General features: G+C 42.8%; 3 protein-coding genes, 1 non-coding gene and 1 pseudogene across 5 annotated transcripts; 2 read left to right on the top strand and 3 right to left on the bottom strand.

Annotated features, from left to right (window-relative positions):
* Positions 1-3,365: 3,365 nt before the first annotated feature.
* On the bottom strand, positions 3,366-47,859 carry LOC124716891 (uncharacterized protein C19orf47 homolog). Of its 2 annotated transcripts, none has more exons than XM_047243444.1 (10): positions 47,652-47,859; positions 47,085-47,281; positions 46,900-47,005; positions 36,923-37,035; positions 35,725-35,893; positions 32,881-33,035; positions 27,812-27,998; positions 18,058-18,213; positions 13,017-13,111; positions 3,366-4,528 (listed from the first exon to the last, which is right to left on the bottom strand). In XM_047243444.1, the coding sequence occupies exons 1-10, from the start codon at positions 47,668-47,670 to the stop codon at positions 4,367-4,369; spliced, it is 1,359 nt and encodes a 452-aa protein (XP_047099400.1). In that variant the 5' UTR covers positions 47,671-47,859; the 3' UTR covers positions 3,366-4,366. The 2 variants fall into 2 exon arrangements, with proteins under 2 accessions (XP_047099400.1, XP_047099399.1); XM_047243443.1 differs by having other exon boundaries at positions 32,881-33,041; positions 47,652-47,856.
* Positions 47,860-47,903: 44 nt separating this feature from the next.
* LOC124716890 (alpha-actinin, sarcomeric) lies at positions 47,904-546,119 on the top strand. The gene is made up of 17 exons (XM_047243442.1): positions 47,904-48,133; positions 468,284-468,518; positions 479,098-479,272; positions 483,289-483,449; positions 485,207-485,292; positions 490,195-490,287; positions 496,513-496,743; positions 498,179-498,255; positions 501,008-501,229; positions 501,499-501,670; positions 507,523-507,759; positions 513,221-513,305; positions 529,128-529,231; positions 531,314-531,565; positions 536,419-536,544; positions 541,697-541,855; positions 543,583-546,119. Exons 1-17 carry the CDS (start codon positions 48,017-48,019, stop codon positions 543,739-543,741), a joined length of 2,691 nt encoding a protein of 896 aa, XP_047099398.1. The 5' UTR covers positions 47,904-48,016; the 3' UTR covers positions 543,742-546,119.
* Positions 285,759-285,879, bottom strand: LOC124717637 (annotated as a pseudogene).
* Positions 546,120-828,810: 282,691 nt separating the features above from the next.
* Positions 828,811-828,885, bottom strand: Trnas-cga. The gene has a single exon. It is a non-coding gene; the product is annotated as a tRNA-Ser (tRNA).
* A 94,461-nt stretch (positions 828,886-923,346) lies between these two features.
* On the top strand, positions 923,347-947,559 carry LOC124717342 (cuticle protein 16.5-like). Its single transcript, XM_047244172.1, has 3 exons — positions 923,347-923,498; positions 944,389-944,565; positions 946,887-947,559. Exons 1-3 carry the CDS (start codon positions 923,487-923,489, stop codon positions 947,373-947,375), a joined length of 678 nt encoding a protein of 225 aa, XP_047100128.1. The 5' UTR covers positions 923,347-923,486; the 3' UTR covers positions 947,376-947,559.
* The last annotated feature ends 27,616 nt before the right edge of the window (positions 947,560-975,175 follow it).

The raw sequence follows: 975,175 nt of genomic DNA, 5'->3' as shown, positions 1-975,175 counted from the left end.
TAGCTGCTGTTATAGAACTTTTTGTATGTTCCTGACTTTGTCTTGTTGATTTATTTATTGTATGTTCATTTAATGATTGTGAGTATTTTATTACTTAATAATACAGGAAACTAATTATTAATATACTTATTGTTTTCTTTCATAATAATTTAAAACATTTTATTGGAAATCTTAGGGATTGTGAGAGTAGGGGCATTTCTGTTGGTGGCTTTCTGGTAGTTTTTGCACTTGAAACTGGTGGGGAGCTCACTTTAACTGTTGGCAACACTGCTTCTGGGTGCATCACTTTCTTTGTCAGGCAGTACTTTGATATTTACAAGAACCATGAGGGAACAAAATCTATGAAAAACCTTGAGAGAAGTGTTTGGATTATGAAAGATATAGGACAGGTGTGCTGTCTTTCTCCTCTACTGTTCCAACTGTAAACAGATTAAGTAATGAGGGAAATAAAGATTCAGAATAGGAAGAAGTGAGGAAAGTTTACAGGGTCTGCTGTATGGAATCAACAGTCTACTGAGCAAAGACTATGGACTAACAGAAAATCAACAAAAGGTTAAAGTAATGAAAAACACAGAAATGAAATAAGTGACAAACATTAAAAATTCAGGACCACGTGGTAAGTGAAGGGAAGGAACTTTGCTACGAAGAAAAATAATGCTTGGCAGATGAACCAAGGAGAACACAACAACGCACATTGGAATACACAAGGAGAGCACTCGTCACAAGAAATCTACTAGTATCAAACTTGTGCCCCAAAATGAAGAAGAAACTTCAGAGAATGTATGCCTGGCAGTTAGCACTGTATGACAAGTAAATCATGGATTGTGGGAAAACTGGAAAAGAAGGGAATCAAAATATTTGAGAAGTGGTGTTACAAAAAGATGCTGAAAATTAAATGACTAAAAAAAAAGGTTTTCCACAGAATTGGCAAGAAAGGAGAACGTGGAGACGTGTAACTAGAAGGGACCACCAGAGGCCATAGAGGGGGGAAAAAACTGTATGGTAAGACAAAGATTGGATACACAAGGTGTCCCAGAACTGCTGTGACAAACTTCGAGGGGTTGTAGAGGGTGTCTCAAGGAAAAAATCGAGTAGGAACCGACGTTTGGAAATGTCGTCCAATAACACTGCACAACATCTAAGTTGTAGGTGCTGGTACTTGCCACTAGGCCGTCCCTTCAGCAGGAAAAGTGACTTCATAAGCTGACGGACCATAGGCGGAATGTCTCGCAATGTTGTTTGTTATTCAGTGATCACAACTGATTGTCATGATCAGCAGTGAAGGTGATGGAGTTAGCTGTTGTGAAGAAAGGTCTCATTTCCCATGAATGTGGTGCTCTGCTCCTGGAACCCTCTAAAATCCCAATTTTTTGGGTATACAGGAGAGAGATAAACTGCAAATGGAAATCTATGTCCAAAACCGCCATTCACTGAGGCAACAGAGCGTCACATTCACAGGAAACAAGGCCTGTCTACACAGAAATTAGCATGAAAAACTTTCATAGCACTACAGGAGGCCATAGAGACCAGAGAGGATAAGAATCCCTTCTCTAGTAGCAACCATGGCAATAAGCCACGACCACTGAAAAAACAACATTGCAAGATGTTCCATCAGTGCACCAAGTCATGTTTCCTGCCGAAGAGGTGACCTAGTTGCAGGTGGCGGCGCTTACAACTTCGACACTCAGCAGCGCCTTTTAATACCAGCATTTTATACACAGAAAAAGCACAAAACAACGAGGGATGCTCATTTTTTTTCTTATACGGTAATTAGATTTTGGAGCACCTCTGTTCGCAAACTCCCTGGCAGCAATATTTACACCCCCAGGTGGATCAAGCTTTTCTTTTCTCTGGGGTGGAATAATGTGGTAATTGTTATGTTGGCAATGTACACTCTTTCATGGACATACTGGAGCTCTGCTTATTTTTGTACAGCACGACATACCACCCAGTGTTGTACGAGTCATAGAACAGCCAGCACAGCTACAGCCAACTATCAGCACCCCCTAATGCAAAGAACAATATAATCACAATCCATTTACCTCATTCTGATAACACTGCCCCAAGAATTAGTTCATGCACTTTGCTCATGAGTTCTCATAATCCCAGCCTTCTCCATCTTGTGGAATTTGATACCACATAGATTCCATCTTTTTTAAAATCATGTTTATCTATACTTACTAAACAGTGGTTTATTGGCCACAAGTCATGCCAGCGTTACACTATATTTCTGCAAAAGAAACACTCATAGCTGTAATAATATATTAGTTTGTAAATAAAGAAGTCCAGGTGGAACAGGGGAAGTAAAACCCATCATTTATCCCAAGAGAAAGAAAACATCCGAAACATTTTCCTAGTGTGGCAGGCACCTTAGGTGTACCACCTTCTCAGAGCTTGGAAAGCACACTGAACACCTGTAAGAATGACCAGGAAGCAACCTCACACTGTTTTTACGATTATGTTTTCTTAATAATGTTCACCTTGGAAACCTAATACTTAATTTTTCTACACTTTTAATGAAACCAAACAAGAATTTCTTTTGTAAGGTCAGCATAGAAGCTTTAATCCAGCATATTCTGACCTAAAAAGCATACAATTTTGTGCATAGTATCAAGTTGCATACCATTTTCTGCATGATTTGTGTTACTTTGTGTTATTAGATTGTTACACTTTTACCAATGAAATATTGGCACTGCACTGAAGTATAAAGATATTTAATAGTATACTGAATAACAATGCAAGAAAAACTAATGTTTGATGCACTCCCAATACACAACATCTCAAGTCCATTTATGCAATTTTGATAAAAATTAAATTTGTAAGCAAATACTTTTAACTCGGTCCATCATACAAGAGCACATATGACATTTGGAACAAAAACATTGAGAATAAAAGAAAACTGTAATTCAAGGACTAAATTATTATTATTAACAATTCCAATGAAATTCTCACCCACTTCAAATAAAAATTACAAACATCTGAAACAGTTTACAAATCTGTATAACATAATTACCTTTGTGAAAAACAAGCAGATGCTCTGGTTCTGAGAAAACACATAATAAATACAAAAAAAGGTAGCAGGTAAACACTAAAAAGATGGAACAATGAACATAATAAGTAACTGAATTCATTATAAATAGAAACAGAAATATGATATGAATATATAATAGCTGACAAATTACATACACATTTTAATTCCTTTACATTCAAGGAAAGAAAACTAAGATGTACTTGTGAAATTATAACAAAGCCTTTACCTGCAATAAACCACCCCCTAAGTTACCAAAAATTTGTAAGCAATTTCAGTATTATAGCATTATAAAAGACAGACATTTTACTTGTGAAACAAGGTACAATAGTTTCTGGAGTATCATCACTGACTACAAATCAGATCTAATTTCACATCATTAGGCAAAAAAATTTTCAGGATTCTATTTTCAATTGTGTCCCAGAAAACTAGGACAGACAAAGGCAATATTCTGCACACAAGCAATTCAGACTAAAGTATACACAAATGAAACACAAATGGCAATATTCTGCACACAAGCAATTCAGACTAAAGTATATACAAATGAAATACAAATACATGATTAGGATTTGCTAATGAAACATACAATTCAAATTATGTTACAGATATTGTAGCATGTTAGTTTGGTAAGTAGAGCAGTTTAGAGCTATCCTTAACATGGTTTGAAATACAACAAGAGAATTTCAGATGCTTTAGGGGATTAATTTTCTTAACTTAGACTGCTTTAATTTTCTGAAGGAAAAGGAGAAGCAAACCATATTAAACATGTCTCATTTTTTCTACTTATGAGTAGATGATGCCACACAATCTTAAATTCAATACATACATTTGTCAAACTGTTATGCACTTAAAAGCAGCAAAGAAGAAGAAGAAGAAGAAGAAGAAGAAGAAGAAGAAGAAAAATTAAACAGATGGTGGCCCACAAAAATTTCAACTGCACATCTTACCACCACATAAAAGTAAATTTTGTTGGCATTCTTTTTGATTTCCTGTTAACATGCCATTATACTTGCAAAAGGGTACTGAAATGAATAGGACATTGTATCCTTTATCAATAATCATGCATACATTAACAGATCTTTAGAAAAATAGTTACTGTAATAATAGTAATACAGAGCTCAACAAGTATACTTTTATCTGACAGAGTGGGCTGTATCTCCGATTTTTCACTCCACACATCCTGGAATCAGCCTGTTATTGTTCACTTCCATAAAATGCCCCACACTCCATGTGACAAGAGCCTTCATTCTTTTTAATTATACAACATTACAATCATTCTATTATTATCGACAGATTCATTTGCATACAAGGAATATTACAGTCTCGATAAGAGAGGAACTAGCGCCTAAAACTGGGCCTCCCTGCCAGTCTTGATGAAAATCTGCCGCCCCTCCACTGGCTGCCACCTCGAGAGACAAAACTCCTGCCAAAAGAATTTCTTATTCCAGGTACAATCTTCATGACTGGTGTCCCACTTTCACTACTTGGGCCAGTAATACGCTGCAAAATAAAAAGTTCGAATTCATTTGCTGTTTGACTATGATGATGATGATGACGACGATTACTACCACTACTAGCACTAGCACCAGCACCAGCACCAACAACTGACAGATTGAACAACATGTTGTACTTAAAGGAACAAAACTGGCAAATGTAAACATAATGTAGGGAGTACCCCAAGAGAGTGCTGTAAGGTTGCTATTACAGTAGAACATCGCTTTTACGTTCCCAGAATTAATGCTTTCCCGCTGTTTTCAATATTTTGTTATCGTTAGTGTCGAATTTCTTATGTTCGCAATATCAATTTGTAAGAACTCTGCATTAACATATGAATAAATTTTACTGTATTTTACATTTTAGGGAACACTGTTGGTGAGAAAAAACTGATGTAAATTGACATAAAATGATGCTGGGGGGTGTTGGCCTTCAAGTAATGTTTACAAACATTACAAGTTTTTGATGTCAGGGCACTCAACTCCGCAGATCTGAAATGGTAAAAGTTGGAACGATTCGTGCTTTGTCTCCAGCCTCTGCAAAACTTCACTACTTCAGTCCAATGAAGAATCTGGTTACACCAATCAACCACCAAGGTGGGAGTAACCAGATTCGTTCGAATAAAGATATCACGACCAATCACAGCAGTTTCCAAACTGTCTGTACTGTGCATGTGCAGATTCATGATCATTGAGATCGCCGTGTCATGTTTGTATTACTCGAATGCATATTTCATGCTTCATTGTTTGGCCACTTGCTGCTCTAGTTGTAATCTTTGCATTGCTAATATGATTCTGGTTTAAATATTGAAACACTGCACAGGTTATGCATTTTCCCATGTTAAGCATGATGTGTTTCAAGAATACAATCTGACCGTCAAATACAAATATTTACGTAACACACAATGCGAGTGATACTTTTCCGCATGTTTGGCTTTTTGCTGGAGGAAGCACAGTACCTTACAAGCTCAAAAAGACAACTACAGCACAGTGAATAAGATGCAGATTGACACACACACACACACACACACACACACACACACACACACACACACACACACACACACACCCCGCAGAAAATACTTACGTAAATATTTATGCCTGACAATAATGATAATAAAGTCTCAAAATGTGTCGTGCTAAGCATGAAAAAATATGTAACTGTGGAATATTTCATTATTTAAACAAAAAATGGCACAGCTGCAGGCCTGCCAAAAACGTTGACTACGATAAATGAATGAAATCAAATGTTTCTAGTTCGGAGATAGTTACCAGTTTCAGTTACGTCAACAGCTAAACACAGTACACGATTCAGATAACCTTTTGTGTGTATTATGTACAAACACTCAGGTGACGAAAGTCAGAGGAAACCCCCTAATACTGTGTTGGACCTCCTTTTGCCCGGTGTAGTGCAGCAACTCAACTTGGTATGGACTCAAAAACTCACTGGAAGTCCCCTGCGGAAATACTGAGCCACGCTGCATCTACAGCTGTCCACAACTGCAAGTTGCCAGAGCAGGATTTTATACATGAACTGACCACTTGATTATGCCCCATAAACGTTCGATGGGAATCACGTCAGGTAATCTGGGTGGCAAAATCATTCATTCAAACTGACCAGATGTTCTCCAAACCAATCATGTGGCCCGGTGACATGGCACATTCTTGTTTGGGAATATGAAGTCCATGAATAGCTGAATATGGTCTCGAGGCAGCTAAACATAACCATTTCCAACAATTGGTTCAGTTGGACCAGAGGACCCGGTCCATTCCACGAAAATACAGCCCACACCATGACAGAATGACCACTAACATGCACAGTATCTTGTCTTGTTGACAACTTGGGTCCATGGCTTTGTGGGGTCTGCACCACACTCAAACCATACCATCATCTCTTATCAACTGAAATTGGGACTCATCTGACCAGGCCATGGTTTCCCAGTGTTCTAGGGTCCAACCAATATGGTCAAGAGCCCAGGAGACGCACAAAAGGTGATGTCGTGCTGTTAGCAAAGGCGTTCGTGTCAGTCATTTGCTGCCATAACCTGTTAATGCCATATTTCGACGCAATGTCCCAAAGGGTGTTGCTTGTTTGTTAGCACTGACAACTCTACACAAAAGCCACTGCTCTAGGTCATTAAGTGAAGGCCGTCAGCCACCGCGTTGTTTGTGGTGAGAGCTAACTCATGAAATGTATTATTCTCAGCACACTTTTGACACTGGTTTTGAGAATACTGGATTCTCTAATGATTTTCGAAATGGACTGTTCCATACGTTTAAATCCAACTATCATTACACATTCAAAGTCTTAATTCCCATTCTGCAGTCATAATCATGTCGGAAATCTTTTCACATAAATCCCCCGAGTACAAATGACAGCTCTGCCAATGCACTACCCTTTTATACATTGTGTATGCAATACAACCATAATCTGTATATCTGCATTGTGCTCCCCCATGGCTTTTGGCAACTCAGTATGTGTCTTGTATAAATTATGAAAATGCAAGGGGGTGGGGGGAGCCTACACTTAACTTTTACTGTTTAAAAAGTCAATTCCCACATTTCAAAATTTCCTGCTTTTTACACCACTTTTTAAAGTGCCTTGAAAAGTGTAAAAGTAGGGTTTCACTGTATTTAAAGTTTATATTAATGACCCAGTGGATAATACTGAAGGCTGTGCAAGGCTATTCCCAAACAATGTTGTTGTCTACAGGAAGGTTGGAAAATAAACAGACTGCAGCAAAATGCAGGAAAACGTACAGGGGATTGACAAATGGGGCAGGGGTGGTCACTGACACTGAACATAAGGAAATTTAACATATTGCACAGAAATAGGGGACGATCTCCACTACTGTTAAACTGCACTATTGGCAACAGATCACTGCAAACAGTAACCACAGTAAAATACCTAGGAGTAACCATCCGGAAAGACCTAAAGCAGAATGAGCAGATGCCAGATTGAGATTCACTGGGAGAATCTTATGGAAATGTAATTCATCCACCAAAGAAGTGGCTTACAAGACAGTCGTTCGATTGATTACTAAATACCATTCATCACTGAGAGTTCAAAGTGTGTGTGTGTGTGTGTGTGTGTGTGTGTGTGTGTGTGTGTGTGTGTGTGTGTGATTACAAAATTAACAATTTTTAGATGTTTTCCCTTTACTGGTACTGTGACACCTTGCTTCTTGCCAAATTTCATGACTATGTCAACGGGAAGTACCCAAGAGGTTTTGATGAATGAGTTTGCAAGTATCGAAATATGTGACACACACACAGACAGACAGAGAGAGAGAGAGAGAGAGAGAGAGAGAGAGAGAGAGAGAATATTTTTTCGTGTTATATAGTGACAAATTAATAGCTCTCAGATTATTTCCTTTTCTTGTACTGTGAAACCTTGGGATTCTTGATCCATGGGAAAGTGAGTTTTCAAGTAGTAAAATATGTGTATGTGACATAAAGGGCCAGATCTTTTGACTGCATTGATTTAGAAGCTTAAAATTTTTACACTGCCGAGATATAAATATTAACTTCATATCTCTACCCACTCCTGAAAAAAAGAAAAAGTTCTTAACAGACAAACAGATAGACAGATAACAAAGCGATCCTATAAGGGTTCCATTTTTACAGACTGAGGCGCGTAACACTAAAAAGCGGGGTGTCTTGACATGGTATCTGTACCTCAGTCTGAGAGCATTACAGAGATGATCAATGTACTCCAGTGCCAGATGTTAAAGAGAGGCATTGTGCATCACAGAGGGGGAAAGAATGGGACATCAAATTACTTCCTGCCACATATGTCTCGTGAAATTTATTGTGACAAGAAAATGACAGTAATAAAAGGTCATACAGTGTTTTATCCACAATCATTCTTCCCAGATATCGGTAGTTAATAGACCACGGAGGGGGACACAGCTAACAGTGCCAGAAGTACTCTCTGCCACACATCTTAAGGTGGCTTGCGGAGTATATATGTAATTGTACCAGTAGTTGTAAAACATACATGTACCAATTACTTGGCAAAGCGAACTGAAGATCTGGCCAGAGTGAGAGACTGGCATGTTCAATGTCTGAAAGACGGGGAGGAGACACAATAACAGCCTATGTCCAGTTCTTAAAAGAGGGTCAGCGCCACATGCTATACACCCTGCCTCACACAGCACTTTTTACAACACTCCACGCAGACTATCACTGTGACATTTATTCATGGCATTATGTGTGAGAAAGAATCACTGTCCAAATTAACCATGATGTTTTTACAAAAACTCAACATGAAACACCTTTTTTTTTTTTAAATTATATCATCTCCTTCATGTACAATTACTCATTTATGATGGCTCTTTCTATTAGAAATTCCATAGACAGAACAATTTTCCTCGGAGTTCCTTTGTTAGCTACAGAGTCCAGATCTGTGCAATAAATGGCTGATGGTTCTTTTTATGGTTGATAAAACTGCAGAAATTGCTGCCTAATATCACATCTATCCATATTGACAATGGGATATTTATTATGCGCACTCTTCTTCTTCCAAGCAGATACTTCTATCCCACTCACCCGAGCACCACATCCCTCCTTCCATAATTTACACACCATTGGTTTACTCAAATTTTATACTAAGATGGTATCTGTTCTTTCAGACATTTATAATGGGCGGGGGCACTACGAATGTAGTGCGGCACAATACGTTAAGAATGTGGGTTCTGCGGGAGGCATGCCGGAGATAAATCCCCGCAGTCGCACTATGCTCTGTGTCCTCGGTGGCTCAGATGGACAGAGCGTCTGCCACGTAAGCAGGAGATGTCCCGGTCGGGGCATACATTTTCATCTGTCCCCGTTGATATATGTCAATGCCTGTAAGCAGCTAAGGGTTTTCATTTCATTGTAATTTTACTCAAATTTAATATTGTGCTTGCAAGTATCACCACCTTCTTTGTCAGCCCTGTCGCTCCTTCTTCTCACAAATAAATTTAATTGTCTTAATAGCAAGTTGTTGTAGCTACCAGTAGACTTTTCCAAAATCACTTTTCTTGCTGGCACTGCAATGTAACAACACATACTATTTCGAACTGAGATGTGGGTGTAATGGTCACTTGACCAAGTTAGTTCCCCTGTGGCCAGCTTACAGTTCACTAGACTGAGTAATCCCTCATGGCTCGAACCCTAAGTTTCAGTTTGCTAGTACATTTTCCCTGCTATTTGAACTTCCATAGGAGTTATCAAGCAAATCATGTTAGAAATTATAAATGCAAACAGCTGTCTGATGATGAACCTGTCAGTTTGATATTCGTAGGAGGGGATTTTTTTTAATAAAATAAATGGCATTATTAAATCATTAACAATTATTATTTTTTTCTTTACTTACTGTTATTTAAGACTTAACCTGTATAGCACACTCGCTTAGCCATGTGCATTAGCAGCCCACTTCTGGAATTCAGGGAGGCACACCAGACACGGGATCAAATCTGCCTGGCAGATTAACGGTGAGGACCAGTATGCCGGCCAGCCGGGGTGTGGTTTTTGGATGGTTTCCCACATATAAGTGAATACGAGCTGGTGCTCAGATACCACCTGACTTACACTATTCGCAAATAATTTATCTGAAATGTTCTCACAGTTTCACGCCGGATAATATTAGATGCAGACACATGTGGTTCACAAATTTCATCCAATGGAAAGGGGGGGGGCCTCAAGGAAAGGGTAGTCACAGGAGGGGCATACAGCCACCCTCTACCACAAACATTTCCAAATCTATATTAATGTACCAATCCTGTGAAGATACAAGATAAAAAAAGTGGTACAAATTAACCTGCACAAAATCAATTACACTAGTGCTATCACAAAGTTCACACACAGTTAGGGGACATTCTCTGAGCACACAGCTGGAGGAAAATGAACATGCACACACATTCACCTATGTGTAGTACTGTGCATAGCAAAGTCCAATTTGAAATACTTCAGCTACACTTAAAAATGAACAAAGGCAGAAAATAAGTTGACAACTGAATACCCAGTCAACAACCAATCATCAGATGTGGAGCAAATGCTCTGACTCTGGTAGTATGCGGAAGGAACCATTCCAGCACTTCCCTTAAAACATTTTGGAAAATCTGGATAGCCAGATGGGAATCCGAACTGCTGTCCTCACAAACACAGGTCCAGTGCCTTACCACAGAGCCACCTCACTCACTCAGCTGCATTTAGGAACATTTTCTACTAAAACTTAGTCTTATATTTTTTTTTGTTTAAAGATTACAAAAAAGCATTGATACTTTTGCTGAATTCGGTATGTGCTCATAGCTTACAAAAGATGTTATCATAAATGGGGTAAAGAATGCCTCCTGGCAACAGATCTGTCAGCAAAGTTACTATTTAACAGCATTTGACAATAATTTTAATGTGCACAACCACAATGTGCATTATGCATTATTCAGTAAAGTCTACATTTCTGCATGTTTGTTATGATGACACAGAAACAAAAAGAAACCACAATGTGCATTATGCATTATTCAGTGAAGTCTACATTTCTGCATGTTCATTACGATGGCACAGAAACAAAAGGTCTGTGAGTAATAAACTTCAAATTACTAGTTCTGTGAAGAATGGTGATACAAAAGCAAGTTTAGCACATGAATGCTGTGTGCCTAAAGGAATTACCAGGGGATGGATGAAAGAAGAGAATAATCTCAAACATTTTGTAAACACAATTGAAAGTGATGTGGGAACAAACAGAAAAAGGAAAAACTAGGAAAAGACAATATACTTGACAGTGATTTTTAATGAAGCCAAGTGAAGGTGTTCCCCTTCCAGGCCAATCATAAAAGATCACCCTGCAAAATTTCACTTTGATTTATATGGTGACAAAGACTTTACTGCTTCTGACAGAATGGTTTCGAGGTGGAAACGTTACCACATAATTAGCTGAACGAGCACAGAAGTAGTAGTACTGTCTTTCAACGGCGATTCTGCTTCGCAATTTCCTGGAATTCTGAACAATATAATCATAGATAAAAATTTAAACAATCATCAAGTGCACAATTTTAATGAAACAATATGTAGTACATACAGCATTGCATTATGTGCTGCTTCAAACTTTGCATGTGAAGTCTGTTATTCCACAGCTCACTCTTGAATCACTACAGTTATGGTATAATGAGTGGATAAAGCAAGTTCCCTGACAACGCTTCTGCTGTGTAGGTGATATTTGACTAAATGTGGAAAACAGACAACAGAGGATATCTGTCTATGATCTATGAAGGCCTGAAAACAAAGAGAACCTCGTATTTGTGCATGATACAGTATTAAACTAACAAATTTGTTGAAAAACTGAATCTGATAACACATAATAGACAGCACAAGATCTATTACAAGAAGACAAGAGTACACTGAAAACAGACACAATAAAGAAAACCAAGTGGAAGTGATAATTATGAAACTCAAGACTAGTCTGACATATCTTAGGAGACGGATAAATCAAACTGATTTAATAAAGATGCAAATAAAGGAAGATAGAACTTGTGAACCACTTGACACAGAATAGACACAATAAAATGGCAATATTTTACAAAGTAAAGTCGAAAGTACACTATAGGTAAGAGTCCTGGACTTTAAATAGGAAAGGAGAAACGGAGGAACTCTAGAAATAATCCTATAGAAGGTTAGTGACCAGCAAAAAGGAAAACAATGGTCATGGAGGAAGAGTAAAACCTAAGGTCTACATCAGCTCAAAAAAGAATGAGTTAAGAGCACATTAAAAAAGAAATTTTCAAATAACAAGAAATTTCCAACTATGATACGGAAAGCCATGGTGGAACGTAAATAATTTAAGAAATAAAGGTAACAACTCACCAAACATAGTGGCACTGAGCAGATGAGCTACAAAGCTACGATACACTGTGTTGCCGTACATGTTACAAATCAAACTAATGGAGATAACTCCAAAGGATTCGAGGAAAAACACAGTACAATGGCCAAGAATATCTAGTCAGGAAAAGGGGGAACAGCATCAGGGAAAGAATGAAGGGACTGTGGAAGGAGAAGGGACAAACAACCAAACCAAGAAAGAGAAAGGAAGATGCATGTCACATTATAGCTCCTGTTCCCTCGTGATGTGGAGAGCTGCAACTATTAAGAAAATCTATGTAGAAGTGCATCAGATATGAGCTGTATAGATGGCTGTGTACCACAGAGGTACACAATTTCTTGCTAACATCACTTGAAAATTGCAAAGATTGTTGTAGTTAATTGACTCTATGCTTATCAAATGTATCATTTGGGTACTAGCCTTAAAGTAAATCATGAAAAACTTCTATTAGGATGGTAAGATGGGAACTGGAACTCATGTGTACAGAATATTTCTTAAGACAAAATGGCACAGCAGCTAACCAGAGCAACATGCCACAACTTGCACAGCAGTGCAGCCCACAAAAATTAAACACAGACTCAAAAACTGTGAACAGAGTTGTAAGAAATAAAAACATGTTTTTGAAGTATGTTCTTACCGGTCTAAAGCCAGCCTGTTTTAATGGTTGTCTACTAGTTATCGTAACACCTAACCTCGTTTTCACGCTCCGAGTAGTAGCATTTTCTGGATTGCCTGAAACAGAAACATCAATACCAATACACATGTAAGACAACACTGTACACTGTTAAAACATTATCACTAACAGTATTCTGCAAAATGCAATCAGCAGTCCTTACACAGAAAACGGACTAATTGAATTGTAAACTACCGATGAGTCCAACATGAAAAATTGAAATCGCTGAACTGAACAAGGTTCTAGTCCCAATGGAATCCCTATCATGTTCCATACAGGATTTGCAATGGAGTTTTCATAATATACCATATACAACTCAAACAAAAATCTGTGCCCAGTAGTTGGAAGAAATCACAGGTCACACATACTTCCAAGGTGGGTAGCAGAAGCGATTCACAGACCATCGTCCAATATCACCGAGATCCATCTGTTGTAGACTCTTGAATATATTGTTATCTCATACACAATGCGCTGTTTCAAATAAAACAACCTTCTTCGTGTCAACCATCATGAATTCGTGAAATATTGGTCACGGACAGGGATTGGAAAAATATGCATTTGTGATAAGTCCAAATGTAGGTGCAATTCTGGCTCAAAATTGAAAAATGTGAAATTACCTAATAAAAGTTATTTTGATACAATTTGTATCCAGGAGAAACAAAGAAAAATCCAGTATGGAATAATGACAATACTATGAAAAGGATAGATTTCTACTCACCACATAGAGAGGATGTTGAGTTGCTGATAGGCACAACAAAAGAATGTCAAACACATAAGCTTCTGGCCAAAAAAGGCCTTCATTGGAATTAGACAAAAACACACACAGTCTGAGGCTGCTGTGGTCGCGTGTGGGAGAATTGGGATTGTGTGAACAGGTGTGCGTATGTTGTCCAATTCCAGTGAAGGCCTTTTTGGTCGAAAACTTTTGTGTCTGACAGTCTTTTGTTGTGCCTATCTGCAACTCAACATCTCCACTATATGGTGATAAGCAATCTATCCTTTTCATAATATTGCATCCAGATGAACTATTTTATCAGCAACAGTTACAGATAACTTTATTTTCTGTGTATAAATATCTACAAAGTAATCCATTTTTGGGTATTGGTATTTTGAAACATCTTGCGATGCCACATTAAGAAAGAGAATGTCCATATCACAGTGTTTGCAAAGGTGTGTGTCCACATGTGCACGAAAGCTTCAGTTTGCCAAAAAGTTATGCTGTGGTGCCGCGTCAACGAACAGATGGGAGAACTTATGGTCTCTACATATTATACAGGAAGTGTAGCAACACAGGACAACATGGAAGATACGGAATGTAGAACAAAGACATATGCAAACAAGACTGTCAACAAGGCAGCTGATGGGAATGACAGAATCAACAAAAATCGAAATACATTGACTGGTATTGCTGTCCAGTCACTATCAACATGAGCTAGCCGAAGATATAAAGTTTATTGTTTGTAACATGCCAACAAATGTTTCTAATGCCAACGAATAAGACGATTTCAATCTCAATTACACCAAAAATTTTGGCGACCATCAGTTTGTGGTGTTACTTCTGGTTTTTGTAGATATAGATGCCCTGAACACAATGCTGTCTGCTAACTAATGTTGGCGGTGACCAGGAAGTAATAAAAGTCAGTCAATGAATTTGATCATTAATTCAGATACTCTCACCAGCCACCATGCTGAAAGTCTTTCTCGAAAGCACGTAGTTCAGTTCAATTTGGTTTTACTTTGTAAACTGATTGTTATCTTGTGTTGTGAAGTATGAGTTACACGACTGTGAATGCACATGAAAATATGCGAGTCAGGGCTTATATGCCACAAATTCACAAACAATGTTCTCCAGATTTTGCAACTCTCAAATTGTGTGAGAAAAGGTAGAAAGGAAGATAACATTGAGAAACATCTTAAATCAGAGACCCTCTGTTCACTAGCAAGACAAATGCTGCTGCTTCTCAAAAGAAACAAATCATCAATTGTTGAAAGCTTAAATTAGTCCTAAAAAAAAGAAAACAATGTAAAGAAAAGTTGAGTAAAAAAACTGTTTAACTATTTGTAAAAGCAAATACTCCACTAGAGAAGCTCAAAAATCATGCCTTACGGGCATGGACTGCTGGATTCTCAAATGGAAATCTACCGTGTGGGAAGACTGTGTAAGAAATGTTTGTCAAATAAGCAAGTTGTTTTTGAGACTTCAGATTGGGGGTATGATAGAAATAGAAGAAAAAAGCAGTCCTTGGTTCTGATGCATTAACTCATAGGACAATATGTTAGTTTTGTGCGCAACAAGAATATCTCATTGGTTTCGGACCTTAAATAGTGAATTAAACTGCATACTCAAGTCTTCTCATTGCCGTACTCTGCAAGAGTAATGATCAAAGTGACAAGTATATGTCATGCACATCCTGTTCAAAAAAAATAAATTTAAAATACTATGAGACATAATATACCATTGTATACTGAATAAAAAGAACCTTGTAAAAACACAGACCTATTGGACTAACTTTGCTGCCCAAACTAACTTCTAGCTGAACTCACACTATTGCGTTTACTTTGTCACTTGTGTTTCATGATGTTTTTTCTATTGTTTCTAGAAACTGCTTCTGACCACAAGAAGCTCACAAGTGAGTCTGTAGCTGGAACAAAAATAAGTGTCCTGTGTGAAGAAACAGACAGAATGGGACCCAGTGTTTTTGTTGTCCTTCTTCAAGTGCCATATTTAGAATATTGCAAGTTATTCCCTGCTGTTGTAAAATTCCTTGAGTCGGCTAATGCAACAAACTGCTCTCAAATGACATTAGATAAACTAAATGATGCAGCACAGGTGTTTGTAACTGACAATGCGCCACACACTACAACAGGTTATGGAACTCTAAAAGGCCATTGTTGTGACCATCTAATCATCACGAGTATTGTTGGTTACACAAACTCAGTTTGGTTGGCAAAGGCTGGACAACAGCTATGTCTGATTTAAATGAATTTGCAGCAATGATAAAGTATAAACAGAAACACATTCAGTTTTTAAAATCAGAGTGGAAATTTAAAAGAAGATGAAATTTTTCTGATACTGTATTTAACCGAGTATAAGATGACCCTGAATGTAAGACAATCTCTTTTTTTTTAAGGCTCCTAGAGAAATACTTATTTTTAACATGTTCTGGCTAATCAAAATTACAAACTTTTATTGAAGTAAGGTATCTGCCTAAAAAAGGTAACATTACATCTATTCTAAACTAATGCCATTTACTGACTGTCTACATTTTAGTAACACAAATGAGAAACAAAATAAACAAAAAGAAATTGTTTACATGAATTTTTATCTTCACTGCCTTTTTTGTTTACTTAGCGTGTCGTCTGTGGTATCATTATTTTTAATCATCATCGTTACCATCCTAACAGGGCAGCTGTGAACCTCATATCTTCATTGTCACAAATACTTGGCTGTTTCTTCCGAATATGTTGTGATTTCTGAAGTTGTCATTGTGGTGGGACCTAAGAAAACAGCTGTTTTTTTTCCTTTTTCTTCTTTTTCTTTTCCCCAAACACATAGAGGGCTTCACATCTATACTGATGTGAAAATGTCACAATGCCTCTTGCTTCTAAACACATCGTCTGTGTGCTACTCTCTCATTGGCTGTGTAGAACCAGCAGCTAAGATACCCTCTGTCATTCCCATCATATCTCACAGCAAGCATTGACAACATTGCTGTACAAAACATGGAATTACGCTACAGGCCCAGTCTAGACTTTAGTCTATCATGCAAAAATTTATGCTACTGTTGAGTATCTGTCCAGTTTCAAAGTCAGTTCAATACTGAATATGTATGGATGCAGGACAACTGCAGTTTAAAAATGGTGCTCCCCTCCAAGCACTTATCATATTTCTCAGCCAAGCTGGTGTAACTGTTTCCCCTGCAACGTTGTGCAGTGCTGTGCTTAAGCAACAATGAAACATGGAAGGCAATTTCTTCTGGGGTGTAGGTCATGTGTAACAACAGCAACTGATACATAAATAACAGATCTCGATCATAATTAAGTCCAATTCTCAAACCTTTGCTTATCCCGCAATCTAGTCACACCTGTTGATACTATCTTCACGACGGGTCTTACCACTGTAATTTATTTTTGTGATAACAATTCCAGTCAGTTTAATGTGATTACTTCATTTGTTAGACATTTAATTCTGGATTAATTTTCTTTCTTGTTTTATCTGAATTAAAAGCTGGTAACATTTTCCCCCAGTGTTCCAACACATGACCTACCCACTTAGTAATTCATTACAGTTTCTCATACACAAATAAAATATTGACTTGGATTCAGAATCAAGTAGTGGTTTTTGAAAGACAAGATATTCGCGTCTGAATGTTACCTTTACTTCAACATAAATGCATGTATATGGTGCCCATACATGTTTCAGAACTTTTGATGCAAATCTGTTCAAATAGAATAAAAGTTTGTAAGCTGATAGTGTTATTTCTTCCCGTGTTTAACAAAATTGTCAATTTTTAAGCAGAGCATTAGACTGTTATACTGGCTAGTTCATAGTTTCTCACATATCCCTTGCACTAGTGCCGTGAGTCAAGTGTCACGCAACTGTTCAAGCGACGTCGACACTGCGTCAAGCACTTTGGCATATCAGGAAATCTCTAGCCTATTTGAATGCAAGTATTGTTTACCAAGGCCTGCCCTTTGGGACTGTTCAAAATAAATTTGCACAAAACCACAATAGTCAAAGCTTCATCAGTAATTGTAAGATGACTCCTATATTAATCTATTAAACAATGTAAAAGCATTGATCTCACTAGAAATAGTTTAATTTGCAAATCAAGACAACCCATATTTTTAGAATGAATTTGAGAAAATACCTCATCTTATAATCAGGTAAATATGATAAATTGTATTTTGGGTATATCAGAAAAGTGAGATCCTCCTTTAATCCTCTGAAGTTCACGTTCTGTGACACACAATGTGAGAGTATCTGTCAAGGATGTGTACTTACTCAGTATTCCCGCAGACATCTTTCCTGTTGTTGAAAGAATCTTTCTGACCACTGCAGGTTCAATAGGTGTGCTCCCTTTTTGACCATCTTCCTTCAGTCCCAATCGTTCTTTTGCAGTTCCTGTTTCCTCATCTGCTCGCATGGTCCCAGTCTTTTCTGCAGAAAATGAAATGTGCGTTAAATTGTATTTAATGACAATAGAACAGCACACAGGGTATATTTATTTATTTATTGCAAGCATTGCAGTGTGTCTATAATAGGTCACACAATAACATAAGAAAAAGATAGAGTGCTACTTACCATAAAGATGATACAATAAGCTGCAGAGGGGCACAACTAAAAGACACTTACACATTAGCTTTTGGCCACAGCCTTCGCCAGAAAAATAAACACACACACATTCATTCCCACAAACGTGAAAAGCTAACATGTAAGTGTCTTTTAGTTGTGCCTGTCTGCAGCTTAATGTATCATCTTTACAGTAAGTAGCAATCTATCTTTTCCTTACATTGTTGAAGTTCCAACCTGGAGTTTCCATTGTTTGACAGGTCAGACAACACATTCATTACACACAATTCTGTATGTAACGGTATACAATTTTTTCTTAACTTTAATAATGCAATATTAAGACAGAGCGTGATCAATCCTTAACACAACTGCCTGGCGAGGATTTCTTTTCCCCACTGGCAGCCAGCAGGTGGTGCTGCTGGCAAGGAATATATTTCCCCTTGGCAAGGAGCATATTTCCCCTCTGCTGTGAGGCCTTTGTATGTGTAGACATCTTGTGCAAGTATCACATGTTTTGTTTGTTAGGCAACGCAACACAGTGTATTGAGTGAAAGTGTTTCAGGTAAAATGGGGAAATACAAGTACTCAATTTGCTAAAAAGTATTCATGTATTATTCATACATACATACATACATACATACATACAGAATCAATGCATGCAGTAAGGAGATTATTTCAAGAAGAATTTCTTGATATTTACACTCCTAGTCAGAGTATGAATCATCAAATGGTAAATGAATTTTGTGAAACAAGAAGTGTTCTTGATAGGAAACATAAACAACCACTTACAGTACTTACAGAAGAAACTCTGGATAACATTATATATACTGTGGGAAGGTCTCCTTGAAACTCAATTCTATGTCGTTCTCAGCAAATGGGAATTTTGTCAGGCTCTGTTCAAACAGCTACAAAGTTACCAAAGCTACAGCCCTATAAAATAACTGCAGTGCAAGAACTTAAACTGGGTGATCTTGCAAAAAGATTGCAGTTTTGTGAATGGATTTTGAATAGGGTGCACGACTGAGTAATTGACCATAAGCCAACTTTCTTTTCATACGAATCATGATCCCACATAAGTGGTTATGTTAATTCAAAAATAACTATTATCGGGGTTCTGAAATGCCTAACGAGGAACTCCCTGAGTGATCAAACAACAAGAGTATGGTGCGCTATTAGTGGTGAGAGAATAATAGGCCCTGTTTCTTCCAGAAAAAAATTAACAGTGAGAAATGCGTGGGAAACATTTTGCAGCCTTTTTTTTTTGCCAATTAACTGAGAGAGAAAGTGCTTTCATGAACTTTCAGCAGGACTCTGCAGCAGCACATTCAATTAATTTCATTACAGGAAATCACTAACAACATATGACTCACTCTTTGCCCTGATTTAATACCACCTGCGGTTTTTATCTCTAAGGGGCGGGGGGATTAAAAGAGAAAGTTTACAAATCAAATCCACACACTTAGGTGAACTTAAAACAAAAATTTATCAAGAAGTTGCTTAAATTTCTCAGAGGGAACTGCAGAGTGTAATGAGCAATTTCCTAAGGTGTCAATAAATGCTTGAACAATGAAGGGGGCATAATAAAACACAATTAAACATTTAACATCACATCAGAATTAATATCAGAAAAGGACACATATAGAATTATATAACAGAAGCCACATGGTTCCAGCAAACATGGGTTGCCAAATGAGTCATTTGGGAGATACAAGTGACTACAATAAGTAGCACTCTCCCAGTTTGTCCAAATGGACTTCAAATTTAAGCTTTTCAATTAAGTGTCTATTTAACTGGTACCAAATTTTCAAAATGTCTCATGGCTGGGGAATGCGGTTAGGCACGGGCATACTAGGCCAACAAAGACCAATGAATGACAAGCAGCTGCTTTGTTGGCTGAGATTTGCTTAGTGTGTATGGGTGGCAAATTGGAGCCGACAAAGCAGTTGGCCTCAGCTGTCATTCGGACATCCAATGGTAACATCAAATCATTGGCGGTGGGCTGGCCTTGGGAACTTTTTGCTAGTGTGGAAGTCAGCTCAAATCTTTGACAGTTGAATAGCAATATGCTGTGCCTGTTGAATGGGTGTGTATCAATTGTCTAAAAATGCATTAAGCTGGCATATGAATCTTCGGTAGCTAAGTATTTCAGAGTGACCATAAATGTTTCTGCAGCAGGTGCAACTCTTCTAAAAGAGGTTTCATATTTGGAAATTTTTGGGGCCTATGCAATTCAGTAACATTTCAAAATCTATAGCTTCCATTCAGAAAGGATAATGAAATAGCCCATAATCCAATTAAGCTTTAAGGTCAGACATTAATTTTGTGCCACCCCGCTGCTCCATACTTTTTGAAAGACAGATCGTCCACCATCATAATTTCATCTTCTACCGGTCAGCCTCTCGCCCCAAGCCCTTCATTTGCCGAGGACGAGAGGCCAAATGCAAATGTGTTGGTGACCAACATTTGGCTAAATCCATTGGTTGTCATTTATTGGCCAAGTATGTATATGCCTGTAGATGTCTGACAGAGCACCAACATATTTTGCTGCTGTTGTGTAAGATGATATCTAAAGCAGTAAAGTGGTCCAAGATGGATAGGTTGAGTGGGCCTGTACTTTGGCCACCAAGATCACTCGACTTCAATCCTTTGGATTTTTTTGTCTGCGGTCATTTCAAAAGCAAAGTGTATAACACTCCCATTGATACAGTTGAAAAGCTGGAACAGCGAATTGCACAGTCTTCTTAGGATTTACACGATGAATCAGTGTGTTAAAGTCACTGTAGACACAAGTGTAGCACTGCACTCAAGTGCGAGGACATGTGTAATGTTTCCTTTAACAGGTACAAATGTACTACATATTTTAACATGTAACATGCTGAAATAGTATTACATTTCTTGTTAAGGTACACAATGGGTGAAATCTGTGCCAATTTGGTCAGGACTTAACTGAAATACTCATGTTTGTACTAACTTGGACAATATTTCACACTGAAGTCAGTGGCAGCTTGTAACCGAACATTTAGAATTACCCTGCGCATGGCTTGTTTGTTACTCATGTTTCCTGTGTAAGTGTTTGATTCTATTATCATATACTTCCAACTGTGTCAGTTTTTGCTGTTAATTATGGTACTACACTCTGTATAAGACTACAATCAAATTCATCTACAAAACCTTCAAATTTTATCATAAATGACAACTGCCATTAGGCACATAATGTAAGGATATCGATATGAAAGATTTAAATGTCAGGATATCGATATGAAAGATTTAAATGTCAGGATATCGATATGAAAGATTAACCAACACAAAATACCACTTCACTGATATCAGCTTTCAATTCAAACACACTTCACTTCATAAAATAAGTAAATAAAAATAAAACAAATGTTTCAAATCTCAAGTGAGGCAAACTTTGTATGTGAATAAGGTAAAACTTGATGTAATTTGGTACACATGAACTTTAGATAGCACAATTAGGCTCCATGGTGTAAGCAACATAGACAATTGTTTTTTAATAAAAAGTAAAAGACAGTCTTGATACCAAACACAAATTATTTAAAAGTGGTGACTGGTTTCAATTTGTTTTCGATCATCATCAAACCATACTCCAAAGGTGGCAGGCAGAGACAGTGACATGGAGAGTGAAACCTATGTGCAAGACATGAATGTCAACATCCAAGCATCACACACTGGATTCCTGATCAAAATCACCATCTTCACCTGCAACCTTTGGAATATGATCTGATCACGTCCTATGTTGTTGTTGTTGTGGTCTTCAGTCCTGAGACTGGTTTGACGCAGCTCTCCATGCTACTCTGTCCTGTGCAAGCTTCTTCATCTCCCAGTACCTACTGCAACCTACATCCTTCTGAATCTGCTTAGTGTATTCATCTCTTGGTCTCCCTCTACGATTTTTACCCTCCACACTGCCCTCCAATACTAAATTGGTGATCCCTTGATGCCTCAAAACATGTCGTACCAACCGATCCCTTCTTCTAGTCAAGTTGTGCCACAAACTTCTCTTCTCCCCAATCCTATTCAATACCTCCCCATTAGTTACGTGATCTACCCACCTTATCTTCAGCATTCTTCTGTAGCACCACATTTCAGAGGCTTCTATTCTCTTCTTGTCCAAACTAGTTATCGTCCATGTTTCAATTCCATACATGGCTACACTCCATACAAATACTTTCAGAAACGACTTCCTGACACTTAAATCTATATTCGATGTTAACAAATTTCTCTTCTTCAGAAACGATTTCCTTGCCATTGCCAGTCTACATTTTATATCCTCTCTACTTCGACCATCATCAGTTATTTTACTCCCTAAATAGCAAAACTCTTTTACTACTTTAAGTGTCTCATTTCCTAATCTAATTCCCTCAGCATCACCCGATTTAATTTGACTACATTCCATTATCCTCGTTTTGCTTTTGTTGATGTTCATCTTATATCCTCCTTTCAAGACAATGTCCATTCCGTTCAACTGCTCTTCCAAGTCTTTTGCTGTCTCTGACAGAATTACAATGTCATCAGCGAACCTCAAAGTTTTTATTTCTTCTCCATGAAATTTAATACCTACTCCGAATTTTTCTTTTGTTTCCTTTACTGCTTGCTCAATATACAGATTGAACAACATCGGGGAGAGGCTACAACCCTGTCTTACTCCCTTCCCAACCACTGCTTCCCTTTCACGCCCCTCGACTCTTATAACTGCCATCTGGTTTCTGTACAAATTGTAAATAGCCTTTCGCCCCCTGTATTTTACCCCTGCCACCTTCACAATTTGAAAGAGAGTATTCCAGTTAACATTGTCAAAAGCTTTCTCTAAGTCTACAAATGCTAGAAACGTAGGTTTGCCTTTCCTTAATCTTTCTTCTAAGATAAGTCGTAAGGTTAGTATTGCCTCACGTGTTCCAACATTTCTACGGAATCCAAACTGATCTTCCCCGAGGTCCGCTTCTACCAGTTTTTCCATTCGTCTTTAAAGAATTCGCGTTAGTATTTTGCAGGTGTGACTTATTAAACTGATAGTTCGGTAATTTTCACATCTGTCAACACCTGCTTTCTTTGGGATTGGGATTATTATATTCTTCTTGAAGTCTGAGGGTATTTCGCCTGTCTCATACATCTTGCTCACCAGATGGTAGAGTTTTGTCATGACTGGCTCTCCCAAGGCCACCAGTAGTTCTAATGGAATGTTGTCTACTCCCAGGGCCTTGTTTCGACTCAGGTCTTTCAGTGCTCTGTCAAACTCTTCACGCAGTATCATATCTCCCATTTCATCTTCATCTACATCCTCTTCCATTTCGATAATATTGTCCTCAAGTACATCGCCCTTGTATAAACCCTCTATATACTCCTTCCACCTTTCTGCCTTCCCTTCTTTGCTTAGAACTGGGTTGCCATCTGAGCTCTTGATATTCATACAAGTGGTTCTCTTCTCTCCAAAGGTCTCTCTAATTTTCCTGTAGGCAGTATCTATCTTACCCCTAGTGAGACAAGCCTCTACATCCTTACATTTGTCCTCTAGCCATCCCTGCTTAGCCATTTTGCACTTCCCGCCGATCTCATTTTTGAGACGTTTGTATTCCTTTTTGCCTGCTTCATTCACTGTATTTTTATATTTTCTCCTTTCATCAATTAAATTCAATATTTCTTCTGTTACCCAAGGATTTCTATTAGCCCTCGTCTTTTTACCTACTTGATCGTCTGCTGCCTTCACTACTTCATCCCTCAGAGCTACCCATTCTTTTTCTGCTGTATTTCTTTCCCCCATTCCTGTCAATTGTTCCCTTACGCTCTCCCTGAAACTCTCTACAACCTCTGGTTCTTTCAGTTTGTCCAGGTCCCATCTCATTAAATTCCCACCGTTCTTCAGTTTCAATCTGCAGTTCATAACCAATAGATTGTGGTCAGAATCCACATCTGCCCCTGGAAATGTCTTACAATTTAAAACCTGGTTCCTAAATCTCTGTTTTACCATTATATAATCTATCTGATACCTTTTAGTATCTCCAGGATTCTTCCAGGTATACAACCTTCTTTTATGATTCTTGAACCAAGTGTTAGCTATGATTAAGTTATGCTCTGTGCAAAATTCTACACATCCTATAAAAGATTGAAACTGGTCATCATTTTAAAAAAGTGTGTATATGCCTATTAAGATTGCCTCTTAATTTTTGTTAAATTCTGTCTGAAGAAAGCTGATATTTCCAATTATGAATACAGAAACAAATTTTTTCTTTATACTTTTATCTGTTGCTTAGGAATAGAACATTAATAGAAATCTATGCAGAAAGTAACTGGGTCATACTAGTGAGAGAATCTCAAATGCCATAATAACATTCTGCAATTATTCCACTTCCATTTCAAAACTTCACGTTTTACCTGACTCTCCTTGCCTCTTGCATGTGTATTCCTAATCTTTAATTGCCTGAAGAAATTGATGTACTAGTGGTGTACATCAGTCTCTATTTGAGGAAATAATTCAAAAGCCAAGATCGCTTAAATACTGTTTACTGGATAACTGGTTTCAACACACTAAAGGTGCCATCATCGGATCTGAATGTAGATCAACATTCAGATCCGATGATGTCACCTTTAGTGTGTTGAAACCAGTTATCCAGTAAACAGTATTTAAGCAATCTTGCCTTTTGAATTATTTCTACAACAGAGTGATCACCCCACTATATACTACGTGTTCACTGCAAAAAGGCTATTTGGTATCAGTTCAGTGGAGTTGCATATGGAAATGTATATGTAATGGAAGAACCAAAGAAGTAATGTTTGTTTGGTTGCAATTTTTTTTGCATCCACCACTGCCTTGTCACTATCTTCAATTAGCACCTAGAATAACTGGTAGATAAAAAGCTACAGAACAATATAACTAGAAAGGACCCATCAGGCTGTTTTTCAACACTGTGAGGAAAAGATAGACTGCAACTTACCATAAGTTGCAGACAGGCACAACTAAATGACATGTACACATTAACTTTTGGTCACAGCCTTCATCATAAAAGGAAACACACACACATCCATTCACACAAGTAAGCACACCTCATGCACTCGTGAACACCGTCTTCACAGTCTGGTCTTACCTGCTGGAGATGACAGTCGTGTTTGTGAAGTGTGCTTGCTTTTGTGAATGAACGTGTTAAGTGTCTTTCAGTTGCGTCTGTCAACAACTTTTTTTTACAGTCATTTTCACAGTAAGAAGGAATCTACCTTTTCCTTGCATTGTTGTACAGAAAGTAGCTTTTTTTCAAAATGTTCACTTTTATTACAGTTACACAACGTGCTTACTAAGAGACTTTTGAGGGTAAGGTCATGTAAATGTCCTTTATTGACATTCCAGATAAGAAAATACTTCTTGCCGCAGTTCCAAAATGCACGACAGTACATTTCCCCTGGAAACCTGATGAGTGCTGCTACAAAATAAGAGTTGCTTGTTCGGCTCCTTTTGTGACACATTTTTCTAGCTTTCCAAGTGAAACTTTTATTAAAATTCGCCTCATTTATGATAATTTGCACCATTTGATTCAGATCAACCACTCAAATGCTTCTTAACACACAATGTAATGGGTGCACAGATAATGTAATGAGTGCACATAAAACCAGGAGCTTTGCCGCCGGGACTGATGACCTCAGATGTTAAGTCCCATAGTGCTCACAGCCATTTGAACCATTTGAGATTTGCCATGGGTAAGTACTTGTAGACCACTTTAAAGCCCTGACATAAACTGCACACCATCAGCATACACACCAACACAGTGAACCCAGTTAATTTGAATTTCTGTTATGAAGCTGTCCATTATTTCAAACAAATGCCTCTCATAAATGCATTTATTTCCTTACATAAAAAAGATATCATTTTGTTACATTTTTCATCAACAAATTGATCATAGAAAATTAAACAAGCATCTCTACTGCTGTCAATGCACTCATCAAGTTGCAAACCAAAATCCCTGTCTCTAATTTTTTCTATAATTTATTCAGGAAGATCCCTTCCTAAATCTTGTATTCAATGACTAATTGAGCCAACAAACAAAGGGGCAGAAGCTGTTTTGTCATGGACTTTCCAAGCATACTGGCCACCACGTTGATAGCACACAGTAGAAATGGCTCTTACACAATCCTATGGGCTTTGCTACGTTTTAATATTAGGTAAGCTACATTGTAGGACATTAGAAATATTTTATTCGAGATTTTCACCTACTTAGAAAATTATGATTTTTGTTCTCTCATTTGACTCCATTTTCTAGAAAAGTATTCTCTTGGTCTGACCACATCATTCTTATGAACACTTTCTAAATGATGCTTTAATTTGCTAGCTAGCTTACATTCAACAGAAAGTACTTTCAAACACAAACAACAGTGCAGATACTCTACATTGTTCACACGAATGCACATGAAAGCAAAATGCAAGTTGCTATCGCAATACTTTCTAAACTCGCATTTCCTATTGTCATAAACACATTCCTTGTTGTCCTCAGAAACCATTCACTTTTCACATGCACTTGAAAAATTAAAAACCTTTCCCATAGATTTTCCCCTTTATCAACTTTATAACAAAGTAACACAATAATAAAAACTGGTTGCAAACACAACAGTCACTGTTTGTGCTATGTGTCATGCACGATTGTTCAGCTTCGGGGTTACTGACTGTTTACGCAGGCAGGTCTCAATCTAAAGTGGAGTTCCTGTGAAACCACACAGGTTGACACTAAAACTGAAATTTCCAACAACTGTCTTTTTTGCCACTAACTACAAAACTCATTCATGGTGCCCCTGGTGGTCATTCACGGTGCATCAGCACACTGCGACACACTGCGACACACAGGTTGACTACCACTGTCATAGACTATTGCTCATATAGTCAGTTGCCACAGGCCTATAGTCACTTGCAACTGCTAGCAACTTGTTAAATCGAGATTTACCACGGTCTTTGTAAGTTTACTGATCTGTATTAATGCAAATGTGAAGTTTATAACACAAAAGCCGATCACGATCAATGTGGGCAGTGCAAACAAACAAGTACAAAATGAATATCTATTTTGAAGGTGTTGTGTAAAAATATTGATAAATTACTTAAATTAGAGAGGAAAGATGCTACTCACAATATAGCGGAGAGGCTGAGTCACGATAGGCACAACAAAAAGGTTCACACAATTATAGCTTTCGGCCATTAAGGCCTTTGTCAGCAACAGACACACACACACACACACACACACAAATGCAACTTGCACACATGTCTGCAGTCTCAGACAACTGAAACAACACTGCCAAGATGATTTTTGTGGCACCACCCATCATGCAGGTCAGTCAACTTACAACAAGTAACAAACAGGAAAATTATATTGGAATAATACTTACATCAAACACTGTGGATACAATGTGAAAAATGATAAGCACAGAAAAATATAAAGGCAGCTGCTTATTTTCAAATACCACACATAACACTTACTTTGTTTTATTACAATAGTGCCTTTCCTTGACGGCGAATTCGAATTCTTTTTAAGTATGCCTGCATACTGCAGCTGCCCTGACACTGGCCCACTCGACCTCATATCACGCACGGGTGTTGCTGAATTTGCCACAGGTGATGCAGCTGCTTTCTTTCCTCCTAGACGGGAAAATACTGAATTTCCTACCTGGAAGCAAATTACAAATTTATGTCACAACAATGGCGTCCTATTATATATAAAAATGTTGTATATCTAAAAAGAAAGATGATGAAACTTACCAAACAAAAGCGCTGGCAGGTCGATAGACACACAAGCAAACACAAACATACACACAAAATTCTAGCTTTCGCAACCAATGGTTGCCTCGTCAGGAAAGAGGGAAGGAGAAGGAAAGACAAAAGGATATGGGTTTTAAGGGAGAGGGTAAGGAGTCATTCCAATCCCGGGAGCGGAAAGACTTACCTTAGGGGGAAAAAAGGACAGGTATACACTCGCACACACACACATATCCATCCACACAGAATTTTGTGTGTATGTTTGTGTTTGCTTGTGTGTCTATCGACCTGCCAGCGCTTTTGTTTGGTAAGTTTCATCATCTTTCTTTTTAGATATATTTTTCCCACGTGGAATGTTTCCCTCTATTATATTCATATCATTAATAAAAATGTTGTATGCGTTATAACCGAAACAAAATCAGGACAGAAAAAAAATCACTATTCCTTCATGAACATGTGGAACAGAACTGAATGTAACACAATGGCAATTGTGTTGTGGTCTTCAGTCTGAAGACTGGTTTGCTGCAGCTTCCCATATTGTCTGTCCCTATGCTAGCCTCTATGTCTCTACACAGCTACTGCAGTCTACATGCATGTGAACCTGGAAGCCTTAGTCTCCCTTTACAATGACCACCCCCATTCCCCTCCGTTACCAAACTGATGATTCTTGGATTCCTCACAATGTCATATTAACCAATCTCTTCTGTTGCATCCTCTGGCACACACCAGACAACAGTCCTTTGTGTGATGCTGTGTCAACCGTTGCATAATCAGCAGGCAAGGCTGACAGCAGCTGTCACCTCAGGAGGGTACTGTAGCCGCAGGATCTATATTGTCACACATTCCGTAGTTGCAAATCAACTTCCAGATGACATAATATTGTGCAGAAAGTGATTGAGCAAGCAGCCTGTCATCACAGCTGGAAGCACGTTTCTTGGTTAATAATAACAATAAACAAACACTACACAATGTCTTTATTTATTATAATGCGACAGTCTGTGGCAAAAGTAAACAGACGAGAACTCGGACTGCTGCAGGAAGAAGAGAAGTGTAGAGGAACGAGACCCTCCTCACTCTTGTTAGGCTGACACACTACACCTGCAATTCAACTTCTGCAAAAGTAGAACCGACATGCACTCTGTCCAAAAACTTCTGAAACTGATTTTATTCCAGGCACATAAGTAACATCACTGTAGTAACTACAATGCCAACTTAAATCAAGAACTGGAAATGAGAGATACGCCTTCAATCAGTCAGTTGCGAGCAGGCTGTACGAAGTGATGGATGTGTGGCTGTAGTGTGACAACATTGTTATGTCACAAATTTCAATAAAGAAATATCTACAAAACATTCTCCAGAATATTTTGAAGAGAGAAAAATGTGATCAAAGTTTGTCTTGCGCACCTTGACTCCCAAACAAAAACAATTGTGTGTGGACACCTGCCATGACTTGATTGAAATGCAAAGCGCAGACAATTCTTTCCAGGAAAAAAATTATCACGGGTTATAAGACTTGATGTTATTAATAAGCCTATGAACCTTGAGAGAGTCCACTTCTGGAAAACTCTTCTGATGCAGCAAAAGTTGATGATCTCCCAATGTATTCTCCTTAGTTAGTCATTACAGTAATTATTAGTAATCCTACTGAAGGAGTAACTCAACAACTTGTGGAGAAAACACTATTTAATCTACACTCTCTGTGCAATGATTCACTCTCACTGTTTTACAGACAAACTCTTAACATGAACAAACAAAGAAGCATTAATGCCATTGACATTCTTGTCCACTGGACGTCTGGGTAATGGGTACATCTGAGAGCAGCGTATGGCACAAATGTCTTTCTGCTGCACATGTGGGTGACATCAGGTGCAGTTCGACCAAACTCAGTGCAGCATGAAGCCCAAAAGGAATATCTCAGAGAAACAGACGACGACCACCACCACCACCACCACCACCACCACCACCACCACCACAACAACAACAACAACAACAACAACAACAATCTAAAGAAACTATGATCCCATATAGGGATAACTTTAACTCTCCAGAAGACGATATTACCTATCTTCTCACTAACATGAAATTTGCCGTGCTTGTTCATTTATATGCTACTACAATATGTCATTTTCCCACCAGTCCGCTACATCCATCAGAATCATTACTTATTACTTACAAAATCATGAAAAAGCTTGTAATTTCACAACCTACCACAAAACGATAAAGTGCAGAAAGTCACATAACGACAGTCAAGCCGATGCAATATGAACTGAAATGACTTGATCGTGTGGCACTGTTGGCCAGGAGGCCCCATCCGGGGAAGTTCAGCCACTGAGTGCAAGTCTTATTTCAGTCGACGCCACATTGGGTTACTTGCATGCTGGTGATGTGGATGAAATAATGACGAGGACAACACAACACCCAATCCAAGAGCGGAGAAAATCTCCAACCCAACCGGGAATCGAACCTGGGCGCTCTGCATGGGAGGCATGCACGTTCCCACTCAGCTAAGCAAGCGGACAATGTGATATGCGAGTTGAACAATTTCTGACAGGGCTTTTCTGACAGTTCACATGGTTGTATGAACATCTGTTGGCTGTACTCAGGTGGTGAGATATCATACACAACATCTGAAGTATTAAAACCATCATCTTAACTGTGATTCTTCAGTTTCTCCCGGTATTTGTTGCTTGAACAGTCCACGGGTATAGTGCTGGTTCATAGTGCTGACGAACTGAGCTCCTGAGGGCGGGCGGCCGATTTAAATACCATCCCCACACGGGTGGTAATGAAGACGTGGGCGTCAGAATCTGTCGTAGCGTCGATGTGCTTGCTATGTCCGCCCTGGTTGCCAGTTCGTACTTCTTGCTGAGAGTCTTCTTAATTACATTCAATGCTGGATCCCAAGCCTTGCTGAGATTGTAGCCGCAATCTCTGTTGATAAGATCTTCCTTGGTGCGAATTTCGATAGCCTCCCTTATAACACTGTCCCAATATTTAGAGGTCTGAACCAGGATCTTGGTACGCTCATAATCCATCTCGTGTTTCTTGGACAAACAGTGCTCTGCTACTGCCGACTTATTCGGATATTTCAGTCGAGTGTGCCTTTGATGTTCTCGGCAACGATCTTCGATGGTGTGTACTGTTTGACCGATATAAGTCTTCCCACACTCACAGGGAATTTGGTATATGCCGGCCTTCCTCAAACCAAGGTCATTTTTCACACTTCCCAGTAATGCCCGTGTCTTATTGGGCGAGCAAAAGACTGTTTTAACTCGGCGTTTCTTTAATATACGGCCGATTTTCCCCGACAGTGCGCCATTGTACGGAATAAAGGCAGTGGCTACTTCTTCTACTGTGACTTCATCCATCTCCACAGGTTGTGCTGTGGTGGTGGGACGGAGAGTGCGTCTAATCTGCCATTCCGAGTACCCGTTTTTTCAAAACACGGTTTTCAGGTGTTTCAATTCCTGGGGCAGATTCTCTGCATCTGAGATGCTGCGCCCTCTGTGTGCTAGTGTTTTTAGTACTCCATTCCTCTGAGAAGAGTGGTGGCAGCTGTCTGCATGTAGGTACAGGTCAGTGTGCGTTTTCTTCCTGTACACACCGTGGCTCAGGGTACCATCAGCTCTTCTCTTGGCCATGACATTCAGGAATGGTAATCTTTCTTCAGCTTCGGTCTCCATAGTGAATTTGATGTTTGGTTGCATGGAGTTTAGGTGTGTAAGGAAATCCACGAGCTTGTCCCTACCATGGGGCCAGATGACGAACGAGTCATCGACATAAAGGAAGAAACAAGTAGGTTTCCAATTGGATGACACCAAGGCTTCCTCCTCAAAGTACTCCATGTACAAATTCGCGACCACCGGTGACAGTGGGCTGCCCATTGCGACTCCATCCGTTTGCTCATAGTATTCTCCATTAAACAGAAAATACGTTGAGGTCAAGACATGCCTAAAGAGTTCGGTGGTCTTCTCGTCAAATTTCTGCCCAATAAGCTCAACTGACTCTCGTAGAGGCACCCTGGTGAATAGTGAAACCACATCGAAGCTCACTAGGGTGTCAGTGTCTTTCAGTCTGAAGTTGTCGAGACATTTCACGAAATCCACGGAATTACGGATATGGTGAGGGCATTTACCTACATAGGGGCTAAGTAATTCAGCCAGATATTTTGCCAGCAAGTAAGTAGGTGCCCTAATGTTGCTGACAACTGACAATGGCGACATGTCTGATCGCCGAAATATTGTGCCCGTTGGACTCTAGGAACCGGCAGATTACCCGTGGACTGTTCGAGCATCATCTTAACTGTTCTCTATTTTTTGTTAACTCAGTCTGAAACTTTTTGAGCTGACAGGGTACAGTCAAAAAGATTAATCCTAATCTCCTCACTCAAATCAAAATGAGGAAAGAAAACAAGAAGTACTGCAAAACATAACACAAAGCAGAGTACACTAGTTATTTGGTAAAGGCAACCACTTTCTGAGGTTGACAGTGCCACAAATGAGGTATACACAGCCGACCTCTGCAGGTATTTTACACAGTCATAGCTCAAAACACTTACTACCAACTGCCACCTTAAAGTGTCTATGCTATATTGAAACCTTTCAAATCACCTCAGGCATGTGATGCCACAGTCCTGCAACCCTGGATGAAATTACCACATTAAGACAATATATCAACAGGAGTTGCTGATCTGAAAAAGTACTGAATGGAGGCTCCAATTACAGGTGTAAAACTAAACGTACTTTGATAGGTAAGCAGGTATAAAATGCAATGTACATTTGCAAGTACTTCACCTTGTTCGGACTGGGAGTTACTCCTGTGACAGTAATGACTGTCGTTCCAGCACCGGCTGGTTCTTCCGGAGGAGTCCCTCCTCCTGTAGTGCTCGACACAACACATTCTCCCAGGCGGTCAAACACTGTTCCACGGTGCTTGTTTGATTGTCTCGCTGCAACTGAAAACATAGAGCTGTACGTTTTCACGCTAAAATATTTGTCCTCTATGATAACGGCAGCTTACCTGTAACCTGGCACATTAGTTTCACAACTCATATCTGGAAAGGTAAACGAACTTTGAATAAATGCTTAAGCTGCTGCAAAATCTACCTGCTCTACTGTACAATGTGTTGTCTAAATCTCCTCAAACCAGTGTGCTTTTTTAGGGCCTCAGTGCAACAGACGCAATTTGTGTAGCCTGCTTGCCGACAGTGAAAACAAGCACTCTAAAACAGAAAAGCATAGACTGGCCATCTTCTATTTTCTTCAGACATGCTAGATTTGAAGCTCAGTGCCCACTAGTTTCCTAAAGCAGTAAAACATACTTTTCAAAAACATTGGGGAAAAAAAACAATTGAAGGTTTCCTAACGCTGTTAGGTATCAAAAATTTACAGCCTTGGGTGGGTATTGTTCTAGTCTTGTAATCACAAGGTTGTCAATTCAGTTCTCAGCAGAGCTCCTGGAGATAATACAGTAAGCGAATGCCACAGTCATGCTGAGACAGGTATGGCAAGAATTCGTTTACCGTTTAAGCGTCTGCCAGGTCACTCATGGTTCGCATATTGAATGTTTGTAACAAACTTTCAGAGTTTCTCTCCAAAATGCAATATGTATGACATCTGTACAATGTTTAGTTCCTGTGCAATAAATAATTGAAAGTGTTTCTGGACATTATGTGCACCCTGTACAACATATTTTGCACACATGCATGCTCACGCTCTCTCTCTCTCTCTCTCTCTCTCTCTCTCTCACACACACACACACACACACACCTGTGTGTCCCTACACTATTCATCCTATTACAATAACACTTTGATGAGCTATGATCATGCCCACAAAAAGTTTCCGTGAGGCCCTTGAATATTATCTGACCTCAATCATCTCATTTTTCTCTCCGAAGTCATCTTAAAAGTGAAGGGTAAATCACTTCTGCTGATATGGTTCAAGAACTGGAGAACTGGATTTTGCAATCTTTTCAAAATTTACAAGATGAACCTGAGAGTCATTGAAAGAATTAGTAACTCAGTTCATAGATGTGTGCATAAAAAAATTGCACCCAAATGCGAGGATAAACACACGGAACATCACCTGAACAATTATGAATGGGACATGTTACATGCTAAAGAAATAGTACTTTTATTGTTAACGCAGGCTACAGGTGCAGTTTAAACCAAATTAGACCACATTTAATGGATTTTTATTCTATAATTGTGTACTTCCAACATGTAAGTTTTTGCTATTAATTATTATTCACCATTTATGGAGGGGCGTAATGCAAGATATTTTTTTCCACAGTCAATTTGAGTTGAAACAACGTTTAATTTGTTGTGTGACATTGTGGAATATTTCCGCTTCAGCCCTTATAGTTTCATAAAGTTCTGATACATGGTGGTGCAATACATAGACTTAAAAATGGTGTCTGTAACAGAGGTGCATTCCAAGCAGAGAGCTGTCATTGGGTTCCTTTCGGTGGAAAACCACAGCATCACAGATACTCTTAGGCACTTGAAGAATGTCTGCGGAGACCTGGCAGTGAATGAAAGCACGATGAGTCGTTAGGCATGGCATCTGTCGTCATTGGAGAGAGTAGCGCAAACCTGTCCACACTCCTGCATGCCAGCCAGCTGCACACAGCAGTGATTCCTGATGTTGGAATGTGTGGACACTCATCTGAGGTAAGCAAGAGATCACAATCAAACAACTGGCTGCTTGACTGGATGCCTCTTTTGGTAGTTTTATCATCCAGTTGGGGAATCCAAAGGTGTGTGCCCAAAGGGTTCTTTGCTGCCAAACAGGAGAGTGTAGAAAGCAATGAAGGTCCACCTGTGTGGAATTGCTTGTGTGTTACGAGGCTGACAGTGGCCATTTTTTGTCGATCATCATCACAGGTGATGACACAAGGGTTCATCACTTCAAACTGGAAATAAAAATGCAATTCCTGGAGCAGCCACACACTCAACCGGTAACATCATGGCAACAGTCTTCATTTGATGTCTCCCTCATGGTGCAACAATCAACTCTGAAATGTATTATGCTACTGAACTGAAGAAACAACTTCTGTGTGTTTGTCGCCACAAAAATTCAAATGAACTTCTACTTCTCCACAACAATGCACGGCCTCTTACAAGTCTGCACACCCAAGACGAGCTCACAAAACTTCACTGGACCAATGAAGCAAGTAGTCCACGGAAAGCAGTATGTGGATAATGGGGACATTACTGATGCAGCAAGACGTTCGCTCCGATGTTGACCAGTAGAGTGGTATCACGTGGGCATACCTCCCAGTAAGGTGGCGTAAGGTCGTCGCACTGAATGGAGATTACGTTGTAAAATACAGTTTTGTAGCCAAAAGGATGGAGAATCATATGGTGTACTGGAATTCGGAATAAAACCAACTTCCTATCATGAAAAAAAAGTGTTGTATTACTTATTGAACACTCATCATATCACATAATCCACTATTGACAATCTGTGTCAGATAATAGAAATCAAATGAGGCAATGTGTGAGAAAAAATTAAAAATAATGTACAGCAAATGACAATGGATAAATTGTGGTGAAACACGATTGTAAAATACAATTAAACATTATCTACATCGCAGCAAATCTAGAAACCCTTCAAAGGATGGATGGAAAACTCACCCATTGAAAGGATGGCACGGCTTCGAGGTGTCGTGCCTGCAGGCATGGTGATGCGGTAACCACCTTCATGCTCTGGTAGAACCATGCGTGCCTTCTTTGTGGGTGGTTGAACCGGTGTGATGACTTTTATTTCATCGTCCACCTCCATGCTGGTATCCTCTTCTTCATTCTTAGCAAAGGAAAGAAAAACTTAATTACAACCTCGATTAACAGAAAGGATTATAGGCACATGAGATCTACAAAACAAGCATCAATTAAAATATCCAAGAAATACTTGTGTAAATTATTTCTTATTATACACTACCATACGAAAAATGAGTGAAAGGCAACCACTCATCTGCAGCAGACTGATGTGTGATATCATCACAAAAAACACACACACACACACACACACACACACACACACACACATCAAAATGCACATTACAGCAGCCATAGTGGGAGTTTTGATATCTGTGTGGTTGTGTGTGTGAATGTGTGCACTTTCTGCTCAAAGGGTAACACATTTAGCTGTTGTATTTAGTGAAAGCTTCTGTGAGGTAGATGACACATAGTAGTACATACACAGTGAGGTTACATGCTTTGTAGCATTCCTACCAAAATGGCAATGTCACATTAATCTTCTTCTTCTACTCATACCCTACCTCAACCTTCCTTTAACAGCAGTTCAAAGCCTCTGTTTTCTTGGGTACAAGCATATAGCTTTAAAAATGTTATTAAATTTTTTAACAAATTTTGCTACAGGAACACACAACAAAAATACATAATGGCTAAAAACTGCCTGAATGCTACAAATACCAAGCTATTTTCTCACACTGAAACTTCAACTCAGCTAAAAAAAATCTGGTGTGACTCATTAACCCCTTACAACATCATACATAAATCAGTAATTAATGACATAATTAACTATTACTATGCACAGTTTAACCAGTTGTTCCATGGCCAGTAATACATAATGATACACGCAACTACAGGAAATAGTTAACTCAATTTTTTTATTAAAAGAGTGAGTGTGAGAGAGAAAGCAGGTGATGTAGAGATATATGATTAATTTCTGTGTAAAATAAATCTGTTGTATCTTTAATCATTTTTGTTTTCCCTGCCTCGGAGAATAGGGAGCAAGTTATTCAATACTGCAATCTAAAAGTGAATTCACATAGTTCTTCACCTCTTGACAGATAATAGTATCACTTCTTACCTGCCTGACCGCAATTTCAGACTGAACAGGTGCAATACGTTTTTTTGGGGCCACAGTCACCACTTCATTTTGAGCAGCCAGTGAGAGAGGCTGTTTTCCTGATTCTTTTGATGCTGTGAGAAAAGAAGGGAAAAAACAAAATTGAACTCAAATTCCATTGTTTGCAATCAATCAGAAAGAAAGGAACTTCAACCTAAGCCTCAAATTACACATAAATTTTTCAAAGTACAACATTACATTACCTATTTTGCCAACAACATCAACTGTCTAACAGTTTTCTTTGTACACACACTATGTTTTTACAACACACAGGAAGACAGATAGATCAATCAGAACACACTACAAATGGTACACATGAAGTTATAATTTTAACTTCTGGAGGGAAGTAGTAGTAGTCTTTTTTAAGTACACATCTGCAGGCCTGATACACATTGGAATCCCCATGATACAGTACCATCATACTGCGTAGAGTTGATTTCCTTGTTGGTCACTGAGGAAAACACATTGTAAGTGTCAGTCAATTCAACTCAATACTTGGTGTCAAGTTGACCACCATGTTAAAAGTACACATAAATGAAAATTTACACGAATTGTGGTTGATATTGGCCTCCATACTGGGTTATTTTGGAGTTTATTTGTATGTATTTATTTATTTTTTTAAATTTTTTAAAAAGAATTTTAGGATCAGAAAATGTGGATTTTAGTATATTTTGTCAAGTGTGTACGTTATACAGTTTCACATTCATGAGTTTAATAGAAAATACTTAAATAAGTCCCTGGCATAAAATTATGTCAACGTACACACACTGCCTTATCACAATCATTAATGAATTAATTAATATGATAACCCTGAAAATTATAGTAAATATTTTTTACATCTCTGCAAGTTCCTAGTTAATGTCAAACCACTGAAAACTTAGAGCAAATTTTAAAATTCTCCTTTTCTCCACAGAAACAGGAGCCCCTAGTTTTCTTTCTATCTGATCGCAGTCAGTAAAACGCATGTCCTCTGTCTCAGGATATCTGAACTGGAGTCCACCAAAATATCTAACAAAACGAACTTCAAATCCATCTCCATAAAGTATAGAAATCACAGCAAGACGATAACAGTTTTTGTGGCAGAATGAAATCACGCCATAGTTCTGTCTTGGCTTCTGTACTGGAACACTATTTCAACTTGTGACAAGTTTCAGTAACATGGAAAAAATACTGTTGTTGAAATATGCAGCTAAAAACCATGATTAAAAAATAAGATTATTTTGTATATCAGTACAGTTTAAAAGGGCTAAATTGATAAAAGTTAGACACACAATTTTTTTGCTATGTCTGCTGTTGGCAACAATTCCGTGCCACCTTGGGGGTCAACGGGAGATCTTCAGTGAGCTGAAATCCAACAGTGGTGACTGGTAGCTAGTTGTGTTGGCATAAGCAAGCGAATGTAGAATGCATACACAATAGTCGAATCTAACCCAGGCTGTGGCTAAGCCAAGTCTCCGCAACATCCTTTCTCCCAGGAGTGCTAGCTCTGCAAGTTTCACAGAAGAGCTTCTGTGAAGTTTGGAAGGTAGGAGACGAGGTACTGCCCGAATTGAGGCAGTGAGGATGGATCGTGAGTCGTGCTTGGGTAGCTCAGTTGGAAGAGCACTTGCCCGCGAAAGGCGAAGGTCCCAAGTTCGAGTCTCCGGCACACAGTTTCAAAGTCAAGCAATTTTTTGTTTATTTGGAAGTAAATGCTGCAGACCTATTACACACTGAAACCCTATACCACAGTGTGTCACTAGAGGAGCCACCACAAAATAGTGTAGCCTCCCACTGGAGGAGCAAAAACTAAATGGTGTACTGTAGCCTAACTCTGCTTTATGGACACTTTGAAGATCAGCCACTTAGAATAATGTTGGGCCTAGAAAACTGGCAATTTGTGCCACTATTTCAAGCGTTACTGGCACATATGTAGTTGGTGTGTGTTCAAGAGTAATTAAAGAAACAAGCTTCAAGATGTAGTTTTTGTATTTACTTTAGTTCTTTGATAGCTTGCAAACTTTAAAATGATTATGACAGAAAGTATAATTAACCTTAAAAAGTGTGAGATGGGTTATTGAGCAATTTCTGCCTCTAGAGGATCCAAAATTTCTTGCTCACTCAACAAATGTGACATATTTGTAACAGATTTACAGCAGACTGTGAAACCTAAAAAGAACATGCACGAAATAATGTCAGTGCAATCACAGTGGCTCAGCCATTAGTGACAGCAGCTGTTACATTCTGTAACGTTTCTTTCAAAATCATTCTAGAAATTGACAACAGAAGGCAGCACCTATCAAGGTTGGGAGACATCCAAACATTATTCTCATAAGAAATGATCCAGTTTTCAAGTGATGGATGGCTTGGGCACTGAGAAAATCATGATTCGAAAATACTTGAACACAGTCTCTTGAACACTTTGCTGTGGGCAGAGCACAACACAGGCTGCAACACTGCATTTGGAGCACCACACCCAAGTATATCTTGGGCCATGTGGTCTCATGACACGCAAGCCATCAACCGTTCGAAAACTGGGCTGGCTTAGTATGAGAACACTGTATGGACATCTTGCTACCTGTCCCTCAATTACTACTTGATCCTTGCCAGGAACTGCCTTCTGTTGTCAGTTTACAGAATTACACTGTTAGAAGCAAAAGCAAATGTAAGAGCTGCTGTTGTAACTCACTGAGCCATTGCGTGCTTGTTTTGTCGTATGATTTGTGTGTGTGCTAGTTAGGTTTCCATGTTTTCTGTAATTCTGCTACAAATGTGTTGTGTCTGTTGAATGAGTAAGAAACTTTGGAAACATTAGACAAACAACTGAATGATTCCTGAATTCAGGGAGACACATCCAAGTGCGAACTGTCTGAAGAAATTGGTGAATGACCCTTCCAGCAAGGCACAACACTGGCTCAATAAATTGTTCCTACTGCAACTATCAGCAACAGGCTTATAGGATGATCCTTTCACAGCAAAATTACTGCAACTGAGGTGAAGGAGCAGCTAACAAGGGTTTGCAAGATTTGTTCAAAGAAGATGAAACAATATACTGGCAAAGAAACCTGGAAAGAAATAAGCTGATATTGCCCTGATTACAAATACTGCCATTATGTTTCAGACTTTCCCACACAAAAGCCAATCTTATTTGCAATTGCTTGAGAACTCATCTCACTTTTTTTTTTTAAAGGACAGTTACACTTAATGTCTTCAACACACCTGCCAATCGTCAAAAACAAAAAAAATCTGGAGATCCAGATTTAAAAATCAGGAGGTACAAATGACTGAAATCCGCAGCTCATTTTCAGCACGATCCTGAAACGGATGCGAATCTTTTCCTTTCGGCACCATAAAGCTATACGACGGCTATAAAAACACAACTGAAAAAAATTACAACTACTCAGAATGCTGTTTCCGTTCCCCTTATCTGCAGCGTAGCCAAGTCAATTGGTATAGGTTGGAATGTTTTTTAGTTAATCACACACTGAACATTTTCTTGGTGCTTTTTTTGTTTCCAAGTGTTGTGAAATTTTGCTTTCGCCACCACGATACACAAATGTCACATCGGCAAAAGAGTGCAAAATGAAATACTCGACTTTTCCTACAGTCAATAATGCATGGAAACTGTTCCAAACATTGCTTTAAGAAAACAGAGCTATATATATTTTGTCATAATAAAAAAAAAAAAGCACTGAATCAAAACACTACGAATATCACGAATAGGATACACATGAAATAACGGCTTACACAAAGATACAGCCTTTCAGGTTTCAGATAACAAAATAACACAAATAATCATTCATTTATACTAATTATAAAACAATGATTAATAAGCAACTTCACTTAAGCACAATGACAACAGACAAACACAAGGCCAAACAGAGCACAATACTCAGCAATACGAGTAGGCCTATACATTCTACAAAATGTGTCGGAGAGAGGAAAAATAACAATCTTTATACACATTACACACACCTTGCTGATTTCTATAAACTTCTACAGGTATATCGATTAACAATGACTATGATCAAAGGATTTCAGACCATTGGTTAGGGAAAAAAACTGACAACAATTAGCTAAAATCAGTAGAGATAGTGGAATAATCAGGAAAGTGGAAAATCAGGAGCTTCACGCTTAAATCTGGAGAACTGGAAGTTGTGCATCATGATTGTATAATTTGTAGTCTATCACTGAACCAAAATGAAGATAAAGATTGAACTGTGGCATACGAATTTCAATGTCTACCTAAAATGCAGACATGTACGTCTAAACACGCAAAAAATAATTAAATACCTAGATTTTCTCAAGCTGATAATTAAAACTTTATGACTACAGCTCATAGAAGTTTCATGGAAAATGTGAAGTATTTTAGAAAACTAAAGAAAAGAAAACTATTTGAACATTATCTCCACATCAAGATCACTGGAGAGTGGTCAGCTGGAGTACAGGAGAAAAACAGAGCATCCATTTAGGAACGAATCCAGCATTCACATGAAGTTAGTTATGGAATCCATGGAAAAACTAAAGCAGGATGGTAGGATAACTCTTCCCAAACACATGCCTGTAGTATTATCAAATGAGCCTTTATCACTGAACATTCATCATGTAGATGCGAATAAACCAGACAGCAACACAGAAACAAAAGTAAACACCAAATGTCTGAAAACTGAAGTTTCCACAAAGCAACTGGTTCCATACAAACAATATTAAACATTACAATATCTGTGTACACAAAGGGAGAAGCCCTTTCTGAAATTCTTCAATGTGAGGATCTCCACAATGGAAAAGATATGAAGAAGAAACCATCAGAGTTTAGGCAACAGTTCAGCTGTAAGAAGGAAACTGTTGGAGCAACCATCCCAGCTCTCACACAGTTCGATGTATGCTAATCAAGGAATATCTAAATCTGAATGGCCACTGAGGGCCTCAGCTTCATGCCTGTTGGATTCAACTCCAATGTCAAACACCACACCACATCACTCAGTGGTAAAGATGGACAGAGTCCAAATTGAACAATGACAGGAAAAGAAGCATATACAAAAACAATGTTAGAGATCAGCTGGACTGAAACACTAGAAATTTAGCAAAGAATACGAATTTGTGATGTACCCACTTTCATAAATTAATTTTTATATAGATTGCTTATTGCAGATGTCAATCAAGTTTTTCTGGAGACGACGAGTGATGTCTATCATCAACAGAAAAAACTCTTAAGCTTCTGCAGCCATTGTCAGTAAAATCTGTGTGAGATGGCCACATCATTTCCCACACCTACAAACTCAATGTTTTAAGCCTTCTGCTAGAAGGTAGAGGACACAAAAACAGAGTCTGTTTTTGTATAAGCAGCAGGAAAGGGGGAAACGATGAAGTGTAATTGCGTACAAGATATTAATTTCAAAGTCTTGTCCGTTTGTTGTACCATCAAGTAGATAACATACAAAGTTTCTGATAGGCAAATACTCTTGACAGTAAAGTTATGGTTGGAACAAATGGAAACTGTATATGATATATTCCTCTAAAGGCAGCTTTTGTAACACTTCTCTATGTGAGTGATGGTCTGAGAGACAAACAACACTCAAGTCAGTGTCTACCAGCAGTTCATTCACTCAACCTCAAATTTCCCATGAAACAAGCTCACAGGGGCTTCTGATCTGCAATTCCCATTTACTGAAGTAATTGTCATTATTTAAAGAACCTCTCTTAAGAAAGGATGTCTTCTAACTGACTTAATTCTAAAAAGAGAAGCAGCTCTCCTACAGTTGCCCAGGAATTTGGGCATGAGTAAACTAAAATCCACGTAGAAAATTTACCACTTCAGCAACAATTATATCCTGACCTTACACTATCTTTAGCATAATGCAACCAAAGGAAGTCTCAACAGGTGCCATCACAGTGTGTTCAATTCATTGTCAGGAACCTCAACACTTTTTAGAGTTCCTTATTATCTTACTTTCCACAGCCTTCAGGATCTTGTTAATCTTAATAACCGAATAGCTGTCCAAACAAGCAACCACGTCAAGGGCTACCTCTTTAAGCCCACACAAAGAGTACTCCCATCCTTTTCCAAAACCCTCACACACCAGTAAGCCTTTTATTACCTGGTAGAGTCCTGAGTTTGGTATGAAAATGTTGGTGATGCTGTGCTCCCTGACTATGTACTTTTCAACTGAGAGCAAAACTTGTCCTGTAGTTCTAACTAACAGAATAATCTTCCTCTTATTAACTTTTCTACCATTTTTATGTTTACTAACAACAGTGAAGTCTGTCACACTGTTGCTACTTCTAAAATTGCAGAGAGCTCTTTGAGAAATGATTGAACCTACTATTAATATTAAAAATAAAAACAGTAAATTTTTTTCTCTTTCAAATGGTCTTCCTGTCAACTGTCAGTTATCACAACACTTCTCAGTAAGAGAACATTCTTCTCCAACTTCATGTGTTTTTTCATACACAGTTTTACATGATGCCTACTTATGTGTGCATATTGTGGTCAGCTGTGTGTTATGATTACTTGTGTCACAGATACACAGTTGGTCCTACAGTCTACAAGCATTACATGTGACAACTTGTCAACTAAAGTGACTTGCGTTTTAATGGCAGTGTGCAGATATTCTTTACATCACAGATAAGCTACATTAACACTGATATTACGCCCTATTCTCGTTTCCTCAGATCACTTGAACTTATTGCTAAGTAACTCGCAGTTTAGAATGGAGAGAAGCAACAGAGCAGAGTGTGTCGGACAGCTGCCACGGCACTGCTTTGCGGCCAGGTATAGTGGAGCCAGGGAGTGGTGTGGCAGCTGGCAGGTTCTTTTCACTTTAAGGACAGCAAATGTGCAAGCCAGCCAATCTTCAATATTTCTCAAACAATTTTAAAGAAACCATTATTTAAAATTATTTTTGCGCATCTCATAGCATCATTCATCAGCTTCTTGATGCACAGCTTATTACTTCCTTAATCATCATAGTTATCGCGATAGTCCAAAATTGGTTAAACTACTGCAGGCAAGTCGAATAGTTGGCAATGAATAATAGAGGTCGTTACGAATTCACGTTTGGTGCACATTAGGTCATATGTTATTATGTACCAAATGTAATTAACACATTTTACTATTCTTTAAACTTGGGATGATATCTTTAACTCACTCCATTCTGGAAAAAATTGATTATATATAGCACACTCCATTCCACTTATGAATCCAGATGATAAAACGAGAATGAAATATTTACAACTCTCTTGTATCTCAAACTGTTTGAGATATCAAAACAAAGTTTTTGCAAATGACAGCACACAAAGAAGAGAGTAGGTTGCCATATGGCTACTGTGCGTAACTTCCTTACCTAGTGTGATAAAATAACTAGAGATTTTTTCAATGGGAAAATGTAATTTTTTAAGCATCACTGTCAGGTGGTGAAACGAAAATTGTTACAGGTTTCTAGGAACCAGAAGTATTTGTCCAGATGTAGCTCTGACATTTACAATAGGACGCATAACCATAGTAAGAATTTTGGCGTCAAAGCCACACCATATGATAGTGCCTTCAGAAGATGAGTTCGAAATACTGTAAATGATTTATGTAACATACAGAACTTTTCAAATGCAGTGAAAACACATTTGTCTAAAATGCCCAGAAATTTCTGATACAATGTTTTATAGTTATAAACATTTTCATTCAATTGTACAACAAGCAGATGTAAATCCTATCAGGAAACAGATTATAGTCAATGTTGGGGGATATGGGAAGGAAAGCGAAAGTGGTAGATTTCATTGTGCTAGTGTATTTTGCCTGATGCAAGATGGCGAGCTTAATATACTGAAAGACTCTACTACCAAAGAGATGAGTTGTAAAGCCTCTTTTCACTGGAAATTAGGCACATCCAATGTTGAGTCATTTTATTAAATATTAAAATCAATGTAGTTTAGATCCAGAGAAAGAATACTTCAACAAACATTTTTCGATACCATGCTGCTATCAAGCATTCTGCTGATTCCACTTCCTCAACAGTAGAACAAAAAAAAAACACACAAGCACCAGCAACAGCACTGACTATGCTACATGCAGCATTGTTGGCATTGTCTGAATGCAGCCGGATTCACTTGAATGTTCTTGTCGGCACTCTCAAAAACAAATAAGTCAGCTTCACTCAGTGCCACTCTGCTGATATAATCATGTGCACTAAGCAGAAATGGTTTGTTTCGCCAGCAATGCTTTGCACACCTCACTGCTCTGGTTCCACCACGATGCTCCACTATTACCACAGCATAACACATTCAGTATTTTTTTTTTCTTTCCAAGTTGAGAGTTTTCCCTTGTGCAGTATTAATATTTTCAACTGGGATTAGTAAACAATGTGATAACATGCTGACAGATCGGTGACATATAATGTTGGAGTTATGAGCATCAAGAAATGACTATTGTATACGAAAATGCTAGCAAAACAAAAATTGCCAAAGTAACAGGACCTCGACCATGGAAAATTTACAATTAGCATGGTGTTATTAATGCCTCAAAGCCTAATAAAAACTTGAAAATATACTTTCACAGTGGAACACTACAGGTTTTCACAGGGATGCAGAGCTATGACATAAGAGGAGGAAAAAAAAAAAAAAAAAAAAGATGCATTCACACCTTTGGGCTGTGCAACAGATAAGTTGGTCACCACTGTCTTCATTTCTCTTTCCTTCTTTAATTGCTTCCTACTGGAAGACATTTGTGGGTTTTGACAGCTTGTTACAAAACTATCAACTCAGGCTGCACAACAGATCTATCTGTGTCTGCAAAACCGCCATCAAAAAAATAATAATTTGCAAAGCAGAACAGCAGTATTGTGATCTTCAATACACCTGATATCAATACTATACTTACAAGCACCTAATAAGCAGCACACAATCGAAGCCACCACCCATATTAACTGAATGACCTACTGTTAAAAAAAAATTATAACACTAAACCTGCACACACACACACACACACACACACACACACACACACACACAGAGAGCAAAAGATAATTACATATCATAAAGTGTCAAACCTAAAAGAACGTAGCAATAGCTCACATTGTTCACTAGACCCTTTTAATCATGCTAGTGAAGGTGGGCAAGACTGTAAGTAAATAATTATACTATGCAGCTTCAGTCAATATTATTACATCAAAAAGAGATTTCATCCAGCATATTCAAGCTGCTGAATATTAGTGTTTCAAAATTGTTTAATAAAGATCATGTTTATTACTAACTGCAGTTAGTTTCCATTATCTTACACTACGCCCAACACAATTTTCGATAAAATATCCACAGTTTCGATATATGATCCACGGCTGACACAGTCAAGTTCTGAGACATATTTCTATACATAACCTTTATTTCATCATCATTTACAGTATTTAATGTGTCAGATGTGTTTTAATTTTTGTAACTATCATAATTACAGTAATATCTTCATCATGAGAAACAAAGGAGAATGACACTAAAGCCCATGAGCTTTGGGATGGACAACACTCCAACAATGCGCACAATGGTGATTACTGAAACTTGTTCGAAGTTGACAGCAGTGTGAAAGTTCACTATATGAGACTTGGCCAACACTGACCAAATTTATGTGGTATTAAGCATATGATAGCAGGCATAGATAGCATATAACTGAGCCGGAATATTCCGACAGTACACTAATGGTTTAATGACAAACAGTGTCAACTTGTTTTTGCATATTCTAAAATTTGGAAGAAGTCTTGGCATCCTTTACAATGTATAGGTTCTCTCTTGGAATGAAAGTTAGCCTAAATGTTCACTGTACACACATAGTGAAACCTAGACCACACTCCCAATATGGATCAATGTCGTAAAATTCCGATTACGGTGCCGAAATTTATACACATAATAAATACACTGTATCACATACGCTGATAGTACTCTGTGGAGAACCGTCATTATATGTGAATGATTTACGAACTCACCGTTGTGTTTCCTTGCCTTTACTGATGTCTCTGTTCCATCTTTTTGGCCACGGGATGCAGTCTTTTGTGGTGATGATTGTGCAGCCAAAATTCTTTCACGTGCTCTCTATGAAGCAAACATACGTAGCATGTATACAAAATTACGCTGATTCATTTATAACAATTAATTTTGTTATTTACCTTACCTTGTCATGAACTGTTTTTGCATGTCTCAATATTGCAATGACATCTCCTATCAACGTAATGCCCATTTCCTTTAGTATTTCTCTGTTCAAATCCAACAGCATATTCCTCTGTATGCGATTATCATTGAACGTGATAGCATAATCTGCAGCTATTGCTGCAGGAATTCCTGCTTCCCGGAAGAACTTAACCCAACCTTCTATAGGAAGAAAACATTTCTCAGTTACAATTCACTAATTACAATCAATGAAAGACATTTAAAGTGGGAGTGGCACGACAAAAAATCGAAGGTTTGCTGGAATAAATGTTAGTTAATTTATAGTGAGAGCGTAGTTCCCATGAGTGATGTTAAAATTATACTTTTTAGTTCACAAATAAGTATATGTCAAAATATATTGATGTTCACTGCAGAATTGTTTACTAAACAAACAACTACAGGAATCGTAAATCAAGGGTTAGGGCGTATAATACAGTCACGCTCTCATCAACTGCATTGAGCTAATAACGTCTTGAGAATTGAAAACACTGTTTTTATTCGTGAATAAATATTTAATTTTCGTCGTACTCACCAGTACCCCTTTCAGCCATGTTGAAACTGAGATTACGATAGTCTGTGTTTTGTTTGTTGTCTACACAAGTCAATTCCGTTCAAAACAGTCATATAGTTCGCATATTAAGCTTCCTGTAGCCAAGCTTTTTCCGTTTTGCATTTCTTAACATTCATGAATAGGATCGAACATTTCACTTTTCAGGCACTGTATCTTCAACTGATGTTGTTGGTCATCGTTTCCGGTTCCCCCACTACTTATCCCCACTCACTCTCAACTCTAGCTGAGCGAGAGAAGAACTGCTAGGAGCCCTGTAGGAGGGTTTGAACGGTGACCGAGGACGCCCTGCCTCGATATTCTTGCCGTGGAAGGGACTTTCCGCAACGATGACCGAACACGCAGTGAATAATATAGACCAGTACGGGGATGGATACATGGAACAAGAAGAAGAATGGGAGCGAGAAGGACTTCTCGATCCAGCATGGGAAAAACAGCAGAAAAAGGTATGTAACTTCAGTCTATTTTTTTTCCCAGAGACCGCGCCTTTCCCAGCCGATAACATGAAGCACGTAGTGCGCCAACGATATTCAAAAATTTGTTTGGTGGTCGTTCCGTAATGCAAAAATGATGTTAATATGTAAAGGTGATCGCATTCAGATAATCGGCGAGAAAGTAATTTTAAATGCGTGCGATGTATCCAGAGCGCATAGAAACAGCAGTAAATTGATTTCTGCCAAAATTACTGTCTCAACGATACAAACATACCGGTAGGATTTTGTTGAGATAAGTTTTCGCACAAGATCTGAACTTCGCCGATCGGCTATTCGATGATAGATTTCTTTGAAAGATTTTCCTGTGACAATATATATGTAAATTAATATCAGGTCTTCGAAGGAGGCCGGTTTTGAATTTTAACTAAAGTCACTTCTCAAATCATGTTAAAAGGTTACTAGCACAAAGTGTCTGAAATTTGTTTTTGCGTGTATGCAAGCACGAATAATTTAGTCTTGAAATTGTTCATTACTGATAAATACTCGAACTGATGTCACATTAAATCGGAGAGCACTGGTTAGTCAACTGTACTGACTCGCCTGTTGCTTAAAGTCTGTCCCTTTTTTTTCTTTTCATTTTCAACGGATAAATAAATCATATATGCATGCATGAATGTGGTGGTATTGCTCGTTGCTCGATTGCATAGTGTGTAAAGCGACATCACACAGTGAGAAGACAACACATCCAATACGAACCAAGGACTTTTTCATCACACAAGCGTGTTTTCAACCATACGATTCTGGCAAATAGTTATTCATTCCTTTCTGTTTCAAGACTCGTTGAATTAGCTTACTTCCTTGGAAATAATTACCGATCGTTGTCAATGTTTACAATCACCACTCCCACGCAATCGTGGTTGATCACCTATAAATCTCTACATTCTGATCCACATTTAACGTTCCTCAAGGTCTTTTTGGTATTTCAGATGGTGTGTGTGTGTGTACATGCGTGAGAACTTCGCAACAAGTACTAGCCATATATTTTAATGCTGAATCGTGAAATTCGTATTTTGGGATGGAATTCGTGACAGGTTATCAATAAGGTCTATATACCTTTAATAAATGTTATCTTTAGTGATTTTTCCCGAAAATTTAATTAATTGGTAATGATTTTTAAGCCTGTTTCTACGCATTTTGTGCTGATATGTGGTACATCAAAATATTATACACAGCGAACTACTTTATAAGTAAGTATTATTTCTAATTAAAAACATATGATTCAGTTAATAATCTTAAGAATACCCGTGATTTGTGTAACGTTTAACACCCGAATTTGCGTAAAAGTACCACAAAAATTTAAATCTGCTCTGATGTGTCTTCAGGAAATTTGATAGGTTCTTTAAATACCAAGACAGCCTTCAGTTTATATTACTCCCAAAATTTTTTTGTTACTGGGAGGTTATCAAAGTCTATCACAGATTGATAAGTGAAGGGATGAGCATCTTCGTTAATAAAGTTGGAAACCAAATTCGAAGTTATGTCGGGTGAGGCTTGCCAGTTCAGGAAGAGGGGGTGTATATGATTTTGAGGTTGATATGAATATCAGTTTTTGGACATCAGTTTACCCTTCATGGAACGATCTGGTTTGGTTGACACAAGCCTGTAATGCTGTTTGGCACGTTCAACAGAGATCACTTTTAGGTTCACGATACTTTGTAATATTATTGTAGTGCAACTTTCTTCTTGGGAGTCACGTTTTTTTTTCGTCTCAGTTATCAGTCCTCTTCGTTGGTAGCTTTTTATTTATTTATTTATTTATTTAATTTTTTTCCGCAGTATACCAACGATAGTGTAGTACATGAGCTAAACATTTATTATTCACATAATGTCATCAAATATTTTGAAGTTTAATCCCAGCGTCAATTGCATCACTGTTTCTTTATTTCTTTATTGTGGCAATTTTGTCATTGTTATTAAATTACAACATTATGCAAGTATTTAATTTTATTATTTCCGTCATGCTAAATACCTTCTTGAAGCAAAGTACACTCAGTGTTCGTTCTGACGGGCACCAGCTATTCATATAGCGATATACGGAAGTTTGGGTTGTTTATTCTGCGTTCCTTTAAATCACTGCTCCATCTTTAATGTGTAGTACTTCAATTAATTTCATTGGGAATATACTGAGGAACTGAAAGCTACCATACTGCTGAAGGCAACGTCCTAGAGACAGATTCATTGTTTCCCCGATGAACAGTTTGCGTAATCTAATAGACGAAACGCAGAGGTTTTAGGTCGTTTTACCGTTATGTAATGACGGATCATTGGATCTCACTTAGATACTGTAAATTTTGAATGTATAGATTGCGTGGTATACTACAGAGTTAACGCCGAGCTGGAAAAAAAAAAAGTATGAAGATCATAGACCCGTCAATTTCGTTGCACGGCTATGATTGACGCTGTTCGAATGCGATGAAAGTAAATTCCATTCGTTTGAATTTCTACATTTGAAAATTAAGCATTGCGCATGCAGTATAGCAATGACATCTTCGTTCGAGGTGACTGTAAATAACGAAGAAAATGTGCTTACATTTTGGAAGAAACTAGTCACCGGGTCAGCAGGCCAAACGCCGCTGTTCGTAAGTAGGCGTGTCCTTTCCTTCTGCCATTATGAAGAATCGACCAGACCAACTGACGGTAGGGACAGCTGCAGTTTAACATGAGATCCGCACCACGAAAATCTCACATCACATAAATCTGATATCTGATCTACATCTGTGCGAAAATGATCTTGATGTATTCTGTAGTTAGAATTGAACGTAAAATAGCTTTTTGATCGTGCCTCTAACGGCAAATAGTGCACCGAATACCAAATTCAGCATTAAGTATATGAATATACGAGAGTCGGAACAGTAAGTTTATATGGTGTTGGTATGTCTCCCTATACTCCCTCCTCCATCCCCTGATCCACTAATAACGATCTACTACTTGACTTCGCGTTGAATACAGGAAATTATCGTAACTGAGGATCGTCAGAAAATACAGGGTGATTCAGCAGTCCGTATCACTGCCGTTTTATGCAACCCAAAATGTTACAGGTGGCCCTCATAACCCACGTGCGGGATTTTCAGATTCTTGCGCTCGCTACGCGCAAACAATTACTTCTCTAGAAAAAAATGAATAGAACCTCTTCGTAGGAAATTTAATGTAGTTAAATTTGTGCAGGAATACGTTGTCATTAGATTAGATTAATACTAGTTCCATGGATCATGAATACGATATTTCGTAATGTGGAACGAGTCGAATTTTCTAATACATGACATAATTAGGTTAATTTAACAACATACTTAAGTTAATATAACAACTTTATTTTTTGTTTTTTTGTTTTTCTTTATTTTTTATTTTTATTTTTTAAATATTTTTTCTTTTTTTTCTTAATTTATATCTAAAAATTCCTCTATGGAGTAGAAGGAGCTGTCATTCAGAAATTCTTTTAATTTCTTCTTAAATACTTGTTGGTTATCTGTCAGACTTTTGATACTATTTGGTAAGTGACCAAAGACTTTAGTGCCAGTATAATTCACCCCTTTCTGTGCCAAAGTTAGATTTAATCTTGAATAGTGAAGATCATCCTTTCTCCTAGTATTGTGGTTATGCACACTGCTATTACTTTTGAATTGGGTTTGGTTGTTAATAACAAATTTCATAAGAGTATATATACTGAGAAGCTACTGTGAATATCCCTAGATCCTTAAATAAATGTCTGCAGGATGATCTTGGGTGGACTCCAGCTATTATTCTGATTACACGCTTTTGTGCAATAAATACTTTATTCCTCAGTGATGAATTACCCCAAAATATGATGCCATATGAAAGCAATGAGTGAAAATAGGCGTAGTAAGCTAATTTACTAAGATGTTTATCACCAAAATTTGCAATGACCCTTATTGCATAAGTAGCTGAACTCAAATGTTTCAGCAGATCATCAATGTGTTTCTTCCAATTTAATCTCTCATCAATGGACACACCTAAAAATTTGGAATATTCTACCTTAGCTATATGCTTCTGATTAAGGTCTTTATTTATTAATGGCGTCATACTATTCCCTGTACGGAACTGTATGTACTGTGTCTTATCAAAATTCAGTGAGAGTCCGTTTACAAGGAACCACTTGGTAATTTTCTGAAAGACAGTATTGACAATTTCATCAGTTAATTCTTGTTTCTCAGGTGTGATTACTATACTTGTATCATCAGCAAAGAGAACTAACTTCGCCTCTTCATGAATATAGAATGGCAAGTCATTAATATATAATAACAACAACAAAGGACCCAAGACTGACCCTTGTGGAACCCCATTCTTGATAGTTCCCCAGTTTGAGGAATGTGCTGATCTTTGCATGTTACGAGAACTACTTATTTCAGCTTTCTGCACTCTTCCAGTTAGGTACGAATTAAACCATTTGTGCACTGTCCCACTCGTGCCACAATACTTGAGCTTTTCTAGCAGAATTTCATGATTTACACAATCAAAAGCCTTTGAGAGATCACAAAAAATCCCAATGGGTGGTGTTTGGTTATTAAGATCATTCAAAATTTGACTGGTGAAAGCATATATGGCATTTTCTGTTGAAAAACCTTTCTGGAAACCAAACTGACATTTTGTTAGTACTTCATTTTTACAGATATGTGAAGCTACTCTTGAATACATTACTTTCTCAAAAATTTTGGATAAAGCTGTTAGAAGGGAGATTGGACGGTAATTGTTGACATCAGATCTATCCCCCTTTTTATGCAAAGGTATAACAATAGCATATTTCAGTCTATCAGGGAAAATGCCCTGTTCCAGAGAGCTATTACACAGGTGGCCGAGAATCTCACTTGTCTGTTGAGAACAATCTTTTAGTATTTTGCTGGAAATGCCATCAATTCCATGTGAGTTTTTGCTTTTAAGCAAGTTTATTATTTTCCTAATTTCAGAGGGAGAAGTGGGTGAGATTTCAGTTGTATCAAATTGCATAGGTATGGCCTCTTCCATTAACAGCCTAGCATCTTCTAATGAACACCTGGATCCTACTATATCCACAACATTTAGAAAATGATTATTAAAAATATTTTCAACTTCTGACTTTTTGTTCGTAAAGTTTTCATTCAGTTTGATGGTAATACTGTCTTCCTCTGCTCTTGGTTGACCTGTTTCTCTTTTAATAATATTCCAAATTGTTTTAATTTTATTATCAGAGTTGCTGATGTCAGACATGATACACATACTCCTGGATTTTTTAATAACTTTTTTTAATATAACACAGTAGTTTTTATAATTTTTGATAGTTTCTGGGTCACTACTCTTTCTTGCTGTCAGATACATTTCCCTTTTCCGGTTACAAGATATTTTTATACCCTTAGTAAGCCATGGTTTGTTACAAGGTTTCTTACGAGTATATTAAACTATTTTCTTGGGGAAGCAGTTTTCAAATGCATTTACAAAAATGTCATGAAATAAATTATATTGGCATCAGGTTCACGGTACACCTCATCCCAGTCTAACTGCTGTAGGCTTTCCCTGAAATTTGCAATTGTTAAATCGTTGACTGAACATACTACTTTGGAGGACTGTTTAGTATTGCTGAATGGAGCTATGTCATATATTGTAACTAGCTGTGCACCATGATCAGAAAGACCATTCTCAACAGGCTGAGCATTTATCTGGTTAAACTTATCTTGGTCTATAAAGAAGTTATCTATCAGTGAGCTGCTATCCTTTACCATCCGAGTAGGAAAATCGCAGGGCACCCTATTCTAAAACTTTACACCGCCAGATTAGTCGAGCACTTATAAATCATAAAATTGATGTTTGTGTGAATTTTAATAACGTAAAATAATTGCATCGTTGTATTCGTCAGGCCTTCTGACAACGAAACTATTGTGCTTGTAAGGGTTAAGTTTGGATCGAATTGTCGACGTAACTAGTTTTGGCGTAAGGTTTACAAAATTCGTATTTCGTTCATTAACCTCACGGATACGTTTAAATTAATGATGTGAATGACGTACCCGACTATGCAGAGGGCTTAATTGCCCAATGAATAGACCAAAAACAATTTAAGGGAATAGTTCGTGCAGTTGGAAATTTTTGTACAGTGGTAGGAATTAGTGCCACAAACAATAATACCAGGCGCCACGAACAACATACCAGAAATCGTGACTGGTGAGCGATGAGTGTGGAGAGGAGCAGCGTTTGGAGGTCCCTTTTGTATGTCTTTCTTGAATAACTCGAACGCAGTGGCCTCCAACAAAAACGTATTTCAGTAAAAAATCTGAAGATACAAAATTTCCCACAAAAAGGCCCTGCTCAGTTTTCCTGCAGGACCAACAGTTTGTGCACAGCGAGTGGAAGAATATGAACATCTTGCGCATGGTTTATGAAAGCCATGTCCATATTGCGGGTTGCGTAAAACGTCTGCGCTAGGGCAGCTGACTCATCCTATATACATCGCAAGGCACTGTACATAGCGCGACGGAGGGTACAACGGTGCCAGAACAGTGATAGCTGAGTCTCTTATCGAATACAGATTCTCCAAATTTCCAAGAGCGTTCAGCGAGAATTGCGTCGCCTGTCTTATAAGGATTCCCAGTTTTAAGTTCTTCGAGCATTTTTATTACACTTTTGTACGGGCTATGCCTATCTGTTAGATCTTAGCAGCAATTATCTCAATTCTTTCTATGTCTGTTGCTTTGCTTACCTGATAAGGACTGGAACAGTATTCTAGAAGTGCTCCCACTAGCGTCTTCTACGCTCGCTCCTAGAATCCTTCTAACAAATCGAAGTCTTCCATTCTCCTCGTCTAAAACTGATTTTAAATATTTCCCCATTCCTGATCGCTTCGTAATATTAACCCTAAATGGACTTACTTAGGCCTGTACGATTCCACATGCTTAAGATGTCCACCACTAATCGTATAATGGGCTGCAATCAGGTTCCATCCCCTTTTTTATTAGTAGTAGCTTGAATATATCCATATTTTAAAAGAGCTGTCATTTAATACACCATTTGACAGTTTCGCACAACTCTTTCGTGTTCTGTTCTCAACAGTTTCGTCAGCGTAGTATCTTACTGCGATGCTGATCCTATGTGAGAAGTCATTAACGAATATTGAAAATATTAGCGGTTCTGATACGCTTCCTTGGAACGCACATATGGTTAGTATCGTTTCTGTATAACTTTTCGCCATCCATTATAGCGTACTGGGTTGTATTAGTCAAATATTCTTCGGACCGATCGCGTATTGGCGATAATAATCCGTACGATCGTGTTTAGCAGTTGGTTGGTTGGTTGGTTGGTTGGTTGGTTGGTTGCTTGTGGAAGGAGACCAGACAGCGTGGTCATCGGTCTCATCGGATTAGGGAAGGAAGTCGGCCGTGCCCTTTCAGAGGAACCATCCCGGCATTTGCCTGGAGTGATTTAGGGAAATCACGGAAAACCTAAATCAGGATGGCCGGACGCGGGATTGAACTGTCGTCCTCCCGAATGCGAGTCCAGTGTCTAACCACTGCGCCACCTCGCTCGCTGTTTAGCAGTCCTCAACGAGGTACAATGTCGAACGCTTTTCGGAAACCTAGCATCACGAACCCTCTTGTACACCTGGCTCTTATTGTTTGCAGGGTTTCGGGTATGGATAAAGGAAGCGATATTGCACACGAGCGGTTTTTCCTGAATCTTTGCTGATTGTTTGAGAAAAAACAATCGCTACGTGCAAATAGTTACTCCTCTAGAAAAAATGAATAGAACCTCTTCGTAGGAAATTTAATGTAGTTAAAACTCACAGTTTTAATCTGCCAGGAAGTTTCATATCAACGCACACACCGCTGCAGAGTAAAAAATTCATTGTGGAACATCCTTCCAGGCTGTGGCTAAGCCAGGTCTCCGCAATATAATTTCTTCCAGGAGTGCTAGTCCTGCAAGTTTCGTAGCAGAACTTACGTGGAGTTTGAAAAGCAAGAGATAAGGTACTGGCGGAAGTTAAGATGTGACGACAGTTCGGAGTCGTGCTTGGGTAGCGCAGTCAGTAGAGCAGATGTCCGCGAAAGGTGAAGGTCCCGAGTTCGAGTCTCTGTCCGGCAAACAGCTTTAATCGGCCAGTAAGTTTCACATCGGCGCGCACCCCGCTGCGTAGTGAAAAATTAATTTTGGGAACGTCCAAATGGTAGAGCTTGCAATACGCTCGAGGATCCTGTAACACACGGACATGAGCGATATTGGTACGACGTTCTGTGCACCTGATATTTTATCCTACTTGTAAACAGGATAAACTGTGCTTTGTTATTCCAGTGACATGGAACAATACGCAGGACGACGTACAGTATTTTTTGTTGGTGGTGTACTGGAAAATATCTCTTGAGATGGATAAATTCAAGGTAACTGACTTAAAAAGGAATATAGGTAAACCTCTGGAGCAGTCACAGCGGATAATGTTACGGATGAACGGATAATGTTACGAACATAAATTTAATGCAGCGAACATGTAGAATCGGTGGTAGCGAAGGTGAACATGGGATTAAGATTTTTTTGTGAAATAGAAGAAATAAGTTAAAACGTCGTGCTTGATGCAGAAGTTTCACTGCACGAACAGCGAAAACGTAGTAGCCAATATACTTCAATAACTATATGAAATATTGGAAATAGTTTTTTGTAGTTAGATAGGAAACTTGAAAGTGAAACCGTGTCCCTGCATAGCCGCTTAATAATATAGATTCCGTTGAGATACGTATTTAAAAAAAAAAATGGTTCAAATGGCTCTGAGCACTATGGGACTTAACATCTGAGGTCATCAGTCCCCTAGAACTTAGAACTACTTAAACCTAACTAACCTAAGGACATCACACACATCCATGCCCGAGGTAGGATTCGAACCTGCGACCGTAGCGGTCGCGCGGTTCCAGACTGAAGTGCCTAGAACCGCTCGGTCTCACGTATTTTAAATTGTCTTTTATTTAGAGATATAGTCGATTAGAGAGTTGGTTCAAAGCTCATATATCTTTGTTGCTGTATCAAATTCAGCTGTTACGGAAAAGGAACAGTTGTTAGTAGAACACTTAACTCATCTTTTCACTGATCGTCGCCACAGAACGTACTAGTCTTGCAATCGCTCCTGTTTTGTGATTGATTAATAAGAGGTGAGCTTTCGTTTATAATTACGTTGTTCATAGTTCGTCTTTAAGTAGTTTAGCATTTTAATTTATTAGTGTTGCAGTAGCTTTATTCGCATGTCGAAAATAGCGTACGTGATCGCAGCTACCTTATTCAAAATAAAATGGTGTTTGTTAAATTTGTAGGGACAGGGGCATTTATTTGCGGGACGGAAAAATGTATTGCAGAATTCAAAGACGCGTCACTAGGGTAGTAAACGGTCGGCGTTATTCGAATGAAGTTGTTAATTAATTGCCCAGAGATTTTAAATGGCCATCTTTGGTAAACAGGCCTACTGTTTCGTAAAATTTGAGAACCTTTATTACAGGCAGATGTGCAGTGATCCAAGAGCATATTTTAGGTTGGAATATTTCTGAATGAAATAAAGCTTGCCTTTATTGCTTTTCACTATGTTTTGCATGTTGCCGTTTTTCCTTTTTACTCTGATGTATGCTGAACTTTCTAGATCAGCCACTTCCTTCTAAAGCTTTTTTTTATAATGACTGCAGTGATTTTTATTCCATAGATATCAGTTTCTACTATCATCGATTTGTATGCTTCAGTCAAACTGGCCAACATTAGTGTTCCAAGCCAGTCATCATTGATATCAAATTTAATATTTCTAAATTTATGAGCAATTGCCTTGATTTTGTTCACATAATCCCTGACTCTTTCAAGCGACTTCAGTTTAGTGGTAATAATATCCGTCAATGGTGGCACTCGTTTGTTTAAGGGGAGGTTGACTATCTTTGGCCCGATAAAAAGCATGTTCTTTGAGAATTTTTTTCTGTGTTATAGATATCAATATCAAATTTGGTCAAAATGTTTATTGGTATTTCCTCTGCAAACTGGAATTTTTTCGACCGGAAATGTCGAAGAGCAAAGGCGGAAGTGCCGTCGGAAAGAAACAAAATTTCGATGTAGACCTCCACGTGCGGTATGTCACAGGTCAGCCAGCTCGTGTGAAATCAAAATTGAGTTGACGAAGTGTATAAGATTCTTTAGGAGTTGTACGTCGCTTAAGTTATTTGGACCATAGGAAACAAAATGGAGGCCATTTGAAAAAATAGGGTGTTTCATCGATTTTCGACTTCGTCGACCAAGTAAAAGTATTTACAGTTGATTGATCGGAATAAAAGTGGTACTACTCCTACACAATTTAGTTAGTTTCGTCGTAACCAAAGAATCATGCCAATCGGTTCAGTAGATTTGAAGTTACCATACCGCGCGATAAAAAGTCATTTATAGAAAAACGCGTTTGAAGTTTTGGCTACATATAAATGCAATATTATGCAACTTACGTTCGATCTGCTATTCTGGGTCCATGAACTAGCCCTTCCTCATAGAGGGCGTTCTGCTCGATCTGGGCCATCTTGCGCTGCTCCAGAGCCGCTCGTACGGCCGGTGACAAGCGGTTTTCGGCCGCTTGAATCCGGTGGTCGCCTGAATGCTTGGCGAGCTGCGTCGAATACAGTCCCTGAGTGACGTCCATCGTTGTGATGGTCTTCAGAATTGCTGAATACCCTTCGTTGAAACTGCTCTCTGCCAGGAAAGTCGCAATCTCCACGGTCTTCGCACCAGAGTGCAAATGCTTGGTGGCTACCTTCCAAACACACGCGTTCAAACTTTCATTTGAATTTTGTGTGTTTCCTCACAAGCGCTGGTACTATAACTGGTCCTGCGAAAGAAAAAAAACTGGTCCGTGAAAGAGGCCGATTTCAGGCAGGTGCATTTTTTTGTTCAACCGCGAATAACAAACATTTCCGTTCCGTATTCGGAAAAACCGTTTCAGGGGTGGATTCTAAAACACTTTTATGGATCCAAAAATGCAATTTAAAGAAAAATAGATTTTTTGAACCAAAAGATAGTAAACCTCCCTTTAACCACTGTCATAAAAGCTTGATCTAGTTTTTACCAGACCTTGTTAGTTTTTGGTACATCTTGTATGTACATGTAATTGATTGGACGTAATAATAAAATTAGCTTCGATTTTGCCTTGACTACTTTGGATTAGTATTGATACCGCACATACAGTCCCAGAGTTTTTCGTGTTCTAAATAGACTTGTAATTAGACCTTCCAACTCGCATAGATATAATGTTCGGTGAGTTTCTCGATGCAGTCTTGAATTCTATTGTAACTTGACAATTTTCTTGTGTGAAATACGGGAAAAAATACGAAGTAACATCCCACGTACTCGGTAGCTGAAGCCACTTAGTTCGCGGCAGTTCAAAAGGACATGCCGGATCTTTGGGCTTTTCACTGAGTTTTAACCACTTTGTTAAATTGGTAACTTCAAAATGCTTCGTGAGCTCTCCTATCATGAAGAGAATTTTATGCGGTTATTTTTAATAAAGGAAAAGCGTTATTTAATTCTTAAACGCAAAGACAGAAAAATGTTATACATAACATACAATGTGAACTCGAAGTCAGTGAATATTTATATACGAATAGCTCGTAATCTTACGAGATGGCGATGGCATGTAGTAATATCTAAAACGAATTGCCTACTGACGATGCCGTTGTGAACGCTAAAGAATAGTCGTTGGGCGGTCGCAGGGACATTCAGAACTACTCGGAAAAATTTCCACTTGGAGTTATGAATGGTAGCTGTCTTTAAAAACAAGATAATGCCTGTAACGAAGAAAACCCTATGTCAAGATAAATGGTGAACGTATTGCGCACGCCACGTTATTTAAGTCTTTAAAGCCATACTAAGAAGCTGTATGAAATGGAACGATTACATGAAATCGGGATTAGAGAATGTAAACGGAAGACTCGGATTTCTTTGAAGGATGCAGGAAAAATGCCCTATATCGGTCGGATAGCTCGAAGAATTCTCGAGAACTGTTCCAGCGTTAGTCCTTATCAATTAGGCATGACGACGGAAATCGAAGTCGGAGATTTTTTTCCACGTCTCTGGGATGGACAGCGTGAGGATGTTGCTGGCGCGATGTATCCGCTTTTCAGCCATGGAGGTTGGAATGTTTTTCTGTTTTGGCACAATTTATTTACTCATTCGGGTTCTCATATTCTTTTTGGGTTTCATTCAATTTCTAGTGGCATATATGACTTGGTTGAAGTTTCTATTATTTCTGTTTTCTTTTCGGTGGAAATAGTCGCCCTGGCATTTGCCTTACAGCTGCAGTAAAACCACCTGCGCTGCTACGGTGCTAAAATGTCGGCATAGCCCGTATGAAAGTGTAATAGAGATGCTCGGCGACCTTTAATGGGAAACTGGAGGAAATGTAAAGCTGCGAGGCAAAGTTTGAGAACCGGTATTCTACGTACGCTTTGCAGCAGTTCTAAAGTATCGATCACGTTCGTGTGTTCGTGGGAATTAGATGAATGAAATTAGATCGCATATGAAGACATATACAGACTAATTTTTCCTAACTTCATACAAGAATGAATAGGGCAAGGAATCGCCAACTTAATAGTATGATGTACCCTTTTTATTGTATTGCCTTTCGGGGCCTGCCTATGTAGCCCTCTCATAACGGGATGTCAGTTATGACGATACGAAGGTAAGGACAACGCAACACCCAGTCCCCGAGCGGAGAAAATATTCGATCCGACTGGCAATCGAACCAGGGCCTCTTCAGTTAGTAATTCGTCGCGCTAACCGCCCAGCTACCGAGGCGTATCGTAAGGATATATCTTCCTAGACATGTTGTGCGACATCTTGGAGGAGTATTTATGCAAATGCGGGAAAAGATTGAACTGGTTTTGGTAGGAGCGCAGCACTTGATATCTCGTACTCAGCGTCTTTCTGCGTGGAAGGTGCCCCTTCATGTACTGATGGATCCACATGGTTGTCCGGAGCATGAAAAATGTCGGTACATCGATTTTGTAAATGCACTTAGTTTGGTACAAAAGCAGATTTCTTTTTTCGGGAATGGTGTGTCTCGCGCTTTATCGGCAGTCACGTCGATTGAGTATCCAGGCGTAACGTTGCAAAGCGATATGATATGGAACCAGCACACAATGTCGTTTCGGTTTATTGCGAGTATTTTAGAAACATGTAGCTTATCTATATAAAAAAGACTTATATCACACTTATGCGATCCATTCGTGAGTACGGTTTGTGTTTTGAATCCACTCCATATAGGGTTAAATGAAGACACCGAGGCAATTCAGAGGCGAGCCGCTAGATTTGTTACGGATAGGCTCTATCAACATGCGAGTATTACGGAGACACTGCGTGAACTCGTGAGGGAATCCCAGGAGGTAAGAAGACGTTCTTTTCGTGAAATTGTAGAGGACCGGCATTTGCGACTGACGCAGAACGATGCTACTGCCACCAATAGGAAGGTGAATAAGTAGCGGTGCTACAAGATATCCTCCGACATGCACGGTTAGGTAGTTTGGGTCGTATGTATGTAGAAGTTCCTGCTTTTTGGCAACACACAAAGGGCGAATTGAACGGTGATCGCCATGTGACGTGCATCCACAGAGAACTGGATAATGCAAGATCTTCAGAATTTCAAACTGGAGGATGGAACAAAAGTGGTATTGTTGAATACAGTCATCAAAGCTAAAACACTTGTGTTTGGGAATTTTTAGGCACGTTTCACCGTGTCGGAGATAACATCACATGCTTAACCAAAGAAACTGTGCTTCTAGAGAAACAAATATTGGCGAGCTAGAAAGTATTTTTAATTTGCAAAAGATTGTTTTAAAATTTCCGTTTGTAAAATTTGTTTTCTCTTTTTAATACTTGAATTTGAAATTTGTAGAAAGAAAAGTAACTGGCTGTGTTCGGTTCGCTGTAACAAATGATTTTGTTTTGTTGTGGTATATTCCACAACCAGGTCTTGGACTATGAGATAAAAAAAATTAATAGTAATCTGCGAGTGATCCAATTAAGCACGTACAAACTAAGGATTCCAGTACTGCTGTAAGAGATACAGTGTGATCCCCACCTTGCGCTGTTTATTGTCATTCGTTGGGTTCACCAATCGCAACTAAAACTATCATTACGAACGTAAAAGAGAGCTCAGGCTATGCTATAGGCACCAGAACCAAGATTTCGGTGAAGGGATACTGTACCACTCATAACCTAATACTGCTTTGTATCGTTAACAATAAACTATAATTCTTACAGTCGTGTTATTCTGCTGCTGTGATGCCTTGTTGGGTCATACGCTCCCTACTGCGGCATAATGGTGGTGCGCGTGCCTGCGTGAGAGAGAGAGAGAGAGAGAGAGAGAGAGAGAGAGAGAGAGAGGTGGTATAGCTGATAAGTCAATGACCCGGTCAGCTAATTGGTGCCAGGCGTCCTAGCCACTTTGCTCCAGCCTAAGAGGATACCGCGAAGATGATGGGACACCTGTTTCATCGAGAAATTTAAGGAATATGTGATCTCATGGTTTCCGAGACACAGTTCTATGCCCATTTTATACTACGGTTTCACTTAGCGCCCCCTATAAAATGCCAGATAATTGTTTTCACAAAAAGAGTTAGTTCGATCTATAGGATTGTGGCCAAATACTAAATAATTCGGCGTCATATCAAATACGGCAATCGACATTCCAAGGTATTAACTGGAAAACAGTTATTGTACAGGTGCACGGTGAAGCCGAACGTCACCGACAAATTTTCGGAGCTCGTTCAAAGATATCGCTGAGTATTTACGTACAAGGGGCTTTGCCTTCGGTAGCTCGTTACAAATTGCATTTCGGGTAAGGTCCATAAGCTCCACAACTGCATTTGGTTTGGCTTGGCTTCTTACCCATATTTTTTATCCTCGTATCTATATTGCACACAATACAGCTACAAAACCGTGCAAATCTCAGCTGTATGTGTTCTGTGTCTTGTTTAAAATAAACTATAAGGGGCAGTCAGACGAAGATCAGACAGGTGGAAGAAATGGAAGTAAAAAATTGTTTCAAAAGTAATCATCATAGCTGTTGATGCATTTATCACCCTGTGAGACAAGACAGTTAGTGCCTTAATGGAAAAGTGTTCGTGGTTACCTACGGTGCCATGATTGTACCCAGGTGCGCATCTTTTCATCCGAAGCAAATCGACAGCCATGAATGTCTTTCTTTAAGGCTCCAAAAATATGGCAATCGCACGGGGAGAGATGGAAACTATATGGAGGATGTGTAACGGCTTCCCACCAAAACTTACGCAGTGAAATGAAATTAAATGATTGTATGGCATTGTTGGCCGGGAGGCCCCTTTCGGGGCAGTACGGCCGCCGTATTGAAAGTCCTTTTTAGGTGACGCCACATCGGCGACTTGCGAGTCAATGATGATAGACACACAACACCCAGCCCCTGCCGGGAATCGAGCCTGGGTCCCCTGCGTCGTATGCGGCAACGCTACCGCTACGCTACGGAGGCGGACAACTTATGCAGTGTACCCGAAAAAACCTTGGCCCGCCAACGTGTGTCTTTCAACTACTATCAGTTGGTAGTGTTAAGTGATTTCTCGAGAGAACAATACGTCATATCACAAAACTCATGTGAGTGCTGCTTTGGAACTGACAAAGGTACGCAGAACACGGTCGTAATGCTGGGAAACAGGTCTCATGGACGTACTGCAAACAGCGTTAAAGTGAAGTATATGCTGCGCCTGTTGTCATATTGAACTGTTCCCTGGACACAGTCGAACCAGAACTTTCCCTGTACCACCTGTGCGCATGTTTGGGCAGTCAGCGATCGAGGTTACAGTCTTGTGATTGGAAACTGGACACCAGTGGACGGTTAACTGCCGAGTGGACATTTCGATTCGTATGTGCAGTAGACCAGTTGGCAAGTTTTCCAATGTGAGGTTTCAAATAAGGGAGTCGTAACCATCATGTGTGCTTTGTTGACGTTGCCATATACACGCTGTAGTAATCTATCCTCCACGTAGTTGAAGGCTCCACTGTTCCATCCAGCCTCCCATTACCACAGTCAGGGTGTTGTTCCAGGGTCCTGTTATGGAGGGTGAGAGGGAGAGGAGTGCCATTGTTTCTTAGTGGCTACCCCAACTATCCCATGCCCTCCCACCCTTGTGGGGTATGACTGACCACTAGCGTCTTTTGGACTGGCCCCGTGATCAGCCTCCTAGCAGAGGCCAGGGTTCCACTATTGTGAGTTTAGCACCAACAACAGTCGATAGCTTATGCATTATGCATCCGCTGCTACACAGAGCACACGAACTAGTCTCCTCTTTCCGCATACAAAGATCCATCTCCTGCAACGATGGGCCAGATCTTGGGTTACGATTACCATCCACATCTGGCTCTTTTCTTCAGAACTCCAGCTTTATCCTCTACAACCTCGTCTCTGCGCCCGCTCACGTCCACCTCCGTGGTTCATCCCCCGTCCACAGCTCTTCTCTGGTTTTGGCTCTTGGAGAACAGGCTGGCATTCTTCCACAGACCTTCAGACACATTTAAAATGCCCTCAGCAGAATTCAAGCCGTCATAAAGTCGAAAATATTAATGTGAACTAATAAGTGTCTAGATACTTTCGATCAGATAGTGTACGCCCCAAAAGATTGAAGTTTATTTTGGTTTGTAAAGCACTCACCTGAAAAATTGAAGTTTACATGTGCAACTGATTGTAGGGGCTTAGAATATCGACTGTGTAAACATTTACAAGATATAAATTTGAAGTGTGCTCTCACCATAATCAGTATTTCACTAACCACTGCGGCCGTGAACATAGATGTGCAGATTATGCTCAAGCGGGCGAGTAAATGCGAGAAATGTTGTTTTTAACTGCCGTTTCCGCCTGTGTTCCGGAAAGTAGCATTTTCTGTTATTTTTGCGGTAGTGGGTGCTCTTTCCCTTTGTTTCGCCTCACTAGACTTCCTGAGGTTTGCCGATTCGACCCGTGGACTCAATAACGTGTCGGGTTTTTTTATTGTCATCAGATGTAGTGAGCAGCCTGTGGATGAGCATTTGCTTAGCTGGAATATTACTAGCCAGGCCGCAAGCCGATCCACGTGAGTAGGCCCTCGGTCAGGCAACGGGGAGGTAGCCGGTAATGTCTTAGAATCCTTGCCACTTTCATCTTACTTTGTTCTCCGAAAGTTGGCTGAGATATATGGAAACTGGCACACGTTAGAATATAAACGCGTAGAGCGAAATTTTTTTTGGTGACTAGGCGTCATGGTGCTTGCCCACAACCTTGGATCCGTGCTGCGTCCCTGTTTCCAGGGCCAGCCACTCATTTCCGAATCCAATAAAGGCCCCCCTCCCTGTCCGCCTGTACCCCTACCTATTCACCCTCCTTCCCATGCCCATCCTGGAAAAGGTCCATCCATATCAGTCGAGATGGCCCTGTGGCTAGAACAGTGGACTCACATTCGGAATGACTGTGGTTCAAATCCCCTGCTAGTCATCCAGATTTAGGTTTTCCGTGACTACCGCAAATCGCTTTGGGCAAATGGCGGGAAGGTTCCTTCTTCCACATGACGTCGTTGTCGACAAGACGTTAAACTCCAATCTTCTCTTCACCCTTTGGTCCATGCATATAACATCGTATTCCTCTGATTCCCGTCTTGCCAACCACTTCTACTTGTGAAAAAAAATAAACGGAAAACTACCCCATCCCCTCCCCTCCCCCCAATCCCCGATTCTTGAAAGAATCGTCGCAGCTGGTAGTCTAGTGGTTAGCGTTCCTGCCTCTGGATCACGGCACATCGGGTTAGATTTTCTCCGCCCGGGGACTGGGTGTTTGTTGTCGTCATTCGCGAAGGAGCGAGACTGGACTGTGTAAAAGATGGGGAATTTGTATGGGTGCTGATAACAACCTAGTTGAGCGCCCCACAAACCAAATGTCATCATCTTCAAAGAATCGAGCTCTGTTCTAAGAAAAGCTAGTTTTTCGCACAGGTCAATGTTTGTGATCTTTTGAACTGTGTGTCGTACAGTGACATAGTTGTGCAGGAATATTCACTGGTGTATCTGGATACTGTTTGTAAAATGAATAGCGAATGGAGTTTGCAGTGAAGGAATAAACTAAAGCATGATGTCTGATGCTTAAGTTTTACTGCATGAATAACGAATATGTAGTAAGCGATAAACTTTCCTTTTATTATTTTGCGGGGTTCGCCAACTGTATTTTTTTCTGTCAGTTAAAGGATACATATAACGCGGATAATGTGCGCGCCCTGATTTACGCTGCTTGGAAACATACGCAGTTTCTAGCTGTAATACTTGTTCAGCAGCCAAGATAGCATAAAATATTTCTTTATGTAAGACAACCGGTTTCAACAGACTTCGCTGTTATCGTCAGGTCTTAAAGATCTTTTTGTTGTTAAGTGTTCATATTACACTGAACCTGACGCCAAGATGTCAAGTAGATAAAAATCGGCACATTATAAAGCGATGACTAACCTTTATAATATGCCGATTTTTATCCATTGCAGAAGTTTCATAACAAAAAGATGTTTAAGACCTAAAGATGACAGCGAAGTCTGTTGAAATCGGTTGTCTTAAATGATGAAATATTTTATGCGATCTTGACTATTGAACGGTTTTTAGCGATTATAACAGATCGCACTTCAGTACTCTGAAAAGATAAGTCATATAATACTTGACTTATTGTGTTAAAATTTTAACGTAAAATTACGTCTGTTAACCCTTTCAGACCCGAAATTTTTCTGGAGGAAGAAAAAATTTTCTTGATAAGGTAGTGATCTTAGGTGATTTTTTAATGATTTTAGGAGCAAGATTTATACAAAAATATGTATCCTTTTCCAAAACGTACTTTGTTCACTTGACTTCACTTTAAGGACTAAAATAACTAATTATGAAATATTCTCTATTGTAATAAATAGTAAAATGATCATTCAATAACTTCCATGTAAAATAATAACAACAATATTCAATTACACACTGGAATATAGCGAACATGTATTCTGATGGTCACGAGTTGCTGCGCACTGCTACATTGACTTGCTGATATTTTTATAGTGATGCCCAACGGTTTGCAGCACTTGCGCGCGATGAAAAGGTTGAACATTTACAAATGTGTAGCTCAGGTTCGCCTAGGGAAGAAATACTTTTGCTGCAGGTAACAGACTGTAAAAGTTAATGTACACAATTGTAGCCAGAGGGTCTGAAAGGGTTAATGAATAGATTAAGACATATTTTAAAGACAGTCAATAATTATATGAAATACTGGAAATCAAGTTTTCGTTGCCTCTGTAAGTCGTCAGATTTTAGACCTGCAACTGGCATTGCGCACAGTCTTAGCCGTTTAGTAACATAGGTATACTAGGCTGAAGAGTAGCAGTCTGGTTGCTCCTAGATTGTGCCTCACCCGAGCAGAATTAAATGATCACTGAAGATGGGGGGAGGGGGGAAATACCGTTGGTCAAATTGACTGGGAAACTCAAAATTCTGCAACCGCAATGGTCTTCAACTCAGATTTTGTGCAGACTACTTGCTGTTTAGAGGTGGTGTTTACTTTGTAATTCCCCGCATTCTCGTAATGCTTCTCTGGTCAGGTATCCTCCATACCTTCAGGTTCCCACTCTACAGGCTACTGATGTGGATGCTGTTGGCGAAGAAATACGGATTTAGTGCTGCACTCCTCACCAAGCGGCAGTAAAAGGCCACAGTAAATGAGCAAACTTGTTCATCAAATTTGCCATTGTTTAGCCACGTATTTGTCAAACAAGCCCGTATACGTATCAACAAAGTTGTCGATTTAACATTACTTTTGATGCAGGCGCTTTTCGTGTATTCTGTATTTTGGCACTAGTGGGAATTTCTACAAACGCATATAAGTCATTTTTAACGTTAATCTGGCACTGTCTTTAAAGAAGAAGTAGTACTAAACCAGACGACGGCTAGGGAATGATTTAAAATGGGGGAAATATATACATGAATACCAGTTAAAGGACCTGTTACACTGAAAACCTTATGATTACATCAACTTTCTCCGAATGGACAGTGGATCTTTTAATAACTTGTCAAGAGTTACTTCACTCTCACATTGAAAAAGAAGACAAAAGTATGCAAAAATTTTATTCTCTTCCACTTCGTCCTCAAATGACAGTTCATTGAAAATACCATAACGTGGAAATATGAGCCACATCGTCCGCGGAAGAACCATAGAACTTATTTTCTCCTTTTTTTTCGTTGCATTCCGGATTGTATGTTATACGTAGAATACTGGTTTTCTTCTTCAATTCTTCCTGCATAATATATGACTGCCAAAAACGTGACGACGCGACAATTTTACAATTTTGGTAGTTGTCAGCGCTATTTTGTGTTTATTGTTGATCATAATTTTCGTAGTTGTGGAAACTCACCATACTGTGAGGTGAATTCCGCCCCTGGTAGCTGACTGGTCAGCGCGACAAATGTCAATCCCAAGGGCCCGGGCTCGATTCCCGGCTGGATCGGAGATTTTCTCCGCCCAAGGAGTGGGTGTTGTGTTGTCCTAATAAACATCATTTCATCCCCATCGACGTGCAAGTCGCCGAAGTGGCGTCAAATCGAAAGACTTGCACCCGGCGAACGGTCTACCCGACGGGAGGCCCTAGTCACACGACATTTATTTAGTGAGGTGAATTGTAATAAAACTATTTTTCACTAAACATATGCGGTGAAAAACCGACTCAAAGTCCGACATTTTGTCAAACTTTCCGTCAGTCAAAATTTCAAACAGAATCTATGCTTGACAAACACGTAAAGTATCACCGTACATAATCAAATGTTTGGCATACATAGTAATGTTTGACATTATTTGATCGTTTCGGGGGCTTGAAGTGTGGTGTGAGGTGTTCGAGAGTGCGCTTGTGGCGTAGTGCAAAACCCCTCGATTGTGGCTTTAGAGTTCGGGCTTCTGGCACTGTTGGTGCTCTCCGCGCGCCACTCGCAGAATAAGCTTCACGCGATGCTGCCCCTGGAGAGGTAACACATGAGGACGCAGGATGCCGGTGGCGTACCATTGTGCCGTCAGAGTCCCCTCTGTTGCTACCAACTATGACCTGAAGTCATATCCGATGGATCCCCACATCATGAAGCCAGGAGTAACATCTCTACAAAACACTGGAAGAATGCTATATCTACACAGCTCGCCGCTATACGTGTCAATGGACATCGGGGTGGTGCAGAAACACAATTGAGCGTTATCACAATGAGACGGCATTTATCAGCTGTCCATGCTTATCGGTCACGGCATCACCCCTAACACAGGCGTGTACATGTGCGAGATGAGAGAAGATGATTGGGTTCTGCTTATGAAGACAGTGTGCAGGAGGTGGAGCGGTAAGGACTTGAGTGGCCATCCAGGGCTGCTGTTAAACGACAGAACAAAAATCTAAGTAAAATATACACTAAAGCGCGAAAGAAACTGGTATAGGCATGCGTTTTCAAATACAGAGCTACGTAAACAGGCAGAATACGGCGCTGTGGTCGGGAACGCGTGTAAAAGACAAGTGTGTGACGCAGTTGTTAGACCGGTTACTGCTGCTACAATGGCAGGTTATCGAGATTTAAGTGAGTTTGAACGTGGTGGTACAGTCGGCACACGAGCGATAGGACCAGCATCTCCGCGGTTGCTATGAAGTGGAGATTTTCTCGTACGACCATTTCACGAGTGGACCGTCAATACCAAGGCCCGCGTAAAACGTCACATCTCCGGCCGGGAAAAGATCCTACAAGAATGGGACCAACGACTACTTCAATTTGACTCAAGTGCAACCCTTCCGCATACTGCTGCAGATTTCAGTGCTGGGCCATCAACAAGTGTCGGCGTGCAAATCATTCAAGGAAGTATCATCGATATGGGCTTTCGGAGCCGAAGGCCCACTCGTGTACCCTTGATGACTGCATGACACAAAGGTTTACGCTTCGTCTGCGCCCGTCAACACATTCGACTCTTGATAACTGGGAACATATTGCCTGGTCGGACGAGTCTCGTTTCAACTTGTCTCGAGTGGATGGACGTGTACGGGCATGGAGACAACCTCATGAATCCATGGATCCTGCATGTCAGCAGAGGCTGTTCAAGCTAGTGGAGGCTCAGTAATGGTGTGGGGCATGTGCAGTTGGAGTGATATGTGAGTCCTGATATGTCTAGATACGACTCTGACAGGCGACACGTACGTAAGCATCCTGTCTGGTCGCCTGCATCCATTCCTGTTTATTGTGGATTCCGACGTCTAGAATTTCTCCAGGCTGGCTCCAGGAACAGTTTTCTGAGTTTATAAACACTTCCTTTGCCCGCCAAATTCCCCAGACATGAGCATTATTGAGCATGTCTAGCAACATGCTGTTCAGAAGAGATCTCCACCCTCTCGTACTCTTACGGACTGATGGTCCTTACAGGATTCATGGTGTCATTTCCCTGCAGCACTACTTCAGGCGTTAGTCGAGTCCATGCAACGTCGTGTTCAGCACTTCTGCGTGCTTTCGGAGCCTCTACACGATATTAGGCAGATATATCACTTTCTTTGGCTCTTCAGCGTATTTCATTGTACGGTATACAAGGGGAGCGCCTAGGAAGGAAGTTACCAGATTTAGGTCAGTCCAATGGGACGAACAACTAAATAAGTGGGTAACGGAACGGGAGGGGGTTCATGTTACGTTGGTGGCCGGCCTTGGTGCGCAGAGCCAGACGTTTTGCCTCCGCAGCAAGACCTCTTTTTTCGTCGAGGTCTGTATCACAAGAGAGAGAGGCAACTGCATTCTGCACTGAGAAATCTTCCAGCGTCCACACTTGTGATCTGTACCCCTCGCATGCTATTGGCTAAAACCGATGGCGTGAATTCGTTAGCAATTTCAGCAGAGGGCTCAAGGCGCCTCTTGTCAGCTGCTTTAACTGGACAGAACTGGCTCTGTTCTGAAAGGCAGGCAACTTGTCATGTAGGCATAGCGGATGTTGCCCTTGGGCCTCTGAAAAAAAATTTAAACCAATTTCCTAAAAATATTCCTTGACTGGCTGCCAACCTGTACAGGCGTCTGTGTTGCGGTGTTAACGGCACGGGATGGTAATTACGTAGTTTAGCGGCAAATAATCTCCAACCGATGGTGTGGGATGACACAATGTTGCAGTGAGCCCATTTGCTTTTATCAAATGGCAAACGCGGATGTCAAGGGGGTTACAGTATGCTATAGTGCACAGTACACCTATCATCTATTATGGTGGCTAGCCGTTGTCGACCGGAACCTTGACGAAGGATATGCCTGCCCTCACATTTCCGTGCAGTCCAACGTTGGGGCACTGACCGATCCGAATGCCGAAAGAAATATACCCAACCAGGCCAGGTATATGTATATGTCATGTGACTAGGGCCTCCCGTCGGGTAGACAGTTCGCCGGATGCAAATCTTTCGATTTGACGCCACTTCGACGACTTGCGCGTCTATTGGGGATGAAATGATGATGATTAGGACATCACAACAGCCAGTCACTGAGCGGAGAAAATCTCCGACCCAGCTAGTATTCGAACCCGGGCCCTTAGGATTGACATTCTGTCGCGCTGGCCACTCAGCTACCGGCCCAGGCCAGGTAACAACACTAAATACAGACAGCACTAATGCATTCTAGTCGCCGGCCTTTCAGTCACAGAAAATTTGAACTTCATGAATCATTTACATATCCGCCGATGGAATGTTAGTGTACGAAGTTACATTCTCATCCGACCATATCCTCTGGGTGCTACACTTGTCAGGCCTGACACATTTCAGATCCATCAAAGTATTTTTCCTCTTTCTTTTGACTGGACATGATTCAATGCCTTGTAATAGTACGCTCCAGACAAGAAATTGACCAGTCGCTTTCTTTTTCGTATCCCAATTATTTTCGCTGTCTACTACCTCTTTTAAAATTTAAAGAGCTTTTTCACCCGTAGATATTCTACGTCTTTCCTCGAAACTGTTTCCATTTTTCGTCAGCAAACTTCCACAGCACGTAAAAGGTTTTATATGTTCTAAGGTCTTTCCAATCAGAGTCTTTGCATCGATCCCTAGATTCAGTTTCAAGCCTCTCTGCAGTGTCTCATGAAGTGAGGACATCTGACACCTTGGTGATCATCCCTTCGTATGAAGATGTTAAGTTCGGCGCCCCGCATTAGTGCTATTCGAAAGAAAGGAATAGGTCGTATGGCGGCAATGGGGTTCACCTTTTCATCATCCTACACAAAAATTACACTACTCCCTACACGCGTTCCTTACACTTACCAACACTCCACAAACACACATACGACATATCTCTGACATATTCACAAGGAGGAGGATAACTTTTCCCCAGCAGGTGCCGAACCCACACCGTAGGATATCCTAGCCAACAAAAAAATACGACATAGACGTTTTCTAATTCACTCCGTTCGCAATATCAAGTTTTCCATACATTTTTTTGATGTTCAATGAACGTCTGATCGATTTTAAGACTAAATAGTGTCACTGCCAGGTACCTATAGAAAACGTAGCCGACATGTAATCACCCTCACAAGGGAACCTCCCCATCGCACCCCCCTCAGATTTAGTTATAAGCTGGCACAGGGATAGGCCATGAAAAACTGAACACAGGTCAATCGAGAAAACGGGAAGAAGTTGTATGGAACTATGAAAAAATAAGCAAAATATACAAACTGAGTAGTCCGTGTGTAAGATAAGCCACATCAAGGTTCGTGTACACTGAGGAGCGCCGTGGTCCCGTTGTTACCGTGAGCAGCTACGGAACGGAAGGTCCCTGGTTCAATCGTCCCTCCAGTGAAAAGTTTTAATTTTTTATTTTCAGACAATTATCAAAGTTCATGCACTCAGACATGATCAACTTCGCTCTCCAAAATTCCAGGACATGTTCAGATTTGCTTGGACACATGCAGGATTTGACGGTCTACACACGGAAAAACTTGAAAACGTTAAAAACGTATGTTTTGACAGCACAGGGAAAACTGTGCGACTGTGAAACTGTTGCATTCATTTGTTGCCATTTATGTGACAAACTCTTATGTTTCCATCACTTTTTTGGGAGTGATTATCACATCCACAAGAAAACCTAAATCGGGCAAGGTAGAAGAATCTTTTTACCCATTCGCCAAGTGTGCAAGTTAGGTGGGTCGACAACCTATTCCTGTAATGTGACGCACATGCCGTCACCAGTGCCGTATAGAATATTTCAGACGTGTTTTCCTGTGGAGGAATCGGTTGACCTATGAATTTGCGATCAAATGTTTTCGGTTCCTATTGGAGAGGCACGTCCTTTCGTCTACTAATCGCACGGTTTTGCGGTGCGGTCGCAAAACACACACTAAACTTATTACAGTGAACAGAGACGTCAATGAATGAACGGTCAGATCGTAACTTTGCGAAAATAAAGTAAATAAAATTTTTATTCGAAGGAGGACTCGAACCAAGGACCTCTCGTTCCGCAGTTGATCACTCTAACCACGTGACCACGGCGCTCTTAAGCTTACATAGTCCTTGATGTTGCATATCTTACACTTGGACTACTCAGTTTGTATATTTTGCTAATTTTTTTCATAGTTCCACACAACGTCTTCCTGTTTTCTCGATTGATCTGTGTTCAGTTTTTCAAGGCCTATCCACTGTGTCAATTTATAACTAAATCTGAGGGGAGTGCGATGGGGAGGTTCCCTTGTCAGTATACTCATAATTTAAAACACAAATTGTAAGGAACGAGGAAGAACAGTACAGAGCAAAGCAAACAAGACGTACGTGTGCCATCAGCTCGCGATAGAGAATCCACCATTGTTAAATTCACGCTAATTAGGAAGTAAGCTTATGTATTTACTCTTTGTATGTCTTCAGATACCACATACGAAGTGCGCTAAAGAACTAATGGCCATTATTGTTGTTAATGTCATCATGTAGTATAGTTATTCATAATAATCTGTTCTTGTTTCAGGTGAGTGATGTCATTAACTACCACGGGTGTTATTGAAAGACACAGCGGTAAGTACAGAACAGAATTGCCTCTGTATTTCAGATCTTAAACCGATATGTATCATCACGTTAATTTCTCCATTAGAATAAATAAGCAAGTTACCTGATTCAGAAACTAAATCGAACAATGAAGAATATTGCATCGTGTTCACTTCATCTTTAGGTTAAATGTTCATTGGCTGATGCTGTGGGGGCTGCCTAGCTATCAGACGAGGAGGGGGGGGGGGGGTCGTTAGTACAGAAGTAGTAAGAACAGAATGGGTCTGTCAGCAGAGCTAATTGACTTCCAACGTGGAGCAGCCGTTGCATGTCACCTGAGTAACAGATCTGCCAGGAACATTTCAACAAATCTAAAGCTCCCTATGTCGACTGTTGATGTGATCAAGTAGAACGCGAAGGAACATCCACCAGCTAAATAATTGAAAGTGTTCCCTGTAGAAGTTAGATAGTGCGCTGCTTGTGCTAGTAAGAATCATAATGCAACGTGCCTTCGGACATGCATGCATCTGTATGGGAATTACATAATTGCGTACGAATACAGGTTGTGAGATATATGACGACATGTCACGACCTTACATACTTGCACGGCTAGCCAAAACGATTGAGGCGACTGTTGGCATAAAGCGGTAAAAAAAGTCCTGATCCGGCACAAATTTTCACTGGCATCATTCTCTTATCAAGTTGATGGCTGTTCGTATTCGCAACTGCGAACACATCTCATTTACTACAGAATTTAATCCTTGATGTCTTAATACATATCTTACGATCTTGTCTCTTCTTGTCATTGTTTTTCCACATGTCGCTTTCTTCGTCAGTTATGCAGTGAACCTTCTGATTTCTTAACAGTCCATGTAATTTTCGACAACCTTCTATAGCACCACGTCTCAAACGTTCGATTCCAGTTTCCCGCAGTCCGTGATTCGCTGCTGTACAGTACAATCTTATGTTCCAGGCATAAATTCTCGGTAGTTTCTTCCTTCATTTACATCTGATGTTTGATATTAATTGATTTTCCGAGGAATGCCCTCTTATGTCCACTTTGCCTATGCTACCCTGCACTTTGTCGTTCTTGCTTCGTTCGTCATGTGTCATTTTGCGTCCAAGCTAGTAGAATTCCTTAATTTCATCTACTACGTGGTCCCCACTTCCGATGGTAAATTCATTGCTAGTTTCGTTCTGTCACTTCTCATTACTTCTGTCTCTCAATCTATAGCGCATTGTTCATACCATTCAACATGTCGTGCAATTATTTTCATTTTCGCAGAGGATAGTAATGTCATCAGCGACTCGTATCATTGATGTCCTTTCACGCTGGATTTTAAAAGTAAGTGGTGTAAGTTCACGAACCTCTTGTCGACCACTGTTGACGAGTCCGGGTATTTTGACATTGCCCCCCCCCCCCCCTCTCTCTCTCTCTCTCTCTCTCTCTCTCTCTCTCTCTCTCTCTCTCTCTCTCTCTCTATATATATATATATATACTGTTAACAATATTAGCTTATTCCTAAGAATAAGCAGCTTTCACTCAGTTGATACTCGTCAGAAATCAAACTTGCATCTGAATCGGACGTAACTCTTGTGCAGAAAGGTGTGCAGTATCCTGCTGCATCCATTTTGAATAAGCTACCACATGAATTCAAAAATCTTACCAGTAATCCACGCGCTTTCAAATCGAAACTGAAGAGTTTCCTCGTTTGTCACTCCTTCTATTCTGTGGAGGAGTTCCTTGAAAAATTAAGCTGATTCTTGTTGTATTGTTGATTGCGTTTAGTTAAACTTATGGACTGACTTTTTTCGGGTTCATAAACATTTATTTTTATCTGTTATTACTTTTATGTTGTAGTTTCATGTACTGACACGTTCCATGACCTTGGAGATTTGCTCCTCAATTCGATCCTACGGAACTTGACGTGTAAATAAATAAGTGCTTTTATTTCTATCACTGCTTTTTCGGCGTACTGACTTGAACAGTAGGGGAGAAAGACTGCATCTGTCTTTATACTGTTTCTGACCTTGTCTTGGTTTTCCATTCTTATTGTTCCCTCTTGGTTCTTGTACATATTGTATATTATCCTTCTTTCCGTATAGCTTACTGTTATTTTTCTCAGACTTTCACCATTTTACAGCGTTGAACTGTTTCGGTCGACAAAATCCTATCCTATATCTTGCTTCCATTGTCAATCGCGGGTCCCGGGTTCGGTTCCCGGCGGGGTCAGGGATTTTCACCTACCTCGAGATGACTGGATGTTTTGTTGTCTTCATCATCATCATCATCATCATCATCATGAAAGTGGCGAGATTGGACTGAGCAAAGATTCGGAATTAGTACGGGCGCTGATAACCGCCCAGTTGGGCGCCCCACAAACCAATCATCATCATCATCATCATAATATCAATCCCATTAGAATTGCTCTCTGGTACCTTTCCTAAACCCAAACTGTTGTTGTTGTTGTTGTTGTTGTGGTCTTCAGTCCTGAGACTGGTTTGATGCAGCTCTCCATGCTACTCTATCCTGTGCAAGTTTCTTCATCTCCCAGTACCTACTGCAACGTACATCCTTCTGAATCTGCTTAGTGTATTCATCTCTTGGTCTCCCTCTACGATTTTTACCCTCCACGCTGCCCTCCAATGCTAAATTGGTGATCCCTTGATGCCTCAGAACATGTCCTACCAACCGGTCCCTTCTTCTAGTCAAGTTGTGCCACAAACTCCTCTTCTCCCCAATTCTATTCAATACCTCGTTATTAGTTATGTGATCTACCCATCTAATCTTCAGAATTCTTCTGTAGCACCACATTTCGAAAGCTTATGTTGTCTTCTTGTCTAAACTATTTATCGTCCATGTTTCACTTCCATACATGGCCACACTCGATGCAAATACTTTCAGAAACGACTTCCTGACACTTAAATCTTTACTCGATGTTAACAAATTTCTCTTCTTCAGAAACGCTTTCCTTGCCATTGCCAGTCTGCATTTTATATCCACTCTACTTCGACCATCATTAGTTATTTTGCTCCCCAAACTGATCGTCATGTAATTTTGTAGTGTTCGGATGAGTAACAGGGAGCTCTACGAAAATCTGAGAAGAGTGAAAGGAAGCGTTTGAAATAAGATGTCTGCGAAGAACTATGTCGACAAGTCAAGTAAAAGTGGACAGACAGGTGATGAACGAAGTGTGTGGTGGAGCTCTTGTCAGAAGCAGGGGAGACGTTAGTGGAATTGGGATAGGGAGTCCGTGAATAGGAAACTTGGCATCGGAGGGAGCAGTGTAGGGGGAATTTGGAGGGGTAGAGGCAGCATGCATCTCTTGTTACCTCACGTCCATCTCCTGTCCCTCATTGCGTAAACTGAGCGGAGAAATCGGTAAACAGTCTGTCCCAAACTAAAATTACGCAGCACAGAAGTCTTGCTCTTTTTATACCCATGTATCTTCTCACTTTACTTTTGTATCTTAATCTTTGGTCACTCACCCAGTTAATGTAATCATTCTATTTTGTTCAATATGATCTTCCCGTTTTGTTTCCATTGATTTTATTTCCTAATTCAGATCGTGATTAATTTTGTCATTCTTAATTATAATTTCTTGAACCTTCTATTTAAAAAAAAAAAGCACTCCGTCTTCAGGCCACGAGTTGCCTACCGGGACCATCCGACCGCCGTGTCATCCTCAGTGGAGGATGCGGATAGGAGGCGCGTGGGGTCAGCACACCGCTCTCCCGGTCGTTATGATGGTATTCTTGACCGAGGCTGCTGCTATTCGGTCGAGTAGGTCCTCAATTGGCATCACGAGGCTGAGTGCACCCCGAAAAATGGCAACAGCGCATGGCGGCTGGATGGTCACCCATCCAAGTTCCGGCCACGCCCAACAGCGCTTGACTTCGGTGATCTCACGGGAACCGGAGTATCCACTGCGGCAAGGCCGTTGCCCTTGAACCTTCTATTGGTCTGAGAAATCTCATCCTGCGTCCTGAGCTTTACTGTCATGTTGTTTTATGTGACGCATTACTCACTTCTGTACTGTAAAGAGGGAACAGACATTGTAGCCTGCTTTTTGGATAATTAGCTGTCTCTGGGGTCCCTGTCGTCTCTCGTTTTAAGAGTCTGAATTAATACAGATTGTCAAAGGATGGAAGAAATGCCCTTCGGAGGTCTACCGGCTGCTCTCGTTCCCTAGCAGATCTGATCTTCTGTCCCAGGCGTCGGATTTCGTTCCTTACAGCAGGTGTTTCGTAGTCTCGTAAAGAATTTATTAAGAGAATCAGTGTAGTGTGGCAGTGCATCTGTTTGGAAACTGACACGTAAATGAGAGGTAGCCCCGTCACCAAAATAAATAATGCAGCCGTTGGGCAAGCAATGGACTTGTTGTATGACAAGTTAAAAGAACAAAAGTTCACACGAACAATGTCTTTAGAATAAAGAGCAATCCCTAGAGAGAGCGCAGAAATGAGTTACCGTGAATCAATGTAGAAAGAAGGTACCCATGGGTCACGAATAGTATCGCAGTAGAGTTTACGACGCAACATGTCGATTTGCAGAGCCGATATCTCGCGGTGCAAATATGACAGCGCAGATGCAACTATCTACATCTACATCCATACTCCGCAAGCCACCTGACGGTGTGTACCTTGAGTACCTCTATCGGTTCTCCCTTCTATTCCACTTTCGTATTGTTCGTGGAAAGACAGATTGTCGGTATGCCTCTGTGTGGGCTCTAATCTCTCTGATTTTATCCTCATGGTCTCTTCGCGAGATATACGTAGGAGGGAGCAATATACTGCTGGACTCCTCGGTGAAAGTATGTTCTCGAAACTTTAACAAAAGCCCGTACCGAGCTACTGAGCGTCTCTCCTGCAGAGTCTTACACTGGAGTTTATCTATCATCTCCGTAACGCTTTCGCGATTGCTAAATGATCCTGTAACGAAGCGCGCTGCTCTCCGTTGGATCTTCTCTCTCTCTTCTATCAACCCCATCTGGTACGGATCCCACACTGCTGAGCAGTATTCAAACAGTGGGCGAACAAGCGTACTGTAACCTACTTCCTTTGTTTTCGGATTGCATTTCTTTAGGATTCTTCCAGTGAATCTGTCTGGCATCTGCTTTACCGACGATCAACTTTATATGATCATTCCATTTTAAATCATTCCTAATGCGTACTCCCAGATAATTTATGGAATTAACTGCTTCCAGTTGCTGACCTGCTATATTATAGCTAAACGTTAAGGGATCTTTCTTTCTATGTATTCGCAGCACATTACACTTGTCTACATTGAGATTCAGTTGCCATTCCCTGCACCATGCGTCAATTCGCTGCAGATCCGTCTGCGTTTCAGTACAATTTTCCATTGTTACAACCTCTCGATACACCACAGCATCATCCGCAAAAAGCCTCAGTGAACTTCCGATGTCATGCACGAGGTCATTTATGTATATTGTGAATAGCAACGGTCCTACGACACTTCCCTGCGGCACACCTGAAATCACTCTTACTTCGGAAGACTTCGTAGTTACAGGGTGCTTTGTAATTCTAAACATCACGAGCAGCTCGCAGATGGCTAGCACAAGGCTGCTACCAAGGTAATGGAAAAGAACACTCGCCATAATATGGCGAAACTGTTGCACTATGACCCTCGCGATGTCGACACGTTTAGAAACTGCAACGGAATGCGCTGGAGAGCTCTTTCCGAGCTATATACAGACTCTGTCGCTGAAGTACAGTGTAGTTCCGTGGTTTGCCAAAAGGTCCTTGTAGTTAACCTAACGGAAGGTGGGGATGTAACAGTTCTAGCGGACTGAAGCAGCAGAGTTCTTGCCTTAAAGTTGCGTGGCCCGAACAGGCACGGATTCCCAGAACGCGGGAGAACTGTGTATCTCCGCCAGCGCAAGGCTTCAACGATGATTCGAAATAACGGCTAGGAGACAAATCTAAATTTTGCCATCTTGGGCGTTTTCTATATTAAATATACGGGGAATTTCAAAATTATCCTGCCCTCTCCAACCGATGATCTCCTACTTAGACATCACCTCGGTAGTATCTGCGGACCTGGGAAAGTTAGTGTAAGTAGTATTACATGAGTAATTAAGCTTGACGGCTTGCTAATTAATTGAACTTCCGATCTGCAAAACACGGAATTATATTGGGCGTTCGATTCTTTTACCAGAATTGAATAATCAACTTCATCACTGTATCTTCCTTTATGCGGGGACTGGTCCGGGCAGACGCTGTGACTTTGCCACTTGCGTTGCGTACTCGTACTTGTGCTTACAAAATTTCAGTCGTGTGTCTTTCCGCATTTTGTTTTTCACACACACATTTATTGTTCCACATATATTTGGGGATTTTGCTAGTTTCTTCTCTGTATCTCTTCACATTCGTATGTAATGTCGCATCTTAGGTAGTTAAAATATTTTTCTTCTTCTAACATCTCACTATCAACATCAAATTTTGGACTTCTGGGGTCTTCTCCTTTAAAACCAAAGATTTATTTTCCTCCTGGTATGTTTAGGCATTCTTTACATTTTGTAAATCCTCTTTTTCCACCAGAAGTGTACGAACGTCTGCATATGAGACAGGCTAAAACAGTGCCTCTGAATCCTGCACCAATCTGGGCTTCAGAGTCAAGTACTACATCGCCCGGATAGCTGTTAAAAAGTGTGGGAGACATAAGTCACCCTTGTCTGATCGTTTTATTTTTCAATACAGGCTGTTTTAATTTACCATTTAAATCTAGGTTGATGGGGGTCTCTTTGTACAGGCCCAGACCATCTGTTAAATGTGATGAGTATTCCCTTTTTCTTTGATTATTCTCCGCAGATTTTTCTGTGTTAACGTTGTCAACAGCTTTTATGAAGTCTATGAATACTAAGTGGGTTTTGATCTCTGTTTTTCTCGGCGTGATTGCTTAATGCTTTGCTTCCGGCTGCTCTATTTTAAGCGTTATATTTCGACGACTGGCCAAGCTGTCTTCTTCAGGTGCTGCGTGTATTGCAGTATTGCACTCGCAGCCTGGACTCCAACCAGACTAACTAAAATGTTCCATGGCTTTGACTATCTCGGTCAGTATTTTCCCGGTAGTCATTCGTCACTATTGACGGTAAATTATTAGGAGTAGTAACTACAGTAAAATATCTGACAGTATCCATCCTAAAGAGAACGACCAAATAAAACCAATAGTAGAAAAAGCTGATGCTAGGCTGAGATTCATTGGCAGAATCTTAAGGAAATGTAATTCATTCGCGAAAGAAGTGGCTTGTTTTAACAATTCTTCGGTCTTGTGCACGCCTGGAACACCACGTTGGAATAATACGAGGGCGTGCTGAAAAGTAGTGTGTCCGAACCTTTCAAGCAACAGCGCTTAAAGCTTTATAAATAAAACAAATTTTATTATGATTATCTACATCTTTATTTCTCATGTGTACATAATTATTCTCAACACAGTCACTTCATTTCTCCCAGCGAGAGACCAATTTGTTGATACAGTCACTAATACGTGTGATATTGTTGACGGAGGCACAACTTCACCTCTACCTTGCACCGCTTTATTATTGTCAAAATGAAAACCTCGAAGATGTTATTTAAGTTTTGGAAACAAATGAAAATAGGATGGGGCCAACTCGGGACTATGTGGAGGCTGATACCTGACAGTGAACGCAAGGCGGCTGGTTGTCGCAGATGCCGCAGTGTGTGGTCTCGTATTGTCATGCTGAAGGAGTGTGTGCTCCGTGTGTGCACGAAGTCCGATTACAATACGCTGTTTATCACGCACCAACGTAATTGCATTACACACCACCGTATTACAAGAATTCGGAGCCCTGTAGCGGCAGAGGGTCGCAAATATGTAAGACATTAAGAATACAGATGTAGGATGTTAATAAAGTTCGTTTTATTTAAAAAGCTTTGAGTTTACAAACAAAAAATTCGAAAGTTTTATTTTTCAGAACGCCATCTTAAAATAGATGGATCCAAATAAGAGCAGCGCGTTTCGTCACAGGGTCGTTTAATCGGCGTTGGTGTGTTACGGAGATTATCAACAAACCCCTGTGGCAGACGTTACAAGAGAACCGTTGTGCATGACGGAGAGGTTTCGTGTTGAAATTCCGAGAGTGTACTGTCCGGCAGAGCCTGGAAACAATTATTGCTCCCACGAGCGTCTCGTGAAATGATCAGAACGACAAAATCAGATAAAATTACAGCTAATACGAAGGTTTACAAAAAGTCATTCTTCCCAAGCGCCATACGGAGCGAGGTGGCACAGTGGCTAGCACACTGGACTTGCACTCGGGATGACGACTGTTCAATCCCGCGTCCGGCCATCCTGATTCAGGTTTTCCGTGATTTCCCTAGATCGCTCCAGGAAAATGCCAGGATGATTCCTTTGAAAGGGCACGGCCGACTTCTTTCCCCGTCCTTCCCTAATCCGATGAGACCGATGACCTCGCTGTCTGGTCTCCTCCCCCAAAACAAGCTCCCCCCCCCCCTGCCCCAAGCGCCATTTGGAAATACGAACGCAGGAACAGGGAAGAAAGGATAGGAGTCTTGGGGAGTTTAGATGTATAGTGTGCGGGCATAATACACTGATGCGCCAATACATTATCACCACTGTCCACGGGGAGATCTGGTGACGGAATAAGATAAATACACTACGTGATCAAAAGTATAAGGACACCTGGCTGAAAATGACTTAGAAGTTCGTGGCGCCCTACATCAGTAACGCTGCAGTTCAGTGTGTTGGCCCACCCTTAGCTTTGATGATGACAGGTTCCACTCTCGCAGGCCATTCTTCAGAGTGCTGCGCTGAGGAGAGGTGTTATTGTTGGTCGGTGAGGCCTGGCACGAAGTCGGCGTTCCGAAACATAGCAAGGGTATTCTATAGGATTCAGGTCAGGACTCTGTGCAGGCCAGCCCATTACAGGGACGTTATTGTCGTGTAACCATTCCGCCACAGGCCGTGCGTTATGAACAGGTGCTCGATCGTGTTGAAAGAATCAATCGCAATCCTCGAATTGCTCTTCAACAGTGGGAAGCAAGAAGGTGCCTAAAACATCAATGTACGCCTGTGCTGTGATAGTGCCACGCAAAAGAACAACGGTTGCAAGCCCCCTCCATGAAAAACAGGACCACAGCATAACACTACCGCCTCCAAATTTTACTGTTGGCAACACACACACTGGCAGATGACGTTCTCCGGGCATTCTCATACCCACACCTTGCCATCGGATCGCCACATTGTGTACCGTGATTCGTCACTCCACGCGACGTTTTTCCACTGTTCAAGCGACCGATGTTTTCGCCCCTTACACCAAGTGAGGTGTCGTTTGGCATTTACCGTTGTGATGTGTGGCTTATGAGCAGCCGCCCGGCCATGAAATCAAAGTTTTCACACCTTCCACCTAACTGTCATAGCACTTTCAGTATATCCTGATACTATTTGGAATTCCTGTGTGATGGTCTGGATAGATGTCAGCCTATTACACATTACGACCCTCTTCAACTGTCGACCAACTTTTGTCAGTCAACAGACGAGGTCGGACTGTACGCTTTTGTGCTGTACATATTCAAAAATGGTTCAAATGGCTCTGAGTACTATGGCACTTAACATCTGAGGTCATCAGTCCCCTAGACTTAGAACTACTTAAACCTAACTAACCTAAGGACAACACACAGATCCATGCTCGAGGCAGGATTCGAAACCACGACCGTAGCAGCAGCCCGGTTCCAGACTGAAGAGCCTAGAACCGCTCGGTCACAGCGGCCGGCTGTACGTATCCCTTCACGTTTCCACTTCACTATCACATCGGAAACAGTGGACCTAGGGATGTTTAAAAGTGTGGGAATCTCGCTTACAGACGTATGACACAAGTGACACACAGTCAACTGACCACTTTCGATGTCTGCGAGTTCCGCAGAGCGCCCCATTCTGCTCTCTCACGATGTCTAATGACTACTGAGGTCGCTGATATGGAGTACCTGGCAGCACAATGCACCTGATACGAAAACCATATGTTTTTGGGAGGTGTCCGGATACTTTAGATCACATAGTGTATATAAGCGGAGTGGAAGATCATTCGAGCAACGATAAGGGTCACAGATGGGGAATTCTACTAACATAAGCGTCTCTGACAAAGGGTTTGGAAACGAGCATCTCGAAAACAGCGAAGCTGACTTCTGTGTGAGGGGCTAGGGAAAGTTGCTAAAGGACAGCCACTAATATGCGACAAGGTGTTGGATGTCCACGCCTCGTCATAGAACTTGGAGATCGGTGATTTTCCCTCTCAGTAAACCAGAATAAGACTGCGATCTAGATAGTGTCGGAAGTTCCATGCTGCTTTTCGCGGATGATGCTGTAGTATACAGAGAAGTTGCAGCATTAGAAAATTGCAGCGAAATGCAGGAAGATCTGCAGCGGATAGGCACTTGGTGCAGGGAGTGGCAACTGACCCTTAACATAGACAAATGTAATGTATTGCGAATACATAGAAAGAAGGATCCTTTATTGTATAATTATGTGATAGCGGAACAAACACTGGTAGCAGTTACTTCTGTAAAATATCTGGGAGTATGCGTACGGAATGATTTGAAGTGGAACGATCATATAAAATTAATTGTTGGTAAGGCAGGTGCCAGGTTGAGATTCATTGTGAGAGTCCTTAGAAAATGTAGTCCATCAACAAAAGTATTGCTCATCAGTGTGGGATCCGTACCAGGTCGTGTTGACAGAGGAGATAGAGAAGATCCAGAGTGCGGCGCGTTTCGTCACAGGGTTATTTGGTAAGCGTGATAGCGTTACGGAGATGTTTAGCAAACTCAAGTGGCAGACTCTGCAAGAGAGGCGCTCTGCATCGCGGTGTAGCTTGCTGTCCAGGTTTCGAGAGGGTGCGTTTCTGGATGAGGTATCGAAAATATTGCTTCCCCTTCTTATACCTCCGGAGGAGATCACGAAATTAAAATTAGAGAGATTCGAGCGCGCACGGAGGTTTTCCGGCAGTCGTTCTTCCCGCGAACCATACGCGACTGGAACAGGAAATGGAGTTAATGGCGGTGGCACGTAAAGTGCCCTCCGCCACACACCGTTGGGTGGCTTGCGGAGTATAAATGTAGATGTAGATCTGTGCCAAATCTCTCGACAGAGTACAGCTCCGGTGCAGGCACAAGTGTGTCAGAGAACGCCTTACAATGCAGGTGTTGAAAATCGTGCTTATTAGCAGACGTCATCTATGTGCCTCCCAAGATGATCCGACGACATCTTCATTTACGATTCTGGCGGGCGCGGGATCATCGAGAGTGGAGTGTAAATGTCGCACCTGGTCGGATGGATCAAGTTTCTTGTTACGCCAGGTTGATGGGAGGGTTTGGATTCGTCGTCATCCTGGTGAAGAGGATGGAAACGCGTACCGCGCCCTGGACTTAGGCTGGTGTTACAGTACTGCGGTGTGGTGGACATCCACCTGGGCTTCAATGGGATCTGTGGTAGTGATCGAAGGCAGCTGTGGGCTGTGTCAACATTATTGTCGACCTTATAAAGTCTCCTTTGAAAAAAAAATTAAATTTGTTTACTACTACTACTACTACTACTACTACTACTAGGCTAATTACTGTTTAGCTCAACAGGACCTTTATACTGAAATGTCTCCCACACCACCTTGTATTGTCATTCTATGTGTGTAACTGTATGTTCACTGTTGTGGGTAAATACATACAGCGTACACAGGGCGATGTGTGAAACTGATAGCGATTACACGCTTCTGCTGTTGTAGAAATCCGCTCCAGTGCTGCAGATACCGTGTTGAGCTGAAAGTGGTAACCAAAGTACGGAGAAATATTCTTCGGGGCTCTGTTGCATAGCAATCAGATTGCTTTCATTTCTGAGAAATGTCCAGGTACAATTGTGGATTTGAATGATCCATGAAGTGACTTCTTTTCCGAAGAAAGCGTCGAAGTATTTCACTAGAACTGAACGCTCCCGTCGGAACTGTTCTCAAGCTGGTATTTATTATTAAATCACAATAGGAGTACACGCTGGTTGTAGAATAACGCGTACCTTCTTGAAACGAGCAATACTTTATTGTTCTATTAACTGATTTCCTTCCATATACACATATATTTTACAATGTGAATCAAAATCTCGTAATGGCGTCGATTTTTACATCACAAGAATGGCTCTCTTCTTGTAAAATTACTCTTAACAAGAACAAAAGCTCTATATCCTAAGAATAATTATGTGAGCGCTGACCGCCATAGAGTAATAAACTATATATATATATATATATATATATATATATATATATATATATATATATATATAATCTCGCACTGTCACAGCAAGTTACGCTGTATGATACATCATAAAAACCTGCATCCCTTCATGCTTTGCTACGGTCGCAGGTTCGAATCCTGCCTCGGGCATGGATGTGTGTGATGTCCTTAGGTTAGTTAGGTTTGAGTAGTTCTAAGTTCTAGGGGACTGATGACCACATATGTTAAGTCCCATAGTGCTCAGAGCCATTTGAACCATCTGAACCTTCGTGCTTGATGTCTTTCTCGACTGTGTTTTCATCTTCCAGCAGGATAACTGCCTGGTTAACAAGGCCAGAAACGCATTACAGTGGTACGAGGAATATGATAGTAAAGCCACGTGGCCAAAGACACCTCATCTAATCCGACGATACACATCAGGGACAATGTCGGGCACCAGCTCTGGCCCACGAACCACCATCCCGGCTCTGAACTGTGTGACCCATGCATGAATATCTGGTGTCGCGTATCTCCCGAATCCGTGCCGCGCTAACGGCTTGAGTGCTGAGCTCCAAAGGTGGGCCACAATGCTGTTTAGCGGGAGGTCAAGATGTTTTGGCTCACGAGTGTATAACTGGTCACGTATCGGTTGCAGTACTAGACAAATGGGGGTGCGTTCCGTGTAGTATGGCGGGGGCGTCGTTTGTAGGGCGTGGCCTGCCGCGGTCTAACGTTACTGGCGTCCCGGCCGCCCCGCCGCCGGGCTGAACTTATTTGCTGCTCTCGAATTGCCGGTCGCCTTAGTCACTGGCTATTCGCGGCGTTCTAAATCCGACGCTCCCTCCTCCCGAGCCAGCCTTCGGATGCTGTTACCTCACAACCAGCACGTCTCCCTACCCCACACCCCCGTCGCTACGCCAACGCTCCGGAATTCCGCGCGAGATTGAAAATAATCTCGTATCCTTGTACACTGTGCGTTCTGAAAGCGGGGAAAGCCACGTTGTTTGGCACGTTCGTTCGCTGGTTCCTGTGAAAGTTCTCATATAACCTTAGCTACTTTTGTGTTAACAGACTAAATCTTTCGTTTCTCATGGCTTCCTTCCATTGGTGCCTTTTACGTACTCTCGTCGTTTATTGTTGACATTGTTACATTAAAAATAAATGTACAAGATTAGTTTTCACGTAAATAATTTGTAGCAATTATTATGTCAGTTAAACTAATAGAATTAATCAGAATGATGCAAAATTATTACAAAATAGACGAGAAGATTGGATTGTTTTAGAAAGACAGAATGACGAATGGAAAAACTGGTAGAAGCCGACCTCGGGGAAGATCAGTTTGGATTCCGTAGAAATGTTGGAACACGTGAGGCAATACTGACCTTACGACTTATCTTAGAAGAAAGATTAAGGAAAGGCAAACCTACGTTTTAGCATTTGTAGGCTTAGAGAAAGTTTTTGACAATGTTGACTGGAATATTCTCTTTCAAATTCTAAAGGTGGCAGGGGTAAAATACAGGGAGCGAAAGGCTATTTACAATTTGCACAGAAAGCAGATGGCAGTTATAACAGTCGAGGGCATGAAAGGGAAGCAGTGGTTTGGAAGGGAGTGAGACAGGGTTGTAGCCTGTCCCCGATGTTATTCAATCTGTATATTGAGCAAGCAGTGAAGGAAACAAAAGAAAAATTCGGAGTAGGTATTAAAATCCATGGAGAACAAATAAAAACTTTGTGGTTCGTCGATGACATTGTAATTCTGTCGGAGACAGCAAAGGACTTGCAAGAGCAGTTGAACGGAATGGACAGTGTCTTGAAAGGAGGATATAAGATGAACATCAACAAAGCAAAACGATGATAATGGAATGTAGTCGAATTAAGTCGGGTAATGCTGAGGGAATTAGATTAGGAAATGAGACACTTAAAGTAGTAAAGGAGTTTTGCTGTTTGGGGAGCAAAATAACTCATGATGGTCGAAGTAGAGAGGATATAAAATGTAGACTGGCAATGGCAAGAAAAACGTATCTGAAGAAGAGAAATTTGTTAACATCGAGTATAGATTTAAGTGTCAGGAAGTCGTTTCTGAAAGTATTTGTATGGTGTGTAGCCATGTATGGAAGTGAAACGTGCACGATAAATAGTTTAGAGAAGAAGGGAATAGAAGCTTTCGAAATGTGGTGCTACAGAAGAATGCTAAAGATTAGATGGGTGAATCACATAACTAATGAGGAGGTATTGAATAGAGTTTGGGAGAAGAGGAGTTTGTGGCACAATTTGACAAGAAGAAGAGACCGGTTGGTAGGACATGTTCTGAGGCATCAAGGGATCACCAATTTAGCATTGGAGGGCAGCGTGGAGGGTAAAAATCGTAGAGGTAGACCAAGAGATGAATACACTAAACAGATCCAGAAGGATGTACGTTGCAGTAGGTACTGGGAGATGAGGAGGCTTGCACAGGATAGAGTAGCATGGAGAGCTGCATCAAACCAGTCTCGGGACTGAAAACCACAACAGCAACAACAACAAGAAAGGAAATCCAAATTGATGCACCTGTGGCTGTAGATAGATTCAATTCCAAGACAGTTGACCGCTTAAAGTACTCAGTGAATCTTAAAGTAACAGCAATAGAATGGATATGGGAATAGATAACTGTCTAGCAGCAGCAGACAAAACACTTTTAAGTTTTATCGAAATCCGGGAGGAAAGATCAGTTAGTACTAACTTCAAAATCCTCTTGTATCAATCGACTGTTGTAACGGTAACATTATACTGACGCGAAGGATTTATATTTAGACAGACGGATGAAGAATTGTTTATATACAATCAATCGTCGTATTCCCGGCATCCATTAAACAGGATAGACCCCCTACTGTTGGAACGCTCATTGTAAGGTACAAAGCGGCTTAACAGTTAACATGGACGGGCGTGGCATCTTGATCGTTCTTCCCTAGTTCCACACGCAATTGCAGTGGAAAAGATAATGGCTAGTTGTGTTTTTGATTGTACCATTTACCATGCAGTGTGCTGTGGCTATTGGAGTATTTATGTAGACAAAGAAGTGTGCGGTGATTAATATGCCGAGTGCGAAATCTTCAGCGATTGTTCGTGGTCGGGACTCTACGTCTTACTCAATGATAGTACGCAATGATAGAATACGCAGACACGTGTCGATGTAACGACGTGAGCATAAACAATGACAGTGTCAGCACGCGAGCACTCGAAGATACTGCATTCTTATTCAGTAGAGGCGTCACGGGAAAATTAAGCAAAGAACTATAGAGGCTGTGACTGCGGAAGTCAGCCGATGCTGCCGATACCGCTTCTAGTTACACGTGGCATCTGAAACCTAGCAGCCGACTTCGTCTCTTCTACGGCTTCGAATTAATCCTGCTGCAGGAAGCACCTACGTATAGGATGGTGGTTACCTGGGACACTGTGCTGTTGTCATGGGCACTGGTGTTGTACTCTTCAAAAAAATCCACTGACAGGACGACTTTTGCTCGCTAAAGACGGAGTTAATGGTTAGTCGCCACAGCTTCTTTTATGATGGTGGCTTTGATGTAATTTTTATGGGTGTCAGTCAAGCCTTACGTCGCATTTACAAAGTGTCTACGAATCAAAATTATAATTTGCAAAATTTTAAATGACACTGAACACTAATTTTCATTACGATTCAACGGATCAGAATAGAATTCGGGAACCCTCGTGGATAACCTGTGATGGCGAGCAAATCATATTGATTGGACAGGGTTGGCGTGTGATGGGTCAAAATAAAAATTAAGCAGAACTAAAAGGTGTGCTACCGGGTATTCTGCCTAAGCATACCATAAATCAGTCACGCCGAGGAAACCTCAGAGACCACAGAGTCCGGTTGAGAGAGATACCGAAACATGGTGTCTAATTAACAGTCTGCTAATCTGAAGCCGGATTATGCCAAGGCAAAGTACTTTGAAAGTTATCGATATTTAGATGATTTTAGATGAAACAAGCAGCCTTTGTCTACCAATTCTGACCTCGTAAATAACTTCGTGTAATATTCGTGACGAAAAACTAGTCGGGACTGAATTCATAAGAGCTCGTAGTCATATCGATATGTTGTATATTGAAGAGCGCTTATGACTTCAGTTCTGTCCAGTTTTTCGTCACGAAAATAACACTATTTTTGCTTTTGTGTCTGAATTTTATGGAGATGTTGGCGTGTGTAATGGTGATTTATGACAATTATGACTTGTATCACAACTGATTACGATGTAAAAATACTCCAGAAGATGGTTTGTAAACGACTGAAACTGGTTGTGTAACTTAAATAAGGGCATACAATTACGTGAAATAGAAAAGAGCTGAAGGAAAATAGCCAGGAAAATTTGGAGACCAAAATATGACACTGGGAAATGGAAATTAACGAGTAATAAAGTAGTTCATTAAAGAACAGAACGAATATTAGACTTAATGAAGAAGAAAAGAGTTTATTCTGGCCACACCTAGAAAAGCTCGACGAGAAAATAGTAACAAAAAGAATGTTTAACCCTTTTGACGTAAGCCCAAAAACACGAATGACGCAGATCAAAGACGTTAAAACACACTTGGTCGAAATTAAAGTAATCGAGGAAGAGCTAGGAAAGAGAGAAAAGTTCATTCGATAACGGCATTGCATTCAAGAGCTGTAGTAGCCCTTGGGTGGCCTGAGCGAGGCATGTCGTCGACGACAGTTCCTATCCCTCTCTATATCTCCTCCATGCCCTAACAATATCGCTTTGATTCACTCCGAGACGCCTGGACCCTTCCCTTGTTGAGAGCCCTTCCTGGCCCAAAGTGACAACGCAGACGGACCGCGGTACTGACCATCTAGGCACGGTTGAACTATAGACAACACGACCCGTATACCTCCTTCCTGGTGGAATGACTGGAACTGATCGGCTGTCGAACCCCCTCCGTCTAATAGGCGCTGCTCTTCCGTGGTTGTTTACGTCTTTGGGCTGGTTTAGTGACGTCTCTGAACAGTCAAAGGGACTGTGCCTGTGATACAATATCCACAGTCAACGTCTGTCTTCAGGAGTTCTGGGAATTGGGGTGATGCAAAACTTTTTGTTGATGTGTGTAGTAGGCACATTACCCAGCCTACCACTAAGGTACGTCTTTCACCAGGGAAGGCAGGGTCACCAACATCTGAGGCTTATGGAAGCATAACTCAGCCCAAGATGCGGTCGCCAATAATCCCCACCCACACATTGAGGCTTAACCGGTGCGACGGTTCGCTGGGGATTATCCGTAGCCCACACACCGGTGTTCCGGGCATGATGGATGACGGAAAAACCCAGCTCCGTGGGGACCTGTGCGACAAAACAGTCGAGGTGGACTTTCCAAGTACGTAAGTAATTAAGTCTGCACGCGTTGTAAATGGCAGGGTAGTGCCAGTTGTAAGAAATGTTTCTCATGGTCGTCTGGTTTACCCCATGTTCACTTACGACCTGTCTGGCGCTGATACGGAGTCATATTCTACACTATTAAACACCTTTTACCTCACTTCAAGTGGGTATACCTCACTTGGAACGCATTTCCGGCCATACAGTGAGGTGACGAAAGTCATAGGACAGCGTTATACACATACACAGACGGCGGTAATATCGCGTGCTGAAGGCACAAAAGGGAGTGCATTGACGGGACTGTCATTTGTACACAGATGGTTTATGTGAAAAGGATTCCGGCGTGCTTACGGCCACACGACGGGAATTAAGACTTCGAATGCGGAATGGTAGCTCGAGCTAGTCGCACGGGACATTCCATTTCGGAAATCGTTAGGGATTAAGGGGGGTAGGACGTCAAACTGGCCGACTTGGAGCAGGAGAGGCACCACAGGACATTTGAATTTCCACTGTCTATACTTTTACAAATAAATTTATAAAACTTTAACAGCATGACCAGGAAGGATTAAGGATTCATACTCATAGCAGTGGAAGCTCAAAAACGTAACAAAACACATTTATTTTACATGTGAAATTTCATCATTTTTTCACTTATTACTGGATGCATTTGTTGCTATAGGTACACTTTTAAAGTTTTATGAGTTTATTTGTAAAAGTATAGACAGTAGAAATTAAAATGTCCCGTTTGGCGTCCTACCCCCCTTAAATATTCAGAGATCCGCAGAGTCAACAGTGTGTCGAGAATACCAAATTCCAGGCATTACCTCTCACCGCGGACGATGCAGTGCCATACGGCCTGCACTTAACTACCAGGAGCAGCGCCGGCCGCTGTGGCCGAGCGGTTGTAGGCACTTCAGTCGGGAACCGCGCAGCTGCTACGGTCGCAGGGTCGAATCCAGCCACGGGCATGGATGTGTGTGATGTCCTTAGGTTAGTTAGGTTTAAGTAGTTCTAAGTCTAGGGGACTGATGATCTCAGATGTTAAGTCCCATAGTGCTTACAGCCATTTGAACCATTTTGAACCAGGAGCAGCGGCGTTTGCTTAAAGTTGTCAGTGCGAACAGAGAAATAACACCGCGTGAAATAGTCACAGAAATCAATGTAGCACATATGACTAACGTACCCGTTAGGATAGAGCGGCGAAATTTGGCGTTGATGGGCTATGGCAGCAGACGACCGACGAGAGCGCTTTCGTTAGCAGTGCATAGAGCGCCTGTATAGGGAGTGTGTGGCCCGTGATTGGTTGATTAGCTTTGGCAGAAAAATGGCGCCAGACGTCTCTCGCGCTTCCTATGTTCGCCGTGCTTTTGAGATGAAGTTCAGAGGACTTTTGGAAACGATTAAAAGGTATTTGGAATTATTGAGAGACTTGTTATGCGTTGTGCATGCATGTTCGTGTAGAAACCAACCAAATAATCTTATCTATGCGAAGTAAGTCATTTTTGCTTTTTACTACATATAAAACAACTTGCAATATACATAGTTAAATATGAAAACAGACCTATAAATTGGCTGTGTGAAAATTATTATAACATATTATTCTTATAAACAAAGGCATTTAACGAATGATTTCGCCATATTGTCTTGTGCTTTTGATTCGGTGAGTGTGTACTCCACTACTGGCCATTCAAGAGTCCCGCCCGCAGTTTGGCAGAAAAATGGCCGCCGTATCGTCCGGTTGGCCACACTCTCCCTATACAGGCTCTCTAGCAGTGCATTGCCTGCAGCGTCTCTCGTGGGCTCGTGACCATATCTGTTGGATGCTTCACGTTTATTAAACCGTGGCCTGCTCAGATGAGTCCAGATTTCAGTCGTTATAAAGCTAATGGTAGGGTGCGAGTGTGGCACATACCTCACGAAGCCGTGGATCCAAGTTGCCAACAAGGCTGCGTGCAAGCTGGTGTGGGCTGTGCTTTCGCCCTCTAGTGCAACTGAACCGATCATTGACTGTAAATGGTTATGTTCGCCTGCTTGGACACTATATGCAGCCATTCACGGACTTCATGTTTCGAAACGACGGAATTTTTATGGATGACAGTGGCCATGTCACCGGGCCACAGCTACTCGCGATTGGTTTGGATAACATTCTGGACAATTCGAACTAATGTTTTGGCCACCAGGATCGCCCGATCTAAATCCAGCGAATATGATTGGATTGTTTGGGGGAGGAGACCAGACAGCGAGGTCATCGGTCTCATCGGATTAGGGAAGGACGGGGAAAGAAGCCGACCGTGCCCTTTCGAAGGAACCATCCCGGCATTTGCCTGGAGTGATTTAGGGAAATCACGGAGAAACTAAATCAGGATGGCCGGACGCGGGATTGAACCGTCGTCCTCCCGAATGCGAGTCCAGTGTGCTAGCCACTGCGAATCCAGCGAATATTTATGGGACATAACCGAGAGGTCAGTTGTGCGCAAAATCCTGTCCGACAACAGTTACGCAATTATGGTCGGCTAGAGAGGCAGCATACCTGTGTATTCCTGCAAGGGACTTCCAACGACTTGTTGAGCCCAGCGTACGTCGATTTTCTGCACTCTGTCGCGCAAAAAGAGTTCCGACACGATGTCAGGAGGTTATCCCAAGACTTTTGTCTACTCATTGTATGTCCATATGACCGTTTTTGCTCCTTATCCTCTGAGGGATAGAGTTCTGCAGTTCGTACCCTTTAGCAAAATTATCAGTACAGAGAGCTACAGCGCGGAGCTAGGCAGGCAGTTGGCTAGAAACAAGCGGGACGTCACGCACGGTAAGGCAGGCGCGGCCATTAGCCGTGGCTTTATCGGTTGTCTGTGCCCCACATTCCTGCCGCCGAGGCGTCTCCGACACACTTGACCGGAATGCGCCGGTGAGAGCACGGGCCGTCGATACCCCGCAGCGGTCGCGTGGTGCTCGCCACTGCGCATGCGCGCGGCAGCGTCTGTCTGGCGGCGCGGGTTCAATGGCAGGGGTCGACAACAGGCAGCCGGCTTAAACGTACAAACCCTGTAGCTCGTTATACACGACTAGGGTGACCAGATGCAATTGTTTAAAAAGGAGGACAAATAGCTTCAAATAGGAGGACAAAGGAAGAAAGAGGACACATCAAACGGGTCAACTGCAGACGAGGATGCCACCCGTTAGCTTTGGACAAGTTTCGTGACTGCTGGGAATTACCGATAAAACTAGTAGTTAATTGTTACTGGTGGTCAGGTGGTGATTCCCAGAGCAATTTATTTTAAATTAAAAACAAATGTTTTGTTATGTCAACAACACTGAATTGTTTACAAAGCGAAAAACGTAAGACCATTCACCTCCCTTCATTCGACGCACCGCTACCAACATCTACAATACAAGCAGCAGCTGACTACATGTAAACTGCACTTTAACCTTCCGAATACAAATAAATTGAATGACTATGAAACAATGAAATAAAACCATGACAGTTAACCTGTCGAGTTATTTCTTACCTTTATTGGCCACTGAGACGTACGTTCCAGCTCCACATATCTTACATTCCGCTTCAAATTCATTTCTCCCTTCTTGAAAGCCGGATATTTGCGGGAAAGGACATCAGAAAATGTACACTTTCGCGTAGGCATAGCCAAATATTTTACGCAACTCAAACTCGGTTAAAAATTACACTCACAAATCACACGTGCGCTACAGGAAGCCAAGCCAATACAAAGCGAAGATACGTAACGAAAATTTTAAATAATCGGTATTTGCATATGCTTATAGGTCTATCAATTATAACATCGACGATCCTGGTGCCACCTACTAACACCGCCTTCGTGCATGTTTATCACGAAGGCTGTGCCAACAGTTATAGTATAGAAAAGAGCAATAGAACGTGACGAATTGTAAATTTAACTGTATTACACACAACTTCGCGAAAAAGACGGACACTGTAAAAATCCGCCCGGACCCCGGACAAAGCGCTACAAAGGAGGACATGTCCGGATTAATCCGGACGTCTGGTCACCCTATACACGACCGACTTTCCGGTCAAGCTCAAGCACTCGTGGTTTGTGCACGAAACGTGTGTGCTAGTAAGTCACTCACCAGTCACGCAGGCTGTTAACGAAGCTCCGAGCATACGGAAAAGCTTATCAGATAGGTGAGTGGTTCGAAGACCGTTATAGAACCCAGTACGGTGTTCTGGAAGGCGAGTGCTCAGCAGATAGAAAGGTATCGTCAGGAGTGCCACAGGGCTCAAATGGTTCAAATGGCTCTGAGCCCTATGGGACTTAACTTCTGAGATCATCAGTCCCCTAGAACTTAGAACTACTTAAACCTAACTAACCTAAGGACATGACACATGTCCATGCCCGAGGCAGGATTCGAACCTGCGACCGTAGCGGTCGCGCGGTTCGAGTTCTGAAGCGCCTAGAACTGCTCGGCCACACCGGCCGGTAGTGCCATAGAGAAGTGTGATAGGTTGGCTCTTGTTCTCACAAACAAATAATGCCAATAAACATACTTTCCCTGATACGACGTATTAGAACTGACAGCCGAACCTCCAGACGTCGGACACTCAGATCGGTACCAAACGTATGTGTCGATAGAGTATCAACCAAAACACCGATTTAGTTTGTGCTGTGTGCTGTCGTCCAGTAGAACATGTGTAAATGGTAATTAAAAGTAATACCAGAACTACAGACTATAGGAAAAGTGTGTCATTGAGGAGGTATTTCCGAAGATGCGTGGCAGGTGAGACGAAGGAAAAGTGTGTCATTGAGTAGTAGTTCCGAAGATGCGTGGTAGGTGAGACGCCGGCACGGTAGCTCAGCGTGTTCGGTCAGATGGTGTTAGCTGCCCTCTGTAATAAAAAGAAACCGAGTTAATCGATCAACAACGAACTTAAATGGATGTCTTAGGACGACCGCCCCGAGCCGATGCAACGAACGAAAGCGAACAAAATGAGATTTAAAAAAAAAAAAAAGTTGGTAGAGGATCAGACTGTCGTATTAGAGATCCCGAGTTCGAAACGCAATTACGGCTATTTCTTTTTAACAGTTTACATGTGAAATTATTATATGAGAGAACATTTTTGTGTCATATGAAAGGACGTTTCGGAGATTGTAGCAATGTTCTTATGGCAGTCTGCTTTCACTTCGTTAGCTAAAAGTAGCAAATCTATAGTGTACATTTGTATAGATAGGGGTGGTGTTATCTGTACGAATGTACGCTATAGGTTTGCAATTTTCAACTAACGAAGCGAAAGCAGACCGCCTTAAGAAAATGTTCTCCCGTATAACAATTTCACGCGTAAACTGTTGAGAAAGAATCGCAATCATTGGGTTCGAAATCGGGACTTTCAATACGACTGTCTGATGCTCTACCAACTCAGTGTCGTATAGAATAAATCAGACACTGGTGACGGCATGTGCGTCACATGACAGGAATATGTTGTCGACCCACCTAACTTGTACACTTGACGAATGGGTAAAAAGATTCTTCTACCTTGCCCGATTTAGGTTTTCTTGTGGATGTGATGATCACTCCCAAAAATGAGATGAAAACATAATACTTTGTCACATAAACTGCAACAAATGAATGCAACCGTTTCACAGTCGCACAGTTTTCCCTGTACTCTGTCGAAACATATGTTTTTAACGTTTTCAAATTTTTCCGTTTAGGTGCAGCGTCCCCATACTACGGCGCAGTTACCTCGCATCGGATGAACGGTCAGATAATAACTGTCTGAAGATAAAAAATTAAACTTTTAACTCGAGGGAAAACTTGAACCAATGACATCTCGTTCCGCAGCTCCTCACGCTTACCGCGGGACCACGGTGCTCCTGAACTAACATTATCCTTGATGTTGCCTATCTTGCGCATCGACTACTCAGTTTGTATATTTTGCTTATTTTTTTCATCGTTCCACACAACTTCTTCCTGTTTTCTCGATTGATATGTGTTCAGTTTTTAAAGACCTATCCACTGTGCCAACTTATAACTAAATCTGAGGGGGGTGCGATTGAGGAGGTTCCCTTGTTAGATCCACCATCCAGAAGACCAAGATGGACAAGTTAAGGAATGAGAAGATGAGGAAAGAGGGTGGAATAAAGACATCCGAATTAGATCGAATTGGCGCATTTAGACTTCGATGGTACAGGCATGACCGGCCGAAGTGGCCGAGCGGTTCTAGGCGCTACAGTCTGGAACCGCGCGACCGCTACGGTCGCAGGTTCGAATCCTGCCTCAGGTATGGATGTGTGTGATGTCCTTAGGTTAGTTAGGTTTAAGTAGTTCCAGGGGATTGATGACCTCAGATGTTGAGTCCCATTGTGCCCAGAGCAATTTTGTACAGGCATGTGATGAGAATGGAGCCAACTAGAACAGCCAAAATAAATTTGGAAAGACAAGTGGATGGGAGAAGACGTCAAGGAAGACCTCGAACCCGATGGATGGACTTGATTATGGCTGATCCAATGACCAGAAGATGGGCAATGGATGTGTTCTCCGTGAACAGGTGTATTTGGACATGACGAAGTGGAAGAGGCTCATTACCGGCACTGTTAAATGATGATGGCGAAGTATAAAGCCCGCCAAATTAAAATATTCTCTTCATTTTTTGAGCACACGTCGCGTGCGTCCGCAGCTCGTGGTCTCGCGGTCGCGTTCTCGCTTCGCGAGCACGGGGTCCAGGGTTAGATTCCCGGCGGGGTTAGGGATTTTCCCCTGCCTCGAGATGACTGCGTGTTTGTGTTGATCATTTCATCATCATTCATTAATGTGGCGAGTTTGGACTGAGCAAAGGTTGGGAATTTGTACGGGCGCTGATAACCGCGCAGTTGAGCGCCTCAGAACCCAAACATCATCATCACCACGTCGCGTGCAGAAGTAGTACAAAGCACTGATATACCGGTAGGAAAAAGGTATGGACTGAAATGTCGAGATGAAAGTCTATACCAAGAAGTTTTTTCTGTGTCCTTAGCGACTCTGTACCTCAAACAACCGGCTAATCAATTCACAGGGTGTTGCTGCACGGGCAGGAATGACGGAGGATCGAGGATGAAGAAAGAAAACAAGCGTTGGCGGTCCGTTAAGACACGGCGTGATGGACGGCTACACTGACACGGAAGTCTCGGCCGCGGTTAATTGTGTAGACGCGGGCTGTGGTTGTTGCAACACGACTGGCTCGCGGCCAACCTGGTGGGCCTGCGATCAACGGCAGGTCGGACGTCGACATAGCTGGCTGTGTCATGTATCTCGCCAGCCAGCGATGAATCAACCGGACCATCACTTACAAGAGCGCCTTAAGCACTGGTAGCACTCTAGGTTTACTTGCTACTTAACATGATTTAAAGGTGGGTATCGGACGCAGGGTGTCCTCAAATTACACGATGACAGTTATTGAACTGTATGAGGAAAAAGTACATTTAGTTAATAACTACAGCGTGGACACACCTTATTCAACAATCATTCGGATTTAGGTAATGACATGTTCGACACACCTGCCGTCATTGGCGATGATGTGGCGCAGACGAATAGCGCAATTCTGCATGACCCGCAGAAGTGTCGGAACATCGATGCTATCGATGACGTCCTGAATGGCTGTTTTAGGCTCAGCAATGGCTTTCGGGTTATTGCTGCACGCATTGTCTTTAATATAGCCCTTCAAAAAGGAGTCGCAAGTATTCAGATCCGGAAAATATGGCGACCGTTCGAGGCCCATGCCAGTGGCCTCTGGGTACCCCAGAGCTAGAATGCGGTCCCCAGGACATCAAACACTCTCTCCTGCTTCGGTGGGGTCGATTTCCGTCTTGCATGAACCACATCTTGTCGAAATCAGGGTCACTTTGGATAATTAGGGTGAAATCATCTTCCAAAACCTTCACGTACAGTTCGCTAGTGACCGTGCCATCAAGGAGTACCACACGGATTATTCCGTGACTGGACATTGCACACACATTGACCCGTTGAGGGTGAAGAGGCTTCTCGATCGTGAAATGCGTCTTTTTGATCCCCTGTTTTGATCCCCTGTTTTGCTTATTGACGAACCCATCCAAATGAAAGTGGACTCTGTGTTCAGATCCGGAAAATATGACGCTAAACTAAGATATAGTTGCACATACTAATACCGGACACACCCCGCGGCCAACCGTCCAGTTTGAACTCCTAATGCAAACCGTTCAGAAGTTATGACGATTTCATTTCGTGAAGTTCAATAATTGTTACCCTGTATCTTTACAACTTGAGATTTTGATACCTTTAAAACCGTAGTAGATATTAACAAACATGTGATAAGATGAGTTAGAAGGTTTCGTTTGCTAATTTAACACATCAGTGTGTGCAACCTTAATGTATGGATAATGTCTAACCTAATTCCATTTCTCTCCACATAGGATTCAAGATTCCCCCGGTGCCATGTTCAGATGCATTGCGAATGTGTACCTTCAAGTCTTGTAGGTCTCCATCCTTGGTTCGGTACACCAGATCCGTCACAAAACCGCACACGAAGTAGTCTAGTGGTGTGAGTTAGTGGCAGCCATCAAATTGGGACTATTTCGTCCACTCCATCTATCCAGAAACTTTTCATCTAGAAAGTGACGGAAATTAGGGACCATTGGGGTGGTGCTCCAGCCTCCTGGCATATGTCATCAGGTTGCAGGTCTAGTTGTAGCACAGCAAACATTTCTAACATGTCCAGGTAAAAACAGCCTTTGTCGGATTCCTTGCAAATACCTGCCGTACCTTGTCCACGATGGCGTCTTGGAAAAGATGGGCAACCAGCCCCCTTTTACAGAAAACACTACCTGTTTTCTTGATTGACGTACGTTAAGCCCGAATAGTTGGCCTAGGCGGTGGGTGCCTTCCATACCGTGCTCGAAAGTTTCGTTGCACTTCGACATCGGATGTCGTCTGTATGAACCAAGCCACACACACTGAGCTTTCTCTTCTGGCGTCCACGTTTTATCAGGTCTTCAACTTAATGTTGCGTCGAAATAGCGTCCCATGAAAACTAATAAAAGACTGAATTATCACATGTTGAAAATCATTTGTTAATATCTAGTATAGTTTTAAAGCTATTAAAGGCGTAAGTTGTAAAGATAATTTGTGGACCCTGTATGTTGGTAAACAGCTAAAATCGTCACCCATCCCAGTTGCACGTTGTCTTTTTAATGACATCCAGGGGACAGGAATAAAATACAGGAAGCGAAAGGCTATTGATAATTTGTACAGAAACCAGATGACAGTCACAAGAGTCGAGGGGCACGAAAGGGAAACAGGGTTGATATGGGAGTGAGACTGGGTTGTAGCCTATCCCCAATGTTAATCAATCCGTGTATTGAGCAAGCAGTAAAGAAAACAAAAGAAAAATTTGGAGTAAGAATTAAAATCCAGGGAGAAGAAACAAAAACCCTAAGGTTTCCCGTTATCAGTGTTTATCAGTGTAATTCTGACAGAGACAGCAAAGGACTTGGAAGAGCAGTTGAACGGAATGGATAGCGTCTTGAAAGGAGGATATAAGATGAACATCAACAAAAGCAAAACGAGGATAATGGAATGTACTCGACTTAATTCGGGTGGTGCTGAGGGAATTAGATTAGAAAATGAGACGCTTAATGTAGTAAATGAGTTTTGCTATTTGTGGAGCAAAATAACTGATGATGGTCGAAGTAGAGAGGATATAAAATGTAGATAGCAATGGCAAGGAAAGCGTTTCTGAAGAAGAGAAATTTGTTAACATCGAGTATAGATTTAAGTGTCAGGAAGTCGTTTCTGAAAGTGTTTGTATGGAGCGCAGCCATGTACGGAAGTGAAACATGGACGATAAACAGTGTAGACAAGAAGAGAATAGAAGCTTTTGAAATGTGGTGCTACAGATAATGCTGAAGATTTGATGGGTAGATCAAGTAACTAATGATCAAGTACTGAATAGAATTGGGAGAAGAGGAATTACTGGCACTTTTAGTCACTTAGTCCGCAACTCGCGGTAGCGTTCTCGCTTCCCGAGCACGGGGTCTCGGGTTCGATTCCCGGCGTGGTCAGGGATTTTCAGCTTCGGTCGGAGGAAGGCAACAGCAAACGACCTCCATTACGACTTTGCCTAGTACGGCGGTCTCCCGCATCATTCCCCTACGCTCTGTCAAGAATCATGGGACTTAATTTCATTTCCATTTATAGTCCCTTGACTAGAAGAAGGGATCGGTTTGTAGGACACGTTCTGACGCATCAAAGAATCACCAATTTAGTATTGGAAGGAAGCATGGAGAGTAAAAATCGTAGGGAGGCGAAGAGATGAATACACTAAGCAGATTCAGAAGGATGTTGGTTGCAGTAGTTACTCGGAGATGAAGTGGCCTCCACAGGATAGAGTAGCATGGAGAGCTGCAGCAAACCAGTCTTTGGACTAAATACCGCAGCACACGCACATATACCGCTAAATTTATCTGCAAAATTATATCACTGTCCGAAAATTATATCACTGCCCGACACACTGTTCAGGAGATGTGACGAAACTGATGGCGCAGGATCGCATTGTTAGAACATGTTCGCTAGCCTCTCGGAAGGAATAAAACACTCTCAAGGACATCGGTAACTTGGCAGTGAAGCGAGGTCAGCGCGAGTGGGTTCGTTTCCGCCCGTTTTCACACTTTCTCTAGCAACGGCGCATTGTCCGTCTGTTTTGTAGCTCCACGTGCAGCAGAATACGGCGACTTGCCCTTCGGGGCATAAATCTGACCATTACCTTCCGCTGTCGTAACTGCCATGTGGCAGACTAGTAGCTCCTGGTGACACGCGGTTCCCAAGTCTGTTCGCTGAGGCGCGACTCGTTCATTCACCACAAACCGCAGGATGTCACTAAGAGCGCTGTAGGTTAGTGCTTCCTATGTCGACCCTAAACCTGTACCGAGGTGGGTGAGGGAGGATGAAACGCTGTGTAGATGCACGGACTGCTCCTATTAAACACCACCGAGGGGACCGCCAAGCTTTAAATCCACGTGATTTTTTTAATGTTAAAAAGAAATATTAACGTTTTCTCCAGGGTGACAGATCAGTCGCAACTGTCAAACCGTGTAATCGTGGCGCCATCTTTGTCGGCGGCTATATTACCGAATTACCGCCCCCTCAGAGCTGCGACATTTCATAGCGTGTAGTCGATCCCGAACTTGGGTGTCAGGACAGCTGCTGGCAGTTTCGTCGTATTTGCAACAGTTCAGTCAGCCATTGGCTCATAAATAGCTCAAAACTTTAATACCTTTTCCTTCCAAGTTCCTACTCCGCATTCTCGATTCACTTTTTTCCATCTTTGGCAGGGACGCTGTGGTCGTCCTCAAAACGCACATTATCACATTCCATGTGACATCGCGTCACCATTAAAACCCCAACCCCGGCTCTTTAAAGTATCTGACCCCGATTTAAGAGAAGTTAGTTTTTCACAGATCTCATTGATTATGTCGTTATAACCCCTGAGCTATGTATTGTAAAATGATATAATTCTGCAGGTACATTTAGTAGTATAAGTGGATATTGTCTGCAAAATTTTTTGCGAATAGGATTGTTAATAAAGAACTAAAGAGTTAAAACATGATGCTTGACGTATGAACAACGAAAACGTAGTAAGCGGTATACTTTCTTCCTTTCATTATGTTATAGGTGGTGTCAGTAAAAAAAGTTTCAAAAGATTTGAAATTGTGTTTGTTGGTTGTAGCTAAGTGCTGTCATTCTCAAATACAGGATCTATGTAGCGTGAGTAATTTGCATGCCGTGTGTTATGTTGCCTCAAGAAATGCACACAGTTTCTAACTGTAATACTTTCTTACTCCTATAACATATGATTATACGAGGGGCGTTTGAAAAGTCCGTGCAAAAATAAAAACTACCTGTGTGTTTGGGGTAAACCTTTTTTATTTTTCGACATAGTCTCCTTTTAGACTTATACACTTTCTCCAACGCTGTTCTAGCAAGTTCATCCCTTCCGAATTATAGGAATTGTCCAAGTCTGCAAAATAGCTATTAGTTACTGCAATCACCTCCTCGTTTGAATAAAATCTTTTCCCGCCAGCAATTTCTTCAAATTGGGGAACAAATAGTAGTCCGAGGGAGCCAAATCTGGAGAATAGGAGGATGTGAAACGAGTTGGAATCCTACTTCCAATAATTTTGCGACCACAACTGCTGAGGTGTGTGCTGGTGCATTGTCGTGATGGAAAAGGACTTTTTTTCGGTCCAATCGCCTGCGTTTTTCTTGCAGCTGGATTTTCAAACGGTCCAGTAACGATGAATAATATGCACCTGTAATAGTTTTACCCTTTTCCAGATAGTCGATGAGGATTATCCCATGCGAATCCCAAAAGACAGTCGCCATACTCTTTCCGGCCGAAGGAATGGTCTTCGCCTTTTTTGGTGTAGATTCTCCCTTGGTAACCCATTGTTTAGATTGTTGTTTGGTCCCAGGAGTATAGTACTGTATCCATGTGTCATCCACAGTGACGAAACGACGCTTAAAGTCCTGCGGATTCTTCCTGAACAGCTGCAAACCATCCTTGCAACACTTCACATGATTTCGTTTTTGGTCAAGAATGAGCAATCGTGCAACCCATCTTGCGGATAGCCTTGTCATATCCAAATGTTTATGCAAAATATTATGTACCCGTTCATTCGAGATGCCCACAGCGCTAGCAATCTCACACATCTTAACTCTTCTGTCGTCCATCACCATATCATGGATTTTATCAATGATTTCTGGAGTCGTAACCTCCACAGGGCATCCAGAAAGTTGAGCATCACTTGTGCCCATATGGCCAATCCGAAAATTGTGAAACCACTTCTAAACTGTTCTATTCGAAGGTGCAGAGTCACCGTAATGTTTATCGAGCTTCTCTTTAGTCTCCTGAGGCGTTTTGCCTTTCATAAAGTAACGTTTAATCACCACACGAAATTATTTTTCGTCCATTTTTTGACAATCACTCGACTTCCTTGATTCACACGAATGCCAAACACAAAGAAATAGGGCAATATGGCTGAAACGTGTTGTGTGCTCTTTCCAAAGATGCTACTAACTAAACATGACCTCGATACGCGCCAGTGGTGCCATCTCTCGGACTTTGCACTCGTAGCTCTTGATGAGTGAATTATGTGTGACTTGTACACGACATTAAGAAGAGGTAGGCCACACAGTTGTGCGGCAACTGTCGTCATAGGAATGCTGGACAGTAACAGAAATGATTAGCGAACAAGTTAACACAGCAAACATAAAATTTACTTAACTTGTATTTCTCCAAGCATACAAAGACTCATTACAAGTAATGCAGCAAGAAACAGTGTCTAGCTGTCGATGTCAACAAGCAACTGGCTCACTGTACTAACACCCAAACCTCCAGTTGTCAGACACTCAGTTCGGTACCAGACGTTGTGTGTAGCAGAGTATCAACCGAACATAGATTTAGTTCGTGCTGATTGCTGTCGTGCAGTGGAAGATGATTAAACGGTAATTGGACTACGGAGTGTGTAGGAACCGTATCTGTGAGCTGTGACTGGGAAGCTCTTTGGTAGGTGAGTTGGTAGAGCACAAACGGTGTCGTAGCGAAGAGGCTCCCAGTGCGAGTTGGGCTGCGGCATTAGACTGCGCTCGTGTTACAGAACTGCCGCAGCCGTGACTCGGCATGCGTGCTACATTGGGTCCGCCAGACCCCGCCATCGACGTCGGTCAGAAACTTACCATTGCGTTGACAAATGTGATCCCCCATGGGGTGGTATCGATACATGGTATGTTTTAACTCTTTGGAGCACGGTGGTATACATAGTATACCACCTTTTGAAAATTTTCTTGGCTCTTTGCACAGTGGTTTAACTGCACGACCACCACTCTAATATGCTCACCTAGTTCTCTACTTATCAGACAGATGGCACTCACTGCCTATAAGGAATCAGTTCCCGCCAAGAATTGCATAGATTACAACTGTGAAAGCTGCGTGCTGAGTTGTGCATGGTTTTTGCGTGTGAATAGTGGTTTATAACGAATTTCTTGTTGCGCCTGTGTTTTTTCCATATCTTGGACGTCACAGCTACGGTATGAACCCATGTATACATTCATATGCACAATCTTCCGTTATTTATATACAATTTATTTTGGTGGTATATTATTTGTACCACCGTGCATGTAGCAGTATTCTATTGCATTTCGTTTCCTAGTATAAAATTCGAAATCCTCCGCTACAAAGTTTAGTTTTTAATTGTGTTGTGACTTATTTTAGCTCTTTCTCCATTTTGTTTTGCTTACGTATTCTTTACTTGGATTCAGGCTGTTGTTTGAAAATGAAAATGTCAAGAAGAGGCTTACGAGATGAAGAAATCGAACGATTATTGTGTGAAATTCCATCAGACGAGGATTCCACTGTTGACACCACAGATGACGAATCTGATTATGAAGCAAGCATTGTTGCGGAGGCTATTGTGTCGTCTGAAGGCGAAGTTTCAGAGAGCGAGGAAGAAAGTGAGTCCACTCCGCCAAAACGCGCTGCTGACACAGCGCCAACTTGGGGACAACAATTCAATGCTACCTCAGGAATGCAGTTCGACAGTGAATCAGGACCAAGTGCTTTTATTAGGGACATTGATGATCCAGAACCTATCGATATATTCGAAAAAATATTTCCAAAAGAGCTAGTTCAGCTAATCGTTTTCCAAACAAATTTATATGCGACGCAATCTGGCAAGTCTTTCACTCCAACAACTGACAATGAAATACGAACTTTCCTGGGAATCAACATTTTGATGGGTATAAAGCGTATGCCAGCATACAGAGACTACTGGTCTAGTGCCCCAGAACTTCATGATCGTTATATTGCATCTCTGATGGCAGTAAATCGGTTTGGATGGTTACTGAGGAACATTCATCTGAATGATAACACATTGCATCCAGAAAAAGGACACCCAGGTTATGACAAACTGTACAAGCTGCGACCAGTGATCAAGATACTATCTGAATCTTTTTCCAAGTGTTACCAACCCAGCAAACACCTAGCAATTGATGAGTCAATGATCAAATTCAAAGGCCGCAACAGTATGAAACAATACATGAGAGATAAACCCATAAAGCGTGGTTACAAAGTGTGGATGCTGTGTGACAATACCTCTTACAACTTGAAATTTGATATTTACACCGGAAAAGTAGGTGACACAGTGCAAACAGGCCTTGGGGAGCATGTAGTGCTGAGTTTGTCCTCTGAACTCGTAAATAAAGGCCATTATCTTTATTTCGACAACTATTTCAATAGCTATAACTTGTTGGCTGGTTTACAGCAGAGAAACATATATGCCTGTGGGACAGTTCAACCAACAAGGAAACATTTACCCAAATTAAAAACAGACAAAGAATTAAGCAGAGGTGAATTTGACTGGAGGGTCAGCAACTGTGGCATCCTCTACTTGAAGTGGAAAGATAAGAGAGCTGTTCATCTCCTTTCAAATTTTCACAGTCCTGAAGTTACTACAGTGACTCGCCGTGAAAGAGATGGTTCACGCATAGAGCTACCTTGTCCTCAAGCAGTGATGGATTACAATGCACACATGAACAATGTCGACAAGTTCGACCAACTGAAAAAATCATATGAAATAAGCCGGAGAAGTAAAAAGTGGTGGCACCGAATATTCTTTCACCTGCTTGATGTCAGTATCGTCAACAGCTATATAATTTGGAAGGAACTAGGCGATAGAGAAAAAATGACTGCCAAAGTCTTCAGGATGAGTATCCTGCAAAGCTTAGTAACCCAGAAAACACCATTGAGGCCATCTAGACTTCATGAGAGTCAAGTCCACGTAAAGAAAAACAAGCCATATGTTTCCTCACGCCAGCGTCTCGACAATTCATCCCACCAGCCAGAGCGTACTACCGCCAGACGTTGTGCGAAATGCAGTACAAAAAAGAAGCAAGTGCGCACTTTCTGGATGTGCGCTGAATGCAAAGTGCCTTTGTGCCTTAGCAAAACAAAAAGGTGCTTTCAAGATTTTCACAAAAAGGAATAAGAAACATATTTTATTTGTAAGGTTTGTAATTTGATTTTGTATTGTAAATGACCAATTGCCAGAAATAAAATTATTTTACATTAATTATACTAATTATTACTGCTTAGAGTAGAATTTAAAGGTGAGTTACAAGCACAAACCAAGATATCTCAAAAACTTTAGGTACGGCCCTAAGTGGCATGGTGGTATATTATATATACCACCATCTAAAACCAAAATCAATACAATAAAAAATTTTAATTCATGTTTTCCTTTATTAGCAACCCCACCAGACATAGAAAATGCATGTTTTATTAAAAAATTAATTAAACATAAAATCTGTGCATCAAAGAGTTAATGGAAGCTGTGCCCGCCGGTGTGGCCGAGTTGTTCTAGGTGGTTCAGTCTGGAACCACGCGACCGATACGGTCGCAGGCTCGAATCCTGCCTCGGGCATGGATGTGTGTGTGATGTCCTTAGGTTAAAGTAGTTCTAAGTTCTAGGGGACTGATGACCTCAGATGTTAAGTCCCATAGTGCTCAGAGTCATTTGAACAATTTTTTTTTTAATGGAAGCTGTGAGATTAGTTAATCTGAAAGTGGGAATGGGTTGCAGTTTCAGCTGTTTAGTAATATAACCTGTAGAATATACATCATCCCTTGCTTCGCTACTCAGTATCGAATAATTAATAACTTCTCTGCGATGTGATGCCAGTCAGGCAGATTTTTCCGGCACACGTGGCACACACATTAAACTCACAGAAGGTCGGCTTCTGTCCTCTCACAGAGCTCGCAATGTTTACATCTTTATGCCGTGCCACCGCAATGGTTTCTGGGTGACAGTAAATGTGACAAGCTGCACTACCACCTTCAGTAATCAGTCTGTTTATTGCCGTCATTCTACCAAACAATGCGCAAAAGTACCACTATTAAAATGCGGTGCTGTATCCCATGGTGCGTTGGTTTATTGCAACATTCTGCGAAAGAATGCGCATTCTGCAGCAGCCATGCAAGGAAGGCTATTGCTGTACAAACAAGCGCTTTAGAACTAATTTTTTTATATCTAATCTCTCTCACTCACTCACACACACATTCTCTCTCTCTCTCTCTCTCTCTCTCTCTCTCTCTCTCACACACACACACACACACACACACACACACACACACACACACACACACACACACCCTCACCCTGCAGTCAAGTGCTCTTACAGGAAATCTACTATTACTGTATGTGTAGCAGCAGTGGCATAGCATTAAAATTTTAATTTATTACCTGCTCCGTAAATTTACTAAGTACATATCAGAGTCCCACATTATCTTTCTCTGCACGATTCCCATTTAACTTTAGTGAGCGTCTCTTTAGCAGTTTCGCACGGAGTAATCCGACCGGTTACGACCCTAGATCCCGCTCTCCCCCCCCCCCCCCCCCCCCCCCTCCACCACACACACACACACACACACACACACACACACACACACACACACACACACGTGCATATTCTTACGTACGAAGGAATGTGTGTCCATTCAACACTACATCCAATACTCTGCGGATATCTGGAAGAAACGCTAGAGCTTTACTCAAAAATGTGTAGCTCAAAAATCTACTAACGTCCTTCACATTATGCTTTTTAGAACTATTTCATCATCTTTAGATTACGATGTCTAATTTATACACAGCCGCGCTCAATATTTGATGTTGATGATTTGGCTAGAAGACACGTGGTTTGTTACATTTAATAATGGGATATTAAGATCCTGAAATTGGTAACTTTTAGAATTTAAGAAAATACTCAGTTGCTTGCGAAAAGATCGTTTATCATATTCCTACAATAAATTGCTGTGCCATTTACTCAATCATTGCATACGAACAGCATAGCACAAATGCTCGTCCGCTTCCCGCGCCCGAGTTCCCGGGTTCGATTCCCGGCGGGGTCAGGGATTTTCTCTGCCTCGTGATGACTGGGTGTTGTGTGATGTCCTTAGGTTAGTTAGGTTTGAGTAGTTCTAAGTTCTAGGGGACTGATGACCATAGATGTTAAGTCCCATAGTGCTCAGAGCCATTTTTGAACAAATGCTCGTTCTCAACAAATCAGAATCTTCACCACTGCATAACACAATCATCTTCTCTAAAGCTCTTTCTGTATCAGGAACCCTGCTTTGGAAAGATATTTCTCAAATTAAATTCCTTTGCGGCTTCCGAAGACAGCTAATGATCTATCCTTTGTCATAGTAGCCAACTCTTCCACACATTTATCTGCAGCTCAATCTAGCTACTCGCCACCTCTCCCGCCCCCTTGTCTAAAGTGTTACGTAATCAAACAGTCCGCTCTTAACTACCCGTTACTGCTACACTTATTTCAGTTTATGCTCTATCATTACTCCTTTCTTCTGGTGATATTGAACACGGATTCAAAAGTGCTCAGCTGGTTAATACGATTGTGGTTCTCAAACACGCCACTATTATTATTATTATTATTTTTATACACTTACACATGTTTGGTAGGCTGTTGCAGTGACTGTAAGTTTAAAATGTAAATCAAGAAACACAACGTAACCAGTCACTGAACTTGAAAGTTTTTTTTATTTACGACACGTTTCGGAGACTTTGTTCTTCCGTTCCGGCGTTTAACTCATTGTCAGATGGATTCATCCCGGGAAGCCAGCAATGTCGAAATACCTAGAATGTTTCTATGACTTATTGTGAAATACTTTCGGATGGAATAGTAAGAAGTACTACTTTGGAAATGATGTGACAGGTTTGTTGAGGGCGTTGTAATTGTGTGACACACGGCGATAAACTAGAGAAGTGGCTGAACAGAATTAGTGTCTTGGAAAGAGAGCGTAAGATGAACGTCAGTAAAACATGGGTATTGTAGCATTGTGGAATTAAATAAAATGATGCAGAAGGAGTCACGCTAGGTAATAAGATGGTGAAAATACTTGAAGAGTTTCGCTACTTTAGTAGCAAAGTAGCTGACGACTGCAGAAATAAAGAGAATAAAAAATTCACTGTCAGTAGCAAGAAAAGCTTTACTGAAACGACGAATACATTGACATCGACATAACTGTAAGAATTAGGAAGTGTTTCTTGAGTTGTTGTTCGGACTGTAACGTTATATTGAGTTTTGGGAATGAGATGCTGCAGAAGAATGCCGAAGATTAGACGAGTAGATTGGATGACCAGTGAAGGGGTAAGATTGCAATTGGCGAGAACTTGACTAAAAGAAAGGTTAGGTTGCTTGATATGGCCTGAAACCCCCAGGATTTGTCAGTTGGGTTATAGATGTAAGCGTAGGGGCTAAAAAAAAAATATTGAAAACAGATTAAAGTGTATGTGGGTTGCAGCACAGGCCAGCACAGGATAGAACAGCGTGAGGGGTTGCGTCAAACATGTCCTGGGACTGAAGGTACAACAACAAATGCAGTTATTGCTCGTCCGTCATTTTCGTTAGTTCTGTTGCATTTAATCAACCTTAGCTAGTTAATAGTTTCATGTATTTCTTCTTCGTATATCTTACGAGTACCACGTAGAAATGCATTAATGAAATAAAGACAATTGTTGTTAACGTCACCATTAAACATAATTTCTCATAATAATCTATCCTTTTTCAGGTAGGTGATCTCATTAAGTACTACACTTGGTACTGGAAGACGCAGCGGTAAGTACAGAACAGAAGTGCCTTAAAATTTGGGCCTGAAACAGATCTGTATCATCACGTTAATTCGAAAACGGAACTCGATCAGAGAAGAATATTTCGTAATGTTCACTGCGTCTTTAGGTCAAATGCTCATTTTTGCTGTGGTAGGCTATCTATACCAAAACTGCAATATAGTGAGCATGTCCAGACGGATGGAGTGTGGAGATACAAAGATACTTGAACGAGTTAGGCTAGTTAGGTGCTATGTCACGAACAAGTGTACATTATAATAACAACTACACCAACGTGTCGCTGAGTCAATGTCACCTGGTGTGGTACTCCATAAGGACGTACTTTGCTTACAAGGAGGCACGGGGAAGTGTAAGGATTTGCGAAAGTCGAAAAGTTGCGTTTATCTGTACTCGCTGTCGCAACTAGGCTAATACACAGCTCCAATTGACCACTAAAAGCGCGAACAGACAGATGATAACCTGGCATTCTGAACTCGTAAATATAAACATTGCTTCGTTGTGTATTGTATGCCGAGCAAATACAACTGTGCTAGAAAAGAGGCCATGTATTATTATTATTATTACTACGCCTTCGGCGTGAGTATACTGCGTAGCCATTAAGAATTACGCCATGTAGCCTTCAATAATAAAAACTTTTGAATAATTTTTAACACAGAAATAAACATGTTACTTGTAACTAAACAATATTTCTTCACCGTTAGCAAAAAGGAAAAGTTTAATTTCCAGACGCAGAAAGAATAACCAAATTTTTCTTTTCTTTTCAAAAATTGTGTTCAAACAGGTTTGTAGACGCAGCTCTTGGGGTTCTGAACAATTCTATAATTAACCACAAAGTGATTACTGCACGGACCTGTAATGCTTGTAGGGAAAAATTTCTCTATGACTAGATTTTTTTTTCCATTTATGTATTCAGCCATAGCCCATCTATATAGATACAGTTGTGTGACATGAGAGAAGCAGCACATTTGTCAGACTTCACTACAAAATATAGAAGCAATGTATTACATAAAACCAAATCGTATTAAGATAAATGAACAATTGTCAGATAACATGTCTAAAATGTGCCTTAATCTGCCTGTACCATTACAATAAAAATATAAATTTGTAATGTAAAGCCCTAAATAAGATAGTATTTGATAACGGACCTATTAACGGAACTAAGAGCTAATCAGTTATTTTTAAAACATCGTGTAGTGTAACTTATCACATGGTATTAATATGTGTACATTGCCCTCTTCCATGAAGTGGAAATCATAATATTCATATGACGTGCTTTTAGTCCGTTGATAGTAACAATTTAATTTTGTCGTAAAGGTCAGAGTTGCCTTATCCTGTCATTGCTTCTGAGCACAATGATTGTTGCTTCTTAAGTACTGGCGCAGTACACGTGCTCGACAATAATCGTTTACGTGAAACAGTTGAGAATTTATTAGGGATGTCACAGTTGGCACTGCATTCATATACTGGACTGTCTCAAACTGGAGAGCACAGATTTTAATATCTTTTACATAACTGCGTATCCTCCTTCAATAAGATCGCTCTTTCTCGGATTAGTAAGTCATCTCTGACTGGGAAGTGAAAATAAAGGTTACCGCATGAGGCTTTGTAACAATAGTTTTCCCCGCGAAAAATTCGGCCTGGAACATGAAAGGAGGAAACTGACAGTGGTACGCGAAGTTCCCTCCGCCACACACCATGACGTAGCTTGCCCAGTGTTTAAAAAGATGCATGAATATTGGGCCACAGAACATTTTTGCAACATCCGTAATTTATTAACTGTTTCGTCATTAAAGTGCGTACAATGTAATCCAGTCCAAAGAGTTGAGTTTCCTTTCTTTTATGAACTTCCTTAGGACCTGGTAAGTTTAGCAGTTTCTTGACAGCCTATTCATAGCCAAATTAATTCCGTGTAGAAGGAGCTATGCATTTTCTTGTTCAGTCGAGTGTGTAACCACAAACATATATGTATACTATTTTGTAAAAGTACGAAAACTAACAGTGCAAAGTTGTCGACTGATATACATATTTGCTTACGGCAAACATTCTGACATTTATAAAGTAGTAACCTCATGAAAAGTTACAGTTTTGCTAGTCTCATTAACAGCACAAGTTCTGAAGAACTATGAGTATATGGAAATGTGAAACACTATCTCGCATGCCTGAAGCGTGTAAGTAGCCTTCCTGAAGTGAGTTGTTGATTTTCGTAACATCATTCACCTGATAGCATCCTTAGGGAATCGAAGCAGTGATATGTACGGATTATATTTGTCTTTGCTGCTACAGCTGATTGCGCCACAATATGCTCCGAAATACGTCATCATATATACGCGTTTCCATACACACGGCGCACAATCGTTTTCAGTGTGTATATGCAGGCTAGCCGTGTGGTTCCCAATATTTGAGAGACCATTACCCCTCACCACCATCATCAACATTGGCACCTAACTAAACAGTGGAATAAAAAATAATTTCCTTTGAACACATTTTATTTTTGAAATGAAAAATAAATCATATTTAACTTTTGTTAGAAGTTTAATAAAAGACGGACTAATGAGTCAATGTCCGCAGCTCGTGGTCTGTTATTTCTAACATTTCGTTCTAGAGTGCTATCTACAACTCCTTCCGAGAAAAGAAAGCTATGTACCTATACCGAGAGTAGGCATTTGGTACAGAACGTGCATCTGTGCACCATTTCTCTCCCTCACAGCACTTGCTTCATCAACGCTCAAACACCCCGTTTGAAAGAAACCATGTTAAAATGTGTACTTACTGTTTATAAATCACGTGATTTCGGAGCTCCATATTTGAGAAATGGTAGACATTGGAAAACTTCAGGGTGTCAATGCTTTCTCTTGCCACTGCCAATAATAATAATAATAATAATAATAATAATAATACAGTTAAAAGGAAGTGACGCTTGATCAAGGTCTGCGTCAGTTTCCATTTTTAACCAGACCTAAGGTCTGAGAAAAATAGAAACAATAATAATAATAATCATTCATGAATTAGACATTCTTGCCTATTTCAGATAATACTGTGTAAGTTTTACTATAGGGTGTTAGCCATTACATAATTGAGAACAAAATTCAGATGTCAGCTGCACAATTGGGGAACTTCCTTGCATAGTCACGGTTCTGTTGTTGTTGTTGTGCCAATTAGGCCAGTTATTGTTGCGAAGCGAATAATGAAATAAATTTGTGGTCTATTGCGGGAACTACCTAAAATTCGAAGAAGACATTTTCGTGAGATACGTAAGCATATGTGATACACATGTTTCAATTTTACTGTCATATATGCGTGGAAGAAACTACATTGTACGTGTGAAGTGGATTAAGGACATGCTATAATCTCCACAACATTGTGTGACATGCTAATGCTAGTATCCGAAGAAATCCGTAATTATTAGTAACTTACGTAACTAATATTACAGTCTTACGAAGTAGTGATAATAGTAATAATCGTTCAAAAATGGTGACCGAAACACAATTCAACCCTTTGCTGTTATCGCTCGTAAAGTTTCATGTCACTCCTCGGGCAGTAATTACCCCCAGGTTGGAAACTATTGAGCTAGCCGCAAAGTAGAGGAGCTGTGGCCAAGTTGCAGAAATACTGTAAGTTGCGCGACTCACTTTCGTATACTCTGGTATAGACACAAGTAAAAACTGAAAATTCCCTGGCGCTGGGCAGAGTTTCGCCTTCTCACAAGGAAAACAGATCAAGCATGCAAACAGTAATAAGGTGTACTGGACTGTGAAAAAAAAATCAAAATAGAAACAAGGAAGGTCCAAGGAAAAGAAGTGCAATGTAGAGCAGCGGGAAAGCGAAGTGGCTAAGTGACGACTGTATTAGACTGCCAAGCGTGGGAGCCATGTTCAAACTTCCCTCGTCTTTTTTTTTATTCAAATTTGCAATAGCGAGGTGTAAGATAGAGAACTATAATGACAGTTACTTCTGCACAACTGCTCTATTAGCAGCCGAAAGGAAGTGGCTTTCGATTGGGAACCGCAAACGTTTGATGACAAGGCGACAAGTCAACCGAAGCCTACACCGGAAAACATATCTGGTGTGTCATACAAGGCATTAGAGAATGTGCGTGTGTCATATGATAGGAATCTCTTTATCGACGCACCCAATTTGCACGCCTGCTAAGTGAGTGAGATATGCCTCCTTGCCCGATATCGGTGTTCATATGAACGTGAATGTGATCACTCCCAAGGAAATGATGAAAACATAATAGTTTGTCACATAAGCTGCAACAAATGAACGCGACAGTTTCACAATCATGCAGTTTTACTGAGCTCTGTCAAAACATATGTTTTTAACGTTTTTGAAGCTGCATTCCATTTTAGAAGTCTCGATTCTAGAATTCGTTTTGTTGTAACATGGTTCACACCCGTTTATTTGTTTTTCATTTCTGTGAGACGTGTGTGTGATATCTCGCCTGCCCTCACTATTCATCACATTTACTTGCGACGGTAACGTATTCTTACCACATGATTCATATTCTGAACCAGTGAATAGCAACACAACTGCCAGAACTACAGAAAGAGAACAAACATTTCAGTCATCGGACGGACAGTTTATAATGTTGTGAAAAATAACAAATGGCACGAGGGAGTTTTGAACGTCCCTCGCACGCTTGGCTGTCCCAATACCATGGCCTCTTACCGACGACGCTGTTGGTGTTTCAGGGTGCTCTTTATTGCCCTTTTTGTTCTTGGTCCGTTGTGACGTACCTTTTGCATTTATTGCTTTTATGTTTTCATTCTCTTCAAAGGCAAAGAGAAACGGTGAAGCGGTAGCCCTAGAGCCTGCGCCTCCCGTCATGAATTTTTGATTTTGAAGTGTTAAAAAACGTATGATGTTTTTCCTGTTCCCTGGTAAGAGGAAGGACTCGCTCTGTGTTAATAAACGAAGGTAGACGCAGTTATTTTAGAGCGAAATCGGCGGTAGCCATTTTGGTTGTGAGAATAAGAAAAAGTCTGTATTTTTTTATATGTGTAGAAGAAACAATATAGGGTATTTCACCAGCGAAAAGAGGTATTATTCCTAGTAGTACTGTAATACATAAAAATCCAAGAAGCCCACCTGTGTACTTCAGACTTATTACGAAGATCCGATTACAAAAGGAATGATACACACGGTCAATATTTTGTAGGTGGATACGGCGATCAGACGTAGTATTATTAATTGGTAAGCATAAATCTACAAGAGAAAGACTACTTCGTTTATGTGGAACTGTTGTTGTTGTTGTTGTTGTGGTCTTCAGTCCTGAGACTGGTTTGATGCAGCTCTCCATGCTACTCTATCCTGTGCAAGCTTCTTCATCTCCCAGTACCTACTGCAACCTACATCCTTCTGAATCTGCTTAGTGTATTCATCTCTTGGTCTCCCTCTACGATTTTTACCCTCCACGCTGCCCTCCAATACTAAATTGGTGATCCCTTGATGCCTCAGAACATGTCCTACCAACCGATCCCTTCTTCTGGTCAAGTTGTGCCACAAACTTCTCTTCTCCCCAATCCTATTCAATACTTCCTCATTAGTTATGTGATCTACCCATCTAATCTTCAGCATTCTTCTGTAGCACCACATTTCGAAAGCTTCTATTCTCTTCTTGTCCAAACTAATTATCGTCCATGTTTCACTTCCATACATGGCTACACTCCATACGAATACTTTCAGAATTGACTTCCTGACACTTAAATCAACTAATATGAAAATATTCTTTACCCATTTACAGGCAAAGCTTAGCGTATTGTGCTTGTCCGACACGCCGAAAAATTAATCTCATTATTTCCATTATTATTATTATTATTATATAAAGTGGCGACCGTGACAGGACTGCTGGTTTTTTTTTTTTTTTTTTTTTTTTTTTTTTTTTTTTTTTTTTTTTTTTTTTTTACAGGTCACCTTATTCCTGTTTTCATGCTTGATCTATGCTCAGATTTTTGGGCTATCCACTGGTCGATCTTCCCACTCAATGTGAGGGAGGTCAGCATGGACTAGGCGCGCTGTGAGACGCCGGAAGGGCACTCGGTTGTGCGCGTGTTGCTGTCTTGCAGCTAATTGTCCCCGCCTTGTCTCGGCCTTGGCAGCTATCAGCACGACGCATTATCTGTGCTAGCGTCGCAGCACGTCACGAAGACGATGCTGCAGCAGTCTCTTCACCTAGAGCTTCACTACAATGCGTCTTTAGCTTTAGCAGCAATCGACCAACTGCTGCACGACGGTCTCTGCACACACCGTTCCGTTCCATTCAATTTTGTTTCATTATGCTTGTAACGTCACTAGTCCGTGTTTTATCGCAAAGCTGTACTGCCACTACGACTTACCTTAGAAGATACGTTGAAAAAGGCAAGGTGTTCACAGCATTGGTAAATGGCGTTGTCTGCAATATAAGCTTTGAAATTTTGAAGGTAGCGGGGGTACAATACAGGGAGCGAAAGATAATTTACAACTTCTGTAGGAATCAGACAGCAGTATATGATCGGAGGGCATGAAAGAACAGCAGTGGTTCAGAAGGGAGTAAGACAGGTTCGTAGCTCCTCTCCACCGAATGGATAAGCGCAGTAGTTAGCTCACTGGACTCGCATTCTGGAGGACGACGGTTCAAACCCGCGTCCAGCCATCCCGATTTAGGTTTTCCGTGATTTCCTAAATAATTTAAAGCAAATGACGGGATGCTTCCTTCATCTAATCAGAGCTTATGCTGCGTCTCTAACGACCTCGTTGTCGACGGGACGTTAAACACTGATCTCCTCCTCCCCCATTTAGTCAGTGTGTACATTGAACAAGCTGTAAAGAAAACTAACGATAGATTTAGAAAATAAATTAAGTTTCACAGAGAAGAAAAAAAAACTTGAAAGTTCTGCTGATGGCAATAAAATCGAGATATGCCGGACCGAGACTCGAACTCGGTCCGGCACACAGTTTTAATCTGCCAGGAAGTTTCATATCAGCGAACACTACGCTGCAGAGTGAAAATCTCATTCAGAAAGGATAATATTTTAAAAAGAAATTATAAGAAGAATATCAACAAAAATAAATCTAAGGTAATTGACTGGAGCGTAATTGAATTACACCAGGCGATGCTAAGGCTCTTAGATTATGAAACGAGGCTCTTAAAACTAATCTATTAGTTTTCTTATTTCGTCAGCAAGATAATGGACGATGATCGAACTAGAGAAGATATAAAATGCAGATTGCGTTTCTTGAAAGGAAAAATTTGTTAACATCAGATATAAATTTAAATGTTATCGAGTCTTTTCAAAAAAATATTTGTCTGTACTGTGCGTGTATGTAGGTGGGAACGTGGACGAAAAGTAGTTCAGTCACGGAGAGAATATAAGCTTCAGAAATGTGGTAGTAGAGAAGAGTACGAAGATTAGATGCGTACATTGAATAACTAATGTGGTGGTTCCCAATCAAACCGGGGAGAGAAGGAAATTTATGGCACAACTTCAATAAAAGAAGGGATTAGTTAAACCTTTCGTGCTTGAAACTCGTTTTAGGCGTATTTCAAAAATAAAATATTAAAAACTATCGTCTGTCATGATCAGTATCACAGTTTTCACCATCAAAGGAATTTTTAGTTAACCGATTTTGAAACTAAGTTTGGTGGAACACGTGCCCCTCGAACCGAACCAGGTCCATGTTTTCATCTGAACCTAAGACTTTCCTTGAGTATATTCGTCTCACTAACTGTAGGTGACTTAAAAAAGCAGCAGGAGTGTAGTAATCTTTTAAAACTGTGGTCTATGTGGAAACGCAGCTACCTGCTTTAGACATTATTCGAACGGACAGGATGATGATTCGACAAGATTTTCGTGAAACAGACGCATTGTGCCAATCAGCTGTAAATACAGCCGCCTACTTGTTCGCTCGCAGCTTCATATATATTCAGCGCATGGTCCGATTTGTCTCAAGTTCCGGAAATCTTCTCGCTACATGATAGCACTAGACAAATATCAGAGAGAATTCCCAAAACTGAAAACTGCTTATTACTTTCTTCAAGCTACGAAATCGTTGCACATCCTGAGGCATTAAGGAATCGTAAATTTGGCAAAGTAGGGGGAGGGTTAAAAATTGTAGAAATAGACCAAAGCATGACTAGAGGTAGCAAGTGCAAATGGATTTAGGTTGCAGTAATTCCCCATTTATATTGCGAAATGGTTGTCCCGGAACCTCGTTCCATTTGTAGGTGGCCTATCCATCGGTTTGCACGGTCAACAGAAATTTGATGTTCAGTATTTCACTGAACTACTGACAAAATTTAGAAATGCCAAATGCTGTAGTAATGGACTCTTTAAGAGGGATACTCTTTGGTTATAAGTGTATCACAATAGGAGAATTATTACAATTAGAAACTGTATGCTAGTCTTGGGGCAGCGTAAGTCACGTAGCGCAAATACCCGGCTTGATTCATCCATTCTAACAAACTTTATAGATAATGTCAAACCTTTACAAAACTTTTCGTCGTTGCCTCCCCCCTCCCCGCAAACACACAATGATGAAAGGAAAAAAGTTATTGCTGGCTACATTTTCGCTGTTCGTGCAGTAAAACTTGTGCATCAGACATGACGTTTTAATGAATTACTACTTTCGTACCGACTCTATTCGCAACACAGTTTGCTGACAGTATCCACAAACACCACTACATGTATCTGCCATATTATACTGATCTGCCAGGACGCTATGACCATGGGACCGATGACCTCGGCAGTTAGGTCCCAGAGGAACCCACCACCAAAATTTTGCCATGACCACCGACTTATCGATATAAACCCGTCCAGGCGATAGCAGCGTCACATGGCGAGGATTGACGGCGTCCGACTAGTCAGACGCGCACGGTGCCACGGTGCGTGCTGTCCGTGTGTAGAATGGGGAAGACACGTTATGTGTCTGAGTTTGACCTAGGGCAGAGTGTGATGGCCTAAAGGCTCGACACGAGCATTTCGGAAACTTCAAGACTTGTCAGGTGTTCGAGGAGTGTCTTCAACACGTGGCGAAACCAAGCTGAAACCACGTCCACATGTCGTGGGGTGGGGCGGCCACCCATCATTACAGATGTCTGAAGTCGTAGGATGGGCTGCGAACTGTGATGGAGCTAATACCAGACTTTTAACTCCGTGCAGAGTGAAATGATGTCTGAATATACAGTACGTCGGACACTCCTATTGATGCGTCTCTGCAGCCGATGATCCAAGCGTGTGCCAGTGTTAACACTACATCGGCAACTGCGACTGAAATGGGCACGTGACCATCGGTACTCGACGTTGGCTCGGTGGCAGAGCGTTGCATGGTATGAGTCCCGGTACCTTTTTCATTGTGCCGGATGGGAGGCCCGAATCCGTCGTCTTCCACGGGAAAAGCTCCTTGACAACTGTACTGCGGGACGAGGCAAACTGGCGGCGGCTCCATTGTGCTCTGGGGAACATTCACGTGAGCATCTATGGGTCCAGTGGAGCTCGTGCAAGGCGGTAGAGTGGTTGAGACCACGTACACCCCTTCATGACGATCACGTCCCCGACGGCAGTGATATTATTCAACAACGTAATACGCCACATCACAAGGCCATGAGTGTGATGAAGTGGCTCGTGGAGCACAGTGACGAGTTCCAGTTGATGTGTTAGACCCCAACTCGCCAAATCTGAACTCGATCGAGGGATGAGATCGAACGTGGCGTCAGAGCTCATGGGGCCCCTCCCCGGAATTTACGAGAATCAGGTGACTTGTGCAGATGTAGCGCCAGCTCTCTCCATCGACCTAGCAAGGCCCTATTCCTTCCATACCACGATGCCTCGCCGCTGTTATCCGTGCCAAAGGTGGGCATACCGACTATTAAAAACTTCTGCCTTAACGGCAAGTTATGTTACTTAAAATCCGTCTTGATTGCAATTTTTTTTTTTATTATTCATATGACCGGTTTCGGTTCATTCAGAACCATCTTCAGATCTGATATTTCAGTTACAGGAGTAACCCGTCCAAATCCAGCAACTTTCACATGCTACGTCACATGTGACGGCAAGTCTTGTCGTGGGGGAAGCCTCGGCAGAGGTGTCCACCGCATGAGAGTCTAGGGAAGTGATTCCAGTGGTGGTTTCTCGTTGCCTTCCACTGGCGCTGATGAAATAATAATGGGGACAACACAACACCCAGTCCCTGAGGGGAGAAAATCTCCGACCCAGCCGGGAATCGAACCCGGGCCCCTTGGCGTGTCAGACCGCCGCGCTGATCATTCACCTATCAGGGGGGAATACCGACTATTAGGTTGTGGTTATAATGTCCTGGCCGATCAGTGTATATCGTTGTAAACACACAGTCCAGGAGATATGACGTCATAAACATTAAAATGCTTGAAAAACTTGATTTTGCTTCAAATGGAGAGCAAATCGGACAGACTGTGTTCATCCTGTGTTTCATGAGAGCACTTAGCGACTTCCAGCAAACCTAAAGCATAATTTTCAATCCTCTTCCGAACTCTTACATGCTTAGTGCAAATATTTAACAAAAATGGTTCAAATGGCTCTGAGCACCATGGGACCTAACATCTGAGGTCATCAGTCCCCTAGAACTTAGAACTACTTAAACTTAACTAACATAAGGACATCACACACATCCATGCCTGAGGCAGGATTCGAACCTGCGACCGTAGTGGTTACGCGGTTCCAAACTGAAACGCCTAGAACCGCTCGTCCACAGGAGCCGGCAGATATTTAACAAATTAACTCATTTATTAAGTAATCAGACGGTTGATGGTTTTTTTTTTACGTGCTACTTCTATTCTTCAAAGAATTTGGGGAACACTGATAAGATACTAGCGTGGAGAGCAGCATTTGCGGTTTTGGCAACCGTGGCTGCATCAAACCAGTCTTCAGAGTGGAGACCACAACAACAACACTACCATATCCTTGAAGCTGCTCTCGCGCAGTGTCTGCACGTGATACTGTGTGGCGGATGGGGGGGGGGGGGGGGGGTGAGAAGGGGGAGGCGGTCATGACGCGTAGGAGCCGTGTGAGCCAGCCGGCGGCTCAGAGCGGTGCCAGCGATAAGCTGAGAGATAATAGCAGCTGCTGGCCGCTTTTCCCACCACTGCTTCCTGGTGCGTCACGCGTTGTCAGCAAAGGCGGAACATAGAACGCGTTCTGCAAATATTTCTTCGAGCTTCGAGCTACTGGTTTTCTTCTCGAAATAAATCCAGCCGAGCCTTCTAGTTTGCGCGTTGGCGAGTTGCGTAACACTCGTGCCACACTGCCGGCTGCGACATACATCGGACTCCGAGAAGCGTTTGGCATTTGACAGTAAACCCGAAACTTGACTAATCACCTCATTGTACAACAAATTCGTCATCACCGAGAACCATTAGGATGATGTAGCATTGATAATGGCCTCAGTTCGACGAGGTAGTATGTCCAGAAGTTTATTCAGGTATGCCATGTCTAGCTAATGACATTTATGATCAGATCCCGTAGATCTACCACAAAAAGCGAAGATGCCGTTTGCTGCGATTCATTGGCTGCTCCAAATATTCCCTGGCATTTTCTCTGGGATTAAGACTGATGATCTTTCGAACCAATCAACGTGTGATATGATATAGTGCTTTAGTGTTGTCCAAACCAGGAACCTATAGCAACGGCTCTTGTCAATCTGGAAGGAGGGAGTGTCCACAGCTTACTCATTCAACACAATTCGGGGGTTAACCGCCTCATACGCACCTCCAAATACTGTCAAGTTTCTGTGTTTGGTCCGTTGAAGAAGTGCAGCTTTATGTGCTGTCGGTTTTGAAACTGATTTTCATTGATAAGGCGTGACATTGGTCTTCAGTCTGTGGTTAGATTATTTTTACCGCCACTTTTCTTACGCCGTATTACATAGCAGCGAATGGTACACCATACTTTGTACACACCTGGTGTAGGCCGTGTTGATACTGGCTATAAAATAACGGGACTGATTCTATCACAGGGTGATTACGCATGCGCCAAAGATGAAAGACCTGTTGGTGTGGAGCATGAAACCATCTCAGTCGAATGTGGCATCTCTGAATTCTGTAGACAAATCAATGCGGCCGTGGCAGTAGTTTGTGTAAGAGCTGTTGTTTTGTTTTGCTGTAAAAGCCGTAAGTGTAATAATAGAGTAACAAATTGTCGTGAAGTTACACGTGGAACTTGGAAAAACTGCTACTGTAACTTACTTTTCACTAAAACGTGCCGTACTTCTCGACGTAGTCTTCTTTGTGGGATGTACGTTTGGTCCAGCGATCCTCCAGCTCTTTCGTCCCATCGGAAAAAAATGGGTTCTGTCAAAAGCGGCAATATACTCGTTGATTGTAACTATCACTTCTTCATTTGATGAAATTTTTCTTTCCAGCAAGACAAAGTTTCAAATTGGGGAACAGAAAGAAGTAGCTTGGGACTGAGTATGGCTAACAGAGTCGATGACAAACCAATTTAAAGCTGAATTCATGCAATTTCGCCATTGTTATCTATACTGTATGGGATGGTGGATTATCCTGGCGAAAGAGCACTTTTAAGCGTGCGAACCATGGTATTTTTTTTTTAGCCAACCCAAGTTTCAAACGATGCAACAATGAATAGGGTCCAGTTATTGTTCTGCCTTTTCTTCCAAGTAATATACGGGGATTATTCCTTGGGAAGCTCTGTTTGACTCGATGCCCAGGAGTATCGAGGCCGTTATTACGGACAGAGGTGGTTGTTCTGGATACTGATTTCTCAGAATCTGTCGGCAGATTTGTGACAGTTGATGGTACCTGGATGCATCACTACAGTCCTGTCAAAATAATGGATAAAGGCTAGTGAAAGGGCACCAAAGAAGGCAAAGCCCATTTTGTCAGGTGGTACAGTGATGGCCACTGGTTTTGTTTCCCAAGGATTAATCCCCATATATTACTTGGAAGAAAAGGCAGAACAATAACTGGACCTTATTTATTGTTGCATCGTTTGAAACTTGGGTTGGCTAAAAAAAAAAAAATACCACCAAACATTGTGTTGAAATGTGCCAGATGTGCTTTTGGTCGACTGAGCGATTGCGGCACTCACCTCACACACACTCCGCAGCTCGTGTGGTCTAGTGGCTAGCGTTGCTGCCTCTTTATCACGGGGTCGTGGGTTTGATTCCCAGCCACGTTGGGAATTTTCTCTTCCCGGGGAATGGGTGTTTGTGTTGCTCTCATCATTTCAACATCATCATTCGTGACAGCGGCTAAACTGGACTCTGTAAAAAAACTGGACTCTGTAAAAAAACTGGACTCTGTAAAAAAACTGGACTCTGTAAAAAAACTGGACTCTGTAAAAAAACTGGACTCTGTAAAAAAACTGGACTCTGTAAAAAAACTGGACTCTGTAAAAAAACTGGACTCTGTAAAAAAACTGGACTCTGTAAAAAAACTGGACTGTGAGCACTGATGGCTGCGCTGTTGAACGCCCCGCTAATCAAACATCACCTCACACACAGCTTCTTCTAGTCTATTGTATGTGCAGTATATTATATATTCACTCAGATGAGATGCCTAATTGTCAGCAATCTCTCGAATTTTTATACGGCGATCTTGAATTACCGTATCTATGGTTTTGTCAATGGTTTCCTTTGTGGTGACCTCAATTGAACACCCCAGAGCACACTCCATCTTTGGTGCATATCCTACCACGTTTAAATTCATTAATGCAAAAGTAAATGGTGCTCAGTCCGTGTGTACTTCATCCAATACTGTTCTGTTTTGTGCGGCAGTGCAACCGAAACCTAATGAAGATGTTTATTCAGACGGCTGTCAACAATGAATTGTGCACACTACATTGTTGAAATTCTGTATGTGATGCTTGGAATAATCAAGCTTATCGACCTCGAAGGCGCAGCAAAAATGTTCCACACTTACATGGACATTTACCAGACTTATCGAAGCACTGTCGTGGACAGAAATACGCAGTAAGATTCGACTACCACGTACAACATTGCTGCTTACTTCTCGGGCCGCTAGATATCGCTATTGTCGCTCATGTTATTCCTTTTCTCAGAAGGTACTCTACTGGCCATTAAAATTGCTGCACTATGAAGATGACGTGCTACAGGCGCTAAATTTAACCAACAAGAAGAAGATGCTCTGATATGCAAATGATTAGCTTTTCAGAGCATTCACACAAGGTTGGCGCCGGTGGCGACACCTACAACGTGCTGACATGAGGAAAGTTTCCAACCGATTTGTCATACACAAACAGCAGTTGACTGGCGTTGCCTGGTGAAATGTTGCTGTGATGCCTCGTGTAAGGAGGAGAAATGCATACCATCACGTTTCCGACTTTGATAGAGGTCGGATTGTAGCCTATCGCGATTGCGGTTTATCGTATCGCGACATTGCTGCTCGGGTTGGTCGAGATCCAATGCCTGTTAGCAGAATATGGAATCGGTCGGTTGAGAAGCGTAATACGGAATGCCGTGCTGCATCCCAACGGCATCGTATCACTAGCAGTCGAAATGACTGGCATCTTGTCCGCCTGGCTGTAACGGATCGTGCTGCCACGTCTCGATCCCTGAGTCAACAGATGGGGACGTTTGCAAGACGACAACCATCTGCACGAACAGTTCGACGACGTTTGCAGCAGCATGGACCATCAGCTCGGAGACCGTGGCTGCGATTACCCTTGACGCTGCATCACAGACAGGAGCGCCTGCGATGGTGTACTCAACGACGAACCTCGGTGACAGAGTTTCAAACGTCATTTTTTTGGATGAATCCAGGTTCTATTTAGAACACATTTATGGTCGCATCTGTGTTTGGCGACATCGCGGTAAACGCACATTGGAAGCGTGTATTCGTCATCGCCATACTGGCGTATCACCCGGCGTGATGGTATGGGGTGCATCGGTTACACGTCTCTGTCACCTCTTGTTCACATTGACGGCACTTTGAACAGTGGACGTTACATTTCAGATGTGTTAAGACACGTGGCTCTACCCTTCATTCGATCCCTGCGAAACCCTACATTTCAGCAGGATAATGCACGACCACATGTTGCGGGTCCTGTACGGGCCTTTCTGGATACAGAAAATGTTCGACTGCTGCCCTGGCCAGCACATTCTCCAGATGTCTCACCAATTGAAAAGGTCTGGTCAATGGTGGCCGAGCAACTGGCTCGTGACAATACGCCAGTCACTACTCTTGATGAACTGTGGTATAGTGTTGAAGCTACATGGGCAGCTGTACCTGTACGCGCCATCCAAGGTCTGTTTGGCTCAATGCCCAGGCGTATCGAGGCCGTTATTACGGCCAGAGGTGGTTGTTCTGGATACTGATTTCTCAGAATCTGTCGGCAGAAACAGTTGTAGCAGGGTGTGGTATATCTTAGACCTGTAATGTAAGGTTGCAGACTTGGAGGGTGGGCACGGCCTCCGGGTGCCTATTAGGCGGGCGGTGTCGGCGTTACAGCGGGGGCGGCCGAGTCCCGAAATAGGCGCGCGGTGTCGTCAGCGCAGCTCTGGCCGCTTCTATTTTCCGTCCGTCCCCCAGCCAGGAAGCGCCGGCGCGTCGCGGCCGACTATTTGGAAAGCCACCTGCCGGCTGCCAGTGCCAGGCTGGAGCAAGGCGACTGATACCGTTCTGCTCAATAGGCGAAACGTGTAAGCCAACGCGGCTTCTATTTCACCCGAGGACAGGCCACCAAGCGGCTGTTCAAATTGGGTTTGAAGAACCTATTGGTCGGTAGACATAATGGGTGGTTATAATTAAAGTGTAGATTAGTTCTAATTTTGGCCACCAGGTGCAAATCTGGCGCTGTGAATGCAAGAAAGACGTACAGATATGTTTCCGATAATGATGTAGGCTGGAGCAAAGAGTTTAAATTTGTACCAGTGCCAGGATTCGAACCCTCCTCTCTTTCTCTAGCTTATTAGGTGCGTTAACTGTTGCGGCACACTGGCGCTACACTTAAAGCTACACGGAATACCATAGTACCCCTCCGAGCAATTCCAATTGAGGCCCAGCCCATTGCTGTTCCCCATCTAAACTCGCTTCAGTATTGCCGAGGCTCTCCAATATTAGCAACGAGCGAAATGGGGTTAACCCTGCCTGTACCTCAAGCGAAGGTGGTATACTAATCATATACGGTTTCGAGGGGAGTAGCAATGGTCCGGGCCTGAATTTGAATTTGTATCGGTAGGGAAACATGGAGTTGCCACCCTGCCTGTGCATGGTTGGCGTAGTTACCAACCGTGCACAGGCAGAGTGACGACTCCAGCGAGCGACCAAATGGTGTAAATTGCCCTGAAAATAACCCCATCACGGGTTGAAACCGCTTGGCGACAAAAGAAATAACGTGATTGTGACTGTCATTTTGATTGATTGATTATAAGTAAACCAATTGCTGCTATCTCCACGCAACTATGTTGTCTAAAATGTTTTCTTTCCATATATGCTTACCACAGTAGCACGCCAGCAGCCGTCGCTTCGCAGTGGGGAGTAGTTCCGATGTTCCAGCTCGTCAGTGTGTATTGTATGAGAGCAGGAACAGAACGCTGTCTTCAGGTATTTTTTTTTTTTCCTTCCTTAAAGAGATGTACTGGTCTCAAGTGAGGAATAGTGGCTGTTTCCGTAGAAGCATCGGGCTGATCAAGAAACATAGTCACGGCGAAATGGTACGCGGAAGTACTGTTACCTCGAGGCGGTGGAAAAGATAAAAACTGTTGGTAAAGAGATCTGGCAAATGGTCCTGTGAGTCAGTTAAGCTCCAGAGTGCGCAAACCAAAGGCTTTTTCCAAACTGTATGGAGAAGTGAGAAAGAACACAACACACAAATTAGAGAGGGGCAAATATAAAGTCATGCAGTCCTCATTCAAGTGTACTACGCACTCATGATTTCAACCACACAAAACCCTAGCCCTTTACGTGCTGGAGAAATGCCCGTTTGATTAAGATATTTTTATCTTTTGAAGCAAGTTTTTCTCACTTCTGGAACGACCTTTCTTTTCTGCCTCCCTGTCTGTGATGTTCAGGATAGTGTGTGTGTGTATAAAATAAAATCGTCTGGAAATCTGATACAGTTTTGATTCTCCCGCGGATCCTCACTCCCCCCTCCCCCCCATCCACCCACACCCACACGCACGTGTTTCGCGTTCTGAACGCGCTAGACGCCACGCCAGTTGGCAGCTCTGCCAACGCAGTATAAACGTCGCGGTTATCTCCAGATATTTCTTTTGAGTGCGACGGTAGCGTCGCTTTTCCTCGTACACCGAAATGAGCGCGCTTAATAGCCTGTGTGCTGCCGGGCAAAACTTTGGGGAACCTATTAACGCTTCCACTTTAATGTGGCTGAGGAGTCCTTTGAGATACCAAACAGTCCCACAGCTTCTCTGAGAACTACCCGTAAAGCGCCGCTATAAAGTGAGACAGACAGAACCACACATCTGTGTCTGTTTTCAGAAACTCCATCTACATACGCTGATACATATGTAGTGTTTAAGCTAATGAACGTAACAATATATTGTTGAAATCTGCATGTAAGAGTCCCCAAATACAACTTTTTGACCTCAATTTTTCTGAATGTTGTGTCCACCCCCGTCAGCTGAGTGGTCAGCGTGTCTGATAGTCATACAGCGGGCCCGGGACGATGCCGGGTTGGGTCGGAGATTTTCTCCGCTGAGGAATTGGGTTTTGTGTTTGTCCTCATCATTTCTTTAACATCGACACGCAAGTCGCCCAACGTGGGGTCAACTGAAAAGACTTGCAACTCGGCGGACTAACTACCCCAGATGGGGACTACCGGCCATCAATGCCATACTATCATTTCATTTCTGAATGTTGTAGTTGCAGTTTTCCGTCCGAAGTGTGATTCGATGCAGCTCTACACCTTCTTTCAGCATCTCAATGGCGATCTCCCACGGGTTAACAAACCTGTGACCATTCGTGCTGTCCTCAGTATACGTTTAATATCGCTTATTAGACTTTCTTCAAAAATGGCTCCGAGCACTATGGGACCCAACTGCTGAGGTCATAAGTCCCCTAGAACTTAGAACTACTTAAAGCTAACTAAACTAAGGACAACACACACATCCATGCCCGAGGCAGGATTCGAACCTGCGACCGTATACTTTCTTGATTCAGGTCCTACACATTTGAGCAATGTCGTAAGATTGATCGCGTGAGGGATTTGAAAGTAATGTCCTTTGTAGATTGATTACATTTCTGTATTATTCTACCAATGAACTGCAGGCAGCTACCTGCTTTACCTACAACTGGTCCGTTTCGTATCACTCCTTAGTGATATACCCATCTACCTGTATTTATATGAAATGGCTAACTACAACTGTGACTAATTCATGTTGTAGTTATAAGACATAACACTTTTTCGTTTTGCGAAGAGAATAATTTTTGCATTTCTGTACATCTACAGCAAGCAAAAATCTTTGCACTACGTGGAAGTCTAATCAAAATCTTACTCAATATTTGTGCAACTTTTCTTGCAGTTCTTCATAGTAGACAGCTGTATTATCTGCGAAAAGTTTGAAGTTACTATTAATGTTGTCAGCTAGGTTGTTAATATACATGAAGAGCTTGGGGCCACACCTGAAGTTACGTACGCTTCTGTCAGTGACTCTTAAGCCAAGGTGAAATGCTTGGAGCCGGCCGAAGTGGCCGTGCGGTTAAAGGCGCTGCAGTCTGGAACCGCAGGACCGCTACGGTCGCAGGTTTGTATCCTGCCTCGGGCGTGGATGTTTGTGATGTCCTTAGGTTAGTTAGGTTTAACTACTTCTAAGTTCTAGGGGACTAATGACTTCAGCAGTTGAGTCCCATAGTGCTCAGAGCCATTAAAATGCTTGGAATTAGTACCGAGTCCAATGCTTTTCGGAAATTGATGGATGTTGCACCTACCGGACAGTTTTGATGTGTGGCTTTCAGGAAGTCAGATGAGAAAAGCTTGAGTCGGGTTTCATATGATCGCTGGTTCCGGAATGCATGCTTGTTGGCCTGAAGGAGGTCATTCTGTTATAAACACCGGACTATATTTGAGCTTAGAATGTGTTCATCAAATGGCTGTCAAGGAAATTGGACGGTAGTTTTGTGGATCACTTCTGCTGGCTTTCACAGGTGTAAAATGCGCTTTCTTCCAACCACGGTTGGGGTCCTTCTTTTCCCCAAGGAATCAGCGGTGTATTATGTTTAAAAGAGGGGCTGCCTCAGCGGCGAATACGGAATAGAATCTGATGGGGAATCCACCGAGCCCTGGAGCTTTGTTCAGTTTTAACGATTTCATTTCTTTTTCTATTATTCAGACGTTACCTCATTAATGGCGTGTGCATTACAAAGTTTTTGGTTTTTTGCTAAATTATATCTAGTGCAGCCCTTAACTCTCCCCAAGACACATCCCTGATGCATTTTTGTGTCACCTTTCTTTGTATGTATCCAAATTCTGCTTCCATAGACAGTAATGGGACCAGTTGAAAAATCCTCTTATTGGAGCACAAAAAACGCGAATATACTCCTGTTTAAAAGACTCTGCTACCTTTTTCAGCACGTTTAAAAATTTGCCCAATAACTTTGTCATGCAGACATATCCGTCTTCTTTTCAACATGCAACTCACGTGTCACTCCCACATGCTCCGTTGATTGTAAGTGGGTAGGACGACAGTTGAAACCGGCTTCCGGCCATCCTGATTTAGGTTTTCCGTAATTTCCCTAAATCGCTCAAGGCAAGTACCGGGGAGACGGGGGGTCTTCGAAAGAGCATGGCCGCTTTTCTTTCCTACCCTTCCCTAATTCGAGCTTGTGCTCCGTCTTTAATGACCCCGTTATTGGGGACTTTAAACCCAATCTCCTAATCCTAAGTCGCCCACACCCACTACACTGCTGTAAGCCGCTCATACCTATTCATTCCCAGTTGCCGTTTCTTATTCACTTTCATTCATTCATTCAGTCCAATCCATTGCATTACCCCTGTGTGTGTCTTTGTGATTATTTTCTCTCTCACAGCCACTCATGCACTTCCACTTTCTCCTTCTCTTTATTCCTCTCTCGCAGGCACTGTCTCCTTCATTCTTTTCTTAGTACTGTTTTGCCATAGTTAACTATGTGCCATTGGCTCTGTGTCCCTCTTTCTCTCACACTGGTATTGTCGCTCTCGCTCTTTCTATACCTCAACCACTGCCTACTATCTTCTAGTCTTTATTACTTACTCGTCTCTTTCCCACTGTCACAGTCTCCATCTCCCTCGGCATAAAAATGCGGGAATCTTTTCGCATGCCAAAATTTTTTTAAAGATGCTAAGGAAGGTAGAATGAGCTATCTGTAACCTATTTTTCAGTCTGTCTTTTAAGCTGGATCGTGTTCGTTCCGAAAGGAGCATTTTCGCGCTGGTTCCATTTCCCTTCTTTTCCCTGCCACAGCAGGGCACGTCAGTCACACAAAAATAACTGTATGGGCCAGTACAAGTTTGATAGGCTACTCATTTGAAACTGAAATAACGCAGAATGAATTTTACAACTCATACCGGATTTTACGTGCACAAAAATTTTACACGTGTTTCAGTACTACAGCATGAGATTCCCAGAATCGTTCTGATGATAACGGGAGACACTTTATAGCGTATTTCTCGTACTACGTCACTGTATAAACTACGTTTTCGCCCCCACCGGATTTTCCTTGTGATGTAGGGTAACTTTGATCCTCTGTATCTCGGAAACGATAAAGGTATCACGAAAATTTTCGGTGTTTTAGAGGGCAGGATATTAGAAATATATCGTAAAAATTTCAGCCATTAGCCATGCTTAGTCCTGGAATCCGCGGCTCGGTTTTGGTATGGAAAAATTGTAAAAAAACTCTTTTTGTTTCGGGTTTTCTAAGGAACTGTCCGTGAACTAATAGTGCCACCATAGGCGCCTTAAGGCTCACCGTAGACCACATCAAATGCAAAAAAGAACCGATTTGCTTAAGAGGGAGAAAGTGTGCAACATTCATCCTTCGACCCTGTGGTGTAGTATAGTGACACTAAGACGATCCTTCTGTTGTGTATACAAATAGGCCATCCAAAACACTCGATCCTACCCCTGTAAGACCAATAGAACGCAAGGCAAGACACTGGAAGAATCCAGTTTCTTTGCGCGGCGTTTTAGCTGTCTTCAAAGATTAATGAGATCTAATTTTTGTATCTCACAGAATCTATTATTCGAAGAAGACTATGCGAATATATCTCGCCTACAGGTAAAATAAATACGTGAGACACTTTACGGCGCGTGCGGAGTCCTATAGCCAATTTTCCCGTCACTCCTTACCCTAACAGAATTGTTGTTGTTGTCTTCAGTCCTGAGACTGGTTTGATGCAGCTCTCCATGCTAATCTATCCTGTGCAAGCTTCATCATCTCCCAGTACCTACTGCAACCTACATCCTTCTGAATCTGCTTAGTGTATTCATCTCTTTGTCTCTCTCTACGATTTTTACCCTCCACGCTGACCTCCAATACTGAATTGGTGATCCCTTGATGCCTCAGAACATGTCCTACCAACCGATCCCTTCTTCTAGTCAAGTTGTGCCACAAATTTATCATCTCCCCAATTCTATTCAATACCTCCTCATTAGTTATGTGATCTACCCATCTTATCTTCAGTATTCTTCTGTAGCAACACATTTCGAAACCTTCTATTCTCTTCTTGTCCAAACTATTTATCGTCCATGTTTCACTTCCGTACGTTGTTAGACTCCATACAAATACTTTCAGAAACGACTTCCTGACATTTAAATCTATATTCGATGTTAACAAATTTCTCTTCTTCAGAAACGATTTCCTTGCCGTTGCCAGTCTACATTTTATATCCTCTCTACTTCGACCATCATCAGTTATTTTACTCCCTAAATAGCAAAACTCCTTTACTACTTTAAGTGTCGCGTTTACTAATCTAATTGCCTCAGCATCACCCGACTTAATTCGACTACATTACATTTTCCTCTTGTTGATGTTCATCTTATATCCTCCTTTCAAGACACTATCCATTCCGTTCAACTGCTCTTCCAAGTCCTTTGCTGTTTCTACCAGAATTACAATGTCATCAGCGAACCTCAAAGTTTTTATTTCTTCTCCATGGATTTTGATACCTACTCCGAATTTTTCTTTTGTTTCCTTTACTGCTTGCTCAATATACAGATTGAATACCATCGGGGAGAGGCTACAACCCTGTCTCACTCCCTTCCCAACCACTGCTTCCCTTTCATGTCCCTCCACTATTATAACTGCCATCTGGTTTCTGTACAAATTGTAAATAGCTTTTCGCTCGCTGTATTTTACCCCATCCGCCTTCAGAATTTGAAAGAGAGTATTCCAGTCAACATTGTCAAAAGCCTTGTCTCTAAGTCTACAAATGCTAGGACCGTAGGTTTGCCTTTCCCTAATCTATTTTCTAAGATAAGTCGTACGGTCAGTATTGCCTCACGTGTTCCAATATTTCTACGGAATCCAAACCGATCTTCCCTGAGGTCGGCTTCTACCAGTTTTTCCATTCGTCTGTAAAGAATTCGCGTTAGAATTTTGCATCCGTGACTTATTAAACTGACTGTTCTGTAATTTTCACATCTGTCAGCACCTGCTTTGTTTGGGATTGGGATTATTATATTCTTCTTGAAGTCTGAGGGTATTTCGCCTGTCTCATACATCTTGCTCACCAGATGGTAGAGTATAAGAAAGGGAATAAATAACATTGGTACGATGTACCGTCCGCTATGAAGTGCGCAGTGGCTTTGGGTATGTATGTACCGTTGCCTATCCTGCAATTGAACTGCAGTCGTGCGCCTGCCACGAAAGAGGACGCAAGTATGTGTCTGCGGTCCTCCCCACGCGACGTTTCACGCAACAGTTCCGCTTGGCAACTGCTTCCAGAACACCCACTGGCCCTCGTCTACTGGAAATAACCCGCCAGCTTCCAGAATTAAATGATACTCGTTATATCGATATAACCAGAAGATTCGGTGTGGCCAGGTCTTGCGTAGGTTACGGTTTTCTTTTTTCCAGATTGACGGTACACTTAATAAGTGAAATGTCGGCGGACATTTGTAAATTGCTTTCAAGTGTGCATCGTATTTAGTTGCTCCTAAATACGTGCCTTGCCTACTCCTCAGTAAGTCGTGAATGCTAAACGTAGTTAGGTTACGACTGACGAGGAAGGTTACGACTAACAGGAAAACATCATCAGCTTGGCCTCATAGAAGTCAAAGAAAAAAAGGAAGAGGCAACACGAAGGGATTAGCCGAATGGGCTAGAAGTCGGTAGATGTGATGTACAGGAACAGATACAGTTGATTACAATTTCAGCAAAATTGGATGGTTTGTTCAAGAGAAACAGCTTTACAAATTGAACAAGTCAGTAACGGGTTGGTACATCTCTGGCCCTTATACAAGCAGTTATTCGGCTTGGCTTTGATTGACAGAGTGTCTTTTTATATGATGATGATTTTACATCTGGCATTTCGTGGGGAGTGAATATTTTCCACAATTTTTGGCCAATTTTGAGCTGATGTTCTGCAATGTATGTTTATGACATAAACTCGATCACTTGAAAATCGCCGGCCGAGGTGGCCGAGCGGTTCTAGGCGCTTCAGTCCGGAACCGCGCAACTGCTACGGTCGCAGGTTCGAATCCTGCTTCGGGCATGGATGTGTGTGATGTCTTTAGGTTAGTTAGGTGTAAGTAGTTCTACGTTATAGGGGACTTACGACCTCAGATGTCAAGTCCCATGTAAGTAGGCTGTTTAGGTTTTCTTATTGGTAACGCCACGTAGCGCTCTGTATGAAAATCACTGGCTGTGCTGTGTGCAGTCTGTGGCTGGGTGGCATTGTTGGAATTTGCTATTGTAGTGTTGGGCAGTTGGTTGTTAACAGCGCGTAGCGTTGCGCGGTGCCATTCTCTTGTAGGGATTATTGAAAGTCAGATTGCATTTGCGCTAAAAAATATTGTGTGTCAGTTTAAACACAGTCATGTATAATTTTTTTAAGGGGACGTTCACCCGTAGTGCTCAGAACCAATTGAACTTGAAAATGGCATAAAAGGCCGAAACCTGAATCGTAATTAAATAAAAAAAATAGTCAAATGGCGGTGTGTTCATTTAAAAATTATTGTTTGGCTGTTGCTCAGCAACATCAAAATCATCTTCATTATCTGTTTCATATTCATCAGTATCACTATGCATTAAATGTTCTGGCGTTCCTCAGACTGATGCAGAACTGGTAAGTGTGTCTGGCGAGGCAGTTAGTGTGGTCGGACTGCGAAGGTAGCCTATATTTTTGGGAGGGAGGAGGGTATCGGCAGCTGGATTCGCCTTTGAAACTAATATCGCTTCTGGAGGAATTTCGGAGGGATTCGTGTGGTATTGAGGTCAGTCGGAAGTGATGAAACGGAAGCAGCGGAACTCGAGCAAAGATATCAGTACGGGCGCCTGCGGCTAAAGTGCCGCAGCGGTAACAGAAAATTCAATCTTCATCTTTTGCCATGTTCGGCAGCTGTTTGCATTATGTTTGACTTAAAGAAACTGTTAGCGATGTCTTGTGCGTTTGTGAATTTCTGAATAGAGGCGACGCTATAATGTATATGGTTGACGAACAAAAATACTGTCCTCTAACTATCAGAGTTCACAAGATATCAAGTTTTCCGCCCTTCCCGATTGTGGTGAGGACAAAAGAGACGATTGATGGGAAAGAGATGTAGGACAGCAGAGGAGCAGACATAATTTCCAAAAATGATACAAACTCGCACAGTTCTTGTAACTGAGAATAAATTTTTGAAGCATGTTCTGCTACGTATGAAAATACGTAACTGGCGCAGGAACTTTATTATTAAAAGCATAATTCTTTCTCCCTGTTAGAAAATTTGTTGAGAAATCTAATCTCACTACGAAGCCACATCACGAAATCTGAATAGTTTATTAAACGTGTAAAGGAATGTGGGGTGCAGACTTTCACTTCGTTACAGAATCCTCGGCCATTTCTAGAAATAATTGCCTGCCTTTCTGCTCCACTACGGACGGCTCTGGCAGCTACAACTTAATGAAATGACTGACGTACCTGATTGTGACGCGCAAAAGGATATGGACCAAATGATTTTCAGCTGTCCATTGCGATACCAAATAAGAACCAACTTACTGCAGTGCTTAGTGGATAACAGATTCCCACGAGAATGAAGGCTGTGCTCACAATTCATGATGTGTCACAATATTATTATAAAAAAGCCCTTTGTAGCAGCTGAACGCTTTATAATTCAATTAATACGTGATCACCAAAGTGAATACAGTGTGTATAAAAAAAACTCATCCGATTTGGTGCGTCTATATTTCTGAAACTAATAAACATATACAATGAATTTTGTTTTTTGATGAACGGGAAACAATTTTTTTTTCCATACCTTTTAATTGGTACCCCATTGAGATGCTCAGCATATGTCAATGCGATATTCAAATTGTTCCCACACTACAGCGAGCTTGTTTTGTGTTACAGCTTCCACAGCTGCTGTTATGCGATGCCTCAGTTAAGTCATTGTTGTTGGTAACGGAAACACATAAACAGTCTTTAAAAAAAAAAACCTCAAGAAGTAATCACATACAATGAGCTGCGGCGACCATGGAGGCCAGTAATGTAAGGCTGGATAATTTGTCCAGCGCGACCGATCGACAGTTCAGTAATCCATTGATTTAAAAATTCCCACGCTTCCAGATGCCAGTGTGGCGGTTGGTAAATGAAGTCCTTCGAATCTGTGAGAACAAAGTTCTCAAGCATATCGTGATACGTGCTTCCTGTAACAGTGTTCTCGACAAAGAAAAGTGGACCATACTCATTTTCCCGTAAAACTGAGCAAAACACTTCAAGTTTTGGAGAGTCCCTCTCATGTTGTCCGACTTCATATGGTTATTCCGTACCCCATATGCTCGCATTATGAGGGTTCACCTTTCCATTTAAGTGGGAAGTTGCCTCGTCACTAAACGCTAAGCGTGGAAGAAAACTGTCATCCTCCACCTTGCCATAAACGAAACTACAGAACTCACCACGCTGTTGTTTGTCACCTTAACGAATAGCTTGCAGTAGCTGAATTTTGTATGACTTCATGTGTAAACGTGGACGCGACCAGACGTCAGACGGACATCGGGGGCATGTTGAGCTGTCGAGCTGCACGGCGAACGGATTTCTGCGGACTCCTTGTGAAACTATGGCGGATGCGTTCGACGTCTGTGACAGACACTCGGGGACGGCCTTTACACAAACGACCTGTTTCTCGGAATTGACCATGCCATCTTCTCATGCTGCATGCTGTAGGAGGATCCACACTATACTTGGTACGAAAGTCACGCTCAAAAGTTATTTCTGACCCGCACCGCCCAAAACGTAGATCACCAAAAGCTTTCCGTTATCCCGACACAATATTCACTAGAACTGAAGTGGACGCACACTGCTGCTACCTCGCGGGAATCATGTAAAACTCTGCTTGCTCTTTCCAACAGTATATTGTTCACGCACATGTCAGATAACATAATAGTCACGGTTTTCTTTAAATTGGAGGTTCTTTTTGATACACCCTGTATTCTATGGTCTAGGGCGTATATACGAGATATCCCTCATAAGAATTGTCAGGTTCATTTTCTCTTATATTATGTCAGATAATTGCAACTTCGTTTTTACAATGTGTAACTGGATTCAGCGTAAACAGATACTGCTTACCATGCCTTTCATGCAACGCCCAGTGCCAACGGAAAGTGTTAGTTTGTTTCCCGTTAGAAACAAAAAGCGGAATTTGGCGTGCTCATTCGACGGATAGGTTCTAAATTAGTCTATTGTGATGTTATTTTTGTCGATTCGTATTAACAGGAACAGTAAAACACGAAGAATAACCAATACTCCAGTAGCGACTGCCCTGGCCCGTGCTGACTGCTACCACCGTGCAACAGTGCTGCTCAGTCACTGGTGGAGTACTGGTTATTCTTCGTATTCTACTGTCTTTGTTAATATGTATTGACCAAAATAATGTCGCAATACATTAACCTGGGACCACTCTACCTAATGGACAAGTGAAACATACCGACACATTCCCTTGACACTGGGTGTTGCACGAAAAGGGGGGGGGGGGGGAGAGAGAGAGAGAGAGAGAGAGAGAGAGAGAGAGAGAGAGAGAGAGAGAGAGATGCAACTTCAGCTTGCGTGTCCGCCAGGTTCTTCAGGGAAAATAGTGCCATTTCCTTGCTGCGACTGTAGTTTCGATACCATCTTCCTCTCAAGGCCGTTGCGAACCTTCACGGCTTTTTAAGCTCAAACAGGACCTGTTGGTGGCTTTGAGACTACATTCAGTTTCACACGGCAGAGCTATTTTCGGAGACCCTGAAGAATGCCGCCATTTTACCCAGCATGTGTCCTTAAAGTGTGGATTCGGATGCAACACTCTTAAAGGGAAAATTCTGTTCCAGAGAAGTGTGAAACTGGAGGTTGAAAAAGATCATCTCTCGGAGTTGACCTCTTTTCTAATTTTATGGAGCGGGACAAAGCGAAACATGCAGTCATACAGTTATTCGGCTTGGCCACACAAATGACGTCTCAGTATGGGCTCGAAGGCTGTCTTTGTTCAATCTCAGGCTGTTATGTCAGCTCTGTGGACCAATTTGGACGTGGTTCTGGAAGCATCTCTGATCCAAGTAATTGAATGCTGGCTCTAGAGTACACCTTACGCAAACAGTTCAAGAATGTAGCTTCAGTTAAGCCATTGAATATTAGGAAATGGAAGGCACTAAAATTAATTCAATAAATCTATTAAAATGGTCGGATTTAAATATTTTGACCATTTGTATGCCATTGTTGGCTGCCTAGTCGAAAACAGTTTTCTTCAGATGTTGACGGCTTTCCTTGTGGAAATGTGAGAGTTGTTGCCTAGAGCATTTGTTATTGAGCGTAGGTGAGTTTAACGAATGCTTGTATAATGGTATATTATATTTGTGCTGGGTGATCAGGATGATGATCGATTATCGATGACTGGTCAGGATGATGGATGGTTGTCGACGCCGGTGATTAGCAACGCCGGTGACGATCGTCGTGGATTGGTGGTGGTGTGATCAATGATGTTTGATGATCGATTGCGAAGATCTATGATGCTTGTGATGGTCGGCGGTGATAGACGATGATGGTGATAATCGGCAGATCGACGATCGGTGGTGGAGGCGATCGGTGGTGGAGGCGGTTGATTAAGGCGATGGCGATGGTAATGAGAAAAAAGTGTGTGTGAAACCCTGTGCCGGCACGTAACCTACCCGTCTCTAATAGTACCAAGGGGCCACCGAGCTTAAAATCCCTATCCGACGGACGGATCACATCTGTGGTGTCACATGAGTTCACTGCGGAGACGTTCGTAATTTAATGCAGGCCGTCGGCGCAGAGATAGGCGATCAGGAACTTTACGTCACCGCCCCTCCATCCCAACCTGGTCCAATATTGGCTGTGGAAATTTCATCCACCACCGGGATTCGAACCGGCTTACCTCAGAGTCGAGCATCACCGCAGAGGCGTGTATTAGCGACGTCGGCCACGGCTATTATTGTTATATAAACAGAACTGTGTTTTGAGAACGTTTTTCTGATTTATTTCCTAATTCACAAGATGCATTTGTTTTTATCCTTACGGATGCATTTCCGTGTATGTCCATGAAATTACATCAAAGCTGGTGGGGCATTCTCTAAAGAGTTGACACCGTTGAATTCAGCTGAACGTCTTCGTGCGCGCAGTTGCGTTTTTAGAACCATATTCCCTGTGTCATTATTCTGCTGTAACAGCTGTTGTGTGTGGTCTAACAATGTGTGCGTCACGCCAAGATGAGACAATTGATTCCTGTAACTTAGCTGCTGTTTCACTGCGCAAAGAATGGCGCGTCGGCACGGGCCCCTTTCAGAAACGCGAACAATGGGTCAAGGCGACAAGGAGTCAGTGGGTTCTACACAAAACCTACGCTCAAGAGCAGGGAACAGGCCTTTCACCCGACTTACCGTGGGCGAGGCATCGCCTGTACTTTCCCTAGTGGGGCTTCTCTGTTGTCACCCAATGCTCGTTTTCATCTTTCTTCCCTACAGATTCTCGTGTTTATTTATTCGAATAAGCCTTCGTGTTGAATTTTCTCTGCTCCCAGACTTTCTTAATCCGTTGAAGGTGTCGTTCATTTTCTAACTGGGCCACTTCCCTTCCTTAAATCCTGCCTATTGTGTTGCTTCTCCAAAAAGTGGTTTATCAGTTACGCTGAAGAGCCAAAGAAACTGGTACACCTGCCTAATATCGTGTAGGGCTCCCGCGAGCACTCAAAAGTGCCGCAACACGACGTGGCATTGACTCGACGTATGGCTGTGGTAGTGCTGGAGCGAACTGACAACATGAATCCTGCAGGGCTGACCATAAATCCGTAAGAGTACGAGGGGATGGAGATCTCTTCTGAACAGTACGTTGCAAGGCATCCCAGATATGCTCAATAATGTCCATGTCTGTGGAGTTCGGTGGCCAGCGGAAATGATTAGTCAGAAGAATGTTCCTGGAGTTACTCTGTAGCAGTTTTGGACGTGTAGGATGTCGCATTGCCCTGCTGGAATTGCCCAAGTTCGTCGGAATGCACAATGGATATCAATGGACGAAGGTGGTCAGATAGGATCCTTACGTACGTGTCACCTTCAGATTCGTCTGGACGCGCCATGCGTCCCAACTGCACACGCCCTACACCATTACAGAGCCTCCACCAGCTTGAACAGTCCCCTGCTGACATGCAGGATCCATGAATTCATGCGGTTATCTCCATACCCATACACGTCCATCCGCTCGATACAATTTGAAACGAGACTTTTCCGACGAGGCAACACGTTTCCAGTCTTAAACAGCCCAATGTCGGTGTTGACGGGCCCAGGCGAGGCGTAAAGCTTTGTGTCGTGCAGTCGTCAAGGGTACACGAGTGGGCCTTCGGCTCCGAATGCCCATATCGATTATGTTTCTTTGATTGGTTCGCACATTGACACACGTTAATGACCCAGCATTGAAGCCTGAAGCAATTTGTAAAATGGTTGCATTTCTGCCACGTTTAACGATTCTATTCAGTCGTCGTTGGTCCCGTTCATGCAGGGTCTTTTTCCGCCTGCAGCGGTGTCGGACATCTGATGTCTTAACGGATTCCTGCCATTGTAGCAGCAGTAACCAATCTATCAACTGCGCCAAACACTTGTTTTATGTAGGCGTTGCCTCCTGCAGCACTATATTCTGCCTGTTTAGATATCTGTGTATTTGAACACGGATGTCTGTACCACTTACATGTACAGGATCACGATAGACTTTATGTACAAGGAAGTGTCAAAAGGAATGAACGATCCCAGATTGCATAGATTACATTCAAAATGTTTCGAATGGCTCTAAGCACTATGGGACATAACATCTGAGGTCATCAGTCCCCTAGAACTTAGAGCTACTTAAACCTAACTAATCTAAGGATATCACACACATCCAAGCCCGAGGCAGGATTCGAACCTGCCACCGTAGCAGCAGCGCGGTTCCGGAATGAAGCGCCTAGAACCGCTCGGTCACAGCGGCCGGCTAATTGCATTCACCGTAATCATACAGGCCTAGTGCCATCCGTTAAAGAGTAGGTTTTTATTGGGTACAGGACACGGGTCAATTTTTTTGCATAGACTGGTATTTCGGCAGCAGGCGCTGCGTTTCTAAGGCCGGAGGACGTGTCCTCTCTTAGAGAGTAAAGTTACCTTCAACAAAACAAGTCAGTGTTTGTTGAAAAAATCGACACTCAATTCCACAAAAAAATTATTTCCTTAGCGGTTTCAGGCATCTAGCCCCTTCTTCAGGAGACTGTACAGAGAAATACGCTACAAGTAATTACAAGCGAAATGAGAATATTAAAATTGAAGGGAGAGAAGTTTATAAATTTGAACATAAAAACGATGATTCATATTTACAATTATAGTATTGTTAGCGACCTTCAAAAAATTACCAGACATATGCAGCTTGTTACTGTGTTCCTTAAAAAAAAAAGAACAATATGTAATGCAATAATAAATTGCTGTAATACAGAAAGAGTGATTACATGTGAATCATAGTGGATATACAAAATATGGTGTAACGAAAGCAAGTGCAGACATCATAACAGAGCTGGAGCTAATCGGCTAATAACATGCGTACCTTGGAGTTGGTCACCGAGTGAGGATATAAGTGCGATAAAGTACTTGGACAACTATGGTTGCCATAAGGTGCAAACGAAAATGTAAGTACGCAAGACAGTGTTTATTAACTCGTATATAAATGGCATATAATGATAAAGTAAGTTAATAAAATCGACATGTGGCACTATGGATGAGAGCCGGCCGGTGTGGCCGAGCGGGTCTAGGCGCTTCAGTTTGGAACCGCGCGACCGCTACGGTCGCAGGTTCGAGTCCTGCCTCGGGCATGGATGTGTGTGCTGCCCTTAGGTTAGTTAGGTTTAAGTAGTTTTAAGTTCTAGGGGACTGATGACCTCCGATGTCAAGTCCAATAGTGCTCAGAGCCATGTGAACCATTTTTTATGGATGAGAAGTTCAGGAACTAATCCCCAAGACAGATGTAGTGAAGTCAGTAAAGTGCTAACAGGGAACCTTATCATTGGGATTTTATGTACTACCTCATATGCTGGTTATGCTAACTTAAATATTCGTATGTTTATGGCAACTATAGTTGCGTAAATTTTTGTTTTGTTATTTTATCGTACTTTTACCCCTACTCAGAGACCAACCCAAAGATATGCACATCATTAGCCGATTAGCTCCAGTTCCGGCATGATGTCTGCTCCAGTTCCGGCATGATGTCTGCTCTTTTTGTTTTCTTCTACCATATTGTGTACGTACACCATGATCGACATGTAAGCACGTAGGACATCTTATTGCATTAATGCATTTTGTTACTGCATTAAATACTGTTCTTGTATTTTTTGGACTACAGTGATACGCTCCATACACCTACTTATCTTCGACGCTCGCTAATAAAGCGATAATTCTAAGTATACTCCATCATTATTAAACTATCCTCCCGTAAATTTTAATATTCTTATCTAGCTTGTGCTTATTTGGCGTATATTTTTCATTACAGTTTTCTGAAGGAGGCCTCTAGGTACCCGACAACAGTGAAGAAATAAAGTTTTTGTGCGACTGGTTGCCGATGTTTTTCAACAAATTCTCCTAAAGTTGCTTAAGATGGGTTACGTGCTAAGCAAGTCGTTTGTCCCGATGCTCAACAGTTATTGGAGCCAGAGATGACAGCTGTGTATAATTAGTTACACCCGCAAATCGCTTGAAAACTTAATGTATTCTTCTTATTGTACTATATACACAGATACGTAAAGTTTCGCAGTTTTTTTGTCTGCCCTGGTGTTATATCTTCAATGAACAGCAGTGCGTATCACTTACGTGCACTTCTAGTATTTTGTAACTTTTTATACGAAAACGACTGTAACAAAACTCAGACATTTACTGTTATTGTTAGAGACAAGCAGGTGCCAGTTGTGACTTGAGCCACAGCCTGTTACCCATTTGTGGCCGCTGAAGGCTTGCCGAGAGCTCGGCAAATTAGTGGCGACTGGCGCTTATCTCATTCCCTCGCTCGCTTCCGCTACCCCTTGACACTTCACACCGCCCGAAAAATCCGAGAGGACCGGCCACTTAAATTAACGAGCTGTAATTAGGCCACGGAATAGAGAGGCCGAGTTAATTGCTCGGGCGCGATTTGTCTAAATTAGCGACTGTAGTGCTGTTCTTAGCTGTTAATTTCCTGCCTCAACTCCCCTACCACCACCTCTGTGCCGTAGTAAATGTACTCGCTTACCAGCCTCTAACTACTTTCTCCCCTCTGTTTACTAGTTCCTACATTTCTTATTATTTTCCTGTTCACTGTCTTTCTATTTTTCTGACCTGCAAATTTTTTAATTCTGTACCCACAACTTTTTCATTCCCTATGTATCACATTTTTCTTTTTGTACTCACGATAATTTCTTTCTTTCTTTCTATTGGCAGAACTTTTATCCTATTCCTACCACTTTTTTATTCCCACCACTTTTTTATTCCCACCACTTTTTTATTCCCACCACTTTTTTATTCCCACCACTTTTTTATTCCCACCACTTTTTTATTCCCACCACTTTTTTATCCCCACCACTTTTTTATCCCCACCACTTTTTTATCCCCACCACTTTTTTATCCCCACCACTTTTTTATCCCCACCACTTTTTTATCCCCACCACTTTTTTATCCCCACCACTTTTTTATCCCCACCACTTTTTTATCCCCACCACTTTTTTATCCCCACCACTTTTTTATCCCCACCACTTTTTTATCCCCACCACTTTTTTATCCCCACCACTTTTTTATCCCCACCACTTTTTTATCCCCACCACTTTTTTATCCCCACCACTTTTTTTATCCCCACCACTTTTTTTATCCCCACCACTTTTTTATCCCCACCACTTTTTTATCCCCACCACTTTTTTATCCCCACCACTTTTTTATCCCCACCACTTTTTTATCCCCACCACTTTTTTATCCCCACCACTTTTTTATCCCCACCACTTTTTTATCCCCACCACTTTTTTATCCCCACCACTTTTTTATCCCCACCACTTTTTTATCCCCACCACTTTTTTATCCCCACCACTTTTTTATCCCCACCACTTTTTTATCCCCACCACTTTTTTATCCCCACCACTTTTTTATCCCCACCACTTTTTTATCCCCACCACTTTTTTATCCCCACCACTTTTTTATCCCCACCACTTTTTTATCCCCACCACTTTTTTATCCCCACCACTTTTTTATCCCCACCACTTTTTTATCCCCACCACTTTTTTATCCCCACCACTTTTTTATCCCCACCACTTTTTTATCCCCACCACTTTTTTATCCCCACCACTTTTTTATCCCCACCACTTTTTTATCCCCACCACTTTTTTATCCCCACCACTTTTTTATCCCCACCACTTTTTTATCCCCACCACTTTTTTATCCCCACCACTTTTTATCCCCACCACTTTTTTATCCCCACCACTTTTTTATCCCCACCACTTTTTTATCCCCACCACTTTTTTATCCCCACCACTTTTTTATCCCCACCACTTTTTTATCCCCACCACTTTTTTATCCCCACCACTTTTTTTATCCCCACCACTTTTTTTATCCCCACCACTTTTTTTATCCCCACCACTTTTTTTATCCCCACCACTTTTTTTATCCCCACCACTTTTTTTATCCCCACCACTTTTTTTATCCCCACCACTTTTTTTATCCCCACCACTTTTTTTATTCCCACCACTTTTTTTATTCCCACCACTTTTTTTATTCCCACCACTTTTTTTATTCCCACCACTTTTTTATTCCCACCACTTTTTTTATTCCCACCACTCGCCGATTCCCATCCTCTTTTTCCTATACCCACAACTTTTTTCTCTACCCACCATTTTTATTCTTTAGGAACATTTCTTCCTATTGCCATCACTCTCTTCTATTGCCAGCACTTTGTCTGTTGCCACCATGTTTTTCCCCCTTTCTTTCACACACATTTCTTTCCACCCTCTTCATTTTTATTCTATTCTCTTTTTATCTCATTTTTTGTTGTTCTCTTCTTTCTATGCTACTTTTCATTCTCTCCTCCATTTCCCCCCTTCTAGTCTCTTTTTTCTCTTCTACAGTTTTCTCTTTTTCACCTTTTTTCCCCCTTTGCTGTTTTCTGTATCTACATCTTCATATGTATTCTGCAAACCATTGTACGGTGTTGGGTAGAGTGTACCTTGTACCATTACTGGCCATTTCTATTCCTGTTACACTCGCAAATATAGAGTGAGGGAAACATGAGTGAGTGTCTAAAATCCTCTGTACGACCCCTAATTTCTCCCATCTTATATGAATGGGCCATAACGCGAAATGTACGTTTGTGGCAGTGGGAATTCTCCTGCAGTCGGCCTCAGATGCCGGTTCTCTAAATTAGGGCAATAGTTCCTTGCGGGAAGAGCATCGTCTTCCCTCCAGGAATTCCCATTTGAGTTCACCAAGCATTTCCGTAAGACTTGGGTGCTGATCGAACCTACCAGTAACAAATCTAGCAGCACGCCTCTGAATTGCTCAAACGTCTTTCTTTATTGATGAGTTACACTTTTCCAAAATTCTGCTATAAAACAAAGTGGAGCACTCACCTTCCTTACTAGTAACCTGACGTTCTCATTCCATTTTGTATCGCTCTGAAACGTTATGCCCAGATATTTAATCAAAGTGACTGTGGCAAGCTGCGAACTACTAATGCTGTATTCGCACTTACAGGGCTGTTTTCCGTACCCATTTGCATTTTAACTTACATTTTTCTACCGTTAGAAGTAGCTGCCATGCATCAAACCAAATAGGAATTTTGTGTAAATAATCTTGTATTCCTACAGCCTCTCTACGACGACATCTTCCTATACACCATAACCTCATCAGCAAACAGCTGTAAATTGCTGCTCACCCTGTCCATCAGGTCCTTCATGTTTATTAAGAATAAAAGCGGCCCCACACACGTTCTTAGGTACTCCCGACCATTCAATTATGTCTGATGAATACTCGCTATTAGGGACCAAGTACCGGGTTTTATTACCTAAAATGTCTTTGAGCCGCTCACATATTAGGGAACCTAAACTGTGTGTTCCGATCTTTGCTACTTCCGGAGGAGGAGGGGGGGGGGTTTCAAATGGTTTCCGGAATTCTAGGAATATGAAATCTGCCTGTTGCCCTCCACCCATTGTTCGTAGAATATTATGTGAGGAATAGGCAAACTGAGTTTCGCACGAGCGATGTTTTCTAGACAGACAGAAGCTATTATGTCTCAAGGAAATTTCATATTCGAACTTACAATGTGTTCAAGTATTCAGAATGAAATTTTCACTCTGCAGCGGAGTGTGCGCTGATATGAAAGTTCCTGGCAGATTATAGCTGTGTGTCGGACAGAGACTCCAAATTGGGACCTTCGCCTGTCACAGGCAACTGAGCTACACAAGCACGACTCGGCCCGTTCTTACAGCCTTAGTTCCGCAGTACCTCGTCTCCTACCTTCCAAACGTCACAGAAGCACTGGTGGAACTACGGTTGTGAGGTAGAGTCGTAAGTCGTACTTGGGTTGTTTAAGTATTTTTTCTTTCTATTCTCTCTTTTTGTTTATTTTTACTTTTTCTTTACTCCATCTTTTTCTCTGAACTTCCCCTCCCCTCATTTCTCATTTTTTTCGTTCCTATGCACCCATTCTTTCTTTTTAATCTCATCCTGTTTATTCTTATTCATACTCTTTCTTGTTGGTGTATTCTCCTCCTCTCCCATTGTCCAAGAGAATTGGTGTAACTCTGAAGTACTGGGTCGCTTCGCGCTCTAGCGCAATATGGAAACTTAAGGGGCCTCTCACACATTTGATAATATTCTCAAACCATAAATGTATACCCCCTACGGCGGGCACGTATTTACGTATTGCCATACTAGAAGTACTGACGAGCAGTATTTTTGCTCCTCAAAATATTGTCAACAAATATTGAACGTGTGAGGTCAAGTACAATATTCTCCATTCAGATGTTAGCAGAGCTTCATGAATCAGCCGCACGACGTTAGTGTGCGCTATTTGTGTTTTCGATTCTCCTTTGTGCATTTCATACCTCAGATTCAATTTTTCAAGTAGGCTTTTAACACACAATAATTTTAATGTGAGAAATATCATTGTATGGTCAACGAAAGATTCTCTATGATACTGATCACTTTATTAATTTGAAAATCACTCACACAGACCGGTGAATTAGTTGGGAAACAGCTTCCACTTCGAAAAAAATGTCATCTCCAATGACTACTAATTGTAAGAGGTCTTGGAAATATGTGTCAGTTTCACCAAGTTACGAGAAACATCAAAAAATGATTTACATTAATTGCCTATCGACAAAGCATATATCCCTCCCGACAGATATGACAGCTTCACAGGATTACATAGAATTTTACTAATTGTGTTTGCTGATATTACGGAAATAAACTTAGAGCATTAGAATGAGCTGCCTGTCGCCGGAAGAATCACAGTTACTCCGAATCTTTAGTCGAGTGCGACTGCCTCTCTCATTAAAGTATTTTGTTTCCCTATGTTACCTCCTGCTCCTGTCGACATCAATAACTTGTGGTACGATGCAGGAGTCGTTGGAAAAATGAATCATGAAATCTTTCGGTTCCGTGGGCCTGATAGTAAATTAACGTCAGATCAGTCGCTCCTTTTCTTTTTTTTCACTATTCTCGGATTCATTTCCTGCTTTTAGTTGTTTTCTGATTGCTTGCAAGTTGTAGCTAATAGAGGGCTATTCAAAACGAAGGAACGGATTTCAAACATTTATTGCTTCCAAGCTACAGAAGATGTAAACTCAATTCCAATCTTCCTGGAAAGAGAAAAGGTCCAATTTTTTTGCGTTCAATGTGAGTACCATGTGATGCATGCAATGTGAGTACCATGTGATGCGTTCAATGTGAGTACCATGTGATGCGTTCAATGTGAGTACCATGTGATGCGTTCAATGTGAGTACCATGTGATGCGTTCAATGTGAGTATCATGTGATGCGTTCAATGTGAGTACCATGTGATACACGGCAAATATCAATACGGTGGCTCATTTCCTGCCGCAAACGAAGCAGCTGGCCTCGTTATCTAATTCACAGCTTCAGCAGAGCGATGTCACAGATTTTCGAGAGTGTCAGGCACAGGAGGGAAAAAACGCGGTCTTTTACGTAACCACACGGATAAAATTGACAAAGTGTGAAGTCTGGAGAGGCCACCGGCGATATAGTAATCTTCTGCTCCTCGTCTTCCAGTCCACCGTCCTGGAATTGTGTCATTCAGGTAACGTCGGACGTGCTTGGAGAAATGAGGTGAGGTACCATCTTGTATGAAAATGAAGTCATCTTCAAGTTGAGGAAATAACCAGTTTTGAAGCAGGTCTAGATTGGTCAGTCCTGTCAGTTTTCTCAATGAAGAAGGAAGCAGTTGTGTGGCCGTGATTCCTGAACTGTTCAAATTTCAAACTGTTGTCTGTCCAGCAACCTTGGACTTAATGTGTTAGCTTTTGTAATTTAGAATATATAAATATTTGTAATATGTTCCTTCTTTTTAAATAGCCCTGTATAATTGCAGCACTTGCTTTGTTTGAGTGTTCGAAAACTTAACCCTGTAGAACCGGATTGGCAACTGACAATTTTTGTAAAAATTATTGATGTCTGAGGTCGCCTCAATATACAGGGTGTTCCATTTATCTGATGACTGCCTATGCGGCGCAGTAGATGCGGGCAGCGAGCGTTCCGTTGCCCGGCGATCGAACACATTGTGAATTGCGTGCAAAGAAACATTGGTCGTGTGAACCCCTGGCTTATCCTGTTGGGGAAAAAATGCGAAGCTTCGTTCTCTTTCACTCAGTTCATTAAAAAACGGTCGCAAAATGTTTTGCAATTAAATTTCACATGTGGCTGTGTGATGAAAAAGGATTGGGCCTATTACGTATTCTGTCATCATTAATTACACACCACACTCCTGTTTTCTGATCATGAAGGGGTTCCTCATGAAGCACATTGGGTCTATCTGCGCTCCAGTATCGACTGTCTTTGGAATTAACATACTCGTGTAGATGGAACCAAACCCAGTCTGAAAACAGAATGAGGTAAGGATCAATTTCACCGTCATGCATTTGCTTTAAAAAACCCTATGCGCTGAATCACCAGACCAAAGTTCTTGTACTACTGAAACTTAATAAGGCCTTAGTCCAAGCAGCGTAGCACCTCTTTGTACAGGGGTGCGCGATATTTGTGTTTGGTGCGAAAGACGTGCAAGAGACTTTTAAGGGGAATTTTCCACGCGGTATGCAATGTCATCGAGACGAGCTTCTGTGAGCATTGTACGTCTTCGATCACGCTTCTTGTCCGGAACTCTTCCCGTTTCAAGAAATTTTTTCACTAATTTGTGAACTGCATGACGACTCGGAACTCGAACACCTGGAAACTTCTGTTCAATCAATCTCCGAACAGTACGAGCGGACTCTGTACGCACATACAAATCGTAAAAAAACATTCGTTGTGGAATTGAATAATTCGCTGTTGCCATTGTTATGTTCGCAAATTTCACTGTTACACTCGTAATGCCTGTTTCACTGCTCGAATAACACCGGCCGACAAGGCGCTTCTGTATGTAAGGCTTTCAGCCACAAAAAAAGGTATTGGGGGGGGGGGGGGGGGCGGGCATAGTGAGTTCCAGCGGGACCCATTCGACCGTCGGGCGCGGCGTTCGTGGCAGGCCTGCAATACCACGGGCAGGCGGTCATCAGATAAATGGATCACCCTGTATTTAAGGTTTGACAAATTAGGATTTTCAATAAGTATTGAACGTGTGCAGGCCCCTTTAGTTTTAAAGGTGAAATTGCGGACCGGCCCCCCTTGGCTGTTGCGCCGCGGTTAAGGGCAGCACGGCATGGGCGCATTGGAATGAAATGCAGACAGCTGGGCAGGCTAGCGGCTGTGGCGGCAGCAGACTGGGGTTGTGGCAGGCCCATTGGTTCTGCTCCGGCGACGCGTGCCCGCCATTGTGTGGCACGTAGCACGCTGCAGCTGGACAGCGCGCCATTCTCCCCTCAGCTTGCGTGCCTTACTGTACGGAGATCAAAGCTTTCCACCCCAAAACTGAGCTGCGTCCAATGCGTCCTTGCTTCTCTGGCATATTACGTCGAGGGCACAATTCCAGTGTGGATTTACCGGTTTAGTGACGACAAGCCACGAGCTCCAGAAAGAACTTTCCCTCTGCATTGTAGTCTGCCATGATAAATAAAGCTTTGAGGACGTGTCTTGAACCGTGCTTGGAGAGTTAGGTCGGTAGAGCACTTCCCCGCGAAAGGCAAAGGTCCCAGGTTCGAGAGCCGGTCCTGAACAGATTTCGTCTGTCTGGAAGTTTCGGATCAAGAGACGGCCCACGTCCTGACACCACAATCTCATCCGTCGTCATATTCGTCTATAAGGCCCCATTTGCTCAAGTTACCTTCAGCGGTGCTACGCGTGTTCTGATGCGGTCCAAAATCTTGCATTCTATGTTCTCGCCGCTGAGCACCGGTTGTAGTGGAGAGAAGTCTTTTCGATACTTGTTAAGTTCCTTGTTCAGTAATGTTTTTCCTAATATTTACTTCCTTGTATGCTTTCTGCTTACATATAGGAGTTTCTTCTGATTGTACATTTTTCAGGTATTCCAGCCTTTGACGTTTTTGGGCTAAATTCACATTGGTTTGCAACACGACACATTTCTCGACATTGCTGCAGCCCCGTGTGGTCAGACACAACACTAACTGGAGAATAGAAAAGGGAATGAAATTCCCAGGTGTAGTTGGAAATCAGATAAAAATGCTGTAAATAAGAATCATTTCAGCGTATCTTGTGCAATGAGCTGTTTCTGGATATGGGAAGCATGCCAAAATTGTAAGTAGGTTTCATTCCAGCCCACGGTCGGTGTCTTAAATCGATGAAACGAAACACTTTTAGTGAAATAAATACACATTTGTTAGCAGCTTTAGTTACTTGATTTTAATTCCTTTCAGAACTGTAAAGCAACTACGGACGTTGTCCATTCAAATGAATTTGATTGTTATAATTTTGTTCTAAATGTGCAGAGTTAACAGTTCCGATGAAAACTAAAATTGTGTGGAATTCGCACGCATGTTGGCAGAGACAGGTAAGAAACAAGGAAAGCGAATCGATACTTCAGCGTGTATCGATTACTTCGTCGTCTTTTTTTCTGGAGTGTATTCCCGCCGAACTCGGCACTCAAAAAAATCATGCGATACCCCATCAATTTGTGTGTCGCTAGTTGTGTTAATTGAGAGGGGAGGCTGCTGTTGGGGAGACAGTCCCCTGCTGTGTGCTCTCCCCACGGACAGATGTGCAGTTACTACTCTCTCTGAACCCTGCCTCAGCCGCCCATTATTTCATCAGCCTGGTGAGGACGAGGGGAACGCTTGAGTGTAACGGGCGACACTCGAGACCCTTCCTCACAAGAACTTTCTGACGAATGGATCTGTGTCACGAATCAAGTGAGGCGTCAGCACTCGGGGATCGCTAATTGGGAATAGGTGAAACAGAGACGTGCAAGGAAATAACGAGGAGAATGCAGAGTGATTATTCACTCTGCAGCGGAGCTCGCGCTGATTTGAAACTTCCTGGCAGATTAAAATGAGTGATGGATCGGACCTCGAACCGGAGACCATTTCCTTTGGCCGGCATTTGGTCTACCAACTGAGCTATCCGAGCATGACTCACGACACTCTCTCACTGCTCTACTTCCCCCCTCACCCCCCTCCCCCCCCCCTCCCCCCCACACTTTGGCTAAGCCATTTGTTTGCAGTACTCTTCCTGCCAGCGTTGCTAGTCCAGCAAGGTGTGAAGGACAATTTACGTAAAGTTTGAAAAGTAGGTGAAAGTTACTGGCGAAAGGAAACCCTGTGGATCGTGTCTGGATATGGCGCCGAAGGCAGCGGTTTCTGGTTTGAGTCCCGGTCCGGCACACAGTTTGCAAACCCACCTAAATATCGCCCCATAACATGCCTACCAATAATATACAAAATATTAACTTTAGTCATTACACAGAAATTAATGACACATACAACACAGAACAAAATTATAAATGAAGAACAAAAAGGCTGTTGCAAAGGAGCACGAGGATGTAAAGAGCAACTGATAATAGATGCAGAGGTGACATATCAAGCTAAAACTAAACAAAGGTCGCTACACTATGCATACATTGATTACCAGAAAGCTTTTGATAGTGTACCCCACTCATGGTTACTACAAATATTGGAAATATACAAAGTAGATCCTAAATTGATACAGTTCCTAAACATAGTAATGAAAAATTGGAAAACCACACTTAATATCCAAACAAATTCAAATAATATCACATCACAGCCAATACAGATTAAGCGTGGAATATACCAAGGAGACTCATTAAGTCCTTTCTGGTTCTGCCTTGCTCTGAACCCACTATCCAACATGCTAAATAATACAAATTATGAATACAATATTAATGGAACATAGCAACACAAAATCACACATTTGCTATACATGGATGATCTAAAACTACTGGCAGCAACAAATCAACAACTCAACCAATTACTAAAGATAACAGAAGTATTCAGTAATGATATAAATATGCTTTTGGAACAGGCAAATGTAAGAAAAATAGCATAATCAAGGGAAAACACTAAACAAGAAGATTACATATTGGATAACCACAGCTACTGCATAGAAGCGATGGAAAAAACAGATGCCGATAAATATCTAGGATACAGACAAAAAGACTAAAAGAAAAATATAACCAAAGACTAACTAAAATACTGAAAACAGAATTGATAGCAAGAAACAAGACAAAATCTATAAATACTTATGCTATACCAATATTGACCTACTCATTTGGAGTAGTGAAATGGAGTAATACAGACCTAGAAGCACTCAATAAACTTACACAATCACAATACCACAATATAGAATACATCACATACATTCAGCAACAGAAAGATTCACATTAAGCAGAAAGGAAGGAGGAAGGGGATATATCGACATAAAAAACCTACATTATGGACAGGTAGACAATTTAAGAAAATTCTTTCTAGAACGAGCAGAAACTAGCAAAATACACAAAGCAATCACTCATATAAATACATCGGCTACACCATTGCAATTTCATAACCACTACTACAACCCTTTAGATTACAAAACATCAACAGATACGAAGAAAGTAAATTGCAAAAAGAAAACACCACATGGCAATCACCCGTATCATCTAATACAGCCCCCACATCGATCAAGACGCATCAAACATATGGCTAAGAAAAGGCAATATATACAGTGAGACGGAAGGATTCATGATTGCAGTACAAGATCAAACAATAAACACCAGATATTACAGCAAGCATATTATTAAAGATCCCAATACTACAACAGATAAATGTAGACTTTGCAAACAACAATTAGAAACAGTAGATCACATCACAAGCGGATGTACAATACTAGCAAATACAGAATACACCAGAAGACATGACAATGTAGCCAAAATAATACATCAACAACTTGCCATACAACGTAAACTAATAAAACAACATGTTCCCACATACAAGTATGCACCACAAAATGTGCTGGAGAATGATGAATACAAATTATACTGGAACAGAACCATTATAACAGATAAAACACCACCACATAACAAGCCTGACATCATACTCACCAATAAAAAGAAGAAATTAACACAACTAATCGAAATATCCATACCCAATACAACAAATATACAGAGGAAAACAGGAGAAAAAATTGAAAAATACATCCAACTGGCTGAGGAAATCAAGCACATTTGGCATTATGATAAAGTTGGCATTAAACCAATTATACTGTCAACGACAGGAGTCATACCACACAATACCCACATCAATGCAATACAGCTACATCCAAACGTATATATACAACTGTAGAAATCTGTAGTTATTGATACATGTTCAGTTACCCGAAAGTTCCTAAATGCAATGTAACATATACTGTACAGTTAAAAGGAAGTCACGCTTGATCAAGGTCCGCGTCACTTTCCATTTTTAACCAGACATAACGTCTGAGAAAGAAAACAAATAATAATAATGATAATGATGTCAAAACCAGTTGTTTTATGGAAAACATTTGACTATTGTTATATTAGAACATTTTATATGTTTTATTGTTGTTATTAAAATCTGGGCATCACTGGCACCTTAAATGTGTGGGTGACAGGAAATAATTTGCCGGCCGCGGTGGTCTAGCGGTTCTAGGCGCTAAGTTCGGAACCGCGCGACTGCTACGCTCGCAGGTTCGAATCCTGCCTCGGGCATGGATGTGTGTGATGTCCTTAGATTAGTTAGGTTTAAGTAGTTCTAAGTTCTAGGGGACTGATGACCAGAGATGTTAAGTCCCGTAGTGCTCAGAGCCATTTTTAGAAATAATTTTAGGAAGGGGAGGGGGTTTGAAACACTCTCCCCAAGAGCTAATCCCTGGACCCGCGACTGCTGAACAAGAAAGAAGTAGCCGTAGGATTGTAGACAATGTGGTGGGACAAAGTGGACGCGCTGTATTGATCGCAGGTGTCCGAAGGCAGAGCTGGAGCGCGTGACTTGGGCGACACCTGTTGAGCTTTCGGAGCTTACGGCACGGTGCTTCTCAGACAACGTGAGTCCTCTAAATTCATCAGCCTCTTGTACACGACCGTCTTTCTCGTCTCAATCGGCTACTCGTGGTAAGTGGGTCAACTGAAGCGCCATTGGTGTATTATTTCTGCACCGTTTGTGTCTATACACCAGTGCCGAAATTGCGAATGTTGTCTCCTGTGCTGTTCGGTGATCGTATTTAGAGTGAAGGACGATTCACGCCGGACGTGAAAGGAGTGGCAGAGACCACACCGTGATAAGGAGGTGTGTTGACGTTAAACGGAAACTCGACGTGATGTCTCGTCACCTAGACCAGTACTGATAAAGACGGTGAGGAGATTACTCCTTACGAGAAGTCGAGATGTAAGAACACAAGTTACTAATGGCCAAATCAATGTAGTAACTGTTTTTGACGAAGATCTACATCTACACCTCCATCTACATTCACATTCATACGCCGCAAGCCACTTGCGGTGTGTGGCGGAGGGTACCCTGAGTACCTCTATCGGTTCTCCCTTCTATTCCAGTCTCGTATTGTTCGTGGAAAGGAGGATTGTCGGTATGCCTCTGTGTGGACTCTAATCTCTCTGATTTTATGCTCATGGTCTCTTCGCGAGATATGCGTAGGAGGGAGCAATATACTGGTTGACTCTTCGGTATGGTAAGTACTCCATACTGCTGAGAACTGGAAGCATAGGGAAAGTGGTCCATACCGAATTTTCATCCAAGAGTGGAGTGTACGCTGGAGTGAAACTTAATGGCAGATTAGAGCCGAGTGGCGGACAGGGACTCGAACCTGGGACCTTTGCCTTTCTCAGGCAAGTGCTGTACCGAGTTGGGCTTGAGATCCACCTCCTAATGTGGACGCCGGGTCGAATGTTCGTTTCTTCAGTAGAAGTTTGATGTGTGTGTTGAACCGGTATGTATTTCTTGTGTCTAAAAGTAGTGGAGTATTGAGCAGAATGCGAAACATCATTAAAGCAAATAGTTTTGTCGTGAATGATCCCTGATACATCTAGATAAGACTCTGACAGATGACACGTACGTTAGCAACATTTCTGATCAGCTGCATCCATTCATGTCCATTGTTGATTCCGACGGACGTGGGCAATTCCAGCAAGACAGTGCGACACCTCACACGTCCAGAGTTGCTACAGAGTGGCTACAGGAACACTCTTAAGAGTTTAAACACTTCCGCTGGCCGTCAAACTCCCCAGACCTGAACATTATTAGGGCGTATCTGGGATGCTCTGCAACATTCTGTTCAGAAAATATCCACCCCCTCGTACTCTTACTGATTTATGGCTAGCCCTGTAGGATTCATGGCGTCAGTTCCCTCCAGCACTACTTGAGACGTTAGTAAAGTCCATGCCACGTCGTGTTGCGGCACTTCTGCGTGCTTGCGGGTGCCCTATACGATATTAGAGAGGTGTACCAGTTTCGTTGGCTCTACATTGTATTAAGAGGGGTAGGACGTCAAACGGGCCGACTTGGAGCAGGAGAGGCATCACAGGACATTTTAATTTCCAATATCTGTACTATAAATTCATAAAACTTTGTCAGCATCACCAGGAAGGATTCAGGATTCACACTCATAGCAGTGGCAGTTCGAAAACATAACAAAATATTTTTTTTTTACGTGTGAAATTTCATCTTTTTTCACTCACTAATGGCAGCATTTGTTGCTGTAGGTACACTTTTCTTCATAAGTTAGAGAGATTCTTCGGTGAATTTTGCACAGCATACGTACCATACTTACAGGTGTATGAAACTCTAGAATTTATTTAATTTATGAAAAAACGAACGATCTGTTGTATGTTTAGAAAAAAACACAAATTTTGTAGTTAATTACCTCAATGTTTACCACAGTTTTTAATAGATTTGGAAAATGCTAGAGTTTCATGCACCTTTAAGTATGGTTTGTATGCTGTTCAAAATTCATCGAACCATCTCTCTTACTTATGAAGAAAAGTGTACCTATAGCAACAAATGCTGCCATTAGTAAGTGAAAAAAAATGATGAAATTTCACATGTAAAAAAAAATTACTTCGTTATGTTTTCGAACTTCCACTGCTATGAGTGTGGGTTTTGAATCCTTCCTGGTCATGCTGACCAAGTTTTATGAATTTATTTGTGAAAGTATAGACAGTGGAAATTAAAATGTCCTGTGGTGCCTCTCCTGCTCCATGTCGGCCCGTTTGATGTCCTAACCCTCTTAACCTACAGTCACTTATCTTCGACGCATTCCTGTACACCACAGCATCATCACGTTCATTGGCCTTTGTTGGGTTAGTGTGTACGCTTCTCAACAGGAGTCAGCGCGGCGTATAATTACGATATTTAGCTCCTCGCCCCACTTTCCTGCGCATGCGCAATGTGCTATGTGCTGTATAGCCCGGATGTTAGAACTCAGAGCATGTAGTTGATCCTTGACGTCACTGACCGACTCGCGACGTGGTTGGCGGCTGATTTACACGCAGGAGCGTGACGCGCACCCACAACGAGTAGTCGATTTAGACCAGAAAGTCGCTCTCGTAGAACGGGCTTTTTTTCGTCGTGCAGTCGCCCGTGGCCGCTCAGACTCGAGCGGGCGAAAGTTGGCAGTGACCTTCATTTCGCTTCCAGAACGGCTGGCGTGGCAGGGGCTGTGTCAGCGGCAGTGGAGAGGAGAAATCGCGTGGTGAGCATGCCGGAATGCGGCAGCGGTAGCCTGGCGTGGAGTAGCGGAGAAAACTGACGTAGCGTCTTATGCGCGTGACTCACCTGCAGGTACACCACCACGCGCATTCCGGGCCCACGCTGTGCGGCCGTCTACGGCTGTGTTGTGAGCGCCTCTCATCCCACCAGGCGCAGTTCAGATGCTCTATAACACTAGCTCCCAACCAGTTGTCCGCAAGGGTCAAAATATGATTCGCGAAAGATTTAAAATTTCAACTCAGAGGAGAAGTTGAGTTGTTTCTAGATGAGAAAAAGAATGAAAGGCTTACTAGAGCATCCATCGTTTTGATTTGCAGCTCCTTGTATTGACCGTGTTTGCAGTTAGAATTTTTTTGGATTTGAGGTCCGCCAGTTATGCAAAACACGGTTTTTCTCAGTACGCAAACATGTTTCGACACCGCTGTGCCGTCATCTGTGGGTTTTCGTTTTTATTTATTCTGCAATGTGAACATTTTTGTTACATGATTACAAAATTATTAGCATTTTTAGTTCAAACAACAGATCGTTTCTTATTGTAGATACCTTTACATTTGCTGAGCATGAATTTTCTGGACCACTTTTGTGTTAATTATTACAGATAGCTTGTCATCTGCAACCAAACGATGTTGATGAGAGAGGATTTTTTTTCCTGAGAGTTAACGTAGAGTGTAATTTAGTCTTCCGCGATGTTTTCGCGCCTATTTTCGTATTTACTTAAGTTTTCGTGTGGCAAGCACTTCCATTCTCCGCATCATGCTGAGATGTTCTGATGCATACGTAGCTATAACAAGTATTTTCCACAAACAACGTAGTAAAACGCTTTTCACTACACCAGAACACAGTGTAATTGTGATTTGTTGGGCGGCAAATTTGAATTTTATTTGCATTTTATCGTTGTGTGCCAAATTTGAATTTTATTTGCATTTTATCGTTTTGTGTGTGTGTGTGTGTGTGTGTGTGTGTGTGTGTGTGTGTGTGTGTGTGTGCTTCTTAGCTGTGTGTGTTATCGGAACATCTCAGAACTTTAAAAAGCAACAGCTCCCACAGCACAGCACAGTTGCTGACCGCCTTATAGCAAACAGCCACCACACAACCACCATAGAAACAGGCTTAAGAATACTAAAACCCAGCCACAGCCTATATAGCAAACTGACCATTGAAGAAAACTTCCATATATAGAAGGCAATAGCGGAAGGAAAACAGGTCTTAAACGAATGCACTACACTCTGCAAGGGCACACTATTTGACACATTAAAGGAACTTTACAAATAAAAACAGCAGACTTTGGCGCCGAACACTCTGGTGAACAATTGATCACTGACTGGGCAGGGACACACAACAACCACACTCACACTGTGTTCTGGTGTAGTGAAAAGCGTTTTACTATGTTATTTGTGGAAAATACTTGTTATAGCTACATATCCATGACATCTCAGCATGATGCGGAGAATGGAAGTGCTTCCCACACGAAAACGTAAGTAAATACGAAAATAGGCGCGAAAACATCGCGAAAGACTAAATTACACTCTAGGTTAACTCTCAGCAAAAAAAAAAAAAAATAAATAAATAAACCTCTCATCAACATCGTTTGGTTGCAGATGAAAAGCTACCTGTAATAATTAAAACAAAAGTGCTCATCAATTGTAAAGGTATTTACAATAAGAAACGATCTGTTGTTTGAACTAAAAATGCACATAATTTTATAATCATGTAACAAAAGTGTTCACATTGCAGAATAAATAAAAACGAAAACCCACTGATGATGGCACAGTGATGTCGAAACATGTTTGGGTACTGAGAAAAACCGTGTTTTGCATAACTGGCTGACCTCAAATCCAAAAACTTCTTACTGTTGCAATATTCTGATCTGACAGTTCAGACGTATCTGGCTTATCTTATAGATATTTTCATACACTTCAATAAGTTGGAGTTGCAAGGTTCCGGAAATAGACATTTTAAAGGGGTATAAAATATACCGGATGTTTATAATTAAACTTCCCTATTTAACAAGTTAGAGCACAAGAAAGTGCTTTACGAGTGTCAAACTTGGTATCATTAATGTCAAGGACATGGGGAAGAGGAGTAATGCAGTATCAATTCGATTGAAACACTTTCAATGCGCCGGCCGCTGTGGCCTAGCGGTTCTAGGCGCTTCAGTCCGGAAACGCGCTGCTGCTACGGTCGCAGGTTCGAATCCTGCCTCAGGCATGGATGTGTTTGGTGTCTTCAGGTCAGTTAGGTGTAAATAGCTCTGAGTCTAGGGAACTGATGACCTCATATGTTAAGTCCCATAGTGCTTAGAGCCGTTTGAACCATTTGAACTTTTAATGTGCTGCTACGGTACATCATACTGTTACATACCGGTACCATTACTGCTAGAAAAGAGGCTGAACATGGCGCCCATCATTGTCCAGAAGAGTCTTAAAGCGCATGATTGCATTCTGGACAGCAGAACGAAGCATGTCCGTAGGTATGCTGCCTACCTCTCTCGTTATGGTGCGCTTCAGATCAGCACATGTGTGTGAATCTTCCCCTGGTCAAACCTATCCTTCAGGTAGCACAGGGAGTGAGAGCAGGTTAGGTTATCGTGTCGCCGGTGCAGACACCTATAACGTGCTGACATGAGGAAAGTTTCTAACCGATTTCTCAAACACAAACAGCAGTTGACCGGCGTTGCCTGGTGAAACGTTGTTGTGATGCCTCGTGTAAGGAGGAGAAATGCGTACCATCACGTTTGCGACTTTGATAAAGGTCGGATTGTAGCCTATCGCGTTTGCGGTTTATCATATCGCAACATTGCTGCTCGCGTTGGTCGAGATCCAATGACTGCTAGCAAAATATGGAACCGGTGCGTTCAGGAGGGTAAAACGGAACGCCGTGCTGGATCCCAACGGCCTCGTATCACTAGCAGTCGGTATGACATGCATCTTATCCGCATGGCTGCAACGGATCGTGTAGCCACATCTCGATCCCTGAGTCAACAGATGGGGACGTTTGCAAGACAACAACCATCTGCACGAACAGTTCGACGACGTTTGCAGCAGTATGGACTATCAGCTCGGAGACCATGGCTGCGGTCACCCTTGACGCTGCATCAGAGACCTGCGATGGTGTGCTCAACGACAAACCTGGGTGCACCAATGGCAAAACGTCATTTTTTCGAATGAAACCAGGTTCTGTTTACAGCATCATGATGGTCGCATCCGTGTTTGGCGACATCGCGGTGAACGCACATTGGAAGCGTGTATTCGTCATCGCCATACGGGCGTATCACCCGGCGTGATGGTATGGAGTGCCATTGGTTACACGTTTCGGTCACCTCTTGTTCGCATTGGCGGCACTTCGAACAGTTAATACGTTTCAGATGTGTTACGACCCGTGGCTCTACCCTTCCTTCGTTCCCTGCGAAACCCTACATTTCAGCAGGATAATGCACGGCCGCATGTTGCAGGTCCTATACGGGCCTTTCTGGATACAGAAAATGTTCGACTGCTGCCCTGGCCAGCACATTCTCCAGATCTTTCACCAATTGAAAACGTCTGGTCAATGGTGGCCGAGCAACTGGCTCGTCACAATACGCCAGTCACTACTCTTGATGAACTGTGGTATCGTGTTGAAGCTGCATGGGCAGCATTACCTGTACACGCCATCCAAGCTCTGTTTAACTCAATGCCCAGGCGTATCAAGGCCTTTATTACCGCCAGAGGTGGTTGTTCTGGGTACTGATTTCTCAGGATCTATGCACCCAAATTGCGGGAAAATGTAATCACATGTCAGTTCTAGTATAATATATTTGTCCAATGAATACCCGTTTATCATCAACATTTCTTCTTGGTGTAGCAATTTTAATGGCCAGTTGTGTAATTCGATCGTTTCCAAATATGTTTCGGAGAACCAGGTGAACTGCTCGAGCGATGTGCGGTGGGGCCCCATCGTGCATGAAATCTGTTGAGTTCAACGCGTGTCTCTCCTGTAGAGCGGGTATGACATGCTGGCGAAACACATCGCAGTAACGCCAGCCTGTCACACTGTACGTCTTTGGTCCTTGAGCGTCAGCCTCTTCAAAAAAGAATGGGCCAAAGATGAACGTAGCTGTAAAGCCACACTCTACGGTGACACGTGACTGGAGGTGAAGATCCCCACACTCTCAGAGAAAAATGAGCTTTGTTTGTCCATCGGATGGCACAGAGCCACCCTCGTCAGCTTCAGTCCTCGCGAGGAAGCATAGGGCGAAGTCAACACGTCGTTGTGCGTCCTGTGTTGCAAGCTGCTGTACGATATGGATCTTGTACGGATACCATTTGAGAATGGCTCGAAGCACCTTCTGTAAAGTGGACCACGGAATTTCCAACTGTCGTAACACAGCACTCGCACTGCCTGACGATCGGGAATTGCGCGCTGCGTTGTCCGCCGTAGCAACAGCGATTTCATCAGCCACGTGTGGTTCAACCGGTCGTCGGCATCTTCCCGGAACGATGCCCTGTTCTTCACTTGATTCGAACTACTACATCGTGCCCTGCACAGCAGGGGGAGAAAGAGAACCCTCCGTAGTCCTTTCAGGCGCAGTGCAGCTGCAGTATTACTGTTGTTTTCATAATAGAGCATCACCAGTAATGCCTTGCTTGTTTTGTCTAAGCTCATGTTGACACGTCAACAAGTGTACTGCGACTGGTCACCTGTGTCAGACTATGAATCACGATGACTGATCACGGCACCTGGTGGCCATAGTTGGAACTTGTTGATAGCGCAGTGACACATGGAAATCATGCAGTCGATACTGTGGACATTAATGCTGCCAAGTTTGGTACGCGTATGGTAATTAGTTTCCGTGTTACAGCGTGTTAAGTAGGGAAAGTTTAATTATAACTACCCGGTATTTATCTTTGAAGGTGCTTAGTGCCTTCATTTACAGACTTCAGTTATGCATAGATAAAACTGGGGAATATAATTGTTCTGCGTTCGGGACATTAAAACCACTCGATGAGACGATTAGGACGAATATAGAAGGAAACATAAAGAGTCATAATGTTGGTTGACGCCGGCCCTGGTGGCCGAGCGGTTCTAGGCGCTACAGGCTGGAACCGCGTGACCGCTTCGGTCGCAGGTTCGAATCCTGTCTCTGGCATGGATATGAATGATGTCCTTGGGTTAGTTGGGTTTAAGTAGTTCTAAGTTCTAGGGGACTGATGACCTCAGAAGTTAAGTCCCATAGTGCTCAGGGCCATTGGAACCATTTGAGTATGCGCATGAATGGTTTGGTTTAGCGACGAAGCCCACTTTCATTTGGTTGGGTTCGTCAATAAGCAAAACTGGCGCATTTGTAGGATTGAGAATCCGCATTTCGCGATCGAAGTCTCTCAGCCCTCAGCGGGTGACTGTCTGGTGTGCAGTGTCTAGTCACGGAATAATCGATGCAATATTCCTTGATGGCAAGGTACCTACCGAACGGTACATGAAAGTTCTGGAAGATGATTTCATCTCCATTATAGTGACCCTGATTTCGATAATATGTGGTTCATGCAAGACGGAACTTGACCCCATCAAAGCAGGAGAGTGTTTGATGTCCTGGAGGGCACTTTGGGGACGGCATTCTGGCTCTGGGGTACCCAGAGGCCACTTCCATGCGTCCCGAGCGGCCGCTATATTCTCCGGATCTGAACACATGTGACTCCTTTTCGTGGGGTTATACTAAAGACAAGGTGTAACCCCAAAATTACAACTGAACTAAAGAAAGCCATTCAGGTCGTCATCTACAGCATCGATGTCAGATACTTTAGTGGGTCATGCAGAATTTCGCAATTCGTCATGTCGAACAAGTCATAACCTAAATCCGACTATCTGTAGTGACTTTTACAAGTTGAATAAAGTGTGTGCACGCCGTAGTTTGTAAATTATTCTTCAATAACTGTCACCCAGTATATGCTCGTACTATATTTACTAAACATTTTAACCCTCTAACGGTAATGTTGGGGTTGGATCCGACCCCAGCGAGTCTGTTTTGTTTATAACTCCCCAGTCCCTTTTCTGAGAGCGCTGTGGTTCCAGCTACCCTAGCAGCCAGTCGTCCCGAGAACGCCGAGGAGGCCACGTCAGTCTGGTGAGTGACCTGCAGCTACCCTCTCTATCCGAAACCTACATTACCCGCGCCCGGGTTGGATCACACCTATTAGTTTCTTTTGTGGGAAGGATTCAACCCCATATTGATGTTTATATTACATCTAAGTTTTGTTTTCTCTTCTAGTATCTTACTAAAATGGCGAATCAACTCCTGAGGAGTTTCTCCAACAGGAGGCTGAGTCAGAGGATGGCGACAATATCGATGCAGAAAACTGTTCAGAAACCACGTATTAAATTATGTGTACAAAGACATTTATTATTGAGAACTTTATATTTCGAAACTGCTGACACTATAATTATTTTCTACGAGTAGTAAGAGATGTTTCTCATTTATTTCCTATCTGTAGAATTTCTAAAGCACTCAAGTTTCTAGTTGATGACTGAATCTATTGATTTTTACTATGTTTTCAACAATTTTATAGAGAATATTTCTATTGAGGTATTTTTCTGTAATCGAATTCCTATTTTTTTTCCAAAGTACTTTATATTCTTACTTATTGACTATAAAATAAAAAAACTTGTTATAACAAATATTATGTGTTTAATTGATGATAAAACTTTTTCCCATTATTCATTTTTTATTTTACCCCGAAAAATCGATATTTGGAGGGTGGAGTCTGATCCAACCCCACCTTACCGTTTATGTCAGGAAACTTCACCTTACCGTTAGAGGGTTAATAATGAAATAGCTAATTCTGAAACGGAAGGAATTGTGTGGAGTAAAAATTTTAGAGTGAAACGGAACCCTAAGTACAGTGAGCAGGCTCAAATGGGTTTAGGTTTTAGTATTGAGGAAGACATGAACAGGTGTGAAAAAAATTATGCGCGTGGAGAGCCGCATCAAACTTGTCTTTTGACAGACTACAGCAACATGGATGGATGGTTAATATTTTCACACTTTTTTTACGATTAATTAAACGTAGCTAGAAAGTAATATTTTTCGTTACTTTTCAAATATACTATGTATGAAGTAAAGAACTAATGATGATGATGATAACGTCATCGTTTAACGTCCTGAAGTACAGTAATCTGTCTTTGTTTCAGGTGGGTGATGGCCTTAATTATCACGCGTATTACTGAAAGACACGCCGGTAAGTACCTTCAGAACTGATTCAATGTTTCAGACGTAAACGGTTCAATGACATCAGAATATCTTCTCCATTAGAATACACTTGTAATCCTGCGTCCCCCTCCCCTCCCCTCCCCTCCCCTCCCCTTCCCAGCCTCGAGTCTGTAAAGAATCAAACTTCCATATATAAAATGCCGTATTTCCCATACTGTGTGTCGTACAGTGGTATGCACTTGTAGAAATATTGAGCCATGCTCGCTCTACAGGGTGAAAAGTATTTAAACCGACAAAGTCTCGAGGTTGTAGGGGACATCTAAACAAATATTTTTCCCTAATGTCATTTTTTCCTAAGAGGAGTATTTAAACCGGTGGAGGCCGTATTACGATCTTCAGTTGTCAGTGGGCGTATTACACTCTTCAATTTTAGGCAACTGCTGTCCACCAGTGTAGTAGTGCATTCTCTGTTTACTAATGGAGCGACACACCTGGCGTGAGTACGCTGATATGGTTGGTGCGTCCTAGGTAGCGCACCACAATGGACGAGCTGCACAGCGGGTTTATCAACAATTCCCTAATCGCCGTATCCCGCATCATACGACCTTTGCTGCTGTGTACCAACGTCTGCGTGAGACCGGGTCATTTAGCAGATTACCTGGACAGGGACGCCGTCGCACAGTAAGAACGTTGCAATTTGAGGAAGCTGTCTTGCAGCATGTGGAGCGGGATCCTTCAATCAGCACTCGTGCAATTGCACGTAACATGGGGACGAATCAGACGAATGTAAGAACAGTCCTTAGAGAGAAATTGTTACGTCCATTTCACTTACAGCGTGTCCACAACGTAGAACCAGTTGATTATCCACCCAGAGCACTGTTTTCGCAGTGGTACCTGGCACAGTGTGAAATGCATCCTACGTTTCCATCCTCTGTGTTGTTTACCGATGAGCAACGTTCGGCGTGATGGAGTCTTCAACACGCACAATTCGCATGTTTGCAGTGAGGATAACCCACGTGCCACAGTTACTAGCGCTCATCAAGTGCGGTTTTTCGTTAATGTGTGGATCGGTGTTGTTGGGGACTGTTTAACTGGGCCGTATCTGCTACCTAGGCCATTAAATGGCAGGCACTATTGCAATTTTCTCGCCAGAGCATTGCCAGAACTGCTGGAAAACGTCCCGCTCCCTACAAGACAACACATGTGGTTTCAACATGACGGGGCGCCGGCACATTTCAGTCGTCGTATGCGTCGATTTCTGGACAGACGGTTCCCAGAAACGTGGATTGGCAGAGGTGGTCCTGTACCATGGCCTGCTAGATCCCCAGATATGTCCCCTCTGGACTTTTTTGTTGGTTTAATTAATTTGTCGCCATAGAAATCTTCCTCTACCGGTTTAAATACTCCTCATAGGAAAAAATGACATTAGGGAAAGGTATTTGTTTTGATGTCCCCTACAGCCTCCCAGAGTTTGTCGGTTTAAATACTTTTCACCCTGTATAGCCTTCCATAATTGCGAAAGTGTTGTTTGTGTCCGAACTGTCCTCTCAGTGTAAATCTGTGGTTACATTCAGTGGTGTATGTGTGTACTGTCGGCAGAGTTGGTTGCGAGTGGAAAATATTGGGAACAAGGAATAAATTAAAACGACATGCCAGATGCTGCAGTTTTACTGTGTGAAAAGCGAAAATGTAGTAAACGATAAACTTCTTTCATCACTTATGCGAGGGTTGTCACTGACAAAAAATTTCATAAATCTTTGAAATTATTTGTAAAGTTGGTTCGAAGTCGCTAAGTGATTTCAATCGGCAATGCACTATGAATACGGTTAGAGTATTTGCGCGTCGTTACTTACGCAGCCTCAATTCAAAGGCACAGTTTCTTACTGTATTCCTTACTATGCGAGATCTTAAACGTAAATTTATAAATTTTAATGTGTAGATTATGACTGCATTTTAAATACGCCGACGGAAAACAGTAGCAACACCAAGGAGTGTTCTACGACATAAACGAAAATTGGTAGGCATGTTTCTACATCTGAAAGATGATGTCTATTCGAATTTGGCAATAGTGGCTGAAGAGTGGCGCTAATAGCACCACTGAGGATGCAAATCGGAGTTGCTTTAAATACGCGCTGTAGCGATTGTGGGCGTTAGATTTGTCGTGGTCACTTGATGTTAGTAAAGAATACGTTTAAAGCGACAAAGACACCATTACCAAAACCTCTCTGAGTTTGGACGAGGTCATGTAATAGGACTACGAGGAGCTGGATGTGCCTTGTGCGATATCGCAGGAAGACTTGGCAGAAATGTAGCCACTGTACATGATTGCTGGCAGCGGTGGTGACGAGAATGTGCGGTCGGAAGAAGACAGGGCTTCGGACGGCCACGTAGCACTACCAAGAGGGAGGACCGTGTTTTCCTAAAACTTTCCTGACAACTTGGGGTACAGCACTGCCTTGGCCGGGCCCCGGACCTGCCTGCTCCGTGACCTTTGTTTCCCAAGGATGCTACTCCTTCTTTCGATTATCGTCGGGCATTTGCTGCTCTATGCGCAAAAATGAAGGATGCCACATTTATTTACACTGATGCCTCAAAAACGTCGTTTGCTGTTGGTAGTGCCTATATTGTTGGCGACACCCCTAATCTATTTCGGCTTCCCGACCAGTGTTCGGCTTTCACTGCGGAGCTTTACGCTGTTCTCCAGGCTGTCCAATACATCTGTCGCCTTCAGCGCATACAGTATGTTATCTGTTCAGATTCTCTCAGCTCTCTCCTCAGTCTCCAAGCTCTCTATCCTGTCCACCCTCTGGTCAACCGGATTCAGGACTGCCTCCACTTGCTCCACTTGGGGGGCGTCTCTGTGGCGTTCCTCTGGATCCCAGGACATGTTGGTATCTGTGGAAACGAGGCGGCCGATATAGCGGCCAAGGCTGCAGTCTCTCTTCTTCAGCCTGCTGTTCGCATGGTTCCCTTCGCCGATCTACAGAGTGTTTTATGTCGTCGTGTTGCTCTTTTATGGCACGCACGTTGGTCGACACTTCCCAATAATAAATTGCGGGACGTGAAAGCTCTTCCCTGTGCTTGGACCTCTTCCGCGCGAACTCGTCGTCGGGAGGAGGTAATTTTAACTAGACTCCGGATAGGGCAGTGTCTTTTTAGCCATCGACATCTTTTAAGTGGCGATCCTCCCCTGCTTTGTCCCCACTGCTCTCAACTGTGGACGGTGATACACCTTTTACTTGAGTGCCCCTACAGCTGTCGCCTGATATGTCTTCCATATTAGCAGATGACACGCGATCAGCCGATCGCGTCCTCGAGTTTATTAGTGTCAGTGAGATGACGTCGGTCATTTGAAGCTCTTTTTGGGGACAACCAACCCCCTTCTATAGTGGTTTTTTAAGCTTTCCTTCTGTTTTTAGTTCCCCACTTTTTCTGAAGTTTCGCTCCCATTGCTGCTGGTTTCCAGTTTTTTTTTTTTTTTTTCTCCTAAGTCACAGACCGGGCGCTAATGACCGTAGCAGTTTTGCGCCTTAAAACCATAACAGAAGAAACCATCGTGTTTGGCGTATGGCTGTGGCTCAAATGGTCCAAATGGCTCTAAGCACTATGGGACTTAACATCAGAGGTCATCAGTCCCCTAGACCTAGAATTACTTAAACCTAACTAGCCTAAGGACATCACACCCATCCATGCCCAAGGCAGGATTCGAACCTGCGACCGTAGTAGCTGCGCGGTTCCGGACTGAAGCCTCTAGAACCGCTTGGTCACAGCGGCCAGCATGGCTGTGGCGCATCGTACGTCTGCAGCAGCGGTTGACACCACAGTAACACAGCGAACTGTTACAAATCATTTGCTTCAAGGACAGCTCTGAGGCTGTTGCCCTGTAGCGTGCTTTCCACTGACCTCAAACTACCGCCATTTGCGACTATAGTGGTGTCAAGCAAGAGTTCATTGGAGGGCAGGGTGGACGTCTGTTGTGTTTTGTGATGAAAACTGGTTTTGCTTCGCTGCCAGTTACGGCTTTGTGTTGGTTCGGAGGAGGCCAGTTGAGACCCATATCCAACCTGTCTGTGTACTAGACACACTGGCCCTACACCTGGCAGTTACGGGTTTGCATTCAATTTTGTATGACAGCAGGAACATTCTCGTAGCTATCCCATGCACCCTGACTGCAATTTTGCACGTCAGTCTGGTGTTTCGATCTGTTGTGCTGCCATTCATGAATAGCTTTCCAGGGTGTGTTTTCCAACATGATAACGCTCGCCCACATAGCACTGTTGTACCCCAAAGTGCTCAAGAGTGGCGGCATGTTGCGTAGGCCTACTCGACCACCAGATATGTCTGAAGTCGAACAGATATGGGACATCATCGGACAACTCGAGCGTCAGGCGCAACCGGTATTAACCGTCCCTGCATTGCCCAACCAAGTGTAACAGGCATGCTACTCTACCACACAAACTGATCATCCAGCACCTGTACAACACAAAGCATGCTTGTGTTCAACCTTCTGGCCGTTAAACCGGTTATTAACACATTGCTGTCTCGTACAAATTTATCCGCGGCTCGTGGTCTTCGGTAGCGTCCTCGCTTCCCGCGCACGGGGTCACGGGTTCGTTTCCCAGCTGAGTCAGGGATTTTCTCTGTCTCGAGATGACTGGGTGTTGTGTGTCTTTCATCATCATTTCATCCTCATTCACTCGCAAGTCGCCGTAGTGGCGTGAAAGAACTTGTGGAGCGGCGGTCAAACCGCCCCGCGAGGGGTCTCCCGGCCACCAATGCCATACGCTCATCATTATTATTCGCTTGGCGCCGGCAGCGCTGATTCGGATTACTTGGCTTGTCGCTGGCCGCTTCTCACCTTTTCGTTGATGACAAGCTTCAAACACATTGACTTTTGGGCGCTTTAATTTTTCCGGAAAGCCTCTATTTTGCCGTATCTTTGCACAAACTCGAATTTTCTTTTCAAGTAACTTCTCTAAGTTCTACCCTGTTACAATAATTATCAATGTAGAGGTGATGCCCCTTTCCATATCAAGGTGTCAATAGTTCACTGTTTTTGCTAAAGGCTGTCCAACGCCGGAATATACCTTGAATGAGGAAATGTATCCCGTACGCGAATCAAACAGCATCCGAACATGCAAACTTTAAAATTTAACCGTCCTCGCCTCGGTATTGCTCCTTCATCAGTTGAGACGTTTGGACTTAGATTAAACGTTTCCTTAAACTTTTTGGAAAAATAATCAATTACAAATTGCACTTTGAAAAGCTAGTCAGCATTATCCAGTTTATTGTTGTCGTTTGAATAATGTAAAAATGATAATATTTTGTCTGAGTCGGTTGCAGGACATCGTTTTGCGAAATATCGGTGTGTCTATAAACTGATTCGTTGACCAATAATCATCGACCCTTCCTTTTTTTACATTTCCCGTAAGGATAGCAAGCCCAAACCATTTTCTAAGGTCGCGTCCCGCAAGTCGACAAATTTGGCATTTTTTAATCCAGTTTCCTTCTATTGCTGTTTTGATTGTAGTACTTGCTGGTTTCGTTGCTGATATATTCAAATAGATCGTTCACAATTCGTAATTCTACGATATCCTCGACGCTCTGGGTATCTTTGGGAAATACGTTTGGACCCGGACAGCCTTCAAATTTATTATTGGCCCTCGGTAAATCAGTCTGACCATAGTGCACTGTCTTCTTCGTCCGATTCATCCGAATCAGTTGGCAACCGTAGCGTTCGCCGAATTCTTTTTAGACGCATTTCAATATCTTTCGACGATTCTGCTTCACTCATATATATCGGCCAAGTCGTCTCGAACGTCAGACAAGACGTCCCGTGCATTCATCGTCTCTTTCGTCTGCCGTGATGAAAGGGCACATGTATTTATAAAAACAAAAAACTTGTTGACTTGTGTAACTTATTGTTACCTAAACGAAACACCAACAGAATGTAAAAGGTACTAAACTGCTGTCGCCGGCCACTGCGCGATACTATGCTCACGACACCAGTGTGGTGTCGCCGGACGGCAGTGTGTTAATGTATCACCATTTCACATTTGTGATGGCGTATCTCGCGCTTACAATAACTTGTGATATTGCAATGTTAATTATTTAAACTACCTCGACAAATATTTTCCCGAAATTTCATTACTCTGTGTTAATTATTTTTGGTGTTGCGATTGCTTCTCAGTCAGTGTATTTAAATTCGGTCAATAACTAAATGAAATATTGAAAAAAAGTTTCATTGCTTCTAGAAGCCATTAGATAGTTAACCTAAAATTGGGACTGGGCTCATGTTCGCCACTTAGTAATATAGATACGTATTTTACACGCTTCAGTGACTTTACCCGGACCATGAAGGACATTTCATTCTTTTCACTTTGTCTTTAAGTCTGAACTCCAGTGTCTCGTGTTGTGAAATATTTTTTAGCTATCAGGAGATGACGAGGAAGGGGGAAGAAATTACAGAGGAAGAGGAAGGCAGCCACGTCTGGATTTTCTCGTGCAGATAGGAGAAGATTTGCACAAGCAAAAGAGCAAAGTCCATTCGACCAGACACAATTATGAGATAAAATGAGACAGAGACGATGTTTGTCGGACTCCACTACAAAATGTGTGCCATAAAATCAAATTGTATCAAGATAAGAGAACCGTTAGCGATGTAACGAGTCTAAAAAAGATTTGTGATTGCACCATTACAATAAAAGGCACATTTTTTAAATATAAAGTGCAACGCGCTATTTACGCGATACTCTCCCGAAACTGGAAACTTATTTACGAAATAATTATTAAATCAAAATCTTTTCAATGGTACAAGTTTTTAAAATGGACTAAAAGTATAAAATAATTTCTCCTAGCTCCATAGAACGATTCCTAACAGCATACAGATATTCCTGAAAATTTTTGATTGCGTATTTGTAATAGCTATGAAAAGAATTGGAAGATTTAAAACGAGGAACGGGGGCGCATGCAGTAGATGATGATCCATTCATGCAGCAGTTGTGCACTGCTGTTCTCTTTAAAGTCTTACAAGTATTTTCATAGCTGTTAAAAATTAATAATAGCAAATTTCCAGGAATATTTGTATGAGACTAGGAGCAATTACTTTTTACGTTTTTAGCAAATTTAAAATCGTCTTATATAAAACGCTTTTTAATTAAAATATTTTCTGTTTATATACAAATAGCTCATCTGCTACCAGTCACGATTTTCTTTATTTTATTTTTCGCACGATGCGTTTCGGAAATTGATTCCCATTTTCAAGCGCGTTTTTGAGTATATGTCATGTCATTCCTATGTGATGTTGTCGATGTGAGATTCTGCTTCATTTTGTTGACTTTTAAGTTTCCTTATGGTCCATTTGTGCAGTCTCTCTCTCTCTCTCTCTCTCACACACACACACACACACACACACACACACACACACACACACACACACACACTAAACATCACACACTACTTGTTGTACACTTTCAAACATCGAAAACATTTTACATAAAGAAAACAGTGTGTACCCTCCCCCAATGATCCCATCGATTAATATCAACTATAATTCTCGCCACGTTTAGATCCATTACGTTTCGTTAGGGTCACACATCACCAGTAGGGCTTACGACGTGCTTTGCAAATAATTTCGTTGGGACCAATGGATGATGATACAGACAAAACTGGATTGTAATCTAGTAGATGCGAAGCATTTCACGTCCACGACATGCAAAAGGCGTATGTAAAAGCTGCCCAGTGAAAACGATTGTACTTACATACCTGTGTTTGCAGTACGTAACTGCATTTGTTTTGTAGAAGACTCATTCTAATCGCTGAATGACGATTATGGCGCCAGATACCGTACCACGCCTCGACGCAGAATCGAACCCTCGACCTCCTGCATGCTAATCCCAAAACACTATCCACTGCACCAACTGCACGGCTCTGCTGACATTCGTAGTTACCGTAAATGTGATCACAGTGTTGCCAAATTGCGAAACTTTAAAGTCCAATTACTGCTCGAAATATGCGCAAGACAAAATTTTGTGACAGACATTTTCGTACTGCCGTTATGTGAGGAATAGCGCTGCAAAGTTAGTGTGCAAATTTTCCTTCACCCTGTATACAGGCTGTAATAAAAAAGCCACCTTTACAAAATTGTTTGCTTAGAGGAGGTAAAAAGTGTTACGTAACAAAAACAGCACATGTGTACAGTTGTCCCGCTAGGGGTCTATGAAGATTTCGACGCTAGTAATGTTCCGGCTGCCAATGATAGACGTTGTTTTAGAGATTTTGCTGGAAATGTCAGTCGTTTGGATTAATGCACAATTGCCGTCTGCTTGCTAATGAAGCTTTCTATGTGCGAGACATGGATATACACTCCAGAAGAACTGTTTGCATGTTTAGCTGCAGCTGCAGCCATTGTTGGTGAAATATCAGGTGGTTTTGATCGTGTTAGACGATCACTAGCTCGCAGATGGCTGTCGTGCATTAACGTAAATGCACGACATTTTTAGTAACATGTCTAAAGTAGTATTAATCACACGGCAGTTTGAACACCGTCTGTGAGTATCGACAGCGGGGAAACTGTGCACATGCGACATTTTTATCACATTAAAAAAGTTTTTTTCCTCTCTTCTAAATAATACGAAATTTTGCGTACACAGTTCGTTTGCACACTATATGTTCTGATTGATTTCCAAACATGTTTATCAAGTAAGTCTGTGTCAATCAGTTGCATAATATCACATTTGAACTAAAAAAAAAAAAACCATTTGATATCTGTAGTGGGCCTCTGTAATTGCACCCACACAACACATTTCCGAATGGACATATTACCTGGCTCTTTGTTATGGGCGAATTATCTCTGATCACCCTCGTGAACTTGACATTATAAACACAAGTTTTATTCCCTGAGAAAACAGTCTGAAAGACCGAAACTGAGGTAAAATAAAAGCATTTCACCTGTCAGTTGTCGGTGTTATAAAAGATATTTTACAGCATTTCAGCACTGGAGCACCACCTAGTAAAAATACACTCCTGGAAATGGAAAAAAGAACACATTGACACCGGTGTGTGAGACCCACCATACTTGCTCCGGACGCTGCGAGAGGGCTGTACAAGCAATGATCACACGCACGGCACAGCGGACACACCAGGAACCGCGGTGTTGGCCGTCGAATGGCGCTAGCTGCGCAGCATTTGTGCACCGCAGCCGTCAGTGTCAGCCAGTTTGCCGTGGCATACGGAGCTCCATCGCAGTCTTTAACACTGGTAGCATGCCGCGACAGCGTGGACGTGAACCGTATGTGCAGTTGACGGACTTTGAGCGAGGGCGTATAGTGGGCATGCGGGAGGCCGGGTGGACGTACCGCCGAATTGCTCAACACGTGGGGCGTGAGGTCTCCACAGTACATCGATGTTGTCGCCAGTGGTCGGTGGAAGGTGCACGTGCCCGTCGACCTGGGACCGGACCGCAGCGACGCACGGATGCACGCCAAGACCGTAGGATCCTACGCAGTGCCGTAGGGTACCGCACCGCCACTTCCCAGCAAATTAGGGACACTGTTGCTCCTGGGGTATCGGCGAGGACCATTCTCAACCGTCTCCATGAAGCTGGGCTACGGTCCCGCACACCGTTAGGCCGTCTTCCGCTCACGCCCCAACATCGTGCAGCCCGCCTCCAGTGGTGTCGCGACAGGCGTGAATGGAGGGACGAATGGAGATGTGTCGTCTTCAGCGATGAGAGTCGCTTCTGCCTTGGTGCCAATGATGGTCTTATGCGTGTTTGGCGCCGTGCAGGTGAGCGCCACAATCAGGACTGCATACGACCGAGGCACACAGGGCCAACACCCGGCATCATGGTGTGGGGAGCGATCTCCTACACTGGCCGTACACCACTGGTGATCGTCGAGGGGACACTGAATAGTGCACGGTACATCCAAACCGTCATCGAACCCATCGTTCTGCCATTCCTAGACCGGCAAGGGAACTTGCTGTTCCAACAGGACAATGCACGTCCGCATGTATCCCGTGCCACCCAACGTGCTCTAGAAGGTGTAAGTCAACTACCCTGGCCAGCAAGATCTCCGGATCTGTCCCCCATTGAGCATGTTTGGGACTGGATGAAGCGTCGTCTCACGCGGTCTGCACGTCCAGCACGAACGCTGGTCCAACTGAGGCGCCAGGTGGAAACGGCATGGCAAGCCGTTCCACAGGACTACATCCAGCATCTCTACGATCGTCTCCATGGGAGAATAGCAGCCTGCATTGGTGCGAAAGGTGGATATACACTAGTGCCGACATTGTGCATGCTCTGTTGCCTGTGTCTATGTGCCTGTGGTTCTGTCAGTGTGATCATGTGATGTATCTGACCCCAGGAATGTGTCAATAAAGTTTCCCCTTCCTGGGACAATGAATTCACGGTGTTCTTATTTCAATTTCCAGGAGTGTATAAAGAACTAGCCCTGCCTACTCGAGGGACCTAATTGCAGTCGCCTCCTACCCATGGCGCTTTCCTTACGCGGATCGGTTTTTCCTGTTCCCTCACCTCGCTCTACTTCATTGTGTGTGCACTGCGGCTCAAGGCCAGTTTGCCGCGCTCTCTCATAAATGCATTGCATTCTCTCTCTCCGCTGCCAACCGTGTCTAACTTCGTATCCACCGCGGCCATGCAGCCAATCCAAATGACTGTGTACATTATTCTCAAAATTGTCTCGAACGGCGCGACGACATTTCTGATCCTTTGGACTCATCTGCAGCTATTCCCTTCTGCTTTGCCTGTCCCCGTTTCTCTGCGCGGGCAGCTTTGTTATGTGGATTTTGGCAGTGTTTGTGCCAGTTCGTGGCCGGATGCCCTTCCTGACATGACCACTTCCCCCTCCCCTCCCCACAATCTCCACATCCATCCCCGGGACGGAATTTGTGAACCTCATCTGTCTGCGTCCAGGGTAAATCTCATGTTCAAGCGTGAGAACGTTTTCTAACTGTTTGCGTAACTTGTAACATGTGCGGGAGATTGGTACTAGACTGCTATTCACCTAGCCGGATGTGGGGAAAACCACATAAAAATGACAACCGGGCACGACCGCACATCGGCCCTTGTCCTTAATCAGCCGGACGGTTTCGATGGGCCAGCTCGCCTACCCGAATCCCGGAAGCGGCTATCCGGGCGAGTATCAGTTTTCGTTATTATGATATTTCTGGGAAATAAATGATACGGCACGTATTTCCAACACTAAGTAAACTTCATGACTCTAAGAAAATAAAGTTAACTCAAAACAAGAAATCTTATCACAAAGAGAGCAGATCGGTGAATATTACAGTGAATGCAAATGTGTCCATCAGTATCGGGAATATGCATAAGCTTGAAATAAGAGTGTTCAGAAAGTGCCATACTTACGATGAAAGTACCTGTATCCTGAACGCTTTCCCTTCAGGGCTGAACAAATATGTAAGTGGAAACAGTCCTACCCTTAGAGTAAGTGAAAAAACTTCCAAATCCTTGATGCAACCGTGAGACTTGTTTTATTCGGTTTCTGTTTCGACTGAAAACACAGATTTAACTAAAAAACAACAGACTGCTCAGTTGGTTGCTCCACCACTGATTCGCTGCTTGTCTTAGCTCCAAATTCGATGAAACTTCCCCGCAGATTAAAACTGTGTGCCGGACCGAGACTCGAACTCGGGACCTTTGCCTTTCGCGGGCAAGTGCTCTACCATCTGAGCGACCCAAGGGCGACTCACGCCCCGTCCTCACAGTTTTAATTCCACCAGTACCTCGTCTCCTATCTTCCAAACTTCACAGAAGCTCTTCTGCGAACCTTGCAGAACCAGCACTCCTGGAAGAAAGGATATTGCGGAGACTTGGCTTAGCCAGAGCCTGGGGGATGTTTCCAGAACGAGATTTTCACTCTGCAGCGGAGTGTGCACTAGTATGAAACTTCTGGCAGATTAAAACTGTGTGCCACACCGAGACTCGCACTCGGATCTTTGCTTTTTGCGGCCAAGTGCTCTACCATCTGAGCTACACAAGCACGACTCACGACCCGTTTCATATCAGCGCACACTCCGCTGCAGAGTGAAAATCTAATTCTCCAAATTCGAGGTTTTTCCGGACACTTTCAATTGTATTGGAGTCAGTCATCCATTTCATAATGCTCCCACAGCATAATTTATAAGGACAGGGACTCGTCCTACGGTGTAGGCTCCCCACATGACGGGACATGGTAAATAATAATAAAAACCGCAACATACTGCTGCCATAGAAGTGTGTGGCGTGAGTAGACAGTCTGGGACCAACGTTTACGTGTTGAGGTGATTTAGTGGGTCAGCTGCCCACCTAACTTATCGCAGCCATTCCGGAAACAACACATGGAAGGGTGCGTACTGTGGTTATACAGACACACCTGGGTGCGCCGAACCAAGCCTAACAGTCTGCCCTGTGCAAACTGTGGGCGGCATAGCGGCCTAGGCGCCCGCGCCCTCAAACCGTGCAGTTAGATGGTTGGCGGACTCGGTTGCTTGTGCAACACGCCGAGTAATTATACACCGACTTCCGTCAAAAAATCACGAAGTTGTGCAGCAGAGTGTAAGTAAACACACCTGAGCAAAAACTAGTTGCCGCCGCAATACTTCATCCCAGAGTCGTTGTGGTATTAATGTCCCATGTAGACTCACAATTTATTACACTTCATCATACGGTGCAGAATGGCTTAAGCCGTCGGCACACGGACCGCGCTGTCGAACGCCAACGTTGAGCGTGCCGAGTTCAACGTGTTGCTGAACGCTCAGATTTAGTTATAAGTTGGCGCAGTGGATAGGCCTTGAAAAACTGAACACCGATCAATCGAGAAAACAGGAGGAAGTTGTGTGGAACTATGAAAAACATAAGCAAAATATACAAACTGAGTAGTCTATCTGCCGGATATGCAACAACAAGGATAAGGTGATCTCACGAGCGCCGTGGTCCCGTGGTTAGCGTGAGCAGCTGCGGAACGAGAGGTCCTTGGTTCAAGTCTTCCCTCGGGTGAAAAAGTAAAATTTTTTATTTTCAGACAATTATTATCTGTCCGTCCGTCCGTATGATGAGAAATAACTGCGCCGTACTATGGGGACGCTACACCTAAACAAACATCGAAACACACGACGTCAGTCGACTGCAGCGCACGGAAGAGAGAGTATTTCTGCTAAAAAGGCTCCCTGGCTGGCAGTTGACTGTTCGCTACTTTGGACGAGAGTGCATTAAATACGTGAGATGTATTTCGGGGGCAATATGTTTTCGGTTTCCATTGGAGAGGTACGTCCTTTCGTCTACTAATCACACGGTTTTGCTGTGCGGTCGCAAAACACAGCCACTAAACTTATTACAGTGAGCAGAGACGTTAATGAACGAACGGACAGATCATAACTTTGCGAAAATAAAGAAAGTAAACTTTCCACTCGAGGGAAGACTTGAACCAAGGACCTCTCGTTCCACAGCTGCTCACGCTAACCACGGGACCACGGCGCTCTTGACCCAAGATTATCCTTGATGTTACCTATCGTGGGCATGGACTACTCAGTTTGTATATTTTGCTTATTTTTTTCATAGTTCCACACAACTTCTTCCTGTTTTCTCGATTGATCTGTGTTCAGTTTTTCAAGGCCTATCCACGGTGCCAACTTAAAACTAAATCTGAGGGGGGTGCGATGGGGAGGTTCCCTTGTCAGAAACTATGTGACTTGTGCACACGGTACATGGGCCCCAGCGTGGTATATGGGGTCACAACGCATTCCAGCGGAGGGTGCAGGATGTTTATGTTTCGTAAATCACACTGTTTACTAATCAGGCCCGCGTGAAATTCGCACGTTAGCTCAATTAAAACGCACATTTCCTCCATTGCCCATATGCTAGTCACGTTGTTCTATATATAATACACACAAATAAAAACTTCAGTATCCGTGTACATGTTTTAAGACGGAAAGGAAAGTACCATGTCCAATCAGTAAGAACACAGGTTTACAAAAATTCCATTACAAACAGTGCGATACAAATTTGCAATAGTTCTCCACATAAGATAAACATTATTTCATCATTGCCACATTTTAGTAAAACCCCAAGGTCATTCTTGCTTGATCACTGTTCCTACCCAGTAGCAGAATCTTTGCAACATGTGAATTACAAACATATAAAGATATTTTGCCCTTTTTTCTTTTAAAAGTACCGCAAGCTGTCCTGTAGATTAAGTCAATCGAACAAACTCACTCCTCAAAAAAAGGTCAACTCATATTTACGTAACATCAAATATTATAGTACATACTTATATGAAACTATTAATAAAGCATCAGAACCTATTAAAAATGCGAATGTTAGGGGGAAAAAATGTTGACGTGGCAAGACGCGAACCACCGCCGTAACAGGCAACCATTTCACAATCAGTACCGCTACTCACTACGCCTTTTTTTTTTACACTACTTAAAATAACAATTTGCGTGCGGAGGAACACAAATGGGCATTTTTTTAATAGCCAGCTATTCTAGCCACTTTATTAACAAAAATGAAAAAAGGGAAAAAGGATTTTGGAAGGTTTGTTTTTCTGCTTTTTTATTTTTGTTTTATTTTTATACAAATGTATAAAAGGATGGCCGTTCCTCTTCGGCTACATAAACAAAATAATAGGAAGTTGTCCCGTTACGACAAAGGATGCTCCATACTATAGCCCGCTGCGAATTTTTCGATGACTGTCTTCTCGTTGCTGTGTTGTTTCTGTTGTTTGTTCAATCTCATAAGAAAAGAAACTGGAAATAAGTTGGATGGTTATCTTCTCATGTCATCGATAATCCAGCTGCGAGGCGGATTATGGAGTGCGGTCCAAAGGAAATTAGAAAAATATTGCCTATATTTAGGGTTCTTGACGATCGCACAATTTCGTTCGTTGAGGTAATACCAAAAATCGGGTACTGTCTTTTCGCCATTACCGAATAGGTAGAGAACAGCGTGGCCGCATATCCACGTCACAGAGTTCGTTTTTGCTCTTGGCAAATAAATCTTATCGGGGAAAAGAAGTGATCGGGTAGTTATCCTGTCGGGAGTCGTGCGTGTGAGAAAAGCCAATATCTGACGCACCAAATACCAAACGTCCTTTGCCGACCCGCATTCGAAACGATGTTCATCCGTGTCAATCACTTGGCATGTGGCACACAAGGGTGAGTCGGCGAGATGGGTGTGATGTAGGCGGGACTGACACAACTGTTTCCCATTAACAGTACGTACCATGCAGATTGCACGTCAGTATCAAGGGTGGTGGCATTCACTGCCTGCCACACAGCGCGCCACTTTGTAGTCGGGTGTTTGCTTTCAATCACATTCGGTGTCCTGTTCAGTTGCATGGCAGCATATATCGCCCTCGTCATCATCAAGCGTCTGGGTAGTAGTGCGGTGCGGATGTAGCTTAATTCAAGGAAGAATTGGCTAATGTAGAAGAAAGGTGCTGGGATGTCCGATATCATCACAGGGGGTGCGAGTGAGATTGGTCGTAAGGCCTCCAATAAGAGACTTGTGAGGCACGTCGGACTTCGTCGCCACAGTTGCAGGTGACAGCTGACGAACAGGGCCTTCGCTCTGTTCTGAACATGACAAAGGCCTAAACCCCCTCTGCTCCTGGGGAGGGTTAGGGACTCGTAACGAATCTTAAATAACATGCCCGTATTAACAAAGGATCCCAAAACCGCCAACATGCGGTGAGCCAGGGTAGGTGGCATGGGGAGTATCTGTGCAAAATGGGGGATACGTGACGCCAAATAGACGTTAGCATATCGCGTCCGTTGCAGGAGGTGTAGATGTCTCAGACAGTGGTCACTTATTCCTGCTCTCATCTGATTCAATAAACGCCTGTAGTTAAGGGCCGTTGAACGCTCCATATCAGATGCGAAATCAATGCCAAGACAGCGGACTGTGTCACTGATTCGTAGCGGTGCGACGCTCTCGTCGGGTAGGCCTCTGCCTATAGACAGGGCGTGTGATTTGTGGAGATTGAGATGGCTCCCCGATGCCGCGCCGTAGGTCGCCACCCACGCCAGTGCTGCACGAACATCGTCATTATTGCGAAGAAGGAGTACCAGATCATCCGCATAGGCAGTGCAGCAAAAAGTGTGTCCACCAAGGGACATCCCAGTCAGGCGTTGTCGGAGGCCGCAGAGGAGTGGTTCCAAGACGATGGCGTGCAATATCGCCGAAAGAGGGCAGCCTTTTCGCACCGATCGCTGGATCTGTATCGGCGGCGTAAGACGGCCATTATATAACACCTTGGACGTCGCGCAGCGTAGGAGACGCATCGTACATTAACTGTGACGTCCGGGTGAAAATCTTCAAGTCACTGTTGAGTAAGGTCAAGGGCCGATAGTCACTGATCCTGGATCCGCCTCGTGGTTTGTGTATGGGCACAATCAGTCCTCCTAGGAAAGCCCCAGGTATCTGCGTCGTGGGAGACATGAGATCGCGGCAAATGTCAGTCCATGCTGGTGCCAGCAGTTGTTGATACGTCCGGTAAAATTCCAGAGGAAGGCCATCAGGTCCCGGGGACTTACGAGCAGCCCCAGCCTGTATTGCTTCAATGATTTCCTCTTCCGTTACATCTGCAGTCAAATCTGCCGCCGCTGCCGTAGAGATCGAGCCATAAGTGAGTTGAGAGACTTCGGCGATCACCTCTGCGGGATGTCGATGTTCCGAGTACAGCCTAGTGTAGTGAGCAAGAAGGGCGTTTCCTGTGTCGCGCTGGGTATCAAGGCGTCGTCCGTCTTCCGTCGTGATAGCTTGGATCAGTGTCCTGCGTCGGCGTCGTCGTTCTGCAATGACGTGGTACATAGACGGTTCCTCCTGGGCCACTCTGTATTGAGTGCGCGCTCTGACGATCGCACCCTCAAGGTGGCAACGTGTTACTCTGATGATCTGTGCCTTGGCACTGTTCACCGCCACCTGCCGTGCAGGTGAGTACGGCAATGTTGTACATTCCCTTAGATGCTTTAGGAAGAGTCCACGGTATGTCTCTTCCATGCTGCAACATCTCGGCCGTAGCCTATCAACGTCTTCCGGAGGGCTGGTTTGGCGCAGAGTAACCACCACGACAGTGTATACCGGTAGGCGCCACTCCGGCGGCTACAAGAGTCCCACGTGTTCTCTATAAGGCGGCGGCATTCCTGAGAAGCTAGGTGGGCGACGTTCAACTTCCAAGGACCACGGCTGTGCCATACCTTCTGGCGGCCGAGGGTAATAGCGCAGATGTAGGCCTCGTGGTCAGAAAACGCTGTGGGCCAAACTTCGGCAGCTCTTGTCCCCACAGCTATGGAGCGCGAGATGTAAATCCGGTCGGTGCGGCTGGAGGAATGGCTGGTGTAGCGAGTAAATCCGGGCCGATCGCCACACACATGTTCCCACGAGTCCACCAATTGAAGATTATTTATAATTGTCGTAAGTTCTGCGCAGGGAGAATGATGTGGTAACTGATCCTTAGGTGCTTGGCTACAGTTGAAGTCCCCTCCCACTATCAAGGCGTCCTGACGGCCCATAAAGAGGGGCGTGATTGTATGAGCGAAAAAGGTGGATCGTTCGCGACGCCGACCAGATCCCGACGGTGCATAGATGTTAATAAGTTTGACTCCTTGGATAGTAAGAGCCATGCCTCTGGCGTCAGTGAGATACTCGACGTCTTCTGCGGATATACCTTCGCGGAGGAGGATCGCCACACCACTGCCATTGGCAGACGCATGTGAGACCCAAGTCTTGTAGCCATAGGGTCCCTTGAAGTCTGCAACACCTCTTGAAGGAGAGCAATGTCGATGTCTGCTGCGTTGAGTAGATCCTGTAGCATCGCTAGTTTATGTCGGGCACGTATGTTGTTGATGTTAATCGTCGCTAGACGGTATGTTTGATCAGCCAGGTCGGCAACTGGGTTGTGTAGGAGGCCAGGTGTGGGCGGCAGGGGCGGCCCCACAGTGGCTGACGATACAGCCGTAGTCACTGTTGTTGGTTGGTGCTGAGTACAGCCGAGGGAGCATCTCTGCCTTCGGCATCCTCCTGGTGCTGTGGCTCATCCTCGACATCATCCGCCCAAGAATCAGATGCAGCAATTGGTAACTGTTGATGAGTGCTGTCAGTAGAGCGCATGCGCGTATGTTCAGTAGCAGGCAGTCATCGGATGGCGTATGTTGCCGTTTCTTGCGTTTTAAAGGGACCTTTGTTTCCGGACATGTTGTTCTGTGTCAGAGTGCGGGCGACAATCATCTGATGCGGTCTCCATTGGTAGGAAGGTAGAGGTCGGGACAATTTCAGTTTCTACTTCCATCTTCTCTTTGGCTCGTCTTGGTGGCACAACTGATCACCGTTTTGAGGCAAGTCTGCCGATGATGACGTAGAGGGGGATATGCTGTCCGCCACACTGTCATCGACCACTGACTGTAATATGGTGTTTCGATCCTGGGCAGGAACAGCTGTTGCGGTTGCAGCCGCTGCATACGTGATAGGGAGTGAAGTAGGCGTCGCCGGGGATGGGACTTCACCAAGCGGTGTCTGAGTCAGTCGCCGTTGAATGCAGGCCGATCGGACATGTCCTTCCTGGCCACAGCCGGCGCAAGTACGCGGTTGTCCGTCGTACATGACAATGGCTCTGCAGCCGACAATTAAGACGGGGTACGTCTCAAACGTTTGCCATTTTTCAGCCAAGTGGCTTCGCACTTTGCCGTACGGTTTGAAAGCTGTCATCACAACATCTGGCGGGACTTTGAATGGCAGCTCGGAGACCCTCAGAGTGCGAAGGCCTAATCCAGCTAACTTGCAGGTTAGTGTACTTACGAGCTGTGTAGTTCTGCCTACAGAACTACACAGCTCGTAAGTACACTAATCTGCAAGTTTACTAATGTTTATTAAAACCATCTCATGAGCAATTAGAGCTTGTGAAAGAAGTAAATCTTTCGTAAAAATACCATTACCGATATGACAACAAAAATCTCTCTTTCCTTTCCCAGTGCAGCAAACGAATAACACAAACAAAACTAGGTCCAACTAAGAATGCTTGTAATCTGCCATCTGAAGATGGATTTGTAAAGAAAAATCCGAAACCGATCATGGTCTGAAGATAATAAACCTTTTTAAACCATACATGTGGCTGGTAGCTGTTCTTTATATAAATTATAAACCTGGAATAAGTAACGTCTTGAAAAGCAGTTACAAGCAAAAATAAATGGATTGTAGTCGAATTCAATCAGGCGACCTCGAGTGGGAAACGAGACTTCAAAAGGTGAGTTTCGTTGTATTAGTAGGAACGTAAATAACTGTGACCTAAGTGGAGAGTATATAAAAGGCAGGCTGACAGTAGCAAGAAGAGCATTTTTGAAAGAGAAATTTGTTAGTATTGAATTTTAAGTGTTTGGAAGTATTTTATGAAAGTATTTGTCGGGAGTGTAGCCATGTACAGAAGCGACACATGTTCGATACACAGCACAAACAAAAATAGAATAGAAGCGTCTGAAACAAGGTATTACAGAAGAAAAATAGTTTATACCTTACTGCATTTTCACTGTTCATGCAGCAAAACTTAAGCATCAGACATGACGTTTTAGTTCGTTACTTCTTCACTACCGACTGTATTCGCAACACACTTTCCAGACAGTATCGAAACACATCACTCAATACTTCTGGAAATGCGTATCATTGTACGAGAGTTCGGGAGATGCGTGTTATAAACGTGGAGATGCATGCAAAACTTGTTTTACTTAAAATGGAGCGCTAAATATCCAGAGTACGTCCATTCTGTGATTCGTATTGAGAGGACTTAACAACTTCCAACAAAATGTAAGCATAATTTCAAACCTTTTCAAAACTTTTTCTTTGATTTCATGATTAACGACAGATATCAAACACATTAACTCATGAGTAAAGTAATCAGAAGTCTGAAGATGGTTTTTGCATAGGAGTTACACTGTTTAAGTAATCGGTGTTTACTGGTAGCATTATAGTGCGTGGTGACCTGAAACTCATTCCCATTAGTTACAAGCTCGGCATCTACTACATCCTCATCGCCACATATAAGCTCGTAATAAAGCTTTTCATGTGCTGTCAAATGGAGAGAACGACGGAAAGCGCGTTGTACTGCTAGTCGAAACTTTCTCAGGAAGTGTTTTTGATAACGGCGTCCCGCATGCGGTACACTACACTAGACCGCTGTTAACACGCCCAGCAGTCCCACTGCGGAGGTAAATATTGGTCTTACCGTCCTTGCTACGCGTTTTTATCGCGGCCTTTTGTATACACAGCTACTTGTAAACCGGCGCTCTTCCCCCACAGGGATGCCAACCTCTGCATCTCGGTACGTCTGCCTCAGCTATGTTCCATTTTCTCCTGCATTCCTTTCCATTTGATTTACCCACGCCGTGGTGAAACTATGAGGGTCACTCCAAAAGAAATGCACACTATTTTTTTAAAATCCATCTTTTATTCTACATGTTTGAAAGTTATATAGTGTGTAGATACATCCTTTAGGAACAGTATTTTCACTTCTCCACATAATTTCCATCTCTCTCAACTGCCTTACGCCATCTTGGAACCAGCGCCTGTAGAAAATGGTTCAAATGGCTCTGAGCACTATGGGACTTAACTTCTAAGGTCATCAGTCCCCTAGAACTTAGAACTACTTAAACCTAACTAACCTAAGGACATCACACACATCCATGCCCGAGGCAGGATTCAAACCTGCGACCGTAGCGGTCGCGCGTTCCAGACTGTAGCGCCTAGAACCGCTCGGCCACCCCGGCCGGCAGCGCCTGTACACCCGCACTGTAAAATTCTGGACCAACCTGTTGGAGCCACTGTTTGGCAGCGTGCACAAGGGAGTCACCTTCAAACCTTGTTCCACGAAGAGGGTCTTTCAGTTTCCCAAAGAGATGATAGTCACACGGAGCCAGGTCAGGACTGTAAGGCTGGTATTTCAGTGTTGTCCATCCGATTTTTGTGATCGCTTCCATGGTTTTTTGACTGATATGTGGCCGTGCATTGTCGTGCCACAGCAAAACATCCTACTTTTGTCGATGTGGTCGAACACGACTCAGTCGAGCTTGAAGTTTCTTCAGTGTCGTCACATATGCATCAGAATTTATGGTGGTTCCACTTGTCACGAGGTCCACAAGCAAGAGTCCTTCGGAATCGAAAAACACCATAGCCATAACTTTTGCAGCAGAAGGTGTGGTTTTGAATTTTTTTTCTTGGGTGAATTTGCATGCTGCCACTCCATTGATTGCCTCTTCGTCTCTGGTGAGAAATGATGGAGCCATGTTTCATCACCTGTCACAGTTCTTTCAAGAAATTCATCTCCACCATTCTCGTAATGTTCCAAAAGTTCGCTGCATACCGTTTTCCTTGTTTCTTTGTGAGCCACTGTCAACATCCAGGGAGCCCACCTTGCACAAACCTTTTTTAACGCCAACACTTCCTTCCCCTATCCCAACGTAGCGTGACAATTCGTTCACTGTGATGGGTCTGTCAGCAGTCACCAATTCGTTAACTCTCTGCACATTGTCTGGAGTGTGTGCAGTAAGAGGCCTGCCGCTGCGAGGACAATCCTCAATGTTGCCGTGCCCGCTTTCATCACGTAACCTGCTAGCCCACCGACTAACTGTACTGGGATCGGCAGCAGCATCTCCATACACCTTTTTCAACCTCTTGTGGATGTTTCCCACTGTCTCGTTTTCACAGCACGGGAATTCTATGACAGCACGTTGCTTCTGACGAACGTCGAGTGCAGCAGCCATCTTGAAGACATGCTGTGACGGCGCCACTCACGGGAACAGGTTGAACTAAGTTTGAAAACAAGCAGGAAGGATGTATCTACACACTGTAAAACTTTCACAAATGCAGAATGAAAACTGTATTTTTACAAAAATATTGAGCATTTCTTTTAGAGTGACCCTCGTAATATCTGGTTACCTGCGCAAGTTCGGTATTACATGAAAAGGATAACATGGAATCAAACTGCCATTTCTGTTCCCTCATTGACCCCATAAGTGGATATTTTTTAATGCGCTTTCCCCTGCCTCTGTGGGTAATTTCTCCTGTTCTAGCTAGCGCAGTCGTTCCACGTGCCTTTCTCAAACGTTGTAATATTTCTTTGTAGATTTTAGTTTATGGACCAAATCTAAAAGATTCGGATCTGCCAGCCACTTAAGTGTGATTTACAGATTATCCATGTAGATGTAAAATGTATTAAAGGAGATACTCAAATTTTGTTTTCACATAATGACAGGTGGCTTTGATAATGGTTTTAAAGCGCCCTTTTGGAACATGACTTCCTCTCTTAAAATAAAGTTTGCTTTGGAAAAAGTATAATATTTTTTAGTATCTTCTACTTCATTTTTGTTGTCTCGGATAAGTGGAAGACACAGACCTCAAAATTTGGATAACAATACAACATTTTTTGACAAACAGTTTCTAGTGTAACCTATGTTCTTCCCACTCAAATTTAGTTATGTGTGGAATAGCTCCCCATGCCACTAGGGCCCTCAGTGGCAAAGAAATGGTCCTCACACACAGTTTCCACAGAGACTGTAGGAAGTCGAGAATAGTGTAGCCATATGTTTTGATAAGTCGTATTTGTGATACTATACTTCCAATGTTGCTTGTTTTAAGCCCGCCAGTGGCGATACAGTTTGGTAAAAAAAGTCTCATAAATTGACTTCAGGTAACGTAGAAAGGCTAGTACTCAATATAGGTTTCCTAAAAAGACATTATGATCGCCTTTGATCGTAAGAAACTATTTATTCATAAAATACCCAGTTACAGTCTGTCTCGCTTAACGTAGACGCATTGTTTTCGTTAAATAGTTGTCCATCGGTGGCTTCGATAATGTGTATATAGGTTAAGGACCTGACATTTGCGGAATCACTATGAATGAATGTAATGTGTTTATTAGATAACAGCCATATTATGGCTTGCAATTTGGTTTTTTATACATGGTGTTTTTTGAGTTCGCGAGTGATTAAGCAGACCAATCCTGGAACCACATTTTCTATTACAGTGTGAAATGTAACTCTAATAATTGGTACCAATTTGTGTAAAAGCTCTCGACACTAACTTATATGTGAATTAAGTGGTACATGTGATGAAATATAAATAATTGTTTAGTTCGGCATGTGTTTTAATTACTAAAATCATTTCTTTTGAGCTAATAGTCAAGTACGACACGTATATTTAACATACAGTATTTAAAATAAAGAAAATAACTAAAAACAAAAGAAAAGTGGTGTCCCAAGTAACACTTAACATGTCTTTTCTACTGCCTGTTAAATATAACGTGTAATCAGTATGATCCAGAAATTGTCGAAAGTTTATTAAAAATGTTCCTCATTAACTTCATTTTTCCAGTATTTAGTTAGCAGTCTCGTAACTGTAATAGCGTAGTTACTCATTAAAAACATTTTATTTAACGAAGCATGATGTAATTGCAATAACTATAAATGCGTATTACCTAAAATTTCTAAACAGGTGAAAGTTATTTGTATTCGCTTTGACATGCCTGCATTGGAACCTCCTTCTCACCACTTTTGGAAGAACAGCATTTTCCTAAAAGATTTTGTTTGAAAAGTTACTCATGGTGTATATTTACACATTCTTTTGTAAAATAGTGTTTCAATAACCAAATACTATTGTTTTGTAATCCTAAATATCAGGTTTCTGAAAATGCAGTATATACTTGTCAAAATTATGTACTGCTTACAGAATTATTGTAATTAAAAAATTTGTTTTTATAAAATTCCCGCGGAAAATGTGAGATTATAAATATGGGCGTTGCGCGTGAATTCTGAGTGTTTGTATTAACTTTTGAACTGCTAAATATATTACACCGGTCAATTTGTTATTAACTTACTATGCGAAAGATGCCTTGTCACTCATCTGGAACTGTCTCAGTTGTATGTTGAAATTGTGTGTGAACAACTAATCTGATGTTAGTAAATGACGGAAAAGGCGAAGAAATGTGTTTATCAAATGATAAGCCCAACCTTAGACAATAAGCTGCAAGTAGGAGTGAAAGATCGCTAAAACAAATTTTGTTTCTAATTATTTGTTTACCATGAGAACAGTGTATTGCAAGAATGGAGATGTATATTACCAAATGTCTAACCCAGACAGCGTTCTTCTGAAACACAGCTATCTCTTTATTGGCACGAAGTAATGAGTACTATCGATAGCGGATCTCAAATTGATTCCATTTCTCTACCTTTCCTGAGGGCTTTGACTGTGTTCCTCACAAGAGACTTCTAATCAAATTGTGTGCTTATGGAGTACTCTCGGTTGGGCCGCTGGATTTTTGATTTCTCTTTAGAAAGGCCAGAGTACGTTGTAACTGACGGTAAGTCATCGAGTGCAACAAAAGTTACCTCTTCCGTTCCCCAAGTAAGTGTTATAGACGCTCTGTTGTTCCTAGTCTATATAAACAAATTAGGAGACAGTGTTTGCAGCCATTTTAGAATGTTTGCTGATGATGTCGTTTACCGTGTAGTAAAGTCATCAGAGGACCTATACGAATTAAAAAAAAGGCTTAGACAAGAGAGTTGCACAGAGCGAAAAGTGACAATCGACACTAAATAATAAAAAAAGTGAGATCATCCACATTAGTACTAAAAGGACTCTGTTAAATTTCGGTTAGTCGAGAAATCACACAAATCTAAAGGCCGTCAATTCAAGTAAATATCTAAGACCTGCAATTACGAACAACCTAAGTTGGAATGATCATACAGATAATGTTATGGGGAAGGCAAACCAAATACTACGTTTTGTGTGTAGAACACTTAGAAGATGCAACATATCTACTAGAGAGACTGTCTACTCTACGATATTCAGTCCTGTGCTAGAGAACTTCTATGCGGTATGAGATCCTTGCCATATGGTATTGACGGAGGACATCGAAAAATTCGAAAGAAGGGTAGCTCGTTTCGTTTTGCCGCGAAATAGGAAAGACAGTGTCACGAATATGATAGAGTTTGGGTGGTAATAATTAAAACAAAGACGTTTTTCGTTGCGGCGAGATCTGTCCACGAAATTTCGAGAAATAGTTTGAAGGTGGTTAGATAAAGGCTCTGCCAGGCACTTTGGTGTGACATGCAGAGTACCCATGTAAATGTGGATGACCCAGAGCTCACACCCATGAGTGAGTGTTGGTGTAACGATGTTCTGATGGACAAAGAGCTTGAAGAGAGTGCTGAGGTCATGGTTGTCGAAGACTCCGTCACAAAAATGGCCAAAAGCTACACGAGGATATATGCGATACCAGATTGCGGGATCAGTCACGAATAATCAACGAAAGCAGGTGTTCCAGAGCGCGGGAGACCAGGTTTGAAAGATTGTGCTTTGAGTTTAATTTTACACTGTTCGAGTGTTTTATGCTGCTCGTGAATAAGACGGAAGAGATTCCTGAAACCGGCAGCCGCAGCGACTAGCAGTTTAAAGGCCTTACACTGGTGAGGGCTTCCGGTCCGTCGCGACATCTGGAACGGAGGTCAATTGAACCCTCTCGGCGGGCACTTGCTGGCTCCACGTTCGATAGCGGGCAGCAGTCACCTTGGAAGCATTTGACGCGAACCGGGGACTGGAGTTTAACCTAGCGGCGACGGCAAGTTTAGTGGGACACCTCGCCTGCCCCACTTCCTGTAACAAGAGGAACCCAAAGGAATGTCTGGCGTTCCTTGTAGTCTCGGAAGCGTCTGTCTCCATCCTGCTTAAAGCTTATCATGGGGATGCAAATGAACAGGAGAGGCCGCAACACAATCAAACAGTGAGAGCATCTCAAATTTGACCTACTAATTGAAAATAACTACTTACTCTCTTCATTTTGAAATTAATTCCAGAGCTGTAGTCCTGCGCCTATGGCGTCGTCATTAAACGCAAGAAGCGTCTCTAATGATCAGTTATCATCGTGACCACCTATAATTATTCTGAAACGCGCTGCAATAAAATTAACCTGGCCCAAAACTACTCGTGTACGGAGGGAATGACACCATTTCCTTCTCACTCTCTAGTCGCGGATAGGTAGAAAATCGGGAGGCAAGAGTGTTTTTTATTTTAATTTGTAACTTAACTCCCTAACAAAATAAATCTACCATCGCTCGAGGTCGTAAGGGACGGAGCATTTAAAGGCACATTTGCATGCTGAACTTTTATTAGCAGAGAACATAATTATAAGTAATGAAATAAAGAAATAATTTGAGCCATAGATTTAGTCTACGCCTGTATAAATATTGTATGCATCCGCTGGAAACATTTGAAGATTTTTGATCGTCAGATTATTGCCAGAATAAGAGGCACATTTTGTTTTCTAGGTCTTGTCCAGGTCGGACGTATTTTGGCACACCACCATTAATACTACATTATTGTATTAATACATTCACGAGTTGCACCCAATCGGCACCCGTAATTGCATAATGCAGGTCTCAATGTGTCATAATTTGTGTTTATACTGTTATTACTGATGTATGTTTTTTTTGTCATTGTACGATTGTTGGGTGACGGAATGGCAAAAGGTTCCGTACTACTAAGCAAAATGCTGTCGAGATCGATCCACCGCCGTCTTCGGGTGCTGTCTTATTACGAAGTCCGAAAGAAAACGCAGAGGGAAGAAACACGCTTTAAAATACATGAACGGACCTTAAACAGAAAAAAGCTATGCTGAGGCGCCTAGAGTTTGTATGAAACATATTTTACCAATCCGTAAACTTACTTGATCTCTCTTTAATATTCATTACTATAATTTAATGTATTTTCTCGATCCACATACGAACGAGTTAAAGCACAACCTCAAATTTGCGATTGAGTGTCTGTTTGTATTATGTGCCCCCCAGAGTTTGTACTATATTTAACAGAAAGTTATGAACCTCTTCTTTCACCTCGTCGTCGGAGTTGAATTGCTCTCCGGCCAAATGTTCTTTTAAACTAGGGAACTGGGCGCCAAGTCAGGGCTATAGGGTGGGTGGGTGATAAAGTTCCACTGAAACTGTTGCAGGAGAGCAACGGTTTGCCGAGCGATGTGTGGGCGGGCGTTATCATGGAGAGTGTGTACGCCCTAGCTCAACATTCCTCTTCTCCGGTTCTGAATTGCCCGTTTGAGTTTTTTCAGAGTCTCACAGTACCTGTCAGCGTTAATTGTGGTCCCAGCGATTCAGCTCCGACGACGAAATGAAAGAAGAGGTTGTAACTTTTTGAACAGCATGGCGGCGAGCTGGTACGACATGGGCATACAAAAACTGCCACGGCGTCTACAAAAATGCATCGACAGAAATGGTGATTGTTGAAAAATAGCTAAATGTTCAAGCTGTAAACTGATGTAAACGATTGTAGAAATAAACAGGTGTATGTACTTATAAGAAATAGGAGACCTTACTTTTGGGATTACCCTCGTAGTGTAGGACCACCGCGATAGTTGCAGTTTTTGATGGACATGTTCATTTAAAGGTGGAATAATGTACTGCAAGAGAACAATTTGTTAATCTGAGCATCAAGTGATGCTTTAACAATGAATAACAGTTGTAACTAATGAAGATTCGCTTTTTCGGAGATGCTCGTGTCCAGGCTGCGGTCCATAACAACCTGCCGTTAGCCTAAGCCGCTTATGTCAGCGGATTTCCCCATTTGCGACCCCTATCGTCGCCAGAATAATTCCCCAGTCATTTCTCCTCAGCCCAAATAGGTACTCGATGGTTGTAATTAAAGTGAAGCAACTTAGAGATTGTGTGGGCTGTAATTGTTGCATGACAGCGAAACTTGGTAAATATTCTGATGGGCTGATTCGGAACCGATTTACGATGAAAAAAAATTAGTTCCAAATTTGGCTACTAGGTGCAAATCTGGCGCTGTGAATGAAAGAAAAGCGTACAGGAATGTTTCCATATTTAATGAATTACGAACGGGACGTGGCAGAAAAGGTGAAGCAAGTGGAAAGGCATGTTGTTGTTTTTATTATTAACTGCTGCTTATACAGTTGTTGAGTCGACCAGAGACGTCAGCGAGAAGCTGTACAGCGCCAGATGTGCACCTGGTGGCCAAAATCGGAACTATATATTTTTTCTCTTGTGTTAATCAGTTCTGCATTAACGCATTAGCGTGTGTACCAAGTTTCGCTGCCACACGATAATTACAGCCCACACTGGACGTTCGTGAGTAGCGGCACTTTAAATTATGTATAACCACCCGGTCGGTACTTTCCTCGTTGCGTGAGGCGCGCGCAGTGCCATCAATTTCGCGGCGGGCAGTAGTCACCATGTTTGGGATGATAAGTGTATCACCTCAAAAATGAGTCGTCTGATATTGCCGCTATGACTTGGTTCCTCGCATCGCACATACGCAAAGGGCAGTTTGCCGGTGCCCCTCGTGGTCTCATAAGGGACGTGTCGAGGTGTATTTACGCCAGTGGTCGTAATACGGTTAGGTAGGGCGTGTGGAAGGGGTATGTCCTGGTCACGCGAAACAGGCAGTAAACGTAATGCGTCGAGTTAACACGGCGATCTGTCGGCCATTTCATTAAGGCCTGCAATTTCCTCCATCAGGCAGCTCCACCACTTCGCGTAATGAGCCACGCTTCTCTACTAAGCATACACGCTCTCACGCCCCCGGAAGAAATTATCCGTCCACTTTAGTGCCCGAAATGAGCACTGGCTAAACGGAGCGCTATAAGCCGTCGGGCAGCGCCTCCTTGATAGAGCCATTTCTGATACACGCCGGATACAACCTCTTGATGGTCTAGACTCGTGCGTGATGCCTTAGTCGAACGCTGAACTACCAAGTCTTTGGATACGCTTGCGGTTTCCCACGTCCCGCTGAAAACAGAAATCAGTTCATCCCAGTAAAACACAATTAAAATATTTTAGTGTAGAGAATTATTTATAAATACTGACGACAAAACATCGCGACACTGAAAAAAGTGGAGTAACGAAATTTCAGGAATACATTTGTCCAGGTAACATATTTAAGTGATTAACATTCCAAGAGCCCAGGTTAATGTGAGCTCTAGATAAGCCATTGAAAATGTGAAATGCTAGTACATTAATAACGGATGTAACCGTTCGTTTCCAACGGCCTTGTCGTAGTGGTAACACCGGTTCCCGTCAGATCACCGAAGTTAAGCGCTGACAGGCTGGGCTAGCACTGGGATGGGTGACCATTCGGTCTGCCGAGCGCTGTTGGCAAGCGGGGTGCACGCAGCCCATGTAAGGCAAACTGAGGAGATACTTGATTGAGAAGTAGCGGCTTCGGTCTCGGAAACTGAAATACGGCCGGGAGAGCGGTGTGCTGACCACTTGACCTTCCATATCCGCATCCAGTGACGCCTGTGGTCTGAGGATGACACGGCGGCCAGTCGGTACCTTTGGGCCTTCATGGCCTGTGAGGGAGGTTTACAAATGTGCGTGCTTGTGATGGGCAGGTGCTGGATGTCAGTTTGTGGGGCGGAGTTCATGCACGTTGCACTAGGTCGGTCAGTACAGGGACGGTTAATGCTGTTTGTGGATGACGCTGGAGTTGTCCGATGATGTCCCATATGTGACAGATCTGGTGATCGAGCAGACCAAAGCAGCACGTCTATAGTGTGTAGAGCGTGTCGGGCTACAACAGCGGCATGTGGACGAGCGTTATTCTGTTGGAAAACACGCCCTCCAATGCTGTTCATGAATGGCAGCGCAACAGGTTGAATCACCAGACTCAGGTACAGATTTGCAGCCAGGGTGCTTGGGATAACCACAAAACTGCTCCTGTTGCCATAAGAAATCGCACCGTACACCATATCCCCAAGTGTAGGTCCACTGTGTGTGGTATTCAGACAGGTTGGTTGCAGGAACTGCTGGCCTCCTAACCAATACAAAAGCATCATCGCCACCGACCAGCGAGAACCAGCTTTCATCAGAAAACACAACCTACATCCTTCTACCCTCCAGTGAGCTCTCGCTTGACACCACTGAAGTCGCAAATGTGGTGGTTTGAGATCAGTGGAATCCACGTCTGGCTCCGAACTGCCGTTGAAGTAATCAATTTATAAAGGTTCGTTGTGTCACTGTGGTGCCAACTGGTGCCTAAATTGCTGCTGCAGACGCCAGAGCCGTACGCCGAACACGATGGTCCGCTACTAGCAATCATGTACAGCTGCTACGTTGCTGCGAAGTCCTTCAGCAGTATAACTGAAGGCACATCCAGCTTATCGTAACCCTATTACACTACCTCAGTCAACCTCAGTGAGGTGGTGGTAATGGCGCCTGAAAGGCTTTCTTGACTAACATCAGCTCACCACGTCCAGTCTCAAAGTTAACTATCTCTCATGACCGTTACGGCGTGTGTTTAAAGCAAAACTGATTTGCATTCTCATTGTGGCACTACTGGCGTCACTTTAATGCGACTGGCAGGAAATTTGAATAGACACCATCTTTCAGATGTATAAACAAGCCTACGAACTTTCGTTTATGATGCATAACTACTCCTCCGAGATTAGATCCTTTTCGATCAGTGCATAATTTATTTTTTCTCCGTCAATTTTTTTCTAAAATTTCTTCTACTTTTGGATCATATACAAAGCGAACGCTGGAAGCTGTAAGTCATTCTAGAATGTGTACAAGTATTGAAAATTCCAAACTACTGGAAATCCATACCACTTGGGCGACAGAAAAATGGTATCAAAATGATTACCTAGCCTTTACAGCCCACTTGACCATAATAACAAATGAAAGGACCAGTAGAAACAAACACGGAACAAGAACCATCAAACGACGCGGTGAAAAAGTTAAATCACCAGTTTTCTTCGGAAAAATCGAATTTACGTACACAGAACTTGACATCCAAAAATTATCCACAAAGTGTGGTCACATCGAAAGAGTCAGCGTTTAAAGTACTTGGGCGAGATCTTTGAAGTTGTTCGCCTACAGAAACTCAGGAGTGCCTCCGCAGTAACACCTACAAGAAAAAAAATCTCTCTTCCCTCCTATAAAAACCACGCAGTAAAAGAGATTTATCGAACCAGAAATGCCGTGTGTCGCTTCACATTGAAAGGATAACGAAAACTTCGTGAAAGAAGAACGCAAAATTATAAGATGGGGTATCTGCCTACACAGAAAGGAAGATTGCTAGAGACTAAAATCCTGGACAAAATGAAAAAAAATATGACCTATCAGCAAGACATGCGAAAAAGAAGTTTAAAATTGAATCACATATGCAGGGACTCCCAGTAACAAGACTTACACACAAAATATTATCACTCAACGGCAGAAAACGTTACCCTGGATCCCGGATTCAGCTACTCAAAAAAAATCTAGAAAAAGCCCGTGTAAGTGCCCCGGAAATTTTGACTGAAATACGTACAGATAAAGAACGTGATAGGTGGGAAGTACAGACACTGAACCGAACTGCGAAGAAGGAACATAAAGGACTGGAGAAAGAGGATTCGCAGAGATGAAATTAGAGCTGTATGGCAACTCAGAACATTGTTTTATACAGCATTGCATTATCTGATCCAGTCGCACAAGTACATAAAAATAATACATTGCTGCAACCTTAGATGCGCACTTGCGTAAGCAATCTCTTATGTTTGTGCTATTTTAGTATCTCTTGGTTTCGTGTTCGTTGTACAGGGTGTTTAAAGAAGACGTTGTTTTCTAACTGGAGATTGTATTGGTGCAGTCTAGAGGAAAAAATGCCCATAAACCTTTGTCCGGAAACAAATATTTATTGAGATACGGAACATTCTGTCCTGTGACAGACTCCTGTCTGTTGACACTGCAGGAGGCGGTCACTACTTAATGTCACACATCCTTCAGCCCTCATTCTCACAAGGTGACCGAACCCTTTGGTCATCACCAATTTCGTCCAAATTTATGGTATGTGCGTGGCTTGACCAGAAATGAAAGTTGTAGAAGTAGGAGCTCCAAATGGCCTTGCGTGTAAGGAAAAAAAATAAATTCGGCGGGGCGAGACATCAGCCATTTATGATAACGTAGTGGCGAGGCACAGAAAGAGTAGAGAACAATAATCAGAGGGTCGCAGCTTCCAGTCTCTGTGGGGAAACCAATTTTTCTTTTTCATTTAATTTTTTTACACTGCAAATAAACCGAAATGTGAACAAAATAACACACTCATACAGCACAATATGCTACGACCGTTTCTGCAAAATTATTGCCACTGTCTCGTTTGGACCGAGGAGTCTAAAAACGATGAATGAGTACGCGGCAAAATTCAAGAATGTCATTACTCCATAAAAATTTGGGAAACTTATACCAGCCTTACACAAAAGAATTGGGACTGATGTGATGAAGCCTTCGTGCAGGAGAACAAATTTCCTCTGGTAATTGACTCGTGGGCAGGACAAACATATCCACAATTATACGACGAGATATTTCGAGATGCAGAAGGGTTGTCGTCGTGCAGTACTCCAGCGATTCCCCGCAAATGCATTTCCGTAACCCGGCGATGTCAATTTTTATGGCCGTGGAAATAATTTGATCAGAGATTAAAATCTGCTTTTATTTCACCGAGAGAGAGAGAAAGAAGTAACATCCCGAGAAGACTGAATCAAAATACATCCCATTCTACCTCACAAGCTATCCTCGTCAATATTTTGCTTGGTTTGCTGCCTAACGCTGCAACTAGAGAGAATCTTTTGTGAATGTAAACAGAGTTTGTTTTTCTATAGAAACTTCAAAACAACCAGATTATTGTAAAAATACGCCGTTTATAACGTGTACAGGATGGCAACAAAATTCCTGCTTCCCTGTTTCTTCTATGAATGTTACTCCAGCACGTGTAAATAATTAATTTTCAAATAATAAAAGTAATATTGTATACAAAGTTTATGTGAACGCCTTACAGTCCTTTCCTGGAAATTTATGTGGAATGCCAAATTTTTCTATGCCTTTGTTATCCCATTTATGAAAATATCAATATATACACTATATTCAGCATTATAGCATTATTTGTTTATTTGCAGTGTAAGTGAAGAACAAAAAAAGGTTTTGTCCGAGCGAGTCAAACCCACAACCCTCTGATTACTGTTCTGTACCCTAACCCCTGCGCCAACGGCGAATGCAATATACACACACCTAAAAAAATTATTGCACTCAGAAAGTTGGCAATACTCACAACCTACACAGAAAGCAAATAGATAAACATAACGAGTGTGAGTGCGGAACGCGTGGAAACTACAGTACTGTTTCTCTTGTGGAGTTACGAAAGTGAGGTGAAGTGGTATTAAAAAAAAATCGCAGATGCAGTTTAACAAAAGATTCATAAAAGGTAAAAACCTTGCCAGTAGTGAATGGCAGCAACGTTTTTCTCGATTTCAATCTCAGCTAACAAAGAGAAAAGGCACAGGAGTTCAAAGTACTTTACAGGGGGTAAAAACACCGTGAGTAAATAGTGCGCCAATTTTAGAAAGGTATACTGTTTTTAATCTACAAATACCAAAATGTGTACCTGCATCATGTCTACATCATTTCTAGAATAACCACAGGAGATCCTTTCTCACTAAAAAGCGAATCGGTTCTGGGGAAAACCCGTCTTTAACTGCAGTAAGCTTAAGACGGAAAACCCGATAATAATTGGCAACCAATAAGAAAAAACGTCAACAAGATGATAGGTGACCGAGCGAGGTGGCGCAGTGGTTACCACACAGGTCTCGCACTCGGGAGGACGACGGTTCAAACCCGCTTCCGACCATCGTAATTTAGGTTTTCCGTAATTTTTCTAAATCACTTCAGAGAAATGCCGAGGTGTTTCCTTCGAAAACCTGTAATAATCTCTGTAATAATGAGACATCACTTACAAAATAATAATCATTTTAACAGCAAGGAAACTAGGGCATAATTTGAATCGTCTGGCATCAGGGAGCCAAGTGGGTGGCATGGAACTGCGCTTATAAATTGATGAAATCGTGTTCTTGCCGCTGACGGTTAGATTTACACTGAAGAGACCAAAGAAACTGGCGCACCTGCCTAATATCGAGTAGGGCCCCCGCGAGCACGCAGAAGTGCCGCAACCTGACGTGGCATGGACTCGACTAGTCTGAAATAGTGCTGGAGGGAGTTGACACCATGAATCCTGCAGGGGTGTCTATAAATACGTAAGAGTACAAGCGGTGGAGATCTCTTCTGAAAAGCACATGGCAAGGCATCCCAGATATGCTCATAATGTTCACGTCTGGGGAGTTTGGAGGCCAGCGAAAGTGTTTAAACTCAGAAGAGTGTTGCTGGAGCCACTCTGTAGCAGTTAGGGACGTGTGGGGGTGTCGCATTGTCCTGCTGGAATTGCCAAAGTCCGTCGGATTGCACAATAGACATGAATGGATGCAGGTGACCAGAGAGCATGCTTATGTACGTGTCACCTGTCAGAGTCGTATCTAGACGTATTAGGGGTCCCATATCACTGCCATCTCCACATGCCCCACCCCATTACAAAGGCCCCACCAGCTTGAACAGTCCCCTGCTGACATGCAGGGTCCATGGATTCATGAGGTGGTTTCCATACCCGTACACGTCCATCCCCTCGTTACAATTTGGAAAGAAACTCCGTCTGACCAATCACAGTCATCAACAGCCCAATGTCGGTAGTTATGGGCCCAGGCTAGGCGTAAAGCTTTGTGTCGTGTAGTCGTCAAAGGTACACGAGTTGGCCTTCGGCTCCGAAAGCTCATATCGAAGATGTTTCGTTGACACTTGTTGATAGCCCAGCGTTGACATCTGCAGCAGTTTTCGGAAGGACTGAACTTCTGTCACGTTGAACGATTCCCTTCACTAGTCGTTGGTCTCGTTGTTACAGGATCTTTTTCCTGCCGTAGCGATGTCGGAGATTCGATGTTTTACTGGATTCCTGATATTCACGATACACTCGCGACATGGTCGTGCAAGAAAATCCCTTCATCACTACCTCGGAGATGCTGTGTCCCATCGCTCGTGCGCCGACTATAACGCCACGTTCAAACTTGCTTAAATATTGATAACTTGCCATTGTAGTGGCAGTAACCAATCTAACAGCTGCGCCAGAAACTTGTTGTCGGACCGAGCGAGGTGGCACAGTGGTTAAACACTGGACTTGCATTCGGAAGGATGGCGGTTCAATCCCTCGTGCGGCTGTCCTGATTTATGTTTTCCGTGATTTCCCTAAATCGCTCCAGGCAAATGCAGGGATGGTTCCTTTCAAAAGGGCACGGCCGACTTCCTTCCCCGTCCTTCCCTAATCCGATGAGACCGATGACCTTGCTGTCTGGTCTCCTTCCCCAAACAACCAAACCAAACTAGTTGTCTTAATAGGCTTTGCCGACCTCGGTGCCGTATTCTGCCTCTTTACATATCTCTGTCTTTGAATACGCATTCGTATGCCAGTTTCTTAGACGCTTCAGTGTATTTGACTTGGGTTGACATTCGTACTCGAGCCGGCTCGCCAGTGAGGGGAATGTGACGTTGCCGAGCTGAGCTGACGAAAGGCCGCGCCCGTCGAGGGCACGGAAGACACCGGGAGTAGCCGTAATTTATGCGTTTGGCCGTGGCCGCGAGTCTGGAGCGGCCATGACCTCGAGCGAGGAAACTCGCCGGCACCGGGGTCGGGTACTGGAGCCGAGGAAAACTCGTCAGGCTACTGGAGCCGGAAGTTGGATCGAAGTGCCCCGGAGGCGGCGCGCGACATTTTGTTGCCTCCTGCGCCCGCAGCTGTGGGCGGTTCTTTCGTGTTTGCTGCTTACGATCTCTTGGGACATATCTGCTTTTTGAGTCACTGCCAGCCTTTTGTGAGTTGCGGCAATCGTCACAGTTTTTACCTTGCTTTACACATACGCGAGGTTTATAGAAATTATGAGTATTTGATTGTGAAATTTTGGACATGGCTGGAGGGACAGACATAGAATGAAATCTCCTTGTAGGAAACAGCCAATCAGTCGCCTATTGGAAAGTTTATTAAGGGGGAACGACAGGGTGATGGTCGAAAAAACTCGAATCCTTATTACGGAGTTGTAATGTATACAGCGTGATCAAAAAGTCAGTATAAATTTGAAAACTTAATAAACCACGTAATAATGTAGATAGAGAGGTAAAAATTGACACACATGCTTGGAATGACATAGGGTTTTATTGGAACCAAAAGAACAAGTATTGCTAGACGCGTGAAATATCTCTTGCGCGCGTCGTTTGGTGATCGTGTGCTCAGCCGCCACCTTCGTCATGCTTGGCCTCCCAAGTCCCCAGACCTCAGTCAAATTGTTCAATGGCTCTGAGCACTATGGGACTTAACTTCTGAGGTCATCAGTCCCCTAGAACTTAGAACTACTTTAACCTAACCTAACCTAACGACACCACACATCCATGCCCAAGGGAGGTCCGAGCGAGGTGGCGCAGTGGTTAGTTCACTGAACTCGCATTGGGTAGGACGAAGGTTCAATCCCGTGTCCGACCATCCTGATTTAGGTTTTCCGTGATTTCCGTAAATCGCTCCAGGCAAATTCAGGATGGTTCCTTTGAAAGGGCACAGCCGACTTCCTTCCCCGTCCTTTCTTAATCCGATGAGACCGATGACCTCGCTGTTTGGTCTCTTCCTCCAAACAACCCAACCCCAAGGCAGGATTCGAACCTGCGACCGTAGCGGTCGCGCGGTTCCAGGTTGTAGCACCTAGAACCGCTCGGCCACTACGGCCGGCAGACCTCAGTCCGTGCGATTATTGGCTTTTGGGTTATCTGAAGGTGCAAGTGTATCGTGATCGACCGATTTCTAGGGATGCTGAAAGACAACATCCGACGCCAATGCCTCACCATAACTCCGGACATGCTTCACAGTGCTGTTCACATTATTCCTCGACTACAGATATTGTTGAGGAATGATGGTGGACATATTGAGCATTTTCTGTAAAGAACATCATCTTTGCTTTGTCTTACTTTGTTATGCTAATTATTGCTATTCTGATCAGATGAAGCGCCACCTGTTGGATATTTTTTGAACTTTTGTATTTTTTTGGATCTAATAAAACCCCATGTCTAATAAAACCCCAAGAATGAGAGTCAATTTGTACCGCTCTACCTACATTATTCCGTGATTTATTCAGTTTTCAAATTTATACTGACTTTTTGATCACCCAGTATACATTGAAAAATTATTCCCTAAAATATTATGCGCGGTTATGCGCCGGTTAGATTCCCGGCTGGGTTGGAGATTTTCTCCGCTCGTGGGCTGGGTGTTGTTTCGTGGTCATCATCATCATCATCATCATCGGTACCCAAGTCGCCCAATGTGGCGTCGACTGAAGTAACACTTGCAATTCTACGGCCGAACTTCGCGGGATGGGGCCTCCCGGCCATCAATGCGACAGTCATTTCATTTCGTTCTTCCAAAAGTAACGATTCTGTGAGCGTTTGAAGCCGAGCGGTCGGCCGCGTTGGCCGAGCGGTTCTAGGCGCTTCAGTCCGGAACCGCGCGACTGCTACGGTCGCAAGTTCGAATCCTGCCTCGGGCATGTATGTGTGTGATGTCCTTAGGTTAGTTAGGTTTAAGTAGTTCTAAGTTATAGGCGACTGATGACCTCAGTCATCCATAGTGCTCGAAGCCATTTGAACCATTTTTTTAAATTTTTTTATTTTTTTTTAAGCCGAGCGTACACAACACAAAGCGCCATTTCCACAAGTCGTTGGCGATGCCATCATCCTGTTAATACCGTTTTGAGTAAACCTGATTTTATGGAGCGTCGTTTGCGCCGTTTTATTCAAAATGTGGTCGAAAGTTTCAATAATCTCATTTGGAAATACGCTCCAAAAATAACATCCAGCCGTAGCGAAATTGTTAACATTGCTTCAAATTTGGCCGTACGTTTGTTCAATGTAGGCCATACTGCATTAAGGCACGTGGCAAGCACTCTTCAAATTAAAATGCGCCGATTCTGTAAGACGCCATCGGCGATGTGCTCAGCTACGAAAAGGGCTTCTAGGGCGAAAATCAGGGCTTGTAAGGTCTAAGTTGCAGAAAGCGGCAATCGACTAGCCGGGACAGGTATTAAAGACCAGGAATCGATGATATCCCATAAGTTTCAAGCTTCGTCCCTTTTTTATATGACAAATACTTGTCAAACTGTAAATTGTTTTTCTCAACAACAACAACAAAAAGTTTTCGATATGGTTGTCGTCGCCAACGCTACAATTTTCATCCGATTTTAAAGATTTGTCTTCCTTGAAGCAAACTGAATTCTCTTCAGATCATCGTAGCCGAATTTTGTATGTTGATATTTAATATTTTGTCGGGCATAAGAAAGGGGTCCAAAAAATGGCCATTTCTCAAATACCCAAAATTTCGCCAAAAGTTTTTTGCAAATCCTACGATGAACTAAAATTACATATATAAGGATCAGGATGATATGTTAATTTCATGCTTCAGATAACCACGGCCCGAGTTACAGCGAAAACAACTCCTTTCAGAGCTGCCTCGGGAAAATCCCAGTTACACAGTGAAGATGTAATTGTCTTCAATAAAAATACCAATAAAAACTTCGATGTTCACTTTATTCAATGCAACAAACCTCATTTGTAAATAATGGATTTCAGCCATCAGTCGTCCTTTTGAAATTTTATTGGCAGATATAGATATCAGTTAGAAACTAGTCATTCTCAATGCACTATAAGTTTTGATCAATGCATGTAATGCCTGTTGGTCGGGCTTCATTCACAGTTCATTGAATGAGTATTCAATGTACTGTGGATGAAGCCCGACCAGCAGGTATTATATGCATTTATCAAAAATGATAGTGCATTGAGAATGGTTGGTTTCTACCTTAAATCTAGATCTGCCAATAAAATTTCAAAAGGGCGACTGATAGCTGTAATCTATTATTTACAAGTCAATGACAGATGCTGCGTGCAACAGCCTGTGAATGGAGGGCAACCTGATAAACCTCATTTGTCTACTACATTCGTCCGCAGCTCGTGGTCGTGCGGTAGCGTTCTCGCTTCCCGCGCCCGGGTTCCCGGGTTCGATTCCCGGCGGGATCAGGGACTTTCTCTGCCTCGTGATGACTGGGTGTTGTGTGATGTGCTTAGGTTAGTTAGGGGACTGATGACCATAGATGTTAAGTCCCATAGTGCTCAGAGCCATTTGAACCAACCATCTACTACATTCCAGTATGGTCCCCCTTAAAGCCCCTGTACCATGGTTTTAACGTTTATAAAAATCTTGTCTTCAGAAGAAAATATGGACAACTTAGGCAAGTTAACGGTTAAAACATGTTAATGTACATGCAATATACACACTATCATATCTCGTTACGAATACAAAAAAATTATTCAGACGTATTGGATTACATGTTGTGGCAGAGGTATGTTAAAGTATAGCCGAAAGGCGTCAGTCAAATATAAAATTTCTTTAGCATTAAGGAACGCTTCTGTCAAGAGGGGGCGCTAGTAGTATGCGCAAGGAGGGTGCGCGATAGTGACTTCAGGTTGGTCATGCTAAACTCTGTTTAAAGGTTAAAGTTAAAATTATAACATTACTTACCAGATCATATTTAACTCTTCACATATCTAAAAGTAGTAAAATGGCACCAAATAATAAGTTACCATCTGCAGAAGTCATTGCGTGAGAGACAAATTACGTAAAATTGTAGATAGTGCAATTTCGCTGCCAGCTTTGTTCTCTCTCTCTCTCTCTCTCTCTCTCCTTCAAATAGAATATTCTATAGAATTTAGAATTGTTGTTGGTTCATTTCTGGTGTCCGTACTCCAGTTAGTATGGGCTTATTTATCGATTTTTTTTTTTTTTAAGTTCAGGTTGTGGAATTGTGCTTGAGATTACATAACTAAATTTTTCAATTGTGATGGTGGCTGCGGCCAATTATAACGTATCCCTTAAGCATGCTGCATGTATTTGCAGATGTTGAATTTGCAATATGGCAGCTGTGCTCGGGTAATGTCAGAGACACGCTGTTGCTGCTTGTAGAGAATATGGTACTAGATTTCCTAACCACAGACTACCAGATTCCAAGAGTGTTTACCCACATTCTAACTAAAATTCGTGAGACTTGTGTAGTACTCAGCAGTCATATCTCCTCTATGTGCAATGAACAGTACGGATTAAATAGAAGACATTATTAAGTTCGGAGAATATAGTCCTTCAACAAGCACATGCAGAATTTCTGCACGTATCGTTGTTCCAGAAACAAGAACACTGAATGGCGTAGATGACATATGCAAGGCCTCTGCCCTTAATCATTTACAGTGGATTCAACACCTTCTGGAAGGAGATGAAAGTAGACAACGGTAATTTTGCCAATCTCAGAGTGATCTCATTAATACTGCTTCTTGATGAAGCCACTTTCACTCACGATGGTATTAGTAACGCGGGTAACTCAGATTGATGGTCCGACGGAACACACATGCATTTGTGAAGGCACAAGAATGTTTCTCTGAAAAATAAATAAATAAATGTGGTGTGGTGTGATGGTCAGTCAGTTGATTAGCGCTGTTCTGTTATGGAGTTGTGTTAAAGGGTGCCGTCAGCTAGACTTGACTATTAGGAATTACTGGGTATAACAACAGGACAAATAAATGGTTCCGGGAACTGGAGGACTCATTTATGACTAATGGTAATGGAATAGGTGGTGGGACTGGTAAGTAGCCAGGCAAGTAGATGGAAGGTATAGTAAAGACGTTCTTTGCTGTATTCCAAGGAATAAAACCGAACATCCAACTAATAGAAGTTAAATAGAAAAAAAATGGTATAGACGAAGCAACAGTTTAAGTGAAATGGCTGACAGTTTCTTTACATATACAATGACTGCTGCTGTTAACGCCACCATTAAATGTCTTTGCTAATAATAATCTCTCCTTGTTTCAGGTGGGTTATACCATTAATTGTTTCGCTTATTACTGAAAAACACATGGGTAAGTACAGAACGGAACTGCTTTAATGTTTCGCACTTTAAGAGATATGTACACTCAGGTTATTTAGTATTGGAGGCAAGCGTGGAGAGTAAAAATCGTAGGAGGAGATCAGTAGTTACCCGGAGATGAAGAGGCTTGAATAGGATAGAGTAGCATGGAGAGCTGCATCAAACCAGTCTCTGGACTGAAGACAAAAACGACAACAACAAAAACAACAACAACAATAATAATAATAATTTAATAATCAGGTTATCTCTATTAGTATATCTGAGCAAGTTCCACGGTTTGAAAACGTTACTTGAGAAGTGAAGAATATTTTATGATTTTTACATTGTCATCATGCCAGCCTCGTGGCTACAGCTCTGTTCCCAAAAGCAGTTTTGTTTTCAAGGCTCTAGAGCGGGGCTAGTCAGCCCTTTTTACCTACCACCCACTTTCGTATATCCGTTAGCAGTAAAATTTTCCAAGCACCCCACCGGTTCCACAAAATAATGTAGGGAAGTAACTTTATTATACAGCAGAGTTACAGCAAGTTAAAACATATTATTAGAACTGCTTACCAAATACTTTGTCAATAATTTATGAAAACCTAAAGAAAATATTTGAAAAACCCCACTGCCCATTATGAAAGGTTGCACAATAGGTGCCAGGTTGACTACCACTGCTCGGGAGTATCACGAAAAATTCTTTTTCGTCGATTACTCGCAATCGAGGGCACAGGGTGTGATGCATAAAAATCTAACCTACCATTGTATATGTGGCTTCACAAAGTCGAGCACATACCTAGATAGCTCCCCCTGTGAGGGTATCTGCGTAACGTTATTGACCGGCGGCGTTTGGGTGGATTCCTGCGTGGTAAGAGACTTGGGCCGTCGAGTAATTCAGTGGTGACAGGTCGATGAGGTCACGGCACAGACATTTGCCGTCGATAAGATAAGGCGGCAGAAGTGCTCGCCCAGATCACGTCATCGAGGCAGGCGCGTGCCTTGGCGTGCTCTGCAATCATAGCGGGAGTTTCAGCCGCCCTGTTTGTCGTCAAGAGTTACCAACGTACCGGGTCGCTACCAGTTTCGCTCAGTTTCTTCAGAGCATTTTTTATTTATTTATTGCTGTACATGTGACCCCACTATCCTCCGATTCTAATGCGGGTTATTACACTTTATACATACTATATTTCTTTAAATGCGAACATTTTAGGTTAGGCTTTACCGTGACTGTTATTGACATTAAATGAAACAACAAGTTTACTGTTACCAGTCACCGTTCCACTTATTTCCGCGACGCGTTTCAAAGGTTCAAACCTCCATCATCGGGTGAATTTACGTAAGTTAGTTTGACATTTGTGTGTGTGTGTTACGATTTTTTGGAGGAATCTGTGGCATTGTCTAGTGGAGAAACAAGACACTATTTCAGAACATGGTTTTGGGTTTCTTCTGACAAAAATTAAACTGATATCTAAAGGTCCACCGTTAAATATCTAGGAGTAACTATCCAGGAATGACCAAACGCAGCGAATAGTAGACTGAGACTCCGAGGAGGAATCTTACGGACCACGAAATAAGTGGCTTGCAAGGCACTTGTCGGACCGATTCTTGAGTATTGTTCATCAGTCTGGAATCCTTGCCAGGAAGGACTGATACAAGAGATGGAGAAGCTGCAACGAAGAACCGCGCTTATCGTTACGGAATCGTTCAGTCGGCGCGAGAGTGTTAACAGAGATGCTCAAAATACTTCCGTGGCAGATGTTACAAGAGAGGCGTTATGCATCACGGAGAGGTTTACTGTTGGAATTCCGAGAGAGAAATTTCTCATAATAATCGTACAGCATATTTCTTCCTTCCACATACATCTCTCGAAGTGGCCACGACGCGAAAGTTCGAGAAATGAGAGCTAATATAGAGGCTTACTGACAATCATTGTTCCCTCGCGCTGTTCGCGAGTGGAACAGGGAAGGAGGGACAAGTTAATGGTACCAGAAGTACCCTTCCCCGCACACTGTTAGGTGGAATGTGAGGTAGATACGTAACTGTCTGCTGAAACCCCAGAGGTATTTCTGATAACCTTTTATGCCCTTCTCCTCCCCGCTTTGGAAAACGAAACGACAGGAAATACTTTTTCATGTTGTTGCTTACGACACTAATCAAAATAAAATTAATGTCGTTAACTCAGATTAAACGTAGCTGTAAAAAGTAGCCAAAAGTCGTATGTGCACGCGTGTAAGAGACATACCCTTGTAAAATCGGATGCTTGTTAGAAAATGTAAGGTTTTTTGCCCCGTACATAAGTTAACAATTTTCTGTTTTCACATATGTTGAAAACATGGCCTTGGAAGTTTCTGATTGAAACATCCGGTTGACGGTGACAATACATCCGCTAGAATGAGAGTTTCACTCAGCAGCGGAGTGTGCGCTGATATGAAACTTCCTGGCGTATTATAACTGTGTGCCGGCCCGAGACTCGAATTCGGAACCTTTGCCTTTCGCGGGCAAGTGTTCTACCAACTGAGCTACCCAAGCACGACTCACTACCCGTCGTAACAGCTTTATTTCCGGCAGTACCTCGTCTTCTACCTTCCAAAGGTCCCGAGTTCGAGTCTCAGTCCTGCACACAGTTTTAAACTACCAGGAAGTTTCGTATCAGCACATACTTAGCTGCAGAGTGAAAATTTCATTCTGGACCCTGTTCCTTGTTTCGTCTCACTTCGCGAGGGTGTTGTGGAACACAGCTATATTGCCATTTAGCGGTCTTCTCCACAGTAAGATAAATTGTATCGCGTGCGGTCCTCTTTATTTCAGTGTCGACGGGAGGCAGTGGACTTGGGACCACTACGGGGACGTTTAAGTAGAGCAAGTGAAAGCTCCAATTAAAGGCACTCGCTCTTCCCTCGCGAAATCTCATCTTGGAGACGGGTAATTGTTTTGGCGTCGGCGCAGCTGTATTCCAGATGAAACTAATTGGTTTCCGAAATCGACGCAGTGGTGAAAGTTTGCTCTTATTACACCAGAAGTGGCAATGGAACTGTTCATGAAAACTCATACTGCATTACAACTGAAACCTCAGGATTTTGGTGGAGTAAGAGGAGTGCCGGAGGAAATTAATACCTAAGTTTGAGTATTCCGTTAAACTAATCGCTCAGCGAAGGAAAAGAGACTTCATCTGACGAGATACTTCTAACATTCTACGTGGGGAGTTGGAAAATAAGTTTTCCCTGTCGACTTTGGTCAGAGTTGTGTGTGAAAGGAAAAAAAGAGAACGAGACATTAAAGATAAGACACATCTTTATTTTTCTACATAATTTCCAAGTACATTGAGACATTTGTCATACCGCTTTATAAGCTTGAAAAAGCCTTCCGGGAAAAAATCAGGGCGTTGCGTACGGAAGAAGCTTTGAACGGCTTGTTTGACGGCAGCATTGCTGCCAAATGGCCTTCTCCCGAGAGTCTTCCTCAAAGCAGGAAACAGAGGGAAGTCACTTGATGCGAGATCCGGACTGTAAGGCGGATGGTGTAGGCGCTCCCAACCAAAAGTTGCAATATGGTTTTGCGTTGCCGTCGCCGTGTGTGGTCTCGCATTGTCATCCAACAGCAGAACGCCAGATCTGAGAAGGCCCGGCTGCTTTTTCCGAATCACCTCTTTCAATTTCGACAGAGTGGCACAGTACCGTGCAGCATTGATGGTTGCATCCTCCAGAAATTCCAGCAGCAAAACTGCTTTGCCGTCCCAGAAAACTGTGAGTAGCACTTTACCTGCAGGCGGAGTGCTTTTGAACTTCTTTCGGACAGGTGATGACGGATGTTTCCACTCCATGGACGCGGCCTTCGATTAGGGCTTGCAATGGTGGACCCACGTTTCGTCCCCCGTTACAACCCGAGACAGAAGGTCATTGCCAGATTCATGGTAACGCACGAGCTGTTCCAGGCTGAACGCCATGCGTTGTTCCACGTGTGTCGGGGTCAGTTAGCGGGGCACCCATCGTGCTGACACCTTCCTGTATCGAAGAATGTCGTGGATGATCTTGTGATCTCGCTCATGTCCGATTCCAAGTTCTGCCGCTACTCCATCGATGGTGATACGCCGGTTCGCTTTAATCGTGTCATCCACTTTCCTGACATGTGCATCTGTAGTGGCCGTGCGCGTCCGTCCAGGCCTCCGTATGTCCTGCAAATGCTGACGTCTACCACTGAATTGCTGGCACAATCTCCGCACCATTTGCCTTGACATCACCCGTGACCCATACACCTCAACAAGGCGGTTATGAATTTCTGTGCCTGATACTCCACGTGCCCATTCATAGCGGATAACAGCTCTCACTTCCGCCTTTGACCACGACTCCAAAACGTACCTTCTCTCCATAGCTCCGGGAAAAGACTGAGAGGCTGGCCTCCGCTTTGCGCAGGCACTGCGACAGCGCCACCTGCTTGATCGCGGTCGATCTCTACCCAATGGTGTATCGGTGCCTTGCACGTGCGCGTTCAGCTGCCGTGTCGTCTTTCTCCCATGTCACACAACTCTGCTCACAGTCGTCAGGGAAACTTATTTCCCCCCTCTTAAATTAACAGGGTGCCCCTGGAGGAATAGTAAATACGAGGGTCACTCCAAAAGAAAAGCACACTATTTTTTTCTACATGTTTGAAAATTTTACGGTATGTAGATACATCCGTTAGGAACAGTATTTATTTCTCCACATAATTTCCATCCCTCTCAACTGCCTTACGCCATCTTGGAACCAGCGCTTGTGTACCGGCACGGTTAAATTCTGGACCAACCTGTTGGAGCCACTGTTTGGCAGCGTGCACAAGGAAGTCATCATCTTCTAATCTTGTTCCACAAAAGGAGTCTTTCAGTTTCACAAAGAGATGATAGTCACATTGAGCCAGGTCAGGTCTGTAAGGCGGGTATTTCAGTGTTGCCCATCCGAGTTTTCTGATCGCTTCCATGGTTTTTCGACTGACATGTGGCCGTGCATTGTCGTGAAACAGCAAGACATCCTGCTTTTGCCGATGTGGTCGAACACGAACTCAGTCGAGCTTGAAGTTTCTTCAGTGTCGTCACATGTGCATCAGAATTTATGGTGGTTCCACTTTGCACGAGGTCCACAAGCAAGAGTCCTTCGGAATCGAAAAACACCATAGCCATAACTTCTCTAGCAGATGGTGTGGTTTTGAATTTTTTGTCTTGGGTGGATTTGCATGATGCCACTCCATTGATTGCCTCTTCGTCTCTGGTGAAAAATGGAGCCATGTTTCATCACCTGTCACAATTATTCCAAGAAATTCATCTCCACCATTGTCGTACTGTTCCAAAAGTTCGCTGTATACCGTTTTTCTTGTTTTTTTGTGAGCCACGATCAACGTCTTGGGAACCCACCTGGCACAAACCTTTTTTAACGCCAGCACTTTTCAGTATTATGCAAACACTTCCTTCCCCTATCCCAACGTAGCGTGACAGTTCGTTCACTGTGATGCGTTGTCAGCAGTCACCAATTCGTTAACTCTCTGCATATTGTCAGCGAGGAAGAAGCTTCGAAAAGACTTGAAATTGTTGGAAAACGCTAAGTGCTCTCTTTCTCAAATACTGGGTGAGTATTGTCGGGTAATATGTCTCCTGAATTTCGATGCCTTAGGACACTGACAATTTCTAACTGTAACGTTTGACTTCATGTGTTAAACATGTAGCGTGATACTGTAATTGTTAATGAGTAGATTACGCTAGAATTTTAAGTTTTTAAATTCCGTCAATAATCTGGATTCTCAGAAAGAAGCTTGCTTGCCCGTGGTCGTGATACGATGGGGAACGAACCACACATGGCTATATGTCCGAGGTTACAGTTCTGCTCGATGGTCTGTCACCGTGGGCAGGTTAGTGAGATGTCACGCAGTATGCTGTACGATTGTGTTCCTCATAATTTGGCCCGATGCCCCGAGACGGGTGTTGGGTTTCGTCGTGGTAGAGACGGGCGTCTATACTACTGTCGCAGCAAATCAGTGCCGTTCTTGCGTGTGTCGTTTCTATTTACGGAGCGACCCGTCTGCAGTCTTCCTGTGAAACTCTGAGACGAGCCTTGCGTCACACGGAAAGCGCGGACCGCTGCCTGTGGAGATAAGAGCTCGCTGCGCCGCTGTCGTGTGTCCTTTTGCGGAGCAGTGCTGAAAATTCGTGAGCTGACCGGACGAACGAACATTTAAAACAGTACACTGGACGCTTTGTTAGGTGATATACAGTTGCCATTCCGTTGTACGAAGGGGTTCAGTAAGTGCTGCAACACAATGTTTTTTTTGTTTTTTTTTTCTTTTTTTTATAAGTATGTTGGTATGAGGGATTTTCAACATGATACTCGTTCAGTGCGACGGCGTTACGCCACCTAAATAAAGTGGGAGGGCCTGTACGCCCGCAAGGTACCACTCTACTGGCCTACGTCGGGGTGTGCGGACATTTGCCACGATTTTACCTGCTCCGAAGGGTTGGGTCCCTTCTCTTCCCCTCCTCCTCCTCCTCATCGCTTACTGAGCCTTCCCGCTGGTTTACTTAACATAGAACCAGAATCTCTTTGGATTTTCCGCCACATTTCTAGAGAGACTTTCGGTGTGGAAACTATTAAATGCATCTCGCATTGAAATCCGCAGCAAATTACGAGCCTCAGTAAAGCTTCGCCAATCTTGGAGATTTTGCGTTCGTCTAAATTATACGTGCCTTTTTCGGTGCTCCTGCAGCAGCTTTCTGTCGTGTTTTGTATACCATTGGGTATCAATTCCGTCTCTTATTATTTGGTATGAATGTCTCGAGTGCTGTTGATACAATTTCTTTGAACTGGAGCCACATATGGTCTTCAATTACGTAGTTTGGAAGTATTGGAGACTGTCTCTTAGAAAGAAGTCATGCGAATTTTTAGCTGCTTTTATATATAGATATATTTCGCGTTTAGTTTTGGTGAATTTCTTTGTTATGAAATTGAGCCTTGCTCGACTGTGTGTTCACTAATCCCTGTATCCGTCGTGATGGTAAGGATTATTTGTGGCTAAGAGGTCAAGTGTGTTTTCGTAACCATTTACAATTTGGATGGCCTCGTGAACTAATTGTTCAAAATAATTTTAAAAAAGCATTTAGAACAATTACGGAAGTTATTTACTATCTACAATAGGGTCTGAAAATGTATTTTTGTCAACATACGGAAGATAGATTGAAGTCACTGCCAACTATAATTGTATGAGTAGCGTACCTATTTGTGATGAGAGTCGAGTTTTCTTTGGACTGTTCAGCAACTGTTTCATCTGAGACCGGGGTCGCTAAAAGGAGCCAGTTATTAATTTATTCCGGTTGTCGGATATAACCTCTGCCCATACTAAGTCACAGGGACTATCTGCTTCAAAGTCGATTGTCAGCTTACATTATTTTTCCTTAAGTTGTCCTTCTCGTTTCTGTTATAGAGGAGATCATTACAATTACGGCTTTCCCCTCCAAAACCTAGGATGCTTTCTCTGTGAACCTGTAAATACCAGAGCTAAAAATGTAGAACAACTACAGGCGTAGCATTCTGTATTACTTCATTTCCTTATTTCTAACATTTTAAAATTGTACGTCGACTTGAGATGACATGTCAATCATAGATGTTCTTATCACTATCTTGTGAACGTATTTTCAGTCATGTTTTGAACATTGCCCGCTACACTTTATTAACTAATGTTTCGCCGCAAAGAATTTTAGAGAGTAAATTAATATGGAGTATGTCGTTTTTCTTTTCAAACATTCACATTCCCATTTTTTCTTTCCTTATTGTCTTTTGGGCATGCAGTTGTAGTAATTAAATTAGGCACAAATGCAGTGATCAAAAAGAAATGTTTAGCGTACATTCGCATTCTCTTTATATCGTTCCTTTCTTGTTGCTCCCCTGCCGGTGGACTGTTTCTATCGCAATCAGTAAGCGTGAAAGGAAGCTACCGTACAGGCAGAGGAATCTATATTTATACTTGACAGAACTAATTACATACTGACATAATCGTCGGTATTGCTTTCGTTTCCCAAAAGTTATAAATATTTCGATTTCGGAAAAGAAGTTATGTATTTCGGCAAGATGATGAAGGAGGGGGTCCCTTACGTACTAGATGTATCGATTAAGATGTGGAGACGGCGGTTTGAAAGCGGACAGAAGAACGAGGAAGGGCGTCCCTTACCTTAGGGATCGCTACTCAAGCTACCTGGCTAAGGGGCAACTGTGGCAAATGTCCGGCATTCCTACGTTGGAGCGAATTTCTTGCTGCATCGGCAACGTCCCCATCATCCACCTGCTGCTTGACACCGAGTGCATCATCCATTGGGCCAAACAGGTGGAAGTCAGGAGGTTCGAGATCCGGGCGAAATCTTTAAGACTTCAGCAATATAGGCAGGTGTAAGACAAGGTGACGGCTGATCACAGTTGATAGATTTGTAGCAAAAAAAACACCCTAAAGTTCGCTTTCGAAACGTGAGCAGATATCGCCTAGTCTTGTACGAGGATGAATCACATGAAAACCTTAAATTTGTAATAAAAAAATCGAAATTTCGCGCCGTTATCCTGTACGTTGGTAAGCGTGCAACGAACAGCGTACAGAATGGCTTGTAGGTGGCAGCATAGTGCAGATGCACACATACTGTCGCAGTATCAGTATGAAGATGGCCGCCCCACTTGAGCGACATGCACCAGGGAAGAACAGCGTTCTGTTATACGGTCTTTGCGTAGTGATGGTGTGAAACCTACTGAAATTCATCGACAAATGAAGGTTCAGTACGGTGATGCATGTTTGTCACAGCAGCATATCTACGAATGGAGTAGGAAGTTCGCAAATTGTGTGACTTCAGTGGAAGATGCTCCTCGTCCAGGTCAGGCGCAACGAGTTGTGACTCCACAGAACATTGCAGCAGTTGAAGCCATAGTGAAGGAAAATCGCCGAGTGACTCGGAATGACATTGCAACATGTTTACACATTAGTCATGGGTCAGCACACCACATTGTGCATGAAGTGCTCCAGTTTCACAAAGTGTCTGCAAGGTGGGTGCCACGGCAGCAGACTCCTGAAATGAGAGAACGACGTGTTGGTGCTTGTGAAGAACTTCTTCGGCGCTTTGAACGAGAAGGTGATAGCTTCCTTGCAAGAATCGTTACTGGGGACGAAACCTGGATCCACTTCCACCAACCGGAAACGAAGAGAGCGAGCAGGGAATGGCGCCATTCCTCATCACCAAAACTGAAGACTTTCGAACAGAACCATCAGCAGGGAAGGTTATGATGACACACTTTTGGGACGAAAAAGGCGTTATTTTGGAGCATTACATGCCTAGAGGGACCACTGTTACCAGTGCATCGTACACAGATCTCCTAAAAAAATCATCTGCGGCCTGCAATCAAATCAAAGCGACTTGGATTGCTGTCAGCAGGTGTCCTTTTGCAACATGACAATGCAAGGCCCCACACTGTCCGTACAACAGTTGCAACAATCACAGACCTGCATTTTGAATGTCTTCCTCATCCACCATACTCACCAGACCTTGCCCCAAGTGATTTCCATATGTTTGGTCCACTCAAAGACGCAATGGGAGGAAAGATGAAGAGGTACGCCACACGGCGCATGAGTGGTTGCGCGGACTACCAAAAGAATTTTTTTGTAAAGGAATTTATGCACTTTGTAAGCACTGGAGGACTTGCATTGAGCGTGGGGGAGAGTCTGTTGAAAAGTGATACAGCTTTGTACCACTTCTGCACAATAAATAATATTTTAAAAAGTAATATAAGGTTTTCATTTGACTCGCCCTCCTATGGTAGACACAAGACAGGGCATGGTGGTAAAGGCTCCAGTTACAGTCGATCTGGACACTCTAATACTCCGGTGTGCTAAAGGTAAGAACGAAAGGAAATTTCGTAGGATGTGTCCCTGTGAAGTAACTAAGTTCGATGAAACTTTGGACATATGTAGCAAGATCACGTTCGACAATGCTGGACGTGCCATCATATGGCGAGAGGTGGCAACACTTCATATACCGAGGTTCTTGGTCGAATATGATGATTTCCTGGTAGAGGTTTTGCAATTTGGGTCATACTGATCTCCGGATCTTTGGACACGGTACACTCACCGGTCAAGGCTATTGTGGCATTGTATTCCTTCCCCATGTGCATCGTTTCAAGGATGCATTGGGTCCTGACTTTTTTTTTATGGATGGCAGTGCGCGACCGTATCGAACAGCACAGTTGAAGGAGCTCTTGGTACGAGAGGATATTCGTCGAATGGACTGGCCTGCTCGTTCCCCGAACTTAAATCTCATCGAACAGGTGTGGAATGATATGGGGATATGTATCGCAGCATGTCCGCATGCACCAGCAACCATCCAGCATATGTGAACCGCTCTGATAGAGGGGTGGTCACTGTACCACAAAAACCCGTTACCAACCGTTTGGCCAGCATGGGAGCGCGTTGCAGAGTATCCATTGCCGTTCATGGTGATTACATCCTATTAACACTCTGCCGACCGGCGACACCACAGTGGTGTCGTGAGCATAGTGTCGCCCACTGGCCGGTGACAGCACTTTAGTATCTTTTTCATTCTGTGGGTGTTTAGTTTTGGTAACAAAGCTACACACGTCAACAAGTTTCTTTTGTTTTTATAAGTACTTGTGCACTTTATCATGGCAGACGAGAGAGACGATACGATTATTTACGATGAATGCGCGGACGTCTTGTCTGACGTTCCGGACGACTTGGCCGATTGGGAAGAAGGCATGGGATATCAAAAAAATGAAAGTGAAGTAGAATCGTCGGAAGATAGTGAAATACGTCCAAGAAGAATTCGGCGAACGTCACGGTTGCCAACTGATTCGGATGAGTCAGACGAAGAAGACTATGATTTACTGAGGACCAATAGTAAATTTGACTATCTCCGGGTCTACACTTATTTCCCAAAGATACACAGAGCGTCGTGGATATCATAGAATTATATGTTGGAAACGATCTATTTGAATATATTAGCAACCAAACCAGCAAGTTGTTGTTGTTGTTGTGGTCTTCAGTCCAGAGACTGGTTTGATGCAGCTCTCCATGCTACTCTATCCTGTGCAAGCTTCATCTCCCGGTACGTACTGCAACCTACATTCTTCTTAGTGTGTTCACCTCTTCGTCTCCCTCTACGATTTTTACCCTCCACGCTACCACCCAGTACTAAATTGGTGATCCCTTGATGCCTCAGAACATGTCCTACCAACCAATCCCTACTTCTAGTCAAGTTGTGCCACAAATTCCTCTTCTCCCCAATTCTATTCAATACCTCCTCATTAGTTATGTGATCTACCCCATCTAATCTTCAGCATTCTTCTGTAGCCAACAAGTATTACAGTCAAAATTGCAATAGAAGGAAACTGGATTTAAAAAATGCCAAATTTGTCGACGTTACGGGACCCGAACTTAGAAAATGGTTTGGGCTTGCTATCCTTATGGGAATTGTAAAAAAAGCAAGGATGGATGATTATTGGTCACCGAATCAGTTGATAGACACATGGATATTTCGCAAAACGATGTCCCGCGACCGATTCAGACAAATATTATCATTTTTACATTTTTCCGACAGCAACAATAAACCGGATAATGCCGACCGGCTTTTCAAAGTGCAATTCGTAATTGATTATTTTTCTAAAAAGTTTAAAGAAACGTTTAATCTAAGTCAGAACCTCTCAATTGATGGACTGATACCGTGGCGTGGACAGTTGAATTTAAAAGTTTCCAATCTTCCGAAAATTACGAAATATGGCATACTTATTCGGATGCTGTGTGATTCGAGTACGGGATACATTTCCTCATTCAAGATATATTGCGGCGTTGGACAACCTCTAGCAAAAACAGTGATGGAACTATTGACACCTTCTCATGGAAAGTGGCATCACCTCTACATGGATAATTATTAGAGCAGTGTAGAGCTTGCAAAGAAGTTACTTGAAAAGAAAATTAGAGTTTGTGGAACGATACGGCAAAATAGAGGATTTCAGGAAAAATTAAAGCCCGCAAAGTCAATGTGTTTGAAGCTTGTCATCAACGGAAAGGTGACAAGCGGTCGGCGACAAGCCAAGTAATCCGAATTGGCGCCGCTGCCGCCAAGCGAATAAATTTGTACGAGACGTGCGGACGGCAAAGTGTTAAGAACCGTGTACCGCCTTTTATAATGTCCAGGGGACCATCGTGAATCGCTGTGACTTCGTCGTAATTATTGTCTTTTAATCAAAGTGTCATTTCTGATCGTGTGATAGCGTATCTCTTTGTTACCTCCTGTACTATACTGCAGCAGTTGTTTCTATGTAAGGTCCTAGATTCATAGAGCTATGTTACTTGACAGCCCCCCATCAGGAGAAAGTTACTTCCGTCCTTAAAGTTCACACCAGTGTACGACGTCTGTTCAGAAAATTCCGGAACTTTGTCCACAAAAGTTTTCTACACTTACCTTTCACTTATTGTGCACGGTCTCCTTCAAAGACTCTTCTCCACAGTTGATGCACAGCTCTTAACGCCGTTTCCACTCCCGGAAGCAGTCTTGGTTCAAATGGCTCTGAGCACTATGGGACTTAACATCTTAGGTCATCAGTCTCCTAGATCTTAGAACTACTTAAACCTAACTAACCTAAGGACATCACACACATCCATGCCCGAGGCAGGATTCGAACCTGCGACCTTAGCAGTCCCGCGGTTCCGGACTGCAGCGCCAGAACCGCACGGCCACCGCGGCCGGCGGAAGCAGTCTTGGTACGCCTCTTGTTGGATCGCGCGAAGCGCCGTCTGCGAATTTTCTATGTCGTCTATAGTAGCAAATCTTCACCCTTTCAGCAGGGTTTTGAACTTTTGGAAATAAAACGTCCGCCGGGGTCAGGTCTTGAGAGTATGGAGAATGAGGTTGCACAGTGATTTCGTCTTTTGTGCAATAGTCGCGCACCAATAAGGGTGAATGTTCGGGTGCATTATCGTGATGCAAGAGCCATGAATTGTCTCGCCACATTTCAGGCCGTTTCCTTCTCACATTTTCTCGCAGGCATCGCAACACGTCCCGATAGTATCATCTATTGACAGTTTGTCCCTGTGGCACGAATTCATGATGAACTAATTCATCTAAGTCAAAGATAACTTCGACATTTCATCGGACCTGGCGATTATTTTTGGTCTTGGAGAACCTTTCCCGATCCATTGTCAAGATTAAACCTTACCGTAGACCCTCGTCTCATCACCTATTATGTTCTCTTAAGGAACGTCTCGTTCTTTCTTACTTGCGCGATCCAAGAGCACTTCGCCGGCCGCTGTGGCCAAGCGGTTCTAGACGCTTCAGTCCGGAACCGCGCTGCTGCTACGGTCGCAGGTTCGAATCCTACCTCGGGCATGGATGTCTGTGATGTCCTTAGGTTAGTTAGGTGTAAGTAGCTCTAAGTCTAGGGGACTGATGACCTCAGATATTAAGTCCCATAGTGCTTAGAGCCATTTGAACCAAGAGCTCTTCACAGATTACGAGGCGAAGGTCTTTCTGGTTTTGACTCATGAACCGTGGGACGAACTTGGCGCTAAAGTGACGCTTCCAAGATGCTGTGCCAGAATTTCGTGATACGGTCCTGCTGAAATGTACATTATTCTGCAATCTCTCGGATAGTGTCTTCAATTGGCACGCACAACTTAGTTGCCATTTCTGACATCAGCGTCGTCCGTAAACGTCGAAGGACATTCTGAGCTAGGGCCATCTGTAACCTAGCCAATTTTAAACCGTCTGAAGCTTTCGTAACACAGAGTACGGCTTAAGCACTCATCACCGTAGGCTTGCTGCATCATTTCGTGTCCCTCTATAAAGGTTTTCTTGAGTTTCACGCAAAATTTAATGGAGGCGCATTGTTCCTCTAACTGCCATCTCGAGATTCGCAAACTGTGCTACACAACGTTCTACTCAATACAGCACTGAACAATAATTAACAGACATACAACAATGAAACTTGTGGCGGTTGCACATTAAACACACTTGTTTGCGGGGATGCCAACTGCATTTCATTCCAATACACCATTGGCGCGAAATTACGAATTCTCCGGAATATTTTGAAGAGAACTCTCTTTTGGCACGATGTCTGACCGTCGCGTGTGACATGTTGAACGCTTTCCAGTAGCAGACGAGAGCAGTGGGCTTTCGATGGTAAGTATTTGTAAGAGTTAGGTTAGAGTTTCCGCAGCTCGTGGTTTCGCGGTTGCCTTCTAGCTTCCCGAGCACGGGGTCCCGGGTTAGATTGCCGGCGGGATAAAGGATTTTCACCTGCCTCGAGATGACTGGGTGTTGTGTCGTCTTCATCATTCATCCCCATTACGGTCAGAGGAAGGCAATGACAAACCACCTCCACTAGGACCTTGCCTAGTACGGCGGTGCGGGTATAGGAGTATGGGACTTCATCATCAGGCTGGGGTATTGCAGAGGACAAGTCACCCGTGTGGAATGTGACGCAGGCAACGTGGGCAGCCGGTTGCGAAGTCGCCCGCAGACTGCGCGTAGTACGTTGGCAGCACTGCGACAGGTGGCCGTATTCATCGGAGAAGGCATTTCTGGCTGCCTCAACTTCTGCACGTCGCACGTCACACTGAACGCCTTCCGTCAGTTTTCTTCCTGTTTATCGCCAAGCGCAGCACGTTATTAAAGTAAAATTTTGCACTTAACAAAACGGAAGTAGTACAGTCCTATGACTACAATATCAAGGAGTCATAGTTGGAACCTCCCTCTGGCATGGGTGTGTGTGTCGTTCGTAACGTAAGTTAGTTTAAGTAGTGTGTAAGTCTAGGGACCGAAGACCTCAGCAGTTTAGTCCCTTAGGAATTCACACAAATTTGAACATTTCACAGTTGCAATATACATCTACATGCAAGCCACCGTACGGTGCGTGGCGGAGGGTACCCTGTTCCACTACTTGTCATTTCCTTTCCTGTTCCTCTCGCAGATAGAGCGAGGGGAAAAACGGCTCTCTATATGCCTCCGTATAAGCCCTAATTTCTCTCATGTTATCTCCATGGTCCTTTTGCGCAATGTACGTTGACAGCAGTGGAATGGCGTGGCAGTCGGCTTCAAATGCCGGTTCTCTAAATTTCGTCAATAGTGTTTCTCGAAAACCTCGCCTTCCCTCCAGGGATTCCCGAAGCATCTCCGTAACACTTACGTGCTGTTAGAACCTACCGGTAACAAATCTAGCAGCACGCCTCTGAATTGCTTCGATGTCGTCCTTCAATCCGACCTGGTACGCATCCCAAGCACTCAAGCAGTACTCAAGAATAGGTCGCACGAGCGTCTTATATGCGGTGTCCTTTGCAGGTGAACCACTCTTTCGTAAAATTCTTCCAACAAACCGAAGGCGATCATTCGCTTTCGCTACCACAGTTCTCAGATGCTTGTTTCATTTCATATCGCATCGCTTTGCAACGTTACGCTCAGATATTTAGACGACTTAACTGTGTCAAGGAAACTAGTAACACGGTATCCGAACATTACAGGTTCGCTCTTGCTACTCAACCGCCTTAGCTTACATTTTTCCGCATTTAGGGCTACGTGCCATTCATCACACCAATTGGAAATTTTGTCTAACTTGTATCTTCCTACAGTCACTGAACTTAGACATCTAACCATACACCACAGCATCATCAGCAAACAACCGCAAATTGCTGCCCACCCTATCCACCAAATCATACATCAGCCGTTCGAGTCATACAGGTACCTGGGTTTAACAGTGTTTAGGGATATGAAATAGTGACCGCAATCTCAGTTGTCGGTAAAACAGGTGGCAGACTGCGGTTCATGATAAGAGTACTAGGGAAATGGAAACATCTACAAAGGAGATAACGGACGAAGCAATACTGCGACTCATCATAGAATATTGCTCAACCGTGTGGGACGCGTAACAAGTAGGCCTAAGAAGGGATATTGATCGGAAGCGAAGAAGGGCAGCATGAAAGGTCACAAGTTCGTTTGTCTCATGGTAGTGTGTGAAGCAGATGCTGAAAGAACTGAACTGGCAGACGGTCGAAGATAGACGCAAACTACCTCGTAATAACATACTTATTAAATTCCTAGAACCAACAGCGTGGGAATATACTACAGTCCCCTACGTGTCGCTCCCATAGGGATCGCAAAGGGAAGATTACATTGATTACAGTGCGTACAGAGGCATTTAAAAAGTCATTCCCACGGTCTTCGCGTGAATGTACTAGGTTGTAATAACTGGTACAGTGGGACGTACCCACTGTCGTGCTCTTTGTAGTGGTTTGCAGAATATAAGAGAGAGAGAGAGAGAGAGAGAGAGAGAGAGAGAGAGAGAGAGAGAGAAAGGAAACTGTTACCATTGTACAATAAAACAGTTTAATGTGCAACAAGGGTACAGGCAGTAAGTCTGAAGGTGAGCTTTCTTGGCAGCACAGACCTCATGTAATTGATGTAAATAAACTTTCGGAACCCTCTACTTTAAAGCCTTTGCTATCCTTGTCTGAGTATTTGTTCCTTGGAGCTTAGGGCTAAATTTGTGAATGTAGACATTCTCGGCGTAATCCACTGATGAATTTTTCTCATCATTTAGGCCGAGTAAACTTGCCTATATGTATAAACAATCTTTTGTTTATTTGAAAAACACGGTTTTCTTTTCGTCTCATATCTGATACACTGCTGACACAGAATTTTTTTTTAATTGAATTCCGGAAAGACTTAGTTTTTTCCGTTCTAAAGGTTAATGTTTGTGGCAAACTTAAGATTTACATTCCTTTACTAAGATGGGAAAAACTAATAATATTACGAAAATTTGACTTTGTTTTGTTCCTGTGCTCACGGCGCCGGATTTAATTTATTTTCCAGTGAATATCTATTCTGACGACAGTATGCTTCAGTATCTGAAAACTAGAAAACATGATACTCTGACAAATGTATAATGTTGAAATTGCGTTACGGTGTAGAAAAAAAACTCCCACCGAGTTTAGCTATCGACGAGTGAAACTGAGGTTGAAAGGGAGGTATAGGTACGTCATTCCATTCTGCTCCGAGGCTCACGAGAAGCACGGGCCCCGCAACGATTTAGTGACGTCACACTGGTAGATTTGTCGGCCGTATGTCAATGAAAAGGTACCCAGTAAAGCTCTTTAACTTTATCGCTTACTATTTAGAGCATACATGCATTTAAACTCGCAGTTAAGAATTATGAAACTCGTCTGAAATAGTAACTCACTCCCCGCCGGAGACGGCTGCTGGCACTAGTAAGACCTGTAGTGTCACGTGGTGTAAGGTACGCGCTGCGGCCTGTTTATCTCGTGGACATCGATGCTGCTGCTTCTGCTCTATGCCAGACCTCGTCAATCGTAGCGGATGGTGAGCAGTGGCATGCCCGACTTTTCAGTGAGAGCGAGTTCTGGAGAACGTGCTGGCCAGGGTGACATTCGAGCACACTCTATATGAGCTGGTCAAGACACCATGGACAACATACAGTCGTGTGTTGTCTTGTTGAAAGATAAGTCGTGGGGGACCTCGTAGATAAAACAGTGCCACTGACCTTAACATAATCTAATGCCTGCTTTCTAAATTTTCAGCTATGCTAAATTGAGATTACCGAGTTGTGTACCGAATTGTCTCTGTACCACCACGCCAGGTGGTGCGTCCGTATGACGCTGACGAATCCGTCTGACTTCGTTCATTGCCCTCGGTGTCTCCACACAAGGGTCCGCACATCGCGATGCTCTACTCAGAACCGGAACGGCTCAAAAGACGGTGTAGTGGTACTCCTGTGTCGAGTGTTGTCGTTTGCTTGCCACTGCCACCTCTTCTCTCTTTGCTGTCGCATCGAGATAAGACGCAACAAATATCACTTACTGACAGTCCGTGTTGCCGCAGATCTCACCGCATTGCCAGTGTGAATCCTTGTCTTGCTACAAACAATCACGTTCCTGAATCAAGGTTCCTGACGAGTTTCTGAACGGCGGAGCGAACCATGTCTCTCCTCTCGAGCGCTAGTTGCGTGCGCTCGTTGAGATACTGCACAGCGCTTGCTATGGCCCTCCCGCTCGATTGTGTATTCGCATGGCAACCATTGAGATCATCGCGAGTAGCAATATTGCGAAATAATTAACTGCCGTCTCAGTAGTTCACGATACTGCCGCTGTCTAATTCTGACAAATGCTCTTAGATGATTCTCCTTCATACACAATACGTGACACGATCTTCTCACTAATCACCATAATTGATATGCGATTTTGGAAAGAGAAACCCGCTGCCTAATTTGTCCTTACATGCAAAATGTAGATGGTGTTCTTGCTACCTATTTTGTGCGATTGCGCTGAAGTACTACTCACTTTCGTGTCCAAGCATGTAGTATACTTCTACTGCACTGATCAGCCCGAACATTATCACCACCGACCTGCTGTCGATATAAACCCGTCCACGCGATAGCAGCGTCATCTGGCGAGGAATGACTGCTAGTCAGGGACAGGCACGGTGCATGTCGTATCAGTGAGCGCGCTGTCCGTGTGTAGAATTGGGAAGGCGCTCGGGCTTTCAGAGTTAGACTTAGGGCAGATTGTGATGGCCCGTAGGCTCGGCACTGGGATTTCAGAAACTGCACGACTTGTCGGGTGTTCGAGGAGTGGTTTGGTGAGTATCTTCAACACGTGGCGAAACAAAGGTGAAACTACAGGGCTATTACATGATTGAAGCGATTTCATAAATTGACTGTAGCTCCGTTCATTGACATATGGTCACGACGCACTACAGATACGTAGAAAAACTCATAAAGTTTTGTTCGGCTGAAGCCGCAATTCAGGTTTCTGCCGCCAGAGCACTCGAGAGCGCAGTGAGACAAAATGGCGACAGGAGCCGAGAAAGCGTATGTCGTGCTTGAAATGAACTCACATCAGTCAGTCATAACAGTGCAACGACACTTCAGGACGAAGCTCAACAAAGATCCACCAACTGCTAACTCCATTCGGCGATGGTATGCGCAGTTCAAAGCTTCTGGATGCCTCTGTAAGGGGAAATCAACGGGTCGGCCTGCAGTGAGCGAAGAAACGGTTGAACGCGTGCGGGCAAGTTTCACGCGTAGCCGCGGAAGTCGACGAATAAAGCAAGCAGGGAGCTAAACGTACCACAGCCGACGGTTTGGAAAAGGCTAAAGCAGAAGCATTTCTTAAACAGGAGATTGGAAAACCGATGGATAGGTCATGGTGGAGATCATGATCAACAATTCATGTCATGGCCTCCACGCTCTCCCGACTTAACCCCATGCGGTTTCTTTCTGTGGGGTTATGTGAAAGATTCAGTGTTTAAACCTCCTCTACCAAGAAACGTGCCAGAACTGCGAGCTCGCATCAACGATGCTTTCGAACTCATTGATGGGGACATGCTGCGCCGAGTGTGGGAGGAACTTGATTATCGGCTTGATGTCTGCCGAATCACTAAAGGGGCACATATCGAACATTTGTGAATGCCTAAAAAAACTTTTTGAGTTTTTGTATGTGTGTGCAAAGCATTGTGAAAATATCTCAAATAATAAAGTTATTGTAGAGCTGTGAAATCGCTTCAATCATTTGTAATAACACTGTACGTCCAGACGTCGTCGGGTTGGGTGGCCACCCCCTCATTACAGATGTCGGACGTTGTAGCCTGGGCAGACTGATGGAACTAACATCAGACATCAATGCTGGAGAGTGTACAAGTGTGTCTGAACACAGAGTGCTTTCTTTGGTGCTTGGTTGGTCGAGTTGGGGGCCGGGATCAAATAGCGAGGTCATCGGTTCCATCGGATTAGGGAAGTATGGGGAGGAAGTCGGTGTTTCCTACGAGCAGTGGCACACTAAACCTGTCAGAGGCCCGGGCCGGCAGAACAAATCGAGGCCCCCCTTGCTGCCCCCTCCCACCCTCCTCACCACACAGGAGTTCTCCGAGAGTTTCAAACGCAAACGGAAGGAAGTCCCACATTGCTTATCATCTTCATTTTGTGTCGTGGTAATTTACAATGTATAACGTTATTTTGCGTAACACTGAAAGTGGCTGCTCTCGTAATCTCGTTGCTATTATTTAATAGCTATGTTGCCCCTTATACGACAGAAATTACATGATTTCTGTTGTTCGAATCTATTATTTATGTTTCGCAACCAAGTCGGCATAGAGCGAGCGGGGTGTATGAAAATAAATCCCTATTTCCCAAACCAAGAGGAAGGTCACTGTCTACATAAAACTTCGTTCAGTGCATGGTGGAGGGTACTTCACTTACGGATTTTAACAAAAGCCACAGTGTTGCTCCGATCTTGATGAAATTTTGTACATTTGATCTTCAAAACAAGGGGAACCTCACCGTTCACGTGAAATTTCGTGCGGGGTATGGCGGAGGGTACCTTACAACAGAATTTCACACCGTTTGACTGATAAGCGTGGGAGTTGGCTCGTGTATGTATGTTTTCGTGGTGAAGTCATTTATACAAGCCAACGTATGCTGGTCGGCGGAGAGTTGGCCTACCTTTAAATAAATTCTACATCGTTTCGTCAATCAGCATGAAAGGTGGCATACATACGCCGGTGACAACACCTGCACTAAGGGTGTGCGACTGGGGTAGAGAAGCAGTGGGGGGAGGCTCAGTTCGCAAACACCTCGTTAGGGACCCGGTTGCTCGGGACAGCTTCATTATCTGCTGCACACTTTTAGGAAACCCCACGTAGCAAGGAAGTCGACCGTGCCCCTTCGAAGGAACCATCCCAGCATTTGCCTGAAGCGATTTAGGGAAATCACGGAAAACCTATAGAGGATGGCCAGACGCGGGTTTGAATCGGGGTTCTCCCGAATGAAAGTCCAGTGGGCTAATCACTACACCACCTCGCGAACACAGTGTACGGAACATTCCTAACGACGCGCATCCGCTGCCACGGCCCATGCATGTGGCAATGTTAACACTACAACATCGGCGACTACGACTGAAATGGACACGTGACATCGGCACTTCACGTTGGCGCAGTGGCAGAGCGTTGCATGCTCTGGTGAAACCCTATACCTTCATCATCATGCCGATGGGAGGGCATGAATCCGTCTTCTTCCAGGGGTACTTCCTTGACAGCTGTACTGCGAGACGGAGACAAGTTAGCAGTGGCTCCATTATGCTCCGGGGAAGAGTCACGTGGGCATCCATGGGTCCAACGGAGCTCGTGAAGGGCGCCATGAAGGCCAAGGAGTACCGTACACTGGTTGCAGACAACGTACACCCCTTCATGACGACCATGTTTCCCGATGGCAGTGACATTTTTCAGCAAGATAACGCGCCATGTCACAAGGCCAAGAGAGTGATGGAGTGGTTCGGGGAACACATGGCGAGTTCCAATTGATGTGATGGCCGTCCAATTGATGTGATTGAATGTTGCGTCAGAGCTCATCGTCCCCCTTCCTGGAATTTACGGGAATTAGGTGAGTTGTGTGTGTAGACTTGGTGTCAACTCACTCCAACGACCAACCAAGGCCTCATTGCTTCCATGCCACAACAGTCTGGAGCCGCACGACCGCTACGGTCGCAGGTTCGAATCCTGCCTTGGGCATGGATGTGTGTGATGTCCTTAGGTTAGTTAGATTTAAGTAGTTCTAAGTTCTAGGGGACTGATGACCTCGGATGTTAAGTCACATAGTGCTCAGAGCCATTTGAACCGTGCTGTGTTGTTCTTGTAGCATAGACTGATAAGATTAGGACACATCTAGAAACGTTCAGTACCCAAGTGTCATAAAACCTTCATAAAACAACTTCAATAAAAGTAATCTTGATCGCATGATATTTCATTTGGTGACCGGTTTCGTTCTTTTATAGGATCATCGCCACACCTTTTTACTCTGTGAAAACGAGCAATACACTTTCTTGGAGTTGAAAAGAACTAGAATGCAATTTCATGATTTCGTCCTGTACTTGTCTAGGTAGTGGATTAAGAATTTTTTGGAGCATTGTCCGTGGAGAAAACAGCAATCGTACCTATTAAAGTCCTTTCACCTCTAATAAAGTGTGTTACTCTTTTTCACAGAGTAAAATGATGTGATGATGATCCTATAAAGATCGAAATAAACAACTTACGTGCGATTAAGAGTGCTTTTATTGAAGTAATTTTATTGTAGTTTCATCGGTCGCTGTTTTGCCACTAAAAATGTGCCAGAAAATTAACAAAGGACTTAGCTTAGGAGCAAAGTAGAAGATTTATCAAGTGTTGAGACAGAGAGAGAATGGTCACAAGCCTAAGATCATGCAAGCATTTTATGTTGACAATACTTCCCGAATGATTTTCCAGACTTAAGCTGATACATCGCCATCAGCCATTTGCCGTCTACTCCTAAACGTAGTACTCCTTTACAGTTTTCCATACACACATTCTACTTCTATAGCATCGTGTATGTTTACTGCCCACCTGCCATTAGTTCGCTCCAAAGATCTTCCCATAACTCCAGGGTCCGCTTTGTATAGGAACAGAAGTAGCTTGCAGAACTGCGCATAGCGTTCGTAACGACCGACCTTCAAGAACTCGAGGCCCCGCCCAGGCGCGGGTTGGAGTAAGCATAGCACAGGTAGCTGCTAGCCTACTTACTTCCTCTGCAGAGTAGAGCGGGCGCAGCGCCAGGGGGATTACTCTCGCAGCGCTCGCACTTGGCACTCTGGAAATACGTAAAGCAGAAAGTAACGCAGCTACAATGCAGCAGACTGGAACGACTGGTAGAAGCCGGCCTATTGGAAGATGAATTAGAGTTCTGGAGAAATCGCGGAGCACACGAGGCAGAAGAGATCCGTATTAAAAGATAGGCTGAAGAAAGGCAAACCCAGGTTTAAAACATTTGTAGATTTACGGACAGAGAGAGTTGGTCACAAGCTTAATGCACATTAAAGAGCCCTAAACAGAAAATCTCTTCAGCTGATTCTATGACATCCCTGTTAATTTGCAGAATGTTCTTCTCGACTTGTACATTGTAGATTAATAGCGACCCGCTCGTGCTTTGCACGGGTAAATGTCTGCGGTAGGACGACTTGGCTGGCGAAACGGTAATAAATTTTGTACACGAACATTCCTCGTCTGTCTATTAGTGAAAACAGTATCAAGATCTCCGCAGTGGTTCCTATGATTAGCCTTCACATTCAAGGTCGCCTGTATAATAGCTTGTTTGGTAGGGGGTGGGGAGGAGGGGGGTTAGACCTGGAAGATTGGAGTTCTAATGCTTTGAAACACGAATGGCGACTTGTAAGTACCCTTAAAACAAATTTCCTCTCCCGACCCTGTTAAGATCCTGCACAATACCATCTTTTAAATATTTTTCTTTAAGAGAAACTCCTGGCGAAAATACTCTTGTTTTTTCGTTTACCTGAGAGCTGTGAGCCTCCTTTTGTCGCCGGGTATGGGTGCCCTTGCTTCGTATGCAGATAGAAAAACGCGTTGGGGTACTTTTAGATTATAACTTGTATGTAATTGAGGTTAATTCACACCAGAAGTGAACAGTGGAAAGTCATTAAAAATGAAAATAGTTAAAATATGTTTGATTACGACATATTCATTTGATCTCTCTGTCAAAGGAACTGCAGTCTTCCGTTAGGGATACTGATAATAGTTACGACGTTATTCCGCACCACACATTGACTACAAGAGGAAGGAAAATAGGAAATTCCTGTGCATATTGCATCTCGAGTACTCCGAAAGATAACACATCCTCCCAAGCCGACACTCGGCTCAGTCGAACCGCAACAAAAAAGTCGTTGACCCAGTACGGCAGCTTTGGCGCACAATTTGTCGGTGCGGATGGTGGTGTCGCATTTCGGCGGGAGCGTGAGTCGCCGTCGGTAGTGTAAGGCGCACACGCCCACGTAGCGCGGCGCGTGCTCGGTTTTTACTACGCGGCCGTTTCATGAATGCGGCGCGTGTAACGGACCGCGGCCGCCGAGCCCGCCCGAAGACGTCCGACGCGGCACGAGCGCGCTTCTCGTGTTACGCGGGCCATACAAGGCGCGCATGCCGGCCCCCTCCTCGGCGGCTGGGTTATCTTGGCGGCTAGCGTGTATCTCTGGCCGCATTGTATAACGCCTCTGGTGCCGCGTAATAGCGAAATCCTAGTGCGTCAACAACTCTTACTTTCGATACACACTACTCTCCGAACTTCGGGAACCTAGATACCAAAACAGCTAACGACACATCCCCGTAAAATAGAGTGAATGTACGAGAGTTGGTGTCGAGGGGTGGGTTGGGGAGGGGAGGGGGACTGGGGCAAGGCGGGCACTTGGGCGCAGTGCCCCCTCCCCCCACCCTGGATTCTGGAGAGCATAGTTTTTATTCGCACAAACATTAGGTCTCCGAAATATGTCTTGAATCACAACAAAATTAAGTCCTTATGGCATGCCATGTCTCCAAACTGACCAGCTCATTTATAATAAAAACGGACATTTTTAAAAGTGGGGCTCGATGTGACGACCACAGACTTCAACACAGGTACGACACCTCCGTACCATATTCCGTTACACACGATGACCAATCTCATCGTCCACCATCATCCGTCGCCGCCATTAGCCCCGCCGGTAGTTCTTCCTCGGATCCCACAGGGGTCTCGTAAACCAAAGATTTCGGTTGAACCGGCAGACAGTAGAGTAGAGTGTTCACCACGACCTCTCCACTGTTGCACAAATCGGTGGCCCAGGGAATCTCGGAGTGCACATGAAAAATTAGGTGCCGCTCCATCGTGCTGAAGCCATATCTTTCGACGCACAGTGGGTGGCACTGCTTCCAGCAGTACGTGGCACTCGAGAGACGGGGTAGAAGATGGTGTAGCTCAGTGACACAACCGTCCAGGAATCCTGCCCAAATGTTAATGAAACCCTTCCCACACCTTCACTGGAGCATCCGTGAAAAGGACCCGGGGAAGACGGTTCAAATGGCTCTGAGCACTATGGGACTTAACATCTGAGGTCATCAGTACCCTAGACTTAGAACTGCTTAAACCTAACTAACCTAAGGACATAACACACATCCATGCCCGACGCAGGATTCGAACCTGCGACCGTAGCAGTCGCACGGTTCCAGACTGTAGCACCTAGAACCGCTCTGTCACTCCGGCCGGCGGGGAAGACGGGCTTGGCCACACAACGATGCAAGAACCACCTGTAGAAGTAGGCTAGCGACGCAAAATCGTGTGGCTGCATTGCCTTTAGGGGTACATGTAACAGTCCTACTATATACACCGTACATGCGTTTTCTTTTATTTTCTCCTTTAAAATACTAACTCTTCGTGGATGCTGTAAAGATTGCTGTATTATTAGGGCTGCAAGTGGAGGAGGGGAGGGAGTCATTCTATTAGTGCAATTGTTTAAGAAATTGTTTCATGTTAAGTAACGAGCCGTCACGCAATATTTCAACCTGCCAATGCATTACTCCTTGGACTGAGGAGGAGTGAGCGGTGACGCAAACACAGTAGACCAGTCAGCGAATAATATACGGAAGCTGCCCTCGAGCTGCACAAATATTGTCTAATAACTTGTTGACGCTCGTCTTTTGATTGTGTTCGTTCTTGGCTGATGCAAGATTTTTAGTTACGGCAGGCCAGAATAATTGATGCTGAACGTTGTTGGCTACATGGAGGATGCATCTACGTGATTACTCTGCTATTCACAATAAAGTGCCTGGCAGAGGGTTCAGTGAACCACCTTCAAGCTGTCTCTCTACCATTCCACTTTCGAACGGCACGCCGGAAAACGAGCACTTAAATTTTTCTGTGCGAGCCCTGATTTCTCTTATTTTATCGTGATTATCATTTCTCCCTATGTAGGTGGGTGCCAACAGAATGTTTTCGCAATCGGAGGAGGAAATTGGTGATGGAAATTTTATGAGAAGATCCCGTCGCAACGAAAAACGTCTTTGTTTTAATGATTGCCACTCCAATTCACGTATCATGTCTGTGGCACTATCTCTCCTACTTCACGATAGTACAAAAAGAGCTGCCCTTCTTTGTACTTTACGATGTCATCTGTCAGCCCCACCTGATGCCGATCCTACACCGCACAGCAGTACTCCAGAATAGGGCGGACAAGAGTGGTGTAAGCAGTCTCTTTGTTAGACCTGTTGCACCTTCTAAGCGTTCTGCCAATGAATCGCAGTCTTTGGTTGGCTCTACCCACAACATTATCTATGTAATCGTTCCAATTTAGGGTATTTGTAATTGTAATCCCTAAATATTTAGTTGTATTTACAGCCTTCACATTTGTGAGACTTACCGCGTAATCGAAATTTAGCAATTTCTTTTAGTACTCATATGAATAACTTCACACGTTTCTTTATTCATGGGCAATTGCCACTTTTCGCAAACAATCTAAGACGGCTACTGAGATTGTCTATGTCGTTAATATAGATCAGGAACAACAGAGGGCCTGTAACACTTCCTTGGGGAACGCCGGATATTATTTCTGTTTTACTCGATGGCTTTCCGTCTATTACTACGAACTGTGACCTTTCTGACAGGAAATCACGAATCCAGTCGCACAACTGAGGCGATATTCCGTACGCATGCAGTTTGGTTAGAAGACGCTTTTGAGGAACGGTGTCGAAAGGATTCGACGCGTATGCGCTATCACATACATGTCGTAGGTATTCAGGCAAGAGACACTTGCTGCCCAGCAAACAGCGCGACATAGAAGACGAAGAAGAAGAAGAAGAAGAAAACTGAGACGATGGGCAAAGCTGAAAGAATGCATGTCGCTCACAACTCACTCGTTTCTTTAAGGAAGTAATTTTTACGCGCCCGGGAATTACAAAATAGACCATAATTCCATGAATGTTTGCGACACGCCAAGCATGCAGAAAATTGTAATTGTCTTGGTGTGTATGGAGAAACAGAAATCTATTGTGATACATCTCTGTAAACAACGTTCCGAGATTTATTGTTCTCTGGGGATATGTAGAGATTTCTGGCTCTCCATATATGCGAGCAGTCAACGTAGAAGTGTCCGAGCGAAAAACGTGGTGTGCCCATATGAATACCTACCACTTTTAACGTTTGTTTTTGACTCTTAATTATAGTGATCGAGAAGGCAACTTTCAAATAAAACACAAACGTTTGAACTGGAAAGGCAAGTTTGTTGGGATAATAATTTACTCTAATGGGCGCCTTTTTTGTAACGTTACCCATCCCACAGGAGCAGTGACCTTTTTTTTTTTTTTCGGAATGAAAGTTAGCCTGCGTGTTAATTCACGGTATAAGTATCTTCGTCCCAAAGTGCTTCCAAATCCGAAATCCTCCAGCTGTTTCAGCGTGATGCGGTAACAAACATAGTAACTCGAAGAAAAAAGAAAATAAGTAATTTCTAATTGGTGGACCGCAAATTCAAAATATTTGTACGCGTAACAAGGCTGTCTACCTTCACATGTGTGCCTGTTACCGGCGCATACGCTTGCATATCTTAATCAGATTTACTCTGACTAGAAGCCTATCACGTTCTACATGTAAAGCCATGGTGTCTCTCTGAGGTACACTGGCGCGTCACAGAAACTGTAAGATACGCCTGACGCTCAGCGACTAAAATGCAACGAGCTTGTATGAAAGTATGGATTAAACGCTTTGACGATTATATAAACGTGATAATCATTACATGAATCGTACGTATTATGTAGGACACATTAAACCATAAAAGCATTTTCACAAATACGATACAGTTAAGTCAAAAGAGCAAATACTTTTTTATGAGTAATTATTCTTCCACATTTCGCGTTATCTTCTTCAAATCAATAACTATCGTGTACTACACAGTTTTAAAAGTAGCCTGTGTGTAAATTCAGAGTGTAAGCTGATCCCATTCCAAATTAGTTCACCCGTTTCTGCGTGAAGGAGTATCAAACGTACTCACACACAAACTTTCACGTTTATGATATACAGGGTGGTCCATTGATTGAGACCGGACCAAATATCTCACGAAATAAGCGTCAAACGAAAAAACTACAAAGAACGAAACTTGTCTAGCTTGAAGGGGGAAACCACATGGCGCTATGGTTGGCCTGCTAAATGGCACTGCCATAGATCAAACGGATATCAACTGCGTTTTTAAAAACAGGAACCCCTATTTTTTATTACATATTCGTGTAGTACGCAAAGAAATTCCTCTCAAAAGCGAGTAGTTCGCCTTCCGTAATGTTCGCACATGCATTGACAATGCACTGACGCATGTTGTCAGGCGTTGTCGGTGGATCACGATAGCAAATATCCTTCAACTTTCCCCACAGAATGAAATCCGGGGACGTCAGATCCGGTGAACGTGCGGGCCATGGTACGGTGCTTCGACGACCAATCCACCTGTTACGAAATATGCTATTCAATACCGCATCAATCGCAAGCGAGCTATGTGCCGGACATCCATCATATTGGAAGTACATTGCCATTCTGTCATGCAGTGAAACATGTTGTAGTAACATCGGAAGAACATTACGTAGGAAATCAGCATTCATTGCACCATTTAGATTACCATCTATAAAATGGGGATCAGTTATCCTTCCTCCCATAATGCCGCTCCATACATTAACCCGCCAAGGTCGCTGATGTTCCACTTGTCGCAGCAATCGTGGATTTTCCGTTGCCCAATAGTGCATATTATGCCGGTTTACGTTACCGCTGTTGGTGAATGACGCTTCGTCGCTAAATAGAACGCGTGCAAAAAATCTGTCATCGTCCCGTAATTTCTTTTGTGCCCAGTGGCAGAACTGTACACGACGTTCAGAGTCATCGCCATGCAATTCCTGGTGCATAGAAATATGGTACGGGTGCAATCGATGTTGATATAGCATTCTGAACACCGACGTTTTTGAGATTCCCGATTCTCGCGCAATTTGAGTGCTACTGTTGTGCGGATTAGCCGCGATAGCAGCTAAAACACCTACTTGGGCATCATCATTTGTTGCAGGTCGTGGTTGACGTTTCACATGTGGCTGAACACTTCCTGTTTCCTTAAATAGCGTAACTATGTGGCGAACGGTCCGGACACTTGGATGATGTCGTCCAGGATACCGAGCAGCATACATAGCTCACGCCCGTTGGGCATTTTGATCACAATAGCCATACATAAACACGATATCGACCTTTTCCGCAATTGGTAAATGGTCCATTTTGACACTGGTAATGTATCACGAAGCAAATACCTTCCGCACTGGCAGAATGTTACTTGATGCCACGTACTTATACGTTTGTGACTATTACAACGCCATCTATCACAAAGCGAAAATAGTGGTCCAACTAAAACATTTATATTTCTTAAGTACTACACGAATATGTAATAAAAATGGGGGTTCCTATTTTTAAAAAACGCAGTTGATATCTGACGTATGGCAGCGCCATCTAGCGGGCCAGTCATACCGCAATCTGGTTTCCCCCTTCATGCTAAACGAGTTTCGTTGTTTGTAGTTTTTTCGTTTGATGCTTATTTCGTGAGAGATTTGGCCCGGTCACTATCAATGGACCACCCTGTACATATGGGATTTATTGCAACGCAGTGCAATGTACTTTACATTCAAAGCTTGATATGTGTAACAGCGAGAGCGGTTTATTACTTAGAATTGTTACTTGGCGAGTGGTGAAACGTTATTATGGGAAGTACGTGAGTGTCCAAATTTAGTGCTACTACGACATTTGTTACTGGATCCGTTGCTTTAGTGGGCGATTTTAAAGTTGGTCTCCTATTTACGGACGATTCACCCGAGTCAGTCACATTAATGCGACCACCTTTCAACAGCCTGTTCAGGCTGCCAGAGGTGTGGGAAGATCGTCACTGGGGTTTTAGAAGGGTACCGACAGCTGTATGGAACCATGCCAAGTCTAATGGCGCGTATAGCCCGATCGCGGTGGTCCCTGGTTATCTGTGGCCCGTGATTCACCACACATGCCTTGGCGCCGGTTTTGGGTAGCGCCGCTTTGCCATTCACGGTCTACTTTAACCGCGGCTGCACGTGAACGGTGTACAAACTTAGCCGTTACGGAAATGTTTCCACCCTTGGCACTAAAGCCATTGATCATGCACTTTTGGACGTCAGATAAATCGCTCAGTTTTCTCATTGCGACAACGACTGCACCGTTTTCCTTGTCTACGGTTTATGTGCCGTCGACTGATAATAGCCGTCTGTGATTGGTTACTGAACGTTGACGTCAAAGATAGGCGGTGGTCTGGACCGTGCAGTTAGGAACTGGGGCCTGCCCCGGAACTGCTACAAACATTCAGACGATATTGAAACTCGTCCTATACTACTGCTATGTGTCATCGTTGTTAACAAAAAATTGTTGGATGCTGAGAGACACAGAGGGAGACACTCACAGAACCCCCTCCCCTGCTCTACCCTAAAAAACAATTCTTCAAGAAATCAGGCAACCTTGGAGATCGGTGGTGCAGTGCTTGTCCGCCAACTCGCCTGTATAAAACCGCTTCAAACATTTAATTACTTCACAGATGAGTTAATATGTTAAACTAGCTCTTCACGCATCTCAGTGTTCACATCTCCTGAACTGCGTGTCCTACAGTTGTATAAATGGATACTGGCTGCATATATTTTTGGTATAGATTTGGTAGTAAAGAAGTAGCCTGATGCCCAGGTTTCACTGCATGAACAGCGAAAATATACCAAGCAATAAATTGTATCCCTTTCACTATTTCGTGTTTATGTGTGGTGGTGGTGTTGGTGTTGGGGGGGGTAGGTTAAAAATTATTTTAAAAAAATGGCTCTGAGCACTATTGGACTTAACATCTGAGATCATCAGTCCCCTAGAACTTAGAACTACTTAAACCTAACTAACCTAAGGACATCACACACATCCATGCCCGAAGCAGAATTCGAACCTGCGACCGTAGCGGTCGCGAGGTTACAGACTGAAGCGCCTAGAACCGCTCGGCCACATCGGCCGGCTTTTATTTAGAAAACACGTATTTCTATGCTTATTGCGGAGGATGGCCACGCAAACAAACTTGCTATCGTTTGAGTATTTTGCGCAGTGAATTTTACTCTGTCTCAAGACACAAAGGCCTAACAGTACTTTGTCTATTATGTTAAAGCTTTAATGCAAGAGTATATATATCTTAATGAGGAGGTTATGACAATACTTTAGTTGTATAACGAGAGACAATCTCGGTTGCAAAGTTATCTTTTACTAAAAATAACGCGTTTCGCCCGGTTAAAGCTTCCTCAGATTTACTGAAAGAAACGGAAATGCGAGGATGTAATTGTAGAAAGTTAAAAGTTAAGGGGCATGGATCGACGCTGCGCTAAACTTTGGAAAATCATTTTAAAAAATGTAAAAAACCAAATTAATCCTCACGAAAGGCTGTCAAAGCATTAGATGTCACCGACTGGTAACAAATTGTGTAAAGGAAGAACCGTCGAACAAGATACAATGGAACAAAACAAAGTGTACAAACTTATAAGGACAAAAGCCAGGGATGAACATATGAAGGCAAACGTCATGGGGAGGAAGGGACACAGACAAATAAAGTAACGGAAAATACCTTAAAATATCGGATCCGGCAGGTGAAGCGCAGCGTAGAGCCATACTATATCGAGTGACCTGGATATCAATGACTAACCAGTGTAATAGACGGTCACATAGAAACTAGAGTGCAGAGGAAAACCATGTTCCCCGCGCTAGTAGGGTGGTAAAGAAACCTTTAACTTATTATTTTGTATTATTAAATCCTTTTTTGCCCTTCTCTTTAGAAAATCTGAGGAAGCCTTAACCAGGCGAAAGGCGTTATTTGTAATAAAAATAACTTGACAACCGAGACAGTCTTATTACATAATTATGGAAATGGTTGCTGCACTAATCAACCCATCATGAAATTGAATAAGCTTTATAATATTTGAATTTTTTTAAAATTCGGTCAATGATTGTATGAAAAACCGAAAATCAAATTTTGTTGGCTCTGGAAGCCGTTAGTCAACCTGTAATTAGAAGTGGGTTCCGGGATAGCTGTTCAGCAATAGAGATGCATATCATAAAACTGATCGCGTGTTTCAATTTTGATTGATTCAGAAAGTACAGTCTTGCGAAATCGGATGAATATGTTTGAAACACCCTGTACGTGCGTACGAAATATCTGCAAACGTATGGCACTGATTTGGTTTAGTAATAGAGAGAATTCCGTATGTTGCTATCGTGGCTAGACGGCGTCAGAAGCGAAACTATCGTCCGGCACAGCTCAAGGACGTGCGATAGGACAGCTGCAGTTCACCAAGCATGACCTAGCAGATAACATCTGCATCGCTGCAGCTGCTGGCAGAATACGCGTCGTTAGAATAGTGCTGCCAAATACAGGAATGATGGACGATTGTCAACACACGAGCCGTACACAGCAAGTGCCGTCACCTGACTTCCCAGGAACTTGTAGCTGTGGAAGAGGAATCAAAATAAGCGAACATGCGTCTCGGCTTATCCGTAGATACTCGACCATTCCTCACACTACAGAAATTTCACCCAAAATAATTTCAAATAATATTCTCATATTTTTATTCATTCATCTCACATATAATTAATAAACGAATAAGAACAACGTATGACAGTATACACTGGAAAACATTCGTTAATTAAATTCTACACACATGGATGTATAAATGATAAACAAAATTAAAAGCAGTAGTTACGTTTCTTATACGGAGCGCAAAACTAATAAACCACGACAATAACCACTATGCCACCATTTCGTATGAGGATATTGTGCGGTACAAAGCACGTAAAGTGCCCGAGAAACACCTCGAAAACGCTGTATTTTATCGCTTGACGTGTTCTCGTCCTTAACTCATCCATGAAAGAGAGGGCTTATAAAACGACCGTTCGATCAATTCTTGACAACCAGTAACCCCCCCAAACACGGATCCCGGATTCGTTGAATATATAAGGCGCCTTCAAAGGTCTGATAGTTTTTGCAAATGGTGTGTGTTGAATATTTGACGTCAAACATCTAAAACCTTTATTGTTCAAGATGCAAAATTCTAATTATGTTACTTTTATTAGCTTCTGATTATTCACCCATCTAAAAGGATTATGCGTAAAATTTATTGTAAGTCGCTGTGTTCTCTCATTCTGAAATAGTGGATGAATATAGTGTGGATAATTTGCGCGGCGTGATTTATGCTACCTCAGGACATTTACACAATTTCTAACTTGTATTAAAACTTGATTATACCTCGTAAAGAGGAGATTACGACAACATTTCAGTTTTTTAATTTCGCCCATTGTTTATATGAAAAACTGAAAATCAAAGTTCTGTCGCCTGTGGAAGCTGTCAGATAGGTAGTTGTTTCTATATTTGTTAACACATGTTACACAGAATATGCTCGCGAAACTCCTGTTCATAGAGAAAATGTGAGTGGAGCGTATGTGACGCCTGTACGATTCTAACTGGATTTTGCGAAGGAACTTGATCCTCTTCTGACAGCAGTGCGACGAAGTGTACAGAGTGGTAGAAAAATGCGCAAGTGATTCCAGATTTCAAGATAAATAGAATCCAATGTAAGAACCATAGGCCTACATCGCAGATTTCAGTCCGCTGTAGAATTTTGGAACACGTTATTTGCTCGTTTATTAAGACAATCCTGAATTAAAATTTTGGAAAAAACGCAGATGACGAAACAAAATAAAAACCATTTTCATTTCTAGAGAGTTTACAGTAATATTACATTTAACAATAAGACATTTACAATGAAATGAATACCCCTAGCTGCATACAGGCGTTGATATAGGTCAACGGGGACAGTTGAAAATGTGTGCTCCGACCGCGAATCTAACCCGGGATCTCCTGCTTACATGGCAGACGCTCTATCCATCTTTTTTTTCTTTTTTTAATCTCTTTTTTGTTCGTTTTCGTTCGTTGCATTTCCTCTGGGCGGACGTCGCAAGACACCCGTTTCAGTTCTTAGTTGATCAATTAACTCAGTTTTTATTATTATTATTATTATTATTATTATTATTACAGAGGACAGCTAACCTTCTGACCGAACACGCTGAGGTACCGTGCCGGCTCCATCTGAGCCACCGAGGACACAGAGGACAGTGCGACTGCAGGGATTTATCTCTGGCACGCCTCCCGTGAGACCCACATTTGCAACTTACTGTCCCGCACTATATTCATAGTGCCCCTGCCCATTATACTCATTACTCGCGGCTTTACTACCGATTCCCGTAAGAATTCGGGCACTGTTTGAGCATCTGCACAGAAGAATATGGTCAAATGGCTGGTGAGCCTTAACTATATGTATATGAAGATGGAATCCGTTCTTTCGGACATGTCCGAAAGAACAGATACAATCTTCATATACAATAAGGCATTTCACATATCTGTTTCAGATTTTATCTTAATGTGACCTGAAATAAATATGTTGTTACTAAGTAATATTATTCATTATTTGTTAATTATTATGATTGCTAAATAAATTCAAACTTTAAATAAACGTAAACAGTAATTGCTTCCTAGTAAATGGAAGCCTTAAAGATAATCAGACTCCGGCAGTTACATTTATATTCTCGAAATGTTTTGTACTTAGCGCTCGAAAACCTTCTAACTTCGAAGCCGGATTTTTTTTCTATTTTCCTTGAGACAGCTGCGTCGTTAACGTTTCCTTTTGAGTTACGCGGCCGTGTGCACGGATAGGTGACTGACCGCGATAGTCAGGATATATCCAGGTTCGAGTCCCGGTGTGGTAGTAATATTCACTTGTCATCGGATACTCGAAATACTTCGACGTTTCAGCGAGATCATGTGACGCAGCCGTCCAAGACCTTCGGCATTGCGGATCGCACTGGGACAGCTCTCCGCTGCAGGCAGGGGCAGTGTGACAGTCGTGCGTGCGTCCACCGGCCCAGCCAAGGTCGCCGGGTGTAGAAGTGGGATCAACAACGCGGCATTCCAGCGCACCACGCCAGAACCAGTCAGCCGACGCTCCGTGCCCAGGATCTGTTGTACGGTGTGCGCACGCGCAGTAGGCGCAGGAAGCGTAATGTAGCAACAAAAAGTGGCAGAAGCCCGCCTCTGATAAGAACAGTTTGTGCTCCGGAGAAATGTACCACGTACCCCAGAAGACAAGTCAGAGAAAGGCGAACCTACGTTTTTTACCATTCCAGTGGTCGAACATAGGATATTTCTGAATACAGGGCATTAATTCCTGGTTTTGTGGTAGTGAAAGTTTAACCATGCATGGCGGGTCAAAGCGAGGCTAGTAATCTAAGTTAAGATTTTGACACTTAATCTAAACTACTGGCCATTAAAATTACTACCCCACGAAGAGGACGTCCTACAGACGCGAAATTCAACCGACAGGAAGAAGATGCTGTGATATGCAAATGATTACATTTTCAGAGCATTCATACAAGGTTGGCGCCGGTGGCGACACCTACAACGTGCTGACATGAGGAAAGTATCCAACAGATTTTCATACACAAACAGCAGTTGACCGGCATCGCCTGGTGAAACGTTGTTGTGGTGCCTCGTGTAAGGAGGAGAAATGCGTACATCGCGTTTCCGGCTTTGATAAAGGTCGGATTGTAGTCTATCGCGATTGCGGTTTATCATATTGACATTGCTGTTCGCGTTGGTCGAGATCCAATGACTGTTAGCAAAATATGGAATCGGTGGGTTCAGGAGGGTAATACGGAACGCCGTGCTGGATCCCAACGGCCTCGTATCACTAGCAGTCGAGATGGTAGGCATCTTATCCGCACGGCTGTAACGGATCGTGCAGCCACGTCTCGATCCCTGAGTCAACACATGGGGAAGTTTGCAAGACGACAACCATCTACACGAACAGTTGGACGACATTTGCAGGAGCATGGACTATCAGCTCGGAGACCGTGGACCGTGGCTGCGGTTACCTTTGACGCTGCACAGACAGGAGCGATGCGATGGTGTACTCAACGATGAACCTGGGAGTACGAATGGCAAAGGTCATTTTTTCGGATGAATCCGGGTTCTATTCACAGCATCATGATGGTCGCATCCGTGTTTGGCGACATCGTGGTGAACGCACATCGGAAGCGTGTATTCATCGCCATACTGGCGTATCACCCGGCGAGATGGTATTGGGAGCCATCGGTTACACGTCTCGGTCACCTCTTGTTAGCATTGAAGGCACTTTGAACAGTGGACGTTACATTTCAGATGTCTTACGACCCGTGGCTCTACCCTTCGTTCGATCCCTGCGAAACCCTACATTTCAGCAGGATAATGCACGAGCGCATGTTGCAGGTCCTGTACGGGCCTTTCTGGATACAGAAAATGTTCGACTGCTGCCCTGGCCAGCACATTCTCCAGATCTCTCACCTATTGAAAACGTCTGGTCAATGGTGTCCGAGTAACTGGCTCGTCACAATACGCCAGTCACTACTCTTGATGAACTGTGGTATAGTGTGGAAGCTACATGGGCAGCTGTACCTGAACACACCATCCAAGCTCTGCTTGACTCAATGCCCAGGCGTATCAAGGCCGTTATTACAGCCAGAGGTGGTTGTTCTGGGTACTGATTTCTCAGGATCTATGCACCCAAATTGCGTGAAAATGTAATCACATGTCAGTTGTAGTATAATATATTTGTCCAATGAATACCCGTTTATGATCTGCATTTCTTCTTGGTGTAGCAATTTTAATGGGCAGTAGTGTATGAAGCAATATATCTCCTAGTACAAGGGGCGTAACGCAACACTTCTTTTTGCGGCCGAATTTGTTGCGATAGGTCTGGAATATTCTCACTTCACTACATGTAGCTTCATAAATTTCCGATCGGTGGCGGCACTATACGTAACCTTCTTCAAGGCGTCTGTTACGCAGATGTTTTCCATGCAGAGAACTGTAACTGGGTTTCTTTTGACTTAAAACCAGTGTTGCAGATGTTCATAGGCGCTTGCAGTATGTCTACGGAGCCCTGGCAGTAAACAAAAGCACGGTGAGTCGTTGGGCGAGTCATCTGTCATCGTCGCAACAAGGAGCTTGCAGAATCTATACGGAACGCTGGCAGTTGGGCGAGGCATCTGTCATCGTTGCAACAATGTCGCGCAAACCTGTCAGATCTCCCGCGTGCCTACCGGCCTCACACAGCTGTGAGTCGTGCAGTGTTGGAACGTACGGACACTCTCAATCGAGGTGATCTACATATCACAAGTAAACACTTTGCTGCACAGTTGGTCGCTCAGCTGGTATTGCTGAAACTCCCGTCCTTCAGTTGGGGTACGCAAAGGTGTGTGCCCCCTGGCTTCTTCGTCATCCTCGCCACATCCCTGATCTCGCACTTACCAACTTCCACCGGTTTGGCCCAATGAAGGATGGATGCACTCCGCGGGCAGCAGTACGCGGGTAGTGCGGAGCATATTAATGCAGCAAGACGTTCGCTCCGGCGGCAGTCAGTTGAGTGGTACCATGCGGGTATACAAGTCTTCCCCGTAATATGGTGTAAGGCGGTCGCACTGAACGGAGCTTACATTGAAAAATAGGATTTTGTAGCCAGAAGAATGGGGAATAATATGGTGTATTGGAATCTTGAATGAAACAGACATTCTTGCAGGAAAAAAAAGCGTTGCGTTACTTGTTGAATGGCCCTCGTATTTGTCTTATGCACCGCTTATCACTCAGCGTGTGAGATCCGAGTTTTACTTCGCGCGAAGCCACAGAAGCTCCGAAGCATGATCGAAAGGAACATTACAACATGAGTTTTGGTTAGTACTTGGAAGCTGTGGGAACGAGAATACTGATGTTTCTATTTAAAATACTGTTTCACTTATAAGGCAGTGCAGTGAGATGATTCCGGTTCGGCAGTTAGCAATTCCTTCGCGGCAGTAGTGCGATGAAATTGCGAAGCGGAATTGCGAGTGCTGCAGAGATCTAGACTATAAAGCATATGCGGACGACCCCTCGGTGTCGGTTTCCCGACTTCGCGTTGGTTCAAAATGGTTCAAATTGCTCTGAAAAGGGAACCTCCCCATCGCACCGCCCTCAGATTTAATTATAACTTGGCACAGTGGATAGCCCTTGAAAAACTGAACACACATCAATCGAGAAAACAGGAAGAAGTTGTGTGGAACTATGAAAAAAATAAGCAAAATATACAAACTGGGTAGTCCATGCGCAAGATAGGCAACATCAAGGTTAGTATGAGGCGAGGACCAACGTGGTCCCGTGGTTAGCGTGAGCAGCTGCAGAAGGAGAGGTCTTTGGTTCAAGTCTTCCCTCGAGTGAAAATTTTACTTTCTGTATTTTTGCATAGTTATTATCTGTCCGTTCGTTCACTGACGTCTCTGTTCACTGTAATAATTTTAGTGTCTGTGTTTTGCGACCGCATCGCAAAACCGTGCGATTAGTAGACGAAAGGACGTGCCTCTCCAATCGGAGCCGAAAACATTTGATCACAAGGTCATAGGTCAACCGATTCCTCCACAGTAAAACACATCTGATATATTCTATACGACACTGGTGACGGCATGTGCGTCACATGACAGGAATATGTTGTCGTCCCACCTAACTTGTACACTTGGCGAATGGGTAAAAAGATTCTTCTACCTTGCCCGATTTAGGTTTTCTTGTGGATGTGATAATCACTCCCAAAAAAGTGATGAAAACGTAAGAGTTTGTCACATAAACTGAAAATAAAAAATTAAACTTCTCACTCGATGGAAGATTAGAACCAAGGACCTTTCGTTCCGCAGCTGCTCACGTTACCACGAAACCACGGCGCTCCTGCGTTCCCAGTGTCCTTGATGTTGCCTATCTTCCCATGAACTACTCAGTTCGTGTATTTTGCTTATTTTTTCACAGTTCCACACAACTTCTTCCTGTTTTCTCAATTGATCTGTGTTCAGTTTTTCAAGGCCTATCCACTGTGCCTACTTATAACTAAATCTGAGGGGGGTACGATGGGGAGGTTCCCTTGTGAGCACTATGGGACTTAACATCTGAGGTCATCAGTCCCCTATACTTAGAACTACTTAAACCGAACTAACCTAAGGACATCACACAAATCCATGCCCGAGACAGGATTCGAACCTGCGACCGTAGCGGTCGCGCGGTTCCGGACTGAAGCGCCTAGAACCGCTCGGCCATACCGGCCGGCTTCGCGTTGTTTTACAACAGAACAACGGCTAGAATGAGCCAGATTGAAAACCTGGCGGAGAAAGGAGCGGCGCGGAGATAAGTATGAGTAACTGTTCCAGTAACGGCATGATTCAAGCTGTTTGTGTCGAAGTTGTTATCAAAGCACGGAGACGTGTTAACACCCGTTATCTGCGTGTGTATCAACTACAGTACGCCAATGTGTTCCTAGCCAAGTACAGAAGTACAGAAATCTGGGCCGGCACTTTGACTGTCTTAACGCCACTTATTGTGACAAACCTCTGTACATACTCATTGGTGTAGAAGGGATGCTGCTACAGGAAGTAATGATGGTGGTTACTCAGAACTTGAGGTCGAAAACACAGGAGTACGCAAACGCAAAAAGTTGCAACAGGAAAGGCAAAGTACCGCTCCAACGAAAGAGTGCGAGAAAAAAATCTCGGATCGTACACGGACCCAGCTGAAGTCGGAAACAGTATCTTACTCACATTAAGGTCTCCTTGACGAACGACGCGCAGATATAAGCGAAAAGGCAGCCGAAGAACAGTGTGTAGCCATGACCCTGTTGACGTTCCGTAGACGCTGTACTGGTTTTGATACCACTTATGCCAATTCTAAAATATCCCTTCTTGTAGTTACGTTGTGCCATAAATTTCGTTTTTCCCCAATTCGATTCAGTACCACCTCATTAGCTAATCGACCAACCAGTCTAATTTTTAACATTCTTCTGTACCTCTAATTTTCAAGTTTCTTTTCTCTTGTTGTCTGAACTGCTTATCGTCCTTGTTATACTTCCGTTCAAGGCTACAGCCCACTCAAATACCTTCAGAAAAGACACCCTAACATCTAAATTCTTTATTAAATATTAGCAAATTCCCCATTATCAGACTTGCTTTTCTTGTTGTAGTGAGTCTTCATTTAGTATCCTCTGTGCTTCGGCCCTCATCAGTTATTTTGCTTCCCAAATAGTACCGAGGGAAGCGACGCAGTGGTTAGCACAGTAGGACGACGACGGTTCAAACCCGGGTCCGGCCATCCTGATTTAGGTTTTCCGCGATTTCCCTATATCGCCTCATGTAAATGCCGGGATGTTCATGTGAAAGGGCACGCTCGACTTCCTCCACATTCGTCCCTAATCCGATGGGACCAATGACCTCGGCCGCACTGTCTAGGGCGCCTTGTCTCTGTTCGCACGGCTCTCTCCCCCCCCCCCCGCCCCCCCCCGCCCCCCCCCCCCGCCCCCTCGGTGGTTCGAGTCCTCCTTCGGGCATGAGTGTGTGTGTGTGTGTGTGTGTGTGTGTGTGTGTGTGTGTGTGTGTGTGTGTGTGTGTGTCGTCCTTAGCGTAAGTTAGTTTCAGTCAGGTTAAAAGTAGTGTGTAAGCCTAGGGACCGACAATGACCTTAGCAGTTTGGTCCCATAGGAACTTACCACAAATTTCCTACCAACGACCTCGCTGTTTGGTCCCCTCCCCCAAATCAAACAGCCAACCAACCGCAAAGCAAAACTCCTGTGCTACTTTTAGTACCTAATTTTCTGATTTAATTCAAATGTTCAAATGTGTGTGAAATCTTAAGGGACTTAACTGCTAAGCTTACACTACTTAACCTAAATTATCCTAAGGACACACACACACACACACACACACACACACACACACACACACACACACACACACAATCACATTCGACTGATCTGCGAAGTCTTTTGCCCTCTTTGACAGAATTGTGTCGTCCGATAACCTCAAAATATTTTTCCCCCTCTGGACTTGAATTCTGTCTCCAAATTTTTCCGTGGTTTCTGTTGCAAATGTTTATTCTGTATTGTTTTGGAAGGCACCCGAAAACAAAGCCATTTAATAATAATAATAATAATAATAATAATAATAATAATAATAATAATTATTATTATTATTATTATTATTATTATTATGCAAGCTATCAAACTAACGCCATCAAAACCAGAATCGAGAGACCCAAATTGCAGAGTCTGCAAAACTGACGAAACAGTGCATCATATCTTGAGCGCCGGTACAACAAAATTGTGCATACTAATTACAAGCCGAGATAGTCAAGAAAGGTTATGATATGGCACCAAAATTCCCATTTACCGGTGGCGAGGAGCAGGTGGCTCCACAAGCCAAGGAAAAAAAAGTGCTTCGAAAACGAACATGCAGAATTGCATTTGGATTTCAGTTTTCAAGAAAATTGAATGGTGGGACACAATACACCAGAGATAATGATTGTGGCGGAATGGGGGGAACTGTGGACTATCGAAATTGTTATTCCTGGTGATAACGGAACCCATGATAAACATCTGGAAAAACATGCCATATATGAGGACTTGAAATTCGAACTACAGCAACTCTGGTGTAAATCAGTGAAAGTGGTCCTAGTGATTCCTGACATCCTGGGAGGAAAGACAAAAGATCTTAGTGGCCACAAGAAAACCATTGGTATTGATAACACTAGAAAAAGCCACAGCACAACTTTTCGCCTCTTGAAAAGTTTCTCTCTGCTTGACAAGACACGTCACACTCGCATGTAAACGGAAATGATGACAAAATGGTGTAAGTAAACGAATTCCTATTATTATTATAATTGCTGATCAAGAATATTATTATTATTAATTATTATTATTATTATTATTATTATTATTATTATTAATTCCCGTGGAGGCCCGGGAAAAGAATAGGCCTCCGGTATGTTCTGCCAGTCGTAAAAGGCGACGAAAAGAACAAAACACTAATAGGGCTAAGCCCCCTTTTAGTGTGATTAGTTGGTTCAGGACAGAACTAAAGAAGCCTCGGACAAGCGCCGTCATGGTCGCGGACGACGCTTGAACCCTATGCCCGCCCACAATGGTAACGACACTGCTAGCCAACTGGAAAATGATTTAAATCCAAATAGAGGTGTTTTGCAGGATATGCTTCCTGCAACCACCCTAGAAGGAAAATAAAGACAGAGGATGAGATGGTCAGATGAAGTTAATCGACACCTCATGTTCTGTTATTACCAAGCAACAAACCTAGGAACCAACTCAACTGGATACAGATCACAAGTATACACAACATTTATAACAGATACCCAGAATTAAAATTTTTAACAGAACAACGACTAGCTGATCAGATCCGTGTAATAATCAAAAATAAAAGGATACCCCAATCAGAATTAGAAAACATCAAACAACAAATACTGGAACAAAATAATGTGCAATCAGAAGAAGGAGAAAATACAGTAATGGACTCGAACATCCCAGAGCAAACAAACAAAGAACACGCATCAATTAAACAATCAGAGGAAAACGAAATCTTAAGACAGCCACCAGAACAAGCACAAATAGAACATGAAGTGACACACATGTTAGATATAGAAGAAAAATTTCAGTTGGCATATATAGAATACAAAGACACAAATACAGACATTAGACCATTCGTGCATAGACCACCAAATAACCCACAAGTTGAAACAACAATAACAACTATCAACACAATCATACACAACAAAATAAATGAAAATACAACTATGGAAGAGTTACAACTACTGGTTTATATAGAAGCACTCACTACACTAAATAATACACACTAGGCAGAGATCAGAAGCAACCAACACACAGAAGAAACCCACAAAACCAGCATGGCAACACAGGCTATGGATCAGAATAGAAAAACTGAGAAAAGACATCGGACAGCTAACACAATTTATAAAAAATGAAATATCAGACAAAAAACGAAAAAGGTTAGGTAAAATCTCACAGCAAGAAGCGATAGAGCAATTAGATGAAAAGAAGCAGAAATTGCAAGTATTGGCCAAACGACTTAGAAGATACAAAAAAAGTGAAAATAGAAGGAAACAAAACCAAACATTCAACACAAACCAAAAGAGATTTTACCAAACAATAGATAACACACACATTAAAATAGACAATCCACCAAACATAACAGACATGGAATACTTCTGGAGCAACATATGGTCAAACCCGGTACAACATAACAGGCATGCACGGTGGATACAAGCAGAAACAGACAAATACAAGATGATACCACAAATGCCTGAAGTGATAATTTTGCAACATGAAGTCACCCGAGCAATTAATTCTATGCACAATTGGAAAGCCCCTGGAAAAGATAAAATAGCAAATTTCTGGCTAAAGAAGTTCACCTCAACACATTCACATCTAACTAAATTATTTAACATATCTAAAAACAAAGATGATGTGACTTACCAAAAGAAAGCGCTGGCAGGACGATAGACACACAAACAAACACAAACATACACACAAAATTCTAGCTTTCGCAACCAACGACTGCTTCGTCAGGAAAGAGGGAAGGAGAGGGAAAGACGAAAGGATGTGGGTTTTAAGGGAGAGGGTAAGGAGTCATTCCAATCCCGGGAGTGGAAAGACTTACCTTAGGGGGAAAAAAGGGCGAGTATACACTCGCGCGCGCGCGCGCGCGCACACACACACACACACACACACACACACACACACACACACACACACACACATATCCATCCACACTTACACAGACACAAGCAGACATATTCAAAGGCAAAGAGTGGAATGTTTCCCTCCATTAAATTATTTAACAGTTACATTGCAGACCCACACACATTCCCTGATACACTTACACATGGAATAACTTATCTGAAACCTAAAGATCAAGCAGACACAGCAAACCCAGCTAAATATCGCCCCATAACATGCCTACCAACAATATACAAAATATTAACTTCAGTCATTACACAGAAATTAATGACACATACAACACAGAACAAAATTGTAAATGAAGAACAAAACGGCTGTTGCAAAGGAGCACGAGGATGTAAAGAGCAACTGATAATAGATACAGAGGTGACACATCAAGCTAAAACTAAACAAAGGTCGCTACACTATGCATACATTGATTACCAAAAAGCTTTTGATAGTGTACCTCACTCATCGTTGCTACAGATATTGGAAATATACAAAGTAGGTCCTAAACTGATACAGTTCCTAAGCATAGTAATGAAAAATTGGAAAACCACACTTAATATCCAAACAAATTCAAATAATATCACATCACAGCCAATACAGATTAAGCGTGGAATATACCAAGGAGACTCATTAAGTCCTTTCTGGTTCTGCCTTGCTCTGAACCCACTATCCAACATGCTAAATAATACAAATTATGAATACAATATTAATGGAACATAGCAACACAAAATCACACATTTGCTATACATGGATGATCTAAAACTACTAGCAGCAACAAATCAACAACTCAACCAACTACTAAACATAACAGAAGTATTCAGCAATGATATAAATATGGCTTTAGGAACAGACAAATGTAAGAAAAATAGCATTGTCAAGGGAAAACACACTAAACAAGATGATTACATATTGGATAACCACAGTGGCTCCAGAGAAGCGATGGAAAAACAGATGCTTATAAATATCTAGGATACAGACAAAAAATAGGAATAGATAATACAAATATTAAAGAAGAACTAAAAGAAAAATATAGACAAAGACTAACAAAAATACTGAAAACAGAATTGACAGCAAGAAACAAGACAAAAGCTATAAATACATATGCTATACCAATATTGACCTACTCATTTGGAGTGGTGAAATGGAGTAACACAGACCTAGAAGCACTCAATACACTTACACGATCACAATGCCACAAATATAGAATACATCACATACATTCAGCAACTGAAAGATTCACATTAAGCAGAAAGGAAGGAGGAAGGGGATTTATCGACATAAAAACGTACATTATAGACAGGTAGACAATTTAAGAAAATTCTTTATAGAACGAGCAGAAACTGACAAAATACACAAAGCAATCACTCATATAAATACATCGGCTACACCATTGCAATTTCATAAGCACTTCTACAACCCTTTAGATCACATAACATCTACAGATACGAAGAAAGTAAATTGGAAAAAGAAAACACTACATGGCAAGCACCCGTATCATCTAACACAGCCACTCATCGATCAAGACGCATCCAACACATGGCTAAGAAAAGGCAATATATACAGTGAGACGGAAGGATTCATGATTGCAGTACAGGATCAAACAATAAACACCAGATATTACAGCAAGCATATTATTAAAGATCCCAATACCACAACAGATAAATGCAGACTTTGCAAACAACAATTAGAAACAGTAGATCACATCACAAGCGTATGTACAATACTAGCAAATACAGAATACTCCAGAAGACATGACAATGTAACAAAAATAATACATCAACAACTTGCCATACAAAATAAACTAATAAAACATGTTCCCACATACAAGTATGCACCACAAAATGTATTGGAGAGTGATGAGTACAAATTATACTGGAACAGAACCATTATAACAGATAAAACAACACCACGTAACAAACCTGACATCATGCTCACCAATAAAAAGAAGAAATTAACACAACTAATCCAAATATCCATACCCAATACAACAAATATACAGAAGAAAACAGGAGAAAAAATTGAAAAATACATCCAACTGGCTGAGGAAGTCAAGGACATGTGGCATCAGGATAAAGTTGACATTATACCAATTATACTATCAACTACTGGAGTCATACCACACAACATCCACCAGTACATAAACGCAATACAGCTACATCCAAACGTATATATCCAACTACAGAAATCTGTAATTATTGATACATGTTCAATTACCCGAAAGTTCCTGAATGCAATGTAACATATACTGTACAGTTAAAAGGAAGTCACGCTTGATCAAGGTCCGCGTCACTATCCATTTTTAACCAGACATAACGTCTGAGACAGGAAAGAGAACAATAATAATAATAATAATATGTCATACGATAAGAGTATACACAACAAACGAGGTCACTTTTCGGGATCTCGAATTTTATCACTAGTCGGACACTTCTCAAACGTATACGGCTGTGAGATGCTCGGCAGATAATGCGTACACATCCCAGTAAGATCTGTGAGAATTATCCCCCGATACATCACTCAGGAGCAGACGCTTGGGAAGCGTCCTGCTAGTGATGACATACTAAATTCGTCATAGTGAACTCACTTGCTGTTTTTTACTACTATTGTACAATAATAATAATAATAATAATAATAATAATAATAAGACTTTGATTTGCTTGTACAGTTTCCTCGTCCAGTGACATCTGTATTGGCGAGCAGAGTTGTGCAAAAACATACATACAGAGGAATTTCTACTCCATTCGGATCAAATAGTTGAAACTGTTACAAAAGAGCAAAAAATAACGTGCAGTTAAGTAGTCACCTTACCTAACTTCTTGTCAGTCCAATAAATTGGTCATTCTCTTGATTTAATGTAGCTAAAGCTGTAGATGTCGCTTAATAAATTGACGTAAGCGAATTCAGTTGGTTCCTTTCGAATACTGCGAGCACGATTGTTGTTAAAACAATCTAGTGAGTTTTCTGGAACTCAAAAAATTCCAAACAAGTGATAGCGTCTGCCAATTGATTCAACATAACTTGTAGATAAAACGGATATTTTCAGACGTTAAATAAGTTATCTAGTAATGCCACAGAACAAGAAACTTAAGCTTCGGCGAAAAAGAAGTATTAAAAAACTAAAATGACGAAACCCTGTTCCAGATATAAGCGGAAGAACTCTGAAATGTGTCAAATTTAATCATGTTAGTGGAAACTTCAAATGGTTCTGAGCACTATGGGACTTAACTTCTGAGGTCATCAGTCCCCTAGAACTTAGAACTACTTAACCTAACTAACCTAAGGACAACCCACACATCCATGCCCGAGGCAGGACTCGAACCTGCGACCGTAGCGGTTACGCGGTTCGAGACTGTAGCGCCTAGAACCGCTCGGCCACCCTGGCCAGCAGTGGAAACTTCCTCGAACAGTTGCGGGATTTATGAATGTAGACATGGCCTCGTTCAAAGAGATTCGGTAGCAGGCATTAGTACTTCAGCTATTTGGTCAAATAACTTTGTGTGTTTTGCGAACAGTTGTGGTATGTAACAGAGAATATTGATTTGGAATTCAATAATGGCGACGGTGTCTGTCTCTTTTTTAATAAAATGCTTTAAACGCAAACTGTGGCTCCTTGCTTTACCAGCAGTGATTGTTTTTAATAAATACTTTTATCACAAAAAAGTGCAAAAGTTGAGGACACTTGTGTGTTACTCAGAATGCACGTGTGGTGCCAGAAACCGATTTGCAGGACCTTGAGTTGGTGCAACATTTGCTGGTTTTAACTGGGTCGCCCTCCTGGATAAGAGCCAAAACACGAGGAAACCTGCCCTCGGTGCAGCAGCAGAAGAGATAAAAAAGTTCGCTGCTGCTAGCCAACAAGCAAGTTTCCTCTCCTGAGCAAGAGGGAACAGCTCTCCTGCAACATGGTGTAAGTGCTGTTTCACTTAAAATAGCACAGGACATTGGCCCTTACTGAAGTACCCGTTTTATCTTCCGTAACACTCAGCGAAAGGCCTTCTCGGATATCTGTTGTGTTTCAGCTTACCCGATAAGCTTTACAGGAAAAGGCCATATCCTCGCATTAAGAGCCCATTATAAATGACTTTCCCGCAGTAATTTTCCTTTAAATGTGACGTCTGCTTGCTCCAAAATGCGTCTGCTGTGGACGTCACGAATAAATGACCGATAAGTTGCAAGCTTTATATCATTGCACGAGCCGGTGCGACATCTTGTGCGTTCATTTCCAGGGAGATAAAGTTCTGTTACTTGTGATGAGATAAGAATTCGTGACGATGCAATTAGTCGGTACATATTTCTTCTAGAATGACAGATATTACGCGAAAAGTAATACTCCTTTGACAGAGAGTGTACAAACGCTTCGCATATGGTCTCTTAACATTATGCCAGGTTATATCAGTAAAGAGTGAAATCCACTGACAAGGAGACGGCACAACCGTGGGGTCCGGGATTTGTCCGAAATTTTGTGTGGTGAAAGAGGACCCCTAACACCTCACGTGGTTAAAATATTAGGACGCACTACTCGGAAAATCCCGAGAAAAATCGATCCAAAGTTTCTTAGGTGCCTTATGAGTATAAAATGTTAGTCCGTTGCCGAGACGATGTCTGGCATACATAGTTAGCGCTCGGATCCTTACGCGAGAGGTCTCTGGTTCGATTCCTCCTCCGCCACTTTTTTTTCCTTCTGTTGCTTGCAAAATTGCAGCGCTTTGTTACAGGAGAATCGTGAAATTAATTCCCCAGAAGATTGTATAAAAATTCATTCTATAAGTCACCATCAATTATCGTCACCAATATTCCGCGACATGATTCAATATGCCTGGTTTGCCTCAAAATTATCAGAAACTTGAAACATTTTCGTAAATGTTAATTTGGAGTGATTTTGAACAGATTTATTGCAAACGTCCTGTGATTGTAAAGAATCCGCTTTTATATGTTGCGCAAGATGTCGCAAAAGTTATTGCCTTCTTTGTGTTTGTTTTTACGATAATTACCACTGCCGTTATTGTTTATAATTATTATATATATAAAAATTGATTGTTTCCCAATTGACTTTGTTATTCTGACTGAAAACCCAATGTTTCTCCTCATATACTTTACAATGAAAAATGGAAAACCCTCCGCCACGAATTGTGTTGTTGGACAAAAAGAAAGTAATTTTTATTCAATAATGTAACTAATTTGTTAAAGATATTGTAGCTTTGGGAAACATCCTGAATAATTGGTGGAATAGCAAAAGAAAATGAAACAGAAGGAAATAAAAGTGCTGGAGGAAGAATAGAACACGAGACCTCTGGCGTAAGAGTCCGAGCCCTAAACATCTAGGCCGGACGGCGGCTCGGCAATTGACTAACACCTAAGACTCTTTGGATCGAATTTTCCCGGGATTTTCCGGGTAGTGCGTCCTAATATTTTAACTACGTGAGGTGTTAGGGGTCCTCTTTCACCACACAAAATTTCGGACAAATCCCCGACCCCACGGTCGTGCCGTCTCCTTGTGAGTTTCAGAGTCTACTGAAAAATGAATATTACTACTCGTAAAATGATTGTCGTTCAGAGAGAAGTAAGTCTCGTGTGGTAGCACTTCTATACCCAGTCACCTATAAGGACAAACATTTTGTCAACGCGGAGGTAAGAGAATGATGGCTCGAAGCGTGTAGTGAAGTAATAAATAAAGGATAAGAGGATGTTCACATCTTCACTTACTTAAGAAAATAGAAGCTTTCAAAACGGCAAACTACAGGGTGTATCAAAAAGAATCATCCGATTTGGTACGTCGATATTTCTGAAACTATTAACCATATACAATGAGTTTTGTTCTTTGATGAACGAGAAATTCAGTGCTTTCTTGTTCATCATCATCATCATCATCATCATCATACCTTTTCATAGGTGTTAAGTGTGCCCCCATTGAGACGCACGCCGTATGTCATTGCAGTATTCATATTGTTCCCACACTGCAGCGATCATGTCTTGGGTTGCGGCTTCCACAGCTGCTGTTACGCCATGTCTCGGTTCATTTATTGTTGCTGAAATGGAGGAACATAAAGAGTCTTTTATAAACACCAACAAGAAATAATCACGTACTGTACCGGCGTGAGATCAAGCTCCGGCACGTCGGCCTGAAACGTAACAGCAGGGAAGGCTGAGAGACGACGTCAGCCAATCGAACGCTGATTAGGACGACACCAAGTCAGGAGAGGCCTCTAGACGGAGAGAATATAAGTGCCGCTCCAGGTAGACCCGCCCACACCAGAAGACGAGCCGTCACCTTGACTGTTTGGCTGAAACTTGTGATCCATATCAATTGCCTGCATGCAAATTGTATACAGGGTGTTACAAAAAGGTACGGCCAAACTTTCAGGAAACATTCCTCACACACAAATCAAGAAAATGTGTCCGGAAACGCTTAATTTCCATGTTAGAGCTCATTTTACTTTCGTCAGTATGTACTGTACTTCCTCGATTCACCGCCAGTTGGCCCAATGGAAGGAAGGTAATATTGACTTCGGTGCTTGTGTTCACATGCGACTCATTGCTCTACAGCACATCACTACGTAGCATCAACAAGTTAGTGTTCCTCACGAACGTGGTTTTGCAGTCAGTGCAATGTTTACAAATGTTGAGTTGGTAGATGCCCATTTGATGATGTATGCGTTAGCACGGGGCAATAGCTGTGGCGCGGTACGTTTGTATCGAGACAGATTTCCAGAATGAAGGTGTCCCGACAGGAAGACGTTCGAAGCAATTGATCGGTGTCTTAGGGAGCACGGAATATTCCAGCCTATGACTCGCGACTGGGGAAGACCTAGAACGACGAGGACACCTGCAATGGACGAGGCAATTCTTCGTGCAGTTGACGATAACCCCAATGTCAGCGTCAGAGAAGTTGCTGCTGTACAAGGTAGCGTTGACCACGTCACTGTATGGAGACTGCTACGCAGAACCAGTTGTTTCCGTACCATGTACAGCGTGTGCAGGCACTGTCAGCAGCTGATTGGCCTCCACGGGTACACTTCTGCGAATGGTTCATCCAACAACGTGTCAATCCTCATTTCAGTGCAAATGTTCTCTTTACGGATGAGGCTTCATTCCAACGTGATCAAATTGTAAATTTTCACAATCAACATGTGTGGGATGACGTGAATCCGGAAGCAATTGTGCAATCACGTCATCAACACAGATTTTCTGTGAACGTTTGGGCAGGCATTGTTGGTGATGTCTTGATTGGGCCCCATATTGTTCCACCTACGCTCAGTGGAGCACGTTATCATGATTTCATACGGGATACTCTACCTGTGCTGCTAGAGCATATGCCTTTACAAGTACGACACAACATGTAGCTCATGCACGATGGAGCTCCTGCACATTTCAGTCGAAGTGTTCGTACGCTTCTCAACAATAGATTCGGTGACCGATGGATTGGTAGAGGCGGACCAATTCCATGGCCTCCACGCTCTCCTGACCTCAACCCTCTTGACTTTCATTTATGGGGGCATTTGAAAGCTCTTTTCTACGCAACCCCGGTACCAAATGTAGAGACTCTTCGTGCTCGTATTGTGGACGGCTGTGATACAATGCGCCATTCTCCAGGGCTGCATCAGTGCATCAGGGATTCCATACGACGGAGGGTGGATGCACGTATCCTCGCTAACGGAGGACATTTTGAACATTTCCTGTAACAAAATGTTTGAAGTCACGCTGGTACGTTCTGTTGCTGTGTGTTTCCATTCCATGATTAATGTCATTTGAAGTAATAAAATGAGCTCTGACATGGAAAGTAAGCGTTTCCGGACACATGTCCACATTACATCTTTTTATTTGTGTGTGAGGAATGTTTCCTGAAAGTTTGGCCGCACTTTTTTGCAACACCCTGTATATCGAAGGACATTGATTATTCGCATGTCGCCAATTGCTTGCGACACTTGATTTGAAATAGGCAAAGTTAAGTATTGGCAATTCAATTACTGTAATAAACTCGATTAATATGGTTTGGTTGTATGTTGCTAGCTATCCGAGTAAACAGCTTTCTTGGCACCCTACATTAGACGATTGGGCAGGACCCCACACGTACAGTCAGGTGCGGTGGCCTAGGAGGCCAGTAATGTAAGATTGAATCGTTTGGTCCAGTACGAGCGATCCATCGTGCAGTAATCCTTTGATTTAAAGATTGCCGCACTTCCAGATGCCAATGTGGCGGTGTCCCATCCTGTTGGTAAATGAAGTCGTTCGAATCAGTCTCCAGCTGTGGGAAAAGAAAGTTCTCAAACATATTGAGAGATGTGCTACCTCTAGCAATGTTCTCGGCAAAGAAAAATGGACCATACACCTTTTCCCACGAAACTGCACCAAACATATTAAATTTTGGAGAGACCCTCTTATGTTGTAAAACTTCATGTGGTTGTTACGTACCCCATATTCTCACATTATGACGGTTAACCTTTTCATTTAAATGTAATGTTGTCTCGTCACTAAACAGTAAGCGTGGAAGAAAACTGTCATGCTTCATTTTACCAAGAACGAAATTATAGAACTCGACACGTTGTTGTTTGTCACTTTCACGAAGAGATTGCAGTAGCTGAATTTTGTATGGTTTCATGTTTAAACGTTGACGCAACACACGCCAGACGGACATCGGGGGCATGTTGGGCAGTCGAGCTGCACGGCGAACGGACTTATGTGGACTCATTGTGAAACTATGACGGATGCGTTCGACGTGTGTGTCACACACTCGGGGACGGCCCGGCGATTTGCCTTTACACAAACAACCTGTTTCTCGGAATTGTTCATACCATTTTCTGATGCGCTGTGGATCCACATCATACCTAGTACGAAAGCCAAGCTGAACAGTTATTACCGACCCGCCCTGCGCAAAACGTAGAACGCAAAACGCTTTCTGTTGTCCAGACACCATTTTTACTAGAACTGAAATGGGCACACACTGTTACTACCTAGTGGGAACTATCGAGTTTTATATAATTTTCTCTTACCAAAGGTACGTTGTTCACGCACATGTCTCAAATAAGTTAGTTATGACTTTTTAAAAGTCGGATGATTATTTGTGATACACCCTGTATACTGGTTACAGTACAGAAACAGTTCGGAGTCGATGATTGTATCGGCCTGAAACCAATGGAACACCTTTGCTATGAGTTGGACCATCGACGTCTCTCCAAACCCCACCGTCCAACAACTCTCTCTGGTTTCGGCTTTTGAGGGAGAATAATCTGTCATTCCTCCAGACCTTCAGGTACCTTATTAAAAGTGTCCATGGGAGAGTTCAAGCCGTTAGAATTACGAAGGGTGGACACATCCCATATTAGTAACCACTAACAGGCGTCCGGGTACCTTTGATCATATAATATATGCATTGTGTATCTGCGTGTGTGTGTGTGTGGGGGGGGGGGGGGAGGGAGGGTCCAGGAGCCAAACTATTTGTCCAAAAGTCAGTGTTTGTTAATAGAAAAACCGAATCTCACTGTTGTTGGAGAATCGCCTATAGCTGGTGTTAAGTCAGTTAAAAAGGTCGGAGAAAGGAAAAGACCTACCAGTCTCTAGTAGGACAGTGATTAGTGACATTGTGGCGGTCAAAGCAACCTCAGGATTAACGGTTATCGTAGCGTGCTTGTAGTAACAAGAACTATTAATTAGCCTGACAGTTGATATTTGTAGTTTTGTTACTTGGGGGACAAGTAAATGAAGAGAATGTTATTAAAAACGAATAATATTTCGACATAGAACATGCAATTGAAGTAAATTTGGTCCAGCTTCGTAAAAAGCCATGTAGCTAAACTAAACGAATGAGTTTTGTATAAATCAAACACACTGAACTATGTTAAAAAACAAAACAATATAGTAACAACATAAAGTGTTTATATTGCGACGTCTTACTTTTTCTAAAACATAAAAGTAGGTGTGTTCCTAGCTTAACGTTTATGCCTCGGGTGAGTCACCGCTATAAAGGACCTAAAATAAAAATCACCTGGTAGTATTAGTTGAGTGATGCTGAGGGAATTAGATTAGGAAATGGGACTTTTAAGGTAGTAAAGGAGTTTTCCTATTTGGGGAGCAAAATAACTGATGATGGTCGAAGTAGAGAAGATATAAAATGTAGACTGGCAATGGCAAGGAAAGCGTTTCTGAAGAAGAGAAATTTGTTAACATAGAGCATAGATTTAAGTGTCAGGAAGTCGTTTCTGATAGTATTCGTATGGAAGTGAAACATGGACAATAAATAGTTTGGACAAGAAGAGAATAGAAGCTTTCAAAATGTGGTGCTACAGAAGAATGCTGAAGATTAGATGGGTAGATCACATAACTAATGAGGAGGTATTGAATAGAATTGGGGAGAAGAGCAGTTTGTGGCATAACTTGACAAGAAGAAGGGACTGGTCGGTAGGACATGTTCTGAGGCATCGAGGGATCACAAATTTAGCATTGGAGGGCAGCGTGGAGTGTAAAAATCGTAGAGGGAGACCAAGAGATGAATACACTAAGCAGATTCGTCGCAGGTTCGAATCCTCCCTCGGGCATGGATGTGTGTGATGTCCTTAGGTTAGTTAGGTTTAAGTAGTTCTTAGTTCTAGGGGACTGATGACCTCAGCAGTTAAGTCCCATAGTGCTCAGAGCCATTTGAACTAAGCAGATTCAGAAGAATGTAGGTTGCAGTAAGTACTGGGAGATGAAGAAGCTTGCACAAGATAGAGTAGCATGGACAGCTGCATCGAACCAGTCTTAGGACTGAAGACGACGACAACAACAACAGTATTAGTTTACTAGCACGTGATTGCTGTTTATAATGTTCTGCTGCTCCGGGCGTCACTGCGACTCAAATAATATTAAACGATAAAACAGGGAATTAGCAACTGTCTCAATTTCACGCAGCAGTCAATCAAAAACTACGCACTGCTCTCAATTACTGGAAACAAAATTGGAATATTTTCAGTTCATTTCGCTTATTGAAGGAAACGGTGACTACAACAAATGATACGTTCTTTCATTAAAATAACAGCATTGCGCCTCGTCATAATGACTTCCTCGCAGTCTTTAAATCAATGTTAGTAACAATAGCCTAGCACAAATATAGACACGTCAGTCGAGAATGACTGACTGTTGCGTCCACAAAAAATTTTCTCATTTCGCCACGGCGACAGCGACTTCTAGTTCAGTGCTGTTTGGTGGATTGTTTCGGACATGCTAAGCATGTGCGTAAGTCTTCTGGATACTACGTACTGCATCCCCAGGAACTCAAAAATGGATGCCGGCTCTTAGTTGAGGATATGTAACAAATTTTTTCCAATAATCATTAATAGAAGCATTTTCTCCACTTGCTGCCCTTTTCGTATCACTCTGTGGCGGTTATTGTGTATCATCAACATGGACAAATGTAATGAATGTGGATGATACGATAATATATGGTATTCTGCGGTTTGAATTCATTCTGTTTTTTTAGCAGTTGCATTGATTTGATTTTGTAAATGATACTGTCAATATTATACACATGTATAATGCATTACTCATACTACAACTTCTCCCGGATAATTGTTTTGTTCAAATTGCACAAGAATTCCACCTGACGCAGTGTAATAATGTTGCCTGTAAGTTGTGTTCATATCACTAAAATTACAGATCGTACATCAGAGCTTTTATGATTTTTGTCTTCGATGGATTTAATTATCCTTAGCAAATTGATCATGAAAAGGAGCCACAGAATACCACCCACACACAACACTAACGTATGCTACCAGAAATATTTTTCTCCGTGATTCGTGCGTAGTTTAATTTTGGCCTCGTACATCAGCAATGAAATCTTGTTCAACTATAAATACCATCAGCACTGTTCTTAGAAAATGCAGTCTGATTCGATGAATTTTTTTCTTTTTATAAATAGAGTTCAGTACCACCGGTGCACGTTTATTTTTTGCACATCGGAATATTGTTTGCAGTTTCAAATAATTTAAATTGATGCCACCAATAAAAATAATTATTAAATTGGTTTGCAAATTAGTTTAACACAAAACCATGCTATTTTCAACTAAAAGTACAGACGAAGTTGCTATATAATCGCAACTAACAATGGCTGCGCTTCTTGCAGCTATGATAAAACAATTCATACTTTTACCAGCAAATGAACATAAAAGTACAATAATTTTACATTAAATGTTTTTCATTCAACAGACCTCAAATCGATTCGCGTCTTGCGTCGGCGACGCAAGTCAGAAGAAGACGACAAAAGGGTACAAAACAAAATAAAAGAATGACATGGATTAATGAAGAATGTGAAACAAATATTGTCGCTGTTTTCATAATTATTTTTTTTGAAATAATTACATAATTGAATGAATATTGAGTTACGTAATTTTCCACACGTTCATATTCCACTCGTAATAATATAATCTCGTGGATGTTATAACTCGACAATAATCCAAATCGTTTGAAATTAATATTTTACCGAGAAACTAAATAAAAGTATGTAGGTGGGCCGTTTCAATACGTAATTAAAGCATGGAACTAGTGTTTCTGGTATGGAAGTACTGAAACACTTTTGGGCTAGGAAATCAATAATTAACTGATCCACATGACTTGTAGGAAGAAGGGTTAAAGAACTTTCTTCGTATTGGTAGTAATTCCCAATTGCTACTGTACGTTAAATGGAGGTTTGTGGAATGAAACTGAATTGACGGCAGGAATCGGCAGGCCCGTGGTAGATGTCTTTCCACAGTGCAGAGTTGCGTATCCAGATGTGCTGTAGCAGCCAGGTGTCGCTACCCCCCTCCCCTGGTGCGACATCTGCAGTTGGGATAGGCCAGGTCGGCACGCGCACAACGGCCGCATCTGTCCCTCTCTGCCAGACGAGCCCAGCAGCTGCTGGCAGGGATTCGACAGCCCAGATAACATCTCTTGTGTCTGCCTCGCCAATGCCTGGTTACTCGTTACCATCACACACTTTCTCCCCCTTGTCCGTGTAACGGATTTGGCGTAAACAATGGGAACGGCTTGTGGGATTGTGGGGCCTTCGGTGATAATAAGGTAGCTGCTTCCCATTAGATAAAACTTCAGTGTTTACTGTTCTGTTATCTGTATGCTTTTTCTTGAATCCTCGGCTCCACATTCTGTATTTTATTTTCATCTCTGTAAACCTTGTGTACGAATCACATCGCATGAGTCCAATTTATCGTCTAGTTGCAGCTCGTGGTCCAGTGGTTAACACCGCTTCCTCTATATCACAGCGTCCTGGGTTCGATTCACTGTCTGTCCGGAGATTTTCTTCGCTGGGGGTTTGGATGTTTGTGTTGTACTAATCATTTCATTTCATCTCATCTTTTCGACTTGCAAGTTACCGAAGTGGCGTCATTTTTAGACTTGCACCAGGGTATCGAAAAACCCCAGACGGATGGCTTCCGACCAATAAAACCATACGATCATTTGATTGCATGGTTGCTCTCTGCCCTCTCTATTAGCAAACATTCAAGAAAAACTGCAACAATAATCTGTAACTCGAACATACGTAGTGTTTCATAAACAGTTCAAGGCAGGTGTCAACGCGTAAAAATGGAATGTTTTGGTGTGTTGTTAATACATGCAACTTTCTTCATATCACAGACAAAGAACTGAGTCCTGTAATAGCTTCGCTTCTATATAATTATTTTGAAGAGTTGACGAATATGGAATGTCCTCGCTCGCTAATACAGTGGTACTGTTTTAAAATGACAGCGGTACATTTGTATACGCCTACAAATGGTGACGGTGTGAATTTACCAATATAGGAGGAGAATACAGAATGTAATCGAATTAAATCAGGTGATGCTGAGGGTATTAGATTAGGAAATGAGACACTTAAAGTAGTAAAGGAGTTTTGCTATTTGGGGAACAGAATAACTGATGATGGTCGAAGTAGATAGGATATAAAATATAGACAGGCAATGGCAAGGAAAGTGTTTCTGAAAAAGAGAAGTTTGTTAACATTGAGTATAGATTTAAGTGTCAGGAAGTCTTTTTTTCTGAAAGTATTTGTATGGAGTGTAGCCATGTATGGAAGTGAAACATGGACGATAAATAGTTTAGACAAGAAGAGAATAGAAGCTTTCGAAATGTGGTGCTACAGAAGAATGTTGCAGATTAGATGGGAAGATCACATAACTAACGAGGAGGTATTGAATAGAATTGGGGAGAAGAGGAGTTTGTGGCACAACTTGACTAGAAGAAGGGATCGGTTGGTAGGACACGTTCTGAGGCATCAAAGGATCACCAATTTAGTACTGAAGAGGAGTGTGGAGGGTAAAATTCGTAGAGGGAGACCAAGAGATGAATACACAAAGCAGATTCAGAAGGATGTAGGCTGCAGTAGGTACTGGGAGATGATGAAGTTTGCACAGGACATAGTAGCATGGAGAGCTGCATCAAACCAGCCTCTGGACGGAAAACGACAACAACAAACAGGAGTACACGCTTGAAAATGGCAAACGGCCGACTTCAGTTAATCGTGGCGTACATGACAGAGGCTATAAACAGCCAGAGTGGAAAATGGGATTGTATTTCATTTAACATGTGGCTGTAGCACCGTGAATGAAACACCTAATTTATAAGTTGTTAGTGCGAACAGGCTTTCGTTATTATGAGACGGACGCTGATGATCGTGCCATCGGTGCAAGTAGCAAATAAAAAAAATATTACTATCCTTAGTGCCTTTCGTGCTGAAGGAAATAGTTTGCGCGCGCGTTTGTGTGTGTGTGTGTGTGTGTGTGTGTGTGTGTGTGTGTGTGTGAGAGAGAGAGAGAGAGAGAGAGAGAGAGAGAGAGAGAGAGAGAGAGAGAGAGGGGAGGTGAGATCGTTTTAATAAAGCGGAATATTTTACACGTTTGCAGGCTAATTGAATATTCATAACACCTTATCTTGAGAACGTTCACACATTTGTTCTGCCTTCCTGTAAGGTTCCTGCTTGTTGCGAAGATATGTAACACGTCATTTGTTTGTGTTGCAGGTGAGTGACCCCACGTCTGCTACTGAGGTGCTGTCACAGCGCGCAGTGTGTAAGTACCAGGGATTTTTTACAAGCATTTTTTTGGTAAATGAGTCGTTTTAAGGGGTCAGGAGGCTTTGAAGTGGTCGCCCCCATCAACGCCTGGTCTGTCGGGACTGTTGAAAGGCTCCGATGGCGAAGGAGACTGAACATACCCTGTCCACAGTACGGCGATAAAATCCTGTGTAGTAGAACGCTCGCAACTGACTGTGACAAGGGTGCTTTGTTCATTGCAGATGCTTTCCGGATTCCTCTCCTCTGTGTTGCCACAGCTTCCGCGAAACTAGCCATTTGTACTAGAGTAGTTGTCACACCACAGCAGAACTCTGAAATGCTTAAACTGTCTGCGCAAATGACATCTTCAAATGATATTCTTGTCCCTGTTACGGCAAGAAAAAGGAATAAAAGTGAGATAGTGTTAATACTTTCATCCTTCGTTTCCTCCTCTGCATTACTGCAGATGACGTGTCACTGAGCACATTTGTACTGTGCATGCAGTACACGTGAGGTGCATAGTTGTTTCCACTGCCCTGTGTGTAATACATAAGTTCTTGTACACTTCACTAACCTGCTTTCTTCGTGATGATAATGTCTCCAGCGCAGAAAACAGCACGCAGGTCGTGGGTTCTCTTTCTTGAGGCTGAAATTAACGTCGCAAGGAACTGCTGCTACGAATAAACTCATTTGGGATGCCACTCGCGTTTTTATTGATATAGACACGAGAAACTGTTCTTGATTACAACGTATTGAACATATCTTTCCACAGTCATGTAACATGAAATACATCCTCCCACAGACAACATGTCTGTCTACTGGAACGGTCAGAAGCCAGCAAGGCGTGACCCGAACGCCACCGAAGTGCATTGGCAGTAATATCGTCAGTCTTTTGTTTTAGTAATATTTTGATTTTAATAATTTTGAAATGACTGATTGATGGCTGGCTGTTGAGAGACGTTTGTCCAAAAAAATGAAGTAATTTGGATGACAGGTTTAATTAATAATAGCAACTAAAGTTTAACGTTTTGGCGCCCTACCGCCGAACACAGCAGCCAATCACAGAGCAGCAACATCATGCAGGCGGTCTTTCTCACGGGAATGGTACCCAATCTAACATCTGTCACCGGTAACTCATCCCACATTGCGTCGTCTCTATGCTTCTTGAATCTCCACTGCCCTGGGAATAGCTTCCTGGAGCCTAATATGATGGCTGAATAAGCCAGAAATATTACACTGTACAAGAGTAGCACTAGGGTGGGGAATCCATTGTTCTTGAGGAGAGGCTAAAAGAAAGTTACTAGTGAATTGACTAACGGTCATCTATACTATTCAGTCCAAAACTTACTAGAATGCAAATGGTCCTAATTAATAACCCCTTCAGATAAAGCCATAAACTAATCATAAAAGTTACGACAAACGACGCCTTCAAAGTCACACGTAAAGTAGTTCAAATACTTTGTGCTAATCCTGGAACATAATATATGCCGACCGATGAGACCGAGCGGTTCTAGGCACTCCAGTCAGGAACCGCGCTGCTGCTACGGTCGCAGGTTCGAATCCTGCCTCGGGCCTGGACGTGTGTGATGTTCTTAGGTTAGTTAGGTTTAAGTAGTTCTAAGTCTAGGGGACTGATGACCTCAGATGTTAAGTCGCATAGTGCTTAGAGCCATTTGAACAATTATATATATAATCTCCTGAACTCTGTCTCTCTCCGCATTATCCGTAGAGTTGCGTTTTCTTAAGATTATCGTGTGAAGCCCCTGACTTGGAACTAAAATGGGCAGCCTGCATCACGTCGCCGATCGCGCCTTTTGGTGGGATGTCTGAGATACACGAACTGATTCTTCTGCATTTCGTTATTATAATGTTCTTAAAAGTTTACTGTTGAAAGTATATATCTTATGATTATCAGCGAAATCTGAATTGAGCCTTAACAAACGTTGGCACCGTGGTCCAATGGTAATCCCTCCATCTTCCGTCGTGGCAGCCAATCAAGTTATATGACTACTGAGTTAGTGCAGTTCCTCACGGGATTGGTAATCGTCGTATCATCTGTTGTCGGCTTTCTCACACCGCTTTCGTAAGTCATACATCAGCTAATGCATTCGCTCTCAATTACGAAGTGGAGCCTGAAATTGAGTATTAAGGCTCCCAGAGTCTGAGTAGAGAAATTACTGAAGACCTAAATCAGGATAAGCGGGCAAGGATGTCTTCTAGATTAAATGCAAGACAATTAGTAGGCCTCTTGGAGCGTTCCGAAATGCTTATTTGACGGAAACCTTTGCTTTGTCTGCTAGGCTATTTGATACCCTGTTTGTCCATTTTCCGCTTTCCCTTTGGCTATGAAAATTGGGGAAAAAATCCATTGTGAAATTTACACTCTCTTGTTTTTTGCTCTACTAAAACATTTGACGAAAAACAATATTACGTTGTTCGAATACGGCCTCAGTGGTGTGCTGGCTGACAGTCACGTCAATCGCAAAGCGACATGGAATGGAACGAACACACAAGGTCGGGTGGGAGGAAAGTGAATGGTCGACGTCGGGTCATTGAGATAATTCTGGGAAAGTGTAGGTCATCTACAAAGGAGACACTTCTGCTACTGTGGTTTTTGGGATCCCTACCAGGTCGTGTTAAAGTAAGACATCGAAGTAACTGATGGGCGGGCTGCTAGATTTGTTACCGGTGGGTTGGATCAATAAGCGAGTATGACGGAGATGCTCCCTGATCTCAAATGGGAATATCAGGAACGAAGACGACGTTCCTTAAGCGAAAGTTCAGAGAAAAAAAGAAATTTGCGACAGACTGCAGAATGACACTTGTGCTACCATTATAACATCTAGCGTAATGACCGTGAATACAAGATAAATCAGGGCTCTTACGGAGGTCTAGTCGTTTTCCTGTCGCTTCCTTTACGAGTGTAACGGTATGAATTACTACTACTACTACCACTACTACTACTACTACTAGCCATGTGGAATCGTAGTTGGCTCTTGGTCAAGCTTAATGTATACCGTAAGACTGAATTGTAATAAAGGCTATTACATGATTTTTTTCCTAATGAAAGCTACAGATTTCGAATTATTATTGAATTGTGTAGGTCCTAAAAAATTGAAAGATGACACCTCTTTCAGGAGAGCTGCACCTGCAGCAGAAAGTTAAGTCATTCCCAGTTTTGTTTGCTTCTCTTAGTCGTCCAGGGCGAAAAAATGTCAATAAAGACACCAATAGCTTTCTCACGTCGTGCGTGTCCCTTGATAACAGCCGAATTATTCCCGTCCAAGCGTCTACTCTTTCCAGATAGTTTTTATAATGGCAGATCGTAGGGGCCGGCCGCTGTGGCCGAGCGGTTCGAGGTGCTTCAGTCCGAAACCGCTCTGCTGCTACGGTCGCAGGTTCGAATCCTGCCTCGGGCATGGATATATGTGATGTCCTTAGGTTAGTTAGGTTCAAGTAGTTCTAAGTCTAGGGGACTGATAACCTCAGACGTTAAGTCCCATAGTGCTTAGAGCCAACCATTTGCAGTTCGTAGGGGCCCATAAACATTCCCATTCACGATAAAACTCTATCAGCTTCAATGTTCTCTCTATATTTCATTCTATACTACAGTATTTTTAAACTCAAGGAATACACGCCTTTAGCGAGAGCGGGCATTGCCCGCAGGGGAAACAGCGACTGATGCAATTTAGTTTTTCAGGAGAACCACAAGTCGTACTCCGTAAGTCTTATTGTTTGGGTTTCGCTCCTTAATGTAACAGCCAACTAATTTCCTTTGTAAATTCCACAGTTTCTGATGATGTCCTTCTTTAAATTCTAATTTGCCGCCCATGTGTGCGAAGCTAATCTTGGCCAACGAAGCGGTTAGCTATGGTTCTTTGGCCTTCGTTGACCTGGTATGTACGCGCCGTCAGCATGTGATAAACTTTCTTATTGTGCGTACAGGTGGACTTGTATTGCTGAATAGTGCCAGTGTGTAGGTTAATGAACAGGTCGCAGTGTGACATTGTGGGTTACCACCAGCAGAGCACAGTGGGCGCTACCGCTGCAGAATTAGGGCCGCTCTCAAAGTTCCCTTAATGGGTCCGGTGAACGCCGTGCCGGTGGCAGCGGAGAACAGGCACCCAGTGAGCCGGCTGTGTGGTGCATTCAGGAAGCGCTAGCGAAGCACCCGGTGCTCTGCGCCGTGTTCTGTTTGTGTTGCGCCTTCTCGTGATGTAACCCGAGCCGGCTGCGCCGCTCCGTAATTACCGCTGTCCTGCGGAGCTGGGGGGGGGGGGGGGGGGGGGGGGAGGGGGCATTACGGCGCGGGAGGGAAGGGAGCAGCCGCGTCTCGTGTTCCCTCCGCAAATTAGCCGTGCCCCATACCACTGTCTGCTGCCTAAGGCGCTGGGGCACGCCTGCTTTCATTCATTCTTAAAATGCCCTCGTAAAGGCGGCGGATTATTTCTTTGCCTCATGGTGTACTTCTCTCTTCTCTTATCCGTATAATACACTACTGGCCATTAAAATTACTACACCACGAAGATGACGTGCTACAGACGCAAATGATGGCTTTTCAGAGCACTCACACAAGGTTGACGCCGGTTGCGACACCTACAACGTGCTGACACGAGGAAAGTTTCCAAACGATTTCTCATACACAAACAGCAGTTGCCGGACGTTGCCTGGTGAAACGTTGTTATGATGCCTCGTGTAAGGAGGAGAAATGCGTACCATCACGTTTCCGACTTTGATAAAGTTCGGATTGTAACCTATCGCGATTGTGGTTTATCGCATCGCGACATTGCTGCTCGCGTTGGTCGAGTTCCAAGACTGTTAGCAGAATATGGAATTGGTGGATTCAGGAGGGTAATACGGAACGTCATGTTGGATCCCAACCGCCTCGTGTCACTAGCAGTCGAGATGACAGGCATCATATCCGCAGTCTGTAACGGATCGTGCAGCCACGTCGCGATCCCTGAGTCAACAGATGGGGAAATTTACAAGACGACAACCATCTCCACGAACAGTTCGACGACGTTTGCAGCAGCATGGACTATCAGATCGGAGACCATGGCTGCGGTTACCATAGACGCTGCATCACAGACAGGAGCGCCTGCGATGATGTACCCAACAGCGAACCTGGGTGCACGAATGGCAAAACGTCACTTTTTCGGATGAATCCACGTTCTGTTTACAGCATCGTGATGGTCGCATCCGTGTTTGACGATATCGCGGTGAACGCACATTGGAAGCGTGTATTCGTCATCGCCAAATTGGCGTATCACCCGGCGTGATGGTATGGGGTGCCTTTGGTTACGCGTCTCGGTCACCTCTTGTTCGCATTCACGGCACTTTCAACAGTGGAGTTACATTTCAGATGTGTTGCGACCCGTGGCTCTACCCTTCATTCGATCCCTGCGAAACCCTACGTTTCAGCAGGAAAATGCAAGACCGCGTGTTGCAGGTCCTGTACGGACCTTTCTGGATACAGAAAATGTTCGACTGCTGCCCTGGCCAGCACATTCTCCAGATCTCTCACCAATTGAAAACGTCTGGTCAATGGTGGCCGAGTCCGCAGCTCGTGGTCGTGCGGTAGCGTTCTCGCTTCCAGCACCCGGGTTCCCGGGTTCGATTCCCGGCGGGGTCAGGGATTTTCTCTGCCTCGTGATGACTGGGTGTTGTGTGATGTCCTTAGGTTAATTAGGTTTAAGTAGTTCTAAGTTCTAGGTGACTGAAGACCATAGCTGTTAAGTCCCATAGTGCTCAGAGCCATTTGAATGGTGGCCGAGCAACTGGCTCGTCACAATAAGCCAATCACTACTCTTGATGAATTGTGGGATCGTGTTGAAGCTGCATAGGCAGCTGTACCTGTACACGCCATCCAAGCTCTGTTTGACTCAATGCCCAGGCGTATCAAGGCCATTATTACGGCCAGAGGTGGTTGTTCTGGGTACTGATTTCTCAGGATCTATGCACCCAAATTGCGTGAAAATGTAATCACATGTCAGTTCTAGTATAATATATTTGACTAATGAATACCCGTTTATCATATGCAATTCTTCTTGGTGCAGCAATTTTAATGGCCAGTAGTGTAGTTGTCCGTTCCCTCAGGCGCGGGTAGAAATGCAGCGCAGGTGGTTTTTTCCGTATGGCATCGTTGATATGTTCCCTTTGTGCAATATATACGCCTTAGATATTAGTAAATATATTTACCTTTCTCGATGTTTGCTGAGGTAGTTGGCCCTGCTAGTCATTTGCAGGCAACCATGTTGCAAGCAGTTTTCACCGGACTTCGTCTCCTTGTTCGTGGATGGACGCTGAAAAAGGCCGTTAGTTGTCCTCCAAGCAACTCGAATGACGTAAACGACTGAACTAAGACCCCTATAACCTGTGGTGAACTGTCCGCCATGTTTTCCCCAAAGTACAAGATTTCATACTTGTTTACGTACTAGTCACGATGCGATTGGAGATTTAAATGTATTGAAGAATTCGTCATAAATATGGAATGCCAGAATGAGATTTTCACTCTGCAGCAGAGTGTGCGCTGATATGAAACTTCCTGGCAGATTAAAACTGCGTGCCGTACCGAGACTCGAACTCGGGGCCTTTGCCTTTCGCAGGCAAGTGCTCTACCATCTGAGCGACCCAAGCACGACTCACGGCCCGTCCTCACAGCTTTACTTCTGCTAGTATCTTGTCTCCTACCTTCCAAACTTTACAGAAACTCTCCTGCGCTAGTGGATCAGTGTGACTTGCGCAGACGTCAAGTGCCTTAGTAGTGCAACCGGTGTGTGCGGAATGGTTCACAGAAGGCCGTACAACGCGATGAGATGGGTCAAGTCACACCACCCAGACACCCCCCCCCCGCCCCCACCTCCCCGCCCCCCTCCCCCCCCCCCCCCCCAACGAAGGTAGACACCTCACTCGAATGGCATTTACGACAGATCTGCATCTTCCTCGAGTCTGCCGCAACAGGGGAACAGTTTAACACATCGTACTGCAGGAGAGCTTCTGTAAAATTTGGAAGGTAGGAGACGAGACTCTGGGAAAAGTAAAGCTGTGAGTACCGGGCCTGAGTCGTGCTTGTGTAGCTCAGCGTGTTCGCTCAGAGAGCTGCGTGCTCTCTGTAATAAGAAAACTGAGTCAAGGAATCAACGATCAACTTGAACGGATGTCTCGTGACGTCCGCCTAGACTAAACACAACGAGTTATACACAAAAAAAAAAAAAAAAAAATGGTCGAGCACTTGCCCGCGAAAGGCAAAGGTCCCGAGTTCGAGTCTCGGTCCGACACACAGTTTTAATTTTCCAGGAAGTTTTTATTGCGAAAATGGTTTTCGCGTATTTATATTTCCTAGTGATCCTGAACGAAGAAATGTCCGATTCTGTATAAATGTCGGCCTGACTTAATTCTTACATTCCAATTTCGTGCTCCACATCTAAACATAATTTTGTATAATTTGATCACAAACACTTTTTCCTAATAATATAATTATATTTTTCATATCGATCCATTTAGCAACATCGATCGTGAACCAATAAAACGTATTTTAAACGAGTAGAAAATCACTTTACAGTGAAACTAATATTAGCTTTGTAAACAAAATTTCTGTTCTCATTTTTAATTTTTTGTATTTTGTTATCGATAATTCAGTCAACAATTATACAAAAACATAAATCTGATAGTTTCCATATTGTCAAAATTTGCAACCTTCATTATTAATTATTAGGCGCATAAATCTTTATGTAAAAATTATTTCCAGAAAACACTATGTAAATTATACCTGAAAAGTTATTGTGATTAAGACAGTCAAAATAACATTCATTTGAACTACATGCAGATCTAGAAGAATCTGGAAGCTATGTACGTAACACATACAGAAATTTTAGGCGCCAAACGCGGCTTGATAATTTCAGTTGTCGAGATTGGTCAGTGTAACTATCAAGTTCTGTGGATTGTGTTGAAAAGTTGCACAATGCATTTATTTAACAAATGGTGTTGTAGGAAGTATCAAGACTTTGAGTAAATTCTGATGATGTCAAAAAGCAACAACATTACAGCGACTTTTACTGAAACAAAAACAACCTTGGATGTATTAAGTGGAAAGCATAAACAGGAACCTACACCCTAGACAACGAGACAGCCGTAGCAAGATAAGTAACATTTATCTATGCTAAAATAATGTTCCTGCCCTTATGAAATTATATAAACGTTTGACAACACTACAGTAATTAATTCAGCGTTGGATATTTACTTACTATACATCACGAACATTTTGATAGTGAGGGATATGTAACTTTGTACCCTTCATTCAAGTTGTTGATATAGCCTAATGAAATGTAACATTCGCTTAGATTACCTCTTGTCACCTATTCTGTACCAAGCCCTAATAAAATGTACCTAAACAACCAAGGAAATGTAGCATTCAAAACACATTTCGCTCAACTTCTGTTAGGCCAGTCAATATAAAAATAGAAAGCACAAAAGTAACATTAAAGTCCATTAACGTGATAAGACGTGAAGTTTTGTAAGTAAACAGTGTTTCAAATGGCATCAAAGATGAATGAGCCACTTTTTGAAGTTTATTTTGTTTTTCTCTATTTGGAAGAGCAGTAATTTTTTTTCATTCGATTTTCTCAATCGTTCTGACTTATTTTTCGTTTCGGATTTTTAATTTTCGGTTTCAACCTAAAATTATGAGATGTGAAAACATGTTTTGTGAATATTTTATATCTTCATTAAATTACTCGTTGAACACCCTGAATTTCATAATGTGAAGATCGTTGGATCAAAAAGCCGCGATTCATATTCATATCAATAACATAAAAGGATGTACTTTGCGTATACTTTTGAGATGCGGTTACCGTTTAGGTATAAAAGTAATCTGTATTAAATATTAAGTTGGTAACTATCAGTCGTTCGAGGTACAATACGTTTTGTGTACTTCAGTCCAATTTAGTCTGTGGGGAATAAAACGTTTTCATGATCCATGTGATCAGTTACACCACAACTGGCAATTTTAGAATTTGCGCACCCCCCCCCCCCCCCCCCACACACACACACACACACAAAAATCTCCCCCAATGGAAAATTTCAGCGGACAACCATTAAAATGACGACGACACTGCCATTAAGACACGTTAGTGACGCGCAGCAAGCGGAACAAGTTCGAAAAATCTTATTTTTATCTAGCTTCTGCTTCGTGGGGAAGCTCTACGTAGCGGCGGCTATTGTTTCACTCAGCGAGCTCTGCGCGCAACGGTTGCCTTCACCGGGCAGATTCGGCCCGTTCGCTGTCTTCGCGTATCTCTCATTTCCGTGAAGTGGGTTGTCGTTGCGTAGCCTATTTCTGGCGCGCTTACTCAGAAGCGCAGCGGCAAACTATCACGTCCTGACTCAGCACAGAGAGAGTGTCGCTCTCGTGTGTGTGTGTGTGTGTGTGTGTTGTGCGCAGCATGCATGAGCCACAAGAGCCGCCTGGACGACCTCGGCGACAATCGATAACGTTCTGCATCGACTGCCACAGTGAAGGGCTATGAGGGGTGCCGTGGTCAGGGAAGGGGGCGCTCGGTGACGTCACCACAGCTGTGTGGTCGCGAGGCTTTGGGAACTTGGCTCGATATGGACGTCGCGACGATTGATTTTGAATCGGGGCCCGTGAACGAGACCTAGAAGGATAAAGAAAATTGATCGTTTAGCGGAGGGTCCAAGGCACGGATTAAACTTACCAGCTCTGTTGTTAGACTTCGACGTCAAAGGAACAGGACGGGGGGAGGGTTATCCGAAATTTGCGTCACCTCGGAAAAATTAATTCTTTAGCCTTCTGGATTGGAGTGATACGTCGGCAAGTTTTTCGCAGGCGTCGAAAAAAATTTTGCTCACGATAGATACACCACTTATCTGTGGGCTGCGCCATTTTGTTTCGGGTCACCTAGTGGCGTGTGCCGTGCGGGATTAGCCGAGCGGTCTAAGGCACTGCAGTCGTGGACTGTGCGGCTGATCCCGGCGTAGGTTCGAGTCCTCCCTCGGGCATGGGTGTGTGTGTGTGTGTGTTTGTCCTTAGGATGATTTAGGTTAAGTAGTGTGTAAGCTTAGGGACTGATGACCTTCGCAGTTAAGTCCCATAAGATTTCACACACATTTAAAAAATTTGAAGTGGCGTGCTACGGTTCTATGGCGTGCGGATCTCAGTGTGTCCCAAGCTTGCAGACCTGCACCTACAAACAAACAAAAATAATTATAGAATGATATTTTGACTCTGCAGCCGAGTGTGCGCTGATAAGAAACTTCCTGGTAGATTAAAACTGTGTGTCGGACCGAGACTCGAACTCGGGACCTTTGCCTTTCGCGGGCAAGTGCTCTACCAACTGAGCTTCCCAAGCGTGACTCACGACCCGTCCTCACAGCTCTACTTCCGCCAGTACGTCGTCTGCTACTTTCCAGACTTCACAGAAGCTCTCCTGCAGTGACGACTGTTCCCCTGTTGCGCCAGAGCCGAAGAGGATGCAGATCTGTCGTACAATGCCATTCGGATGAGGTGTCGAGCTTCGTGGGTGGTTTGACCTGACCCATCTCGTCGCGTTCTACGGCCTTTCGTGAACCATTCTACACACACCTGATGCACAACTAAAGCACTTCGCCTCACATGCGCAGCAATTTCCCGGATGGAGGCATCACATTCTCTCATGCTTACATGCGCCCTGTTTCAAAGTCACTGATTTGACGGTACGGTTCGCGGGTATTCTGAGTGGCATCCCACAGGTCTGCTCAAGTCACACCGATCCATTACCTTCGGTTTATGGCGACGACGAGAGCCACAGGCATATTTTACCGTTAGGTGGTGTTTCACCACGATATCGACGTTGACCTTGAACCGACGGGCCGATATGGTTCAAGTGCTAATAATCATTTCTGCAGAACATAATAATGTACATGTCCTGTGAATATGAACGTCCTATCTCTAGTTGTTCAAGATGTTCTATTTCTGAACAAGTGTGTAACAGCGTCATGCGAGAATAAAAACGTGAAGTGGTGAAAGATGTTTCAGTAAGAACAAAACTATCACATGATGTCTTTCATAAGGCGAAATTTCTCTCCAGTTTTTTTTTTTTTTTTTTTTTTACCATGCACGGCAATTAAGAAAAGCCACAACATCCAAGTGATTATTACTTACGTTAGTACTCAACTGTTACATACAGGGTAACTTTCTTTCTTTTACGTAAAACATGATAACTTCTGGAGCACTAATGTGCCAGGAGGTGGGATAGTACACATTCTGCAGTGTGAGTTGATTTGAATAGGTTTCTGGACCTACTCAAACGGTGTTTTCCAAGAACGCGGTAAGTCCAAGGTCAGGAGAAACGGGTTCTACAAGCATACAGCTGCTCAAACGGATTTCCCCACGTATCGCGACACACACACACACACACACACACACACACACACACACACACACACCCAGAGTCACTCACTCACTCACTCTTCCTTGATATACAGGGTGATTCCATGATGATGGAACAAACTTTCAGTCGAAAGTTAAAAGCGAAAATCGTTCTAATGTATCTGCCGGTGGAATACACGTACCGTGACTGTTCTTGCTACCATGGTAGCTTAGAGAGCTTTCAGACGTGATAATATGAATAATATGAACCAAAGGGGGGGGGGGGATGATGTCCAGTAAACATGGGCTTGAAAATACATACTTTATGACCGGTGAGCGCGTGTTCATCTTCGCCGCTGTTAAACACACCTGTTTACTGAACGAGTGGCTATAGCTCTTAAGCTATGTATTTTAGATCCAATATTTACTGGACATTTTCTTCTTGATTTGGCCCATACTACGATCTCTGAAAGTTGCCTACCCTACAACCTAAGCAGCAACAACAACATCATCATCATAAACTAAAGGCTACGCCTTGTCGATTTAGCCACGTCCCTCTTTCCATTGTCATCCTCTTCAATTCTTCATACGATTTTATCACCATATCTTGTTTGATGTTATTAAAATACGTTGCTCTTGGCCGGCCTCTTAGTTTTTTTCCCTGAAACTTTTCCTTCAAATACATTCTTTAGGAACTTGTTGTGTCTCATTATGTGCCCTATCATTTTTGTTTTTCTTCTTCCTATACAATTTAGCAGCGTTCTGTTCTCATTCACTTCCCTTGAGACCTGTTCATTACTTTTTCTATCTACCCAGCTTGTTTTCGTCATTCTGCTCCATATCCACATTTCCATTGCTTCCAGTCTCTCTTTCTCTGCCTTTCCCAGAGTCCACGCTTCACACCCGTATGTTAAGCACTCCAGACAAAAGTTTTGGCAGACTTTTTCCTACTTTCTAGGCCTATATGATTGTCTGTTAGTAAATTCCTTTTGTTTTGGAAAGCTTGATTTGCCAAGGCTATTCTTCTCTTTATATCTGTGATACATTTATTGTCGTCAATGATTGTGCTCCCCAAATAACAGAAGTTCTCAACCTGCTCTAGAACATCATCTTCTAGTTTAATATTAACTTTACCATTTTCTTTTGTCTTCCCTACTACCATAGTTTTTGTTTAGTTCTTATTTATTTTTAGATTACATTCTTTTAGGATTTGGGCAAATTTTAGCAACACAAACTCCATTTCCTTTACTGAGTCAGCAAGTAGTACAATATCATCTGCAAAACGGAAACAGTGTATTCTTTGGAGAGAGCTAAAACGTAGGATAAAAAAATACAACGTCAAAAGCAAATATGCCTTAGCGAAAGAGTGGAATAACTTTACACTTGTGTGCACAAAAAATTGGTGGAATCTATGCCTCTACGTTTGGAAGCTGTGATCGAAGCAGAAGGTGGCAATACAGAATTTTAAATAGGGCCTGAAAGTGAAGAACTTCACCGTGTATGTTTACTTTTATACCTGACCAAGGTTTCATTTTTATGCTCAAGATGTCAGTATATGGAATTATTATTAATTATGCAGTATATATGTTGTTTTTCAGTTCCTAACACGTATGTTTATCTCACAGAAAGTGAATACATAATAGTTTCTTGATTGATTTTGGCTTTAAGTGTTATTTTCAGGGTGAATGTAGACTTCAGTGGCCGACTGTGCAGTTCACGGCACGAGGTTGTGGTTAGGTTAGGACACGAGTTTAAATTCAGGGCTACAAAACGCGCCGTATGCTGCATTTCAGTCATTGGTCATTTCAAGCCAGCTGCCGACCCAGTATGTCTCATTTTTATCGTGTCTCGCGGCGTCTTCCAATATTGTTCCGCGTTACACATCCACAGCGTTTCTGAAGAGATCCGCCGTTTTAGTGTGTCGCTTAAAACCGTGCGGTTGTCGTAGCCGATGTGGCAACACTTTCATCGGAAAGCGACAGACGTCGATTATCAAGTAATTTTAATCGGACTATAGCTTGCTTCGATACTTCCTGCGTTAGTCATCTGAAATCAGTAGTAGCCTTACGCAGAAACTTTGCAACATTCCCGCGGGTGTCGTAATTTTTCGTAAGTATAGCATGTCGTAGAATGACCAAAGAAAAAGAACCGTTATCTGTATTCGTACTGTGCGAAACACGATGAAGTGCATAGCAGAGTACACTTCTCTTGTACGCGGTGTAAACGACAACTGTTGGCCACGAACTAAAGTGGTGCAGAGAAAGTCGAACGAAAAATTTGAAATTGAAAGCTTGCTGTATATTAAACTAGAAAACAACCGCTAACTGGCTTCCGGAAGCCACCTAAACTGTAGCGCAGCACGAGCTTTGAATATCCTCTCGCACTCTTGTAACGCCACCGGCTCAGCCATTTGAAACTCATTTGTCTTTATCGGTGCTATCGTCCTTGAATACTAGACAGTTTCCTGCTACTTACAAATTTTAAAACTGACTGAGTGTATTTTTGTTCCCTGTTAAAACTACAAGTAAATGTATTTCTCTCACCAGAAGCGTTTCGCTTTATTGGAGTAAAGCATCATCGGTGGTCTGTAATTAAAAATACTGTGTTTACAGTTTGATTTGTGTTTAGATCGAAAAGCACTTCGTTAGCAAATTATTAGATTTTACTTAGTATAATTTCTGCTTGGCTTATGCTTACATCAGGAAATGCTGTTTGCTAGCACTTTCTTGGTTTCTATCGTCGTTAGTCACTGACAAATTTGGTCTAACTTTACGCTGCTTTGCAAAGCTATACATTTTTGTGTTTGTGTAGTTCTAAGCGGGTATCTTGTTTCCTAGTGTGGCCAACGTTCTCAATAGTTTTTCTTTGATGTACGGGGTTAAAACTTTTTTGAAGCAGATGAGTGGACAGTAAATGCATAGTAGTGTGATTGCGAGTGAGTTTAAAAGAAAAAGGTAAGTATCAAGAATGAAATGAGAAACAAAAGCAGACAGCATTTTGTGATGTAGCCGAAAAACCAGACAGAAATTACTGTTAAGTAAAAACCAGCAGTTTGTTAACGAACTTTTTTTCGATCTAGAAAAGAAATCAGATTGTAAATATCTTTAATTACAGACCACTGATGACGTGTTACTTCAATAAAGCAAAACGCGTTTGGTGATAAAAACACGCATTTTCTGGTAGTTGTACCGACGGAACAAGCTTAGAAATTGTAAAGCAACTACGAACAATATAGCCACAGAAATGAATAATGTGAAATTGGCGTTTGTGTATTACCCCTATATTGTGAATTTTAATTGCGTAATGAATTTTAATGGCGTAAAATTAACAAATCGTTTTATTTCTATGGCCCCTTAATATGGGTATACTGTGCTTGTAAAAGTTACGTTTAGATCGAATTGTAAACACAATTAGCATTGGTTTTTTTTTTTATTATTACCCTCAAACGTAACAATGTTAACCAAATCAGAAACTCCAAAAACCTGAAGCCGTTGTCGTAAGAAGGCGAATATTGTAGCTTAGGTGGCGTTTGTAGGGCGGTTTGTTTCCTTACTTGATTGACCCAAAGTGTACCGTATCAACTTTGTCGTCTATACTTGCTCTGCGCGACTGTTGTTCGTTGTATATATTTATCGTTTTCTCTCTGTGTACCACGTATTAGGTTTTCTTCGGTACCACTTGCGTATAGAGCGCGAGAAAAAGAAGTGCTTAACTTAAATGGTTCTATGCGCGCAGTAATTAGTTTTGTCTTGTCTTTACGATCTCTATGTGGCTACTTGTATATTTCTAGATTCATCATGATAAACGCTGAGTCTTGAAACTTTGTAAGTAGATTTTCTTCAAATGTTTGCCAGTTCAGGTATTAAGCATTTTCGTGACATGTGACCGTCTGTGCTGCCCTTCTTTGTGTACGTGCAGTATCCCCTACTTACACATTTGGAATGGATACTCCACACAAGCAGTTTTTTGAGATGAGACGCACGCAGTCTCTTTTGAAGGCTGTTTTTCCCCAATATCCTGCCCAGGAACCGTATTGAGATTCAAATATGAGTGCAATATTTAGAGACTTGTAATAATTGGTGACGAGATGGTAGTGTGGCGAGTGTACATAAGAAGTTCCAGCTCTTTCGGCCACTGAATGACTTGCCGGAACGAGTGATTGAGCAGAGGTACACGTCAGTAGCAACGGTTACTCCTGTGTCCCAGTTTTCCGTCTGTTTTCAGGAATGTGTGCTTCGCCACTGTGGCATTAAAAACAGATTACTACAGGACTGTTACGAAAATACGTGGAGATTTCCTTAGTCGTACGGAGGTACCGTTAGGTAACCAGACCACTTCCGTCTTAGCAGTTACATATTCAAAAATGATGTGACATATATTATTTACTAGTAGAATTTTCTTCAGTTGAAACTTCCAGGCTGAGAGGCCGTGATCGATGTATAAAATTTCTACGTGACGTTTCGTCTCCATCTGTGGGAGACATCTTCTGAGGTCATTCGGCTACTGCTACCTCAGAAGATGTCTCCCGCAGATGGAGACGAAACGTCAGATAGAAATTTTATACATCGACCACGGCCTCTCAGCCCGGAAGTTTCAACTGAAGAAAACACCGGCCGTGAAAGCCTACATTGTAGTAGAATTTTGCTACAACTGTAAGCTATTGGAATACACTGTCAGTTCGTGACTGCTAAAGGAAGGCGCGCGGTGTGTGTGTGTGTGTGTGTGTGTGTGTGTGTGTGTGTGCGCGTGCGCGCTAACAGTTTTAATTTTGTTGGCGTTTGCTTCTTGTTCACAAGGAATGCATAAATCCAACAGGACAATGATTTTACATATGTTTCGTATGATGCAACATACTTCAAGATGGAAAGCCTCTTCATTAGGCTCTATAATGGCTGTAGGGAATCATATATTTGAGATCCACAGTCATTTTTCTGTGCAGTCATTGTTTGGAGTTTGCCGACGAACGCTTGAATGCTTCCTCGTTCGTTGAGTGTTACACCAGTTAAGGTGTTTCTTCAGTTTGAGGCCTGTCGTTGTATTTGCATGTCATCATCCTTGATTTAGGCAGTTATATCTCAAATATTTCCATGTCCTCCGTTCTGAGTCTCTTCAGTAAATTAATTCGTCCTTTTTTCAAATCACCTTCATTTTTACCCCTTTTCAGTTTTTTGCTGCTCATCCTTTTGTTCCTTTTTTCTTACCTCTTCTTTTGCCTATTCCCTTCTTTTTTCCTTATCCTCTTGTTTTTTCCTATCCCCCTTTCTTTTTTCCTACCCCCCTTTTTTCCTATTCCCCTTTTTTTCCTTCCCCTTCTTTTTTCTTTATCCCTTCTTTTTTTCTTTACCCCTTCTTTTTTTCTTTACCCCTTCTTTTTTTTCTTTACCCCTTCTTTTTTTCTTTACCCCTTCTTTTTTTTCTTTACCCCTTCTTTTTTTTCTTTACCCCTTCTTTTTTTCTTTACCCCTTCTTTTTTTCTTTACCCCTTCTTTTTTTCTTTACCCCTTCTTTTTTTCTTTACCCCTTCTTTTTTTCTTTACCCCTTCTTTTTTCTTTACCCCTTCTTTTTTCTTTACCCCTTCTTTTTTCTTTACCCCCTTTTAATTTCTTTACCCCCTTTTAATTTCTTTACCCCCTTTTAATTTCTTTACCCCTTTTAATTTCTTTACCCCTTTTAATTTCTTCACCCCTTTTAATTTCTTTACCCCTTTTAATTTCTTTACCCCTTTTAATTTCTTTACCCCTTTTAATTTCTTTACCCCTTTTAATTTCTTTACCCCTTTTAATGTCTTTACCCCTTCTTTTTGTCTTTACCCCTTCTTTTTTTCTTTACCCCTTCTTTCTTTTTCTTCCTCACCCCTTCTTTCTTCTTCTTCCTCACCCCTTCTTTCTTTTTCTTCCTCACCCCTTCTTTCTTTTTCTTCCTCACCCCTTCTTTCTTTTTCTTCCTCACCCCTTCTTTCTTTTTCTTCCTCACCCCTTCTTTTTTTTTCTTCCTCACCCCTTCTTTTTTTTTCTTCCTCACCCCTTCTTTTTTTATCTTTACCACTTCCTTTTTCATCTTTACCACTTCCTTTTTCATCTTTACCACTTCCTTTTTCATCTTTACCACTTCCTTTTTCATCTTTACCACTTCCTTTTTCATCTTTACCACTTCCTTTTTCATCTTTACCACTTCCTTTTTCATCTTTACAACTTCCTTTTTCATCTTTACCACTTCCTTTTTCATCTTTACAACTTCCTTTTTCATCTTTACAACTTCCTTTTTCATCTTTACAACTTCCTTTTTCATCTTTACAACTTCCTTTTTCATCTTTACAACTTCCTTTTTCATCTTTACAACTTCCTTTTTCATCTTTACAACTTCCTTTTTCATCTTTACAACTTCCTTTTTCATCTTTACAACTTCCTTTTTCATCTTTACAACTTCCTTTTTCATCTTTACAACTTCCTTTTTCATCTTTACAACTTCCTTTTTCATCTTTACAACTTCCTTTTTCATCTTTACAACTTCCTTTTTCATCTTTACAACTTCCTTTTTCATCTTTACAACTTCCTTTTTCATCTTTACAACTTCCTTTTTCATCTTTACAACTTCCTTTTTCATCTTTACAACTTCCTTTTTCATCTTTACAACTTCCTTTTTCATCTTTACAACTTCCTTTTTCATCTTTACAACTTCCTTTTTCATCTTTACAACTTCCTTTTTCATCTTTACAACTTCCTTTTTCATCTTTACAACTTCCTTTTTCATCTTTACAACTTCCTTTTTCATCTTTACCCCTTCCCCACTCTTTTTCCCCTTTCTCCCTCTGGTCTGTAGGGTGGATGGATGTGCACTCACCTTCAAGTACCACAACTGTTTGACAAGTGTGTCATCAGTAACAATAGAGACGTCAAGTTGTGCAGCGAGGTATTTGATTGTGACCCATCAGTCACCTCGAATTAGTGTGTCCACTGGTTCCAATGTAGTAGTAGTCCCAAAAGGGTGCAGTGGTATGCATACGGAAGATTGGACCAGTTTGCTCATCCTCGTTTTGATGATGACAGATGTCTCGTCCAATGACTCGCCGTGCTTTTGTGCACTGCGAGGTCTACGTACACATTCTGCAAGCGCCTGTGAATAACTGCCAAAGGAAATTCAATGACAGCTCAATGCTTGGAACGCACCTGTTACAGACGCCATTTTGAAGGCTAAGTATAGCAACCTCTCCCATAGGAACTTCATGAAACTACAAGGAATATTCCACGATGTCACACAGCAAATTCCGCATTTTTTCAGCCGAAATTGGCCGAGAAAAAATGTGTTGTATTAGTTATTGAACGCCCCCTCGAAGTAACATGTACACATCAGTAGCTCTGGTAAGCAGTTCATTATTGGGTCAGAAGGAGTTGATGACCAATGCATACTTTAGGCTCCTCTTAATCCGAACTTTACTAGTTGAACCCCTATGGCTGCTGGTACAATTATCGCCCTCCTGCATCTTTATTTTTCCGCCTCCGTTTTACTGCTCGCTTGTCGGCCCAAGCCGTCATGAGTCCAGCTGTGTCTTTGAGTGCAGTGTCTTGCAATTACTCCGCGGTTAGGGCACTCGGCGGGTCCGCGGTGTACCCATGCGCTGCGGAAGTGTGCCACCGTCTGCCCACGGCCTGAAAGCTGCCCAGTTCTGTCTCTCTCCGCTCCACGCTCCAACGCTCTCGGGCGACAGTCGCGGCCACTGAGACCGCGAGAAAGCTGCACGCCTGATGCTCTTTCTCTGTCCGCTTTGAATGCCGTGGTTACCCGGTGACGTAGAAAAACTTGTTGTTGTTGTTTCCAGTCCGACAACCTGCTTACTGTACTTAAGACTCGACCCCCATTTACAGGTCTTACACTACGATTCCTCCCATTATCGAACTGACTATTCGTGTCTCAAAATGTGCCCTATCGAACGACACTTTCTTGTAGTCAAGCTCAGTTCGATTCGGTACCTCCTCATTTGTTATTCTGTCTACCCATCTAACCTTCAACATTGTTCTGTAACATACATTTCCAAATATTCTAGTCTCTTCTTTTCTGTGTGGTATCGTCCAGAGATCGCAGTGCCGCACCGAAGTCGGCAACGCCCTTTGGTACCAAAGACATTAGCGATGCCTCACTGCAATCCGCAACGACGAGTGGGATACTGAAGAAAACAAGACCTCTCTTTCAGCATAGCAGTGCACTCACACGGAGCTCCATATAGGGCCGAGCATGGAAGCGCACTGCCTCTTTCGTGACCTAATCGAAAGCAGTGAACATCATCGAGTAGGACTAGTTGTTCGAGCGTTCATGGACATTTACTTTTGTAAAATGTTGAACAGTTTACTCCAAGAGAAGAATCTGTTAGTAAGTGCATAACAGCCAACAGTCGTAAATTGTCAAGCACTCCCTTTGCAAATGATCTCAGTTTTGTGACTGGATTCGTGATTTCCTATCGGAAAGGTCACAGTTCGTAGCAATCGACTGAAAGCCACCCTGTTAACCAGAACTAATATTTGTCTTTCCCCAAGACAGTGTTAGAGGTCTTCTGCTGTTCCTGATTTACCTAAATTATTTGGGAGATATTATAAGCAGCTGTCTTAAGTTGGTTAAGAATGATGCTGTTGCCTATCCTCTAATAAAGTCATCAGAAGATGAAACCAAATTGCAAAACCAGTTATAAAAGATATCCGTATCGTGCGAAAATTAACAGTTGACTCTAACTGATGGAAAGTGCGAGGTCATTCCCATGAGTGCTAAAAGGAATCCGTTAAATTTCGGTTATGCGATTAATCAGTCAAATCTAAAGGCCGTAAATTCAACTAAATACTTGGTAATTACAATTAGGGACAACTTAAATTGGAAAGAACACACAGAAAATGTTGTTGGGAAGGCGAAACAAAGACTAAGATTTATTAGCAGAATACTTAGAAGATGCAACAGATCTACTAAAGAGACTGCCTACTCAACACTTGTACGTACTCTCTTGGAGACTGCTGCGCGGTGTGGGATCCTTACCAGATAGGATTGACGAAGTACATCGAGAAAGTTGAAAGATAAGCAGCACCTATTGTATTATCGAGAAATAGGGGAAGTGTGTCACGGAAGTGGTACGTAATTTGGAGTGGACATAATTAAAACAATGGCATTTTTCGTTATGGTGGAATCGTCTCACGAAATTTCCATCACCAACTTTCGTCTCCGAATGTGAGAATATTTTGTTGACTACCTGAACTCCATCTGAACAGGCGATGAAGGCCGAATGGTTCCGACCGGCCGCCGTGTCAACCTCATCCCACAGGCGTCACTGGATGCGGATATGGAGGGGCATGTGGTCAGCACACTGCTCTCCCGACCGTATCTCAGTTTACGAGACCAGAGCCGCTACTTCTCAGTCAAGTAGCACTTCACGAGGGTTGAGTGCACCCTTCTTGCCAACAGCACTCGGCAGACCGGATGGTCACCCATCCAAGTGCTAGCCCAGCCCGGCAGCGCTTAACTTCGGTGATCTGACGCGAACCGGTGCTGCTGCCACTGCGGCAAGCCCGTTGGCGATATTTTGTTGACGCCGACGTACTGAGGGAGAAACGTTCATCATAGTAAAATAAGGAAAATCAGAGCTCGCACAGGAAGGTACAAGAGTTCTTTTTTCCGCGCGCTATTTGAGATTGGGATACCAGAGAATTATTGTGAAGATGGTTCGATGAACCCTCTGCTAGCTACTTAAGTGTAATTTGTAGAGTATCCATGTGGATGTAGTTGTATCAAGTTAAATAAATCGAACAAATATTTCGTATGCTGTTGTTCAAGCGAACCATCTCCAAGAACGCAATGTTCTGGCCGGACGATTGTATTTTCGTCTAGTCATACCATCTGAGCTTCTTATCGTTCACATTTAACGTCCATACAACGCTGCAGTCCAGACAAATACCTACAGTGAAAACTTGCTAACATTTAAAGTTACATTAGATATTAACAAATTGTTCTTTTACAGATTCCTCGGCCATCGTCAGTTGTTTTGCTGTCTAAGTAGTGAAACTATTCTACTGTTTTTACTGTCTCATTTCTTAATGTAGTTCCCTCAGCATCGCGTGATTTGATCCGAGTACACTCTATTACTCTTCACTTACTTTTGTTGTTGTTGATCTTATAATCTATTTTCAGAAAACTGTTGTCGTTGTTTCGTCTTCAGTGTAGAGACTGATTTGATACAGTTCTCCATGTCATTCTATTTCGTGTGAGCCTCTTAATCTCAGAATAATTACGGCAAGCTACGTCCATCTGAATCTGCTTACTGTATTCATCTCTTGTTCTCCGTCTGCAATTTTTACCACCCACGCTTCCCTCCAGTATTAAATTGATGAGCCTTGAGGCCTCAGAATGTGTTCTACCAACCCATTCCTTCTTCTACTCAGGTCGTCCCACAAATTTCTCCCCAATTCTGTTCAGTACCACTTCATTAGTTACATGATCTATCCGTATAATCTCCAGCATTCTTTTACAGCACATTTCAAAAGCCTCTACTCTCTTCTTGTCTAAAGTATTCATCGTCCGTGGTCCACTTCCATACATTTCTACAATCAATACAAAAACTTTCAAAAAATATTTCCTAACACTTAAATCTATATTCGATGTTAACAAAATTCTCTTCTTCAGAAAAGCTTTTCTCGCCATTGGCAGTGTACATTTTATATGTTGTATATTTCGGTCATCATCAGTTATTTTGCTGCCCAAATAGCAAAATTCATCTACTAGTTTCAGTGTCTCGTTTCCTAATCAAATTCTGTCGGTATCATCTGATTTCATTCGACTACATTCAGATATCCTTTTTATATGTTCATCTTGTATACTCCTTTCAAGACTTTGTGCATGCCGTTCAAGTGCTCGTCCAAGTCCTTAGCTGTGTCTGACAGAATTGCAACGTCATCCCCAAACCTCTAGGATTTTATTTCTTCTCCCAGAACTTCACTTTCCAGATTTCTCCTTGGATTCCTCTACCGTTTGCCGAAGTACACTTTGAATAAATCTGTCTCATTCCCTTATCGACCACCGCTTCCCTTTCACATTCTTTGTCATTTAAAACTGCAGACTTGTTCCTGTAAAAGTCGCAGAAAGCGTTTCGCTCCCCGTACTTTACCCTTCTTACTTCCAGAGGATCAAAGAGAGTATTCACCCAATACTGTCGAAAAGTTTCGTTAAATGTGCGAACGCTATAAAGGGAGGTTTGCATTTCTGCGGGCTATCATCTAAAATCAGTCGTAGGGCCAGTATTGCTTCGCGTGTTCCTACGGTCCTCCGGAAACCAAACTCGCTGCACGTTATCACCCTTTGATACCAAAGATTTCGTGTTGAATTCGTCAGTGTTCTTGATAGGCGTCAAATCGCGCTCACACAAAAAAGAGTTAAAGGGCACCAAATACATTTGGCGCAGGTGTTTTTTTGCCTAGTTTCCGCGCAGCAGTTCACTGGAATGGGCTTCCAAGGAGAAGTAGGTGACGGCTGCCATGCCTTTAGGCCGGTAGCAAGGTACATGTAAAGCTGTAATCGATCCGAAGGTTAGTCTGAGCGGGTATACAACTGGGAAGTTGCCGTGACAGGGGATTTAGTAACTCTTAGATGAGCCGTTTCGTGATTGCCGTAACGGTAGAGATAACGGGCTGTGGGCTCCCGTGCGCTATGACGCATGTTGGCAGGCCTGCGTGTTGTTTTGGCCTTGGAACAGGTCGGCCGGCGAGTGGCTTGTAAAGTTTGTTTACTTTGGAGCTAAGCGAGGCGCCTTTGGTGACACCGCCCCGGGGATTGTCTCAGCCAGTACTGGCATCGCACGCAAAAGCTGTTGTGTCTGGCACCTAACCAAATAGACCCTTGTTTGGATTCACCTTGTCATAGTAGATGGGTGGCTCATACGCTGTCCGGGATAGGGCTGTTAATAAAAGAGTAATATATCGACATTTTCACCAAAAATATCTGTATGCATCGATATTGAAATGGCAATACAGAATGCCCAAATTTTTTATATTATTATGTTTTTTGCGCATATTTCGGTAAATATCTGAAGTTGTTCTTTGGAAATTGTAGGAGTCGTACTACTTTTCGAGCTTTCGTCACGTCCGTTCTTTCTCTTTGGCTGTGTGAAGCAAATACAGGTAGCACAAAGGTAGTAGTCAGATTGCACTGGGGAGAGGCGATGTTAAAAATGGAATAACAAGATTTCCGTCGTGAAGAAATAGCACACCATTTGCGTCAAAAACCAGTTTTAACGCATCTAGTTTCCTATTTCTTCACATTGGCATTCTTCAAAGACAGTTCCTGAAAATGAAAAACACGCTTTAAACGACAAACTAGGTCTTTGCGGCGGTAGGAGACCTGTGAGGGGAAATGCTGACGTAATCGGCGCTCGACGCTGCCAACAGAAGCTTCAACGTATAACTTTGCCATGTAATTTTGATACTACAAGTGCTACGTCGCTAGCGTTTGCAGAAATGGAGAGGAGAAAAAAAAAAAAACACACACACACACAGGGAAGTCGACATCAGATGTATCTGACAAATTTACAATATGCAGCCGATATTTTCATAGACCAGTACGCCAATAATTTTTCTGTCTGAATATCGATACGTTTTCGATATATCGAGGGTCTGTTATGTTATTTCTTCAAATATCGATTTTTGGATTCAGGATACTTTTAAAAAATATCAACTCTTCTAGTTCAGAATGAACCTAAACTTACATCGAAAAACTTTCAGAGTCTTCAGGGATAATAAATGGTTCAAATGGCTCTGAGCACTATGGGACTTTACTTCTGAGCTCATCAGTCCTCTAGAATTTAGAACTACTTGAACCTAAATAACCTAAGAACATCACACACATCCATGTCCGAGGCAGGATTCGAACCTGCGGCCGTAGCGGTCGCGCGGTTCCAGACTGTTGCTCCCAGAACCGCTCGGCCACTCCGGCCGGCTCTTTAGGAATATTTTCTGAGTATATTGATGTAAGGGACCCCTTGTTTTCAGTGACTTTTACAGAATATTTACATACGATTTGATTTGTTACCAAAAGTTATGTCTGTACTGCACCGGAAATAACTGCACAACAGTGCAATGTGTACGATTTGTGCAGATGTGTCTTCGTAGGGAACAGACGTGTTCTATTCATGAGCGGTAAATGCTGTTGACAACATGTATTCTGTGTATGTAAAGGTAATTGATCATTTCGGTTCACACAAATTGCTGCCAAACGTACTGTCTAGGTTTGCAGGTGGTTTAAAAACTGATAGTGCTGTATTGTCTCCAGTCGCACAACTTAGACAGTACTCCGTGGATTAGAAGTTGCTTGTGAAGAACGGTGCCAAAAGCCTTCTGGAACTCTAAAAATGGAATAATTTGATATTCCCTGTCGGTAGGATTCAGTGCTTCGTGTGAATAAAGAGCCAGTTGTGTTCCACAGGAACGATATTTTCTGAATCCAATTTTCCATTAAATAGTTTCCTTCGAGATTATTTACAGTGTTGGAACACACATGTGCCAAAATCGTATTTCAAAAATGGTTCAAATGGCTCTGAGCACTATGGGACTTAACATCTGTGGTCATCAGTCCCCTAGAACTTAGAACTACTTAAACCTAACTAACCTAATGACATCACACACATCCATGCCCGAGGCAGGATTCGAACCTGCGACCGTAGCAGTCGCGCGGTTCCGGACTGCGCGCCTAGAACATCGTATTTCAAATAGGCATTAGTGATACAGGTCCGGTCCGAAAATATGTTTCTCCAGAAACAACAACAACAACAACAACAACAACATGGTCGCCACTAATTCATGCAATAAACATAAACACCACCATGAGTAGAATGACACCCGAATATTTATTACATTCTTGCGTATCAAGCGTTGTTCCCTTTATCGCGCGTCGTGCAAGGTGGCGCAGGGGTTGGCACATCAAACTTGCTTTCGGAATGACCACGGTGCTAACCGCCATCCGGCCATCCAGACTTAGGTTTTCCGTGATTTCCTAAATCGCCTAAGGCAAGTTCCAGAATGGTTCCTTCGAAAAGGGCACATCCGATTTCCTTACCCATCCTTTCGTTAGCAGAGCGTTTGCTCCTTCTCTAACTACCGTGCTGTCGATAGACGTTAAAACCTAATCTTCCATCATCACGCCACATAAAGAGACCTTCCTCCAAAAAGGGTGGGATAGTGTGAAATAATTTATAATGCAGGTCAAGCAAAGGAAAAAAAAGATTGCAAGAGCGTTTGAGATGGCGTTACAGAAATTTGTTGGTTAAATTTTGTTCACTTTTTTTGAATCATCAGTCTTCTGACTGGTTTAATGCAGTCCGCCACGAATTGCTCCCCTGTGCCGACCTGTTCATCTCAGAGTAGCACTTACATGCCTACGTCCTCAATTACTTGCTGGATGTATTCCAATCTCTGTCTTCTTCTACAGTTCCCTCTAGTACCATGGAAGTCATTCCCTGATGTCTTAACAGATGTCCTCTCATCCTGTCCATTCTTCTTCTAAGTGTTTTCCACACTTTCCTTTGCTCCCAGATTCTGCGCAGGACCTCCTCATTCCTTACCTTGTCAGTCCACCTAATTTTCATCATTGGTCTGTAGCATCACATCTCAAATGTTTCGATTCCCTTCTGTTCCGGTTTCCACACAGCCCATGTTTCACTACGGTACTATGCTGTGCTCCAGACGTACATTCTCAGAAATTTCTTCCTCAAATTAAGGCCTATGGCTGTTGGTCACTTAGCATCGAAAAAGCACTTAATCTCTCGGAACTGAAGAACTCTCCAGTCATTGGCGACCGCCACGGCAAATCACCTGCAACTGGTTGCAGACTGGTTACTCGCTGGCTTAGCGTCTGCATCTGCTGTATTTCATGGAATCACACTCCCAAGCGACCCTTTGTCAACTCGCGTCACACAGGAGTTCCTTTGTTAGTAGCTTCGTGTAGAGAGCCTGTATAGGGAGAGAGTGGCCAACCGGACGAAACGGCGGCCATTTTTCTGCCAAGCTGCGGGCGGGACTCTTGAATGGCGAGTAGTGGAGTACGCACTCACCGAATCAAAAGCATAAGACAATATGGCGAAATCATTCGTTAAATGCCTTTCTTTACAGCTATAATATGCTCATAGTAGCCAACTACGTACAGCACAGGAAATTTTGATACAGTGGCTGTAAAAATTATTCGTTACTTGCATTTATCTCCTTTAAAGTTCGTTTACTAGACATATTGCAACGAAAGTAACGTAAATAAATAAAAAAGTACTGTATAGCATTTGTTTTGTATCGGAAGTGCATGACGCTAAAGATTTATCGTACCTGTATTACGTCAGATGAATGAAAATCGTAAGCAGTTGTTTACTTGTGACACGCAAAAAGTGTGAGACGTGTTAGTACTTCTTGTCACGTCCTCGAACTTTTTGCATGTCACAAGTAAACAACTGCTTACGGCTTTCTTCCTCTCGTAGATAACAAACGAAAAAGATAACAAAAATCAGCTAATGTTAAATGTAGGGTACTGTAATAACGACCAAATATAACAAAAAACTACCGTATTCCTTCTACCCCACAGTAAGTTGGCCTATTAAAAACTGTCTTCAAGAGTACCTACAATTATTTACTACGAATAATGTTTCAGCAACCACTAAAACTGCGGAAAACGTGCCGACAACTTGCCTGCGTCAACAGTCAGGCAATATTACTGAAACCAAAATAATGCCTAGTGTTCTAACTCGGAACGAAATAAGGTTTGACGCTATAAAGTCGAATCAGCATGACACAACAATTACAGGAACTTTACGTTTTCAGCAAGGACTGTCATATACTGGCTTCAGAAAAGCTTGTGATGCTACCTGTATGCACGCAAACGCTAATTACGCACTAAAAACAATATACAACTAAATCGAACATGCATGCACAACGCGTAACAAGTCTCTCAATAATTCAAATACCTTTTAATCGTTTCCAAAAGTTCTCTGAACTTCAACTCAAAAGCACGGCGAACATAGGAAGCGCGAGCGACGTTTGGCAGAAAAATGGCACCAAAGATAATCAACCAATCACGGGCAACTTCACCTATGGCCACTCTCTCCCTATACAGACTTTCTAGCTTCGTGTGCTGGTAGCTTTAGACTCAAAAGTAGTGCTAGTTGTGTTGCATGGTTGTGGGACCTGTGACCAGTGGAAAGATTTCCGGGACAAACGTCACGGTGCCTGCGTGTGTGAAGCTGTGTGTTAACACGGTACCCTTCCTGATCCCGGGGCGGGCGTCGTCGAGTGCCGCCTGCCCGTTCTAAGGAAGGGAGAGCAATGAGGCGCCAAGCGGACCAGCCGCACTACGCGGACGGTCTTCAAGGAACGCCGCCACACTAACAGCCAGCCTATAGCCTGCTGTCCCCTTACCACCAGCAAAATCCGTGTTGCAGTTACAAACGTAGCTACGATAAAGTAATGTCAGGCTTAAGTACACTACTGGCCATTAAAATTGCTACACCACGAAGCTGACGTACTACAGACGCGAAATTTAACCGACAGGAGGAAGATGCTGTGATATGCAAATGACAAGCTTTTTCAGAGCATTCACACAAGGTTGGCGCCGGTGGCGACACCTACAACGTGCTGACATGAGGAAAGTTTCCAACCTATTTCTCATACACAAACAGCAGTTGACCGGCGTTGCCTGGTGAAACGTTGTTGTGATGCCTCGTGTAAGGAGGAGAAATGCGTACCATCACGTATCCGACTTTGATAAAGGTCGTATTGCACCCTATCGCGATTGCGGTTTATCGTATCGCGACATTGCTGCTCGCGTTGGTCGAGATCCAATGACTGTTAGGAGAATATGGAGTCGGTGGGTTCAGGAAGGTATAGTCTGTCGGTAAACTGAAGAGTGAGCAAGCGAGTCCCCACTCTGCCTACCGTGCTACGTCACAGGGCGCTTCTACAGGCTGTTTCACAACTTAGTACCGTCTCTGCCGTGGCGCGCGCTTTAAATCTTTGGCGACGCCGTGTACGGATACGTCCCGGCTGCGTTTATTTTTAGACAAATGCGTTAAGAGTGTAAGGAAAACAAATGACGATAGCTTCTTCGCAACAAAACATTATAGAATAAATAATATTAACATAAGAACGGAAGTCAGGATTCTAGTATAAACATAGAACCGAATGCCCATTCATGTGAATGTATGTTCCTCTATTCGTAAGGCGAACTAGATATAGCGCAATCAATCTGTAGAATTTAAGGCTTGTTCTTACTTTGTGTTTCTACTAAAAGGTAGAAGTTTTCTTTGAAGGGTTGCATTGAAAGTTAACATTTCTTGGAAAGTAACCAGAAATTTATAGTTTCGTGCGTTGTATTAGTTCGATTCGCACTGCTTTTTTGTCACCGTCTGAAAAGTATCTGTGCAATGTTTTGCATATTCGGTATTTGCCCTGTTGTCAACTGTGAAAAAGGTTATATGGGTTTTGGTAGCATCAACTATTACTTGTTTTGTAAAAAAAAATAGATTAGAGAACCTGTACTAAATTTTCTTATAAGATTGGAATAAAATGTATCAAATTTTTAGGAATGTTAAATATTGCTTTCGGTGAGTCTCTTATGAGTATACCAAGATCATACAAGTGGTATAAACATTTCAAAGCAGGACATAAAGGGCAGCAGTTTTACAAGAATAGATGAGATTAAAAACGCACAGTTAAGATACCAATGAACTATCCTGAGGAAACGTCCCTAAAGTGTTTTGGGAATTGGAAAAAGCAATGGCATGCGAAACTGTCTATAACGTTGGGTCTCCTTCCTAAATTACTAGTTTTCCTTCGCGGCGATTTCAGTAAACCATGCGGCTTGTTTTCGCGTTCCTTCCTTATGCGTGGTATTGTGGCGAGGCTGACGTTTGCATATACTGCAGCCCTTTGATTGGGACTGGTAACATTATGCAACGGTTCTTTTTGTGTCGCCTCCTTAACACACGCTCTAATAACGTTATAGACGATCGAACGCTCGTTACTCTGCAAACACCTCTTCTTCTTCGTATACCGCACATTTTCTTGCAATGCAGGGCGATTATCCATCACTTCCGGATACTGAAGTATATCTGTGAGTACACAAAGTCAACTGACTGACACTGGCAACTAATATCCCACGAACAGAAACGACGTATATCACTGCACGCCAAACTACACCGCTAGACGGGTAACGGGCAACAGATTTTTGGGTGGCCCTGTAGGCCAGTGGCAGGGATCTTCCGGGAAAGGCCACTTCCCCCACCAAAAGCGCTGCTCGCTCTTGAGTTTACAGACAGACTTTATAATACGGAACGCCGTGCTGGATCCCAACGGCCTCGTATCACTAGCAGTCGAGATGACAGGCATCTTACCCGCTTGGCTGTAACGGATAGTGCAGCCACGTCTCGATCCCTGAGTCAGCAGATGGGGACGTTTGCAAGACAACAACCATCTGCAAGAACAGTTCGACGACGTTTGCAGCAGCGTGGACTATCAGCTCGGAGACCGTGGCTGCGGTTACCCTTGACGCTGCATCACAGACAGGAGCGCTTGCGATGGTGTACTCGACGACGAACTTGGGTGCACGAATGCTAAAATGTCATTTTTTCGGATAAATCCAGGTTCTAGAATGAGATTTTCACTGTGCAGCGGAGTGTGTGCTGATATGAAACTTCCTGGCAGAGTAAAACTACGTGCCGGACCGAGACTCGAACTCGGGACCTTTGCCTTTCGCGGGCAAGTGCTCTACCAACTGAGCTACCCAAGCACGACTCACGCCACGTCCTCACAGCTTCAATTACGCCAGCACCTCCTGCCTTCCAAACTTCACAGAAGCTCTCCTGCGAATCTTGCAGAACTAGCACTCCTGAAAGAGGACGGGGCGTGAGTCTTACTTGGGCAGCTCAGTTGGTAGAGCACCTGCCCGCGAAAGGCAAAGGTCCCGAGTTCGAGTCTCGGTCCGGCACATAGTTTTAATCTGCCAGGAAGTTTCTTTATCCAGGTTCTGTTTACAGCATCATCATGGTCGCATCAGTGTTTGGCGACATCGCGGTGAACACATTGGAAGCGTGTATTAGTCATCGCCATACTGGCGTATCACCCGGCGTGATGATGGTATGGGGTGCCATTGGTTACATGTCTCGGTCACCTCTTGTTCGCATTGACGGCACTTTCAACAGTGGACGTTACATTTCAGATGTGTTACGACCCGTGGCTCTACCCTTCATTCGATCCCTGCGAAACCCTACATTTCAGCAGGATAATGCACGACCGTATCTTGCAGGTCCCGTATGGGCCTTTTTGGATACAGAAAATGTTCGACTGCTGCCCTGGCCAGCACATTCTCCAGATCTCTCACCAATTGAAAACGTGTGGTCAATAGTGTCCGAGCAACTGGCTCGTCACAATACGCCAGTCACTACTCTCGATGAACTGTGGTATCTTGTTGAAGCTGCATGGGCAGCATTACCTGTACACACCATCCAAGCTCTGTTTGAATCAATGCCCAGGCATATCAAGGCCGGTATTACGGCCAGAGGTGGTTGTTCTGGGTACTGATTTCTCCGGATGTATGCACACAGATTGCGTGAAAATGTAATCACATGTCAGTTCTAGTATAATATATTTGACCAATGAATACCCGTTTATCATCTGCGTTTCTTCTTGGTGTAGCAATTTTAATGGCCAGTACTGTACATCAGTCCGAAGATAGCTTTGGCTGCACCTCTCCCACGCTACTGTGCCACCTGCAAGCCTCAAACCCTTTATGACTACAAAGGGTACCAGGAACGTTTTGCCGTACAACTTCATTTTTTTATTTTTTTCGAAATAATTTCTCTCACATTGAATACACTTCTCCATCCTCCGAAACCAATCCCTAACCCAGTTCTCACAGGTTTCTGTACGGAGTAAGGCATACTCGTTGCCCCAAGCCCTCAGGAGGTCCTCATCACTTGAAAACTGCACTCCTCTCAGCTCCGTTTTCACATACGGGGACAGTACAAAATAACAAGGAGCTAGGTCTGGACTGTATGGAGGGCGCTCAAGAAGTTTAAGTCCTGTACCCCGCAAATACTCGGCGCCTGTTTTGGCGCGGTCAGCTAGAGCGTTCTCGTAGTGGAGGTTCCATTCTTGACTTCGGTCGTAGATTCTTCAAAGACTGGATGACTTTAGGCAGGCATTGGTGAATGTATCACTTAGCTGTGACTGTCATCTGTGTGTCCAAAACGACGCACTCCACAATTCCACTTTAACCGTCGATTCGTCCCTGTGGATGAAACATGGATACATTACTATACTCCTGAGACCAAAGAACAATCTAAACAATGGGTCACCAAGGGAGAATCTGCACAAAAAAAGGCGAAGACCATTCCTTCGGCCAGAAAGGTTATGGCGACTGTCTTTTGGGATTCGCAAGGGATCCTCATCGATTATCTGTATAAAGGGTAAAACTATTACAGGTGCATATTATTCATCGTTATTGGACCGTTTGAAAACCGGGCTGCAAGAAAAACGCCGGCGATTGGACAGCAAAAAAGTCCTTTTCGATCACGACAATGCACCAGCACACACCTCAGCAGTTGTGGTCGTAAAATTAATGGAAATAGGATACCAACTCGTTTCACATCCCCCCTATTCTCGACTTGGGTCCCTCGGACCAGTATTTGTTGCCCAATCTGAAGAAATGGCCGGTGGGACAAAGATTTTATTCAAATGAGGAGGTGCTTGCAGCAACTAATAGCTATTATGCAGACTTGGACAACCCTATTATTCGGAAAGCATCAACAAATTAGAACAGCGTTGGACGAATTGTATAAGTTTAAAAGGAGACTGTCGGGGAAAAAAAGTTTACCCGAAACACGCAAGTAGTTTTTATTTTTGTACGGACTTTTCAAACGCCCCTCGTATAATAGGTAGTACTTTCGTTTGCCTTAACCAAGCAAATGATCCTGTTTGCAACGCGGCCAGGTGAAACACGTTACCGCCGCAGTCGAATGCGGCAGTGTTGAGGCCAGAGCAGGAGCGGCCTAGTAGACCCCTCAGTGAGAGCTCTGTTCCGGGAACGCGTTGTTCCAGGTACCGGCGGACTACTCGTCGGTCTGTTGCATCAGCGGGAAGACTGCGGCTTCCTACTTTTATGCCACTGCCGGCCCAGCTCACAGCTACCGCTAGTGCTTTCGCGCTGCCGCCTCACAGTGAGCGACTTTTTCATCTGAAGAGACTACTCGTTTCATATGCGCGTCACGTGCCTGCGTGTAAATCAGCCGCCAGGCATGTCGCGAGTGAGTCAGTGACGTCAGTGATTAAGTGAGCGTAGAGGTCTGAAAGTGCCGACTGTGGCGAAGACGGTGAATGCGCTGAAACATCGGAAGTTAACCAGTTCTTGCCGCGTTCATACAAGACGCAGTAATAGGTTTGGTGTCTTCTTAGTCTGTTCAAATAACTTCGAGCACTATGGGACTTGACATCTGAGGTCATCAGTCCCCTAGAACTTTTTTTAAGGTTCTTTATTAACTATCAATAATAATAATTATACAACATAACCCACTTCCTTATATGATTAGTGGGTCTTACTTTCTAAGTACGGGCAGACTATACAGAGTGTTACAAAAAGGTACGGCCAAACTTTCAGGAAACATTCCTCACAAACATAGAAAGAAAATATGTTAATGTGGACATGTGTCCGGAAACGCTTACTTTCATGTTAGAGCTCATTTTATTACTTCTCTTCAGATCACATTAATCATTGAATGGAAGCACACAGCAACAGAACGTACCAGCGTGACTTCAAACACTTTGTTACAGGAAATGTTCAAAATGTCCTCCGTTAGCGAGGATACGTGCATCCACCCTCCGTCGCATAGAATCCCTGATGCGCTGATGCAGCGCTGGAGAATGGCGCATTGTATCACAGCCGTCCACAATACGGGCACGAAGAGTCTCTACATTTGGTACCGGGATTGCGTAGACAAGAGCTTTCAAATGCCTCCATAAATGAAAGTCATGAGGGTTGAGGTCAGGAGAGCGTGGAGGCCATGGAATTGGACCGCCTGTACCAATCCATCGGTCACCGAATCTGTTGTTGAGAAGCGTACGGACTGAAATGTGCAGGAGCTCCATCGTGCATGAACCACATGTTGTGTCGTACTTGTAAAGGCACATGTCCTAGCAGCACAGGTAGAATATCCCGTATGAAATCATGATAACGTGCTCCATTGAGCGTAAGTGGAAGAAACTAAAATGAGCTCTAACATGGAAATGAAGCGTTTCCGGACACACAACATCTTTTCTTTATTTGCGTGTGAGGAATGTTTCCTAAAAGTTTGGCCATACCTTTTTGTAACACGCTGTATGTTGGCTTCGATTCCATAAATGTTAGAGATTACCTCGTGGTACCTCGCTGCCACAACTGTGGAGACTTGGACCACATTGTGAGGCATTGCACCAGGGGGTCGGCGTGCTCCAAGTGCGGCGAAGATGGTCACATCCGGAAAGACTGCAAAGCTGCAAGTGTCTGCAAACCCCCTAGAACTTAGAACTACTTAAACCTAACTAACCTAAGGACATCACACACATCCGTGCCCGAAGCAGGATTCGAACCTGCGACCGTAGCGGTCGCTCGGTTCCAGACTGTAGCGCCTAGAACTTCTAGGCCACACCCGCCGGCTCTTAGTCTGTATTTTATTGCTTGCTTTGTTTACATGTCATATCAGATATTTTGTTTCCTCGCGTTCTTTAGTTTGTTACGTGTTCCACATATCACTAGGCGAAATATTTGAAAGAAAAAAGTTAATGAAAATGAATAAATTTCTTTGGGTGCTGAACCGCATGTAAAATACTGTAATTATAAACTTTAAAAGTAACGTTTCGACGCTATTACAACGGCTTTTCTCAGGGCAAGACTGGTTTTAGTGGAGGAAATGTGGTTCTATTTACTGCAGACGATCGGTTCAATATGTCCACCAGAATGATAGGTCTTGTAAATTATAGATTGCAGCAATCAGTCGTCCTATTTAAAATTTTATTGTGCAGATGAACTATGGGTGAAGCCCGATCAGTAGGGACTTACATATGTTGAGCGAAAATAATAGTGCATTGAGAATGGCTAGCTTCTAGCCGAAATCTAGAGCTGCACAGTAAAATTTAAAATAAGACAATTGATTGCTGCAATCTATAATTTACAAGTCAATATAACAGTCGCTGACTGCAACAGCGCCGGTCGTTGTGGCCGAGCGGTTTTAGGCGCTTCAGTCTGGAACTGGGCTGCTGCTACGGTCGCAGGTTCGAATCCTGTCTCGGGCATGGATGTGTGTAACGTCCGTACGTGAATTTTGTGTAAGTAGTTCTAAGTCTAGGGACTGGTTACCTCAGATGTTAAGTCCCATAGTGCTCAGAGCCATTTGAACTGCCTATCGATTTGTGGGCACTAGCATTGTTGCCTGGGTGGGGGACATTCCCGGAGAGCACGTGAGCGTTCAGGGAAGCGAGACGGGGCGAGACAGCAGAGCGTAGGCGGCGGTCACGTCCCCCGTCCACAGATAGACCCGCCGACTTAGCCAGCTTCCGCCGGACAAACCTTCGACGTCTGTCTTCTCGCACTACGCCTCGACTTCCGCACTCTGCCCCTAGAATTCCGTGCTTGCGCCCTCTGTAACGCACGCAGTTCCAGCAACACTTTGCACTGAATATACCGCAGCATTGGCTCATTCCCTGGCAGCCAGTTCGGTGCACCTATCTGGAATTCCAACGCTCCTCTTCCAATCGGGGAATCGGACTAATGATTGCTTGTACCGCATTATTGACCGGGAGGAGTTGTTATGCCGCCTGGTGCAACTGTTTGTCTGACGCCACTTGGGGAACTTGCACGTCAGTGAAGTTGAAATGAAATGGCACACAAACCCAGTCCCCGCGCAAAGACGATGTCCGACCCGTTCGGGATTCGAAACCGGGCACCTGCCATCTAGAGCCGTCGACTCCAGCCACTAGACCACGAACTACGGCCTGAAGCGGCGCGAAACTTCTGCATTTCCTAACATACCGGCCTAAATAACAGCTATCCTGAAAAGCTCACCCATGCGCGCCGTATGATATAATATTTAAATTTGTTTACTGGTTCGTAAGTTTGTTTATTCCTTTGCGTACGTTAATTTGTCGTAAAGTATTTCGGACGTGTGATACACGTCTCAGACTCCTAACCTTCTCAGGATAAAATTGTTTCTCTAGTTTGTTGAAGACAGCTGGGTTGTAATTGACTATACGTTCTAATCTCCTTTTCCCAGCTGTTTCCATCTCGTCCTCTCCTTTCTCTTTGTCCATATCTTCTCTTTTCTTGTCCACAGCTCGTGGTCTCGCGGTCGCATTCTCGCTTCCTGAGCACGGGGTCCCGGGTTCGATTCCCGGCGGGTCAGGGATTTTCCCCTGCCTCGACATGACTGGGTGTTCGTGATGTCCATCATTTCATCATTATTCATGGACGTGGCAAGATCGGACAGAAAAAAAGGCTGGGGATTTGTACGGGCGCTGATAACGGCGCAGTTGAGCGCCCAACAATCCAATCATCAGCATGATCATCATCATCTCTGTTCTTTTTCTCTCTTTGCCCATTTCCTCCCTGGTTGGGACACAGGACTTGCATTCGGGAGGACGACGGTTAAAACCCACGTCCGGCCATCCTGAGGCCATCCTGATTTAGGTTTTCCATGATTTTCTTAAACCGCTTCAGGGAAATACGGGGATGGTTCCTTTGGAAAGACCGCAAACTTCCTTCCCCATTCTTCCCTAATCTGCTGGAACCGATGACCTTGCTGTATGGTCCCCTCCTCCCAAATCAAAGGATAACTTTCCAAACGTTCAAGAAGCCTAGTTTCAACAGGACGGAGAGACATCACACACCGCACGCCAATCAATGGCATATGTGCGAATATTGTTTTGCAACCGTGTTCAAAAATAATTCAAATGGCTCTAAGCACTATGGGACTTACCATCTCAGGTCATCAGTCCCCTAACTTAGAACTACGTAAACCTAACTAACCTAAGGACATCACACACATCCATGCCCGAGGCAGGATTCGAACCTGCGACGTAGCGGTCGCGCGGGGACTGGGAGAAGTTTGCCTTGTGTTTGCAGGGTCTGGCAGCTTACAGCCCAGCCGCACCAGAACAACAGGCTGGAGCAACAGGTGCTGCTGTTTGCGCTCCACTCCTACAGGCCCATACAGTGAGAATAGCGTACTGCGTATGCCGCCGGTACGGCCTCGCCTTACTACTCTGTTCGTCTACTGCACTCGCTTTTTCTATCTTTACGCATTTATTTATTATCAGCAGCAGTGATGATTAGTTGTTGCTGCTACAGGGGGGGGGGGGGGGGTTACAAATTGAAATAGATCAAACGAAGAAAAATCCGTTTTCGTGGACTTGTGACAAAGGTCTAATTATAATGAAACTAATAATTCTGCTTTATGTTGTTGCTGTTTGTTTTTTGGCACTTACTCACGAATCACCTTAGTGGGCTGTGACACTTTTCATGCATGATTTAGAGGGTGATTTCCTGATGGTGATATAAACTTTCTTGGATGTCACAGAAGGGTGAATGCATCAATTCGAGGTAACTGACGCTGCACCTGAAACGACGTAGACGAAAGTTATAAGCCAATTCGTTCTGATATCTTGGACGACAGAATATATGTACTGGTACTGTTATTGCTAAGATTGTAGGGTAGGCAGCTTCCAGAGGTGGTAGTATGTAGCAAAATAAGAAAAAAAAATCTGGTAGACAGGGGCTGTAAAATTGCATACGTTTAAGAGCTATAAGCACTTGCTCACCGCCGCTAATTTGAAACACATCTCTTCTACTGAAAGAGTGCCCGTAGCTCTTAAGGTATTTCAGAGCCCTTATTTACTTGACATTTTGTTTGGCTCCATACTACCACTTCACCGAGCCAGGTGGCTCAGTGGTTAGCACACTGAACTCACATTCGGGAGGACGACGGTTCAAACTCGCGTCTTGCCATCCTGATTTGGCTTTCCCGTGATTTCCCTAAATCGCTTCAGGCAAATGTTGGGATGGTTGCTTTGAAAGGGCACGGCCGATTTTCTTCCCTCATCCGATGGGAAACAACTACTTCTGAAAGTTGCCTACCCTACTATGTTAGCAACAGCAGTACAGGTACGTGATTGTATTCCTGTGTCAGAGATGTCAGAACGATATGTGCTTAAAACTTTCGACTTGATCGTTTCCGGACCAGGGTCCCTAACCTCACATTTACCTTTCTCCACCATCCCTGAAAGTTTGTAACATCATAATGAAATCACCGTGTATAAGGTTTCCAGATACATACTTATCTTAATTGGTAGATAAGAAACAGTCTTGGAGTGCGCGCTTTGTCGAATTTAATTAGCGTTTGATTTTTATTGTTGATTATGGTTATGTAACTAAGGAGCAGAAAACCTAAAGATGGTACTTTATTTGTAGAAAAATATCCAAATAAAGTATAATGAAAGTAACGTACTTGTGAGCAAAATACGAGGTAAAATCGGTAAATTACGTCACTGTCTTCTGTTAATCCGACCTGGTGGGGTTCCCAAACACTTAAGACGCTCGCACTACGTTGTCTACGCGCTCTCCTTTATAGATGAGCTACACGTACCTAGATTTTTCACAATAAACCGAAGTCAGCCATTTGCCTTCCCTACATTCGACCTTACGAGCTCGTTCCATTTCATGCCGCTTTGCAACGTCACTCCTAGACATTTAATCCACTTGATTGTGTCAAGCAACACAACACTAATACTGCACTCGAAAATTGTTGAATTCTTTGTCCTACCCACCTTAAGTAAATTGTTTTTCCAGCATTTAGAATAAACTGTCATTCATCACAACCAACAGAAATTTCGTCAGGTCATCCTGTATCCCCTTCAGTCGATCTAAGACAACACTTTCTCGAACACTACAGCGTCTTTAGCAAACAGTTGCAGATTTCTGCTTGCCGTATTTGGCTGAACATCTGTGTACATTGAAAACGTAAGATCCCTGGGGGACTCCTGAAGATACCCCTTTTCTCTTATGAACATTCGCCGTCAACGTCAACGTACTGGGTTACTGCTTACAAGAAGTGGTTTCCAGCGGTGGTCTCTACTTTTTGGAACCATTTGCACAGTGATGTTGGTTAAGATCCCAGATGTCACACCCTGCAGCCATTCACCCTGGTGGGCCGTCCTATGCGATTAATAGGCGATAAAAGCATTTCGGAATTTTTCGCGACGCTCAGTGGCTTTATAAAAAGTGCTGATTTATGGATTGGTTCTGTAGTGTAATGAGTGTAATGGAGTCAAGTGCAGAAGAATGATGGGGCTTCGAATCTCGTTAAGTGCTCGACATTTTCTTATTTTTAAATCTTTGACGAAATGAATTTGATCATAATTTTTATCCAATTAGGTGATTTAAAAATAATTATTTCTATTCCTTTGTCACATCATTTTAATCACAGTATGAACTTGCTATTTGTTCTCGTTTTTTCTTGATATTTTTTCTGCGTGGAATTTTTGTGAACGTGTATTTAATTATATTTATTTATCTATTACAGTGTTTAAACATTTGAAAATGCCTATCTATCGGTTAAAAATGAAAAGCTGAAATAATGTATTTGTATTGACTATGAGCGATGTCAAAAATGAATTTTTAGTTATAAGATGTGCATTTTTATGGATGATACTTTTCGTACAAACATTTAAAACATAAAGTACTATTGCACTATGGACAGAATAACGTAGATAAAGATTTAAACGAAAGAAGGGATAAGTAAAATGAAACTCCAGCGAAATGAGGAACAGAAATAATGAATGGAATAACATGGACGAAAATATAGGATGATAAAACGAAAGACATCGAATTAAAATAAATACACAAAAGTAATTAAAATCATATGAAGAAAGTTTCCAAGTGGAAAGAGTGATACAAAGAAAAAATGAGAGCAAATGAAAAAGTTGATACGACAATTAAAATGAGAAAGGAGTACTAATAAAAAATTAATTGAATGAAATTCTAATTAAAGCAATTTCGCTGAAGATTTAAAAATAAAAAAAGGTGTAACAGCCGACGAGATTCGAACTCGTGATCTTCTGTATGTGAGGCCCTTCCCCCACGCATTACGCTACACAAACAGTCCACACACCTTTATTTTTTTTAAAGCTAATGAGCTTCACGCAAAATTCAGAAATTTTTTTGTCGGTTACATGCAGATCAGCGCTCACCAGGGTGAGTGGCTGCAGGGTGTGGTACTAGGTATCTTAAACTAAATCACTGTGCAGATAGTTTCAAAAAGACGAGTCCACCTCTCCTTGTTAGTCTACGACCAACTTGCGGCTGTAAAAACGTATCCCATACTTTGGGCCTTCGTTAAGTTCAAAAAATTGTTCAAATGGCTCTAAGCACTATGGGACTTAACATCTGAGGTCATCAGTCCCCTAGAATTTAGAACCACTTAAACTTAACTAACCTAATGACATCACACACATCCATGCCCGAGGCAGGATTCGAATCTGCGACCGAAGCAGCAGCACAATTCCGAACTGAAGCGCCTAGAACCGCTCGGCCACAGCGGCCGGCCGTTAAGTATTCTGAGTGCCACTGTGTTAAACTTTTCCGTTGATACCTTTCCGTCTCCTCTATCTCTCTTTTGTTACGCAACCTTCCCTTCTACAATAATCTATGAAACCTTACCTTAGGATTTCTATCTTTCGCTTAATGATAACAAATGAAATCTTCCCTTTGAAATTAATTTTCTTTCTCAGTCTTCGCATACAAATTTAAATTATGCTTATTAAAAGTGATTTTCTGATTATTTCGACGAAACATAGAATGTGTCGTCGTCGTGGCCCTCAGTCGTTACCTGCAATAACCCAAAACTGTTCCTTACCTTTTTTACTGTTACTGGATCACCATCTGACTGCTACTCGAACTGCGACATGAATATACTTACTCTGGTTTACTATACTCTAGTAACTGCTGGTGAGCTGTCATAATAAGTGGATGTATTTATTACCAAAGCTGACGTTATTCTTTAATTAATTTGACTGAAGTTGCGTAATTCATAGTTAAACTTTTTCTTGACAACAATAAAATTGTGCGAAGTTTTACGTTGATGGTTTTTGGGCTGCATTATAATCAATAATGCAATATTGCTGGAAAAAATTAATTATATTCTGAATGAAATGATTTTACAAACGTTCAAATGGGACTTACTTTTTACAATAATCTTACAACTAGCATTGCGCAAATATACCTTCAGTAGTCTTTAAGTTTAGCAAAGAAAATAATTCAATAATATTAGTTCCTCTTATGATAATAGTTAGCTGATGTCTCTGAAAATCATAGCTGGTGGCTAGCAGGCACACCGCTCCTCTCAACCTCTCGCTTCAGACCTGCTACCGACTCACTTCACATCTCGCTTACTGCTGACTTCAAATGGTTCAAATGGCTCTGAGCACTATGGGACTCAACATCTTAGGTCATAAGTCCCCTAGAACTTAGAACTACTTAAACCTAACTAACCTAAGGACATCACACACACCCATGCCCGAGGCAGGATTCGAACCTGCGACCGTAGCAGCCCCGCGGTTCCGGACTGCAGCGCCAGAACCGCTAGACCACCGCGGCCGGCACTACTGACTTCCTACGAACGCTAAAGAGCGGTCTCTCCCGCCAACAGTGCTTACTGGTGCAGACAATCCTTCCTACCTTGACAAAATGTATCAATGCGCGGTCTTTCCCGCTCTTTTCTTAAAATGTATCCATACGCGGTCTCTCCCGCCCTTTTTAAAATTGTCAGTGTGTGGTCTCTCTTGCCAACAATACTTTGGTGCAGACATTCCCTGCTACCACAATTACTTCCAGCATGACGAATATTAATTATTCCTACTTAATTCTATTAATAAAATTGTGGTTTGACAATAGACAATAGAAATATACACGTCTTACACCGTAAATGTTGTAATAGGTAGTGTGGTACGTAGACATTACGTCATTTCAAACATTCCCTCGCAGAAACGAGCCCAGAGAGCTAAGAGTGCGGTGTAGAGCGACGTGTGAGGGTTTGCGTGCTGACAGGCGGCAGCGAGACGCGACGGAATTAGCGGGCAGAGCTGTCAGAGTGCGTCGGCTAGATTTACGCCGGGGCTGCGTCGCCAGTCCTAAATTGGGCTCTTTAACGAACGCCCGCCGTAAATCTGTGCGTGTGGGTGCGTGCAGGCTGCGTGTCGGGCTGCCGGTTAGCCGCGCAACTTACGCATGCGCGTGGATGTTTTCCCGGGGGCCTGAAAATAGCGCGCCCTGCAGCGCTCCGGGGACGAAATTCAGACGATGACGACACGCCGCCTGTTTTCCGCGACGTCTGCAGGGAAATCCGAGACTTAGCAGAGCTTACCGATAACGTGATGATAAAAATGCGAGCTCACCTAGTATATGACTCGAGTGAGCACTTTGGAAGAATCTAATATTTAATACATTAGCCTTAAAGTTGTTGTTGTTGTTGTGGTCTTCAGTCCTGAGACTGGTTTGATGCAGCTCTCCATGCTATTCTATCCTGTGCAAGCTTCCTCATCTCCCAGTACCTACTGCAACCTACATCCTTCTGAATCTGCTTAGTGTATTCATCTCTTGGTCTCCCCCTACGATTTTTACCCTCCACGCTGCCCTCCAATACTAAATTGGTGAACCCTTGATGCCTCAGAACATGTCGTACCAACCGATCCCTTCTTCTGGTCAAGTTGTGCCACAAACTCCTCTTCTCCCCAATCCTATTCAGTACTTCCTCATTAGTTATGTGATCTACCCATCTAATCTTCAGCATTCTTCTGTAGCACCACATTTCGAAAGCTTCTATTCTCTTCTTGTCCAAACTAGTTATCGTCCACGTTTCACTTCCATACATGGCTACACTCCATACAAACACTTTCAGAAATGACTTCCTCACACTTAAATCTATACTCGAAGTTAACAAATTTGTCTTCTTCAGAAACGCTTTCCTTGCCATTGCCAGTCTACATTTTACATCCTCTCTACTTCGACCATCATCAGTTATTTTGCTCCCCAAATAGCAAAACTCCTTTACTACTTTAAGTGTCTCATTTCCTAATCTAATACCCTCAACATCACCCGACTTAATTCGACTACATTCCATTATCCTCGTTTTGCCTTTGTTGATGTTCATCTTATATCCTCCCTTCAAGACACCATCCATTCCGCTCAACTGCTCTTCCAAGTCCTTTGCTGTCTCTGACAGAATTACAATGTCATCGGCGAACCTCAAAGTTTTTATTTCTTCTCCATGGATTTTAATACCTTAATACCTTTAATCCCTTAAAGTTATGGAATCGAAATCTACAGATGTAGAGGTAATTTCTGAAGCACCACAGTGGAGTTTTATAGTGCCAATCTTGTTTACAATACAAGGGGGCGTGGTGAAAAGTGATGCTCCCGAAATTTTTTTGTGAAAACTCTTGATTTTAAAATAAAACAAACGTTACTGACATCGTACATTCTTACCCTGTGCGCTCCATACAATATGAAACCTGACTCGTCCGACCAGGCAACATGCTTCCATTCATCAGCAGTCCAATGTCGGTGTTGACGGGCCCAGGTGAGGCGTAACGCATTGTGTCGTGCAGTCATCAAGGGGCCTTTGGGTCGGAAAGCCCATTCGATGATGTTCCGTTGAATGGTTCGCACGCTGACGTGGTGATGGCCCAGCACTGAAATCTGCAGCAGTTTGCGGAAAGGTTGCACTTCGGTCTCGTTGAACGAGTCTCGTCTTTGGTCCCGTTTTTGCAGATCTTTTCCCGGTCATAGGGATGTCGGAGATATGATGTTCTTCCGGATTCGTGATATTCACGATACACTCGTGAAATGTTCGTACCGGAAAATCCCCACTTCATCGCCACCTCGGAGATGCTGTGCCCCATCGCTCGTGCACCGACTGACACCAAGTTCAAGCTGGCATTGTATCAGCAGTAACCGATCTAACAACTGCGCCAAACAGTTGTCTTATACAGGTGTTGTCGACCGCAGCTCCGTATTCTGCCTTTTTACATATCTCTGTATTTGAATACCCATGCCTATAGCAGTTTCTTCGGCGCTTCAGTGTATTGCTCAAGAAAGTCACCCTGGCGACAAACAATTTTCGCACAACAAGAGACCAGTTTGTTGATACCGTAGAATGTTTGGCTTCGTTGACTTAAGCATAATCTTACCTCTGCTTTCGTCGCTTCATCGCTATCAAAGTGAAGTCCTGGAAGGTGTGCTTTGTTTTCGAAGCAGATGTAAGTAGGGTGAGGCCAATTCGGGACCGTATGGAGGATGATCGATGACAGTGATCCGAAGGCGTCGGATATTCCATATGTCGCAGTGCTCTCGTGTGGTCTGGCATTCTCACGCTGAAGGAAAGGGTGTAGAAATCTTACGAATTCGAAACTGAATTCAAAGACACTGACCTCGCGCAGCGACGTAGTCACACACCGTCTTGTTACACGCCACAATTCGGAGCTTTCTAGTGACAGAGGACTGCAAATATGTGACACGAAGAATAAGGATGTGAAATAATGTTTCTTTTATTGAAAAACCTTTAAGACGTTTCACATAAAAATTGGGAAGCATTACTTTTCAGCCCGCTCTCGTACGTAAATGATGTACGACGGAATTTCCAAGAGGCTGTTCGCAGACTGTCATATTGCCTACAATAAGTATTGAGATTTCAGACCAACCACGCAAAGTAGATGAGATTAACGCCATCTTAGTTCTGTGTATGTAGCAAGATTTTGTTGCTGGTTTCTCAGTCAGAAATCACGTTTCAGTGTTTGTTACTATATGAGCGTGTTGTACCTATTTCACAGAGGAATGTCTGTGAGCACGTGTGGAAATTAGATGGCGGCCTGTTGAGGCTGTGGTTCATCGTTCCGTCATAATGCAGCTTGCACTGGTACGGATCGCCCAATTAGCGAATTCGGAGTCGATGTGTTCAGGAAAGCTATACTCAACTCGTGCCTCTAGCGCACGAGAGGGCAAGCGTATTATTCTCTCGCTCATGTATAGTGCAGTGACGTCACGTAGCTAGTGATAGGAATTAAGCTTGTTTGCATCCAAACAAGTATCTACATGAAAAGTGCGACGACGTTTGGAGCACCACGGATAACCATTGTTGCGGCTTCCGTTAAGGCGGCAGCAGCGAGAGCAGCAGGCACAGTGGAACTGCCACAGGAGTGGCGTCATGTCGTACTTTCAGATGACTCAGTTCTGCGTACAGACTCACGATGAATGTGGAATCTCCGAGGTGATAAGTTCGTCATCGCCATTTGGAACCAGTACCTGGTGTGATGATATGGGGTGCCATTGGATAGACAACACGATCACCCCTGGTTCGCGTGGCCGGTTAAGTGCGACAGCCGTTGTTACATTTATAACGTGTTAAGGGGGGTAGGACGTCAAACGGGCCAACATGGAGCAGGAGAGGCACCACAGGACATTTTAATTTCCACCGTCTATACTTTTACAAATAAATTCATAAAAGTTTGTCAGCGTGACCAGGAAGGATTCAGGATTCACACTCATAGCAGTGTAGGTTCAAAAACAATGTTTCTGGTAAAAGCCTACTGCTTTGTTTTATCACTGAGTATACCATCTTGACTGCAAATAAAAAACAGTCTAATGGCGGTACTGTCTTAATAAAAGAGTCAAATTTTATCGTTAACTATTTCAGTTTTTACACTCCTTAAGGAGTTTGTGTTTAATAAGCATACCAAGTTTGAAAGTAATAGGATATTTATTTCGGCTGTTACATGTATCTTAAGTACAGAAATTTGTGTTTTGCGGAAAATGGCCGTTGAAGATTCTGCTTGCATTTAGCATTCTTTTAGAACTGTCCAGCACCATAAGCAGGTCTTTTTCATTTTCGAAATCAGTTTTCTTCCTTTTCACATTCCTATGACGCACACTACTTGATTTTATCACCTCCAAAAATGATTTATCTCCTTTCACTACACGCTCGCTGTCTATCGCATACAAAGCTTCGATGCAGTTCACTCTGGGCTTAATTCCCATTTTCTCTAAGAAATATTTGCTGCTCTGCACACCATCATTAAAACATGAAAATGCACCATAAACACCAACAGCAAGTGCATTTCTTCCCACAAAACTGGGTTTTTGGCAGTCTTTCCCATACACATTGTTCAAAACTTTCATTTGTGTTTTGGTCAAATTGCTCATCCTCTGTATCGGCATGAACCGCATCCGCAACCACTGAAGTCAAGGAAGAGTTTCCTTAGGACATCAAAGGAACTTAGAACCACTGCTGAAAAAGCTAGGCTAGAACTATGGAGGGCTACGACCTACGCCCCCCCCCCCCCCCCCCCCCCCCCCCCGCCCGGTTGGAAAAGAGTTGTTGAAGCTTTACCTCCAGGCCATGACAGGGAATTGACAACTTGGAAGTCCCTGAATGGATTAGCATCCGGAGTTGGAAGATCAAAAGTTAACCTGGCCAAATGGGGATACACTGATCCAAATGATATTCGGTGTGACTGTAGAGAAGAACAGACAGTCCGACACATGCTCCGGTGTCGACTGTGTCCAGTCTCGTGTACAGAAGATGACCTTCAACAAGCAACAGAAAATACCACAAAATGCGCTGGAAGTGGCCAAGATTTGGTCAAAAGTAATTTAATCCTAGGCCTAACTGTGTAAAATTTATGTACATGTACCTGTACGTCTCTGACACGAGAATAATAATAAAAAACGCCACGAAGACATTTCTTCAATAAGTTTTTATTTGCAAGGTCCCTGAATACAGTTTGATGGCTTCCATTACAGCAGTTGGTAGAGAATTCCTGTGATGATATTCTTCACTTACGAATGACAGAAGAATGCTGTGCTGAGGGGCGTGGCGCTGCATCTTGGTACACTTAAGACCAAATAACGTGCCTTATAACCTCTAAATTACGTGCCTTATAACGTCTCAAATATATTTGTTTCATATATAAAACTATTTAGGAAGATGTGCACTAAAAAGATATATTTTTGAAAAATCTAATTTTTTTAAGTTTTCGACGTCCTACCCTCACTTAAGGCAATTCTATCTGTTTTCGATGCCTCCGCTACCTTAGCTTGTATCAAGGTAATGCAGGGCAGTATGTTGCCACTAAGAGTGATGGACTCTGGTAAAGTGTTGAAGGATCATGAGATTACGCACGTATATCTGCGGTCCAAGTTCAGTCCGACTTGACGCCCAGACACACACACACACACACACACACACACACACACACACACACACACACACACACACGCCCGAGGGAGGACTCGAACCTCCGACGGGGGCAGCCGCGCGAACCGTGGAAAGGCGCCTTAGACCGGGCGGCTACCCCGCGCGGCGTTCGTACTATATTTCGTGTCCTGTGTACCCCCAAGTCACGGAAAAATTTAATGGTTTATCCTTCCTAATGTGCTGTATATGCACAATAAGTAAAATTTATTTTTACTTTAATGTCTGGATGAACATACATTGTTGACAATAGGCAGACATCAGAAATTACATCGAAATAAATTCGCTGAATGCGAATAACTGGGCTCCAGCTGTGTTCGATATAGACGTACTACCTACTGGTGACGTACGAACATTTGTGCTGCACAGGGACTCGAACCCCGATTTCCCAAGTTTTCGCTAGTGGTCGCCATAACCATTAGGGTGCACGGACAGCCTGATGGTTAAGGCGCCGCCCGCGACAAGTGGGAAATACAGGTCCGAGTTCCTGCGCGGCACGAATGTTCATACGTCACCAGTAGATAGTACGTCTATATCGAACACAGCTGGAGCCCAGTTATTCGCATTCGGCTAATTTATTTCGAAGGAAAATTTGTTTACTTATTGCCCTTCCTGATGTTGCAATATCAACCGGCAGTGTGATCTTCAGGAGGTAGTCTCACAGATACATAGAAAGTAAAAAATAAACATGATGAACTACTGTGTACCTTAAGGGAGTGTTGTAATTTGGGACGGGTTGTGATTTGTACGTTCAGTAATGCAGACGATAAGAGTTGGAACGGTCATCTTGCGTAGTGAAAGCTTCGCGCCGTGCGCTCTGGGACGAGGTTTATTGCGGGCGACGGAAGTGCCGGAGCACCGCTAATTGTGGCCGACTAGTGGCTAGTGCAACGGGACTTGGGCAACACTGCGCTCTTCCCAGTAACTAGTGCCAACTTGCGTGACTGCCTCTAAGCATCTAAGGAATTTCCGCTCCAGAGGTATTTCGCATGTCGTCTGGGTGCTGACGTTATGCTATCAGCCTTTTAAGTCTCATATACACCGCAGGGAATGGAGACGAATCCAAGAGAACCAGCAGTCGCAGACAATTTCTCCGTCAGCTACTATTCGTTTGTAACTGTGACAACAAAGGACTAGAACACCTAAGAAAATGCATAGACATCCAACGCAGCGACCTTGCGTTTCTTCTTCTTCTAATAATAATAATAATAATAATGTCATCGACACACACAGGTTTCACTGATGACAACGCTATTTACAGCCATTATGTGAAACTATTATGTTTGGATGGAATTGTTTCGCATGGCGAGTGCACTGTTTTAGATGAAGCCAGTGCGAAACGCGTCGAGGTAGTGGACATTGCAACTATAGCCTTCCTTAGCATTATTTTAAAACTTTCAACGTATGTCGGTAGACGCTTTTCGCTGGCTTCTCATTGCAGCTGAGGGATGAACTCAAAATGAGGACACAAATAATAACTGACGAGCAGTATAACCCAAAGAAAGCCCGTCGTCTACAACCTGGTTCTCAGCAGCTAGACTAGAGACAGTTAGTTTGTAATTGGTTCACATTTCAATAGCGGATCCGTCCTTGACGTCTTCACAGACTCTTCTAGAGGACTCAGGGATTTTATTACAGTACGCGACTTACTTTTGACAACGAAAGGAGTTAAAAGATTGAGTATTGATAAGCGATTAATGCTGAAGAACTGGGTCACGGAACCAGCTTGAGCAGAAGACCCAAGTACAATAGTATGACGAAGGTTCGTATGCTATACAGGGTAAACCCGAACACGACCGACAAAATTTGTGAGAACTTTCGTGGATATTTTCTGAGTCTCCCCTCTTTCGTCGCAGGATGATTGTATCCGTTTCGCTTCTTACCGCCATTTATTGTTGTACCACTACTATGTTGAAAACACGTAGACAACGCTCTTGCTTTCAGTACTGCTCGGTTCTACACCGTGTTAGTGTTGGTTGTACGTTAACAGTGGCACAGTGCAGTACGGACAGGCCTACTTGTAAAGAATCGGACGATGTGCCGCCTCCTCCATGGATTCACTGAACGCAGTGGAAAAACAGCACGACGACGCTATGTTGAATTCGATACGATATTCCAGTGCCTGTGTAATTCCGAGTTACGATGTAATGGTCCGTCGGACATGCATGGAGCCAAGCGACTTTGAAGTAAAATGTCTCCCTTGCACGTGAATACCCATAATGGATGTAGGCGTACATCTTAGACTAAAGCGATTTAGGGGAAACCATTCAATACCTAAATTTGGGTGGCCGAACGGGGATCTGAAGCGCAGTCCTCCAGAATAAGAAGCTCTTATCTTACTACAGCTACATACACTCCTGGAAATGGAAAAAAGAACACATTGACACCGGTGTGTCACACCCACCATACTTGCTCCGGACACTGCGAGAGGGCTGTACAAGCAATGATCGCACGCACGGCACAGCGGACACACCAGGAACCGCGGTGTTGGCCGTCGAATGGCGCTAGCTGCGCAGCATTTGTGCACCGCCGCCGTCAGTGTCAGCCAGTTTGCCGTGGCATACGGAGCTCCATCGCAGTCTTTAACACTGGTAGCATGCCGCGACAGCGTGGACGTGAACCGTATGTGCAGTTGACGGACTTTGAGCGAGGGCGTATAGTGGGCATGCGGGAGGCCGGGTGGACGTACCGCCGAATTGCTCAACACGTGGGGCGTGAGGTCTCCACAGTACATCGATGTTGTCGCCAGTGGTCGGCGGAAGGTGCACGTGCCCGTCGACCTGGGACCGGACCGCAGCGACGCACGGATGCACGCCAAGACCGTAGGATCCTACGCAGTGCCGTAGGGGACCGCACCGCCACTTCTCAGCAAATTAGGGACACTGTTGCTCCTGGGGTATCGGCGAGGACCATTCGCAACCGTCTCCATGAAGTTGGGCTACGGTCCGGCACACCGTTACGCCTTCTTCCGCTCACGCCCCAACATCGTGCAGCCCGCCTCCAGTGGTGTCGCGACAGGCGTGAATGGAGGGACGAATGGAGACGTGTCGTCTTCAGCGATGAGAGTCGCTTCTGCCTTGGTGCCAATGATGGTCGTATGCGTGTTTGGCGCCGTGCAGGTGAGCGCCACAATCAGGACTGCATACGACCGAGGCACACAGGGCCAACACCCGGCATCATGGTGTGGGGAGCGATCTCCTACACTGGCCGTACACCACTGGTGATCGTCGAGGGGACACTGAATAGTGCACGGTACATCCAAACCGTCATCGAACCCATCGTTCTACCATTCCTAGACCGGCAAGGGAACTTGCTGTTCCAACAGGACAATGCATGTCCGCATGTATCCCGTGCCACCCAACGTGCTCTAGAAGGTGTAAGTCAACTTCCCTGGCCAGCAAGATCTCCGGATCTGTCCCCCATTGAGCATGTTTGGGACTGGATGAAGCGTCGTCTCACGCGGTCTGCACGTCCAGCACGAACGCTGGTCCAACTGAGGCGCCAGGTGGAAATGGCATGGCAAGCCGTTCCACAGGACTACATCCAGCATCTCTACGATCGTCTCCATGGGAGAATAGCAGCCTGCATTGCTGCGAAAGGTGGATATACACTGTACTAGTGCCGACATTGTGCATGCTCTGTTGCCTGTGTCTATGTGCCTGTGGTTCTGTCAGTGTGATCATGTGATGTATCTGACCCCAGGAATGTGTCAATGAAGTTTCCCCTTCCTGGGACATTGAATTCACGGTGTTCTTATTTCAATTTCCAGGAGTGTAGATGTACTCCCCTCTGTGCGAATGCATGGTAGCTAGAGCGAGGGAGCCAGTGCTCGGGTGGAAAGTGAAAACGAAACCGCCCACTGGCAAGCGTGTCGCGCCAGAAGCTGCGGCCCTTGCCGTGGGTGGAGCCGCCTGACCCACAAATAGAAGCATAAGGGGAGAGTAAAAAAGAAGAGGAGAGAGCGGGGCTGATGAACCGGCCGCAGGCCGAAAATAGATTAGCGTGAGGCCGAGCGAACAGACGGCGGGCGTCTGGGAGCTCTGTCTCTCTCCCCCTCCCTCCCCCTGCACCCCCGCCCACAGTAGCAGGTATTTCGAATCGAGTTATTTATCAGTGCAAGTGATACGCAGTAAAGCTCGGCTGCTGACGTGAAATCCCGGATACGGGAAAGGCCCGGCAGTATGTGTGCCGTGGAGCGGTGTCCTGGAGACACACATCCGTGCGGCCCGGCCGTTCCGTCTCATTAGTTGCGGGCTGCAAACCGTGCTAGTTCTGCGCCACTTCTGTACTTCGTCTCTGGCGCGTAGCTACCTGCTTCGTCTAGCACTGCCTTTTTCTGCAGTCAAGACCCTCATAAACGCCCGGATTTGTTCTTCCTGTAGTCTGTAGTCCAACGCTTTCCACCCCAGTATACTCAATGCAAATCTCTTCGTCTCAGCGTAACTACTGCAATTTACATACATTTCAAATTGCTTACTGTATTATAGCATTCATCTTCATGTACAAATTCCCCCTCCTCCCCCCCCCCCCCCCCCACACACACACACACACACGCACACACACGCACGCGCGCACTTAATATCTCACGATGTGCACTGTCAGCCAAACCCTTATTTTAGACAGATTGTTCGCTCTGTACGTATATTCCTCGATATTCTATGGATGTGACTGCTACCAGTGATCGTTCTGCAGTCGTGTAAATGTACACTAATGGGTCTGCCTGCCTATTTATTCGCAACGCACCACGTTAAATTTCTGTATGGTTTGGGTGACCGCCAATCCCTGCTTTAAACGTCGATTCTCTGGTTGTCTCCTTGCATTTCGCTACAATTTTCTACCGTTGCAACTCTGTACACAACAGCATCGTCCGCGAAAAGCTTCATGCGACTTCCGGAAGTTATCCACTAGTCCATTTATACACTACTGGCCATTGAAACGGCTACACCTCGAAGATGACGTGCGACAGACGTGAAATTTAACCGACAGGAACAAGATGCTGTGATATGCAAATGATTAGCTTTTCACTGCATTCACACAAGTTTGGCGCCGGTGGCGACACATACAACGTGCTGACATGAGGAAAGTTTCCAACCGATTTCTCATACAGAAACAGCAGTTGACCGGCGTTGCCTGGTGAAACGTTGGTTGATGCCTTTTGTAAGGAGGAGAAATGCGTACCATAAAGGTCGGATTGTAGCACATCGCGATTGCGGTTCGTCGTATCGCGACATTGCTGCTCGCGTTGGTCGAGATCCAATGACTGTTAGCAGAATATGGAATGGGCGGGTTCAGAGGGTAATACTGAACGCCGTGCTGGATCCCAACGGCCTCGTATTACTAGCAGTCGAGATGACAGGCATCTTGTCCGCATGGTTGTAACGGATCGTGCAGCCACGTCTCGATCCCTGAGTCAACAGATGGGGACGTTTGCAAGACAACAACCATCTGCACGAACAGTTCGACAACGTTTGCAGCAGTATGGAGTATCAGCTCGGAGACCACGGCTGCGGTTACCCTTGACGCTGCATCACAGACAGGAGCGCCTGCGATGGTGTACTCAACGTCGAACCTGGGTGCACGAATGGCAAAACGTCATTTTTTCGGATGAATCTGTTTACAGCATCATGATGGTCGCATCCGTGTTTGGCGGCATCGCGGTGAACGCACATTGGAAGCGTGTATTCGTCAACGCCATACTGGCGTATCACCCGGCGTGATGGTATGGGGTGTCTTTGGTTACGCGTCTCGGTCACCTCTTGTTCGCATTGCCGGCACTTTGAACAGTGGACGTTACATTTCAGCTGTGTTACGACCCGTGGCTCTACCCTCCATTCGATCCCTGCGAAACCCTACATTTCAGCAGGATAATGCACGACCGTATGTTGCAGGTCCCGTATGGGCCTTTTTGGATACAGAAAATGTTCGACTGCTGCCCTGGCCAGCACATTCTCCAGATCTCTCACCAATTGAAAACGTGTGGTCAATAGTGTCCGAGCAAGTGGCTCGTCACAATACGCCAGTCACTACTCTTTGTGAAATGTGGTATCGTGTTGAAGCTGCATGGGCAGCATTACCTGTACACACCATCCAAGCTCTGTTTGAATCAATGCCCAGGCATATCAAGGCCGGTATTACGGCCAGAGGTGGTTGTTCTGGGTACTGATTTCTCCGGATGTATGCACACAGATTGCGTGAAAATGTGATCACATACCAGTTCTAGTATAATATATTTGCCCAATGAAAACCCGTTTATCATCTGCATTTCTTCTTGGTGTAGCAATTTTAATGGCCAGTAGTGTAGAATCTGTGGAGCCACCTCGATCGGGCTGTTAGCTTCATGGAACTGGAAGCGGAAACGTAACTCAGTTGGCTTCGGCGCTACAGTCGGAATGGCCCTACATTCCTGTCGGTACCTTCCAGAACCTCCTACATGTCTCGCAGCTAAAGGTCGTTCTTCAGGCTTCTGATGGGTGGTCTCTTTAATGCGACTGGACAGTGTACTAATACTGGTTGGTCTTTTTCCTGAAAGGCTTTTGTCGCTAATACACAACATCGGCTGTTTCGTACTTTCTGCGGGGAGACTGTCGTTTTGCAGGAGCCGCGGGTTGCCTGCTGTCAGCGACCGTGGCATGTAGAGGCGGTTGCCACCCGCATTGTATGCATATCGCCAGCCGGCCCTCGCCATGAGGGCGCCGCTCCTTTCGGGTGCGGCGGTAGTGAACACTCCATATCCCTGCTGACCGTGGTATCGCAACTACACTGTGCACAGCATACTGACGTTTGCAAAAAATAACTACAACCATTAGGGAGGGCTTGAATCAATTCAGTCCCTATATGTCCTCCTTTTCAGAGATGGTAGCGTCCTGTTTGATACAGGATGCAAATTAAACACTTTCCAGCTGTCTAGTTTCCAAACTTATTTTATTTGGCTACCTGTTTCGGCAATTTACTACGCAATCTTCAGACCCCTGACCGACATGTAAGAAGATTCCACATCGGTTCTGATCAAAACAGGAGCCAGCAATACTAGTATTAGTAGATTTCTGCTTGCTACAGCGATACCATCAACCATCGTATGCAGACTAGATTTCTGCTTGTTATAGCCGACTGTTAGTCGGCAGATGATGGTTGAAGGTATCGCTATTTAATAATACCAGTATTGCTGTCCCGTGTTTTGGTCAGAACTGAGCTGGAATCTTCCTACAAGAGGTCAGGGGTATTAAGAAAAATGTTCAAATGTGTGTGAAATCTTATGGGACTTAACTGCTAAGGTCATCCGTCCCTAAGCTTACACACTACTTAACCTAAATTATCCTAAGGACAAACGCACACACCCATGCCCGAGGGAGGACTCGAACCTTCGCCGAGACAAGCCGCGCAGTCCATGACTGCAGCGCCTTAGAACGCTCGGCTAATCCCGCGCGGCGGGCCTTAAAGATAGCGTAGTAAATCCCCGAAACTGGTTAGCCAAATAAAGTAAGTTTGGAAACTAGACGGCTGAAAGATTGAATCCCGAATCAGTCCAGTCTCAGGGGACGTGCAGAACACTGCACCACCACCACCACCACCACCTACGTAATTTAAGAGCTGTATTTAGAAAATAACGGGAATTTTTTTTAAAAATAATATTCTTTACCCGTTTACATTATCTCCTTCAAGGAGCCCCCATTAGATGTTACACACTTAGAGCATTGCCTTTTTCTAATCTCCCGAGCCGGCCGCTGTGACCGAGCGGTTCTAGGCGCTTCAGTCCGGAACCACGCGGCTGCTACGGTCGCAGGTTCGAATCCTGGCCTCGGGCAAGGATATGTGTGATGTCCTTAGGTTAGTCAGGTTTAAGTAGTTCTAAGTCTAGGGGACTGGTGACCTCAGATGTTAAGTCCCATAGTGCTTAGAGCCGTCTGAACCATTTTGAATCTCCCTAAACACTTCTGGAGCTCGATCTTTTGGATAGCTTTTAACTCTCTGTGACGCCTTTAATAAAAACTGTGGTAATAATTTAAATGGTGCTAAATGAGCAATAAAAAATTAACACATATTTGAATTGTTTGCTTCAGCTTTGAATTTCTCTTAAGAATCATCTCCATTTACGACACGAGAGATCCGCAATCTGGATGCTTGCATGCGAGGATTAACATACGTAACGTCATAAACAGACAATTCCTCTCTCGCAGTAGCAGCGGTCGCTTAATATGTAGATATCACAGACTCCAAAACATAGAACAAGATTAAGTGAACAATGAGCAAAAACAGGATTAATCTATTTACTTTCTTAATTACAGTAATTAGACGAATATTGGGGAAGAGATATGATTTACACTAAAGCCAGCAAAGTGTTTCGCAGATCAGCAGTGTAACCACATTCATTCCATCAGAGGCGTTCAACGAAATTATCAGCACTGGCGATATGCCGCTGGGTAACAAAATGACGCTGTTAACTTCCAGTTACAGTCGACGTAAGATGTCATTCCGCTTGTCCTGAAACCGCTTGAACATGAAACCGTCTGTAACAAACAATCTACACCATATCAAGCAGGTCGATTCTCCTACCACAGAGGAACTGAAATGCATTCAGCATATTTTGACTGCGCGTCAGACAACAATGGTAATACTACGGTATATTGATAATTTGCACTTATGGACCGTCTGACAGCAACTGAATAAAACACAATTTTTAGTGCCATACGCGTTTCGCCTTTATTTTCTGCAAGGCATCATCAGTGGCCTGGAATATGTACATATGTTAGCTATTTTATTTACATTTTTGTCACTGTGCCTGTAGGTTATAAACAGTTCTGGTGGTTGGTATTTCCTATTAAGTAGTAATGTTTTGAACTGTACTTATAGGTTGCGTAGACAATTTCTTACATATTACGCTCCTGTTGCATTTTTGGTGTTGTTCTTCTTTCTATGAGCGCCAATTTGCTGTTTTTTCCTCATTCCACAGCACTATGCACTGAACGCTTGTTTTAATGCAATGTTTTGGTTCCTGTTGCCGACTGTCAAATGTTTTTGCCAAAGATCGAATATTACTGCCAAACTTATGAGTGTAACTATTGAAGTATCTGTGGTCTGTTCATGTATGCATTTGTGTGTGTGTGTGTGTGTGTGTGTGTGTGTGTGTGTTTTTGGTGTGGTATTAATTTAATTTTATTTTATTGTATTTATTTATTTATTTTTGTTTTCGCCCTGTGTGTGTGTGTGTGTGTGTGTGTGTGTGTGTGTGTGTGTGTGTTTTGGTGTGATATGTATTTTTTGTGCTGTGTGTGTGTGTGTGTGTGTGTGTGTGTGTGTGTGTGTGTGTGTGTGTATTTTGGTGTTATGTAATTTTTTTTGGGGGGGGGGAGGGGCTCTGTGTGTGTGTGTGTGTGTGTGTGTGTGTGTGTGTGTGTGTGTGTCTGTCTGTCTGTCTGTCTGTATTTTGGTGTTATATATATATATGTTATCATTTCCTTTATTAAGTGTAGTAGGGAGCCTGTGCTGATGTGTGTTTGTTCATTTATCACATGTTTGTTTTCTGCTATGGCTTTCTGGATGTGGAAGTTTTCTTGCATTTGTATAAGATGTTTGTCATGGTTGCTTATTCTCATTATTTTCATTTCTTGTTCCATGGTTGTAGGATGATGGTTGTAGCGTTTTAAATGCTCTGCAAATGTGGAATGGTTTGTTTCATACTTCCAACATCTGATATGTTCTTTGTATCTTGTTTCAAAATTCCTGCATGTCATGCCTATGTATACTGCATCACAACTTTGACATTCAAGTTTATATATTCCTGATTGTTGGAATTTGTCCCTCTTGGTAGCTGGCTAGCTTAGGTGTGATTGAAGGGTTTGCCCAGGCTTATATGCTATTTTGAAGCCCTGTCTCTTTAGGATGTTTGCAACTCTGTGTGTTAGTTTATGTGTGTAAGTCATGGTGTACCATCTGGTTCTTTTCTGTGTGGTGTTGTCATTGTGTGTGTTTGTTGAGTGTGTTTGTAAGTTTTCAGCTTGTGAGTTCTTTTGTATTGTGGAAATGTTGTGTTTGTTTTTTATTTGTGTTTTTATTTTTTGATTGAGCCTGTGTACCACATGTGTGTCTTACCCGTTGTTCCTGGCTATTTGTATGATCGTGTTCATTTCTTGTTCATAGTTTCTCTTGCTGAGTGGGATTCTGTTTAATCTATGTAACATGTGTCTTAGTGCTGCAAGTTTCTGGCTTTGGGGGTGGTTGGATGTGGAATGTATTATTGTGTCCGTGGCTGTTGGTTTTCTAAAGATGTTAAATGTATGTTTCCCATTTTCTTTTTTAATTGTAATGTCAAGAAAATTTATTTGATTTTCTTTTTCTTTTTCAAGTGTGAATTTTATGTTCTTATGAGCTTCGTTTATTTCTGAATGGAGTTCATCTATTTTTTCACTTGGCTCGTCTACCAGACAGATAATGTCATCCACGTATCTGTACCAATATATGATTTTGAAACTTTCATTTGTGGTTATCTTATCAATATACCGTGGTATAACGCGCAACTGAGGAGGACAGGACCACAAAAGTTGAACAATGCTAATGTACAGGGTATATCAAAAACATTCGATCTGTTTGACAAGACTACATTTCCTTCATGAATGAAGATCAAAACTGGGAGCAAATTCAACATAGACATAGGACTGTAAAATTCATCCAAAGAACCATTTAATTTTTCAAGATTATATCTTTTACACGTACATTCTTGGCCTAATTTTTACAGACACGTCAGGATCAGAATTTTCATTTATCTTTCACAAATGTTCAATGTTCCCTCCACCGGACGCACGAAAGAACCACTCCGACGATGAAGTCCCTGTACACAATTAAACAATTTGACGTGCTAGTCAAACATAGTGTATTGACATGTTTGAGGCAAACTTTGGCAACCGGTTTGACAAACAAGTTTGATTGTCAACGCATGCCTTTGTCAAGCAATAGCCAGTTGCTTGCCGAATTGTTGCTGTCGCTTTGAGATCTGACACCTGGAGACGATTTCGAAGATTTAAAAAGATTGTGTCCGGTATTGCACCTCTTACATTACACCTCGTATATTACCCACTAGTGTCGTTCTGTATGCACCTCGTACTTCACCCACTACTGTCAAAGTACTTCCCCACACGACATGCGCAGCGTGACAGCTGCTTGAAAAGTGAGATTAAATTTGACAAACTGCTCACTTCCTTGACAAATCTACAGATTGAAAAGCAGATTGAAAACAGCGAATTTCACAAACAAGTTTAGTTCTTTATTGCGGCTTAATTCAAACGCTCATGTCTGGAGTTATTGCTTTGTATTTCATCTACATCTACATGACTACTCTGCAATTCACATTTAAGTGATTGGCAGAGGGTTCATCGAACCACAATCATACTATCTCTCTACCATTCTACTCCCGAACAGCGCGCGGGAAAAACGAACACCTAAACCTTTCTGTTCGAGCTCTGATTTCTCTTGTTTTATTTTGATGATCATTCCTACCTATGTAGGTTGGGCTCAACAAAATATTTTCGCATTCGGAAGAGAAAGTTGGTGACTGAAATTTCGTAAATAGATCTCGCCGCGACGAAAAAAGTCTTTGCTTTAATGACTTCCATCCCAATTCGCGTATCATATCTGCCACACTGTCTCCTCTATTACGTGATAATACAAAACGAGCTGCCCTTTTTTTGCACCCTTTCGATGTCTTCCGTCAATCCCACCTGGTAAGGATCACACACCGCGCAGCAATATTCTAACAGAGGACGAACGAGTGTAGTGTAAGCTGTCTCTTTAGTGGACTTGTTGCATCTTCTAAGTGTCCTGCCAATGAAACGCCACCTTTGGCTCGCCTTCCCCACAATATTATCTATGTGGTCTTTCCAACTGAAGTTGTTCGTTATTTTAACACCCAGGTACTTAGTTGAATTGACAGCCTTGAGAATTGTACTATTTATCGAGTACTCGAATTCCAACGGATTTCTTTTGGAACTCATGTGGATCACCTCACGCTTTTCGTTATTTAGCGTCAACTGCCACCTGCCACACCATACAGCAATCTTTTCTAAATCGCTTTGCAACTGATACTGGTCTTCGGATGACCTTACTAGACGGTAAATTACAGCATCATCTGCGAACAACCTAAGAGAACTGCTCAGATTGTCACCCAGGTCATTTATATATATTCAGGAACAGCAGAGGTCCCAGGACGCTTCCCTGGGGAACACCTGATATCACTTCAGTTTTACTCGATGATTTGCCGTGTATTACTACGAACTGCGACCTTCTTGACAGGAAATCACGAATCTAGTCGCACAACTGAGACAATACCCCATAGGCCCGCAGCTTGATAAGAAGTTGCTTGTGAGTAACGGTGTCAAAAGCTTTCCGGAAATCTAGAAATACGGATCAACTTGAGATCCCCTGTCGATAGCGGCCATTACTTCGTGCAAATAAAGAGCTAGCTGCGTTGCACAAGAACGATGTTTTCTGAAACCATGCTGATTACGTATCAATAGATCGTTCCCTTCGAGGTGATTCATAATGTTTGAATACAGTATATGCTCCAAACCCCTACTGCAAACCGACGTCAATGATATAGGTCTGTAGTTCGATGGATTACTCCTACTACCCTTCCTAAACCACTGGTGCGACCCGCGCAATTTTCCAGTCTGTAGGTACAGATCTATCGGTGAGCGAACGGTTGTATATGATTGCTAAGTAGGGAGCTATTGTATCAGCGTAATCTGAAAGGAACCTAATCGGTATACAATCTGGACCTGAAGACTTGCCCGTATCAAGCGATTTGAGTTGCTTCGCAACCCCTACGGTATCTACTTCTAAGAAACTCATGCTAGCAGGTGTTCGTGTTTCAAATTCTGGAATATTCCATTCGTCTTCCCTGGTGAAGGAATTTCGGAAAACTGCGTTCAATAACTCCGCTTTAGCGGCACAGTCGTCGGTAACAGTACCATCGGCACTGCGCAGCGAAGGTATTGACTGCGTCTTGCCGCTTGTGTACTTTACATATGACCAGAATTTCTTCGGATTTTCTACCAAATTTCGAGACAATGTTTCGTTGTGGAACCTATTAAAGGCATCTCGCATTGAAATCCGTGCCAAATTTCGAGCGTCTGTAAATTTTAGCCAATCTTCGGGATTTCGCGTTCTTCTGAACTTCGCATGCTTTCTCCGTTGCCTCTGCAACAGCGTTCGGACCTGTTTTGTGTGCCACGGGGGATCAGTTCCATCTCTTACCAATTTATGAGGTATGAATCTCTCAATTGCTGTTGCTACTATATCTTTGAATTTGAGCCACATCTCGTCTACATTTGCATAGTCAGTCCGGAAGGAGTGGAGATTGTCTCTTAGGAAGGCTTCTAGTGACACTTTATCCGCTTTTTTAAATAAAATTAATTTGCGTTTGTTTCTGGTTGATTTGGAAGAAACGGTATTGAGCCTAGCTACAACGACCTTGTGATCACTAATCCCTGTATCAGTCATGATGCTCTCTATCAGCTCTGGATTGTTTGTGGCTAAGAGGTCAAGTGTGTTTTCGCAACCATTTACATTTCGCGTGGGTTCGTGGACTAACTGCTGGAAATAATTTTCGGAGAAAGCATTTAGGACAATCTCGGAAGATGTTTTCTGCCTACCACCAGTTTTGAACAAGTATTTTTGCCAACATATCGAGGGAAGGTTGAAGTCCCCACCAACTATAACCGTATGAGTGGGGTATTTATTAGTTACGAGACTCAAATTTTCTCTGAACTGTTCAGCAACTATATCATCGGAGTCTGGGGGTCGGTAGAAGGAGCCAATTATTAACTTAGTTCGGCTGTTAAGTATACCACCCATACCAATTCGCACGCAGTATCTACTTCGACTTCACTACAAGATAAACCACTACTGGCAGACACAAACACTCCACCACCAATTCTGCCTAATCTATCTTTCCTGAACACCGTCTGAGACTTCGTAAAAATTTCTGCAGAACTTATTTCAGGCTTTAGCCAGCTTTCTGTACTTATAACGATTTCAGCTTCTGTGCTTTCTATTAGCGCTTGAAGCTCAGGGACTTTCCCAGCACAACTACAACAATTTACAACTACAATTCCGACTGTTCCTTGACCCAAGCACTTCCTGTATTTGCCATGCACCCTTTGAGATTGCAGCCCACCCCGTACTTTCCCGAGGCCTTCTAACCTAAAAAACCGCCCAGTCCACGCCACACAGCCTCAGCTACCAGTGTAGCCGCCAGCTGAGTGTAGTGAACTCCTGACCTATTCAGCGGAACTCGAAACCTCACCACCCTATTGTATTTCCGTTGCTATGCGGCGTGGCAATCACCCATCGTCGTCGGAAGGGGAGGCACGTAGACGGTGGCCTTCACAAACCCCCACAAAAAAGAAAGTCACATTCCGATGGTGCAATGCGAGATCCATACGCCTCTCGCACCTGGTCCGTGGTTGAGGCAGCTCGCTTTAAGAAATCTTACATACAGGTTCTCCATCCAGTTGGTTAATCAGATTCAATTTGTCGCAGTTGTGCGGAAAGCCGTAAGCAACGGACGTAGAGCTATCTAGCTGCGACAAGGACAACCGTGCAACCACGTTAATCGACAACTTTTCAGCTGACACCAAGGTGAACTTCTAGTTTAGGTGAATAAGTTTAAATTCACTCTAAGTTTGTATCTTCATCCATGTTGACGATACAGTCATTGGAATGGGATGAATTTTTTTCTAAACACCCTGTACAAATATGCGAAATATCTTATGATGAATAAAAATATTTTTTTTAATTTAATTTTTCGCATTTTCATTCGATTACAATCAATCCTGCCGGAGAACATCCGCAACTGTGCGTTGTAGCAGAGATTGGAAATACCACTTTGTTTTTTACTTTTCAAATCTTAGACCACGATCTGTTTCGGGCTCTTACATGCCCATCGTCATGTGTGATAATTTTGTGCTGCGACTCCAAGCGCCGCAGTGGAGAGTGTAGGATGGCGGTGTACCACCAGTGAGCGCAGAGCATACACCTGATGATGGACATGGTGTGGTGTAAGCATTGAAAAATTGAAAAAGAACTGAAGCGGTATTTTCAATCTCTACTTCATTACATTAATAATTGAAACAAAAATACTACTTTTATTAAAAATATCGTATTAGTTAATTATTACATCAGTTTGGTAATAGGAAAAAAGTTGCTTCTAACCAGAGTCGAACTAGAAACTTTTGAAGAAGATACTATGCAATTGTGTACGAAAGGTTTTATTATCAAGTTTGAATCATTATTCTCAACAGCGCACATAAGTTTTCAAAGCATTTTTTTCCCGCATGTTTGCGAGAAGTGCAAGGGAAATACAGGGTGATTCAAAAAGAATACCACAACTTTAAAAATGTGTATTTAATGAAAGAAACATAATATAACCTTCTGTTATACATTATTACAAAGAGTATTTAAAAAGGTTTTTTTCACTCAAAAACAAGTTCAGAGATGTTCAATATGGCCGCCTCCAGACAATCGTTCCACACTCTCTGTAGCATATCAGGCGTAACAGTTTGGATAGCTGCTGTTATTTCTCGTTTCAAATCATCAATGGTGGCTGGGAGAGTTGGCCGAAACACCATATCCGTAACATACCCCCCCATGAGAAAAAATCGCAGGGGGTAAGATCAGGGCTTCTTGGAGGCCAGTGATGAAGTGCTCTGTCACGGGCTGCCTGGCGGCCGATCCATCGCCTCGGGTAGTTGACGTTCAGGTAGTTACGGACAGATAAGTGCCAATGTGGTGGCGCTCCATCCTGCTGAAATATGAATTGTTGTGCTTCTTGTTCGAGCTGAGGGAACAGCCAATTCTCTGGGCTGCGAACGAATGCTTGCTGGATGCGTGCTACATTTTCAACACTCGTTCTCGGCCGTCCAGAACTTTTCCCTTTGCACAAACACCCATTCTCTGTAAACTGTTTATACCAACGTTTAATACACCACCTATCAGGAGGTTTAACACCATACTTCGTTCGAAATGCACGCTGAACAACTGTCGTCGATTCACTTCTGCCGTACTCAATAACACAAAAAGCTTTCTGTTGAGCGGTCGCCATCTTAGCATCAACTGACGCTGACGCCTAGTCAACAGCGCCTCAAGCGAACAAATGTACAACTAAATGAAACTTTATAGCTCCCTTAATTCGCCGACAGATAGTGCTTAGCTCTGCCTTTTGTCGTTGCAGAGTTTTAAATTCCTAAAGTTGTGGTATTCTTTTTGAATCACCCTGTATATGTCCATGCACTGGCCTTGAAATCCTCTTAAGTCTGAAGATAATGGAGGAGCAGCAGTCTGAAAGATCCCCTTGTAGGTCTGCTAACATTGTCCACTCGGCTTTTGCTGTATTGACGAGATGCTATTATGAATAAGAAGTGCTTCGCAGCCGTCTGCAGGGCGTGTAGAAGGCTACGCCAGGGACCGGGCCCCAGCGCCGTGTAGGCGTGGTCTTTTGCCCTGGCGAGATCCTATTTATACCGCAGCCAGCCCGGCAAGGTACTTTTTTAAAGAAAACCGCTCCTAACGCGTGGCCGACCCATCCCTGGTGCCGCCAGGGTGCACACTTCTAATCCGCCAACAATTAATGTCTTTGTTTTTAGAAATGTGCCAAGCTAAAAATTACTTATCTGGCGTTTATCGATCTTGGCAATCATGAACGGACCTAGCAATGTGCCGTAGTGTCTGCGCGCAAATGTGTGTGTGAATTCCTAAGGGACCAAACTGCTGAGGTCATCGGTCCTTAAACTTACATACTACTTAAATTTAACGTATGCAAGAACATCACACACACATGCCAGAGGGAGGACTCAAACCTCCGGCGGGAGGGGCTGCGCAATCCGTTACATGGCGCCTCTAACCGCACGGCCATTCTGCGCGTCTCTGCGCCCATGAGCTGTTTTTATGCAATTCTATTAAACTTCCATGTGTAGTGAACACACCCTCATCTTTCACGTCTCTTTAATACCCGAACCTAATATCCTGTAAAATGTATAAAGACTCCCGTAGGTGCTCAAACAATTGGTCAAACTTAGTGTTTGCCAAATTATTTGGCAGTGTGCGGCTTTGTGTGACGTGTCTGTCAAACAGGGACTGGCGTGTTTCAGACATTTTGACTGACGGGTGGTTTGAAAATCTAGTTTAACCGTTTACGCATGCCTTTGTCAAACAATAGCCAGTTACTTGCCGGAGTATTATCTATAACTTAGAGATATCTGGCAGCTGGAGTAAGTAGCTTTCGAAGATTTAAAGTTTGTATATCGTACATTGCATCCACTAGTGTCAAAATCCACTTTAAGACATGAAAAACGAGGCACTACGAAGGAATTATCCGAAAATTGGTAGATGTGATGTGCATGTACAGACAAACAGATGATTTCAATACGACATCAAGAAAGAGCTCCACAAATTGAGCAAATTAATAAAACGTTCGTCCACCTCTGGCCCTTATGCAAGCAGTTATTCGCCTTGACTTTGATTGGCAGACTTGTTGGATGTCTTCCTGAGGGATATAGTGCCAAATTCTATCCAGTTGTCATGTTAGACTGTCAAACTCCCGAGCAAGTTGCAGGGCCTGCCCATAATGTTCCACACATTCTTAATTTGGGAGAGATCTGGTGATCTTTGTGGCCAAGGTGGGGTTTGGCAAGCAGGAAGCCAAGTGTTAGAAGCTCTCGCCGTGCGCGGGCTGGCATTATCTTGCTGAAATGTCCAGAATGGCTTGCCATGAAGGGCAACAAAACAGGACGTTGAACATCGACGACCAAACATTATGCTGTGAGGGTGTCGCGGATGACAACCAAAGTGGTCTCGCTATGGAATGAAATGTAAATGTCGTGTGATTAGGGCCTCCCGTCGGGTAGACGGTTCGCTGGGTGCAATTCTTTCGATTTGACGCCACTTCGGCGACTTGCACGTCGATGGGGATGAAATGATGATGATTAGGACAACACAACACACAGTCCCTGAGCGGAGAAAATCTCCGACCCAGCCGGGAATCGAACCCGGGCCCTTAGGATTGAGATTCCTTCGCTCTGACCACTCAGCTACCGGGGGCGGACGAAATGAAATGAAATGGTACCCTAGACCATCACTCCTGATTGTTGGGTGACAGTCAGGTTGGTATCTCACAGCTGTGAGGAGTGTCTCCAGACACGCCTTTGCTGGTCATTGGAGCCTGGAATCTGACTGACTGGACTGGAAATGTCTTCAGTGATGAGTCCCGCTTCGAACTGAAAGGACCTTAACACTGCCTGTAACATTGATCACGATTTCCATTTGGCGAGGAAGATCGTCCACAGGTTTCTTCAGGGATTCCGTATCCCGTAGAGCTATCAAATTGGGGTAATGTTGACTGCTGCGTTCCACACACTGTTGCAAATAGTCTCTCACGTTCTATGGGATTAAGAACAAGTGATTCAGTCGGCCATTGGAGGTTCGATATTGTATCTGAGTGTTAGTCAAGCCGGGAACGTGTGCGTGAAGTCCTCTGGAAGTGGCTGTTGTTATCTTGTAAGACGGGAAAGTCCACAACATACACAAAAATGCAGAAGAAATGGCAAGACCTTACCACAAGAATGTTGAAATAATCTGAATGAGTGGACCAAGTCATGGTAAGATAAATAACACCAAAACATCATAGACTGAACTATTCCCCCCCAGAGACTGCGGGTTAAACGCCTCCTTGCGCGTCTGTGCTACGCGCCTCGTCACGTAATGTCCAGTTTCTGTGTTGTTTGCCCCCTCTGAAGACATGCAGCGTTACGTCCCATGTGCCGCTATGGGCAATGGCCTTTTCCGAGATGTTAAAGGCCGAATGTCTTTTACGTGCATTTTCCTTCGGAAATGGACCTTGAAACCGATTGTCCTCGAAAATACGTGACACTCGTATCCAGTTCTTGTCGATTATAACCTTTCAACGACCATAGATCTTCCGCCGTGTTAATTGCAGTGAATGGTATACCATCCTGTGTAGATATGTTGGACAGTAGACGTCGATTAACCAGTTCGGACAACTTCATTCATGCTGAAATGATGGGCGCTTTCAAACATGATATATTCCTTCTATGATTGTCATGTCTTCACGTCAACACTTGTTGTTGTTGTTGTTGTTGTTGTTGTTGTTGTTGTTCTTGTGGTCTTCAGTCCTGAGACTGGTTTGATGCAGCTCTCCATGCTACTCTATCCTGTGCAAGCTTTTTCATCTCCCAGTACCTACTGCAACCTACAGCCTTCTGAATCTGCTTAGTGTATTCATCTCTTGGTCTCCCTCTATGATTTTTACCCTCCACGCTGCCCTCCAATACTAAATTGGTGATCCCTTGATGCCTCAGAACATGTCCTACCAACCGATCCCTTCTTCTGGTCAAGTTGTGCCACAAACTTCTCTTCTCCCCAATCCTATTCAATACTTCCTCATTAGTTATGTGATCTACCCATCTAATCTTCAGCATTCTTCTGTAGCACCACATTTCGAAAGCTTCTATTCTCTTCTTGTCCAAACTATTTATCGTCCATGTTTCACTTCCATACATGGCTACACTCCATACGAATACTTTCAGAAATGACTTCCTGACACTTAAATCTATACTGGATGTTAACAAATTTCTCTTCTTCAGAAACGCTTTCCTTGCCATTGCCAGCCTACATTTTATATCCTCTCTACTTCGACCATCATCAGTTACTTTGCTCCCCAAATAGCAAAACTCCTTTACTACTTTAAGTGCCTCATTTCCTAATATAATTCCCTCAGCATCACCCGACTTAATTAGACTACATTCCATTATCCTTGTTTTGCTTTTGTTGATGTTCATCTTATATCCTCCTTTCAAGACACTGTCCATTCCATTCAACTGCTCTTCCAAGTCCTTTGCTGTCTCTGACAGAATTACAATGTCATCGGCGAACCTCAAAGTTTTTATTTCTTCTCCATGAATTTTAATACCTACTCCGAATTTTTCTTTTGTTTCCTTTACTGCTTGCTCAATATACAGATTGAACAACATCGGGGAGAGGCTACAACCCTGTCTTACTCCCTTCCCAACCACTGCTTCCCTTTCATGTCCCTCGACTCTTATAACTGCCATCTGGTTTCTGTACAAATTGTAAATAGCCTTTCGCTCCCTGTATTTTACCCCTGCCACCTTTAGAATTTGAAAGAGAGTATTCCAGTCAACATTGTCAAAAGCTTTCTCTAAGTCTACAAATGCTAGAAACGTAGGTTTGCCTTTCCTTAATCTTTCTTCTAAGATAAGTCGTAAGGTCAGTATTGCCTCACGTGTTCCAGTGTTTCTACGGAATCCAAACTGATCTTCCCCGAGGTTGGCTTCTACTAGTTTTTCCATTCGTCTGTAAAGAATTCGTGTTAGTATTTTGCAGCTGTGACTTATTAAGCTGATAGTTCGGTAATTTTCACATCTGTCAACACCTGCTTTCTTTGGAATTGGAATTATTATATTCTTCTTGAAGTCTGAGGGTATTTCGCCTGTTTCATACATCTTGCTCACCAGATGGTAGAGTTTTGTCAGGACTGGCTCTCCCACGGCCGTCAGTAGTTCCAATGGAATATTGTCTACTCCGGGGGCCTTGTTTCGACTCAGGTCTTTCAGTGCTCTGTCAAACTCTTCACGCAGTATCATATCTCCCATTTCATCTTCATCTACATCCTCTTCCATTTCCATGATATTGTCCTCAAGTACATCGCCCTTGTATAGACCCTCTATATACTCCTTCCACCTTTCGGCTTTCCCTTCTTTGCTTAGAACTGGGTTTCCATCTGAGCTCTTGATATTAATACAAGTCGTTCTCTTATCTCCAAAGGTCTCTTTAATTTTCCTGTAGGCGGTATCTATCTTACCCCTAGTGAGATAGGCCTCTACATCCTTACATTTGTCCTCTAGCCATCCCTGCTTAGCCATTTTGCACTTCCTGTCGATCTCATTTTTGAGACGTTTGTATTCCTTTTTGCCTGTTTCACTTACTGCATTTTTATATTTTCTCCTTTCATCAATTAAATTCAATATTTCTTCTGTTACCCAAGGATTTCTACTAGCCCTCGTCTTTTTACCTACTTGATCCTCTGCTGCCCTCACTACTTCATCCCTCAAAGCTACCCATTCTTCTTCTACTGTCAACACATGTAGCTGCGCTGATTCCATACAACCGACTGACACATACCACTTCATTGCCATGACCGTCTGGTTCCAGTTCTGCACCATAAACAACACTCAAAAAGCGACCAGCGTGCTCCTTCAAGGAGGGTGACTGAAGTTCTTTTCCTGCGAGCTTGCGTCTTTCGTGATGTCGACCTCCCATCGTTTTCTGGAACTTCCAAGTGGACGTGTTCCGTTGGGGCTTTCCACCAGCAGCACTGCTTTGACTGTGCAGTCTTCAGGCTTGCGAGTTACATTTCCCGCTCACAGAAGTCTGCCTTTATTTTCTGGACAATGTTTAGATGCTGCATCAACTATCGCAGTTCGCGATTCTTTCTTTTTCTCCATCCATCCGCTCCTCGCACTGATCCAAAGACATTTATCATGATTTTTTGTTTAAACAGTAAAAGGTTTCTAATCGTCTGCCTTCGTGGTACTGGTCTAGAAGGCAAGGAAACGCAGGTATCTTTTTTCTTTTGTGTGTTTATTAACCCATTGTCTGAACTAAAAGAAGTTTATAGTATCACATGGTAGTTTTTTTAATGTTATCCGGCTATGTATTAGACTTCATGATGTGTTAATACGGCTAAAATGGCTCTGAGCACTATGGGACTTAACATCTATGGTCATTAGTCCCCTAGAACTTAGAACTACTTAAACCTAACTAACCTAAGGACATCACACAACACCCAGTCATCACGAGGCAGAGAAAATCCCTGACCCCGCCGGGAATCGAACCCCGGAACCCGGGCGTGGTGTTAATAGGGATACATGTGCAGTGGTGTAGTGTCTTGAAGCTAATTCAAAGATATGAGAACGCACTTTCGAAATGTATTTGATACATCAGCGAAACTAGTTCAGACTTTTGCTAAGTAGTTTACAACACACATTTCGTTAACGATATCACTTATGTTAACTACAGTGACAAAATGTCCATGATTCTCACCTTAAGGAACTAGTGTCTAAATGAGCGAAATAATCACACAAATACTCTGAAACCTAAACTATATTTTAATGCCAACTTTGAACAATAATTCTGCTAACAGCTTACGAATTTTTATGCCCACTACTTTAAAATGTGTAGAGAACTTTTTGTTTCGTTTCAACCGTCTCTACAAGTAGCCAACCTGATTCCCTTCAGCGTCTAGGGCAGCCCAAGTATTATTGGTTCGATATCCCCACAGTCGCGATGTGCTGATGATACGACGTGAATTCTGTGGAGATGCTGCCGGTAGCAGCCATGGTTGAAATAAATAGTTCGTTTGAATGAATGCTATAACTGAAGTATGCAGGACGAGGTGATCACATTCTCGACCTCGAATAACGTTTGACCGGTGAAGATGCTTCGAATCACTTTACATGGAGGAGTAGCGGCTAGACTCTCGTGAAACAAAGACCACTTAAATTTGCCAAAATCATTTGCTGCAAGTAGATATTGCGTTTACTCATGGAACAGCGTCCCATTAGGACAGTGAAATTATGCGTGTAGTAATATCATAAACCATTCCTTCATTCTCCTATTTATTGTAGACTCCTGTTTAATCTCAGTATGTTGATGTTTCTCTGTAGTCTTTTTGACTGCGACGCTAGTTTGTTTTGCCTGGATACCGTTTTGAATGTTTACTGACAGTTTCATCTCAACAGGCGTTAGACCGGTAATGTAATCCTTAGTTGTAAAGGCAGGACCTGGATAACATTCATATTAATAAACTTCGCCATTTGTGGTAGGCCCAGCTTACAAAACTATCGCGCCGCCAAACTCATAAAAGAAATGCGGAAGACACTCCTGCGGCATAAAACGAGAATTGCTCCTCGTCTAACACGTGACTGGACCTGCCAGAGCGCTCCGGCAGCTTGTGTGGAAGCGGCACCAGTGTTAGGCAGCGGAAGAGCGCTTCTGAGGTTTCCACCAGACAGCTAGCTAGCTTGTCGAGAGTACGGTCACAGCTTTTACAAAAAGACCTAATTTCCGACACACCGCCTGCATTAGGGCGCAACACAACAAATTTACGCACGCGAATATAGCCAAGTTTCTGTTTCTACTTACCACCAGTGTAAATATACAGAGAGAATTGTTGACAAAGGAAACAAGCAAAATCGCAGTTAAAGTAATACCCTATTGGCGGGGTTGTCTATACAAGCTGTTTATAAAAAGTCACACATTCCTGTCAGATGTAGTATTGGTGCAAACTAGAAGAAAGTTTCTTCTACAGCCGGACGTAGTGGACGAGCGGTTCTAGGCTCTTCAGTCCTTAACCGCGCGACCGCTACGGTCGCAGGTTCGAATCCTGCCTCTGGCATGTATATGTGAGATGTCCTTAGGTTAGATAGGTTTAAGTAGCTCTAAGTTCTGGGGAACTTATGACCTCAGCTGTTAAGTCCCATAGTACTCAGAGCCATTTGAACCATTTTGGAACTTTCTTCTACACTGGCGTCCCAAATTAAAGCAACAAAAGGAAATTTTGCCAGGTTGCGTTTATTTTTCCACAAAACCGTGTAAAAAGGTGATAGATAGTAACGTAGAAACAATGAAAGAATACATAACGTAAACAAGTTCAACATACATAATGATAGACAAAAATATTCATCGATTTTTTCAACTTAAATGATTTGCACAAGCATTCTAGCAACTGGTTAATGTGCTCAGTACGGGGTGTGACCACCTCTGGAACCAATACAGGCTGACTGCGACGGGGCATGCTGTGAGTGATGTCATCAGTCTCATGTTGAAGCAAATAACGCCCATTCTTCCTGCAGAACTGCCCGCAAGTCCTGGAGAGTGGTTGGTGGATGCTGATGTCACGCACCCCGTCTCCCTAATGCATCCCAGACATGCTCTATGGGACTCAAATCGGGAGAGCGAGGAGGCCACGCCATGCGTGCAATATCTTCCGTTTCCAAAAAATAAATAATTAAATAAATAAATAAATAAATAAGTAAATAAAATTAAAAAAGTAATCAACCGTCCCTTTCGTGCACTACGAGGTCGAGCATTAGCATCCGAAGTCTGGGCCCACAGCACCACGCAACAACCGCGCATGAGACACAAAGATGTCCTCACGGTACCCACTAGCAATTCAATATTGCTGATTCTCCCGTAAAATTTGATGAAGTGTTACAGTGGTCAACATAATCCCCGCCCACAGCATTAGCGATCTCTCTCCGCAATTTTTGGGTCCCGAAACCGTGTTCCACGTGCACTCCAGATGTGAATCCGACGAGAATCACACTCCAGGCGAAATCGCGACTCATCTGTGAGAAAAACGTGGGCTCGCCGTTCGACCGTCCAGGTGGCATGTTGACGGGTCCACTCTGGACGTTCTCTTCTGTGAAGACACGCCAGAGGTAAACAAACAGGTCTCCAACAATAAAGGCAACTCTGTTGAAATCTTCTGTACACCGTCTGCCTCTATACAACACGTCCAGGGGATGCTGCGAGCTCAGATGCCAGTTTCAGTGCCGTAGTAAGGCGGTACCGGCGCGCCATTACAGCCAAATAATGGTCCACTGTTCCTGATGTCACACGCGTTCGGCTCTGTCCAGGTCTCTGGGATACAGTTTTGGTTTCTATAAACTGTCACCTCATCCGAGAAACAGAATAACGATTCCTATTAAGCCATCGGGCCACATCAGTTTGCGTCTCTCCTGCTTCCTTTCTTTCTGTGGACCTTCACCGCAGAAAGTCTTGTAGGCATCTTCTGTGTGCCATACTGTCCCGTCTCTGACTGTGTACACGGCGATTGCGGTTGTGGGACTGCCCGGCAAACGTAGGTGCCTTGACGTCATTGCTGGCGTGGTTGTCCGTCGATCGGAATGCCATCTTGCGTGCAGAACACTACATCTGTTGACAGTTTGTATGGTTATATCGTGAATTAGATACAGGCCGATGAAATAGTAGTTCGTTGCTTTAATTTTGGACACCAGTGTATGTTCGGAAACTAATACCTCTTGAAATATGAAATATGGGCTAATCTTTATTCTCATTCTCATCTCTGTCTGCGTAGAAGCAGTCATCGTCGGCAGCGCCGAATATTATTACCACGTATCCTGACACATTCTCCAGTCCTCCTTCGCAGTGAATGACGCACTCTTTCAGTTACACCTTGTTCCATTCAGACTGCGTCATATGCATTGATGATACGTTCCTGTTACGTGCACAGTTTCGATCCAATGGGTTCAGGTCTAGGGAATGGGGAGGCCATGCTACAGGGCTCCTCGACCAATATGTCGTCCGTGAAATGAAATGTGGCGGTGACATACAGTCGCATGATCTGAACAAAAGGGGCTGGTGCCCCGTCATGCATGAACCACAGTCGTTGCTTTTGCCCAAGCGTAGCATCTGCCCACACACACGTATTGTGCTAGTTTACTATCTGTCTACTGTGAATCCTGCCTCGTCTGTAAATAAAATGCAGGCTGTGAACTTCGTATCCTCAGCAGCCTGTTTGGAAGGCAATTGTAGAACTGTAATGGGCATGCTGGTATGCTGGCCTAAGAACTTGCACGCGTGTCCTGTCCTGTAAATTACAACCATACGTGCGCAGTGAGCTGCGGCAACAAGACTGCCTACAGCACCCAATACTACACATTACTAGCCACAAATACGTGGGTAGGAACTTAGATAGTGGCAACTATTTAATTACAACTCGTACAAAATAGATACGTGTTTCAAAAGTTTTACTGACCTTCAAAGTAGTCACCAGCATTGTGTATAACCCGTTGTCAGCGATGTGGAAGTCGTAGGATACTCTTACCAGTGCCAGTTTTGTTGACAGTTGGAGCGGCGTGGTCTATTGCCCGACGAATTTGTAGCAGTTCTGAAGCGAATGCCGTGAAGTGTTTCCTTCAGTTTAGAAATCGAGTTGAACTCACGAGGGCGTAAGTCAAGGGAGTTCAGTAGGTGGTATAGCACTTAGCAGCCCCCGCATCAACCAAACAAATCAGTAACAGCTTGCACTGCACGTGCTTGAGCATTGTCCTGCAGAATGACCGCAGGTCCTGCAAAAAGTGTCATTACTTCTGTCTCTAAGCCGGTCGTAGGTTGTGTTCCAAAAATGAACAGCATAGAGACTGTAGTGATGACACTTTCTGCAGGACCTGACCATCATTTTGCAGGACAATGCTCAAGCACGTACAATGTAAGATGTTATTGATTTGTTTGTTTGATGGGGTGCTTAATGCTGTACCACCTACTGCGCTCCCCTGACTTAAGCCCTCGTGAGTTCAACTCGATTTATAAACTTGAAGGAAACACTTCACGGCATTCGCTTCAGAACTGCTACAAATTCGTCGGGCAATAGACCGCGCAGCTCGAACTGTCAACACAACTGGCACTGCTAAGAGCATCCTACGACTTCCACATCGTTGGCAACGGGTTATACACAATGCTGGTGACTACTTCGAAGGTCGGTAAAACTTTGAAACTCACATCTATTTTGTACGAGCTGTAAATAAATAGTAGCCACCATTGACGTTCCAACCTTCGTAAGACGTCCTATATCTCAACAGGCATTGGTTTCAGGTCACATAATTCACACGTCTTTCTTAAATACTTTGTATTCAGAACGCCTTACTGGTAGAAAATTTTAATCAGTTAGCATATAATGTTTGTCTGAAGATACGTTATCGCGACGAATACTGTGTGCAGGCGGCAAACAGAGCACTCCGCTCTCCGTGGCTGTAGAAAATAGGTTTAAAGTCTGTATTTCCAAGAAAAATGTATAAAATCTGAAATCTACGTGTGGGCTACATCTCTGTAGTTACTCCAAGCTTGCCATTGGTGGGAGGACGGATAATGAGTTGCCAGGACTTCGTGGGAGCAAGAGATTCTCAGGTAGGGTGAGGGGAGGGAGAGAGAGAGAGAGAGAGGGAGAGAGAGAGAGAGAGAGAGAGAGAGAGAGAGAGAGAGAGAGAGAGAGAGAGGGGGGGGGGGGGTCGCTCCAGTTTCGATGCATGACCGTGCAGCAGTACTGTCCATTGACGCGTTATTGTGGCTCCGTAAACATGTCGGAAAGCTGGAGAATTCCCGGATTCATTTTAATTTAGTATTACAAAAGTGCGCCTAAATGACAGTATTCTGAGATATGTAGGCAGCACGTGTAACTGAAATAACGCCTTTTTTGTTCTGTTTTAGGTGAGTGGGTGCTGTTTGGAGGCAAAAATCATTTCTCACAGCGGGCCACATCTCCACACCAGACAATGAGCGACTGGTAGCAAGGTAAGCATGTGTCAGGATGGAGGGAACTAGAGACATTTCCAAACGAGAAGCGAGTAAAACAGTTTTAAGTTTCATGACGCAGTTACTAATTACGTGTCGCATGTGTGATCAAAGAAGTCACACACTTGTGATTAACCGGCGTTGCTGCCGGAATAATTGCGGCTGACATCAAAAGGGCTGAAACTCCACCTGAAAAATACATCTTTAATTGTGCTTAGCTTGGAAGTGTTTTTAGGGATACTGGACAAGATCAATATATTTAATGTTCACAAAAGGTCTCAATTACCAACACAGTGTGTTTTTTGGGACATTGACACCATTTAAAAAAATTAAATGTATAGTTCTCACTAGGCTAGTAAGAAGAATCTTTGGCAGTGATAGACTTCATAACTGTACAGATATTCCACTACTGTACCGTTTTGTTCTTTGGTACTGGCAATCTGATAACTGTCTACATCTACATCTACATGATTACTCTGCAATTCACATTTAAGAGCTTGGCAGAGGGTTCATCGAACCACAAGCATACTATCTCCCTACCATTCCACTCCCGAACAGCGCGCGGGAAAAACGAACACCGAAACCTTTCTGTTCGAGCTCTGATTTCTCTTATTTTATTTTGATGATCATTCGTTGGGCTCAACAAAATATTTTCGCATTCGGAAGAGAAAGTTGGTGACTGAAATTTCGTAAATAGATCTCGCCGCGACGAAAAACGTCTTTGCTTTAATGACTTCCATCCCAACTCGCGTATCATATCTGCCACACTCTCTCCCCTATTACGTGATAATACAAAACGAGCTGCCATTTTTTGCACCCTTTCGATGTCCTCCGTCAATCCCACTTGGTAAGGATCCCGCACATCGCAGCAATATTCTGACTTGTGGCCGCATTCTGTCTATAGTCATTGATTCGGTATGTCACCTTTCCCTCATATAAGACGTAGTTACTTTGTATAGCCGGCCGGTGTGGCCGAGCGGTTCTAGGCGCTTCAGTCTGTAAAAGGCTTTGTAAGACGGAAAAATCACCAAATTTGTGTTTCATTTTAAGCCAAAAGTGTCAATTTTGTACTAAAAAGTTCTTTCTGACGATAAGCTCAGGTCCGAATCTAGCACGGTGAAATAAGTCATTCATTAAAAAAGAGTGGCTGGTTGCAGTTTCCTCTTCAGTGCTATTTACTTCCATACTGTTTCAAAACAGTTGCTTCCGACTGAGTACCACCAACACAAAAGATTTAAAAAAATACCGTACTGCTCTTATTGCTAAGGAATAGTGGACTTTATTGCTTCGCAATTTTTTTCCGGCACTGAAATGTCTCCTTAGTGTTTGACAATCTTGATCAAAGTCGGTGAATTCAGTGGCAGTGCATGGGCAGTGTACTACTGACCTATCCTCGCGATCCGCTCTCGAGGTCTGTCCGTGACGCCTGTCATGTCGTGATAGCAGTTTCCGCAATATGTGGACCTGGTCAGTACATTAGTCGAGAATTTCTGTGGACGGAGAAATAAGTCATTCATTCAAAAAGAGTGGCTGGTTGCAGTTTCCCATATTAATACGAAACGTCGTGCGTTTCTCTACAGCACCGTGTAATGGACAGTAGTGGAAATTGGATTGGCGTAAGTTCATTTAGTTGGTGATTTATTACTCTGGGAGATAAGGGTTTATTTTGTAATGATTTCTGTTATCTTTGGGAAAAATCTGTGTCGTATATACTCTAATTGCCTGTCCAATCAGGTTTAAGAACTCTTACGGTTTTCTCCGATTATTTACGGTAAATTTGCTCTGGTCCACAGACGTGCAAGTAATCCATTGCTTGGAGTCCCGCACAAAAAAATTGTGGGTTGAAGAGCCGCGGAAGGAAACAAAGTTATTGCCTTTAAAAACATGAAAAATAATGGTTGTTTTTGTAACATTATCTCACGAAATAAATAATGGAGCCGTGCATTACGTTTCAATTTTTGAATTACCTTGCCTTTGCGAATGTAGCGTTATTGCGTCGGGCCTCCTAGTTGGAAGAGGCCTTTACTGGCTCTCCGAAGCAAATCTATGGGGAAAAGTTGAAGAAAAAAAAAAGATCAGAGCCCAAAAGCCAATAAGGATCATATTAGCATTAAATTTACTGCATTTTGGAGCTAAATGACCCAGTCTCTTGCACGCACTGAAGCTAATTACAAAACGTACGTCAACTGAAGTTGTGTGTACCCATCTCCGTCGTATATTTCATTAGTGGCACTCATTCTGGGACAGCTGGTTCGAATGCTGGTTGTGGAAGACATTTTCACCGCCAGTATTTGGCCGGCAAGGGGAAGAGAGGTCCCTTATTCGCAGACCTTGCGCCAGTGTCGTGGATTAAATTACAGACCTCTCAGTAATATTTCATCGAATGAGGGCATGTGGCCGTCCGTCAGATCGGGACATAAAGCTTGGCGGCCCCTTTGGTCCTGTGTGAGAGGAATAGGCTGTGTCGGCACCAGTTGATGATGATGATCATCATCATCCAACACGAACATGGCAGTACACCGTACACGCACTGGCGACAGCCGTGCTCACGATACTCGAAGGAACTTGCCCCTTCTTGCAGCGGTGTACCGTAGGTCTCCAGAAGAGTGTAGCATTCCAAAAGATTGGAAAAGGGCACTGGTCATCCCCGTTTTCAAGAAGGGACGTCGAACAGGTGTGCAGAACTATAGACCTGTATCTCTAACGTAGATTAGTTGTAGAATTTTGGACACGTAGTATGTTCGAGTATAAAGACTTTTCTGGAGACTGTAAATCTACTAAGTAGGACTCAGCATGGGTTTTGAAAAAGACGATCGTGTGAAACCCAACTCGCGCTATTCGTCCACGAGACCCAGAGGGCCATAGACACGGGTTCCCAGGTAGATGCCGTGTTTCTTGACTTCCGCAAGGCGTTTGATACCGTTCCCCACAGTCGTTTAATGAAGAAAGTAAGAGCATATGGATTATCAGACCAACTGCGTGACTGGATAGCAGAGTTCCTAGATAACAGAACGCAGCATGTCATTCTCCATGGGGAGAAGTCTTCCGAAGTAAGAGTGATTTCAGGTGTGTCGCAGGGGAGTGTCGTAGGACCGTTGCTATTTACTATATATGACCTTGTGGATAACATCAGAAGTTTACTGAGGCTTTTTGCAGATGATGCTGTGGTATATCGGGAGGTCGTAACAATGGAAAATTGTACTGAAATGTAGGAGGATCTGTAACGAATTCACGCATGGTGCAGGGAATGACAATTGAATCTCAATGTAGACAAGTGTAATGTGATGCGAAAGAAAGACCCTTTATCATTTAGCTACAATATAGCAGGTCAGCAACTGGAAGCAGTTAATTCCATAAATTATCTGGGAGTAGGCATTAGGAGTGATTTAAAATGGAATGACCATATAAAATTAATCGTCGGTAAAGCAGATGTCAGACTGAGATTCGTTGTAAGAATCCTCAGGAAATACAGTCCGAAAACAAAGGAAGTAGGTTACAGTACACTTGTTCGCCCACCGCTTGAATACTGCTCACCGGTGTGGGATCCGTACCAGATAGGGTCGATAGAAGAGATAGAGAAGATCCGACGGAGAACAGCGCGCTTCGTTACAGGATCATTTAGTAATCGCGAAAGCGTTACGGAGATGATAGACTCCAGTGGAAGACTCTGCAGGAGAGACGCTCAGTAGCTCGGTACGGGCTTTTGTTGAAGTTTCAAGAACATACCTTCACCGAGGAGTCAAGCAGTATATTGCTCCCTCCTACGTATATCTCGCGAAGAGACCATGAGGATAAAATCAGAGAGATTAGAGCCCACACAGAGGCATACCGACAATCTTTCTTTCCGCTAGCAATACGAGACTAGAATAGAAGGGAGAACCGATAGAGGTACTCAAGGTACCCTCCGCCACACACCATCAGGTGGCTTGCGGAGTATGGATGTAGATACAGGTCATACCGGACACTTTATAACAGGTGGGTTGTGTGATTCTCGCAGCTGCTCCCAATCCTCATTTACTGAGTGTGGGACCAGCTTGAACTTTGAGGTAGTACCAGCAATAACAATACATTTCTCATTAGTTCTGAATCTTGGATGGGAGGCTTGAAAAGAATATGGAGTATGGCTGTGGCAAGCGGGCATTGTATTAGATTGTAGACTGGTGAGGACCAGCGTCAATATGGCGCGCTGGAGCTGGGACAGGGAACAGTCCGATTGTATCAGCGAGAGTCGCTCACGACGTGAAACTGGAGCGGCCGCGCTGGAAGAACGTGACGGCCGTCGGCTGTGTCCAGCGCCCGGCTGGAGCCTCCAGCGGGCCGCGGGAACCAGCCCTGGATGACCTCTGAACCCAACCCACTCTCTGATGACTGGCCTGGTTCGCCTCTCTCCGTGTCTCTTGCAGACGAGGTGGCTGGCACCGCGGCAGCGTAAACTAACGTGTGTGACAAAGTTATTGTGAAGGTTCCGAGTAATACGTCAGCCACCTAATCTGGAAGTTTTCGTCGTCCGTGCACAATAGTCTTTGCCCCTGTGGCATAAGAGATTTGTGTATTGCAGGCAGTTCCACACGAAAATGTGCGCCATTACCTGTGTGAAATAAAAGACACTATATATGTTTACATGAAGATACGTGTTATTGCTAGTTGCACAATTACCTAATAGTTAATCCAATCGCTGCCATTATCGATTATAGTTTGACACCTTCTTCGCATGCTTTCCACGAGATTTTCTACATATTCTCTCCGTAACGATCTCCATATTGTCCGGATTTTAAATGGCAGCTGCTTCAGAGTATATATTGGCTTTCATCTTAGTATACGATCTAAGATTTGCGATCGGATTTGCATCCGGAGACATTGCAGGCCAAGTTCATCGTGGAGACCCCCATTGTCTTGTTTCCACGCCGTACCGAAACGGCTGCCGTGTTTCGGATCGCTATCCTCTCGAAGCACTCAGCTTGCCTAGATAGAACCAAATAGCTTCTTAGCGGACCTCAGAAGACATTTTTGGTAAATATTGCACCTTTTTTCATCGTTTAAATTGGCTGAAAATAAGTGCAAATTGCCAAAACCGCTTTTAGAGAAACAACCCCAAACATGCAGTTTTACCGGGTGTTTGACAGTACGTTGAAGCAACCTTTCACGCTTCGTACTCCACACTTTTGAAAGAGGAGACAGGCCCAAAAAGATGATTTACAAGGAACACTGCCTCCTCACGCTTGAGATATTTTGCACTCATTTTAAAATGCAACCTACAAAACAAAACATTCAACTCTCTCGCTGTTTATCTATACACTGTGCAAAAGCGCATTGATTACAGTTTTCAGACCACTACTAGAGATGTGGCTGCGGATGTTACATTTAATTTTATGTAACTGACTGTACATAAATGAAGACGTAATGTTTCTGGGAACCGTGAACAGTTTAACTATGCTGAAAAAAGACATCGTCTGGGTCATTTTCGGTGTTCTATTTGGATCACCGGTTTAGACCCGTAATACAGATTTACAGCGATTCTCACTCTTAAAAACGAGAAATAGTTCCTACCATGACGTATTTCTACCTTGTACGCATTTACCACGCAAGTTGTATGCGGAAGGTTGCGTTTGAAGGGCTACGTCGTATGAACTACAATGCTGAATTCTCGCCAATTGCTCTTAATTCTTCCTTAGGTAATTGAGATTCTTCTCCGTAGACGGCAGCTCCTCACACGCAATGAAGACAATGAGTTTTAGGGTGGCTTTCAGCGCTACTACTACAATGCTACTGTAAAGTCTGCAGACATTTATTAATTCAAACTAAAATGAGGAAAATGCGTCTTCACAGTCAGTCTGAACTCATTAATCGCAGTAACTGTAGAGGAATCTCATTATAAGCCTTACAGTACCATAAATTCACAAAACAGTCCACTGTATATGTTTGCATGTTTCTTCGGTTCAAATCATGGCATTATTCAAAATAGAACTTTTAAGTTACTTTCTTAAGTGAAATGTAGCACTCGTGTTCACAATCTGGATGCCAGTTCTAGATTGGGTACAAATGTTTCCCGAGACTAAGTGAAACTTTGTAACTCACGTTTAATTGCGCGAAACAATCATTCGTTGTGCATAAAGGGTGCCTGCGCGAAGGTTAGTCGTAGATTTCGTCCTGAACTGCCCTAATTAATCCCCACCTGCCTGTTCAGGGCGCACTTTCGCGTGTGGTCGATGTCTGTACGACTTGGCAGCACCTTACCGAACCGCTCGCGAAACCTATCCATATCTCCGTTGTTGCGCATCCTTCATCGACCCAATAACGTATCACTAAGCAGTCCTCCAAAAAAAACCTATATTTCTGCCATTGTTCTTCACCAAACACGGAAAAGAGAAGTATGGAACTATCAACGCACGTACTTCATTCGCGTCCCAGAGCAATCGCGGCAATACGGTGCAGTTCATGCGTGCGACACTGTTGCCATATCAATGATCAGGAGGTTCAAGTTTTACCATCTTACACTGTTACATGCTTTTTCTTCAGGCTTCCTAGCCATCCGTACACGAATTCGACCAAAATGGCACCTGTGCAAGAAAAAAAATGTTTTCTGACTACGACTAGGACTAGGAGCAGGCGGAGGCTGAGGGAAGGTTTTAACGTCCCGTCGACATCGAGTTCATTAAGGACGGAGCACATGCTCAAATCGGCAGTGCTCTTTGAAAGGAACCATCCCAGCATTTGCGCAGAGCGATTTGGGGGAAAAACGGAAAGACAATCTGGATGGCCGGATGCGGATTTGAAACGACGTCCCCCCGAATGCGAGTGCAGTGCGCATCCTTTTCCGGGTTTGGTTTAAATGGTTCAAATGGTTCTGAGCACTATGAGACTTAACATCGGAGGTAATCAGTCCCGTAGAACTTTGAACTAATTAAACCTAACTAACCTAAGGGCAGCACACACATCCATGCCCGAGGCAGGATTCGAACCTGCGACCGTAGCGGTCGCGCGGTTCCAGACTGTAGCGCCTGGAACCGCTCGGCCAAACCGGCCGGCTCCGGGTTTGGGACTATAGCGTGGTAAGCAGGTAACAGTGCTCGTTATTTGTTCTTCTATGGCACGTTTCTGCGGCAGGAAATTTTACCGTTGAAATCGTAATTTCATCTAGGAACGGCATTGTGTTTGGCTGGCAGTAATTACGCGTGGGAGCAATGAGGACGGCCCACGTCACACGCAGAGTAATAGCTTGCAACCCAAGCCAGGCGAGCGAGCTCCGGATAAGAAACCCACTGTTCCACTTGCCGGGCTCCACGATTTATGCCCACTTGCTTGTAGTGGGCACCGAGCAATGTTAACAGCAAGCAGCATAGCGCTGGGTCCTGTTACCCTCGACTCGTTTATGGCTTCCAAATTCGCTTAAGAACAAGCTAGCTTTCCTTCATTAGCGCCATCTATGGGATGATGACTGCAGTCGCCTGCTGATACGCGAGACCAAATCAATAAAGACAGCGCGCTGCTGTGAGGCGAAGAAACAGTGTTTCCTTAAAAAGAATGTTTTATGACTTTTACTAGCTATGCAGGAGTAGAGCAAGCATAAAGAACGACGTACGGCGTCCACGCAGTGCTGTGCCCTAGACGTACGCTTTCAAGAACTCCTTTCTTCCATTCCATATCTAGACTTATTTTACTGATGACAGCTTTTTTTATCCTGTGCCGCCGTACTTCCTACATTCTTTTTATTCCGACCATGCTACTTAGTCTTACTTCCTCGTCAGCAAGCACCTGATTTCCACTACTGTGTCGTTCCCAAGTCGCATGTTAAGTAAACCGTTATTCTCGATTTTATTACCCTCAATTACCTTCTTCGTACAAGGTGTCGAGGGGTGAGCTCGACTTCTTGAAATAACGTGTACGGTGTTATAGATCTCAGGTATCCCACCCTGCAATCGTTCACACTGGTGGGTCCTCGTTGGTGACTAATCGATAAAAATGAATTTTAGAATTTCTTGTAATACGCTAGAGCCGTGAATGTAGCAGTATTTTCGAAATGGCGACGTAGCACAGAGTTTAATTTATATGCTGGTATCTTGAAGGTTATGTGTTTGATTCCTGTCGTGCGCCATTTTTTTTACATATGTATCGAAACAACTGCAACTATGATTTTTATTCAGTTAATTAGTTTAAACGTAATTTCATTTCTGATGCTTCGCCGCATCGTTATAATCTCCGTGTTAACTATTTATATTTGCTCTTTATTTTTCTTCTTTTCATTCTGTTTGTCGTTTGGAATCTTTGTCCATGTGACTTAATTATTTTTTTGTGTGTTTCATACGATTTAATTTCCTCCTTTTCATTATTTTAAAATTTTCTCACATGTTATATCTGTTACTCATTTTGCTTCAATTTATTTACAAAACCTTCAGTCGTTTAAATCTTCGCCTGTTGTTTTGTTCATGGTGCCAAAAAATTCGTTTAGGATGTTTACATAACGATTACTATCCAAAAATGTACCTCTTGTAAGGAAAAATAAATTTCGACGTTATTGTGCAGCCAATAAATATTGTTTCGTCTTTTGTTTTTCAACTAATACGTCAGTATGTATAAAAGTTTAAATATTACGATAAATAAAAATAATTAATAACATGGTAAAAGATTCCCAGATGATAAAAGGAGAAAAGAGCAAATAAAGTTAATGTAATGATTAAAATGGCGCGCCAAAGAGTTTATAAACAGAAAAATTATATTTAAGCCAATTAATAGAGTAAAAATGAGTGCAGTCGTTTCGTTATATATAATTTCCCGCCAGTACTCGAAGCCTGAATCTTCAGAATATCTCTCAAATAACTTAGTCACTAGGGTACACTGCCATTTTGAAAATAGAGCTATTTAAAATGACCTACTGAAGCATATGAAAATCTGAAATTCTTTTTCGTCATGTACTCGCAAAAGAGGGCCCACTAGGGTGAAATACTGCAGGGTATGATACCTGGGACCCTAAATTTCAAAAATTGAACCCCGTCCTTGGGGACCTCCCTTTTTCTAGCTCAAGCATATGCAAAGAAAAGTGTGTTGTCCATTCGTTTGAAGACGCCATCAATGCCTTCTTTACATGATAATGGTACTCAAAATACTGTCCCCCCCCCCCCCCCATAATTTTATGTAGCTTTCTGGGTACAAAAAGTTACATGGCTCCTTCTGATGAGCACTGTGCGGTTTCTTGGAAGATAGGGAACAGTACGGAAGCAATCCTAAGGTGGAAGCAGACTTTCGTTAGATGCTGTGTGCGGCTCCTGTAGGCTTCGTGTAGAAAAAGAAATTGAGTTATAATTACTATAAATTTTTAACACGCCCGTAGAATGGAACAGTTGCTTTGGACTTAGATGATCAGAACATCTATATTATTTTTGTAATGTCCTGTCGTTAGAAAGTAGTAGTGCAACTTTTGGTACGACATTTGAACCAGCCATACGGTAAGGTATGCCTGGTCATTAGGGGACGTTAATGGGAGGCAGAGGTAGAGAACAGTGAACCCTGCTGGCTGGGCGTCAGCGACCGCTCCTGTAGATTAGGCAGCCATCAGCGCTATCTCCACGAGTGGCGCCGAGCCGGTCTGTGTCTTGTCAACACAACCTCTGCTCACCTTCCGGTCAGCACCACTGCTGGCTTCGTCGCGTTCACAATCAGTATGCTTAGTAATTGCTGACTGGGGCGGGATATAGTTTCTATTATTACTTCGCTGGGCCATCTAGGACCACGTTGAGCCTTGTTGTATTTGGGAGTGAACTTTGTTTACCTTTATCCTTTGTGAGTGGACTTGCTTTCGCTCCTCCATCCAGGGAACACCGCGTCTTCTTTTTAGTTGCTCGTCTCCATGTAGCCTGTTCGTCACCTCCTCCTTGCGGAAGCGATCACTGTTACAGGGGTCATCGGGTTTGATTTGTAAGAGTTGGAGGTCGTCTTTTGTATTTCTATACCAGACTATTGTAGCTCTGGGGTTTAAATAAAAAAAAGGAAATCTTGTTGGCCAACCTGTACCCGTCCATTCATTTCTTTTGTTGATTCTGTCTGTAATTTTCTCTATTATGTCGTAGACCAACTTGCTGAATATCCTTTCGTCGATGCCGGTTTTGTAATTGGATCTAATGAGTGCCCTAATGATTCTGCACTCTCTTTTACCCTGATTTTCGAAGAGGTTTTTATTTCAGTTTAAAGATAGGGTTTTGGCTGCGTACATAACTACTGGCTTCAGACCCGTTCCTTAGTGTTTTAAGGAACGCATTTTTTTAGATCGTGCGTGACGTTTGCAGCTTTTTAAAGTTCACGTAATCATTCATTAATCGCTTCCTTTCTTCAAATATCTGTAAACCTGTTTCTTCGGTGGTTTCCATTTTACTATTTTTTTTATTATTAATTGAAGAGGTCGACGAAAGACAGTGCCAACCCTCAATTTAATAGTGAATACACTGATCACTTTGTGTTGTGTTTTCGAATGTGCTACATACCGATGTACAATAGTTCATAATGTATCGCTACAAAGAACTATCGTACTGTTTCGTCTGATTGTATGTATAGTCTTGTCTTTGAATTTAACCTCACGCGCAGTACTTTAAAATACGCTAAAGTGGATTGACACCTCCTTCTGTTGACAATTTCAGTTTTAACCATGTTTCGCGACTACGGACTTGACTGTACGGAATATACTGAAAGTGTGGTAACCAACACTTTGTCACTAAGATGTGTATTTTATGACACTGCAATGTGCGTTTCAGGCGCTGTGGACGTATCTTCAGGTGTATCAAGGTAGCTGCAGCAATTGAAACCTCCTGGCCGGTTTCAAATGTGTGTCGGACCGAGACTCGAACTCGGGACCTATGCCCTTCGTGGGCAAATGTTCAACTGCCTGAGCTGCCAAAGCACGACTCGCGACCCGTCCTCACAGCCTTACTTCCGCCAGCACCTCATCTCCTTCCTTCCAAACTCCGCAGAAGTTCGCCTGCGAAAATTTTACGACTAGCACTTTGTGAAGAAAGGATATTGCGGTCACATGGCTGTGCCACAGTCTGTCCGGATGGTGTAGTGGTCAGCACGGCTGCGTGGTAAGCAAGGAGACCCGTGTTCGAATCCCAGTCGGGCACAGATTTTCAACTTGCCCCGTTGATAGGCTTTGTGTCGTGAATAAAATAATTTGTGGCTCAAAGGGTTAATGCAGTCTGACATTCGTTCTCCTCGGAAAATCCACATAAGAATACGTAGATTGTGATGCTGTATGCTGAACCGGAAGTGGTCTGAAACGTCGTGTGGTGCCGATCATGCGCAGTGCTGTTGGGCATACCACTGTCTTCGCGCCTGCCTCTGCTGCAGCGTAAGGGAAAGGCGCAACAATGTTCGCCTTCGTGACAGTCCATGCTACCCCAGAGGTCCTCACTGTCGATGTCGATGATTGTCTCATTGCGCATTTCTGGCTTTATAGTGCGTGATGGCTGTACGACTGCGTTGCGGAAAAAACGTTGTAAGACGTGTATATTTCTATTGTCTATTGTCAAACCACAATTTATGAAAGATGTTTATATTTTATTAATGGGATTAAGTAGGAATAATTAATATTTGTCATGTTGGAAATAACTGTGGTAGCAGGGAATGTCTGCACCAGAAAGCATTGTTGGCAGGAGACACCGCACTTTAGCGTTCGTAGGAAGTCAGTAGTAAGCGAGATGTGAAGCGAGTTGGTAGCAGGTCTGAAGCGAGAGGTTGAGAGGAGCGGTGTGCCTGCCAGCCACCAGCTACGATTTACAAGAGATTATAAACGGATGTACAGAGACATCAGCTAACTATTATCATAAGACGAACTAATATTATTGAATTATTTTCTTTGCGAAACTCAAGACTACTGGAGGTATGTTTGCGCAATGCTAGTTGTAAGATTATTGTAAAAAGTAAGTCCCATTTGAACGTTTGTAAAATTATTTCATTACCAGCAATAAATATTTGAAGAAACGTTTTCAGAATATAATTAATTTTTGCCAGCAATGTTGCATTACTGATTATAATCCATCCCAAAAACCATCAACGTAAAACTTTGCAAAAGTTTTATTGTCAAGAAAAAGCGTAACTATGAATTACGCAACTTCAGTCAAATTAATTAAAGAATAACGTCAGCTTTGGTAATAAATACATCCACTTATTATGACAGCCCACCGGCGGTTAATAGAGTAAAGTAAACCAGAGTAAGTATATTCATGTCGCAGTTCGAGTAGCAGTCAGATGACGATCCAGTATCAGTAAAAAAGGTAAGGAACAGTTTTGGGTTATTGCAGATAACGACTGAGGGCCACGACGACGACACATTCTGTGTTTCGTCGAAATAATCAGCAAATCACTTTTAATAAGCAGCATTTAAATTTGAATGCGAAGATTGAGAAAGAGAATTAATTTCAAAGGGAATATTTCATTTGTTATTATTAAGCAAGAGATAGAAATCCTAAGGGAAGGTTTCATAGGATATTGTAGAAGGGAAAGTTGCGTAACAATATAGATATAGAGGAGACGGGAAGGTTTCAACGTGTCTGTCCTATCGGGCACAGATCGCGTGAGGCAGCTGATATCCTGCGTGGCGTTGAATGTTGCCCTCCTGATCTCACTGATTTCGTATTAATTGCCGTCAGGATTCCATCACAGCGTTGGAAGCAATACGACGCTATGGCTTTCTTACTAGTAACCGAGCCAATGCTAACAAACACTGGGTGTATACAGGATGGGCAGAAACAGTCTGAAAAGCATGTGAGGGTGTTGCGAGGTAGGTTGTCCTGAGAAATAATTTTTAAGAGAGAAATTCAATACGTTGCGACGTTTCCGAGTTAATTAGCATTGAAGTTAGCCAATCACGTTGCTGCGCGTGCAAATTCAAGAGGCTCACCAGAGATGGTGTCACGGAACGTGTCTCTCGTTTGATTTCCTAAAACCGAACAAGAGATACAAAATTCGAAACTGGGACGATAGTAAGGACTGAACCGAGCCAAAGGCCCAGCAGCCTCGTGCGGTATCATCTACACTATGAGAACTGGCAATGTACCTGGCGGGCCGCTTGAATTTCTACGCGCAGCGGCCTGGTTGGCTAACTTCAATGCCAATTAACTCGGAAACGGCGCAACGTGTAGAATTTTTTTTCTTGACGATTTTTTCTCAGCACGGCCTACTCTCCAACACACGCACAAGCTTGTCAGATTGTGTCCACCCTTTATAGCCTGGCTAATTTACGCTCCGATCCAAGGAAATCAGCGTTTATGACGTCATATCTCCAGAACTGTGTATCGTACAGCGGTGTAATTTTCCAGATACAGTCAGTGGTGTATACGGATACTGTCGGCAAAATATGTTGCGAATACAGTAAGTGATAAAGAAGTAGTAAATTAAAACGTTGTGCCTGATGCGGAATTTGCGCTGCATGGCCAGCGAAAATGTAGTAAGCGCTAAACGGTGACCTTTCTACATCTACTATATCTACATGGATACTCTGCAAATCACATTTAAGTGCCTGGCAGACGGTTCATCGAACCACCTTCACAATTCTCCATTACTGCAATCTCGTATAGCGCGCGGAAAGAATGAACACCTATATCTTTCTGTGCGAGCTGTGATTTCCCCTATTTTATCTTGGTGATCGTTCCTCCCTATTTAGGTCGGTGTCAACAAAATATTTTCGCATTCGGAGGAGAAAGTTGGTGATTGGAATTTCGTGAGAAGATTCCGTCGCAACGAAAAACGCCTGTCTTTTAATGATGCCCAGCCCAAATCCTGTATCATTTCTGTGACACTATCTCCCATATTGCACGATAACACAAAACGTGCTGCCTTTCTTTGAACTTTTTCGATGTAATATGTCAGTGCTATCTGGTAAGGATCCCACACCACGCAGCAGTATTCTAAAAGAGGACGGGCAAGCGTAGTGTAGGTAGTCTCCTTAGTAGGTCTGTTACATTTTCTAAGTGTCCTGCCAATAAAACGCAGCGTTTGGTTAGCCTTCCCCACAACATTTTCTGTGTGTTCTTTCCAATTTAAATTGTTCGTAATTGTAATACCTAGGTATTAAGTTGAGTTTACGGCTTTTAGATTAGATTGATTTATCGTGTGACCTAAGTTTGAGTTCCTTTTAGCACTCATCTGGATGGTCTCAAACTTTTCGTTATGTAGCGTCAACTGCCACTTTTCGCGCCATTCAGATATCTTTTCTAAATCGTTTTGCAGTTTGTTTTGATCTTCTAATGACTTTATTAGTCGATAAACGACAGCGTCATCTGCAAACAACCAAAGACGGCTGCTCAATTTGTCTCCCAAATCGTTTATATAGATAAGGAACAGCAAAGGCCCTATAACTCTACCTTGGGGAACGACAGAAATCACTTCTGTTTTACTCGATGACTTTCCGTCAGTACTACGAACTGTGACCTCTCTGATAGGAAATCACAAATCCAGTCACATAACTGAGACGATATTCCATAAGCACGCAACTTCACTACGAGCCGCTTGTACGGTACAATGTCAAAAGCCTTCCAGATATACAGAAGTACGGAATCGATCTGAAATCCCTTGTCGATAGCACTCAACACTTCATGTGAGTAAAGAGCTGGTTGTGTTTCACAAGGAGGATGTTTTCTAAAACCATATTGACTGTGTGTCAGTAGACCGTTTCCTTCGCGGTAATTCATAATGTTCGAACACAGTATATGTTCTAAAATCCGGCTGCTTATCGACGTTAACGATATGGGCCTGTAATTTAGTGGATTACTTCTACTACCTTTCTTGAATATTTGTGTGACCTGTGCAAGTTTCGAGTCTTTGGGTACGGATCTTTCGTCGAGTGAACTGTTTTATATGATTGTTAAGTATGGAGCTAATGGATCAGCGTTCTCCGAAAGGAACCTAATTGGTATACACTCTGGACGAGAAGACGTGCTTTTATTAAGTGATTTAAGTTTTTTCACTACTCCGAGGATGTTTACTTCTACTTCTTTCATTATATTGTGAGAGTTTTCAGCGAGAAAATGTTTCGAAATTGTTTGAAAGTATGAGTGAAGTTTTTCTGTTGCCTCCTAAAAGCAGTTAGACAGACAACCTGCAATTAGCATGGGGTCTCCGTTTTAGCCATTTAGTAATATAGATATACATACGTAGGTGGCGTTGTTAAGTTCCATGTGCGATTGACCTGACATCCTAATCATCTGCATGTACAAGCAAACTACCAGCTTTGCGGAGTTTCAAATTTAATGGCCACCGGCGTAGGTAGCGGTCATCCACTGCAGTAGTAGCCCTTGGGCGGCCTCAGCGAGGCGTGCCATCGACAGTTTCTGTCTCTCTGTATCTCCTCCATGACCGAAAAACATCGCTTTGGTTGACTCCCACACGCCTGGATACTTCCCTTGTTGAGAGCCCTTAGTGGCACAAACTAACAATGCGGACGCGATCATATCGCGGTATTGACCGTCTAAAACTACAGACAGCACGAGCCGTTTCAGGCCTGCCTTCACTTGCTCCACTTGGGGGGGCGTCTCGGTGGCGTTCCTCTGGATCCCAGGACGCGTTGGTATCCGTGGAAACGGGGCGGCCGATATAGCGGCCAAGGCTGCAGTGTCTCTTCTTCAGCCTGCTGTTCGCATGGTTCCCTTTGCCGATCTACAGAGTGTTTTATGTCATCGTGTTGCTCTTTTATGGCACGCAGATTGGTCTACACTTCCCAATAATAAATTGCGGGACGTGAAAGCTCTTCCCTGTGCTTGGACCTCTTCCACGCGAACTCGTCGTCGGGAGGAGGTAATTTTAACTAGACTCCGGATAGGGCAGTGTCTTTTTAGCCATCGACATCTTTTAAGTGGCGATCCTCCCCCGCTTTGTCCCCACTGCTCTCAACTGTGGACGGTGATACACCTTTTACTTGAGTACCCCTGCTTTACTCAGTTACGAGCCCGTCTACAACTGTCGCCTGATATGTCTTCCGTTTTAGCAGGTGACACGCGCTCAGCCGATCGTGTCAGTGAGATGACGTCGGTCATTTGAAGTTCTTTTTGGGGAAAACAACCCCCCCCCCCCCCCCTTCTCTAGTGGTTTTCTAAGCTTTCCTTCTGTTTTTTTGTTCCCCAATTTTTGAGTTTCGCTCCCATTGTTGCTGATTTTTTATTTTTTTACTTTCCCTAAGCCACAGACCGGCCGTTAATGACCGTAGCAGTTTTGCGCCCTAAAACCGTAAAGAAAGAAAAACCACTAGCCGTGTACCTCCTTCCTGGTGGAATGACTAGGACTGATCGGCTGTCGGAACCATCTGTCTAACAGGCGCTGCTCATGCATGGTTTTACATCTTTGGGTGGGTTTAGTGACATTTCTGAATAGTCAAAGGGACTGTGTCTGTGATAAAACATCCACAATCAATGGCTATCTTCCAGAGTTCTGGTAACTAGTGTGATGCAAAACCTTTTTTGATGTGTGTAGTATGAGCAGCCTAGCCCCCATTGTTTTCGCTTTTTACTTTTGACACGTTTCTCTCAGGATAAGGAACGACTGATGACGATATTGTTGAGTCCCTTAAACGCACAATCGTCAATTATCATAACCAACCTTTACATTACTTTCCTCGTAGCTCTTCCAATACACAAGTATCGTGGCGATACCGAGCAATTCTGCCTCACATGCCTACTGATTTTCACGTCTGTACGATTGCGTCGGTGCAGGTCACTTAAGTGCCATCTTAACAGGAAAGACGACGTTTTGCTGGCAGCGGCGCCGTCCAGAGTCAGTGTGGGCGTTTCGAGAAGTGGTGTGCGTAGATGGTGTCGCTGATGCGGTTAGCGCCTAATCGCCCGTGCTGGACCGTTTCCAGCGCTGGTCGCGGGCAGTGGTCGGCATCTCTGTTCTGGACTGCGACAGCGCGTGCCATCCGCCGCAAACATCCTGCGTCCACAGTGTGGCGTGGACACTACTTCGTAATGCAAGAAGGGCCGCCAGATAAACAGGGGTACGAGTTACTGGAAAATACGAGGGGCGTTTGAAAAGTCCGAGAGATGGCACCACCGGTGCGTATCGAAGTCATGTTTAGTTAGTAGCATCTTTGGAAAGAACGCACACCAAGTTTCAGCCATAGGGTCTATTTCTTTGTGTTTGGCATTCGTGTGAATCAAGGAAGTCGAGTGATTGTCAAAAAATGGACGAAAAAGAATTTCGTGTGGTAATTAAACATTAGTGTATGAAAGGCAAAACACCTCAGGAGAATAAAGAGAATCTTGATAAACATTACGGTGACTCTGCACCTTCGATTAGAATCGTTTATAAGTGGTTTCAAAATTTTCGGAGTGGCCATATGGGCACAAGTGATGCTGAACGTTCTGGACGCCCTGTGGAGGTTACGACTCCAGAAGTCATCGATAAAATCAATGATATGGTGATGGATGACAGAAGAGTTAAGGTGTGTGAGATTGCTAGTGCTGTGGGCATCTCGAATGAACTGGTTGCAAGGATGGTTTGAAGCTGTTCAGGAAGAATCCGCAGGACTTTAAGCGTCGTATCGTCACTGTGGCTGAAACATGGATACATTACTATACTGCTGAGACCAAACAACAATCTAAACAATGGGTTACAAAGGGAGAATCTGCACCAAAAAAGGGGAAGACCATTCCTTCGGCCGAAAGGTTATGGCGACTGTCTTTAGGAATTCGCAAAGGATAATCCTCATCGACTATCTGGAAAAGGGTAAAACTATTACAGGTGCATATTATTCATCGTTATTGGACCGTTTGAAAACCGAGCTGCAAGAAAAATGCCGGTGATTGGACCGCAAAAAAGTCCTTTTCCATCACGACAGTGCACCAGCACACACCTCAGCAGTTGTGGTCGCAAAATTAATGGAAATAGGATTCCAACTGGTTTCACATCCCCCCTATTCTCCAGACTTGGCTCCCTCGGACTACTATTTGTTCCCCAATTTGAAGAAATGGCTGGCGGGACAAAGATTTTATTCAAACGAGTAAGTGATTGCAGCAACTAATAGCTATTTTGCAGACTTGGACAATTCCTATAATTCGGAAGGGATCAACAAATTAGAACAGCGTTGAACGAAGTGTATAAGTCTAAAAGGAGACTGTCGAAAAATAACAAAGGTTTACCCCAAACACGTAAGTAGTTTTTATTTTTGCACTGACTTTTCAAAAGCCCCTCGTAATAGGACGATACGTTCCAGAAAGTTTCACTGGGGAGCCCATGTCCGGAAACGTACTGTTCGGAAATACTGAGATTGTGCGTAAGTTCGTCGCGTGTTTCCGTAAGTTTAATAAACACAACAGATACACACAAGAGGCTTCAGTCATCAGTAATATACTCGCGTTCACGATTTGCAACAGTCTGTCAACGATGGGGTAACTTTCCTATTCCGCGGTTATAGAAATACATGGTTTTGAGACGAAGAACTCGTCGAGCCGTGTTCGTAGCGCATTTTCATCCGGGAAGGACGTTTCTTTAAGGTTATTCGATAGAGAGCGGAAAAGGTGAAAACCTGAGGGCGCAAGAGCAGGTGAATGCTCGTAAGGTGGGTGCAGAATGACTTCCCAACCCAGCTCCTTTACAGTGTTCTTTGTCAGCCTAGCAGAATGCGGGCGGGGTTTATCGTAGAGTGGCAATTCACGCAGTCTTCCTGGTCGTTGTTCTTGAATTGCTTCTGCAAGACGTCTCAGTTGTTGAAAATTGCCGGCCGCGGTGGTCAAGCGGTTCTAGGTGCGCAGTCCGGAACCGCGCGACTGCTACGGTCGCAGGTTCGAATCGTGCCTCGGGCATGGATGTGTGTGATGTCCTTAGGTTAGTTAGGTTTAAGTAGTTCTAAGTTCTAGGGGACTGATGACCACAGATGTTAAGTCCCATAGTGCTCAGAACCATTTGAACCATTTTTTTGTTGACAATTTCAGCAGTGATGGTTACTCCTCCGGGAAGCAGTTCGTAGTATACGACACTGCCGGTGTTCCACCAGATGCGTAACATTATCTTCAGTTGATGCGCACAGGTCTTTGTACGGGGAGGTACTGCTTTGTTTGGTCCCAACCATTCCTTCATTTTCCTTATGTTACCATAAAGACACCATTTCTTATCACTAATAACGATACAGGCTAGGAATGGTCGATGTTGTTCATGAGCCAATTAATGACAAGCAAGCAGAGAGGCACATATAGCCACCTGCCGATTTTTGCATTTTGGTTTAGAGCATGCGTTATTCGTACACAAGATTTTTGAAAGTTCCCCATTTCATGTGAATGTCGCACGATGGCGGAATGATCACGGTACATCACATTTGCCAATTCTCGGGCACATTTACCTGGGTCACTATGGATTAATGCGTTGAAATGATATTTATTAAACCCCGAAGGACAGAATCCCTAACCGAGCGAGGTGGCGCAGTGGTTAGCACACTTGACTCGCATTCGGGAGGACGACGGTTCAGTTCCGCGTCCAGCCACCCTGATTTAGGTCTTCCGTGATTTCCCTACATCGCTCCAAGCAAATGCCGGCATGGTTCCTTTGAAAGGGCGCGGACGACTTCCTTCGCCGTCCTCCCCTAATCCGATGAGACCGATGACCTCGCTGTTTGGTCTCTTCCCCCAAACAACCCAACAGAATCCCTAACGTCAGAAGGATTCTCCTTAAATCGAGAAAACCATTTCGTTGCCGTGCTCTGTCCAATGGCATTGTCCCCGTATACGGCGCAAATGTTTGTTTGCCTCCGCTGCTGTCAGCCCTCTGTTGAATATGTCGAAAATGTTCCGATATTTCCACTTGGCATTCCGTTTTCTAGCTTCCACAGCTCCGTACATTGTCTCCAAATGACAAAATGTAAAGTCAAATGTCAACAGTGAACTACAAATAAAAAGCGACAAACGATAAGAAACCCACATCAACCGAAATACCAACATGCAAAACAAAAACTCTACAAACTAATGTACCAGCCTAATGTAAATGACAATGAAGGGATAAAAACACAAATAATTTTCCATCATTATATAGTGAATAAGAGAGAAAATCGGAACGATATGTTAGAGGCTCTTTCTAAGACCGCTATGTCCCCGAATTTCTGTAGCAGTGAGAAGCCGGTTTCACCACATAGGGCAGTTATCAGAAAGGAACTAAATTTAGTTGTCACGTTTTAAAAAATACATCAATCGTGGTAGCAGTAAAATGAGAGATGCGAAAAACAAGTTGCAGGTAAAGTGATTGCGCGATTCGATAAGATTGTAAAGTCGTGACACCTAATCAGAGAACCTTTGGCTTTGCCGCTGAGGTGCGGTATTCCAGATAACACCTATCCGGGGTCGAAGGTCTGATTGATCGGCTATTGGGGGCACAGACAAATAGCTTTAAACGCGCCTTGCATTTGTACCTCTTTTTTTCACTTGAACGGAGGGAAGAGTTGTTGATACAGTGCAAATTCGGGCTCTGAAGTCCTCCATAGGTAGCGATCGCTATTGTGACTCGTACCCTACAACCGAGAAATATACTGGATCTAGATTACCTTTGCAGGTTCAATAAAAATAGCAACGCCAGTTGTGTTCTTGAAGAAATTCGCACACCTTAACACACAATACAAATGAAGAGTCAGTCGACGAAGAGACGACGTACTCTTCTCGCAGAAAATATCAGATCGAAAATGGCATCGATCTGTCGAACGAAGGATGACAGTCGACACACACACACACACACACACACCCTGCGTTCACATGCGACAAATCTTCCGAAAGACGAAAACCGAATTCCGCAAATTGTTCTTCGCTACCGTATTTACATGTTGAGGTCAGAGTGGATTTGCTATCCCAGTTAAATATGGCTCCTTAAATATGGCGCCTGGAAAACAGCTGATTTAGGCAGCACAATCGCTATTTCTCTTCAATATTTCTACTTATCCTTCACTGTACAAAAAGTCACTCCATCCATTTTAGCAAAAATTTTTAAAAACAAACGAAACCTGACAGCCGAAGCATGTTTCAAAAACGGTTGCGCTTACAAGGGAGGGAAAGTCGGTTGCGGAATTGGAAAACCGGCAACCACAAGCGGATTTCCAGAGTTGATTTTGAAGTGTTTACATGAATTCCTCGCAAACTGGGTGACAGACGACCTATCCGACTCCCATGGAACATCAGATCGAGAGTCGCCATTGACTTTCATGGCTTGCGCCCCCCCCCCCCCCCCCCCCGCCACACACACACACACACACACACACACACACACACACACACACACACACACACCGCTCTCCCCACCCCCATCTTGTTGAAAGTAACTTTCTTCATTGTTAAAACAGGAAGCGATATTGTGCAACATTTAGAGCCCAGAGGAATCGCATCACTCGTGCTATATGAAGAGGTTTTTCCTCTGTAACCTGTGGATTTTTGGTAACCTACTACATGCACCTATGACGATTACTGTTTCTTTAACATGAAAATGCCGCAATCCGGCCAAAGAATTAAATACTTCAAACCTTTATTTTCTTCCTACAATGTTGAGTATCCACGTTAGTCGCCTTTGTAGTTAGGTTTATTTCTACGCTGGGTTTCTTGTGTTGTTGTTTTTATTGTTGCTGTCCTTTGCCCAAAAACTTGTTTCACGCTAGTCTGTCGCGTGCAAGACTCTTCATTTCTGCGTAACTACCGCAAGCCACATCCATTTGAACTTGCTTACTGTATTCTCCCTCTAGAATTTTCATCCTCCCTTTAGACACTCAGACCGAGCGAAGTGGCGCAGTGGTTAGCTCACTGGACTCACATTCGGGAGGACGACGGTTCAAACCCGCGTCCGGCCATTCTGATTTAGATTTTCCGTCATTTTCCTAAGGTCAACGGCCTTGCCGCAGTGGTAACACCGGTTCCCGTCAGATCGCCGAAGTTAAGCGCTGTCGGGCTGGGCTAGCACATGGATGGGGGGATCATCCTGGTTTCGGAAACTGACATACGGCCGGAAGAACGGTGTGCTGACCACTTACCCCTCCATATTCGCATCCAGTGACGCCTATTAGTTGAGGATGACACGGCGGCCGGTCGGTGCCGTTGGACCTTAATGACCTGTTCGGGAGGAGTGTAGTTTAGTTTTGTGATATTCCTAAACAGTTTCAGGCAAATGCCGGGATGATTTCTTTGAAAGGGCACTGCCGATTTATTTTCCCATCCTTCCCTGATCGGAGGCTGTGCTCTGTCCCTAATGACCTCGTCGTCGATGGGACGTTAAACACTAATCTCCTTCCTACCTACTCAGTTCCTTTACGAGACTGACGATTCGTCGATGCTTCAGCATCTCCCCTATCATCTAATCTCTTCATTAGTCAGGTAGTCCAATACGATTCAGTAGCTCTGAATTATCCGATCGACGCATCTAATCTTCAGCATTCCTTTGTAGCACCGCATTTCAAAAGCTTCCGTTCTCTTCCTGTACGTGCTATTTATCGTCCACGTATCTCATCCGTATAACGCTCCACTCTGAATCTATATTACTAAAACGCCGTCCCGGAACCCAGTAACAGTTGCAGCGTAGGACAACAAAAACTCGATTAAAAATATTTCGCGTAATTATTAACCAAATTGAAAATGCTGTCATAATCTACTCATTAATAGGTAGAATCTTATGTTAGAAGTTGAAAACAGTAAGATAATTCTTACAGTTAAAAACTTTTTTCTGTCTATCTTCAGGAAGTATAACTGACGGCGCGCAAATACAGTGACCTCATTCATTCAGTATTTCAGAACGGTAACAATTAGCAATTTCCAACAAACCTTAAGCATATTTCCAAATCCTTACGAAACTTTCTCCAGCGGACGGCCCCCCCCCCCCCCCCCCAAAAAAAAAAATGAGAAAATGATGAAACAAAAATGAGATATTTCTTATTACATTTTCACTGTTCATGCAATCAGACTACAGTATCATCACGACATTTTACTCCATTAATTTTTTACTACAACCTCTATTCGCAACAGAGATAGCAGATCCATATCTACCACTGAATGTACCTGAAAGATTATACCATTTTAAGACACACAGTTCAGGAGACATGACTTAATGAATATTAAGATGCACGGAAAAACTATCTTCTGCTGAAAATGACGCGCAAACGACACAGTTTATATTCATCCGTTGTTTCGTAATGAGAGCACTTTGCGACCTCCAACAAACTTTAATTTCAAACCTTTCCTCGACATTCTCTTGCTTTACTTGCTTAAAGGCAGATATTAACGCTTTTGTAATCAGACTTCTGAAACTGTTTCATACACGGGAGCTAGATTCTGTAAGGAATTACAGGTTTACTGGTATTTTTCGGAAGAGACTTCCTAACAATTAATTTTGCGTAAGATGTAAATGTACTTACTTTTTCAGATAATTTTCTCTTTTTACTGCAAGTATGTATTTCAAATCATCTTTAAATTTGCCATAGTCACTTATTTCATTGCCCAAATGGCAAAAGTCGTTTGCTACTTTCATTGCCTCGTTTCCTAGTCTAAGTCCCCCAGAATCACATATAACTACATTCCATTACTGTTGTAGGAATTACATTCAACTTTTTTCCTTCAGTTACGGAAAGTATTGCTCTACACACACACCCGCGAGCGCGCACGCACACGCGCACGCACACGCGCACGCGCACGCACACACACACGCACGCACACACACCTTGCTCTCTCCCTCCCTCTGTCTGTGTGTGTGTGTGTGTGTGTGTGTGTGTGTGTGTGTGTGTGTGTGTTTGAAGCAGAGCTAAAGCGCTTGCCGCTCGCTTATCGCAAAGACGGGATGCTGCTGTTTACGCACTTTCGGTGCCTTTAGCAGTGGCGTGAATTATCTGAGGAAGAAAAATTAGAGATAGCACTTTATCTGGCGGCCTTTAGCAGCTCCAGTTTAGCCTCGTCATCGTGGTCGGCAACTGCTCGTAGATAATCAGCAGGTCGACTGCACTGCTTTTCTTCCGCCCTATGTGTAGCGCTTTCCCTTTAGTGACGAAACAGTCCCTGCAGACTTTTCGCAGATTGATATCCTCGGTGGCGTGGCGCCTTGAAATGGGTTGATGTTGGTGGTGATGGGTTGAGGACTCGCAGCAGCTTGGTCATCAGCGTTCTTACTGTATGTTGTTATTTATTCTTCGCAATTACAATCTAAGAAGCTAAAATAGGCCGTACAATTCACATTTCATGGATATTAATAAATGTGTATAATACTTATTTATTGCTGGTGTTCAATAAAAATGCTAATACCACAGCTATTTGCTGCCACTACAAAACTACCATCAACTTGTTAGGCATAGATTGGGATATCCATGCTATCAAAACTGGAACCAGAGGGAAGGGTTCTATGACGTCATCCTGAATGTTTTGTCCAAGACTTACTTCAAGCAAACAATTAGGGAACCAAGTTGAGAGGGTAACGTTTTAGACCCCCTAGCAAGGAACAGACCTAAACTTATTGAATCAGTTGATGTATAAGATGGCGTCAGTGATCATAAGGCTGTTATAGCAACTACGACTATGTGTATTACGGGGAATGTTCAGAAAGGTAGGAAAATGTTTTTGCCTAGCAAGAATTATACCACACAAACTGCAGAGTATCTGAGTAGTCAGTGATGAGGACGAAGATCTGGAACACAAATGGAAAAATTCAGGTATGCCTTATACAAGTATGTTCCGAGCAAAGGGTTAAGGAATGGTAAACATCCGCTGGGGTCCGATAGCCGTCGTAGAAAACAGCTTTGTACATAGAAAGAGCATCACAGATTCAAGAGAAGTCAAAATTTAGCTAACAAATAAAAGCTGAAGGAAACGAAAATGAGCGTAAGGAGAACAGTGAGAGAAGCGTTGAGTGACTTCGAAAGTAACATTTTGTCGATCGATCTGACTAAAAGCCGTAAGAGGTTTTGGTCTTCCGTAAAATCAGTAACTGGTTCGAAATCATATGTTCATTCACTCAGTGACCATAAAGGTACAGAAACGGGAGATGAAGCAGAAAAGGCCAAAATATTCAATTCGCTCTTCCGAAATTGTTTCACAGCGGAAGGGTACAAGAGTCTCTCAATCATCGTAATAACGTCGAAATATCAGACATCGAAATAACCTATCGCGGAATAGAAAAGCGACTACAGGCGCTTAGTAGTTGAAAGGCATCAGGATCAGATGAGATATCCATGAGATTCTAAAAAAAGTAACCGAAAGAATTTGCTCCTCTTCTAGGAACAGTTTATCGTAGATAGCTGGAGCAGCGAAGGGTACCCAGCAGAAGCACATGTCATTCCCGTTTCCAAGAAGGGCTGTAAGACGGACACATGTAATTATAGGCATATGTCGTTGACCTCAATCTGTTACAGAATTACGGAACGTGTTGTATGCTCTAAAATTATGACGTTTTTTGGGGAATAAAATTCTCCAATATACAAATGAGCGTGGATTTCGCAGACAAGACATCTTTTGAAACACAGCTCGCTCTGTTTCTCCAAGAGATCCACAGCGCTCTAGGCGACAGAGATCAGGTTGATCCATTGTTTCTGGAATTCAGGAAGGACATACCGTCGCAGTATCAGTAAAAGATGGCCGCCCCAATTGCGACTTGCACCAGGGAAGAACAGCGTTCTGTTATTAGGTTTTTGCGTAGTGAAGGTGTGAAACCTATTGAAATTCATCGACGAATGAAGGTTCAGTACGGTGATGCATGTTTGTCACAGCAGCATATCTACGAATGGAGTAGGAAGTTCGCAAATTGTGTGACGTAAGTGGAAGATGCTCCTCGTCCAGGTCAGGCACGAGTTGTGACTCCACAGAACATTGCAGCAGTTGAAGCCATAGTGAAGGAAAACCGCCGAGTGACACTGTATGACATTTCAGCATGTTTACAGATTAGTCATGGGACAGCACACCACATTGTGCATGATGTGCTCCAGTTTCACAAAGTGTCTGGAAGATGGGTGCCACGGCAGCTGACTCCTGAAATGAGAGAACGACGTGTTGATGCTTGTGAAGAACTTCTTCGGCGCTATGAACGAGAAGGTGATGGCTTCCTTGCAAGAATCGTTACTGGGGACGAAACCTGGATCCACTTCCACCAACCGGAAACGAAGAGAGCGAGCAGGGAATGGCGCCATTCCTCATCACCAAAACTGAATACTTTCGAACAGAACCATCAGCAGGAAAGGTTATGCTGACTCTTTTGGGACGAAAAAGGCGTCATTTTGGAGAATTACATGCCTAGAGGGACCACTGTCACCAGTGCATCGTACACAAATCTCCTAAAAAATCATCTGCGGCCTGTAATCAAATCAAAGCGACGTGGATTGCTGTCAGCAGGTGTAATTTTGCAACATGACAATGCAAGGCCCCACACTGCCCGTACAACAGTTGCAACAATCACAGACCTGCATTTTGAGTGTCTTCCTTATCCACCATACTCACCAGACCTTGCCCCGAAGTGATTTCCATATGTTTGGACCACTCAAAGACGCAATGGAAAGAAGTTCCGTTCTGATGAAGAGGTACGCCACGCCGTGAAGAGTGGTTGCGCGGACTACCAAAAGATTTTTTTTCTAAAGGAATTTATGCACTTCGTAAGCGCTGGAGGACTTGCATTGAGCGTGGGGGGGATTATGTTGAAACGTGATATAGCTTTGTACCACTTCTGCACAATAAATAATACTTAAAAAATATTTAAGGTTTTCATTTGACTCACCCTCGTCTCTAGGCGTAAGTATCCAGAGCGACCTTTAAGTGGAGTGACCACATAAAACACATAGTAGGAAAGGCAGATGCCGGACTGAGATTCGTAGGAAGGATCGTAAGGAAATGTCGCTCATCCACGGAGTCAGTGTATTGTTCATCAGTCTGGGACACTTAACAGGTAGGACTGATGGGAGAGATAAAGAAGATCCGACGAAGAGCGGCGCGTTTCGTCACGGCATCGTTTAGTCGGCGCCAGAGTGTTAACAGAGTTACTCAAAAAAATTCCAATGACAGACACTACAGTTGTTCATCAGGAAGAGGTTTACTATGACCACATGAGAAAATTGGATAATTTCGAGCTAATGCAGAGACTTACCGACAGTCAATGCTCCCACGCGCAATTCGCGAGTGGAATAGGGAAGGCAGACCAATTGGTGGTACCACACGTACCCTCTGTCAGGTGGCTCGCGGTATATTATGTATTTAGAAACCCTTGACCAATTACTCAACTACTACTGGGGTATTGTAACACACAAATTAGCATTTTCCTGCTGCCGCCAGTATGGATCGGCAGATGGGTTACTGTGGCGGGTTGACACACCAGCAACATGGACGTAACAGGCGGTCGCTGTTGGCACGGATTTCCGCCTGGCGACAAACTGGACGTGCCGGAAGCCAGTGTTTACTGTAAAACAAGGTGCTGGAAGTTTTCCAGGCTACGGATACGGTTAGCAGCAGTATCGGGCCTTCGTCTTACCTCCGAAGCCACCTCGTGGTTTGTGTTGGGGGGGGGGGGGGGGGTACTTCTGGTAGCAATATCTTTCCTCACTTTCCCTGTCCCTCCGCGAGTGTGCGTGGGCGTAACAACTGACAATAAATCTCCGTATGTCTCTGATCTCTCGTCGTGGTCATTTTGCGAGACTTAAGTGGGAGAATATGTTGGCTCTCTCATGCTGGAAAGTGTTCTCTCGGAACTCCAACAGTAAACCTTTCCGTAATGCACAACGCCTCTGTTCTAGCGTCTGCCACTTAAATTTGTTGAGCATCTTTCTAAAGCTGTCGCGCTTGTTGAATAACCACGTGACGAAACGCTCTTCTTTGGATGTTCCCCATCTCTTCTATTAATCCAATTTGGTAAGGATACCAGAGTGATGAGCAATACAAAGGAATCTGCCGGACGAGAGTTTGTAACCTAGTCTTTTCTATTCTTAAGATTCATCAGAGAATATTCGTAGAGTTGGTTTGATGTGGTCAGTCCTGTTTAGGTCGCTCCAGGCGGTTGCAGTTTGATATCTTACGTTTGTTTGTATTAGCAGTGGTTTACCGGCAGTAGCGTAATGGAATAGTAATGGTGGATCTCTTCGCGTATTTACATTTATGTTCGCACAGGTTCAACTGCCAATTCCTGCACCTGTCGCCTATGCTCCACCCCGTCTCGCTACATTTCATTGCAACCTTAAAGCATAGCATCGCAGCTTATTCTAGATCAGGTTCCAAAACAAACTTGGAGCAGTTGCTGTCCGCAGCTCGTGGTCGTGCGGTAGCGTTCTCGCTTCCCACGCCCGGGTTCCCGGGTTCGATTCCCGGCGGGGTCAGGGATTTTCTCTGCCTCGTGATGACTGGGTGTTGTGTGCTGTCCTTGGGTTGGTTAGGTTTAAGTAGTTCTAAGTTCTAGGGGACTGGTGACCATAGATGTTAAGTCCCATAGTGCTCAGAGCCATTTGAACATTTTTTTTGGAGCAGTTGCTCATTCAGGTTAGTGAAGAGGTTCTTCCAGCATTTATTTGTAAGTCACTGTTTTACGAACACTGTTTTAAATCCTCTCTTGTGTATCCAAACATTGGTAATCCGGAACCCAACACCCAGCTTTGTCACATGACATCCGGATAACCATGTATGGATCACATCAGGAGAATGCAGTATTTCTTGGCATCTAAAAGACTTCTGACTTAGTAAGGCACCAACCCATGTTAACGAAAATACGATCATGTGAAGTTTCAAACTAAATTTGTAACAGGATTGAAGACATCTTGGTAGGGAGCATGCAGCATGTTATCAGACGTACCACAGGGATGTAATATATGGCCCATGTTGTAAATTATTATCTGACTGTGTTGCAAATTATTATGTGACAGTCAGTATTAAGAGTAACATCTTTTTGCAAATGAAACATCATAGGTATTGTCAGCGCGTTGTAAGATTTCAAACTGATGCAAAGATTGGCTGCGTATGTTAAATATTCATAAATGTATGAATGTGGACCAAAAACCCAGAAACGCAGTGTCCTTATGACTGCAGTATCAGTGAGTCACAAGTGGAATCGATCAACTCATACAAATACCTGCCCGTCGTAGCAATATGGCGAAGTACATTTCATCTTCAGTTGAGGACCTCCATTGCCTCTATAACGTATTTTATGGACCTTTCTCCATGTCCCTGTTTTTTAGCTGTCATTCCTTCCGTCTGGGGCTTAGCGTGTAGTCGTTTATAACTCCTTTTTCGTCTTCGTGTTCTACGGTTCTCACATTTCTGACGTGGGCGCGTATGACCCTAGTTGTTTTTGCGCACTAAAACAAAACAAAATAAAACGAAACTAAACAATACAAATACCTCGGTGTAACAATTTATAGGGATTTGATATGGAATCACCACATACGCTTAGTGGTGTTTGAAACAGAAGGCATATTGCCTTTCCTTGGTGGAATACTCGTTCAAGCCACCCTAGAATCTTGCCGAAGTATGTGGGACCCGTCCAAAATGGTTCAAATGGCTCTGAGCACTATGGGACTTAACTTCTGAGGTCATCAGTCCCCTATAACTTAGAACTACTTAAACCTAACTAACCTAAGGACATCACACACAGCCATGCCCGATCCAGAATTCGAACCTGCGACCGTAGCGGTCGCGCGGCGCCAGACTGTAGCGCCTAGAACCGCTCGGCCCCTCCAGCCGGCCTGTGGGACCCGTACCAGATACGATTAACAGGGGATATTGAACGTTTGCAAACGACAATACGAATGGTCAGAGGTTTCTTTCGACCCATGACGGAGTGTTACAGAGATGTTGAAGAAAGTGGAGCGGGAGACACTTTAAGATAGGCGAAAATTATCCCGTGAATGCCTGCTTACAAAGTTTCAAAAACCAGCTTTAAATGATGATCCTAGATATACAGGGCGATTCAAAAGAATGAACAGTTTTCAGTTGTTTATTACTTACAAACTATCAATGATAGAAACACATCGCGCATGTCACTGGATAGATGATGATTCAAAGTTTTATGTTCGCACAGACACTATACCATACTCTCAGCATAAGATCCATTCCTTGTTCGAGAAACATCGAAACAGTAGCCCATTTCATTCCACACACGAGTCAACAGCTCTCTGTTTACTCAGTCGACAGTTTCAAGTCAGATTTCTTAGTACTTGAAGAGTAGCATGATAGGTACGACGAAGACTGTCTTTTACATACCCCCACAGGAAAAATCCGCAAGCTGTGACGTCTGGTGACCTGTGAAGCCAAAAACAATGAAGAAATCTTGTTGCCCACCTCTTCCAATCCAACATTATGGGATGGTGGTGTTAAGATAACGCCACATATCAAGGTGCAAGTGAGACAGGAAGTTGTTATGCACAAAAATGTCATTGGAATCTTTCTGAAGTGAAGCAAACAACCAATTTCTCAGCATGACCAGATATGACATTCTTGTCAAAGTTTCCTCCGCAAAAAATAAATATTCATAAACTTTGTGAGCGGAAACTGCACAATACACATTCAATTCCGTTGAGTCTCCTTAATGTTCGACTACGGTGCTAGGATCTTGTGACTCCCTAATTGTTAAATATGGTTGTTTACTCTACCAGATAGATAGAATGTAGATTCGCCAGAAATGATCAGTCGTTCGGAAAAAGTGTCTTCTGCCATATCGTGGGGACGTGAAGTGCAAAATCTCTACCTTCTCTTATGGTCGCCGGAGCTCAATTGCTGCAGTAACTGCAGCTTGTAAGGCTTCATACGCAGGCCACAGCATTGTATGAGGAAGTTGAAGTTCCTGGACTGCCCGTCTTGTGCATTTCCGAGGTCTCCGTGCGAATGCATCTCGGATACGCTCGACATTTTCATCAGACGTGCGTGGCCGACCAGTGCTCTTACCTTTGCATATGCAACCAGCTTCCAAGAATTTTGTGTGCCAATCACAAATTTGCTTGTGCAAAGGCAGCTTCTTGCAGAATCGACGGCGGAATACGCATTGCACCTGTACTGTGGATTGACTTTGCACGAATTCAAACACACAAAATTATATCTCTTGTGGTGTAGTCGTCATGTTGATAGAAACAAACAGCGGCACAACTGTATCAAAACTTTAAACCTTCCCGTTTCCAGTGACATGTTCAATGTATTACTGTCCTTCATAGTTTGTAATAAACAATTAAAATCTGTTCTCTTTTTGAATCACCCGGAATTCTACCTCTCCCTACGTATGGCCCCGCGGTCCGTGTGCGAATGGAACAGAAAGAAACTGTAAGATGTGCTACAATGCGAAACACCCTCATCAATTCTCAAATGTTCAAATGTGTGTGAATTCCTAAGGGACCAAACTGCTAAGAACCGAGCGAGGTGGCGCAGTGGTTAGACACTGGACTCGCAATCGGGAGGAGGACGGTTCAATCCCGCGTCCGGCCATCCTGATTTAGGTTTTCCGTGATTTCCCTAAATCACTCCAGGCAAATGCCGGGATGGTTCCTCTGAAAGGGCACGGCCGACTTCCTTGCCCATCCTTCCCTAATCCAATGAGACCGATGACCTCGCTGTCTGGTCTCCTTCCGCTGTCTGGTCTCCTTCCCCAAACAACCCAACCCCAAACTGCTAAGGTCATCGGTCCCTAGACTTACACACTTATTAAACTAACTTATGCTACGAACAACACACACCCCCATGCCTGAGGGAGGACTCGAACCTCCGGCGGGAGGGGCCGCGCAATCCGTGACATTGCGCCTCAAACCGCGCGGCCACCCCGCGTGGCTCATCAATTATCTTCATTGTATTTGGTTATGGACTTAAAATTGATGAGATCAGAACTCACTAGGAGGCTCATCAGAAATCGTTCTTTCTTTTCACCAGTTTCGACTGGAGCAAGAAAGGAAGGGACAGTAGTGCAAAGGAAACTAGGAAGGTTATGCAATACAGTAACTCGCTGGAGGGTGTTTGTTGCTGTGTTGTGAGAATACTTCATACTTGCATAGTAGCCGCTGTGCCAAGTCTGTGGGCGCAGTCGTACAGTAGCAGGGTTTGTTTGAAGTGCTTGCTATAGCATCGTGGTCACGAATTGAGATTCGGGTAGTTTTGCGGTAATAACTTCGCACGTGGTTTGAACATAGACCAGTGCTTTGAAGAAATGATTCTTGTACTCGGTGATGTGTGCCCACATCGCAGAACGATATTTGGATGGTACAGAGAATTCCAAAGAGGAAATTTTCAGTCTGGAGGACGGGAAAGCCACGATTGTCAGTTATGGAGGAAAACATTGATGCTGTTAGGAAAATGCTAGACGAAGACAGGCGAGTGACCTATAAGCAGACAGAGGAAACCTTAGGGGTAAATCCACCAGCAATTCGTTCAATTCTGCATGATGATTTGCAAGTGAAGAAACTTTGTTATATCTGGGTGCCCGCATAGACTGACGCAAGAGCAGATGACACGAAGTTTGACTTGATGCCGGGAGATGTTAAAGAAGTTTTCTGAAGGACAATTACAATATGTGAATATCATCGTGACAGGTGACGAGACTAGGCTGTACTATTATAACGTGCCGACTAGGACTTAAAACAAACCCTTAGCTGTCAAACAATCCCGATCAGTAAAGAAGAAAATGATTGCTGTTTTTTAATAGAGTGGCATTGCGGAGCGTGTGTTTTTGGGACTCACAGAATGTCAGAGCTAAGTGGTACATTGAACAGTGCCTGCCCAAAGTCATCAAATCTTTGAAGAACTTGCGGGCGAAGTCAAGAATGGACACTTTGTTCCTCAATCACACCACCACTCCAGCTCACCGCACCAAAGCATACACCAAATATTTGCGGGGTACAGGACTGAAACGTCTTTCTTGAGCGTCCACTTTATCGTCTGGACCTTGCTCCTTGTGACTTTTCACTGGTCCTACATGTGAAAATGAATCTAAAAGGAGTGTAGTTTTCAAGTGATGAAAACCTCTTGAGGACTTGGGACAACGAGTGTGCCTTACTCCGTACAGAAACTGGTTTAGAGATTGGTTTCGGGGGATGGAGAGGTGTATTCAGTGTGGCGGAAATTACTTCGAAAAAGTTAAGTAAATAAAGCTGTATTGAAAAGCTTTTCCTAGTGCCCTTTGTAAGAAAACGCTAAGCACCTTCTTCAGCAAACTTAAGCTTGCTTGCGGAGTTTTCTAGTATGTTGATATACAGCACTGACCTGTAAGATATTCTTGTGCGGGACGGGAGGTAAGTTGGTAGCGCAGAGAACGTCAGCTGAGTGTGGTGACGCCGTGCGTGGTATGCGGGCAGATAAGGAGGCACAAACGCCACGCCGTATATGGTTGCGCTCCGGCTCTCTCCCTCCGGGTGAGGCTTACAGAGTTAGGTCTCGCGCAGTAAACAAGCTCCCTCCAACTAAGAGGGCGGCTCAGTAAGGGTCCGTGTCAGTTACGCAGATGCCATTTCTTATGACATAGGCGGGAATTACGTGTGGGGGCACAGCAGCCGTTAGAGATTTATGAAAAGGTTCGCTCTGCAGACGAGAGCACCGTCAGATGTTCATTGTTATGACGGCAACAAGGTCAAGATCCATAGCTCCGCTCGGCACCGTATTCAACACAGTGTTAAGACTTGGAAACCACTCATCAGGTGCCCAGGTGTGGGATGGGCTATTCGAAGCCATCGGTACGCTGCTGCAGGTTAGGGTCTCAGGTATCATATCTTGCAGGCATTCATCATGGTATTCACTAGTTTGCGAGTAATCGAAAAAAAAATGAATTTCAATATTTCTTATGTTACACTAGAGCCGGCGTAGTCAACCAGTTTTACCAACCGCCCACTTCTAAAATTTTCTATTCGCCCACCGGTTCCTCAAGTATGGCGATTTATAAAGGGGGAAAGTAACTTTACTTCATAAAATTTATAAAGGAGAGTTAGAGCAAGTCACATTACATAACAATAATAATAATAATAATTATTATTATTATTATTGTTATTATTATTATTATATCTTAACGTCTGAGAAAGTAAAGAAATAATAATAAAAACAGACAAATGTAAGAAAAATAGCATAGTCAAGGGAAAACACACTAATCAAGAAGATTACATATTGGATAACCACAGCGACTGCATAGAAGCGATGGAAAAAACAGATGCCTATAAATATCTAGGATACAGACAAAAAATAGGAATAGATAATACAAATATTAAAGAACTAAAAGAAAAATATAGACAAAGACTTTCAAAAATACTGAAAACAGAATTGACAGCAAGAAACAAGACAAAAGCTATAAATACTTATGCTATACCAATATTGACCTACTCATTTGGAGTAGTGAAATGGAGTAACACAGACCTAGAAGCACTCAATACACTTACACGATCACTATGCCACAAATATAGAATACATCACATACATTCAGAAACAGAAAGATTCACATTAAGCAGAAAGGAAGGAGGAAGGGGATTTATCGACATAAAAACCTACATTATAGACAGGTAGACAATTTAAGAAAATTCTTTATAGAACGAGCAGAAACTGGCAAAATACACAAAGCAATCATTCATATAAATACATCGGCTACACCACTGCAATTTCATAACCGCTTCTACAATCCTTTACATCACATAACATCAACAGATACGAAGAAAGTGAATTGGAAAAAGAAAACACTACATGGCAAGCACCCGTATCATCTAACACAGCCACACATCTATCAAGACGCATCCAACACATGGCTAAGAAAAGGCAATATATACAGTGAGACGGAAGAATTCATGATTGCAGTACAGGATCAAACAATAAACACCAGGTATTACAGCAAGCATATTATTAAAGATCCCAACACCACAACAGATAAATGCAGACTTTGCAAACAAACAGTAGATCACATCACAAGCGGATGTACAATACTAGCAAATACAGAATACCCCAGAAGACATGACAATGTAGCAAAAATAATACATCAACAACTTGCCATACAACATAAACTAATAAAACAACACGTTCCCATATACAAGTATGCACCACAAAATGTACTGGAGAATGATGAATACGAATTATACTGGAACAGAACCATTGTAACAGATAAAACAACACCACATAACAAACCTGACATCATACTCACCAATAAAAAGAAGAAATTAACACAACTAATCGATATATCCATACCAAATACAACAAATATACAGAAGAAAAGAGGAGAAAAAATTGAAAAATACATCCAACTGGCTGAGGAAGTCAAAGACATGTGGCATCAGGATAAAGTTGACATTCTACCAATTATACTATCAACTACAGGAGTCATACCACACAATATCCACCAGTACATCAACGCAATACAGCTACATCCAAACTTATATATCCAACTACAGAAATCTGTAATTATTGATACATGTTCAATTACCCGAAAGTTCCTAAATGCAATGTAACATATACCGTACAGTTAAAAGGAAGTCACGCTTGATCAAGGTCCGCGTCACTTTCCATTTTTAACCAGACATAGGAAGACCGCACGGCCAACCGGGCGGGCACCTTGAGCATACTTGAAAAATAACTTAACCAGTAGCTTAAGGCTTCGATTTGTAATTGGGGCTACGTTCAAGTATCGAGTTCATAATAAGAAATTATTTTTTTTTTGTTATTCGCTAGTGAAGTCTCAACTGGGTGAATGGTTGCAGGGTGGAATACGTGGGACGCTTAACTACATCATTGCATAGGTGGTATCAAGAACACGATCCCATCATGGACTGGACCTCTTGTAAGTGGTTTGCAAGTCACATCACTTTTTGTTGATGGTATTGCTGAACTGTGGATGTTAAACTTGTTGTGAACTGAGGCGCTTAGTCCGTCTCGGTTGCCGCGTGGTCATTGCGGCTGATTGCCAATGGAAGGCGCCCTGGTTAAATTCACGAGTCGGTAGGAGATTTTCTCTGCTCGGCGACTCTGTTTTGTTTTGTTCTTACATTCGTATCGTTAGAAGTAACGTATTCTTTAGATGGCTGCATGGGCACGTCCCGAAAGCCAATTAAAACAAAGAATTGGAACGCCTGTATACCTAGTCAAGCGACGGAAGTGCCTGCCTGCTATGTCTGGCTCAACGATTCGTTTTGTCGAGTAGTACCAGTTGCAAGAAACGGAGTGTTGGGTAATAAATAATTTTGATCAGAGAAGTTCAACTTCCTCGTAATACAGAACTGCAAGTGTTAACGTGAGCGACGAATGTGGAGGCGCGACGTATCTGGCACGTGGGCCGTTACACGGACGAGACACAGGGCAGGAACAATAGCGGTTGTTGTGGAGGCCGCGCACGTCGGCCCTCCGGCTGCGCGTGTGTGCTCTCTGTTAACAGGCGCGACACGCGAGCTCACCGGCAAAACAGCCGGCTCAGGGGGCAACGGCCGCGCCAGAAAGTGCACCCATCTGCCGCAGATGTAAACAAAACGGCGGGCGTGCTCTGGAGACTGTTGTCTGCGTGCAATCTTCCAACGGGGCTTCATCCGGGCCCGAGTTCTGGTTCTAGGGCAGTATTCGTGTCCGCTGGTTTCCGTAATTAAAAAATAAGAAAACTGCGAAAGTCGCAAACTCGAATGGTAGTATGATGAAGTAGGAAACATATTAAACGACATAAATTAAGTATGAAGACACGTTACCAGACGTACAAAACACAGAAAATTTATTCTTTCTGGGTCCACAGTTGCTGTGAAGTTACGAATGACACCACGGTACCTGCAACTGCTAATTATTATTTTCTTTTCGTGCTGTTGTACAATTTTCGCTTTGGTTCATATTCAAGAACCCATGACGTGTGTATTTCAGCTTTTGTAAAACGCCTTTCAGCCCGTGATATGAACAAATGTTCGTATCCCAGAAAATATCCATTTACGGGATATATTTTTCTTGCCCTTCATAGTGCGCGTCACACCAGAAGATGGCCTAATTTTGATTCGACGTGCGCCCCTCCCCCCGCCCCCTCTACAGTACTCACCTGGCAGCCAATGAGATCTAGTCTCTTTCGAAACACCTTGCCGTGAACATCGGCACCATGAAGGCACGTAGAAAATGTGAAGAAAATAACATAACAAACGAAGAACAGCATTATTTCAGGGAAGATGAGGTAACCCCTGATGATCATGACATGAGGTGCTCACTGATAATGCACTTCTCCAGTCTGCGACGTGCCGCCCCCCCCCCCTCCCCCCCCTCCCCTCTCTTCTCTCTCTCTCTCTCTCTCTCTCTCTCTCTCTCTCTCATTCTCGCTTTCTCTTTTTCTTTCCCCTGCTTGCCCCGCCACAGATACATTCGGAATGGATAGTGCTCTTACCCTGACAACTCTCTCTAACAGCGGACATCTCGTGGCACGACCATAGTAGCTGGCTTTTGACAGTTCAGGTTTGACAATGACATTGTTACATCTAGTAGTCTGCAGGCACCCTCCACAGCGCCCCTCCCTCCACGGCGATACAAAATCGCCTGAAAAATCACGTAAAAAATCTTCTTAATTTTGATTGGGGCCGGAGTTACCCTTTTTCTCGTTATTCGCCTAAATAACTCGCTCACCAACGGAACCTTCCAAGACGCGTATCGTGTTGTGTTTACTTATAGAGGGTTCTCAGTCAGAAAAGCTGCTAAGGGTGTTGCAGAGGAGGTTGTACTGAGAAATAGTTGCTGAGAAAAAAATTAGATACGTTGCGTTGTCTCAGAGATAATTATCATTATAGTTATCACGCAAAACAACAAGGGCTGCAAGTCCCCTCCATGAAAAACACAACCACACCATAACACCACCGCGAGCCAAAAAAAAATGGCTCTGAGCACTATGGGACTCAACTGCTGAGGCCATTAGTCCCCTAGAACTTAGAACTAGTTAAACCTAACTAACCTAAGGACATCACAAACATCCATGCCCGAGGCAGGATTCGAACCTGCGACCGTAGCGGTCTTGCGGTTCCAGACTGCAGCGCCTTTAACCGCACGGCCACTGCGAGGAATTCAGACATTTGCGCGCGCAAATTCAAATGTCAGTTGTTCTCAGAGCGCAGACGACACCGCATGAAACTGCTCAGCTTTTGGCTCGGCTTTGATGCTTTCTGCCGTCCCAAATCCAATTTTTGTCTCGCTCTCTTGTTTGGTTTTTGGAAACCAAATGGAAAAACACGTTTGGCGACACAGTCTTGGTGGGCCCCTTGTATTTGCGCGCAGCGCCTTGACTGCCTATTTAAATGTTAAACTCGGGAACGATGCAACGAACTGATTATTTTCCCAATAGTTATTTCTCAGCAGAGCCTACTCGCAGCACCCTTTCAAGCTTTTCAGGGTTTCTTCCCACTCTCTACATCAGCTTTGGAAAAGGGCGTTTTGTTGCAACTGAGTTAATACTTACCTCATACCAAGTACATCTACAAAAACCACGTAAAAATTTTGTAGGTCACATGTTATAATCTGCGTAGTGTGCCCAAGAAAGTCAGATATGTGTTCTTAATTTTAATTGGGAACGAAATTATCTTCTTTCTTGAAGAAATGTTAGCATTGGGAAGGGTTTCCTACTTCAGAAGCACAAAGCACAATGCTGTACGCAGCGGCATTGGCAAGATAATGGAAGCCGGTGGTACGAGGATCACATTCACTGTGTTTACATGGGGCTCTCAAAACCGGATTTCGTAAACCGCTTAGCCAGTACCGCTTCTTGTTGGTCACGTAAACACTCAGAAATCGATTCTGGAAATCCGGTTCTAGCCGCCTGTTTTCCACCTCCACAGTCGATTTCCGCTCCCCTGTAAACGGACAACCGTATTTGAAGCGTGCTCGAGCTGTCAGGTTACGTCTTGTTTTTAAAAACTTTAGACTAATAAGGACAGTGTGACTTGTACTGTGAAGGAAAAGTAGAAATGTTAGACTGAACTTGAACATGTCTACACCTCTAGTTGAAGATAAATAGCGATTGTGCTGACTAAATCGGAATCGGGAGCAACTGTTTGACTGGGCTAGCAAATCCGTTTCAGTAAACGCAGTAAAAACGACAGCGAAAAACTATTTCCGAAGTCCTGTTTCGCCTTCGGGAAGGTGTGGTGCATGTAAACGTAGTCATTCGTGTAGTTCAGCCCGCTAGCTGTCATGCACCAAATATTTCAAGGGGACCACACCCTGCCTCTCTATCCCATGTTACTTTAGGCAAGTATTTTACCCATTTCTGAAAAAACTATTTGATGCAGGACCTTAATATTTATACTGTATGTTACGTGATGCTAACAGAGTCAACTGTATTAAAATCTACTTTATCCGTTTTATAGTTTTTAAGAAATACTTTTTAAATTTAGTAACAAAAATTGTTTTTTCTGCAGAAAATATTTTTTTGTCAACTTTCTAATGGGGGAATATTAATGAATGTAGTACCAGAGATGGCTTTTTATGTTATACAGAGTCTCTGAAAATTTCATTCATCTATCTATGATAGTTTTTGATATAATGGGGCATATGTCCTGAAAATTTTAGTTTCGGAAAATTGACTTTAAAGGAAAAACTTTTGAAATTTGTTACTTACAGTCAATTAAAACTGTCCTGCTGCATAATGATGGCCCTTCATTGGCCTCTAGCATGTCTTCCAGCTTCTTTTTCACCTTCCTGGATGTTTGCCTTGCTTTCTCGGCCATATTAGATGCAGACCTGTCTGCATCGGCTATCCTCATTTTATCGCAGTGTAGCAGCCCAGTGATCATATTTTCACCAGGATTAATTCCCAGCTTTTTCAGTACCCAACACTTTCCAATATTACCACAATTGAATGTAATAACAGCATCATGAACTCCTAGTTGTATTGTATGCATGCCTACAAATACAGTTGTAGGAAGGCGGTTCCAAATTATGCTGTTGAAACATTCATTTGGATTCTGTGTCTGCCCATGCAGACATTTCCTTAGGTCAGGATGAGCCAAGTCTCTGAAAATAGGTTTAACTGCTGTAATAACAGCAGCAGGAAGAGAATGCTGGTTAGAATAAAATTCTCCAGTTGCCTGAGCCCTATCTTATTTGCACCACGAATTTTCTCCTGATGGACACAATCCATGACATGGCTTATCATCAGTAGAGGACTTATGGAAGAATATGGCCCAAACATCTCTTGTCATTGCCTCCAGATTTTCTTTATTTCTCCTAATTGCCTGCCCATAGCATACCTGCAAGTTTTCTATTCCAGTATTAGTTAGCCGACCCTGTCTGGTCAACAATTTTCCATCTTCTAATTTTTTTCCCTCTCATATCAACAGTTAGTTTTCTCAGCCTTGTTCCAAAACGTTTTTGAATGTGGCCTACACATCCTATTTTGCTAATAATGGCATCTCCATATGGATTAGAGTTCACCACATTGTCTTATGCCTTACAGTCACCATCGCCCAAATATTTGGTGTACCGTACACCTCTTTGTTTCTACAGAGCAATGAAATATTTGTTGTACTCCATGAACTTCCATACCACCTTTTGTTCCTCTAAGATTAGCCACACATTTGTGTTCTTTATGTTCATTGACTTTACAACATTTGCAACATCTCCACATTAACACTTTACCGGTGTCTACACTCGTGGCAGCCACTACTCCATTCAGAGAAGTATGTCTTCTTCTGCCAACTTCCATCAAGTGCAGCTGCAATATCTGAACATCCATCATTTTCTCCCACTGCTTCCCTAGCAGCCACTTTCATGCTTTCCCCACTCACCTCACAAACAGATTTCTCTAATATTGCAGTCAGTTTTCAAATTTATTTGGTGGTTATGTAAGTTAATCACTGAACAAAATGTTCTCCCTGCAGCCATGCCCTTGCCAATGGATCGTAAGGCATAAACTGATTTCATAAGGGCCCCTTGCATCTGGTTTTGAAGAACTTATAAATGAAATCACAGCTGAGCATTTACTGCAAATTAAATCCAAAGCAATTGCTAGGCCTTTTCTCCCACTGGCACTCTCACAAATTTTCACACTCTGTGACTCACCACACTGTCTACATTGTTCAAATTTAGAAATTACATCTGATAATATTCTCAAATTTATGATAATGTTACTGCACCCCTTGTCACTTAACAGTAAATTCGTTGTAACTATCTTGAAATGGTGCGAGCTTCTTTGACGATGCACTTGTTGAAGAATTACAATTAGAAACAGCGTTTCCAGGCGAAATAAGCTTACTAAACTTGTTTCCCCTAAATTGTCGTTTCTTGAAAATGCCTTTACGTTTCGTCATATTCAATAAACACAACAAAACACACGTAAACAAGCACTGCAAACGTTAAGTATAACAACTACTCGCAATCGCACCGGAACAAAACTAACCGCGTGTTGTTTACAAACAGCAGAAACAAAAGAGTACCGACCGTTGAATTCCAAGGATAGCCAACACACTCGGGAGTATATATATTAAAAAAAAACCTAACGTTCAATGTAGGGCGTATAAAGATCTAAAATATATGTAGAAAAGTGGGCGTGGCACATAAACACGTGGTAGGAAAAGGCTCGAAAATTTTTTTAGCAAAATCCTTTTCAGAGTACTTAAATAAAACCTTAATCTGTCGAAATATGATGGAAACCGAAAATCGATTTTTTTCAACCTGAACCACGGTGTAGTCCCCTTAAATTGGACTACAGATGTTGATAGCGCGCTTGACTAGTGGCGAAGCAGGTGCACTAGTTCCAGATTTGAAAGAGTGGGCCTGCAGTGGATTTACGTCGGTACGTGCCGCCCGTCCCTCTCCAGGGAAACGTGCCACTACGAAACCGAGCAAAAAGTTATGTGCGTAGTGGCGCACGTTGCCCGTGTCCGTTACACAATGTCGCTGAGTCACGCTTATGGCGGTTGGGAGTTCGCGCCAGACGAGAAGGCGAGGCGACCTTGCCCAAGACGCCCGTGATTCACGGCGCGTTTTGGCGCGAGCGAGCAGCGCAGCCTGGCTCTTCACCACGACCGCTGCCAGTCAACTCCACGCCGCAGTCTTGATCCTGCCGTGCGCCCGTTAGCAGCACGCCATCGAGCTTCTCGTGGCCGAGAGCGTCAGAAGTTGCGAATGCTCGATACCTTTATACCCTTATATAATATGGAACTGACCATTAGATGTCACGATAAGCGAATCCTCCGCGCTAAGAGAATGCGAAGAGTATTGTGTTCAGTGGAGAACCAGTAATGACAGAATGGGTCGGTCAGGAGAACTCGCACTGTAATCCGTTTATCATAAAGAATAAACCTGATGTAAACAAACGCAAACGCGGTGATTGGTCAGAAGCCGTAGCACACGTACACTGACGCTCTCGGAAGTAGGTCCTACTTACGTATTAGATATCTTTTTACTAAGTTATTAAATGAAACTTTAAAATCTTCAAATGTACTAACAGCCATCAATGTTTTTCTTAGCCACGCTCTAGCTACGTAGTTTTTATTTCAGAAATCGTGTACAGTCACAGTCTCTGCGGCCTGTGATCTGATTGTCGTGCTGTTAATGCGCAGCATGAAAATGGCTGAGGCTGTTTTCTGCTCCCTAGTGAAACACGCGCGTGGAACACAGTTAAAAAGTACCGAGAAATAAGCTCATCTTAATTAGAGATGGGTCGAACTCGTTCCTTCCCGTGAACTACTTCATTCATTTCACTCTTTGCTGTGAAGCGTTCAAATGAAGTAGTTCATTCACGAAGTACGGAAGCCTGGCGAAGTTGCCCAGTTCACCGCTCAGCCGCGGCTACGCTCGCTTCGCCTCGCTCGTACAATAAAGCTTCGTAATACTTCATAATTTTACCAACAGATGGCCGAGCAGTGCAGTAACGTGCACGCAACGTTTCACGCTCTTACAGCTTCTAAGTTAAGCATGGTCGAAGGGGACAAAAGGAAAGATAAGCAGAGAAGCCTGTCACATACAAAGAAGGTATTACATTTAATCTTGCTCGAAATTTTCTCATGAAGCGCCCAAAAAAGTCTTTATTTGCCAAATGAAACATTATTTGTTGTATTCATGGACTAAAAACTAGGGCTACCAACGAAATGCAGTCCAATTTTACGTTCCTTTTAAAATTTAATCCAAAATAGAATGAATATGTTTACCACTGTCACAAAGTCTATATACCTACGTTAAGTAATTATTCATAAGTTTTCCTGTAGATTTTATTTTTGTTGAGAATAATAACCCTCCAGATTCAAAACGTAAACTGTCACCTGTAGTCATTGGTACGATTTCAGGTTAAATCCCTCTTTCAGTGTTATTAACAAACCTTTTATTTTCATGTTGGCTGTGCGTGCTCACACAGCCAGCCTCTTCGTTTGTATCTTTAATATTCATTTGTCTGCAAGCGCTGCCAACGTAGGCTACCCTAGACGCGAAGTATAACTGCACAAATAGCCACGGGTAATGTTGCCAGCATTGCAGGTAGCAGCTGACGCTGCCTTCTCCTCGCCCCTCACCGCCACAACCCCTCGAAACCTATCGTTCCCCACAAACACCGCGCGATTCGTCGACAGGCAGTAGAGGGAGGACTGAAGTGAAGGGAGGATGAGTGACGTAGCGCCGATGTAGTGGGAGAGGGAGAGGGGAAGACAGTGAGTGAACTAGAAAATAGTGTGGAGTGTGCTATCTGTGAAGAGTTTGCAGTACCAGTTCATTGAAACTAAGTGGTTAGTTCACACTTCACTGGAGTGAAGCGTTCATTTGAACGACTCATTCACGACCTCCCCATCACTAATCTTAATGTTTTTCATAAACATACGGAGATATTCGGCTTGAAGGTTGCCCAGCAATGTATATAACGCAGTTGACATGTATGCATTCACTGAACGTGCAGTGCAGTCGGTAGCGTAATAGAACGTAAACCAAATGCGATTACTCGTGCGTTTATTCAAATCAACCCAGTACGATTTTTTCCTCGTTCAATTTGATATACTACATCTCGTTATTATGAAACTCACCATCATTTATTATGAATACGGCACGACCTGTTTCTAATTACATACAGGACGCGAAATTCCTGTTTCCACTTCAAATGCAAATTCTTAATTATCGATGTTTTATGAAAGACGCTTCGTAAAAGTTGTTTAAATTAAGAAAACATAATTTAATTTTTAAGGCAAAAAATGAAAAACCGAATCCTCTTTATTTGAACTGCGTGCATCGCTTTATACCTCAGGGGTAGATAAGTAGGCGCCGCAGTCTGGAGCCGAGCGACCGCCACGGTCGCAGGTTCGAATCCTGCCTCGGACATGGATGTGTGTGATGTCCTTAGGTTAGTTAGGTTTAAGTAGTTCTAAGTTCTAGGGGACTGATGACCTCAGAAGTTAAGTCGCATGGTGCTCAGAGCCATTTGAACCATTTTGTAGATAAGTATCGTTGGAAAACGAAAAACAATCTAGATAAGTATCGTTGGAAAACGAAAAACAATCATTTTCACAGCATCGAGCACATCAGACAAATGCTGCATTTTTACATTTGCTTCTGTGCCGTTACGATATGAACCCAACAGAACTGATCAGGAGCCAAGCTGCGGGATTTGGCCCGTGAAGTAACAAGACTGTTAAGCTGCCAGACGTTGGATATAGAACGTCTCGCCATATAAGGAGAAGAGAAAATGCTGCGCCTGGTTGGCTTTGTGCATTTTGTTGTTGATAGGCTCATTTCAACGTTGCAGGTAAAACGTCCAGAACTGAAATGCATTTCTCGGATTCGGATAAGGAAGGAGCTAAGAGACTACCGGACGACTGACTGTATTACCTTTAGTGACTGCAATATTTAACTATACGGCGAAATCCTTCATTACTCTCCTAAGTTACATACAGCTTATGCAGAAAAATTACGCTCTGGATAAGTTAGGAATTTTCATTATTCCTGCTTTTAATTACAATAGTACGTTATATAAAAACGACAACGTGTTGATTTTTTCGTCTAGTCGTCTAAGGAGCGTATTGTGAGAGAGTTGCAGTGTATTATTTCATTTTGCTTAAAAATTAAATGACATTCGAAGCTGTATTGCTCGTCTCTTTTTACGTGTGAACTGCAGAGGCAACGTCACTGCAGACTAACTGTACCAGCTGACCGGCCAGTGCTGTCCAAGTTAAATGCGCCGCTAAAGCTGTTGTCCCGTATTGTCGCGCGTAACGCACAGCACAAAACGTACCCTTACTTGACAGTACTCGAGACAGCTTGGCAGCAGTCCCACGTGAAACGGAAATCCAATGATGTTCCAGCAAACGCGGAGGAATACATAGTGCAATGTTTACATCAGGTTTATTCTTATGACGAACAAATTATAGTCATTGGATGCCACTTGCATAACAAATCCGTCACGTAAATTTCAAACCTAAAACTGCCCAAGTCGACTGTTCGTCAAGTGACTGTGAAGTGGGAACGCGAAAGAACCAGACAGGCCTCATGCTGCGATGGACAGGGACCGTCGGAGCATTGCGGAGGTTGGTTGTAAAAAGTCGCTTATATCAGCAGAAGAAATCACTCGAGAGTTCCAAAGTGCTGCCAACAGTCAAACTACCACAGTGGCTGTGCGTGGGGAGTTAAAAAAGAACAAGCTGCAGTGGTCAAGAAGTTCCTCATAAGCTAGACATTTCTGTAGTGAGAACTAAGCGACTCTTGAGATTATGTGAAGAGCGACGGCACTGGACAGTGGATGATTACAAACAGTGATTCGGAATGATGAGCAACGCTGCATTCGGTGGAATTCCTTGAAAGGGGTTTTGGGTTGGGCGAATGCGTGGAGGACGCTGCCTGTCATGTGTACTGCCAACAGTGAAGTACGGAGAAGGCGGTCTTACGGTATGGGGGTGTTTTACGTGGTTGGAATGTGGTCACTGTATTGCACCGTAGAGAATGCTAAACATGATAAGATATGAACACATTATACAGAATTGTTTTGTGCGTACAGTAGAACAACAGTTAACAGGTGATAGTTGTCTGTTTCAGAATGAAAATTCGCCCTGTCACAAAGCAGCGTCTTTGAGGAAGTGGTTTGTGAACAATAATATTCCCGAAATCGATTGGCCTGCCCAAAGTCCCGACCTGAACCCAACGGAACATCTTTGGGATGCGTTAGAACGTTGACTTCGTTTAGACACGCATGTCCCACATCGGTGCCTTTCCTGATTTTGGCTCTAGAGGACGAATCGACTGCAATTCGTCGACATACATTCAGGCACCTCATTGAAAACGTTGCCAGCAGAGTTAAAGCCATCATCTACATCTACATCTATACTCCGCGAGCCACCTTACGGTGTGTGGCGGAGGGTACTTATTGTACCACTATCTGATCCCCCCCTTCCCTGTTCCATTCACGAATTGTGCGTGGGAAGAACGACTGCTTGTAAGTCTCCGTATTTGCTCTAATTTCTCGGATCTTTTCGTTGTGATCATTACGCGAGATATATGTGGGCGGTAGTAATATGTTGCCCATCTCTTCCCGGAATGTGCTCTCTCGTAATTTCGATAATAAACCTCTCCGTATTGCGTAACGTCTTTCTTGAAGTGTCCGCCACTGGAGCTTGTTCAGCATCTCCGTAACGCTCTCGCGCTGACTAAATGTCCCCATGACGAATCGCGCTGCTTTTCGCTGGATCATGTCTATCTCTTCTATTAATCCAACCTGGTAAGAGTCCCATACTGATGAGCAATACTCAAGAATCGGACGAACAAGCGTTTTGTAAGCTACTTGTTTCGTCGATGAGTCACATTTTCTTAGAATTCTTCCTATGAATCTCAACCTGGCGCCTGCTTTTCCCACTATTTGTTTTATGTGATCATTCCACTTCAGATCGCTCCGGATAGTAACTCCTAAGTATTTTACGGTCGTTACCGCTTCCAATGATTTACCACCTATGGCATAATCGTACTGGAATGGATTTCTGCCCCTATGTATGCGCATTATATTACATTTATCTACGTTTAGGGAAAGCTGCCAGCTGTCGCACCATGCATTAATCCTCTGCAGGTCCTCCTGGAGTACGTACGAGTCTTCTGATGTTGCTACTTTCTTGTAGACAACCGTGTCATCTGCAAATAGCCTCACGGAGCTACCGATGTTGTCAACTAAGTCATTTATGTATATTGTAAACAATAAAGGTCCTATCACGCTTCCCTGCGGTACTCCCGAAATTACCTCTACATCTGCAGATTTTGAACCGTTAAGAATGACATGTTGTGTTCTTTCTTCTAGGAAATCCTGAATCCAATCACAAACCTGGTCCGATATTCCGTAAGCTCGTGTTTTTTTCACTAAACGTAAGTGCGGAACCGTATCAAATGCCTTCCTGAAGTCCAGGAATACGGCATCAATCTGCTCGCCAGTGTCTACGGCACTGTGAATTTCTTGGGCAAATAGGGCGAGCTGAGTTTCACATGATCTCTGTTTGCGGAATCCATGTTGGTTATGATGAAGGAGATTTGTATTATCTAAGAACGTCATAATACGAGAACACAAAACATGTTCCATTATTCTACAACAGATTGACGTAAGCGAAATAGGCCTATAATTATTCGCATCTGATTTATGACCCTTCTTGAAAATGGGAACGACCTGGGCTTTCTTCCAGTCGCTAGGTACTTTACGTTCTTCCAGCGATCTACGATAAATTGCTGATAGAAAGGGGGCAAGTTCTTTAGCATAATCACTGTAGAATCTTAAGGGTATCTCGTCTGGTCCGGATGCTTTTCCGCTACTAAGTGATAGCAGTTGTTTTTCAATTCCGATATCGTTTATTTCAATATTTTCCATTTTGGCGTCCGTGCGACGGCTGAAGTCAGGGACCGTGTTACGATTTTCCGCAGTGAAACAGTTTCGGAACACTGAATTCAGTATTTCTGCCTTTCTTCGGTCGTCCTCTGTTTCGGTGCCATCGTGGTCAACGAGTGACTGAATAGGGGATTTAGATCCGCTTACCGATTTTACATATGACCAAAACTTTTTAGGGTTCTTGTTTAGATTGTTTGCCAATGTTTTATGTTCGAATTCGTTGAATGCTTCTCTCATTGCTCTCTTTACGCTCTTTTTCGCTTCGTTCAGCTTTTCCTTATCAGCTATGATTCGACTACTCTTAAACCTATGATGAAGCTTTCTTTGTTTCCGTAGTACCTTTCGTACATGATTGTTATACCACGGTGGATCTTTCCCCTCGCTTTGGACCTTAGTCGGTACGAACTTATCTAAGGCGTACTGGACGATGTTTCTGAATTTTTTCCATTTTTGTTCCACATCCTCTTCCTCAGAAATGAACGTTTGATAATGGTCACTCAGATATTCTGCGATTTGTGCCCTATCACTCTTGTTAAGCAAATATATTTTCCTTCCTTATATTGCCGGCCGCTGTGGACAAGCGGTTCCAGGCGTTTCAGTCTGGAACCGCCGACCGGTAGGGTCGCAGGTTCGAATCCTGCCTCGGACATGGATGTGTGTGCTGTCCTTGGGTTAGTTAGGTTTAAGTAGTTCTAAGTTCTAGGGGACTCATGACCTCAAGATGTTAAGTCCCATAGTGCTCAGAGCCATTTGAACCTCACGCCATATAAAAGTCCGGCAATAGGTGTTCCTGGATACTTTTCATCACGTGTACATACACACTCCGCAAACCACCTTATGGTATGAAGCGGAGGGTACTTTGTGCACTCATCAGGCTACCCGATCCTGATCCGCCGGAAGAACGACTGTTGGTAAGCCTCCAATATTATGCTCGAATCTGTCAAAATTTAGCTTAATCTGTCACTAGATACACTAAGTGATCAGAAGTATTCGGACACCCCCAAAAACATACGTTTTTCATATTAGGTACATTGTGCTACCAACTACTGCCAGGTACTCCATATCAGCGACATCAGTAGTCATTAGACATCGTGAGAGACTAGAATGAGGCGCTCCGCGGAACTTGCGGACTTCGAACGTGGTGATTGGGTGTCACTTGTGTCATACGCCTGTACGCAGGCCGACCTCGTCTGTTGACTGACAGAGGCCGCCGACAGTTGAAGAGGGTCGTAATGTGTAGTAGGCAGACATCTAACCAGACCATCACACAGGAATTCCAGACTGCACCAGGATCCACTGCAAGTACTATGACAGTTATGCGGGAGGTGAGAAAACTTTGATTTCATGGTCGAACGGCTGCTGATAAGCCACACATCACGCCGGTAAATGAGAAACGACGCCTTGCTTGGTGTAAAGAGCGTAAACATTGGACGATTGAACAGTCGGAAAACGTTGTGAGGAGTGACGAATCACGGTACACAACGTAGCGATCCGATGGCCAGGTGCGGGTACGGCGAATACCCGGTGAACGTCATCTGCCAGCGTGTCTACTGCCAACAGTAAAATTCGGAGGCGGTGGTGTTATGGTGTGGTCGTATTTTTCATGGAGGGGGCTTGCACCCCTTGCTTTGCGTGGCACAATCACAGCACAGGCCTACATTGATCTTTCAAGCACCTTCTTGCTTCCCACTGTTGAAGAGCAGTTCGGGGATGGAGATTGCATCTTTCAACACGATCGAGCACATGTTCACAACGCACGGCCTGTGGCGGAGTGGTTACACGACAATAACATCCCTGTAATGGAGCGGCCTGCACAAAGTCCTGACCTGAATCCTATAGAACGCCTTCGGGATGTTTTGGAACGCCGACTTGGTGCCAGGCCTCACCGACAGACATCGATACCTCTCCTCAGTGCAGCACTCCGTGAAGAATGGGCTGCCATTCCCCAAGACACCTTCCAACACCTGATTGAACGTATGCTTGCGAGAGTGAAAGCTGTCATCAAGGCTAAGGCTGGGCAAACACCATGTAGAATTCCAGCATTACCGATGGAGGGCGCCACGAACTTGTCATTTTCAGCCAGGTGTCAGGATACTTTTGATCACATAGTGTATACGCGGAGGAAGAAATATGTTGGTTGTATCGCATAGGAACGGACGCTTGTGGAATTTAAACAATTAACCACACAACGCATATTTCACCCTATGCCACTGGAGTTGAAGGGTCATCTCCATGACGCCTTCTGCTCTTGCTGAACGAACCGTAAAGAAACGTAGTGCTCTCATTTGCATCGTCTGTGTTTCTTTTATCAATTATGTTTGTGTTAAGTGTTCCAGACTGGCTAACAATGACGAATATCGGTCGCATACAGGTTTAGTAAGCTACGAGGGACATTTCAAAAGTACTGCACAGGTTAGTATTATGTGGGTCGTTTGATGCAACAGCTATGAAAATTACGTCAGCTGTAGTTGCTGTGTACTCTAAAATAAAATTGGTGAGAGGTAAAAAGGGCCCTGCAGGGGTCTTGGTTACTGTGACTGTTCAGGACCAGAGGCCATACATGAAGATCAAAGCTTTACGCGGTAAAAAATCCAACAGAAATCCACAGTGCGTTAAGTGAAGTCTGTGGTGAGTTTACCGTGGACCGTAGAACAGTTTCACGTTGGATGAGTTTTTCCATGGTGGTCGTATGAGCATACACGATAATTTAAGATTTAGAAGGCCAGAAACGTCGGCAGATGTAGTACGAAGTGTAAAACTTGCGGCAGTCTCTCGTGAAGATCGCAGTGCGACTTTTGAAGAACTCTCTGAAACTACGGATATTCCCTCAACATCAGTATTCCGTAATCTGACAAATGATTTGAAGGAAAGAGGAGTTTCTGCGAAAAGGGTCCCACACTGTTTGACTGCTGAAGAGAAGCAGATACGCCTGGTCATTGCAACCACGCTCACAAAACGATTCGACCGTGGAAGCCAAGGATTCTTGTGTCGAATTGTCGCTGTTGATGAAATGTGTGTTAGAGACATTGAACCGAAGTTGAAATCACATTCCAACGAATGGAGAGCTTCAGATTCTCCTCGTCCAAAAAAATTTCGACGCGCTTATTCAAAGCTCTAGCAAATGATAATCTTTGTTTATGATCACCGAGGAATCATCGTGACACAGTCCCATGTGGAACAAATGTCACATCAGTGTATTATCGCAAATTCGTGCAAAACCTGCGCAGAAAAATATGCACAAAACCCGGCGTCAGTTTCTCGAGGCTGTGCCGCTCATTCTCAATGATTACGCTCGCCCGCGTATCGGCTGTCTTTTAGTCCAAAAACTGCGCTAATATGGAAGGGAAGTGTTGCCACTTCCTCCCTACAGCCCGGACACGATTCCACGAGACTTACACTTGTTCCCGAAGGTGAAAAAACCTATGCGTGGTTGTCGTTATTTTTTCTGGACAAGCTTTCTGCCACTACCCTAACCATTCGACAGATGAACAGTAGTAGTGTCCTGGATGGAATAATAGAGCTTCCTAGACGTTGGGATGCAGACAGATAAGCAGGGAGACTATACTGAAAAACTGTAAAGAGATATCGAAAAAAACGTGTAATTGAAATTGTGGTGTCATCGCCAGAAACCACACTTGCTAGGTGGTAGCCATAGCATTTGATATTATTTTATATTGTGGTTATAACATGTACCGTCAAGAGAGATGTTCTACAATTATGGATTAAAGTTAAGTATTATATCAACTACGTACTTTATTTGCTACTATTAATTCCCTTAACTGTTCCAGACCTCACGCCAGTCAGCGTGTAATTAAACGCGTGCATTTCGGCCTCCTCTAGCAACACAGTGTTGGCTCTTCTGCCAACACTTCAAAAATAAATTAGTTTCCATTATTTACGAATCCCTCGAATCTCCTCCGTGGGTACGCTGCACCTCCTAAGGATCCTTCCAATTGATTTCGGTCTTCGCTATCATCAGTTTCATGTTGTTCACTTTAAGTTGCTCTGCACCCATCTTTCTTTATCCTAAAGTTTATCCAGTTTAGTAGGGGTCTGTTTATTCAGGATTTGGCAAATTTAAGTTGCCGCGCGAGGTAGCCGCGCGGTCTGGGGCGCCTTGTCACAATTTGCGTGGCTCCCCCCGTCGGAGGTTCAAGTCCTCCCTCGGCCGCGCGCGCGCGCGCGCGCGCGTGTGTGTGTGTGTGTGTGTGTGTGTGTGTTTGTCCTTAGCGTAAGTTCGTTTAAGTTAGATTAAGTGGTGTGTAAACCTATCGACCTAGGATAGCAGTTTGGTCTCACTTACCACAAAAATTTAAGTTATTTTAACTTGTGACCGGATGCCCTTCCTGACGCCACAGTCGTCAACGCAACCAACGGGAGGAAAGTCATGTGCACCGTCTGCGAATTGTGTAAATTGTGTTCTTTGCGCTATCGTATTTTAAAAGGTTTGTGCATCGTATTCCCTGAGGCAGAAATTGGAGACAAGCCCAGCATTTGCCCAAACGGCCGTGGGACACTGGCTAATAACCATACTCACAAGGAACCTCCCCATCGCACCTCCCTCAGATTTAGTTATAAGTTGGCACACTGGATAGGCCTTGACAAACTGAACACAGATCAATTGAGGAAACAGGAAGAAGTTGTGTGGAACTGTGAAAAAGTAAGCAAAATATACAAACTGAGTAGTCCATGGGTCATATAAGCAACATATTGGAGTAAGTGAGCGTAGGAGCGCCGTGGTCCCGTGGTAGCGTGAGCAGCTGCTGAACGAGAGGTCCTTGGTTGAAGTCTTCCTTTGACTGAAAATTTTATTTTCTTTATTTTTGCATAGTTATTATCTGTCCGTTCATTCATTGACATCTCTGTTCACTGTAATAAGTTTAGTGTCTGTGTTTACGACCGCATCGCAAAACCGTGCGATTAGTAGACGAAAGGACGTGCCTCTCCAATGGGAACAGAAAACATTTGATCGCAATGTCATAGGTCAACCGATTCCTCCACAGGAAAACATACCTGATATATTCTATACGACACTGGTGACGGCATGTGCGACACATGACAGGAATATGTTGTCGACCCACCTAATTTGTACACTTGGCGAATGAGTAAAAAGATTCTTCTACCTTGCCCGATTTAGGTTTTCTTGTGGATGTGATAATCACTCCCAAAAAAGTGATGAAACGTAAGAGTTTGTCACATAAACTGAAAATAAAATGTTAAACTTTTCACTCGATGGAAGATTTGAACCAAGGACTTTTCGTTCCGCAGCTGCTCACGTTACCACGAGACCACGGCGCTCCTGCGTTCCCAGCGTCCTTAATGTTGGTTATGTTCCCTTGAACTACTCAGTTTGTATATTTTGCTTATTTTTTCACAGTTCCACACAACTTCTTCCTGTTTTCTCAATTGATCTGTGTTCAGTTTTTCAAGGCCTATCCACTGTACCAACTTATAACTAAATCTGAGGGGGGTGCGATGGGGAGGTTCCCTTGTCAGGGTTGCCGAGTGTACCAGCCGGAGGTCGTTAATCCCCTACGCGGATTCGACCCAGGTCTGTCTCACTTCCTGGACCCGGCGGAGGTTCGAGTCCTCCCTCGGGCATGGATGTGTGTGACTCCTTAGGATAATTTAGGTTAAGTAGTGTGTAAGCTTAGGGACTGATGACCTTAGCAGCTAAGTCCCATAAGATTTCACACACATTTGAACATTTTTTGTCTCACTTCCCGGTCCCGCATGCTAGCGGACAGCGCATTACGCTGTATGAGCAGAACAAATCGCCCGGTACGCAAAGTGAGGGCTATTTAATGGAAGTGACGCTTTCTCCTTACAGTCGCCAGTCGCGTAAACAAATAATAAAGGATCATTCCGACAGTGAGTGCGCAATACGCTACTTACGGTTAAGGGTCAAATGCTAATCCCTGTACCATGCGTGGTTTCTGTGCAGATCTGTCCTGTTTCGCTGCAGTTTGTCTAGTGGTACCATGTCTCTGTGTGGGTGTGTTCCACGTTATTCACTACCTCGTTTACATATACTAGGTAAAGTGATAGTACTACAACACTCCCTTGATGTACTCACGAGGTACATTTGTGTCTGAAGATACCTCTCCGTTATTCTGTTTTAGAAATCGTTCGAGTATATCCGTGTTACGGATAGGTAATGTGATACGAGCGTTACTATTCGCGGTTTCTGCAGGGTTCGGCGTGGGGACTGCCTTAATTGAAACGCGCACCATACAGTGGCCGTTAGTCATTGTTGTGCGGGGTTAAGCGAATTCGAAAGGGCGGGATCCACGTGGTTTTTTCTTCTTTTTTTTAGGTTGGTTTCGTAGCGATCATGAAGTGAACGACAGAGGAGCGCGTGTTCGACGTGGCGACTTACTTTTCCAATGGCCGTTCGGTCATCGCAACCCAGCATGCATTCAAGGAACAGTTTAATGTCGCGCCTGCAGGTAGTGTTCCTGATCGAAAGGCAATTAATATGTCGGTGGATATGTTTTTGGGTACTGGTACTGTACAGAAAAGGACATTCAGGAATCGTAAGGCACCATAAAATGTTGAGAAAATAAGCTGGCGATTTTTAATTCTGTCCAATCTATCTGCACACAAACATGCCGCTGCTCTTGCAACTTCTGATCGTACAGCGAGGCGAAATTTCCATGAAGAGTTGAAGTTTCATCCGTACGAACTGGCAGTGGTGCAGACTTAATACACGCGGTTTCGTTTCGCGAAGAAATGCATATGAAGCCTTGATCGAAAAACTGGCTCATGACACCCTCGTGTTCTTCAGCGACGAGGCACATTATCATTTGTCTGGATGCGATAGTGGAGGGGCAAAGCCCCGAGCACTTGATGAGCAGCCCCTGCATACAGAACGCTTTAAATGTCTGGTGTGGGTTATCCAAAATTGGCGTTATTGATCCAAAGTTTTTCGAAGAGAAGAATAGGGTAGTTACTGTCACGTCTGAACGTTATGCCCAGTTGATTGAGCAGTTTTTTCCTTCCCGCACTTGAAGATTTCTGGTTCCAGCAAGACGGCGCCACAGTTCAAACGGCACGAACGTCGGTGACACTGTTGTGCAAACACTTCCCCGAGCGTCTCATCCCTTCATCTTCAGTGACTTGCACGCTCGTCAGATTTATCCCCTTCCCAACTTTTTCTTACGGGGCTGTGTTAAATACTTGGTGTATATAAAACGTCCAGACAGACACTGGGTGAGCTCTCAATAATCGTGCTGTTATTGCCTACATAGAGACATGCCGGCGAAAGTGGTCCTAAACTTCCGATTTCGACTCTCTAAATGCACTGAGTGGAACAAAGGGCATCAAGATATCAAGTTCAAAACCAAATGAAATAAAACTTTAAATGTACCTCCGTGTAGAGGAAACGGTATGAAACTGGTATCTCTAATAAGTCGTATTTTATGATTTCTAACAATAAGAAGTTCCCGCGCCGCGTCATGTATATAGATGACATGACGATTAAATTCTGTACATCTATGAGGCTGTTTGCGGTGTACAGAAGGTGACGTCCTTAGGAAGTTGTTATGAAATGGACAGACACACACACAGATGATCAAAATCTTGAAATAAAGATATGGCCGTCGTTAGTGTGCTTACATTCTAGTGTGGATTTAAGAAGTAACAGACGTCAGTGGATCGGGAAGAAAGACTAACATGTAGTAGAGGGGAAGTATGCATCTAGCAAGCAGTCTACAGTGGTTTGCAGAGTATGGATGTGGATGTACTCGTTACTAATTTTACCCTTTTGATCGACAGGAGTCCCATTATTGTGCGTAGATTTACTAGTCGCGACGTAATTTTTACATACATTTTTAATCTACGCCTGTTAGGAGAACATAACCGATGCTGAATATTTCAGTCCAACCGTCGAAGATATTTAGTAGATAATATTTCTTGAAATGTGTATGTATATTATCTATGTTAGAAGATAACTGTGTTCAAATGTTCACAACTGATAAAGCTAGTAAATAAGTAATTCCACTAGTTATGGTGTTCCTTTTTTTTTTTTTTACTGAGTTTAAATAGAAATTAACCTTCCTGCACGGTTCCAATTAATGCTCCTCAATCGGTTACTGCCGTTTAAGGTTAGCGGTCTGCTACCCGTACGAGGCCGCTGCAGCAGCCCGTTGTAATTGCAACTAGTTGTCCTTGTTAGCGAGTCCCCTCGCTAACGAACGATTATTAAGTAATTACTTACGATTAGAGGTTTTGCCTACGCCTATTGTCAAATTTTCTTGTCCGTAACCCTCGCGATTGTGTAAGATCGCCTTACAAAATGGTTCAAACGACTCTGGGCACTATGGGGCTGAACTTCTGAGGTCATCAAACTACTTAAACCTAACTAACCTAAGGACATCACACACATCCATGCCCGAGGCAGTATTCGAACCTGCTACCGTAGCAGTCGCGCGGTTCCAGACTGTAGCGCCTAGAACCGCTCGGCCACCACGGCCGGCGGTCGCCTTACAGCACGTTTCGGTGTGATCTTTCGTTTCTCTACGGGCTTCTACGTCTACATCTGTATTTGTACTCCCCAAATCACCTTAAGGCGGGTAGTAGGTACCTTGTGCATCACTGTAACTCCCCCCCCCCCCCCCCCCCCCCACTCCTCTTTAAATATTCCAGTCGCGAGTGTTTCGCGGCAAGAACGATTGGTGTTAAGGCTCTGTGTAAATTCAAATTTAACAAATTTCACCTTGGTGGTCAATCCGCGAGGTGCAAACACCTGCATAAGTTACCACCTGAACACTCATTTTATATACACTAAAGAAACAAAGAAACTGCCTAATATCGTGTAGGGCCTCGCCAGCACGCAAAAGTCCCGCAACACAACGTGGCATGGACTCGACTATTGACACCATGAATCCTGCAGGGCTGTTCATAAATGCGTAAGAGTACGAGGAGGTGGCGATCTCTTCTTCACAGCATCCCAGATATGCTCAATAATGTTCATCTCTGGGGAGTTCGGTGGCCAGCGGAAATTTTAAACTCGGAAGAGTGTTCCTGGAGCCACTCTGTAACAACTCTGAACGTGTGGGGTGTGGCATTGTCCTGCTGGAATTGCCCAAGTCCGTCGGAATGCACAGTGTTGACAATGAATGGATGCAGGTGGTCGGACAGAATGCATACGTACGTGTCACCTGTCTGAGTCGTATCTAGACTTATCAGGGGTCCCATATCACTCAGGCTGCACACACCTCACACCATTACAGAGCATCAACCAGCTTGAACAGTCCCCTGCTGACATGCAGGGTCCATGGATTTATGAAGTTGTCTACATACCCTTACACGTCCATCTGCTCGACACAATTTGAAACGAGACTCGTCCGACCAGGCAACATGTTTCCAGTCACCAACAGTCCAATGTCGGTGTTGTCGGGCCCAGACGAGGCATGAAGTCTGGGGTCGTGAGTCATCAATTTAGGCTCCGAAAGCCCATATTGATGATGTTTCATTGAATGGTTCTCACGCTGTCACTTGTTGAAATGTGCAGCTATCAGCGGAAAGGATGTACTTCTGTCACTTTCAACGATTCTCTTCGGTCGTCATTGGTCCTGTTATTGCGGAATCTTTTTCCGGCCCTACCGATGTCGGAGATCTGATGTTTTATCGGATTCCTGATGTTCATGGTACACTCGTGACATGGGCGTGCGGGAAAATCCCCACTTCATCACTCTCTCTGAGATGCTGTGTCCCATCGCTCGTGCGCCGACAATAACACCACGTTCAAGCTCACTTTAATCTTGATAACATGCCATTCTAGCAGCAGTGACCTATCTAACAACTTGTCTTACGTAGGCATTGTCGACCGCAGTGCCGTATTCTGCCTGTTTACCTATCTTTTTAATTGAATACGTATGTCTGTACCAGTTCCTTCGGCGCTTCAGTGTATCATGTATGTTGTTTACTGAATATTCGGTCGCCGTTAAGTATTATTAATCAGGTCCAGCTAGTGTGCGCCCGGAGTCCGTGTGCCTTCTTCCTCCAACTTGGCTCAGACTTTGCCTCCTTACACTCTGCAGGTAAAGCTGCTGAAAATTAACTTCTCGTTCTCATTCACTGCACCACGTAATTAAGAAGCGAGATTCAATTCACCCTCTCATATTATCTTCAAAATTACAATTCAAGACATGATACATGATGACAGCTACCAGTTACATCTCTGTGCAACGTACATAACAAATCTGATATTCAAGTGATAATTAGCAATTACAACACATTATCTTTGACATTTTTCGTTCGTAGATTTCATGGAGATCTTTCTTCCGCACCGCCCGCTCCATGGAACTCATATCTCCACATCAGCAGTTCCGGTCATCTGACTGCTAAGCACTTCCGTACAGTCACTGGATTGTTAGCTCTGGTATCAGGACCTACGATTTAAAACACCATCGAACAGTGGGGTGCTCGCAGGTTAGTGACTACTGTCACGAACATCTTTTCTCTGACACATGTATTGAAGAACGTGATACCTCTCATTCAAAGAATGGGATTTATCACTAGAAACTACACTGTGATTCTCAATGTTTCTCTTGTAAAGGAATGGAAGAGGATGTTCATCTGGACATGTTACATAATTTTCGGTTTATACTTGTCGCTGTAGTCCAGTATCAAAAATAAACAGTAAAATAGTTATTTAAATCTTTTCCACGAGGTGTTCCATTCCATTCTGGTTTTAACCATTGTATTGAAACTCTACGTGTGCCCTTGAGTGAATTCTGCTGCATACACTTTCCGTGAGGTGTCTGAATGTCTCTGGAGGAGTCGCAGCACATTCTTTCCTGGGGGCTGAAACCATAGAAGGTATTCATGTTGGTTGCTGGGAACTGGAGTGAAGTCGACGTTCTAACTCACCCTAAAGGTGTTGCACTGGGTTCGGGTCGGGATTCTGGGCAAAGCAGTGGATTTCAGGAATATTGTTGTCCATGCTGATACAGTCAGTCATCGTCTAAGAACTGTTCCTTTACTGTCCGTAGAACACAATTGCTGAAACATGTGGATTACAGAAGTGTCCGATTCCACCCGTCTGCTTTGACCCATCACGTCATCAGTATGGCGGAAATGGCTATTCTAAGTGTCTCCAATATGGCGCCTATGACGTCGCTACATACACACGGCGACAAACACGAAAATACATATGAATAAGACAATGATATCTCCCTCCAAAAATACAATCAGACTAACGGGAGAACCGCGGTAAAATGGGGGTTTTTAGGGCGAGGACAAGCTAAATATAATAGTAAAAAAAACCACGATCCCAAAACACGAAATGACGAATAAAAAGAAAATAAAATTACAACATTCCGCTACACCAACAAAATCTGCAGGAATGGGACACTTCTCTTGACCTATATAGGTCAACCACAGGTGACAATACCAGAACACCAATACCTACATCTACAACTAAAACTAAGAAAATTGGAATCTGACATTTTCCTTGAACTATATAGCCAACCACAGATGACGATATCAAAACGCCAACACCTACAACTACGAAAATGGGAATCGATCATTTCCGGTAACCTATGTAGGTCAACCACAACTATTGATACCAGAGAACCAACACTTGCAACTACGAAAAATAAAACCACAACCTAAAAAATCCACAAGTCAAACATTCCTCATAAATTAAAACACTTTGAATACACCTTAAATACGCAAAACATCACAACTCGGCAAGAATAGACAAAAAAAGTTACTTACCACCAACAAATTCCAGTGCTGCAAACTAGGATGGCCAGCTCAACCCCCCCCCCCCCTCACACACACACAACAACAACAACAACAACAACAACAACAACAACAACACCACCACCACCACCGGGCACCAGAAAGCACAACAAGACATCTACAAACGCCACCAACTCATAAACACCGTGCCGTAATGACACACACCAGAGCGGGTCAAAGCAGACTGGTGGAATCGGACGCCGCTTCCATTGACCTGAAACGTGAATTGGTATCCTTTCACATTTAGCATTTCCTTGAGCGCAATCACGGGACTACACCATAGCCACGAGAAATACCCACATAATTCTGAGACCGCCTCCTGTGTACTTCAGTGTTGGCACTAAGCACTGTGGCAGATAACGTTCTCTAGGCATTCGCAAACCCAAATTCTTCCATCGGATTGCCACAGGGTATGGGGTGAGTCATCACTCTACGTCACACGTTTTCAGTCATTCAGTGTCCAGTTGCTCTGTACCCCACGTCACACGCTGCTTAACACTGATCACACAAATGTGTGGCCTATGAGGAAGTGCTCGACCATTGTACCCAATTCTATTAAACTCCGTACGCACATTGTGCTAGGTAGACTCCTGGTAGCACACTGGAACTCACGAGTGATTCCTCCGCAGATTATATACGATTTTTTACAACCAGCCTCTGCAAAGCCCGACGGTCCTTATCCGTCACTCTGAGGCCGGCCTAGTCTTGGCGTACCCGTGGTTGTTCATTTGCGTTTGTGCCTCAGTCACGTTACAAACAGTCGACGTGGGCAGCTGTAAAGCGGTTGAAGTGTCCCTGGTGGATTTATTTCTCAGGTTCGTTCGAAATCGTTCTGCTTTTACTGCTTCCTCGCTAACGAAACAACACTCCCTGGCCGGCCGCGGTGGTCTCGCGGTTCTAGGCGCGCAGTCTGGAACCGTGCGACTGCTACGGTCGCAGGTTCGAATCCTGCCTCGGGCATGGATGTTTGTGATGTCCTTAGGCTAGTTAGGTTTAAGTAGTTCTAAGTTCTAGGGGACTGATGACCACAGCCGTTGAGTCCCATAGCGCTCAGAGCCATTTGAACCATTTTTGAACACTCCCTGTCTCCTTTAATAGTGGCGGGTGCGTCTGTTCGGACTTCCAGTGGTCAATTCTGCATTGCATAGGTGTGCCCAGATAGTTTTGATCAGATAATGTACATAAAATATTCACTTTACGTGTTTCAGTACATCTTCAGATGTGGCAAAATCCACTACGAAGCTTCGTACAGAAATGTAACAAAAACAGTGCTAAGAACTTAAAACAACTAATATACTTCAACGAATGTAGATCGTCACGTGGTCCTGCTGGTTATAAAGTAGATGTGTAACAAATTATTTGTTTTTGTTGCAGGTGGGTGACCGCAGGTCTGCTGCTATGATACTTGGAGCGCGCACGGTGTAAGTACGTTTCCTTTTTTACGTGTATTTCTTCGTTAAATGAGCCTTTAGAGAATCGGGAATCGTTGAGTTGGTCGACCCCTCGATGCTGGTGTCTGTAGAAACTGCTGAAGGACTACGACAGTGAAGGAAATTGAACGTATCCTTTTCCAAGTTTATCATCCCAGCATCTGCCTTATTCAATTATTACAGAAAACCTAAATCAGGATGAATTGACAGTGATGTGTACGCCGCACCTCGTGTATTGCAAGATCAAATGGAGAACAGTAAGCCCCCTCGGAGCAGTCAGTAGTATTTACTTGACGCACAGCCTCTGCTATGCTAGGTTGTCACCGTAAGGTAAAACATGCTAGGAGGTAGAAAGTTCTCTCTTGTGTTTATGCTGTTTTCATGATACAGCGAATTTATATTATTGTAACTACGTAGCCAGATGCCCTTCCCACTACCACAGTCATCATTTAACTTGTAGGCAGGGAAGCTGTGGGTGTCCTCAGAACTTCGTTCTGTCTCAAGACCCTCAAACAAATGTGGACCAGACTGCCGACTTGTCTGCCGACTTGTCTGCCGACTTGTCTGCCGACTTGTCTGCCGACTTGTCTGCCGACTTGTCTGCCGACTTGTCTGCCGACTTGTCTGCCGACTTGTCTGCCGACTTGTCTGCCGACTTGTCTGCCGACTTGTCTGCCGACTTGTCTGCCGACTTGTCTGCCGACTTGTCTGCCGACTTGTCTGCCGATCTGTTCATCTTTTGTGGACGATGGGCCCATAGTCGGGTCTGTGGTCTGGGTCCGTCGATTCAACCTGCTAGCCCTGACCACTCTGTAAATGTAGTTAGATAGAGCCCGCTAAGTAGTTCTTGATGTCCACACACAGTCACAGGTGAGAGGACTGGTCGGAATGTGAATGTGCACCTCCTGTTTGTGTATCGTATTTTCAAGTCGTAGGTAAAGGCTCCCGTTTCCAACCTGACTGGTCTGCCGGCCTGTTCGCCAACCTGTCCGACTGTGTGGAGACCGGCGACTGTTTGGCGGACCCTTCCTGCCTGTACTGACCGATTGTGGCTGGTAGGTAGCAGTCGGGGCAAGCAGGTAGAGGCCCGCTGGTCGAACAGACGGATCCAGACCATGGACCCGACCACAGACCCATCGTTCACACACGGATGACAGGCTCGGGGGAGACCCGTTCAGTGGACCTGTTCGTCTGTGTGTGGGGACCTTAAGGGAGCAGCCCAGCATTCACCTAAGCGACCGTGGAAAACCGCACATACGCTGGCCGGTTATCTGACGAATGGTTTTTAATCCGACAAGTGGGGTTGACCTGGGTGTGCTCCAACTCTCCGTTTCACCAGATAGCACACTTCACTTTCACCTGTACGACAAAATCTAGGACAGGATATACCTGCGCGGCGCATCTCCTCTGCAGTGTATTGTAATAGCGAGTGGGAAAATTTGTTTCTTAAAGCACTTCAGTGTACGTTCTAGATCACTCATGAAAAACTGTGGTCATTTTACTCTGCTACAAAGAGCTTGACGTCGAAGTGGTGCATCAGTTTGTAGGTGCAACGAGGGAAGAACCGAAGCTCTCAAGAAAAGAAAAACGTACTTAAAATCTACAGAAATATAACTTTCCGCAGCACCACGACCTTAGCGACTAGCTGTCCTTGGTACAGATTATAAACTGGCTGATAATCAGCCTCTGCTGACGCAAAAGCTGGGTAATCTGTAAGTCAAAGTTAAAAAAAAAAAAATACACACACACATACTATGAAGCGGCTGACTGTGATTTCTGTACAAACCACTCACTACGTACATTCGTGCTTCTTTCCACATCCCAGCGGTTTAAATGGCATATACACTTTGTGATCGAAAGTATCCGGACACCCCCAAAAACGTAAGTTTTTCCTATTAGGTGCATTGTGCTGCCACCTACTGCCAGGTAATCCATATGAGCGACCTCAGTAGACAACGTGAGAGAACGGAATGGGGTGCTCCGCAGAACTCAGACTTCGAACATGGTCAGGTGATAGGGTGTCACTTGTCATACGTTTATGTGCGAGGCTTCCACGCTCCTAGACATCTCTACGTCCACTGTTTCCGATGTGGTAATGAAGTGGAAACGTGAAGGGACACGAACAGCACAAAAGGGTACAGGCCGACCTCGTCTGTTGACTTAGACATTGCACACAGTTGAAGAGGGTCGTAATGTGTAACAGGCAGACATCTTTCCAGACCGTCACACAGGAATTCCGAACTGCATAGGGATCCACTGCAAGTGCTATGACAGGCGGGATGTAAGAAAACTTGGGCTCGCTTGGTGTAGGGAGCGTAAACATTGGACGATTGAACAGCGGAAAAACGTTGTGTGGACTGACGAATCACGGTACACAATGTGGCAATCCGACGGCAGGTCGTGGGTATGGCGAATGCACGGTGAACGTCATTTGCCAGCATGTGTAGCGCCAACAGTAAAATTCGGAGAAGTTGGTGTTATGGTGTGGTCGTGTTTTTCATGGAGGGGGCTTGTAACCCTTGTAGTTTTGCGTGGCACTATCACCTGTTCATAATTCACGGCCTGTGGCAGAGTGGTTACACGACAGTAACATCCCTGTAATGGACTGACCTGCACCGAGTCCTGACCTGATTCCTATAGAACGCCTTTGGGATGTTTTGGAACGCCGACTTGGTGCCAGGCCTCACCGACCGACATCGATAACTCTCCTCGGTGCAGCACTCCGTGAAGAATGGGCTGCCATTCCCCAAGAAACCTTCCAGCACCTGATTGAATGTATGCCAGCGAGGGTGGAAGCTGTTATCAAAGCTAAGGGTGGGCTAATACGATATTGAATTCCAGAATTACCTATGGAGGGCGACACAAACTTGTAAGTTATTTTCAGCTAGGTGTCCGGATTAGGGAAGGGTGGAGAAGGAAGTCCGCCGTGCCCTTTCGAAGGAACCTGCCCGGCGTTTGCCTTACGTGATTTAGGGAAATAACGGAAAACCTAAATCACGAATGCCAGACCCGTGTTTGAACTATCGTCCTCCCGGTGGCGACTCCAGTGTGCTAACCACTGTTAACGCTGATGAGTAGGAAAAACAATCGTGTTATGTTTGAATATAGTATTAGTGCTGCACTGTTTTACACAGTCACATCGGTTGCAAAGGAAGGAAGCGGTTTATTGGGAAATTCTAGAAAAGTGTGACCCACCTATAAAGCAAACCGCGTACAGAACACTTTTGCGACAAAATCTTGAGTACTGCTCGAGTGTCCGGGATCCCCAAGAAGTTGGATTAAAGTAAGACACTGAGCCCATTCAGAGGCCTGCCGCTAGATTTTTTTTTTTTTTTTTTTTTTTTTTTTTTTTTTTTTTTTTTTCCAGTAAGTTAGTTCAACACGCATTTATTACGGAGATGCTGCGTGAACTCAAATGGGTGAAAGACGACGTTGATTTCGCGAAACACTACTTACAAGATTTAAAAGAACCGACACTAGCAGTCGATTGTACTGCCACCAACATACACTACAGGCCATTGAAATTGCTACACCAAGAAGAGATGCAGATGACAAACGGGTATTCATTGGACAAATATATTATACTAGAACTGACATGTAATTACATTTTGACGCAATTTGGGTGCATAGATCCTGAGAAATCAGTACCCAGAACAACCACCTCTGGCCGTAATAACGGCCTTGACACGCCTGGGCATTGAGTCAAACAGAGCTTGGATGGCGTGTACAGGTACAGCTGCCCATGCAGCTTCAACACGATACCACAGTTCATCAACAGTAGTGACTAGCGTATTGTGACGAGGCAGCTGCTCGGCCACCATTGACCAGACGTTTTCAATTGGTGAGAGATTGGAGAATGTGCTGGCCAGGGCAGCAGTCGAACATTTTCTGTATCCAGTAAGGCCCATAAGGGACCTGCAACATGCGGTCGTGCATTATCCTGCCGAAATGTAGGGTTTCGCAGGGATGGAATGAAGGATAGAGCCATGGGTCGTAACACATCTGAAATGTAACGTCCACTGTTCAAAGTGCCGTCAATGCGAGCAAGAGGTGGCAGAGATGTGTAACCAATGGCACCCCATACCATCACACCGGGTGATACGCCAGTATGGCGATGACGAATTCACGCGCTGTAAACAGAACCTGGATTCATCCGAAGAAATGATGTTTTGCCATTCGTGCACCCAGGTTCATCGTTGAGTACACCATCGCAGGCGCTCCTGTGATGCAGCGTCAAGGGTAACCGCAGCCACGGTCTCCGAGCTGATAGTCCATGCTGCTGCAAACGTCGTCGAGCTGTTCGTGCAATGGTTGTTGTCTTGCAAACGTCCCCCTCTGTTGACTCAGGGATCGAGACGTGGCTACACGATCCGTTACACCCATGCGGATGAGATGCCTGTCATCTCGACTGCTAGTGATACGAGGCCGTTTGGATCCAGCACGGCGTTCCGTATTACCCTCCTGAACCCGCCGATTTCATATGCTGCTAACAGTCAATGGATCTCGACCAACGCGAGCAACAATGTCGCGATACGACGAACGTGATGGTACGCATTTCTCCTGCTTACAAAAGGCATCAAACAACGTTTCACCAGGCAACGCCGGTCAACTGATGTTTGTGTATGAGAAATCGGTTGGAAACTTTCCCCATGTGAGCACGCTGTAGGTATCGCCACCGGCGCCAACGTTGTGTGAATGCTCTGAAAAGCCTATCATTTGCATATCACAGCATCTTCTTCCTATCGGTTAAATTTCGCGTCTGTAGCACGTCATCTTCGTTGTATAGCAATTTTAATGGCCAGAAGTGTACAAACGCGGCGTAAGGACCACGAAGGTAAGATAAATTAGGGCTTATACGGAGGCACACAAACAGTGGTGTTTCCTTCGCTGTATTTGAGAGTGGAACGGGAAAGGGAATTCGTACCAGTGATACAAGGTGCCGTCCGCAATGCACCCTGCGGTGTGTTTGTGTAGACGTGGAGATAGTACTACTACTGTAAGAAGACGTGTAGACGTGTAAAAACTTTCAGAAGACCCGTCGTACTCTAGATAGCGCGTTGGCCTGGCCGAAAGCGAGAGTCTGTGTGTGGCGGGCGTCGCCACGATATCGCCATCAGGGCTGGCGCCGGTTTGCTTATGCATGAGGCTATTCGCGGCTGGCGTCTGCGGGGCCATAAACATTGCGTCCCCCGTGACTCAGGACGGCTGATCTTGCCATCAGAAATAGAGTTGCGCCTCTGCTCTCTGAACAGGCTACAGATCGGCGGCCTTCTGCCACTAGCTCTGTTCTCAGACATAGTTTTCCGTTATTAACCGTTTTAAAAGTGTTAGATGGCGATTAGGCCGGCCTTAGGAAAGGTAAATGCACCAGAGAGGTAACTTTGCCGTGCCGGCCGCTGTGGTCGAGCGGTTCTAGGCGCTTCAGTCTGGAACCATGCGGCTGTTACGGTCGCGGGTTCCAATCCTGCCTCGGGCATGGGTGTGTCTGCTGTCCTTAGTTTAGTTAGGTTTAAGTAGTTCTAAGTTTAGGGGACTGATGACCTGAGATGTTAAGTCCCATAGTGCTCAGAGCCATTTGAATTTGAACTCTGCCGTTGCGGTCGATAATGGAAGCAAGATTAAAGAAAAATCAACACTCGGTGATAAGATTTGTCGACCTGGAAAAAGCGTTTGACAATGTAAAATGCTGCAAGATGTTCGGAATTAGAGAAAAATTGGAGTAAGCTGTAGTGAGAGACGTGTGAAATACAGTACGCATAAGAGTCAAAAGGGAATAATAAAAATGGACGACAAAGAACGAAGTGCTCGAATTAGAAAGGGGTGTAGTCTTTCAGACTTACTGTTCAATCTGTACAACGAAGAAGCGATGATGGAAATAAAAGAAAGGTTCAGGAGTGGGTTTAAAATTAAAGGTAAATAATTGTAAAATGTGGTGTGACTAGGGCCTCCCGTTCGGTAGACCGTTCGCCAGGTGCAAGTGTTTCGATTTGACGCCACTTCGGCGACTTGCCCGTCGATGGGGATGAAATGATGATGATTAGGACAACACCCAGTCCCTGAGCGGAGAAAATCCCAGATCCAACCAGAAATCGAACCCGTGCCCTTAGGATTGACATTGTCACGCCGGCCCCTCAGCTACCGGGGGTGGAGTTAAAGGTGAAAGGACATGAGTGAGACGTTTCGCTGATGACACTGTTATCCTGAGTGAAAGTGAAGAAGAATTACATGAACTCCTGAATGGACTGAACAGTCTAATAAATACAGAATATGGACTGAGAGTAAATCGAAGAAAGACGAAAGTAATGAGAAGTAGCAGAAATGAGGACAGCGAGAAACTTAACATCGGGATTGATCGTCACGAAGTAGATGAAGTTAAAGAATACTTCTACCCAGGCAGCAAAATAACCAATGACGGACGGAGCAAGGAGGACGTCAAAAGGAGACTAGCACTGGCAAAAAGTGCATTCCTGGCCTAGAGAAGTCTTCTAGTATCAAACGTACGCCTTAGAGGAGGAAATTACTGAATATGTACGTTTGGAGCACAGCATTGTAAGATAGTGGGAAAACCGGATCAGAAGAGAATGGTAGCATTCGAGGTGTGGTACTGTAGAAGAACGTTGAAAATGAGATGAACTGGTAAGATGAGGAATGAGGTGGTTCTGCGCAAAATCGGTGAGGAAATATATATGTGGAAAACACGGACAAGGAGGGACAGAATGGTTCAAATGGCTCTGAGCAATATGGGACTTAACTGCTGAGGTCATCAGTCCCCTAGAACTTAGAACCACTTAAACCTAACTAACCTAAGGACATTACACACATCCATGCCCGAGGCAGGATTCGAACCTGCGACCGTAGCGGTCTCGCGGTTCCAGACTGAAGCGCTTAGAACCTCTCGGCCGCTCTGGCCGGCGAGGGACAGAATGATAGGACATCTGATAAGACATGAGGGAATGACTTCCATGGTACTAGAGGGAGCTGTAGAGGAAAAAAAAATGTAGAGGGAGACAGGGATTGGAAAACATCCAGCAAATAATTGAGGACGTAGGTTGCAAGTGCTACTCTGAGATGAAGAGGTTGGCATAGGAGAGCAATTCGTGGCGGCCTGTATCAAACCATTCAGAAGACTGAGGACTCAAAAAACAGCTGTAAAAGTAACGAGTGTTTCTACCATATGTATTCTGTATTGTCGACGCTCATACCAGTTATAAAGTATTCTTTAGTGGAAGTCATTATTGATGTAGCCATGATAAGGAAATACTTTGTTACTAATCTTACAAGGTGTGGGTACAACAGTGCTCGTGAATGCTTGGTTTGAGTGGATTCTGTTCCTTTCTGAGAAGATTTTTCTCTCCTAAACGCTGATGAGCAATCACCATAGCTCTACTGGCTTTAATGGTGGTAGCGGAAGGTGCAGGAGTTGAGCTTGTACATCAAAAGGAACTCAGATCTGATAGGCTAGTCAATGTCTCAAGTAGGTCGGTATAGTACGGGCACACACACCATTCACCATTTCTGTCGTTTGACAGCAGGCCACTGCAGCGGCGAGGCACGGCGGCGTACTGCACGGTCGCCGGACGGCAATAGCTGTGTTCCGTAGCCCTGTTATAAAGCCTCCGTTTAACGCTGTGGGCTGTCTAATAGTCCACGATCTGCTGTACGGTATTTAAGAGTGGGTGCAGGCTGTGGGTCGGTACAGAAGATGTAGGCTGCCTGTAGTGGCAGTTCATTGACTTCGAAGTTGCACAGGCGTAGATTAATATCAGACTGCACCAGCCTCCGTCAAAAACCAAAGTAAGAAAGGTCCTTTGATCATGTTTAAAAGTAAACCGCGTTTAAAAAGTCTCTGCGATGCACTGATGTCAATCGCCGGCCAACATACTCAACGTTAGCTAACCGTGCATTTGTCTGCGGTTGTCTCAGTGTACTGCGGAGGTAATTACATGTAAGTGGCACAAGGAAAGGTGTCTGATGGGTCTATCGTTCGGTTTCGTGATATGTCGGATTTGTCCGGAATACTTCATATTAACTTCCCTGTCTTTTTCATTTCTGCAAACGCCAGCGACCTAGCAGTAGTTTTGTCAAAATTGCGTGGTGAAGCTAAACGTTGCAGTTTCTGTTGATAGCGCTCATTACGTCAGCGTTTCCCCTCGCACGTCTCCGTCCAACGTCATAGCCAGTCTTATCATTTAGATTTTTGTTCACTATTTTCAGCAACTGTTTTTCAAGAATGTCGATGTGAAGAAATAGCACACTAGTTGCGTTAAAAATTGTTTTTTTAAGGCATCTGGTGTGGTGTTTTTTCACATTAGAAAACTTGTTATTCCATTCACAACACCCCCCCCCCCCCGCCCCCCTCAGTGCAATCAGAGTTCTTCTTTTCTGCTATTCATTCACGCAGCCAATGAGAAAGATAGCACGTGATGAAAGCTCAAACAGCAGTAAGACGCCTTCACACCGTGAAAGTAAGATTATGTCCTACTAAAATTTCAAAAGAACAGCTTCACATATTCTCCGAATATTGTGAAAAAATAAAAAATATCGGCACTGCATATTACCGATTTCATTTAGATATATCGGGGGGGGGGGGGGGTGGTGGAACATCGCCGACATATATCGACATTTTATCAACAGCCCTAAAACACACAAAGCGGATGCCAATTCGATGTTCAGATGTGTCGAAATTTGTCGTAAGTTCCTACCCGACCATACACTACTGAGGGCATCGGTCCCTAGGCTTACACACTACTGAAATCTAACTTGCGTTGGTGGGTAGGCTTGCGTGCCTCAACGATACAGATGGCCGTACCGTAGGTGTAACCACAACGGAGGGGTATCTGTCCCGAGGGCATGCAGCTTTACTGTATGGGAAAAACTGGTAGAAGCCGACCTCAGTTTGGATTCCGCAGAAATGTTGGAACACGTGAGGCAATACTGATCATACGACTCATCTTAGAAAATAGATTAAGGAAAGGCAAGCCTACGTTTCTAGCATTTGTAGACTTAAAGAAAGCTTTTGACAATGTTGTCTGGAATACTCTCTTTCAAATTCTAAAGGTGGCAGGGGTAAAATACAGGGAGCGAAAGGCTATTTACAATTTCTACAGAAACCAGATGGCAATTACAAGAGTCGAGGGGCCTGAAAGGGAAGCAGCGGTTGGGAAGGGAGAGAGACAGGGTTGTAGCCTATCTCCGGTGTTATTCAATCTGTATATTGAGCAAGCAGTAAAGGAAACAAAAGAAAAGTTCGGAGTAGGTATTAAAATCCATGGAGAAGAAATAAAAACGTCGAGGTTCGCCGATGTCATCGTAATTCTGTCAGAGACAGCAAAGGACTTGGAAGAGCAGTTGAACGGAATGGACAGTGTCTTGAAAGGAGGATATAAGATGAACATCAACAAAAGCAAAACGAGGATAATGGAATGTAGTCGAATTAAGTCGGGTGATGCTGAGGAATTAGATTAGGAAATGAGACGCTTAAAGTAGTAAAGGAATTTTGCTATTTGGGGAGCAAAATAACTGATGATGGTCGAAGTAGAGAGGATATAAAATGTAGACTGGCAATGGCAAGGAAAGCGTTTCTGAAGAAGAGAAATTTGTTAACATCGAGTATAGATTTAAGTGTCAGGAAATCGTTTCTGAAAGTATTTGTATGGAGTGTAGCCATGTATGGAAGTGAAACATGGACGATAAATAGTTAGGACAAGAAGAGAATAGAAGCTTTCGAAATGTGGTGCTGCAGAAGAATGCTGAAGATTAGATGGGCAGATAACATAACTAATGAGAAGGTTTTGAATAGAATTGGGGAGAAGAGGAGTTTCTGGCACAACTTGACAAGAAGAAGGGACCGGTTGGTAGGACATGTTCTGAGGCATGAAGGGATCACAAATTTAGCATTGGAGGGCAGCGTGGAGGGTAAAAATCGTAGAGGGAGACAAAGAGATGAATACACTAAGCAGATTTAGAAGGATGTAAGTTGCACTAAGTACTGGGAGATGAAGCTTGCACAGGATAGAGTAGCATGGAGAATTGCATTCAAACCAGTCTCAGGACTGAAGACAACAACTACAACAAAAGACACACACACACACACACACACACACACACACACACAGAGAGAGAGAGAGAGAGAGAGAGAGAGAGAGAGAGAGAGAGAGAGAGAGAGAGAGAGAGAGAGAGAGGGGGGGGGGGGAGGGAGGTCTCGAACCCCGACCGTTGGGGGAGGGGGAGACAGCGCGAACCGTGGCAAGGCGCCCTTGACCGCGCAGCTACCCCGCGTGCGGATGTGTCGACATCCCAGCATCGCCGAGTGGCCAGTTTTTATACACGACTGGGCAGGCCTTGTCGCGGTTGAGATCACGTACGCAGTCTGTCAAGTGTCTAGAAACGCCGGTTATTGCACCGGTGATTGCCGAGCTTCCGGCGCGGGTGAACTTGCGAGTGTTGGCAAGCGTTCCGATTTCTGGATCGGGTTCCAGATTGTGCTCGCACTGCTGCAGGTGGAACTCGTAACACGTTAAAAGAAGGAACTGGAGAATTACAGATACTACCGAATCCACCCGAAGGGCGCGGAATCCACGCGGGGAAAGATGACATCTCCAGTGACAAAAATCTATTGCGAACTCCATGTCATTAACGATTTGCTGACCTCAGAATACGAAATTGGAGGATTACGAGAACTGTAAGGGGGGCGATCAAAGTTCACATATCCTGTCAGTTGACTCGTTCCACATCATTTACGATATAAATATCATTCAAATGATGTATGCTGTGTCTAACTACAGTTCGACGGCCGTACATTCCGAATTCGTATGCCAAATAGGAAAAGTTACCGTGACCATTGTGGCAATTGTCTCACCGTCGCACGAGGTTAAAGATTCTCGTTTGGTAAAACAATGTGAATTATTGAGCAGAGTTTGGGTGTGCCGAGAGATACGTAAAGGGGACGTAGTCTTTCTTTCCAGATATAAAGGCGTTTTACGATTATAAAAAATGCGAATACATTTTTCGAGAGGAACTAAAAGACTTTACAGGGTGAAGCGAAAGTGTGACATCGTTACCAAGCAGATGCGAATGATCTTACGTTACAGAGTATTTACCTGCATTTACGAATTGATTTGTAAGAGTCGTTAAAAATCGGTCTTGTTAAGATATGTGCGGGCATTGACATATTGATAGCGGGTTCTTTTTGTATGTTTACCTTGAAATGTTATTCTTATGTAATCACAAAACTGGTTACTGTTCTCACATTGATAAAGTACAAAGGAATGTTTCGACTCCTGCTTCGGAAAGGGAGGATCTTAAGCCAAACGACTTAAGCAAAGGTGTGCAGCAAACATATTTCACTCTCCTTGTCGAGATATTTCCATGAGGTGAAAATTAGGATTTATGTTTGCCCTTTGATCTAAAACTCGATGAATGACGATTATTTTGAGACGACAGAATGTTAATATCTCTTTCGCTACAAAAGTTTCCGCTGTAACCAATGGTTTCTAACATGTTATGCTTCATATCATCATATATTTTCGATATCTGCACTGGATTAAGAAAAAGTCAAGTAACATAAAGGCTTATTTGGGTAAAAGGCGAACATTATGGATTACAAATGAATTTAGTTTCGTACAAAGACATAATAAAGAAGTTCACAAATGATGATGAGGAATCTTCAGGAAAGTAAGTGCTTCGTGTCAAAATCAAATTTCGGCTTCTGATCCCGTGGAAACGGTTAAATAAATGACTCATAGTGCAACAGAAACGGGGATTCACTGAAGAACAGTAATTTTATCGGGTTTATAAAAAGAAAGAAAAATGTCAATACAATGTTTGCCAGTTTCTTACCCTCCCACTGAGCCAAATTTAAAAACTGTAATCATCGCTGTAATAATGCGAATTCCGGATAAATTAGGTTAACTGTACTACTGCATGTGTAAAACCAACATAACGAATCATTCAGTTGTTAAAATCATTGCTTAATAACTGCAGGATTCTCTCCGAGCAGTGCGCAATGACAGAAACGCAGTGTCTGCTCTTCGTCACGTGGATTAAGGCTCCTGTATAAGATGAAACAATTTGTCAAACTTTGCGTGTTTGTTTAATTATGGCACAGTGTACTACTTTGCTGGAGGTGTTTACCAAACGACAACTGTGTTCGACGTGTTTGAGAGAAACGGTGATTGATCGCTGTTTTGACAAACAGGTTTGGCCGTTTACGCTAAAGTTCGTCAAACAAAAGCCAGTTGCTTGCCAGGCGTCAAAGATGAAACGCCCTACCAATGTTGATGTTTTTCGCGTATTTTGTGCGAAAAGACTTTCTGTTGCAGTTTCTCTTCATGTCATATCGTCGAATCTAAGATCAAAAGAGTACTCGAAGACATCACAAGCAACTGCAAAAAATGGCGGAGTTCTATCGTTTCATCCATATATTACTTAGAAGGACACAAAGATTAAAATCAGTATTCCACTTACCACGTACAAGTGGGTATACAACAAAATAATACTGTCTTTTAGTACGTCACTTATTGTGTGACGTTTTTCCGTGTTTGTTACTTACTCTGTATGAGGTGCCTTGCAGCATACACATTTTAATCTTTGAAATGTGCCTCAGTTGCCACATATGGGGGCTTACAGTTAATCGTTGAGTAATTGGAGTAGATTTTCACACAACTGTCTCCTTTTTGAGTGTGCGGAAGAAATAATGTTAAGAAACTGTTAAAAGTTTGACTCTCCATTCGGAGAAAATTGATTTAATCATAAGGTTCTGATTATAGTATTTCATTGTTATATTTGTGTCTGTTTCAACCATTCCCTGGAGCAACATCTTGTTTTATTTTTATTCTTTACACACGGTGCAAGAAATGCTTTGTCAGCATTGGTAACAGCCCCACATTGTCAAAATACTCCGCGACGCGATACACACAGCATAAAAGTGAGGTTAAGTTTGACGAAATCGGTATGTAGGCCCGCGTGCTTGTTTGACGAATCTGAGGAAAGCAAACAGCGAATTTGACAAACATATCTGATCGTTTGCAGGGGTCTTTTCAAATTGCTTTCAAATTGTAGCACGGCAAAGAAAGGGGCGTGCGCTGTATGTATTTAAGTGTGGTCTAAGAGGTGCAACCTAGTTTTTGTGTTCCATGGATTTTATCTCTAAGCAGATTCTGTTGAATTAATGAATATATGGTGACAGTTCAAAGTCTGTGACGGTCTGGTACTCGAACCCAGATTTTCTGCTTGAGGTGGACCAGTCGCCTTTGCCAGTAGGCTATTTGATCACGCCTGGACTTTCATTTTCACTGAAGCTTTCCTTCATAATTACTTCAGGGAATGTTGTGTTAGCTGTAGTAACGGCCAGCATGTGTTTTCGCATATTGTCGCACGATAAGCTGCATGTGTCTGAAGTGGATCTAAATTGTGAGGCCAACAGCCGTAGGCAGTCACGTAGCGAGATGATTTCTGTCGCCAGGGGGAATGATAACAACACTTCCTCCCAGGACAACAATGCTCCATTAGCTGACTGACAGCATCCGTTGTTTCGCAAATGCCATTAGGCAGTAGTCACTGGAGCATTCCGCCAGGGAAGGACGACAAAAGTTAAGTCGATGGGTTGTAAATACAGATGTCCCGTGGTGTATTTAACCGGGTTTCCCAGACAGCAGTTACTCTTTCCTCGCATATTCTTGCTTAAGTCTTTGGTGCGTATGTTTTAGTTGGTACGACGCTATTTCTAGTCGCAGTGCGAAACTGTGGCGTTCGGATTTCAATTTTAAATACGGCGTGTGGGTTTTTTGTGCTGAAGCAAGCAAAACAGCATAGTGGAAGAAAAATGTGAATTTGTATGCAAGCGTGAAACCGTGGCGACAGTGCACATGTCATTGAATCGCATTTTCATCTTTCCTTAACTTGTTGCCTTAGTGTATACATACATCGCTGGATGAATTTTTACGGGATGCCTTCTGCAAACGAGGGGAGAACTGCAAGGAGCCTTTTAATATTTTCCTTTGCATTTTGTTTTCTATCTAAGTTCAAAATAACATCCAAAACGATTTTCCTCCTCCAGTAGAACTGACTTTCTCCGTTGAAACATTTTTCAATTAAAAAAAAGTTTTTCGTGGGTTCAATTCCTTAATTACACTGTGTCGGCGTTTTCTTTCTCCAGATATTATAAACTCAGGTAGTCTTTGTCTTTCAGATATTTGGTGTCTCTTGTCAGAGTTGACTCGTAAGGAAAATACCAGGTCTTCGTGTAATCTTCGCAGCGTGTCACGGAAACTTCGTAAATATTAAAAGGACACAGAATTCGGTACCGTAAGATAGGAAGTGCGGCGAGAATTCGTTAACTCCCATTTCTAATCTTCCTCTTGTATGTGTGCGTTCAAAAATAAAGATTAACTCATAAACCTTATAAATATCTTATGTGATTTCGATCGCAGTACATTTTATTGCATCGTTAGATGAAGGAAGAGGAAAAGTTAAGTTATCCATCTATCGAGATCGACGTTACAATAAATAAATATTTTTTCTACTTAACAAGTGTAGGTTGTCCATCAGTGTCGTTCTCGATGTTGGTACAGTCGTTCATTTGTTGCAAAAAGGATTTTAGGGCTCTGATTAATTTCATACATATTACTAAATGAAACGTAACAGGTCTGTAGTTTCAAACTTTCACATTCTACTCATTCTTTTATAATATTCTACGTAACAATGCCTCATTAACACTTTCAGTACTCTAAATGCTATCATTTTAAAAGAAATAAAAGAATTTCACATAAATTACATAATTTTCATTTGTTATTTGGAAATATTTCAATAATCAATAATATTAGATAGAAATACGTTATAATAAGGAAATTTTATAAAACAAAATGTATATAGACATGACAAAGTTACGTGAATTATTCTTGAATAACATCATTTGGGTGCAAGCACTATTCACCAAAGCATTTCGTATTGACTCAGATGTGTACATAGTATATGTACAAATAACTCAATAATAAAAAGTAACAAAACAAACCCAATAAATTGTATACGTAACATTAATTTTGATAATTTTTATTATACTTGTGTATCGTGCTGCCCGCTAAAAAAAATGAAGTTTAATTAAACATTGTGTTGGGCCACAGGTGGTCTACAGGAAAGGCGCATGACTGGAAACAGAGGTCGCGAAATTGAATCCCGACCGAACCACGGAAATGCCTTTAAGCTAATTTTCACCTCACAACGATGTGAGGAGTCGCCAGGAAACAAGTGGTTGTTCTTCCACGTTGAACCGTGGGTCCTACTTTCCACGGGTGGATAACTGGGGCGGGTTTGGGATACGAAAGTCGCCGTACTGGCATCCAATTGCAGATGACTCGTCCATTGAATCACACGCGACTGTTATTATTATTATACATTTTTAGTAGACGACTGTGCAGTCTTCAGTGAACGCAACGTTTTAGGCCTCTACACTCGGACAAAGTCAGTTGATTAGTGATGTCACCGAACCATTCGCGACATGGTTGTCGGCTGACGTATACGCTGGCAAACGACGTGCTCCCACCGGTAACAGTCGTTTAAGACAAGGAAGCTTCCCATGTAACAGAGGATTAAACGCATACCTTCGTTTGTTCTTTTGATGCTGAGGTACACAAGTTTCAAGTTAAATGGAAAAATTGGTCGAAGCACGAATGCTGTAGAACAGAAGGGCATGCATGCTGTGTAAGAAAGAAGAGCCACATATCAGGTGTGGTTAAAAAGTAACGGAAATTTTGGTTTTTCTCAAAGAATCTTAATTCATTCATTAACGTCTGCTTTGTCCCTTTCAAAGTAATCCCACTCAGATATAATACACTAGTGTCAGCGGTTTTTCCAATCATAGGACCACTTTTGGTACGCACTTTTCAGCGATTCTGTTTTTATCTCATCAACGTTGGCAAAACGACGTTCTTTCATGGTTCACTTCAGTCACTGGAATAGAAGTCTCAGGGTGGCGTGTCCTGCGAATACGATGGCTGAGGCAACACAACGTTTTTTTCTTTTTTCCCAAAAATAACGAACACGGAGGTGTCAGCGGGAGCATTATCGTGATGCAATTTTCACGTGTGGTTTTTGGCACAATTCTGGTCGTTTCCTTCTGAATGTTTCACGCAAACGGTGCGTAACTTCCGGGTAGTTCTCCTTATATACTGGGCGAATATAAGGCAGGAACTCGTGATGCATTAACCCATTGTAATCGATGAAAACAATGAGAAGAACCTTCATATGGGATCGACATTGTCGAATTTCTTCAGTCTTGGTTCTTCAGGCAGTTCCCATTGGGACGGTAGGGCCTGGCTTTCGACGTCATAGCCGTGTACACATTTTTCGTCACCTGTTACAACCTTCTTTAGAAGTTCTGGATCGCACTCGGGTTGATTCAGCTGTTCCTCAACGGTGCATACACTACGTGATTTTTGGTCGACATTTAAAAATTTCGGTTTAAACTTTGCTGCTACATGTTTCATACCCAAAACATCCGAAAGAATTGCGTGGCATGCCGACACCATCAGCTGCTTCTCTGATGGTGATTTGGCTATTTTCCCGAATCATTTTCTTCACTGAAACTTCCTGGCAGATTAAAACTTTGTGCCGGACCGAGACTCGAACACTGGGCCTTTGCCTTTCGCGGGCAAGTGCTCTACCAACTGAGCTACCCAAGCACGACTCACGCCCCGTCCTCACAGCCTTACTTCTGCCAGTATCTCGTCTCCTACTTTCCAAACTTAACAGAAGCTGTCCTGAGAACCTTGCGGAACTAGCACTCCTGAAAGAAAGGATATTGCGGAGACATGGCTTAGCCACAGCCTAGGGGATGTTTCCAGAATGAAAGCTGTGAGGACGGGGCGTGAGTGGTGTTTGGGTAGCTCAGTCGGTAGAGCACATGCTCGCGAAAGGCGCAAAGGTCCCGAGTTCGAGTCTCGGTCCGACACATAGTTTTAATCTGCCAGGAAGTTTCATATCAGCGCTCACTCCGCTGCAGAGTGAAAATCTCATTCTGGATTTTCTTCACTTCTTACATTTTGTAGCCAGTCATTGATGTCCTAGGGCATCCTGGGCAGTCATCGTCTTCAAAGTCTTCTCGACTCTCTTTGAAACGTTTATAAAACTCGTAAACTTGTCTGCTTCTCATAGTATATTCGCCAGAAGCTGCAGTCAATATTTCGAATGCGGTGCTCACTTTGTTCCATTTTTTCAAGCAAATTTTAATGCGAATTCTTGGAGACATCTTTGTCGAAAGTAAAAATTCATGCACTTTGTTCCATTTTCAAGCGAATCCCCGACCCATATTTTTCGAAAGTAAAAATTCGCTGTGCACTTGAAAACATGTGTAACCTCTCTCGCTGTCATCAATAAACTATAGTAAAAACAGCACAGAATTCAAACATTAGTTGGGAACATACATGATAGCAAGGTAAAAAATTAAATTTCGAAAATCGGATTATAAAGTCCGCGAAATTCAAAAATTCTCGCTGCTTTTTGATCACACGATTTCCATTCACAGCAGAGTACGCCGCACTCGTTGGTAGCGCGCTAGCGAAATGAATGTTTGGCGGATGCGTCCCGGCTTCGCCGTTCTCGAGCTGAGAGCGCCCAGTGTTCTGGCAAGTGGCGGCGTGAATTACAGCGCTCCTAGACAGGCTCACATTTGTCTGTGCGGCGGCCCATTAGTCGGCAGGCTGTTTGCCGCGTCGCGAACGCGCGGCAGCTGGCAGCGACGGACACGGGACACACAAATTACGGGTCTGCGCCTATTGTCTGCTGAGCCCACCGCCGTGGCCAAATCGGTGCTGATACACTGTGGGTCTGCCGGGCTGAAACACAGTCACGTGAACACCCTGCGACGCGTTGTTACTGTCCTTCAGTCCCAACACTGGTTCCAAGTAGCTCTCCACGTTAGTCCATCCTGTGCAGGACTAATTATGTACTGTAACCCACGTTACACTGTGTAAATTTATCAAAAATGGCTCTGAGCACTATGGGACTCAACTGCTGAGGTCATTAGTCCCCTAGAACTTAGAGCTAGTTAAACCTAACTAACCTAAGGACATCACAAACATCGATGCCCGAGGCAGGATTCGAACCTGCGACCGTAGCGGTCTTGCGGTTCCAGACTGCAGCGCCTTTAACCGCACGGCCACTTCGGCCGGCTGTAAATTTATCGACCTGCCTGCCTCTGTCTCATAAATCTTCCTCTACCACTAACTTCCTGATGATTATTTGGTGTTAGAAACGATTTTTGATAACTGTTATTAACCATAAAAGTGTACGCCAGGGTCACTCAGACGCTAGAGTTGTTTATCAGTGTGTATGCGCCACTGCACATTCATCTACATCTACGTACACTACTGGCCATTAAAATTGCTACACCAAGAAGAAGTGCAGATGATAAACGGGACTTCATTGGACAAAATATATTATACTAGAACTGACATGTGATTGGCCGGCCGGTGTGGCTGAGCGGTTCTAGGCGCTTCAGTGTGGAACCGCGCGACCGCTACGGTCGCAGGTTCGAATCCTGCTTCGGGCAATGATGTGTGTGATGTCCTTAGGTTAGTTAGGTTTAAGTAGTTCTAAGTTCTAGGGGACTGATGACCTCAGATGTTAATCACATAGTGCTCAGAGCCATTTTATTTTATTTATTTATTTTTTTATATATTTTCACGCAATTTGGGTGCATAGATCCTGAGAAATCAGTACCCAGAACAACCAACTCTGGCCGTAATAACGGCCTTGATACGCCTGGGCATTGAGTCAAACTGAGCTTGGATGGCGTGTACAGGTACAGCTGCCCATGCAGCTTCAACACGATACCACAGTTCATCAACAGTAGTGACTGACGTATTGTGACGAGCCAGTTGCTCGACCGCCATTGACCAGACGTTTTCAGTTGGTGAGAGATCTGGAGAATGTGCTGGCCAGGGCAGCAGTCCAACATTTTCTGTATCCAGAATGGCCCGTACAGGACCTGCAACATGCGGTCGTGCATTATCCTGCTGAAATGTAGGGTTTCGCAGGATCGAATGAAGGGTAGAGCCACGGGTCGTAACACATCTGAAATGTAACGTCCACTGTTGAAAGTGCCGTCAATGCGAACAAGAGGTGACCGAGACGTGTAACCAATGGCACCCCATACCATCACGCCGGGTGATACGCCAGTATGGCTATGACGAATACACGCTTCCAATGTGCGTTCACCGCGATGTCGCCAAACACGGGTGCAACCGTCATGATGCTGTAAACAGAACTTGGAACCCGCGTGTGAGCTTCGCTCAGTGACACGGTTTTTGCCAGCAAGGAACCTGTCTGCTGCAGAAGTTCATCGACAGATTTGCAAAGTGTACGCCGATACTGTTATGAGTGAAAGCAAAGTGGGTACGAGAATTCAAAGATGGCCGTGACAACGTCCATAATGAGGACCGCTCCGGTCGCCCTTCTTTGATTACAGACGATTTGGTGGCTTCAGTTGAAGCGAGGATTCGTGAGAACAGGCGCTTCACAATAACAGGTCTCGCAAACGAATTTACTGACGTGGCGAGATCAGTGCTTTACAACATTGCTTCTGAACACCTAAAGTTTAAGAAACTGTGTTCCCATTGGGTCCCGGAACTCTGCTTCTGAACACCTAAAGTTTAAGAAACTGTGTTCCCATTGGGTCCCGAAACTCCTAACAGAGGACCATAAAAACCAAAGTTTTGAGTGTGCGATGAAGTTCTTGACTCGTTATCACGAAGAAGGTGACGGCTTCGTGAGTCAGATTGTAACAGGAAACGAAACATGGGTTTCACATATCACGCCCGAATCGAAGCAACAGAGCATGGAATGGACACACACACACACACACACACACACACACACACACACACACACACACACACTCGCCTGTAAAGGCGAATGCCAAAGTGACTCTGTCCCAGCGCAAAATCATGGCGTCGGTGTTTTGGGATAGGGATGGTGTTTTGTTGGTCGACTTCATGCAACGAGGAACCACTGTCAATGCAGAAGCATAGTGCCAAACCCTGAGAAAGCTACGCAGGGTGATTCAAAGCAAAAGACGCGGCATGCTGACAAAGGAAATTGTCCCTATCCATGACAGTGCAAGACCTCACATTGCAGGTCAGACCTGCGATTTATCGGACAGTTTTGGCTGGGAAGTTCTGGACCACCCACCCTATAGTCCTGATCTTGCACCGAGCGATTGCCATCTGTTGCTCCATCTAAAACATCATCTCACAAGGGGAGGCCGCCAATTGTGAGATTCAGATTCGATTCATACTGCGCATAATAAAAGCTCATGGCCAGAGGTGTAATGTGGCAAAGCACCAAGATGCACTTCTCAACCGTTGTCGAGAAAATCGACAGTTAAAAGAAACCGTTGCGGTGAAATACTCTCTACGATTAAAGGTTTATTACAGCGTCGTGGCGCAGTGGTAAGCGCTCGAGTTTGTAATCCGAAGGTCGCCGGATCGAATCTCGCACAATGTAAATATTTTTTTTAGTATTTGTTTTTTGTAATTCAAATATATATATATATATATATATATATATATATATATATATATATATATATATATATATAATTTCCCGCAATCAGTTGCAACAATTATGCATACAATAAGTTGTTGAAAGTCGTTTGTCGTGGAAAAACTGGCAACTTCGAACATCATTATGTTTCCCGCAAACAAAGTTGTATTTCACAAATGTTATTAATTGTCTTCATAATGTTAACCACGCATAGTTAACGAAAGACGTAGAAACGAATACGTATAGCGTAAGTCAAACGTTCGAATTAGAATAGGGACCCCACGAACACAAATTCGCTGTGGCAGGTATGAAATATAAACCCCGTTACTCGCTCGTTACACTTGAAGGACAGATGTTGGATGGGCCGAAACGAGCCGCCGCATAACAGCGTAGTTGCCTGCTAACTTTGAAAGAAGGTAGATGCGGTCCCTAGCGCAACATATAACATCATCGAAAATAAGTGCGGACTGGAGAGCTTTGGTACACCCTGTTAAAAAAACGGAAAAATGGAGGCGGTACAATTGGAGAGCGATCCGCCTTCACCAACATTCATAAGCAATTCATTAATAGTTTATATATATATATATATTTGAATTACAAAAAACTAATAATAAAAAAATTGCATGGCGCGATATTCGATCCGGCGACCTTCGGATTACGAACCCGAGCGCTTACCGCTGCGCCACTACGCTGTAGTAAACCTTTAATCGTAGAGAGAATTTCACCGCAACGGTTTCTTTTAACTGTCGATTTTCTCGACAACGGCTGAGAAGTGCATCTTGGTGCTTTGCCACATTACACCACTGGCTATGAGCTTTTATTATGCGCAGTATGAATCGAATCTGAATTTCACAATTGGCGGCTTCCCCTTGTCAGTGGCAACCGTTACAATGATGACGACGCCGTGAAAACGGCCGTGAACTCTTGGTTATCGGAGCAGGCGACAGGTTTTTATGAAGAGGGTATTTTAAAATTGGTTGAGAAGTATGATACGTGTTTGAACAAACTTGGCAACTATGTCGAAAAATAGAGTGAAGTATGTACTTTCTGAAAATAAATTTACTTTTTTGAAACACCCTTTCGTTGTGTACTTATGTTCAAACGGACCTTACTTAAAAAACACGTCTCGTTGATAGCCAGCTACCACGCAGCCGTAGGAACAGCAGTTTCGTGCCGGCACGCTAGATTTAATCTTCAACGCACACTTTGTTCCTTTACTAAGAAAGCAAACAAACCAAATTGTCATTACGAAACGACAGCGACGCACAGTTTGAAAATCACTGCATTTGATAATGAAGTAATTTGTTATAAGTTCTGTGATCGAAAAATGGTACAGATGATAGGTACAATTGTAGGGGATGGATGTGTGCTGGTATTTGCAAGAAATATCTCGCAAGTTAATTTTTCTAATTGAAATATTTAACGAACAAAATTGTAATAATAAACTTTAGCAAAATACAGCATGGACAAGCATTTAGCAATTTCAGGTATTCAAATGCGCATTTCGCGTAGAACAGGAAACTGAAAGGAAAAAAATAAAATTATCGAAGGAGTGGAATTGAATAAATGGAGCTAGTATCCCTTGCTACTTTTCAGCTATAATAGGATAAAATAGGATCTGTGTATGGTGAAGTAGGCAGCAAGTTAAAAAGGGACTTTGGCTGTTGTGCCAATCATAGCAGGAGGGTTCGTCTTTACATAGCAGGAACAACATATTGTCTCTGAGCTATGTACTCTTGTAACAAATTTTGATCATTTTTGTATTACAGTTGACACATCTCTTGTATTTTTAAATACATGTTGTGGCTCTTTAGTCATGCTTCGCGCTAATAGTCGCGCCATAATGTGTTCTAATCTAACCAACAACGAACAGCGCAGTCAGCATTTGTTGACGTCAGCTAATATAGCTGGGAGACTCCGGGTACAACAGCGCTTGCCCACAGACTGTGATGTACTACCTGTGAAAAAATAAAAAAAGGGGCAGAGGTGTTGGCGAGGTGCTAGCGGCGACACCTCATTATGGGCTATCCCGCCTGCTATTTCTGGCTGCCTGCTAGCCCACGCTTTGATCTTTTAATATCGGCACACGACTCGCTTCGTTAATTATTTCTGAAAACACCCCGTACCAAGTGCTTGCGTAAATGCGTGCGCGCACTAAGAGGGAGTTCGTCCCTCGAACGTTTAGGTACGAGTATATGAGTCAGCTGTAAATAAGTCTTGGACTGTCTGTCCGGTCATTTAATTGTTTGTTCTCTTTCTCGGTAGTTGTCATACTATAAATTGGTTATAGAATATGAGTCATGTGGTAAGAAAATGTTACCGTCGCAAGTAAATGCGATGAATAGTGGGAGCAGGCGAGATACCTCATAGACGTCTCACAGAAATCAAAACAACAAATAAAGAGCTGTGAACTAAGTTACAACATAGGAAATCAAGACGCAGAACTTCCAAAAAGGGAACGTAACTTCAAAAACGTTCAAAACTGTCTTTTGACAGAGCACAGAGAAACTGGGTGAGTGTTTGTGTGATTCATTTGCTGCAAATTATGTGACAAAGTTATGTTTTCATAATTTCCTTCGGAGTGATCACATTCATACGAACACCTGAATCGGGCAAGGAGGCATATCTCACTCACTCACACTCGTGCTAATTAGGTGCAGCGATAAGAGGTCCTTCAGTTGTCGGCACACGGACCGTGCTGTCGAACATTAGTATTGAGCGTGCTAAGTTCAACGTGCTCCTGAACGCTCAGCAACGATGCGACTTGTGCATACGGTACGTGGGCCCCAGCGTGGTATACGCTATCACAACGCACTCCAGCGGCAGTTGTGGGATGTTTCTAGTTCGTAAATCACACTGTTTATGTTGTGACTTGGCGAGACAGCCAAGCCACTGTGAGGTAAGCCGAAAGGCACGCGTTTAAGCTCACGCAGGCTGGTGTGAGGTCTGGAACAGGACAAGGAATTTAGACTTTAGAAAAAACGATGTAGCTTGTGGAATACTTAACTTTAATCCATTAATGTTGAACGTAGCTCTTGTCTGTACATTATTTACAATATCAATAGCAACTGAACATGGCGCCTTGCTAGGTCGTAGCAAATGACGTAGCTGAAGGCTATGCTAACTATCGTCTCGGCAAATGAGAGCGTAATTTGTCAGTGAACCATCGCTAGCAAAGTCGGCTGTACAACTGGGGCGAGTGCTAGGAAGTCTCTCTAGACCTGCCGTGTGGCGGCGCTCGGTCTGCAATCACTGATAGAGGCGACACGCGGGTCCGACGTGTACTAACGGACCGCGGCCGATTTAAAGGCTACCACCCAGCAAGTGTGGTGTCTGGCGGTGACACCACAGTTTACTCAACAGACGCGTGTAAAATTCCCACGTTAGCTCTATTAAAACGCACGTTTCCTCCACTGTTCATATCCTGGTCACGTTGTTCTATACCTAATATACACAAATAAAAACTTCAATGTCGATGTACATGTTTTAAGACAAAAAGGAAAGTACCATGTCGAATCAATAAGGACACATGCTTATAAAAGTTCCATTACAAACAGTGCGACACAAATTTGCAATAGTTCTCCACATAAGATAAGCACTATTTTATCTTTACTACGTTTTAGTAAAATCCTAAGGTCATTCTTACTTGATCACTGTTCCTACCCAGTAACGGAATATTTAAAACATGTAAATTACGGAACTCAAAAGAAAAAAGAACAAAATATCTTTATACAAGTAGTGCAAGCTGTCCTGTAGATTAAGCCAATCGAACAAACTCACTCCTCAAAAAAAGGTGAACTTACATTTACTTATCAAATATTGTAGTATATTCTTACATTAAACTAATAATAAAACATCAGAACCTATTATATACTCGAATGTTAGTAAAAAAAATGAGACTTGGCGGGACACGAACCATCATCAGATCGCGTATCTAGCCATGATTCATCTACGCTTCTCACTACACTACAGTGGCATCTGTTCAGTTGTGGCCAGTTCTAAGATCGTACCACATGCTAAATGCTTTACTCGTAGCTATGTTACTAACTGAAATTTAATTATAACATTGTTTTTGGTATAATGTGTTTTTGGTGGGTCCTCAGTGTGTCGCTACATTCAAATGACACACACTCATAAAAGGCAAGTTACAATAATTCTTTTGTCACGAATATGATGTTTCTCATTACTTTGTTGCAACGAATCACACAGTTAACAAAGGGTTTTAGAGTGATTTTCAGTTTGCTGGTGCCCAGAAACGACATATATACATATAGGCTTGAACTGAATGCCAATATGGCGTGCGTGTGACGTAGGCGACGTTGTGCCATCTGATTGGTCAACGCTCAGACGCACGCTCAGAACATCTGACATGCTATATGTTACTCTGCACGTTCGGAAAGACTCCCGAACATGCTATTCCACGCTATGGCGTCAGATACTCGGCGCCCTCAACGCTCAACTTTCGGATGCACGGTCCTTGTGCCGACGGCTTTATCGTATGACACACCAGACGTGTTTTCCAGCCGAGGAAACGGTTGACTTGTCGCCTTGTCATCAAATGTTTGCGGTTCCCATTCGAAAGCCGCAACCTTTCGGTTGCTTATAGAGTAGTTATGTAGAGTCAACCTTCATTATAGGTCCCTACGTTACTCCTCGCTATTGCAGACGGACGCTACACGCGACACAGGACACAAATTCGAATAAAACGAACAGCGCAAAACAAAAAATTGTGGCACGGGGGTAGTTTGAACACGTCATGGGCTTGGCAGTTAAACATCGTAACCACTTAATCACGACAACATTCTTTCCGCGGCTGCTCTATACTGCATTTCTTATTCTTGGACCTTTCACTGTTTCTATTTTACCTTTTTTCCTATTTTCATGCTTGATCTGTGCTTTTGACAGGCTTTCCTTTGGGCCCTCTTACCACTACATCTGAGGGATGTGTGATGGGGAGTTTCTCTTGTTAAGAGCGTTTTATGTTAAACGAAACGTAACCCATCTAATAAATATGGTACTATCGACTTAATGATAGTAGAAGTTGCCTTTTTAAGTCACTGACAGTAGCGACTAAACTGTAATGAAACTCTTCGTCTTTATCCCTCAAAAAATTTGTTCCCTCCAAGTGAGTGATTATCCACAGATTCGGAGAAACGACGGAAATTGTGATATGAACGATCGAACACCGAATTTCCACCCAGCCTCAACATCCAGTGAGTCATCGTTAACGCCCAGTGTGAGTAATAGCACAGTAAATCCGTGGCGTTTCGTAATCAAACTTTGATGAAGAGCGTCTTGAAGTGGACAAGTCTACAGCGTACGACAAGCAAAAGAGAGGGAGAGATAGCAAGAGGTATGTGTATATAATAAATTCCTTCCCTCGAAAATTTCCTTCCGTAATACCTCGTCTGTTACCAAGGATTACGCGTCACTGATCTCATTTGTACTAAGACTGCAGTACAGGTGAAGTGCCTAGTTGCTTCCACCGCCCTGATTGGAAAACATAAATTCTGAATAATGTTCACCAACCTGCAGTTTTCTGTAGTAGTTCCTGCTCTCTGCGCAGAAATCGGCACGTAGGTCGTGAATCCGTTATCTTGAGGCTGCAGTAAACTGTTAGCCAGGAACTGGCATTGTATAAAAATTAATTTTTGGATTGATATGTTTAAACGGGATGCCATTTGTTTATCAGCACATACGAGAAACATATCAGCACATACGAGAAACTGCACAATTATAGACCACTGTACGAATCACAAATAACACCCATTCTTCCCGCTTGCACAGTGAATAAACAAAATAATGAACTAAGTGTTTTCATAATGACTGTCAGACTAGTTCTCAGTAACATGTCCAAAAGCCAGAGATTGCTAGTTAATTAACCAACACCGACGGCAGCAGACAACGCGTCTGTCCTCTGAGAACGCCAACGGAGCTCTTAGCCGAAGCAACTCGTCCACCATTCAAGTGAGGCGAGACCGAACGATCTCCGAAGTGATTCGTCTGCTATCTTTCCAAGGAAAGATAACCCTGCTATTCGACCCGACATCGGGGGAGATCGGTTTGGATTCCGTAGAAATTTTGGAACACGTGAGGCAGTACTGACACTACGACGTATGTTAGAAAATGGATTAAGGAAAGGCAAACTTACGTTTCTAGCGTCTCTAGACTTGGAGAGAGCTTTTGTCAGTGTTCACTGGAACACACTCACTCCAATTCTGAAGGTGGCAGGGGTAAAATGCAGGGAGCGAAAGGCTATTTACAATTTGTACAGAAACCAGATGGCAGTTATAAGAGGCGAGGGGCATGGAAGGGAAGCAGTGGTTGGGAAAGGAGTGAGACAGGGTTGTAGCCTATCCCCGAAGTTATTCAATCTGTATATGGAGCAAGCAGTAAAGGAAACAAAAGAAAAGTTCGGAGTAGGTATTAAAATCTATGGAGAAGAAATAAAAACTTTGAAGTTCGCCGATGACACTGTAATTCTGCCAGAGACAGGAAAGGAGCTGGAAGAGCATTTGAACGGAATGGACAGTGTCTTGAAAGGAGGATATAAGATCAACATCAACACAATCAAAACGAGGATAATGGAATGTAGTCGAATTAAATCGGGTGATGCTGAGGGAATTAGATTAGGAAATGAGACGCTTGGGGATCAAAATAACTGGTGATTGTCGAAGTACAGAGAATATAAATTATGGACTGGCAATGGCAAGGAAAGCGTTTCTGAAGAAGAGAAATTTGTTAACATCGAGTATAGATTTAAGTGTCAGGAAGTCTCTTTTGGAAGTATTTGTATGGAGTGTAGCCACATATGGAAGTGAAACGTGGACGATAAATAGTTTAGACAAAAAGAGAATAGAAGCTTTCGAAATGTGGTGCTACAGAAGAATGGTGAACATTAGATGGGTAGATCACATAACTAATGAGGAGGTATTGCATAGAATTGGGGAGAAATTTGTGGCACAACTTGACTAGAAGAAGGGATCGGTTGGTAGGACATGTTCTGAGGCATCAAGGAATCACCAATTTAGTTTTGGAGGGCAGCGTGGAGGTTAAAATTCGTAGAGAGAGACCAAGAGATGAATACACTAAACAGATTCAGAAGGATGTAAGTTGCAGTAGGTACGGTGAGATCAAGAAGCTTGCACAGGGGATAGAGTAGCATGGAGAGCTGCATCAAACCAGTCTCTGGACTGAAGACAACAACAACCACCCTGCTAATCGCATATGAAATGTAAGTAAATTCCCTGTATAGTTTTCTTAGTATTAATAACAGTAGCTTATCATTTTGACACACGAACACAACAGCCAATTACGGGGAAGGACCACAATTTAAGCAGTCTTTCTCACCGGACACGTACCGAATAAACCATCTGTCAACGGTACCTCTCGCCCCATTACATGTTCCCACTGCTGCCTTTTCACCTGCTCTAAGAAGAGCATCTTGTAGCTGAATGTGATGCCTGTAAAGCCAGAAATATTAAAAGCGGAGGTCAGTCAGCACGCGACCTGCGACTACGAACGCCACACAGACACGTCCCATCCATAAATCTCTTCAAAGCGGCGCTTATCTGCAGAGAACTCAACTCGTGTAGCGTGACAGGCAAATCTCTTGTGTAAACACGCTCGTTAAACGCCTGTACACAGACAGGAGAAAAATTAGTGTGGGAAAACTACGTTTTCTTCTTCTTTCCAATCGTCCTTACATAAATTAACGTCTGCAGCCAAAATAATGATTGATTTTAGTCTCAGGAAATTATTTATGCCGCTAGGAGTAATTTTCCCAGGTAGTATTTATGAGATGCCATTCAAAATTTCCCGAAATATGTCAAAATTATGTTTTTGCTAGATCCCAATCCAGCACCACCACCTTCAAAATAGCCCCTTTCGGAGTGAATACACCGCTCGCAATGGTTATGCCACTTATAGATGGAAGGTTTTCTTTGTAAAATGTTTGTAGTTTCTGCAAATCCACTTGAAACGCCTCCATTGTACTATGAAATCTTCGATGCCGCCAAACCCCCACCCCCCCACATCCCCCTCCCCCCAACTTGTTTTTCATGTTGGGAAGAGGAAGAAATCACGCAGAGTTAAGTCTGGTGTGAACAGCTGGTGGAGTGCAACTGTCATCTTGCTGTTTGTCAATATGTCTTGAATAATGTAGATCGTATGTGGTCGTGCAGTTGTCATGGTGGAGTACCCAGTCCTTCGTACCCATTTTTTGTGGACATTTTCTCCTCTTGACCTCCCCTTAGATGTCTTAACACATCGCAGTATAACTCTTTGTTGATTGGCGACTCCATGGAGTGCTGTGTGCACAACGACCATATAAGTTAAATTAAAAGGAAGGTCAGCGTTGGCCGTAATATTGATGGTTTATTGATAGCAAAATCGATTTTCAATCACATAGTGATCATCGCCAGTGCTATGGTGTACAAATTAAACTCTCACTGGTATCTAGTTATCAGTAACCAAAGCTGAGAAGCTTTGCTATCAATAAACCATCAATATTACGGCCAACGCTGACCTTCCTTTTAATTTAACTCTTTATTGATCGTCTGATCAGGGCGGACAAAATCTGCGAATAGTCCCGAAAATAGGGGACAAAACTCAACTGCATCGTGCTGTCCTATTAAAGTAATATATACTATATACCGTCATTTGCGAATGTACTGGAAGTCTTATTTAGACAATTTGCGTCTCACTTTATTTAAAAGCATCTTTAGTAGTCACAGTAAAAATTTGATTTTTCTTGCAAATCTGTTTGTCAAGATCGTGATTTTTTTTAAAATTATTGCTATTAAAGAGTATTAAATTGCAACTATTAGTCACAGTTATTTTTTCTTTCTACGTCACTGCTAATGTTCTTCCACGCACAGGTGTTAGACTTTTAGAATATACCACTTCACTGCCCGGATATTTTTTCGTTTTCATGTTGTGTATATGCATTTACACCTCGTGTACCTTATTTTGGAAGTAGGAGATGCGATCGTCTTGTGTTTTCTGGTGCTGTGGAAGGGTCTGCTATTCCACTGTGTGTGTGTGTGTGTGTGTGTGTGTGTGTGTGTGGGGGGGGGGGGGGGGGAAGGGGGGGGCGGCGGCATTAGTCCATACATATTTGAACAGCAGATGCTTGCACGGCAACAGAAAACAAAATAAAAGACGATCGCATCTCCCAATTTCAAAATACGGTACATGAGGTGCAAACACACGTACACAACATTAACACGAGATTATATCCGATGTCACTGAGGTGGAACGTTCTAAAAATAAAGCGCGTTTCTGGAAAAAATTTGAGGAATGAAGCAGGAAGCAAAAAATCGATGGTGTTAATTGCAGTTTAGTAGTAGTAATTTAAAAGATGAGAGATATTTATCATCTTGACAAACTGATTTGTAAGAAAAACCACTCTGTTACAATCACTACTAAATATGCTTTGAAATAAAGCAAAAAGCGTATGATCTAAGTAAGACTTCTATTACAGTCGCAAAAGAAGGTGTATAACTAACATCGTATAACTGCGAATGGGAAAAGGAGCCCTAAAAACAAAAAGGCAGCATGCATAAGTTTCACAGACTGAAATTTTTACTTTGCAGGGGAGTGTGCTCTAACAATACCACCACTTGCAAAGTAGGTTAGAAATCAGATTAATAATGTTGCTCACGCAGCTTATGTTCGCTTTATCGGGCAACAACAAAGTTATTGACTGTGGATGGTATCGTCAGAATGGAAATAATGAAGTCACTGTAAAAAAGTCATTAATTTTGGCACTTATCTTGAATGGATTCCCACGTAGATTTCGTCGAAGTTGTTATGGCTCATCTTGTTGATTCTAGGGTGATTCAACTTTGACTGCTAGAAGGTCCAGATCTGTATTTTAGCGTCTGCAGTTTGTGGTCTTACGGTAGCGTTCTCGCTTCCCGCGCACGGGGTGCCGGGTTCGATTCCCGGCGGGGTCAGAGATTTTCTCAGTCTCGTGATGACTGGGTGTCGTGTGTCTTTCATCTTCATTTCATCATCATTGACGCGTAAACAGTTTTGTATCAATCTTCATATATTTAATTTCCACTTCAACCAAACACAAGACTTGACTATTCTTTTACAAAGCGAAATAACAACTTAACTTCTGCAAAGTGAAACAAAGACTGCTGTGTGCGCATTCGCGCCAAAACGGTTACAAGTCTGTCAAAAGATTATGACAGTCTCACAGAAATGAATACACACAAGAACCATATCACTGTAATGTATCGATACATCGGAATACCTATACATTGATAAACCCAAATGTGAATATTGTCACAAAAATATGTCTGTTACTTCGCAGAAAAGTAGTACGATATTACTGGTGTCGAGAACTGGGGTTGGAGTGCCGTAATGGTCACGTAAATAAAGAACCATTACAGTGCGCTGGTAATTAGATCGCGGATCCTTAGAGTATACGCACAGCCCTATCGAGCCCCCTCTCCAAATGTGGGGTGGGGTGTGGTGTGGAGTACACGCATTGACAGCAGAGCGACCACACACACACACACACACACACACGGCAGATGCGGTGCCGGCCGGAAGCCGATCGACTCGCAGAGAGCGGGCGAGAATCGATTTTCGGTAAGGCGATACACCGCGGGCAGCCGCTTCGGGTTACCGCGTGACCCAGACTGCAGGCAGCACGCGACGCCAGGCGATACTCGACAGGTGCGCGCGACAGCTGCGGCCGACGGCAGCCAGCTCGGCTTCAATGGAGATCTTCCTGACGGCGTACCAGTTGTTACGTTATTTGCGGTAAAAAAACGAGTTAAAGCTATCATCGGCACGAAGGCATGGTCCTACGGGAGATGGTATGTCATTGCCATCGCCTTCTTCTGACATTCGAACTGACATACGCCGTCCTCTCACGGGACGTTATAAAGCCGTCGGCACACGGATCTTGCATCTGAGCGTTGAGCGTGCCGAGTTTCTGACGTCGTAGCGTGGGATAGCTTTTTCGGGAGTCTTTCCGAACGTGCAGAGCAATATCTAGCATGTCAGATAATATGAGCGTGCGTCTGAGCGTTGAACAATCAGACGGCACAACGCCACCTACGTCACACGCACTCCATCTCTATTCAGCACAGAGGTGTGAGGCGCCGTATTATCATTCAGTTCAAGCCTATACGTATATATGCGGTTTCTGAGCACCAGCAGATTGAGAATCACTCGAAAACTCCTTGTTAACTGTGTGATTGGTTGCAATAAAATAATGAGAAGCAATATATTCGGGGCAAAAGAATTATTGTAACTTGCGTATTATGAGAGTATGCCATTTGGAGGCACCCACACTCTGAGAATCCACCAAAAACACACAGTTCTTGGTACAGTTTATTATAATTAAATTTCTCTTAGTAACACAGCTACGATTAAAGCTTTTGGCAAGTGGGAACATGCTAGGTGAAGCGTAGTGGGTAGTGTTCACAATGTGACGCTTGATATGGTGGTGCTTCGTGCCTCGCCACATTTTTTTCCCCCAATATTCGCGTTTTTCATAGGTTCTGATGCTTTATTATTAGTTTACTGTACGTATATACTACAATATTTGATATGTAAGTATAAGTTCAACTTTTTTTGAGGAGTGAGTTTGTTCGATTGGCTATTTCTATAAAGATATTTTACTCCTTTTCCTTGTAAATTTCGTAATTCACATGTAAAGATTCTGCTGCTGGGTAGGAACAGTGATCAAGTAAGAATGACCTTAGGGTTTTACTGAAATGTGGGAATGATTAAATAATGTTTATCTTATGTTGACAACTATTACAAATTTGTGTCGCACTGTTTGTAATGGAATTTTTGTAAACCTGTGTGCTTATTGATTGGACACGTTACTTTCCTTTTTGTCTTAAAACATGTGCATGGATATTGAAGTTTTTATTTGTGTATATTACTTATAGAACAACGTGGTAAGCATATGGACAGTGGAGGAAATGTGCGTTTTAATAGAGCTAACGTGGGAATTTTACGCGGGCCCGTTTAGTAAACAGTGTGATTTACGGAATAGAAACGTCCCGCAACTGCCGCTGGAGTGCGTTGTGATAGCGTATACCACGCTGGGGCCCACGTACCGTGTGCACAAGTCGCATCGTTACTGAGCGTTAAGCAGCACGTTGAACTCGGCACGCTCAACGTTGACCGTCGACAGCACGGTCCGTGTGCCGACGGCTTAACGCCCGTGGACGTGGAACTGGTGACGTAACAGCGTGACATATCACTACACAGCGGAGGTTGAAATGAAGCACCTGGAACATTAGGGTTTTGGCTCGTGGAGAGGAACGTGGCCATTGAGATGCGACATCGTTCTCACATCACAAGCAGAACTTAGGAGGCGTCATATTGTATTGAGGTAAACTAGGTATTTGGTGGGTTTTCCACAGAAAACAGGTAAGTTGTATTTATGGCTTTCGGCTTGTGATTGGAACACTATTACGGAATATGAATTTGCGATAACAGTTGCAAAGCTTCAAGGTCATAAAGATGGGGCAAAAGAAGATGCACAGAGAGGGGGAAGGAAATAGACGTACAGTGGGGAGGAGGAGATGGACAGAGGAGGAGGTGGAGAGGAAGAGATAGAGAAAGGGCTGGGGGACGATTAGATAGACAAAGAGATGGGGAAGAGATGACGGACAGAGAGAGGGGCGAGAAGGACATTAGAATGTGTATCCAATTCTTATAAATGTTCAGCAATTCCTAAGCATTGCTGGTAACGTTAGTGTTGTATATTTATGAGCTGGCATATATTATCGACAATCTCCTACAAATGATCAGGGAAGTGAGTATTCATTCAGATGTTCCATGTTTTTTATGTTACGCTTTTTGACATGTTCCACACCCGCGAGAATCGTTTCATTCCTGGGTCTTTAGAACAAAAGCTGTTCTAATCTGATCTGTTAGCAGTAAGCTCAGACTTCCTTCTGTTGTTGCAGTTATTTGTAACGAACTGCTATCTGAAGGGGAAAAAGACTGCACAAATGTTCAGTCAGATCTTGAAAAGACTTTTGTGATTCCAGTTTGTCAACTTGACAGAAATATTCAAAATTGCATACGTCGTCAAACAAAGAAACATAGAATTTTATGACTACAATGTCAGTGTGGTCGGCTCATACATGTACCTGGATGTAACAGGTAGTCTGTGTACGCCTGCTGCGTAAACCTATTTACAAGTGCATTGGATCCAACTAATCACTGCCGGCCGCGGTGGTCTCGCGGTTCTAGGCGCGCAGTCCGGAACCGTGCGACTGCTACGGTCGCAGGTTCGAATCCTGCCTCGGGCATGGATGTGTGTGATGTCCTTAGGGTAGTTAGGTTTAAGTAGTTCTACGTCTAGGGGACTGATGACCACAGCAGTTGAGTCCCATAGTGCTCAGAGCCATCATCAACTAATCACTTGCCATTGGTACCGACCCGCATGTTGGAGAACCGTACTTGGTGATGCAATGTAACAATTGCATGTGGGAAAATATTCCCATACATACTGATTCTGGAAGTTTTTAGTGCCATCTAATGTAAATGGTTCAAATGGCTCCGAGTACTATGGGACTTAACATCGGAGGTCATCAGTCCCCTAGACTTAGGACAACTAAAACCTAACTAACCTGAGGACATCACACACATCCATGCCCGAGGCAGGATTCGAACCTACGACCATAGCGGTCACGCGGTTCCAGACTGAAGCGCCTAGAACCGCTCGGCCACACCGGCCGGCTCTAATGTAAACTGCACTTCATGTGTGAATAATACTAAGGCAGGAAAGTTCGGATATGTAGCACACTGCTGCGAGAAGCAACGGCAGGACATAACTTGAGCAGAGTGAAATGGTGTTGCCAGGGCCTGTACACTTTGCAAGTGGTAAGGAGACAACTTTGTTGCCATAACAGTCTCTACATAGTTGTAGGAGGGACGTTCTCTTGCAGTACTAATCATTGTATGTTGACAGATGGAAGGCGTGTGCGCAGAATCAACAATCTGCTCGTCCACAACTGGTGTTGTACATCTTGATCGTCCCCTTTCGAAGCCACGAGAAATAAACTTATCATTAGCGCGCATACAGCGATAGAGACGTTCAAATGTCTTCCTATCTGAACCTCTGTCCCGGTACAAATGACGAGCTAGCGCAGCGTTACCGTCCCTCTTACCATACGTGAAGTGCCCTTACGTCAGCTCCTGAGCCGAGTACATATCGACCGCCGAAATAACACTCGATGTACCCCTTCGCCTCGGAATGAACTGTCGTCTCAGTATCTTTTGTCAAGGTAACTACCTGCGGGAAGAAGAATGTTCCAATGAATAACAGGGAAACCAAGCGTTTCCGGACCCAAGTTGTTTTGAATTTTATTGCCTACATATGGGGGATACAAACTTGAAATATCACTGAAGGGCCAAATAAACTAGTGCACCTGCCTAATATCGTGTAGGATCCCCGAGAGCAGGCAGAATGCCACAACACGACGTGGCAAGGACTCGACTAATGGCTGTAGCAGTGCTGGAGGAACTGACACTATGAATCCTGCAGGGCTGTCCATAAATCCGTAAGAGATCTCTTCTGAGCCGCGCGTTGCAAGGTACCCCAGATAAGCTCATTAATGTTTATGTCTGGGGAGCTTGGTGGCCAGCGGAAGTGTTCAAGCCCAGAAGAGTGTTCCTGGAGCCACTCCAGCAATTTTGGACGTGTGGGGTGTGGCATTGTCCTGCTGGAATTGCACAAGTCCGTCGGAATGCACAATGGACACGAATGAATGCAGGTGATCAGATAGGATGCTTACGCACGTGTCACCTGTCAGTCGTATCTAGACGTATCAGTGGTCCCATATCACTCGAACTGCACACGCCCCACACCATTACGGGTCCCCCAGCAGCTTGAACAGTCCCCTGCTGACACGCAGGGCTCGTGGATTCATGAGGTTGTCTCCATACCCGTACATGTCCATCCGACCGATACAATTTTAAACGGGACTCGTCCGACCAGACAACATGTTTCCACTGATCAGCAGTCCAATGTCGGTGTTAACGGACCCAGGCAAAGCGTAAAGCTTTGTGTCGTGCAGTCATCAAGGGTACACGAGTGGGCCTTCAGCTCCAAAAGCTCATATCAACGATGTTTCGTTGAATGGTTCGCACGCTGATACTTCATAGCCCAGTATTGAAATCTGCAGCATGCGTAAGGGTTGTACTTCCGTCACATTGAACGATTCTCTCCAGTCTTCGCTGGTCCCGTTCTTGCAGGATCTTTTTCAGGCCGCAGCGATGTCGGAGATTAGATGCTTTACCGGATTCCTGATTTTCACGGTACACTCGCGAAATGGTCGTACGGGAAAATCCCCACTTCATTACTACCTCGGAGATACTGTGTCCCATCGCTCGCGCACCGACTATAACACCACGTTCAAACTCAATTAAATCTTGATAACCTGCCATTGTAGCAGTAGTAACCGATCTAACTACTGCGCCAGATACTTGTCTTCTTATATAGACTTTGCCGACCGCAGTGCCGCATTCCGCCCGTTTACGTATATCTGCATTTGAATACGCATGCCTATACTAGTTTCTTTGGCGTTTCAGTGTGTATCTTTTGTTTTTGAAATATAAACATCGTGTACCATTGGAGGACGTAGACTACTCACAATGGGATCGTTTAGTCGGCTCGAGAGCTTAAGAGATGTGGTGGCAGGACGCAGTGAGAAATGCGTTCTTCGTGATGTAGAGGTTAACTATTGAGAGAACGCGAACGTAAGTTACAAGCAGAGTCGGGCAACTTACACAACCTCTCACATACGTCTCACCAAATAACAACGACGAGAAAACGAAAGAAATGAGAGCATATGCGGGGACTTATCAACGCTTCTTACTGACTGGCGACTCCATAGAGTGCTGTGTGCACAGCGACCAGAAACGTGAAATTAGAAGGAAGGTCAGCGTTGGCCGTAATATTGATGGTTTATTGACAGAAAAATCGATTTTCAATCACATAGTGATTATCTTCAGTGCTGTGGTGTATTGTGTATTTTGATCATTTCATAGCTTTGGTTACTGATAATAACTTTACACCAGTGCCTATGAGTTTAATTTATACACCACATCACTGAAGATGATCACTATGTGATTGAAAATCGATTTTGCTGTCAATAAACCATCAATATTACGGCCAAAGCTCACCTTCCTTCTAATTTAACGCTTCTTATTCCGCGAGTTATCTGGAAGTGGCACAGAGGTGGGAGGGGGGGATGATAGTGGTACGAAAAGTATTCTCGCCACACTTAGGTGGCTTGAGGAGTACAGATGTAGAAGTTGGATACAGCGGCAGACAGCCACTCACTGGCGTGGCTTTCTCTGTGGTGTGTAGCGGCCGCTCCGTGGCACACCCGGGACTTGGCCCACTTCGCCTATTCTTAACAGCTGCGGCCGGCCCAGGGAAATGGCTGCCCCACGAGGCACCCTGCATGAAATACTAAACAGGCCGCAGAGACGGGGCCGCCTGTGACCTCACGCTGACTACAACGCCTTTCGTGGACCTGGGCGATCACTTCATTAACATGGAAGACATCGAAGCTTTTCAGAGAAGTGCTTATAAATTTGTTTCCGGTCGGTTCGATCAGTACGAGACGGTTATAGAAGCGCTCCGTTAGATTGCAAACGGAACAGATAATTTTACAAGGTGTACAACTTTGCTTCCGCCGTTTTTTCCGCAACATTTGATGCTTTAAGGAAACAGATTGGTTACACATGTATCATTCAAAGTATTTTCCATCGCTGGACACTATTTTCTCCCATCTTTCGAGCAGTATACGACATCGCGTCGAAAAAATTGTTCATCTTTTGAAGCAATCCACAATGGACCCAATTTGTGACTTCTTCATGAGATCGGAAGTCTTGGTCAGCCAGGCCATGCGCCATTGATTTAAACAGGTGATAGTCAGAGGGAGCAATGCCTGGAGAATACGGGGGGTGGGGTGGGGTAGGGTAGGGTAGGACATCCCATTTTAACGTTTCCAAGTACGTTTTGACCTCTTTTGCAACGTGGGATCGAGCGTTGTCGTGCTGCAAAACCATTTTATCCTGTCTCTCGCTGTATTGCGGCCGCTCGTCTATTAATGCTCTGCTCAAACGCATTAATTGCGTTCGATAACGAGCACCTGTGATTGTTTCACTTGGTCTTCACACCTCATAGTACACGACGCCGAGCTGGTCCCACCAAATGCAGAGCATGATCTTGGAGCCGTGAATATTCGGTTTGGCCGTCGACGTGGAAGATGGTCGGGATATGCCCATGATTTTTTGCGTTTAGGGTTATCGTAATGAACCCATTTTTCATCCTCGGTCACAATGCGATGCAGAAAACCCTTCCGTTTTTGCCTCTGAAGCAACTGTCCATAAACACACAAACGCCGTTCAACGTCTCTTCGTTTCAGCTCACACGGGACCCAAGTTCTTTCTTTCTGAATCATGCCCATAGCCTTGAGAAGTTTTGAAATGGCTAACTGTGACACTCCCACTAATCGTGCCAATTCTTCTTGAGTTTGACGCGAGTCTTCACTCAGCAATGTCTCCAATTCTGCATCTTCGAAAACATTCTCTGTTACACTACTGTGCCGGTCTACGGCGTTAAAAATCCCCGTTCTTGAAGCGTTGAAACCTCTCACGACACGTTCTTTCACTAATAGCGTCCTTACCGTGCGTACTTGAGAGCATTCTATGAGACTCGGCCGCTCTTCATATTGAAACAAAACAGTAATACCTCTCGCAAATAACGAGAATTTGGCTGGTAAACTGACATTTTCAATCAAGAACAACTTTATGATGCATACAAAAATCGACTAATGTTTGAACGAGGCTATGTTGACCGAGGTCCAAGGTAAGTGGCTGACGTCTGCGATCTCTTTCTTTCGACCGCTACTTACCGTTGTCACCACCTATCGGCAAACGACGGGAGCAAAGTTGTACACCCTGTAATTTGGAAATTTGTGGTAAGTTCTTACGGGACCAAACTGCGACCACTCGGCTACACCGCGCGGCGTACACCTTGTAAAACTGCGGCAACAGCAGCTAAAATAGTTGCACTTGATTGCTTGACAATTCATACAGTGAACAGCTTTTTAAAGTGCACGTGTTAAAACTGTTAATGAAACTGAATGAAATGGCCAGTGGTCCGCTGTAGCTGTATTTGTTCAGGTCGATTATCAACCCGTACAACAAGTTTCGCTAGTTTTAAGTTGCATCTTCTGGTGCAAGTGTAAATGCTATGTCGTAAGTTCGAGAATGCCGCACAGTAACAATAGGCGTGGCCAGGTGAAATTCTCATTCTTCCTCAATTGATAAGAAATATCGTTAATTGAAGAATCGTCCATGATGAATGCCATGCCTGTGTCAGGTCGAGAACTGTACGCTTTCCTATTAAAATGTGCTCTGTATGGATTGTCAGACAGTCATGTATTACAAACGGGAGCCACACATTGCTACCCATGGGCTTGCTAGTCGGGAGCCACACTAAAATAACGCTCTTAAAAGGATTAGACAATGTGTTGTTCTTCGAGAACTACAGGTACCTTTGTGCTTATAATAGTCCCCGTGAGACTATTGCAAAGACAGTATAGCAGAGTGGCATGCGGGCCATCGCAAGATTGTGTAGAAAATCACTAAATGAAGCCCGCAGGGCTCTGTGTGTGGGCCGGTTTTCTGGGACATTGCCTTTGAATCAGTGTTACAACTTATACCAAGCGATACACAAGTGGAATCGTTGCTGGCAGTTTCTCCATTCCTCTGTAAATAATTCGCATCAGTATTTTGAAGCATGGCTTATTAAACTGATAGTTCGGTAATATTCATGTGTGTCAGCAGTTGCCATTTTTGCAACTCGGCTTATTATATTCTTTGTAGATTTAAATTGAAAAAAATTATCTTTGCAGTGATTACTATTTGTTTTTAGAAAGGAAAGATCTCAGCGAGAAGATGCGCTCTGACATTTCCTTCTCGCAAAAAAATCAGTTACCGACAAATGTAGTAATCCATCTGGAACAAAGCAGAGCTAAAATTAATTAGCAGTAAATGTGTCAGTAGCTCATTTTGTGTAATTGCAGATTAGTTTCTTTTATAGTGATTCGCACGTTTATTATAACTTTGATAGTAAAAGACACGTTATGAAGTGTATACGCTTTTTCTCTGATAAGACACGTCCTTACACCTGAACGGACCGATACAAAAGAATAAATTACAGGATGTTTCAAAAATGACCGGTATATTTGAAACGGCAATAAAAACTAAACGAGCAGCGATAGAAATACACCGTTTGTTGCAATATGCTTGGGACAACAGTACATTTTCAGGCAGACAAACTTTCGAAATTACAGTAGTTACAATTTTCAACAACAGATGGCGCTGCGGTCTGGGAAACTCTATAGTACGATATTTTCCACATATCCACCATGCGTAGCAATAATATGGCGTAGTCTCTGAATGAAATTACCCGAAACCTTTGACAGCGTGTCTGGCGGAATGGCTTCACATGCAGATGAGATGTACTGCTTCAGCTGTTCAATTGTTTCTTGATTCTGGCGGTACACCTGGTCGTTCAAGTGTCCCCACAGAAAGAAGTCACAGGGGTTCATGTCTGGCGAATAGGGAGGCCAATCCACGCCGCTTCCTGTATGTTTCGGATAGCCCAAAGCATTCACACGATCATCGAAATATTCATTCAGGAAATTAAAGACGTCGGCCGTGCGATGTGGCCGGGCACCATCTTGCATAAACCACGAGGTGTTCGCAGTGTCGTCTAAGGCAGTTTGTACCGCCACAAATTCACGAAGAATGTCCAGATAGCGTGATGCAGTAATCGTTTCGGATCTGAAAAATGAGCCAATGATTCCTTTGGAAGAAATGGCGGCCCAGACCAGTACTTTTTGAGGATGCAGGGACGATGGGACTGCAACATGGGGCTTTTCGGTTCCCCATGTGCGCCAGTTCTGTTTATTGACGAAGCCGTCCAGGTAAAAATAAGCTTCGTCAGTAAACCAAATGCTGCCCACATGCATATCGCCGTCATCAATCCTGTGCACTATATCGTTATCGAATGTCTCTCGTGCAGCAATGGTAGCGGCGTTGAGGGGTTGCCGCGTTTGAATTTTGTATGGATAGAGGTGTAAACTCTGGCGCATGAGACGATACGTGGACGTTGGCGTCATTTGGACCGCAGCTGCAACATGGCGAACGGAAACACGAGGCCGCTGTTGGATCACCTGCTGCACTAGCTGCGCGTTGCCCTCTGTGGTTGCCGTATGCGGTCGCCCTACCTTTCCAGGACGTTCATCCGTCACGTTCCCAGTCCGTTGAAATTTTTCAAACAGATCCTTTATTGTATCGCTTTTCGGTCCTTTGGTTACATTAAAACTCCGTTGAAAACTTAGTCTTGTTGCAACAACACTGTGTTCTAGGCGGTGGAATTCCAACACCAGAAAAATCCTCTGTTCTAAGGAATAAACCATGTTGTCTACAGCACACTTGCACGTTGTGAACAGCACACGCTTACAGCAGAAAGACGACGTACAAAATGGCGCACCCACAGACTGCGTTGTCTTCTATATCTTTCACATCACTTGCAGCGCCATCTGTTGTTGAAAATTGTGACTATTGTAATTTCGAAAGTTTGTCCGCCTGAAAATGTACTGTTGTCCCAAGCATATTGCAACAAACGGTGTATTTCTATCGCTGCTCGTTTAGTTTTTATTGCCGTTTCAAATATATCGATCATTTTTGAAACACCCTGTATGATCATCTTCACCTAAGATCTCATCCAAAACCAGATAGTGAAAGTGCCAAGGATAACAGCAATTTAAATTGTCACTTATATCTCCAGTTTAGTAATCGTACGCGATCTTATCAGAGATCTATTTTTCCTTTAAATAGACATCGTATATTAGTACTCCGCCGTTCGCAAGTCTCGTACAAATTTATTCGCTTGGCGCCGGCAGCGCTAATTCGGATTACTTGGCTTGTCGCCGGCCGCTTCTCACCTTTCCGTTGAAGACAATCTTCAAACACAATGAGCTTTGCGCGCTTAAAATTTCCGGAAATCCTCTTATCTTGCCGTATCGGCCCACAAACTGGAATTTTCTTTTCAAGTAACTTCTCTGCAACTTCTACACTGTTACAATAATTATCCATGCAGAGGTGATGTCACTTTCCATAAGAAGGTGTCAATAGTTCCGTCACTGTTTTTGCTAAAGCCTCTCCAGCGCCGGAATATATCTTGAATGAGAAAATGTATCCCGTACTCGAATCACACAGCATCCGAATGAGTATGCTGTATTTCGTAATTTTCGACGGATTGTAAACTTTAACCATCCACGCCACGGTATCATTCCTTCATCAATTGAGATGTTTTGACTTAGATTAAACATTACTTTAAACTTTTTGTAAAAAAATAATGAATTATGAATTGCACTTGGTCAAATCGGTCGGCATTGTCCGGTTTATTGTTGGTGTCGGGAAAATGTAAAAATGATAATATTTGTCTGAATCCGTTGCGGGACATCGTTTTGCGAAATATTGGTGTGTCTGTCAACGGATTCGCCAATATATATCCTCGACGCTCTGTGTATCTTTGGGAAATATGTTTGGACCCGGGGATCCTTCATATTTATTATTGATCCTCGGTAAATCAAAGTGTGCACTGTCGTCTTGTCCGATTCAGCCGAATCAGTTGGCAACCGTAGCGTTCGCCGAATTCTTCTTGGACTTATTGCACTATCTTCCTACGATTCTGCTTCACTTTCAGTTTTTTGATATCCAATGTCTTCTTCCCAATCGGCCAAGTCGTGCGAAATGTCAGACAAGACGTCCGCACATTCATCGTAAGTAATCCTATTGTCTCTTCCATCCACCATGATGAAAAGGCACAAGTACTTATAAAAACAAAAAACTTGGTGACGTGTGTAACTTATTGTTAACTAAACAAAACACCAACAGAATGCAAACGTTACTAAAGTGCTGTCGCCGGCCAGTGCGCGATACTATGCTCAAAACACCAGTGTGGTGTCGCCACTGAGCGACACTATGCAGACGACACCACTGGTGTCGCCGGCCGTTGACCCTTATTTCGCGCACGACACTACTGTGGTGTCGCCGGGCGGCATAGCGTTAGTATTGTTCTCATACTACGTTTCAGAGCGTAGATGCCTCAGAAGACAGCTTGTATTTCCGTCAGTCACCTCACCCGAAGCGGTGTCCATAGAAGCGTCAGTGGCGGCTGTACGACCTTTCGATCCATCGATACATACACTCATCAGCCAGAACATTATGACCACGTACCTAATGGCCGGTATGCCGACCCGTGGCACGGATAACAGCGACGAAGCGTCGTGGCATGGAAGCAGTGATGCCTTGGTAGGTCGCTGGAGGGAGTTGGTACTACATCAGTGATGCCTTGGTAGGTCGCTGGAGGGAGTTGGTACTACATCAGTGATGCCTTGGTAGGTCGCTGGAGGGAGTTGGTACTACATCAGTGATGCCTTGGTAGGTCGCTGGAGGGAGTTGGTACTACATCAGTGATGCCTTGGTAGGTCGCTGGAGGGAGTTGGTACTACATCGGTGCACACAAGTCACGTAATTCCCGTAAATTCTGGGGAGGGGGCGATGAGCTTTGACACAATGCTCAGTCACATCCCAGATGTGTTCGACGGGGTTCGCGTCTAGTGAGCTGAGGGGTCATCACATCAACTGGAACTCGCCACTGTGTTCCTCGAACCATTTCATCACGCTCCAGGCTCCTGGGCTTGTGACATGGAGCATTATCTTGTTGAAAAATGCCACTGCTGACAGGAAACGTGGTCGTCATGAAGAGGTGTACATGGTCTGCAACCAGTGCACGACACTCCTTGGCCGTCGTGGTGCCTTTCACAAGCTCCACTGAGCTCATGGATGTCCACGTGTATGTTCCTATGGGCATAATGTAGCCGCCGCCGCCAGTTTGTTTCCGTCGCGCAGTACGGGTGTCAAGGAACTGTTCCTTTGGAAGACGAAGGATTGGCGCCCTCCCATCGGCATGATTCACCAGACCACGCAACGTTCTACCAGTGCGCCAATCTCCAGTGCCGACGGTCACGTGCCCATTTCAGTCGTGGTTGCCGATGTCATGGTGTTCCTTGTACTCTGCCCAGCATTAAAGACAGATGTCACTTCCTCGACAGTTCGCCGCCCGTCCTGTTTTACCGGTCTGGCCAGCCTACGACATCTGACATCTGTGATCAGGGGTGGCCGCTCAACCCCGCGACGTCTAGACGTGGTTTCACCCTGGTTTCGCAACATGCTGAAGACACTCACCTCAGCACTACTCGAAACCCGAAAAACCGTCAAGTTCCCGAAACGCTCGTGCCGAGGCTCTGGGTCATCACAATCTGTCCTTGGTCAACTTCAGACCGCGCGCCTTCCCAATTCTACACAGACAGCACGCTCGCTGGTACTACATGCGCAGTGCGCGTGTCTGACTAGCAGTCTCCACACTAGTCCGTCCTGTGCAAGTATCATTACCTCTGCAAGTTAAAGCAGGTGAGTAAAAAAAAAGAAAGACTATATTGCTCGAATATAGGATTAGTAGTCTGCTAGCTGACAGTCACATAGATTAAATATCTCGGCGTAACGTTGCAAAATAATACGAAATCGGATGAGCGTGTAAGGACGGTAGTAAGGAAGGCGATTGGAGGACTTCGGTTTATTGGGAGAGTTTTAGGAAATTGTGGTTCACCTGTACAGGAGGCCGCATGTAGAGCACTAGTGCGACCCATTGTGGAGTACTGCTCGACAGTTTGGGATGCGTAGCAGGTCGGATAATCGAAGACATCGAAGCAATTCTGAGGCAGTCTGCTAGATTTGTTACGATAGATTCGTACAAGACGCAAGTATTACGGAAATGCCTCGGGAACTCAAATCGGAATCGATGGAGCGAAGGCGACATTCTTTTCCAGATACACTTTTGAGAAAAATTGAGAGGACCGGCATTTGAGGCCGACTGGAGAACGATTCTGCTTCCGCCAACTTACATATCGCGTAAGGGCTACGAAGATAAGATCAGAGAGAATAGGACTCGCACGGACCCAGACAGACAGTCGTTTTTCCCTCGGTCTATTTGCGAGTGGAACAGGAGGGGGAAATTACTAGTACAGGGTACCCCCCGCCATGCAACACACAGTGGCTTGCACAGTATGCAGATGTAGATCTCTGCGCAACTACTGCAACCAACGTCCATTTGAAACTGGTTACTGCATTCATCCATGGTCTTCCGCACTTCCCTACATTACCAACATGACGATTCCTCGATGCCTACAATTTGTTTTGTGAACCAATCCCTCTCTTACAAGGAGAGGTCTACAGAGATGGGGTCGACGTTTTAGAACAAACCATACAGTGGACACTCTAATGTCGATAGTAGGTCGGTGGTCATTATGTTCTTGCTGCTTAGTTCAAAAATGATTCAAGTGGCTCTGAGCACTCTGGGACTTTACATCTGAAGTCATCAGTCCCCTAGAACTTAGAACTACTTAAACCTAACTAACCTAACGACATCACACACATCCATGCCCGAGGCAGGATTCGAACCGTAGCGGTCGCGCAGTTCCAGACTGAAGCGCCTAGAACCGCTCGTCCACAGCCGCCGGCAGCTACTCAGTGTATGATGATGGCAGGCGCCGTTTCTATCATTTGTTGTTCACCTGCCTGTTTACAGTCTCACACGTTGTTACGTCTTGGGGCACGGCTACGATAGTGAAAGCCGAGAGCGCGGGAGTACGCGGCAGTGCCGGAAACTCGATCCCAGGAGCGGCGGCGAATTCTGGCTGCGCTGGTGGGCGGCTCCAGGAATACTGGTTCGCCGAAATAGACGCCGGCCGACTATTCGGGTCCCCGTGGCACGCCCACTGTTGGCGGTGGCGGCCGCGAAGCTGCAAGTGTGCCGTCTCGAGACGGCGCCAAGGCTGACGTAGAACGGCGAGCGTGCTTCTGGGCAGCGGGCTTTCAAAATCCCCAGTCAGAGGGCGTTGGCAGGGTTTATACAGTCTCTTAATTGGGGAGGAACGAAATTTATGCCACAAGTTGACTAACAAGGAGAGGTCCCGAGGGTTGAGATCGCATTTTTGAAATAATCGACGGAAAAAAAAATTCGCGTGATATTCTAGAGGCGTAAAAATGGTAGCACCGCACAGGGAGCGAGTGTGGCGTAGTGGTTAAAGTCCATACCTAAACTGCAGATAGTTTAGGGCTCGAATCTCATAAGATCCTTTCAATTTTTTTTTATTTTCAAATCTCTGTCGAAATTATTTTGATCATTATTCTTATTTAATTAATAGGTCCAAGCCAATTTTTTAGATTTCTGATCCCGTCTCACATCATTTTAAGGGCAGCCGGAGGTGGTCAAATCCAAAAAATTACGTTTTTTTTTTGCTACCGAAAATTAATTGGAACATTCCTCTTTAATGTAAAGTTTGAATTATTGTTCTACTCGCCCTAGAAGTGGAGTTATTACCATTTTCCCCCACGCCTGCAGAGGAAATGGGCGGCCGCTGAACGCGTCTAACACCCTCTCGTGACTTCCTGGCGAACTGCTTGGGATTTTCTCGGCCTGTTACACATATACAGCGCCTTATGTTACGCATACAGCGAGTGTGCAAGAGTTGGCTACATTGTTTTCTGTGAAAAATGAAGCGCTAAGAGCGCGGAACATCGTCTCTTTGCTGTTTACCGTTTCGAATTAGTTCAGTGTTGGGCCTGTTGTTGGTAGTATTATACTTCTTGTGTAAAGCGTTGTTCTGGTTACGATGCTACGTTTTAGTAACCGTGTACATAAGAAGAGGAAGAACATAGGGAAAAGAAAATTAACACTAATACCAAGTTGCGATACTACAATTACTGAAACAGTGCGCTTTTCTGCTAAGCAACACATGGCCGGCCATAGCCCTGTGACATCTTCTAGCAAGAACCTGACTGGTGGAAGTAACAGATTTCGTGAATGTGTTAGTGACAGTGATGATATTAACGAAGTACTGAATATTGGATTATTATCTTCTGTGCTGAAAGAAAGTGTTCTGTGCAAAATGTGTTCAAGTGTAGGAGTGGGACTAGAGATAACAAAGCACTTTGGTTTAGCTTGTGAGATGAAGATAATCTGTGCATGTTGCAAGTATCAAGTGACTTTCTACAATTCACATGCCAGTCTCTTTGGTGAAAATGGACGATCTAGAGTGTTTGATGTGAATGTTCGACTTGTGTATGGTCTTCGATCCATTGGAAAAGGGTCTGCTGCTGGTAAGCTGTTTTGTGGTATTATGAACTTGCCATCGCCTCCAAGCAAATTTGGGTACTACTGTGAACTTGTAGGATCCTCTGTTGAAGATGTGGCTTTGAAAACCACGAAGGAAGCAGTGGAGGAATCTGTAGAAATGAACGGTGGCTCTAGGGATTTGGTAGTGGCATTAGATGGTACCTGGCAAAAGAGGGGTCATAAATCCCTGAATGGGGTTGTAACTGCTACTTGTGGTGATAGTGCAAAAGTGATAGATGTTGCAATATTATAAAAATATTGTAGGTGCGCCGGCCGGAGTGGCCGAGCGGTTCTAGGCGCTATAGTCTGGAACCGCGCGACCGCTACGGTCGCAGGTTCGAATCCTGCCTCGGGCATGGGTGTGTGTGATGTCCTTAGGTTAGTTAGGTTTAGGTAGTTCTAAGTTCTAGGGGACTGATGACCTAAGATGTTAAGTCCCATAGTGCTCAGAGCCATTTGAACCATTTTTTGAATTTGTAGTTGAAAAGTTGGAATGCATTGGGCATGTGCAAAAGCATATGGGTGCACGGCTTCGAAGGCTCAAACAAACTTTGGGTTCAAGTAAACTCAGTGATGGAAAGACAATAGGAGGGGAGGCAGGCTTACTGATGAGGTGATTGAACGTCTACAGAGATACTATGGGTATGCTGTAAGGCAAAATACTAGTAATGTTAGTGACATGCGAAAAGCAGTGTGGGCATTGTTCCTTCATACTGCCTCTTCCAATGAATACCCTCAACACAGCCTGTGCCCAAAAGATTCCTGGTGCAAATATAATGCAAAAAAGGACTATGATCACAAACATGGTTTGCCAGCAGCTGTGATAAATGCAATGAAACCAATTTTTCATGACTTAGCACAGCCAGAATTGTTACACAAATGTCTACACGGAAAGACGCAGAATCCTAATGAGAGCGTAAACAATTTGATTTGGAAAGTGATTCCTAAAAGGGTGTTTGTAAGCATAAAAACACTGCAGTTTGGCATTTATGATGCAATAGCAACGTACAACCAAGGGAACAGTGTGAAGTGTGAAGTTCTGAAGGCATTAGGATTTACAGCTGGGGTGAACACTGTACGAGCACTAAGAAATATTGACAGAGAAAGGATAAGAGGAGCAGAAAGAGGAGAAAGGCATATGAAGTGTGATGGAACAACAGGCCAGAGAAGACAGAAGAGGAAGCTTTTGGAGGATGAACAAGAAGACCCTGATAATCCATCCTATAGTGCAGGAATGTATTGAGAAACTTTGATAGCCATTTCCCGTAAATTAGAATTTTTCGAATATAAGGAACATTTTCTCAAAATCCACTCAAGCTAGAGAGAAGAAATTTTTATACAGCACTCCTAGTGGTCAAACTTACATTGTAACACAGCCATTTGGCAATATGTTCAGTACTTTCATTTCAGTTTAATTATAAAGCAATTATTTGTAAAAAAATTTGGGTCATTAATAAAAAAAATAATTGGAAGGAAACTAGAAAAGATACTCCAAAATCCCTCTGTCATAACTGCAATACTAAACCACTCTATATGTAAAAAAAATTCAAATTTTTCTATTTGGTAGTTTATTCATAAATGTTCCTCAAAGCATAGGCACATCTGGCTCCCCTTAAACATCATATTTAGTTAATTAGCTCTTACACTACTGGCCATTAAAATTGCTACACCAAGAAGAAATGCAGATGATAAACGGGTATTCATTGGACAAATATATTACACTAGAACTGACATGTGGTTACATTTTCACGCAATTTGGGTGCATAGATCCTGAGAAATCAGTACCCAGAACAACCACCTCTGGCCGTAATAACGGCCTTGATACGCCTGGGCATGGAGTCAAACAGAGCTTGGATGACGTGTACAGGTACAGCTGCCCATGCAGCTTCAACACGATACCACAGTTCATCAAGAGTACTGACTGGCGTATTGTGACGAGCTAGTTGCTCGGCCACCATTGACCAGACGTTTTCAGTTGGTGAGAGATACGGATAATGTGGTGGCCAGCGCAGCAGTCGAATATTTACTGTATCCAGAAAGGCCCGTGCAGGACCTGCAACAAGCGGTCGTGCATTGTCCTCCTGAAAGTAGGGTTTCGCAGGGATCGAATGAAGGGTAAAGCCACGGGGCGTAACACATCTGAAATGTAACGTCCACTGTTCAAAGTGCCGTCAGTGCGAACAAGAGGTGACAGAGACGTGTAACCAATGGCACCCAATACCAGCACGCCGGGTGATACGCCAGTATGGCGATGACGAATATACGCTTCCAATGTGCGTTCACCGCGATGTCGCCAAACCAGGATGCGACCATCATGATGCTGTAAACAGAACCTGGATTCATCCGAAAAAATGACGTTTTGCCATTCGTGCACCCAGGTACGTCGTTGAGTACACCATCACAGCCTCTCCTGCCTGTGCTAGAGCGTCAAGGGTAACCGCAGCAATGGTCTCCGAGCTGATAGTCCATACTGCTGCAAACGTCGTCGAACTGTTCGTGCAGATGGCTGTTGTCTTGCAAACGTCCGCATATGTTGATTCAGGGATCGAGACGTGGCTGCACGATCCGTTACAGCCACGCGGATAAGATGTGTGTCATCTCGACTGCTAGTGATTCGAGGCCGTTGGGATCCAGCACGGCGTTCCGTATTACCCTCCCGAACCCACCGTTTCCATATTCTGTTTACAGTCCTTGGATCTTGACCGACACGAGCAGCAATGTCGCGATACGATAAACCGCAATCGCGATTGGCTACAATCCGACCTTTATCAAAGTCGGAGACGTGATGGTACGCATTTTTCCTCCTTACACGAGGCATGACAACAACGTTTCAGCAGGCAACGCCGGTCAACTGCTGTTTGTGTATGAGAAATCGGTTGGAAACTTTCCCATGTCAGCGTGATGTAGGTGTCGCCACCGGCGCCAACCTAGTGTGAATGTTCTGAAAAGCTAATAATTTGCATATCACAGCATCTTCTTCCTGTCGGTTAAATTTCGCGTCTGTAGCACGTCATCTTGGTGGTGTAGCAGTTTTAATGGGCAGTAGTATATATTCGAGCACTATAGTCTTTTTTTTCCCCTACTTTCCTGCATTAACTTGCAAGGGTAATGATGGACTAGTTTGGAGAGCTGCATCGAATCAGCCCTTGGACTGAACAGTACAACAGCAAGATCATGTCGTATCCATTGTTGGCAAGAGTCCATTAAGAATGTTTCGCACAGGATATTTGATTGCCAACTGAAGCGGCGCGGGGCTGCAGCTGCTGCGGCGATTGCATCTGTGCCTCGTCCCGTCGCCCTAGTTCCATTCAGCTGGCCGCGGCCGATCTGGGACACGCAGCAGGGGGCTCAGAGGCAGGCCGGAGAAGGCGCCCTGGGCAACCCTTTGGTGGCTAATGCGAAACCTGCAGACAGCCAAATCATCTGCTTCAGTGCTTCCAAGTCTAAGTCCTAGCGAGAATGGCACTGAAACGAACAGTTGGGTTGGGTTGTTTGGGGGAAGAGACCAAACTGCGAGGTCATCGGTCTCATCGGATTAAGGAAGGACGGGGAAAGAAGTCGGCCGTGCCCTTTCAAAGCAACCATCCCGGCATTTGCCTGTAGCGATTTCGGGAAATCACGGAAAACGTTAATCAGGATGGCCGGACGCGGAATTGAACCGTCGTCCTCCCGAATGAGAGGCCAATGTGCTAACCACTGCACCACCTCGCTCGGTGAACGAACAGTAATCAAGGGGTTATGGAGCTACGTAACTTAATTTCACGCTGTGAGGAGTTTATGGAGGGGTCAGAGGAGTAACATTCTCCGAAAAGCCTCGACCTGTACGCTCGAAGCTAGCTCACAATTGTGACAAGAGGTATTAGTTTTCGAAACTTTGTACATAAATTGTTAACAGTTCATCTCTCTGTTTCAAATATTAATTGCGAAACCATTAAGAAAAATCTTAAACCGGGAAAGTGTAGTTAGAGAATGTGAACCGTGCTCGTGGCGATGCAAATAAACAGAGTGGAAACCACTTAGCCACGCTACTCCAGGACTTCAGTAACCAAGCTGTCGCCTTTTTTGTTTAGATGTTTCTGTTCACCAATGGTTTTGCTCTGTCAGGTCTTCACAGCTGGTCACAAGTAATGTTTGTTTGCACGGTTGAAACCGAATTATCACATGATTAAGTTTATCTTCCCTCAAATAAGTGGAGTTAGCGTCCGTTGTTCGGTTTCTGGACTGTCGTCCTTACATAAAACATAATAGAATCGTTTGTTTAGACTAATAGTGTAAGACTAGGATGCAGCGATAGAGCTTGCAACAATTCTCTTTAGTCTTAGAAATGTCAGTATTACTTTGTCGCACTACATTGCAAAAGCTTCCATTATCTGATAATCGTCCACATTTCACTTCCATACTACGCCTGACGCTGCATAAATACCTTCACAAACTACACTTAAGAACCAAAGTAACTGGCACACCTGCGTAATATCGTGTAGGGCCCGCGCGAGCACGCGGAAGTGCCGCAGCACAACGTGAATGGACTTGACTGTCTGAAGTGGTGCTGGAGGGAATTCACTCCATGCATCCTGCAGGGCTGTCCATAAATCCGAAAGACAACAAGGAGGTTGGTATCGCTTATGAACAGGATGTTGCAAGGCATCCCAGACATGCTCAATGATGTTCATGTCTGGGGAGTTTGGTGGTCGGCGGGAGTGTTTAAACTCAGAAGAGTGTACCTGGGGCTAGAAATTCTGGAGTGTGGAGTGTCGCATAGTCCTGCTGGAATTGCACAAGTCCGTCGGAATACACACTGGACATGGATGGATGCAGATCGTCAGACTGGATACTTACGTTAGAGTCGTATCTAAACGTATCATGAATCCCATATCACTCCACCTGCGCACGCCCCACACTATTACAGAGCCTCCACCAGCTTGAACAGTCCCCTGCTGACATGCAGGGTCCATAGGTTCATAAGGTTGTCTCCATACCCTTACACGTCCATTTGCTAGATACAAATAGAAACGAGAATCATCCGACCAGGCAACATGTTTGCAGTCATCAACAGTTCAATGTTGGTTTTGACTGGCCCAGACGAGACGTAAAGCTTTGCGTCATGGAGTCCCAAGGGTACACTAGTGGGCCTTCGTCTCCGAAAGCCCATATCGATGATGTTTCGTTGAATGGTAGGCACGCTGACATTTGTTGATGGCCCGGCATTGATATTTGCAGCAATCTGCATAGTGGTTGCACTTCTGTCACTTTGAACAATTCTCTTAGTCTCGTTGGTCCCGTTCTCGCAGGATCTTTTTGCGACCGCAGCGATGTCGGGTTCTTGATGTTTTACCGGACTCCTGATATTCACGGTTCACTCGTGAAATGATCGTACGGGAAAATTCCCACTTCATCGCTGCCTCGGAGATGCTGTGTTCCATTGCTCATGCGCCGACTATTAACACCACGTTCAAACTGACTTAAATTTGATAACCTCCCATTGTAGCAACAGTGACCTATTTAACAACTGCGCCAGACATTTGTCTTACATAGGCGTTGCCGACCGCAGCATTGTATTCTGCCTATTTACATATCTCTCTATTTGAATACGCGTGCCTATACCAGTTTCTTTGACGCTTCGATGGATATCTTTACACTGAATGTTAAAATATTACTTGCTGTTTCCAGACTGACCAGTTTTCTGTTCTTTTGTAACTGCGAAGGGACTTCAAAAAATAAGTTGAGTCACTACGACAGACCAAGTAACTTTTATTGAAAGCTGCACTACACTTCAAAGTGGCGCACCTAGTTGATAGTATTTTTGAACAAAATCACCAAGTCTCAGTAAACAGTGGTCGGACTGTTGTATCAGTCGTTCAGTTCCTCGACAATAGAACTCGGTTCGTTCGTAACGGAGCCGTTCGAGAACCGCTGTCTGGATGTCTTCATCGTCGGAAAATCTCTTTCCACTTGTCGGAAAGATAGAAATCGCATTGTGCAAAGTCTGAATTTGCAGATCACCATAACTCACGTCTGTGCGGGCTCTGTCAAATTGTTGGTACGATTTCACTACACTGCATTTCGTCCACAAACCGCCAGAATTTGGCGGTGAGTCTGTGTGCAGATGAGAAGTTTTGCCCACAAGAATAATGCTGTTCTGAGTTCTTCAACTTTGGAGGCCGTTTCCTCTTGACGCATTATTTTACTCGCTCAGTGTGATACACCTTTTATCCAAGCCGCAGCAAAATTTATCTCTGCAGGAAACCCGGAACATGGTACTCCTTTCTGATACTGCGCCATTCTTGTTGCTCAATGGCCCTAGTGTGGGACGACATTTGTAACTTCTTTTTCTGAAGTCACCACATAATCCTTATTATTTTCTTGACTTGTGAGGCAGAGAAATGTCATTCGGCAAATGCTGCGAAATTTTTCGTAAGAATTTATATTTTCGTTAAGTGTCATTTGGGATGAAGGAGATCGAAATTTGCAGCTTTTAAAACAGCGCTAATTTATACTGCCAATTCCTCCATAGGTGGACCAGTACAGTTAACGTGCGCCTTGCGTATAGGCAGCAGTGCAACCTATGTGTTTTGCGTGTTGTATTGGAGCCGTTGGAAGGCGCTATTCTGTTTCCTTGTTTCCATTATGGAAGATCCGCCATGAAAACTATCATCCACACGAAGATCACATTGAAGGCCACACACAGTTCTCTTTTATCGCGTACGCTAAATTAAAAAACGCTGACGCTTTATAAAGCAGTCCCAGTTGCGAAGCTGAAGCATACCATCAACTTTGTTTCGGCCTTCTATTTCTCCATCTACATTCTGTCAGTCACTATCAGGATGACGACTTAGATTCGCCGAAAGATTTCCTTGTTATTTCCAGGTTTATCCATGCTGAAATTCCAAATGTTCCTAATTCAATTTTGGTTGTATGTGAATGCAAGTTTTACCGTAACAAGTTTATTTGCGTGGCCATCCTCCACAGCAAGCATAGAAATACATGTTTAGTAAATAAAACCGCCTTTTCCTGCTGCAGGAAAAGGCAGTTTTATTTACGAAACAAGTATTTACCGTAACAGTTTTTATAGCAGTGAAAAGGAATTTTTTGAGTTGCCACGTTACGAATTAGATTGTCATTGGAATGTAACAATAATAGACTTCGACCATTGGAATGTAACAATAATAGACTTCGACATCAGCGATGCATTATGTTACACGCGTTGGTCGTTATTATCATGAAGCATGCCCCCCCCCCCTACACCCCCCCCCCCACACACACACACACACACACACACACACGCCGTCTCTCAGAATTGTGGCTTTTCGTGTTCGATTGTTTCTCAGACCAGCCACCACCCTGAAAATAAAGTAAGCGGTGAAGGGTACTTGTTACTCTTCCGTGTATCGAGGTTTCTTCCAGTTCCATTCGTGGATGGATCGCTTGTATGCCTGTGCGCTTGTTTTTATTGGGCCAGTTGTATCTGCACGATCCCTACAGAGTGAGTAGGTAGGTAGCGGAAGAATGTTGGATTCCTCTCTGAAAGGCGGTTCTTAAGCTTTCTCCAGCAGCTGATATTGGCTCCATACGCCTGGGAACAGTACACAACTAGATCTGCCCCGACTTCGCAAGACTAGCGCGGAGTATCTGCGGCCGGGCTACTTATCTCGCGTAGCTGTAACGGATACTGTGTGGAGTTCAGATTACAACTCGGAGAACAACGTTAGATAACTAAATAATGACTCAAAATATATACCCATTGCAAATGAAAGTCCTCGCCGCTATTTTCTATCTGTATGTGAAGGCTAATCTCTGGAACTACTGTAGGGATTATGATACGGTCCCCACTAATAGATAGACTGATTCACGATGAAGGTTTGTGCGTATCACTACTTATTATAACCAAGTCGTCACGCTGCAGATACTAATTGTAGTGCTACCCGTACCAAGCAGTCGCGGGTCCCTATTCAGGTGTAAAGCTATCGCAGTATTAATCAGCCCACGCTGGAAAAGTTCTCAGGAGGCACCACTTAATCTACAGTCAATACATAATTCAGTCCATTTACATGAAATATTTATAAGTTACGTATACAAACGTTCTTCGGAAATCAGTCTGTGTATTAGTGAGCACCATATCAAAATCCCTGTGGTAGTTAACAGACAGACAGAAAGCGTGGCAGGGTTAGTAATTTGTATAGATGAGCTGTACATGTGTTTCGAAAACAGCCTGATTCGTAGTACCCTACCAATGTATCGATGCCTGCCATTTACTTCGCCTTTCGTTAAGCTCCTCCTGTCGTTGAATTTGATATCCCGTGGACATGACTGACTCGTCATTCGTTTTGTGAAATGCCTCTACAGTTTTCTATTACGTGAAGGGCGCAACATGAAAAGTTCCTAAGTAAGATTTAGTTGGTAATCTTCGCACAGGCCAATACAGGATGCTTAGACGCAGTCTGTAACGCAATGACTATCGCATGACGCAACGACATGGTGGTCACTCCTTGCGTCAGGTGGCGTATCGGTTGTAGCCGACGAGTTAAGTGACCTTCGATAAAACACCGAGAACGCCATCGGTTTCTTCATCGTGATGCCGTGCACCGCAGTTGCAAGTTTATGAACTAGACTGGCTCCAGTTGTACGCGAACTGCCAATGATGCAACAGAGCTTACCTAATGTTAGAGCCGTGTTTCACATCTCTGTTGTTTACCGGAACGCTTGGCGTGCATTTACAGTGGTTGGCACTAGAATCGGAGCGCCAAGGCTTTCTAAACGAGGCGTTCAGGAGGTTTAGGGTGGGGAGGATCCGGGAGATGGGCCAATTCGACCGATTCTGAGGAGAGGAGTTGGTGGTTGCGGGCTTTCTCCGACCGTCAGGTGCGCGGTGAATTGGCGGTGGCCCATTTCTCTGGTCGTGCCTCTGTCAGCGGCGAGAGCGAACGTAATGGCGCGCTGAAAACTCCCAGAGTATGTGCGACATGCCATTCCTGAAATCCAAAGATTTCGCTCGTTGCTGCCAAAGAATGTCGATGCTGTCTAGCTACAGAGTCGAAAGTAGACACACTTCCTTCAAAATACTTTTACCGTGGCGGGAGACAGTGTTATTCAGTGCTTCATTCTTGTTAGTTTGAATCAGTGAAAAATACCTCACTACTGTTGTTGGACTGTCAAGATGCTACCGTTTAATCTACCTTAAGTAAAATCAATTTAAGGCCCAAGTATGTACTTTCCATTTGAGAAATCGGGAAGCCACTCCGGAATAGCGGTTGTCTGGTCAGCGGTTGAACTAGAACAACGCGTAAGACACCAAGTTGAAAGATTCCATGAAGAATAATCTCCTTAGAAAACTGGATGGTTCACAATGTGGTTGTTAAGTAGAAACAATTCTGATTTTGCAGTGGCATTGCGTTATTCCACTGCAGAGTACGCCTCTCCCAGTTGGTATTTCACACATTCGAAAATGTTTCTTTTTTCCATTTCAAACTCTTATCAGTATGGACACGTAAAAACCTCTAATTTACCACGGTAGTTATTATTTCCTCAACATGTACCACATTTATCATTTATGTGGTACATCTGGATGTGCAGAAGTAAATAAGTAGTTTCTATTTATAGAGGGTCTATACAAGGGCAGTGCACTTGAGAACAATATTATGGAAATGGAAGAGGATGTAGATGAAGATGAAATGGGAGATACGATACTGCGTGAAGAGTTAACTACTGACGGCCTTGGGAGAGCCAGTCCTGACAAAACTCTACCATCTGGTGAGCAAGATGTATGAGACAGGCGAAATACCCTCAGACTTCAAGAATAATATAATAATTCCAATCCCAAAGAAAGCAGGTGCTGACAGATGTGAAAATTACCGAACAATCAGTTTAATAAGTCACGGGTGCAAAGTACTAACGCGAATTCTTTACAGACGAATGGAAAACTGGTAGAAGCCGACCTCGGGCAAGATCAGTTTGGATTCCGTAGAAATATTGGAACCCGTGAGGCAATACTGACCCTACGACTTATCTTAGAAGCTAGATTAAAGAAAGGCAAACCTACGTTTCTAGCATTTGAAGACATAGGGAAAGCTTTTGACAGTGTTGACTGGAATACTCATTCAAATTCTAAAGGTGCCAGGGGTAAAATACCGGGAGCGAAAGGCTATTTACAATTTGTACAGAAACCAAATGGCAGTTATAAGTGTCGAGGGGCATGAAAGGGAAGCAGTGGTTGGGAAGGGAGTGAGATAGGGTTGTAGCCTCTCCTCGATGTTATTCAATCTGTATATTGAGCAAGCAGTAAAGGAAACGAAAGAAAAGTTCGGAGTAGGTACTAAAATCCATGGAGAAGAAGTAAAAACTTTGAGGTTCGCCGATGAAATTGTAATTCTGTCAGAGACAGCAAAGGGCCTGGAAGAGCAGTTGAACGGAATGGACAGTGTCTTGAAAGGAGGGTACAAGATGGACATCAACAAAAGCAAAACGAGGATAATGGAATGTAGTGGAATTAAATCGGGTGATGCTGAGGGAATTAGATTAGGAAATGAGACACTTAAAGTAGTAAAGGAGTTTTGCTATTTGGGAGCAAAATAACTGATGATGGTCGAAGTAGAGAGGATATAAAATGTAGACTGGCAATGGCAAGGGAAGCGTTTCTGAAGAAGAGGAATTTGTTAACATCGAGTATAGATTTAAATGTCAGGAAGTCGTTTCTGAAAGTATTTGTATGGAGTGTAGCCATGTATGGAAGTGAAACGTGGACGATAAATAGTTTGGACAAGAAGAGAATAGAAGCTTTCGAAATGTGGTGCTACAGAAGAATGCTGAAGATTAGATGGATAGATCATATAACTAATGAGGAGGTATTGAATAGGATTGGGGAGAAGAAAAGTTTGTGGAACAACTTGACTAGAAGAAAGGATCGATTGGTATGACATGTTCTGAGGCATCTAGGGATCACCAGTTTAGTATTGGAGGGCAGCGTGGAGGGTAAAAATTGTAGATGGAGACCAAGAGATGAATACACTAAACAGATTCAGAAGGATGTAGGTTGCAGTAGGTACTGGTAGATGAAGAAACTTGCACAGGATAGAGTACTATGGAGAGCTGCATCAAACCAGTCTCAGGACTGAAGACCACAACAACAACAACATTTGAAATTGAGAGTACGACCATTCACGGAAAACAGTTCAATAATATTCTATTCAGTTACAGTATTTTGTTGGCACAGGACTAGCGAATTCGGTTAAAAAATGCACAATTTGTTGGGGGACATCCAGGAATGCCCCCACTTTAGTCATTCATGAAGTTCGAGAGGTGGCGGCGCGAGACATAGCCTTTAAAACTGCGTCTGTAACGAAGTGCGTTCTAAGTAGAAAGCTGTCATTGAGTTTCTTCGGGTGGAAAACCTGAGCATCGTATATATTCACAGGCGCTTGTGGAATGTCTACAGAGACCCGGCTCTGAACAAAAGCACGGTGATTCGTTGGGCAAGGCGTCTCTCACCATCGCAACTCTCACTTGTCCCGCCTCCCGCGTACCGGCCGGCCGCACACCGCTGTAACTCCTGGAACGTGAGGACACTCTCATTCGAGGTGATAGACGGATCACAAACACCTCGTTGCAAAGCTGGACGTCTCTGTTGGTGGTGCTGATACACTCGTCCACCAGTTGGGGTACTCAGAGGTGTGTGTCTGCTAGGGTCCTCTCCGTCTGATGGAAAACCATGAAGAACAATGAGTGTGGCACAATGAAAACTGCACATAGCGGGAAACAGGCAGGTTATTGATGGAGCAAAACGTCGGCCAGTGGAGTGGTACCATGTGATCATACACGCCCTCCCAGTAAGGTGGCGCGAGGCCATCCCATTGAACGGACATTACGTCCAAAAATAGTGTTTCGTAACCAAGAGAGTGGAGAATAATGACGTGTACTGGAATCCTGAGTAAAAATGAACCTCCTTTCAGAACGAAGTGTGTTGCACTGTCCATTGAACACCTCTAGTGTGTGTATATTTCAGAAAAAATAAAAGATAAAGAGAAAAAAAACACACTGAGGATGCCACACTTGTGATGAAACATACCTGGGGATTAAACAAAACAAAAATTGCGATCTTGCAAGAAGGCGGACCTTCTTTAACTCATTATTTTTTGCTAGCACGGGAACAGAGCTTAAGATACAGTTCTCATAGTTGTCATTGATAATACTGCCATTTCTGTGCCTGTGTGTATAAAGTGACTTTTTTTTAATATGAAAATTTATATATGTGTTTGGGGAGAGAGAGAGAGAGAGAGAGAGAGAGAGAGAGAGAGAGAGAGAGAGAGAGAGAGAGATTTTTGATTGAGATTTTTACTTTGTCGTAACTGGTACCTGAATTTTGGTTGCTGCCTCCTTGAATGATCACATTCTGGACCAGTTAGTGACTTATTACAATTTGGAGGAAGTTATTGTTCTTTAAGGTTTAAAATACGACTCTGTTAGTTACTTGGCCATATTGCGGATAGCTTTGAGCCCAAGTTTTCGTAGCTTTTCATACCTAAGGGACCACTGTTGTAAGTAAATAAGACCAAACAGCAATCTGCTTTTCGTGAGAAAGGGAGATTGCTTAGCACGCAAACTTCCTTCAAATTACACGTCCTGCTACATCAAAATTCGTCAGTGCAATTCAGCACCATGCTATTGTACAAGAACATAACCCAGTTACTGTAATTAAGAAATTATGAGAGGTTGTTACTTATTGAATGAATGCATTTCTTTTCCAGTATTTTAGTTAACTTTGTACACTTACTTTCGATTGATAGACAGCAACGACAATAAAGTTTACCTTCTTTTCCAAAAACAAGGTATTTATATTCTTCACTTCCAGAAAATTTGTATACATAAATGTTTGGCAACTCTACACATACTTTACTCGGTTTTATCACTAAAATATCAATTTTCATTAAATGTAACAATACGTTCTGAGCGACGGCCTAGCAACTCGTCCTCTTTCCACAAGATACAGATTAACAGTTCTCTTTTTTTATAAATAATTTTTTTTTTTTAAGTCCATACTCAAAGATTCACAACTACTATAGTTGCGGGGATTGCGCGTTAAAGATTTTCTTGCTGTCCAGCTGCGCTTCAGTTCACTTCAAGTACTTTTTGAATCAAATTTACATTTACGGTATTTACATGCATTACTGAGCTTCTCAGAATAAAATCAGACACAAATTAGTTAAAAAAAAGGGCAGTGCGGCTCACATAACATTACAGGTGGAGAACTCGCATTGCTCCGTTAAACTTGGCAGGTATGTTGAAAGGAATATTACATAATTTTAAGGTTAGGGTCTCATGGAATGTTGTCGTGATGTGAAGGTAAGTGTTTGCAAAGTTAAAATCTGAGACGATAAGGAAGGACAGATTCATAGATTCGGCACGATGGCGGAAGTCTTCGCTGGACCGAAACTAGCAAACATGAGCAACTGGAAAAATAGTATTATGTAATTAAAGGTGATAGCTGAAATTCGCATGCGGTATCAAAATCTGTGTGAAGTGCGAAAACTGTGTAACTGCCCGTGCAGAGAAAGTGCAGCCACTGTGTGAAGCAAAGTATAGCTTGGTTACCGCTGTCGTGTACCGTGGCTGATCGTTAATCATCGTCTGCACTGGCGCCTTCCAGACTTCTTGCGAGCCTTTTGCTTTCCCTCACTGGCGCCGGGAAGAACTTTCCTATAAGCCACCAAAATGAAAGCCGATTTGAAAATATTGTTATATAGAGTAGTTAACTTCAGCTCGCGTAGTAAGATGCACACATCCTCCATGTGCTGAACTCTTCAAAGTAATTGGCATTTGACGTTTATAAAGTTCGGAACTGAGAAAAGCCATCTCGCTGGAAAAACTCGCTTTACAGTTGTGGTGGTGGTGGTGGTGGTGGTGGTGGTGGTCTTGTACAAGTCTCATCATCTCCCAATAACTAGAGCATCGTTCATCCATTTATATAAGCAGCAGGATTTTGGAATATGTATTAGGTTCCAACATTATGAACTACCTCTGAGAAAACGCTCTGTTGACACAAAGTCAACATGGATTTAGAAGACATCGTTCTTGTGAAACACAACTAGCTCTTTACTCGCACTTCGTGTTGAGTGCTATCGACAAAGGATTTCAAATTGATTCCGTATTTATGGATTTCCGGAACGCAATTGAGACCGTACCACACAAGCGGCTCTGAGCACTATGGGACTTAACATCTATGGTCATCAGTCCCCTAGAACTTAGAACTACTGAAACCTAACTAACCTAAGGACATTAAGGACATCACACAACACCCAGTCATCACGAGACAGAGAAAATCCCTGACCCCGACGGGAATCGAACCCGGGAACCCGGGCGCGGGAAGCGAGAACGCTACCGCACGATTTGCGGACACAAGCGGCTTGTAGTGAAACTGCGTGCCCATGGAATATCGTCTCAGTTATGTGACTGGGTTCGTGATTTCCAGTCAGAGGGGTCACAGTTCGTAGTAATTGACGGAAAGTCATTGAGTAAAACAGAAACGATTTCTGGCGTTCCCCAAAGTAGTGTTATAGGCCCTTTACTGTTCCTTATCTATACAAACGATTTGGAAGCAAATCTGAGCAGCCGTCTTTGGTTGTTTGCAGATGACGCTGTCAGTTTATCGACTAGTAAATTCATCAGAAGATAAAAACAAATTTCAAAACGATTTAGAAAATATGTATGTATATATGTACAGTGCGAAAATTGGCAGTTGACTCTAGATAAAGAGAAATGTGAGGTCATCCACGTGAGTGCTAGAACGAATCCGTTAAACTTCGGTTACACGATAAATCACTAATCTAAAAGCCGTAAATTCAACTAAATACCTAGGCATAACAATTACGAACAACTTAAATTGGAAAGAACACACAGAAAATGTTTTGGGTAAGGCTAACCAAAGACTGTGTTTTATTGGCAGGATACTTAGGAAATGTGTCAGATCCACTAAGGAGACTGCCTACACTACGCTTGTCCACCGTCTTTCAGAATACCGCTGCGCTTTGTGGGATCCTTACCAGGTACGATTGACGGAGTACATCGAGAAAATTCAAAGAAGGGCAGTACGTTTTGTATTATAGCAGAATAGGGAAGAGTGTGTCGCTGAAATGATACACGATTTGGGATGGACATCATTAAAAGAGAGGCGTTTTTCGTTGCGGAGGAATCTTCTCATGAAATTCCAATCACCTCCGAATGCGAAAATATTTTGTTGACTTCGACCTACATAGGAAGAAACGATCACCATTATAAAATAAGGGAAGTGAGAGCTCGTACGGATAGATATAGGTATTCGTTCTATCCACGTGCTATCCGAGATTGGAATAATAGAGAATTGTGAAGGTGCTTCGATGAACCCTCTGCCAGGCACTTAAGTGTGATATGCAGAGTATCCATGTAGATTTGGACCTGTTTACTGTAGCGACACCTTGGTCGGCCTCTGTAATTTTTACCGCCTACACCTCCTTCCATTACGAAATTAGGTAGTCCTTGATGCCTCAGGATGTGTGCTATCAACTAATCCCTTCTTTTAGTCAGATTGGGCTATAAATTTCTTTTTAATTTTTTCTCAATTTGGTTTCGTCATTCGATCCCTCCCCCTACTCTTCTGTAGCACTACATTTCGAAACGCCTTTTGAAACTTCCTGGCAGATTGAAACTGTGTGCTAGACTGGAACGCCAACTTTTTTGCCGTTCGTGGACAAATCCTCTACCATCAGCCCCGATAAACACAGATTTAACCTGACAGGAAATTTCAAATCAGGAAAACTTCACTGCAGAGGAAAATTACGAGGGTGAGTCAAATGAAAACCTTAAATTTCTAATAACAAATCGAAATTTCGCGCCGTTATCCTGTAAGTTGGTAAGCGTGCTACAAACAGCGTGCAGAATGGCTTGTAGGTAGTAGCATAGTGCAGATGCACACTTACTGTCGAAGCATCAGTATAAAGATGGCCGCCCCACTTGTGACTTGCACCAGGGAAGAACAGCGTTCTGTTATTCGGTTTTTGCGTAGTGAAGGTGTGAAACCTATTGCAATTCATCGACGAATGAAGGTTCAGTAAGGTGATTCATGTTTGTCACAGCAGCGAGTCTACGAATGGAGTAGGAAGTTCGCAAATGGTGTGACTTCAGTGGAAGATGCTCCTCGTCCAGGTCAGGCACAACGAGTTGTGACTCCACAGAACATTGCAGCAGTTGAAGCCATAGTGAAGGAAAACCGCCGAGTGACACTGAATGACATTGCAGATTGTTTACAGATTAGTCATGGGTCAGCACACCACATTGTGCACGATGTGCTCCAGTTTCACAAAGTGTCTGGAAGATGGGTGCCACGGCAGCTGACTCCTGAAATGAGAGAACGACGTGTTGATGCTTGTGAAGAATTTCTTCGGCGCTTTGAACGAGAAGGTGATGGCTTCCTTGCAAGAATCGTTACTGGGAACGAAACCTACGTTCGCTTCCACCAACCGGAAACGAAGAGAGCGAGCAAGGGATGGCGCCATTTCTCATCACCAAAACCAAATAAGTTTCGAACAGAACCATCAGCAGGGAAGGTTATGCTGACACTGTTTTGGGACGAAAAAGGCGTCATTTTGGAGCATTACATGCCTAGAGGGACCGCTGTCACCAGTGCATCATACACAGATCTCCTAAAAATCATCTGCGGCCTGCAATCACATCAAAGCAACATGGATTGCTGTCAGCAGGTGTCCTTTTGCAACATGACAATGCAAGGTCCCACACTGCCCGTACAACAGTTGCAACAATCACAGACCCGCATTTTGAGTGTATTCCTCAGCCACCATACTCACCAGACCTTGCCCCAAGTGATTTCCATATGGTTGGACCACTCAAAGACGCAATGGGAGGAAGACGTTCCGTTCTGATGAAGAGGTACGCCATTGGTGCATGAGTGGTTGCGCGGACTACCAAAAGCATTTTTTTTTTCTAAAGGAATATATGCACTTTGTAAGCGCAGGACGACTTGCATTGAGCGTGGGTGAGATTATGTTGAAAAGTGATACAACTTTGTACCACTTCTGCACAATAAATAATATTTAAAAAAATATTTAAGGTTTTCATTTGACTCGCCCTCATAATTTTGAAACAATTTGTATTCTTTCTGACGTTTAAGTAGTTTCCTAAATTTCTCATGAATTCCTTACGTTGCTTTTTTTACACCAGAAAACAGGTGTTGCTGGCCAAGATAAGTGTACTAGTATTAAACATAAGCCTTAATTTGAGGATGCAATCTATGAGAATGTACGGTTTGAGCACATTTTGTACGGTATTGGCACATAGGCTGTGGCAAAACCTGAACAGAAGATAATCGAAGCATATGAGACGTGGTACTACAGAAGAATGTTGAAAATTAGATGAAATGATAAGATACAGAATGAGGAGGTTCTTCGCAGAATCGACAAGAAAAGGATACGGTTATACTGTGTTACACGCACATAGACAGAGCGAAAATACGGGACGACAGCTTCACGGAGCATTTAGTTTGGACAGCACTAACTTGCAATGATGTGAGCAGTTGCAGTCTAGACGTAAAAAGAGACAAGGTTAACAGACGACTGACTGTCATTAATACCTTCAGGGGCTTCAGTACTCAACAATACGGTGAAGTCCGTGCAGTTTGCTTTTCCGTCACACATAGCCCAATAGAAAAATTACCCTGTGTTTAGCTTAAGAATTTTCATCACTCTTGTTTGTAATTAGAATTCTATGCTAGGTGAGAACGAGAGTATTTTTTGTTTTCCGTCTGGTCAGCTAAGAAGTGTGCGGTATTGGCAAAGTCTTGTCGAATATTGTGTCACTCAGTTTAAAAATTAAATGACATTCGAAGCTGTAGTGTTTCTCTGCTCGTCTCTTTTGACGTCTGTAGTGCAACTCCTCACATCATTGCGGGTTAGTTGGACCAACTGACTGACCAGTGCTGTCAAAGTTAAATGCGCCGCTAAAGTTGTTGTCCCACATTATCGTTCAGTCTTGCGATTGTACTTGACTGTTCGGGAAACAGCTTGGCTTCCGCTCCACGCGAAAGGAAATCCGATGAGATTCCTGCAAACACGAAAGAGGACGTAATGTTTACATCAGGTTTATTCTACATCTACATCCATACTCTGAAAACGGCCGTGAGGAGCATGGCAGAGGGTACGTTCTGTTGTTCCAGTTATTAGGGTTTCTTTCTGTTCCATTCGCATATGGAGCTCGAGAAGAATGATGGTTTGAATGCCTTTGTGCGTGCAGTAATTATTCTAATCTTATCCTCACGATTCCTATGTGAGCGATACGTAGGGGATTGTAGTACATACCTAGAGTAATCATTTAAAGCAGGTTCTTGAAACACTGTTAATAGACTTTCTCGGGATAGTTTACGCCTGTCAAAGAGCCTATCACATCAATTCCTTCAGTATCTCTGTGACGGGTTAAACAAACCTGTGACCATTCGTGCCGCCCTTCTCTGTATACGTTCAATATCCCCTTTTTGTTCTCTGTGGTACGTGTCCCACACACTTGAGCAATATTCTAGAAGCGGTGGCACGAGTGATATCCAAGGAATCTCTTTTGTAGCCTGATTGCACTTCCCCAGTATTCTACCAATAAACCGAAGTCTACCACATGCTTTACCCAAGACTGAACCTATGTGATCATTCCATGTGATGTCCCTACCAAGTGCTACACCCAGGTATTTGTATGAGTCGGCGAGTCCAACAATGACTAATTGATATCATAGTCATAGGATACTATGTTTTTTTCGTTTTGTGAAGTGCAAAGTTTTACATTTAGAACAAGTTGGCAAGTGGCAATCTCTGCACCACGTTGAAATTTTATTAAGATCTGGCTGAATATTTATGCAGCTTCTCTCAGATAGTACTTCATTATAGGTACTTCATTATAGATACTTCATTATAGATAACTGCATCACCTGCGAAAAGCCTGACTTTTTACTGTTAATGTTGTCTGCAAGGTGATCAATATACAACACGAACACACTTCCCTGGTGCTCATCCGAAGTTACTTCTACATCTGCCGATGACTCCATCCAAGATAACGTGCTGTGTCCTCCTTACCAAAAAGTCCTCAATCCGAAATTCACTTGATACCATATGATCGTACTTTTGACAATAAGCATAGGTGCGGCTTTTCGGAAATCAAGAAACACTACATCTACCTGGTTGCCTTGATCCAATAGCTTCCAGTATGTCATTTGAGAAAAATGCGAGTTGGATTTCACATGATCGATGTTTTCGAAGTCGATGTTGGTTGGCACTGAGAAGGTCATTCTGTTAAAGAGACCTCATTATTTTGGAGCTCAGATTATGTTCTAAGATTCTACAACAGACCAGTGTCAAGGATACTGGACGGTAGTTTTGTGGATCACTTCACTTCTTGTAGACAGTTGTGACCTATGCCATTTTCAGAGAACTGGACACGGTTTTATGTTCGAGGGATCTACGGTATAGTTCGAATAGGCGCTAACTCAGCCACAAATTCAATATAGGTAGAATCTGTCAGGGATTCCATAAGGTCCCGGGGCTTTGTTCAATTTTAACGATTTCAGCTCTTTCTCAACACCACTGACCCTCATACTTAATTCATTCATCTTTTCAATGGTACCAGGATTAAATTGGGTCAATTCTCTAAGGTTTTCCTTTGTAAAGAAACATTTGAAAACACAGGTAAGCATTTCAGCGTTTGCTTTGCTACCCTCAATTTTCAGTTCTTGTCTCGTTCGCAAGGGACTGGACACTAGTTTTGATGCCACTAACAGCCTTTACATACGAATTTCTTAGGAGTTTGGGAAATGTCGTTTGACAATATTCTGCTACGGTAGTCATTGAAGGCATTACGCATTCCCCACTTGATAGCCAAGCGCAGTTCGTGCAGCACCTCTCTATTTATAGCTCTACGCTTCGTTTTACACCTATTGTGCAGTAATCTCCGTTTCTGTAGAGGCTTCTTTAAAGTGACTGTATACCACGGAATTGTTCTACTGGGTACATGTCTATCCAGTGCGTGCTCAACTATTCTTTTACAAGGTGCGTCCCATAAGCAATGCGACCAAATTCATAAAAAATCATTTATTGAATATATTCGTACAAATAATCAAAAATTTTCAAAATAGCACCCTCGTGCGTCGATACACTTCTGGAGGCGGTGTTTCCATTCCTGGAAGGCATCCTGGAAGGCATCCTGGAATCCTTTAGAGCTGATGTAACATGCGCCTGGACGCTTTCAATCATGTCCCAATGTTTTCCTTTCATGACTCCTTTTAACTGAGGAAACAAAAACAGTCAGTGGGAGCCAGGTCAGGACTGTAGGGAGGCTGGGAAACCAATGGGGTCTTAGTCCTGGCCAGGAAGTCGTTAACAATGAAGGCGCTGTGACTCGGCGCGTTGTCGTGCTGAACTTTCCACGTGTCCTTGATGTCGCTTCGGCAGCGCGAGACCCTCCTTTTCAGACTTTGGAGCACTTCCAAGTAGAAAGCTAAATTCACTGTAGTCCCGGTAGGTACGAATTCGTGGTGGACAATGCCTCTGACGTCAAAGAAGACAATGAGCATGGTTTTGATCCTGGACCTTCTTGGGACGGGGCGAGGATGGGGTGTGCCACTCTGAACTGTGCCTTTTTGTTCCAGGGTCGTACTCAAAAATCCACGACTCATCACCAGTGATAACTGAGTTTAAAAAATGAGGATCATTTTCACACATTTCCAACATTCTCGGCACCAAAGCACTGGCATGTGCTTGTGTTCGTCGGTCAGCACTTTTGGGACGAGTTTGGCACACACCTTTCTCATGTTCAAATCGTCAGTCACAATGCGGCAAACGGTTGTTTTTGGCATGTTTAGAGTTTGTGCTATCAATTGAAGGCTCAGCCGTCTGTCAGAGTTCAAACAATCTCTCACACGCGTCACATTTTCGTAGACTCGTGCGGTTGATGGCTGTCCACTGCGAGGTTCGTCGGTGATATCTCGGCCCTCCGTGAACGACTTGTGCCATCGGAAAACTTGTGATTTGGACAAGCAATTAGTCCTAATGGCATGCTGAAGTAATGGAAACGTTCCGGTGGCGGACTTCCGAAGTTTAACGCAAAATTTGATAGCGTACCGCTGCTCTACAGAATGATCCATTGTGCCGTGTTACATAAACTCAAAACAGGGTTGACGGAAACGCCACGTCCTGACTCTCCAGCAGCACGCAGCCGAATGAGACAAAGAGCGTTTTGAAGCTAACACCCCCTCCACTTAGCTCAGCCGCTTATAACACGCGCTGGTGTACCGTTGCGTCAGAAAAAAAAATTGGTCGCATTACTTATGGAACGCACTCTGTAAACTTGAGCCAGAGTTCCACTATTCTAATGATGATCGCTATACTTGTCACTAGATAGTGTATGTACTACAAGCGTGTGGGATATGAGCAGAATCGCTGACCAGCTGAGTGGATACTTTCCTTGTTAGTGTATATGCTTTATTGCAGTGGTGCTACGCCATGTTGTTTTGTGTGGAGGCTGACGCTAATTTTTTGCCCTTCCATCTTTGCAGACGTTCACTGCGTGGTGCAACTCGCACCTGCGAAAGGCCGGCACTTCCATCGAGAACATCGATGAGGACTTCCGCAACGGGCTGAAGCTGATGCTGCTGCTCGAAGTCATCTCGGGGGAGACGCTTCCCAAGCCGGACCGCGGCAAGATGCGCTTCCACAAGATCGCCAACGTCAACAAGGCGCTCGACTTCATCGCCAGCAAGGGCGTCAAGCTCGTCTCCATCGGAGCTGAGGGTACGTCTTGGCACTGAACGTTGTACAGGCGAACGAGGCCTCACAGACATAAATTTGCTTAAATTACACTTAAAGGAATGTGGCGTCATCCTTTTGGTACCAGCCGAGGGTAAGTTCTTCGTCGTCCAACTGGTTCACAAATTCCCGAAAGATAAAAATCGCGAAATGGAATGGAATGAACGTATTATACCTTGTTCGTGGGGAAATAAAGCTGGGAATCACGAAAGGTACTTGAAGTGACCGCCCTCGACTTGAAAACAGCTGAACACGACGCTGAAGATTCTCGAATGTTGCTTCCTGAACTGCCTGGATTTCACGGCTGATGTTCTCTCGTAAATCTTCCAAGTTGTGTGGTTTGTTTCTATAGATCTTTTCTTTTAGGCCACCCCAGAAGAAAAAAAAGTCAGGTGGTGTAATCTGCTGCTGAAAAATGATTGGACCTCAGCCATGCTCACTCTGGCGCCACCCTGTTGGTACCAGCCGAGAGTACTTCATCGACCAACTGGTCGAAACATTTCGATGTAAACTGCGCTTTTCATGGAAGACTCGGGGGGGGGGGGGATATTGGAATATTGGTCCGATCATGCGACGCCATGATATTGCACAGAACACACCAGTCTTCTGTGAATGTGTCCATGTGGATTTTCATTACAATCAAGGATTGTTTAGTGAGTATCCCTAGCATCTCTTCCCCCCGCCCGGAGTCAATGACATTAATACATGGTTACTCAGAAGTAACAATATGAAAAAGGCATTTCCCGCCGTTTCGTTTTTGAACGCAAGAAGGGCTGTGACATTACAGGGCTATTCATATGTATCTCCGGTCTTTAAGAAGACTACTGTGCTAATACCAAAAGACATGCAGGAAACACACACTTTGGCAGATAAACCATCTCTCTCTCTCGCTCAGTTGGTAGAGCACTTGCCCGCGAAAGGCAAAGGTTCCGAGTTCGAGTCTCGGTCTGCACACGGTTTTAATCTGCCAGGAAGTTTCATATCAATGCACACTCCGCTGCAGAGTGAAAATCTCTTTCTGGAAACATCCCCCAGGCTGTGGCTAAGCCATGTCTCCGCAATATCCTTTCTCCCAGGAGTGCTAGTTCTGCGAGGTATGTAGGAGAGCTTCTGTGAAGTTTGGAAGGTAGGAGACGAGGTACTGGCGGAATTAAAGCTGTGAGGACAGGTCTTGTGTCGTGCTTGGGTAGCTCAGTTGGTAGAGCACTTGCTCACGAAAGGCAAAGGTCCCGAGTTCGAGTCTCGGTGCGGCATACAGTTTTAATCTGCCAGGAAGTTTCATACCATCTTTCTAAGTTTCTAACTCAGATTACATGTCAGAATAAGGGAGCATGCAGTTCATTGACAGGAATTGTCGAAGAAGACGCGATTGCAACGTGCTTTGGAAGTCTGTTCATTGGGTTGCCTATCTGCAGGCGCAGTTGAATTCGGTGCGATTATGCGGAACGGAATGTTAGCGATGAAACTTGAAGACAGCACAACTTACAGGTGCAAGGTGAAATTGTAGAATTCTGTAGCAATAACATGCAACATATTACCACTTTATCTCTGATGACCTGTTTAGGAACATAATATGTTACATTATACATCTCAGTGGTAGTGAAAGGGTTAACTAGGCAATTTGAAGCATATAAAGGGCTCGCCATTCTGTAGGTAGACGGCAGAGTGACACGGACTGCTGTGGATGCGAGTGCAGTAGTGCCATTTCACTGGCCTGCTACAGTCTCACCTTGTGCTATTGTTTTCTCATTGTTGAGTTTGCCACCTCGTCTTTGACAAATGCAGCGTATTCGCTGCCGGTGTCTCGTTAGTACCGGCTGTTTAAATTAGTCTGTGTAAGTGAGGGCTATATTTTCTTCATAGGAGTGTTAAAATTTGTTTTTAAGTGCTTCCTTAAATATTATAAAAAAAGGTATGTAAATTTCGTTGAAACTTTGATCGATCTCCCGGAAGCCCAGGGTTCAGCGGAACACAGATTAACAAACACTGGCCGAAGAGAAGGTTCAAGTGGCTCTCAGCACTATGGGACTCAACTTCTGAGGTCATTAGTCCCCTAGAACTTAGAACTACTTAAATCTAACTAACCTAAGGACATCACACACATCCATGCCCGAGGCAGGATTCGAACCTATGACCATAGCGGTCTCGCGGTTCCAGACTGCAGCACCTAGAACCGCACAGCCACTTCGGCCAGCCGAAGAGAAGAATTTCGGTCCTAGGATCATGGTGCATGAATATACACTCCCTGACAAAGATTTACATAAGTCTGAGTAATACTCGTGCACTTAGGAGCCCGTACAAAGTTATAAAGGTAGTCCACCCTGGGAATCGAGAATAAGACCATCTTCGACAGTTGTCACTATCGATACTGGCAAGATATCAAAATATCCTAGGTAAATGGCAGTATCTCTTGAGTGCATTGACTTAGAAGTTTAAATATTTTGCACCAAAAAAGACTTAGTATGTGACGTAAATTTCAGCTTCATACTGAGTAATAAGGGTCTAAAAGGTTACAGACAGACAGCTAACAATATGATGCTGTAAGGTTTCAGTTTTAACTGATTGAGATATGGAACGCTGAAGATGAAATACATTTAATGTATTCGCAGTTCTGAACATTGTGAGCTATCAGCTGTATAATGGAGTGACGACAATGAAACTTTGTGCCGGACCGGGACTCGAACTCAGATTTCCCGCTTATCTCGAGCGGTCGCCTTACCATTTGGCTATCTGAGTAAGATTCACAGCCAGTGGAAAACTTCTATGTTGTTCTAGACAATTGGTTGACAAAATATGGAAATTTGGGCATGGCCGTAAGATGTGCCTGGTTAGCCAAATTGTAAGGCGACTGCTTGTGTGATAAACGGAAAATCTGGGTTCGAACCCCATCAGACACAAATTTTCATTGTGTCATTCCAGTATACAGCTGACCGTTGTCCATATTTGCAACTGGTGAATTCATTTAATGTATTTCATAACGGCTGTAGTTGGCACAGTGCTTGTTCCTTGAGAGATGTGTGCATGTCCGAAGGAACCTTGCATCGTAAATCGGAATAACACAGGTGCTACAATATTGTATGTACCGTACCTAAAAATGAAGTTGCCAGAAGAGGAGATGGAAACGAAATGTAACTTCACTGGTTGAGGTGGTATGTGATGTAACTTTCATTTTTTGTAATGAATGAAGTAACAAAGAAGATATTGTGTTGCAGGTGTGGCCAATATATTGTGGCGATTTGTTATGGAAGTCAGATTGGTTGTGTTCATTATAATATGAATTGCAGTCAAATTTGAATTCTATTTAATCATAATGATACAGTGTAGTTCCACAGACAGTCTGGAACCGCGCGACCACTACGGTCGCAGGTTCGAATCCTGCCTCGGGCGTGGATGTGTGTGATGTCCTTAGATTAAGTTAGGTTTAAGTTCTAGGGAACTGATGACCTCAGAAGTTAAGTCTCATAGAGCCATTTGAACCCTTTTTTTTTTTTTTTAGTGCCACAGCCGTTGAAGTGCACCTTGCCCTGAATGCAATTCACTGCTGCAGCAGTTCAGCTTGGTTTGTCCGATTTATTTCGGTAGAAGTTTTTAGACGTGGATGTGCTTATCACTTAGCTGTGGAGGAATAGGTTCACTGGACAGCAGTGCTACTTCTGGATAGTAGTAGTAGTAGTAGTAGTGGTAGTAGTAGTAGTAATAATAATAATAAAAAAAAACCATGTGGAGGCCCGGGAAAAGAATAGGCCTCCGGTATGTTCTGCCAGTCGTAAAAGGCAACGAAAAGAACAAACCACTAATAGGGCTAACCCCCCTTTTAGTGTGATTAGTTGGTTCAGGACAGAACTAAAGAAGCCTCGGACAAGCGCCGTCATGGTCGGGGACGACGCTTGAACCCTATGCCCGCCCACAATGGTAACGACACTGCTAGCCAACTGGAAAATAATTCAAATCCAAATAGAGGTGTTTTGCAGGATATGCTCCCTACAACCTCCCTAGAAGGGAAACGAAGACAGAGAGAGGATGAGATGGTCAGATGAAGTTTACCGCCACCTCATGTTCTGTTATTACCAAGCAACAAACTTAGGAACCAACACAACTGGATACAGATCACAAGTATACACAACATTTATTACCAGGTACCCAGAATTAAAATTTTTAACAGAACAACGACTAGCTGATCAGATCCGTGTAATAATCAAAAATAACAGGATACCCCAGTCAGAACTAGAAAACATCAAACAACAAGTACAACAAATACTAGAACAAAATAATGTACAATCAGAAGAAGAAGAAAATACAGTAATGGACTGAAACATCCCAGAGCAAACAAACAAAGAACAACAAGCATCAATTAAACAATCAGAGGAAAATGAACAGCCACCAGAACAAGCACAAATAGAACACGAAGTGACACACATGTTAGATATAGAAGAAAAATTTCAGCTGACATATATGGAATACAAAGACATGAATACAGACATTAGACCATTCTTGCACAGACCACCAAATAACCCACAAGTCAAAACAACAATAACAACTACCAACACAATCATACACAACAAAATAAATGAAAATACAACTATGGAAGAGTCACAACTACTGGTTTATGTAGGAGCACCCACTACACTAAATATACACACTAGGCAGAGATCAGAACCAACCAACACACAGAAGAAACCCACAAAACCAGCATGGCAACACAGGCTACAGATCAGAATAGAAAAACTGAGGAAAGACATCGGACAGCTAACACAATTTATAAGAAATGAAATATCAGACAAAAAACGAAAAAGGTTAGGTAAAATCTCACAACAAGAAGCGATAGAGCAATTGGATGAAAAGAAGCAGAAATTACAAGCATTGGCCAAATGACTTAGAAAATACAAAAAAAGTGAAAATAGAAGGAAACAAAACCAAACATTCAACACAAACCAAAACAGATTTTGCCAGACAATAGATAACACACACATTAAAATAGACAATCCACCAAACATAACAGACATGGAACACTTCTGGAGCAACATATGGTCAAACCCGGCACAACATAACGGGCATGCACGGTGGATACAAGCAGAAACAGATACGTACAAGATGATACCACAAATGCCTGAAGTGATAATTTTGCAACATGAAGTCACGCAAGCAATTAATTCTACTCACAATTGGAAAGCCCCTGGAAAAGATAAAATAGCAAATTTCTGGCTAAAGAAATTCACCTCAACACATTCACATCTAACTAAATTATTTAACAGTTACATTGCAGACCCATACACATTCCCTGATACACTTGCACATGGAATAACTTATCTGAAACCTAAAGATCAAGCAGACACAGCAAACCCAGCTAAATATCGCCCCATAACATGCCTACCAACAATCTACAAAATATTAACTTCAGTCATTACACAGAAATTAATGACACATACAACACAGAACAAAATTATAAATGAAGAACAAAAAGGCTGTTTCAAAGGAGCACGAGGATGTAAAGAGCAACTGATAATAGATACAGAGGTGACATATCAAGCTAAAACTAAACAAAGGTCGCTACACTATGCATACATTGATTACCAAAAAGCTTTTGATAGTGTTCCCCACTCATGGTTACTACAAATATTGGAAATATACAAAGTAGATCCTAAATTGATACAGTTCCTAAACATAGTAATGAAAAATTGGAAAACCATGCTTAATATCCAAACAAATTCAAATAATATCGCATCACAGCCAATACAGATTAAGTGTGGAATATACCAAGGAGACTCATTAAGTCCTTTCTGGTTCTGCCTTGCTCTGAACCCACTATCCAACATGCTAAATAATACAAATTATGGATACAATATTACTGGAACATACCCACACAAAATTACACATTTGCTATACATGGATGATCTAAAACTACTGGCAGCAACAAATCAACAACTCAACCAATTACTAAAGATAACAGAAGTATTCAGCAATGATATAAATATGGCTTTTGGAACAGACAAATGTAAGAAAAATGGCATAGTCAAGGGAAACCACACTAAACAAGAAGATTACATATTGGATAACCACAGCGACTGCATAGAAGTGATGGAAAAAGCAGATGCCTATAAATATCTAGGATACAGACAAAAAATAGGAATAGGTAATACAAATATTAAAGAAGAACTAAAAGAAAAATATTGACAAAGACTAACAAAAATACTGAAAACAGAATTGACAGCAAGAAACAAGACAAAAGCTATAAATACTTATGCTATACCAATATTGACCTACTCATTTGGAGTAGTGAAATGGAGTAACACAGACCTAGAAGCACTATGCCACAAATATAGAATACATCACATGCATTCAGCAACTGAAAGATTCACATTAAGCAGAAAGGAAGGAGGAAGGGGATTTATCGATATAAAAAACCTACATTATGGTCAGGTAGACAATTTAAGAAAATTCTTTCTAGAACGAGCAGAAACTAGCAAAATAACCAAAGCAATCACTCATATAAATACATCGGCTACACCACTGCAATTTCATAACCACTTCTACAACCCTTTAGATAACATAACATCAACAGATACGAAGAAAGTAAATTGGAAAAAGAAAACACTACATGGCAAGCGCCCGTATCATCTAACACAGCCACACATCGATCAAGACGCATCCAACACGTGGCTAAGAAAAGGCAATATATACAGTGAGACGGAAGGATTCATGATTGCAATACAGGATCAAACAATAAACACCAGATATTACAGCAAGCGTATTATTAAAGATCCCAATACCACAACAGATAAATGCAGACTTTGCAAACAACAAATAGAAACAGTAGATCACATCACAAGCGGATCTACAATACTAGCAAATACAGAATACACCATAAGACATGACAATGTAGCAAAAATAATACATCAACAGCTTGCCTTACAACATAAACTTATAAAACATGTTCCCACATACAAGTATGCACCACAAAATGTGCTGGAGAATGATGAATACAAATTATGCTGGAACAGAACCATTATAACAGGTAAAACAACACCACATAACAAACCTGACATCATACTCACCAATAAAAAGAAGAAATTAACACAACTAATCGATATATCCATACCCAATACAACAAATATACAAAAGAAAACAGGAGAAAAAATTGAAAAATACGTCCAACTGGCTGAGGAAGTCAAGGATACGTGGCATCAGGATAAAGTTGACATTCTACCAATTATACTATCAACTACAGGAGTCATACCACACAATATCCACCAGTACATCAATGCAATACAGCTACATCCAAACTTATATATCCAACTACAGAAATCTGTAATTATTGATACATGTTCAATTACCCGAAAGTTCCTAAATGCGATGTAACATATACCGTACAGTTAAAAGGAAGTCACGCTTGATCAAGGTTCGCATCACTTTCCATTTTTAACCAGACATAATGTCTGAGACAGGAAATAATAATAATAATAATAATAATAATAATAAATTTTCTGTTCCTCTTACTTATTGTCCAAAATTGAGATTGGTTTTCATCAGTATACTATTTCGTACTTCTGTCTGGCTTCCTCTTCATTTCCTTATATGTAGAGCACCCTACATCACTCGTAATCTGTGGCAGACATGGCATCCGTACTTCTCCCCAGTGATTTCTTCCCTCAGTAGCTCCACTGCTACTGTTCCTATGATGTTAACGTGTCTCAGAATGAGTTTATGAGTTAGTCTCTTTTTGTTTGGACGTGCATCCAGAGAGATCTGGTTTCCCATATTCTTCTCAACACGTCTTTATGGTTGAATCTGTCTCTGTCTCTGTATCTGATGTTCAACATCGTTCCTTAGCACCAAATCTCCACTGCTTGTAGCCATCGTCTCCCATTTTCTTACCATCCAGGTTTCACAAGGTTGCAGGACCACACTCCAAACAAATGCATTCACAATCCGTTGTCTTGTTTCCAGACTAATGTTCTTACAGGTGAATTTTTTCTAAAATTAAATTGCAATTTTGGCCTGCTGTATTATGCTCACAATTTATTTCCAGCGTCTATCATCCTTTGTGATCCTGTTTACCAAATAAGTAAACTCCTCTATCACTTTTTTGGCTCTTATCTCCCAATTCCCACTGTTAGAGGTATATATTGTTCTTCAGTACTTCAGGCCATCATTTTAATCTTACTGTGGTTTATTCTCATATAATCATTATATTGAATCGTAATGGTGTGTGAAAAACTCCTGAATTCTGATGGGGCAATGCAGATGCTAATGGAGAGTGATTTTGAAGAATCACTATGTTCATCAACAGAGACAGCTTCAGAAGAAGAGTCTTTTGTGAATAATTTACACTAAATCCTTGTCAGTCACCTCAGTCTGTAATTACTACTACAGCGGCTACGAAATCGAGAAGACAAATGCCGCTCTTTGCAGGCCTACAGTCATTGTCATCAGATGAAGCAGCAAAGCAGCCAACAGCCAAACATTAGTGAAATGGGAAAAGTAAATACAAATACAAGTAAGTCTCCATTTGATGGATCCAAATCAGAGCTAAAAGTTCAAGTAAACACAAATGACAGTTGTTTGTGGATCTTGAGACATTTTGCAAATGCAGGAATTGTTGGAAAGATGTAAAAGTGAATTACCAATCATTTCATTTGAATGTAATTAGAGAAATTTTCACTTGAAGCAAAAGATAACAGGCAGGTGGCAAATGTCCAGAATGCATTTCAAGACTTGCTGTGTTCTCATATTTACCAGATCATTGGAAACGGTAGTTAACATACGTAGTCTGTTGGAAAAATTTTGTTCCGAAACAAAGTTTTATTGTGAAGAAAATGGTTTAGCTATTTGTTAACTCCGATGCTTCAAAATGTGCCAACTTCAGTAGTAAATAATACCATTTAGTCTTGCTTTGAGAGAATGTACCAATATGAGACAATTCTAAACTTTTTTGTATATGCAATAAAAAAAATCTCACATGAATGTAAATACTGTAAATATTGTAAATAATACTCCTAACTGTCCCAGAGCCTGTCTAAAGGACATAGCAGAAAAACATGTAGAGGTAACGAATGTATTGGGATGGAGCAGCTGAGGCATGACCAAAGCATCTTGCACCTAGCAGTCGACCCAACAAGTATGTCAACATCTGCAGTGACACTTTGCAAAGCACTGTCAAGTGCATGGCAGATGATATTTCTCATTGTACCACCTATTAGGGGTTTCATCCTGTTCCATTAGCTAATAGACTGCAGAAAGACTGAGAGCTTAAGTGCCTTGTCATGCAGTGAGTAGTTTCATCTAGTTTTTGCAGACCGTATGGCAGTGACATGTTGGATTCTGAAGTATATTTCCAGACTCTTCAGTTAATTCTGGTTTTGAAGGGTAGTTTGCATGTATCTTAAAGTGTGTGCGAGTTCAGTATCAGCAGTATCTCTGTAACACTTTTCCGCTTGTCAAACTGGCCTGTTATAATTCTTGCCATCCATCACTGTATATTTTCAATATCCCCCATTACGGATACCATACACTTGAGCAATCTTATACGATAGTATGCATGAGTGTTTTGTAAGCAATTTTATTTTGTAGATTGAATTTTTGCAGTAACTCTCCAAAGAACTGAATTCTGCCTTCTGCTTTACCTATGAGCCTATATGATCATTCCATTTCACATCTCTGCAGATTGTTACACCCAGGTATTTGTATGAGTTGAGTGATTCCAAATAAGACCCATTGACATTATAGTCACTGCCAATGTACATTTTGTGACGGGCACAGTTTTACATATCTGAACGTTTAAAGTGAGTTGCTGCTTTTGGCGAACAACTTCATAATGTTAGCAAGATGTGAATGAATTTTTCAGACACTACTTCATTATAAATAATTGGAGCATCTGCAGTAAGTCTGAAGTTTCTGTTAAAATTGTCTGCCAGGTCATGTACGCATTGCATACAAAATGCTTTTGTAACCCATTCTGGAATATTGCTGAAATACATGGGATCCATTTCAAATAGGTCTAACAGGGGATGTTGAATGTATACGCAGGAGTGCAGAACAAATGGTCACGTGGTTGTTTGACTTGTTGGAGAGCGCCACAGAACTCTGAACAACTGAAATTTCAAGATTCTTGGAATTCAGTGTCAATTTTGTAGTGACAGCCTACCTTAAGCATTCTTTCAGGAATCTAACTCCCAAGTATAAAACAGATTCAAACATCTCATTACTTTACAAATGAATTAATGTCTTAAATACTTGATGTTAAGCATTTAAAAACCTTCAAGGTTGAAGATGCAAAACTTTAATTATGTTGTTTTTATTGTTTTGGATTGTTCACCCATATACTAATGGAAAAGTTTAAAAAAAGGCTTGAAGTTATGTGTAGTCTGTTGGAAGTCAATAAGTCCTCTTATTCTCAATATAGTCTGGCTAATTTGTGTGCCACGATGTGTGTGTGTGTGTGTGTGTGTGTGTGTGTGTGTGTGTGTGTGTGTGTGTGTGTGTGTGTGTGTGTGTGTGTGTGTGTGTGTGTGTGTGTAAGGTGGTGAATAATGGCCTGTCAAACGTAATGTCTTCTTCTTTCTCGCAGAAATTGTGGACGGCAACCTGAAGATGACGTTGGGTATGATCTGGACCATCATCCTACGCTTCGCCATCCAGGACATCTCGGTGGAAGAGATGACGGCCAAGGAGGGGTTGCTGCTGTGGTGCCAGCGCAAGACTGCGCCCTACAAGAACGTCAATGTGCAGAACTTCCACCTCAGGTGAGGGCTCGACACTTGACATCTGTTTTCTGTAAATGTGTTATAAATGCACTCGCGTACTTTGCTGCAACTGTAGTGCTGGACAACTGACCACTCACTGAGACATGCGTGTGATTTTATTTCCTGTTTTTATGCTACAAGAGAGGTAGTTACAGAAAAAAAAATTAATCAACTTGAAGAAACAAAACTGTGACTGTGAAACTTGATAGGGTTTCCGTATTTACTCGATTCTAAGCCGCACTTTTTTTCCAGTTTTTGTAAACCAAAAAACCGCCTGCGGCTTAGAATCGAGTGCAAAGTAAGCGGAAGTTCTGAAATATGTTGGTAGGTGCCGCCACAACTAACTTCTGCCATCGAATATGTTTAGCGCTACACAGGCATGCTTTGCAGGCACAAAGATAAATACTGGCGCCAAAACCTCTGCGTCAGTAAATAAATTTAAAAAAAGGCAGAAGACGAGCTTTTTTCTCCTCCCCGAATTTTGACCACTGCATTTTCATACATTATCCAACGAAGTAAATACAAATTCTGTATTGTTCATCTTCGAATGTAGCAGCTTTTCAATGTACTACGAAAGTCCGGCTGGCAAGACTGTTTGCGATGTTTGTATGGCCAATTCTACGTTCTGAATTTTTTCCTACCTGTGAGAAGAGATGGTTGCTAATGTGAACTTTTGTGAATCACATGCAGTATTGTCTTCACCATAAGAATAATACGAATATAAACATTTTGCCATGTATTCTTTCGTGTTTGCTTCTGTCTCATTTAAATCCTGTCTGGCTAATAAACTACGAAACTAGAGTGAGACAACAGCAAACGCGGAAGTATACACATATCATATCATGTTTATATTCGTATTATTCTTATGCCTAATAGGGATACAGTCAGAAATGAAGCATGGCAATTGACTAGAGTTTTGAATCTAAGATGACTCTAATTTCTGTGCAGAAAGTAATGTACTAAAGAGGCGTCTGCAAAGATTTTCAAACGGAGAAAACTTTTCGCTAAACTCTCGTTCAGAACATATTCTATCATACGCAGTTTATTACTTGGTTCTTGTTGATCATTAACAAAGAAAGCAGCAGTGTAAATAACAACAAATAGCAGTCTCTTGCCATTGTTTCGCAACTGGGACAATTCCTCTTTTTTTTTTTTTTTTTTTTTTTTTAAATTGTAAGCGGCGGTAGCACGCACCACGCACAAAAGCAAACCATGCCGCGAGCGGCAACAGGTCATAAACATTCATTACCAGAATGCGACAAACAATGCGTGACACAGTACAGTAATGCATTTTCAGCTCAGAGTGACGTAAACACCTATAACAAAGAGAACAGCACTTATCAGATCAAAGAAAAATAAGCAATCAATTCAAACCAGACAAAGCACGTGAAAAACGAAGGGTACCCATATAAATATGGACGGAGCGCCTGACGCATAGGAATGGTTACCTGGTAAAGCTTAACTGCTAAGCTTACGGCTCGAACCAAACTACTGTAGCTGTATCGTCATTCATTCGACCTAAATTGTGTCTCATATTGCAATGGACCAACTTTGTTTTGCTTTGGAGGTGTGGCCTAAAACTTCTCTCCCCTTCAATTTCGAGTCTCAAATTTCAGGTGCGGCTTAGATTCGGGAATTTTTTTATTTTCCTTAATTTCGAGTCTCATTTTTCAGGTGCGGCTTAGATTCGAGTGCAGCTTAAATTCGAGTAAATACGGTATTCCTCTCCATATTCACCCATCAATGTGACGCTCGTTTCTCAGTGACGGATGACTTGATGGTGATCTCGGCTGTTCAGGAAATGCTGTGTGTCAACTGTAACCTCATTGTTGGTCTCAAAATGCCTCCCACGCAATGTCGTCTTCATCCAAGGAAAGAGGAATTAGTCACTGCGCTTAAAGTCAGAACAACATGGGGGAGGCGGGTTGAGGCAAAATGTGATAGCTCTAATAAGCAACATATGTGACTGTATTGTGTACAGAATGAGCAGGGATGTTGTCTGGCGCAAAAGCACCCTCTCGTACAGCTTCCCATGACTTTTTGTCTTGACAGCCTCCTGTAACAGTGTCAGATTTTTTCTAGTGTGCACCTGTGGTGGTTGCACCCTTATGAGCATAATCCGTAAGCACCATGCGATGGCATTCCCCAAAAACACTATGCATTGCTGTGCTTGATGTTTGTGTGGTTTTTTTATGATTTTGGCACTGTTCAACCCACAAGTTTCCATTGTTTGCTTAATTCCTTTGTCTCAAGTTCACAGTGATACATGCAGCACTCATTCATGGTTATTAGGTGGCTGCTGGAGTCATTGGATTTAGGCTGACTCAGTTACAACATTCCTGCTGCCTCAGTTCAGTGGTCTCTTCAAATGGGTGCGAACAGTTGCAAAACCCAGTAGGCGATGACATATGACGTAAAGCTGTTTTATCAAAACAGCAACAATAGTGCCGCTGCTCTTCATGAGTATCAGTGCATTAAAGGAATGTGGAGAAATCCACTTTCTGCAGCGAGGTTGAAGAGCAAGATTCAGAAGTGTGAATTAACTGGCAATTTGGGAGTTGCTCCTGGGAGAGGCTGATAGCCAATTGTGCCACAAATAGTTGAAGTTACTGTTGCCACGGCTGAGAGTATGCTGGATGCCATGTGCGGTCTTCAAGCGGTGCATGAACTGTGTCGTGACAACTGGCCATTCTATGGTCCACTGTTCAGAAAGCACTGCAAACAGTTGTGAAATGGTATGTCTAGTGGGGCTCAAGGCTGTTGTGGATACAGATGGTCATTACACTGAGCAACATTCGTAACCTGGAATGTAAATATGGTACGCAATTAACAAATGTTACCTTTTCGTGTGGAAATTAAAATATTTTTTACAGTGGTTTTTTATTTCTCTTCCATATTTCCTTACAAATATAAGCACGAAGAACTCTACAATAACATTACAGGCACCGAGGAGCAAAAATTGTTGTGAACTCTGGAGAAGCAAAATGAAATACTTAATAGCATGCAGAAAATGGTGTTATTGTGCGTTTGAGACACATTGTTTGGCAAGGTGATTACTGTATTAGGGAACCGATGTTCATTCTTTTAACCTAGCCATGGTGTGACACATACACAGAAATAAGGTTTTAAATGAAACAAGATCTACGGTCACTACAAATTGTCTGACTGACAGCATTCTTTCTCACTGGCTGCTATTTGATAGATCTAAATATCATTATATGTGGCTTGCATTATTGCACTATTTTGGTTGCTTAGCCATTTTCAAATGATTCTCTGAAACTGGTGTAAGTTTTAAAATAATGGGAATAAAAATTTGTTAGGTGAAAATAATTTACAGGTTTTAAGTATTTGTGGAAACTCGTGATTTGACACAATAGCTGTGTCTCACTTTATTGAAACAACATATTTTCCTCATGCATAAAAAGAAATGAGGAGAAGCTCTGTTGCTTGAAATTGGTAGTTTCAATTAAGTGAATTACAGATAGTGTGCCAAATCATGATTTTCAAAATACGTACACAAAACAATAGATAATGATATAAGCATGACATTATGAACTGCCAAACAACTTCCTATTTCTGGAATATATTTCTCCCAATATATGAGAGCACATTTCACTTTAAAATTTAGATGCACATCATTTTTTTTGGTGGTGGTTCTGGGGTAGCTGCAGCAGCAGTAGTGTTGTTTGTTTGCTACCTGAAGATAGATTACAATCTGGTGACTGATAACAAGTAATTTGTAGTTAACCTATCTATTTCAGATGTGTTCTTTAACTACTTGTGAAACTCTCTCTCTCTCTCTCTCTCTCTCTCTCTCTCTCTCTCTCTCTCTCTCTCTCTCTCTGTGTGTGTGTGTGTGTGTGTGTGTGTGTGTGTGTGTGTGTGTGTGTGTGTGTGTGTGTGTGTGTGATGCTGACAGCTACAGTATGCCAAGGAAAAGCAAATTATAATTTTATGAGTGGTGTTCTGAAACTTAATGCCTAGACTGAAATTCAATGAAACATTTCTCCTTGCAGCTTCAAAGATGGTCTGGCCTTCTGCGCTCTGATCCACCGTCACCGCCCTGACCTTATTGACTACCACAAGCTGTCAAAGGACAACCCACTGGAGAACTTGAACACAGCGTTCGATGTTGCTGAGAAGTACCTGGACATACCTCGCATGTTGGATCCTGATGGTATGTTTGTTGTACTAGTGTTTCTTTCTTAGTACATTATTTAGCATTATACACGTTGTAAACAAGTTTACCAGAGCTTAGTCATTCTGTGATTAAACAGGTTTGACTGTCAGTTGAAGTTACATTAGAAACCTTTATTTTTCTGAACAGGCTATTGTATTCATACTTACACACTTTACATTGTACTGATATTAACAGTGGATGAGAAAAGGACGACATAGGTTGGGGGGCAGACAATACAGCAAAATTACAAAATACGTAAAGAAAACAGGAGCACTGGAAAAAGACAACACAGTTCTCTTTTTTAAATATAGAGGCTGAATCATTAATAAGGGAAAATATTTCACGTGTAGTGTTACACTTTGAGCTGCAAACGCAAAATTGTTTGTCTTCCCATGTTCCTACACCAGTAAATGGCAATGCAACAGAATCTCGTGGATTTCAGAAATACGTAGGGAACTTGTGATTGTTACTGTGTGCCAGAACAAGCTAAGAAAAAAGAGTGACCTGAAGACACAAATTGCATACATAGTAATAGTCTGTTGGCCACTCTTTGCGTTTGCAGCTGCAGATTTGTTTTGCAGAAGACTGAACATTCTGCCACTGTTGGCAAAGTGCTGTTCAAAAGTTCTCATGCAAATACTAGTAATCTGTAATGAGATAAGATTTTTCCCTTTATCTTCCCAGTCATCTGTTTTTCCTTTATTTTGTAAACAATAGTTGCAGGAGAGGGTGGGGGGAGGGTGAGGAAATAAATTTTTGTTAACATGTTGCACATAGGAGCAAGAAGTCCTTGGAATAATTTTACTCATTTATGACTCACTCTGTACATACCCAAGTTCCCAGAAGTTACATTTTTTGACAGTTGTATCATTTCCTGCAGTAAATTATAACCACTACAGTAACATTAAATGACTGTTTTTTTATTACAGGTACTTTTTTAATTGATGTTTTAGCTTGATAGCTAATGGTAAACCACACGATATTGATAGATAGCCTTGATAGAATACAGATGTCATTGCTGATCGGATGTAAACTATGGCGGGATCTGGTTCCCTGTTTGTGTAATAATTGTTTCATAACATACTGGTCAAAATATTTTTGTTTGTGAAGACAAAAGTTTGGAAAATGTATTTCAAATTATAGGATATTTTATTCTACAGCAAGTGTCCTTACATATGTGAATCAGAGACACCTCTTTTTCAGAGCATTTATTCCCAAGTGTATTGTTTCATTGGCTGACACTGAAATGAATGTAGCAAAATGTATGAACCTTACACGAGATTTAATGTAGTCAATATTCAGAGGGCTGAAGCATGCTGTGAAAACTATTCTTCCAAGTAGTTCGGCGTGTTAACTGCTGATCAACATTCATTCTGTACCACTCATCTGTTGCACCTCCAGTTGATGACACAGAACTACTTGAACCTTTTTTAAGGGTATAATCAGAAAAAAGGGAAAAGTTATATTACAAATTACAGCTTTCTAAATAGTTTAAGAAATTAAAATTACAGTGGAGAAAGTGAATGGACTGACCTTCCCCATACAAAATTATTATTATTATTATTTTTTATTTTGGGGGGGGGGGGGGGGGTGAACAATTCAACTTGACATGGAGAAGCAGCTACCATAGTTACTCAGAACTTCTTAGGCCCTCTGTGGAATGAATGTCCTGATGCAAACAACAGTATGCCTATTGAGGAGAGTGTGATGACAGACTAGCAGTGTCTGGATTCAGAGCGTCCTTGTTCTTGCAGACCTGATCAACACACCAAAACCGGACGAGCGCGCCATCATGACGTACGTGTCGTGCTACTACCATGCATTCCAGGGGGCGCAGCAGGTAACTCCGCCCCACCGTGGCGCGGCCCCACCCCCGTGTGTCTGCCCAGCCTATGCCTTAGCCTTCACTCCAGCAGCATGAAACTTCCGTATTTGCCACAGCATGTGACTGCAATTTAGGGAAATGAGGTTAACTCCTGTAGTAGCAAGTTATAAAATTTGGTTTTGTGCGAACAAATGTTCATCCAACCAGGAATGATTGCTTTCATTACGGAAAATTTCGTGGCGTTTTAACAAAACTTAACTTTACAGTGCCGTGTCTATTTTGCTTTCTTCTTAGAACATTTGTGAGATTTTTAGAAATGCTTTGCAATTTTTCTAAGAATATTTACTGCAATTTTTCAATTCGGAAGATACCAATTCAAATCAAATTTGAAATTAAAACGATTATTAGTGTCGGCTACTGTTGTCCCACAATGTATTTTGAGGGCTTATTCTCTCTTTAGGTGGATTACATTATCATATTGTTAGCTGGATGCAGCCAGCTTCCTGTTATGAACTTCATTTTGAAGGTTTTCAGCAAAAAGAACCCTGAGAATTGTTGTAAATATTCATTCTCGCCATTAAATGCTACACAGACATGAAACAACAACAACAACAACAACAACAACAACAACAACAACAACAGAAAACAGTTACAGTTTGTACAGATTTTTGTTTTTCCTTTCTTGTGCCATTTTTCCCTTTCCACCTACATCTGTGCAATCTCTTGACTGTTTTTTGTTGTTGTTTCATGTTTGTGCACCATTTAATGGTGAGAATGTATATTTATAACAACTCTCAGTGTTCTTTCTGCTGGAACATCTTCAAAATGAAGTGTAAAACAGACAACTGGGTACATCCAGCCAACAGTACTCTAATGTAAACTACATGAAGATGAACATGAACATGAAGGGGTAAGCTCTCAAAACTCATCACTGAGTGAGGTAGTGCAGTGATTAGCACACTGGACTTGCGTTCGGAAGGTTAACGGTTGAAACCTGCGTCTGGCCATCCTGATTAACTTTTCCATGATTTCCGTAAATCGCTTCAGACAAATGCCAGGATGGTTCCTTTGAAAGAGCATGGCCAATTCCTTCCCCATTCTTCCCTAATCTGATGAGACCGATGACGTCTCTGTTTGGTCTCCTCCCCCAATTCAAAACTCCTCTTCAGAGGATATAAGACTGACTGCTACAGATGATTGTTTATGACATAAAAAACAAATTAAATCAGCTGCAGTTTCCAAACCACAGTCCAACATGGACAACAGAAGGTTAGACACCAGTTTGTATGTGGATGGGAAATAGGCTTTCAGTTTCTGAACAGGAGCTTTACAATGTGTTTAGAATACACCTCATTAGACAAACTCACCTTAGAAATAGCAGGTGGTTTGCTAATTCTAAAATGTGAACTTCTTTGAACAACTTTAGACAGGATCTCTTGAAATTGCGGAATTATGCTGCTGGAGGGAAGGTTTAATGTATATAATATCACTGCATTGCCCTTGTGAATGCTATGCAACCTGTTTATTTTCATTAATAATCTGTAAAAATACTGCCTTCCTGAATCTGGTATTAACGAACTAACTGCTATCTTACAGCATGGCGAGTAGAACCGGACATGAAGAGTGCTGTGTGAATTGATTTGCTGTATCTGTTTGATTATATGAATATATCTTTAAGTGACCCCTTTTTTAGTGTAACCTTTATTAATGTGTGACATTTTTTTGTTTGGATGTTTTGTAACCCATAACAGTGGCTGTCAGCTTGGACAAGCACAAAGTTACATATTACTACTGAAGACATTTTTAAAGGAATCTTTCACTTAAGAACTATGTGCTGTAAATATGAAATTATAGCTATAGTTAAATGAGAAATAAATATTGTAATTACAATATGGCCATCCCACTGTATTTAGGCCCATAAACAGTCAGTCTAACATCTACTGAATGTTTGAAGGTATCCAATGAAGATTTTTCACTAAGGTTAGTTCCCCAAATGGAAATAACTATGCTGTATGGTCAATGGTGGTAATTTTTTTATCTAGTAATATACTGAAGCAACAAGTTTTTACTGTAGGAGTATAAAATTTCATAACATTTGAGAACTCTTTGCAAGACTTGAAAATTGATATTATGCGTGTTATAGTTTGCTGTAAAGTCTTTTTGTCTAAGTAGGTGTGCATTACACTAAACAGACAAACCAAGTCTGCTGTTACAGTACAGTTTTGTTTCCCTTGCCATGTAAGCATTACCCATCACTTTTGGCAAAATGCATCCAGTCAGTTTCGTATTGTGCTACTCATCTTTCCAGGGACCCCAATATATTTTTTTAAAGTGTAGGTCTTTTTAAAATGCATGTAATTGCCTTGGTAGATAAAAGAAGACATAAAGCTTTGACAGTATCACAAAATAAATGCTTGTTTGTATCATAGCACTTGTGAAAACTTTGGTGTCTCACAATTATGGAATTATGTGAAGTTGAGAAATTAATCGGTGTTTGGCAATCTTGTGGTGCCCTTCATAATTGTCCTATCAAAATCAATTTATGGGTCTCTTACTTTGCTGGTCACATGAGATGATTTTACTTTGTGATACAAACTACTAATCAGTAGGCCAAAGAGGGAGGTCTTAAGGGGTGAGGGAAACTTAAAAAAAAACTAAAAGTTTCAAATCATTATCATCAGATAATCAGATTAGAATGGTAGTTTGGGCCTGTTTCTTCTGATATTTCGTAACCATAAATGGTGGGACCTTAACTATGAACGTAGCACCTTTTATGCACTTTAACAATGTGCTTTCAGTTTCCACAAGTAAAGAGTCAATTCAGAAGAGAAAGGAAAAACAAATAAAAAAATAGTGATTTGCAAAGAGTGATATGTGCTTTCGCGTGCCAGGCTGTCTGCCAAGTTTTTTCGCTCATCCTTATAGTTTGTTTCTGCAGTTGGAATGCCTGATGAGTGAAGTATTCAACTAACTGCCTGCTTTATTTGCTGCATTGCCTTGCTGTGCCACTGCAGATCTCGTCAACACCGCGATGCCAGACGAGCGTGCTGTCATGACGTATGTGTCGTCGTACTACCACTGCTTCTCCGGTGCTCAGAAGGTAAAGCTGTGCTGCCTGCCACTGTATAACTGTTGACGACACTTTGTCGCACAGGCTGAAGCCTCCGTGGCCTAAGCTGGCTTAAATCACCATATGGCCATGTATTGACACACTGGTCTTCACAGAATGCAGAAAATACTTGTAGCATACATAACACAACAAAATGTAAATGTGCTTGTTGTTTGCTCCAGATTTCAGAACTTAGACAACCAGAGTGCTAAAATCTGTCACTCCATCCCTTTGTGTCCCTGCAGATGTACATTCAAAGGGCCAATGTGGGGAAAGACAAGATGTTTTAAATAATTGCGCCTCAGAAACTGTCGGCAACACTGCACATATTTATGTGTGATTTTTCTCATTATTTTTCCTGCTGGGTGGCCTACTGATGTAAATAAATTTCTGCTGGAAACATAAGTTTTAAAGCAATAATGGCAACACACATGTAATCCTTCAGGTTTTCTCCCCGTGTTAGGTGTCCCTGGCAACATGACATCCATTGCGTTGCGCACCTGTCAACAAAGATAAAATGTCTTCTTTGTAATGTTAAAGATGATCTATCTTCTTGAAAGCTGGATGTGTATCACATTCTGTATGAGTATACCATATCTTACAAGGGGCAGAGTATTAACAGAGTTGAGGGGAGTTGTGAGAAACATTGACAACACATCCAACTAAAATGACCAATCAATCAAGCAAATCAGCTGTCACCATGCACTGCCTCCAATATAAACACTAAATGAAATACAGTGAGACTCAACAAAGTGAGACAGTGGTTTTAATGGTGTTCGATCATGAGACTCAACCTAATTATGCAGAACACCCTCTTCTGGAAAATATGAGGAGCAGAAATGTGAAACACGAAGTGCAGGAATGTAAAATATATAGTGCAATACAAACAATTTTACAGGTGGTCCCACAAATGTCTTTCGAATACTGTTGTGGACACCAAGTTCTCGTGTATATCTCTTTCAAAAATACCGAGTAGATGGTACATATTATTGCGCAGTTAAAAGTTTCTTGCATATTTATGTCAAGAGGTGCATTGGACTGTTCTAGTTTCTGTTAGTAAAGTCATAGAAGTAAAATTCCTTCTCTCTAAGTCTTTTCTCCAAAGAAGAGACTTAAAGAGAATGACTTGATTACTTCTGTATTACTTGCCAAGTGGATTAAAAATGCTTTATTCAGAGATTTCTTGAGAGGATTTCCAGTGATGAGTGTACTGCAGTCGACTTTGTTTTCACAGCTTTAATGTTGGAGCACAATTGGGTATTGTGTTGGGTGACTTTAAAGTTTTTCTGAGATCACAGTGAGTATAGTCATCCAAAGTATGAGAAAAGTTACAAACAGTATAGTCAGTGCTACTACAGCCATTAGTAGTGTACATGATTTTTTTATTGCCTGTAGGCTTGCTTGCTGCATTTTTCAAATCTGTTTTGTGTAATACTTCATTAACATTCTTACAGATTAGTCTGTGAGTATCTGTATGAATGACTGATAACTGTGCGTTTTTCTTACCGTGTGTTGTAATGATTTGTTTTACAACATGTGATAATTTTGTTAACAGCGATTATCACAAAAATGTAGTAATTGTTTGATCACATTGCACAGTATGACTCTCATTTGCTCAAGTTTCATTGTACATAGCAGTAAATAAAATTTGAATCTTTCATGTTATTTAACATGTAAACGAGTTATTTTTGACTTCACTTAAGCTGTTTCATATTTAGTGGGTATATAAAAGAGCAACAGTTTAGACTTTTAGATGAATTATTAATTTAAAACTGTACACAGAACTTAATGTATTAATGTGTTAACAGGCTGAGACAGCTGCAAACCGTATCTGCAAGGTGCTGAAGGTCAACCAGGAGAATGAACGCCTCATGGAGGAGTATGAGCGGCTTGCAAGTGATGTGAGTAATAAGAGTAATTCTGGTTTTACATTACCATTATTATATCCTTAATTACAGTACTAGTATTTAAGACTGTCACCTATGAGCTACATTCATTACATAGACATTACAATCTAGATTTCGGGCACCTTTGTACACTCTTTCCAAATAAATTGAGAAATCTTCACGTGTGAGAGATCTAACCCGACCCCCCCTTTCGTGCTAACACTGGTCATTTTATTATTATTTTATTTACATATTAAATTCTGTAGGACCAAATGGAGGAGCAAATCTCCAAAGTCATGGAATGTGTCAATACATGAAATTACGATGCAAAAGCAATAACAGATAATAATAAAATTTTTATGAACCCTAAAAAAGTCAAGCCATAAGTTTAAGTAAACACAATCGACAATACAACATAAGAATCACCTTAGTTTTTAGGGAACTCTTGACAGATTAGAAAGAGTAACCCATCAGGAAAGATTTTTGAATTCTTGTGGAAGCTATTTCTGCCCAAGAGTTAAGGAAGTCCAATCCATATGCAGTATTGATTTATGTCGTGTATTAACTGAGTGCTTGTTGTTGTGGTGGTCTTCAGTCCTGAGACTGGTTTGATGCAGCTCTCCATGCTACTCGACACTGTGCAAGCTTCTTCATCTCCCAGTACGTACTGCAGCCTACATCCTTCTGAATCTGCTTAGTGTATTCATCTCTTGGACTCCGTGTACGATTTTTACCCTCCACGCTGCCCTCCAGTACTAAATTGGTGACCCCTTCTTCTGGTCAAGTTGTGCCACAAACTCCTCTTCTCCCCAATTCTATTCAATACCTCCTCATTAGTTGTGAGATCTACCCATCTAATCTTCAGCATTCTTCTGTAGCACCACATTTTGAAAGCTTATATTCTCTTCTTGTCCATACTATTTATCGTCCACGTTTCGCTTCCATACATGGCTACACTCCATACAAATACTTTCAGAAATGACTTCCTAACACTTAAATCTATACTCGATGCCAACAAATTTCTCTTCTTCAGAAAGGCTTTCCTTGCCATTGCCAGTCTACATTTTATATCCTCTCTGAATAAGCAGGTATTGTTAACAAGAAATGACAGTAAGGATATATAGAGGCCAATGTCAGAATACGCAGACTAGTGAACAGGGGTCGAGAAGAGGTTTGCAAACTTACACCACTTATTGTCTGAACCACCTGTTTCCAAGACAAAAATATCCTTTTAGAATGGGAAGAGTTGCCCCAAAATACACTCCTGGAAATTGAAATAAGAACACCGTGAATTCATTGTCCCAGGAAGGGGAAACTTTATTGACACATTCCTGGGGTCAGATACATCACATGATCACACTGACAGAACCACAGGCACATAGACACAGGCAACAGAGCATGCACAATGTCGGCACTAGTACAGTGTATATCCACCTTTCGCAGCAATGCAGGCCGCTATTCTCCCATGGAGACGATCGTAGAGATGCTGGATGTAGTCCTGTGGAACGGCTTGCCATGCCATTTCCACCTGGCACCTCAGTTGGACCAGCGTTCGTGCTGGACGTGCAGACCGCGTGAGACGACGCTCCATCCAGTCCCAAACATGCTCAATGGGAGACAGATCCGGAGATCTTGCTGGCCAGGGTAGTTGACTTACACCTTCTAGAGCACGTTGGGTGGCACGGGATATATGCGGACGTGCATTGTCCTGTTGGAACAGCAAGTTCCCTTGCCGGTCTAGGAATGGCAGAACGATGGGTTCGATGACGGTTTGGATGTACCGTGCACTATTCAGTGTCCCCTCGACGATCACCAGTGGTGTACGGCCAGTGTAGGAGATCGCTCCCCACACCATGATGCCGGGTGTTGGCCCTGTGTGCCTCAGTCATATGCAGTCCTGATTGTGGCGCTCACCTGCACGGCGCCAAACACGCATATGACCATCATTGGCACCAAGGCAGAAGCGACTCTCATCGCTGAAGACGACACGTCTCCATTCGTCCCTCCATTCACGCCTGTCACGACACCACTGGAGGCGGGCTGCACGATGTTGGGGCGTGAGCGGAAGACGGCCTAACGGTGTACGGGACCGTAGCCCAGCTTCACGGAGACGGTTGCGAATGGTCCTCGCCGATTCCCCAGGAGCAACAGTGTCCCTAATTTGCTGGGAAGTGGCGGTGCGGTCCCCTACGGCACTGCGTAGGATCCTACGGTCTTGGCGTGCATCCGTGCGTCGCTGCGGTCCGGTCCCAGGTCGACGGGCACGTGCACCTTCCGCCGACCACTGGCGACAACATCGATGTACTGTGGAGACCTCACGCCCCACGTGTTGAGCAATTCGGCGGTACGTCCACCCGGCCTCCCGCATGCCCACTATACGCCCTCGCTCAAAGTCCGTCAACTGCACATACGGTTCACGTCCACGCTGTCGCGGCATGCTACCAGTGTTAAAGACTGCGATGGAGCTCCGTATGCCACGGCTAACTGGCTGACACTGACGGCGGCGGTGCACAAATGCTGCGCAGCTAGCGCCATTCGACGGCCAACACCGCGGTTCCTGGTGTGTCCGCTGTGCCGTGCGTGTGATCATTGCTTGTACAGCCCTCTCGCAGTGTCCGGAGCAAGTATGGTGGGTCTGACACACCGGTGTCAATGTGTTCTTTTTTCCATTTCCAGGAGTGTATAATACCATACGACATAAGCAAATGAAAATAAGCAAAGTAGACTAATTTTTGTGTTGAACCATTGAACGTGGGCTTTCCACGACAGTTTAATATCTATCTAAACACCTAGAAATTTGAACTGTTCGATTTCACTAATTATATGCCCATTCTGGAAAAGTAAAACAATAGGTTTTGTTGAATTGTGTGTTAGAAACTGTAAAAACTAAAACTTACTGTGATTTAGTGTTAGTTTATTTTCTACAAGCCATGAATTTATGTCATGAACTGCACTAATTGAAACCGTACCAATGTTGCACATAACATCCTTTACCACCATGCTAGTTTCATCAGCGAACAGAAATATTTTAGAGTTACCAGTAATAAATACTAGAGGGCATATCATTTATATACACTCCTGGAAATTGAAATAAGAACACCGTGAATTCATTGTCCCAGGAAGGGGAAACTTTATTGACACATTCCTGGGGTCAGATACATCACATGATAACACTGACAGAACCACAGGCACATAGACACAGGCAACAGAGCATGCACAATGTCGGCACTAGTACAGTGTATATCCACCTTTCGCAGCAATGCAGGCTGCTATTCTCCCATGGAGACGATCGTAGAGATGCTGGATGTAGTCCTGTGGAACGGCTTGCCATGCCATTTCCACCTGGCGCCTCAGTTGGACCAGCGTTCGTGCTGGACGTGCAGACCGCGTGAGACGACGCTTCATCCAGTCCCAAACATGCTCAATGGGGGACAGATCCGGAGATCTTGCTGGCCAGGGTAGTTGACTTACACCTTCTAGAGCACGTTGGGTGGCACGGGATACATGCGGACGTGCATTGTCCTGTTGGAACAGCAAGTTCCCTTGCCGGTCTAGGAATGGTAGAACGATGGGTTCGATGACGGTTTGGATGTACCGTGCACTATTCAGTGTCCCCTCGACGATCACCAGTGGTGTACGGCCAGTGTAGGAGATCGCTCCCCACACCATGATGCCGGGTGTTGGCCCTGTGTGCCTTGGTCGTATGCAGTCCTGATTGTGGCGCTCACCTGCACGGCGCCAAACACGCATACGACCATCATTGGCACCAAGGCAGAAGCGACTCTCATCGCTGAAGACGACACGTCTCCATTCGTCCCTCCATTCACGCCTGTCGCGACGCCACTGGAAGCGGGCTGCACGATATTGGGGCGTGAGCGGAAGACGGCCTAACGGTGTGCGGGACCGTAGCCCAGCTTCATGGAGACGGTTGCGAATGGTCCTCGCCGATACCCCAGGAACAACAGTGTCCCTAATTTGCTGGGAAGTGGCGGTGCGGTCCCCTACGGCACTGCGTAGGATCCTACGGTCTTGGCGTGCATCCGTGCGTCGCTGCGGTCCGGTCCCAGGTCGACGGGCACGTGCACCTTCCGCCGACCACTGGCGACAACATCGATGTACTGTGGAGACCTCACGCCCCACGTGTTGAGCAATTCGGCGGTACGTCCACCCGGCCTCCCGCATGCCCACTATACGCCCTCGCTCAAAGTCCGTCAACTGCACATACGGTTCACGTCCACGCTGTCGCGGCATGCTACCAGTGTTAAAGACTGCGATGGAGCTCCGTATGCCACGGCAAACTGGCTGACACTAACGGCGGCGGTGCACAAATGCTGCGCAGCTAGCGCCATTCGACGGCCAACACCGCGGTTCCTGGTGTGTCCGCTGTGCCGTGCGTGTGATCATTGCTTGTACAGCCCTCTCGCAGTGTCCGGAGCAAGTATGGTGGGTCTGACACACCGGTGTCAATGTGTTCTTTTTTCCATTTCCAGGAGTGTAAATAAGGAACATGAGTGGCCCCAACATTGATCCCTGGGGCACCCCCCATTTGGCCGTACCCCACTCAAATCCCACATCACAGCCATTCTCAACACTGTGAATCCCCGTATTCTGTAATGGTCCAACTTATGCAGCAATATTTTGTGATCGACACAATCAAACACCTTAGTTAAATCAAAAAATATGCCTAGCATTAAAAACCTTTTGTTTAACCCATCCAGTACCTCACAGAGAAAATATAGTATAGCATTTTCAGTTGTTATAACACTTCTAAAGCCGAACTGTACATTTGTTAGCAAATTGTATGATGTAAAATGATCAATTATCCTTACATACACAGCATTTTCAATAACTTTAGCAAAAACTGATGACATAGAAATAGGTCTAAAATTGTCTACATTATCCCTTTCTCCCTTTTTATAATGCGGCTTTGCTACTGAGTACTTTAATTGTTCAGGAAACTGACCATTCCTAAAAGAAAAATTACAGATATGGCTAAATACAAGGCTAACATAAAATTTGAAATTTTCCCGGCGAATCAACTGGACAAAAAGATTTCGGGTTTGCAGCCGGTCATCGTAAACTTCATTGCACGATATTTTGGCTGGACAACTGCCAGCCATCTTCAGTTGAGCCGATCAAGGACTGATGAAGACGTTCTCTGCTCCAGCTTATATAGTACCCTGATAGTACTACCGTGCATGCGTTGCAATTGCGGAGACAGAAGGGCCACACCGACCAGCGGCAGCGCCCTCGCTGGTGGAACTGCAGTAATCAGCTGCCGTCGGTATTCTTGCCGGCCGCAGCTGTCGAAGTCTTCTGGCGTCTTTGTCTCGAGCAAATTTCTGAGATGGCGGGATTCCATGTGTTATTCAATTGGTAACCACTGTCACGGTTCATTAGATTTCCCGCAATGCGTATTTCAACGGATTCTTTGATAATGGGGTCCCAAGAAGTTTTTGCAGTGGCCAAAATCGAAGTTTTGTCGTACTCCATTGAATGTCCGTTAGAAATACAATGTTCCACAACTGCAGACTTACTGGGTTGCAGGAGGCGAGTGCAACGTTGATGTTCTGTACAACGCTCTTCCACTCTACACGTTGTCTGTCCTATATAGGCCATACCACACTGACACGGTATTTTGTAGATTCCCGCCTTCCACAGTAACAAATCATCCTTCACCGATCCCAGCAAATCCGAAATCTTAGAAGGCGGACGAAAAACCACTTTCACATTAAAACGATTAAGAATCCTTGCTATCTTGAAGGAGATATTTCCGACATCCTACATTCTTGTACTTTTCGTTCCCATACGTCTAACTGCTCTCGTACTTCCTCCTCTTTATTCCCCCAAATCATCAGATTATCTGCAAACACCATAGCTTTCATCTTCCTTTTATTCTTAGCTATTTTGATGTCAGAATTTATTGCAAAACTGCAAGAGCTGTATTACATGTTAAATTAAGTGGAAAACCACAATCTTCTTTAAGGAAGAGATATGATGCTCACATCATCAGGGTTTCAGTTGTTATGCAGAGATCCCCACTCTGACGCCAACACTCAGAAAAGTGTATTTGTGGGGATTATAATACAGTATTAATTGTAATTTGTAAAAGTGTGGTGGAACATTTACAGAAGAATAGGTTAGTGTCTTCTTAAAAGCAATATTACACCAGCAAATATTGCCAATTTATTTTATTTATGATCTCACAGTGAAGTTAATTCCACACGTTGTCTTACCCAGTTGCTGGAATGGATTCGCCGAACGATGCCGTGGCTGAACAGCCGGCAGACGGACAACTCTCTGGCTGGTGTACAGAAGAAGTTGGAGGAGTACCGCACATACCGCCGGAAGCACAAGCCACCCCGCGTCGAGCAGAAGGCCAAGCTGGAGACCAACTTTAACACCCTGCAGACCAAGCTGCGGCTGTCCAACCGGCCCGCCTACATGCCCACTGAGGGCAAGATGGTCTCTGTAAGTGTTTGAAATAATGACTGTGTTATTAATTTTCTTATTTATTTTTATTTGTTTATAGCTTTATTTATCCGGGATTTCTCTTACATCCAACCAGAAATGCTACACATTTTAGTTGGTAACAGGAAGTTGTGCTGGAGTGTATATAATTTAAGGGGTTGTTACCTTCACTTCTTCAAGTATTCATTGCCAGGTTGTTATAAGTTATACTCGCCATATAGCTGAGAGCATTTATGTGCCCGCTTCTGGGAATTGGGGAGGTGTGCCGGCTGCAGTTCAAATCTCCGTCACAGATTAAAAGTGGGGTCCAGTGTGTCAGCCAACCAGTCGACCTATCTGGCTGGTTCTCATGTTCCACCTCAGATATACGGCAAGCAAACACTTCGGAACACAGTGTCACATACATGGATTTGTCCTCAAGGGAGACTGGCAGGAGCTTTGAAATCCATTTGGGAGTGGTGATCCTACTGTAATGATAGCCTGTGTACAGCTATGGTTATTGGTTGTCTCTTTTCAAAAGAGGGGGAATACCGTAGCAGCATTCCATATCTGACATTGGCCGAATAAAGGGTACTGGGAAGGGAGGAATGAATGAATGTTAGAAGCTACATCTAACATAGATACAAACATTCGGAAATTACTGTGACATAAACAGTGAAAACAGTAGTATCTGCAGCAGATAATAATGAATAAACACCTCTAAGACTGATAAACAAACAAACTGCATTTTTGTTCTGACAGTATTTGTTTATTTCAAACAGATTTTTTGGCATGTTAACTAGTGTCAGAAAACAACTGACTAGTGTGTATGTTGGTAGTATCTTTATTTCTAATATTTAGTTCACTATGCACTATTGTCTCTTGTGGATGATAGTCAGTTCTTTGAAGCCCGAAAACTGGTACAAAGTAAACCAATATTAGTAGAACAAAAATGCAGTTTGTCATATTTAAGGTTGAAAAACAAAAATTTTTCTGCCATGAAGTGATGGAAGAATTCATAAATGTGAAAAAACACACAGTTCTTATTTTTTCTTGAAAAGCAGAAGAGTAAAGGCAAATTATAGGCAAATAGATTTAAACTCGGTGTTATCAGCAGTGGACATGAGAGGAAAAGTGGTAGGAAGAGTGAAAGAGAACACAAATAATAAAGTTGGGGGAAGAGGAAGTGATGTGACTGACTGAGAAAGAGGCACAACTGATTGAGAGGGGGTTGGGAATGTATTTGCTTAATAGATATATATATTTCTTTTCCATAGCGTGACTGACTGTGGAATTTTGATGTAACACAACATGTATTTCTATGGGACAGCAATATGCAGACAACTTAACCATGTCGTAATCTTTGTAAAAAATAGTGTAGCTCTTTCTTATTAAGGAATTGATCTAGTCATTAGTTAACAGAAGAATGTGTTGTCAGTGAGAATTTTGTTAACAGGATATTGCCAACGCATGGAAAGGTCTGGAGACAGCCGAGAAAGCATTTGAGGAATGGTTGCTGTCTGAGATGATGAGGTAAATAATAATAATAATAAATAGTAGTAGTAGTAGTAGTAGTAGTAGTAGTAGTAGTAGTAATGATGATATCAGTGTCCCATACCTGTTACTGACCCTATATTGGTCGGAGCAAAATAATGTATTTGCACTGAATCATAGCAATCTTGCCAATTTACACACATTGCCATGTAAAAAAGAAAAAAAAAAAAAAACTGGGAAGCAACATCATGCAATCACCAGTGAGGGCAATGCACATATTTGTTGTACATGTATTGTACAAAAATATGTCCAAGAACTCCGTATGGTATTTCATAATCTTGAAATGCCTCAAAACTTTTTAAAGTACATCCTACTGGCTACATGTGGTGCTTGTAGAATGACATATACATTCATGACTTGCCTGCCATCTCATCATTGGTACTGAAGGGTACAGTGCACATAGTACAGTTGGCAGTAACCAAAGACACCTTGTAATAGTGGCACCACATCAGACAGCTGCAGTGCAAGAGCAGGAAAATTTTCATTAGGTCAGTGGTTATATTCGGTGGTCACTCAGTGTATAAGAAAATGTAACATTCTTGCTGCTCAGTTTAGGGAGTGAGGAGCAATTTTTCCAGTGTTTCCTCCCTGACCTTTCAATGGAAAGAAAGATGGAAAATTTGAGATGAGAGTTGAAAGGTGACCTGATAGCTCAATTTTCCCACTCCTACTGTTGCCAATATTAATTCTTGAAAACAGGCTTCTGAATGATATTGTCATTTTATGACTTCTTATTCTCGGCCCTTCACTACACTGCCACCACCTCTACCCCTGTTCTAATCATCATTTCTAAAGAAAATAAGTAAAGGCTTATATTCAGAAGAGACTTTCACAATTGTATTTGTTGACCCTATCAGCATTTTATTTGCCTATAAATGAGCAGAATAGGGATGACACTTATTTCTTGCTAATAAAACTGAAAAATCTAACATTGGTAGGCATCCAAAAGTCTTTCCTAATTACGAGCTTTGTTCGTTTTTCCCATAGACACAATGTGATGTCACCATGTTGTATAAGTGACCACACTTAATGGATGACAGGAAGATGTATCAGTCAGTCTCTGACAGAAAAACAGATCAATCAGTCTCCACCTGATCGTGTAACATATCCAATCGATTCAAGAAACTCTTACAGTGACAATCAGTGATTTTGATTTCAGAGTTTCATTATCTTCTTCTAAAATTTTGTCAATATTTTCTTTAACATAACACATTCAAAAATATCTGAAAATTCTATGAAACATCCAGATTTGGGCTGTCACTGGTGCAGACTTTTCACTTTACAAAGAAGCTTTGAATTCCAAATGCACCCATTGTGTCGGTCATTATACTGACACGAGATCATCTCATTAGTGAAAGAAATCCCTTCAAGAGATAGTGACTGTTCTCAATATGTTGTTACATTTTGACTGAAATGTTATTTTAGTAGATGTGAATGTTTTGCTTTAATTGTGAAATGTTAGTGGTACCATTATATTTTTAATTAATATGCTGTTTCCCATTCCTAAATCTACAAAGTAACATGACATCAAACATAAGTGAAAGATTTTCTTTCATATTTAATTAGTAAATACTTCGTTGATCCACGGGTAGTTGCTCTGAAAGCCAAATACTTCCTAAAATTATAAATGTGCTTTATTGTATACACTGATTTAAAAAGCAAGTCCATGATAGATAGAGCAGTAATCTCAAAGAGGATGACTAAGACTAGGACCCAGAGGCCACAGCTGTGTGTGTATTTGTAATTGTTAAACTATCAACTGACAATATTGAACTAAAAGAAAAATCAGTTGCCATTAAATTATTTATAGTGGAATATTTTTAAAAAGTATCTCACATAATAAATTATTTAGTATTTCAATTCATAGCCAAGAATATTGGAATCTTTTACAAATTTCTTCTGATACAAATATGATGAAAAAATAAATAAAATAAATTAGTGAGTATTTACATTTCTTTTCTATAAACTTCCCTTTATATTGGGCTATAACATTTCTCCATATTTGTAATATATTCATGTAACAAATTTTATCTTAACAATTCACTGTTTCCTAATGGTAAAGTAATGGAAGTGTATCACACTAAACCGTGAAGTATTCAGTACCACTGTATTATGTTTGATCATAAATTACTTGTAAAATTACATTTTGCTTGTCAGTTAAAATGCACAGCCTGTCATTTACATTGGTATATATGAGCCTTCTGTCAGCCAGAACTGTAGAACATAATATACCTTTGTTCCCGTAAAAGTAATGTTTGAGATTACGAAAATGTAGGTATCATGTACTTCAGTTTGTCAGATATTGCACTATTTCCTGCCTAGTAAGTTACATCTCACAGACCATTGGGAATCCAAGCCTGAATGGTTAGCACTTAGTAGCATGAAACTATAAAACACAATGTATAAAATATTTTGCAGTTTGTCGGTCATAGGAGACTATACTACTAAATTCTATTGCTCCTAACTACTTAAAGCCTTCCCGCTGAGGTGTGGGTAATTTGCCAGTTCTCTGTACATCAATAAGATGTCCTGTATTCTTGAGCTCGCCATGCTATAAAAGTACATTCATGGTAATTCAATTTAAAAAAGTTAAAAAAAGTTAAAAAATGTGATCTACATGGTTAAATCTTCAAAGTTTTGAAACTGGAGGACTGCAGTGAGTGTCAGCAGGTGTACAAAAGTGAAATTTTTGGAAGGTCTCAGCTACAGGGTGACGTTTCTCTCCTTGCAGGCTAGAGCGACTGGAGCACCTGGCACAGAAGTTCAAGCACAAAGCCGACATCCACGAGGACTGGACCCGTGGCAAGGAGGAGATGCTGCAGAGCCAGGACTTCCGGCAGTGCAAGCTGAACGAGCTGAAGGCCCTCAAGAAGAAGCACGAGGCGTTCGAGAGTGACCTCGCCGCACACCAGGACCGCGTGGAGCAGATCGCAGCCATCGCTCAGGAGCTCAAGTGAGTACAGCTTTTGGGCTGAGGGCTTCTGAGAGTAGTGTGCGGGGTTTAATGGCCAGTTGAAGTGTGCACTACCACTGCCGAGTACACTTCTATGTGAGAAGTTGGTAACAATAGTGCTAATAATTTATGTGGTATTGAAGCATTAAGTATCTTCGAGTATAGCATCAGGGCTTGGAATCGTCTGAAAATTACATACTTGTAAGGAAAAATTGGGTGCGATTTAGGGACTATTTTGCTACGTTTGAGCTCGCACTCGTTTGTTGCAGCACCCTGGAGTACCATGACAGCGCCTCGGTGAACGCCCGCTGCCAGAGGATCTGTGACCAGTGGGACCGCCTGGGCAGCCTGACCCAGCGCCGCCGACAGGCCCTCGACGAGGCAGAGCGCATCCTGGAGAAGATAGACATCCTGCACCTGGAGTTCGCAAAGAGGGCTGCTGTGAGTAGGCTGTGCTTTCTGTTGAATGTTATCAATATATACTGAGTGAGTGAGTGTGGTAAAGTGCCAACTGCGGATCTAGAGATCAGCTGTTCGATCTCCAGACTGTCGTAGGAATATTTATTTATTTATTTATTTTTTCAACTTGCATCTTGCACCTCTGGTAACATGATATACTACTGGCTATTAAAATTGCTACACCACGAAGATGACGTGTTACAGACACGAAATTTAACCAACAGGAAGAAGATATGCAAATGATTACCTTTTCAGAGCATTCACACAAGGTTGGTGCCGGTGGTGACACGTACAACGTCCTGACATGAGGAAAGTTTCCAACCAATTTCTCATACACAAACAGCAGTTGACCGGCGTTGCCTGGTGAAACGTTGTTGTGATGCCTCATGTAAGGAGGATAAATGCATACCATCACGTTTTCAACTTCGATAAAGGTCGGATTGTAGCCTATTGCGATTGCGGTTTATTGTATTGGAACATTGCTGCTCGTGTTGGTCGAGATTCAATGACTGTTAGCAGAAAATGGAATCGGTGAGTTCAGGAGGGTAATACAGAATGCCGTGCTGGATCCCAACGACCTCGTATCACTACCAGTCGAGATGACGGGCATCTTATCCACATGGCTGTAACGTATCGTGCAGCCACGATTCGAACCCTGAGTCAACAGATGGGGACATTTGCAAGACAACAACCATCTGCACAAACAGTTCGACGACGTTTGCAGCAGCATGGACTATCAGCTCGGAGACCATGGCTGCGGTTACCCTTGACGCTGCATCACAGACAGGAGCGCCTGCGATGGTGTACTCAACGACGAACCTGGGTGCATGAATGGCAAAATGTCATTTTTTCGGATGAACCCACGTTCTGTTTACAGCATCATGACGGTTGCATCTGTGTTTGGCGCCATCGCGGTGAATGCACATTTGAAGCATGTATTCGTCATCGCCGTACTAGCGTATCACCCGGCGTGATGGAATGGGGTGCCATTGGTTACACGTCTCGGTCACCTCTTCTTTGCATTGATGGCACTTTGAACTGTGGACTCTACATTTCAGATGTGTTGCGACCCGTGGCTCTACCCTTCATTCGATCCTTGCGAAACCCTACATTTCAGCAGGATAATGCACAACCGCATGTTGCAGGTCCTGTACGGGCCTTTCTGGATACAGAAAATGTTTGACTGCTCTGGCCAGCACATTCTCCAGATCTCTCACCAATTGAAAACGTCTGGTCATTGGTGGCCGAGCAACTGGCTCGTCACAATACGCCAGTCACTATTCGTAATGAACTGTGGTATCGTGTTGAAGCTGCATGGGCAGCATTACCTGTACACGCCATCCAAGCTCTGTTTGACCCAATGCCCAGGTGTATCAAGGCCTTTATTATGGACAGAGTTGGTATTTCTGGGTACTATGGATCTCAGGATCTATGCACCCAAATTGCGTGTAAATGTAGTCACATGTCAGTTCTAGTATGATATATTAGTCCAATGAATACCGGTTTATCATCTGCATTTCTTCTTGGTGTAACAAATTTAATGGCCAGTAGTGTAGATTTTGATTGGAATCATGGTTCAGAGTCCATATGAAACTTTAGGCCCAGTTATAACTGACTGTGTAAGTTGGTTCATAGATTAGGGGAAAGCAAAGATGCCTATAATCCAATCAAAATTAATTGGCAGTTGATGTATTTCACTTGCCATTACAGTATTGCCACATTGGCTGCTGGCTACAATTCAGTTATAGGCAACATAACAGGCACGGTGGGTCTCTACACAAATGCTGTTAACGTGTAACGTGGATCAATGTTGGAAGCGGATGCTGCGAGCTGTGACAGAAATGTGAAATGTTCTGTTGTCAGCTGATTTTAAGTGACTAATGAGTAAACTGCAGCAGATGATTTTGTAGCTCTAAATTTAAACTCTTGTCCTAACCTAACCACAACCTTGTGAGGAAACAGTGGTCAAGAATCTGCAGCAGAACTGAAATCACTGTCACTACATTCATAGTGATTAAAGCTAACCTCTACAAGGAAACTGTAGACAGAAAAATTTCTCTTCCAGCAGTAAAAGCAAACTGTAACTTCTCATTGTCATTGATTATGTCAAATTATCCTCCCGCCTTGGGATATGAGGTTTTCCCAGTGTACGAAAATCTTGAGAATTTCTCGGGTATTCAGCCAGGTGGCATTGTCCAACAGGAACAGCCTCTGTCTTGGCACTTCTGTGCAGTCTGCGGGTGGGGAAAGCACGGAGTTGGGTGGTGGAGGAAGCGTAGTGCTCCGCGACAGATCGTGGACCGCAGACCTTCCATGGCCGCGACTGCGTGCAGAACTCTGCCAATGTGGTCACAATGAGTCTCTTTCTTCAGGTGTCCTGACAGGGGTGGATTTCCGTGTAGACTATCATGTTTTAATCGTACTCAAGGCTGGATCCCACCAAGCCTTGCACAACTGGAAACTGCTGTCTTGATATTAGCTCATCGTGCAGCCGTATCTCCACTGCCTCTTTGAGGATACAGTCCCAGAAGGTGTTGGACTGCTGGAACACCTGTGTGCCGTTGTGGTTCATGTCGCATCCATGTGAGATGCAGTGCTCTGCATGGCTGACTTGGTCAGCTGTGTGTTGTCTGTGTGGCATTTATGTTTACTGCATCTCTTCTGTACTGTCTGGGTGGTCTGGCCTACATACATTTAGCTGCACTGGCAAAGGATGTGGCAAACTCCCAGTTTCCGGCGTCCTAAGTCGTCCTTGATTGATCCTAATAACGTCTTCGTTTTGGATGAAGGGTGAAACACGGCATCCATCAGAGATCAATCAGACTCCAGGAACACTTGAAGATGGCAAGAAGTCAGCTTGCTGAAATATCACACCTGTTGGACGATGCCACGCTGCTGAATACCCGAGAAATTTTCAAAATTCTCACACTAGCTACACGAGCGGCTTCATTACCAACCGATGAGCAGTCTTGGTTGCCACTTGGTCACAGATTGTAGGTCACACAGGCAGATTCCAAATCAAAAAAGAATGATACGAAGAAGAAGAGCAAATAAAAAAAGTCAGTACAATGATGAAAATGATGATGCAAACTATTAGAAATAAAAAATTACATTGAAACCAATTAGCTGAATATAAGTAATAATCAAAATCTTTTGAAATAAAAAAAAAATTCATTGCAGATGAAACAGTTTGAATCTGTAATCTCATACACATTATGTTATATACTTAACACTGGTCTGTGCCACTACACTTGGTTAGGGTGTTGTATTTATTACTCTGCTGACCCAATCATAATGATGAATTGCACCCTTAAAAAAATTCAGCTTCACACAATGTCATGCAAAGCTTATTTAATCTAAGCCAATCTCTGAGAGTACAATAAATGTATATGTGCTGCTCTGTTGCGTCTTTTGCGGAAGGTTCCAGTGATGTTTGGTTAGTGCCATGTGTGAAACGTATGTATTTTGTTAGTCTTTTTTTTGTATTGTTTGTGTTTGTTTAGAAACACAAAATAAAGGGGCCAGACACAAGATTTAGGGTCCATACTCATTGAGAAACTAAGCCGAAGTGAACTACCACAATTGTTGTTGCAGTTTATCAACAGCAGACAGTTTAGGTATGACGTTGTGTGCTCGGATTGGAGGAAACCAGTTCCAAACCATGAAGTGTCAGCTATCAAGTAATTTTAATTGGACTGTAGTAAAGCACTGTTGTGTTCAAACCAACCTTCTGGTTGATGACAGATTTATCCTTTTTGTACCCTCAAAAGCTCCAAAACCAAAAGTTATTGTAAAGTGCACATATTTCACTGCAACAGCAAAATAAGTGTGGCATGACATGTATCTTTGGGCACGTATTCTATTAAATCAAACACACACAATATTATATGTCTTCAAAATTATGGCCTTGGTCATCAGGTTGTTAAATTGGAGACTTTTTCCCGTTGATGTAGTTTATTTTTGATGAGCAAGCCAAGCACTAAATCATACACTCATGAACCCATAGAAAATGTCTAGGACTAATTTGAGTAGTGGGCAAGACACAGCAATCAACGTTCCCATAATCTGATAGATGTATGGGATCTAAATGTCATTGAGTGCCTTCAATTGGATGTATCATACCAGAAAATACTTGGGAACTTTCTTCTTCATGAAATTAAGGCCTTTGTGAATGCTACAGGCATTACATAACTAGTGACCTGGAAGAATGATCATCTGGGCTGCAGAATATACTTCGCAACACAGGCACAACTACCAATGAAAGCAAGCAAATGGAGGAACATCCATAACTTAGCATTATAGTAGAAATTGAAAATACCACTTCAGTTATAAGATTTTTTTATTTTTCATTGCTGGTATAAGCATTGAAAAATAAACAAACCTTACAACTTAAGCACTATTTTCAATCTTTACTGCTGACAGAAGATACTAAATACAGGCAAAAGTATGCAAACTATATCTCAACACTAGACCTGATAGAAGTAAGAAGTTAGAAAAATGGGAAGGAAAAAAGGAAGGATGGAAATAAGGATGCTTGTATTGCAGTTTTTATCTGGATGGTTGGTGCTGATGCATTCCTCCAATGAATTTGGTGTTCTTGTCCTTACTAATGGACGCTGTACCTGCAATCGCATACTGTGTTGAAAAACAAATGAAACATCTGAGGCGGATGACATAGCTGTTAGTTCTGAGTTGCCATTGTCTGAAATTAGGAAGAAGGCAAGTGACTATGCTTCTAAGCATTACATGCTGAACTGAGAAAACCAGAAGAGATTCCTGAGGAAGAACCTTTGTGACCAAACATAGGAGAGTAGTGAAGCAGCAAGATGAAAATTCTAACAGGCACTCCATAGTAGCAGTACACAAGTGCTAACTTCAATTCAGACAACTGTCACTAGGCAAACAGCACAATTTGAATGGTAATATATTTATCAGTAATTTTTGAGTAATTTATGTGACTGAAATGTCACAAACTATTCTAAAGGTGGGTCAACCACAGCTAAAAAAAATTGATTGATGGCACTAGAACTTTCATACCACAATATTAAAGCAAAGTTTTGTTTGCAAATGAGAATCAAAATGATTGAATAAATGAATGAATGTCCATATGACCACATTACCTGTTTGTTGTAGTCCTTTCAAAGGCCTATGGCTGGTTTCGCATCTTAAAGGTTCATCCTCAGGTGCATTTAAGTAACCACTTCATGCCTGATGAGAATTAAGATGTTGCCAAGGTGCAGCTTTAAATGAAAGTGAGTGATCTATCAGTGGTCATCATCAAACTGGAAGGTTGTTAGACACAAATGGTGGGCATTCAGAATAAAATCCATAAGATAAAAAAAATGTGGGTGTGGAAGTTTCAATACTGTTCAACTAACCACATGTGTTGCTGTGCGAATTCACAATTATTGCAATTTCCACATCCACATTTTCTCAACTTATGGCACGAAGTGATCACTTAAATGTACCTGAGGATGCACCTTTATGCTGTGAAACTGGTTGTGGAACTTGGAAGGAACTACAGTAAATGGCTGTAGTGGTCCCAATGACTTTCATCAATTTTAATTCTGATTTGCTAATAGTACACTGTGTAATACTATGGTAAGGAAGTTCCAGTTCCACTTATCCTGACTGATGTGCGTTGTTACTTTATGAACTCATATATTTTTAAGCTAATAAAAATATTTTATTTCTTTATTTTTATTTTTTATTTTTTTTTTAAGAGAGAGAGAGAGAGAGAGAGAGAGAGAGAGAGAGAGAGAGAACCACAGATTTTGAAAAGTATTGCAAAATTTTTTTACCAGTGTCTGACTCACGAATTTCTTACTTTACAGCCATTCAACAACTGGCTGGACGGCACCCGGGAGGACCTGGTGGACATGTTCATCGTGCACACGATGGAGGAGATACAGGGCCTGATTGACGCTCACGGCCAGTTCAAGGCGACACTGGGCGAGGCGGACAAGGAGTATACAGCGATTGTCGGGCTGGTGCGAGAGGTTGAGGCGACGGTGCAGAAGTACCAGGTGCCGGGCGGTTTGGAGAACCCGTACACCACCCTCACTGCCAACGTGAGTACCTACTTTGCACAGTGGAACTTCTGGCATGGCACAGTATCACCATTGTCTGTGTTGTGAGAAAAAAGCTCTGTTTGACATCACATTTACCTTGTGTCTCTGGTCAAGGAGCTAATGCACACATTGAAGACAAGCAACTTAATATTATCTATCATAAACGATTGGTCGAACAAATACAGCAACCAAACAGTTTTTATTAATTGTGTTTGTGCAGAGATGTGTTTTCGACTTTCATTTGTCTTCAGTTAGCATAAAATGTTTATATCTTTCCTATACAGCTAAATGCAATTCATAAAAATGTTGCAATATTATGAAAAAGATAGTTGCTACTCGCTATATAGTGGAGATACTAAATAATAGACTTCAAAGACTGTTACAAAATGAGCTTTCAGCTGGCAAAGCCTTTGTTGACACACACTCGCACAAATGCTTCTCACACATGTGATAAGTCTCTTTCAACTGAAGTCAGTCTGGCTTCAGCTGCCAGATACACACACACACACACACTCTCTGCAGAGTGCCTTTAATGGAAAAAAAGAGAGAGAGATTTTAAAATACTGAAGTAAACGAAGCAAATGGGAACAAATTCCTAAAATGTGTCATGCTGTGGATGAGAAACTGTAATGATGATGTCTAACAAACATAGATCAGCATTTCATCCATCTTCAACAACTGTAGTTGTATTTATTGAAATAATCAGCATTACGTTTTGCAAAACTAATTTTATTTCCTTCACTGGTTTCAGACACCTGGTAACCCCCTTCTTCAGAGAGTTATATATGTCACATTTTTTGTAAGTGTCAAAAATAGAGGAATGCAGCATATAGCTTTGGTTATGAGGTTTGGCATGATGTCTGCACTTGTTGTAAGGCTTCTTTTTACCATTTTTGTACAGGCATTGTGAACCGTATGTCCACAGCAATATGCTGCATGAATCTTACTTCTGGCACGTGCAAATAATATGATAGTTATAACATGCTGAAGAAGGACACTTGGTGCCTGAAATCGGTTAGAGAAATAATATTTCTTTTGTGCAACTGGTTGCCGATTATTCCAGTAAATACATATATTAGGTAGTAATTTTATTTTTTATTTTTTTGAAAAGTGAAGCCTTTTGTCTTTACTGTTTACATCTGTAAAACTGCAAAATCGAATGAAATTGATGCAATGTGGGGTTCAGTTTTAGCAGCTTTTCTACACAGGAAAACATATCTGCTGTTGAATTCATGTTGGGTGTCGAGGGTATTACCTAAAGAATCTTTTCGGTTGTGTCAGCCTTCCACTTCCTCTTTTGGTTTTGAGAATAGTAGTAGTGTGGAGGAGGTAAATGTGGTGAGTGATGGTATTGGTGATGAGTATTGTTACCCTTTCTTGGACAGCAACTGATAACTCGTTGCTGCCAAGTGAACTGGACTTTCCTCTTGGAAGAGTACGTTAAAAAAAAATTGGCAGAGCTTGTCACGTGAAAGAAAGAAAACTTCTTAAAAATATTTATATATTAAAATATGGTACTACCATTCAAAACATTTTCATTTTTTGGAAGGTCATTTATTTGTAGTGGGTTATTTACATACTCTTTTGGTATTCTGATCCATTATTTTGGGATTAACGTAATACAAAAGTCTGATCACCTCAAAAATATTAAAAGTAATAGAGTTGCAGACACACACAATAAAAAGTTTGTTACACACTTTTGTTTTCGGCCAAAGCCACCTTTGTAAAAGAAAAAGAACACTTATATTCACAGAAGAAAGAACACCTCTCTCACACAACTGCTGTCTCTGGCCACTCTGATTAGACTTAAACGCATCAAACGGGAGCAACAGTCCATAGTGGGATGGGGAAGGGGGAGGGATAGCAGGGTAAGGTGAGGGAAGAGGAATCAGTGCAGACTTGTGGAGCATGAAGAGATGGCATGTGGCATGACAAGGCTGCCAGCATCTATCTCGGGAGGTGCAACACACATTTAAGCTTAGGATGTTTCATTGTAGTATATACTTTGCTGTGGGGTGAGGATGTCATTCTGATTGTGTAACTTGTTTTCTTTAGCACTGACATCGTCCTACACAAAATAAATTTGTTCTGGTGATGTGTGCATCTTATATGAAAGGAATAATCAGACTTTTGTTTGGAAGATCGTATAAAAATAATTATGAAGAAGTGATTGTATCAAATGCAGTAGTGTGATTTTTATTTGCATTTTTTGCTTGCAAGGAAGATATGGGCACCCAGTTCCAGGTACGGGAAAGTATCTCTAGCGGAATGCTGCTGACATTAGCGCTGCACGTGAATGCAGTTTCCACAGCCGCTTTCCACTTGCAGCTTGCTCATTGCTGTGTTTGAGATCATACTCTCAAGCATCATAAGTGTTGTACAGACAGTGGATCCACCTCACTTTCAGAATATTGCAGCACAATAAACATCCTGGAAAGTGTTCCCTTTTTCACTCCTGTGACTTATGTACAGTTAGTATATGTGCTTAGAATAGTAAGTGAAGGGAAAGGCTCAATAATTGCCACTGCAGAGATGGTAGATTGTTGCACTTGTTGGTGTGTATCTTGATGTAAAATTGTGATAACTATGGTGGAAATGCATGACGATACAAATTCCTGCGAGCAGTGTTTCTTTCCCCCAGAAAAAAGATTTTTCTCCAATTGTCACAGATTCTGTTTTAAATGTTTCCATTAGATAACTGTGGGGCTCTCTGTGTAGAACAAAATTGTTGTAATATATTGTATATAAGAATTCAGCACTTTTTGTCTGTTAAAACATTTATTTTTATGTAATTTTTGGATAAATTTGAAATTGTGAACATAACACCTTACCAGCAACACACATTCTGTTTCCAATATCTTTTGGTTACCTTCTCGCAACGTACAAAGGATAATAAAATGAAAACAAGACAGATGGAAGAAAAGTAATTAAACTGTTTATTATTTCAAAAGTAGTGGCCATAATTGTTAATACATTCATCCCATTGAGACAAAATGGTAAGTACCTTCATGGAAAAATGTTTGCATTTGACTATGGAACCGTGATTGTACCCAGGCATGCACCTCTCTTCATCCAAAGCAAATAGACAGCCGTGAGTGTCTTTCTTGAGGGCTCCAAAAATATGGAAATAGGATGGGGAGAGACCAGGACTGAATAGAGAATGTATAAGGGCTTTCCAGCAAAACCTCTCCAGTATAATCGAAACAATCTTGGCGACATGTGGGTCCTCTCACAGTGTTGCTCCTCCAGAGAGTTCCTCTCCTCCCCCCCCCCCTCCCCCCCCATGCAATTTCCATAGTTCGGAACCCCTGAAGAGAGAAAATATTTGTGGCCATTGATTTACTTTGGAAGATGATTTGCATGCCTGGGTACAATTATGTTTCCATAGGCACCTGCAAATATTTTCTCATGAAGGCGTTGATAGTCTTTTCATGGTGAGATAAATATTAGCAGTTATGGTGATTACTTTTGAAATTAAAAACATTTACTTATTTTTTTTCATCTGTCTTTTTTCATTTGACTGCCACTTATGCACACTCCCTTTTTATTTTATTTTATCAAAAAATCAATGATCAATGCCAAATTTAAGAGAAAGTAATTGTGTATGTGAGAACAGATCACTACTCACCAGATAGACAAGCAGCATAGAGAAGTACGTAAAAATCCAGCCTAACTGGGGCAAGTAATGACCTCAGCTGCTTCTTCTATTTGGCGTGTAATATCAGTCTTCATATAAACATTGGAGATGTACATAAAACATTCAAATGCCAGCAGGTGCATGTGTTTCTGCTGTTGTTGTACATAAGGCAGTAAAATCCAATGGCTATTGCATGCTTAAGATCGTGTTGATAGGAATGGATGTGATGTTACAGCTCACATTTTGAACACACACACACACACACACACACACACACACACACACACACACACACACACACACACACACGGAGGAACTACCTTGGACAGAACATAATAATTTACACACTAATTAGACATAAATAATAATTTGTATTTCCTGACAAAGCAAACTGAAGACCCAGTCACGGTGGCATGACCACCCTTCTCACACTCTAGGAACGTGGAGGGAAGGTAGTAACATCATACATTCCAGTATCCTTAAAAGCGGAATGCTGTCACATGCCTCATTTTTATATGGCAGTGCTGTGCATAACACAATAATTTAACACTCTATTTGCACCTTTACTTGATGGTACTTGTCACACACACTGTGACTGTGACAACATTTATTCAGTGTGTGATGTGTATGAATTCATGTTGCATCTGAAAAAAAACCCATGGTCTGCTTTCATTCTGATGCATCATTTTTCTAACACAGTATGCCTTTTCTGAAACTGTCCATCTTAATAGCACATGATTAATCATTTATTTTGGCACCTTTTAAAACCACATCCCATAGACAGAAACAAAAATTTCCCATTATTTTTTGTAACCTCGAAGTCCAGTTCTGTGCGTGACAAAAGCTATGAAGTTCGCAAAATTTGTTTCCTTGTATTATTCGTAATCTCACAAAAATTGCAGGCTAATAAGATATTCATCTGTACTCTCAATGCAATATTTATTGTGTGCACATTGCTCCTTTTTTGACTTAGGTGCTGCAATTTGACTCATTGCCATGTCCCTTCTGCTATAATTCGCACACCATCAACTTACTCAACCTTAACATTTTGCTTGCATGTTCAATCACCTTTTTTGTCAACACTGTCACTGCTTTCCCATTCTCATAACCAATAAATTTAATGACATTAACACCAAACTGTCACAGTTGTTGTGAAGGCTCTGTCTTGTGGTCACTTTCAGTGCTTGCACTGTCAGTTAATAACGCACACTATTCCGGAATGGAACGTGGTTGTGGCTAGTCACATGGCTAAGTTACTTCTCAACTATGTAGGAAAAGACAGAGTGCTACTTACCGTAAAGAAATCACATCAAGTGGTAGACAGGCACAATTAAGACACTGGCATAAGGCATTCAGCAACAGCCTTCGTCAGCAAAAAGAGAGAAAGAGACACACATTCAGCATCTCTTTTACTGATGAAGGCTGTGGCCGAAAGCTTTATGTAAGTGTCTTTTACTTGTGCCTGTCTGCAGCTTGATGTGTCTTCTTTACGATAAGTAGTGATCTGTCTTTTTCTACATTGTTGGTATTCCTACGTGTTCTCACTACAGCTGAGTCTGCCGTTTGCTTTGTCAAGTAATATGGATTCAGTTATTTTTAGTTTGGTAGGTGAAACTATAGTTCATCTTGCAGTCTAATGACAAATGATAGGTAACTGTGGATCTGAAACATTTTTATGAAGTGATAATTAACTTATCACTGTAATTAGCATTCAGAACACAGTTGCACAGTTCCAAAATTACACACATCCAAATGAAACCTACAAATTTTTGCAACATCTGCGTAGTCTAGCTGTATTCCAGCTATATGTCTGCCGTGTTTCAGGATCTGACCAAGAAGTGGACAGAAGTGCGCCAACTTGTGCCCCAGCGAGACCAGACTCTGCAGAACGAGCTCCGTAAACAACAGAGTATCCTTTTCTGGAGATGTTTAGCCTAGTCATATGTTCTTAGATCATAATAATGTACCTCTTTTTTTACAACTGTGATAGGTCGCACAAAAAAGAAGAATAACTGCTGTGGCATATTAGTGCAATAGTGTTTTTCGACCGTAAAATGTATCTGTATGCTGCGGCAATTCATGTCATATTCAGTCACATCAGTGATGGTGTATGAACAGGTGAGTCTTCAACAAAAATGGCAGAGCTTCTGCAGAACCTTGAGGAAAGAGGCGTGCAGAATCATTTTGATCAGTAAAAATGGACACACTTCTCTAAACTGATGTAGATCCTACTTTTGAAGGGGGCCCTCACTATATGAAAGCATTTGGTAACCAAACAAAATTTACACCACCTGTCTCAATTTGCTTGTGTCAGACTGTATGTAAGAAATGTCTGTTTCAAACTGCTCATCCATTGCCATTAAGATGACTGATTTAAGTTAAACTTATTGCAGTGTAAAGACTGTTCAAGGTTGAAAAACAGTTAAATATGTCACAATAAATATGCTGTCTCCTTCCCCTTCCCACCATCAGAGTGCTATCATAGGAAGTTTTCAAAAGTTTACTATGTTTGTGATGGTTCTTTTAGTCTGAGAAATTGAGTTTATTTGAAAGTACTGGAACCTTAAGTTTTTGAGAATATCGTACATATCAAAAATTTGTTAGACGAGCCAGGAATGTGAGGGCCTGACGTAAAAACCACTGAAAATATTATTATTCCAGCTCAAAAATCGTGTCTGTAGCCCTATAATACGAATCTGACTGGGTCAAGAGTTAAGATCTGCTGCTCCGAGTGTGACTCAGTTCCGAAGACTACTCGTTTTTAAAACTAAGAGTAAACAGTTCTCTTAGGTTTGTGCAGCAATAACTAATACAAAAATACCTGCACACTTCATAATTAAGTGAAAGTGCCACTGAGATGCTTAGCTGACTCTAGCCCTATTGGCATGAATTATTAACAAGTGAGAAAAAAATTTTGAAATGGGGGTTTATATAGTAAAGAACAATGCCTATCATCACAAAATACAAATACATCTACTCTATAGTTCAATACCTTAACAGAGACTGTTAAGCCAGGTTAAGTAAAAATGTCTGTTACATTTCAGTTTTGACAGCGCGTGGTCACAACAGTCAAGATTAGATATTTTGTGTATGATAAATTTATTAATAATGCATAACAATGTTTCATTGTGACAGCATATTAATTCTGTAAATATTAGCTGTTCCAGTTTACTGTATGGTGTTTACCTAGTATGACAGCCTCATGACAAATGATCAGGGTAGTATGTATTGTATTCAAATGTTTATGTTACCAGGGGCAGATGTGGATTCTGACCACAATATATTGGTTATGAACTGCAGATTGAAACTGAAGAAACTGCAAAAAGGCAGGAATTTAAGGAGATGGGACCTGGATAAACTGAAAGAACCAGAGGTTGTACAGAGTTTCAGGGAAAGCATAAGGGAACAATTGACAGGAATGGAGGAAAGAAATACAGTAGAAGAAGAATGGGTAGCTCTGAGGGATGAAGTAGTGAAGGCAGCAGAGGATCAAGTAGGTAAAAAGACGAGGGCTAATAGAAATCCTTGGGTAACAGAAGAAATATTGAATTTAATTGATGAAAGGAGAAAATATAAAAATGCAGTAAATGAAGCAGGCAAAAAGGAATACAAACGTCTCAAAAATGAGATCGACAGGAAGTGCAAAATGGCTAAGCAGGGATGGCTAGAGGACAAATGTAAGGATGTAGAGGCTTGTCTCACTAGGGGTAAGATAGATACTGCCTACAGGAAAATTAAAGAGACCTTTGCAGAGAAGAGAACCACTTGTATGAATATCAAGAGCTCAGATGGCAACCCAGTTCTAAGCAAAGAAGGGATGGCAGAAAGGTGGAAGGAGTATATAGAGGGTTTATACAAGGGCGATGTACTTGAGGACAATATTATGGAAATGGAAGAGGATGTAGATGAAGATGAAATGGGAGATATGATACTGCGTGAAGAGTTTGACAGAGCACTGAAAGACCTGAGTCGAAACAAGGCCCCGGTAGTAGACAACATTCCATTAGAACTACTGATGGCCTTGGGAGAGCCAGTCATGACAAAACTCTACCATCTGGTGAGCAAGATGTATGAGACAGGCGAAATACCCTCAGACTTCAAGAAGAATATAATAATTCCAATCCCAAAGAAAGCAGGTGTTGACAGATGTGAAAATTACCGAACTATCAGTTTAATAAGTCACAGCTGCAAAATACTAACGCGAATTCTGTACAGACGAATGGAAAAACTGGTAGAAGCGGACCACGGGGAAGATCAGTTTGGATTCCGTAGAAATGTTGGAACACGTGAGGCAATACTATTCTTACGACTTATCTTAGAAGGAAGATTAAGAAAAGGCAAACCTACGTTTCTAGCATTTGTAGACTTAGAGAAAGCTTTTGACAACGTTAACTGGAATACTCTCTTTCAAATTCTGAAGTCGGCAGGGGTAAAATACAGGGAGCGAAAGGCTATTTACAATTTGTACAGAAACCAGATGGCAGTTATAAGTGTCGAGGGGCATGAAAGGGAAGCAGTGGTTGGGAAGGGAGTGAGATAGGGTTGTAGCCTCTCCTCGATGTTATTCAATCTGTATATTGAGCAAGCAGTAAAGGAAACGAAAGAAAAATTCGGAGGAGGTACTAAAATCCATGGAGAAGACGTAAAAACTTTGAGGTTCGCCGATGACATTGTAATTCTGTCAGAGACATCAAAGGACTTGGAAGAGCAGTTGAACGGAATGGACAGTGTCTCAAAAGGAGGATATGAGATGAACATCAACAAAAGCAAAACGAGGATAATGGAATGTAGTCAAATTAAATCGGGTGATGCTGAGGGGATTAGATTAGGAAACGAGACACTTAAAGTAGTAAAGGAGTTTTGCTATTTATGGAGTAAAATAACTGATGATGGTCAAAGTAGAGAGGATATAAAATGTAGACTGGCAATGGCAAGGACATTTGTTAACATCGAGTATAGATTTAAGTGTCAGGAAGTCGTTTCTGAAAGTATTTGTATGGAGTGTAGCCATGTATGGAAGTGAAGCATGGACGATAACCAGTTTGGACAAGAAGAGAATAGAAGCTTTCGAAATGTGGTGCTACAGAATAATGCTGAAGGTAAGGTGGGTAGATCACGTAACTAATGAGGAGGTATTGAATAGGATTGGGGAGAAGAGAAGTTTGTGGCACAACTTGACTAGAAGAAGGGATCGGTTGGTAGGACATGTTTTGAGGCATCAAGGGATCACAAATTTAGCATTGGAGGGCAGCGTGGAGGGTAAAAATCGTAGAGGGAGACCAAGAGATGAATACACTAAGCAGATTCAGAAGGATGTAGGTTGCAGTAGGTACTGGGAGATGAAGAAGCTTGCACAGGATAGAGTAGCATGGAGAGCTGCATTAAACCAGTCTCAGGACTGAAGACCACAACAACAACATGTTTTACTTTCTGACATGTTCCACACCCACAAAATCATCTCATTTTTTGGGACTATGGAACGAAAACTGAATCTAATGTAATCCAGAGTTTTATTAAAATTTGCTTCTTTTTTTTTACAAAAAAAAAAAAAAAAAAAAAAAAAAAAAGTCCACTGGTGTGGACACTGTGGATGCAAGAACTACCAAGTCTTTGTCTGTTAATTACTTCTTTTTGTATGGAAACACTCAAAGCAGTTTGGACATAGAGATTCCTTACCTTTAGTGCAAATGTACTTAGTTTTTCTTCTGCACAATTGATCATAACATCTGCATTTTTTATCTCCAAGAGTTTCAGCCAACGATTCCCTTGATGAAATCTCTCCTCATCTGCTGCTTCACAAACTGGTCTCTCTTGCTGGTATCTTGGAGTAGAAACAGGTCTTCCTTCCCTTCCTGGTGACCATTCGCATTCTCCTGGGTTTATGAGGGATTGTGCCACCAGCAACTTGAAATCAAGGAGACAGATGTTATTTCTTGCCTGCCCTTATAGCAACCAAGGCTTCACAATAGCCACATCAATAAAATGAAAGAAGACATAGATACCACTACCTGTGTCGTCAATGATGTGGGTATAAAGCTACACACTGGTCCGTGATGTCTACACATCCCATATGACAATTGTAGCATGTGACACTGAATGGTTGAGGTACACTGATCGTCTTGTTCTCCTTCTTGTTCCAGCACTGAACTTGTGATATGGGCTGTGCACCAGCATAGGTCAAACCATTTTGTAATGGTTGTGCCCTCTTTACACGCGACATATGCACATTCCCCTCGTACGTCCTTCCTCATATCTCTGTCTGAAGCAAGCACTGACTGAACACCTTGCAGCCAGTTTACTTGGCATGTCCCAGTGCCCAAAATGCAATTTTTATTTTTTAAGGTCCTGGAGTAGTGGCACACTTGTAAATAACTTGAAAAAAAGAAAAAAAAAAACTTTGTGGTTCTTTTACTTGATATCGTCACAAAGTCATAGAACCACATCAGCACAAGCTCCAAACTCACTAACTGGCTGCCTCCCACCAGATCCATTGTGGTATATTTGAAAACAGTGGACATAACCAGAAGAACCAGCTCTCTCACAGATTTCCAGTCCCCATTACTTTGGTTTGTTAGCAACATACTGTTAGATATTGTTGTGACCCTTTAAAGGTATGATCTGCTCATCAATACACTGATGCTCCTCAGCTTCTGCGGCATGAAGAAAGTTTTTTTGCAGACACTCCAGAAATGGACAGATTATGTACAGACGATCTGTGTTGCTTAGATCCACTGCACTATTATCCACAAAAGGAAGAAAATGCTGTATGTTATCATACCGATTGACCGGTAAAGAGTTGGCTACAAAATCCTTAATCCTTCATCTCATGACCTACACGGTCGGGTTCGAGGGTACTTGATGTCGTTGTCATATGTTCACACCTAGAAATATATTCAGTTCAGGATCTGTCGGTCAGAGATTCAATTTGCCATTCCGAAGAGCATTCAGATTAGTTTGAAACACAATGTGTTCCAACATTTCGTCAGAAATTATTTCTGTGAATTAATCAATGGGACTCTCGCCAGTTACATTTATGTTTTTATGTCTGTAAGTTGTGGTAGCAGTACAGAATTACTGTCGATTTGCTGCCGCTTGTAGTTTGGCAGCTATGTTCTTTTACTGGTTGGGAACTTGTAGCATCACACGGAATTTCACTCTTGCTATTCTCAGAATCAAACCATTGTCATTGGAGCTGGAACTTGTTTCCATGATTACGTTTCTTGATGGCTGTGGTTCCCTGAATTCATCATCAGTTTTGCTTACCAGTGTGCACTCTGAATCAGATGGCAACTCTTTGATTACTTCCTGAAATTCAAAATTGTGGGACTAATTATAGGATTTTGTGTGCCGTAAATTATAAGGTGTATGCTGAACTAACAAACTATACTAAAAACTGTAAAATAAGAAACAAACTAAATGTTTCAGTGTGCTCTTGTAAGACAGCTCATGACTAATGCCATTATTGCATGATGTCCACTGCAGTGGACAGATACTTTCTGCTTCTAGTAACCGTAAAAATATGTTTTGACAATCATTCATTTTTAAAAAGTGGTGCAGTATCCATCTAGGTTTATTAAGAATTTCTTACTCTGCACCTCGAAGTCCCACAGAAGTGTTTCGCTGAAACAGTACCCGCTGGTGCACGGCCACACTTGGAAGACTTGGAAGACTTGGAAGACGCCATCTTGATCACATGTGATGTTTGTACGCAGACACACTCTAATAGTTCTGTTACTGCCCTACAGATAGCAGCACCAGGTGGAGAGTGTCCACTAGAGTGGACTGCTTGCATTGGAGACTTAAAAACATGATCACATTGAAGGTAAAAGTGACCAATAACAGCTGTCCACTACAGTGGACACCATGCACCACAGGGCTAGTGACAGATGCTGCATCACATTGTATTTTACTGTTAAAATTCTGAGAGTGTACTTTCCTGGAAGAGTCAACCAGCCCTGCAGCCAAGCGACTAGCGCGAGGTTTGGTGTTCTCGTAAAGATAAGTTATTTTAGATTATAAAACACATAGATTAGTACTGATTACGTGGTAAATAAGTGTATTAGTGTGCCGTTTAAGTGTACCATTAAAGGTTTCATTTCTCTTTACGTAATATAGCAGAAAACGCGAAAAGACCGTACAGTCGTATTTTCTGTTTACGTTCTGCTGCAGCAAATCTATAGAATTTCGTTTAGTTGTTCCTTGCTCTCTCCAGCAATTTAACTTAGCGTACCTCTTCATTATTTAACTAGCATTTCCGGAAAGTAGCGTAAAGTTTAACTTGTTGTTTCAGAAACTTTGCACTTTTGTTTTTGTTTACACACAGTTGCGTATAGGCCAAATTTGTGTAACCATATTTTCGTGTTTATCTGTAATTTAACTGACTTATTCTTAATAAATTATTACGTTTATCATGAGTGAAAAGTGCTTGACTTGCCGTAGAATTGTTAGGTCGGGGCTTTGGTGTGATGGGTGCTGTAGTTTTTTCCATGTGGGTGACTGTAGTGGCGTGGGAATAGGGGAAGTAAATGAGACTCATCAGTGGTTTTGTAGGATTTGTAGTAGAGATAGGAAGATACTGGAACAGGAGGGGAAAATTGCTGCCCTTCAGGCTGAGTTAGACAAGGCCAGGGGAGATCTTGACAGGTTAAGGAGGGAGAAGGGTAAAGAGAGGTGGGAAGTGGCAACAGGCAACAGGAGGAACAGGCCTAGAACTTTGTCTGACAGCTTTATGGTGAATGTGGAAAATAGATTTGACCTGTTGCTTCAGTTAGAAGCTGGTGAGCCTCAAGCAGTTACAGGTGTAGACAGGGCACAACAAACTTTCAGCAGCAAATTGAAAAGTAAGAATGTAGGGAAATCAGTAAAGAGAAAGAAAGTGTTGTTGTTAGGTAGTTCCCATGGAAGAGGTGTTGGCCAACTCTTGCAGGATGAACTAGGATCAGAATACCAGGTCACCAATTTTTTTAAACCTAGTGCTGGTCTGGAGCAGGTGACAGAGGATTTAGGATCACTTTGCAAAGATTTCACTAAGGAAGACACCGTGGTTATAGTGGGTGGGGCAGGTAACAGTATTGACAGAGATCCTGGGTACAGCGTAGAGTGTGACCTGGCGAAGATTGCATCAGCATCGAGGCATACCAGTGTTGAGTTTGTATCTGTTCTTGGGCGCCATGACCGACCTTATTTGAACTCTTCTGTCAAGAGAGTTAATTTGGAGCTGGAACGGCTGCTCTTGTCGGGTGCGGGGTCACACATTGGTGTGGTTCATGTTGATTCTATCAGTAGGTGGGATTATACTAGGCATGGCCTTCACCTCAACAGGAAGGGGAAGGGTAAATTGGCTGGGGAAATAGCAAGAAAGTTAAAGGGGGGAGGCACTGTCATGAGTGGTAAAATACCAGTGGTTATAGGATTCAGAAAAGACCCTTTTTTAGGGTAGGGAGGACAGAAAGAAAACAAATTTTAAGAGAGGTTAGAACTGAGACAAACCTTCAGTTTGAGAAAGAAATCAAAAAACATAATTCCAGCTTATTACATCAACATAAACAGCCATTGGTTAAGAATTTTCAACTGTCAGCAGATATTTTAACTCCACCCAATTTTAAGTCAGTCAATGTGAAATGTCAGCTATCTTTATTGCATCAAAATATTCGAGGACTGAGAAATAAAATTAATGAATTAACTATCTGCATAGATGAATTAGAGTCTTCAAACCCAGCTGACATAATCTGCCTCTCTGAACATCATGTGACCACTGGTATAGAACTTTTAAGTGTTACAGGGTTTAGGTTAGCATCTCATTTTTGTAGATCAGAAATGGAGAAAGGAGGAGTTGCCACATTCATCAGGAACGGTCATAAATTTAAGAACATAGACATTCATAAATTTTGCCTAGAACAGCATATGAAAGTATGTGCAACAGAATTAGATTTTCACAAAAAATCTTTCATAATATTAAGTGTATATCGAGCACCTGCAGGTAACTTTAATCTGTTTGTAAACCACCTTGAAGCTGTACTGGCCCATTTAACAACCAAAAACAAAGAAATAGTGGTTGCTGGTGATTTCAATGTAGATTTCCTTAAAGACTCTCCCAATAAGAACCTATTTGAGTTAGTAACACTATCGTTCAACTTAATTCCCACAGTAAAGTTCCCCACTAGGATAACCACTTGCTCACAAACAGCCATTGATAATATCTTTATAGAAAAGTCAAATGAACAAAATTATATTACAAAACCAATAGTCAATGGCCTCTCAGACCATGACATGCAGTTCCTTCTGTTAAATGTTAATACTGAACAGGATATAAAATCTGTTAAATCTGAGCTCAAGAGGGTAATCAGTAAGCCAAAAATTGATTATTTTAGGACACTCCTCAGAGACATTCACTGGACTGATGTTTACAGTGCTCATGGCATGAATGAAAAATATAACATTTTTGCTAATAAAGTGCTTGCCTTATTTGAACACTGCTTTCCCCCAAAACTTACCAAGGTTAGAGCAAAGTCTACAAAGAAGCCATGGATTACTCGAGGAATAGGGGTATCTTGTAAAACAAAAAGAAAACTGTATCTGTCAATCCGAAACATTTCCAATGTTGATGCTATAGCACATTATAAGAAATACTGCAAAATATTAAAGACTGTAATACGGATGTCAAAGCAAATATATTACAAGGAAAAGATAGTCATATCAGATAACAAAATAAAGACAATATGGGATATAGTGAAGGAGGAGACCGGTAGAACCAGACATGAAGAGGAACAAATAGCATTAAGAGTAAATGATGCATTGGTGACAGATGTGTATAGTGTTGCAGAACTTTTTAACAAACATTTTATAACTGTTACTGAAAAGATGGGGTTGTCAGGTTCGGTAGATGCTGCTATGGATTACCTTAGACCAGACATTTCAAGTAACTTCCATAATATGAATTTGACCCTCACTACCCCAACAGAAATAACGTCCATCATAAAATCTTTAAAATCAAAAACATCTAGTGGGTATGATGAAATATCAACAAAGTTAATTAAAGAATGTGATTCTGAGCTAAGGAACATATTAAGCTATCTGTGTAACCAGTCGTTTATCAGTGGAATATTTCCCGAATGGCTGAAATATGCTGAAGTTAAGCCACTGTTTAAGAAGGGAGATAAAGAAATAGCATCAAATTTCCGTCCAATTTCACTGTTGCCAGCATTCTCAAAAATTTTCGAAAAAGTAATGTACAGTCGTCTTTATAACCATCTTATCTCAAATAACATACTGTCAAAGTCACAGTTTGGATTTCTAAAAGGTTCTGATATTGAGAAGGCTATCTACACTTACAGTGAAAATGTACTTAATTCATTAGACAAAAAATTGCAGGCAACTGGTATATTTTGTGATCTGTCAAAGGCATTTGACTGTGTAAATCACAATATCCTTTTAAGTAAACTAGAATATTATAGTGTAACAGGAAATGCTGCAAAATGGTTCAAATCTTATATCTCTGGCAGGAAACAAAGGGTGTTATTAGGAAAGAGACATGTATCAAGCTATCAGGCATCATCCAACTGGGAACTAATTACATGTGGGGGTCCCACAAGGTTCCATTTTGGGGCCCTTACTTTTTCTTGTGTATATCAATGACCTGTCATCAGTAACATTACCAGATGCCAAGTTTGTTTTGTTTGCTGATGATACAAACATTGCAATAAATAGCAAATCAAGTGTAGTCTTAGAAAGATCAGCCAATAAAATATTTGTGGACATTAATCACTGGTTCCTAGCCAATTCTTTGTCACTAAACTTTGAAAAAACACACTACATGCAGTTCAGAACTTGTAAGGGGTGTCCCAAGAGTATATGTCTAACATATGACGACAAGAAGATAGAAGAAGTGGACGGTGTTAAATTCTTGGGATTACAGCTTGATAATAAATTCAACTGGGAGGAGCACACCACAGAACTGCTGAAGCGTCTTAACAAATCTCTGTTTGCAATGCGAATTTTGTCAGACATAGGGGGTATAAAAATGAAAAAGCTGGCATACTATGCTTACTTTCATTCCATAATGTCATATGGGATTATTTTCTGGGGTAATTCATCAAGCCAAGCTAAAGTTTTCCAGGCACAAAAACGTGCAGTAAGAATTATATGTGGTGTGAACTCAAGAACATCCTGCAGAAGCCTGTTTAGGGAACTAGGGATACTAACTACAGCTTCCCAATATATTTATTCCTTAATGAAATTTGTCATTAAAAATATATCACTTTTTCAAACCAACAGCTCAATTCATGGAATCAATACTAGAAATAAGAATAATCTTCACAAGGATTTAAAGTCACTTAGTCTTGTACAAAAAGGTGTGCATTATTCAGGAACACACATTTTCAATAACTTGCCAGCAGCCATAAAAAGCTTAACAACCAATGAAATTCAGTTTAAGAGAAGCCTAAAGGATTTATTGGTGGCCAACTCCTTCTACTCCATTGATGAATTTCTTAGGAAAACCAACTGATTTGTATATAAGTACAACATAACTTCTGCACAATTTCAGTGCAGTAATGTGTTCACTGAAAATTTGTGTGTGTGTGTGTGTGTGTGTGTGTGTGTGTGTGTGTGTGTGTGTGTGTGTGTGTGTGTGTGTGTGTGCTTGTGTGTGTGTAAGTGTGTAAGTATAATCTAACTTCTGCACCATTTCAGTGCAGTAATGTGTTCATTGTAAATAAGTATTACAGTAGTTGTATTACATGTTTCTTACCTTATAAATAAATAAAAAACTTTTTTATTTTAAATTCAGTGCAATAGTATTTGTAAAATGACTCTTAGTGTTCATTAAAAAATGACGATCATTCCACTTGGGACCTGTGGAATGGTACATTAGCTTATTTGTTTTAGTTGTAAATATTTGTCATGTATTGTTGTTTTTCTGACATGTTCCACATCCTTGAGGACCTCCTCACTACGGATCAATTGGAATGAAAGTAAATCTAATCTAATCTAATCTAAATTGCTTCCTCCTAAGTATATCTTATGAAGTGACCATGAAGATAAAATTAGAGATATTCGAGCTCACGTAGAGGCTTACAAGCAATCTTTCTTTCCGCGAACCATGTGTGGCTGAAACAGGAAAAGGTTTGTGTGACAGTGGTACACACAGTAATCTCCACCACACTCTGTACGATGGATTGTGGAGTATAGACGTTGATGTAATTGGAAATAAGTAATGACACTATAACACACATGATTCGAGAATCTAACAGAAAATGACAAATTACTGGAAAAAATAAAATCTACGTATATTCTGCAAAGACCAATACAGTCACTGTGCCTTGAAATACTGACACTTTAAAGATAATGTCCACGTGGTGCCACTTTCCTTGTGTGCAATCGCAGGTGCACGGGAGTAAAAGGGGGTGCACAAAAATTTCTGGAAAAAATGCATACATGCTTCGACATTCTCATGTCTGATTGTGCAAGCAGTCTGCTGTGGATCCCTTTCTTTGCTTGGGAGCTTGTGCTGCGTTCATTGTGATGGAAAGGTGACAGAAGGAAATGCACAAATGACTGTAGGTAAAGAAGTATCTAAATAACAGGTGTATGATAAATAAAAAGTGACAGTTTTGTTTGTAAACGTCATGCGAGTTCACAGTGAGATTATAGATTTTCCCCCAGGGAAACTGCATTGATAAGACTGGAAATAATATTTCTTTAGCTAGTAACCTGTGACTTGTATACTGGTTTGAACAATTTGTTCTGCATTTCAAAACAAAGCATTTCCATGAGTATTCTTGAAACTGAGAGAAATGGACTCGAGGTTCTTAGTCTTTATGTAAAGATTAATGAACTTTCAATGCATCTGTTGTGTTTTGTTTTAAAATTTTGTTTACACGACTTTAACCATGAAAAATTATATGTACATTAATGTACTCAGACTTGACAAATTGGAATTTCATAGACGCCAGGATCCAACTGAATAGAGGTTGAGTTTCCAATTTTGTATTTTTTGTATCATCAGTGTCCTAAGTTTCTATTTCTAGCAGTTTATTGAGGAGCGATACATACCCCATCATTTCTTTTGTTCAGATGTCAGGCTCCTCAGTTGTTGTGCTTTTAAGTTACCGTAGCATGAATGTTTGTTCAGTTTCCATGTAGACTGCTCATAAATTTCTGGCTTACTCTTCTGTTTTCTGCTTTGAACATTATGGTATCTTGCCCGTACATTAACACGATTGAAGACTTTTTATCTAATTGCTAAATGCTCAAAGCAATACATCTCAAATTTTTATTCGTATAATCTTTAGAAGTGGCATTCCGTATGACTTTTCTTTATCTGTAATGATCTATAAATTTAAGCGTGTTTCCTTTGGAGTTGACAGACATTATTGCACATAAATCACCTTACAGCATAACATAAACACACTACACAATCTCACACACATGGGCCCCAGCTGCCTATTGCCTATTAAAACGTACGAAGATTTCCATCGAAGGCAGGAAGAAAAGCACTTTACCCATGGCCTCCATTTTCAGAAAATTATGCAAGCTCAGATGCGCATGCCTAGTTGTGCTGTTGGAATTCCTTGTGTATGTACAAAATTGTACTCAAAAAGGCATGTTAATGGGCATATCTTAAATGTCTTCAAGCAGTATTAATAATTTTAATAATAATAGGCCCAGATTGCCGCAAAAATATAAAGATATCATTCAGGAATGAATACAGAGCAAAGACTAAGGAATATGTTTTATATAAATCTTCTTGTTTGTGGGCAGGGCAACCCCGAGCTGTGGACTGTATGCTGTGTTGTTAGCTGATTGCTCCACACGTACACTTCTTTCACAACTATCATTGAAGCTGGGTTGCTACTCAGAAACTCTTGCATATTGGTACAAAACAATTTCCACAGAATGATTAATAAAAAGATTTTCTTCCCACTTGTTGGCCTTTATCATCACTTGGCAAACTTGTGAAAGTCATTATTCTGTCTTTGCATTTGGGACTAATACATTGGGGGGAGGGAAAAATAGGTAGTTGCAACTGAACCATTACTTGTTTGTTTTTCAGCTTGTCTGTATCGTAGCTTTCTTCTTAAGTGCGATCAGCTTTAAACACGTGCATCACCAATGGACCTATGTGTCTCAAACTTTTGTTTACTACTGCGGATTATTTCACTTCATTAATCCCATCCATGTTAACAGTTGTTCATTGTCACCTGACAGGCTATGAAGATTACATGCTAACTAAATGAATTGTTGTGTTGCTCAGGGCAGCATCAGTGTTCAGAATGCATTCAACAAAATCACTGTATTGATGATGGTATAAATGTGTTACAGCGTGTATATGTCACAGGACTACTGGGAAATCTGAGAATTTTTTCATCTGTGAAAAACCCAGGATTTTTTTGAATTCTGGGAATTTGTCATTGTTTTTGTTTAATTGTTTGTAATTCTGACTGTTAAAAACTGATACTTAACAAAGAATTTTACTGTATCGTGCTGCTACAGTATAATACTGCAACAATAAAACATAAACGAGAGGGGAGAAAAACTTTAGTTGCACAGGAAATCTGCCATTTACAACAATAATATACAGTGCACACACAAGTGTCTACCAACAGCAAAAATTGTTAAAGGCTTTAGGATGAAGACTGTGCAATACTTCATAACAACAAACTGCTTCTGATGAGCGTGATGTCATAACAGTCTGCATTAGGTTGTTTGAGCTGTTGTCAGTGAGCTCATGTGCAGTTGATTCGTGTTATGAGCAGTGCATTATCCCACTTCTGGCTACTTGAAGTGTGGCTATTAACTCTATCTGCAGTAGCAACAAGCATCCAGATGCTACCCGCTTCAATTTTTATGGCATGCCCAGGCTGCCAGAGTTTTTGTTTACAGCTCTCACGTCAAATAGAAACAAAACTGGTTTCTGTAGCTGGGTGCTATCAAGCAAAATTAAAATGCATTCACGTAATTACAGAAGACTAAAATATGTTGTTAGTCTCTGTTTTCTGATTTTATTTTATTTCCTCATTTTTTGTAGTCAAGCATTAATCGCCTTGCAGTACCGTGGCATATTTATGACGATTTGCTAAGATGAATTACATTACATGTGGGTATGTGCTTTGAATTTCTTAAATTACAGTGTGTTTGACTCTCGTTTAAAGCTTAACACTTTGAGGGCCAGTCACGTAGAAGAATTTTGAGCCCGGAAGACCAGATATTTATGTTATTATTTAAAATTTTACTGGCACTTTTGTGTGACGCATCTTAAAGTGCAACACATGCAAAAAAGACTATTATTACATGTGAAAGCTTAGCCTTCCTTGTAGCTACACTATTTATATTAATTAAAACCATTAACTTTTCGTATTACAATCTCGATTTCAGTGCTTTGGAAATTAATATGCTGTGTTTGTTTGAATTCAAATATATACTTTCATAATACGAATCTACGCACTGTATTGTAACATGAGAATATGCAGCATACATATTGCTGCATGTCAAATATTTTTCCAAAATGTATCCCTTCCCTCCCCCTTCCCTTTGCTAGATTCTGTTTCCTAAAGTGCCGTGAAGTTCTTCACTGGTGTATAAAACCTTAACCATCTGAAGAATTGATAAGTTTTAGAGTTCTGAGGGAAAGTATACAGTCACTTACCACGGAAAAAGTGTATTTTTAACCCGGAAATACTGGGAGTATTTTGTCCTTGTCTGCCTATACTCCCTGTGTTAACACCAATTGAATAAGAGTGAAAAATCAGAATAAGACTTGTCTTAATAAATCTAAATAAAATATGACTGCTTGCTGTGTACACGTTTACTTAGAGAACAACCTATGAAGATATTATGTATACTTGTGCTGCAGTTTCCCTTATTACCAAAGTGAAAAGAACACAATCTACATCATGCCTTCTGCGGAACACACTAAAACTACAAACTGCCTAAAGAAGCATGGTCCAACATTAATACAGAATGCCCAAAATGGCAAAAGACTCGAATACAATTTAAAATAAATGGTACATGTGTACCATGTCAATAGCTGTACTTAGCTCAAACGTCAGAAGTGTGCTTCCTCACTCCAGCCAACGTTCGGTGGGCTGTGGGCTCTCAGGTAAACGTGAGCACGCTTCTGACGTTTGAGCTAAGTACAGCTATTGACATGGTACACACGTACCATTTATTTTACATTTTATGTGAGTCTTTTGCCCTTTTGGGCATTCTGTATTAATGTTGGACCATGCTTCTTTAGACAGTTTGTAGTTTTAGTGTGTTGTGAAGAAGGCGTGGTTAACTGTGCCGAAACCTAGGTCAACATCTGGTTTCTATTTGTAATCGAGGCGGAGTCTTTATAATCATTAAATTATTCACGATTGCCGATGCGTTGCAATGTTAAAAGTTCTCAATCTACATCAGGTTGTAGGATTTGTATAGATACCTTAATATTATTTGCATGGAGAATGAGAGACAAAGTTGCTATTGGAGAATGAGATACAAAGTTAATGTTGGAATTCCCACACAAAATTAACTTGGTGCTTGCTTATGGGCTGAGTAATTGCACTAGGGTAAAACTTTTCTCTGAAAGTACCATTGAGTATTCATTCTTAAACTGGTGACCAAAATCTAAGTTTTTTTGTCCATAATACTTTGTCTAGGCAAAAATTTAGAATTGTTCTTTGTTGTGAAATAGCGTGTTAAAATACTTGTTACCATTGTTTTGAAAGTTTTCCTTAGCAGTGCTTTACAGACAACGAGATGGTACGCAGACAGTTTGCTGAGAAAGCAAACCAGGTTGGACCTTGGATTGAGAGGCAACTTGATGCTGTGACAGCTATTGGAATGGGTCTACAGGTAGTGTATACATTTGTTTTTGGTTTCACCATCCTGTTCTTCTTTGTGACTAGTTTCAGATTTGTTTATAATAAAATTCCATTCCAGAACATGTACTAAAGAATACAGAAGGGTGTAATACAGCAAATGAGCTCCTTTGCGTAATTGGTATTTGTTTCTGTGAAACGTTCTGTGAACGAAGATAGTTTTCAAACTAGATTTTAATCCCCCTCCCTCTCTTCTCTCCCGCCCCCCCCCCCCCTTCCAGTTTTCTGATTGGTTTAAAGTGAAGTGTCATGACTTCCTCTCCTGTGCCTACATGTTCATCTCACTTACGCTCCATATCTTCATTTATTTGTTCTACGGATTTCAGTCTCTTCCCTCTTTTACAATTTTTGCCCATCTACAACTCCCTCTAGTGCCATGGAGAGTGGGTCCTGTTGTCTTAACACATGCCCTGTCATCGTTTCCCTCATGTTCCTGCTTTCGCCGATTCTGCAGAGTATTTTCTCATTTCTCATCAGTTTATCTAATTTTCAACGTCCACTTATGGGACCACACCTCAAACACTTCAGTTCTCTTCTTTTCCAACTTGCTCACAGTCCATGTTTCAAGTCTATACAATGCTATGCTCCAAACTTGCATACTCAGAAATTACCTTCTCAAATTAAGGCATGTGTTCGGTATGAGCGTACTTCTTTTGGTAGTGAATAGTGCCACTGTCAGTTTCCCAATGCAGTAATGCATGCAAATGAGAAAGTCACTAACAGTCAAATAAATGCAAAAACCAGAAACACGTTCAACACACTGTCCTTGTACATTGCCAAGCCAGTACCAGTTAGAGAACAATGATCCATGAACAGAGTGAAGTTGGCTAGTACATGAAACATGCACTAGCTGACCTATAGTGCCTACCTGTTTTTCTAAGGATTTAAAATCACTTTGAACTGTTGAATGTTCTCAGTACTAATGACACTTTTTTGATTATTGTTGAAGTATGTGTTTATTATTGGTAAGTGTGGATAGTAAGTGGTTTTGGGAGTACCATTATAACTTCATTTCAACGTACAGTAAGCTCTGAGTTAATGTGGTCTTGGATATCCAGAAAACACGGTAATCCAAAATACAACAATGGAAAATCCAGAGTTGAATGTAACAATATGAGAAGGAAAGTTGCTACTCACCATATAGCGGAGATGCTGAGCTGTGATAGGCACAATAAAAAGATTCCCACAGTCATAGCTTGCGGCCATTAAGGCCTTTGTCAGCAGTAGACACACATACGCAGACGCGCACGCACACACACACGCGCGCACACACACGCGCGCACACACACGCGCGCACACACACACGCGCACACACACACACACACACACACACACACACACACACAAAAGCGCAACTTGTACATGTTTGTTGGGAACTGCTATTTACTGTATTCGGAAAATGTTCTACACGTCACATGTGAAAGCTCACTGAAATACTTGCACATTACTCACCATAAACTTATTACAAAATTATCTTTAAAACATATCTTTAATACATACTGTATTTGGTATTTGCTTTCAGCCCGCTTTCGAGCAACAATTGTCCAGTTTATTCCTCTTTCTGCTTTTCATTATCTTTTTTTCTGATGATGGTTCTCATTTTATGGAGAGAAAAAACATTGGTATAGTCAACAAATTTTGTCTTGCATACTCTGATAACAAGTAATTCCTTTTCAATGCTCGCCGAGCTTGTTAACAGTTCCCCAGTCACTTCATTGTAGCTCTTTTGCACTACTGAACACACCTTCGTCAGTATGTCTCCATCATTTAGCTACTCAGATACCAGTTCTTAGGTATCAGTATGTAACCATTCGTGGTGCTTTCATGAATTATGCCTTCACAACAAGAAATCTGAATTCTACATGAAAATATTCTTTTATAATTAAAATAGAATACCTTAGGCTCTTTTTTTTCCCCTAAAATCACCAAACAATGCACAGATAATATGCAAGGCAGATAACCCACACCTAGATATTTGGGAGCTTTGCTGTATTTGCTATTATGTTTGTTATTCTGAAGGGATAAAAAGTTTTGACGCAAATCTCTGTTTGTCCAGGGCTCACTGGAAGACCAGCTGCACAGGCTGAAGGAGTACGAACAGGGTGTGTACGCATACAAGCCACACATTGAGGAGCTGGAGAAGATTCACCAGGCTGTGCAGGAGGGTATGATCTTCGAGAACCGCTACACGCAGTACACGATGGAGACGCTGCGTGTCGGCTGGGAGCAGCTGCTCACCTCCATCAACCGCAACATCAATGAGGTGGAGAACCAGATCCTCACCAGGGACTCCAAGGGCATCACCCAGGTAACTGCAATCTCTAAGGCAGTGGCTGACACTCTTGTTGAGTGCCAGAACCCTTGACCCTACGATACTCAAAATTAGAAGTAGTCCAGAAGGCTACAATGCAATATCATTGACATAAATTTGTTGGAGAACCTTAGAGTATCTTTTGAGCTCAAACATAATGCAGGATCTCTTACAGAATGGCCACCTCTGTGCCAGCCAGCATGGATTTACAAAATTATCGTACGGAACCTGACACACACTTCTGCCACATGGCAACCTGTTAACCATTAGTCGAGTTAATGGGATAGATGAAGTATTTCATACTTTTGAAAACTGTTTGACTCAATACCATACCAGTGACTTATTAACAAAACTGCAAATGTACAGGGTATCAGACATAATTTGTGACCGGATTGAGAATTTGTTTGTAGGGAGGAGGTGTTATGTTATTTTGGATGGGTAGTCATCGATGTAACTATAAGTAACTTCCGACATGCCCCAGGGAAGTCTAATGAGACCATTGCTGTTCATGTTCTATATTCATGACCTGGCAGACAATATTAGTAGGAAGCGCAGACATTTTCGACATTATGCAAGTACCTACAATGACACACTGTCAGAAAAAATGTGGCTAAAGAAATTGAGAGATTGGTGAAATTTTTTTGATAACTTTGCTTTAAATGCTCAGAAATGTAAAGTGGCTCCCTTCTCAGATTGCAACAAATCACAGTTTGAATTGATCAACTCTTAGAATTACCAAGGGTGTAACAATTTGTGGTATATGGAATGGAACAGTCACATAGCTCAGTCGTAGTTACAGCAGGCAGCAGACTTTGGTTCATTGGCACAACACTGAGAAAATAAAATCTATCTACAGAAGAGATTGTTTTGCAGAACACACTTAACACTTATCCTAGAATATTTCTCAGGTGTCTGAGACCCATACCAAGCAGGCTCAAATGACAGGTGAATCCCAATATGATGGCTATTGTTTGAGTTCCACATTACACCCTCTGTATTGTTCAATGTGCATGACTGCTCATGTTCAGCAGTCAACAGTTGGGGTACTTTCAGTTAGGTAAGCTCATCCACCACTGCAAGATCGTACCACATCAGATGGGAAAAATCGGTTTTTAATTGTCTTGAGGGCAAAAATCACATAAAAAGCAAAATGGCATCAGTTTGTAATTGTAAAGGTGCCAGAAACCACATAAAAAGCAAGGCGACATTGGTTTCTGTAATGATACTGGCACAAGACCTGTTCAGTAAGTTGTCCACAGTTTTCTGCCACAAGTTGAAATCAAGAAACAGCATGTTTCACAATGGGTCAGAGTGTCTTGGGGCTTGCCTTCTGAATGTGTTGCAGAATGCAAGCCTTCAATTCAGCTACATTCATAATTAGAGCACTGAATGCAGCATGTTTTGGATAACTCCACAGCCAGAAGTCACACAGATTAAGGACAGGTGATGTGGACGGTCAGGCTGTAGGGAAATGCCAGATCTTAATTCCAGCATTTCTGAAATACCTCAACAGCAGCTGCTTCACTAGCTGTGTAATGTGTGGAGAAATGCATCTTGCATCAAAATTACCATACCTGTACATCCATGCCATTGAAGGATTGGAATGACACTGGTGTGCTAAAGACTCTCATAGCTTCACCAGTGACATTACAGGTAACAAGACCCGCAGGACTCATCTCCTCGGAAAAAAATAAGCCCTATGGTAAATGATGGCAACAACCCACACCACACAGTCATCTTTGCAGACTGAAGTGGTACCAGTTGATGTGCATGTGGATTTTCCATTGCCCATCTTCTGCAATTTTGAGCATTGACATGTCCTTGGATATGGAAATGCTCTTATCTGTCCACAGAATGTTCCATGGCCATTCATTGTCCACTTCCACGTGAGCAATAAATTCCATAGCAATAATCTGTCTTGCTGGCAGATCAGCAGGAAACAAATTCTGGACATGAGGGATGTTGTAGGGATAGCAATGCAGGATGTTTCATAGGATTTTATGCACTGTGCTTGCAGGCATGTCCAACATTAGGACAATTCTCTGTGCACTTGTCTTTTCAAACTTAGTAAGTATGTTCTCCAGACTCTTAGCAGACATTGGACGATTGCCTTTTCTCATATCCTTGAGTGTCTAGAACTTCAGCAGGCTACTGGCACACAGTCACCTTCCTTGTAAAATGCGTTTACCATCAGTGTGTGATCATTCATGAAGTCAGTCATGTTTTGCTTGCTTTGGATGCAAACTGAGGAACAGCTGTGTGTCACATGTCTGTTGATGTGCATATTCTGATGCTTAGAATGCCAATTATTGGTCTTCACTCCCCACCCACACAACTTCCCACCATGATATTTTGTCCTGCATCAATAATATGCTGTTTGAATTTTAAGTCATTCTGAACAGAGCTTTTCTTTCTACAGCATATTGAAACTAGAACATAAATTACAGACATCTAGTGTACAAAGAAGGGCAGCACAAATGGACAAAGGTTTTTCTGACCTGTGAAAGCCTTGGAAATGCTGAAAAAGATGAATGGCAGATGCCTGAAGATAAATGTCAATTATCCTGTGAAAGCCTGTTTACAGAGTCTCAGCTGATGAGTGTAGGAATGTCTTAGAACCCCCTTATGTATTGCCCCCATAGGATTCATGAAAACCCAGTTAGACTAACTATAGCACGCACAGGGGCATTTAAGCAGTCTTCTTTATGATCTTGATACATGAATCGAAAAAGATGAAATTGCAAAATGGGAATTAGCCTCTGCTATGTTCTTGACAGTCATTTGCTGTGTATGGACATAAATGTAAGAGGTTTCATATGAGTAGCCTGTCTAAACTAAATTGTATGGGAGTTCTGAGTTCTTCATGTTTTTAGGTTAGGGTCTCAGATGGGTCTGGTTCTTTCCCCCTTTCTGACTAGAAGGTTAGCTGAAGATTGAGACTAATAAAAGGAGTAATTATTAAGTGCCTCAAAGAAATGACCAAGAATAATGTGACTTCGTAACCACTTGGGACTGAAAACTGATTTAATATTTTTGGAAATGTTAGTAAACATTCTAAGTTTCAGGAACATACGAGGGTTGTAACAAAGTAAGGTTCCCAATGAGCTACAACCTCGAGGGAACGTCTTAGGCTAAATCCGACAACAGTGCCATGCGCAGTGGTTCCCCCGCTCTGGAGCCCCCCTGCCCTCGATTCGCTAAGTCTCTCAGTGTTGGCTGGCAGCTGTCGGAGATGGAAGCGTTGATCGCCGCTCCTGCCAAGTGCGAGATTAGAGCAGTAATCCAGTTTCTCCCTGCAAGGAAGTTACCATCCATGGTAGTTCATCGGCAACTGACTGAGGTTTATGGTGAAGAGTGTATGTCCGTTCAGCTTGTCCACAAATGGTGCAGGGCTTTTGCTGAGGGTCGCACGGAAGTTCACGATGAAGAATGGAGTAGAAGACTGCCGGTTTCGGGTGCGATTGTCCAAAGCATCAACAGTGAGCTGCTCAAAGATTGGAGAGTCCTCACCGATTTCATGCAACCTGGGATGACAGTAAACTTGGACAGATATTGTGAAACATTAACCAAACCCCGGCGAGCAATCCAGAATTGCCAGAGAGGATGACTGAAGGAGGGAGTAGTGCTTCTCCACGACAATGCTCGACCCCATGTCGCTCGTCAAACACAGGAACTTTTGAAGAAATTTGAGTGGACTGTTATGCCTTATCCCTCGTACAGCCCGGAGTTAGCTCCCAGTGACTATCACCTCTTCCCCAAGCTAAAGGAACACTTACGTGACAAACGCTTCAAGAGCGACGATGAAGTCTGAGCAGAGGTCACACGCTTCCTCATTGGGTTGACGGGAGACTACTTTGACTTACGAATACAGAAGCTGGAGCACAGTCTTCAAAAGTATGTCAAAAAAATGGATACTATGTTGAAAAAATAGACAAAAGTGTAAGCTATTCAACCATGTACAAATTAATAACAATAAACAATGTTTTCTACTTGTAAAAAAAAAAAAAAAGGGAACCTTACTTTTGATACAACCCTCGCACAAAACAGTAATTTTTGTGACTTGTCCTTCTGTAGCATTTGTCACTTACTACACTTGGACAAGTACACTGCAACATAAAACAAAAGGCAAGTAAGTTTACAATAAAATAAAATAGTTATCAGCGTAAAGAAAATTATAAGAGTTACTAACTCACTGCGTACATAGTGAACTGAAAATAAGCAAGTTGCTGGGTAGTAACACAGATGTGACAATATTGATAGATGTTGGTGGAAACCACCACAATAGTTACGATAGTTCACTTGGCTGAATAAGGAAATGACAGTGTGCACCAAAGCATAACTATCCTCTAGCAATCAGGCATTGTCAACTTGCCCAACAATAAGAGCGGTTTGATTCGTTATCTGGCAGAGTCCATAAATATAGCATCATTATCTAGGGAAGATCAGAATATAGCATCAGCTGATTCCATTACAAGGTTTTTTTTTTTTTTTAAAAAAAAAGTAGGAAAGATAAATCACGTTAGACCATTTTTGGGTTTGGGAATGAGGAAATGTTTGACTTTGAGACTGACCAAAAATTTCTTGTTTTTAACTAGATTTGGATGAAAATGCTCAATTGCAAAAAAATGCTCTGAGAAAATTATTTGATGACTGTTCCAGAGGATGAAGTGCCATTGAAATTGTTTTGGAAAAATGTATTAAATGGTCCTCATTGCAGAAACATTAAAGTGTCCTCATTTAGAAGAAAAATATCTCTCTTGCTCTTAAAATATCGCTTGAGAAGCTGTGATGACATGTGACCTAACTGGCTGTCCTCATTTGAATGGCTTATTTTATGTCATTGGCAACAGGAGCAACTCAATGAGTTCCGCAGCAGCTTCAACCACTTCGACAAGAACCGCACTGGGCGCCTGACACCTGAGGAGTTCAAGTCTTGCTTGGTCAGCCTCGGCTACAGCATTGGCAAGGACAGACAGGTATGTGTATGCACAATTTCCAGCATTGACAGCTCACATACAATGCCATTACTCCTATCTTTCTTGTGTGCACAAATGTGAAGTATTTTTTGTAAGCAACATCACAAACATACTAGATATAAAAAACAAATGCATTATGGAAACAAATGAAAAATTTAATTAATTCTGTATGTTGCTAAAAATTTTAGTACTATGTAATAATTTGCATCACCTGTGCTCAAAATGCAGCTGATTTTATACATACAACAATGGAAAATCCAGGATGGAATGCGTGCGCGCGCACACTTTGTCTCTGGCTGCTGAGGCCACACGTCAATGTGACCTCAGCAGCCAGGTCTGTGGCCGTGTGTGTGTGTGTGTGTGTGTGTGTGTGTGTGTGTGTGTGTGTGTTTGCCATTGCATTAGTTTATGTGGTACTATAACTGCCACTGTTACAGTCCTCTCTATTCTGACCAGTTTGTGGGGAAACCATTAGCAAGTTATGGTACAGGGTGATTCAGAAAGAAAGAACAGATTTCAGTTGGTTATTACAGACAAACTATGAAAGATTAGAAACACATTTAGGATGTCCGTGGATAGAGGATGGTTCAGAGTTGTATGTTCATGCAGATACTGTATCATACACTCAACATGAGCACCATGCATCACTCAAGAAACATACACTCCTGGAAATTGAAATAAGAACACCGTGAATTCATTGTCCCAGGAAGGGGAAACTTTATTGACACATTCCTGGGGTCAGATACATCACATGATCACACTGACAGAACCACAGGCACATAGACACAGGCAACAGAGCATGCACAATGTCGGCACTAGTACAGTGTACATCCACCTTTCGCAGCAATGCAGGCTGCTATTCTCCCATGGAGACGATCGTAGAGATGCTGGATGTAGTCCTGTGGAACGGCTTGCCATGCCATTTCCACCTGGCGCCTCAGTTGGACCAGCGTTCGTGCTGGACGTGCAGACCGCGTGAGACGACGCTTCATCCAGTCCCAAACATGCTCAATGGGGGACAGATCCCGATATCTTGCTGGCCAGGGTAGTTGACTTACACCTTCTAGAGCACGTTGGGTGGCACGGGATACATGCGGATGTGCATTGTCCTGTTGGAACAGCAAGTTCCCTTGCCGGTCTAGGAATGGTAGAACGATGGGTTCGATGACGGTTTGGATGTACCGTGCACTATTCAGTGTCCCCTCGACGATCACCAGTGGTGTACGGCCAGTGTAGGAGATCGCTCCCCGCACCATGATGCCGGGTGTTGGCCCTGTGTGCCTCGGTCGTATGCAGTCCTGATTGTGGCGCTCACCTGCACGGCGCCAAACACGCATACGACCATCATTGGCACCAAGGCAGAAGCGACTCTCATCGCTGAAGACGACACGTCTCCATTCGTCCCTCCATTCACGCCTGTCGCGACACCACTGGAGGCGGGCTGCACGATGTTGGGGCGTGAGCGGAAGACGGCCTAACGGTGTGCGGGACCGTAGCCCAGCTTCACGGAAACGGTTGCGAATGGTCCTCGCCGATACCCCAGGAGCAACAGTGTCCCTAATTTGCTGGGAAGTGGCGGTGCGGTCCCCTACGGCACTGCGTAGGATCCTACGGTCTTGGCGTGCATCCGTGCGTCGCTGCGGTCCGGTCCTAAGTCGACGGGCACGTGCACCTTCCGCCGACCACTGGCGACAACATCGATGTACTGTGGAGACCTCACGCCCCACGTGTTGAGCAATTCGGCGGTACGTCCACCCGGCCTCCCGCATGCCCACTATACGCCCTCGCTCAAAGTCCGTCAACTGCACATACGGTTCACGTCCACGATGTCGCGGCATGCTACCAGTGTTAAAGACTGCGATGGAGCTCCGTATGCCACGGCAAACTGGCTGACACTGACGGCGGCGGTGCACAAATGCTGCGCAGCTAGCGCCATTCGACGGCCAACACCGCGGTTCCTGGTGTGGCCGCTGTGCCGTGCGTGTGATCATTGCTTGTACAGCCCTCTCGCAGTGTCCGGAGCAAGTATGGTGGGTCTGACACACCAGTGTCAATGTGTTCTTTTTTCCATTTCCAGGAGTGTAGAAAAGGTAGGCCATTTCATTCCACACACAAATCAACATGTCCCTGTTTATTGTATCGACATCTACAACAGTTTGATTTCTCAGATCTTGAAAAGTAGCTACCATAGGTGGGACAAAGGCTCTGTGCTTTATATACCCCCTCAGAAAAAAATTGTAAGTTGTGAGGTCTGGTGACCTGAGAGGCCAAAAGCAATGAACAAGATCTTGCTGTCCACTTCTTCCAAACCAACATTTCAGCTTTATCTTGACAGCACCATCTCACACTTTGGGGTGAAAGTGAGATGGAGTGCTGTCATGCATTAAAATGAAATCATGGAAATCTTCGTGAAATTGAGAAAACAACCACTTTTGCAGCGTGTCCAGTTTTGACATTATTGTCCCAGTTTCCTCCACAAAAAAGAAAGGTCCATAAACTGTGTGAATAGAAACGGTGCAAAAAACATTCAGTTTATGGTGAGTCTCTTCCATGTTCAATGGTGACACCAATATTTTGTGACCCTCAAATTTTTAAATTATGGTGGTTTACTTTACCAGAAAGATAGAACACTGATTTGTCTGAAAAGATGAGTTGTTTGGAAGAAGTGCTCTGTGCTATGTTCTGAAGAATGGAAATACAGAAGTCATACCTCCTCTTAAGGGTCACAGGGATGCATGTGCTGCAGTAACTGCAACTTGTAAGGGTTCTTATTCAGGTGTTGTTTCAAAACATGTCCTACCATTGTTTGAGGAATTTTAAGTTTGTGGTGTATCCATCTTGTGGACTTCTGAGGGCTCTGTGTGAATGCATCTCAGATATGCTCAACATTTTCATCAGACATGTGTGGATGACCAGTGCTCTTCCCTTGGCATATGCAACCAACTTCCAAGAATTTTGTGTGTCAATTGTAAATCTACTTGTTCAGAGACGGCTTCTTGCTGAATTGGTGGCAGAGGGCACATTGCACTCGACCCCTGTTCACTAGTCTGGGTATTCTGACATTGGCCTCTATAAATATTCTTTACTGTCATTTCTTGTTAACAATACCAATCTGAAGTAGCAAAGTGGTATGACAATAGTGAGCCGATTAGGCAGGTGTGGCCAAGTCTATTGTCTGATTGGTGGTTGGTATAGTACCTTTCCTGTAAATGGCTATCTGTTAATTACTTCATTATTCTTATCCAGGTATACTTAAGGGCTAGAAAGTGGTCTCTCTCTCTCTCTCTCTCTCTCTCTCTCTCTCTCTCTCTCTCTCTCTCTCTCTGTCTCTCTCTCTCTCTCTCTCTGTCTCTCTCTCATTTGCAATTCTTAAATGGGCTGTTGGAGAATTACTGGTCAACGTTAAACTTGGTGATGGTTTTGCTGATTTTTATTTTGAAAATCAGTGCCATAGGTTCATCATGCCAGAAATCTGGTTTAGCTTGTGTTTCCACTTCTCTCTCATTCTGTGACATTACGTCATAAGTAAAAATTAAGGCATTAGCTGTTATGATGTACAGGAGTGGTGATTGGGCACCATCTATGTTGAACTCCAGTTCTTATTTCAGTCTTATCTGCTGTTATGGACTGGTAACAATATTTGATCTCCTTATAATTATCATGTCACTGTAATGATTTTCTGATGCAGTTTCTTAAGACTATAACATTCTTGATGTGCAGGAGGACCTGAGAATTTAATTTTTTTCCCAGGACTTCTCATAAAGCGTTATTGTGACACGTTACTGTGACGTATTCTCTTTACATGATATTTCAACAACTTTCCTGATTGTCATCTCAGACAGCAAATGCAGGTATCTAATTGACAAGTAAGACTTTAGCCACATTCTTCTTCCTCTAGTGAAGGTTCAACAGCTTTTCTTATTCTGATTTCGAAGATTAGAAAATTGATGAATCAGACTGTGGAATCACTTATGCCTATGTACTTCACTTATTTCTTCGTATCGCCCTAAGTAGTTCAATGATGCCTCCTTGTTTCTCATTGCCAGATGTAAATTTTCTTTGTACACTCTGTCAAGTATAAACATTCTCTGCCATTACAAACAAGAGCTTTGGTTATGTTTACACTGAAGTCATCTTATCTGGGATCCAGTTGGTTTTTCAGTTTATATGTTGGTGTTCCCATTTCCTACAATGGCAGTCTATATCTGCAACACCAGAATTGTGTAGTCGACCCATCCAAAGAGTGTAATTCCCTTTACAGTTAAACAAAATATCAAAGTATCTTTGAAACTTCCATTCCAACTGGCTTGTTAAAGTTGTGGAAGATTGGCAGTGTCATGAAGTAAATCATGATGTGAAATGTGATGACAGACAGGGCTGTGATAGACATAGCTTGCCCAATGGCGATACAGTAACTGCTAAAATTTAGCACATTCTGAGGGAACAGCGGCAAATGAAAAAGTGTTGATCTAAATATCCTGATGAAATAGCAGCTACTACATGAACGTAAAACTACCATCATAGATTACTAATTTTGCTATGTAAATGAGACCGTAAGCAGGCTCTTTATATCCACATGTGAGAGGTAAAGAAGTGTAAATACACTGTCTGCAGTTAAGAGGAAACTGCAGAAAGTGAACTTAAGCCATTTTCCCTGGCAACTATGGATATAATGTATGCGATCACTCATTTCATTTTTTCTTTTCAACTCAGACATTGCATTTGTCATTTGGAGTATGATGTGAATACTTCTGTTTTTCGTTGTGCACCTCAGTAATAGAAACTAGAAGTTCTCCAACTTTGAGAGACAAACCAGAAATGTTTGCTGATACTGAAACTAACTTTATTTCGCTCTTGCCAGCAATAATTGAAATTTTTGGTTATTTTCACTTGAAGACCTCTTCTGTCGGAAGGGATAATATAGTTTTATTGTCTATATTTTCTTTTAATCTAAAGAAAACTTGTGCAGTTAAGTTACATACTTTGTTCGTAGGTTGCTATTAATAGGTGAAATGTGTACTTCCGTTTTTTCAGTATTGTTTTGTACGTTGATTGCATAAGACTAAGTAAAGTGGCTCAACCTTCTCTTTCTTCCTCTCTCCAGTTGTGTTGAATGTATATAACTATGTAAAAATGTGTTCTTGAATTCTAGGGTGACATAGACTTCCAGCGTATCCTGGCTGTGGTGGATCCAAACAACACTGGATACGTTCACTTTGATGCTTTCTTGGACTTCATGACACGCGAAACCACAGACACTGATACTGCAGAGCAGGTCATTGACTCATTCCGCATCCTTGCGGGTGACAAGGTCAGTTTCTCTCTTCCAGTTTCATATGCAATATTATTGTTATCATCAGAGGTGTAGTTCAGCAATTAAGTGCACGTTTCATTACATATTGTTTTGTGCAGAATAAGATACAAATATTTCTCAAAGAAAGAAGGTTACCAAAAAAATTGGCCACACTGTATGAGGAAACAGACTGTGATACACTGGCACTTCGCCAGAAGATGGAAATGAGTAGTCTTTCCTTAAAAAAACACACACACACACACACACACACACACACACACACACACACACACACACACTCTTTTCCTTATGTATAAACTTATTTTTTTGTTGCACAACCAAAGTGGGTTATTCAAGTGCTTCTTTGTATCCCAGTCAAGACAAATAAATTTATAATCAAATTTCACTAAATACATACAAAATATTAGCAGATTGGATTAAAGCAGTCCCACTTAATTGAAAATGATTAAATGAATGGTATTTTTCTCTAAATATCTCATTTTAAACAGTGGTGTGGAAATCCAGTTTCTTAACAAAGGTGCGTGTTTCATAACGCCACTTAGCTTTAAGTACATCAGTAATGTGCTAACGCTATTATATTATTATTACATTTCAGTTCCTTTCTCATCTATTTCCAGAAAATACATTAGTGAAACTGGCAGAAATTTCCTTTTCTTCAACAATATCAATTTGCCACATTGGCTGGTAATATTATGCTGAAACCATACTTTTATTTTATATTTTTCATTACTATGTAGTTTCGGCTGTGCAGCCATTCTCGGGTGTCTGCAGAACAGATATATTACACTGTAGGAATACTGCAGCCAGCTTTAAGTTTTCTTGAAATGATTTTATTATACCGTTACTAGTTTTTGGGCCTGAGCCCATAGTCAGATTGTAGCGTTGACTTCTTACAGCTGTTCAGATCATGGCCCAGCATGGATTGTAGAAGAAAATCAAACTTCTGTCTTATAATGTGTAAAGGAGAGCTTTTCAGGAAGACACAAATGTGAAACATGCAAAAAGTCAATGGACTCTCTTAAAATGGGCTCAGACCCAAAAATGGTAATGGTACAATAAAATCATTTCAACAAAACTGGTGGCTGGTTGCAGTATCTCCTTCAGTGTAATCTACTAAAACAGCAGCAGTGTTCTCCAACCAAAATTAATAAAATAATATGTATATATGATATATCATGTTAAAATACAAACATGAATCAACCACTGGTTGTTTAGTTGACTGAATAGATGGAGCTCTTACAGAGTATAAACCATTAAACACACGTACTCGGATTATTCTTTATCATACAACCACACACTTCGATTACAGTCAGCGATAAGTTTGTGTCACATATCTTTGAAACAGAGCATGGTTGACCAACCACAAGTAAACAAACATTGCTTGATTTATGCTTTGTATTTTAATTTTGTTATGTCTGATACATATTGCAGACAACTCAGAGTGGCTATAGAGCTGAAACTACATAATACTGAACAATATGAAGTGTGGTTTAATCCTGACATTAATACACAAACTGGCAAATTGATATCATTCCAGAATTTATCACGGTTGTGGACCTCATTGCAAATGAGATACTGAAATTTTCGTTAATGAAATATGTGATTTTACTGAACTGAATCTTAAAATTATACGGTGTTGAAATAATGAGTTTGATTGATGTTATATAGTTTTTTAATCAGTTAGAACATTGGAGAATGATTTTGACACGTCCGTCCCATTTCAGCCTTACATCCTGCCTGACGAGCTGCGGCGGGAGCTGCCCCCGGACCAGGCGGAGTACTGCATCCACCGCATGCCTCCCTACAAGGGCCCCAATGCCGTGCCCGGCGCACTCGACTACATGTCGTTTTCGACCGCACTGTACGGCGAGTCGGACCTCTAGGAGCCGTGCCCTCTCTACAGTTTCTCCCCACCCCTCGGATGTACGGGCCGACGAGGCCGAACCGGCTGACACCGACACCGACGAGCGGTCTTGTGGATGGACGCTGTCTCGCTGCTGCTTAGATTTTCTCGGGTGCTGTGTAGCCCTGTGCCTGCCGTGTGCCTGATGTTGGCACGTGCTGCGCTCTGGAGGGGAACGTCACTTTGCGTCCCGAGTTCCGTACTTGAAGTTACGCTCATTTCTCGCCCCCCCCCCCCCCCCCCCCCCCCCCCCCCCCCCCCCCCCCGCCCTCTTTGTGTACTACTACACACACAGGGTGGCAGAATTGCTTTCGGTGCTGATAAGTAAAAGGGTGCTATATGGGAGCTTCGCTAGTTTGCCGTTTGCAGTTGCTCTATGTGCCACTGCAAAATGTGATTTTTGGAGATTATTTTCTCCTCAGATAAGACGTGCAACAACAGATGGCTTGTAAAACTCGAAATTATGCACCTAAGAGTTGACACCTGCACATCCCATATTTCTGCTCTGTGCTGAGGGATATCTAGCCCTTGCAATTCTAGTGCAGGCACTGTTGTTTTTACATTTGATAAAATACCAACGTTTGTAAGATCTAGTTCTGCTCCTGTTCATTTGTAAATAGATGCTTTGCCCACAAAAAATGCACAATATTTGAAAGAATGAGTGACGTTCTGTGAAAGCGGAAAGGTGGTGCTTGGGGGGGCGCGGGGGGATTTTCCTTATGCCGCATTGTCGGAATTTCACCTGTTGATAGCACAGTGCTTAGAAATCCCCAACCTTGTGAACTGCTTTAGCTGACACCTGTGAAGACCTCAGCAGCAAACTGGGGCAGTGTGAGAGTGAAATTTCTACAGCGAACACTGGATGGCCCGTGCAGCCGATTTATAATTTTTTTTGTAATGTGTAATGCTAAAAGTAAATGAGCTCAGCTTTCAGAAGAGAAAGGGAAGAAGCGCATGTGGCCGCAGCACTAACAAAAAAAGACGACATGTTTCTATTTGGCTACATTTTTGTGAAATTTACTTTGTCTTCCCTCAGTGAGATGCAATCTTTTGTGAAATATCTATAATATATAGTTTCAAAGTAGAGCTTATTTTTGAAATTGTGTGGCAAAAGAAACAGATATATATATTTAGGTAACTTTATTGTGGTTGTACTATTCTGCAGTTTACAATAAGACTTTATTGTTTTTGAATTTCTTCTCTAGAATTGGCAGTGCAAGTGAACACACGAAATTACATTCTTGAGATTTGTGTAATAATACATCAATATGACAGATACTTTGTCTGTCCAGTTTGTATTTGGGCTGTAGCATACAGATGATTATTTTGGAGTTTGGGTTCTCCAGTTTTTTCTTTCAATAAGCACTATTTATTTGTTAATGTTTAATTTGTTATAAGTTCCTTCTTATAAAACTATCATTTTTTTCCTTGTTTTCACTGCTACTGAATGATGAAGCTCATTTGAATTCAGTACAGAAAATGTTCTGAGCAGTGCCCAGTCAGTGGGCAGAATGCCTCTGTGTGTATATAGTGTGTATTCCTAAAAATTTTATGCACAAAAATCTCTGAAATACTGTCTCCTATTAATAGAGTGGAGAATTTTAAACTATTTTAAGCCATGCAATTGTGAAGGGCGATTGCTGCCTTTTGTAAATAACGATATTTCAGAATCTGGTCACAAAAAGCGTCTCTTGTAATTGCTTCGATAATACCTATCTGTATTCACTGTTGTCGATTGAGGTGCATACTTTTTGTCATCCGAACAGTGACTGAAATCAAGTGTTGTACTATTGTGGTACTGCTCAGAGGTTTGTTAGTACAATGCAAGCCAGAGATTCTATTAAACATATCAGACTGATGTAATTCTGAAACTGGGACGGCCCTTCACACAATTAAGTTTTGTATTCATTTACTGTCAGGGCCCTTTTGACAAATATTCTGTGGCAAAGTTTATGTTAATGCCTCTAAACTAAGTGGAAAAGATCATTTTATTTATAAGATTGCTCTAAAAATATATGAAAGATTTATTTTATATTTATTTCTTCTTTCATTTGAACAGTAATATTTTTCAGAAGGGTCCGGGCTCAAACAAACTTTACCATCACCAAAACTGCGTGCTAAAACAGCCTTCCACGGCATGATATTTTATATATTTATATTTATTTATTTTTTTTTCCTTCCGTAAGGAACAACGAACGGCCATTGAGAGCAAGTTTGCGACTGCAATGGCAACGAATCGAAAGGATAACCATGGTTATTGTATAAATTTTGAACTCATTGACAACTGTCATATATGTACCTTTCACAACAAAAATATGTACATATACAAATGGAAATAAAGCAAGAAATGATTTTCAACAGTTAGCCTCATTAAGTTTACACACACCTGGTTGTTACTGTATGCTTGGAGTTTAAAGGACAGTTTAGTTTGGAGCTATGCTGTGTTCATAGCAGTACTTTGATTCTGTGAGGTAATGTGTACTGTTCCTTTCCCATCATTTTGATTATTATGACTGAACAGGGAACATGTGACAACTGTTGTATGCTTGGAGCTATAGAGGAAGTTTTCTAGTGTACTCTGTATCACCAGATGCCAAAGCTCCGCAACTAGTTAGGTCACCTTCATCTAATCATCAAGAGGACCAGTTATTTTTAATAAGTTTGCACTGCCATCATTGACATTTTCTTCACCACTGCCCCTAAAGTGTGTCGCACTACTTTGTAAAATGTGTCAACTCAGCTTCATCAGGTGTATGACATGAAAGGATACTTGATAAACTGTGCTTGGCTCCCACTCGTTCATTTTTAAATGAATTTCAAACTGTCCCTCTTCCTCCAACTCTGGTGTGATATACTAAAACTGCATACAGGAAGCAGCACCTGTACATTTACTGGCAATCATTCATGTGGATTGTTCATAAGAATACTGTTATGAAGATCTTCATTTAAAGTCAGTAAAGGGCTTGGGAGATATTCCCATTCTACATTTTTGTGGAAATGTGGTAAAAGCCTCTGAATAAATTTAAGTCCAGTGGTGGATAGGACACTGTAAAAGAACAGAGGAAACTTTGCTATTGAGGAAATAAGTGTCAGTGTATAGCACAAATACTGAAGACTTGACCACAAACTACACTGGGACTGCATCCGAGTGTGACACACAGAGGGGAGCAGCAGCATTGTGTGTAGTGACATTCTTCTTGGTGCTATAAAATTAGTCATGTTCAACTTAAAAACATTTAATTCGTACATCACTCATCTATGATTATTTTGTTTCTGTTACTATTTTATTCAGTGTGTGTGTCTAGTAACAGTAACTGCTGAACTACTTGTAAACAGATTATACTGTATTTATATGAAAGCTATATTTTAAAATAAAAGCTCTTTAAATTAACATGTATCTTACATTTCAGAAGCTGGAGACAGGACATTTTATGTTTTGGTTTGGCATTGTGTATACCAGTGTTTAAAAGTAAAGGATAAACACCAGTGAGAGCATAGGAGGGGGGACCCAAAAATAACCGGAATTTCTTTCTAGAAAGCATATACTTTATTGTTTTCAAATACAACCTTAATCCTCTTCGAAGTACTCTCCATTAGCATTAATACACTTGTCCAAACGTTCATTCCAGTGTTTGAAGCACCTTTTAAATTCGTCCTCTTTGATACCTGCTAGCACTTTCATGACATTGTGTTTTACGTCTTCCACATCCGTAAAATGCTTCCCTCTCAAGTCTCTTTTCATCCTCGGGAATAGGAAGAAGTCCGAGGATGCTAAATCCAGCGAATAGGGCGTGTGGGTCAAGGTAGTTGTCTTCGTTGAGGCCAAAAACTGGCACATTGAGAGCCGTGTGCGCGGGAGCGTTGTCGTGATGCAGGAACCACGTGCCAGAATCCCACAAAGCCGGACGTTTTCGCGACAAACTTCTGCGAAGCCATTTCGTAACCTCCAAATAGAATTGTTGGTTTACTGTCTGGTTTTCAGGGACAAATTCAGAGTGTACGATCCCTTTGATGTCAAAAAGCAGATCAACATCGTTTTCACATTGGATTTCACTTGTCGAGCTTTTTTTGGTCTAGGTGAACCAGGTGACTTCCATTGTGATGACTGTTGTTTACTTCTTGGCTCATACCCATAACACCATGACTCATCACCTGTACTGATTATGTTGAAAAAATGTGGATCACCTTTGAACACGTCCTTCATTTCGAGACAGGCTTGAATGCGACGATCCCTTTGATCTCCGGTAAGAAGCTTTGGCACAAATTTTGCTGCCATTCTTCGCATCCCCAAATCGATGGTCAAGATGCGCTGAATTGAGCTCCAGGACAACCTGGACAAGTTCTTGAGTCGGTCAGTTGTCCTGTGTCGATCTTCACTGATGAGATCACGGATTTTGCCTATGTTGTCTTTGCTTCGAGCAGTTGAAGGTCGACCGGAACGAGGCTGATCTTCAACCACCATTTCTCCCTTTTTAAACTAAGAAAACCATTCGTACACTTGGGTTTTACTAAGAGCATGGTCTTTGTAGGCTGTTTGAATCATTGCAACCATTTCTGCTGCGTTCTTGCCGAGCAAGAAACAAAACTTCACTGCCACACATTGTTAGTAAGAACTAGCCATTTCCTCGTGTCACGTCTGCACTGTACGCACACTCGAAGAACTGCCAGAGAAACCACACTTATCACTGTTGGGTGACACCGTGTGGTAAAATGACTCAGCAGAGCTCCTACTACAACCCTCTGGTGGTGCAACCTGCTACTACAAGTACACGATGTGCAGCATTAAGATTCCAGTTACTTTTGGGTCCCCCCTCGTATGTCCAGATGAAAGGGAGACAAAGACTAGAACAATGTGTTAACTTCTGTGTGCAGCTGTCGGCAGTCCTGACATTTCTTCTGAAGGTGTACACTAGGTACCTAAATGCACTGCCTGACAAAAAATGTGAAGACCCAAAAGGGGAGGGAGAAACAAAATCAGACTTAATGTGTTCAGAGGAAATGTGATGTTTCTTCAGTGATCACAATGTTGATTCATACTTACAGAGAACTTGACATTTTATCAGTATTATCTTGCCCTCACTCTGGCCTGGATTCATGCACTGATTTGGTTGGAATGGTATCATGAAGCCATGCATCCTTTCCAGAGGAATGTTGGCCCACAATTGTTGTAAATGGTCCCCAATATCCTCGGTACTGGCACTGGGGCAGAGTTGATGTTCATGGTGGTTCCACACGAATTCTGTGGGGAGTATGCCCGGGGTTCTTCTGGCTACTGATGTATCTCAACATCACAGCACTAGGACACTGTCTCACGAGGACGTTGGATGTCCGTCACATACTGTTGTGTATCAGAATTCACTCGTTTGCTACTAGCCGTTACCTGAAGTATACCCAATGTCTTCCCACACCGTGATTCCAGGAGTAACGTGTCATGGTGTTAATGGCACCCTGTGGATAGGACGATAATTTCCTATGCCGGCTGCTGCTAATCCCTGACAAACGGTGTGGAATGACAGAATGTGCTCGGAGTACATTACTTGTGCTTGGAATGCAGGCACAGGTGTAAAAGGTTTACACTGTGCTCAGTGTACAATATGGTGATCCTCCCTTGTGATGGTCTACTGGAACACTGATGACAAGTATACTTACCTTCACGCTCTCATCCAGTCAAACAGCAGGGCAGTGAAACATCCATATACCCTATAAATCATAGATAGTGCATGATTCGACCAAGTGGCCAAATGAAGGCCTACAGTGAGCCCCTTTCAACTCTGTAAGGTGGTGGTAATTGTGTCGCACAAGTACACAACATGTGTGTCCTTCAGTGATCATTGAAAATCTGACAATGTTCATGCCCCTTCTATACCCTACCAGACATGGTAAAATCTTTAATACTCTGGTGGCTGTTGTAGCGGTCATAGAGGATCGTTTACATACCTGTCGATAGTGTGTCTGTGTATGAAGTTACATTGACATCCGACCGTTTCTTCTGGGTGCTTCACTTTTTTTTTTTTGCCAGAAGTGCAATTAAAGCAATAGTTGGGTAACCAAGTTATTGAGAGCTAGCTTTTGGATGAATCCTTTTCAGAGCTGTAGAGCAAGTGTGCACCACCGCCCCCCCCCCCCACCCACCACACACACACACACACACACACACACACACACACACACACACACACACACCGGTGGGGCTACATTATTCTGGTTGACTACATTGGCAGCAGATGCACAGGATAGGGATGTGGCAGCAGGCAAGAGGAGCCGTGCCCCAGCACACTGTGACATGCAGAAATGATTTGGGAAGGGGACATCAGAAAAAGAGAAGGGGTGTGATGTGGGATAAGTGAAGTTAGGGTCACGGGAAGGGGTGGATATGGGTGTGGGGGCAGGTCTGTCAGAGAAAAAGGCCAGGAAGATCGTGGGATCAAAGGATCTAATACAAAGTTCCAATCTACATACTTCAGAGAACCTGGTTTTGGTGTAGAGAATCTGTGTGGCAAGGCTGGGAAAGCTGCCATTAAAATTGAGCACGTTGTGCTAAGCAGCGTGTTCTGCCACTGAGCGGTCACCCTTTGCTCTTGGCCATAGTTTGGCAGTGGCCTTTCATTCAGGTGGACAACTGGTTGGTGATGTGAATAAAGCAAGCCACGTTTCACACTCGTTGTTTCTCCTGAATCAATTTCAATTTGTTGAGGGAATGCTCTTTTCCTCTAGGAAGATCATAATGTTTGTGTGTAGAATATACTCTAGGAGCCGCCAATGGACATTTGTTTATTATTCTGTGACTCAAGTATTTTCCCTTTTTGTAAACAGGGCTGAATGTGCTGTTTTCTTGTCACTCGGGGCTATTGGCTGCAAAAGTAATTTTTAAAAAATACGAGCTAGGAAAGGGGCTAATTTTGCAGTGTATTCAATGTTAAATAATAATTCCGTCAGGACCTATTATTTGCTTTGAGTAGTCCTAACTGCGTCCCAGTTGTTTTCGGTTTAGTTTTCAGTAATATTGTAATATGCCTGTTCTTTCATGCCGAGTATTCTTTCTAAACAACGCCTCATTACCTATCCGCTTCCCTCTCTCCTACATAGCATTCATAGAAAACATACAGCACAGCAAACCATAGTCAGAAACCTCATCTTTAGTAGCAGATACGTAAGGGGGGGGGGGGACACAAACACACAACACACAAACAAAGGTATAGTTTAGGGAGGACAATGTAAATAAGCATTTGTAGCAGAGTATTTTGCTGTATTTTACATCAAGAAATATGTAGTGCTGCAAGCTAAAGTGAAATTACATAAAAAACAGTAGGACCAAATTTAAATTTAAGAGCACCTGGATAATATGCAAGCAGACAACAGTTCAAGATGTAAGCAGAAACCAAAAATGCTGTAAATAAAAATCGCTACTCAGTATCTTCAGAACAAATTGCTATGGGTCTAGAAGCAAACCAAATAGTAAATCTGTTTCCTTACAGACTATTGATGTTTTAAATGAATAAAACAGATTTTTAAAACAAACATGCATCTTTTAGTAGATGCTATGACAGACTTGAAACATCTTTAGTTATTGTGAAGTAACAATAGATACAACAGCCACAGAAATGAAGATTACCTTCCTTTTGTTTCCCACCCGGAAGGCGGCCCGTGAGTGCTCCTGTAAACTGAAGGGTAGGCCGAATGTAGGGAGTGAGGAAAAGGAGCAGGAAAAGGTGAAATGCTTCGGTACTGCATGTTAATTGAAAGCACCTTTACTATGGGAAGAATGTAAATATATAAATTGTAACGTAACTTTGGCTGAGATGAGCACATAGTGTGAAGCTGCACATCAATGAAATCTAACATCGGCTAGAAGTTACAAAGGCAAAATCTGTAGTGGCTCGCCCACTATAAAATAGAAACAATGTTGATTGGTCATCTGCTTGGAATCTGGAACGGCGCTCGTAGAGCTGCACAGTGCCAGCTAGAGGGCGCTGTCGTCAGTGTCGGTGTCGTAGTGCCAACCTAAGAACTTGTACCTACGCTGTGGCATCGTAGCTATCGATACCGCACTTCCCTCAAGACAGCATTTAATGACGTCTGTGAAATCTATAGCCATTGGGGTGTTTCCATATCTCATAGATTATGTATGGGGGTTGGCATCTTCACTTTACCCTTAAAGCCCAGTCCACACGCAACGATCTGTCTGCGCAGACATTGGCGCAGATGTCTGTACATGCAAAAGATCGCTGCAAATGTGGTGTGTTCACACGACACAAACCCCAATCTACTACTCGCCCGCCATCTGTCAGTGTAGAAAAGAAATATCAGTGGCAAGCGACTACGCTCCCCGTAAACGTCAAAAACTTAATTCAGTTATTTTGAAATATAGAAATGGAGGAAGTTCTGTTGTGGTCTGTGTCTGCAACTTGTGTTGCAAAAAACATTCAGACCAATGGCAGGAAACAGAGAAGGCGGTCTAAATGGTGTAGACAGTGGCTGCTAAAGCCAAAGCAGTTTTCTCACGTCCATTTACTGCGAGAGTTGCAGGGCGATCCTGTTTTGTTTTACATTACCTCGTGTTTCATTTCCTGGCACATTGACACTCCAATTTCATCTTCAATTGTACTCCTGCTTGGTCTTGGCGTTTCTTGATCACTAAGAAAGCCAAGCAGATCAAAATACCATAACATTGGCTGATATACTTGATCTACTCTTACACCAGATCTTCTAGAACTTTGGATAACTCTTTTCGGTAAACAGTTCGCTGACAGACTTAATTTACTTGACTTGCCTTCATGAACTCATCCTTCAGGACAGCGTAAATAGCTTCACATGTGTTGGGTATTATTTTACTCAACGCTTGTTTCGATATTGCAGTTGAAAATTCCAAATCCTTGTAGCTCCTTCCTGTTGCTGGGAATCTTAATGTTATGCCAGCCGTTTATGAGGAGAAATTGCCCTTCTCATACAAGTATTTTTTTTCTCATAATATGAGGGGTTACAAGCTTTAAGAGATAATTATAAGTTTTGACATCCATCTGCAAATAATTTCGCCAGTTCGCAACGATTTTTTTTAAAATTTTTATTACCGTTTTTCTGTTTGCCGAGGCGTCAACTGTCCGCAGTTTTTCAATTAGAGCATTGTATGCTGCTGTCTTTTTATCTCGGGTCACTATATTCTTTACTTTTAATCTTCCATAAACATGGGTGGTTTCTATATATTTCAATGAATTCACTTACAAACTCTCGAGAACACTGACGAGTATCAGCTATTTTAATGCCCTGTGCCCACAAGTACAAACACTAGACTGAGCAAACAGCTGTTTCGCGCCAGATTTGCGGCGATCTCCTGTCCATACACTCCAACTTGTCTGCGCAGATGTGGTTTGAACCCACAGATTTGAGAGGTTTCGCTCAAACCTCCAACTCCAACTTCCAGGTTTGCACACACCTCAGGTTGGTGCAAATCTTCTGTCCACACGCAACGATCTGTCTGCGCAGATGTCATGTGCGCAGACATTTGCGCAGACAGATCGTTGCGTGTGGACGGGCCTTAACACACAGTGAGACAAGGGCTGTAAACGTAGTAAACTTTCATAAGCTTTTGGGAACAGCTGTTTCTAGGGTGAAAAAGAATACAACATGATAGTTTTGTTATAAACACTAAAAACAGTTATCAGCCTGTGCCAGAGTGTTATATGGGGATGAGCCACATTTAGGACTAGGGGCGGGAAATGTGACACACACTTCAGCCAGAAGCCTAGGGATGGGCAAAATGTTAAAGAGAAGAAAGTGCTGCAGCTTGGTAATATCATTGGATGAGGCTTTCAGTTACGGGAAACCTTAGGAGCATTGTACCAGTCCAATAGCATTTTTGAATCTAATTCAGGGCTAAGTCAAGTGATAGGACTTAGCGTCTTTATGTAAGAATTTTTTGAAAGAGAACTACGAGGGTTGTTTGGAAAGTTCTTGGAATCACCATGAGAGATTGATTGGTCTGTTGCTGTAAACAAGTGCTACATCGGTGCTCTTGGAAGAGAGGTGTGGCGATGACGTGGCTCTGTTGTTGTACCCGTGTAATAATTTGTGAAGATGGAAAAAAAGTGAGATTCGAGCAGTGATTAAGTACTTCGTAAAGAAAGGTATGAAAGCAAAGGACATTCATGGCAATTTCCAGAATACACCGGGGGACTCTGATCCTTCACATTCAACTGTTGCCATTTCTGCAAATGAATTTAAATTTGGTCAGGAGAGCGTAGATGACAATCTGCACAGTGGCTGCCAAAGGTGTGTCACTACTCCAAAAATCATTGCGAAAGTGCACAAAATGGTCATGGAGGGTCATCGATTGAAAGTTCGTGAAATTGCTCACAGTTGCCAGATGTCATTTGAAAGGATATATCACATTTTAACTAAAGAATTAGAAATGGAAAAATTGTCTGCAAGTTTGGTGCCATGACTCTTTGATGCTGGATCAAACACGCATGAGAATATTGGAACAATGTTTGGCCTGTTTTAGGAGGAATGAACAAGATTTTTTTTCACTAGTTTGTGACCATAGATGAAACTTGGATGCACTACTATACCCCAGAGACAAAACAACAGTCAGAGCAGTGGAAACATACTAATTATCTGCCACCAAAGAAAGCAAAGACAATTCCTTCGGTGGGAAAGGTCGTGGCATCAGTGTTCTGGGATGTGAAGGGGATTCTGTTTGTAGATTATCTCCCCACTGGGAAAACAATTACTGGAGAATACTATGCTAACCTCCTGGACAAATTGCAACAAAAGATACGCGAAAAAAGCCCAGATTTAGCAAGAGGGAAAGTCATCTTCCATCACGTGTTGTCGCCATGGCAAAATTACATGAACTATCACACCCACCATATTCACCTGAGATGACTCCGTTCACCTGATATGGCTCCATCAGACTTGCATCTCTTCCCAAAACTGAAAATTTTTCTTGGTGGACGAAGTTCAAACAAATAACTGATAGCTGGAGTTGACAATTATTTTTCAGGCCTGGAAGAAACTCGTTTTTGAGATGGGATAAAGGCACTGGAACATTGTTGGACCAAGTGCATCAATCTACAAGGAGACTACATTGAAAAATAAAAAGAAGTTTCGGTGATGTAAGTACTTTGTTCCTATTCCGCTCCGAGAACTTTTCAAACCACCCTCGTATATTATGATAGAGGGTGGGACAAAAAACATTTTATACCGGGATGGGGCATCTGACATGGGGTGACCTGAACAAAATAATTTCTGTGACTCATGGCACCAATGTACACTTTTTCGAGGTATTGAGGCATCATGATTGGCCAAGCCTCAACGGAGCTGTGAGGCAGATTAATGTGGGGTTGAAATGGCACGGAAGGCAGACGACATCATGCATGTTACTGGTACCAGTTGGGAATACTGATAGAGGAGGTTTCGCTAATCGTGGCCTACACCTAAACAGAATTCTAAAGGGAAGATTGGTACACCTGATTCATGAAAGTGTAGGAGGGTGGACCTCGGGACCCTGCATGGTGAAATACCTGTTGTCATGGATGGAAGAAGCAGGTCTTTTTTAGGGTAAGTTCAGACAATAGGTTCCTCTGCCTAAAAGATGCCTCCATGAGGTTAATTAAAATTCTACGATAAGCACTGAAAAGATAAAATCTAACACACCGAACGACATGCACTCTACATGACATAAAGAGAGAGAAGCCATTGCAAAAAGTAACATGGGATGTTCCACAGACCTAACAATCCTTATTAAAACATGCAATCAGTGGAAAAATAAAGTACAGCAAGGTGAGGTTGAGCTCCAGTCTTTGAGTTGCACAGTAGTTTGTGTTACTCATCATTGGTGTGGAAACACAGAAATCCAATTTGTAGTATTATTGGTCTATAAAAGAACAGACTTACTGTAAGACTGCTTCAACAGGTGTAGGATCATACATTTACATCAGGAAAATAACACAGTTTAAATCAAGACATAATCTTAGTATATTAAATGAAGACAAACTTTTTGACACTTCAGTTGCTGAATTAACAAGGCTTGGTATCAAAAATAATTTAATAATTTTGTATGTGTCAGTCACTTTTGCAATAAATTAACAGAAGTTCTAGATAAGAGTCAACTACAAAAGTTAACATAAAGTTGTGTGTAGACATAAACATGAGCACAAAATATCATAAATTAAACTGGTAGCAAACTCATAAATATCCTCCAGAGTTTTGGCTCGTCCCTGTTGGTCATTGGTGAAACGTGGGTTACTACAGTAACTGCACCAATAATCAACCATGTAGCCACAAATATGGACAGGGAAAAGTGTGATCTAGCTAAATAGTTTGGTCTCTCAGACCATTCCTGCCAGATAATGACAGTAAAATTAAGTATGGAAAAATAACTTAACTGCAAGCCTCGACAGATCTTCATCGAAAATCAAAATCTTTCAAGAGAACTGGCAAACCAAAGGCTGGGTTAAAGTGTATAGAGAAACCAATGTAAATGTGAAATCTGAATTCTCAACATTATTTAAATTGAATGTTGATAAGACATTTCCAAAGTATTCACACAATATTAATTTCTCATAAAAACAAATGGACAATAACATGCATTAGCAAGTGCTCCCAAACCCTCAATACCTCAGTTCCATAAAAAAAAGTCATAAGGCGCCAGAGTTCTTAAATTTGTATCATTGGTCCAAAAAAATGTTTATACGTGATTGGTGCAAAAAGTCATTTAATGGCAAAATAATATACAGTGCTGATGTTATTAAACAGGAAACTGGGAGAGAAAAAAAAGTGCACAATTACTGATAACTGAGGGGAATAAATAAATAATTGATCCACACCACAAGACAAACTATGTGAATGAGTATTTTTCAAGTATTGCAAACAAACAACAACAAAAATTCCAAAAAACAAATCTAACGTCTATAAATAATTATGCACTAAGTACAATGATATAACTGTCAATGGTCTTGCCATGGTGCTCACACTGGTTCCCGTCAGTTCACCAAAGTTAAGCGCTGTCGGGCTGGGCTAACACGTGGACGGATGACCACCCAGTCTGCCGAGCGCTGTTGGCGAGCTTGGTGCACTCAGCCCTTGTGAGGGAAACTGAGGAGCTACTTGACTGAGAAGTAGCGGCTCTGGTCTTGTAACGGACATACAGCTAGGAAAGGGGTGTGCCGACCACATGTCCCTCCATATCCGCATCCAGTGATGCCTGTGGGCTGAGGATGGCACGGTGGCCGGTCAGTACCTTTGCGGTTTCATGGTCTATTCGGGCTCAGTAAAACTGTACAAAACCTTAAAAAAGAATAATCAGTAAGCTTAGATGAAGTAGCAATGTGCGTGCTAAAATAATGTATAGAAGGTAATGAAAATAGCGAATGTTTATTCACAACAGGTAAATTTCCTGAGTCTCTAAAAGAGGTAAGAATTATGCCTCTGCTAAAGAAAGGAAATGCAGAAAAAAATAGAAAACAAAACTACTTGCATAGCTCCCTACTATCATCATTCTCAAAAATAATAAATAAGTTATGAAGGACAAATTAATGAACTGAATTAACAACTTTGTAAGTGAACCACAGTTTGGTTTTTGAAGTGGCAGAAGTATAATATCAGTCATAGTAGAATTCATGAAAGCATTCATGCTCTTTTTAGGTATTTTTACAGCTTTTGATACAACTGACCACAAGATTGCACTAAATAAGCTGGAATTATTAAGGATAAGAGGTGTAGCTAATGACCAGTTCCAATCACACCTAGCAGATAGGGTGCAAAGAGCAGAGTTAACACATACCTCAAATAAGGCAGAACTTTTTGTGAAGTCCTTGACCAGAACCAGACTACATTAACATGAGTTCCTGAGGGTAGCATATTACATTGTTCCTTGGGTACATCAATGACTTTCACAAAAATTATGTGGAAAACATTCTTTTTGCTGATGGCAGTAATATTACAGTCATCAAAAAAATGAGAACTCTGTGCAGAGAAGGCAAATGAAACAAACCCTCAAAGAAGTTTAGAATTGGTCAATAAGCTATAAACTGACACTGAAATTAAAGAAAACAAATGCTATAAATTTTAGTTTGAATGTGGAAAATAACACTGTTAAATTAAATGTTGAGGCCTTTCCATAGACTGTGTAAGAAACAAAAAGTTTCTGGGAATGAATATTGATTTTGAGTTGAAGTCATGTGAACACCTGAAGATACTTGAAAACAGAATGTCATCAGCATGTTATGTCCTTAGAGGCCTGTGAACAGTGTGTAACAGCCAGTGTCTTTTAGTAATATAATTTCATATGTACACTCAATTCTTAGCCATAGAACTTATTCTGGGGAACAAATGCAGACAATAGGAACACGGTTTTCAAACTACTGTAAAGAGTCATCAAAATAATAAAAAAAAATAGTAATCTTGCTCAGTGTAAAGATTCGTTCCAAATATTGAGTGTTTTTAAATACACAATGTGAATACATTTACCAGTCACTTACATGCATCAAAAATACTATTGATAATTACTGCTCAAACAGCTCTGTCCATGACGATGGAACAATACCAAGAAATAACTTGCGTTTATGAAGAAGGAATAAACATAAAACTTGAAACTGCATTTTGTACTAAGAAATTTGTTTATATAAAAAGGCAGTTAAAAAGTATCTATTAAGCAATACATCCTAAATGGTAACAGATTACTTAGATAACAAAGAGTAGGGGTTAGGTACAAAATGTAACACAAAATAATAATAATAATAATAATAATAATAATAAATCCCGTGGAGGCCCGGGAAAAGAATAGGCCTCTGGTATTATCTGTCAGTCGTAAAAGGCGACGAAAAGAACAAACCACTAATAGGGCTAACCCCCCTTTTAGTGTGATTACTTGGTTCAGGACAGAACTAATGAAGCCTCGGGCAAGCGCCGTCATGGTCGGGGACAACGCTTGAATCCTATGCCCGCCCACAATGGTAACGACACTGCTAGCCAACTGGAAAATGATTTAAATCCAAATAGAGGTGTTTTGCAGGATATGCTTCCTGCAACCACCCTAGAAGGAAAACAAAGACAGAGGATGAGATGGTCAGATGAAGTTAACCGACACCTCATGTTCTGTTATTACCAAGCAACAAACCTAGGAACCAACACAGCTGGATACAGATCACAAGTATACACAACATTTATTACCAGATACCCAGAATTAAAATTTTTAACAGAACGACGACTAGCTGATCAGATCCGTGTAATAATCAAAAATAACAGGATACCCCAGTCAGAATTAGAAAACATCAAACAACAAGTACAACAAATACTGGAACAAAATAATGTGCAATCAGAAGAAGAAGAAGAAAATGCAGTAATGGACACGAACATCCCAGAGCAAACAAACAAAGACCAACACGCATCAATTAAACAATCAGAGGAAAACGAAATCTTAAGACAGCCACCAGAACAAGCACAAATAGAACACGAAGAGACACACGTGTTAGATATAGAAGAGAAATTTCAGCTGACATATATAGAATACAAAGACACAAATACAGACATCAGACCATTCTTGCATAGACCGCCAAATAACCCACAAGTCAAAACAACAATAAAAACTATCAACACAATCATACACAACAAAATAAATGAAAATACAACTATGGAAGAGTTACAACTACTGGTTTATATAGGAGCACTCACTACACTAAATATACACACTAGGCAGAGATCAGAACAAACCAACACACAGAAGAAACCCACAAAACCAGCATGGCAACACAGGCTACAGATCAGAATAGAAAAACTGAGAAAAGACATCGGACAGCTAACACAATTTATAAGAAATGAAATATCAGACAAAAAACGAAAAAGGTTAGGTAAAATCTCACAACAAGAAGCAATAGAGCAATTAGATGAAAAGAAGCAGAAATTACAAGCATTGGCCAAACAACTTAGAAGATACAAAAAAAGTGAAAATAGAAGGAAACAAAACCAAACATTCAACACAAACCAAAAGAGATTTTACCAACAATAGATAACACACACATTAAAATAGACAATCCACCAAACATAACAGACATGGAATACTTCTGGAGCAACATATGGTCAAACCCGGTACAACATAACAGGCATGCACGGTGGATACAAGGAGAAACAGACACATACAAGATGATACCACAAATGCCTGAAGTGATAATTTTGCAACATGAAGTCACCCGAGCAATTAATTCTACACACAATTGGAAAGCCCCTGGAAATGATAAAATAGCAAATTTCTGGCTAAAGAAGTTCACCTCAACACATTCACATCTAACTAAATTATTTAACAGTTACATTGCAGACCCATACACATTCCCCGATACACTTGCACATGGAATAACCTATCTGAAACCTAAAGATCAAGCAGACACAGCAAACCCAGCTAAATATCGTCCCATAACATGCCTACCAACAATCTACAAAATATTAACTTCAGTCATTACACAGAAATTAATGACACATACAACACAGAACAAAATTATAAATGAAGAACAAAAAGGCTGCTGCAAAGGAGCACGAGGATGTAAAGAGCAACTGATAATAGATACAGAGGTGACATCAATCTAAAACTAAACAAAGGTCGCTACACTACGCATACATTGATTACCAAAAGGCCTTTGATAGTGTACCCCACTCATGGTTACTACAGATATTGGAAATACACAAAGTAGATCCTAAATTGATACAGTTTCTAAACATAGTAATGAAAAACCGGAAAACCACACTTAATATCCAAACAAATTCAGATAACATCACATCACAGCCAATACAGATTAAGCGTGGAATATACCAAGGAGACTCATTAAGTCCTTTCTGGTTCTGTCTTGCTCTGAACCCACTATCCAACATGCTAAATAATACAAATTATGGATATAATATTACTGGAACATACCCACACAAAATCACACATTTGCTATACATGGATGATCTAAAACTACTGGCAGCAACCAATCAACAACTCAACCAATTACTAAAGGTAACAGAAGTATTCAGCAATGATATAAATATGGCTTTTGGAACAGACAAATGTAAGAAAAATAGCATAGTCAAGGGAAAACACACTAAACAAGAAGATTACATATTGAATAACCACAATGACTCCATAGAAGCAATGGAAGAAACAGATGCCTATAAATATCTAGGATACAGACAAAAAATAGGAATAGATAATACAAATATTAAAGAAGAACTAAAAGAAAAATATAGACAAAGGCTAACAAAAATACTGAAAACAGAATTGACAGCAAGAAAAAAGACAAAAGCTATAAATACTTATGCCATACCAATATTGACCTACTCATTTGGAGTAGTGAAATGGAGTAACACAGACTTAGAAGCACTCAATACACTTACACGATCACAATGCCACAAATATAGAATACATCACATACATTCAGCAACAGAAAGATTCGCATTAAGCAGAAAGGAAGGAGGAAGGGGATTTATCGACATAAAAAACCTACATTATGGACAGGTAGACAATTTAAGAAAATTCTTTCGAGAACGAGCAGAAACTAGCAAAATACACAAGGCAATCACTTATATAAATACATCGGCTACACCACTGCAAGTTCATAACCACTTCTACAACCCTTTAGATCACATAACATCAACAGATACGAAGAAAGTAAATTGGAAAAAGAAAACACTTCATGGCAAGCACCCGCATCATCTAACACAGCCACACATCGATCAAGACGCATCCAACACATGGCTAAGAAAAGGCAATATATACAGTGAGACAGAAGGATTCATGATTGCAATACAGGATCAAATAATAAACACCAGGTATTACAGCAAGCATATTATTAAAGATCCCAATACCACAATGGATAAATGCAGACTTTGTAAACAACAAATAGAAACAGTAGATCACATCACGAGCGGATGTACAATCCTAGCAAATACAGAATACCCCAGAAGACATGACAATGTTGCAAAAATAATACATCAACAGCTTGCCTTACAACATAAACTTTTAAAACAACACGTTCCTACATACAAGTATACACCACAAAATATACTGGAGAATGATGAATACAAATTATACTGGAACAGAACCATTATAACAGGTAAAACAACGCCACATAACAAACCTGACATCATACTCACCAATAAAAAGAAGAAATTAACACAACTAATCGAAATATCCATACCCAATACAACAAATATACAAAAGAAAACAGGAGAAAAAATTGAAAAATACATCCAACTGGCTGAGGAAGTCAAAGACATGTGGCATCAGGATAAAGTTGACATCATACCAATTATACTATCAACTACAGGAGTCATACCACACAATATCCACCAGTACATCAATGCAATACAGCTAAATCCAAACATACACTCCTGGAAATGGAAAAAAGAACACATTGACACCGGTGTGTCAGACCCACCATACTTGCTCCGGACACTGCGAGAGGGCTGTACAAGCAATGATCACACGCACGGCACAGCGGACACACCAGGAACCGCGGTGTTGGCCGTCGAATGGCGCTAGCTGCGCAGCATTTGTGCACCGCCGCCGTCAGTGTCAGCCAGTTTGCCGTGGCATACGGAGCTCCATCGCAGTCTTTAACACTGGTAGCATGCCGCAACAGCGTGGACGTGAACCGTATGTGCAGTTGACGGACTTTGAGCGAGGGCGTATAGTGGGCATGCGGGAGGCTGGGTGGACGTACCGCTGAATTGCTCAACACGTGGGGCGTGAGGTCTCCACAGTACATCGATGTTGTCGCCAGTGGTCGGCGGAAGGCGCACGTGCCCGTCGACCTGGGACCGGACCGCAGCGACGCACGGATGCACGCCAAGACCGTAGGATCCTACGCAGTGCCGTAGGGGACCGCACCGCCACTTCCCAGAAAATTAGGGACACTGTTGCTCCTGGGGTATCGGCGAGGACCATTCGCAACCGTCTCCATGAAGCTGGGCTACGGTCCCGCACACCGTTAGGCCGTCTTCCGCTCACGCCCCAACATCGTGCAGCCCGCCTCCAGTGGTGTCGCGACAGGCGTGAATGGAGGGACGAATGGAGACGTGTCGTCTTCAGCGATGAGAGTCGCTTCTGCCTTGGTGCCAATGATGGTCGTATGCGTGTTTGGCGCCGTGCAGGTGAGCGCCACAATCAGGACTGCATACGACCGAGGCACACAGGCCCAACACCCGGCATCATGGTGTGGGGAGCGATCTCCTACACTGGCCGTACACCACTGGTGATCGTCGAGGGGACACTGAATAGTGCACGGTACATCCAAATCGTCATCGAACCCATCGTTCTACCATTCCTAGACCGGCAAGGGAACTTGCTGTTCCAACAGGACAATGCTCGTCCGCATGTATCCCGTGCCACCCAACGTGCTCTAGAAGGTGTAAGTCAACTACCCTGGCCAGCAAGATCTCCGGATCTGTCCCCCATTGAGCATGTTTGGAACTGGATGAAGCGTCGTCTCACGCGGTCTGCACGTCCAGCGCGAACGCTAGTCCAACTGAGGGGCCAGGTGGAAATGGCATGGCAAGCCATTCCACAGGACTACATCCAGCATCTCTACGATCGTCTCCATGGGAGAATAGCAGCCTGCATTGCTGCGAAAGGTGGATATACACTGTACTAGTGCCGACATTGTGCATGCTCTGTTGCCTGTGTCTATGTGCCTGTGGTTCTGTCAGTGTGATCATGTGATGTATCTGACCCCAGGAATGTGTCAATAAAGTTTCCCCTTCCTGGGACAATGAATTCACGGTGTTCTTATTTCAATTTCCAGGAGTGTATATATACAACTACAGAAATCCGTAATTATTGATACAAGTTCAATTACCCGAAAGTTCCTAAATGCAATATAATACATACCGTACAGTTAAAAGGAAGTGACGCTTGATCAAGGTCCGCATCACTCCATTTTTAACCGGACTTAACGTCTGAGAAAGTGAAGGAAATAATAATAAAACAACAATCATCTCACATAATGCATTCTCGCTACCTTTCTTTCTTTTCTGGAAAGCTTTGCTCCCAAAGCTATTCAGTGTTTCTCAGTTCAACATCTCACTCACAACAGGGGGATTCTTACTCGGTTTTTCAGGCTAGCAAACTGGAAGATGAGATACACATAGTTGCTCTGGTCCTCACGTCATCTGACAATGTGTGTAGTGTTACATTATGAGAGAATGTGTGTGCGTAGTGCATGCAGTGAATGAGAGGGAGAAATGAATGAACAGTACAGCACTGCACTTTAGTATTATTAAATAACTTCTTTGCAAGACTATTTTACATTAGGTGTAAACCGAATGAGGTTGCAAACACTATTTGAAACAGACTGGCCTTGAATTGTGGTAGATGGAGCCTACAATTAATTTATTGACTTTAACATTACTGATCAATATATGCTTGGAAAAATCAAATTTTAGCCATGCTGGTGAACATCAACACAAACTGGGAAAATTATTTGAATTGTATTAAGTATTTTTCCAGTCTGCTCTCAAAAGTTCTGCTTTTCAATCCTCCATTATTAATTCTGTCTGTACACTAGAATGGCTCAGTATTTTTCAACCTATCCCACTCATCTGATACAGATGAAATGGTTCAGTACTTCACCTTCATGTAGGGTGGAGTACTGAAAATTTTCAAGTGAAATTTGCTACTGGATAGAGGAGGAAGGATGCAGCATGTTATCTTGAAATGAGTAGAAGAAGAAACTACAGACATGTCCTAGGATCGTGTGTTGGGAGGGAGCATTGCTGTTTCTGATGTTTATTAATGACCTTGCAGACAATGTTAATGCTTTGTAGGTTATGCAGTTATTGATAACGGAGTATTGTCAGACAAATATTGATATCTGACAGAATAAGACTTCAAAGTGGTACAGAAATTGACACCCTGATTTATATGTTAAAAAATATATAATATTGTGAACTTCACAAAATGATAATAGCAATGAGTCACAATTGTAATCAAACAACTTGCGCACATCTGGTTCAACAATTGGTAAGTGTAAGAATGTGAAATGAAACATTACATAAAACAGTTGGTAGTCTTCAGTTCATCGAAAGGATACTAGGATCATTCAATGTGTACAAAGTAGATTTCTTGTAAAACATCCATACAATCCACTGTAGAATATTGTTCAAGCATATGGGTCCTATTCCAAATAGAGCTAACAGGGAATTTTGAATGTGTACAAAGAAGAGCATCACAAATGGTCACAGGGTTGTGAGATCCTGGGGAGAGCACCACGGAGATGCTGAAAAAGTGAACTGGCAGAATCTTGAAGATAGTCACAAACTCTGCAGTTTACAAAGTATGAATAACCAGTTTTAAACAAGGAATCAAGGAATATATACAACTTCCTTTGTATCACTCCCACAGGGACCGCAAAAACAAGATTAGACTAATCATACCCTGATTAAAATTGCTTAGTGATTAACAGGTTGTAGTGGGGGGGGGGGGGGGGTGGCAGTGGTGCTAGTGTGCAGCTAGTCACACTTCACAAGGTATTGGAGCATTGGAACATGACAAGTACATGGTGCTCGAAAAAGAACTACAGGTGGCTTGTCGCTACCACTAGACTCACTGAAATGTAAAAAAAAGTATGAAAGTAATTTCACTCAGAATATACACCATGCACTGAGGCATTTAAGCAATGATTCTTGCTGTGTTCCATACATGAATGGAGTGGGAAGAAGCCTAATAACTGATTCAATGGGAAGTCATTAGAAAAGAAATGAACTGGAGACTGTAAAATGTAAACTGCTGAGCCTGTGGAAAGTGGCATAGTCCTTGTATAGCATTGAGGCCCCAAAACTCACCACTAGAGGAACATGGGCACCCACTCACATGATGACAGAGCAAACCACAGGACTTGTTAGTGCTGGAACAAATCTGAGCAATGGGCTGTAAGGTGTAAAGAATGGCAGAAGGGTACAGAGAATACTGAACGTCTGTTCCAATTCCGACCTTTAGGGCTGTGGCTGCCACTGTTGATAAGTCTTGCACCAGTTGAGGTGCAATGAGAACACAGCCCAGGTAAACAATGTGGAACAGTTTTATTGAAAAGTACACTAAGCAAACACTCCTCCTCTGGAGAAAAGTTAGTCACTACGGTATATTTTCTCCTTTCGCTAACTTTTCCACAAGTCTAAAATTGTCTTTTTGAATTTTTTAAAGCACTTGCTCAGTTATCCCCATTATCTACTTTCACTTTCTGTTTACAAGTTAGTTGGCAGCCATCTTGCACGAGGTTCTTCATTTGGCATTCCTCGAGCAGTCAGCTTTGAGATGTAGCAGAGTATATAAGGATGACAAGCAAGTTGAATCTCGAGTGTGTGTAAATTTTTCTAAGTGTTGAATATCTCATATTAAGTGAACTAGTCTGAACTTTAAAAGTTTACTGTAATTATTTGTGAGTGACCTGTACTCGTAATTTAACTGGTCCACAATTGTGGAACTTTAAACTTGCCCTAAATGAACTTTGATATATTTACCAACTTTTCCAGAAGTTAACATGATACATAACATGAGATACTGCTCTGGTATAGTTTAAGGTCTTACTCAGACATTCATTAATTCACCGATAAACAATTAATAATGATATATGAAAAAATGTGTAAACTCCATTTTTTTATCAAATAACATTTTTGTTCAGTCGCAACCTGTGAAGAGTGAGCAAAACTAGATAACGGGCAAGATTGAACAAACAATTAAAAAAAAATTAAAAAAGAATATTTCAGAGCTGCTGGAAGGTGAACTAGAAGAGAAAATTATCACATTCGATGACTGTGGGCATTTATTGGATAAGTGAAGCATTTACGAAAGAAGAAAAAAAGATGTAAACAGAGGTACAGAAGTAATTCCGTCTGCAGATGGGAACAAATGTGTTAGCCATTAGGAGGTCATTTCCAAAGGCTGTGTGGATCACAACAGTCTGATACAAAAAAAAAAAAAAAAATATTGCTGTTACTGTGTGTGTGTGTGTGTGTGTGTGTGTGTGTGTGTGTGAGTGTGTGTGTGTGTTCACACAAAAGTGTTACTACTTTGTCAGAACCAATATCTGAAGATGAAAACGAAAGGAATCATGCCAAAGCATAGGAACCCCAGAGTAGATGGTATTCCCTCTGAGTTTTGTAAAACTTTCTCACCAATCTTCAGAAAAAGTCCATGGAAGTAGCTAGGAAAAACTACAAAGGATAATGGATTTCACGCCAATAACATTGTTGAACATGAACTCAAAAATCACATCTCGTGTCAGAGCTGCAAGATGTAGACAAACCCTTCCAGACTTCCTTGGACAGGAAAAGATGTGTAGCATACCCATCAAAAGAATCATAGATGGCATTTGTTTCATAAATGGACAACCTTCTTCTCATGGCAGCATCAGGCACAAACATTAGAGCTGCTGAATATCAATTTATAGAAAGCTATATTTAAAAACAAAGATGATGTGACTTACCATACGAAAGCGCTGGCAGGTCAATAGAAACACAAACAGACACATACATACACACAAAATTCTAGCTTTCGCAAGCAATGGTTGCTTCGTCAGGAAAGAGGGAAGGAGAGGGAAAGACGAAAGGATGCGGGTTTTAAGGGAGAGGGTAAGGAGTCATTCCAATCCCGGGAGCGGAAAGACTTACCTTAGGGGGAAAAAGGACAGGTATACACTCGCACACACACAAATATCCATCCGCACATACACCCGGATGGATATGTGTGTGTGTGCGAGTGTATACCTGTCCTTTTTCCCCCCTAAGTTAAGTCTTTCCGCTCCCGGGATTGGAATGACTCCTTACCCTCTCCCTTAAAACCCGCATCCTTTCGTCTTTCCCTCTCCTTCCCTCTTTCCTGACGAAGCAACCATTGGTTGCGAAAGCTAGAATTTTATGTGTATGTATGTGTCTGTTTGTGTTTCTATTGACCTGCCAGCGCTTTCGTATAGTAAGTCACATCATCTTTGTTTTTAAATATATTTTTCCTGCATGGAATGTTTCCCTATTATATTCAATTTATAGAAAGCCTTTGATAAAATCAGTCATCAGTATCTGCGGAATGTGTTACAGCATTTCAGATTTCCACATGAAACAACAGATTCTCTGCTACCAAAACGATAGTAAATCCTTTCCAAAGTGCAAATAAATGGACAGGTTATGGAAGCATTCCCAGTCCAATCTACTGTCAGACAGGGTTGTCTTTTGTCACTTGTTGTTGTTGTTGTGGTCTTCAGTCCTGAGACTGGTTTGATGCAGCTCTCCATGCTACTCTATCCTGTGCAAGCTTTTTCATCTCCCAGTACCTACTGCAACCTACATCCTTCTGAATCTGCTTAGTGTATTCATCTCTTGGTCTCCCTCTACGATTTTTACCCTCCACGCTGCCCTCCAATACTAAATTGGTGATCCCTTGATGCCTCAGAACATGTCCTACCAACCGATCCCTTCTTCTGGTCAAGTTGTGCCACAAACTTCTCTTCTCCCCAATTCTATTCAATACTTCCTCATTAGTTATGTGATCTACCCATCTAATCTTCAGCATTCTTCTGTAGCACCACATTTCAAAAGCTTCTATTCTCTTCTTGTCCAAACTATTTATCGTCCATGTTTCACTTCCATACATGGCTACACTCCATACGAATACTTTCAGGAATGACTTCCTGACACTTAAATCTATACTCGATGTTAACAAATTTCTCTTCTTCAGAAACGCTTTCCTTGCCATTGCCAGCCTACATTTTATATCCTCTCTACTTCGACCATCATCAGTTATTTTGCTCCCCAAATAGCAGAACTCCTTTACTACTTTAAGTGCCTCATTTCCTAATCTAATTCCCTCAGCATCACCCGACTTAATTAGACTACATTCCATTATCCTTGTTTTGCTTTTGTTGATGTTCATCTTATATCCTCCTTTCAAGACACTGTCCATTCCATTCAATTGCTCTTCCAAGTCCTTTGCTGTCTCTGACAGAATTACAATGTCATCGGCGAACCTCAAAGTTTTTATTTCTTCTCCATGAATTTTAATACCTACTCCGAATTTTTCTTTTGTTTCCTTTACTGCTTGCTCAATATACAGATTGAACAACATCGGGGAGAGGCTACAACCCTGTCTTACTCCCTTCCCAACCACTGCTTCCCTTTCATGTCCCTCGACTCTTATAACTGCCATCTGGTTTCTGTACAAATTGTAAATAGCCTTTCGCTCCCTGTATTTTACCCCTGCCACCTTTAGAATTTGAAAGAGAGTATTCCAGTCAACATTGTCAAAAGCTTTCTCTAAGTCTACAAATGCTAGAAACGTAGGTTTGCCTTTCCTTAATCTTTCTTCTAAGATAAGTCGTAAGGTCAGTATTGCCTCACGTGTTCCAGTGTTTCTACGGAATCCAAACTGATCTTCCCCGAGGTTGGCTTCTACTAGTTTTTCCATTCGTCTGTAAAGAATTCGTGTTAGTATTTTGCAGCTGTGACTTATTAAGCTGATAGTTCGGTAATTTTCACATCTGTCAACACCTGCTTTCTTTGGGATTGGAATTATTATATTCTTCTTGAAGTCTGAGGGTATTTCGCCTGTTTCATACATCTTGCTCACCAGATGGTAGAGTTTTGTCAGGACTGGCTCTCCCACGGCCGTCAGTAGTTCCAATGGAATATTGTCTACTCCGGGGGCCTTGTTTCGACTCAGGTCTTTCAGTGCTTTGTCACTTATAATGTTCATATTTCTCTAGAACCATTAATTCATACAGTCAGTGCCTCTATACCAAGATTACCTGTTGGTGCATGACAGTTTCCCATCAATACCTGCACTGATGATGTCACAATACTACATACTTACAAAACCCATAGACATCATGAATATCTCAGACATAATGGACAGTTACAAAGAAGCAGCAGGGACAACTATGAGCAATTATAAAACACAGATCTTGTGACTTAATGTAAACCCATAGCCCACACCCCATCCTTTTATAGAATGGGATTTTGGGTTTAAATTTAAGCAAAACATACACAACCTAAGTGATGTCAATTCCAAAGAAATGGTAGAAAAAGCGAGAAGTCCTCTGATAGTGAATAGTACAAGGAACTAGACTATCATTCCAATGACTGAGCATGTCAACAAGCTGGCCCTGTCCAAAATATGGTGTTGGAAAAGTATGTTGTTTTGTGTAGCAAAGGGTCAGCTGACATAATCACCTACAGAAGACAGTCTAGGTTTAATAGATTGTGAGACAAAATGTTCATCCCTTGTCATGAAAATTATAATGAGAGACACATGGAATAATATTTGAGCAGTTAATGTGATGGTATTCGGGCAGTTAATACAGACTGCATTCTTCTCTACTGCTGTCTGCTTCTGGGTATGCCTGTTGGCCTTATCACAGCTGGAGGCAGGCCTTTAGCTGTGATGGTTATGTTATGCGCGCGCATGCCTCCAGCAAAGTGTGATTCCCTGGCCAGAAGCTATTATGATATACTCGTATATGTACACAAGGCACAGGGGTGTCAGGTGGATAGCAAACAATCACACACAGATGCTGTCGCGGAGTGATGGCCCATGTATAGTGACACTAGACCCCTGCAGAGCACTCCTGAGCAAGGATATGACAATGCATGTGTCTCTACCTCACATTTTAGCTTGTTTTAAATAAAGTGCATGCAATTCCTACCTAATGCCAGAGAGGGTGTCTATAATTGCTCACAGTGTAAATTTAGCAATGCGTTGAGAGTCAGAGTTTCCTGTTGTTGTTTGGAAGTCTACTATACACTGAGGTAACAAAAGTTGTGGGATATGTTCTAATATTTTAGACCTCCTTTAGCCCAGCATAACACAGAAACTTGACGTGTTGTGGACTCGACAAGTCCTCTGCAGATATATTGAGCTCAGTCAATGATCAGTTCAGTGGACCAGAAAACCCAGCCCATTCCGTGTAAACACAGCCCACAGCATTATGAAGCCACCACCAGCTTGCACACTGACTTATTGATAATCTGGGTCCATGGTTTTGTGAGGTCTGTGCCACACTCAAATCCTACCATCAGTTCTTACGAACTGAAATTGGGACTAACCTGACCAGGCCACGGTTTTACAGTCATCTAGGTCACAAGTATGATATGGTCGCCTGCCCGGTTAGCCTTGTGGTCTAACACACTGCTTTCCAGATGGGAAGGCATACCGGTCCCCGGCACAAATCCACCCGGCTCATTAGTGTTGAGGTCCGGTGTGCTAGCCAGTCTGTGGATGGTTTTTAAGGGAGTTTTCCATCTGCCTCGGCGAATGTGGGCTGGTCCCCCTTATTGCACCTCAGTTGCACTATGTTGGCAATTGCTGCGCAAACACTTTCTCCATATGTGTACACTATAATTACTGTACCACGCAAACAAATGGTTCAAATGGCTCTGAGCACTATGGGACTTAACATCTGTGGTCATCAGTCCCCTAGAACTTAGAACTACTTAAACCTAACTAACCTAAGGGCATCACACACATCCATGCCCGAGGCAGGATTCTAACCTGCGACTGTAGCAGTCGCGCGGTTCCCGACTGCGTGCCCAGAACCGCTAGACCACCACGGCCGGCACCACGCAAACATTGGGGTTACACTCATCTGGTGTTGAGGCGTTGAGGCGTTGTGGGTGGGGAGGGGGGGGGGGGGGCTCCAACCACGCAATAACTCTGGGTTCGGTGTGGGGCAGCAGTGGGGTGAGAGGACTGCTGTAGCCTGTTGTGGGGTTGTGAACTACTGAGGGATACGGCGGGGACAAAGCCTCTCCGTCATTTCTAGGTCCCCAGTTCCAGACCATACCATAATATGGTCACAAGTCCAGAAAGGTTCTGCAGCCGATGTTGTGCTCTTAACAGAGGCACTCGTGTAGCTGGTCTGCCGTCATAACACATTAATGCCAGATTTTTGCCACACTGTCCTAATGGATATGTTGGATGTACGTCCCACATTGATTTGTCATTATTTCGCATCGTGTTGCTCATCTGTTAGCAGTGACAACTCTATGCAAATGCCGCTTTTCTCAGTCGATAAGTGAAGACTGTCAGGCATAGTGTTGTTCGTGGTGAGAAGTAATGTCTGAAATGTGGTATTCTTGGCACACTCTTGGCACTGTGGATCTTGGAATACTGAATTCCCGAGTGATTTCTGAAATGTAATGTCCCATGCATATATATACAGCTACCATTCTGTGTTCAAATTCTGGTACTTCCCACAGTGCGGGCACAGTTACATCAGACAGCTTTTCACACGAATCACCTGAGTAAAAAGGCACCTTTGCCGATGCACTACTGCCCTTTTGTATCTTGTGTACTCGATACTATGCCCATTTGTATCGTGCATATCGCTGTCCTATGACTTTTGTCACCTCAGTATAGTCCTATAGCATCCTACTGCTTTAAGGCTGCCTTATAGTGACATCATTGTCTTTTACCACACTAAAAACATAAGGGCGTGTTCCTAGTAGATTTGGTACATATTTCTTGCATTGTGCTAATTGTTTAATGTGGGAAAATAATGTATTTGTTTTAATACTGCACTGTGATAATTGTTAATCATTTAAAATCGTGTATTTACATATGTTTTAGAATGGGAATGTAGGTATTTGGAGAAAATCGGTAAAATTACAATAAACTGTAAATAGCAATGTGAAGTGCTATGAATAGCAATGTTGGAGTGCTTGCAGGAAATGTCATGATGTTATCAATTTATAGTAATATAAAAAGCAGTGTCATACTGTGATGTCAAAGTGTCTTTCCTCATAACTATAGTAGTATTTACCGCTATTATAAAGTAGGATAACTTTGAAACTGATGATGATCTCACTATGGTGAGCAGACTAAGAATGACGAGGTTCACACTGTTACTGTGCGGCTGGTGCCGGCGGAGGTTCAAGTCCTCCCTTGGGCGTGGGTGTATGTGTTTGTTCTTAGGATAATTTAGGTTAATTAGTGTGTAAGCTTCGGGACTGATGACCTTAGCAGTTAAGTTCATAAGATTTCACACACATTTGAGCATTTTTGAGTTCACACAGTTGGAACAGTACTAAAGAGGAGAGAGGGAGCTTGATTTAAGTCTTCCATTGGTGCAGAGGAAGGAAGGCGGAAGTGACCAGTTTGACACTACGTACTCCAAATAAGCGCCCGAGAGGTGTGGGCATGGTATCAGGTTACATACTGACATCGAATGTACCACATGCAATTGGCCAGGAGGCATAGGTAGAGGGGGAGGGCGATTCCCTAAATGGGGCTCTCTTGACGTCGAGAAAAGATAATTGTCTCAGCCAGAGCTCACCCTCAATACTACTGCTATGGTTTCCAGCAATTTGTCGCCTGTAATGTGCGAGTGTCGTTCAATAAATAATGCAATACATCTTCTTCTCGGGCAATTTCAGTAAAAAAAAATGCGGAAATTGTTGTGGGACATCGTGGAATAGACTTGCTTCAGCATCTATAGATTTATAAAGTTCCAATAGGTTGCAGTGCTGTATTACTCGCACAAACAAAGTTGACACTCGGCGCGTTGGCTGACGGGAACGACTGTAAATGGGAAATGCCTTTACAATCGCTACCATCAGCCACCGCGCCGAGTGTCAACTTTGTTTGCGCGTGTAATATGCATCCTTCAAAATGGCGTCTGTAAAGGATGTGCATTCCAGCCAGAGAACTGTCATTGAGTTTCTTTTGGTAGAAAACCAAGGCATCACAGCTATTTACACGTGCTTGCACAATGTCTACGGAGACTTGCCCGTGAACAAAAGCACGGCGAGTCGGTGGGCTAGGCGTTTGTCATTTCCTCAACAAGATCACACAAACCTGTCCAATCTCTGGTGCGCTGGGCAGCCGCACACAGCTGTAACTCCTGCAATGTTGGAACGTGCCAACACTCTCATTCGAGGTGACCGATGGATCACAGTCAAACACCTCGCTGATCAACTGGACGTCTCCGTTGGTAGTGCTGACACACTCGTCCACTGGTTGGGCTATTCAAAGCTGTGTTGCCCTGTGTCTTCCTCGCCACGTAACAGAAAACCATAAATAGCGACGAAGGGCCATCTATGCGGATCTGGAATGGTAGTCATGTCAGTTTTTTGTCGACCGTTATCAAAGGCGATGCAGGATGGTTTCATCTCTTCGAACCAGGAAACAAAACAGCAATCCATGGAGTGGCGTCATACCACCTCTCCTCCAGAGAAAAAGTTCAAAGCCGCAACCTCAACAGGTAAGCTCAAGTGAAAAAAATAAAATGTCGTGTGACTAGGGCCTCCCGTCGGGTAGAGCGTTCACCTGGTGCAGTTCTTTCGAATTGACGCCACTTTGGCGGATAGAATGATGATGATTAGGACAACACAACAGCCACCCCCTGAGCGGAGAAAATCTCCGACCCAGCCGGGAATCGAACCCGGGACCTTAGGATTGACATTCTGTCGTGCTGACCACTTTCTTTTTCTCATTTTGTTCGATGTTGTTCGTTGCATTTGTTTGGTGTAGATGTCCCAGGACACCCGTTCAAGTTCAGTGTTGAGCTGTTGACTGAGTTTTTTATTACAGAGGGCAGCTAACCCTCTGATTGAACACGCTGAGCTACCGTGCTGGCACCACTCAGATACTGGGGGCGGACATCTCATGGAGATGGTCTTCTGGGACTCTGAAGGGATTTTCTGTTAAGTGTATTGTGCTACCTTCAGGAAATGGAAGAATCGACTCCAGTGTGCTCGTTGCTACAAAAATGCAAACGAACTTCTTCTCCATGGCAACGCAAGTCCTCGCACAGTCTGCACATCCGAGAGAAGCTCACAGAACTTCATTGGGCTGTGCTTCCTGATTCACCTATAGCCCAGACCTCGCACCTTCCAACTGCCATCTGTTCATCCCAATGAAGGACACACTCCGCAGGAAGCAGTACGTAGTTAACAGAATAACAAAGAGGTTTTTGTTTCAGCGGGACGTCGGCTCCAACATCGATAGTAGAGCAGTAATATGCGGGCATATAGGCTCTCCCAGTAAAGTGGCGTTAAGGCCTTCGTATTGAACGGAGATTATGTTGAAAAATAGGGTTCCATGGCCTAAAGAGTGGGGAATAGTATGTTGTATTGGAATCCCGCCTTTCATCAATCAAATTCAATATCTCATCTGTTACCCAAGGATTTGCATTAGCCCTCGTCTTTTTACCTACTTGATCCTCTGCTGCCTTCACTATTTCATCTCTCAAAGCTACCCATTCTTCTTTGACTGTATTTCTTTCCCTCATTCTTGTCGATCATTCTCTAATGCTCCCCCAGAAACTGTCTACAACCTCTGGTTCTGTCAGTTTATCCAGGTCCCATCTCCTTAATTTCCCAACTTTTTGCAGTTTCTTCAGTTTTAATCTACAGTTCATAACCAATAGATTGTGGTCAGAGTCCATATCTGCTCCTGGAAATGTCTTACAATCTAAAACCTGGTTCCTAAATCTCTGTCTTACCGTTATATAATCTATCTGAAACCTGTCAGTATCTCCAGGCTTCTTCCATGTATACAACCTTCTTTCATGATTCTTGAACCAAGTGTTAGCTATGATTAAGTTACGCTCTGTGCAAAATTCTACCAGGCGGTTTCCTCTTTCATTCCTTACCTGCATTCCATATTCACTTAGTACATTTCTTTCTCTTCCTTTTCCTACTATCGAATTCCAGTCACCCATGAATATTAAGTTTTCATCTCCCATCACTATCTGAATAATTTCTTTTATCTCATCATACAATTCAGCAATCTCTTCGTCATCTGCGGAGGTAGGTAGGCGAGGGCTTCATATCCATCTTGACCACAATAATGCGTTCACTATGCTGTTTGTAGTAGCTTATCTGCATTCCTATTTTTGTATTCATTATTAAACCTACTCCTGCATTACCCCTGTTTGATTTGGTATTTATAACCCTGTTTTCACCTGAAAAGAAGTCTTGTTCCTCCTGCCACCGAACTTCACTAATTCCCACTATATCTAACTTTAACCTATCCATTTCCCTTTTTAAATTTTCTAACCTACCAGCCCGATTAAGGGTTCTGACATTCCACGCTCCGACTCGTAGAACGCCAGTTTTCTTTCTCCTGATGAAACCAACATACTTTCAGAAAAGGAGTGTTGCATTACTTACTGAATGTCCCTCGTAATCTAACAATAGTGGATACCTTTTTCTGTTGATGCGCAATGTGTTATATTTATTTAGATTCAAACCAATCTTCTGGCGTTCAAACAGTCCTACAGACAACATCATCTGCGAATTTCGAGAAGTATGTGGCAGCTCACATGCACGTACAGCCAACTGCCTGAAAACACAGTATGATGGTTAGTGAGTGTGGTGTTGGCGACTGATTGTGTCCCATTATCATGCTCCTCAAACCACTGTAGCACTATTCTGGCCTTGTTGCACAGCCAGTTATCCTGCTGAAAGATGCCTTCGCCGTCGTAGGTGATCTCAAGCATGAAGCGATGTCAGTGGTCTGCAATAACGTTCACTCTGTCCATATTCGTCTTGATGCTTTCGATTACTACCACAGGCGTATGGAAGCCTGGGTGAATGTCCCCCACAACACAATTCTGTCCCCTCTGTCCTGCATCCGTGGTGCAGCGCGTGTATCAAGCAGCAAGTTGCTTGAATGTCGGCGTATCCAGACTGTGACCTGGTTTGACAAGAGTTATCATTTACTCGACCGTGTGACACGTTTCCATTGATCCACGGTCCAATCTCGATGAGACCGTGCCCCTTACAATTGTAACTGACACTGTCGTTAAGTCAGCATGGGAACACCTTGGACTGTCCGCTGGGGAGTTTATCTTCTATTGGTTAAAAAATGGTTCAAATGGCTCTGAGCACATGTGACTTAACTTCTGAGATCATCAGTCCCCTACAACTCAGAACTACTTAAACCTAACTAACCTAAGGACATCACACACATCCATGCCCGAGGCAGGATTCGAACCTGCGACAGTAGCAGTCGTGCGGTTCCAGACTGAAGCGCCTAGAACCGCTCAGCCACAACGGCTAGCTATCTTCTGTTGCCACACCAGATTGGTCAACCAGTAACTGGACCAGAATTTTCTCGGTTTCTCGGCTAGATCCTTTGCTAAGGTATGACGGTGGCGGAGTGGCCGAGCACTTCTAAGCGCTTCAGTCTGGAACCGCGCGACCGCTGCGGTCGCAGATTCGAATCCTGCCTCGGGCGTGGATGTGTGTGCTGTTCTTAGGTTAGTTAGGTTTAAGTAGTTCTAAGTTGTAGGGGACTGATGACCTCAGATATTAAGTCCCATAGTGCTCAGAGCCATTTGAACCATTTGTATGGCGGTGGTATTGTTGTATGCTCCGAGCATCAATCTTTTTATAAACACCCGATTATCTACTAGCTTTTGACTGTCCTCATTTACGCGTTGTGTTTCGAAACGGGAGTGCAACAGTCTTTGCTTTCCGCAACATTTTCTGTATTGTTATTGAACAGTCTTTAATCCACTTACTTGGGCCATACTCCTCCAGAGCGAGAGTTACAATCAGTTTAAACTTTGGCCTTGATTCCTCTAAATGATCTCCATTCATTGTCTAAATTGGATTCTAGCAACTGCCTATCTGCCCTCCCTGTTAAAAGTACTCTTCTAGCCTTCTCGAGTCATTAATTAACTTTAGTAACAATTGTCACTATGATGATATTATCTACATCTGCATGGATACTCTGCATCACATGCAAGTGCCTGGCAGAGGGTTCATCGAACCACCTTCACAGTTCTCTATTGTTCTAGTCTCGTATAGCACGGGGAAAGAATGAACACCTATATCTTTCCGTACGAGCTCTGATTTCCTTTATTTCATTGTGGTGATCGTTCCTCTCTATGTAGGTCGGTGTCAACAAAATATTTTCGCATTCGGAGGAGAAGGCTGGTGAGTGGAATTTCGTGAGAGGATTCCGTCGCAACGAAAAAGTCTTTCTTTTAATGATTTCCAGCCCAAATCCTGTATCATTTCTATGTCACTCTCTCCCTTATTTCGCGATAACACAAAACGTGCTGCCTTTCTTTGAACTTTTTCGATGTACTCCATCAGTCCTGTCTGGTAAGGATCCCACACCACGCAGCAGTATTCTAAAATAGGACAGACAAGCGTAGTGTAGGCAGTCTCCTTAGTAGGTCTGTTACATTTTTCAAGTCTTCTGCCAATAAAACGCAGCCTTTGCTTGGCCTTCCCCACAACATTTTTTGCATGTTCTTTCTTATTTAAGTTGTTCGTAATTGTAATACCTCGTTATTTAGTTGAATTTACGGCTTTTAGATTAGACTGATTTATCGTGTAACCGAAGTTTAACGAGTTCCTTTTAGCACTCATGTGCATGACCTCACACTTTTCGTCAACTGCCACCTTTCGCACCATTCATATATCTTTTCTAAATCGTTTTGCAGTTTGTTTTGATCTTCTGATGACTTTATTAGTCGATAAACGACAGCGTCATCTGCAACCAACCGAAGACTGCTGCTCATATTGTCTTCCAAATCGTTTATATAGATAAGGAACAGCAAAGGGCCTATAAAACTTCCTTGAGGAACGCCAGAAATCACTTCTGTTCACTAATGATCACTGATTCCCGTCCCTATGCTGGCAACGTGCATAAGGGCATGCCTGTTTTTAGCTACAAGGACTAAAATACGGTGTTCAATGTTTTTTTTCTGGGCCGGTTTCGGTTGAAAAAATGCGAAATTTGTTTTGGGACGTCGTGGAATACTTCTACTTCATCCCCTATACTTTCATGAAGTTCGGACAGGTGACGGCGCCGCACCAAGCCTTGAAAATGGCGTGCCGCTCGTTGTGGCCGCGTGGTTTGAGGCGTCATGTCACGGATTGCCCGGCCCTTCCCATCAGAGGTTCGAGTCCTCTCTCGGGCATGGGTGTGTGTGCTGTTCTTAGCATAAGTTAGCTTAAGTAGTGTGTAAGTCTATGGACTGATGAGCTCAGCAGTTTGGCCCCTTAGGAATTCACACACATCTGAACAACATTCAAAACGGCGTCTACAACGGATGTGCGTTCCAAGCAGACAGCAGTTTTGGAGGACAACCAGAGTATCACAGATATTTGTAGGCGCTTGCTGAATGTCTATGGAGATCTGGCAGTGAACAAAAGCACGGTGAATCATTGTGCGAGCCATCTGCCATAATCACAAGGGGGGCGTTCAAACCTATCTGATCTCCCGCGTGCCAATCGGCCTCGCACAGCTGCGACTCCGGTAATGTTGGAAGGTGTGGACAGTCTCATTCGAGGTGATTGTCGGGCCACAGTTGAACATCTCGTTGCACAGCTGGACATCTCTGTTGGTAGTGCTGACACACTCGTCCACCAGTTGGGGTACTCAGCTGTGTGCCCGCTGGGTTCCACGCAAGACTGTAAAGAGCAACGAAGGCCCATCTGTGAGGAAACACTTGTGTGTTACGAGGCTGGTCATGAAAATTTTTTGATGAACTTCTTCACAGGCGATGAAACAAGGGTTAATTTCTTCAAATCAGAAACAAAAGTCCATGGAGTGGCGCCACACCACTCTTCTCCGAAGAAAAGGTTCAAACCTGCACCCTCAGTTGGTAAAGTCATGGCGGCGATGTGCTGGGACTCTGAAGAGGTTATCCTGTTTGACGTCCTCCCTCATGGTGCCACGGTCAACTCTGAAGTGTGTTGTTGTATCCTCAGAAAATAGAAGAAATGACTTCAACGTGTTCGTTACCACAACGATGGAAATGAACTTCTCTAAGACAATGCGATGCCTCACACAAGACTCTGAACTCCAGAGGACCTCACATACCTTTATTGGACTGTTCTTCGTCCTGATCTCTGACCTTCTGACTTCCATCTGTCTGGCCCAATGAAAGATGTATTCTGTGATAAGCAGTACTCGTTAACACTCGCAATTTTTTATTTTCCGTATGATTGATCTAATGATCCAGAACATACAAAATCAATCTACTATCCCTTTTACCTAATAATAATATAATATAATGTAACAATATAATAGTTATAATAAAAATCATTTATTTTATATACATTTCCCATAGGTGAATGTAATGTAATTAAATACATTAGGGAATTAACTATTATTTTGAAAAACGATTTTAAAAAAAGCATTATTAAATCATTATCTTAACCCTAAAAATGTCCTATTATAACATTAATCTCTAGTTCAGTTATTTTTCTAATCTCTTTTGAGACAGTAACCATTGAGTTTATTGATTTATATAGAAATTTTTTTAATTAGATTATACATAATAATTATTTATTAGCTTTTCAATAATGAGTAATGACCATATGGTAATGTATCGATTCTATTTTCTAAAACATATCTTCTATTATCATGAGAACTTAGTGCTGTTTTGTTTACTTGAATTGTATATATTTCATGTTTTTCACTTCTAATTAAATTAAATTTTCTATATTGTTCGATATTGTTAATCAAGCAATCTTTATAATCTTCTAAACTTATTTTGTTTTTAACAACACATGTCTTAATTCCTTTAGATTCCTTTTCTATTTTGTCACCAACTTTATAAGTGTACATCTTTGCTCTTAAACCACAAAATTCTACCATTATTTTTCCATTAAATTCATCTTTCATTTTACCAACAACTTTCTTGTTTACTAGTGGAACATTATATATATTATCTGTTGGATAATCACTTGTATCAAAATTATCTTCTGTTTTAATATTATAAATATAACTATCTGTATCTTGATAACATAATTCAATATTTTCTCCATATTTAGGTTTCATAACTCTATAGTGAGAATAAAACATTAATTCATTAGATAAATCAAGTATACTTAATCCGACATAAATAGGTTTATTAAATATTATTTTAATTTTATTCATAAGAATAGCAGCTAGATTTTCAGTAAATATAATTCTGTGTTTAAAGTTTGGTTTAGCTACAAGTTTATCACATACTTTACTATTTGAAACTAATTTTATATCTTGTCTGTTTCTCATATTCTCCATTGTTTTACCAAATATGTAATTATTTATTAATTTATAGAAATCTTTTGCAAAGTCATTTGTAGCTTTACTTCTTAACTGTGTGTTTAGATCTGTATACTTCTTTAACCAATCAGATTGTTTAAATTTTAAAACTTTATGAATTTTTGTAAGTTTCATTCCTAAAGATAAATATTGTTTAAGATTTCTATAATGTATCACATAATTGTATTTTTATTTAAAGAAGTTATTAATTTACTTTCATTTGTGCCTGGAACAAGTTGTGATTCAGGAGCTAGTGGTAAATCTTTATGTAAATCATGTAATTCTTTTGGATATTCTAGATCTACTTCAAATATATAACCATCTTGACTATTGTTTTACATTTTACTTATTTTTGTACAATTAAAACTATTATGTTCATCCCATTTAAATCCGCTATATGGTAAATATTGGTTCATAGCATAACCATATAAATTATTTGCATCTAGATACATTATATAATTTGATATTTCTTTATTATTATTATAACCTTTTAAATATTTATTATTTGCTTTTACATAACTTTTACAACATTGTGAAATTCCACCTCTTATTCCTTTTTCAATCATTAGAAGCGTATCATAGTCATATAATATTTCAAGTTTTTGATTAGTAATTTTTAACATTGGATCCCAAGATAAACCTGGTACTGTAAAATACCAAGATGGATCCAAATTATATGTATTTATACATTTTAAAAAAAACCTCTTAACAATAATACATCAGTTTTAAGATATAAATCATGATATTCACCAAGATTTTTAATATTGAATTTTTCCCAAACTAATTTGGCATGTTCATAATCTTCATCGTTTATGTCACAATCTTTTAATTCGCTATAAAATTTATCTTTTGTTGGTAATTGTTTTTCTTCAAATTTTTTCCAAGAATCCATGTAATCATATGGATAAACACCTTTACTAATTACTAAGTTAAATAATTCTAGAGAAATATATTTTTAATATTTTTTAATTCCTTTTTCTTTAATTTGATGAAAGTTTATGAAGTGAAGACGCCATAAATCTAAATGTATCAACAACTCTCATTTTTAATTTTTTTGTATATTTACCAAAACTAATATATTTATTTTCAGTATTTGCTATTAGTTCTATTTCTTCCATCATAACCAAGTTCTTTTACAAAAAGATGTGAATCATAACCAGATAAATTATGTAAATAAATAGGTAAAAAATCATGTTGTTTTAGTTTTAAATTACATATATAATGTAATGGAGCAATAAATTTTCCTGTGAAATGATTATGTTCACAAACTTTTTTATTATTTTTTGTATGAGGACATTTACAGTGTACAAATTGTAGATTTTTGATACATTTTGCATTCATTAAGATCAAGTGGTTTCATTTCTTTAATTTCAGAATAAATTCTTCTGATATCTTCAACTTCTTGTTTTATACATTCTATAAATTTTTTATGACAATTTGGTCCTCTATAAACAACAGGTTTTTTATAATTTCCATATATATATTTAATATAATAACAAAATCTACTTAGTTCATGTTTTTGATATTTCATTGTACATGGTGTTTCTGGATGTGGTTCACAATTATCCATTTTTAAAAGTAAACTTTCAAAATCAGCATAAATAGCAAATGGAACTTTTTGTGTAAATTGATAATTTTTAAAATATACACATTCTCCTGGCGTTTCAACTTTTAATGGTTTATTAGTTTAACAGTTTGTTGTATGATTATCTAATTATTCCTTACTATTAAAATTTAGTAAACATAAATCACAAATAAATTTTACTTCAATATGTGTAGTCATTTGACTTGATACAAGTCTAGATAAATTTTTTGTGTAACAATAATGTGAATTATTATCTTTCTTGAAATAAAGTAGATTTACATGTTTTCCTTTAACATTTTGTAATTTTTAATTGATGTACTTGATAATTTTCATCTTCATCATCAAATGAATAAACATTAATAGATACATGAATTATATTTTCTGTTTTTGGATTATGATCATATAGTACAGGAAATTCGATATTTTCAAGTTTTTTATCAAGATCAAGAGCAACATTTTTATATTTTTTTATTCTATCAGAATGACCATTTACAGGAAGGAGAGCTGATTTTATAACCACAAAAACATTTTTGATCATTATTTTTCACATTAATACATACTATTTTATTTTTAATATTATCTGGTAAATCAATGTATGATGATCCTCTTAGTGGAACATATTTGTTAATTGCTAATTGTAAAGCAATTATTCTATTAAATGACTATGCAGATCGCTGTGCTTGAAAATTAGATATTTTTTCTAAAATATATTTTTACCATATTTGAATTTTTTATTAAAATCTTTTTCCATTTAAATTGTATAGTTTGGTGTTTGTTGTCCTAATTCTCTAACTTTTTCATTTGTTTCATCTGTTTGTAGTTTATATTCACAATATAAATTAAAATTTATCTTTACACCATGATGTACTTTCAAATAGTCTTTAACAATCTTAAAAATTTTTGTTTTTACTCCATTTAAGAAATGATTTGGATAAGTACATCTAAATTATTTTCTAAATTTATACTTTGTAATTTGTCTGCAAATGCTTTTTCAACTAAGTCATCTTTAATTGTTTTTCTATCTTTTGGTTTTACAAATATGTTTGTAGAAAATGGAAACATTCCATTTCATGGTTTATCTTCTTTAGTTAGAAAAACATCATAAATAACATAAAATGGTAACTTTTCACTAAGTTCAGCTTTATTATTTTTAACAATATTTGTATTATTTTCACTTACTACAGGTGTATTATCTCTAACAATATTATGATGATTACTAATAATAATTGGATGATTACTAATAATAAATCTAATTTAATCAGCTTTACTTAAACTTTAATATCGTTGTAAATTATTTATTCTACAAAAATTCACGAAGTCTTACAACAGTAAACTGTTGTAGTTGATTAGCAACTTGTCCTAGTCGAACAGCAGTGTGTCTTTCCATTTTGCTCTTGTATTTATTAAAAAAAATTAATACATTTGTAAATTTTTTTATTAATGTAATGATAATTATTTAATAGATGGATTAAGACTATTATTTAATAAATAATTAATCAAAAAAAGAATTATTTTAACTATCAATCAGTTTTTAAACTATTAGTTTAACAATCAATTAGTTTGCTCTTATATTTATTACAAAAAATTCATTAGATTGATTATAATTATTTTTATTAAATAACATAATAATTATTTCATAGATGGACAGATAATTAATCATAAAGGATTGTTATTTAAAGTTAAATCTTTCTTATTCTTCTATATAGTTCTTTACTAGCTCCATTTATATAGAAGAAAATCTATTAGATTTGTGAAAAAGTAATTTTTTTTAGTTTTAACTTATTTATATAAATTATTTTAAAAACAATCATCACCTATAATCATCATCATAATCATCATCAGATTCATAGTCCTTATTTCTAAATTGTCGATTTCTATCAAATAAAGGATCAAAATGAGCTTGTAGTTAGTGGTAAAGAATCAAGTGCAGTTATTATATCTTTTAATGTTTGCTCATTATTTTTAATAATACTTCTACAAAGTGGACAATTTTCTCTTTCCTTTATCCTTTCCTCAATGCATTAGTAATGAAAAATTTGATTGCAGCTTGTTTCATCACTTAAACAAATAGGACAAAATATATCTTTCTTGCATACCTCAATTAGTACATAAGTTTTTTTAGTTCAGTTTGCATTTCGTTTTGGTTCTCCATTTATAAGAAAAATTTTTTTATTAGGTTTATAAAAAGCTTATATCCTCTAATTTAATTTAATCGTAAATACAAACTACGATTTTGAAATACTATTTATTTTTTGCAAAGCTAATAAAAATATTTGTCTTAAATGGAATCGATTGTAGATATTGTAACGTTCCCTGGCAAACTCATGTTATTAAAGAACAAGAGTTTATTTGTACCATATACGCCGCTCTGGGCAAGTTGTATATATCGTAATTATTGAACAAAAATATTACTGAATGTGGTGTAAAAGACATTTGTTATTCTCCTTATATTTTTTGTTGTAATATTTCTCTGTATTTAGGATAGGAATTTTTCTGTATTTATTATGTGATTGTAAAATGTGTCAGTATTTGCGATAGCAGAGATATAAAATGTTGCCAGAAGAGAATAATATCGTCAATTTGCAAAGAAATGTTAATAGTCAGCAATACTATTTAAGCACAATGCATTATGTATTCTTTGGTCTTCTCTGTTCAGAAGTCATTGCGGTAGGACACTGTGAAAGAGTTTTTTACGAATGTGTAGACTTCTTTTGTCTCTGTCTGGACTTAGCCGCCATTAGACGATGCGTTACGAATTAATGTGAGTTGTACTACTGTTTGATCTAAATATATCAGAATTTATCAAATGTGTGAATTATTTATGTAAATTAGCTTGCCCACGTCATCTATAAAATTTCTTTAAGAATTTTTCAGCATTTTTTTTTAGCGGTGTTGCTGGGCTGTGCCGCGACCAACAATAGCAGTGGCGGCATATTTAAAAAAAATTATCAAACCCGTAAATCGGGAACAGATGCATAAAAAGAAAAATCAATAGTGAATTAAGAAATTGTTCTTCTTTTTCAGTGATCCTGTGGCTGATAAAATTTGAATTAATTATACGTTTGTGCATTCGTAGGCGGATAGTTAATGTTAGTTAACATTGAAATTTAAACAGTTTGGTTCTTTCAAAATATCTTAAATGTGTAATGAAGTAGGTTTGATCAGTGATAAATGTCGGCTTGGCAATAATTAAAACATTTTCTGCTAATAGAGGTAATCTTGTGTTCTATGGCTAGTGCCGGGATAAAATTCAGTAAAAATATTTAACAAAAAACCCACTGCATCTGGAAAGTGTATGCCAAGGCCGAATGATTTAAAGGACTCAATTCTCAACCTAATATTCTTAACCAGTTCATATGAGTTCACGTAAATATTATTTTTTCTTTAAATGTACGTAATTCTTAAACTACAGCCGTAATTTTTCCCGAGGACATGCAGCTTTACTGTATGCATGGAGAGCTGCATCAAACCAGTCTCAGGACTGAAGACCACAACAACAATAACAACAATTCTTAAAAAAGTAAAAATTTTTATTACCACACGAAAATAAGAGAGTGGTTCTACAACAAAGTTCGCACGAAAGAAAATTAACTTAAAAGCAAAAGATAAAATTTATTATTCTTCTTTAACGAAATTGTGACGATTTCGTTAAATTGGCGCCCAACGTGGGGCTCGAATATGCAGTGGCCACTAAATACCCGTGAGATAACTAGGGAATTAATATAGTCGAACAATATTGTGTGGTAATACCTGTGTATGATTTTTTGCATGAGAACACTATGCACCCAGAGGCAAGCTGAAGAAGAGAGCTCAATATTTCGAAAAATTAATTACCTACCACAATATCAGGGGGCAGCTGCACCCAAGATAGATCACCAAAAGGTAAAGCTACAGTGTAGTTGTCCTGTGGGTAGTAAAGTAGCCTCAGAGCAGTGTTCTCGGATCATTAGTGGTGTGCTTGTTGTTAGTACTTTGTTTTAAAATAACAGGACATTTAGGTAGTTAGTCATTGTAGTATATAGTAAGTGTGTATTAGTTAATGTCCATTTCTTGTGTGATTATGTCAGTGAAACCTGAGTGTTAGGATATTTAGTTCAGATTTTATTTCTTTTGTTTACTATGGTAGATTGCGTAGTCAGAAAGATATCAACATGGATAATGAGCAACAGTCAGTAAGTAGTGATACCGAGTTGGAAAGTGGGACACAAAGTAATGTTAGTGACGTAGTTCAGGAAGTACAATGTGAGAATCTGGGGGCAGAAGGACAAGAAATGTTGCCATTGCCACCCAGTGATTCAGTTGATAGCGGAAATACTGTGCCATCTGCAAGCACTGGACACGGACCAGAGAGTGGTGAGGTGTCAGAAGTGCAATCATTAAGAGTTATGTTCGAGCGCATGCTCAATTTCCAAGCTGAATTTGTACTTGTGCAAGCAGAGTGTGATAGAGAACGTGATGCTAAACAAGCAGAGCGCGATAGAGAACGTGATGCTGAACAAGCAGAGCGTGACCAGAGATTGGTAGCTGAATTTGCATGTAGGCAAGCAGAACGCGATAAAGAACGTGATGCTAAACAAGCAGAGCGCGATAAAGAACGTGATGCTAAACAAGCAGAGCGTGACCGACGCCTGCATGAGAGGGACTTGCAGTTGATGCAAACTTTAGAAGTTATGCAAAGTGAGCTTGTTAGTTTGAAACAAAAATATGAAACCATACCCAAAACAGTGCATGAATTAAGCGAAAGAGTAGACAGTATTCAAGTGGCTAACGCCAATATCGTAGAGGAAATCAGTGTCCTGACTAATATGGTCGAACAACTAGAAATTGACACAACTCAAGTAATTGAGAACAAAGTGATCGAACAAGTGCACAAAGTAGAAAATGAAGTCATAAAAGAAATAGATCAGAAAGTGCACGCCGCAATTGAGGCCAGAGATGTGGGCTCAAGTGCGGATGTGCAGGATCTAAAAAAGATAGTGCATAAAGACATTCCGCTGTGGCAGCGGAGTGTGGACCGTCGTCTTGCCGAGATGGAGCTTAGCTTGCGGCATGACGAGGCACAGGCATATGTCACGCCAGCCAGGTCCAACAATGATAGGCATATAAATACTGCAGTAAAAAATTGCGACTGCGAGACAGAACAGGCAACCAATGTAAGCGAAACAAATAAATGTCATTCCAAAGTAGTGATTGAAGAAAGCTTGATTAGGAACCGACAGTTTCAGATCTTTACAACGGAGAAGAAATCTGTTCACCCTGTAGTGTTTATCAAGGGATTTAGAAACATTTTGCCTAGCGTTTGGAGTCATACCCAGAAAATACAGTTCGTTATGTCCTACATACAAGGAGATGCTGCATTATGGGCAACCGAAGCAGCTGACAGTTGCGATACATATGAGCAATTTGAGAAGGCATTCTTGGCCAAATATTGGTCAACATGTATTCAGGAGAGATTACGGAAGGAGGTATATAATCCAGAGCCGTATTCTCCACGACTAGGCAATTTGCGAAAATATTTTGAGAAATACATTAATAAGACCCGTTACTGGGACGAACAGATTTCATCCCGGGATTTGATCAGACTTTTGAAATCACACTTGCCGATACATGTAAAGGAAAAACTTATACATGTGCCCGAAAATGATATGGAACATTTCTTGTCTGTTCTGGACTCAATTGACCTGATTCAGGAGGATGTTAAGGCAGCCTCTGAACAGGCTAGAAGTAACGGAAACGGTTATAGAAATGGTAGAAATAACACGCCTCCATCAAGTAATGGAAACGGCGGAGGTAATAATAGGAGACAAGATTATGCACAAAACGGAATTAGAGGTAGAGACCGGAACGGCAATAGTCCGCCGGTGAATAATGACCGGAAAAGGAGGTTCGATGACCGGTATGAAACAGGCCCACCAAGCAATAGTAGATGGAAAAATGCCAGGGGGCCGAGCAACACTAATACTTATAATGATGCAAACCGAACTTGGCTGCAGAACCAGAGGCCCAGTCCGGACCGGCAAAACAGTGATAGATATGACAATAACCGACCGCCACCACAAAATGCGCCAATTGCGCAACCGTGGCGGCCGACGCAACACAACGTGCACATAGTGGAGGTCAGTGACACAGAGCAGCCACGCCCATCCACTAGCAATAATTCAACAAACTAGATGCAGCCGAGATACGCTCTCCATCGTCGGCTGAGGTTTGGAGTGAGAGCAGCCCGACACAGAACAAAACACTGAACAACATCTGTATCCTTAGGTATAATGACGGGGTACAGATGGGAGATGAATTAATAACTGAACCATCCACGTGCATAAAGGAGCACAAAGACAAAGTTCAAGCGATAATAGAGATCAAAATTAACAATATTGATGTGCAAGCGGTTGTAGATACAGGTGCTACTGTCAATGTTATGAGTATGGACTTATTCAAAGTACTGGGGAAGCAAAGGCGTATGCTGACTTTTCCCGTGAATAATTGTAAAGTCACTGGAGCCATAAGTGCACAGCGACAAATAATTAAACTCCAAGTGCGGGTAGAGATGTATATAGGGGATGAAGCCATAGCGTGCTCATTCCTGGTAGTAAAGGGTTTAAAAGTAGCCTGCATTTTGGGGGTAGATTTTTTGAGAGAAAGGGACGCAATAATCGACCTTTCTCGGGGAAAATTAAGTTTGATGAATGCTGGTAGGAGAATAGAATTGTCCATGCTCAGATCTGAAGAGGTACCTGTACCTAATTGTAATGCTATTAACATAAAGTGTAGGAATCAGTCGATACTACATTTAGACAATCATTGTCTAGGACAGAATCTCTATTATCCTGACGTACAAGGTGATCAATTAAAAGCAAATGTGGACGTACTTGTGAACAAAGTATCACAGTCCGAAAATTTGAACTCTATGCAATAGCAGGATTTGGTACAGTTATTATCTAATTATGCAGACGTATTTTCATAACGACCAGGAATTGTTAAGGGATATCAGTACAATATCGACGTGAAGCCTCACAAAACTTACTGTCGAGCCTCATACTCCATTCCTTGGTCCAAGAAGGAAATAGTAGGTAAAGAAATAAGAAAACTGATCGAGTGGGGAATAATAGAACCGTCTTTGTCCCCTTATAGTAGTCCTTTGGTGGCGGTAGCAAAAGCAGACGGACAGGTACGGTTAGTACTAGATGCGAGAGACATAAATGAAATTATTGTACCTGTTAGGACTCATCCGGAAAATCTTGATGAGCAAATTCAAAAATTTCATGGAGTGCAATATTTGACATCTATTGATATGAGAAGTTCTTTCTGGCAAATCCTGCTCACACCCGAGTCGAGGAAATATACTGCATTTATATTTGGGGGAAGGAGCTACCAATTTAGGGTACTACCTTTCGGCCTAAATGTAAGTGCAGGAGTTTTTATAACAGCCCTCGACGCGGTTTTAGGTCCGGATTTGCTGCAAAGGGTAACAGTGTATGTAGACGATCTAGTGATTGCCACTGCCACCTGGGAGGAGCACGTAGAACTACTGAGTAAAGTCTTAGAAAGGTTTAAGCAAACGGGAGTAACAGCGAATCTTGATAAATTCAAATTTGGACGTAATCAGATTAAATTTCTAGGTCACATAATAACACCACAAGGCATCAAGCCTGACAGCAAAAAACTTGATGTAATTCGTGGGTTTCCTAGTCCGAGAACTAAGAAACAGCTCAAAGCATTTATAGGTCTAGCATCTTTTTTTAGACGGTTTGTTCCCAACCAGTTAATGAATAACGAATCTTTATTGAGCCTGTTGCGTAAAAATGCGCACTGGGTGTGGACAGAAGAATGTCAACGCGCATTTGGCGCTATCAAAAATGCCTTGGTGAACGCAAACATACTGCGACACCCAGACATGACAAAAGATTTTTGTATAGCGACAGATTCGTGTTCATACGGTCTGGGCGCGTGTTTATTTCAGTGGGACAGGAGCAACGACCCCACAACAATCAATGTAATCGGATTTGCCAGCCGCACACTAAACAGCTGCGAGAGAGCATATTCCGCTACCGAATTAGAGGCTCTTGCAGTGGTTTGGGCGGTAAAGAAATTTAACTATTACATCTATGGTAAAGAAGTCAAAGTATTCAGTGACCACCAGGCTCTGAGCTATTTAATGACTTGCAAATTATACCATACCCGCTTGCTAAAATGGAGGTTAGCATTACAGGAATATAAAATTAAAATCATGTACCTAAAAGGACAAGATAATGTTGTAGCAGACGCCTTGTCGAGGCTTCCACTAGGGCAATCCTCAATGTCAAATATTTTGGAACAATCGGAGGAATATCGAATACTATTAGTACAAGATAAGGTACATAGGAGGGACTTTTTACATATGTGTAAAAATATGTCTGTATTGCAGGAAACTGATCCGATCTGGCGAGATATCATTAGTAAAATTAAAGAAGGAACCAATCTTAAAAGTGTTCAGAATTTCAAAATAGTAGATAATATTCTGTATTATAAAACAGGTGTGTCAAATGACCATGGAGTCGTGTGTATACCACAACAGGCTATCCCAGCTGTAGTGTGGCACACGCATTTAGCATGGGGTCACGCTGGGATAGGCAAGACAATAAGGATTTTGTCCAAATTCTGTTATTTTAAGGGGATAAGCCAGCAGACTCGCACCATTATCAGGACATGTCCTCTGTGCCAAAAAGCTAAGTTTCAAAATAAGTCCACAGGGTTTGAACTGCAACCTATAGTGCCTCATCGACCACTTCAGTTAGTATCTATAGACATAGCAGGACCCTACCCACGAGCCAGGGGTGGATTGAAGTACATTTTAGCGGTGTATGACCTTTTCTCTAAATATTTAAAAATATACTGCCTTAAATCAGCCACTGCTCGTGGAATAGTTAAATGGTTAGGGAAGGAATATTTTACACAAGTGGGTAAGCCTGAAGCGATAATATCGGATAATGCTTCCTATTTTACAGGCCATACCTGGAAAAACTATTTACATGAACAAGATATAAAGCATATACTAATTTCCCGTTTTCACCCACAAGCAAGTTTAGTAGAGAGAACATTTGGAGAGTTAAATAAATTTTTCAGGTTATACATTGCATATAAACACACAAGATGGCCAGATCTGATACCTAAGTTTGTAGAAGTTCACAACGCAACCCCGCATGCTTCTACGGGGTATCCACCAAACGAGATTATAATGAATAATAATAGAGTTTTGAATGAGTGGCTGGCACCTTTGCCTAAGGTCCCAGTCATTCCTGAGCCTAAGGAAGAGAAGATAAGAAAAGCAGGGTGCAACCTTACCAGGTGCGCTCAGAAAAGGAAAGAAAAATATAATCGACATGTGACGAATAACAAAAAATTTAGTGCTGGGGACTTGGTACTCTTATGCAATCATCCTAAGTCCTCGGCATCCTTGAAACAGAATAGCAAGTGGCAATTGGTGTACAATGGACCTTTTAGAGTAGTAAGTGTGCCACATGAGTGTAGCTATCTCTTAGCAGATCCCCACTCAGGGAGAGTATGGGGACTGTATCCGCGTAAGGATGTAAAAGCATTCCTACAGTAAAAGACTAATAGTCCTATGTGGACACCATTCTTTTGTAAATAATGAACATTAATGATGTGTGATCTTTAGAGATAATGTACTAGTGTAGAAGTGTTTAGTTATAAGAATATGATTGACTTTCTCATGTGTATGGATATTTGTGTTATGTACTCTTTTAATTTGTGTTATCTAGAACATGCTCTAAATGTTTGCACAGATAATCTGATTAGTGCAATTATTTGTAGTGTTAAGCTGTGACAGAGTTCAATCAAAAAGAACATTTTAGTAATGATTAGTTAGTGTACTACATAATTTTCTATGTGCCCAAATTTGAAATATTTCTTGGCACAATCTTTTCAATTATGTGTATGTATGTATATATGTGTAGCTGTCAGATTGACAGACTCGAACCCAGAATAATATCAATAATATGAGGCCCTGAGAACTTTATTATCTAACCAATGTTATTAGAGAAAATAATGCACCCAGTAGTGACCCGAGGGCACCACGGGAGGCAAACTTGTAGCAAATTTAAGTAGTGCAAAGTTACGCACAAAGAAGCTTCAATTGAAGCATGTGCAGATCCAAACAGTAAAAAAGAGCTAGCCAGATACAGTCCAAGTCAATTTTTGCCTACAGAGACTACACTGTAGTTACGTAGGACGTTGATAATAAAGTGTGACATGAGTTCAAAGGAGTTATTGAACAATATGCCTGAATCCGGCTGGAATGCACAAATAAAATCTACTCGAACACGAATATAGATGACTTTTGGGCAAACTAATACCAAATTTTGAATATTTGTTACCATGTACGCAAATATCACACCTTGGTAAAGAGTTACAAATGTGCTATTACGAAAAAAAAAAATTGCACAGCGGACATTGTAAATAAAAATAAAGGAACTTAAACAAAAGTGCAGTATTGTGCGGCAGAGACAGACAGTGACTGTTAAACCTGCAGCAATACGTCACGGAGTAGTTGTGTATAAGTGATAAGAAACTGTATCATCGCCGTGTGTGCAAATGGACAAGGAACTAGCACGACACGAATAGTGAACCGATAACGGACGGTGGATCAAGCTAGTGTCAAACTTTAACTCTTTGTGTGTCAAGGGACGCTAGGAAAGCGCATTGACTACAGAGATACATTTTGTCCTAAGGTGAAAACTTGCGTGTGACTAATGACAAGTCATGACATGGTGAAAAATATTGTATGCCCATAAAACGTGTTACTGTGACAACGAAACATTGTGCAAACCAGACTAGTGAAGGCCTACTGAGTAATAACTGCCACTAACTGTGTGCGTTCTTTCTCACAGCAGGAAAAATGCCTATAACGATAGTACACTGTTTGTGAACTTGTTGCATGTTTCCTGGAGCACTGCAAGAAGACGTCGCACGGGCGAGCTGATATCCAACGCGCATCCGGCTACATCAGCTATGCAGCGGCCGCAGCAGCCCGTAGCAGACCAGACAGACAGCCACGCACCTCCGCGTCGTAGCTGTCAACGCCGGGGGCGGTGACCTACACGGAGTCAGCGCGCCGCGCCTAGCGCCGCTCAACAATCACTCCACACCGCTCACCAAATACAGCATTATTGACTTTTTTTGAAATATTCACATAAACTGAATAACATGTCAATGACTTAATTTCGATAAACATTGAGCATTTACTATGTATGTCCGTAAGTGATATATCCTAGGACAAGTGACCTTGTAGTGTATCACAAGAATAATAGTATCACACACAAAAAACTTCCGTCGAACTGTATGTGACTGTGATATTGTGTAATTGTGTAACCGTTTGTGACCAACTGATAATTTAATTCAAATGAATAACTGTTAAAGAGACAATATTGACCATGAACCAACTGGGATGGCTGGGCTCCGGCACAGTTTTGCCCAGGTTTCCTGTTTGCCTACGCCCAAATGGGGGAGCCATGAACTTATATAACCCTGGGACTAAATAAAAGAGCCATTCCGTAAAAAAAATACAGAAGTGTAAAGAACGTTACTGGCACCATTGTGTCAAAGTGTAAAATCTCTTTGCCAAATGCTGCCAGGGGGCAATGTAACGTTCCCTGGCAAACTCATGTTATTAAAGAACAAGAGTTTATTTGTACCATATACGCCGCTCTGGGCAAGTTGTATATATCGTAATTATTGAACAAAAATATTACTGAATGTGGTGTAAAAGACATTTGTTATTCTCCTTATATTTTTTGTTGTAATATTTCTCTGTATTTAGGATAGGAATTTTTCTGTATTTATTATGTGATTGTAAAATGTGTCAGTATTTGCGATAGCAGAGATATAAAATGTTGCCAGAAGAGAATAATATCATCAATTTGCAAAGAAATGTTAATAGTCAGCAATACTATTTAAGCACAATGCATTATGTATTCTTTGGTCTTCTCTGTTCAGAAGTCATTGCGGTAGGACACTGTGAAAGAGTTTTTTACGAATGTGTAGACTTCTTTTGTCTCTGTCTGGACTTAGCCGCCATTAGACGATGCGTTACGAATTAATGTGAGTTGTACTACTGTTTGATCTAAATATATCAGAATTTATCAAATGTGTGAATTATTTATGTAAATTAGCTTGCCCACGTCATCTATAAAATTTCTTTAAGAATTTTTCAGCATTTTTTTTAGCGGTGTTGCTGGGCTGTGCCGCGACCAACAATAGCAGCGGCGACATATTAAAAAAAAATTATCAAACCCGTAAATCGGGAACAGATGCATAAAAAGAAAAATCAATAGTGAATTAAGAAATTGTTCTTCTTTTTCAGTGATCCTGTGGCTGATAAAATTTGAATTAATTATACGTTTGTGCATTCGTAGGCGGATAGTTAATGTTAGTTAACATTGAAATTTAAACAGTTTGGTTCTTTCAAAATATCTTAAATGTGTAATGAAGTAGGTTTGATCAGTGATAAATGTCGGCTTGGCAATAATTAAAACATTTTCTGCTAATAGAGGTAATCTTGTGTTCTATGGCTAGTGCCGGGATAAAATTCAGTAAAAATATTTAACAAAAAACCCACTGCATCTGGAAAGTGTATGCCAAGGCCGAATGATTTAAAGGACTCAATTCTCAACCTAATATTCTTAACCAGTTCATATGAGTTCACATAAATATTATTTTTTCTTCAAATGTACGTAATTCTTAAGAAAGTAAAAATTTTTATTACCACACGAAAATAAGAGAGTGGTTCTACAACAAAGTTCGCACGAAAGAAAATTAACTTAAAAGCAAAAGATAAAATTTATTATTCTTCTTTAACGAAATTGTGACGATTTCGTTAAAATATCATCAACAATAAGCTTACTCACAACAATAAGCAAGTTTTAATAATTATTGATGAATAAAATAATCAATGGTTTTATGCAAATCAAGTTGCTGATCTGTTAGGATATGTTAGACCAAGGAATGCTATTAAACAGAATGTTAAACAAAAATACTGTATAACATTTTCAGTGCTGCCTAAATATAAACAAAATTCGTCAGTATTTATCAATGGACCTGGTCTCTATTCTCTAGTTATGAAATCCAAAATGCCTTTTGCAGAAGATTTTCAAGATTGGATTTATGAAGAAGTTATACCATCAATTAGAAATCATGGTGAATATAAGATTAGAATGGAGCTGATTGATGCTTACAAATATCAAATAAAACAAAAAGGTAATTGTATACAACAACTATAAGAACTGAATAAATTAAACACAGAAATAATTCAATTAAAAGATGATAGAATTAAAAGGAACGATGATCATATTCAAAATTTGAGAGCAACAGTTAATACTGCTTCAGAAATAAGAGGTAAAAAATGAAGAAATAAATAATTTATTACCACATGTAGTTCGTAAAACAATTAATAAAAACTTAAGACCAACATTCATTCTTTTAAAATTATTTGATGTTGAAAATGAATATGATTATTATGTCATTAGAACACAATGAAAACATTTACAGAAACAACTATATAAAATCAAAGATAGACATCCAAATTGTAAAGAAATGATAAGATTGAAATATAATCCTAATTCAGTAAAGCTGTATCAAAGAATGGAAGAAAATTTAAGGATTGACTGTCATATGAACTATTTCAATATTTTGAATAACTATACACAAGAACAATTGATTAATGATATAATTACTCTGCATCATCATCAAACTGAACTTTTATAAAATAACTTTATCTTTATTTACGCAATTATCATGTGAATTATCAAAACCTAACCATTTAACATAAACTTTATTATCTTTTTTTAAAACTTTTTCAACTAAGTATACAATCGGGATCTTTCGTTTTCTGTAGATCTTGTTCATAAAAATTTACTTTTATATCTTTTAATTTATATGTAATTGGATTAGAATGAATAACATCTTCAATTTCAAACACTTCTGTTGACCACTTAGCTGTACATCCTTTTTAAAACGAGCTTTACCTGTTCTAACTTTATCACCTTTTATAAATTGACTAGCTTTTTCACTATATATAATGTTACCTATTTATAAATTTTTTCACTTACTTCTATTGGCTTCATTTTTATTGTAGAATGTGTTGTGTTATTCTATTCATCAATTAGATCTTTAACTAAATTTATCCATTTATAATTTCCTTGTAAAGAAAATTCTTCCACATCTTTTCTTTAAGTGTTCTGCTAAAACATTCAACAACAGATGCTTTTAATTCTGAAAATGTAGATTAATGATTAATATTATATATTTTCATTAATTGTTTAAATTCTTTGTTATAGAATTCTGTACCATTATCTGTCTGTAAATTATTTGGTCGTCTATCTATAAAATTTTTTTGAAAACCATCAACTACATTCTTACATATTTTATCTTTAATAGGAACAGCCCAAGCAAATTTCGAAAAGACATCAATAACAGTCAATAAATATTTATATCCTTTATTTAGTTTAGAAATACCTTTTAAATTACATGAATCCATTTCAACTAAATCAGCATACCGCAAATCATCTATACTAAAAGAAACAACATTTCTTTTTTAAAATCCTTTCTCATTGGTTTATGTGATTCATTAATTATATTTTCACGAATATTATTTAAGCCTTCACCAGCACAGACAATATTTTTTTCACAAATTTACTCTATTTAGATTTACAAACTGTACAAAGACCGTCAATTCTTTGTCTTTCATTTTTAGTTGTTACTCTATGCAGATTATGTGTATCAGTACACGTTCTACACTTTAAACAATAAATATGGTAGTCATGTGAAGTATGAGTTTCCATTCATATAGATAAAAAATTTATTAAAGTTTAAATTTTAAATTATTTCACCAAATACCATTATATTTACATCTACAGGAACAGTTTTAACAGAATCGTTGAATATTACAGTTATAAAATTTCATTTATGTACCACTATTGATTGAATATTATTATTTATTTTATATAGCTTATTAGTTACACTGTCTGTTATTTCAAAATCATCGAAGTTTAAACCTCTATATATTTACCAACAATAATAATTCTTTTAATTTTTTTAATCTTTTAATTTAATGAAATCATCTTCAAAATTATACATTTTTTTTCACCACCTGTCATAAAAGTAAATTCAATTATTTGTTTACCATATACTTTTTCTTTAAGATTACTTAACTGTTCTAAGTATGGAGATATTCTGTTTTCGGGAAATAATCTGAAAAAGCTCTTTCTATTTTTTTTTTGGCAAAATAATTATCAAAATGTGTTAAAATGTTTTTGTATTCAGGTTTTGTAACATAATCGTTTCAATGTATTATTTGTTAACTACATCTGTTGCATGAATTGGATCCTTTACATTAGCAAGTCTTCTATTTTTAAAATCAATCTATTCTTTACTTACTTTACAAATAGCATTAAATTCTCTTTGAAATTGTTTAATTGCATTAGTTATCTTTGGGTCAAATTGTTTAATCATATTTTCAATTTTTTCTAGATTGAATGTAGCTGTATTAACTACATGTTCACTTTGTTTAAATAAATGTATCTTATTTCGAAATATGTCCATATATTAAATCTAAAATGTCATTAAAATTATAATTTTCACAAAGCAATTTTAAAACAAAACTACACAAATGACCACATATTACTTCATCAAAATTTTGTATTCTTTCTGTATTGTAATACAATTTATCTTTTCCGAAATAATTTACTAATTGTTTTGGTGTATTTCCACCAAATGAATCATAACAAATTTTTTATCTTTATTTTTAAAATAACAAATTTCAATGTGTACCAGGATTATCAGATGTATCTAAATTAACTATACCACATTCAATTTTAAATGGCTTATTTGGTAATTCATCAATCATATATACACCACGAAAGTGTTTAATTTTTAATTGTTTAGTAAGTTCTTCTATATCAAAAGTACTAAATGCATTAGGATATTTATTAATTAATTTTTTGAAATTTTTTTTGTTTTCCCTATTCTAGTTGCAGCTTTCTTTTCCATTTCTAAGTTGTCTTTTTTGTTCTTCTAATTCTTTTTCAGGTTCTTCTAGTTTATAACTGCATTTGCAATTGCTGCAGTTCCACCAACTAAAGAACCAGTTTTTGCTAAATATGGTAATGCTGCTAATAATAATGGTAAAAATCAGCGTTCATGTTGTGTTAATCCTTTACCATATTTCATTTTGTTAAATATTCAATAATTTTTTTAACAGGAATACCTAATGTAATAAGTAAATTTCCACCAACTCGCTTTTCTTTCTTTCTTTTTTGAACATCTGCTAAAAATGGTTCAATTGCATTTAATTGTTCATTATTTAACTTTAATTTAATTGATTTTGGTTAAGTTTTGCCACTAGGTAGCAGAGTATAATCAGTTGTAAAGTTATTCATTTATATAGTTAAAAGTTTAATAAAGATTTTTTAAATTTATAATCCCCAACCATTTTCATCAACGTTAATTCCCATACTTAATTTTCGTTTTCCATACATTATTCCTCTAACTGCTGTTGCAGCAATTTTCTGTTTAAAACTAGCATCACTTGGATGCATCCTTTATTTTGCAGCTAACTGAAGTTCTTTATCAAATTCATGTCTTTTTACTAAATCTTTGTTATCTCTGTAACCAATACACGTTTTTTACAATGGATTTATTCCTGGATCACCACGTTCTAATCTTTCTTCGAGTTTAGTAAATGGTCCACAGTAATTATATCCTGGTAAATGCATCTCACGCATTGGAACATTATTTAAAACACAATTGACTAATTATTTTCCATATTTATCACTATTCCAAATTGTATGTAAAAGATTATTCAAAAAATCTAATTAAATATAGAATTCCTTTTGGGTTATCTATTATAAAAATCACTAAATTTATTTGTTAACATTTGTGCAATACTAACGTTTTCATTATGAGAATTCTTATTTCCAGCTAGTTCTTCACTATGAATTACTGTTAATCTATCAATTAATTGTCTAACATCATTCATCCAAACATATACAATTGATTTATCTGTATATTTTTTAATTAAACCTTTACACTTTTTCTCAGATGAACTAAAATCTGAAGAATCTATAGTTGATTTTCTTTTTAAGTCTGGAAAATAGTTATCAACAAATTTTGAATTAAGTACTTATATTTATGACCTGTAATTGATGTTACTTTATTTTATTATCAGAATACAATGCTCCTGAATAATATAATATATCAGCATAATTTGGTAAATCGACACCATCGAATTTTTCATTTATATAATCCTTAGTAATTAGTTTTTCAGTTAGAGGTCTCATTAATCCATCTGTACCTTCATATGTTGTTTCTCCAATTTTTAATTTATCTCCGCTGAAATCAACAGGTAAATTACCATCATATTTAAACATGCCAACAGGTTTTAATCCAAAAACTTTATCTTCACTATGATTAATGTACTTTAACATTTTTCACTAACATTTATGTTCTTAGTTTCATTTATTTTTTTATTTTCATTTTGATGACTACTTAATTTCTGATTCACTTAATGTATAATCATATTTCCAGGAATATGATCAGACCAATCACTTAACAGTTTAATTAATCTTCTATATGATGATGATATGGAATCATTTATTTTCAATTTCTCTATTTTCTTCAATTGCTTTCAGAACATAATCTCCTATTCCTACGATTACTTGTTTAACTTGTTCAATTGCGTCAATAAGAGGTTGATCTTCCTTTTTATATTTTTCATATTCTGTTCTTGGTTGCTTTTTCCAAAGCTAAAATTGTTCTTTTAATTCTTCAGATTCCTTTTTATTTTGTTTAGCTTGTTTAACAACTTTTTCATCATACTTTGCAAACATTTAATAAAGAAGAAAAAACATTAATTATGTTTATATTTATGTTTAACGTTCATGTTTAACAAATTATGTTTAAGATTTAACGTTTATGTTTAATGTTTATATTTACATATACATTTATTTTTAACGTTTAAGTTTATGTTTACATTTATGTTTATGTTCATGTTTAAATTTATATTTATGTTTAATGTTTATGTTTATAAAGATTAATAAGGTAACACATTTCACTTATACATTTATCATAATAATAACAACCAAAAGTGTCTGGTCCACGTGTAGCATTATCGTTAGTCCAAGAATAATTTGTATAATGTTGACCATAAATTGTTTCTACTTTTTATGATTTTTCATATTTTTTTAAGTAATCAAGAGCTTCTTTAAATTCATTGATATGTTCAGGTAATACTCCATCATCATGGTCTAATAGATATGTAATATCATTTTTTAAAGTGTCCATTTATTATAGATAAAAATAATTAACTGTTTCTGTATTTTCGAGTAAGTTTGAGCTAAGTAAAAGCAATCTATACCTTTGTGTCTTCCTTTTGTAAAATATTATCTTACAATATCTTGATAAAGTCATCAAATACAACAACTGAATTATCTTCACATTCATCCAAAGGAGTAATTTCTTCATTATTTTCAATAAAACTAAAAATATTCTCATTAATTTTATCTTCAATTTTTTTACATTGTTTTATAAATTCTTGATACTTCGGCTGATCTAAGCTTTTTGAATAAACATTTAAATGATTAATTTTATTCCAATTTAACCATCCTGGAGCTAAAATATAATTATCAGTAATTGATGTTTTTCCTCAAGCACTTGGTTCAATTATCGCACATCTAATAAAATTTGGTAAAAGTTTACCATGTTTGTTTTTAATTTATTTTCTGGAATTCTTACTTTAGGTTGAAAGGTATGTGCTGAGATTCGATCAGGACAGAGCCAGTGAAAAATGTCGCTAGTTCCCAACTGCAAGTTTGGATGAGTAGTACATCTTCGAGTAGTAAGATCTCTGACAGATAAAAGAGCTAGGTGCACACAGTAAAAGTTTGAGTAGTGGTGAGGAGATGCGCAGAGACAGCAAATGTGTTTCGAATCAGTGGTAGATGCCTGCAGGAGGCAGACATGTCGTGACAGCATGAAAGTAAGAATTGGCGCTCAATATATATTGAGCGAAAGTCGGCACATACCTGAGGAAACTAGAAAGAATAATTAATAAAATAGGATTTCTTTGGTTAAATAATGTCTAAAAGCTAGATAGAAATCCCATTGTTGATGCAATAAGCAGTTGTGAAACTTTCTTGTAAATCCATGCTATAGAAGTTTTTTTTAGTTTTTCACATGTGCCTTAAAAGTTTGAACAATAAATACTTTTTAGATAAAATTAGAGTGTAATCTCACACCTTATGTCGTTCTCCGAATCCTGTGCTTGCATTGAACCAAAAGGTACATTAATGTAAAGTTCTCATGAGTAAAGCTAATGATTTCATTTATCAGAGTAAAATAATCTATATGCCATTGCACAGTTGGCAAATTATTCAGATCAGGACAGAATTTTTATTAAGTAACAAACAGGGCCAACATGAATAAAGTTATCTGGAATGACAATTTTATGCCATCGCACTGCGGCTGAGTTGAATATATGTTTTATTATCGGCTAAATGGGAAGGAGTGCACGAGCTGAGTCCACAGACACAGTCAGATGCAGGTTGGTGACTTTCATTTATTTTTACCACTAAACTTTCATGCAGTCAGATGAGTATTTTGAGTATTAATTTTCCAAAAATATTTTCATGCAGTCAGCTAAAGTTCAGTTTAGTTAAATACGCAGTCAGATGCAAGTTTTATTAAAGACTAAAGCAGTCACATGCAGTTCAGTTTAGTTTAAATAGAGAATTTTTATTAACAACGCTTTCAAGGTTCCCAATCTGTTTTATTCACTTATATAATAATTTTTTTCACTAGTAAATGAGTAGATTATTTCAACTTAGTGATAAATCTTCAATACTTAGAAAAAGTTTAACTGCTCCAATATATGATAATTATACTAATGTTTCATTAGTTGTTTTTTATTTAACTTTTTTAACACCAAATATTACAACCAAAAATAATTACATTTATTGTGATGGAGAAACGATATAAATTCCTAGAAGTCAATATAGTTCTAAAAATTTAGAAAAATTTATTCATTTGAAAAAGCCTAATATACATATTAAAGAAGATGAAATTTTAAACAGAACTGCTATTGAAAGTGATGTAATATCATATATGGATATAGAAGATATTATTGGAAGTTTACTTGGTTTTAGTAATCAAATAATTTTACCTAATGAAAAAGCTGTAGCTAAAGATGTTCCTAAAATAATTCTTTTTCAATTAATAAATATAAATTTTAATCTTGCTGATGGAATGTATGTAAAACATAATGATTATTTTCATAAAGAAACTAATATTATTTCTTCACTTAAACACAATGCAGAATTTGGTGGATCAATAATTTATGATACCAAATATCCTGTAAATTTTCCTATTTTTGATACAATTCAAGATTTAGAAGTTACTATAACTGATGAAAATGATAATTTAATTGACTTTAATGGTGCTACTGTAACAGTTGTTTTAGAAATATCTTAATAAATTTTTTTCTTAATAAATAAGTAACTGCTGAAACAATCTTAGACTGTGTCATGAATAAAATTGAAAGTAATCAATTCTTTTCATTCCCTGTGAATGAGAAAACTAAAAATAATTTAAATGTTCCTAACAAAGGTACAGAAATTGAAATAAATATTGGTGATGGTTGGCATCACCCAAATCATGCACAATTATACATGAATTTTAGTATTATTGGAAATGATGGTCCAGATTATCCAACTTAGGATGGAAAATCAAACAAAGAATTAATTGATAATTATGTAGCAAAACTGTTTGATTTTATAACGATAAAGAAAGGAAATAATGTTTTATCTAGAATTGAACATCCTTTTATTTCTTCATTTGTTTTACTTCATTTAACTTCATCTGTTACTGACAAAATAAGTTTAGAAGAACATATAATTAATACAGGAAAAATAAATAGTAAAAGAAATGAAGTACTTTATCATTATCATTACTTGGTGGCTTTTATAAAGATTATAAAGAAATTATGTTGGAAGGAGATTTAACTTTAATTTTTAGATGTAGTTGATCTTCTGGACATGTAATTCTTTGTTGGTCTGATAAAAATGATGCTGGAATTGAAATAAAAGATACTCTTCCTAAAGAAGGTAAAATTATTATAGAATCTATGGAAATTCATGTACCAGTTGTTAAATATGAACCAAATTATTAACTTGATTAATGTGAAATTATTCTTAAAAATCCGAAAATTCCTATTTCATGTTATGAACTTCAAACACAAGAAGTTGCCGGATTATCTGGTAAAAACAATTTTGAACTAGATATAACAAATTACTATAACTCTACAGTTTGATACACCATACTTTGTATGTATTACATTTTAAACAAATCGTAAAAATAATCAATTAGTTGATTCGTCCTTATTTGATCATTTTAAACTACAGAATATTTATTTAAAAATGGTAGAAATGAAATTTTTCCTCAAGAAATGTGGAATATTAATCCGCCAAATAATTTTCTTAAAGCATATGACGCATTTCTTAATTTTAAAAGAATTACTTAACTAAAATCAGATATTGATATTAGTCCATTTAGTTTTATAAATAATTAACCAATTTATGTAATCAATTTGACACGCAGAAAAAATGTTCTAGCAACACAGAAAACTACTATGAAACTTTGTGCAACTTTTAATGGTAAAATTCCAAATGATACACTTGCTTATGTAATTATGTATGGCAAAAAGAATCTTTCATACGATAGGTTACATAGGTTACTTATTGAAAATTTTTAATTATTATCATTTGCTTCTATATAAATGAATGAGCAACTTAAAAATTTTTTAAAAGTGTTAACTTCTTGCTTATATACATTTCTGAAACATTTTAAGAGAGACAGAAAAAATAAAAACTGAAAATTTTAGTATCTTACTTATTAAATGATTTCTGATTTATTTTATTATATTTTTTCTAGATAGCTCTTTTTATGTGGATTATGTTAGCACTTTGAATTTTTAAAATCTGTTAATATTTGACTGAGAAATCGTCACTTACTGTAAAGTCAAAAAGTGCTGAGTCATGAAAATCAACTTTTTTGTTTATTAAGTTATTTTGATGAAATTCGGTATATGGCCTACTGTGAGTATGGGATGAACGTATTTGAAGAAAAAATTCAGTTTGTTGCATTTTAAAACAAAAAATTGCGTTTGTAGCATTTTATATGTTTCAAGCTACCCACTTGTTACATTTTATATGTTTTGTGCTGTACTTTGAGACCTGTAGAGACATCTGTGAAAAGTAGTTTGAACTAACTAGATTCCAACTTCTGTCAACAGATGGCACTGGTGTATGTTCAATTCAAAATAACTTGGGAACACACTTCACTTTAGATGTAATTTTCTCTATTTTTTGTTTCTAACTTTGTTGTTCAAATCACATTAATCAATTGTTCAGGCTTGTTCTCCAATTTTAAAATGGAATAATGTTAAGAAAATAATGAATTTCAGCCTTAAATAAATTGATGAAGAAGTTGATTTTTGGAAGATACTTTGTTAGTAGAACTCCAACTATATATACATTCTTCAAGCTCCTTTACTTCAGCCAAACTTCACAGAATCATTGACCAATGAGAGTGCGCATGTCAAAGGTCATTGTAACGTATTTGTATGGAAAGTGTTAGTCATTTGGCTAAAATATCCAACACACTCACCTACGTACTTAAAAACAGCCCGAATATAAGAAGCAGTTCTGTTAATTCAGAACTTAGTGTTCGTGTAGTGCTGTGTACATAGGGTCAGAGAAGTATGAAACACAGAAAATGTGTAGGACATTGTGTTGGATGTTTTGCAATTTTCGGATAGTGAAAAAAAATTTATATTCGTTAAATGAACAACACTAAGCGACAGCTAAAGCAGTCTTTAGGCTGTGTCAAGCCACAATAAGACAGTGTAGTGAGTGTATGATTAAATAAAGTATTGAAGAATTTTATAAAGATAAATATCGAACTGGTGGACATTCTTATGTGTCTAAAGAATGCTGGAATGAATGTCAGAAAATTAAAGTTACTTGTAAATGTGGTAGAACTGTAAATAAATCTTCCTTCAAAAAACATTTACAAACAACAGTTCATAATAATCTTATGGCTGCTAAAGCAGGAAATAAATAGTTTTATATACTTATTCTTTAATATACTTTAAAAAAAACATTTTTAACAGAAGTCAAAAATGGGACATTTTTTGGGGCTAAGAAAAAGTTAAAAAAATGCTTTTTTAAAAATTTGTTTTAAAAATGATTTTAAAAAACACGTATTTCATAAAAGTCGAAAATAGGACATTTTTAGGGTAAAGAAAATGATCTAAAAATGCTTTTTTAAAAATCTTTTTCAAAATAATAATTAATTCCCTAATATACTTAATTACATTACATTCACCTATGGGAAATGTATATAAAATAAATGATTTTTATTATAACTATTATATTATTATATTATATTGTTATTAGGTAAAAGGAATAGTAAATTGATTTTGTATGTTCTGGATCATTAGATCAATCTTATGGAAAATAAAAAATTGCGAGTGTTAACGAGTAATTTTGTATGTTCTATAAGATTGGTCTAGTGGTCCAGAACATACAAAATCAATCTACTGATAGCTACCAGTAGAGTGATAACTTGCGGACATGTGGCACTCCCAGTAAGGTGGCGTTAGACCGTCACATTGAACGGAGATTACATCGAAAAATAAGGTTTCATAGCCAAAAGAAAGGAGAATAACATTGTGTATTGGAATCCTGACTAAAACCAATCTGCTTAGTGAATGCCCCTCGTCTTGCCATTGCATGAGGGCTGTCAAACTACACTACTGGTCATTAAAATTGCTGCACTAAGAAGAAATGAAAATGATAAATGGGTATTCATTAGACGAATATATTATACAAGAACTGACATGTGATTACATTTTCACGCAATTTGGGTGCATAGATCCTGATAAATCAGTACCAGAACAACCATCAATTGCTGACCCTCGAATCATGAAACGACGCGACGCAGTCATGTTTCGATTCATGAGTGTCAGCAATTGATAAAAAAAAGGGGCCCCCCGGGTCCCAAGGTCGCGATGGCGACTGTCCATGTCCCACTGAGATAATTTGTCCTTTTAGGACAATTATCTGGGCAAGCACCCACGCCAGCAAAAGGTTGGCGCGTGTAAACTTGTCTTTTTGGAGTGACAGACATGTCAGTATTGATAACTGACATTGCTTAGCAACCAATCCAGTATATAAGGGGCATGAAATTGTCGTCTTCACAGTATTTCATCTGAATCCACCGCGACATCGTCTATTATCTTTGACGAGCTGCCAGAAGCAGTAAGTACATTTCTGTATAATGGGCACTTTGTACAAACTTGCAAGAATTGCCGTTTGTGGAAGACTCCAAAATGCATTAGATGTCTATGAATTGGAGCTACCACAAACTGTACGAGAAGATATTTTATTGCAGTTTCGTTATTCAAAATTTAATTACATGCTAAATTCATATAGACTGTCAGAATGTTACATGTTTGATAAAAGTGAAAATGTTTCGATGGTTAATGAAATAGTTACTGATGCAATAGAAGCTTGTTCAAAAATTAGAGCGGGTATTCCACTTACGTGGCAAACACTCTGTTTGGTTACAATGCCTTTCTTTGATACTACTACATTCTGGCAAAGTAGATTTAAAATTAAAATGTTTTTTTATGAAGTTACTTATAAAGAATTTGTATATACTATCTGTGAAAATTGCTTATACAAATTAACTGATTCATGGCGAAACCTGCTACTACAACCACATATAAATGGAATGAGAATTAATATGTTTACAAAGGCACCATATTTTTCATATGGTGTAACGTGTCCGCCTCATCTTAAACAGTACAGCCATTGGTGCATGTTTTGTGCAAACAGTCCATTATTCAGAAGTGTACGTTGTGGTGGCGCGTTAGGTGCCGTATCTGATTCAGATGAAGACGATCCTGATTTGAATGATATCTTTCTTGCAGAGTGGTAATGGAGAATTTGCTGGAAGTAGTGCAGACCATCTTCACTCTTTTGGAGGCAGAAATACCAACACCATCCGTGAAGGCGATGATAAACTTAATGACGAGATTGAATTGCAAACTGGCACAGGGAGATGGACTCTTAGGCAAATACATGTTTACAATTTTGAACTATTTGACTCAATTCGAAAGTTCTTCATTAGTCTCGTCCTTTGGTTTCCAGAGCTTCTCCGAATATCTGAGATCTCTGAACGATGGTATTACACTGACGTTATTGTCATCAGAGGAGAGAACGACGTTGATGAATTCTGTAGACGAATTAATATCATTGCACAAACCTACCCTGGCCAAATTATCATGTGGAAACATGATGGGGACCACATCCACCTCATACACGACTGTATCTACTCATCAAGACGATGCCGCTGTAAATTTCGAAATGACGGATTTATAGCCAGTCGAATTAAGAAAACAACAAGACGCACTAGAGCAATCGCAGCCATGTCAGACATCGACTGGCTCAATGTTCTTTTATATTTCTACTTGCAAAAATGGGCAACTAGGGGACACGTTTGGCTTGGAGGAACCAATAAGCGATTGCCTGGTGAGCTTGAAATTATACAATGGAGCAGTTTCATCGAGCAATCCCTCACAGTATTGGAGGGGCAAGACACTGGAAATGTTACTCAATGTGGAAGCGAAGTCGCCAGTGATGCAGCATGTAAATGGCCTCATAGCAAGCGCCAGCCAATCGTTACAGGCAAAGGGTGCAATGCTGAAAAAACATCGAAAAAGGTACTATCCCTTTTATTAAGTTATAATTGTATCCCTCCGGAAAATATAGTCAATGTAATACCATGTGCTCATCCATATTTTATTAATTTGATTGACCCTAAATTCAAACGATTTTTCGATATGGGCTTAGAATTGTATAAAAAAACAATAAATGAATTGGATTTACATGGTATAGAAAATTTATTGTGTTCTGGTTCTGAAGATAATATTTTTTATTCTCATTCAACAAATGTTTGGGAATATTATTATACTCTACAAGATTCCCTTTTTTGGCTAAATAAAATTTTATTGTTTCAATGTGAAGATGATACTGACAAGGCTACAAAATTTTTAACGAATCTTGTATCTTGGATTAATAAAAAAGGATTGTATCAATGGCAAGAATTTGAAGGTAAAAATGTATATGTACCAAATAAAAAGTTAAACACATTATGTATTGTTGGTCCACCAAATAGTGGCAAAAATTGGTTTTTTGATTGTATAATTTCACTTGGTTTAAATGTTGGCCACATTGGACGTTGTAATAATAAAACAAATCAGTTTGCATTGCAAGATGCTGTTAATAGACGTGTCATTGTTGGTAATGAAATTTCTTTAGAGGATGGTGCAATTGAGGATTTCAAAAAAGTCTGTGAAGGAATTGCTTGTAATATTAGAGTGAAGTACAAAGGAGACGCTATATTAAGACGTACTCTGTTATTGTTAATTTCAAATTCACAACCAGTTATTTGTTCTCATCCAGATTTTAAAGATATTCGTGTACGTACAATTAGGTGGAGAAAGTTTGATGAATTAAAAAATGCTTGTAAAAAGTCATATCCTCTGGCTTTCTTTCAATTACTTCAAATGTATAATATTGATTATTAAATAAAAGACAAGAATCTGTACAATGTATATTTTATTGTCAATTATTACAACAAATAAAAATAAAGTATAATTGTTACATTTAAAATTACACTTGTTTAATTTCGTATTAACCCTTATAAACAGATGATTCCTCATTCCTTTTTACATTAGACATATAAATCATATCAGATACTTGAACATTTGATACAGTTGCTCTAGGGTAATGTGTCTCTAGACCATCTGCATAAACTGAACATTCTGCAATAACTTCAAACAACATTTGAGTATCAGTACATTTTGTAACATCACTATTTAAACTGCTTGTGCTTAAAGCATATGTAGGATTAATGCCTACATGTAGGCTCGGTTGAACATTTGTATCGTGAAGTCTAATATTATATCCCGCAGAAGCAATATCAGCTTTTCCTATTAAATTATTATATCCTGATACTTCTGCATTTGTGACGGGACTAACAGCTCCCACTAATTGTTCTTCCATTCTTGCTGGTTTAAAGGGGGTTAGAGAAAAACTATCACATGACATAAAAGGATTACAGCGCTTATCAGCATTAATATTATACCTTTGAATTACATTTTGAGCAGTAGTTGTAATAGGAAAAATATCAACATTAGCTACTTTTGGAATTTTCAGAAAACCTAATGTTGGTGTATACGTATAGTCAACAATAACACTTCCTGTTTGTGCATCTGCATCTACTTCAGAAACACAAGACTGTACACATTTCCAACCCCAATTATATAAACCCTTATCTTTTGAGCTAGACACACACGCATAATAATATTTCAAATTAAATGATTGTCCAAATTGATGTGCAGGCACTTTAATAAGAAAGTCTGCTTCATCATTTCTATAACCATACCATGACTTCCAAATGGAATCAAACTGTCGTTTATGATCTATGGCAGTTGTTTCCATAGGTGCATTTGCAGTAAATGCTGTAGGCTTTACATTAATACCAGGTAGTTTCAAATTAATACCTACACTTGTAATAATATTCTTATTTTGATTTAATGTTGCAAGTTCTGTATCACTTGAATTAGTCGGAAAAGCAATTCTAGGATTACGTGCAATTACTTTTACAGAACAATGAACAATTCTACTATCATCGGTAATAAATCGATTTCAGAAGGCGTCATATACAAAAATGGCCGATCAACGGGAATTTCTGCTAATGGAGTAATCATACATACTGCTTTTTCATGTTCAATCACTTTATATGCTAAACCATATGTGAAAAATCTATGAACTTTGCGATATCTTGTAATATTACCGGTATCTAATATAGAAGGAGCAGGTAATGGATCAACACGAGTGTTAGGTGAATCACCCAGTACGTTAGCAGATGGTGCTGCAGTGCCTGTTAACGCTTTTTTTTTCTTAGATCCACCAGATTGACCTGCTGCAGCCTGTCGTTTACCTGAATCTACCTGCATTGGCGAACTCATACCTTCGTCACTGTCAGGATATGGTACTAAACGTTGTGGTTCAGAATGTTGCTGTGTTTCTTCTGGTCCTTCTTCGTCTTCGTCTTCTTCGCTATCTGATACTTCGTCGTCGACGTGATGTTCGTCTACAGAACTTGTTCCAGTGGCTGAACCAGATGTTGATGGGCGGTCGTGATCTATAGGCAAACCACGGCGAACACGAGACATTAGCCATTGTTCATAGGCATACCGTTTCTGGCCTTCATGCATAAACTCCCAATTAGACCGTTCCCACGGTGGAATTTCATAATTCTGAAGGCAAGAAACGTTACAATTAAAAAATGTAACCAAAAAATTAACATAAACAACAAAAATTATATTTACATACCTGTTTTTTCGGCATTCGGTTGTTTCGGGTACAAAGTTTTTCCGATACGTTGTTCAACAGCTGTCTTCAGTTTCAGGCCGTACTTTTCCACAAATGAATGCCAATTTCGTGTATGACTCCAGTCAATTGCAAAATCAATTATAGCTTTTGCATCCAATTGTTGAACTCGTTGTCTAAACTCTTCTTCCTTTAACAGATTATTGTATCCTACGTCGTGCTCTTTAGCAATGGCATCTGCTCCACTGCGTGGTGCGTCTATATTTATAGGATTTCCCGGTCCTACATAATCACTGACAGGTAAAGTATATCCTTTGTTCTGTACACGTTCAACTACTTTTTTAACGCCGTAAGCAACACCTGCAGCGGCAGCAGTTGTCGCGCCAGCCGCTATCGCTATCTGCCCTGAAGTTGTAACACCAGCTGTACTAATTGCGGCCCCGTCCGTGACACTCTCAGATAACCAGGGCACTGTTTCGCTAGTAGTTGCTATATCGGAACTTTGGTGACCTCGGCCACGATGTCGTGGTCTATTTGGGCGGCGCCGTCGCACTCCAAGATTGCTTTCTTCTGGCCTTGTTTCAGGCACGCGTTCAAATTCAACTGTTTCGCCACTAGTATCCAAATCGTCGTATGCTGGATTATCTCCATACCGTATACGATTAGCAGCATCCTCTCTTTGCACTGTCCGAATATCATTACTGCTACGAGAACGATTAACATTTGTTAATGGAATTCTTTCCGCCATTTCAATGTCTTCCAGAGCCATGGTTGCCCGTACTTAAATACTGATTTACCCACGACATTTTGCTGACTAAATTAAATAAATCAAAATGGCTCTGAGCACTATGGGACTCAACTGCTGAGGTCATTAGTCCCCTAGAACTTAGAACTAGTTAAACCTAACTAACCTAAGGACATCACAAACATCCATGCCCGAGGCAGGATTCGAACCTGCGACCGTAGCGGTCTTGCGGTTCCAGACTGCAGCGCCTTTAACCGCACGGCCACTCCGGCCGGCTAAATAAATCATTGTCGCCTTTTATATACGTTACGTTATTCAACAGCACGTGTCGGGCTGTCAGTCCAAAAGACAAGTTTACACGCGCCAATCTTTTGCTGGCGTGAGTGCTTGCCCAGATAATTGTCCTAAAAGGACAAATTATCTCAGCGGGACATGGACAGTCGCCATCGCGACCTTGGGACCCGGGGGGCCCCTTTTTTTATCAATTGCTGACCCTCGAATGGCCTTGACACGCCTGGACATTGAGTCAAACAGAGCTTGGATGGCGTGTACAAGTACAACTGCCCATCCAGCTTCAACACAACAGCACAGTTCATCAAGAGTAGTGACTGGCGTATTGTTTCGAGACAGTTGCTCGGTCACCATTGACCAGACGTTTTCAATTGGTGAGAGATCTGGAGAATGTGCTGGCCAGGGCAGCAGTCGAACATTTTCTGTATCCAGAAAAGCCCGTACAGGACCTGCAACATGCGGTCGTGCATTATCCTGCGGAAATGTAGGGTCTCGCAGGTATCAAATGGAGGGTAGAGCCACTGGTCGTAACACATCTGAAATGTAATGTCCACCGTTCAAAGTGCCGTCAATGCGAACAAGAGGTGACGGAGACGTGTAACCAGTGGCACCCCATACAATCACGCCGGGTGATACGTCAGTATGGCGATGACGAATAAACGCTTCCAACGTGCGTTCACCGAGATGTCGCCAACCACGGATGCGACCATCTTGATGCTGTAAACAGAACCTGGATTCATCCGAAAAAATGACATTTTGCCATTCGTGCACCCAGGTTCATCATTGAGTACACCATCGCAGGCGCTCCTGCTTGTGATGCAGCGTCAAGGGTAACCGCAGCCACGGTCTCCGAGTGATAGTCGATGCTGCTGCAAACGTCGTCGAACTGTTATTGCAGATGGTTGTTGTCTTGCAAACGTCCCCATCTGTTGACTCAGGGATTGAGACGTGGGTGCACGATCCGTTACAGCCATGCGGATAAGACGCCTGTCATCTCGACTGCTAGTGATAGGAGGCCGTTGGGATCCAGCACGGCGTTCTGTATTACTCCTGAACCCACCGATTCCATAGTCTGCTAACAAAAAATGGTTTGAATGACTCTGAGCACTATGGGACTTAACTTCTAAGGTCATCAGTCCCCTAGAACTTAGAACTACATGAACCTAACTAACCTAAGGACATCACACACATCCATGCCCGATATAGGATTCGAACCTGCGACCGTAGCGATCGCGCGGTTCCAGACCGTAGCACCTAGAACCGCTTGGCCACCTCGGCCGGCCTTCTGCTAGCAGTCATTGGATGTCGACCAACGCGAGCAGCGATGTCGCGATACGATGAACCGCAATCGCGATAGGCTACAATCCGACCTTTATCGTAGTCGGAAACGTGATGGTACGTATTTCTCCTCCTTACACGAGGCATCACAACAATGTTTCACCAGGCAACGGCGGTCAACTGCTGTTTGTGTCGGTTAAATTTCGCGTCTGTAGCACGTCATCTTCGTGGTGTAGCAATTTTAATGGCCAGTAGTGTAGCTGCTTCAAACAGTTTTCAGAAAGCATGTTCCAAAGTACTTCGCAACACTACCTGTCCGTACCCCCTCCAATAAACTCATAGACGCCGCGTGGTTTGAGGCGCCATGTTACGGATTGCGTCGTCCCTCCCGCCGGAGGTTCGAGTCCTCCCTCGGGAATAGGCGTCCCAATCTATACTCGGTGTGTTAAAGTGTATCCATCTAATATTGCATGATCTGATCTTTCGAGCGGGTTGTGTACTGTTTTGTGACATCTACGTCTACATATATACTCCGCTAGCCACCAAGCGGTGTGCGGCGGAGGGCACAATTCGCACCAAAATCATATTCCCCCCCCTCCCCCTTCCTTTGTTCCATTCGCGGATCGCGCGAGGGAAAAACGACTGTCGGAACGCCTCAGTACGAGCTCTTACTTCCCTTATCTTTGAATGGTGATCAGTGCGCGATTTGAAAGTTGGTGGTAATAATATAAGCTCTACATCCTCGGTGAAGATCGGATTTCGGAATTTAGTGAGCAGCCCTTTCTGTTTAGCGCTCCGTCTATCTGCAAGTGTGTCCCACTTCAAACTGTCTATGAGATTTGCAACGCTCTCGCGATGGCTAAATGTACCAGTCACGAATCTTGCCGCACTTCTTTGGACCTTCTCAATCTCTTGAATCAGACCCAACTGGTAAAGGTCCCATACATACGAACAATAAGACTGGACGAACTAACGTATTGTAATCCCATTTCCTTTGATCAAGGACTGCATCGCTTCAGGATTCTACCAATAAAACGCAATGTAGAGTTCACCTTACCCGTTACTTGTGTAATGTGATCATTCGATTTGAGATCATTTCGAATAGTCACACCCAGATACTTGACGGACGTTACCGCTTCCAAGGACTGGGCATTTATTCATGGGGATTTTCGCCTTGTTATACGGAGTAGCTTACACTTACTAATATTGAGAGATAACTGCCAGTCATTACACCACACATTGATTTTCTGCAAATCCTCATTGATTTATTCACAACTTTCGTGTGATATTACATTCCTGTAGATTACAGCGTCATCGGCAAATAGTCTCAGGCCGCTGTCACTACCATCAACCAGATCGTTTTTGCAAATCGTAAAAAGCAGAGGACCTATTATGCTGCTCTGGGGCACACCTGAAGTTACGCTTGTTTCTTTTGAAGGCACGCCGTTCAGGACGACACACTGCTCCCTGTCTGTTAGAAAACTCTCTATCCAACCGCATATGTCATCGGATAGACCATAAGCGCGCACTTTTTGGAGCAAGCGACAGTGCGGGACTGAGTCGAACGCCTTTCGAAAGTCGAGAAATATGGCATCAACCTGGGAGTCGGTATCTAGAGCCTGTTGTATATCACGCACAAAGAGGGCCAGCTGTGTCTCGCATGACCGCTGTTCCCTAAAACCTTGCTAGTTTCTGCAGATGAGCTTCTCAGAGTCCAGAAAGGTCATTATGTCTGAACACAAAATATGTTCCATGATTCTACAACAAATCGATGTCAGTGAAATTGGCCGGTAATTATGTGCATCCGTTTTTCTACCATTTTTATAGATTGCTGACCTGGGCCTTCTTCCAGTTCCGTGGAACTTGCCGCTTTTCCAATGATCTCTGATAGATGATGGATAAAACTGGTGCTACGTTTGCAGCATAGTCAACACATAATCTTACAGGGATACCGTCTGGGCCAGATGCCTTCCTGGCGTCTAAGGATCTTAACTGTTTTATAATCCCAGATACACTAAACACTATGTCAGCCATCCTTTCGTTTGTTCGATAGTTGAAAGGGGGAATGGTGCTGCAGTCCTCTACCGTAAACGAGTTTTTGAAAGCTAGGGCCGGTCGGAGTGGCCGTGCAGTTCTAGGCGCTACAGTCTGGAACCGAGCGACCGCTACGGTCTCAGGTTCGAATCCTGCCTCGGGTATGGGTGTGTGTGATGTCCTTAGGTTAGTTAGGTTTAATTAGTTCTGAGTTCTAGGCGACTGATGACCTCAGAAGTTAAGTCCCATAGTGCTCAGAGCCATTTTTTTTTTTAAAGCTAGGTTTAGAATTTCGGCCTTCTGTTTATCATCATCAGTTACTTTACCCGTACTGTCAGCAAGAGAAGGTACTGAATTATTTGTAGCGTTCATAGATTTTACGTACGACCAGAATTTTTTGGGGTTACTTTTAGAATCTGCAGGTAAAATATTGCTTTCAAATTCGTTAAAAGAATCTCTCATTGTCCTTCTGACAGCTGCTTTCATTTCGCATAATCTCTGTTTGTCAGCGGGGCAGTGAGTACGTTTAAAACGACTGTGCAAAATTCTCTGCTTTCTCAGCAACTCAGCAGAGGTGCGGGAACTTGCCAGACACGCCGTAGATGCATATGGGAAGGTTTGCGGCAGTCTATTCGAGGACTGATCAACTGCGGAGCAGCGCTTACGGCGAGACAGAACGGTACCTGCCCGTCTCGGGGGCGGCTTCGCAGGAGGGGCGTGGCGGTGGGTGCCTGGCACGGCACGGTCCGCGAGCCGTCAAGGTCGGCGTCGTCACTGCCGGCCACGGCGGACAGCGTGGCCGCAAGGTCGATCCCCTCACCCAGTGGGTGTCGTCACAGGCCGGACGTGCCGGCCGGCGTTGGTACCCCGAAGCACAGTGGCTCGTAGGAACACATATACAGGGTGGTCCATTGACAGTGACCGGGCCAAATATCTTGCGAAATAAGCGTCAAACGAAAAAACTACAGAGAACGTAACCAGATGGCGCTATGGTTGGCCCGCTAGATGGCGCTGCCATACGTCAAACGGATATCAACTGCGTTTTTAAAAAATAGGAACCCCCATTTTTTTATTACATGTTCGTGTAGTACATAAACAAATATGAATGTTTTAGTTGGACCACTTTTTTCGCTTTGTGATAGATGGCGCTGTAATAGTCACAAACGTATAAGTACGTGGTATCACGTAACATTCCGCCAGTGCGGACGGTATTTGCTTCGTGATACATTACCCGTGTTGAATTGTATAAGAGAATAAGTTGCGATGAATTGGAAGAAATGCATTGAGAAGTTATACGAAAAAAAGGTTTTTTTTAAAAAAAATGGTTCAAATGGCGCTGAGCACTATGGGACTCAACTGCTGAGGTCATTAGTCCCCTAGAACTTAGAACTAGTTAAACCTAACTAACCTAAGGACATCACAAACATCCATGCCCGAGGCAGGATTCGAACCTGCGACCGTAGCGGTCTTGCGGTTCCAGACTGCAGCGCCTTTAACCGCACGGCCACTTCGGCCGGCTTTTCTTTTTTTTTTTTTTTTTTTTTTTTTTTTAATATGAGTAGTGTACAATGAAGAATAATTATCTTGAAAGAAGATATGAACAAAACTGTATAGATAGGACTTTTTGGGAGTAATGGTGAATGAAAGGAGATCTCCAAGAAGTAAAGAAAGTTTTGTTTGCAAAATACTGCAGTAAAACAAACCCTGTCCTTTCCTTTTGTGTTATTCCGCTATGTGTTTGTGTACCCTTGTGTATTTGTGTTTTCCTGTCTTTATGTGTTTAGCTAATAAGATTTATGTTGTAGAATTTTTTCTGATACTAAGATACATTCACTATGATGAGGAATACTGTTATCCTCAAATATAATTTGCATTTATAATATGTTATTTACTTTGTAAAGATGTTTAGACATTATTTACTCTGTTTTGTTTTAATGCTCACGTGTGAAGTTGGTGTTTAGAAAGTTATTCTGATCTTTTATGTATTTACTTATGTCATAATTCCTGTAACACTGACGTATATGTTTATTTCTATTCTTTTGTAAAGCCTGTATTACTGAGAATGTTATCTGTGTTATTATGTTTTTTAATATTGTTCTCTGTACCTTTGTAATTGTATTCTCATGTTATAATTGTGTAGACATCAGTTCTTCAAATTAAGTTTCATTTCACTGCACACGTTTTTGTTAGTCAAAGTACACGCAGAATATGCGAGAAAAAAAGAGGAGAATCCGCGCTTCAACACGGCAAGAGGGAAATACGGAAAAGTCACAAAATAATAACACAGGGCACTTCCGAAATTATGAAAGAAATTGGCAAGACGCACTTAATTTTGAAATGAAACCGCCGAAACGAAGTAACAGTGACCGATATGCGACCCACCGACATGATGATTTTGACTATAAGCTGCTCATTACTACACGTAAATTCAAAACATTTAAAAATTCTGGCAACGTCATACGCCACTGCTGGCGGCTCACCTCCAACTGCGCAACGCTACGCGCTGTTCACATCCAACTGCCCAACACTACAATAACAAATTCCAACAATGCTAACCAGCCACAGACTGCACACAGCACAGCCAGTGATTTTCATACAGAGCGCTAGGTGACGTTACCAACATAAAAACCTAAACAGCCTACTAACAAATGGACCGTTTACCAATTGCGTAAAAGGTCGATATCGTGTTGATGTATGGCTATTGTGATCAAAATACCCAACGGGCGTGTGCTATGTATGCTGCTCGGTATCCTGGACGACATCATCCAAGTGTCCGGACCGTTCGCCCGATAGTTACGTTATTTAAGGCAACACGAAGTGTTCAGCCACCTGTGAAACGTCAACCACGACCTGCAACAAATGATGATGCCCAAGTAGGTGTTTTAGCTGCTGTCGCGGCTAATCCACACATCAGTAGCAGACAAACTGCTTGAGAATCGGGAATCTCAAAAATGTTGGCGTTGAGAGTGCCACATCAACATCGATTGCACCCGTACCATATTTCTGTGCACCAGGAATTGCATGGCGACGACTATGAACGTCATGTACACTTCTGCCACTGGGCACAAGAGAAATTACGGGACGATGACAGATCTTTTGCACGCGTTCTATTTAGCGACGAAGCTTCATTCACCAACAGCGGTAACGTAAACCGGCATAATATGCACTATTAGACAACGGAAAATCCACGATGGCTGCGACAAGTGGAACATCAGCGACCTTGGAGGGTTAATGTATGGTGCGTCATTATTGGAGGAAGGATAATTGGCCGCCATTTTATCGATGGGAATCTCAGTGGTGCAATGTATGCTGATTTCCTACGTAATGTTCTACCGATGTTACTACAAGATGTTTCACTGCATGACAGAATGGCGATGTACTTCCAACATGATGGATGTCTGGCACATAGCTCGCATGCGGTTGAAGCAGTACTGAATAGCATATTTCATGACAGATGGACTGGTCGTCGAAGCACCATATCTGTTACCAGCTGTTCGTCTAAAATTACGAGCCATATGCTTGTGACTATACTATGTATGACAAAGCGAAAAAAGTGGTCCAACAAAAACATTCACATTTCTTTACGTACTACACGAATATGTAATAAAAATGGGGGTTTCTATTTAAAAAAACGTAGTTGATACCTAGCGGGCCAACCATAGCGCCATCTGGTTTCCCCCTTCAAGCTAGACAAGCTTCGTTCTTTGTAGTTTCATCGTTTGACGCTTATTTCGTGAGATACTTGGCCCGGTCACGATCAATGGACCACCCTGTACATACACACTCCTCAAGCCACCGAGTGGTACAAATCGGAGGGTAGTTCATGCCGCTACCTGTTCTGTTCCACGCGCACATGGAACGAGGAATGGACGTCTATATCCCTCAGTACGGGCTCTAATTTTTCTTATGTTGTTTTCGCGAAATGTACGTTGCCGGCAGTAGAATCGTTCTGCAGTCAGCTGCAAATGCCGCTTCCCTAAATTTTCTCGATGGCGTTCCGCGGGAAGAATGTCGTCTTCCCTCTAGGGATTCCTACTTGAATTGTCGAAGTATCTACGTAAAACTCGCACGTTGGTGGAACATACCAGTAGCATATCTAGCAGTACGCCACTGAATTACTTCGACGTCGTACTTTAATCCGACCTTGGGGGTCGAAAACACTCGAGCAGTATCCAAGAGTGGGTGGCTACAGTGTTCTATACGTGGTTTGCTTTGTAGATCAGCCACACTTTCCTAAATTCTCCCAACTGTCGCTTTCCCTAATAACCATTTCTACTTGCTCGCTCTATTTCATATCGCTTTACAACATTACTCCTAAATACGAGGTCGTGCTGGAAAGTAACACATTCCAAATTTTTCTGTGTGGCAAATCTTTAAGTGTTTTTAAATGTAATAAACTTTATTAACATTCTACGTCTTTACAAACGTCTCAAAAATGAGATCGACAGGAAGTGCAAAATGGCTAAGCAGGGATGGCTAGAGAACAAATGTAAGGATGTAGAGGCATATATCACGAGGGGTAAGATAATACTGCCTACAGGTAAATTAAAGATACCTTTGGAGAAAAGTGAACCACTTGCATGAATATCAAGAGCTCAGATGGAAAACCAGTTCCAAGCAAAGAACGGAAGGCAGAAAGGTGGAAGGAGTATATAGAGGGTCCTGTACGGCGATGTAGTTGAGAGCAATATTGTGGAAATTGAAGAGGTCGTGGATGAAGATGAAATGGGAGATATGATACTGCGTGAAGAGTTAGACAGAGCACTGAAAGACCTAAGACGAAACAGGGCCCCGGGAGTAGACAACATCCGTTAGAACTACTGATAGCCTAGGGAGAGTCAGCCCTGACAAAACTTTACCATCTGATGAGCAAGATATATGAGACAGGCGAAATTCTCTCAGACTTCACGAAGAAAGCAGGTGCTGACAGATGTAAAAATTACCGAACTATCGGTTTAATAAGTCGCGGCTGCAAAATACTAACACCAATTCTTTACAGACGAATAGAAAAAACTGGAAGAAGCCGACCTCGGGGAAGATCAGTTTGGATTCCGTAGAAGTGTTGGAACACGTGAGGCAATACTGAACCTACGACTTATCTTAGAAGGCAGATTAAGGAAAGACAAACCTACGCTTCTAGCATTTGTAGACGCAGAGAAAGCTTTTGACAATGCTTATTGGAATACTCTCTTTCAAATTCTGAAGGTGGCAGAAGTAAAATAGAGAGAGTGAAACTTACAATTTTTACAGAAATCAGATGGCAGTTATAAGAGTCGTGAGGCATGAAAGGGAAGCAGTGGTTGGGAAGGGAGAGGGGGCTGTAGTCTATCCCCAATGTTATTCGATCTGTATATTGAGCAAGCAGTAAAAGAAACAAAAGAAAAATTCGGAGCAGGAATTAAAATCCACTGAGAAGAAATAAAAACTTTGAGGTTTGCGATGACACTGTAATTCTGTCACAGACAGCGAAGGGTCTGGAAGGGACGTTGAACGAACTAGACAGTGTCTTGAAAGGAGGATATAAGATGGACATCAACAAAAGCAAAACGAGGATAATGGAATGTACTATACTGAAATCAGGTGATGCTGAGGAAATAAGACTAGGAAATGAGACACTTAAAGTAGTAGATGGGATTTGCTATTGATGGAGCAAAATAACTGATGATGGTCGAAGTAGAGAGGATATAAAATGTAGACTGGCAATGCCAAGGAAAGCATTTCTGAAGAAGAAAAATTTGTTAACATCGAGTATAGATTTAAGTGTCAGGAAGTGTTTTCTAAAAGCAGTTGTATGAAGTGTGGCCATGTACGGATGTGAAACATGGACTATAAATAGTTATACAAGAAGAGACTAGGAGATTTCGAAACGTGGTGCTACAGAAGAATGCTGTAGATGAGATGAGTAGATCACGTAACCAATGAGGAGATACTGAATGGAACTGGGGAGACAGGGAATTTGTGGCACAACTTGAGTAGAAGAAGGGATCAGTTGGTAGGAGACGTTCTGAGGCATCAAGGGATCACGCATTTTGTATTGGAGGGCAGCGTGGAGGGTAAAAATTGTAGAGGGAGACCAAGAGATGAATACACTAACCAGATTCAGATGGATGTAGGTTGCAGTAGTTACTTGGAGATGAAGAAGATTGCACAGGATAGAGTAGCATGGAGAACTGCATCAAACCAATCTATGGATTGAAGGGCACAACAACAACAACGTCTTTATTCTTCATGTCTACATGTTTATTGCTCGACATAGTTACGCAGGCGACGAACGTGTTCCTGCCAACGAGAGACCATTTTGTTGATACCGTCACTTTAGAATTTGTGAGTTTCCTGATGGAGCTACAACCTCACCTCTACTTGCACCACTTCATCACCGTCGAAGTGCTTGGATGGCGTGTACAGGTACAGCTGCCCATGCAGCTTCAGCACAGTTAGTCAAGAGTAGTGACCGGCGTGTTGTGACGAGCCAGTTCCTCGGCCACCAATGACCAGACATTTTCAGTTGGTGAGAGATCTGGAGAATGTGCTGGCCAGGGCAGCAGTAGAACATTTTCTGTATCCAGAAAGGCCCGTACAGGACCTGCAACATGCGGTCGTGCATTATACTGCTGAAAAGTAGGGTTTCGCAGGGATCGAATGAAGGGTAGAGCCACGGGTCGTAACACATCTGAAATGTAACGTCCACTGTTCAAAGTGCCGTCAGTGCGAACAAGAGGTGACCGAGACGTGTAACCAATGGCACCCTATACCATCACGCCGGGTGATATGCCAGTATGGCGATGACGAATACACGCTTCCAATGTGCATTCACCACGATGTCGCCAAACACGGATGCGACCATCATGATGCTGTAAACAGAACCAGGATTCATCCGAAAAAATGACGTTTTGCCATTCGTGCACCCAGGTTCGTCGTTTAGTACACCATCGCAGCCGCTCCTGTCTGTGATGCAGCGTCAAGGGTAACCGCAGCCATAGTCTCCTAGCCGGTAGTCCGTGCTGCTGCAAACGTCGCCGAACTGTTCGTGCAGATGGTTGTTGTCTTGCAAACGTCCCCATCTGTTGACTCAGGGATCGAGACGTGGCTGAACGATCCGTTACAGCAATGCTGATAAGGTGCCTGTCACCTCGACTGTTAGTGATACGAGTCCGTTGGGATTCAGCACGGCGTTCCGTATTACCCTCCTGAACCCACCGACTCCATATTCTGCTAACAGCCATTGGATCTCGATCAACGCGAGCAGCAGTATCGCGATACGATAAACCGCAATCGCGATAGGCTACAATTCGACCTTTATCAAAGTCGGAAACGTGATGGTACGCATTTGTCCTCCTTACACGGGGCATCACAACAACGTTTCACCAGGCAACGCCGGTCAACTGCTGTTTGTGTATGAGAAATCGGTTGGAAACTTTCCTCATGTCAGCACGCTATAGGTGTCGCCACCGGCACCAACCTTGTGTGAATGCCCTGAAAAGTTAATCATTTGCATATCGCAGCATCTCGTTGCTGTCGGTTAAATTTCGCATCTGTAGCGAGTCATCTTCGTGGTGTAGCAATTTTAATGGCCAGTAGTGTAAGACCAAGAATGAAATGCTCGGGTTAAAAATGGCGAATGTATACATCGAAGAAGCAATGATGGAAACGAAAGAAAGGTTGAACTGTGGAATTAAAAGTCAAGGTGAAAGGATATCAATGATACGATTCACTGATGACATAGCTATCCTCAGTGAAAGCGAAGAAAAATTACGTGATATGCTGAATGGAATGAACAGTCTAATGAGTACAGAATGTAGATTGAGAGTAAATCGAAGAAGGGAGAAAGTAATGAGAAGCAGCAGAAGTGAGAGCAGGAATAAATTCAACATCAGGAATGATGGTCACGAAATTGATGAGCTTCAGTAATTTTGCTAGTTAGGCAGCAAAGTAAACCACGACAGACGAAGCGGGGAGGACATGAAAAGCAGACTAGCACTGTCCAAAGGGCTTTTCTACCCACGAGAAGTCTACTAGTATCAAACGTAGGCCTTAATTTGAGGAAGGAATTTCTGTGAACGTACATTTGGAGCACAGAATTGTTTGGTAGTGAAACATGGACTGTGGGAAAACCGGAACAGAAGAGAATCGAAACAGTTCAGATGTCGCGCTACCTCAGGACAGCCTGCGTTGGTTTTGACAATTTTTTTTCTCTTCTTCTGACAAAGTATTACTATCACCTCCTCTGCCAGCATAAATGTATCCATCCAAAAAATAATTACGCATCATTGATTGCAAGTATTTTTATACCGTATTTTCTTATTTGGAATATACATTCTAAATATACACCTGCCTCGAAACCCAATAAGCATATCTTCGATGCGTGCTTGGTCCTTAATAGAATAATTTTCTTTACAGTTTTTTAGAAATAGATTGAATACAAGAGAAATTGTTGCGGTTGGATCCGTTTTCGTTCGCTCTTGTCTAGTAATTGAGTCATCAAAATGGAGGGCAGCTAAAATTATTGCAAATCCTTTCTCTGACATAGTGGGTCTGAAAATTTCTCTGCTAGTCCCATCAGTTGCAAATATTGAATTCAAATTCTCGTCATTTGATCTGAAAACAGCCGTGAAAAAGAGAAGGCCAAGGAATGCTTTCAGCTCCATAATATCAATATCTACTATCAAATATTTGCTGTCTGTAAAGTTATGTCTTAAGGCCTCCATTTATTTCATTTGAGCGTAATAATACTTCATCTAAAATATCATTTGTAAAAATACAAGACCAACCAGCTAGCTCAGAGCAACTTTTTCCAAGTAGTTTAGCTGGGCCTATAACTCCTGGTAAATGGGCAATTATATTGTGGGAACGGGTTCGTACATTTATGGCAGATGGCGTGGAACACCACTAGAAACTATTTTTTCCAAAATAATTCTGAGCTGTCATGCCCTGAGATGCAACATTTTCCTGCACACCGCATCCTTCTTCTAAATTTTCCAAAGAAATACCTGATTCGGCTTCATATTCCTGATTGTCATCGGTCCCATCATCTAATTCTGAATTCGAATCATGGCCCCTTTCCAAATCTGGATCAAAGTCCTAGTCACTTCCACAGCAGCTCATAGCAGCTTGCAGCCATTCCAGAAAATTGGGATCATTAACATTCATCGACTGTCGCTGCGAATATGCCATTTTCGACTGAAATAATGTCAATTTTTGTTAATAAAAAAGTTTCACTAATGGTATGGTGGGGTCACATGCACTCCACACTCCACTAACAATTGAATAAAACTCGTAAACCTCTTACCGCAGAACAACCACTTCTGTCAACAGCTCAGAAGCTACTTCCTGAAAGGTACTGTGAACCACAGATCCTAATAGCGGCCCGTATTGGAATTACAGAATAAACAAAACTGGCTGGGTCTCCCAGGCCCCACCATTATAATTACGGATTAAGAAACGAGTGCAAAACTGCAGAAAAAGAGTCCACGAAGAAAATCAGTGCCTCTTTTCCAAATTTTTAAAGAGGAATTTCGATATCTGAAAAACAAAGATCAAAGATTTAGATTTCACTGCAAATATGCTACATTATGAGAACTCTAAGCGCTACTCGTTTCAAACAAGTTGAAATGGTATGTCACAATATGTACTATTATTTCTATTGCTTTTTGTACCTTTTTTTGGTCGCTCTGATGATGGGCTGTACCCGAAACGCGTCAGCATAACAAAGGATTTACTGCCATCCGGATCTCCTTCATTTCAGCAGCGTATCAGCATTCTAGAGTCATATGTATATTGAGAAATAAAGTCCTATGTGTATATCGTTGCATTTAAAAACAGATGAAATATAATTGAAATCCGAGTTCTAATCTAATGTTTGCGTAACCAAACCTCTATTTACCGATTTCATTTTCCCCTGTCTGTTAGTTTATGTTTCAGTCTGAAACTAATATGCCTAAACTTGGTAACTGAAAACTGTGACAATACCCTCTCGCTAGCAATGCGAAAACAAGTTATTTAATTTCCGATTACAGTGTCGCCCATGTATTCTAATCTATAATAGTCGTAGCTTACCCTACTTTTGAACACGAACATTAATCTGTGCAAATTATTTTCGATGTATGTAATGCCAATTAATCTAACCTGAGTCTATTTATGAATGAAATTGAATACAAAGAATGGCTATCAACAATACACAGAATTGCTTCCTCCTGAAGAAATCACGAAACAATGGCTAACTGTTACGTATTAAAACCATGCCCTGTTAGAGAAACACATCTACTAAATTATAATAAATTTTACAGCTGAGTACTGTTCCTAATTTCATCTCACGAAGTTTCTTTAGGCTGTAGGATTGATTCTTACCTTTGCAACAGATAAGTCAACTCTGCTCTGCCATATGAATTGCTGGAAGACATGATCCTGAAATAAATCACTGCTTGGCTAATTGCCTTAGTATCTATGTTAAGAGTTATTGTAAATGAAAACTGTTATTTTTCGTAAAATGTAGCTCACTGTCCATGCAGTAGTGTAAGGCGTGACAGTGAAGTAACGTCGATTTTCAATTGAACTGTGAGGATAAGGTACGCTGAAATGTTTGCGAATGAATGGGAGGTTATTTTGAAATCATATTAAAATCCTTTTAATAACACACAATGTATCATGAACAATGAAAAGTGACTCACACAAGCGATATTTAAATCACGTAAATTTTACTCTTTACTTTTCTAACGAAATACTTTTAACCGATAGTGGAAGGTGAGGAGTCTGAACATATGACTGATAATTCATCCTCGATACCAAAACATATATAATGTGAAACACAATGTAATCTTTACACTACATTACTTTGTGATCAGCAAGTTTCTTAAAAAATATGGAGTTGCCAGGGAAAGATAGAATTCCAAATGAATTACTGAAGTATGGAGGATATCCACTAACTGAACAATTAATCAAGTTAGTTAACAATGTTAAAACTGGCAATAAAATTCCAAATGAATGGAGAACTAGTATTACAATTCTCATGCACAAAAAAGGAAATAAGAAAGACCCATTCAATTACAAAGAGATATATCTACTGAGTTCAGTTCTTAAACACAGAACAAAAATAATAGGAAATAAAACAAAAAAAAGCGTTACAACCCTGGCAGAGGAGCAGGATAGTTTTAGATGGACAGATGCAGTATTAATTCTTAGACAGTTTGTAAAGAAGCCCGTCGCACAACTAAGGCGATATTCGGTAGGCATGCAGTTTGGTTAGAAGACGCCTGTGAGGAACGGCGTCGAAAGCCTTCTGGAAATCTGAAAATACGGAATCAATTTGACATCCCCTGTCGATAGCATTTATTACTTCATGAGTGTGAAGAGCTAGTTGCGTTTCACAAGAACGATATTTTCTGAAACCGTGCTGGCTATGTGTCAATAAATCGTTTTCTTCGAGGTACTTCATAATGTTCGAATACAGAATATTTTCCAAAACCCTACTGCAAATCGACGTTAGTGATATAGGCCTGTAATTCAGCGGATTACTCCTACTTCCCTTTTTGGGTACTGGTGTGACTTGAGCAATTTTCCAGTCTTTAGGTACGGATCTTTCCGTGAACGAGTGGTTGTATATAACTGCTAAATATGGAGCTATTTTATCAGCATACTCTGAGAGGCCTGACTGGTATACAATCTGGACCGGAGGCCTTGCGTTTATTAAGTAATTTAAGCTGCTTCGTTACTCCGAGGATATTTACTTTTATGTTTCTCATCTTGGCAGTTGTTCTTGATTGGAATTCAGGAATATTTACTTCGTCTTCATTGGTGAAGGAGCTTCGGAATACCGTGATGAGTAACTCTGCTTTAGTGGCACTGTCATCCGTGACTTCACCATTGTTATCGCGCAGTGAAGGTATTGATTGCGACCTTGAGAAAAACGGATTTTAACAGTCGAACAGGTAGACAGACAGACACGTGGGCCATAAAGTGATCCTAGGAGGATCCTTTCTTACCCTAAAAACTAAATAAAAAAAGCGGTAGCTCATGTTTTACCCAGAGTTGAGGCGATCCGTAAACCGAGAATGTTGTATACAAGGCTGTTGTCTCGAGAAACCTCGATCTGATATCTAATGTCTAATCTAATCTAATCTAATCCAGCGCCCTCTGGCCCAGAGTGACTCATGGCGCAGATCAGCTGCCAGGCTCGGCCGCCTATTGGCCCGTTGCTCGCATCCGCGTTGTGCAAAAAGCGCGTCACGGCAGGTGAGCGGCGTCGCGCTCCCCAAGGTCCGGCCGGCCTCGAACCCGGGACCCCGAGGCGGTCGCGTGACGCTTTCACGTGGGCCGCGCAAGGGCGTGGCTGAGGCCGTCCGCAGCAGAAGAGAAGGGAGCGGAAGGGAAGGCGAGGAAAAGGAAAAGCAACAGCCGGCGTCGCTTATCGCTCGGCTCTACAGGCCGGTCCCGGTACGAGCTTGGCTTGTGCAACAGGTATTGCTCGCCGTGCTGATTACGTCTCAGAAACGTTGCAGTCACGATGTTACGGGACAGAAATTGCGGTTGCTATCCATGATTTTCTTTTTTTTTTAATTTTCAAAGAGCTGAGCAAAACTGTACGTACTGAGACATTTCTCAAAAATGGTTCAAATGGCTCTGAGCACTATGGGACGTAACTTCTGAGGTCATCAGTCCCCTAGAACTACTTAAACCTAACTAACCCAAGGACATCACACACATCCATGCCCAAGGCAGGATTCGAACCTGCGACCGTAGCGGTAACGCGGTTCCAGACTGTAGCGCCTAGAACCGCTCGGCCACCCAGGCCGGCCAGCCATTTCTCTCTTTACTTATTCTGATCATCACTAAACTGACACACAATATTTTTTTTTACCGCAACGCAATTTGACTTTCAATAATCCCTACCAAAGAATGACCTGACTAACAATAACCAATACCTTTAATGAATCACTTACCTCACAAAAATCTTCGTTACTCCAATTACTGCAATACGGCGAGCGCCAATACTGCCAGCTAAATAAAAGATTCTAACTACTGAAGACACTAACTACTGATAGGCATAGTTAGCAAATGAAAGATTTTGATAGAGAACAAACGGCGTATTTACCTTAATAATGTTCAAAAGTCATAATATATATGTATATCAGTTCATGACATCCAGTCTTACAAATTTCCTTTTTTTGACGGACACACGTCCAGATTGTCCGCTCTCAAAACTCTGCCACTCTCTCCCTACATCCACCACTGCTGGCGGCTCACCTCCAACTGCCCAACGCTACGCGCTGTTTACATCCAACTGCCCAACACTACACTATCGAATACTCCAACAATGAGTTCAACCACCCACAGACTGCACACACCACAGTCAGTGATTTTCATACAAAGCACTACGTGGCGTTACCATCATAAAAACCTAAACAGCCTACTTACACTGGACATGATGGAATTCCATAAGAACTGTTCAGAGTCACGGGAAAGAACGCAGTGAAAGTGTCAGAAAATATGGAGCTCCAATGGTTCAAATGGCTCTAAGCGCTATGGGACTTAACATCTGAGGTCATCAGTCCTCTAGACTTAGAACTACTTAAACGTAACTAACGTAAGTCCAGCAGACACATCCATGCCCGAGGCAGGATTCGAACCTGCGACCGTACCAGCATCTCGGTTCCGGACAGAAGCGCCTAGAACCGCTCGACCACAGCGGCCGGAAAATATGGAGCACGCAACAGTTCTCTCAAGACTGTAAAAGATCGGTATTTATCGGATCCCAAAGAAGGGAATTTATAAAGAATGCTCAGATCACCGAACAGTCGCACTTGTCTCACGTGCTAGCAAAGTCAGTGTGAAAATCTTACAAAACAGACTTGACCAGTATCTAGAGCGAGAACTGCCGGAAGGACAAGCTGGATTTCGTAAAGGAATAGGAACCAGAGATTAAATTACCAACATTCGGTTGATTATGGAAAACCCAAGAGAATTCCAGATATCCTTTGACAGTGTCGATCATAGTAAATTACGCGAAATACTAAAAGATATCTGAGTACCAGATCACCTCATTCATCTCATATTGAGTTTACACTGTCACCAAGACGCCACCGTGAGAACTATGTATGGAACAACTAAATGGATCAGGATTCAGAAAGGGGTACGGCAAGGCTGCTTACTCAATCTGTATGCAGAAAACATTACGAGGAATGCTGGGCTAGATGAAGAAGAAACCGGAATTAATGTAGTTGGGATAAATATAAACATTCTTAGATATGCAGATGATACTATACTGTTGGCAGAAAGTGAAGAGGAATTGAAGACTGTTGCTGAGGGTGAAAGAAGGAAGTGAAAAAGGTGGTCTTAGGCTGAATGTTAAGAAAACGCATATTATGGCAACTACACATCATTTCATGACGTAGAGGAGGAGAAACAATGGAGGTAGCGTCTAAGTTCAATTACCTCGGTTCCCTGATTTCTCCTGATGGTGACTGCAGCCACGAAATCGGGAGACGCTTGCTGCTTGGTAGAAAGGCAATGTCAAACCTGGACATGGTTTTAAGTAGTAGAGAGATAAGATTCGTATTGTAAGGGCTATGGTCTTTCCATTTGTGATGTATGAGGCATGGACCACTAGAAAGACGGAACGGCGGAGAATTGACTCCTTTGAATTGTGGTGTTCGAGGAAACTTCTTAGAGTCCCATGGGCGAATAGGTCAGCAGTAGAGCAAATGAAACCAGAGTGCTCCCTGGAACGTCTGATACTAAAACACATCACGAGAAGACATGGTTCACTGGGGGAAACACTAATTTTGGGGAAGATGGAAGGCACTAGAAGAAGAGGACGTCAGAGGATGAGATGGATCGATGGCATCACAGGAGTAATGTTTTCCAACGTGGAAAGCCTGCAGGAGAAAGTGCAGGATAGAAGAAATTGCAGTGCTGTGGCTCAAAGTGTCACGAAGACTCGGAACCGACTAAACGAATAGAGAGAGAAGGGTATAAATTAGGAGTGGCTGTTACCGCTGAAACAACCAGTTTTCGGGTATACCCATTTTTCTCGAGCCAGTTTAACCCAAATTTTAAAACCGCTCAAAATAACTGTTTTCTGGAATAACCGATTTTTCATTTCTTTATTCCTATTATTTCCTGCAATAAACGCAAATATCGAACAAAGACTGAGAAATTTTGAGCTAGTAATTTTCAAGATACATTGAATGAAATTATTAAATAGGCAAATAAAAGCAAAGTTAGTCCGTCCGTGAGTTTTCTGATCACAGGATTCCCAATGACCCATCATTCTTACGGGGTACTGGTACGTCTAAAAGGTGTAAAGTCCCATCTTTCTCAATCTCCACCGCAAACTTGTTTTTTTTTTCATCCCACAGGGAATTAGAGCACTCGGAGAATGATTTAAAGAGAATGGTTTCATCTCACGCCAAATGAGGAAGGGCAAGCACAGCTACACTACTGGCCATTAAAATTGCAACACCAAGAGGAAATACAGATGATAAACGTGTACTCATTGGACAAATATATTATACTAGAACTGACATGTGATTACATTTTCACGCAATTTGGGTGCATAGATCCTGAGAAATCAGTATCCAGAACAACCACCGCTGGCCGTAATAACGGCCTTGATACGCCTGGGCATTGAGTTGAACAGAGGTTGGATGGCGTATACAGGTACATCTGCCCATGCAGCTTCAACACGATACCACAGTTCATCAAGAGTAGTGACTGGCGTATTGTGACGAGCCAGTTGCTCGGCCACCATTCAGCAAACGTTTTCAATTGGTGAGAGATCTGGAGAATGTGCTGGCCAGAGCAGAAGTCGAACACTTTCTGTATCCAGAAAGGCCCGTACAGGACCTGCAACATGCGGTCGTGCATTATCCTGATGAAATGTAGGGTTTCGCAGGGATCGAATGAAGGGTAGAGCCGCGGGTCGTAACACATCTGAAATGTAACGTCCACTGTTCAAAGTGCCGTCAATGCGAACAAGAGGTGACCGAGACGTGTAACCAATGGCACCCCATACCATCACGCCGGGTGATACGCCAGTATGGCGATGACGAGTACACGCTTCCAATGTGCGTTTACCGCGATGTCGCCAACCACGGATGCGACCATCATGATGCTGTAAACAGAACCAGGATTGATACGAAAAAATGACGTTTTGCCATTCGTGCACCCAGGTTCGTCGTTGAGTACACCATCGCAGGCGCTCCTGTCTGTAATGCAGCGTCAAGGGCAACCGCAGCCATGGTCTCCGAGCTGATAGTCCATGCTGCTGCAAACGTCGTCGAGCTGTTCGTGCAGATGGTTTCGTCTTCGTCTTGCAAACGTCCCTATCTGTGGACTCAGGGATCGAGGCGTGGCTGCATGATCCATTACAGCCATGTGGATAAGATGCCTATCATCTCGACTGCTAGTGATACGAGGCCGTTGGGATCCAGCACGGCGTTCTGTATTAAGCTCCTAAACCCACCGACTCCATATTCTGCTAACAGTTATTGGATCTCGACCGACGCTAGCTGCAATATCGCGATACGATAAACCGCAATCGCGATAGGCTGCAATCCGACCTTTATCGTAGTCGGACACTTGATGGTACGCATTTCTCCTCCTTACACAAGGCATCACATCAAAGTTCCACCAGGCAACGCCGGCCAACTGCTGTTTGTGTGTGAGAAATCGGTTGGAAACTTTCCTCATGTCAGCACGTTGTGGGTGTCGCCACCGGCACCAACCTTGTGTGAATGATCTGAGAAGCTAATCATTTGCATACCACAGCACCTTCTTCCTGTCGGTTAAATTTCGCGTCTGTAGCACGTCATCTTCGTGTTGTAGCAATTTTAATGGCCAGTAGTGTATAATAACAAGGAGTAAGGCACTGAGGACAATGATGACAACTTTAAATCAGCCATGTTCCTTCCATAAGCCGGGAAAGTGTCTTTTAATATAGGCAGATTGCTTAAAAAAATAAAATCAAGGTTATCTTCTGTCCACCAGCGAAGAGCTTCGCCCTGGTGGGATCCGTGAAAGACGACTTACTACTGAAAAAAGCGGACAGTTACGAAATTCCCTGTGAGTGTGGTGCTGCATATATAGGCCAGACGAGACGGAAGTCTTTGGCAACCCTTAAAATCATCAGTAGCAGAACACCGTATTTCCATGGGACACTCAATGGAATACATTAGAACAAAAATTATAGCAGTCAGTTTACAGTTTTTGGGATTCAGTAATCAAAGAATCGGTAGAAATAAGTCTTGCCGATAACTTATAAATCGTGACAACAGCTTTCCACTGGATAAAAACTGGAATCCTGTAACTAAGATTATTCAGTCACAGCGGAATCGACGGGGTCACTTGATATTCAATGATTAGATCGCCTCTTTCTTCCACCACCGAGGGCAGCACACACAACTCGCCTGTTCCGCGCATGTCATCACGTGACGCTTGCGCTGAAAGAAGCCAGCACATTTCGCATGCTCGAGATCCGGCATAAATACCGTGAAAGCAGCTGGGCTTTTCAGTAGTTGTCTATTCGCCTGTAACCGGTCGCACGTCTCTAGGCCGAAATATCGGGGCGGAATATTGATGGGAGCGGGCAGCACGCCCGAAAATTATTGCAAGATTTGGCTGTTTATTTCCGAGTATGTGGCGATATCCGAGTGTGTGGTCAGGCAGGAACCTAAGAGGACAGCTTTAATTGCTGCGACTGAAACGAGTAGAAATAAAATACATTTTCTTCCTTCTCGCAAATATTTGACTCTTTACTCTGAATATGTGGCGAATGAAACGAGCGGAAATAACGTTCATATTCTTCCTTGTCACAATCTTGACAGCTGTAGATAATGCATGTGTCGTCAAAATTACATATCCGTGGGAAGTCTTGTGAGATGAGTGTTATCCTTGGCCGAATAACGTCACGAAACTTGTATATGTTACCAGAGATTATGTCGATGTCTCTGACTACATCTACATGAATTCTCTGCCAGTCACTTAACGGTGTGTGATGGAGGGCACTTCCAGTACCACTAAGAGATAGACATACAAGCATTCTATTCGCCGAAGAGCATTTACAATTCAAACATGTGTGCACAATCATTGGATGTCATAATGAGATTGTTTCAAGGGAAATTTCCTGATGTTAAAGTTTCCAATCCAAGTACGACTCATAGACTGGTAAATAAATTTCATGAAACGGGAAGTGTGCTTAACAGGAAACACATACATTGAAGCGCAAAAGAAACTGGTATAAGCATGCTTATTTAAATACAGGGATCTATAAACAGGCAGAATACGGCGCCGCGGTCGGCAAAGCCTGTATAAGACAAGTGTCTGGCGCAGTTGTCAGATCTATTACTGCTGCTACAATGGCAGGTTGTCAAGATTAAAGTGAGTCTGAACGTGGTGCTATAGTCGGCGCACGAGCGATGGCACACAGTATGTCCGAGGTAGCGATGAAGTGGGCATTTTTCCGCACAACCATTTCACGAGTGTACCATGGATATCTGGAAAAAGATCCTGCAAGAATGGGACCAACGACGACTGAAGAGAATCGTTCAACGTACAGAAGTGCAACCCTTCTGCAAACTGCTGCAGATTTCAGTGCTGGGCCATCAACAACTGTCAGTGTGCGAACCATTCAACGAAACATCATCGGTACGGGCTTTCGGAGCCGAAGGCCCACTCGTGTACTCTTGATGACTGGACGACACGAAGCTTTACGCCTCGCCTGGGCCTGTCAACACCGATATTGGACTGTTGACGACTGAAAACATGTTGCCTGGTCGGACGAGCCTCGTTTCAAATTGTATCGAGTGGATAGACGTGTATGGGTATGGAGACAACTTCATGAATCCATAAACCCTGCGTGTCAGCAGGGGACTGTTCAAGGTGGTGGAGGAACTGTAATGGTGTGGGGTGCGCGCAGTTGGAGTGATACAGGACCTCTGATGCGTACAGATACGACTGTGACAGGTGACACTTAGCAAGCACCCTGTCTGATCACCTGCATCCATTCATGTCCATTGTGCATTCCGACAGAATTGGGCGATTCCAGCAGGGCGATTTGACACCCCACACGTCCAGAATTGCTACAGAGTGGCTCCAGTAACACTCTCCTGTGTTTAAACACTTCCGCTGGCCACCAAACTCTCCAGACGTGAACATTGTGGAAGATATATGAGATGCCTTGCAACGTGCTGTTCAGAAGAGATCTCCACCCCCTCGTACTCCTACGGATTTATGGACTTCCCTGCAGGATTCATGGTGTCAGTTTCCTCCAGCATTACTTCAGACATTAGTCGGGTCCATGCCACGTCGTGTTGCGGCACTTCTGCGTGCGCGCGGGGGCCCTACACGATATTAGGCAGTTGTACGAGTTTCTTTGGCTCTTCATTGTATAACCACATTCAGCATTGCAAAAGAAACTCTCGATAACATTGGGCATGATCTGGAAACGTTTCCTAGAAAATCAGTCCAATGTCTTTCTCGGCAAACGGGAATTTTCTATATCTTTGTTCAAATAGCTACTAATTTTCTGACGTTACAGCCGAATAAAATAACTACAATACAAGAACAAAACTTGGCGACCGTGCAAAAAGGTTGCGGTTTTTGGAATGAATTTTGAATAGGGTGCATGACGAAGAAACTGACCCACATCTAACTTTCTTTTCGGACGAATCACCTATCCGGATATGTTAATTCACAAAACAGCCCTTAATGGAGTCCTGAAAAGTCTTATGTAATACACGAGGCACCCCTGCATTATCAAGAGATTGGAGTGTGATGTGCTATTAGCCGTGAGAGAATAGCACACCCTTATTTTCAGGAAATTAAATTAACAGCGAGAGATATGTGAAAAACATTTTGCGGTCATTTTCTTGGCCACTTAACTGACAGAGGACGTACTTTCGCGATCTTTTAGCAGGATTATGAGACGGTACATATTTCTCATTACAGAAAATTCGTGACGTGTTTCAGGATAGAGTTATCAGAAACAACATATGGCCTCCTCGTTTCCCCTGCAGTTTTTATTTCTGGGAGGCAATAAAAGAGAAAGTGTACAAATCAAATCCACACACTTTAGATGAACTTAAAAACTGACATTCGTCAAGAAATTGCTGTCATTTCTCAGAGCGAACAGCAGAGGTAACGAGCAATTCCCTGATCAAGTGTAGGAACGTTTGAACAACGAAGTGTGGCAATTGCGGGATCTCCTTGTTCGATGTGATGATGATGACGATGATGAAGTACCATACTCCGAGTAGCGTAGGGGACGATGCGGGAGACCCGCACCGCCGACTAGGCATACGTGAGTAATTTACTTTTCTTTCTAAGTATTTATGTTATGTATGTTAAGGAAAACTGGGTGACAAACCGTACTATACTTACTGCGGACCTTCTGTCACCCGCGCCACATCAGCCGCCCACGCCTGTCGACCGTACGCCGCGAAAGCGGTTGCGTAAACGACTGATCATCCTCTAGAATAAAGATATCAATAAATAAAAATATTCTAGTACAAAATACATGTGCTATCTGTTGTATCGTATCAGAGTAAAAACGCAGTTTATTGTCCCAGTTACCTTTGTTTCAGTGTATATACCTTCACAGCAGTGAATAAACCCATAACATGGAATCACAACAATGTAAACACAAAACACAGGGTAATGTAACAATCCTTTCTACTGAGTACATATCCATGCAGTGCATGTTCAAGGATTCTTTTAAAATTGAGCCACATTTTGGCTACATGCTTCTGTCATGTGGTGAAAGTTTTCAGTTCCTCATTTAGACATAACACTACTGCTTTTTTTTACCTACTTTCCTGAACGTATATATCTTTCTACTTGCTTTAGTTGTCCCTTTTACTTTGGTAATCATCGTTGCCACAACCGCGTCACGGCCACCGATTACATATATTTCCAAAATGAGTAGGGTTCCAAGCTATCTGTTTCATGCGTAATTTGTAAATTATAGAGAATGACAACTCATTCGTGAGAAAGCGTTCATATATGTATATAACATCAAATAGTACAGAACAAACTTCTTTTAAACTATAAAGGAAGTCCCAGAATCTTTAGAAACGGGGCCAGCCGGTGTGGCCGAGCGGTTCTAGGCGCTTCATTCTGGAACCGCGCTACCGCTCCGGTCGCACGTTCATCCTGCCTCGGGCAAGGATGTATGTGATGTCCTTAGGTTAGTTAGGTTTAAGTAGTTCTAAGTTCTAGGGGCAAAGGCTGGACAAAATAAAAATGGAAACGGTTGGACGCGAGTCCACTACTTTGCAACTCATTACTGCCACAACTTCAGACTCATAACCGGTACACAACAATGTTCTGGCGAAGCATCTGACTCTATGCTAAAACTTTGATGTCTTATGAAAGCTTTAACTGCTGATATGCCATTACGTAATGTAATTGTACAAACCGCAACAAGGATTGTTTTTATAACTCTTCCATGTGCTGTTGCCTTGAAACGGCATAGTTTCATAACATGCAAGTTATGACATGACGTCCATTATGGAGACCACAGAACACTAAAACACCAGAAATGCGAAGCCTGTGTTGCGATACGGAAACAGGGACCGACAGTAGCGCTCACAGTGCCCCGCCAGTGAACTTCGAATTCGGAAAAATATGGCGAAATTATTTGTATTCTTGCTTTGCGAAATTCGAGTTCTACAGCCCGTACGGCGGGAGAAGAAGAGATCTGGCAGTTGATGCGGCCTTGGCGCACGTGCTTCGCGCATCCACGATGGCCAATCAGATCGTGAGCTTTTGTTTACGTCACCATGGCAACGCCCCAGTGTTGCCTTAATGCTGGGCGACCGCTGCTGCCTCGATGCTCGTCCATGTCGAATACTGGAAACTACGCTGCCAGCTGTCAGAGCTCTTCTCTCGGCGTACGGACTATAGACGATAATATTTTTTCATTTATACATTATGCTCATTTATACTTTAGTCTGATTGTAAACTGATTTGTTTGTAAAAGCAATATTCCAATAATGAGGTGCTGCATCTGTAAAACATCGCAATCAACAGTTGCTCGTTACAGTGGAATCTGCGCGGCGTGTTCCTGTCTGGTCTGAAGATCAGGGGAAATTTGAAAGTGTCCTTGGTAAACACATTCTTTTACAGCAGATATCACTAGAGCCAGAAGTCTCATGGATTCATGTCAGATGATCTTGCAAGCCATTATTCTGGGAAAACAGTTCCTCAAAGAGATCAGGTGTATTTGTTGCCATCATATATGTTCTAGGTAGTTTTCAGAGAAGGCATTCAGTAATGTTTCAGTGGATGTATTGACACACCCACCACTAACAAAACTCTAAGTTTCTCAATCGACTGTTGGATTATTAAAGTCTCCATCGATTATTAGGCCTACAGTAAGACTGGGGAACTTACATGCAAGTAAACTAAGGTTTTCTCTAAAGTTCTCAGTTACATCAGAGGCTAGTCTGGTGATTAGAAGATAAGTATAGGTTCTGGCTCAGATTTCGTAAATTAGCTCACTCACTTTTTCACTATCTCAAAAGCTTACACAGAACCTACACTTATCTACTATTATAGTTCAATCGAAAATTAAGGAAAATGAATATTATTTCATATCACGTTCACTTATTATAAATAAATAATTTTTCTCACAAAAGGTAAAGTTAAGAAAATAAATTTAATATTTTTTTAATAAAAGGTGCACATAAGAAAAAGATTTAATTCATTCTCACAAATGATGATTCATATTAAAATTCTTCTAGCTCACTGTATTTTATTATAAAAGGTGAATGTAAGAAATAAAATAAACTGTTCTATCCCTAAACACTAATTTTTTCCATTTCTTTCTTCTTGAGGAGCTATATGTTTTAATGAACTGTCGATTGTATACGTTTTTTTAGTGTTTTTTACCCACAATTTTAGTACAATCACATATAACTTTAATTTTCTAGTAATAAGATATCCATATTGTTAGTAGAGGAAAGGTGCCTAACATGAGACACACTTTTGTAAACACATTTGAAAGACCCAAAAATTAGCACAATTGTATTTTTTATGATGGTAAAAATATCTTGCATTATTTAATTTTATCATACAATTATCATATTTGCAATAATAAACAATCTTTTAGAGTAGTTATTAAATCTTCACAAACAAGGCATTTCGTAGAAATGAGATCAAGGTTTCCTAATATGAGACAGTAATAATATTTTGCTTTAATTATTTTATTACAGAATAATGGCATACAAATATACAATTTTTACATGTTCATTCATTTCTGTTATCCTTCACTCATTTCACACTACTTAGGTTTATATTTACAACATACGGAGCAAGCACAATTGTCTTCTGTGACACCACAATCTTCATGAGTCCAGCAATAACATTTCATGCACTGTGCCCATTTCTCCCCGTGTTTGCCTTCAGAAAAGCGCCCCGTACAGAACAGACACTCCTCGTCATCGTCATCACTGCTGTCTGAATCCCCACTGTCATCAAGATGGACATCGGATGCCGAGTCACTAGACGATTTTTATGCTTTAGGTCTACCATTTGAAGATTTTCTTCTCACCAAATAACTTTCTGGCTGCTTTCTTAGCTTCAGCCTCTGATTTATTCTGTTTAGATTCTTGAAATTGCTTCACATAAGGAGTTGAAGTTATATTTGACTATCTCCAGGTGGTTTTACAAAGCGTGGGAGAGGTCTGATGTCTGCTGGGCTGACAGCTTGACCATCACCATCAGTAGTTTCATTTTTGTTTTTGGCATCTCTTTCTTGAAGAACGGCAGAATGGCGATGAATTGAAAATTCATGTTCCGTAAAGATGTTACTGTTGCATGGGATGAGACCTGTTTTTCTGAAGGCATTCACAGATGCTTCCATTGTTGCTCGGTTGTAAGCTGCCCCAAATAACCAGGGTATTAATAATGGGGTGATAACACGACCCAGGTTACTTGCCAACCACGTTTCTATCTCAGGGCATAGTAGGTTTTCAAAGGCCCCATAAATCCGACGTCAAGTGGCTGCATTTTATGCGTTGAGTGAGGTGGCAAACATACAATATGAACATTGTTTTCACCTGCTTTATCTAACACATCGAGAATCTTTGTGTGGTAATAATGCCCATCAAGAATCAATGTGACAGGGTCATTTCAAGATGGCTTTACATGACTCACAAAATGATCAAACCACTGAGTAATAATGTGAGTTTGTATCCAGCCACTTGGATGACAAGCTGATTCTGATCCTGCAGGTGCACCGTCCATCAATTCCTGCTTCATATTCTTCCTTGGGAAGACCATTAGTGGTGGAACATAAGTGCCAGCTGCGTTCATACACGTTACAGCTGTGATGAGATTTCCTCTTCCTGCTGAAGTCAAGGCAGCAACTTGTCTCTTCCCTTTCATAGCAATAACCTTGCTGTGTTTGTGCTGCACAGACGCCCCCCCCCCCCTCCCCCCCCAGTTTCATCAACATTCAAGACTCGATGCTGGTTATGGTTGACTTTAGATAGCACAGATTCGTGAATATTAAAAAATCTCCCCACATTTTCTGGAGTTAAAGCTTTCACTCTTGCTGCTGAAAGACCCTGAGGAGTTCTGATTTATAAAATGGGATGTCTCTTAAGAAAAGCTCGGAGCCATTTCTTTCCTACTGAAGCCTTTTCTGAGTTGAAGGGATTCTTCTGCCTACTCCTGACAGCTAACTGGAAGGCCATGCTTCATATGCCCTTACATTTAAGAGCATAAAATCGCTCTTCCATTGCAAGACAGTATTTCACTTGCCAAAATTTTACTACAATAAATGATAAAATATTGTTATCTCATGATAGTATTGCGTAAATTACATATAACAAATAGTTAGAGAAAGAGTTCCCCCAATATGCGATAGGTATCGTAATATGCGACACTGTCGCGTATTTGCATCCCCATACTATCGCATATTAGGAATTTCGCAAATCTTACACAAAGAATCACGCACTTGCTAACAACGTTTATTCGAAAATGAACCTAATTGTCAATTATTATAGGTAATACCGTGAAAAATAACATCAATAAAAGAGTGCAGTAATATCCACTCACATTTAAGCTGAAATATTGTATTAACACCGATGTCGCAAAAGCTCCAAACACAAGAAATTTTGTATCAACCTCTACGTACTGTGCCTTGCTTGACTATGGCGTCCTACTCACTGCGTTGTCATCTGGCATGCAAAAGACGTGTTTGAGAAACTCTCCACTGGAGTGCAACCCCTAACGTGAGCACAGTTGGGGTGTCTCATATTAGGGAACTATCGCAAAATAGGCACCTTTCCTCTACTTATCTTTATGAAATTCTTCAATTGTTTTTTATCCATACAATTGCTACACTACTTTAGCTGTTTAGTATTATCCATTTAAAGATTATAAAATTGAATAGGAAGAAATAAAATTAAAAAAATTCACAGAGTCAATTCCAGATCATGAAATCCATTAATTCTATTTTTAAGTTTCTTCATTCTTTTATATTTCAGTTTCATCTGTCCTTCAACTAATCGAAAATCCCAGTCATAATTAATTTAGAATATCTATCTGGTAAAATAAACTTAACCTCATTATTAAACCCTATACCAACTTTTGCTCTATATAAAGTATTTAAATATTCACATCCCATAATATTATATAAAATATTTATCTCTAACTCACACACTTTTTTAATCTCTCTTAAGATACCTGCATTGTTGAGCTTCTTGGTTAGAGTCTCCATTTATACAGAACAATTTTTATTAGATTTTTTACAGTCATAATGTCCATGTGGTAATGTATCTATTTTATTCTCCAAAACAAATCTTTCATCATCATGAGGAGTCAATGCTTTCTTGTTTATTTCAATGTATAGACTTCATGATTTTCATTTCAAATTACATTAATTTTGCTGTGCTGTTCTCTGATGTTAAACAATCTTTATAATCTTCAAAGCTTATTCCATTTTTAATAATACATTTATTAACTCCTTTAGATTTTTCACTATTATTATCACCAACTTTATATGCATACATTTTTGCTCTCAAACCACAAAGTTTCTCCACTGTTTTCTTCAATTATTTTCAATTGCATTTGCCTTTCATTTTTTCTGAAACTTTCTTGTTACTTATAGAATTCCATAAACATTATCTTTTGGATAATCACTTGTATCAAAGCAATCAATCATCGATTTCATATTTTCATAGGTATCTTCAGTTTTTATATTGTAGATATAACTTTCTGTATCTTGATAACACATCTCAATATTTTCTCAATATTTTGGTTTCATTATTTTATAGTGAAAATCATACATTTGTTCTTTAGACAAATCCAGTATACTCATTCCAATGTAGATTGGTCCATTATATGTAATTTTTGTTTTATTTACACGAATAACAACGAAATATTCGTTAAATATTGTTCTTCCTTTAAAGTTTGGTTTTGCTATAAGTTTATCACACTTTTCTCCTTCTGATACTAATTCTATATCGACTCTATTTCTAATATTTTCTATTGTCTTACCAAATACTGAATTATTTATTCATCAGTTTATAGAACCCTTTTTAAAATCATTTTTGGCTTTAGTTCTCATATCCATATTTAAATCTATATACTTCTTCAACCAATCTAATTCTTTAAATTTTAGAACTGTATGTATTTTTGTTAGTTTCACTCCTAAAGTGAACTACATAATATTTTCTAAAGTAGTTAACAATTTGCTTCCTTTAGATTTTGGCACAATTTTATTTTCAGGAACTAATGGTAAATCTTTGTGTAAAAGTCATGTATTCTGTAGGATATTGTAAATCTACTTCAAAAATATATCCAATTTTACCAGTACCTGATATTTCACTTATTTTTGTACAGTTTAAATTGTTTGGTTCATTCCATCCATCATATGGTAAATATTGACTCACAGCATAGCCATATAGATTATTTGCATCTAAACACGCTAAAAATTTTATATCTTTTTACTATCTTAAGCTCTGATATATTTATTTTTTCTTTAATCTTTTACAACACTGTGGTATTCCACCTCTTATTCTCTTTTCAACCACTAAAATCATATCATAATCATGTATTAAATCAAGTATTTTTTTTAGTTATTTTCAACACTGAATCCCAAGATAAACCTGACGCTGTAAAATACCAAGATTGATAAAAATCATATGCTTTTATACAAGATTTTCTAAAATTTTCAAATGCATTAGACAATAATAATATATCAGTTTTAAGATATAGATCATGATATTCCTGAACAATTTTGTGTGGTTAAAATCTACATCACTTATTTCACAGTCAGCCAGTTTATTATAAAATTCTTCATTTTCTGGTAGTGTGTCTCTTCTAGTTTTTTTCTAATAAACCATGTAATCATATGGATATACACCTTTTCTGATCACCAAATTGCATAACTCTTCTTAGAAAAACTTTTTAATATTTTTCATTTGATCCTTTTTCAAATTTTATGGAAGTTTGTCAAGTGAAAGAGCTATAAATTTAAAAGTGTCAGTAAATCTCATTTTCAAACATTCTGTCTTCTTACCAATACTAATGTATCGATCTTCATTACTTGGTATTAAATCTATTTCTATCATAAATAAGTTATCTCTAAACAAATGTGAATGACATGCTGATAAATTGTGAAAATGAATTGGTACAAAACTAGGATAATTTAACTGTAAATTACAATTATTACATAATGGGTTTATAAATTTTCCAGTTAAGTTATAATGATCACGAATCTTTTTATTTTTTGCTGAGTAAAGACATATACACAATGTACATTTTTTCAATCTTGCGTATCTTGATTGTTCTTCAGGTATTAATTGTCTCATTTCTTCAAATTCAGAATAAATTCTTCCAATTACTTCAACCTCTTTTTTAATACATTCTAAAAATTTCTCTTGACCATTCAGTCCTCTACAAACAACAGGAATTTTATAATGTTCGTTTGTGTATATAATATAGTAACAGAAATCACTTATGTTTTTGATATTTTATTGTATATGAATTTTATAGAGTATCCTAACTGTTGTCCATATTTAATAACAAACCTTCAAAATCAGCATAAACAAAAAAAGGAAATTTTTGTGTTTGATGATAATTTGAAAAACAAACATATGAACCTTCCTTTGGTACTTCTGCTATTAACAGTTTGTTAACTAACAATTTTTTGTGTGGTTATCTACATTTTCTTTACTAGTGAGTTGAAGTAAACTTAAATCACAAATAAATTTTACCTCTTCCTGTTTAGTAATTTGACTCAAAACAAGTCAAGATAAATTTTTATATAATAATAGTGTGAATTGTTTTATTTCTTGAAATAAACGAGATTTGTATGTTTCTCTTACTTACATTTCATGATTTTAAATGGATATATTTGATAGTTTTCATCAAATGACTAAACATTAATAGATACTTAATTCTACTTCCGATTTTTGGAATATTTTAAACCACTGCAGCAAATTCAAATATTTCAAGATCAAGACCAACATCTTTATATTTTGTAAATCTTTCTGAAGTTTTATCTGCCGGATATAATGTAGATTTTATAGAACACAGAAAACAATTTTGATCTTTATTTTTTACACTAATACATGCCTTTTTACTTTTTATTTTATCTGGTAATTCAATGTAAGATAATCCTCTCAATGGAACACATCCGTTAATTCCTAGCTGTAAACCAATAGTTCTATTTATTGTCCATCCTGCTGCTCAAGCTTGAAAATGAGACATTCTTGATAAATTATTTTGTTTACTATTCTTAAATTTTTGTAATTGATTCTCTTTCACTTGTGATCCTATAGGTTTTTACTTGGAAATAAACTTCTATAATATTTCTATTTGTCTGCATTTGGTACTCACAAAAAGGCAAAAAGTTACATCAAATCCATGTATTCTTAGACCATCTTTAACAATTTTAATATTTTCGATTTTACTACAGTCAAAAAATGGTTAGGCTCAATTCAGTTTATATTATTTAAAAATGTTGGAGTTTGTAATCTGTTTGCAATGTCCAATTGTTCTTCTGTCTCTTGGTTTCTCATATAAATCAGTATAAAAAAGAAACAATTTTTATCATTAGTTTTTGTTTTTTGTTTCACAAACACTTTGATAGAAAAAGGAAATATTTCTTCAAATGGTTTAGTTTCATTATTTTGAAAAATTTCATAATCATCTCCAATACTGTAATAAGGTAATTGTTTCCAAACACTAACACTTTCTGTTCGATGACATCTAGTAATAAATCAGATTAGTACAACTTTATTTAATTTACTACAACCTCCAAAATTATTTCTTTTACAATAATCATGAAGTAGAACAACCATGAATTTCTCTATTTGACCATCGTATTTATGTAAAATAAAATTTACTAGATTTGTAAAAAAAACTTTCAAAATTAGATCAGTAAGAATTCTGTTTAGTAGATATTTAAATATTAAGTGCGAGATGTTTCTCCTTTCTTACAAGCAACTATGGATGAGATGAAATATAGTACATGCACAATAGAGAGGCAATGGTACATTTACACCGAAGTGCCAAAGAAAGTGATACAGGCATGTGTATTGAAATACAGAGATATGTAAACAGGCAGAAGACGGTGCTGCGGTCGGCAACGCCTATATGAGGCAACAATTGTCAGGCGCAGTTGATAGATCTGTTACTGCTGCTACAATGGCAGGCCATCAATATTTAAGTGAGTTTGAACGTGGTGTTATAGTCGGCCGGATGGGGTGGCCGAGCAGTTCTAGGCGCTAGAGTCTGGACCCACGCGACCACTACAGTCGCAGGTTCGAATCCTTCGTCGGGAATGGATGTGTGTGATGTCCTTAGGTTAGTTAGGTTTAAGTAGCTCTACGTTCTAGGGGACTGATGACCTCAGAAGTTACGTCCCATAGTGCTCAGAGCCATTTGAACCATTTTTTGTTATAGTCGGCTCACGAGTGATGGGATACAGCATCTCCAAGGTAGCGATGAAGTGGGGATTTTCCCATACAACCATTTCACATTATAACCTTGAATCTGGTAAAACATCAAATCTCCAACGTCGCTGTGGCCGAAAAAAGATCTTTCAAGAATGGGGCCAATGACGACTGAAGAGAATCGTTCAACGTGACAGAAGTGCAACCGTTTCGCAAACTGCTGCAGATTTCAACGCTGAGCCATCAACAAATGTCAACGTGTGAGACATTCAACGAAACGTCATCGATTTGGGCTTTCAGAGCCAAAGGCCCACTCGTGTACCCTTGGTGACATAAAGCTTGATACCTCATCTGGGCCCATCAACACCGACAATGGGCTGTTGATGTCTGAAAACATGTTGCTTGGTTGGCCGAGTGTCATTTCAAATTGTTTCAAGTGGGTGGGCATGTACAGGTATGGAGACAACGTCATGAATCCATGGACCCTGCATGTCAGCAGGGGACTGTTCAAGCTGGTGGAGGCTCTGTAACGGTATGGGGAGTTTGGAGGTGGATTGATATGGATCCCCTGATACGCCTAGATATGAGTCCAACAGGTGACACATACGTAAGCATCCTGTCTGATCATCTGCATCCATTCATGTCCATTGTGCATTTCGACGTAGTTGGGCAATTCCAGCAGGACAATGGGACGCCCCACACGTCCAAAATTGCTGCAGAGTGGCTCGAAGAACACTTTCGCTGGCCGCCAAAATCCCCAGACATGTACGTTATTGAGAATACCAGGGATGCCTTGCAACCTGTTGTTCAGAAGTACTCTTATGACTCTTGTCATATGGGAAGTACTCTTATGACTCGTACTCTATGGACAGCCCTGCAGGATTCATGGTGTCAATTCCCTGCAGCACTACTTCAGATATTTGTCGCGTCCATGCCACGTCGTGTTCCTGCACTTCTACGTGCTCTTGAGGGCCCTATGCGATATTAGGCAGGTGTACCAGTTTCTTTCGCTCTTTAGTGTATAAAGCCATAAGTAAAGCAAAAATTACTTTTAGGTGAATAGTTTCTGTGACATCGTGTGATAAAGACTGCAGGGCGTGCGCTTCGATTCTGTTCAAAAATGGTTCAGATGGCTCTGAGCACTTTAGGACTTAACATCTGAGGTCATCAGTCCCCTAGAGTTAGAACTACTTAAACCTAAGCAACCTAAGGACATCACACACATCCATGCCCAAGGCAAGAGTCGAACCTGCGACCGTAGCAGCAGCGCGGTTCCAGATTGAAGCGCCTAGAACCGCTCGGCCACAACGGCCGGCCTCGATTGTGTCATTGTCGACCATCCGAGAGGTGGAAAACAGTTCCAGGTATCCCCTTCTGTACAAGCAAATGAACTCGTCCAGCGCTCTTCGGCCACTGTATCCTGCATATACTCTACAGTCTTAGTTGATGCGTAGTAGGTGATGGACATATTCAGTAGTTCTGTGTTGACTTGTGATTGCACCTGTTAGATGAAGCAAGATTTATTGTAGAGGACAGCAAAGATGAATATGATGTATATACTGCAAGATGAGAAGAATATAAATTTTGCATAATGTTATTTTTTTTTGAGAGAGAAGAAGTTTGAGGTATGACAAGAAGAATATAAATTTTGCGTATTATTATTATTATTATATTATTATTTGAAAGAGAAGAAGTTTAAGGTAAGATTGCAGTACTACACAGCTAGTTTGTGGAAAAGATTATTGTCAGCTAGTTAAGTTTGTTCACTTGCTCAGAGCTGAGAGAAAGACCACCCCACTATCCCACATCATGAATTAACAATCAACTGATTAAACTATTTCATTTTTACAGAAATTCTCTATAAACATTCAATCCTTTTTAAATCACTGTTCAATTTGTTAAGCACGGTATTGTTCAGAGTGATGTTATGTTTGAAGATCACATGAAGTTTTACTCTATCTTTTGAAAAACATACTTCATTGTAAAATCGTTGTCTTAGAATATCATTTCATAAGAATAGTTAATTCCCCTATCATTATTCATTATTACAGTGCACCATATGGTATGCAACAGTTCGAATATTGTTTGAAAATTTTATTTAAAAAATAGAAATGTAGCTTAGTCACTGCCTGTTCGCTATTGGGCTTTCCAGAAATCCGGAACGATTTTGTCAAGACGTGAGGTAAGTCGAAATTTTGATTAGGCCTTAGACTGTGATTTTGTTTGGATTTCTTCCTAGTTGAATCCATTTTGTATTGATGGCCTTCCTCCATTCTCGAACTGCCTTCTCTAACACACAACTGAAAAGCAGAGGTGACAAACCATCTCCCTGTCGAACACTTGACTTTATTTCAAACGATTTGGAGAGCTCCCATCTAAATTTTACTTTCGATTTTGTATTTGCCAAAGTTGCTTTAATTATTTCAGTTGTTTTAGTATCGAGACCCAATTCTTTTAAGATATTAAGCAACGTATTTCTGTCAATTGAATCTTAGGCTTTTTTAAAATTACATATTTTAAGTTCCTGATTTTCCTCATTTCTGCTATGTTCTATAAGTTTAATATTTGTTCTGCACATGACCTTCCCTTCCTAAATCCAGCCTGATACTCTCCTAGCTGTTTGTCAAGTATTTCTTCTGCTCTTTTTAAAAGTGCCTTTGACAAGATCTTATAGGTCACTGGTAAGAGGGAGATACCCCCATATTTGCTAGGATCTGTTTTCTTTCTTTTTTTGTAGTGGATGTATTAGTGCAGATGTCCAGTCTGGTGGTAAGCTGTGTGTTGCCTAGATTTCATTATACTGATAACAATATTGAACGTGTGAGGGGCACTTAGTGTGCCCGCCCTCCCACTAACTACTTCTGCGGTCCTGATTGAAACCATTCGTGGGTCGTGTCCACACCACGGGCTGCTGTTTGTCCATCGGTAGACTGGGGCATCAATATGCCTAGCAAATACGTCCAGAAATCAGAACAACAAACGTGAGATCCTTGGGTAGCGAAAAGTGGTCACTATCGAAGCCTTTAGAAAACGTAAATAATTTCCTACAAGTAAAGATTTTTCTTCATGTTCTGTACAATGATTCCATTCATACCTGCCATTTTGCCAACGGTGTGTAATGGTTAGAAAAGAAGGGTCACAATGGAGGAATGTAGGATCAGGGGTCCCACAAGGTTCAGTATTGGGTCAATTTCCCTTCTCATTATGTGTTAATGTTGCGTCAACCATCCTCTCCCACTGAAAATGGCACCTATGCGGTAACGACATCAAGTGCAAGTCCAAGAAACCTGTGCACAGCCATCCAGCGTCCAGGTTTACTTGCCCTGTAAGTGTGGGACTAGAACACAGGTTTGTAAAGTAATGCATCTAAAATGCAAGCAATCTCAGTCGCTCCCAAAAGACTTGTTACCCCTCAGTTCAGAGAATCTCTTCCACCATTAACCGTAACCGGTAATGAAATAATCTTTTCTTCTTCTGCAAAGAAATTGGGAATAATTCTGGACCATCACTTACACACTGGACTGAACACACAACTACAGTCTGTAAGGTGATAGAGTAAAACTTCATGTGATCTTCAAACATAACATCACTCTGAACAATACCGTGCTTAACAAATTGAACAATGATTTAAAAAGGATTGAATGTTAATAGAGAATTTCTATAAAAATGAAATAGTTTAATCAGTTGATTGTTAATTCATGACACGGGATAGTGGGGTGGTCTTTCTCTCAGCTCTGAGCAAGTGAACAAAGTTGACTAGCTGACAATAATCTTTTCCACAAACTAGCAGTGCTACACTCACCACAGAAATAGAATTAAATTTTTCCTTTCGAGCTTAAGAAAAATCTCATAGAGGGACTAACACCCCCGATATTTGAAACTTCCTGGCAGATTAAAACTGTGTGCCGGACCGAGACTCGAACTCGGGACCTTTCCCTTTCGCGGGCAAGTGCTCTACCAACTGAGCTACCCAACCACGACTCACGCCCCGTCCTCACAGCCTTACTTCTGCCAGTACCTCGTCTCCTACCTTCCAAACTTTACAGAAGCTCTTCTGCAAACCCTGCAGAACTAGCACTCCTGAAAGAAAGGATATTGCGGAGACATGGCTTTCAGGAGTGCTAGTTCTGCAAGGTTTGCAGAAGAGCTTCTGTAAAGTTTGGAAGGTAGGAGACGAGGTACTGGCAGAAGTAAGGCTGTGAGGAGGGGGCGTGAGTTGTGCTTGGGTAGCTCAGTAGGTAGAGCACTTGCCCGCGAAAGGCAAAGGTCCCGAGTTCGAGTCTCGGTCCGGCACACAGTTTTAATCTGCCAGGAAGTTTCATATCAGCACACACTCCGCTGCAGAGTGAAAATCTCATTCCACTCCCCTTATTTGACTATGGTGAGGCCATTATTCAAGGACTAACGTACGAAAGCTCACACAGGCCGGATGCTTCGGTACGATACATTTATGACGTACGCAATTTCGACCATAGCACACCAGGCTACGAACAATTGTCGCGGTTACGTGGCGATAAGAGTACAGACCATTATACTCTACATTCGCGCTATTGTCTCCTCTTGTTTGCCTTCAACTTTTATTCTGCTATCTGAACAGAACAGCCAAAATACTCGTTCTCAACAAAAGAAAATTCTCTGTGTACCATCACACAGCAGTTCCACGTTTTATAAATCATTTTAGGTATCAGGATCCCGACTTTGGAACAATCTTCCTCAGAATATCAGGAAAATTAAATGCCTTCCATACTTGAAAAGTCAGTTAATGGTCCACCCTGTGTCACAATAGTCATCTCTCCTACATTATGTTCAGCCCCTTACCCCACAACTTTTCCCCACTCCTTGTCGGCAGAGGTTTCCATTTGTTTTCTGTTCTTTCCTAGCAGCCACTGTCACTATCGTTTCAGTCTCCTGCTCTTCCTTTATCCTTTCCGTTTCTGATAATACTAAACTTGGCTTCAAACGCGCTAAACTGGTCTACATCATCATTATTAATGTCAGTTATTACTGTTGTCATTATTACATTGTCATTATTACTGTAACTGAGAAGATTTCGTAATATGTCTCGTATGTATTGCTCTTGGTCAGATGTAAGAGAGGACCTTAAGGCCGTAATCTGGTGAGACTAAATAGATAAGCAATAAACAACTAACTATACTGCTTTATTTTTCACTTAAACCTTTCAGACCTTCTAGCTACAATTGAGTACATTAATTTTTACTCTGTCTTAACTGCAAAAAAATGGTTCAAATGGCTCTGAGCACTATGGGACTTAACATCTGAGGTCATCAGTCCCCTAGAACTTAGAACTACTTAAACCTAACCAACCTAAGAACATCACACACATCCATGCCCGAGGCGGGATTCGAACCTGCGACCGTAGTGGTCGCGCGGTTCCGGATTGAAGCGCCTAGAACCGCTCGGTAACAACGGCCGGGCTGTCTTAACTGCAACAGGAGTCTTTTTTCCCAGTGGAAACCTGAGATGCAGATTTGTGAATGTTCGACCTTTTCGTCACGTTCAAATGCTGCCAACTGTTGGGCATGAACATAAAAATATCAGCAAGCCAATGTAGCAGTGCATAGTAGCCCGTTATCACCAGAATACACAGATATGGTTGGTTTGCTGTGTTCCACTGGATAATTGAATATTGTTATTGTTGTTTTGCATGGTAATTACTGAATGATCACTTTACTATTTATTACACTGTAAAATATTTAGTAATTAGTTACTTTTGCCTATAAAATGAAGCCAAGTGTACAAAGTTCGGCCGCGCGGGGTAGCCGTGCGGTGTAGGGCCTCTTGTCACGGTTCGTGCGGCTCCCTTCCCCCCCGTCGGAGGTTCGAGACCTCCATTCCTCCATCGGGCATGGGTGTGTGTGTGCTGTCCTTAGCAAGGTTCGCAGGAGAGCTTCTGTAAAGTTTGGAAGGTAGGAAACGAGGTACTGGCGTTGAGGACGGGTCGTGAGTCGTGCTTGGGGGGCTCAGATGTTACAGCACTTGCCCGCTAAAGGCAAAGGTCCCGAGTTCGAGTCTCGGTCCGGCACACAGTTTTAATCTGCCAGTAAATTTCATTCTAGTTTAAGTTTGTTTCATTACTGTGTAAGTCTAGGGATCGATGACCTCAGCAGTTAATCAGTTTGGTCCCATAGCCCTTACCACAAATTTAGAATCTTTTTACAAAGTATGTTTTGAAAATGTGTACATATTTTTGTATAAATCATACATCTAAAATCGTTGAAATATCACTAAGATCATTACCACATAAAGAAAAATTTTCCTTTCTCCAGAAAAAATTCAGGTCTGGAAGGATTGAAATACGTCGTGTGATACATTATAATACGCAGTTTTAAAGTGTGTAAGCGGGAAGCTTCCATCAGTAACCATGGTCTGGTGAAAATTCAGCTTCCGTCAGTGGCCACTTTACTCCACTTTCCCCCAAGATGTGGGGAAAGACCTAACAAAAATGTTTCGTAACTTATTGCCGTTTCACACGTCGCCGCTGAGCGTTTGTAACGCGTGTTTACGCTCGCACTTTCCGACGCGAGGCGGGTGTTTTTGCGAGAGTGCGGTCTCGGGTCTGGGAAGTGAAGAGAGGCAGGTGAAAGCGGTTATTACGACACGGCGGCCGCGCCACGGCCAAGGGCCGGCGAAAGCGAACGCCGCGGCCATCTGCCTGTGACGTCAGCACGCCACGTAACGGGGCGCCGCTCTTCTGCCCAGCAGGCCAAGGTGAGCGGGCGTGGCTGCCGCGGTCACTGGCCCTCAGCTCGCCGTCGTGTTTACAACACGTCGGCAGACCATCACAACAAGGAGATGGAAATCTCTAAATACGGGGTGACGATTACACATATCAAAAAAAGTTTTGCATCACCACAGTTCCCAGACCTCCTGAAGACAGACGCTGAATGTGTCACTAAACGAGCCCAAAGATGTAAACAGCCATGCATGAGCAGCGACTATTAGGCGGAGGGGGTCCGACAGCCGATTACTTTCAATCACTCCACCAGGAAGAAGGTAAACGGCTCGTGTTGTCTGTAGTTCAACCGTGCCTACACGGTCAATACTGCGGTTCGATCGCATCCTGGTCGACAACGAGGTCATGTTCGTGGAAGGGCTCTCAAATAAAGACATTAAGGTTCGCCGATGACATTGTGAAAATCAACAAAAGCAAAACGAGGATAATGGAATGTAGTCGAATTAAGTCGGGTAATGCTGAGGGAATTAGATTAGGAAATGAGACACTTAAAGTAGTGAAGGAGTTTTGCTATTTAGGGAGCAAAATAACCGATGATGGTCGAAGTAGAGAGGATATAAAATGTAGACTGGCAATGGCAAGGAAAGCGTTTCTGAAGAAGAGAAATTTGTTAACATCGAGTATAGATTTAACTGTCAGTAAATCGTTCTTGAAAGTATTTGTATGTAGTGTAGCCATGTATGGATGTGAAACATGGTCGATAAATAGTTTAGACAAGAAGAAAATAGAAGCTTTCGAAATGTGGTGCTACAGAAGAATGCTGAAGATTAGATGGGTAGATTACATGAGGAGGTATTGAATAGAATTGGGGAGAAGAGGAGTTTGTGGCACAAGTTGACTAGAAGAACGGATCGGTTGGTAGGACATGTTCTGAGGCATCAAGGGATCACCAATTTAGTACTGGAGGGCAGCGTGGAGGGTAAAAATCGTAGCGGGAGACCAAGAGATGCATACACTAAGCAGATTCAGAAGGATGAAGGCTGCAGTAGGTAGTGGAAGATGAAGAAGCTTTCACAGGATAGAGTAGCGTGGAGAGCTGCATCAAACCAGTCTCAGAATTGAAGACCACAACAACAACAACGGCTCTCAACAAGGGAAGTGTCCAGGCGTCTCGGAGTGAACAAAAAATGAGGTTCTGACATGGAGCAGATACAGCGAGACAAGAACTGTCGATGACATGCCTCGCTCAGGCCGCCAAAGGGCTACTACTACAGTGGATGACCATTACCTACGCATTATGGCTCGGAGGAACCCCGACAGCAACGCCACCGTGTCGAATAATGCTTTTCGTGCAGGCACAGGATGTCGCGTTACGACTTAAACTGTGTGCAATAGGCTGCATGATGTAAAACTTCGCTCCCGACGTCCATGGCCAGGTCCATCTTTGCAACCACGACACTATGCAGCGCGATACAGATGGGCCCTGCAAAATGCCGAATGGACCGCTCGGGATTCGCATCACATTCTCTTCACCGATGAGTGTCGCATATGCCTTTAACCAGACAATCGTCGGGGATGTGTTTTGCAGGCAACCCGGTCAGACTGAACGCCTTAGACACACTGTCCAGCGAGTGCAGTAAGATGGAGATTGCCTACTGTTTTGAAGTGGCATTATGTGGGGCCGACGTACGCCGCTGGTGGCCATGGAAGGCCCCGTAACTGCTTTACGATACGTGAATGCCAACCTCCGATCGATAGTGCAACCATATCGGCAGCATATTCTCGAGGCAGTCGTCTTCATGGATGACAATTCGTGAATATACTGTGAATGACTTCCTTCAGGATAACGACATCGCTCGACTAGAGTGGCCAGCATGTTCTCCAGACATGAACCGTATCGAACGTGCCTGGGACAGATTCAAAAGGGCTGTTTATGGAAGACGTGACCTACCAACCACTCTGAGGGATCTACGCCGAATCGCCGTTGAAGAGTGGGACAATCTGTACCAACATTGCCTTGATGAAATTGTGGATAGTATGCCACGACCAATACAGGCATGCATCAATGCAAGAGGACATGCCACTGGGTATTAGAAGCTGCAGTGTGTACAGCAATCTTGACCACCATCTCTGAAGGTCTCTCTGTGTGGTGTTACTACACTCAATGTGTGGTTTTCATGAGCAATAAAAAGGGCGGAAATGATGTTTATGTTGATCTCTATTCCAATTTCCCAGAACTCTCGGAACCGAGATGATGCAAAACTTTTTTTATGTGTGTATTCAAACCGACAAACTCTGGAAGTTAATCTTAGCTATGGGTAACAACATGTCAAGCCTTCTGGCTAAAATATTCATCAACCACTCAGAAAATAAGAATTTTCAAGGGAAGCGTATCCCCCACGTAATTCAATCTGTATATTGAGCATGCAGTAGAGGACACAAAAGAAATCATGTAGAGCCTCCGCGAGCACACAGAAGTGCCGCAACACAACGTGGCATGGACTCTGAAGTAGTCCTGGAAGGAACTGACACCATGAATCCGGCAGGGCCGTTCATAACTCCGTAAGAGTACGAGGGGGCGGAGATCTCTTGTGAGCAGCACGTTGCAAAGCATCCCTGACATGCTCAATAATGTTCGTGTCTAAGAAGTTATGGTGGCCAGCGGAAGTGTTTAAAGTCAGAAGCTTGTTGCTGGAGCCACTATGTAGAAATTCTGGATATGTAGGGTATCGCATGGTCCTGCTGGAATCGTCCAAGTCCGTTGGAATGCACAATGGACATGAATGAATGCGGGTGATCAGACAAGATGCTAAAGTACGTGATACATGTCAGAGTCGTATTTAGACATATCAGGGGTCCCATATCACTCCAACTTCACATGCCCCACACCATTACAGAGCCTTCATCAGCTTCAACAGTACCCTTCTGACATGCTCATGATGTTATCTCCATACCCGACACGCTCATCCGCTCGATACAATTTGAAACGAGACTCATCCGACCAGGTAAAATGCTTCCAGTCGTCAAGAGTCCGACGTCAGTCTTGACCAGCCCAGGCAAGACGTAAAGCTTGTGTCGTGCAGTCGTCAAGGGTACACGAGTGGACCTTTGGCTCCGAAAGCCCATGTCGATGATGTTTCGTTGAATGGTTCGCACACTGACACTTAATGGCCCAGCATTGAAATCTGCAGCAATCTGAGGAAAGGTGGCACTCCTATCATGTTGACGATTGTCTTCAGTCGTCGTTGGTCCCGGTCTTGCAGGATCTTTTTCCGCCCGCAGAGATGTCGGAGATTTGACTGACGTTTTACCGGATTCCCGATATTCACGATGCACTCGTGCAATGGTCGTATGGAAAAATTCCCACTTCATCTCTACCTCGGAAATTCTGTGCCCCATCGCTCATGCGCCGACTGTAACACCACGTTCAATCTCATTTAAGTCTTGATAACCTGTCATTGTAGCAGCAGTAACGGATCTAACAACTGCGCCAGACACTTGTTGTCTTGTATAGGCTTTGCCGACCGCAACGCTGTATTCTGCCTGTTTACACATGCCTTTATTAGAATACGCATGCCTATACTAGTTTTTTTGGCGCTTCAGTGTATTTTAACCGGCAAACTCTGGGAGTAATTTTATCTTAGCTATGGGTAACAATATGTCAAGCATTCTGGCTAACATATTCAGCAACAACTGAGAGTCGCGCGGGATAGCTGTGCTGTCTGGGGCGTCTTGTCACGGCTCGCGCAGCTACCCCCGTCGTAGATTCGAGTCCTCTCTCGGGTATGTGTGTGTGTTGTCCTCAGATGAAGATAGTTTAAGTCAGATTAAGTATTGCGTAAGCCTAGGGACCGATGACTTCAGCAGCTTAGTCCCATAAGATTTTACCACAAACTTTCTAATTTTCCAACCACTGAGAAAATACGGCCACGAAAACTGACAACGCCGGGAGAGCGGTGTGCTGACCACATGCCCCTCGATATCTCCATCCAGTGACGCCTGTGGGCTGAGGATGACATGGCGGTCGGTCGGTACCTTGGGTCTTCAAAGCTTGTTCGACGGAGTTTAGTTTGGCTTAGTTTACCTAGAAAATAAATTTTTTGAAGAAGAATAACCTTGCCGAACAAATTGTATTTTACAGGAGATATGTTGATGACACTCTACCCCTATCTGAAGGCACAAAAGATGTACTTGATGAGCTTCTTACATTATTCAGTTTTCTCCAGTATAGAATAACGTTCATAACTGAACACGAAACAAATCAGTCCATAAATTTCTTAGACCTTACAATTGTTACTGAACAACAAGAACATAATTTTTAGATTTACAGGAAGCCAACTTACACTGCTGTCACAATACATGAATCATCACACATCGAAACACACACAAGGGTGCTCCTTTTAGATGCAGGGCACACACGTTACCTTTGAAACCCAAAACATTAACACGAGAAATTGATATGATAAAAACAACTGCAGTAAAAATGGGTATTCAGTATATTCAGTAAAGTCAATAGACAAACTGTCCAACAAAATACAAGCAAAACTACAAGAGTAACAACTCACACAACACATTTTTTCGCAAGCGTTCCCTATTTAGGCTAAGTAGCACAAAACATTTCCTAGTTATTTAGAAATACCAATATTAAAATAGCATTCTCCATAAACCACAAAGATCACTGACTTCACACCATAAACAAAACCCCCCAATAACGGGACATAGTAATATATAAATTACAATGTAACCATTGCCATGCATTTTTTATAACAAGAAGAACTTTTCACGGACGATACAAAGAACCTACTCTTGCTTTTAGACTTAACCACTATGACAAATCCACAGTAGCCAACAACACGTACCTTAACAGACACAGACTACGTGACATCCACAACAGCCTAACTGTACACCACACAGAAAACCATGGTAAAAAGCTTGATCTACTAGAACAATTACAAATAATGTTACACAACATAAAATCTTCTGAAAACATATTGAATGAACAGAGTTTAGCAGCCGCAGTTTTTTCAGTAATTTTAAAAGTTTATATTGTCCCAATGAAACAAATATTTAATAGTGCAGCTATTTGCCGGCCGGTGTGGCCGTGCGGTTCTAGGCGCTTCAGTGTGGAACCTTTTGATCGCTACGGTCGCAGGTTCGAATCCTGCCTCGGGCATGGATGTGTGTGATGTCCTTAGGTTAGTTAGGTTTAAGTAGTTCTAAGTTCTAGGGGACTGATGACCACAGATGTTAAGTCCCATAGTGCTCAGAGCCATTTGCACCATTTTTTTTTCGCTGCTATTTGTTAGTACAGGGTGGGGGAAATAGAATTGACCCGACGAGTGGATACGATTGGACGTAAATGTATGCATATGACCACACGTCGTGACGCGCACACCACCTGTGTGCCACCACCTGTTCAGAGCATAGCGTGGGTGGTGTCAGTCGGAGTGGAGCAGCGAAAAGGAGACGATGATACTCACCGTGGAGCAACGGGTGTTCGTTGTGGAAATTTGCGTAACAACAAATTCATGGAAACGGTGTGGTCAGTTGTTTCCTGAAAAGTTTAATGATGACAAAGTGCCGACAAACAGTGCCATCCAACGTTTAGACCGAAAATGGCGTCAGACGTGATCTGTCTTGAACAGCTTAAAAAAAAAATAAAAAAAAAATTCTGAAACATGCCCGCACAGCAGAAAAGTACCATTAGATGAATGGTGGCCACTTTTATCTGCTATAGTCAGGTTAGTACTGTATTTTCTTTTCTCTGCCTTGTTTCTTTGTACCCTGGAACCCTGTTCTGTAGGCCACTTTTATTTGCCCCACCCCGTATAATCCACAGCTGAGATATTCACAAATATTTGCTTTATACAGGATACCCTGTGTAACTAATAATATAATGGCTTTTTATCTCCTTTGAAATAACAACACTGGTGTACTTGTACAAATTCAGTTATCTTTAGTGAAAGCGATTGTCAAATAAAAATGTTTGTGTGACGTTTCTTTAGCCCTTTTTGTTTTCTTGTGATGTTAAGGATGAATAAATCTATTGTCATTTAGGTCACAACTTCTCTCTGTGTTCTGATTGACAGTACCTTCCCATTTTATTGGTAAAGTCTAGATTTGAAAAGTAAGTAGAAGGCTTTCAAGTTGATGATTATTAGCGTTAAACGCGTTTTTCTTAAATTGTATATGTACAGGAGGAGCGCTTTAAATCAACCTATATTGAAATGATTTTTGCGGAATTAATTTTGCGATATGAATCTTTAGCAGTCGATAACGAAATTCCCTTTGTAATCCGCAAACAATAACTGAAGTTTGTTATTGCCTTGATATTTTCAATCATTGGTTTTTAAGTTTAAATGCGTGAAATTTTTGTGGAACAAAATATGCCCTGAAGCCACGTCCACTCATGGCACAACCAAGCCAACCACTTCCCTGATACACTTCACATTTAATGAGTTCTATATTTCTAACAAAAAAGTTAGCGGTACTTCCACACTGAATATAATGCAGTGAGAATTACTGAAGACTTCGACATAGATGATAATTTATTTAACTATAAAACTATATTGTAATTAACGTTACCTAGCATTGTAACCCCCCCATGAACCATGGACCTTGCCGTTGGTGGGGAGGCTTGCGTGCCTCAGCGATACAGATGGCCGTACCGTAGGTGCAACCACAACGGAGGGGTATCTGTTGAGAGGCCAGACAAACATATGGTTCCTGAAGAGGGGCAGCAACCTTTTCAGTAGTTGCAGGGGCAACAGCCTGGATGATTGACTGATCTGGCCTTGTAACATTAACCAAAACGGCCTTGCTGTGCTGGTACTGCGAACGGCTGAAAGCAAGGGGAAACTACAGCCGTAATGTTTCCCGAGGACATGCAGCTTTACTGTATGATTAAATGATGATGGCGTCCTCTTGTAAAATATTCCGGAGGAAAAATAGTCCCCCATTCGGATCCCCGGGCGGGGACTACTCAAGAGGACGTCGTTATCAGGAGAAAGAAAACTGGCGTTGTATGGATCGGAGCGTGTAATGTCAGATCCCTTAATCGGGCAAGCAGGTTAGAAAATTTAAAAACGGAAATGGATAGGTTAAAGTTAGATATAGTGGGAATTAGTGAAGTTCGGTGGCAGGAGGAACAAGACTTTTGGTCAGGTGATTACAGGGTTATAAATACAAAGTTAAATAGGGGTAATGCAGGAGTAGGTTTAATAATGAATAAAAAAATAGGAGTGCGGGTTAGCTACTACAAACAGCATAGTGAACGCATTATTGTGGCCAAGATAGACACAAAGCCCATCCCTACTACAGTAGTACAAGTTTATATGCCAACTAGCTCTGCAGATGATGAAGAAATAGATGAAATGTATGACGAGATAAAAGAAATTATTCAGGTAGTGAAGGGAGGCGAAAATTTAATAGTCATGGGTGACTGGAATTCGTCAGTAGGAAAAGGGAGAGAAGGAAACATAGTAGGTGAATATGGATTGGGGGGAAGAAATGAAAGAGGAAACCGCCTTGTAGAATTTTGCACAGAGCATAACTTAATCATAGCTAACACTTGGTTCAAGAATCATAAAAGAAGGTTGTATACCTGGAAGAATCCTGGAGATACTAAAAGGTATCAGGTAGGTAATATATTGGTAAGACAGAGATTGAGGAACCAGGTTTTAAATTGTAAGACATTTCCAGGGGCAGATGTGGATTCTGACCACAATCTATTGGTTATGAACTGCAGATTGAAACTGATGAAACTGCAAAAAGGTGGGAATTTAAGGAGATGGGACCTGGATAAACTGAAAGAACTAGAGGTTGTAGAGAGTTTCAGGGAGAGCATAAGGGAACAATTGACAGGAATGGGGGAAAGAAATACAGTAGAAGAAGAATGGGTAGCTCTGAGGAATGAAATAGTGAAGCCAGCAGACGATCAAGTAGGTAAAAAGACGAGGGCTAATAGAAATCCTTGGATAACAGAAGAAATATTGAATTTAATTCATGAAAGGAGAAAATATAAAAATGCAGTAAATGAAGTAGGCAAAAAGGAATACAAACGTCTCAAAAATGAGATTGACAGGAAGTGCAAAATGGCTAAGCAGGGATGGCTAGAGGACAAATGTAAGGATGTAGAGCCTTGTCTCACTAGGGGTAAGATAGATACTGCCTACAGAAAAATTAAAGAGACCTTTGGAGAGAAGAGAACCACTTGTATGAATATCAAGAGCTCAGATGGCAACCCAGATCTAAGCAAAGAAAGGAAGGCAGAAAGGTGGAACGAGTATATAGAGGGTTTATACAAGGGCGATGTACTTGAGGACAATATTACGGAAATGGAAGAGGATGTAGATGAAGACGAAATGGAAGATAAGATACTGCGTGATGAGTTTGACAGAGCACTGAAAGACCTGAGTCGAAACAAGGCCCCAGGAGTAGACAACATTCCATTAGAACTACTGATGGCCTTGGGAGAGCCAGTCATGACAAAACTCTACCATCTGGTGAGCAAGATGTATGAGACAGGCGAAATACCCTCAGACTTCAAGAAGAATATAATAATTCCAATCCCAAAGAAACCAGGTGTTGACAGATGTGAAAATTACCGAACTATCAGTTTAATAAGTCACGGCTGCAAAATACTAACACGAATTCTTTACAGACGAATGGAAAAACTGATAGAAGCGGACCTCGGGGAAGATCAGTTTGGATTCCGTAGAAATGTTGGAACACGTGAGCCAATACTAACCTTACGACTTATCTTAGAAGAAAGATTAAGAAAAGGCAAACCTACGTTTCTAGCATTTGTAGACTTAGAGAAAGCTTTTGACAATGTTAACTGGAATACTCTCTTTCAAATTCTGAAGGTGGCAGGGGTAAAATACAGGGAGCGAAAGGCTATTTACAATTTGTACAGAAACCAGATGGCAGTTATAAGTGTCGAGGGGCATGAAAGGGAAGCAGTGGTTGGGAAGGGAGTGAGACAGGGTTGTAGCCTCTCCCCGATGTTATTCAATCTGTATATTGAGCAAGCAGTAAAGGAAACAAAAGAAAAATTCGGAGTAGGTATTAAAATTCATGGAGAAGAAGTAAAAACTTTGAGGTTCGCCGATGACGTTGTAATTCTGTCAGAGACAGCAAAGAACCTGGAAGAATAGCTGAACGAAATGGACAGTGTCTTGAAAGGAGGATATAAGATGTACATCAACAAAGGCAAAACGAGGATAATGGAATGTAGTCAAATTAAATCGGGTGATGCTGAGGGAATTAGATTAGGAAATGAGACACTTAAAGTAGTAAAGGAGTTTTGCTATTTAGGGGGTAAAATAACTGATGATGGTCGAAGTAGAGAGGATATAAAATGTAGACTGGCAATGGCAAGGAAAGCGTTTCTGAAGAAGAGAAATTTGTTAACATCGAGTATAGATTTAAGTGTCAGGAAGTCGTTTCTGAAAGTATTTGTATGGAGTGTAGCCATGTATGGAAGTGAAACATGGACGATAACTAGTTTGGACAAGGAGAGAATAGAAGCTTTCGAAATGTTGTGCTACAGAAGAATGCTGAAGATAAGGTGGGTAGATCACGTAACTAATGAGGAGGTATTGAATAGGATTGGGGAGAAGAGAAGTTTGTGGCACAACTTGACTAGAAGAAGGGATCGGTTGGTAGGACATGTTTTGAGGCATCAAGGAATCACAAATTTAGCATTGGAGGGCAGCGTGGAGGGTAAAAATCGTAGAGGGAGACCAAGGGATGAATACACTAAGCAGATTCAGAAGGATGTAGGTTGCAGTAGGTACTGGGAGATGAAGAAGCTTGCACAGGATAGAGTAGAATGGAGAGCTGCATCAAACCAGTCTCAGGACTGAAGACCACAACAACAACAACAGCATTGTAACAGTTTACAAAATGACATCAGTTCACGGCTGCTGCAGTCTTCACGCCGTCTTACTTTACTCGTGGTATCAGCAGCACGGTGTTTGCCTTTTATAAACGCACTAGTGCAAGCATTTTCCAAAGTGTTCCCATTAGCACAAAGTAGTATTTGGGCAGTATCTTGATGAGCGGAACTTTATGTTGAAATATGTTTTCCGCAAAGAAACTGTCTCTTATTTTCTTGGCTCACCTGAAGATGACATAGATACGGTAGGCCAAGGTTGTGCAGCCTTTTTTCCTAATTTTTTTTCTCCTACTTCTTCTTTTTTTAAAGATTAGCCACTCATTTGTCTCAGACACTGCGATTTCTTGATCCAAAGTCCAATATTCTCGACGATCATTTGACTTGCTATGTTGCACACTTTCGTTCACTGCATTTTCAGACGTGGGTTCAGTGTTCGGGTTTACATTTTCACGTTTAACATCCACCTACAACGTCGAAATTCCTATTTCCACTCGCACAAGGATTGTTGGCAAGTTTTAGGTTTTTAGCTGCAGGAGAACAAGAAAAATAATTTGTTATTTTCCTGCTCATCTTACCTTCACCTCTAAGGTAACTTGCAGCGAAAGGCAGGACACACCGTACAATCACGCATACAGCCAACAAGAAAGGAACAGGAAGTAAATAACCATGTATGATGTGTCCCGTGTGTCGGCTCGCTCGCAGTAAAAGAAAGCAGATTCACTGAGCGGCTGCCAGCTAGCGATGGGCGAAATTCTAAAATTATTGATGTATGTTGCTTCGATACTTATAAATGTTATCGACGTACCGCCACAAAAGTACAGACATTTAGATATATCGGTCGATACTTTCAAAATACACAGGTATTTTTTAAAAAGTTGGTCGAAGTTAGAAATGATCAATAAAGATTTAAAAATCGACAAATTCTTGATTATATCCAGCATTAACAAGTAAAAGGCAAACAATGTACTATAAAATCACTTGTTTACAAAAAGACTAATTGACGAAGCCAGTATTCATCACTGGTATACATTAACAGAGCTCTTTGCTTTATTTGTTACCCTACCCGTAGGCTTCTGTTGTCTGACACAGTCAAGTTTACAAAGGAAGCCTCTCTTTCGGACGAAACAAAAAATGGTTCAAATGGCTCTGAGCACTATGCGACTTAACTTCTGAGGTCTTCAGTCGCCTAGAACTTAGAACTAATTAAACCTAACTTACCTAAGGACATCACACACATCCATGCTCGAGGCAGGATTCGGACCTGCGACCGTAGCGGTCGCGCGGCTCCAGACTGTAGCGCCTAGAACCGCTCGGCCACTCCGGCCGGCTCGGACGAAACAGAAAAGAACTTGACATATTAAGTATTTCTGGGCAGTTTCTGGCAAAACAGGTGGGAAATGACGACTATCGTTTTCTGAGCATGATATATTGTACTAACCATAAACATTTTAGACAACAGAGCCCATTTTTCATTAAAAACTAGTGCAGTAACGTGTGTGGTTTTTGTTCCGACGGTATGCTTCTTTCACAGTGCGTCCATCTTTTCTTGATCCAGGCAATCAGAGGGTAAGAGAAAAGTAGATTCTGTCTCATAATTGAGAGCAATGATGATGTTCAAATGTGTGTCAAATCTTATGAGACTTAACTGCTACGGTCAATAGTCCCTAAGCGTACACACTACTTAACCTAAACTAGCCTAACGACAAACACACGCACCCATGCCCGACAAAAAATTGCTCTGAGCACTATGGGACTTATCTTCTGAGGTCATCAGTCCCCTAGAACTTAGAACTACTTAAACCTAACTAACCTAAGGACATCACACACATCCATGTCCGAAGCACGATTCGAACCTGCGACCGTAGCGGTCACGCGGCTCAAGACTGTAGCGCCTAGAACCGCTCGGCCACCCCGGCCGGCACCCATGCCCGAAGGACTCGAACCGCCGCCGGTACCAGCCGCACAGTCCATGACTTCAGCGCTTTAGACCGCTCGAGAGCAATGATGATGATTTCCACCATCCTCATTCAGTTCTGTCACCAAATGTGTTCGTTTTGGACCTCGTACCTATCATTTGCAATGGAGAAAATGACACACGGAAGTAACAAGCTTACACGGATATGCAGTACAGATATATTTATGTTAAAATGTGGTTCTCATTTGTAGAACGAAGATAACTCCCGCTACTATACTCAGTTAATTTGGGAGACTTGAGGGATCTGTTTGTCGGAATGAGGAGAATATGGATTGGGAGTGAACCGTAGAAAGACGAAATCAATGAAGAATATGAGAAACGAGATTAGCGGAAAAATTAACATCAGAATTGGGGATCACGAAATAGTCAAAGTTAAGGAATTCTGCTTCCTTAGAACGAAGCTAGGAGGGCATAAAAAGCAGGCTAACTCCGACAAACAGGCCATTCTTGGCCGCAACAAGTATACTAATGTCAAACACTGACTTTAATTTGAGGAAGAAATTTCTAAAAACGTACGTTTGGAATATAGCATTCTATGACGTGAATCATGGGCTGTGGCAAAAGAGGAAAACAACAGAATAGAAGCATTTGAGATATGGTGTATAGAAGGATGTAGAAAATTATGTGAGTTGATAAGGAATGAGGAGGTTCTCCGCAGAATTAAGGAGGAAAGTGTGGAAAACATTGACAGGGAGAAGCAAAAGGATGATAGGACATGTGTTAATGGCTTCCATAGTACTAGAGGGAAGTATAGAGGGTAAAAACTGTAGGAGAAGACAGAGATTGGAATATATCCAACAATTAAAAAAAAAAAACACCAGTGTATCGCGTCATTTAATTGGAGGCTGACAGAAGTCGAAATACTGAATCCCCACCCAGTGATTTGGTTGCCATTAACGCCACAGTACAGGTGAGTGAGGTATATGGTAGGCATTTATTCAAGAAAAGCAGAACAACAGTCCTGCTGTTAGTATATCTCGCATAGGTCTGCCCGGTTGGGCGGCTTTCCGGGCGGGAAGGAGCGCCTGGTTCCCGGCGCGAATCCACCCGGTGGATTTGTGTCAAGGTCCGGTGAACCGGCCAGTCTGTGGATGGTTTTTAGGCGATTTTCCATCTGCCTCGGCGAATGCGGGCTGGTTTCCCTTATTCCGCCTCAATTACACTATGTCGGCGATTGCTGCGCATACAAGTTCTCCACGTACGCGTACACCACCATTACTCTACCACGCAAACGTAGGGGTTACACTCGTCTGGTGTGAGACGTTCCCTGGGGGGTCCACTGGGGGCCGAACCGCACAGTAACACTGGGTTCGGTGTGGGGCGGTGGAGGTGTGAAGTGGACTGCGGTAGTCGTCGTGGGGTTGTGGACCACTGCGGCTGCGGCGGGGACGGAGCCTCTCCGTCGTTTCTAGGTCCCCGGTTAATATACAATACAATATCTCGCTTAGAGGCCATGAGAATGAGAACGATTAAGGGCGCAATAGATGGATGGAGTAGGGTAGAAAGACAGCATCCTTCGTCACTGCCTGTTCAAATGGCTCTGAGCACTATGGGACTTAACTTCTGAGGTCATCAGTCCCCTAGAACTTAGAACTACTTAAACCTAACTAACCTAAGGACATCACACACATCCATGCCCGATGCAGGATTCGAACCTGCGACCGTAGCAGCAGCGCTATTCCGGACTGAAGCGCCTAAAACCGCTCGGCCGCACCTGCCGGCTCACCGCCTGTATACAATGGCATGTAGAGTATATAAATTTCACGCCATGCCTGCGTCTCTCCAGCATCTCATTTGGCTTTACCTCAACGTCCAGGAAATGTTTCAGACTTGTGATCCAACTGGCTCCTTTAAATAGAATGAAATACACATCACAGTATAGGACGAAATCGATATATGTAAAAGTCATTTCGGGACTACTTCATAGGTATAGAACAGTCACGTTTACAATAGGTGAGGGTGCTGTTCTTGGAGGACAAATGGTTCAAACGGCTCTGAGCACCATGTGACTTAAACTTCTGAGGTCATCAGTCCCCTAGAACTTAGAATTACTTAAACCTAACTAACCTAAGGACATCACACACATCCATGCTCGAGGCAGGATTCGAACCGTAGCGGTCGCGCGGTTCCAGACTGAAGCACCTATAACCGCTCGGCCACTCTGGCCGGCACTTGGAGGACAGTGTACCTAGGAACATAGTGGCCACATTGGAGACCACCATAAGTTCACGATGCTTTCTAATGTTTTTGTTTCAGTGAAACTTGAGCTTTTGCAAATATTTTGAGTTCTTCGTATTTAACTGCTGAAGAATACACTGGTCTGCAAAACTGAAGGACTAGCTAGTAACATAACATATTAATTACCCAGTGAAAAAAAAATGAAAGTGCAGGAGCTTGTCTTCCAGTTGTGCACAGAAAGCTGGACCTCTCATAGTGGGAGGTCAGCGTGGATACTAGAGCCAAATGGGGCCGGCACCTCAATATAGGACAGCAGAAGGAACGGAAAAAACAGTGTGTGTCAATCGGCGAACAGTTATGGTGTACTGTGGTTGTGTTCTTCATTAAACATGGCCCGCGAACAACTTCTGGGTGACTTCACACGGGGAACAATAATCGGGAAACTGCAATGTAGCCCAGGAATTTGGTACTTCCTCAGAGTATTGATTCACGTGCATGGTGAGCGTTCAGAACCACAGACGCTGCTGTCTTAAGGAGGTGGTCGACAACCGTCAATTGCAACAGCAGATAACCGCTAAATTGTGCAGCAGGCAGCGGGTGCAATCGCAACTACATTCATGCTCATAAATTAAGGATAGTGGTGGTACATGGTGAAACAACGCTCTGTTAGGCGGTTTGCTGGTTTAAATAACCTCGGGGTATGACCTTGCGGTGCATTTGACCTGCGGTCGTCGCACGGTGGCGCTGGCAGCAGTCCACATACGCAGAGATGTGATGGTGCATGTCGGAGTACGGTGCAGCGAGTAAGTGTGCAGACGTTTTCAGACGTGCTAATGGTGACTGTGTGTTGAAAATGGCTCAAAGAACACATATTGATACATTATGAGAGGTAGAATACTAGGGCGACTGGAGGCTGGTCAAACACAGCAGGTCGTAGCACGGGTCCTCTGTGTGCCACAAAGTGTGATCTCAACATTATGGCAACGATTCGAGCAGACAGGAAACGTGTCCAGGCGCTACAGTACGGGACGTCCACAGTGTACAGCACCACAAGAAGACCGATATCTCATCGCCACGGAGTACTGCAGGTAGCCTTGCTCGGGACCTTACCGTAGCCACTGGAACAGTTGTCTCCGGACACACAGTCTACAGACGACTGAACAGACATGGTTTATTCGCCCGGAGACCTGCAATGTGCATTCCACTGACCCCTGGTCACAGGAGAGCCTGTAAAGCCTTATGTCAAGAACACTGTACATGGTCATTGGAACAGTGGCCCCAGGTTATGTTCACGGGCGAGTCCAGGTACAGTCTGAACAGTGATTCTCGCCGGGTTTTCATCTGGCGTGAACTAGGAGCCATATACCGACCCCTTAATGTCCTTGAAAGGGACCTGTATGGAGGTCATGGTTTGATGGTGTTGGGTGGGATTATGATTGGTGCACGTACACCCCTGCATGTCTTTGACAGAGGAACTGTAACAGGTCAGGTGTATCGGGACTTCAGTTTGCACCAGTATGTCCTCCTTTTAAGGGATGCAATGGGTCCCACCCTCCTCCTGATGAATGATAACGCACGGCCCCACCGAGCTGCCATCGTGGAGGAGTACCTTGAAACAGAAGATATCAGGCGAATCGAGTGGCCTGCCTGTTCTCCAAACCTAAAACCCATTGAGCACGTCTGGGAGGCTCGCGGTCGACGTATCGCTGCACGTCTTCCAACCCCTACGACACTTCAGGAGCTCCGACAGGCACTGGTGCAAGAATGAGAGGCTATACCCCAGCAGCTGCTCGACCACCTGATCAAGAATATGCCAACCTGTTGTGGGGCCTGTGTACGTGTGCACCGTGATCATATCCCATATTTCGGGACGGTTCTCTACTTATCACCAATACCGAGGACTTACAGATCTGTGTAGTGTGTGTTCCCTACGTGCCTATGCTATTAGCGCCAGTTTTGTGTAGTGCCACGTTGTGTGGCACCACATTCTGCGATTATCCTTAATTTATGAGCATGAGAGCACATTTAACAGGCCTGCAAGGCACGCATACTCACGTTGCTCAGTGGCGCGGCCACTCCACGGGGGAAGTCTCTCTGCGTGACGACCAGTACGTTGAGTTCCGTTGACACCTGCACATCGTCGGCGGCGCCAAGAGCATAGGGACTGAACCTACGAGGAGTGGGCTCCCATGCGCCTCTCGGATGTGAGCAGATCCTGCCTGAGCAGTGATTCTGGACGCACCCTCATATGGTGATAAGTGGGAAAACGTAATGCTCACAGGAACTATGTCGGGTATGATCGTTTTTGTGGATCGGCTGTTATGGTGTGTGGGGGTGTAATGTTGTATAGCCGCTCGGACTTTGACATCTTTGGACACGATACATTCACCAGTCAACGTTATTGTGACACTATACTCGTCCCCGATGTGCGTCTTTTCATGGATACGTTCTATCCTGGCTCCATATCAGGGGATGAAAAAGAGCAATGGTAAGAAACACTAAAGATGGAGGAGCCCTTAAAATGGAATGAGCGTATGGCATGGTTGGCTGGGAGGCCCCTATTCGGGAGCGTTCGGCCGCCAAGTGCAAGTCTTACACTACTGGTCATTAAAATTCCTACACCAAGAAGAATTGCAGATGATAAACAGGTATTCATTGCACAAATATATTACACTAGAACTGACATGTGATTTCATTTTCACGCAATTTGGGTGCATAGATCCTGAGAAATCAGTACCCAGAATAACCACCTCTGGCCGTAATAACAGCCTTGACACGCCTGGGCATTGGGTCAAACGGAACAGCTTCAACACTATACCACAGTTCATCAAGAGAACTGAATGGCATATTGTGACGAGCCAGGTGCTCGGCCACCATTGACCAGACGTTTTCAATTGGCGAGAGATCTGGAGAATGTGCTGGCCAAGGCAGCAGTCGAACACTTTCTGTAACCAGAAACGCCCGTACAGGATCTACAACATGCGGTCGTGCATTATCCTGCTGAAATGTAGGGTTCCGCAGGGATCGAATGCAGGGTAGAGCCACGGGTCGTAACACATCTGAAATGTAACGTCCACTGTTCAAAGTGCCGTCAATGCGAACAAGAGGTGACCGAGACGTGTAACCAATGGCACCCCATACCATCACGCCGGGTGATACGCCAGTATGGCGATGACGAATACACGCTTACAATGTGAGTTCAGCGCGATGTCGCCAAACGCGGATGCGACCATCATAATGCTGTTAACAGAACCTGGAATCATCCGAAAAAATGACGTTTTGCCAGTCGTGCACCCAGGTTCGTCGTTCAGTACACCACTGCAGGCGCTCCTGTCTGTGATGCAGCGTCAAGGGTAAACGCAGCCATGGTCTCCGAGCTGATAGTCCATGCTGCTGCAAACGTCGTCGAACTGTTCGTGCAGATGGTTGTTGTCTTGCAAACGTCCCCATCTGTTGACTCAGGGATCGAGACGTGGCTGCACGATCCGTTACAGGCCTGCGGATTCGACTGCTAGTGATACGAGACCGTTGCGATCCAGCACGGCGTTCCGTATTACCCTCCCGAACTCACAGATTCCATATTCTGCTAACAGTCATTGGATCAAGACCAACTCGAGCAGCAATGTCGCGATACGATAAACCGCAATCGCGATAGGCTACAATCCGACCTTTATCAAAGTCGGAAACGTGATGGTGCGCATTTCTCCTCCTTAAACGAGGCATCGCAACAACGTTTCACCAGGCAACGCCGGTCAACTGCTGTTTGTGTATGAGAAATCGTTTGGAAACTTTCCTTATGTCAGCACGTTGTAGGTGTCGGCACCGGCGTCAACCTTGTGTGAATGCTCTGAAAAGCTAATCATTTGCATATCACAGCATCTTCTTCCTGTCGGTTAAATTTTGCATCTGTAGCACATCATCTTCGTGGTGTAGCAATTTTAATGGCCAGTAGTGTGTTTCATTCGACGCCACATTGAACGACTCCATAGGGAATCGAACCCGGGCCCGCTTGCATGGGAGGCGAACCCGTTACCACCCAGCTAAGCAGGCGGACAAGAGCCCTTGAAACAAGAGGATGTTCGGAGAGTGGACTGGGCTGCCCGTTAAGCCACTTAAATCCCATCGAGCACGTGGGATGCCTTAGGGAGACGTATTGAAGCGTGAAGACGTAATTTAATCATCGGTAACGCTTGGTTTAAGAATCGTGAGAGAAGGCTGCATACTTGGAAGAGACCTGGAGACACTGGAAGGTTTCTGACTGATTATGTAATGGTAAGACAGAGACTTAGGAATATGATTTTAAATTGTAAGACATTTCCATGGGAATATGTGGATTCTGATCACAATTTATTGGTTATGGACTGTAGATTAAAACTGATGAAACTGGAAAAGGGTAGGAAATTAAAAAGATGTCACCTGGATAAGTCGAAAGAACCAACGGTTGCTGAGAGTTTCAGAGAAAGCATTAGGTGACGATTGACAAGCACAAGGGAAAGGAATACAGTAAAAGATGAATAGTTAACTTTAAGTACTCCGTCTTCAGACCACGAGTGGCCTACCGGGACCATCCGACCGCCGTGTCATCCTCAGTGGAGGATGCTGTTAGGAGGGGCGTGAGGTCAGCACACTGCTCTCCCGGTCGTTACGGTGGTATTCTTGACCGAAGTCGCTACTATTCGGTCGAGTAGCTCCTCAATTGGCATCACGAGGCTGAGTGCACCCCGGAAAATGGCAACAGCGCATGGCGACCTTGAGGGTCACCCATCCAAGTGCCGGCCAGGCCCGATAGCGCTTAACTTCGGTGACCTCAAGGGAACCGGTGTAGCCACTGCGGCAAGGCCGTTGCCGCGAATATGTAGCTTTAAGAGATGAAATAGTGACGGCAGCAGGAGACCAAATAAGTAAAAGGAGAAGGCCTACTGGAAATACTTGGATAACACAGGAGATATTGGCATTAATTGATGAAAGAAGAAGATATAAAAATAGAATGAAAGAAGCAGGCGGAGGCAATACGAACGTTTAAAAAATGAGACTGAAAGCAATTGCAAAGTGGCTGAGCAGGACTGGCTAGAGGACAAATGTAACGATTTAGAAGCATATTTCACTAGGGAAAAGGTAGGCACTGCCTACAGGAAAATTAAAGAGGTCCTTGGAGAAAAGAGAAGCAGCTGTGAGAATATGGAAAACTCAGATGGAAAACCAGAACCTAAGCAAAGAAGAGGAAGCTGAAAGGTGGAAGAAGTATATAGAGAGTCCATACAAGGGAGATGTTCTTGAAGGCAGTATTGGAGAAAGTGAAGTGCACGTAGATGAGGATGAAACGGGAGATGTGATACTGCGAGAAGAATTTGATAGCTCTCTGAAAGATTCAAGTCGAAACAAAGACCTGGGAGTAGACAATATTCCGTTAGAACTACTGATGGCCCTGGGAGAGTCGGTTACGACAAAACTCTTCCATTTGGTGTGCAGGACAGGCGAAGTCCCTTAGACTTCAAGAAGAATGTAATAATTCCAATTCCAAAGAAAGCAGTTACTGACAGGTGTGAAAACTAAAGGAACTATCAGTTTAATAAGTCCTAGCTGCGAAATACTAACACGAATTCTGTATAGAAGAATGGAAAAACTGGTAGAAGCGGACCGCGGGAAGATCAGTTTGGAGTCTGGACAAATGCAGGAACACACGAGGCAATACAGACACTACCACTTATCTTAGAAGATAGGTTAAGTAAACGTAAACCTACGTTTATGGTATTTGTAGATTTGGGGACGGCTTTTGACAATGTTGACTGGAATACCCCCTTTGAAATTCTGAAGGCAGCGCGGGTGAAAAACAAGGAGTGAAAGGTTATTTACAACTTGTACGGAAACCAGATGGCAGTTATAAGAGTCGAGGGACATGAAAGGGAAGTAGTAGTTCACAAGAGGATGAGACAGGGCTGTAGCCTATCGTCGATGTCTTTCTGTCTTTACAATGAGCAAACAGTAAGGAATACCCAAGAAAAATTCTGAGTAGGAGTTAAAGTTCAGGAAGAAGAAATGAGAAATTTTAGCTTTGCCGACGACGTAATTCTGTTGGGTTGGGTTGGGTTCTTTCGGGGGAGAGACAAAACTGTGAGATCGTCAGTCTCATCGAATTAGGGAAGGACGGGGAAGGAAGTCGGCCGTGCCCTTTCAAAGGAACTATCCCGCATTTGCCTGGAGTGATTTAGGGAAATCACGGAAAACCTAAATCAGGATGGCCGGACGCGGGACTGAACCGTCGTCGTCCAGAATGCGAGTCCAGAGTGCTTTGTAATTCTGTCAGAACAGCAAAGAACTTGGAAGAACAATTGAAGAGAATGGACATTGTCTTGAAAGGAGAATTTAAGATGAACATCTACAAAAGCACAACAAGAATAACAGAGCACAACAGAATTAATTCAGTTGATGCTGGGGAATTAGATTTTGAAACGGGACACTTAAAGTAATATGTGAGCTTATTTATTTGGGCACCAAAATAACTGATGACGGCCGAAGTAGAGAGAATATAAAATGTGGACTAGAAATGACAAAAAAATCGTTTCTGAAGAAGAGAAATTTATTAACTTCGAATATAAATTTAAGTCTTAGGAACTCTTTTCTGAAAGTATTTGTCTAGAGTATAGCCATTTATCAAAGTGAAACATGGACGATAACCGGTTTAGACAAGAAGACAATAGAAGCTTTTGAAATGTGGTGCTACAAAAGAATGTTGAAGATATGATGAGTAGATTACTTAACCAATGAGGAGGTACTGAACAGAGTTGGGGAGACAAGAAATTTGTGGCACAACTTGGCCAAAAGAAGGGATCGGTTGATAGGCCACATTCTGAGGTATCAGGGGATCACCAGTTTAGCGTTAGAGGGAAGTGTGGTGGGTGAAAATCGCAGAGGGAGACCAAGAGATGAATACAATAAGCAGATTCAGAAGGATGTAGGTTGCAGTAAGTACTGGGAGATGAAGAAGCTTGCACAGGATAGAGTAGCATGCAGAACTGCATCAAACCAGTCTGAGGACTGAAGACCACAACAACAACATTGCAGCGAGCAAGGTGGCGCAGTGATTAGCACACTGGACTCGCATTTTGGAGGGAGTCGTTTCAACCCCGCTTCTGGCCATCCTGATTTAGGTTTTCCGTGATTTCCCTAGATCGCTTCAAGCAAATGCCGGGATGTTTCCTTTGGAAGGGCACGGATGACTTCTTTCCTCATCCTTCCCTCATCTGACGGGACCAATGTCCTTGCTGTTTGGTCCCCTCCAGCAAAGTAACCGACCAATCAAAAACATTGCAGCATGTGCCCATGCACCAATAACTATCCAGTCATTTCACCAGCTGCGGCATAGTCGCGTATACGAACAGTGATCCAATACTGTCAAATGTTTTTTATTCCAGTCTTTGATCACAATATCAGTTCTTTTGACGATGACTGGTTTTAGTCCGTAGTGACCATCCTCAGATCTTTTCCACACCATGTCGTAAAGTGATAAGGCCATAATGGCATCGTCAAAACATATAAATATAATCTACATCTACATCCATATTCCGCAAGCCACTTGACGGTGTGTGGCGGAGGGTACCTTGAGTACCTCTATCGGTTCTCCCTTCTATTCCAGTCTCGTATTGTTCGTGGAAAGAAGGATTGTCGGTATGCCTCTGTGTGGGTACTAATCTCTCTGATTTTATCCTCATGGTCTCTTCGCGAGATATACGTAGGAGGGAGCAATATACTGCTTGACTCCTCGGTGAAGGTATGTTCTCGAAACTTCAACAAAAGCCCGTACCGAGCTACTGAGCGTCTCTCCTGCAGAGTCTTCCACTGCAGTTTATCTATCATGTCCGTAACGCTTTCGCGATTGCTAAATGATCGTGTGACTAAGCGCGTTGCTCTCCGTTGGATCTTCTCTATCTCTTCTATCAAAACCCTATCTGGTACGGATCCCACACTGCTGAGCAGTATTCAAGCAGTGGGCGAACAAGCGTATTGTAACCTACTTCCTTGGTTTTCGGATTGCATTTCCTCAGGATTCTTCCAATGAATCTCAATCTGGCATCTGCTTTACTGACGATCAACTTTATATGATCATTCCATTTTAAATTACTCCTAATGCGTACTCACAGATAATTTATGGAATTAACTACTTCCAGTTGCTGACCTGCCATATTGTAGCTAAATGATAAAGGATCTTTCTTTCTATGCATTCGCAGCACATTACACTTGTCAACATTGAGATTCAGTTGCTATTTCCTGCACCATGCGTCAATTCGCTGCAGATCCTCCTGCATTTCAGTACAATTTTCCATTGTTACTACCTCTCGATATACCACAGCATCATCCGCAAAAAGCCTCAGTGAACTTCTGATGTCATCCACAAGGTCATTTATGTATATTGTGAATAGCAACGGTCCTACGACACTCCCTACGGCACACCTGAAATCTCTCTTACTTCGGAAGACTTCTCTCCATTGGGAATGACATGCTGCGTTCTGTTATCTAGGAACTCTTCAATCCAATCACACTACTGGTCTGATAGTCCATATGCTATTACATTGTTCATTAAACGACTGTGGGGAACTATATAGAACGTCTTGCGGAAGTCAAGAAACACGGCATCTACCTGTGGACCCGTGTCTATGGCCCTCTGAGTCTCGTGGACGAATAGCGCGGGCTGGGTTTCACACGACCGTCTTTTTCGAAACACATGCTGATTCCTACAGAGTAGATTTCTAGTCTCCAGAAAAGTCATTATACTCGAATACAATACGTGTTCCAAAATTCTACAATTGATCGACGTTAGATATATAGGTCTATAGTTCTGCACATCTGTTCGACGTCCCTTCTTGAAAACGGGGATATCCTGTGCCCTTTTCGAATCCTTTGGAACGCTACGCTCTTCTAGAGACCTACGCTACACCGCTGCAAGAAGGGGGGCAAGTTACTTCGCGTACTCTGTGTAAAATCGAACTGGTATCCCATCAGGTCCAGCGGCCTTTCCTCTTTTGAGCGATTTTAATTGTTTCTCTATCCCTCTATCGTCTATTTCGATATCTACTATTTTGTCATCTGTGCGACAATCTACAGAAGGAACTACAGTGCAGTCTTCCTCTGTGAAACAGCTTTGGAAAAAGACATTTAGTTTTTCGGCCTTTAGTCTGTCAACACAGCTTCGTCACATAGATCTAAAATAAGGTGTAGAATAGGCTACATCGTCCACACAGTCACTATTGCAACTGGCTTCTCAAGATCTGAGGATGGTGATTACGGACTGAAACCGGTCATCGTCAAAAGAATTGATATTGTTATCAAAGACTGTAATATAAAACATTTGACATACAGTAATTGTTAACCGCGCTGGTGGAGTAAAGGAAAGACCTCCCACAATAACTCCTCACCAACTTTGTGGGCAGCACTGGAGCACGTTGTAGAGTATGCAAGGCCGCCTGTGATTATCACACACACTTTTAACAATCATGTCCCTCCTCTTTTAATGTCCAGGGACCGTCATATAACGCCGTGAATTCAGTGCAATTATCGCGTTTGAATGAAAGTGTAATTTCTGTTCGTGTCTTTGCGAATGTCTTTTAGCTACCTTCTCCACTGTGCTGTAGCAGCTCTTTGTATGTATGGTCCAAATTTCATCGAGCTATATTACTTGGCAGTGACGAATCATGCGATAATTACTTTCATCTTAAAGCTAAGTTATGTTAACGTGAAACGTTTGACGGCAGACATAAAAAACATGAATACTGTTACTTCAATTACACTACTGCCCATTAAAATTGCTACACTAAGAAGAAATGCAAATGATAAACGGGTATTCATTGGACAAATATACTATACTGGAACTGACATGTGATTACATTTTCACGTAATTTGGGTGCATAAATCCTGCGAAATCAGTACCCAGAACAACCACCTCTGGCCGTAATAACGGCCTCGATACGCTTGGGCATTGAGTCAAACAGAGCTTGGATGGCGTGTACAGGTACAGCTGCCCATACAGCTTCAACACGATACCACAGTTCATCAAGAGTAATGACTGGCGTATTGTGACGAGCCAGTTGCTCGGCCACCATTCACCAGACGTTTTCAATTGGTGAGAGATCTGGAGAATGTGCTGGCTAGGGCAGTAGTCGAACATTTTCTGTATCCAGAAAGGCCCGTACAGGACCTGCAACATGCGGTCGTGCATCATCCTGCTGAAATGTAGGGTTTCGCAGTGATCGAATGAACGGTAGAGCCACAGGGCGTAACACATCTGAACTGTAACGTCCACTGTTCAAAGTGCCGTCAATGCGAACAAGAGGTGACCGAGACGCGTAACCAATTTCACATCATACCATCACGCCGGGTGATACGCCAGTATGGTGATGACGAATACACGCTTCCAATGTGCGTTCACCGCGATGTTGCCAAACACGGATGCGACCATCGTAATGCTGTAAACAGAATCTGGATTCATCCGAAAATATGACGTTTTGCCATTCGTGCACCCAGGTTCGTCGTTGATTACACCATCGCATGCGCTCCTGTCTGTGATGCAGCGTCAGGGGTAACCGCAGACTGAAGCGCCTAGAACCGCTCGGCCACAGCGGCAGGCTCTAGTTTTGCCTTCACGGTGTTTTCGTGAGATACACGTAGAAGGAAGTAGTACGTTGGCCGACTCTTCAGGGAACGCACGCTCTCGGAATTTCAGCAGCAAAGCACACCGTGATGCAGAATGCCTCTAGCAGCGTCCGACACAGGAGATGACTATCTCCGTAACACTTTCGTGCTAAATGAGCCTGTAACGAAACGCACTGCACTTCCTTGGATTCTCTCTGTTTCCTCTACCAGCCTATCTCGTACGGATCCTAGAATGACGAACAATATTGAATTATTCGCCGAACCTCCTACCGCCTCAGTGGTTGACCTACATTTCCCGAGGATTCTCCCGAGCAGTCTGTATGGTATCTGCCGTACCTGAAATTAGTTTTGTGTGGTCTTTCTACTTTAAATCGTTTCGACCGTATACACCTTGATATTTAATGGGTGTAGGAGATTGCTGTGATTGTTCTGCAGTCGTATGATCACAAAGTAAAGTGTCTTCGCCGGCTGCTGTGACCGAGCGGATCTAGGCGCTTCAGTCCGGAACCATGCGGCTGCTACGGTAGCAGGTCCGAATCCTGCCTCGGGTATGGATGTGTGTGATGTCTTTAGGTTAGTTAGGTTTAAGTAGTTCTAAGTCCAGGCGACTAATGACCTCAGATGTTAAGTCCCATTGTGGTTAGAACCATCTGAACCGTTTGAAAGTATCTTCCTGCCTACTTATGTGCAATATGTCACACTTCTTTATGTTGAAAGTCAGCAGCCAATGACTGCACCAAATGTCGGCTCTCTACAGGTCTTCCTGTATTTCTCTACAGTTCTCTATCTTTGCGACTTTTCCGTATGCAAGAGCATCATCTGCAAAATGAATCATCAAACCTTCTACGTTATCGACTGTACACATTATCTGCTGTGCACAATATCTACTATCATATTAATGTTACCACAGCCTATGTTCGACGTCAACGTGCAATGACAGCCCACGGACGGCATGTAGCAGCAGTACCAGTGGAAGCTACACTGAGGAGCCAAAGAAACTGGTACACCTGTGTAATATCGTGTAGGGCCCTACCTCGAGCACGTAGAAGTGCCGCAACACGACGTAGCATGAACTCGAATAATGTCTGAAGTACTGCTGGAGGGAACTGACTCCACGAATCCTGCAAGGCTTTCCACAAATCCGTAAGAGTACGAGGGGGGTGGAGACCTCTTCTGGACAGCACGTTGCAGGGCATCCCAGATACGCTCAGTAACGTTAATGTCTGAGGAGTTTGGTGGCCAGCGGAAGTGTTTAAACGCAGAGGATTGTTCCTGGAGCCACTCTGTAGCAATTCCGGACGTGTAGGGTGTCGCAAGGAATTGTCCATCGGAATGCACACTGGACATGAATGGTTTCAGGTAATCAGACAGGATACTTACGTACGTGTCACATGTCAGAGTCGTACCTAGACCTGTCAGGAATCCCATATCACTCCAACTCCACACGCCCCTCGCCATTAGAGAGCCTCCACAAGCCTGAACAGTCCATCCATGGATTCATGGGGTTGTCTCCGTACCTTTGCACGTCTATCCGCTCGATAGAATTTGAAACGAGACTCGTCCGACCAGGCAACATGTTTCCAGCCATAAGCAGTCCAATGTCGATGTTGACAGTCTGAGGCAAGGCGTACAGCTTTGTGTCCTGCAGTCATCAAGGGTATATGAGTGGGCAGTCGGCTCCGAAAGCCCATATCGGCAATGTTTCGTTGAATGGTTCACACGCTGACACTTGTTGATGCCCCAGCATTGAAATCTGCAGCTATTTGCGGAAGGGTTGCACTTCTGTCACGTTGAACGGTTCTCTTCAGACACAGTTGGTCTAGTTGTTGCGCCGTAGCGATGTCGGAGATTTGATGTTTTACCGTACTCCTGATATTCACGATATACTCGTGAAATGGCCGTACGGTAAAACCAGAACTTCATCGTTCCCTCGTAGATGCTGCGTCCCATCGCACGTGCGCCGACTATAACACCACGTTGGAACTCACTTAAATCTTGATAACGTGCCATTGTAGCAGCAGTAACCGACCCAACAACTGCGCCAGATACTTATTGCCTCATATAGGCGTTGCCGACCGCAGCGCCGTATTCTCCCCGTTGACGTATCTCTCGATTTGAATACGCATGTCTATACCGGTTTCTTTGGCGTCACAGTGTATTTAAAGCTGTCAGGGAGACACAGATATCAGTGCACCGCTCTCGGTATGCGGAAAGAGCTCGATTCATCTGACGTCAGCAGGGACATGACCATTGGTTTTCTGATCAATGGTGGAAGGATTTCCGTATCGGCTAAGTGTGTAAACAATTCGCGTGCCGCCATAGTTGAAGTGTATCGCGCAAGGCAAAATGGCGCTATCCAAAACCGGCGTCGAGGCAACTGTAGTGCACCGGGGGCCATACATGGCAGGTGTGAACGACGACTGCAGAAAGTAAAATAGACGTGCAGCTGTTGAGGAACGGACCATCCAGGTGAACCAAGGGCTACTAACAGTTTCTTCTGAACGACCGTTTCGCGAATATTGCGGCATCTGGGCCCCTGCAACAGGCCCCTGGTCCAGCACCCATGCTGACTGCTGTTCATGGACGACGGAGGCTGGAAGTTGCACTCCAGTGCCGCAGCTGGAGGTCAGCTGAGTGGGGACAGGTGACCTGTTCAGATGACTCACGTTTTACCATCCGTCGGACAGATGGTCTTCGGTGTACAGCGTGAAACGTCTGAAAGCAAATATACTCCACGCATTTTGATCTAGGGTATGTTTTCGTGGGATTCGCTGGGTGATGTCGTCATTCTGGAAATAACAATGGGTTAACACACGTATGCGTCTATCCTTGGGAACCATCGTCACTGTTACATGCAGTTTGTATTTCCACGGCAGAATGACATGTATCACAGGAAAATGCAACATCTCACACGGCTGACAATGTATGTGCGCGGTTCGAGGAGCACCAGGCTCTGTGAGGCCACAAAACTCCTCGTATTTAAACCCAATTGACAATCTGTGGACCATCTTGATGGTTCTTCGCGGCATGGATCCTCAACCGAGAAACCTAGTGCAGCCGACCAGGCACCGGCGTCAGCATTGCTCCACATCCCCGGTAGTACCTCCCAGTACATCGCTCTCTTCCTGTGGTCTGTGCTGTAAAAGGTGGTTATACAGTCTTTTGACAGGTGGTCACATTAATGTGCCTAGGCAGTGTGTATATTGTGAAAAGTAATGGTCCTATGACACTTCCTTTTGATATGCCCGAAGTTACTTTTACATCTGATTACATCTGATGATTTCACTCGTTTAAGAATGACGTACTGTCTTCTGTTTCTCACGAACTCTTCAACCCAGTCACATGGCTGGTCTGATATGTGTATGGCCGTATTTTCTTTATTAGGCGGCGTTATGGTACTGTGCCGAACGCATTCCAGGTGTCAACCTGGGCGTTGGTAACTGCTGCTTTGATAGGTCCTGTGGACGAACAGAGCGAGTTGTTTGCGGAATGCATGTTGAGTCCTGTCTGTATTATAGATATCCTCTTATACCCCCAAGTATGTATCGTGAGTAAAACACAAAATATGAGTAAAACAAAAATACCAGAAACACAAAGTGTGGTGTGCGCAATGGCTAAGTGGTGACTTTTCAATGGTGGTGAGTGCTTCTGTGGATTAGATTTGGTATACTAATTGAACTTTCAGAAAAAATGCAATAGCCTCAAGTCATTTTATTGACAAGTTATGAGGCAGGTAGCTTAACATTGCATGAGGATATGATGGCAAATTCAGATCTGATGAAACACTCACGTCACAGTAAAGGGTGCCCAAACAGTAGCATCAATACGTTGTGTGCCATCCTCTGACGTCAACGCAGGTGTGAATTCTCGCATGTAAACGATGGTAAAGGTGTGGAATGGCATAGAGTCTCCCAAATACCTTGCCTCTTTTGTTTCAACTCACAATGTTTCTTGCAGGCTCTGGAGAACGAGTAAGTTCCAACCTCACTATGTCCCATACGTGTTCAGCTGGCGAGAGATCAGGTGGTACTGATGGTAAGGGCAGTTGTTGTACACCATTAAGAGCACGCAGCAGGAGTATGCGGACATGCGACATCATCATGAAAAAGCACATCTCCTTCACAGCAAAAAGTGCCCAAACTGCCTCTTCAATATTCTGTGTACCTCACTCTGGCGGCAACGTGGTTACCTTCCTGTCGAAGAAATGGCAGCAGCCTGGGGATAACAACCTGTGCAGCGAGTGGGCACTGGACGGTTCACCTTGGAGAAACACCAAACGTGATTGTAAAAAGTGATGGCTTCCCCATACCATAAGGCCTCAAGTGGACCTAGTGCATCATGGGCGAATGCACTCTGGAATAGGCTGCTCACGAGATCTACGCTGTACACTTGTGCGTCCATCACTCGAATGCAGTCAGGACCTACTTACATCGTCGAAGGCAACAGAGTGCCATTACAAACTCCCGTGGACTATTCCACGACACCAGAGTAGCCGTGGTTGTTGGTGTCATGGCACACGTGATCTTAACCCTGCTGGAAGATGATGATGGTTCCCAATAGCCCTTCGAGACACATCACATGTAACATGTGCTCATACTTCTTCTCTGGATGACGGCGGTCGGTTACTGCTGATCTCACAATGCATCGATCCTGAGGCGCATCTCTACTACACAGACGTCCAGACCTTGGTCTACACATGTGGGAATGTTCCACAGACCACTGATGAAGGCAGCGGCGCACCACTGATACACTGTGCCCAACATGTGCAGAAACCAATCGACACTTCCATCGACCTTCTTGTAGGCCAACATCGCGACCCTGTTCAGACGGTTCGGGCCCTAGAATGAATGTTGCATACACTGTTCATCTCTAAACCCAGCATAGTTACTGCTTGCCCAGTCAATACATAGGGGGTACAGACAGACCTCTTCAGTGCAATCTGATCGCTGATGACCGTGACAAATGAATCACTAACACTACAACCCTTCCATATGCGTATATTCTATCCTGGAGCCATTGGCGGTGATGCATACTTTTTTTCAGCAGTGAAGTAAAGCAACCTCTCAGCCTTCAGTGTAAAGTGTACGAATGTACCGTACATATAGAATGCTCAGTGTGTGACGCTTTCTGTCATCACATAGTCAAAAGGTGAGGTGCACACGCCTACACTGCGACAGCGCGTGACTAACGAGCGAGCTGGTAACCCCCCTCCCCTCACTCCTCCTGCTGGAGTGACAAATGAGTTCCCACGGCGTCAGCACCACTGGAAGCTTTCCAGAGGGGGGGGGGGGCGGGGGGGCGCTGCCTGGAGCTGGAGCAACAGGTCACAGCCTCGTGAGGTCACGGTCGTAGCTGGCCTCAGTAGCCCGCTAGCCTCTGAACACCCGCTAGCATAACTGCTGTGGTGTCCAGACGCAGATGTCGCGATACCAGTCCACCTCGAGTCTACTGCCGGATTCTTAATTCGCCTGGCCGCGTGGGACTAGCCGAGCGGTCTAGGGCGCTGCAGTCATGGACAGTGCGGCTGGTCCCGGCGGAGGCTCGAGTCCTCTCTAGGGCATGGGTGTGTGTGTTCGTCCTTAGGATAATTTAGGTTAAGTAGTGCGTAAGCTTAGGGACTGATGACCTTAGCAGTTAATTCCCATAAGATTTCACACACATCTGAATATATTTTAATTCGCCTGTGTGAAGTTAGCGTTACTTACACGTCCCACACACCACGGATCTTTTATCGAATTGTTATGCAACGAGTCCGTTTGGAGGTATCCCTAATGCATGGTTAGTTTTAACACTAATGAAGATATTATCTTTTAGTCCTACTCATCCAAATGCACTTAAAAACTAGTTAGTATTTTTCACATTTTTTGTACATGCCACCAATTCTTTTCAAAAAACTCTTCCAATGAATAGAAGAGCTATGCAGGAAAAACTATTTTATACTATTAGGTTGGTGAAAAGTTCGAATCGTTTATGTTTTGCATTTTGATGTACCAGCTGCTATGGCTTTATTTGTCGACATTCATTTTTTATTTGTATTTCACTGCTGCTGTTTGAGTTTACACATTGTCATTTTGTCATTAGGAGATACTGAGTGGAGCTGTGGACGCTATAAAATTGATTTCCAGGTGGAGAAACTGTATTTGAGTTCTGTAGGGGGGTTAGACAGAAATATTTGCGCATTATTGGGACAACGCCATCGGAGAGGGCACAGCAAGAAAATGGTTTGCTCGTTTTAAGGAGCATCGTTTCGATATCAGTGACTTTCGGCATTCAGGAAGACCTTTGGGGTTTGATGTGAATCGTACAAACGTATTAATCCACAATGATCCACGTCATTTTACTGAGAACTGGCAAATGTGATGAACTGTGATCATTCCAGCACCGTGGGACATTTTCATGCAATCGGGGAGGTTCAAAAACCTAGTGCATGGGTAGTTCATGCTCTAAACCAAAATCACAAAAAAAGCAGATGGCCATATGTGCCTCTCCGATTGCTCGTCATCAACTGTCTCTTGAGCAACACCGACCGTGCCTACCCTGTACCGTTCGTGGGGACGAGTAATGGTGTCTTTGTGCTAACATGAGGAAAACAAAGGAATGCTTCAGCCCAAATAAAGGAGCAACTCCCCCTACAAAGACGTGAAATATAGTGTTATACATCCGGTCGAACAGCGGTTGTGTGATGTAATAGGAATTGCTTCTTCAAGGTGTAACATTTATTGTCAACAACAGAGACGTCTTGCAGACGCAATCCAAGAACAATAACCAGCAAGTTTACGCGAAGTGATGCTACTCCACGATAAAGCATGCCCGCATTCTGCTAGATTAACAACTTTCGTTCTTCGTATAATAGCTCAAAAAAGGTTCAAATGTGTGTGAAATCTTATGGGGCTTAACTGCTAAGGTCATCAGTCCCTAAGCTTACACACTACTTAACCTAAATTATCCTAAGGACAAACACACACACCCATGCCCGAGGGAGGACTCGAACCTCCGCCGGGACCAGCCAGACAGTCCATGACTGCAGCGCCCAAGACCGCTCGGCTAATCCCGCGTGGCTACAATAGCTAGTCTTGGAAACAAACGAATCAACCTCCTGACATCTACGCATATTTTCAGTCAATATTGTCTCATGGAATATATTTGTGGTTAGCTTACCATGTAAAAAGCAGTACTGATTGCACAGACGCGGGCAGTAAGAATACGGACGCCATGTATGTAGCTCTTTAACTACAGCGTCGCAGTATATATATTCGGTAATGAAATTGGTCGTATATAGTGGGTCATATTTTGAGAAGAATAGTTGTGTCCATATCTATGGCACTAGAGCGAAGAATGAATTTTATTTCCCATTATTGAAACTGTCAGTAGCTCAAAAAGAGTTGAATATGGACGAAACAAAAATTTTGATCAATTGTCCAATAGCATAAAATACCTGACAGATAGCAAAACAAATTTAAATCTGTTGTTGTTGTGGTCTTCAGTCCTAAGATTGGTTTGATGCAGCTCTCCATGCTACTCTATCCTGTGCAAGCTTCTTCATCTCCCAGTACCTATTACAACCTGCATCCTTCTGAATCCGTTTAGTGCATTCAACTCTTGTTCTCCCTCTACCATTTTTACCCTCCACGCTGCCCTCCAATACTAAATTGGTAATCCCTCGATGCCCCAGAATATCTGCTACCAAGCGATCTCTTCCTCTAGTCAAGTTGTGCCACAAATTTCTCTTCTCCCCAATTCTATTCAATACCTCCTCATTAGTTATGTGATCTACCCATCTTATCTTCAGCATTCTTCTGTAGCACCACATTTCGAAAGGTTCTATTCTCTTCTTGTTTAAACTATTTATCGTCCACGTCTCACTTCCATACATGGCTATACTCCATAAAATACTTTCAGAAACGACTTCCTGACACTTAAATGTATACTAGATGTTAACAAATTTCCCTTCTTCAGAAAAGCTTTCCTTGCCATTGCCAGTCTACATTTTATAACCTTTCAACTTCGACCATCACGAGTTATTTTGCTCCCCAAATAGCAAAACTCATTTACACTTTAACAGTCTCATTTCCTAATCTAATTCCCTCAGCATCACCCGATTTAATTCGACTACATTCCTTTATCCTCGTTTTGCTTTTGTTGATGTTCATCTTATATCCTCCTTTCAAGACACTGTCCATTCCGTTCAGTTGTTCTTCCAGGTTCTTTGCTGTCTCTGACAGAATTACAATGTCATCGGCGAACCTCGAAGTTTTTATTTCTTCTCCATGGATTTTAATTCCTACCCCGAATTTTTCTTTTGTTTCCCTTACTGCTTGCTCAATATGCAGTTTGAATAACATCCAGGATAGGCTACAACCCTGTCTCGATCCCTTCCCAACCACTGCTTCCCTTTCATGCCCTCGAGTCTTATAACTGCCATCTGGTTTCTGTACAAAATGTAAATAGCCTTTCGCTCCCTGTATTTTACCCCTGCCACCTTCAGAATTTGAAAGAGAGTGTTCCAGACAACATTGTCAAGACCTTTCTCCAAGTCTACAAATGCTAGAAACGTAGGTTTGCCTTCCTTAATCTATTTTCTAAGACAAGTCGTAGGGTCAGTATTGCCTCACGTGTTCCAATATTTCTACGGAATTCAAACTGATCTTCTACTAGTTTTTCTATCCGTCTGTAAAGAATTCGTGTTAATATTTTGCAGCCGTGGCTTATTAAATTGTTAGTTCGGTAATTTTCACATCTGTCAACAGCTGCTTTCTTTGGGATTGGAATTATTATATTCTTCTTGAATTCTCAGGGTATTTCGCCTGTCTCATACATCTTGCTCACCAGATAATAGAGTTTTTGTATCCCAAAGCTATCAGTAGTTCTAATGGAATGTTGTCTACTCCCGGGACCTTGTTTCCACTTAGGTCTTTTAGTGCTCTGTCAAACTCTTCATCTTCCTCCGCTTCCATTTCCATAATATTGTCCTCAAGAACATCGCCCTTGTATTGACCCTCTATATACTCCTTCCACCTTTCTACTTTCCCTTCTTTGCTTAGAACTGGGTTTAAAAATGGCTCTGAGCACTATGGGACTCAACTGCTGTGGTCATCAGTCCCCTATAACTTAGAACGACTTAAACCTAACTAACACCCATGCCCGAGGCAGGAGTCGAACCTGCGACCGTAGCAGCAGCGCGGCTCCGGACTGGAGCGCCTAGAACCGCACGGCCACCGCGGCCAGCAACTGGGTTTCCATCTGAGCTCTTGATATTCATACAAGTGGTTCTCTTTTGTCCAAAGGTCTCTTTAATTTTCCTGTAGGCAGTATCTATCTTACCCCTAGTGAGATCAGCCTCTACATCCTTACATTTGTCCTCTAGCCACCCCTTCTTAGCCATTTTGCACTTCCTGTTGATCTTATTTTTGAGACGCTTGTATTCCTTTTTGCCTGCTTCATTTACTGCATTTTTGTATTTACTCCTTTCATCAATTAGATTCAACAGCTCTACTGTTACGCAAGGATTTCTATTAGCCCTCGTCTCTTTACCCACTTGATCCTCTGCTACCTTCACTATTTCATCACTCAAAGCTACCCATTCTTCTTCTAGTGTATTTCTTTCCCCCATTCTTAACAATCGTTCCGTAATGCTCTCCCTGAAACTCTCTACAGCCTCTGGTTCTTTCAATTTATCCAGGTCCCATCTCCTTAAATCCCCACCTTTTTGCAGATTCTTCAGTTTTAACCTACAGTTCATAACCAATAGATTGTGGTCAGAGTCCACATCTGCCCCTGGAAATGTCTTACAATTTTAAACCTGGTTCCTAATTCTCTGTCTTACCATTATACAATCTACCTGACACCTTCCAGTATCTCCAGGCTTCTTCCATGTATGCAAACTTCTTTCATGATTCTTGAACCAAGTGTTAGCTATGATTAAATTATGCTCTGTGAAAAATTCTACCAGGCGGTTTCCTCTTTCATTCCTTGCCCCCATTCGATATTCACCTACTACGTTTTATCTCATCATACATTTCATCAATCTCTTCGTCATCTGCGGACCTAGTTGGCATATAAACTTGTACTACTGTAGTAGGCGTGGTCCTCGTATCTATCTTGGCCATAATAATGCGTTCACTATGCTGTTTGTAGTAGCTTACCCGCATTCCTATTTTTTATTCATTATTAAACCTACTCCTGCATTACCCCTATTTGATTTTGTATTTTGCCGCCGGAGTGGCCGAGCGGTTCTAGGCGCTACAGTCTGGAGCCGATGGACCGCTACGGTCGCAGGTTCGAATCCTGCCTCGGGCATGGATGTGTGTGATGTCCTTAGGTTAGTTAGGTTTAATTAGTTCTAAGTTCTAGACGACTGATGCCTTCAGAAGTTAAGTTGCATAGTGCTCAGAGCCATTTGAACCATTTTGTATGTATAACGCTCTATTGACCTAACCAGAATGCTTGTTCCTCCTGCTACCGAACTTCACTAATTCCCACTATATCTAACTTTAACCTATCCATTTCCCTTTTTAAATTTTCTAACCTACCTGCCCGATTAAGGGAGCTGATATTCCACGCTCCGACCCGTAGAACGCCAGTTTTCTTTCTCCTGATAACGACGTCCTCCCGAGTAGTCCCAGCCCGGAGAATCGAATTGGGGACTGTTTCACCTCCGGAATGTTTCACCCAAGAGGACGCCATCATCATTTAACCATACAGTAAAGCTGCATGTCCTCGGGAAAAATTACGGCTGTAGTTTCCCCTTGCTTTCAGCCGTTCGCAGTACCAGCACAGCAAGGCCGTTTTGGTTAGTGTTACAAGGCCAGATCAGTCAATCATCCAGACTGTTGCCCCTGCAACTACTGAAATGGCTGCTGCCCCTCTTCAGGAACCACATGTTTGTCTGGCCTCTCAACAGATACCCCTCCGTTGTGGTTGCACCTACGGTACGGCCATCTGTATCGCTGAGGCACGCAAGCCTCCCCACCAACGGCAAGGTCCATGGTTCATGGGGGGGGGGGGGGTGTAATTTAAATCTAATCTAAAATAATTTCTCGTGGAAAAACTCTTTGTTACGTTGATGCACGTTTTTTAAAAAAATCTGGTAGTTGGTAAAAGAATCCTTGGTTTTAACTGTTGCTGCGTGAATAGAACGGAAAAATAATACCTTCAGTAACGTTTAAGTTAATCGTATGTTCATGTCCATTCCATATCATTTCGACAGAAGAATCGTTCAAATGGTCTATGGAACATATAACTAACGAAGTGGCCAAGTATAGCAAGTATTGAAATGCGAAACGACTGCTAACGTAAATGTCTGTTGTTGCTAATAACCAGAGTGAGGTTATCGTGGTTGTCGTTAATTAGTGTTCTACTTTTAAATTTGTCCCTCAGTTGCAATGAGAAGCCAGCGAGTACGAGCTGCTGGCGTGAAAGCAGACAGCTACTGCACGTGTGTGTACTCGCAACTTTTCGGTAGCAATGTCTCGTGCGATATTGTCGAAAAATACACGACTGATCACAATTCATACCGCAATAAAAGGGGTCACAAAACTATTTTGCGCTGAGGTACTTCGAGCTAAAAGAAAAAGAAGAAAAAGAACTAGGAAAGAGCGTTTTGAGCCAGGAATGGAATGTATAGGATAGGGGCAACGCATATGATATTTAAAGAACTATATAATGGACATTCCCAAGAATATAAAGCAGTAATGCGAGTGAGATTTACACAAGAGGAAATACTATCAAATTTAATTGCTCCAAACGTTCTGCGTGGAGATACAGATATGAGAGATGCTATACCTACAAGAGCGATCAAAAGTATCCGTACACCCCCAAAACATACGTTTCTCATATTAGGTGCATTTTGCTGCCACCCACTGCCAGGTACTCCATCTTAGCGACCCCAGTAGTCATTAGACATCGCGAGAGAGCAGAATGGAGTGCTCTGCAGAACTCACGGACTTCGAACGTGGTCAGTTGATTGGGTGTCACTTAGTCATACACCTGTACGTGAGATTTACACACTCCTAAACATCCCTAGGTCCACTGTTTCCGATGTGATATTGAAGTGGAAACGTGAAGGGACACGTACAGCACAAAAGCGTACAGGCCGGGGCCTGTTGATTGACAGAGACCGCTGACAGTTGAAGAGAGTCGTAATGTGTAATAGACAGACCTATCCATACCATCACACAGGAATTCCAAGCTGTGTCAGGATCCACTGCAAGTACTGTGACAGTTGGGCGGGACGTGAGAAAACTTGAATTTCATGGACGACCGGCTGCTCATAAGCCACACATCACGCCGGTAAATGCCAAACGAGACCTCGCTTGGTGTAAGGAGCGTAAACATTGGACGATTGAACAGTGGAAAAACGTCTTGTGTGGAGTGACGAATCACGGTACACGATGTCGCGATCCGATGGTATGAAGTGGGTATGGTGAATGCCCGGTAAACATCTACCAGCGTGTGTAGTGCTAACTGTAAAATTCGGAAGCGGTGGTGTTATGGTGTGGTCATGTTTTTCATGGAGGGGCCATGCACCTCTTGTTGTTTTGCGTGGCCCTATCACAGCACAGCCATACATTTATGTTTTAAGCAGCTTCTTGCTTCCCACGGTTGAAGAGCAATTCGGGGATAGCGATTGCATTTTTCAACACGATCGAGCACCTGTTCATAATGCACGGCCTGTGGCGGAGTGGTTACACGATAATAACATCCCTGTAATGGACTTGCCTGCACAGAGCCCTGACTTGAATCCTATAGAACACCTTTGGAATATTTTGGACCGACATCGATACGTCTATTCAGTGCAGCACTCCGTGAAGAATGGGCTGCCATTCCCCAAGAAACCTTCCAGCACCTGCGAGGGTGGAAGGTGTCATCAAGGCTAAGGATGGGCCAACACCACATTGAATTCCAGTGTTAACTATGGAGGGCGCCACGAACTTGTAAGTCATTTTGAGCCAGGTGTCCGGATACTTTTTGTTGTGGACTGGCACGACAGCCAATCCACAGTGACGGGTAACCGAAAGGCACGCGTTTAAACTCACGCAGGCTGGCGTGAGGTCTGAAACAGGATACGTAATGAATGCTATAAAGAAAAGTACGTAGCTGCTGGAATACTTAACTTTAATCCACAATTGGTGAACATCGGTCTTGTTACTGTACATGCTTCATTAGATACATAGCAAAGGATAAATGGCGCCTTGCTAGGTCGTAGCAATTGACTTAGCTGAAGGCTATGCTAACTATCGCCTCGGCAATTGAGAGCGTAACTCTCAGTGAACCTTTCCTAGCAAAGTCGGCTGTACAACTGGGGCGAGTGCCAGGACGTCTCTCTAGACCTGCCGTGTGGCGGCGCTCGGTCTGCAATTACTGACAGTGGCGACACGCGGGTGCGACATGTACTAATGGACCGCGGCCGATTTAAAGGCTACCACCTAGCAAGTGTGGTGTCTGGCGGTGACACCACACTTTTTATCAGGTAGTGTAGTAAAACGAAAGCCGAAGTTTTAAATCTCACGTTGAAGAATTCGTTCACACAGGAGAATAGTACAAACAGACCGTCATTTGGCCATAGGACAGACTCCAGTATGGACGACATAGCAATAAGCATCCCTTGCATAGAGAAACCATTGAAATATTTGAAAGCAAATAAATCACCAGGTCCGGACTGAGTCGCAATTCGGTTTCACAAAGAGTAAACCTGCATGTATCGTGAATCTCTCGGTAAGCGCAAAGTCCCAAGCGACTGGAAAAAAGCGCAGCTGACAGATCCACAAAATTACAGACCAATATCTCTATCATTGGTTTACTGCAGAATCCTTAAACAGAATCCTTAAACATATTCTCAGTTCGAATATATATATATATATATATATATATATATCTTTCTTGAGACTGAGACACTTATGTCCACGAATCAGCAGGGTTTTTAGAAAGCATCGGTCGTGCGAAACTCAGGTTTCCCTTTTCTCACATGATATACTGCGAACTATGGATGAAGGGCAGCACGCAGATTTCCATTTCTACATTTCCGGAAATCATTTGACACGGTGCTCCACTGCAGGCTGTTAACGGAGATACTATCCTATGGAATAAGTTCGAAGATACGTGAATGGCTCGAAGACTGCTTAAGTAATAGAACCCAGTATGTTGTCCTCAACGGCGAGTGCTCATCAAAGACAAGATTATCGTCAGGGGTGCCCCATGGAAGTGTGATAGGACTGCTGTTGTCCTCTGTATACATAAATGTTTTGGCGGGCAGGGTGGGGAGCAACCTGCGATTGTTTACTGATGATGCTGTGATGTACAGTAACGTGTCGAAGTTGAGTGACTCTACGAAGATACAAGACGACTTAGACAAAATTTCTAGCAGGTGTAATGAATATCAGCTGGCTCTAAGTGTGGGAAAATGTAAGTTAATGCGGATGGGTAGGAGAAACAAACGGATATAGTATTACTAGCGTCCTGCTTAACACAATAAAATCGTATAAATATCTCGAATGAACGTTGCTAAGCGATGTGAAATGGAACGAGCAAGGGAAAACTGTGGTAGAGAAGGCGAATAGCCGACTTCCGTTTATTGGGTGAATTTTAGGAAAGAGTGGTTCACCTGTAAAGGAGACCGCAAATAAGACGTTGGTGCGACCTACTCTTGAGTACTGCTCGGGTGTTTGGGAACCGTAACAGGTTGAACTGAAGGAAGACGCCGAAGGAATTCGGAGGAGGGCTGTGTGGCGAAATAAATAAAAAAAATTAAATTTATTGGTTTTTTTGAAAAGGGGAAAAATTACGGACATGGAACTGTAACTTTAGAATTTTTGAAAGGCATTTTTACGGATTGTATTGACCGGCTTGAATGAGGACAAATACAGTGCTGCGTGAAATATGCCTGTAATATAATTTACCATTCCGATTAATTACATTTTTGAATTCTACGTCATTGTTGATTTATTCAGAATTCTCACCTTAGACGTAAAATTCGTCTTTCTGCCACAGTATTAATTCATTAGTCGCCATCGATGTTCTTCTCTTTGTTGACCGTGTGTATCTTCCTTAGTCGGCATCGGTTCACTTGACGAAGACGGTGGAAACCAAGGAATGCAAAGCTACGTAGCTTTAAATAATTTTCGTAACACTTCGATACTTCTCACTATTTCTTATTCACAACACAATAAGACTTGCTCTGCTCGTCGCACAAACCATAATTACTAACAATATGGCTGCCTTTCCGCACACACCAAAAATTACGTCCATCCTCGACAAGGCAACAATCGAAAGTGTCCCTCAGCTTCTTGGAGTATGAAACAAAAGAGAATCCAATGTGAACATTACAAAGATTATAATCTACATGCCTCTCAATTTAATCTTTGGCGCAGCTTTTAAGGTATTGTATGTCTCTGTGTCGGAATGTGTCATTACAGCTGCTAGATTTGTTACCGGTAGGTTGGAACAACTCGTAAGTGTTACTGGCCCGCCAGGTTAGCCGTGCAGTCTAACGCACTGCTTTCCGGGCGGGAAGGCCTCGGCGAATGCAGGCTGGTTCCCCTTATTCCGCCTCAGTTACACTATGTCGGCGATTGCTGCGCAAACACTGTCTTCATGTACGTGTACACCGTAATTGCTCTACCACGCATACAGTTGAGGTGTTACACTTGTCTATGTGAGACGTTCCCGGGGAGGTCTCCTGGGGGCCGAACCGCACATAATACGCACAAGAACCCTGGGTTGGGTGTGGGGCAGCGGTGGGGTGGGTCGACTGCTGTGGCCTGTAGTGGGGTTGTGAACCACTGAGGGGTTCGGTGGGGACGAAGCCTCTCCGTCGTTTCTAGGCCCCCAGTTCCATACAATACAAGTATTACGGAGATTCTCCGTGCACTCAAATGGGAATGCATGAATGGAAGGTTAAATTCTTTTCGAGAAACACTATTGAGAAAATTTAGAGAACCGGCTGACTGCCAAACGATTCTACTACCGGCAACATACATTGCGCGTAAGGTCGACGAAGATAATATATGAGAAATTAGGGCTCATACGGAGGAATATAGAAACTCGAGTTTACCTCGCTCTATTCGCAATTGAAACAGGAAAGGAAATAACTATTAGTGGTACAGGGTACCCTCTTCCACACACTACACCGTGGCTTGAGAGTATCTATGAAGATGTAGATGTCGATGTAGACACGCAAATCTCTATTCTTATAGTTAGGATCCAAATAATTCCATAAGTTAGTTTGGTCTTTGTATAACTCCGGAAACTATATAATTTTCCGATATCTATCTATCAGCAATTTCTTAAATTTTAAACGCTACTCGAACATAAAAACTATTGCAGCAACGAAGAATGAACCCGGCGTGAACCCGTGCCTACGAGCTAATCTCATTTCACGATACTGTGGCAGATGACGTCCGAGTCACAAGCTAGCTGCTGCTTGTGGTATGGTGGGGGAAGGCGAGAGGCGACCAAAAACAAAATTTGTGTGGGATACTGACAGACTCGCACGTGACCGTAAATCGTATGACGCAGTCACAGGGTGCGAGTAGTTGCACGACGGTAACTGTTTGGGCCAGCAGGGAAGCTGACCCGCGCTGCGCAACTACACTACTGGTCATTAAAATTGCTACACCACGAAGATGACTCGCTACAGACGCGAAATTTAACCGACAGGAAGAAGATGCTGTGATATGCAAATGATTAACTTTTCAGAGCATTCACACAAGGTTGACGCCGGTGGCGACACCTACAACGTGCTGACATAAGGAAAATTTCCAACCGATTTCTCATACGCAAACAGCAGTTGACCGACGTTGCCTGGTGAAACGTTGTTGTGATGCCTCGTGTAAGGAGGAGAAATGCATACCATCATGTTTCTGACTTTCATAAAGGTCGGATTGTAGCCTATCGCGATTGCGGTTTATCGTATCGCGACGTTGCTGCTCGCGATGGTCGAGATCCAATGACTGTTACCAGAATACGGAATCGGTGGGTTCAGTAGGGTAATATGGAACCCCGTGCTGGATCCCAACGGCCGCGTATCACTAGCAGTCGAGATGAGAGGCATCTTATCCGCACGGCTGTAACGGATCGTGCAGCCACGTCTCGATCCCTGAGCCAACAGATCGGGACGTTTGCAAGACAACAACCATCTGCACGAACAGTTCGACGACGTTTGCAGCAGCACGGACTATCAGCTCGAAGACCATGGCTGCGGTTACCCTCGACGCTGCATCACAGACAGGAGCGTCTGCGATGGTGTACTCAACGACGAACCTGGTTGCACGAATGGCAAAACGTCAGTTTTTCGGATCAATCCAGGTTCTGTTTACAACATCATGATTGTCGCATCCGTGTTTGGCGACATCGTGGTGAACGCACATTGAAATCGTGTATTCGTCATCGCCATACTGGCGTATCACCCGGCGTGATGGTATGGGGTGCCACTGGTTACACGTCTCGGACACCTCTTGTTCGCATTGACGGCTCTTTGAACAGTGGACGTTATATTTCTGATGTGTTACTCGCCGTAGCTCTACCCTTCATTCGATCCCTGCGAAACCCTATATTTCAGCAGGATAATGCACGACCGCATGTTGCGGGTCCTGTACGGGCCTTTCTGGATACAGAAAATGTTCGACTGCTGCCCTGGCCCCAGCATAGTCTCCAGATCTCTCACCAACTGAAAACGTCTGGTCAATGGTGGCCGAGCAGCTGGCTCGTCACAATACGCCAGTCACTACTCTTGATGAACTGCGGTATCGTGTTGAAGCTGCAGGGGCAGCTGTGCCTGTACACGCCATCCAAGCTCTTTTTGACTCAATGCCCCGGCGTATCAAGGCCGTTATTACGGCCAGAGGTTGTTGTTCTGGCTACTGATTTCTCAGGATCTATGCACCCAAATTGCGTGAAAATGTAATCGCATGTCAGTTCTAGTATAATATATTTGTCCAATGAATACCCGTTTATCATCTGCATTTCTTCTTGGTGTAGCAATCGTAATGGCCAGTAGTGTATGTAGGCCTTTCCTCGCCTCCTGGGCCGTGCCGTGGGCTCCCGTTAACATCCTGTTAGCGAGGCGCCGTAGTAGCGCTGCCTGAAGCGTGGCCGCAGACTTTGCTAAGGCCGGTATTACACTATCATATTTCTTTGACATAGAAATATGATCAAATACTCGTCATATTTCTTTGACAAAGATATCTGACGTGGCGCTTAAAGCGATATTCCACTGTCGTCAAATTTCAAGGTTGCGGACAACAATGACGTGTTATTAGGCGATGCAGTTGCTTGGGCCACAATTACATAGTGTGTGCATTTGTAAGAAAAGCAGCGGGTGAAACCATGGGTATTACGTGGAGATAGTAAAATCATTCACCAAAATTTGTTACGAAAGCTGCAAGTGGAGGACGTTAAGTCTTATATAAATTACTTACGAGAGGATGAGAGTGCATTTCAGTATTTGCTCAGTAAAGTTGCTACTCATACTCCAAAACAGGATACTCCCTTGAGAAATGCTATACCTGCAGAAGACAGGTAAACTGTGACACTGGGATTTCTTGGTACAGGAGAGAGCTACTCTGCTTTATACTACAGCACTCTAATACCACAGTGCGCAGATCGTAGTCTCGCGGTCGTATTCTCGCTTCCCGAGCATGGAGTGCTGCGTTCGATTCCCGGCGGGGTCAGGGATTTTCACCTGCCCCGAGATAACTGGGTGTCTGTGTTGTCCTCATCATTTTATCATCGTTCATTTAAGTGGCGAGATTGGACTGAGCACACGTTGGGAATTTGTACAGGCGCTGATAAACGCGCATTTGAGCGCCTCACGAACCAAACATCATCATCATCGAATACCACAGTGAACATTAACCAAAATAATTCCAAAAACGTGTGAAGCGATTTCTAAAGCACAGAAGGGGCATTATCTGAAGGTAAATAAGTGTTTAGTACACCATGTGGGCAACAAGAACTAGTTTTATATTAGTATAATTTAATTAACAGAATTAGCGCTCCAAAACTACAAAATTAATAAAAAAACGAAACAAATGGAAAGCTTTTTAACTTGTGGCATCCAGAGTTCAAAAAAGTAGAATGGGATGCTAAGAAATTTCTTTTTATTTCATAGGGTGACGACCTCCTCTACTCCCGGTTGCTGAAAAGTTGCCTGGATGTTTCAAGATATAGAGGTAGATGGCTGTAGCTGAGAATGTCGGCAGCATATTCCACCTACCCGTCAGCTCACGATTAATAAAATGCGTTGAGCCCCTTGCTCAGCGCCCATCTCAGTTTAAGCACGGTTATTAAAAAAAAAAAAGAGTCGAAGAAACACACGAACGTTGAAGCCATGTTTACAAACACATTACAGAGATGTCAAAGAGCTGCAGCGATGCCAGCGCTCCAAACGATTACGTTTCACATTGCAGTGAACAGAAGACGAACGACTTTTATGATCAAATCTACGCCGAGGTTATAGATTTGATCATGTTTCTTTGACGAAAGGTGAGATTTGAGAAAGTTCCCTATTACACTGTCAAATTTCTTTGACATTCGTATTTGACACATCAATTTTAACAAAGAAATATGACTGTTTAATACCGGCCTAATCGATAGCGGACCGGCTCACGGTCCACATTCGAACTCACGCGCTCTTGACCTGTCAGTTCTGCCACTACTGCTTTTATACTGACAACACAGAATATCCCACCTCCTTTATAATGTGGGGTCCGCCTCGTAACAATGAGTAGTCAGTTTCTCCAGTTTCTCACCACATAGGGTAAGCGATCTTAAGGCCAGGTTCCCATTTTTTTTTTTTTTTAAAAAAGAAAGGGCGGGGGGCTAAGTTATCACATTCAAAGCACCTGTTTGGTGATTATGATTGCTCATACTTTGAACTTTATTTTAAATTTTCAATAAAGAAAACAAAATGGCTCCCTTAATTATGGTTTGATCAAGGGAATGCGAGTTTTTAGTCCTCTCAGGAGTTACCTGAAATCATAAATGGATACCACAGTCATTACTAAATTACATTTATGGGGGTTTGTATCTAACTACAATGAAATAACCTTATATTAAACAATATTGTGCTAATCCGAGCTCTGAGTTCGATTTCTGCGAAACTTTTTTCGCTGTTTATGGTCGTAAAAAAAACCTTATTAACAGATTTCATATATTATAGGTATAAAAGTGTACTTTTCCGAGGTCAAACGTTGAGTTAATAGGTTGAATCCTTTTTACTTTATGCTGTACATAGGATGTAAAACGTTCTCGGTATTCTTGCCCCTTCAGTTCTGGATAAAATCTCGAGCTTTCGATGATTACCTCCATCGTCGTCTTCAGGAGCTGATTGTCTTCACTGCTGATGTGGTTGCCTTATTTATAGCCCGTGGACGGCTTGTGATTGGTGGCCACGTATGCACGTACGCACTACGTTATGCTTCGATCGAAGGCAACTTCCGAATCATGCCGAGTCGTGCCGAATGATTACGACCGCCAGATGGCAGTCAAGTCGAGGATGCGTGTGAACAAATGAAGCAATTTTGCACCACCTTTCGCACAAATCGACTCCTCTTCCATGGCATACTGAAATAAAACAATAGATGCAATCAAATCAAACGTGAACTTTCGTCAATTAAGGCATTACAAGTATAAATAGAGAATCACACTCGTAACGCCATATGCATGTTTACTCATAAATAAACTATTTCTGACACAGTTCGAGCCTGCCTGTTGTACAGGCTTTAAAATAACAATAAAGTAAAAAAAAAAAAAAAGTGTTCAGTGTTCCCCGTCACACTCCCTCGTTCACCAGTGCCATCGTCATCTTCAGTGTTTGTGCGTCGTCTCATCAGTTAGCAGTGTGGATTATCGACGAGTGTGAACGGCTCCGTGTTTGTCTCTATGTGTCTCCTGTTTTATTGCCCACATTCTGTAACTTATGTGTCTTCTCCTGTTTTTTCTGCTTGTATATTCTATGGCAGAAGAGCAGCGTAGTGTGCTGCTGACAGCCTGCCTGTTGTACAGGCTTTAAAATAACAATAAAGTAAAAAAAAAAAAAAAACAGTTCGATTCTAACCCCATTGACGATTTCAGACATGTCCTGCCATCTGTGAGTAAGATGTAGAACTTTTTGCATTCCGTAAGAATCGTGCCATCGCAGACTATAATGAATCGTGAAAGAATCGTGAACGAATCGTAGGAATCGATTCGCAATGTGAGATTGAATCGTAGGAATCGAATCGGGAGAAAGAATCGTGTTGCCCAACGCTACTGCACAACGCTACGCGCTGTTCACATCCAACTGTCCAACACTACAATAGCGAATATTCCAACAACGCAAATCAGCCACAGACTGAGCACAGCACAGTCAGTGATTTTCATACAGAACGCTACGTGGCGTTACCAACATAAAAACCTAAACAAGCCTACTCACAATGTGTACGTATTAAGATACAACATATGAAAATATCGGCATTTACACTCGGCGCACCCTGCCACATACGTATCATGAAATGATCACAAGGAGAAAATTCGAGCAATTAGAAATAATACGAGGGCAGTTCAATAAGTAATGCAACACATTTTTTCTCTGAAACAGGGGTTGTTTTATTCAGCATTGAAATACACCAGGTTATTCCCCAATCTTTTAGCTGCACAACACTATTTTTCAGCGTAATCTCCATTCAATGCTACGGCCTTACGCCACCTTGAAATGAGGGCCTGTATGCCTGCACGGTACCATTCCACTGGTCGATGTCGGAGCCAACGTCGTACTGCATCAATAACTTCTTCATCATCCGCGTAGTGCCTCCCACGGATTGCGTCCTTCATTGGGCCAAACATATGGAAATCCGATGGTGCGAGATCGGGGCTGTAGGATGCATGAGGAAGAACAGTCCACTGAAGTTTTGTGAGCTCCTCTCGGGTGCGAAGACTTGTGTGAGGTCTTGCGTTGTCATGAAGAAGGAGAAGTTCGTTCAGATTTTTGTGCCTACGAACACGCTGAAGTCGTTTCTTCAATTTCTGAAGAGTAGCACAATACACTTCAGAGTTGATCGTTTGACCATAGGGAAGGACATCGAACAGAATAACCCCTTCAGCGTCCCAGAAGACTGTAACCATGACTTTACCAGCTGAGGGTATGGCTTTAAACTTTTTCTTGGTAGGGGAGTGGATGTGGCGCCACTCCATTGATTGCCGTTTTGTTTCAGGTTCGAAGTGATGAACCCATGTTTCATCGCCTGTAACAATCTTTGACAAGAAATTGTCACCCTCAGCCACATGACGAGCAAGCAATTCCGCACAGATGGTTCTCCTTTGCTCTTTATGGTGTTCGGTTAGACAACGAGGGACCCAGCGGGAACAAACCTCTGAATATCCCAACTGGTGAACAATTGTGACAGCACTACCAACAGAGATGTCAAGTTGAGCACTGAGTTGTTTGATGGTGATCCGTCGATCATCTCGAACGAGTGTGTTCGCACGCTCCGCCATTGCAGGAGTCACAGCTGTGCACGGCCGGCCCGCACGCGGGAGATCAGACAGTCTTGCTTGACCTTGCGGCGATGATGACACACGATTTGTCCAACGACTCACCGTGCTTTCGTCCACTGCCAGATCACCGTAGACATTCTGCAAGCGCCTATGAATTTCTGAGATGCCCTGGTTTTCCGCCAAAAGAAACTCGATCACTGCCCATTGTTTGCAGCGCACATCCGTTACAGACGCCATTTTAAGAGCTCCGTACAGCGCTGCCACCTGTCGGAAGTCAATGAAACTATACGAGACGAAGCGGGAATGTTTGAAAATATTCCACAAGAAATTTCCGGTTTTTTCAACCAAAATTGACCGAGAAAAAAAATGTGTTGCATTACTTATTGAACTGCCCTCGTACAAGGGCATATCGCTGACAATTATTTTATCCACGCACCATTCTGGAATGGAAAAGGGAAAGTGAGGGGATAAGGGGGGCGGGGGGAGGACGGAATCTGTTAGTGGCTCAGAAGTAACCTCCGCCACACACTTTCAGGGGTGGCTTGCAGAGTACTGACATAGGTGTAGATTTCTGGGCACTCTTGATCAAACAGTGTATGTTTATAATTCCTCAGAAAGAGAACCGTTTCGTACGTTTACCTGCCTAAATAAATATTCCTCCCAGTTGTTCTTTTGGCAGTTACAGAGAATATCACGTTGTCGGAAACAGGATAGAGCTGTAGATGTATAGGGTGGACAACTTTTTGAGTAAAACAGCCCTTTCGAAATGCACCCCATTCAGTCTGCATTGCGAAGCTTAATTTGCAGCAATTTCCGCCGTTGCTTTGCCGTTATCCTCGTTACATACAGTGAGTCAAAAATGAGGCATTTCTTAACTCGACATTATGTGCGGCCGGTGAAAGCTTATGTAGGGACATTAAAGCGCAGAAACTGCCGCCTAGGTGGTTGCGGGGGCGTATTTAAGACCTCGCGAAAGATAATCGCCTCTAGAGGCTGCCCACTCGATGTAAACATTAGCAGCGGGAAATTGCTCCACTCCACATGAGCTGTCCTTGCGCCTCGAGGCCTGTGTTCCCACACTGTGCCGACAGCGAAGCTTCCTGCAGCAGTTAGCCGGAGTGTTAAAAGTTTTCGTCCTGCCGCTGCCAACTGCACGGTATAATGTTAGTTAATGGGCGTAGGTTCGCATAGTTGCTTTTCACGAATGACGTAATCCTCCTTACCTCCAAGTGCTCTGCACCTTTCTCGAAGAAACACGGGGTAATTCAACGCGTAGGGAACGGGTTCGAATCCTCGGTCGCTATGTGAAGCACGGATCTGGAACGACTTACCATACTTGAAGTGTGTGCGTCGTGGCATTTGGCATTTCCGTATTCGGCACAGAGAAGCAAAAGGCTGGCGACCTCTTGGGACTGGTTCGTGGGCAACCAAAACGCATTCCGAAAACATTGTGAGCGCGTGGGTGCTATTCTGTCATTCTGCGCAACGGATTAATCTGAGATGTACCCTTTACACTGTGGCTCCTGCAAGATGCAATTTCCACCCCCACACTACTACAGAAGTCAGACAGACAATCCTCACGTTCTAAAGAGAAATGCCTGACAAACTTCCAGCAATAAATATTTTCTGAAGTCGTCCGCTGTAAGGAAATGACACAAAAATTCACAAAATTTCTTATGTAACTAGTGGGATACTTGGGTACTTGAGTAGTGCTAGATAGTGTAAGAAAAACTTGAAACTAACTAAAATTATTATTTATTTTGCGAAAATTCTGAGAAATCACAATGGCACTTTTAGGTATGAACTGAACAAGTTATATCCTGGTTCTTTTCGGAATGTGAAGTTACCTCTTAATGAAATTTCTATACAAAGTTTAAGATTGTTATTGACTTGGCAGAATGGCTGAGAGCCGCACCTACTCAACTTGAATAATTATCCGTTAGATTGTTGCTAGGTATGGTCGAGGCTCTCGCGTGTGAAATGCAGTGAAGTGTACTGTTGTGGAGGAAATATGGGGCCCACAAGAGCTGTAGCGCACAATACCGTAAGCTGCGATGACTGCTGTCTGCGCCACTCGCTGTTGACAAATAAGATAACTCTCGTTCTATCTGGATTGACCTTCGCCAATAAAACTCTCCCTACGCCTTGATGAAGTCAAGGACTCCTATTCGCCCCTAGTCTAACTGTTGGCGTGGTACACCGGTCAGATAACCAGTCCACCGCAATGCCACTGAAAAATTCGTACGCAGACGTTTAACTACGAGGTGCATTCAAGTTCTAAGGCCTCCGGTTTTTTTTTTCCAATTAACTGCTCACCCGAAATCGTCACTTCTCGACGTAAACGCCATGCAGACGTACACATTTTCACAACGCTGACGCCATGATTCCATGGCAGCGGCGAAGGCTTCTTTAGGAGTCTGCTTTGACCACTGGAAAATGGCTGAGGCAATAGCAGCAAGGCTGGTGAATGTGCAGCCACGGAGAGTGTCTTTCATTGTTGGAAAAAGCCAAAAGTCACGAGGAGCCAGGTCAGGTGAGTAAGGAGCATGAGGAATCACTTCAAAGCTGTTATCACGAAGAAACTGTTGCGTAACGTTAGCTCGATGTGCGGGTGCGTTGTCTTGGTGAAACAGCACACGCGCAGCCCTTCCCGGACGTTTTTGTTGCAGTGCAGGAAGGAATTTGTTCTTCAAAACATGCACCTGTTACCGTAGTGCCCTTTGGAACGCAATGGGTAAGGATTACGCCCTCGATGTCCCAGAACATGGACACCATCATTTTTTCAGCACTGGCGGTTACTCGAAATTTTTTTGATGGCAGTGAATCTGTGTGCTTCCATTGAGCTGACAGGCGCTTTGTTTCTGGATTGAAAAATGGCATCCACGTCTCATCCATTGTCACAACCGACGAAAAGAAAGTCCCATTCATGCTGTCGTTGCGCGTCAACATTGCTTGGCAACATGCCACACGGGCAGCCATGTGGTCGTCCGTCAGCATTCGTGGCACCCACCTAGATGATACTTTTCGCATTTTCTGGTCGTCATGCAGGATTGTGTGCACAGAACCCACAGACGTGCCAACTCTGGAGGCGATCTGTTCAACAGTCATTCGGCGATCCCCCAAAACAATTCTCTCCACTTTCTCGATCATGTCGTCAGACCGGCTTGTGCGAGCCCGAGGTTGTTTCGGTTTGTTGGTACACGATGTTCTGCCTTCATTAAACTGTTGCACCCACGAATGCACTTTCGACACATCCATAACTCCATCACCACATGTCTCCTTCAACTGTCGATGAATTTCAATTGGTTTCACACCATGCAAATTCAGAAAACGAATCATTGCACACTGTTCAAGTAAGGAAAACGTCGCCATTTTAAGTATTTAAAACAGTTCTCATTCTCGCCGCTGGCGGTAAAATTCCATCTGCCGTACGGTACTGCCATCTCTGGGACGTATTGACAATGAATGCCGCCTCATTTTAAAACAATGTGCATGTTTCTATCTCTTTCCAGTCCGGAGAAAAAAAATCGGAGGCCTTAGAACTTGAATGCACCTTGTATAACTCTGTCCGTTCACACCGCACAATAAGTGTGGCAGCCAACCTAGTGAACAACGCTTAATCGCAAGGACTCAATATAGAGTTGCACTATGATTCACTCTCGACAGAGGTGCTCTCCCAGTGAAGTACTGAGGAGAGACTTGTTCCCCGTTCTTTGAGTACACGTACGAGCACACACGCTCTCGTTACGTGTTCTCGCTCCAAGAGCGACAACGGAACGGTCCCTCTCCACGCCAGACCTGAAGCGGTATATCTTTTGGTCTCTTCCAGTACTCATTCAGCTCAAGGCGTCAGAAATATCGTCTGCCAATCAGCATTGCTCTTCTAAAACGGGAGAATGACGTTCTGTTTAAGGCGACCAATCCGGAAATCTGTAGCATCGGCGTTTGGCATTTGCTGTCTCGCTGTGAAAACATCTGAAACTGCATGCTATGTTTGTAAAGAATGCGTAGGCTGGGCGCTCCCACAAAATGTAGCAGAATTTGCTTTTAAGCCGAACACAGGGTCATTCTTCCTTTCACTCGGGCAAACGTCTGCTCTACGGGCGGTCGTGGCTGACTCGTCCTCTGAAGGGACCGGTCTCCTGGTGTGCGGTTGCCTCTCTCGAGCTAAAAGCCCCTGTGACCGTCGTGTCTGGAATGTATGTGTGTACACCAGCCTCGAGTATTTCAATCTCGGTGCGCATTTGCGATTTACTAGTTATTTGCATATCGTTTACATGAATTCATACAACATTGACTTTATCTTATCGAGTTGGGGTTCGAATGAAGCGTCTTGATGTGCGGAATATGATTGTGAGGGTGGCTTATGTAAGCAATGAAGGTCAGGAGACAACGACGTCTTACAACATCGACCGTGTGAAACCCAGCATGCATTTTTCTCACATTACAACATGAAAGCCACGGATCAGTGCTGTCTTGACTTTCCGAAATGCATGTGACTCAGAACCACAAATGCACTGGTTATTATAGAAAAGTGATGGTAGCAAGCGAAATTTGTGACTGGATTGAGAATTTGTTGGTCTGGTGGACGCAGCATGTTAGCTTGGGTGGTTAGTCTTACATGGATGTAGGAAACAAACAAATAACTTTTGAAATCTTGCTTTCAGCTGTTAGAATTTTACTTTATTTTTTTTACGTGTTAAGTCATTTTCAGTCATCTACAAAATTAAGGGTAGAGAGAGGCAGATTAAAAGACGCTCTAGAAGAGATTTACATTTATAGATCCTTAAGAACAATCAGAATGCCACTCGGTGAACAAACAGACCGCAGAAATAAAAATTTTGTTTTGTTTTAAACGTATACTCTAATGTACTGTAAGAGTACGCTTGTGGATGAGTGATGTATGCAATCCACTCAGAATCACAATACATAAAATGGAATGTTAACTGTTATGGCAGACTAGTTGTTCTCTGACGTACATATTACGTTGCTGTGTCTGCCTATCGTAAAGCTATATGTCAAAATCTTGTAAGTATGATATGTAAATGTCAACAAACTACAAAACTGGTTGCACATACTCCTAATCCCACTTTAAATTGTTATCATTATGTTGTATTATGTTTTTTAGATGCTTGAAAATGGCTTAATTCCATAACTGCAAACGTAAAATAAAGTTCTAACAACTGATATCGCTTAAAGGCTTAATATATTTATAGAAGGTGTGGACACATATTACAAGAAAATAAGTGAATGCCTTCTTCATATAAACGAGTAAAATAAGCTCTCTGTGGTGGAAAATAAAAAAAAATCTCGTTTTGGAAAACTAATAAACACACTAGGTCAGAAATCAAACCCACATATACTCAGAGGCATTTATTTAGGAGGTTTGTAGTCGGCAGTAACAACCTTAAACTAAAACAAAGAATGAACACCCAACTCTCAAAATCAGTTGCTCTTCTAAGGAATAAATAATGCGATTCACTGGTCGGTCTCTTGTTCCCACAACACCAAGTGAGGGGAACATCTTATAACAAAGTTCTCTTTGGTATAACAAATTTGTCTTCGGCAACACAATAGGAAAGGGATAAAACTCTTCTAGAGAGCAAAAACAACAAAAACAACTCTTCCTGAAGAAGCAGCTAAAACCTATTTAAAAAACACAACTGAAAAATCTGTTCCTAAGATGGAATTAATTTTTCCTTGAGAATAGATCTTTCCGAAGAACAGTAAAAATTACTTGTATTGGAACTGCAGTCTTCTTAAACAGATTCACAGAAAATCGCAGAAAAACTCTTCTCATTATTTTATCTTTTTTATGTTTACTCTCAGTCCATATCCTGTGCCCAGTAGACTGTTAATTCCGTTTATCGTGTTCTGTAATTGTTTATCACTTCCATTGACGATAGCAAAGTCATTAGCGAAGCATATCGTTGATATTTTTTCATCCTGAATTTTAATCTCACGCCTGAACATATTTTCTATTTCCATCATTGTTTATTTGATTGAATAGTAAGGAACAAACGCTAAATTCTTGTCCTACATACTTTTTAATTCGAGCACTTCGTTGTTGGTCTCCTATTATTATTGTTCCTTCTTGGTTGTTGTACACATTGTGCATTAGCAAACCCAGCAATGGTTCGAAATTGATAAATATATATGGAAATTGGATGTACATCCCTATCTCCTTTACCCTATCTCCTGTCTATGTCCATCTCTCCTCTTCCCTCATAAGCCATAAATAAAACTTCGCATTTTCCTGTTAAAATCGACGGAGAGGAAGAAAACAAAACAGCACATAGTCGTGCATACAGTTTTTGTTTAAAATTATATACATAACAATTTGTCTAAATGTTCAAATATCCCGTTACCATAGTTAAAACGACTGCGTGAGTAAACGAAACAGCACATTTTCACAGCAAAGCACTTGTACATTGTTGTTTAAAAGAATGAGTAGACCATGCCCGTCAGAATTTTCTTAGAATATAGTGTAGAATCTGAAGAAAATCAGTACATTTCGAGATTTTTCCTAACTAGTTTTTCACACTATATATATATATATATATATATATATGATGGCGTGTACAGGTACAGATGCCCATGGAGCTTCAACACGATACCACAGTTCATCAACAGTAGTGACTGGCGTATTGTGACGATCCAGTTCTCGGCCACCATTGACCAGACGTTTTTAATTGGTGAGAGATCTGGAGAATGTGCTGGTCAGGGCAGCAGTCGAACATTTTCTGTATCCAGAAAGGCCCGTACAGGACCTGCAACATGCGGTCGTGCATTATCCTGCGGAAATGTAGGGTTTCGCAGGAATCGAATGAAGGGTAGAGCCACGGGTCGTAACACATCTGAAATGTAACGTCGACTGTTCAAAGTGCCGTCAATGTGAACAAGAGGTGACCGAGACGTGTAACCAATGGCACCCCATACCATCACGCGGGGTGATACGCCAGTATAGCGATGACGAATACACGCTTCCAATGTGCTTTCACCGCGATGTCGCCAAACACGGATGCGACCATCATGATGCTGTAAACAGAACCCGGATTCATCCGAAAAAATAACGTTTTGCCGTTTGTGCAACCAGGTTCGTCGTTGAGTACATCATCGCAGACGCTCCTGTCTGTGATAGAGCGTCAAGGGTAACCGCAGTCATGGTCTCCGAGCTGATAGTCCATGCTGCTGCAAACGTCGTCGAACTGTTCGTGCAGATGGTTGTTGTCTTGCAAACGTCCCCACCTGTTGACTCAGGGATCGAGACGTGGCTGCACGATCCGTTACAGCCATGCGGATAAGATGCCTGTCATCTCGACTGCTAGTGATACGAGGCCGTTGGGATCCAGCACGGCGTTCCGTATTACTCTTCTGAACCCACCGATTCCGTTAACTGTCACTGAATCTCGACCAACGCGAGCAGCAATGTCGCGATACGATAAACCGCAATCGCGATAGGCTACAATCCGACCTGTATCAAAGTCGGAAACATGATGGTACGCATTTCTTCTCCTCACACGAGGCATCACAACAACGTTTCACCAGGCAACGCCGGTCAACTGCTGTTTGTGTATAAGAAATCGGTTGGATACTTTCCTCATTTCAGCACGTTGTAGGTGTCGCCACCGGCGCCGACCTTGTGTGAATGCTCTGAAAAGCTCATCATTTGCATATCACAGCGTCTTCTTCCTGTCGGTTAAATGTCGCGCCTGTAGCACGACATCTTCGTGGTGTAGCAATTTTAATGGCCAGTAGTGTAAAAAACACAACTGAAAAATCTGTTCCTAAGATGCAATAAATATTTCCTTTAGAAAAGATCTTTTCGAAGAACAGTAAAAATTACATGTATTGGAACTGCAGTCTTCTTAAACAGATTCACAGAAAGTCACAGAAAAATTCTTTAGCCGCGCTGTCTGAGGCTCCTTGCCACGGATCGTGCTGCTCCCCTCGTCAGAGGTTCGAGTTCTCCCTAGGACATGGTTGTGTATGTTGTCCTTAGCTTATGTTAGTTTAAGCTGCATTAAACAGTGTGTAAGCCTAGGGACCGATGACAGTGTGTAAGCCTAGGGACCGATGACGTCAGCAGTTTGGTTCCAGAGAAACTTTTCACAAATTTCCAATTTCCAAAAAATTCTTTTATTCTGTTTCTTCAACATATGGGGTACGTAAATTTCATTGAAAACGGCTTGCTTTCTCGCAGACGAATTGTTTGATATACCGGCTACTCTGCATTAATTTCGATAAGTTTTATTGACACTTGTGAACGTGAGTTGAAACATACAGGGTGGTCCATTAACCGTGACCTGGCCAAATATCTCACGAAATAAGCGTCAAACGAAAAAACAACACAGAACGAAACTCGTCTAGCTTGAAGGGGGAAACCAGATGGCGCTATGGTTGGCCCGCTAGATGGCGCTGCCACACGTCAAACGGATATCTACTGCGTTTTTATTAAAAAGGAACCTCCATTTTTTTATTACATGCCGGCCGAAGTGGCCGTGCGGTTTAAGGCGCTGCAGTCTGGAACCGCAAGACCGCTACGGTCGCAGGTTAGAATCCTGCCTCGGGCATGGATGTTTGTGATGTCTTTAGGTTAGTTAGGTTTAACTAGTTCTAAGTTCTAGGGGACTAATGACCTCAGCAGTTGAGTACCATAGTGCTCAGAGCCATTTGAACCATTTATTACATAATCGTGTAGTACGTAAAGAAATCTGAATGTTTTAGTTGGACCACTTTTTTCGCTTTGTGATAGATGGCGCTGTAATAGTCACAAACGTGTAAGTACGTGGTATCACGTAACATTTCGCCAGTGCCGATGGTATTTGCTTCGTCATACATTACCCGTATTCAAATGGACCGTTTACCAAATGCGGGAAAGGTCGATATCGTGTTGATGTGTGGCTATTGTGATCAAAATTCCCAACGGGCGCGTGAAATGTATGCTGATCGGTATCCTGGACGACATCATCCAAGTGTCCTACCGTTCACCGGATAGTTACGTTATTTAAGAAAACAGGAAGCGTCCAGCCACATTGAAACGTCCCCTTAGAACAATTATACATGACTGTCCTTAAACTGACACACAATATTTTTAGCGCAACGCAATCTGACTTTCAAAACTCCCTACTAAAGAATGGCCCTGACAAACATTAAACTATACCTTTCACAAATCACTTACCTCACAAAAATCTTCGCTGCTCAAGCTACTGCAATACAGCGAGCGCCACTACTGCCAGCTAAATAAAAGATTCAAACTACTGAAGGCACTAACTACTGATAGGGGTAGTTAGCAAATGAAAGATATTAATAGAGAGCAAACAATGTATTTACCTTAATATCATCACAAATCATAATATATATATATCAGTTCATGACAAACTGCAAACCTCCGCCATCTCTCTCCCCACATCCACCACTGCTGGCGGCTCACCTCCAACTGCTCAACGCTACGCGCTGTTAACAGCCAGCTGCCGCTGCCCAACACTACAATGGCAGACAACAATGCAAACTAGCCACAGACTGCACACAGCACAGCCAGTGATTTTCATATTGAGCGCTACGTAACGTTGCCAATAAGAAAACATAAACAGCCTACTTACATAGCCCCCATGCTCCTCACAAAAAATTTTACAAAATTTTTTTTGGGCAGTGGCCAATAATGATTTGATAAAATTTTTCATAATTACAATAACAAAGAAATCAAATGCACACACTTATTGATACAATGTTGGTCAAAACCTAAAAATTTCTCACAGTCCATAAAGACAGTCCTGATCATTCATTACGGTAATCACAGGTTTTTTTTCACAAAGTCTCATTAGTAAAAGAAATTGCACACAGAAGTAGTGGATTTCCATGCAGTCTTGAAGAAGTAGTGTTGTCCTTCCAACGGAAAGACAGTGCTGACTCTTGACATGCTGACAGGTAATGGGCCACAACAGAGCAAACCCACAGCAGAGTTCATTCGACGTTTTGAAGAATATTGTAGGTAAGTCATCACAGAGCAGACCCACTGTAGTCCTGGTAGAGATTACGGTATTGGTGGGCCACCAGAGGTGCAGACCCACTGCAGTCCTTGTAGAAATAAGGATATTGATGGATCATCAAAGATGTAGACCCACTGTAGTCCTTGTAGAGATAGCCAGCAGCCATCTGTTGTGACTGTGCAGGTGCACAATCACCATTGAAGAGTCTTGCGGATAATGTAGCAAGGCCATAAACCACCACTTGTGCAATCACAAAGTTTTTGGAATTGTCCTTAGAACCAGCAATGCTGTTATCCAGTCCCTTGCTGAATTATTAACACACGTGCAAACACTAACAGTCCCTACTTCTCACGTATTGTCCATATACTATGACCAACAGAAACGTGTGCAGTGAAATGTTACTTAATTTGAAGAACTGGTAACAATTACAATTTGGTAACATAAAAATACAATAACAAAGGCACAAAATACATCATTAAAAACATAACAATACAGATAACATTTGTAGTAACACAGGCTTTACAAAAGAATAGAAGTAAACATATACATGAGTGTTACAAAAATAGTGACATAAGTACATACATAAAATAATGAGAATAGTTTTCGAAACATTAATTTCACACATGAACATTGAAACAGAACAGAATTGTAAACAACTTTACAAAGAAAATAACATATTATTAATGCAACTTATATTTGAGGATAACAGTATTCCTCCTCATAGTGAATATAGCTTAGTATTAGAAGAGAAAAAAATTCTATGAAACAGTACACAGAGACAGGAAGAAAACAAATACTCAAGGGTACACAAACACATAGTGGGATAACACCAATAGGAAAGGACAGGGTTCGTTTTCAGTGTAACATTTGGTACTGCAGTCCAACCCAAAACTTCATATATCTTTCCTCTTATTTCATCCTTTGTTTCCACCAAAAAAAAATTCTATCTAAGCATGCTTTCTGTATTTATATGTTCACACATTTCTTACCTCAACATTTATTTCCAAGAAAATCCTACCTAAACCTGTTTTCTCAATGCATTTCTTCCAATTCATCGCAACTCATTCTCTTAGAGGCTACCCCCTCTTAAGCTAACTTAAATCTACTGAGCTCAGATGCTAAACTAAGGGACGAGGCAATGCAGCATCACATAACAAATCAACACAAACAGCAATGCAAAAAAATGCAAATTGGCAAAGCTAGCAGCATAAATGAGCAAAAGTCAAATTCAATAACACTATGCCTGGCAAACAGCAGCAACTTGTACCTAAACATGACATAGCGCAAGCAGAAAAAATATTACACTAAACAACAATGCAGATAAGGGAAATGTATAATCACATCTTAATGTCTATGTAATTAACGTGGTGCACCACAAGAAGTTATTCTACCAAAAAGTTACCAATTACTTGAAAAGAAAATTATGAATGCAGTTACTAGTTCCTTCTTATTGTTCTTTCCTTTCCAAGTGCTCCTTTTTTAAAGAATGTGGATCATAAAATAATTATTTAATAGATCTGTTGACAGAAAGTGTTCACATTAGCAAATGCATTTAATTTTATTTTATGAAACCAATGCTGCAACACAGCTGGAAAACAGATGTCAAATGAAATAAGCAATTACGCAAACCAAAGCATAAAAGCATCATTCAATAGCTATGTGGCATTTCGTAAGTCAGTAGCTCTCAATTCTCGTAGAAAGACACTTGTCATTATCAGGTTTGCAGATGTAAGAATATTTCCAAGGATAATGGCCTCCCCTTTTTTTTTGTGCTACCTGTGCCGCTGAAAAGGGCTCGCAATAATGGCTTTTTCTCCAGGCGTCTGACACAGCTAGGTGCCCGCGACGCATTACGTGCAGGTGGTCACTTAACTTTCGTACGGAAATATTTACGACAGGAGATTCTGCTACCGTGGTAGTCTCATATAAAAATATTTCACAGGTCAAGAATTAGCGTTGCAAATCTGTAGAAACAAAATCCTATGAATATAACAGTGTCCAAAAAATGTTCAGTGGCATTGTGATACATTCACACATGATTCACACATGTCATAACTCTTAAAGTACGATTCTTGGTTTCCAACATCCTGTTTCACAAGTCAAGAGTCCCTACCCACTATTCATTACTCCTTACCTTATTACACATATACGTATCCATCGACACTCGTCAATATTTCGTCATTATAAATATGAAGCATAATCAAATAACTCATGTAGCCTCAGCCTATTAATCATAAACATACCTCAGCAGCATAATCCACATCGTCGTCGTAAAAATAACATCATAACACCTCAGTCAAATCTCAAAATCGTCGTAGCTTGCTCCAATAATTAAAAAAATTCTCTGCTCATGTCAAAAGTGTCATCTGCCTCAAACGTACTTTAAAAATCATAATCCCTTTACCAAATACATCATTCAAACCTCTCATAGTGTCACAATGGTTCCGAAAAAATATGAACAGTTTACAATGCACAGACAAAATACAGTTTCATAAGTGTGAAGTTATCCAGCTGTGTAATTACGTAAACATCTGTCACTGACGTAGTAAAAAAAATGTTTATCTCTCAGTTAAATGATCAGATAGCTGTGTAATTTGTGTGTTAGAGAAATATGGTACCGATGTGTAAAGTTGTATAAGCAAATACCATATTAGCTAGGGTTCCTTGTGGTTGCCACACACATGGTACACAAAGTAAGCGTGTACCCCCCTGAGGATTAATGTAATTATACCCTCAGGTGTTACAGATTACACCAATGGAATGAAATATATCACGGAAAAACTTTGTATCATTGTGTTTCAAATATCTTTGAAAATAAATGTTTTTAGTACGAAATTGATCACTCAAATACGTGTCCTGTAGCGCTAAACATGCGTCTTGCTGTAAGATAATCTCTGTGGAAGTGTCGTAGTTATCGTCCCCCAAAGCTAAGTTCTGCAGAAGTCAATGTACTGACCTCATGATAAACAAAGTGAAATGCTTTGCGTATAGATATCATACTTATTACGCTTATTGCCGTGATGAAGAAAGTACTGTGCTGTAACGTATTGTTGTGCTACAGAAAAGGCTGTCTCCTTGTAGCTATACCACAAAAGTTACTACTAAAATATGTTTTACTTTCCAGAAGAATTCAGAAAACTGTGCAGATATAAAACAGATACACCGCAAAAGCAACATTGTAAATTGTCACTCATTAGTAGCGTCGTGATAAAAATCGTGTAGCTGTCACATAAACTAACCTCTGTGTCATCTGGTATCTCTCAGAAAGCACTTTAAATACAGAATGTATTTTCAGGTAACCAAAATGTTGCATTAAAATCTCATTAGCAGTACTGGTAAATGTTCTAAGTATGTGAGCCTTATAGTCGTTACGTAATCGCACAACTAACAAGCAAGAATGCACACACACAATAACACTGTGTCGTCTGTCCACAATAACAATGCATTCGTAATTTCTGTTTAAATAATTTCTCTTGGTTCTTGGCTGGATATTTAACTTCAAACATTGTTGCATGGTAACAGTTTCTAAAGCATACTAGTAACGTGAAGTGAAACGCTTTATGGCAAAGACAAAGTTAAAAGACAGATTATCTGTCAATAAATGGTTTTACATGTGAAATGTGGTGTAAACCTTTACTCTTCCTAGTACGCAGACTTTCAACTTCAACGCAATTATCATGTGGTATACGTCGGTAAAGAATGCTAAATCTTTTCTCAAGGCTAGCGTCTTTGTTATTTTTCCCTGAGCCAGCGGCCGCACGCAGCTGCCTGCTGTGCGAGTCATTGTCTGTCTCTTTGTTGGCGCGCGTCGTTATTGGGATTAGGAGACCTAACTTCTACAAATTCGCCTTGCCGAGAGGGCCCTGCTCTGTTTGAATCCCGCCAGTTCTGATGCAATTGACGTCTGTCGTTATGATCATATCGTCTGTCGTCATTTCGGTAGAATCCGTAGTTTCTTCCTTGTCGGTCACGTGGTGGAGAATTTCTCCCTGAATCGTAACTCCGCGCTGAACTGTTGCGTCTGAAGTTATTCTGTCTCCCTTGATAATAATTATTTTGGTTCCCATATTGTCTGTTTCTCTGATTGTCTCTGTGATAGTCGCTACCGCGGAGAGGTGATCTTTCCCTGTAATTATTACTACTCTGCCAACGGTTGTCGTACGGGTGGTGTCTATTTTGGTCACAATTTGCGTTGTGAGAATAGCCTTGTCGTGTCCAGTTATTATTTCTTTCATCGTGGAATTGTGACAGATGTGACCTGTAATTGTTGTGCTCCTGTTTCCGCGTTCCCCGATTGTCAGTGTCAATTTCCAATTCTTGTAACAGACCCTGAAATGCTTCAATGTCATCTTTGCAACGTCCTGCTAAAATAATATGTCGTAAATGTTCAGGCAATTTGAGTAAGCAAATGCGGATGAGTTCTGAGGGGCTGTATGGGTTTGAAAGATATTGATTCTTATGCAACATGTCTTCAAAATATTTGACAAGACTGGAAAATTCAGATTGTTCAAAGTGTTTCATCATCATGATGCTATGTTTTACACGGTCTTATGTAGCTTGAGACCAATACGCTGAGAGGAAGGCATGGTAAAATTCTCCTTCACTGTGGCAATCGTGAATTACCGATCGCATTCTTACAGCTGGTTCATTCTCCAAGTAGCCACACATAAATTCTAATCTGTGTTCCAATGACCAGTTGGGAGGGAAACAATGAGAGAATTGATGGACCCACGCTTGTGGATGAATGTCGTTGGCAGAATTCTTAAACGTTTTGAATTTACGTGTAGTAATGAACAGCTTATAGTCAAAATCATCGTGTCGGCGAGTAGCATCTCGGTCATAGTTACGTCGTGTCGGCGGTTCCATCTCAAAATTCGGTGTACCTTGCCAATTTCTTTCATAATTACCGAAATGCCCTGTGTTATTATTTTGTGGCTTTTGCGTATTTCTAAGTTCCTCTTCCCGTGTTGGAGCGCGAGTGTCTTCTGAAATACGTAATTCTTGTATTACCTGTGTCAGCTGATCTTGTACTTCCCGGATTTCTCTTTGGTGTTGTGTATTAATTTGATTCTGATTTTGTTTGAATTTTCTGATTTGTTCATACTCTTCTGTGTCAGTGAAGGCTACGGGTCTTGTGTCATTCAGATCATCATCTACCTTTGTAGATAAGTTAGTGACCTGATCCGAAAGTTCGGCTACTTTCTCCGATAGTGTACTTATTTCCTCCATGTGTCTTTCTGAACCAATTTTCAGGGTATCTACTGTGTTCTTCAAGTTTTCCTGAGTTCTTGCAAGTTGCGTAACCGAATCGGTAGATGCAACTGAGTCAATTTTAGCTTGCAAGGTCTCATGATTTTCATGAACAATAATTTGCAGTTCTTGTATGGCTGCTTCGTGATTCTCTAATACATTTTCATGACGCAAAAAAATAGGTTGGAAATGCTCACAAATTTGTGTTTTTACGTCATTACAGACTTTTTGACATTTCGATTCAATGTGATGTAACTCAGTAGTTAAATCTTCACGCGTTTGTTCAAGAGTTTGTTCCAATGAGTCTAACTTTTGAAGCTGTTGCTGTGTTTGTCTTTGATTTTGTTCCATTGTGTCTAACTTTTCAAGCTTTTGCTGTGTTTGTCTCTGATTTTGTTCCATTTGTTGCATTAATTGCAATAATAATGTATTAGTGTCTGGAATCTGTTTCTCTACGCTTTTCGGCAGTGCATTTGCACCGGCAACATTCACATTTTGACAAGCAGAAAATGTGTCTTGACTTATTTGAGAAAACGGTGATGACCCAAAACCTGAATCTACAGTATTTGCGAAATTGTGTCCTGTCATTTCGGATTCCTGAGGCGAGCTGTTGCCGACCGATCGATCGATAATGCTTCGCTCTTCACTAATTGTTTCACTGTCCATGCCATTGTTTGACGCCCGCTCCATTTCCCTGTGCACAGTTACCAAATTACTACTTTGAACATTAGTAAATTCATTACTCGGCGGCGCTGATAAGCTACGCTCGTCATCACTATTATTTCTCAGTTTAGTTTGGAGCCTAGTGTTACGTTTTTCACACGCCATTATTGTCACAGTATTTCACACGACAACACAGAAAAACACAATTTGAAGATCAAAAATAAGAGAACACATTAACATAGCACTGAAAATAATATCTAGTTAATTGCAAGCGCAGCTGCGATATACTTGGTGCAAATCTATATGCATGCCACAACTGTTTTACTGTACAACAATGAAAGGCTACAACTACAAAGGAGATTCTCTCTACAATTACGCGTTAGCAATAAACAAAAGCTACACTAAATACACAAACTATAAGAAAAAATCAGAAGATTCCAGTGAGGTATCCTAGGCTAAGGGTCGACATATGAAACGTCCCCTTTGAACAATTTTACATGACTGTGCTTAAACTGACACACAATATTTTTAGCGCAACGCAATCTGACTTTCAAAACTCCCTACTAAAGAATGGCCCTGACAAACATTAAACTATACCTTTCACAAATCACTTACCTCACAAAAATCTTCGCTGCTCAAGCTACTGCAATACAGCGAGCGCCACTACTGCCAGCTAAATAAAAGATTCAAACTACTGAAGGCACTAACTACTGATAGGGGTAGTTAGCAAATGAAAGATATTAATAGAGAGCAAACAATGTATTTACCTTAATATCATCACAAATCATAATATATATATATCAGTTCATGACAAACTGCAAACCTCCGCCATCTCTCTCCCCACATCCACCACTGCTGGCGGCTCACCTCCAACTGCTCAACGCTACGCGCTGTTAACAGCCAGCTGCCGCTGCCCAACACTACAATGGCAGACAACAATGCAAACTAGCCACAGACTGCACACAGCACAGCCAGTGATTTTCATATTGAGCGCTACGTAACGTTGCCAATAAGAAAACATAAACAGCCTACTTACAACATGTGAAACGTCAACCACGACCTGCAACAAATGATGATGCCCAAGTAGGTGTTATAGCTGCTGTCGCGGCTAATCCGCACATCAGTAGCAGACAAATTGCTCGAGAATCGGGAATCTCAAAAACGTCGGTGTTGAGAATGCTACATCAACATCGATTGCACTCGTATCATATTTCTATGCACCAGGAATTGCATGACGACGACTTTGAACGTCGTGTACAAAAATGGCTCTGATCACTATGGGACTTAACATCTATGGTCATCAGTCCCCTAGAACTTAGAACTACTTAAACCTAACTAACCTAAGGACATCACACACATCGATGCCCGAGGCAGGATTCGAACCTGCGACCGTAGCAGTCGCGCAGCTCCGGACTGAGAGCCTAGAACCGCTAGACCACCGCGGCCGGCCGTCGTGTACATTTCTGCCACTGGGCACGAGAGAAATTACGGGACGATGACAGATTTTTTCCACGCGTTCTGTTTACCGACGAAGCGTCGTTCACCATCATCGGTAACGTAAACCGGCATGATATGCATCATTGGGCAACGGAAAATCCACGATGGCTGCGACAAGTGGAACATCAGCGACCTTGGCCGGGGTGGCCGAGCGTTTCTAGGCGCTACATTCTGGAACCGCGCGACCGCTACGGCCGCAGGTTCGAATCCTGCCTCGGGCATGAATGTGTGTGATGTCCTTAGGTTAGTTAGGTTTAAGTAGTTCTAAGCTCTAGGGGACTGATGACCTCAGAAGTCAAGCCCCATAGTGCTCAGAGCCATTTTTTTTAATCTCACGCCTCTATCCATCATTGTTTATTTGATTGACCAGTAGAGAAAAAAGGCTGAATTATTGTCTTACACCCTTTTTAATTCGAGCACTTCGTTGTTGGTCTCCTATTATTATTGTTCCTTCTTGGTTGTTGTACCCATTGTGTATTAGCGAACCCGGCAATGGTTCAAAATTGATAAATATACAGGGTGTTTCAAAAATGACCGGTATATTTGAAACGGCAATAAAAACTAAACGAGCAGCGATAGAAATACACCGTTTGTTGCAATATGCTTGGGACAACAGTACATTTTCAGGCGGACAAACTTTCGAAATTACAGTAGTTACAATTTTCAACAACAGATGGCGCTGCAAGTGATGTGAAAGATATAGAAGACAACGCAGTCTGTGGGTGCGCCATTCTGTACGTCGTCTTTCTGCTGTAAGCGTGTGCTGTTCACAACGTGCAAGTGTGCTGTAGACAACATGGTTTATTCCTTAGAACAGAGGATTTTTCTGGTGTTGGAATTCCACCGCCTAGAACACAGTGTTGTTGCAACAAGACGAAGTTTTCAACGGAGGTTTAATGTAACCAAAGGACCGAAAAGCGATACAATAAAGGATCTGTTTGAAAAATTTCAACGGACTGGGAACGTGACGGATGAACGTGCTGGAAAGGTAGGGCGACCGCATACGGCAACCACAGAGGGCAACGCGCAGCTAGTGCAGCAGGTGATCCAACAGCGGCCTCGGGTTTCCGTTCGCCGTGTTGCAGCTGTGGTCCAAATGACGCCAACGTCCACGTATCGTCTCATGCGCCAGAGTTTACACCTCTATCCATACAAAATTCAAACACGGCAACCCCTCAGCGCCGCTACCATTGCTGCACGAGAGACATTCGCTAACGATATAGTGCACAGGATTGATGATGGCGATATGCATGTGGGCAGCATTTGGTTTACTGACGAAGCTTATTTTTACCTGGACGGCTTCGTCAATAAACAGAACTGGCGCATATGGGGAACCGAAAAGCCCCATGTTGCAGTCCCATCGTCCCTGCATCCTCAAAAAGTACTGGTCTGGGCCGCCATTTCTTCCAAAGGAATCGTTGGCCCATTTTTCAGATCCGAAACGATTACTGCATCACGCTATCTGGACATTCTTCGTGAATTTGTGGCGGTACAAACTGCCTTAGACGACACTGCGAACACCTCGTGGTTTATGCAAGATGGTGCCCGGCCACATCGCACGGCCGACGTCTTTAATTTCCTGAATGAATATTTCGATGATCGTGTGATTGCTTTGGGCTATCCGAAACATACAGGAGGCGGCGTGGATTGGCCTCCCTATTCGCCAGACATGAACCCCTGTGACTTCTTTCTGTGGGGACACTTGAACGACCAGGTGTACCGCCAGAATCCAGAAACAATTGAACAGCTGAAGCAGTACATCTCATCTGCATGTGAAGCCATTCCGCCAGACACGTTGTCAAAGGTTTCGGGTAATTTAATTCAGAGACTACGCCATATTATTGCTACGCATGGTGGATATGTGGAAAATATCGTACTATAGAGTTTCCCAGACCGCAGCGCCATCTGTTGTTGAAAATTGTAACTACTGTAATTTCGAAAGTTTGTCTGCCTGAAAATGTACTGTTGTCCCAAGCATATTGCAACAAACAGTGTATTTCTATCGCTGCTCGTTTAGTTTTTATTGCCGTTTCAAATATACAGGTCATTTTTGAAACACCCTGTATATGGAAATTGGATGTACGTCCCTATCTCCTTTACCCATCTATCTATGTTCATCTCCTCTTCCCTCATAAGCCATAAATACAACTTTCCATTTTCCAGTTAAAATCGACGAAGAGGAAGAAAACAAAACAGCACATAGTAGTGCATACGGTTTTTGTTTAAAATTATATATATAACAATTTGCCTAAATGTTCAAATACTCCGTTACCATAGTTGAAACTGAGTGCGTGAGTAAACGAAACAGCACATTTTCACAGCAAAGCACTTGTACATTGTTGTTTAAAAAAATGTGTAGCCCATGCCCGTCAGAATCTTTCTTAGAATATAGTGTAGAATCTGAAGTAAATCAGTATATTTAGAGATTTTTCTAACTAATTTTTCTCATTGCATATACAGATTAAAGGTATATAGCCTACTTCTCAAATGTTTATTAGAATGTCGTGTAAAAATTTGAAAAAAATCCTTCAATAACTTTTAGAGATTTTTGCTCATTGCTTTTAACTGTGTGTGTGTGTGTGTGTGTGTGTGTGTGTGTGTGTGTGTGTGTGTATGATTAACCTACTTAACCATTATATATATATTAAAATATATAGCCTATGTCCATACAAATATCGATTAGAATATTGTGTGAAAATCTAAAGTGTATGTATATAAAAAATATGTAGCCTATGTCACTCAGAAAATTTATTAGAGTATCTTTTAAAAATCTGTAATAAATCGGTCACGTATTTTTCGAGATTTTTGATAACAATTGTCCCCCTCTATATAGTTCATATATGTTTAAATGGCATATATATATGTAAAGAGGATGTTGCCCTTGTTGCTCCCATCGCCTTTTAGAGTGTTGTGTAAAAATTTGAATTAAATCGGTCAAGAAAATTGTGTAATATTTGACAACGGCTTTAAACATCCACTTTATCTTTGTATATATAATTCTACTGTACATGTGTATGTCACTAAACTCCTCCTAAACGACTGGACCGATTTGAATGAATTTTTTTGTATGCGTTTGGATGGCGCCCTGGATGGTTTAGATTCACAAATCAGCCTGGCAGATGGCGCTGCAGTCTGTATCTAGGTTATTTACCATACTGCAACTGAACGGCTGGATCGACTTGAATGAATTGTTGTGTATACGTTCAAGTGGGGGCCTGGAAAATTTACATTCTTAAATCAGCATAGTAGATGGCGTTGCATTTTTGTGTGCAATATTGGAATGTATTATATTCAGATATAAGTTACGTGCATAGAGTTTCGTTTATTTTTAGACATTTTAATTTGAGTGTATTATATTATGTGTGTTTCGTTATTTTGACATTTTCATTTTTTTTACGGTGTCTTTTGATATTTCAGGTGTCGCATTTCAGTGAATATTAAGTGTATTATATCCACATATAAATTACGTACATAAAACAATGCCATGTCTTCGTGGACGAGGAGGAAATATTGGTCGACGGACTCGGAATTCACAATTAGTCCAGAGCCGTCGGTTAAATAGATCGGCAGAAGATCAATTGACGGACAATGAAAATTTAAGAAAAAAAATGGCTCTGAGCACTATGGGACTTAACATTTGTGGTCATCAGTCCACTAGAACTTAGAACTACTTAAACCTAACTAACCTAAGGACATCACACACATCCATGCCCGAGGCAGGATTCGAACCTGCGACCGTAGCAGTCGCGCGGTTCCGTAATGAGCACCTAGAACCGCTAGACCACCGCGGCCGGCTGAAAATATAAGAAATCAGGCTGCAATCAGACTTGTGCGGTGTAACGACGTAAGTTTCTTATAAATGATTTTCTTTCGACATATGACCATGTGCAGACTTCGTCACCTACGTCAGTTACAACCCACTTCAAAAATGATTTATATTCTTTTTAAATTGTCATAGAATGGTTCTTGAACGAAACTGTAAAACATCAGTTGAGTCGTGTGCAGAGAATTACATCACTTGGGCCAATTGGTTTTTGTAACTTTTCCGAATTTAAATTTCGTTTGTTTCTCCTCAGAAAATTATATCGACACACATTATCTTGACCTAATCGATATCAGAATCACACATTAAATAAACTTTTTAGATTCAAAGTTTCGGCCAACGCTGTCTGAATCAATAATCTTGTCAAATATATTATTAATCCGTTCACATAACTCTTCATAAATAAATCTTCAAGACACGTGTTTCACCTTTAGTAACATACACAATTTTATTAGCTTCCTACACATACAGATGTGAACTTGAGCGTTGACAGACAGTGACTAACTTTTCAATAAGATTAAGATCTATATGATGTCATTGTTGTACAAAAAGAGTATAAAACTTCATTTTTAATTTTTAGAAGCACGACGCAACAACTCGGTTCCAGGATCTTCTGTTGCTCCTTGGCTGTCGACCCGCGACGTATAGCGGCCAGCAATTTCCTCTCTGGTCGCGGCAACGAAGATGCTGTCCCCGTTCGTTGCGCCGACCTCTCCGTACATGAAACACATAAAAAAATACAAACTTTTAGATAATTCACATTTATTACAAATAATAAGAAAACACATAAACAAACTAAATTAAACTTATAGTCACCTGCAAACTGGGCTGACTTTGGTGGATGGGTGACGCTTAATTTCGTCCCACTACATACCCCACCCACAAGCTCAGTTTGTCAGGTTTTAACCGGAATTAAAACTGTTCAATATACAATATTTAACTGTTAATACATTTTCCTCACATTTTACGTAACCTAGAGTCCTTGCTATTAGATAGATTTAATCCTTTTAATACGATATCGTTGTGACTATTTGTCATTTACTCTTAATTGTGCTATTATGGTAATTCGTAACCGAATATAGGGAGATTGCTCCTCTTCAACAGAGCGTTCAAATTGTGATAGATTAGTTTCAGTTTCATTTATTTACTAGAGTTATTCTTTCCAAGAATGTATATTACTAATAAGTTTCTCACAATAACTAATAGTACTACTTACTTTACGTCATTCTCTTCCCTAATGCCTTATTTATGCCTGAGGTCAAGAAGAAATCAAGCAAAACTTTCTTTAGAATCTCGGCACGGCTCTCTTTACCTTCGAACACCTTGTTGGGTAATGGCCATTTATTTAGGAGAAACAAGCGAGAGAGCCCCGTTTGGTGTGTTCTATATTAACACTATTACAAACCTCTATTAAAGGCACTCTGCTATGTTCTCGTGAGCCATATAGCTCTGGACGCCCATGGTCCCTAAAACTATTAACCATCCCCTTTGGTTCCTACTATCCGAGTAAATTTAAAATACGCAAAATTCCTTTAGACCTAAGAGCAAAATTTCCTCCATATAAATCCCCCTTTTGGTTATCTTTCTCTTTTTGAAGTACCAGTAGATTATTGTAGAACACTTGTTTAAGCTTTCTGTTCCATTCTTTAAAATAATACGTAACTATCACGAAAACTTCACATGAATAAACTATGAACGCTCTTCCGTATGTAACATATACTAAATATTAACTTATTTAGGAATGAAGAGTTTCATTTGATCAACACTATATAATCCTTTAATTACACCTGATGAAGGTTCCATAAGAAGTAATGCTTTGGGATGTACAATCTTATGTACAACATATGGACCTTCAAAGATAAAGAAGAATTTTCTACATTCCTTATCGATCTTAGAGCTTTTAGGATGAGATCGTACTAACACAAGATCTCCTACCTGAAATGAGGGTTCTACAGCCTGTTGATTATAACTTTTAATTCTCCGTTCGGCATTTTTTACAATCTGTTCGCAAACTTTTTCGTCTGGAATATCTTGTTGTATCTCATTTACTGGTGGCCAAGGTAAAGCAGCTAGTAAAGGCTCACCTATAATTCGTTTGCCTAAAATTTCTATAGGTGATAATCCCGTCGTTAGGTGAGGCAATTCATTTAATATCTTTTCGAATTCAGGCATTAGTTTGGCCCACCGAGTATGTTTATGTGCACAATAAGTTCTACATAATCGTCCTAATTCTTTCATGACTCTTTCTACTAAATTACTTTGAGGGTGATATTTCGAAATTAAGATATGTTTGATTCCATATTGTCTTATCATATCTTGAAATCTTTGACTAATAAAGGCACTACCGTTGTCAGACATAAGTCGTTTAGGAATGCCCCAGTTAACAAAGTAATTTCGGGTGAGGCAGCGTATAACGCTTGCTGTATTCGCTCGTTTCAAAGTGTATAGTTTCACATGTTTGGACCAACATTCCATTACAACAAACACATATGTTAATCCTCCTGAACTCCGAGGCAGAGGGCCGAAAAAATCTAATGACAGTAGATCCCACAAACCTCGAGGAATTACAGCATATAATTTATAACGCTTGGATTTGTTATTAACTTTAACCTTTTAACAGGTTTCACAAGCCCTAATAATACTTCTCACAATACGGGACATATTTTTGAAATAATAATACTTCATTAGATGTTTAATACATTTATGAATTCCAAAATGCCCGTAACCTTCATGAATATAAGTAATTAACTCGTCCACAACAGTTTCCGGAATGCAGATTTTCCATCTCTGGTGTTCCCTCTGTGCTTTCCAATACAACAAGTCGTTAAAATATAACCACACACCCCGGGTGTTAACTGTTTCGTCCCCATTATTAAGGTTTTGTGTAATTCGTAGAATAACATTTTTCTTTCCTTTAAGTAATACGGTAATCCACTAATTAGGACTCGCATTAAATGACTTTCAATAATTGGTTCTTCAATTAATTTAGCACGGTTTAAATTCCATTCAAAATAATTCCTATAACCTCTCCACCGTTTAGAATATGGAGGAGGGTCTAACAACTCTAAAGTTAAGTGTTGTTGTTTTCCTCTTGACCAATAATTTTGTTTAAACTGCTTAACAAAATCATCCCAATCCCTGAATTCATTTCTATGCAGTACTGCCCATTCCGCAGCTTCTGCTTCTAAATGTCCTATTACAAATTGAATGCGTTTTTCATTACTCCATTTAGGAGATAATGAGGTTTCAAAAGCTTTTATAAAGATTATAGGGTGAAGTTCGCCTCCTGGTTTGAATACAGGAAATCGACTTGCTACATTTGAATTTGTCGTTATGTCATCCAGACATTCTGCGAGAGAAATAGTCGGATTTTGTTTAGATTGCAGAGACGGAGTTGCATCGGATTGGCTTGCCGTGATTGCTTTATTCATATTGTTGTCGTCTGAGCTAGCAAATTCGATGCGACTGTTGTCTCTGATTATGTTATTACCTCTGCTACCTGAAATGTTCTCGTTATTATCTAATTCCGATAACCGTCTAGTAATTTCCTGTATCCGCATTTCTGTATTGGATACGCGATTAGCTAATATCGATTCTTCACTATGCTCACGATGTGAACGCTCTGTACCTTCATCAATGTTATTATCTTTGGCAGTCTCAAGATTACTGCATATTTCAGTAATTAAAAATTTCATGTTTTCGATTTCGGTATGGTCCTTTTCTACTTGATGAGTTAATGTCTCTAATTCTACATTATCTATTGAAGAAATCTCTACAGGTTTGGTAGAGACCTCTTTAATAGATTTCAATAATTCTCTGCGAACAGTTTCTGTTTGCATAGAAAATTCATCTCGTAACATATCGTTATTTTTCTGTATTTCATTTACAACTAAGATATTGACACTATCTAGTCTCTCGGATAAGTCAGTAATATCGTGTCGCATGCGAGCTTTTTCCTCGCGCGATTCCTGGATATGTTCTTCTAACCTTTTACAATTATCAGCAATCTTATTACTAAGTCCTACTAGTTTTTCCTGCATTTCAACTTTAGAAGACTCTATTTTATCACTTAATTCTCGACTGGTTTCATTAAGATATTCCTGCAACCTGTCTGTTGATTTTGTTAGCTCCCCTTTAAGTCTAGCAGTAGATTCCTCGTTAGACTGTTTTAATTCCTGTTTTAGTTCCTGTTTCAATCTAGCAGTAGATTCCTCGTTAGACTGTTTTAATTCCTGTTTTAGTTCCTCTTTCAATCTAGCAGTAGATTCCTCGTTAGACTGTTTTAATCTAGCCATAGATTCTTCGTTAGACTGTTTTAATTCCTGTTTTAGTTCCTCTTTTAATCTAGCAGTAGATTCCTCGTTAGATTGTTTTAATTTAGCGATCGCCCTAAAAAGGGCTCTCATGCTCCTATCGGACATAGATTGCTCTTCGTCTGACATTTCACTTCCCGACATTATTGTAAGATATTAACTATTTACACACGCAGACTTGTAATCAACAATCCTGTAAAAGCACACTTCCTATGTACAACACTCCACTTCCAACTTGAAACAAACTCACCGGACACTAATATTGTAATTTGTAGTTCCCGATGATTAGTGTGCTGCTATGGGCTGCAGATGTAACAGCCGTCGATGCAGCCGCTGAGATGCTGCGACCCCGCTTCCGCAACCGGCAGGACGCTGAGTCGAACACCGGAAACGTCGCTAGCTGCAACCACGCCCGGCACCGCCGTAGACAGGCGAAGCCCTCAGCAACACCTCTAATACCAGCCGGAGGAACGCCCCGCAGCTGACGTACTGGGCCTATTAGTTTAGGGAGAAAAAGGGTTGTCGAGGTTTGCAGCGTTCAGCTGCTGCCCAACAGATGCGCCTTCTCGTGGAACAACTGCGTGACCGTACTGCTTGGCTGCACTCCGTCAGATGCCCACACCCGCGAAGTCGCCGCTGGCTGGTGAAGGCTCCAAGAAACTCGCGTTGACTTCCGAAGGACTCTTGATGCTTTGTTTCGTACCTGTGTGCCTTAGTTGCACACAAGTCCTGTTTCTAAGGTCGCCACGGTGCGGTGTAACGACGTAAGTTTCTTATAAATGATTTTCTTTCGACATATGACCATGTGCAGACTTCGTCACCTACGTCAGTTACAACCCACTTCAAAAATGATTTATATTCTTTTTAAATTGTCATAGAATGGTTCTTGAACGAAACTGTAAAACATCAGTTGAGTCGTGTGCAGAGAATTACATCACTTGGGCCAATTGGTTTTTGTAACTTTTCCGAATTTAAATTTCGTTTGTTTCTCCTCAGAAAATTATATCGACACACATTATCTTGACCTAATCGATATCAGAATCACACATTAAATAAACTTTTTAGATTCAAAGTTTCGGCCAACGCTGTCTGAATCAATAATCTTGTCAAATATATTATTAATCCGTTCACATAACTCTTCATAAATAAATCTTCAAGACACGTGTTTCACCTTTAGTAACATACACAATTTTATTAGCTTCCTACACATACAGATGTGAACTTGAGCGTTGACAGACAGTGACTAACTTTTCAATAAGATTAAGATCTATATGATGTCATTGTTGTACAAAAAGAGTATAAAACTTCATTTTTAATTTTTAGAAGCACGACGCAACAACTCGGTTCCAGGATCTTCTGTTGCTCCTTGGCTGTCGACCCGCGACGTATAGCGGCCAGCAATTTCCTCTCTGGTCGCGGCAACGAAGATGCTGTCCCCGTTCGTTGCGCCGACCTCTCCGTACATGAAACACATAAAAAAATACAAACTTTTAGATAATTCACATTTATTACAAATAATAAGAAAACACATAAACAAACTAAATTAAACTTATAGTCACCTGCAAACTGGGCTGACTTTGGTGGATGGGTGACGCTTAATTTCGTCCCACTACACTTGCTGATGAAAGTCAAGAGCAACGCAACCAACGCCTTCGAGCTAATGTATTGAGACATAGACTGGCCCGTCAACGAGTCACCGACACATTCAGAACAAGTGAACAACAGCGTTTGTAAGTGTATCGCGCATTGACACGTGCATCACTTATTCGCTTTGCGTTTGAATATGAGTCGGACATCGACTATTCGTCACATTCACAAATTGTAATCGGTCCTATGAACAAACAATGCCAACACTGTCATGCACTCAAATACAAAAGGTGAATCGGCCGGTTTCTGCTGCGCGTCTGGAAAAATTGTATTGCCACCACTGAATTCGCCGCCGGAACCATTCAATTCATGCTTTCAAGTGACATCATTTGGAGCAACAAAAATCGTTCAGAATGAGGATGATCGTAATTTTCACTCAACGTTTAAGATTCAGGGCCAAGTGTATCATAAAATTGTTTCTTTAATGCCGATGCCTGATACCAATTCAAAATTTCTGCAAATCTACTTCGTGGGTGGTGAGGAGCACCAAATAAACGCACGGTGCCAGTACAACCATATCGAACAGATGGAGGAGCGAGAAATTGTGGGTATTTTAGAACCGTTTTTACAGAATCACAACCAGTTGGTCCAGTTGTTCAATACCGTTTCAAACAGACTGCAAAACGACAAGTATACAGCAGACAAAGTACCATCTCGGCAGCACACGGGCCGATGTAATGCACCGACCATTAATGAACTTGCAGTTGCTGTGGTTGGCTACGCATTTGAACGTCGAGATACGAACGCAATGTAGAGGTAACACAGTGCATACCACTGAAGACAGTCATCGCTCTTATGACGCTTTGCAATATCGATTGATATTTTGGGAAAAAGGAGAAGAGCCGGCCGCGGTGGCCAAGTGGTTCTAGGCGCTTCAGTCCGGAACCGCGCGTCTGCTACGGTCGCAGGTTCCAATCCTGCCTCGGGCATGGATGTGTGTGATGTCCTTAGGTTTAAGTAGTTCTAAGTTCTAGGGGACTGATGACCTCAGATGTTAAGTCCCATAGTGCTCAGAGCCATTTGAACCATTTTGAAAAGGAGAAGATGGGTATCATTTAAATACCAAACAAAAATGTGCAGGACAACGTCTGTCGGATCCGCCAGTACAGTGTAGATTTTAAATACACTTCTGGCCATTAAAATTGCTACACCAAGAAGAAATGCAGATGATAAACGGCTATTCATTGGACAAATATATTATACTACAACTGACATGTGATTACATTTTCAGGCAATTTTGGTGCATAGTTCCTGAGAAATCAGTACCCAGAACAACCACCTCTGGCCGTAATAACGGCCTTGATACTTCTGGGCACTGAGTCAAATAGAGCTTGGATGGCGTGTACAGGTACAGCTGCCCATGCAGCTACAACACGATACCACAGTTCATCAAGAGTAGTGACTGGCGTCATTTTGTGACTGGCGACATTTTGTATATCCAGAAAGGCCCGTACAGGACCTGCAACATGTGGTCGTGAATTATCCTGATGAAATGTAAGGTTTCGCAGGGATCGAATGAAGGGTAGAGCCACGGGTCGTAACACTTCTGAAATGTAACGTTCACTGTTCAAAGTGCCGTCAATGCGAACAAGAGGTGATCGAGATGTGTAACCAATGGCACCCCATACCATGATGCAGGGGTGATACATCAGTATGGCGATGACGAATACACGCTTCCAATGTGCGTTCACCGCGATGTCGCCAAACACGGATGCGACCATCATGATGCTGTAAACAGAACCTGGATTCATCCGAAAAAATGACGGTTTACCATTCGTACATCCAGGTTCGTCGTTGAGTACACCATTGCAGGCACTCCTGTCTGTGATGCAGCATCAAGGGTAACCGCAGCCATGATCTCCGAGTTGATAGTCCATGCTGCTGCAAACGTAGTCGAACTGTTCGTGCAGTTGGTTGTTGTCTTCCAAAGGTCCCCACCTGTTGACTCAGGGATCGAGACTTGGCTGCACGATCCGTTACAGCCATGCGGATAAGATGCCTGTCATCTCGACTGCTAGTGATACGAGGCCGTTGGGATCCAGCATTGCGTTCCGTATTACCCACCTGAACCCACTGATCCATATTCTGCTAACAGTCATTAGATCTCGACCAACGCGAGCAGCAATGTCGCGATACGATAAACCACAATCGCGATAGGCTATAATCCGACCTTTATCAAAGTCGGAAACGTGATGGTACGCATTTCTCCTCCTTACACGAGGCATCACACAACGTTTCACCAGGCAACGCCGGTCAACTGCTGTTTCTGTATGAGAAATCGGGTGGAAATTTTCCTCATGTCAGCACGTTGTAGGTGTCGCCACCGGCGCCAACCTTGTGTGAATGCTCTGAAAAGCTAATCATTTGCATATCACAGCATCTTATTCCTGTCGGTTAAATTTCGCGTCTGTAGCACGTCATCTTCGTGGTGCAGCAATTTAATGGCCAGTTATGTATATGCCACACGTATCGGAGATATATGTAGCCTATGTCCATCAAAAGGTATGATATGGTATGGTGTAAATATTTGAAGTACAGTGAATGAGTCAAGATGTTTTCGATTTTTTTTAACAACGTTGCATGTTTATACAATATATGCAGTTGTTGTTGTTGTTGTGGTCTTCAGTCCTGAGACTGGTTTGATGCAGCTCTCCATGCTACTCTATCCTGTGCAAGCTTTTTCATCTCCCAGTACCTACTGCAACCTACATCCTTCTGAATCTGCTTAGTGTATTCATCTCTTGGTCTCCCTCTACGATTTTTACCCTCCACGCTGCCCTCCAATACTAAATTGGTGATCCCTTGATGCCTCAGAACATGTCCTACCAACCGATCCCTTCTTCTGGTCAAGTTATGCCACAAACTTCTCTTCTCCCCAATCCTATTCAATACTTCCTCATTAGTTATGTGATCTACCCATCTTATCTTCAGCATTCTTCTGTAGCACCACATTTCGAAAACTTCTATTCTCTTCTTGTCCAAACTATTTATCGTCCATGTTTCACTTCCGTACATGGCTACACTCCATACGAATACTTTCAGAAATGACTTCCTGACACTTAAATCAATACTGGATGTTAACAAATTTCTCTTCTTCAGAAACGCTTTCCTTGCCATTGCCAGTCTACATTTTATATCCTCTCTACTTCGACCATCATCTATTTTGCTCCCCAAATAGCAAAACTCCTTTACTACTGTAAGTGCCTCATTTCCTAATCTAATTCCCTCAGTATCACCCGACTTAATTAGACTACATTCCATTATCCTTGTTTTGCTTTTGTTGATGTTCATCTTATATCCTCCTTTCAAGACACTGTCCATTCCATTCAACTGCTCTTCCAAGTCCTTTGCTGTCTCTGACAGAATTACAATGTCATCGGCGAACCTCAAAGTTTTTATTTCTTCTCCATGAATTTTAATAACTACTCCGAATTTTTCTTTTGTTTCCTTTACTGCTTGCTCAATATACAGATTGAACAACATCGGGGAGAGGCTACAACCCTGTCTTACTCCCTTCCCAACCACTGCTTCCCTTTCATGTCCCTCGACTCTTATAACTGCCATCTGGTTTGTGTACAAATTGTAAATACCCTTTCGCTCCCTGTATTTTACCCCTGCCACCTTTAGAATTTGAAAGAGAGTATTCCAGTCAATATTGTCAAAAGCTTTCTCTAAGTCTATAAATGCTAGAAACGTAGGTTTGGCTTTCCTTAATCTTTCTTCTAAGATAAATCGTAAGGTCAGTATTGCCTCACGTGTTCCAGTGTTTCTACGGAATCCAAACTGATCTTCCCCGAGGTTGGCTTTTACTAGTTTTTCCATTCGTCTGTAAAGAATTCGTGTTAGTATTTTGCAGCTGTGACTTATTAAACTGATAGTTCGGTAATTTTCACATCTGTCAACACCTGCTTTCTTTGGGATTGGAATTATTATATTCTTCTTGAAGTCTGAGGGTATTTCGTCTGTTTCATACATCTTGCTCACCAGATGGTAGAGTTTTGTCAGGACTGGCTCTCCCAAGGCCGTCAGTAGTTCCAATGGAATATTGTCTACTCGGGGGGCCTTGTTTCGATTCAGGTCTTTCAGTGCTCTGTCAAACTCTTCACGCAGTATCATATCTCCCATTTCATCTTCATCTACATCCTCTTCCATTTCCATTACATTGTCCTCAAGTACATCGCCCTTGTATAGACCCTCTATATACTCCTTCCACCTTTCTGCTTTCCCTTCTTTGCTTAGAACTGGGTTTCCATCTGAGCTCTTGATATTCATACAAGTCGTTCTCTTATCTCCAAAGGTCTCTTTAATTTTCCTGTAGGCAGTATCTATCTTACCCCTAGTGAGATAGGCCTCTACATCCTTACATTTGTCCTCTAGCCATCCCTGCTTAGCCATTTTGCACTTCCTGTCGATCTCATTTTTGAGACGTTTGTATTCCTTTTTGCCTGCTTCATTTACTGCATTTTTATATTTTCTCCTTTCATCAATTAAATTCAATATTTCTTCTGTTACCCAAGGATTTCTTTAGCCCTCGTCTTTTTACCTACTTGATCCGCTGCTGCCTTCACTACTTCATCCCTCAGAGCTACCCATTCTTCTTCTACTGTATTCATTTCCCCCATTCCTGTCAATTGCTCCCTTATGCTCTCCCTGAATCTCTGTACAACCTCTGGTTCTTTTAGTTTATCCAGGTCCCATCTCCTTAAATTCCCACCTTTTTGCAGTTTCTTCAGTTTTAATCTACAGGTCATAACCAATAGATTGTGGTCAGAGTCCACATCTGCCCCTGGAAATGTCTTACAATTTAAAACCTGGTTCCTAAATCTCTGTCTTACCATTATATAATCTATCTGATACCTTTTAGTATCTCCAGGGTTCTTCCATGTATACAACCTTCTTTCATGATTCTTAAACCAAGTGTTAGTTATGATTATGTTGTGCTCTGTGCAAAATTCTACCAGGCGGCTTCCACTTTCACTTCTTCCCCCCAATCCATATTCACCTACTGTGTTTCCTTCTCTCCCTTTTCCTACACTCGAATTCCAGTCACCCATGACTATTAAATTTTCGTCTCCCTTCACAATCTGAATAATTTCTTTTATTTCATCATACATTTCTTCAATTTCTTCGTCATCTGCAGAGCTAGTTGGCATATAAACTTGTACTACTGTAGTAGGTGTGGGCTTCGTATCTATCTTGGCCACAATAATGCGTTCACTATGCTGTTTGTAGTAGCTTACTCGCATTCCTATTTTCCTATTCATTATTAAACCTACTCCTGCATTACCCCTATTTGATTTTGTGTTTATAACCCTGTAGTCACCAGACCAGAAGTCTTGTTCCTCCTGCCACCGAACTTCACTAATTCCCACTATATCTAACTTTAACCTATCCATTTCCCTTTTCAAATTTTCTAACCTACCTGCCCGATTAAGGGATCTGACATTACACGCTCCGATCCGTAGAACGCCAGTTTTCTTTCTCCTGATAACGACATCCTCTTGAGTAGTCCCCGCCCGGAGATCCGAATGGGGGACTATTTTACCTCCGGAATATTTTACCCAAGAGGACGCCATCATCATGTAATCATACAGTAAAGCAGCATGCCCTCGGGAAAAATTACGGCTGTAGTTTCCCCTTGCTTTCAGCCGTTCGCAGTGCCAGCACAGCAAGGCCGTTTTGGTTATTGTTACAAGGCCAGATCAGTCAATCATCCAGACTGTTGCCCTTGCAACTACTGAAAAGGCTGCTGCCCCTCTTCAGGAACCACACGTTTGTCTGGCCTCTCAACAGATACCCCTCCGTTGTGGTTGCACCTACGGTACGGCTATCTGTATCACTGAGGCACGCAAGCCTCCCCACCAACGGCAAGGTCCATGGTTCATGGGGGTGTTAACATACCATAAACAGGATAATTCTTATTACCGTTTAAAAACCACTGAAGCCATGTAGGTGGCGTTGAGACAAGTAATTTAACGCAAGACACATCGGGCCGCAAGTGTTGGGAGTTACCCCAAAAGTGGATGAAAAATGTTGAACATGTGACGTCACGAGACTTCGTACGGCACCGCAGGTGCAGCTGCTGGGCTTGTCGATCCCTCCCTTGCCGGCAGGAGGCAGTGGTACACATCGCTCCGCTAGGCTGCTCTGCCTTCACAAACCGATTCATAGTAGTCTCGTATTACCCTTACCGCGAGTGCTACTGTATCACATCGGATAACGTCAGAACGAAAACAGAGTAGCCTAGCGGAGTGATGTGTAGCACTTGCCCCCTACCGGTGAGTGCAGGATCGACAGGCACAACCGCTGGACACTTGGCGGAACAACGAGATATACTGCCCCTTGGGACGTGACACTAGCAGTCTTGTCTGCAACAATTCGCGAAAGCTCGACACCGTGCAGGGTCCATGGGAAATCAATATGTAACTGTAAAGGTATTCGCTGCAGGTCTTAATTACGTCGAGCGCTATCGAAAATTTATATGCGTTTAAACTTGTACTTAATAAATATTAAACTCGTCTGAAACAGTTACTCCCCGCCAGAGATGGATGCTGGCACTTGTAAGACCTGTAGTGTCATGTGCTGTGATGTACATGCCAAAGCCTGTCTTTCTCGTGGGCTTAGACGTGTGGCGGGGTACGTCATTTCGTGACGACATATGTTCAACTTTTGGGGTGGCGCGGAGTGCTATGTCCCAGAATCGAACCAGTGATCCTCAGGTTCGGCGTCTTCACAAGTGACCCTTTTCGTGAGACAAGTCACCTGGGTAAGAGCCACATGAACTTCTTCCTGGTGGCATCTAGGTTGTCATCTTCTGTGTTGGCCTATTGGCACTGTACCTACACGACTGGCCATTAAAATTGCTACACTAAGAAGAAATGCAGATGATAAACGGATATTCATTGGACAAATATATTATACTAGAACTGACATGTGATTACATTTTCACGCAATTTGGGTGCATAGATCCTGAGAAATCAGTACCCAGAACAACCACCTCTGGCCATAATAACGGCCTTTATACGCCTGGGCACTGAGTCAAACAGAGCTTGGATGGCGTGTACAGGTACAGCTGCCCATGCAGCTTCAACACGATATCACAGTTCATCAAGAGTAGTGACTGGCGTATTGCGACGAGCCAGTTGCTCGGTCACCATTGACCAGACGTATTCAGTTGGTGAGAGATCTGGAGAATGTGCTGACCAGGGCAGCAGTCGAACATTTTCTGTATTCAGAAATGCCCGTACAGGACCTGCAACATGCGGTCGTGCATTATCCTGCTGAAATGTAGGGTTTCGCAGGGATCGAATGAAGGGTAGAGCCACAGGTCGTAAAACATCTGAAACGTCCACTGTTCAAAGTGCCGTCAATACGAACAAGAGGTGACAGTGTAAGTAGGCTGTTTATGTTTTCTTATTGGCAACGTTACATAGCGCTCTGTGTGAGAATCACTGGCTGTGCTGTGTGCAGTCTGTGGCTGGTTTGCATTGTTGTCTGCCATTGTAGTGTTGGGCAGCGGCAGCTGGATGTGAACAGCGCGTAGCGTTGTGCAGTTGGAGGTGAGCCGCCAGCAGTGGTGGATGTGGGGAGAGAGATGGCGGAGTTTTGAAATTTGTCATGAACTGCTATATTTATATATGATGATATCAAGGTAAATACATCGTTTGTTCTCTATTAATATCTTTGATTTGCTAACTATCCCTATCAGTAGTTAGTGCCTTCCATAGTTTGAATCTTTTATTTAGCTGGCAGTAGTGGCGCTCGCTGTATTGCAGTAGCTTGAGCAGCGAAGATTTTTGTGAGGTAAGTGATTTGTGAAAGGTATAGTTTAATGTTAGTCAGGGCCATTCTTTTGTAGGGAATTTTGAAAGTCAGATTGCGTTGCGCTAAAAAATATTGTGTGTCAGGTTAAGCACAGTCTTGTACAATTGTTCAAAAGGGGACGTTTCAACAGACGTGTAACCAATGGCACCCCATACCATCACGCCGGGTGGTACGCCAGCATGGCGATGACGAATACATGCTTCCAATGTGCGTCCAACGCGATGCCGCCAAACACGGATGCGAGCATCATGATGCTGTAAACAGAACCTGGATTCATCCGAAAAAATGACATTTTGCAACTCGTGCAACCAGGTTCGTCGTTGAGTACACCATCGCAGGCGCTCCTGTCTGTGATGCAGCATCAAGGGTAACCGCAACCATGGTCTCCGAGCTTATAGTCCAAGCTGCTGCAAACGTCATGGAACTGTTCGTGCAGATGGTTGTTGTCTTGCAAACGTTCCCATCTGTTGACTCAGGGATCGAGACGTGGCTGCACGATCCGTTACAGCCATGCGGATAAGATGCCTGTCATCTCGACTGCCAGTGATACGAGGCCGTTGGGATCCAGCACGGCGTTCAGTATTACCCTCCTGAACCCACCGATTCCATATTCTGCCAACAGTCATTGGATCTCGACCAACGCGAGCAGCAATGTCGCGATACGATAAACCGCAATCGCGATAGGCAACAATCCGACCTTTATCAAAGTCGGATACCTGATGGTACGCATTCCTCCTCCTTACACGAGGCATCACAACGTTTCACCAGGGAACGCCGGTCAACTGCTGTTTGTGTATGAGAAATTGGTTGGAAAGTTTCCTCGCGTCAGCACGTTGTAGGTGTCGCCACCGGCGCCAACTTTGTGTGAATGCTCTGAAAAGCTAAACATTTGCATAACACAGCATCTTCCTCCTGTCGGTTAAATTTCGCGTCCGTAGTACGTCATCTTCGTGGTGTAGCAATTTTAATGGCCAGTAGTGTACATCTTCGGTCGCTGATCTACGCTTCACATTTTCGGCAGAAAGGTGACTAATGTCGACACATTTGCCGGCTTTCCTTGTTTTACCTGTATGTTGGCGTGGTTGGGCACTGCCCTGTCGTCTTCCTCTGCATCGCTAGATACGTCACGAACGTGAGTTCAGTATGCTGACAATTCCTGGAGCATTGGCCGCTGATGTGCGAACAGCGCTGGTCGTTGTTCTCCTTGGAAGCATTGCCCATGTGCTCGGTCGTTCATCTGTCTAAGTTCTGACTGCTGCTGCTGCGCAAACTCCGCTGGTCGTCGGCCTCCTTGTTCGACTGATGCCTTCATTCGATTTGATTTGATTTGATTTTTTATTGGTCCAGTTGTATCATACAGCACAAATTGTACAATTGATACTGGACCGGTCAAAGATAAGTCACAATAATACATAGTATTAGCAAAACAGTAGGCAAATTAAAAATAGGTACCTATTACAATTAATTTTGTTACGTCTTCAGAAATTCTCTGACAGGATAGAAACTGTGCTTCATTAGAAATGCCTTTAGTTGAGCTTTAAATATTGGATGAGTAGCATTTTTTATTTCTTCTGGTATCTTATTGTGTACTATTACACCAATGTTAATTATGTTCCTCTGACAGGTGGTTGTTCTGTGATATTTTTGATGTATATTTGATTTCCCTCTGGTACTGTAGTTGTGTTCCTTTTTTGTTCTGTAGCAGTCTGCCTGTTTTCAGGAGGTAGTTCCTAGTGAAGAAAGTTTAATAAATGAATAAACTTGGAACATTTAGAACACCAATCTCAGTGAAATGGGATTTACAGGACTCCATCTTTTTAAGGACACAAATTATTCTTAGAGCTCTTTTTCGCATTCTAAAAACCTTTACACTGTGAGTTGAGTATCCCCAGAAAACGATCCCAATGTCGAACTAGTGAGTGGAACTGTCCGTAGTATGCCTGGAGTACTGTTGTTTTGCTTGTTGTAGCCTTTAGAATTCTTAGGGCATAGCACACAGATGATAGTTTTCTAGACAAGTTATTTATATGTGTGTCCCACTTTAAGTCTTACTGAACCAATAGTCCCAAAATTTTTGTGGCACTTACATTTTCTAGGGGATCATTTTTTAATTGTGCTTGAATAGACATTTGATTAGTTGGAGGAATTAAATGAAATACAACACACAGTTTTTTGAGTATTTATAATGAGTTTGTTTTTTGTGAACCATTCAGAAAGGCTTTTCATAGAACTTCTGCTGTGGACTGCAAAGTTTCTGGACTGGATCCAGTGAGCAATATGCTGGTGTCGTCAGCAAACAGGATAGTTTTTGTGGGACTCATATATTCAACTAAGTCGTCCATATAAATCAAGAAGAGTAGTGTACCTAAGATTGAGCCCTGTGGTACACCATATTTCTTGTTTTATTCATTTTGTTGAATTCATACTGAAGTGATACTTTCTGCCTGCGGTTTTTTAGGTATGAACACAACCAGCTATGTGCTACACCTTTTTCTAATTTTTCGAGCAGAATGTTATGGTCCAGTACGTCAAAGGCTTTTGACAGATGTAGAAAAATACCTGCAGCTAATTTATGTTGATCAAGGGACTTTAAAATGCAGGCTAAGAATTCGAAAATTGCGGTTTGTGTGGATTTAGACTTTCTAAAACCATATTTATTTGTGAAACTTAAAAGCCTGTCATAGAAGAGTTTTTCTAGAATTTTTGAGAAGGAACTTAACTGTGACACGGGTCGGTAGTTTGATATTTTTTCAGAAGAACCTTTTTTTAGCAGTGGTGAAATTTTTGCTATTTTAAATATATCTGGAAATACACCAGTTTTTAAAGAGAGGTTGAAAAATGTTTCCGAATATTGCGGCTTAACATGTCAAAGTCTCTAAAATGAGTCTTTACATGTTTTTCTACCAGATCTCTGCTTTGAGAAACCATAGCCAACACGTAATTATTATACACAGCCATAAATAACGCATAATTATTACACATAATTACTATAAACCCTACACATCAGCGTCATCTACATCGTTTCAGTGATTTTTAAACGTCAATAAGAATAAACCTCAATATTTTTTAAAAAAGTAGCCTTTGTCCACCCAACTGTTTACCAGAGTATCGTATAAAAATATGAATTAAATCGCTCAAGTAGATTTCGAAATTTCTGGCAACAACGTTAAACTATGACTCGTCTTTATATAGTAGAATAGACCACCCGCCTTTCCCTGAAGCTTGCAAGAAGTCCCCACTAGTTCTAAACCTCCAGAAATTGTTAACCTGGTGAGTCTGTAGATGGTGGTACAAGGGGTGTACGGTATAACTGGCCTCGCCTTGCCACCTGAGTTTTATGATGATTAAGCCAGTCCGTCCTCAAGCTGCTTTAGTGAAGCGCCGTGCAGGAATTCTTCCTACCTGTTACGTGGAGATACTCCCGCAGTTTTATGTCTCGTTGGCAGAGCCGTAGCAGCGCCGTCGGATTCTGAGAGTGGAATACTACTGTCTATATTATACCGGGGGATCAAAAAGTCAGTATAAATTTGAAAACTGAATAAATCACGGCATAATGTAGATAGAGAGGTACAAATTGACACACATGCTTGGAATGACATGGGGTTTTCTTATAATCAAAAAAATACAAAAGTTCAAAAAATGTCCGACAGATGGCGCTTCATCTGATCAGAATAGCAATAATTAGCATAACAAAGTAAGACAAAGCAAAGATGATGTTCTTTACAGGAAATGCTCAATATGTCGACCATCATTCCTCAACAATAGCTGTAGTCGAGGAATAATGCTGTGAACAGCACTGTAAATCATGTCGTGAGTTATGGTGAGGCATTGGCGTCGGATGTTGTCTTTCAGCATCCCTAGAGATGTCGGTCGATCACGATACACTTGCGGCTTCTGGTGACCCCAAAGCCAATAATCGCACGGACTGAGGTCTGGGGACCTGGGAGGCCAAGCATGACAAATGTGGCGGCTGAGCACACGATCATCACCAAACGATGCGCGCAAGAGATCTTTCACGCGTCTAGCAATATGGGGAGGAGCGCCATCCTGCATAAACATCGTACGTTCCAGCAGGTGTTTATCAGCCAGGCTGGGGATGATGCGATTCTGTAACATATCGGCGTACCTCTCACCCGTCACGGTAGCAGTTACAAAATCAGAATCACGCATTTCCTCGAAGAAAAAAGGCCCGATAACGATAGATGTGGTAAATCCAACCCATACCGCGACTTTCTCGTCGTGCAATGGAGTTTCCACGAAAGTTCTAGGATTTCCGGTAGCCCAAATTCTGCAGTTGTGGGCGTTGACAGACCCTCGGAGCGTGAAATGAGCTTCGTCGATCCACAACACGTTACTCAACCAATCGTCATCTTCCGCCATCTTTTGAAACGCCCACACCACAAATGCCCTCCGCTTCACTAAATCGCTAGGTAACAGTTCATGATGCCGATGGATTTCGTACGGATAGCATCGGAGGGTACGCCTCAGTACCAACCAAACAGTAGTGTATGGAACGCCGGTGCGACGTGCGACTGCACGAGCGCTGACTTCCCCGTGCATAGACGAACCCGCTACAGTCTGCATTCCTTCCTGAACTGTCTCAGAAGCATTACGCCTTGTGCTCGGTCGGCCACTACGGGGTCTATCGTTTAAAAAGCCCGTGGATTCGATCTTCGAAATCATTCTCGCCACAGGTGTATTTGTCAACGGTTCTTTACCCGTTCTAATCTCCTTCCTATGGCGATAGGATAGTAACGCTGAACTAGCACATTCCCCATTCTGATAATACAGCTTCACTAAAAACGCCTTTTCAGGTAACGTCAACATGCTGTGACTGCTGGCGCATCTGATTCTCTCTCTCGTTACAGCTCCTTTTATACACGATTGTCATGCGCAGTCACTGACGTTTTGCTGTCCAGCGCCATCTGTCGGACATTTAGTGAACTTTGTTTTTTTCTTTGGTTCTAATAAAACCTCATGTCATTCCAAGCCCGTGTGTCAATTTTTACCTCTCTATCTACATTATTGCGTGGTTTATTAAGTTTCAAATTTATACTGACTTTTTGATCACATGGTGCATAATGAAGCGGGAAAAAACTTTTTGAGCAAATAATTTTGACACAGGATGCCATAATGCTGCGTTTATTTATGAAGAACAGTAAAATGAAGTTGTTTATGCTAATTATAAAGCTAACTATTAACGGTACGAGAGCATGGTCTACCACGTGACTAGATCAAAAGGCATCCTATCGACAATGGCGACGTGGCGGAATCGGTTTATAGTATTTCGTGACTTTAATTACTTATAGATGATATTTCAGGTAGATCCAAAAAAATATAAATCCAGTTACCTATTGTCAGCGTAATAATTCGTTTGATCTCAAAAATGATTATCCTGGCTAATAAAATGGTTCAGATGGCTCTGAGCACTATGGGACTTAACATCTGAGGTCATCAGTCCCCTAGAACTTAGAACTGCTTAAACCTAACTAACCTAAGGACATCACACACATCCATGCCCGAGGCAGGATTCGGACCTGCGACCGTAGCAGTCACGCGGTTGCGCACTGAAGCGCCTAGAACCGCTAGACCACCGGGGCTGGCTATCCCGGCTAATATTTGTCACTCTGCTAAAGAAATCTCCCCTTGACGTTGTGTAGAAATGTTGTGTGTAAAGTCGTGTGAGAGGCACTAAATTGCATGTCATTTATCAGATTTTACACAGCTGTTACTTAAGATGGAAGCACGTTTCTCTAGCAAAAGGAACATTAAGTCACAAAATACTACCCGCGCACAACACTGACGTATGTCTCCTATTAAAATATTTCATGTAAATCGTCCGAAATAATTAGGCTTCATACATCAGCAAATAATAAATTGATATTACGTAACGTGCTGAGAGCACTATTTTTAAAGATTCAGTCTGAGTTGAATTCTGTCTTTTAAAGTAGATTCGGGACCACAAGTGTACATTTACTTCCATTGATTTATATCTAACAACATTTATGTTTGTTAAAATTCTCGATTCAAAACTGCCGCGGATATGTTTTTGCTAAGATGGCGGCAGACAGACGATAGTCAATTTGTCTATTGTTATTCTCGATTCCTTTTATATCAAGTTAATATATTTAGATAAAAGTCTTTATGCCTTTTGCTCTCTATTCTTTAGCATTTAAAATTATTCTCAATAAAAAATGTTTTATATTTTTTATACCAGCTATTAGTAAACTCCGCTGTACGTTACTAGCGCTAATGGCTGCGCTCCTAATTGTGGAGCTGAAAATTAACACTTAAAACATTAATTAGATCGGATTACAACTGAAATAAATACAAATCCACGTCTACACAATAGCGACTCTATTTTTCAAATAATAAATAACAATATGAACCACATTTATCACAGACAAGAAAAAAAGATTATAATTGTCGTTGTCTATGAATGTAGTTCTCTGATAGTAGTTTTAATTCACACGGAAATTAAATGATTACAGAAATAATGAAATAATTATCGTCATTTTTACACGATACAGTCTTTTTTATCGTAGTATCGATAATATTTGTTGAAGTTTGTACATTTAAAAGTTCATTTTAACATCTTGTGGCCAGAACATTGTGTCGTGGATATTACAGCGGGCTCTCTGTAACTTGAACATACAATCGGTACAGTTCGTATAAGATCGTACATCTCTGGTTATTCCAAAGTTATTCATTTATTTATTAACATCACCGTTTCCTGACATTGTAAAATTACTGAAAGATAGTATTTATGAGCTGTAGACTCTGCATAATGTCTGAGTGGCAAAGAGTAACTCTTATTAGCAAGTATTTATTAAAAACAACTACTTGATTCGCGGCACAGTAAATGTACTTTCCCTACGTACCTTTTTGCTGACATCACGAGCGGTTTCTGCATCGGCAGCTCATCCCATTGGCTCTGAAAACGCCAAATGACCAACCTCACTGCTAGCCAGCGTGGGAATCTACCGCTCGCTAAGCTCCTTACTTTGTACGCAGCGCTGATATTTTGTTTTCAAGTAGGTGAGATATCAAAACAGGAAATAAAGTAAAATTCTCTCTTGCGTGTAACTAAAGGATACCTTACAAACTTAGTATTTTTCTTAGTATTTCGAAGTCCTTGCTCTAATTGACTTGCCCAACGCTTGCTTCTAGGTCGATAAATTCTATGAAATTCTTCTTTATATTTCTGAAGATTTGCATTATCCTTTCCCAGCTGTGCGTGTGTGTGTGGGCATCGACTCCCGATTTGTCTTCGTGCGTGCTTGGTTACTGTTGGGTATCGTTTAGGTCTTCGTGCAAGTGTTTGTCAGGGTGTGTGTCTAGCTGGCGTTATGTCCACTCACGACTATTTAGATGTTGTTGGCATTCTGCGGCGAGTCGGTCGGTTGCTGCGGACCAGGGAAGTTATCTACGCGCGGTGCAGTCGGCTGGGTCTGCTGGCGGTCCCTGCGTAGTGCCGGAGCGTGTGTGGAGCTGTCCGGTCGCTACGAGCTTCGTGGCTTGCCGACCCAGGACGTCAAAGTTAAGTAGTGGTTTCAACTGCCCAAGCCACGTGCATTCATGCAATTGAGGAGATTTTCCATTTCCTGTGAGCAACACCGAGTGTTTCTATTGCTGAAATGTAGCCGCCATGCGGTGCAGTTCACTATAGTGGTTGACTACAATTAGAATGCACCAGCGGAATTTTCTGCCTTAGTGTTCCGGTTACCTGCCCTGGCCACTAGTAAATTTCAGGCAGTGTCCTTTCCTCACCTGTTGTCGCTGTCCAACATGGTGTGTAGTTTTGACACCTAATACATATTTCATTGTGGATAATCACGTTCGTAACCTTTTGTGCTTGAGTTCTCATGTACTGATTGGTGGCAAGCAAGTCGTTTTGTCGATCGGTCCGTGGCTGTCCCCTGCTGGTTGGGTTCCGACGTATCAAGTGTAGTTGGGCTCACCACACGTCTCACCTAAGTGAACGAGGGCAGACCGATCTTCCTGGAGGCATCTGAGTGCCGTTGTCTTTACTGTCTTCCTCACCCGTGTTTAATTGTCTGTTTATAATCCTCTTATTTTTACTGGCCTTTATGTATTTTTTGAATTTTGAAAATCAATTTTGGGTCTCAATCCGCTTAAAACCTTATTCTTGAAATTATCCTTCAAGCAAAAACATTGCGCCCTTCTGCCTTAAAAGTTATGATAATATATTTTAAAATTTTCAGATTTAATTGTGGCTGTCAGCCGCTTGTATTGCATCTTGCATATGTTTATTCTCTCTACTTTTGCCCTGAGGCTTTCCAGCCTAGCTGTGATACCATATACAGGGTGTTACAAAAAGGTACGGCCAAACTTTCAGGAAACGTTCCTCACACACAAATAAAGAAGAGATGTTATGTAGACATGTGTCCGGAAACGCTTAATTTCCATGTTAGAGCACATTTTAGTTTCTTCCACATACGCTCAATGGAGCACGTTATCATGATTTCATACGGGATACTCTACCTGTGCTGCTAGAACATGTGCCTTTACAAGTACGACACAACATGTGGTTCATGCACGCTGCAGCTCCTGCACATTTCAGACGTAGTGTTCGTACGCTTCTCAACAACAGATTCGGTGACCGATGGATTGGAAGAGGCGGACCAATTCCATGACCTTCACGCTCTCCTGACCTCAACCCTCTTGACTTTCATTTATGGGGGCATTTGAAAGCTTTTGTCTACGCAACCCCGGTACCAAATGTAGAGACTCTTCGTGCTCGTATTGCGGACGACTGTGATACAATACGCCATTCTCCAGGGCTGCATCAGCGCATCAGGGATTCCATGTGACGGAGGGTGGATGCATGTATCCTCGCTAACGGAGGACATTTTGAACATTTCCTGTAACATTTCCCGTACGCTGGTACGTTCTGTTGCTGTGTGTTTCCATTCCACGATTAATGTGATTTGAAGAGAAGTAATAAAATGAGCTGTAACATGGAAAGTAAGCGTTTCCGGACACATGTCCACATAACATATTTTCTTTTTTTGTGTGTGAGGAATGTTTCCTGAAAGTTTGGCCGTACCTTTTTGTAACACCCAGTATATTTTAATTATTTCATTTGCTATTTTAACTGCATTTTTATTTTGTTGATTTTTAAGATTTCTTGTTCGGAGGCCTTCAGCCGTAAAATAATTGCCTTTTAGAAACTCTTTGTTCTAAAGGTTCGGCTATGTGCCGTTTTGGTTTAAAGAGGTTATTAAACTAGAGTAAAGTACAATTTTGAGGGAACCTGACCGACACGTTATTTGGCCCTTTCCACACTCCTAATCACCTGTTCTGCCTTGTGGATTTAGCGGGCGTTTCAATTTGCTTGTATTATCCTTTCCTAAAGGCAAACTGGTCCTCACCTAACCGACTCCTAGTTTTGTTTCCATTCTTCTGTTTTTAAATATTGTCAGAGACTTCGATGGATAAGCTTATTGTACGAAAGTTTCCACAGATGTCCGCCCTTGCAGTCCTGCTTGGAGCCATGGAAAAGCCCCGGAAACTTTGACCAGAGTCATGTGGTAACCGCTAGACGATGTAATAGTGCTCCTTCCTGCGACGGGGGCGCGTTGGAGGAAGTGTTCTTAAGACAGCCAAGGGACCGCGTAAGGAGCGAAACGGCGATCTGGCAGTCGTCTGGATCCTTTAAGGGAAAGCGGTCCCCCCCAGTGCCCTGGTCTGGCGTGTACAGGTATACGTCGGTCCCTGCCGTGTACAGCGGTAATCGTAGCCCGGACTGTGCGGTCGGCTTGCCGGAGTCTGTGCCTTTCTCCAGGGCTACAGTTTCTGTCTCTCACGCGAGACCAGAGCCGCCCCGAAACTAAACTGTCCCGCCGTTGCGCTAACGGCTTCGAGACGGCCTGACGTTGCGCAAAATAATGGAGGCGAGGCTTGAAGAATATCGAGAAACATTGCGATCTTCTTCGTATTGTGGGCAGAATTTTATGCTGCAGCTAGCAGAATAATTCGCTTTCTTAACATTTACCTGAAGTCGTCAAAATCTCGTACATAACTGGATCAAATGGGTCACAATGATCCAAATTTCAATTTCTTTTTCCTTGGGCCAACTGTGTGGAGTGTACTGAAAGCATTTTATTTAATTGTTGATTACATTCTATTAGAATAGATCTAAATTGTTGAAGACAAAAACGTATTTTAAAAACATTTAATTCCCCATCCAACTAATTAAGTTCAGTTCATTCTGTTTCTGTAACAGAAATACACCTAACCTAGAAGTCGTGGCTACATCACTATCGTGTGTGTACACTGAAGAGCCAAAGAAACTGGTACACCTGTCTAATATCGTGTAGGGCCCCCGCGGGCACGCAGAAGTGCCGCAACACGGCATAGCATAGATTCGACTAATGTCTTAAGTAGTGCTGGAGGGAAGTGACACCATGAATCCTGTAGGGCTGTTCATAAATCCGTAAGAATACGAGAGGATGGAGATCTCTTCTGAATAGGACGTTGCAAGGCATTCCAGATATGCTAAATAAAGTTCATGTCTGGGGTGTCTGGTGGCCAGTGGAAGTGTTTAAACTCAGAAGAGTGTTACTGGAGCCACTCTGTAGCAATTCTGGACGTGTGGGGTGTCGCAAGTCCGTCGGAATGCACAATGGAATGAACGGATGGAGGTGATGAGACAGGATGCTTACGTACGTGTCACCTGTCAGAGTCGTATCTAGAGGTATCAGGGATCACAAAGCAATCCAACTGCACACACCCTACACCATTACAGAGTCTCCACCAGCTTGAACAGTCGCTTGCTGAAATACAGGGCCCATGGTTTCTTGAGGTTGTCTCCATACCCGTACACGTCCATCCGCTCGATACAATTTAAAGCAAGACTCGCCCGACCAGACAACCTGTTTCCAGTGATCAGCAGTCCAATGTCGGTGTCTACTCCAGTCAAAGAGATTACAGTCCCCGATGACCACCAAAGACGTGTCAGAAGACTCTGCCGGCGGCGGTGGGATACCAGCCTGACGGCAACCAGGAGTGATGGTGCCTTTTCATTTCATAACGGGGAACCCCATTGGTTGTCATCCGTGGCAGCCTCACAGCACGGAAGTATGTATACGTTATGCTACGCCCCGTTTTGTTGCCCTTCATTGAAAGCCATTCTGGGCTTACATTTCAGCAAGATAACGCCCACCCGCACACGTCGAGAGTTTCTGTTGCTTGTCTCCGTGCTTGCCAAACCCTATCTTGGCCAGGAAGCTCGCCGGTTCTCTCCTCGGTTGAGACAGTTTGGAGCACTATGAACAGGGCCCTCCAACCAGCTCGGCATTTTGACAATCTAATTCGTCAATTGGACAGTGGACAGAATTTGACATGGAATCACTCACGAGGACATCCAACAATTCCAGCAATGAGCGCCAAGCCGAATAACTGCTTGCATAAGGGCCAGACGTAGACCAACACGTTACTGGCTTGCTCAGTTTGTGAAGCTCTCTCTCCTGAATGAAGGATGCAATTTTTCTGAAATTGCTATCATTTGTTTGTGCGTGCATGTACGTCACATGTTCCGATTTTCGTCCCATTCGCATAACTCCGTCGTGCCGAGACCTTTTTTCTTTGTTTTAGAGTATAAGTGAACTGTAACGACATCCTGGTTATTATATCAAATACATTAATTACCCCACTCCATAATTATAGACACACAGGAAGCTTGCTTGCATCTCTGAACGAATCAAATGTGCTACAAGAACTCCTCTAAGGGACTACACCAACGAGAGATCTACAGAGAATAGGTTGGAGGAAGAATTACAAGCTGATTGATTAAATTAATCTAAGAAAGGCTTAACCTAAATTACGCAGTTTCCAGTGGGAAAGAATAAATAGTTAGAATTATATATTAATACCTTCAGCTGATGACGAGCGTTGATACGTATCAACGGGAACAGGTGAAAATGTGTGTCCCGACCCGGACTCGAACCCGGGATCTCCTGCTTACATAGCAGACGCTCTACCCATCTTTTTTTTTCAATATCATTTTGTTCATTTTAGTTTGTCCATCTGCTCGGGGCGGACGTCGCAAGACACCCGTTTCCGTTTGTCGTTGATCCATTAACTCAGTTACCGCCGGCAGGGTACTCAGCGTGTTCGGTCAGGGGGTACGCTGGCACCTGTAATAAAAAAACTGAGTTAATGGATCAACGACGAACGGAAACGGGTGTCTTGCGACGTCCACCCCGAGCAGATACAACGAACGAAAACGAACAAAATGAGAATAAAAAAGAAAAAAGAAGATGGATAGAGCGCCTGCCATGTAAGCAGGAGATCCTGGGTTCGAGTCCCGGTCGGGACTCCCCACTGATGTATATCAACGCCCGTCTGCAGCTGAAGGTATTAATATACATTTCGAATTTCGTTTTAGACGGCTGCAGGTCATTAATGGTGTCTGTTCTTTCGGACATATAAGTATACAGTGTGTTACAAAAAGGTACGGCCAAACTTTCAGGAAACATTCCTCACACGCAAATAAAGAAAAGATATCATGTGGACATGCGTCCGGAAACGCTTCCTTTCCATGATAGAGCTCATTTCAGTACTGCTCTTCAAATCACATTAATCATGCAATGGAAACAAACAGCAACAGAACGTACCAGCGTGACTTCAAACACTTCGTTACAGGAAATGTTCAAAATGTCCTCCGTTAGCGAGGATACATGCATCCACCCTCCGTCGCATGGAATCCCTGATGCGCTGATGCAGCCCTGGAGAATGGCGTATTGTATCACAGCCGTCCACAATACGAGCACGAAGAGTCTCTACATTCGGTACCGGGGTTGCGTAGACAAGAGCTTTCAAATGCCGCCATAAATGAAAGTCAAGAGGGTTGAGGTCAGGAGAGCGTGGAGGCCATGGAATTGGTCCCCTCTACCAATCCATCGGTCACCGAATCTGTTGTTGAGAGGCGTACGAACACTTCGACTGAAATGTGCAGGAGCTGCTGCGTGCATGAACCACATGTTGTGTCGTACTTGTAAAGGCACATGTTCTAGCAGCACAGGTAGAGTATCCCGTATGAAATCATGATAACGTGCTCCATTGAGCGTAGGTGGAAGAACATGGTGCCCAATCAAGACATCAACAACAATCCCTGCCCAAACGTTCACAGAAAATCTGTGTTGATGACGTGCTTGCACAATTGCGTGCGGATTCTCGTCAGCTCACACATATTGATTGTGAAAATTTACAATTTGATCACGTTAGAATGAAGCCTCATCCATAAAGAGAACATTTGCACTGAAGTGAGGATTGACACATTGTTGGATGAACCATTCGCAGAAGTGTACCCGTGGAGGCCAATCAGCTGCTGACAGTGCCTGCACACGCTGTACATGGTACGGAAACAACTGGTTCCCCCGTAGCACTCTCCATACAGTGACGTGGTCAACGTTACCTTGTACAGCAGCAACTGCACGAAGATTTACCTCGTCCATTGCAGGTGTCCTCGTCATTCTAGGTCTTCCCCAGTCGCGAGTCATAGGCTGGAATGTTCCGTGCTCCCTAAGACGCCGATCAATTGCTTCTAACGTCTTCCTGTCGGGACACCTTCGTTCTGGAAATCTGTCTCGATACAAACCTACCGCGCCACGGCTATTGCCCCGTGCTAATCCATACATCAAATGGGCATCTGTCAACTCCGCATTTGTAAATATTGCACTGACTGCAAAACCACGTTCGTGATGAATACTAACCTGTTGATGCTACGTACTGATGTGCTTGATGCTAGTACTGTAGAGCAATGAGTCGCATGTCAACACAAGCACCGAAGTCAACATTACCTTCCTTCAATTGGGCCAACTGGCGGTGAATCGAGGAAGTACAGTACATACCGACGAAAATAAAATGAGCTCTAACATGGAAAGTAAGCGTTTCCGGACACATGTCCACATAACATATTTTCTTCATTTGTGTGTGAGGAATGTTTCCTGAAAGTTTGGCCGTACCTTTTTGTAACACCCTGTATAATAAGCACGCCTCCAAATTCTTAAGGAGCAATACTCTAACAGTACCCGTCTCCCAGTAAATTAGCAGGAAACTTAGAGATCACTTCCAGTTGCCTTAAGGCACTTTCAGCATTAAACAAACATATCAAATAGTGCCGTGACAAATGATTAAACCATTAACTCTACGGCTGCCGGGACAAAACCGCAGCCAGTCCCAAAGCGGACAATATGTCCTGAAACAAGTCAAAATCGGCATGAAAACCACTTAAAACACACACTACACGGATGATCGAAACGGAATGGGGAACATCAGCCTCCTTAAAATAGCCACTGTTGAACCAAGTTCAGAACCATCTCCGGCAGTTACCCATGCCACAATAAGTTTCAACAATCTTCTTAGTTAGACACAGAATAAAAGTCATACGTAACTTGGAGCTTGCAAATTACGAGCTGGGAAGCTGTTCAGCGTGAGATGACGAACCCAACGCAGTTTTGCACGTGAAGGCGCCCAATGATCGGCACCGTACATCCGGCGCGACAAAAGACAAGGGCAGCGAGCACGGCGAGGCCCATCATGCACCACGGTTAGGGACGCCGGCTTGTTTTCAACACACGTCGGCTCGTTGAACGCCGACCGGAGACTCACTCGTGACACGTTTACCCGGAAAACCCGCCGAGGGAGCAGTCAAAGATAGCAGGACAGCCGAATATCGGTATCAGCGATGCAAGTCGAACACCCCAGCGCCAGTCGCCACATCTCAATGGGTTTCTGAGAAAGGTAAATATTTTAACACTCAGTATATTAGGAAGCCTTTTCTGAAAGTATTTGGTTGCAATGTAGTTGTATATCGATAATATTTAATTAAATACTATCGGGAGAAAGGTGCAAAAATATTCGGTCAGTACTTGGTAAGTTATCAAAGTGGTGCAAAGGTTGGCAACTTGCCTTCAATGGCCATGAACGTAAAATTGTGAACAAAAAGCAGAAATATCTACAATGCCAGTGAATCAGAACTGGGATCAATCAACTAATACCAATATACAGGTAGCCGTTTGTTGGGATATTAAATGCAATTATCACATACGCTTAGCCGTAGTCGGTTCATTGGCAGAGTACCAGAGAAATATGACTGATCTACTGCCTACAGCAGAACTGGCCAAGGTGCACCAAAATTCACGCGAGCCGAGTGTGTGGGCCGAGGTTCAGCCTGCGTCGCCTTTGTTCAGGGAAGTAGCTGGTACGACGCGACATTTAATTTAGTATTGCGGTGTGGCATTTTGCGACTGGCACAACTCCCTTCAAGTTGGCAGAATCATGCTGACAGCGCTGTTTTCTCTTCGCTCTTTATTTGTGGTATGAAGGACGTTCACAGATCCACCGGCTGTTTCCACAAAACGAGACAGCCAAGCGATCTATCATCACAAGCGTTTAAACATGAATGGGAATGACAGAAGAGAGAGATGAGAATTCTGAGTTCTATTATGCATTCGCATAAGTGACATGTACTGCACATTTGCTATGATTCGACATAACAATATCGTGGGTACAGAATTTAAAGACTTTTTTGGCAATGAAAGAGTGAAAAATTACAACATCGACAGGTGAGATTCACTGTTCTGTTCACCAAGGAGCATTTTGTGCTAAATTCGCAGGCAAACAGCATGTGAGGAATTTTATGGTAAGAATAAATAGTACAATTTCTGAAGTCGCACACATTATTCCACTCTCAGTTGAAACAGTTTCTGACAGAACTGAACTGTGGAGAGTTTATACATTGAAGAGCCAAAGAAACTGCTACACCTGCCACCACGAGCACGCAAAAATGCCGCAACGCGACGTGGCATGGACTCGACTAAGCTGGAGGGAACTGACACCATGAATACTGCGGGGCTGTCCATAAGTCCGTAAGAGTACGAGGCGGTGGAGATCTCTTCTGAACAGCACGTTGCAAGCCATCCCGGATATGCTCAATAATGTTTACGTCTGGGGAGTTTGATGGCCACCAGAAGTATTTAAACTCAAAAGACTGTTCCTGGAGCCACTCTGTAGCAATTCTAGACGTGTGGGGTGACGCTCTGTCCTGCTGGAATTGCCCAAGTCCGTCGGAATGCACAAGGGATATAAACGGATGCAGGTGGTCAGACAGGATGCTTAGTACGTGTCACATATCAGGGACGTGTAGACAGGCAGAATACGGCACTGCAGTTGGCAACGCCTATATAAGACAGCAAGTGTCTGACACAGTTGTTAGATTGGTTACTGCTACTACAATGGTAGTCCACCCCCCCGGTAGCTGAATGGCCAGAGCGACAGAATGTCAATCCTAAGGCCCGGGCTCGATTACCGGCTGGGTCGGAGATTTTCTCCGCTCAGGGACTGGGTGTTGTGTTGTCCTAATCATCATCATTTCATCCCCATCGACGCGCAAGTCGCCGAAGTGGCGTCAAATCGAAAGACTTGCACCCGGCGAAGGGTCTACTCGAGGGGAGGCCCTAGTCACACGACATAATAATGATTAACTACAATGGGAAGTTATCAAGATTTAAGTGAGTCTGATGCCTTATAGCCGCCGCACGAGCGATGGTATGCAGCAACTCCGAGGTAGCAATGAAGTAGGGATTTTCCCGCACGACCATTTCAGGAGTGTACCGTGAATATCAGGTATCCGGTAAAACATCAAATCTCCGATCCGCTGCGGCCGGAAAAAGATTCTGCAAGAACGAGACCAACGTCGACTAATGACAATCGTTCAACGTGACAGAAGTGCAGCTCATACGTAAATTGCTGCAGATTTGAATGTTGAGTCATCAACAAGTGTCATCGATATTGGCTTTCGGTACCGAAAACCCACGCGTATGCTCTTGATCACTGCACAGCACAATGCTTTACGCCTCACCTGTGTCCGTTGATGACCAGAAACGTCTTACCTAGTCGGAAGAGTTTCGTTTCAAATGGTATCGAGTGGATGGACGTGTATGGGTATGGAGACAACGTCATTAATCCATGGACTCTGCATGTCAGCAGGAGACTGTTCAAGTTCGTGGAGGCTCTGTAATGGTGTGGAGCATGTGCAGTTGGAGTGATATGGGACACCTGATATGTTTAGATACGACTCTGACAGGTGACATGCATGTAAGCTTCCTGTCTGATGACCTGTATCCATTCATGTCCACTGTGCATTCCGACGGATTCTGGAAATTCCAGCAGGACAATGCGACATCTCACACGTCCAGAATTGCTGTGGAGTGGCTCCAGGAACACTCTTCTGAGTTTAAGCATTTCCGCTGGCCACGAAACTCCCCAGACATGAACATTATTGAGCATATCTGAGATGGCTTGCAACTTGCTGTTCAGAAAAAAACCCCACTCCCTTGCACCCTTACAGATTTTTGGAAAGCTTTCCAGGATTCTCAGTGTCAGTTCCCTCCAGCACTACTTCACGCATTAGTCGAGTCCATTCCACATCATGCTGTCGCACTTCTGTGTGCTCGAGCAGCCCTAATGCGCCATGTCGAATGATTTATTTAACATGCTTTTATATCATCTGGCAAGATTAAGATTCCTAAATTGGGCAACATTAAAATCTGGATGAACAGTATATGACAACAACAAGAATAATAATGCCAGTATTTGTAGTAATGATTATGTGGAATTTAAAAAAAATATTTAGGTATTATGTTCTTGAATTGTGAGTAGCGACATACAAAAGAAGCAAGATAACGCAAGGAATGGGGAGAAGTTGACTGGTCCGAGGAAGGGTGAGAAATAATAGGGTAAAATTAGCAGGTGAGATGGAAAGCAGAAAGCAGAAATAGAAATGGACAAGTAAAACAAGGATAGCTTATAATGTGATAGAGGAACACAGTTGGGATGTAGTGAGGGAAACAGAGTACGTTATAAAATGTGAAGTCTTAATCTCGTCATGAATGCACAGTGGCTTTGGTTAAGACGTAGATTACGGGGCAAGATGTTCCACAGTGGTATGGCTGAAGTACAGAAGCAGATGGAGAAAGATTTAGTGTTTCGCTAAGGTACAGCCAAGATGCAGGAAGTCTGATCTGGTATTTTAATTGCGGAATGGTGACAGATATCTGATATGTGAGGATGGGTACTGAGAACCTCAAAGAGTGAAAAACAGATGGGGTAAACAGAGAGTGTGGAAATCACCCTACATATCCGGTCTTATCTAACCCGAGTAACGAATGACTGACTTAATCAAACAATTAAATGTCACATACATGTTTTCCACAAGGATTCACAACTAGATCGATTCGTATGGAATTTTCACAAATTGTATTGCAGTGCATCACAGCAGTAAAAATTTGGCAAGAGTGACGTCTAGGCCATTTTCTGATCAATTTGGGATGGAAATACTTTTCTAAATGTTTGAGTTGCACACTGAGGTTGTAAATAGGCTGTTTAGGTTTTAATGTTGGTAACGCCACGTAGCGCTCTGTATGAAATTCACTGACTGTGCTGTGTGCAGTCTGTGGCTGGTTTGCATTCTTGGAATATTGGCTATTGTAGTGTTAGGCAGTTGTATGTGAACAGCGCGTAGCGTTGCACAGTTGGAGGTGAGCCGCCAGCAGTGGTGGATGTGGTGAGAGAGATGGCAGAATTTTAAGAGCGGACGATCTGGTCGTGTGTCCGCCAGAACGAGTAAATTTGTAAGACTGGATGTCATGAACTGATATATATATTATGACTTTTGAACACTATTAAGGTAAATACATTGTTTGCTCTCTATCAAAATCTTTCATTTGCTAACTATGCCTATCAGTAGTTAGTGCCTTCAGTAGTTAGAATCTTTTATTCAGCTGGCAGTATTGGCGCACGCTGTTTTGCAGTAGCTCGAGTAACGAAGATTTTTGTGGGGTAAGTATTCATGAAAGGTATAGGTTGTTGTTAGTTAGGGCCATTCTTTTGTAGGGATTACTGAAAGCCAGATTGCGTTGAGCTAAAAATATTGTGTGTCAGTTTAAGTACAGTCATTTATAATTTTTCTAAGGGGACGTTTCAAAGTAACAAAAGTCATGGGATAGAGATAATCACATATAGACAGCGGTAATATAGCTTACACAAGGTATAAAGGCGCAGTGCACTGACGGAGCTGTCCTTTGTACTCAGGTGATTCATGTGAAAAGGGTTTCCTACGTCATTGTGGGTCCACGACTGGAATTAACATACTCTGAATGTGGAATGGTAGTTGGCGCACGGGGCAACCCATATCGGAAATCGTTAGGGAATTCAATATTCCGAGATCCAAAGTGCCAGGAGTGTACCAAGAATACCAGATTTCAGGTCATTACGCAGTAACCGACGACATTCACTTAACGACCGAGAGCAGCGGCGTTCGCGTAGAGTTGTCAGTGCTAACAAACTAGCAACACTGCGTGGAAAACCGCAGAAATGAATGTCGGACTTAAGAGGAACGTAACTTTTAGAGCAGTGTGGAGAAATTTGGTGTTACTGGACGGGGTAGCAGACGACCGACGCGACTGGCTTTGATAACAGCTCGACATCGCCTGCAGAGCCTCTTCTGGGTCGTGACTACGTCTGTTGGACTCCACGCGACTGGAGAACCGTGTCCTGGTCAGATGAGGACCAGTTGGTAGGAGCTGATGGTTGGGTTCGAGTGTGGCGCAGACTCCACAAAGCCATGGACCCAAGTTTTCAACAAGGCACTGTGCAAGTTGGGGGAGGCTCCATAGTGGTTTGAACTGTGTTTCAGTAGAATGGGCTGTATCGTCTGGTCCAACTTAACCGATAATTGAGTGGAAATGGTTATTCATGGACTTCATGCTCCCAAACTACAATGGAATTTTTACAAATGACAGTGCGCCATGTTCCCAGATGACAACTGGTTTGAAGAACGTTCTGGACGGTTTGAGTGAATTGTTTGGCTACCCTGATCGCCTGGTATGAATTCAATCGAGAATCTACGGGACATAATCGAGAGGTCAGTTCGTGCACAAAATCCTGCATCGGCAACACTTTACGAAGCATGGACGGTTATAGAGGCAGCGTGGCCCACTATTTCTGCAGGGACTTCCAACGACTGGTTGAGTGCATGCCGCGTCGACTTGTTGCACTACGCCGGTCAAAAGGAGGTCATACACGATATTAGGAAGTATTACACGATTTTTGTTACCTCAGTGTAGGTAGGCAGGGAAGAGATTACCTGCGTGCTGCTACAGCTTCTTCTCCATCAAGTGTTAAGGCAAGGCCTTCCATTGTTTCTTGAAATGGATACTATTATGAAGTGCTGTTTAACGAAAATGTACTGACCGAGTTTGGGTGTGATGTGAACATAACATAAGACTTCTTAGTGCTTAGATAAAAATTTTGAGTCCATCGTGATACTAAACAAAGCCGGCTGCTGTGTCCTAGCTGTTCTAGGCGCTTCAGTCCGGAACCGCGCTACTGCTTCCGTCGCAGGTTCGAATCCTTCCTCGGGCATGGATGTGTCTGCTGTCCTTAGGTTAGTTAGGTTTCAGTAGTTCTAGGTGACTAATGACCTCAGATGTTAAGTCCCATAGTGCTTAGAGCCATTTGAACCATTCGATACTAAACAAAGATCGTGATTCATACCTGATATGGCAGCACCTAGGTACAGCTGGGTGTCTTCAGCATGTAAATGGTACTCGCAAGTGTGAAACACGGTCGAAATATCGTAGATGAACAGTGAGGAAAGCAATGGGCCAACGACAGAGTCCTGAGGGACTCCAGAGAGCGCGTTTTTCCGTACGAATTCTCTGTCTCGAAGATTACTCATTAATGCCTGTTTCTGAGGTAGTTGTCAAACCACGGTACTGCACTGTTAGAGAAATTCTTCTGTTTCACTTTAATAAGTATCAGGCGGAAGTTGACAATAACAAAAGCCTGGCTGAAATCTTTGTTGTTGTTGTTGTTGTTGTTGTAGTCTTCAGTCCTGAGACTGGTTTGATGCAGCTCTCCGTGCTACTCTATCCTGTGTAAACTTCTTCGTCTCCCAGTACCTACTGCAACCTACATTCTTCTGAATCTGCTTAGTGTATTCATCTCTTGGTCTCCCTCTACGCTGCCCTCCAGTACTAAACTGGTGATCCCTTGGTGCCTCAGAACATGTCCGACGAACCGATCCCTTCTTCTACCCAAGTTGTGCCACAAATTCCTCTTCTCGCCAGTTCTGTTCAGGACCTCCTCATTAGTAACGTGATCTACCCATCTAATCTTCAGCATTCTTCTGTAGCACCACTTTTCGAAACGTTCTATTCTCTTCTTGTCTGAACTATTTATCGTCCATATTTTCAGTTCCATATATGGCTACACTCCATAGAAAAACTTTTAGAAAAGACTTACTGAGACTTAAATCTATAATAGATGTTAACAAATTTGTCCTCTTCAGAAACAGTTTGCTTGCCATTGCTAGTCTGCATTTCATATCCTCTCTACTTCGACCATCATCAGCTATTTTACTCCCCAAATAGCAAAACTCCTTTACTGCTTTAAGTGTCTCATATCCTAATCTAATTCCCTCAGCATCACCCGACTTAATTCGACTACATTCCATTGTCCTCGTTTCGCTTTTGTTGATGTTCATCTTATATCCTCCTTTCAAGACACTATCCATTCCGTTGAACTGCTCTTCGAAGTCCTTTACTGTCTCTGACAGAATTACAATGTCATCGGCGAACCTCAACGTTTTTATTTCTTCTCAATGTATTTTAATACCTGCTCCGAATTTGTTTTGTTTCCTTTACTGCTTCCTCTATATACAGATTGAATAGCATCGGGGAGAGGCTACAGCCCTGTCTCACTCCCTTCCCAACCACTGCTACCGTTTCGTGTCCCTCGACTCTTATAACTGGCATGTGGTTTCTGTACAAATTGTAAATAGCCTTTCGCTCCCAGTATTTTACCCCAGCCACTTTCAGAATTTGAAAAAGAGTATTCCAGTCAACATTGTCAAAAGCTTTCTCGAAGTCTACAAATGCTAGAAACGTAGGTTTGCCTTTCCTTAATCTAGCTTCTAAGATAAGTCATAGGGTCAGTATTGCCTCACGTGTTCCAATATTTCTACGGAATCCAAGCTAATCTTCCCCGATGTCGGCTTCTACCAGTTTTTCCATTCGTCTGTAACGAATTCGCGTTCGTATTTTGCAGCCGTGACTTATTAAAATGATAGTTCTGTAATTTTCACATTTGTCAACACCTGCTTTCTTTGGGATTGGAATTATTATATTGTCAAGCAGTAGTAAAATGTTTGCTTCAGATCTGTCCACGGCATGTGTGATGTCGACAGTTGCTGGCTGACCCACTGCTGACAGACCCTCTACTGAGGACCCCTGTCTCCTTCTCATAGAAAGGTAGACGGTTGACCGTTCCAGAAGCGGAGAGCACGGTCGGGGCCTCCAGCAGGGAGGCGGTGGGCGTGTCCTGCAGTGAGCGGCTGTCAGCTCAGCTCGTCTCGGCACGCGCCTCTGATAGACGCCCGCCTCCCGCATCTGGTAGCGGCCGGCCGGGGCACGATTGCGCAATCTTGCTCTCTTTCACACAGTGCATTCCGGTACCGCATGCCTCTCACTTTCCTCGCATTAGCGTGCTCTCCACTCACTGCCACGCCAGGTCGCAGCGCACCGGCCAGCCACACGGCAAAACACTGCTTATTCTGTACATTCAGACAGGATTTGGCGACCGTGACAGGATGCTGTGTCTCAAAAAAGGGCACAGCCTAATTACCAGCTGAATAAGATCACGCATGTGATAACAGGCTGTGTCCCAGTATACCAGACAGCCACCTGGGAAAACGATATCTATTCTGTACACTAAAACAGAATTTAGCGACAGTGACAGGGGCATGTAAGTCAAAATATGACGTAACATACTAACTGATTCAGATCACAAATCTGTCCTCTTAGGTCAGGCTGCATCAGACTATACCAGTCAGCCATGTAATATACAGCAATGAGCCCAAAAATTATGACCACCTATTTAACAGCGTGTTGTTCCACTTTTCAAACGTAGTACAACAGAGATTCTGCTTGGCATGGATTCTGCAAGTCCTTAACAGGATTCGAGAAGTATGTGATAACAGATGTCCATCGAGAGGCCAAGCATTTGCCATAAAATACAGAAACGCAGCTGGGCCAGATATGTGTTCCACTGGGTAGAGATCAGGCACGTCTGCGGCCAAGACATCAATGTGAGTTCACTATAATGCCCCTCAAACCACTGTAGCAGGGTTCTGAGCTTGCAACACGGATAGTTATCCTGCTGGAGATGTCATCGATATAGGAGGAGACTTCAAGCATGAAGCCGGATATAAATTCAGCCGAAATTTTTTCGAGAACCTAACGGTGGTCCTAAAGGATAGGCTAAAGACGGTTGGCGGTAGCGTGTTTGTTGCTGTTACAAGTAGTCTAGCGAAATTGAGGTAGATACTTCCTGTGAGTTAGTATGGGTAGAGGTCATTGCTGGCAACAGGAATAAAGTAATAATTGGAGCCTTTTACCGACTTCCCAGTTCAGATGATACAGTTGCTGAAAGGTTCAAAGAAAACTTGAGTCTGATTTCAAACACGTACCCGACTCATACGATTGTAGTTGATGGTGACTTTAATTTACCCTCGATATGTTGGCGAAAATACATCTTTAATTCCGGAGGTACGCATAACATATCATCCGAAATTGTGCTAAACGCATTCTCTGAAAATTATTTCGAGCAGTTAGTTCATGAGCCCACGCCAATAGTAAACGGTGGTGAAAACACACTTGACCTCTTAGCAACAAATAATCCTGAGTTAATAACGAGGATCAAAACCGATACAGGAATTAGTGAACATAGGGTTGTCGTAGCGACACTGAATATTGTAATCCCCAAATCCTCCAAAAATAAACGAAAAAATACCTATTCAAAAAAGGAGATAAAAATTCACTTGACGCCTTCCTGAGAGACAATCTCTACTTATTCCAAATTAATAACATAAGTGTGGACTAGATGTGGCTTGCATTCAAAGAAATAGTATCGGCAGTAATTGAGAGATTTATTCCAAATAAATTAACAAATGACGGAGCTGATCCTCCTTGATACACAAAACGGGTTAGAGCACTGTTGCAGAAACAACGAAATAAACATGCCAAATTTAAACAGACGCAAAATCCGCAACATTGGCGATCTTTTACAGAAGCTCGAAATTTAGCGCGGACTTCAATAAGAGATACTTATAACAGTTTCCACAACGAAACTTTGTCTCGAAACCTGCAGAAAATCCAAAGAGATTCCGGTCCTATGTGAAGTATGTTAGCGCCAAGAAACAATCAATACCTTCTCTGCATGATAGCAATGGAGATACTATCGAAGACAGTGCTGCCAAAGCAGAGTTACTAAACACAGCCTTCCGAAATGCCTTCACAAAAGAAGACGAAGTAAATATTCCAGAATTCTAAGCGAGAACAGCTGCCAACATGAGTAATTTAGAATTAAACATCCTGGGAGTAGTGAAGCAACTTAAATCACTTAATAAAAGCAAGTCTTCTGATCCAGACAGTATACCAATTAGGTTCCTTTCAGAGTATGCTGATGCATTAGCTGCATACTTAACAATCATATACAACCGTTCGCTCGACGAAAGATCCGTACCCAAAGCCTGGAAAGTTGCACAGGTCACACTAATATTCAGGAAGGGTAGTAGGAGTTATCCACTAAATTACAGGCCCATATCGTTAACGTCGATATGCAGCAGGATTTTGGAAAATATATTGTGTTCGAACATTATGAATTACCTCGAAGAAAACGGTCTATTGACACACAGTCAGCATGGGTTTAGAAAACGTCGTTCCTGTGAAACACAACTAGCTCTTTATTGAGTGCTACTGACAAGGGATTTCAGATCGATTCCGTATTTCTGGATTTCCGGAAGGCTTTCGACACTGTATCACACAAGCGGCTCGTAGTGAAATTGTGTGCTTATGGAATATCGTCTCAGTTATGTGACTGGATTTGTGATTTCGTGTCAGAGAGGTCACAGTTCGTAGTAACTGACGGAAAGTCATCGTGTAAAACACAAGTGATTTCTGGCGCCCCCCAAGTTAGTGTTATAGGCCCTCTGCTGTTCTTTATCTATATAAACGATTTGGGAGACGATCTAAACAGCTGTCTTCGATTGTTTGCAGATAACGCTGTCGTTTATCGATTAATAAAATCATCAGAAGATCAAAACAAACTGCAGAACTATTTAGAAGAAATATCGGAGTGGTGCGCAAAGTGGCCGTTGACCCTAAATAACGAAAGGAACTCTTTAAACTCCGGTTACACGATAAATCAGTCTAATCTAAAAGCCGTAAATTCAACTAAATACCTAGGTATTACGAACAATATTACGAAAAACTTAAATTGGAAGGAAAACATAGAAAATGTTGTGGGGAACGCTAACCAAAGACTGCGTTTCATTGGCAGGACACTTAGAAAAGGAGACTGCCTACACTACGCTTGTCCGTCCTCTTTTAGAATACTGCTGCACGGTGTGGGATCCTAACCAGATAGAACTGACGGAGTACATCGGAAAACTTCAAAGAAAGGCAGCACGTTTTGTATAATCGCAAAATATGGAAGAGAGTGTCACAAATGATACAGGATTTGGGCTGGAAATCATTAGGAGAAAGGCGTTTTTCGTTGCCACGGAATCTTCTCACGAAATTCCAATCACCAACTTTCTCCTCCGAATGCGAAAATATTTTGCTGACACCGATCTACATAGGGAGAAACGATCACCAAGATAAAATAAGGGAAATCAGAGCTCGTACGGAAAGATATAGGTGTTTATTCTTTCCGCGCGCTATACGAGATTGGAATGATAGAGAATTGCGAAGGTGGTTCGATGAACCCTCTGCCAGGCACTTAAATGTGATCTGCAGTGCATCCATGTAGATGTAGATGTAGATGAAGCGATGCAGGTGGTCCATAATAACGTTCACGTAGTTCATTGCTGTCATGATGTCTTAGATTACCACCACAAATTCCACGGAAGCCCAACTCAGTGTACCCCATAGCATAGTTCTGCCCTCACCGGCTTCCATGTTTCGTGCAGACATTGGGCTGGATGACGACGTCTAAGGACACACCACCGACGTGGTGTAACAAGAAATGAGTTTCATTCGACAGGCGAAACGTCTCTATTGATCCACGGTGAAAACTCTATGACGCTGTGCCAACTGCAATCGTAACCGACGACGTCGTTGGGTCAACACTGGAGCAGGCAGGGGTCGTCTGATGTGGAGCTCCGTGTTCAACAATGGCCTTAGAACTGTGTGCTCTAAAACACTTGTGCCTACATCAACATTGTACACTGACGTCAGATCTGCCACAGATCACCCCCCATTCTGGATTACACAGCGGGCGATCCTCCAGCCTCTACATTCTGTGATGAGACGCGGTCGTCCGATACCATACGGCCTGTTCGTTATCTGACCATCCTTCAACCACTTTTTATAGGTTTTAACGACAGTAGTAGGCCAACAAGTGACCAGCTTCGCCGTTTCAGACATTCTCGTTTCCAGCCGCAGAGTCACAACAATATGTCCTTTGTCAAAACTGCTCATTCCAGTGGATTTCCTCATTTGCGAGATCTGTATCTTCGCTATAATGACTGCCCATTCCTCTCTCTTCTGCTTACGTTGTTTCCTTACTGCGTCACGTGCCCGCAACAACACCAGGGGAAATTGAACCCCGCAGTGGGTAGTGGTCATCATGTTCTGCCTCATCAGAGTACAGTACCTATTCGGCACATTTAGGTAGTATTTGGCGATCATGGGAGGATCCTGTATTCCATAAGAGGGCATAACTTCTTTTCAGTGTTCATCACCCTTTATCTCATGCCATGTCCGCCCCTGGTAGCCGAGTGGTCAGGGCGACGGAATGTCATGCCTAACGGCCCGGGTTAGATTCCAGGCTGGATCGGAGATTTTCTCCGCTCAGGGACTGGGTGTTGCGTTGTCCTTATCATCATTATTTGATCCCCACCGACACGCAAGTCGCCGAAGTGGCGTCAACTCGAAAGACTTGCACCAGGCGAACGTTCTACCCGACGGGAGGCCCTAGCCACACGGCATTTCCGTTTATATGCATACTAAGATGGTATCTGTTCGTTCGGACATGTCCGAAAGAACAGATACCATCTTAGTATATATATAGTTAAGGCTCACCGGCCACTTGACCATCTTCTTCTTCTGTGCGAATGCACAAACAGTGCCCGAACTCTTACAGGAATCGGCAATGCATCGCGAGTAATGAGTATAATGGGAAGCGGCACTACGAATGTAGTGCGAGACGATACGTTGAGAATGTTGGTTTCGCGGGAGGCGTGCCAGAGATAAATCCCTGCAGTCGCGCTATCCTCTGTATCCTCGGTGGCTCAGATGGATAGAGCGTCTGCCATGTAAGCAGGAGACCCCGGGTTCGAATCCCTGTCGGGGCAGACATTTTCATCTGTCCCCGTTGACGTATGTCAACGCCTGTAAGCAGCTAAGGGTGTTCATTTCATTGTAATTTCCACTTATCTCATGCCTTGTTGCCTCCTTGCCATCAGAGTATAGGGACTTCAGCTGTTATGGAGCACACAGATTATTTTCATAATATAAGGGGAGAACTAAAACTTTCTGTTTCAGGGTGTTGTTGCAGCGTTCATACAACGTAGCTCGATTTCGATAAGAGTACATAAGTACCGACATGAAGACAAAGGATAAGCAGCCTCGTGTCTCTTCGAAGTGCCTGCGGTAAAGGCGGAAACGTGAAAAATGGCGACGTTATTACCAAATGTGTGCAAACAGGACCAACGTTCTGTCATTCTTTTCTAGGCTGCCGAAGAACACAGTAGAAATCCATTGGAGGCGAAAGAATATGTATGGGCAGCACGTCTGTTGAAAACCTGCGACAAGAGACAATAATTTTATCTTGGAACTCTTCCACTTGGTCCGTGTTTGTATAGAAAAACAACAATATCAGAAATTGAGTCCGCCTTGATGCAAAACACCTTGTTATTCGTTTATTTTCTTGTTTTCCCAAACTAGTTTCGGCGACAAATATCGCCATCATCAGTGGTTTTTTAAAAATCTTATTTATTGTATGTTACAGCATGTTTTTGAGAATTATTGTCGCTGTTTGCGACATATTTTCTATGCGCTTTTTGTTGTTGTTGCCGTTTTTAGTCGGCGAACATCATGTCATCTTCCATTTTACTCAGCGAACATCATGTCAACTGCAAGATGACATGATATTCGCCGAGTAAAAACGGCAAAAAAAAAAGCGCAGAGAAAATATGTCGCAAAAAACGACAATAACTCTCAAAAACAAAAACATTTTGTAACATACAATAAATAAGATTAAAAAAAACCACTGATGATGGTGATATTTGTCGCCGAAACTAGTTTGCGAAAATAAGGAAATAAACGAAGAACAAGGTGTTTTGCATCAAGGCGGGACTCAGTTTCTGATATTGTTGTTGTTTTGCGACAAGAGGTTGCGCAGCTGCTTCATGATAACTCACGTCCCCATACCGCCAGTGTAGTTACGCAGAAGTTACAGCATCTCAAGTGGAAGACTTTCGAGCACTCGCCCTGTAGCCCTGATGTCTCCCTACGTTATTATGACGCCTTCGGTCCCTTAAATACGGCCTTGAAGGATCGACAATTGCTGGCGGACCCGTCTGTGTAGCAGGAAGTTTAGGACTTCCTCACTCAGCACTATATGGTGTTACACCAAAAGGGAACCTTCAACCTGGTGCGAAGGTGGGACGGTCGACTCGATGCTCAAGGCGATTTTGCCTGTTTGCATACTGATTCTAGACTATATGGCCTTTTCTGATCGTCCTTTACAATTTTCCACTTAGCTGTATTTGTTTATTCGCAATCGATTTCGCAGAATATTCTGGCTGCAGCTTCAGCCTCTTAGGCACAGTTATCAGAACGAGACATACTTGACCTAGTAGATAGTGTCGGAAGTCCCATGCGGCTTTTCGCGGATGATGCTGTAGTATACAGAGAAGTTGCAGCATTAGAAAATTGTAGCGAAATGCAGGAAGATCTGCAGCGGATAGGCACTTGGTGCAGGAAGTGGCAACTGACCCTTAACACAGACAAATGTAATGTATTGCGAATACATAGAAAGAAGGATCCTTTATTGTATGATTATATGATAGCGGAACAAACACTGGTAGCAGTTACTTCTGTAAAATATCTGGGAGTATGCGTGCGGAACGATTTGAAGCGGAACGATCATATAAAATTAATTGTTGGTAAGGCGGGTACCAGGTTGAGATTCATTGGGAGAGTCCTTAGAAAATGTAGTCCATCAACAAAGGAGGTGGCTTACAAAACACTCGTTCGACCTATACTTGAGTATTGCTCATCAGTGTGGGATCCGTACCAGATCGGGTTGACGGAGGAGATAGAGAAGATCCAAAGAAGAGCGGCGCGTTTCGTCACAGGGTTATTTGGTAACCGTGATAGCGTTACGGAGATGTTTAACAAACTCAAGTGGCAGACTCTGCAAGAGAGGCGCTCTGCATCGCGGTGTAGCTCGCTGTCCAGGTTTCGAAAGGGTGCGTTTCTGGATGAGGTATAGAATATATTGCTTCCCCCTACTTATACCTCTCGAGGAGATCACGAAATTAAAATTAGAGAGATTACAGCGCGCACGGAGGCTTTCAGACAGTCGTTCTTCCCGCGAACCATACGCGACTGGAACAGGAAAGGGAGGTAATGACAATGGCACGTAAAGTGCCCTCCGCCACACACCGTTGGGTGGCTTGCGGAGTATAAATGTAGATGTAGATGTAGGAAGTATATCTTGATGAAGTTGAGTCTTTTATTTAACTCGTTAGAGGATGTTGTGGTACAGCAATAACACATACAGCTGCTTCTTAGAGCTACAATCATATTTGTATTAATATGATTCATTTATTTTAGACACAATGACATTTTTGCCATCGTATTTTTATTTCATTATTTATTTATTTATTCAACATGATCCAGTTGAGGCTCTCAGGCCCTTTCTTACATCGATCCATTTCACACGTACAGTACCTTTTCTTTTTACCTCATTTTATCTTAGAAATAACAATTTTAATATGACAAATAGTATCAAAATGCTTATTCTGTAGTTGAAATCTGAGTGTATAATAATATGTATAAACTAATAAAGTCGATACTGGCAGTGCTTCAACTACTGATGGTGCTGCCATTAGTCATAAAGATAATAATAATAATGATAGTGGAAGATGTAAAAAGACTTTATTGGTGCACAAAATAGATGTTTTGTGATATAACGGGTTCTGGTGAGAAGAAATACAAGGAGACTGCATCATCTAAGAATACGTGAGAATGAGAAAAATCTGGTAGGAAAGAAGAACGTACAACTGTAACAAGTGTGTACAGTGACAAGTATTGTTGCTTTAGTAGACATGTCGTAAACTGTCTTCTGAAGCTGCAGCTGTTATTAAGTTCTGTAATATACTTCCAGAGCCGTGTTCCTGATACTGAAAAGGACTTCGAGAAAGTTGCTGAACGATAGAGTGGTACAGCTGTATCTGCCTGATGTTAAGACACGAGCTTTAAGGTCGAGGGGAGGTATGAGGGATAGGGGACGTCGATAAGGCAGCAGAGAAAACAGAGGTTGTAGAAATCTCTGTGCGCAGCCAGGGTAGCTGTTCAAATGATGGTGAAATATTTAACATCACAGATATAAAGAACACAGGCATTCATTACCAGTTCCAGGGAAAGCCCTTTCAGGACAACATCACTGTAATAAATAATTGGAAGTATAAGTGTTTCTTTTTGCCGGCCGGAGTGGCCGAGCGGTTCTAGGCACTACAGTCGGGAACCGAGCGACCGCTACGATCGCAGGTTCGAATCCTGCCTCGGGCACGGATGCGTGTGATGTCCTTAAGTTAGTTAGGTTTAAGTAGTTCTAAGTTCTAGGGGACTGATGACCTCAGAAGTTAAGTCCCATAGTGCTCAGAGCCATTTGAACCATTTTTTTTCTTTTTCAGGTCAAGAGGGAAGAGCTTTTTACATTTTTGTAGGGCGTGGAGAAATGCTGATGCCTTCTTGCACTGCAGTTACGTGCTCAGCTCAATTTAGATTTTCGTCTATTATTAGTCCTAGACTCTTAGCTGCGGGACGATTTGATATCTGTCCCATTTAGGGTTAGAGATGGCAGGGAATCCCGATATTTCGGACTAATGAGCCTCGATTAACGAATCAGTACCCATTCTAGATTTTCATCTATTATTACTACTAGACTCTTTGCTCAGGGAGTAGTTGACATCTATCCCATTTAGCGTTAGAGATGGTAGGAAATCTCGATATTTTGGGCTAATGAGTCTCGATTAACGAACCAGTACTGGTAGGGTTTTGGACGGGTTGAGCATTAACCCTATATCCTGTTCCCATTTTTATTGTGTTCAGAGGTCGGTGTTGAGATTCTTGATAGCTGTTTTCAGGTTTATTGGTTCTGCACTTAGTATCAACTCGAGGTCATCAGCGTACACGTGGTATTTGCAGTAGGTACACAACTGATGACACATCATTGAGATACAGTGAAAAAAGTAAAGGACCTAATACTGTGTCCTGTGGAACTCCTCATACTACCTGCTTCCATTGTGACTCAATGGTACGGAACATGACGCATTGATGGTGTGACGTCAGGTACGAGTGAACCCATTGCGCTGTACTTGGCGAGAAAGGTAGGTTGCTAGATTTGGCAAGTGAAACATCCAAGTTGTCTGTGTCAACGGCTTTACTGAAGTGTAAGAAGCACGTGTTAGTCGCCTCTTGTGCGTCCACGGCAAGCTTCAAGTATGCTGTGATGTGTACAGAAACCTGACTGGTATTCGTCCAGTTCGCTTAAACACAGTTTGGTAATCAGCACCAGTAAATCCTCCAGAGACATCACGCTAATGTGGTAACACTGTCTCTAGCCAAGGGCTCGCATGCCCAGGCACAAGGGGGACTGCATCCCCCCACCCACACCCTCTGGCTCTCAAAGAAAGGAAAAAAAATGAAAATATAGTGAAGCCAGTTGTTTTTCTTTCAAGAAAATAATCTGAAAGTGGTGTTGCTTAGGTTCTTAAAAGGGTGGGAACGGAGCTTTTTATGGCTACCTACGATCCGCCATTCGGCTTGCAGATTACTAAAAATACTCTAAACCCGTAAGTTTACCCCGCCCCCTCCTCCCCATCCTTCTACAAACAATGGTATGAGCGTCGTTCCCTATATCTGTTACAAGGATCTGAGTTCAGCTGTGAAGAGACGCCACAAGTTTCTGCACGTGTGCCAGGTCCAGCTGAATTCAGTTATTAGTACACTACTGGCCATTACAATTGCTACACCAAGAAGGAATGCAGATGATAAACGGATATTGATTGGACAAATATATTATACTAGAACTGACATGAGATTACATTTTCACGCAATTTGGGTGCATAATGCTGAGCAATCAGTACGCAGAACAACCACCTCTGGCCGTAATAACGGCCTTGGTACGCCTGGGCATTGAGTCAAAAAGAGCTTGGATGGCGTGTACAGGTACAGCTGCCTATGCAGCTTCAACACGAAAGCACAGTTCAAGAGTAATGACTGGCGTATTGTGACGAGCCAGTTGCTCGGCCACCATTGACCACACGTTCTGAATTGCTGAAAGATCTGGAGAATGTGCTGGCCAGGGGAGCAGTCGAACATTTTCTGTATCCAGAAAGGCCCGTACAGGACCTGCAACATGCGGTCGTGCATTATCCTGCTGAAAAGTAATTTTTCTCAGGGGTCGAATGAAGGGTAAAGCCCCGGGTCGTAACACACCTGAAATGCAACGTCCACTGTTCAAAGTGCCATCAATGCGAACAAGAGGCGACCGAGACGTGTAACCAATGGCACGCCATACCATCACGCCGGAATACACGCTTCCAATGTGCGTTCACCGCGATGTCGCCAAACACTGATGCGACCATCATGATGCTGTAAACAGAATATGGTTCAAAATGGTTCAAATGGCTCTGAGCACTATGGGACTTAACTACTGAGGTCATCAGTCCCCTAGAACTTAGAACTACTTAAACCTAACTAACCTAAGGACATCACACACATCCATGCCCGAGGCAGGATTCGAACCTGCGACCGTAGCGGTCACCCGGTTCCAAACTGACGCGCTTAGAACCGCACGGCCACACCGGCCGGCTAAACAGAATATGGAGTCATCCGAAAAAATGACGTTTTGCCATTCGTGCACCCAGGTTTGTCGTTGAGAACACCATCGCAGACGCTCCTGTCTGTGATACAGCGTCAAGGGTAACCGCAGGCATGGTCTCCAAGCTGACAGTCCATGCTGCTGCAAACGTCGACGAACTGTTCGTGCAGATGGTTGTTGTCTTGCAAACGTCTCCATCTGTTGACTCAGGGATCGAGACGTGGCTGCACGATCCGTTACAGCCATGCGGATAAGATGCCTGTCATCTCGACTGCAAGTGATGCGAGGCCATTGGGATCCAGCATGGCGTTCCGTATTACCCTCGTGAACCCACCGATTCCATATTCTGCTAACAGTTATTGGATCTCGAACAACGCGAGCAGCAATGTCGCGATACGATAAACCGACCTGTATCAAAGTCGGAAACGTGATGGTACGCGTTTCTCCTCCTTACACGAGGCGTCGCAACAACGTTTCACCAGGCAACGCCGGTCAACTGCTGTTTGTGTATGAGAAATCGGTTGGACACTTTCCTCATGTCAGCACGTTGTAGGTGTCGCCACCGGCGCGAGCCTTGTGTGAATGCTCTGAAAAGCTAATCATTTGCATATCACAGCATCTTCTTCCTGTCGGTTAAATTTCGTTTCTGTAGCGCGTCATCTTCGTGGTGTAGCAATTTTAATGGCCAGTAGTATAATTTGATTTCATAGTGATACGCCTAGTTCTCCACGTACGCTTACACCACCATTACTCTACCACGCAAACATAGGGGTTACACTCGTCTGGCGTGAGACGTTCCCTGGGGGTGGGGGGTCCACCGAGGGCCGAACCGCACAACGCACAATAACCCTGAAAGAGTGGTTCGGTGTGGGCCGGCGGAGGGGTGAAGTGGACTGCGGTAGTCGTCGTGGGGTTGTGGCCCACTGCGGCTGCGGCGGGGACGGAGCCTCCCTGTCGTTTGTAGGCTCCCAGTTAACATATAATACAATACAACAGTACTACACCCACAAGCATCAACGGCTCCTCGGTACCATCTGACCGCCATGTCATCCTTTGTCAGTAGCGTCATTAGACACGGCGCAGAGGGACGTGGGATCAGCATCCGCTCTCCCGGCCGTTGTCAGCTTCCGCGACATTCAGCCACTACTTCTCAGTCAAGCAGCTCCTCAACTGGCCTCACAGGGGCTGAGTGTACCCCGTATCAGTCTCACCTCAGCAAGGAATAATCCCTCGCGGTACCGGGAACAGAACCCGGGTCCTCCGCCTGGCAGTCAAGCCCGCTGACCACTCAGCAGTTGCTGTGGGTTCATATGTCGACTGCTATTTTTTGTTTGTGGTTCACTGTTGCTATTTGAGATTACATCTTGTCATTCGGAGGTACCGAGTGGAGTTGTGGACGCTAGAAAATGGAGTGCAAATCGGAGAAATCCCAACATTTTTGACGCATTCTTTTGTTTGAGTTCAATAGAGGGTGGCAGCAGCGGAGGTTCAAAAGTGGCTCTGAGCACTGTGGGACTTAACATCTGAGGTCATCAGTCCCCTAGAACTTAGAACTACTTAAACCTAACTAACCTAAGAACATGACACACATCCATGCCAGAGGCAGGATTCGAACCTGCGGCTGAAACGCCTAGAACCGCTCGGCCACATCGACCGGTAGCAGCGGAGGCAGCTATAAACATTTGCGCTGTGTAGGGGAAAATTTTACTGGACAGACTACGGCAAGAAAGCGGATTTCTCATTTTAAGCAGGATCGTTTTACTAGTGACCTCCTTCGTTCAGAATGACATTCGGTGTTTGATGAAGATTGTTTAAATGCATTTATCCACAGTGTACTCGAGAACTGCCCAATGAGTTGGACTGTGATCGTTCCTCCATGCAGCGACATTTGCATGCAGTGGTGAAGGTTCAAAATTCAAATGCGTGCTTCCGCATGAATCCAAAATTACAAACGTCAGCGAGTGGCCATATGAGCAGCTCTGCTTTGCGAGCTAAAATGGCTTAGATGTTCGGGCTCACATGCGGTTCCTCTTCGTCGAAGTGTCTTGGCTCAGACTCGTGTATGGGTTGAACCGCACGTGCCGCATTACACGCCCTGGATGATGGCAAGTTTACGAAATTGTATGACGTTAATACGACATATAGTAACACTAATGGTAATATCGAGAACTAAATTAATGACCCATAAATGATGTAGGCCACACAGTTGCGATTTGGTTAGAATAACGTTTTTTCAGAAAGCAAACTAGTAGCGAAAGTGGTCGTTTTTAGAATTACTGTTACACTCGAGCTTATATCCATTTGACACAGTTCGATCTTTCACAATCTCATCGCGAATTACAAGTTTGATATTCCACCTCGTTAACTGTGCGAAAAGTTTTGAGTTCACACCAGGCGTGGGGCTGCTCACCGCTGATAGTCCCGCGATACCACACAACTCTAAATTTTCTAAGTCTCTTCAATTCATAGCTGCCTAATGACCGACCGTCCGCTTTCGCGTCTGCATCTGAACTGTTCACTTTGGTGTCTCCAGCCGAACTGTCCGCTTCCGTGTCTCCTCCAGCACTGTCCCTCTGCCCGTCCCCGGCCGCATTTCCCGCGCGCTGAATGTCCTCGCTCAACTGACTAGGCCACTTCGTTTACCTGAAGCCGTCCATCTGATTGACTACAGCTTATTCTACATTATTTTACAATTTAACATATTTAAATAATCAAGGCTTGACCACTTTCACGTTCTAAATAAACTAACAATAATATCCATTACATAGGGTAAACGTTAAATTCATTTACATAAAACCAATACAATTTCCTTCTTAACTTTGAATGTCACGGCACCAGTGTGCTTTCTGATAAATAAATAACGAACAAAAGTGACTTTTCAACAGATCTATTACATAATGATTTAATAAGGTATCATGCTGTCGTCGTTCAATGTGTTTTGTGTGGAGGAAATTATGATCTGATGCATAACTGTAAATACTGATAATTTAAATTTACTAATCTTTCAAACAAATAAAGTTACAGACCTGATATTTACAATGTTTGTCATTTTAATGATGTGCTTCTATATGAAATGTCGACCGCTAAGATCGACCAAAGCGTTCAGGCCTTTGTTAAAAAACTTGTTAATTTCACTTTAACGGTAAATCCTAAACTATTATTTCTATGATCAATATTCAAGTTTGGTTGGGATCACCATAAAAACTTATCGAGGATGGCACATTAAAATTATTGTGGCTTGATTCTCTGCCCTACTACAGAATTAAATAGTTTTCATAAATGTTTCCCTTTATGGTAGATCTTCGGTCCGCCATATTTAACACTGCTACGTCTCCTTGGCCACAAAAGCCTTGTACTGGGTTTCCCTACGACGTAAAAAAAAAAAGAAAAATGGTTCAAATGGCTCTGAGCATTATGAGACTTAAGATCTGAGGACATCAGTTCCCTAGAACTTACAACTACTTAAACCTAACTAACCTAAGGACATCAAACACATCCATGCCCGAGGCAGGATTCGAATCTGCGACCGTAGCGGTCCCGCGGTGCCAGACTGAAGCGCCTAGAACCCCTCGGCCCCTACGAAGTAAGTTCTCGTCTGCCTTACTCGCACACTACAGCACTTAAACCTCAATAGACAATAGAAGCCTGTGAGTTTCCCCATCTCGTGGGGAATCTGCGACCTTTGCGGCACGCGGTCCTGGACGACAGGATTCGTTTCACAAATCCTGTACGCTGACTCTTTCGGCCATATATTCAAATTAGAGCACAATGCTCGTTAATTCACAGCCTGCTCGTCTTCATTTGGTTCCTGTATCGTTAGTTGTGGCGCGCAATGGTTAGTTTATGCTAACATAAGGAGAAGAAAGGGATGGCATAGCACAAACAAAGCAGCAACTGCCCGTACGAAGTTCTGCGCGCATGCACAAAAGATAATGTTATGCATCTGCTGCAACAGCGACGCTGTGGTGTGCTACGAATTGCCTCGCCGAAGTGTAGCCATCACTGTTCATATTTGCTGTCAACAACTGAGCAGTCTTGTAGACGTGACGCTTCTCCACGATAATATTCACCCGCGTTCTGCTAGGCTCACAAGAAACACCGTACAGGCGTTGGACTGGGAACTCATTCCGCAGCTACCTTACTCAACAGATCTTACGCCCTTCGATTTTCACCTGTACCGCTCTCTATCGACCAACCTTCAATGAACTTCCTCTGGTTAAAATGTGTCCCAACATGAGTTCTTCACCTCAAAATCACGTGTTTTCTACAGTGCCGGAATCGGAAAGACTCCGATCTGACGGTCTTCATCAAACCCCGATGATCACTTTGTTGTGTTAATCAGTATTATACATTGAAGCGCCAAAGAAACTGGCATGGGCATGCGTATTCAAACACAGACATATGTAAACAGGGAGAATACGGCGCTGAGGTCGGCAACGCCTGTATAAGACAACGAGTGTCAGGTGCAGTTGTGAGATCGATTACTCCTGTTACAATGGCCGGTTATCAAGATTTAAGTGAGTTTGAACGCAGTGTTACAGTCGGCGCACAAGCGATGGGACACAGCATCTCCGGGGTAGCGATAAAGTGTGGATTTTCCCGTAGGACCATTTCACGAGTGTACCGTGAAGGCCGGCAGTGGTGGCCGAGAGGTTCTAGGCGCTTCAGTCTGGAACCGCGCGACCGCTACGGTCGCAGGTTCGAATCCTGCCTCGGGCATGGGTGTGTGTGATGTCCTTAGGTTAGGTAGGTTTAAGTAGTTCTAAATGTAGGGGACTGATAACTTCAGCTGTTAAGTCCCATAGTGCTCAGAGACATTTGAACCATTTTGTACCATGAGTATCAGGAACCCGGTAAAATATCAAATCTCCAACGTCGCTGTGGCAGGAAAGAGATCCTGCAAGAATGGGACCAACGACGACTCAAGAGAATCGTTCAACATGACAGAAGTTCAATTCTTCCTCAAGTTGCTGCAGATTTCAATGCTGCGCCATCAGCGAGTGTCACCGTGCGAAGCATTCAACGGAACATTATCGATATGGACTTTCGGAGCCGAAGGCCCACTCGTGTACCCTTGATGACTCCACAACACTAAGCTTTATTACTCGCCTGCGTCCGTCAACACAAACATTCGACTGTTGATGACTGGAAAAATGTTGCCTGGTCGGACGTGTCACGTTTCAAATTGTATCAAGCGGATGAACGTGTACGGGTATGGAGACAACCACATTAATCCGTAGACCCTGCATGTCAGTAGGGGACTGTTCACGCTGGTGGAGGCTCTGTAAAAGTGTGTGCAGTGTGCAGTAGGAGTGATACGGGACCCCTGATACATCTAGATGCAATTCTGACAGGTGACTCGTACGTAAACATCCTGTCTGATCGCCTGTATAGATTCAAATCCATTGTGCATTCCGACGGGCTTGGGCAATTCCAGCAGGACAATGCGACACCCCTCACGTCAGAATTGCTACACAGGGGTTCCAGGAGCAGTCTTCTGAGTTTAAACACTTCCGCTGGCCACCAATCTCCCCGCTCATGATCATTATTGAGCTTCCAGCATGAGATTTTCACTCTGCAGCGGAGTGGGCGCTGATATGAAACTTCCTGGCAGATTAAAACTGAGTGCCGGACCGAGACTCGAACTCGGGACCTTTGCCTTTCGCAGGCAAGTGCTCTACCAACTGAGCTACGCAAGCACGACTCACGCCTCGTCCTCACAGCTTTACTTCCGCCAGTACCTCGTCTCCTACCTTCCAAACTTTACAGAAACTCTTATTCTCGAAACATCCCCCAGGCTGTGGCTAAGCCATGTCTCCGCAATATCCTTTCTTTCAGGAGTGCTAGTCCGGCAAGTTTCGCAGGAGAGCTTCTGTAAAGTTTGGAAGGTAGGAGACGAGGTACTGGTGGAAGTAAAGCTGTGAGGACGGCTCGTGAGTCGTGCTTGGGTAGCTCAGTTGGTAGAGCACTTGCCTGCGAAAGGCAAAGGTCCCGAGTTCGAGTCTCGGTACGGCACACAGTTTTAATCTGCCAGGAAGTTTCATTATTGAGCTTATCTGGGATGCCTTGCAACGTGCTGTTCAGAAGAGATCTCCACCTCCTCGTACTCCTACGGATTTATGGAGGGTCCTGCAGGATTCATGATGTCAGTTCCCTCCAGTACTTCTTCAGACATTAGTCGAGTCCATGCCACATCGTGTTGCGGAACGTCTGTGTGCTCGCAGGGGCCTTACACGATATTAGGCACGTGTACCAGTTTCTATGGCTCTTCAGTGTAGAAAAACGCTCTTTACTTATGCACCAGCCTAACAGATTCCATAGGCTTACCAAATTTCGAGGATGTCCATTGCTAAATTTGGCCAGCTGTTACGAGTATTCCCAGACATTTGCTAAGTGATTTAGCGAAGTCTCGAGGTGCGATGGTGCGATACGGTGCCATTTTTTCTATACAAAAGTTGCATGTTTTTGTACCTGGGTGTGTTCTTCAGACCTCACACCGCGCAGAAATACTCTACCAGAGGACGGACAAGCGTAGTGTAGTCAATATCTTCACTAGACCGTTGCAATTTGTGTGTTCTGCCAGTAAATCGCAGTCTTTGTGTGGTGTCATCGCCAGACACCACACTTGCTAGGTGGTAGCCTTTAAATCGGCCGCGGTCCGTTAGTATACGTCGGACCCGCGTGTCGCCACTATCAGTGATTGCAGACCGAGCGCCGCCACACGGCAGGTCTAGAGAGACTTCCTAGCACTCGCCCCAGTTGTACAACCGACTTTGCTAGCGATGGTTCACTCACAAAATACGCTCTCATTTGCCGAGACGATAATTAGCATAGCCTTCAGCTACGTCATTTGCTACGACCTAGCAAGGCGCCATTATCAGTTGTTAATGATGCTGTAAAACATGTACCGTCAAGAGCGATGTTCACCATTTATGGATTAAAGTTAAGTATTCCACAGCTACGTCCTTTTTTGCTAGTCTAACTTCCTTGTCCTGTTCCAGACCTCACGCCATCCTGTGTGAGCTAAAACGCGTGCCTTTCGGCTTCCTCTCATACCGGGTTGGCTCTCTTGCCAATCCACAACATTTGGCGACGAGGCCACACCGCGTTCATAACTATTCTGCCCTGATTTACTTGTGTAATGGCTTCGCAACCATCGCCAGATGTACTGTCCGAATTTTATCGCTTACAGAACCAGCAGACGCAGGCCTTACTGGATGCCCTTGGACAGCTCGTCCAGGGTCAACGTGCAATACAAAACGATGCGGCAGCCGCCGCTCCACCGCTAACGCAGCCACAACGCGCAGTTGCACCAACTTTTCGTCCTTTTGATGCTGCACTGGAAAGCTGGACGGAGTGGTCACGCCAGTTTGGATTCCATCTCGCTGCCTACAGAATTCTAGGTAATGAGCTTCAGCCTTTTCTCCTTTCCTCTGTCGGGGTACAAACATACTGTGTGATAGTCAAATTATTTCCCCGACGCAAAGTCGCAACTCTGTCCTACGACGAAATTTTGTCTGCATTAGATGCATATTTCAAAGAATCAGTTAATGTAGTTGCGAAAAGGTATACCTTCTTTTGTACAAAACGTATGGCCGGTCAGGCTAATTGGGAGTGGGTTGCAACCTTGCAAGGCCTTACTAGGGATTGTGCTTTTGAGTGTCAATGTGGACTCCCTTATTCAGATACTATGGTACGTGATGCAATTGCACAGAACGTTTCTGATGTTAGTATACGTGAACAGATTTTGAAACTAGTCAATCCCTCCCTTCAACAAGTGATGGACATATTGGATCGGCAGGACACACTTGACTTTGCTCAGGAATCATTTGAAACTTTGCCACCTGTGTGTCAGGTTAACCGGCCCGCCGGGCGAACTGCACAGAACAGTAAACAGTCCTCGCGCTCGGCCGCGCCGCTGCCACCAGGCTCTCAGCCACGTGTACCGCGCTGGCAAGCAAATGCAGTGCTAAAATCTTGCCCGCGGTGTACTACTAGACATTCGCGTGAGAATTGCCCGTCACGCCAAGCTATCTGCTTTTTCTGTAATAAAAAAAGGACATGTTCAAAGTGTTTGCCAGAAAAAGCTCAGATCGGAAGCTCAAAACCATTCCAGGTCCTTTGCTTCGCGCCAGAATCGGAATCGAACCAAAGATACTCAGGCTCGCGACACTTCGCCCATGGAAATTCATATAGTTCATGCCACTCCGCCCAGTGCCACTCTCTCTAACAGTGACTGTGTTCGTCCCACAAATAGTGTGCGTCGACATCGCAGGAACTCCCGTCAAGTCGCAAGTGATTTTGTACCAGTGTCAGTTCACTTGCACGAGACAGTCGCTCTTGTCGTCAGCAGGACAATAAACTTTCTGTGGACTTGGACATTAACGGCAAAGTGATACCATTCCAGCTTGATACCGGGGCTGCAGTTTCACGGCTCAATGAAGACACTTACAAACTGCTGGGCACACCTCCGTTGTGTGCCGCAAATGTTCAGTTAAGTACCTATTTAGGTCAGCATATCCCTGTGTTAGGACAGTACAGCCTTCTTGCAACATACAAGGGACCAACAAAACTTGTGTCATTTTACGTCCTTAGTTCTTCTTCTGCAGTGAACTTGTTTGGTTTCGATTTATTTCAGTTGTTTAACTTGTCTATCGTAAATCAGGTCCTATCAGTGAATCAGACTGTGCCTTCCGACAGTGTTTCTCGTCTATGTGAAGAATATGCAGACATTTTTGCACCGGGCCTCGGTTGCGCTAAGAACTATAAAGCACATTTGGAACTGAAAGTAAACGCGCATCCGAAATTTTTCAGAGCGCCCAATGTTCCCCACGCATTGCGTGATGAGGTCGCAAAAACATTACACGATTTGGAATCACAAGGTGTAATTGAACGTGTGCAGGCTTCTCTCTGGGCATCACCCTTAGTAATTTTGCAAAAACCTTCCAGAAAATTGAGACTTTGTGTGGACTTCAAGGCAACAGTGAATCCACAACTAGTGACTGCAACTTTTACTTTACCCCGCCCGGAAGATCTTTTTGACAAACTGTGCCCGGATAAATATTTTTCGAAGTTGGACCTAGCAGATGCGTACTTGCAAATATCGGTGGACGAAGAATCCCAGCGCGTTTTGGTGCTTAACACGCATCTTGGTTTGTATCGATTCAAACGACTGCCATTCGGGTGTGCATCTGCCCCTGCATTGTTTCAGCAATATCTACAAACTGTTTGTGCGTCAGTCCCTACTGCAGCAAACTATCTGGACGATATTGTGATCTCCAGACAGACGGAAGAAGAACATTTAGCCAATCTCAGAACATTATTTCAGGTCTTGCGACAAAATGGTCTTCGCTTGCGGAAGGACAAATGTGTGTTTTTTGCTCGTGGCTTACCCTATCTGGGACATGTACTCAATGCCCAAGGCATACATCCCAGTCCAGAGCACCTCTGTGCCATACAAGACTTGCCTTCGCCGCAGAATTTGAAGCAGCTACAGAGTGTGTTGGGAAAAATAAATTACTATAACAAATATGTTCCACATGCCTCTTCCATTTCAGCTCCGCTTCATCGCTTACGCCGTAAAGGTGTTCCGTTCGTCTGGACGACAGAATGCGAACGCGCCTTTCGTCAGTTGAAATCGGCGTTGCTTCCCAATACTTGCCTTACGCCATTCGATCCCCGGAAGCCCCTTCTATTGATGGTGGATGCATCGGATTTCGGGATCGGTGCTGTGCTTGCGCACAAAGATGGTTCGCACGATCGTCCTATTGCCTTTGCGTCCAAATTGCTCTCGTCTGCGCAAAGAAATTATTCACAGATCGAGAAAGAAGCATTGGCTCTCGTATTTGGTGTTACTAAGTTTCACGATTTCTTGTATGGTCGTCACTTTACCATCATCACAGACCACAAACCTTTGACATCGCTTTTTCATCCGACCAAGCCTGTACATCCACGTACAGCGCTGAAATTCATTCGCTGGTCTATTTTCCTCTCGCAGTACCGCTACGATATCTTGTATCGGTCCACTGCTAAGCACGGAAACGCCGATGCGTTGTCCCGTTTGCCTGTTGCTGAGGATAGAGCATTCGATTCCTCCGAACTTGCTTGCATGTTCATTGATTCGGAAACCGATGACGTGGTCGAATCGTTTCTGATTGATTTTCGTAGTATAGCTACAGCCACAGCTGCCGACCCTGTCCTTGCTACCGTTCTGCGTTTTGTTGCTACGCAATGGCCCTTGTCAAAGTTACGGATCGGGGATCCGTTGGTTCGCCGATTTTTTGCTCACAAGGAGAGACTTTTTGTCCGACGTGGTGTTTTGCTGTTGCGTTCTGATAATGATCAGTCCAGGGTCGTGGTCCCACGTTCGTTACAGTCCTCTGTCTTACAGCTTCTCCACCAAGGGCATTGGGGTATAGTGAGAACGAAACAATTTGCTCGTCAGCACTGTACTTGGTTCGGAATCGATGCCGCGATTACGAATATGTGCTCTTCTTGCATGATGTGTGCCGAACAACAATCAGCCCCACCGCAGAAATTCTTTGCTGGCCAAAAGCCACTTCCCCTTGGCAACGCTTACACATCGATTTTGCTGGTCCATTCTGGAATTCTCGATGGTTGGTTGTGGTAGATTCATTCAGTAATTTTCCTTTTTTTGTCCGGCTGTCTTCCACGACGTCATCTGCCACCATCCAAGCGTTATCCGGTATCTTTTGCATTGAAGGTCTTCCACGGAATATTGTTTCCGACAATGGCCCACAATTCATGTCCGCAGCATTTCAGTCATTCTGCAAGGCCAATGGTATTCAACATCTGACGTCCGCGCCGTTTTCGCAACAGTCAAACGGTGCCGCTGAATGGTTGGTCGCCGGCCGCGGTGGTCTAGCGGTTCTAGGCGCTCAGTCCGGAACCGCGTGACTGCTACGGTCGCAGGTTCGAATCCTGCCTCGGGCATGGATGTTTGTGATGTTCTTAGGTTAGTTAGGTTTGAGTAGTTCTAAGTTCTAGGGGACTGATGACCACAGATGTTAAGTCCCATAGTGCTCAGAGCCATTTTTTGAACGGTTGGTCACGACTTTCAAGTCACAGATGTTGAAGTTGAAAGCGTCGCATTCTCGGGAGGACGCGTTATTGCTCTTCTTGTCCTCGTATCGCTCTCAGCCCCGAGATGGTCGCTCGCCGGCTGAGTTGCTTCATGGTCGCCCTCATCGAACCTTGATGTCTTTGCTACATCCGCCGCATCCGGTTCCTGTGCAGCAGCAGACACCTGCTTTTGCCCCAGGTGACGTTGTCTACTACCGCCACTATCGAGGTTCACGGCGTTGGCTCGAAGGGCGCATTCTTCGCTGCCTCAGGCGCGTTATGTATCTGGTTTTGGGGGCCTCTGGTGAGGTGCGTCGGCATCTCAATCAGCCGCGCCTCTGTCGTCGCACGGGATCTGCCGCTCCCCGTCTGCTTTCAGCGACGGTTCCGTCCGGTCAGCGCCCTGGGGACCCATTTACTGGCTCGCCTCAGCCCCAGGTGTTACCAACACTGCCTTCCATTTTGCCCCATGGCGACGCGCTGCCGCCGCCGCATGTTCTCCCGCCGGCGACGCCCGCAGTGGACGCGTCGCTGCCACCGTCGGGCGCCTCCCTGGGTCACGCGCCGCCGATCGCTTCCCTTGACCAGTTGTCCTCCGACATGGAACTCTTGCCCGCTCCGGACCATATGTCGTCTTCGCCCGTCGGGTGCCCCGGCCCGATGGAGGTCGACCCTTCGGCCCCTGCCGTTTCTCTAAGGGCTCATACACCGCATGTTGACGTGCACCCTGGAGCAGGTTTTCAGGCGTTTCCTCACGGTCCGAATGGCAGGGTGCGGGTGGCACAGCCTCGCCTGTTGTTAGGCTCCCCACCTCGTCGCATACGTCAACATGGGGTCCTCCCCACGGCGGGCGGAAGCCTTATGCCGCAACCGTACGCCGATTTGCGGGGGAGGAATGTGGTGTCACCGCCAGATACAACACTTGCTAGGTGGTAGCCTTTAAATCGGCCGCGGTCCGTTAGTATACGTCGGATCCGCGTGTCGCCTTTATCAGTGATTGCAGACCGAGCGCCGCCACACTTCCTAGCACTCGCCCCAGTTGTACAACCGACTTTTCTAGCGATGGTTCACTGACAAAATACGCTCTCATTTGCCGAGACGATAGTTAGCATAGCCTTCAGCTACGTCATTTGCTGCGACCTAGCAAGGCGCCATTATCAGTTGTTAATGATGCTGTAAAACATGTACCGTCAAGAGCGATGTTCACCATTTATGGATTAAAGTTAAGTATTCCACAGCTACGTCCTTTTTTGCTAGTCTAATTTCCTTGTCCTGTTCCAGATCTCACGCCATCCTGTGTGAGCTAAAACGCGTGCCTTTCGGCTTCCTCTCATACCGGGTTGGCTCTCTTGCCAATCCACAACACTTTGGTTCACTTATCCGAAAGAAATCGTCTATACGATCGTTCCAGTTTAGGTTTGCCGCAATTATAATCTCAAAGTGTTTACTTGAACTCACAGCCTTTAATCTGTGTTAGCGAAATTTAGCGGATTCCTTCTGATAGGCTGATGACCCCACACTTTTCGCACCATCGAGTGTAAGTCATTTTGTAATTAGTTTTGAACTTTTGATGACTTACCATCGGTTCTCTCAGATCACAGAAATTAAGCGCTGTTGGGGATTGGCAAGCACTTGGATGGATCACCGTTAGGATCTGTCGAGCGCTGTTGGCAAGAAGGATGCATTCAGCACTTGTGAGTCCAATTGAGGAGCTACCTGATTGTGAAATATCGGCTACGGTCGCGAAAACCGACAATGGCCGGGAGAGTGGTGTGCTGTCCACATGTCTTCACACATCCCCATCTAGTGACGCCTATTGGCAGAGGAAGTCGCGGCGGTCCGTCGGCACCGTTTAGCCATACAAGGCTTGTTCGGATGGAGAGAGAGATTACGCACTGTGATCTTTCTGACAGCAAATTACGAATCCAGTAGCACAATTGAAGTTACACTTCATAGGCATTAGAAGTCCCTTGTGAGAAACGGTGTCAAAAGCCTTTTGGAAACCCAGAAATACGGAATTACTGTAGTTTGACATCCCCTGTGGATAGCACCGATTCCTTCCTACGAATACAGAGCTAGTTGGGTTTCACAATATGTATATTTGTATCATTTTCAGAAGATTCTTGTACAGTAATTCTGATGATGAAAGCTTCCTCCTTCGAATTGCATTAGTTATAATGCATTTCTCTTGCGAAATATGGTTGAGCCCATATTTTAACATTAAGTTTATGAACCACGACGTTGGTAAAAACATACGGTGTGTGTGCGTTGTTCTTCCGTTGCGTGGTGTTGCTGGCAACGGATCGTGTGATGGATCTTGAGAAGTGAAGAAGACCAGTCATGAGTCAGATGTGGGTAGCCAAACCCGTTGCTTGTTCGTATCATCCCATGTTTCGTAAATGAAGTTAATTCATCTTATCAGCTATCCGGACCTAAGTTAACCACATTCTCGGAAGTTACGGCGAATTCAGAAGTGATTGCATTCGTAGACGTAGACCTCAAGTTACGCCACGCCTCAGTGTCTTAGCCACAATCATTTTCGCCAACTGACAACCATTTTAACGAATTACAGGCCAATCTAGATCTCGGTCATCGCTACAAATGTCCGCCCGCGGTAGCTGAGTGGTCAGCGCGACAGAATGTCAGTCCTAAGGGCCCGGGTTCGATTCCCGGCTGGGTCGGAGATTTGCTCCGCTCAGGGACTGGGTGTTGTGTTGTCCTAATCATCATCATTTCATCCTCATCGACGGGCAAGTCGCCGAAGTGGCGTCAAATCGAGAGACTTGCACCAGGCGAACGGTCTACCCGACGGGAGGCCCTAGTCACACGACATTTCCATTTCTATCGCTACAAGTGCATATATTGCCGCAAGCCCTTTTTGGTGTTCATATTCAATTGGCATCGTCATCTCATGACCAATTCATCACATTCCATCCTAAACTATGCTACAAGCCAATCTGTTACAACTGTGTCTTGGTCTCTGCACTGATTGGCTTCACCAGCTCACCGAGGTGACGGAAGGGATGGCATACCTCCTAGTCTGGTTCAAATGGCACTGAGCACTATGCGACTTAACATCTGAGGTCATCAGTCCCCTAAAACTTAGAAATACTTAAACCTAACTAACCTAAGGACATCACACACATCCATGTCCGAGGCAGGATTCGAATCTGCGACCGTAGCAGTCGCGCGGTTCCGGACTGAAGCGCGTAGAACCGCTCGGTCACAACGGTCGGCTACTCAGGATCACGTGGTCGAGCAGCTGATGGGTTATAGCCTCCCATTCTTGCACCAGTGCTGTCGGAGTTCCTGAAGTGTCCTAGGGGTTTGAAGACATGCAGCGATAGGTCGACCGAGAGCATCCCAGACTTGCTCGATGGGGTTTACGTCTGGAGAACAGGCAGGCCACTCCATTCGCCTGAGATCTACTGTTTCAAGGTACTCCTCCACGATGGCAGCTCGGTGGGGCAGTGCGTTATCATCCACCGCTCGGCCACAGTGGCCGGCCCTGGTCTGGTGTCAGGCCTCATTTTGCCCGGCGCAGTGCAGCAACTGGACATGACGTCGACTCGACAAGTCGTTGCAAGCCCGCTGTAAAAACACCGAGCCATACTGCTTCTATACCCGGTTCATAATTGCGAAAGTGTTGCCGCTGCAGTATTTTGTGCACGAACTGACTTCTCGATTATATCCCATAAACGTTCGATGGGACTCATATCGGGCGATGTAGGTAGCCAAATCATTTGCTTGACTCGTCCAGAATGTCATTCAAACTAATTGCGAACAACTGTGGCTCGGTGACATGGCGCAGTGTCGTCCGTAAAAATTGCACCGTTATTTCGGAACATGAAGTTCACAAATGGTGGCAAATGATCTCCAAGCAGCTCAACGTAATCATTCCCGGTAAACGGGCGGTTCAGTTGGACCAGAGGAGCCAGTCCATTGCATGTAAACACAGCCCACACCATTATGGAGCCACTACCAGCTTGCGCAATGCCTTGTTGATTGTTTCCATGGCCTGGTGGGGTCTGTGTCAGACTCTGACTCTACCATCAGCTCTTGCCAACTGAAATCTGGACTCACCTGACCAGGCTACCGTTTACACGTTCAAAATGGTTCAAATGGCTCTGAGCACTATGGGACTTAACATCTGAGGTCATCAGTCCCCTAGAACTGAGAACTACTCAAACCTAACTAACCTAAGGACATCAGACACATCCATGCCCGAGGCAGGATTCTAACCTGCGACTGTAGCGGTCGCGCGGTTCCAGACTGAAGCGCCTACAACCGCTTGGCCACTTCGGCCGGCGTTTACAAGTCGTCTAGGGCCCAACCGATACGGTCACGAGTCCAGGAGAGGCGCTGGAGGCGGTGTCGTGGTGTTAGAAAAGTCACTCGCGTCGGTCGTCAGCTGCCATAGCCCGTTAACGCGAAATTTCGCCGCACTGTCATGACGAATACGTTCGTCGCACGTCCCATATTGATTTCTGCGGTTATTTCACGCTGTGTTGCTTGTCTGTTAGCACTGACAGCTCTACGCAAACGCTGCTGCTCGTTAAACGAAGGCCGTCGGCCCCTGCGTTGTTCGTGGATCTCGGAATATCAAATTCCCTAACGATTTCCGAAGTGGAATGTTCCAAGTGTGTAATTCCGGATTCAGTGTCTGTTAATACCCTTTGCGCGGCCTTAATTCAGCCGTGCTGGCCCCAGTTTATGTGTTGGTTTAAACCTTGATTGTCACTCTGCGGTTATGCCGTGGTTCTTCCTCTTTCTACGTGTGGCAGCAGCGTTGTGTATCGACATTCGCACCTTGTACTATCTTTGGTCTGTTGCTTATAGTTTCCGGCTAGCCGATCTGCGGCAGTAGGTCGGTTGGTGTGGATCAGCCAGGAAACCTCCGCGCAGCGCAGTGGCCCTGGCCCGCTGGCGGTCTCTACGCAGTGTCGGAGTGTGTGGGAGCTGTTCCGATTGCTACGAGGTTCGTGGATCACCGACCCAGGACAACAAAGTTGAGTGGTGATTTAATTACCGAAGCCAGTCTGTCGACATTGTACCACTGGTTTTCATGGTTCGCTGTTTGGGGGGGGGGGGGGGGGGGTATTCCCATGAGCAACAGCGGGTGTTCGAGTTGGCGAAAGTCTGGTAACCATCTCGTGGAGTTTAGCTGTTTTTTGGTTATTTGAAGTCCAAGTGCATCAGCGGAACTTTCTGCCTTGTGGCCGTTAGCGTTCCGGTTACCTGCCCTGGGCGCTGACGTAAAATTCAGGCAGTGTCCTTTCCTCACCGTGTTTTCACTGTCCGACACGTGTGTATAGTTTTGACAGCTTACGCCTACTTGGTTGTGGGTGGCTACCCCTTTTACGTTTTTGGATTTGGAGTTCCTTGTGTACTGGTCGGGTGGGAAGCAAGTCGTCTTGTCGGTGGGTCCGTTGACTGTCTCTTGGTTGGGTTGCCGGCGGATAGGATATAGTTAGGCCGACTACCTGTCTCCCCTAATAGAATGTTAATATTTCAACTGCAGACCGACCCCGCCGCTGGCTGTACTGCCTTTTCTTATTGGTGTTTGATTGTGTATTTTAATGTTGAGTTTTAAATAATGGGCCTTCAGCCGTTTTAAAATTGAAAATTTTATGCTTGTTAAGTCTTGCATTGTTTGGGCCTTTAGCCTCGTTTAAATTTTTTTTATGGATAAAGCTTTGGGCCTTCTGCCTTTAAAATATGTTGTAGGTGTGTTTTTCAATTATGGGCCGTCAGCTGTCTTAAAATTAAAAATTCTCAATTTTCAAGTCTTAGATTGTTTGGGCCTTCAGCCTCATTTGAAACCTTGCGCTTTCTGCCTTTTGAAAATTTGTTGTAGTTGTGTTTCAAATCATGGGCCTTCAGCCGTTTTAAAAATTAAAGAGGTTGTGCCCTTAAGCCATAAGATTGTCACATAATCAATCCATAGTTAAGCTCGGAAATTTGCGCCGTAGCGTTTGGGCAACTAAGTAAAGTTATATGTGTTCGAGTGTAGCTGACCGCCGATCAGTTTTGGCCCCTTTCCACAATTCCACCTACCTGTTCTGTCCTCCGGATTTAACCAGGCGTTTCAATAATGACGTCGAAAATGTCTTCACAGGAAACACCGGAGTACAAATGATAGTTCCGCCAGTGGAGTGCCCTTTAGTACCTTGTGCACGCGATACTACAGCCCTGTCTATATCGCTATCATATGACATATCACATCAATGTTGTGTTACCCGATTGGATATTACCAATGAAAACTAATGCCAACAGCAGCACGCAGCAGAAAAGCCACGGACACCGTGAGTGTCCTTTTGCCAATTCCTTACATCTACATCTACATTTATACTCCGCAAGCCACCCAATGGTATGTGGCGGAGGACACTTTACGTGCCACTGTCATTACCTCCCTTTTCTGTTCCAGTCGCGTATGGTTCGCGGGAAGAACGACTGCCGGAAAGCCTCCGTGCGCGCTGGAATCTAATTTTACATTCATAATTTCCTCGGGAGGTATAAATAGGGGGAAGCAATATATTCGATACCTCATCCAGAAACGCACCCTCACGAAACCTGGACAGCAAGCTACACCGCGATGCAGAGCGCCTGTCTTGTAGAGTCTGCCACTTGAGTTTGCTAAACGTCTCCATAACGCTATCACGCTTACCAAATAACCCTGTGACGAAACGAGCCGCACTTCTTTGGATCTTCTCTATCTCCTCTGTCAACCCGACTGGTGCGGATCCCACACTGACGAGCAATACTCAAGTATAGGTCGAACGAGTGTTTTGTAAGCCACCTTCTTTGTTGATGGACTACATTTTCTGAGGACTCTCCCAATGAATCTCAGCCTGTCACCCGCCTTACCAACAATTAATTTTATGTGATCGTTCCACTTCAAATCGTTCCGTACGCATACTCCCAGATATTTTACAGAAGTAACTGCTACCAGCGTTTGTTCAGCTATCATATAATCATACAATAAAGGATCCTTCTTTGTATGTATTCGCAATACATTACATTTGTCTATGTTAAGGGTCAGTTGCCACTCCCTGCACCAAGTGTCTATCCGCTGCAGATCTTCCCGCATTTCGCTACAATTTTCTAATGATGCAACTTCTCTGTATACTACAGCATCATCCGCGAAAAGCCGCATGGAACTTCCGACACTATCTACTAGGTCATTTATATATATTGTGCAAAGCAATGGACCCATAACACTCCCCTGTGGCACGCCAGAGGTTACTTTAACGTCTGTAGACGTCTCTCCATTGAGAACAACATGCTGTGTTCCGTTTGCTAAAAACTCTTCAATCGAGCCACACAGCTGGTCTGATATCCCGTAGGCTCTTACTTTGTTTATCAGGCGACAGTGCGGAACTGTATCGAACGCCTTCCGGAAGTCAAGGAAAATAGCGTCTACCTGGGAGCCTGTATCTAATATTTTCTGGGTCTCATGAACAAATAAGGCGAGTTGGGTCTCACACGATCGCTGTTTCCGGAATAAATGTTGATTCCTACAGAGTAGATTCTGGGTTTCCAGAAACGACATGATACGCGAGCAAAAAACATGTTCTAAAATTCTACAACAGATCGACGTCAGAGATATAGGTCTATAGTCTTGCGCATCTGCTCGACGACCCTTCTTGAAGACTGGGACTACCTGTGCTCTTTTCCAATCGTTTGGAACCTTCCGTTCCTCTGGAGACTTGCGGTACACGGCTGTTAGAAGGGGGGCAAGTTCTTTCGCGTACTCTGTGTAGAATCGAGTTGGTATCCCGTCAGGTCCAGTGGACTTTCCTCTGTTGAGTGATTCCAGTTGCTTTTCTATTCCTTGGACACTTATTTCGATGTCAACCATTTTTTCGTTTGTGCGAGGATTTAGAGAAGGAACTGCAGTGCGGTCTTCCTTTGTGTAACAGCTTTGGAAAAAGGTATTTAGTATTTCAGATTTATACGTGTCATGCTTTGTTTCAATTCCATCATCATCCCGGAGTGTCTGACTATGCTGTTTCGAGCCACTTACTGATTTAACGTAAGACCAGAAGTTTCTAGGATTTTCTGTCATGTGGGTACATCCAAGAGGTGAAACCGCGGCACATTTCAATACGCCATTCGTCGTTCCTAAGGGGCCGACTGTTCAAATGTGTGTGAAATCTTGTGGGACTCAACTGCTAAGGTCATCAGTCCCTAAGCTTACACACTACTTAACCTAAATTATCCTAAGGACAAACACACACACCCATGCCCGAGGGAGGACTCGAACCCCCACCGGGTCCAGCCGCACAGTCCATGACTGCAGCGCCCTAGACCGCTCGGCTAATCCCGCGCGGCCGACTGTTACTAGAAGTGACGCGGTACTTGGATGCTGTGTATCCTAAGCTCCGGCCGCCGTTCCAGGAAAGGAAACAGTAATGGGTGCCCCAGTTGGGCGGCAACCTCTGTCCGAGGCCGCGAGGTCCGCTCTACTACCACTCAGCTGGCCGCCTCTCGCTTCTCACAGCATGTCCTTGCGGGCTGTGCACACACCGCCTGTCTGCGCTCTCTCACCTCACTAAAGGCATTCCACGGAGGCCACACATGTTTGGTAAACACTCGTACACCCATCGTCACAAGTACTGCAAGCACGACATGAAGACGGACTACGTGGGAATTCGCTATGCGCATATACGGGAGGCTCAGGTGAGTTAACTTTTGCACGGGCAAGGTATGCCGCCCTAGGCAAGCGACCGCTGACATCGAACAACAATCTTCATCCAAAATACTATCAGAGATACAAAATTGCAATGAAATATTAAACAGGATCAACCATACTGGGTAAGATGCTTAAGCCATGCCACCTCAATAACTCAGCCACTTTTTTGTTGGGTCATCAGTCTTCTGACTGGTTTAATGCGGCCCGTCACGATTTCCTCTCATGCGCCGACGTCTTCATCTCAGAGCAGCACTTGCAACCTACGTCCTCAATTATTTTCTGGACGTATTCCAGTCTCAGTATTGGTTAAAAACAGTCTTGGTTGCAATTTTATTGTTTTTTATTTTTCAACTACCCCTTATTTAGGCATCTTCAGGCTGATCTTAATTTGGTATTTCTTAGAAATGGCTCAAAAATGGCTCTAAAAATGAGATCGACAGGAAGTGCAAAATGGGTAAGCAGGCACGGCTAGAGGATAAATGTAAGGATGTAGAGACTTATCTCACTACGGGTAAGATAGATACTGCCTACAGGAAAATTAAAGAGACCTTTGGAGAAAAGAGAACCACTTGTATGAATATCAAGAGCTCAGATGGAAACCCAGTTCTAAGCAAAGAGGGGAAAGCAGAGTGGTGGAAGGAGTATATAGAGGGTCTATACAAGGGCGATGTACTTGAGGACAATATTATGGAAATGGAAGAGAATGTAGATGAAGATGAAATGGGAGATACGATACTGCGTGAAGAGTTTGGCAGAGCACTCAAAGACCTGAGCCGAAACAAGGCCCCGGGAGTAGACAACATTCCATTAGAACTACTGACAGCCTTGGGAGAGCCAGTCCTGACAAAACTCTACCATCTGGTGAGCAAGATGTATGAGACAGGCGAAATACTCTCAGACTTCAAGAAGAATATAATAATTCCAATCCCAAAGAAAGCAGATGTTGACAGATGTGAAAATTACCGAACTATCAGTTTAATAAGTCACAGCTGCAAAACACTACCGCGAATTCTTTACAGACGAATGGAAAAACTAGTAGAAGCCGACCTAGGGGAAGATCAGTTTGGATTCCGTAGAAATACTGGAACACGTGAGGCAATACTGACCCTACGACTTAGCTTAGAAGCTAGATTAAGGAAAGGCAAACCTACGTTTCTAGCATTTGTAGACTTAGAGAAAGCTTTTGAGAATGTTGACTGGAATACTCTCTTTCAAATTCTGAAGGTGGCAGGGGTAAAATACAACCAGCGAAAGGCTATCTACAATTTGTATATTAACCAATTGGCAGTTATAAGAGTCGAGGGGCATGAAAGGGAAGCAGCGGTTGGGAAGGGAGTGAGACAGGGTTGTAGCCTGTCCCCGATGTTATTAAATCTGTATATTGAGCAAGCAGTAAAGGAAACAAAAGAAAAATTCGGAGTAGGTATTAAAGTCCATGGAGAAGAAATAAAAACGTTGAGGTTCGCCGATGACATTGTAATTCTGTCGGAGACAGCAAAGGACTTGGAAGAGCAGTTGAACGGAATGGACAGTGTCTTGAAAGGAGGATATAAAATGAATATCAACAAAAGCAAAACGAGGATAATGGAATTTAGTCGAATTAAGTCGGGTGATGCTGAGGGAATTAGATTAGGAAATGAGACACTTACAGTAGTAAAGGAGTTTTGCTGTTTGGGGAGCAAAATAACTGATGATGGTCGAAGTAGTGAGGATATAAAATGTAGACTGACAAGGGCAAGGAAAGCGTTTCTGAAGAGAAATTTGTTAACATCGAGCATAGATTTAAGTGTCAGGAAGTTGTTTCTGAAAGTATTTGTATGGAGTGTAGCCATGTACGGAAGTGAAACATGGACGATAACTAGTTTGGACAAGAAGAGAATAGAAGCTTTCGAAATGTGGTGCTACAGAAGAATGCTGAAGATTAGATGGGTAGATCACATAACTAATGAGGAGGTATTGAATAGAATGGGGAGGAGTTTGTGGCACAACTTGACTAGAAGGGATCGGTTGGTAGGACATGTTTTGAGGCATCAAGGGATCACAAATTTAGCATTGGAGGGCACCGTGGAGGGTAAAAATCGTAGAGGGAGACCAAGAGATCAATACACTAAGCAGATTCAGAAGGATGTAGGTTGCAATAGTTACTGGGAGATGAAGGAGCTTGCACAGGATAGAGTAGCATGGAGAGCTGCATCAAACCAATCTCAGGACTGAGGACAACATCAACAACAACAACAACAACAACATTCCAGTCTCAGTATTGGTTAAAAACAGTCTTGGTTGCAATTTTAGTTTTTTTTATTTTTCAGCTACCCCTTATTTAGGCATCTTCAGGTTGATCTTAATTTGGTATTTCTTAGGACGATCCTTTAGGCAGTGTAGCCAAAGGGCATCGTCCAATACATCAAGCCAACATCGCCTTCGTTAAACTCAATAAAAACTTTTCTAGATGGCGCGATCTTAATTTTTATTGAGTTTAACGAAGGCAATGTTGGCCTGATGTAATCGATGATGCCCTTTGGCTTCACTGTCTAAAGGATAGTTCTAAGAAATACCAAATTAAGATAAACCTGAAAATGCCTAAATAAGGCGAAACGCGTAGTTGAAAAATAAAAAAACTAAAATTGCAACAAAGACTGTTTTTAACCAGTACTGTTAAGCACTGCTTTGCTTTATGCCACATATGGATTGGAAGAATTCCACTCTCAGTCTTCCTCTACTGTTTTCGCTCTCTTACAGCTCCCTCTAGTACCATGGAAGTCATTCTCTCATGTCTTAACAGATGTCCTATCATCCTGTCCCTTCTCCGTGGCAGTGTTTTCCACATTTTCCTATCCTCTCAGATTCTGTGCAGAGCCTCCCCACTTCTTATCATTCCACCTAATTTTCAACATTCGTGTGTAGCACTAGATCTGAAATGCTTCGATTCTCTTCTTTTCAGGTTTTCCCACAGTCCATGTTTCACCACCATATAATGCTGTCCTCCAGAAGTACATTTTCAGAAATTCCTTCCTCAAATTAAGGCCTATGTTTGATACTAGCAGACATCTCTTGAGCAAGAATGCCCTTCTTGGCAGTGCTGGTTTGCATTTGATGTCCTCCTTCCTCCGTCCATCATAGTTAGTTAGTTGGTTGCCCGTTATGATGTGGAACGTGTCAAGTGCATAAGCAATGCAGATATGAAAGATCTTTTAAAATATATATATATATATATATATATATATATATATATATATATATATATATATATATTACAATAAAGAGTTAAAGATTAATATTTCTATTATTTCTCCCTTCCCTTAAATGGCAAAATGGCACAAGATGCATATACTATATTTATAGATTATTCCTATTCAAGAATTCATCTATGGTATAGAAGGAGTTGTCAAGGAGATATGGTTTCAATTTATTTTTGAAGCTATTACTGCTGTCTGTCAGACATTTTATTTCATCTGGTAATTTGTCGAAAATTTTTATAGCAGCATATTTTACCCCTTCCTGTGCCAAAGATAGGTTGAGTAAAGAATAGTGTAAGTCTTTTCTTTTTTCTGGTATTGTAATCATGAATGTCACTGTTGTTTTTAAATTGGTCCACGTTGTTGAGAACAAATTTCATTGGTGAGTAAATGTACTGTGAGGCTGTTTTAAGAATTCCTAATCTTTTAAAAAGATGCCTACAAGATGGGCGACTATGAACCCCACACATTATTCTAACCACTTTCTTTTGAGCAGTGAATTTACTTTGTTTACTTTGCTGTCTAGATAGCAGAACTCCTTAACTTCGTCTACTTCGTGAACATCACTCCTGATGTCAAGATTCTCGCTGTTCTCATTTCTGCTATTTCTCGTTACCTAGTCTTTCTTCGATGTACTCTCAATCCATATTCTGTATTCATTAGATTATTGATCCATTGAGAATATCTTTTAATTCTTCTTCACTTTCACTCAGGATAGCAATGTCATCAGGGAATCGTATCATTGATATCCTTTCACGTTGGATTTTAATTCCACTTCTGAACCTTTCTTTTATTTCCTTCATTGCTTCCTCGATGTCAAGATTGAACAGTAGGGGCAAAACGCTACATCCTTGTCTTACACCCTTTTTAATACCAGCACTTCGTTCTTGGTTGTCCACTCTTATTATTCCCTCTTGGTTGTTGTACATATTATATATGACCCACCTCTCCCTATAGCTTACCTCAACTTTTCTCAGAATTTCGAATATCTTGTACCATTTTACATTGTCAAAGGCTTTTTCCAGGTCGACAAATCCTATGAACGTGTCTTGATTTTTCTTTAGTCTTGCTTCCATTATTAACCTCAACGCCAGAACTGCCTCTCTCGTCCCTTTACTTTTCCTAAAGCCAAACTGATCGTCACCTAGCGCATCCTCAATTTTATTTTCCATTCATCTGCATATTATTCTTGTAAGCAACTTTGATGCATGAGCTGTTCAGCTGATTGTGCGGTATTTCTCGCACTTGTCAGCTCTTGTCGTCTTCGGAAATGTGTGGATGATGCTTTTCCGAAAGTCAGATGGTATCGCCAGACATTCTACACACCAGTCTGAATAGTTGTTTTGTTGCCACTTCCCCCAATGATTTTAGAAATTCGAATGGAATGTTGTCTATCCCTTCTGCCTTATTTGATCTTATGTCCTCCAAAGCGCTCTTAAATTCTGATTCTATTACTGGATCCCCTGTATTTTCCATATCACCTCATGTTTCTTCTTGTATCACATCAGACAAATCTTCCCCCTCATAGTGGCCTTCGATATACTATCCGCTCTCTCCTCAACATTTACAGTGGAATTGCTGTTGTACTCTTAATGTTATCACTATTGCTTTATGTCACCGAAAGTTGTTTTGAGTTTCCTGTACGATGAGTCAACACTTCCGACAGTCATTTCTTTTTCTGTTTCGTCACATTTTTCATCCAGCCATTTTGTCTTAGCTTCCCTGCAGTTCTTATTTATTTCATTTCTCAGCCACTTGTATTTCTGTATTCCTGAATTTCCCGGAACGTTTTTGTACTTCATTCTTTCATCGATCAACTGAAGTATTTCTTCGCCGCGCGGGGTAGCCGTCCGATCTCTGGCACCTTTTCACCGTCCGTGCGGGTAACCCCGTCGGAGGTTCGAGTCCTCCCTTGGGCATGGGTGTGTATGTTGTCCTTAGTGTAAGTTAAATTAAGTAGTGTGTAAGCTTAGGGACCGATGACCTCAGCAGTCTGGTCCCATAAGACCTTACCACAAATTTCCAAAATTTCCAAGTATTTCTTCTGTTCTGGTTACTTCGCATTTACCTTCTATGTACTAATGTTTTTCTGTTCAACTTCTGGTATTGCCCTCTTTTGAGAAGTCCATTCATCTTCAAGTGTACCGACTACTGAGCTATTCCTTACTGCTGTATCTATAGCCTTAGAGAACTTCCAGCGTGTCTCGTCATCCCTAAGTACTTCCGTATCCCACTTCTTTGCGTATTGATTCTTCCTGATTAATCTCTTGAACTTGAGCCTACTCTTCATCAATACTACATTGTGATCTGAGTCTATATCAGCTCCTGGGTACACCTTACAATTTTGTATCTGATTTCTGAATCTCCTTCTGGTAATGATATAATTTAACTGAAGCCTTCCCGTATCACGCGGTCTTTACCAAGTATATGTCTGTTGTGATTCTCGAACAGAGTATTCGCTATTACTAGCTGAAATTTATTACAGAACTCAGCCACTCTTTCAAATAAAAGCTGCTTAGCTTGAAAGGAGACATAGTGATGTGTTCATCATTCTTTCGTAGGTGTGCCACATAAAAGTACAGAACAAGAAAGCAACCAAATTACTGCCACTCGCCACACAGTATTTTTATGAACTTCAACTTGCAGTTGTGGCCTTACGTGGGAGATACGTAGACGGTCGGCTGCTGTTGTCCTAGATGTGTGGATCTGGCACCAGGTTCAGAAGTCTCTACCACTGGCAACCACTCGCTGGCACCGGATACGAGGGTACGGTCCCAGACTTCTATAGTCGTCAGGAGAGAACCAGGTGGGATCCGGTGGTGAGGTCCTAGTTACGCTCGAGAGCGGTGAGAGAACATAATTGACAATAGTACATTAATTAGGCAGTGTGAGCGTGTGTGGGTGCTATTCTGTCATTCTGCGCAACGGCTTAATCTGAGATGTACCCTTTACACTGTGGCTCCTGCAAGATGCAATTTCCACCCCCACACTACTACAGAAGTCAGACAGACGCTCCTAACATTCTAAAGAGAAATGCCTGAAAAACTTTCAGCAATAAATATCTTCTGGAGTCGTCTGCTGTAAGGAAATGACACAAAAATTCACAAAATTTCTTATGTAACTAGTGGGATACTTGGGTACTGGAGTAGTGCTAGTTAGTGTAAGAAAAGAATGAAACTAACGAAAATTATTATTTATTTTCCAAAAATTCTGAGAAATCACAATGGCACTTTTAGTTATGAAATGAACGAGTTATATCCTGGTTCTTTTCGGAATGTGAAGTTACCTCTTAAGGATAGGATTCGCTAAAGAAATTTCTATACAAAGTTTAAGATTGTTATTGACTTGGCAGAATGGCTGAGAGCCGCACCTACTCAACTTGAATAATTATCCGTTAGATTGTTGCTAGGTATGGTCGAGGCTGTCGCGTGTGAAATGCAGTGAAGTGTACTGTTGTGGAGGAAATATGGGGCTCGCAATAGCTGTAGCGCACAATACCGTAAGCTGCGATGACTGCTGTCTGCGCCGCTCGCTGCTGACAAATAAGATAACTCTCGTTCTATCTGGATTGACCTTCGCCAATAAAACTCTCCCTATGCCTTGATGAAGTGAAGGACTCCTTTTCGCCACTAGTCTAACTATTGGCGTGGTACACCGGTCAGATAACCAGTCCACCGCTATGCCACTCAAAAATTCGCTTGCAGGCGTTTAACTTGTTTGTTCACACCGCACAATAAGTGTCGCGCCCAATACAGTGAACGACGCTTAATCGCAAGGACTCAATATAGAATCGCATTCTGATTTGCTCTCGACAGAGGTGCTCTCCCAGTGAAGTACTGAGGAGAGACTTGTACCTCGCTCTTTGGGTACACGTACGAGCACACATGCTCTCATTCTGTGTTCTTGCTCCAAGAGCGACAACGGAACAGCCCCTCTCCACGCCAGACGTGAAGGGGTATATCTTTCGGTCTCTTCCATTACTCTTTCAGCTCAAGGCGTCAGAAATATCGTCTGCCAATCAGCATTGCTCTTCTAAAACGGGAGAATAACGTGTCGTTTAAGGCGACCAATCCGGAAATCTGTAGCATCGGCGTTTGGCGTTTGCTGTCTCCCTGTGAAAATCTCTGAAACTGTGTGCTATTTTTTTGTAAATAATGCGTAGGCTGGGCGCTCCCACACAATCTAGCGGAATCTGCTTTTAAGCCAAACACGGGGTCGTTCTTCCTTTCACTCGGGCAAACGCTGTCCACTCCACGGGTGGTCACCTCGGCGTTTGGCGTTGACTCGTCCTCTGAAGGGACCATCGCCCCGGCATGCGGTTTGCATCTCCCGAAGTAAAAGCTGTGCGACCATCGGGTCTTGAATGTGTGTGTGGACACCAGCCTGGAGTATTTAAATCTCGGAGGGCATTTGCGATTTACTTGTTATTTGCATATTGTTTACATGAATTCATACAACATTGACATTATCTTATCGAGTTTAGGTTCGAATGAAGCGTCTTGATGTGCGGAATATGATTGTGAGGGCGGAATATGTAAGCAATAAAGGTCAGGAGACCACGACATCTTACAGCAGTGGTACAGGACTGTCCTTCAAAGTGCCACGCATCAGCAGGGCCAGCAAAGCAGTGCCTCATCAGTGGCGGAATGCCAGTGTGCACTCGTATCGCAGTACTGCAGTACTGTTACGTCAAGAGGCGCCCATCGACCCGCCAACTACCTCAGCCTCCACCTCTAAGAATCGATCACCAAAGTGCACTCGTTGCCATCGAAGACTTGCACTCAGTAGTTATGCCGTGAAGTACTTGCTAATTCGCAGAGGTCGGCTCTCAGCCCCCATTTAAGAAATAGGAGCCAGCAGCATCAGTTCTGCTACAGGAATGGGATGAGCAAATGCGGCGCTCATCTAGTAGATGGATGACGGATAGGTCAGGCCTCCAGCAGACCTGCAGAGTGATGGTGGACCCCGTGCCCCATCACAGTTGCTTCCGGAACTGGCCAGGCAGCTGACAGTAGGAGCGTCCTTCCAGCTGGACTTGTGGCTCCATAAACGTTTGGAGACAGGCAGGCATGCCGGCGGTCGACCTCCACAGTCTCCCCTCCCACAGTATAGCTGCAACTGACGCAAGGGCAGGCCGTAGTGGCCGAGCGGTTCTAGGCACTCCAGTCTGGAACCGCGTGACAGATACAGTCGCAGGTTCGAATCCTGCCTCGGGCGTGGATGTGTGTGATTTCCTTAGGTTAGACAGGATTAAATATTTCTAAGTTCTAGGGGACCGATGACCTCAGAAGTTAAGTTCCATAGTGCTCAGAGCCATTTGAACCTGACACAAGGGCTGACACTGCGCACTGGGCAAGCGGCACTCACCTACCAGAAATGAGACACTTGTTGGACAGGGTGGGATAATTACGCTGAAGCGCCAGAGAAACTGGTATAAGCATGCGTATTCAGAGATATGTACACACGCAGAGTACGGAGCTGCGGTCGGCAACGCCTATGTAAGACAGGAAGTGTTCCGCGCAGTTGTTAGATCGGCTACTGCTGCTACAATTGCAGGTTATTAAGATTTAAGTGAGTTTCAGCGTGGTAACGTTACAGTTGGCGCACGAGCGGTGGGACACAGCATCACCGAGGTAGCGATGGAGTGGGGATGTTCCGTACGAAAATTTCACGAGTATACTGTGAATATCAGGAATCCAGTAAAACATCAAATATCCAACGTCGCTGTGGCCGGAAAAAGATCCTGCGAGAACGGGATCAACGACGAGGGAAGAGAATAGTTCAACATGACAGAAGTTCAATCCTTCCACAAATTGCTGCAGATTTCAATGCTGGGCCATCAACAAGTGTCAGCGTGGAATCCATTAAAAGAAACGTCATCGATGTGGACGTTCTGAGCCAAAGTCCCATTCGTGTACCCTTCATGACTGCACGATACAAAGCTTTACGCCTCGCCTGGGTCCGTCAACATCGACGTTAGACTGTTGATGACTGGAAATATTTTGCCTCGTCGGACCAGTCTCGTTTCAAATTGTATCGAGCGGACGGACGTGTACAGGTATGGTGACAAGCTCATGAATCCACGGACCCTGCATGTCTGCAGGGAACTATTCAAGCTGGTGGAAGCTCTGTAACGGTGTGGGGCGCGTGCAGTTGCAGTGATATGGCAATACTGATACGTAAAGGTACGACTCTGACAGGTGACACGTACCTAAGCATCCTGCCTGATCACCTGCCTCCAATCATGTCCATTGTACATTCTGGCAGATCTGGGTAACTCCAGCAGGACAATGCGACACCCCACACGTCCATAATTGCTACGGAGAGACTCCAGGAAAAATCTTCTGAGTTCAAACACTTCCGCTGGCCACCAAACTCCCCAGGCATGAACATTATTAAGTATATCTGGGATGCCTTACAATGTGCTTTTCGTAATAGATCTGTACCACCTCCCCCACCCCCCCCCCCCCCCCGCCACATTACTCATACGGATTTATGGACAGCCCTGCAGCATTTATGGTGTCAGTTCGCTCCATCACTACTCCAGACATTAGTCGAGTCCATGCCACGTCGCGTTGCGGCCCTTTTGCGTGCTCGCGGCGTCCTACACGATATTAGGCAGGTGTACGAGTTTCTTTGGCACTTCAGATTATGTTGGCACTTCGTGTGCGCCCTGCCGCAGTGGGGATGATTATGGCATCATGTGTCCTGGCATTAGCGCGCTCTTATATCTCCTACTGATTTCGTACTCTTGCAACTTCATCTTTCAGAGGCTCTTTTCTGCTGACGCGACACCTGAGTACTTAGAGTTGCGTTGTACGTATTTCTTACGAAACTCTGTCTTGTCACTAGTATGACGGTATCCCTCGGCTTCCATGTTGTCATTATGCTTCGCTTGCAGACCTGGGCTCTCTTTATACACCGTGCTGCGATAGCTTCCGTATTTGCTGCAACTCGCTCAGCATTTCACCCTAGCTGGCAGACTACTGGTCATTGACAGAGGCGGTTCGGCCTCCGGCAGCTGTCAAGGTAGACCTTGGACTCAATGTTCGTGACTGCCGGGGATAATATCCTGGGGCATAATAAGTGGAAGGGTAGAAAACATATTATAGTCAACTTTGTTACTTTAAATGGGTTGGCACATTATATTATTTATCCTGAAATGAGCGAAATGTTGTTTATATTCAGTAGTAATACGCTTGAAAACGTGTACAATACGTTAGGTTCTGTCATATTTGATTATTTATGAGGGTCCGTTGATCAAAGGAGAGTCCACAACGTGGGATCTTTAGTGTACAGCATACATGGAATGTAAAATAATATTCCACTCACTGCATGTTTCGAGTGACCATTGAATATAAATAACAATCCACTCATTGCAGTGTTCGTGTATTTATCTGTTGGGTGTAGACCATTAGTCTGTGGTTTACTGTCGTAGCGAGTAGACGACGTCTCCATTATGTTATCAGATCTACACGGTATTCTACGCAAAAGTTGAGAAAGTTGATGCCGTTTTTGTTTAGGGCGAATGTCGCCGAAATATCAGAGCAGCAGTGAGATTATATGCTGAGAGACATCCTAATCGAACAACAATTTCGCTATCTCCCTTTGCAAACATAATACAAGCATTTCAGGAGACGGGAAACGTCGAGAGTAAAAAACGTAAACGCCTAAAAACGGTTATCGACAAGCTACAAGCAAACGACTCCTTAAAAGCTGTCTAGCACAATCCACATGTTAATACAAGGCAGCTCTAACGCGAGGGTGGAATCTGTCGACGAACAGAGATCACCCATAGCACGTATCACCTCATAAGGAGCTCCATGGCGATGGCATTCGAGGAAAGGTAGAAATTCTGTGAATGGGGGCTATGGAAACAGCAAACAAATGACGTGTTCTTGACCAAGACGTTTTTTTACAGATAATGCATAGTCTACAAAGCAGGGGTACGTTAATGATCGCAACACGTATTACTGGTCCACTGAAAAGCGTCAGTGGCTGAGAGAAGTGGACAAACAAAGACTTTGGTGGTGCAGTCTTCTAAGTAAACATGTAGTACAAACACGATGGGTGTCCTACACATTCTGTACGGAGAATTACAGAGGTTCTCAGCAACAGATCTGAAGATGGTTGGCTTGGTCGGTCCAGCAACATAGAATAGCCTGCATATTCGCCAGAGCTAACGGCTGTGGAATTTTACTTGGAACGTAAATTGAAACAAGAAGTTACAATGAAATTCCAACCACTCGCGAAGACGCGGATGAACGTATTACACGAACCTCTTCTTCTATCAACTCCGATAAAATTGAGGTTGCAGTATTGTCCACATGAAATCGTTTTACAGCATGTGTGGTTACTAAAGACCACCATTTATAGTAATAACGTTATCTGATATCATTAAATTACGTACTCTACATGTCATTCTGGTCTCATTGTATCGCGTTTGCAAATGGGTTTTTGAGGTCAGTAACATGACATGATATAATTACTGTACAACACAACGCATGGTACGCGTCCTCATACATAGTATTAGAAGGTAAATAGTAAATAATAACAAGGCAATTCATTTAACACCACACCTCCTCTACCCATCCACTATGTTCCCATTGAAGCTAAGCCAGTTTTTGTTTGAAAGATTTCCTTGTATCACTAAAAGTCGCTGAGTTATTCAGGTGGCCTGTAACAGGAGTTCCAGAATGCATAATATTGAAAACAACTTAAAGAAAAACGTTGTCTGGCGTTTAAAAATAATGAGTTGGGAGAAAGTTAAAGCAAACACTGCACTATACTGCACTTCACTGCTACTTGATTGGAGGGATCTGTTTTAAGAGGACTAATGGGGGAGACAGAAAGTGGATTGGTCCTTTTGGGTGAGGTAATGTTCTATGGTGATCTGTGGTTCAGGTCGGTTGGGTTGTGGGGATAGATGTAAAGCTGGAGGACGGTCGGTAGTGTGAAGATATTACTAAAATGAGATACAATTTTTTTTTCTTGGGAAAACATAACAGACCTCCACCCTGCCATCCAACGAGACCTGGCTAGACACAGTGAGACCGCTAATGGCGGTGGTTTGGGTCAGTGGAATTTTCGCTACAGAGCGTCTGTCTTGGAGCTGTTCTTGAAGTACATGCTATGTTCCGTTTGCTAATGCGGCTGGTCCTGGTGGAGGTTCGAGTCCTCTCTCGGGCATGGGTGTGTGTGTTTGTCCTTAGGATAATTTAGGTTAAGTAGTGTGTAAGCTTAGGGACTGATGACCTCAGCAGTTAAGTCCCATAAGATTTCACACACATTTGAACATATTTTTTCTGTTTGCTAAAAACTCTTCAGTCCAGCCACACAGCTGGTCTGAAATTCCGTAGGCTCTTACTTTATCAGGTGACAGTGCGGAACTGTATCGAACGCCTCCCGGAAGTCAAGGAAAATGGCATCTGCCTGGGAGCCTGTGTCTAATATTTTCTGCGTCTCGTGAACAAATAAATCCTCATAGTGGCGCTACTAGCGTCACTCTTATGTGAGTGACCCGAAATTTGAATAGACATCACCTTTCATATGTAGAAGGACGTCTATCAACTTTCGTTTATCTCGCACAACTCCTTTGTCGTGTTGCGTTTTTTTTCCCCGTCAGTGTAGACTGACAATGCCGGTGCATAAGAGATGGTGGCAGCAGAGGGCGATCAACGCTTCATCATACGTCATTGGCACTGACCTGGGAGCGCGGGACAAGGCCAACGTTTCGGCTCGGCCCTGCGGCACGATTTCTCCCATTCACCCGACGAGCTGCGCACAGTAATTGTATAAAACGACCAGTGCTACTTGCCTTTTTGTACCCTATTTGTTCACCGTGGGCGTCCGCTACAGTTCCACACGGCCTCCTAATGAACAAAATGCGAGCGCACGGAATAGCGGACCAGTGGTGTGATTGGCTCGACGAGTTTCTAACGGACAGGACACAGCACGTTATTAACGCAGAGAAATCTTCAGGCGTAAAAGTAACTTCCGGCATACCCCAATGAAGTGTAACTCAATGTTTACCTTTCAAAACAGTCACTAACGTAAAAAAAAAAGGACTCACGAGGAAGGAATTACCCGAATGTGACGGAAAATGGTAGATGCGATTTACACGTACAGACAAACAAATCATTACAGTTTCACAAAAATTGGATGATTTACTCAAGAGAATCAGAATTTCTAAAATCATTGGGGGAAGTGGCAACAAATCGACTATTCACGTTGGTGTGTAGAATATATGAGTCTGGTGACATACATCTGACTTTCGGAAGAGCATCATCCACACAATTCCGAAGGCGGCAAGAGCTGACAAGTGCGAGAATTATCACACAATCAGCTTAACAGCTCATGCATCGAAGCTGCTTACAAAAATAATATACAGAAGAATGGAAAAGAAAATTGAGAATGCGCTAGGTGACGATCAGTTTGGCTTTAGGAAAAGTAAAGGGACGAGAGAGGTAATTCTGACGTTACGGCTAATAATGGAAGCAAGGCTAAAAAAAAATCAAGACACTTTCATAGGATTTGTCGACCTGGAAAAAGCGTTCGATAATATAAAATGGTGCAAGCTGTTCGAGATTCTGAAAAAAGTAGGGGTAAGCTATAGGGGGAGACGGGTCATACACAATATGTACAACAACCAAGAGGGAATAATAAGAGTGGACGATCAAGAACGAGGTGCTCGTATTAAGAAGGGTGTAAGATAAGTCTGTAGCCTTTCGCCCCTACTCTTCAATCTGTACATCGAGGAAGCAATGATGGAAATAAAAGAAAGGTTCAGGAGTGGAATTAAAATACAAGGTGAAAGGATATCGATGATACGATTCGCTGATGATATTGCTATCCTGAGTGAAAGTGAAGAAGAATTAAATGATCTGCTGAACGGAATGAACAATCTAATGAGTACACAGTATGGTTTGAGAGTAAATCGGAGAAAGACGAAGGTAATGAGAAGTAGTAGAAATGAGAACAGCGAGAAACTTAACATCAGGATTGATGGTCACGAAGTCAATGAAGTTAAGGAATTCTGCTACCTAGGCAGTAAAATAACCAATGACGGACGGAGCAAGGAGGACATCAAAAGCAGACTCGCTATGGCAAAAAAGGCATTTCTGGCCAAGAGAAGTCTACTAATATCAAATACCGGTCTTAATTTGAGGAAGAAATTTCTGGGGATGTACGTCTGGAGTACAGCATTGTATGGTAGTGAAACATGGACTGTGGGAAAACCGGAACAGAAGAGATTGCATTTGAGATGTGGTGCTATAGACGAATGTTGAAAATTAGGTGGACTTATAAGGTAAGGAATGAGGAGGTTCTAAGCAGAATCGGGGAGGAACGGAATATGTGGAAAACACTGATAAGGAGAAGGGACAGGATGATAGGACATCTGCTAAGACATGAGGGAATGACTTCCATGGTACTAGAGGGAGCTGTAGAGGGCAAAAACTGTAGAGGAAGACAGAGATTGGAATACGTCAAGCAAATAATTGAGGACGTAGGTTGCAAGTGCTACTCTGAGATGAAGAGGTTAGCACAGGAAAGGAATTCGTGGCGGGCCGCATCAAACCAGTCAGTAGACTGAAAAAAAAAAATTCAAGAGAAAGAACCCCAAAAGTTGAGCTAGTCAATAACGTGTTGGTCCCCTATGCAAGGCGTTATTCGAACTGGAATCTCATTGAGTGGAGTAGAATTGCCTTCAGTGATGAGGCCAGCTGCGATCTGGGCCCCAACGACCAGCGAGGACGTGTCTGGAGACGTCTCCGATGGCGGTGGGACGCCAACCTGACTGTAACCCGCCTACGTCCCCACTACCAGGAGTGATGGTCTGGGATGTCTCTTTTTTTTCATTACAGAATCCCTTTGGTTGTCACGTGCGGCACCGTTACAGCACAGTGGTGCGTCCACGGTATTCTACGCCCCGTTTCGTTGCCCTTCATGGCAAGCGATTCTGGACTTACATTTCAGCAAGTTAATGCCTGCCCGCACGCGGCGAAAGTTTCTACTGCTTCTCTTCGTGCCTGCCAGATACTTCCTCGGCCAGCAACGTCTCCCGATGTGTCCCTGCAATCTGGTTTCCAGGACGGAGCGCGTCAGGTTATGCTTGTGGAAAGGGGCCTAGATTAGTTACTGTTAGTTGCACAAAACACACAAACTTTATTTTCCTTAAAACACTTAATCACACCTGACAATACGGCTGAAAGCCCGAACACAAGTTATTAAAATTGCTTTAAGGAATACATGCGGCTGAAGGCCTTACTTAAAAAAAAAATTTCGTAAATACTCGGCTGAAAGCTACACACTAGACATAGAAGAACTGAGGCTTAACGCCTGGATAATAATGAGGCTTTTCAATGGACAAAATCCCTTTAAAAAAATTACTTTAAGCAAAAATCTTCAGTTTTAATTTAAGACGGCTGAAGGCCTTATCTTAACATTAACACAAACTAAATTAATAGACGGCTGAAGGCCTCGCACAGTGCTTGAAACTAAAAGAAAATCACAATCTAAAACAACAGAACAGTCGTGTTCAGAAGTGCTCCAGGGGATTGGCCTGAGGCGGTAACTCTAACGTAAGGTTAGGTGAGATAGGCAGCCAAGAATAAGTAATCAGATGGCAACCCGTCCCAGGGACGGCTGAAGGACCGACCAACAACCTAATCAATTCCGCTGCGCCCACCAACGGCCGCGGACGAAGATAGCAGCAGCACTACGTCTTCAAAATTGGCGTCTAGAAACAGCCAAGGCACAATAACCACTCAAAAATATCAACAATACCAAAGGCTGTCAAACTACACGCGCTACGGACAGCGTCAACACGGCGAGGAAAAACACACTGCCGAACACTTCGCTAATGCCCTCGCCGCGGAGACTTCCTCGCTGCTCTGTCCCAACCGACCGACAGCCTACTCCAGTACGCAGACGGCATTAACGTAACTGCTCAGTCGAAATCACACAAGCTAGACACAGTTCCACGAAAACATTTCCACAAGAACTCGAACAACCGTAAAAGCAATCACTGTGGAACAACCAGGACGAATGACAAGTCGACACACACAGAGAACCCGAAGCGGTCGGCGACCAAATATACGTCGTCCGATGAGACGACCGACTGAACGACCAACCAAGGTCGTCCCCACTCAAGTCATGGGTGTCAACAACCGTCGGGCCAGTCTTGGCCGTCCGGACCTCACTGCAGCTCCATCCCGACTCAGCTCCATGTCTGTTGGGAGCTCGGAGAAACGGCGACCCGGGCACACTGACTCGGACCCAACCATGCAGAGGTAACTCTTGCCCATTGGCCACCCGACATCTCTGCACAAGGAAGGAACGGACCCACGTCCGGCAAGATGACCAACTGACAAGGCCCAGAAACGGTCAAAAGACCAAATACACGTCCCCCGATGAGACAACCGAGCGAACGACCAACCAACGGTCATCCCTGCTAAAGTCTCCTTCCGTCGGACAGTGCATGTGTGTCGCCAGCGGCCGGTGAGTACTGGCTCTCCGCACCTCACTGGCGCTCCGTCCCAATTGAACCCCCGACACACGACGAGCCGGAAATACTAGCGGTCGTTTCAAAGATAATACGACAGTGCTCTTATCGATACGCGTGCTGCTGCCACTCACGGGCAGGCAAGCCAGCAACTTAGTGACGCCAGTAAATCGAATAAGAAACGACGTGACAGTTCCGAAAGGAAAAGCTGTCAAGCAAGAAGCTGCATGAAGCGGCATGAACACGAGCCAGGCACGGCTCTGTCCTCTCTTTAGAGCATTTGGAGTTTTATGGGGAGGACCCTTCAACCAGGTCATTATTTTTGCGATTTAACTCGCGAGTTGGACAGTAATTGGACGGTATCGCTGAGGAGGACATCCTGTAACTATCGATGTCAATGTGAATAGCTGCTTGCAAAAGAACCAGAGGTGGACTAACTCGTTATTGGCTTGCTCATTTTGTGAAGTTCTTTCTCTGTAACAAATAAACCAGTTTTTTCTAAAATTGTAATCATGTGTTGCTCTGTACGCGTGCATCACACCTAAAGAGTTTCGTCCCATTCCGATAATTCGTCAGTGTTGCGTTTATTTATTTATCTTTGTCTTGGAGTGTATATACACTGCCGGAAAAATTAGTATACTCTTTTAGAGGTATACAATTCACTCAAGCTCTATTGTTGCAACAGTGCATGTGTAATACATGAAATACATTTACGGATTAATAGCACAAGTGGTTCTGATGTAGCAGGTATCGACCCTTGCTGATGCACCCATATTACCCAGGCATCCAGTCGATCGTACAGACATCGAATACTGTGCTGGGAAACGTTATGCCCCGCCTGCTCGACCTGTTCACGTAGATCTGTAAGAGTTGTTGGCTGAAGAGTCACACGAGTCATTTCTCGTTCCATCGTATCCCACACGTACCGGTTTGTGCTGGACAGGGAAACTGCTGCATCTCTTGCAGAGCACGTTCGAAAAATCAAATGGCTCTTAGCAGTATGGGACTTAACACCTGAGGTCATCAGTCCCCTAGAACTTGGAACTACTTAAACTACTTAAACTAACCTAAGGACAGCACACATAAACGCCCGAAGCAGGATTCGAACCTGCGACCGTAGAGCACGTTGAGTTTCACAGGCTGTGTGTGGGCGAGCATTACCCTATTGGAGAAACAAATCTCCCTATTGAAAGATGGCAAAAGAACGCGTCTGACAATATTCTTCGCGCACTGAGCGCTGATCGGCGTTCCCTTCAGAAACATCAAAGGTGAGCTAGAGTTGTAGTTTATCCCACTCAAGACCACAAGGCCTGTGTGTCTTGGACGAATGCTGACAGCGCTCACCAGGTCTACGCCGTACACTTAAACGACCATCACTTACGTGCAGGCAGTACCTGCTTTCATTGCTGAAGGCCGCGGCGCGCCATCCCAAGTGATCCTCTGACGGCACCAGTGGAGCCGTACATATCGATGCTGTGGCGCGAGTGGATGACGGGTTAGAGGTGTTCGTGCCTGCAGTCCCACAGCTAATAACCGGTTCGCAACAGTTAGTGCTCACACGTCTGACCTCACAAGCCCTATCTGTTCCCTTACAAAGTGATGATATTGGCTGTCATCTGCGTTGCGTGTACGTCCAGAACCTCGTCTATGGGTGTCAGAATGTTCACGTGACCATTGATACCAACATCGTTGCACAACTGACACAGCACGGCCAACGTGTGTGACAATTCTCCGAAACGATCATCCTACCAATCGGAAGACCACAGTCTGACCCGTTTCAAACTCGCCCAGTTGGCTGTAGGAAGTACGATTACGTTTCCGTAGTATGGTTTCCAGTTTGCTTCTCACGTTTGCACCATATTTTCCTATTAAAAGGTAGGCACAGATGGTGCTCTGTCAGCCGTGCCACTAAGCTGTCTGTTGGGGGATTATTCAAAAATGGTTCGAATGGCTCTGAGCACTATGCGATTTAACTTCTGAGGTCATCAGTCGCCTAGAACTTAGAATTAATTAAACGTAACTATCCTAAGGACATCACACACATCTATGCCCGAGGCAGGATTCGAACCTGCGACCGTAGCGGTCGCTCGGTTCCAGACTCTGGCGCCTAGAACCGCACGGACACTCTGGCCGAAACCGTTATTAGTATATCTACTATGCCACAGGTGGTGTATGTCGTCATCGGATCAAAATTCACTTTGTCTTTCCAGGTGTACTCATTTTTGTCCGACAGTGTATGAATGATTTACTGGGTAACATGAGCCTTTTCGCAGATGATGCTGTTGTATGCAGAGAAGCCGCAACGCTAGAAAATTGTAGCGAAATGCACGAAGACCTGCAGAGGACCGACGCTTGGTGGAAGCAATGCAGTTGACCCTCAAGGTAAACAGAGGTAACGTGTGTTGCACATAAAGAGATAGAAAATCCGATTATTATATGATGACACGACTGCGGAACGATCAATGGAAGCAGTCACACCCATAAAGCAGTAAGGTGTACTGATGTGGAGCGATTTAAAGTGGGACGGTCACATAAAATTAATCCCAGGTAAGACAGGTGCCACATAGGTTCTTTGGAAGAATTCTCAAGAAATGTAGTCCATCAACCAAGGAGTAAGCTTACAAAGCACTACCACGACCAATACTCCCTTCAGTCTGGGATCCTCACTAGATGTGATTGATAGAGGAAAGAGAGAAGGCCCAAAGGAAAGCAATACGTTTCGTTGCAGGTTCATTTAGAAAGTGCGAAAGTGTCACAGCGATATTCTATCAACTTCAGTGACAGAGGCGTACTGCATCACGATGTAGTTTGCTGTTAAAGTTTCGTGAGCGTACGTTTCTACGGGTGTTAACCAATATATTGCTTCCTCCTACGTATATCTCGAAGAAAAATCATTATGTACAATTAGAAAGATTCAAGGTCACACGGGGGCTTACCAGCTGTTAGTTCTTCCATGGAGCCACTCGCGCCTGGAACAGAAAAGTGTACAAGAGACAGTGGTACACGAGCTACCCTGCACCACACTCAGTAAGGTGGCTTGCGGACTATAGATGTGGATGTGGCAGGACCGTATGAGACAATAGTCGGACAGATGCAGAATGAGTTGAAAGTGAAATTTCGTACTTACATTTCTAAACATGCTGCGTGGTGTCTGTTTGTTCTATATCGTGTCTCCCTACCACTTTCGCGCAACGACGCTCTGAGCGTGTTTTTCAGGGAATTGACTAGTTTGAACCTGGGACCTGTTCCTGGTAAGGAGACGCCAGACCACACATGACGTGTAGAATTCAGAAGAGTTCAGTGAGATTAGCGATGATATAACCAAATACTTAATGATTTCAGCATCAGCTCCACTGCACTCCCTGTAAAAGAATCTTAATACTAACTAAATTTAGTGGAAGGGGTTCAAGGCTTTCCTATTTTTAGTTAGCTGGTAAAATAACGTCGAAAATGCAGTTAAGTTTAACACTGGAAATTTTATTCTACTCGCAAAATATCGTTTATAAATTGCACTATTGATAAAAGGAATTGTTTTAATACAGGATGGTAAAAACCAACTGCGTTCAACAAAAACGTGAACGAATATTCCCTGAATGGGTTTCCAAGTTCTACAATGGATCGAAGGATGACCTATGCCATATCACATCTATAGTCTAGGTTTAAATTAAGTTTCACAATAGAGAAAACTATCAAAATGGTCTACAGTGACCCTCAATTATCTTTAATTACTTATCTAACTTGTCGTAAATTACAGTGGTTGATGTGGCTTCTCAGTAACTATATAACAGAAAAATCATCGCGTTTCAGATTTTTACTTCAAGTGGCAAATGTGAACACCATGAGCTTTAATTGACGATCGACACTAGTATTACGTAAAGGGGATGTAACAGATGAGACTTCTGCAGTTCTGAGTGAAGCCTTATGCGCTCAAAAATGCGGCATCGCGTGCGTTCATTACCTTGTCGGTGTTCGTCAGGGGGCGGCAGGCAGCACAGCTCCGCTCACCTCGCTGTCTCGAAAGCAACTCTGTCCTAACTTCTCCTTACTACAATTTACCGAAGTTGGTTTAAAAAAACTATCTGGCTGTGTTTTCATCAGGGTCTCAATGTTAACCTTAAGCTCCGCCTACAAAAATTCTGTCTATCCAATGAGAAACGTTATACTTTTCGTGGTGGGGCAATGTTTTTTAAAGTTTGCAACGTAACAGAGACACGAAAAAGTCTCACGCTAAAACTTGCAGCTGGTGTGGTCCTTTAGTGTTATCGTAACATCTATACTGTTCTTTTGGAGGGCTCTATCTTTTAACATGGGCTGGGGGGTGGTCCTAACGTAACAGAGACGCGAAAAAGTCTCACGCTAAAACTTGCAGGTGGTGTAGTCCTAGCGATTAGCTGGCGACGTGGGTGTCCGTCCGTCCCTTATCGTAGGGCCTTCCAGCTTAACACAGTTCTGCTCTCGGCTTCTGTTCTCGTTTCTCCCCTCGGAATTGCGTCTGTCCCACGGTGGGAAGGTATGACATGCATTTAGGCATTCTTGTGTTAGTCTGTGGTATTCCATTTGCTCACTCGTTACTCGTATTACTTTGGTTAATTTAATGTCATGATTTATTCGGAGCTATGTGATGTCACATAGCTGGATTTGCTTATCATGTCAGGGTTTTCATGGAGGGTGTTGGGTTTGTCTGACACCTTACACATTTACGACTACATTATTGTTAGAGCCTTGTCTGTCCCTAACACAGAACTTTATATATCTTGGGATATATTTTTATCGCAGGAAATATAATGGAAGTGATTTGATATGACAGCCTTCTCAATAAATGGTCTACAGAGAAAAGCCACCGATAATGGCCAGTGTATTGTACGCTCCATCAACGAAGGCAAAGCCTCCCGGCCACTGCTCACGTGGTGCGGGCTATTGAATTTTACGCGATTAATAAGAAAACAAGAATCTGCCCAGAGTTAATGTTAATGTAGAAATTGGCATAATACAGTAATTACATAAACCGAAAAATTCCTAAGCAATACAATATATAATCCAGATATCTTGCCGCTCCTGTGACACACACGGGGCGTCAACCAAGACAATAAACAGTGAATAGAAAATTCAAAATATCCGCTCATGGCGCCTTACAATCATTTCAGACGGCTCCAAGCACTATGGGACTTAACTTGTGACGTCATAAGTTCCCTAGAACTTAGAACAACTTAAACCTAACATCCATGCCCGAGGTAGAATTCGAATCTGCAACCGTAGCAGCAGCGCGGTTCCGGACTGAAGCTCCTACAACCGCTCGGCCACAGGGGTGGCGTTACAGCTTGACAGTCACGTAATGTAAGTGCATAAAATGACAACTGGTTCTACCTCACTACTAAAGGCCTCCACCAGGAAGTTAGTGCTGCTACATATTACAGGCCTGTCAGCTACAAAGTTTCTCAAAATATTGTTTCCAACGTCTCGCTTAGTTTTCTGATTTGAGTTGCTTTGTCATCTATAACAGACCGAGGAAAACAATAATTTTGATTACAGTTTACTACGTAATTTAATGGGTTCTCTGAGCACAGGATATATTTATGATCTTAGTTTTTGCATCACTGCGAGTTTTGTCACAATGTGACTTCGTTGTAACGTAGAAAATGAGCAAACCTGGAGGCTGAAGTTATTAAGTTTTTAAAGTGAACAACGATTTTATTGTAGTGAAATATTTTCTGTAGCAATTGCTGCACAGTTTCAGTGTATGTAAGGATGGCTTCACGAAACCTTTGTTACAATGTGACTTCGTTGTAACGTAGAAAATAAGCAAACATGGGGGTTGAAGTTATAAAGTTTTTGAAGTGAACAACGATTTTATTGTAGTGAAATATTTTGTGTAGTAATTGCTGCACAGTTTCAATGGATGTAAAGGATGGCTTCACGATACCTCAGAAACGGTTTGTAATGTGTATTTATTTACTTTTTTATTTATCTATAACCCGTTTCGGTTAGGAGATCAAGTCACAGATATCATTACAACACATTAAAAATTTGCTTCTTGGCGTACTGACAATAATTATTACGTGAGGCCAGGTAACCTTCCTTTAACTTTATGTAATGGTATATGTGACTTCGTCACGTAGGAGAAACTGGTTGTCGCTAATACACATTACAGGTGTTTCGTGGTGCCGTTTTTTAAAAGTTTTGTTGAAATGTAAATCGGAAATATGGCTTTATTACATGGCAGTTATACGTCCATTCGGTTATATTTCCTTTCTCTCTTCTCAACGGATTTTTCTCCGATGAGTTTCCTGTCCTACGTCTCGTTGAAGTCACCAACAGTAGTGGCACGTCATATCGGTATCAAATGTCCTGTGCCACCTGTCCGTCATTCTGGTGTCTTGAACAAAGCGCCCGTCTTGATTCTCACTCACATCACCCAATATTACAGGAGGAAAACATTCAAAGCAAGTGCTCAGAAAGTCAACCTTCAGGATCATCAAACCGCTTAACGTCATGAACGTTCCACCACGTCGGCTGCAAGAGCCATGTAGTGAGCGTCCATTCTGCTGCCTAAAAACTTAACAGCAAGCTCCTTGATTGATAAACAAGCCTTTCTCTCCCACTAAAAGTTATTTTTAATTCAAAATTGGAGTCGCATATCATTTTTTGAGTGTCAGGTCCAACAAGTACGCATTCCGTAAATTTCGCACCTGGTATATCTGGAAACTTCCCGCATAAATACGTAATATTCACCAACTTGGGCAACACTTAGAACCAAGTTAATACGCAGAGACGATAACGGAATTTGTGCCAAATACATGACGCTCCTGCACAGAAAAATGGGATTCCAGGAGCTTTTCGAGGTAGTGTCGAAGTTCTGGAGTGACATACATACTTTATCTTGTACAATATATTACAAAAAATAAAGATTAAGAAAAATGTAGATATGGTACTAGAGCCAGACAGGCACTACGTAGGACGGTGCAGAAGATCACCATGGGAGTACAGACTTTAAATTAGATGTGCAGGTTACAATCTCTGCTATGACAATATTTTTCATTATTGTGTTTTCTGGAGCGAGGACTATGGTTGACACTGCTGTTTAAACTTGTTAGTCCCTTGAATAAACTTATTTGCTGATCATGTTACACTAAACGAAATTCACCTTCTCATGTCGAGTAGCACGAACAAATTGCTCTATTTGCGACAGTCTATCCGATGAAGATGAGAGGGGAAGCTTTTGATATGGACGCTGTAATCGCCGACCTGGTGCACGTACAAGCCGTTTTACCAGTTATATTATGTATTTAATATGCGTTTGCTATTTGACTACAGAAACCGTATTATTGTCTTTTCAAGTAACGTCTTTCCCGTGAGACTTTTATCACAATTCCTAACCTTATGCTAATGGAACTGGAATGAGTTGAGTCCATTTTATCAGATAGGCTATTTCAATAAATTTTTATTGAAGATTGAAAACCCAAGAAATAGTTGCTCAGGATGTGAATATATTTAACTTTAAGGAGGATATGAAACTTAATTTTTTTCGTAAGAATATATTTTAATTTTTATTATACGCTGGAGGCGGGAGAAGAGCGTGTGGGAGGTATCACAAAATGTTTCCAGTCTTTTAGGCGTATGAAGATAACTCTAGGAGAGCAGAAGTTGATTTAATATTTTTGAACCGTATACAGACACTCAGCGCCAACTGAATGAATGCTCAAAAATGGCTCTGAGCACTATGGGACGTATCATCTGAGGTCATCAGTCCCCTAGAACTTAGAACTACTTAAACCTAGCTAACCTAAGGACATCACACACATCCATGCCCGAGGCAGGATTCGAACCTGCGACCGTAGCGGTCGCGCGGTTCCAGACTGAAACGCCTAGAACCGCTTGGCCACACCGACCGGCTGAATAAATGCTACTGACGACAGATATACTAGAAGTTTACAGTAACTCCCACCACACCCGATTCATTAGAACGTCTGATTACTTTAAAAACGAGTTACTGTGTAAAATGTTTGACGCTAAGCATGTAAGCGAGAAAAAGTATGAAATCATTTGTAGAGATTGTTGGAAACCGTTGAATGCTCTCATTATCAAATAATGGATGAATATATTCTGGGATTGCTTGCGCACTGAGAGTTACGCTGACAGAGACGTACATACAATTTCTGATTGTAATACTTGTTTTACTATGTTAACTCCTAAATTACCAGTGGTTTTTGCTTGAAACAACCATTTTATTAATTTATTTTGAAGTATAAATGCCTTTCACATGAAACCACCGATGGTATTACGAGAGAGAGAGAGAGAGAGAGAGAGAGAGAGAGAGAGAGAGAGAGAGAGAGAGAGAGAGAGAGACAGAGAGAGAGAAAGACAGAGGTAGAGACATCTAGAGGTACTTTTAACAATGTCGTGTATTGTAGCAGTCACAGCGTTCAAACCAAGAGTCGTTCGGAGATTGTGCTGCATGGTTGTTGGAGATTATAGGATGTGGATTTTTATTGTGCTCAAATTGATGAGATCATCGACAGAGAAAGTTAGTGTAACGTTAATCTGAATTTCTACTATTACTTGTATGAATGGTTTCGAAGTGAAATCACTGGAGCATTGTGTATTTCTGATTCAAATTCATCAAGTTTTAGGCCCACTTTTGCTTGTTATTTAGGACTATATTTTAGTCATTATGAGTTCACGGAAGTTTCGCGGTGTGATATTGTGTGTAGGAAGATTGCGAAACTGCTTTCACATATACATTATGAAATTATATGTGGTTAAAAGCTGTATGTCCCAGAGGTTCCAAAGTAAAACAAACTTCTTAAAACCAATTTCTTCTTGTATTCGTTACTTAGTATGACGATAAAGATCGATTTTATGAAAAAAATTTAAACTTAATTTTTTGTATGTTATTGGGACTCAAGGGTTAAACTTTTAACATAAGATTATAGTTCTCAATAAGTACATTATGTCAACATTTCAAATTTTTAAATTCGGTCAGTTATTATATCAAATAATGAAAATAAAATTTTTGCTGTCGTGGGAAACTGACAACGGCCGGGAGAGATGTGTGATGACCACATGCCCGAGGATGACACGGCGTCCGGTCGGTGCCGTTGGTCCTTAAAGCCCTGTTCGGACGGTGTTTTATTTATTTTTTTATTTTATTTTTTTTAATCCTTCAGTTGTGATCGTGTACCATGAAGCTGATTAGTCCTCTCGTAATGTAACAGATCTCACAGATATTTCTTACTCCTGTTTTGTAGACCGGTACCGCTTGCACTGTCTTCCAAGATTCGAGTACCACACTCGTCTTCCAGCATTCGTTTAAGAGATGTAAGTGTGTAAGTTATTACTTTGATCCTTCGAGTTGTACGTCGATTCCACCAGGTCTCGCAGCTTTCCCATTTTTCATCTGTTTCAGAGCCTCCTAAATCTGATCTAATTTGTTGTCACCTCATCGATACACAAGTCCTATTCATGTACTAAAGAAGTTGACAAGGAGCAGTAAGTAGCAACTTCAGAAGATCTTTTCACAGCGTTACTGCTGCATACTTACACGATGAGATATTATATAAATGTGTACCACAAACTATACTATTGGGCCCTTTCTCCTTGATCTCATTATCTGACATTTATCCATATTTAAAGAGAACAGCCATTTATTGCACCAAGTAGGAACGAAGAATCATCCTGCACATTAACAGCGTAATACTAGTTACTCCAAGAATCGATTAACTGCAGTCAGTTTAAAGCTAATTGTGTCCTTTCGAGTGAACGTAACTGAAAACCATAACGCTAGAGAGTCGCGGCCGTTATACATAATTGCTGCTCACAACTCGCTCAGCGAAAGGCGAAACAGTACCAGGGAGCTGGTCCGGAAACACTGGCCTTGCGCTGTGACTCGCTCAGGTCCCGTACATCAGCCTTAATGACTTACGAACTACGCAGTGGTCGCTAGCTGCACACTTTTTGTGTGGTGTGGACTTGTCGTCCATTAATCCCATTAGTCCAATCTGCAGGAACCTTGTATAAGCCTCCCTTTGATTACGAAAGGAATTTCCTATCTAGCATGTTTACGCCTAGTATCAGGGGTTTTTTGAGACTCGCACACATACGTGGTTCACTAAGATGAGATGATCGGGAACTAATAAGTAATCGTGAAAGTCTCTTCGGGTTTGGTGCCGGATCCTAAAATCAACTTGACTCGATATTTCGGCGATCCAACTGGTCGCCATCTTCAGGAAATGTTGCTTCTGCTGATGAGTCCCGCTGAGAACTGACGCCAGGTTGCAAATCGACGTTCTATATAGGCCGTCGTTTGTACTGAACGGTGTAAAGCAGGAAACTTGTGTGGAAGGCAATGCCTACACTATTTAACGTACCAAGTAAGCCACTATAACTACAGCTTAGGGCAGAACGACAGAGTGAGTATCGAAAAAAACTGAAAACTTTTTTTTATTACTGAATTCCAATGTATATAAATTGAAGAATTATTTCCCAAAATATTATGCGCGAACTCCAAAACATAACGATTCTGTGAGCGTTTGAAGCCGGCAGTTCACAATACAAAGCGCCATTGCCGCAAGTCGTTATCGACGCCGTCACCTTTTATTTATACCGATTTGAGTAAGCCTGATTTGTTGGAGCGTTGTTTGGGGGGTTTTACTGAAAATCTGAACGAAAATTTCGATAGCCTCACTTGGAGATGACATCCAGCTGAAGCGAAATTGTCAACATTACTTCAAATTCGGCCGTATATCTGTTCAATGTAGGCCATACTGCACTGATGGATGTGGCAAATGCCCTTGAAATGCGACCATTCTGTGAAGATAGAGGCGGCAGCGGCGATGCGCATAGTGGCAAAAACAGTTTTGAGGACACAAATGAGGGCTCATCAGGTCAAAGTAGTAGAAAGAGGCCATCCACAAGGCGTGGAGATAGTTATTACGGATCAGGCATCGATGATATCCAGTAAGTTTCAAACTTTGTCCCTTGTTTATTGTTGTTGTGGTCTTCAGTCCTGAGACTGGTTTGATGCAGCTCTCCATGCTAGTCTATACTGCACGAGCTTCTTCATCTCCCAGTACCTACTGCAGCCTACATCCTCCTGAATCTGCTTAGTGTATTCATCTCTTGGTCTCCCTCTACGGTTTTTATCCTCCACGCTACCCTCCAATACTAAATTGGTGATCCCTTGATGCCTCAGAATATCTACTACCAAGCGATCCCTTCTTCTAGTCAAGTTGTGCCACAAACTCCTCTTCTCCCCAATCCTATTCAACACTTCCTCATTAGCTATGTGATCTACCCATCTAATCTTCAACATTCTTCTGTAGCACCACATTTCGAAAGATTCTATTCTCTTCTTGTCCAAACTATTTATCGTCCATGTTTCACTTCATGGCTATACTCCATACAAATACTTTCAGAAACGACTTCCTGACACTTAAATTTATACTCGATGTTTACAAATTTCTCTTCTTCAGAAACGCTTTCCTTGCCATTGCCAGTCTACATTTTATATCCTCACTACGTCGACCATCATCAGTTATTTTGCTCCCCAAATAGCAAACCTCCGTTACTACTTTAAGAGTTTCATTTCCTAATATAATTCCCTCAGCATCACCCGACTTAATTCGACTGCATTCCATTATCCTCGTTTTGCTTTTGTTGATGTTCATTTTATATCCTCCCTTCAAGACACTGCCCATTCCGTTCAACTGCTCTTCCAAGTCCTTTGCTGACAGAATCACAATGTCATCGGCAAACCTCAAGGTTTTTATTTCTTCTCCATTGATTTTAATACATACTCCAAATTTTTCTTTTGTTTCCTTCACTGCTTGCTCAATATACAGGTTGAATAACATCGGGGAGAGGCTACAACCCTGTCTCACTCCCTTCCCAACCACTGCTTCCCGTTCATGCCCCTCGACTCTTATAACTGCCATTTGGTTTATATACAAATTGTAGATAGCCTTTCGCTGGTTGTATTTTACCCCTGCCACCTTCAGAATTTGAAAGAGAGTATTCCAGTCAACATTGTCTAAAGCTTTCTCCAAGTCTACAAATGCTAGAAATGTAGGTTTGCCTTTTCTTAATCTAGCTTCTAAGATAAGTCGTAGGGTCCATATTGCCTCACGTGTTTCCATATTTCGACGGAATCCAAACTGATCTTCTCCGAGGTCGGATTCTACCAGTTTTTCCATTCGTCTGTAAAGAATTCGCGTTAGTATTTTGAAGCCCTTGTTTATTTGATAAATAATTGTCAAAGTTCAAACACCTTTTTATCAAAATTATGTTTTTCTGCATGGTTGTCGTCGTCCACGTTCTAATTTTCATCCGATTTTAGTGATTTTTGATTTCCCTTGAAACAAATTGAATTCTCTTCAGTTCGTCGTGGCGATTTTATTTAAATGTTGGTATTTAATATTTTTCGGCCAAACAAGAGGGGCCCAAAAATGTTCACTTTTTAAAATATCTATAATTTCGCAAACAATTTTTTATTGCGAGTCCCTATCAAGAACTAAACGTACATCAGTAAGGATCAGGGTGATCTGTTAATTTCATGTTTCAGATAACTGTAACCGGAGCTACAGTGACAACCATCGATCTACCTCCTTTCAGAGCTGACTCGGAAAAATCCCAATTACATAGTGAAGGTATTAATATTTTTCAATAGAAAAATTGCTGATTTCGAGAGCTGCAGTATCTCCCATCACTCCACGATGTTAAAGCTACAATTTAGTAGAATCGCAAACAATCATTGAGAGAAATATGTGAGAACTCTTTAGTGAACTAGTGAATGAAAAGTCTTTAGCTCATATTCCAGCAGGGGGACCCAAGTTCCACCCCTTCCCGCTTATGCACAGTAGGCAGATGGACTGATGACACCGCTACAGAGGCCAATATACTCTCGCATTAATGTGAGTACCTTTTTAAAGCCTGAATAGCCACCTTCTGCAGTGCTGACAGCTGCGTGACGTGCGGGAAGAGAGTCGGCGAAGTTCTGGAAGGTACAGCCAGAGATGTGGAGCCATTCTGACTAGAGATAGGTCGTTCACAAACTAACGGGTCCAAAGGAACGGTTCACGAAGTGTTGTGTACATAGTTCCGCGTAGTCAGCGCGTACACAACTTTCCCACTAGAGCGCGCCCTGCTATGCACAACAGCGCAGGTGCAGCGCTCGTCCGTCTCCGCACTACGAGATGGCGCTGCCTTAGAGACGGACCAAATTCTGCTTCCGCCGATCCGCGTATTAATATGTAACGCAGCCAATGAGATTGCTGCTAACGTAAAACCTTTTCTCCTCGCGGATCACACTTGCGCAGTGATACTTGAACGTGCAAGGTATTATAACGAGTGTACAGACCTCTGATCAGTCAGTCTGCATTAGTCTGTACGAGTCTGCATTTGTCTGCACCAGTCTGTACCAGCCTGCATTAGTCTGTACCAGTCTATAGTCAAGTTTCAGTCTGCAGTAAGAAGATTATTATATTCCTGTACGTAGCCATGAAGATAAATGTATAGAAACTTGGTCAAGTATTAGAGATATATGAGAATAAGATTAACGTACCAAGACCAAAGGAACCTCAGATTGTCAATTTTAAATAGCATCCAGAATCAAGTTACGTAATGTTTATGCTTGTTATCATTTTAATAAATGTGTGTGAAAATTAATCAAGTTCTGTTTAAAGTTGGTCACCGTCAATCTGATACTCCAAGCGTGCAAGTGGCATTTCTATCGTCTGACCTAACGGCAGAAGATAAACACGCCGCGATAAGACCACGAGACATATTGCTGACACTCGCCTACTTCGTTAGAGCGACAAGTCAAATAATCTGATGGTGTATGTACCGAAGGCCTTACAGTACGCACAACACACCAAGATGAACGGAACGAGCGAGGAACGAATTCTAAGGAACGGTCTTTCATAGTTCACTTCGGTCGCGGCTTTCTGCTTATTGTTCCCGGGAACGGGGAACGGTCGGTCTCGTCGCAGTTTCACTGCCGACTGCTCATAGTAGGTTCAGTATTGTTGTTGATCGTTTCGTTTGCTTCGCACACCGATTCTAGATCTGTTTCAAACATTTTTTTGAACTATGAACTTCTGGTTCTTTTCGTGTTCTATCCAGCGTCCACGACCGGTAATTACAATGTATTTTATAATCACGTAAACTACGGAAAATTACGTGGTATGTAATACATACATCTTTTCAGGTAACAAAAAAGCGTATCAGCTTACTTCACTATTTCGATAAACAGCAGAAGAAATACATGCAAAAAGGCAAGATTTTTTGTTATTACACATGCAAAGGATGTCGGCACGGCACGCACGAGTGGCCATTTTCCGTCTTTTTTTGATCCAGGGTAAAAGAGCATGTTCATGCTTATGGAAGGTAGACATACAATCGAATGACGCCCGCGCTTCGTAATCGAGTGTATGGTGTCACATTTTGTAAAGAAAATATGATATCTCCCACAATATTATTTCAGTGGTACAGGGTGGCGCAAGAAAAATCGGCCCCAAGTACTAGACTGCTCATTGTCGCTTACCAATGGTCATTTATTGTTTCGAAGTTGTTGTTGGCATTAGCTTATTTGTTATTTCTTCACTGCCTAATTCAAATGGTTCAAATGGCTCTGAGCACTATGGGACTTAACATCTGAGGTCATCAGTCCCCTAGAACTTAGAACGACTTAAACCTAACTAACCTAAGGACATCACACACATCCATGCCCGAAGCAGGATCCGAACCTGCGACTCTAGCGGTCTAGCGGTTCCACACTGTAGCGCCTAGAACCGCATGGCCACTCCGGCCCACTGCCTAATTATTGCATGTTTATCTATTCTGCTCGTAGCGGTCAACAAATCGTGCGTAATTGCCGAGCAGTCTGTACTCGGGGACGGTTTTTCGTGCGCCACCTTACATTATTTCACTACGATGAGCCACATAACGCTACAGTTGGCTAAACGAGATGTTTTGCAGAATCACGAAAATAACAAGTTTGTGAGAATTCTGTTATGAATAAAAACTCTGTACTCCAGGGAGGGGGCGGGGGGGGGGGAGGCAAGTGTCCCCTCTTGAGGCCTTCCATCTTCAGTCACCTATACTACTAGTTTTCAAATTTTCCTAAGAACCATATACCAAGCACAATGAACGGTGAACGAGTAGAAATGAACGGTTCCCAAAAAAGAGCGATCAGCTGTGAACTATTTCTCAAGGATGAACGACTTTAGTTAAACTTTTTTCTGTTTCCAAGTTATGTCTTTTTCGTTCTAATTCCTCATTATTTTTCTTTTTGTTTAATATTGCATTTGCAATTGCTGCAGATCCATCAGCTAATGAAGCAATTGTTGCTAAGTGTGGTAATGCACCTAATACTAATGATAAAAATCCACCTTCATGTTGTGTTAAACCTTTACCATCTTTCTTTTTAGCTAAATATTCAATAATTTTATTAACAACAGGAATAGCTAAAGTAACAAGTAAATTTCCACCAACTTTCTTTTCTCTTTTCCTTTTTTGAACATCTGTTAAAAATGATTCAATTGCATTTAATTGTTCATTATTTAACTTTAATTTAATTGATTTTGGTTTAGATTTGCCACTAGGTAGCAAAGTATAATCAATAGCAAAATTGTTCATTTATATAGTTCAAAATTTAATAAAGATTTTTTTATGGATTAAAAATATATGAAGATTTTTATATAGATTAAAATTTATAATGATTTTTTAAATAGTTTAAAATTTATAAAGATTTTTTTATAGTTCAAAAAGTTATAGATTTTTTATATAGTTTAAAAATTTATAAATATTTTTATAATCCCCAACCATTTTCATCAATATTAACATTAATTCCCATACCTAATTTTCTTTTTCCATACATTATTCCTCTAACAGCTGTTGCTGCAACTTATTCACGAAATGAAGCAACATTTGCATACGTTCTTTCTTTTGTTGCTAATTGAAGTTCTTTATCAGCTATATGTCTTTTTTCTACATCTTTATTATCTCTCTAAGCAATATCATGTTTTTTTACAATCTAATGGATTTATACCTTTACCACCTTTAGCTAATCTTTCTTCTAATTTTGTATCTAAACCACAATAATTATAACCTGGAAAATGCATTTCGAATGGTAATTGGTTAATTAAAGTATTAACTAATCCTTTTCCATATTTATCACTTTTCCAAAATGTATGTGGAAGATTATTTAAAAATCTAATTAAATATGGTATTCCTTTCGTATCATCAATTATGAAATCACTAAATTTATTTGTTATATTTGTGCAATACTAACTTTTTCAATATGATAATTTTTATTTCCAGCTATCCTTCACCATGAATTACTGATAATCTATCAGTTAATTGTCTAACATCATTTAACTAAAGTGCCCTGGCAAGGTATCTGTGTCGAGGAACAACGATGTAGACAGTCTGATCGAGGTGGTCCCACATATTCTCGATTGGATTTAAACCCGGAGAGTTTGGTGGCCAGGGGAGTACGGTAAACTGATCGTGGGGCTCTTGGAACCACCCACGTACAGTGCCAGCTATCGGACACTTTGCTTCGTCCTTTTGGTAGATGGTAGGGTGCAGAGGTAAGGTAGTGCATGTAAAGTTAGACATGGTCCCCATGGGTATATGGATACCTGTTTTGATCCATTGTGCCTTTCAGAATTACGAGATCACCCAGGGAACACCACGAAAACAATCTCCAGGCCATAAAGCTCCCTCCTTGTTTGCTTTAAGACATTTCTCGTCGTACATACTGAAGGTTCGTTGGAGCATAGAAAGTTATTCATCTCAAAAGGCCACCTGTCGCCACTCAGCGGACGTCCACTGGCGTGCAAATCCCAGCATTCCTCACCGATGAACAGCAGTGACAAAGCGTGCACGAACTAAGCACCTGATGCAGAGGACCATTTGCAGCAACGTTCGCAAACGGTTGGTGAAGAGACACCGCTAGAAGCTGCCGAGAATTGTCCCGGGTTGTACAGCCGTGGTCAGTGGAACTCTTGTATCCCTGACGTTTCGTCCAAAGCTACGTTGGACGTCTTCGGAGCTGCTCCTGGTTGTGCTGAGTCGGCAAGTTCCATGGACCACGGCCATACAACCCGGAAAATTCTCGGCAGCTCGAACATCCGGTCATGGAAGCCTTCACTGTATGACCACTGGAAGCACCTTGGTTCATATGGGCGCTCAGCTGCTCAACGGTAGCACGCACGTACACATCTCTGCTACCGTCTTTAACCCCTGCCATCTAAGGGTCGTAGTCTCGTAGTACCTTTCCATTTGTGAAGACCCTGCTATTTCCTTGGTTCCGCAATTCCTTTTCAGTCTCGTCTTTCCCCTTCCCCCCCTCCCTCCCTCTCTCTCTCTCTCTCTCTCTCTCTCTCTCCTCCCCCCGCCCCACTCTCTCCCCTCCCCTCCCCCTTGACATTTGACCTCCCTTTCTAAATTCTGTTTCTGTAGTGTGAGGCCGGTTTTGTACAGCGCCATTTTGCCATGCACGGTATACTTTAACTACGGCGGCAGGTGAACAGTGTACAAACTTGGCAGTTTCGAAAATGCTTCCAAACTTGTGTCGTAAGCCAATGATCGTGACGTCGGATAAATGACTCATTTCCTCATTACGAAAACGCCTGCACTATTTTCCGCGTCCCCTCCGGAAATTTGGAAGTTAGTGGTAAGTTCCAAAAGGGCCAAACTGCTGAGGTCATCGGTCCCTAGACTTACACACTACTTAATCTACACTATGCTCATAACTTAAGGATAATGCTGATACATTGTAAAACAACGCTCTGGTGAGCGGTTTGCGGGTTTAAATCACCTCGTGGTATGACCATGAGTTACATTTGACCTGCAGTCGAGGCACTGTGGCGCTGGCAGCAGTCCACATAAACAGAGGTGTGCATGTCAGAGTACAGTGCAGCGAGTAAGATAGCTCAAAGAACACAAACTGATGACGTGACGAGGGCTAGAACAGTAGGGCGACTGGAGGCTGGTCAAACACAGAAGGTAGCAGCACGGGCTTTCCGTGTCCGACAAAGTGTGATCTCACGATTATGGCAACGATTCCAGCAGACAGAAAACGTGTCCGGCGCTACAATACGGGACGTTCACAGTGTAAAACACCACAAGAATACAGATATCTCACCATCAGTGCCCGCAGACGGCCACGGAGTACTGCAGGTAGACTTGCTCGGGACCTCACCTCAGCCACTGGAACAGTTGTCTCCAGACACACAGTCTACAGACGACTGAACAGACACGGTTTATTCTCCTGGAGACCTGCAAGGTGCATTCCACTGACCCCTGGTCACAGGACAGCCCGTAAAGCCTGGTGTCAAGAACACAGTACATGGTCATTGGACTGGACGAGTGCAGGTATAGTCTGAACTGTGATTCTCGCCGGGTTTTCATCTGGCGTGAACCAGGAACCGGATACCATCCCCTTAATGTGTTTGAAAGGTACCTGCATGGAGGTCGTGGTTTGATGTTGTGGGGTGGGATTGTGATTGGTGCACGTACACCCCTGCATGTCTTCGACAGAGGAACTGTAACAAGTCATGTGTATCGGGACGTCATTTTGCACATGTCTGCATTTTCAGGGGTGCAGTGGGTCCCACCTTCCTCCTCATGGATGGTAACATACTGCCCCACCGAGCTGCTATCGTGGAGGAGTACCTTGAAACAGAAGATATCAGGCGAATGGAGTGGCCTGCCTGTACTCCAGATCTAAGCCCCATCGAGCACGTCTGGGATGCTCTCTGTCGACCTATCGCTGCACGTTTTCAAACCCCTAGGACACTTCAGGAGCTCCGACAGGCACTGGCGCAAGAATGAGAGACTATAACCCAGCAGCTGCTCGACCACCAGATCCTGAGTAGCCGACCGGTGTGGCCGAGCGGTTCTAGGCGCTTCAGTCTGGAACCGTGCGACCACTACGGTCGCAGGTTCGAATCCTCGGTGGATGTGTGTGATGTCCTTAGTTTAGTTAGGTTTAAGTAGTTCTAAGTTCAAGGGGACTGATGGCCTCCCACAGTGCTGAGAGCCATTTGAACCATTTTTGAACCAGAGTATGCCAATTTGTCGTGTGGCCTGTGTACGTGTGCATGGTCATCAGAAATGGCTCTGAGCACTGTGGGACTTAACATCTGAGGTCATCAGTCTCCTAGAACTTAGAACTACTTAAACCTAACTAACCTAAGGACATGACACACATCCATGCCCGAGGCAGGATTCGAACCTGCGACTGTAGCGCATGTTCATCATATCCCACATTGATGTCGGGGTACATGCGTAGGAAAGAGCGGCGTTTTGTAGCACATGTGTTTCGGGACGGGTTTCTCAACTTATCACCAGTAACGTAGACTTACAGACCTGTGTCGTGTGTGTTCCATATGTGCCTATGCTATTAGCGCCAGTTTTGTGTAGTGCCACGTTATGCTGCACCACATTCTGCAGTTATCCTTAATTTATGAGCATGAGTGTAGCTTAAACTAACTTACGCTAAGGACCGCACACACGCCCATGCCCGAGGGAGGACTCGAACCTCCGACGAGGAGAGATGCAGGGACCGTGGCAAGGTTCCCTCCGACAGAATTTTATGGCCTCCACGACTGCTTGAGGTGCCAAGTGTCTTCAGTGAGTGGTTATTGGACGTTCATTCGAGCACAGGTGGTGGTCACATTAACTCGAGTAGACCGTGTAGATGTGTTAGTCACTATTGCGTAAAAAAAAAAAAAAAAAAAAAAAAACCGGGACAGTGCCGTTCCCTTGCCTGTACTAATTGAGAAGTTGGTGTCTCAGATGACAAGTGGTACGACTGCCTTCTCCTTGTCGCTAGGCTACGTGAGGCAACGGCGGGCACAGGTGCCGGGGGAATCCCTTTCACCGCCCCGCTAGAGCGCACTTATCCCGCGAGTGGCCGTAAACGAAATTAACGGCGTTCAGATACCGGCCCGGCCTCGAGGTGCTGAGGACGTGTTTATGTCGAGACTGGTGCAGGAGGGTGGCGAAACCCGCGCGGCCAGACGGCTTCGCTTCCTTTTATTTCGGCGGCCGTCCGCCGCCCTCATTTGGCTATAGCGAGCGGGCGCCTGCGACGCGGCGAACGTCGGTCCGGCTAGGAGTGCCAGGCGGCCTGCGGTTAATGAAGTGAAAGCAGAGCCGCCGATACCCCCCTGTGAATGGATGCCGGTCTGCCGGTGACGGTGGCGTAACTCCCTGGCCGTGTACCGGGGTGCGGCACTGCGATGGCAGACAGCGATCGACGACTGGGAGAGACAATTTGTCACCGCGCCCTACTCTTCCTTTATACAGACTGTTCAACGCCATAGTCTTCTAGCGGTCAGTCACTGGCTACTTATCTACTTCACTACTAATTGTTTTTTGGAGTATCAGACATTATGGTGTGATTGAAACGTGGGAGTTAGGGAAGGCAGGAAAAGGAGTGGACGGGGCCTTAGTTTCCGTTGGTTGCTCAGTAAACACGTACACTTCGGAAACAATTTTTTTAAAAACAATCATTTTAAAAATATTGACTGTAACACAAGCTACACTGACGGCTGAAGGCCTTATTAAGAAGAATTCAAATTCAAACTTCCTGGCAGATTAAAACTGTGTGCCGGACCGAGACTGAAACTCGGGACCCTTGCCTTTCGCGAGCAAGTGCTCTACCAACTGGGCTACCCAAGCATGACTCACGCCCCCTCCTCATAGCATTACTTCTGCCAGTACCTCGTCTCCTACCTTCCAAACTTAGTGAGGACGCGGCGTTGAGTCGTGCTTCGATAGCTCAGTTGGTAGAGCACTTTCCCGCGAAAGGCAAAGGTTCCGAGTTCGAGTCTCGGTCCGGCACACAGTTTTAATCTGCCAAGGAGTTTCATATCAGCGCACACTCCGCTGCAGAGTAAAAATCTCATTCTGGAAACATCCCCCAGGCTGTGACTAAGCCATGTCTCCGCAATATCCTTTCTCTCAGGAGTGCTAGTTTTGCAAGGTTTGCAGGAGAGCTTCTGTTAAGTTTGGGAGGTAGGACACGAGGAAATTGCGGAATTAAAGCTGTGGGGACGGGGCGTCAGTCGTGCTTGGATAGCTCAGTTGCTAGAGCACTTGCCCGCGAAAGGCAAAGGTCTCGAGTTCCAATCTCGGTCCGGCACACAGTTTTAATCTGCCAGGAAGTTTCATATCAGCACACACTCCGCTGCAGAGAGAAAATCTCATTCTGAGAGTTCAAATTATTTGTCGGCTAAAGGCCACAAGCAATACGAATAATTTAAACTAAATATTATTTTTAAACAATTGACACAATCAGAGCAAAGAAAGAAGGGAGTGATCCACAGACAGTGCTCCAAGGATCGACCTGAGAAAAAGTTCCTACAGCTGCGTAAACGGTGAGACAGGCAGCCAAGAGCTCACTTAACAGGATGGCAGCTCAAACTAGGGACAGGTTAAACGCCGACCAGCACACTCGCAAAATTCACCTACGATGCGATAACCAATACCACGACAGAATAACAGTTAACATGTTCAAATGATAGGCATTTAATTACACAAGTTGGCTCCACCAAATCCTATTACGCAGCCAGGGTTAAGACCAAACTGCCTGACTAGATGCACATGGAACCGCTAAAGACAATTCCACAAACAACTCAAACAATGCTAAAACAGTCGCTATACAGCAACAAGACGAATTGCACGTAGATATGAACGCTAAGAACACAGAAACGGCCGGCCGGAGTGGCCGTGCGGTTCTGGGCGCTACAGTCTGGAACCGAGCGACCGCTCCGGTCGCAGGTTCGAATCCTGCTTCGGGCATGGATGTGTGTGATGTTCTTAGGTTAGTTAGGTTTAATTAGTTCTAAGTTCTAGGCGACTGATGACCTCAGAAGTTAAGTCGCATAGTGCTCAGAGCCATTTTTAACACAGAAACGGTCGAAAGAACAGATACGCGCCGTCCACTGACACGAACGACCGAACGACCAACCATCTGTCGTTGTCAATCAAGTCAGGCAAGGGAAACGTCGGAGTATAAAACTGCCAACTGACAGCTGGATGGCATGAGGTCTCTTCGTCGGACGGACACACTCACAAGTGAAGGTTGCACTACTCAAATATAACGATCCATTCAACTTGAGCTGAATTCAGACCTCGACATGGTCGTGCACTCTCGCGACCACATCCTTCCATCGAGCAGTGCATATATCGCCAGCTCCCTCGGCGAGTACTGGCGCTGTCGGATCTCACTGCTGCTCCGTCCCAACTGAACTTCCAGACACACGACGACCCGGAAATACTAGTGGTCGCTCCGAAGACAATACCACAGTACTCGCTATCGATAAACGTCGCTGCTGCCACTCACGGACAAAGCGAGCAAACGTAGTGGCGTCAGTGAAGGGACTAAGAAAACGAGAGGTCACAAACCGAATACAAGACGCCAACAAACACGAGCCAGATCACGGTTCAGTGATCATTTTAATTAATGTCGTAGTCAGAAGTAACAATACGAAAGAAAGTCCCTCGTTTCTTTTTCCAACGCGGGAGAGCTCAGGTATAAAGGATTATTCCTAAGTTACAAAGCGACGACCAAAGGACTTCCGTTCGAAAGACGTAGAGTCCAAAACCGCCCGCCAATCAGGCAAAACCACCGTGCGCATTGAGGTAAACATCCCGCTGACGCACCAGGCTGAATATACTCGTTTCGTAGAACGCCTTGGCCTGCTCCATGGGGCTGCCCGTAATTACCTGCTGCACATCCTCTTCCAAAAGGAATCGTCGACCATTCATGGTCTTTTTTAAGGGACCAAAGGCGAGATAGTCTCCTGGGGAGAGACCAAGACTATAGGGCTGGTGCCCGAGTCTCTGCCACTTTAGTTGCCGTCCATTCTGCGTTACGACATTTGCGATACGGGGACGAGCCTCATCATGAACTTGGCACACCACTCCACTATGGTGGTTTCCGACATGTTACTCCATAAGCGTTATTTTCTTTCGGCAGCAAAGATACGAATAACAACTCGTTGGTCATGTTAGGACGCATTTGGTAATAACGTCGCTGTAGTTCACGTTTCCCCATTTACCGCACACCGGACGGAAAGTCATACTGCCCTACTCCCTCTTCTGCACATCGGTCCTTACACTGAAGAGGCAAAGAAACTGGTACACCTGCCTAATATCGTGGTGGGCCCCCCACAGGAACACAGAAGTACGGCAACACGACGTGGCATGGACTCGACTGATGTCTGAAGTAGTGCTGGAGGTAATTGACACCATGAATCCTGCAGGGATGTCCATAAATCCGTAAGAGTACGAGGGGACGGAGATCTCTTCGGAACAGCACATTCCAAGGCATCCCAGATATGCTCAATGATATTCATGCCTGGGAAGTTTGGTGTCCAGCGGAAGTGTTTAAACTCGGAAGAGTGTTCCTGAAGCCACTCTGTAGCAATTCTGCACGTGTGCAGTGTCGCATTGTCCTGCTGCAGTTTCCCAAGTCCGTCGGAATGCACAATGGACATGAATGGATGCAGGTGATCAAACCTCTTAGAGTCGTGGATGTAACTCCATCTCCTGTCTGGAGTATGGGACTATGGATAGTCAATATCCAATAAAACAATACCAATAGCGGTTATTTAGGTTTTATTTTTAGGCTGGCCTGAAGATGCCGTAGTGTATCGTCGAAACTGGTAGCCGAAAAACAAAACCCAAATAAAGGCGACTGATATTGTTTTATAGGGTCTCAGAGTCGTATCTAGACGTATCAGGGAAACTATGCCACTCCAACTGCACATGTCCCACACCATTACAGAGCCTCCAACAGCTTGAACAGTCCCTTCCTGACATGCAGAGTCCATGGAGTCATGAGGTTGTCTCCATACCCGTACACGTCCATCCGCTCGATGCAACTCGAGACTCGCGCGAACAGGCAACATGTTTCCAGTCATCACCAGTCCAATGTTTGCGTTGACTGGCCCAGGGAAGGCGTACAGCTTTTTGTCGTGCAGTCACTAAGGGTAGACGAGTGGACCTTCGGCTCCGAATGTCCATACGATGATGTGTCGTGAATGGTTCGCACGCTGATACTTGTTGATAGCCCAACATTGAAATCTGACTTCCGTCGCGTTGAACGATTCTCTTCAGTTGTCGTTGGTTCTATTCTTGCTTGATTTTTTTTTCTGGGCGGAAGCGACGTCGGAGATTGGATGTTTTATCGGATTCCTGATATTCACGTTACTCTCGAGAAATGGTCGTACGGGAAAATCCCCAGTTCATCGCTACTACGGAGATGCTGTGTCCCATCGCTAGTGCGCCGACTATAAAACCATGTTCAAACTGACTTAATTCATGATAACCCGCTATAATAGCAGCAATAACCGATCTAACAACAGCAAGATGGCTTCCGGGTTATAGATAAAGACGTAGAACGAGATTCATCACATCTTGCTTCACTGCAACGTTTCATGGACTATGGGTGGTTCTAGGTAGTCATGTAGCATGGCCTCTGTTGACCGGAACGGAATCCATTGGATTTCGGTCTACGGGTGTATGCTAACCCAGCGACAATTGCAGACGTTATAGATGCGTGTGACCATCACATGTGAGACACACTGTGAATATGTGAACTAGTGCTTGATTTACAGGGGGATGTGCCAGAATGTGGGGTACCCACATGCAGCAGTGAATGTGGTGTCTGCTTCTACGTAACAAACAGGTGGTTATGAGATCCACATTGGCCCATATCTCTGCAGGTGCCAGATCCTGGACATACCACTGAAGAAAGTTTTCTTTTAGTTTTGACCCTATAAAATTCCTCCTCAATAATTTTCCACACTAGGTATTTCAGATAAATTGTATACCTCTGTAAATAATTGAACTGTGGTACTACCCAGTTCATTAGAAAATCAAAAGCACAATCTTACCGCAGTTATTTAAAGGAAATAGGAAGCACGGGATCACTGGTGATGGACAAGCTTGTGATTATTTTACAATTTTAATTTGACTCAAAACAGACTTTACTATAAACTTCAGTTCGGACATTTGCCCCCTTACTGATGCAATATACAAATCTTCACTTTGATTGAATAAGAATCATATTGAAACTTCCTGGCAGATTAAAACTGTGTGCCCGACCGAGACTCGAACTCGGGACCTTTGCCTTTCGCGGGCAAGTGCTCTACCAACTGAGCTACCGAAGCACGACTCACGCCCGGTACTCACAGCTTTACTTCTGGCAGTACCTCGTCTCCTACCTTCCAGACTTTACAGAAGCTCTCCTGCGAACCTTGCAGAACTAGCACTCCTGAAAGAAAGGATATCGCGGAGACATGGCTTAGCCACAGCCTGGGGGATGTTTCCAGAATGAGATTTTCACTCTGCAGCGGAGTGTGCGCTGATATGCCCGCGAAAGGCAGAGGTCCCGTGTTCGAGTCTCGGTCAGGCACACGGTTTTAATCTGCCAGGAAGTTTCATATTCGCGCACACTCCGCTGCAGAGCGAAAATCTCATTCTGGAAACGTCCCCCAGGTTGTGGCTAAGCCTTGTCTCCGCAATATCCTTTATTTCAGGAGTGCTAGTTCTGCAAGGTTCGCAGGAGAGCTTCTGTAAAGTTTGGAAGGTAGGAGACGAGGTACTGGCAGAAGTAAAGCTGTGAGTACCGGGCGTGAGTCGTGCTTCGGTAGCTCAGTTGGTAGAGCACTTGCCCGCGAGAGGCAAAGGTCCCGAGTTCGAGTCTCGGTCGGGCACACAGTTTTAATCTGCCAGGAAGTTTCATATCAGCGCACACTCCGCTGCAGAGTGAAAATCTCATTCTGGAAGAATCAAATTATTTTACGTCCGCAACCAAAATCATTGATAGTAGGCATGGTGAATAATCAGTCACAAACAGTAGTTCTTCGTTAACCATGTCTCGAGAGACTGATAACACCATACATTTCCAACCAAAGTTACACAGCCACATAATACCACAAATTCATAAAGAACAAAGAGATCTTAAAGCTTAATAAAACTGAACTGCCCACATAGAGGTCCACAGTGAAACATGCTTATACTAAAAATACAAAGTGGGCCAACTCAGGGCGCAAAACTTGCACACAGGAATAATAAAAAGTTGCACGTTCATTAAAGATACACAAATGATTAACATAAGTGTTAAATAAGAAGGGCTAGAAATAACTCAACCAATAAAATAACTTACAGAAACGCCAATATTAATAAGGTGGCCTCACTTAATTGACTCTGAATGATTCCCAAATAGCACTTAACTTTAGAGAATAGCGTTAAGGCCGACAGCAGTATATGGAAGCAATGGCGCTACGGCCGGCAGGCAATGCGAGCGTTCACTCCCCACGACTTGTGCACAGGCTGACTAGCAGGCGGTATGTATTTATATATAGTCCGACCGGCTTCACAATGAGCGGTCCTGACAAGAATCCATAACCGCACCGACGCCAGGGAACTAGCAGACTTAACAAATGGTCTGCAGCACAAATAGATTGCAATGAAAACACGGTCATATCACAGCCACAAAATGTAATATATAATAAGCACGCCACTAAATTCTTAAGGAGCAAAGCTCTAACATTACCCGTCTCCCAGTAAATTAGCAGGAAATTTAGAGATCACTTCCAGTTGCCTTAAGGTACTTTCAACATTAAATAAACATATCAAAACCTGCCGTGACAAATGATTAAATCATTAACTCTACGGCTGCCGGCACTCAACCGCAGCCAGTCCCAAAGCGGAAAATATGTCCTAAAACAAGTTAAAATCTGCATGGAAACCATTTAAAATACACACTCCACGGATGACCAAAACGGAATGAGGAACATAAGCCTCCTTAAAATAGCCACTGTTGAACCAAGTTCAGAACCATCCCCCGCAGTTACCCAAGCCACAATAAGTTTCAACAATCTTGTTAGTTAAACACAGAATAAAAGTCATACGTAACTTAGCACTCCGTCTTCAGGCCACATGTGGCCTATCGGCACCATCCGACCGCCGTGTCACCCTAAATTGAGGATGCGGATTGGAGGGGTGTGTGGTCAGCACACCACTCTCCCGGTCGTTATGACGGTTTTCTTTGACCGGAGCCGCTACTATTCGGTAGAGTAGCTCCTCAATTGGCATCACGAGGCTGAGTGCACCCCGAAAAATGGCAACAGTGCATGGCAGCTGGATGGTCACCCATCCAACGGCCGGCCACGCCCGACAGCGCTTAACTTCGGTGATCTCACGGGAACCGGTGTAGCCACTGCGGCAAGGCCGTTGCCCATACGTAACTTGGCGCTTGCAAATTACGAGCTGGGAAGCTGTTCAGCGTGAGACGACGAACCCCCGCCACAATTTTGCACGTCAAGGCGCCCAATGATCGGCACGGTAGAAAAGACAAGGGCGGCGAGCACGGCGAGGCCCATGCACCACGGTTAGGGACGCGGGTTTGTTTGCAACGCAAGTTGGCTCGATGAACACCGACCGGAGACTCTCCCGTGACACGTTCACCCGGAAAACCGCCCGGGGGGAGCAGTCAAAGATAGCGAGACAGCCGAATATACACATCAGCGATGCAAGTAGAACACCCTAGCGCCGGGGGAGCCGTCGAAGATAGAAGGACAGCCGAATATCGGTATCAGCGATGCAAGAAGAACACCCTAGCGCCAGTCGCCACGGCTCAAATAAGTGACAGGAATATTTACTAAGATAGGTCCTTATAAGAAACGTTACACTTTCTTCGCGATTATGAACGTAGTTTATTATTTTTCAGGGAGATATAATTTTTTCTCTCGTTTAGCTGTTGTATTAAACCAGCTGTGTACAGAACAATTTAAATCACATGTTTACAGCGCTGATACAGTAGACGATAAATATAATGCTTTTCTCAAGACTTTTCTCATGCTCTTTGAAAGTTGCTTTCCGTTAGAACGTTTAAAACAGGGTACTAGCACAAACAGGCGGCCTGGGTGGCTGACTAGAGGGATAAGAATATCTTGTAGAACAAAGTGGCAATTATATCAAAACGTTAGAAACAGTCAAAATCTAAATACAGCAGCCCATTACAAACAGTATTGTAAGGTGCTTAAAAATGTTATTAGGAAGGCAAAAAGTATGTGGTATGCAGATAGAATAGCTAAGTCTCAGGATAAAATTAAAACCATATGGTCAGTCGTAAAGGAAGTGGCTGGTCTGCAGAGACAGGTCGAGGATATAGAATCAGTGCGTAGTGGGAATGTCCGTGTTACTCAGAAGTCGCATATATGTACAGTATTTAATAATCACTTTCTGAATATAGCAGGTGAACTAAATAGAAACCTAGTCCCAACAGGGAATCATATAGCGCTCTTAAAAAAAAGTGTTCCGAGACTGTTACCTGAAATGCTCCTCCGTGATACTGACAAGAGGGAGATTGAGTTAATAAATAAATCACTAAAGACTAAGAACTCTCATGGATATGACGGGGTATCTAGCAGAATACTGAAGTATTGTTCTATGTATGTTAGCCCAGTACTTAGCCATATCTGTAACATTTCCGTTAGGAGTGGTCGGTTTCCTGACCGATTAAAGCACTCAGTAGTGAAGCCACTTTATAAAAAGGGAGACAGGGATAATGTTAACAATTATGGACCTATTTCTATGCCATCGGTGTTTGCTAAAGTTATCGAGAAGGTTGTATATACAAGGTTACTGGAGCATTTAAATTCACATAATTTGCTGTCAAATGTTCAGTTTGGTTTTAGAAATGGTTTAACAACTGAAAATGCTATATTCTCTTTTCTCTGTGAGGTTTTGGACGGATTAAATAAAAGCTTGCGAACGCTAGGTGTTTTCTTTGATTTAAGGAAGGCTTTTGACTGGGTTGACCACAAAATATCACTGCAGAAGTTGGACCATTATCGAGTATGGGGAGTAGCTTACAATTGGTTCGCCTCTTAAAGAACAGAAAGCAGAGGGTAATTCTCCGCAATATTGAGAGTGGTAGTGATGTTCAGTCCCAATGGGGCACTGTTAAGTGGGGCGTTCCCCAAGGGTCGGTGCTGGGGCCACTGCTGTTTCTTATTTATATAAATGATATGCCTTCTAGTATTACAGGTGATTCAAAAATATTTCTGTTTGCTGATGACACCAGCTTGATAGTGAAGGATCTTGTGTGTAATATTGAAACAGTAACAAATAATGTAGTTCATGAAATAAGTTCGTGGCTTGTGGAAAATAATTTGATGCTAAATCACAGTAAGACTCAGTTTTTACAGTTTCTAACTCACAATTCAAAAGGAACCGATATTTTGATCAGACAGAATAGGCATATTATAAGCGAGACGGAACAGTTCAAGTTCCTAGGCGTTCGGATAGATAGTAAGCTGTTATGGAAAGCCCATGTCCAGGATCTTGTTCAGAAGCTAAATGCTGCTTTATTTACCATTAGAACAGTATCTGAAATAAGTGACACTTCAACACGAAAAGTAATCTACTTCGCATATTTTCACACGCTTATGTCGTATGGTACTATTTTTTGGGGTAATTCTTCTGATTCAAAAAGGGTATTTTTGGCTCAAAAACGGGCTGTTCGAGCTATATGTGGTGTAAGTTCGAGAACCTCTTGTCGACCCCTATTCAAAAATCTGGGAATTCTGACATTGCCCTCACAGTATATATTTTCTTTAATGTCGTTTGTTGTTAGCAATATTAGCCTATTCTCAAGAGTTAGCAGCTTTCACTCAGTTAATACTAGGCAGAAATCAAATCTGCATGTAGAATTCTTCATTCTTTTTACCCTTCGCAGAAGATGTTTCTGAGGTTATTATTTCTAGTGAGGGTTCCTACCTATTACCGCACGGGAATTTGTCTTTGTCTTGTCGTAGACGTTATAAGATAAATTCCGATTGTAGTATTCACTTATGGGTGAAGGCTAGTGGTCCTGCTTCTTTGGAAGATTGTCGCATTGTTGGTGATTGTACTTTATATAATCATTGAAAGCAGTTCTCAAATCGGCCCTTTTAAGGGCCACAAATACGACACATTGATCTTGCCAAAAGCCGAGAAGCGATTCTTCTTGGTGTTTTAGCTCCCTGGGGCACTCTGGGATGCTCTCTGGGGCACCCTGGGGCACTCTGGGATGCTCAATAGATGTTGAGCACAGTCTCTGATTGGTTGTCTTGATTTTGGCGCGCGATTCATATTACGTTTGAGCAACACGGTCCCTAGTATTACTTGGACCGTGTTGCAGAATAATTCGCTTCCGGTCGATTGCGCAATGCTGATAAGAGTCCATATCCGCTGCGTGCGCCAGGACTGATGCTATAAATAGCACACTGTTCTGTCTAGCGCATTCACTCGGTTTGAGTGAATAGCCACTGAGGCACTGCTTCTTACAATGATGCGTAAACGTTGTTTTCGTCGTCGCCGGCGAATGCTGGTTTACAAATCACTTGTCAATGTGGACGGCACTCTTGTGCAGAAAGGAGTGCAGTAATCGGCTGCATCCATTTTCAATAAGCTACCACAAGAACTCAAAAATCTTAGCAGTAGCCCAAACTCTTTTAAGTCTAAACTGAAGAGTTTCCTCATGGCTCACTCCTTCTATTCTGTCGAGGAAGTCCTGGAAGAGCTAAAAAATTAAGCAAATTCCAGTGTTACATTGTTGATTTTCTTCATTTAAACGTACGACTTGTCACCTGAATATGTTTTTTATATTTCATTTTATCTGTTTCTAATATCGTGTTATAATTTCATGTATTGACTCGTTCCATGAGCATGGAGACTTCTCCTTAATTTGGTCCCACGGAACAATAAATAAATTAAAAAAAATCACGCTTAATTTTGGAGCGAGAAGCCTTCAAAGTGATAGCGGGTGAGCCGGCTGGGGTGGCCGAGCGGTTCTAGGCGCTACAGTCTGGATCCGCGCTACCGCTACGGTCGCAGGTTCGAATCCTGTCTCGGGCATGGATGTGTGTGATGTCCTAAGGTTAGTTAGGTTTAAGTACTTCTGAGTTCTAGGGGACTGATGGTCTCAGATGTTAAGTCCCATAGTGCTCAGAGCCATTTTGATAGCGGGTGGTTGCAACATGCTGTACATAACACTTGGCTGTCTGCAGATTTATGTTCTAGTGGCGGAGTTTTGATTTAAGTGGGGTGTTCAAATGTGTACCCCGTTGCTAAATGCACAACGCAATGCGCATCTAAACGACCTGCCGCCATAATGAAGCGAAAGGCTTTCTCGATGCAGTGTTAGCTGTCACGTTTGATTGGTGACTGCCGACCGTCGCCTTTTACCGTCACGGCGGGTCGGACTGCACAAATAAACGGGGTTCAGTGCGCCGTGGATTCTGACGTCGAAGAAACATGGCGTACACATCCAGCGAGTACAGTGACTTGTTGCTGGCGCTCGGCAAATGCCAACACAGTGCCAATAAGGCATCCATGGCTTATGATGTAAGATATCCTGGTCGAAGAGCTTCGGCAGCCATTACATTCTGGACAAGGACTTCGGGAAACAAGCTTCAGAAAGCGCTGTAGTAACAGACGAACACCAGTGACAATTTAGGAGATGGAGGTATTTGTTTTAGCTGCGATACACGAAAAACCTCACGTCAGCTTACGAGACATTCCTGCAGTCACTGGTATCAGCCTTACATATGTGTGGCGTATAGTACAGAGTCACAAGTTTCATCCTTACAACCTGTGATTGACACAGGAACATTTTGACAGTCACTTTCTTTTAATGGGCAGCACTTAGTTTCACTGCGGACGCGTCACAAAGCGTTACGTTCTCCGATGAAACCACGTTCACAAATTATGGTGCAATGAACCGTCATAATATCCATTACTGCGCCACAGAAGATTCTGAATGGCTACGTCCCGTCGATCATCAGTGTTTGTAGTGGAATACTTGACGTCGAAATCATAGGTCCAGACTGCTTCGCAAGTACACTGGCAGGTGAGATCTATCGAAATTTTATCGTCGATAGTTTAGGTGCTCTTCTTGAAAGTGTACCTCCAGACATCAGAAGTCGCATGTGGAAGCTGCAAGATGGTAACGCAGCCCATTCTGCGCTCGATGTTGAGCACGAACTGAGGAAAAGTTTCCTTGGAAGACGTCTGGAGCCCCGTGGTCGTCTGGAATGGCCCACAGGTTCGCCCTATTTAACGTCAGTAGATTGCTTTTTGTGGGGATATCTAAACACGCAAAGACGGATATTTTAGCTGTGCATCGTGGAAGCTTGTCCCTCTGTGACATTGGGCAATGTTACATTTCGTCCACAGGTCTTTTAGAAGGCACATTGTGTTGTGCATTCAGCAACGTGGGCACACATTTGAACACCTCCATTACATGAACATTCCGCCATCGGAACATCCATCTGGATACAGCCGAGAATTATGTTATGTATAGCGTGGTGCATCCTACCCTATCACTCTGAAGGTTTCTGGCTCCCAGACAAAAAGTGATAAAATGTTAATTAATTTAATTTTGCACAGAGCTGGTTGGAATACAACAGCTGCATTAGAGAAAAAACTAATGCTCTATTTAAAAAAATGTATCTCGTTACTGTAACTCTCTGGAAAATAACTCATTAAACTACGTTCATAACTCCCCAGGGCGTAGACCCATCTCAGTAAATATTGCTGTCACCTCTAGCCTTACTTGCATGTCATTACCCATCACCATGCTGTGACCTGGTGGTAGTTATCACTTTAAACTACACACCAGCTCTTGGTGACGTCACAGGCAGCATTGGACCCAGGTGGCGACTTCTCACTAAACAAATGGTTCAAATGGCTCTAAGGACTATGGGACTTAACATCTGAGGTCATCAGCCCCCTAGACTTAGAACTGCTTAAACCTAACTAATCTAAGGACATCACACACATCCATGCCCCAGGCAGGATTCGAACCTGTGACAGTAGCAGCAGCGCGGTTCCGGACTGAAGAGCCTAGAACCGCTCGGCCACAGCGGCCGGCTCTCCCTAAAAGCGACGCTCACGACATACATTTGTTGATGGACAAATGGCGTGGCAGCATCTGCCAGCAACATGACACCGACAAATAAGTTACATAGGCATACACTTTTTCTGAAACACCCTGCAGATATTAGAAGTCCAAATTTATTGCAAATTAGTGAGTAGCACTTCTCACGGAATATTTATGGAAATGATTTAAGAGAAGAATTTTACGCTTAATCATTCTTATCTTGCAGATGACGTCAGCGTCTAGGCATGGTCTGGAATTAATAACCTTTATAAATGTAGAAACAGGTTGAAGATCGTGTTTCAGCGGTGATTGAAGTATAATTCATTAACTTTTATATATGCATTCTTTATTAGCGCCTCTTGTCATTCGGTTGACATATTTCCACAAACAATTTCCACAACAAATAAAGTCACAGTTTGCATAACGAAACATTGTGCGTAGTTTTTCTTTGTTCTATATAATTCATGGCAAAGAGTCTCGTGAACAATTCATCAGGGTCGAAAAACTAGTGAGCAAGAGTATGTCTTTTAGCGCCAGAGTATGGTGTATATAGTTTACATTTTGCTCGATAAATTTCCAGAATATTCGATGACTCATTAATTATGTTCACAATTCCGCTATTAATATTTAACACAAAGCAAAATTAATTGATTTGTTTCACATATGAAAATACTTTGAAAATATACTGGAAATAAGAGGTATTTGCCACAGTGACAAAATTAACTACATGTTTTTCAAAAAATATAGATGTTGTGCTACGACATAAATGCAACATAATATTGGTTAGTAAATTAAATAAAAAGTGGCATCTCTTACAAGTGACCTTTCACTGACTGTATAAAACAAAACTGAGAATAAGGTAGCATTTTATATTTTGTTGCGACATTTACAGGCAGACTAGCATAATCCGGTAACGAGTAAAAATATCGATATACCGGGTGATCAAAAAGACAGTATAAATTTGAAAACTTAATAAACCACGGAATAATGTAGATAGAGAGGTAGAAATTGACACACATGCTTGGAATGGCATGGGGTTTTATTAAAAAAAAAGTTCACAAAATGTCCGACAGATGGCGCGTGAAAGATCTCTTGCGCGTCGTTTGGTGATGATCGTGCGCTCAGCCGCCACTTTCGTCATGCTTGGCCTCCCAGGTCCCCAGACCTCAGTCCGTGCGATTATTGGCTTTGAGGTTACCTGAAGTCGCAAATGTATCGTGATCGATCGACATCTCAAGGGACGCTGAAAAACAACATCCGACGCCATTGTCTCACCATAACTCTGGACATGCTTTACAGTGCTGTTCACAACATTATTACTCAACTACAGCTATTGTTCAGGAATGATGGTGGACATATTGAGCATTTCCTGTAAAGAACATCATCTTTGCTTTGTCTTAATTTGTTATGCTAATTATTGCTATTCTGATCAGATGAAGCGCCATCTGTCGGACATTTTTTGAACTTTTGCATTTTTCTTGTTCTAATAAAACCCCATGTCATTCCAAGCATGTGTACCTCTCTATCTACATTATTCAGTGATTTATTCAGTTTTTCAAATTTATACTGACTTTTTGATCACCCGGTATATTCAACTAAGTTCAAGCAAGTCAGAACTTCGCCAGACAGGTAAAGTGTAGTGTAAAAATCCAAAAACTCGACCCAGACACTACACAGTGCGTCTCTCTTAAGAGTGGTCAAGTGCATTTTGTGTGCTGTTTCGGCAGATTTTTGCAATTTCGTTTTTGTCAATGTAGCTGGTGCAGAAGGAGTAAATGAAAAGGGTTACACGAGAATGTGGGCTTGGAAGTAGGAGCGACAGAGGAGAAAGACTAATTGATGTCTCCACTAAGTTTCAGCTAATAATAGCGATTACTACATGAATCGCAAGAGGACTTGGTATCCTTGGAAAAGGCCGGGAGATACGGAAAGTTTTCATTTAGAATACGCTATGGTCAGGCAGAGATTCCGGAATCAGGTACTGGAGTGTAAGGCGTACACAGCAGCAGATATAGACTCAGATCACAATTTAGTACTTACGAAGAGCAAGCTGAAGTTTAAGAGACTAGTCAGGAAAAAGCAATCCGCAACGGAATTTCTAAGGAATGACAAGATTTGCCCGAAGTTCTGTGAGGCTACAGATACTGCGATAAGGATTAGTTCAGTAGGCAGTTCAGATGAGGGCGAATGGACGCCCCTAAAAAGGGAAATCACAGAAGTTGGAAAGAAAAACGTAAATACAAAGAAGATAACTGCGACGAAATCGTGGGTAACAGAAGAAATACTTGAGTTGATCAATGAAAAAGGGAGTACAAAAATGTTCAGGGAAATTCAGGAACACAGAACTACAAGTCGCTTAGAAAAGAATGTGAAGAAATCGAAAAATTAATGATTGTCCTAAGGGCTGACTCGGCATATAAAAATGTCTAAGCAACTTTCGGTGAAACTAAAGGCAAGGGTGATTAACATGAAGAGTGCAAAGGGTTGTTGTTGTTGTTGTTGTTGTTGTTGTTGTCTTCAGTACTGAGACTGGTTTGATGCAGCTCTCCATGCTATACAGTAAAGCTGCATGCCCTCGGGAAAAATTACGGCTGTAGTTTCCCCTTGCTTTCAGCCGTTCGCAGTACCAGCACAGCAAGGCCGTTTTGGTTAGTGTTATAAGGCCAGAATCAGTCAATCATCCAGACTGTTGCCACTGCAACTACTGAAAAGGCTGCTGCCGCTCTTCAGGAATCACACGTTTGTCTGGCCTCTCAAGAGATTCCCCTCCGTTGTGGTTGCACCTACGGTACAGCTATCTGTATCGCTGAGGCACGCAAGCCTCCCTCCATGGTTCATGGGGGAAGGGTTACCACTGTTAAATGCAGAGGAAAGACCGGACAGGTGGAAAGAGTACACTGAAGGCCGCTATGAGGGGGAACACTTTTCTGATGACGTGTTGGGACAAGAAACGGTAGTCGATACACAAGAGAGAGGGGATCCAGTATTAGAACCGGAATTTAACATCGAATAAGAAAGTAGGGATAAACAACATCCTATCAGAATTTCTAAAATCATTGGGGAAAGTGGCAACAAAATGAGTATTCACGTTGGTATTTAGAATGTATAAATATGGCTATATACTATCAGACTTCCGGAAAAACATCATCCAGCCAATTCGGGAGATTGTAACAGCCAACGACTGCGAGAATTATCTCACAGTCATCTTAACAGCTCTTGTATCCAAGTTACTGACAAGAGTAATATACAGGAGAATGAAAAAGAAAACTGAGGATGTGTTAGATGACGATCAGTTCGGCTTCGGGAAAGGTAAAGGCACCAGAGAGGCAGTTCTGACATTGAGGCTGAAATGGAAACAAAAGAAAAATCAAGAAACGTTAATAGGACTTGTCGATCTGGAAAATGCGTTCGACAACGTAAAATGATGCAAGATGCTCGAAATTCTGAGAAAGATAGGGGTAAGCTATAGGGAGAGACGGGTAATATACAATATGTACAAGAACGAAGAGGGAACAATAAAAAGAACGATAAAGAACGAAGTGCACGGATTAAAAAAGGTGTATGACAGGGGTATAGTCTTTCGCCTCTACTGTTCAACCTGTAGACGAAGAAGCAATGATGGAAATAAAGATAGGTTTAGGAGTAGAATTAAAATTCAAGGTGAACGGATATCAATGATAAGATTCGCTGATGACGTTGCTGTCCTTAGTAAAAGTGAAGAAGAATTACAGGAATGAACAAATGAGTATAGAATTTGGATTGACAGTAAATTGAAGAAAGGCGAAAGTAATAAGAAATAGCAGAAATGAAAACAACTAGAAACTTAACATCAGAATTTGCAATACCAAGTAGACTAAGTTAAGTAATTGTGCTACATAGGCAGCAAAATAATCCATGATGGACTGAGAAAGATGGACATAAAAAACAGACCAGTTCTGGAAAGAAGGCATTCCTGGTCAAGTTTAATAGTATGAAAGATAGACCTTAAATTGAGGACGAAATTTCAGAGAATGAATCAAAGCGTTGTATCCAAGTGAATAATGAGGAAACCGGAAAAAAAGAGAATCGAAGCATTTGAGATGTGGTGCTAAAAAAAGAGAATCGACGGATTTGAGATGTGGTGCTACAGAAGAGTCTTGAAAATTTACCGGACTGATAAGGTGAGTAATGAGGGAATACGCCAGAGAATCGGCAAGGAAAGGAATATGTGGAAAACAGGGACAAGAAGAAAGGACAGGATGGCGGGACATCTAAATTCATACTCATAAATTAAGGATAATTGCAGAATGTGGTGCCAGACCACGTGGTACTACACAAAACTGGCGCTAATAGCGTAGGCACATAGGGAACACATACGAAACAGATCTGTAAGTCCGCGGTATTGGTGATAAGTTGAGAAAAACGTCCCGAAACACATGTGCTACAAAACGCCACTGTTTCCCGCGCATCTACCCCGACATCAAAATGGGATATGATCACCATGCACACGTACGCAGACCGCACAACGGGTTGGCATACTTTGGATCAGGTGGTCGAGCAGCTGCTGGGGTATAGCCTCCCATTCTTGCACCAGTGCCTGTCGGAGCTCCTGAAGTGTCGTAGGGGTTTGAAGACGTGCAGCGATACGCCGACCGAGAGCATCCCAGACGTGCTCGATGGGGTTTATGTCTGGAGAACAGGCAGGCCACTCCATTCACCTGATATCTTCTGTTTCAAGGTACACCTCCACGATGGGAGCTCCGTGGGGCCGTTGTAGTGTAACGACGTATAGTTTTGTATAAATGATTTTCTTTTAACAAAAGACCAGGATTCGATCGTGCGACCGTAGCGGTCGCGCGGTTCCAGATTGTAGCGCCTAGAACCGCTCGGCCACCCGGGCCGGCCACCTAAGGACGTCACACACATCCGTGCCCGAGGCAGGATTCGAACTTGCGACCGTAGCAGCAGCGCGGTTCCGGACTGAAGTGCCTAGAACCGCTCCGCCGCAGCGGCCGGCGCAGCTATTTAAGTCGAAGAAGAGTTTTCTTAGCATGTCAGAGGTACTTACCACCACTGCTGAGAATGCCAGGGTGCAGCTTTGGAGGGACAAAAGAGTCTCTGAAACTGTCTCCAGAAGAAGACGAGGAATGGATGACCTGGAGATCTTTGAATTGGCTGCGATCGGGAGTGGGTAGGTCAAGGTTTAATCTGGCAAGATGAGCTATAGTAGAGAAAACAGTATCAAGTGTGATTATGGATAAGTCCAGACTGTCCTGTACATGTTTCAGTATCGACTGTGTGCAGCCTCCTTTACTGCAGAAGACCTCCATAAAACGACAGGAAATGGACTAGAAGTGGCAAAATTTTGGGCAAAATCTGTATGACATGTTAACTGTGGACCTATGTATGTTTCTGAATAAAAAAATCCGCCACTGTTAATACCTAACGTCGATAAAACAAATATGGCATTAGACTGATTTGGGACCGCTGTATCGAATGGGCAAGTAAAATTCCGGTTTAAAAATGACTTTGTTTGTAACAGAAAGCAAACAGACGCTTTCCGTCGACACTAGGGGGTCATATGAAAGACGTGATGAGCAATATTTGTGTGGAATAACTACACACCGCAAAAAAGAAATTGCAAATATCTACCGAAGTATCTGAGAAAAACCACCTGACGATTCTTAGACGGGACAAGGTGTCTATCTGAAAACAGGTATTACTGTGGCTGAAAATAAAGCGGCATCATTTCAGTAATTCGAAAAGCTTCTATAAGATCTTGGTTTATTATAACGTCTATGAATATGTGATACGTTTTTCTTAAACGTCCCATGTTCTTAGGGCAATGAGATACGCGCTCTGTCTGTGCACCAGAATATCAGCTCACGATGAAAACTGCGCATTAGTGCGGCAATGATCTGCAGCGGATAGGCACTTGGTGCAGGGAGTGGCAACTGACCCTTAACATAGACAAATGTAATGTATTGCGAATACATAGAAAGAAGGATCCTTTATTGTATGATTATATGATAGCGGAACAAACACTGGTAGCAGTTACTTCTGTAAAATATCTGGGAGTATGCGTGCGGAGCGATTTGAAGTGGAATGATCATATAAAATTAATTGTTGGTAAGGCGGGTACCAGGTTGAGATTCATTGGGAGAGTCCTTAGAAAATGTAGTCCATCAACAAAGGAGGTGGCTTACAAAACACTCGTTCGATCTATACTTGAGTATTGCTCATCAGTGTGGGATCCGTACCAGATCGGTCTGACGGAGGAGATAGAGAAGATCCAAAGAAGAGCGGCGCGTTTCGTCACAGGGTTATTTGGTAACCGTGATAGCGTTACGGAGATGTTTAATAAACTCAAGTGGCAGACTCTGCAAGAGAGGCGCTCTGCATCGCGGTATAGCTTGCTCGCCAGGTTTCGAGAGGGTGCGTTTCTGGATGAGGTATCGAATATATTGCTTCCCCCTACTTGTACCTCCCGAGGAGATCACGAATGTAAAATTAGAGAGATTAGAGCGCGCACGGAGGCTTTCAGACAGTCGTTCTTCCCGCGAACCATACGCGACTGGAACAGGAAAGGGAGGTAATGACAGTGGCACGTAAAGTGCCCTCTGCCACACACCGTTGGGTGGCTTGCGGAGTATCAATGTAGATGTAGATGTAGATTTAAAATAATTGCCTTGCGGAAATGATTTCAGTCTCGAAATTGTATAAAGTCTTATGGTATTCGAGACGACTTACACCATCTGCTGCGTTGTCTCGTTCCTGACCTTGATGCGCCGGCAGTTGCGGAAAAAGTTGTAAGGCCCGCAGTCGTGTAATTGAGCGCTTTCACTTTCACGAGCTGCAGAAGTAAACTAGGTCTCAGCAGTCACGTCACCTAGAGACGGGACACGTCTGCGTGAGGTTGTCAGGTACACGCGGACCTGGTAGCGCTGAGGTGGTGCGCCAGATCTCGAAACGTCACGCGTGATGGCCGAGGTTACGACTGCGATAACGCCACTTCCCACGCACGCAGTACTCCTGCGACAATTTGTTCCTTGTTTTACGCGAGGGCTGCATTCACTGATGTCTGCTTGAACTGACATCTCGTTTCTTAATGTTTGCCGTTCTAAAAGCTGGCAGCATACGTGTCTAATGCGTGTCGTAAACCGTTTATCTAACTGCCAGATTAATTTCCTTTTCACGTACGTATGAGCGACTCGCCTGAGAGAGGGTAAAATAGAAAGATGTGGTCCGAGAGGAGTTCGCGAATTTACCAGATCATACGACAAGGAAGGAAGGTTCTAATGTTCAAATGTGTGTGAAATCTTATGGACTTAACTGCTAAGGTCATCTGTCCCTAAGCTTACACACTACTTAAGCTAAATTATCCTAAGGACAAACACACACACACATTCCCGAGGCAGGACTCGAACGTCCGCCAGGACCAGCCACACAGTCCATGACTGCAGCGCCTAGACCGCTCGGCTAATCCCGCGCGGCAAGGAAGGAAGGACGATTGGGTGTATTTGTTGCTGTTTTGAATACAGAGTGTCAATAAATTAGTTACACAAATGTAATTATTAATTGTGAAGAAGATACAGAATTTATAGAAATGAATCGGCACTAAATGCAGTGCGTCTTCGAGGATTATTCCCACCTAACACTGTTAGTTCCCGACGTTCACGCTAGGTGGCATGCGCGATTGAGTTATTCCAACAGTCATCATGGAGTCGTACAGTGAAGCGCCAAAGAAACTGGTATAGGCATGCCTATTCAATTACAGAGATATGTAAACAGGCAGAATACTGCGCTGTGGTCGGCAGCGCCTATATAAGACAACAAATGACTGGCGCATTTGTTATATCGGTTACTGCTATTACAATGGCAGGTTGTCAAGATTTAAGTGAGTTTGAACGTGGTTTTACAGTCGGCGCACGAGCGATGGGACACAGCATCTTCGAGGTAGCGATAAAGCGGGGATTTTCCCGTACGACCATTTCACGAATGTACCGCGAATATCAGGAATCCGATAAAACATCAAATCTCCGACATCGCTGCGGCCGGAAAAAGATCCTGCGAGAACGGGACCAACGATGAGTGAAGAGAATTGTTCGCGACACAAGTGCAACCCTTCGGCAAATTGCTGTAGACTTCAATGTTGGGCGATCGAAAAGCGTCAGCGAGCGAACCATTCAACGAAACATCAGCCATACGGGTTTTCGGAGGTGAAGGACCACTTGTGTACCCTTGTTGATTGCCCGATGCAAAGCTTTAAGACTCGCCTGGGCCCGTCAACACCGTCATTGGACTGTTGATGACTGGAAACATGTTGCCTGGCCGCACGAGTCTCGTTTCAAATTGTATCGAGCGGATGCAAGTGTACGGGTATGGAGACAACCTCACGAATCCATGGACCCTGCATAGCAGCAGGGGAATGTTCAAACTTGTGGAGGCTACGTCATGGTGTGCAGTTAGAGTGATGTGGAACCCCTCATACGTCTACATACGACTCTGACAGGTGACACGTACGTAAGCGTGCTGTCTGATCACCTGCATCCATTCATGTCCATTGTCCATTCCGAAGGACTTGGGCAATTCCAGCAGGACAACGTGATACCCTAGACGTTCATAACTGCTACAGAGTGGCTCCAGGAACACCCTTCAGAGTTTAAACACTTGCCGCTGGCCACCAATCTCCCCGGACACGAACATTATTGAGCATATCTGGGGTGCCTTGCAACGTGCTCTTCAGAAGAGATCTCCACCCCCTCTTACGGATTTATGGACAGCCCTGCAGGATTCATGGTGTCAGTTCCCTCCAACACTACTTCAGACATTAGTCGAGTCCATGCCACGTCGTGTTCCTGCACTTCCGCGTGCTGGCGGGGGCCCTACACGATATTAGGCAGGTGTACCAGTTACCTTGGCTCTTCAGTGTAAATGATTCATGCACCGGCCGACTCATACCACAAATGCCGGTTTTTTCTAATTGCTGGCCATCTGGATATCCCACTTCTGTTGCTTTCATTTCCGGACAACCTCTGCATGTACCATAAATCTATACGAAGTCGATGAGGACGAATTGACAGAAGAATCCAGTCTGACCAGTCATCATACCTCAGTAGATTCCTTTGCGTTTCCTGAGGAATGTTTAGTGCAAATTTATCCAAGAGATAAAGTTCCGGAAGACATTTTATAGCAGTTGAAAGAGCTGCTTGGGAAAACAAATTCTGGAACCTGGGCAAAGCCACGTACACTATTGTCCAAAAGTCAAGGGTGAAAGTAACTTTCGTATGATGTTTCACAGCCAAGTAATATCGGTCGATGGAACTTGGACATAGAACTGCTACAGTATAGTACAGAAGGCAACCGAAAGAAACTGCATCATGCGTTCCTTGCTCTCGCCATGTGAGTGTACGTAATACACTTACGAGCAATGTCGAACATGGTCGTTTTTTTCCTTCGTGCGGCACCACAGTGATGTAGAACTATTGAGATAAATTTCCGGCGTTTGACTATAAGTTACTATTCACTTGTTTGGAAGAATCATAATTTCTTCTTTGTAACCATTGTCAAGTGCAAGTTGAAATGTCATTAAGTGTTCAACACGCCTAAATGACACACACAAAGTAACATACACTGTCCAGTCACATTTACGTGACATCTTGTCAACATGGGGTCCCGGGTTTGATTCCCAGCGGGGTCAGGGATTTTCACCTGCCTCGAGATGACTGGTTGTCTGTGTTGTCCTCATCATTTCATCATCATTCATGAAAGTGGCGAGATTGGACTGAGCAAAGGTTGGGAATTTGTATGGCCGCTGATAACCGCCCAGTTGAGAGCTCCACAAGCCAATCATCATCATCATCATCATCATCATCACATATTGTCACAAGCCTGAATGACCACCTTTTTCCGTGCGGGAAGAGACTCAATGGAGTTCTGGAAGGGCTGAAGCGGGTGTGGAGCCACGCCAACACCAGTTCTGTGGCCAGCTGCACCAGGTTTCTCGGTTGAGGATCCATGACGCGAACAGCCCTATCGAGTTCGTCCAACAGATTCTCATCTGGTTTAAATCCGGGGGGTTTGATGGTCATGACACTATGGTAAACTCATGCCCGCCCAGTTAGCCATGCAGTCTAACACACGGCTTTGTGGATTGGGTAAGGAGCGCTTGCTCCCTGGCACGAATCCCCCAGTCGGGGTCCAGGGAGCCGGCCAGTCTGTGGATGGTTTTTAGTCGGTTTTCCATCTGCCTCGGCGAATGCGGGCTGGTTCCCCCTATTCCACCTCAGCTACACTACGTCGGCGATTGCTGCACGCCAGCCGGTGTGGCCGTGCGGTTCTGGGCGCTTCAGTCTGGAACAAGTTCTCCACGTACGCGTACACCACCATTACTCTACCACGCGAACATAGGGGTTACACTCGTCTGGTGTGAGACGTACCCAGGGCCGGGGGGGGGGGGGGGGGGGGGAGTGTCCACCTGAGGCTCAACCCCACAACGACCCTGAAAGAGTGGTTCGTTGTGGGGCGGCAGAGGGGTGAAGTGGACTGCGGTAGTCGTCGTGGGGCTGTGGACCACTGCCGCTGCGGTGGAGACGGAGCCTCTCCGTCGTTTCTAGGTCCCTAGTTAACATACAATACAATGGTAAACTCATCCTGGTGTTCTTCGAACCACTGACGTACGCTGCGGGCTTCCTGACACGTTGCATTCTCCCCAACGATACATACATATACAGGGTGGTCCATTGATAGTGACAGGGCCAAACGAAAAAACTACAAAGAACGAAACTCGTCTAGCTTGAAGGGGGAAACGAGATGGCGCTATGGTTGGCCCGCTAGACGGCGCTGCCAAGGGTCAAACGGATATCAACTGCGTTTTTTTAAATATGAACCCCCATTTTCTATTACATATTCGTGTATTACGTACAGCATTGTATGGTAGTGAAACATGGACTGTGGGAAAACCGGAACAGAAGAGAATCGAAGCATTTGAGATGTGGTGCTATAGACGAATGCTGAAAACTAGGTGGACTGATAAGGTAAGGAATGAGGAGGTTCTACGCAGAATCGGAGAGGAAAGGAATATGTGGAAAACACTGATAAGGTGAAGGGACAGGATGATAGGACATCTGCTAAGACATGAGGGAATGACTTCCATGGTACTAGAGGGAGCTGTAGAGGGCAAAAACTGTAGAGGAAGACAGAGATTGGAATACGTCAAGCAAATAATTGAGGACGTAGGTTGCAAGTGCTACTCTGAGATGAAGAGGTTAGCACAGGAAAGGAATTCGTGGCAGGCCGCATCAAACCAGTCAGTAGACAGATGACAAAAAAAAAAAAAGTAAAGAAATATGAATGTTTTAGTTGGACCAATTTTTTCGCTTTGTGATAGATGCCGCTGTAATAGTCACGAAGATATGGTTCACAATTTTATACGAACAGTTGGTAACAGGTAGGTTTTTTAAATTAAAAAACAGAACGTAGGTACGTTTGAACATTTTATTTCGTTTGATCCAATGTGAAGGAAATACCGTCCGCACTGGCGGAATGTTACGTTATACCACGTACGTATACGTTTGTGACTATTGCAGAGCCATCTATCACAAAGCGAAAAAAGTGGTCCAACTGAAACATTCGTATTTCTTTACGTACTACAAGAATATGTAATAAAAATGGTGGTTCCTATTAAAAAAACGCAGTTGATGTCCGTTTGACCTGTGGCAGCCCCATTCTAGCGGGCCAAAGATAGCTCCATCTGTTTCCTCCTTCAAGCTAGACGAGTTTCGTTCTTTGTCGTTTTTCCATTTGATGCTTATTTCATGAGATATTTGGACGGACCACCCTGTATGTGTCGATCCATTGTGCCTTCCAGAATGATGATATCACCAAGGGAATGCCACGAAAACATTCCCCAGACCATAATGCTTCCTCCTCTAGCCTAGACCCTTTGCTTCCCAGAATGATGATATCACCAAGGGAATGCCACGAAAACATTTCCCAGACCATAACGCTTCCTCCTCTAGCCTAGACCCTTTGCTTCCCAGAATGATGATATCACCAAGGGAATGCCACGAAAACATTCCTCAGACCATAACGCTTCCTCCTCTAGCCTAGACCCTTTGATTCCACACGTTTCACGTCGTACTCGCCAAGCCATATGTCCGATGGTGCCCAAAACGTTAGTCATCTGGAAAGGCCACAAGTCGCTTCACAGGGGACGTGCAGTTGTGGTACTGACGTTCATTTGGCATGGGTGCATGAACTGGACGCCTGCTGCAAAGGACCATTCGCAGCCACTTTCACTGAGCGGTCATAAAGCAGACACTGTTGGTTGGGTTGTTTTGAGGGAGGAGACCAGACAGCGAGGTCATCGGTCTCATCGGATTAGGGAAGGAAGTCGGCCGTGCCCTATCAAAGGAACCATCCCGCCTTTTGCCTGGAGCGATTCAGGGAAATCGCGGAAAACCTAAATCAGGATGGCCGGACGCGGGATTGAACCGTCGTCCTTCCGAATGCGAGTCCAGTGTGCAAACCATTGCACCACCTTGCTCGGTGACACTGTTAGTAGCCCCTTAGATTAGCTGGGCGGTGAGTTGCCCGTATACACACCCGCAGCCGTCGTCCACCCTATTATCTAAGGCCCGTGATGCACCATACCACGACACCGGTTTTGCACAGCGCCATTTTGCCATGCAAGGTGTATTTTAAGCACGGCGGCAAGCGTCAGTTTACGAACTCAACCGTTTCCGGAATGCTTCTACGCTTGGTCCGGAAGCCAATGACTATGGCCTTTTGAATGTGAGATAAATCACTCCGTTCCCGCATTACGACGACTGAACTGTTTCCCTCCTCCCCGCCGGCCGCTGTGGCTGAGCGGTTCTAGGCGCTTCAGTCCGGAGCCGCGCTGCTGCTACGGTCGCAGGTTCGAATCCTGCCTCGGGCATGGATGTGTGTGATGTCCTTAGGTTAGTTAGGTTTAAGTAGTTCCAAGTGTATCATGAGCTTCTAAAACCAGGTGAAACTGTGAATACTAATCTCTGCAGACAACAAATGATCAATTTGAACTATGGGTTGGGTTGGGGTGTGTAGGGAAGGAGACCAGACAGCGAGGTCATCGGTCTCATCGGACTGGGGAAGGATGTGGAAGGAAGTCGGCCGTGCCCTTTCAAAGGAACCATACCAGCATTTGCCTGGAGCGATTTAGGGAAATCACGGGAAACCTAAATCAGGATGGCCGGACGCGGGATTGAACCGTCGTCTTCCCGAATGCGAGTCCAGTGTAATTTGAACTATGCATTGATCGAAAAAAAGACCAGAAAGGCCAGAAGACATGGCAAAGGATTTTTTTTTACACGACAATGCACCTGCACACAAAGCAAAACTGGTTCAGGATACGATCAAAACACTTGGCCGGGAGCTGTTACCCCATCCGCCGTACTCACCAGCCTTGGCCCCTTCCGACTACCATTTGTTTTCATCAATGGGACACGCATTGGCTGAGGAACACTTCGATTCCTACGAAGAAGTCGAAAATTGGGTGTCTGATGGGTTTGCTTCAAAAGACGAACATTTCTATTGGCGTGGTGTCCACAAATTGCCAGAAAGGTGATCGAAATATATAGAAAGCAATGGCCATTACTTTATATAAATTTTTTTTGCTTTTCAATTCAAAATTAGTGTTTCATTTTCACAAAAAATGCTCATTTCATACCGGTACATCCGGTAAATGGCTCTGAGCACTATGGGACTGCCGGCCAGTGTGGCCGAGCGTTTCTAGACGCTTCAGTCTGCAACCGCGTGGTCGCTACGGTCGCAGGTTCGAATCCTGCCTCGGGCATGGATGTGTGTGATGTCCTTAGGTTAGTTAGGTTTAATTAGTTCTAAGTTCTAGGGGACTGATGACCTCAGCTGTTAAGACCCATAGTGGTTGAAATGGTTCAAATGGCTCTGAGCATTATACGACTTAACTTCTGAGATCATCAGTAGCCTAGAACTTAAAACTAATTAAACCTAACTAACCTAAGGTCATCACACAAATCCATGCCCGAGGCAAAATTCGAACCTGCGACGGTAGCGGTCGGGCGGCTCCAGACTGAAGCGCCTAGAACCGCTCGGCCACCGCGGCCTGCCTGGTAAATGTTCCAAGTATGTTCACTAAAAATTTCATTCTCTACCTCCGAAAAAAAAACAAAAAATAGAGACGACTGTGCAAAACTTTTTGAACGCCCTTGGTACATTGTACGTGAAACCGTCTGCACTTGGCGTGGGCGCACGCCCCTCACTCCGTGACGTAAACTCCGCGGCTGACCCCACCCCGACAGCTGCCAGCCGCCGTGCGCAGCGGCTGGCGACGCTTACGCAAAGTAGCCGCGCAACCAGAGGAGCCGCAGCGGACGCCGTGCGTGCCCTGAGGAAGGGCGCCCCGCCAGCTGTCGAAACGGCTTCCTCCGGACGCGCCGCGACCTTTGCGGCCGGGTCACGGACGCGGCCGGGGAAACGCACGCGGAGCCGTCAGCTCTCACGACCCCCGACGGCACGCCCGTGATCTTCTGCCGCCACTGCGGCCGCGCCGCCCACAGCTGCCTCTGTCGAAGGCGGCGCAGCGTTGGGTAGCCGTGGAGCCCTGGGAAGCCGACCTGCGGGTTACGGGTCACCAGCTGAGGAAAAAATGTAGGAAAATGTCAACACTGCGGGTAAACACCGCAAAGAGTATAATGACTTTTCTGAAGACTAGAAATCTACTGTGTAGAAATCAGCATGGGTTTCGAAAAAGACGATCGTGTGAAACCCAGCTCGCTCTATCTGTCCACGAGACTCAGAGGGCCATAGACACTGGTTCCCAGATAGATGCCTTGTTTCTAGACTTCCGCAAGGCGTTCGATACAGTTCCCCACAGTCGTTTAATGAACAAAATAAGAGCATATGGACTATCAGACCAATTGTGTGATTGGATTGAAGAGTTCCTAGATAACAGAATGCAGCATGTCATTCTCAATGGAGAGAAGTCTTCCGAAGTAAGAGTGTCGTAGGACCGTTGCTATTCACAATATACATAAATGACCTTGTGGATGACATCGGAAGTTCACTGAGGCTTTTTGCGGATGATGCTGTGGTATATCGGGAGGTTGTAACAATGGAAAATTGTACTGAAATGCAGGAGCATCTGCAGCGAATTGACGCATGGTGCAGGGAATGGCAAGTGAATCTCAATGTAGACAAATGTAATGTGCTTTGAATACATAGAAAGAAAGATCCCTTATCATTTAGCTACAATATAGCAGGTCAGCAACTGGAAGCACTTAATTCCATAAATTATCTGGGAGTACGCTTTAGGAGTGATTTAAAATGGAATGATCATTTGAAGTTGATCGTCGGTAAAGCAGATGCCAGACTGAGATTCATTTGAAGAATCCTAAGGAAATGCAATCCCAAAACAAAGGAAGTAGCTTACAGTACGCTTGTTCGCCCACTGCTTGAATACAGCTCAGCAGTGTGGGATCCGTACCAGATAGAGTTGATAGAAGAGATAGAGAAGATCCAACGGAGAGCAGCGCGCTTCGTTACAGGAACATTTAGTAATCGCGAAAGCGTTACGGAGATGATAGATAAACTGCAGTGGAAGACTCTGCAAGAGAGACGCTCAGTAGCTCGGTACGGGCTTTTGTTGAAGTTTCGAGAACATACCTTCACCGAGGAGTCAAGCAGTATATTACTCCCTCCTACGTATATCTCGTGAAGAGACCATGAGGATAAAATCAGAGAGATTAGAGCCCACACAGAGGTATACCGACAATCTCTCTTTCCGCGAACAATACGAGACTGGAATAGAAGGGAGTACCGATAGAGGTACTCAAAGTACCCTGCGCCACACACCGTCAGGTGGCTTCCGGAGTATGGATGTAGATGTAGATGTAGATGTAGAAGAAACACCGACCACTCACGTCGTCATGAAACGCGGTGCAACACGGAAAGGATCGACTGAATCTACCGATACCGGACGTCGGCGTTGACCCGTGGCGTGTTACATCATAGTTGCGAAACAGGAACATAACAGGACACTGAAAACATTTTTTTTGTCTCTTGATGTGTCATAAACTTACTTGCAACACTAACAAGGAAAAATTGCGCTGAAGTGTAAAACTTAAAGGTGAAAGTAACAGCTCAATGAACCTCTCTCTACAGTTTTTACCCTCTACAGCTCACTCTACTACCGTGATAGTTTTTGTGTGATCTTTTAACTGATGTCCTGTCATCCTGTCTCTTTTTCTTGTTAGTGTTTCTCGTATAATTTTCCTGGCCATTCTGCGGAGAACTTCTCCATTCCCTATCTCATCAGTCCACCTAATTATCAACATTCTTCAATAGCACAACAGTGCGGCCCCGGTAGCTGTGTGGTCAGCGCGACAGAATGTCACTCCTAAGGGCCCGGGTTCGATTCACGGCTGGGTCGGAGATTGTGTTGTTCTAATCATCATCATTTCATCCCAATCGACGCGCAAGTCGCCTAAGTGGCGCCAAAACCAAAGACTTGCACCTGGCGAACGGTCTACCCCGCGGGAGGCCATAGTCACATGGCATTTATTTAATAGCATAGCACATGTTCCGGTTCTCCCACATTCCATGTTTCGCTACCACACAATGCTGTGTTCTGAAGGGATATTCTCAGAAATTTCTGTCTCAAATTAAGCCCTATGTTTGACACTATTGAACATCTCTTGATGAGGAATGCCCTGTCTGCCACTGCTTATCTGCTTTTTATGTCCTCCTTGCTTTCCTAATCATGGGTTATTTTCCTGCTTAGGTAGCAGAATTACTTAACTTCGTCTACTTCGTGCTCTCCAATTCTCGCTACTTTCGTCTTTCTTCGATTTAGTCTCAATCCATATTCTGTAGTCATTACACCATTCGATTCAACAGATCCTGTAATTCTTAATCACTTTCACTGAGGACAGCAATGCCATCAGCCAATCTTAACACAGGTGTCCTTTCACCCTGAATTTTTATTCCACTCTTGAAACTTTCCCATTTCCCACTTGAAACTGGTCATTGGAGGCGGAGCACTTATTTCTCGCTCTTCCTGTCTTACTGTACCTTCTTTGTATTGTACATATTGTGTATTATCCGTCTTCCCTTAGAGCTCGCCCCTATTTTTTCTCATAATTTCGAACATCTTGCGCCAATCTAGGTTGTCGAAGAATTTTTCCAGAACGTGTCCTCATTTTTCTTCAGTTTGCTCCCATTATCAAACGCAGTGTTAGAACTGTCTGTACGGTGCTTTTACATTCTCTAAAGACGAACGGACGGTCATCTACCAGATTCTCAATTTTCTCTTCCATTATTCTATATTATTCTTGTTAGCGACTTGGATACATGAGCTGTTAAGCAGATTCTGCTATAATTCTCTCACTTCGGGATTGTGTGGATTTTGTCTTTCCGAAAGTCTGATGATGTATCGCCATGCATTCTAACACCAACGTGAGTAGTCGTTTTGTTGTCGCTTCGACTAAAGATTTTAGAAATTCAGATCACATCCACCAGCTTGAATAGTCCCCTGCTAACATTCAGTCTTCAGGGTTTCATGAGATTGTCTCCATAGTCATACACGTCCATCGGCTCGGTACGATTTGGAACGAGACTCGTCCGACCAGGCAACATGTTTCCAGTCATCAACAGTCCGATGTCGATGTTGATTGGCTCAGGCGAGGCGTAAAGCTGTTCGCAGGCTGACACTTGTTGATGGCCCAGCATTGAAATCTGTAGCAATTTGTGGAAGGTTGCACTTCTGTCCCACTGAACGATTCTCTTCAGTCGTGTTGGTGCCGTTCTTGCAGGATCTTTTTTCGGCCGCAGCGATGTCGGAGATCTGATGTTTTACCGGATTCCTGATATCCACGGTACACTAGTGAAATGATCGTACGAGAAAGTCCCCGCTTCATCGTTCCCACGGAGATGCTGTGTCCCATCGCTCGTACGCCGATCGTAACACCACGTGCAAACTCACTTAAATCTTGATAACGCGCCATTGTAGCAGCTGAAACTGATCTAACAACTGCGCCAGACACTTTTCGTTTTATATCGGCGTTGCCGACAGCAGCTCTGTATTCTGCCTGTTTACATATCTCCGTATTTGACTATGCATGCCTGTAACAGTTTCTTTGGCTTTTCCGTGTATAATAAATAAAAGAACAGCACGAAAGGCAAAGGTCCCGAGTTCGAGTCTCGGTCCAGCACACAGTTTTAATCTGTCCGGAAGTTTAAATAAAAGAACATTTTGCGGCTTTTCCATACTGCAACTGAAATTGTATTATTACAAAATAAGGTATAGAATTTCAAGATGAGATCGGACTGTTAGTCCGAAATTTGATATTTTGTTCGTGTCTGACTTAAGTAGGTTCTTTCGTTCTCTCCACCGTTGGGATTTAAATCAGATTTCCGCTTTTGAGAACGCTGACCAGGTTACAGAAAGAAAGATCATACTCAGAACAAATATTTAATCTCAAGGCAATAATTCTCACAAATTACTTAATTCAAAGGACTTTGTAGTTATGCTTGTGGGTTTCCAAAAGGCTTTTTGTTATGTTGACAGGGAGAAGCTGGTGTAAAGTCTAAATTGGCAAACCTCACCCGGGAAACACTTATAGGTACACTCTGTAAATTACAATTTATGGGAGAAATGTCACAGCCTTTCAAAATAAAAACAAATGTGTGACAAGGTGACGACTTATCCCCAATTCTTTTTAATGGAGTGTTGGAGAGATCAGTGAGATTATAGAACGGAAACCTGACTGAACAGAACATCTCGCTTAAAATGTTAGGAAGAGGAAGTAAAAATATCGAAATCAAATGTCTTGCATTTGCAGATGATTTTTACTCAAAAACGTGGCATCTACTATAACACAAATAAATCTCCCGGTAGAAACAGCCAGCAGAACAGGCTTAAGAATTCCTGCAGAAAAAAAAATTGTAACAAATGTCAAGGATGCTCCAAAATTCTTGAAAATTGGCCAAATAGAGAGGGTAAAAAAATTCAAACATCTAGGAAAGGTAATACAACAAAATGCTTTGGAAAAATCTGCAACAGAGCAAAGGTTTTATAAAATGGGGAGAGCGTATGGTATCACTAAAGACCTCTGCAATAGAAAGTGCCGATCCATAAATGCAAAAATGAGGTATTACAACACAGTAGTGAAGCCAGAAAGCTTACATGCCTGGCATTAAACTATAATATAGACAAATTAGAAGTATTACAAAGGCAAATTATAAGGAAAACATTAGGACCGCAAAACACAGCAGAAGTTGGAAATTACAAAGTAATGCTGAAATATACCAAAATATAGATGATATTTCAAACGTAATGAGAAAAAGAAGGCTCGTGTTTATTGGATATGTATTTCGAATGCAAGACAGTAGATTGACTAATGAGATTTTCAAATATTTGTGGAGTGAGAAGTACACAACAAGCTGGGTCAACGAAGTAAAAAAGGATTTAGGAACAAACAATACAAAAACAGAAGATATAAACAACAGAGAAGCCTTCGGGAAGAAGTATTGAAATTTGAAGGATTCCAAAGCAGGGCAGCTAATAAACTGGTTCAAAATGCTCTGAGGACAGAAGGAAGAAATACAGGGTGTTTCTAAATGAATATCGGGGTTTTAACGCTTTATAATATTTATTATATTAAACTTACAGTTATAAATGACATATCAACGAAAGAGCAACTCAAACAGTTTTACCAAGAACCTTACAAATGTTCAATGTGAGCACCATTTGTCACACGGCACACATCAAGTCTATAGCAGAGTTCTTCCCAAACGTTGATGAGTGTGTCTTCAGCGATTGTAGCAACAGCTGCTCCAATCCGGTTTCTTAATTCAGGGAGGTCTGTTGGTAGCGGAGGCACGTACACACGATCCTTGATGAAGCCCCAAAGGAAAAAACCGCATGGCGTTAGGTCGGGTGAACGTGGAGGGCACGCAAAGGAAGCCCTGTCATTGGGCCCCTCACGGCCTATCCAGCGCTTGGGTACAGTGAAGTTCAACCAATCGCGGAAACATTGCGCGCTGCGCATGCGCACTGGTGCCAAACACAACTGTTTGAGTTCTCTTTCATTTGACATATCATTTATAACTGTAAGATTAATGTAATAATTATTATAAATCCTTGAAACTCCGATATTCATTTATAAACTCCGTGTATAGTGAACAGATGAAAGCATACTGGGAAAAAAGAAAAGAACAAAGAATTGAAATAAGAACGTGGTCTTCAAGTGGCCTGTTAGCGGAAAACAAAAGAACAACCAAGAGGCCAATTGTAGGTAATTTTATTTCGTGTTTAATCTTGGATACACAAAATTTTCTTTACACATCATGAACTAAAACCATCTTTTAACAGAACTGAAAACGCGATTTCTATAAATCGCGGATTTTGTTGGAAAGATTAATAGGGATGTATTACAGAACATAAACATGAAGCATAACACTGCTCACACCCGGAACATTCACTTCCCTACAGCCAGCAAACAGCGGATTAGCTGTTGGGCGTAAATTCCACAGGATACCTTTTTATGGTAACATTTCACGCAGAATCGGCAAATGCTTAAGTTCTAAGGGGATAAATCCGGCTTCTTATATTCCTAAAAACAATGGGCAGAAGTTGAGGCACAAGGAGGCTGCAACTTGGAACAAGTCGTCGGGGGTATGTAGTATCACCTGTGATGATTCTGATGCGGAGTACATAGGCCGGACAGGAAGAAGTTTTGAGACCCGCTTTAAGGAGCAAATCAGAGACCCAGGCTCAAAATCGGCCGTACGTGCGCATTTGCAGGAAACGGGTCACATGCCGGCCGCGGTGGTCTAGCGGTTCAGGCGCTCAGTCTGGAACCGCGCGACTACTACGGTCGCAGGTTCGAATCCTGCCTCGGGCATGGATGTGTGCGATGTCCTTAGGTCAGTTAGGTTTAAGTAGTTCTAAGTTCTAGGGGACTGATGACCACAGACGTTGAGCCCCATAGTGCTCAGAGCCATTTGAACCATTTTGAAACGGGTCACCATATCGCCGGTATCCAGACCAACATGCGGGTGTTGCACTTGTAAACTAAGGGCATCACCCTATTTATTTAGCGTATGCCTCGTAACATCACAGTCAAAATTACAGAAACAACACTATTTAAAAAAAAATCACATATGTATAAACAGAACAATAAATAACAGTTTGATAAGGACACCATCAATTGTAAATTTACACTCACAGAAGAGCAATCACAAACAAACGTCCAGATTAGATAATATATAGTCGATTGCCTCTTGGGTCGCCATTAGGAAACCCTGTGGGTCACCCTCATATGCCCTTAGTGGGCATTCCTGCACGATGTGTTTGACCGTCTGTCTCTCAGGAAGTTTACTCCATCTGTGTAAGGAGTCGGCGCATCTCCCACAGTTGGTTCTGATGCGATTAAGAGTTGACCAAACTTTTCGAGGGCAATCAAATCCTTTTGCTTTACTAAAGATGCATGGCATACTGTGGCAGTTTCCTGCTGTTCTGCTCTCCCATTCCTCTTTCCATCGGTCATTTATTGTAAAGTTGGTTTGGTGCAGCGCCTGTGCGGTCTTTAGTGGAGGATGCCTGGACCGGAGTCGGTTTTCTCGGATGTCGTGAGTATCTTCATGGATTTGTAATTGAGGGTTGATCATGATTTTTTGAAATTCTCTAACTACAGCGTGTTCTCGGCGCAGGTTAGGAGGGTCTATGTTACTGAGAACGGGCAGCCACACTGTAGGAGTTGGCCTGATTGTGCCTGATATAATACGCATTGTTGCATTAAGGGCATCACCCTTAATGTTTTGGAAGAGGTTGAAATCTTCAGAGTTTTGAAGGAATCCCCTCGCTCCTCACTTAATGCCCAGACCGATCTGAGGCACAAGGGTCTTTTAGAAAATTTTGATCCCTTAAACGGGTAGCCTTACCCCTATAGCTTACTTGTTAGTAGCTTCTGTCCAATATATTTTTATGCGTACTCCTCGCCTTACGCATTCAGAACTACCACATTTATTATTGTTATGGTTTTAACTAACTGCCTTATTTTATATTGGCGACCTAGTATGGTATTAGACTTTTTAAGAAAATAGACATAAGGAATTGTTTATCAAATGTTCAGCACCCCCCACCCTTCACACCTTGTAGACGTCATCCGGCCCCTGGCGATCCTGGCGCCACTGCGTGAGCGCTTTCCGGGTTTCGGCCAGTCAGTCAGGCCGTGTCCGCTGCCGCGCGGCTTCTCTCAACTTACACGGTATGTTCCGATATGTTTACGTGGCCCTAATTTCGCTGTTTGTTCATGCTAATGTTCTGCTCTTCGTGTTTAGGTGAGTTTTATCAGCATCGTGTTTTATTTTTGTTTTCTAGGTCATTGCCGCTCCCACCAGTCAAAAAATATTTAAAAAAGATTTTTAAATTTTAACTACCGCTTTCACCAGATGAGGGTATACTGGACGTGAATGGTGGGGAGTGACTACAGGGCGATGTTCAACGTTACCATGTTATAAATAGCGTATGTGAGTACTTTCTTGTCTCATTCAAAGAACTGGTTGTTTAAAAGTTCAGTTTATACCTCACAAGGGAACCTCCCCATCGCACCCCCCTCAGATTTAGTTATAAGTTGGCACAGTGAATGGGCCTTGAAAAACTGAACACACATCAATCGAGAAAACAGCAAGAAGTTGTGTGGAACTATGAAAAAAATAAGCAAAATATACAAACTGAGTAGTCTACGCGCAAGATAGGCAACATCAAGGTTAGTACGAGGCGAGAACCTACGTGGTCCCATGGTTAGCGTGAGCAACTGCGCAATGAGAGGTCCTTGGTTCAAGTCTTCCCTCGAGTAATAAGTTTATTTTTTTATTTTCAGACAATTATCAAAGTTCAAGCACTCACACATAATCAACTTCACTCTCCAAAATTCCAGGACATGTTCAGATTTGCTTGGACATATGCAGGAGTTGACGGTCTACACACAGAAAAATTGGAAAACTTTAAAAACATATATTTTGACAGAGCACACACAAAACTGTGCGACTGTGAAACTGTTGCATCATTTGTTGCAGTTTATGTGACAAACTCTTATGTTTTCACACCTTTTTTGGGAGTGATTATCACATCCACAAGAAAATCTAAATTGGGCAAGGTAGAAGAATCTTTTTACCCATTCACCAAGTGTACAAGTTAGGTGGGTCGACAACATATTCCTGTCATGTGACGCACATGCCGTCACCAGTGTCGTATAGAATATGTCAGACGTGTTTTCCTGTGGAAGAATCGGCTGACCTATGACCTTGCGATCAAATGTTTTCGGTTTCCATTGGACAGGCACGTCCTTTCGGCTACTAATCGCACGGTTTTGCGGTGCGGTCGCAAAACACAGACACTAAACTTATTACACTGAACAGAGACGTCAATGAACGAACGGACAGATCATAACTTTGCAAAAATAAAGAAAGTAAACTTTTCACTCTAGGGAAGATTTGAACCAAGAACCTCTCGTTCTGCAGTTGGTCACGCTAACCACGGGACCACGGCGCTCCTGAACTCGAATTCTCCTAGATGTTGCCTATCTTGCACATGGACTACTCAGTTTGTACATTTTGCTTAGTTTTTTTCATAGTTCCACACAACTTCTTTCTGTTTTCTCGATTGATCTGTGTTGAGTTTTTCAAGGCCTATCCACTGTGCCAACTTATAACTAAATCTGAGGGGGGTGCGATGGGGAGGTTTCCTTGTCAGAATTGGGGGATCGAATAGTTTATATGAGCTCTTATTATATTATTTTTTGAACAGATTTCCTGAGGATGCACCGATAAGTGGTGCGAAATCCTACCAAAGCATTTCCCCAACAAATTTACGAATATACGACAATAGTTGTCAAATGTCATTAGAATTTGGTGGGTTTCCCAGCAACATTCAGCGATAAGGCACTTATGATTCCACTGCAAGGTGATTTTATGCGAAAAACGAGTACAGGTATATAAAAAATATTTTGTGGTGTCACCGCCAGACACCACACTTGCTAGGTGGTAGCTTTAAATCGGCCGCGGTCCATTAGTATACGTCGGACCCGCGTGTCGCCACCGTCAGTAATTGCAGACCGAGCGCCGCCACACGGCAGGTCTAGAGAGACATACTGGCACTCGGCCCAGTTGTACAGCCGACGTTGCTAGCCATGGTTCACTGAGAATTACGCTCTCATTTGCCGAGACGATAGTTAGCATAGCCTTCAACTAAGTCAATTGCTACGACCTAGCAAGGCGCCAATTATCCTTTGCTATGTATCTAATGACGCATATACTGTATCAACAAGACCAATGTTCACGAATTGTGGATTAAAGTTAAGTATTCCAGAAGCTACGTACTTTTCTTTATAGCATTCATTACGTATCCTGTTTCAGACCTCACGCCAGCCTGCGTGAGTTTAAGCGCGTGCCTTTCTGTTACCCGTCACTGTGGACTGGCTGTCTTGACAGTCCACAACATATTTTGCATTCAGGAGAGGGCACAAATAAAATATTTCTATTGGTATATAACTGTCATGGGAGAATTGTAAAAGTGAAGAAATGAAATGACGTGAATGAGGTACGTAGACCATACTGATCCTCGGAAATAATGAGCTAATGTTCTTCTTCTGTTCGTCCGTAGCGTAGTTGATGCGACAAAAGTTCTGGTCAAAGAGGCTTCAGAGGTCAAGGTCATAAAAGTGGAGATCTAAATAATTTCATCGTTGTATAGAGGTATTCACTCACTACGTTTCAGTTCTAGCAAAACACATTAGCAAGTTCCGAGACCGACAAGAAGCTGGAGAGCGTTTACAGGTAGGTGCATTATCCGCGAAGTGATACTCAAGACTGAATTTATTTCTGGTTGTGTGAGTCACGTTAGGGGTGCCATCTTGTAACCGAGAAAAAATGAGAAGTATTACTGAATTATTGTTGGTGCAACTCCTTATTCAATTCATACTTAGCAAACTACATTCATCTTGCGTTGTATTTGCATCAAGAAGGAAATAGATAAACATGAAATAAGTGAACGGTTTTTAGAATTCCTAGGTTGTAATCAGAAAGCAAGAGTTGCTATCGATCAACACTTGTGAAACACTCTATTATTCTAGCTGTGAATGCCTCGGACAAATGGCTCTGAGCACTATGCGACTTAACTTCTGAGGTCATCAGTCGCCTAGAACTTAGAACTACTTAAACCTAACTAACCTAAGGACATCACAAACATTCATAGCCGAGGCAGGATTCGAACCTGCGACCGTAGCGGTCGCTCGGTTCCAGACTGTAGCGCCTAGAACCGCACGGCCACTCCGGCCGGCGCCACGGACAAGGTTGGAGAGTCGCATAAAGCAGCTCTGACACATTTTCATCAGTGACATCCTCTTGCAAAATAATCTAGCCTTATGTGGAGTACATGCATTCGATAGTTAAAACTTTCTGGCAGATTAAAACTGCGTGCCGGACCGAGACTCGAACTCGGGACCTTTGCCTTTCGCGGGCAAGTGCTCTACCAACTGAGCTACCGAAGCACGACTCACGCCCCGTCCTCACAGCTGTACTTCTGCCAGTACCTCGTCTCCTACCTTCCAAACTTTACAGAAGCTCTCCTGCGAACCTTGAAGAACTAGCACTCCTGAAAGAAAGGATATTGCGGAGCCATGGCTTAGCCACAGCCTGGGGGATGTTTCCAGTTTTAATCTGCCAGGAAGTTTCATATCAGCGCACACTCCGCCGCAGAGTGAAAATCTCATTCTGGCATTCGATAGTTGTCTTGAATTAGATACTTTTTTTCGGAACGATTCGATTTCTTTACGATGTGTTCAGTAGCAGTCCACAACAATGGGAAATTCTGAAACAGTGTTTTGCAAGTTCTTTATATTCTACGCACGATAACAGTTGAAGCGCTCTAGTTGACACCGCAATAGCAGTGGCAGTTCACTTGAAAAAGATTGCCATTGCTGTTGAAACTGTGAGCGAAATTTGTCAGCTGAAACGTTGTGTGGTACGGTGTGTTTTGTATTATGTGAGATCAATCAAGACTTTAATCGTGCTCTCAATTTAGCGGAAGTTATTGGTACAAACTTCCTATAGAAGCAAATTACTACAAGCTCGAAATACTACCACTGATGTCGCGATAAGACAATTCGAAAATATATTAAATGACCTAAAATATCTTCGCGAAAATTGGGACACCATCCTCCCTGAATATAAAAGTTGTTACCAGTGCAATTAACATCGATCCAGAATTTCTGGAGATGCGTACGAAGAAGAAATCATTTCATGTTGAAACCAGGAATAAAGCGACAGGTGCTAATTCACAAAATTTATTCAATAGTTAAAAATCAGATATGAAACAATGAAAAATTTAGATGCAACTTTTGGTTTTATGAAAATACTCGAAGATGACTGACAATCAGGTCGCTGAGGCATGATAGTTGTTTATCAATGACTACCATAATGGTATTATAACATATTTAGAATAAGAAATTAAATACGTGAAAATAATTCATTCATCAAACTTTGAAGACATTACTTTGGAATCATTAGAAATCTTGAACAAGACACACAAGCACAAAAATTTAAGCTTTTTTCCGAATGTATGCATAACTACGCGCCTCTTTTTATATTCTCATCTTTTACACTCTGCCAGTGACTGTAGCTGAAGCAGAAAGGTCATTGAACACTCTGGCTCGTGTTAAAAAGTTGCCTCAGATCAACTATGCATCAACAACGTCTCACAGATTTCCGAACCTTGGCAACTGAATTTAATGAGGCAAGGCCGCTGGGCTTGCTGCTGTGATTTAAATATTTCCTGAACCAGAGGTTCGCAAATCGCCAATGACAGTGTTGTAGGCATGTTCAAACGTTCAAATGTGTGTGAAATCTTATGGGACTTAACTGCTAAGGTCATCACTACTTAACGTAAATTATCCTAAGGACAAACACACACACCCATGCCCGAGGGAGGACTCGAACCTCCGCCGGGACCATGACTGCAGCGCCTCAGACCGCTCGGCTAATCCCGCGGGGCTGTTGTAGGCATGCTACCCATTGCACGACTTATGGTGGTTCACATGTGATGTCTATTTAATGAACCATGGGGACACGCCAGGGAACGAGTGAGGACCAAACACCCAATCGCAGCGTTACTGGTATCACATTTTCGTCACTGTACATAGCCTTTAGCTTTAAGGAGAAGTGAAAGTAAATTAAACTACGAGTAATTCATAAACTGAAAGTAAATGAAGCATACATACATTTTACAACAATTCATTATTGAGTAACATCTGATGTCGAACTTGAAAGTTCGTCATTCCTATCAGTTTTCTCCCTTGCACGCCATGGTTGAGCTATCATGCAGTTCCACAGCTATCTTCGTCACTATTTTTCATAACAGTGTATTACTGTTCTTTCAGTCACCTTCTTTATGAAAGCGTCATGGCGCTACTATTCTTTCTCGATATATTTAACATTTGCACATTCTTTCATGTTTCATTTGACTGGTTGGTTAGTTCTTTTAAAGCCTCATTGGGGTACTGGAGACTTCATTTACGCAAATTTTTCGTTTTTATGCATTCCAAATAATTCTTACTCTAAAAGAAATCATACAAGGCGTATCATAATAGTCGCTATTAGTTTCCTGAAATAATATAGGGCATGAAATTAAACATTTTTCTCAATAAAGCAATGTCCAGTAACGCATCGTTTTGAACTTACACTGGCATGAAGGAAGCTGTGTATAGTAATAAAAGGGCTGGGACGACTTCATTGCAAAACGAGTGTAAAATTTAGAGCATGTTGTAGCAAAGCCACGTCAAGAAAAGCAGGTGTAATACTAATTCCTTTCGTTCTATGAAATTATTACAATTAAATCCAATAAAAATTACAAATATATTTATAAATGATTTTTAAATTTGTGGCTACCTCAATCTACTTTAATTCTGACTGAAAATGTACGTGGAAGTCAGATATGTGAATGCAGAAAACGTGCTGGGAAAAAAATTACGTACTAGAGGCAACACACTTAACTTTCAGTGTCCTTTCTGTAATATGGAAGCCTGTGTTTCTTCACTCTTGTAGAAAAACAGTTTTACGTATTTTAATATGATATACGTGACCAACAGTAACAAACTAACTTCACTAGTTCATTGTTTCTGTGGTAAGAATAACAGCTGAAGCAAAGGCATCTACACTTTGAGTGATGATCACTGGCAGAAAATGAAGCATTTGCAAACACTATATTATTCATAAGCAATGTTTACATTCTCGTCAAAGTCATCACAACAGTTACTCTGACACACCTGCATATAAACTGTCAGCTCTCGGTCGGAACACTTCGAGCTACTTCTTGAGGGGCATCCGCCTCCTGAATACAATGCAGTGACATTGTCACAGTCCTTACAATTTCCTCGAATTTTCACATGTTCAGTAATATAGGATAACGCTGCATCCAACACGCAACTGTAGTTTGTGCTGTTAAGAATCGCTTGGCGATACACGTGTGCATATCACCGTATGCCCTGATTAACCTATAGCACCATGAACAACTCTTAATTCTCTCGAATTCCGCTGGCAGTATCTCTTTCAACATACACTGGAGAGCAAAAGAAACTGGTACACCTGCCTAATATCGTGTAGCGTTCCCGCTAGCACGCAGTAGTGCCGTAAGATGACGTGGCATGGACTCGACTAATATCTGAAGTAGTGCTGCAGGGAACTGACACCATGAATCCTGCAGGACTGTCCATAAATCCGTAAGAGTACGAGGGGGTGGAGACCTCTTGGTGAACAGCACGTTGCAAGGCATCCCACAATAATGTTCATGCCGGGGGAGTCTGGTGGCCAGCGGAAGTGTTTGAACTCAGAAGATTGTTCCTAGAGCCACTCACGGGCGGGGTGTCGCATTGTCCTGCTGGAATCGCCCAAGTCCGTCGGAATACACAACGGACATGAATGAATGAAGGTGATCAGGCACCTCGGGGTTCAAAACGTCCGGGGGTCCACCTTTTTTTCTCCATTATACCTACATGCTTAAAATTCTGGTCCAAAATGTACCACCCCCTCCTGCCGGAGATTCGAGTCCTCCCTCGGGCATGGGTGTGCGTGTGTTGTTCATAGCATAAATCAGTTTGAGTAGTGCGTAAGTCTAGGGACCGATGACCACAGTAGTTTGGTCCCATAGGATCTCACACACACACAAACACACACACACACACACACACACACACACGCACACACACACACACACACACACACACGCACACACACACACACAAAATGCACCCTCCCCTATACCTAAGTGTTAAAGTTCTCCGGTTTGGCAGTTTCCAAACCCAAAAAGCCCATATACAGGGTGATCTACTGAGCGTGATCGGACCAGATATCTCACGAAGTAAGCATCAAACGAAAAAACTACAAGGAACGAAACTTGTCTAGCTTGAAGGGGGAAACCAGATGGCACTACGGTTGGCCAGCTAGATGGCGGTGCCATAGGTCAAACGAATATCAACTGTGTTTTTTAAAATAGGAACCCCCATTTTTAATACATATTCGTGTAGTACATAAAGAAATATCAATGTTTTAGTTGGACCACATTTTTCGCTTTGTGATAGATGGCACTGTGATAGTCACAAACATATGATTCATAATTTTAGATGAACAGTTGGCAACAGGTAACTTTTTAAATTAAAATACAGAACGTAGGTACGTTTGAACATTTTATTTCGGTTGTTCCAATGCGATACCTTTACTTTTCTGAACTTATCATTTCTGAGAACGAATGCTGTTACAGCGTGATTACCTGTAAATACCGCATTATTGCAATAAATGCTCAAAATGATGTCCGTCAAACTCAATGCATTTGGCAATACGTGTAACGACATTCCTCTCAACAGCGAGTAGTTCACCTTCTGTAATGTTCGCACATGCATTGACGATGTCGATGGATCACGATAGCAAATATCCTTCAACTTTCCCCACAGATCAAATTAAGACAAATCATGAATATAATTAGTTATCTACGGGACAAAGATTTCCTTCAGTTCTCATTGTGATAAACAGACATTTCATTCTTGCACATACAAATAGTACTTTGAACTATTCATTCACAAATCTTGTAATGAATACAATCGATACAACAGCTTTATAAACAAGCTCTCATCTCCATAACAAAATATTCCAGATAATTTATTACACAGTCACAAGTATCAAATCTCTTACTCTAAAACTCAACTGCTTGCTGCTATGTTGACATCTACATCTATTCTCTGAAAGCCACCGTGAGGTGCATGGCAGAGGGTACGTCCTATTGTACCAGTTATTAGGGTTTCTTTCTGTCCCATTCACGTATGGAGCGTGAGAAGAATGATTGTTTGAATACCTCTGTGCGTGCAGAAATTATTCTAATCTCATCCTCACGATCCCTGTGTGATGGATACGTAGGAGGTTGTAGTATATCCACAGAGCAATCATTTAAAGCCGGTTCTTGAAACTTTGTTAATAGACTTTCTGGGGATAGTTTACGTCTGTCTTCAAGAATGTGCCATTTCAGTCCCTTCAGTATCTCTGTGACAGCCTCCCATGGCTTAAACAAACCTGTGGCCTTTCATGCTGCCCTTCTCTGTATAGATTCAATATCCCCCGTCAGTGCTATATGGCAAGTGTCCCACACACTTGAGCAATATTCTAGGATAGCAAAAATTTTGAACATGGCTGCTTGGTTCAGTGACCGTTTATAAATTAAAATTGAAACAAGTGAGCCCTCGGTCACAACATTTTAGTCTCATTAACTAGGTTTCAACACTTATAAGAATTCCTGCATCAAAATTTTGACATTTAAAGTGTTCTATAACATAATTACAAATTTTTGAGAAGTTTTTTTTTTATTTTTGCAACCTGTGGCTGTACAAGTGTGAGCAGCCTTTAGAGCCTCGCCTTCACACATTACTTTTAAATATTTTGTGACTAAAGACCTTCTGGCCTGTTATTTATTTTGCACGTGGCATGTAAGTACTGTCTCTGTCTTGTATTGTTAGTACTGACACTATTTTATATTTCTTCCCACGAATTTGTAATTATGTTATTGCCCACTTCAAATGTCTAAATTCTGACGAAGGCACACTTAGAAGTGTTGAGACCTAGTTAACAAGACTAAAAAATTGTGACCGAGGACTCGTTGGTTTCAATTTTAATTCCAGGATGGGTCTGGGATGGGCCGCATGACTGATTTGTAAGCAATCTCTTTTGTAGATCGATTGCACTTCTCCAGTATTCTACCAATAAACCGAAGTCTACCACCTGCCTTACCTATGACTGAACCTATGTGATCAGTCCATTTCAGATCCCTACATCCAGGTATTTGTATGAGTTGGCCGGCCGATTCCAACAGTGACTCGTTGATATTGTAGTCACAGGATACTACGTTTTTTTCGTTTCGTCTCTAATTACACTCCTGGAAATGGAAAAAAGAACACATTGACACCGGTGTGTCAGACCCACCATACTTGCTCCGGACACTGCGAGAGGGCTGTACAAGCAATGATCACATGCACGGCACAGCGGACACACCAGGAACCGCGGTGTTGGCCGTCGAATGGCGCTTAGCTGCGCAGCATTTGTGCACCGCCGCCGTCAGTGTCAGCCAGTTTGCCGTGGCATACGGAGCTCCATCGCAGTCTTTAACACTGGTAGCATGCCGCGACAACGTGGACGTGAACCGTATGTGCAGTTGACGGACTTTGAGCGAGGGCGTATAGTGGGCATGCGGGAGGCCGGGTGGACGTACCGCCGAATTGCTCAACACGTGGGGCGTGAGGTCTCCACAGTACATCGATGTTGTCGCCAGTGGTCGGCGGAAGGTGCACGTGCCCGTCGACCTGGTACCGGACCGCAGCGACGCACGGATGCACGTCAAGACCGTAGGATCCTACGCAGTGCCGTAGGGGACCGCACCGCCACTTCCCAGGAAATTAGGGACACTGTTGCTCCTGGGGTATCGGCGAGGACCATTCGCAACCGCCTCCATGAAGCTGGGCTACGGTCCCGCACACCGTTAGGCCGTCTTCCGCTCACGCCCCAACATCGTGCAGCCCGCCTCCAGTGGTGTCGCGACAGGCGTGAATGGAGGGACGAATGGAGACGTGTCGTCTTCAGCGATGAGAGTCGCTTCTGCCTTGGTGCCAATGATGGTCGTATGCGTGTTTGGCGCCGTGCAGGTGAGCGCCACAATCAAGACTGCATACGACCGAGGCACACAGGGCCAACACCCGGCATCATGGTGTGGGGAGCGATCTCCTACACTGGCCGTACACCACTGGTGATCGTCGAGGGGACACTGAATAGTGCACGGTACATCCAAACCGTCATCGAACCCATCGTTCTACCATTCCTAGACCGGCAAGGGAACTTACTGTTCCAACAGGACAATGCACGTCCGCATGTATCCCGTGCCACCCAACGTGCTCTAGAAGGTGTAAGTCAACTACCCTGGCCAGCAAGATCTCCGGATCTGTCCCCCATTGAGCATGTTTGGGACTGGATGAAGCGTCGTCTCACGCGGTCTGCACGTCCAGCACGAACGCTGGTCCAACTGAGGCGCCAGGTGGAAATGGCATGGCAAGCCGTTCCACAGGACTACATCCAGCATCTCTACGATCGTCTCCATGGGAGAATAGCAGCCTGCATTGCTGCGAAAGGTGGATATACACTGTACTAGTGCCGACATTGTGCATGCTCTGTTGCCTGTGTCTATGTGCCTGTGGTTCTGTCAGTGTGATCATGTGATGTATCTGACCCCAGGAATGTGTCAATAAAGTTTCCCCTTCCTGGGACAATGAATTCACGGTGTTCTTATTTCAATTTCCAGGAGTGTAGAATTCCCCAGCACTGCGCAACTGACTGGCAACCAAGCACACACACCACAGTTTACATTAAACTCATAGCCAAAGATCTTGCCCACTACCCGTGCAGCGAGCTCATGTATCTTTATCCCAGTACAGTAAAGGCGAATTATTTACAGTAGCAGAAAACATACGAAAACCGTAGGACGTGCTTACAGAGCGTCGTTTCATTACCGTAACTAATCAATTCTGGGAGAGTGGGGCTGTCAGCCGTATGATTAAGATGATTATTTCGACTCTCGCCTATTCGTTTGGTTGTCCGCAAATTCTGCGAAAACTTCTTGAGCACACCTTTTTTTTTTTTTTTTTTTTTTTTTTTTTCGAGCGAGCGCCATCCCTACAGGGTCGCCAGCAGCTTCTTAGCCTGCGCAGCCTTGGAGAGGCGAGTCGTCGCCCTGTGAAGGACGCCCCAGATCCACCACCGAGCGTCGCGCCCACGCCCGGACTTCCCGGCCCTTTCTTCCCGGCGATAGGCGTGTCTTCCACGGATTTCTCCAGGCTGTTCTCCAGATTGCCCAGGTTTTTGCTATGCCCGCAGAGGTTACGTGAGCTCTGTCTTGCACTCTGGACTCGAAAGTCAGCATCCGGCCGTGAACCGGCGCACGGTGGATCGGAAAGAAATGAGACTTAATTCCAATTTTCCGATGGAGCAGATGGTACGAGATGTTCAAGGAACAGAGGTATCCAGTTGGTTACGGCAGTTTTTGTCTTTCCAAAGTGTAACGTGGGAAATACACTACTGGCCATTAAAATTGTTACACCAAGCAGAAATGCAGATGATAAAGGGTATTCATAGGACCAATATATTTTACTGGAACTGACATGTGATTACATTTTCACGCAGTTTGGGTGCATAGATCCTGAGAAATCAGTACCCAGAACAACCACCTCTGGCCACAATAACGGCCTTGATACGTCTGGGCAATGAGTCAAACAGAGCTTGGATGGCGTGTACGGGTACAGCTGATCATGCAACTTCAACACGGTACCACAGTTCATCAAGAGTAGTGACTGGCGTATTGTGACGAGCTAGTTGCTCGGTCACCATGGACCAGACGTTTTAGATTGTTGACAGATCTGGAGAATGTGCTGGCCAGGGCAGGACCTGCAACATGCGTTCGTGCATTATCCTGCTGAAATGTAGCGTTTCGCAGGGATCGAATGAAGGGTAGAGCCACGGGTCGTAACACATCTGAAATGTAACGTCCACTGTTCGAAGTGCCGTCAATGGCACCCCATACCATCACGCCGGGTGATACGACAGTATGGCGATGACGAATACACGCTTCCAATGTGCGTTCACCGCGATGTCGCCAAACACGGATGCGACAATCATGATGCTGTAAACAGAACCTGGATTCATCCGAAAAAATGACGTTTTGCCGTTCGTGCACCCAGGTTCGTCGTTGAGTACACCATCGCAGGCGCTCTTGTCTGTGATGCAGCGTCAAGGGTAACCGCAGCCACGGTCTCCGAGCCGACAGTCCATGCTGCTGCAAACGTCGTCGAACTGTTCGTGCAGATGGTTGTTGTCTTGCAAACGTCCCCATCTGCACAGGGCTGCACGATCCTTTACAGCCATGCGGATAAGACGCCTGTCATCTCGGCTGCTAGAGTTACGAGGCCGTTGGGATCCAGCACGACGCTCCGTATTACCCCTCTGAACCCACCGGCTCCATATTCTGCTAACAGCCATTGGGTCTCGACCAACGCGAGCAGCAATGTCGCGATGCGATAAACCGCAGTCGCGATAGGGTACAATCCGACCTTTATGAAAGTCGGAAACGTGATGGTACGCATTTCTCCTCCTTACACGAGGCATCACGACAACGTTTCACCAGGCAACGCCGTCAACTGCTGTTTGTGTATGAGAAATCGGTTGGAAACTTTCCTCATGTCAGCACGTTGTAGGTGTCGCCACCGGCGCCAACCTTGTGTGAATGCTCTGAAAAGCTAATCATTTGCACATCACAGCATCTTCTTCCTATCGGTTAAATTTCGCGTCTGTCGCACGTCATCTTCGTGGTGTAGCAATTTTAATGGCCAGTAGTGTAATTCGCAGTGTCAGGTGTCGGACATCGCTCTCCTCGCCGCACTTCCTCCTTACGCCCCACGGGTAAGAAGAACGCTAGCGCCCCGCAAACGTGTCGCCGCGACCGCAATATTGTCTCCCTGACGTAACTCGGCCGGTGGCGGCTCGTGTGTCCTTTAGCGTCTGTGTCCGCGGAGGGCGTTTTACGAGCACCACCTCTTTCCTCGTCTACTTTGCAGGATTGCGGCAGCCGTGGCGACGGAAACAAACCGACAGCCATCTCTTTCTGTCTGGGCGGGGTAACGCAGGCGGCTAAGGGAGTATACGTGTGGCCGGCGTGCTTCAGGAGAAAGGCGCACTGGCCGGGCCCCCGGCTCTCGTGGATGTGTGTGTGTGTGTGTGTGTGTGTGTGTGTGTGTGTGTGACTGCCGCTCTCTCCCCTGAGGCGTGGTCTGCAGAGCGAGACGCGCGCCAGTGTGTTACTGTCTCCAGCACTGTTGCGAAACAACCGAGGCGCGAGAACGGGGAGTGTCGCGAAACCGGTAGCCATTCCATCTCATGACGCACTCTCGGCGACACGTGGTTATCAGTTCGTCTACGTCTACATCTACATCTGTCCTCTGCAAGCTACATTACGGTGTATGCCCAACGTAAAGTCCCGAGCGACTGGAAAAAAGCGCAGGTGACGCCTGTATACAGGGAGTTACAAAGAGGTACGGCCAAACTTTCAGGAAACATTCCTCACACACAAATAAAGAAAAGATGTTATGTGGACACGTGTCCGGAAACGCTTAATTTCCATGTTAGAGCTCATTTTAGTTTCGTCGGTATGTACTTCCACCTACGCTCAATGGAGCACGTTATCATGATTTCATACGGGATACTCTACCTGTGCTGCTAGAAAATGTGCCTTTACAAGTACGACACAACATGTGGTTCATGCACGATGGAGCTCCTGCACATTTCAGTCGAAGTGTTCGTACGCTTCTCAACAACAGATTCGGTGACCGAGGGATTGGTAGAGGCGGACCAATTCCATGGCCTCCACGCTCTCCTGACCTCAACCCACTTGACTTTGATTTATGGGGGCATTTGAAAGCTCTTGTCTACGTTACCCAGGTACCAAATGTAGAGACTCTTCGTGCTCGTATTGTGGACGGCTGTGATACAATACGCCATTCTCCAGGGCTGCATCAGCGCGTCAGGGATTACATGCAACGGAGGGTGGATGCATGTATCCTCGCTAACGGAGGACATTTTGAACATTTCCTGTAACAAAGTGTTTGAAGTCACGCTGGTACGTTCTGTTGCTGTGTGTTTCCATTCCATGATTAATGTGATTTGAAGAGAAGTAATAAAATGAGCTCTAATATGGAAAGTAAACTTTTCCGGACACATGTCCACGTAACATATTTTCTTTCTTTGTGTGTGAGGAATGTTTCCTGACAGTTTGGCCGTACCTTCTTGTAACACCCTGTATAAGAAGGGGAGAAGGACGGATCCTCAAAATTACACACCAATATCCTTAACATCGGTTTGTTACAGGATTCTCGAACATATTCTCAGTTCGAATATAATGAATATCCCTGAGACAGAGAAGTTACTGTCCATGCATCAGCAAGGCTTTAGAAAGCACCGCTCCTGCGAAACGCAACTCGCCCTTTTTTCACATATCTTGCGAACCATGGATGAAGGGTATCAGACGGATGCCATATTCCTTGACTTCCGGAAAGCGTTTGACTCGGTGCCCCACTGCAGACTCCTAACTAATAAACGAGCCTATGGGATTGGTTCCCAAGTATGTGAGTGGCTCGAAGACTGCTTAAGTAATAGAACCTAGTACGTTGTTCTCGAAGGTGAGTGTTCAACGGGGGTGAGGGTATCCTCTGGAGCGCCCCAGGCAAGTGTGGTAGGTCCGCTGTTGTTTTCTATCTACATAAATGATCTTTTGGATAGGGTGGATAGCAATGTGCGGCTGTTTGCTGATGATGCTGTGGTGTACGGGAAGGTGTCGTCGTTGAGTGACTGTAGGAGGATACAAGATGACTTGGACAGGATTTGTGATTGGTGTAAAGAATGGCAGCTAACTCTAGATAAATGTAAATTAATTCAGATGAATAGGAAAAAGAATCCCGTAATGTTTGAATACTCCATTAGTATTGTAGCACTTGACACAGTCACGTCGATTAAATATTTGTGCGTAACATTGCAGAGCGATATGAAGTGGGACAAGCATCTAATGGCAGTTGTAGGGAAGGCGGATAGTCGTCTTCGGTTCACTGGTAGAATTTTGGGATGATGTGGTTCATCTGTAAAGGAGACCGCTTATAAAACACTAATACGACCTATTCTAGAGTACTGCTCGAGCGTTTGGGATCCCTATCAGGTCGGATTGAGGGAGGACATAGATACAACTCAGAGGCGGGCTGCTAGATTTGTTACTGGTAGGTTTGATCATCACGCGAGTGTTACGGAAATGCTTCAGTAACTCGGGTGGGAGTCTCTAGAGGAAACGAGGCGTTCTTTTCGTGAATCGCTACTGAGGAAATTTAGAGAACCGGCATTTGAGGCTGACTGCCGTACAATTTTACTGCCGCCAACTTACATTTTGCGGAAAGACCACAAAGATAAGATAAGAGAGATTAGGGCTCGTACAGAGGCATATAGGCAGTCATTTTCCCCTCGTTCTGTTTGGGAATGGAACAGGGAGAGAAGATGCTAGTTGTGGTACGAGGTACCCTCCGCCACGCACCGTATGGTGGATTGCGGAGTGTGTATGTAGATGTAGATGGTGAAACACTGTCTGTTCCCCAGTTCCTGTTCCATTTGCGAAAGTTTTTATAATAATTTATTACGTCAGGATAGTTTCATAATGACAGTGTTCACGGTTCTGGTTTCGGCAGTCTTCACAACAGCTTCGTCGTAATACGAGGGCTGATCGGAAAGTAAGGTCCGATCGGTCGCGAAATGAAAACCACAGTGAAAATCAAAAAAATTTTATTCGTGACAGTTAGCTACACTTTCCACCTACCTCCGACGTAGATATTTGTCGTGGCGTAGAACAAACTTCCCAGCACCCTCGTCACAGAAAGCAGCCACCTGTGCTTTCCGCCAGTTCTCTACACTGGTCGGCCGTTTCGTCGTTTGTGCCAAAATGTCTTCGTAGCCAGCGGTTCTTGTGAACAGAGATGAACAACAGAGGGGGCCAGTTAGGGGCTGTATTATGGGTGATCAAGCTCTTCTCATAGAAAATGCTGCAGGAGCGTCTTCATTGCAGCGAACTTTTGGAACAGTACGAGAATGGTGGAGATGAGTTTCTTGGAAGAATTGTGACAGGTGATGAAACATGGCTCCGTCATTTTTCACCAGAGAGGAAGAGGCAACCAGTGGAGTGGCATCATGCAAATTCACCCAAGAAAAAAAAAAAACGCATGACATGTAAGTTATATGGGTTGCATAGCTTCAGGCGAAATCTCTCACCAGATCCATATATGAGGGTCACTCCAAAAGAAATGCACACTATTTTTTGTAAAAATACAGTTTTCATTCTGCATGTGTGAAAGTTTTACAGTGTGTAGATACATCCTTCCCGCTTGTTTTCAAACTTAGTTCAACCTGTTCCCGTGAGTGGCGCCATCACAGCATGTCTTCAAGATGACTGCTACACTTCACGTTCGTCAGAAGCAACGTGCTGTCATAGAATTCCTGTGCTGTGAAAACGAGACAGTAGGAAACATCCACAAGAGGCTGAAAAAGGTGTATGGAGATGCTGCTGTCGATCGCAGTACAGTTAGTCGGTGGGCAAGCAGGTTACGTGATGAAAGCGGGCACGGCAGTATTGCGGCTTGTCCTTGCAGCGGCAGGCCTCGTACTGCACACACTCCAGACAATGTGCAGAGAGTTAACGAATTGGTGACTGCTGACAGACGCACCACAGTGAACTAATTGTCACGCAACGTTGGGATAGGGGAAGGAAGTGTTTGCTGAATACTGAAAGTGTTGGCGTTAAAAAAAAGGTTTGTGAGAGTTGGTTTCCGGGATGTTGGCCGTGGCTCACAAAGAAACAAGAAAAACGGTATGCAGCGAACTTTTGGAACAGTACGAGAATGGTGGAGATGAGTTTCTTGGAAGAATTGTGACAGGTGATGTAACATGGCTCCGTCATTTTTCACCAGAGACGAAGAGGCAACCAGTGGAGTGGCATCATGCAAATTCACCCAAGAAAAAAAAATTCAAAACCACACCTTCTGCTGGAAAAGTTATGGCTACAGTGTTTTTCGATTCCGAAGGACTTTTGCTTTTGGACATTATGCCAAGTGGAACCACCATAAATTCTAATGCATATGTGACGACACTGAAGAAACCTCAAGCTCGACTGAGTCGTGTTTGACCACATCGGCAAAAGCAGTATATTTTGCTGTTGCACGACAATGCAGGGCCACATGTCAGTCAAAAAACCATGGATCACAAAACTCGGATGGACAACACGGAAACACCCGCTTTAAAGTTTGTCCAGAAAATTTTTCTACACTTACCTTTTGCTCATTGTGCATAGTCTCCTCCGAAACACGCTCCTCCACAACTGATACACCGCTCCCAACGCCGTTTCCACCCCTGGAAGCAGAGTTGGTACGCCTCTTTCTGGATCGCGAGAAGCGCCCTTTGATAATTTTCTTTTATCTCGTCTGTCGTTCCAAATCTTCGTGCTTACAACGGAGTTTTCAACCATGCAAATTAAAAAGCTGCACAGGGACCACGTATGGAGGGGGCGGAGGATAAGACAGCTCAATGATTTCGTTCTTTGTGCAGTAGTCAAGCACTAACAGAGATGAATGTGCGGGTACGTCATCGTGATGCAGCACCCATGGAATTGTCTCGCCACATTTCAGGCCGTTTCCTTCTCACATTTCTTCGCAGGCATCACAACACGTCCCGATAGTACCATCGATTAACAGGTTCTCCCTATGATGCGAATTCGTGCTGAACTATTCCTTCAAAATCAAAGAAGACTACCAACTTTGACATTTGACCTGACTTTGTTGAGCCTTTCCCGTCTCACTGCGAAGATTGAACCTCGGTCTCAACATAATGACCGTAGACCCACTACTCATCACCAATTATGGTTCTCTTAAGAAACATCTCGTCCTCATTTGTGCGATCCAAAAGCTCTTCACAGATTGTGAGGCGAAGGTCTTTCTGGTCTTGACTCATGAGCTGTGGGGCGAACTTAGCGGCAACACGATGCATTCCAAGATGCTGTGTCAGGGTTTCATGACATGATCCAACTGATATGTTACGTTCTTCTGCGATCGTTCGGGCAGTCAGTCTACGACTGGCACGCAGAGTTTCGCTGACGTCCCTGACATGAGTCTCGTCGTTAGACGTGCAACGGCGTCCTGCACGAGGATCATCATTAACTTCCGACCGGCTGCTTTTAGACCGTGTGAATCGTTCGTAAAACCGAGTACAGCTTAGGAACTCATTATCGTAGGCTTCCTGCATCATTTGCTGTTCAAATGGCTCTGTGCACTATGGGACTTAACATCTATGGTCATCAGTCCCCTAGAACTTAGAACTACTTAAACCTAACTAACCTAAGGACATCACACAACACGCAGTCATCACGAGGCAGAGAAAATCCCTGACCCCGCCGGGAATCGAACCCGGGAAGCCGGGCGTTCATTTGTTGTGTCTCTGTAAACATTTTCTTCAGTTTCAGACAAAATTTAATGCAGACGCGTTGCTCTTCTAACTCTGCCACCTCTAAATTCTCAAACTGTACAACACGACCTTCTACTAAATACAGCAGTGAACAATAACTAGCAGACGTACAACAATGAAACTTCCGGCAGTTACGCATTAAACACAGGCGTGTGCAGGGATGCCAACAGCATTTTGATACAACGCACCTTTGGCGCGAAATTACGAATGTTACGGAATTTTTTGAACAGACCTTTTTAGCACAAATACTTACTTACCTATTAAGCGCCCAGTATATCGGTATGTTTCCCATCATGTTCGAAACACATTTCCGTCCGGCTCCGAGTTTTTCTTGACGTATGTTTGAGCGTGTCCGGTGTTACAGTAATAATAGTAATAATAATGAATGTATGGCATTGGTGGCCGGGAGACCCCTCGAGGAGCGATTCGGCCGCCGCTCCACAAGTTCTTTAACGCCACTACGGCGACTTGCGAGTGAATGAGCATGAAAGACACAAAACACCCAGTCATCCAGAGGCAGAGAAATTCCCTGACACCGCCGGGGATCGAACCTGCGACCCCGTGAACGGGAAGCGAGATTGCTACCGCAAGACCACGAGCCGCGGACGGTGTTACAGTGTGAAATGCGTATTCAGCAGCACTGTGCATAACAACGAACAAATACGTGCGCCTTAATGGCTCCCCGTGACGAGTTGTCAGGTGTGCCGAGGTCATGAATTCTTGTTGGCCATTTCAAGGGAGCAGGCGTTGCTGGTGAACCACGACCTATTCACTGTCCTGGAAAGCGTTCATTTAGGACAATGTTTCCCACCCTTTCTGATGCTAGTACCCCTGAGCACAATCATTATCCACCCCTCCCCCACCACTAACCATCAGCATCAGTGCTTAACTAAATTCTGAAAGAAAAACAATTATATTCGAGCGCTTTTATTTTTGCATTGACGAAAGATAGTTTCTATAGGTGTTTTACTCCATCGTGAACAAACGATTCTGTTTATTTCTAACAACTTTTTTTTTTATTTTTTAGAAAATGATGAAACAGTGGTGCATCGCTAGTGCTACCAATAACTCCTCTTCAGAAAAGAAAGCCTGCTACCCACATTGAGGATGGACACTTGTTACAAAATATGCTTCCTCTGTACCACTCCTCTCCCTAAAGATTCTTGCTTCTCCCACACTCTACACCCCGATTTAAAGCAACTGAGTTAAAGTCACTTACTGTTTGTAAATCATTTCATTGCTAGACTCCTTACTCTGAACTGGTGGAAACTGGAAGTACTTAGGCTGGCAAAGCTTTATGTCTGACAACGACTATAAATAATAACGACAGTGTGAGGGCCCTGCAGCAGTTTAATGACCATCGCGTAGTTATTGTTATGTCGTGCCGTTAATTATATGGATTATCTCTTGCCAAACGGGAACCCGCCAGGTTAGCCGAAAGCGCTAATGCGCTGCTTCCTGACCTCAGGTAGGCGCGCTGGCCCCAGATCGAATCTGCCCGGTGGATTGCCAACGAGGGTCGGTGTGCCGGCCAGCCTGGATGTGGTTTTTAGGCGTTTTTTCACGCTCCACTAAGTGAATGCTGGACTGGTCCCCACGTTCCGCCTCAGTTACACGCCTCGCAGACATTTGAAACACATGTTCGTACTCTTTCATGGATTACACAGACAGTTGGGGTACACTAATTCCATCCCGGGGGGGGGGGGGGGGGTATGGAGGCGGCAGGAAGGGCATCCGGCCACCCCTTAAATCAATCTTGCCAAATCCGAATTAACCGTGCCAATCCTGTACAAATATGCGGGACGAAGGTGCTAGGAAAAGAAAGAAGGAATCTCTTGGCAAACGGTTAATAAAGCAATTTGTGCTCCATTGTGGAAACTGCCTACGACTGAGAGAAGGCGTTTTGATGAGATATTGAAGCATATGTGATGTATAAGTCTTTATTTTACTGTCATAGATGCATGGCACAAACCCTGCGAAAGATGCAGGGCACAAAGCAAAAATTTTGTGTGTAAAAGTGGACTATGTGAGTAGAAGATGTTCAGACATTCGTTCCACAAGCTTTAACCTCAACCAAATCGTGTCATGGGTTAATGCTCATGTTTGAAAACAGAGATAAGGAATGATAACCTAGTAAAATGTAAATGTCGTTTGACTAGGGCCTCCCATCGGATAGACCGTTCAGGTGAAAGTCTTTCGATATGACGCCGCTTCGGCGACTTGCCAGTCGATGGGGATAAAATGATGATGATTGGGACAACACAACACACAGTCCCTGAGCAGAGAAAATCTCCCACCCAACCGGGAATCGAACCCGGGCCCTTACGTTTGACGTTCTGTGCCGCCGACCACTCAGTTTCCGGGGGCGGACGGTAACTTAGTAATCAGATTTAGTCGTACGAAATAGTAATAGTATGAATGATCTTTTAAAAAATAACTTAGTTTCGTAACCGTAACATAGTCGAATTCTTTTGGTTTCACCCTTCAGGGGGTAGTTACCTCCAGGTTTGTAACGAGTGACAGCTCGCGCACTGCAAGAGGCCCCTGAGGGGGCTCTCCGTCGTTCTGCAGTCAAACGCGTTCTGTGAGGCCCTTTTCTCCATTAACCATCTTTATAACGTATGTAAATGGTAAAAGCAGGCCCAGGGCATTTTTTTAAATTGGCTTTTGGGACATGTTCAGATAGCCATCTCTACAGTGAAATGTCAGTCACGCCGATACGAACGTCTCGAGCGGAGGAAATCTCCGATTCGGACGGAGGTCGAAACATGGACTCTTCGGTTAGCAATCCGCTGACCACGCAGCTGTACTGAGGCGGACCAAGTAGGCGTTGTGATCTCACCGCCGCCATATTATTACGTAAGGTGGGTTCCTTTCTATCTCGACTGTGTAATGAGGATTATCTTTGCCCAAACGACAATATTTCTAGCACGCGAGCTGCTATAAATGGCACTTGCCTCTGAAAAAATAACCTTGGCACCGTTCACTGCATTTGGAAATTGAGTTAACATTGCTCCGCGTGCTAAAATGCGCTCATTACGGTCTGTATCCGATAACTCGTTTACGGACGTCTGTCGGAATGGTCTGACCTTAACGTGTTTTCTCGTGTGATCTCGCAGTGTTGTCGTCGATGTACTGAGCTCCCAAGCAGGTCTACGTGTCAGCTTCATAGGACGGTGTTGAATCGACGCAGAGACTCCGTCACACGTTTCTTTACGTCTCTTCTTCCCTACACTCTGCAACTTGTCTTTAACACCGTCAAAAGCAAAAGTACGATTTTCCCAGTCCAGAAGTGTCGCCTTTCGCGGCGGAGCCTTAATAAATCCTCTCTGAAATGCTCCCATAATCTGTCTCAATGCCTGCCCTGTGTGTTGTCGTTCGAGCACCCACACACTTGCCACCGGTCACTCCTTAGTACTAAGGCCTCCGATTTTTTTTCTAATTAACTACTCACCCGAAATCGATGAAACTGGCGTTACTTCTCGACGTAATCGCCCTGCAGACGTACACATTTTTCACAACGCTGACGCCATGATTCCATGGCAGCTGCGAAGGCTTCTTTAGGAGTCTGTTTTGACCACTGGAAAATCGCTGTGGCAATAGCAGCACGACTGGTAAATGTGCGGCCACGGAGAGTGTGTTTCATTGTTGTAAAAAGCCAAAAGTCACTAGGAGCCAGGTCAGGTGAGTAGGGAGCACGAGGAATCACTTCAAAGTTGTTATCACGAAGAAACTGTTGCGTAACGTTAGCTCGATGTGCAGGTGTGTTGTCTTGGTGAAACAGCACACGCGCAGCCCTTCCCAGACGTTTTTGTTGCAGTGCAGGAAGGAATTTGTTCTTCAAAACATTTTCGTAGGATGCACCTGTTACCGTAGTGCCCTTTGGAACGCAATGGGTAAGGATTACGCCCTCGCTGTCCCAGAACATCGACACCATCATTTTTTCAGGACTGGCGGTTACCCGAAATTTTTTTGTTGGCGGTGAATCTGTGTGCTTCCATTGAGCTGACTGGCGCTTTGTTTCTGGATTGAAAAATGGCATCCACGTCTCATCCATTGTCACAACCGACGAAAAGAAAGTCCCATTCGTGCTGTCGTTGCGCGTCAACATCGCTTGGCAACGTGCCACACGGGCAGCCGTGTGGTCGTCCGTCAGCATTCGTGGCACCCACCTGGATGTCACTTTTCGCATTTTCAGGTCGTCATGCAGGATTGTGTGCACAGAATCCACAGAAATGCCAACTCTGGAGGCGATGCGATCTGTTCAACAGTCATTCGGCGATCCCCCAAAACAATTCTCTCCACTTTCTCGATCATGTCGTCAGACCAGCTTGTGCGAGCCCGAGGTTGTTTCGGTTTGTTGTCACACGATGTTCTGCCTTCATTAAACTGTCGTACCCACGAACGCACTTTCGACACATCCGTAACTCCGTCACCACATGTCTCCTTCAACTGTCGATGAATTTCAATTGGTTTCACACCACGCAAATTCAGAAAACGAATGATTGCACGCTGTTCAAGTAAGGAAAACGTCGCCATTTTAAGTATTTAAAACAGTTCTCATTCTCGCCGCTGGCGGTAAAATTCCATCTGCCGTACGGTACTGCCATCTCTGGGACGTATTGACAATGAATGCGGCCTCATTTTAAAACAATGTGCATGTTTCTATCTCTTTCCAGTCTGGAGAAAAAAAATTGGAGGCCTTAGAACTTGAATGCACCTCGTAAACTATGACTGCTCGCATCTGGCATGGCGTCCGTAAACTCGACTGCGACTACGAAAAGGTGTAAATATGAATTACAACAATTGATTGCAACAGTTGATAAAGAGTAACATAGCTACCAACTTACATAATAATATTTGATACTAAGCATGGGTTACAGGTGCACGGGAAATTCTTGTCAACCCTTTACAATAAACTAAGCATCATGTCGTCACCTATTAAAAGAGGCTGAAATTAAAACATTGCCGTACAATGTTAAAACATTGCCGTGCGATGTTATGTACAGAATATGGAAGAGAGGGTTACTGGAAATTAGAAAAAAACTAAAGACATAATCCAAGTGGGGCACATACCAGTGCACCAATGTTTGTTACAGGATTTTTTTCTAGAGTATTACCTTAAAAGTAGGAGCAAGAGTAAAAATAATAAACTTACAAGATTACAGTTTTAAAGATGGCTGTCAACTCAGCAACCGGCTACTAGTTTCAACATAGGATTATACAGCCAACCGGTTGCAAATAACTGTTTGGTACATTGACCTGAAGTTGTTCCTAACCAGGCAAAGGCTGGAACGTTTTCTTTTATTTTTTACTTGGGCATAGCTGCTCCGAATTTTGAACATTGATTTTTGTCAACATAAAGTTTACGGTTTAACAAAATTTCATTCTGCTGAAGACACCCTTATTAGGTGTAGAAACCTAGGTCACTGCACTGAAGAGTTATTTGCAGCCGGTAGGATGTATAATCCTACTTTGAAACTTACAAGGTTTTAATTTTCATTGTAAATTTAGAACTTTTTAAAAATTATATAAAAAAATATGCACAAGTCAGTGGCTACCATATTCTAAGGCTGTAATCAATAAAAACGTTTTATGAGTGTTAGGTGTCGGTTGCGCTTTTCATCGTATCCTTAAGATGCTATGAGTCCAATCCCTAGTGATCTACAACGAAGGGAAGCTCTCCATAAAATATCCAGATTTAACATAAACAATGTTGTACAATGGATAATGTCTTATTGAATGTAAACTATTAGGAGTGGCCCAGCGAAGCACACCTCACACAGATATATCAGCGAAGGGGCTCATCTAACTGTTGATCACTGTAACAATTCGAGTTAATATCGTAAGACACCAAAGAAAATGTTTTAGGCACTGAATCACGTATACAAAATTTAATAAATCGACAAAATGTTGTAACCATGAACTACAGCCTTGGAACAGGTATGTGGACACATGAAAGTATAATGCGAAACTGTATCACATTATGTGGTCAATAACTGTGAAAATGGTTAGCAGTTTGTAGACGGAATGATTGAAAAATAAATATGAACGCCAGTCAATTCACCAAAGCGCATGATGAGTTCTGTTAGCTGGCTGAAACTGTGCAATTAAACCCTGATGTAAATTAAATACCTTCACGTCCTCTTCGGCTCAGTGATTGCATCGCCGGATAATGCTTACCACTCTTAGAATGAGAGCGGGAGACATCTGCAGTAGTGGTTGGAAATTCTCAGCTCAGCTCGACCTCTGTACTCTGCTTTAAGTCGAAGACATGTCTCTGCAACGACATGAAACAAGTTTACTTTTCGATGTCCCTGTACTAAGCGCATTCTGGCTTTCTTTACTCCTAGAAACGTAGCTGGTTCTGCCAGTGTAGGAATCCCACCGGCCAGTTACAGCAAAACTTGAAATGCTGACTAATAATAATTTTATAAATAAGATTAACAAAGTCGTACTCTCTTTCATAAACAAGTTTAACAAGTTTCTGCCGGCCGGAGTGGCCGTGCGGTTCTAGGCGCTACAGTCTGGAGCCGAGCGGCCGCTACTGTCGCAGGTTCGAATCCTACCTCGGGCATGGATGTGTGTGATGTCCTTAGGTTAGTTAGGTTTAATTAGTTCTAAGTTCTAGGCGACTGCTGACCTCAGAAGTTAAGTCGCATAGTGCTCAGAGCCATTTGAACCATTTTGAACAAGTTTCTACTCTCTCGGGTTTTGTTTTGGTTAGCCGATAACGGTCTGATAGTTACTTACTTTCCGTGTCCGGACCTAGACTTCAAACTTCCAAAAATCAGCAGCCAATATGGCCTTCTCATTTGCCTGCCAAAGTCATCCATTGTGCAGGGCTGGTCTAAATATGGACAGATAAGCAGGTGTTGAGGATCCTGGATAGAACTACACAGACAGAAAGTGTTCTCATTCTCTTTTAGGAAACCCCATTGCTGCAGGTTTGTCTTGCAATTTGGCACTTCTACCCTCATACGGTTTAGGGTTCTCCAGACTGTGTATCGTAGGTTTCCACCAGGCGCCAGTTCTTCTTTTACATCTTTATGGGGGTTTCTCAGGTCTACTTCCCACCTTTTCAAACGATTCTCTGGAGCCGACCCTTCCAGGGCTCGGGTACGTGACAGGAAACTCTTCCTCCAACAAAGCCGTCGGTCAGCAGGCTGGTGTCCATATAAAGGGTGACGCATGTCCTTTCCTTGCTTGGTTTTTTTCGGCTTCGTCAGCGATGTCACGTCGTATGTTGGGCGGTGCGATTCCCATGATTAAGTACATCTTGTGCACTGGGGTTGGCCTCAAGCATCCGGTAACAATCCGTGCCATGTCATTCACCGCGACAACTTTTCTCGCGTGCGTTGATGTAGACCATACTGGAGCGGCGTATTCCGCGACTGACACACTGAGCGCAAGGGCTGAAGTTCTCAGGACTTTTGGGTTTGCACCCTAGGATCCGCTGGTTAGTTTCCTGATGATGTTGTTTCTAGTAGAGACTTTTTCCCTTGTGGCATTACAATGATGTTTGTAGGTCAGTGTGCGATCCAACGTGACACCAAGATATTTGGTCGTTTTACAATGCTCGATACGGTCACCTCTCCATATTACATTTAATTCACGATTTGCCTCCCTGTTCTTTAAATAGAATGCACAGACCTGCGTCTTGGAAGGGTTCGGACTTAGGTGTTGCCTCATAATACTGGGAGAGACCTTCCAAGGTACTGGTTAATTTCTCCCCTACATCCATAAAATTGTTACCTTGAGCTGCAACTGCAGTGTCATCCACATACATAAATTGGCGCGTGATGTTTGGCACAGGTTGGTCATTTGTATATACATTATACAGAGCTGGGGCGAGGACGCTTCCCTGAGGTAGGCCATTCCTCTGATTTCTCCACCAGCTCTTCTTGCCATTGAGACAGGCGAAAAATCTCCTATTATGCAGGAAAGTACTTATCAGTGATGTTAAATGGTAATCTCTTGTCACATTGTATACTTTCCTAAGGAGCCTCCGATGGTTTACAGTATCATATGCAACTGAAAGGTCTATGAATGCCACTCCCGTGATCTCTTTCCTCTGAAACCCATCCTCGATATGTTGGGTCAGGTTCAGGACTTGACCGCAGCACGATTTGCCCGGTCGGAAACCTGCCTGCTGTGGGATGATCTGTTGTTCTAGGATGCTTTCTACGCGACTTAGCGTCAGGAGTTCCAAGATCTTAAAACAGTGACATAAAAGAGACTAGGTCGGAAGTTTTTTGGATCATCAGAGTCCTTTCCTGGTTTCAGAAGTGCAACCACTCGGGCTTTCCTCCACATCTTTGGAATATGGAGCCTTTCTACACATGCGTTTATCAAATCTAGCAGCCACTGTAGGGTATTACTGCCAAAGTTTTTAATTTTCTCGTCTCTAAGTTCATCGATATCAGGGGCTCTGTTAATCTTCAAGCTGGAAATGGCTGCAGTAAGTTCTGACATTGTAAATGGTGCCTGGAGGTGATGATTTTCCTCTGCCGGATCACGTGCTAATGGTTCCTGGTACTTTCTGCCGTGGGTTTTGCCATTCATAAGGAGTGTAGTTGCGACTTGATCTGCCGTGACGTTAGTAAATTTATCTTTTGACTTTGTGGCATCACCGTTAAGGTTCTTTAACAGTTTCCAACCCCGCCTACTGTTCACTTTCATGTCCAGGTTCTCCACGAGGTCACACCATTTGGCTTTGCGGTTCTCAGCTATGACTGACATGAGTTCATCGCCTGCTAGAAGTGTCTCATCACCAAATGGGTCGTTATCGAAGAGCTTCTGGTATCTTTCCAGCAGTGCCTTTGCGTCCTCAGACAATCCCGTAATATACTGTGTTCTGCACCCTCGCGGTATTGTTTTCCTAGACACATTCTGAACGAGTTTGACAAAAGAGTCGTACATCTCAGGTTGTGGGGGGATTTTTGCCATTTCTACATCAAGGAGCTCTCTAAATTTCTTCCAATTGGCCTTTTTAAAGTTGAACCTTCTTTTGAAAGGAGCTTGTTCAGGCTTAACTACTGCATTGACCGTGCAAATTATGGGCCGATGCTGCGTATGGGGAATTGGCTCCCCAATCAGTTTTCCACATTGGCCAGCGAGTTTCTTGCTAACAAAGATGTTATCGGGATTATACCCTTTCTTCCATCTGCCACTGTTAAAGGAGGTTGGCAGTTTCGGGTCATGTATGAGCAATAGATCGTGTACCTCATCCCAGGTCTCTAGTTCCACTCCGCTGCTGTTAGTTTCTTTATAGCCCCATGTAGTGCTCCGACAGTTGAAATCGCCCAATACAAAATTAAAGTCTTGGTAACTGAAATTGCCACGCCCAGTGAAGACAGTCTGATATGGGAAGGAAATCTCTGCCATTACATGACAGATTTTCAACCCGAGCAAACTACACTGAAGAGCCAAAGAAACTGGTACACCTGCCTGATATCGTTTAGGCTCCCCGCGAGCACACAGAGCTGCCGCAACACGACGTGGCATGGACTCGACTAATGTCTGGAGACAATTGACACCATAAATTCTGCAGGGCTGTCCATAAATCCGTAAGAGTATGATGGGGTTGAGATCTCTTCTGAACAGCATGCAGCAAGGCATCCGAGATACGCTCAATAATGTTCATGTCTGGGGAGTCTGGTGGCCAGCGGAAGTATTTAAACTCAGAAGGGTGTTCCTAGAGCCACTCTGTAATAATTCTCGACGTGTGGGGGGTCGCACTGCCCTGCTGGAATTGCTCAAGTCTATCGAAATTCAGAATGGACGTGAATGGATGCAGGTGATTAGACAGGATGCTTACGTACGTGTCACCTGTCAGAGTCGTATCTAGACGTATCAGGAGTCTCATATCACTCCAACTGCACGCCTCCCACACCATTGCAGAGCCTCCATCAGCTTGAACGGTCCCCTACTGACGTGCAGCGTCCATGGGTTCGGGAAGGTTGTCTCCATGCCCGTACACGTCCATCAGCTCGATGCAACTTGAAACGATTCGTCCGACCAGGCAACATGTTTCCAGTCATCAACAGTCCAACGACGGTGTTGACGGGCCCAGGCTAGGCGTAACTTTCTGTCGCGCTGTCATCAAGGGTACACCAGTGGGCGTTCGGCTCTGAAAGCCCACATTGATGAGGTTTAGTTAAGTGATTCATACGCTGACACTTGTTGATGGCCCAGTATTGAAATCTGCAGCAATTTGCAGAAGGGTTGCACTTTTTCCAGGCTGAACGATTCTCTTCAGTCGTCGTTGGTCCAGTTCTTGCAGGATCTTTTCCCGGCCGCAGCCATGTAGGAGCTTTGATGTTTTACCGGAATCCATATGCACGGTACACTCGTGAAATGGTCGTACGGGAAAATGTCCACTTCATCGCTACCTCGGAGAAGCTGTGTCCTATCGCTCGTTAGCCGACTGTACCACCACGTTCAAACTCACTTAAATCTTGACAACCTGCCATTGTAGCAGCAGTAACCGATCTAACAACTGCGCCAGACACTTGTGTTGTATTCTGCCTGTTTACATATCTCTGTATACGCATGCCTATATCAGTTTCTTTGGCGCTTCAGTGTAAAAGCTTTGAGTGAAGACACGCGCTGGAAACTCTCCTTTTACCGTAACAGTTATTGTGAGCCAACCAGATTCCTTCTTTCGCAGATTTAAATGAACACTTCTGCGTGATGTGGCAGCAGTCAATGTGCAGATACTTGGTATCAAATACTTGGTGCTCCACCTGTCTTTCTGGTCTGTATCACACCAGAAAGGATTCCTCTTAGCGTCGCACACGATGCATTATTTTGGAACGTGGGCTGCCCTCCTACACATGTTGTGCAGAGACGGGACACAGCAACTTCAATGTCCTTCAGCGTCGAACAAATGTCACGTTCCGGTTCTCTTAACTTTCGAACTAAAAAAAGCCGAGAAGGCTGAAAAAAAGAACAATCCCCGTCACTGTAATACAAGGGAAGGAGAAGCACAAGTCGTGCATTCATTGGCAGTAGCGAATACTGTCTGCAGTTTCCATGCAGCGTTAAAGAATAGACTACACTGAGTATTGGGATGTGCATATGTAAAATAAGTTGTTATACAGTTTGGGCACAAACTGCCACATAGCGTCAGATAACATTCAAAGTGACATTCTGTAATAATGTGCTGTACCAACTACAAAAAAAAAAAAAAAAAAAAAAAAAAAAAAAAAAACATGCTCAAATTACAGACACTTGCATGTATACGAATGATAAGCGATTAATGGAAACCTAACGAGGTGTAATTTTATGAAAATGTATCAGTTACGAAATGAGTGTAGGGACAGAAAGTAATTAACCAGCACTATTTGTAAAAGTTACTTCTATGATATAATGATAGCAACCAGCTGGCGTTTATCAAAACAAAGTCACAGTAAAATGGATAATATATGCTAAATGGAAATATTTTATACCTCACAGCTACCACTTCATTTGTCAACAAATGGTATTTGTATTTGTTGACTGATTTAGTGCAGTTTCTTTTCCAGACAGCACTTCATTACATATAACTGCGCCGTCTGCGAAAATCTATCAATATGGAACATGCAGAACAGGAGCTCGAACTACACTTTCATGGGACACGCCTGGAAATTAATCTCTGTTCAAGAACACATGCTACGTCTTGCCTACCAAGAAATCCTTAACAGAGTTACAAATAGTTACAATAGTATTGTTGTTAATAAGCCTTGTGATATGTCAGCGAATGACTATTTGCTAATATAAAAAATACGTCTTCTAACAAGGGGAAGAAAATGAAAACCATTAAAGGCAAATGAAGAAGTGTTTAAAGTCTGCTTGCTACAAGGAGAAAGTATAAAAACTTTATGTCAAAGAAGGTTATCTGCTTACATTACAAGATCAAGAAATTAGCCAGGATAGTAATAAGGAATGGGATAACATTATACACTTAAGAGCCAAAGAAACTGGTACACGTACGTAATATCGTGTGGAACCCTCACGAGCGAGTTGAAGTTCAAATGGCTCTGAGCACTACGGAACTCAACTGCTGAGGTCATCAGTCCCCTAGAACTTAGAACTACTTAAACCTAACTAACCTAAGGACATCACACACAGCCGGTCGCGGTGGTCTAGCGGTTCTAGGCGCTACAATCTGGAACCGAGCGACCGCTACGGTCGCAGGTTCGAATCCTGCCTCGGGCATGGATGTGTGTGATGTCCTTAGGTTAGTTAGGTTTAAGTAGTTCTAAGTTCTAGGGGACTGATGACCTCAGCTGTTAAGTCCCATAGTGCTCAGAGCCATTTGAACCGTTTTTTGAACATCACACACATCCATGCCCGAGGCAGGATTCGAACCTGCGACCGTAGCGGTCGCTCGGTTCCAGACTGTAGCGCTCGGTCACCCCGGCCGGCCCGAGTTGAAGTGCCGCAGCACGACGTGGCATGGACTCGACTGATGTCTGAAGTAGTGCTGGAGGGAACTGACACCATAAACCCTACAATGCTGTCCATACATCCGTAAGAGTACGATGGGATGCAGATCTCTTCCAAACAGCACGTCACAAGCCATCCCAGATATGCTCAACAATGTTCATGTTGAAGGAGTTTGTTGGCCAGCGTAAGTCTTTAAACTCAGCAGAGTGTTCCTGGAGCCACTCTGTAGCAATTCTGGACTTGTAGGGTGTCTCATTGTCCGGAATGCACAATGGACGTGAATGGATGCAGGTCACCAGACAAGATGCTTACGTGTTACCTTTGAGAAGGCTATCTAGATGTATCACGGGTCCCACATCACTCCAACTGCACTCGTCCCACACCATTACGGAGCCTCCACCAGCTTGGACAGTCCCCTGCTGACACGCAGGGTCCATGGAGTCCAAACCCGTACACGTCCATCTACTTGATACAGGCAGCATGTTTGCAGTCATCAACAGTCCAATGTCGGTGTTGACGGGCCCAGGCGAGGCGCAAATCTTTGTGTCGTGCAGCCATCAAGGGTACACGAGTGGGCCTTCGGATCCGAAAGTCAATATCGATGATGTTTTTTTGAATGGTTTGCACGATGACACTTGTTGATGGTCGAGCACTGAAATCTGCAGCAATTTGCGGAAGGGTTGCACTTCTGTCTCGCTGAACGACTCTTTTCAGTCGTCGTTGGTCTTGTTCTTGCAGGATCGCTTTCTAGCCGGAACGATGTTGGAGATTTGATGTTTTACCGGATTCCTGATATTCACGGTATACTCGTGGAATGGTCGTACCCGAAAATCACCACTTCATCGCTATCTCGAAGATGCTGTGTCCCATCGCTTGTGCGCCAACTATAACACCACATTCAAATTCAGTTAAATCTTGATAACTTACGATTGCATCAGCAGTAACCGATCTAACAACTGCACCAGACACTTGTTGTCTTGCGACCTAAGAGAACTATTAGTCAGAACTGCATTTCAAAGTTTGTAATGTGTTTTATCTTGAGACTATCCTTCTCTATTGTCTCAAATAACAGTCGAAGTGCTCATCGACAATAACAAATACAAATTGTCATACATATGGACATGGATTGTTTGCAAGATAAATATTTTAGATTTATTCAAGTTTTAATGGTCACATAATATTTTGTGTGTCTTGTAGTATCTAATCGACCTGCTCCAGAAGTAAATCTAAGCTTGTTACAACAGTCTAGAATATCGACGAGGATGTATGGTTTTTGTTGTCCGTCACTAAAGGAAGAGAAAGGGATTAAATGATATGGAGTGGCGAAGCTGTAGACGAACAACAGAGAAAAAAATTAGCTCACCTTTAAGTATCACAACAGCAAACAGTAAAGCAAGAGAGATATTTGGGGAAAAACGAAATTAAGTTGAAAATATTGTAAGGAAAGCTCGCCAAGAGTCTTGCGACGAATTTATAAGCATCGTTGAAGATGATATAGTGCGAGACAAATGATGGCCTATAAAGTGCTTAAGCCGGTATAAAAAATATAAGATTAAAAATATCTATTAAATAAAATCTTCCAGCCTGATTAACCAGTATCGCAACTGTAATGGTTAAAATGTGGTTTGCGTAGTCATTAATTAAAATTACTTCACATGGCAAAACGAGCGTCTGACAATAAAACATGTACTGACATACTCCACATGGATTTGGATCCATACTTAAAATCCACATAAAAAGTGCAAATATTAATAATGTGAAGCTCCTAGCCTGGCAAGGTAAAACATACAGTTGTACAGGAGCCAGTATAAAAAAGTATGAGATTACAAACACCTATTAAACAAAAATCTTCCAGCCTGACAGGTTTTTAATCTTATATATAAGGATAAGATGTACTGTACTTATAAGTATAAGATATACTGTACTTATATATAAGATTAAAAACACCTATTATATAAAATCTTCCAGCCTGATAGGTTTTTAATCTTATATATAAGTATAAACTATACTATACTTATAAGTATAAGATATACTAGACTTATTATTATTATTATTAGTCGTAAAGCTCCCAACATGGAAGACGCTAAGTAAAGATGGTTCACTTCTGGGGCTTCTTATTCTTCTTGTTTGTTATATATACTAGACTTATATATAAGCATAAGATTAAAAACACATATTAAATAAAATTTTCCAGCCTGACAGGTTTTTAATCTTATACCTTTTTATTCTGGCTTTTATACAACTGTATGTTTTACCTTACCAGGCTAGAAGCTTCAGATTATTAATATTTGCACTTTTCATGTGGTTTTAAGTATGGATTCAATTGCACGTGGAGTATGTCAGTACATGTTCTATTGTAAGACGCTCGTGCCGGTCGGAGTCGCCGAGCGGTTCTAGGCGCTACAGTTTGGAACCGCGCTACCACTACGGTCGCAGGTTCGAATCCTGCCTCGGGCATGGATGTGTGTGATGTCCTTAGGTTAATTAGGTTTAAGTAGTTCTAAGTTCTAACGGACTGAGGACCTCAGAAGTTAAGTCCCATAGTGCTCAGACCCATTTGAACCATTTTGAAGATGCTCGTTTTTCCATGTGTAGTACTTTTAATTAATTACGACGCATACCACATCTTAACCATTACAATTGCGATACTGACTAATCATGTAGCCTAGCTATAGTGCCCTTTTCTGGCATCAGTTTCCTTGCATAAATACCAGGAGCATTCTGATCATCACCAACACTTACTATGTACCTGCATGTTTAGTTTGACGTTGATACTACATCAGAATGTTTTATGGTATGTATGGCTGGTATACATGGCTGTTAATCATGTAAACATTTTATCATGTAGCACCAGGACTTTTACAGACTTATCGTCAGTAAACTAGCTTAGTTGGTTACACTCTGTTTTTGTTTTTGTAACAGATCTGAAGGATGGCAGTAGCCGAAAAAGGTCACAGTGAACTGTAAAAAAAAAAAAAAAAAAAAATTATGTGATCAATACGGACTTCTAAATGAAGTACATCAGTTTACCCGTGATCGCGTAATCTGCTCTCTAACAGACTACGTAGCAGATTTCATTACGTCGCCTAAGTGACAGGTTGTGTGTACAAAGGTGTGATGAAAAGTAATGTCTCCGAAATTTTTCAAATAAAACATATGTTATTAATACACTCCTGGAAATGGAAAAAAGAACACATTGACACCGGTGTGTCAGACCCATCATACTTGCTCCGGACACTGCGAGAGGGCTGTACAAGCAATGATCACACGCAAGGCACAGCGGACACACCAGGAACCGCGGTGTTGGCCGTCGAATGGCGCTAGCTGCGCAGCATTTGTGCACCGCCGCCGTCAGTGTCAGCCAGTTTGCCGTGGCATACGGAGCTCCATCGCAGTCTTTAACACTGGTAGCATGCCGCGACAGCGTGGACGTGAACCGTATGTGCAGTTGACGGACTTTGAGCGAGGGCGTATAGTGGGCATGCGGGAGGCCGGGTGGACGTACCGCCGAATTGCTCAACACGTGGGGCGTGAGGTCTCCACAGTACATCGATGTTGTCGCCAGTGGTCGGCGGGAGGTGCACGTGCCCGTCGACCTGGGACCGGACCGCAGCGACACACGGATGCACGCCAAGACCGTAGGATCCTACGCAGTGCCGTAGGGGACCGCACCGCCACTTCCCAGCAAATTAGGGACACTGTTGCTCCTGGGGTATCGGCGAGGACCATTCGCAACCGTCTCCATGAAGCTGGGCTACGGTCCCGCACACCGTTAGGCCGTCTTCCGCTCACACCCCAACATCGTGCAGCCCGCCTCCAGTGGTGTCGCGACAGGCGTGAATGGAGGGACGAATGGAGACATGTCGTCTTCAGCGATGAGAGTCGCTTCTGCCTTGGTGCCAATGATGGTCGTATGCGTGTTTGGCGCCGTGCAGGTGAGCGCCACAATCAGGACTGCATACGACCGAGGCACACAGGGCCAACACCCGGCATCATGGTGTGGGGAGCGATCTCCTACACTGGCTGTACACCACTGGTGATCGTCGAGGGGACACTGAATAGTGCACGGTACATCCAAACCGTCATCGAACCCATCGTTCTACCATTCCTAGACCGGCAAGGGAACTTGCTGTTCCAACTGGACAATGCACGTCTGCATGTATCCCGTGCCACCCAACGTGCTCTAGAAGGTGTAAGTCAACTACCCTGGCCAGCAAGATCTCCGGATCTGTCCCCCATTGAGCATGTTTGGGACTGGATGAAGCGTCGTCTCACGCGGTCTGCACGTCCAGCACGAACGCTGGTCCAACTGAGGCGCCAGGTGGAAATGGCATGGCAAGCCGTTCCACAGGACTACATCCAGCATCTCTACGATCGTCTCCATGGGAGAATAGCAGCCTGCATTGCTGCGAAAGGTGGATATACACTGTACTAGTGCCGACATCGTGTATGCTCTGTTGCCTGTGTCTATGTGCCTGTGGTTCTGTCAGTGTGATCATGTGATGTATCTGACCCCAGGAATGTGTCAATAAAGTTTCCCCTTCCTGGGGCAATGAATTCACGGTGTTCTTATTTGAATTTCCAGGAGTGTATATAAATCTTTATTTTCGTGCTTACATATTCATTTTTTAAAACAGTCACCCTGGCGACAAACACATTTCTCCCCACAACAGAAGAGATTGTTGATACTGCCATAACCTCACCTCTGCTCGTTCCACATCGTCACTACAATGCGAAGTCCTCTACGGTGTTTTCTAAGTTCTAGAAAAGATGAAAATAGAATGGGCCCAAGTGGGGACTCTATGGAGGATTATGGGTGACAGTGAACCCCAGGCGTCGGATCGTAGGAGACGTCGCCCCGCTAGTGCGACGTCTGGAGTTTTCATGCTGAAAAAGAGTGTGCTCCAGGTGTAGACAAACTCTTGGAATTCGAAACTCGATTACAGCACGCTTTCTCACACACCGTCATAGTTCGTTACATACCGCCAAGCTACCACGCTACAAGTCGGAGCCCTATTGCGGCAGAGGGCTGTAAATATGTACACATGAAGGATAAAGGCGTAGAATGTTTATAATTGAGCCATGCTGCGGCTCGCTTTGGTGCTGTTTGTAGGTTTCCGCGGTCTGTTGGAGGCCACACGGTACCGTTTAGTTGGCATGGTTGCGGTTGTTTGTCTTCTTCTAGTGTTGACTGGCACTACTCGGTTTCGCAATCACTGCCTGTCCGTTAGTGGCAGCAGCGGCGTTTATCGATATGTAGTAACTGTTACCCTATCTATGGGGCGCCGTCGTTTTTCCGGGTGGTGTGAGTGGGTCAGTTTGGTTGGGGACTCAGGAAGAGGCAGGCCCACGCAGTGAGTGAACACTCCGGGACCCCTGGCGGCATGCATGGAAAGCCAGATGGAAGGGCTGTGGACACGAGGGTGCACGACTTCCTCGTAAACCGGATCCAGCAAGCTTTAAGATGAGTGCATTTCAATTCAAGTAGAGAAACCTCCACCATTGTGATATCTCGCGATTCTCCAGTGACTTGGGTTCGCGTTGCTGCTTGTAGTGTCGCCGAGGCGAAGAGCAGCGAGTGGAGTGCTTGGGGAAGGCGGATCTGATTAGCTTTCCTCGACTTCTTATTACTGTATACTGCGTTCGACTTGCTACAATTTGTTAAGTTCAACCAGTGGCAATTTTTCTTTCCTGGTGGACCTAACACCCCAGTTACCTGCCCTGGGGGTTAGTGTATGTAACGGCAGTGTACGTTTCCTCTCCTTGCCGCTGCTCTCCGGTAAGGCGTGTAGTTTTGACAGCTTTCTTGATTGTAGGCCGCTTGGTGATTCCTCTGCTCTGGTGGTAGTGATTCCTTTCTCGTTCTGCGGCCTCTAAACACAGTATTCTGCACGTAGTGCAGACCGCCAGTTGCGGCTTTGGCGTACTGTTCCACCGTTGCATTTGGTTCATCGGACGTCAGGTAGCTTCCGCAAGATTATCATTCGTCATTCGTTAGACTGTCACTAGTCTGAGTTACCATCTTGTGAAGTGAATGGAACTCTTGGCTGCCTATCTCATCGCTCGCGAAAGTGTTTGTTGCCGGACCTTCTCATAGGTCGATTCCTGGAGCACCGTCTTGATCAGTTACTTGTTTCCTTAATTAACGTTTGCTATTGTATTTGCTGTTTTACAGCAGGTTTCAAATTTTTTTTATATTATTTCCGTGTAAGGTCTTCAACCGTGATTGTGGTAATTTGCCTTAAAATTCTAATTTGGTATTTGTGTTTTAGCACTAAGCCTTAAAACCTTATTTACTGCCATTCCTGGCGTCTGGTGCCGTCTGCTGTGTTTGTGGCGACTTGCCTTTAATTTTTCAATACCTGTAATTTGTAAGTTGCAGCGAGTTTTAAACAACTCTTAATTTATTGCCATTCCTGGCGTGTAAGGCCTTCTGTCCAGATGACAGTGGCTTGCTTTTAAAACATTATCTGTTGTATCTGTATTTAATGGTGATTTGCTAAATTGTAACTCACTGAAAACACTATTATTTACACTGTTGTTTATTCCTTCATTAATAACGTGCGCTATTTTTATTTATTGTTGAGCCTGGAATTACTGGTTTAAAATAAATTGTGTGTTATTGTAAAAGGGAACCAATAGTAGCTGATTACGGCCCCGCCCACTATCGTAACCGAAACCTGCCTTCTCTTTACTACCACCAGGTTTCAATAATGTTTGTTTTATTTAAGAAGCTTCAGGGATTTTCACGTGAACAATTCGGAGGCATTACCTTTCTGCACGCCCTCCTATATTTCAAATTTCATTAATCAAATTTAACTGAGATTATCTTTCGTAAACGCGCTTTAACAAAAATCCTGGATATACTTGGCATATATCACTGCAGGCATCAGAAACTATCGGAGATGTCTAACTAGGACTACAGTGACGTAAACATCTCTAGATTCTCATAACTAGAGAATTAATGCTAGATTTTCTTAGGGTTATAGTGGTCTTCGGTAATTAGTATTCTGCTTTGAAATTTCGCCCTTAATTGTAACTAGAAGCTTGCGAAAAGCATCAGCCGATGTAATTGCAAAGTTTTGGTCTAATACTAAACAAGGCTGGAGCTCGAATTCAATGTTAAGTGCACTACCTCCTCACATTTCTCGTTTGCATACGAATTGAGATGTCTCCAACTCTTTACCTACGTCATTTTGTTTTCTTCTTCCAAAAAAAGTGCTCTCAGCATGCGAAAAAAATCCTCTCTGAATATCAGAATTTTACATCGTGGCTCTTAATTATGTAGTGTTGTGTCCTGTGCGGCGAGTATTATCGCCACAGACAATAACCCAGCGTTCATAGGCTAAGTTATTCCGTGTTCTCTTGCATTCCCTCTTAATGTTCACACCTGTTCGCAAATACAAGGGAACAGTAGTGAACACTGGGGAACTGTCTGCGAATGCTCGTTCCCCTGTATTAGCTTACATTAGCTCCAGCGTAAGCCAGATTTCAACCTGGTGGTCAGCTCTCGTCGTATGGCGGCGTTCTACGGACACCTGATTAACCGAATAATTTTGACCAGCTGGTTAACAGCAGGTTGTAGAAGGGGACCAAGGGCTGTCTGCAGTAAAGAGGTTGAAACGAGTGCAGGCTGCAGTAGCCATTCAGAAATGTACTCGCAAAGGATTTGCGCAGCAAAGCTGCAGAAAAGCAGTCTTTGTACTGACGACCACTTCAGTAATAACTACCCAGTAGAAATAGTTGACTTTCTGTCCTGATACCACGTTTCTCCTCTAGTCGGGGTTCTGACTTTTTCTTACCCGCCGTGCGATATTCTCGTCATTTGTTTTTATGCAGTGCCATGGAGTACTGATGCCTCTGTTGTTACGAGATTCTAGTATGTTTCTTTCCTCGAAGAAGTGTACCGTGATCCTCTTGAGGGATCTTCTCCATCGAGAAAATTACTGTCATCCCTGTATACAGCAGTTTTGTGGCAGTAGTCACTCCTGGTCTTAAAATTTCAACAATTGCTACATCTATGCCTCGAGTTTCCTGTTTTTCATTATCTTTACGGAATTCTCCATATTGTAACGTGACCAATTGCAGTGTACAACAAGAAGAGCCTGTTTGATATCTATTAAACTTTTTGTGTCTGAGAATACCGCTAATCAAGCGACCATATTGTTCCATTATAGATCGTAGGATCCATTCATCACTTTTTTCCTTGAATCATCAGTCTTCTGGTCCGTGTTCCTTGATTTCAGTATGGCATTTGACACCGTCCAGCATTGCTGTTTAATGAAAAAAATACAAGCTTACGGAGTATATGAGCAGACGAGCGATTGGATTCAAAACTTTCTTGCGGATAGAACTGAAGACGGTGCTCTTAACGGAACAAAATCGACAGATGTAAAGGTAATACCTAGGGTACCACAGGGAAGTGTGACAGGACCGTTGCTGTTTATATATATATATATATATATATATATATATATCAGACGCTTTCAACTAAATCATATATACACTCCTGGAAATTGAAATAAGAACACCGTGAATTCATTGTCCCAGGAAGGGGAAACTTTATTGACACATTCCTGGGGTCAGATACATCACATGATCACACTGACAGAACCACAGGCACACAGACACAGGCAACAGAGCATGCACAATGTCGGCACTAGTACAGTGTATATCCACCTTTTGCAGCAATGCAGGCTGCTATTCTCCCATGGAGACGATCGTAGAGATGCTGGATGTAGTCCTGTGGAACGGCTTGCCATGCCATTTCCACCTGGCGCCTCAGTTGGACCAGCGTTCGTGCTGGACGTGCAGACCGCGTGAGACGACGCTTCATCCAGTCCCAAACATGCTCAATGGGGGACAGATCCGGAGATCTTGCTGGCCAGGGTAGTTGACTTACACCTTCTAGAGCACGTTGGGTGGCACGGGATACATGCGGACGTCCATTGTCCTGTTGGAACAGCAAGTTCCCTTGCCGGTCTAGGAATGGTAGAACGATGGGTTCGATGACGGTTTGGATGTACCGTGCACTATTCAGTGTCCCCTCGACGATCACCAGTGGTGTACGGCCAGTGTAGGAGATCGCTCCCCACACCATGATGGCGGGTGTTGGCCCTGTGTGCCTCGGTCGTATGCAGTCCTGATTGTGGCGCTCACCTGCACGGCGCCAAACACGCATACGACCATCATTGGCACCAAGGCAGAAGCGACTCTCATCGCTGAAGACGACACGTCTCCATTCGTCCCTCCATTCACGCCTGTCGCGACACCACTGGAGGCGGGCTGCACGATGTTGGGGCGTGAGCGGAAGACGGCCTAACGGTGTGCGGGACCGTAGCCCAGCTTCATGGAGACGGTTGCGAATGGTCCTCGCCGATACCCCAGGAGCAACAGTGTCCCTAAGTTGCTGGGAAGTGGCGGTGCGGTCCCCTACGGCACTGCGTAGGATCCTACGGTCTTGGCGTGCATCCGTGCGTCGCTGCGGTCCGGTCCCAGGTCGACGGGCACGTGCACCTTCCGCCGACCACTGGCGACAACATCGATGTACTGTGGAGACCTCACGCCCAACGTGTTGAGCAATTCGGCAGTACGTCCACCCGGCCTCCCGCATGCCCACTATACGCCCTCGCTCAAAGTCCGTCAACTGCACATACGGTTCACGTCCACGCTGTCGCGGCATGCTACCAGTGTTAAAGACTGCGATGGAGTTCCGTATGCCACGGCAAACTGGCTGACACTGACGGTGGCGGTGCACAAATGCTGCGCAGCTAGCGCCATTCGACGGCCAACACCGCGGTTCCTGGTGTGTCCGCTGTGCCGTGCATGTGATCATTGCTTGTACAGCCCTCTCGCAGTGTCCGGAGCAAGTATGGTGGGTCTGACACACCGGTGTCAATGTGTTCTTTTTTCCATTTCCAGGAGTGTGTATATATATATATATATATATATATATATATATATATATATGATTTAGTAGAAAGCGTCTGATGCTCTTTAAGGCTATTCGCAGATGATGCAGTTGTTTACACCAAAGTAGCGCCTCCAGAATGTAGTAAGAATTTTCAGAACGACCTGCAGAGAATTGATGAATGGTGCAGGCTCTGGTAGTTGACCCTGAACGTAAAAAAATGCAACATATTGCGCATACATAGGAAAAAAAACTACTACTGTACAGCTACACTACTGATGACAAACAGCTTGAGACACTGTTTGCAGTAAAAATCTAGACGTAACCATCCAGAGCGACCTTAAGTGGAATGACCACATAGAAAAGATAGTAGGAAAAGCAGACACCAGACTCAGATTCATCTGAAGAACCTTAAGGAAATGTAAGTCATACACGAAAGAAGTGGCCTATAAGGCGCTCGTTCGCCCGATTCTTGAGTACTGTTCATCTATCTGTGATCCCTATCAGTTAGGACTGATAGAGCAGATCCAAGGAAGAGCGGCGCGTTTCGTCACGGGATCGTTTAGCTGGCGAGAGAGCGTTACGCAGATGTTAAACAAACTCCGCTGGCAGACGTTGCATGAGAGGCGTTGTGCATCACGGAGAGACTTACTATTGAAATTTCGGGACAGCACTTTCCAAGAGGAGTCAGACAATATGTTACTTCCCCCAATCCACATACGTCTCGCGTAATGACCACGAGGCGAAAATTCGAGAAATTAGACCCAATACATAAGCTTACCCAAGCAATATTCGCGAGTGGAACAGGGTTGGAGGAATCAGATAGTGGTACGGAAAGTACCCTCCACCAAACTCCATTAGGTGGCTTGCGGAGTATGATGTAGATGCAGATGTAGATGGTTTGATGCTGCCCACCACACGAATTCCTCTCCTGTGGCAATCATTTCGTTTCAGAGTAACACTTGCAACCTACGTCTTCAAAAATGGTTCAAATGGGTCTAAGGACTATGGGACTTAACATCTGAGGTCATCTGTCCCCTAGAACTTAGAACTACTTAAACCTAACTAACCTAAGGACATCCCACACATCCAAGCCCAAGGCAGGATTCGAACCTGCGACCGTAGCACCTACGTCTTCAATTGTTTGCTGGATGTATTCCAATCTGTGTTTTTCTCTACAGTTTGCAGCTCCCTCCAGTAGGATGGAAGTCATTCATTGATGTTTCAACATGTGTCCAATCATCCTGTTCCTTCTTCACACTGTTTCCCGTACGTTCCTTCTTTCGTCGATTTTGCGGGGAACCACCTCATCCCTTATAAGTCCACCTAATTTTCAACATTTTTCTGTAGTATGACATATCAAATTCTTCGATTCTCTTTGCTCTGGTTTTCTCATTCATTACTTTAGATTGATGTGCTCCAGACGTAAATTCTCATAAATTTGTTCCTCTAATTAAGCCTATGTTTGAGACCTGTGGACTTACTTTGGCCAGAAACGCCTTCTTTGCCTGTGCTACTCTGCTCAATACGTGCTCTTTGCTTCGCCTGTCACGGATTATTTTGCTTCGAAGGTAGTAAAATTCCTTAACTACGACTGTTTCGTGATTCCCGGTTATGATGTTAAGCTTATCGCTGTTTTCATTTCTCCTTCATCTTATTCCCTTTGTCTTTTTTCCGGTTTACTTGCAATCCATATTATGTACACTCCTGGAAATTGAAATAAGAACACCGTGAATTCATTGTCCCAGGAAGGGGAAACTTTATTGACACATTCCTGGGGTCAGATACATCACATGATCACACTGACAGAACCACAGGCACATAGACACAGGCAACAGAGCATGCACAATGTCGGCACTAGTACAGTGTATATCCACCTTTCGCAGCAATGCAGGCTGCTATTCTCCCATGGAGACGATCGTAGAGATGCTGGATGTAGTCCTGTGGAACGGCTTGCCATGCCATTTCCACCTGGCGCCTCAGTTGGACCAGCGTTCGTGCTGGACGTGCAGACCGCGTGAGACGACGCTTCATCCAGTCCCAGACATGCTCAATGGGGGACAGATCCGGAGATCTTGCTGGCCAGGGTAGTTCACTTACACCTTCTAGAGCACGTTGGGTGGCACGGGATACATGCGGACGTGCATTGTCCTGTTGGAACAGCAAGTTCCCTTGCCGGTCTAGGAATGGTAGAACGATGGGTTCGATGACGGTTTGGATGTACCGTGCACTATTCAGTGTCCCCTCGACGATCACCAGTGGTGTACGGCCAGTGTAGGAGATCGCTCCCCACACCATGATGCCGGGTGTTGGCCCTGTGTGCCTCGGTCGCATGCAGTCCTGATTGTGGCGCTCACCTGCACGGCGCCAAACACGCATACGACCATCATTGGCACCAAGGCAGAAGCGACTCTCATCGCTGAAGACGACACGTCTCCATTCGTCCCTCCATTCACGCCTGTCGCGACACCACTGGAGGCGGGCTGCACGATGTTGGGGCGTGAGCGGAAGACGGCCTAACGGTGTGCGGGACCGTAGCCCAGCTTCATGGAGACGGTTGCGAATGGTCCTCGCCGATACCCCAGGAGCAACAGTGTCCCTAATTTGCTGGGAAGTGGCGGTGCGGTCCCCTACGGCACTGCGTAGGATCCTACGGTCTTGGCGTGCATCCGTGCGTCGCTGCGGTCCGGTCCCAGGTCGACGGGCACGTGCACCTTCCGCCGACCACTGGCGACAACATCGATGTACTGTGGAGACCTCACGCCCCACGTGTTGAGCAATTCGGCGGTACGTCCACCCGGCCTCCCGCATGCCCACTATACGCCCTCGCTCGAAGTCCGTCAACTGCACATACGGTTCACGTCCACGCTGTCGCGGCATGCTACCAGTGTTAAAGACAGCGATGGAGCTCCGTATGCCACGGCAAACTGGCTGACACTGACGGCGGCGGTGCACAAATGCTGCGCAGCTAGCGCCATTCGACGGCCAACACCGCGGTTCCTGGTGTGTCCGCTGTGCCGTGCGTGTGATCATTGCTTGTACAGCCCTCTCGCAGTGTCCGGAGCAAGTATGGTGGGTCTGACACACCGGTGTCAATGTGTTCTTTTTTCCATTTCCAGGAGTGTATTACGTCCAGCCTCGTAGTCAAATAGGTGGTGTATACGATGCCTGCATAGTCGGTTCGCTAGGCAAAGATCCAAACAAACGGTATTAATGAGTTCTATTACAAACAGAACATTAGAACACTTAACTTTTGCAGTATAGGCAGTTCGCAGTCTGCGCTGCGCAGAGAGTACAAGCGAAGTGACAAGCGTTGACGCTGCTATACAAGTGCCTAATCTTGAAGCTGCTATTGAACAGGCCGTCACCATTCGGTCGCGGCTCTTACGTCCGTTTCACACAGGGCTCTCGCTGCTGTCGCGTTGTCGTCCTGGAGAGAGGTCCGGTCAGCGTGCGATTGGCTGACTTCTTCTCACAGCCATCTCTTATCTATCATTCCCGACTGGCGTGTCAGCGCTTGACTTTACGCCGTAACATTCTGTACTCCTTAGACTGTTAATTCCAACCAATAAATCACGTAATTTTTCTTCACATTCATTTAGGGTAACAAAGTTATTCGCAAATCATATCACTGACGTACTTTCACCCCGAGTTTGAACGCCACTCTTGAACTATTATTTCCATCAATGCTTCTTCGATTTAGAGCTTGAACAGTAGGGTGAGCATTTCGTTCTTGGTATTCCAATCTTATTGTTCCATCTTGGTTCTTGTACATTTCGTGTATTACAAGTCTTCCAATATTCCGAGAAAAATCGGCATAAACTGTAGGGAAAGGTATAGAGATTCATCACGTAACGGATATTAAATTATTAAACTTTCACTCCAATCGAATGGATGTCCATCATCAACATTAGTATCAGGTGTGGAGCCCAAAGGCAGGAATAAACATTTGCATTCCTTGTGACGTGGGAGCAAACAATATCCGGATGTCATCTTGAGGAATGTTATGCTGTACCTGAAACACATGCTGCGTCAATTTGTTGAAAATTAGCGGCTGTGGGCTGGTATGAAAGTGTACGTTTTCCCATCGTATCCCATGCATGCTCTAAAGGTGATGATTGAGTTGACTGCGTTACGGCAGTTCAAAATATGTTCAAATGTGTGTGAATTCCTAAGGGACCAAACTGCTGAGGTCATCGGTCCCTAGACTTACACACTACTTAAACTAACTTACGCTAAGAACAACACACACACCCATGCCCGAGGGAGGACTCGAACCTCCGGCGGGAGTGGCTGCGCATTCCGCGACAGGACGCCTCAAACCGCGCGGCCACCCCGCTCGGCGTTAGGCCACTTAAGGTTCTATAGATTGCTAGTATGGCGTCTTGCTTTATCCTAATGGTATATGCCATGTGGCACCCTAGTCATGAAGCATATGGTAACAGCGTTTACCATTCTTGATACATACTATTGAGTATACATCCTCCCTTCAGTAATTACCAAATCAGTTCTGTTGTCACATCGAATAGTTCAATACACCATGATTACAGGAGCTTGGAGGTGTTGGTTTCGAGAACAGATGTAAGCCTATACTGGGTCGTGTACATTAACCTGAAGGCCAGAAACAGAAGCGAGACTCAACGGTGAACACCACAGAATGCCACACAGAGTCCCTGTAGACTCTGGCTCCACGCTTTACAAGTGTCTGCTGTCTGTACCATGGTGCCAGCGGTAAATGACGCTAGGGAATTCGAGGCCTCAACTCGGCTTCCAGTAATCCGTTCTCGACCGTCAGCGGCGACAATATCTGTCGCATCTACCGGGATTTCAGATGTAATTTGTCTATTCGTCCTCGTGGTGTGGTCCTTCTAGAAGAACCCATGGCTATACTTCTTGCCACACTGTTATCCTAAGTCCATCTCGTGATAAGTCGTTCTAGTGTCGTTATACTATCGCCAACTGTCTCTGCGATCCACCGGTATTCGTCTTGTCAATGATTCGATCTTCCTCAAAGTGTGAAAGATAGCGGTACGCTACAAGTGGACGTCTTCTGGGTGAATAAATTTAAATCCCTTGGAAATTATACGAGGAGTTAAATATCTTCAACATATCGCGGCCCTATCAGCAACTGTACATATTTTAATTTTAATTTTAATAATCAACAGCCTCAGTTGCACTGTTTACATAGAATTTACCTACGTTTCAGTCGGGATAACCCAACCTTCTTTAGAATAACAGTAACTACAGTTTGTCCATAGTGGACATCGTCAAGCTAAAAGTACAAATCCATAAATTATCGTCAGAATGTAAAACTTATCTGGAACTGCCTCGGCCCCACTTCGCAACCGCGAGTGCGGCAGCCACGAGTGCTGAACTGGAACTGATGGAACTGACCGTAGCGTCGTGGGGCCCGCCTAGGCGGACACAATACCTTGGCGCCTGCGCATAAACTGTATGATAGTTACTTGTTGGGAAAGACCCGAACCTAACTCCTGACCTTGATTTTAATAGTAAAGTGAAATAAAAGGTACAGCTCAGGAAAAGGGCGTATATGTTAACCTGTGCAGAACGTACTTAGCTCGACTGTCTTAACATTTATGAAGTATTCATTGGTCATGATATGAAGAATGGCCTATCTAGGAAAATCTTTGTGCTTAAGCACGAAGTTTAATCACCTAAAAAGAACTTAGGAGTGGGAAGGATAATATAAAGCCAACATAGTCATTATTACGACTAGGTCTAGACGTAAGACGTAATTGTTAAGCACTTGCTTAGCTATGGTTACACCGCATGAACATCCTATTGACTTAGCACACAAATGGTCATGATAGAACTTATGAACAAGTCTATAGTGATGCAGACTTGTTCATAAGTTCAATAATGACCATTTGTGTCCTAAGTCAATAGGATGTTCATGCGGTGTAACCATAGCTAAGCAAGTGCTCAACAATTGCAGTATAGACAACAAGTCCAAGTGGGGCCGAGGCAGGTTCAGATAAGTTTTTACAGTCTGACGATAGTTTATGGATTTGTAGTTTTAGCTGGACGATGTCCACTATGGACAAACGGTAGTTACTGTTTATCTGAAGATGGTTCGGTTATCCCGACGGAAACCTAGGTAAATTCTAGGTAAACGGTGCAAGTGAGGCTGTTGAGTATAAGCCGGCCGGAGTGGCCGAGCGGTTAAAGGCGCTACAGTCTGGAACCGCACGACCGCTACGGTCGCAGGTTCGAATCCTGCCTCGGGCATGGATGTGTGTGATGTCCTTAGGTTAGTTAGGTTTAAGTAGTTCTAAGTTCTAGGGGACTTATGACCACAGCAGTTGAGTCCCATAGTGCTCAGAGCCATTTGAACCATTTTTTTTATTAAAATTAATATACGAGGAGTGTTTCGTAAGTAATGGATCATTCATCTTTCTCGGCCAGTTTCGGTTGAAAAAAATGTTGAACTTGTTGGGCTATTCCCGCTTGAGACCCTATAGTTTTTTGAAGTTCCGACACGTGGCGGCGCTATACGTAGACTCAAAATGGCGTCTTTTACGGAGTTTCTACGGGGATCGGGGATCTGGCAGTGAGTAATAGGATGGTGAGTCGTTGGGTGAAGCGTCTGTCGTCATGGCAACAAGGTCGCGCAGATCTGTTCGACCTCCCGCGCTCTGGCCGGCCTCAGACAGCTGTGCCTTCTGCATTGTTGGAACGTGCAGACACTCTCATTCGAGGTGATCGATGATGATGATGATGATTTGGTTTGTGCGGCGCTCAACTGCGCGGTTATCAGCGTCCGTACAAATTCCCAGCCTTTGCTCAGCCGAATCTCGCCACTTTCATGAACGATGATGCAGTGAAGAGGACAACACCCAGTCATCTCGAGGCAGGTGAAAATTGCTGTCACGGTGGGAATCGAACCCCTGGATCTTTCATTATTCCTATTTTGATTCTTTTTTCATAGTTCGGTACACTTTCTTCCTGTTTTCGTGCTTGATCTGTGTTCAGTTTCTTACGGGATATCTACAGGGCCATTTTACCACTAAATCTGGAGGGCCTGCGATGGGGAGTTCCCTTTGTTAGTTTTAAGGTGATACTACTAATAATTGCAATTTTTTATTAAAAATGAAACTCCTCCAGCTGTACTTAAGATTTTATATTTATTTGGCTACTAGTTTCGACGTAGCCAACGTAGCCAAATAGATATAAAATCTTAAGTACAGCTGGAGGAGTTTCATTTTTAATAAAAAATTATACCAGCTGTGTCCCACCTTCATCCAATGTAAATATGAAGGTAAAAGATTAATAATTTCAATGTATATGCAATAATTTCACAAAAAAATGCCTTATCCCATTCTGCCCGGTGGGTGCGGCAGAACGAGAAATATGCAAGCATTTCGTTTACAAAATGTAAAAAATTACAAAGCAGTAGTAAAATAAAGTCACGCAGGAGGAAAGCGACCATGGTAAACCATTTCTTTTTCTCTGAACATAGTTGTATCTTTCTATTATAAATCTGAAATATTGTACTGAATTGCTATTATTCTTAATAATGTCTTCGCCAAGCTTGATGACGCTGTAACATCCCACAGCCATTCGCGTAACAGCATCTAGTGTTTAAATTAATTAATTTTTTACACAGCTAATTAACCCTGTTCAGTCTGTTCATGATGGCAACGTTAATAGCATGAAACCATTAGGTTTACTGGTTATTATCAGTGCCACGGTGTGTGTGTGTCTTATGTTTACACGCTAAGAAGAATTGTGCATATTTTTTTTTATTTCACGTATATGTGCCGTTGTTATTTTGACAGATTATGATTTTGGAACAATAAAATGATTCGGTATTCAGTTAATGACTCATTACCTTGCGACATACTCAGCTTTCTACACATATAAATGTAAAAGATATATAACATACAGTTTTGAGTAATTTACCAAGTTATACAACAAGGTGATTTTTACACCTTTCCTACGTGTTTTACTGTTTTCCTTTATTTTACAAAAATGTTAACCATTAAGTACCCCTTTGCGCCACGACGTCCACTACAACTAAGGCTCTAGACATATCAGATCGTGTGCTACAAATATGGCAGGCTGATGTTAATCGGATACTCGAGGCGAGGAAGCGAACAGATCAGCGACTACGAAACCGGTGTAGAAAAGCGTGGGAACGCAAAGCCACATGCATTCTGGTGTCCATTATACCTCATCACGACGCAGGGTGACGTGAGCAAACTGCCGCCTCAGCCATTTTCTGGGAGTCATGCTACATGTTCCCCTGTGACTGTATAAGCAGTAGCAATAAAACATTAATCAACCTGATATGATCCTGGTGGACAGCACACGTCCAACTTATAAAGAGGCCAGTTACGAAAGGGAGGGGTACGTTTTCCGTCATATTTTCCGCTTACGAAAATCGTGGCTAGAGATGAAAGCAAGAGCGTTGGTACGTGGGTCCCTTATTCGTACCACACTTACTCTCCATATCTCAGATACCATAAAAGAGGAAGCGGGATGGAATGGTTGGTAGTCACAATTTATAATTAAGACATTTTATTGACAGTACGCCTTTTAAGGAATTTGACAATTACAAGTTGCGGACGAGCCACTAGATAAACTCAACGTAATCAGTACTCAAGTAAACAGTCCCTTAAGGGGGGTAGGACGTCAAACGGGTCGACTTGGAGCAGGAGAGGCATCACAGGACATTTTAATTTCCACTGTCTATACTTTCACAAATAAATTCATAAAACTTTGTCAGCGCCACCAGGAAAGATTCAGGATTGACACTCATTGCAGTGGAAGATCGAAAACATAACAAAATAATTTATTTTTACGTGTGAAATTTCATCATTCTTTCACTTACTAATGGATGCATTTGTTCCTATAGGTACACTTTTCTTCATAAGTTAGAGAGATTCTTCGATGAATTTTTGCACGGCATACAAACCATACTTACAGGTGTGTGGAACTCTAGAATGTATTTAATTTATGAAAAAAAAAACGAATGAGCTGTTATATTTTAAGCTTCATGTTTAGAAAAAACACAAATTTTCTAGTTCATTACCTCAATTTTTACCACAGTTTTTAATAGATTTGTAAAATTCTAGATTTTCATACACCTTTGAGTATGGTTTGTATGCTGTGCAAAATTCATCGAAGAATCTCTCTTACTTATGAAGAAAAGTATACTTATAACAACAAATGCTGCCATTTGTAAGTGAAAAAAATGATGAAATTTCACATGTAAAAAAATTTATTTTGTTATGTTTTCGAACTTTCACTGCTGTGAGTGTAAATTCTAAATCCTTTCTGGTGATGCTGACAAAGTTTTATGAATTTACTTGTAAAAGTATAGACAGTGGAAATTAAAATGTCCTGTGATGCCTCTCCTGCTCCAAGTCGGCCCGTTTGACGTCCTACCCCCTTAAGAGAAAGTTATAAAAAACTTAATGTACCAGGCATTTATAGAAACCTTAAGCATAGCAATCATCAATTACTTCACATAGCCACTTCATCAAACTCATTAAAACCAGTTATTACATAAAGATGGCCACACTTAAAAAAATGGCTCTGAGCACTATGGGACTTAACATCCGAGGTCATCAGTCCCCTAGAACTTAGAACTACTTAAACCTAACTAACCTAAGGACACCACACACACCCATGCCCGAGGCAGGATTCGAACCTGCGACCGTAGCACCAGCGCGGTTCCTGACTGAAGCTCCTAGAACCGCTCGACCACCGCTAGCGGCTACACTTCAAACATTTTTCACTAAAATACCATTATAAACTTACAATTTAAATCTGTTAAAGAAGCATTTGTTAAAAGGTCAATTACAAGCTTAACGTTGCCGGGCAGTAATACCCCTCGCTTTATTTTCCCGTATTAAGAAAACAGAATTACTGACAAAGTTTAGAAATTCAAACTCCCATATAGGATTTCCCTCAAAATACATATAATGGAAACAGTTACCAATAAAGGGTGACTTAAAGACACTTCAGCACTAGTGCCAATCTAAGATCCAATTACATAACATGACAGAACCATTTACACAAAAAACTACAACAGAAACACTGATCTTTAAAAATGAATGTTCACGTGCTCAGACGTGTTAATAAAAGACTATTAGAAAGAGCTGCGCAAGGAACTCAGCAGATGGTATGCGATTTAAAGTTTAGCCAGTTGTCAGTCGCTAATATTTAAGGTAACAGGTTCGTATAAGAACAGGCTACATAAAATATTTATTTATTTATCTACCAGCTTAACCCGCCTTGGCGGAATTAAGATAAATACTAAGCCCGGTAGTAGCCAGGTTCTTAAACACTGCCCGGCCTAGACCTCGTATGACATTTCACTCCCCGCCAAGGCGCTGGCACAATCAAAGGTTTGTTTCTGCGCGAATCACAGAGACATTCCTATAACTCTGGAACATAGACACACTCGGCTGAACCTTTGACTCGATATATGGGTAAGCGTGTAAAGGAACACGTTAAACTACTGACAAATTCGCAGCATTTTACACATGGACAACTGTATTAATAGAGTGCAGGCTTTGAAAACGCCAACGTAAAATCATTTGATTACAAGAAACACAGAGCGCTAGGTAAATTTCTGAGAAAGCTTTCAGATAACGGCCACCATTTAACTAGGCCAACTGAACTCTTCCACACCATCTTAAAGTTCGACTATGAAAGTCTCACCATAATAATAAAATTTAAATGCCCCTGAGTACATCGGTGAACAAAATACAATTACGACCACTTCCTTCATATCAGGTACACAGTACGAAGGAGCGGGTTCCACAGCTTCACAGCTTCACTTCATATTTTGTTCCCAGCGAAGTCACAGAACTTGTATCTCAAAGCTGCCCACGTCGCCAAAACGCCCGAACAACTTCACACCACAACGTATAACGGTCATCACGCTCGTTCGGCAGCCGTTGACACTCGTCTCCCAGCGAATGTCACGAGATCTCGAGGGTTACATGTCGAAGGTTAACAACCAACTCGCTTCGCCCGCCAACCCGGAAGATAAGACACGCGAAAAGCAAAGATAGCTTAGCTCAACCACAATCGATCTCAACGATACATGAACAAAGTAACACTGGCGCCAGCTCGCCACGGCTCAAGGGTATCTGTAAAGAATGATCAATTTATAAATTTTTGCTGTATCAACTGCAAGCGAAGTAGAGTGTTGGTTGAAAGTGATTCAAAAAGTTTTAGATAAGCTGCTTTGCTGTTTTCCATCTTGCAGCGTCACATACGCCGCTACCCAAAATGGTAACTCTAAGCGTTCAAAAAATATTCAAATGTGTGTGAAATCTTATGGGACTTAACTGCTAAGGTCATCAGTCCCTAAGCTTACACACTACTTAACCTAAATTATCCTACGGACAAACACACACACCCATGCCCGAGGGAGGACTCGAACCTCCGCCGCGACCAGCCGCACAGTCCACGACTGCAGCGCCTGAGCGTGAAGCGGTTTGTGTTCTGTAGTTTGCTAAGAGTCAATGTGCGATTTTATTTCAATGTTTGTTTCGTTTGAAGTTTAAACGTGATCCACATCTGGCAAAAACATCCGGCAAGCGTATAGGCAGTTCGAAACAACTGGATGAGTGTATGAAGAGAAAAGCTCGGGACGACCAAAAGTGTCTAAAGGGGATGTGATAGTGTCAAAATATCATACCTTTGCACTGCTAAGAAGCTTGTTGGGAAAGCAAGTATTTAACTTGACGTGTGGAAGTTTTTAAGAAAAATTTTACATTCGCATCCATACTCGCTGGTATGTAAATGTGTGTGAAATCTTGTGGGACTTATCTGCTAAGGTCATCAGTCCCTAAGGTTACACACTACTTAGCCTAAAGTATTCTAAGGACAAACACCCATGCCCGAGGGAGGACTCGAACCTCCGCCGGGACCGGCCGCACAGTCCATGACTGCAGCGCCTGAGACCGCTGGGCTAATCCCGCACGGCTTGCTGGTATGTACTTTAATCCTTTCAGATCTGAATTTATCTGGAGAAGAAAAATTTTTCAGTCAGTGTTAATGCTCTTAGGCGATTTTTTAAATTATTTTAGATGCCAGATTTATACAAAAATATGTACCCGTTTTCAAAACGTACTTTGTACACTTGGCTTCACTTTATCGACTAAAATGACTTACTGCAAAATATTCTCTATTGAGATAAAAAACCTCCTCCCGAACAGGCCATGAAGGCCCAAAGGTACCGACCGGCCGCCGTGTCATCCTCGACACATAGGCGTCATTGGAGGAAATGGAGGGTCATGTGGTCAGCACACCGCTCTCCTGGGCGTACGTCAGGTTCCGAGACCGGAGCCGCTACTTCTCAATCAAGTAGCTCCCCAGTTTGCCTCACAAGGGCTGCGTGCACCCCGCATGCCAACAGCGCTCGGCAGACCGGATGGTGCTAGCCCAGCCCTACAGCGCTTAACTTCGGTGATGTGACGGGAACCGGTGTTACCACTGTGGCAAGGCCGTTGGCTCTCTATTGAAATGAATTGTAAAATAATCATTCGATAATTACGATTCAAAATAACAAGAACAATATTCAGTTGTACAATAAAATATAGCGAACCAACCACATCTGCGTATTATAATGATCACCAACTGCTGAGCACTGCTACAGTGGCTAGCTGATATTTTCTTACTGATGCCCAACAGTTGGCAGCACTGGCACATGACGAAAAGACTGAACGTTCACATATGGGTTCCTCAGATTTCCAGTCGGACAAAATATTCCTGTTGCAACTAAGACACAGTAAAAGTTAATGTACACAATTGTAGCAAGTGGGTTTGGTAGGGTTCTACCCAGATGGAGACGGTGGACGTTATGACTTTGTAAGTGAAGTGTTGCAGTGGGAAGATGACTTTCTTCATCGTGCGGTTTCATATTACTTTGAAGGTAAATACCCATAACGTTCGTATCTGGTGGTAAGAACATCCTCAGCAACATGTACATTATAAAAATGCTTCCTCGAAATTAAACGTTTTTTTTGCCTCATCAAGTGTACAGGGCACTTTTTCCACCACTTTTTTCACTGATTATACCGTATCCATAGGTGGCTTAGCTGGATAGTGTACAAGGATGGTGTCGTATCGTACAAAGATCGCGTCAATGAAGTGTCGAGATAGCAAGAGTTCCGTCCCAGTTCGAGACTTCAGCTACAGCAGTCAACATCATCGTCTTGGATCAACACGATAGTTAAAGTTTCTGGTGGATCTGTTCATTTAAATGTGGAACACTGTACTGCAAGACAACAGTTTGTTAATCAGTCCATCAAGTGACGCTTTAATAGTCAGTAACAATCGTAACTTTCAAGCAATCCTGTCGCAAAGACCTGTGTCAAAGTTAATTAAATCCTTTATTCATTTATGAGATTAAGTGGACCAGTATTTCATGTGTTCCAGATTAATGCGTCAGCTAAACGAGCAACCAAAGATCCCACCGTTGTTGGTGGACGATTGTAGTTTTGCCTGGTCACAACAAATGCCTCTTTAGCATGCTGTTAGGTGAAGCTGATAATTTTATTTGGACGGAGCAACTGTCCAGTGGTATCTCTTTGTACGAGAGTGGCTCAACGTCGAAGCTATTGCCCGTTGGGCTGCTCGTAATGGTTAGTGCGATAGAACTCTGTTCCACTGGCCACCACATTTACCTGACATCACGACAGGAGTTATTAACCCTTAGGGCTTTATATATGATTCTACGCACCACCACTGCCTTATGATCTGCCAGAATTTAGACATAGAACGGAAGAGGCTATTGCTTCCGTGACTCGGACTCGTTAGCCAAAGTATTGGATGAACTGGATTTTACGTTGGATGTGTGTCATATAACTTCAGTTTCATTTATTGAATACTGGTAAGAAAAGTTATTTTAACTTCAGCTTGATCTATGACTTACTCTAAATAGTCCGAATGAAACTGTGATAACATACAGGGTGATACAGAAAAACGGGAACATTTCCACAATCCAATAAAACTAGAAGTGATGAAGGAAAGAAATTGCACTCATAGTAAATGAAACCTTACAACTTTGCCATTTATGAAACGTTGATGGCATTTATCGTCTTTTAAAAAATTACATCCATTGGAAGACCTCCTCCTGTACGAAAACATTCGTGAAATCTTGCTGTTGAGATTCCTCGCTGACAGCTGCGACATCTCAGCTGGGATACTGTGAATTGCATCCAGAATTCTCTGTTTTAGCTCAGGGTTCTTGGACGAGTCATGTAGACTTTGCTCTTGACGTAGCCCCACAAGAAAAAATCACAAACGGATAAATGTGGCGATATAGGGGGCCAGGGAATGTTTCCGAATCGTGAGATCACACGGTTGCCAAACAATTCTCGCATATATGCCACTGATTGTCGTGCAGTGTGTGGTGTCGCTCCGTCCCGTTGTAACCAGGCTTCCTGAACGTTTGGGGAAAGTTTTTCAGTGCAGGTGTAACGAAAGTTAGTAACATCTCCACGTAACGATGGGCATTGACAGTTATTGTGTTTTCCTGTTCATTTCGGATGAAACACCATTAGGGTGTAAAGGGCGTTCATTAGGATTTGTGTTTGCCCAATAACGGTAGTTCTGTGTATTCATATAACCTGTGAGATGAAAATGCGCATCATCTGACATCCACAACTTTGTTACAAATTCATCGTCGTTGCTTATTTTTGTTATCTTTTGTTGACAGAATCCTAATCGTAACCTGTAATCGTTGTCCTTCAATTGTTGTACCCTCTGTAGTTTGTACGGATGAAATTTTTAATCAAGATGAAGAATTCTGCCAACACTTCCCGGGACATTCCAACCACTGCTGCTTGCTTACGAAGTGAACGCCGTAGCATAATGTAAAGCTAATATTTCTTTAATGTCACTGTAAGACGCCATACTGTCACTCTTGCATGTTCCTCAGTGTAAGTTCCAGAGTTTCTGATGATGCTCTTGTTACATTAAAGAGCGAAATTGGTTAATAACGCAGAGTGCGATTTGTGGCTGTCCTGAAAAACGTTATCCCCTGAACATAACTCCTATGAATTTTCCCAGAGTATAAAACTGTTTCCTGCAAAAAATATGCTCCAGTTGTCAAGTTCGCCTCCTCAGATGATTAAGAACTTAAGTGTTCTGACTATGATGCTTAAATACGAGAGTGGTTTAATCTGAACGGAACAGGGAAAAAGTACTTGCTCCGTGAAACTTTTTTTATTTTTCAATGTAGTCTCGTTGTAGATTAATGCACTTGGTCCAGCGATGTTCCAGTACCTCGATCTCATCTCGAAAATGAGTTTCCTCCAGGCCTGCAAAATAGTTGTCAACTCAGGCTATCAGTTCTTAGTTTGAATTGAATCTTCGTCCACAAACAAAAATTTTCTGTTTTGGGAAGAGATGGAAATCTGACGGAGCCTATCAGATGGATAAGGCGGGTGTGGAAACAATTCATACTTCGTGTAATTTTGCCATGGCACATGTGTTCAGGCGTGCATCGTCTTGATGGAAGATGACTTTCATTCTTGCCAAACCTGGCCTCCTTTCGCGAATCTTCCGTTGCAGTTTGTCGAGGAGGTTAGCATAGTATTCTCCAGTAGTTGTTTGCCCAGTGGGCAGATAATCTACAAACAGAATCCCCTTCGCATCCCAGAACACTGATGCCATGATCTTTCCCGCTGGAGGAAATGTCTTTGCTTTCTTTGTTGGCGGAGAATCAGCATGTTTCCAACTGCTTTGACTGTTGTTTTGTCTCTGGGGTTAGTAGTGCACACAAGTTTCATCTGTGGTCACAAACCGGACCAAAAAATCTTGTTCGTTTCTCCTAAAGCGGGCCAAACATTGTTCCGAAATGTCCATTCTCATGAGCTTTTGATCTAGCGTCAAGAGTCGCGGCACCCATCTTGCAGATAATTTTTTCATTTCTAATTCTTCAGTTAAAATGCGATATACCCTTTATAAAATTTTGGCATTATTCTGATTAATTGTCCAGTCATCAACAATCCAATGTCGGTGATGATGGGCCCAGGCGAGGCGTAAAGCTTTGTGACGTTGTCATCAAGGGTATTAAACACGGTCTTCCGAAAGTCCTTCATCAAAGAAGACCAAGTAAATATTCCTGAATTACAATCAAGAACAAATGCCAAGATGAGAAACGTAGAAGTAGATATCCTCGGTGTAACAAAGCAGCTTAAATCACATAATAAAGGCAAGGCCTCCGGTCCAGATTGTATACCAGTCGGGTTCCTCTCAGAGCATGCTGATAAAATTGCTCCATATTTAGCAAACATACGCAACCACTCGCTCACAGAAAGATCCGTACCTAAAGACTGGAAAATTGCTCAAGTCACACCAGTACCAAAAAGGGAAAGTAGGAGTAATCCGCTGAATTTCAGGCCTAGGACACTAACGTCGATTTGCAGTAGGGTTTTAGAACATATACTGTATTCGAACATTATGAAGTTCCTCGAAGAAAACGATTTATTGAAATATAGTCAGCACGGATTCAGAAAATATCGTTCTTGTGAAACACAACTAGCTCTTTATACTCATGAAGTAATAAGTGCTATCGACAGGGGATGTCAAATTGTTTCCATATTTTTAGATTTCCAGAAGGCTTTCGACATTGTTTCTCACAAGCGTCTTCTAACCAAACTGCGTGCCTACGGAATATCGCCTCAGTTGTGCGACTGGATTCGTGATTTCCTGTCAGAAAGGACACAATTCGTAGTAATAGACGGAAAGTCATCGAGTAAAACAGAAGTAATATCCGGCGTGCTCCAAGGATGTGTTGTAGCCCCTCTATTGTTCCTGATATATATTAACGACATAGGAGACAATCTGAGTAGCCGTCTTAGATTGTTTACGGATGATGCTGTCATTTACCGTTTTGTAAAGTCATCAGATGATCAAAATGACTTGTAAAATGATTTAGATAAGATATCTGTATCGTGCGAAAAGTGACAATTGACCTTGAGTAAGGAAAAGTGTGAAGTTATTCACAAGAGTACTAAAAGAAATCCGCTAAATTTCCATTACGCGATAAGTCACACAAATCTGAAGGCTGTAAATTCAACTAAATACTTAGGGATTACAAATAACCTAAACTGGAACGATCACGTAGATAACATTGTGGGCAGAGCAAACCAAAGACTGCGATTCATTGGCAGAACACTTAGAAGGTGCAGCAGGTCTACCAAAGAGACTGCTTACACCACGCTTGTCCGCCCTGTTCTCGAGTACTGCTGTGCGGTGTGGGATCCGCATCAGGTGGGACTGACGGATGACATCGAACAAGTACAAAGAAGGGCAGCTCGTTTTGTATCATCGCGAAACAGGGGAGATAGTGTCACAGACATGATACGTGAATTGGAGTGGCAATCATTAAAACAAAGACGTATTTCGTTGCAACGGGATCTTCTCATGAAATTTCAATCACCAGTTTTCTCCTCCGATTGCGAAAACATTCTGCTGGCACCCACCTACATAGGGAGAAATGATCATCACGATAAAATAAGAGAAATCAGGGCTCACACAGAAAAATTTAAGTGCTCGTTTTTCCCGCGTGCCGTTCGAGAGTGGAACGGTAGAGAGACAGCTTGAAGGTGGTTCATTGAACCCTTTGTCAGGCACTATATTGTGAATATAAAATTAATCACATAGATGTAGATGTAGAAGGGTACGCGAGTGGGCCTTCGGCTCCGAAAGCCCATATCGATGATGTTTCGTTGAATGGTTTGCACGCTTACGCTTGTTGATGATCCAGCACTGAAATATGCAACAATTTGAAGAAGGTTTGCAGTTTTGTCACGTTGAACGATTCTCTTCAGTCGTCGTTGGCGCCGTTCTTGCAGTATATTTTTCCGGCCGGAGCGATATCGGAGATCTGATGTTTTGCCGGATACCTGATATTCACGGTACACTTGCGAAATTGTCGTGCCACTCCATCGCTACCTCGGAGATGCTGTGCCCATCTCTCGTGCGCCGACTATAACACCACGTTCAAACTAAATTAAATCTGAATAACCTGCCATTGTAGCGGCAGTAACCGATCTAACAACTTGTTGTCTTGCACAGGCGTTGCCGACCGCAGCGCCGTATTCTGCCTGTTTACGTATCTCTGTACTTGAATACGCATTTCTGTACTGAAGAGCAAAAGAAACTAGTACAGTGATGAAATCTGTAATTATCTACATTTAGTAGCCGGTCGGGGTGGCCGAGCGGTTCTAGGCGCTTCAGTTTGGAACCGCGGGACTGCTACGGTCGCAGGTTCGAATCCTGCCTCGGGCATGGATATGTGTGATGTCCTTAGGTTAGTTAGGTTTAAGTAGTTCTAAGTTCTAGGGGACTGATGACCTCAGATGTTAAGTTCCATAGTGCTCAGAGCCATTTGAACCATTTTTTACACTTAGTAAAAAAAATGGTTCAAATGGCCCTGAGCATTATGGGACTTAACAGCTATGGTCATCAGTCCCCTAGTGCTTAGAACTACTTAAACCTAACTAACCTATGGACAGCACACCAGTCATCACGAGGCAGAGAAAATCCCTGACCCCGCCGGGAATCGAACCCGGGAAGCGAGAACGCTACCGCACGACCACGAGCTGCGGTCTTATTTATTAAATATTTCGTTTATGAGTACTAAAGACTATGACATGGATGTGTATAGCAGAAGCCAACATATAATTGCTGGCTGCTGTCATGAAATGGGGCGATAAGATTATCGCTCTGGGTTCTGTTCGGTTTGCTGTGTCTTGCTATGGTCTGGTCGTTTTGTTCGCTTGCTGTTGATGTGACGTTCTCGATGAGAGGAATAACGAATTGCTGCACTCAGGTCTGCGATTTTGTTAAATTTGATTTATTCTGAAATAGATACTTAGCAGTTAAAGTGGTTAAATATTTTCATTTACAGTAATGTATTTCCAATTTGCCAAATTCTTGAGTTTTCAGCATTTTTAGCGCATGCTGCTGCGGAAATTTTAATTTTCAGTAATTATTTACGAAATAGCACAATTATCTTTTCATAGGCACTCTCAGATCTGACTGTCAAAAATATTTTTATAACAAAGGTATAGAACTGATGTAAGTAACAACTCCAAAATCGATAACGGCTTGGCTCAAGGCTTAAGGTAAAATAATTAATTCTCAGTTTATGCTGGTGTAAAGGTGAAACATATTGAACCTTAAGAACATCACTGATTTATGGGTGATATTTTGCAGTACTGAAACCGTGTTTTTGTGGAGTCTAATCCATACAAATGGTTCAAATGGCTCTGAGCACTATGGGACTTAACATCTGTGGTCATCAGTCCCCTAGAACTTAGAAATACTTAAACCTAACTAACCTAAGGACATCACACACATCCATGCCCGAGGCAGGATTCGAACCTGCGACCGTAGCAGTCGCGCGGTTCCGGACTGAGCGCCTTAACCGCGAGACCACCGCGGCCGGCTCTAATCCATACACTATGCGCACATAGGCACAGACACTTAACGTCGCGAGAATGTTTCTCTTGCATAGACAGACTAAATTATTTTCATTTGCACTGGAATAGTTATAAAGACTTAAGCTCCAGTTACCTTCAACACATAAAGTACTGAGGAAAAAAGTGTATAGATATTATTTCTGTGGCCTACGAGTAATGCAATAGTGTACTAACAAGAACCCATGCAATTACTTCCATGTTTATAGAAGAAGTATTAAACTTTCTGATCTTAAAGAATGTCCAAATTTTGAAAATTTATAACATACACCACTTTCAAAAACATTTTGTGTCCATACGAATAATAATTTCTCCTTGCAAGAAGCATGAATAACTAACCAAAAAATAGTAATATTTTCCCGTAAGATGCTACAGACAGATAACATAAAAGAGGTAACTTAAAAGGCGTAGGATTTTAATGTAGGTGGCTACATAGTGTTTCTAGATTTTAAAAAGGCCTGCGGTAGCGTACAAGGACAGAAACTTGGAAATATAATGATGGAATTTCAAATACCCTTCAATGTTAATCAGATTAGTTAAAATATGTGTAGCCGAAACTTTATGTTGAATAAACACACCGACAGGCGGAACTGGAAACTTTAAGGTGTACACAGCACTGAGACAATGGGACGCCGTTTCATCTATTTTATTTGACTTCGTATTAAAGAAGGTACACTATGTGATCAAAAGTATCCGGACACCTCGCTGAAAATGACTTACAAGTTCGTCACGCCCTCCATCGGTAATGCTGGAATTCAGTATAGTGTTGGCCCACCCTTAGCCTTGATGACAGCTTCCACTCTCCCAGGCATATGTTCAAACAGGTGCTGGAAAGTTTCTTGGGGAATGGCAGCCAATTTTCTTCACGAAGTGCTGCACTGAGGAGAGGTGTTGATGTCGGTCGGTGAGGCCTGGCACCATGTCGGTGTTGCAAAACATCCCAAAGGTGTTCTATAGGATTACAGGGATGTTATTGTCGTGTAACCACTCCGCCACAGGCCGTGCATTATGAACAGGTGCTCGATCGTGTTGAAAGATGCAATCGCCATCCCCGAATATCTCTTCAACAGTGGGAAGCAAGAAGGTGTTTAAAACATCAATTTAGGCCTGTGCAGTGATTGTGCCACGCAAAACAACAACGGGTGAAAGCCCCCTCCATGAAAAATACGACCACCGCCTCCGAATTTTACTGTTGGCACTACACAACTGGCAGGTGACGTTCACCGGGCATTCGCCATACCCACACCCTGCCATCGGATCGCCACATTGTGTACCGTGATTCGTCACTCCACACAACATTTTTCCACTGTTCAATCGTCCAATGTTTACGCTCCTTACACCAAGCGAGGCGTCGTTTGGCATTTATCGGCGTGATGTGTGGCTTATAAGCAGCCGCTCCACCATGAACTACAAGTTTTCTCACCTCCTGACTTGCTGTCATAGTAATTGCAGTGGATCCTGATGCAGTTTGAAATTCCTGTGTGATGGTCTGGACAGATGTCTGCCTATAACCAATTACGATCCTCTTCAACTGTCGGCGGTCTCCGTCAGTTAACAGACGAGGTTGGCCTGTACGCTCTTGTGCTGTATGTGTCCCTTCACGTTTCCACTTCACTATCACATCGGAAACATTGGACCTAAGGATGTTTAGGAGTGTGTAAATCTCGCGTACAGACGTATGACACAAGTGACACCCAATCACCTGGTGACGTTCGAAGTCTGCGAGTTCCGCGGAGCGCCTCATTCTAGTCTCTCACGATGTCTAATGACTACTGAGGTCGCTGATATGGAGTACCTGGCAGTAGGTGGCAGCAAAATGCACCTAATATGAAAAACGTATGTTTTTGGGGGTGTCCAGATGCTTTTGATCACATAGCGTATGTCGAAAATTTACTAAAACTAATTCACAAGGCATACAACAGCAGGGACTGACCATTGGTAGAGATGCCTACGCATATGATGTAACATTAACAAGTATTGCCAAAACAGATGACGAAGCATTAAGAAGTAGTTGCAAAACGGAAGCAATCAGAATAATGCAAAAATTTTACAGTCGCTGGGAAACGAGGACTGAATGAAGATAAGGTCATTAATAAGAAAGTGATTCACCTTTGGCTGTACTCGGATTCACTTTCAAGTACTTAGGGAGTCTTTTTAGTAACAATAACAGAACGGTCACAGAAGCAGGTGCCTGTCTAGTATCAGCGAACGAAAAACGTTTTAACTGTACTAATATCCTAAGGAAAAGATAAGTTAGCCCTAACAAGGGGAGGCCGCCAATTGTGAAATTCAGATTCGATTCATACTGCACATAATAAAAGCTGATGGCCAGAGGTGTAATGTGGCAAAGCACCAAGGTGCACTTCTCAGCCGTTGTCGAGAAAATCGAGTTAAAAGAAACCGTTGCGGTGAAATACTCTCTACGATTATTAATTTTTTTTATAGCGTCGTGGCGCAGCGGTAAGCGCTCGGGTTCGTAATCTAAAGGTCGCCGGATCGAATCTCGCGCCATGCAACTTGTTTTTATTATTTGTTTTTTTTGTAATTCATATATATATATATATATATATAATTCCCGGCAATCAGTTGCAACAATTATGCATATAATAAGTTGTTGAATCTCGTTTGTCGTGGAAAAATAAAACTTGAAAAAAAACACAATATCACAAATAGTATTCAAGTTGATACAATTTATTGAAAAAGTTCGGTATACAGTCGCACATAATTAACAATTAGTGACCAGAAGTAGCTGGAGCATCGCACGAACCAGAGTGATAGTTGTCATAGAAACATGGAGAGCAGAAAACAGCACGACATCGAGCACTTCTGATAAACGATGCGTTTTTACAAGAACAATTGTTTTTTAAATATCTGTTGGGAAACACACCTGATTGACATTCTGAAAAAATTATTCTATCGTTCGTCAGGTTTGATGCATACCATGCGTATCGTATCATATCAGCAAAAATCGGAGAAAATCGATGGTGGACGATGGATATATATATATATATATATATATATATATATATATATGTGTGTGTGTGTGTGTGTGTGTATGTGTGTGTATACATTTGAATTACAAAAAACAAAATAAAAAAATTTGTATGCGCGAGATTCGATCCGGTGACCTTCGGATTACGAACCTGAGCGCTTACCGCTGCGCCACGACGCTATAAAAAATTATTAATCGTAGAGAGTATTTCACCGCAACGATTTCTTTTAACTGTCGATTTTCTCGACAACGGCTGAGAAGTGCATCTTAGTGCTTTGCCACATTACAGCTCTGGCCATCAGCTTTTATTATGCGCAGTATGAATCGAATCTGAATTTCACAATTGGCGGCCTCCCCTTGTAAGTGCGAAATTCGTTTGTATCAATAGACTCTTGTACTGGTAACATAATATGGATGTAAACCACTGATATTTACATGCCAATGAAATTTTTGGATATCTATTTTATGAAAATAACGCGGAATGGTGGATAAGAAAGATCTGAAGAACTACGAGAGAAGTAATCGAAATATCGTCGAATGTCTGAAGCAGGGAAGATTCATCTGGGCTGTTCACAGAGCAAGACTGACGGAGCACATTTCTGCAGGCCAGTTGATTGAAGTAGAGGAAGAATAAGGCCCAGAAGTAGATGGCGAAATAACATCGAGGAGGATACAGCTAGGATGAATATAAAATCCAAATGGACAAACAGTGACGCGACAGAAACAAAAGGAAGAGCATCGTAGAGCAGGCGTGTAGACTATGGAGCTCTTACCGTATGTAATTTATATAAAAGCGAGGGGATTTCAGTGTCTTTCAAGACTGCAGATATGTACCTAGAAGTAAGCAAAAATTTAATTACGAACTTTATTTTATCGAGTTAATTATTAAAACATTCTAACTACCCAGCGGATAAATCGCTGTTCCAGTTGGGAGTTGTCAAGCAGTGTACTTAGGGGTCGCTGTAACGGAGGCGCACGCGATAGCTCAGCGGAGATTAGCAGTGCAGTGCTGAGTCGTTTCCCGCTCCTCTGCGGAGCGAAAGTGCTACCACGCTTGCCTCCAGTCAACTGGCCGCAGATGGCTATCCCTGGATACGGCTAGCGAGGGCGGGGTCACGGAGGGCGACGCGAACCGAGTAAATCAGGTACAACTGGAGGCTGGAGCCGGCGTCTCCAGGCCGCTGGTGGAGGCGTGGCCGCATCATTATGGGCAGCTGAGTCCGGTGAAGGGCGGGATGCGAGCGGTGGGGGTCGCCCGCCACTCACTATATATACCGGCCGACGAGCCGGACGCTGGCATCAGTCCCTGCGGCGTCTTCCAACTCACCTCCAGCTCAACCAAGCACCACCGCCTCCACCATGAAGGTCCTGGTAAGTGAGCCTCACACCGACCAACAACTGGGCTCCACTGGTAATCCCCTAGGAGCTCGGAGATTCAGTATTTACAGAGGGATACCACAGGGTTCCATTCAGGGGCCTGCATAACTACACATGCTATGTCCTTTTCAATCACACTCTATCTAGATTCCAATAAACCACAGTGAACATTCTTACACTGTGAGAGAAGTCACTATGGGAAACCATATGGGCCATTTTTGATATTTTCTATCACTAATGTGAGTTATTTACTTTTATTCTGTGAGTCCCAACGTTATGTGCATCAGTGGGAACAACTACTTGGTAACATCCCTGAACTCGTGGCTACTTGTGGCCTCTGAGTCTCAGAAAGGCACCACAGGGAACTCCATCACATGTTCTGAGATGCATTGTAATCCTTTTCTCTTGGAAGGCACCTGCAACTATCCATATTCAGCACGTGAGCCAATAAAGGAAAATTACTTTGCTGTACCTCTGGCTCCAGACTCTCACAGATTCTGAATTCACAGAAGGGCACCACAGACCTTCTTTTCCCTATGTCCGATCTCTACTTTTATTACACTACTTCTGCGGGCATGAAGCTTCCCACTTCTTAAAAAGGATACCACCAGACTCTAATTCTGATCTTAGTTAATATTTTACTGACACTGTAGCCCTGTTATATCTTGTGCCTTGGGTGCATAGAAGGGAAAAACCACTTTGCAACGTCTCTGCCATCCAACTTTTTATGCTGACACCTAGGCCTTCATTTTGTGTTGTATTACTTTTACTTTTCTTGTGCTTCTGGTGGTTTCCACTTCTCTTAGATAATTCGTAATTCTACAGATTTTATTGTTACTGAGCTGTGTAACAAGCCCTCAGAAACGAATAGCAATATAGCTTCCAGAAAGACGTACCATTGAGCTCCATACTCTGCCTGCATCAACGTCTTCTTACATGTGCTACACACCACTTTCGTACTGCCCTTGTGCGATTCATGCATCTTACCATCGTTCTTATCACACAGGGAAGTTACTGAGAGCAGTAGAACACTCTATCCACTGTCTCTCATCTCGAAACTCACAGGCTGCGAGTTCCCAAATTTAGCACATGGCTTGCTTTAACTTCCCTTCAAATGTGATTTCTACTTAGTACCCCTAAGCAACTAACCAAAATTTTTTTAACAGTAAATGCTGCCAATGGCACCGCTGTACCACTGTATCATTTTACAGAATACTTGCTGCTGCAGCAGAGATCCAAAGGCCTACATAATAAGGGGTGTAAGGGAAGCTCTTTTGTCATTCTAGGAGCTGAAGAACGACTATGAAGCGAGATGGGGCAAAGGGTAATGGAAAGAAGATCGTATATTTTGGGGCATATCTGACATACATGAGGAATTTGTAGGGGATGTTTGGATCATCAGGTAGTCCCAAGTGACAAGATCAGTCTGTAATGTGATGACCTACAGTTCTAATAAGTGGCACCATTAAGCGCTTTCGTAGTCAGCCCTCGAACAATCTCTGAAGGACACTGCGTCTCAACGGTCTCGTAGGGTGTGAATTCCCCGTTCAGTACCACAGGGCTCTAGTTTTGACCCTAAGTAATTTGTACATAAAGCTGGTCTGCAGTTCTCATGACTCTTCCAGTGTCACAGGCCATAAAAATGATTCAGATGGCTCTAAGCACTATGGGACTTAACATCTGAGGTCATCAGTCTCCTAGACTTAGAACTACTTAAACCTTAGTAACCTAAGGACATCACACACATCCATGCCCGAGGCAGCATTCGAACCTGCGACTGTAGCAGAAGCTCGGTTCCAGACTGAATCGCCTAGAACGGCCCGGCCACAGCGGCCGGTCACATGCCATACCAGTTTATATTTCCGAGAGCAAGGTGTGTGTACATCATGACAGGGGTCTACAGAATCTGGTGCAGTCTTTCTGCAAACGGCCACGCCTTCTACCATTTATTAGCTATTTCGAGCTCCTAAAAAGAATAATCTCCATTCAATGCCTCTAGGTTACAAAAGAACTGTAGCTAAACAATTCTGTAACGCGACGCTACATACTTTTGAAGGTACTTGGGTAACTTAATGACAAGTGTAGTAATTTATTTTTGTTATTACTGCAATTTAAGGACGTATGCAAGCTCCCTTTCGTAAAAATGATTTACAGATCAATATAAACTGTACTATTCGTCTTCATATGATGTGGCCGGCCGAAGTGGCCCTGCGGTTAAAGGCGCTGCAGTCTGGAACCGCAAGACCGCTACGGTCGCAGGTTCGAATCCTGCCTCGGGCATGGATGTTTGTGATGTCTTTAGGTTAGTTAGGTTTAACTAGTTCTAAGTTCTAGGGAACTAATGACCTCAGCAGTTGAGTCCCATAGTGCTCAGAGCCATTTGAACCATTTTCATATGATGTGGTTTTTAAAAAGTGTCAATTACTTGCACTTGGGATGATATCCTCGCCGTGTACAGTAAAAATTAACAGGGGCGTTGCCACTGTATGTGTTACACAGTCCTATGAAAGTTCTCCCGCCCACAGAAGGGGGGATAGAACAAGCAGCTGTTTTCTGAGCGAATATGGCTAAACGGAGCAGCATAACTGAGCGCAAATCGATACACGTGCGGAAAGCAGGTCCCCTGCGACTTAATGAATTTGCGCGGCTACAGGAAGCGATAGGCCGGGAAACCAAAACGCAACTCTTGCCGAAGAAAATTGCTTGCGCCCAACTTTTGGGCGCGGTGACATCCATCGAACGGCGAGTTGTCGGAGCTGCCGCTGAGAGCCCTTGAACTTGGCGTTTCCGCTCCACGTGTGTTTACGCGTCACATAAAACCCGGCAGTGGCGAGTTTTCGGACCAGTGGTGCGTGAACGACGGAACCAACGAGGCGCAGCAAATGCACCGCCAGGCACGTCGCGCCGCGGCGCTCCACCTTCTTGAGGACGCTCTGTCACGCCTAGTCGGCCATCCACTGAGATCTGACGACACCATCTCACCAGGGGACGTTCCTATCTGGGGGCTATTAAGAGGCTTCTGGTGACAAATTCTGCGTCCCCGCGATAAACGAGGATAATGGAAGAGTAGTGAGAAACTACGGACAAAGCTGTAACCCCAGTAAAAAGGATATTTTTTAGTCTATCACTCCTTGGAGTGGTTTGATGCGGCCCACCAGAAATTCCACTCTTGCGCAAAGTAGTTCAGATTAGCGCTTGAATCCAATGTCCTCAATCACTTGTAGGAAATGTTCCAGTGCCGTTCCCTACAGATGTTATTCTCTACAGCTCCCTTAACTACCGAGCACGTCCCTTTTTCGTCCCATATATTTCCGTATGTTCCTCTCCTCGCCGATTCTTGGAAGAATCCACTCACTTCTTATCAGTCCACCTAATTTTCAAAATCCTTCTATAGTACCAAACCAAACGTTTCCTCTAACTTTTTCTCCGGTTTGCCCACAGTGCATGATTTACTAAAATATAAGAATCAGTCAGATGGAAACTGTTTATTATTTCAAAAGTAACTGCCACAACTGTTAACACATTTATCTCACTGTGAGACAAGACGGTCATGCAAAAATGTTTGCAGTTGCCTTCGGAACCACTACTGTACCCAGGTGTGCGAAGCAATTCGACGGCCACCGAACGTCTTTCTTCAGCTCTCCAAAAATATGGAAGTCGCATGGGGAGAGAAAGGAACTATATGGAGGAAGTGTCAGGGCTTACCAGCGAAACTCCTGTAGCGTACTCGAAACAACCTTGGCAACTTGTGGACCCGCCACGCTGTTTCGACTATGTTTCAGAAGTTTCCCTGCGAACTCCTTACACGTACTTATAATCCCGGTCTTTCACCATGGGATTCAAACTATTTTATTTTATTTATGTCATGCCCTTAACTTTGGTATGTTACCACACCCATAGATACTATAAGTCGAATCCTACTGTGCAGTATCTTCAAAGATTTACTTTTTACCCGAAGGAGCAATGACTAATGTAAAGAGGTACTTTAGAGTGGACGGCGAATGTTCGACATAAACGCAAGTATTGTGTGTATCTAAGATGGGTGATAATTCCTCTGATGCGCCCAGAATACAGAAACCATTAATCACGTGGGGGCGACAGCACTGTAGCGTTGTTCGACGGTGTTGTATAGAGGAAAAACGACTGTCTATTTGCCGCTGTACGAACCATCTTATCTTATTATCTGGGCGCCAAGGACCTTGCCACAGTGGTTCCAGTCAGATCACCGAAGTGCTGTCTTGCTTGGTTAGCACTTGGGTGGGTGACTGTCCGCTGTTGGCAGCCAGTATGCACTCAGCCCTTGTGAGGCAAACTGAGGAGCTACTTGACTGAGAAGTAGCGGCTCCGATTGCGGAAACTGACAACGGCCGGGAGAGTGGTGTGCTGATCTCACGCTCCTCCATATCCGCAACCAGTGACGCCTATGGTCTGAGGATAACACGGCGGTCGGTCGGTGCCGCTGGGTCTTGCGAGACCTGTTCTGGCAGAGTTTAGAGTTTTTATCATCTCCGAAATGAACGGTGGCGGCAGTGGAAGCGTTGCGGTCATCTTCAAATGCCGGTTCTCGAAATTTTCTTTGTAATATTCTTCAAAAAGAATGTCACCTTTCTGTCAGAGATTCCCATATGAGTTTCCAAAGAATCTCCTTAATAGCTGCATGTTGTTCGAACCTATTGGTAAGGAACCAAGAAGCCCACCCCTGAATTACTTCGATGTCTTCCTTCAATCCGACCTGATGTGGCTCCCAAACACTCGAGTAGTAGTGAAGAATGGGTCGGACTAGTGTTCTTCAGATGAACCACACTTTTTCAAAATTATTCCAATTAAGTCTATTGAAACATACCGCAACAGTTCGATATAGGCTATACGAAAGAGTAATGGAGATGCTCGTTGAAATTAAATGGGAATATTTGTAAGAAATACTAATCTGAAACTTCCTGGCAAAATAAAACTGTGTGCCGGGCCGAGACTCGAACTCGGGACCTTTGCCTTTCGCGGGCAAGTGCTCTACCATCGAGGTACTGGCAGAAGTAAAGCCGTGAGGACGGGGCGTGAGTCATGCTTGGGTAGCTCAGTTGGTAGAGCACTTGCTCGCGAAAGGCAAAGGTCCCGAGTTCGAGTCTCGGTCCGGCACACAGTTTTAATTTACCAGGAAGTTTCATATCAGCGCACACTCCGCCTCAGAGTGAAAATCTCATTCTGGAAATACTAAGCTGTTGTCACGGACAACCTGTAGAATTTACGACAGTTTTTGTGCTACTGTATGTCGGTCACCGGCTGCTGAAGTATACGTGGTCCGTTTAGCTCTGTACAGTAGAAGAAATACGTTCCTGACGCCCCATATTCAGATCTGCCGTGGCTGATCCAGTGCAGACCATCCATTGTCCTGTATAGCTCCGTATGGCAGAGGTTGGGGCCCACGAGAAATACGGGCCCCACAACGACCTTGTGACGTCACACTAGTCGCCTTTCCTGTAATACACAGCGGTGTGGGATCCGTACCAGATAGGGTTGATAGAAGAAATAGAGAAGATCCAACGGAGAGCAGCGTGCATCGTTACAGGATCATTTAGTAATCGCGAAAGCGTTACGGAGATGATAAATAAACTACATTGGAAGACTCTGCAAGAGAGACGCTCAGTAGATCGGTACGGGCTTTTGTTGAAGTTTCGAGAACAGCAGTATATTGCTCCCTCCTACGTATATCTCGCGAAGAGACCATGAAGATAAAATCAGAGAGATTAGAGCCCACACAGAGGCATACCGACAATCTTTCTTTCCACGAACAATACGAGACTGGAATAGAAGGGAGAACCGATAGAGGTACTCAAGGTATGGATGTAGCTGTAGATGTAGAAAGCCCGGCTCCGTGCAGGGCCCATGAGAAACATTTGTGTCAATGCAAAGCTATCCACTGAAGATCTTAACTTTGTCGTGTGCTTGCACGTATCTAAAGAATCTTGAAACCGGAAATAGTTACTCACTCCCCCCTGGAAATGGCCGCTGGCGCTCCTGCAGCGTCACGTGCTGTAACCCGCGCCACAGGCACTGAGGGTAACTGACGTCATACGTTCGCGGTCGTTGTGTATGGCAGTTTACACATGGGGAAATACTGTCACTGTGACTCTGAATATCCAACCTAGACACTGCTGACTCGGAAACACGAATTCTTGCGTAATTTAGAACATCCCGTGGACCCATGAGCCTTACACCGATAATCGACACACGCCACGTTCACTCTAGACCCAGGTGTAACAGATTGCTCAGATACCATGTCGACACGAGCGCCAGTACATGGCGCATCTGCGGGTAGGGCTCCCCGTGACATTTGGACACTCAGTATTGGGTTTTTAATCCGGTGAAGGAGCTGCCTTTGAACAACGGGCATACCACAATGAGGTGGTCTGAAAGTCATGAAGCAAATCATACAATGGTCCAACGTGTATCAACTACCTCTTCGTAAGAGACTTGCAAATTTTTGAGCAAGTCTAACGAAATCAGTATCACTAAACGGCTAAAACTGTCACCCAGTTGCAATTGCAGGTTGCCTGTCTAACGCTGTTAGGGTCAACAAAAATTTGATTCCAGTATTTCATATAATTATTGACGAAATTTGAAAATTTAAAACGCTCTCATAATCTACTAAGACACGTAAACTTGCGTTAAAGGTTTAACACAGTAAGTCAGGTATTAAAATTAGAAAATGTGTATATGTCTTAAGAATGCACACGTCATGGCGCGCAAATTGCCCAGATGATATTTATAAAGTATTTGAGAATGAGAGTACTTCGCGACTTCCAACAAACTATTCACGTACTTTCGAACCTTAAATTTACTATCTTCTCGCCACTCACGCAATAAAACTTGAGCATCAGCGTGACGTTTAATTACTTCTTTGTAACTGACTCTGTTTGCTTACGCGTTTTCCAGAGAGTATCCACCTACACCACAGATTTCACCTGAAAAATTATATCATTGTACTACACATAGTTCGGGATATATGGCATCATATACATAGAAAATGCATGAAAAACCTTTTTTTCTTAAAATGGCGCGCAAATTACACTATAATCATCCTGTGTTTTATAGTGAGTGCACTTTGCGGCTTCCACCAAACATACTTTCAATGTCTTTTATACATGGTAGTTCAGTTCTTGGAGGAATTGATGCAGGGAGATTGCTGGTCTGCGCTAACAGCTCTTGAGAAACAGAGCACTGAATCAAAGTATGTTATTATTCGGAAGGCTGATATGTCAGTGCTACAGTGTCCATTAGACTCCATCAGGACAGTGACAGTCGGACCAAGAGAAAGGTAAGGAGATCCCAAATCACCAAAACTATTCTCAGCAATGCTAGAGTAATTTCTGAAGCCCTTAGAGTGGGAAATCGAAGCAAGTGCACCCTTTAATGGAACGTGAATCATCCTTTCTTGCTATTGTAACTGTACCGTTTGCCCGAAGTACATATAAATTTCATAAAATCGATGAAAATAATACAAGAAATTTGAGATAGTCCTGAAAATCGGTTCTAATATCTCCACAGTAATATGCAAAGAACTTGTAGAAAAGTTGAAAATTGTAGAACTTGAATTTCTACAATTTATATATAGACAGTGAAAGAAATAAACAGAAAAAAATTGACCTGTAGCGGGTCTGTTAAATCAAAAGAGCATTTTCAGAACTGAACATCCAATACACCTGAAAATGAAAACACTACTATTAGTACGTATTATAAGTTTGGACTAATGGTAGTGAGACGTCGACGTCAAATGCGAAAATCTGAAGGTTGCCCTGATAGCAATTTTGAAACCAATCATCTTTCGGTGAGAATTACTGACACAGCCAGGAAAGAAGCAAATACTTCAATAATGGAAGATGTAATTATGACCATAATGAAAATGACAGATGAAGATGGTGGGGACATGCCAAGCGAACCGACGATACATGGAGCAAGAACGCTCTTTGCTGGATTCCAAAAATAACAAAAACGCAGCTAATGGTGGGTTGGTGGTATTGGACAATATGTAGGACTTGCGGATATATGCGAGTATATCTGAAATATATGCAGGGTGGACGAAATAAAACTAGCCCGAAAAATAATTAATGCACCTTAAGATATGCAACCTAACTTACACTGCCTGCTCCAGATGGGGAAGATGTAATTTGGATTGCCTACCTTGAGCTGCGGGCAAGTTTTATTTCGGACTCCCTGTACGTGATCCACCTTAATGAGAAATACAATGCTGCTTACGCAAATTATATGTCACCATTTTAGTCATGGACTGTGCGGCTGGTCCCGGCGGAGGTTCGAGTCCTCCCCCGGGCATGGGTGTATGTGTTTGTCCTTAGGATAATTTAGGTTAAGTGGTGTATAAGCTTAGGGACTGATGACCTTAGCAGTTAAGTCCCATAAGATTTCACACACTTTTTTTTTGTAACCATTTTATTCTTCATTAGCACCAGTTAAACAGGTTGTGCAGTACTGTTGTCCTCGCAATAATCCACTCATCTCAGCAATGAATTACGAATTCTTTCAATCACCTCCACCTCATCTCATTAATCTTGGCAAGACTGAAAAATCTGCTGCTCCATTTCGTCAACCTACCAACCTGGGCGCTTTATATCTAAGATGACCGTAAGATGACAGCAGAAATAAAGATCCTGAGGGTTGAAATCAGGTGATCTTGAAGGAAAAGCCACAGACCCTCATCTTGGGTCATATACGCCTATTAACAGCAGAATGTTCCATGTCCAATCATGCGCATACTATTCCACAATGATGGGCAGTGTGTGATATTTGTGACTTAAATGGAAATTTAATGGATTACATCTGTAGCAGCGGATTACATCTGTTAGGAAGTCTTTTCTGAAGGTCATTACGTGGTGTGTAGCCATGTATGGAAGTGAAACATGGATCATAGGCAGTTTAGACAAGAAGAGAAAAGAAGCTTTTGAAATGTGCTACTACAGATGAATCCTGAAGAGCAGATGGGTAGATCAAGTAACCAATGAGGCACAACTTGATTAGAAGTAGGGATCCGTCGATAGGACACATTTTGAGCCATGAAGAGATCATCAATTCAGTGTCATAGCGAAGTGGGGGGGGGGGCGTAAAAATTGTAGAGAGAGACCAAGAGATAAATATAGCAACCAGATTCAGAAGACTGTAAGTTGCAGTAGTTACTCGAAGAGGGTAGAGTAACATGGAGAGCTGCATCAAACCCGTCTTCGGACTGAAGACCACAACAACATCTGTAGAAACAATATTTCACACTGAATTTGGGGTACACATCAGGGCCGATTACAAAATTTCCGGCTGAGGGTGTTGTTGCAGCGTATATGCAAATTAGCACGACACCGATTCTGGTGTATAAGCACAGACATGTAAACAAGGGATTGGTGTGGCATTAGTGCGTTTCCGTCGTGTGCGCGCGAAGTGGGGAAACGTGAACTATGGCGACGTTATTACCAAATGCGTCCAAATAGGATCAACGTGCTGGTATTCTTTTCTTGGCTGGACAAGGAGCGTTGCTGCTTCGTGGCGATGCATGTCCCTATATCGCAAATGTCGTAGCGCAGAAGTTACACCAATTCACTTAGGAGACGCTCGAGAGCCCAACCTACAATCCTGATCTCTTCCCCAAGGGATTATCGCGCATTCCGTCACTTGAATGGTCGGCGAGTCCTGCCGGACGAGGATATACGGACTTCTTCACACAGGAGGACACGGTATTTCACCAAACTAGTGTCTTCTACCTGGTGCCTCGATGGGATGATTGCCTTCAGTGCTCACGGCGATTTAACCTGATTGACATATCGATCCTGGACTGTGCAGTTTTCGAACGGAAACTTTTTGCTCACCCTTTAGATAGTTAAAATTAATTCCGCCATTTCTGTGTGACATTTCATTTCGGCGGCTTGCAGTGTTCCGCGATTGACGAGAAAGTCAATGGCCGTTGTTTTGCTAGGATCCGTGCCGTGTTAAGACGTCTTGTGCAAGACAGAGTGCGTCCCTGGTGGGTTGTAACTTAGCGGTAAATACTAGCAAAGCGATTCGCTTGGGTAGTTTTACGTTCTATTCTCGAGTACAGCGCTGCGACGAATGTGCAGTGTCTACTGCTTATTTCTAGCGAGGCGTATCTGTGTCTCAAATCAGGTATGAGGTCGGCCAAGCGTAACCGCAGTAAGAGATTGCATTGCGGAGAGAGGGGGAAAGAGAGAGAGACAGAGGCAGTTACACACACCCTCCCACCTACACACACACACACTGAGCAGATGGCAGACAGAATGTGCCTTTCTCTCTGCTCTGTCTCACTGCGTATCGGCGACGGACGCACGCGAGATGTGCTGTTGCGTCATACGCTCCCGTTACGTCGGACAGCCTGTGTCCGTATAAAGCAAACCGCGCGACGTACGTGAGCTGTGTTTCGGTCGCACACGCTGTAAAGGAATTTCCTCTTCCCCTCGCATTACGACACAGTTTCGCTCCGCTGCGAGACATTCGTAACAGGTCCGTACGTGCCCGAGAAAAACATAGCGCCCGATGCATTCGGTTTTGTCCCTCCACTTGCCGCTCTGGATACGTCAGCTTGTTCATCCATCTACAGCTACGTATACATATATATACTCCACAGTCCATTGTACGGTGGGTGGCAGAGGGAACGTTTTTATTACCAATTACACTTTTAGTCGAGAACTGCGCAAGCGAAAATGACATTCTACACGCCTCACTAAGCACGCTAATTTGTGTGTCTCATTCTGCACTATTCGATCAAAAGTATCCGAACATCCCTATGTAATGTGAAACTAACCACTAGATGTCACGACAAACGGAGCTTCCAATAGAAAGGGAGTATTGTTTTGTTAGTAGAGAAACGGTAACAGCAGAACTGGTCAGCTAGAAGGGTTCAGTTACTTCTAACATAGACTAAGATAACGCCTGAGTAACAAATCCATCAGGGACATTTCAATCGTTCTAAAGCTGCCCAAGTCACCTGTTGCTGATGTGACTTTAACAGTGAATTGGAAACGTGAAGGAACAACCACAGCTAAAGCAGTTCAAGTCGACCTCACGTACTGACCGACAGGACCGTTGGGCACTGCGGATGGTGAATGCCAAAAATCACATGATATCAGCAGAAGGAATCACTCGTAAATTTCGAAATTCTACCAAAGACCGCCTAGCACAATGACTGTGCGTATGGAGCTAAGGACATTGGGGTACAGTAGTGGACCAACCCCTCAAAAACCCATCGTATGAATGCAGCATTGCTAAGCGACGCTTGAGGTGGCGTAAGGATCGATAATGACCAAATACGTAAGGATTACAACTACAAGTAATTTGAGCTGGAACGATCTCATAGGTGATATTGTGACGAAAGCGAAGCACACTTTGGTAATGCCATAGGTTTAGTAAAGAGACTGCCTACACTCGATGGTGAGTGTTCATCGGAGGTGAGGGTATCATCTGGAGTGCCCCAGGGAAGGGTGGTAGGTCCGCTGTTGTTTTCTATCTACATAAATGATCTTTTGGATAGGGTGGATAGCAATGTGAGGCTGTTTGCTGATGATGCTATGGTGTACGGGAAGGTGTCGTCGCTGAGTGACTGTAGGAGGATACTAGATGACTTGGACAGGATTTGTGATTGGTGTAAAGAATGGCAGCTAAATATAGATAAATGTAAATTAATGCAGATGAATAGGAAAAAGAATCCCGTAATGTTTGAATACTCCATTAGTAGTGTAGCGCTTGACACAGTCACGTCGATTAAATATTTTGGCGTAACATTGCAGAGCGATATGAAGTGGGACAAGCATGTAATGGCAGTTGTGGGAAAGGCGGATAATCGTCTTCGGTTCACTGGTAGAATTTTGGGAAGATGAGGTTCATCTGTAAAGGAGACCGCTTATAAAACACTAATACAACCTATTCTTGAGTACTGCTCGAGCGTTTGGGATCCCTACCACGTAGGATTGAGGGAGGACATAGAAGCAATTCAGAGGCGGGCTTCTAGATTTGTTACTGGTAGGTTTGATCATCACGCGAGTGTTACGGAAATGCATCAGGAACTCGGGTGGGAGTCTCTAGAGGAAAGGAGGCGTTCTTTTCGTGAATCGCTACTGAGGAAATTTAGAGAACCAGCATTTGAGGCTGACTGCAGTACAGTTTTACTGCTGCAAACTTACATTTCGCGGAAAGACCAAAGATAAGATAAGGGCTCGTACAGAGGCATATAGGCAGTCATTTTTCCCTCGTTCTGTTTGGGAGTGGAAGAGAGAGAGAAGATGCTAGTTGTGGTACGAGGCCCCTCCGCCACGCACCGTATGGTGGATTGCGGACTAGATGTAGATACATGTCCTTCCTTTTCTGGAGTATTACTGCCGGGCGAGGGGTCCGCGTCAGAAAGCAGTGACGGAGGACACCGAAAAGGTTCAAAGAAGGGGATCTGGTTTCCTATTATCGCGAAGTAGGGGAGAGTGCCTCACAGATATAATACTGGGGGACAGTAGTTAAAACAGAGGCGTTTTTTGTTGCGGTAGGATTCATGAAATATCAATCACCTTTTTTCTCCTCCTCATGCGAACATATTTTGTTGAAGTCCCCCTCAATGAAATAAGAGAAACCAGAACTTTCACGGAAAAATTTAAGTGTTCGTTTTTCCGGTGCTCTTTTGGAAAGTGGAATAGAGGAGAAATCTCCTCGAAGGTGGTTTGATGAAGCCTCTGCCAGGCTATAATTCATAGTTTAGTCTCTATATTCTATGATTCTATTTTATATAATTCATAGTTTAGTTTCCTCTTCCGGACACCATATTCTTCTTCCGGCTCAAGTATTTGTCTCAAGATCTTTATTTTAGATATACCAGGTTGCTCTTCATCGAACGTCGTTAATGTCTACGTTACAAACACGATATACTAGCACCGACCTCACTAAAACTTTACATGTCATAATTGTAATTCTCCTGAATAGCATCTCATTTCTGCTGTTTTCAGACGCAACGGTTGCATTTTTTGGCTGACAGTATCTGTTTTTCGATTTCAGATCTGACATTGCCGCTACACTTTACTTCTGAAATATCCACAATAGATTAGCTTAATAAGCCATAAAAGAATTAAATTCAAGATATTATGCTATAACAGCCCGTACCATTACAACGCTAGTCAAGGTAGACAACAAGTATCGTAAATTCCTGTTGATCTACAATTTGTCATCCTTGTGTAACGAGCGACGTGTTGAAACATCCCATTGTCGGGTGAGGTGGTGCAAAACATTATACTACAGTAAATATTTACCAGTTGCCGAAAGTACTGCGGCTACAGCTCTGATGAAAATATTGATGAAAAAGTCAAGTTCCCAGACACGACATTCGGAAGAAAGGAAAATATTTCACAGCGTCTTCCTAACACTGGTCAGGCGACACTTGGAGTGTTGCGTGGACAAGACGTTGTCAAACTTGCACTTTGTTCACTTGCAACTAAGAGCAAATTACATCGGAGCGTTCTTTCGCGACTCATACCACTCAGAAGCAAGCTTTCTACTTTTAAAAGGACGGTCTTCGTAATTTCTGCGTCTCGATTCCTGTTATATCTCCAGTGATGTGCCGTCTGAAAAATCAGCACAAATACACAGACGTCGGTAAGTTCTCAAAGCGCTGTAGATATTTGCTGTTTGCTTTAAATATTTAGATATGTAAAAGCATGTAATTCACAAAGCCAATAAACGTGATTACAGCATCACTGAGTCACAAAAGGGAATCAGTCGAGGGATAAAAACTCCTGGGTGTAACATTTTGTACGGATGTCCGTATCTATACTCCGCACGCCACCTCCCAGTGTGAGGCAGAGGGTACTTTGTGTGCCACTTGTTGGTAATGCTCCATGTGTGCTCCAGTTTCTCTAATTTTAACTTCATGGTCTTCTCGCGAGACGTTTGTAGCAGGACGAAACATGCACTAACGAAAAAAAAGTCTCAGCAACAAAAATAATTAACATAGAGTAATGTAATATTAGGAATACAATCATCTAGGTAACATACTTAAGTGATTAACATTGTAAGATTACTGGTTAATGTAAGCGCGACAGAAGGCATTGCAAATGTGAAACTCTGGTACGTTATTAACCGGTTTAACCTCCAGGCTGTTGACTGCTAGCATGCAAACGTGCATGCGTTGTGTTGTACTGGTGCCGGGTGTCAGTCTGTGGGATAGAGTCCATGCCCGTTGCACTTGGTCGGTCAATACAGGGACGGTTAATGCTGTTTATGGACAATGCTGGAGTTTTCGTCCGATGATGTCCCATATGCGCTAGCTTGGAGACAGATACGATGATCGAGCAGGCAAAGGCAACATGTCTACACTTGGTAGAACTTTTTGGACTACAGCAGCAGTATGTGGCGAACGTTATCCTGCTGGAAAACACCTCCTGAAATGGCAGCACGAGATGTCGAATCACCAGACTGAGGTACAAAATTGCAGTCAACGTGCGTGGAATAACCTCGAGAGTACTCCTGCTGTCATATGAAATCGATTCATAAATGGTTCAATGGCTCTAAGCACTATGGGGCTTAACATCTGAGGTCATCAGTCGCCTAGACTTAGAACTACTTAAACCTAACCAACCTAAGGAAATCACACACATCCATATCCGAGGCAGGATTCGAACCTGCGACCGTAGCAGCCGCGTGGTTGTAGACTGAAGCGCCTAGAACCGCTCGGCCACAGCGGCCGGTTATGAAACCGAACCCCAGACCATAACTCCAGGCTTAGGCCCAGTATTAATCGAGTCCGTCTAACTTCCAGAGAGGTCGATTGCAGGCCCTCAACAGGACCTAACCAACACACGGGCATCACTGGCACCGAGGCAGAAGCAGCTTTCATCAGAAAACACAATCGACCTTCACTCGGCTCTCCGATGAGGTCTTGCTCGACACCACTGAAGTTGCAGATGGCGGTGGTTTTCGGTCAGTGGAATGCACGCTGTAGGGCGTCGGGTGCGGAGCTGTCCCTGAAGTAATCCATTTGTAACGGTTCGTTATGTCACTGTGGTGCCAACTGCTGCTCCAATTGCTGCTACTGATGCAGTACGATGTGTCAGAGCCATACGGCGAACATGATGGACTTCCCTGGTGGCCATCCAAGGCCTGGTCTTCTTGCGATAGTACACTCTCGTGGCCACTGCTGGCAGCAGTCATGTACAGTGGCTTCATTCCTGCCAAGTGTTTATGCAATACCGCAGAAAGAACATTCAACTTCTGGTTGTCCTTTACACGACATCGTTTAAAGACAGTGAGATGTTGATAATGCAGACTTGATTAACGCTATGTGTTTTCTAGGATTTAACGAAGCCTTTTGACTGTGTTGACCACAAAATATTACTGCAGGAGTTGGACCATTATGGAGTAAGGGGATTAGCTTACAATTGGTTGGCCTCTTAGTTTAAGAACAGAAAGCAGAAGGTAATTCTCCGCAATATTGAGAGTGGTAGTGATGTTCAGTCGCAATGGGGCACTGTTAAGTGGGGCGTTCCCCAAGGGTCGGTGCTGGGGCCACGGCTGTTTCTTATTTATATAAATGATATGTCTTCTAGTATTACAGGTGATTCAAAAATATTTCTGTTTGCTGATGACACCAGCTTGGTAGTGAAGGATCTTGTGTGTAATATTGAAACAGTATCAAATAATGTAGTTCATGAAAGAAGTTCGTGGCTTGTGGACTCAGTTTTTACAGTTTCTAACTCACAATTCAACAAGAACCGATATTTTGATCAGACAGAATGGGCATATTATAAGCGAAACGGAACAGTTCAAGTTCCTAGCTGTTCGGATAGATAGTAAGCTGTTGTGGAAAGCCCATGTCCAGGATCTTGGTCAGAAACTAAATGCTGCTTTATTTACCATTAGAACAGTACGTGAAATAAGTGACAGTTCAACACGAAAAGTAGTCTACTTCGCATATTTTCATACGCTTATGTCGTATGCTATTATTTTCTGGGGTAATTCTTCTGATTCAAAAAGGGTATTTTTGGCTCAAAAACGGGCTGTTCGAGCTATATGTGGGGTAAGTTCGAGAACCTCTTGTCGACCCCTATTCAATAGTCTGGGAATTCTGACATTGCCCTCACAGTACATATTTTCTTTAATGTCGTTTGTTGTTAGCAATATTAGCCTATTCCCAAGAGTTAGCAGCTTTCACTCAGTTAATACTAGGCAGAAATCAAATCTGTATGTGGAATGCACTTCCTTGACTCTTGTGCAGAAAGGAGTGCAGTATTCTGCTGCATCCATTTTCAATAAGCTACCACAAGAACTCAAAAATCTTAACAGTAGCCCAAAGTCTTTTATGTCTGAGGAGTTTTCTCATGGCTCACTCCTTCTATTTTGTCGAGGAGCTCCTAGAAGAGCTAAAAAATTAAGCAAATTCCAGTGTTACATTGTTGATTTTTTTATTTAAACTTACGACTTGTCGCCTGAATATGTTTTTTATATTTCATTATATCTGTTTCTACTATCGTGCTATAATTTCATGTATTGACTCGTTCCATGACCATGGAGATTTCTCCTTAATTTGGTCCCACGGAACAATAAATAAATAAAGAAATAAAAAGTAACTCACCACGTCCAGTCTCAAAGGTCACGTTTACAGCGACTATTTAAAGCAAACCATATTTGCATCCTTAAAGTGCCGTTACTATCGCCACCCTTATGCGGCTTGTGCGTAATTTGAATAGATACAATTTTTCAGAGTAGAAAGACGCCTACCAGCTTTCGTTTATGTAGCACAACTCCTTCTTGGTGTTGCAGTTGTTTTTTCCGGGCAGTGTATCTGTACACTCTTCTAGGATCGCAACTTTAACCATGATGCAGAATGCCTCTCTTGCAGTGTTTGCCACTGGAGTTCGCTGAACATCTCCTTAACACTTTCGGCGCTTCCAAGGTGAACCTGTAACGAAACGCGCTGCTCTTTTTTGGATATTCTCTGTTTCCCTTCATCAGTCCTGTGTGGTACGGATCGCAGGCTGACGAGCAATATCAAGCTATCAGTCGAACGAGATTTTTGTAAGCTACCTCATTGGTAGGTGGGGCTACACTTCCTGAGAATCCCCCCAACGAATCCTCAATCTGATATCTACCTTAGATGTGATTCATTTTTTTGCGGTCGTTCCACTTTGAACCGCTCCTCCATATTTTGTGGCTATGACAGCTTCCAGTGATTGTTCTGGAATCAGGTAATCACAAAAATTACGTGTTTTTCTGTCGATTCACGCGCAATACGTTAAATTTCCATTCTGGAAACATCCCCCAGGCTGTGGTTAAGCCATGTCTCCGCTATATCCTTTCTTTCACGCGTGCTAGTTCTGCAAGGTTCGCAGGAGAGCTTCTGTCAAATTTGGAAAGTAGGAGACGAGGTGCTGGCAGAAATGAAGCTGTGAGGGCGAGGCGTGAGTCGTGCTTGGGTAGCTCAGATGATAGAGCACTTGCCCGCGAAAGGCAAAGGTCCCGAGTTCGAGTCTCGGTCCGGAACACAGTTTTAATCTACCGGAAAGTTTCACGTTAAATTTCTTTACTCTGGGAGTCAAGTGCCAATTCATACACCAAGCGTCGATCCGCGCAGGTCGTCCTACGTTTCGCTACAATTCTCTAGCGTTGTACTCGTGTGTATAAAATAGCATCATCCACAAAAAGCCTCGTGGAACATCTCACCTTACCAACTACGTCACAGAATAATAACAAGGTTCCAGTCGCAGGGAAAGCTGGTGGCAGACTTAGATTCATTGGGAGGATACTGGGAAAATGGAGTCAGCCTAGGAACAATCGTGCAACTCATCCCGGAATACTGCTCAAATGTGAGGAAACCATATCAAAATGGACTAACAGGGAATATTGTTCCTACAGAAAGGACAGCACGAATGGTCACAAGTTTGTCTGGCCGAGGCGACAGGGTCACGGAGGTGCACAGGTGTATGACAGACGCTGGAAAATGTATGAAACCATTACTGAAACACTATGTTTCCGGGAACTGTGTGAGAGGTGGGTACCAAAACAGTTCGCTGACCAACACAGTCAACAGAAGTGCATCCTCACGAGATTTTATCGAGCGCTTCGGACTCCCGCGAAAGACTACTTAAAAAGTTTCAAGAACCAGCATTAAGTGAAGAATCTAGGAATATACCACAGCTCCCTACATGTCCCTCACTAAGACAAACTTAACTACACCACGCACGGAACTGTTTAAGGAATCGTTCTTTCCGCACTCCTTAGGCTAACGGGACGGTAAGTAATCCTAATACGTGCCGCAGTCCGAACTACCCTCTGCCATGCACTTAATTGTGGTGTTGCAGATTGTATATATAGCTGAATGTTACTCCTTGCACTCGACTGATTTCTCTATTCATTTCCTCTAACATACAAACGTGTCAACTATTGTGTTTAAAAGAATAAAAGGATTCGATGATATCTGATGAACAATTTAATATGCGTAACTCCATCTTGGAGAGACCACGGATTTCCCACGTAGCACCACTAACGTTGGAGCGGCAGCCAGTAGCATGTTATGAGACAGAATCAGTTTGAACCTCGTGCCTCGCACGTACTGGTCAACCAGGAATTAGTATCGACTGAAACGTTCACGTCAGATCACGGGTTCCCTATACGCACTTCCTGGCCATTTACGTCATGAAGCACTAGACCAATACTTACCAAACTTTTCGGAGATATTCGCAACAGAACGAGTACTAAATGACTGAACTTTCAGTTCATCCTGGAACTGATCAGCACCGACAACACTAGTATAAGACGTGACCCACACGAGCACGAAGCACACAGTCCGAATGATATCTCGAAGAGTTTCTCGCTACTTCTGAAACACGTGCCGCATCAACTGTTGATGACTGCTGGCTGGAGTCTGGAACAAAAGTGTACGTACTCTGGGACATGATCTTCGCATGAAATCTTCATGGAGAGGCTCAGCCATCTCCAGTGCAAGAGACGCGTCCTGGATCGCCGTGTGCTTTACCGTCAAAATTCCGAGAGCGTATGTTCCTAGTAGACTAGACCAGTACATTACTTCCTGTTACGTGTATCTCGCTAAAAGGCCGTGAAGGCGAAATCAGACAGATTTCAGCACACACAGTGTCTTGCCAGGAATCGTTCTTCCCGCGAGCCATTCCCTACTGCAACAGGAAAGTTGGGAAGTCTCAGTGGGACCCAAAGTAACCTCCGTCACACACCGTAAGGCGGCTTGTGGGGTATAGACGTACATGTAGATGTTGATATATGAGTGGCAAATCAGCTGACTTGACAGGCTATTCCAGGATCCGTACATTCCTCAAGGCATTTTCGGCGAGAATTGAAATATTGGGTCTTGCATTATCCTGCTGAAAAGTGTCATTTATTACTCTGGACAACAGGGTTAACCATTCTTACTATGTACTGGCAAGAATTCTGCCTTCTCGCAACAATTACCATGACAGTCCTGTCGTCGCATGCAACAGCTCTCCCTACAATTCCAGGAGTTCGACAGATACGCGTCTCAAATGAAATGAAATGTCGTGTGACGAGGGCCTCCCGTCGGGTAGACCGTTCACCTGGTGCAAGTCTTTCGATTTGACGCCACTTCGGCGACTTGCGCGTCGATGGGGATGAAATGATGATGATTAGGACAACACAACACCCAGTCCCTGAGCGGAGAAAATCTCCGACCCAGCCGGGAATCGAACCCGGGCCCTTTGGATTGACAGTCTGTCGCGCTGACCACTCAGCTACCGGGGGCGGACACGCGTCTCAAAAATCGCTGCCTCGTGTGGCGTTTTACCAGGTCGTGTACGGACACGCTGGCATCGTTCTGACCGCCACAGAAGCGAAACTCGTCTGGGTCCAACACAAAATGCCACTCGATATACCAGTAAACGCTGGCTCTGCACCACGGAAAAGCTGGCCGGTGTGGCCGTGCGGTTCTAGGCGCTTGAGTCTGGAACCGCGTGACCGCTACGGTCGCAGGTTCTAATCCTGCCTCGGGCATGGATGTGTGTGATGTCCTTAGTTAGGTTTAAGTAGTTCTAAGTTCTAGGGGACTGATGACCTGAGATGTTAAGTCCCATAGTGCTCAGAGCCATTTCAACCATTTCACCACGGAAATCTCTATTGGCTGTAGTATGGTGTCATTGGTAAACATCGCCCGACACTTCGAGATCTCAGTGCAGCTGCCAGTAATATCGTAGCTGCCAGTAATATCGTACTGACACCATAGTTGTGGAAAGCTGCCAAGACTAGTGCATGTCACGCAGAATTCCTGCTACACTGCTTTCCAAACCCAGACAAATGCGTTATTAAGGCACTAAGCACTCCGTCTTCAAGCCACAAGTGGCCCATCGGGATCATCCGACCGCCGCGTCATCCTCAGTTGAGGATGCGAATGGGAGGGGCGTGTGGTTAGCACACCGCTCTCCCGGTCGTTGTGACCGGAGCCGCTACTATTCGGTCGAGTAGCTCCTCAATTGGCATCACGAGGCTGAGTGCACCCCGAAAAATGGCAACAGCGCATGGCGGCCACCCGTCAAAGTGCCAGCCACGCCCGACAGCGCTTAACTTCTGTGATATGACGGGAACCGGTGTATCCACTGCGGCAAGGCCGTTGCCCTGTTATTAAGGGGCGGGGGGGTGTGGGGGGGGGGTCTATAATGTTTTGGCTCATCAGAATATAAGTTGGTAAGGTTTGTAGACTTTGAGACTTCCTGCCTCCCTCTGTATGCCCCATGTAGGTTTCTTTCATCCAGTTTATCTTCAGTGAAAAAAATGTGTGAAATTGGATATTTCTTTTTGTAAGTAACATTGTATTATGGCCCTCTGCCTCTGTACCCACTACGCAGACTGATCCCTCTTCTGTCCACAGGCCATTTTCGTCGTCGCCCTCGCGGCCATCGCCTGCGCTGAGGAGGAGAAGAAGCAGGAGAAGAGAGGCCTGCTGGGTCTGGGATACGGAGGCTACGGAGGTTACGGCTACGGAGGATTCGGTCACGGAATCGGGATCGCCGCAGCGGCGCCCGCCATCTCGTACGCGGCACCTGCAGTGAGTACCACCTGACACCCATCTCTCACGTGTGGCGGTCACGATTACTTGAAACTTCAAAGTAGAAACTGAATACCAACATTAACTCATTAGTCTTTCCACCAGTCTGATAACATCTTCCACGTCTATTCTAATTTGGCACATTCTTTTACTTCCGTACAGTTCTAGCCCTTCTAGTTGGATGAATGGAACACCTTTGAAAACTGTACATACGAATTTCATACGCCTAGCATGGATTCAGAATGAGAAGATTATATTCAGACAGTAGTTTTAGACTTACACAAATAAGTGAAAACAAGAAGAAAGCTTAATTTATCCGTCTTATATGTCCGAAAAACACCTTCTCGGTTACCAGGCCCGGTCAGTTCGAATAAAACACTCCCACTATCGATAGTTGTCCTCGCCATCGTCATTAGGAGTGGAAACCACTTTCTGCCGCGGCTGACATGAGGTTCCGCTTACGTAGGCAGGACAGCAGCGCCTGGATCCTTCCAAAGAGGGTGCAGTGTCGCACGCAAGAGAAGAAGTTCGTAGCAGGTCCGGATTTTACTTCTGATGACGATGGTGGAGACAGCTGTCGAAAGCTCGACTACTGTTCGAAGTGATGCAGCTTGAAATCCGTGAAGATTTCATTCATGCACGCAACTGCAAAACGCCCTACGAGACATTTAACATGTGTTCATACACTACAAGAAGAATCTGACCTGCCGAAACAATACTTACTCTCTCAAAAAAAAAAAAAAAAAGGAATTTCAAAGCACTGATGAGACGACGACGATGATGATGATATTGATGATACGTTTGAGTCCATGACTGCAAGGTCTTTAAAGCCCCTAGTAAAATTGTATGAGACGAATGTGCATAAAAGTGACGAGAAATAAAACTTATATTCTAACTGTATAAAAATGCCCTAAACACACACACACACACACACACACACACACACACACACACACACGACACAGAACAATACGAAACTCAAGCATCTGTTCAGTCCATGTATGTGAATGACAAGATAAAAATTCATTCTCTGAAAGTTGAATCAATCGAAGCGAACACTGTCCAACGAATCACACAAGTGACAGGAAAGAAGGAAGGCTGGATTTAAACGGACTGTCAACAGTTATGTCATTAGGGATAGAGTGTAAAGTCGGATTGTGGAAGGAAGGGGAAGGAAATCGGTACTGTACCGTTTTCAAGGAAACCATCCCAGAATTTTGTCTTTGGAAATTTAGGGAAAGGGCGTAAAACTGACATCAGGATGACCAGACGGGGATTCGAACAGTCGTCCTCCCGAATGCGGAGCCACTGTGTCTAACTACCAACCACCTCATTCGGTCACACGAGTATGTCCACGCACGAGTGTATCGCACACTTTTCGATTTTTATACTGACGCGATCACAAAAGTAGGTTCAAAACTGAAAACGACACTCTTACTCAACAATGTAAATTTTACAACTGTGCCTTTTGCTGAAGACCAGACCGTAATAAGCATTGTCGACAATGTGATAGTGACAGCTGTACATAAACTGAGTACAGGTGGCAGCCGAGTGAAGTACGACAATTACCAAGAACAAAACCTGAGGTATACTTAGAAGGAAAGACAGCATTGGTCGTATTTTTTTGTTTTATTAACCGCAAAATCGATTTTCGGTCACTTAGTGACCATCCTCAGTGCTAGAAGTTAAAAATTTTTTCACATAGCAATCAGAGAGTATAAAACAGAAAATCTGGTCGTGGTGCACAGGACACTCCATGGAGTCGTCAATCAATAAAACCTGAGGTGTTTCTAACATTAGAATCAATAATATGATCAACTAGACTAATAATTGAACAAATAAGTGACTTATAAAATTCTAGGGCATGTTAAGTGTTTAAAATCAGGCGATGTACAAATGGAGCTTCAAAATTTTGGGCATTTCTCTGGCGCAGCGCAACGAACTTTGAAATGTAACGTTGTAAAGAACCAAATTAATAGAGAAACAGGAACAAATCTTTTAAAAAAAGGACAGTACTCACGGTCTTGTTCGTCAGTGCCAAATCTGAACTTTAACACCATCGCAGACATTCATTTCCTGAACTCTACGAGATTCATGTAATAAATATGAAATCTATTCCTGCGATTCAACGAGAAGCGCTGTCCCTTGCCTGTGGCCCGTTGTGAAACGGCCTTACACAGCAAGCAGTGAAACAATACCTTTGTGTATCCCAGACTAATTGTCGCTCTCGTGTAAAATGTGCCATGTGGTTGCTGGTACAGTACAACAGCAGTGTTTATTAGAAGCCAGTGTTGCTGACTGATTTGTGGTGACGCCCGCAGGTGAGCTACGCCGCCCCCGCCATAGCCGCCGCCCCTGCTGTCAGCTACGCCGCCCCCGCCATCGCCGCCGCCCCCGCCGTCAGCTACGCCGCCCCCGCTGTCGCCGTCGCCCCCGCCGTGGCTAAGGTGGCCGTCGCCGCCGCCCCCGCAGCCGTCTCCAGCGTGTCCCGCGTCAGCTACTCCACGACGCACTACGCCCCCGCAGTGGCCGCCGCCCCCGCAGTGGCCGTCGCCCCCGCCGTCGCCAAGGTGGCCGCTGTCGCCGCCCCCGCGGTGAGCTACGCCGCCGCCCCCGCGGTGAGCTACGCCGCCGCCCCCGCAGTGAGCTACGCCGCTGCGCCGGCCATCAGCTACGCCGCCCCCGCCATCGCCAAGGTGGCCGCCGCCCCTGCCATCAGCTACGCCGCCCCCAGCCTGAGCCTGGGCCACTACGGCGGCCTGGGAGGCTACAGCCTGGGTAGCTACGGCTACGGCTACGGTCACCACTAAGACGCACCACTCCACCGCCCTCCCCCCCCCCCCCCCCCTCCCCAGCACTACTGGGCACGCGACATCATTAACTTCGCAACGACACGCTATATGCACCCTCATTGGTCGCAAGGAAATCATAAATGTAAAAAAAAAAATGAAAATCACATCATAATTATGAAATAAACAATTATTTGATATTTAACTCTGTAGTCGTTATTTCCATCCATCATGTAATCGAAGCACTGTCTAAGTTTCTGGTTGAGAGTATGCCGCATATCTAAAAAATAAAAAAAAAATAAAAAAAATGGAGCTAGTTAAAGGCAACAGAACAGCAGCCAGAACCAACAAGTTTTCTACACTGAAGCGCCAAAGAAACTGGTATGGGCATGTTAGTTCAAATACAGAGATACGTAAACAGGCAGAATACGGCGCTGTGGTCGATAACGCCCTATACAAGACAACAAGTGTCTGCTGTAGTTGTTAGATCGGTTACTGCTGCTGGAATGGCAGGATATCAAGATTTAAGTGAGTTGGAACTTGATGTTACAGTCAGCACACGAGCGATGGGACACAGCATCTCAGAGGTAACGATGAAGTGGGGATTTTCTCGTACGACCATTTCACGACTGTGCCGTGGGTATTAGGAAACCCGTAAAACGTCAAAACTGCGACGTCGATGCGACCGGAAAAAGATCCTGCAAGAACGGCGCCAACGACGACTGACGAGAATCGTTCAACGTGACAGAAGTGCAACCCTTCCGCAAATTCAAATGCTGGGGCATCGACAAGCGTCAGCGTGCGACCCATTCTACGAAACGTCATCAATATGGGCATCGGCATTGGACTGGTGGTGACTGGAAACATGTTGCCTGGTGGGACGAGTCTCACTTCAAATTGTGTCGAGCTGATGGACGTGTACGGGTATTCAAATAACTTCCGGGTATTCAGGCAGGTAACACTTTCAGCGACCGCCGATATTTCGGCGGGAGAACACCCCGCCATTTTCAAGGCAAACTGTAGTTTGCGTTGAAAATGGCGGGGTGTTCTCCCGCCGAAATATCGGCGGCCAGGTGTTACCTGGCTGAATTCCCGGAAGTTATATGAAAGTTGTGTACGCCAGGAGAAACTCAGGTCTCATGTACGGGTATACAGACAAACTTATGAATCCATGGACACTGCATGTCAGTAGGAGATCGTTCAAGCTGGTGCAGGTTCTGTAAAGGTGTGGGGCGTGGCAGTTGGAGTAATATGGGATCCCTGATACGTATAGATACGACCCTGACAGGTGACACGTACGTAAGCATCCTGTCTGATCACCTGCATCCATTCATGTCCATTGTGCATTCTCATGGACTTGGACAATTCCAGCAGGACAACAATGTCCGTAATTGCTACAGAGTGGCTCCAGGAACACTATTCTGTGTTTAAACACTTCCGCTGGTCACCGAACTCCACAGACATGAACATTATTGAACACATCTGGGATGCCTTGCAACGTGCTGTACAGAAGAGATCTCCACTCCCTCGTACTCTTACGGATTCATTGCCTCAGCTCCCTCCAGCACTTCTTTAGACATTAGTCGAGTCCATGCCAAATCGTGCTGCAGTACTTCTGCGTGATCGCAGCGGTCCTACACGATATTAGACAGGTGTACCAGATTCTTTGGTTCTTCAGTGTAGAAAGCATACAGAATACAAAGGAGAAACCACAGGAAAGGCTCTGGTTTGTTGTGGATGTTGGCTAGAAATGTTACATGGACTCACGATTTATCACAGGAGGTCACGTAGAGAGCCGTGAAGCACGGTAGTCCGTTGGTGGTGATCGTATATGGTCACACGAGGCCACGCGGGGCGGTGTTCAGAACCGAAAACGTGGAAGGGTGACGCAGCCTGCACCACAGATAAAAGGAGGGGGGGGGGGGGCGAAGGCCATTGGAGAGTTGAGTACAGACGGGGGTCCACGAGAGACGTCTGTGTAGGTCAGGCCTTGGTTCTGGACTTGTAGTATTCCCTCTGCTCTGTTCGCGGTTGTAGTCAGTCGCGTACCTCCCTCCATTGGATTCTGCAATCAGGAGTAATGTACTTTCTCTCAAGTCATTATCCAGTTCCCAGACGAACAATTAAAGATTGTAGTTATTCAACACTTGTCTTTGTTCGATTATTTCCCGACAGAACTCCATAATTCTTTCAAACTACCAGTTAGGCATGTCTACATCAGCTGACTGGACGGACCTTATCCAGTCTCCAGTGTCACTGAGCATCTAGACTGCTCGCTGGACGCAACAGGTAGTCCATGAAGAAAAGAGACTGAGGATGTTTCTTCCTTTCGCCCGCCGTAGTGCAGCAAGTGGCATGCAGCCGGCATGCATGGTCCATTCCACCTGGTGGCCCTTCAGTTTCTGGTGCAGCGGCCAGAACTCGTGGCAGCGGACCTTCCTCAGTCTCTACAGGAGTCTCGCAAATATCGTAGCAAGGAAGACGTGCGTGACATCAGGTGACCGTCTGACGTAGTACACGTCATCTTCTCTACCCTATTGCATACCAGGACAGACAACTCTGAGACTTTTCCCTTTCCCTCAGCAGACGTGGACGCGTTGCACATCTGAATTGAAACCGTTGTGGAACGGAATCGGTACGTTTCCGGACTTGGGTTCCTATTCATAATATTGTGTACTCACTCCCCTCTATAAGTACTGGAAGCTTGTAACAGGAATTTCCGGACAGCCAGTATAAAAAGAAGTGTCCAGACAGACTGACTCATCATGGCCCGGCCCAAACTGCTCATAGAAACTTCGCATTTGGAGAGGGTGTTGATCTTATACTGTAGACACTGTTTGAGAAGGGCATGAAACAGGGGATGAGAGGGTTTTTGAAAACATAGTTCTATTAAGACAATTGTGAAGACAGAACTGCGAAATCGATATGTGGTTTCTCGGTCAGAAATTAAAAAAAAAAATAAATAGGCGTTTCAGAATGTTTGGAAACTCAACCACTAAGGAGGTCAATTTTTTTTTGAAAACCAGTCATTATTACAGTACTACTAAGGCAATTTTAAAGCTACGTCTACGAAAATGACTTCTCGGTTAGAAATAAAAATATCTGTTCTAGTGTATTTGGAAATTCAGTCCCTAAGGGGGTCAAATAGAGTATGAAAGTTTTTATGAAAATATGTCGTTCTGAAAGCATTTTTAATCTAAGCCTAAAAAAATTTGTAGTTGGCTTCTCAGTTGGAAATAAAAAAAAAGATTTAGAAATTGATCCCTTAAGGAGGTGAAACAGGGTTGAAAAGTTATATGGAAATATTTAATTGCAAAATTATTTTTAACTCTACTGTAAATATCTGAAAATTAATATTTGGCTTCTCGATCAGAAATAAAAAAATACTTGTCTGATTGCTTGAGGAAATCCAACCCTTAAGGGGGTGAAATAGGGCCTATACTGTAGGCATCGTTTAAGAAGGGATTGTTCGAAATTCCTCTTCTAAGACGGTGGGATAGACGAGAACGACTATTTGGAAATACGTTGCTATTAAGGCAATTTTGAAGGCAGAACTGCGAAAATTGATATTTGGTTTGTCAGTAAGAAATAAAAAAAATGGCTCAAATGGCTCTGAGTACTATGGGACTTAACGTCTCCTAGAACTTAGAGCTGCTTAAACCCAACTAACCTAAGGACATCACACACATCCATGCCCGAGGCAGGATTCGAACCTGCGACCGTAGCGGTCGCGCGGTTCCAGACTGAAACGCCTAGAACGGCTCGGTCACACCGGCCGGCCAAGAAATTCAACGACTAATGGTTTATAATAATGGCTGAAACTTTTCTTTTTGGAAAATAAATCATTAGCAAAGAACTATTGAAGCATTTTCAACGATACTCCTGCGAAAACTGGTATTTGAGTTCTCGCTTAGGAAAAAACAAAGTGTTTCGATGGTTTTGGACATTCAACACCTAAGGGACTGAATTAGGGAATGAAAAGTTTTTAAGAAAATATTTTCTTATTTAAAACATTTTTAAAGCGAAATGTGTGATAACTGATGTTTCATTTAGAGGTTAAAAATAAAGATATGTGTTAGGGGATGTTGGGTTATATGGAGGTATCACCACAAGAACTCAAAAGGCAAGATTAACAAAAAAACAAAACGCCTGAACCCAGCTACCAGAATCGCTTGTTGGTCAGAAGAACATTCGGGAAAGAACATGCTTCTATGGCGTCAATTAGCATGAATGGTTTAAAAGTTGTTGCAACTTATGAACAACATAAAAGTCCATTACAGCAAGATAAAGGAAGATCTGTGCAAATCGTACAGTCTAGCCGCGGACAGTGGGCTATTATTAGGTAAAAAATCTGTTATTAAAAACACAGATTCAAATAAAAAAGGAGAAAATGATCAGGTTAGTTTATAAATCGTTCCCATTATTAACTATAACACAGATCTACATCTACATCAATACTCTGCAAGCTACCGTAGGGTGTGCGTGGTGGAGCATGCGTTGTACCTCTACTAGTCATTTCTTTTTCTAATACACTCGCAAGGAACGCGAGGGAAAAACGACTATCTATATGATTCCGTACGAGCATTAGGGGGAGATTTACTATCTTTGGCCCGAAAAAAGCATGTTCTTTAAGAATTTTTTTCTCAGGATCTGTTAGAGATATCAGTGTCAAATTTGATCAAAATGTTTATTTATATTTCCTCTACAAACTGGAAGTTTTTCGACTGGAAATGTCGAAGAGCAAAGGCGGGAGTGCTTCGGAACGAAACAGAATTTCGATTTAGACCTCCTTGCGCGGTATGTCACAGGTCAGCCGGCTCACCTGAAATCAAAACTGAGTTGACTTTAGCGAAGTACATAAGATTCTTTAGGAGTTGTACCTCGCTTGACTTATTAGGACCATAGGAAACAAAATGGCGTCCATCTGAAGAAAAATAGGGTTTTTTTCATCGATTTTTCGACTTCGTCGGCCAAGTAAAAATATTGATAGTTGATGGATCGCAATAAAAGTGGTACAGCCCCTAGACAATTTAGTTAGCTTCGTCGGAAACAATCATGCCAATCGGTTCAGTGGATTTGAAGTTACCATACCGCGCGATATAAAAAAATAATTTCGAGAAAAACGCGTTTGAAGTTTTGACTACATCGAAATGCAATATTATGCAACGTACGTTCAATCTGCTATTCCGGGTCCATGAACTAGTCCTTCCTCTTCCTCACAGAGGGCGTTCTGCTCGACCTGGGCCATCCTGCGCTGCTCCAGAGCCGCTCGTACGGCCGGTGACAAGCGGTTTCCGGCCGCTTGAATCCGGTGGTCGTCCGAATGCTTGGCGAGCTGCGTCGAATAGAGTCCTAGGTTGACGTCCATCGTTGTCATGGTCTTCAGAATTTCTGAATACCCTTCGTTGAAACCGCTCTCTGCCAGGAAAGTCGCAATCTCCACAGTCTTCGCACCAGAGTACAAATGCTTGGCAGCTAACTTCCAAACACACGCGTTCAAACTTTCATTTGAATTTTGTGTGTTTCCTCCCAAGCACCGGTACGATAACTCGTCCTCCGAAAGAAAAAAAAAAAAAAAACTGGTGCGTGAAAAAGGCCGATTTCAGGCAGGTTCATTTTTTTGTTCAATCGCTAATAACAAACCGTTCCGTATTCGGAAAAACCGTTTCAGGGGAGGATTCTAAACACTTTTATGGATCCAAAAATGCAATTTTAAAAAAATCGATTTTTTGAAACAAAAGATAGTAAACCTCCCCTTAATATCTCGCATCTTACCTTCGTGGTCATTACTCGAGACGTACGTTGGAACCAGTGGAATAGTTCTGCAGTCAGCTTCAACTGCCGGTTCTATATATTTTCTCAATATAGTTCTGCGAAAACAACCTCGTCTTCCTTGCACGGAGTCTGGAGTTCAAGAAGTATGTGCGTTATACTTGCGTGTTGATCGAACCTTCTGGTAATGAATCTATCGGCCCGCCCCGAAATGCCTCGATGTCTTCCTTTAATCCCACCTGGAGGGAATCCAAAACACTAAAGAGTACAGATCAATGGTCCACACGAGCTCTGCTTTACAGGTGAACCACACTTTCCTAAAATGCTCCGAATAACCAAAGTCAACAATTCGCTTCCCTACTACCGTCCTTACTTGTTCGTTCCGTTTCTGCATCTACAGCTACATCTACGTGATTACTCTGCTATTCACAATAAAGTGCCTGACAGAGGGTTCAATGAACCACCTTCAGGCTGTCTCTCTACCGTTCCACTCTCCAACGGCACGCGGGAAAAACGAGCACTTAAATTTTTCTGTGCGAGCCCTGATTTCTCTTATTTTATCGTGATGATCATTTCTCCCTATGTAGGTGGGTGCCAACAGAATGTTTTCGCAATCGGAGGAGAAAAATGGTGATTGAAATTTCATGAGAAAGTCCCGTCGCAACGAAAAACGCCTTTGTTTTAATGATTGCCACTCCAGTTCACGTATATGTCTGTGACACTATCTCCCCTAATTCGCGATAATACAAAACGAGCTTTGCTTCGTTACGCCTAAACATTTAATCGACATGACAATGAAGCAGCGCACTGCTAATACTGTATTCGAACATTACTCAACTTACGTTTTTCTCTATTTAGAGCAAGTTGCTATTTATCACGCCAACTACAAATTTTGTCTAAGTGATCTTGTATGCCCCTACAGTCACTCAACGACGATACTTCTCCATATGTCACATCATCATCAGCAATCAGCCACATTTTGCTGCTCACCCTTTCAATCACATCATTTAGACAACGAGAGTGGTCCTATCACGCTTCCCCGGTGTACATCTGCCGTTGCTGTTTTCTCTGGTAAACACTGGCTGTCAATGACGACATACTGGGTTCTACGAGGGCTGTTCTGAAAGTAAGGTCAGGTCGGTCGCAAAATAGAAACCACAATGAAAATCAAAAACGTTTTATTTTCTACAGTTAGCTACACCTGCCAGCTACTTCTCTACGTAGTAGCTTTGTACCAACTTTTCAGTACCCTCGTTATAGAATGGTACCGCCTGTGATTTCTGCCAGTTCTCTACGCTGACCTGCAGGCTGTTGCCTGTGCCCAAAATGTTGTCTTCACAGCCAGCGATTGACGGGAGCAGAAATGAAAATCAGACGCAAACAAGTCCTGGCAGTATGATGAGTGATCAAACTATTCCCATCCAAAATACTGCAGGAGCATCCTCATTGCCCCAGCAGTATGCGGACGAAAATGCTCATGAAGACGAAAATGAAAGACAGTTACGTTGTGTCAGCTGCATCCAGTCATCCGAAATCTCTCACAGGCACTCACATTTGGCGGGACACAATTTTCTACGCCTCTTTGCGTGCTCGCTGTTCGCCCAGAACTGGAAAGAGCGACGGACTTACTAGACATACTGTACAACATATCTATGCAAAGGTTCAGAGGATTTTCAATGTGGATTGCGTTTCGCTGTCCATCGGACCCTACTTTCCTAATATTCCTCGTATTCAGAATGAGATTTTCACTCTGCGGCGGAGTGTACGCTGATATGAAACTTCCTGGCAGATTAAAACTGTGTGCAGGACCGAGACTCGAACTCGGGACCTTTGCCTTTCCCGGGCAAGTGCTCTACCAACTGAGCTACCCAAGCACGACTCACACCCCGTCCTCACAGCTTTACTTCTGCCAGTATCTCGTCTCCTACCTTCCAAACTTTACAGAAGCTCTCCTGCGAACCTTGCAGAACTAGCACTCCTGAGAGAAAGGGTATTGCGGAGACATGGCTTAGCCACAGCCTGGGGAATGTTTGCAGAATGAGATTTTCACTCTGCAGCGGAGTGCGCGCTGATATGAAACTTCCTGGCAGATTAAAACTGTGTGCCGGACCGAGACTCGAACTCGGGACCTCTGCCATTCGCGGGCAAGTGCTTTCTTTCAGGAGTGCTAGTCTGCAGGGTTCGCAGGAGAGCGTCTGTAAAGTTTGGAAGGTAGGAGACGAGATACTGGCAGAAGTAAAGCTGTGAGGAGGGGATGTGAGTCGTGCTTGGGTAGCTCAGTTGGTAGAGCACTTGCCCGCGAAACGCAAAGGTCCCGAGTTCGAGTCTCGGTCCGGCACACAGTTTTAATCTGCCAAGAAGTTTCATATCAGCGCACACTCCGCTGCAGAGCGAAAATCTCATTCTGGAGACATCCCCCAGGCTGTGGCTAAGCCATGTCTCCGCAATATCCTTTCTTTCAGGAGTGCTAGATCTGCAGGGTTCGCAGGAGAGCTTCTATAAAGTTTGGAAGGCAGGAGACGAGGTACTGGAAGAAGTAGAGGACGGGGCGTGAGTCGTGCTTGGGTAGCTAGCTCAGTTGGTAGAGCACTTGCCCGCGAAACGCAAAGGTCCCGAGTTCGAGTCTCGGTCAGGCACACAGTTTTAATCTGCCAGGAAGTTTCATATCAGCGCACACTCCTCTGCAGAGCGAAAATCTCATTCTGGAAACATCCCCCAGGCTGTGGCTAAGCCATGTCTCCGCAATATCCTTTCTTTCAGGAGTGCTAGATCTGCAGGGTTCGCAGGAGAGCTTCTGTAAAGTTTGGAAGGCAGGAGACGAGGTACTGGAAGAAGTAAATCTGTGAGGACGGGGCGTGAGTCGTGCTTGGGTAGCTCAGTTTCTTAGAGCACTTGCCCGCGAAACGCAAAGGTCCCGAGTTCGAGTCTCGGTCAGGCACACAGTTTTAATCTGTCAGGAAGTTTCATTTCTCGTATTACTTAAGAAGTCTTAGTGAAACTCATACATCTGGGAACCTATTCGGTATGCTCGTAACTTCGTTATGAGCATTGGGGGACAGTGTCAAACGCTTTCCGGAAGCCTAGGGATAGGCCTGTTTACTACTGCCCTTCATCCATGATTCGCAGGATATCGTGAGAAAAAATGGCAAGTTCGCACGAGAGATACTTCCTACAACCGTGATGATTCGGGGAGAGAAGCTTTTCCCACTGAAGCAAATTAATGTATTCGAACTGAGAATTTATTCAAGAATTCTGCAGAAATATTAATGATATTGCTCTGTGCTATTTAATTACACATACAGCCACTTCGGTTGCACAAATTTTGTCGGTTGAGCACAGTTTAGATTGCACTTGCGCAATATTCATCAGAATAAAAAGTTACATGGAATACATGTAATCAACCATGGTTTAAAACGTCTAAAAAAAAGTGCTCTCGTCAAACATAAACTGAACTGCCTGGGCTAGCAGGACAGTGGATTAGTTTGTGGAAAGGGGCCAGAATGAGTTCTTGTCAGTTGCACTAAACATACGAACTTTATTTATCAACACACAATATTACAACAAGGATGCAAAACACTCAAAACTTTAATCAACCTCATCTGATTAACTTTAGATCGGTTGAAGGCCACATTCAAAATCCAAGATACAAGGCTTAAGCAAGATTGAAATACAAGGTTCTTCTAGAGGTTTCACCCAAGATTATATTCTAAATCTTCAACCTAATCGACTGAAGGCCTTAGCAATTTAATTTTAATGGAACTAGGCTGGAGGTCACATATTAAGCAATAAGAGGAGTTTCAATCAAAAGGCAGAAGGTCTTATCTTAAAACTTTTCATGCAAATTGGGCTGAAGGTCCCATTCAAAAGCATAACAATCTTATGCTGTAAGAGCAAGACGAGGACATTAAATTAAGATACACTCCTGGCAATGGAAAAAAGAACACATTGACACCGGTGTGTCAGACCCACCATACTTGCTCCGGACACTGCGAGAGGGCTGTACAAGCAATGATCACACGCACGGCACAGCGGACACACCAGGAACCGCGGTGTTGGCCATCGAATGGCGCTAGCTGCGCAGCATTTGTGCACCGCCGCCGTCAGTGTCAGCCAGTTTGCCGTGGCATACGGAGCTCCATCGCAGTCTTTAACACTGGTAGCATGCCGCGACAGCGTGGACGTGAACCGTATGTGCAGTTGACGGACTTTGAGCGAGGGCGTATAGTGGGCATACGGGAGGCCGGGTGGACGTACCGCCGAATTGCTCAACACGTGGGGCGTGAGGTCTCCACAGTACATCGATGTTGTCGCCAGTGGTCGGTGGAAGGTGCACGTGCCCGTCGACCTGGGACCGGACCGCAGCGACGCACGGATGCACGCCAAGACCGTAGGATCCTACGCAGTGCCGTAGGGGACCGCACCGCCACTTCCCAGCAAATTAGGGACACTGTTGCTCCTGGGGTATCGGCGAGGACCATTCGCAACCGTCTCCATGAGGCTGGGCTACGGTCCCGCACACCGTTAGGCCGTCTTCCGCTCACGCCCCAACATCGTGCAGCCCGCCTCCAGTGGTGTCGCGACAGGCGTGAATGGAGGGACGAATGGAGACGTGTCGTCTTCAGCGATGAGAGTCGCTTCTGCCTTGGTGCCAATGATGGTCGTATGCGTGTTTGGCGCCGTGCAGGTGAGCGCCACAATCAGGACTGCATACGACCGAGGCACACAGGGCCAACACCCGGCATCATGGTGTGGGGAGCGATCTCCTACACTGGCCGTACACCACTGGTGATCGTCGAGGAGACACTGAATAGTGCACGGTACATCCAAACCGTCATCGAACCCATCGTTCTACCATTCCTAGACCGGCAAGGGAACTTGCTGTTCCAACAGGACAATGCACGTCCGCATGTATCCCGTGCCACCCAACGTGCTCTAGAAGGTGTAAGTCAACTACCCTGGCCAGCAAGATCTCCGGATCTGTCCCCCATTGAGCATGTTTGGGACTGGATGAAGCGTCGTCTCACGCGGTCTGCACGTCCAGCACGAACGCTGGTCCAACTGAGGCGCCAGGTGGAAATGGCATGGCAAGCCGTTCCACAGGACTACATCCAGCATCTCTACGATCGTCTCCATGGGAGATTAGCAGCCTGCATTGCTGCGAAAGGTGGATATACACTGTACTAGTGCCGACATTGTGCATGCTCTGTTGCCTCTGTCTATGTGCCTGTGGTTCTGTCAGTGTGATCATGTGATGTTTCTGACCCCAGGAATGTGTCAATAAAGTTTCCCCTTCCTGGGACTATGAATTCACGGTGTTCTTATTTCAATTTCCAGGAGTGTATATTAAAACTCAGCTGAAGGCCACATATTAACAAAATATATTTAACTGCTTAATGCCTAGAAAGAGTTTCAGTCTAAAAGGCAGAAAGGCATCTTAAAACCTCACCAGTGAAATTCCGCTGAAGGCCTCATACAAAAATATAACACTCTCATGCCTTAAGGCCAAGACAAGAACATTAAGAGATATTGATACTCAGCTGAGGGCCACACACCAACACAATAATTTAGCGGCTTAAGGCCTTAAAGATTTGATGTAAATTTCGGCTAAAAGCCACATATAAGGAATAACAAACTTATGCCTGAAGGGCAAGAGAGGAACATTAATTCAGGATATATATTTAACTCTGCTGAAGGTTACACATCAACCAAATAACTAAAATTCATACAGGGAACCCAAATGATAGACAGCCAACCGACCAATCAACCAAATCAGTTCCGCTCCACGCAACCAGCAAAACGACCACAAGAAATTTCAGTACAACGACACACATGATACTGGCGCCCACAACGACTAACAACACCTCAGCTGTGGAACTACACGCTGCGCCGGAGAGCAACAATACGGCGAGGAAAATACACTGCCTAAAACAACGTCCAGAGCAGGTAACCGGAACGTCAACGGGCACAAGGCAGAAGGTACCTCTGGTGACATTCAGAAGGGCGACGGTTCAGTCCCGCGTCCGGCCATCCTGGGACAGTCCAGCGAGCAACATCGTGTGTGTATTTAAGTCGGCTAAGATTGCAGCCATCTTCCTGTGGAATTTAACTTAATTTATTCCCTGTTATTGAAGTTCACCTTCTGCCTTGTGGCCGTCGACGTTCCGGTTACCTGCCCTCGTCGTTCACGTAATTTTAGGCAGTGTACTTTCCTCCTCGTTTTGCTGCTGTCCAGCGCAGCGTGTAGTTCCACACCTCAGGTGTTGTTAGTCGTTGTGGGCGCCAGTATTCTGTGTGTGGCATGGCCTGCTAGATCACCCGACGTAGATCACCAGGATTTTTGCCTCTGGGTGAATCTGAAAAGCTCTGTGTATACTGAACTCGTTCCTGCTGTGCAGACGCTTCGACACCGTGTACACGATTCCTCTAACGCTATTCGGAGAGAGGCTGAGATGTGCGAATGAATGCGGCTCTAACTCTATTCGAAGAGATGCTGAGATGTGCGAATGAATGCGGCAAGCCACGATGTGACAAGTGAACGCTTGCATTGCGTCTCATGGAGGTAAATTCCAACGTCTTTTGTGACGTGGATGCGATGCAGCTCTGTGCTGTGTTCCGGGACGATCTGTTGTCGGTGCACGCACACCGTCCATTTCTGGACAAATGTTCATAGGATCATAGGAGTTCTTTTCCTCCATTTCTAGTCAGGAACCCGTACCTGCAGTTTGTCGGTTTTATTAATGTTCACCCTGTAAAAAAGCGACGATCTTACAGTCAATACGTGTAGATGTCCTATATGGAGGACTGCAAGGAGATCCAACACTAAAAATGTCCAAATAATAATAAACAGATGCTCTCAGTTTATCTTGAAACCCAGAGATGGTTATGCACAAGAGACTTACATCTGGAGTTAGAAATGGAAATAATTCCGCAACTTATCTACATCTACATCTACAGCTACATCTACATCCATACTCCGCAAGCCACCTAACGGTGTGTGGCGGAGGGCACCTTGAGTACCTGTATCTGTTTTCCCTTCTATTTTAGTCTCGTATTGTTCGTGGAAAGAAGGATTGTCGGTATGCCTCTGTGTGGGCTCTAATCTCTCTGATTTTATCCTCATGGTCTCTTCGCGAGAAATACGTAGGAGGGACCAATATACTGCTTGACTCCTCGGTGAAGGTACCGAGCCCGTACCGAGCTACTGAGCGTCTCTCCTGCAGAGTCTTCCACTGGAGTTTATCTATCATCTCCGTAACGCTTTCGCGATTACTAAATGATCCTGTAACGATGCGCGCTGCTCTCCGTTGGATCTTCTCTATCAACCCTGTCTGGTACGGATCCCACACCGGTGAGCAGTATTCAAGTGTACTGTAACCTACTTCCTTTGTTTTCGGATTGTATTTCCTTAGGATTCATCCAATGCATCTCAGTCTGCCATCTGCTTTACCAACGATTAATTTTATATGGTCATTCCATTTTAAATCATTCCTAATGCCTACTCCCAGATAATTTATGGAATTAATTGCTTCCAGTTGCTGACCTGCTATATTGTACCTAAATGATAAAGGATCTTTCTATGTATTCGCAGCACATTACAGTTGTCTACATTGAGATTCAATTGCATTCCCTGCACCATGTGTCAATTCGTTGCAGATCCTCCTGCATTTCAGTACCATTTTTCATTGTTACAACCTCTCGATATACTACAGCATCATCCGCAGATAGCCTCAGTGAGCTTCCGATGTTATCCACAAGGTCATTTATATATATTGTGAACAGCAACGGTCCTACGACACTCCCCTGCGGTACACCTGAAATCACTCTTGCTTCGGAAGACTTCTCTCCATTGAGAATAACATGCTCAGTTCTGTTATCTAGGAACTCTTCAATCCAATCACAGAATTGGTCTGATAGTCCATATGCTCTTACTTTGTTCATTAAACGATTGGATGGAACTGTGTCAAACGGCTTGCGGAAGTCAAGAAACACGGCATCTACCTGGGAACCCATATCTATGGCTCTCTCACACGATCGTCTTTTTCGAAACTCATGCTGATTCCTACAGAGTGGGTTTCTAGTCTCCGGAAAAGTCATTGTACTCGAACATAATACGTGTTCCACAATTCTACATACTAGAAAAATGCCGGAAAAATCGAAATACTAAGGCCAACAACATGACACCTGGAATATACCGTCACCGTCGCACCTGAACGGTGGCATAAAATAAAAGTGCCGCGAGCTGTTGTAGAGGACTCTTTGCAAACAAAACACGATGAAAAGTAAGTTTCCTCCACATCACTAGGTTGAGAGAACTAAGAGTCGAATGCCCTGCTAATGTCTGATGATGAAATAAAGTTATTACAAAACTAACGGCACAGCAAGTCCAGCCAACGATGATGATGGTATTTGTAATAAACATTATAAAAAATTAAAGAGAAGATTTCCGTGTGGATGAATGTTCCAGGAGGTGTTCCGATGTTAGTAATTGGCAGAATGAGAAAACGTGCCGAAAAGAAACGTCCTGATGGTGTCGAAATTGTGACGTATCTCTGTGTATGCCCGAGCATGTCACAACATACCACCGTTCAGGAAAATTGTAAGAATGGTGTGTAGATGTAAAACATTTCGTGGGTCTGCTAAATGTAATATTTCGTAATAAAATTTTTGAGATTATAAAAATCAGGTTGAATCATTTAAAACGAAACGACGTATACATTTATTGCTTTTGCACTTATGAAGGTATGGTTTTCCAGAAATATGTCAAAAATAGCAGTCCGGCTGCCCTGTACAGGGCGACTGAGGACAGTCTCAACCACATTTTTTTTATTTTTATTATTTTATTTATTTTACACGACTAGTCCCGTAGGACCAAATTGAGGGCAAATCTCCAAGGTCATGGAACGTGTCAGCACATGAAATTACAACATGAAAGTAATAACAGATGAAATAAAATGTTTATGACCCCAAAAACAGACAAGCCATAGGTTTATGTAAACACAGTCAACAATGTAACAGAGGAATCAGCTTAATTTTCCAAGGAACTTCTCGACAGGAGTGACCCATGATGAAACTGTTCAGTTTCGATTTGGAAGCGCGTGGATTACTGCTAAGATGTTTGAATTCTTGTGGTAGCTTACTGAAAATGAATGCATCACTACACTGTAAACCTTTCGGCAGATTTGATTTCTGCCTAGTATACACTAAGTGAAAGTTGCTGATTGTTGGGAAAAGCTGACATCGTTAACAAGAAACGACTGTAAGGTATATATATAGAGAGAGGCCCATGTCACAATACCCAGACCAATGAACAAGGGTCGACAAAAGGTTCGCGAATTTATGCCACTTATTACCCTAACCGCCCGTTGCTCAGCCAAAAATATCTTTTGAGTATGGGAAGAGTTACCCCAAAATATAATAACATACGTCATAAGCGAATAAACATAAGCAAAGTAGACTACTTTCGTGTCTGACTATCACTTACTTCAGATACCGTTCGAATAGTGAAAATGGTGGCTATGGCCTAAGACCAATAATTCGAAAAAGATGAATGTTCAGAGCCAATAGTTCCTAGCTAGAGTACAAAAAACAAAGGATCAACCAAAGCAAAACGAGACCATACACTGTCACATAAAAAGCTCGTAAACGACATATGTGTAAAAACATAGAATAGCAGACAACGTTAGTTACTAAGACGCAGAAAATGTACAATGAAGAACGTGTGTCAGGGGAAAATTGTGTCTCTCTGCCCAGATGACTCCAATATTACCTAAATATAAAATATTGTTCAGCTTCTTCCACGTCTTTTGGAAAACAGTGGAGCCTTTAGAAGTACTTGCAGCTCTGTTTCCACCCCTCCAGTTTTCTTTATTCTCTTTACTATAAGAGTGCTTTAACTGTACTAATTTCACTAAGTTTCCGGCAGCTCTGTCAAGCATAGTGTTTTATAGATTTTTGCTTCGTCATTTGTCTCCCTCTGCAAAATTTTGATGCTATTGCATTAATCGTAAATACCTCATCACGAAAAACTTTCCCTGCAGCTACGGTGTGCGGAAAGTGGAGTGTACGGAGAAATTTTTTCAAGAGGGGCGAAATTCAAAACTTTATCATTTTTCATGCAACTGATTAGGTGAGTTTGGAAAGGGTTAGTCCCCCAGGGACCAAATTTGTCTAGAAGCACATAATGTGCTGCATCTCAAAAGATTAATGGATATCTGCTTAATACTTTTCCAACAGTACATGCAAAATACATCTTTTTATGTTGATTAATTTGGGGGAGGGGAGCAAACAGAAACGTCATCAGTCCCATCGTGTTGGAGGAGGACGGGAAGGACGTCGGTCGTGTCCTTTCGAAGGAACCATCCCGACATCTGCCCGAAGCGGTTTAGGGAAATGACGGAAAACCTAAATCAGGATGGACGGACACCGGATTGAACCATCGTCCTCCCGAATGCGAGTCCTATGTGCTAACCACTGCGCCACTTCGGTCAGTATCTTTTTATGTCATTAATATGAATACTGACGCCACTTTTCGATTCAACTATGTTAAATTACACTCTCGTACGATTAAATCCGGGGTATCATAGTAGTTATGAAATAAAGTTTGCAAGTACCCATAAAACTAATTCATTCGTACTCTAATAATTTTACGTTGAAACTCAAAATTAAAAATCTGAAATTGGAGAGAAAAAGAATGATCGAGAAAATCCTGCTCTATATCTACGGAAACTCCCCTCGAATTGTAAGAATTGTTAATGAACTTTTAAAAGGCTCATTCGATTGTGATGCCATCTAAACAGTCCAGTCCCATTAATGTGACCACCGCCTGTACTCGACTTCAACGTGCAGGAACCACTCCTAGATGGCAGGTGGCAGTGGGAGGCGGAAAACAGCGCAGCCGTGTCGTAATTCGGAAACGGAGCGATGTAGCTGACGTCGAAAAGAGCACGATCATTCACTTTCGGGACAGTGGTGGAAGCATTTCCGAAACGTATAGGTCTGTAAACTGATCGCATGCTGCCAAGCTTAAAGCTCACCTTGCATGGCAAAATGGCGCTATCCAAAGTGTGGTGCAACACGGGTCGTAGATGACAGGGGTGCACCACGGCTGCGAATAAGACTTGAAACTTCCAATCCATATGTGGCATACAGCAAACCAGTGCTTAACAGTATTGCTTGAAAACAGTCTTGGTTGCAATTTTATTTATTTTTTTATTTTTGAACGACGCGTTTCGCCTTATTTAGGCATCTTCAGGTTACCTTTTCTAGATGGACGCGAGAGGCACCAAGATCCGCATAACGCGTTCCCGTTCACAGGAGCGAGTAACAGTAAGATGGGGGCTCAGGTAGTCAGCATAATGCGCCACAGCGTCGTGTGCCATCTTACTTTTACTCGCTCCTGTGAACGGGAACGCGTTATGCAGATCTTGATGCCTCTGGCGTCTATCTAGAAAAGATAACCTGAAGATGCAGCTTCAACGAAGGGAATTCAGCAATTCTGAAGACCTAAATAAGGCGAAACCCGTCGTTCAAAAATAAAAAAAAAACTAAAATTGCAACCAAGACTGTTTTTAACCAATACTAAGGCTTGAAACTGTTGAGCAGATGACCACCCAGACGAACCAATGGGCTATCAGCAGTGTCTCCTCAACAAGTGTTCGTCGATCATTGTTGCGTAATGGTCCCCGCAGCAGGCGCCTAGTTCGTACACTTATGCCGACTGTTTGGCGGTGACGAAAATTGAAACTTGCACGCCAGTGTTACAACTGGACGTCCATTGGCGACAAGTGGCTGTTTCAGACGAATCACATTTCATGCTCCATCAGACAGTTGGCCGTTGGCGTGTATGACGTAAATGTCTGAAAGCAAACTCCATGCAACAATTTTCGGAGCGATATGGTGTGGCATTCTCTGGGTGATATCGTCACTCTGGAAAGCACAGTCGATCACCACAAGAATCGTTGAAGACCATATCCACCGTTACATGCAGTTTGTTTTCCTTGGCACTATGGCGTCTTCCAGCAGGACAACGCAACATGTCGTACATCTCCCAGTGTACATGCTTGGATCGAAGAGCACCAGTATGAGTTTATCGTTCTGCCCTTCCAGAGCTGACTGTCTCCCTGCACGTCTCGCAACGCTCCGCGCTGAAAAAGTAGTTACTCAGGCTTTTGACAGGTGGTCACATTAAGGGGAGGTTTACTCTTTTTTGGTTCAAAAAATCAATTTTTTTAAAATTGCGTTTTTGGATCCATAAAAGTGTTTAGAATCCACCCCTGAAACGGTTTTTCCGAATACGGAACGGAAATGTTTGTTATTCGCTGTTGAACAAAAAATGCACCAACCTGAAATCGGCCTTTTTCACGCACCAGTTTTTTTCTATCGGAGGATGAGTTATTGTGCCGGTGATTGGGAGGAAACACACAAAATTCAAATGAAAGTTTGAATGCGTGTGTTTGGAAGTTAGCCCCCAAGCATTTGCATTCTGTTGCGAAGACTGTGGAGATTCCGACTTTCCTGGCAGTGAGCACTTCAACGAAGGGTATTCAGCAATTCTGATGGACGTCACCCTGGGACTCGATTCGACGCAGTTCGCCAAGCATTCGGGCGACCACCGGATTCAAGCGGCCGAAATCCGCTTGTCACCGGCCGTACGAGCGGCTCTGGAGCAGCGCAGGATGGCCCAAATCGAGCAGAACGCCCTCTATGAGGAAGAGGAAGGGCTAGTTCATGGACCTGGAATAGCAGATTGAACGTACGTTGCATAATATTGCATTTATATGTATTCAAAACTTCAAACGCGTTTTTCTCGAAATGACGTTTCTTTTTTAATCGCGCGGTATGGTAACTTCAAATCTACTGAACCGACAGGTATTATTCTTTGTTTCCGACGAAGCTAACTAAATTGTCTAGGAGTTGTACCACTTTTATTCCGATCCATCAACTATAAATATTTTTACTTGGTCGACGAAGTCGAAACATCGATGAAAAAAACCCTATTTTTCTTCAAATGGCCGCCATTTTGTTTCCTATGATCCAAATAACTTAATCGAGGTACAACTAATAAAATTATAAATAGCCGACCAGTTGCAATGGATAAAGAAATTCTTTACCTAGGTTTCGACAAATATAAATGTCTTCTTCAGAAGATAGCAATTTTACATTATTTGTGAAGAAGACAAATTTATATTCGTCGAAACCTAGGTAAAGAATTTCTTTATCCATTGCAACTGGTCGGCTGTTTATAATTTTATTACGTGAAACCGTTGCTGTTGTCCAGTATGTTTAAAACATCGAGGTACAACTCGTAAAGAATCTTATATACTTCGCTAACGTCAATTCAATTTTGATTTCAGGCGAGCCGGCTGACCTATGACATACCGCGCGTGCTCTTCTACATGGAAATATTGTTTCGTTCCGACGGCACTTCTGTCTTTGCTCTTCGACATTTCCAGTCAAAAAAATTCCAGTTTGTAGAGGAAATATCAATAAACATTTTGACCAAATGTGACATTGATATCTATAACTCTATAACATATCCGGAGAAAAAATTCTCAAAGAACATACTTTTTTTGGGCCAATGATACTATACCTCCTCTTACTTAGATTGCACAGCGTGTAACACTTTTTTGCTTACAAAACTTCACATCTGTTCGCATTAATAGATTTATTGCAATACTGTAATGATTATCATTATTAAATGTCGATTGGAATACCTCAAATTGAAAAAAAGGTTTTGAAAGCGGCATTTTTTGGGTTGATTGGATAATGTGTAACCCAAGGTCGGTTTACGACTAAACGACATTCGGAAACCTCACAAAAGCACCTTGAAATCTGCCAGTAGAATCAATTTTTACAAGCCCACAACTACGTCAAAGTAATTATCTTTTCTCCAGATTGTCATATTATTGTGCAGCGTGCGAACTGGAATGGAGAATTTAAGCCCAATGACTGTTTGTGGCGCTGTAATTGCACCCATACATAGAGTTTGGCAAGTTCCCAACAGTGGACAGTACGTTTTTTCGACCTTGGACGGTTTATATGGTGAGAAATGGCAGTTTTGCTTGGAATCTTTTCTATTTTGAATGTCTGTGGACTACGGATAGATAGAGAGGGACAGAGAGAGAGAGAGAGAGAGAGAGAGAGAGAGAGAGGGAGAGAGAGAAAGAGAGAGAGAGAGAGAGAGAGAGAGAGAGAGAGGGAGCGTTGGCTGGAGAGAGAGAGAGAGAGAGAGAGAGAGAGAGAGAGAGAGAGAGAGGGAGAGAGAGTTGGCTAGAGAGATAGAGAGAGAGAAAGAGAGAGAGTCAGGTGGATGGTAAGTGAGGAGCTTTGATGGCGGACATGGTAAATAGAGAGATGGTCCTTGGTGTGACTGAGGATAGAGGGTGATTTTGAGGCGTAGATAGACGCCACGTTTGGTGTAACATAACATTAAAAGAGTTCTTATTTCCTGCAAGCGCTACCCGTGTGATTGTCTTAATGTAAAGATTCCATTTTGTATTTTGTCCAACAGTATCATCGTTTTGATATTCAAATAAAACTGTTTGTTATGTCTTCAGAATTCTGATCATTCTTCCCCCTTCCCCTTTTCTGAAAAAAGCATGTTACAATAAAAGCAAAGAGTACAGTACTTTATTAATGTTTCTCTGAATCAGTGTTCCATGTTTGTGGCAGTTCAAAGGAAGATCATAGTCCCATGTTAGTACAATTCCCTTCTGTGTCATTAAAAGGACTTTAATACTATTTCAATTGAAAGCAATCTTCTATTCATTAGCAATATTTCACTAAGTTTATCCTACAGATTGAATGCAAATCGTAACACTACTGCTCTGTCACGCTTTGTGCTGCTGTGAGGACATCTACCTACATTTTTGAAAAGATAACAAAATTCTCGTTTTGCAAAACAGACTAAAGCAAATGGCACGGCAAACAGCCGCGAAGTAATTTATTTAAGGATCACGCAGTTCAGAATTTCATATTCTTACGATTGAACAAGACAGAGCAGAGCTGATTTATCCGTATCAGATAAGAAAGAATTGTAGGGCGAACTTTCTGAGATGAACTTACAGAAGTATACTCATTTGTAAGATTTTTATGTAATTCCGTAGATACGCGACAAGTAGCCAGTGCGTTGCTGATTGTTTGATGGGGAAGTCATTGCCGGCTGGTGTGGTCGAGCGGTTCTAGGCGCTTCAGTTTGGAACCGCGCGGCCGCTACGGTCGCAGGTTCGAATCCTGCCTCGGGCATGGATGTGTGTGATGTCCTTCGGTTAGTTAGTCTTAAGTAGTTCTAAGTTCTAGGGGACTGATGACCTAAGAAGTTAAGTCCCATAGTGTTCAGAGCCATTTTGGGAAGTCATTCTGTATATAAATAATAGCCGCTCTTGGTATTCGTTTCCAGATAGGTATATTTGTATTTTCTGCTATCACTAACTTTTATTTGTTTTATGTTTAACATATTGCAAGAATAGAAGCTTTGGAAATGTGGTGCTACAGAAGAGTGCTGAAGATTAGATGGGTAGATCACATAACTAATGAGGAGGGATTGAATAGAATTTGGGGAGAGGAGGAGTTTGTGGCACAACTTGACAAGAAGAAGGGACCGGTTAGTAGGACATGCTCTGAGGCATCAAGGGATCACAAATTTAGCATTGGAGGGCAGTGTGGAGCGTAAAAATAGTAGAGGGAGACCAAGAGATGAATACACTAAGCAGATCCAGAAGGATGTAGGCTGCAATAGGTACTGGGAAATGAAGAAGCTTGCACAGGATAGAGTAGCATGGAGAGCTGCATCAAACCAGTCTGAGGACTGAACACCACAACAACAAACATTGCAACGCGTTTAGAACACATTCTGCTTATCTTCAGGCGTTTATACGTTGTTACTTAGAAATAAGTGTCTTAAACTAAGTTAACATAAAACTTTTTGTTCATTAATCGCTGATGATGTAGCTGTTGGGGTATTTGGAGTGAGGGTGGCCAGAAATTGATGTCGAGTGATGTCTTCTGCTGGAGTGAAGCTTTGTGTCATTCTTTGTTAGATATGTGGGATGCAGATAGCGGAAGACATCACTGGGCGTCAATTTCTGGCCAAATACTGCCTCACTCCCTCCAAACATATCAACAGTTACAACAGCAATTAACAGTAAACAAAAAGTTCCATGCTGAGTTTGTTAATTTATTTTTAAGTAACGATTTTCTGTGTTTATAAACGCCTGAAGACGAGCAGAAAGTGCTCTAAACGCGTCGCAATAAGTTGAATTAAACTAACAACAAACAAAATTGACTGCTAGTAATTATCCCACACAGTCACGGTTCCCAGACGAAGCCAGTATCGGCACAGTTTAGCGTAAACTGGCACCACAAACATTGAATGTGATTTGCATAGTTAATGCTCATATTCAAAAGCAGGATAGTTAACAATATTCTAGATCAGATGGGCGCCGATGCAATTGGAATTTAAAAGTCACGCACTTTAGAAGTTTTTAAGATAACACGTTTTTAAGCTGATTAGTTTCAAAGTTTCACACCACATTCCCTGTCGTCAAATGGAGAAAATGGTATTTTATGTTTTCGTCACCTACAACAGAGTATGACTGTCTTCTTCCGAGAGTACTGCAATAGCTCGGTCGTGTAATACTGAATGTGGAATCAGAAAGCCATCGTGGGTTTTCTTTCCCCACAGATAAATGATGAGAGCACTTGCCCGCGAGAGGCAAAGGTCCCGAGTTCGAGTCTCGGTCCGGCACACAGTTTTAATCTGCCAGGAAGTATAATCTGTCAGGAAGTTCCAAATGATGAACTGCTGTTTTGGGAATAAGAGACAGAAACTACGTCAGGGTGTTAGGCCGACTCCTTTCTGTAAGTCGGTAATGGCTGAACGACGAAGCGAGGGAAAAATATTTAGGATACTATTTCGGTATGGCCCTATAATGATTCGTATCTACGATCAACACCGAAACCGCAGCCGCACCAAGAGATCGGCGTAATTTCGCGCTAACGGCGCCATTTTTTTGTCGGGGTTCGGTATGATAAATCTGTGGTTTAGTGGTGTCTCAGATAGCGATTGCCGGAGACTGGAGAAAATTATGTTATAAATAAAAACTCTGTACCCAGATTCCAAGAGCGGACAAAGGGAGGGGAGTAAACAGCGAGGTCGTTGGTCTCATCGGAATAGGGAAGGATGGGAAAGGAAGTCGGCTGGGCCCTTTCAGAGGAACCATCCCGCCATTTGCCTGAAGCGATTTAGGGAAATCACAGATAACCTAAATCAGGATGGCCGGACGCGGTTTTGAACCGAATGCGAGTCCAGTGTGCTAACTACTTCACCACTTCGCTTGATGTGTCCAAGGTTCCAGAATTGCTACTGCCCTAGGCTGCGACACGACTCGACAGTTACTGACCAGCCTGCCCGCACTTTTTCTCAGTAATGCAACCTCTGGAAACCAGAGACTGTGTCTCGCTTATGTGTTCAGCATGCAAATACATTTAAAGTGGATATGTACACAATAAACAGATAATTTTCGTTATATTATCATTCAAAGATGCACCAAGTGGTAGTATACGGTGAAGCGCAAAAAAATAAATAAATAAATAAATAAATAAAATCTCTTGTAGGCATGCCTATGCAAATACAGAGGTATGTAAACAGGCCTTGCGGTCGGCAGCACCTATATAAGACAACAAGCATCTGGTGCAGTTGTTAGATCGGTTACTACTGCTACAATCGCAGCTTATCAAGATTTAAATTAGTTAGAACAAGGTGTTATAGTCGGCGTAAGACCGATGGGACACAGCATCTACGAGGTAGCGATGAAGTGGTACGACCATTTCACGAGTGTACCGTGAATATCAGGAATCCGCTAGAACATCAAAAGATCGCTGCGGCCGGTAAAATATCCAGGAAAAACCGGGTCAATGACGACTGAAGAGAATCGTTCAGAGTGACAGAAAGGCAACCCTGCCGCAAACTGCTGCAGATTTCAATGCTGGGCAGTCAACAAGTATCATTCAACGAAACATCATCGATATGGACTTTTGGAGCTGAAGGCCCACTCGTGTACCCTTTATGGCTGCACGACACAAAGCTTTACTGCACGCCCGGACCCGTCAACACCGACATTGGACTTTGATGACAGGAAACATGTTACCATGGACCCTGCGTGTCAGCAGGTGACTGTTCTAGCTGGTGGAGGCTCTGTAATGGTGTGGGGAGTGTGCAGTTCTACATCTACATCTACATGGATACCCTGCAAATCATAATTAAGTGCCTGGCAGAGGGTTCATCGAACCACCTTCACAATTCTCTACTATTCCGATCTCGTATAGCGCGCGGAAAGAATGAACACCTATCTCTTTCCGTACGAGCTCTGATTTCCCTTATTTTATCGCGGTGATCGTTGCTCGCTATGTAGGTCGGTGTCAACAGAATATTTTCGCATTCGGAGGAGAAAGTTGATGATTGGAATTTCGTGAGAAGATTCCGTCGCGACGAAACACGACTTTCTTTTAACGATTTCCAGCCCAAATCCTGTATCATTTCTGTGACACTCTCTCCCATATTTCGCGATAATACAAAACGTGCTGCCTTTCTTTGAACTTTTTCGATGTACTCCGTCAGTCCTATTTGGTAAGAATCCCACACAGCGCAGCAGTATTCTAAAAGAGGACGGACAAGTGTAGTGTCGGCAGTCTCCTTAGTAGGTCTGTTACATTTTCAAAGCGTCCTGCCAATAAAACGCAGTCTTTGGTTAGCCTTCCAATTTTAGTTGTTAGTAATTGTAATACCTAGGTATTTAGATGAATTTACGGCTTTTAGATTAGACTGATTTATCGTGTAACCGAAGTTTAACGAGTTGGAATGATACGGGACCGCTGATATGTCTAAATACGACTCTGACAAATAACACGTACATAAGCATCACCTGCATCCATTCATGTCAATTAGGCATTCCGACGGATTTGGGCAATTACAGCAGGACAATGCGGCATTCCAGACGTCCAGAATTGCTGCAGAGTAGTTCCAGGAAATGATAATTAAATCGAAACCCTTAGCTGTCCACAGGTCTTGTTGATATACATCAATGGCGACAGCTGAAGATGTGTGCCCCGACGGGGACTCGAACCCGGGATCTTCTGCTTACATCGCAGGCGCTCTATCCATGTGAGCCACCGAGGATATCGTAACTGCAGGGACTTATCGCCTGCACTCTTCCCGTAAGACCCACATTCCCAACTGTCCACAACCTACATTCGTAGTGTTCCTAATATATGCCCATTCACTCAATACTCGCGCAGACTAAGCTGACGCGTCCCGTAAGAGTCCGAGCAAAGTGTGCGTATTGATGTATATCAACAACACTAGCTAAGGGTTTCGATTAAATTATCATTTCATTCTAGAGAAGCTGCACAGTTTTTCGGGAACAGATACCATCTTCATATAGTTCCAGGAACACTCTTCTGCGTTGAAACACTTCCGCCGGCCACCAAACTGCCAAGACAGGACTATTGTTGAGCATGTCTGGGATGCCTTGCAATGCGCTGTTCAGAAGAAATATCCACCTCCTCGTACTCTTACGGATTTATAGACAGACCTGCAGGGTTCATGGTGTCAGTTCCCTCCAGTATTACTTCTGACGTTAGTCGAGTCCATGCCACGTCGTACTGCGGCACTTCTGCGTGTTCGCGGAGACCCTCCACGATATTAGCCAGGTGTACAAGTTTCTTTGGCTCTTCAGTGTATGAACCTAACATTAGTATGGAAAAAATAAAATTAGGTAGATTCGCTTGTTAGCTTCTTTGTACATGTTCTTCGTCAACCACTGTACACGGAAATGGTGGCGGAAAGAGGGAACTGCCTGTGTCGATTGGGCCGCACTTTGCCTGTTTCAGCGTAACGCTTGAGGGGGCGTGACGGGTGAGGCGGCCCGGAATCACGCGCTCTACTTTCCCCGCGCCGTACGTACTCTCGCTGGCGATTGCCAGGGTCGCGAGTTCGAGCCGCGGGCAGAGCACTCGCAACAGGTTCGCTACGCACGCCCGCCATTAACGTGAGCGACCGGCGAGAAGGAGCAGCGAGGCGTGACCGCACACGTGAGGGGAATAGGAGCGCGGAAACGGCGGCCTCGCGCTGCGCGCAGTCCGAGTCACGCCGCCTCGGGTGTGGCCTCCCTCCAGTTCTCACGCAACCTTTCCGGTGATTTCCTCCCGCTGACGATGTGTAACATCGCTACACTGCGTGGCGTTACGTATGCTCGGCGTCGTCTGAGGCCCATTCAGTACACATAGTGAGTTAACAGAGGAAGTTACACACGTCGTCCCACACAAAGGGCATTGCGCAAGAAGTTTTATTTAGCGTATGGCAGCTACAGACATATCATAAAATTAAATTACATATACATATGTACATACACTATTGGCCATTGAAATGGCTACACCAAGAAGAAATGCAGATGATAAACGGGTAATCATTGGACAAATATATTATACTAGAAGTGACAAGTGATTACATTAACACGCAATTTGGGTGCATAGATCCTGAGAAATCAGTACGCAGAACAACTACCTATGGCCGTAATAACGGCCTTGATACGCCTAGGAATTGAGTCAAACAGAGCTTGGATGGCGTGTACAGGTACAGCTGCCCATGCAGCTTCAACAAGATACCACAGTTCATCAAGAGTAGTGACTGGCGTATTGTGACGAGCCAGTTGCTCGGCCACCATTGACCAGACGTTTTCATTTGGTGAGAGATCTGGAGAATGTGCTGGCCAGGGCACCAGTCGAACATTTTCTCTATCCAGAAAGGCCCGTACAGGACCTGCAACATGCGGTCGGGCATTACCCTGCTGAAATGTAGGGTTTTGCAGGGATCGAATAAAGGTTAGAGCCACGGGTCGTAACACATCTGAAATGTAAAGTCCACTGTTCAAAGTGCCGTCAATGCCAACAAGAGGTGACCGAGACGTGTAATCAATGGCACCCCATGCCATCACGCCGGGTGATACGCCAGTATGGCGATGACGAACACACGCATCCAATGTGCGTTCACAGCGATGACGCCAAACACGGATGCGACCATCGTGATGCTGTGAACAGAACCTGGATTTGTCCGAAAAAATGACGTTTTGCCACTCGTGCACCCAGGTTCGCCGTCGAGTACACCATCGCAGGCGCTCCTGTCTGTGATGCAGCGTCAAGGGTAACCGCAGCCATGGTCTCCGAGCTGTGAAGTTTGGATGGTAGGAGAGAGGGACTGGTAAAGCTGTGGGGACGGTGCTTGAGTCGTGCTTGGGTATCTCAGATGGTTGAGCACTTGCCCGCGAAAGGCAAAGGTCCCGACTTCGTGTCTCGGTCTGGCACATATTTCTAATCTGCCAGGAAGTTTCATATCAGCGCACACTCCTCTACAATACTGTTTCATTATTGCAATGATCATTGTTAATTAAAGTTCTGTTACTGAGAAACATGGGAAACTAAAATTATATTTGTGAAACTTGAAATAAAGAGACGAATGCTGATTCGTGGAAAAACAATAAAATAACAGTATTAACAAAACCATACACCACTAAGACAAAATATTTTGACACTTACAATATAACAAATTCACTTTACATTAATAGTCAGAACCTGAACAAATTCTATTTTCTTTCTTGCAAACACGTGTGCAATTCTTCTTTGAAAGAAAAAATCAGTAAATCACACATTATTACATTATCATAAAAATCTCCAATTCTAAATCTCTGACCTACGCCTGGATGTTTCGGCAAATGCGCTATTGCAGTACCTTTTGAACCTCTGAATGAATTTACAAAATATATCTCCATAAATGAGAAATAATATATGAAAATTATTGTCTGCACACAGCATGGTCTAAACACACTTATCTCCACCAGAAGATACAACTCGACTTCTCACTCTCCGAGATTGCACTCCACTCTCAAGCAAAGATTCTAGTTACAGTGTCCCACAGTGCAACCTCTTTGGCAGAGATGTTGCCCACTGTTACTCAGATGCTCCTGAAGTTTTACTTTTCCGTGTGACATAGAAAGTAC

This window comes from Schistocerca piceifrons, chromosome 9 (genome assembly GCF_021461385.2).
Source record: "Schistocerca piceifrons isolate TAMUIC-IGC-003096 chromosome 9, iqSchPice1.1, whole genome shotgun sequence".
NCBI classification, from domain to species: domain Eukaryota; kingdom Metazoa; phylum Arthropoda; class Insecta; order Orthoptera; family Acrididae; genus Schistocerca; species Schistocerca piceifrons.
This window is presented reverse-complemented; position numbering and strand designations above follow the sequence as displayed.

What these genes read in the sequence shown, in the direction of transcription:
- LOC124716891 (XM_047243443.1), bottom strand. An exon ending in CCGTGCCATCCTTTCAATGG is followed by an intron (nt 33,042 to 35,724) that starts GTGAGTTTTCCA and finishes CTATGTTTTCAG; the next exon opens with TTGCAGCGAGACAATCAAAC. An exon ending in GATGTCTGCGGGAATACTGA is followed by an intron (nt 13,112 to 18,057) that starts GTAAGTACACAT and finishes TTTCTGTTTCAG; the next exon opens with GCAATCCAGAAAATGCTACT.
- LOC124716890 (XM_047243442.1), top strand. Translation starts at nt 48,017, where the DNA reads ATGACCGAACACGCAGTGAATAATATAGACCAGTACGGGGATGGATAC. An exon ending in CATTCCAGGGGGCGCAGCAG is followed by an intron (nt 485,293 to 490,194) that starts GTAACTCCGCCC and finishes ATGTGTTAACAG; the next exon opens with GCTGAGACAGCTGCAAACCG. An exon ending in GCCATCGCTCAGGAGCTCAA is followed by an intron (nt 501,230 to 501,498) that starts GTGAGTACAGCT and finishes CGTTTGTTGCAG; the next exon opens with CACCCTGGAGTACCATGACA.
- LOC124717342 (XM_047244172.1), top strand. An exon ending in TCTCGTACGCGGCACCTGCA is followed by an intron (nt 944,566 to 946,886) that starts GTGAGTACCACC and finishes TGACGCCCGCAG; the next exon opens with GTGAGCTACGCCGCCCCCGC.